This window comes from Ceratotherium simum, chromosome 6 (genome assembly GCF_057802395.1).
Source record: "Ceratotherium simum simum isolate JZ-2026a chromosome 6, ASM5780239v1, whole genome shotgun sequence".
NCBI lineage: Eukaryota > Metazoa > Chordata > Mammalia > Perissodactyla > Rhinocerotidae > Ceratotherium > Ceratotherium simum.
Genome location: NC_141905.1, coordinates 11,868,449 through 12,954,148, shown reverse-complemented (window position 1 = coordinate 12,954,148; position 1,085,700 = coordinate 11,868,449). Strand labels below are relative to the sequence as shown.

Genomic DNA, 1,085,700 nt, shown 5'->3' with positions numbered 1-1,085,700 from the left:
GACATGGTAAATCTTGGTGAGCTGTGAGACATCCATTGCCTCACCCTGTTCCATCCATTGTACGCTTCTTTCTCACCTTATTCGTTCTGTGATTAAGCAGCAAACGAGTTTTCCCTTTCCTTTCACTGTCTCATCTTGCCAACGAGTCAACAAATCCTTTACAGCTTGAGAGGCTTCCTTGCCGAAACAATAACCAAGAAAAAGCAGTCACAATTATGTCCATTTCCTGAAGTCATCAGCTGTAGTAGCTGAAATGTAAAGTCCGTGCTAACAACTTAGTTTCCATCAGAGCCTAAGCAGCACAGTTAGCAGCATGCAACAGTTGTCAGAAGGGAGGGGAGGGCTAACAAAACAGGTGAGCTCTCAGAAGGGAAGACAGCCTAGGAAGCAGTGGTTCATGCATGTTGATTCTCTAGTCATGACTATTAATAATGTGTGGGCTTTTTTGGTTCAGCCTTACTACAGGTTATCAATTTTATTAATATTTTCAACAAGTCAATTTTTGGCTTTGTCAATTGTGTCTATCATTTATCTGTGTTCAAGTTCATCATTTTCTCATTATTTTTACTATTTCCTGCTGTCTACTTACATTTACTTTATTTACTATTCTTTTTCAAACACCTTATGGTGGAAATTTAGATCCTTGATTGAAACTTTTCTTCATTTTAATACATATGTATAAAGCCATAAATTTCTTACAAAACCCTGATTTTGCTCTATTCCACTAATTTTGATACATTTTATTTTCATTGCCATTCTGATTAAAATATTTTATAACCACTTGAGATTTTCTCCATGTGTTTCTAAGATGTATGTTGTTTAATTTTCCAATATTTGAGATTTTCCAGATACGTTATTGTTATTGATTTCTAATTTAATTTTGTTGTGATGAGAGAACATATTTTAAGAATTCAGTATTTGGTGTACTCCTATGTTTTCTCTAAAAGTTTTGTACTTTTAGCTGTCACATTTAGGCTTTTATCGATTTTGAGCTAATTCTTGTATATGTTGCGACAACTGGTTCCAACTTCATTATTTGCATATGGATATCCAGTTTTCCCAGTATCATTTGATGAAAACACTATTTTTCTCCATTGAATAGTCTTGGAAACCTTATCAAAAACCAATTGACCACAAATATGTGTTAATCTCAATGCTATTTAATTAATCTATATTTTATCCTCATTTCGGTAACTCACTGTCTTGATTACTGATTACTGTAGCATTTTAGTAAGTTTTGCTATGAGGAAGTTTGAATCATCCAACATTATTCTTTTTCAAGATTATTGTGGCTTTTCTGAGTCTCTTGCGTTTTTTGATAAGGATTATGTTGAATCTATAAACCAATTAGGGGAGTAATATTATAATAACAACGTAACAATATTAAGTCATTCCTATCCATGAATATAGAATGTTTTTCCATTTGTTTTCATCATCTTTAATTTCCTTTAATAGTGTTTTATAGCTTTCAGTGTGTAACTCTTCACATCTTTTGTGAAATTTATCTTTAGGTACTTTAGTCTTTTTGATGCTATTGTTAACGGAGGTTTCTTTTTTTGTTTCATTTTCAAATTTTCATTGTTGTATAGAAATACAATTGATTTTTTTGTATATTGGTCTTATATCCCACAAATTTGCTGAACTCATTCATTAAATTAAAAAGTTCAAATTTTTTTTTTGATTTCTTAGGATTTTCTATACAAGATCATGGCACCTGCAAATAGAGTTGTACTTCTTCCTTTCCAATCTAGATGCCATTTATTTCATTTTCTTGCCTAATTGCCATGGCTAGAATTTCTAGTACAATGGTGAATAAAAGTGGTAAGAGAAGACGTCCTTGCCTTGTTCCTGATCTTAGGGGGATAGCTTTCAGTTGCTTACCATACGTTCAACATTATCTTTGTGTTTTACGTAGGTACCATTTATCAGACTGAGGAAGTTAACTTCTATTTTTAGTTTGTTAAAGTTGTTTTTTGTTTGTTTGTTTAATCATGACATCCTGCTGGATTTTGTCAAATGCTTGTTATGCATCTATTGAGATGATCATTTTTTTACTTTTTATATCAATATGGTGTATTATTGATTAATTTTCAGATATTAAACCATGCTTGAATTTGTGGATTAAATCCCACTTGGTTAAAGTATGTAAACTTTTGGGCCAGCCCCAGTGGGCTAGTGGTTAAATTAGGCGTGCTCTGCTTTGGCAGCCCAGGTTTGGCTCCTGGGCACGGAATTACACCACCCATCAGTCAGTGGCCATGTTGTGGTGGCGGCTGACATACAAAAAAGAGGAAAATTAGCAATAGATGTTAGCTCAGGATGAATCTTCCTCAGCAAAAAAAAAAAAAAAAAAAAAGTATAGAATCCTTTCCATATATTCCTGGATTTGGTTTGGTAATATTTTGTTGAGGATTTTTGCCTATATTTTAATAAGAGATATTGGCCTGTTGTTTTCTTGAGATGTCTGTCTGGTTTGAGTCTCAAGGTAATACTGGCTTCATAGAACGAGTGAGGGATGGTTCTTTCCTCTTTCCTTCTTTGGAAATGGTTGTAAAGGATTGGTATTAATTCTTTTTTAAGCATATGGGAGAAATCACTAGTGAAGCCATCTGACCCTGGGTTTTTTTGTGTGGGAAGTTTTTAATTACCATTTCAATTTCTTTTATTATTACAAGTCTACTGTGATCTTCTATTTCTTCTTTATTCACTTTTGGTAATTTGTTTCATCCTAGGAATTTGTCCATTTAATCTAAGTTTTCTAATTAGTTAACATATAGTTGATCCGAGCATTCTCTTATGATCTTTTTCTTATTTCTGTAATTTCAATAGCAATGTCCCCTCATTCATCACTGATTTTACTAAAATGAGTCTTCTCTCTTTTTTCTTGGGCAACCTACCTAAATTTTATTGATCTTTTCAAAGAACCAACTTTAGTTTTTGTTGATATTCTCTATTATTTTTCTATTTTATATATCCTTCATTTTCTCTAGTAATAATCTTTCTCTTAAAATCTATTTTATGAGATTGTTATAGTTATTCCAATTCTCTTTTGGTTACAATTTACATGGTATTTTTTTTCTATCATATTACTTTCAATGTATTTGTGTCTTGGAATTGTCGGGAGAGAGGGAGAATCTCCCTCTGCCCTTTTCCTTAAGGCTCTTATGGCTGGCCAAATAATTAACAAGACAGGTTAGCAGGAGAAAATAATACCAAGTTTAATAACATGTATACATGGGAGAAACCAGGGACACTGCATTTCTCAACACAATAGCAGAAATTCTCGTCTTAAATACCATGTTCAACTAATGACAAAGGAGGATGTTGGGCGGGGGGAATCAGTTACCGGAGATTACCACTAAAGCACAGTAAACAAGAGTAAGGTTATTATGCAGATTTAAGTCATCACCTTTTATATTGATAAGTTTCTAGAAATGAGGCCATCCCCCCTTTTCCCAATATAGAGAGGGAGATACCTTTACAAATGGAGATTTCCCTTATAAATGTAAATGTCTGTCCGGCAACTCCTTGCAGGGCCATCCAAAGAATGTGGCCAGAGACAGAACTTCTGATAAGATGGGTTTGTTGGTGCCTTATCTATTTTACATTATATTTACAGCCATCATGATAATAACTCCTTCCTGAAACAGATCTTTTGTTTTAAATTCTTTAGGCAGTTAGTGGGGGAGGTCAAATGTCCTCAGAGAAAACAACCAAGGTAAAAAGATAGATTTCAGGATGGCCAAATCTTGGTCTCCCACAGAATCTAAAGTATACCTCTTACAGACAGCATATGGGTGAATCATATATCTTTATTCATTCTTCCAATCTCCACTTTTTAATTCAAATGCTGATCCATTTACTTTTACTATAATTACTGATAAGGTAGGATTTATATCTGCCATTTTGTTATTTGTTTACTACATATCTTATATATATTATATTTTTTGTTCCTCTTCTTCCATTACTGACTTATTTTCTGTTAACTAAATATTTTCTAGTGTACCATTTTAAAACTCTTAAGTTTCTTTTACTGACTTTTTTTTGTTATGTTTTTAGTGGTTTACTTGGGGATTATAATTAAAACCTTAACTTAACAAAATCTATTTCATATTAATACCAAGTTACTTTTAATAATATAAAACGATTTGCTCCAATATTGCTGTTTCTTCTCCCTGCTTTAAGCTATTATTTTCATATATATTATCTTTTCATATGTTATAAGCCCATTATCATTAAATCAGGTGGAAAATAAGTGTTACAATAAAAAATACATTGGTATTGTATTTTATATATATCCATGTAGTTATCTTTACCAGTGTTTTTCATGTCTTTGGGGAGATTTAAGTTACCGTTAAGTGTTCTTTTACTTCAGACTGTAAAGCCCCCTTTAGTAATTCTTGTTGGGCTGATTTCCTAGCAACAGATTCTCTCAGTTTTTGTTTACCTGAGAATGGCTTAATTTTTCCTCATTTTTGAAGGATAGATTTTCTAGATACAGAATTCTTGTTGGTAGTCTTTTTCTTTTAATACTTTGAATATATCATTCCACTGCCTTCTGACCTCCCTGGCTTCTGAGAAAAGTCATCTGTTAATCATATCAAGGACACATTGTACAAGATGAGTTATTTTTCTGTTGCTGCTCTCAAGATTCTTCTTTTTTGTCTTTGTTTTTCAACAGTTTTACTATGATGTGCCAAGGTATGGATCTCTTTAAGTTTATTCTACTTGGAGTTGGTTGAATTTCTTGGATGTTGGTTAACTTTTGTCATCAGATTTGGCAAGTTTTCAGCCATTACTTCTTCAAATATTCTTTCTTTCTTTTTCTCCTTTCCTTCTGGGACTAACATTATGGATATGTGGGTATACTTGATGGTGACCACAGGTCTCTGAGGCTCTGTTAATTTTTCTTCATTCTTTCTTACTTTCTGCTTCTCAGTCTGGATAATCTTAATGGTTTTATCTTCACTTTCACTGATTTTTTTCTTCTGTCACCTCAAATATGTTATAGATCTCTCCCAGTAAATTTCTTATTTCAATTATTTTGCTTTTAAAATCCAGAATTTTCATTTTCTTTAATAATTCCTCTCTCTTCATTGACATTCTCTATTTAATGAGACATCACTCAAATATTTTACTTTCATTCTTAAGATATAGTCTCCTTTTGTTTTTAAGATATTTCTAAAAGCTGACTTAAAATCTTTGGTTTAGTGAGTCCAACCTCTATTTCTCAGTAACAGTTTCTATTAGCTGCTTTTTGCCTGCCTATGGCCATAGTTTTCTTTTCTTTGCATTTCACATAAATTTTCTTTGTGAAAATTAGGTTTTTAAAATAATACAGTGTGATACTTCTTGAAATCAGATTCTCCCCATCTCCCCATTGTTGTTGCTGCAGTTTGTTATTGTTGTTTTGTTGCTGTTGTTTGCTTGTTTAGTGACTTTGGTAAATAAGTCTCTACAGTCTATATTCTTTGTCATGTGTTGCCACTGAAATATTTGCTTGGTTAGCTTAGGGTCAGCTTATTATTGGAGAGAGATTTCCTAAAACGCCTTGATCCAATAAATCTCCCACTCTTTGGAGAGGGACTCTGTGTGTGTTGTGGGTCATATCTTCAATGCTTAGAAGTTTACATCTCTGCCTTAGACTTCACTTCCTGCTTGTGCACAGCCTTATGGTCAGCCAGATTTAGAGATTAGGGCCTTCTCAGGGCTTTCCTAGGAGTACACAGTCCCGCATATGTGCATGATCTTCTAAATCCTCAGCAAAAAGGGCATGTTGGAACTTTTCAAAGCCCCCTGTGAACTTTCCATTCCCCAGATACTGCTTTTAAAGTTTTTTGCCAACCTCCTTTTTTTGCTCCAAGTGATGTAACTGCCTCAGGCAGCCACAGTGTTAAACACTTGTTTTTGATGTGTGTGTGTTTGTGTGTCTGTGGTTGTTGTTGTTGTTATTGTTGTTTAACTCTCTGAGGGTAGGGCTTCTGTCACTGAGTGAATGTTGATCCAGGTCAAATAAGAACAAGACCTGCAAATGAGATATATCTAGGACAACGTCAGACAGGTCAAATGGGGCCAAAAAGATAAGGCTTTTTGAGGAACTCCATACCCAGCCTGACTCCTCCATTGGCTGCTGGGCTGCTGGTTTTCACAGCTACCATGGAGCTTTGGGAGAAGAGGCTTGGAATAGGACAAAATAAAATGCCACAAATCTATCTCTTCTTACCGAGATTCCGCTGGTTTTCTTGAATAAACACTCTTCTGATTATTGCAAGTCTTTGGTTAATGTCCAAGGCTCTGAAAAAGTTGCATTTGGCCATTTGTGTTGCTTTTATTGAGTAGAAGATTTCATGCCACACGTGCTTCTCCTTGATAATTTAATCTTACATTCAGTATATATATCTAAACTTTATACTTTTCTACTTGTTTGGATATTTTATGTATTTTAATTAATGCCTACCATATTATATTTTTATTTACTTTGATTTACGTTTTATTTATTCACCTTTCCTGCTTTCTGTTGATTTAACTGTTTTTTTTTTAATTCTCTTGTTTCTTATGTACTAGAGTAAATTTTTTACATTTTTTATTCTTTTAAATAGTTATCTTAAATAGTTAATATTTACATTTGACTTTATAACGTATACCGTCAATCACTATCCCCAATGTTCTCTAAATAACAGCAAGACCTCAGAATGCTACATTTCTGATTATCCAGCTACCATTTTTCATGTTATTCTAGTCTCATACTACATTAATCCTCCTGGTTAATAATCTTTCAAAATAGTTAATATTATCATTGTTTTTTTGAGTCAGTGGTAATTTAACTTGATGCTTAACAACTAATTTCTTAATGCATCCTACTCCAAAATTATGGGGTTAATTTCCATCCCTCTTTCTAAAGTACAATATATTTTAGTACTTTTTTGGTGGGTACCTGGAATTGGTAAGATCTTTCATTATGGTGTGTAATGTTTTTATTTCTACCACACACAGTGATGCTTCAATTGTATGGCTTAGGTAAATATATAAACTGACAGTTATTTTCCTTCAGCACTTTGAAAAGTGTGTTCTCCTAACTTCTATCCTGTATTGTTGTGTGGTGAACTCCAGTTTAAATCCAGATATTATTTCTTTGTAGAGAATTTGTCTTTCCTCTCTAGTTACCTTCTCTTTCTTCTTTGATTTCTGCAGTTTCTCAACATTCTGTCTAGAGGTGGATTTATTTCTATTTTCTCTAATATTTTGTCTAAGCAGTTATGTGTTTAATCAGTTCTTTAAAACTTCTTTGCATATTGCTTAACACCCATTGTCTTTATTTGCTCCTTCTCAAACTACTATTAGACTATATATGTTGAGCATTCTCATCCTATTCCTCCTGTCTTTATCTCCATGTTTCTCTTTATCTCTTTGGACTGAATTGTAGATAATTTCCTAAAATCTATCCTAATGTTTAACAATTTTCTCTTCATTCATGTATGTATGTTATTTAACACATTCACTAATATTTTAACATCAGTTGTTATATCTGCTTTTGGTTGAGGAAATTCCAGTTCTATCTCAAACCACGTTATTTTTTGCTAATAGTGTTTATTTTCCTTTCTTGGAATTTTCGTTCTGTCTCATATCTTTCATAATTTTAAGTATAATTATTATACAATTTTTGCGTGTATATGTTTTATCCATGTTGAAGTTCTTAGGATTGAATCCTTCTGTGTGTTGCTTTCACTTGCTCATGTTCATGTAATTTTTTCTTCTTATCTTCTCTGCAATTTTGTTATTACTTTATCTATGGCAGGGCTTGTTTTCTTGTATGGGAATATCCCAAAGCCTGGTTTTTGAAAGATCCTTCAGACTAATTTTGTGTTTGCTTCCACCAGGTACACCAAAGTTCTCACTAGTCTTAAACAATGTTGCACTTACTTTTGATTCATGGTTAGCCTAAGTTTACTCTAAATCTATGTAAAACACATGATTTTATTGTTCACAAGATACTTTTATTTATACTCAATACCCAGGCAGCTTGTTAACTCCCTGGACTAATGGATGGCTTTGTCCTACTGAGGGTGCAACCTAGAATGTCTCACGTCCATACAAGGGTCACAGGTAAAATTCTTGCCTAACAAGTACACAAGACCATGTCTTGTTTCCTGGCTACTAGTCAGATGACCTCCACCTCTTCCTTTGGCCTCTATCATCACATCATCTAACTGGTCTGGTTTTCTACTTATGTCTCCTTTTCTGTCACCTGGGAATGTCCCTTTTTTTGGTTATAATTTACCCAGTGATTTTAGATATTTTAAGTAGGAGTTTTAGCTGAGCCCATCAATTTTTATCCAGAATACATTTCCCTAATGTAATTTTTAAGTTAATTGTTGTTGCTGGGTGAGGAATGGATTAGAAAAGGGTGAAAAAGAAATTTGGAGAGACAAATATTATTCCTCAATCTGAATGAATGGTTAAATAATTTCTCAAAGTTACATCTTTTCATGCAATTTAAATTTAAGGCCATAAGCTTATTATTTTCCAAGTCCTCTGGCATTTAATATAAGAAAAAGGTAAAGGCGTATGTTCCCAGGTTTTAGCCAAATTTCATGACAGCCAATTTAATCATATTTTACCTGTTCTTTTTATTTCCTGGACTTGAAATAATGCACTGCTTTGCTGGCAACATGACAGATGACATGATTTCCTGGAGCAGCATATCCATTATTAAATTAACTCCCCTCAGTAATCAACTGCTTAAAACACTCCTGAGAGAATAAAAGTTGTAAAAGTTGACATGTAGTCCAATAAAATATATACATAAAAGATACTTTTTAAAAATTGCTACTTTGGCCAATGGCGGTTTAATAGGATTGTTAGAGAGGGTGCTGTTCTCATGGTTCTGGGCTGCTACTAGGCATCAAAGGTATTATTTCTGAAAGTCTTTTTATCTTCTCTCTGTGCCTGCTATTTCAAAGAATCTTATGGTTCATTCTCATGTCCCTGCACTATCTTTTCCTAGCGGGGAATATCCTTCAAAGATAATGAGTTCCACCTTCACGAGATGGAGTAATAGGATGTATTTTTTTCTCTTTACAGCCTGGGGGAAAAGTTCAGGTGCATTCAAATATATATATGTGGCAAGCTCTTTATATATTATCCAGAGCAGGGAATTACAAATAAGTAATAGTGAGGTTGCAGGAAGTCTACATGGGCATTTAGCATAGTAATCCCAGATTAAAGGAAAACATTCACGAAAGGAGCTAAACTGTTCCTATTGAGATTTTCAACATGGCAATGATTTTCTATCAGTCCTTGTGAGTGTGGTTTATGATCGAGAAGAATCATGTATAACAAAGAGGTAATGGGATGTCTCCCATGGACAAGAGAAAAAAACTCACCAGATAAATTTGAAATTGAGCCTTGGTTAGCTTATCTTAGGTACGAAGGCTGTGGATTTATATTTAAATTCAGTAAAAAACCACATCAATTATCCAGGAATTATTATTAGTTCTTCAAAGAATGATGAAAATGAGAATGCTCTCCTCTATACTGCTCTCTACTCTATACTGCTCTCCTACTATACTGTTAAGTATTGTAGTAATAAAAATACATTGATATGCTGAACCTGCAGACAAAATCTTGCCCAAATCGATGGAGCCAATACTATTTATAGACAGGGAAAAAGATAATTCTTTAATTATTAATTCAATGGCTGAACCTCGAGTTGGTTTCATTACCAGTCCTGATATAGACTGAATGTTAATGTCCCCTCGAAATTCATATGTTAAATCCTAACTCTCAATGTGATGATATTTGAGGTGGAGCCTTGGGGAGGTGATTAGGTCATGAATGTGAAACTCTCATGAATGGGATTCATGCCCTTATAAAAAAGGTCCTGGAGAGCTTTCTTTCCCCCTTCCACCATGTGAGGACACATAAGGTAAGTGACTTCAAATATCCTAATAAAAATATTCAAAAAACTAAAATGAGTGAAAAGTTTTGGAATGTGGCCAAGATGTTATTGAGAAAACTGGTACTCAACAAGAAATGGGTTCAATATGGGAGATGTGGAGAGCAGTAATTAGAACAAATAAAACCTCTCCTGTTTATACCTCATAATATTGAGCTTTCTCAATAAGTTGATTAAAAGTTAAAATGTATTCTCATGTTAGAAAGTGATAGAGGGAGGCTTTAGAAGTCTTATAGATCAATGTGTGATCTTAAGAAGGGATGGACTTCATGTTTTGGTGTTAGTTTTTGTTACCAAGACAAAAGGGAAATTTATTTCATTTTATTTCTTTAGCTAGATATTACTGTGAGCAAAATAAGCTTCAGTATGCTATAAATGTGTCATTTATTTTACTGATATTCTCCCATACTTCATCAACCAAGGTTGTATTTCATAATCCTTTCTCCATTTCCTTTCCAAAATACTTGATATGACTATAATACAAGAAGGCAAAAAAAATTCTCAGGTGATTTATGGAATGAATCTCAGTTCTTTATTTTCATTTCTTATTCTTTTTTTCACCTTGGATAAAAGTAATGATAGTAATGGATTTTTGTTGTTTTTTTTTTTTTTGGCTTATGAATCGTTGGAAGCACTTAGCTAGAAGGACTTGAGATTTCATTCTAAAATTTCCAAAAGCCAGTTAAAAAGCCAGTGTTGGTCATTTATTTATTTTTTTCACTGAACAAACATTTATTCACAACTTTTAAGTACACTCTACTAGACCTTGCAGGACTTTCAATGAATGAGATGTTGTATAACAAATTACCATAAATGTAGTGGCTTAAAACAGCACAAATTTACTATTCCACAGTTTCCTGGGTCATGAGGGCCAGTATGAGTTAGCTGCGCCTCTGCTCCAGATCCTACCAGGCTGAAATCAAGATGTTGGGGGCAGTGGTGTTTGGTGTTCTCATCTGGGGCTCAGGGTCCTCCAAAATCAGTGTACTGTCAGAATTCAGTTCCTTGGAATACTAGGACTGTGTTTTCCATTTTCTTACCGGCTGTTGGCTGGGGTCACTCTTAGCTCCTAGAAGCCATTCTCAGATCCTAACCATACGACCCCCTCCTCTCACAACATGATAGCTCATTTTTTCAAGGCTAGCAGGAGAATTTCCTTCTTTTGGAATCTGTCACTACAGTCTGCTAAGACAGTCTTACATAATTGATGTTAATGAAGAGAGTGACTGCTCCATCATGTTCAAATGCCCCACCCACAATGAATGGAAGGGAATTACACAGAGTGGATATACAGGGGCCAGGAATCTTAGGAGTCATCTTAGAATTCTGCCTGCTACACCTACTCTCAAAGATCTTGTCTACCAAGGAGAGAGAACAGGGTCCCAATGAGTTATGATACAAAATCCAAGCCTTCTATTGATATAGCCTTCCTACATTTTCAAATAAAACCCCTGAATATTAGTATTAAATATTTAAAATATATTACTATATATTAAATATACTATAGTAAAGTGGGGGGGTCACATATCTAATTAGTATACTATTTCTTAAAACTGAAAATAAAAAATCCTCTGCACATTTTACATAGTTGCAAATATGATGTATGTATTTTGGAGAATTGCTTTTCTCATTGGACATATTATGAACATTTCCATGGTACTCTATGGCATTCATCACTACACTGATAATGCCTCAGAGGAAATTTTTAGCTTGGTTTGTTATCACATTCATTCTCCCTCAATGTTAAACAAACAGGAAGATTTTTCCCCAGTGTTACTGTTATTAATAATACGATTGATATTTTGTGTTTATATATGCTATATATGAAATATAGCCTTATCTTATCATTTAAATATTTGCCTAGATAAATTTTCGTGAAGAGTTTATGGCTATTTATATGCATTGACATATTGCTTCACAAAGTGCTGTACCAATCAGAGTAGCACTATTTATTTATGCTACATTGAGAGAACTGGTAAATTGTTGCTATTTAAAAAAAATATTCTATTTTAAAAATATTCTATTTGGGGAAAAAAATGCTCTACATAACAACCTATTATTTTTATGACTATGTTCTAAGCCCCATGGAAGCATTGAAAGGGGTCTAAGAATTCATCTATGCAAATATCTTAATTCTACAGATGAAGAACCTGAGTTCTCAGGATGTTTAATGTGACTGTTCAAGGTCACATATCTAATAGTTGTCGGACACAGGATAACAAACAGCTCTCACACCACATCCTCTGGGTTGTAGAAGTGCTTCTCAGATTTTGGTGGCCCTCAGATAATTTCCTGGGAGGCTTGTTAAAAAAAAAATGTAAAAGGCCCCCTCTTGTGGATTCTGAACCAATCTATTTTTATTCTCTGGAAGCACACATTTGATTCTGATACAAACTATTTGGAGGGCCACTATACTCTGCAATCTGCTAATAAATCTACTATGTGTATAAAGAAATACCAAAGCACGTAAGAGAGGGAAAAAAATGATAGCAAGGTTTGGAGCTGGCCCTCAGTTAAACCTTAGAGTTTAACTTCAATTTGTTTTTCTTCTCTAATGAGTCTGAGACAGACACTCAATTTACTTATTTATTGTTCTTGTTTTTAAAGACAATAAGATTTCTAGTTCTATTATAAAAGTAACACGTTAGTTATAAAGACTTTTAACATCATTAAAAGATATAAAGTGAAAGAAAAAAATCCCCCTCCCTACAACCGCAGTGACACTCTCCAAAGATAACCTCTGTGAACAGTGGACCCTTTTTTCTCCTAGGCATTTTTTCTCAATATTTAAGCATAAATCTATGAGTAAATTTTTTTTTTACATAAATGTCAATGTACTATGTGAACAGTTCTGCATCTTCCTTTTCCCACAATATATTGGGCTTCATTTCAGTATCAGTCCATACAGATCTATATTTTTCAGTGGTCGCATGTTTCATTGTATGGATGCACCAAAAATTGTTTAATCAGTGCCCCACAGAAACATTCAAATGTTTGTCCTATTTTTATGCTCTTACAAGAAATGCTTTAGTGAACATCTCCTTGGACATTTACTGTTTTGTCTTTCTACGGCTATAAGTATATGATAATTTTTTAAAGTAGAATATCTAGAGCTCAAAATGTGTATTCATTTAAAATTACTATTCAAAAAAAAAGCTCCAATTTCTGAGTTTCCAAATTTCCAATTTCAGTAGAATATGAGAGAGTGTTTTTCCTTCATCATTAGCAATACAGAGTACTATCAATCTCTTCAATATTTCTCATTATAGTAGATAAAATGTGACATCGTATCAGCAGACAACGTATGTGTGGTGCTTACTGTGGCTACACATCTCATGAATGCTTAGGAAGGCTAACTTATTTAATCCTCAAAACAACCTTATGGATTGCTACTATCCCCACTTTGCAAATGAGCAAACTGAGGCACAGAAAGGTTAAGTGACTGGTCTGAGGTCACAAGATCAGCCAGGTTTTAGAGTTGAGATTTGTAAACAGATTACTTGATTGCCTAGCTCCAGAGTCCTTGCTTTTAAAAAATCACTCTAACTAATTTGGGTTTCTTAAACTTTAGGGTAATATTTAATATTTTATAAGTTTTATAAGGTTCAATAATATGAATGTATTCATCAAATTTAATTTATTTCTTTCTTTAAAAATTCTAGGTCATGTCCTTACCCAGCTCTCTATTGCTATTTATCAGAGTAATTTGAAACAAAAAAAATTAGACAATATATTCCCATTGTGTGGTATCTCTTTTCAGTCCCTTTAAACTAATTTACTTGAGTAGAGTCATTTTAATCTTATTCCTCAGTCTTTTTATTTGGGCATCTGGGTATGATTTTATCTTAGAAAGATATTCATTTATATTTTCTGTTAATATTTTTAGAATAATTTCTAATTTGATTATATGTAGACTTAAAACACATATTTGTATATTTTATTTTCTATTAAAGTTATTATAAATAATTATTTCAAAATATGTTATAAAACGTTGTTATGCCCAAATATTGGTGCCATTATGACCGAAAAGAGAATTTGATGTAAAATGGGTAATATTCAAATGCTAAATTCAATATAAATTTGATCTAATTTAATTTAACCATGTAAGGGATATTATTGCAAAACAAAATTGGAAAAAAATACACAAATGTCATCATAGCTTCTTAGAGTGGTCGAATTATGGGCTCTTTTTATTTTCCTCTTTTATTTTTAATTTTATTTATTTATTTTTTATTTTTTTTAACTTTTTCCCCCAAAGCCCCAGTAGATAGTTGTATGTCATAGCTGCACATCCTTCTAGTTGCTGTATGTGGGACGCGGCCTCAGCATGGTTGGAGAAGTGGTGCGGTGGTGCGCGCCCGGGATCCGAACCCGGGCCGCCAGCAGCGGAGCGCAGGCACATAACCGCTAAGCCATGGCGCCGTCCCTATTTTCTTCTTTTTTTCCCCGCAAACGATCTCTAATACTTTGAAATTCTTTTAACTCTTCAATTAATTTTGCATTGTAATATTGGTATAGAAAAGAGAGATTAAGATTTTCCTTAGCGTGTAGTAAATGTCATAGAAAATATATGTACTTATTTCAAGTACTGCAATAACGAGTTTTTTCTTAAAATGTCTGAAAATATGAGAAATAGTATTGTATAATTTTACGATACATTTCTGTATTCCCTGAAATCAAAAGTTGGGGTATATATATTTTTAAAAATAAAAAGTCATTTTCTGAAAAGGAAAACATAGCTAATTAGCAAAGTATAATTTCAGCTCATGTGAGAGCTGCGCGGCAGAGTGAGGAATGCAGCAGATCTGGCTTCCCAGGTGAGGCGCGAGCAGATGGTGTGTCATGATAGGACCCCAGCCCTGACGTGAGCTGGCCCATGTGACAAACATGAGCAAATGAGGCAACTTAAGCCACAGTGATGGTAAAGCACAGTGTGCCTTTACAGCCTCACTAGGAGCTATATCCTGTTAAAGAAGACCTTCTTGATTGTGAAGTAGGAAACGGCATTCACATTCGCAAAAGCAGCGACTCTATTGAAAGTAAGAAGTTTTGTTGTTTTTAAAGAATGTTCTTAAAGAATGCAAAGATCTCCAAATATTACACAGGGCATTGTCATTTTAAAATGTTTAACACATATATGCACATATGTACATGGATATAATTTTATGAAGTACACACATGACTAAAGTCCTTGCCTTTTTCCTTAGCTCTCTTTATTTTATAACGGCATTTTTGTACGTCCAAGTGACTCTCTCTCCAGCTATGTGGTGCATTGGTGCGTCTGTGTGTGCACGTGGGCATGCACTTGTGTGTCTATTCTGTGGGTATTTTTTTCACATGTGGCCTTATTAATTTTTTCCCTGTGGATCATTGGCTCTTAGTATTAAATAGGTTACCTATATCTGTGCTAGGTGAGAATAAAGATCAGAAAATTTCGTGTAGTAATTAAAGCAAATGTGAGAGGAATCACTGTCATTTTGTTCTCCCATTTATATATCTGACCAGAGAGTTAAAAGTAAAAGCTCTTTTACAATCAATATAAATTTCACCTATCACTGGATAGAACAATAAGACTTTGAACTTACTTGTTTTACAAGAAAAATACTTGGAATATAAAAACCAAATCTGCTGGCTTTAAACTAATACCATGTCAACATGATAACAAATGTTCTAGACCAGCAAAGTAGCAACTGCTTATTTGGCCAAGACAGTTTCAGATTTCAAATCCCCCACATATGTCTTCCTTCATTAAAATTTAGCTACTTTGTGTCCTCAGTCCCCTGGTACCATGCCTGAGTCATCTAAGTCAACTTGACATCTGCTCAGAATCAGTCACCAGGCTCACTAGGTATAACGGGACTCACTCACGTGGAAAGCAAGCAGCCCTCTTAGACAGAGTGAGGGCCCACTCTCTCCTGCCCGACCTACAGGGCAGAATTTCCTCCCAGGAACAGAATATGTCATTTCCAAAGGCTACCCTCATAGAAAGGTGCAAGCCTACAAGTCAGATGAATAAAATTGCTGTTTTCCTGTAGGTAAGTCAGATCTTGAAACCATACTCCATAACAAACATTTTTAAAGATTTTTTCTCTCGTCTAAATTCACTGAAAATAGTGAGATATGAAAAAATATCAGAAATAAGCAGAAACCAAATAACAGGCAGTTTCCATAGCATAGGCCAAATTAATTAAAGCAATCTTGCAGACAGGTTAAATAAATCACAAATCATTCACCAGTTTGAAAACTTTACTCTGATGGAGGTATCTGTTCCGATAGGCTAGTATTATTATTATATGCTTTGGCTTAAAAGTGTCCTTGCCTACAACGATTACATATCTCCATTTTTAGTCAGTCACCATTATTGCTTAATTTCTTTGGAGTTTAGATATTATCAATTTCTAGGGATTCTTTGTTAAAGAGGAGTGGAATGCAAACTTAGATGACAGTAAAAGTTTTTAGGACGGAGCAAAAGTTTTGAAAAATGGAGGAATCGATGGTAAACTGAACCTACTATGCAAGTTGCCGTGAATGTACCTGCCTCTATCATTAAAGCAGACCACACCAAATGAGTTGCTAGGTGGCACATCTCTCACCAACGATTTTAACATGTTAGCTCTATGAAATTAAGGTCTGGAGAAAAATTTTTGAAATCTGGCTTAGCTCTTATTGGAAAGATTAATATTACAACCTTGGATTTCTCAAAGAAGAAAACGTTGATGTGGATATCAGAGTAACTGAATTTGCAAAGGAACTCAGAAAGTATTTGGAATCACTAAGACCTTTTATAGAGGCAAGACTGTTAGGAACGTGGATAGACATCCATCTATACTGGCATATTAAAATGTAGACCAGATCCTTCTCACGCGTTCCTCATACTCTAGGGTGGGACAAGGCTACATATCAACTATTGTTTGCTCCTGAACATTTTTTTATAATATGGAAACTCAGCAAAGAAAGCCCTTAATGTAGGTTTCACATGTGCAAATCCCAATGGAAACATGAACATCTAGTAAAAAGGAAAGGCAGTTACAGATTGGAGGGGCATTCTAGCAAGATATCCAATAATAGGATGGAAAGTAGCGTCACTGAGGATTGTAGCTTATTAGTAGAAATCCTGTTGGTGATGAAGTCATTAGGACTGGAAAACTCAACTTGTGGAAGATTTAAAGAGTAACTTTTGAAAAAATTAAGGAAACTTTTTGGGAGCTTCTACTGCTCTCTGTTCTTAAACATTTAAATCTAAATTAAATTAACATTTAGATCTAAATCTAAATTAAATCTAAACATTTAGATTTAAAGCCTGATCTTGTCTTTGCCTATCAAGAGTTCCTTTTAATTCCTTCCAAGAAGTTTACTTGCAAGACAAGAAAATTGACCACAGGCTTGCTCATAAAAGCAGCTCACACTTAGACTCTAGATTAATAAACAACAAAACAAACAAACAAAAAAACCTAAAACACTACCTTTTATACCCACCTTAATCACACTTATAAGAACGGCTATCTTCAAAAAAACAAGAGATAACACTGTTGGCAAGGATGTGGAGAAAAAGGAACCCTAATGCACCATTAGTGAGAATGTTAATTGGGGCAACCACTATGGAAAATAGTTTGGAGGTTCCTCAAAAAATTAAAAATAGAACTACCATATGATCCAGCAGTTCCACTTCTGGGTATATGTTCAAAGAAACTAAAATCAGGAACTGGTAGAGATATCTGCACTCCCATGTTCATTGCAGCATTACTAACAATAGCCCAGATGTGGAAACAACCTAAATATCTGTCAATGGATGAATGGATACAGATGTGATATATATATATATACACACATACACATACGCACACATATACATATACATACATATATATAGTGGAATATTATTCAACTGTGAGAAAGAAGGAAATCCTGTCATTTGCAACAACTTGGATGGACCTTGAGGGAATTGTGCTAAGTGAGATAAGACAGATAGAGAAAGACAAATATGTATAATACCGCTTATATGTGGAATCTAAAAAAAACAAACTGAGAGTAAAGTAGTGGTTGCCAGAGGTTGTGGATTGCGGGGTGGAGGAAATAGGAAGACATTGGTCAAAGGGTACAAACTTCCAGTTGTAAGATTAACAAGTTTGAGGATTTAATGTACAGCATGGTAATTATAGCTAATAATACTGTATCATATGCTTGAATGTTGCTAAGAGAGTAGATCTTAAATGTTCTCACTGCAAAAAAGAAATGGTAACTATGTGACAGGATGAAGGAGGTAGCTAATATTATAGTGGCAATCATTTTGCAAATAATAACTGGATCAAATAAACAGGTTGTACATCTTAAACTTACACAATGTTATGTGTCTGTTATATCTCAATAAAGCTGGGGAAAAAAAAAGGAATGGAGTCAGACAGATCCAGTTTCAAAGCTAGATGATTCTGTTGGCTGTGCAACCTTGGGCAAGTTGCCTAACTTTTCTTAGCCTCTATTTCTTACCTGGAAAATGGGGATATTGTGCATAGCACCATTCTAGCAGCATGCAGATGTTAAATGAAATAACTAGCACACAGTAAATGCTCAATAAATGTTACCTCAGTGTTAAAAAAAAAATTGAAAAATAAATCCACCTTAATATGCCATATATTGCCAAAACAGACACACACATACTCACACCCACACATACTCTCTCTCGCCCTCTCTCTCCCTCTCTCTGTCGCACGCACACATGTATATGTATTACAATGTGCCAAGAATGTGGTTAATCCTCTAGGAAATTCTTTGAAATATTGTGTTACTCTGGGTCTTCTGAGAAACATTTGCCAAGAAAGGGTTATGCACACAAAGATTTTGTTAGGGAAAACGCCAGCGGGAAAAATGATGAGAGAGCAGAGGAAAGCTGGGACCATCAGACAGGAAAGTAAGACTAGGAGTGAGAGAGGGAGGGAAAGTGGAACGGAAGCATCCTAGACTACCTTGCAGTCTAAGGAAAGTTTGACCTGGCCTTTGGGGAGTAGTCAGCCAAAGTTAACCATCAGAGGAGCCCCGTGTCTTCCAGGAATGAGCCTGCCTGGTAACTTTGCCACACTCAAGGAAAGACCAGCATCTGGGGCCCTTGGTCAATTACATTCACTACATTTGGAGGTCCATGGAGGCACATTCTCATAGTCACCACAATTCACACTTGAGTGTGATCTACTTCACACATGTTTGAGAAGCAGTTTCTCTCCGGTTCCTATGGTCCCTTCTTCCTGAAGGGAAACACAGAAGGTTAGTGAAGTGAACTACAGTCCCTGTCGCTGCACTTCATCTGTGAGCAGCAACTGATACTTTTCTTTTCCTTCCTGTATTATCTATTCTAAACTCCTCTCCTATAACCTTGGCAGGTCTTCGTGGCTTACCTGTTAGTGTGATCCAAACCTCATATCTGGGAGATTAGAATAGCTAATAATAAAAATCTTCTCAGTCCCGGTTGCTACACATTTATATATATAGCTGCAATGCGGCAAGTGAGACCAGGAGGTGCTCAAAGGGATCACTTGGTTTCCAGGGATATTCCTCTCTGCCCTCATTGTGTAAAAGCAGCCCTAAATCCTTCTGACAAGGGTCAATTATCCCTGATGATATGGCATTTCCTCTTTTCACCTGCTTATTCCTGAACACAAGATGTTCAACACACCCTGAGGGCAGCCCTTAGTTATAGCTCAATGAGACTCTTGCTGTGTCCCCTGGCAAGAGTGTTCTCCCTTTAGGGGGCAGGACCTCTAACTCCTCAGAGTTTAGAGTTGGAGGCATGAGAAAGATAAAGTGCCCCAGTAGGCTATTGGGAATGATGACAAGCATAGCCACTCCTGCTTCAACTCCTTGGTTCTTACTGAAGAAAAAGCACCATATAATACTCTTTAATTTGAAGAGCCACTGTGTCTGAAAGTTTGGCATCCCATCCTTTCAGCATGGTTCCTCCACACTGGCACTTCAGCTGTGCCTTTGGAAGGCCATTGCAGCATTCTACAACACTGGCTGCCTTTGGGTTGTGAAGTACATGTGATGACCAGTAGATCCCATGGTCATAGGCTCTGTCCTACATCTCCTTCTCTGGTCAAACCTATGCTGTATGGGATTCCACGTCTATAGATCAGTCATTCCATTAGTCCCTGGGTAGAGGTGGTGGCTGATGCTCTGCAGGCAAGAAAGGTCAATTCGTACCTGGAATAGGTACCTATCTCTGTGAGTATGAACCACTGGTACTTTTAGGACAGAAAAGGACTGCTGTATTTGACTTGACACCAAGTTGCTGGTTGGTGTTCTTGAAGAACGGTGCCTCATCAGGGGCTCAGACTTGTTTTGTTGTTGACAAGTTGGACACTCAGGAGCAGCAATATGTATATCAGCTTTGATAAGTGGGATTTCATGCTGCTAGGTCTTTTTGTCTCTGCCACTACTTTCACTCCGTTCATGTGATTATCTTGACAGTTATGGGGCGGCCGATGATGAAGGCTGGCTCATGTCATTGGCTGAGTCATTTTTTCTTTGGTACTTAAATATTTTTCTGTGAGGGATGCTGGTTTTTGATAACATGTGATTGATAGAAAAATCTATACACTTTTTGTCCACTCTCATATGTCCATCCACATGCCTCTAACTTACATCTCCTTGTTTCTGATATAACTGCCCTTTGTCTTCCAGGCCACTGACCACGTGACCAAGCCATTGACCACTGCTCAGGAATCTGTAGATACTGTCATCTGGGGACACATCTCCTTCCGTACAAAGTGGATGACCAGGGGCATTGCTCACAGCTCTGCCCTCTCTGTGGTCTTTCAAGGCCGCCCATGAAGGTAGCTGGAATGCAGGTATTGTCATTTTCAGCTTGCACCAATGTACCAAACTGACCCATCCACAAAATAAACTCAGTTTTTCCATCCTCTTTCAGCTGGTTATTCAGGACCTCCCATGTGACAACAGGTGTAAACCAGAGGGGAAGCACTGATACAACTTAGATGGGTGACACTGGATTCTGGGCTAAATATTCATGGCTTCTGGTCCAGCCCAAGCTTGATCCCAGATGTACCATTGTCATCTTCAATAGACTTCTGCTTGAGCACATCTAACTTTATCACTTGGAGAACCCAACAGAATCTAGCTCATAATTGGCAATTCCAGACACATGGTCTCATTATTGTGAATGATTTCTGATGCTCTTTTCTGATGGGAATGAGAAAGAATACATTCACCAAATCAATGGCCACATACCATGTACCTAAGGACTTATTAATTGGCTCTAGCAATAACACCACCACAACAGCTTCAATCAGTCAATTACTTGGAAATAGTCTACATTCATCCTCCAATATTAATCAAGTTACGCAGGAGCCAGACAGGTGAATTAAATGGAAATCTGATGACAACCAGCAGCCCCACATCCTTTAGATTTTAATGGTGGCATCTCTGCCATTCTCCCTAGGATAGAGTATTGTTTTTTTATTTACTCTCATGGGCAAGGAGGGGCAATTTCAGAGATTTCCATTAGCCCTTCCCCATTATGGTGTATCTTACTGAATAAACCAGGTACCCAATGCAGGGATTATTCCAACTGACAAGTATAGAAAAGATGACAGGGTGTGTCCAAAGACCCAGGGGCCCCAATGCGAGCTGGACTTTAGCCAGGCTTCCACTTATTAGATGGCTCCCATTAGCCTTCATTCCAAAGGAGGGACTATGATTACACTTTGAGACTTTAGGTATCAATGACAACTCAGACCTTGTGTTCAATAGTTCTTGAAACGTTTTGGTGGTCATCTCCCTTTCCTCAGTAAGTCCTTTGGGAAAAGACTAGAAGAATCATCATGCTATAAACTTGCCATGGTGTTTCAGGACTCTTATTTCTAGGGATCTGACCCCGTCTTCAATCCATGGATTCTAGTTCTGAATATTGGTTCAGATCTGGACACTGAGCAATGGATCTTGACTTTTAATTGAAGTGATCACCATTAGCCTCCTGCTCATCCATTCTTGTCCTTTTATTTCATGTAAATGTTAAGCAGCACCTTTGCTGGCTTCCCATCTTCTTTGCCCTATGGACACTGTGCTTTAGTAATAATTTCCACAACCTCGCAATTCAAGCTCCCTTAGCTGTCCCTTGCAAATTCTTATGGTAATTGAGGCCTCCTAACTTCTGCTATTTAAGTGTCACCACCTAGTCTATATTACTTCAGGGATCCATCATCCCATGGTCATTAATGAGCCTAGATCTGTGACCACCTTTCCTACACTTTGCCTTGGCCTGCAGAGGAGAACTACCACCTAACTTCCTGATGGTGATGGCTTTTTCACCAGGGTATTTCTGACAGCCTTGGTGATTGGTGTCTCCTCTGAGCCCTCTCATGGAACATAATCTATGGTGAGTCTGCTGTCCTAACGTAATATATCCATTCCAGCATGCCCACTCCCCTGATCTTCTTGGTTTATTTCTCTACTGTCTGCCAGGGCAACTCAGGCATTCCACTTCACTGAGAGTTGGCCATAAATTTATGCAGGCTTCTAACACCACTCTGGCAGTGAGATTGCCCCTTCCCTAAGAAAGTGTCCCCAAGCCAATGCGTTTTTGCTTATCCAGCATTACATTCCAGCCCAATCTAATCAAAAGTATTACTCTGGCTCATGCTGGTACATTTCCACCAGTTCTTGGATTTTTTAGATCTCTTTCTTCCCTTATCATCTCTTTCCTCTTGTATCAAGTCCAGAATGTCCCTAGCCAGGTTACTCTAGGATTTATGTTATGTTAAGATTATCAACCTGGCAGTCAGGAGAGAAGTTGGAAGAACATCTGAGGGGGCACCTGTTGCCTAGTTTGGAAGATGCTTCTGCTGCATGTTCTAGCACAGCAGAAGTGCTAGCTCTTACCAGGGAAGAGTGGGCCATCTCTGAAAACCCAAAAAGTCTGGGAGAGGAGGGATGGGTTTCAGAGTCAAATTCTAATGGGCATCCACCTAAATGTCACAGTCTAATGTTTCAGAATTCCAGGTTTTCCTACCAGGTCTTTGGCCTTTTCATAATGGACCTGCCTGCTTTGACTGAGCACCCAAAAGTCTCCGGAGCTCTGTGACTCCACCAATTCAGTCTTAAGCTCGTCGCACAACTGTTTGTGTCCCTATTGCAGATGATAAGGGCCTCTTTGTAAGCATCACAGAGATCTTTGGCTCTCACACTTAGCCATAAACTGTTAGTGAACAGCCCTCAGTCTTCTTTACCCTTCTAAATGACACTAAGCTAGCATCAATGCCACTAAATTGTTTTTGTAGACTACAAAGTCTACACAAACAAGGCCATATATTTTTCAAATGCCTGCATGAGCACATCAGCTACAGAACTCTCCTCCATGGGAATATTTTCGCAGGTTACCACCAGTGAAACCTTTAGCAATGGAGGTGCTTCCTTGTGCCAGCTACCTTGTGCCACCTACCAACCAAGATGGTGTCCTCTTTACTTGCTGGGTGGTGGGTAAGTCAGTCTTACACCTTTATCTTACTGCATATCTTCTCAAAACTCTCCTGGGACCACTTGCATTAGTCTTAGGTCTTCTGAAAGTAGACCCCAAGTCAGAATTAAATGTACGATGATTTTATTCAGGGAAACACTTGAGAAAGAAAATGGGGGGAGGGCACCTGAGCAAAGTATTTCAAAGCACAGCATCTGAGACCTTTGATCAATTATGCTCCCTGTAGTTGGAGGGTGGGGGTGGTCTATGAAACACATTCTCATGGTTGCCACAAATATATCCATTACCTCTATTTTACAGATGAGAAAACTTGGGCACAGAGTGGTTAAGTCACTTGCTCAAAGTCTCAGAGCTCTCAAACAGAGGAGCTGGGAAGGTACTCAGGCAGTTTTGCTACATGATCTTAACCACTTAGCTAGGCTCCAAAACAATGATGGAGTAAAGTAGGAAAAAACAGTGGTATGCATCACAAAGATTCTCCAAAAGGCCCTGTTATGGACAGAATTGTGTTCTGCAAAATTCATATGTTGAAGCCCTAACCCACAATGTGACTGTATTTCTAAATAGGGCCTTTAAGAAGGTAATTAAGGTTAAATGAAGTCATGAGACTGGGGCCCCGATGTGATAGAATTGTTGTCCTTATAAGAAGAGGAAGAGACACCAGAGCGGGCTCTCTCTGTCTTTCTCCACTCACACACAGAGGAAAGGCCATAAGGGGACACAGCAAGGAAGCAGCCATCTGCAAGCTAGAAAGAGATGCTTCACCAGAAACCAACCCTGCTGGCACCTTAATTTTGGACTTCCCACACTCCAGAACTGTGAGAAGATGAATGTCTATTGTTTAAGCCACCCAGTCTGTGGAATTTTGGTATGGCAGCCCTAGAACACTAATATACAAGCCAATCATAAAAAATAAACAAAATACAATAAAATGAAGACCCACTGATATAAAAGGACTGATTACAATCAGCTTATCTGATGATCTTTGTTTTCAAAACAGAACATCTTATACTTTCCAGTGTCACCTGAATGCAGCTAAGAAACATTGCAGACAGTGGGCATGCTGATTAGGGGCAGTGCTCCTTGTCTGCCTGACCCATCAGTGTTTGAATCTTCTCTTCTTCCTTCCTGGGCTAACACAGGCTGCAACTTGCCATATGTGCCCAGCATGCAAAAGGCCCTGGAAAAGGCTGGAAAAGCCAAATCCTGGAATTGGGCTAACTGGGCCGCAATTTCTGCAACACTTCCAGTTGCACACTATTTGTCTTCTGTGTTTCCATATTTTCCCCTATAAATAAGAGATAAGAGAGCTTCAGCAAACATATGCCATTGAAATGAATTAAGCAAACATTAAGTGTTTGCCGGACAAAAAATGTCATCCTGGCAGTAAAATATGTCAACACGCTATAAAGTTCTGTCCAGTCTTAGGCATTTTGATTGAACTCGCAGTACAACAGACCAGTAGGTGAGGGAAGACTCTAGGAATGGGAGCCCATCTGACTTTGGGCTAGCCCTCAACAGGGGTGGCCAACAGTCCAAATTAGCACTCTGTGTCCAGAAGACTAGTTCAGCCTTGACCACGACAGGCATCAGTCTTTGAACAAATATTGATGAAGCTGAAAGACAGGAGATGCTCTGGCACTGAGAGTCAGTGGAAAATAAGACATAAACCATCATGACAGAGCTGACATTTGGAAACTAGTTATCCATGCCTGAATAGATCCATTCCTCAAAGTGGGTTTCTTGGACCATCACTGTCAGAATCATTCAGTTTGCTTATTAAAATTTTGAACCGTGGGTCCCAACCAAGACATATCACACAGCAGAATTTGGACAGAGGGGAAAATTTGCATTTAAAATGGAAGTACCCTCCCCCCATTCCCTCATCCTATAACTATTATGCACAATAAAGCAAAAGAATTACTGGAATGTATAAATGTAGTGGGGAGGGAAAGGGGTACATTTGGTGAGTGAGGGATACATTTGGTGAAGCTGGAGTCCCCAGGTATCCTCCACAGTGGCACCAGGTATTTTGTTCAGGTTTGGACAGGATTCAACCTGAGGTTCCTAACAGAGAGAGCAGGGGGTCGCAAGAATCAGTATGTTATAAGGGCCTTTGTCAGGTGAGTTAGGGTTTGGAGAAAGATCTAATGTTCTCAGAGAAGTTGAGTGAAAATCAGAAAACCAAGTCTGAGACAAAATTGCCCCAGAGTCAGAAGAAATTAGAAAACTCAGTGGGCATGTTGTTGTGCAAATATCAGCCCTGACCACTAGATATTATATTTCACAGTAACTTCAAGTCCTGTTTATTGCTAAAGTAAAGTTTTTTGAGTGTTTAATACCTGTATTAGGATTCTTTCAAAAAATCCTCAGGAATGATCCAGAAGGTCTGGGCCTCAGCTGTTCCAGTTTAACAGATCTCAGGAAGACAGGGGTTGAGAAATTTGTCAGAGTTGAAAGTGAAGGCTTCACGAAGGCAGCTAGGCTTAGTTATGAAGAGAGAGAGTTTTCTCCTAGAAACATTACCCTTCATTAAACATTCCAGGAAAGGCACAAGTTCAGCGCTGATAGGAAGAAGTGTTAACACTGGAGAATAAGCAGTGTTGGAAAAATTATTTTATCTTTGAGAATTTCCAGTAGCTTTGAGAACTTGCAGACTAGGTGATTTATTAACTTCACAAGTTGAAGCAGGCAAGACTCAACCAACAATAGATATTCATAAGAGATTATTCATTAGGGAGTATCTACTATAAGACAGTACTTCATCTAAGAGAATTTCTCACACTTACACATCTCTGCAAGGGAAATATTATTACTCTCTTTTTATAGTGGAGGAAATTGGGGTTGAGAGGATTGAAGTAGTTTCCCAAGATAACACAATTGGAGTTGGGATAAAGGTAGTCTTGTCTGCTTGAGAAGCCTGTATTCCTTCCATATACCATGTTTCTTCCTACTTTATAAAATGCTTGGATAACTCGAAACAATTCACTCAAAAAGAAGCCTTGGGCTCTTGACATGATGGTAAGCTAGCACAGGCTGCTAGCTCTTTCTCCTGGACAAACCCAGGAGAAGCCATAGAAATAAGAGGAAAATATATGGTTCTGTCAAACCAAAGCAAAACCAACCAACCAACAAACCACCAACCCATCAGAAAGCCTTGGAATAACGAGATCAGTTATGGTCTAGGGTGTACATAAAGTGGGCTTAGAGCAGAGGAGGACCCGGTGCTAGGTGACAAAGGTGACAAAGTTTTAATTGTATTTCTTATTCTCTACTGCATTATCCTAGGTGGATTATAGACTACCCCTCCACATCACTAGATAAGATATGGGTAAGCCAGAAGGAGAAGAGTTCAGGAGAACTCTACATATCTGAGCTGGTTTGAGCAGCTAGAAGAATGGAGTTATGATTTATTGAGCTGAAGAAACACAGGACAGAAGAAAGAAGGTAGGATGGAAAACAAAATGTTTGATTTTGGACACATTAAGCTTGAGATTCCTATTAGACACCCAAGATATTACATTATCTGGACAATGTTAATACCAGGCAATGGTAGTATTCAAAATGAAAAATGAGGGGCTGGCCCAGTGGCGCAGCGGTTAGGTGCCCGCACTCCACTGCGGCAGCACAGGGTTAGCAGGCCAGGATCCTGGGTATGCATGATGCACCGCTTCTCAAGCCGTGCTGTGGCGGCGTCCCATATAAAGTAGAAGAAGATGGGCACGGATGTTAGCCCAGGGCCAATCTTCCTCAGCAAAAAAGAGGAGGATTGGCATCGGATGTTATCTCAGGGCTGGTCTTCCTCACACACACACACACAAATAAATAAATTAATTAAAAATGATAGAGCATAAGGAAGAACATTTTTAGTTGGCAAAAGAGTCAATGGAAATATGATCATGACTTTATATAATAGGTATTGTATTCATTATGTATTTTTATATTCCGTATTTTCAATGCTTTGACATCTTGGGACCTTGCTGATACTGTAGAGACTGCCCCTCCCAGAGAGGGACAATTCCTAGAGATAGTAAATGAATCTACTCAAACAACTGGACGCTCAGCCTCATCTGTGAGTGTACAGAGCCCATAGCCCTAATCACCTCCTTCATCAGGCTCTTACATTCCAGGCCTCTATGCCCCTGCTCTAATCACCACAGGGCCAGGTACCAGACAACAAGGGACAGCCCCTATGTCACAGAGTCTTGTGAAGAAATTAGCCAATCCTAAACCTCCTTATCCTGCCTCACTCATCCTTTCCCATGGAAACCACAATAACGGCTCTTGTCTACATTTTTGCCTCCCTCTTTCTGCCTCCTGACTGATCCTGCTGCTTCCCCATGTGGCCTCCATGGCATGGCAAGGGGGCACGTGGTGTGCCCCCTTCCCTTGGGATCTGTGAATATAAGAAACTCTCTTTTCAATGGCAGTCACTTCCTGATTTGTTGGCCTTTCCATACCTAAACAATAATAAAATCTGTATTTTATAATATGTTCTTGTAAAATATGATAACTTCAGATAAACTGACAGACTATGAAGGCCATACTCTCAGAAACTGATAGAACAGATAAAATATGCAGAGAGAGAATCTCACAATCAACCGTGTGTGTTTTCTAGTACACATGGAACATTCACCAAATTTTACCAATTCTCAAAAAACAACATCACGTCTCAATAAAATCCAATGAATCAACATAATATAGGCTTTTTTCCTTGACCAAAATACAATAAACTTAGAAATAAATTACCAAAGAATATCTCAAAATAAAATTACTATGTTTATGAATTTATATCACATTGCTAATTAACAATTTTGTTAAAGAGTGTGTCATAAAGGAAATTATAGATAAAAATAATTGTCAGTGAGAACACCATATACTGATATTTGTAAGATAGTTCCAAGGTAATATTTATAGCTTGATATATAACTCTAAATGCACTGGCCAGAAAATAATAAATATTGAAAATATAGACCAAAGCACTCAAAGCAAGAACCTAGAAAAAAAGAAATGTAGCAACCTCTTTGGTAATAAGGTTAAAGGAAAAATAACTATAAGATCAAAACATAAAAATTAGAGAACCAAGAAATGGATACAATAATAACATATTGAAAACCTTATTCATTGAAAAGCTCAATAAGAGGGCCTAACCTCTGGCAATATGGAACAAGAAAAAAAATAAATTTCAGACAAAATACATATAAGAGGAGGAGGATACTTTTAGATTCAGGGGAGGTTAATAGAATAATAGAAGAATAGTATTGATCAAATATATGCTCAATAGCCTATATCAAATTGATATATTTCTGGAAAATATATAAAACACCAAAGACATTGGTGCAAGAAGAAATAGATATCTAGAAGGGACAAACATCTTTAAATGTTGAGCGATAAGAGCCATGAACAACAACTCTCCCCTGGAAGACCCCTGGCCCAGATGACTTTTATCAACATTTCAAGGAACAGAGAAGGACAAATCTGCTCAATCCACTTTATAAGGCTAATATAAACGTAATGGCAAAACCATAATAAGGAGACTACAAGAAGTAAACTATAAGTCCATTTCACTTATAAACATAGTTTTAAAAATGTTAAATGAAAAGTTACCCATCACACTCAAGAGTTTTTAACCAAAATATGTATGAAATTTTGTTGTATTTCATACGTATTGGATGAATCACATGATATTTTCTTCTTTTGTCAATTCATGTGGCAAATTACGTTTATAGATTGCTGTGATTGCTGGGATGTATATTTATCAGAAAATGTTTGCAAAGATCCAAAAGGAGACATAAAAGTACATAAAAGTTCATCATTCTATTTTTTTTTTATGTGGGATAGTGATGATTTAGAAGCTACACTGTTGTCCATACCTGGAAAAATTGATAAATAAAATATGGTGGATGCATACAAGGGAAAAGTATACAGCAGTGTGAAGCATTGAACTTGATGAATACACAGCATCATGAATAGAACTCCAATAACACAGCACTGAGTAATAAAAGTAGAAAACAGAATAAAATGTATAGCATAATTCATCTTATGTTAAAATATATACACACATAGGGGCCGGCCTGGTGGCGCAAGAGGTTAAGTGCACGCGCTCTGCTGCAGCGGCCCAGGGTTCGCCAGTTCGGATCCCGGGCCCGCACCGACGCACCACTTGTCAAGCCATGCTGTGGCGGCGTCCCATATAAAGTAGAGGAAGATGGGCGCGGATGTTAGCCCAGGGCCAGTCTTCCTCACAAAAAAAATATGTATGTATATACACATATAAATGATACTTCATTATTAAAGGATGCATACATATCTGACATAATATGTATATTAAGTATATTATAGTAGTACATTAGTACATTATAGCATAGTGTAGTATAATATATAGTGTATCTAGTGAGAGGGAGGATGGGAGTTGGTACTAATGAAAAAAAGGGAAAATAAAACAAGCAAGGGAAAATTAAAATGGCAAGCCAACATCTTTATACAAACTAATGAGATGGTGTATTTTGAATTGAAGAGTATGCAAATTCAAATCTATGCACTTAGGAAACACCAAAGTTTTAAAATAAAAAGAAAAAAGAAGAAATGTGACGTCAAACTGTATCACATTTCCCTTCCTCTATACACAGTGATTTCCCCCAGAACTTTAAAGATACATTGTGTTAGACACCTTTGAATTTCTCTTTGTCCAATTTCAATATTATGACTTTATGGAAACTTGAGGTCAAATTCTAAATGTAAATTTGAGTCAACCACTGTGATGGCTGGTTTTATGTGTCAATTTGTCTACACCATAATACCCAGTAATTCAAACACTCATCTAGATGTCACTGTGAAGGTATTTTGTCAATGTGGCTAAAATCTACAATTAGTTGACTTTAAACAAAGGAGATGGGTGAGCCTCATGCAACCATTTGAAAGACCTTAAGAGCATAACTGGAGTTTCCCTGAGAAAGAAGAAATTCTGCCTCTTAGCTGCATCCTTTCTCACGCCTGAGAGTTTCCAGCCTGTTGTCTGTCTGTAGAACGGAGTTCAGACTTGCCCAGCCAAACCCCACAATCACATAAGCCAATTCCTTGAAAAAAATCTGAGTGTGTGTGTGTGTGTGTTGTAGTTCTGTTTCTCTGGTAGAACCCTGACTGATACAACCTCCAAATCTTGACTGTCAAAGACAAAAGTCAAAATTATGAACAAAATGATCAGTACTTTCAATACTAATAGTGAAGTTGATTTAAAGTGGCACAAATTCCAAGAAAACAAATAGGCTTTTTGGATTGTTTTACCGTATTATGAATCAACAGAGTTTTGAGTTTCTGACATTACAGTAGAAAGGTGGTTTTATGTATGAGTCTGTATTCAGAGATTTACCTCCTTTTGTGAATATTCTCTCAGGTCTTGGGGGTTAGTTTATTGGCACATATCTTCACAGATGCAAGTGCACAGATAGTAAATGAAAATTTTAGGTAGACAATTGACAAGCTCATGTGGGAGCAATAACTTGTCATTAACAACAAAACTTTTCTCAATTTTTACTCAATTATGAACTGCTAACTTTCACATGAAACAGTAGACATCCAGTAACAGTAACTCATTCATTTTGGCATGCTCTATTTTCAGATGTGCTGAAAATCTTAGTTTTTCTTTGTAATTTCAAAACATTCAGTTTGAAACTCTCTCAACAAAATAGTCCCTTCTCTATTGCCCCTTGGAGAGATTGAACCAACCTGTCAATAGTTTATTCTTTTGAAATGTCAGTTTTGCTCTTTGAATATTTAAGCCATGGTGGAAGGGGTTAGAAAAAAGAAAAGCATCAGCTAACCTTGTAAAAAAGCAGGAAAGTGACTTAGAATTATGTCAAACCTGGAAGTACAAGTTTTGCAAAGGAATTCCCCTCCATGGTTCTCTTCTGCCTTTTCGCCTCTCTCTTCTGTGGTTTAGCTTGTGTGTCTGCACACATCTGTGGGGGGGCTGGGCTGGACTTCTTTAATGCTGACTCCAGTTGCCTGGTCCCTCAGTGTCCTTGTTATCACCTTTGATTCTGGCCAAGGAAGATGGAGATCCTTTGTTTCTACCGGTACTTTCATCTCTTCACGAGCCTTACCGTCTCCATTCTTTCAAGTGAAAAGACAGTCTAGCCGACTTTCCTTGGAAACCACCCTCTGCCCCTCTTTCTACTTCAGCCATGTGAACCTTCAATTATTCTCTTTGATAAATATTGCACTCTCTGAAACAAAATATTTTGAATGCACATTCATTTCTGAATATACATGTTTATCATCTCTTCCATTAAACAGGTCTAGAAATGTAGGTAAAGGGAAAGCTAAGACTTAGACAACAATTACAATACTAACACTAAGAAGACTTTTTATTTCCCAGATCATATAGTCCCTGAAAAGGAAAATTAAAGGTTTCTTGTAGCTTTGTAGTCTTGAACAAATTATTTAACTCTGAGCATCATCAATGAAATGCAGATGATATCTACTTTGTAGAGTAATTTAATGATTGTGTACATAAAATGCTTGGTACATGGTGAGTGTTCAAGAAACAGAAACTATCATTGAGCCTGCCCTAGGGTCTAGTGGTTAAGATTTCGTGCTCTCATCTCTGCAGCACCCACTCATGGCCCAGTCAGGGAACTACACAGCCATCTGTTGGTTGTCACACTGTGGCGGCTGTGTTGCTGTGACGCTGAAAGCTATGACACTAGTATTTCAAATGCCAGCAGGGTCACCCACGGTGGACAGGTTTCAGCAGAGCTTCCAGATTAAGACAGACTAGGAAGAAGCACCTAGCCACCAATTCCCAAAAAACTGGCCATGAAAACCCTACGAACAGCAGCTGAGCATTGTCTGATATAGAGCGAGAAGGTGATGGCACAAAAAGACCAGGCAGGGTTCCGTTCTGCTGTACACAGGGTCTCTAGGAGTCAGAACGGACTGGATGGCACCACCAACAAATTACTATCATTAACTTTCCCTCCGGAAAGGACTAAAGGACATCATTACACCTGATTGTCTCTTCTCTGTGGTGCTCCACAGCCAGGTCTCAGGATGGGCAGAAGAGCCTCTCAGTTCTATGCAACCTCAGACTATTTTCCTGCTCACGAGGGGCATTGCCCTTAATATTAGGGCAGCTGTGTTTCCTGCTAGTTGTCCAAGTGTCTTGATCCTATAATATCAAGACAAACACATAATTGCTGTTTTCTCCAGGAGCCTTATTTAATTTGGACTTTGATATCATGAAATTGACCATGTATGCATGCAAATTAGACAATCCACTTTCCCTAAAATATATTATTGTTTATTCTATTCAATGATTTTAAGCTGACATACCTGGAGAGGTCAATTTGTGACTAATTGTATTCCACATAAGCAACAGCATATATTTGGAAGCATTTATTTTGAGCTTTTGCCTTTTAATTTTTTCATTGAGTTGAAAGACTCAATGAAAGTTGATCTTCAGCTGACTTTTCATAATCCAACTAAGAGTGTTAACCAAATGGCAAGGAGATCCAGCCAGCAACAAAATTCAGGAGTTGGAGATGAAATAAGGTGGAAATACAAAGCTAGAGCCAGAGTCCATAGCAGAGTTGCAGGCACCTGCTGCACACAGACTGTTGTCACTATTAACTGCAGGAACAGAAACAACCAACCAGCAGAGGACTGGACCTCCCTCATTATAGAGACTTTTGCACTTTCAAAACCCTCTTCCATGACTCCCAAGATTGGAAGGACTGGAGCCTGAGAAACGAGAGGACTTGTTAGGAGGATGCCAGGCCCCTCCGTTCCAAGCACTTCTGGCAGCCCTCACAAGGGGAAGAGAAGGGCTTTGAATTGGACATAAAATTGGAATTTTAAATGAGTGAACTAGTTCAGTGATAAAAAATGACAGAAGAGTTACAGAATCTGTTCTAGATGTCAACAAGGTGCTTGGGATGCAGCCAGGAATGGAGATTTGACACAGGAGATTTGAAAGATTGATACAAAAATAAAAAGTCTCATGTTTGTATCCTCCAAAGTAGTTGAGACACCACCATAAGCCAATTGGTTATGTAATCATTATTACCATTCTAATAAATACTATGTACTAATATGGTTAATGCTTAAATGCAGGATCCAAAAATGTTATCAAACTATAATTACATTTATATAAAAGAATAGGCTTAAGAAAGAAAGTTAGATTGAAATATATTAATATTCTTAAAGAATTTATGTTTGGATGCCAGGATTTATATGTCATTTTTTTCTTATCTCCATTGATCACATATTCCATAAAGTGATTATATTGGTTTATAAATTAAAATATAATTTTATAAATAATAAGGATAATTTAAAATTATTTAATCCTATCTTTCACCCGAGTTTTCATTTAACTGCCATAAAATCTTTATCCTCATCTTCTTACTCAAATTCCTTATCATTGCTTTCTCAACTTTTCTGCTTCCCTTCTCCCATTCAGCCTTCAACTTTGGCCTTTACCCTTGAAAATATACAGAACCTGTTCATACTCAGGTAAAAATCTTACTCTCCTCAAATTCATCCCATGCACAGCCATAGGGTGATAACTTTTTTTTTTTTTTTTGAGGAAGATAGGCCCTGAGCTAACATTTGCCAATCCTCCTCTTTTTGTTGAGGAAGATTGGCCCTGGGCTAACATCCATGTCCATCTTCCTCTACTTTATATGGGACGCCGCCACAGCATGGCTTGCCAAGCAGTGCGTCGGTGCACGCCCGGGATCTGAACCAGCGAACCCCCGGGCCGCCGCAGCAGAGCACGCGCACTCAACCGCTTGCGCCACCGGGCCGGCCCCAGGGTGATAATTTTTAAAATGCAAACTGATCCTATCCACTCTCCCTTCTAAAATTTGTCAATGGCTCTCCGTTGCCCATACTATAAAGAATTTATTCTTGCATTTGGAGTATGGTCTCTCTCTTGCTCTCAATATCTCCTTCACTCTTATTAATTTTAATCTCGTTGTTGCCTGCCTCTCTAGCCTCACTTCTCTTCTTTCTTCAAAATTTATACTCCAATAACATTAGTCTGATTATAGTCACCTTCAAACATTATCAGCCACTTTGCTCTTTATTCTTTTCATGCTCTTCAAGTGTTTTCCCTCCCGCTGGGAGTGCCCTCATCCTTCTCTTCCCTCCAATGAGATTTGAAGTCTGTTCTGAGTCTCGATGGATTGTTTAATTACTCTTTCTTTATGCTGCCATTTCCTCCTTAAAATTATTATAGAACTATACTTTCTGTTTGTTTATCTATGTACTCTACTGGACCATGATCAGTTTGAAAGCAGAGACGATGTTATACTCATATTTAGATCTCCAGTGTTTAGAATATTGCTGGCACATGATATGATTTTCGTTTTTAAAATGAAAGAGTTAAATCAATAGATAACATTCGTAAGATACATTTATTCAAACTACTTGAAATTTACTTAAGAATATTATCATATAGCTCATATCTTTATTTGTTATTCAAAAAAGATATCTTAGGGGCCCGCCCGGTGGTGCAATGGTTAAATGTGCGCACTCCGCTTCCGCGACCCAAGGGTTCGCAGGTTCGGAACCCAGGCACGCACCAACGCACCGCTTGTCAAGCCATGCTGTGGCAGCATCCCATATAAAGTAGAGGAAGATGGGCACGAATGTTAGCCCAGGGCCAATCTTTCTCAGCAAAAAGAGGAGGATTGGCAATGGATGTTAACTCAGGGCTGATCTTCCTCACAAAAAGAAAAAAAAAAGATATCCTAATAAATTTGGTTAGATTCTCTATTAAACACAAAGAAATACACACACTGACTATAACATACCTTCATGTGCCACACCCAAAACACCACTGAGAAAGAAAACGACACGTGTTTGTTAGGATCCTTTAAGTAGCCTGAGTTGGGTCCACTTACATGTTCCTTCTTGAGACATGATTTGTTGACATTAAAGCGAGTAAAGAAGATAAATCCTCTTTTTCCATCCTCCCTTACCTTTGGGGCAGTCCATTTCTGGCACAGTTAGTTCTACCTCTCCCTTCAGATGGAGATGACTTAATCACAAAAGAGATTTACTACTGGGGGCTTTTCCTTAACATCTGGAAATCTGTACCCATTCCACGTAGTAATCCTGTCTTATATCTTTGGTCTTTCTTGTTTCTTCTCTCTTTACCAAAATTTATTTAAGTGGTTACTAAAGTTTGTGAATCCACCAATTCTTCCCTAGTAATCACACCCAGGTCTTCTTGCTCCCCTCCAGGATTTCTTGCAGCATTTTTTTCCTTTACTGTTCACCTTGCCATTTAATTGTTTCTCCAACTAGTGACCAATGGTGTGTGTCATATATTTCCAAATATAATGTAAAATGAGTGAGGGCAGAGGTGTAGCCCACCATCCCCACTCTTATAGTATATTTGTTCAACGAATACATTTTTTATTTTTAAGAAATCATGTTTTGTGTGTCAACTATAAGATAAACTTTCAGGGGACACAGACAAGTATTGAGTAGGGAGAAAATGGCTCATAAAAAAATGGATACTATCTTCTTGTGAGTCCCCCCATGTAACATAGCCGAGACAAGTGATTGTATTCGGGTAGCTTGTTTTGGGAAGTAATTCCAAAGGACAAAAGTGGAGGACTGGGAAGCACGAACAGGGAAAGATGCCATTTCAAGGCTAATGGTTTCTGTCATGGACAATAGGGGGCCAGTTCCACCGGGGAATCTCTGAGGAAGCATGTAAAATAGTCCTCAGAATCATTTACTTTAGTCATTGAATCAGAGTGTACTTATCCGTCGACCTCCCCCTCCTCATTGGTCAAGGGCTTCCTCATACTTCCTGGTTTATCTTACCTCAGAATGGCAAGTGGGTCCCTGCAGGCACCCATGTGGGAGCAGCAGAGAATTCTCAGGGCAAAAAGTGAGAAACATGTGATGAAGATAAGGCATCATATTTCAGGTTACACCTACACAGTGATGGCCACACAAAGCCTAGAGTAAAAAGGGGAGGTGAGATGGGGCACAAAAAATGTCTTATGTAAGCTATAAAGCAGCATCTCTGGTTTTTAGTGGGTAAACAAATGAGGAAATAGTCTCCCTAGAGCAAAAGGAGGGACAGGAAAAGCATTATAGATGGGGTGATCATTGAGTTGCACAAAATACTGGCTTCATCCTCAATGAATTACTATAGTACAGAATGAAATGCTTTAGCAAAGTCAATGAATATAAAGGAGAGATTTTTCTATTTCCCCTCTTCGGCTTCTTACTTACAGGAATAATTTCATTCTGGCTCTGCTTAATGAGTTTTATGACCTGGGCAAGTGAATAACTTGGCTGGGCTCCAAATTCTTCATTTATAAAATGAGATGATCACTGAGCTCCACTGGGGCTCTAATATTATGATTCTATGAATCTACATCCACACAGTACACTAGAACCTAACATTCTACTATATTTCCAGAAACATGCACATCTGTCTTACTGCACATTGCTTTCCTGTTAGATTCTCTGCTAGGATTTTTCCAAAGCTGAGATCCCACTAAGCTTCATTTCAGTTTCTCAGGTTCTGTATGCTGATTGTAATGAGACTGCAATTGCTTTGGAATTTCCTAAATTTATGTAGAAGGAAAAGTCTATAAAGAATGCAGCCATGGAAAAAATAGTGTGCATTGATTACACAAAAATCTGAGCACGTGTGCCTTTGGAAATCGTGCCTTATAACTGTACACTAAATGGTAAATTTCCAGAGTTTCGACTAAAATTTAAAAAACCCTAACCTCCTTCCCATGGCCTCTAGGCTATACAAAATCTGACAAACTAACTCTGCTTCCTCATCTCCTTCCATTCTGCCCTCCCTTTCCTAGTTCCAGCAACACTGGCTTGCTTTCTGCTCTCTGACCATACTTAGCTCATCTCTTCCTCAGTGTCTTAGTGTTAGCGTTCTTCCTGCCTGGACTGCTCTGGCTGCTCATCTGTGTCTTCTCCTTCTCAGTCATCTCTCACAGCAAATATCACATCCTCAGAGAAGCCTGTCCTGGCCATGTAGTGTACATTTGCTTCAGTCACTCTGTTTTACTTTGTTTTATTTTTCTTCCCGGAATTATCACCGTGATATTTTTTTATGTAGTTTATATTTAGTTATGTATTTATTTATTGTCTGTCCCTAGTGAAAGGTAAGCTTCATTCTTCATTCATCCCCAGTTCCTAGGAGAATATCTGAAACATAGTAAATTCAGGATAAATATTTGTTGGCCAAATAAATGATCGCTGAGCGGCACATGGTCAACATTCAAACAAAAGAGAACAAACACTGAACTTGAAACTAGAATTATTGTTTAAGTTCTGTTTCTGATATGAGATTATACAATCTGAGAATAATATCCATCCTAACTACCTCACAGGTTGTTTCCTTATGTTTAAACTTTATGTCGAATTAGCTGAGACTTTTCCTTCAAGAATATTCTAGAAGAATTCATTCATTCATTCTGTCATACTTCATGCTTACAGTTTGAATCCCAGCTTCATTATGTATTAGCTGTGAAAATTTGTTCAAGTTAACTTCCCTGTGCCTCAGTTTCCTCATCTATAAAACAGTGATAACAACAGTACCTACTTCAGATATTGTAGCCAGAGGACTTGGGAAGTACCTGACACATAGTAACCACTATATAAGTGTTAGCTCCTATTTTTTTTTCATTATGTATCAGCTTCTTTCTTGTTAATAACTGATTAATCCTAACCATGCTCCAAGGCAGCACTTAGATGCTAGGTCTTCCCTGAAGTCCTTCCTTATATCCTCATTTGCCTTTTCTTTCCTCAACCAGAATCCACGTAACATTAATAATTTCTTACATTCTATTCACTTAGTAAACACTTCAATACTTGCTTGTTTATTATTTGGTTTTGTAACACACACTAAAGAATCATCATGAATTTTTCTAATACTTTCTTAGTGCCACTTTATTTATGGATAAATTAATTTTTCTTCAAATAAATGGAATTAATTCTCACTGTCTCCATTTATTTGAAATATGTATTTAAAACATTTGATTAAAACAATCCTCTTTGAAACGATCAGTGATCATCATCCTTATCACTCACCCCAAGTCCCCAGGTATACACCTCAGGGACTTCCGTCTGCAAATAAAAGAGGACCATCAGATATGAACCTTTTGATTTCCCTCCGCCTCTATCATAAAGGTCATCAGTGATCTTCATGAATGGAGGGGAAAATAATCACATCAATTTTTTTCAAGTCAATTGTCTTTTCATTTCAATATACTTCAAAACAGTATATACTATATAAAAACATATAGTATATAAAAGTATGTACCTTAATTTATTTATTATAATTCCAAATAAATTTTTGAGGAAAAAAGTTATTGAATTTAATGAAAAAGACTTGTATACCCAATTCCAAAGGGATGTGTATCTGCTATTTTTCCAGAAGATTTGTAACTTTAAAATAACAATAAATTCAATATCTCCCAGGGTAGTTCCTATAAATCTAAGACAGTTTATACCCAATAATGAAGTGCTGAGCTAAATATTACACATAAATTATAGCTTACATCTATCTTTGCAGTTATAGTCAGGAGTGTTAATTTCTTACTAAGAACTTCATGCTTCATTTTCTCAGAATAAAAATATAGACGAAACTCCAAAGAAATTCTCCTAAATATATTTAGAAATCGAACAAACATAATTCTTTTATTTATTTCCAGTCCGTCATCTTTCCTATTTCCTGAAAAAACTGATCTAAATCTTTATCACTCACCCCAAGTCCCCAGGTATACACCTCAGGGACTTCCATCTGCAAATAAAAGAGGCCATCAGATATGAGCCTTTTGATTTCCCTCTGCCTCTGTCATAAAGATCTCCAGATTCGCTTATATTTACTTCCATTCCTTCGGTGGAAGATCAAAGAAAAGTACCCCATTTTCAAGCTCAACATCTTCCCCACTTGGCTTGGTGGAGTGAAAAGAGTGTTAGATACACCTGATTTAGATATACCTGAATATGAATCCCAGTTCTGTTACTTAGTAACCGTGGGACAATGGGTTATTAAATTTTTCTGAGTCTCTTTTTTTCTCTATTGTAAAGTAGAGATAGTAAGGACTACCTTGTAGAGCGATGGTTATAAATATTATAAATTATATGATATACGTTAAACAACTAGCAATGTACACATACGGGTCCTTAAAAGCTAATTTTCTTTCTCTGCTTCTTTTTCTCTCTCAAACTCAAAACTCGCCAAGATCTCAATAATCTTTGTCTCTTAGTAGCTGCTCAATGAAAGGTGATTCCGTTCCCTTTCACTCCTCTCTAACATCTTCAGTCTCGTTTTCTTATTTTCATCTTGTCCTTATTCAAATCACACCCTTACTCCTCGATCCTAAACTTAAAGTTTCTTTCCTTACTACCTCTCTTCTTCCTCTCAGAGCCACGTTGCTCAAAACGTTTCACCTGTCTCCATTTCCTTTGTTTCCCACGCATCCTTATAACGACTGTGAGCTGACTCAAACTCCACCCATGTTACTGAAACTTCTGTTTGCAAGATTAACAGTGATCAGTTGCCAATTTCACTGTTTTCTTCATGATCCATCCTACTTTTCCCACCTCCTTGAAAGTCTTAGCTTTTGGGGCTTTGATGACGTGAGACTGTATTTTCTCCTCCTAACTTGGTGAGTCTCCCTAGTCTCCTTCATTGGCTGCCCCACTTCTAGCTCCCTCTTAGATACAAGTATGTTTCAGCATCCCCTTCTTTGTTGCATGTGCACTCTATCTATTCTATCAGAGCAATATTGTACATTCGCCCAGCACGCGTGGTTTCCTCTCTGCTGCTGTTTCCCAAATCAAAGTCTCCACCCAAGCATATCAACTGGTTAATATGCATTTCAATATGAATATTCTGTATGAACTCAAATGACCTTCTAGAAACATCATCTGTCTTATACTCTCAAATCTATTGCTAATACTTTTCTCTATGTCACTTATGGGAATAAATAGCCCTCAAACATCCAAACTGGAGGCAAATGAAACTTCCTAGATTTCTCTCTGTCCCTCATTAGCTCTGTCCAAACAGCAAATTTAACCTCATAAATAGCATTCCATTAGTTCTTTCCACTTTTTTCCACTGCTTAAATTTAGGGCCTCAGTATTTTTCACCTATATTATTGTCATATTTCCCAATTGGTCTGCTCAATCATTAATTTCTCCCCTTATTGATCAGTGTCCAAAATGCCGCCAAAGTTGTTAATATTCTAAAACACAAAATTTTAAAAATATTTTATAAACTGTTATAATTCTAAGTTCATCAGTGGCCTAATATATATTTAATTACAGTCCCCAGAGGATGGGACAGAGCAGAAAAAATATACGATGCAGTCTGGAACTCCTTCATGAGAAGCTCAAAATTATGAACACTTTCAAGAATCTCAGCAACCTCATAAGACACACACAAAACTGAAGGAAACTATAGTTGCTTAAGAAAATTGCTTAAAAGCAGCTACAAAAGGAAAATCTTAAAGTTAGCCAGAGAAGAAAGTCAAATTACCTACAAAGGAATAAATATATGGATGACAACAGATTTCTCACTGGAAACAAGGTAAGGCAGAAGACAGTAAAGCTAACTCTTAAAAGCACTTGAAAGAAAAAAACTTTCATCGACCTAGATTTCTAAATTCAACAAAAATTAAAATTCAAAAGCAAGGCAAAATAAAGACATTTTTAGACCATGAAAAGCTGAAATAATTCATCATCAGTAGACTTGCAGCAGAAGATATACTGAAGGAAGACCTTCAGAAGAAAGGAAAATGACAGAAGCTGGCAACCTGAATCTATGCCAAGAAATGAACAGCACTAGAAATGGACTGCAAGAGTAAATATAAAAGACTTTTTTCTTACTAATTAAGTATCTTTAAACTGTAATTGATTGTTTAAGGCAAAAATAATAACAACGTACTGTGGGATTTGTACCATTCGTTAGAAGTAAAATGTATGACCCAAAAAAGCACAAAGAACAGGAAGGGAGAAATAGAAATATACTCTTGTAAGGTTCTTATCCTACAGAGTGGGGTACAATATCTCTTTATGGTAGACTGTATTAAGTTACAGACATACACTATAAATCCTAAAGCAATAACTAATATAACACAACAAAGACTTATAGTTCAAAGTCAAGAAAGCATAAAAAATAGAACCATAAAAAATACTCATTGAGCAAAGAATATGTGGAACAAAATAGGAAACAGAAAGTAGGATGGTATATTGAAGCTCAACCATATCAACACTCACATGAAATGTAAAGCGTCTACGTACTTCAATTAAAAGACAGAGACTTTCAGGGGGCGGGTGCAAGTGGTTAAGTGCACGCGCTCCGCTGCGGCCGCCCGGGGTTGGCCGGTTTGGATCCCGGGCGTGCACCGACACACCGCTTGTCAAGCCATGCTGTGGCGGCGTCCCATATAAAGTGGAGGAAGATGGGCACGGATGTTAGCCCAGGGCCAGTCTTCCTCAGCGGGAAAAAAAAAAAAAAGAGGAGGATTGGCAGATGTTAGCTCAGGGCTGATCTCCTCACAAAAAAAAAAAAAAAGACAGAGACTTTCAGAATGGATACAAAAGCAGGACCCAACTACATGCTGCCAACAAGTAACCCATTTTAAATATACAGATACAAAGAGTTAAAAGTAAAAGATGGAAAAAGATATAGCATATTAACACTAATTCAAAGTAAACTAGAGTGGCTATAGTAATATCAGACAAAGTATCTTTCAGAGCAAAGACTATTACTAGGAATAAATAAGGTAATTTCAAAATGACAAACAGGTTGATGCATTAAGAGAACAAAAATCCTAAATGTTTGTGCACCTAATAATAGAGCTTCAAAATTCATGAAGCAAAAACTGATAGATCTGAAAGGAGACATAGAAAAATTCATAATTATAGTTGGATCCTTCACTAGCCCTCTCTCAATAACTGACTCAATAACAATAACTGAGAACAAGTAGACAGTAAATCAATGGGGACATAGAAGCATTGACCACCATCAATTAACTTGACCACTCCACACGACAATGTAGAATATGTACATTTTCAAGTATACATGGAACCTTAAAGAAAATATTTCATAAAAGAAGTGCCAACAAATCTAAAGGATTTAAAGCCATACAAAATGTCTTCTCTGATCACAGTAGAACTAAATTAGAAGTAAATCACATCTGATAAAGGAATTATATCCAAAATACATGATGGACTCTCAAAATCCAACAATAATAAAGTAACCCAAATAAAATAGTAGGCAAAAGATTTGAACAAATACTTTACCATAGAAGAAATATGAAAGTCAAACAAGCACATGAAAAGCTGTTCAACAGCCTTAGTCATTAGAGAAATGCAAATTAAAACCACTAAGATAAGACAAGACACCACTAAATACATATGTGAATGGCTCAAGTTAAATGATGGATCATACCAAGTGTTGATGAGGATATGGAGAAACTAGAACTGCTGATGGGAATGTAAAGTGGTACAATCTCTTTGGGAAACTGGCTAACAATTTTCTAACATTTTAAATAAACACTTACCATGTGACCTAGCCATTCCTCTCTTATATATTTGCCTAAGAGAAATGAAAGCATATGACAATACACTTGTACGTGAATGTTCATAACAGCTTTGTAATAGCTCAAAACTGGAAACAACCATATATCCATGCATAGTTGAATCAATAAACAAGTTGTGGTAATGCATACAACGAAATACTACTCAGCAGTAAAAAGAATGAACTATGGATATATTCCAAAGCATGGAGAAATGTCAACCTAATTATGTTAAGTGGAAGAAGCCAGATCAAAAAAATACAACTTTATGTTTCCATTTATATAATATTCTAAAAATTGCATATAAATCTATAGTGACAGAAGCAAATCAGGAGTTGCCTGGAAGAGGACGTGGGCATTGCAAGAAGGAAGAACTACAAAAGGGGCATGAAGAAATTTTCAGTGATGATGGATATGTTCATTACCTTTACTGCAGTGATGGTCTCGTCAGTGTCTACACGTGTCAAAATGTATCAAATTGTACAATGTAAATATGTGTTGTTTATTGTATATTAATTATACCTCAATAAATCTGTTGAAAAGTTTTTAATTCAATGTCCAAGTTCTTCAGCATCTTGTTAAATGTTTATCTTGTGTGCACAGCCTTAATTTCTACTTCCCACGTGCATGCATCCTATCCTCCATTCACATTGCATCACTACCTACTGTGCCCTCAGAACCATTCTCATGCCGCCATGCCTTACTATCTAGGCCTTCATTCTAGAGTAGACTTTATCCCATTACTGGAAAAATACCTAAATATCCTTCAAGGTACAATTCAAATGCCTTTGACACCACAGTACAACCAAAACAGCAGAAACAAGGAAACAATATTTGTTGGGTATGTCTTATTCAGTTTACCCACAATGGGTGACAAAAATCTCAACATCAGCAACCACTAGAAGTCCAACCAATCAATAACCAAGGCTCAAGGGTTCTTTACTCTGGAATTTATAAAGGAATCTATAAACATTATGGGTGAAAGGTAATAGAGAGTTTACTAAAGAATGACATTAGGCATACATATACTAATAATAGTAACCAAATTTTATTGAGTGATTCTTATACCCTGCACATTACAAATGTATTATCTCATTTAATGCATAAAAATTATATTAGTTACCTGTTTTTGTTATCTGCATTATAAAAATAGATAAACTGAGACTTAAAGAGTTTAATTAGTTTTCCAAAAGTCTCAAAGCTAGTGAATTGGAAAGCTTGAATTCGAACCCAAATAGTCCAAATTCAGAGATCTCCTTTATTCTCAGCACCCTGCCATTCTTCTATACAATGCATTACAGCTAGCACATACTGTGGTTCTGATAGGAATTTCCAAAAACACTTCACTGAGGCATTGAAGGTTCGCTAATTGAGAACATTTAGCCAGGTATAGTTAAGTAAAATGTCTCTGTCTTGTTTTTTTATGGACCCTGTTAATTTCCCATTTATATTCTCCACTATATCCTGAACTTTTTTATTTTCTGTTACAGATAAGTGATAGGATGAACTCATTTTACTATTTGGGCTGCTAAACTAATTTCATAGAATTTTATATCTCTGTTCAAAGTCCAGATCCTAAAACACACCTTTCATCAACTGCATTCACACTGTTTCAGGTATCCCCGTCTCTAGTTGATACTGCATACATCTATATAACGCAAAACTTACCAGTGCTGCTTCTGCCATATGCCTAGTGTCAGTTGCTTCCAGATCTTTATCTCTGTCTACCTGTAATGCATTCAGCGGCACCCAGACCTGTATAAATAAGGGTGGGAGGTATTGTGTGGTCAGCTCCAGCCGCAACAGGAAAGGAACACCTTCTAGACTAAGCTTCACTAGAATAAGGCTCCTCCGCTGAACAGAAATTAATTTATTCTTGGTCACTTACTACATAATATTGTCAAATATTTGCCTTAGCTGTTAATAGTTTTTCATATCAACACTTAGACGGTTATATCACATTTTCCCCGCACTCTTTCCCATCACCCTCCTTCAGAATTGCCACCCACCCCCTCTAGACTTCCTTGGCACTTTGCCTATAGCTGTGTCATAAAACTTGGCCTAGTGGAGTCTGCTAGACAACGAATTACTCCCCGGGAATGGCCTTGTCTCATTTCTTTCCTATAATAAAGCCAGCGGTGATTTCTCAGTCCTCCTCTTAGAATTCTTAGCAGCATTTCACACAGTTGACTCTCCTTCTTGCTTGAAACCTTTCCTTGCTTGGCTGTCAGCTCACTACACTCTTTTAGTTTTTTTAAGTCTGCACCAGCCCTGCTTCCCAGTCTATTTCCGGTCGAGGTAAACGGCCCACGAAGGAGTATGGCAGCCCTGTCCCCAGGGCCAATTCTTTGAGAGTATATATGCTATTTACTTCAATTCTTTTTCTGTCTCATTCAGTTCTGTGGCTTTAAAAACCATCTGTATGCCGACAAACCCCACACTTGTATCTCCAGCACAGACCTCTTCAGGATCCCCAGCCTCGTACATCTATCAGCCTATTTGTACATTTCCACTTGCATATCTAGTAGGCATTCCAGTCCTAGCCTGTCCTAAAGTGAGCCCTGAGTCTCCCTTGCCTCCAAACCTTCTCCCAACACAGCCTTTCACCTTGCAGGAAGGACAATTCCATCCCCCCTGTTGCTCAGACTAAAACTCCGGAAGTCACTTCTGACTCTCCTCTCTTGTCTCCTATCCTGTAGCCCACCCATTAGCAAATCCTCTTACCTCTATCTTCAGTATATATTCAGAACACACACACTTCACACCTCCTCCACTGCTGCCGCCCTGGCCCAAACCACCATCATCTCCTGCCCAGATTATTGTAGCAGCTTCCAAACTTGACTCCCAACTGATAACTCTCCCTCTCTTCAGCCTGTTCTCTACGTGGCAGACAAAGTGATCCTCCTGTTGCTCAAACCACCCATGGCTTCACATCTCAGCAAAGAGGCAAGCTTATTGCCATGGCCCACAGAGTCTTTCAAGATTTGTCACCCCACCTCCAGCCCATTACATCTGCTCCTCTCTCCCTTGTTCACTCTGATCCAAGATGGCTTCTTTGCTGTTGTTCAAATATCTCAGGTAAAATCCTTTGTACTTGCTGTTCCTTTTGCCTAGAACACTCCTCTCCCAAATATCCGCAAGGCTCATTCCCTCACTTCTCTCAGCTCTTGACTCAAATATTATCTTCCTAGGGAAGCCCTCCCCGATTTTCTCTAAGAAGGAGAAATTTCCCTGACCACCTTTATCTCCCTTCCTGCTTTATTTCTTTCCATAAAACCACCATGTATTCTATTGTATATTTTAGCTATTGAAAATTTTTTTCTAGTTTTATTAAGAAATAATTGACATGTATCACTGTATAAGTTTAAGGTGTACAGCATGATGGTTTGATTTACATGTATTGTGAAATGATTACCACAATAGGTTTAGTTAACATCCATCATTTCATACGGATACAATAATAAGAAAAGAAAAGAAATTTCCTTGTGATTAGAACTCTCAGGATCTACTCTCTTAACAACTTTCCTATGTTTCATAGAACAGTGTTGACTACAGTCATCGTGTTGTATATTACATCCCTAGAACTTAAGTAAAACCCAGAGAGCAAGGATTTTGTCTGTTTTTTCTTCACCATTGTTTTCCCAGCACTTATAACAGTGTCTGATGCATAGAAGGCACTCAAAAAATATTTGTAGAAATTATAAACATATGAAACAAGTGAATGAGTGGATGAATGAATGAATGAATATTTCCCATGACCTAACCTCATTTCTACAATGGATATCTAACACGGTAAACATTTATTGAAACAAAAAAGGAAAACTCAGGCAAAGAAGGCAAAGTTAAAATGAGAGAAAGGGCAGTGAAGACCAATGAAGGACAGAAGTAATATACAATGTTATTCTCTTTTCTGGTCTTCACATCTGATTTAGGAGAAGGGGAATTGTTTTGGACAGCTTATACCGTTCTTTACTTTAGTGCAAGCACTGAATTTTCCTCCTCATTTTTCAAGTTCCCTCCACCCACTTTCTTTATGTTTGTAAATAACAATGCTCCAACTACTCAGTTGGCTTCTGTCAGCTATCCTAACCTTTGTCCCAATCTCATTTTGCTCTTTGACCTACCCTACTATGCTGAGAAGACATTCAGATCTACAACTCTGCTATATAAGTCAAAAGGAATATGTCAGTTCATTTCAGAAGAGATTGTGTTTTGAATCTCAGGGAATAAAAGTTAAAAACTGTTTCAATGTTAGTGAAAACATAACTGTTGTGTATATATAGATATATACATATGTTTTGTTTTGTTTTTACTTTTATATATAATCCTATTTTAGCCAGGTTATGTCAGGAACATTTCCAAATATTTTCCCTCACTTCACAAAAGTCGGTTTATTGGGGTTCTAATAGAATAAAAGATGAATTCATCTGTGCCTATTCACTGTGGTTTTAACAGACTCTCATACTCTCAGTACAATGGCCACTCTGTTTTGAGAGGCATATTGTATGCAAACCTTTTGCTTTTTCTGTAACTAGGTGGACATTGACATTTCTGTAATTAACTGTTCCCCACTTTGTTACAGTTTGAAGACACTGTTAAAGCACTAAAGAAAATTACTAGTCAATCAGCAATCATTTGTTGAGTAGAGCCCGTGCCTTCAAGGAGCTAATGATTCAGTGGAATTATCAGATATATACATCTGGGGTTATAGTATCCAGATTCATAGAGCATTGCTATTAAAAACAGGCATGCTGCTGTAACCCACATACAAGTGGGCATGAAACAGGTTACCTTTCAACCTCCATCGAGACAGGCTGTAACCTCTTTCTGCCCAGAGTCCGTGACAAAACTGATCAAGTTAGAAAATAACCAAAAAGGAAACAGCTAATTGAGTGTGTTTTCTGCTAACACAGGGATTGAAAGACAATTTATCCTCATCTAAAGTCTGGGAGGAGTGTATAAACCCCCCCTCACTCCCACTTATGCACAGTCATTCATAGGCAATGCAGCCTAACATGCAAATTTGAAACAAGGCTTAGCAGAGCCAAAGAAAACTGAAAAGAGGCTAGTTTAAGTTCTCACAAGGGGAAGATGAAGCTTATCAGTCGTGCAAGACAACCAGGCTGCGGTGAGGATCGTGCTGTTTAGCCTGAGGAAAGGGATTCACTTGGGGGATCAACCTGAGGAATTCTGCCTCCTGACAGTCCCTAGTTATTTTTTCTGTGCCTTGGAAGACATAAGAGGCAGAGGATTTGACAGGGCATGGAACTCTGCCTATATTTTCCTCTGGCTCCATTTTCTGATAAGGGATTTGAGGAGAGCAGCTAGATGACCTGGAAAACAAGATGACCTCAGAAATAAGCACCTGGCACTATACCCTTGTGGCTTCCCGTCTTTCTAGTCACTCTGAACCCTGCGTCTCTGAATTGCAGGATATGCCCTGTTTGCTCTCGGATCATTTCCTGACAATACTCTGCCTGCTCTGCATCTCAGGAAACTATTTTCCATGCTCCCTGGTCCTCTGGCTTCAGGGTATTTTGAGTCCACGGGAAGCAGAGCTGAAGGAAGAAAGAAGCCCATGTATTGTGCACCACACCCCTCAGCTCACTGACATCTCGTCAGTAGCTTCAGCTCATACTGGATGGGACCTCCTTTTATGTCACAATTCCCACCAGGGAGCCAACTTTAGTTTTCTGTGCTTGCCCATGTCCCCTGGCTTCTGAGCTCTGTTAACCTGCCTCTTCTTGTTCCTCCAGTCCTAGGCTGATAGTGGCTTCACATTGTACCTAAGCTCTAGGTTGCCTTACTGTCTCTCTTCATCTTGTCAGGCTTTTCCTCACCCATGTAACCAATTTCTTGTATTAAGTTATTTTATTTGGAAGGAGCTAGTGTCATTTCTGTTTTGTTGTCGGACACTGGTTCACAGGTTGTCGACTGAGTTGGATCTTTCAACCTTCTCCTTGGCTGGTGTTGCTAAGCTATAGATGAGTATTAAATAGACCATCAATTGTTTTCTCAATCCAGAAAACTATAGCCCTAATGTTTGTATTAGCTATATAATTTTTATTTTGTGTATTCTTGATGCTCTGGCATCTGAGGCCTCACTGAGTGGTAAGAGACTGCCCCTTCCAGAGCCAGCCAATTCTTAGAGATGGTGGACAGCTCCTCTGTGAGCATGACTTTTATATGCAAACCAACCAATACAAGGCCCACATGGCCTAACCACCTCCTTTATAGAACCCTTACACTTCTAGCTACATCCACCTGCCCTAATCCCCTCCTGGCCAGGTATCAGGGGCAATGCCTATGCTCCAGACCCCATTGAAACTATTCATACTGGCCAATCCGAAGCCTGCTTACCATGCCTCACCCATTCCTTCCCACGGAAATCATGATAAAGACATTTGCCCGTATTTTCCTCTTACTCCTTCTGCCCTGCCTTCCTCCTGACTGACCCTAGTGCTTCCCTGTGTAGTCCTGCATGGCATCCTTACCTTCTGTTTCTAGGGATCTGTCAGTATAAACACTTCTGCCTTCATGACATTTACGTGTCTGTTTGTCTTACCACCCCTGATTAAAACAAATCTTAGTACATTTTAAAACAATGAGATATAATCCTTGGTTTCTGTAGCTTTTTTTTTTTTTTTACTCTTTTTTCTTTTTAAATATCATCTTGGGTATTCTGCAAGGTAGTCAGTTGGGAGAGTAAATGAAAGGGAATGTGAGCCTGGAACCACATTTAGCTAGACACCAAACAAAGTCCTTACATCTCACTGATCAGACTTATCCCATCTTCGTTAATGGCCATTCTTAATTTTAATCAGTTTTATTAGGTCTTCTGCCCTAAAAGACCCACTTTCAGGGTTAGCATCATTTCTTTCTCTTCTATCTCACAAAGACAATAGAATCCACCATAGTGAATTTCTTCCGTTTCCTGTTCCCCACACACAACGAGTTCTGTTTCTGCAGCCTCGGAGAATGTGGCTTCACTCCTCCTGGAGGCTGATCCGCTCACCTGGGCCCTGGGTCCTCCCTGCTCCAAGTTGCTGCCTGCGCAACCTAGCTCTCTTCCAAGGATTCTCCACTTTCTCTTTTTGATTCTTCCCTTCAGCTTAAGAAAAGTCCAAGTCTTTCCACCTTTAAACACAATGTTTACCTTCTTATGTGTGTCCTCTCTCCTTCCCTCTTTCCTTTCATACTCAAGTGGAAGATTACTTAAAATCACACTTTTTAATTTGTCTCCTCTTGCTACATTATAATCTGGTTTATGCCTCCACTTTCCACCAAAACTGATCTTTCTGTGATCTCCAATCACCTCCCAATTAACTTCTTTGTAAATCTTATTTGGCCTGTGAAGTATTTATCACCTTAGACTCCTCTTTCTTCCTTTGATTTATGTGACACCACCATCTCTGGATTTTTTAACTGCTCCTTCTCATCTCCCTTCCTCATCTCCTCTTCTTCTCCATCTGCTGTTTGAATATTGCAGTTCCTCTGTTTCTTCCTTTGGCATTCTCAAAGATCCATTCATCTACTTTCCTGGCCAAAATGCTGCCACTCCAAATTGTTATTTTTGGAGATATGCCATTGGGTTAAGTCAGCATTTCCCTAGTGAGTATTACAAGGAAAATATATGTAGGTCTATACAAATGTCTACAGTTGTAGAAATGCTATAAAAGAATGTTTTCTCTAGTCAAATAAGTTTGGACAACAATTACTAGAGAAAATCAAACAGAGAGAGCATACCTGTGATCCAGCATTTCTAAAATGTTTTAATATTTTCTTAATAAAATGTGTATGAACATCTTTCAGTAGTATTGTCATGCAGAAGCCAGTTTATAAAATGTCAGATGATAACACTCTCTCAGAAGGACCTTGGATAAATTTGCACTAATACACATTGATTTATTAGGACTCTCTAATAAACTGTCTAGTGTGGGCAGGAATAAACAGTATCTGTCGTATTAGAACATAAGATAAGCAAGTTTTGGGAAAAAGAAAGAGACAGGCCTGAGGCAAGTTCATATCATGAGAAAGCACAGAGCTGGGCTAACTTAGACATTCTCAGAACTTCAGGAGAATTCCAGTGAGGTAGTAGACATACCAAAGGAATGAAAGATTTGAACAAGACTATTGTTCTGGGGCAGTGACGGAAGAAGAGAGTGTTCAAAATCATTTTTTTTTACAGTTTTGTAGGTTAATGAAAGAAACGTTTCAAAATATTTACAACATCACCCCACTAATTTCATCAAAATCTAAGAATACTAAGAGTAAACCTTTGAAAAACGAAAACACCCCTTTTCTTTATAAACGATTTTATTTCCCTTCACAAATGATAAGGCCATAACTAATTCTATTTACAAAGAGAGAAACCTAGTTTCAAAAGATAACTGAGTTTGTGCTGTTACATACACAGAACTAGTCTTTGTTTTTCTTGTAGGTACGATTAGAAATAGGAAAATGAGGAAACAAAATTGATTTTTAGTGAAGGCACATATGAAAAGTTAGTTATAAACATTTTATATGTTTTCCAGCTTCAATCTGCAATGAATGCTTTTTAAAGTCATGAGAAGTTTTTTTTCACTGGTGTCTACAGTGCTGTGGCAGAAATCTAAGCAGAGGTACAATTTTTTAGAAAATTCAGTTTTAATAGTCCCTTTTCAAAGCTGAAACAATCATATCAAAACTGTCAATAAATTTTATATATATTGACATAAGAATACAACACTTCTAAATGGTACCCTTTAGCATCTCCACTCCAGACAGACACAAAGGTAGACTACATCTGTAAGTAGGAAATTACTCATTTCAAATTACACTATTAAAAAAATAGAATATATTAAATAATGTATCTCTTCTCATAAAAAATCATATCACAGATATTTCAAGACAATATTCACATATTATGTGAAATTTTTTTATTTGCTATGGCTTGTACTATGATTTTTTAATGTGTATCATTGACTACGGGGTTCAAAAATTGCATACTTGGCCACATAAAAGTTTTACAACATTTTAAATGCACATATTGAATGTTTAGCTTACATTGTAACATCTAAAGAAACAATATTCACCCAGCCAGCAAGACTCAAAGAATGAAGCACTAAAATATGGGCAGAGGGCGGAGTCAAGATGGTGGCGTAAGCAGACTCGGAACTCACCTCCTCCCGTGGACACAGCCAATTTACAACTACTCGTGGAAAAATTACCCCAGAGACAGAGCTGAAAACTGGATGAGAGGAACTCCTGCAACAACGGACAATCCTAACTGAGGTGGAAGAGGCAGAGACTCCCTTCCGGAGAGGAAAAACGCCGCCTTCACAAGCCGCCAGCTTCACGGCCGCCGGGAGCAGCGCACAGGTACGCAGCCTCCCTGGAGGCGCGGGGTCCTGAGCCGGGGAGCGCCCCCGCTGTGGGCATTTTGTGGACCCAGCACAATCGACACCAGTGGCATAATATCTGACTTTGCCTGCTACTAAAGCATTGGGTAGCACCCCCAGAAAACCCGGCTCACAAAGAAACTAAAACTGGCTCTTAAAGGGCCCGCGCACAAACTCACCCCTTCCAGAAAGCATCCTAAAATCACCAGAAAGAAAGGTGCACAGTGCTTCGGTGACAAGAGACTCACCTAATAGGCCCTGAGTGCATCTCGGTGAGGGGTGAGACCTCTCCAGGGACTGGGACATTGGCGGCGGCCATTGTTGTGGCCTGGTGTGAGCGTGCTGACACAGACGCCATTGGAGTTTTCCCTGAGACCTGCTAGCCCAGGGTCTGCTCCACCCGCTAGAGCACCGATTTAATCCAGCTCAGCCAGGGCAGGCAGCCCACCCTAAAGACTGGCCCCACCCAACAACAAGCCCTCAGGCAACGTGTGGGCCTGCATAGATTGGTGACTGGATTCTCTGCAGCCTGGCAACTGAGCTGACTTGAGCGGGGCAGGGTGTGCACAAGGAGCGGGTGGAGAGTGTGGGGTGGTGGCGGAGTGTGTGGGGCTCCCGCCGTGGAGAGACTGGGTCCGCTTGGGGAGGTCGGGGCGCTCACACGGGGCAGGACTGTGTTGACTGTGTGTGTGGACCTCTGGGCGGCAGGGCTTCTCAGCTGCAGAAGACTTGTGCTTCTCAAAGACCCACATAGGAGGTTTGCCCCACCTTCCAAAGCCTGAAACAATTGGGTGCTCCTGTGCCTGAGGCCAGCCCCACCCAGCTGCAATCCTCAGAGAGCTGACAAGAGACCTAATAGGCTAGAGGTTTACAGCAATTCTAAGGCCCTGAGCCTAACAACCTGCCATGGTGGGGGCCTACTCACTTAAAAGAAATACTGCAACACAAATGTGGTATTAGAACTTACAGCCAACTGTGCTGGGGCTCCCCACACCTGATAAAGAGACTGAAGGGCCCACAACAACTACAAGCAGCTGAGCATTACAACAGCTGGCCAGGAGCATAACTCAGCCTCCCTGGGCGCCTATAGGGAGAGCTAACAGGCCACAATAGAAGGACACACGTAGCCCACATAGGGGCCACCCCTGGAACATTGAGAACTGAGGGAAGCACACTGGAAGCCTCCTAAGGCATCACTTACATAAGGTCACCTATCCAAGAGCAGGAGACGTAGCTGACCTACCTAATACGGAGACACAAGCACAGGGAAAGAGGCAAAATGAGGAGGCAAAAGAATACATTCCAAGTAAGGGAACAGGACAAAACCCCAGAAAAGGAACTAAGTGAAACAGAAATGAGCAACCTACCTGACAGAGAGTTCAAACTAAGAGTGTTAAGGATGCTCACTGATCTGGGGAGAAGAACAGATGAACTCAGTGAGAATGTCAACAAAGAAATGGAAGATATAAAAAGAACCAATCAGAAATGAAGAATACAATACTGGAAATGAAAAACTCATTAGAGGGACTCAAAAGCAGAGTAGAGGATACAGAAGAACGGATCAGTGAGCTGGAAGAAAGACTAGAAGAAATTACCCAAGGTGAACAGGTAAAAGAGAAAAGAATTAAAAAGAGTGAGGACAGTCTAAGGGACCTCTGGGACAACATCAAGCGCACTAACATCCGTGTTATAGGTGTCCCGGAAGGAGAAGAGCGAGACAAGGGGGCAGAGAATCTATTTCAAGAAATAATAGATGAAAACTTCCCTAACCTAAGGAAGGAAACAGACATCCAGGTACAGGAGGCACAGAGAGCCCCAAACAAGATAAACCCAAAGAGGCCCACACCAAGACACATCATAATCAAAATGTCCAGAATTAAAGATAAAGAGAGAATCCTAAAATCCGCAAGAGAATGTCAAGTTACATACAAAGGAAACCCCATAAGGCTATCAGCTGACTTCTCAGCAGAAACCTTACAGGCTAGAAGAGAATGGCACGATATATTTAAAGTACTAAAAGGAAAAAACTTACAGCCAAGAATACTCTACCCAGCAAGGTTATCGTTCAAAATGGAAGGAGAGATCAAAATTTTCCCAGATAAGCAAAAATTAAAGGAGTTTGTCACCAAGAAACCAGTGTTACAAGAAATGTTAAAGGGACTGATTTAAGGGGAAAAGAGAAGACCACAAATAGGAAAAATTATCTATTTCCACGATTAGAACGTAATGGATACAAATGCACAAAAAAGAGGTTAGATATGATATCAAAAACATAAAAGGAGGGAGGAGGGTAGTTAAAGAGTACAGCTTTCAGACAGAGGTCAAACTAAAGTGCCCATCAATTCTGTATAGAAGTAAGGAACAGAGAAGGACTACTAAAACACTGAGAAAAAAAAAAAAGTTAAAAAATGGCAGTAAGTACATACTTATCAATAGCTACTTTAAACGTCAATGGACTAAATGCCCCAATTAAAAGGCATAGGGTGGCTGACTGGATAAAAAAACAAGACCCATGTATATGCTGCATACAAGAGACACACTTCAGACCTAAAGACACTCACAAACTGAAAGTGAAGGGATGGAAAAAGATACTCCATGCAAATGGCAATGAAAAGAAAGCTGGGGTAGCAGTACTCATATCAGACAAAATAGACTTTAAAACAAAAACTGTAAAACGAGACAAAGAAGGGCATTACATAATGATCAAGGGAACAATCCAACAAGAGGATATAACACTTGTAAATATCTATGCACCCAATGTAGGTGCACCTAAATATATAAAGCAATTATTAACAGACATAAAAACAGAAATAGACAGTAACACAATAATAGTAGGGGACTTTAACACTCCACTTACACCAACGGATAGATCATCCAAACAGAAGATCAATAAGGAAACATTGGCCTTAAACGACACCTTAGAACAGATGGACCTAGTAGATATATACAGAGCATTCCATCCAAAAACCGAAGAATACACGTTCTTTTCAAATGCACATGGAACATTTTCCAGGATTGATCACACATTAGGCCACAAAACAAGTCTCCATAAATTTAAGAAGATTGAAATAATACCAAGCATCTTTTCTGACCACAACGGTATGAAACTAGAAATCAACTATAGGAAGAAAATCAGAAAAGCCACAAATACATGGAGATTAAACAAAATGCTACTGAACAACGACTGGGTTAATGAAGAAATCAAAGAAGAAATCAAAAAAATACCTGGAGACCAATGAAAATGAAAATACGACATGCCAGAATTGATGGGATACAGCAAAAGCGGTTCTAAGAGGGAAGTTTATAGCGATACAGGCCTATCTCAACAAACAAGAAAAATCTCAAATAAACAATCTAAAAATGCACCTAAAGGAACTGGAAAAAGAAGAACAAACAAAGCCCAAAATCAGTAGAAGAAGGGAAATAATAAAAATCAGAGCAGAAATAAATGAAATAGAGACCAAAAACAATAGAAAAAATTAATAAAACCAAGAGCTGGTTCTTTGAAAAGATCAACAAAATAGACAAACCTTTAGCTAGACTCACCAAGAACAAAAGAGAGAAGGCACAAATAAGTAAAATCAGAAATGAAAGAGGAGAGGTTACAACAGACACCTCAGAAATACAAAAGATTATAAGAGAATACTATGAAAAGCTATATGCCAACCAATTCGACAATCTGGAAGAAATGGATAAATTCTTAGAATCATACAACCTTCCAAAACTGGATCAAGAAGAAGTAGAGAATTTGAATAGACCAATCACCAGTAAGGAGATCGAAACAGTAATCAAAAACCTCCCCAAAAATAAAAGTCCAGGACCAGACAGCTTCCCTGGTGAATTCTACCAAACATTCAAAGAAGACTTAATACCTATCCTTCTCAAACTCTTCCAAAAATTGAGGATGGGGGGAAGCTCCCTAACTCATTCTACGAAGCTGACATTACCCTGATACCAAAACCAGACAAGGACAACACAAAAAAAGAAAATTACAGGCCAATATCACTGATGAACATCAATGCGAAAATCCTCAACAAAATACTAGCAAATCGCATACAACAATACGTTAAAAAGATTATACACCATGATCAAGTGGGATTTATTCCAGGGATGCAGGGATGGTTTAACATTCGCAAATCAATCAACGTAATACACCACATTAATAAAATGAAGAACAAAAATCACATGATCATCTCAATAGATGCAGAGAAAGCATTTGACAAGATCCAGCATCCATTTATGATAAAAACTCTGAATGAAATGGGTATAGAAGGAAAGTACCTCAACATAATAAAGACCATATATGAGAAACCCACAGCTAATATCATCCTCAATGGTGAAAAACTGAAAGCTATCCCTCTAAGAACAGGAACCAGACAAGGATGCCCACTGTCACCACTCCTATTTAACATAGTATTGGAAGTCCTAGCCAGAGCAATCAGGCAAGAGAAAGAAATAAAAGGGATCCAAATTGGAAAGGAAGAAGTGAAACTGTCACTATTTGCAGATGACATGATTTTATATATAGAAAACCCTAAAGAATCCACCAGAAAACTTTTAGAAGTAATAAACGAATATGGTAAAGTTGCAGGATACAAAATCAACATACAAAAATCAGTTGCATTTCTGTATACTAACAACGAAGTAGCAGAAAGAGAAATTAAGAATACCATCCCATTTACAATTGCAACAAAAAGAATAAAATACCTAGGAATAAACTTAACCAAAGAGGTGAAAGATCTGTACACCGAAAACTATAAAACATTTCTGAAAGAAATTGAAGAAGACACAAAGAAATGGAAAGATATTCCGTGCTCTTGGATTGGAAGAATTAACATAGTTAAGATGTCCATACTTCCTAAAGCCATCTATAGATTCAATGCAATCCCTATCAAAGTTCCAACAACATTTTTCACTGAAATAGAACAAAGAATCCTAAAATTCATATGGAACAACAAAAGACCCCGAATAGCTAAAGGAATCCTGAGAAAAAAGAACAAAGCTGGAGGTATCACACTCCCTGATTTCAAAATATACTACAAAGCTATAGTAACCAAAACAGCATGGTACTGGCACAAAAACAGACACACAGATCAATGGAATAGAATCGAAAGCCCAGAAATAAACCCACACATCTATGGACAGCTAATCTTTGACAAAGGAGCCAAGAACATACAATGGGGAAAAGAAAGTCTCTTCAACAAACGGTGTTGGGAAAACTGGATAGCCATATGCAAAAAAATGAAAGTAGATCCTTACCTTACACCATACACAAAAATTAACTCCAAATGGATTAAAGACTTGAATGTAAGACCTGAAACTGTGAAAGTTCTAGAAGAAAACATAGGCAGTACGCTCTTCGACATCGGTCTTAGCAGCATCTTTTCAAACACCACATCTGACCGGGCAAGAGAAACAATAGAAAAAATAAACAAATGGGACTACATCAAACTAAAAAGCTTCTGCACAGCAAAGGAAACCATCAACAAAACGAAAAGACAACCTAACAATTGGGAGAAGATATTTGCAAACCATACATCTGATAAGGGCTTAATCTCCAAAATATATAAAGAACTCATGCATCTCAACAACAAAAAAACTACCAACCCAATTAAAAAATGGGCAAAAGACCTGAACAGACATTTCTCCAAAGAAGATATACAGATGGCCAACAGATACATGAAAACATGTTCAAAATCACTAACTATCAGGGAAATGCAAATCAAAACTACAATGAGATATCACCTCACGCCCGTCAGAATGGCTATAATTAACAAGACAGGAAACAACATGTGTTGGAGAGGATGTGGAGAGAAGGGAACTCTCATACACTGCTGGTGGGAGTGCAAACTGATGCAGCCACTATGGAAAACAGTATGGAGATTCCTCAAAAAATCAACGATAGAACTACCATATGATCCAGCTATTCCACTGTTGGGTATTTATCCAAAGAACTTGAAAACATCAATTTGCAAAGGTACATGCACCCCTGTGTTCATTGCAGCCTTATTCACAATAGCCAAGACTTGGAAGCAACCTAAGTGCCCATCAAGGGACGAATGGATAAAGAAGCTGTGGTATATATACACAATGGAATACTACTCAGCCATAAGAAACGATTTAAATCCAGCCATTTGTGACAACATGGATGGACATTGAGGGTATAATGCAAAGTGAAATAAGTCAGAGGGAGAAGGCCAAATACCGTATGATTTCCTTCATTAAGTAGTAGATAATAACAACAATAAACAAACACATAGGGACAGAGATTGGATTGGTGGTTACCAGAGGGGAAGGGGGGAGGGGGGAGGGTGAAAGGGATAATTCGGTGCATGTGTGTGGTGATGGGTTGTAATTAGTATTTTGGTGGTGAACATGATGTAGTCCATGCAGAAATAGAAGTACAATGATGTACACCTGAAATTTTTGCAATGTTATAAACCAATGTTACTGCAATAAACAAAAATTAAAAAAAATAAAAAATAAAAAATAAAAAAAATAAAAAAATAAAATAAAATCATGATTAGGTCAACTAAAAAAATAAAAAATAAAAAATAAAGGCCACTCTTGTCCTTTCAAAAAAAAAAAAAAAAAAAAAGAAAATAGAGCTCCAGGCTGCCCCCACCAGGTGATGGGGGTTGGCACCTGATGTGAAATGTATTTGCAATCTCTGTTTTTGTCCTTTCTGCTAATAAACCTTTGACATTGACTGTGAAGATGTAAGGAATGGAGTGTCATAGATGCCTAAAGATTAGATGTCCAATTATTATTTATAATATGTACTGTTTTTTCCTAATCAAGTAATACATGTTTACTGTAGAATATTTGGAAATACAGAAAAATATAAAGAAGAAAATGAACATTGTCTAGCAAAACTCACCATTACCAATTTGTGGCATTTTCTTCTGATTACTTTTATTTGAACGCATATATGCAAACATGTATGCACTTTTAACAAAATTAGAATAAGGTTATTTTTGCAAAACTTTTATTTTTCACACTTATGAGCATTTTCATCTATTATTAAAGATAATAAAAAAATAAAATATGGGCATTTTAATGTAAAAATTTTGTATGGGGGCCGGCCCGGTGGCACAAGCGGTTGGGTGCGCACGTTCCGCTGCGGCGGCCCGGGGTTCACCGGTTTGGATCCCAGGTGCGCACCGACGCACCGCTTGTTAAGCCATGCTGTGGCGGCGTCCCATATAAAGTGGAGGAAGATGGGCATGGATGTTAGCCCAGGGCCAGTCTTCCTCAGCAAAAAAGAGGAGGATCGGCATTGGATGTTAGCTCAGGGCTGGTCCTCCTCACAAAAAAAAAAAAAAAAAAAAAAAAAAATTGTGTATGAAACAGGATTTGCTATCCTCTCAAAATTCAATGGTACTATTACCAAACTGAAAATTATTTCTCTTCGATCTCTCTGGGAGCATCTATCTACCAGCATCTGTTCCCAGCTTCACTGCTCAGTGTCACAGCTTGTGTTCAAGTATAACATCCTTTCTGTCACGTAGCTAACTAGTCTTGCTCACAAGCACAGATCTTGGGATTTCCAAGGCTTCACTCCAAGCTGGAGAAGAACATCTTTGAGGATGTAGCACTTCCCTGGTAACCTTTCCTCATTTTCCATCTTCGACACACACATAGGCAGAGAGGAAATAAACAGAGAACTCTACAGTTGTTCAGAGAACTCTGTGATGACGGAACTCCTGATGTCAGCCTGTGCAGCATTACTCTTCCTTTCCTCTAACCTAAAAGGCTCCCATTTGTTCAGGGTTACAACATATTCAGATAAGAAGTTACAATTTACAGATCCCTTTGCAATGAGAGATAACTGAACACCAACTAATGCTGAGTACATAACAACAGAGTGGGGCTTCGGGAAATTTCTTTTAAAGGGGGAAGATTCAGTTGAATGTGCCCTTTGCCTTTTTTTTTCCTTCTTCCTGCCTGAAACTCAGTGCAACATTGGAGAAGGATCAAAGGTATCAAGTGTAACGTGAAGGATGGCTGAATGAAAGGTTGAATCCCAAGCAGAGTCTTGTGGCCACCATACCCGTCCTGGGCAGCCTATCTCTGGGCTACTTGATATGCTGAACAAACAACAGACCAACAAAACCCCTCTTTTGTACAGGCAGATTTTTATTTGGTTTTCTATTAATTGTATTTGAACACAATCCTAACTCCTATAGTAAGTATAGTCCATCCTAGTTAATTTTATAATGCCAATAAGTGTGCATAGTATTGGAGCCAGATAAATATGATTTTTTCTCAATTAAAATAGGATGAAAATGCTAGACTTTACCCTCATTTTAAATCCTTGTTTTATGGGTAAACTTATAAACAGCACAACCATCAAGACTATAGCCATTAGAAGTCAGAAAAAAAGGAATAGATCAAATTTGAAAATGTATTTGTATTGGGTGTTGTTTAGAGCTTTAATTTTAATGGTTAATAAATTGTATATGTACATTAATTAAAATGGATAACTCTGAAATAACAAAATATGTGACATTTGAACTATTAAATATAAACACAATATAAATAAAAGAAAGCTTTGTTAAATTTAAATAAAAGTATGCTGTCACTTAAAACACTAGAAAGCTAGTAATTGAATAGATATCGCTTGAATGTGAAATTTAAGGAGGAAATGGGCAACTATGTTGTTGAAGAGCAGTATGGTTTTGTAAAAACAAAGTAGTCATGTAGAATCCATGAAACCAAAATCTCCACTCTATGCATTCTCATCACACTAGACAGATAGATGATAGATAGATAGATGAAAGAGAGAGAGAGAGAGACAGAGAGAAAGAGAGAAAGAAAAGAAAGAGAGAAAGAAAGAAAGAGAGAGAGGAAGGAAGGAAGGAATGAAGGAAGGAAGGAAGGAAGGAAGGAAGGAAGGAAGGAAGGAAGAAAAGAAAGAAAGAAAGAAAGAAAGAAAGAAAGAAAGAAAGAAAGAAAGAAAGAAAGAAAGAAAGAAAGAAAGAAAGAAAGAAAGAAAGGAAGGAAGGAAGGAAGGAAGGAAGGAAGGAAGGAAGGAAGGAAGGAAGGAAGGAAGGAAGGAAGGAAAGAAAGAAAAGAAAGAAAGAAAGAAAGAAAGAAAGAAAGAAAGAAAGAAAGAAAGAAAGAAAGAAAGAAAGAAAGAAAGAAAGAAAGAAAGAAAGAAAGAAAGAAAGAAAGAAAGAAAGAAAGAAAGAAAAAGAAAGAAAAAGAAGGAAAGAAGAGAGGGAGGGAGGACAGAAGGAAGGAAAGAAGGGAGGGAGGGAGGGAGGGAGAGAGGAAGGAAGGGGGAAGAATATGCAGTCATTGTGGTACAAACTCCTTATATGGCCTTCACGACTCAGTGAAGTATCCCCAGCATCTTTGCCCAGCTCCTATCTTCCAACCTAGCCATCTGCCACCCCCAAACTCGCTAATCAGATCAACACAGAGTTAGAAAAAATGGGCCATAGACATAAGGGGAGTCATCACAGCCCCCCTTTCCCCCTAGTGAGAGCAGAAAGGGGCTGACACTGTGCTCCCCCTTTGCACACTGAATACTAAATGTGAAACAAAATAAAAAATGGGAAGTTTAGTGCTTGTGAATATGAGATAATCAGGACAGACCATTCTTTTAGACTGTGTAAAATGCTAGACTATGGATTTTCTTTGATACACACGTACATGTTTAAAAATGGCTTGAGATTACGAATTCTATAGAAGCATTTTAACTTTTATGGTGTTGATTGACTCTTACAATTATCTGGAATTCTCCATTTTCCCTATAAAATTACTAACGTGATCCTCATCACCTGATGCAGGAGTCCTTCTGATCTCATCTGTTTATACCTTTCACTCATCATGTTCATTATGCATTTTAATTAAACAACAGAAATGGGGTAAAATATAAGTGTATAAAGAAAAGTACTTAAATAGCTTAGAAACTCAGTAAAGGCAGATGGTTGCTGCTCTCCCCTACTTTCCAAACTGTCTGTGGAATTGGGTATGGGATAAATAACTACAAAATATGAGTTAAAAATTTTGAGTAATATGAGTAAAAATATTGACCAATCCTTAATTTGCTTCATTAGTATTTATAAGCAACTACTTGACATCAAAAATTAAAAACTGAAATTTTAGGCAATGCATTATGAATATGATTTATCCAAGAAAGTCTATGAGATATCCATCAATGGGGATCTATTCAAACAAAAAGCTTTGGTCCTACGTCAAAAGATGTGGCCTGGAGGTATACTGATAGGTTTTAAGTTACAAAAAGATGCTAAGCTATTGAGACAGACCATCGCTTTATCACCTCTGAACTATGAATTTGGTATGATTATGCCTATCTTATGGAAGAGGAAAGACTCAGAAAAGGAAGCAAATTGGCCAAGATCACATAGGAGAGTTTAGATTTGAACAAAATCTGCTCGAATCCAAAACTACTTTAGGTAGATTTTGAATTCCTTCTTTAGATGACAACTATGATATACTAATATCATTGAGAGTGGTTAAATTGGAAACAAGTATACAAAAGTAGAAAACATATATATCCCTCAAGCAAACCACATTGATTTTCAGTTTTGCTTGCTATGAATCAAATAGGAAAAAACAGCATTTTAGAATTAATATTTGTTAGCAATAAAATTATAATGACTTCCATTGAATTGGAATATATTTACTTGGATCCTGGATAATAAGATATTTACTAAATTTATGTAGTTGCTAAGTAACAGATTAAATGCAACGCACCTCAATGATTCTAAACAATGGATAAATGCCACCTGTTCTTAAATAGGAAATGTTCAAAATCACAGGGAACTTAGTTCTTGGTTCTTAAGTTGCAATATAATTGGAAACGTTAACTTTTCAATGATGAAATTGTCCTCCTTCCCTCAGCCTTCTTATATGAGGTGGCGTTTTCTTTACTTTAGTCTCCTCCTCATGTAAGAAAATGTATGTATGTACGCAGAAGAAAATATGAAGGCTTTTATTTAGCTCATAGAAATCAGAGCTTAACCCTGGAGAGATTTTAAGACCAAAAAAAGATCATTTAATCATGTTGTTGGCAATAAAATGTAATAATCTTTTATGTAAATGATTTTGTTTGTAGTATTCAAAAAATATAAGAAATTATTAGGTAAAAAATAATTTTTTCTTCAAGCTGGACATTTTTGCTTATTGCTGTTATATGTATAATCTTAGGGCTGAAAAGACGCATACCACTAAATTCCTATAAACTTCTTTTAACTTTAGAAATATTCCAACACTGAGATCAGAACAATGTCTCTTTAATAAAACAGTCTCTTTACCAAATTCCATGGCTATTTAGGGAGGTATATTCATACTGCTTCCTCGGAAAGTCATAAATCCCACAAAGGTATGCCTCACTTTAGAAAAATTCATTTTGAAAAGCCACCACTTAAGGAAACAAAATAATGTGTACATACATTCCTGTACACGTCTAAGCAGCCTCTTAATTATGTACAAATCTGTAGCTCATGACTAATCAATAGCGGCAAAGACCTCTAATGTGCTCTCAGCCCCGCAGACTTAGTTAAACAGATGAACAACTAGTATATTTACAATAAAGAACAAAGAACTAACAGGAGTAGAGAAGCCAGCTTCTTATAACTTGTACATTTGGCTTAGAAAGGATGCTTATCCCAGATAAGACTTCTTCTCCAAGAACATGCATCTTTATTTCTTAATTTTTTAAAGAAAACTACTCAATTTTCCTCATATTTAAATCTTTGGCTTCATCCTTGGTTGGGTTTTTATTTTTCATCTAGAGGACAGTGCATTTGTTTTCTAGAACATATTTTTCATTTTTATAATGAAACTTAGACCTTAAAGGTTCAATTGTTTTAAGAAGTTGATTTAACACCTAGCTTTGCAAGTATGTCTCTCTCCACATAGTGATGGATACCTCAGCCTAGTAACTTAGAATTCGATTTCTTTACAAAACCTGAAGAGTTTAATTTTACTGTCATTATCACTGTCTTGACTGTTTGTGCCGAATTTTGGGGAATGGTAAATTCCAGACATGAAGAAGATTTTTCACAGTATCCAAGTTATTCTACAATGGTAAATTATGCACTTTAAAAAAATGCCTTAACTCTTTCATGCCATTAGGGAACCATTTTGGAAATAACTATTGCATTGAAAATGATACATATTGAGTGTTTCTGCCTGACCTGTCAACTAAATTGTTAGCTCAAATATCACCAGTAACTTCCAAATCTCCAAATACCTTGGCCTTTTCGGTCTACGCCTTCATCAGTCTTTTGCATCATTTTCCCCTGTTGATTATCCCTTCCTTGACATGTCCCCCATGGGTGCTCTGTAACACTGCTTTTCTCTCCTGCCAATCATTCTTGTTCCTCCTTACACTCCTTGAGCAGCAACCTTCCAGATTCTGTCTGCCTCCTTTTATCTCTTGATTTGTAGCTCTCTGAAGTTGTGTCCTCCTGGTAGTTCCAACTCTCTCTCCTCTTTGCAGATGATTCAGATCTCTATGCCCAGCCTACTCTCTCCCCTACTCTCCAGGTCCACATTCCCAGCTGCCTGCAGTTGTGTCTCCCTAGATGTCTCATCAACAGCTCAGACTCTGATTTCTTCACCGTCAAGTGCAAACTCCTTACATCGTTTGGACCCTATCTTATTCCATGCTTCAGACAAAATGAGTTATTGGCCATTTCCTAAACACAGCTTATTCATTCATTTGACTTTTTTGTCCATTCTGTTCTCTCTTGCTAAAATGTTTCATAATTTCTCTCTCTCTCAAAAAAAAAGATTGTTTCATTTCAAACTCTCTTAGGCTTTCATAGTTCGTTGCTTTCATTACAGATATTTATGTCAGAATGCATTTTCCGACCAAGATCCTATGTTTCTGTGGGCAGGAAACTTCATGTTGTCCACAGTACCTGTGAAAGTTGCTCAGCAGATGGTTGTTCAAAGAACATGTAACCGCCCATCGACATAAGGCAATAAACTCATTGCCCTTGAAGCCGAAGGATGCTGTTCTTAGTTGGGAAAACTGAGCTCTACAATAAACTACCTGAAAGGGAGAGTGCTAATGGTAACCTTAGGAAGCAAATTTGCTTCCAAAGATCTGTGATAAGTCCCCAATGAGTGATAGACTCACTGAGATGACCTGTCTCTATATTTAAAATTAAAGCCATGCTTTTTGCACTTAAAATAGTTTAAGTTATTATGAAATTGCATATTTTCATTAAATAAATGGTTTTCGAAAAGGTAAACCTGGAAATACATAAAAGCATGCTTCCCTTACATAATGTTTAGTTTCAAGCAACATAGCTTTGTTTAGGCAACAGAATGCTATTGCCAAAATGCCTAAGCATATGGTTTCATTTTTCATATTGTGGAAACGTAGAGAGCTCTAATTTCCTTTATCACTTTCAATAGATATATAAAAATATATTTTTCAATCAAATTATTACGAACTATTCAGAGAATTGGGGAACTATTTATGTCACTTGAATATAGCATGCAAAGTTCAAATACCTTGGCAATATCTGAATTCATCATTTTTTGTACCAAGGAACAACTTTCAGTCACAAAAAATTTTGTCTGAAAAATTAAAGTAGTGGTATAGATTTTTAAGAGCAAGGGACTGGATGATTACATTTATTCCCATGAATATTGTTTCATGTAATGTACTCTGTTATTTGCAAGGTCCCAATAACACATTACATAATACACTGCTAATCACAGTTCTGGTTTGTGAGTCACAGTTTTATTTTGATGTTTCAGGTGCCCTAATTTTTTACTATAAACTAATATTTTCCAAAAAGTCCCCATGATTCATTTTTATGTTTTGTCTTGTTTTTCCCAAGAACAGCAGCAGGCTCGAAGTCCACATGGGAGAATAATTCAGGGGAACTCGTGACTTTTTTCCCTTTGTTATCTCTTGAGTTATAGGAAAAAAAATAACTTCACTTGAGAAAAGATAAAATAAAGAATAAGTTGCATAAGCTACATGTTTTCACTGTATCCCAGGAATGAAGGCTCTCGAATCAGTGTGTCTGCCCCCTGGCAAGGAAAGGCTGCTGTAGGTCAGAAGCACACTCCTAGCTGTAGAGGGTGATCAAGATTCCCCACTTTCCTTCACATCTTCACCTTTCTGAGCAGGACACTGCCTGCTGGTTTGAACAAAGGGCACAGAGTTTTGGGGTGGGTTGGCATATGATAAAGACTCTAAAAGCAATTACTCTCAGTCAGAAATCTTTTGGGGGATGTTCTTTTCAGGATCCCACTTTGGGGATCAATCTCTCTCAGCTCTGTCTCTTTTGTTATCCTTCTTTCTTTCTTTGGGCTGGATCTTTTGGAATGCTCTGTTTCTCCTCCTGCTTGGCATGATGCGTAACGCTCATCACGTTAAAGCTCCAAGTGGGAACTGGGGCGAGGGCCAGGGAAAGAAAAGATGGGGCAGGAAGCATAGGTCTGTCTCTAGCCCAGAGAGTGGAAATTCCTCAGACTCACATGTTGTCTGTTCCATTCCCATAAAGTAAATTTCATGAAAATTGGAGGCCAGAGCCCCAGATAGTAACATAATGTTAATTTTATTCTAGAGTTTCTCGTCTGCCCAGCTCACTTAAAAACTTGAGAGAAATGAGTCAGCTGACAGGGGCTAGACATGCAGGATCCTGGTGATCTGTCATTAGAGACTCCACTTAGGAGAAAGATAAAGTCCAAAGATTCAGATTGTTTATACGTGGGAGACTAGAGCAAAGAGAGAAAGGGCCTCTGAGGGTGAGAGAAATGTAGAGACTTCAGGCTTAGTTTAGACACCCCAGGTAAAGGGAAATTAAAGCCCGGATGTCAGATCCCCCAGTTATCTGATGCGAGAGGGCTTCAGAGAGGACAAAGAGAGCTGAGATTCCATCTGATTCCATCTGAGCAAAAGCAGGGTGAGATTGCTAACAGTCATTTTAATCAGCCTTAAAATGGATGATCTGAGTCCTAAAAAACAATTTTTCCAGATAGCAACTATGTGATGTTCACTGATGAGATGGCACACATTGGCTAGCCCTTATTAATGCTTTTCATAGGGGGTACCACTCTTGGATTTGGCCAAGTAGGGTCCTTATTTCCACTTTGGAGTACCTTCCTGAAAATATCCTAAGACCCCTTCAGTGGGTAGGCATGCAGTGTCATCAGGGCAGAGTGCCCCAGGCCTGGACTACTTGGCCCTAGTCCCCATTTCTCCCTTTCGGGGCACTCTCCAACTCCAACCTATGAACCCACCTCTCCCACACCCACTTCACATGTGAGGTCAACCAAAATGCCCCAAAGGAGGAAATGTAGGACTCATGTCTTTTGGGATATCCTGGGGCTTGTGTCCAGTCCCTGCTTCCAGAAAGGAAGTCTGATAAACAGATTACTCCCACTGGTTGGTGAAATATTTCTTTCACAGGATCATGTGAGATCGGGCTTCCAGAATTGTGCTGACACACTGATTTGGGGTGATTTTGACTCATGGAGGAAACAGGAGACATTTATGGCTATGGGCTACCAAATGACCACCACTGACCCTTGGGCCTGAGCCATATGTGGGGGACCATTGATTGGCTCTCACCCATCCATCATTGCCTCTGGTCTATACCTGAGAGTGATGGGGTAGCAGCAGAATTCCCTTATCTCATGTTCCGCATGTCACTATCACCAAGAGAAGTCAACTCACCTCCTCCACAGCCTTCACACCACATTGAGGCAGTTCTCGCGGGTGGCTGTGCCTATTCCTTTTAAGAGATTTTGAGACTATTGCTCCACAACAGAAACAGTCCGTGCTAATCAATGACCTCTCTTGCCTCCAATAGATATGGTGATGTTGTGTTCTCCTTGGTCATTATTAAGCCATACCAGATAAGGTACTGATATTCCTTATGCAAACAGGGCCACTCTTCTTGCTTTGCTCATGGACTCCTCAACTCTCCTTCCTACTTGTGTTGGTGTTTGGAAGGCAGGGACAACATTATAAGAGACCACATTCTAGGAATACAATGATCGTGGCCTAAAGAGTTAAGAGAAGACATGGTGGGAAGATGTGTTGTCCTCTGTTTACACCATAAAATGCCAACGGTAAATTTAACATGACAAGAAAATGAATTATCTTTTACATTACTCTGAATATTCTGAGAAAGATTTGTATCTGAAGTCATTCTCAACAAAGCACAGTAAAAACCTTTGATAGTCATTAGAATACAATATTCATGATGGCTCAATAGATTATATGGTGTCATGAGTATCAATGTAATCAGCATTAAATAAAGGATATCAGGAAACTACAAAGGCAAGAATATCTATATTGTTTCAATACAAACAGATTCTGAGGAGCCATGCCATTTTTAATAACAACAGTGTTGCTATCTTTTTATTGTGGTGGACATATGAAATTAGCTAGGAAGTGTGCATTTGATAATAAAGTCCATGAAAAGAATAGTTCCTAGATCTGAATAGGAGATGATAGTGCCTGAACACCGCAAAGAATCCTCATACATTGATTGGACAATAAACAAATAGACAAAGACTTCTTCTCTACCCATTATTCTAAGTCTAAATCTAAATCGTAAGTCACCCTACCTCGCATGGACACCTGAACTTTGTAAAGACAAAGCCCCACAAAGAAAAATTGCCCAAGTTCCCATACACACTGGGAGCAGCCCTGACCACATTCTGGGCCCTGGCAGCCTGTTTGGCCCTGACAGGATCAGCACAGCAGAATCTTAGTGTCTCTCCCAAACAGGAGCTGAGCTGAGCATGCAAGAAGCAGCAGACTTGTGGTCATTCCAGAGAGTCGTTTCTTCACAGGTGCCAAGTACAATACCAGCAGCTGAGGTGTGGCTTGGGTTGGAGAAGAGGGTATGCACAGCATGGGCTTGAGGAAAGCAGGAGAATGGTTTAACTCTTTGTTTAATCTCTGTCACAACTCTCACTACCATCAGCCTCCAAAATAAACCAATAGACTAAAATGCTGAGGATTGCAATCAACCTCAAGACAAGCCCCAACCATTTCTCACTTTGAGCTAGATTGTAACTGTTAAGCCTTTCTTGTCTAGAAATTATAGTCACCAGTGTTAGCAGGATTGATATCAACAGACTTTGCAGTAAAATGTTAAGTGAACCCTTTCCTGATGTTCAGGAATTCTTAACGAGCCCAAAATGGAGTCTGAAGAAGAGTTAAGTACTCCCACATTCTAAAGAGTTCTCCTCAAATTAGAATTTGTTGTATTAAGAGCTTACTTAAAGGTGAAAGAATGAGCCATGTTCAACGCAGCTCATCCCAATCCAGAATTTTATTTATTTATTTACTTATTTTGTGAGGAAGATCAGCCCTGAGCTAACATCCAGGCCAATCCTCCTCTTTTTGCTGGGGAAGACTGGTCCTGAGCTAACATCCGTGCCCATCTTCCTCCACTTTAGTGGAGGAGTGACAAGCAGTATATCGTGCGCGCCGGATCCAAACCCGGGCTGCCAGCAGCGGAGCATGTGCACTTAACCAATACGCCACGGGGCCGACCCCCCAATCCAGAAATTTTAAAGAAGGCTGAGACATGGAGAGAAGGGGAGAATTTATCGGGACTTCTCAGACAAGGCACATTTCCTTACCCTTCAAGTGGGAATGGAGAGAAGGAAGTGCTCTCCCTAACCTCTGAAGCCAAGTGAGAGTGGCTCCAAGGGAATTTCTCATGAAATTTAAAGATGCTTTCCAGAAGAGGGTCCTAGGAATAGTTTGCGGGTCTGTCTTATATTTATTCCTTAAGGACCAAGGCCGGTAACATGAAGATGAATAACATTCCTTCTAGCCCTATCTCTAAATACAGTGAATGAAAGATAGCTTTCAGAATGTCGTACTAGGTCAGCTCTCCCATATCAGTGGAGACCACCATAAATTCATTACAGTGATGGGGTCCAAGCCAAAGTGCAATTGAGGTTTGTGATGCCTCTCACTGATTTTTTTCTCACTTAGTTTATAACTACGTTCTAAGAAATCCTTATTTACAAATAACCCAAAGAATAGGCAAGTACCAGAGAAATTTAAATAATTGCCGAGAGCCTTTATCATTTCCTCCATTCCTCCTCACTTCCTAATTTTTGTCAGTTTGTCATGAATTACGTAGATTAACTTTCCGTAATGTTAAAGCTCATGAGATAAGCACTCAACTCTTCTCTACTTTTTGTTGTATAATTTCTTGTTGGATTTTTGAAAAATTATCCACATTGAGTTTCATTTCTTAAATACATTTCCAGAGTCAGAGTTCAGTGTTCTGTTCTCTGTAAAAACCCAGTAAATGCTTATTGATTGAATATCTCAAAAGATAGGAAGCGTAGCAGGTAGCATACTTGGATTCGAATCTGAATAAACTCCCAGCTGACACCTAAGTGCTGTGAGATTGCCACCATGTCACATGACCTTTCAGGGCCTCGAGTTTTCCAATTGTAAAATGAAGGGAACAGACTCAAATATCCATCTGGAGGCGCCTAGTCCTCCATTACCTTGAATGCTTTGCTTAGTTTAACTAAGAGGTCCAGCTGTTTTCCAGCCTGAGCAGTGCTGCACCCAAATTTTTGTGTTTATTAGTTAAATGTCAGAGCCCTTTCTTATACGGGTAAAATGCACGTAATTTAGACTCTAGCAGAAAAGCTGAAGGTCTGCTTTACTTTGACATTGGAACAGACCCCTCCTTGTGCACCCTACTCCAACCATCTCTGCTTGACTGAGACCAAGATGTTTCCTGAGCAGGAAAAGTTGCCCTCATTTGAGAACAGAGGGCACCAGAAGAGGGATTATCAATGGATACTAAGTATCAGTGAATATCAATTGAGCAAATTTTATGCCTGGAAAAAAGAATATTGGGAGTCTAAGAAGAGTGAATTTGAAATTTCAGAAGCCTCATATATATTATATGTTGATATATTAATATTCTTCCTTTACTGAGTTTTGTTTTCTGCCCTCCAAAGAAATGTTTGGCCACTTGATGAAAATGATTATTTTTTTAGTTAAAAAATTCCCACAATTTTGTATGGAAAATTATACCTGAGTAATTCATACCAGGAAGAAAAACAAACCATCTTCCTCTGAGCATTTTAAACATTTTAAGGAACCACCATATTTCCTAAATAAGATTAGGTATATTTTTGGGAAAGGGAAAAGAAATTATAATAGAAAACCACTATTGATTTTTTTCTTGACAACTACGATATATTTGACTTCATTTCCTGTTAATTCTTTCCTCTGGCCAAATCAACCTTTCATGCTAAACTTGTTTTGGGACTTGTTGGGTTAAAACTGGCAAAGCTCAACTTATTTAAATGTCTCATTTTTGCTTATTAACATCTTATTTGTTTTCCTAAACCTTTCTCCCTGAAGAAAACTCACTCTTTGAAAATATTAAATAAGCAGATGTAATGGAATAACAAACTCTCCTCCTTAAAATAGCATCTTAGAGTTACACCAAAATTTTAGCCATAGAATGCAATGGAGAGTTTGCATAAATAATGTTTGAAGATCCAACCCTGTTTTCTAAGACCACTATCATTATCTTCATTAGGAATAAGATATTCTCTTAACACTTAAATTTATGCATTTGACCTTCTCCCATAAAAGATAATTTGTTTAATGCTTAGATAAAGATAGTAAGGAATTAGTTTCACTTCAAATAACTGTCCCACACAGCACGGACCTGATAACTTGGTTACTGAAAGCCACAGGTCTGGGCTATTAACAATTAACTAAGGTAAGCTGCAATTGTGACATGTGATAAGAATGACCTTGTTTAATAATACAGTTCACAGGTGAGCAGTGAAGTTTAAGCAGCTCTAGGCTTAGAATAAGTTCTAAATAAGCCCTAATACATATGAGCACACAAAAATTACAGTGTTCACCAACTTTATTCTAATATTTACAAGAAATACTATCATCCTCTGACAAGATCAGTCATAAGGAAGTTTATTTTGCATGCTTGAATTTCATAAAATAATATCATCCAACTTCCTTATATGAACTAAAATAAGTCTTTGTGAAATGGTTTCAGGAACACTGTTTTTTAAATTTCATATCACATCTGAAATATTTGGACTTCAAAAGATTTTGTATCCCAACAATCAATTGTTTTTTGCATTCCGTAATAATATTTAATTAAGTATTTCAAACCATCCTAAACCTCTGTTCTTCCTACCATTGAAGTAAAAAGGGAAATTCATAAATATTGCGGTATTTATTCAATGAGCAAATGGAGTTGCTCAATCTGATGCTTCCTTTTCTTTCTTTTCCTTTTTTTAATGGTCTGACTTGAGCAATCATCCAGATTTTGATCAATTAGATATTCTGAGCTACAGTGATGATTTTTCATAGCAGAAAATATAGAAGAGAAAAAAGTATTTGTGGTTTGAGAAATAAAAACGTGAGAACTTAGTCTTCCAATGACTCACACAAGCAAACATGCAAGGATCCTAACCCCAGACGACTTACCCACACACCAGTAGCTCTATGTTCTGTGCTCACTGAGGATTTGCGGGGTTCAAGAGAAAATAAGCAAACCAAGGCATCCACTGGCACCCCAAAGAAGTCTTGAAACACTGGCGTAAGGAGATTTCTCCCTGCAAGATTTTTCTAAGCACCTAATATGCTTTGGGTGCTTTATTTATGCCCAAGTAGGGGAAAGAGTAGGCCGAAACTAAAAATTACATCCAGTGGGACTATTTCTTGGTTGAATGATCATTATTGTTTTGAGGAACACTAGAACCCCACAAACACAGTTTGGGGAATGCTAGGCTGTAGATCTATGTTGGGGAGTAATCAATATTTATGTGGTAGTTAATGAGACTGCAAGAGATTGCTCATGGAAAATAGATAGACACGAACAGAACTTTGCAAAAGAACACCGCAAGTTCCTGGACAGGCAGAGTATTATATGGAGTTTATTATGCATGCCATAGGCTCACAGAATTTTTGAATTAGAAGAAAGAACAGAGATCATATAGTTCAACTTCCTCATTTCATAGCCAGGGCAATTAAGGACTGAGGAATTAGGTGACTTTTTTAAGGTTACACAGCTTGTTTCCTGGTTTCTCCTCAAAATCAATAGAGAAAAGATATTAGCCTAAGGAAACTTGCCCTGAACAAGAGCAGCAATTTCTGGCGACAAGACATTAAAGTATGTTAAAAATAATTCCTTAGTATAGAAGATGAAGGAATCCACCGGGCCCCTTCCTTCCTTTATGTAATTTTTCATAATGAGGAAGGAATGTTTTGAGTTGACAAAGAGACTAAACCCTTGTTGGAAGCAACCACACAATGATTGTGCTCATGGCCATTAAAAGAAGAGAAAGAAAAAGAGAAAATTCCCCTGCTTTGCAGTTTTATGTAGCCTGTTGTTGTTTCATTTGAGAACGTTGAATACAGAAGAAAATAGAGTAATTTATTTCTATTCTTCTTTACTCCTCAACAATTGCAGTCATCTAATATAGGAAAGATCTTTTTCCTCTTTAGTAAAGGACTCTGTACATTAACATGAAATGATTCAAAATGGTATAATCCAGCTTCCGGCAGCATTTCACAGTCACTTTTATATTCAAAATAAGAACAACAGAAAATGACCCACAACTTATTTAACACACTCTCAAAACAACTACAGTTTTGGAGCTGCTGTAAATCTATTTTCTTGTCCTCTCAGGCACCAGTGTTTGCTCATATAAACAGGCCACTGCACCTTTAATTGCTTCCCAACTGTACCTTTGGTCTGTTCTCATTTTCTATCTAATTAAATGTAAATATTATTTCAAATTATAAGCCAATGGACGAGGTGTCATTTTTCTACGCTCTCTACATCTTCTTTATTTCCTAGAGCAGGTGCCATAATAGATATACAAAATAAATGCCTACGAAATGGAGATAACAATAATATCTCTCTCATAGTCTCATTGAGTGGCTTAAGTGAGATAATATATGTGACCATTCTTTGTACAGAGTAAAGGACTACTTATATATTATGGATTATGATGATGATGACTAGTGTTAGCATTATTATTTATGAGACACTGCTCAAGGCATTGTAACGGATATTAAAAAGAATCAGAACATGTATAAAGCATGGGGTCACAATTCTTAGCACATAATAATTCTTCAAAAATATTCATTGAATCAAACATAAAACCAATATAGTACAGATGGAATGCAGTGGAATGTGGGTACAGAATAAAAGATGAGTCAGAGCCTCATGAAATTAATGTGGAAAGTGAGTATTAAGGTAATATTTTGAAAGGTGAGAGACATAGGTTCATCATTTGGTGGAGAAGATAACATAAGGAAAATGGCATTGGTGAAACCAAAAATTGCAGGAGTGATTATATTATAATAATGAGCAGGGCATTATAATTATAATGTGAGTAAGGAATTAGGCAGTAATTGAAGTATCATAATCAGAGTGGATATTTGTTTGTGATGATGATGAAGTTGGAGACTTTTCTATATGTAGACATAAGAAAAAAGAGGTAAGGTAATTCAGGAATTGAGTAAGAGAGAGTTCTCTTCCATACAACTGTCTCAATGAGGTGATCTTTGCTTCACTTTAGAAATATCTTTTCATTTATTCTCTAGTCTAATCTCTCCCTTCAACTCCAGAATTAAACATCTAATTATTTAGCATCCACACTTGCATGACTAATATAGGCCTCAATATTGGCATGCTGGAGCATGAACTCTTGCTTCATTGTACCCAAAACGTGGGCTCCCTGAATCTTCCCCATCTCGACAAATGGCGCCACCTTTCACATCTTCATTTAGGCTAACATGCGTGGAATCATTTTTAACTCCTTTGTTTTGCTTATACTTCAAATCTAAACCATCGGCAAATTCTATCAGCTTTCCCATCAAAATATATCCTAGAACCGTGAGTTCACCATTTCTCACCATTCCTATACTATAGTTTGAGTCAAACCCAAAAATTGCAACATCCTCTTCAATGGTCTCCATGCTTTCTCTCTTGCCCTACTATTGTCCATAATCCAAACAGCAGCCCGAGTCATTTTTTTAAAACATCAAAAAGCTAATGTTACTCTCTTGCTCAAAGCCCTGCAACCACACTTAGAATAAAGTCCCAACTTCATCCCGTGGCCTAAAGAACGACAGAAACCTGGCCCTTGCCTTCCTCCTGTCTCTCACCTCCTCTCACTATTTGCCCTTTAGTTCCCTGTTCTCCAGCCACAGTGGCCTCCCTCCAATTCTGGGAGGACAGCAGGCAGCACATTACCCGCTGCGGGCCTTCGCACTTGCTTTTCCTTCTGTCTGACACACCCTTCCCCCACTGCTTCCTTCCAATCTCTGCTCAAATGTCACCCCTCAGAAAAGTCTTCTTTGACATCTATCTAAATATTACCCTTGAGCATTCTCTGTCCCTTTACTAAGCTTTATTTTTCTTCCTTGCAATTATCACTAGAGACCTTGCGCTACGTAGAATTTGTGTGTTTGCCTGTAGCATGTCACCGTCACTACAAATTAAGTGCCATGGGGCATGTGATCTGTGTTATTACTGTGTTCCAAGCACCAGTGCCTGGAATATAATGGATACTCAATAGATGTTTGCATATAACACTTATTAGTCCCCAGAAACCTGGTCTTTTTATTCGAGACGATATGCATTTGATATTTGTGATTTTTATATGTTACTGTCATTTGAAGAAGAAAAAGACTGCCACTTTTCAACAATATGCTTAGGGCATTCAATTGGCTCCTTAGGTAGGGCTCTGATTATAGAAGTGAGTCATTACCTGCCCCCACCACACATACTTCTAAGAGACTCTCTCTGCACCACTGCAATGAGCATCCAGAGCCAGATTCTGTTCCACACCAACCGAGTGGCCTGCCCCAGGTTATTGGCTTAGCTGTGGTCAGTAGATTCATGGTCAGCCCACACACCACCTGGCTGGAAAAAAAATTAGCAGAATGGATATATTCATCTCTTCAGAGTTTAGAAATAGGAAACCGTAAGATGGAAGTTATTATCTGGGCTGAACGATCTTAAGAGATGGGGAGTGGGAGCAGCCATTCTAGGTCTCTTGCAAGCAAAAGGCAAAGAGTAGGATAATGAACAGATGTACTTAGAGTTGCCAAGATTCCCTGAATGAGCTTCAAGAAGAGTCCTCAGAGGGAGACAGAGAAGAAGACACCTTCTCAATTCAGCTCCAGCCTGTGTATATTTTGAAAATAAATCCCCTCTCTCTTTAGTCACTTGGGTGGAGCACTTGTCTGAAATGAAGGGAACCATGACATAATTTGCCTGATTACAGACTAAGGACTGCAGAAGATGCAGTATCATCCATCATCTCCTTCTGCTCTCAGCCAAGGGCAATTACAGGTTAAGTGGCAGACTTGATAATGGTCTATAAAGTTCATGCAGCTTCATGTTTATCTATAGTCCCCCACGGCACTTTGCCTACCTGCTCCCTGTCTGTGAAGTTAGATGTTGTATTCATGTTATAAAAATATAATGAAATCAGCTGCCAGTAAGAGTTCCAGGGATGAATGTTTGCACTGGAATCTCTCAGGCTACTTGCTGCCTTAAGCCATGCTTCCCAAGGTTAGCTTTCAATTAGCAAAGCAAAATATAGATTTGAAGCAATTATCTGGATAATCCAAGCAAAAACATTGCTTTGACTTGAACTGCCTGAATAATTGCAAGTTAATAATCTCTTCACTATTGACTTCGTAGTAAGTCAATTGTCCGGGTAATAGAGACAAAGCACAGTGCTAGCTTAAATTACCCAGATAGTTGCATGTGTGCTCTACTCTACCTTGTCAACGAGATCTGGCTACGACGTAAAGAACTTCAGTGGAGAAATGACGTGAGTTGATAGCTAAGGCCAGACCTCCCAATGGAAGGTGAAATAGGCCCAAGACAAAAATCGAGAAGGCTTAGTTAGGGACACAAGCTGTGTAGAGCATGAGGGACTGGTCAAGTAGGTGGGGCTGCCTCACTGCAATGCCACTCAGTGAGGAAGGGGATGGAGGTGAGGAATCAGGTATTCTGACGATAAGACACTCTCATAAATGGGAGATACTTGGGGAGTAAAATGGTCTTCCAAAACCCCAAAGAGTTACTGTGCAATAGGTTTAGCTATTGATTAAATGGCAGAACAAAAGAATTTTTAGAAACTTCAAGTCCAAAATTGTATCACTTCAGTGCTGTATACATTGAATAATTTTAAATGTACTGTTAGTAAAATTACGTCCAACAAGCTAAAAGCACAAAGAAATGCTCTCCACTAGTATTTTGTTGTTATAGGCTTATTTTTGTGTGTGATTTCCTCAATTAATCTCTCTCTAATGCTAGCTACGGGGGGGGGGGGGAATAAAGGAGGTGACCTTTTAAATATAAATCATCTGTGCTGTGCTAAATCAACAATGATTACATTTTCCAGAGCTGAGGGCATTCATGAAATACTGACTCTATATCTATATTGCTTTAAATCCACCTGCCAGTACAATAATTTCTGCTAAAAGGCTGTCCTGTGAGATTTTGGACATTTATGTTATGAAGGTTATAACCAAATTATAGTTTAAGATTTATTAATTTTTCATATTCATTCAACAAACTTTTATTACAAACCTACAATGTGAGAGGTAATGTGCTCTCACATATATTATCTCCTGCATTTATTTGCACTACAGAGAGAGTCATATATCATCATTGTATCTCACCACAAGCTACTTTACTTTCCATTCCCAAAGCTGTAGCTTCTATAGTAAAATAAAATAGAAATCAAAAGAGGATAGCAATACAAAGGGAACTAGTTTTTGGATATTAGTCCAGGCTCTGTCCAATAACTGTGTTTCCTCTCCTATACAATTAGTACGTTGAGATAGAATGTTAAGGTTTCTCTCCTACTAAAAATTCTCTCTCTTTATTATAGCTAAATTTTTAATATACTTTGTGTGCTATCGATGATGGTAATTATAATTTATAATGTGGCTTAAGTCTTTTTTCTTACATTTGACGAGTCAAATGAATCTCCCAGACCATACTGGCAACAGATCTGTTTTTGTGAAAGAAAATCTGAAATATATGGTTAAGAGAGTGGCTTAGAATTACTTGAGTTTTTTGTTTTGATTTGTAAGAATCATTTCTGCTTTAATTTTAGATATATTATAAATATAGTATATATGAAAATATGCCAATTACTTGTCTCCATATAATGTAGACCTGTTTCTTCCTCTTAAGTTGATTGGTCTAAATTACTAATGTTCCCTAACTTTTATTTCAGAACACATATACTCATATTTGAGGGCTCAATTTTGTAATTTACTGTTCCCAGTTAATGCACACTAGGTCAGATATTGATTCTGTGTGAACGAATTACTCAAGGTCATGCAAACCACTGTTAGAGGCAGGCAGCGAGACCTTATCAGAGTAAATCAACAAGGCAGGGCACAGCTTTGAGTTTACGTAAGAGGAGGCAGAAGGGTACAAATAATTGATATGCCAAATCAGGTAAGGGATCAGCTCTCGAAACCACACTGCTCTATATAAACAGCATGTGTTTTTTCAGACATCTGACTTGATCACTTTCCTCCTTTTTTGTTCAAGGAATGCAAACCCCTCAGGCTGAGTGATCCCAGGAAAGAAGTCAAATGGGCTGTATGAACTACTTTGTGGCTCAGTTACCAATACCACAAGAGCCATTACATTCAATGAGACGCCACAACGGCGGTTTTTATTGGCTCTCTTATAAAGTGTGTGTGTGTGTGTGTGTGTGTGTGTGTGTGTGTGCACCCGCCTCTCTCTGTGTGTTTCCTCTCTCTCTCTCTCTCTCATTTCTTATGTAGTCACGCTCTGCAGTTGGCACTTATATTGGCCCCTGGAATTTTTGTTACACTGAACGGTGTGTCAACATTTTCATTGTGAGGCCGTTCTGAGGGGTGTATTAGGAAGGCATTCCCATTTGCATTTCATTCATTTTGGCTCTGGCTAGATATACGTTTGTTCTTAGATTTTTTTTTAACTGCTATGCATGTTGGAGGGGAAGTTGGATGACATTTTATTTATTTTAAGTTGTCTTTTTTTTCCCCAAGAGCGGCAAAAGGAAGGATGTTTTAGAGAATAATCTTTTTTTAGTTAGTGATTTCTACAAGCAAAATTTTTTCAAATATTTGAGTAATTCCTTTTGTAAAAAAGATTATTTTACTTTGAAATACAGCTGCTATACACACATATTGACTACTCGCCATAGCAATTTTCTACCCAGTACAAAATTGAGGTGTCCCAGTGCTACACACTAGCTTGTAAAAAGTCATTCTCAAAAATGCATCAATAACCTAATGAATTCTTGCAACTATTTGAAAATTATCCTTCTCTTTCCTAATTTTTACATTGCAAAATATCATGTGACAATCTGAAAAAAGTAAACTTAAAACTGAATTTTATTCCTTAGATCAATGACGGATGGTCCATTTGTGTTATTGTTGTTGTTTAAGTATGATCTTTTTTTCTCCTTGTTTCTCATTTTCAAATATTTATTGAGTATCTGCTGGGTGCAAGGCATTGACCTGGTACACTGAAGTACACAAAGCATGTAACATGTAACCCAAACTTTAATGAACACATTGTCTATTATGGAAAATAAACTATGGACACAAACACTTTGCCTTCTGACCCAAAAGAATAGTGTACAATCTGAGTACAGAGGAGGAAAAGATAACTTCCAAACAGAGGACATGAAGATTCCCAGAGGGTATGATATTTGAGGTGGAGATGTTTAGGACTTCCATATGTGAGATTAAAGGCTGGGAATCCACATCAAAGAGTATGACCAACATGAGGAAAACACAGATGCAGTAATTCACTAGGAAGCCACCTGTTTTGATAAAACCATAGAGAAGATGATGTAATAGAAGACTGAAGGTCAACCAAGATTCAATTGTAGTAGGTCTTGAGAGTCAACCTAAAGGGGCAGTTTGTTATCCAGTAGGTAATGGGGATTCATTGCTGGGATTTAAGTTTAAAAAAACAACACAAACAAATCTCTGTTTGCAAAAGATAAATCTGATAGTGAGAATAGAATAAATCAAAATGTAAAAATACTGATACGAAAAATGTATTACTATTTCTATTATAATCATTAGAGAAGAATATTGTTACATCCCTCTCTTTCTGGGGAGAGAGAGCAAGGTGCATGAGGAAAGCAAGGTAGACTGGATTCAGAATGAGATTAAACAAATGGCAGCATGAGATGGAAAGAAGATGTTGAATTTTAAAATAATTAAGAAGTTATGCTAGGTGTTCTTTACAGACAGAAAATCCAGTCCAAACTAACTTAGAGAAAAATATATTAGATCATGTAAGGAAAAGTTCAGGAACTCAGTAAGTGTCATCATGCTCTGGTCTCGCTCTGTCTTTCAGCTTTGTTCTTGTCCATATATTGGTTTTATTCTCAAGCACAATGTGACTTAAGAATAACTACAGGTAGCTCCAGGCCACATCTTCCCAAGCCCAAAGCTAGTGGAAAGGAACATCTTCTCTTCCCCAATGCTTGATGAAAGTATCAGGCCCTGATTCACAGTTGGGTCAGGGTACAGCTCAGAAACATTAACTGAAGCTAGTGGTTTTCCGATTTATCAGACTTGAGCCTCCTACTCACAGGTGAAATCAGGGGGGGGAGTCATCTCCATCTAAAAGTTCATGATTAAAAATGAGAAGACATGGTTCCCCAGAGGAAGACTGGGTCATTTGCTAAGGGAAAGGTAAATAGATACTAGGTTGGAAAAACAAAAACAAAAACCATCTCTACCTCGGGAGAAGGAACTGTCTATAGTATGTAAGGAGGAGAGTGAGATCAAGAGGCCATTTGGCGGCATTTGAGAGAACTGTTGGAAGCTGGTAGAGGTGGACGACAAATTGCAAAAGAATAATAAATGTACATAGCATTAGAAACGGAGGCATCAATGGTGAGTTAATTTGGATATGTTTGGGGAAAAATATATATTGATTTTTCACATATAATTTTTTTTAAATCCTGACAATGTAAGGCTACATAACACTGAGTTGCTCAAGTCACAAAACTCCTAGTATTTGGAGGGTAAATGGTAACAGAAAGGATAACTTGACATTCATTCAAGAATTCATTCAGTATTTAAGTACTCACTACAGACTAGGTGACATTCACGGTACTGGAGTCAAGCAGTGAACATGACAAAGGGAGTCCCAGGAAGACAGAAAAGGGACAAATAAAAATAAACATATTATATATGTGGTAGTGATAAGTGCGATGAAGACAAATAATGCCGGGTAAGAAAATAGAGGGTTGCAGGAGACAGGAGACATTTCAGAAAGTATGGCCAATGAAGGAAATTCTAAAGAGATAACATGAGCATAAATATAAATTAAGTTAGGACTAGCCCCTAGAATACCTGGAGGATTATCCTGTTGGGCAAAGGGAATAGCAACTGTACAGGTCTCGAATTTGGGTCATTCCAAGAAAACGAGAATGACAATCAGGGTAGAGAGAAGCAGGAAATAAAAACAGTGACAGCAGAAAGAACTGGAGACACAGGCAGAGGGCTTTGGGGATTTGGTAAAAAGTTTGTGATCTATTCTGAGTGTGAGAGGAAGGCACAGAGGGGATCTTGACTTGACATACTTTTCTGGATCCTGTGAATTGCAAGGAAGCAAGAGTGGAAGCCAGCTAAGTCAGGAGTCTACTCGAGTTTTCCAGGAAAAAAGATCATGGTAACTTGATCTACAGTATAGAGGAGAGGGAGAGAAGCAGTCAAATTCAGAAGGCATTCTGAAGATAGAGTCGAAAGGCATGACAATGAGTAAGTCCTGGGGCGCCAGGAAAGATGGGAATAAAGGAGGACTCTTAAGCCAGTGGGCAAATGATGAAGGCGTTCTCTAAGATAGGAAACACAGTGGGGAATATTGGGGAAATGGGGATTTAGGGACAACAAGAGTTCAATTTTGGAGATGTTAAGTTTCAAATACTACTAGACATCTGGGCAAACAGACCCAAGGGGCATTTAGAGTCCAAATAGGGGAATTGGAATTTGGAGTTCAGAGAGGTAGGGGATGAGATAAGCTGGGAGAAAGGGATATGGGGCATGACAGTAACCTTTTCCAAGCTTTGTCCTTGTGATAAGTTGTCCTATTTCCTACCTAAAATAACTTGATTCAGGTAGCTGAGATCAGCTAATACCAGATTTGAGTTATGTATAGCATAACTAAGACATATTCCAGTCCTGGATTTTCCAGCTCGAAACAAATAGAGGAGAACATGGCCCCTTGCTACAATTGCTGGCCTTGTCTAATCATGTTCTGCTACAATTGTGCCTTGCTGAAATAGCATGGCCCAGTTCTGTTTTAATTCCAGTCTGGATGAATTTGGTGCCCCGATTGAAGATTGATGCTATGGCAGTTGGATTAGAGAGTTATGAAGTTTGTCAAGAGTTTAGTGGCACTCACTCACTGGACTCTGACATACTACTCTCCGGGTGGTAACGAATTGGATCGTGGGTCTCATAGTGAAGTGTAACAAGCCAAGGCATATTAGAGAAGAAAGTCTGCATGGCACCTCATTCAGCCCACTCTTCCCCACCTCCCAGCCAGCCCTGAAATAGACTTCAATGGGCATGGCCACCCTAGGAGCAGCCAGGCACTACAAGCTCTCTGATGTTGACTATTAGCAAAAGAAATCCAAAAAATGTAATTGCCAGAAAAAACTCTTTAAGATTTTATGATAGTGCAATGAAAAAGAACATATTCTAACCTACGTGAAGAGTAACTCATACTTCCTCCAAGCTAATACGTCCAGGAGTCTCCACTCCACAGGCAATACCCAAGCCTAGGTACAAAGGATGCTGGCACCTATTTGATGTGATCTGCTAAAGAATGTCCTTCTCAGGGCTGGCTGTGAATCACAGTAGGCAGGATAAATTCTCTCAGGCAGAATCCACAATAGGAAGACATATCGACCAATAAACTCACTCAACTACCATAAAAGTGTCTCAATTAAAAAAAAGTGTCCTATCATTTATTATTCATCAATTAATTAGTTAATCCAGTAAATAGTTGTTGAGCACCTATTATATACAAGGCACTGTTTACAGCACTGGAGATACAGTAGTCAATATAAAAGACAAAAGTTCCCACATTTGTGGAATCTCCTTTCTAGTGCGGGATGACAGTCGTTAAACATAATCAAGTGACATAATAAGTTAGTGCTGGGGAGAAAACAAAGCAGGTGAGGAGGATAAGGATTGTGAAGCAGGGTGGGGTCAGGGAAGGGATTGCAACTTGATATAGAGAAGTCAGGGTGGCCTCACTGGGTAGATGATATTTAAGCAAAGACTGGAAGCAGGAGGCGCAATATGTGTTTTGCACAGTCAGCCACACACAGCGCTCTAATAGCGATTTCATCCTTCTCTTATTTTGATACCATATTCATTGAGGTGAATTTTGCCTATTGCGTGTTAGAGGTCATTAAAATTATCATATTGTTCATAACATGTGGCATAAAATGAAACCATTTTGAGGCCATAGGAGAAAAGTTAAGGCCGTCATTTAGGTACTGTGGACTTTTTCAGAGTGACCCTGTGGTACAAAAAGTCTCAGATTAGCAGGGGATAAGTGCACCTGAGGTTGTTCATGAGCTAGTTGGGTACTGGTGGCTAGGAGAGCCTTTGGATTCAGAGAGAGAGAGAAAGAGCAAACAAGCAAAAAGACAGCCGAAGCACCTTTGGATCTGACAGCCCGCAGTGGTCCCATTTCTCTGGGAACAGTTCTACTTCTAACGAATGGGCCCCTGGTGCCCTGTTGGCAATGGGTTATGTACTGCCAAGAAGAAAGAGCCTGAGAAAGTCTTGGGCCATCAGAGCACTCATGTCCTGGTTCCAGCCCCTTCTAAGGCCCAGCTGCATAGCCTACTCTGTACGGGTCTAGGGCATACCTGTGTTTGTTTAAATAAACTCACACACAGGCTCACATATCATAATCCTCCCGTTTTTTTAATTTTCTTAAAATACTTGTAGATTTTTTTAACTTGCAAATGATGAGACCTTCATAAAACCAGAAAAGCAGCAGGCTTCAAGTCAACCCCTCACTCACATATCTGAATAGAGTGGCGCCTAGAAGCAGTAAATGAAGAAAACACAAAGGTATTTATTGCCAGATATGGGATGGCTTAAAGATCTGAAGCTAAAGAGAAAAGAAGGCTAAGAATAACCAACAGGAAAGTTAATTGCCTAACTGTAGAGAAAAAGTCATTTGCACAATCTGCTTTAGAGTAACTTCTGTCTGCAAGGATCAAGGTTGTCAGCAATAGCATTTTAGAATATGAATGATTCACAACCTCTGACAGTTGAGATCTTGGATTTTAATTTATTTTAATGAGCATGTTTTTGAGATAAAATGAAAAGGTTTCTAAATACGTCCTTAATTACAAAGGTAGAAACAGAATTCAATAGCGTTTCAGCCCTATTCACGACTAAACCCTAAGGCCATTTCAAGATGACACATCAGGCAGAGAAGCAATGTGGTCTACAGTATTCTCAGATTTTAGTGAGTATTAAGCAATCTGGGCAGCACAGTTAAGATGCTGTTTTCCTAGACTTCACTCTCATATATTTTGATTCAATAGATCAAGTGTGTGGCCAAGAATCCACATTTTTAGCAAATATTCCAATTTATTCTGGGGCAGGGGATCCCTGAGCCAAGCCTTGAGAATTCTTGACATGGGGGAATTATCACTGAACTTTAGTAGCAATTTGGGGCAGTAGAATAATCACTGGCCTGTATGTCAGAAGTCACAACATTTCTGAGGCTGTTTATTCATATAAGAAATATGAATTCTATCCTTCCCCATTTCATTTATTGCCAAGTGAAAATAATATAATAAACTATGATTATAATGTTCATTGATCCCTATTTATGTTAACAAATCTCAAGAGTGAAAGCATGCTAATTCCATGGGAAAGTGCTCTGAATGTCAAAGTACTACTTAACTGCCATTGTTAACAGGTATGAATTAGACAGTAAAATCAAATATTTTTTATCAAAGTAAAAAAAAACTTTTGTTTTGGTAGAAAACGGGTTTCCTTTCTCAAGCCCCCACTCTTTCTCAATGGTGCAGGGTTAACAAAATCATGACATTTCCAGGTATTCTTTTCTCTCTTAGTTTAAAATTTCACTTCCTTTGGGTAAATATTCAGTCGAATTCAAGTATTTTTATTTCCATCACTGTCCTCAGCGCCTTACTTCCTCTGTCTTAAGGTCTTCACCTCCTGTTCTCGTTTCTCATGTCACAGGCTCCCTGTGTCCCTTTCCACCACAGCTGCAGGTGGTAAAAGGGGAGCGGGCCCATGTGATTGTCCTCTCTCCAGGAGACACTACATGTCTGGTCTCGGCGGTTCTTCTGTCTTCTGCTGTTGTGGTCGAACTTCAGTCAGTCTCTAGGACTGGCTCTCTCTCAGCCTGGACAGCATCCAAAGCTGGCCGCAGCATATGACGCATTCTGTGTCTGTAGGTTCCCAGCTGGACCGCAGTGCAGGGAAGCATGGCTGCCTCCCTTCAAATGCATAGTCTTTAGTGATAGAACTTTCTTACTGCAGTGGGCAGCCCCCTGTGGTAGCTGGGAAAACTTCTGTCCTTCCAGATTCTTTCACAGGCTACCTTAGGCCTACTGGAAACCTGTGAATCTCTACCAGGCCAAACTCAGCTCCAAGGGAAACTGGGGATTGTCCTTGCCCTCTCTCGCCAAATTATATCTCTCCCCAAACTCGGTGCTATTCACACCCCCAAATTGCTACACTTATCTTTAGGCAGGTTTTGCTGCCAAGCAAATATTACTAAACTCTAGTCCCCTCTACCCAGAATGGCCCTCCCTAACGTCCAGCAATAACCTTAGTGGCCTCCATTTTTAAGGGGAGATATGTTGAGTACACTCCCACATACTCACCACAGGGACCAAGGAAATTCCATTCTTCAACATTCTTCTTTACTGCTTCTCTCTTTCCCTAGCTAAATTGGCTTTTTATCTCTTGTTACCATAAAAAAAGGAAGAATCAATTTTGCCTCATTCACATTTGTTTTGAATCATAGACTTCTGACACCGTGAGGGGTATTCCTTACATTTAGCCCTTTGGAATTCAGTCTCTTATTCTTGGCTGTGTGCTATCTCCCAGGAACCCATGCTTTTTAGTTTGGTCAACAGATGGGATAGGGAGCATGCTTAGTTCTTAAAAACAACAACAAACGATAAGAAAAAGAAACCTGAACATACTACTTATATTTTTAAGGCATTGTACAATTTACTGGGTGACTTGGGCAGACAATTATAATACAATGTGCTGATTACAATAACAGAGATATGGACGGGGCAATCCTGGGAGTTCACGGTGGGAGCACTACAACCAGAGGAGGTCTCTGAAATATCTCTTAGAGAAAGTACTCTAGAGTAGGAAGGAGTGGAAGTTAGGGAGTGGGTTGAGAAAGGCTAGCAGAATGATCAGCATGAGCAACAGCAGAGAGACAAGGAGACGCAGAGATTGTGAGAATGTGGGCGTGGAGGGGTGTTCGTCGAGCAAATGGAGTCAAAACTAACAGGTTTTCCAGAGAACAGCTAGCAGCTGACATTCTGTTAGCCTTTCCCAGCCAGAAACCCTTGGGATCTCCCAGGATTACCCTCTCCGTATCTCTATTATTCTAATCAGCATGTTGTATTATAGCAGCTTGCCACAAGTTGCCTATTAAACTGTACATGTCTTAAGCTATAAGCAGTATGTTTTAGTTTGTCTTTTATTATCATTTTTGTGTCAGCAGTTCCTAACACAGTGACTGAAACTTGATAGAGGCTCCTAAAAATTTTTTTTGAAATGATTAATTCACCAATGTTAATTGCATTAAGATGAATGCAATTGCTACTAATACTAAGCAATGCCATACCACATCAAATATTTGTCACGTAGTATACATAAACTACTTAAATCTAAAAAGTCACCAACCAGGTGCCAAGCACTGACGTTAGATTCCAGCTGCCAGGAATACAAAGATGACCAGGATCTGGTCCTTGTCAGCGAGTAGCCTTCTTGTCTAGTGGCAAAGACATAATTATGATCAATGTGACAAGGGTTCTATGGGACATACAAAGTGCTATGGGAAGAAAGAAGGCTAAACCTTGCTTAGAATGTCAAAGAAACATTTACACAGAGCGTGGGTTTAAGGGTGAATAAGAGCTTGCAAGGCAGCAGAAGTTACAACGTGTGCCACTGCAAGGAGGTGACTAAAAGCCCAATCTGGCTACGGATCACTAGGGGTTTTGGTGTGACTAGAGCATGTTTTACGTTGGCCGTGGTAGGAGATAAGGCAGGAAAGAGGTCGCACATGACACAGAAAGCTGATAACAATAAGAATCTTGATTGTTCATTTAGGAGTGCCTGCTTTGTTTAGGGATTAGGCTGTAGGCATATGCAGTGCATACAGTCTCTGTTTAATCTTCCCAACAATTTGAGTATTATTAACAAGTTAACATGATGAAAAGATTTAGTCAGCTTTTATCCAATGCTGTCCATTGTCCAACAAACAAATGTTGATTAATATTTGTTGCATTTATTATTAAATTCTGACTGTCCCAATGCTGCACCATTGTGATTACTGAAAACCTGAAGCCAGCAAATACAGCCCATTCAAGGCCTCAAGAAATTAAGAATCAATCCTGTGAATTCATTTAAGAATCCTAAGTCTCGCCTTTAAATGAGATCTGGAGATGGACTTCCTGCCCAAACCTGATGTGAATCCAGGGGCACCTAACTGTTTACTCAACTAAATACTTCCCCGCTGTCAGTGTCCAGCTTTGTCCTTCTGTTCTGATTCCCCATCTGCATCACAGATCCCCACTGGGACTAGCACTATGAAATGACACATTGCCATCTCCTGTCCTGGGGCTCTCTGCCACACCTGATGATGTGTTGGAACTAAGTACCTCAAGTGCCCTTCGCCCTAATCAGATCACTAGATGGGTTAGCCTAGAGCCCAAATGATCCCCTTAAAATTTTTGCAATTGGAACAGATGCTCACTCTCCTTCAGAGTCTGCTTTAAGATATACTCTCCCTGAACACTAGCCCAGACAGCTTCCCTGGCACACTCTTCTTTCCAGACCAGGTCATCCTATAGCTTCTTCGTGCCTTCTGCCTAAACTCATGAGGGCTACAGGATTGAATATGCTCTTTAAATATATATGTATTATATATTTATATATAATATTTATATTTAATACATTTAATAATATATATCACATAGACTGGAATATATATACACACACACACACACACACACACACATTTCTGTCATTTTTTAGTTCTTTTAAACTGTTGTGTGGTAGACAGAATAATGGCCTCCCAAAAATTTCCACATTGTAATCCTTGGAACCTGTGAAAATGTTGCTGTACGTGGAAAAGGAACTTTGCAGAGGTAATTAAATTAAGGATCTTGAGATGGGAAGATTATCCTGGATTGCTGAGTGGGCCTGTTGTAATCACAGGAATCCTTATAAGAGGGAGGCAGGAGGGCCAGAACCAGAAAGAGAGATGTGAAAGTGGAATCAGAGGTCAGAGTGATGCCCTTAGAATTAGAAGAAGGAGCCAGAAGGCAAGGAAGGCACATGGGCTCCAGAAACTGGAAAAGACAAGGAAACACATTCTCTGCTGGATCCTCCAGGAAAATAAAGCCCCCTTGACACTCCTTTCTGACTTCTGACCTCCCTAAGATGATAAATTTGTGTTGCTGTAAACCACTAAGATTGTGATAATTTGTTATAGCAGAAATAGGAAATTAATACAGCTCTGTGTCTTGCTGAAAGAAAGTAAAGGAATGTTATATACGACAGCAAAGCTTCAATGTTTAAAGTTTGTTTAAAAGAGAATTTATAGAATTCCACTTCCAGCCTTGACAGTAACTATTACCTACCTGGTCAAAATATATGATACCACTATTTCAACTGTTTCAGGAGTTAAACCACAAGGAGTACAGGACTTCATCCTTGGAGGAGGGAAGCACAAGTTCTGGGACACAGTGAAGTTCTAGTCCAGCAAGAATGATACAACCTCCCTGAGTTCCTGTGACATTCAGGTAAGATTCCAACAATGTCATGACTTAGGCATTAGGGAATTGTCCTATAACGAAGGTTACAATTAAACACTAAGTTTAAAACTGAAGCAGTTTCACCCAAGCAAAGAGTAAAACCAATCCTGACAGAAAGACAAAGATATAACTACCTGACAGAACAAAATTCAACACCTTTTAGAACAAGACTAATTCAGACTTCCTACAACATATCGTCTACAATGTACAGCAAATAATCAAGATTACTAGGAAACAAAACAAGAAACTAGAAAATACATCCTCAAATCTAGGGGGACAAAAAGCTTTCCAATATAAACTGACATTGATATAACCCAGATATTGGAATTAGCTAGCAAGAATTTAGCAGGCTGAATAAATATGTTGGAGGACTGAAAGGAAAAGAAGGTCATAGTGAAGAAACAGACGATCTCAATGCAGAAGTGCAAATTATAGATGAAAAAAGGAAATTCATTTTCTGAAACACGAAATTCACTAGATGGAGTTCTGTAGGTTAGAGATGGTGGAAGAAAGGGTTAGTGAACTTGAAGACAGGTGAATAGAATTCATACACTCTGAATAACAGAGTGGTTAAAACAAACAGACAAACAACCAGAGCCTCAGTGACCTGGAAAAAAATAACAAGTGGTCTAACATATATGAATTTGGAGTCCCATTGGGAGGAAAGAAAAAGAGAATAGGACAGAAAAAATTTGAAGAAATAATGACCTAAATTTGCAAATATGATATTAAAAATCTACTTAGATATCCAGAAAGTTGAGGAATCTCCAAATGATATATAAATAAAAGAGAACCACACTTAGGTACATCATAGTTAAATGCTTAAAACTAGATGAAAAGAAAGTTTTAGAAGGAGCCAGAGAGAGGGGAAAAAAAGGCACATTGCATAAAGGGGAGCAAAAGTATGTGTAATGAATGGTTTGTCATTAGGCACAATGGGAACAAAATGGCAATGAAACAATATATTCAAAGCGCTGAAAGAAATTTGAAAAAGAAATACCTAGAATTTTATATAGAGGGAAAATAGACTTCCAAAAATAACATTTTCTGTTAAGAAAAGCTGAGGTAATTTGTTATCAGTAAACTGGAATTATGTTAAATACTAAAAGAAATTCTTCATTCTAAAGGGAAATGATACCATGTGAAAACTCAAATCTACTGTGAGGAATAGATATTACCTGAAATGGTAAGTGTGGAGTAAATTTCATAAACTGTTCTTTAGATTCCTTTTGTTTTCTTTGAGAAACAACTGACAGTTTAAACAAAAATAATAACAATAATTATTAGGGCTTATGACATATATAGATGTGAAATAAATGACAACAATCACACAAAGCATGAATGTTAGTTAAATAGATTTTTATTGTTTTAAGATTCTTACATTATGCAAGAAATTATACACTATTAACTCTAAGTAAATTTTCATACATTCATAATGCATATTGTAATCACATATGCAGCCACTAGAAAATGATATAAAGAAGTGAATATAGTTAAAAGCCAAAAGAGACATTAAAATATCATGCTAAAAATTATTTAATTAATACAAAACAGAGAAGGAAAGGAAGATCAGAGGAATAAAAATCTAATAGGACTACTAGAACACATACAGCAAGAGGGCTGATTTAAATCCAAACATATAAATAACTACATTACCTATAAAAGAAATTCACACTCAAATTAAAAGGCAGAGATTGTTAAACTGGATAAGAGGAAAGAACCAACTCTTATGATAAGCAAATTACTTTAAATAGATAGACCAAGACACATAGAATATAAAAGAATGGGAAAGGATATAACATACAAACAATATGCATGAGAAAACAGGTGTGGCTGTATTATTATCAGACAAATTAGGCTACAAGATGAGGAATATTACCAGAGATAAAGAGGTAAGATTACCAGATTTTATTTATTTATATATATATGTTATATTTATATATTATATATATTTATTATTTATATATTATATATTTTTATATATTATGCACGAATGTGTAGGTATATATATAATCATAATATATATATCATTTCTCTCTCTGTATATATCTCTTATTATACATATATATTATTGTAATATATATGATATATAAATAACATGTATAATGTGTTAAAATTATATTATGTATTAAAATTACATTATAAACTTGTACATGTTATAAAATTGTAACATATAAAATATGTATAATATATAGGATACATATATATGTCACCATAATAGCAGTACCAAGTCATCAAGAAGACTTAACAGAGTATTGGGAGGACAGTGTCAAGATGGTGGTGTAGGCAGACTCTGAACTCACCTCCTCCCATGGACACAACAGATCTACAACTACTCTTGGAACAATTACCCCTAAGAGAGAACTGAAAACTGGATAAGAGGAACCCTTGCACCAAGCCACAGTCCTGACTGAGGTGGAAGAGGCAGAAATTACCTTCTGGAGAGAAAAAAAGCCACCTTCACAAGCCACAGCACTTCATGGCCACCTGGGAGCAACCCATATGTACACAGCCTTCCCTGGAGGAGTGGGGGACCTGAGCCAGGGAGTGTTACTGCTATAGCATTTTTTGGACCCAGCACAACTGAGATGAGTGACATAATATCTGGCCTTGCTGGCTACTAAAAACAATAGGCAACACCACCAGAAAAGCTATCAGACATAAAGGGGGAAAAAACAGCTCTTAAAGGGCCCATGCACTAATTCACCCATTTCAGAGAGCAACCTAAAATCACCAGAAACAAAGATGCAAAGCCCTTTGGTGAAAAGAGACTCACCTGATAGGATCTGTGTACATCTCAGTGAGAGGTGAGACCTCTCCAGGGACTGAGACGTTGGCGGCAGCCATTGTTGTGACCTGGTGCAGCCATACTGACACAGATGCTGGTAGATGCCATTGGAGTTCTTGCCCTGAGCCCTCAGCCCAGGGTCTCTCCCACCCACTAGAGCACTGATTTACTCCAGCTCAGCCAGGGCCAGCAGCCCACCCTAGCCTCACACCACAACACGCCCTCAGGCAACTTGCAGACCTGTGTAGGCTGGGTGACTGGATCCCCTGAAGCTGTGTGAGTGGGTCAACCTCTGCAGGGCAGGGCAAGCGCAGAGTGTGTGGGGTGTTGGTGGAGTTTGTGGGGCCTCTGCAGTGGGGTGACTGGGTCCACTTCAGGGGGTCGGGGCACACGCATGGGGCAGGACTGTCTTGACAGTGTGAGTGGCCCTGTGGCTGGTGGGCTTGTCAGCTGCAGAAGACTTGTGCTTCTCAAATGTCCACATAAGGGATTGGCCCCACCTTCCAAAGCCTGAAACATTTGGGTGCTCCCTTGCCCGAGTCCAGCCCCACCCAGCCGCAATCCTGAGAGAGCTGACAAGAGCCTTGTAGGCCAGAGGCCTACAGCAATTGTAACCCCTAAGCCTAACAACCAGCCATGCTGGGGGCCTGCTCACTTAACAGAAAAACTGCAACAGGAATGTGCTATTAGACCTTGCAGCCAACTGTCATGGGGCTCCCCACATAAGATAAAGAGACTGAAGGGTCCACAGTAGCCACATGCAGCTGAGCATTACAACCAACTGACCAGAGGGACAGCCCAGTCTCCCTGGGCACCTACAGCAAGAGCAACCCTGCCACAGTAGAAAGACACACATAACCCACACAGAGGTCACTCCTGGAACATTTGGAACTGGTGACAAGAGGGAAGCACACTGCTGAGCCTCATAAGGCATCTCTTACATAAGGCTACCTCTCCAAGATCAGGAGATGTAGCTGACCTACCTAATACATAGATACAAGCACAGAGAAAGAGGCAAAATGAGGAGGCAAAGGAATATGTTCCAAGTAAGGGAACAGGACAAAACCCCAGAAAAAGAACTAAATGAAACAGAAATGAGCAATCTACCTGACAAAGAGTTCAAACAAAGAGTCATAAGGATGCTCACTGATCTTGGGAGAAGAATGGATGAATTCAGTGAGAACGTCAACAAAGAATTGAAAAATATAACAATGAAAAAATCAGAAATGAAGAATACAACACTGGAAATGAAAAATTCACTAGAGGGACTCAAAACCAGAATAGATGATAAGAAGAATGGATCAGCAAGTGGGACGAAAAACTAGAGGAAATCACCCAAGATGAACAGTTAAAAGTAAAATGAATTAAAAAGAATGAGGACAGGCTAGGGGAGCTCTGGTGCAACATCAAGCTCACTAACAACCATGTCACAGGTGACCCAGAAGGAGAAGAGAGAGACAAAAGGTCAGAGAATCTATTTGAAGAAATAATAACTGAAAACTTTCTTAACCTAAGGAAGGAAACAGATATTGAGGTACAGGAAGCACAGAGAGCACCAAACAAGATAAAGCCAAAGAGGCCCACACCAAGACACATCATAATTAAAATGCCCAGAATTAAAGATAAAGAGAGAATCCTAAAAGCTGCAAGAGAAAGGCAACAATTTGCGTACACAGGAAACCTCATAAGGCTGTCACCTGACATCTCAGAAGAAACCTTACAGGCTAGAAGAGAGTGGCATGATATATTTAATAAAGTGCTAAAAGGAAAAAACCTACAGCCAAGAATATTCTACCCAGCAAGGTTATCATTCAGAATGGAAGGACAAATAAAGATTTCCCAGACAAGCAAAAATTAGAGTTTATCATCAAGAAACTAATCTTACAGGAAATGCTAAAGGGACTTATTTGCAGGGGAAAGAGAAGACCACAAAGAGGAAAAAATGATCTATTTCCATGATAAGAGGGTAACAGATACACACGCACATAAAGGAGGTTAGATATGATAGCAAAAACATAAAATGTGAGAGGAGGGAAGTTAAAGAGTAGAGCTTTTAGAAAGAGGTCAAACTAAAGAGACCACCAGCTTAATATAGATTGCTATATATACAGTTTATTGTATATGAACCTCATGGTAATCACAAACCAGAAACATATAATATATACACAAAGAACTAAGAGAAAGGAACCCAAATATAAAACTAAAGAAAGCCATCAAATCACAAGGGAAAAGAGCAAGAGAAGAATAAAGAAACAGAGAAGAACTACTAAAACACCCAGAAAAAAAGTTTAAAAATGGCAAGAAGTACATACTTATCAATAGCTACTTTAAATGTCAGTGGACTAAATGTTCCAATCAAAAGGCATATCGTGGCCAATTGGATTAAAAAAACAAGACCCATATATATGCTACATACAAGAGACACACTTCAGACCTAAAGACACTCACAAACTGAAATTGAAGGGATGGAAAAAGATACTCCATGCAAATGGCAATGAAAAGAAAGCTGGGGTAGCAATACTTAGAAAAAATAGACTTTAAAACAAAACTGTAACAAGAGACAAAGAACTGCACTACACAATCCAACAAGAGTATATAACACTTGTAAATATCTATGCACACAATGTAGGAGCACCTAAATATATAAAGCAATTATTAACAGACATAAAGGAGAAATAGACAGTAACACAATAATAGTAGGATCATTTAACACTCCACTTACACCAATGGATAGATAATCCAAACAGAAGATCAATAAGGAAACATTGGCCTTAAATGACACACTAGACTAGACGGACTTAGTTGATATATACAGAACATTCCATCCAAAACTCGAAGAATACACATTCTTTTCAAATGCACATGGAACATTCTCCAGGATTGATCACATATTAGGCCACAAAACAAGTCTCAATAAATTTAAGATGATTAAAATAATACTAAGTATCTTTTCTGACCACAATGGTATGACACTAGAAATCAACTACAGGAAGAAAATCAGAAAAGCCACAAATATGTGAAGATTAAACAAAATGCTATTGAACAATGACTGTGAATGAAGAAATCAAAGAAGAAATCAAAAAATACCTGGAGACAATGAAAATGAGAATATGACATGCCAGAATTGATGGGATACAGCAAAAGCGATTCTAGGAGGGAAATTTATAGCAATACAGGCCTACCACAACAAACAAGGAAAATCTCAAATAAACAATATAACAGTGCACTTAAAGAAACTGTAAAAAGAAGAAGAAAACCAAAAATCAGGAGAAGGAGGGAAATAATAAAAATCACAGCAGAAATAAATGAAATAGAGATGGAGAAAACAATAGAAAAAATCAATGAAACCAAGAGCTGGTTCTTTTAAAAGGCAAACAAAATTGGCAAACCTTTAGCTAGACTCACCAACAAAAAAAGAGAGAAGGCTCAAATAAAATCAGAAATGAAAGAAGAGAAATTACAACAGACACCTCAGAAATACAAAAGAATATAAGAGAATAGCATGAAAAGCTATATGCCAACAAATTGGATAATGTAGAAGAAATGGATAAATTCTTAGCATCATACAATCTTCCAAACCTGAATCAAGAAGGAATAGAGAATTTGAATAGACCAATCACCAGTAAGGAGATCGAAACAGTAATCAAAAACATCCCCAAAAATAAAAGCCCAAATCAGATGGCTTCCCTGATGAATTCTACCAAACATTCAAAGAAGACTTAATGCCTATCCTTCTCAAATTCTTCCAAAAAATTGAAGAGGCGGGGAAGCTTCCTAACTCATTCTACAAAGCCAACATCATCCTGATATCAAAACCAGACAAGGCCAACACAAAAAAAGAAAAGTGCAGGCCAATATCACTGATGAACATAAATGCAAAAGTCCTCAACAAAATACTAGCAAATCAAATAAAACAACATATTAAAAAGATCACAAACCATGATCAACTGAGATTTATTTCAGGGATGCAGGGATGGCTCAACAACTGCAAATCAATCAACGTGGTACACCACATTAACAAAATGAAGAATAAAAATCACATAACCATCTCAATAGATGCAGAGAAAGCATTTGACAAGATACAGCCTCCATTTATGATTAAAAACTCTGAATAAAATAGGTATATAAGAAAAGTTCCTCAACATAATAAGGCCATATATGACAAAACCACAGCTAATATCATTCTCAATGGTGAAAAACTGAAAGCTATCCCTCTAAGAACAGGAACCAGACAAGGATGCCCACTTTCACCACTTCTATTTAACATATTATTGGAAGTCTTAGCCAGAGCAGTCAGGCAAGAAAAAGAAATAAAAGGATCCAAATTGGAAAGAAAGAAGTGAAACTGTCACCATTTTGCAGATGACATGATTTTATATAAGGAAAACCATAAAGAATCCACCAAAAACTTTTAGAAATAATAAATGAATATTTATTATTTTGTATAATAATAAATTTAAAGTTACAGGATACAAAATCAACATACAAAAATCAGTTGCATTTCTAAACAATAACAACGAAGTAGCAGAAAGGGAAATTAAGAATACAATCTCATTTACAATTCCAACAAAAAGAATAAAATACCTAGGAATAAACTTAACCAAAGAGGTGAAAGATCTATACACTGAAAACTATAAAACATTGTTGAAAGAAATTGAAGAAGACACAAAGAGATGGAAACATATTTCTTGCTCTTGGATTGGAAGAATTAACACAACTAAAATATCCATACTTCCTAAAGCAATCTATAGATTCAATGCAATCCCTATCAAAGTTCCAATAACATTTTTCACAGAAATATAATAAAGAATCCTAAAATTTATATGGAACAACAAAAGACCCCAAATAGCCACAGGAATCCTGAGAAAAAAGAACAAAGCTGGAGGTATCACACTCCCTGACTTCAAAATATACTACAACACTAAAGTAACCAAAATAGCATGATACTGGCACAAAAACAGACACACAGATCAATGGAACAGAATTGAGAGCCCAGAAATAAACACACACATCTATGGACAGCTAATTTTCGACAAGGGAGCCAAGAACATACAATGGATAAAGGAAAGTCTCTTCAATAAATGGTGTTTGGAAAACTGGACAGGTACAGGCAAAAGAATGAAAGTAGACCATTATCTTACACCATACACAAAAATTAACTCAAAATGGATTAACAACTTGAATGTAAGACAAGAAACTTCTAGAAGAAAACATAGGCAGTATGCTCTTCAACATCGGTCTTAGCAACATATTTTCAAGTACCATGTCTGACCAGGCAAGGGAAACAATAGAAAAAATAAACAAATGGGACTTCATCAAACTGAAAAGCTTCTGCACAGCAAAGGACACCATCAACAAAATGAACCAACAGCCTAACAATTGGGAGAAGATATTCGCAAACTATATATCTGATAAGAGGTTAATAACCAAAATGTATAAAGAACATACACATCTCATTGAATTGTCTGTCTGTGTTTTCTTATTTTTCATTAAGCTTTTTTATGATGGCTATTTTGAATTCTCTGTCCTTAAATTTATACATTGCTTTCCAGGTTGACTTCTGGTTGTTTGTCATTTTCCTTTTGGTCTGGAGATTTAATATATTTTTGCATAGTGCCTGTCACTGTTGGCTAACTTTTCCTCATAGTGAAAATATATGGTCACAGTTTCCTCTTGCTGCTGCTGGGCAGGGGTCAAGGTCCTAGTATTCTGGCCCGCCTCAATCTGCGGGCGCTATTGTCAGCCCCTGGCTGATCTGAGGCGTGGCTGAGTGGAGGCTGCTGGGGGTGAAGCGTGGGAACAGCTGGGACTGAAGCACAACCAAGCAGAAGCAGCTGGGGCTTGGGTGCAGGTGGATTGAAGCAGCTGCAGCTGAAGTGCCACTGGGCCGAAGAAGCAGGAGCTGGAGCACCACTGGGCCAAAGAAGCTGGAACTGGAGTGCGGTGGGTTGAAGTTTCTGGCACCAAGTCAGCTGGAGCCTGAGCACAGGCCAAGCCAAAGCAGCTGGGGCTGGATTGGGGGGGGGGGCGGTCAAGCCGAAGGAGCTGGGGCCGTGGCACGGTGGAGCTGGGGCAACTGGGGCTGTGGCTTGGTCCAGCGGGAGCAGCTGGGCCTGTTGCACAGTGGGGCCTGAGCTGCCACTGCCTCTGTTGTGGGGGCACAGACTCATCCTGCTGCTGGTTAGGCCCGGGCACCTGGGGGTCGCTGCCTCTGGGGACGGGGCTGAGCTGAAGCACCGCTGTGCTGAAACGCCTGTCAGGTAGGCTGGGTGGGGGAGGGGCACTTACTTCACCTCCCCGATCTGGGAGGTTTCTCGCCTCGTTGTTGCTCTCTGCTCTGCTGAGGGGCTAGCTTGTTGAAAGTACACTCTCAACAGTTCCGCTCCCTCCGTAGGGGGATCCCCATGGGCTGTGAGGAGTTTTGGAGAGCGCAGTTTTCATGCAGCAAGACCCCTAACCCCAGAGCCACACAGTCTCAGTCTCTGGGTCACAGTCCTTGGGGAAGGAAGGGAGTTCCTCTTACCTCCTTCCACTTACTCTGGGGATTCCAGCACCTCAGTCCTCAGACGTATGGCTGCCTGGGTGCCTCAGACATCCCCTGTGTTGTGTGAATAGGTTCTGTTGGAATATGAATGTCCTTTTTGTTGTGTCTTAGAGGGGGAGAGTTCACTGGGGGAAGCTCACTCCACCATAACGCTGACCTGTTTTTTTCAAAGAACTCATATAACTCAACAACAAAAAAACTAACAATCCAATTAAAAAATACACTAAAGAGGGGCCAGCCAGGTGGTGCAGCAGTTAAGTGCACATGCTCTGCTTTGGCAACCCAGGGTTTGCAGGTTCGGATCCCAGGTGCGCACCGACGCATGGCTTGTCAAGCCATGCTGTGGCGGCATCCCATATAAAGTAGAGGAAGATGGGCACGGATGTTAGCCCAGGGCCAATCTTCCTCAGCAAAAAGAGGAGGATTGGCAACAGATGTTAACTCAGGGCTAATCTTCCTCACCAAATGTATATATATATATATATTTATACATACACACAATGGAATACTACTCAGCCATAAGAAATGATGAAATCCAGCCATTTGTGACAACATGGATGGACCTTGAGGGTATTATGCTAAGGGAATTATGTCAGAGGGAGAAAGTCAAATACCATATGATCTCATTCATAAGTAAAAGATAAAACAACAACAAACAATCACATAGAGACAGACATTAGATTGGTGGTTACCAGAGGGGAAGGGGGGAGGAAAGAGGGCGAAAGGGATGATTAGGCACGTGTGTGTGTGGTGATGGATTGTAATTAGTGTTTGGGTGATAAACATGATATAATCTATACAGAAATCGAAATATAATGATGTACATCTGAAATTTATATAGTGTTATAAACCAATGTTATCACAATAAAAAAACAAAACAAGTAAAATAAGACTTAATAATTCTAAATGTGTAAGTACTTATTAACAGAGCTGCAAAATGCATAAAGCAAAAAACTTTCGGAAACAAAGTTCACAAGTCTTTAATTGGACAATTTGATACCCCTCTCTCACTAATTGATATAAAAACTAGAAAGAATGTCAGTAAGAATATAGAAGATTTCAAAAACACTATTAACCAATTTGAGGTAATTAAATTTATAGAATACTACATCCAACAACTATGGAAAAGACATTCTTTTCGAGTGCACATGGAATATTTACAGAGATAGACCATGTGATGGGTAATGAAATAAGTCTCTCCAAATTCCAAAGAAAAACATTTCATGAAACATGTTCACTGACAATAGAAACACTAAATTAGGAATCAAATAAATAAAAACATATCTAGAAAATCATCCAAATATTTAGAAATTAAATCACATACCACTAAGTAATCCATTGGTCAAAAAAGAAGTCACAAGGGAAATTGGAAAATATTTACAACTGAATGATAAAGAACACACAACATATTAAGTTTTCTGCAATAAAGATTAAAGTAAGCTTAGACAAAAGTTTATAGCTTTTAATGCTTGTACTATTATAAAAACAAGGTTTAAATCAATGATCTGAGTCCTCACCTTAAGAATCTAGAAAATAAAGAGTAAATTAAACCCAAAATAAATAGAAGGAAGGAAATAATGAGCATGAAAATAAATTTCAAATAAATAGAAAACAGAAAAATAGAAAAAGTAAACAACATCAAATGTTTCTTTGAAAAGACTAATAAAATTAATAAACTGCTCATAAGAGTCTGCCCTCCTCCCAACAAAAATCAAGAAGACAGAAATTACCGGTATTTGAAGGAAAGAGTGGATATAACTATATATTAGTTCCCTAAGGCTGCCATAACAAAGGACTATGCATTTTGTGGTTTAAAACAACAGAAATTTATTCTCTTTGGAGAGCAGATGTCCAGAATCAAAGTGTTTGCAGGGTCCTAACTTCCTCCAAAGTCTCAGAAGATCGTTCCTTGCATCTTTCTAGCTTCTGATGGCCCGGGGCATTCCTTGGCTTGTGGCAGCATAACTCCAGTCTCTGCCTCCATCTTCTCATGGTTGTCTTCTCCCTTTGCGTCTCTGCGTCTCCACATGGTATTCTCCTCTCTGTGCCTCTCTCTTCTTCTTACAACAGTCATGGTGGATTAAAAGCCCAACCTACTCCAGTATGACCTCATCTTAATCTAACTAATTATATCTGCAATGACCCTATTTCTAAATAAGTTCACATTTACAGGTACTGGGGGTTAGCACTTCCACGTATCTTCAACCCATAACACACTATAAGCATTAAAAAGATAATATCAATATTAAAACAATTTTCTGTCAATAAATTTCAAACTTTAATGTACACATTCCTTGAAAAATATAAATTGCAAAACTAGAAAAGGAAGAATTAGAGAATCTAAATGGCGTTATATTAATTTAAAAAATTAAATTAAAAGCTAAAACTTTAACCCAAAGAAGACTCCAGGCACAAATAGTTTTGCTAGTGAATTCTGTTAAACATAATGGAGAAATAATGTCAGTGTCACACTAACTCTTTCAGGAAATAAAAGAGGAAAGAATCGCTCCCTACTCAATTTATGACGCTGGAACAACCTTCATACCAAGTTAAGGCCGATATATAATAGCATTAAAAAACTATAGACAAATATATCTCAGAAACATAGATGCAGAACCCCTTAAAAATATTAGCACCCCCCCAAAAAAATCAAGCAATATACAAAAAGGAAACAATCATGACCAAGTGAGGTTTATTTCAGAAATGTAAGATTGGTTTAACATTAGAAAAATAAACATTTAATTCACCACCTTGATTAAAAAAACTGGATTAAAAACTGATTATCAGATAAAGCATGTGACTGAATTCAGTACTCACTGATAATAAAAACTCCTTAGCCAACTAGAAATTGAAAGGTAATTTACCAGCATGATAAAGGGCAGATAGGAAAAACATACAGCTAAGTTCATACTCAAGAGAGAACTACCACAGAACATAACTTCACTGTAAAAAAAATCAATTGTATTTCAATATAGAAGCAATAAAAATTTTAAAAATGGATTTAAAAACAATTTCACATACAGTAGCATAAAATATAGAAAACACACAGTATTCAATTAACTAAGATGTGCAAGAACACTACACTGAAAACTACAAAACAGTACAGAAAAATTTTTAAAACCCCTCAGTAAATTAATAGATGTATTACACTCGTTGATTGAAAAACTCAAGATTATTAAAATATCAATTGCCCCCAAATTAGTTTATAAATACAATATAATCCAATCAAAATCCCAATAGGTTTTATTTTATAGGAACTGAAAAGCTGATTCTAAAATTTATGTAAAAATGAAAATAGCCAAATATCTTTAAACAGCCAAATATTATTTATAATAGCCAAATATAGACAAAATAATCTCTAAAAAAATCAGAGGTTTCATACAACCTAATTTCAAATTTTTACATTTATCTACCGTTATTATGACAACCGATATTATATAAGAATAAACAAATATATTAGTGAAATGGATTTAGTCTGGGAACAGACACACATGTAGTTAATAAATTTTCAACACCTAAAGTAAACAATAAAATACAGTCTTCAAAAAATAGGGCTAGAACAATTGGATTAACATATGGGAAAAATTAAAATTGAGCTCTGTATCCTAACATATACAAATATTAGTTCATAATGAATCATAGTCATGAGTGTAGATGCTAAAACTATAAAGATTTTAGAAGACATGCCAAAACGTCTTTACGAATTTGGGTTAGACAAAAAAATTCTTAGTTTGAGAAAGCTATTAGCCATAGTTGTTTTAAATTAAAATTGGATTTCATTAAAATTAAAACTTCTGCTAATCAAAAGATACCACTTAAAAAATGAAATGACGAGCCATAGGCTGGAAGAAAATATTTACAATCAATATATATGACAATGTACTGCTATCTAGAACATATAAAGAACCCATAAAAAGGAATAATAAAAGAAAAACTTGTATCCAGGATATATAAAGAATTGCTTCAAAACAATAATAAACAGAAAAACAACCCTATATAAAGTGGGATAAATATTTTAAAAGACACTTCACGAAAGAAGATATGTGAATGGCCAATAAGCGCATTAAAATATGTCCAATATTATTAGTCATCAGGGAAATAAAAATTAAAACCAAAACGAGATAGCATTTGCCAATCACTCAAATGGCTCAAATTTAAAAAGAGGTCACTGCCAAATACTGACAAGATTTGGAGCAACAGGAACATGTTTACATTGCTGGGGGAAGTGTAAATTGGTACGACCTTTTTGGAAACCTTTCTATGCTTTTTTGTGTTGATTTTTTAACATTAAACATACATTTCTGCAGTTTCACTCCCAGTATCTACATAAGAGAAATGAAAATATCCACAAAAACAATTGCACAAGAACGTTCATTGCAGCTTTGTTCATAATAGCACAAAACTGGAAGCAACTCAATTCATGGATTAACAAACTGGTATAGCCACCATGGGAAGACTACTCAGCATTAAAAAGAAAAGAACTGAATTAACTCTCTTCAAAATATTTCTTAACAACGAAGAGAAAAATAATAACTTTGCAGAAATAAAAACTGGCAGACACCAACTTAACCACATATCCAATGAAAATATCACAAGTAGTGGGGCAAATTGACATCATGAGCCTCCTGATATGAGTCGTTGAGAAGGATACATCATCACTCCTGTGATATTCCTGCCAAAAAAATGCATAGCCTGAATCTAATAATGAGGAAATGTCAGACAAACCCAAATTCAAGGACATTATACAATACCTCTACTCTTCAAAAATGTCAAGGTTGTGAAAGACAATGGCAGACTGGGGAACTATTCCTAATTAAATGATCCCAAAGAGACCTGAAAAGTAAATGTAACACTTGATCTTAGATTGGAACCGGAACCAAAATCTTTCCTTTTCTGTAAAGGACAGTATTGGGACATTTGGCAAAATTTTAATAAGGTGTCTAGTATGGATGTTAGTATTATATCAATGTTGATTTTCTGACTTTGATTATTGCACTGATGTTCTGCAAGACAATGCTGTTTTGAGGAAACACACGTGGAAGTATCTACGGGTAAGGAGGCATAAGGTCAACAACTTACCTCAAATGGTTCAGAAAGAGAAAGATAAAGCAATTATGGTAAAATACTGACGATTGGCAACTTATGTGAATGGTGTACAGAAATTTTTTGAACTATTCTTGGAACTTGTACGTGCATTTGAAACAAAGTATTTTTAAAAAACCACTGATACACACAATAACATGAACAAAATTCATAATTATTATGTTGCGTAAAAGAAGTCAAACACTAAAGTGTACATACCATATACTTATATAAAGCTCAGAACAAGCAAAACTACTCTATGTGATAGAAATCAGTATGAATTTTTCTACGGGCAGCGGGGATTGACTGGGAAGGGGTTCTGGAAAACACAAAAATGCAAAATGAGGACATTTCCGATTATATTTTGCAATGAAGCAGGAGATACTGAACAAGCTTCCCTCTGGCCTTCCCTTAACACATCAACTGTGTGTAATAGTTGATTAGGTAGAACAGCTCTCTTCCAGAGCCATCACATCAGTCAAATGACAAGGAAGAATTTTCATATTGTCTCTTTTCCTACTGACTTTTTGCATTAATTTGCTATATAAGGTGAAATTTGGACTCTTAGGGAAGCTGTTCTGACTGCTTTAAGTAAATATTTTTAAAAAGAGAATAAGTGCTTTGGTATGTATAAAAGCTACTACTAATAAATTAATATTATTAATAGTTCATAATTACTAATTCCCTAGAACATGCCAAGCACCATGCAAAGTGTTTTGTATCATCTCTCTTAACTACTGTGGTTATGCCCATTTTACAGATAAAGAAACCAAGGGTCAGAAAGTTTAAGCAACTATACAAGGTTACATGGAGGCAGAGCTAGGTCTGGAACCTATAGCTGTGTTAACCCAGATGCCCCAATTCAGCATATATTCAGTACATATATCCATTATTCGGTATATAATACCAATTAGTATATTTCCTTTCTGTGACAGAGTCTGTATAAACAAGAAGGACCACATATCTAACATTTATCTTTGCAGAAAATAATAACACCTGATTTCTCAGATGGATTGTGGAAATATGATAACATATTGGATCTTGCCATGTATCATTTCAAAGTAAGATAAAAAAGCTTTAGTAAAGATCTGGTCCAATACATTTATTTGTTTGTTTATTGCTTGATTGATTTCATTAGGAGTTCAAATAAAGTATGGAATACATTGAGGTTAATTTGTGCTTTTATAAACTCTTGACAAAATTACCAACACCATGTAAATGATGCCAGGATGATTTTTTTCTACTAAAGGATCTAAATAATAATAATAATAACAACAATAATAATAAACCAGAAAGATTATTTACCATTGCAAACACTTTTAAATCAATGCAACATGTGTACTCTTCAAAGCCTTCATGAAAATGTCATTCTACAGACAGAATTCTAATTGCAAAATATTTCCTCACGTTAAATGTTAGGAGAAGTTTGGCTGATACTATTTGAATGCTCTATGAAAATATTATATATACAGTTTTTTTCTGGAAAGGCTGAGTGACCAGCCCAAGTTTATTGAGCCATATACCAACAGATGTAGAATTCCTGCTGGAATTTTCTCCCCCCCCCCCGGTTTTATTGAGATATAATTGACATATAACATTATATTCGTTTTAAGTATGCAACATAATGATTTGATATATGTATATATTGCAAAATGTTTACCACAATAAGTTTAGTTAACATCCATCACCTCTCATAGTTACCATTTTTTTTCACAATAAGAACTTTTAAGATCTACTCTCTTAACAACTTTTGAATACACAATACAGTATTGTTAACTCTAGTCACCATGTTGTACGTTACATGCCCAGAACTTATTTATCTTATAACTGGAAGTACGACCTCAACCACCTTTATTCAGTTCCCTCACTCCTCACCCCCTGTATCTGGCAACCACCAATCTGTTCTCTATTTCTTTGAATTTGGGTTTTTAGATGTCATGTACAAGTAAGATCATACATCATTTGTCTTGCTCTGACTTATATCACTTAGCATAAGCCCTCAAGGTCCATTCATGTTGTTGTAAATGGCAGATTTTCTTTTTTTCTATAGTTGAATAACATTCCATTGTGTGTGTGTGTGTACCACATTTTCTTTATCCATTCATCTGTTGATGGACAATTAAGTTTTTCCATGTCTTGGCTAATGTAAATAATGCTGCAATGAGCATGGGAGTGCAGATATCTCTTCAAGTTGGTGCAAGTGTTTTTTGTTTCTTTCAAATAACTACCCAGAAGTGGAATTACCAGATCCTTTGGTAGTTCTATTTCTAATTTTTTGAGGAACTTCCATACTGTTTTCCATAGTGGCTGAACCAATTTACATTCCCACCAACAGTGCCCAAGTTGCCCTTTTCTCCACATCCTGGCCAACACTCGTTTTCACCTATCTTTTTGATAATAGCCTTTCTAATAGGTTTGAGGTTCTACGTCACTGTGGTTTTGATTGGCATTTCCCTGATGATTAGTAACAGCCTCTTTTCACGTAGTTGTTGGCCACTTGGATGTCTTCTTTGTAAAAATGTCTATTCAATTCCTCTGCTCATTTTTAAATCAGATTGTTTGGGATTTTTGCTATTGAGTTTATGAGTTCTTTATATATTTTGGATATTAACCCCTTATCAGATATGTGATTTACAAATATTTTCTCCCATTCTATATGTAGCCTTTTCATTTTGTTGATGGTTTTCTTTGTTGTGCAGAGGCTTTCTAGTTTGATGTAGCCCCACTTGTTTATTTTTGCTTTTGTCACCTTTGCTTTTGGTGTCACATCCAAAAAATTGTTGGCAAGACCAATGTCAAGGAGTTTACCCTCTGTTTTCTTTATGACTTCTATGATTTCAGGTCTTATGTTCAAGTATTTAATCCGTTTTGAGTTGATTTTTGTGTATGGTGAAAAATAAGAGTCCAGTTTCATTCTTTCACATGAGTCTGTCCAGTTTTCCCAACACAATTTATTGAAAAAATTGTCTTTTCTCCCTTGAGAATTCTTGGCTCCCTTATCAAATATTAGTTGGCCATATAAGCATGAGTTTATTTGTTGGCTCTCTATTCTGTTACATTGATCTATGTCTATGTTTTCATGCCAATACCATACTGTTTTGATTCCTATAGCTTTGTAATATAGTTTGAAATCAGGGAGCGTGATGCCTCCAGCTTTGTTCTTCTTTCTCAAGATTGCTTTAGCTATTCGAGATCTTTTGTGGTTCCATACAAATTTTAGGACTGTTTGTTCTATTTCTGTGAAAAATACCATTGTAATTTTGATAGGGATTGCATTAAATCTGTAGATTTCTTTGGGTAGTATGGGCATTTTAACAATATTAATTCTTTCAATCCATGAGAACAGAATATCTTTTCATTTATTCGTATGTTTTTCAATTTCTTTTATCAATGTCTTATAGTTTTCAGTGTATTTGTCTTTCACTCCTTGCTTAAATTTTTTCCTACATATTTTATTTTTTTTGGATGCAATTGTAAATGGGATTGTTTTCTTAAATTCTCTTTCTGATAGTTTGTTATTAGTGTGTAGAGCACAACTGATTTTTGTATATTGATTTTGTTTCTTACAACTTTACTGAATTTGTTTATTAGCTCTAACAGTTTTTTAGTGGAGTCTTTACGGTTTTCTATTTATAATATCATGTCATCTACAAATAGAGACAGTTTTACTTCTTCCTTTCCAATTTGGATGACTTTTATTTCTTTTTCTTGCCTAATTTCTCCGGCTAGGTCTTCCAGTACTATGTGGAATAAAAGTGATGAAAGTGGGCATCCTTGTCTTGTTCCTGATTTTAGAGGAAAAGCTTTCAGCTTTGAGAATGATGTTAGTTGTGGGCTTGTCATATATGACCTTTATTTTGCTGAAGTACATTCCCTCTATTCCTACTTCATTGAGAGTTTCATCATGAAAGGGTGTTGAATTTTGTCAAATACTTTTTCTGCATTTATTGAGATGATCATATTATTTTTATTCTTCATTTTTTTAATATGGTGTATCACATTGATTGATTTGAGGATGTTGAGCCATCCTTGCATCCCTGGAATAAATCCCACTTGATCATGGTGTATGATCCTTTTAATGTATGTTTGAATTTGGTTTGCTAATATTTTATTGAGGATTTTTGCATCTATGTTCATCAGGGATATTGGTCTGCAATTTTCTTTTCTTGTGGTGTCTTCATCTGGTTTTGGTATCAGAGTAATGCTAGCCTTGTAAAATGAATTTGGAAGAGTTCCCTCCTCTTCTATTTTCTGGAAGAGTTTGAAAGGATTGGTATTAATTCTTCTTTAAATGTTTGGTATAATTCACGAGTGAAGTCATCTGACCCTGGACTTTTGTTTGTTGGGAGATTTTTGACTATTGATTCAATCTTCTTACAAGAAATTTGTCTGTTCAGATTTTCTATTTCTTTGTGATTAAGTTTTGGTAGATTGTGTGTTTCTAGGAATTTATCCCTGTCTTCTAGGTGGTCCAATTTGTTGGTGCATAATTGTTCATAATAGTCTCTTATGATCCCTTGTATTTCCATGGTATCAGTTGTAATATTTGTCTATTTTGCTAATCTTTTCAAAAAACAAGCTCTTAGTTTAATTCATCTTTTCTATTGTCTTTTTCATCTCTCTCTCATTTATTTCTACTCTGACATTTATTATTTCCTTCCTTCTACTAACTTTGGGCTTTGTTTGTTCATGTTTTTCTAGTCTTTGAGGTGTAAAGTTAGGTGGTTTATTTGAGCTCTTTCTTTTTTCCTGATGTAGGCATTGACCGTCTGAACTTCCCTCTTAGTACTGCTTTTGCTGCATCTCTTAAGTTTTGGTGTTTTGTATTTCCATTTTCATTTGTCTTAAGATATTTTTTGATTTCTTTTTTGATTTCCTCTTTGACCCATTGTTTGTTCAGTAGCATATTGTTTAATCTCTACGTATTTGTGAATTTTCCAGTTTTCTTCTTGTAATTGAGTTCTAGTTTCATATCATCAGGGTCATTAAAATACTTGGTATGATTTCAATCTTCTTAAATTTATTAAGACTTGTTTTGCAGCACAACATATGAAAATGCTATATTTTTTTGATAATTAGTCATTAATTCATCTTACTTAACATCAAAGAAGCTACATTTTATCCTTTCTCCACCCTAAATTAAGGACTAGCATTAAGACATTTTCAGCCCTTGCCACATATTTTCTTTTATCAAATCATGCTATGACATTTGAACTGATACAGCTCAACAGGTGAAACTTTGCATTTGGCTATGAGATGAGTGGCGGGAATACTATAGTCCCACCATTTGAAAAGACTTGAAGTCATTTAAAATAAAATACTTTTTGGCATCATATTAATGAGTTAATTCTTGGTATTTGACACTAAAGAATACTTATGGTAATAATGAGGCTACCCTGATCAAACAGGCTTATATGAACCATGCTTCAGACATTATCAATAGGTTTTTGTAATTAAAACCAGTACAGTCTCTAAAAAATAAATGTAATCGTCATGTCTAATTTAGAAATTAATTAAGGAAATAGAGTAAAGATCAAACTTTGTTAACTAGTTCTTTTTACCTGGATTCTTTCACAAGATGTAGATAAAATAGATTTCATTTGAACAAGGTCAAAATTTTGTTTCCTAATAGAGGATAAACAAATGTATGAGGGGATTTTCCATTTTCACTGTCTCTTCCTTCCACCTTATTTGTTGTCCTATGATGATATGGCAATCGGACCATGGGGGAGAAGCCAAGAGAAATCTACAGAAGTTGATCTAATACTCTCATATTACTGAGTTGCTGAGCCAATTTGGGAAGTACCTGCCTCTACACTTCTTGTAATGGGAGGTATTTGAATTTCTTAAGCCAGTGTTAGTCAGCTATTTTGCTGTTTTCATGCCAACACATTTCTAACTAATACAATAGCTTTATTAATCTCTTTAATTCTACACTCCATACACCAACTTCTGCAGGAACTCTACTCTTTCTGAAATAACAATCACTCCTCATGGCCATATTATATATATATAAGTGAGTTTAACTTTTACTCTATCCCAAAAAAATAAACCAATAAATATAAAATTTGGTATGTGTTCACTTTTATCTTTATTTCTAGTTTAATAGTTATATTTTTATAACTGTACGTATCCTTTTATCTCTCCCTTTAGTCTTGAAATAAATTCCCCCTTTATTTGGCTCAAGCTAACCTGTGTCTTTTAATGTTATTTATTCCCATCCTTGAGTGCATCTATTCCCATAGCTCTCCACATCTGGCTAATGTGAATCCTCTCACTCATTCAGATCCTTTTTCTGTGTCTTTAAATTTGTCTACACTTATTTTGTTATGGAATAAATAAATCAATGTCTTCCTACTGTCCTTTTTCCAAGCCTCTTATAAGTTTCTCTCTAATTTATTTCCCCCTTCTTCACTCGTAACTTCTTTTACTCACGTGTCTGCTCACCTTAAGGTTTCCAATTAATTTCCTATTGCCAAATAAGAGGCTTTTATTTGTTGTGCTTCTCCTTAAGCACCAACTCAGTTGAACAGCATCTTCTTCACAGAATGTTTTCCTCTCTCAGTTCCCGTTAACTACAATATACTGATTCTCCTTCTATCTCTCTGACCATCCCTTTGATGTTCCTTACTGACTTATTTTCATCTTCTCTCCCTCTACACATTTCCATTTCACATATTTAAGTTTTCTCATTCTTCTCTTGACAGTCTATCTTCTTTTGGGGACTTCATTCATCCTCACTGCTAAGACGTCATTTTGATGGAAATGGTACTAGACTGGGAGCTGGGTCAGATCCTTGAACCCAATTCACAGGCCAATCTCTCAACTTCTCTGGATCTCAATATTTTATTTGCCAATGATAAATATATATCTTAAAAGTAACTGTTAGTATTTGGGTGGTGAACATGATGTAATCTATGCAGAAATAGAAGTATAATGATGTACACCTGAAATTTTTACAATGTTATAAACCAATGTTACTGCAATAAACAAAAAATTAAAAAAAAAAAAAAAGAATTTCACAGTCTAAATGAGAAATTAAACCATGAAGTATAATGTGACATATACCATGGGAAAAAACATGAAAAGGAAACTTGCAAAAGGAGACAAGAAAACTAAAGATGAGAAGCTTACTTCTAAATGCAGTTGGGACTTGAACTGAGCAATGATTTATGAGTAAAGATGCTAAAGAGAGCTTATTAACATGTTTGTAGTTAAATGTATATATTGTATATATTGCAGAATAGTTTATGGTACAGTTATCATTACCACTGTGCCAAGTTCAGTGTTTCTTGCCCAATAGGTGATTAAAATATGTTTTCTAGTGAACTTATTATTAAGAGATATAGAGATATACGAAATGCCTTAACCTCCTAGGCTTACCTTGTACATGTAGTACAAAATAGGAAAAGAAAGCACATTTGATAATAATATGTTATATTTGTAGAGCCCATTATGGCTTTCAAAACAGTTTAACATAATTTTCACAAAAAAAAATGATGTATCCGTCATTAGCAAAAGAATGGCAAAACAGTTTCAAGACTTTAATTAATTATGATGCAGTATAGGAATTGAATCTATTATCAGAAGATTGAATTGAAATACAAAGTTTGTCAGTAATAAGCTCCAAGACCCTGAGAATATCATTCCACTTTTCTGAGATTCAATATTCTTGTCACTGAAATGATATAATACCTACATTGCATGGTTACGATGAGAATTGAGAGAAAGAGGAGAGAGAAAGAGAGATCTTACATATATCTCTTTTAGCATATCTTGTCAAAGTTAAAAATACTATTGCTTTTCACATTCTAAAACCTGATGCTATTTGTAAAAGCAGATTAATTGTTTTGCAAGATATACAGATCACATGTTTTCTTCATGTAGTCAACTATCACACTCTAGCCAAGTATTTTTTCCAAATATGTGAAATACAACTGTTTAAAATTGAAGATGTGAGATTAGCCTCTAGTTGAGTGAACTGTCTTTACTTCTGAACAACAGGAAGCAAGTAAAATATTCTTGAATCATTTCTCCAGTACTTTATAAACATTAGTACTTTCAGCATTCAAGTTGAAAAAAGAACTTAAGCGTGCATCTCACCTACAAAGCTTATGCAAAATGTGGGGATATAGACATGAAAAAGAGCAAAGTGGACTGGGAACTTTTATTCTGAAGACTGGATTTAAGATATAATAATTATAGATGTCCCAATATTGATCAATTTCCAAACTAAGAAGTTAAAAAAAAAACAAAAAAACACCTACTCAATACTACTCTGAAATTTAGAAATAGAACATATGATGCACATTCCTGGCATTCAACAATCTGAAACCCACATGCTTTCGATATTGGCTCAGACCTCTTTGCATTCAAACGTATTTGCACAGAATTAATAATTCTCACATTCTCTTGTGAGGGGGCAGGAGGCACAACATTGCTTACGTACATCTTATAGAGTTGGCAAGATACTGGTGTGATGTTATCCAAAGCCATAGAGATTGTTGCCAAGACTATAATTGATATCGGAACTGCAGTTAAAATGTAGTCATTATGACTCTAAGAATTCTCTGTAACTGTAATCATCTTAAAATAAAAATGATGTAATTAAAATTTTTCCTGAACAAATATATTCATAAAATAATTTTCTTAGCTGAGAACCAAGCTATGCTTGAGCTAAAGCAGTTCATAATATTTTATTCCTATCCCAAATACTAATTGAAGGTCTTTTATATCCAATCCTCCAGCTTCAAATAAGGAAAATATAGAAACTTATATAAACCTTATGAATTTTAGAGTCAAATTTGAAGATAATGCATTTACATAAAGAAAGATATAACTAATGATACAAGACAGTCATAATATGAATGATAGCTTTAATTTTCAGTGTGTCTACTATATAACAGGTAGTCCTAAATGGTTTTAAAACATTACACTGTTTAATCCTCACATCCACCTTTTAAAATAAGCCTTTATATTTAAATAACCCAGATGAAGAAACAAGCTCAGAGCGGTTATGTAGTTTGCCTAAGGCTATATAGTTGGAAGTAATAGAGCCAAAATTTGAGACCACATCTGTTGGATGCAGTCCTGCTTTTTTTTCTCAACAGAGCATGAGACGTATTTACAGTAAATGCTATAAGACATTAAAAGAATAAGAGAGATGGGTTGATTACCTAAGCCTGAATTGAGCCCTTACAAATAGATAGGAGATAGATATAGAAGACATTCTAAGTGAGGGGGTAAGCTTGAGCAAAAATATGAAGCATTTCTCTTCGCCCCCATGAGTTTACTGAAGCTCCTCAAGGTAACTTAGCACACAGTTGGGGAACCTTAGAATTAGTAATCAAAGAGCAAGCAAAAAGCCACAATAGTAAACATTGAAATAGACCAAATTCAAGTTATAGGCACATGGATATGTTTGATGGTAGTAAGGAGATAAGGGCAAGCTGACTGGAGGGGAACATTATGAAAGAAATGCTTTGCAGATCTTGGAGTTGAGTTAACAAAAAGAAGAAAAAGAAAAAATGTGTCAAATGCTTCAGTTTTCTATCCCTTCCTGCATTTATTGTTATGCCTTTGTTCAAACTGGAGCGGTACTTAAATGGCTCTGGAAAAGTCATTTCACCCTGATGGCTTTAAAAATATTCACCTAAACAATGAAGGATTTTTGACTAAAAGGTCTCTAAGGATCTAAAAGATCTCTAAGAATTCATTTAGAAGACTAGAAGATCTCCAAGGATCTAAGGATCCTTCTAGACGTGCATTTCAATGATGTTTTGCTTAGAGGGTATTCAATAAATACTTCTTGAATAAATGAGTCCCTACCTCCCACATAGGAATTCATTATAACCTAATAAATGTAGAACTCTAAAACAAGTATAGAAAGACTTCAAATAATGAGTGTGATTCAGAGCACTGGAATTGTTTTCCCTTTTGATGAGCAAAATACATTAGAACATGAGAAAGGTAAATTACAGGCCATGTTAAATTTCATATCCGATTGGGGCAAATGAACAGCGAAAATAGCACTCGTTTCAGGATAAGCATTTTTCTTTTTTGTAGACCCAGTGGTTTTTCTGGACAAATCTGCTCCTATCAGTAGTGAATGCCACTCAAAATAAGACATATGATTGACAGCAAAAGAAAAAAGTTGATGAATTATTCACCAATGCACTGAAATTCAATCTATAGTAAAACCATTTACAAATAAAGAAATTATGAGTCAAAGCCTTCTTCCCAAAGTGTAAACTCATTTCTGTAGCTAATTAAAACTCAAATAAAAGCTGAAATAAAATGGAAAAAAATCACAATAATTCCATGAATTTTACCCTCTGAGAACAGAATTGACAATTTGAGGACTTAGAGATAATTTTCTCTTAAGATAATGCTGTAGATGTTTCTAAAACAGCCTCAAGGAGAGATGTCAGTGCTCTATGAGCATGGTTTCAAGAGATTTTTAAGGAAAATTAATAAAGAAAATAGCTAATGAAAAGAAAAGGAGAATTTTGGTTGTACAACAATCATAGAAAAAATTTAGCAATCAAAGATAGCAATTGAAATGGAAAAAATAGAAATCAGTGAGAAAATTAGTATTATCTTTTTTATAATGTTGAATACATTTAGGACTCATTCAATCACTAAAGGTTGGGTCAGCGGAGCCTTTGTGAGCATGCTTTGCAACCATGATCTCTTAGAATAAGTGAAGTAACTTTGACAGTTCTACCATTGGTTAAGAGGAATATTGGACAACAGAATGCATTTGCACAGACTCAAATCTATTTCCATTGCTAGAATATCAACCCAAAGATCATTTCCTATTATAATAGTTCAAACCATCCTCAAATATGAAGGTTGACATGTTCCTATGATCGTCGTTGAGGACAATAATCAAAATTCTTGAAGGCTAACCAGAGTTATGGTATTCACTTCATATATTCAATTATACAATTGGCAGTGTGACTTTATTTCTAGTATGACTTCCAACTGTTTCTATTGAAAGTAGACAAAGAAAACAAGTAGATAAAGTAAAAATAGCTACAAAAAAATGATTCTTTAAAAGTTAAATTATTCGGGTCAGGACTAAAATGAAGAAAAAAAGTCAGCACTAGTGAAGAACAAATTCAATGAAAATGAGACTCACGCATCCAGCAACAGTCACATGTGACAGGGGAAGACCTCGATATGTGACAAGTTTGCTTTGTTGGAGAAAAAGAGGGAACCAAAAACATTCAAAGGTTGAAGTCCAGAGGACTCAGAAACAAACACAGTGTCATTCATGTAGTACTGATTTAGTGAAATAAAATATATTTCATGCTATTAAACATTTGCATTACTTTTGGCTTATGATGAGTACCATCAAGCTAGTTCTCCCTGAATGACTTCATGCACAGGGCGTTAAAAATTCAGGACATAGAATCAAACTACCCTAAATACCTTTTCCCAAATGTATCACAATAACTCATAGGAAATTAAATAAAATTCCTATTCAATGACATTTTTAAAGAATTATTGGATTTACTATGACCTGTGCAAAACCAGTTAAAACATGTTCTGTTATCCTGCATGTAGGCATATATTAGAGAAAAGTTAAATGAATAATGATTTTCTTATTAATACAACCATGTTCTTACATTCTACAATTTAATAAGTACTTATTGGAAGAACAACTCAAAATCTTTCTCAGTACATAATAAACTAAGAGAAATACTAAAGACCTGAACATACCATAATTCATTTAGTACTTTTATAATGATCATGGAATATTTTAACATGAGCCAGTCAAAAAGTAGTCCTTCCATATCTTAAACTCACCATAAAATAATGTCAGGAAGAAATACTAACTGGAATAACCAACAGGAAGACCCTATGCTTACATAGGAATAGAGCTTCACTTTATATCTGAAAAAATATATAGGCAAGTCTACGTGCAAGAATATTATTTAGTTTTGTTATCTCATTTTACTAAAGTTAGAAATGTGACACAGCACTCTCAGTGGAATGAAACATTCTTCCTGTTTAATTAAATATCCCGTTGGTCAAGTATATGTCCACACTAAACCGTTATTTAATATATAAAGCCCTGGCTTTTACTATTGCACATAAATAACCATAAAGACGGCACAAGTAATTAAACGTGCTATATAGTGACTCACTGTGGCTATATAAATAATCTTTGCTTATCCACAGAGTATTTGTACATTTGCCACTTTTGTAGCAACAAATGATGTAAAATAGATGTGGGAAATCAAAAACTAAATGATTAACTTTTTCTTGATACAGTATAGAGTGTCAATAATTCACACAGATAATACATTAAAACCTTCGTGATTTCTTCCAAGGGAAATTAGGAGAGTCCCATGTTGATAAACAGCGTGCAAATAATGGCAACCACCATTCTGATTACGGGATTTGGACTCAAAGAAGAGTGGTTTTCTGACAACCTAAAAGCCACTGGTAACACACTTTTCCACAGGGATGGCAGGAATAAAGAACTGCCTGGACACTGATGTTCTTTGTATTGTTACTTGGCGACGTAGCCTCACTAAAGGTAATACATACTACTTCCTACTACACTGGGAGAAAAACAAAGAAAGAGAAGGAGAGAGTTCATCGAAAGAGTGAAAGAAAGAACCAGGAGCATGAGATAATATGAAATTAAGCTAAGGAAATTAGGTTTCAAGGGGAATGGTGGTATCTAGCCTGGGAAAAAAATTGCCCCAAATTTAATTGCTTAAATTACAGCCATTTATTTGTTCTTGGTTCTGTGGGTTGGCACTTGGGGCTGGGCTCAGCTGGGAAGGATTGTCACTGCTCACTCATATATGTGGTCCTTAATCAGGACAACTAAGACGACTGGGCTCTCTCATCTTCCAGGAGGCTAGCCTGAGCTGTTTGTTTGTTGGGTTGGGTTGGGTTGTGTTTTGTAACATTGTAAGAGCAGCAACAAACAGCAATGTCCCTTCAGCAAGTCCTTTTCATGTATCTGTTGGCTCCATTGCCCAAGGGCCCAGGGAATGTAGGAAAGGATCACACAAGCAAAAGAGTGGAGGGAAGCAGGAGTCATCAGTGCTGTTATAGTAACAATCTACACAGATGACATGGACCACATTGTTATAGGCTGAAAAAAAAAATAGTTAAAAAGGATGAAGGCTGAGAAGGGGGTCATTGGATTTGTTTTGGAGTTTTAGGATAAGAATCAGGTAAACCCAGATTGAAAAAGTAAAAAAAAAAAAAAAGGAGAGAATGGAAGAGGAATATGCTCTCCTCTTATAATAATTTATTGGCAAAAGAAAGAGGAGAAACAGGGCGACGCCATCAGAGGCAACAACGTTAGGGAAGATTTGTCAGCCTGTTTGGTTTTTATTGTTTCTTTTAGGCAGAAGTGATTTCAGTAGTTTTGTTGTCTGAGAAGAGTCAATAGAGAGGAAAATATAAAAGTTTTGCAAGACAAAGGCACCCTAGTGACAAATTTTCTAGGCAGATTGGTAGATAAAAAAGAGAAGGCCAACTCCCATCTCCTTGAGCCCTGAACTGAGTGAGGTGTGAAGAACTGGAAAGTTGATACCTACATGTTAATGATTAGATATGGTAATAACGTAGGAAGGTGTTTATTTGCATAGCAATATAACTGGCACTCGAATAAACTTCCTTGGAAATCTCCCTTTCCTGACATCTCTTTGTAGCTATGGGGCTCTCAGCAGCTCTGGGAGATTCGCCTGATTTGCCACCTGCCATAATTGGATTATCAAGAGCAATGACGCCATCTGGGGCCCCTGGCCCCCAGAGCGAGTTCCCTACACGATTTTCGATTTACTGTCTTCCTGATTGAGAGGAAAGAGAACAAACATTTTCCATAACCCTGGAGTTTAATCCTTGGGAACTTAAACAAAGGTTTCCCTGTCTCAAAAAAAAACACCATTTATGTAGTATCTATGGAGTTGTAGTTGAATGATCTAAAAAGTCAAGTAGCACAATATAAATAAATGCTTGGACTTCCCCAGTATCACATGCATTTATTCCATCAAACACTATTGACATTTTTGCTAATAAACTACACGACAATCACCGTGCAGTGGGCAGGGAACAAACAAATAAGATCTGGTTCTTGTCTTTTGATGATTCAGAATGTTAAAAACAGGGTGTTGGTTGATTACTCTCTTGACACAGTATTTACATAAACTATTTCCCACGTTTCCCTTGCAGTTGGTGATATGAATAGCTTTGAAGAAAAAAAATCTAACTCCAAGCCAAAGGATTTAGTAAAACCAATAAAATAATATAATCACTTATTTTGTTTTGAAATAGGAGTGGGTAAGAATAAAGAAAAGAAAGTCACCTTGTCACTATGACTTCAGGAAATCTCTCCACCACCACTTTCGTTTGTTTCCAAAACTGAAGAATCAAAAGGAAAAACCTTCAACACTATTGCAGAAATAGAAAAATCCCATAAAAATAAAAAAGCAGGAAATAGCAGGTGAGAACTATAAAAACCCATGCCACCTGGGAAAGAGAAAGCATTTTCTTACAAATTATTTAAGGCAATCTGGGAACTGCCCTTTGCATTAAAAAAAAAAAGCCAAGTGGGAGATTAGACAGCAATGCTTTTCAGACTTGTGTAGACACAAGAATTATCTGCTGGCTATGTTTTTTAAAAATACTGATTCCTGACCCCTTCATCCCCACCCCCAAAGGCTCTAGATTTTTGGAAGCACCTCAAGTAACTATAATGAATGTGGTTATAGAGTAAAACTTGAGAAATGTAAACTAAAAGTTAGAGAGTGTCTCAGAGTGTGTATAAGCTCTGTTCTATTCTTTCCAAGCCTGCAGCCTGTACATCTCCAGGTCCTTACTGACTGCACCTGGAGCATCTGCCTCACCTCTCCCCACAACTAGGTGTGCAGGGTCCCAATTTACACTCTTGGATAATGCTACACAAATTTATATGGTGCCAACTGATCTTATTTTGAAATGGGCTTGCCTGCCAGTCTGGTCTTCTAGCATTTTTTTCTCCTGTTCCCAGCTGTCATTTGAGAGAAAAAGGAGAGAGATAGATGTCCCATGCCACTCTTAACCACTGGACGTGTTAAAGGAAGAAGGAAGAGAGAAGACAGAGTTGGCTTCCAACCAGCTTCCATACAGCAGCATTTCTTACAGGGCCACCACTAAGGTCAAATAGAAGGAAAAATCTGAACGGCCCACGTGGTCAGCATTTTAAGTGGAAAAGTACTCTATTCCTTGGACGTAGGGTGCCACAGCTTCTGGGTAAAAATGTCACACAAAAAAAGTCAAATGCCTGAACCTTAACTCATCATTAAGGACAGAGTAAAGGATCAACCATCAACTGTTGAGAAACTTGTCTATGGCCTCCCTTCAATCCAGCCCCATAAGAACTCAGGCTTTGCTCAATACCGAGTGACACTGGGTTTGGTACTGAAGATAAAAATATGATTAAGATGAACTTTCTGCTTTCAGGGAGCTCAAACTTCAGTACATCACGGAGAAATAGAATTATGAACACAATGAGTATTACCATATGGCACCTATAAAGCAGTACAGGAGCATGGAGAACAAATAACTGTCTGGTGAGTTACGTAACCGCGACCTGAAGGATGGGATCTTGGTCACAGGCAGTGAAGGGAAAGGGCACTCTAAGTATGGGGAGCTGGATATGGAAAGGCACAAAAGAGTGATAGAGTGGAAAGTTTCAGGGACCTAATGCAGTGATATGTAAGATGTGGTGCTAGAGGACTGCAAGTGGTGTCAGTGCTAGATAGAATAATGACACCACAAAGAGATTCATTCAATGAATCAATATTAAATAACCCTTAAAAGAAATGTTTGCTAAATTAATATAAAAGAACATAAGCACTTGTGAATGTCTGAGAATGCAAGTTTATCTTTCATTCCTTCTTTTTATATATGGATCTTGGAGCACAAAAAAAATTATCTTAATTTACTGAAAGTTGATCTCTTTAAATAGTATGTGCAGGAATTGAAAATGTCTGACTGTGCCCCATATGAAACTCCTTCACAGTGGACTATATTCAAAAAGGGTCTGGAATCCCAGCGGATCTTTACTGTCATCACAGGTTGTGAATTCTTTTTATTTGAGAGCTTAATAATTGAGCAAGGTTCAATAGTCTCCATCCTGAAGAGCTGCTCAAGAATGAATTCCCCAAATCAGTTAGCTACTGCATTGTCTTTGTGATAGGAAAATACAATTGGAGAATACAAAATAGAAATGAATCCCTTGTTAATATCTCTTCCAATGAATTTGGTTAAATTGGTTCAGATCTAATTAAGAGACATATGAGTATAGGAGGGATTTCACTAACTTAAAAAAAAAAGGTTTATTGTAATATATGATAAACTTGGAACTAATTGCTCTTTAGAGAAATTTAGGACTATCTAGTTCATCTCTAACCTTTGCTTATAAATTTCAAGCAAATATGTATATATCCTAGATGATGTATGTGTGTGTGTATGGGTTAGTATATGTATCCATATTTCCCAGCTCTTTCCACCGAAAAGGCCTAGAAACAATGACACCCAAATAGCAATCAGCACACTTAGAGCCAAGATCTTGGTTTCCAAATAACTTTCTCCTATAAAAGGAACTGGGGCTGCTTGGAGAAGTGGTTGATCCTAAAACTAAGGCAGAGAAAGTATCAGATGAACGTGGAGCATCTGGTGGTATCAAAAAGTTAAAAAAAAAAAAAAAAGATTAAGATATATCTAAAAGGCACAGGAGCCAACTTAAAATAGCTCCAATGGCCAAAAATGAAACAATTTGAATCTTGAAATAAATAATAATATAATCTATAGACTAAAATAAACATCCATGAGTCTATAGTAATATAATTGAATGATAGGATAAATAAATGAGGGAGAAGGGACAGCTCTCCCATACATAAAAATCATAAATATTAAACATGAAAGGAATGACATAAAAAAAAATTTGACAACGTAAAATTAAAGTATTTGGTTTAGCAAAATAAAATAAGTAAAATGATGGAGGAAGGAGGAATAAAAGCAACAAATGATGAACATCTAGATAGCTGATATGCTAATATTTATAAAGTGCCTTCATAGGCATTGATTCACTTATTCAACAAGCATTTATTGAGAATTTACTTTGTGTCCAGCACTGATGAAGACTCTGGAAAGGCATCTGTGAATAGGATAGACATCTGCCCTTATAAAACCTAGATTTTAGTGGAATAAGCTATGTTTACTCAAAAAAGGAGTAAATCTACAAATAAATAAAATGATTACAGGCTAAAGAAGAATTATGAAATAATCAAAAGAGTACCTGAGGAGAAAATTACAGAGGAGGACCTATTATATAGGGTGGTCCAGGAAGGCCTTGCAGAAGCAGCAACAATTTAGCTGAGAACAGAACAAAATGAGTCAGCCATCTGACACATGAAGAGAAGAATCTTCAAGTCAACTGGAACAGCATGTGCAAAGTCTGAGGCAATCAAGCTTTACTTTATTTTCCATTATTTTAAGAACTCAAAGAAATCCAAAATGGCTGGAGTGAATTAGAGAAAGAATGGCTCTAGTCTATGGAGGCAACTCTATGGAGGCAGAGTTCAGATCATACGTGCAGTTATCACGCAGGACATGGTGAAAGTGTTTGGATTTTACTCCAAGTGCCTTGGGAAATTATTTAAATATTTTAGGCAGAACAGTGATTTTATGTGATTTACCTTTATTTTTGTTCTTTGGGGAAGTTGGATTGGTGGTATGAAAGAGTGTGAGCAAGGAAATCGGGTAAGAGATTGTCACAGATGTGTGGTGTAGACAAAAGTGGTGTCAATGGAGATGGAGATCAATGCCAAATTCAAGGCATATCTTGAAGATTGAGTTCAAAAGAGTTTTTAATAGATGTGATATATATTTAGGTACCTAGTTTTCTCGCTTCAATATAAATTTATGTTTCAATAGTAATTTTAAATTAGGCAAAATATATCATTAGGCAAGTCACAGAATAGGAAATATAAGTGTTTAATAAACTTGTGAATGGATCTCTACCTTACTAATACTAAAAATGTGATAATTAACAACAAAAAATAAATATCAAAAGATTGATAATATCTAACGTTGGCATAGATGTAGGGAAATGAGCATGCTCTTATGTTGATAACTGGATGGTAAATTACCTCACTCTTTCTGGAAAGTAATTTGGCAACAATTATTTGATCTAGCAATATAACTTTTAAAAATTCACCTTAGATACATAAAAACATTAATCCACAAATATATTTTACACAAAAATATTTATAGTAAGTTATATTTCTTACAGTATTGTATGTCATAGGGAAACATGGAAACATTCTGAATGTTTATCAGTGAGGGATCTGAAAAAATGACATTATATTTGTATATAGATTAAAGTATGTTTTGTGGTAGTTATTAGAATGGTTCAAAAATATGTTGTTTCTCCCCTCCTGGGCACGTAGTACACTCGTACTTTCTCATTCTCTTGAGGTTAGGCATAGCCATGTGTCTTGGTTTGGCCAATGAAATGAGAGCTGCTATGCTGGGCTGAAGCCTATGCACAACGCATGTTTTCTTTCCCTCTAGCATAGATATAACTTGCTCCAATAAACTGAGTAAGAGTAATACAGAGCAGAGACCTAGGCAACTTCAAGAAATATGGAATTGAACAAAAAATAAAATTTTATCGTTAAAATACTGAAACTTGGGAATGGTTGATTACCTATTACTGAAGGATAACCTAGCCTACCATAACTGACAAAAAGTCTTTTTATACTTAAAATATGTCCATGATATATTGTACAGTGAAGAAAGCAAGTTGTAGAATAATATTTATATTAGAATCCTACTTTTTTTTAAAAATTAGAGAAATATATATATATGTTATATAAGACAGGAAAAACATCACAAGGTAGACATACAAATGTTAACAACTGCTAACTTCTGGAATTTGAGAATCATGAGTATTAATTTTTTCCTATGCACATTGTAATTTTATTTTATTTTTTATTTTATATTTTATTTTATTTTAGTGAGGAAGATTAGCCCTGAGCTAACATCTGTGCCTATCTTCCTCCACTGTATGTGGGACGCCTGCCACGGCATGGCTTGACAAGCTATGCGTAGGTCCACGCGCAGGATGCAAACCTGCGAACCCTGAGCAGCTGAAGTGGAGCATGCGAACTTAACCACTGTGCCACCTGGCCGGCCCCTATTTTTTAAAACAATAAGCAGTATTTCTAAACTTAAAAATAATAAAGAAAAAGTAATCCTGATCAACCAGACAAAAAACCGTACTATAATTCTGTATTTATTGAAAAGTATTGGATATGCGTGATTGGATAAAATGATCAATGAAAGTGAATAGCAAGTCCAGAAACAGATTCAAATAGAACTGAGTAGAGATGAGTCTATCACTTCTAGTCTGTGCAAAAATAAATCTCTAGTCAATAAATTGGGTTGATATATTGGTTAAATTTTTGAAAAGGATTAAGTGAATTCCATACCTGCTCTTTTTAACAAAATTAATTCCAGATTCATTACAGTTATGACTATAATAAAATAAACCACATAGACAAATGGTGTATGTCTAGTGGATTGGGATGGGTTTCTAACTGTGATGCCAAGGCCAAAAAGAGTTAAGAGTAAATTGATATATTTGACTACATAACCAATCAATCAACCAAATCAATCAATTATGAAAATAGGGGAAATATTTGCCATACATGTAACAGTGCTCAGTTGAAAATGTATAAGCCTATCCAATAACATAGCAATTACATTCCTAGGTACAATTTAGCAAAGATTACAAAAAAAGTATTTTTTGCACTGCTAGGGCATTAGGGGCAATCTGTGTGCCCATTTCTGGGAGACCAAACTTGTAAAATGTGATTAATGAACAGTACAGAATATTTTGCAAAAGTCAGAAGTAATCAACTAGATACACACCCAGCAATATGGATTCTTTTTTGAAAAAACAAAACAAAACATAATTATTAATGAGAAAATTGTAAAATAGAATATGTCTAGCATAATATACAATTTATGTAAACAAAATTCACATGCACGAAAGGACAACATACACACAGAAACACATACAAAGAAAAAAAAAACATGCATTAAGTACTTTAGAATGGATACCTGAGTGGGAGGAGATGAGAAATGGAACAAGAGAAATTGAACATATAAATAAATATAAAACAAAAACAAAGGAACAAAACAGGATTTTGTACAGACCAATGATAATAATGTGCATACCATTGATGAGTACAATTAACTCAATTCAATGCATCTGAAGTTCAAAAAATATTATCAGTATTTTAAAAACAGGCTAAGAGATGAGCATGCAAATTAATAGCTAAGAAATACAAATAGTAGTAAGTATATGAAAAAGTTCACTTTTACTACCAATTAAATAATTACAGATTAATACAAAAATTGATAGGTATTATTGTTTGACTAGTCCATTGAGAAATGGGATATCTTGTAGGAAGTATCACTCATAACCATTGCTAATGGCACTAGACAGTGGTAGAATCTTTCTGGACCACTCAGACAAGTGTCAAGCAGTAGTCAAGCAAAAATGTTTATTGTAACATTCATTATAAAAACTAACAGGTAGAAGAGAAATATCTAACACTTAGGGGTTGGATCACATAAATGCTACATCAATCAACAGAATATTATATAGCCTTTTAGTATAGATGAGGTAGAGGAAGTTTTCTCTTTGTCTCTATTCTTACTTCTTTCTACAATGCATTATTTTCTGCAAAATGTGTAATAAGTACATAATAAAAATTAGGATAAAATAAATTTGGGAGAGTTTCAAAAGTTAAAGTCCTCTAGAAGAAAATCTCTACTGTTTATATTCTGTTCTGTGACAAATAAAATTAAAATTTTAATGTTTTATTTTGCTTCTTTTCACATAAATAACCTGAAGTGGGCTTTATTGACTTGTAACTTCATACATTCCCTTCCCACAATTAAGAAATATTTGTGCTTGTTATTAAAACTCTACATGGACATTTACACTATAGCTAAGTGGGAAGAGAAAACTTAGATTTTTCTGGAATAAAAAGCCTTTTTTAAAATATGTGCTAAGCCAGGTGAAAAAGTTTCTTGAACAGGAAATGGCAGAGAAAGGTTTTTTTCCCTCATTAAATTAATTCTATATTACATTTTGATAAAATGTAAAATGAAATAATTACAAATTTGATATATTTCATCTGATTTCTTGGTTTGTGGATTAATAGTAAAATTTCTGGTCAGCAATTTTTTTAAGACTTTATTTTTTAGAGCAGTTCTAGGTTCACTGCAAAATTGAGCTGAAGGTACAGAGATTTCCCTATCCCCCTGTCCCATGCATGCATAGCCTCTCCCATTACCAATATCTCCCAGCAGAGTAGTACATTTGTTACAACTGATGAACCTAACATTGACACCAAATGACATCATTATCACCCAAAGTCCATAGTTTACATTACAGTTCATGCTTGGTGTTGTATGTTCTATGGCTTTGGACAAACGTATGATGACATGTACCCATCATTATAGTATCATACAGAGAGTTTTCACTGCCCTAAAAATCCTCTGTGCTGTGCCTATTCATCCTTCACTTGCCCCAACCCCTGGAAATCACTGATTTTTTTACTCTCTCCATAGTTTTTCCTTTTCCAGAGCGTCATATAGCTGGAATCACACAATATGTAGCTTTTTCAGATTAACCTCTTTCACTTAGTAATATTCTTTTAAGCTTCCTCCCTGCCTTTTCATGGTTTGATAGCTTATTTCTTTTCAGTGCTGAATAGTATTCCATTTTCTGGATGTACCACAGTTTATTTCTCCATTCACCTGCTAAAGGACATATTGGCTGCTTCCAAGTTTTGGCAGTTATGAATAAAGATGCTATACTCATCCATGTGCAGGTTTTTGTGCATACATTAGTTTTGAACTCCTTTGGGTAAACATCAAGGAGTGCAATTATTTTTTTAAACTCAGATATTACTTTTTTCCTCAAGCTAATCAGATGTTTCAGGTATCCAATATTGAACACCCCACACTCTAATAACTTTTACTCCCTATGATATGGAAAAATAGTTTTATTCTCAGATGCTTTCTGAAAGTTGCCTTGCTCATCTGTCTTTGCCAATGAAGTTGTCACTTACAAGAAAAATTTGCCCTTCACATCATCTGGCCACACAAACCTGTCTTTCTTCCTGTGTAATTCTCTTTGCCTGGGCTTAAACTTATTTACTTTTTAACAAGATGTTTCCACCATTTCCATTGACATTTTCGTCCACAAAGATGCAGATGATAAAGTAACAGTACAAAAGAGTCCCAGATGTAGGTCTGACACAGCTGTGTACAGCGAGGACCTGAGAAGCGAAGGGCTGAAGCACAGCCTTATGTTGCCTCAGGAGTTTATCACTTATTTTTTCTTCCTGTGCAGCTATGGGGGATGAAGATTCACTCTTTTATTTGTGGTCTGATGACAGTTTAAAGTTTTACTGAGGATGTGGTCAGGCAATGGTACTCTGCAACCCACACACAAAACATAGCACTAAAATCTTTATAATTAACTGCATATGATTTAGCAGGTCATTTAGAAAGATGATTCATCAGCAGTAGGTGTAAACTGGTTCACCAGACCTAAAGTTGAAGGGGAGAGAAGAGATAGAATAATTTCTTGCTTCCACTTTAGGCTAATAGCCAGGTGACTCAGAGTCCTTAAGAGCTCTGATTCAGGCTTCATTTCTCATCACTGATAGGATGCTGGAGTTTCATGCCAAACAATTTATCTTTCCACACCTCAGTTACGTAAATTGCTAAAATAAGTCTCTAACATGGGTCTAGGGATTATGCCACTTGTAAGCCTATGTTCCAAAGTACTAATATTTTTCTTCATTCTTCTTTATAATTGAGTGTTTGTCTGTGTACAGGGATTTTTCCCCAATGTGATTGCACATCTTGGAAAAATTGTGCAGTAGGCACTGCTTTTCTTCAGTGCCCTTCCGTCTTCTTGCAGACTGGTCATGCCCAGTCTTCCTGTGCTTTCTGAGCCCTGGCAGCTCAGAGAATTCTGTTGTAACAGACGCTTTCTCTGGGCAGCCCTTAGCCTCTACAGAAATCTTTACTCTTTTCTCTTTAAACTCTGCTTTCAGCAAGCTGCCAACTAGAAAAGATCTGAAAATATCATCCTTTAGTTGTTAACATCTCACTGTAGTTCACTGTTACCCCTTTCAGGAGAACTTGCGTTGTAGGAGGGAATGGATTGTTGACTTTAGGCAGTGTTCCATAACTAAGGGCAATAGAATCTCTTGGAATGAATTTTTAGGAATGCAGGTTCCCAGGGCACAAGATTAATCATGTAAGCTTTAAAGAATCTCTTGAGATGAAATTGGGATATGAGAACCATTTGTCTGGGGCAAACACGTGTGACATCACCATGCTCAGTACAGAGCTAGGCTTAAAGCAAGGGGCTCTTGATACCCCTCAGATATTCTCCCATGTCCTCTAAAGAGATTTTATATCCAAGGTATATATCATGGGAGTGCTATAATTTGGCATTATGCTAAATGCCAAGAAGACTAGAATCAAATCATGAGCATTATCCATCCATTACAATCTCTGAGATAAGTTATACTCTTGGTCAACTCAGGATCAACTGTTAGAACATTTGTTGAATATATATTGCAAAGCAGCTAAATCTCTTTATTGAGAGGAAATTACAATCACTTCACCCGCAAGATGATACACTTTTTGATACTAGTGATTGTCCACATAGTCCAACATCCAGTGGTTTTGTAACATTTTTATTAGTTTATTACAAAGCCTTTTACTGTTATTTTTATGCCAAAAGTAACATGAGTTCATTACAACAAACTTAGAAAATGCACTGGAATAAACTCCAACGTTTATATTACTACTGTTAACCTTTTAATGATGATCCTTTCATTCGTTCACTTATACTTCATCCATCCTTCCTGTAAATATTCCAGGAGCTGCTCTAAGCCCTATGGATACATCCATGAACAAGCTACATAAAGCCCATATGGTGAAGACAGCAGTAGAGTGGTACAGGAGAGCAGATACTAATTAAACACATAAGTTCAATGAAAAAGACAAATTTGATTAATGGGACTAAGAGGGTCTGGAGAGGGAATGTTATTTTAGATTGGATGGTAAGGGGAGATCTTTTTGAGAAGGTAACATTTGAGCTGATATCTGAATGATAAGAAAGAGCTCATCCTGAGACACTCTGGGGAATCAAAATCCAGACAGAGGAACTGGCAGTACAAAAGACCTAAAGTGGGAATAAACTTGGCATATTTGAGGAATAGAAGGAAGATCAATTTGACTGGAGTATGATTAAAGATGTGGAGACTGATAATAACAGAGGTAGCAGAAGTAATTAGGGCTAAGTTGTGCAGAGCTGCACTGTCTAATATGGGAGCCACTAGCCACATGTAGCTACTGAGCACTTGAAATCAAGCTAGTCTGAACTGAGATGTGCTGTAGGTGTAAAACACAAATACACACTCAATTTGAAGATCTAGTGTAGAAAAAAATATATCTCATTAATAATTTTTATATCGATTATAGATTGAAATGTTTTTGGACACATTGGATTAAATGAAATATATTTTTACTATTAATTCACTTGTTTCGTTTTTTCTGAAGTAGTCACTAGAAAATTTTAAATTGCACGTGTGGCCTACATTATATTTTTATGGACAGCACCAATATAGAGCCTTGCGCATCATAGTCAGAAGTTGCAGTTTGTTTTAAGCACAATAAGAAGTATTCAGAAGATTCTAAGAAGGTGATATGATTTACTCTTTTAATGAGATTGCATTGTTGCTGTGTGCAGAAAGGACAAGAATGGTAACAGAGAAACCAGCCATAAGATTATTGATGGTGGTTTAGACCAGGATAGTATAAAGATAAAGTTGGAGAGAAGAGGGTAGCTTCAGAATTTATTTTCAAAGTTGAGCTACAGGAAAAAGAGATGATTTCCAGTTATCGAGGAGTTGAGTAAATGGATGGTGGTGATCCCATTTTAAAGGGATGGGGAAGATGGGTAGCAATGGGCATGAGAGCAGAGGAAACAACAGTTCTGTTTGGGTAATATTTTGAGATGCCTATTAGACGTCGAAGCAGACTCTTCAAAAGAGAAGTCAAGTAGAGGAGGAGTGGACCAAGGAAAAGGAGCCAGTATATTGCAGGAAAACGAGTACATGGTAATGTCCCAGAAGTCAAGCAAATAACTTATTTCGAAGAGCAGAGACTGTTTCACTATGTCGCATTCTGTTCTGCAGGAAAGGAAGGTGTGAACAGAGAATTAGCCATCACATCTGGCAACGGGAGATAGTTGGCAACCTTGATGAGAGCAGTTCTTATGGTGGTAACAATGAATGTCCAACTGAAGTGGACAGAAGAGTAAATGGGAAGTGATAAAATTAGAAAAGTAAAAAGAAGTTAGCCGCTCTTTCAAGATGTGTTGTGAAGATAAGCAGACAAAAGGAAGGTAGCTGGAGAGAGACATGATATCTGTACTTCTTATTAGAAAGTAGAGACCTATTAGAGATACCTGTGTGCTAAAGAGAATTATTCAGTAAAGGGGGAGAAAAATGATGCCATAGAGAGAGAGAATAACTGTAGACACAGGTTCTCGAGTAAACTAGTTGGAACAGGGTCCAGATCTCAAAGGCAGGATTGGCCTTTGATAAGACTCTGATGCTTCTCCCATTACATCTGAAAAAAAGACAGTGTGGATGAGCACAGATGTAGGTGAGTCTTTGTTCTTTCTCTTCTTTCCTCCGTGAGTGTGTGTGTGTGTGTGTGTGTGTGTGTATGTGTGGGTGTGGGTGTCTGTGTGTGTTTACAAACCTCATATCATATGAAACATCTATTTGTAACACTTGGAGATACAACTTTGAATGCATTGATCCACATGTTTGAGCTTCGGATGTCATTGCAGAAAACTCTGGTGCGCATTCTAGCCATCGTCCTTGGTATAGGACCTGTCATTTCACTCTGGGAACTTTTATGACACGATATTTAAAAGTCTCCTAAAAATGTAGCTTGGTTAAGTTTTTTTAATTCATTATTCTGAACACTCAATGATTCACTTCAATCTGAGATTCATTTCCTCCACTTTGGGGGATTTTCTGTTTTCTTTCTTTGATTATTTTCCCCTTTCCAATGCTTATTTTCTCTCATTCTGGAATCCTTATTATTTGGATGTTCCATGGATTGTTCTTGAAACCGTCACACCTTCATTTCTTACCATCCATTTGGTTGTCTGTATGCTACACTTTCTAGTAGTTTTCCGTGACTTTAACGCCCAAAACTTTTTGCTTTTAAAAAAATTCTGTGGTATTTTTAATTTCCTTGAACAATTCCTTTGATCTCCATTCTTTCTTCACAGAATTTTGCTCTTCCTTTATGGGTTTTATATCTTATTTTATATCTCTGAGTAGATTAATTACAGTTTCTTTGAAGTTTTCTTTGCTTTCAACATTGCTTTTGCTCCTTCTGAGCTCCTTACGTATTATTTGTTTGTTGGTTTCTCCCTTTCATGTTAGAGACTTTTCTCAAAAGTTTTGAGATCCTTAGCAATCTTGTCACATTTAAAAATTGCTTTTAAGCTCTGTGTGAATGGCAGAACTTACTGACTGGTAGGATTCAGTGTAAAATGATCAGGTGACCTTTAGAGAACTCTAAATGGCGAGATCTAGGTTTTCTTTCTGGAATGGTTCAGTTTGTCTAGAGAAGGATCCCTCAAATTCTTGATCTTGTAGAAAAACCTGACTGCTGGCATTCTCTAGTCAGGTAAGAGAAGGAGATGGGGAGGAGGGTGGCAGTTCATCATGTAGTATGTGGACTTCCATCGAACACTCCTCTTTTAATCTTGCTCCTCATCTGACATTTTTCAATATCTGGTTTTCTTCATGGACTTCTAAGCCTCTCTGGTTCAGTTTCTCCAGAAAGCATGTTTCTCATTCCTGCAAAGCCTGGAAGCTGTAGTTGTCTGACAGTGTGAGGTGGAAGTGGGAGCTGGGGATCTAACTGCTTCTTACATAAACTTCCAAATTCTCCCAGGCTTACATCCCATCTCCAAACACATTCCTTCTGTAGTTGCCATGCCTCAGCTTCGTAAGTCTTTCCAGTATTCTAAAGAACAAGTCAACTTGCTTTTCATTGATAACCCATTTGTAGATATATATATTTCATCTTTCTCTACTTTGATAATTAATTTGACTCCTACTTTTTCTTTCCATCTTCATACATTGTAATTCAGAATTATAGATGTCTCCTAATTTAATAAGAGATGAAATCAGTGTTTCTACTTTCTGGCAGAGGCAGCAGCATTGCTAAGTTGCCATCTTATAACAAAAACTATTTAAATTCAATTTTACCTATGAAGTCCTTTTAACAATCAAGATTCTTAAAAATATTGTCTTTCAGAAACTCTCAATTAATAGCAATGTTTACAGTGTTCTATAGCCACATATATATGCTGCATATTAATTTTTATTCTAAATATTATTCAAAATAGAATGGAAGGAATAGCATCTTGCTTGAATTTGCATACTTAAAACCCAGAAATGTTATTGTCTTCTTAACAAAAAAGAAAAAAAAGTCTTCAGAACCTGAGAGGGAAGCAACTAATTCTACTTTCTTAGTGAAATTGAAAGGGCTTCATAAAGGAACTGATATTTCACCTTTATTTTGAAAGATTTGCCTACCCTTTTAAAGGCATTTAAACAGGGGATTGTATATCACAAGAGAATGGAAGCAAAAGAGAGACCAACATGTTCCGAGAATAATGAGATATTTGGGAGGACAAAAAGAGATAAAACATGGGAAAGGATTTTGGGAAAAGTCAAAAGTTTACATAAATTCAAAGAAGCATTATTTTTATTTATATAGATTCCTTCTTACTAGAGTTTTGCCTCTTCTTCATGAATAATACACATGCCTAATGATCTAATTTACAGGGAACTCACAAATCCACTTCAAGAGAGCCCTAGAAGAAATTCAATTCCAATTTCACAAGAATCATTACTTAATAAAGAACTCATAAAACAGTCTTTTGAATATTTTTCATAGTTAAGAACTAGGCTACAGTCAATGGTTGTGATGCATGGTGCAAAGTTCCCTGAGCCCAGCTGATTTCAGCTCATCGGTAGTGGACAGTTCCAAGCACACTGCCGGTGTCCAAAATCCTGAGTGCCCCTTTGCTTTGCTGCTTCAAGGCCTTGTCCTAAGCCACAGGAGGCCATTCAGCTGCAAGCTGGCTCAACGTGCAAAGGTAGGGGGATTAATCCCCTGGGAGCAATCCTCCGCAAGTGGGAGACAGGAGTTGATAAACGTGTCAGCCTTGCTGTCTTCTATGGAGACAATGCTAAGGCAGGTTTGATACAGTTCCTCACCGGGGTCCGTGGTGCGATTGAGCTTCACTTGCTCACAGTGGAAATTGAATCATCAAAACACAGAGCACCCTTCCTCCTTTTTCTCTCCTTTTCCCCACTCTTTTACTTCTGCTCCTTGAAATTTCCTCTTGAATAATTTACCTATACCTAATTCCTTTTCTTGGGTTGTGCCTTTGGAGAAATCAAAATAAAACTTACACTTAATCAGTTATGTGTCTCTACTCTTTACCTATTTCCATTAACTTCATATAATTTGCAGGCATCTAGCCTTTTCTATCTTTCTACCTTAAAGACTGAAGAATAATTAAAAATGTCTTTTTAACCTGTTGGCATTGATTACTTATATTTAGAGAAAGATTCATCAGTGATACATCAAAGAATAACACTGAACTAGGAACCAAAAAGCCCATAATTTAGTCCCAGATTTTGTATTACCTAGTGATAAAACTATATGAAACTCATTTTATCTTTCTAAAACCTTAGTTTCCTGATTTATTGAAATGAAGGAGTTGATGTAGAAGGTTATTCCAGGGCGCTGATTTTATGATTCCATGAAATTATAGAGGCAGGACTGCTTTAGACAAAGCTGTCCATTGGGCGTGTTTCCAGGTGGTCTGTTGCTCATGGTTTGGAGCCTCACCTACACCTGTGGCCTTCCATCCCATGCCTGGAGCAACTTCTCACCAGCATCCAATCCAAATCTGTCACTTGCTTGGACAGTTCCAAATGCCTCAGTAGCCCCAGCTTTAAATATACATAATATTTAATTTATGCAAATAGCAGTTTCTGTCTGTTTCTAGAGAATATAATATAACAAAGTAAACCATGTTAATAGGAAATTCACTACAGAGGACAAGCCCACAAATCCCACGCACACTAACCCCAGGTTCTTCTCCCTTTCTTACACAGCCCTCTTAGGCAACACACATGAATGCAAGTGACCTTCTCCCTACAAGTCACCTGACCTTGTATTGTTACTCAGTAGTGACTCCAAAGGTGAAGTTTCTAGACAAAAGGGAGGGAGAGACCCAGTGGTGGGGAGGAGATTAGAGGCAGGAAAGGCTTTATTGCACTTTGCAAATCATCCCACGTAACTGGTTGCCAGTTCAGCTACACTGAAGACTGGCTCTGACAGAAGGCATTAAAAGGAGAAAGTAAAATAGTCCCTTTGTTCTGACTCCAGAAATGCTGAGAGGAAATTCCTGTTCACAACAGGTGATTAAACAAGCTTTATTAGAGGCCATTACATGGAGTCACTAACGCTGCTTTGTTGCAATAAAATGGTTCATTTTCCCATTTTCTCATTCTTTAACTTTCTAATAGTATTAATCAGATTTATCAACAATTTGATAACTCCAAACTGGCTGCCAGAGTCTTAGAAGAACACTTTTACAACCTGTTCTCTTAATGCAGTAAAGCTCACACTTATCCACCAATTTCCCCCTAAGATGGTGAAGAATGGATTTATATCTTGGGGGAAGGGGTGACCATGTAGCTCAAAGTGTCTAACCACAAGCATGAAATTTCTCCAAATCCTTCTCCTTCACCTTAAAAATTATATGAATTTACCTTCCACTCAGTAATCAACCTCAACTTATATTAATTTCAACATAATGTGTGGAATGATTTACTGATTACTTTAGCCCATCAAAATGTTTAAGGAAGAATAAGGTAATTTGGATTTTATGTTTTATTCTTAGACTTTTCATCTATTTGCAAGGATAAAATAGAAATGTTTCTCTTTCTTCTCATGATACCTCTAAACTGTTCCTGAATCATATATTCAACCTGGAAGGTAGATTTCCCCATTCACTAAGAAGCATATTTTTTGTGCAACTGAAATCTTTTACCATGTCTAAATATGAAATTCAAATGTCAACTCCATTATTCTTGCAAAAGAAACATAAGGATCAAAATTCATTGTCTATCAAGTGAACCTAGGAAAGAGGAGGTATTATGGTGTTTGTATCTTCAGGCTTCAGAACTCATATGTTTAGCATTGTAGCCTGTACCAGCTGAACAGGCCCAGGAATGATTTTTTGCTGCTGGTATCTGACCTGCTGCAGTATCTAGGGCAGGTTCAAAGTGAGCACACAACGTGCAACAGAAACATTCATTTCTCTCCCAATACTCCTTTTACTTCCTTCTACCTCACAAACTCATCCTTTCAGTTTCCTTTCCTTCCTTTTACTTTACAGACCCATCATGGCCCACTTCAGAGCACATTTTTGTAATTTTGTTTCTCCCCCACATGTTCCTGTATGGTAGATACCATCGTTTTGTAGCATTACAGAAAGGCAGACATAGTCTTCCTCTTTCTCATTAGCCACTCTCTTTGAATCTTGTATTAATGAAATCATCACATTTCCTTGCCTAATCAATTATTACTCTGCTGTGCATAAATACAGTGAATATGATGGCAAAAAGCTGCCAAGTGCTTTGGATATCACAGAATGGAAACCTCCAAATAAACGTCTGCTGTGATTTCTATTAGATGAAGACACTTACGATATGTTTTATTGGCCCATTAATAAATGACTAGAGTGGTAAAGATATCTGGCTAGAAGCCTCATTTCTTGCAAGCTCAAAATATGTGGGTTAATGGAGCAATTAAACATACTTTCATATCACAGGGCTGTAATAATATTGGGAAAAGGTAAGTGAATTACTAAAAAAAAACAGACAACTGTAAATACAGAGAAAGAACAAGAAGCTTAATTTCTATAAAAGTGGTAAAGAAATAAGTGACAGAATTTCAAACAGTTGGCAATTTATAGGGCACCTGAATTAATATATTTAAGTCTTTTCTCGTCAAAAGAGGTATCTTGTTTTACTGAGGTGAAGAAAATATAACGTAGAGAAATAGTTCTCCAACAGAAGCAGACAATATTAGGTCATACAGGGGAATAGTGGTCAAAAAGCATTTCACGAAATATTAACAGTTATCTGCTTATGAGATGCTGATGTAATAAGACTGTTTCAAAGATACAGAAGACAGGAGAGTTTGTAAAATGAAATGCAAGTGCTAACCGAGACCACCATCAGTGCAGGGCCAAGTATTTGTCATCTGTGTATCCCAGCATATTGCACATTCGTAGTGCTTGTTCAATAATGGGTAATATGCCAATATTAGGATACCAATAATTGGTAATAATGGCAATAAAGGTAATAGAAAAATTGAGTTTATTGGATAATTTCTTGATAAAGCCAAGTTGAAGGATAAAGTTTAGTGGAAGATTTCCCCACCCTTATATCAATAGCATATACTCCCAGAACTCTCACCTTCTTCCTTGCCTCTCTTCCTATCCAGCCAGTTTCTGAGACATCTGGTCTCCCCTCTTTATCCGCCACCCTGATTCCTTTGCACTCTTATGCTTCACCATCCAGACTCAGTACATTCATTATGATGATCTCAATTCTTAGCTCCTGCATCCTGGAAGCTGAGAGTTGCTACAAATAACTGCCTAAACATAAAATCTTGCCACATTAAAAGTTAGCTGAGACCTCAGAGCAACCTGTGAAAATTTCACTTCATTTTTTTCAGCTTCTTCTCTCAACTCCCTCAGTGACTTTCCAAAGATCTCTATCCTTTACTACTTTCCCTACACTATCTATTCAAACTCCATCCTTCACACTACCAGTGAACTTTTGTCCCTAATTCATAAATTCTGCTTAGCTTAGTCATTATGCATGATCTTTTACCATATCCATCCCCACCAATTACAAATTGTGTGTATGTGTGTGCAAATCTTGGCCTAAAGTCAGTTGTAGAAGAATTTTGTATCCAAAAGAAACAAGGCTTTTACTTTAAAAGCATTGAGAAGTGATGGCAGTCTATATTGAATTCCTCAGAGGAAGTGCTAACAGGATTATACAAATAGCAAGATGTCCTAAGACCTTCCCAAATTTCCACTAATCCACTAAGCTACTGTCCCAACATCTCTCTTATCTGGTTCTCTAAAAAATGTTTGCCTATGGCTTCCTCATCCAGATGTATTAGGATTTCCTCTCCCAAAGGAGTACCATATCTTTCCTTATGTAACTCAATTTCGCTTGCAGAGACCCCTTCCAGTCTGTCACCACAAAGGTTCTCTGTGGCAAGTCACAGAGTGAGCAAAGACTCCTTCTTAGAATGGAATGAGAATTGTGAGATGTGTGAGTAGTATTCATACCTCCTTCCATGCTTGTCTTTGCCTTCTCTCCTTCAGTTGTAGAAGACAGTTATGCCAGCTCCTACCAACTAACCCTGCATCTATTCCTTTGACCACATGCCTTTTTGTCTCCAAGAAATTATCCATCAGGATTTCTCTCTTTACTTCTGTATCCAGAATATATTTTAAAAACCCACTGAACTCATAAATAAGAAAAAAAAAATAGTTTAAAATGAGCAAAAGAGTTGAACTGACACTTCACCAAAGATGTACCAAGTTGTATAAGCTACAGGTTGCACAAAACCAAGGTCCACCCAGGAATACAGGATAAATTCGCCACAACTTTGTGTTGGAAAAGACTTTAGAGGTCACATGTGCCCTCCAACATTGCAGGAATCCCTCTGCCAACATTCTTTAAAAATCTTCATCTAAAAGAAGGAAATTGCCAGCTGTGTTTGGATTTTGCTTTGTCTCTTGTGCAGTTTCCCCATCTCTAAAACGGCAATAATATGAATGAAAAAATTGGTTGAAATTGGTAAAGACTTAATACCTAAATGTCCTTAAAAGTAACTTAAAGATATACCAAACTTAAAGAAAGTTAAAGAAAAAACTTGAGTTCATCTGAAGGAATGATGTGGGGTGAGTTCTAACTCACCTGTGAATCGTGAAGCAGTATGTCTTAACCAAGTTCAGAGAGGTCTGAGATAAGGAATTGATTTCACGGGTTTGTGTACTTTGCGTTATCTTTGGTTTGAAGGTAGTTTCATTTTGGCATGCATTAGAAGCAGAAAAACTGTATGTAGCCATATGGGCTTGCTAAAAGATACACTTGTTAAAAAGCATGCCCGGTCCTTTGCAGAAGACACAAATAAGGCTGAAAAATAATAAGATAATCAGGTTTTAAAAGTCAGATGGCCAGTATCTGTGAAAGCTCCACAACTTCTGAGAGTCCTGAAAGATTTTTTGCTCTTTCTCAATTAATTTGTCTTCCATTTATTCATTTTGACAAATTTTATTGTTCCCATATTTCATTCTAAGGTTTTGACTAAGTTTGAGGAGTATTTAAATGAATAAAACCTATTTTCTACCTACAAGAAGCCCACAGTTTAGAAGAGGAAAAAAAGCGTTTAGTACCTGCTATTCCCATATGTTCTTCAGCTAAGTTTACTTTAGTCTTAGATCAGTCTTGTTTAGGATGTATAGATATTTTTAGATAGCAATATAATCAGTTATACAGATTAATCTATTTTATAAATAGAGTGATATGGGCAGTGATGTAGACTGCAGGATAATTATAAAAGGATGAGTAAAATTATCTGTGTCAGAGACTATCTCCAGGCTAGAAGGAGATAATGCTTCAAAACCTGTGAGACGTTAATCCTGAGAGCAAAGGGGAAATGTATAGAGATTGTTAGTGTTTTTATCAGATATCCATTTTCCCTGTCTTTCTTATTTACAGAACTCCAATTATAATCTGAGCGAAGGACCATGTTTTATAGTCTCCTTTGCAAATGGACTTGCCAGTGAGATGTGAAGGGGCAGTTGCTGGATGGATCTTTTTGACCTTAAAGTGGATAATCCCAGGCTAGAGATTATGCCTTTTATCTTCCCTCTTTACCACTTCCTCCTTTTTCTTGCTTCCAGGAACTCCAGCCACCATTATAGATCCTGAAGAGATCTTGAAGAAAGCTACAAATTTCTGGTGAAGCAGACAGCTAGAAGGAACATGCCTTTCTGATGACTGTGGTGCCACCATACTTCTAGATTTTTATATGGGTGAGATAAATAAGCCTCTGTCTTGTCTAATGTTTAGGTTAATTTGAGGTTTTATTTTATATGTATCAAATGTAATCCTAAAAGCACCCATACAAGAATAAGATAGCAAGTTCAGGTTAGTCGAGAAATTGACCTGACCAGAGTAGAGAGTAAGACCCCACTATCGTCACTGACAAGTATTGACACAACTACATTTGCAGCCTTCCCTACACAATTATAACTCTTCATTTAAAATGGCTTTGGACTTGTTGAATACATAACCTTCAAATGTAACTCTCCATTATTGACATCTATAGCAATTAAGTCAACTATTCCAAGGAGAACAAGTAAAAAGTGTGGAAAATTTTTTTAAAAATCAAAGACATTAAACTACTCTCAATGCAACATGGATTCAAGGACCAAGATTTCAGAGAACAGAAAAGTACATTTGGGTGAGCCTGATATGATTCACTACTTTTCCCTTAGAGACATTCGTCTCCCTGAGCCAAGTGGCTGATGTTGATTTGCAACCTTGGGACTTCCCCAGATGAAATTCGAAACTGGCCCCCATACACAGACAGCAAGGAGAGACCAAAGAAAGAGGTAGACCACTCCAGAGTAGTAGGTGGCAGGTTTAACAAGCAAGAGAACTTACATACGAGGCTTGTCTTGGGCAGCCGCAAGACAAGCAGATCTCTGCACTCGCCTCCCAGAATCTTAAAAGTTTATATAGAGACCTTAACAGGGTTCGGTCACATACATATACCATCAAGATGGTCTCAACAACACCTTAATCTCTCAAGATTGCCTCCTTGAAATGGCTCTGGCTCTGGAACCAGTGGGTGGAACGTACATTCCAAGGAAAGGGGAGAGGGTAAGACCCCAATCCAGCTCACAAGTGGTCACACCCTCTTGATGACCTCCAACAGCTGAATAGCCAAGCGGAAACCACAGACTAAAAGGTTAAGCAGCAGAGCAGACCTTCAGCAATCTCTGTTTGATGGGAGGGGTTCAGGGTTGGCCAAGTACGAGGGTCCCTGGTAACCATCCCAGGCATTCAGTAGGAGAATCTGAAGAACTAAACTCTAGAAGTAATGGCAAACTGAAAATTGTGCAACTCTCTCCGAGATTAAAACTGAGTTTCAAACCAACTCAAGCTAGACTCAATTAAGGTCATCTAAGTCTAGACTAACTGCTTGCCAATTTGAGAAATTAAACAACATTTAAATTAATGAAGGGACATATCATATTTATGGATTGCAAGACTCAATATTGTAAAAGTGTCAGTTCTCCCCCAAACTGATGTGTAGATTGAATGTGATCCCAATCAACAACCCAGTGGGGTTTTAGTGGAAAGTGCCAACTGGTTCTGAAATTTTTATGGAAATGTAAAGAATTAAGAATAGCTAAGACCATCTTGACAAAGAACAAATTTGAGGTACTAGAGATACACTGATGAGAAAAGCAATGAAGTTCCTGCCACTACGGGGCTCACAGTCCTATGGGAACATTAGAATCTGAGCATAAGTTTTTTCAAAAGAAAGAGTACCATTTAAGTAGGTTGGGTTTCCCATAGATCCTAGTTGAGGGTGCCTAGTTTCCCTAGTTGAGGGCGCCTCCCTGAGAAAATGATCTTTAAGCTGAAACTTGAAGAATGAGTAGTAGTCACCTAGGAGTATACAAGAGATAAGAGCATTCTAGGAGAGGGAAGAGTTGGTGAGAATTCCCTGAGAAAGAGAGAGGGCTTATAAAATGGAGTGGGGGACAGTGAGGGCTGGGATGGAGATTTACAAAGGATGAATATGGATAGGTAAGCAGGGGCTAAAACTTGGTAGGTCTCAGAGGGCATATTAAAGAATCTCTACTTTATGCTAAAAGTCAGTATTTTAAAGGATTCTCCTCTCCCAGGGAATAAAAAGAATAAGACTTACATTATCAAAAGATTTCAAAATATTATTCTATCTGCAGTTGGGAGGATCAAATATCAAAGTTGGGAGAGTAACTAAGAGGGTCTTCCCACTAAAGTGAAGGAGAGAAAGGCAGTTGTTTAGAATAAGGCAGTAGAAGTGGAGAAGAGTAGATGCAATTGAGATGTTAATCAAATTACCTCCTAAGGAGGCACTGTACTAGACAAACAAAATGCTTGCTGCCAGACACATTGTGAATGTTTCTGTCCCCCCCAAAATTCATATGTTGAAACTCTACTCCCCAGTGTGGTGGTATTAGGAGGTGGGGCCTTTAGGAAGTAATTAGGATCAGACAAGGTCATGAGGGTAGAGCCTTGTAAATGAGATTTGTGCTCTTCTAAGTGCCATGATAGAGCGGCTGCTTTCTGCCCTCCACCATGTGAGGATACAGAGAGAAGTTGGCAATCTGTAAGGAGGAAGAGGGCTCTCACCAGAACTCGACCGAGTTGGCACCCTGATCTCCAACTTACAAACTCCAGAACTGTAAGAAATAAATTTCTGTTGTTTATAAGCCACCCAGTCTGTGGTACTTTCTTATAGCAGTCCAAACCAACTAAGACACACATATATGGTACTAATAAATGCTGGTAAGTAGTTATTAAATGTTGAGAGAGAGGACTATTGACTTATGGATCTTGGAATACTAAGGAGGAAGGAATGAGAAAAGGAAGAAAGGAAAAGAAGAGAAGGAGGATAGGAAGGTGGGAGAATTGGAGAACTGGGAATTCAGAACCCCAGAATGTCTTTGAGGTATGCCAGCAAAAAGAAGGAGGAGGAGGAGAAGGAGGAAAGAAAATTCCAAAATCCAAAACCAATGAAAGGTAGATAGAGACTGAAACAGTAATAGAAGTTTTTGTTACAAGTCAAAGTACAGTCTTCACACTGTTACCAAAGGCTATGGGTCATTTTAGCACAATCTACATGGTTAATAGCTCTGGAGGCATCAGCCAATATATTTAATGATATGTAATTAAGTTTTAATTATAAGCATTGACAATTCAACAGATAATCAAGAATAACATATAGATGGCTTTTTAATTGGTTATATGACTTTTCTACAAGTATTTTCAATTTCTAAATTATGCATTTTTTACTTTGGCAACTGTTATAGTAATTTTGTGCTCCTAGGCACGTGGTTTCTAGAGGACACCAACTCCGAATCTTGTAAGACCAGAAGAGGGAAATTCGTAAGTTAAAATTATACCATAGATAATGCAAAGTAAATGAGATGCATGTTAAAAAAAATTAAATTTATATATTATAAAACAATTATATAAGATAAGCCATTTGATTCATAACAAAGAGCATAAAGATTTGTTCATTTTGTTTTACTTAAGAAGAACTGTTCCTATCACCAGTATCATTTTATTTGTAGGCAGAAATCACCACTGTGTGATTTTGGGGTTGATGGAAAATTGATTATGAATCCAACTTCTGCCTTCTTTTCACTATCGTCATGTTTAACAAGACATTCATACCTATTTTAGCCTGTTTTTACCCCTACAAAATGAGTTTCATCAAGAAATGAAGATAACAGAAATAAAAGTATTTAATGTATTAAAATGCTACATATAAATGTTATACACAATATTGTCATATTATTCCTAGAAACGACATTGCCTCAACTGCCAAGTTAAAGGTCATTTTCTTGCTTTAAATTTTCTCTCAATTTTGACATTTCCCATTAACTTTCTGAATTGTAACCCTCAATACATTTATAAGTTTGTGAAAATTTTAGAGAATGATCTCAAAGGTAAGTAGTAATTTATTGAAGGTATACAGTGATGAGTCAAAGGAATCAGGACTGTTGTGTAATAGACAGGAGATATCTGTCACTAGGTGACATAAAACATTCAGAAGGAAAAAAGTTTGGAAGTGGAGGAGAGGAGGGACGACGAATTCCAGTGGGCGAAGTTGAATTTATCATCATCAGATTTGTAGTAGTGGAAATCTTGGCTATTGATAGTGTTGCTCAAGTATAGAATACACAGCAACAGGAAGAAGGCCAAGATCTGAGTGAACCTAAAAGAGCACCAAGAGACTGAGAGAGTAAAGGAACCAGAGTTACAGCTGCGCCACATTCCAACCAACACTCAGTATTTTCGGAAGAAATAGAGAGGCCAAAGTAAAACCAAGAGAAAAGGACATGTATGATTACCAACATTTTTCTCACCACCTGGTCACAGACCCCTTTTTCTCCCACTGCTACTTTCTTGGATACTATACAACTCTACTAACATAATCTCCCTGTTAACTCTTGGGATATCCCAGAGCCGTGGCCCAAATTCTTTTGGAGAAACCAGTCATTAGCAGTTCCCGACCAAAGGCATTTATGACAAACAGGCAGAGGATGATTAACTAGGCAGCGAATAAGCTCAAACTTCAGAATCTCTCACTTGTATGAGCACCCTTCTAAGGCCTGGTACCTATTTTAGTATTCGTATATGTTTGTTATTTTCTCCGGGAGAAAACTCAGCAAGTTGTATAAGCTACAGGTTGCACAAAACCAAGGTCCACCCATGCATACAGGATAAATTCGCCACATCTTTGAGTTGGAAAGGACTTGAGAGGTCATATGTGTCCTCCAATATTGTGGGAATCCCTCTGCCAACATTCTTTAAAAATCTTCATTTAAAAGAAAGAAATTGCCAGCTGTGTTTGGATTTTGCTCTATCTTTTGTCCCGTTTCCCCATCTCTAAAAGGGCATGAATATGAATTTCCTCATAAGGCAGTTGTTAAAATAAATACAAAGTGCATAGCACTCTACTTAGCACAAAGATGGGGTTTAAAAGTGATTTTTACTATTATTGTTCTATATTGGAGTGTTTCCAGAGATTAAAATCTCACCAATTCTTTAGGCCGTATGGACACTTTATAAAGCTTAAGCTAGGTCTTCCTTATCATGAACTGGAGCCCATACCCCCACCTTCCTCTAGAACTACATAATTTGTTTACTCTTTCTTCAAAAGTTTGAAAGAGCCATTCATGTCCTCCAAGTCTTCAAGGAAGAGCTACATCTTTTAACTGTTAGTTGACATGCCTTGGAGTCCCTAGAGCATAGCCTAGTGCTTGGCGTTTAGCAAAGTTCAATGAGTGCTTTAAAGTAAGTGAATGAGTAACAGGATCCTTGAAAAACTAAAATGAATCTCAAGCATTCTATCCTCGGTTCTCGCCTCTGAAAATCTGGTGGATTCACTCTCTTAGAAGAATCAAAATGATTCTGTCCAAAACAGAGTGCTAAGGAATTATCGCCTCATGTAATCAGTTTACTACTTTTATTCCCTTAATGCAAAGAAAGTTGTACAGGTTTCTTTGACAAGTTAACCCCAAGTTTTTGTTACATAACCTTAGACCAGCCAAGTATCACCATTCTTTTTTTTTTAAATAATTTTATTTATTCATTTATTTTTTCCCCCAAAGCCCCAGTAGATAGTTGTATGTCATAGCTGCACATCCTTCTAGTTGCTGTATGTGGGACGCGGCCTCAGCATGGCCGGACAAGCGGTGTGTCAGTGCGCGCCCGGGATCCGAACCCGGGCTGCCAGCAGTGCAGTGCAAGCACTTAACCACTAAGCCACGGGGCCGGCCCCAAGTATCACCATTCTTGAAAGCAGGAATTAGATGTTACTCAAGTTTGCATTCTTCATCTTGTCCTAGACCTAGTGCTTTGCGTCTAATAGGTACTTAGCATACAATTTTTAAAATTTGAGTTATAATATGTACACAGAAGTTTGCACATATCACAAGTGTGCAGTTTGATGATTTTTTACATATATATTTACTGTGGTAACCACCATTCACATCAAAATAGAATATCATCACCCCACAAATGTTGTCTCTTTTCTTTTCCTTGTAAATACTCCCCTCCAATCAAGTAACTATTTACCACCATAAATTAGCTTACTCTGTTCTTTTTTTTTTTTTTTTTTTTATTTTTCCCCTAAAGCCCCAAGCGATAGTTGTAAGTCATAGTTGCACATTCTTCTAGTTGCTGTATGTGGGACGCGGCCTCAGCATGGCCGGAGAAGCAGCGCGTCTGTGCGCGCCCGGGATCCGAACCCGGGCAGCCTGCATCGGAGCGCACGCACTTAACCGCTAAGCCACGGGGCCGGCCCACTTACTCTGTTCTTGACTGATTTGATTGTTAATCAAGTTAAAATAAATGTGTGGGTTTATTTATGGACATTCTATTATTTCCCTTTTTTTTTAATTCTAGTTTATTTTTTTAAGACTTGATTTTTTAGAGCAGTTTTAGGTTACCAGCAAAATTGAGGGGAAGGTACAAAGATTTCTCATTACCTCCTGCCCCCGCACGTCCACAGCCTCCTCCATTATCAACATCTCCCACCAGAATGGTACATTTTTTTTTATAATTGATAAACCTACATCAAAACATCATAATCACCCAAAGTCCATAGTTTACATTACAGTACTCTCTTGGTGTTGTACATTCTATGGGTTTGGAAAAATGTATAATGACATGTATCCATCATTATAGTATTATACAGAGTATTTTCACTGCCCTAAAAATCTTCTGTGCTCCACTTATTTATCCCACCCTCCCCACCAACCCCTGGCAAGCATTGCTCTTTTTACTGTCTCCATAGTTTTGCTTTTATTATGTCATATAGTTGGAACCGTACAGTATATAGACTTTTCAGATTGGCTTCTTTCACTTAGGAATATACATTTAAGGTTCCTTTGTTTTTTTTTGTTTTTTTTTTTTTTAAAGATTTTATTTATTCAGTTTTTTCCCCCCAAAGCCCCAGTAGATAGTTGTATGTCATAGGTTCACATCCTTCTAGTTGCTGTACGTGGGACTCGGCCTCGCGTTGGACGGAGAAGCGGTGCCTCGGGGCGCTCCCGGGATCCGAACCCGGGTCGCCAGCATCAGAGCGCGCGCCCTTAACCGCCAAGCCACAGAGCCGGCCCTAAGGTTCCTTTGTGTTTTTCCTTGGCTTGATAGCTCATTTCATTTTAGTGCTGAATAATATTTTATTGTCTGGATGTATGACAGTTTATTGATCCATTCACTTACTGAAGGACATCTTGGTTGCACCCAAGTTTTGGCAATTATGAATAAAGCTGCTATAAACATCTGAGTGCAGGTTTTTGTGTAGACATATGTTTTCCACTCCTTTGGGAGAATACCAAGGGATGTGATTGCTGGATCAGATGGTAAGAGTACGTTTAGTTTTGTAAGAAACTGCCAAACTGTCTTCCAAAGTGGCTGTACCATTCTGCATTCCCACCAGTAACATACGAGAGTTCCTGTTGCTCTATATCCTTGTCAGCATTTGGTGTTGTCAGTGTTCTGGATTTTGGCCATTCTAATAGGTGTGCAGTAGTATCTCACGGTTGTTTGAATTTGCATTTCCCTGATGACATATGATCTGGAGCATCTATTCATATGCTTATCGGCCATCTGTAGAACTTCTTTGGTGAGGTGTCTGTTCAGGCCTTTGGCCCATTTTTTAATAGAGTTATTCTTATTGTTGAGTTTTAAGAGTTCTTTGTATATTTTTTACACACAAATAAATGGAAAGATACTTCATACTCATGGACTGGAAGAATTACTATTGTTAAAATGTTCATGCTACTCACAGCAATCTGCATTCTAACACATGTGAGATGATACCTCCTTTTGGCTTTGATTTGAACTTCCCTGATGATTAGTGATGTTCAGCACCTTTTCATGTGTCTGTTGGCCATCTTTATGTCTTCTTTGGAAAAATGTCTATTCAGATCCTCTGCCCATTTTTTAACTGGACTTTTTTTTTTATGTGTGTTCTTCAATTTCTTTCATCAATGTCTTATAGTTTTCAGTGTACAGGCCTTTCATCTCCTTGGTTAAATTTATTCCTATGTATTTTATTCTTTTGATGCAATTGCAAATGGGATTATTTTCTTAAGTTTTCTTTCTGATAGTTCATTATTAGTGTATAGAGATGCAACAGATTTCTGTATATTGATTTTGTATACTGCAACTATACTGAATTTATTTATTAGCTCTAACAGTTTTTTGGTGGAGTCTTTAGGGTTTTCTATATATAAAATCATGTCATCTGCAAATAGTGACAGTTTTACTTCTCCCTTTCCAATTTGGATGCCTTTTATTTCTTTTTATTGCCTAATTACTCTGGCTAGGACTTCCAACACTATATTGAATAAAAGTGGTGAGAGTGGGCATCCTTGTCTTATTCCTGATTTTAGAGGAAAAGCTTGCAGCTTTTCACTATTGAATACGATGTTTGCTGCGGGCTTGTCATATATGGCCTTTATTATGTTGAGGTACATTCCCTCTATATCCACTTTGATGAAAATTTTCATCATAAATGGATGTTGAATTTTGTCAAATGCTTTTTCTGCATCTGTTGAGATGATCATATGATTTTTATCCTTCATCTTTTAATGTGATGTATGACATTGATTGATTTGTGGATGTTGAATCATCCTTGCATCCTTGAGATAATACCACTTGATCCTTGTTGTGCGACCCTTTTAATGTATTGTTGCATTCAGTTTACTAAAATTTCATTGACGATTTTTACATCTACGTTCATCAGGGATATTGGCCTATAGTTTTCTTTCCCTGTGGTGTCTTTGTCTGGTTTTGGTATCGCAGTAATGCTGGCCTCATAAAATGAGTTTGGATGTGTTCTCTCCAACACCCCTTTCTATTTTTTTGGAAGCGTTTGAGAGGAATTGGTATTAATTCTTCTTTGAATGTTTGGCTGAATTTACTGGTGAAGCCATCTGATCCTGTACATTTGTTTGTAGGGAGTTTTTAAATTACTGATTCAATCTCCTTACAAGTAATTGGTCTGTGTAGATTTTCTATTTCTTCATGATTCAGTCTTAGTAGGTTTTATGTTTCTAGGAATTTATCCGTTTCTTCTAGGTTATCCGATTTGTTCACGTATAATTGTTCAGAGTAGTCTCTTATGATCTTTGTTTTTCTGTGGTATCAGCTGTAACTTCTCCTCTTTCTTTCTGACTTTATTTATATGACCCATCTTTCTCTTTTTCTTAGTGAATATAGCTAAAGATTTGCCTATTTTGTTTACCAATTCAAAAAACAAACTCTTAGTTTCATTCATCTTTTCTGTTGTCTTTTTGGTCTCCCTTTCCTTGATTTCCACTCTGATCTTTGTTCTTTCCTTCCTTCTACTAGCTTTGGGCTTTGTTTGTTCTTTTTTTCTAGTTCCTTGAGGTATAAAGTTAGGTGGTTTACCCTTACCAGTAAGATTTATATTTTCATATGTTTTCTTGTTACTAATTAGCACCCTTTCTTTTCAGTTTAAAGAAGCCCCTTTACCATTTCTTGTAAGGCTGGTTTAGTGGTAATGAACTCCTTTAGCTTCTGCTTGTCTGAAAAACGCTTTATTTCTCCTTTAATTCTGAATGATAACTTTGCAGGGTAAAGTATTCTTGGTTGGAAATTTTTTTCTTTTAGCACTTTGAATATATCATGTCACTCCCTTCTGGCCCACAAAGTTTCTTTTGAAAAAACTAGTCTTATGGAAGTTCCTTTGTACATAACAAGTTGTTTTTCTCTTGCTGCTCTTAAGATTATCTCCTTGTCTTTAACTCTTTTTTTTTTAAAGATTTTATTTATTTATTTTTCCCCCAAAGCCCCAGTACATAGTTGTCTGTCATAGCTGCACATCCTTCTAGTTGCTGTATGTGGGACACGGCCTCAGCATGGCTGGAGGAGTGGTGCCTCGGTGCGCACCCGGGATCCGAACCCGGGCCGCCGGCAGCGGAGAGCACGCACTTAACCGCTAAGCCACGGGGCCGGCCCTCTTTTTTTTTTTTTGATGATGATTGGCCCTGCACTAACATCTGTTGCCAATCCTCCTCTTTTTCCTTTTTCTCCCCAAAGCCCCCATACATTGTTGTGTATCATAGTTGTAGAGTTGTAGCTCTTCTATGTGGGATGCTGCCTCAGCATGGCTTGATGAGTGGTGAATAGGTCTGCGCCCAGGATCTGAACTGGCAAACCCCAGGCTGCCGTAGCAGAATGCACAAATTTAACTGCTATGCCAGCGCCCATCCCCTCCTTGTCTTTACCTTTGACATTTTAATTATAATGCATCTTGGTCTGGATCTCTTTGGGTTCATCTTATTTAGAACTCTCTGAGCTTCCTGGATCTGGATGTCTGTTTCTTTCCTCAGGTTAGGGACGTTTTCAGCCATTATTTCTTAAGGTTTCTGCCCCTTTCTCTCTTCTTCTTCTGGGAGCCTTATAATGTGAATATTAGTCTGTTTGATGTTGTCCCATAAGTCCCTTAAGCTATCTTTACTTTCTTTTCATTCTTTTTTATTTTTTGCTGCTCTAATTGGTTGAGTTCCTCTGCTCTGTCTTCAGGTTCACTAATCCCTTCTTCTGCTTCATCTTCTCTGCTATTGAACTCCTCTAGTGTTTTCTTCAGTTCAATTATATTTTCCAGTTCTTTGACTTTTGTTTGGAACTTTCTTATATTTTCTCTCTTTGTTGAAGTTCTCAGTGTGTTCACCTATTCTTCTCCTAAGTTTGGTGAGCATCTTCATGACCACTACTTTGAACTCTTTATCAGGTAAATTACTTATCTCTGTTTCATTTAGGTTTTTTCCTCAAGTTTTATCTTGTTCTTTTGTTTGGGACATATTCCTTTGTTTCTTCTTTTTTCTGACTTTCCATGTTGGTTTCTATGCATTAGATGAAACATCCACCCAGTCTTGAAAGAATGACCTTGTGTGGGAAATGAATCTTATTGTTCAAACCTGCCCTTACTCTTGGTTGTCTCTCAAACCTTTAGTGATTGATCAAGCAGCCTATTTTATTTTTAATAGCTCACAGTAATGGAAGGTGTACTGAGACTAGTTAGTGTCCCAAACGGGAGGATCTCAGTCAGCACCTAGATTCAGGCTGATTGGAAATGAGACCCTCAGTCACCAGCTTTTAAAGAATGCAAATATATACAGTCCTGTGGGACTGCAAGTGTAAGTCCCAATGGCCCCCAGAGCCAGGTGATCTAGAGGTGTTCCCTGGACAACAGTCACAAAAACTGGGGTTCCAAATGAGTGTACAAGCTCCTTTCTGGGAGATATCAGTGAGCTATAGCAAGGCAGAGGCAGAGTGCAAAGACGGTGTCCCCTGCCCTTCATTCCCTGAGCACACCTCCTTAGCCTCTAGATACATGCCAAACCTAAAGCCTTCCTCTCATGCCAAAGCTCTAGGACTAGCAGATAGGCCTCTTTCACAGAAAGGGTCGGGATGTATTTCAGTCTGCAATCTGTGCAATGCCCTGGGGGTGGTATCCTGCCAACAACTGTCTCTACAACTGTTACAGGCCCATGGAACCCAGGAACACAAGCTCCACTGGCCCTTAGAGCCAGGTGATCATGGGTATTCCCTGAGTGGCAGATGCAAAACCCAAGGCATCCGATGTAAAAACTGGGGTACTAGACAGGTATAAGAGCTCCCCTCTGAGAGATGTTGGCACCTTGGAGTGTGGCAGAGAAAGACAACGAAGATAGTGGCTACCCTCTGAGGTCTCAGGAAATTTTACAGTCAGCCCTTCCAGGTGTGTTTAATTAGAAACCTGTCCCCTCAGGCTGCAGCTATGATGATAAGCTTATAGATTTCTTTCACAGAAAGATTGAGCTCCCGGGTCTGTTGCTTTTTCCCATGCCCTGAGGCTGGTAGCTGTTTAAGACCACTTTCTCCATTGGTTACAATCCTGTGGGACCCGTGAGTGTAAGCCCCACTGGCCGCCAGAGCTAGGCAATGTAGGGTGTCCCCTGGCGGCAGCTACAAAAATCAGGGCACCAGAGAAAGGTATAAGCTCCTTCTTGTAAGACACCAGCAAGCTGGAGCGAGGCAGAGGAAGAGAGCAAAGACTCCACCAGCCTCTGTTCCCTGAGAGTAGCTCTGGAGACCCCTATAAGTGTGTCAAACCAGAAGCCTGTACCTCAGGCCAGAGCCCCTGGACAAGCAAATAGGCCTCATTCTCAGAAAGACTAGAGTGTGTTCCAGTCTTCTGTCTGTGCAGTGCCCTGGGAGTGGTAGTTTGCCAAGAACTGTCTCTCTGATTGTTACAGTCCCACAGAACCCAGGAACGCAAGCTCTCTTGGCCTCCAGAGCCAGGCCATCAAGGGGCATCCCCTCAGCAGCAGCCGCAAAAACTGGGTCACCAGATGTAAAAACAGGGGCACCAGACGTGTGTAGAAGCTCCCTTCTGGGCAGTACTGGCACTCTGGAGCACTAGAGGGAGAGCGCAAATATGTCACCCACTTGCTGAAGTGAGGCAGAGGAAGAATGTAAAGATGGTACTTGCCAGAAAAAGGAAAAAAAAAAAAAAAAGAAGAAAAAAGGAAAACAAGGGAAAGAAAAAGGAAAAAAAAGATGGCATCCACCAGCAAGGCAGAGAGATAGCCTGGAAGATGTTGCCTGCGGCTGAAGCATAAACATGGCACGTGTAGAAAAGGAAAAAACCAGATGGTACCCACCAGCTTAAGTGAGGCAGAGAGAGAGCAGGAAGATGGGGCCCATCAGCCTCTGGCCCTGGAGAGTATCTGGCAGGCCCCTGCCCCTTAGAACAATGCTGTAAAATTAGGAAATGAGTCTCTTTCACATAAAGTCTGGGCACTTTTCAAAGGGCTGCTTCTGTGCTGGACCTGGTTGGGGGGTGGGAGGGGTGAGTCTGCACAGGCCCTTTAAGAGCCATTCCTCAATTTGCCACAGTCCCATGGGTCTCGTGGGTGCAAGGCCCCCATTGGTCTTCAAAGCCAGATGTTTTAGGGTCTCTTCCTTTAGGTGCTGCTCTTAAAGTTGGGGTGCACAACATGGAGCACAGATCCCCCAAAGAGAAGCTCCAGAGTTTTTGTTCCCTCCTGACTGTGGGACGCAGTGCTGGTGGTGGGGTTTATGATGAGACTGTGTCTCAGCCTTTCCTACCTGTTTCCACGTGGTTTCCCTCTCATTTGCCCAATGTGAAGGGGATGCTCCACCAGATTTTAGGGTTTTTTCCAGAGAAAATTGTTCCATATATGGTAATAAAGTCAGCGTGTCTGTGGGAGGAGGTGAGTTCAAGATCTTCCTACCCGGCCATCTTGAACTGGAACCCCCAGGCCTTCTGCTGGAAAAATAGCCCCCAGGAAAGAATCTATGGAAATGGGCTCTTCATGTGCCTCCTCTTACTTAAACATGGCAGCCCCGCGTTGGTTGCTGTTAATAACTGAAAATGTAGTTCTATACATTTTGTACAGGTTTACAGTTATTTTATGGTAAAAGCATAAGTGTGTTATTAGCTGTCTTGTCCATAACCAAAGTCTCATTGAATAAGTGAATAAGTGAATAAATCCTGTGCTTACTCTGTGTTGATTTTTTGTTTTTCTAAAAACCAAACCTAAAGGGCCCGCCCGGTGGCTTAGCAGTTAAGCGCGCAAGCTCCGCTACTGGCGGCCCAGGTTCGGATCCCGGCGCGCACTGACGCACCACTTGTCCGGCCATGCTGAGGCTGTGTCCCACATACAGCAACTAGAAGGATGTGCAACTATGACATACAACTATCTACTGGGGCTTTGGGGAAAGAAAAAAAAACGAGGAGGATTGGCAATAGATGTTAGCTTAGAGCCGGTCTTCCTTAGCAAAAAGTGGAGGATTAGCATGGATGTTAGCTCAGGGCTGATCTTCCTCACACACACACAAAAAAAAACCTAAAATGCAGGATTTCAAAATGCATTTTATCTCTAGTTTATCTCCTTTGTTTTAGATCAGTATCCAAGTAAAGCACTCTTTGGGTTCTGAATCGGGTGTCTTATAAATTAGCACTGCCCCTACTTTTGTTCATATTCAACTCTAATAAGTACTCCTTTTATCTTTTCCTCTTAAATGTAATTTGATAAATCTGCTGAACAATAGAGTACCAAGCTCAGAATCAAATACCTTACTCCCGTCCAGCATGAATCTACGTACATGACACTTGGAAAAACTCTGTCAAAATTGTTAGTTTTGAATTTGTTCAATATTAACGTACAATTTACAGTTACTTTGTCCATAAAGATAATGGGAAGGTTGGCCAGAATCAAGAAATGCCATATGTATGAGTTTAGTGGCTACTTACAAAGAGAAATGAAGTTAGTCTGGTAAGATATTTTTACTAAATTATAGTTGTTTCCTTTTTTTTCCTGGTTACTGACAAATTACTTATTTCATGATCTTCTCTAGAATATTTCCAGGGCTCTATTTCAAACTTAATCACTGTATAGATAACAGAATCTACCTTTAAAAAAAAAAAAAAACAGAAAATCTCTATATGCGCATTCTTCTGGCCCCTTGTCTGTTGTTTATGGATTTACCAAATATGATGAAACATACCCCTGTTCCCACAGGCAAATAGCAATTTTATGTAACGGGAAAGATACGTTAAATTTGAATTCATAATCCTCTTACTAGCTATGTAATAGGCAATTTACTTAGTCCTTTAAATTTTTGTCCTTCTCTTTGATTAAATGGGGATAAAATACTTGTTTGAATGTTTGTTTTGAAGATTAGAGAAATATATGAAGGCAACTATTATATTTCGATCTGACAGGTATCCAAACAAGATGGCTACTGTATCAACAGTGTTATTATCATTCCAGTATTCTGCGAGTAATTCACCTGAGCGTGGATATTTGAATTTAAGCAGCCACATGCTTTCTCACTGGCTTTTCTCCAACTGTGACCCCAATTCTCTCCAAGCAATGTTTAGTCCCTTCTCTCCTAAAGACTGCTCTACCTAGAAGAAAATATATAGACTCAGAAAGGAATTTATATACTTATATTTCTCTCTTCTCTTAACATTACTTATTTTCTCAAAGAAGAGCTATCTTTTCCTGTTCATTTTCTTGCTCCAAATAGAATTAACAAAATCATTTTACCTCTTTTAGTATTGTTAAAAGTTTTATTTCATGCTCTGCTCTAAATCTTTTTTCTTTTTCTTTTTCTCAGTGTTATCACTATTGTCTTGTCCTTCCTTATGGGATTCTCCTATAGTCTTTACTTACTCTTTAAAAACCTTCAGAGTGCTGAGGAGAGCCTCATTGATATCTTTGCAACTTTGGGATCTTCCCACTTTTTCCTTCTTTATATAGGGGTTATATATGAAATTTAAAAGTCTAGCTAGCAAGATCATATCTTTTATTTTCTAATTTAAAAAACTGTGTGCGCGTGTGCACGCGCGCCTGTCTTTTTCATACATGTTCGTCTCATTTACTCCTAAGGTGTAAAGTTCGAGGCGGAAAAGCCAAGAGGTCCTCTCTACTACATTGTTCTGCGTGAAGAGACTCTCACCAGATGTCAAAAAATAAATGCATCAGGCTGCACTCTAGGGAAAGGTTTTCAGCGGAGTCGTACATTTTAACTGAGCTGGGGTTCTTTCACCAATAAGTTGTGCCCAAGAATCCACTTCCTTCCAATCCTTCTAAGCAGGCCAAGCAAACCAATTCAGAAGAGAACGCAGCAAAACTAACTAACCAACAAAATTTGTCCTTGAAGCACGGGGGCACAATTTGGGGACACGTGTGGCCGGTCTGGGCGGCTGAGTCTCCCGCCTTCAGCGAGCCCACCCTGGGGCGCTCTGGGCTCTCCCACAGCTCGGTTCCCTCGCCCCCTGCCAGGCACAGAACGCCGATTAGAGCCGGCACGAGGGAGTTGAGCGAAGCGCCAGCAGGGCAACTGGGCATGCTCAGAAGCCGGGCAGGTTTGGGTCTCAACCAGGCAGCTTGTGCATTACACCAGCGCTCGCAGCCCTGGGAGGAGGAGGAGGAGGAGCGGAGGAGGAAGGGGAGGAGGAGCGGCGAGCGGTAGCCACGACCGCCACCACCAGGCAGAGGAAGAGTTCGTGAGGAGGGAAAGACCCTCCTCCCACTTGGAGCGCGTGGTGTCAGCTTTTGGGAAAAGAGAATACAAGATAAAGGAGGAGACGGAAAGAAGAAGAAGGAAAAAAAAAGTGACGGGGGAAAGAGAGAAAAAAGGAGGTGAACAGAAAGGGCCAGAGCGTGCAGGGAGCCGGAGGCGCGGGGGCGGCAGTGCGGAGCCCGGAGCGCTGCCTCTTGGGCAGGTGCCGCGGCCACTGCCCGGAGGCGGCATGTGACGCGCGGTCGCAGCTGCCCGCGGCCGGAGCGCTCTCGGACCCGGGAGCGCACACCGTGGAGCAACTCGGTGCCATCCCGGATCCCCACGCTCCTCGTCAGTTCGCCGGCGCGGCAGCACCGCTTCTGGAAAGACGGGCGATGAGCCGAAGGGCGGCTCCGGGCATGGGCGCACAGTCTTAGGACTCTCGTTCCCTGAACGCCGAGCAGGAGGCGACGAAGGGAAGGTGGACCGGGCGCCCCCCGCGCATCGGGGAGGAGCGAACAACCTGCGTTGGGACGGCCACCTGGAGCGCAGCGGCCAGGTAAGGACGGCGCCCGCCACCCGGGCGCTGGGCAAAGCGGGTGGCGGTAGAGGCTGACCTGGTTTCTTGCCTTATCGCGTTGCGAAAGGAGGAAAAAGTTTTCAGCGCGGGTAGGAAATGTCTTTGCTTGCGGGAGTTTAAAGAGGGTACTGGCGAGGGGGGAAAGAGCTGGTCTGTCGATTTGGTGGTGGTGGTGGGGCGCTTGAACCTGGAGAGAGCGCGATCTGGTGCGGAGTTGGAGCTCTGGGACTGAGGGTGGGGAATGTTGAGGTGACACCAAGCGCCGGGAAAGAGACGGGAATAATAGGAGCGGTGGCGGGGAGAGAGCCTGGGACGCCCCACCCGGCTCTCCTTCGCTTGGGTTCTCTCTCCCCCGAAAGCAGGTTCCGAGGCACGAAGTGTCCCGACAAGAGGCGCTGCTCGGCCCGGGTGCTTGTGTGCGCGCGTGTGTGTTGTGCGTGTGCGGGTTCCCGCATTTGATTTCCTAACGCTTTTAAGAAGGCTAAGGCAGACACCCGCCAACCTGCCAGCGGGGCCGCTTGTTCGGATTGCATTTCAGGGGCCGAAGAGGCAAATTTGGTACCTGGTGTAACACCTGGGCCAAGGTGCGTAGCCCGGGTGCCCGTCTTTACTGACCGAGGGAGAGTCTACACTCTCGGAGCGGCAGCGTTGAACTGCGCCGGATCTCCTCTCTGGAACCCTCCCCCAGCACAGCCTCCTTACAGCTGGGTTAATTTCTGCGTGTTTTTAAATCGTGGGGGGCAGGGGGCCAGTTGACTCGAGCAGCAGAATTCACTTGTCTACTTAGCGCTGTGCGTGTTGGAATTGTGATCCTGTTAGCCGTGCGTGTGCGTGTGTGCGACTCTCCTAGCACGCAGGTTGGAAGTGATAGAGGAAGCAGAGGTTTGAGAATTGCATGCATATGGACCGATTTCAAGAATGCAAACATTCGTTTGTCTGCAAGTGTTATTTCAACCTGTCCGGTGGCTGTAAGGATATGTTTTCCTCCCGCTGTCCATGTTTGCAATGTGAAAGGACGGCTCTCCTTAGGAGGTAAATGTATTTATCAGAGCATTTGTGTTGTTAAGGACACTGGTTATTTCACGGTATGCTTTGCACAGACCTTTCATTTCTCTCTTGGCCTCTGAGTTCCAACGAGACTAATCCCCCATTTTGGGTCTTTCGAGGTTACTATTTGAAAAACAATCTTGTTTAAAAAGTGTATATGTTGATTATGTAGTCCCAAATTTTATGTTGTGAGATCATGATATTGCATGAAACATTCATCACTATTTCTTGTGTTTAAAACAATGCCCCTGTATTTACTTACGGGGGAGACCCTGGATAAGAATATACACTTCAGAAAGGAGAGGGCCGAACCTAGAACAAATACGTGCACGTAGACAGGATTGTGGCAGTAGGATATTAATAAAAAACACAGAGGTCTTTCTGTTCCCCGTGTGGTGGGATAGATATGGCGTTGGGTGCACCCTCTTGTTACAGGAGCTGGTATTGCTAAGTATACATAGAACGTGCCTGCCTCTCCAGTATGCATTCAATATGCCCCAGCAATGTGGGAGATCCTACATTCCTATCACTGAATAACCTATCTTTAGACTTTGTGTATGTAGTTTGTTTTAGCTTAATATGTAATCAGCTATTGTTGAGTTAGAAAGTACGTTATTTTTGAAATGGGTTTCCATATGGAAATATAACTGTAGTTTAAGTTACTAATTTAAAATTAATTACATTGCAGGTCAGATTTAGACTGTTTCTATAGGCTTGGGGGGTGCTCTAAGGTTAAATTTAATATGAAAATAGCAGTGTTGAAACTCTGTTTTTTAAATAACAGCAAGTATTTATTCAAATGGCCTTGACAGTTAAAAAAGAAAATGAGATAAAAGGTAGATTTTGAAAAAGTCTTTCACAATGTATATCTTTTGCATGAAAAATTATTGCAAAAGAAAAGTGTAATTTGGGAAAAGGGAAAGCATGTGTGTGGAATTGGTCAGGGTTTAGAGAAAGATTGAGAGTGTTACAATAATAAGATCAGTTCTCCATTAAACCTATGTTTAAACTTATTTAGAGTTTAGAGAAATGTGTGAATATATATTATCTTATTTTTCTTCCTGGGGAAAAAAAGTAAATATCACTTCAAAAGTATTATTTATTTCCCCAGATTATTTAGGCATACTTCAAAGTTCTTGAGGGTGCACCGTCTCGTTTTCTTTTCCTTATAAAGACAGACGATTTATTTTCGTACAAAAAGTACTTTTTTTGTTATTTTAATCTACAGTGTGTAAAAATATGAACTTCTTTTAGTGATACTTTAGCTTTTAATTGCAGGCAACCTGTTGAAAATGAGCCTGGGAAAAATGTGAAATTCACAGAACTAGACTATCTTGGATCCACACCAGTAAACTGAATAGACAGAAAATGAAATGCTCTGATTAAAAGTAAAGTTGCCTTGTGTATTTGCAAATTGTAAAGTAATAAATGTTTTCAGATTTTTACCTAAAATTTCCTCTATCATTTCCCAAGCCAACATATTGTTCTTGCCTAATAAACTTGTTAACATTGGCAGAATTAGTTGCTTACTCCTAAATGGCCTGGACGGTGTCAGTGTAACTATTAAGAAACTGGGTCTTGTTTGCAGTGCGGGGAAGTTTATATTGGGAACAGCTGTGGTGTAGTGGCACTTCAGATATGAGATGAATGAGCTGTGAATCATAGGAAGATGGAGGCTCTGATCGGTATGCAGACAGATGCGTCTGTCCTTCACTTATGGAACCTAATTTTATATCATAATAGATTATGACTAATAGCATTATCCTCGCATTGTGGTTTTGAAGTATCAGTGAGTAACTGGAAATGTTTTATTGTATACAATATCTTTGTGAATTTAAAATACGTTTTTCTTGCAGAAGAATATCAAACAGGCATATACAGCTCCAAATAAAAAATTAATCAAATGCCTCCACCATGGTTATTTAAAAAAAATTACTCAGCATAATAAAATGATTATACTCAGCACTTGATTGCAGTGCTTCCCTGGATGTGATGGCACTGAAGCTTCCGCAAGATTTTTCACCCATCAATCTCAGTCCAGTGGAGTCCTCATCCTGGTGATTAGTCTTAACAGAACTTTGGAATAGAATTTCAACCTCAGTGGAAAGTGTTGATTTTAGGGGAAAAGTGTGAAGAGATCATCTAATGAATTTGACAGGAGGCAAATCCAGTCAAATTGGAAGTTAATTTCTTGTATCTGACAAACTCTATCTTCTCCATTAAGGAAGTGGTTTTTGTACAGATCAAATTCAAAGTATACTCTTTGAATCCTAAATCAGAGTCCCTGCACGTCTCCAGAGCTCCACCAGCACACCACAGAAAGGCTGTGCAGGAGCAAAAGGCACCCCCTTTCAGTTGTAAACCCAGCATCTGGAGGGCTCTGTTAGACTTCTCCATTCCCTAAAAGTTGCATATCCTTGGCAGTATAGATCTGCATTAGCATTGTCTTCACGCAAAGAAATGAAGACCCTTTTGTTGCCATGAAGTTATTGAAAATGTTGAATCATCATGGGCCTTGTATGAGAACTGTGTTCCTTCCTCAAGCATTTCTTTCCCAGTGTACAAATGGAGATGGTAGCAGTTGCCCTGTCCACATTGCAGAGTGGTTTTCAGAGTCCAAAGGCGTGATGCATGTGCAAGTGCTTGTTGAACAGTCTGGAAAGCACGCTAAAATGCAGTGCACAGTTGGGACCCACAGGCGTCTTAATATTCCTTGACTTGGAGCACGGAGAGCCAGTGTGTAGGTGTCCCTCTGGCTCAGTAGTTGGCTGCTGTGTGTTCCTTTTTGTCCAGAAGTTTTGGCAGCTTGTAGATTCCCCAGCCCCTGGCAGGCTCTCCCCTTCAGGCTGGCAATTTTGTTCTCTCACCTGTTGAAATTTCCTGCTCACACACTCCTGGGGGCCAAGTACTCTGGCTGGCGTGCACCTTCTTAGACTTCTGCTAAGGCTGCACCTTCCACATTGACACTGACCTGGGATCCACTGGTGATGACAGCAAGCCAACAGAAGGAATATCTGAGCCACTGCCATCTTCTTCTCACTGATTGTGCCAGCTCATCCTGAAGCCAGCTAGAAGATGAACACTTTGAGGAGAAACAAGGTGGTAGAAAATGACTAAATACGATTAGATAAACAGTAGTTGGCAATGCATTGTGGGCTTTGAGCTCTTGCCTTCCCCAGCCCTGCTCTGCGTGAGACCTGGGGGCTGGACTTACTGATTCTTCAACCAGTGCACTGCACAGAAGAAGGGAGTCTGAGATGGGTTTACCTGCCCTAACCCTAGTGAGCTCTAGTAATTCCCATGCCCGGCTGGCCTCAGTTTCTCTAACTCTTGTTGTATTTGACATTTCATAAGACTAGTCTTCTCTCATGTTTTCAGTTTGCATTTTTTGTACTAGACTGAAGTCCTGCCTGGAAAGACTTGAGCTATGACCTTGACAGTTAGCCTCACCCTTGCCAAGAACTTCTCTCCAGGAGCAAGACTCCATTCTTTCTCTTCTCGGGCTCCGATGCAACCCTGAAGTGGACAGACCCCTAGACCTAAGGCACAGCCACCCTCTTGACAGTGTGTCGTTTCTCCCTGGAGACTTGTGCTGCCAAGTTCCACCTGACAAATAAAATCTGCCTGTGTGCCGTTGCTGGCAGGATCAAATCTCAGTTCTTCACGCTCCTCCTGGCCACTGTAATTTGAGCTACTGACTATCCACCCCAGAATTAAGCCTTCATTAGGTCATTTGTTCTAGCAGAGCCCTAGCGTATTTCCTGTCCCCAGCATTCCCTTGAAATTGGGCACACCAGCTGAGCCGTGACATGTTCTACCTCCAGTCACCTCTCCTGCAGGAAGTGGTGTTAGTGTAGACGTCCTGGGTCAGGCAGGATATCCTTCCACTACTGCTGTTCCGATAAAATTCAGAAGTTAAACCCAACTAAAATATTACCAGCCTGTTCCAGATGTCTGCTGCAAAGGACCGTACATTTATGGTTGTGAGGTGCTTTCCTGTTCTTCTGCTGAAATCTTCTAACTTGTCACAGGTAGCTGTGGCCATGGAATTAGATTCATACAAAAGTATCCTGTCAGTAAGCAGTAGGAAGAGGGATCTGCTGACAGCCTCTGTCCGTATTTTTCAACTTAGCACTTTGGAGTAGATTCCCCCGCTAGAATTGCTCATGGGACCCAGTCTGGGGAGAAACCTAGTTACTGCTTAACTAAGCACCACTTCTTGCCCATAGCCATTTGAAGTTCCGGCCGGTCAGCTTGCACCTTAAATGGACCCAAATCTAGTAGTATTTTGCAGACTCCAAGAATCTATATAAATTTCAAGTATTATTGGGTTCTATGCATTTCTCTATCTATCTGTATATATGTATATATCTGTCTCTCTGTGTCTATATGTATCTGTGTATATTAATTTAAAAGTGTTATTAAACACAGATTTTTTGGGATTTCCAGTGTTTTTTTAGTTCAGAACAGTCTAAAAGCGCAACTTCTCTCCTGTGAAGATCCCTCAAATCATTTGCATTGGAAGAAAGTTCTCATACATGAAAAGGGTGCAAAGACCCTCCTGTCTTCTTTGCCTATGATTTTTCACATGCATAATAACATGGCACATGCATTATCTTGTGGGAAAGGAGGCATGAAGGAAATCGGGAATTGCCACAATGTTCCTTTATATGGAACATTCTCCTTTATTCCCTCCTTACCCCAAAATCCTTCTCATCACACAAGAGCTAGCTAACCTTTTTCAGCTTTCCTTGAGTGCAGCTATCACCCTGCTTTCCCTATGATGAATTTTTCATTAAATTATAAGAAACTGACAGCTTATCTCAGCAACTACAAGCCACATGTCCCTCCTCTGCATTCTGATTGTACTCATTATCTTTAATACTGAATTTGACAAAGATAACCCAGGTAGTATATATGATTCTCTCCAAAGTTAACTTCATGAGAGATATGATAGGTAAATTTTAATAAATACTTACTTGAGTAGAATAAGTCTATCTATCTCTGCTTTTCACTTATACACATGGCTGTATATCTCGGTGGTAACTCTCGCTGTCAGTGTTATCGAAGATGCCAGGCACCGAGGGCATTCTTTTTTGGATACACAGGAGGATGAGTCCAGGGCTCTGCCTTCCAGGAGTATATAATCAACATAAGGTGAGAGCAGCTCAAGAAATCTCAGAGTTGGAAGGTGATGTTAGACGTTATATTAATTCCCCAGGGCTTAAAACAACAGAAATGTATTCTCTCACAGTTCTGGAGATTGGAAGTCTGAAATCAAGGTGTTGGCAGGCTTACACTCTCTCCAGAGACTCTAGGGGAGAAACCGTCCTTGCCCCTGCAGCTTCTGGTAGCTGTCTACATTCCTTGACTTGCTACTGCCCCTAGTCTCTGCCTTTGTGGTCACATTGTCTCCTTTTCTGTCTGTGTGTCCCCTCGTCTGTGTGTCTGTCTTACAAAGATACATGTGATTGCATTTAGGGCCCGCTCAGAAAATCCAGGATGAGCTCCTCCTTTTAAGAGCCTTAACTTTATCATGTCTTTTACCTTATAAGGTAATATTCACAGGTTTCAGGGATTAGGACGTGGACATATCTTTTTGGGGGCCACCATTAAGCCCATTACAGATGTCATCAATGAACAGCATTCTACTTTGTGATTCCAATATTGGTGTTCATCAAACTGTGTCGTCTGCATGCTTTGAGAAATTAATGCTCACAAGGCGGCTTATTCTATTTTCAGAGAGCAGAGAGAGGCAGATCCTCCTTATATTGAGCCAAAAATCTAATTCTTACTCACTGTGATGGTTTGCCTTCCTAATAATTCTAAGAGTTATGTTGAAAATACTTCTGATCTTTCTTCCATAAGAAAATCTTTAAAGTTCAGTAGGTTAAAGTTAATTCAACCTGGTCTTTTGTGCTCCTCCTAAATTTTCATGTTCATTCTTAACCTTTTCATTTACGCTCAGTGAATAGCACCCACACTCCCCTAATTTCACTACCGTCTGACTCTAAGCTTTTGCTCCCTGGCTTCCATCCTTACCAGGTTCACAGAAACCACTCTGCCAAAGGGCACCTGTAACCTCTTAGTCACAAAACAAGTGGTCCTTCCTCAGTATCCCCTTTAATCTCTTAGCAATGCCTTTAACCTGTCTTAATTTTCAAAGCATCATATTTCCCTGGCCCCCTCTCCTCTGATTCCTCTTCCTCCTCCCAGCTTCCCCGCCTGCTATATCTCCCAAGCAGTGTGTAGCTTTCTAAGAATTTATCCTTGGTTGACTCCCTTTTCTCGGCCCCTCCTCCTTTTTTGTAACTTCATTTATTTTCAGGGTTTCCAATACCCTTCAGTGTGGATCACACCCATTTCATCGGCTTGGCTTCTGGAAAGAGCATTTCCATAAGCTTGTTGGATAGCACAGCCTTCGTCTGCTTCTTCCTCATCCTGCTCCCCTGGGGGTTTCCTATTCCTAGGAATAGCATGACCATCCTACAGGTCAAAATTTCTGAGTAATCTTGGTTTATTCTCTTCCATTACCTCTCACATTTAGTCAGATACCAAATTGTAATAATTCAACCAAGTAATAGCTCAAACCTCTTGGCTTCTTTTCTTTCCTACTACCAACACCCTAATTCATTTCTTTTCCAGTTTTAATGTGTTTCAAATCCCATACGGATTTGTTGAAAGGCAGATTCTGATTCAGGAGGTCTAGGGTGGGGCCTGAGAATCTGCATATCTAACAAGTCCAGGGGATACAGATGCTGGTACAGGTCACATCTTTACACCTTCCTCTTAGAGCCTCTGAGCTTCCCAGATGATCTGCTTCTAATCCATTCTATGCAGGTTACTTTTATTGAAGACCAAATCAGATCACGTACCTTCTATCCCCAAACGACTTCTTCTGACATCCTCTTCTATTACCTATTGAATAACAACAAAATCTCTCACATCAGCATTCAGCTAGCCTTTTGGCTTGTTCCATGGCTTGGATTTACATTTTAAATTCAGTCTCAAGTCTCAAGGTCACCTTCCCCTTTGCCCTCAGTACTTGCGGTTCCGTATATGCTTTGCCATTTTCATGACTTTCCTGTATTCTCATTTGCCCTTTAGAACGCCCTGTCTGCCACATCCTCATGGGTCTGAATTTTAGCAATTGGTCAAGGACTGCTTGAAAGGACACTCACTATGAATTCATCTTTTAGTACTTTATCAGATTCTCAGTTTTATTACTGATCACATTGACTCTTCTTTTTGTGTGTGCGTGTATGTATGTATGTAAATTATTCAAATACTAGAGTATGAAATCCTTGAAGTAAGATGCCGTGTTTCATTTGTCCTTATTGCCCTAAAGTACCTTGGACGGAGTCTTCTCCATAAATGCTCAATATAGACATTGACATATAAACTATGTAAATACAGTGTTTATGCTGTGTTCTCATTATAAAAGTAATATAGATTACACAAAATTCAAACATTGCAGAAATATATTATGTCAAAAGTAAAAGTCCATCATGACCCAGTGCCCCCAAAGATAACTGTAGTTAACGATTTGATGCATAATCCCTTGGTATTTTTCTATATACATCCTCACATTTATTTTATACAAAACTGGGTTAATAATAGACTTTTGCAACCTCACTTTAAATGTAAATCTGTCTCCCTGTTTTTTAAATCTGCAGTGTGTTTCAAAAGATTGACTGATTTCACTGTATAAAATTCAGTCCACTTAAAGTCGTCCAGCAATATAGAAATATGTTGGCTTTGAATTTCTGATCAGTTAAACATCTCTGTATTCAGCACTTTCTCTGCCTCTAGGAGTGTACTAGACACTTTGGATTTGTAAGAGTAAGACGCAAATACTGCCCCAGAAGGCACAAGCTGTTCTCGTACCTTCAGGCTAATGTTGGCCGATGGACTGATAAAGGCGTAGTGGTCACTCATCTTTGATGCCAGATTAGAATCATCATGTTTATGACATGCACTCTCAGATAGCTGAGTTTTATATTGAAATTTAAACTTTCACATTCTTTAGATCTGTAGAGAACAGATGACTCATTTTGAATGCTGAACGTGGACGTATTTATTTATCTAACACACAGATGTATATTAGTTTTTGTTTCATGAATGAATATAAGCTTAGAATAAAAAAACATAGAAAATCTTTAACAAAAACTTAACAAAAAATCTTTTTATATATTTAATAAAACAACAATTTAGAGAGAAGAAGTGTGGAAAAAAAAAAGTCCTATGAACTGTGTCTTAGAATGCCGATAAGTGAAGGCACAAAATAAGGCATTTGTTGAAAAGAAAATTCCAAAGAAGTCAAATCAATATTCTTGGAAGAATTTTGGAGAGAGAACTCCTAATGATGATGAATGCTTGTTATTGCTACCATATTTGTTATTTCTTTAAAAAAGTCAGTATTGTGGTAGAATTCTGGAAGATCATTTTCCTGGGTAGTGGAGGACAGGAGTATGTTTGGAGAACCTGGAGTTGCCAGCAAAGCTGGTTATGTCTTATGAAGGAAAGAATTAAAAGTAGAATGCCAGATGATAAAGGGGCTAAAACTTTGAAGCTGTATGAGACTTTTGCAGTCTGAGTTAGTGAAATTATATAAAGAATATTTATATAAAGAATATTTCTACATCTTATATCTTATATTTGAGAAACCGAGTTCCCAAGATGTTGAATGATTCACCCAAGGCCACAAAATTAATAAGCCTGGATCTTTTGACTCCATGTCTAGGTTTCTCTGTTATTTCCAGCTAAATCTCTTCCCAGGCATCAACTCGCCTCTTTTCTCACTCCATTCTCACTCTCAGTGGTTTTGGCTGCACTTAGGGCTTCAAGTGTCAGTACACAGTTTTCCAGTCTCACACATCTTCTTGAGTGCTGGATATCCATTTATGGCACTCTGCTAGGCATTCCCATGAAGAATATCAATCAGGTACCGCTAATATTCCATTTGGACATTGGAACCCATCACCTTTCTCCTGAATATCCTACTTTTCCTATATTAGTTGATTGCATGACAGTCATCCTAGGATCTCAGACTGAAACCCTCCGAATCTGTATTTCCCTTATACTCTCACTCTCCACGTGCAGTCTCTAAATCTTAATGGATTTTCCTGAACTATCTCATCAATTCCTTGCCTTCTATTCCCACTACCACTTCCTTGATACAGGCCTCTCCCGTCTCCCCTGTGCACAGTTCCATTAGCCTCTGACTTGTCTCTCTGCTTTCAGTCTTTTTTTGCTTTTACCTATTCTGTAATGAGATCAAAATCATTTACAGTTTCACTCTCCATAACTTTCAGTTCCATCTTCCTTTCCTCCTCCTGCTGAGGCACTGTAGCCACATCAGCCTGCTTGGGGATTCTTGGATGTGCCTCCACTGTCCGGCCTCTAGGTTTCTGTCAAGACCCTCCCTGCTTCCTGAAGTGTGCCAGCCTCCCTTTGGCTGTTAGCAGTCCTACAAATATTTGGAGGCCTGCCTTCTTCAAGAAAATTCATCTTTTCAATCCCCGTGCTCCTTTAGTGTATTACTCTCATGTCTGTTTTAACATTTGCCATACTTGTTTGCACTAGAATAATTTATGTAAATAACAGTCTTTTCCTTTAGATTTTGAGCTTCTCATCAGGAGCCGTGCGTTATTTACTGCTCTATACCTAGGGCTTTACACATTGTAAAATCTGAATGAGAAGCTCACTAAATTGAGTGATGCTTTAGATCTCTGTAAGGGTGGAGACTTTTATGTTACCTTTTATTCACTCATATATCCCAAGGACCTGAAGCAGTGCTTGCACGTAATGTACTCTCATTATGTATTTGTTGTTGAGTGAGTTCCTCTTACTATTCCTTTTGGAGGGAAAAATAAATGTGAGGTTTAGCAGTTTTCAGTGTAACTTGATAATGACAAAATAGTTTATATATTAGTAAACAGTAGGCAGTTCTTGATGAGTATTATTCAGAATATAATAGAATTATCCCAGGTCAGACTCAGAGTTTCACTTGCCTGGAGGGGTGTCTCTGTGGATACAGTGGTTACACTGGTGACCGTAACATTTTGAGAGGTTTGGTCCTTTCAGATAACATCCTCCAAATTATGGCTCCTCTCGCCAACTAGTTCTAATGGCCAGTGCTTTTGAAGTGGTTGGTTATCAGCCAGTTCTCCTGAGGGCTTCTTGTAACCACTGGAAAGGTTTCCATCACAGGGATTTATGGTGATGTTTCTAAAACCATGGCCCAGGAACACAGGCACCAGAATCATCTGGAGAGGTTGTTAAAAATGTAGTCTTGGGGATTGAAGCCAGACCAACTGAATCAGCATAGGGTCAGCGTTGGTCAATCTGCATTTTCAATAAATGCCTTGAATGATACTTCTGCTTGCTAAATTTTAAGACCCACTGATTGAAAATTAACACAGAGAGAGAGATTGACTGAGAGAAAGAGAGAGAGATTGAGAGAGAGAGAGGTTGAAGAGAAACATTTTCTGTTTTTTCTGAGCAGATTAGTAGCCCAGATTGGCAAAGGGTACATTATCTTAGGCTGTTCTCTCTGGTAAGATGAGTCATATTCAGTTTAGGGTGTTTCTCAGACTCTAAGGAAGGGTGGAGTGCTCTTTGCCACTAGAACTTGAACACAATAGAGCAAGGACTGAGATCTCAAGTACAGAATTAAGATGAAACTGTTTCCATCAAATGTACCTCGCTGTATGTAAGTAGGTAGTTGTGTGTGTTTAAATATGGATAACAGTGTTCACAAGGTGGTATAAAAACAGAAATTGTTATCTCAAATATAGGCAGTCCTCAACATTTTTTTGTTTCTTGAGTTACATCATGGAACTAGCATAAGCAGACTGTATTTTTGCATGTTTGTTATGCCATATTTAGGGGTTACCTTTCTGAGCAATTACATTACGTATATTATTGACGTGAACGACAGGATGTCCAGAAAACAAAGATAAAATAATCTAGAACTGCTGCATATGTGCATAATAGTTCAATTATTATGAATGTTCTAAAAAATGGGCATAAATTTGTTTTGCTCATCGATTAAAGAGTATTCTATGTTCTAAATAGATTTAGAAATGAGTAAATTTTGAAAACCATATACAATACAATTAAGAATATTTTTTTTTGCAAATTTAATGTAAAGTAGTATATTAATTTTTAAGAGAATTAAAATTATCAATCATTCTGCCCTTAGAATTTTAGAATTCCTGTGGTGGGCGATCCACAGTCTGGTCTGTTTCCAGCTCTTCTACCGGCCATTCACTTGTTGGTTAAATTTATTAAGTTCCTGAATTCCTTCAGGCGCTGTTCTAGGTGCTGGAGATTAAGGGGTGAGTAAGCAGACAAGATGCTGTCTTCATGGGACTGATGTCTTTGTGAAAAATCCACAGGATCTGGAATCATATTTTCAAGGAGTGGGTTCTAAACAGGCCTGCGCCTACTTGGTGTCAACATCAGAGGAGATGGGGCTATTAGAATAGCATGACCAATTAGATGTGTGACCTGTCTGAGCTTTACTTTCCCTCCACCTCTTAAACTTGGGGCTTAGGTTGAATTTTTCTCAAAAAAAATTGACTATTTTTCTAGAAAAATTAGAGTGCTGATACTGATTTTGGCCGCTAGATGGCAGACATTTGCACTTCTGCATCCAATGAGTGAGTCAAGTTTTGAAAAGTTAAAATAAGGCTCAAAATGAGCCACTTGATATGAAGAAATGTTCTAAGTTTCACATATGTGAGAGGTAGGGGTCTCTGATATGTTCCATGGATTCTATGCTTTAAATATGACCATTCTTTTCCTCCCTGGCATTTAGTTTTTGATGTGGCTCCCTCCTGTTTCTTTTCAAACACAGGACAACCCATTTTTGAAATCCTTTTTGAAAGTCACATATATTGTTGAAGTTATGATGTAACAGAAATTCTGTAGTACCTTGGCCAGTGTTCTGTTTATATGAAATAGTTACAAGCGACTTTGCAAGTTTAGACATAGAGGAACACACTTGGTGGATCTAGGGAATGTGCTGCTTTTCCAGATGTGTGAGAAACAAATGTTCCATTTTCTTGTGGTGACAGAAGAAACAAAGATACTAGAAACTCTCCGGCCTGACTACTTTACTTGATTTACCATTGGTTACAGGAGTCCAAAGGAAATGAAATATTAACAGAAGTTATATTGGGCAAGTCACATGTATAAACCAAGATTAACATCACCTTTACAGAACTGAAAGTTGGCCCAAATCCTGCTGATGAAGAGCTCCCCAACCTCTTTTTAGCAAAAAAAAATAAAAAAAAAAAAACTAACCAAAGCATGACGTTCAGCCTATCTTTTAGAAGCCTGAGGGTGCCATATTGTGTGTTCTCCAAGTCTGAAACAGACTAAGCTATAAAGAAGTAGTGTCCACTGACTCTTTAAATTTTTGGAAAGCCTATAACAACTATAGATGCTGCCGTTGACTTCCTGAGCAGCTTGGACAAGATTGTTTTAAGGCAGATAAGTTCAGAAGGGTTATAAAAATTAGTGGCAAAGTCTTGACCCTAGATATATGTTTATAATCTACAACTATGTTAACTTGTAAAATAGAGTTATCTGAACCAAGTTGTTCTTGGGATTCAAAGGGTGGAGAAGCCAGATCTTTTTGGAGGGATACCAGGAACTTCTTAGTTCAAGGGATTTTGCTTGAGAGATACTTTCAAGGACCCGTGAGATTTACATAGATGGAGATGCAGGTAGGCTATTTAGGCAAAACTTACTTTACAAGTGAAAACTCCTTGTTAATTTGTTTTTGTCTATACAACAAACACTCCATCTCAGAGACTTTGTGCTTACTATTCTCTCTTACTTGGAACACACATTATCCAGAAATCTGTACGGCTTGCTTCTTCACTTACTTTAGATCTTTCCTCAAATGTCATCTGATTAGGCAGCATTTTGTGATCACCTCATCTGAAATAGCACCCCCTTCTATCATTCATCATCTCCTTAATTTGCTGTCTTTTTCTTCATAGCATTTATTTCTTTTTTCATTTGTTGTTTGTTTGCACCCACTATAATATGAGGTCTCTGAGAGCAAGGATTTAATCTTTATTTAATTGCTAATCTCCAGTTCCCAGAACACTGCCTGGCCCAGAGTAGGCGCTCAACAAATGTTAACTAAATAAATGAATATCAATGTCACTTTTATTTTCCTTATTGCAAAAAGGAAAACTTACAGACCCATCTCATATTGTCCTTTCAACCAGGGCCTTTTATTTTGTACATCCATATTGAAATCATCATTAACAACATAATTTACAATGAAATATAGGATTATAGACTTGAAGAACAGTGAACTAAAGTGGCACATTCAATCAAATTTACTTGAGTATGCCTAGCTTTAATTGTTTCCAATAATGCTATTTTACCCTATTTTTCTAATAATAGATAAGAGAGAACCAACTTGTTACTTTCTAGTTTTCGAAAATTCTGTTTTTGTAAATGCTCATTTACTTAATTATGAACATATGCATTAAAAAGGAAGTAAAGGAAAAAAGGAAGAAGATGAAGTAGGAATTTTCCGAATTTGGGATTCTGTGGCGTACATTAGGAAATCGACAATTGAGTACCTGCTCTGTGCCTCTGTGCAAAGTGTGGTAGATAAACAAGAGTGTGTTGGCCTGGGCTGCTCTTGATGCGCCACACGAGACTTTAGTTTCTCCATTACTTGGCTAATATGATTTCTAGTGCTTCAGTTATTCTGAGGCTCTTCAAAATAACTAAATATTATACTCTATTAGGCTTTTCACAACAAAATCTAGGACTTGAAATATTGCTAAACATACTTGAAGATAATGTATTCTATTTTTTCATTCATCAGATATTTATGGAGCAGCTGCTAATGCTAGGATGCTGCTCCATACTGGAGATAGAGTGATGAGGATAGAAGACAGGGTTTTGCCCTCATGGAGCTTGAGGTTCAAGTGCATCAACTAATTTTTCTTGCTAATGAGAAGTAGCTTTAAAAAAATATTACAATGTAATAAATAATCTGATTTGAAGGGTGCTGACATGGGCATAATCGTGAGAAGATCAACATCCTGATGCTGTCAATTTTGTTCTGATGATGGTTGGGTGGAAGGCACTCGTTGGAGACACTGTTTCTCTGGAACCTGGGCATCACTAAATCACACACACACACGCTCAAGTTTATGAACTGTTTTGACAAGGCACGCGACCTCAGTTGGGCCTGAATTTTTCCCACCTCAGATCTTGAAACCATATGTTTATGTGAAAACCTTTGACTGGCTCGGCTCTGAATCAAAGCAGAAAACAATGCTTGTACAGGTGTGGCTTCAAAGCAGTGATTTAGAAAGTGAGGAAGATATTTTACTGGCACCACGTGGAAGTTATTGGTCAAATAGAATTTTTGATTGTCTTGAGCTTAACTTATTGATCTCTAAAAGGTAATGAGATGCTTGGGGTTGATATCAAGGAATTCATTGAATAGAGAATATCTTTTGTTAAAATCAGTGATCTAGAGACTAGAGCAATTTTGATTTGAGGGCATCTACTGTTCTTTTCTAACATTTTAAAGAACATTTTGGTGTATGGTATTAGATGTCTCACATTAACCTTAAAAATGGTTTTTAACCACAAATTCTCTCATGCACCCAGAATTGTAAGGTCCTTCTTAATTTTTACCAATTTACGTTCCAAAGTTCTCCAACCATTATTTTTCCTCTTACATTTTCCTTTAACCCTGTGTTTCTCAACTGGATTTTCCTCATTATCGCCCCCCTAATGAGCCTATTAGACTTTTTTCCCCTAATCACCTCCTACCCCATGAAATTTTAATACCATACATTTACTGTATATCTTTTTATAAAATGTGGCCATTGAGAGAGTCAGAAACCACTGCAATATCTAAGAGTTTGTTTTGTCCTCTAAGAACCCATTTTCACCCCGTTGGGTGTGATATCACCCCCTAGAATGCATACTTGAATCATTTACCAGGGCAATATTAAGGTAGATTCCATGGCCCCCTCACACCTCACAGTACCTTTAGTCCCTATGGTCAGTCCTCTCCCCAGAAGTTTTGTACGGTTGACACGATGCCCTCAGTGAAGCCTGCAGTATCTCTTCTCCACCCACTTCCTCCATTGCCATCTCTTTATTGAAGTCCTCTGATCCTTCAGGACTGGTTCCTGAGTTGACTCCCCTGCTGTCCCTAAAGAAAGATTACCATTAAAGCCTCTACAGTATTGCCCCTTAATACTAGGTTTCTGAGCAGTCCAAAAGATCAATATATTTCTTCTGAGGCAAAATAAGAAATTCCAAGCACGATTTCATTTATCTTCCAGCTTCTTGCTGCCTTTTTCAGCCCCATTGCTGTGGGCGTCCTTAAACTTGCTTGGTTCTGACTGGTTAAATCTGCCTGTTTTCACCACAGAAGTACAGTTGAGATAAAGGACTGCCTTGATTTATCCACTCTATTTTGTTTTTTAGTATGATTTATACAGTTGTTGCATTCCTGGTCACAAAGAATTTTCAAGCTTTTGTAGTACCTCAGTCATTTAGAAAGTCACATAGTTCCCCAAGGCTATGTTAAAATAATGGCATCGTCAGTGCCCCCCCTCCTTGACCCCCCCTTTTGAGAGGCAACCATTTTCAACTCTTCAGGCTGGTTTTCTTCTGTTATTTACTTCCATATTTCTAAATAGCATGCTTCACCTGCTATGTCTTGCTTTTGGCTTTTAGAATTTACTTCCTACTATAGAAAATGAGGTTTGAGCCCTGTTATAAATCTCTTTCCTTATACTCCCAAGAGAACCATATTAAAATTTTGGTTATATCAATATTCAGTGTTAACATGTTTTGACTATATAAATTTTACTCACTACCAAACCATTTAGTGAACTATGATATTTTCTTTTTTTATATTATTTTTTCGTTTTCTTAGAGTTAATACCTGTCTCATGTTCTTCCTCCCTCCGTCCCTCCTTCCTTATCTCCCTTCTGCTCAGGTCAGGACTGGTTGCCCTGTAGGCCTGCCATATAGCTGTACTCTTAGGATTTTCCTTCACTCTGCTCCTCTCTGCATTATCCCTTTTCTTCAGAGTTCCTCAATTTATTATCTGTAGAGTTTGAAAGATAATTACCATACTTGCCTCTTCTAGTTATCAGGAAGATTAAATGAGTATATGTATAAGCACTTAGTAGAACTTGCACATAGTAAGCACCTCAAAATAGTAATAATAATAACTATTATTATTACCATTATATATACTGCTTTTATTGTTATTTATTTTCCTCTTATTATCTTACCTGCCTCATAGGAAAGTTTCTAGGTGATAATATGGGTAGAGTAGGAGATTACTGTAGAATAAACTAAGAATCTTGCAGAGTGATTATGTAATCATAATTACTAGAATTACTAGTAGTGGTCCACCATACTGCACACTTGTTTCAAGGATAAATCAGAGCAGATGTTGCCTGAAGGAGAGAAGGATAGTTCTTTCCAGTCTGAGAGTTGCTGGTTAACCACTGTTGTCCATACCTTCCTACACTCTGGCTCTGACAAGGCAATCCCATTTTCTATGAAAGTGGGAACTCAACCATAATCTGAGTTTAAATTGTATGGTAATGTCTTTTAGCAGTGTTGTACATTTTGTGAACTTCCGTCAACTACTTCAGTATTATTTTGAACAAAACTGTGGGACGTGAAAAAATGAGTGGCTGTGTTGAAATAGAGAGCTCACTTGTCAGGTTATTTAGTTAATTAATTAAATGGAAAGGCTAGGGGTGGGCCCGGTGGCATAGTGGTTAAGTGCCCGAGCTCTGCTTCGGCGGCCTGAGGTGTGCAGGTTCAGGTCCCGGGCGCAGACTGATGCACCGCTTGTCAAGCCGTGCTGTGGCAGCGTCCCATATAAAGTAGAGGAAGATGGGCATGGATGTTAGCTCAGGGCTAATCTTCCTCACACACACACACACAAAAAAATTAAATGGAAAGGCTCAAAATCAAGTTGGATTTAGATGTTATTTTGCAGTTAGTGTGGTTTTAGGGTATAGGGAATACACACACACACACACTCTTACATACTTTTAAAAATAAAGAACTAAATGTCAGTTTGTTCTCTGTTGTTATTATTTCCATTGTAAATGTTTGCTTTGATGGTTTTAAATCTTGTTGATGATATCAGAATAATATAAACCCAAGAGAGAGGTGTTTGTTGAAAAGAAACCAGGGTTCCTGACAAAAAGAATTTGAGTTTTAGACTTTCCTAGGCCCTCGTGGTATGTGGAGCTTCCGTGCTCATTTTATAAGCAATCCCTATGTTGGCATTAGGAACAGGCGGTGTGTCTACAGCTGAAAATCGAAATGTGCTTGTGCCTGAATGTTGGGCTGCTGGCACACCTCATCACTCTACGCTCTGTGTTCCATCTACTCCTTTGCTTTCTTTCTGTTCACAGTTAATTTTGTATTGAACACGCGTGCTTTGATGACAGTTGAATACTTGTCTTTGACATAAGTAAAAAATTCTACACTGGATCACACAAGTGGCCTCCCTTTTTTGAAAGGTGTTAATTCCTTCCTCACTTTGATTTCAATAAACCTACATAATTTTGAATATTCATTTAGGTTGCATCCACCGAAGGCAAGTGTTTACAACAGCTTGATGTTATTTGGAACAAACCACCCTCCATCCTTTCCAATTCGCCTGTGCTTTGTGACATTAAACAAACATCAACCTCTACCTTATGTCTGCTCAAAAACAGGTAGTGAAAAATCTGGAACAGAGTATGTTTTAGATCAGACAACATACATTTTGAAAAAATGGACTAGCATAGACAGTATGCCTAATTTCATATATTTCCTTATGTTCAATCCAGCTGATATTAAGAAAGGTTAATTCAATATACAGAGTAGAAATTGAATATCTATTTTATGTAGAGCATTTGGATTAGTTTCTTCCGAGTTCCTGCCCTTATAGAACATACGACTAGTAGTGGAAATAGTAGATTCTAGGAAACCACAGTTTGACCCTTTCATACAGAATGATTCACTGGCAATGATATAAATATTAATATGTACAAAAATTTGTGCTTACTCTGTGTTAGGACAGCTCTAGGTACTTTGTAATATCTCATTTAATCCTTAAAACAGTACTATAGGGTAAGAACTCTCTGTGTTTAGTAGATAAGTAAAATAAACCATGGATAGGTTAAATAGCTTGTCCAAACCAGATTTCAAACAAATGAGTGTCTGACCCTGGTTCTGGTTCACAGTGTTTGTAATCTCTGAACTAAAAAACGAATCTCATAGACTGATACAAAAACAAGTAATCTAAGTCTTTTTGTAGAAGATACTTTGTTTATAGTCTTTCCTATGTGTCACAGTCACAACTCATTACATTTAAAAAGTTAAGTCTAGGATAAAAACATGAAAAACAGGGAAATAAAAGGAACTGGAGGAACAAATAAAGTTGTAAACAAATGAGACCCATATTTGGATAGGGAAAATTTTAATGTATCTAAAATTGTAATTCTTTAACTGCATTGCTATGACACACCCAAGATTATAAATTTTCATTAGCAAATGAAGCTAGAATAAGAAAGACTAGTAACTGTTTAGGCAGCAGCTAGAGGGGAAAAAACATTTTTGAAGTTAGACTTATAACAAGATTCCAATAATATGTCATTTTATTCATCTAAGCAGGATCATCTAGTGCACTGAGTATACTGTTCTCTATGCAACTTGGAAACTGATTCAGTGGTCTTATGTAAATAGTGCATTATTGATATAACACATGACAAGCAGAAACCCTCAATTTCTATATTTGGTATAGATTTTCCAAGTAGACAAAAATTAAGGGAAGAAAAGCAGACTGTTCAAACATGAACATGTGCTAGTGGGACACTGCCACTGTTCCTAGCTTCTTTGATTATCAACTGTTAGAAAAATAAAACAAAGACTCTTCAGGAACAGAATTAAGTATTGTGGGGAAACCATTCTTGATCTGAATTTCAAAATGTATGTTAAAGAAATAAGATCTTACAGACACTTCATCTGACCATAGGTCTTCAATGATATAGGTTGATTTTTATTAAATGATAGTTTAGTTTTGTGGAATACTTGTTATCTTGTTCTGGCACTGATTTTCTCCTGAAGTTTAGATTCTAACAAATGACAGTGTAATCAGTGCAGGAATTAACTGTTGACATATGTAGTAAAGTAGAGGGTTTTTTTCCCCGAGATAAAAGAGAAGAGGTTTTTCTCTATAGAAAAATCTTATTGTTCTCTGGAGTGAGGAGTAGAACCTCTAACGGGTATTTCTTTCGAATTTTACTGTTTCGAAGGATCAATATTCAGCAATGTGAAATGAAATGAAATATACTCATTATTTTCTTTCCAATGAAAGTATATCAGTCTATACTAATGACTATGAGATGTCAGTAGCAGTTGTGAGCTGTTTTCTTCTTTTTGCTGCCAATTAATATTTTCCTTCTTTTCAGGAAATGATTCCATGAATTGCTAACTTGTAAGTTAAGACAAGGGGGGAAGGTTTAAATTAAAGAAGTGTAAGAGTTGACAAGGAGTGTGCTCTTACATTGCGTATTCATTCCGTGGTTGGTAGGCCAGGAGACTTTCTGGAAGGGCTTACATGTAACCCTCCTCCTCTCCAGTGGATATGGTATGGCATCCCAGACTCCTGCCAGCTAGTGAGCTTCCTCAGCTCTCTCTTTAGATAGGAGGATGGAAAGTCAGGGACAGTGAGGAACTGGGTCACGCCATTGTCGATGAGGACGGAGGAGGTAGAACCAGTGGGCAGGAAAGTGGTTGCAAAAACTGCTTCTGCAATTCGTGGATCGAGAGTATTGAACAGGGGGACAAACTATAACATCTTGAGAATTTTGGGTTCATTTGTAGGGTGAAAAAGAAGGTCTGAAAAGGACAGAATCCCATGGTATCAGAGGCTACCTAGTAACAGACTGACTAGGTGATTTTGTAATCACCCTTACCATCCGCTTTTGAGTTTAGGAAAAGAAGATGCATATGAACCCTTCATCATCCTTCTAAGATGTGAAGAAAATAATTTCAGCGGTGAATACGTGTCGCTCACACATGCTGTTTTGAAAAGAAAAAATGTGTGAATAGAGAAAAATTTTATGAAATGAAATTCATAGACTTCATGATAGAATAAAGAATATCGTCTAGTATTTTAGAGCAGGTAGTCTGTGCTTCTGGGTAAACTTTGAGCTTGTTCCATTTGGTTCTTTAAACAAAGGAAAAAGAATTGTTCCCACATGTCCTTTGGAATCGCCATATGCTATAGGCCAGGCGTCACATCTTTTGTTTCAGAATATTGGCACAGGAGCTGACAAAAGGTTAACTTCCTAATGAACAATAAATTATAAGTGCATGGTGTTATGTTTAGTATCCTAGACACTCATCATAAATTATATATTTTAAGCCAGTATATTAAATTTAGAAATTAAGTAAAATTAATCTGCTTTCATTTTTGGTCCTTTTTCATAATTTTACACATATATATGAATATCTCTTTAGAATGTAATTTGGTGTCAGAAATTACTTTTGACTATCTAAAGACATCTGTTTAAAATATTCCTAATTTTAAATTTTATAAGTTGACAAGACTTATTAATTTTGAGTTCCATAGGTTTCCCTCTTAACTGAAGATGATGTGAAAAATAGTGCAAATCTTTAACCTTAGACAAATGACTGCAATGAAGAAAAAAATAATCCAGGTCATGAATTTTGTTATAACTGTTTGTTATAACTATAAAACAGATTTATTTTTCCTTTTCCACAGATTTTTTTTTATTTACCATCACCAAACATTTGCTTCTGAGTTAAAATCTATATTAGATAGGATGCCAATACGTCTTAATAAATAAAGCAGACTAAGTAACAGATTTCCTAGACTATAATGCCTTCTCTGTTGATCAAATGTTTCATAAATGTTTGCTAAAATATATACATATAACTTTAGGTGTTTAAATAGGGGTGCTAAACTCAGATGCCTACAGCCGGGAGGCTGTGGGCCAAGAGGATGTGCAAATGTACCCCCGGGAGAGGGTAGGGACGCAGGCCAAGTCAATGGTGCATGCCCTTCTGAAGGTGACTTCCTGCTTACCCTGAGCCTGTCTTTACGACATAAGAATGCTGAGCCTCTGTTGCCAGATCTTCTGCGTTTAAGAGATGCTTAAAATCAAGTTTTTAATATAACTTTTACTAACGTTTAGATGTCGCTTCATATATATATAATTTTTAAAATATTGCATGAGCAAACAAAAGATTTCTGTGTATTAGATCTACCTGGTGGGCAGGCATGTTGCAGTCTCTACATTAAGTAACTAATATTTGTGTGGTCCATGATATTATGCACAAAGTGTTCTATTACTTGAACTTTAACCTGTGTCTTAGAAGCATTTGTGATTTTTAATCCATTAATCTTTGATATATTGGAGAGTAATTTGGTTTTTTTTGATGGTTATCTTCTTAGTTATTGAAAACCTTGAAAGGTTTTAAATTATTAAAATCATAGTCCTTTAAAATCTGTTTGCTTTGGATGACGGAACTGAAATTTTCAGTGTATTCTCCCTTTTGCCCTCAGTGTTTCTCAGGAAGAAATTATGTTGATACTGCAGTGGGACAAAGTTTGACACTTGAGATGGAAAACGTCACTCAGGGTAATCAGTCATTTGAATGGTTGGTTCCTCACTGCTGCTTCATGGGACACTGGTGCAGTCATTCTTGGTGACTTCGTCCTTTAACGAGATGGGGGCTCATTGGCAGGAAAGAGAAAATCCAGTGTGTGCTAAGCATGACTGTGTCTTTGAAATAGACCTTGAAGGATCTGTAGGATTTCAGAAGCAGAAATGATATTTGTTATAGAGAGGGGCGTGCTGAGATGTGGTGGCAGGCACACTTGGGAGTGGAGGGTGGGTGCACAGTGCAGTTTGTCTGAAACAGGATAAAAGTAGGAGGGAAGGAAGTGAAAGACAATACTAACAGCCATGTTGTAGTCTAAGGGGCCTGTATTGCTTATCTCTATATGTCATGTGTTTCTCTGACTTGTCTCTGAAGGCGGAGACATCTATTCCTTCTTTCTCTAATCCGTAGTATTGTCTCAATGAATTTGTTGATTTGACTTGATCTGACTTTCGATGTCCAGCTCTGAAGAGGGTTCTTGTAAGTACAGTCTACTTATTAGAATCAAACAAACTTTAGTACCATGCACTCCCACCCAACCTTTTCATATGGATTAACTTTTGGAAGAGTTAGGATGGAAGGTGTTATGCTTTTCTTATCTCTAACCATGTGGAGATATAACTTGTCTTGACATTTAGATTTTACTTTATGTTTATGACAACATGTTCAATTGGATTTAAGATTTGATGTTAGGAAATCACAAGGGAAGAATATGTAAGGTTATTAGTTCATCTACCTGTTATTTTGAAGAATGATACTTAGAAGAAAGATCAGATTGTGTATGATTAAAGCTTCCAGACGTGAGGAGTCTATGGTCCGTGTTGCTCATATATTCTAGTATTCGCTAAAATTAAATGTGAACAGTGTCCACATGGAACCATCAGGATGCAAATGGGGAAGAATTTATTGTATAAAAAGATCAAAATTAAAATACCTTCAGCCTTTTCACTCGACATCGCATCATTCTTCACGTTCTTATTTTACAGCACCTGATCCAGGGAGCCATTACTTTGAACAAGTACAGCTAGTGTGCTACCAGTGTAAAGCAGTTGTATTCATGTCTTTCTCTCATTGCCTCTTCATATAGTCTCAGTGGGACTGATCATTTCCCTGCCCCTGTATGAAAATTCAACAGTCCAATGACTTTCTGGTCCTCCTGTCATACACACAGACTCAATTTCGTAGTTGGACAGTGTACTCCATCTAATGCTCAGAGTTCTAACGTGGTTTAAGGGAGGGTCTTTCCTTCATAGCTCACGCTCCTTGAGGAGTGGGGCCTGTAGTCAAAGGAAGAGTGAGACGGCTTCTCTTCCCTTGAGCTCCCTCACATAACCACATCTGGTTCAGGGGTTCCTTTTCATTGCTCCAGAGCACTCTGCTTACCTCCATCTAACACTTACCATACTTGATTGGAGCCAACTGTTTCCCCTTTTTAAAGATGGGATTTAATGTTTTCTGCGTCTCAGCTTTCCCAACGCCTTACATAGTAGGCATCCTCAGCAATGCAGTGGGCACCAGAGAACGTATGCTGAATGAATGGACTCATTACTGGAGTTCTCAAAGTTCTTATGCAACTTCTAAGAAATTCAGATGCTCTGACTCTACCTGGGAGATTTTGATTCAGTAGATTTTTTAAGTTTCACAGGGTATCCTGATTTACAGCAGAGTTGAAAGTCACTGAGCTAGATGTTTATTAAGTTTTTGTTAGTAATGTCAACACACTTTTTTTTTTTTTTTTTTTAAAGATTTTATTTATTTATTTTTTCCCCCCAAAGCCCCAGTAGATAGTTGTGTGTCATAGCTGCACATCCTTCTAGCTGCTGTATGTGGGACGCGGCCTCAGCATGGCCGGAGAAGCAGCGCGTCGGTGGGAGCCCGGGATCCGAACCCGGGTCGCCAGCAGTGGAGCGCGCTCACTTAACCACCAAGCCACGGGGCCGGCCCTCAACACACTTTTTAATTAAGGAAAATTTAGATTTTAACCTAACGATGAGTTTCTTAATAAGAAATCTTATTAGGTTTTTCCAGTTTTTCCTACCCTCTATTTTTTAAGACCCATAAATAGGTATTGATTTCAATATAAATCCTCTGGGACAGCTATGCTAGCTTTCCCAGTTATTGTTTTAGTAAGTTTTATGCTAATGTTCAAAGTTTCAATGTATCTCTTACCTCAGTACATCTCTGTTTTTTAAGAAAGAAAGAAAATGAAACTTTTATAAAAATGCTATGATATTAAAACATTGAAACACCAGGGCACCATGTTGCAAAATGTTCCGCCTTCTCATATTTGACCTAGACGTCTGGTGGCCATTTGATAACTTTATCTGATTTTTTACAAGTTATTCTACTTTTTTTAAAAAGGGGATTCAGGGGCCGGCCCTGTGGCTTGGTGGTTAAGTGCGCGCGCTGCGATGCTGGTGGCCCGGGTTCGGATCCCGGGTGTGCATCGAGGCACCACTTCTCCGTTCATCCTGAGGCCGAGTCCCACATACAGCAACTAGAAGGATGTGCAGCTACGACACACAACTATCCACTGGGGCTTTGGGGGGAGAAATAAAATAAATTAAAAAAAATCTTTAAAAAGGGGATTCATGTTTTTAATGAGGAAAAAGGCAAAAGAGTCTATAGGGAGTGCATATAACCTCTAAAATAGACGCTATGCTAGGTATAGGCTTTTTTTTTTTAAAGGAAATGCATAATAATGTATCCCAATTTATTGATTTTTTAAGACTGTGCCAACCTTTCTTTAATAAGTCAACAAATATTTATTGTGTATCTTTAAGGCGTACTGTACATTTGGTTGTCATAAATGACAAGATTATGCTGTATGTTTAGAATGGTTGTGTAAAAGAATTCTTCCTGATTTTAGTACTTCTTAATTTTCAGGTTTAATAAGCAGGTATCTGGGAAACATGACATCATTAGTGATAAGTAGGAGCCTTATATGTCCGTTTCATTTTCTGACTTGCTTGTATGAAATGCCACAATGTTTTAAGTTCTTTATTTGGGGACATTGACCTTTTCGTTAAAGAAAAATGACTCAGGGGGTATAAATTTGCCTTCAGTTTTATAAGCATAACTGTCTTTCTGCTAGTAAATATTTATCATTTAATTATATTTACATATTAAACTCCTCTTTAAGATACCCTGTAAATAATGTTAAATTTAAAAATTGCATTTATGTATTGCTTTCATATGTTTTATACGTGTGACTTGCTGTTTATAAAAATAGTTTCTTTGCTCTCCAGAGATACTAACTGATCTATCATTCTTGCTTTGACCTTCAAAACATTGTTTAGGAAATATTAAGTGTTCTTAACCTTTTATTGAGAAATTCCAACCATCAGTGTGAAACTTACCCTGTGGAATGCTTCACCTCTAATGTATTCTTTATCTCTCCATTTCTCTATATTAGGCTAGTTTTACAGTCTGTCGTCTTCATTGCCAACCCACAGCATACTGATGCCAGATTTTTTATTGGGCTAACAAATATGCTTAATTTTTTTTTAACTTGTGAAGAATGCAGGTTATAATTTATATTACGCTGTGGAATGTGCAAAATACAATAATTGTAAGGGATGTAGATGTAATTATCCTCTGTAGATGACATGTCACCATTGTTGAGTTGTAACAGATAACATTACAGGAAAATGAAGGCCATGTGACACTGTAGCCAAGAGACAATAAATGAGGCAAGAAACAACTTACCTATTATGGCAAAAACAAAGGGAGAGTTCATCTTTCTTTTATATTTTAGAAAATGTTTTTATTTAATGCAAAAATTAAGCAATGATCTTAATAATACTACCGTAAGGAAGCTTTGAGATTATAATATTTGGGCATAGGCTACATTTTTCCAGTTGCAGACTTCAGCTGAGGTTTGAGAGTTTTACTTTGTGTAGTAACTTAATGTTCTAGATCCTGTAAATCCTGAGAAAGTGACTTGCCCAGTGCATGTATTTAGAGACTTTCTGGAAAGTCAATAAATCGTCTTTTGCTTTATTTGTTGTTTTTTTGTTTTTGTTTTTTCTGTTTTACTTTGCTTCTTCAGAACAAGTGTTGGAAAAATATAGATTGCAGCTGTACTATGTCAGGCTTCACTTTTTCATTTTTAAAGGACAATCTCATGCAATTAAGAAGGTAAAGTTTTTATTATGATAACAACTTGTTTACGAAACACCGACGAGAATGGGTTCATTTAACACATGAAAGCAGTGATCATATACAACAGGTCATTAGGGAGATAGTTTTGCATTGAAGAAAATATAAGTCTGGCAGGAGAGGATGGACCTCAAGATCAGAAGGTCTGGGTGCCAGTTCTGTTTGATCTTGGCCAAGTTGCCTAAGTTTTGTCTGATCCTTGATCTTCTTATCTGTAAAATGGAGATATCAGTATCAATCCCAAAGGGCTGTAGCTGGGACAGAGTCCCCTGCACAGCGCCCGCACCTAAGGAAATTGAAATTCCAAAGAAACTTTTTTTCTTATTTTTTTCTTGGTCTTTTTAGGACATGCATTCAAAAAATATGTACAGCAGGTGTGCAATGTTGATCCTCATATTTTTGCATTTAAAAGAAAATCGTATGCAATTAGGAAGTTAAAATTCTCATGATGATGATAACTTGTTTATGGAACACTTTGACTGGAATAGAAACTCTCCACTGCATATGCTCAAAGACCACCTGGATTCCATTTATCCAAAAGTCTCCATTAACCACTTAGCCTGCTCGTCTAGCACAGCACTGTGGAGGAGGATGGAGAGTGGGAATGCAGAAAAATACCATATCAGATTGCAGCTTTTGAGCAGTATTTTGGGAAGTCAAGACATTAAGCCAAACAATTTAAATAACAATCATGCATTATACTTGAGTGGAATTTTATTATAAAAATATGTTACTAAAATTTAGAGTCAGAAAAGATTCTGAGGTTGGCTTAAATTAGTAAATTTATAAAAACTCTCAATCAGAATGACTGATGCAGAGTAGAAGCCCAATAAGTAGTAGGTTTAAAATATTTATATATGTATTTAAATCATATTTTATTCCTAAGAAATAGAAGAAAATTCCAGAAGAAATCTTTAAAAATGCAGGCCAAATGCCTCTTCCTTTGTGAAGCTTTGTTGCTTATCCAGAGACGATTAATCTGTTTCTCCATTATGCTTCCACTGATTTCAGTCTGACCAGTATTAGTGCTCCTCACAGATAACATCAGAGTTAGAGATGTATCCTGCTGGGTAGACCAGACATTCCTCAGGGGTGCTACTAAGCTCTTATGTAGCCGTATAGTCCCTGTCCCTAACACAGGACCTGGAACATAATAATTCGTTAATGAATATTTGTTGAATTAAATAATGGATTTTGAGCTGGGCATGGAAAGAAATATTAGATTTGCGTTCATGGTGGGATGTGAGGGGGTGAGGTCACTTCAGGAATGGGAACAGTCTTTAAAGATGTGGAGATTGAGATGAACGTGGCATTTTGTACATTCATTCAACAAACACCTATTAAGCAGCTATTTTGTGCCAAACACTTGAGTAAAAACAGATATAGCCTTTCCCTCTGGAACTTACAGACTAGTGGGAGAGATCAGCATTAATCAAACAGTCATAAGAGTAAGCACACATTTATAACCATGATGAATTCCACAAAGGAGAGGTACATGCAGCTCTTAAGACAGCATTTGACCTAGTCACAGAGGACAGAGTGTATGTGAAATTAGGTGACAAGAGAAGGAGGAGGATTCCTGTGACAAGGAGCAGTGTTGCCTGAAAGAAGGCTGTGGGGCCAGCACAAGGGGACTGAGGGGGAGGGCGGTGGGATGTTAGCCTGAAGAAGGCAGTGGGGGACAGATCAGATAGGGCCTTGTAGGCCACATTAGGGGGTTTGACTTTCTTATAACAGCCCAAACTGTTGAGAAACCCTAAATCTTAAGTGAGCAGTGAAGAGGTGGTAGAAATCATCAGATTTTCATGTTGACATTTTGAAAAGTTCACTCTGGCCAAAGCAGGGGTGATGCAATGGAGCAGGGCCAGAGTGGATTCTGGGTGAGGGTCTAGGAGGCTGCTCTAGTCCTTGGAGGCCTGAACACCAGTGCTAGTGATGGAGACAGAGCAGATGGATGCTGGGACAAAGAATTAATAACATCAGGAAAAGGGGTTTAGGAGTACTCACAATTAAGGTTGAATAGGTAATATTGGGATCAGGTGCTGAAAGATGTGGCCTTCTGCCCAAAAGGTCAAACTCAATACAAATGCTCTTGCACATCTCTGCCTTGACTCGTGTTTTCCCTTTATTCATGCACTCAGTTGTTTATTCATTGAATCATTTACTTCTTTATTCGTTCACTCCATAAATATTTACTGTGTGCCTACTGTGTGTCAAACACAATACCAAGTACCCTTCCTAACCGCAATTTCCCTTTCCTCTGTCTCTCAATTTGTCATAATTTTTCTTACCAAGGTGCAGTTCAAAGCTGCTGCTTCCAAGAGCACTTCGTGGGTCTTCCCAGTTAGAACTCGCAGCCTTGCCCTGTAGACACAGCACAGCTCTTGAGCACTGTCATTCCACTTTATCAGTGATTTTTGGACAAAGAGCTTCTTTTTCACACTTAGTTCCTCCCACTGGAACAGAAACACACAAGATATAGGGACGTGGCAAATGATTGTTCAATTGAGCTATAATAAATTAAAGAAAACAAAGGTGAGAAACGTTTTACTAAACAAAATTAAATTGTCTCCAAATGATGATCAGATTCCAATGATGCCCCTAGCTTTATGTATTCTTATTATTTTTTTGGTAAATGACTATTAAGGCGTATTATTATTATTATTATTATTTTTTGTGAGGAAGATCAGCCCTGAGCTAACATCCATGCTAATCCTCCTCTTTTTGCTGAGGAAGACCAGCTCTGAGCTAACATCTATTGCCAATCCTCCTCCTTCCCCCACCCCCCCCAAAGCCCCAGGAGATAGTTGTATGTCATAGTTGCACATCCTTCTAGTTGCTGTATGTGGGACGCGGCCTCAGCATGGTGGGAGAAGTGGTGCGTCGGTGCGCACCCAGGATCCGAACCCAGGTCGCCAGTAGCGGAGTGCGCGCACTTAACCGCTAAGCCACGGGGCCGGCCCTAGGGAGTATTATTTTTCATGTAAAGTTTTAAAACACACCGTTCCTTGTAATTGTGTTCTTTCAGAAATCTCTGGTGTAGGTACCTTTCACTGGTGTGCTGAAGCCCGCTCATTCCAGCTCAGGAGAGTCAGGTGTGCCCGTCTTTTTCTAGCTCCTCATTCACTCATGTTGCTTTGGTAACTTGAAATCGGCAATAATGCAGTATTTTCACCACAGAAATTGGCAAGAGCTATAAATCAGAGGTTTGACTTTTTCCCTGAAGAAACTGGTTCTTAATTATTTTCTAGCACAGTGCTGCTTTGAATCCAAAAAAAAAAACCTAAAACAAAATTAAGATTAGTGGATTAAATTAGTTTTTAAACATTGCGTGTGTACATATGCACGTGCAGGTTGAAGTGCTTTGGAGCTGTTCGTAAGATCTATCGATAAAAGTGAAATTCTGTTATTCTCATCTTCATTTTGCATTTTATTCATTCAATCACTCATTCAACCAATGCACCTACTGGTGCATATAGCAGGCAATTGTCTCTTTCCTCATATTGATCACAGCCTAGTTGGTAAGAGACACCAGGGGTTCCTGTACAATATAATGAGGAGGGATTCTGAACTAAAATAGGAGACATGCAGATGGAGAGGAGGAAGTGGATTTAAGGACTATATAGGAGATAAAATCAAGACTACTTGATAACAGGCGGGAGAGAGTGAGCAATGGAGGATAATTGCCAGTTTTCTAGATTGTGCAGGTGGGTGGGTAGTTGTCTATCTCTCAAATAAGAATACAGGCAGAAAAATGGGTTGAAGGGAGGTGTGGGTAGGACAGTCAGAGGTGGGTGAAGGAGATGCGTTTAATTTGGGGCATGTTCATTTGAAGTTATTTTAGAATATTTAGAGGGTGCTTTGAAATATGTATTTGAAAGTTGGAAAGAGATTGGGTGATAGTGATGTCAAGTCATTACCATGTGGTGGTTATTAAAGCTGAGTAAGAATAAGATAGAGTGTTAGTCTGGATCCCAGCAGGACACAGATGTCACACTCAAATGGGGTAATTAAGGAGAATTTGATGACAAGACTATTCATAAAGGTTATGGGCCGGATTAAGGAAACCAACTGAATTGGTGAAACACACTGGGACTACCAACAGCAGAGAGCTATTACCACTCTTAGGCTTGGTAGGGCCAAAAGGAAGGAGCATTTACCAGAATGTGGACAAGAAGAAGCTGAATCTGTAGGTGTGGCGTAGGGGAGAGTTGCCCAATAGGACCTGTAGCCTTCAGTAGAGGAACTTAGCCACTGCCAGACCATGGCCTAGCAGGAAAAGACCCTGGGGAATACGTATTATGACTTTCCTCTCTTCCCACCCTCTGACCTTTGGCCTCCCATTGACCAAATCCTTAGTGAAGCCCAAGGGCAAGGAAATGCCTTGAGGCTCCATATAGTCATCCACCTTGTGCACAGAGCAGGGTAGATAAGGGTGGATAGTGGGATAGTGGACTTGGAATGGCAAGTGGGAAAGAACCAATGAGATGATCTGAAGAAACCGAGACAAGAAAGAACCTTGAGAAGCACCAACACTGAAGAGACAGGTAGAATGAGGAGCCTGAGAAATGGCGTCCAGAAAGACTAGATGAAAACCAGGAGTGAGTGGTTTTGCTGAAAGGAAGGAGAATGTTCTAAGAAAGGGAAACAGTCACCATTGTCACATGCAAGAGAAAACTCTAATAACAAAAGGCCAGGGCCTGGCCCAGTGACGTAGTGGTTAAGTGCGTGTGCTCTGCTTTGGTGTCCTGTGGTTCTCGGGTTTGATTCCAGGCGGGGACCTGCACCCTGCTCATCAAGCCATGCTGTGGCGGCATCCCACATATAAAAAATGGAGGAAGATTGGCATAGATGTTAGTCAGGGCCAATCTTTCTCACCAAAAAAAAGTCCAAAGAGTACCCAGCAAGTTAACCATTTTGGGTCCTGGTGACTATTTTTATTTCACATTGTGATTTGCACAAATAAGGTTATGAAATTGGTGGTAGCCACAGGAACAAATATGTAAAATTCAATGTCATTAATCTTGTGTCAAACATGAAGAGAGGGGTAGAAAGTTTGCCACGCTAAATAGTGGACTCCTCCTCCCTCCCTGTATCTCCTGTTCGTTCTATGTGCCTGACTCTACAGCACACAATCTGAAAGGTTTGTGAGGGGAGATGGGTAATCATCAACTTTAGTCCACCACAACATTGTCCAGGACAGGAAGGTAGGGGCAACTGCCAGCAGCAAGAAAGGAGTAGGCTGCTCCTTTCTGAAGCCCCTTGGAGTCTGGCAGTAGCAGACACAAGAGCAAGAGTTCAGTATTTTCCATTTCAGAAACGATAGTGGATTATTTTACATAAATGATTGGCAGGACTAGTCTTGTTCTGGCACAGTCTGAGTAGATATTTCAGAATGCAAAATATGACCTGGCTGTGAATTGACAAGGAGTCAGGAATCATTGCTTAGGATACTTTAAGAAAAAAGATAGTCTCTGTATTTAGTAGGAAATGTCAGGAGACTAGCATTTTGAAATATGAGTGAAATGCATATAGGGAAGGGAACAGTACATAGCAAACGTTCCATAAATGCTTGTTGAATAAAACAAAGTAAACCTGGGGAGATGCAGTAAAATTTCGTCATAAGAATATTTGATAGAGGAAATATTTTCATCTTATACTGTTTGGCATCTCACCCAAGGATTAGTAAAAGTAACATTTTCCCTATTTGTTTCTAGTTTGTTTTTTCCATTACAAAATGTAACTTCTTTAGCAAAACAACTGCAACAAAAAGTTTAACATACGAACATAACCATATTTGCCAACATAACCGTAAATTTCTTTCAAGACTGTTTTACTCAATGCCCTGTTTCCCACATGTTATATAGACAATTATGTATAGTGTTTCCTGGTTAGTTTTATATGATGGGCATTCTCCCTCTTCCTTGATAATCATTATTTTTAGTGGCTGAATAATAGCCTATCCAGAAGATGCAGTAGTCTTCCTGGCTTTTGCCCTGTTCCTGGATGTTTATGCTTTATCATGCTTTTCCCTCTTATACATATGCAAATGATGAGGTCATTGCTCCCAGAATTTTTCCCCCTGAGTTTTGGGTCATTTCTTTAGGAAATCTTTCAGATTTCCTGAAATCAAATTACTAGGTCCCAGAGCAAAAACATTGTTATGGATCTTGATGCAATTTAAGGCTCATTCATATTAGTATTTCTTAAGCTTGCCTTTGAATGAACGCAATTTTAATTTCTTCAGCATTTTGCACTTCTGACAACTCTCTCAGCTAAGTAAACCCAGTGGTTTTTATCTCTAGGCCTGCAGAATGCAAATAGTGGTAGAGCTGGGTAAGAGGGAAAGTAACAAAGTAACTTAAAATCCATTATCCCTGAGTACAAAATTTAAGATGACAAATACTTATTAAACTGAATTGAATCTGGTGGGTAAGGTTTTAATACATGATTAAGTTATGTGTGATTTATTTTAATCTAACTGTGATTTGCTATGATACTTCCAACTAGATCAAAAAGGCTGGCTGTGATCTAGTAGGCAGACCCAGAGTAACATATGCTGTAAAACCAGGATGTACTTGTTATTAACCAAGACTTATATAGTGTGTTCAACTCTTAGCCCAGCATTTTACACTGCAGAGTTCAAGTGTGTTGCATGTATTTTCGGTGCTTTGCTCTTTTACACTTCTGACAATGTGTTGATTTTTATCTCTGGTGTTTTTATTTGGTTAGTCTGATTGCATTTTTCCTCTCTTAGTGTTAACTACTTTTCCCCTTCTGTCAGTATTTTCTGCCCATCTTCATTATCATGAGTCTTTCCCCTCTAACATCTCAATGGTAATTCTTTTAAGTTTTCTCAAACTACGTACACATGGGTTCTGCCATCTTTATACTTCTTAAACTTACTAAACGTTTGATTACAGTTAAATAAAATACATGGTCAAGTTATACAAAGCCATTTGATTAAGTAAATAGTCCTTGAAATATTTTTGTTGTATAAAAATAGATGAAATCTGTAACTTTACACATTTTTGGAATTTTTCACTTTTGACTGCAAACTAAGTAAATAAATGACGAAAAACGCATATAGTTTCATAAACTCTCACAAACTACCACTATGCATCTGTCCAAGATAGGTTCAACATTTACAAGTTAATAGGTACAGTTTGCACGTGACCACTGGATACTTTTTCATTCTTTGGCCAAAGCGATCAGAAGAAAACCATGTTCAACTGAATGTTGGGAAAACATTGATATAGTTAACTGGCTAAGCCTTAAACTTGGTAGACTCAATTTTTTAAGTTAAAACTTTATTTTTTAGAGCAGTTTTAGGTTAACGACAAAATTGAGAAGAAAGATTTTGCAAATACCACCCTGCTCCTGAATATGCATAGTGTCGAGGAAGAGGGAGAATCCCCCTCCACCCTTTCCCTTAAGGTTCTTATGGCTGGCCAAATAATTAGAAGACAGGTTAGCAGGAGAAAATAATACCAAATTTAATACCATGTATACATGGGAGAAACCAGGGAAACTGAGTTTCTCAACACAATAGTGGCGATTCTCATCTTAAATACCATCTTCAGCTAAAGACAAAGGAGGAAGTTGGGGGTGGTAGTGGTTTGGGATTTCAGAGGAGAAGGAGACAATTCACGTGGAGAAGGAAATGTAAATGTTTGTCAAACAGTACCTTACAGGGCCACCTATAGAGAATGTGGCCAGAGAGACAGAAATCACAGTAATCAAGAGTATGTAGATTTAAGTCCTTTCCTTCTGTACTGATAAGAGTTTCCAGAGACAAGGCTGTCCCCCACCTCTTCCCAGCACACAGAGGGAGATACTTTTACAAATGGAGATTTCCCTTATAAATGTAAATGTTTGTCTGGCAACTCTTTGCAGGGCCATCTAGAGAATGTGGCCAGGGAGCGAGAGAATTTTTGATAAGAGGGGCTTGTTGGTGCCTTTCTTATTGTAACATCTATTTTGCATTATATTTCAGCCATCATATGATAGTAACTCCTTCCTGGAACAGCTCTTCTATGTTAAATTCTTTAGGCAGTTTGGGGGAGGTCAAATATCCCTCAGAGAAAATAATCAAGGTAAAGAGACATATTTCAGGGTGGCCAATTTTGATCTCCCAGAATAGCCTCCCCCATTATCAATATCCCCCAGCAGAATGGTACATTTGTTAAAGCTGATGAACTTACATTGACCTGTCATAATCCCCCAAAGTCTCTAGTTTACATTACAGTTCATTCTTGGTGTTTATTGTATATTCTGTGAATTTGGAAAAATGTATAATGACATGTTTCCATCATTATAATATCATACAGAATATTTTTACTGCCCTAAAATTTCTGTGTTCTGCCTATTCATTCCTCCCCAGCCTCCAACTCCTGGCAACCACTGATCGTTTAAATGTCTCCATAGGTTTGCCTTTTCTAGAATGTTCTATAGGTGGAATCATACTACCTATCTGAAGGGGTATGTAGCCCCTTCAGATTGGCTTCTTTCGCTCAATAATATGCATTTCAGTTTCCTCCGTGTCTTTTCATGTCTTGATAGCTCATTTCTTTTTAGCACTGAATAATATTCCATTGTCTGGATATACCACAGTTTATTGATCTATTCATGTACTGAAGGACATATTGGTTGCTTCCGTATTTTGGCAATTATGAATAAAGCTGCCGTAAACATTCATGTGCAGGTTTTTTGTGGAGGTAAGTTTTCAGCTCCTTTGGGTAAATACCAAAAAGCATCATTACTGGATCATAGGGTAACTGTATGCTTAGTTTTGTAAGGAACTGCCAAACTGTCTTCCAAAATGACTGTACTATTTTGCATTCCCACCAGCAATGAATGAGAGTTCCTGTTGCTCCACATCCTCGCCAGCATTTGAAGGTGTTGGTGTACTGGGTTTTGGCCATTCTAATGGGTATGTGGTGGTATCTCACTCTTGTTTTAATTTGCATTACCCTGATGACATATGATGTGGAAGATAAATTCAATTATAAAAACCAATTTCCATACCTAAAATCACAAGGAATTTTTTACCCCCTAGATACATACATATTTTTTCCCAAATATATGTGTGTGTGTGTGTGTGTGTGTGTGTGTGTGTGTGTGTGTATCAAAAGGCTGATAGGAGTTTAGCTGCTTGCTATTTTCTTGTTAGGTTTTTTTTTTTTTTGCGTTGAGATGTTTCCTGATACGTTGAGTTTTCTAAAGTAGGTACCTTTATTGTAAGATACTTGTTTTCTGATTATGAGAGGAGAATAATGGCTCAGGAGATCTTAGTTACTTTGTAATATTCAGTGAATAATAGAAAAGCATTTTAACATGTTGAAAATCATAACTTGCATTACTTTTAGTTGAGTCGGCGTTTCTTTTAAACCAGTCTCTGCCTCTGATCCATACATTATACTACTGAGCCAGACTTTTCACGGTGAGTGATAGAATATGACCTTCATAATCCTTTTACATATTGAAGAGTCTGATGACATTAACTCATTTATTCACTTGTTCATGAAATATTTATAGGCATCTACTGTGCTTATAAAATGCTCTGGGGTACAAAAGGAGTAAAATCAATTTACCTAATAAATCTATGCAATCTAGTTTATTTTCCCCCTAAAATAAATTAGGAGGTTCATAAGGATCACATAACAGTTTTTTTTCTATCAATCCTCCACAGATTATCAAATCTGCTTCACTGATTTTCATTTTCAGGAAAAAGGTTTTTAAAGGCTATAAAATACTAATTAAAATGCCTGAGGATATAACTAGGCATGCCAAATAATGAAATTCACAAGCTTCAGTGGATCTACATGACACAATAGCCTTTTTACTAACAAGGAAATAAATATTATCCCTAAAGTTACTATGTGTGGATTTAGGTTGGACCAAAAATAAACCCAGAGTTCAAGGTCAGGCGCTGCTTTTCAAAGAGAATACTCACTGTCTCTTAGTGTAGGTTCCCTGCCTTTCACATACTCTGAAATTTACAGTCCAGGATAGCATCAGTTACCACTTGAGTGTACAATGATTAATTTCATTCATTTAGTGCCTATTAAATATATGAAAGATACAAAGAGGTAGAAAACAGTGTTGGTATCCTTTGAAGAAATTAAGCTAACAAGAATGCCTTTTTCCTACCTTAGGATTTTGAAATGCTAGTTAACTAAACTTTGGACCATGATCCTAAACTACTTTCATTTCCATTTTACTGTCTCCAGATTCTTTCCCCCAAGAGTCAGGGATTCTCTGGCTTAGGGTAAATATGGTAGAATGCTACAAACTGTAGCTGTGACCAGTTATAAAAAGTAAGCAAGCCCCTGCCATGGGGGGAGCGTGGGGGACAGGCTTCCCTTGGTGTTCATCACATAACTCACACTTCCTCTGTAACCATCTCCCTCATCCTTGAAGGATGTGGATATGAGAGTAGTCGTGAAAGGGGACTCTGTTACCCTAAGATGGTTTATGGATGGTGACTGTCAAGGGGTTCTAGATGGTGAAGAGGAGAAAGACAAGAGAGAGGTTCAAATTCACAATCCCATCTGGAAGTGGTCTATTTGGTGGTTACCTACTCAGTCGTTCCCTAAGCAGTTTTATGATCTCCTGGGAAAATCCTGGGAACATCTTCTTATTGGTTGGTAATTTCTCAGGGGCATTAATCAGCGGGTCTATGCTTCTGTGATTTGACATGGTAGATTTGAAAATTAATTCATATTCTACATTTATATTGAAATATATTAATCTTCCTCTTTAGTCATCTGGGTTTCATTTGTGTTTAATCTTACCTAATTAGTTGCCACTGTGCTGCTCCTATTTGCTATATGAAGAGAGAAGGGGGAAATGCTCTACATGTAGATTGTGGGCAGAGTTGCTTTTGCAAAAGTGAACTGATTTGGGCTTAATGCTTACCCCATGATATGTCACTTACAAGTGCTCGGCTAGGACGTCTACTTTGTTTACTTTAAGTTGGTTTTGATGGTCATTATATGAAAATGTGATGTGATAAGCAGCAAGATATGTATAAAAATGGAATGTATGAAAACCAATTCTGGTATCATTTAATAATCTAATTTAAAGACAAGATTGAGTTTTCTTTGGTACTTCAGAATTGAAAGAGAAACTGTCAAATTCAGTCAAATGCTTTTTCTATCCAAAGATAATAAATCTGTTAAATAATATGCAAATATCACTTTCTCAGCTGCTTTCATAGGCTCTTTCATTTTCCCATACTGAGGCTTCCCATGATGGTATTCTTGGTCCTTTTATTGATTCAACAATTATTTATCGAGCTCCATCCTCTTCTTTATCCTCCCCTTATCCCCAATCTTGACTTGATCAATTAAGGCTTTTCAGCCAGCCCAGTCTGTCTTCATCTCTACCAGTGTTCTCAACTGTCCAATCCATAGCTTCATCAGATACCTCAAACCTCCAAGTCAAAGCTAGGATCCAAACTGACCACTCCCCAAATATCAAACCTCTACTTCCACGTTCATCCATGGTCTCAGTGAACGGAACTCAGAGGCTCTCAGTTGCCCTATTCAGAAAACTCAGATGCAGCAGAAATTCCCCTGCTACTGCACTCACTGCCTCCCTCTAGCCAGTCATTCAATCATTCCAATCTTATCTCCTAAATATCTCTTTTATCCCCCTTCTTTCCTTTAAAAGTACTTCTAGAGCCTTAATTCAGGCTCTTCTCATTTCTTGCCTAAACAAATACAGTTAATCCTTAATTAGGCTTTAGTCCTTCAGTCTTTTCCACCTCTCCTCCTCCCCCTACCTCAAAACTCCCTTTTGAAGATCAGAATCTGATCAAATTACTTCTTTGTTTGAAATTCTTCAATGGTTTCTCATCAGTTACAGTTGAGCTTTAATGCTGGATGACTGTTGTAGCCTCATTTCTAAACAAGCTCCCTGGAGTTCGATACATTGTGATCTCATACTCCTGTCTTTACATGTCCTATTTCTTCTACCTGGAAAGCCCTTTCTTGCCTTGTTTGTCTAGCTAATTCCTACTCTTCTTTCCGAACTTAAGATAAACATCATCTCTTGGATATTTCCCAAGACACATCTCTATATAGAAGTAGAGTTATTATGCTGCCCTTCTGTTTTCAAAGAACATTTTTGTGCATGCCTTCTACAATTTACCACATAACATGTGTTTATGTGATAATCCTGTTTTTTCCTCAGATATATATTGACTGCCTTGAGAGCAGGTACTGTGTCTTATTTACCACTCTCTTCACAGTAATGGGCATATTCAGTTTAATTCAACAAATATTTATTGAGCATCTACCATGTGCTACAGGCTAGGTGCTTATAACACATCAACGAACAGAACAGACAAAAATCCAGGCATACGTGAATTTTTGTTCTAGCATATAATATTTGCTTGGTATTGAGAGAGAAAGAGGGGAGACAGAGGTAGAGAGCGAGTGAGAGAAGACAGAGAAAGAAGGAAGGAAAGAGAGAAAGAGGGAAGGATACATTAAGATTAAATTATAGGATTGTAATTGCTTTGAAAGGAAACAATAATGGGTATTTTGGTTGGGAATTTGAGATTTCCAAATATCGGTCTATAGGAAGGGAAGCAGAACTCTTGAGATCTCCTCAAAAGTTTTTCTTCCTGTACCGTCTGTTGCTTTAGGACTTTATGATAGGACTCTACTGCCTGTGGATGGCAGTATTGTTCCCATTTCTTTCCTATTAATAAACGTTTCATAAAACTTAGGGTAAAGGAAGTTATATGAACAGTTATATAATTTTTTAGAAATAAAAAAAACTAGTTAAGAATGCTCAATGCTTTTAACGGGCAATAAAAAGTTTTTCCTCTATTGCTGGTGGGGTTGCCACTTGGAATTATCCCAAGGAAACACTGAGTAAATAAGTGGATGAAGGGTTATACCTACAGCTTTCCTACAAATCAATTTCTGAGGTAGGCTAGGCATTTGGAAGTTTCATATTTATTTTTGGTAAGTGCCTATACTTTTAAAAATGTTCTCAGTGTGGCCGGCCCTGTGGCTTAGTGGTTAAGTTCGCACGCTCTGCTTTAGCGGCCCGGGGTTTGTGGTTTCTGATCTCAGGCATGGACCTACACCACTCATCAAGCCATGCTGTGGCAGCATCCCACATACAAAATAGAGGAAGATTGGCACAGATGTTAGCTCAGGGCCAATCTTCCTCACCAAAAAAAAAAAAAAAAAAGCACTCAGTGTTTTCATGCTTTACAGATAATGTCTAGAGGTAATGAATGCCACCATGTTTATACTGTGCCTAGATATAATTTTGAACTCAAACGGATCTTTGATTTTCCTGGGAAGCATTTTATACCGTTTTTCCCCCAACATTTCCTTAGTGTGATATTTTGCACTGCTAGGGCTTGATATAAGGCATTGCTAAGAGGATCACATTTCTCTTTTGAAAATGAAAGATATGTGGTATTTTTTGAAAATAATTTGGAAAGATATTGTAAATAATGATAATATGAGACAGATTTTTAAAAATGAATCTGTGTATGCATATGTGTGTGTGTGTGCGTGTGCGCTCATGGGCACGTAAGAAAGAGAGGGAGAGAAATCTTGGCTGTTAAACTTAGTATTTTAAAAGGTGGTAAGATTAGTTTGGGAGAGTTTTCCAGCAGATTGTAAACACCTTAATTTAAAAGTACCACTTTCGGCCAGTCAAGGCATTTCTGAGCTGGCGAGTCTGAGAGACACAAGCCACTTAGAATTTGGAGGTCCCAGTGTTCAGTTGGTCCTGAGGCAGGGGCTGCAGGATGTGTGCGTGCTTGCCTCACAGTAAACAGAGCTGTGTGTCCTGGGCTGCTCTTGCTAGGCCATTACGAAATGAGTGGGCAGGTTGTTCCTGCCCTTAGCATTTTAATGTGGGCAGCCCAGTGGTGTGTGCAATCCAGAGATAACACGGCTTTATTTGTTCCTTTGAATCCACTGCTATACTTATTCATCTATCTCACCAACCTGTCAGACCAGCCGGGGGATAGTTACTTGCCCTTGTTTTGATTGAAAGTGGGAAAGCTTTATAAATTTCTCTCTCATTCACTAATTGGGTGCAGATACTTTTTCTGTGTGGTGTTTCTTCTAACCTTCTACCTTCAGATGCTTTCCATTGAAAAACCTCAAAGTAGTAGTTACATTTTCTCCTAGAGCAAGCATGTTAGTTTTAGTAGCGATAGGGCCTTTAACTTTATGCCTTGTTCTTTTCCCCAGCACCCTTCCCTGATAAACCCCTGACTTGAGTGTTGCTATTATTTCATCTTTATTGAGAGTTATGCTTTCGCTTCCCATTTTTTGTTTGATCTTTTCATTAAGGATGCCCTAATGAAGTGACCTCTCATGACATTTCCAATTCCAGACCAAAACATGAATGGCTCACCAGGCACAATATATCACACGCAGGAACTCTTTTTTAAAAAATAAATGGCTCACACAGTTTACAATCTAGTGGGTAATGAAAATTTTTATTTCTGTTCCAGTTAAATAATTCTTGATGCCTTGGTCGTGCCTCTTGGAGAACTTTGAAATTGCGACACAATGTCTGCTCTGGGACAGTGTCTGCTCCCTCTAGTGGTCTTGGGGAAGAAAGCCTTTCTGATTGGACCTGTGCACACCTTTGAAGTGGTGGAAGATGAAAATTGACAAAATAGAAATGAGGAGTCCCAAAGGTTCACCAGAATAACTGGGGGAATCTGAGACCCAAATCTGAATCTAGAGACCATTGATAGCATTTGTTACCTGGCACTAAAAGAACAAAGCATTGTATCTGTTTAAGATAAAAACTGGAAGCATTTTTTAATTATACTTGCAAATTTCTAAAGCCTTATTATGTTCCTAGTGCTTTGCCCAGTGAGTAACTGTGATCTTCACTAGGGTAATCACATGGTGAAGGTCACATAGGGTAGAAATGGCAGATATAACCATAGATCTTAAAGCTCGTTAATAACTCCTTGTTCATTGTATTTCTCCTTTAGCCGTAAGCACATTATATTTTAAAATAAAACATGCAAAAGTTCTCACCTAAACCATCTGTCATGATATTATATTTTAGGTACATTTACATTTATTTCCACCCCAGGATATTTTCTTCATAGTTAAGAAAGACTTAGTCTCTCAAACTATAGCTAAAGTCTTGAGATATAAAACTTATATGAGTTATCAGTAAATAGTGCTAATTTTTGACACACACATAAACACACAGACATATTCAAGTAAAGCTAACTCAGTGTGTGATTTCAAACTCATATCCTACTGAAAATGGAGTTGCACTTTATAAGCTGATAAAGAACAAGATTCTGTTTTGAGTTGATCAAGCTGAGCATGGCATTACGCTGCTTTGCCTTGGCTTGTTGACCCTGATGGAGTCTGTGTCTGTATTTTACTTTGATACAACAAAGCTTGTCATACAGTCGCCTTCTTGTTGATTATCTGTATGATGTGGAGTCATGGTGAACCTGTGGTTACTATGAACTTGATAGAATTGTTGTGTCAGTCACAACAGTGACTCAATATTTGAGATTCAGGAAGCTTTCCTGAGCTACAAAAGCTTTAAAAGATCCATGTGTTAGAAGAAATAATGTTTACTTTTATGAACTTAGGAATATTTTCTAAAGAACATTGAGGCTTTTCGATTAAGTGTGCAATCTAAGAAAAAATAGCTATTTTATAGTATACTATTTTTTAGTAGTCATGTGTTCTAAAACCTATTCCAGAAGTCTGATATTACATAAGCAAAAGGTTGCCCAAATGTACACTAGTCATCAAATAGTAGAAAACCAGGGTAACTTAGGGACTCTGGAAACAAATTATGTTTCATATGGTATCAAAGTACAACCCCAATTGTAATGAACATAATGACCCCCTCTCAACAGTTGTGTAAGTGGAGCCTAGTTTCATAGCCAATTTCTCAAACAGTCGCAGCAGTATCTTCTCTTGGCATACTTAGTGTGAAAATTGACAGGCTCAGAGAAGTTAATGGCAGTTTTTGTTAAGTACAGTTTTGAAACGTGCTTCTTGGGTTTGTGTTGAATTGGAACACCTGGCTTATCCTAGGTGGTCAGGTCAACATAGTTGGCTGTCTTCTGAGACCCAAATCTGAATGGCTCTGCTGACATTAATAATAATAACACTAGCAGTTCAAAGCTTTTATATTGAGTCACTCATGGGAAAATGTAAAGAGTATTGAGGAAGGAGAAGTAATATTAGCATTTGTGGTACTTCTGAGGACAATAGCTGATGGGGGGCTAGGGTCAGAGCTCTAGACTGCTAGTGAGCTGTGGCAGGACGCTGGACTCCTGGAAGTTTGTGAGGGCAATGAAAGGGAGAAATTGAAAGAGGGTGCAAAGAAGGATAAGAGAGGGCTTGTTGGACAATTTCTAATTATTTGTTAGTTTTTCTTAGAATAATGGAGAAGACAGTCAGCTAACATACTACAAAAAATCCATCTTAAAAATGTACAAGTTATTAAAACTCCTTTAAACTTTGGTCTCATTGGCTTATTATGATCTATTAAGGTCATTCCAATATCATTTTGCCTGAGTCTTTGCACCTGAACGGTGTGGACTGGCCATGTCTAGGACGCAATGTGGGGCTGTCAGTACAGAGAAAATGCAGTAGGGAGCAAAAGCTTTAATTAGGGCATGGCATCAGCCTATTGGATTTTAGGAAATAATGTCCAAGAAGTTGATCAGAAAGTTTAAAAGACCTCGCTGCAGGGCCAGGAACCTGGTAGGTTTAGACATGAGTGAAAAGTGTTAGAAGGTAGTTCTTGAGAATGAGTCACAAAGAAAAGAGAAAAGAGGACAGGAGACCAGAAAATCCAGCTAGCAAACTGAGCTGCTGGTCTTGGACAATGGGTGTATCCTGTTTAGGAGAAATACTAGCATTAAGGACAGGACTAACTCTATATACAGGTGTTAAGTTTTTCCAACTTGGAGGTTAGAGGAATAGAAGGCATATTTATCATTAAAGAGATGTTTAGTTTGGTCTTTCTTAAAGTATTTCTATCTCATAGTCAGCATCAGCATTCATTGAATGTATTATTTTTTGTCAGAGAACAGATCTCAGTGCTCTGTTGTTCTTCAGCCAGTTAACAAATGTATCCTTTATAGTAGCACCAAAATGACACAACCCGAAAATTGTACCTAATTAAATAATTTCTTTTCTTTTTTTTTTTTTTTTTTTGTGAGGAATGTCAGCCCTGAGCTAACATCTGCCAATCCTCCTCTTTTTTTTTGCTGAGGAAGACTGGCCCTGGGCTAACATCCGTGCCCATCTTCCTCCACTTTGTATGGGACGCCGCCACAGCATGCCTTTCGAAGTGGTGCATCGGTGCGTGCCCGGGACCCGAACTGGTGAACCCTGGGCTGCCCCAGCGGAGCGTGCGCACTTAACCGCGTGTGCCACTGGGCCGGCCCCAAATTTCTTAATCCTTGCCTGGAGCCCTGTAATCTTAGCTCAGACATCTTTATGGTTAAACTCCATAAACAGCTCAGTGTCCCCTGGGTGATTGAATTTGCATTTACTCTTTGTTTGCAAGGCAGACATTACTCTGGGTGGTGTTTGTCTTTTAATGGCTTAGTACTCTTAGTGTTGACAGCTAAATGCATATCCAGCAGATTGAGGACAGAAATGGAAAAATAAGCAAAAATAAATTCTGATAGTGATTATTAACTAGTGGAAGGGTTTATAAAGTTTCCCAAAATTATTGGTTATTATTTTAAGCATGTATCATCATTTGCTGATGAATAGATCTGAAATGGAAACAAAATGTGAAAGAACATTTATAATTGGAAAAATTATTAGAGCCGTTGGTTCCTGGCCGAGTTAGGCAAAAGTAAGACGAAACAAAAAAAGCAAACAGAAATACAATCATTACCTAAATCGGAGCTAATTTTCAGGCTTTTCTGTGTCATTCTGAGTAAGTTCTTAGATACTTATACCTTTCACCAATATCTACTAAGATGCTTCAAAATCTTTTGTCCCTACAAAAAGTCAGAGGAGTGAGTTGACATTTCTATTGCTTCATTTTTTTGTTCAGAACTTCCAATATTTGTCTACATTGAGCAGAACTGAATTTACAAGTGGAGGGTGCAGGAATGAGCAGCTTTATAGTTGGACACATCTGTCTGCAAACCAGTAGACTGGCCTTGTTCGGATGTTGGAAAGAGGAGTGGACACTAAGTGGACCATTCAAACCAACTGTCAGCACATTTTGGAAAGGTCCATAGATAATGTAAATGTTAAGTTGTTTGTGACTTGTGATAAAGCAGTGAAGATCCTTTCAAATAAGTCCTTGGGGGAGACCAGGAAAGGCTTTCCCAGGTTGTTAAAACTTGCTCATTTTTATAGTTATAACTAATAATTTTAAATAAAACAAAATTCTTCTTCAAATCTTACCATGACCAGTTTGTTCATACAGCTGTGTGTGTAAGAATCCATACACTTCTCATTAGCTGAACTGTTGCCTCATGTTACCATGCACAGATGAAGAATCTTAAAATTCTTGATGACAAACATTTAAGAGAAATTAAGATAAAACTCTAAATATATCATTTATGTTTTTAGCATCTGGTGCTGTTTGAATTTCATTGTATATCTAGATAAGAGGGCAGCCCATAGATTACTTTTCGAAGTGTATATAATTTCTCAAATGTTTCGTTTCAAATAGCTGGGTTGTTATGAAGTTGTCTCATTTGAGTTGTTGTCATTTAGTTGTCATTTAGTATTAAAGGCCAATTAAATACATGTTAGTTCTTAATGCATGCATAGAGACAACTTTTTTTTCTTACTGTGTTCTTGAGGTTAACAAATTTTTCAGGTTGAGAGATATTGGAATGTGTCTGGGGCAAGAACTAGTTGTCTTTCTTTACCTTGCCAGTAGTCATTTGAGCATAAATGGGGAATGTGGATTGCACCCTTTGAGGTGGCTCTGAGAGAGCATGCTCACATTTTTTTGTTCTGATTAGAAAAGAAGAAAAAAATGTAAGCAGGGAATTTATAAAAAGTTGATGGAACTTATGAAATGGGTTTTATTTTTGAATTTAGAAGGGGGCTAGAAGTGGCACTGACGTAAACTTTCTCACACGGCCAACAGACACTGCAAGAGAAAATCGAAATACTTATTTCGTACTTAGAACCTATGTAGTTTCTTTTCCGGTGAATTCTCTGTGCTGGTTGCCTTTCTCTCCCTGGTAGTGGACGCATTAGTTGTTAATATGCACAAGTCCATGGGCTACATTTTAATCAAGTCTGAGGTTTTAAAAATGTATTTACAAATAAGAGTAAAATATCAATTTTAATAGATCCACGTCTTTAACGTTTTCATTTGATTGTGCAAAGTATTAGTGCTTGATGGTTTTATGTGTTTAATTTATTGTGAGATAACAAAGCTTATTTTATTCCATTTAATAGTGAATTACAAAAGTCTGAGGTAATTGTTCTCACTTATAAAAATATTTGAAGTGAATTTACAATATTTTTCTCCTCCCATATGTGACTTGCAGTTTTTGGTGTTCATAGAGGATGAAAGTCCTTTATGGAGTAGTCATGTATTTGAAGAGTAATCTGATGATTGTATAATTTGTCATGAGTCATAGAATCTCCTAATATGGTATTATAGTGAATATTTCTTACTGAAGTCTTCTGCAGTTTACTAAGGAAGGCTTCTTTTTGTAGTGTTATGAATATAAAATTCACATCAGTTTTTTCTAAACAAATAATTATAAGAACATCAAAACTGGAAAAAATTGCCAATGAACTACACTTATGTAAGCACAAATGAAGCTGGAATTGCAAAGATCACATCAAAGTGTCTGTGAAGAAAAACTGCTGCTAGGATAAGATTTTTCCGGCTGTTTAAGGTGATTGTGACATTGAAAGCTGTATATAATAAATCCAGAGTATTTTGTCGGAAGGTACTTACTTTAATGAAGAGTCTGAAGAAATGCTTAGGAAGTGAAGATGTGAGGAAAAATATTTTTCTTCGTTTGAGCATTAGTATAATATTTTGACTCATCAAAGTCTAGATATACTTAAAATTGGTCGAGTGAAACTTCAGTCATCACAGAGAATTTGAGAGTAAAAGAAGATTCAATTAAATATTTGTTGAGACCTTCCTTTTCTCCTGATTATATCATTTGAGCTCTTTTGTGTGAAATATGTGTTTCATATTTTATGGCTTTCAAAATCCTTCTACATTTATTGTGTTATGTAATGCCTACCAAAAAATAGCTTAGGAGGCATTTGCTTTTAATAATTGCGATCATGACCTTTGAGTGCTAAGACCCAAGCGTCACGCCAGCATGTCATATGTTTTCTCCAGTTCTTATGAGAACCCTTCAGCTTAGTTATTAGCGTCCTGCTTTCCTCATGAGTAAAAAGCCTTCGCCTGGTTGTAGGTCTTCCCTTAAGAGTCACACAGTTTGTATGTACCAGAGAAAATATGAAAGCCCATTATATTTTACTCCACCTGGCTTCTCTATATTTTAGATTGCTTTCTCTTTAAAAAAGAAGAAAATAAGGTCTAAAAGAGTTAAATAACACATGCGCGCACACACACACATTCTTCTACTGGGTACAATGAGTCCCACAAAGATAAACAAGGGATTTTACAATATAATAGGAGAGACAGACATTTCATACACAACTGTAATAAGAAGAATGTTTTGAATAAATTGAGAAGTATATAAAATGCTAGGGATTTATGCAAGAGGAAGCAATTAATTTGTGCTGAGGGAACAGGAAAGACTTCGTTAGAGGCCCTGCCGGGTGAGTTGGGATCTGAAAGGTAGGTAGAACTTTGTCAAGGAGAGAGGTCAAGTGTGAGGAATAGATAGGAATGGAGAGATGGAAGACTGGGAAGAGAGGTTGGAACTAGATCATGGAAGACCTGGAATGTCATATTAAAAAAGTCTGTGTTCAATTCAGTTGAGCTCAGAGAATTTTCGGGAAGAAAAATCAACTGGATAATCTAATTAGAATTATGACTCTGAGAAAATAATATTGCATCTTAGATGAATAAAAATACAAATCAAAGAGAATAGAGAATATTGCATATTTCCCAGTGGCTTAGAGGAGTGGTGTGAACTGATCGAGTGGGAGTGGAGAGGAAGGAGAGCTTCTCCAAGGGGGAGGGATTGTATTGCTTGATTATTTTCTTGATGATTATTTACTTGTAGGGGCAGATGGAGAGAGAAAGAACAAGAACAGTACTGAGGTCTCTGGCATCGTTAGTGACAGAGAGGTTAGAAGGTTTCGAAGGTTTCGAAGGTTTTGGGTGATAGATGAGTATTTCGTCTTGTGCAGCAGACCAGTGGGTTTGGCAATGAGGAGATGATTGACATTGGAGGTAGTATCTTAATGAATGGTAATTCGATTGTAATGTCAAAGTCTATGAAAGTTGGGGAAATTGAACCATATAGATATACTTATTTTTCAGAAACTTGTCTGGTTTGGCAGAGGAGAAAGAATGAATTCAAGGGTGATGCCAGCTGGTCTAATAATAATGATGTTGATGATAATAGCAGAGAGTTATGGAGCTTTGCCAGGTGCCAGGCATTGCCCTAAGTTTTCCATTTACTCCTCATAGCACCCTCCTGAAGGCCATTTTATTATTATTTTCTTTCTACTGATGAAGGAAAAACGACACAGGGAACTTACTGGAGAGTCATCACCCAAGTGACGGACGTGTTTCAAGGCTAAGGCATCTGAGCTTAGGGATGAGAAGATGGATTCATAACAGCAGCTGGAATAGATAGAGGATGTCATCAATGTTTCGTAGCACCTTGCATACATGTTTATTTCATGATTGCTGGTGGACAGGGCAGCCTTCATCTAAGACATAGAGTGGAGGTAGAAGTTTGACAATTATTCTCTAATGCCCCTTCCTTTGAAAAGCAAGCTATCTGAGGTGGATTTCTGACTCTTTCCAAGATTGTTATATAAGTGTGGTTAAGAATAGAAACTTTAATGCATCAAGGAGTTAATATTTATAAAAGTGATTAGAATAGTGTTTAATAAGAAGTCAAATAACATGAGCCATTATTATTACCATCACCAGCCATTCATCCATTCATCTGTCCGCAGAGCCAGTAAATATGGAGTGCTGTTTACTAGGCACTGGGGAATTCAGATGAAAGACAGCCTGCCTTTAAGGAAAGTCCAGCGGGGGAGGGAGGCATAGTAGCCAACGGCAGAGGGTACTGATCCATTAAAAAAATAAAGCATTGAATTAATTACCAAACATCTTAAGTGGTGTGCACTTTCTAAGCCTTGAAGACAGAAGTGAATATAATTTGTAGCAAAATAAAACAAGGGAAACTGTCTTTAGTGTATAATAGTGTTAATCTGTTAAGAAATTAGTAAGCACTTCATAGACTAATGATCAATGTATGTGACCAACCATTTACTAAAAAGTAATCAACATGTCTATAAAAGAACAAAAATAGTACAACTTAAACCGTAATCAGAGAAAATTTTATGAGCTAACTGTTCCTTCGTGGATTAAATACAAATTTTTAAGACATTTTCAGTGATGTCAACGTGCAGTGAAATGGGCTAGCTCATGCATTGCCAATAATAGTATAAGTGGTACAATCCCTCGAAAAACAACTTAGCGGTATATAAGTCTCTATGGCTTGTTCTACTGAAATACTATTAAGTATGGTGAAAGCAATGTGCCTTTTCGTTTCAGTACTGTTTAAAGTAGGAGAAAATTGGAGTAATCTCAATGTTCGTCTAGAAAAGGGCAGTGATTAGGTAAACAGTGGTTCTAAGGGACCTTTTAGGAGGATGTTAGTAATGTTACTTAACACCATGGAAATTGCCCATATAAGAATATTGAATAAATAAAACAAGATACAAAAATTATGTATGTAAAAATATAGGCATTAGGAAAAGAGATGATATATTTTTCGTTGTATTGGGTCTTTGGGTAGCAGATCTATAAGCGACTTTTTTTTTCACTTTTTCCACATTTTACGAATTTTATTTAATTAGAATCTAATTCATGAGTATGTATGTATGTAATCAGTGTCATCACCAACTTAAAATTGATTAGCATCTTAAAATACTCACTAAATGACTTCACTTTGATTTTTCAGAACAACTTGTTAGTCAGGTAGGGCTGGTGGTATATTTTTGTTTTTAGAGATAAGGAAAGAGAGATTCATGACTGCCCAATATTAAAAACCTTATTTTAGAAAAAGTCTTAAGAATCTTTATACAAAAAATAGATGTAGAAAGAGAGGATTAAGTAAAAGTAACTTTTCTAAGTTAGTTGCTATATACTGTTTTTTAGAATATTCCAAGAATTTGGGGAGAGAGAAAGGGAAGGGCAGAAGGGAAAGTTCTGGAGGGGAAAAAAAAATTGCCTCCATTTTTTTCTTTAAAAGCAACTGAGTGCCAGGAAAACAAGAAGAAACAAATTACAAATACTTAATACTATAGCAGGAGCTTTTGGTCCAGATAGGAAAGGAGAGCTTTAAAATTGGAATCAGGTTATTGAGAAGACATCATTGGAGTTGACATTATGAATTAGAGTGTTTTTCTTGGCATCTATGCTCTTTTTAATATCTTCTTGTTTTTTGGCTGGGATTGGTGTGTCATCATTCAATGCTAGATCCATCCCAGCCACACTAGTGGGTGTAAACCCAACCCAGCACTTTGTTCTTGAGAAAGCACGCACTTCAGGTCAGGCAGACCTGGATTCCAGTCTGAATTCTGCCATTTCACCATTACAAAGTCTTGGGCGATTCAACCTCTCTCAGCCTCAATGTCCTTGTTTTTAAACTGAATTCAGTGACTTATAAAGTGATATTCAAGGATTAAATGAAACAACATAGGAAAAGATTTAGCAAAGCATCCAACGCATAATTGCTCAGGAAATGAGTCTTTACTAAATCAGCTGCTGCCAGAGTGTCATTTGCTCTGCTCTTTGTTCTGAAAGCTGGACACCATGTTCCTACGTAATTCACTTTCTAGATCAGAGTCTTAGGAGTTTTAGTCAAATTGTTAATGTTAATTTAAAAATTTTATACAGAAAGTGCTTGGTAAATTATTAATATAATAGGTTGGAGCCTAACATATATTTCATTAAAGGATATCTCAAATTTAGTGAATTATTTTGCCAAGTTACTGAGAAATCACATGTAATATTTATTATGAGCTTTGGGTAAAGATAATTGATTCTTTTAGAACATGAACACCTTATCAAGTTTGTAACAAATATTGAGACCAATTTTACCTCATAGGAGAAAAGGCTACCTAAGTTGTCTAAAAATTGAAATGTGTTCCTTTATAAACATTCAAAATGGTGTATTAACAGATATCTTTATCATGACTAAAATATTGCTGTTGTTACAAGATAATTTTAAAAGACGACAGAAGTATTGGTAATAATCATTACCATAAAACACCCAGATAATTTTATTGCAGGCAAATAGTTAATTTTTTTTCAGTCTGGTTACAAATCAGCTAACCCGTGAAAAAGGATACTAGAGCGTGGACCTGATGTAAAAAACTTAGACCAAAATTCTCCATGGATCAATATTAGGAATTGAGGGCTGTTCTACTTTTAAAATATTCTGGTCTGTGAGTCTTTAGTATCACAAAGTATAAAGTTGAGGAATATCAGATTCTTTTCAACCAGAAGATGAACACTGAACCTTCTATTTGATTTTTAACACAACGGCTCTGTTTATTATAACCGTTTGTTACCATAAAAGTATAAACTGAAAGGTAGCAATGATGGGTGAGTGTAATATATTACGTTAAATAAACTTGTCCTGTGCGCAGTACATGGAAAGCTCTGTTTACATTACAGTAAGCTGTTTTCTGCTGCATTTACAATTCTGCTGGGCAAATAAATTAAGAGGGCTTATGACAGCTCAATTTAGTTTATCTGGTCAGACCCCAAAGACATTATTAGTATAATTTTAGCAAATTTAACTCTATTTAGGTATTTAGTAATGCAATATCAACGAAGTCTTTTTTTAAAGAAAAGGATGTTTTAGCTGATCATTTAGAAAAAAAGAACAAAAGAGAATTACTGGACAAAAATCTGAAAAATACAATCCAATATACATCAAACTCGCAAAGAAGGTGAATATAAAGGTCATTATATGAGCTTGAAGGAGACTTTAAAAATGGAAGGGTGTGTAATGTATATAAAAATAATTTTTCATACTCCTTCCCATAGGTTGATCTAGGTTTCAACTTGGTTTTGGATCCAAGGTAAAAGTGGGGGAGTTGGGGGGGTATGGCATTGGCAGTTCCAAATTCTGTTTTGTATTAAATGGAATAGATGCCACCAAGACAAGAAATTTAGTTAATCACAGTCTTTACTTAACCAGACTTAATTTTCTCAGCTTTCTATTACTTAGGATGAATTGTGACTTTCTGGTGTGTGTGTGTGTGTGTGTGTGTGTGTGTAATTGTAACATAAAGAGGCAGGCAGCAATATGGAGTGGAAAGAGGGATGAGTTTGGAATAAGAAGACCTAAATTAAAGTCCTTGTTCAGCTGTGTATTAGGTAGGTGACCATTTAAGCAAAGTGAATTATTGGGGCTTAGTTAAGGCTCTCAAAATCTGTTAACTCAGAATTATGTGGGAAATATGGGTGCCCTAGGCTGGTTAATAATATAGAAACCTTTGCAAGTTACACATTTTGTGCCTTTTCAAGCCACTATTCTTTACATTTCCCTCCAGCTAAATAAATCCCAGTTGTCTTAAACATCTCATTGCTCTGCATTTGCACGTGCTGTTCCCTTTGTCAAGAATGCTCCCCCCCCCACTCCAAGTGGGAGTCTTATTATCCTTCTGTGCCCATAGCAAATGTCCCCTCTACTCTAAAGCTTTTCTCCAGGATACTTTTAGTTATCTCTTCTTTTGTTTTAAAAATATTTACTGCTTCTAAAATTGATATAAGTATGTTGCATAAAAATATAGAAATAAAAAGGTGAAAATAAATATCAACCATAATTCCGAGGGTAGGTATAAATATCATTAATATTTTCGTATATTTTCTTCCAATTTAACTTTATGCAAACCCATTTTTCCCCTCCAAAAAACAAGCAATAACAGCAACAACAAAACTAACTTGGGAACTGACGTGTATATACTTTTATATTCTCTTTTCCACTCAACATTAGATCATGTGCATTTTTTTGTTTCTTTAAATATTCTTAGAAAACATGATTTTAATATTTTCCTAATAGTCCATCACACACGGAGAGCATAATTAATGTAATAGTTCCTCTCTTTTTGGCCATCAAGGCTGTTTAGAATATTTTGCTTTTCTAAGCAAAGCTTCCTTGTGCATGTCTAATACTATTTCTGTAGGACAGATTCCTAGAAAAAGAATTCCTGGGTATGTACATTTTTAATGCTTTTGAAACGTACTGCCAACTCGGCCCCCAGGGAGATTGCATCATTGTGCACTTCTGCCGGCCGTATGCAGCACTGGCTATTTTCACTGTGTTCTTCCTGCAAGGGCAACGCTCATCACCCTGTATTGTAACGATTTATTTACTTGTCTCTCGCCCACTAGACTACAAAATTCTAGGTGGCAGGAGCTGTGTCTCACTTATTTGAATCCTAGGCTCTAGTGCAGAGACCACTATGAAAAGTGAGTGCTGAGTTCAATTTTGTAGAATGAATTATACTTTTCTATTTTTTTTCCAAATCTCTTTGTTATATTTTTCTGTAAGTTGATTCTTAGTTGTCAATGATATTAAAAAATATGAAATTCTGCCATTTCTACTATTTCAGTGAACAAGACAGGGATTTCAATATGTTACTTTTAGGACTGGCTTTGTTGTAGCCTGCGACAGGAGATTTCCTCTGCTACACAGTGTTAGCTGTGTAGACAATAAATATGGTCGTGAGGAGGGACGTTGTATCTTCCACTTCTGATTATGAGTACTTAGGAAAAACAATTCATCAAGCTAGATGTAAAAACATCTTTAAAAAAAAGAGTGTAGACTTTTTTTTTGTAAAACAACAGCTTATCTTTATTTAAAATTTTGAAATTTTATCATGAGTTTTTGCGTTAATTTTGATTTTTTGAAATCTTGCGTTTATTCATTTATACATTTATAATTTTTTTATTGTGGTAACAGTGTTTTATAACATTATATAAATTTCAAGTGTACATATTTACATTTCGATTCCTGTTTAGACTACATCATGTTCACCACCCGAAGACTAATTACCATCCATCAGCATACACATGTGCTCTCTCACCCTTTTTGCCCTCTCCGCTCCCTACTTCCCCTCTGGTAACCACCAATCTAATCTCTGTATCTACGTGTTTGCTTGTTGCTGTTGTTTTATCTTCCACAAATGAGTGAAATCATATAGTATTTGACACTCTCCGTCTGATTTATTTCTCAAGGTCCATCCATGTTGTCACAAATGTCAAGATTTCATCTTTTTTAGAGCTGAGTAGTCTTCCATTGTATATATATATACCACATCTTCTTTATCTATTCATCCATTGATGGATATTTAGGTTGTTTCCAAGTCTTGGCTATTGTGAATAATGCTGCAGTGAACATAGGGGTGTGAATATCTTTACATATCCATGTTCTTGTGTTTTTGGATAAATACCCAGAAGTAGAATAGCTGGATCATGTGGTATTTCTATTCTTAATTTTTTGAGGAATCTCCACACTGTCTTCCATAGTGGCTGCACCAGTTTACATTCCCAGCTGCAGTGTATGAGAGTTCCCTTCTCTCCACATCCTCTCCAACACTTGTTATTTCTTGTCTTGTTAATTATAGCCATTCTAACGAGTGTGAGGTGATATCTCATTGTAGTTTTGATTTGCATTTCCCTAATAGTTAATGATGTTGAACAGCTTTTCATGTTCCTGTTGGCCATCTGTATATCTTCTTTGGAAAGATGTTCAGATCCTTTGCCCATTTTTATATTGTGTTGTTTGCTTTTTTGTTGTTGAGTTCTTTATGTGTCTTGGATATTAATCCCTTATCAGATATATGATTTGCAAATATCTTCTCCCAATTGTTAGGTTGTCTTTTCATTTTGTTGATGGTTTCCTATGCTGTGCACAAGCTTGTTAATCTGATGCAGTCCCATTTGTTTATTTTTTCTTTTGTTTCCCTTGCCTGGTGAGACATGGTAGTCAAAAAGATACTGCTAAGACCAATGTCATAGAAGATACTGCCTTTATTTTCTTCTAGAAGTTTTATAGTTTCAGGTCTTACATTCAAGTCTTTAATCCATTTTGAGTTAATTTTTGTGCATGGTGTAAGATAATGGTCTACTTTCATTCTTTTGCATGTGGCTGTCCAGTTTTCCTAACACCATTTATTGAAGAGACTTTCCTTTCTCCATTGTATGTTCTGGGCTCCCTTATTGAAAATTACCCGTCCATATATGCGTGGGTTTCTTACCGGGCTGTCAGTTCGGTTCCATTGATCTGTGTGTCTGTTTTTGTGCCAGTACCACACTGTTTTGGTTCCTATAGCTTTGTAGTATATATATATATATTTTTAAAGATTTTATTTATTCATTTTTTTCCCCCCAAAGCCCCAGCAGATAGTTGCATGCCACAGGTTCACATCCTTCTAGTTGCTGTACGTGGGACTCGGCCCCGCGCTGGACGGAGAAGTGGTGCCTTGGGGCGCGCCCGGGATCCGAACCCGGGCCGCCAGCATCAGAGCGCGCGGACCTAACCGCCAAGCCACGGAGCCGGCCCTGTAGTATATTTTGAAACCAGAGAGTTTGATACCTCCAATTTTTTTTTTTTCCCCTCCGGATTGCTTTTGCTATTTGGGGGTCTTTTGTTATTCCATATAGATTTTAGGATTCTTTTTTCTATTTCCATGAAAAATGCCATTGGGACTTTGATAGGGATTGCATTGAATCTGTAGATTGCTTTAGGAAGTATGGACATCTTGACTATGTTAATTCTGCCTCTTGATGAGCACAGAATATCTTTCTGTTTTGTTGTGTCTTCTCTGATTTCTTTCAACAATGTTTTGTAGTTTTCAGTGTACAGATCTTTATTTCTGTGGTTAAATTGATTCCTAGATAATTTGTTCTTTTTGTTGCAATTGCAAATGGGATTGCATTCTTAATTTCTCTTTCTGCTATTTCGTTGTTAGTATATGGAAAAACAACTAATTTGTCTATGTTGATTTTGTACCTTGAAACTTTACTGTATTTGTTTATTATATCTAGAATTTTTTTGATGGATTCTTTAGAGTTTTCTATATATAAAAACATGTCATCTGCAAATAGTGATAGTTTTACTTCTTCCTTTCCAATTTGGATTCCTTTTGTTGTTTTTTTCTGCCTGATTGCTCTGGCTAAGACTTCCAATACTATGTTAAATAAGAGTAGTGCAAGTGGACGTCCTTGTCTTGTTCCTGTTCTTAAAGGGATAGCTTTCAGTTTGTCACCTTTGAATATGATGTTAGCTGTGTGTTTGTCATATATGGCCTTTATATTGAGGTGCTTTCCTTCTATACACATTTTATTCTGAGTTTTTATCATAAGTGGATCCTGTGCCTTGTCAAATGCTTTCTCTGTATCTGTTGAGATGATCATGTGATTTTTATTCTTCATTTTGTTAATGTGGTGTATTACGTTGATTGATTTAAAGATATGGAAATATCCTTGCATCCCTGGAATAAATCCCACGTGATCATCTTTTTAATGTATTGTTGTATTCTAGACTTTCTTGACAATGCATGGGAGTTCCGTGCTGGCTAGTGTAATTGTCCCAGGTAACTCGGGCTTATAAATGCCCACATTGGTTGTATATTCAGTTTTTACCATGTGGACTTATAAGATGTGATAATTTATCTTTGGTTAGATGTCTCTCCTTAAATCTTTTAATCATTCTTCTCAAGCCAGTATTGAGGTATTACTTATAAAATGGAATGTTTGTGGATCTGATCCTAAAAATTACATGATAGTGGAAACCTGATAGATAAACTCAGTATTCAAGTAGCAGTGTCAGTTATAAATTGGGGCACTGTATATTATAGGCCCAGTAAGTGCTCAGCACGTTCAAGAAGCACACCACAGTAGTCTGAATTTGAAGTAAAATAGAACAGCCTATATTTTATAATTCTGCAGAATTAAATTTGTAAATTGTATCAGACAGTATCAGAGAATATTGTTGCCAAGAGCAAATTTTTAGGCAAGAAGACACCTGTTAAGTCGGGGATATGGAGAGCTGGCCTCTCATGGTGTTGAGAGCACAGACTAGGGAGCCTGTAGCTTGGATTTAGATCCTGGCTTGATGAGGCCACACGCAGCTCACTCCAGCTCTTATGACTTCGTTTCCTCATTGGTACCAGAGATAAGAATAGTATCCACTTCACTGGTTTCCTACAAATTAAATGGATTTACACATGGAGCACTTTAAACAGTACCTGGGACATGTATATATATACTTTTTTAAATCAGATTTTCTACTGAAGCAAAATTACAAACTTCAGTAAGATCTTTTTTTTTTTTTTTGTGAGGAAGATCAGCCCTGAGCTAACATCTGATACCAATCCTCCTCTTTTTGCTGAGGAAGATTGGCCCTGAGCTAACATCCATGCCCATCTTCCTCTACTTTTTATGGGAAGCCACCACAGCATGGCTTGACAAGCAGTGCGTCGGTGCACGCCCAGGATCTGAACCTGCGAACCTCAGAGCACCGCAGTGGAGCACACACACTTAACCACTTGCGCCACTGGGCTGGCCCCTTCAGTAAGATCTTTTTAATAAACTTAACCTGGTAACAAATAGGAAAATGTTCAGCCAAGGGATGGGAAAAAATAAAAGAAGATATATTTTACAATGCAATATTATTGAATGCAAAATATACAAGTAAAGTAGTTCAAAATGAACATAATACATAAAATATTTAATCTTGTTTTCCTAAATTCTGTTGCTTTTTTAAATTGAATATTATATTTTACGATATCTGTTTTATTAGATTTTAGAAATATAATTATTGATTAAAATGCAATATATTTTGAAATAAAATATGAAATTTAAAGGCTATCATTTTTGTTATTACATTACACAGCATTCTTGCTTAAATATATTTTCCATAAAATATTCTGTCCATCATTTAAAAGATATTATTTATCCATTTCCCATAACTATGTAATACAAACTTATGCCTGCATGTTATAAATCAAATACATTACATTCTACCCTGATTTTGGCCACAGGAAGAGAAATTCACGTTAAAATAATTGTGAATATGTGTGTTTGAATTATTTTTAACCTGGCTTTGGATTCCGTAAATGTATCAGAGATCACTGGCCATTTATAGAAGCTAATTTTAATTTTTTCTTTAAAAAGTTTATGTAGTTTATTACCAAACAGTTAAAACAATGGAAATATAGAACAACTGGAAAACAAGAGATAAAATCGCAGTATTAAGCCCTCATATATCAATAATCACTCTAAGTGTAAATGGATCGAATTCTCCAATCAAAAGACACTGAGTGGCGGGATGGATTAAAAAACAAGACCCAACAATATGCTGCCTCCAGGAAACACATCTAAGGTCTAAAGACAAACATAGGCTCAGAGTGAAGGGATGGAAGACAATACTCCAAGCTAATGGCAAACAAAAGAAAGCAGGTGTTACCATACTTATATCAGACAAAGCAGACAAAAAGATAAAAAAGACAATGACAGACAAAGAGGGACAGTGTATAATGATAAAAGGGACATTCCACCAAGAGGACATAACACTTATAAATATGTATGCACCAAACACAGGAGCACCAAAGTATATAAAGCAACTACTAACAGTGCTAAAGGGAGAAATTGACAGTAACACAATAATAGTAGGGTACCTGAACACCCCACTTATCTCAATGGATAGATCATCCAGACAGAAAGTCAACATGGAAACAGTGGCCTTAAATGCAATACTAGACCAGATACGTATAGAACATTCCATCCAAAAAAGGAATACACGTTCTTCTCAAGTGCATATGGAACATTCTCAAAGATAGACCATATGTTGGGAACAAGGCAAGCTTCAATAAATTTAAGAAGATTGAAATCATATCAAGCATCTTTTCCGACCACAATGCTATGAAACTAGAAATCAACTACAAGAAAAAAGCTGGGAAAGCCACAAATATGTGGAGACTAAACAACATGCTACTGAACAACCATTGGACCAATGAAGAAATCAAAGGAGAAATAAAAAAATACCTGGAGACAAATGAAAATGAAAACACAACATACCAACTCTTATGGGGGATGCAGCAAAATTGGTTCTATGAGGGAAATATAGCAATACAGGCCCACCTCAACAAACAAGAAAAATCTCAAATAAGTAATATTAAACTACACCTAAAAGAACTAGAAAAAGATCAAAGCCTAAAGTCAGCATAAGGAGGAAAATAATAAATATTAGAGCAGAAATAAATGAAATAGAGACTAAAAAAAAAAAAAAAAAAAAACAGTAGAAAGGATCAGTGAAACTAAGAGCTGGTTCTTTGAGAAGAAAAAGAAAGTTGACAAACCCTTAGCCAGACTCACTAGGAAAAAAAGAGAGCAGGCTCAAATAAATAAAATAAGAAATGAAAGAGAAAACATTATAATGGATACCACAGAAATACAAAGGATTACAAAAGAATACTACAAAAAACTATATGCCAACAAATTGGATAACCTAGGAGAAATGAATAAATTCTTAGACTCATACAACCTCCCAAAACTGAATCAAGAAGAAATAGAGTATTGGAATAGACCAATCACAAGTAAGGAAATTGAAACAGTAATCAAAAACCTCCTAAAAAACAAAAGTTCAGGACCAGATGGCTTCTCTGAAGAATTCTATCAAACATTCAAAGAAGAATTAATATGTATCCTTCTCAAACTATCCCAGAAACTTGAAGAGATGGAATGCTTCCTAATTCATTCTATGAAGCCAACATTACCCTGATACCAACACCAGACAAGGACAACACAAAGAGGAAAAATTACAAGCCAATATCACTGAGGAACATAGATGCAAAAATCCTCAACCAAATATTGGCAGACTGAATACAGCAATACATTAAAAGGATCAGACACCATGATCAAGTGGAATTTTTACCAGGGATGCAGGCATGATTCAACATCTGCAGATCAATCACTGTGATACCGCACATTAACAAAATGAGGAATAAAAACCACATGATCATTTCGATAGATGCAGAGAAAGCATTTGACAAGATCCAACATCCATTTATGATAAAAACTCTCAATAAAATGGGTATGGAAGGAAAGTATCTCAACATAATAAAGGCCATAATATGACAGACCCACAGCCAACATCATACTTAATGATCAAAAACTGAAAGCCATCTCGCTGAGAACAGGAGCAAGACAAGGGTACCCACTCCTATTCAACATAGTACTGTGGTTTTTGGCCAGAGCAATTAGGGAAGAAAAATAAATAAAAGGCATCCAAATTTTGGAAAGGAAGAAGTGAAACTCTAACTGTCTGTGGATGATGTGATTCTATATAGAGAAAACCTTAAAGAATCCACCAGCAAACTATTAGATATAGTCAACAACTACAGCGAAGTTGCAGGGTACAAAATCAACTTACAAAAACCATTTGCATTTCTATACTCTAATAACGAACTAGCAGAAGAGAAGTCAAGAATACAATCCCATTTACAATTGCAACAAAAAGAATAAAATATCTAGCAAAAAATTTAACCAAGGAGGTGAAAGACCTATGCACTGATAACTATAAGACACTATTGAAAGAAATTGAAGAAGACATAAAAATGGAAAGATACTCTATGCTCATGGATTGGAAGAATCAACATAGTTAGAATGTCCCCATTACCTAAAGCAGTCTACAGATTCAGTGCAATCCCAATCAGAATCCCAATGACATTCTTCATGGAAATAGAACAAAGAATCCTAAAATTTATGTGGACCAACAAAAGACCCTGAATAGCCAAAGCAATCCTGAGAAAAAAGAACAAAGCTGGAGGCATCAGAATTTCTGACTACAAAATATAGTCATCAAAACAGCATGGTACTGGCACAAAAACAGACACACAGATCAATGGAACAGAATTGAAAGACCAGAAATAAAACCACACATCTATGGACAGCTAATCTTTGACAAAGGAGCCCAGAACATACAATGGGGAAGGAAAAGTCTCTTCATTAATGATGTCGGGAAAACTGGACAGCCCCATGCAAAAGAATGAAAGTAGACCATTATCGGGCCGGCTCCGTGGCTTAGCGGTTAAGTGCGCACGCTCTGATGCTGGCGGCCTGGGTTCGGATCCCGGGAGCGCCCCGAGGCACCACTTCTCCGTCCAACGTGAGGCCGAGTCCCACGTACAGCAACTAAAAGGATGTGAACCTATGACATACAACTGTCTGCTGGGGCTTTGGGGGGAAAAAAAAAACTGAATAAATAAAAATCTAAAAAAAAAAAAAAAAAAAAAAAAAAAAAGAAAGTAGACCATTATCTTACACCATACACAAAAATTAACTCAAAATGGATTAAAAGCTTGAATGTAAGACATAAAACCATAAAAGTCCTTAAAGAAAATGTAAGTAGTACACTCTTTGATATCAGTCTTAGCAGCTTCTTTTCGAGTACCATATCTACTCAGGCAGGGAAACAAAAGGAAAAATAAGCAAATGGGACTACATCAGACTAAAGAACTTCTGCAAAGCAAAGGAAATCATGAACAAAATGAAAAGACAACCCCACCAACTGGGAGAAAATATTTGCAAATTATATATCTGACAAGAGGTTAATTTCCAAAATATATAAAGAACTCATACAACTCAACAAGAACAACAAAACAACCCCATCAAAAAATGGGCAGTTTATTACCGAACAATTAACGATCCTCTCATTACCCAACCATGAATATCTACAGAGATAAGTGACTGATGATGGTTCCAGGGGGTTGCAACTGTCATGAGAAAAAGACCTCAGGAATTATTTGCTTCATTAAGCCCAGATTTAAAGGTGGTTTCCTATTTTGAAAATCTCTGCCTGAAGCCCACTGGGCTACTAAATATGTTCCAGTATCTCCAGTACCAATTTTCACTGTAGCCAGGATATTTCACCAAGATGTAAGTTCACTGTTATAACGTAGGATCAATCACAGTCTATTGCCTGATGTCAGCATACAAAGAATTAATGGATGTGTCAAATTCATTACCGAAGGGGAGTATAAATTGTAGCAAAACTCGAGATTAATATCTGACAGTTATGTTTAAAAAGAAAGTCGTTCCTATTCCAGAAAGCAGTGCAAGTTAAAAAGATAAAACAGACTCTTTCTTTTTATAGACTTGCTTCTAATTAAATGATGGGGGGTGGTGGTGATAAGAGAGACTAGGAGGACAAGGAATCAGCTCAGAAACCCTTAAAACTTCAAGCTCAGGATGCTGTCATAAAGATAATTTAACTTCTTTATTTTATTTCAGCTTTACTTATGGGAAATGAGCAAGAGAAAATCTTTTACCTAGTAATCTTTTATTCCTGCCTCACAGGTTTATCAATATGAAATTGTAGTTAACTCAGACTAGTAAGTGGAAATGGATTTGTTGCTATCCCATGTGTTATTGTAGCAGAAGCTAAGCTAAAATGCCTACTTTTAGATAGATTAATTTCTTTAATATGGTTTCATCTAAATATATGCCAATGTCTACAATAACATGCATGTTCTCATTTTAAATGGCAAACCTACATCTTTGTCCAGTTTTGCACAAAATTGTTGTGTAAACACATTTTATGTCGTGTTCAAAACAAGACATTACCTACTTATATTTCCACACAGTGAGCACGAATTTATTCCAAAATGAATGAACAAGTTTAGCCATTAAAAACAGAAGGATGCGCGTAGATATAAATTATGCCTTCCACTAGACAAGACATTAATTATGCATTCTGTCAGACAATCTTAGATACTGCAGAGATTCTGAAACAGTTAAAAGTGTTATTATTCTCATGAGCAAATCTGACGACGTCAGTTTGGAAGCAGGCACCAAAATAGATTTAGATGTACCAGAGATGTACTGGGGGAAATGCCTGTGAAGGGTAGAGGGGAAAGGAGTGGGACTAGGCACGAAGGGCCTTCACAGTGCAGCCTTGCTCATCTGAAGGGAGCGGGAAAGGAGTGATTAGGATGGGAGAGCCTCAGACTGCAATGTGTTTCAGAGAAAGTCGCAGCCAGGCTGATGGGAAGTCTCAGAGCCAAAGTGTTGGGTAGGAATAGCCTGATTCTAGTACCCTGCCGTTGCTTGATCACTGGCTAGGAGTAGCTGGAGTGGGGCAGCAGGGGGCTGGTGGAAGGGCATGTGGCCCGCCGTGAACACCACAGTGGATTAAAAAGTACAGTGACTAGAGGCTGTCAGGCCATCAATGACCTTCCCAAAGCAGGTTCTGTTAAAGGGAGCTCTGAGCAGAGAGTGCTGTGGCCTCCTTACTGACAAGTATGCAAGAAGTAAAAATTCATCTTTTTCATGTGAGCAGCCCTCGAAAGTTTATCTACCTCTAACTTGCTTCATATTTATTTACAGATGTGCATCTTCACTTTGTGGTGTGGTTTCTGAGTTTCAGCCCTCCCATTTCTGACGGCTAGCAAAAGATTAAATGGCTTGCTTATATTCCACAGAAATCCTCAGCTCAATGCATCTTTGATATTTGTGTCATCCTTTCCCATTCAAACCAGAGAAGTCACTAGGTTCTAGATGCAGCTTTCCACTTGGCTTTCTTTGTTCGATTATAGGCAGGTTACTTAATATTTTCAGCCTCAGTTTTCTCAACTGTAAACTGGGAAGAATAATATAAAGAATTGAAAATGAGGATTTAATGAGAGAACATATATAAACCTCTCAATATGACACTTGGCCGATGTTAAGCACCTTAAAACATTAGCAATTTTTATTGTGACTATAATTTTTGAGTATCCTTCTCTATCTATATATTTTATACTCTTATCCAGAAGCATCTGGGCTACTGTATATATTGCTTCTATTTGAGCTTATGAGCTTTGTTTTAAAAGCTCCAATTGCGTCCTTCAATTTGATGTAAGGTATAGAATAAATGATGTGAGAGATCTGTAAAGTACCTAATTAGGACCTTCTCTAATGCTGTAGATTTTAATGTGATGTTTTGCCTATTTGCAAGCAAAATCAGAGTTCCATGATGTGTGTTAAGCTTTCATATTTCTGAGGAACAAAAATAAATGTCGAGGGCTGCAAGGCTTATGGATAAAAAGAAAGTACCGTACCTGTCTGGCCAGAGGCCAGGACACCTGCAGCTCAGAGGTGCTAGGTTTACTAATCAAGAAATAATACAAATTTTGTTACTTTTGTTGCTTTGTGAATGCTCACCATAAAATTATTAACTGTTTGAAAATGCTCTTGATGGATATCAGAAAACTAAAGTAGTTTGAGAAAGAAATTATAAGCCAAAGAGTGGGATTGAATACAGTTGAGCATATGGACCCAAACCAAGTGATTTGTGAAACCGTTTTACCACTTGTCCCTGCCAGTGATAGAAATTGCTCCTCGTGGGAAAGTATAAATTTGTGGATATCAGTCAAATTTCAGTTATGCTGCCCTTGTGTTTTGTCCAGGAAATTACATACCACAGTGACAGTTGAATATTAGTGTCTCAAAACTAAACCTTGTTCTCAAGAAACTTACATTACAGTTGAGAGAAAAAAGAAAAGACTAGAATATATACTATAAGAAACTGTAGAAGAAAATAATAGAATATATAGTATGTTGGGTGGTGATAAATCTATGGAGAAAAATAAAACTGAGAAAAAGTCCTTGGTTTTAAGGTGACAAGGGTTACCATAAACTGTGACCAAAGGCCCATATTTTTAAGATGACTGGCTGAGTTAAGAATGTGGTGTGTGGCTGGGAAGCAGAGCTTAATGCATGATCCGGGTTATATTGCATGGTTCTCACTAATAGAGCGATAAAAAGAAACTGCAGATGAAAAGAAACATTTTGCTCTTCCAAAAGGGAAGTCCGTACTATCTCAGTACTAAAACAATAAATTTAAATGCATAAGTATTTAAGATTAATAGAGAAATGAAGGTAGCTAAAATGAAGCAGAATAATTAAAATAATAAGGCCGTTATGTCTAAATTCCATAAGATATTATAAATGTACAAGACTTATAACCTGAAACTTTTGATTCTTGAATGTATTTTGAAGGAATTTCCAAACTTTATAAATGTTTGATTTAAATAATGACTGTTTTTAGCCTGCATTGATTTTTTTCCCCAAAATTCTCATCATACAGAGTAAGAAATTACTTGGTACTGATCTGGAAATAATGACCACAGATCAAAAGTTTGCCTAGGACTCTGCAGTTTTCTGGTAATCTGCATACAGGAGGAAGAAATGGGAGAAATGCCATCAGGGCACAACACTTCTGGCTACTCGGTCCTTTGGATGTACAGGTCTTACTTACACCCTTTATGCAGAAATGGCACGATATGTTGAACAAAGCTGTCAGGAGTTTCTTTGAAGAATTGTTTTTGCTGTAGTTAGATGTCTTTCCCCACCATTAGCTGCTCCTTTCCTGCTAGATGTCAGGGTTTCAGGGTTTCTTGTGACCCAGGGGAGCTTTGGACAGGGAATTTTGTATGGTGTGGTGATGGTATTTCCAGAGAAGTGGGATGAAGTTTATCATCTGGAGTCTGGAGTGTTTTTTTTCTTAATCCCCAAATATAAAAGAAAAAGCAAGTACTTTTTAAAAAATATTTTATTACATGAATCTTTTCTACATCCCAATAATTCCAAAAAAATGGTCATAATTAAAACCAAGAAAGAAATCACAAACTTATCAAGAAAATATCATTATATTAGTTTGACTTCGTTTTCTACTTACTCAGATTTCAGTAAAATATGGCTAAAATTTTTTCTTAAAGGTGTCTGTAAGAATCTATTTAATCTTCTTCAACTTCTCTATGCCCTGTATAAGGGTATCTTCCCAGGGATGTAGATTATTTGTTTTTTTACATTTCATTTACTTTCCAGGTTCATCTTATCCTTATGATCTGTTTTAAGCACTAGTTTTTTAGAGGAATATTATAGGGATAAAAGTGAATTCCACTGAATGCTACATATCTTCAATTAACATTGATAATTATACCCAAATGGAAACAGAGTACGTTGATAAACATATTTTAATTTTTAGAGAGCATTTTTTTTTGGAGAGAATGCTCTGAGGCCCTTCCTCCCCAACTCAGTATTATTGTAAGACAGTTAACAGTTTTGTCTGCCAATTGCATAAAGCAAATCATGGTGGTGAGCAAATCTTCGACATGTTCTCCAGAAGGTTCTTGTTAAAAATAACTTCCAGATATCCTAAAGAAGTAGTGTAGGTGCTGGCCCGCTGGCGAAAGCAGTTAAGTGCACACACTCCGCTGCAGTGGCCCGGGGTTCGCAGGTTCGGATCCCGGTCGTGCACCGACACACTGCTTGGCAAGCCATGCTGTGGCGGCATCCCATATAAAGTGGAGGAAGATGGGCACGGATGTTAGCCCAGAGCCAGTCTTCATCAGCAGAAAAAGAGGAGGATTGGCAGATGGTTAGCACAGGGCTGATCTCCTCACCAAAAAAAAAAAAAAAAAAAAAAGAAACAGTAGTGTAAATGCATTAACGTAGAATTTTGAAATTAGCTAGCTGTCACCTGAAAGATGTCAGTGTTCAGAGTGCTCGTTTTATTTAATAATTATTTAGCACTTACCTTGTGTCAGGCACTATTCAGGGGCTTTATACCCATTAATTTATGTTAGCCCTATGAAGAAGGTACTGTTATCTCCATGATACAGGTGGAGAAATCGGGAGACAGAATGGTTATATAAATTGCCCAAGTCACATGGTTAGTCAATAGTGGAGCTGGGATTCGAACCCACACAGCCTGGCTCCAGAGTGGGTTCTAACGGGAAAATGTGCCTGGAAAAGGAGAAGGGTTAGATGCTTCTCCATTAACTTCTAAGGAAGTGTAAGGAGCAAGTATTGGGGAAGAATGGAAAAGCAGAACAACAAAAGAGGGTCAGTTAGAGAAGAAGTGGATCCAAATATGCTTTTTCTCCTCTGTTCCCTCTTCGGCTTGGGCTTCCCACTCCTGTTTTTTCAGTCATAATTGAGGGGTTGATACTTATTGAGGAGAAGCTCTAGGGTATGAAGAAGAGAGCTCTGCCCTTTATCAGCCTGAACTCACCATCTATAGTCAAAGGCAGTAAACCTCTTCCCCTTAGGGGATGGATTTAGTACCACAGTCCATTAGGGAATGATTTGTAACCAATGAAAGTGGTGGTTGATTTCAACCCAAGGTTACAGCTTGTCTTTTTTTTTTTCCTTCTTCATTGTTGCTTTGGGCAATTCTCTGCCTATATTTATATGTTATTGATCCGTCATCTAAGGAAACATTCTTCCTTAACCTAAATTCCTTTACATCAAAAAAAAATTCTACACCCCTTCTCCCAAAAAAGATTTAAGGTGATTTTCAAAACTACATGAAATACAACACAATAAAATTAAAATTAGATAAAGGAAGCAATGAGAAAAAGAAAAGCAGAACTGGCAATAAGTTAACATCAATTCATGTGTATTTAAAGGTGATGGGAAACAGACCCCAGCAATCAAAACAAAAGGAAAATATAAAGTAAAATGCAGTGTTCTTTGGGTTAAAAAAGACTCTTAGGAGTGGGTAGTTGTTAGTTGCCACAGAGAGAAACGTCCATGGTTCCTTATACAGAGACATTGTGTGAAGTAATGAGTATCATCTGCAATATTGATAGTAAATACAAAAATGAAATACAGTGGGCTGTTTCTTAAAACAGGTTTTGTTGAGGTCTGTAGCATAATAGCCAGGAAAAATCCAGCCAAAGCAATTTTGCTAAGGGCCAAGATGATGTGGTCTGTGTGTGCAGCTCCTGAGTATTTTGGCTTGAGTCAAGGATAAAATTTAGTATATTTAGAGAAGAAAGTTTAGGATTACACTCTCTGACAAATGCTTTAAATCTAGTTGTAATCTGCCAATAAATAAGGACAGATTTATATGGATTATGGGTTCTGATCAAGTTTATTTTTAAAATTAAATATTTTTCCTTTATTGTGTAATGAAAGCACTATAATTTAGAAATTGTATATGACTTCCTCTGAGAGGAGAAATAAATGATGCATTTTTTGTTAAATATACATAGTTGATATGAGGTTTGAATCTCAAGCCATCTCAGGGAGAAATAATTTAAAGATGACAGAATTTGCAAAAGCTGATATTATTTATTTATTGATTTGATATTTGTTTTAAACAAATTGCATTGTGGGAAGATTGGCTTTCTTTACACCATGGTGATTCCTTTACATCTGTTTTCCTTCTGTTCTGCGCATATTTAAAGCAGATTGTACACAAGGAAACCCTAGAGAATGTGTTTATCTCTGTATACACAAAAAAATAATATAGGATTTTTATAGGATAAGCTCTTCAGGTGGTATTTCTGGTTGATTTACAGTGTTGTTTCATCCAGCAGATGCAACTATATACCCTTTCCCCTGGAAGTTCACTAATATCCTTGTTTAATTTTTTATTTTTATTGAGGTAACATTGGTTTATAACATTATATGGATTTCAGGTGTGCGTCATTATAATACTCTGGTTTCTCTTCAGATCGCATAAATCTCACCTTTTACTGATACCATTTTCTGCCCCCTTCTCTCCTCCGCTCCCCACCGGGGCCAAGACCCCAACCTGTCCCATCTCCTCCTGTCTTCTCTGGGGACGTCTTGTCAGTTATACTCTACGTTCATTTTCTTCACCATCTCGCTTCCTACTAGCTCTTTCTCCTCTGCATTCTCAACTCTCTCCCATTGTCAAACGTAAATAAGTCAAATGACAGGAAAAAACCCCCTTCTGTTGAACCTGTCCTTTGGCCACTCTAACAGATAATACCACTTCTTTTCACAGAGGAGTAGAAATACTTTTTTTAAATTATGCTTGATTTAGTTATGAGTTGAATTTCTGTCTCCTGCATGCATTTAACTAGTAAATAATTGTGAAATGGTTTTTTTGTCTTTTTATCTGGAACATAAAATATGTAAGTGCTGAATTTGCTTAAAGTGGAAAATGAGGGGATTTAGGGGCATTTACTAAATTTGAGAACTGAGGGGGCATTCTTTTTATTTTCCCGTGGGCAGTTTTATCTGAGCAGAAGTGTTTCCTGTTTTGTTCTAGCATTGGGTAAATAAATACTGTACATTGGATGATACTGGGTTACTCAGATTCACAAGAACCAGGTTTTGTTACCTAAAGTTGACTTGTTTCAAAAGCTGTGATTCTAAAAGCCCATAGTCATCAAAAGAAAAAAGAAAAACTTTTTCGTATTTGTGTTCTTGTGCTAGATCATAAATACTTTTGTTTTGTTTTTAAAATCGAATGCATCCCAGGGATATAAAAAACAGTCAGTATTTCATTTTGTATATTCACACTTTAGCAGCTGCTTGCAGGGTATGTGTAAAAATAACTTGACTACAAGTTCACTTTTCTGGCAGATTAATATAACAAAATAGATGACTGATATTAAACTACTCAGAAATGCTCTAATAGAGATAACTATAAAATGCATAAAATAAAGTCTTAGATTAACTTTATGTACATACAGTGTGTTTGAAGTTAAAAATAATTTCATAAAGTTTTGAGTTTATATCTCAGATTTAGTTGACAACTATTTCTGCAGCATTTTTCTTGATACTTACCTTATATTAGCATAGGCTTTTAAAATTCCAAAGTGTGAAATAAACTTACTCTGTTTATACAAACATTTTATGGAATCAGTTTTGGGATATTGGATGTTACATTTCTTCTACTTCAGTTTGACAAAATTAATTTTCTGACCACCAATCAGCAAATATATAACAAGAGGAACAGAGAAAATTTATGAGTCATGATTCCTAGAAAAAGCAGTTTACTTTACGTAGCTAAAATACATGATGACGTTTTTATGTTATTCCAGACTATGTATAATTAATTCATTAATTGAACAGCATAGATTACAAAATGGAGAACATTAACACGTTCCTAGTAGTGGTTGAGATGATGAGATGAAATAATACTAGGCATCTGGCACAGAATCTTATGTATAATAGATAATGATAGTGGCTAGTAAGCAAATAAATGAGTAAATAACAGCTGATTATATTAGTATTGCAACTGTATGAGACATTATTTTCAAACCAAAGTCAGAGATTTTCCCACATATAATCTAGTTTTCATAAGTTTTCTTGCTAAGGTCTGAAAGCGTGTGCCCTGAAAGGCTTTCATGACAGTATTCCACTCTGATTCTCCTCATTCCTCCTTGCCCGAGCCTCTGCTCTTTTCCTAGAAGATCTCCGCTGCTCTGCTGTCTTATTCAATGTTGGCACCCTCGCTGCGCGTTTGGAGTCCAGGCGCTCCCAGTTCTAATCTATCCCTGTCATGTTCATCTTTCTTAATATTACTTTCACAAAATGCCTCTTCTCAGCCAATAAAAGTCCGGCTATCCCAAAATCACCTTACAATTAAAATCTAAAAACCAATGTACTTTATTTTCCCACTTCTCATTGGCATACCTTCTCTATTTCTGTCTGGTTTATCTTCTTCCCTTGGTGGACTCTACTTCCCCTTCCTGTGAACTCATTCTAGCCTCCATTTCCAGAGGGGCGCTTCTCCCCTTGTCTGAAGTACCTTCTATTTTCATCCCCAAAGCCATGTACATTACTCTGCTGTAATATAAGCATATTTGCAGATTTGTGTTTCTTTTTAATTGTGGGGAGTTAAAGATGGCCACAAACTGTTTGACATTGTTCCCCCTGAGATGTGATGTCTGTGTCCCCTTCCCTGGAACATGGGAGGCTCTGCAGTGCTCTGACAAACACAGCATGGCAGGAGGGACACTGACAGTTTCCAGTCCTGGGCCTTCAGAGACAGGCAGCTTCTGCTTCCTTTCTCCTGGAGCACTCACTCTTGATGCCCCAAGCCTCCATATAAAATGTCTGACTGCCCTGAGCTGATCCTGTTTTTTTTAGAGAAAGAACTGTAATGGTTTCCTGACTCTAACTTACGTTTTCATTTCAGACTTTTCCTAAAACGGTGGTCTCCAAAGTACGATGTAAAAGACAATCTATTTGGGTGTAGGAAATAAATATTGTAATTTGCATTGCTATGTATTTTTCTTGCATATTTTAAAATTTCCATTTGGTGCATCATTTCTATATTAGTAATATATATAATGTGTAATACATGGTTGTGATTTATGTATAAATATACATCTACTTAAGGTATATGCATAAATATCTTTAAAGAAAAAGTTGCATTGTTAAAAATGTGCAAAGTCCGGGAGTCTATAAAAATAAAAATACTCTTGGACCTATGTTGTATACGTGCATGCCTGTGTTTTCTAAAAGAAGAGCAATAAATAACTTCGGATACACTGTTGCAAGTCCTTGAAATTAGCGAATGCACAAATAAAAGAGAGGTGAGCCAAAGCCTCTCCTTGCAGAATTCCAGATCTGTGCCTCTAATTGGCTTTATTCTCCCAAAATCGAATTCAGTTTCTTTAGGTGCCTGGAAAATTGTCTCTACAAATGTTTCATAATAATATTAAAATGTAAAATAGAGATTTGATGTTTTCTAAATTTTCTGTATTCATACAGTGAACACATCAAGATTGAACTGGGTGACCATGGTAGGCCAGTGTGACACTGCTAGGTGCCGGCATTACAGAAATGTGGAAGGTCCCATCACTCAGTTCACAGTCTGTTAGTGAAAGCTATGCTCTGAGCTCTCTGGAGGTCAGTGAGGTCACAAAGAGAACTTTCCAGGCTTATTGGATGGAATACGAATAAACAAAAGTCTGGAAGTGACCTAAGACATTTATAGGCCTATGAGTTGTTCATTCTGGCTACAAAATAGGACATGTGTAGAGAAAAACTCAAACTAAAGTGGGAAGGATGAACTAGGAGTAGAGAGTCTTGAATGACAGGGTGAGGAGTTTAAATATCCCTCTCTAGGCAAAGGGGTTTCTGACACAGCCGTGTGGATGGTTGGGCAGGATGCGGGTGTGGTATTGACAGTGTTTGCTCTTCAGTTTCCCCCCGCTGAGCTTGTCTTCTCTTCCACAGCCAAACTCAGAGAGGTGTAAGGTTGAGGGTCACTTCTTACACTTCTGTGTCTCCATGGCCACGTTGATGAGTAGGTAACTTAGATTCAGGTCACGCTTAGTTGTACTTAACTGCGTAATTCCAAACCCTTGAATCTGAGCACTGAAATATATTTCCGAGAAGAAGGATTCTTAACTTTCAATTCATTATTTGGTAGCATTTATTATTTTAAATTATAAATTACATTTCTATTCCAATTATTTGGTTCATAAAAATCCCATAATACGCACAGGAGGATGGTATTTTCTGTGCTAAACAGATGAGGAAAATGGGCCCAAGAGGTTTCTATCAACTTCTCCTGGTCACTTATCTGAGTAAGTGCAGAACTGGGAATAAAGTTCAGATGTTTGAACTTCTAACCCTGTGCCTTTTCTAGTCACTCCAAAAGGTATAATCCTGGAGAAAGAGTAATACAGTTTTAAAAATAAGTGTTTTGTTGTTGCTATCTTTACATAGGTGATTAAATATACTGAATATTTTCCCCTGGTTATTTAGCATTTTTCTTCAGCGTGGTACACTTAACGATTAAGAAAGTACCCCTGTCGCTTTAAGAACTCCATTTCTAGGGACTCAAACATAGATTGCATGCCTTGAAAATGAGTGTTTGGTTTTCGTTTTTTTTTTTTTTTTATTCTCTGATGAACAGGTTCCAGTGATGGATGAGTGAGTACAAGTTGTTGAGTTTAGATGCCTTTAGATCTTGAGTAAGAGAACACAGACTTTAAGAAAAAAAATAATTGGGGTATATTATTGCTGTGGCAATGGATATATTCTATAAGCTTTACTTACTGGCTTTATTTTAAGGTATGCAGCTATAGTGCTAACCCTGAACAGCACATAACACTTTTGAGGAGGTACTTTGAATTTGGAGTTAAAGCAAGTTATGATTAATGTCATGCTCTTCTCTTGCTTAGAGGACTGGATCACTTTTATTTTCTGTATTTCTCAGAGTGTAATTCCTAAAATAGAATCATAATTTTCTTCACCAATTTTCCCTACCCCCTCCCCACTTTATTCTAAGAAGAAAAGATGACAAAATGTGATCATTTGTCTCCTCAGAGTCTGAGGGTGTTCAAGAGCTCTGAGTGGTGAAACAGATGGAATTATGCTAAAAGCACATGGCCCATTATAACTTTTTCTTTGAAAAGCTACAAAACTTAGGCTTAGTAATGGAATACGCTTTGCTATTCTTATGTAAGGAATAAAGAAATCTCTGCTTCTCCCTATTCTGACTCACTGCTGTTGTCCCAGAGTACAAATGTCCATTTTGGATCAGCCACTAAGAAATGCTGATTTAATAGACTCTCATTGCCACTTCTGAAAAAAGTGACCATGATTCCTAATTTTATTGATAAGGGACATAAAGTATATCAAGTTATAAGATTATTACTAAGTTTTCTCTGAAGCTTCTGACTTTTGGTGAAAAGTAAAGAGAAGTCTTCAGCTCCCTTTACCATTAGAGTAATTTCTACCATTAGATAAATGATAAATATATTTTTTCTATAAATAATGACTCAGTATGTGCTAATTGTAAAGTATAGTTTCCTCCTTGAAAAATTAAATTTGTTCAAGTTAATGTCTGGCATTCTGTTTTTGGCAAAATGAGAGTGATAGTTGCCAATCCTGTATGAAAGAAATTTGCTATTTTAGGAGGAATTTTTGTTAGCTCCTAGAAATAGCAGTAAGATCTTTAAATTCTTTGCTTTAGGTGGCATACTCAAGTATTTGGAACAATACTGTTTTACTGTTTAGCATTTGACATACTGAAATTAAAAACAGTGGAAATTGGACGTCATTCCTGAGACTTGAGCTTTGAATTTAATGTTATGCTTTAAATGATTAATGTGTAGTGACTATATATTCTCATGTACAAAAAACATTGAAGGGATTCAGCATGACCCTGTGACTTTGAGAACTCTATTCCTGGGGGTCTTCAAACACAGATTACAAACTACAAAACTCAAAAATTTACTGCTGGCTCGTTAAATCCACTCTCTCAGCTAGATTAGGAAAGATATGATCAGAAGACCAGATAAAGCAAGATACACTGTTCACAAGTCCAATAAATTCATTAGCACTTCATTATTAGTAAATAATAGCAACTTACTAATATGTTCGTATAGAAGGAAAAATTGTACTGGGCTTATAAAACCCAAAATGAATAAGGGAAGACCAGAGGTTGTTAATTCATAAGAAAGGCAAGGATAAAGAGGAATACAAATTAGACTAGGAGTCAAAAGTCCTTAGTTCTAGCGGTGATTCACTTCTACCTAGCAGGGAAATCTGGGTAGTTTATTCAGCCTGGGTCTCAGGGCTCCTCCCCTAAAACTAGCCTATTTTATGGGATTGTTGTGGATGGTCAGATGATACAGTGTATGTTAAAGTGCTTTGCAGTTTGACTGTTTCCACCTAGAACAGATCATACCTGTGCCTCTGTTCCCCTTCCTCCCATACCTAGTACATGCAGTTTATGATACCCATTTATTTTACATGTCTCTCTCTATCAGACTATAAGCTCTTTAAGGTCTGTGTCTGACTCATCTTGGTATCCCCAGCTCCTGGCACAATGAAAGTTCTTAATAAATGTCTGATTGCAGGAATGAGCACTACTTTCATAATCATTACTACCGCGTGAAGATCTTCAACCTGGACATTAACTAAATTTGGGGTATGTTCTGGATATAAACCTTGAGCACTTTCTTAGATTCCTTTGATGGCCACCTTCTTTCCAAAACCACCACCCATTTCAGAGACCGTGCCCACCCCTGTCCTTGCCAAGCTGCCTGAACACACTGGAGTGTGAGGTGAAACCCTAAGGCTGTGTGGCTCTTGCACTTCATCCACTGAGTACTATCTGCCATTCGCCCTGCAGTGGATTGAATAATGGTCCCCAAAAGGTATGTCCATGTCCTAACCCAGGTACCTGTGATTGTGACTTTATTTGGAAATAGGGTCTTTGCAGATGTAATTAAGTTAAGGATCTTGAGATGAGATCATCTCTGTAAATCAAATAACTGGTGTCCATATAAAGGGAAGAAGAGGGAGATTTGAGATACACAGACACAGAGAAGAAACACGGAGAACGTGGTGTGAAGATGGAGGCAGAGAATGGAGGCATACAGCTGCAAGTCAAGGAATGCCAAGAGTTTTTGGCAGCCACCAAAAGCTAGGAGAGATGCTTGGAACAGATTCTCCCTCAGAGCCTCCAGAAGGAACCAACCTTGTCAATGCCTTGATTTGACTTTTGGCCTCCAGAGCTGTGAGATGCCACACAGTTTGTGGAACTTGGTTATGGAAGCCCTAGCAAACTAATAAACACTTCTCCATTCTGTTAGAGGAACTGCTACACTGTGGGGCTTGGATCTGGGTTCCAGAGTGGCCATCAAGGGCCCAGGGAAGCAACTCAGAAGTGTGGATGCATTAGCACCCTATAGCATGAATCTTGAGCAACTGAGAACAGGAGCAGCCAGCCAGAAAATGTCCCCCTCCTTTCTTCCTTCTTTAGAATATGCCGTGATGTGCTTTCTTCTTGCGTTCTTTCCTGGGAAACCTCCATGCCTACCTGTCGGGCTTGCCAGGCTACCTACATTGTTTCTTCCCAGTTCATTGTGGAGGCCAACACTGTAATAATATCATATGGATTGTTTTGTGTTTTTCCTTTGCCTCACTCCTTCTTTCCTCACCATCACCGCCATGGAACTGCACTTCACCAAAAAAGTGTCAAAATTTTAATACTTGCTTCAGGCTCTGCTTTGTAAAAGACTTAGCTAAGAGAGTACATGTATTAAGTTCAAGAATGCCAACAAGGCTTTCCTTTTTATTAAATTCACGTCCTGAAAAATTCCTGGTGAAATAAAATAGTTTTTTGTGGAAACAATCTTAAGGAGATGAATTCCCCACCTAGTATCAAATATATCATTTATATAAACAATAAACAATTTCCTATAATTAGATATAAAGGCTATGTATTTTTCTAATCTTATAAATAGCCCTAACGAATGAGCATAAATTCACTGATTATATGAGATAAGCCAATGAATCATTAATTGTACCTTGAAGAATTTACAAATCACATGCATTTATTTATTTATTTATTTTTTTTCCCCCAAAGCCCCAGTAGATAGTTGTATGTCATGGTTGCACATCCTCCTAGCTGCTGTATGTGGGACACGGCCTCAGCATGGCCGGAGAAGCGGTGCGTCAGTGCGTGCCCGGGATCCGAACCCGGGTCGCCAGCAGCAGAGCGCACGTACTTAACCGCTAAGCCACAGAGCCGGCCCGTCACATGCATTTATAACACTAAATTTTAAATATTTCATTATTGATGGACGTTTTTTCCTATCAGAGAGTACTATCAGTAACTCAGCTGAGCTAGGAGAGAGAGCTGAGATGCCAAGTGTCTGAGTAACTGGAATAGTCAGTTAGAGTAACAGACCCGGTGGCTTAGTGGTTGAGTCTGTGCACTCTGCTTCGGCAGCCCAGGGTTTGTGGGTTTGGATGCCAGGCACAGACCTGCACACTGCTCATCAAGCCATGCTGTGGTGGCATCCCATATACAAAATAGAGGAAGATTGGCCACAGATGTTAGCTCAGGGCCAATCCTCCTCACCAAAAAAAAAAAAAAAAAAAGCAACGAACCAAAAATGAAAGAGTTAAACCTTTGATCACTTACTGAGATGGTGTAAGCAGTAGTCTAAAACTGGAGAAAATGCTGACTCCCACTATTCAGTTTTCCCCCACAGAAGGGTGCACAGTTGAGGGTCAGGGGGATAGCACAAATGTCTCATTGTGGAAGGAGCTCTGGACAAAATAGACACTGGAGTGAGGTGGGGGTTGGGGGGTGGTGGGGAGCAAGACATGTAAAACCTAGGAGTAGAGAAGTGCTGGGTATTGAGTCAGGGTGGGGAACGGAGTCTTCAGGGTTTTCCCCTTCTCCCCCCATAAGGAGGTCTTGGCAGAAGCACTTGAAGAAAACCTCTGCCCAAAGGATAAGGAGACCTAGGAATGAAGCCATCATGGCTAGTTATGCAAACATGTAAAGAGCATGACCAGTGGGGGCAGAGTGACAGAAAAAGAAATGGTATCAGAATCTACAGATTCAATGTAATTCCTATCAAAATTCCAATGGCATTTTTCACAGAAATAGAACAAACAATCCTAAAGTTTGTGTGAAACCATAAAAGATCCTGAATAGCCAAAGCAATCTTGAGAAAGAAGAACAAAGCTGGAGGCATCACACTCCCTCATTTCAAACTATATTTCAAAGCTATAGGAATCAAAACAGTGTGGTATAAAAACAAACATATAGATCAAAAGAACAGAATAAAGAGCCCAGAGATAAACCTATGCATATATGGTCAATTAATTTACAACAAAGGAGCCAAGACTATACAACGGAGAAAGGACAGTCTCTTCAATAAATGTTGGGAAAACTGGACAGCCACATGCAAAAGAATGAAATTGGACCGCTATCTTACACCATACATAAAAATTACCTAAAATGGATTAAAGACTTGAAAGCAAGACCTGAAACCATAAAACTCCTAGAAGAAAACATAGGCAGCTCCTTGGCAAGCTCAGTCTTGGCAATGATTTTTTTGATCTGACTTCAAAAGCAAAGGCAACAAATGCAAAAATAAACAAATGGGACTACATCAAACTAAAAGCTTCTGCACAGCAAAGGAAACCATCAACAACATGAAAAGAAAACCTGCTGAATGGGAGAAAATATTTGCCAGTCATTTATCTGATAAGGGGTTAATATCTAAAACATATAAAGAACTCATACAGCTCAATAGCAAAAGAACAAACGATCTCGTTAAAATATGGTCAGAGGATCTGAATAGACATTTTTCCAAAGAAGATATACAGATAGCCAACAGGTACATGAAAATATGCTCAACATCACTAATCATCAGGGAAATACCAATCAAAACCACAATGAGATATCACTTCACACCTCTTAGAATGGCTGTTATCAAAAAGACAAGAAATAACAAGAGGGCCGGCCCTGTGGCTTAGCGGTTAAGTGCGTGCTCTCTGATGCTGGCGGCCCGGGTTCGGATCCCGGGCGCACACCGACGCACCGCTTCTCCGGCCACGCTGAGGCCGTGTCCCACATACAGCAACTAGAAGGATGTGCAACTATGACATACAACTATCTACTGGGGCTTTGGGGTGAAAATAAATAAATAAATCTTTAAAAAAAAAAAAGAAATAACAAGAGTTGGTGAGGATGTAGAGAAAAGGGAACACTTTAGCACTGTTAGTGGGAATGTAAATAGGTGCAGACACTATGGAAAATAGTATGAAGGTTCCTCAAAATAATAAAAATAGAACTACCATATGATCCAGCAATTCCACTTCTGGGTATTTATCCAAAGAAAGTGGAAACACTAACTGAAAAAGATATATGCACCCCGTGTTCATTGCAGCATTATTTACATTAGCCAAGATAAGGAAACAACTTAAGTATCCATCAATGGTGAATGGATAAAGAAAATGTGGTATATGTACAATGGAATATTATTCAGCCATAAGAAAGAAGGAAATCTTGCCATTTGTGACAACATGGATGGACCTTGAGAGTGTTATGCTAAGTGAAATAATTCAGACAAAGACAAATACTGTATGATCTCACTTATATGTGGAATCAAAAAAACCAAAAACAAACAAAATGAGCTCGTGGGTACAGAGAACAGATGGTTGGTTGTCAGAGGGTGGGGGATGGGCGAAATGAGTGACGGGGGTTAAAAAGTACAAACTTACAGCTATAAAATAAACAAGTCTTGGGGATGTAATGTACAGCATGATGATTATAGTTTATAATACTCTATTGTATGTGTGAAAGTTGCTAAGAGAGTAGATCTTAAAAGTTTTCATTACAAGAAAATCAAAATTTCATGACTATGTATAGTGAGGGATGTTAAATAAACTTATTGTGGTGATCATTTCACAGTATATACAAATATCAAATCATTATATTGTACACCTGAAACTAATATATGTCAATTACACCTAAATTAAAAAAAAAGAAATGGTATCAGAGAGAACTTTAGTGGACTCTTTATTGTTTTATTACAAAAGAACTGAAACAGACAAATACTAAGATTTGAAGACAGGTGTATTAGGTAAAGATTTTTTAATATTATATAATAATGTAATTATACATAATGATATTTCACAACACAAAAGAAGAAATAGAAATAAAATCATTATCGGTGTAAAGATGTCCAATCTTATTTTAAAAGATAGCAACTAAAGCCTTGAGATGTCATTTTTACTTATGAAATTAGAAAAGCCTTTTTAAAAAAATAACTAGCAGAGATACATTGAAACATCTCATAAACTTCCTTGTGACTGTGAATTGGTAAAACTATTGTGGAAATTAACATGGCAGTTGTTATGCCTCATACTCTTTGTCCTACTATTGTTTCTACTTCCATAACTCTGTTATAACTAGAGATGCAGTCCAAGATATATGAACAAAATGTATAATCACAACAATAGAAAAGTGAAAAAGTAGCTACTACATATATATCATAAACATCAAATATCTAATATCTATCTACCTACCTATATAGCACAATTAGACATCAGTCACTATTCAAGGTGCTGGTGACATGGTGACGAGTGAACAAAACAAATTAGCAAAAATATAAACACATGCATACCAACCAACAAAATATACATATATATAGTGTATCTATATAATAGATATACATATATAATTTTGTTTGCTATATGTGAGTACATGTGTATGTTTTTGCTAATTTGTTTTTTTCACTCTTAAGTCACCCTGTCACCAGCGCCTGGAATAATGACTGATGTCTAGTTGTGCTCAGCAAATATTTGTAGAATGATATATTATGGAAATATAGAGAAAAAATAATTGTTAAAAATAAATATATCTTTGAGAATTAATGTAGTCAATAACAGTTTGGTTGCAGAGGGTGTGCTACTGCATACAAAGAATCTAATTATTACAAAAGAGTTCCCCTTCCGAAAATGATCTAAAATCACTTTTAATTGGATGCCTCAGATAGGTAGAAACTATTAACTTTTTTGAAGATCATAAACTGACATAATTTTACAATATTAGACCATATTTACATCAAACAAAATAAACTAGGTGTCTAAATAAGCTGACAGTACTTATACTGTGCTATTTTGGGCTACAAGCAGAGACAGTGATGCTATCTACTCACAAGAATAAAGTTAAACTATATTTTTGCTTGTGTATTTGTTTTAGGGCACCAAAGTACCAGACAGATATATACAATTAAGAGGAAGTTCCTTGAAGAACAACAAAACAATTGGGAAAATGGGATGATTTAATTGCTAAGTAAAATTAAGTTGACAAAATTGTGTGTAGTCTGGTTAAGAAGTAATTAAGTTAGAACAAGCCATCCATGTTGTATCTGTGAAGGATATATACAAGTAAGAATGTGACATGAAGAATATAAGAGCTGTATTAGTAAAAAAAAAAAAAAGATTTTAAACATTAATAGTTATATTAAAATCAGCAGTGCTAAACCCATGTATACGTTGTGAAATGATCACCACAGTCAAGCTAATGAACATATCCATCACCTCACATAGTTAACATTTTCTTTCTTTCCTCCTTTCCTTCTCTCTTTTCTGCTCTTTTTTTTTTTTTTCTTTTGGTCAGAGCTCTTAATTCTTTTAGCAAATTTCAAGCTTATGTGTGAAATCTAAAATAGTCAAACTCCGTGGAATCAGAGGGTGGTGGTTACTAGGGTCTGTGGGGAGGGAGAAATGGGAGATGTTGGTCAAAGGGTACAAAGTTACACAGGATAAACTTACTTTTAAAACATATGTTGATTTGGGCTGGCCCTGTGGCTTGGTGGTTAAGTGCATGCGCTGCGATGCTGGCGGCCCGGGTTCGGATCCCGGGTGCGCATCGAGGCACCACTTCTCTGTCCAGCCTGAGGCCGAGTGCCACATACAGCAACTAGAAGGGTGTGCAGCTGTGACATACAACTATCTACTGGGGCTTTGGGGGCAAAAAATAAATAAAATCTTTAAAACGTATGTTGATTATATTTTCAAATACACTTGATATGTTTTTCTTCAACCTCCAGATATCTTTTCAGAAGTACCTCTGAATTTAAGGTAATTGGTCCCATTGTTAAGCTGAAAAAATATAATAAATACACTACCAAGCAATCAAAAAGTCTGGAAACACAGGGAAGATAGGATAATTTTCAAGGGATTGGAGGATATAAAAGACTACTCAAAGCACAGGATGAGTGATTTAGGTATTGGAAGATGAGTAGGAATTAGACCAGCAGACGGTCCAGGGAAGGGCATCCTGGGCTTTGGAAACAGAATATGCAAAGGCTGGGGTACAGTACCATGGCAAACTCGTGGAAGCCCACCTAATTCTGTATGACTTAAGCTCCAGTTAAAACAAGGAGAATAATAGAGTAGGTCGGCTCCGTAGGTTAAAATCCTGACTCAACCACTTACTACCAGTATAAATTGAGCAAGTTATTTAATCTCCCTGTGACTCAGTTTCCAACTCTAAAATTGAGGCAGGGCTAGCAATGATCCCATAAAGTCATGAGAATTGGAAGAATGAATACATAGAGAGCACTTAGATACGTGACTGAGGAATTGCCACTTAAAGTTAAGATTTAGAAAAGAGTAAGAGACTGTTGTTACCATCCTAACAATAAAAACAATCTAGATGGGCTACAAAATCATAGTTTTTTAAAGGTTTAAAGTTTTTTAAAGGAGGAAGCAGAGAAACTTAAATGAACTGAAAATATGGGGAGTAACGAAAAGTGACCCCCAGCTGCTCTCAATCTTATAGAAGCAGCAAGAGAAACAGGAATCTGCCATTGAGGGGTAAGAAGAAAGCAGCTGAATTTTAATATACTTTTACCATCTGCGCGAGGACTCGTGGTGGTTTAGAATCCTGAGAAACTCCAGCTACAGAATGAGTCTGTATCCACCCATCAGCTCTTTCCTGTGGGCCTTCACTGATTATAGCGTGCCTTTGCAAGTATGAAGCTGAGAGCGTGGCTGGAAAGCTTAGGGAATCTGAGAAAAAAGACGTAGGACTGTAGGCCTTCATTGAGTGCAAAGCAGTGGAGGAGCAGGAGAGCTGAGAGGATCCTCTTGGAAGCACTCCAGACGTTATCAAGTGCAAGTAGTGACTGCTTAAGGCTTTGAGAGGAGCAGGAATGCTGAGAGACATTCCCTTGAAGCTCTGCAGGCCTTTATTGCATGTGCTGCAGATGCTGTGAAGCTCGGGCAGGACAGAAAGTGAGCTCCCAATGTGCAGTAAACCAGGAATAGGAGAGAAAGTGAATTCCCCAGTGAAACAAAGAGCTGGCAGGAGGATTAATAAGGCAGAGAAAGATCTTCCCCACGATGGAAACCGGGAGGCTGGTCCATAAGCAAAATTAAATATCTAGAGTCTTGGTGGTGGTAAGTTCTCAAGTTCTGTTGAAAGGGAAGTCCTGATTCTTCCTTCAGTGGTTAACTGAATCAAAGATGTAAAAAGCCGAAACAAAGCTCAAATTCAGATGAGTGACTCATTGCCACACTGGCAGCCTGACAGAAGAAGGGGTGTACCCATTTCTGGAAGAATATGTTGTTCCCTTCAATCCTGATTGTTCTTTGCACACAATTTTCAGCATAAAATGAATAATAACAAAATGTTGAAAAAGCAAGAAAAGGTGACTGATAGCCAAAAGAACAGTCAATAGATGCAAACCTAGAAATTTATATGGTATAGATCTTAGTATAATAAGTATTCTTATTAAAGAATTAAAAATACCTATAATAAATATTCCAAAAGATCTAGTAGAAAAGGTTGTCAATATGAAACAACAAATGGAATTTCAGCAGAGTAATAGAGACTATAAAAAAAAAAAACCCAAAGGAAATGGTAAACTTGAAAAATATAAAATATGAAGAATTAATTCCAGAGACTTAACAGCAGAATGGAGACAGCATAAGAAAGAATCCGTAAATTTTAAGATAGATAAATAGAAATTATCTAAACTAAAACCTTTATAAAGAGGAAATAGAGAGTCAAAAAAAAGTAACAGAATACCTGGTAACTGTGGAATTATATCAAACAATCTTATATTAGTGTAATTGGAATCCCTTTAAGGGAGGAGAAACAGAATGAGGCAGAAGAAATATTTGAATAAATAATGGCCCTTTTTTTTTCAAAATTAAACAAAGACAGTAATCTACAAATCCAGTAAACTCAGTAAACCCAAGCAGGCTGAATACAAGGCAAACCATATGATATGCGTATAGTCAAACTACTGTAACCAAAGATAAGAAGGAAATTTTAAAAACAACCAGAACAGAAGACGTATGACCTATGGGAGAACAAAGAGAAGAAGAACAAGTAACTTCTCATCAGATACAGTGGAGGCCAAAAAGATGATAGAACATTTTCAAAGTGCTGAGAAATATCTGCCAACCTAGAATTCTACATCAAGAAAAAAAATATCCTTCATGTTTGAGGCCTAAATAAAACATCTCAGGCAGACAAAAGCTAAGATAATTTGTTGACAGCCAACTTGTGCCAAATGAAGTATTAAAGGAAGTGATTTAGGCTGACAGGTAATGATATCAGATGAAAGCTCACATCTATAGAAAAGAATGAAGAACAGCAAAAAGCTTAAGTATGTAAATTAAAAACAAAGGACTTTTTGGTTTATATATATATGTATATATACACTTATGTACATATATATTTATCTTTAAAACTTATTAACAGTTCAAAGCTTATATATAGCAATGACCTGTGAGATTTATAGCACATGAACAGCATCTCACAACACTCAATAGAATCTTATAAAAATGAGAGAGATAATTTGTTGAGTGCCTCCTGTGTGCCAGGCACTTGACCTACAGACTTAAACTTAGGTTTATAACCCTCATTTTGTAGACTAGGAAACTGAGGCTCAGATGAGTGAAGTAACTTGCTTAATACCTGCAGCCACCAAGTTGCAAAGCGAGAATTTCAGCCCTTGCTCTCATACACTCCAAAATGCATGGACAAGGTTTTAACATCATTTGTATGAACAGAACACAGCAAATAACTCAATTCTGCCTATAGGAAACTGTTTAATAAATTATAGTGTTTCCATTCAATAGAGTTCAGTAGATTTAAGTTTGCTGACCTGGAATAATATTCATGACATAAGTGGGAAAAGTCAGGTTGAATATAGTGAAAGTAGTGTATTGCCATATGTATAATGTGCAATATTTTGATGCTTTTATGCACAAACACACACCTGCACATACAGAGAGAGAGGGAGAGAGACTAGCTCTTAACAATACGTAAGAAAACTGCTAAGAGGTTTTGAATCCAAGTGCTTTAGAACTCGAAGGTCAGGGTTGAAAGAGAGACCTACTTTTTTATAGCACTCACTTTTGGTGTTAAAATTTTTACACTACATATTAGAATTATTTTTTCCAATTTTGAAAAGCCTAGTTTTTAAATAAATAATACCTTTGCTCATTTCACTGCACTAGATTGATGGAAGACTCAAGTATAAACTTATTAAGGGCAGAGGTCATTCTTTCTTTCTTTCTTTCCTTTATAGTCAGCATAAAGTCCTGGTATATAGGTATTAATATTTGCTGAACTTTCGATTAGAAGAGTGTTGGTAATGATTGAGTAACATTTCATTGAAATATTGGTATAAGAGACAAACACTGAAATAAATAGGACTGCTCAGAATAACGTATAATGTAGGAGGTAATATTTGAAAAAATACTTACTGGATGGGTAGTATTTTGGGGGCTGAGATATAAGATGACACTATAGGCAAGAATGATACACACATAGATGGGGAGGCAGAAGAGTGTGGATATGTGTTGGTGAAGTGGAGTCTTCTTTGGGAAATAATGAGCTGGGGAAGGTAAGTTGGTGCCATATTGGGGAGTGAAGGGGTGTCATTGATGGGTCTTGAACGGGGTGCACTTCAGACATAAGAGTGCTTTAGGAAGATTATTATGGCAAGGAGTTCTTTCTTTGAAGCACATTTTCAAGGCAGTCCTCTTGGCCATCATAAAGCCTCTCTTTTTTCATTTTCTCATCTCCTTTCCTCCCCTCCCTGCCGCCCCTCCCATGTTATTCCTCCACTTTCTTTTCTTCTTCTCTGTGTTTTTCCTGCACTTCTGCCCCTGCCTGGGCATGGCAGTGCCAGCCCAGTGACTCCCTCATGCTTTTCTGAGCTGCTCTGCTTACTCCTAGAACGAGTATTCTCTCTCGCTACTGTTGAATATTATCATTTCTCATTTTTGTATGTCTTTTTTTTTTTAACCTCTGTCCACATGGACATACAACTGTGATGGGAAACACTGTGACCTTTTCAGGGAGAAAAAACCCCACAGGACTTGGAAAAAAAAAGACCGTTTTCTTGTTTCTACTCCACAAAGTGATGGGTCTGAGCTTGGAAAGGCACATACCCTGCTTGAACTACAGTTTCTTTTATTGGCAAAACCAAGATAACCTTTTTCCTGGAATACCCATCTCCTCCCCGCTCTGTTCCCCACCCTCAATTCACCTGGCTAACCCCTGCTCACTCTTCATTTCTCAGATTAGATATCACTTCCTCCAGGGAGCCTTTCCTGACATCCCACACCCGGGTTGCCCCTATATAACCCTGAACTGCACAAATCTGTTGTTATTACACTGAGCTGCAATTGCCTCTCTGTATTCTCTACTGGGCTATAAATTTTGTTCAGTTTTCATATCTGTCATATTCATCTTTTATGGCCAGTACCTAGCTTAGTAGGTGGAATTTAGCAGCCTCTCAGTAATATTTGTCAAATGAGTGAATGAATAACATGATATAAAAATATAGGGAGGTATTCCTTTATTGTTTTCATAAAACTAAATTCCTCAGAACTGTTTTCATATCTTTAATATTTTTTGTATTCATATAATTCTAAAGCATTGTTCCCCCTTTCCCCAAAAGACACTACATTATGTCTGTGCTGATTTCATAATCATGTTTGTGAAAGGCACTGTTTGAACCAAATGGATCTTTTAGGGTTACTCTTTTGTTTTGGTGTCTTGCCTTCTGAAAGTAAATTGGAAGGGGGTAAGGGGAATATTTTGAGGACACTGGTTTAACATAGCAATAAGTAACATACTTGTTAAAGTGTTTGAAAAGACTACAGTAAGTCGATATTACGTGTCTTACAACTATTACATGTCTCTTCTACATTTTCTACATTCTAATTATTCTAACCTTCATTATACAGGAAGGTATTAAGGATTTACTGACTAAGATGAGGCTTAGGAATGTTGCCCCAGTAGAAAAATGCTCCTCTCTGGAAGCTGTTAAGAAGCTCTCATTGTCATAAGCTCTCATTGTAATTCTAAACTGCTCTCTTGTAGCTTCTGTAAAATTAACTAATCATACCCAGCTTGGGTGCCCAGTTTCGAGTCTCCATTTCCTGTGCTCCATCCTGAAAGAGACTGTTCACTGTTGGACTTCCCAGTAGATTGAGCCCAAATAGGGGAATATGGTCACCCCTCAAAAGAGTGGATGGAGGAGGCACAAACTTGGTTTTGCAGGAGCACATGGGAGCGGTTTGCCCTTCTTTTGCAAAGCTTCTCCAGCTGTGAAATCATTTTTGACAAGATGCTTTGTCACATGCTTGACATCTTTTTTCTTTTTTTAATGAGGGAGTGACTGGAAGATAATTTAATCTGAAATGCTGCCACCTGCGTAGCTAGAGATTAATTGGATATTGTCTGAAAAATTATTTGAGCACCTCAGAGACAGAGTCTATGTAAACAGAAGGTGGTATGAATAAAGTAGAGGCTATTCAATGAGGCTGTGGGTAAACCACGGCCCTCACTTTTTGTCTACCCTTAAAGTGGCTAAACTGATAATTTGATGTCACAGCAAATGTGGATTTTACACAACCAGGATATTGTCTGCTTCTCACACAGTTATTAATATAGCTACCTTTCTCTTGGATGCTTATTTTGTACAGGAAGGAAAACAATTTAATGGCAGTGGACTTTGTTGAATAACATAATGTTATTAACAAAATAAATGTGTAATCTTTTCAGCTTTGAAACATCTCTTCAAACTCTCCAAAAGATCTGTATTTTGAAATGTTTCTAGAGTATAATTCCAACATGTAGAACATGGTTATTAGAATGAAAGAAAGTCAGACATGAGGATAGGGGATAGGAGTGGACATCGTGGAGGCCTGGGCATCCTGCATTGACTGAGACAGTGACGTGGTGGGAAACTCCATGTGTGAAGCTTATATCCCCAGGTCACTGTGTTCTGAGAAAGCAAAGGTATAATATAAAGGGAATCTTAATGACAGATCCTTCTGTAAAATAAAACCTTCTCATATGAGAGAGAATATTGTAAGTAAACTCCAATTCATACATTTTTATAAACCTATACATTCACCTATTCAGTTTTGCTGGGCAGAGCAAAATCTCTGTCACAGCAATCTCGAAATCAAGTTGATTTTTGCTAAACGTTTCCCCGTTCATTATGACCTTCAGGTTCGTCAGCACACCCTTAGCGTTTTCTTAATATTCTGAAATAGAGCATTATTAATTTTTATCTGTTGCATTTATTTATTTTATCAAGCTGTGGAGACTTTGTAGGCTAATTTATAGACTACCTGGGAACCCAACTATTGCCCATTTCTTTGCTGTGTTGGCATTAATAGGGTTAGGGGCAGAAGCTCAGCTGTCTACAGAAGTCACAGAGTGGTCCAGGAGTTTGCTATTAAATTGGTAAGGCTGGTCTTTTCAGTCTCAGACAATGTGCTGCCTCCCATTCCTTTTCTTTAAACATGCAGCAGTCTTGATCTGTCTTTTTCCTTCTCTCTTTTGATAGGAGATGTGGGAATAGAAGAATATATCTCCACTAAGGAAAAATATAAATTCCAGCTCAGTAAAAAATTGCAAATGACACTTGGCTTCAGTGTTGGGAAGCATCAGGGAATAGTGGGGCTGTGGCGCTGGGGACCCAGGCCCATCCTGAGGAGGACCCCCTACACAACTCCTACGTGTCACTGCCATGCATGACCAGGGCACAGTCAGGGCCAATCTCCCAGTTATTTCCAGAGAAAGTAGGTGTCAGGTTTTCATTTTAAACCTCCTGATTTTAAAAGATTGCCCCCCAAAGCATGTGTGTCCCCTGTGAGGTTTCCCTACTCAGATTCTTGGCCTCAGATTCTCAGCCCTGCATTTGCATCTGCGAGGGACATTTTCTCTGAGCGTGCTTTGCTGTCACCTAGAACTTGATTTCACTAGTGCTGAACTGACTACCTCCTGTCAAAGCCGTGAAATTTGCTCCTTCACCTAATATTTTATTTCAGTTAATGACCCCCCAGTACTCCTTGTAATGTTATTTTCAAGTTCCTCAATATTGTTAGGCAAAATCTATATTTTTTCTTCGTAATCCTCTCAAAATTATCTTTCTTTCTCCATCTCCACTATGCATCTCCTTAGGGTTCCTGTCATTAACTTACCCCTGACCTAATGCAATAACTTTGCTATTTTCTTCATTCAGGGAGAGAAATTTAGTTTACTCTCTGTGTGTTGGACACTGTGTGAAGTGCTTGAGACACAAAGCTAAATAAGCCACGTTCCCTGACTGTGACACTGGTTCCCATTCAGCTGTCTCTTTTTGCAAATACTCCAGCACAGACATCAGGTTTATCTTTCTCAGTTTCTATATTGATCATGTCCCACCTTCTAGCAACATCTGTAAATACCTCCTGCTGCTAAATGCATTCTAAACGACTTAGCCTGGTGTTCAAGGCTTTATTCAGTCTAACTGTGGTCTGTCCTGTACTTTAGCCTTTATTTATCATGGTGCCTACTGCGGACATGACAGTCATGGATCTTATCTGCTAACTTGCTTCTTTACAAACCACATCTGCTCTCAATCCCATTTACCTCCAACTGTCCTTCACCCTCCCCCCAACACACACACACAAATGGTGGAAAATATCTAGTTCTTTTTTGTTTATGAGAACTTGATCATGACATGATTTAGAACAGGGTTGGCAAACTTTTTCTGTAAAAGAGCAAAGAATAAATATTTTAGGCTTCGCAGGTCATGTGGTCTCTGTTGCAAGTACTCACCTCTGTAGTTGTAGCATGAAACCAGCCAGATGATATATAAGGGAGTGTGTTCCAATAAAACTTTATTTACAAAACAGATGGCTGATAGGCTATAGTTTCCTGACTCCCGACCATGAGTATGCTCCCCTGCCTCTGTATTCCTGAACTTTCTGCTCTCTGATGCTTTCTCATCATCAACCGCAGAAAAGAATTCTTGTTTCTGATCTGTGTCACTCACCTCTACTGCTGTCTACTGTAGTATAGAGGTTACTTCCTTAACAAGATGGCAGATTCCTTGGTGACAGGGTCAAATGTCACTTTTCTCTATAACTCCTGTATTCCATATTGACTGAATGGAAATATGAAGAACAATTTGCTCTATCCCCCTGAAATTTCTGGGTTTTGACATGTATTACAAGTCCCAACTTCTAGATAGAACTTACTGAGAAAAGCAATAAAAGCCAATTCACGGAAGACCAAATTCTTGTTATATTTATGCTCCTCTTTCTTGTTTTCAAATATGAAAGTCAATAAGGAAAATTGAAACCATCCATGTATTGAATTTTGTAGAGTCAATAAACTCAAAGTAAATGTAAGAAAAAGGCCCTTTTTTTAAGACATTGAAGTATGAAAGAAAGACAAAGCTATTTTCTGTGATTTTTGTGTGTGATAGTTTGGGTGAAGAATATTCAAAATTCCAATCAAAAACTTGTTAGCCTTTCAAATTACCTACAATATTATCATGATTTTCAGATAATATTATCTATGGTAAGCCTGAAAATCTCAGTGAAAAGAAATGGAAAAAAAAGAACTTAGTAAAAGGCCTCCTTTAAAAAATAATTGTACAGAACTTAACATAAGTTTTCATACACACAACAAATAAACACTTAGATTTTGGAAGAAGAGCCCTCATGTATAATATCAACAAAAAGGGTACCGTGTCTAGGAAGAAATTCAGTCAGAAATGTGTAGGACCAACATGAAAAACTTCAAACCTCCATGGTTGCATCAAAGAATGACAAAATACATGGAAACACATGGCATGATTTTAGATAGGAAGATTTGGTATTGTGAAAATGTCAATTTTCCATAAATTAATCTGTAACTACATTGCATTCCCAATCAAAATAACAGAAGACTATTTTAAGAATGCTTGCAAAGATACTAGAAAAATAAACCTAAGATAATATCAAATGTATCAATCATATCAAATTTATAAATCTTAATCTAGAAAGAAAAAATATTATTCCTTTAAAAAAATCTGTACTATTAAATATACAAAATCAAATGACAGAAACATGCTTGTATAATATTTGCAAAAAAAGGGCAAAGGAGAAATATCCTTACAATACAAAGAGAGAAATACAAACCACACAGTAGAAAATTAAGCAATTCATAGTTAAAGAAATATGTATAAATAGACAGTAACCATATGGGAAAAAAAGAAACTCAGCTTCATTACTAAGTAAAAAAATTCACATTAAAATGTACTTTTTAACCTACCAGTTTGGCAAAGATTAAAACGTTTGATAATTCTCAGTGTAGTAAGGGTATTGGTAAACGGGAACTCGTCATATTCTCTTGGTGAGAGTGTAAATTGGTGTAGACCCGTCAGTAGGCAATTTCAAAATATGAAATGCACATACCCTTTGACTCCTCTTAAGAAGATTCCCTTAATTCCCAGATTCCCTTTTTAGGAAGATTTCGTGCTGATGTACTTGTAAAGGTATAAAAGATATTATTGAAATTAATAATGGTCACATCTAAATGTTCATTAATAGGAGACCAATTGAATAATAGCAAATCTCTATTTTGGACTATTAAGTAATTGTTAAAAAGAATTAGATGCTTTTTTAGATGTTGATATATGACAATCTTCAAAACACAGAGGGAAGACAGCAAGATACAGACTATATATGTTACAATTTCTCCTAAGTTGTTTTGCACTTGATATGCTTAAAAATTTTAGAATTAGTAAGAAATTAGTGTCTGTAGTTTCTTCTAGATAGTAGGTTAGGAGATCATATGGGAATTGATAGTAGATATATCTAAATTTTTACCTGTTTTCAACTTATTCATAATCTATTTTTATAATAAAAATCCAGTTGCAAATAAAGATTATCAAGCTTCACCTAGATACTCTGCAGGTAGAGAAAGGGAGGATACAATTTTTGAGTCCTTCTTTTTCAGAAAGAAAAATACTTTGGTAGGATAGTAACAACCCAGCTTCCCATACTGTGTATCAGTCATATCGCTGTAATGAGTGTAGTCTAAACCTTTATATATTTTCAGGACCTCCAGCCTCGTAGCTTTGTATGGCAGGAATCACAGTTTAATTTGTTAAAGGGAAATGCTTCCTCTCTCTTCCTGATTTCCTGGAAGGTGTTTTTGCCCACACACCTGGCCTCTCTACAGTCTCTCTCTCTTTCCACTCCATCATGGGAAAAGTGATTTAGCAGAAATGCGGGCAGAATAACCTGGCACACTCTGCTTAGTGGCGTCTTTTTTCTCTGCCTGCTTGCAGAGAGTGGAGCCTTTGATGCTCTGGGCCAGGCTGTGAATTTGGGGGTAAAGTCCCTGCCCTGGTAGAGGGGTCCTGCCCGCTCCAGGGCTGCTAGCAATGACGTGAGTGAAGTTGACTTCAGTCTGCCCATTCTCCAGGCCAAATTTCATCAGGCTCAGGGGAAAAATGGGTTCCATTCTGACTCTTTGGTCTTACTCCTCATTTGCCAAAACCATCTGGGAAGACAGATAGTATTTAGTGAGTCTCCTCAAAACTCCAGTAGTATACTATTCAGGAATTGCTATAGTCCCGAGAACTCACCATTGCGAGCCTCTCCGTTTCTAGGTGAAGAAACTTGTATAGTTTGAGACAGTAGCTGAACTGAAACTAGAACACAGAATTGGTACTTTCCCAGTAATTAAAAGATGTTGCAAGGAAAAACTAATATTAAAAACAAAAGACTCTTTGGAATTGTGTTTATTTTAACGTAATGAAATATTAGAAATACACAATTGATGAAGTTATACATTGCTGATGTATTAGTACCTCTCATGTAGATTCATGCAAGTTGCCCAATAAAATTTCTCAGTAAGATCTACAGAATCCACCTGGGAGATCCCCAGTTACTATCTGAGAACTGTGTTTTTGTTGCTAAACTAGACACAATAGGCCAGGCTTTACAAGGCAGATTGTCACCTTTAATCACAACCCTATCAGATGAGTCTTGAAAAAAATCCTATCCATCCTGTACTGAAAATATCTCAGCTAAATTAATCTCTGTGGGAAGTTGCTCTTATCACGTTTATAAGATGGAAGTTTATTTATAGTTGAAGTTTCATGAAAACTTCGTTAAAAAAAAAGCTTTAAAAAATTACTTGAATAGACTACCAAACACACAGTAGGGATTTCAAAAGCAGTAAGGCTAATAAAAGTGTTTTGTATTTAGTTGATAGGTTCCTACTGAGCAAAAAAATTAAAATCCCCAACTTGCAATTTGGTTTAATGTGGTTTAACTATGTATAAGGAGGAATGGGAATTTAAACTCTGGGCATTATTTATACTGAGTTGAAGTCAACTAGTCCAGGTACTGCTGTTTAATAGTGTCCAGTAGGGTTCCTAAATACAAACTATATATTCATGATAAAAGCAATAGTTCAGTCTGGCTGAATCTACACTATGTTCACTTCAATAGACAGTTAACTTGATATTGAATGTATGTGTGGATATTTACACATGTGACACCTAAACAGGTTACCAAAAATGTTTGCATAGTTCAGATTTTTATTCTGTCTCCTTCTCCCTAGGGAAAAGCTTTCTTCCAAGTGGATAAAAAAATAATATTTTTGTCCTGGTTCTCCCTGGCTCTTCTTTTTGGATCATCTTTGTATTAAAGCATTCTTTGACATTTTTCAGTGTTCCATTTTCCATGTCTGTCTGGACTTGGACAGTCACTTCCTCATATTACAGCTTTTATTCTAATGGAAAACAAAATTTTTAGTGTCTCTGCTAGCAGTTGTTCAAAATGCACATATTAGCTACAGGACTCATCAAGTATTTCTGTTGCTTCATGTGTCGTTATTGAGTTTGTCTGCCAGCTGTGATACGAGACGGAGGGTTACATCAGTGTCCTTAGAATTAAACTCATTGGAATCCTTGTAGATATTTGGGTTTTCTCCACATTAAACCATCATCTGTTAGGCAAAAGCCAAGACCAAGAGAGCAGCCCAAGGAACAGGCAGGCGGTGGACTGCTAGTCCTGTTTCTCTTGCCTCTAATTAACCTTCCTTTCTACCTGCAGCCCTCCCTACCACTCCCTCTGATGTGCAAATTCGGCATCTTTTCTGTGAGCCGCTCTCAATCCAACCTCTAAAATACTTCTGTTTCTCGCTCTTGACCTGTTCTGAGGTGGTATTTATGCTGTCTGTGGTCTCAGTGGAGTGGGGTATAGGGCGCTGCGTAAGCAGCAGGCAGGTCACACTTGAGAGTCAGGCCACCTCCCTTTGAACACGGTTCTGCTTTTCACCAGCTGTGAGTCCTCAAACTAGTCACACTCAGCTTCAGGTTCCTCATGTATAGATGGAGATGATAGTAATAATTGCTGCTGTAGAATGTTGAAGAAAGAATGAACAAATCCATGTAAAGTTCCCAGCACACAGTAAGCACTCAATAGATATTAGCTATTATTAATTATCACTGCTGCTGCTATTGTTATTATTCATTCCTGCACACTCTGTCTTGGATTTCCCTTTTTCTATCCAAAGGCAAGCACACTTTCTTTTAGAGTTCGTTTCTTATCCATTTCCCCCTACTTTTGGCAACTTGTAAAGTAACTAGGATTATGAGGGCAAAGGGGTGTAATGTTTGTCTGCTGTCACTGGGAGGTTGGAAGGACCAGAGATTCTGTGGCAGTATTCCCTGTTACTGCTAACTAATGCCCAAGTCTGTGCTGTGTTGGAACCTGAGGACATTCGTCATCTTTCATGCAGTCTCTAAAATATTACCTTATTTTATTACCTTATAAGGTAATATAAATATTACCTTAATTTCTGATGTCTCTCTATATTTCACTTTCTCTTGGGTATGTAGATGCAGAAATCATTGAGGAGGCAAACCAGATGAAAATAGCATACTGGTGTCATCTGAGGGTAGGCTAGCAGGAACTCGGCTTCTGCAGGACTGACAGTATTACTACCATTTTCCATGTAAGAATTCCAAGGCTTCGAGAGACTGAACCAGTCACCTACATTCACATTCCAGCTCTACACCTGCTAGTTTTATGAGTTTATTTTAACTTTCTAAGCCTTAGTTTCTTCATTTGTAAAACCTGTGTAACACCTACCTTGCAGATTATTTTAGAGATCGAAGGCGATAATATCTGCATAATGGGTTATATATATAACAAATATGGATATAATATTTTTCTGCAGTGACAACTCCTGTCTCTTTTATCTCCAGATTATATCACAAATTCATTTTGAGCAGCTCCTTGTATTGATATTTAGAATTCTCCAACATGGGTGATGTGTTTTGAACATAACTTCGTACAACTTTTATGTGTGTACAGTAATTATACAGTCTGAAGGTTTTGTTAGATTTTATTTTTTTAACCATTTTAACCATCTGCAGTCAGGGCCCTGTTTTGATGAATCACTAGTGTTCTCTGCTAAAGAGAAGCTGCTACTGAACCAAGTTTTCTCTACCTCACCATTGCTTTTGAAAATCCCGCTTTCCCAAACGGTCAGTCCTCTTACGTGTGTGTGTATACACAGACACTAAACTAGACCTCTAGTGCTTTCAGTGAGGAGTGTTTGGGGTTGGGTGTGTGCTAAAATAACTAGGCAGACCCAGAAAGTACAGTTGCATAGAAGTTCCCAAATATGGTCTATTGAAAACAGTAACCAGAATCATATTTTTAGAGAGTAAATTTAGAGAGAAATGTTATCCCAAGGAATGTGAAGCAGTGCTCACATTTTTGGAAGATGGTTGGTGATGATGATGTAAATCAACATGGGCATTCTTTTTGTACTTTGGGAGAGGGGCCCAATGCCCCACTTTTTTTGTTTTTGTTTTTGTTTTGTTTTTTGTGAGGAAGATTAGCCCTGAGCTAACATCTGTTGCCAATCCTCCTTTTTTTGCTGAGGAAGGTTGGCCCCGGGCTAACATCCGTGCCCATCTTCCTCTGCTTTATATGTGGGACACTACCACAGCATGGCTTGATGAGTGGTGAGTAGGTCTGCGCCCGGGATCCGAACCTGTGAACTCTGGGCCGTTGCAGTGAAGCACGCAAAGTTAACCACTATGCCACTGGACACTCAATGCCCCACTTTTGCAATTACTTTTCATTTTATTCAGTGTTCTCCAGGGATTGTAAAAAGATTGATTAATGTACATTCAAGCTTAACTGACTTTGGAATAAACAAATCAATAAATACATTATTAGGCAATTTCCTATGAGGTAGTAATAGTGGCAGGTGGTGACTGGGCAGCACAGCTCCAGAGACTGAGTGTCACTGAGGCCCACAACACCCTGAGGATGGTGTTTGAATGTCCGTTGTGCTTCTTTCATTGTCTCACTCCTTTGCTTGCTCATGAACTGTTTCTCCAACACTTTATTTGGATGAAATAGAAGTTAATCACAGTGTTGTTCCGAGGTCTTCCTCTCCCTATCTGGAAGTTACTGTCTTTAAAGAATAATGGAATGTTGAAGGATTTGTAGATACTCACTGTTTGTGCTTTCTTTCCTTTCCTGAGGTGCCAGAGAGAGGTAAAATGGTGGAATGAGGCCAGGGCAGAGTAATGGTGATGGACCTAGCAAGGAATGAGGCCATTGCCAATGCTTTGAGAAGATCAGAAGGAGAAACTAGGTATTGGTAATATGTAACTTATTTAAAACAACTGGAATAGTAGAGGTAGCGACCAGTCAGAATGTGTGTGGCCATGGCCATGGAGCAGGGAACCCACCATGCCACTCATTAGATCTCCAGTGGAAAGTTCTAGGTGTCTTAGGATATGAACCAGGGCTCTCTGGGCAGCAGGGGAACAACTAGGGTGCTCGAGTCAAGCAGCAGCTATTTACTAACTGGTATTAACATGTCTTAATAATTTACCAACTGCTATGGATATCTGCCTTAGGGCTGCAAATGGAGCAAGATTGAGGTCCCAGTGATGGGAACTGCTGGTCAGTATCCACACTGAGCATTGTTGATTTGAGGAGTTATATATCTGCTTTGTTCAACCTTTTCTTCATCATATGTAAGCCCATATCAAGACGTTGGCCTGGTAGAACTAGAAATCTTGCAAGTATCAAGTTTTTACTATAAACAATAAGAATTCAATTTGTAAAGATGTCGGTCATCTAGAGATTTTTAAATACCTAGCATATTAAATGTGATTATTAGTCACATACATTCTTGGTTCTTGTAGTCACTGTATTTGTTATTTAAGACAACCTACTAATTAAAAAAATATATTGGAAGAAATAGTTTATTCTCTGAAAAATAAATTTGATTTACATAAAATTAAATTTCTACCTAGTGAATCCTGCATCTCGGTTTTTGTGTAATCCAAGTTTTCTAAAGGGCAGCTGGACCCACAGAAGGCTAAAACTTTGCTTTATTAATTAAAGCAGGTGAACATAAATGCTATGTATAGACTTTCTGAGAGTTCATAAGAAAATTGTATCTCTCTGACTGATTAATACATTATTAATTGATGTTGTAATAGACATCACCTTAGTATCATGAGCTGAAATGTAGGTATCTGGCAAAGCCTGATGTGTTTCTGTGTGTAAACTAATTTCTAAGAGTTGCATGTGAAATGTATCTTTTCCCTCTTGTCCTGCTAGAGAGCAGATAGCTAATAAAACTGTAATAGATCAGTTCCAGCTTCCAGGCATTTACAAGCTATCCAGGTACATCTTTGACATACTTTGATCTCTCTCTCCTCCATAGTTTGCTGTATCTATTTTAATTTATTTAGCATGCTTTCTAACATGTAGATCCTCCTTCCCTAGTAAATGTAAAGATACTTGCATCCAGGAACCTTTGTCTTTATGACCTCTTCACTGCTGAGCAATGTGGAACACTTTTAAGAACTGTTTGAATTGAATTTCGTTCATGGCTGGGGTCTTCTAGAAGCTCTATAAGGTAGAAAACCACATTGGGGAATGGCTGGAAACAAAGTGGGGACCACTCCAACTTGGTATGTTACCTTTGATGATCCCACGATTTAGAAAGCATTTGGCTTCTAGATTTAGGAGATCGTGTGCTGGTATCTCATGCTTTTAAGGAGGTACAGATAAAGGACTTTTGTTATTCACACTGAGAGGCTATTTCCAGCAGGAAGATCAGGATTGGCATCTCAGAGTAGATAGTAGATAGTATTAAAAGTCCTATCAGAGTAGATAATATTAAAAGATAGACGTTTTAGGGGCCAGCCCAGTGGCCTAGTGGTTAAATTCAACACGCTCTGCTTCAGCAGCCCGGGTTCAGTTCCCAGGTGTGGACCTACACCACTCATCTGTCAGTGGCCATGCTGTGATGGCGGCTCACATACAAAAAGTGGAAGATTGGCAGCAGATATGAAAAAAAAAAAAAAAAAAGATATTTTAGGCAGAGGGAAGAGTTACTCATGAACTCATTCTCTGAATAACTTATTCACTCAATAAACACATATTGGATACTTACTATATGTAAAGCAAAGAAAACAATGTTGAGACATGTAAGGCTAAAACAAAGAGCTTTCAATGACTTGGAGGTTAGGAGTTAAACTTGGAGAGGTGGATTGGGACCTCAATGTATAAAGGTTGGTGAAAGATTGTGTTTTCAAAAGAGAGAGATAACAATGTCTCCATCCCGTGTGCTCCTTGAACTCTGCCACCACCAAGAGGTAGAGTCTGTGTCCCCTTCCCTTGAACCTGGGGAGGCCTTTGTCACTGCTTTGACCAGTCGATAAAGTGGAAGTTACTTCCAAGGCCAAGTTACAAAATGTCAGTGCACTGCCATCTGGTTCTCTTGAAGTGCTCGTGCTAGGGACCCAGCCACCATGCTATGAAGAAACCCCAAAGCAGCCCAAGCAGCAGCCCATGTGGAGAGGAACCAAGACCCCTGCCCTCAGCTCCAGCTGAACTCGCAGCTGGCAGCTAGCAGCCAACTAGCCAGCCCTGTGACTGAGCCACTTTGAAAGTGGATCCTCCAATCCTCAATGGACCTGCTCTGGCTGATGCCATCTGGAGCAGAGATGAGCCATCCCCCAGAACCCTGCCCAAACTGCAGATCTGTGAACAAAACTATGGGTTGTCAGTGTTTAATAACTCCATATTAAAATGGAGTTTAATAATAACTAAATTGTTTTTAGCTTTATTAGTTATATTAAATTTCAATATATATTAACCATTTATAATCTAATTCTCTATATATAATTTATATAATTGTTTATTATATAACATTGATTATTAATATATAGTTAATACTTATGTTGTATTATAATTGATAATATTAAGAAATTATAGTTTAATAATAACTAAAGACTTCACTGTTTACCAACTCTGTATTTTGGGAAAATTGTTGATGTCTTGAAAATCCTTGGCCTTGGATTCTTCATCTTTAAAATTGGGGATCATACTTACCTCTTAGAGTTGTGAGAAATAAGTGGAATTAAAATATAGAAAGTGCCGGGGGGCCGGCCCGGTGGCATAGCAGTTAAGTTTGCACATTCTGCTTCGGCGACCCGGGGTTCCCTGGTTCAGATCCTGGGCACGGACCTGCTCACCGCTCATCAAGCCATGTGGAGGAGGCGTCCCATATAGAAGAGCTACAACTCTACAACTATGATACACAGCTCAACCATGTACTGGGGCTTTGGGGAGAAAAAAGAAAAAGAGGAAGATTGGCAACAGATGTTAGTGCAGAGACAATCTTCCTCAAAAAAAAAATAAAGATATATGTTTAAAAAAAAAGAAAGTGCCTGAGACATAGTAAATACTCAGTAACTGTTGTGATGATGATGATGATGATGATGATGATGATCTTGATAATGCTAGTGAGAGGGATGAAAACATGAAGAGATCACCTTTATATGGACTAAGTGCTTACTGTATTATATTTTCAAGAATACATTTTTAGGCATATTTATATGAATAGACTAAAACTCACTGAATTCAGGGAATTGGTCTCATTTATTTTTGTGTGTCAAGCACAGCTGTGCTTGTTGGACTGTTGAAGAACAGGCATCAGAGTGAAAAAGATAAATTCTATTTTGAACTTCAGGGGTTAGGATGTGAGGGGGATATCCCTAGAATTTATATGGAAGTCCCTGAAAATATGAGCTTTATGCTTATGAGAAAAGCAGAGATTTGAGTGATAATTGAAGACACGGTTAGAGAAAATCTCCATGGTATATGAGTGATGAGAATACAGGCAGAGTGCAGTAATTATTTCAAGCACAGTGCTACAGAGCCCGAGGCTGAAAATATTAATTCTGACTGGGAAGACAGAGGAAGAGTTCACAGAGAAGGCGATACTAGACAGGCTCTCCTTTCAATCTTGAATAGTTATTGGAAATGACTTTTAATTATATTCAAATTTATTTTCCAAAGAGAAGAATTAAATCAGCTTCTCACCAAGTTAGCATTCAGCAAAAAATGAGAGGTGAAGCTGCATGTTTTCAGTTTAAGTGTAGTTGATAGTTGGATATGGAAGGGCGGTTAGGAAGGTGGGCAGTTCTGTACAATGAGATGGGACCTCAAACCATGTACCTCAATATTTTCTGGAATTTGAGTGAATTATCATGAATGTCAGAAGTTCTCTTTAAAATATAAATAACATACAAGCACCAAGGATGAGCATGAATGAATTCCTTGCACTTTTTTTGTAACTACAGCATTAACTCTGTGTTGGCCATGCTTTAATTATTTTTGCTTTTGTTGTTTGCAATTTAATACTTGTAATATTCTTTCATCTTCTAAGGTTTAGTGTACAAGTGACTATACATCTTTAGTCTCGGTTCTTGTCCTCAAGCCACCAAAGTCTGGCTTCTGCTTCGAGTGTAATCACCAGTAACCTCCTTTTAAATTCCAGTGGGCGCAACTAGGAGATTACAAAAAGGACTAGAATGTTTCCTGTATTGGTGCTTATTTCTAGAGTATGAAAGTTAAAGTGTTAGGTATCCTCCTGTGAATAAAGGCAACGAGAGTTGTGTTAATCATCTTCTACAGTCATCTGTCTTCTGTGTCCACTACCATCCAAAAGATATCTATTGAACACTGTAGTATGTGCCAGCATGGTTTTCATACAGTGGGATGAACTTGACAAAGCTGACAAGGTCCTTGTGGTCTTGGAGTGAGCATTTTGGTGCTCTTAAATTTGATGTTTGTTAAAGTCATCTGAGCTGCTTGTTGAAAATTCAGATTTCTGGACCTCACTCCAGATCTCCAAATCACAACCTCGTGTTGAGGCCGATAAGCTTAACAGGTAGTTCGGACATAGGAGGTCCAGAAACTGTGTGCACCCTGAGCCTTGAGTGTGCCCTCCCCCTTTCCCAGCATGACCAGCTCAGAGCTCCCATCACCTATGTGTGTATTACCTTCCTAACACTCCTCTCTGAAGTTCTTGCTGTGAACTTAATTCTCCACTCCATAGCTCACCCTTTTCCTCCTCTGCATTGTTAGCACCTAAGGACTTCCAAACCCATCTGGCAAATTAATCCTGTATGAACTTGAGCTGGCTCTTTTATTTATCTCGTAATATTTTTTTCTTCTGTTTGTATTCTTTCTGTATCTGCATTGTAAACTTCTTAAATACACAGCAAAGGTATGATGCTTCTGTAATCAGCCCTAAAGCTCAAAGTGCTTTTGACATAGTGGGTGTTCAACATAGAGTTATTAATTGAACTATGAATCAAGTATCAAATAATCTCTATTCCGATTCCAGCTCTATCTGTGAAGAGTTATGCTGTGACATGGGGTAAGGCACTAAATCTCCTTCAACTTGGGCTTTTTCATCTACCGAACTGTGTATTCTTGAGGGCCCTTCAGCTCTATATTGTGAGATGATGGCTTGGAAAATATGAAAAAAAAAATAATCAACTTTGCATGAGTTATAAACAGTGGAGAAGACTAGAAGAAGTAGTACTTTATTTCAAAAGAAACGATTCCAAATAAATATACTGGATAAACAGTTAAAGGACTAGGTCTCTACTTTACAGTGTGTAAAATGTCTCCAGCCCAACCAACGCTTGTTACACTATCTGAACCAGGTATTATGCTGATAAGGAATTTGTCACTTTAGCTCCAACACAAGTTCTTCAGAATCGAACCATTTTACTTTCTTGATTTAACTAAACCATCCATTGAAAATGAGTAGGGGAAGAGTGAGTATATTTGATTAATATTACTTCTGGAGAAATATTCTTTCTTGTTCCCCTCTCTTCCTGAATGCATTATAGCAAGAATGTATTGTTTTTTTTGTTTTTACTCTTGAGTAATTATAGATCCTATTGTGGTCTTGAAATTGTTTTAATAAATTCAGTCATTGGGAATATCCAGTTATATACTATTTTCATTTATATAAAGAGAAAATTAACTGAGAATTTCCATCCAACAGTATCTGTGCTTTTGACTTGGGGAAAATCTGTATATAAAATACTGCTTCCAAATGTTTTCCTCAAGGTGCTGGAGTTGGTTCCCATGTTTCCAGCCAGAAACTCACAAGCTTCTGAGATCATGGGAAACCATGCCTGTTAACAGAGAAATGTTGATACTCTAGGTAAGCAGATAGACAGTTTTTTAAGAACGACAAGCTATTTTGAGCTTTATTTATTTACGCTATTGTTAATATCTATAAGAATAACATTAAGTATTTTTCACATGTTTTGGACTAAATTCAGTGCATAAAAATATATATGCCTTTATGAGCATTAATTTTGCTTAGGAATCGTGTGTGTTGTTGAGTTTTATTTGCTTAGTCAACAATTGAAAAGTTTTAAGAAGTAAAACAGTTTACCCTGGGTGAGAATTCTGAGATATTCTTAGTAGAATAAGGTTTAGTTTTCATTGAGGTTGAACCTCAAAATATATCCTACTCCCAGATTATTAATTTAAGCCAAACAAGGTAACTCTATTTTTCCTACCAAATATTGGCTTAGAAAAGAGCATGTGCAGTGATCAAGACCTATGAGACATGAGTGGAATCAGTTGGGGACTTCTGCAAAGTCTTCTTGTTCATCAGAAAGAGAAATAAGAAGAAATTGTTCCCTCTTCTTCCTTTGGGTGTTGAGGCATGAAGATGCTGCAGCCGTCTTGTGAGCATCACTGAGAAGCTAGCTAATGGCAGAGTTTAAGAGATGGGAGAACCTGGATCTTTAATGGCATTGGATTGGAATGTGCCTGGAGCCTGTGCTAACCCCCTTGTAATGTGATATAATAAGTTTCAGCTAGTCTGTCTGTTTTTTTCTTTACTTGCAGTTGAAAACCTCCTAACAGATACTGAATAGATAATGAAGACTTAAGGGTGAGATAGAATAGTCCAGAAGTACAAAATGAAACTACAGCAACAAAGATAGAATATCAAAGAAAGAGAGAAACACCTTTATATGAAAAGTAGAATGAAATGCCCAAGGGCTAATCAAAGAAAAGTACCAGAGGCAAAGAATGGAACATCATTCGTAGGTGAGGAGGTCACATAAATGTGGTTATAGGTTATGCCCTCTAATGCAAAAAATTGGAGAGAGGTATTAATCAAATTGATAGCAGGCAGTTTTATTTTATTAACAACTATGAAGACCAGCTAGAACCATGGATGTTACTTTCCAATACTAGATATCTTTTAAAAATTAATTACACATAGAGGAAATAAATCATCTATAGCTCTGCAGTCATTGGTTACTGTTTCCAGTTTTCTCATAGTTGTTATTGTGTAGATGTATTTAAGATCAAGGCATTATAAAGGTGAGATTTATAATTTGCTGTTGTAATTTTGTTACTCTGTAACTGAAAGTAAATGTTCCATTTCTTTTGGTGAGATTAAGTGTTTTAAAGGATTCAGAAATGAAAGTGTCAAGTCTGATTTCTATGGTTATTTTTCTCCTTAAAAAATAAATTTCCAAAAAGATTAGATATGTCTATTCCACTTTTGTCTTTACTGTGTTAAATGATTTCAACTGTGGGGGACTTAAAAAATAAATCAGGCTCAATTAGTTTGGGAGTTGGACCAGATTATATTGGGAGAAGAGTTTGGAGAATTTTTGCCTGGCATATAACAGATTAAATCATTATTTTGATTAAGTTTAATTCCATGAAGTATAGACTGATATTTGCTTTCAGATTTACTTTTTGATTGGAATGAAACATGTTTCATGGGAAATTAAGAGGAAGAGAACAAAAGTTAAAATCCTACTATTGCCAAATAGATAGATCAAGGAAGCAAAGTAAGCTTTTTGTAAGGTAATTGAAATTGTAATGAGTGAGTACTTTGAATTTTTATTACAAGTACATTTTAAATCACTTATGTAAAGAGAAGAATATTATAGGAACGTTAATTGGTTATGATATACGTGGATTGGAGGGTTAAGACTGAAAGAAAGAAGATGGAAGGAGGTACTGCTTCTAGATGAGGGTCTGGGCTAGGACATTGGCATGGCACCTGGATGAAAGCAACCAGTATGAGAGGTGAAGCAGGTGACTTCACAGGTGAGCAGGAGGACGAGTTAAGAGAGAAATCGGAATCCAGAAAAAGGGCAGTGTAGGGGGTGTGATTTTGGTGGAAACCCCAGTTCACCCAGGGCATTGTTTTTAGGGGCACTTGGCCTGTTTATTCTCTTTGAAAGCTTGTAGTTGTTTGCTTTCTTTTCTTTTTCTTTCTTTTTAATTATTTTTTGTCATATTCCTTTGCTGATGGACATTCTTTTCTTTTTCTGGTGCTCCAGTTTCTTGAAGGTGTAACCAACCCTCTAAGGGACCTAGCTGTTTGTGGAGGTTTCAGTTCCATACCTTGTGTGGGTTCAAGGCTTAACCTCTTTCCCTGAGAAAAGCTATTAGAATCAAGACCCTTGGTTGAGCAGAAAGGCAGATCGCCCAGAGTATCGATGAATTCTGGGCCAGCCCAACAACCCTGCTGTCAGCTTCCCCTTCACTCTTGGCTCTGGTGATTTCTGTCACATTGTTTTGAGGTAAGCCATGCCTTTGAGCGATGCATGTTCTTGTGCCCTCTCGCCTTTAGCATTGATAAGTGTTTTATATTGAGAGGGATTTTACATTTTAGGTCATATTTCTGATATCAGAAATCTAGATTTCAGAAGTTAATCCAATACCAGCTGAATCTTCCAATGATATATTTTAAATATATGGGTATTGTAAAAATATAGTAGAAGATAGCAGAAAGAGCATACTGTTAGCCTTTTGGCATCTTAACCTGACCTTTTTTGGGGGATCTTGATTAAATTAGCTTAAATCTATTTTAATTTTCTCTTTGTTTTTCAAAATAACGTCTTTGATTTCATTTTGTATCCATTGATGCTGTTTTTTCCCTGTTTCCTACAAACTGTGTAAATTTTCTAACCATTGGAAATAGAACTATCTATAAATTAAATATACAAAATTCTAATTTTTTATTATCTTTTTATTAGTCATTCTCCTATTGTTTAAGATATTAATTAACTAATTCAGTCAGACAATTAGTTGTTTAACAAATATTCATGGCAGTGGGCAGACACTGGAGATTCAGTTGTTAATCAACTTCCTGATATCACAGTGCTTACATTCTTCTGGAACAAATGCATTATTTGCTTGTTTCAACTATAGTTTGTTATGTGAATGAAAATAATGTTACTGTTGGAAATTGTGCCTTAAATTATAGCTTACTTAGGAGGTGCCTGTTTTTTTAATTGGACTTTATTTTTTAGAGAAGTTTTAGGTTCACAGAAAAATTGAGGGGAAAGTACAGAGTCCCTACGTGCACCCGCTCCACACATACTATCAACATTCCGCACAAGAGTGGTATATTGTTATAATCGATGAAACTACATTGATGCTTCATTATCACCCAATGTCTTTAGTTTACATTAAGATTTACTTTTGGGGTTATACATTTTATGGGTTTTGACAAATGTGTAATTTATCCACTATTACAGTATCATAGAGAGTAGTTTCACTGCCCTAAAAATCCTCTGTGTTCTGCCTATTCATCCTTTACTTCCCCCTAACCTCTGGCATCCACTAATCTTTATTCCGTCTCCATAGATTTACTGTTTCAAGAATGTCATATAGTTGGAATCATACAGTATGTGGCCTTTCACATTGCTTCCTTCACTTAGTAATATACATTTTAGGTTCCTCCATGTCTTTTCATAGCTTAAAAGCTCATTTTTTTAGCACTGAATAATATTCCATTGTCTAGATGTACCACAGTTTATTGATCCATTCACCTACTGATGGACATTTTCATTGCTTTCAAGATTTGGCAATTATGAATAAAGCTGCCATAAACATCCATATGTAGATTTTTGTGCACACATAAGTTTTCTACTGTTTTAGATAAATACCAATGAGCATGAGGGCTGGATCATAGGGTAAGAGTATGTTTAGTTTTGTAAGAAACTACTAAACCGTCTTCCAAAGTGGCTGTACCATTGTGCATTCTCACCAACAATGAATGAGAGTTCCTGTTGCTCCACATCCCTCCCAGCATTTAGTGTTGTCAGTGTTTTTGGATTTTGGCTATTCTAATTATTCTAATAGGTGTGTATCCTGTTTTAATTTGCAGTTTCCTAATCACATAGGTTGTAGAGCATCTTTTTATATGCTTATTTGCCATCTGAATATCATGTTTGGTGAGGAGTCTGTTCAGGTCTTTGCCCATTTTTTAATTGCATTGTTCATTTTCTTCTTGTTGAGTTTTAAGAGTTCTTTGTATGTTTTGGATAAGAATCCTTTATCAGATATGACTTTTGCAAATATTTTCTCTCAGTCTGTAGCTTGTCTTCTCATACTTTTGACAGTCTTTCACAGAGCAGAAATCTTTATTTTAATAAAGTTCATCATATCAGTTTTTTTTTTTCATGGATCATGCCATTGGTGGTGTACCTAAAAAGTCATCACCATACCCAAGGTCATCTAGGCTTTCTCCTCTGTTATCTTCTAGGAGTTTTATAGTTTTGCATTTTACATTTAGGCCTGTGATCCAGTTTGAGTTTGTGAAGAGTGTCAGGTCTGTGTCTAGATTTTTCTTTTTTCTTTTTTTTTTTTTTTGCATGTAGATGTCCAGTAGTTCCAGCACTATTTATTAAAAGGACTATCTTTGCTCCATTATATTGCCTTTACTCCTTTGTCAAAGATCACTTGACTATATGAGGGTCGATTTCTTGGCTCTTTATTCTGTTCCGTTGATCTATTTGCCCTTTCTTTCTCCAGTACCACACTATCTTGATTGCCCTGGCTTTGTAGTAAATCTTGAAGTCGAGTAGTGCCAGTTCTCCAAATTTGTTCTTCTTCAGTATTCAGCTGACTATTCTGGGTCTTTTGCCTCTCCATGTGTAAACTTAAAATCAGTTTGTTTATACTTAATAACTTACTGGGATTTTGATTGGGGTTGTGTTGAATCTATAGATCAAGTCAGAAAGAATTGACATCATGACAGTATTGGTTCTTCCTATCCATGTACATGAAATATCTCTCTATGTATCCACCCAGAGTTTTGTAGTTTATCTCATGTAGATTTTGTACTTCTTTTGGTAAATTTATACCTGAATATTTTATTTTTGGGTGGTAATGTAAATGGTATTGTATTTTTACTTTCACATTCCACTTGACCGTTGCTGGTATGTAGGAAAGTGATTAACTTTTGTATAATCACTTTGAATCCTGCAACCTTGCCATAATCACTTATTAGTTTAGGAGTTAAATTATTTTTTCAAATTTTCTACATAGACAGTTATGTCATCTGCAAACAAAGACAGTTTTATTTCTTCCTTCCCAATTTGTATACTTTTTCTTTTCTTATTGCATTAGCTATGACTTCCAGTGGACAGTTGAAAAGGACTGGTCAGCAGGGAAGTCCATGGCTTGTTCCTGATCTTATTGGGAAAGCTTCTAGTTTCTCATGAGGTACCTTTTTTAAGCTTACTGGTTTTGAGCATTTTCTGTGTGCAGAATTTAAGTGTTTTACATGCATAACTTGTTTCAATCCTCCCATCCTGACTACTTTCTGATGAACTTGATTAAGAAGAAAATTTGCAAGTGGAAGTATTGCATTATTTGGTGTTGAACCATGGAATAAATAAAATTTTGAAATTTGCAGGACTCAATCCATCATAACATCCTCTCTAAACCCAAATATCATCTAAGAAATGAAGATTAAAATTATCCCATTGAATATTTGAGAACTTACAAATATTTTCCTTTGTCAACATGATTTATATGTGTAGAAATAACAGCAATGTGAGTAAATATAATGCTGAACTGTACATGGAAATATACTGATTTGCTCTATCAATATGTGTATTCACCTGTCATATTTTTAATGCTTAAAATTTTGCTAGTGTATGATAATTATATATATTTCGCTATAAATAAACCAAATATTCAAATCCAAAGTTTTTTAAAATGCTTTTTAAATTAATAAATAAAAATTTTGTCTAAAAATCCAGAAAGACTCCATGTGGCTTTTAAATCTTATACTGACTTTACAAATAACCATTAAGTTAAAAAAATATATGAATCAATGGCAGAAAATATGTCATATCATTGTAACTTTTAATGAGACATCCTGAATAATTTGTAATTGTTAAAATTCTGGAATAAGGGTGAGGTAGGGGGAGTACTTTATCTTAGCTTAAAGAATTTCACAATTTTTATACTTCAAGAAGAGCAATGTCTGTTGCAAACCTGTTTTTCTGCCATAAACAAAGGGAGAATTATTTCTGTGGGCTTTAACTTATTTATTTTTCTAAAGCATGCTGTATGGCTTCAAAAGCATTGCAGACAAACAACTATTATGAGAAATGAGAAGTGACAATGCCTTTAACTCCTTGCATCATATTTTTAGGCAGGCGGAAATCTGCATCTTGAATGAATAAAATGTGATGGAATAGCTGAACTCGGTCATCATTTTGCCAAGGTAGTACAAAGTGATTGTAACTTATTCACAATAAGTAAAAGTATATTACCATTAATAACCAGGTAGATATCTAAAATATATTTTATGTTTTTATGACTTTTATGTTTATTGAGATAAAGCTCATTAAAATCCTTTGAACTTTTTAAAACATGAATTGTGAAATTAAGACTGCTGCTCTTTGGCCTGGTTGTTGAATGGAATCATAGGACATTTACCCCTGGTAATCTTCCTTTCAACAGCTATTTGAGAGCTAGATAACTCACTGCTTTCCCCAACTTTTTTTTGTCTAGATTGTCAGAAAGCTCAAATTTTTTTGCTAATTTTTGCCTTATTTTTGCTATTTTTTTTCTTATCTGCAACAACAGTTTATAGGTTAGTCCTTCTAGTGTAGTATTGCCTTTTCTTTTTTTAGAGAATTTACCCATGAAAGAGGGGCATTCCTAACAGGGGGAGCATTGCAAGCAGTTATGCAAACATATTAAATAAAGAGAAATAACTAAGAGAGATATGCTAAGAGATGTATTTGCACATAGTTTCTGCAACTTTGAAAATATTGCTTAAAAGCTCTGACCTTCAACTTCCTTGTCTGTAAAATGAGCATCATGATACTTACCTTGCACGGCTACTGGGAGAATTAGGGCAGATATCACTTGTAAAGGTGCCTTGCACATAAGGTTTTATAAATATTAATGACATCTACTTTTGAGTATTTTTTTTTGAGCTCTTATTCTCATATCAGAGACTTTGATAATCCTGTATCAAAGACTATGGTTAAACCCAGATTGTTTTCTAATAGTGTGTGAGATAATAGGAGTTACATAACCTCTTTAACCTTCAGTTCCTTACCTCTGAAATGGAGAACACCAGTGCGTCAACCTCTCAGGACTTTGGAGAGAATTAAAGAAGAAAATATATGTAAAGCTTGGCACATAGTAAGTTCCTGAAAAATGCTAGCTGCTGTTGTCACTGACTACAGTACCTCAATAAAGCCTTGACACTAAGGTTAGGATTGGTTATTTCTCTCAATTCATAGATGGAAGACCTGAAGCAAAAAGATGCTAAATAATTTGCCCAAGTTCACTCAGCTGATAAGTAACTAAGCAAAGAGTTAAATATTCCCTAGTTCCAAAATCTTCATTCTCCTCTTTATTGACATCTGTTGCCATTGCTGTGCTTTTATTTAGACTATAAACAAGCTAATAACATGAGTTTATTATCAGCATAATATACCTTATAAAGTTACCCCAGAATATAGTGAGGTATAATACATGAGTTGTTCAATTATCAGCTAATATTAATGAAAATAAGGCAAAGAGTGTCTTTTAGACCTTCTAGGAGGGTCATAGAGTTAAGAAAATTTTATCATCTGAATTATTTTTGATTTGTCTTCAGGAACTACTTTTATCTTTAGGAATGAGCTTTTTTGTGTGTGTGTGAGGAAGGTTAGCCCTGAGCTAACATCCGTTGCCAATCCCCTTCTTTTTGCTGAGGAAGATTGGCCCTGAGCTAACATCTGTGCTCATCTTCCTCTACTTTGTGTAGGATGCCGCCACAGCATGGCTTGACAGGCCGTGCCACGGTCTGCACCCAGGATCTGAACCTGCGAACCCAGGCCATTGAAGCGGAGCAAGTGCATTTAACCGCTGCGCCACTGGGCCGGCCCCTAAGAATGAGCGTTTTTGAAGGACACATTTTAGGAAGCACTACTTGGATTGTCTTTATATATTTTACTTTAAAATTAATTATGGCAAACTGAGCATAAATAATCAGTATATTTGATGAGATAAAGACGATTTCTCCATGTTTTAATTTAATTGGTTTTTAAAGATTACAGGGGAACACTAAATAGTCAAATCAGTTTTCCAGGCTATCTGTAATAAGCAGAAGTAATCAGCTCATTAAATATATGCAGGGGAATAGTAAATACAAATGAAGACTTTCACCATTTATAAAAGAGAATCAAGTGAATGTGGATTTGAACCTATCTCAATCATCATTTAACCCCACCGCCCCCTCAATCACCCCAGATTATTCTCGACTTTACAACTGGACTGGATGCATAATATAAGTACAAGGGCAGTTGACTAGTTTCAGTGACATTATGCTGTACAGTCTCCCAAACTGATGTCCACAAAAGACCACATCCCATTGAGGCACTCTTGATGGGAAATGGAGAAGGCAAATGTGGCCAAATGTAGACAATTGTTAACCTGGGTTGAGGCCCTTTCCATTTTCTGCAGGTTTGAAATTTTTCAAAATTAGAAGTTTTGGGGAAAAAAAGCAGAGACTATTTCCAGGAAGTTAACTGATGTTAGAAATTAACCTTTAAGCACAGTGAAGATGGTAGCATGGTTTAGGGTCATCATGGGGAAATCTATATACCAGTACTTATGAAGAGAAAGTTTATGTGCAGCTGTTCCAGATGAATCTCCTTGTCTGAAAGACAGAGGGATAGTGGTTGGGCTGCTAAGGCACAGCATGCCTTCCTGTCTAGGGTGATCTGCCTTATCCCATTCCTTCTCCTTCTGAATTTAGCCCAGTCCACATATATATATATATATTTTTTTTTTTTTTTTCTTTTTTTTGCTGAGGAACTCACCCTGAGTTAACATCCATTGCAAATCCTCCTCTTTTTTTTTTTTTTGCTTGAGGAAGATTAACCCTAAGCTAACATCTGTGCCAGTTTTCCTCTATTTTGTACGTGGGACACCGTCACAGCATGGCTGGTGAGTGGAGTAGGTCTGTGCCGGGGATCTGAACCCACAAACCCGGGCCGCCAAAGCTGAGTGCATGGAACTTGAACCACTCGGCCACGGGCTGGACCCAGCCCAGTCCATATTTGATACAAAAGTTTCTATGACCACAGAATAGTGGGCTAATGGTATTTGTGTCATAATAATTTGCCTTTGAAAAGTCATAAACATATATTTTTGTTTAAGTATAATTTAGGGATAATTTGAATGTAGTTTCTTCAATGTAAATAATATAAAAATTTAGCATGTGGTACAAACTTATCTAGATAAATAAAAATTATACGAATTTTCAACTGTAGCAATTTAAATTCAGATTCTGAAATTACATATTATAGTTCAAGTAAAGCATCCATTATGAGGCAGTCTTAACAAATATAGCATCTTCTGTATGTTTTAAGACACACCAAAATTAACTTGCAAAGTTTTTTGTAATTCTTTCGCTGACATTAGAAATATGGTTTTCTCTGCTTGACACTTGAATCATTTGTGATTTATAAGTTAAACAGTTCATTAATTAGGTTAAGTAGGCATAAATATTCTTTTTATTATCAAAACAAGACCTATTTTGAAATAACTCTAAACAATTGTTAGCAGAGAGCTTTTTAACAGAGCACTATTCAGTGTTCATCAAATTTATTTTGACTTCTCAAATATTTCTCCATAAGAGAATTGTTCTCCCAGGTTCCTTACCATTTGAACTTAGTCATTTTCACATGGTTAAAAACTAGCTCCTTGGTACTTCTTCTTTTACTTTCCCTGTCTCTTACGGTTCCAAATGTCTTGTCTCACATGTCAAATACCAAATGTTTAATTCTAAATGTGCTCAATTATTTCTGAGAAAAAACTATTTTGTTTAATTCCCATAATGTATTAATATTCTTGCATCGAAGAAATGCAAGCAAAAATTTAAGTTGAAATCAGGAATATTTGGAGATGGAAATGTTTTATGGTCATCAAGTTCTCCAGTGCTTAATAGTAAAGCAGGTGTGTTGTAATTTAAGTCAAATCAATAACTAAAATAACATCCTAACCAGGTTCTTCTAGGCCCTAGAGCAGTGAGCTTCCTTGAGCAGATCTAATATTGACCCTGTTTTTAGGTGAGCTTTGATATATTCGCCCAGGCATTTGTTGACTTTCAAAGGGCAACTTCAACAACCAAAGCATTTTGTACATACATGACATACTGTTAATACAAACTTATGAAGGTTTTTAAATGTATCCTGATAAAAATTCTATCTCTTTGGTGTTACATAATTCTAAAGACAGAGATTTGACCCAATATGAACTTGAAGGAATCAGGGTTGGCAGTGAGAGTGCAAAAATAGACATATGCAGGAAATCCTTTAGAATGTATTTTATTATTCAGTTTTGTATTAAAAACAATTGGCTTAGATGGTGCTCCCATGTTGCTGTAACAGCATCCAGAAATCTGTTATCTTTACTTCCAGTCTCAGCAACAAACCTAGACTTCATCTATCAGCCAAAGACTAAAGATCCTCCTTTGTAGTTGTCGTTAACATAGACCAGTTTGAAGCTCTCCAGTGGTTGACAGATGGTCATTGCTAAGCTCAGCGTTGCCCTGATCCAACTTCCCTTATGACATGCAAACAAACTATTTTCCTGGCCATTAGGCCTTTAGAGTTATGGCTCCAGTGAAGCCCAGAGGGCCATGGTGGCTTTGTGTAGACAGTGGATCTCTGACTGATACAAGAAAGCAGTAGGTCTTCATCCTCCCGGAAGGTAGCTTCTTTCAAGAATTATTCACTGAAAATATGTGCTCCACGTAATTCTCTGAAATTCTCCTGTGTTGACAGAGTAGTAATGGTTTCCCATAAATAGAATGAGTATACACTATGCATTTTTTGGTTTTTCACTAAATGTTTGAAGTAATTTCTGATATTGAAATAATATGCCATATGAATTTCTTTTAAATTGTCAAAGGGTTTCTTCAGTGTATTAATTTTCTAGAAAGATAGTGAGATTTCATTGCACAGCTGGACATTTATGTTTACTATATGTTTTGTATGTGGGAGGGATGTACATTGTTTTCACCATAGTACTATTCTTACAATGTGACACTGAAAAACCTCTATCAAAAGATGGGAGTGTGTTCCCTTTCCTTGAACATGGGCAGACTGTTGCTACTGCCTCAACGTTAAGAGGTTTTGATTTCCAAGCCATGTCATTAAAGGCTTTACTGCAGCATCCATCTTGCTGTCTTGGATTGTTGCAATTAGGGGAGCAGGTGCCGTGTCATGAGGACCTTGAAGCAACCCTGTGGAGCAAGAGGGCCGTGTGGAGAGGGGCTGATGCCCTTGGCCACCAGCCGGCACCAATTTGCCAGCCGTGTGAATGAGCCTCCTGGGAAGCTGATGCCTCAGCCCTAATCAAACCCTTAATGGATCCTCCAGGCTCAGCCAACACATGACTATAACTGCATGAAAGACCCGAAACTAGTCCTACCCAGCCAAAGCCTTTCCAAGTTCCGGTCCAACAGAAACCAGGAAGAATAATAAACCATTATTATTGTTTTGAGCTACCCTGTTTTGGGGTGATTACTGTATGCAGCAATAGATAGCAGACACTGATTTTGGTTGGGCGTATATGTTCATTATATGTTCTGCTTTTGTGCGTGTGGGGAAATGGGCTTTCTGGCTGCCTAAAGTCAAGAGGTAGAGACATTGTCCAGATGGAGGACTTTAGGCTTTGAATCCACTTTCTCCTTCCAAGAAATATGTCGCCTTGCAGATGCTGAGCTGGATTTAAGAACAGGGAACTCAATGTTTCTAAACATTCCCCTACAAAAGTTTATACATTATTAGTTTAAGTCCTTCTGGAAAGGTTATGTAAGCCTACAGCAGATAAAGGGATGGTCTAGCAAAAATTTGAGCTTTTCAGACCTGGCAAAATCCTTTCTTGAGTGTACAGTGTTACCACCCCTGGGCGTCCATATGGACTCCCAGGTCCAGGAAGCTCTGTTCTAAGAGACTGAGTCATCTCTAGCCTTGCGTCATAAGATCAGACGTCATAATTAAGTGGAGCAGAGAATTAATCTAGCTCACAGTGGGTAGTGCTGTGTGGACTCTTCCCACCTGTCTAATCCACGTGAAGAGCAGCAGTGAAAAAGAAGAAAATGACAAAAATCAAGTTGATCGCATATGTAGATGTATGAGTCAGGGTTCTCCAGAAAAACAGAAGGAATAGGATATACATGATTTATTATAAGAAATTGGCTCATGCAGTTATGGAGTCTGAGAAGTCCTGAGATCTGCAGCTGGCAAGCTGGAGACCCAGGAGAGCCCCTGGTGTATTCCAGTCTGAGACTGCAAGCTTGAGAACCAAGAGAGTGCATGGTGTAAGCTCTAGTCTGGATGCAGAGGCATGAGAAGACAGATGTCCCAGCTCAAGACTTGCAGGCAAAGATAGTAAATTCTCCTTCTTCCTTTTCGTTCTAGTCAGGTTTCCAACAGATTGCATGAGGCTCTCCCACGTTGGGGAGGGCAGTTTGCTTTACTCAGTCTGCCAATGCAAATGTTAATCTCAGCCAGAAACATCCTCACTGACACACCCAGAATAATATTTCGCCAACTATCTGGGCACTCTGTGACGCAGTCAAGTTGACACAAAATTAACCGTCACGGTAGATAATATTTGTGTTGTATGTGCATTCATATAGAAACATATTTGTGACTATATAGTGTACATATGTACACACATATACACACATACATACATATATCTAAACCATTTCTTGACCACTTACAATATATAATAAATAACCATTTCCAGTGTGTCAAGTTAGAGATTACCATGCTGCCTCATTAAATTCTCTCAAAAATCTTGACAACTATTATTTACATATGTTACAGATGAAGAAACAAAAGTTATCTGCACTAGGCCCATCCTACAACTAATTTCAGAGCTATAGTTTGAAACAAATCTGATTTTAAAGTCTTCCCACTGCCTCAAAAATATATATGACGCAGCAATGATAAATAATTATGTTCATTATTCTCTTCTAATAAAATAAGGGACTCAATAGGATAATTGTGCCTAGCACATAACAGACATCCAAAGAGTATCTGTGGAGATATTGACTACACTACAAAACACACATAATGGAAAGTTTTGTAGCAAAATCATTCCAAAACCTAGGCTTAACATTTAGAGAGAAAATCACAGACGGCATCTTATTCCACGGTCATGCCTGTTAAGTGAGCAGACATTGAGAATGACATTCTTTAATCTCCACATATTTGTGGCTTTTCTGATTTTCTTCCTATAGTTGATTTCTAGTTTCATACTGTTGTGGTCAGAAAAGATGCTTGGTATTATGAGAATGACATTCTTAATGGTGACCTGAAGTCTTTCAGAATCATCAAAGGATTTACGCCATTTAGTTTTATTGTTTCATATACTCAAGGTTTATAAATTATTGGAAATAGGATATCTCTCTATGTATGTCAGCTTCCTATTAATGAATTATTTGATCAAAAACATTTCATTCTCTAGTGATTCCAAATAGGAGTATTATAAAAAATTGTTAAATATCAAAAATATGGATAATATCTACACAGTGCAATTCAAACAGTGCCCAAAAATTGGCCACAGATATCTTCCATGCATTCTGTGGTGGAAGAAATTGGATATTGTTGATTGAAAATTCCATGCTATTTCCATTTGCAAATCATTGTTGCCACCTTCCGGCAGGTTCAGCACTGCTTTAGGTGCTCTCATAATTTGCCTTTCGCAGACGTGTTAGAAGATAAATTTTAGAAAAGTTAAGGGTTGCATTACACTTATATTTGGAGTGTCTCACTGTCCATATGAATTCAGCACATCAAAATGAGATCAGCTAATTCTGCCAAGAAATTGCGAACAGTTCTTCTGATCCAGTTATTTTTCTTTATTGCCTACAATTATGAACCTTTCATTCAGGGCCTTGCATGAGATCTGGCAGTTAAGTGACAGTGGCGTGAATGTAGAACCATAGAGACAGACACACACACAGGCGTGTGTACCTGTCCCCGTTCCCATTTCCTGGAAAGCTTTTCCTCCACCTCTGCACAGTACTAGCTCACTGTCATCCTTCAGGATCTTGCCCAGATGTCACCCCTTTAGAAAGGCCTTTCCAAATTATCCACCAGATGTCATCCCATGCCCCATTGCTTTATTGCATCTCCCTGTTTATTTTCATCCTAGCAGTTGTCACAGTGTAATTTACCTGTTGATGTGTTTGTTTCCTTGGGTATTGTCTATCTTCCCCACTAGCATGTCAGCTCCACGGTAGCAGGAACGTGCATTTTATTCACTGATTTATCCCTAGCTCCTAGCAGAGGACTTGGCACACAGTAGGTACTTATTCAGTATGTGGTGAATAAGTGAATGTTTGGCTTTTATTTGAGCCTATTGTTTCATCTACTGGTTATCTTACAATATTCTGTAATAAACCAAGCACTTTTACTGTATATTGGCCTGTTCCTTCTCACTAAGGAAGGCGCAGCATAGTAAGAATCCTTGCATCTTAGAATCTTGAAGCATAAAGTAGCCTTTTGATCTCTTTAGGTTTGCTCTGTCGTTTAATAGTCGACTTAGAGGTTTTGAAGATAAGGGAAATGCCCAGGGTAACACAGCATTAGTAATGTGTCCATACAGGGCGTCTGGCTCACAGGTCACTACTCTGCATGCTAGCACTGCAGTAGGAAGTTAATTTCTCAGCAGTGATGTTTTGCAAATGAAAATATCACTTAAAAATTGCAGATAAGCTGATGAATGCAAATAATCAGAGTGACAGATATGGCTTAAGATAAAAATAAAATCTGAATCTATTGTCCCCCATATGTGAAAATGTTTTATGTTATTTTGTTTTTTAAATTCCCATTTGATGTCTCTTTGTTATTGTCATATTGTAATTCTGATTTCAATCTTTTCTTGATCAAAACAGAACCAGGAACATAAGAGGTACCATAGAGACATCCAGTAACAATTAGCAAGAACCTCTTGTGTGTTTGCTAGAACAGTATGTTTCAGAGGGGCCAAAAGTAGAGCTGAAGTGATGGAAGATAAAATGAAATTAATGGGAAAAAGCTGTGATGGTGTCAAATAAAACAGTTTTGTTCAGATTGTTGTGATTCACTACAGAGGTTACAATCAGAAAAGGAAGAGTGGTCAGATCAGGAAATTGAATAAATAAAAGAACAAACTAATATGTGAAATATTTATGATGTGAAACCACATAGAGTATATCAAATCAATGAAGTTTGTTAGAAAACAGGACTTACAGGGTGGAACTGATAACCAAGAGGGCCTGAGTTCTGGTCCTCCTGTAAAATTTGAAGCCACATTTCTCAGCTTTTGCATATTAAACCCACCAAAAGCATTAAACCTGCATCCCACCTTTTTAACAGTTTTGAAAACCGAATAACCCCACCTGGCTCATAATTCTAGGTTCCTACTGATTTAAAGAATATCTATATATAACAATTCCTCATATTATTATTTGCATTTTTTTTCCAAAACAGGCCTTCTGTGATTTTCAAAATAAGTACAAATTTTACTGACAGCATATATTTTTATCTTCTCAAGAAGACAGTTCCTTGTCATTGTTCTTTCTGGCAATCTGGCATTTGATTTAAGTAACTTATTCTCCAGTTCGTAATTCTTGAGCTATCATCCCAGCAACATTGTTCTGTATCTCTGTAGAATGGTGTTTTTTTTGAAAACATGGACAGAGTATTCAATTGTTTGTTGCCAAGTCTATCCTCAGGGTTGGCTAACTACACACCCAGCTAAAATTTGATAAATGAAACTAAGAAAATTGTTATCGTAGGGGTCATTCTGTTAAATATAATCAGTGAATTCCACAGACTGAATTTATAACCTGAGCAAGAAAAGCAGGTTTCCTTTCCATTTTTAAAGTTTAACCAGGGTGAGCCATGTTTTACCTCAGCAATAAAAATTAAATGATTAAACAAACATGAAAAGTTTGAAAAAGGAAATGATAAAATCTAAGTGGATCCTTTGAGCTGAAGCTCCTTCACAGTTCCTCCCAGTAGCCTGGCTTAGGTCAGAAGACCCGATCAAGAAAGATTGCTGGGCCAGCCCCGGTGGCCTAGTGGTTAAGTCTGGCGTGCTCGGCTTTGGCGGCCCGGGTTCGGTTCCTGGGCACAGATCTACACCACTCCTCTGTCAGTGGCCATGCTGTGGTTGTGGCTCATGTACGAAAAGAGGAGGATTGGCAGTGGTTGTTAGCTCAGGGTGAATCTTCCCTTGGCAAATACAAAAAAAGCTTCCAGTCACTACTCTTTGATTTTTCTCGTCTGTCATTTTTTTTGGAAAAGTATTTAATTATATGCTATTTTGATACTTGGATAAATTAATATTTTTAAATATATATTGGGTTTTGTAAAGTGAAAAACAGCAAGTTCAGGCATTCCAATCTGTTGACATACGCCTCTTTTACAGAGTACTAACCAGAATATGTTACTGTGAGTTGAGCTTCATTTTACAAATTTCCATGTATTTAGATAGTCCTCCTAATTTTCAATGTCCTAGCCACCTGATATCATGTTGCTGTATCCTAATTTGATTGTCAGTTACTGTATTGTTAAGCATTTTGGTTTTCTTTCTCTCTTTCTGGTTTTTAACCTTTAATCATATATAGTAGGAACACTTATGTACAGATTAGGCTGTTTATTTGGAGTTTAATCCAAAAGTTCAGCTGAAGTTGAATAATATAAATTACAACATATTCCCAGATTGTTCCTTAGAAAAAAAGAATGAATTAACTGGCAACGTATGTGTATACACCACTTCACCTTCCCGCACCCACTGTCTCATGACAGTGAGATAATAAATATTAATATTTTATATTAATATTATAATTATTAATATTATATTTTATATTAATATTATATTTTATATTAATATTAATATTTAATAATAAAAATTAATATTTTTATTTTAATACTTCAAAGTAGATTAAATTTGTGACTCTTTAATCACTCTCAGGCTGATGCATTTTTCCACAACAGCTTTCTGTCTGTTTTATCATTGCTTCGAATAACGGCAAGTAAGCGGGAGATGAGATACTGTCCATAATGTATTGCCTGCCCCAGTGGTTCTCCACCATGGCTACAACTTGAGGAGCTTTTAGAAATCCCGATGCCCAGACCACCTCAATTCCACTTAAATCAGAGCCCCTAGGAGTGGACCTCAGGCATCAGTATATTTTAAAGCTTCTCAAATGATTCCACCGGGCAGCCAGGTTTGGGAAGCACTGAGCTAAACTGATCGCAGAGTTTCAGCTGGGTCTGATGGGGGATTGGAAGGAGAGAAGTAGTCTTAGCTCCATCATTTGGGGCAATTGGAATTAAGTATATTGCCTGCCTTACTCATATCGGTTGTGCTGAAGCAAGTGTTTCCTTGACCCTAAGTCTCTTCTTATTGGAATAGCTCATAAGACAGGTCTCCTTACCCTATAGTCCCTCCTTACCCTGGCGTCCGTCTGATTAGTACCTCAGCTTCTACTTGCATGCTTTTCTCTGAGCTAAATCTTGGTTTCTGATCTTCTGAACCCTGGCTGAAGTTGTACTCTCAGTGGATGACTGATATTTTTACATTAGTCAAGAGCCCCAGCAGCTCTACTTCATCCCAGTGTTTTTAGCAGCTACTAGGTCACACCTTGCCCACTGGATTTTACCTCTGTGACTAACATGAATGCTGGCCTGGGGACCAGTAGTTACTAAAGGCCCCTTGCTGTGTTGGTCTCCCCATAGCTTCAGTGAGTTAAGACATCTTCTGGCCTCAGCAAACACACCTCCTGCTCTGATTCCTTTGTTGCAATTAAGTACAAGTGAATGTACTCCATGTTGATGCTGTATTTGATAGGACCAACTTCTAGAGCAGGGAAAAAGAGCCCATTTTCATTTATAAGACTTTTCCTTTTTTACTTTTTTACTTTTACTTTCCGCCAGCTGCAAACCAACTGTCTCATCCATAATGATCATAACCACATTAAAAATGATGAGAACTAACTTTCCTTAGAATTTTTTTACATCTATATACCATAATAAGTCTTCTGCAAGTGCTATATCTCATTTACTGCTATATCAACCTACAAAATAGTTACTATATTTATTCCCATTTTTCAGATGAACAATGTATTAGATAAAATTTCTTGGCCAGGGTAATATATTTAATAAATGATAGAGCTAAAAAGATTCCAACCTCAAATTGTTGAATTCCCAGAGCCTAATAAAAAGTGTTTAGCAAAACCAGAGAATGTAAGATCAATATGCATAGCCAATTGCATATCTGTATACCACCAATAAACTGTCTGAAAATGAAATTAAAATAATTTTATTCACAAAAAATCAAATATGTAGGAATAAATTTAACAAAGGAAGTACAATACTTGTACATCAAAAATTACAAAACTGTTGAGAGAAAAGGGAACTTTCTGGGAGAAGGAGCGTGTTGAGGGAGATTAATGAAGATTTAAATAAATGGGGAGACGTCTCATGATCATGGATTGAAAGACTCAATATTATTAAGATGACATTAATGTAACATCTCTCCAACTTTATCATTAGGTTCAATAAAATCCTACCAGTATTCCACTAGGAGTTTTGCAGAAATTGATAAGCTGTTCTAAAAATTTATGTGGGAATTCACAGGATCCAAAATAACTAATTTGAAAAGGAGGACAAAGCTGGAGGACTTAACCCTTCCTGACTTTAGAACTTAATATAATGCTGCAGTAATCAAACAGCATGATACTAGCATAAAGACAGATATATAGATCAGCGGAACAGAATTCAGAATCTAGAGGTAAACTCTTACAATTATGGCCATTGATTTCACTTAGCTTGCTAAGTAAGAGGCCAGACAAAAAAGGCCTTAATCTGTATGATTTCATTTGTATGGCATTCTGGGAAAACTTCAAGAATAGAAATCAGAGCAGTGGTGACCAGGACTGGGTGGTAGAATGGTATTGACTACAAAGGGACACAGGTAACTTTCTAGGATGATGAAAATGCATATCTCGATTGTGAGCATGGTTAAACTGCTGTGAACATTTATAAAACTTCAATGAGCCATACACTAAAAAAGGGTGAATTTTACTATATGTAAATTATTTCTAAATAAACTCAACTTTAAAATTGGATTTATTTATAATAACATGTTAGCAAATATTACCAGTGTGGTAAAAAGAGCATGAGCCTTTAAATCAAAGCGCAGTGACACGTGAACTTAGACTTTGCCACTTACTCGCTGAAAATCTTTATTTTCTCGTCAATAAAATGCAATCACAATATCTACCATGTAATAGATATTGTTATTTATCTGAATTATTGGGAATGCCATATTTAGAGCAAATATATGACTGCCACATAATTTTGTATTAATTTTCTTCGTGTCTTATAATATTGGAAGTATCACCTGAAAGTTGAGAGAGATTTTTAAATTTGTCTTTTCTATTTTTGCCATTTCAAAGATACAAAATTTGAAAGAAGTGCATTTCTCTTCCCTTTGCCCATCCTGTCAGACAAGCCTCATTCCCCGATGCAGGCAGGCTAGTTCCCCACACTAGACTAGTGAGTTGCCATCTATTACTAGAAACCTTTCTCCTGCGTTCAGAGCAGGCCAGGCCTTTCTTGTGTTTCTTTGCTGTTATCTGGTCCAAGCTCAAATCGATGTATTGTGGGAAGTTTTCCCCAATCAACCCAGTGTGACATACACATCATCTCATTATCTTCAATAACCACTCTCATCGAAGTGTACAGAAATTTGTATGCATGTGATTTCTTTAATATATTGAATTATTTGTCTCATTTATTCAATTCATAACGTTATATCAGGATTTATCTCATTCCATTGCTTACACTCTTGAAGGAATAAGATTTCCTCTAATCAAAGCCGGTGAGCCTCATGGTGCCTAGAATCATATTCTGTGCCAAGCTCACTGTGTTAATGTGTTTGATAGTGATAATAAAAGAATAAATAGGACTCATTTCAGAATTTGTTTTGCATTATTGTAGTTGGGTACTATTTTTTAAAGCTTTGGGGAAAAACATAAGGAAAAAAATACATATTTGCTAGAGATGATGAAGTTAGATGAGGAAAATTACGTTTAACAATGGGAGACGATCATGAAAATGTCTGATCAGAAACTTAAAAATACTTTAATGGGAATCAATGATTGTATTTAGAGGTTAAGCATAAATCATATAGTTTGATCATGTCAGGACTCATAAAATGTTAGTAGTATTTTCTGTTAGTCTACTTAAAATAGAGTTATGAATTAAGCGTCTTGGGATATCATGAACTTGGTTATTCTAAAGGAAAATTATGTATGCTCTTTACTTTGTCCTGTATAAAGAATGTCTCTAAAATGGGTTTCTAAGATGAAAAATTTTTCTTTTAAGATATGTAGGAGTTCCACTCTACTTGATAAAGTTTAACATTAAGATCCTGAAAAACACAGCAAAGTGTAATGAAAACTGGGAGGTTAAGTATGAAAGTAATCAAGAATATACTAAAAAAGGTAATTAAGAGAAAATACTGTCTGGTGAAGTTTAATATAATCTTTGCTATAAATCTATGCATAATCCCCTCTAAGGAAATAAGAACAAAAAGGATTGAAGCAGATTCAGCTAAAATAATGTTTATGTCTTTTAATTGATTTTCACTGATTTATTAGTGCATGAAAAAAAGATTGTTTTTGCAAAATTCCCCCTTAATTAGAACCTTAAATAATTCTGAAGCATCATTTAACTATTCCTGGCTCTCTGATAGAAATAATATATTTTGAAACATTTTTACTCTCCTTTAGGGGAAAAAGAAGGTCGAATTATTCCAAGTTTTTAGGAAAGAAAACCATCCTATTCCTTCTAGTCCTCAATTTTTATGTGAGCATGGTAATAAAACATACTAACTAAGGCCCCCCATAGCTGAGCTAAACTTTCCATAATTGTAAAGTGCTACATCAGCCAGGAGGCTCATCTGGCTGCCCCTCCATTGCCCCATTGAATCTAAGCTGACTCAGCAGTTCTGGCCGGTTAGCTAGAAGTCACCTGTTTCCTTTCCTCACCATTACATGAGTGTCAGAATGGAAATGTTCATTCTGGGAGAACACACACACTGATTTGCACCTGTATGTCTTTAATTGTCAAAGCATTTTCACATATATATTACTTTATTTTATCCCATTTAATAGATTGGGAGTGGATGACTGGCTAGATTACTGTCATATGACTGCGTAATCATGCCAGAATTGGCAGTCACCTCTCACCTCCAGAGGTCTACCTATTATTTCTGATTTCAGGACATTCTCTGAAATAGAAAATAAACAAAAACTTAAGTTATTTTATTGTGGAAAGTGAATGAAACTAGGCAAAATCCAACCTAAGTTTGAATCATCAGTTTCCTAATCCGTAAAATGAGGCTTTATATATTTTCAAGGTTGTAATAAAGATTAAATGATACAATCCATATTTGGAACAATTAGCATTTTGCTTAGTTCGTGAGAGAATCTCAATAAATGGTAGTGAATAATAAAAATAATCTGTGATTCTGGTAAGGCTGCCGTTAACCGAAAGTTGTAGTACCACTGCTGGTTGCTGCTAAGCTTGAATAAAGACTTATTTTGAAGACACTATCTTTCTGTAGGAATATTCATACATTCAAAAATAGTCCACTATGTTCCAGGCACTGTGCTAGGTGCTGGAGATGCAGCAGTGAGGAAGAGTCTATTCTCATGAAGCTTATGTTTTAGATGTATCTTTCAGCATTTTCAGCCTGGACTTCTTCTATAGCTTTCTTCTGCCAAATAATTATACTTTTACTAGAACTTCAGTAGTGGAATTAATTCAGCACCAAATATTTGTCGAGGGAAGGAGAATGGACAGATTAAAACTTGACAGCCCATGGCCCAGAGTCCATGTGCCGTAGACTGAAACTTAATTGGGAGAAATCTACTAATAGTTAATATTGGTATTGTACACCCATCATATCTGGTGCAAGAAGCTCTCAATGCCTTCTGTCTCCTCTCTCCGAAGAGAGATGTTCATCATTTTGCTGCTGCATTGCCAAGTTAGAACTTTGAGTAGAGCCCCAGTTGTTACCAGGTCTTTCTTAAGAGACCTTTGTTTCCTATCTAGTATTTTTTAATTTTTGCCTAAATTCTAACCTTGGCTTTGGTTTTCCAATTCCCAAAATGTACAGTGTTTGAGGAGCTTGTGGCTTAAGTACCCTGCATTCTATCTCAATCATTTATTTAGAAGTTCTAGCTGGAAGACATGGTTACTATTATTCTTTTGGCTAAAGCCATCCTCCTCCTGTGGCAAACAATCTCTGTTGAGATGGAGAGCATAGCTTCAAGATTAATACTCATGAACAGTGACTGAGGAAGAGTGCATTCGACCCACTGGCCCTGGCAGTTAGTGGTGAGGCTGCCAGCCAGGGTGTTCCTGTGTCCATCAGAAAGCTGTATGCTTATGGAATTCAGCAGATTCCTGCCAAGGTTGATCATCTTACTGGTTGTCTTCACTGTATAAATGCATAGCTTAAGAACAACCTGTGCATATGCACGTATGGTAGAAGAGCTCCTGTCCAAAGCCTTTATGCCCCATACCTTAGGAACATTGCTTGTTCTTTGTGTCTGAATTCTGTTCTTGATACCAATTTGTAATTGACCTAGAAACCTACTTTCTCTAAGTGGAAAGGCCATCCTTTTATCCATATTTAGAATGCTACTTCCCTTGCTTCTATGTGTAGGGTAGAGAGGGCCTGGGCCAAGACAGCTGCTTGAAGAGATGCACTGAAATGCTGAATATGTTTTGCCATAGGCAATATGTTTGCCATTTTAAGCTATGAGGATTTCTTCTTTCTACCCTCAGAACACAGTGCCCTGTTGCCCTAAGTGTTTACTGCAGTCCTCCTTGCTTAGTCAAGAGAGCACTGAAATACCAGCTCTAAGGAATGCTTACCGCATTGTCTTAACTCTGCCCTGACATTAAAGGAAGTGTTATCACTTCCAAAGACTAAGGAGCTTTTGTTAAATTTGTAAATATCCTAACTCCAAAACATACGTGAGACGTCTCTGTGCCCAAGATACTGGTAAACCCTCGTCTTTTTGAAAATTGTAATATCCACTTGAGGTAAGGATGATTTCTGAGTCGTAAATCACTGCCTTTCAAGACAAAACTAGGAAAGTATCCAAAGACATTCTTGAAGGTAGCCATCTGAATATCCAGGCTGGTAATGTGAAGAGAGAAAACCCCAGCCTTAATAATTTCTATGATCCTTTGGCTGCCTTCTTTCTTACTGTGCTTCCAGGAAACCAAGACCTTTTCAGGTTTCAGACTCACTAGTGCCCTGACTTCTCAACTTGAAAGCAATCATACATTGTAGCAGACAGTTTAGAAAAAGTTATAAGGGAGCCATTTCCATTTCAATCTAAATGTATATTTTGCCTTTGTTGCTGTATTCTGGTAGAAAGCTTCAGCATTCCAGTAGTGGGTTCTGTTAGGTCTTAAGATAGTAATTAAGCTTGTTTTTCTTTCTTTGGTTTCTTTTTTTTCCTTTCTTAATCTTCAAAGATGACTTTTAAGTGTGCTTCCTTGGGCTCTATATCTGGTATCTTAACATATTTCAAATGGCTTAGGAATTCATACATTGCTCATTTTGTTGCAGTTTGGTAAAAAAATAACCCTTTAACCACTCTCCCAGTCTAGACACCTCTTGGTCTCATAACAATTGTTTTTCTTTTTTTTTTTATCATCCATAAGTTAACTGGTACATTGACACTAATAATGGTCCCTCCTAACATTAAGATTCAGAAATTAATTCCATTTGTTTTCTAAGTCCTTATTCTGTTGCTTTTAATATTTAAGAATGTTTAGTCGAATAGCTCTCTGAGATGCAATTATATTCTGAAGGGTAACTTACTTCAGCTCCCAGTTTCCTCCCCTCAAACCCACATTGTAATTCCTTATATGCTCAAGGTCTGCGATGTTACAGTGAGTTCTGCATTTATACGGAGTCCTACCCCCAGGAATCTTTCTTTTATTAGTAAAAGCATCAGACAGATTAGGGTTTGATTCCTACTTTTGCCCACTCAGCTGGCTATTTGGCTTTGAAATTCAGTCTATAAATAACCGCAGCTTCTGTAAAAATAAGGATAATAATAATTGTGGGAGATTGTGAAAAGAAAACAACTATGCATGTAAAGCAATCATCAGAGTGCTTGGAACATGGGTAAGCACATGAGCAATGATGGGAATGAGGATGTTCCTGCTAAAAAGGATGAGGAGAAAGGAGAGAAAAAAGGAGGAGGGGGAGGAGAGGCAGAGGAAGAAAAGAGCAGGAGCATGTAATGGCTGAAATAATGAGATTGTACCATAGCATTTTGGGAGGGTTTTCCAAGTATCTCTTTCTTTAATGTACATAGTTCTCATCTTCAACGCCATTACAAACCGTGATGAGAGTCTCTGAAAGGTTTGGTTTTCTTTTTCAGGAAGATGCCAAGAGCAACTGCTTCCCACTTTCTCTGTGATGGCCCTTTGCCCTAACCTGCGACAGCTTTTCTGCATTAGCTCGCCTCCACAGCGCCCCTCCATCACACAGCTTGACCACTTTTGTACCATTGTGACAGCTCTGATTCATAAGAGAGCCCTTTATCCACAGCCTGCCAAACGGATGTTTCAACCCAATTAGATAATACTGGAGTTAGATTTAAAATTTAAATAGAGTTAGAAGCTGCTGTCTCTGTTTTGTAAATTACATATGAAAAAATCCACTGATTTTTGTCTAGTTAATTTAACTATTCTTAATTAATAGAAAAGACGAATTGGAACAGGAGAGCAAATGTAGAATAAACATAGAAGTTAATTTTCAGTACAACTATCTTTGAAGTTTAATAGCCGATAAATATAAACATGAAGAGACAATTGTCTCATTACATATGTAAATACAGATGTAAACCTACAGAGTAGCCATTTAAACAAACTGTGGAGTATACCTCCTACTTTGGTTATGCCTGAGCCTTTTCACCAAGGCTCTCATTCTTTTTGATTTATTATTTCCCACCTTATCACTGTGACCATCAAATACAGTTACTAAAATAGTGAATTCTAGTGAAAAATAACTCTGGAGTCTTAACAAAGAGAGAAAAAATTCTCCTCAGATAACCCTTCAAATTATGGAAATCCTAGCTGAAATGTGTATTGTTGTTACCGAGCAATGGGCTCGCTCTGCTTGCCGCAACCAGATCCAGTTAATCATGAGTTAGGGATCGAGAAACAAAGTTTTAATTAGATTAGCCAGCATAACCGGGAAGATGGTAAACTAATGTCGCAAAAAACCATCTTTAAAGATTACAGAATCTTGAGGCAGTTATATAGGGAAAATGAGCAGTAAGGAGGGAGGTCCAGGGATGTTGGTCTCCAGGCTTAATGGGCTCCAGGCATCACGTTGTTCCATTCTTCTGTCAATTGTGATGGACACCTTGTAGGTGTGTTTCCTGTCTGTGGTCAGCCTGTTCCTGGAGATAAACTCGTAGAACAAAGTTTTGAATTTATCAAGCTATTGGGGAGTACATACGTAAGCGGAGGCCATAAATCAGGAGAGCATGTGAATTTTTTTTTAGAGTACATGCAGAACAGTGAATAACCACACGGAGGAGGGGCTGGGGCCATTTAATGTAACAAGATGGCTTCACTTATGCTCACTTATATTTGCCATCCGGAATATCACCATTTGCCCTGGGCCTAACCATTAGTGTGCTGAAACCATGGATATAAGAGGTGTGAAACTCTGGGCATAACCATTGTAGGGAAGAAGAGCCACCCACTCACCAGAAGGAGCTGCTGCTGACTCCCCGATGATTAGGTTTCATAGCTATTCAATCAAAGTCACTTTTCTGTACTTTCTTTGATAGAAGATGCTTTTGATTAAACAATTCTTTCAATTTTTTGTGCCTTTGTTCTGTTATAATGCAATGAGAATAAGGACATCAGGGGCTTGATGAGTGAGTGACGCTGGTTAGAACTGCCTTCACAGGAACGGCTGAAACTCAGATGGCCTGTGAGCTGGATGTCCTCTGGCAGGGTCGGCCCTCGGGTGGCTCTCTGAGCACACATCAACATGTTTCTGAGTCTCAACTGTTGCTCTTGTCAGATATTCTTACCCCTTTTGGGGTAATAACTTTTGTCACTATTCTCTTTTTTGCGGTTCTGCTAAAATAGCACACGCTCTTTCTCATTATATATATATGATGTATATGAAACCTTTGAGTACGGGAGTTGGCAGCATTGTATGTTGATTGCTTTTGCTAATTGGGAAATGTTAAGGTAAACTATGTCTATTTTAAGTACAGTAGATGGTTTAAATGACTCCATTTCAAAGAAAACTTTGCTTTAGTAATCCTTGTTTTTTAAACCTGCCTCTAAATGTTTCCATTTCCAATAGCAAAGTAAATAAATAGACAAACAAACAGCTCTTATTAAAACAGCAGTAATTTATTATCTTGCTCAGAGAAAAAATGAGATTTCAATGGTGGAGAAGGTCTAGGATGTTACCACCACTTTTAGAAATTTATACACCTTATCTTTTGTTTTTAAACATAAATTTGAACTCAAGCAAATTTGCACTTTCTCAAATTGATGAACTTCAGATAAGTTACCTATAATCACACAACGTTATTTTCAGTATACTGTCCTCTAATTTTTATTAATCTTCCCTACATGAAATTGCCTGTAATTTTAATCAGCCTATATATAACATTTTGTATTCTGCATTTATATATATATATTTCCTTACGTTAGCATAACTTTTATACTTATTATAGCAATAAAGCATAATGTGAGTTTAATAATGTAACATTCCATAGTGTTGAACTGTTTCCCTTTTGTTGGGTTATAGTATTAACAATAGCAGTAACAACAACTACCATTTATTGACTGTTTACACAATAAATGTTCTGTTAAGAGTGTCTTTTAACAAAGTAGAGACCAAGCTTATTTTGTTATATGGAAATGCCTCAACTTCAGAATTTGATATACTTAACGTTTCTACTGTCTGTGTGATGTTAGGTGAGAAGAAAAAAATTCTCGTTTCCTCACCTTAAGTTTCCTTCTCTGAAAAGATAAGAATAGTAAGAGCTTACTTAGAGGTTATACCTACCAGAGTCTGGCACTTAGTAGATGTTCAAAATATGGAGGAAGATTGTTATTGGAAACTACTTCTAAAATTTACCCAATTCTATAAATGAAGAGATTCATACCATTTTTGTGCTTGTTTCCAGATGGATTTCCAGGATAATTAAATGGTCAGTGCTACAAGCAATATGCTAAGTGTTCATTTTTTTGTATATCAAATCCTCACTGTTTACCTTTTAATCATTCTTCTTCTTTTTTTTTTCCATTCATCATTCTTTCAACAAATAATAGAGCTTGTTGTGCACCTAGTGTTTCTGAAGTCACTGTTAGACTCCAGGTTGCAACTGGCATGAAGAAGGTGGTATCTACTTAAAAAGAGTCAAAAGACTCAAGTGCAGTCTCCATTGCTAGACCAGTGGATAGTTAGAAATGTGTGTGTGTGTTTACATGTCTGTCTTCCCCATTAGGTCATAGTTGGTCATCTTGATATTATATCAATCAAGATGATCAAGATATAGGCTCTTAGGAAGGACATATGTAAACAGATAATACAGTATGAATTCTAATAACAGATTTGTGCACAGAATGCTGTGGTTGTATATTTCTGCCTAAGGGATTAAAGACAGTTACAGAATTCACTTCCGAATTAATTTTTTTTTTCAATTTTTTACCAACTTACCAGTTATCTAGAGAAGGGCCCAAAGTTAAAAGATGTAGTCTACCCAGAACAAACAGAAGATACAAAGTCAAGTGTGACAGCCTAGGAGAAACCTGCATGTCTGGCAGCCTATGTTTGTCTATAGCTGTAATAATCATGGTAGATGAATTAGTATTAGAACAGGAGAGTGAGAAAGTGAGCACAGCCAGACCAGAAAGAAGATAAAAGCTTGGTAAATACCATGTACCTCCCATGTGACAGGTGGTATGCTGGATATTTTATGCATATTTTGTCACACAACTCTCAGAATAATCCTATTTTGGAGGTGATGGAAATGAGACTTTGAACATAAAGCAAGTTTTCCAAGGTCGTATAGCAAGAATGTGGGGGAATTGGTGTTCAGACCTAAGTCTTTGAGATCAGATCCCCTCTTCTCTTCACTGAGATGCAATTAATAGTTAAATGGGAGACCACTTCAGTGTCTTCTCATTTATTTGGGTTTCATTAACTTCTCTGAAGATAAATCTTTGGGATTTTGTTCCATGTTGTCTCAAACTTCATTGAGAGCACAAAGCAGATGTTCTGCAAAACTTATTTTAACTTTCTTTGATGTCTTTCGAATGCAAATGCTTCCTCTCCATAAAGATAGCTATGGTTTCCTTCTGTTATGTAGCAGATTCTTTTTTATAGCCTTTATGCTTTGTTTTGCTTCATCACCCCTTTATCTATCCTTAGATATGGCCCACTATTTGGCCTCAAATGGGGTGGATGGAGTGTTTTTTAACCTGCTTAGGGTTCTGTTTGCTCTGTAGTCTTCTTTCTCAGACCTTCAGCAAGAGGGCTGGTTATCTCTCTGCCCTTCTGGAGGCTGGTGCAGAGAGGGAGGGAGTCAGAGTCCTGGAGATTTCCTTCATGAGAACTTCATCCTGCCATGTTGGAAAATGGCACTTATCGTGGTGGCCAGCTTTCTGCATCCATCCTCATTGGCCCAGCTGTGTGCTAGATTGAGTGTGGCTGAGTCGAACCTGCTTTCTAGTGCTTCCTCTGAGGAAAAGCCCCGCTGCCCCCAGTCAAAGCCCTGCCATACTCAGTGCAGCTATTGCCTTGTCCCTGGGCCTCTTGATCCTCTGTAGAGAAGTGGATTCCCACTCCTGCTTCCAGTCTGCCCACTTTCTCTAAGATCATCTCTTCCAAATTGAGGTCCCTAGACCAGAAATCAGCCAACGATTTCTATAAGGGGTCAGATAGTATATATTTTAGAGTTTGTGAGTCGTACGATTTCTGTCACAACCTCTCAACTCTGCCCTTATAGCATGAAAGCAGCCAGAGACAATATGTAAGTGAGTGGCTGTGGCTGTATTCCAATAAAACTTTATTTATAGACTCTGAAATTTAAATTTCAAATAATTTGTGGTTCTTTTGATTTCTTTCAATGATTTAAAAATGTAAAAAGCATTCTTAGCTCACGGGCTACCCCAAAACAGGCGGCAGGCTGTGGTTTGCCAACCCCTGCTCTGTTGTGGCACCGTTTCTTCTGCGGGGCAAATTGGGGTCTGACCATCGGGGTCTTCAGTCTGGCTCTTCTCTACAGCATCTCCCATCCAGAGCAGCTTTTCCTAGTTCCTTGTGATCATGAAGTTTCTTCCTAGAGTCTTTAACAGTTTCCATTTTCTCCTTTATTTGTAGTCTTTGCCCCTTGGGATCTGGCCATAGGGAAGGTGGTTAGGTTCTGTTAGCAAGCTGATATCTGATCTAGAAGTGAAAGGTGGATTTTTTTTCTCTCTCTGGAAAATTTCTTTATTATTTAACCTTTTGCTGTTCTTCAGGAACCTATGCAATGGAACTAAATTAAACTGACTACTAACTAGCTTGTAATTCTTTGAATGCATATATTTGAACTTCATTCACATGATTTTTCAGCTTATTCTTTTTACTTTTTTCTCTTGAGATTGTGTTGCAAACAGGAAGATAGCTTTGGCAAGTGAAAGGATTGATGAAGCAAAAGTGTAAATTGAGACAAAAAATATATGCCAGTTCCTGCTTTTGTTGTTGCTGTTTATTCATTCATTGACTCAGTAGATATTTATATGTGCCAGAGACTGTATCCCACAACGACATCTCACTTTGTATTTTGACGTACAAAGATGAGTATGGTACCATGCTTGTCTTCCAGAGAACTACAGGGGAAACGGAGACCAATGAGATGTGTCTTTACGTAATTCGCTTGATATTTGTTACTCATTTTTTAGGACAGAGGGAGCACAGGTAAGCACAGGAAGATGTACGTGCTCTTAATACACCACATGATTTGGTGAAAGAGCATGGACGTAGAGTTCAGAGCCCTGGGCCATTGCTCTCCTCCTCTGAGCCTTAAATGCTATAAAGGGAAGAGACTACCTCCATTTGCAGCTTTATTGTGAAGACTAGATGAAATTTCATACACAGGGATGATATAATGCTCAGCACATAAGCCCTAAAAAGAATTCCACATCAGACCTCTTTTTGTTTGTTTTGTTTCTTGTTGACAAACATATAGCCTTCCAGTAATGTTATACCAATTTATTACTAAATTTATTGCTTCTTAATCAGACTTATTTACTGACTACGTAATGTGTTTCCACTGCTATACTATGCATTGTGTGGAAAACAGAGGGGTGTCAATTAAGGCCCTTCTGTTGGATTACCTGTCAAACATCTTTTTTTTTAATGCTACAGGTTGAGAAGATACTTCTGTGTGAATGATGTGAAATCATATTTGTTGACTGACTTTGTCATCTCTTTGTGTGTCTGTCTAGATCTGAATAGTGATGGCACATATTTCGGTTACGAGTTGCTCAGTGCACCATGGATTGACTGAAGTGTATCCATTCCCATCATGATGTACACCACTGAGGCTCTTCACTAGTAGGTATTTTCTATTCAGTATCAACCATGTGGTTGTACGTTGAGATTTTCAACAGAGTATATGCTTTTAAAGATTTTATTTATTTAATTTTTTCCCCCCAAAGCCCCAGTAGATAGTTGTATGTCATAGCTGCACATCCTTCTAGTTGCTGTATGTGGGACTCGGCCTCAGGATGGACGGAGAAGTGGTGCCTCTATGCGCACCCGGGATCCGAACCCGGGCCACCAGCATTGCAGTGCGCGCACTTAACCACCAAGCCACAGGGCCGGCCCCAGAGTATATGCTTTTAATGGAAAATGTGCAAAATACATGTGTTTGTGTTGTTGTTATGAAATATGGCTAGATTTAGTCTATGTACCAACCAATTGCAAAATGAAAGACCAGGTTAAGATATATCTATAATATATATGTATATATATTAATTTGGTAGTATATATGTATCTATATAGGAAGAATTTAGAAGTATAGAATTTTACCTCTCTTAACTGAATAAAAAAAGTCACTCAAAGGGGCCGGCCCGGTGGCGCAAGCAGTTAAGAGCGTGTGCTCCGCTGCGGCGGCCGGGGTTCGTCAGTTCAGATCCCCGGGAGCACACTGACGCACTGCTTGGCGGGCCATGCTGTAGCAGCGTCCCATATAAAGTGGAGGAAGATGGGCACGGATGTTAGCCCAGTGCCAGTCTTCCTCAGCAGAAAAAAGAGGAGGATTGGCAGATGTTAGCTCAGGGCCGATCTTCCTCACACACACACACAAAAAGTCTCTCAAAAAGATTTAATGTCTTTCAGTTCTTTAATATCATATAAATCTGGCAATGTAAGCCTAAAACTTTTACCTAGTTTGATATTTTGAAACAGTTCAATTTTATTGTAGTTTTACCCAAAAGGGCAGCTGATATGCATCCTCATACGTAAGTATCATATGGTAATTGACATATGATGTTTATGCTGTTAAGGAAAGGGAATTATACTCAGTATCAGAAGACCTTAATTTTAATTTCAGCTCCAACGTTTATCATCTGACTAGTCCCTTAAATCTCTAGGCCTCAGTTTTGTTGTCTGCAAAATGAGTGGAAGAATTTCTGCTTTACCTAAATCATAAGATTACAGGTTAAATGAGATGGTATTGTGAAATTATTAGTTAACTGTAAACCCCATAAAAATAGATGATTTGGTCTGTGGCTGACTAATATTACAAGCAGAGAGCTGGAAAAATTTGTAACCATAATTTTCTTTTTAAATTGGATAATACAGCCTAATATTTTGTATGTTATTCACCTAATAGATAAGTAATAAAATCAGACTTAATTTTAATTCATGACCCAAATTTATTTCTTCCATTTGAGAAAATTATGTTTAAATGAAATATGAAAAAACACATATGTTTTGCACACACTCTGCATATACCAGTCTCCACCAACGATAAGTATGAGGTTTCTGCTTCTGATATCTAGGATATTTATTCTCTTATTAGATTTTATTTTTAGGTATTTACACTTGGGGGAGGAAAGATACATCAGATACTTTTTACGGATAGTTGAATTTCAGAATACTAAGGGAACAATGTAGAAATTTGATCAGATATTATGCATTTAGCTTGCTATATTTAATTCGTTTGTTTACTGAAATCTCTTTGACACCTTATATGACCATTCTCTTTAGCTAACAGAATACAACTAGCCTGTTTAAAGTAAAAGATTGAAAATGAAAATCTTAACAAATATATTTAGTAATATTGAGAAAGACTTTTCCACTAAAATTAAACAAGTTATTGTTTTTATAGTGGTTATAATATAACCAGGACAATGCAGTATAACTGACTTACAAATTCTTTTCCAGAAATTAGATATGATTATAATTGAAGAGGCAATAGTTTATTATAAAAATAAGATGCTTTCATATAAGTGAAATAAAAAGCTTAATAATTAGCAGCATACATCCACTTGCTGATATTGTAGCATAGTCCTTAAGTATGGGGGCTGTCTAGAGTCAGACTGCCTGGGGTTGCAACCCAGTTCCATCGTTTTCCAGCTTTGCAATGTTGGACAAGTCATTTAACCTCTCTGTGCCTTAGTTTGCTCATCTGTAAAATGGGTCTAATGATAAGAGTAATTATCTCATAGGGTTGTTGTGTGGATTACGTGAGTTAATATGGTCAAGTGCTTAGGAGCACTGTGTGACACTTAGTAAGTAACCAATCAGTATTAGTAATTATTATTCACTGGATGAGTATGGTAATGATTAAGGTGATGACCACAGATATTGGAATCAGAAAGCCCTGTATTCAAAACCATTTAATAATTAATGGTAAAACCTAAAGTAGTTACTGAACTTCTGGAAGTCTCTTTTCTGAGAAATAAAATGGAAATAATTAAAAAATACTCCATACTGCTTTTGTTAGGATGTTTTAACACAGCATCTGGCAAGGAAAGGTAGCTATCACCTTCACTGGAGGTGTGAAGATAATAATCACAAAGTATTATATAATGCAATTATGAAGTAATATAAATCAGAGATTCTCTGATTCTGAAAAATCTCCTTGCCATAAGTTATATTTAGGGGACTTTTAGAAATGTGCCCAATTATAAGATTTGCTTTGTTAGATCCAAAATCTCAAACAAGACAGATAATTTGAATCAAATTAAAAATGCAAACATAACTTAAATCTGGAATCCTGATTTAAAAAATAAAAATCCGTTGGCTTTTTTAGGCCTAATGGGGGGTATCAGCTCATTGTTTAATTTTTTAGGAAGATTGCGCTATCACATTTAAAATGACTTTTTTTTTTCCTGGAAAGAAAACAAGAAAGGAGGTGGAAATGTAGACTGTGTGTCACAAGGGGATGGAGAGGAAGGGCTTGAACTTTCACTTTCATAATCATATGTTCCAAATCAGACTGTATACTTGTTCTTGTTCTGAAGAAACTTAAGGTATTGTCCTTTGGGCTTGTATTGGACAAAATTCAGTGGTTGTAATGGGTGGCGTTTTTCAAATGAGTCATAATTTGTTCCCAAGGTGGGAAATACTGATAACTCAGGGCAATAATCTGAGCCAAGAGTGGATTGCCTGGCTGCTCTGTATCCCTCAGAACGGAAAGCCAATTAGAAACCATCTGAATGTGTCAATTAGAAACCGTCTGAAACAATGGTGGTATTTAGTCACTCCATCTCGGTATCCATCCATATCAGCAGCCAGAGAGTTTGTCACATGTAAATTTAATCATTTAATCTGCCTGGTTTATAATTCAGATTATAATATTTTTGAATGCTGCTTTGCACGCTCCTTTTGTTCTTCTTGCTGTTTATTTTTGCAATAGCTTTAGCCTTCATTGTGTTTGTCCATGATGAGGACAGCCATGGCTGTGGAGGAGGCTTTTGAGTGTAAAGCTTTTGGAAGTGGATTCCTAGCTAAGAGCCCACATCCATGGACATAGGGATAAACCTGACTGCTGCTTTGCTGTCCCTGCTTGGAGACCTGGGTGAGAGATGACCATGGTGCTTGTTCTGACCTCCTTCGACAGGGCTCTGCATCATCCAGGACTTTCAGTCCTTCAGTGTGGTCAACATTCACATTTTGAAGTCTCATGTTGGGATTTACAATGCCATAAAAAGAAAGAGCCAAGTCGTGGTGTTGGACTGCCAGCCCTACTAAACAGATTGATTCTCATGTCTCCCTCCTTATTTTCATGGCCATTATATATTTGTGATGTTTATCTTAAAAATTATTTGTGGCTTTAGAAGTCTTCTTGTAAAGGAGTCTGACTTAGGTATCCATCTAATACTTCCTAAAACAGTATCTCTGAAAACTAAATAAGTGCAGTGTTTCTTTCACTCTCACAGGGCCAGAGTTGGGAGGAGACATGGGGTATTCAGAACTGAAGTCTACTGTAATTTGGAGACAGAAGATAGATGAGATCTTTATCAGTGGGACTTGAAGACTAGGTGGGCTTAGTCAGGCCATAACTGTTAGCATAACATAATCGTGGCAAGAGGAACAGTTAAGCCTCAGAATAGTTGTTCTGAGTTGTGAATGAGCCACATGTATTGCAGGCCAAGCAGGAGATGAGTTCATTAAAGGTGAGTGTCTGCTGAAGAGGGACTAAAAGTAGAATCAGATGAGCTGTGAATGCTCCAGAATGGTTTAAGTGGCCGTCTCTCATTTGTCTGCTGTAGATCTCTTCCACGTCTTTGCTAACCAAGCTCCAACTAGAGGCTTCCCATCCTTACCTGCGTGGCATGACACCCCAGGCCTCTTACTGCCTGCATATACTGTCTATCAACCTCTGATTCTTCATTCCAAACTCATTTTGCATGCTCTGCCATCTTTGAAAACTTTCTTAATCCTCTTCTTAAAGTGAACTGTTCCCTCCTTTTCTTTCGTCTGTACTGTCTACATGCTTCTGTGATAGACCACACTCACTTCTTTTGCAACAATTGGTTTACATTTCTGTCTTAGTGAATTTGGGCTGCTGTAACAGAACACCATCAACTGAGTAGCTTATAAACAAAGAAATTTATTTCTCACGGTTCTGGAGGCTGGGAAGTCCAAGATAAAGGCACTGACAGATTTGGTGTATGGCAAGGGCCCGCTTCCTAGAAGGTTGTCTTTTTGCTGTGTCCTTACATGGTGGAAGAGGCAAAGAAACTTTCTCAGGCCTCTTTTATAAGGGCACTAATCCCATTCATGAGGGCTCCCCCCTCATGACCTAATCACCTCCCAGAGGCCCCAAATCCAAATACCATCACATTGGGCATTAGAATTTAACATATAAATATTGGGGACACAAACATTGTGTGCAGCAGTATCCATTTATCTCATTACTCTTTTGATTTGTAGAGGACAGTCCTTGTCTTATTCACTCTTGTATTTCTAGTGTCTGGCACTCAACAAGTAGTTGCTGATTAAATTAATGATTGAAACAATATTGTCGTCTCTCCTCAGACTGAACAGGAAATAATTGCATTTACCATGTCAAACATTTCTGTGAAATGTCTTTCAAAATGGATGTTAACTTAAAATTGTTATTAATATAAACCAGTAAAAAATATAACCAGAAAAATGAAAAGTGGCAACTTTTAGCATATCGTGATATTTATATCATTTTTAACAGTTTTAGCAAAAGGTAACGGGAGTTTTGAAAATATGGAACTGACTCTACTAATGTCCTTATCAGTTTATCATTAAGCATATTATTTTTAGGACAACATTTCAATAATGAGAATTATTTGACCTCATCTTGACTGAGGTTGGAATGATTTCCTCCATGTAAATTAGTAAGAAAATAATAAAGAAAACAGTTCTTAAGATTTTGTTTTATTATAGTAATTATTATGTATATTTTGAATTCATTTTGCTCAACACTTGAGACCTGAATTCATCATAAACTATTGAAAACGTATATATATATGTATATATATGTATGTACAAACACACGCACACACATATATATACACATACATATATTTCATATGTCCATGGAAGGACATATGAATCTAATTTGGGAAAGGTGGAATGTGTATATTAAGTGAAATTAAATATTCCTGTAGTTTTTAGCTGTTTTTTTAAAAACAGAAAAATAACTGAACCAAATAAAAAAACCTCTCTAAGTCAATAAATTAAACTTTAGTTAGATGGTCACATGAAATTTCATCTGAAATTTATTTTAGTAGCTGTATATCATTTAGAGGAGGACTTAAAATTGTTTAGTTTAAATGTTTGTTCTTGAATAGTACCATTTTAACAGGAAGGACCATTAAGTCCACTAAACGAATGTTTTAACACTCAGCCCTCTGTTACTTAGTGTACATCAGTCGTATATAAAGGAGTCAATACGGGCTAACTAGGTAGGGTTAGAAGTAGCACAGGGTGTCTAGCCATTCAGCTTTCACAGATGGCTGCAGGGAGGTAAGTGGAAAGCATTAAGCTGATAAAGACATCTTTAAGAGAGGAAAATGGGCTGACAGGGTACTCCAATTTTTGATGCCTGAGCTATTTTAGATTGATATGCTTCAAGCAAAAAGGGGTAACGTTTGAATGAATCATATATCAAGAACATTCACCCAATCGTGTAAGCAGGAATGTAATGGAGTAATGTAGGTATTGGCACGTTATTAAAGCTTTGATATGCTCAAGTAGGTAGAGCAATACATTAAGAATAATATATTCTTAAAAGAAGTGGATATTTTTAAAATTATTCTCAAAGGTAACACTTGAGAAAATTCCAGATTGTTTCCTGATAACTTTATAAGTCTCTACTTCACATATTTGAAGATTAGAATGTTTTGGTGACTATTTTGTGACATTCCTTTTAGCTAAAGGACGTATAGTTGTATGTTGAAATTTAATAATAATAATAATGGCTACCATCGACTGAACTAGTAACTGTGCAGTGGGCTTTCACTGTCACATCATCGTTTAATCTTCACAACAGCTCTGCAAGGACGGCATTGTTATCTTCTTTTACAAAGGGAGAGATGTGTAATGTGCAGTGTACACAATTTTACATGAGTATTTTTATAACCTAAATTTGTGACAGCCTCGCCACTATAGGACCACAGAAATATAGAGGTATGTAATATTTTATATGTGGAATTAGAAAACTAATTTTTTTAATAAAATTAATTTTGAAAGTATAATATGTTTCAGTTTTTAAGTCATGCTTATTTAATATCCTGGAGAATAAATAGCTTATAAAATTGTAATTAAAGAGTTCCTCTTCCATCTTTGTGCAGCAACTGATATGAATAAAAATGAGAATCTGTATCTATTTGAGATGTGTCCTCAGGAGCAGACGCAAGCAGATGTCTTTCAGGGGAATTCATTAGCCATTTTTAAGATTGGAGAGTTTATCCTTAAGTCAAATAATATATTCATTTAACATGTTTTTTCTGTCTTATTTTTTTCACGTTAATGGTCAGTGTAGATACCATGGAATGAGCATCTGTGGTAGTATAATTGATTGATTCCACAAGATCAAGACTAAGATTCTTGGGTCTCCACACCAGGCACCCCACCACATGATTTCACATTAACACTCTCTTTTAGCTCAATTAGTTGAAAAGAATTTTGTTGATTCAGCTCATATTTTGCTTATCTCAGTGATGGACCAGTGTTTTACTGTCTCTTAGATGTGCGCTCAACTGATCTATTTACCCCAACAAGGAAAACATACATGTAATGACAAATATGCCTAGGAAGCAGAGATAGTTTTGAAAAAGCAGTGGTTTTAATACCTGCTTTTTAGTAAAGAAGATAATTGTAATATTTTGAAGTCCTTTGAAACTTGAGGGGATTATATTATCTGAAAAGAAAATCATGTTTTAAATTATGTTAGTTAAATATTTGAAGCTGGAGAACTCAGGCATTCCGTTTATTCATTCAACAAATATTTGTGGATCTCCTTCTATGTAGTAGGGCCAGAGGCTGTGAACAATAAAGTCCCTGTCCTCATGGAGTTTCTATTTTTAGGTAGCCATTGGGGTGTGAGGGGCAGGGAGGTGTGGAAGGGAAGGGAGTAGAATGTGTGTGTTTATATATATATGTGTGTGTGTGTATATATATGTATACATACACATATATTTATACAGTCATGCACCGCATAAGGCAGCTTCAGCCAACGATGGACCACATATGCAACGGTGGTCCCATAAGATTAGTACCATATGGCCTAGGTGTGTAGTAGGCTATACCATGTAGGTTTGTGTAAGTACACTCCATGATGTTTGCACAATGACGAAATCACCTAATGACACATTTCTCAGAATGTATCCCCGTCACATGACTGAATAGAGAATATATATATATATATGCAAGTAGTAATAAATTTACTTTTAAATAAAAGCAACTCCTTTGTATAGCAAAAAGAATTATCGCGTCGAACTTTCTTTAAGGCATAATTTTAGATTACAAAGTTTTTACCCACCAAAACTTCATATTTTGATCATTTCCAGAAATTAAAATTTTGATAAAATATCTCAGTTGTTGTTTCAAAATGGTTCATGTGTTTTCTATCTTATTTTCTTTACTTATTTTAAGAATATTTGTAGGTGTTCCAGAATCTAAGGGAGAAATCCCTAGGACTCTTTTGTACGTGATCAGATTGCACTGAGAGTGGTTATACGGGCTGATGGGGGACAGAAAATGTGAACACCATGAGACCCAAAGGGGAAAAAATTACACCCAAGGAAGAGAAGCAATTCATAATTTTTTGTTCTTTAATCAAAGTTCAAGTCCTCTCTGTGCTGAAGCCTGGAGTAACGTGGGCGTGTTGTGCTTGTATTACTTAATCTTATGAAAGTTGGTTATAGAACCAGAGTCACTGATTCAGGTACATTACGTACTGAGAAACGTATCATTGGATGTGCACTTAGAGCTTGTGACAAAAGGAACAATTCAGAAATTGGGAAAACAAAGTTTTTCAGCCAGGTACTGTGCTCACCCAGTTTTCCAACTGGAAAGTGAGTCAATCGTTTTTAGTGATTTTTGGATACAATTTAATGACCTCTTTATTAAACTCAGCAAGTAAGTAGGTATTAAACGCTGTTTACTTCGATTGCAAGGATAGATAAAGTAGCCCATTATTCTTGAGAGATGAAAAACATCATAACAGGGCATTCATTTAAAAACACATTTTCTTTTCATGAAGCACAGATTCATATTTGAAAACTGACCTACTTTTTAGGTTCTCTGAATACTTGGTTTTGGTGGCTTTCTCAAATCAAAAGCCTTCAGCTTTCAGGCCATTGATGTAAAAATCAGTGCTTGCTACGTCAGTGTGCCACAAAAGATTTTGTAGTCATTCTTGATCACTCATTTTTTAACTTAGCCTTTTTAAAAAACCTAGATTAAAAAATAAGGTAGTCAAATGATAATGTCTCATGGCTTTTGACAGTGAGGCAGAAGGCTGTTGAGGTGGACGAGCACTAATAGGACCTCAATGCTAATTTTACTTTTTTCCACCTCTCTATACAGGAAGTAAAAATAGATTTCTGCCAAAGTAAAAATTGTTGACAAAGTAATTATCATTGGGTCCCCACCCTAAGTACTAATAACCTGAAAAGTGCAGCACTCTAATAATCGGGTAATTAAAGCTGCATTTGTGTCTAATACTCTTCATGTTAAGCCTATTAAAACATTAAATAGATTAATGTCAGAGGCTTCCTGAAGCTGGAGATAGGTCTGTAGCTTCCACCAAGGGGAGGCACAGAAGATAAATTGCAGGATAGAATGCTAAGTCTAAGGCAAGGAAAAACCACTGCATAGAAAGAGTTCCAGGTTGGTTGGTTGTTTCATTTTGTTATAACTCTCCCGGGGAAATTAACACAAAGCAGGGCACGTAGGAGGAAGCAAATAAATGTTAGTTGAATTGAATGATATTCTTGCTTATCAGTTTCTTTGAGAGATCAATTACATGCTTAGAATATATTAATAAAGGTTTTTTTTTAATTTTAAAAAGTGACTGGATCGTGGACTGGAATCTCATTCTTTCATTCATGCCTTGGGCTAGGAGACCCTCATGGACTGTGCAGAGTAAGGAAAGGCCCCTTAACTATGAAAGAGAATCCTCTTCCTTTGCTCAGATTCTCTTTGCCTGCTGGTGGGAAAGGCAAGAAAGGCAACTTGATCACATTGCTCTTGACACCCAAACTTCTTTGTTCAGCTGGCTGCTAACAACGCAGAGCTAGTCCTTCCTTCTAAGTTCTCCGTCCGTGTTGTTCAGACTTTAAGGGCAATTAATGAATCAATCACAAAACTAATTTAGTAGGTTGCCCCAGCATTTTTAAATGAAATACAATTGGGGCTGGCCCCGTGGCTTAGCAGTTAAGTGCACGTGCTCCGCTGCTGGCGGCCCGGGTTCCGATCCCAGATGCACACAGCGTCTCTGGCCATGCTGAGGCCGCGTCCCACATACAGCAACTAGAAGGATGTGCAACTAGAAGACATACAACTGTCTACTGGGGCTTTGGGGAAAAAAAGGAGGAGGATTGGCAATAGATGTTAGCTCAGAGCCGGTCTTCCTCAGCAAAAAGAGGAGGATTGGCATGGATGTTAGCCCAGGGCTGATCTTCCTCACACACAAAAAATAATAATACAATAAAATAAAACATATCAGAGTGTGTCCCATAATTATTTTTTATAAAGCCTTTGTTTTGTTTATATTTGTATGTATATGCGTGCTTGTTGGGTCACACAGTAAAAGTGTGTTTTTGTTGGGAGTCAGAGTCAAATTATTTTTAATCTAATCCCCTCCCATTCTTCTGAGCGCTTGTCTTCTTGAGTGAATCTGTAACTTGTACATTTTCACAGCCTTCATTTACCCTTTTCCGTCAGTTCAGACAGCTCATTGGCTTCTCTGTATCTCCATCTTGAGAGCCAACACTTAGTGTAGTGACCACTGGAGGAAGTGCTTACTAAACGTTGGAAGTAATGAATTAGTGATATTCTAAAAGCAATTACAGAGGCCGGCCCCGTGGCTTAGCGGTTAAGTGCGAGCGCTCCGCTACTGGAGGCCTGGGTTTGCATCCTGGGTGCACACCGATGCACCGCTTCTCCGGCCATGCTGAGGACACGTCCCACATACAGCAACTAGAAGGATGTGCAACTATGACATACAACTATCTACTGGGGCTTTGGGGAAAAAAAAAGGAGGAGGATTGGCAATAGATGTTAGCTCAGAGTCGGTCTTCCTCAGCAAAAAAAGAGGAGGATTAGCACGGATGTTAGCTCAGGACTGATCTACCCCCCCCCCACAAAAATAAATAAAAGCAATTACAGTTTTATAAGTCCAAATGTTAACTTATTTATTAGCCCCACCCTCTTTCTCTTCCCTTAAACCCTATTGTGACTACTGGCAATTGCCACCATGAAGTTGCCCATTAGAATTTCTGAGTCATTTTCCAAGTTCCCTGGCCTCTTTAATCAAAATGAGTGATCTATCCAGGGGATTCTATTGTTTAATATCCTTTAAAACACTCCTCTTCTTTACCTTGCCGTGAATATTATTTGGCCCTGTGATTTCATACCTAAACTATTGCAATAAACATTCTAACAGCCTGTCTAACTCCAGCATTCCTCCCTTCTGATACATCATTGCCCTGGCCAATGGAGTTCTTTCTAACTCACAAATCAGAAATTTACTCTTTGTGTAAATTTCTCCCACAGCCACACTCCCCTTGCCTTGAAAGTACAATCCAGACACATTTGAATGAGAATAAAAGGCCCAACAATACAGATTTCAAGATATTCTCCAAACATATCCAGCCACGCCCTCTCATACACCTAACATTTGAACTCAGGTCCAAATTCTCAACTGTTAAACAGATTATGATCTTTTGTGTTACTAGGCCAATGGACTAGCTCATATTCTCCTCTTTACCTAGAATGTCTTTACCTTCTATTATGCCTGGAAAATGCCTATCATCGTTAAACTTATTGGTCTAAGTTTTTGCCTCGTGTAAGTGTTCTGAGTCACCTGAGTCAGCTCTTCTGCCTTTTCTTACTAAGTATTTATGGAACTGAAATCCTTCACTGTCTATATGTTCATCCACCTGTCCCTAATTGGACTCTGAGCTTCTCTTGCATACATATTGCCAATTCTCTTTTGTAACCCTGGCTAGAACCTGGCACAGTGCTGGGCACCTGGAGGGTTCTCAGTAAATATGGGCTGAGTGAATTCTTATCCCAGACACATCTAAGATATTTACCAGTCCTCCTCCACTGATGTGGCCCTCCTTATCCCTGCTTTGCCACTGGTATAGATTTTTCCTGGTCTCATCAGTATGACACAAACGATATGAACAACAGCCATTCCATCACTTTTTCTTTGACTTTCTTACCTAAGTCTATGAGTTTTATAACCTGTGAAAAGGTTATATAAACAAAACGGTTTATCTCCATTATTCACAGTCTATAGAATGCTGTTGATAACCAGCTGATGCTCTGGACCCTGGGTTATGATCATTTTACGTGGACTCACCAGTTCATATGTCTGGTAAGAGTGTTTCTACAGTGTATTTCTTAAAGAAATGTTCCAATAAGAGCTTAAAGACTTATTTAAACACTAGGATTTAAAGTCACATCTTGGGTGTCAGCCTAACCTTGACCTTGAATACCATTATTTAACATAATTTTCCCTAATTGCTTCCTTAAGTCAAACATTTCTAATTGAATGACAACAACTGACAATTTAACCACTGCGTCAAATTTTACACCAAATTCCCAAGGCTGGTTTTTTAAAATATAAGATTTCCTTCATAGGATTTCAGAGAATGTTAGAAAGAATTTCGAGAGAGCACGGTGATTGGTTTAACTTGGTAAATGAGACATTACTGTTAGCTGCAGGAAGCTAATCAACATTTCTTGTGTGTGAATTGATTACATTGTTACATTTCATTGGATGGTCATGAGAACGTGTTTCCATAAGGGAAAATATGGCGTTAACTCTGTAACTGTAGATACATATAACGCTATTCCATTGACTATGATACACCTTTCCGTACTTTCCCCCTTTTTGTCATTGCAGAGCCCAATTCTCACACAATTGATATTTCCAGTGTCATCCAAATCAACCATTAAGGGGAAACAAAACATTTCATGGCCCTAGTCCATTTGTTTTGGAATTAACAGCAAGGGGTGTCACATTGCATTATTCCAAGTGTGATGGATGGATTAACTATATACCACTTATTCATAATAAAACATACAAATTGTCAAATATAGCACTTTGTATGCAAAATTCTCTGGGATCAAAAATTTATGTATGCAAAGAACAGGAAAAAAATGAGAATTTTTTGTTTTGTAAAAAATATTAAATAATACCATCATATAACCAAGTTAATTATAAAATATATCAATACTTCTCAGTTCATAAATTTACAATAATGTTAGGAAAAGAAATATTGTTAAACCATTTTTGCTAAATCTTTCTTTGGTCCCTTCAGCTGTTGTTATTCAGAGGCTAACTGATGTTTTAAATGATATTTGTTTTTATCTTGATGAATGAATTTTTCCATATTTTTAAAAACTTGAAAATACAAATAGAAGATAGGAAAGTAATACAAAACACCTCTACTCGTAACATTGAAAGACTGCGAAGTAACTCTTTGAATGTTTTTATATTCTTGACTTCTAAAATTTACATATTTTTATACAAATGTGGGATCATATTACTCATACCTTTTTCCTCTTAATAGTATAACAATACATACCCATTTTTCTATTCTTCTAAATGTTATTCTGAAAGATAATTTAAGGTATACATAACGTTATACTCTATGGATGTAACATAATTTATATATTGCATATCAGTGACCATTTAGTTTATTTTCATTCATTCTGTATTACAACATTTTTTTTTTAACATCCTTGCATATGAGTCTTTGACTACGACTGGATCTGTATGACGGCTCCAGCCATGATCCCTTTTCTGAAGATAAGATTCCATACAGCAAAGATGGCATTTTTACTTGAATGCCTAATAGCTCTAAATTAACATGTCCAAAACAAAACTGTAGATTTTTCCCGCCCTACCCCAAACTTGCTTCTCCCCCATCTGTCTCATCTCCCATTTCCAGGCTTCACTCCTTTCCCAGGAGATGGAGGCAAAAGCCTAGGTGTTATTTTTCTCCTTTCCTTATTCCCCACATTTAATTCATCAGTAAGTTTAGTTGACTCAGTCTTTAAAACACATCCCGAATCTGCCCTGTTCCTTCCAACTCTTCCAGTACCATCTGGTCTTGCCAGGACTGCTCTAGGATGTCACCTCTCACCTGCTTTCCCCACAACCAGTCTCGTGTCTATCATCTCTCTCCTTTGCTTATAATCCTGCAAGGGGCTTTCAGAACACCTGAATAAAATCCAAACTCTTTTCTGTGTCTGTCAGGGCCTTGTACAACCCGCCTCTGTTCCCCTTCATCTCCTCCCACCTTCCTCCTCTTTTCATTCTTTATCTACCAAGCTGGCTTCTTTCTGCCCTTGTGGGCTGAAACGCTGTCCCCCGCACTCCAGCTTTCTCCTCCTTTTTGTTCAGGATTCAGTGGAAATGCCATCTCTCTCAGCAGCTTCTTGCCTATTGAGTGTGAAAGGAGACTCCAGTCACTCTCCAACAGACTTCCAGATTTTGTTCCTTCATATGTGTATTATCTCTTAAATGCTCATGTATTTGTTTATTATACATCTACTCATTCGAATGTAAACTCCACGGAAGAAGAGAAAAAACACGGTCTTGTTCACTCACAGCTCTATCCCCAGAACTGAGAATAGTGCTTACTATGTGCTGGTCACTAAATATTTACTAGAGGAACAAATAAATCCATGAAGATTTACTACTATAAATTGTGTAAGTAGAATTTTTCAGTCAAAAAATTTTTTCTAATTTTTTACCTGTTAATCTATAGTCCTCATACCCCCAAAATACCAATTTTCCTTCCTATCAGCCATTATATGGCACGGCTAAATTTACTGGATCGCCTGCCCAACATTGCATGCATAAATTTCTTTTCTAGTTCAGTGTACAATATTTAACCAGTTGTTTTCATTTTCATGTTAGTGTCAGCAAATGGGGCCAAAACATTTTGAAGTTGGAAAATCTTTCTCGCTGGAAGGCATAGTCACTTCTGACCCAATCCATGCAGGCCCCATGTATCTGATGACTTCTGGAAGTAAAGGCTAAAGGAAGTGGGGACACATTTATTGAGATTCCATTAGGGACCAGGGCTCATTATTTGTTTTTCATTTACATATTTACATTTAATTCATTTGATCTCATAGCAAAATAGATATTATCCCCTTTTTTCAGATGAAGAGACAGTCTCTGAAAGATTATGGTTCATGGAGCTAATACGACATAGAACTGAAATCTGTACCCATGTCTGGCTGGTGGTAAAGCCAAACTGTTAATGTGCCATCATTAAAATAAAAGGTTTGTGTCTATTGTCTAAACTTCCTGAGAGTTAATGATTGTGTTTTACTGTAGATTCTGGATATTAGTGTTCTGTTCAGAGCATTTTTAAAAGAAACAAGTGTCATTCCTTTAGAAGATTTCCGCAGGCTCAAATATTTGTTTTACTATGTAAAGGGAAGTTTCACAGGTAGTGAAATGGAAGAGACTGGAATTCATCATTTATATAGGCAAAGAAACTATAAATTGCTGTTGGAATTTTCAACAAACCTTTTATTCATGCCATTAATATAATGGCATCATTATTATCTCACAGATGGAATTTATATTATCCTCTAGACACGGAGACTTGCCCACCTTCGCAAGAAGGGTAATGTTTTCTTTATTCCAAGGTTGATGGGGAGCGACAAGGAAAGAGACCATGAAGAGATCCATCCAGGTGCAAATTCTCTCTCTTAGTTTATATAATGAAAATTATGAATATTTATTTGTTTCTAAGAATAAGTGGAGCATCACAGACATAGCTTACCTCAAATCAGGAAGATGAGGTCAGATTAGAGCATGCAGAGACTGTTCAAGTTTCTCAGATAGCTAACTTAATAAAGAGTCATCAGAATGTCACTAAAATAACCGATATTGAGGAAAATAGGAAAAGATAGAAGAGATAAGAATGACCTAGGCTGAAAAAAATAAAAAGAGATTTGACTTCCTTTTATACTAGTTCTCTAGATATATGTGACCTTTTCATTATTGCTATTTTTTAATCCAAAACATTTAACAGTGTAATTCAATAATCGTGAAGAATTCCAAATTGGCTCATAGAATTTTGGTTTTTATACTATAGCAGTGAACTATTTCAAGGCAAGGAGGCAAAATTTCAATGAAATAGTTGTGTTTTGTGACTTTTTAATTAAAGGGAGGTGGGTATAACGAACTGGGGCGTCTCTTATTATTTATGGTAACTCTCTGAAGATAGCTAAGTATGGTAACTCTCTGAAGATAGCTAAGTACACATTTGACAAGAGGCTATTGTAGGAAGCTAATTTAGAATGGAAACAAATAGTTGTGAAAAATGAGGAAATCCTGCTGGAAAAAAAAGTGTGGCAGGATCGCATCAAATAGGAGTGTTAGAGTAATTTGCTATTCTAGGAAATCCAGCAGCTGGTTTATCTAAAGTGTTTCTCTTTTTCATGAGCATTAGAACAAGGACAGGAAATGGTTCAAAAAGCACACTGACTTTCCTGCAACAGATTTCTGTAAAAATTTAATAGCAAAACACAATTTTAGAAGCTCAATTCTTAGCCATTTTGGGGACTCTTTAATGAGACAGTGTAAAGTAGTCCTAACTTCAATTACTTAGAAATTATCCAAGGATGAAGAATTTCAAATAGAAAAAGATAAAACAAATTTTTACTTATGTCATTAATAAAAAGTATAGTAAGTATATTGAGCTCAACACTTAGAATTCATTCTACAGAATATTGAAGATTTTAGCTTAACATTGAGAAAATAATCCAGAGATGTGATGTAAAGTAGAGTTTATTTGTAACATATTCTAAAAGTGCACTTAATTGTTCCAAATAAGGAAATAGTGAGACTGGTATAAATAGTAGTTAGAATCCCAAAAGATACAAGAACTGGAGTAGACAAAGGAAACATATGTAAATAACACAATGTAAAAATATATCTAGAGGAAACTCGGAAAAATATTTTAATGCAACAAATTACCTACAGGTAGGATTATCTTGTTTTTATTTTTAATCATCCCAAGAGATTTAAATGTAATCTCTTTAAAAAGTCCCACAAAGAAAAAGATTTTCTTACCAGGGGCTAGGGGGTGGGGAAAATGGGGAGATGTTCATCAAAGTGTACAAACTTTCAGTTATAAGATGAATACATTTTGGGGATCTGATATACAGTATTGTAACTATAGTTAATAATACTGTATTATATACTTGAAAGTTGCTAAGACAGTAGATCTTAAATGTCTCATCACACCATAAAAAAAGAAAATATTTCCATTTTCCCGAGTGATACAAATGGAGAAATTCTTTGGCCCATTCAAAATATTACCTAAGTATTTAAAACCATTTCTTATTCTCAAGGTTGATATATTCTATTCTCATTGGTTAGCCACTGCAGATAACTATGTTTTTAAGTAACAAAATGCATTTTTCTTTGGAATTTTTGACTTTGTCTTGCTCCAGAGTCGTTAAGGAGACTCAGCTAGCCAAAAAAATATGTGAAAACACTTTTTAAAGGATATATCTTTGTTCATGGAAGATTCTCTTTGATTCTAAATTTTATTTGGGTTGGGAGGGGAACTAAAATCAAATGCTTTGTATCAAATTTCCTAGGGCTGCTGTAAAAAGTGACCGCAAACTTTGTGGCTTATACAACAGAAATTTATTCTCCCACGATTCTGGGGGACAGAAATCCAAAATCAAGAAGTTGACAGGGCTGCACACCCCCTGGAGGCTCTAGGGGAGAATCTGTTCCTTGTGACTCTCCCAGCTTCTGGTCACTGCCTTCATTCCCTGGCTTGTGGCCACATCTATCCTATGTCTGTCTTGATCATTACATCACCTCCTCCTCTGTATTGGTCAAATCTCCCTTTGCCTTACTCTTCTACATGTAATACGTTTAGGGCCCACCTAGATAATCCAGGATAATCTCCCCATCTCAAGATTCTGAATTTAATCACATCTGCAAAGACAGATTTTCCACATAAGGAAACATTTACATAAGGTTCCAGGGATTAGGGACTCATATCTCTGGGTGGCATTGTTCATCCTACTATGTGCTACAACATGTGATTTCCTGTTCTCAAGTAGCTTTAAATCTAATGCAGTTTGTGGGATATTTTGGAATGTAGGTGTTAAGTAGAGCTTTTAGTTAAATAAAACTAATCAAAGCTACCAAAGCTATAATAGTGGAGGATAGGAGGTATTTGGGGTGAAAAATATAGCTTTGTACCCAAATTACTTTTTTTTGTTTGTTTTTTGGTGAGGAAGATTAGACCTTAGCTAACATCTCTTGCCAATCCTCCTCTTTTTGCTGAGAAAGATTGGCCCTGGGCTAACATCGGTGCCCATCTTCTTCTTTATATGTGGGATGCCTGCCACAGCATGGCTTAATAAGCGATGCACAGGTCTGTGACCGGGATTTGAACCTGTGAACCTCGGTCTGCCGAAATGGAGCACGTGAATCTAACCACTACGCCACTGGGCTGGTCCCCCAAATTACTTTGTACCCCCAATACTTCATGTGTTCTCAACTGCTGAGGTCATACTATAAAGCTCTGTTGTTCCGTGCTAATTAAATGCTGTAAAAATCAACTTTTAAATGTTTCAGTTAAAAATTGATTTAATTTACTAGAAATTTATTTTATAGGGTTTCTTGACACATTTTGCCTAAGTGGTCTTTGGGATGTATATTGGAAGTAGATTAGAATATTGCCATTAGGCATTTTTAAAATTCCACAATTAGGCAAATAACTCTCTCTTGTTTTTGTTTTGTTTTCTGGTGATAGCTTTCCTTATATTCAGGCAATTCGTTATCATGGTAAAGAAATTAAGATAAAATAGCTCTGATCTGGCCTTGTTTTATAGCATTTCCAACTGAGAAAATGATATGTGTTAAAAAACCATGTCGGCAAAACACTGTTTTCATTCCAAGGATCTTTAATTTTGATCCAGCAGCTCATCTGCAAGAGCAGGCCAAGCTATAGATACTAATGTGAATCTGGAGATTATGTCATTGTATCTGTTATTATATTAATCAGGTTAAGTGAATTACCAACGTCCAGCAAGACATTACTCACTTTGGAATGCATTCCACCAGCAATTTATCATAGTAATAAGAGGGAGAAAAGACATATTAGTTCCTTAAGTGGCAGCAATTATACCTGCTAATGGAAAGGGAAGCTGTAGTTATTAAAACATATTGTATCTTTTGTATCAGAGTTGTTCACCTTTACTTAGATGCCTCATTTAGTTTCTTTTGATTCTCTTCTATGTATGTTTATTACCTCTGAAGAATTCTTTGGACTAAGGTTAATTATTTACTTGTTATCCTAAATTGCTATCAAATATGATGGGACATTAATTCCCTTTAGGACTTGAAGATGTCTCCTCGGACTATAGGTTTGAAGAGAACTTTGAAGAACTTCCTTGTTGACCCTTGACCCAACATGCATGGAGAAATGTTTGTAATTCAGTATTGAATTTTAGGCTCTTCAGCACTGCCGGGCTCCCACAGTCTTAGGGAACTGTAGATCCAGGGGCGGAGAAATGGCCCCAAGAAGAAAGCTTGCCCACAAAGGGCGGCTTTCTCCTGCTAACAAATGTGGTTCCTTTCACTAATCACAAATGCGTATAATGTGTCTGCGTGTGAGTGCATTTGCAATGATAGATTAAAAATTCTTTGCAGAAATTTACCAAATTTGTATAGAGCTAAATTGACTAGATCAAGATCTTTATTCCAAAATGAAAAACACCATTGTGTTAGAATGATTGAATGGAGCAGTCATGTATTTCATAAGTATCTCAGGAACTTAAAATTAATTCTTTGCCAAAATTTTATGATTGCCCTTTCTGAACAGTAAACAAAGTTATAACTACCTTATCAAAGAAATATTTAAGAATTACCGTTAGGGCTATTTAACGTATCTATAACCTCATTAAAACTGATAAGCTTTCTTAGGTACTTGCTCTCCAATTAAAAAAAAAACTTGGGGCCGGCCCCGTGGCTTGGCGGTTAAGAGCGCGCACTGTGCTGCCGGCGGCCCGGGTTCGGATCCCGGGTGCGCACTGACGCACCGCTCCTCTGGCCATGCTGGGGCCGCGTCCCACATACGGCAACTAGAAGGATGTGCAGCTATGACAGACAACTATCTGCGGGGCTTTGGGGGAAAAATAAATAAATAAAAAATCTTAAAAAAAAAAAAAAAAAACGATAAAATCCTCTTTGTGATGTAGTTAAAATTTTCATTCTTGGTACAACACAGATATGCAGATAAAATACATTTATTGTATTTTTAACTCTAAACTGCTGGTTTAAAACACTCAGAATTTATTTTGAAGCAATAATTTAAACAGTGCTTTAGGTACTGCTCATTCTCTAGAGGGAATGATCTGCCTCAGGCCACCCACCACCCACCACCCCCACGGGTGAAGACGGCTTCTGTGAGTAGAGGTGAGTGTGTGGCTTCCATTATATCGTGGAGCATGTTATGCACGTCATTGGGCACAAGGGCCCTCTGACTGTCTCCAGGATGCTGCCCCCATCTCCTCCACCCCGCTTGTCCTGTTGGCATTTAAGAATAAAACCTGGATCCTTGATAACGCAGAGGCTGCTCTGAGTCAGAGCCTGGTGGCTTTGCCTGACTGACTCCCCCTCTCTTTGGCACCTGCTGGTGGCTTCCCTCTAGGCACCCATGGGGTCTTCACTTTATCCCATTCAGCTCCAACTGGGCTCGCACTCTGCAATCCCTTCCCCTCTGCTATGATGGCGTGTGTTGGCTAGTCTGCAGGCAGCCCCTCAGCCACTTCTGAGCCTGTCTGCACCTCATGGACATGGAACATGGAACTTGCGACATGGAACTTGCGACGTCTCCCCTGCCCGGTTCTGCTGGGCAGCCAAGTTCACTTTTATGTTGCTGTACCCAAACTGGTATGGGCAGCCTCCTTCCAGAGTCCAAGGTGGGGAGTGAGACAAAAGCCCCACATTGCTTTGGTGATATTCTCTCTTCTTTAACCTACCCTCCCATCCCATGGACAGCATGGAGAGAAGGGCAGACTAGGAACATGTACCTCTCGCCTTTAGCCTCCCCCCTTCTCTCTTCTTTCCTTGGCCTCCTCTATTCTTCTGCTATTCCCCAGGACCCACAAAAGGGCAGCTTTTCCTAGATCATCTGCTGCTTCTTCTGGATACAAGCCTAATAATCTCTGAGAGAATAGGGGCACGGTCTCTACTCGCTGGGACATCTGGGATCAGAGTCCCTCTGCTTAGCTCTTGAGAAACTAAGTGAAAGCAGCTGGAATTCAGCAAGTCTGTTCTCTGTGTATCATGCCTGGCTCTCAATGTCTCCTGCTAAAGATAATCAAGTTCTTTCCATTTTGTGCCCAGAAAGGGAAAGGCTGCATCAGAAAATAGTTAAAGGAGAAAAAGTAGAGTATGTTGGTTTAGTATTTACAATCACATTATCTCTGCTATTTAAATATATATGTGATGTGTATATAGACATACATATGTGAATCTAATAGTTTTGTCACCTCTAAGCTACATGGCAATCAGAAAGTTGCTTCATTCTGTAAGCTTCAGTTTGTGCTAAGTTTTGAATATAAAAGTACACTCCTCACAGGATTGTTTCTTAAAATGGTAAACAGGGTTTAGTAGGTGACATGACAGTTGAAGGCTTTATGAACTTTAAAGATAACAGATCTCTTAATGATCTTTTTGACCCTGACTGACTCATTTCACAGATCAACCCAGTTGACTCATCATACAAATAGCTCAGATGACTGCTAAGGAAAACTGTGGAAAGGACCTTTGTAATTATTTTAAACTAAGAAAAATTTAAATACCATGAAATGAAAGTTATTAGGAAGTGCATTTATGTGTTAGCAGTAGGTTAGTAGTTTCAAACAATTTGTCAAACCTGTGCCTTTGGAAAATGATTATGTCTGTTGGGATTTAAGAAGTCCACTCTTTTTTCCACTATGAGTTCTAAATCTAATAAAAAATAAGAAAAAATAATTGGGAGAGGACAGAGCAAAACATTACAATTCAGCATTACATTCAACAGTAAACTTGAAGTGGGAAAAGGTTGGTTTGTGTCGGTACTGAAGTGGGTTTCCCAATACTGACCTCAGAAATGGGTGGCAAGGCTGGGTTGAGTCAGGTGTCTCCCTCGGGGATGAGGTCCGTCCACATAAATGTCGAGAAGGGAGGTCCAGGGATGAGCAGCAGTCATGTGCCTCACTTTAGTCCTGAGAGATTTGTTTAAGATGACTTCTGTAGGGTTATGATTTCCCCCACTGTGTGTTATTTTGCAAGTTTAACTGAATTCTGAAGATTCTTCTAAAGTTTACCTATTCCCTTCCTAGGAATTGAAATGGGACATTGATGTTTTACGTTGTAACAAAAAAACAACAAAACAAAGAAAGATCAGGGTGGTGCTTCTCAACTGAAAAGGTCAGAAGCTCCTGCTCCCCTGGGGGAGGGGTGGAGAGCGGTGGTGGATATGGACAGTCTCATCCTTCTGTTTCCTTCATGTTTGTTACTGACACTGAATGGCATAGTGATTTGTGAACGGCCGATTTGTTGATGTGCTCAAATCTATCCTAATGCTTACACATCAGTTTTGTTTGAGGCTGAGCATCAATATGTCCATTGTCTCAAATAATTGATAGTTGAGGGTGCTTTTCAAATAAAAATGGTGAAATGGTACAGATTCTTCCCTTAAATCATATAGTTTGCTCAAAAATATAAGGTAGTTTAATGTGAATAAACTCTGGAGAGAACTAAGTGACTTAGATAGAGGTCACCTTAGTGTATGGGGCACATTTATTTAGATTATTTGAACTACTAGTTTTGAGATGGAGTAAAGATGTTTCCATTCCCTTCTCATCTGGACAGTCACTTGCAAACAAAAAGAAGAACAAGAAATAAACTCAAACTCCATCTTCTCTGATAGTAGGAGCTACCGGTAATTCTGGGAAAATGGGAAGAGGAGCAGGGATTAAATACAGGGATTTATGTGAAAGTCTGCAGAGTGAACTTTGAGACCCTGGTGCCAAACCTCCTTCCCTGCCCAGTACTAGATGACAACAACTGGCTGAATAGTGAGGCTGGGGGAGCTTTCTCTGGATAAACTGAATCTTCCCAGAGAAATGACGTAAAAATAATGACAATTAAGGGGCCACCAGTTAAAAATCACTGATGAGGACTGCAATCTGCCACCCATGAAGTGGACAAGTGGACATGAACTTTCCCTGAGACCCCTACAGCTTCTTGCAGTGTTGACCACTGCGTTGGACTTCCTTTACTCCCAGTGATTTCTGTCTCCCAGGCTTCATTACTCTCTCCTGCCCTGTCAGGATAATCCCACCCATCAGCGAGGTCTCAAATAAGCCCAACTCCGAATGGATGTGGTCAAAACTCCAGTTCCCTTTCTCTGGAAAGTCATCGTTGTACTGATTCATGAATGCGAAAGCATATGTGATCATTGGGCATTTGCCTCTTTCTTCCTGTTAGAATTCAACCTCTCACTACTGGTCAATGCTTCGGAGTAGAGCTGACTTCTTTGACTTCTTTTCTCAAGCCCTGACTCAGCTAGTATGTCCTATCAGCTACCATTTAATTATAATATTACCCCGTGTGCCAGACGCCATGCTAAGTAATTTGCATATAATGTCTAAATTACCTTTACAGGTAAAATTTATTTATTTCCCTTAGGAAAGTTACATTGCTCCCCACTTAAACTTGGATTTGACATAAAGCTGTATTTTTAGCCGTTTTGCCACCAAAATCTCCTCGAATTGCCACTTAAGACTTTTACTTACACATGGCGCAGGAGAACAGAGGCAGGTGCAAGGAACTACTCCTTTACCCAGAATGATTTTGAGCCCTGGGGGATTTTCACAATGACTGCTGAAGAATCCCTGTACCACCTTGAGGTGGAGAAGAGATCCCAATCTATGTTTTTCACAAATTCAGTCCTCTTTTTCAGGCACTTTATAACAAATTATTGTTATAAATATGATATTGATGAAGGTCATGTTGAAGGAGATTTGCTAATTCTGTATAAACTTGCGTCAGGATCATGTACACTTTTTCCAGCCAGTATCAATCATAGTTAATAATCATCAGCAATGACCAAATTCATAAATTTATATTTGTCTCCACTGCTCTTTTAAACAAGTTTATTTAAATGATGCCTTCTATTTCCATTAGGTATTTAATGTGAGAACCAATCTTTATTCTCAAGGATTGTTGGATTTTTATGCATCATTTTGACATGATGATGTTCCCCTGGTCAAATATTTAAGTAAATAGTGACAGCGAATGCCAGTTCTTAATGGGTGTGATCTGGGATATGTATTATATACACATATACATACATTGTTTCAAATTTCTTTTAAAGTGATTATTTTTATTTCAAAGAATAAATAAAATCATGATATGAAGGATTCCACAAAACATGTCAAAGCAAAGAGAAAGAAAAATGAGCTTGTATACTTTACATATAGCCCTCCCTTGTGTGTGATTATTTATATGCCTCTTTTGAATTTAGCTTTCATGGCCAGTACTCTTTCTTCTCTCAAACATTCTTGCCTTCTGCTTCACTTAATAGGTGTTGTATACTTTTCCCCCAAGCTTCCGGGGGTTTGTTGGCATTCTGAGAGCTTTAACCTGACCCCAGTACTTCCGTGGGCATATGGAACACAAAGGCCCCATATCTTTTCTTCCTCTCTGTACTCCTTCACATTACGAGGTTTGTCTTCTGCTCCGCCGTCCTTTCTCCATCTGCCATTCAGTGCCAATTTTTTTCCCAACTTTGGCTGCCCCCTTCCCTTTTTTACCTCTGATCACTGCTTCTGCCCTTCCAGTGCTGTGTTGATTTAGCTAACCAGGCAGTTTTACTGAGTGCCTTCTGTGTGATGAAAATCAAAGAGATGAGGATGGTGAGTACGGTTATATTGAAATATAGTCAAGAAAAGATTCTCTGTAGAAAGTTACTTTGATTGATTTAACATTGATGCATCACAGGGCCAAAACTTGGCCCTGGTTCTCTGGCATGTCCCGAGAAATTCTCTTCCCTAAGCCATATTCTTCCCAAGGTGATTGCTAAAGTCCTTTAATGATTTTACTACACAAGAAAGAGTTATTGGGATAAGAACAAAATTACATTAAATGCACATAACCTATATTAGAAACAAATTATACTAAATGTATATAATCTCATATAACAATGCAATATAGGTCTCCACAAACCATGTTTTTTATCTCCTTGAGTTCTCCTGCTGGTAGCTATTCTGGCCAAGATTTCCTTTAGCTGGCCCTCAGATCCTTGGTCCAATCTCTTTACTCTGTTATTGTCCTGTTCTCTTCTAAACAATTTCACTGAATATTGCTCAGAGCATTTCTCTGAGCTGAAAACCCCATTTCGTGGACATATTAATCTTATCCTTCTTTTAAATTTCTCATTTCTGAGTCCACAGTTTTCATATTACTCTTTCCCCATAGCTGTATCATTCTGGACTTTGTCTTCCACATTAGGGCCCCATCACGCCCTAGAAAGGCTTCTAGATAGTTTTTCAGTTAGTGGTGGAGCTTGGATCTGGTCTCTTGTCTCCTGATCTAGTGCTCTTCGTAATGTACAAGGATGACCCTGAAATCATCACATCTAAAAGCATTCCACACCAACTCACCGACAGTCCATCGAGAGGTAGTGTTTTATTTGTACACAACTATTTTTTTGGTAAGAGGAAGAGATATTTGATCTTCCTATTCCTTGCCTCGTTTTAGTTCACTCTCAGCAGAGCAGCCAAAGTGATCCTTGTAAGACATAATCCAGGGCACACTACTTTTCTGCGCATATCCCTGCCATGGCCCCCCATTTCACTCCGAGTCAAAGCCGGAGTCCTAAAGGTCCGGCATGGTTTAGGTGTCCGTTTCTCCTACTTCTGCCTTTCACTTCTCTCCAGCTCATTGTCCTTGCTGGTCCTCATACATGCCACACGTTTCCATTTTGCGGCCCTTGCTCCAGCTCTGGACCTGGACTCTTCTCCCGGATATGCACTGGGACAACTCCTTCACTTCCTTCAAGTTTTTGATTAAATCTCACTCCCTTTACCAGGCCTACCTGGACTGTCCTATGTAGTAGAGCAAGCCGCTCCTCTGCCCTCGCCAGCACACCCTAAGCACTTTCAGTCCCTCGCAGCTTGCTCTTATTCTTTTTTTGCCACGTTCTTATCACTTTCTGGCATTCTATATAATTTGCATTTTTATTAGATTTATTGTTTATTGTTTTATTCCCTCTGCCATAACTTAGGTTCAGTAAGGGCAATGATTTTCACCTTTTTGTTATCATCATCATCATCATTACCTAGAAGAACAATGCCTGGCATATATTAGGTATTCAAAAAATATACGTTGAATGGACTATTAATCTTACCCAATTGACATTGGCCCTAAAGTTATCCTTAGGATAGAAGACACCATTCCAGAATTTACTAATGCTGAATTTATAGTGGCAGAAACTATGCCTTGATTCCAATGTAAAATATGTCAGTGTAGTGAAACTCTTTAAACCTCATATGTCCTAAACTAAGGGTTGAAGGATTTGAATAAAGAAGACCCAAGTTTTTGTTTTTGTTTTTCCAACTGCAATACTATTTTTGTGGTTAGGTTTTTCCTTCTATGAAAATAGATTTTAAACAAAGAATCCCTATATTTATAAGCACTTACCCCTTTAAACAGGGTGACTTCTTTGAGTAAAATAGAACAGAAAGCAAGGGTAGTCTAAAGGGTGCTTTGGGGGTATTTCTTATACCCCTGGTTAAGCAAAGCCATCAGTGTCTTGTGAATGAAGAGAGAGAAACTGTGAATCCTCGTGAAGCCCGGGGACAACTAAAATAATCCATATTATTTTATTCCTAATATCTTATAAGAACCTCAGAGGAGGAACCAGAGAATTTTTTGATTTACTGTGTTTCTGAATTCATTGCATCTCACCACATCTCACTTTCTAGAGAAAGTAGAACACCTTTGAGAGTAATGATCACATCACAGCCAGGACACAGAGTTAATTCTGACTCCTGATTTAGGTCACTGTCACCAGAGGTAGGTGTGGGTTGAAAGTCCTGGATGCTTTGTGGTGTCTTGTAAAGGGATTCGTGTTTTCTCCTAGGGTGAGCTGGTTGTTTGAGTTCTATGCTAAAAAAAGATTCCCTTCTAGAGGTTGGGGAAGCTGCAGAACATCAGACCCGGGAAGGTGTCTAGTCCCGCACAGGCAGCTCTGGTCAGTGACGGCCGCGTGCGGCCATCAGTCAGGGCTTGGACAGGAGAGCTATGTGATGACATCCTGGATCTGGAACACGTGTGCGCTCCCATGGGCTATGTATGTTTTTAATTTTTTGAACACACACACACACACATTTCCTCCTCTATCCAAAAGTTCACTTTACCCCACTTTGCTTTTACAAAAGACCTACATTAGGACCTGTTTTTGATAACCAAAAGAAATCTGAAGAGAATTTTTGCTTTTATGAAAAAAAGGCAAAAAGCAAAAATAAGCGTTCAGCGTTTGCTTTGCAGCGAGCTGTTACAGAGGCAGTGTGCACCCCAAGCAGCGAGAGTGGTGCCGCCAAGCTCCTTCCCCAGAACCACACTCAGCATCTCGGCATCAAGCTGCCAGAGCTTTGAACTGTGTCTGTGAGCATGTGGGCTTTATCTCCATTTATTTTGGTAGATTATTCTTTGGGTCTGGGAACATTTAAAAATGTTTCCCAATAAACTAATGGTAATTGCTTCTTTGCTTTATACCATTTCAGCTTATGAATGGTTTTAGATAGCAGGGGAAAGTTGTATATATATGTTTTTTAATTATTTTTTATTGAGGCAAAACTACACATTGAATTTATCATGTTAACCAATTCGAAGTATACAGTTCAATTGTGTTAAGTACATTCACATTTTTGTGCAACCAATCTCCAGAACTTTTTCATCTTCCCCGACTGACACTCTATACCCATTAAACACTAACTCCTTATCCCCTCCTCCTCCTAGCCCCTGGCAACCACCATTCTACTTTCTGCCTCTATGAATTTGACTACTATGGGACCTCAAATAAGTGGGATCATGTGATATTTGTCTTTTTTGTGACTGGCTTATTTTACTTAGCTTAATGTCCTTAAGGTTCATCCATGTTGTAGCATGTGTCATAATTCCTATCCTCTTTCAAGGCTGAATAATGTTCCACTGTAGGTATATACCACATTTTGTTTATCCAATCATCCTATGAGGCTAGCTCTCCCCTCACCCTCTGCCCCTCCTCCGAGGGATCATAGTTAATGGCATTTGTAAATGAAATTATAGTGGTTACAGGATGTACTTGAGATTATTCAGAAAGTGGCCTCAGAGAGAGCATTAGGATGACTGCTGTTTTAGGTGAGGGTGAGAGAAGTAACTGGTGAGCAGTTTGGCTCATGATGAGGAAATATGAAAGTTCACCATTTCTGCACAGTTGCTATGGACTACACGTGTTTCATCACAGCAAAGAGACCAACAGCTCCTCTTTGTAACGCTCTGAAAAACACATTGTGCTCACAAACACACAAGCACAATCCTTCTCAGTAAAGAGTAAACACAAGGAGATTTTAGCTTTAAAGCTGAGCTACTTATTTCTCTGTATAAAAACATTTCCAAAGGAAAAAAAGTTATCACAAACAGTTTAGAATTTTCAAGACTATTTTGAGGTCTTTAAGTTGAAAGTAAAATATTAGAAACTTCAGTGGTTGGTAATTGCTCCTCTAAAATTTGTAAAGGACTAGAATCCAGAGGCTTCTAAAGCATCTCCAGCAGGTGTTATTCTGGTCTTCTCTAGTCTTTTCTCTTCCTCCTTCCCTTTCTCTTTCTTTCTTGGTGTTTGTTCACTGATAAGGTTATGCTATGACCCATGTCCTTTTAATATTATTTTAAAATGAGAAATACTTCTTTATTTGTTTAAAATACATTTTGAAAAACATAGTGGGAAAGCAAGCTATTCAGAGAAAATTCATAATGAATGCAGTTCTCACATCTGACATGAGGATGGGGTAAGCCTGTAAGGCCAGCTCAGCTGGAATTGACACATGATCCTCTCATAAATGGGAGCCAAATGGCACATGTTCTCACTGCCACCATGCCTCATCCCCTCCCCTTGCCTCGAGGTTCCAGGAGGATTGGTTATACAACTGTTAACATCGTGCACTTGGGTTTCGGAGTAATGATTGCTTCTGAATACAAACTGCTTAATAATTTTGCGTTGATACCTATTGCATTGTAAGTCCTGCATACATTTAGTCATATTTGAATGTAACATCCTAAATGGGTTTCCAAATCTTGCTTCCTGTCGGATTTATGTATTGGTTGCCATTTCAAATATGCCCAAGCCATGCATTATCTTGAAGGAGGCAAGTCCTGTTTGTAGCATCCTCACTTCCCCTGTCACTGGCGTTCCCCTAAAGTGCCCATCATGGGCATGCTGATCCCTCATGAGAATCATTACATTTCTAGCAAAACCCTGTTCGTGAAGGAAATGACAGGCTTATTAATGTGAAGACATAAAATATCTGAGAGGGCTTATTATGTCATTCTTCCCAAGGGTATGCACATTTTTGTAACAGTTAATGCTTTAAGCCTGAGGATTGGAACACTAATGGTTAGATTTTAAATGTCTGCAGTGGACCAAGGAAATGAGATTCGTTTTTTGGTAAGATGTAGGCTTCTGAGCCCCCTTGAAGTCATATCACACAGATGATTTTCTTTATAGAAGGCCAGCTGGATGTTTCGGCATGTTCCAGCAGTTTACAGCCCCATCTGTGGGTGCAATTACAGTAAATACATTCATGAATCTGTGTCTTGTGACTTTGCAGTTTCTTATACAAGAAATATTTGTTGTATATTTTTATATTTTATATATTTCATATTTTTATATTTACCGGAAATATTTACTGAGTTTTACAAGATATATTCTATGTATTTCAGCGACACCACTTTCTTTAGAAAAATTATTAACGAGTTAATTATGCACCTTATTGATATTATTTATCTCTGAATAACTGGACCTTTTTCTAAAAATAAAATCCATGAGTAAAGGTCAGAATTCACTACCATGGTCAACATTCAGAAGATCACACTGCAGAATCTGAAAGACATTCCAAAAGAGGCAGTCTATCATGTTTTAGTCAATGATATTGTCTTTGTCATCAGTACATAACCTCTTAACGTGACTATTTTGGAGATGACCTGGCTTACTAGAATGTATAGATTGGAATGTTTTGGATTTTATAAAGTGAATCTTATTATCACAGGTTAAGCTCTTCATTACTTACTATCTTTTCAGCCGTTTTCAAATCTAGATTAATATCAAAACCACCTGAAGAGCATTTTGCGCTGAGATCACCAGACGCAGCCCCCTGACCCAGACTCTCTAGGTCTCCCACCCAAAATGCATAGTTGTAATTGACTTCCCAAGCAATTCCTATGCAGCCAGGTCAACACCTGTTGGTGGACCATTGAGAACCATTGATACAGTTGCCATGGTTCAGAAAACTTGGAGCAACCCCAGAGTTTCTCATCCTTCTTCTGTTAAGTAACTAGATCTTATTGGCTTTGCATTTTAAATATGTCACTGTTCCATTATTATGTTTATTAGCATGATTGTCTCACCACTTAAATAAAGGGATTAGATTCTATTCTGGCATAATTTTAGCATTTATTAAATATCTGTTGAATGAATGATGAATGAGTGAAAGATATCATGATAGACATTGTTAAATGCCTTTCTAACCCCAGGTTTTATCATATTCCACATTTCCCTAGGTTACCAATGTACCAACCCTACCACAGAAAATAATGAAGTTAGTTTGACATATACTGGTTTTGTTAAACCCATACTGGTTCTTAGGGATTCTCTTGCCTCTCTTCATGATGTCCACTGCTATGCTAGTCCATTATAGAATCATTTCTGGAATATCAACGTATTAGTCTCAATAATTGGCAATGACATTGCTTTTAGGAAATTGGAACAGCATGTGTCATTTTCCAGAATTATAGGAACTCTTGTTCTATATATTGTTTTAAAGGTCACCAGTCGTAGCTAAGTATTCCTCCTTGTGAATTCTTTCAGTACCTATACAGGTATTTCACCTGAGGCCAGGGTATTGGAATTCACTTAGAGCAGCCCTTGTAGAATCTCTGCATTCGTGTAACTGGAGTTTAGATTTCACCTTAGCAATTTTCGCATTCACTTAGAAGCTCGTTCTTCTAATGAGCTTTTTGACCCAGAAGATGAAAATATACTAAAAGTTGGAGAATTTTTACTTTCACTTTTTCGTCCAGTAACATAACTCCATTGCCCAAAAGCAGTAAATTTGAACTTTCTTATTCCTAAAATAGTTTTTCTTGCCTTTAATAATCATAGTGCAACTCAGTTTGAACGTTAGATTTTTTAAAATGTTATCAGTCCTTAATAATAGATAATACTTAGTACTAGCTGTGTGATAGGCATTGCTGCAAGTATTTTTATACATATATATTATTCATTAATCTTCACAAAAACACTGAGTTAGGCACTATTATTATCACCATTTTACAGAGGAGGAAACCAAGGCACAGAGCAGTTATGTAATTTGTGAAGGGTCCTACAGCTCGAAGATACCTGAGTTCAGATTTGAACTCAAGCAGCCTGGCTCCGATGTTCTTATCCAGTATGTCAGCCTGTCTCTTTAATACTTAGTTGTCCTCGGTTGTGTACCGTTCGTCCATATCTTTTGATCATAGCTTGGAACTATATGAATTCAATGAAGGGTACCTTATGCATCCACATTGATTCTGTTAGTTACCTGCCCCTTCCTCTGTCACTTAGAGAATTTGTGAATACACAGATGACATTACTTTCCCCCTATATTTTCCCAAGTCTCTTGGAACCAGATTGTGCTATGCAACACACACACACACACACACACACACACACACATCATAAGTTGAAAAGAAGTTGGCTAAACATGTTTGACTGAGCATTATCAGTTTCCATATTTTCTTCTTTTCTAATCAAATTGTTAGTATGCTATTATCTAACAAGGAAGGAAACTAAAATTCCTCCATGCTGTTCACACTTTTCAACTATTTATAAAATCTTCTATTTTGACAAAGAGTTTAGCAACTGTTTATGCCTTGCTGGAAAGTCACTGTTATTCTCACTCAACAAAAGAAAAAACTGGTAAGTAATTGATTTGTGGTCATCGAGAATTTATCAAAACTGATAGTACAATTAACTGTTTCTGCTCTGACCGCCAGATCTACTGTCAGGATATCCACCAGTGCTGGCTCCCACTTGTTATTTGTCTGTGATTTTAGATACAGCACTTTGCCAAATTTACTGATATATATATATTCATATTTGTTATACATGAGTCCGTAATAAATCTTGTGAGATTTTCACATGCAGAAGTTTTCAGTGAAAGTGCTTCTTCGGATTGGTTTTTCAGATCAGCACACATCTCCACTGTTGAACAGAGGATTCTTTACATCTAGGGCATTTGACTACCCAAACATATGCTCTTTGGGTCAGACTCAGAGCACTTGGCAGTGACCCAGCACATGGACCTTCACACAGACCTCAAGATGCTCCACAGTTGCATTTTGTCACCTTTTTTTTTTAATCTTCTTAAGACATCCCTTGATGTTCGTTTTAATTTAGGATTTATTGGTAGGAAGTTACTCTATGAGCCGTATAGTACCACTACAGACCCTGTTCTCTTTATATGTATGGTTTTGTTTCCTCTAATGAGAATGTTAATACTATGAAGGAGGAGGGGGAATATGTTGAGGACTTATAATAAAAAAGTTATCTTTAGTTTAGTTTTTTTGGGAGGGAAAGATTTGCCCTGAGCTAACATCTGTTGCCAGTCTTCCTCCTTTTTTCCCCCGAAAGCCCCAGTGGATGGTTGTGTGTCATAGTTGTACATCCTTCTAGTTGCCCTGTGTGGCATGCCACCTCACTGTGGCTTGATGAGCAGTGCGTAGGTCCGTCCCCAGGATCCGAACCGGCGAACCCAGGCCGCCGAAGTGGAGCATGCAAACGTTTAACTGCTACGCCACTGGGCCGACCCCTAAAAAAGTTATCTTATTTAAATTTTAAACATCAGTATTTAGTAGGTATTTTTATCCTTGTCTTTCAGATGGAGAAATCAAAGCTTAGAGGGTAAGAACTTGTTTAAGGTCACACTGTTAAGTGGCAAAGCTAGAATTCAAATCTAGGCTTGTCTGATAGTAGCACTCTTCCTTCTTAGGGAGGTTGCTGCTGACACCTGCCTGTGTGTGCTTGTGCGTGTGCATGTGCGAGTGTGTAAAATGCTTGCAAAGTTTCCATTTGGCAAACATTTATTGAGGACCTGCAAAGCCAAACTCCCTGCGCTGCTCATCTTTAGGGCATTGACATGATTAAGGCCCAATCCTTAACAGAATACAATTTACCACGTTAACTGTGTGTTGAGGGATCTGTAGGTGACCAGCACTATGCTAATGTCTTAATTACATTGCCTCATTTAATATTCACAGTAATCCTAAAAGGTAGGCAATGTCCCCATTTTATAGATGATGAAACTGAGGCTTAGAAGATTAAGTTATGGTGTCATTTAGCAAGTAAGTGGGAAAGCCAGGGCTTGAACCTAGGTTGCCTGACTCCAGAGCCTGTGTGTCTAACCACTTTGCTATTCTGAAAAGAAATTCAGAGAAAAGTTTTCATGCTTTCGACTGTATAAAGAGCAGAGGAAATAAGTTCTACAAATAATTTGTGATATCTTTCTTTTTATCCATTTTCATCTCTACCATAATGTTGTGACAATAATATAAAAGAATACATATAAATATCCAATATTTGTAGAGTTTTTAACCTAACTACTTTGCAAATATATGTTATTTAAGTAACTAAAACTTAGAATTTCTTGTAAGAGATAACAGTGAAGCTACATTGTGTGCTGAGTAAAACCATAGTTTGTGTACTATGAACTTAGGATACTATTGGCTAATACAAATTATGACAGCGTGCTATAATCTTTATAAATTGTCCCGTTGTGCTCTTGTTAACTTGAGAATATCGAACTAAAGAGAACTTAAGGCAACACTGTAGGCTTAGAAAATTAGCAGGCTTACTTTGTCTGCTACAAATATTTAGTTCTAATCTATATTATCATCTCATTAAAAAAAGGAACTATTTTTGTGTAAAATAAGTGTGCTTATGGTACTTACCTTTTGAGTGTTATTTTATCACTAACTCAGTTTTCTACCGGTAAAAAAATTGTTCCTTCAAGTGGTAAATCTCCCAGGACACTGTCTCCCTGAGAGCCCATGCACAGCGTGGCGTCAGTTACTGGCTCTGTGCTTATGGCTCTCAAAAGATTTCCCTGGTTAGCAGAGAGCTGCTGAGCTGCAGAATAGTACATCCTACATTTTATTGTACATCACCTCTGTGTGCTATAGGCATCTCAAACACACCACCTCTCAAACCAAATATGTTGTTTTCTCCCCTCCTCTCCAATCCATCTCTCCAGCCTCATCCTAATCCATGGCACCAATCTCTCTCACCTTGGTTACTGAAACAGCACCCTAGCCTGTCCCTGAACTGTTGCTCCCCTTTAGGATCCATTCTTTGTGCAACGACTAATGTGAACTTTCCAAAATCACATGATGAGATCAAGCTGTGTGTTTACTGAGACCTCTTCAGTGTCTTCCATTATGATCAAGTCCAACATCTTTGATTTGCAAGACAGTTTCTGATGTGGTCCCTGCTGAGCTTCCAGAATCATCATAAGTCCCTCTCCTTGTTCCCTGCTGCCCTCCAGCCAGTCTGCATATCTCTCAGTGTCTCTGAAGTGAGAGCTCACTCGTACCCATGCCTTCACACAAGCTGGCTGACGGCTTTGGCTAAATTCTTCCCTGTCACTCATTCAGTGAGGCTGTGCTCGCTCTGGACCATGTGAAATTCCCACACCACTACTCACCACACTTTAGTGTAGTTGATGGTTTAATATCTGTTTCCTTGAGAGAATGAAATTCTGTGAGGGCAGGTCACGTGTATGAAGGAACATATGGGAATCCAGTATGCTAATACTATTTGTGTGTTTTGTATTAAATATGCATGTATATTTGTTTATAGCTTAATTAAAAATAATTCACTGAGTATATGAAACATGGAAATAGGCAAATATATCATCAGTTTTAAAAATATTTATATTTATTAAGTACTTACTAAATGCTAGGCACAAGAAAGAATGCATTCATTCCACAAATATTTAGTAAATGCCTCTGCTGTGCCTGGAACTGTGCTAAATATAAGAGATATAAGGCACGGTCTGTGTCTTCAAAGTTTTGGACAGTTTAGGTGGGAAGATAGAACGCAGACACAAAGAACTATGGTAATGTAGGTCAGTTTGGTATGGGGGTCCTAGGTCTCAATCTATTTTTACTGATTAATTACTCAGCTAAGAATTACTTTGAAAGTATTTTACTAATTTTGACCTGCTTGTCTCTGCCTTTTCTCCTCCTCCACACCCACTTTTCTGAGCAGAAATGTAAGATTTATTTAATTCCCTTCATTTGGCATCATGACAGCATAAAGTCATCAGTATAATCACCATAAGAGGACTTTGTTTTGTTTTTTATCACCCAGCACATTTTTATGGTCAGAATGGTTACTAATCATTCATTTTTATTTACTCTAGCTGGGGAAGTTTTGCAAAAATCTTGTGACTATTTAGAAAAAAATGCTTTAAATTATGAGTTCTGTCCTAGCCTGCTGACGGGTGAACACACCACAGACTCAAACTGTGTGACTCCATTAGATTAAGCCTTGAGTAGTAGACAAGCTGGGCTTCTCCCCTTGCCAGCTGGGGCCTTCTGGCCCCAGAACCCCCGTACCTCTTCCCAGACCAGGCTAACCACCAGAATGACAGAGCAAGGCTGTGTGTTTCTCAGATTTGATTGGAATAACCGTTCTGAGAGGCTGAGATAGAAAACGAAGGTACAGATGATTAGTGTCTATTTCAAACTCTTGGGCTCTTAAGATTTTTTTTAAAATAAGCATTATTTTATAGTTTTGTTAAACTGAATTCAAATATTTTAGTGGCGTGTTGAAGAGCATATATAAGACAAGAAGAGAGAGAGGTTAAGAGTAAACATGAAATAGACTAAAAAAATTGCTATGACATAAATGATGAATTCTTTGGGAGCTGATGAGAGTGGCTGAAACCTTGTGTTGAGAATAGAGTCAGGGAGGCTTGGGGTTAGAGGAATTCTCATAGTGTCCAGATTTAGCTTTGCACAAAGTGCCAAGTAGAGTGACATCTCTCCTCAGCTCAGGACATGCTCCTCATAATCTCCTTCAAAGTGCCAGTTTGAAAAGCATCTATTGGTTGTGTGGACATTGTGTTGACCAGAAATACATAAATTGTAGTCCCTGATATTCCTGAAGCTCATTAAGACCTCGAATCCATCTTTACTGAGATATCAATATTGTAATTCTAAAGTCAAATTAATTTTGTGAACTTGGGCACTAGATTCTGCTTGGAGTGATTCAAATAGGCCCATGACTTACAGCTGTAAGAGGCAATAATTCTTCATGAAAGCAACAAAGTAAAACTTGGAAAATTACATAAATGATCATTTGAAGATATAGTGAATATATATAAACTTACAGATACATATTCACATACAAATATAGTCTAAGGACTTTGATGCTAAAAGGATAATAATCTGGAAATTCCGTTTGAATAAGTGGGTGGCTGTCCTTCCTTTCTTGTGATTATTCAAATGAGTTATCTGGAGAATAAAATAGACGGGCCTCTATGAGAGTCAACCAGGTGGTCAGGAGGGAAGAGTATTTCAGTTTGGTGAGAGTGGAGAGATATTTGAAGCTGAAATCAATAGGCAAAGATTTTGAGGAGTTATGTCTGACGTTATTGAAGGAAGTGACGAAGATTATCAAAGGAAGAGATGTGATGCGTTCATGGAACAGAACCCTTTGTAACCTTTGGTAGTTCAGAGAAGTGTAGGAGAAACACCTCACCTTGACCATTTTGTCATAAAAAGCAGCCATCAGCCTTTTGCTAAATAGCACTATTCAGGAGTAAGCACTGAGCTGAATGGATCCGGAGTGGCCTGTGTCTCACAGTTACAGTTAAGATGGCTATAAATGCTTGGCAGACATATTGCTACTTTTTCTTTTGGGCGGAATGTTATGAAAGCCAATAGAGAGCTGTATTTCAATAAGTCCTCATACTTTAAAAGAAGAAATAAAATATGAAGCTAAATGGCCACATCAGGATTAACTTGGTTTGTAAACTGTGATAACCATCTTGTATCAAATTTTCAATAATAGCATGCAAGGAGAAAGGAAAAGAACTAGATGTTAATGGACACTTGTTATTTCCCAGGCAGTTTGCTTCTGTTTAAAAAAAAAAAAAACTTCTTCCTCTGCAATGTTGGTTTTATTTATCATTCCCATTTTAGAGATGGGAATACTTCGGCCCAGTCAAGTAATCTTGTTAGAGGAAATCGAGTAATCAATCATGATGCAAATCCTGATCTGGTAGGTCAGCAGTCCATCTACTTTCTACCCCACTATGCTTCCTGTCTGAGAGAAGAATTTCTATCTACCTTGCCTGGCTCAGGAAGCAGACAGCCCCAGGGACCTCTGATGTCTGTGAATTAATGTGTTAAAGACGTTTAGGTTCTTTATAAAACAATATCTGAGGCCAAGCTGAGTCAGAATTGACAGAAAGTTACGTAGGTGTTTTTTGTTCCTGTCTTTTAGTGGATTTTGGCTCTGGAATCACACCAAAGCTTATTAATATATAACTGTGGTCCATGCAGCTGTAAAGGTCTTTATGTGAAAACTGCAGAGGTGAGCTTGGAGTGCAGCCTAGTTCTTGCAGCATGAGAGTGTTTCAAAGCAAATGTCAGGGCTCTGGATACTCATGAATCAAAACACAGACTGAAATAAAATTTTAGATACCTCTTAGAACCAAAACTAAAGGCCAGAAAATAATCCCCTTCCTATTCTTTAATGTCTCAAGGAGATTCTTCATAAATAACCATTTATTTATTTGTAAAGTATTCAGATGTTCTTTGAGAAACATTTCAGTTCTTTTCATTATGTATTTTGAAATGTTATCAAGTAAATATGTTGCATGCTGCCTTCTTATTTCTCTGTGAACATTGTAACTGACACTTGGGGAAAAAAATGTGCATTGAGGCTTCTTAAATTTTTTGAGTAAGTTAAAATTATTTTCGGGGCTGGCCCCGTGGCTTAGCGGTTAAATGCGTGCGCTCCGCTACTGGCGGCCCGGGTTCGGATCCCGAGTGTGCACCAACGCACCACTTGTCTGGCCATGCCGAGGTGGCATCCCACATCTAGCAACTAGAAGGATGTGCACCTGTGACATACAACTATCTACTTGGGCTTTGGGGAGAAAAGGTAAAAAAAAAGGAGGAGGATTGGCCCTGTTAGCTCAGGGCCGGTCTTCCTCAGCAAAAAAAGAGGAGGATTGGCATGGATGTTAGCTCAGGGCTGATCTTCCTCAAAAAAAAAAAAAAATTATTTTCTTTGACTTTATGTGACACTTCTTGAGCTACCAGAGCTCTAGAGTTGGTACTGGAAGTTTGGGGTACCAGTTTATTGCCTCTTCTTTCTAGATTCTATCTGATAGATAAAGAGAAAAGGGAAGGTTGAAGCTTTAGCTTTATTTAGGATAGATATTGGCATCTCCCACTTATAAGACTTTTCAGTAAAGCTGGATTTGAAAACGTGGCTGATTTAGAAATCTGGGGCTCCTATGGACTCCTCAGGGCTGTACCATTCTGGGCTTGTAGAGAAAGCTGGGGGCACGTCCTCTTACCTGCACCAGCTGAGATGGACCTCAGCTCTACCTCACACATTCTGTCACAGGCAGACCATGGTCAGCACGGGGTGACCCTCCTGGCCACCCTGTGCTAAGTGGGCCTCAGCTTTACCCACAGCTGTTGAATGGAGGAGCCAGTTAGGTCCTGGTGCCTTTCTGCAGAGCTGTGATGCTCGCCACAGAGAGACAGTGACCGGCCAATTCCTGCTTGAGCTCTGAGCTGAGCCCTCCGGCCCGTAATAACAACGCCCCATAGAGGCCCGTCTCTTACTAGTCAGTTCACTGCAGCTCCTTTTCTTTGATGGAGAATATGGTTGGAAAGAGGGTTATAAGGTAGAAAGAGGATCTTCTCTTCTCATTCCCATCCCCACCCGCACTCCAAACACACACACCAGAAAGGACTTTTCTTCTCATCAATAAATTCCTTCCTTACTGGCCAGGTAGGGACGTGAGGAAGCAGAGAGTCGCCCATACAGTGTGCGGGGGCCTTGCACAGTTTAAAGACAATGAGGTTGGCAAAACTGTTTAAATTACCTACAAACACTTACTAGGCTTTATTTTCTTTTTCTGTTTATCTGCCTGTCTCTCTGTCCTGCCATCCCTCCTTTCTCCATTTCTCTAAGCTCTGAACAGTAGCAAAAACATTTTTCCAGGAATTATAGCCACAGTTACAAAAGCATGTTCTGGCAAAGAGAAACATTTTCTCAGAATCATATATAAGGAAACTTTCTCATGTGCTAAGCAACAAAAGAAGCTTCATATTTCCTTAAATTTTACAAATCTCATTTAACCAGTATAGTTTTCTCACACATGCTAATTAGACTTTTATTAGACCAGTAAACAAGCTTATGAGTTCTGATTTTCTTTTGTTTTTTTACTTAAGTACAAAGGTTTCTGAAATTTGGTTTTTGAACATCCCATTAGACTGATAGATGAGTTACACATCTCTGCTCTCTTAATTCAAATCATGTAGCATATTTTTAATTCTGTGTGAATACTGCATAAAAACTTTTGAATACATTATGCCATTTTCTAATTTTAAACAAACTTGATTTAAGCGTGTATGCAGATTGGTTCATTTGCTCGTTAGAATCCCATCCCTGCAGCTCCCAGGGAGTGGATAAGACTGGGGACAATATTTATGAAACTGTAGTTTAGAATATTGATCAACCTTCACACTGGCCAGTTGACAATGGTCTGTTGGAGATAAAGTCACATACCTGGAAGTACTTCTCTGCATATGGAGGTGTTTTTATTATTGTTCACAAAGTACCCGTCTCTAGAATTCATGGACCTCCAGTACGTAGCACAGTGTATGGTTTGTGGGAGAAGCTCAACAAATAGTTGTTGACTGAATGAATGCTGGTTTATTCAATCTGTGGCCATAATCAAGCCCCACTAGAAATACTCAGTCGTCCTTTTCATTTTACATTTTCAGATGTTAGATTGCAGTGATTGAGTGCACAATCATCTTCCTCTTGTGAACGAAAGGCGATTTGAAAATCAGAAGGAAAGTAAAAAAAAGAGCATTGAGACACTTTGAAAAATATATGTATTTTTAGCTGTCTTGTGCCCTAGTGTCCTGCTCTGTGACAAAGGAACCAGAATGCCAGCAGGTCTGGGTGTACAATCTGGGGAAAATGCTGCTCATAACAGCATTTTACAAAAACTGCAAAGACTTTAGATGTATAGAGAAGAGGAATGAATATATGCACATGTATATGACAGTTCACAAATGCCCAGACCACTCTGTAGAGAACAAAGTCAGTTTATAAAGCCATCTTAGACCTGCAGCTATTACAAGAAAGCAAAACTGTTACCTTAGTGACTTATTGAAGCATCATTATAAATGAGACCTGAAAAATGTATTAACTTATGAATAGTCAATGTACTGATTGCAATGAGGAAGCAAATTTAATGTCTACGCAATCACTTAACTGGGTGAAAATAGCCTCCTACATGTGTAGACATCTCTCTGCCAAAGATGATTCAAGGTGCTGAATGCAAGCACTGTTCATGAAAAAAAATTATAAATTAGTACATGAAAATTACATAAAGCTATATATTTCTTTTTTTTTTTTTTTAAAGAGTTTATTTATTTTACTTTCTCCCCCCAAAGCCCCAGTAGATAGTTGTATGTCATAGCTGCACATGCTTCTAGTTGCTGTATGTGGGACTCGGCCTCAGGATGGACGGAGAAGTGGTGCCTCGATGCGCACCCGGGATCCGAACCCGGGCCACCAGCATTGCAGCGCGCGCACTTAACCACCAAGCCACAGGGCCGGCCAAGCTATATATTTCTGATTTTGCATCTGAAGTGCTTTGTAAGTCCCCATTAAATGCATGACTTTAGAAATAAGACCATTTATTTACAAATGCCATAAAAATGCCTTAGTGATAAATAATAGAATCTTTTATTTTTATATGAAAACCCACATTTTAAGCATCAGTAATTTTAAAAATCTTGTATTATTTTAGATTTCTCTCTGAGACATATTACAATGTTTGTATGTAAATGGGTTGGGACCTAAAATTGTGGGTGTAATGGATCCATGAGATTCGCGATCACCTTCATCGATCATCTGGTCTGTCTGACTCCCTTCCTCTCATCGTTTCCCAGGAGGCCAAGAGTGGTCTTGCCCCTAAGGATCTCTAGCTCTCCTTGGAATATAGTAGATGCTGAGTGTTTGTGGATGAAATGACTGAATCTCTTTCCCTTGTACTTGACCTTCAATTCATTCACTGATTTATAAAGTCAACCATTAAAATTCTATTAAATGCCCTGGGGATATAAAAACTAATAAGATATGATTCCTATCTCCAAGAACTTTACAGTCTAACATAAAAAGAGGACAAATAGGGGCTGGCCCGGTGGTATAGTGGTTTAGTTCGTGCTTTGCTTCGGCAGCCTGGGGTTCATGGGATTGGATCCCAGGCACAGACCTACACACTGCTCATCAAGCCATGCTGTGGCAGCGTCCCACATACAAAACAGAGTAAAATTGGCAACAGATGTTATCTCAAGGCTGATCTTGCTCACCAAAAAAAAAAAAAGAAAAAGAAAGAAAAAACAAAAGGAAAAGGACAAATAAGCAGAGAAGGGCAATAATCTTACCAGTATTATGACCCTACTTATAAAACACGATGTATTTGGGACGCAAAGAAAGGGTGGCCAATTGTCCTTGAGGCAGGGGTAAAGTTCACTTAAAGGATTATGTTTCCACCATGTTTAATAAGATTAAACTTTATAATTTTTACAAAAAGGTCTTGACAATTAAAAAAAAACGTAGAGACCAAAATCTTCACTGTATCTATTGTAGCTTCTCTGAGCCTCCCTTTAGGAAATTCTTTATATCTTACCCAAATTCTTCAGGATGCATTTTTAACTTTAAGTTCCTTAGTTTCTCCAGGGAAGATAGAAAACAACTGGTTTTCTATCTTGGTATCCCTTATTTAGCAATTTGAATTTTTGGCAGGCTGAATTACTGGATCAAAACCAAAAAAGATTAAATATAACAGGAATAAACATAAAATCCTATATTTAAGTTAAAAATGTTATCATACAGATAGAACACAAGAGAAGCACTGACGCACTGACTTACATGGAAAAAAAAGTCTGAGGATTTTAGTTGGCTACAAACTTAAATATAAAACCTTTGTAGGGTGTAGCTGCTAAAAACCTAACTCAGCCTCTTGCTTCCAGTTGACATTAATGGGAACAGCCTTTACATCGTAGTTAAGTGTTATGCTCATTATGCTGGGCACTGGTCAGAATATATCTGGAAGATAATCCATTTGGTTCTGTGTGTCACGTTTAAAATCATGAAAAACCTAAAAGCTTCTTATGAAGAAGACATCCACATATATATCTCTAGACTAGCTCTGGCCTCCATCTTGATCTTCAGTTTCAAGCGACTACTGAGCATCTCACTGGTTCTAGTTTGTAACAGTTCTCAGTTGTTCAATCAGTTCTTCAATTCAAACAGTTTTCGATCAGTTCTCTAAAATGGAATTGCTATTCCTTCCCTGCGACAAGCTCCTCTCCTGCACCCTTTGATTCCTAGCACCACTGCTCTAACGTTCACCCAAGATGGAAAACTTTGGGGCTAGCTTCTCCTCTGCTTTTCTGACATTCCCTGGTACCAGAGACAGGGCTTACACTTCATTGTCTCGCCTATAGCTTTAATCAGCTTGTTCTTTTATCTCTAGTATTCAGATCACAGCTAAGGTGAAAGAAAAAGGTCACTCCATCCTAACGTGCTAAAACCAGGATTTAAATTTACTACTTAGGAAGTGTTCTTTCTTTTCATTTTAAAGTAAAGACTATAGCAAAATTCACCATGCATGCAGTCTTTATTGAAAAGAAAAAAGAGAAGAAACAAGATTACGATGAACTAATACTCTGAACTGAAGTTTTCATAACCACTTAAGTGAATATATGGGCTGCCTGCTGAAAGTTTCGAATAATTGAGTCCCTAAGAAGCATGTTATTGGCCCTGTGTCTGGGAATGTAGTGAAGTTAACACAGTTTGAAGTTTATCTAAGTAGAACCGCTACAAAGTTTATATCCTCAAAAATGACAGCATTGTTTCTATTTTTATAAGGAAAAGGGGTGTCATTTCCACTTCCTCAAGAGGGAATGCAGTAAGTGAGATGGGAGACAGCTGCCTTGGCTTAGATGCAGGAAGTCAAAGTTCAAAGGCCTTGATTGGCAAGGCTTTTCACTGTCGGTCACTCTGAAGTCCCAGATCCCTGCTCGAGAGCTCTGAGCTGGCAGAACAAACGGTCCCGTGCTTGCAGAGTTCCAGTCTTTTATTTTCTCTCTTGCAAGGTAGCTTGCTCTCTGTAAGTGGAGCTTATTCATTTGAATTAGACCTTCTCACCATGTCTTCATTAAAAATAGTTGGAGTCCCTGATACATGACATCAGTACATTCCTCAGTGTCCTAGACATTGTAGTGGCATAGCTGTGTTTAAAAGTGAATTTTACTGTTAGAAAGCTTCATTGCAGTGATGAGATTTTGACATTTTTTCCTCAAAAATATAGCTAGTCTAGAAACATGTGCCCTTAAAATTATATGAGCATGAAGTGATCTACCATGATTGACCTTAAAACTAAAATTTTATTCTTCATTCATTGTAGCCCTGCCATTTTTCTCCTCATCAGAAATTGTCAGGCTTTTTGGTTTTTTGGGTTTTTTGATCTTTATTCTAATACCCAAAGGCCCTAATTTCTCCTTTAGTTTCTAAAATCTGTTTGGGTGTCAGACCAAAGTAATAATTGAATTCACTTGATTTATTTCTTACTTTATACCATTCTTTTAAAATAAAAATAAAGCTCAAATATTTTATTTCGTTTGGCTGAGATCAATTCTGTGATGTTTACTAGGTTGTTATTATTCAATACTGAGTTCATACCATCTGGGAAAATATTAAAGACAATAATAACCATATTAATTTCAGCAACTGCCCCAAACTTTTCCCCTTTCCATGTCCAAAAACAAATGGCCAGGTTTTTGTTTTATTTTCTCTTATTTTTACTGATTTCTCCAAAAGTATGTACAGTCATGTGTCACTTAATGACAGGGATACATTCTGAGAAATGCATCATTAGGTGATTTCGTCATGTGAACATCATAGAGTGCACTGAAAGGGAACAAAATTTGCCACTCCAAAATGTATCTCTTTAACTTGAGGATTATTTTAGGCTGATTATTTTTAAGAAACAAAAGGCTCAGAAAGTTTTTCTTGTTACTTCCCCCTTAACTGCCTAAAAGAATTCAGACAAAAAAAACTATCTCAAGAAGTGAGCTATCACCTTAGCATAACATGAACTAGGTGGTTGACAGGAAGGAACCTAGAAAAGCCTGTTTGTTGGGTTCCCCTCTGTGTTGTTATGTTTCTGGGTGGCCAAACACTTGTTTTCCAGATGTTTGCTCCTTTCCTCCTACCTGTGAATTACCTTCTTTCCCTTTGAAGTCCCTGACTCCCCCACTCTCAATATCTTCTTTTGTCTTTAGCTGAAGATAGTATTTAAGGTGAGAGCTTCAGCCATTTTGGTGAGTTACTTGGTTTTCCTAGGTTTCTGCCATGTATATTTTATTAACCTTTTGTTTGTTTTTCTCCTGTTAATCTGTCTCATGTCAATTTAATTCTTAAAGCAGCCAGAAGAACCTAGAAGGGTAGAGGAAAATTTCTTCCTCCCCTACAGTACTTACACAAACCTAGATGGTATAGCCTCCTATACACCTAGGCTATATGGTACCAATCTTATAGGACCATCATCGTATATGTGGTCCATCAGTGACCAAAATGTTGTTATGTGGCGCACGACTGTTACTTATGGACCAACTCATATACCAAAGATAGCCATTTCAAACTTGTTGCCTATTTGTAACCTCATCCTAGAGAATATAGGCGTTACTTTGTCAGGCTCAGAATTTCACCAGAAGCACAACTTGGAGTAATTTGAGTTATACATCCTAAGTAGTTCTGGACTAAGAGTAGTCCAGTAAGGTGGCATTTTTCAACTAGAGGATACAGTGTCAAGCCCTCAGTGAACCACCAGGTGCAGCAAAACATCCACTAATAGAGTCTTTCATTCAGGCCAAAGAAGAGCAGAAGTCATTACTGTATCTGACATATTACCACAGTTAATTATAAGCTTGTACAAAAGCAGTCCTTAGTACCCATAACCCTTACCCAAAAGCAATTGCCGTTAAGTTGTAAATATATCTTCAGCATTGGAATTAAAGCCTGATGTTCAAATCCACTGATAAGCAAGTTCATCATTTACTGCTCTGTACATGCACTTTAATTGTGCTCTTAGGCATTTTCCATATTATTAACGTCTTTTTTCCCCTTTTAAGTTGTATTAATGATTACCGTTGGGCATGGGATATATCAGATAGTATTGTAAAATGTGTCAGTAGATAACCTTTTTCTCCTTTTAATGTCTAAATTATTTTACTAGGCATAAATTATTTCTGTATTCTGTGTTATGACACAATTTAACGTTATTAGTTTTAACATTTGGAAATCAGAAGTGAAGTACTTTTCAAATGACTCATTTTATTTACAAGCAAGGGAATAAAACTGCATTTCTAAAACCAGACAAATTTGATAAGCACAGTTGTATTACTCGGGTGTTTGTTGACTTTTGATTTAGGCGACTGAAAGTGGTAGCAACAAAGCTTTTCCCCAAATGGTTGGTTTTCTATATGTGGTGTGATTGTGAGATGCATTAACAAAGAACACATTTTGCAAGATGTTTGTGTTTATGAGAAGCACTGTTGGTATCTATACAAGAATGTCTTTATTGTGAATATAGTAGTGGTAGTGTTGTACCTGTGTATAGATTCCAGTCTAAAACCTGTGAATTTGTTGTTATGAAATCAATTTGTCATGTGTGGAAAAGTTCACTTAACTTCAGAGTCGGCTTGAGACTGTCTTCAGTGTTTCAAGCTTTTAAGGTGTTTTGAGAAAGTATAATTTCAGATACATTTGTGGCCATTTCTCAGTTTGATCACAGTCTTACAATCTCATTTTTATTAGCTAGAATTCCAGTGGCATGCAGAAAATTGCTGGAATACATGATTAAAAGAAAGTCTTTTAGGGAAGGAAATAGTATTATTTTGATAACTGAATGAAAAGTACTTCTTCAGAAGTATCTCTTGTAACTTAAAGTATTGACATATGCAACTAAACCTCTACTATCTTCATCACTCATCTTTATTTTTATAAAGCACAAAATCATTAGATTTATTTAAGTATTTGGAAACCGTGTATTTCCAAGATGTTTGTTATATCAGAGCATTTTATAAACTTTTCTTTCAAATACCCAGTTTTCCAAGGCTGTGAGTATTGTAAGTAATCTTTGAAACAATGTTGGATATTTATTCTTTTGGGTGGAGGAAATTAGAGTTTTCTTTAAACAAACAAATCTAAACCTACTTTAACCATTTCACCATAAAATGATAAAGTTAGCTCCTGTATTGTGGAAAATTGGATTGTGTACCAGGGGAAATATGTTCTGATATAAACATCAATGCCAAAATTTAGTCCTGTTTTTCTATTTTATACTTGCTTAATTTTGGAGTTGATTTTTAGAATACTGAACATTTTGCAGAGAGTCCCATGATTTTAAATACTAAGTTATACCAGTCTTTCTTACTATATGTTATACATATTATATTTAAGAGACAGAACTTTGCCTAAAACATATAGTGTCTTTATACTAAGAATCAGCATTAGTTCATGCTTCTTAGTTTTAATTAGAGCAAAAAAAAATCCACTTTAAAGTATATTTCACCTGGATGGATTTATAAAATTCAGTTTAAAAAATTTGATATCGAATGTTTCTTCCATCTCTCTGTTTTCACTAGACCATCTGAAGTCTCATACAAATAAATCAATGTTGCAATAACTCCTCTCAGACTGCCTTCTTTTTCATTCTTTAAATCTAGTAATTTTCCATCTCTGACTCTGTACATGAAAAGTATTTGCAGCTCCTGGGATATTTCAGCTGTTAACACTTTAGAAGCCTCCAACTCCGTGTAGGTGTTTTGAAGTAAATTTGAAACACGGAGGTGGAAGAAAAGCCATATGTCCCTAAAAGTTTTATTTTATTTTTTTAAGTGAAAGAATTGCTATAAGTACCAAAGGAGAGACAGTAAGCAGCTCGTATGTGAGGAAAGTCACTAAGAGGAGAACCAAAGTAGGGCCTCTATTGTTTAAAAAATTCTTAGCAAAAATAACAAACCATTATTTTACCATTTGGAGAATATGACAAATTTTAAAAATAGCTACATAACTATGCTGTTTCTTTTCGGTGGATAAAAATTTATTATAAAAGATAAGTGTATCACCTAATAAATTTTAATTTTAAATACTAAATTAATTGGTTAATTTTAAATCGAAGTATGGACTGCAGCTCTAATCTTCACACTTAGAGAAGAATGCTTTCTTGCAGCAAAGTGTGTTGGAGTGTTCTCAACTGTGAAATCTCTGTTGATGATTTTAAAATAGGTTAATATTTAATGGATAAGGAGACACAAAAAATGGTTTTTTCTTTGAGTACCTGCACATATGTACAAATACGTTATATACTTGTAAGTGCTACACAAGTGACCAAAATTTTTTTAGTAAGATTCGGGCAACAGAAAGCAAAAGAAGCTTCATTCTTCTGTGTGTGTCTATGGGAGGGAGACCGGGGGGAATCTGAGAACAAGAACCTTTTCACAAAGAAAATAACTATTTTTTATTTTGCAAGTAGCTCACAGTTTAAACAGAAGAGTCAAAACAAAAAGTAAAATTAAATAAACACAACTAAGTAAATAAAATTAAATTAAACCCAAAGACTTTATGGATGAAAATTTAATTATAATTCACTTCAGCTTTTTGAAGTGGGGGATATTCCTCTTTTTACATCATCCTCCCATTTTATTATCATCATCAAAATGCATTTTGGGGGCCGGCTCCGTGGCTTAGCGGTTAAGTGCGCGCGCTCTGATGCTGGCGGCCCGGGTTCGGATCCCGGGCGCGCCCCGAGGCACCACTTCTCCGTCCAACGCAAGGCCGAGTCCCACGTACAGCAACTAGAAGGATGTGAACCTATGACATACAACTATCTACTGGGGCTTTGGGGGGAAAAAAATGAATAAATAAAATCTTTAAAAAAAAAAAAAATGCATTTTGGAACATTTCCCATGAGTGAGGCACTGGAGATACGAGAAGGTATAGGGTGTGTTCTCTACCGTTTAGTGATTCTGGTCTATTTTGTTTTTTTTGTGTCATAGAAAAATAATTGCACCTTTATTGTTGTTTCAATGCCTTTATCAAGAGGGAAATTTGTTTCTGAAAGCTAAAATGTTGTACAATAATACAACTATCAGTAGCTAACCTGTAGCAGATGCTGAGAAATCTTATCCAAGGTACAAAGTGAAACCATAGTAAATACGGTGGTCTCTGAAGTCTCTGATCTAGTGTTTTCTGTGGTTTTTTAATGAAATAACTACAGTTAACTTTCTCATCATGAATTTCTAGTGATACCTTTTGATTTTTCTTTTCCATCTCATATTAAGATCAGGCCAAATGCTTGCAATATTAGCCTGTGTTTACTCTCTTTTTTTTTTTTTTTTTTTTTTAATTTTTTGTTTATTGCAGTAACATTGGTTTATAACATTGTAAAATTTCAGGTGTACATCATTGTACTTCTATTTCTGCATGGACCACATCATGTTCACCACCAAAATACTAATTACAACCCATCACCACACACATGCACAAAATTATCCCTTTCATCCTCCTCCCCTCTGGCAACCACCAATCCAATCTCTGTCCCTATGTATCCGTCCATTGTTGTCACTATCTACTACTTAATGAAGGAAATCATACGGTATTTGACCTTCTCCCTCTGACTTATTTCACTTTGCATTATACGCTCAATGTCCATCCATGTTGTCACAAATCGCTGGAGTTCGTCAAGTTTCTTATGACTGAGTAGTATTCCATTGTGTATATATACCACAGCTTCTTTATCCATTCGTCCCTTGATGGGCACTTAGGTTGCTTCCAAGTCTTGGCTATCGTGAATAAGGCTGCAATGAACACAGGGGTGCATGTACCTTTGCAAATTGGTGTTTTCAAGTTCTTTGGATAAATACCCAACAGTGGAATAGCTGGATCATATGGTAGTTCTATCGTTGATTTTTTGAGGAATCTCCATACTGTTTTCCATAGTGGCTGCACCAGTTTGCACTCCCACCAGCAGTGTATGAGAGTTCCCTTCTCTCCACATCCTCTCCAACACATGTTGTTTCCTGTCTTGTTAATTATAGCCATTCTGACGGGCGTGAGGTGATATCTCATTGTAGTTTTGATTTGCATTTCCCTGATAATTAGTGATTTTGAACATCTTTTCATGTGTCTGTTGGCCATCTGTATATCTTCTTTGCAGAAATGCCTGTGTTTACTCTCTCAGCTTTCCCTCGACCCCACTTCAGTGTATAGCCACGCTTTAGTGTTTTCTTACCTCTGTTTGGTTTTTGTGTTTTTTTTTCCAATCAGTAGCATTTCCTGTTTTCTGTAAAAGCCTAAACTTGTTGACGGGGTTTTTGCTGCTGTGAGTCTGTGAGGGCAACAAGAAGAGAGAAAAATGATGTGCCAGAGCCTTCCCTCCCCCTAAAAATACAGCTCTGGTAGTTGGGGTGTCTAAGAGTGTGGGGTCCCTTGTGTCATTCAGTGGCAGTGCCTGGGGACATGGCACGACATCAGAGGAAATTCTAGCAACAGGCTGGGCTTAGACATCCAGTTCTTGATTGTAAAATTAATTCCTGTGCTTCAACATGGCACAGAGCCTGGGGCTCTGAAGGCAAAATCCAGTGTGGACAGCTGACAAATGACTGTTGGGGAGGTGAGGGGCTCCCTCATGCTTTGGTACTGGGTATGACACCAGGACCTCAGAAAGGCCTCAATCGTTATTGAGATTGTTGTTATTATGCTATTGTTAGTGTTTGGATTTCCCTGCTGGCCCAGCAGACCAGAGGCTTCAATTTGGATCTTTGTTGATTCAGAGAAAATAAAAAGCGTGTTATTCCTTGGCTCCTGTGCATCCTGAATGTGCACTGAGATACATTCGTACCCATTATGTTTATATTCTTGTGAAATTGGTGTAATGGAAAGGCTGCTGGATTCAGGAGATGGAGTCCGAGGCCGGGGTTGCACCTTGGTCTCAGTATAACATGGGACATCAGTGCCTTCATGACTACATTTTGATTGAAGTGATGTTAAACTGAGTTTGCTTTATCCACGCCCCCAAATTTAAAGGTGAGGTTGCTTTATTAAAGGTTCCCGATTAGGGATAAAACACAAATGTGCTTCAGGAACGGAGGCGCAGGTAACTCAGAGCAGGGTTGGTGCCCCTTGACTTGTTTGAGGAAGCAACGACAAAGGTTTCCTATTTAACACTTTAATTTGGCTCCCAGATTTTGAGTGTAGACACGCTGCTCAGAGCTAACTTTTCTCCTTTACACACCAAAGTGTTCTTTGCCTTTCCTCTTCTCCTTGTTCTCTTTTTTACAAAATTTAGAGTGCTTTTTTCCAAATCTGAGAATGTGGGCTATGAAGTTGGAGTAGATGAGACTGTGGACTAATCCTCTTCTCCCAACTCCATACCCATACTGCCATCAAGGTCTGCATGGAGGCCACCAAGCATGGACAGCCTCGACTTCTCATGCTGCCACCCAAGAGTTTATGTGCCCCTCACTCATGGTTTGGCTCTTCCTCATCCGCTCTCAGCTGCTCCCTCCTCCTGTGACATCTCTTTGGGGATCTTATTTCTTCTCTGTGTTTTCAACTCTTCTCTGTTTTAGCTCCTTCCCACAGCCTGTCCTCAACTTTCTTTTATTTTGAAAAGAGATCTTTCCTTAGTCCTGTCTTCCATTGTAGACGTTGCTCCATTGCACACCTTCCCATCGCTAGCAAACTTTTCAAAAGTTTCTAGGGCCTTTGCTTTCTCCACTTCATCTCTCATTTTCACCTCTACCAATGGCAGTGAAGATTCTCCTTTCATCGCCCAATAAAGCTGCTCTTTCTTGGGTCAACAATGACCGTCTCATCACCAAATCCACTCCTCCATCCTTCTCTCATTTCAGTTATCTTTCACAGTGACACTCTGCATGACTCTCTTCTTGTACAGTTTCCACTACTTCTCATCCTTTGGCAGTTTCTTTTGAAGGCTCCTGCTGGCTTTTCTTCCTTTCTTAGATGCTGAAACATTAATAATGTTCCACAGGGTTACTCCCTGACCTTCTGCTTTTCTTTTCTGATACCATATCAAAGGTGTTTATGTCCTTTCCCTTCACTTTAACTCCTACCCATTTGCTGATTATGCCCAAAGTTTATTTCCTACTCATATTTACCACTGTAAGGGGGTACAAGACCCACACTCAATCACTTATAGTTTATGCCCACTTTATGCCCACTTGGCTGCTCTTCAGTCATAACATGCACATATAGGAACTGATTTTTTCCCTAAACCTTCATTTTAATGTGTATTCCTTCTTCTTATTAAAAGCAACGCCACCAACAAAACCAGAAAGATCCAAGTCATCTGTGAATGCTCCCCTTTTACCCCTCTTTACATCCCATTCAGAATTCAGTCATGTTTAGTGTGACTCTCAAATAATCTCTGGTGTCTTCCCCTTCCTCTCAATCCTCACTGCCACTCCCTTTGTTCAGGCCCACATCTTCTCAACCATGAGTGTATCAAGAGCCATTTTGATGGCGAGTCTCTGTTGGCCACCACTATCCCAGTACCTTCTCTGCCCTTCATCCTAGACCATACTTGGGAGGCTGACCTCCATGTGGGCTCTTCTGCTTGAGGTAGATCAATAGGAGGCGCTGGAGGATGATGGAGGGAGGGTGCGAGGAGAGAGGTTGGGTCCCTGTGGTTCTGGCTTTGATTGCCTTCCTCTAGGGACACAGCTCCTCCAGGCAGGCCCTTCTTCCATCTCCAGTTCTCTCCAGGCTCCAGTAACATCGTGCCCTCTTTCCCCTTTCTGCTCTGGGCTAGTAACAGGTTTTCCTTGTTGCTGGTCCCTGGATGCATCCCCTTTGCCTTGTGGTTCCTTACCTCTGTGCACACCTCTGCAAATAGCCCCTTCTGTCAAGTGTCTTTGGTTTAACCCTTTGAATGTGCTGGTCTGTTTCCTGCCAGGACGCAGACTGATACACCTCTGCCTTTAGCCCTGCACTTCTGCGATCCCTCCTCTGTGCTCTTAAGCAGAATGTACTTTTAAACGTAAATCTGATGTCACCCACCTACTTAAAACCCTGCGATGACTTCCTTCACTCTAAGAATGAAAAGGCGGTTTCTATGACAAACAGTGTCCTCCATGATCTGGTGCATCTCCAGGCTTCTCCTACACTACTTTACCCTTCACAGAGGGGAACTGCTTAAGTGCTCATAAACCCAACTCTGTGCTCTAGCTCTGGGGAGACTAAGACTCTGGGCACGCTCTGTTTGACCTGCTGGTATGCTTCTCCTAGTGCTACCACCATGTGAATTGATAGGTATTTTTTCAGATTGTGTCACTTAGGTTAATAGCCAGGAAAAGGAAGGGAAATGAGAAAGATTACTTTCTCCAATGGATGGATTTTTTTCCCTCAAAAGATGTTAAATTGGAAATAAGGCATGTTTTATTTTTCACAAAAACAAGGATGAAATGATGTGTTACTCATGGAATCTCAAGAAAAAGGTATTTTCTCATGGATGCAGCAACCTCTGAATATATCAAAGGAGAATTTCTCCCCTCCCCAGTCTCTTCTTTCTTTCTACCTTTCTTTCATTCTTTTCTTCTTTCTCTCCATCTATTCTCCATGTTTCATTGAGCATCAATCTCTGGACATAATGTGTTTTCCCTCATCGTATGAAGTATATTTGAGATTTTTAAACCCATTGATTTAAAGTATGTGGGATGGGGGAGGGGGAGGAGAGTAATTTTAAAACCCAGTAATAGGAGATTGGAATCATCTTTCTCATCTGAGATATTACCTTTGAGAATCCAATGGAGAGGATTCTGTAATTTCTTAAGTGGATCTTTACATTTCAGGAAAGGTAATTGTTAATTGTCCTAAAGTGAATCCCATGGTGGAACATTCCTTTCAGCTAGTTGCCCTCATTCTCCACTCTCAAATCTTGTGTTTTCCGCAGTTAATTTGCTGAGGTCTGGACTGTCTGGTGATTGATGGGAGATTTTACAAAGGCATGGGCTGTGAGTGATGTTGATATGACTAATGGCAGTGTTGGGTTGTTTCCTGATCCATAAAACAAGCAAGTAATTTTTGTGACCTGATTGATCCCCTGTGATGGAAGTGGTTTTTAAACTGTATTTTCTTAAAGGAAATGTCAATATGCATGAAAATCTGGCAGAGCCTATTGAATAATAAAGTGGAAGGAATTGGAATGAGGTTAGAGCCAAATAAAGGGCATGCATTTTAGAGGAACGTCTGGGCCCATCACAGTTTTATAGTCCTAAAAGCAATTAGAAAAAAATGGTAGGCTCGTGGATACAAACTGTGTGATATTGGACAGATTACTTAAATTCTCTAAACCTCAGTCTTATTTGGAAAATGAGGGGAAATAGCCTACCACATATATTTATTGTGATGATTAAATAAAATAGATAACCTATAAAATATTTAATAGAGTGCAAAGCATGAGTGTTCAATAAATGGATAACTGATGGCTCCTTCTCTGTTCCTGTGGCTGCTCTCATGGTTGCTATTTAGACATTTTTGTGCTTTTCAATGTTTTCTGTGTTTAGGCTGTTTATGTAAGTCTGGTCACTATCTTTTTGTTCCTAGTTGTGCAATAAGTGTTTTCCACCATGTTAGTCTTCAGTTTACAGCTTCCGTGGTGGCCTCCTTCTTTCTTCTCACAAAACTTTTGGTATATAAATACTCATAATGCCAATAAATTGGTCTTGTTTTTTTAAATCATGTTTTGAGTAAGAAGATTTACTTCTGACTTTAAGATTGTGATTTTATAATAAAAAATTCATTCTAGTAACAAACCTGGACATTTCAAGGTATTGTTAGAGATGAAGTATCCATTCAAGATCATGAATTTTGGTGTGAAAAGAAAGTAAATAACTGTCTGGGAGTGTGAAATGCCTAACAAACAAGGGATTTTCATTAGTGATGCGTTTAGCAAGGAGAAAATAGATTCTCTCTCTGCCCTGAAAAACCCATCCTGAACTCCAAAAAAATAAAAGTGTCCATTGATAGATCTTTATGTAATAAATAATAGTATTTCAAGCCACAGGCTAATAGCAGATACTTAATGCTTATTTTTTAAATTAATGCTGTGTGCAATTATTTATTAAGCCTGCTGGAAGTGTGTCCTTATAGGACTAGAAGCACTTTTCTAAACATCTGTAGAAAAGCTCACTTTTTAAAACTATTTGCAATAATCGTGTAAGGAACTTTCACCATTTCTAAGTGTACAGTTCAGTTGTGTTAAGTACATTCACAGTGTTGTGCAACCAATCACCAGAACTTTTTCATCTTGCAAAACTGAGACCCTATACCCATTAAACAACAGCTCCCCATTGCCCCCTGATCCTGGCAACCACCATGCTACTTTCTGTTTCTATGATGTTGACTATTCTAGGTACCTCATATAAGTGGAATCATACAGTATATGTCTTTTTGTGACTGGTTTATTTCACTTATGATGTCCCCAAGGTTCATTTATGTTGTAGCATATATCAGAAGGCTGGATAATACTCCACTATATGTATATACGACATTTGTTTATCCATTCATCTGTTGATTGATACTTGGGTTGCTTCCAGAACTCATTGCTATTATGCATAGTGCTACTGTGAACATGAGTGTGCAAATATCTCTTTGAGATCCTGCTTTCAGTTCTTTTGGATATATATACGCAGGAGTGGAATTGCTGGATCATATGGTAATTCTATTTTTAATTGTTTTTAGGAGCCTTCATCCTGTTTTCCATAGTGGCTGCACCATTTTACATTCCCACCAACAGTGCACTGCAATTTCTCCATATCCTCAAAAACAGTTGTAATTTTCTGTTTTTTGATAGTGGCCATCCTAATAGGTGTGAGGTGATATCTCATTTTGGCTTTGATTTGCATTTCCTTAATGATTAGTGACATTGAGCATCTTTTCATATGCTTATTGGGCATTTGTATATCCTCTTTGGAGAAATGTCTATTCAAGTCCTTTGGCCATTTTTTAATCAAATTATTTGTTTTGCTGTTGTTGTAGTTGAGTTGCAGTAGTTCTTTATATATTCCGGATATTAATCGCTTATCAGATATATGACTTAACAAATATTTTCTCCCAATCTATGGGTTGCCTTTTCACTTTGTTGATTATGCTCTTTGATGCAGAGTTTTAAATTTTGATATAGTCCAATTTGTCTACGTTTTAGAGTTTTTAAAATTTTTTGTTTTCAAATATAGAGAATGAATATATTCATATTAAGATACTTTTAGTTCATTATTGTTTTTTGCTGTTATAGTAAATGAGTAGCATAAAAATATTTAATGTCCCTTATCATAGTAGGATAACATTTTTAAAAAATATAATGCTTCTTTAGTATTTTGGTGGTGAACATGATGTAGTCCATGCAGAAATAGAAGTACAATGATGTACACCTGAAATTTTTACAAAGTTATAAACCAATGTTACTGCAATAAACAAAAAATTAAAAATATATATATATATAATGCTTCTTATTTTTTATCTCAGGTTTATTGTAAGGAATTCCTACAATTAAAAGCAAGAACTTAGACAAATTAACTTTTTGGAATAGATAGGTAAAGCAAGAACAAATAATAATGCATATTTCAGGAATATCTGAGTTTCTCTAAACAGGTACTGTCACTACTGCCATTCAGTGATAGGCAAGGCCACATATCCTATATCTTTATGGGCATTCTGTCACCTTGGACAAAGTAGGCATATGCAAATTATAGATTGGTCATTGCCATGTTCTCACCTGGGGTTGGGTGGTCAGTCATTCTTAGACTTTGGAAGGAAATTGGCTCTAAAGTAAGCATGTATAGTCAAAGCTAGTGAGTTCTAGGTTTGACTTTTTTTTTTTAGTTGAAGAATAATTGACATTCAATATCCTATTAGTTTTAGATGTCCATCATAGTGACATCATGTATGGGTTTGACCTTGTTATAACCAAGGGTTTTCTTTTGGTCTTTTTGAATCTGGATGTAGAAACTGACCCTCTGCTTTTTTTTTTTAAAGATTTTATTTATTTATTTTTTCCCCCAAAGCCCCAGTAGATAGTTGTATGTCATAGCTGCACATCCTTCTAGTTGCTGTATGTGGGACGCGGCCTCAGCATGGCCAGAGAAGCAGCGCGTCGGTGCGAGCCCGGGATCCGAACCCGGGCCGCCAGCAGTGGAGCGCGCTCACTTAACCACCAAGCCACGGGGCCGGCCCTGACCCTCTGCTTTACCAGAGAAAATAGATTAATGCTTCATGAAAAATAGCCTTTTATAATTCAGGGAACCTCAAAGGTAAGCTGAGTTGTGGGTGCCTGGGTGTTTCTTTTAACTTTATACACACATACACATATACAGATGCAGATACATTATGAACAGCTTATAGATATGATAAATTTCACAATAAAAAAGGAATAGCTTTACATTACGTTCTGTTAGGAGTGAAGTTTATAACTATAAATAATTTTCTATAGCTTAGTCATTTGCCGCTGAAGATACTAATTTATGGCTCAAATGCTATTTGATATTCTTGCTGATATTATGAAGTTTCGGCCACGCAGTAAAAGATGAACTTTGATAAGAACCACAAGATATCTAGTTGTATGTTAGTAAAAATGAAGAGGATTCATAAAATATAAATTTAAAAATTGAAATATGTTTTAAAAAATTTCTCCCCTTGAGTAAATCTTTTTCCTTTGAATTAAACATCTTCTTTGTTGTCAAGTTTGAGATTTAGATGATGGATTAAACATTTCATGCCTGTGCTTTTGTGCTTCCTGGGTGAAAGATGGTAATTATTTACATTTTAAGAAGTAACATTTATTAAGTTGGAAATATAATAAAACTTTAAATGGATTAGAAAACTCTCAGCCCATCTGGGAAAATAGGCTGGATTGTTTTTTTTTAATTGACAAAAGCAATCTGAAAAAAATTGTTTCCTAAATCCAACTGTAGAATATTGCCATGATATTCGTTTATTCCATTCATTTCATCTACTCCACTCCTGTATTTCCTGGGCTAGATGAATTCTTGAATATGCTTTCACCTCTCTTCAAATACGACTGACATTATTAAGAAATGGAAAGATTCTCTACAGTCTCTGACAATATGTCTAACAATACACTTACTTTTCAGAGATTTATGTCTAGAGCCAATGAATCCTGTTGGGCTTTCTTTGCCCTATACACTCAGCACATCAGTTGGCAGCTGCCCTCTAATGAAGTGACAAACTGTGGAACTCCAGAGACTGAGATCATTTTCTGTGGCTTACAAATAGTCCAAGAGAAGTAGGTCCCAACGTATATGTTATCTAAGACATTCCAACCTGAGAATTTTTAGATGCTATCATTGTTCCTTTATGCTAAGGATTTGCAGATATTTTTCTTTGGATGTGGTGCAGTGGGGCAAAGTGGAATGCCAACTGATATTTTAAAATTTCTGTACCTTTTAAAGACTGTTAGACTGTTTCTTGGCTGTTTAATGGCAGAATAAGTTTCTTCCATTATACTTTGTTAATTTATGATTACAGGGGTTAATTTCATTAGGGTCTCTTTATTTTCAATCAAAATGCCCTATTTAATGACTCAGATTTTTAATAGAAGAATTTGATTTGATAATATTTTTATATAGTTAGGATGAATTATATATCTCATGAGATCATTTATGGGTTGAGTTACCCTGCTTTTTATGCCAGGAAGAATCACATGGCTATCCAAAATTCAATCAGTGAACATTTTAAATATCTTTATGGTTGTATAGTCCAGATAATATGAATGAATGAAGAATTATTGTCCAGTTCAAAAGTCTTTGGGCAAGAAGACATTTACATATCTTCAGATCCAGTTATACTCAAAATCCAATCAAGCCGTCAGCCTGTGTGAGAGTTTCAGACTTTTTTTAGTAGAAGGAAGAAATAGGTCATGCCCATAACTGAAGTTAGGGTTATGGGCTGTGTGCTTTCTCCCATCTTGATGGTACGGAGCCACTCATGTAAGGACTATGTGGAGTTTAGTCCTCTTATAAGACCACCTAACAAAATCCCATGAAAGTCTTGGCCAAAGGAGTAGGTCAAAAAGGAATCCCAATTAGGCTGAGAATATAATTGTCTTCCCTAGAAAGCAAGCACCTTTCAACTCTGAGAAGATGTGGAATTAAAATGTAAATGTTTAAAAGAATCAAGACAATAATATTAATATTTTTGTTTTAAGGAGAATTTGTGCATATTTGGTAATTTACATGCTTGTAATTTTAAGATTGTCTTAGTGGAATAACAGTCTGATAGTTCCAATTTAAAGTGTATAAGCAGAAATCTCACTAAGTTTATGTTCTCCATTAGAATATTTAGGATAACTTAAAGTTTCCGGAATTTATAAGGTTAATTTATTAACTGTATGAAGACTACTTATGTGCTTAGGAAAGTTTTCCATTCAGGCATTTATTACACTTAAAAAGTATTGGTAATATCAATGAGTAACAAACATCATTCAAGGTCACCCTGGGATCAGTTTCTGAAGTGTGCCTTGGGACCGTTTGGGGTCCCCCAGGTCCTTTAAGGAGTTTAATGTGGTCAGAACTATTTTCATAACACTGCTGAGAGACTATTTGCCTTTTTCACTGTCGCCCTCTCAGCATGTCCAATTGACTTGCCCAGAGGCTCCATGAAGTATGATATTGCAACAGACAGAATGCAGAAACAGATAGGAGAACCCAAGCCAGACATTAAAGAGATTTGCAAAAATGTAAAAAACAATGCTACTTTTTACTGCATTTTTTTTGTTTTGGAAAGCATAGTTATTTTTCACAGAAAGATACTACTTATGTTTATGTTATTTTGGTATGAATTTTTTATTTTAAGTGAATTAAATATATTTTTTTAATTTCTAGTTTCAATTTCTAATGCAATAAATATTGATAGGGGTAATTTACTTAAAGAACAGCTCTTCAGGATCCTCAATAATTTGTTTTTTGTGTGTGTGAGGAAATCAGCCCTGAGCTAACATCCATGCCAATCCTCCTCTTTTTTTGCTGAGGAAGACCAGCCCTGAGCTAACATCTATTGCCAATCCCCCTCCTTTTTTTTCCCTTTTTCTCCCCAAAGCCCCAGTAGATAGTTGTGTGTCATAGCTGCACATCCTTCTAGTTGCTGTATGTGGGACGCGGCCTCATCATGGCCGGAGAAGCAGTGTGTCGGTGCGCACCCGGGATCCGAACCCGGGCCGCCAGTAGTGGAGCACGAGCCCTTAACTGCTAAGCCATGGGGCTGGCCTCCCTCAATAATTTTTAAAAGTGAAAAGGGATCCTGAGACCTAAAACCTAGAGACCCACTACGCTAAATTGGTTGCTAAAATTACCGGGTTTATAAGGTGAGGTAGGCTAAGTAAAGCTAGCCTTGTGGTCTAGTGGTTAAGATTCAGTGCTCTTATGAAGAGGAGGTTGAGGGGGGATTCATTTCGGGTCAGGGAATCACACCACTCGTCTGTCATTTGTCATGCTCTGGTGGCTGAATGTTGCTCTGATGCTGAAAGCTATGCCACCAGTGTTTCAAATACGAGCAGGGTCACCCATGGTGGACAAGTTTCAGTGGAGCTTCCAGACTAAGGCAGACTAGGAAGAAGTACCGGGCCACTAACTTCCAAAAGCATTGGCCATGGAAACGCTATGAAGAGGAGCGGAGCTTTGTCTGATACAGTGCTGGAAGGTGAGAGGATGGTGCAAAAAGACCAGACAGGGTTCTGCTCTGCTGGACACAGTGTCGCTAGGAGTTGGAATTGACTTCACGGCACTAACAACGAAGGCTAAGTAAAATGCCTAAGGAAACCTTGATTTTCATTTGTAACTTTAATGAATTGAAAATTAAATTCTAAATCCAAAGTAAACCTCTGAATAGTCTCTTCTATGCACCAAAAATGCTTTTAAGTTCATCAAAAAAAAGTATCACTATGTAAACCAAGCATCACCAAGATTTTAGCCTCCTGGCTACAATCCTGTTACACACTCCCTCTGAGGAGGGGTACTGGGTTCTCATTCTCATCCACATGGCCTCTCTTCGCTCATGCTGTTGAGGTTTCATTTAGGTGGAAATGTATTATTTTCTAAACTAAAACAGCAAAAAAAGTTTCCACATAAGAAGAATGTTAATAAAAGTGCATTTGTTATAGGCAAACCCAACAGACTAACCTCATTTTTTTCACCTGGGGCAAATTACTTAATCACTGTGGGCCTCAGTCCTCTCACCTATACCATAATAATGCAATAATACTGCATAAGATTGTTATGAGAGGTGAATTAGTACATTTAAGGTGCGTAGAATAATGCCTGGTACATGGTAACTATACAAAAAGTGCTAGATTTTTTGTGTGTATTAAAAAAAAAGAGTTGTCAAATTCCCTTTAACAAAGGCATAGACATCTTGTTGGAACAACAACTGTTTCTTGTTTGGAGGCTGCCTATATTCCTTGCTTTTATGTCCCTAGGAAAAATAAAAGTACATATAGGACTGATATTAATGGTGTGGTCAGTTTCTTCAGTAATTTGGAATGCTGGCAAATAAAAAAAATCCTGACTCAGCTTTTTCTTTGTCATAAGAAATTGATTTTATTTTTCTATTTAAATTATTCATCTCACTGGAGTACTGTTAATATGAAAAACTAAAACTAAAAAAGTCTTAATTTGGGCCGGCTCCGTGGCTTAGCGGTTAAGTGCGTGCGCTCTGATGCTGGCGGCCCGGGTTCGGATCCCGGGCGCGCCCCGGGGCACCGCTTCTCCGTCCAGCGCGGGGCTGAGTCCCACGTACAGCAACTAGAAGGATGTGAACCTATGACATGCAACTGTCTGCTGGGGCTTTGGGGGGAAAAAAGTGAATAAATAAAATCTTTAAAAAAGTCTTAATTTAAATCAACCATTCCATTATACCATTATATAGGGGGGTGTGTGTATGGGTGTGTGTATCACAAATTAATTTTGGAATTTTTTACTTGACTGAAAAATACCTAAAACCTAACATGCATTCCTTAGATTTATTTGAAATGTTTTTTTAATGCAAGTCCTGGTTGTAAAATTTAAAACTATGAGATCAAATGGGATTTATTCTAAGATCAAGTGGGATGCAAGGATGGTTCAACAGCCACAAATCAATCATTGTGATATACTATGTTAACAAAATAAAATATAAAACTCATATGATCATCTCAATAGATGCAGAAAAAAACATTTGACAAATTTCAACATCTATTCATGATAAAAACTCTCAACAAACTGAGTATAGAGAGAATGTACCTCAACATAATAAAGGTCATTATGACAAGCCCACAGCTCTAACATCATACTCAACAGTGAAAAACTGAAAGCTTTTTCTCTAAGATCAGGAATAAAAGAAGAATGCCCACTATCACCACTTTTATTCAACATAATACTGGAAGTCTTAGCCAGAGAAATTAGGTGAATAAAAGGAATCCAAATCAGAAAGGAAGATGTGAAATTGTCCTATTTGCAAATGACATGGTATTATATAGAGAAAACCCTAAAGATTCCACCAAAAATTATTAGAACTAATAAACAAATTCACTGAAGTTTCAGAATATGAAATCAATACACAAAAATTAGTTTCTTTCCTATACACTAACAGCAAATTATCAGAAAGAGAAATTAGGGAAAGAATCCCATTTACAATAACATCAAAAAGAATAAAATACCTAGGAATAAATTTAACTAAGGAGATAAAAGATCTGTACACTGAAAACTATAAGACATTGATGAAAGAAATTGAAGAATGTACAAATAAAATATATTCCATGCCAGTGGATTGGAAGAATGAATATTGTTAATTCCGTACTACCCAAAGCAATCTACAAATTCAATGCAATCCCTATCAAAATTCCAATAGAATTGTTCAGAGAAATAGTAAAAACAATCCTAAAATTTGTATGGAACCACAAAAGACCCCAAATAACCAAAGCAATCTTGAGAAAGAAGAACAAAGCTAGAGGCATCACACTTCCTGATTTCAAACTTCATTACAAAGCTACAGTAATAAAAACAGTATAGTATTGGCATAAAAACAGACACATAGACCAGTGGAACAGAATAGAGAGCCCAGAGATAAACCTGTGCATATACAGTCAATTAATTTACCCCAAGGAGCCAAGAATATGCAAGAGCCAAGAAGATGGAGAGAGAATAGTCTCTTCAATAAATTATTTTGGGAAAACCAGATAGCCACCTGCAAAAGAATGAAACTGAACCCCTACCTTACACCATACGTAAAAATCAACTCAAAATAGATTAAAGGCTTGAACATAAGACCTGAAACCATGAGACTCCTAGAAGAAAACAAGGGTAAGTTCTTTGGCATCGGTCTTGGCTATGGTTTTTTTAATTTGACACCAAAAGCAAAGGCAACGAGAGCAAAAATGAACAAGTGGGACTATATCAAACTAAAAAGCTTCTGCACAGCGAAGGAAGCCATCTATTCTACTAATTTGATAATCAAAAAAATGCTTCACATTATATCCAGGGTTCTGTTTTAAGATTGTGACATAAGTATGCATTTTGTGTGTGTGTTGAGAATTAGAGAAACTTCGTTTGGCAACCTCTCATTGCCTGCCAGAAGTTTGTATATTTTGAAAGGAGTGTGTCTTTTCACTGAAAGAAATGCCCAAGTATTTATTATTAATGAGCAAAGCAGTTTTCATTCTTTCTGAGGTCCTAAGTACCTTTATTTTATAGGCCCCACCCTGTACCATAATAAATATAAAAGATTACACTCACATCCTAGGTTAAATATAGTTTTTGTTGTAAATTTTTAATTTTATTTTGAAATCATTTAGTTATAAATGAATCTCACTTGTCATTGGTTGAGATTTCTTGATAAATCGTGGTAGATGCAGGATATAACCCAAATATTCTGCCATCTGGGTCCTTATGTGCTTATCACATAGGCCTCCCTTGTTGTTCAGAGGTTGCTTTTGAAAATGTTCCCCACATCCTTATTGTTTAAATGAACTTTTGTGAGTTTTAATAAATTAGAGTTTCTGAAAGAGCTACTCTGACAAAATTCTTGTTGGCAAGGCTGTTTCCTCCTAGATACTTCCATCTTTTTTAATTGTTCTTTATGCCCTAAAATAAGCAACACGGGTACTTTTACATGCAAAGACATGCCTTGGCTCTCTTGCCAAACCAAAAAACAATAAACCTTGAAATAATGTGGTTGAGAACATGGACAGATTCATTTGGTACTTTTGAGTTAGTACCACCGTGCAAATGCAGCGAGGAACAATAGCACCACTAAGCCAGCAGCACACATGCAGGGACATTAATGAAAGTCAATGTTTATGAGCTCTGTTACTCAATTCTGGGGAAAACATGGCAATTTTCATCAGGACAAGGGTTTTAAATATAAAACTATTAGACATAATGTCGGTTCAAGAAGATTTTTACCTTCACAATTAGATTCGACATGCTATATATGAGTATACCAGCTGAATCTGAAATGATTTTTCTTGCAGAACCCCATTTTTTATTTTCTATTTGCATCAATTGCAGGACTCTGAAAAATACTATAAATTGAAACAGTTGATTTATTACTTTTTCCAGCTTTATTGAGGCATAATTGGTATCTATAAATTGCACATATTTAAAGCATACACTTCGAAGTTTTGACATAATGTATACATGCGTGAAACCATCAACGAAAGCAAGATGAGTCTGTTTGTCACTTTGTGATGTGTTGTAGTGTCGTAATTCTTTGTAATCCCTCCCTTCCACCTCCTGCTCTTCATTCCCCATCACCAGGCAACCATTGCTGTACTTTCTCTCAGTATAGATTTCATTTTCTAGAATTTCATATAAATGGAATTGTGTAATAGATATTCATATTTGATCTAGCTTCTTTCACTCAGCATAATTGAGATTTATTCATATTTTGTGTGTATCCATAGTTTATTCCTTTTTCTTGCTTATTAGTATTCTGTTATGCTCATACACTACTATTTGTTTATCCATTCACCTCTTAATAGACCATTTGGCTTGTTGCCAGCATTGAGCTGTTAAAATAAATCTGCTGTGGACATGTGTATACATGTCTTTGCATGGAAAATGCTTTCATTTCTGTTAGGTAAACACCCAGGAGTAGAATGTGTGGATCATCTGGGAGGTGTATGTTGAGCTTTTTAGAAACCACCGAACCGTTTTTCCAAGTGGTTATAGATTTTACATTCCCAACAGCAGATGAGAGTTCCCATTGCTCTCCATCCTTGCTGACACCTTGCTATGGTTAGTATTTTTAATTTCAGTCATTCTAGAAGATGTTTGTGGTAGTTGCTTTTATCTGTATTTCCCTAATGGTGCGTGATTTTAAGCATCTTTTCATGCTGCTTATTTACCATCGGTATCAATTCTTCAGTGAAGTGTCTGTAGAAATCTTCTGTTCATGCTTTCTGTTGGTCTGTTTGTCCTGTTATTGAGTAAAACAGTTCTTCATATATTTCAGGTATAATTCTATAAAATTTACTGCTAATTTGATGCTGTTTGAATCACGTTTTATCCATATATTCGTAAAATTACATTTCTTTATCCTTTAAAATTGGTTAAAAGAATGGTCCAAAATGTGAATCATTTCTAGTATTACTGTTCGTGCTTTAAGAACTATGATATCATTATTCATGCCTCTTATTTTTTACTGTGTATGTCTCGTATATATTAGATTATAATTTCTTCTTAAATAGTATATTGCTGTCCCATTTCTCATGTCATGGTTATCAAGTTCTCTCTAATCCTATTTCTGATCTGTAATATATTTATAAAACCTTATAGCTTTATAGATACAATAATAGCTAAAAGTGAACAGCACTTTTACTTGCTAAGCACTGTTCTAAGCCATGCTAAGCTCTTTACTTACATTAACTGATTTGGTCCTCACAACAGCGTGAGTGTGCTGTTGTCATCCAGTTTAGAAATGGGAGAACTGAGTCACAGAAAGGAAAGACAGTTGCCCGTAGTCATGAGTGAGTAAGTGGCAGAGCTAGTACTCACGTCAAAGCTGTCTGGCTCCAGTGTGCACACTCTGCCTCCGTTAAAGGCTTGAAAGTTTTCTTAAAAAAAAAAGCTCTAGACATTAATGATCTTTTTGCCATCAAATTATAAACCATGCCTTAATTGTCCCCCTCCAGTTAACCTTCGTATAAATAAAATAAATAAATTTGAGTGCTCACTTTATTTCTCTAAGCAATGAAATTGCCAAAATGTATGTAATGGGAGGAAAGAAAACAAAGTTAAGCTTACTGGAAAAATCTATAAATTGTAAACTGAGTTCTTATCCATTATACTCATGGAATGTGATGTACTCATGCTAATTTTTATAATGACCTTAATATCGTAAGTACGTACATGAGTATAATATCATAAGAACAGACAGTCCATTAAACATTGGCTAAATCCACAGTTTATAAGTAACATTTTTTGCATATGAGACAATTTAAGATTGGTAATTTCTCTCTAAAGACAAAAGTCTGTAAACATGACAAATTCAGACAAATCTACCTAAAACTTATTGTCAGTGGGTCATAATTAAGAAGTTTGCGACATTAACCTTGATGAAAATTTTCATAGATTTTAAGAATTCTAAGTACAATTTATAAAATTCTAATTTATATAAATGAATTTATACATAGACGCATTCATAAAATAACTTAAACACTGAGTCATAGAGCTAGAATTGCTCTTGTGTCTTTCTAATTTGGCTCTCTGCCTTTAGCATCTCCTCACAAACTTGGCAATAAGTTCCTCTGTCTGGTTAAAGATATTCAGAGACGGACACACCATGCCTTTTTTTAATCATCAATCTCAGTATTTTGTCATATCAAAGTGACAATCACAATTTCTGCTGGGCTGACCTTCTTAGAAGGGAGACTCTTAGAAGACAAGACGTGTGCCAGATTTTTAATTAGTATGTCACAAGACATAATACCACATACCATTCAGCAGCTTTTGCTTAATTTTTATTAGGTAATTTTATTAATTGATATAATACAGCTGTAGTGTGCATTTTTGTGTATTGAATTGCCACTTCTATAAATGAAGGTTATCAACACTTTCTGAGTTTTGCAAAGTCCTCTTTATAATTTAAAACTTTTCCTTAAATCAAAAAATATCTTTTTCCCTGTTCTGGAAATTGCATGCCCTCTTCTTCAGAGAGATAAGAAAAAAGCAATCAAGCCCACAGATAAACAGAAACCGGCCTATTCCTCACTGCCTGCCGGCCTCACTCTTCATTACGCACTGAGAAATGTTGGCCTGAACAGCGCTCCCAGAAGCAGTTTCATTTCTAGTTTTTTTTTTCTTCTTCTTCTCCATTATTTCTTTTCACATTCCCTACAGGGTGCTCCTAAAAGAATACTGACTATTGCCTCACACTTATACCTCTGGACCCACCAGAGAATTGACTCCCTACTGTATGTTTCCCTGTGAAATAAAATGGGGTTAACTCACCCAGCAGCAGTGTGCAATAGGGTGGTAGTGAAGAGCCCCAGTTATGGAGCCAGACAGCCCAGGATCAAACTCTGCCACAGGCATTTACTACCTGTGTCATCTTGAAGGAGCTACGCAACCCTTCCAGACCTTGGTTTTCCCTTCCTAATTACATAAATGAGAATAATCGTACCCTTACCATAGAGTTTTCATGAGAATTACATGAGGTAATTCATAAAAACCATCTGGAATATGTTAAATGCTATATTTTGGCATTTGGCATATATTTTTGGACATAAACACAAGATTAGGAGAATGCTACCTAAAACTATATGACAAAATAGGCAGATGTGATTTGGGATGTCCTCTCATCTTCTTCCATATGGCTCCCCAACACTCCTACGAGGACCTCAGCAGGGAGTGAGGAGGTGGTGTGATATTTCATGAAGCCCAGGTTTTTGCTAAGCCAGGTTCAAACTGCATTTACTGTGCACCAGCAAAGGCTAACCAGTCCATCATTCTTAGGGCTATTTCTGCCATGTTTCAGATTATCTCTAAGGAGCAACTGACGACTTGGAGCAGAACAAGCAATTTCAGGCAACAAATTGCCATGATTTGTTTTTAAATAGAATTAAGACAATGTACATCTTAATGCATATATATATTTTTGTGTGTGTGAGGAAGATCAGCCCTGAGCTAACATCTGATGCCAGTCCTCCTCTTTTTTTTTTTTTTCCTCATGAAGACTGGCCCTGAGCTAACCTCCGTGCCCATCTTCCTCTACTTTATATGGGACGCCACCACAGCATGGCTCGACAAGCAGTGTGTCGGTGCGCACTCGGGATCTAAACGGCGAACGCCCGGGCTGCTGCAGCGGAGCATGCACACTTAACCACTTGTGCCACCAGGCCGGCCCCTTGATGCATATTTAAATATAGAGTTTGCAGTTATAGAAAAATGAGGATCACACAGATTAAATACTAAATCTCCCAATCTTGGGGCCGGCCCCGTGGCTTAGTGGTTAAGTGCGCGCACTCTGCTACTGGCGGCCCAGGTTCAGATCCTGGGTGTGCACCAACACACCGCTTGTTGGGCCATGCTGAGGCGGCATCCCACATACAGCAACTAGAAGGATGTGCAGCTATGACATACAACTATCTACTGGGGCTTTGGGGAAGAAAAGGAGGAGGATTGGCAATAGATGTTAGCTCAGAGCTGGTCTTCCTCAGCAAAAAGAGGAGGATTGGCATGGATGTTAGTTCAGGGCTGATCTTCCTCACCAAAAAAAAAAAAAAAAAAATCTCCCAATCTCAAGTACCACATAATGCAGCATAATTCGCCTAAGGAGTCCCAGGCCTCCAAAGAAGTAATGTTAGTTAATGAAAGGTCTATAGGTACAAGAGAAATTAAAACAAAGGGGCTCTAAGGTAAAGAAAAGCAAATTCCTGCCATTGTGTATGTGTGTATCCGTGTGTCTGTCTTTGTCTCTCCCTCTGTCAGTCTGTCTTTCTGTGTGTGTGTGTTTCTTACTCTCTATTTCTCTTCTGTCTCATGCTGTGTCTCTCACTGTCCCTCTGTGTCTCTGTCTTTCTGTTATACACACAGGCACACAAGCACGTAGACACACTCACCCCACATCAATGATTCCAGTCATTAATCAGAAATGTAAAGCCGTGACAGCAATAATCAAGAAGGATGTAAGAGAAAAACAAAAGCATAGGGTAGTGCAATTAATCCCATATCTGGCCTGTGCTTTCTTTCTTTTTTTTTTTTTTTCTGAGGAAGAGTGACCCTGAGCTAACATCCATTGCCAATCTTCCCCTTTTTGTATGTGAGCTGCCACCACACCATGGCCACTGTCAGCTGGTGTAGGTCCGCGCCTGGGAACAGAACCTGGGCCGCTGAAGCGGAGCACGCCGAACTTAACCACCAGGCCACAGGGGCTGGCCTCTGGCCTCTGCTTTCTTAGAGCCCAAGTTTTATGTCTCAAACTAATTAGTTATACTTGTCAAAAATTAATCTATCACGAGTCTGACTTCTGAAGAAATGCAGAAGCTAGGAAAGTGGCTACTTATTTGAAAACTTTTTGCAATCATATTGATCCTTTACAGCTAAACAAATCAAAACATCAGTTGGATAATATTTTCTGGATGAACAACCAAAAGAGGCAAAAGAACAATGTTACCTAGAATATGAAATTTTAAATAAAAATCTTGAGTTTAATGATTCATCACATTATGTATGTGGGATAGTGGCAGTCAGGTCCTGCTAGGAAGACATGAAAATAATTGTTATAATTTGAATGCCTATTCACAAAATAGGCTTATACTGGGCCCAGGAAAAATAAATCCTGAACTTAAGTTTCTACATCTTTTCTTTCCCTGAACCTCAGATCCCCAGTGACTCTCGCTGCCTTCCAGGTGGTCAAAATGCCCAGCTGTTACCTCAACTAACAAAACTTGTCTTCTCTCAACATAGCTGATATCTCATGTAGTTAAAGGAAAACAGCGCTTTAATTCATACCAAGGTGGAAATTATTTCATGGATTACAGAAATATTTACATTTAGAGTATTTTTGAGTCCCTAAATGAGTGTCTAATTGCCAAAAATTCAGGTAATCTCTTTCAAAGTAAGGAATATTTCAGACACAGTAGGATTAATGGAATTCTAAGAAGCAAAATGGAATACAAAGGCATTACATTCAAATAAAAATACCCTTCTATTAGCTTGAAAAGTATTCACTTCTTTCTAGTCTCCATAAGATGGAAAACAGTTACTGTATGTTTCTCAAGAGTTATTAATTGTTTGGTTGACTATTTCTTAATAATTCTCATTGGTTTGGGTTTTTTTTTTTTTTTTGCATAACAAGTAGAGTTTTATTAGAGTCTAATTGTTTTCTTCTTTTCTTACCTTGCCCACGATTTTGTGGAGTGATCTCAAAAAAATGGGTATGACTAGAATGAAACCATTTCTGTAAAATCCAGATGGACCTTTCTAAGGGAAGATAGGGGTACCTCCATGCTATCAGCCATCAATCAGGAACAAGCTCCTCCCCTGGCCCTGCCAGGACTCCCTTCAGATGGGAGAAGTTCCGCTTCCTTCTAAAGGAAGAACTCTCTTTGCTTCTCTAGCACTGGGACTGTAGGGATCCTCCAGAATGCTTCTGATTTAGAAAGACCAGGATTTAGCCTTGGTTATTAGAAGCCATTGATTGTTCGACCATAAACACGGGCCAAGACTATAGATAACTTCAATAGATATTTTCAGGATTTTAATCTGGGTACTCAAAAATGAACGAAAGAGAGTCAAATATCTTAAGTGGGAAAGAAGAATGATACTACATGAATAATACAAATATCTCCCTTACCATAGTGCCTCATCTCTGATATAATTGATGGTATCCTTTTGTTCCATGACCTGGGCCCAAAGTGAGGGCAGTCTTTTAACACCGGATGCAGCAAATGTTTCTTCTTTGAACTCCGGTGAACCAGGATCCTTTCTTACAGATCAGTTTTATAGTGAGATGTTGGGCTCCATATACAGCTTTTGAAAATGTACACAGCCCAGACCTTCCTTCTGTTTCCTCATCTTCCCCTCCGATGAACAACCTAATCTCTTAATTAACATGCTTTGGCCTCTGTGTATCTTCTTTTAAATAGTTAAAAGCATGTTATTTAAAATCAATGTATGCTCCCTATGAACAGTTTTGAAAATAAGTGCAAAAAAAGAAATAAAAATAAACCATTATTCAACTCCCAAGTTATAACCACTGTTAACATTTTGCTCTGCAAATTGAACTATATGAAATTGCTGAAAATTAACTGTTTTTGACCTGCTCAATCAACAAATTCACTTAATTAAACCTAAATTTTCTGTCTTTTTAAAGATTATTTTGTGTATATATTTGTATGTATAAGATTGTGAACACATTATCCACACAACTTTATGTCTCAGGGCTGTTTTCCGCTTACCACAATATAGAGGACATTTTGGCATGGAACTGTGTTTAAAAAATGTAATTTTTAATTGAAAGTTTCTTTGAAGGAGCTTCTTTCTCTGTGTATTTGCTCCATAGATGATTTGCGGTTCTAGGTTCCAGGCAAGCGGTATTTGTTAACCATTTACCCACCAGAGGTATTGCTTAAGCCAGCAGGAAAAAGCTACAGGAACTCAGGACATTTAAGCATTTTCTGAAAGATATTTAACAAAGAAAACTCCAGAAACTGGAGTATTATACTATAATACAACAGTATTATATGTCCTGAGAACAGCTGTACAATAGGAACTGCCGTAATTATAATTCATCACATCAAAAGTGACCTTTCCATATATTTAAGAGGTTGAAATTTTAGCTAAATACAGTTTCAGGAACTCATTAGGTTTTCAAGAGTGTATCTAAGAATGTCATGGTTGCATTTCAAAATGCAGTATTTGAAAATAAGTCTTTCTAAATATTGTTATTGAATGGTTTTTTTCCTGTCCCAAATCAATTAGTTTTTGTTGTGCAACACAGCATACAGTGTTCTCTCTTCAGAAAGATAAATTTATTTTTCATACTGTTATGAAGTCTATGAATTTGGAGGAAATACTTATCAAGACTCAAGAGCAAATATTTTCAAGCTAGGCTACACTCTGAAGAAGAGATCTTTTTTTCTATACTGAGGTAGCAAAGGGTCCTGAGCTGTTTGTGCAATGCAGCATTTACCCTAGTTCCCCTAAGAAAACCTTACTTGGCCAAACAAGATTGTGAAAAGCAAGCATCAAAATATATCTGCCTTTAGGAAATTCATAATGCTGTTTTAATTTCTGAGTGATCCTGTTGTAAAAATAATGGTAACATAGTATTTAGCCCAGTATTTCTTAAATTTATTTGGGCACGAAATCTTTTTTTCGAATATTATGGAGCTCCTGCGATGTTGGGTGCAGTCCAGAAAATGTGGTAAACACCTCTGAAGGATCTTCTGATTGCTTGATTTTGCCTATCCTGAACACTATCATCTTGGCCGCTTATCAGAATCCAGACAGTTACGGTGGCTCTCTACAACAATGCCAGCAAGAGTTAATTTTTATAAAAATGATACAGCATTCTGTCAAAAAATTTGAATGTACAATATGGTGGCAAAATGTCTATATTTTTTTGGGCTGGCCCCGTGGTGTAGTGGTTAAGTTTGCGCACTCCGCTTCGGCAGCCCAGGGTTCACAGATTTGGATCCCGGGCACAGACCTATGCACTGGTCATCAAGCCATGCTGTGGCAGCATCCCACATACAAAATAGAGGAAGATGGGCACAGATGTTAGCTCAGGGACAATCTTCCTCAGCAAAAAGAGGAAGACTGGCAACAGATATTAGCTCAGGGCCAAAAAAAAGAAAAAAAAATCTATATTTTTTTATAAGCATAATTATATCCAGCACACTGTAAGTGATGTAGAATTCTAATATTAATTTTCATTGCTTTCCTCACACACACACACACAGAAAATGGATGACAATGTGTAGATAAGATGACCACTCTAATGGTCCACTGGAGGTTCCTTTTGTGTCTGGATTGAATAGCTTGTGACAATCTCTTTTATGTCCCCACAATATTATTGTTTCATGACAGTGTCTCTTAAGAATCCTGCTTATCTTGTATCTTATAGAAGCATTTATTAATCTTCTCAGTCTCTGCCTGCAGTTGCTAAGTTCCTTTGCTTTTTGTTGTTTGTTCGTGGAATCAGCTATATTCCTAAGGAGGCTGGCTTAGCTGCAGCATGCTCTGAGAAGTGCCTGCCGTTTAGAATTTACCAGGCCTGACTTCATTATTTGCTCTGGTCTTAACTGTGTGTCTACCTGGGCAGCAACGTGGACTTAGGGGCATATTTGGGGCACACAGTCCTTACTGACAATCCCGTGAAAGAGAGAGACACGTGAATAAATAAGCAAGGATAACTTAATCACAGAGCGTATGGAAGCCACAGAAGAGGCTGGTAGCCCAGAGCGAGGGTGTGAGGAGAGAACCTTAGAGAGGGTTCTCTGTGTGAGGAGAGAACCTTAGAGACACACCAGCAGGGTGTCAGGCATGGAGGATCCTGTCTGACTGGAGAGGAGTTCAGGCTTCATATTAGAGGGAATTTGTGTTCAAGTTACTTTTTCATCAGAATGTAATATATGCCCATTAAATAAAAACACTTGGGAAACAAGAATGTTAGGGGAAAAAAAATCACACACATTCCCATCATTCAGAAGACAGTCATGTTACCATTTAGATGTAGTATTTCCTGTCGCTGTTTCACAAGGTGTGGTTATTTTCTCATTCCCCTGAGGTAAGTTGATAGTTTAACTTCAGGCTATGGACGGGAAAACCAAGGCACTGAATCAAGTGAGTACCCTAAGTCAAGACTCAGCTATTGTGGAAGACCCAACATGGAAACTTCCTGTGAGTACTGAAATGAAGAGTAAAAAAGGTAACAAGAAAGGAAAAAATGTTCTCCAAACAAGCAAATCTTAGGCATAGAGCAAAAGCTACCTTCACTATTATTATTTATTTTTAAGAACATATCTGCCTAAGATGTTTTACACTGAGCCAATGTCACTACTAATTTTTCATCTTCTAATCCATTCCAAAGCGTAGTTGATGAGATTGGCTCTTCCATTACCGAGAGATCTTGGACCGCAAATTCACCAGTGGTCCTTTAAGGTGCTTCTCTGATTCCTGATGGAAGCATCCGAAAGAATGTCCTTTATAAGAATCTAAACACCAGATATATTTTTTTCCTTTAAAAATGGATCCTTGAACCCCAGTAATAACATAATCCAGCATCCATTTATGATAAAAACTCTGAATAAAATGGGTATAGAAGGAAAGTACCTCAACATAATAAAGACCATATATGAGAAACCCACAGCTAATATTATCCTCAATGGTGAAAAACTGAAAGCTATCCCTCTAAGAACAGGAACTAGACAAGGATGCCCACTGTCACCACTCCTATTTAACATAGTATTGGAAGTCCTAGCCAGAGCAATCAGGCAAGAGAAAGAAATAAAAGGGATCCAAATTGGAAAGGAAGAAGTGAAACTGTCACTATTTGCAGATGACATGATTTTATATATAGAAAACCCTAAAGAATCCACCAGAAAACTTTTAGAAGTAATAAACGAATATGGTAAAGTTGCAGGATACAAAATCAACATACAAAAATCAGTTGCATTTCTGTTCACTAACAACGAAGTAGCAGAAAGAGAAATTAAGAATACCATCCCATTTACAATTGCAACAAAAAGAATTAAATACCTAGGAATAAACTTAACCAAAGAGGTGAAAGATCTGTACACCGAAAACTATAAAACATTTCTGAAAGAAATTGAAGAAGACACAAAGAAATGGAAAGATATTCCGTGCTCTTGGATTGGAAGAATTAACATAGTTAAGATGTCCATACTTCCTAAAGCCATCTATAGATTCAATGCAATCCCTATCAAAGTTCCAACAACATTTTTCACAGAAATAGAACAAAGAATTCTAAAATTTATATGGAACAACAAAAGACCCCGAATAGCTAAAGGAATCCTGAGAAAAAAGAACAAAGCTGGAGGTATCACACTCCCTGACTTCAAAATATACTACAAAGCTATAGTAACCAAAACAGCATGGTACTGGCACAAAAACAGACACACAGATCAGTGGAATAGAATCGAAAGCCCAGAAATAAACCCACACATCTATGGACAGCTAATCTTTGACAAAGGAGCCAAGAACATACAATGGGGAAAAGAAAGTCTCTTCAACAAATGGTGTTGGGAAAACTGGATAGCCATATGCAAAAAAATGAAAGTAGATCCTTACCTTACACCATACACAAAAATTAACTCCAAATGGATTAAAGACTTGAATGTAAGACCTGAAACTGTGAAAATTCTAGAGGAAAACATAGGCAGTATGCTCTTCGACATCGGTCTTAGCAACATCTTTTCAAACACCACGTCTGACCGGGCAAGAGAAACAATAGAAAAAATAAACAAATGGGACTACATCAAACTAAAAAGCTTCTGCACAGCAAAGGAAACCATCAACAAAACGAAAAGACAACCTAACAATTGGGAGAAGATATTTGCAAACCATACATCTGATAAGGGCTTAATCTCCAAAATATATAAAGAACTCATGCATCTCAACAACAAAAAAACTACCAACCCAATTAAAAAATGGGCAAAAGACCTGAACAGACATTTCTCCAAAGAAGATATACAGATGGCCAAGAGGCATATGAAAAGATGTTCAAAATCACTAACTATCAGGGAAATGCAAATCAAAACTACAATGAGATATCACCTCACGCCCGTCAGAATGGCTATAATTAACAAGACAGGAAACAACATGTGTTGGAGAGGATGTGGAGAGAAGGGAACTCTCATACACTGCTGGTGGGAGTGCAAACTGGTGCAGCCACTATGGAAAAAAAAAACAGTATGGAGATTCCTCAAAAAATCAACGATAGAACTACCATATGATCCAGCTATTCCACTGTTGGGTATTTATCCAAAGAACTTGAAAACACCAATTTGCAAAGGTACATGCACCCCTGTGTTCATTGCAGCGTTATTCACAATAGCCAAGACTTGGAAGCAACCTAAGTGCCCATCAAGGGACGAATGGATAAAGAAGCTTTGGTATATATACACAATGGAATACTACTCAGCCATAAGAAACGACGAAATCCAGCCATTTGTGACAACATGGATGGACATTGAGGGTATAATGCAAAGTGAAATAAGTCAGAGGGAGAAGGTCAAATACCGTATGATTTCCTTCATTAAGTAGTAGATAGTGACAACAATGGACGGATACATAGGGACAGAGATTGGATTGGTGGTTGCCAGAGGGGAGGGGGTAGGGAGGAGGGTGAAAGGGATAATTCGGTGCATGTGTGTGGTGATGGGTTGTAATTAGTATTTTGGTGGTGAACATGATGTGGTCCATGCAGAAATAGAAGTACAATGATGTACACCTGAAATTTTTACAATGTTATAAACCAATGTTACTGCAATAAACAAAAAATTAAAAAAAAATTAAAAAAAAAAAAAAAAAAAAAAAGGATCCTTGAACCCCAGTAATAACAGTATTATTTGATCAGACTCTGTAGCACTGATTTGACCAAAAATAAGAAATACTCCTTCCTGGCTTTCACATTCGTATTATGACAATTTCAGAGAGAGAGAGAATGAGAGAGAGACACTGAGATTTAAGGACTGTAATTATAACCCACCTGAGTTGAGGCTGCTGAAAGGTTACCTAAAGAAAAGGGTGATGAACATTTCCAGGCGTCTCAACTGAGCCATCTCTGGCTGAAGAGTAGCATTTTAAACATATAACATTGTTTATAAAATTAAGGAACTTCGAGACTGGACCTTTTCCTTTGTTATAGATTTTTTTTTTTTTTTTTGAACTTTTAAAGAATACAGGAAACCATTTGGTGGGTTAGACATTTTTTAAATTACAGTTTTATGGGGAAAATAATAGCAATGACTTTTAAATCGGAATGTGTTTTTCCATGTAGAGCAATTTACTGAATGGAACATTTATTCATTTCACTCAATACAACACAAGCGTTTAAAAATCCTTTCTCTGAATAGTAGTTGCTGTTGTTTTTTCTAAAATATATTTTTCCAAAGATTATCTCCCTCTTATGCCACATTGGAACATTGGTCAAAGGTTGTTTCCAGTCTGTCCTTGGTACAAGACTCTCTCTGAGGCCTAACAGATAATGAAGAGATACTGCTGAGAACACAGATTTTCTTGCCAAAAATCAGATAGATTTATCGATCCATCAGTAGATAGACAGACAGACAGAGATAATACCCAAGTATGGTGAGGAAAGTAAGAAACAAAATTGCTGCAACCTTTTTGATAAGTGACTGGCGTTATCTCCTAAAATATAAAATGTGAAGACGCTATGTCCTATAAATTATAGTTTTAGGAATATGTAACTACAAAAATGAAAATACATAAATGCAAGGACTATTATTGCTAAATTGTTTATAATAGAACAAAAGGAAACAATCCTAATCCCATAAACTGTAAAATGATGGAATATGTTATGGCACATCCATGCTGAGTTAGGTTTACAAACTCTTCCAAATCCTGAGTTAGATCCATATGGATTGATGAGAAATACGTGCTATGTTGTTTAGTGGTAAGAGCGTGTACATAGTAATCTGAATGGTAGGGTAATAGTCAAGGAAATAGGTATGTTTGAATGATAAGAGAAAAGAAGTGGAACAAGAGACATCAGACTGTTAACATTCAAGGGGACTGAATTAGGGAGTGAGAATAGGGGAAGACAAAAATCATTCATTTTTTTCCCCTTCATGTAACTAGGTATTGTTTGACTTATTAAATGAGCTTTATTACTTTTTAACTAGAATAAATAAAAAGACAAGCATTTTATTTTCAATTATTATACATGAGTGGTCATTTTTCAAACTCTGCTTTTGAGTTGTTAGGTTTCCTAGAATTCAGGCTGACGGAGATTAAGGCCCGAGAGCAGAAAGTTCATGACAGAACCAGGATGAACAAAACTGCTCCCACCTTAGTATTCTTTCCACTCTGTTTCCCTAGGCTCCTTAGAATCATAAATAAGTTAGTCTCATAGGCTTACCCACAAATGCATATATCAACTCTTGAATAGCTCTCTATCTGATGGGAATAAAATGGTAGAAAATAATAGTTTTTCTGTATAAAAGGAAAAGTGAAAGTGTGTAAACCCATAGCTCCTCTTCCTTCCCACCTCTTTCTACTAGTAATACAGATTAACTACTTTTTGACCACCCTACCTCACCAGATGTAGAAATATCATGATGAATCACATGCAATAAATGCCTCTTTCAACTCTTGAATTCAGATATGGGCCCCACATAATTTCCCTTACTATGAATTGCCTTCAAATTAACTGTATTATGAAATGAGCTAACATTTGGAGATTTGTTCATTTTTTATCCTTGTAGTGAAAGGTGTTAGCAAATGGGAATATTTTTTTGTTTGTTTTGTTTTTGTTTTTTTTGGTGAGGAAGATCAGCCCTGAAACTAACATCTGCCAATCCTCCTCTTTTTGCTGAGGAAGACTGGCCCTGGGCTAACATCTGTGCCCATCTTCCTCCACTTTATATGGGACACTGCCACAGCATGGCTTGACAAGCGGTGCGTTGGTGCATGCCTGGGATTCGAACCTGCAAACCCCGGGCTGCCGCAGCGGAGTACACACACTTAACCGCTTGTGCCACCGGGCCGGCCCCAGCAAATGGGAATATTTTATCATCATACATATTCTACTTAAAGTTCAAATTTCATTTCAAATCTACCAGTTATAACCAAAAGATAAAATTTAGAAATGATAGGACTTGGGCTAAGTGATTCTTTAATTCTTTGCAGCTTCAGCATACTATGACTTTATGATTTTAAAGAAAAATAAAAGCCAAAATGATAGGTAAAGCTAGCGGTCATCTCCAGTAGGTTTTTGTTCACTGTAGAACTGAATATCAAACTGGGAGGGCATTAGTCTGCTCAGGCTGGTTATAACAAAATACCAAAGACTGGGTGGCTTAAACAGCAGAAATTTCTTCTCTCACAGTTGTGGAGGTTGGTGGTCCAAGATCAAGGTGCCAGCAGGGTTGGCTTCTGGGGAGGCCTCTCTCCTCAGCTTGCAGATAGTGCCTTCTCCTTGTGTCCTCACATGGCCATTTCTCTATGTGTGAGCAGAGAGAGAGAGAGCTTGGATGTCTCTTCCTCTTCTTCTAAGGGCTCCAGTCCCTAATTACTTCCTTAAAGGCCCCATCTCCAAATATAGTCACCTTAGGGGTTATGGATCCAACATATGAATCTAAGGGGGACACAGTTCAGTCCATAACATGGAGAAAAATAAACATAGGCTACTGTACGGTACTAAAGTTGTGTATGTTTTCTTTTATGCTAAGTTTCTTCTTTCTGTGTTTTCATTGCATCTTTTAGTAAAAGCGGTAAATTGAAATGACATTTAACTGCCTACTCCAGCCAGGAGGCATGATCTGTAGAGTCTGATTTTATAAGGTCATGCATTATTTCATTAAATTGTTAAAATGTCTTCATATTTAACATATTCTATGAAATATATATATATCTTTTTAAAAAGTGATATTTAAAACTGTCTTTAAAAATGTTTCTTTTGCTTTTAAAATAGCTTAACACAAAAGAACTGGTTAAACCTCAGTTAGATGCTGGATATTATCAATTTCTATTATTTAACTGGCACTGTAGAAATACTAGTTGTTGTTAAATACTTTTTTTTCTGATTTATAAAAAATTAAAATATAGAAGAACACTAAAATCATATCTAATAACAGAAAGAGCCAACCAACAAGCATTAATATTAATGGTAAAGTTCCTTTCAGTCACTTTTCTATGTACATAGAGTGAAATGTGAAATTACAAAGTTGGAATAAAACTCTTCACACTGTTTTGTACATTTGGTTAAATTTAGCGTCCAACTTTTATCTCAACAGTATGAGATTAGGTCTGCTGAAATGGGGTTGACAAGCTGTCATTTCCCATGGACAGGGGTAAAGTTTTCTTCTCCCATTACTGCTCTCTGCCAAAATTGAAATGGAGAGAAATACTTTTCTTTTCACGTAGTCTGTTGACACTGCCTCGAATTTCTAGAACTCTTGGCGTAATGAGACTTTATAAGAATCTGAGTACCCACTTTTTCAGGCCTCAGGCTTGAGGAGCTGTAAGAATGGGAAACTATCAGCTGCAAGACTCAGCCCTGCCCAGTCTCTGTGCAGCAAATAAGGAGATTCATATCCTCCAATTGGTGGCTTCTGGGAATTGTGTAACCTCCAAGAGATCTGGGGTAGGCCTTGGGGAGTCAGTGTTTGTAGTTCATCTTCCTCAAATCCTGGTTTGCTTTCCTAATTCTTATTTAAAATAGATGCCCCACCCAACCCCCACCCCAGCACACCTCCTCTGAAGGTGAAGGGCTGAATGATCTGCCTCACCATTTCCAGTCCACTCACACCGGAATACTAAACCTTGCCTGTGTTCCCAGCCTGGCTGAGGTCTTGTCAACTTAGATGAACCACCGAGTCTGCTACCATCCTGATGACGAGTAAGGAACCTGCCTGGAAGACTTCTGAGGCTGTGTTCCCTATCAGCCAGCCTAGCCCACTGGACATTATCCTGGGTTTGCAATGTCTCCTTAGACACTGTAGTCAGGGGTGGTGGCAACACTCTTTGACAGCAGACCCCCAAAGTGGGTGATTTTCTTTAGATCCAGAATGCCATTCCCATTTACTGTCTCTTCCTTGCCAGAGTGTGGTGCTCTCAGGAATACCCAGGGAGAGCTTGTCTATCTTAGAGCACTTGGTGTCCACTAAGAACTCTTGTTGTGCTGCTCGGACCAAGGCCTATTTAAGAAGAAGACAGCTAAAACAGCTTCTCAAAAACGTTGTAGAGTTTGTTGGACCAGTTGAACCTCGACCCATTCAAACCAGGAATTGTGTTAATCCTGTAACTTGGATGAAGTAAAATAAGAAGGAATGGGCAAAGAAGAAGAATGGTAAATGGAAAAAGATGAAGCAGCTCCAAACTTTGTGTCAATAATTCCTGTAAAGCTGTGGTTCTCCTACAGAGACAGAAGGCATCCGTTTCCTCATCTGTAAAATGCAGATAACAATAGATAGAGCTGTGATGATTAAATGATTGGGTGTATGTAAAGGGCTTGAGATAGCGTCGGGAATACGGCGAGCATTTAGGAAATGTTTGTTGTTGCTGTTGTGGTTACTACCACTATTATGTGGGATTTGAAATGAACAGGATCCAAGCTTGTATATCAACTTCATCGATTACTTACCAGGCAACTTTGAGGCAGTTATTTGATCCCTGAGCCTTATTTCCAAATTCGGGATAATAACAAAAAATGAATGATTTCATTCATAAGAACTATTTTGTGTCGTAATTAGTTCTCTCCCTCCCTCTCTAGATGGGATGGCTAAAAATGAGAAGATGGGCTCTGATGGGAATAGGTCAGAGTACAACGTGACACGCTGAATGAGCACAGATATTTAGTGAATGCTGTTTTTGAATGTGAAATTAAGGCAAACCAGACAGCATAATATATACATTTTTGGAACTATATTTATCCTATTCCCATAAAACAGGCTGTCAGGCTCAACTTTGTCAAAGCACTTGTTATTTTGGTCTTCAATAAGACGAGTTAAAAAACTAAAGATATATTGTAAAGTTAAAAGGGAGAATATTCTAGGTCCTCCCTAAGAGTCTGGGATCTAATTTCAGCTGAATACAAAAAGTTAAATTAGTTAATTAAGCTTATTTATTTCAGGACTGTGAACAGGTATAATGCTGTCCAAATCAGATGGCGGCAGAGTCATTTATTACCCACTTAGATTGCAAAACATTTGCTCCAGTGGTTTGCTTCTTCCTAGAGATGAGAGCAATATGCGTGCTCAAATAATTAGTAAATAGGCAAATACGATTTTTAGGAAAAGTTTTAAGGAAATGGGACCGTTTAGATTATCATACTAAAAGCCCAAAACTGCTACCTCATTGAGTGCTTTTCTCAGAGTCCATATTCCATAAACACCCAATTATGTGACAGAAAGAAACTACTACTTGAAAGACTTTAACAAAAGAGCCTACACTTATCTATATACATCCTAAATCAAAGTAATGTTTTGTTGGCCTATTAAAAGAAGCCTCTCATCTGGCCTTCCATAATTATTATGCTGTCTCTGGCATTGTTTTCCTCTTTATTTGGCTAACTGCATAATTATGACAACAGTTTCTGGAATCACCAATCATATTTTGAATATGTAACCTTTTGAACCACGTTTCCTGGGATTTGGAGGAGCCTGTCATCTCTACTCAAGGATTTGAAGCTCACTCCTAAATGAATGTCATGTGCAATTAATTTGTAATAGAATGAATTCAAAGCTAGGATAAAAGCCAGTTCCCTTGCTGGTTTTCAAAATGAATACTTTGCTGCATCTAATATTAGAGAAACTTCGAGAAACTTCAGGGTGTTCGATCTCAGTTATTATTCTCCAATTCATTTAGTGAACAAGTTATTTTTATTGGCAGACACTGTAATGACTGAATAGTGTGGATTTCTATTTTATCATTAATGGTGCAACTTAATTTTATATTATTGAGAGATGCATTTACGTACTTAAAATGATCTGAATCTCCATATGTAGGCATGTTGGGACTCCTAATTGTAAATTAGGCAAATGTGTTCTGGATAATTGTTAATTTTAGCCATAAAATCCATATAACAAATACTTGTTGAGCAACCACTATGTGCAAGACACTTAGTAGGATATGGTGAGAGAACTGACAGGTGCCTCAGGGAATTCACTGAGGACTCACCCTTTGGTTCATTAGATTCTGTAGGAATCTGTGGTGAAAGAGGAATTCTAGGCTCACTGGCATGCCCTATATGGCAGAAATGTCTATTTGTTAGAGATGAGAGACTGAAATGCCTATGTCCTCCCACTGAAATATTGTTTGATGATTTGCCCATCACTTCCTCTACAAGGAATGGGAGTGTTAATACCGTTGAATTTTCCCTTGAAGCTCCAATTGTACAGATATTATTTCCTGAGGAGATGCCAATAACTAAAAGAGGCAAGGCAATTAGTGGAATGAGTCAGTCAGTCTGGATTCAAGTGACATCTGCTCACTGACACCCTCAGCCTCAGTTTCCCCGCACATAAGGTGAATGGGTCTCATGAAATGATCAGCTCTAGCCATTTCCTTCCTTAGGACACACTCCTCAGACTGAGCTCCTAGGAGAGGAGCAGTCTACGAGGCCTGGCATGGGTCAGATGTCCTTCTTTTGATGAAAATAGGAGAGAGTCCTTTGATTGACAGTTCCAGCACTGCAAGCTGTAGCAGCAGGAGAGCCCCTGAAGAAAGGAGGAAGGAATATTGAGACGAAAGGGGCTGATGTTCTCTAGCATAGTGCTTCTCAAACTGATGAAGGACCGGTGACTTTTCTTTCTTTTCTTTTTTCCCAGTCCTTTGCAAATTGATACTTTAAAAAAATGCAAATACAAATCTATTTTTTAATTATTAATTAAATGTTTCTCTCCATCTCTGCACTTATCTTGTCACAGACTGTACTCTTGGAGGCTGCGCTAAGCTCCTCTCATCCTTGCTGAGGAAATCCCTCCACGTGCGCTCCTCGAATCCCTCTGCTTCTCACTTCACAGCCTCTTCTTGTCCTCTTGTCATCTGACTTCACCTTCACCACTCTAGAAACTGCAAGGTCCTCCTTTTAAAAATCCAATAATGTCTTATCAGGTCTCATCCTCAAGTGCTCCTGTAGCGTTTACTGTTTCCTCCTGACCCTCTGTCCTCAACGACGTCCTTCACAAGAACACACTCACCCCATTCTCCGTTCTCCTCTCGTGGAACTTGGTGCCTCCTTTTCTTTCTCTAGGTCAGCCTTCTAAAAGAGATGCTTTCCGAAGGTTCTGACCTAAATCTCAGGCTCTGTACACTTCAAAAATGTGAATGTCGGTGTTCGAAGTGGGGTAGGGGATTTTCTTTAAGATTTGATTCTACCCCTGTATAAGAATTGGACTAATCATAAGATAACAGTATGTATTTCCAGTAGTGTCTGGGAGGAGGTAGCGCTCTGGAACTTCTAAGGGATTCTTCCCATGACTTCTCTTTCAAAGCAGACGGTACTAACCCATTTGCTTAAAAAGGAAGGCACCATCACTAACACGTGAAATTAAGGAGCGAGCAGCTTCTTTTGTTTTCTCTTCTTCTCGCTTTATGTCGCTTCATTGTGACTGGAGCTCTGGCAGGTATGAGGAGGGGAACTATAGAAAAAGCCATTCAGGGGCCGGCCTGTGCTTAGCGCTCTGCTACTGGAGGCCCGGGTTCGGATCCCAGGCGCGCACCGTTGCGCCGCTTGTCCGGCCATGCTGAGGCCACATCCCACATACAGCAACTAGAAGGTTGTGCAGCTATGACACACAACTATCTACTGGGGCTTTGGGGAGAAAAAGGGAAAAAAAGGAGGAGGATTGGCAATAGATGTTAGCTCAGGGCTGGTCTTCCTCAGCAAAAAGAGGAGGATTGGCATGGATGCTAGCTCAGGGCTGATCTTCCTCACAAAAAAAAAAAAAAAAAAAACAGAAAAAGAAAAAGCCATTCATCAGAAGTCGATAGACAATGTTTCTTTTGCCAGTGACAGGTACCTTAACTCTCTGACCACCTGTGTCCTCATCGGTTACGTGAGCTGGTTAGGCACCATGATCTATGAGATCACTTGCGATAGAAAATTCTGTAATTTTCTTACATTTCCTCAAATCATTTTTGTAATCTATTGACTTTCCCTTTTCCAAGGTTCTAGCTGTATGCTAACCTCATTTTCTTATTCTCTTCTAGCACCTGTGTTCTGATTAGAGGCCAAAGGACATTCAGAACTTCCGCTAAGGTACTGTAAGGTAAGATCTTTTTTTGAGTTAAAGTCTTTGCTTTAAAAATGGGTTTATGGCTTTATCTGTGAGAACAAATTAATGAGGAATAGGAATTTCTAAGTTGGTGTTTTTCAATACAATTTATACTTGCTACTATGTGCATCTTAATAGAAATATATAGTCATGCTCAATTTTTTTGTCTTAAAGATTTTTTTTGCTTATTTACTCATCAGATTCAAAATTACAATGAAGGAATATTTGTTGAAATAGGAAATAAGTTGATTTTATTTCAAATACTCATTTGTATCTCAACTGTAGCAAGATGGTTTTTTCAAAAATACAAAATGTTTGAATTTTTAGCATATATAGGACCTTATAGCTTGTGTAATTCATAGAAGCTTCAATATTATCCCTTGATGTATATTGCCTTATTCAGAATGCTGTACAAAATCTGATTGTGAATAAAGAAAGAGCAACCTGTGAAAAAGCTCAATCCTTTTTTAAATCTTATTGTTAGCACTGTCTGCCGAATAGAGAAAGTATTAACAGCCTACCCAATACCCATTCGCCCCTTCTATCTTCCTAACAAAAAAGTCTGATGTTTTGAAGGACAGTAAAGTATCTAGTTTAAAAATCTTCGCCGTCCCAGGCTCCTTTACGTAGGCCACCCACGTGACTCACTCCTGGCTAATGAGCCCTGGGTGATGGGCCCTGGGAGTGCTTCCCTTCCTGAATTAATTCTCTTCCTGAATCAAAAGAGCAAACTTCAAGAGAATATTTGTGGAATGTTTTCCTTTGTGATTACCCCGTCTTCCTACCTGGAAAGCTGTTCTAAAATTTGTAGCTGCAAGATTCTCATTTATGGAAGTGACTGAATGATGACACAGGGAGGTCAATGCTGTTGAAAGAAGGATTTATTCCTTACATTTCCTGAGAGAAGGGGGCACTCCAAGCCACCTAGGGCCACTTGGGGAAGTACCACGTTTGGTCAGGTGGCAGAAGACAGGAAGGAAGAGATAGCCTAGGTCAGAGTCTTTGTTGGGAGTTCCTGTAGGAAAGGCAAGGCAAGTCAGGGTAAATGGCTTAGGACTGGCCAGCTAGAATAATGCCAGTGGGCTCTGGGCTATAGGAGTGGTCTCTAGTTGCCTGGTACCTGGCTCTGGGCTGATCTGGGGGTTAGGGGATTTTCTTTACGATTTGACTCTACACCTGTATGAGAATTGGACTCATCATAAGATTATTGTGGCTTGGTGTGTGAGAGTTAGGAAAGAAGGTGGTTGGGACTACAGACTCAGGATTGTTTGGTTCACATATGAAAGTTGTGCTCTAGGCCAAGCCCTCTGCTATCTCTCAGGATTGGCTAGCCCTAGGAGGGGCAGTCTCTCCCTGGCCAGTAAGCTTTTAAGATAACAAAGCATCATAAAAAACAGAAAATAAAAAACATGATTAATACAAAGTACAGCCCTCATCTTATAATCACAAGGACATAAGCCACAAGCAAGGCTGTTGGAGCAGAAAGGTAAAACAAGCTTGCAGATGCAGCTAATTCTCTAGCATTCATAGCCCGGCATTGTGCTAGACACGCTTCTGTACCTTATTTAATGTTCACAGTAGTGCCATCAGGGTAAGTATTATTATCCCCATTTTACAGATGAGGAAACTGATGCTTTGAGATGTTAAGAACTTTGTCCTATGATAGTAAGTGTCAAAGTCGAGGTTTGAGCTTGGACCTGTCAGGCACCCTTCTCTGTACTCTACTGCCTCGGTGCTGGTCCTGAGTATCATGCCAGGAGCCTGTGCTGTTGCGGATTACGCTGATAGCTAGTCAGAGGCATCATCAGTTCACCAACCCTTTGAATGCTCTTCATTAACACAGAATTTCTATTAGATTGTCTGTTTATAAAACAAAGTAAACTGAGGCTATTCCATATTTTTTTTAAAAAAGGAAAGAGAAAATTCTGGTTTGGGGAATCAGGATGAATTGGAATTGCCTATGAAATCAGGTGAAGGAAATATTAATTCCAAGTTTCTTTTATTGCTTTTTGTTCTTTTGAAATAAAAGTTTAGAACTAATGGTCTAAGTACGTCCACCAAAACTCAGCTTTTAAACTACAGTCCTAATTTTAAATCTTCTCCTTCTAACAATCTCCATTCCTTCACTCAGACTTACTGGGTTCAGAAAAAAAAAATGCAGGTTAAGGGTAAATTATGTAATGAAATTTGTTTCCAAAGAAAGTCATGCAAGGTATCGAATGTGGTACTGAGCTGCGGCTGGGGAGGAGGTGCCGTGTAATGGGCAAGTCTCCAGGCTGGAAAATACAAGACGGAAATGCAGGTGACAGCCAGCTCTTTTGGGGCTTAAAAAAGCTATTTCACCTCTCTGGACCTTTGATCTTTATTTGTAAATTAAAGGTGTAAGAAATTCTGATATTCTTTTAGTAGAAAATAATAGGTTACCTCATCGGATCTCTTTAGCTAATGCAGAGAAATGCTGTGTCTACTGAAGCCAAACTTTTTCTTTTTGGCCATTGAACCTAAGAGTTGTAAATTATTTTCATTTTCCTTTCCTTTCTTTCAAGTACATCCTGAATCTCTTAATCTCTTTCTGTCTCTTCCATTACAACCCTACTCCAAGTCATCATTCTGTCAACTGTATAAGCTTCCTGCTGGTCTCCTGGCTTCGTTCTTGCCATTCCAAAATCCGTCCTGTGTTCAACAACCTGTGATGGGGAACCTGGACCAGATCTTGTTACTCTCCTGTTTGAGACCTGCTCGAACCTTTCAATTCCCTCCTATACATTTTGAGTAAAACCCAAGTATACTACCGTAATTACACATCCCGCACAGTCGGGTTTCTACTTGTACCTTTTCTCCCTTGCTTCCTCCACTCTGGTGTCCTTGTCTTTTTTTCTAGTCCTTAAATGTTTCTTTGTGTTCTCTTCCCCCAGGGCCCTGGCTTGCAGTGCTCTGTGCCTGGCCCTTCCCAATCAGGTCTCAGCTGCCATGGCCTTCCCTAACCACTCTCTCAAAATGAGCCCTATCCCCAGGCACCCAAATTTAATTCCTTTTAAAAACTAAAAGTGCTATCTTTTTAAGGTGTATTAAAATGCCCCCATATGGAGAAAATGCTTACATATATAGCTGAAGGGATTTAGGCAAGACATGAAGAGTTCGACACATTTGTTTATAGTTTCTTTTTTGGGGGGGCGGGGGGAGGAAGATTAGCCCTGAGCTAACATCTGTTGCCAATCCTCTTCTTTTTTGCTGAAGAAGATTGGCCCTGGGCTAACATCTGTGCCCATCTTCCTCTATTTTTGGTATGTGGGATGCCTACCACAGCATGGCTTGATAGTGGTGCGTAGGTCTGCACCAGGGATCTGAACCTGTGATCCACGGGCCACCAGAGCAGTGTGCGCAAACTTCACCACTACACCGCGGGGCCGGCCCCATTTTTAGTTTCTTGTTTATCTCTTGCTGTAGTATGATCTAAGCTCCGTGAGGACAGGGCGTTGTCTGTCTTCTTTACTGCTGAGACCATGATGCCTCTTCCCTTCAAGAAGCTTAGTAAATATTTATTGAATGAATGAATGTAGAGGCAGAAAATGCCTTAGGTCAAATATCCAAAAGAAATTAAGCAGTGCTTATCAATGTCCCTGACATATCTATTGCTTAGGTGTGTCTATTTCTTAGAGGAAAAAATGAAAAGACAAATCTGAGAAGAGAGACAAACACCAATGCACACAGAAAATACCAGTAAATCCTTGGGAGGGACCTCATCAAGTGTTTTGTTGTTTGTTTTGTGTGTGTGTGTGTGTGTGTGTGAGGAAGATCAGCCCTGAGCTAACATCTGTGCCAATCCTCTTTTTGCTGAGGAAGACTGGCCCTGAACTAACATCTATTGCCAATCCTCCTCTTTTTTTTCCCCCCTTTTCTCCCCAAAGCCCCAGTAGATAGTTGTACGTCATAGTTGCATAGCCTTCTAGTTGCTGTATGTGGGACGCGGCCTCAGCATGGCCGGACAAGCAGTGCGTCGGTGCGCGCCCGGGATCTGAACCCGGGCCGCCAGTAGCGGAGCATGCGCACTTAACCGCTAAGCCACGGGGCCGGCCCCAGGTGTTTTTACTAGCAGCATTTCTGATCTCTGATGATGGGTGACAGAGCACAGTTCTTTGGATCTTACCTAGATTTATTAGCTAAGCCTGGTACATAGACAATCAGAAATGTTTGTTAAATGAAGGCCCAAAAGAATGAAATAATAAATTATTGAACTGCTAAGAACAAAATTTGGCCATTTTTTTAAAACAACGGGCATGATAATAGTCCCATGATGCCAATATTTAGTCTGTGTTAGTAACAGATATTCCAAATACAGTGAGTGTGAAAAATGTTCCATGAAACAGAATTCAGTCACTGTGCTAGGCATCTCCCTTAGAGCATTTCAGAGTTTATTCCATCTTCAAGTAAATTGTCACAGTGACTCTCCGGAATGGCACACCGTGCTAATGTATTAAAATGCTGATGGGAAAATGCAAACTAGAAAAATGTCTTATCTGACAATTAAATGATGTAGCCTTGTGGTTAGATTACAGCAATTCGGGGGCTTTTTGTTTTCTGCCAATTGAGATTTGACAGCTGTTTATAAAATATTTACATTCCGATTTCAGTCACATTGACGGCACTTTTGGGTCTTTGGAACAGGATAATTATATGTTAGGAAAATGTTAAAAAAAAATTGAAGCTGATCTGTTGAGGGGAAAAATCTGTTTTTAAAATTGTACAAAGGAAGGAAATCCACTTTATTAAAGGATGTACTTCTGATAAAAGTCAGAAATAATAGATATTTGTGATCAAAAGACATGCTGTATGTAATGTGGCAATATCCTTCTCCAGCTGCCTGCTCAGGGTACATTAGCTTTTGTTAATCAGCTCTGTTGAGCTGGGTACATGCTTCTCACCTTTTTTCATTTTATTACACACATGTAATATTTGTTGGTTCATGGGTCAATTAGATAGGGTTTTGGGGTGTCTATATAGAATTTTGTGGAAAAAATCAATATATATCCTTAGTATTAAAAGAAGAGAAAATAAAAAGTATTAGGAAGAATACTAAGTATTGAATTTATATAGTGTTTTCAAATGTTTTAATAAGAAGTGTAAATTCACATACAACATTTTTTAAATCAGGTATTACATTCGAAATAGTGACCTGTAATTCTTGATCCGTGGTCTCTCCAAAATCTTGCCAGTTGTTAACTGTGTGATGCTTTGTAAGAAAAAGCAGATGATAAAAAATGTAAAACCTATTTTATAGCCACTCAAAAGTTTCCCACAATTGCAATTATATTTAAAGAATCTTACAGCTATTACTTTCTTTTCCTTCTATTTTTTTTTTTTTTTTTTTGGTCAGGAAGATTGGCAACAGATGTTAGTGCAGGGCCAATCTTCCTTAAAAATAAAATACAGATTCTAATTCAGAAGGGCTAAGGCAGGCCTGAGCTTTTGCGTTTCTGACACGCTCCCAGACGAGGCTGATGCTGACTCTGGCTGCACTCTGAGGATCGAGACTGTGATGCACAGGGCCAGGGCAGGGGTCCCGTTGCCTGGTTCTCAGGGCGGTACTGGCAGAAGTATCTGCCTGGGGTGAAGACAGAGATGTGGGCCTGCCACAGGGAGCTATCCTCACCCCCAGGAACCCCCAGCCTGGATCCTTCACACCCCTTACTCCTCCCAGTTCTACACTGTGCCCCTTGGCAGCCGGTACCCCCAGTTCCTCCATCAGGCACAGCTCCTTGTCCGTGAGGGGCAGCAGCTCCCTCTGGCCGGGCGCTGAACTTGATGTCCAGGTGGCAGAGCCCACCTTGGCTGTGCTCAGAGCATTGCGGGGGAGCAGGAGATGCCAGGTGTCCCCATCATGCTTGCAGACTGTGAGACCAGGGGCTCAGCACCAGACTGGGCTCAGCTACGCCTGCCCAGGCCCTGCTGGCCACACGGGTGTCTGAGGGCATCGGCGTGGATCTTATGCACCAGGGTGCTGCAGCCCAGCATGTGGGAAGCCCTACAGTTAGGTTCAAAAGAGCACATTAGGTGGAAGTAGTAAATTGAATAGTTCTCTAGCAAGATTGTAATACATTATGTGAGAATAGATTAAAAAGTAAAAAAGTTTTCAGGAATGACCCAAAATGAAAGCAATGCATTACAAAAAAAACTTAAATTCTCAGAGGAACATTTGAACTAAAAGGAAGAGAAAATCCAAATCAGGAACAAAATAAAACAGTAAGTCACAGTATTTTTAAATCAAAAGAACATTTGGGAAACAAATATCTGTGTTATACTATACACAAAAGAAATAAAATGCAAAAAAAATCAAAATAAGTTGATTAAATTATCATAATGTACCACAGAATAGCGTTTAAAACAAACACACAAATAGTATCAGAATATGGAAATTAAAAATGAAGGAAATCTTATGAGATGACTAAAAAATTATAACAAAAGAGTAGCTATAGAAAATTTGAGTAATCAAATGAATTAATAGAGGTGATTGATTTCATAAAAATCCAAGTTTAGAGTTAGTAGATGATACTTTTCAAGTAAAAGAGGATTTTAGACACTTCCATAACATGGAGAAATTAAATTACATTCCAAGAGAAATGGGAGAGCTCTTAGGTTTACAATGAAAATATTGTAGAAATGAATGTGAAAATGAGGGGCACAATCTTTACACCAAACAGCATGCAGCGTGCATGCAGGTATAAGAAGAAATAAATTCTAAGCACATATAAGAATACCTTGAAAAAAAAAATCTCATAATATGATAAAAGGCAAAAGCTGTAGAAGTGCTATATTTACGTTTCAGCATATCATAGGGAAAAAAAAGAAAGTTCACTTTACACAGTTTCTTATTATTCTGAGACTGCAAACTCGATACAGTTTCCCTTTTGGCAAAATAGTTATTCAATTCCTGCTGTATGTTCCTGAGACAGAAATTTTAGATGATCTGTACTAATGCTTTAATACACAGCTTCCATCCTTGAAAAGCTTGCAGTTCAGTTTTGATGACAAGCTACACACATATTTTTTTAGAAGTTATAAGTGTTAAATATAAAACCAGATGTAAGTAATAGAATCAAGAAGTTTAAGTACCAAACAGATCATGACCTGTTGTTGTCACGGGCTGTATCTTTAGCATGTTTATATCCTTGATGATTTTCACAGTGATAACAGATATAAGTTTCTGGAAAATGTTTATGATGTGTTAATGACATGCCAAGGTAGAATAAAAGGTAACATTTTTATATGGCTTCAGGGACATAGAGATACCCCTCTATAAGAAGCGGGTGACATATTGTGAGACTTGAGAAAGGGTAGGATTTATATGGTCAGGAAGAAAGCAGAGGGCATTTCAAGGGATGATAGCTGTAGGAGAGAATGCAAGTGACAGCATCAGGGTTCCACTGTGTGGATGTTGGGCGTGGGCTCTAAGGATGGGAAAGGTGGGTAAGACCAGAATGAGAAGGGCTTTGTGTTTCTAAAGGAGCTTGGATTTTTGTCTTTAAAATAACAGAATACCACTGAGGGAGTGTGAACAGGGGAAAATCATGAGGAAAATTAACTGGGCAACACTTTGTGGAAATAGATTGAAGGTGGGAAAACACATAGATAACTTGTATCGGGAAAGAGGAGATTCAGGACTGAAGAGGACACTGCCAGCAGGAGTGAGGAAAGAACAGATTCAAAGACAGCATGGAGAAGTCTGGACTTTATTCCTTCCTCCATCAATTTTGTATATTTGCTCTCTCCCGTGTCTTCACACTTTCCAGTTCATTTGAGCATTTGCCTTTCATATGTAAGTGTAAAATGGGTTCAAATTGTAAAGAGAAAACAAAACACCCCTGCCTCGCTTCTCTTTTGATTTCTGTGTCTCCCTCCTTCTCTTCCGCCCTCCATGGCCCTGTTCTTTACTTCAATTTCCTCATCTTCCCAGCACCCCTCAGCCCCCTGCAGTTTGGCCTCTGATTCCACCGCTTCACCAGAACTGCTGTTGCGACAATGAGCAAAGACCTCCTAGTTGATAAAGCCCAAGAATTTTTGATCCTTAACTTTGTTGACTTCTCTGCAAATTTTGTTACCACGGACCTTTTTGAAATTCTCTCTTTCCTTAGACTCCAAGAAACCTCCCTCTCCTTGAAGCTCTTCATACCCCTTTCCCCTCATTGTTAGTTTTTCTTCCTCACTCCCTCCTTCCTTTCCTTCCCTCCCTCCCTCCCTTCCTTCCTTTCTCTTTTCTTCTCCTGTCTACTGTTAAAGTGCAGATCCCCTTCCCTGCCCTGCAAGGTTCTGTTCAGAATTCTTTTCTTCTTAATTCACTTAATTTCCAGGCTTAAAGTATGACCTTAGCCCAATGACTCAAGTCTCTGCCTCCAGCCTGGGCATCTTTCCTCATCCACATTTATGTATCCAACTGGACAACTCCCTATGATCACCACACACACCCAAATCAGAATGGCAAACCTGAACTCCTCCTCTCGCCCCTCCTCACTTCTCTCTATCTCTGTCCTAGCCTTATGTGCATTGTACAGGTGCAGCCCAGAAACCAGATCCATCCCTTTATCTTTCTGAAATGCAAATCTAATCATAATTCAAATTGGGCCACTTCCTAGCTGTGTGACCTTAGCATTACTTAACTTGTATGTCTCTCAGTTTTCTTATCTATAAAATGGAAAAAATAATAGCACGGGCCTCACAGGAGTGTTGTGAAGATAACAAATGGCACATTGTAAGCCCTCAATAAATATTAACTATTTCATTGATTGAAATAGACTCCCCATTGACTTGGAAAAAAAAATAGTCTTCTTGGCATGTGGTTTTATTTTTGCCTACTTCTCAAACTTCATTCCTTAGCATTTCCTAATTTCCCCCCTGCTCTCTACCCTTAAAAAAAGATGCTATAAGGTGCCATGCTCTGCCCCACCCCCTCCAAGCTCAGTGGTGCCTCTTCCTGTTCCTAGATCATGACATAGCTGTGATAATTTCCACTCATCATCAAAGTGTAAGTGGGGTATCTCTTCTTGCCCCTTTCTGCCCAAGTCTAAACTAGTTTTCCTCCGTGTGCTCCTTGAGAGCCCTTATCTTAGAGACTGTTCATTCCACGTTGCCATTGTATGTGTATCTTTATCTGCGTCTCTGTACTATCAGCTACTTGATGGTAGAGGATGCACTATTTATATTTAGCTGGAAGTGGTTTTGAGGTGAAGTATAACCATAGGGTGTGGAAAACAAAGGAGACTAAGCAGTAGGATGCACCAATTATACATCTAGAGATGGCCCTGAATAGACCTGAGCCAGCCCTCTTTCCTCCTCCATTTGAGTCTGAGATAGCTGAAAAAGGGAAAGTTCATTTGTTTGTTTGTTTTTGTGAGGAAGATCGACCCTGAGCTAACATCTGCCAATCCTCCTCTTTTTGCTGAGGAAGACTGGCCCTGGGCTAACATCCGTGCCCACCTTCCTCCACTTTATGTGGGACGCCGCCACAGCATGGCCTGACAAGCCGTGCATCGGTGTGCACCTGGGATCTGAACCCGGGCCGCCAGCAGCAGAGCGTGAGCACTTAACCGCTATACCACGGGGCTGACCCCCAAAAAAGGGGAAGTTTGAAGAGGAGAAAGCAAAAGAGAACATGATGATATCAAGGAAAAGCCAAAACAAAGATGTGAGGAAGAAAATGGAAGCCAGTTGGTAGACTGTTCACAATGGATTAGAGATTCCATGGGACACAGTGGAAGGGACTAACACGGGGGTGGCTGGCAAGAGAGGAGAGCTCATGCTGACCTGGTGATGAATTTGTACTTTATAAAATCTTCTGGAAGAAGATTCCAAAGAAGATAGGTTTTCAGTCTCAAGAATGAGAAAAGGAAAAGACTGATATATAAATTCATGATATTTAGGAATTTGAGATACAGCATTGATATACACACACAGATTTAATGAGTCACAGTATTTTTTGTTGTGTGTATTTAGTACCATATATAATAGTGTTTTATATATACATTTTTATATGTTTTGATTATAAGAGTAGTACAATGTTTATTATAGAAATATTGGCAGTAAGAAAAATATAGGTCTGATATAAAATGGGGTTAAAAACAGAATTGGAGGTAAGGAAGTGCAGGTAAGTGCTATAGACAACTTCATAGGCAAGTTTGATCTTAAAAGGGAACAGAAACATTTATGGTAGTGGTTGTGGTCCAGTTAGAAGAAGCAGGACCTGGGACCGAGGGAGGGATTTTTAAGCCAGGAAACATTAAAGCCTGTTTGTGAAATAATAGGAAGTAATCGAGGAAGGCGGGATAAACTGACAATGGGTGAGAGAGAGGGACATTTCACGAGTCAAGACCTTGAATGGGTGAGAAGGAACGTTGGGCTGGGTTGGCCCTAGGTAGGTGCAGGAAGAGAAGGCAGAGTTCATGGGCACAGATGCCAGTGGGTAGATATATGATATATGATTATAGTCAGAAAAGGAAGTTCCCAAATTATTACTTTTCTTCTTTATTTCCCCAACTCTGAGGGACTTGGCAGCAGGCCCTGTGCTCCCTTGAGGTCAAATAAGGTACAAATTTAAACTTGTCCTTTGGATTTAGAAGGATGGCTCCGAAGAAAGCAAGCCATGTGCACAGTGACTGACCTCAGGGGCTTTGTTTTCAGACAAAACTTCTGTATCCTGGTTCTGCCATCTTCCTTCAGCTGTGGGCCCCCGTCAGGTTAGCTGGTGGTGGGTGAGAGCCCAGGCTCTGGACTAGGCACCCCGGCCCCATTACCGACTGGCTGTGTCAGCTTGGGTCAGGCGCTTAGCCCTTCCTGCCTTGGTGCTTCTTGTGTAACATGGAGATTAATGATGACCCTACTCATGGATAAGCAATAAATGAGAAGACTGCAAAGTTTGTGGAGTTGAGCCTACTATATGTATTGCATGCCCAGTCAGTGTTAGTGGTTCTTATTCACCTCTCTAAAGCTTCATTTTCATCCGTAGAATGGGGACGATAATACACCTGCCATACATGATTGTTGTGAGAATAAAGAAACTGCACGTAAAGTTCCCAGCATGCAACGAGTGAGTGTAAAAGGGAAAAAGAAGTGTGAGTGAGTGTCAGGGATGGCTTCCCTGGGCAGCCAGAGATTGGTAACTTTCTAAAGAAGATTGGGAGAGAGAAAGTGATTTGTGATTTGAAGACAAAGTTTTAAAAACTTAATTTTTATCGGAATGGAAGCCAATTAAAGCATGATGATGTGACCAAGGACCAGTCTTTCCTCTGAAGCTGATAAATTTAATAAAAATTGATTCATTTTCACTTCACTAAAGGTGAGGGGAGATTTTGTGTGTGCGTGGGCACATTTTAAAACAAATATCCGCAGAGGCTAACAATGTAATGAGGTTTTTTACTGGGAAGTGACATTAATTACCACATCTGAATAAGTACACAAAACAATTAAAACTAAGTAAATTTATTTAACTAAAATGATATGTTTTGTAGAATCATGCATATAATATAAAAATAGTGCATTAAAATTATGTATATTATATATTTTGATTTCCAAAAGGAATGTAAGGATCATGAGGGTAAACCTAGCACAGTGCCTGATACATCATACCTACTAGAAATGGTGGATGAATAAATGAACGAATAAAGCCCACATTTGCAATTTGTATAACTTAAATTGGAGAGCTCCATCTCGGAAAAAAATAGCCAACACATTCTCTCCGTTTCTTTACACATATATAAAATGATGTTTAATGATGGAAAGCTAGATAAATTAGGGAATTTTGTATGAGTTGGTGTGTCAAATCAAAGAACAAAACCAGGGCATGTGAAATGCGTATAATGTAAGTGTAGATAGAATTGTCTTCTGGACAGAAGAAGGAGGTTATGGTACAAAATCATGCCATTAAATATTACCTGAAATAATGTTGTATGTGCTTCAAAATGAAAATATTTTTATGAGAGAACAAGGAAGGTAAGATTTAATTAAGCTGGAGGTGAAGGAGTGTAGCACAGGGAACAGTGAAATGGTGGTCAGAGAAGCTCGAATAGTAGGTTTGGCTAAAACAGAGTGAGATCCTCTCTCCTTCCTTCTTGCCCTGCCCCAGGCTAGTCCTCAGAATTGGAAAATCAGTGGCTTGAGTGACAAACTTGAGCTCTTTCTGAGTGGAGTATAAAGAAACTGGTGCTTAAAGTGTGGTCCGTGGACCATCAGCATCAGCATCACCTGGGAACTTGTTGCAAATGCAGAATCTCAGACCTCGTATCAGCCTTACTGAGTCAGAATCTGCAGGTAACAAGTTCTCCAGGTGTTTCACATTAAATCGTAAATTAAAATATGAGAAGGGTTGGCCTAGAGATTAGAAATGTGAGCTTTAACACAAACTGATCTGGATTCAAATCCCCATTCCACCTTGGGCAAGCTAATTTTCTGATCTTGTTTCATCATCGGTACTCTGCAGTGACAGGTACCTCATAACTACTATTATTTGAGATAAGTGAGACAGTTACACGTAAAGTATTTAGTGCCTGCCTTTTTGTAAGCATTCAATCAATCTTAGCTATTTTTATTATTTCCCTTCTGCTGAGCAGGGGAAAAAGGAAATAGTGAGGAAGAAGAGTTCTCACTATGACCTTTCTTTCTACTTTCCCAATCCTATACTCAGTATGAACTTGCAAATGGATCTGTAATCTTTCTGAGTTTCCTTTTGCCACTAAAAGTTTTTTCTTCTTACATTACTACTTACATCGCTTAAACTCTTTGAGTCTCATTTTCCTCCTCAGTAGTATGGGCTGGTCACATCAGCCCGTCTCACAGAGTTATGAAAGTTAAGGGAAGTGGTCCGTAAGACAGCATTTTGTTCATTGTAAAGAGCTATTTTATAGAAGTTAGCATAACAGACTTCACAATTAGAAAGAGTCATCTTAAGATGAGAGGCTAAATAACCTAAGATGCTGAATTACATCATTTATAATACTGCATGATGTAAATGACTGATATGCTATGGCCAGTTCCCCTTAGATAGAAAGTGAGAAGGTAGATTCTAGTTGCAGATGGGGCTGAGGGGAAGTCAATTCCCTCTTCGGAGACAGAGGCCTCTGTAGATAGATCGCAGAAAGTCTGGTTTTGAGAAATGATCTAGACTTACAAAGGATACTTAAGCATTTTGCTCTTTACCTTGTGCAGCAGTGGAAAATGAGACACATTACTTAAAGAGCAAGACAAAATTAAACGAGTAGGCGTAGAGGAGAGTTTCTTAGGAGGATCAGAGGAAGGAATGATCTGGTTGCATCTGGTTTAGTGTCAGCGGGGCTTCTAAGAGAGAAGATTTTTATGGTGGGCTTTGGGGACTGGGTAGAATCTTGAGAATGAGTTCCAGTCTTTTTGGAGGAAATAGCACAAGAAATAACAGAGCCAGAAAAGCTTGAAGCACGTGAAGGAAGAGTAAAAAATCTGCTTTGGAAACTCCAGATTGCACAGTGTTGGAGAGGAGGAATGGGTTGTAGAGGTAGGTGGGGATCAGATTTTGAAGGACCTTGACTGTTCAATTCCTGATTTTCCTGTGATGGCTAGTCATATGTTGTTTTTGAGTTGGGAACTGACGTGATCAGGGATGTGTTTCACAACACTTATCTGGCATCCATGTGTGAGTTGGTTTAAATCATGAATAAGTAAGGAGACTATATCAGAGGAGATATTTTAGTGGCCCAGGAAAAGTAATGAGGCCCAGAGCTGAATTTGTAACATCGGGAATGGAAAGGAAAGGACAATTTGGAACAAATACCTTTCTAACAGGTTCAGGTTGATGCTTTCATGTCAATCAGAAGCCCCAACATTAGAGGAAAATAAAAATCATTCACCTCATACTGGGCATTACTCTTACTAAGTTCCATCTTTCAATATATTTTTTAAAGTTAGTGTGACTAGAAGTGCAAACATACTAGTTAGTTGTTCTATTTTTATGTCTCTGTGCAGGGAAAGAGAAAAAGGAAGAATTCTATTCATGTGTCATACTCTGAGACTTATGGTAGTTTGCTAATTATAAGTTCTATTGTCTTGGTCTTAAAAGGCTTTCAAGAGCTGAACCAAGTATAGGAAGGTCTCCCAGACCCCAGTGATTACACAGCTGCAAAATTTGTAGCCGAAATGTCAGCCTGCCTTAGTATTTTTGCAGGCCAAAAGGCCAAGCAAAGTCAAGTCAAACTGTTTCTTGTTTCTTACAGAAATTTGCAAGATGGAACAACAGAGCTCAGGCCTGCATCAGAAACTTTAGTCCCTTCTTTGACCTCCTGGACTGTTGGCTGAGCCGGGTTTTTTCCATCTGTTAAATGGGAGATAATCATACTTTCATCTATTCCTGCCTTTCTAACAAAGGCTTTTCGAGCTCCTTGGTTTCAAGATATTTTCATAGAGTCCAAAATTAAACAGACTTCGTATGTCCTCATACACATGGCTCTCAGCCAGCTGTCTCTCTTGGTGTAATTCTTTAAACGGAGGCTTCATCTCACTTACTCGCAGAGCTTGGTGCCCACCTGACTCCTCATCTCTAAAACTAGTTCATTATCCTGAACAATCAGGCAGGATATTAGTGTAATCGCAAAATGTCTTCTCTGTATGGGCAGTCTTTGTCTTTCCAAGGGCTTCCTAAGTCACATGAAATGAAACAATTGACTTAATGCCATTCCTTTTTGTGTAAAAGTAAATATTAAGACAATGAAAAAGAACTGACACATAAAAATATTGATGTTGGGGTTATAAGTGATTTTAAAAATGCTTTTATTTTTTCTTCTTTTCAAACTCTCCATAATGAACAAATATCACTTACGTTAGTTAAAAATAGGGTATTATTGAATAAATTTTTTTCTAACCGCAGTAATCATACTTCATTTTCATAACTTCTATGTTTTATTTCTAAAAGACATATCCCTTGAAATGTTTTGATGATGGTGCACATCAAAGAGTTATTGCCTTCTATAGCAATGGTTCTTAAATTTTAGGATTTCAAAATAGTTTAGGAGGCTGATAGAGAAGTACGAAGTTTTGGTTTTGAAAATGGGGGTCATTTTAAACAAGCAACTAGTCTATGCTGTCAACATTTTTTCTTTATATTTTGGGTTTTTAAAAAATTTTTTGGTGAGGATGATTGGCCCTGAGCTAACATCTGTTGCCAATCTTCCTCTTTTTGCTAAGATTGTCCTGGGGCTAACATTTGTGCCAATCTTCCTCTATTTTGTATGTGGAATGCCGCCACAGCATGGCCCAGTGAGTGGTGTGTAGGTCCGTGCGCAGGATCCAAACCCACGAACCCCAGGCTGCCAAAGCAGAGCACGCAAACTTAACTACTACACCACCAACCTGGCCCCGCTGTCAACATTTTTAAGAAAAGCGAAGGATATTCTAATACTATTCTAGTACAAAGGACTTTAGTCTAAGTATAAAAAAGGGTCTTTCACAAGAAAGGCCAACAGGTATATTTGTACAAACATTTATGTGTGGTATATCCTTATATGTATGTACCATTTCAAATCCATTAAAATTCTATTTAATGATACTACATTGAATAAAATTTGGAGACAGCCATTTTACAGTGGAGCTGTAGAGGAGATGGAATACATAAAGTGTCTCAATGTTCTCTGTTATTGCCATTATAAAATTATCCAGCTTTACACAAGGATATTGAGGAAAATGGAAGCAGTACCCTTTAATACAGTCATGCGTCGCTTGATGACAGGAATACGTTCTGAGAAATGTGTTGTTAGGCAATTTCGTTGTTGTGCAAACGTCATAGACTGTACTTACACACCTATCTAAACCTAGATGGTATAGTCTACTACACACCTAGGCTATATGGTACCATTCTTATGGGACCACCATCATATATGCGGTCCATCATTGATGGAAACATCATTATGTGGCACATGACTATATTGTACTCAACTTGAAACGTTCCAGGTAAATTGAGAGAGACCATCCTGCTAAATTTTTTCCCCTGCAGAGCCTGGAATTAAGGAGTCAGGTGACTGGCTAACAAGGTGGGCTTAGCAGTTATATACCCTGATGTTCAACACACAAAAGTCAGCAGCTTATGTGAACTGTTCATCAATATTGATACCAGAACAGGCATTTGACAATCTCTTTTCTTTCTTAATTGTCTTTTTATACTCTGGTATTTTTTTTCCCTTGGTCAGAAATATATTTTAGTTACTAAATCTCATGACAAAAACCATTTTAACTCCAGTTTGATTCTATGATTTGAAGTATGAACAGGTAAGTCATTGGACATCAGAAAATATTCACATTGGTAAGTTGCCTTTTAAAATAAAGCAAAATCACAATAAAATATCATCTGTCTCCACTACCCTTGGTTGCTTTGTGGATTTCTTTATGTAACTAATATATTTATATCCTTCCTTCTACATTCCTTGGAAAGAAATTACAAGATTTATCTTTTTTACTCTGACAGCTATGTTATTGCATAATTCCCGAAAAACTGGGAACAATGAAATATACTTACTGGGGTTATTTTTAAGTGGTTAGTCTGTGACCCTGTGTTAATTTTAATTTGCAATTCTTAATATGCTCTATTTAGTGTTTCCTCGAATAAGGAAAAGTTCCCAAATTAGGGGTTAAATATCTAGGAGAGTTGAGACCAACTATTGAAGTCTGTTCTTTTATTGTGAGTGAGTGATTAACTCTTTGGATTTCGAATAATGAGATGAGCTTATTATTATAAAATAAATCTGTAGCTTTACCGTGGTCTTCCTCCGTATGACTCACTGTACAGGTCTAATATTATTTGTACTAGATTTCCAAATAGCTTTTATTTCTCATACTAACTAGTAGATTGAATAATGAGTCTTGTGTTGAAAGGCATCCCAAGGCTTCTTTGGGCTCAACCAGAAGGAATGTCAGAACTGATTCATGATGGCTACGAAAGGACAAGAGGCAAGAGTTGCAGCCTGAGTGCCCGGGGGCTGCCATACCTAATTTGAGATAACATTTTTAAGCTGTACTCTATAATTTAGCATTTCTTTATGTTGCTCTCTAAGTTCTTTCTGTAAGTCCAGACTTTCTAATTTCATTATAAGTTTGCTCAGAATATGTGGTATATTAGGACCCAATAAATAATAATAATTGTTGTTGTTAGTACTGTGGAATCGATTCCAACTCCTAGCAACCCTGTGTACAGCAGAGAGGAAGGCTGCCCGGTCTTTTTGCACTGTCTGGCGCTATATCAAACAATGCTCTGCTGCTATTCATAGAGTTCTCATGACCAGTTTTTTCAGAAGTGGGCGGCCAGCTCCTCCTCCTCTAGTCTGTCTTATTCTGGGAGCTCTGCTGAAACCTGTCCACCGTGAGTAACTCTGGTGGTATTTGAAATACCAGTGACATAGCTTTCAGCATCACAGCAACATGCAAGCCACCACAGTGTGACAACCAACAGACAGGTGATAGGGTTCACTGACCAGGAAATGAACCCAGGCCACAGTAGTGTGAGTGCAGAATCTTAACCCCTAGACCACCAGGCCTGGCTAGTTATAATCGACTGGTTGATTAATGGATTTGCAAATTAACAAATATTTGGGCACCTAAAAGTTGCCAAGTTCTAACAAGTATCTGTGCATCCTCACAGCTTCTTCAAAATAATTTTACTGATTATGAGTTTCAGTAAGTACATTTATTCCATATTCACTCTGTGAAAACACTAGTCCAGCCTGATTCCTTCATTCTCCATGGTTGTTTTTCCTCCTGCTCGAGGCTAATAGGTATGAGTTCCTATATCTTCTATTTCAAATTCTCAGTTTTTGTACCTGTCCTCTGCTCCTTAGGTCCCTAGGGAGAAGGGACTTTCTCCTTCACCTCTAAGTAAGCCCCTGCTCTGCCATTATCTTCTTCTGCCCCTCCTGGGATCTTGCTACCTCAGTTATTTCCAAGATTTCTAATAACTGCACTATCCTCCTGTTGTCTGGAGCCTTCTCCTCTCCATAAAGATCTACCGATCTCTCCTGTGTCAGTATAAATTTCACTTCACCTTGCTCTATCTCGCACATCCGTTTCTCCCCTTTTGCAGGTGCCTCTCTAGCCTCTAGACCCTCTTCCTCCCAAGACATTTTCTGCAATGGTAGACATGTTCTGTCTGCGTCTGTGCTGTCCAGTGCAGTGGCCACTAGGCACTTGTGCCTATTGAACACACTTGAAATGTAACGAGTGTGACTTGAAGAAATGAATTCTTCGTTCTTTGCATTTAATTTAAATTTAAAACAGTCACAAATGGCAAACGGCTACATTAGTGGACAATATGTAGACTTTCTCAACCAGAGTTCCTCATCTGAGCCACAGGACACAGAAAATTATTGAATGTATCTTCTCAATTCTCCCAAGAATGGTGCATAACTAGTACTATTCCAAGACGCATGGAAGAGATGTTAACTCATTACATACACTGGATGCCTAAGGGCATTAGGACTTTACTCTCTCTGCTCAGGTAACTGAAGTCTTTCTTTCTTGCCTATTGAAAGAGGAAGTTCAAATATCTCTCATTTGCAAAGGTCATCAGCATCTCTTAAAAGGCAGTCCAGTGAAAGTTTTTCATTCCTGGCTCCTAACTCTCTGCTTTAATCAAATCGATCACTATCCTTCGAATGCTACTTTTACTTTTCTACCTTTCACCTAGTATTATGCTATATCCTCAGCCTCCTACATTCTTCTTTCCCTCTCCACTTTTTACCAAACTATATACATTATTCAAGGCTCACATCTGGGCTTTTTAAAAAACCTTCCACAGACCAGATAAGCCTATGAAAATCGAAATCCCTTAGTCTTTAAAAACTATTTATTGAAGTCTTAGTATATTCCAGGCAAGCACTAAAGACAGAGTGGTTAATAATAATAATAGTAGATTAATATTTATTGAAGTCTTATTATGTGCTATTTTCTCTTAGCTCTGTGTATGCATGATTCATTTATTTCTCATAAGTACCCAGTGAGATAGATATTACTATTATATAAACTTTACAGATGAGGAAACTGAGGCATATAGAAGTAGTGTGCCCAGGTCTCGTGATCAGTAAGTGACAGAAGGTCCTGCTCTTACAGAGTTTGTATCACGCACTTGCCAGTTCTTCATATCCCTCAATGGCACTTAAGAATTCCTAGCTTCTTATATCTCTTTTACTTGTATTTTGTTTTGTTGCTACCCTTTACTTTGTTAGTAGGCTTTTGTTACTAAACATATCACACAGTAGACCTTTCCTTCCCAATAACATTCTAAACTGCTAAGTTAGGGACAAGGTTATCTGTCTTTTGTGTCCAGCAAGCACCTAACATCATATTTTAGGCAATAGTTTTCAAACTATGGCTATGACCCATTCATAGGTTCTGAAATCAGTTTACTGTTTACCTAATTCACAGCTCGATTATTTTAATAAAATAGTGAAAATAATGAATATTATTTGCAATAATATCAAATTGTGGTGCATCCATGCAATGGAATATTATTCAACAATAAAAAGAATGAACTCTTGAAGACGTGGAGGAACCTTAAACGCATCATGTTATGTGAAAGAAGCAATATGAAAAAGCTGCATGCTGTAGGATTCTAACTATATGAAATTCTGGAAAGAGTAAAACTATGGAGACAGTGAAAAGGTGAGTGGTTGCCAGGGTTCAGGGCTGGGGAAAGAGTGAGTGATGAGGAAGTAGAGCACAGGAGATTTTTAGGGCAGTGAGACTCCTCTGTGTGATAATGTTGTGTGGATATGTGTCATTATATATTTGTCAAAATCCATAGAATGTGCAACACAGAGTGAACCCTAATGTACACTACGGACTTCAGTTAATAAAGATGTATTAATATTTGCTCATTGATTGTAAGAAGTGTATCACACTAATGCAAGATGTTAGTAAGAAGGGAAACTGGGGTCAGGAGAGGGTATGAGGAGACGGGTATATGGGAATTCTCTGTAGTTTCTGTTCAATTTTCCTGCAAACCTAAAACTAAAGAATGAAGTCTATTAATTTAAAAAATAGAACAGAAAATATCAAGCACACCATATGTGGGGGAATAAATGTTGTTTCACGAAACATTTGCTCCAGTTTTAGATATGTGTGTGTGTGTGCAGGGGTGTACTGGGTTGCAATATGAAAAATATGTATCTTATTGTGGATAAGAAGTCAAAAAAGTTTGAAAGCCACTGTTTTACAGACATACACAATACCTATTTTCCAGCTGATTGAAAAGCCATCTTAGAATTCGAGTAATAAGTATAAGCCTGCCTCATGTAAGTAGGAACAGTCTAATCTACAGACTTTTGTAGGTATAAAATGTGACTGGTGTAATATGTCTGTTTGCTAAAATGGTTGTGCATGATAGTTATAGGATACTTTATGAAAGCCTTTAACCATGGGATATAACAAAATTAACCCAAAAGTTGTAGATGACAAAATGATTTTTGTCAGGATGTTTTTCAGTGTTCCTTACTGGATGCGGTAGCTATCTATTCAAGTTTTGGTAAAAAATTGAGACTGTCTTGACTTTTCTTTTTAGTGCAGCAGAACTGAATTATAGCTTCAAAACAATATCAGGCCGAGTTCTTAGGAAATATTTGAAGTAACCGATGAACATAGATACTGTGTTTATTTGGTTCCCACTATCATCCCCAGCCTTGCTCAGGATAGGTGCTCAATAAATATGAGTCTAGTTTTTGACTGATTCAAGTTAGTAGGTTTCTGTCATTATCATTAATGAAGGATAGGAGTGTTTATTTGGTGGTTTTGTTTTTGTTATTGTTTGGTTGGTTTTTCTTCCTTTCTGTTTTTGTTTTGTGTTGTTTTGTTTTTTAATATCTCACGTGGATTTGTGCGTTTGGAAAGCAGAAGGTCTTAATTTAGTAGCCAGTGTTGTCCTGGTGCTGGGGCAGCTCTTGAGTTGGAACTAACAAAGTTCAAGACTGTTCCAGAACTGACTGTTCTGTCTGCTCTGCTTCCTCAAAGCTTTCAATCTCATCTCTTTTGCTCTTCCTTTATCTTCCTCCCTCTTTCAATACAGGTCACCATGAGAGCTTTGACTTATATCTCAGCAAACTTATCAGGATATCAAGAGTTAACACACTGATTTTTGTCAACAGTTTGCTAAACTCCTGGATCCCGTATAATTCACATTCAACACACTCACTTTTCTTTCTCTTGCTGCACATTTCCAGGAGAGGGAAACATGAATGCTTCCCTGTGACAAATGTACTGAAGGCAATCTCATCACATAGCAATGCTATAATAGTCAATGGAATGGAATCTTAAGAGACAGGATGAATATACAGTAGTAAATTAATTTCTCACTTAAGGCCTAATTATCTTGAGGCCTATTTATATTTTTAAGGAAGAATAAATAAAACTAAAATCATACATATTGGATTTCCACATGAAACAACAAGCTAGTCGTATATCTGGGGCAGGAATTGAGCAATGCTGATTTACTCTTAAATTCTGTATGGCGCCAAGCAAAATATATTTATTTTGCAGTTTGTTAATTATAGTCAGCCCTTACCAGTAGAAAACTCTTTCAATATTCCTTTAGAGACTTTCTGTAAAAATACAGATTCCTGGGCCCTACCTCAGGCCTCTTGAATTAAAATCTCTGAAGATGGTACCCAGAAATCTTTCCCTTTAAAGAAATTTCCATGGCATTTGATGACTTAACCAGGTTAGGGAACCAGTGAGATACAGTCTTGAGTGGTAAGTGAAAGCCATTTAAATATCAAAACTATTTTCTAAAATATGTGTAACACTTAAAAGTTAACTTATTTTTTCTTACTTATGCAACCAAGTTTCACAAATGTGATACTCAAATTTATCTTCTGGGTCTCCCTTCTGGCCTCCATGAAGAATTGAAAGCTACTAAAATTCTAGTGTAGTCTTCATTTTAAAAATATTTTTATGACATTGGAAAGCAATAGATGACTCTTCACTTATCTAAGAACCCTCTTTGCCTATAAATATTTACAGAGTCCTTTCTTTCTGAGCATAAAGCACTATCCTCACGTAAGTTGTCCTATTCAGTCCAGCTCTATTAGCTCGTGTGCCTAAGCCTGGCAAGGAAAGTAGCTTTTATTCTGTGTTTGATTTATCACTGGTTCAACAGTATCAAAAGCATTTTTTAAATTCCTACTTGTGTGTGGCCCTGTTCTTTGTGCTTGACAATGAAAGTTATATGCCCACTGGTCTTGCTTCCTTAGAACTAATGGGACCTTCTGTATATATCCAAAATACTTTCCAGACTTTTTCATTTTTTATTCTGTGAGGTGGAGAAAACAATTACCCTTGTCCCTTTGGCAGAGGGACCTGTGCGGTTTAGAAAGTTCATTTTGTTCTCCCATACCCCTTGTCTTTGGAATCTCTCCTCACGATTCTGGGCTCCTTTTCTTCCTCAGTCTCCCGTGGAGACTGCTCTGTGAGTCCCCTTCAGAGCACAGCAGACATCTTGTCCAGCCCCCCTCACTGCCACCCTCTCTGATACTCCGGCCTCTCTCATCCCTTCTATCCTCCTCTGGGCTTCCCTGTCACTCCTGTTGAAGCTTTTCTCTTCTCAAATTTTAGTGTTGCAAGACATTATTGGAGAAACCCACAAGCCCAATAGACAAGGCCCCTTGTAAATGTAGGTCTTCCTGGCTTCTCAGCACACTTCCTGTCTACCTTTCATAAAGGCTTAGTCTGCTCTTCACAGCGGCTTTCCAAAAGTTCCCCTAATTCTACACTTTGCTCTTCCAACCAAAGGTGTCTTAGAATATTCCATCACCTGCTTTTCTGAGAAACCTAGAGCTGGCACATCTGCAAGCCAGGCCTCTTCAACGTGTCTGTCCCTATCCTGCTCCTTCTCGCTTTACTCCCTGTGTCTCTGGAGAAGAAATGTCCCTTCAACTAAGACATTCACTTTTCTACCTGGATTCTCCATCCTCTCTCTCTAGTCTCCAACATCTACCCTTTTAGCCTATTGATTCACTTCTTATTCCGGTATTTTAAACATTAAAACTTGAATTTTTTCCTCATCATAAGAAAAAAACTTTTATAACTATGTATGGTGACAGATGTTAACTAGACTATTGCTGTGATTATTTTGCAACATTTACAAATATTGAATCATTGTGTTGTATACCTGAAACTAGTATAATATGTCAACTATATCTTGATAAAATTTTTTTTTAATTTTTTTCTTAAAAAATTAAAAATGTTTCTTGACCTTACCTCCTTGTCTCCTTTGACTCATTCAGAAAACCTGAATGCCGCTGTGTGCCTGGCACTGTCTCCTCCAGTTAGCATGTTTTCCTGCTTCCCTTGGCTGCCAGATCCTTCAGTATCATCTGCCCTTCCCGCTGTCCCCTCTCGTCTTTAATTCACTGTCATTGGGCTTCTCCTCCTCAATTATCCTGAAACATTGGTCTTAAAGATTATCAGTGAACCGTTCTCTTTCTTAACCTAAGCTATTTTTTCTAGTTTTTCTGCCTGAAAACTTCTTAGAATTTGAGGCACTTGGTTCCTATTTCTTGACATTGCCGTCAATAGTATTTCAGAATCCTTATGTTCTTCCACTTTCTCTCGTTGGTTGCTGGGTTTGGGCTGGATTCTTCTTTTCCACCTCCTGCCTCCTAAAATAGTTATTTCCTAAGACTCAGTCTGCTTCTCCTGTTTCACACTCTCTTTTCTTCCTAGTCTACGTCTCTCTTCTCAAATCACTCGCATAGCTGTTATGCAGGTCAATCATCTTTATATTTTAATCTTTAAACTCTCTCTCCAAGGCTTGATTTCTGTGTTACTAATTGTTTATATTGCTGAATGAGCCACCCTCCCACCAAACTCAGCATCTCTAAAACACAGATCTATTTACCACCCTTCCTGAAATTCGCACACATGCGCGTGCACACGCGCACACACACACACATTTCTTTCCCTTTTTATCTCAAAGGAATTACTATTCTCCTGGTTCCTTGGCCTTATAAAAATATGTGAATAATACCCTTTTTCTTTTACATCCGGTCAGTTGAGAAGTTGTTTTGTTGGTGCCAGCCTGTTGATAGTGATGCTGTGGACTAGGAATGTTTGAAGCACTCTCCTGGCCTGTATCACTTGTGGCGAGCCCCCACAGACGTTTCCCCAGCTGCAGCCAATGTTGTGGCTGGACCGGCCCTTGTGGTTCTTATTATGGTCGCAGGGCACGCTTCAGCAAAAAGCACCAGGGAACTTTGAAAAATAAGATTTATTACTCACGGGTGCTAGAGGGTACTTGGCACTCCTGAGGGCCACACAAGGTGAGAGCGTGGACCTGAGGCTCTGCCTAGGGTTTCGCAGGTTCACTCTTTTTTTTTTTTAAAGATTTTATTTATTTATTTATTTTCCCCCAAAGCCCCAGTAGATTGTTGCATGTCATAGTTGCACATCCTTCCAGTCGCTGCATGTGGGACGCGGCCCCAGCATGGCCGGAGAAGCGGTGCGTCGGTGCACACCCGGGATCCGAACCCAGGCCGCCAGCAGCGGAGCACACACACCCAACCGCTAAGCCACAGGGCCGGCCCGCAGGTTCACTCTTTATTGGCGAATATAAAACATGAGAGCAGGAATTAAGGTGCAGAAAGGGAAAAGCAGGGTGGCTCAGGTGGTCAGTTATCTCGGTTACCCAGGGCTTCCTAAAAGGGGAACTTCATGGGTGGGGCGGCCTGGTTTCCTATATAGTTGTTTTATTAGCAGCTGTGTCAGACAGCTGGCAGAGTTTGGTCAAGATGGATGTCTTTGAAATGGATACCTCGGCAATCAGAAGCTTAATGTCAGGCACTTACATTACAATCAAAAAGCTTAATGTCGGGCACTTACACTCAGAAGTCTAGTTAAATGTTTCTTTGTGATGTTCCTTGGCACCTGTCCCTTGTATTCCACCCCTCCCTCAACATCCGGTCTGTTGCTATGTGCCTAGGCTCCTGCAGTCATCTCCTAAGTTCTGTCAAGCCTTGTCTTTTCTCATGATTCCCACCATAACTTCTCCCCATGATCACTCTATTTCAGCACTCTCAGATTGATTACAGAGTGATTATCATTCAACGCTTTGACTGGTCTTCTGTGTGAATTTAAACTGCAAAAATGTAGAGCTCATGAAGAAGCACAGAGGGAGAAGTAATTTTCTCAAAGAAGTGTCCCTTCATTCTCTCCTTTTGCACGTGCCATCCCCTATAAGTATATATGCACCAGTCAAGCTACCCGATATCCTCTGCTGCCACCGACATCTGGACGTTTCTTGTATTTCTCTGTGCATGAGTCTTCTTTTCTCCAGCGTCTTCCTGTCAAAACCCTTCCCCACTTTATAGGCTCCAACATAAACCAGCTATCTCTGTGCGGCCTTTCACTGTCTTCCCGTGCCTGATAAGAATTGAACTCATCCTTCTCTGTGCTCTTGTAGCTTTGTAACTCTATTACAAACCCTGTGGTCTTTCCCATACAACTTAAAGCAATAGACAATAAGTATTTTGTGTTGAATTGCTTTGAAATTCAGCAATGTGTGCAGACTCTAAGCACCTAATTTTATTAGGAGTTTACTACTACTTAGAAATGTTTTATTCATCACTTAAGGTCAGTACATTTTTAAAATTTGATTTGGTCTCTGCTTCTTTAGTCCCTTGCCCTTTGTGTCTAGTTAGCATTCTGTCTCGCTGTCTTTTATGTAAAGACCATCTCTGTCACCTCAGTCTTCTACTCAAAACATTCAGTAGCTCTGCATTGCTCTCAGGATATGTAAAAATTCCTGAAGACCAGTGTTCCAGGCTTTCCCTAGTCTAGCTCCAAACTAATTTCCTATAACGCAGTGTAGTGCTCTTCTCCCTTGGTTCCACAGTATATCATCTTTATTCTTGAGTCTTAGCCTTTGTTTTTATTGTCCCTCATCCCTGAAGCACTTCCCTTCTCTGTTATTTTTTGAATTATACTCATATTTTAAGATCTAGCATATCTCACACAAAGCATTTCCTTCTTTCTCAATTTATCCTTTATGAATCTATGCCTTTCCCACAGTGCTGTAGTACTCATTGCCAATAACACTGAGCACTACATTAGACAGATTAGATAGATGATCAATCGATAGATAGATGGATGATAGGTCAACAGATGTAAATATCCACATCATATGTATATATGATATACATAGCATATATATAACTTTATATCATTTTACTTATGACATGATTATCTTTTTGCCCAAAAGATAAACCTAAACTTCCCAAAGGCAAGGATGATGATCTACACTTCTCTATATCCCACAAAGACACTAGTGTATCATGCTCTCTACTCGAGTCCTTTGGAATGATTAAATATAGAACATCTTGGAAAACAAACAGGCTTATATGTCTCTATTGTAGGAGTTTTTTTGACCCTTGTTCTATAGTCAGATTCTTTTTCCATGTACTTCTTTAAGCTCTTATTCCTAAGGTGAAACGTTTTACAAGAAGATATAGTTAAAATATAAAGGAATTGTGTCTAAAGGAAAATTAGAGTTCTCCAGTAATAGGATCACGTGTTGCCTATGTACAGCTTGCACTCTTAAACATTCTGCTGCTTTATTGTTCTAGTTTAATATTAAGAACAATTCCCAGTTCATCCATAATGTGTTGGTTTTCTGGAGAACAGAATTCTAATTTATCACATCAGAATGTGATTGCAGAAGCTTATGTTCTTTGTTAGTAACTAATACATGTTTTTTGTCCTCCCTTGCTCATTAGAAAAACAGTTTGGGGTTATTCACAGAAAGAACGGGTAGTTCTAGAGATAATAGACCAGGAGGGAAATGCCATATCCCATTTTATACAATGCTAAGAAACTGAAAGGGACATTAATTTCTCTAAAGGGCATCCCTGCCTGCAGAGTTGAACACTACCTTTTACATCCTTAATCAATTTCTATTCTGACTGCCTTCATCCTGAGCTTCAATCTCACTGGATTATCTAGGAGGCCCTGTCAGCATGGAGCTTGTTCACACTCAGTGAACTCAGCTAGGAATGGGCTCAGCACTTCCGGACCCCAACCCCACTCATGTGCCTGTGAGCCTGGAGCCAACTTCCCCTGAAGTTAGCAAGAATTCAGATGCATTAAAAGGGATAGGTAGGATGAAAATAAGTCCAATTTCCTTTCCCTTTTAAATTTTTTGTACTCTTTCTTTGTGTTCATTGTGTTGAATTGGTTTCTTTGTTCTGTTTGTTTCAATCAACTTCTTAAGCAGACTTGTTCTTCAGCCTCGCTAACAGAGTGGTATTTCTCTACACCTTGTTGTTTCATTTGTTCCTAAAAGGACCTCTCTTGTGCAGGCCAGGCTTACGAAAATGCATTATTGTTTAATATAAAGAACCAGACTCAGAGATTTAACTACTTTTCCCTCAGATTATTCAGGTCTTGACTTATACGTGCCACGCAAGTTGATTCTGATGTGGAAACTGCCGTCAACTAAGAGATGAAAGGAGAAAAGGATGGCATAGAAAATGTAAGGAAGACCTGGCAAGATTAGACACACAGTCAGGGGATAAGCCTATGGAGAGGAGGGGGTTAAAACAGACATCTAATGCTAACTAATGTACTAATGGTAATATTGTAATTAAAGAAATACAGTCCACTAGATGTTTAAAACGTTTTAAATAAACATTTGTAGGCATATTCAGAAGTAGGCAGAATAGCATAATCCACCCCCTGTACTCACCAGCTAGCTTCAATAATTAGCAGCACACGACCAACTTGTTTCTTCTCTATGGCGCCCTTTTCCCACAAACGCTGGATTATTTTAAAACAAATGCAAGGTGCGAATATTTCTTAATGTACCTAAATTAATACTTTAATATTAAAAATGACTTTTTAAAATAAAATATTAGATTTTTATGAGATCAGCTCTGATATTATAAAAGAATAGGAAGCCAGGTAAGGTTTTCTTTTAATCAACTATATTGAGGTTAATGTATGTACAATAGTAAGCACCCATTTTAAGGGTGTATTAGGATGAAGTTAAACAAGTGTATCCACCATGTTTTTACCACTAAATCAAGTCATGGTGCATTTCTGTCACCACCTTCTTTGTCAGTTGATACACACCCTACCTCCACCTTACCTCAGGCAATCACTATTCTGCTTTCTGGCCCATAGATTAAATTTCTTTTTTCTAGAGTTTTATAATAATGGAATCCTACAGTGTGTATATTTGTGTCTGCCTTCTTTGGCTCAACATAATATTTTTGAGATTTATACATGGTATTGTGAATACCAGTAGTTCATCCGTTTTTATTGCATTTTTAAATTCCGTTGTATGATGGTATCAAGGTTTCCTTTCTATTCCATCTGATGGACATTTTTTTTCCAGTTTGGGGAAATTATGAATGAAGTTGCTATGAGCATTTATGTACAAGTTTCTGTGTGGACATATATTTTTATTTCTCTTGGGTAAATAACTAGAAGTTAATTTGCTCAGCTATATATTGTGTATGTTTAACTATATAATAAACTGCAAAACTGTTTTCCAAAGTGGTTGTACCATTTTACATTTCCACCAGCAGTACATGAGAGTTAGAGTTGCTTCACATCCTTGCCAAAATTAATATAGTCAATCATTTTAGTGTTAGCCATTCTTATGGGTGTGTGATGGTTTTAGTTTACATTTTCCTAATAATTAATATTGTTGAACATCTTTTTCATAGGGTTCCTAGGCTCCTCAAACTCTGATCACTGCTGCCTCAACTCAGTGAGGCAACCAAGCTCTGCTTAGATTTCCCTTCCTCTGCCCACTTTCCAGAAATCTCTTCCAAAGGGCCCAGATGTAGGTTACTCTTCTCGTACTGGTTTCCCTTTTCTCAGTCATGATAGTAGTGCACTACCTGTTGTCCAATTCCTGAAAACAGTTATTTCGTTTATTCTGTACAGTTTTCTAAGTGGTTTTCTTTTTGGAGGGGGTATGCCAGGGATGTAGGTTACATTCCATCCTTGTTACTCTGTCATGGCTGTAAGTGGAAATCTAGGTTAGTTTTTGAAGAAGAATTTTCTAGATTTTTAAAATTTATCAAGGGCCAAGCCCAGAAAACTCAAGTTCATATTGTATGGGAAAAAAACCTTTCACTTGTTACATCTAGGCTCACTCTCTGATAGTAAGAGAATAAGGCACCATGAAAGAAAAAGAAAACACCCCCCTTGCTGAGTCTGAGGAATTCTGCAAAACAAGAATTACAATGGAAGGGAGGCAAGTGAAGCAGCCTAACGTGTGCCTCCCAGCATTCTCTGTTGGAGTTTTAGCCCAGAGAAGAGCAATGTGTTAGTGAAAATGAGGTGTGTACCAAGACAGGGAGCTATTTCACATGCAGGCCTCCACCACCATCATAGTGAACTTAGCAGTTCAGCCTGGTCAGTCAGAGGGAAGGCTTGGAACTTAGGATCTGGTGATAGGACTCTGAGATAGCTGAATAACTTGTCACTGGGGCTGGGGTACCATCATATGGGTGGAGGTGTTCTGACCTGAGGGCTACAACACTCCAAGGCTGAATGTGTATCACAGCCAGACCTCAGAAAAGCTACATTGTGAGAAGGCAAGATGAGGCTGAGTTAAACAGAGATGTCTACCCAACCTTAAACGGTCAAAAAAAGAAGATGGCATGCTTGCCAGTGGCGAACGTAACTATAAATGTCAGCAGGGCTAGGAGCACCCAGATGGATAAGGAGCCCTGCCCCATAGGTCAGAGGAGACAGACAAGTCACGTCTGGAGACACAGACTCTTTCTTCTATTCCTGAGTTTATTGAAGCTGCACTTCTCTCCACTATGCATGCGTATATATGTACATATACATATATATACATGCACACATATGTATACATATATGTACATATACATATATATATACATATACATATACATATATATATTTTTTTTCCTTGCAAAGAAAGAGTAGGAAAGGAAGGCCAAATGCAGAGAGTAATTTATCCAAAAGAGATTGAACAGTACCTGAATTCCATTTAATTTTGGGTTTCTTTTTGTGCACAAACGCATAAACACAATGCAGAGGAAGGGGCAGGGGATGTGGTTTGTGAATTTCTAATGATTTGTGAGATTTATAAACTTAGTAAGTTCCTTTGCTTTCCAAGAACTGTTGACCCAGGAGATGGGCAATATAGTTTCTCCACCTTCATCTCACTTCCAGAAGACAGGAGATATTTTGGAGCAGCAAATGCTAGGACTTTATTAAGACTGGGAATGCGACCAGACTAGAGAGAGATGAATAGGATACTACATGAGACGGATGAGGAACACTTACTAGGTCATCCTTATTCTTACATGAGATAGAAGCAAACAGCCAAAAATTGGCTTTTGTTTCTTCAAAGGCACCTTTTTCCTGCCCAGCCAAAGACAAAGTGACTTCCCAGAGATATAGGAGACCTTGCCGGGGACATGGGTGATATCTTAAAGCGGAAAATGAAGTGGGAGAATTCTGCAGCTCAGTCATTTTCTTTAGCTTTTTTTCCCCTAGAAAATAGGATGGAAGGATTATCAGAAGGTGAAAGCTATGGTACAGAGTAGAAAAGACTGTTGATCACAGATCCATTTATAATTACATGCAATAGCAATTATGTCAACAAATCTTCCTGTTATTGTAATCTTATTTTTTTCATGGACTGTTATAAGAAATTGACTTTCCTCATTCTGTTAAAATATATATATTTTATTCTGGCATCATGCTTAGTATATCTCCTTCTTCCTTCTTCCACTATCACATAGTTAATGATGTAACAAAATAATATTGTATATGCTGGAAACCATTTAACCATATAAATGCATACTCCAAATATATCATGTTTGACGGTCTATATGTTTATGCAATGAATATTTTAAATAAATACAATTTTAAATTATATTGTGAGAATGGGATTAAGATTTTTTTAAATGCATTCATAACTACTCTACCCTAGCACAACTGTTTTCTTTTTTATGGTCACCCGGCTAGTATTTATTCACATATGTATTTTGTACCTACTTATAGTCATAATATACAATTTTATACACTGCTTTCTTTATCATTCTTCATATTGCAATTTATTTATACCTTATTGGCTACTTAATATACTATGGAGTTAATATACCAACGTTTTCTTAGCTACCTCCTGTTGGATACACAAATAGTTTCTATTATTCACTATATATGAATAATACTACAATGAGCATTTTCCTAAATATACTGTTTTCTAATTTGAAAGTATTTCCTTGGGACAATTTGAGAGAGGGATTACTAGGTCCAAAGATCTGAATATATTAAAGGAGTTTTGTAAGAGGATTCAATGGGATGTACATATCTACAACACCACCAGTATCACTTGTTTTCCCAGTAGTCTCGTCCGCATTTATATTTTGTTATTTATAATTATAGTTAATGCAATATGTGTCATTTTTTGTTTTTATTTGGATTTCTTTTATTGCCATTGAGATTTTTTAAATTTACGTATTGCTTACTGTTTGAGAATTAGTGTGACTTAATTAGGGAAATCACTTAAGTATCAGACAAGCATAAGTTCAAATCTCAACTCAGGTCACTTCTTGTTGTGTATTTAGTGAATTAGCCTCTCATAAAACAAATAACTTCTTAATTTGTAAGCTAGTGACAATGATATCTGCTTCACAAGGTTGTTGAAATGATTAGATGAGTTAATCAATGCCTGGTGTGTTAGTGGCACATGGAAATTGTCACTTCTCCTCCCCTCTGTCTCTGCCTCTCCCATCCCATCTACCTACCCTCCTCCCACCCCTGACTTCTTGTTGCACGGATTATCCATTCAAGTTCTTTTGGTACAAATTTTCATAGAACCTGCTTTTTCATTCCACAGTTTACATCCATAGGAGCTAATTGTCAAAGTTCTCAGGAGAACCATTCTCTCTCTTGCCAGCAAGTGCTAAGTTATATTGCAGATCACTGAGGTCAGATCTGTTGGACCCCATGAATTACCTAAGTGTTTGCACAAAAAAATGGGAAATATACTCAAAATAAATATCTCCATAAATTATTCATTTTAGAATTCTGTATATTGTCCAATTTCTCTTTTAAAAGTCTTATCCAAGGTTTCTTCCGTCAGGTTCGTCAGAGATATTTTGATTTGTTTATTTGCTTCTTTATATTGGTTTCAGGTAACACTTTAGCTTAATGTTCCATTGTGTCCTACCCAAGAACAAGCTTCCTTCTGTGATTACAAGTGTAGTTTGTCACGCAATTGTAAGACAACTACTGGAAGTTGCATATCTGGGTGATGCTGTCATTTGGATTTTGTCTGTCTTTCATCTGCTGTCTGTTTTCTAGGCATTATTGCTCATCTGTTGCCTGGAATTGGTTTCTATCTTGAGAGCCTTTGTAGCAAGAGCTGCCTTTTTAAGCAATCACTCTTCTTTAAAGCCAAAATAAGTCCTAATATGTTCTAAGGTATCGGAAAGCCTGTAACAAGCATACAGTTGCTCAGTTGGAAAAGCATTGAAAATATAAATTCCTATCCTCTTTCATGAGGGCAAGGCAATTTGGGGGCTTCCAAAAGATTTTCCAGTCTCTCACCTTCATGATGAGAAATTGAACTGAGTAAGACGTAGTCTAAGCAGTTGCACTTCAGGAGTTTAGAAGAGAAAAAGAGGAAGGAGGGAGAAGAGGAAGGGAAAGAATCCTCTGCAATCTTGCCAGCCTCGGCAGCTATGTTGCTCATCCTCCGGAGAATGCCACAGGCTCCTTTAGATTTTTTATTTCTTACATAAACCTTCTCTTTATGTGTCATAGACAAGGCTTCTTCATTTTTGCATTACTAAACCTGCTTCTCCTCCATCTCCATCCCCACTCTCCCCATTTTTACATGTTACACTTGGGCGCTGGCCTCCTTTTCTGTATGAATAGACACAACAATTCTAACTTCTTACCTACAGCAAAGCCCTTTATCCACACACTACACCAGCGAAGTTATTAAAGTCCTGATGATCAGAGGCAAAAACCACCAGGCCAGAGAGAGGCTCTTATGTAACAATTAAGTCTACAGGGGGAGTTTGAGGATCACAACTGGATTCAGACAGAATGACCACTTTTTCCATTGTTGCTGGATAGTACACAGTAGCCAGCCATGTCTGCAATGTGGCTGTACAGAAAGGTCTATTACAGAAAGTATTAAAACTCACAGGGTGAAACAATGTGGACTTAATCTTGTGTTTCTACCCCATGCTCGCATTCCTGAGGTTGGAAACAGGAAAGGTGATAGTGGCAACAGTCCAGTTGTGCCCAGAGCCCACTCTGCACCACACAACAGGAAAGTGCTTGTCATAAAATAGGATGGTGACTGTAATGGCCACAACACATTGATCATTGTGCCACATGCATTTCTTCCTGAATCTCAGCATCACAGCTCTCTCTGCAGCAGAGGGAAGACTGGCTCCCAGCTTTAACCTTTAATCTACACAAATCACTTTATGGTCCTGGGCAAGCCTCTCAACCACAGTTTCCCCAAACACACAGTAGTGGTAAGGTTACCCTGTCCTACCTTGCAGAGAGATTGTGAAGCCAGAATTAGATAATGTGTGTACAGGATTTTGGAAGAGGTTTCAAATTCTTTACAATTATTGGGGTAGGTGCTTTTGTTTGTACTGTTAGGCTGATTTACAGTAATTTATATCTGTAAAAGGATGTTCTGCCATTTTGTTTGTATATGTTCTATTTCCCTCAAACTATGGTAGGCCCATTAAGGTGGCTTTCAGAACATACCATTGTCCCTCACAGCTTCCTACATTTGAACACGCTGCTTGAATATTCTTCTTCCCTCTCCCCACCCTCATCTCCTTTTTTTGTCTGTCACTCTCCTACTCAGCATTCAAGACTCAGCTTAAAGACCCTCTTGGTGACATCACCTCTGTACCCTCTCTGCCCTATAGATGGGCAGTTACTTAGTTCTTGGCTTCCTGTATTGTGATGATCTGCGTCCAGTGTGGCCTTTCCCAGTTGATTGGACTTGGGTTTTTGGAGGACAGTACCAAGTGCTATTCATTTTTTCAACCCAATACTTGGTTCATGTTATTTGCTCATTAAATATTGATCAAAATGATGAGTGAATGTCAAATACTTGTTGCCATGAAGCAACAAATGTGTTAGTAAGGTGAGTGGGGGATTCTTTGCTTATTTGCTATAAAACTTGTGAGGGAAACTCAACGCTTAGCTTTCTATATGCAATATAAATATGTATCCATTATGTGTACATATTAAGGGGGGAAAGCTTGTAAAGTAGCCACAATTATTGGAAGTTTCAAACTGAGAACATGTGACCTTATGACAGAGACCACAAGATGTGACATCTGTGTGGAGATGTAGGTTACGCAAATTTACTGTTTCCCCAGTAACTGCTGTGGATCCCTCATTCAGCAGGATGCTAATAGGTGTTGTAGAATAAAAGGGTTTCTTGATAAAGAATATTTGGAAAATGCTGTGATAAATCTCCATTTATAAACTCTACCAGTTAATTAAAATGCCATCTCACAATTTAGTGATCCAAGTATCCTACTTCGTCTTTTATCTTGTTTTAGATTTATTTGCCTCTTCTTTGTTTGTTTGATTTTCAGCTTTCATGGTGACATGCCACCTGGTTTCTTTCTACAAGAGAAGTTCGGCACACAGCACAGTCCTTGAAACATTGGATTGGTTTGATAATCCTACCTGGAGTAGGTATGTAAAACTTCCAGTGTGTGCTTACCCATCCTTTTGGATCATACCTATGGATGCATATCCATTCCTGTTCTTGTTGTTTACTGAGGGTGGAATTTGTTCTGAGGAGTAAAATTCATGTGTCAGAGATGACCTTTGTCTTTTCTACTTAGAAGTATGTGTTTATAGTATGATGTACGAAACTCTGAAGACCTTTTCATTTTCTTTATGTGATAAATACAAATTAAAAATACATTCATTCTAGAAGAGAGGGGAAATTCTATGCTTATATGGTTCTTAAAATAAGACTTATCTACAACTCTGTGGAAATCAAGTATATGAAATATGATTAATTCCCTGGTATGTTTATAAGTGTAATACTGGTAGCTCAAAATTCTCACAGAAAGATACAAACTTCTTTTTTTTTTCCTGAAATTAGCTAGGCTTAGACAAAATTGAGTGCTAAATTATGAACTAATTGACTGTACATGTGAGTTAATTAATGATCCCTTGATCTCTAAGGTTTTGTGACATTTACTCCATTGGTGTATCATGACATAAATGTGACATAAAAACAGAAAATACAGTACTTGACAGTTTTTTTGATTAATGAATTCTCTTGAAGGGAATATTCTGAAATTATATTCTCATAAGCTATAAACTTTGTAGCTCCTGATTAAATCCAATTCAGACTACTTGGATGAGTTTTGTGTGTGTGTGTGTGTGTGTGTGTGTGTGTGTGTGTGTGGTATGTTATCACTAAGGGATACTTTGTTACAAGATTCATTGCTTTCTTGTATTCAACTTTTAAAATATTATTAGGAATATAGTAGGCTTGTTGAAACGCTATGTACATGTTTATGTATTTAGAAAAATGTCCCATCTATATAAATTGTATTTTCAAAAGTAAGACTCTATAACAACTCCGCTACAGCCCCCACCCCCACCCCCCGCCAAAAAAAAAAAAGTCTGCTGAAAACCACACTTGAGAAGTAGCAGACTTGGGACTTAATTGGATATGAGACTAGCTTTACTGCTTAACCCATGACCTTGGGAAAAATTTTTATGCTTCCTTAGAAAAAGTGTTGTTACTTAATTTGGAAGGAAGGGAAGGAGGGATGCAGGGAGGGTAGGTGGGAGGAAGAGAGGAAGGAAGGAAGGAAAGAGAGAAAGGAGGGAGGGAGGGAAAGAGGGAGAGAGGGAGGACAGAAGGGAGAAAAATGATCAATTCACAATTGCAGTGCACCAAACACATCAGGCAGACGTTGCACTGGTCACCTACGTGTTAGATCTATCTTACTTTGTTTATTTTGTAGGTTTCTTTTGTCTACACAAAAGCGAAATGCATGTGTTAAAAAAAATTGCCAAATCAAAAAATCAGGTGAGTTCACATAAAAATCTGGGTTCCCAGTCTTCTCTTTCTCTGCAAATGGCACTACAATTAAACTAGTTGCTCATGCTAGAAATCTAGTTATCATACAAGATACTTCCCTCTTCTTAACCTCTCCACAACTAACCCATCAAGTCCTCCAAAGCCTAGCTCGGACCCAGTGGTTCTCAAGCCTCAATGTGAAAAGATACTGGTACTCAGGCTGCAACCAGAAAATTAAGTCAAAACCTCTGAGCGTGGACCTGAGGCTTCAGAATTTTTATCAAGCTCTTTGAATGATTCTAATGTGCAGCCAGGGTGTAGAACCAGTGCTCTAATATCTTCATCTGTCTCTATGTCATGTGTCATCCCACTTGTCCAAGTCACATTCATCACTTTTTTGGCTCAGCAGTCTTCGACAGTAGTCCCTAAATCATCTTATTTCAATTCTTGTCCCTATTCAATCCAATCTCCACCCAACAGCCAGAGTAATTGTTTATAAATAGAAAAATATCTGTCTGCTTAAACCTCTCCAGTAATAATGGCAATAATGATAATAACTGATAATGATCATTTATACCGTGGATGAATAAAGAATCTGAGTGCAGGCGTTGTTGAAGGACCAAGTCATTGAGGCATTAAGGGTCAGGAGAAAATGGGGGAAAGGGCATAAAAGATGTAACTAAAGATGCCAAGGCAATTTTATCCCATTTCCACATTGGGCCCGTTGCCTAACTTGGCGGTGCCTTCTGCTTGTCTGCTCTCCCAGGCAGGCACCCATAGGCCAAAAGTATTGCTGACCTCTCCTACAAATTGCCACCCAGTAATGTGACTTCACATTACTGTCAGAAGCAAAGGGATTTTATAAGTTGGCAGTGACATTATTATAAGGTTAGTTTTATGGCACAGCTACCAAAGTTTATTAAATGGCCCTCCTTCATAGTTGCATGGTTCATCCAGCAGAATAAGTTGATACTGGTAAATTTTTAAGCAGAATAGCAGAATTAAGGATGTGTGTTGATTGGGGTTGGGGTATAACAGTGATCTCTTCTCCTGCTACTCAGACATATAGACCTTCCTTTTCACCACTGAATGATGTAAATCCAGTTATTTATTTGAGCTGCAGTGGAGACATTTTTTTTCTCATAATGACTGTATAGTGACTGTATAAACCATTTTTTTAGCTGCTGAAATCTTTCCTTTAGACTCTAACCATCCCATAACCGTAGATGTTGCACGTCCTATCAGAAGGGAAGAGGATAAGGTTTCATCGAAAATTTTTCATCAATAAAGACACCCTTTGAGGTATAGTGATATTATTTTAATCAAAGTTTAAAGAGAAATAAATGCAGACTACATTGAAGCTGAGTGGAAACTTGGGTCCATGTCAGCACCTCTTGTGTATGGCATAATCAACTTTTGTTTCATACTGGTGACAATTTTGTCTTCAGTATAAAACCATCAGTTTTTTTACCATTTACATTATAAAAAGTTCAAGGAGCTGTGTTAATATAACAAAAATGTGCCTATGACATCCAGGTAATGGAGACCAATAAAGATGTTATAAACCCAGTTAGGCAGGCATTGAATTAATGTCTGAGGCATAGCTGTCTTCTTTTCCCTAACTTATTTTCATCAGTGAAGCTAAAGTGTGTTTCAGGACCTAATTTGCCCAAATAATATGCCTGTGCAGAGCTATCCTACATTAAGGAAAATAGTTGATATTTTAAGCCTTCTCCTAAATATTTATTTTGGGGAAGAATGGAGAACTAAATACACAGAGAGAAGTACAAACACACACACACTGAGCATTCCTAGAGACACAGTACAGGATAGTGCTTATTAATGAGATGCCTGTGTATTTCCTTTTGCGATCAAGATGGGCTGGCCTTGTGTACAATTCTTCTCTGTGGTGAACAGAGCTGTAATAAGGCCACATATCACCTCACGCCTGTCAGAATGGCTATAATTAACAAGACAGGAAACAAGTGTTGGAGAGGATGTGGAGAGAAGGAAACTCTCATACACCGCTGGTGGGAGTGCAAACTGGTGCAGCCACTATGGAAAACGGTATGGAGAGTCCTCAAAAAATTAAGGATAGAACTACCATACGATCCAGCTATTCCACTGCTGGGTATTTATCCACAGAACGTGAAAACACCAATGCATGAAGATACGTGCACCCCTGTGTTCATTGCACCGTTATTCACAATAGCCAAGACTTGGAATCAACCTAAGTGCCCCTCAAGGGACGAATGAATAAGGAAGATGTGGTATATATACACAATGAAATACTACTCAGCCATAAGAAACTATGAAATCCAGCCATTTGTAACAACATGGATGGACATTGAGGGTATTATGCAAAGTGAAATAAGTCAGAGCAGGAAGGTCAAATGCTGTATGATCTCACTCATTAAGTAGTAGATAATAACAACAAACAAACACATAGACACAGAGATTGGATTGGTGGTTACCAGAGGGGAAGGGAGGAGGGAGGAGGACAAAACGGATAATTAGGCACATGTGTGTGGTGATGGATTGTAATTAGTATTTGGGTGGTGAACATGAGAACATGATGTAATCCATGCAGAAATAGAAGTATAATGATGTACACCTGAAATTTATAAACTGTTACTGCAATAAACAAACAAAAAAAAAGAGTATAAAAAAAAAGAATGAAGCAGTATCTCAAAATGAAAGAAAAATAAATTAATTAATTAATTTTAAAAAAAGGCCACAGATTCTTTTCATGCCATTTTAGGAATTTCTTTGAAGGATTCAGGCAATGAAGCCCCTTATGTTTTAGAGTTCTGCATTAGTACAGGCAAAGCTTTTCAAATAATATATAGCCATTTTTCTAAATTCTTTATATCCCTGAGTGTCTGGTCCTGGACAGAGGAAGATTAAAATCTCAATAAAATCCACCGTATTGCCACCACATGAAATTAATAGTATCTGAAGTGAACCATGGGTTAAGTGTACTTCACTTTGCATTTTCTACTACTTTTTTCATTTGCCATTAACTCCTTTTAATCAGAGGGGTTCCCTAAAACTGACATACTATTGGTTAGGATTCATTAAAAAAATCTAATGTGAAAGATAAATGTATCCTATATTTATTATAGGGCAGACACAGTATGGACTCTTGGTAATACTGAGTTGATTGTGAAAATGTGTATTTTGTTATAGTAATATATCAAATGGCTCCAAAAATATACATGTTTGTCATAGATATTTACATTGTATCATACTTTTTCTTATTTCTGTCATTCCTTTGGCACCTTGTATTGACTTTTGAGAGTGAATATTTTGGAACAAAAGATATATTCTTCCAGGATCCTCCATGCTTGGACTATATTAGACTTCAGTAAATATTTGTGGAATGAATGAATGAATAATTCAAATGTGTTTTAATTTTAGACAAAAGCAGATGAAATTCTACCAAAGCTAGGAACTGACTTAGCCAATGAGCTAGATACATAAAATAATGAGCCATAAAAATGGTAATTCATCAGATCAGAGACTATATCTGGTATGCTCTGCTGAAGCAGAGAGATGAGCATCATTTTTAAAGGATTTGGACACAGTCAAAGAGCCAGCAAAGCTAATATTTTGGTTAGCAGTTCATCCTGATTCTATTAAGACATGGCTGTTGACTTCCCTCTTTTCCTTCACCAATATTTTCATCTTTAAAATCTTTTTTCTTTCTTCCATTTAAGGAGATGTTCTAGTCTAAAGACTCCTGATTGAAGTGCCTTATCTTTAAAAACTTTGCTCAACTCATGTAGACAAACATTAACAGGTAAAATACTACAGTGTTGCTGTAAGTACTAGTCTGATATAGAAACAGTTGCATGTGAGAATAATTGAATGGCATCTAATGTTGTCCAATCAGGTAATATGTTACCCAAGTAAACTGTAGGAAGTACATGGATCACTCCCATGCCTCCATCTAATTATCTATTATTAATCTCTGACTATTATTGGGGAGGCAAATCCAATTAAAGACCATTAAAGATGATATGCTTTACATTGCTTTACTTTTGCATTTTAGGAGAAGAATGGATGGTCCAAATGGATGTAATGGTCTTATCAATAGCAATATAAGCCCTTTTTTCTCAGCGGTTGTGAAATTTCACTTTGAAATTAAATTGCGTTTGTAATATAACAACATACTGTGCCTCAGGGAATAAGTAATCTCATGTGTTTAGGATTCCTAAATCATATTTCCTTTTTGGAGAGATTTTTAAAACAAACCATTTTTGTTTATCAGAATATTAATAATGGGATCAATGATAACTTTGATTACAAGTATTCTGATATAAGGAACTTCCCCGTGTTTAACTTGGCCATGTCAATGTTCAAACGTATTTTTCTTATTGATTTTTTTCTTTAAACATTTTCATCCTCTACTATTTACTGTTTTTTATTTATATATCCATACTCTGCTTTTTTTTTTTTTTTACAAAAAAAGTTTTAGGTGAATTATAACAAGAATAAAATACAATAATTATAAATGAAATAGAAAATTAGGGCAGGACAAATATAAATAAAACTGGGGAATCAAGAGATAAATAAATATCAGTCACAATTAGGCAGACCCTAGGGACCAATAGTTGTTACTATTGATTCTCAGACTTGACTCTAAGATTCCTGGTAGCTAAAGCAAAATTTAGTTAGGCAGTTTCTTTATCTGAAAAAAAAATCCTCAAGGAAAGCAAAGCTTTGTCTAACATTAAAATATTCATTCTGTAAAAAGAGAAATTACACACCTGATAGGAATGGAGGGCTAAAGAGTGTTTATGGTACCATAGGACCATTGGACTCATATTTAAGGATCACAGAAATAGGAAGGAGATATGGCTGTCCTGAACCATGTGTGTCATCAGCCCCTTTTTGTTTAGATTTATAGTCATGTGTCCGCGAATGGTTGAAAGAAATGCGTTGAAGTCAAGATTTTATGTATTGAATTCCTTTGGCCTTTTAACCTCACTGGGCCCAGAGGTCTTCATTTTGTCTTCTGTTTCTACCACTGTCAAGATTAAATTTTAAATGATGTTTTATGAAATTAAGTTGAAGCTAAGTTTCAAAATTGTTGTCTAGGTTCTCATAAAAGTGAGGATAGTTTTATTGTTTCAAATTCTGTAGTTTATTTCATTTGGCATAAAATTCTGTGTTTGCCTAACCCTGTTTTTATTCATTATATTGGCTACTGCTAGGATATATGTGTTTCTAACTGATTAGTGGACATTTGGTCTTGTCCAAAATGTCCAAAAGACATTGGGTCCATAACTCATTTGATCCACGCCCAAAGGTCCTTGACATTTGGTCTTGTCTAAAATGTCCATGAGCATATTTGCCCCGGGTCAGATGGTTTCAGACAGGACCAAATATCAAAGACCTTTTGGTGTGGACCCAGTGTCTCCAGGGACATTTTGCATGAGACCAAATATGACCAGATATCAAGGACCTTTTGGCCTGAACCCAATGTCTTATGGACGTTTTGGGCAGAGCCAAATGTCCTGCAAGGTTTTTAATTTTGTTGCTCTTTAAGCTTTTGAAAAAATGAACAAGTCTTTGACTTTCTTTGATTGAGACCATTGAACAAAGAGAAGTAAGCTGCTACTTATTTTCCTAAATAGCAACATCTTAGGTTCATGGCACAAACTTTATATCCTTGTCCTAATGTTGAAATCTGCTCCATTTTAAATCTTCTATCAAATCCACTGCAATATGAAAATTGTTGTGATTATTCCTCATAAAAGCACACAAATGGCACACGATGTGATCATTTTAAAAAGGAAAAAAAGAGGAAATCGCATATTACACAAGCAACATTCTATAAGATACAAGGAGTTAGGAATCTCTATGTATGAATTCTGGCCTTAAAAGATTGTAAAGACTATTTTTCAATGTGGAAACACCAATAGAATTAGATCTGTAAGAAAAGGTGAATCATTAATAAAACAGCCTTCTCCTCTTGGTAAATGACTTATATAACTATATTAAAATATAGCTTATTTTCAAATACTGCATTATAACCAACACAAAGTATTAAAACAATGATGGCAAATAGAACCAAGTAATGAGTGGCCAATATCTCAAATTTATATTCTTCTTCCACTAGTTACCTATGACTCTGAGTCTATTCTTAACTTCTGGTTGAAATACATTTATTTCCTACTTAGAAAAAAAATTTAAAAATTTGAGAGCCTGTCTCAGAGTTGTAAATAAAATATTGTCCTGGTGGTACTGAAGCTGTCCTTCTGGGACGTTTTTTCAGCTAATAAAGACCATTTTAAACTAAACTCATTATTTGTACACTGCAAAGCAATGAACACAATTGAGTTTCGCCTTTAGTCTGCTCGACCATTTCACATTTACAAGGCACTGCTGTGGTCTAGTCTCCGTGTGAGTCCTCTAACACGTATTGTTACTTCAGATTATCTAATTTAATCATCAAAGCAACCCTGTGAGATAGGTAATATCATCCTCGCTTAACAGAACAAAACAGTGTGTTACAGAAAAAATTATGTCATGAGTAATTCCTGTCTACTTACTAAGAAGGATAAACCCTGATAACTAGAACTTTTCTTTCTCAATGCAAAACCCTTATCCTCTAAATCAGTGCTTCTCAACCAGGGTAATTTTGGCCCCCAGGGGAAGTTGAGCAATGGTTGGAGCCCTGTTTGGTTCTCATGCTGAGGGGAAAGTGCTACTGGCATCTAGTGGGCAGAGGCCAGGGATGATGCATACTTCCTGCAGTGCTCAGGACAGCCCCCTCGCGCCCCCCCCCACCCCCGCATGAAGAATTTATCCAAACAAGAATGTCCCTAGTGCCAAGGTGGAGAAACCCTGCTCTAAATAATTGCCCTGAGGAGAATGTTGAGTAATTAGTTAAAGAATACAAAAGTGAATAAGAAACGAAGGTGTGGAGAGGGAGAATATGAATATTCCAAGACAGGGACACTGGAGAGAGGGAGACTGGAGGCTGGAGGGGAAAGAGTCAAGAGAGAGGATGGCTTTGCAGATGGAGCCAAGACGAGACGTGTGTGGGAACATGTATGAAAGGGAGCTTTTTTCCGTTTTCCTTTTAAATACAAGACATAGTGTCTGCCCTCAAACCTGGCCCACCCTTTTGTGGGAGACAAATATGGGGATAGTCTGTCTCCATTTCAGTTTCTACTTCTAATTTGGGTTGTACTCAATTTCGTAAAACTGGGCGATTCCTACTTTCGTTCAGACCTTTGGACATAGCCTTCTCTTGCCCCAGCCTCACTCGCCATTGCCCTGGAATTTCTTGTTCTTTTCCCTCTGCCCACCTTCTCTGATTTCACAGGGCATTTAAGCTTGGAGGAATGTCATGATCCACTACTTATTTAGGGCCTCTGTCTTGCTCCACACCTACGTTTCGAATGTACCAATCATGGAACCCCAGCCAGAACCTGAGTGGCCTATAATTTGAGGAAAGATGTTCAACGTCTATGAGCTTCACTTTCTTCATCTGTAAAAATGAAAATAGTAATATTTTCTTCCCAGGATTGTTGTGGGGAATAAATGAGTATCTACTGCAAAGCAAGTTGTTAAATATCATATTTTCTCCTCACTTCCCTTTAAGTGGCATTTTATTGGCTTTCTCAAAAGAAAGAAAGTGTTGTAACCAGTAGCCCTCTGTATTCTGGCATGCTCATCTCCAGGTACCACAAATAAAAACAATAATAGGATACTCCTTCTCTACTTCTCCCATATTCTGGGTCTCACGATCTCCCAATTCTGTTCTGTCTTTGACTCACCCTCCCCATTATCCTTCTACTGCTGTTGCCTCATCATCTCAGTGGAATGACTCTACTACCCTCTTAAATAGTCTCCTCATTTTTCTCTCTGCCACCAGTTTTACCTCACACCAGTCCTTCCTCAGCACTGATTCCAGAATAATCTATATCTTAAAAAACAGACCCCATAATGTTACTCTTCTACCTTAAAAACTGTTGGCTCCATGGTGCCTATAGGCACCTGTCCTACAAACTCATCCTAAAATGGCAGAGTTTTTAGGCAAGCTCATATAAGCCACTCCCTTCCATAAATCTCATAAGTTCCACCACTCCAATGTCTTACTGTTTCCTGGGAATTATCCCAACATTGTACTTGCACATACTGCTCATTCTGCCCAGAGTACACTGAACCCCCTTTCCTACGAAATCTGCATTCATATTCAAGACCCAGATTGAATCTCACCTATTCATTGACACCTTTCCCCATGCCCTGCTCATCTTTTCCCCTGGCAGCGTTCAACTCTCCATGTTCTTGTCCCAGAGTCCTACCTTCATAGTTACCTAGCACTCACCACTCTGTACTGTAACTTACTGATTTCCTTGATCATTTCCCCTTCAGATTATGAGTTCCTTGAGCACTGGGACCCCCATCGTATTCATCATAGTATTCCTAATGGCAGTGTGAAGCAGTCAATAACCAAATGCTTTATTGTTGAATAAATGCTAAGCGATCCGTGAGTCCTGCTTGATTTATCATTCCCTTGCAGCTAGGGAAATGATGCAATAAATTAATTTGCCCAACATGCTGAGCATCCAAAAAGATTAGCAGTGAGTTTCATTAACTTGAGTTTTCATTCTCCCACCCTTTATTAATTGGAAAAAAGTACCAATAGAGAAAAATGTAGCATACCCACCTCCTAAAACTTTAGCACCTTTTATATCATGTAGTGTCATTCGATTTCCTTTATAATTATTAACATAAGTACTTGGGAAAAAAATTAAGATATTATAATGGTCTCTCAAGGAAAAAAACTAGTACTTAAGGTCAAATGTCATCCATTCATCCAACAGATTCGTATTGATTACCTAATATGTGCCAGTTTACCTGGAACATTATTATTTTACTAATACTATATTTTAATAATAATAGTAATTTTTTTTGAAAATTAATGAGATGTGAGATGTGTCCTCTAATGCCCAAGAATAATTAACTGATTCACTTTTGCTAAGAAAATATCCACAAGTTTCATATTTGATTTATGACTTTAAATTTATTTGTTAATAAACTCCTTTTAATGGAAGCTGATGTTATCTGTGTAACCTGGTGCAGGGTTCAGAGATTATTCATCACTACAATTTATGAGTGGGAATATTCCAGAACAACATCATGTAGTACTGTTACAACATAGTCTTTCTGAGTAAATTAGAGCACATTGGTACTTAGATATACTTTAAAAGAATCAGTTCACTGCGTAGTAAAATCCATTCTTTTTAAGTTTCGAACTCTTTTAATATTGAGCAATTTAACAAATTGTAGTCTTCATATCACAAAATTATAGAAAACTTCCTTTACTAATATAAATGTGATATATTTTAATGAGGTACACTCAAGAAATAATATGCCTTAGAGTTTATAACTATACTCTTACCCCCATCAAATACTACTGTTATGAATGCATCATGCCATACTGGGTGTTTCACATTAATACACAACACTGTCTGCTTTTAAGATAGTTGCCAGTCTGAAAAACAAATTGAGGAGTTTTGATACCTTCTTTTACTTTTTCTTTTAATATACATATTGCAATGTCTTTCGTTGATCTATTTGCAGAAGGGATGAATATAAATATATTAGTGGGTACCTAGTAGTGTGTATAATTACTATCTAATTTTATATATACATATATATATATTCCCCATTAATTTAGAAGTATCATTGTGGTTTTTCCCCAAAACATTTTAACATACTGGTTTTCAACAAAGATTTTATGGCTGTTTTGTAGCTTTATTCAAACTGCATTATCAGTACAATATTTAATGTTTTAGATGCTGTGTATTTTAATGCTAAGATTATTCAGGTCCACTAAGCACATTGTGCATATTTATTTGTACACATGCTCATCTTCCTTTAAGACATTTAACAATATTGTATGTTGATATATCTATGATTTAAAAAGTACTTCCATATAGGTAGTAGTCTAGTGTAGTGGTTATGGGCATATTCTGCCAGTGAAGGTAATCGGGTCCACTTTAAGGACGGACTGCATGCCTGGGCATGGTAAGAGTCCAGAGAACGGTGATTTTAATTTAGCACTCCAGAAACATTGGGTAATAATGCATTTAAAGAAAATGTTGACGGTTTAGCCATCTTAAGAATTCCTGTGGAGAATTAAAGTTGTGGCTGTGCACACTGAGAGTCCTTGAGCCACACTGGTGTAGCAGAAGGTAGTCTTTCTGCTGAGGCTGTGTTGCTGTCTCATATCAAGGGCAAGAATCCTGTATTACTTGTTTTCACCTTCCCTGTACTTAAGAGATTGCCGAGTGTAGACATTCAATACATATTTTTTTTAATAACTGAGTAAATAAATGGGTGAACTTGAATAACTGAGAATTAAGTTTTAATAAAAACATTTTTAAGTTTTGAAAAATATATTATGATTATGATTTTGCTGCTAACATTCTAGAAAGAATATATGCCTCTAAATAGCTTTTTATTCTAAAGTCTAACTGTAATTCTTCTTTTCTACATTTAGTCTAAAATTCTACAGTGACTTTAATTCGTCGCTTAGTTTTTTCTTTTATTTTTCTTGTTTATAAACAACTAGACTTTGTTTTCTCAATATTTAAAAAATATTAATCCTTTTCTTAAGACTCTTATTGAAATAATATAAAACTTTGCTGATGTGTACTAAATTATAGAAAGTCAGGATTTGTAGTTTTTTGCTTGTTTTGCTTTATACATAGTATATACCTCAAATTCACAGAACAAAGTATTGATAGTGGAGCTTTTGAGGAATCGATGTTACGAGGTGATAAAAGACTGATCCTCAAAAAGCATAACAACTTTCAATAACACAGATAGTTCTAAAGTTTGTCAGTGCAACTAATCTATAATCAGTCTATAAATCAAAATTGGGATGAGTTTATTGTGATCCAAGTTAGAGGGTTATAGCCCGGGTCCTTCCTTCCCTAAGGAAGGAAGAGCACCAAAGAAGTGGGGTGTACCGAGTGGTTATATACCATCTTGGAACAAAGAGCATCCATCACATATGACAGGAGTGTCTTTTTTACTACTGTCGTGTGATGCTTACCTGGCACAGCACGTCAGTGGTCAGCAGGTCAGTGGTCACAAGGTGAGCACAGCAGGTTGATTATTAATCCTTAGTTTCCAGGAAGAGATGTTTATCCTTCAAGAAATGCTGATGTGGGGGTAAAGTGACATCTCTCTCTTTAAGGGCATCATTCTTGTCTTAGGGACATAGTAACTGTTTAAAGAAGATGTACAGTGCATGCTCGACAGGCCGCATCAGGCCCTTTTGAAAAAACAAGGTCAGGCCGAATTTGTTTTATACCAAATGGCTTCCTTATATGCTCCAGTATATCTTATTGCTTTTCATTTATTTATCAAGTCCTTTAAATCATTTTGTGTTTTTAAGATAGTTAATCTTGCACTGTAATCTTATTTATTCTCTCGTTTTTGATATTAGAATAAAAGAGTATATCACTTTGGTCCTAGTATTATAAATTTACCACTGATTAAGTTGTAATTAAAGATTTAGTTTAAAGACTAAAGGTTGAAGATAGTAATTAAAAGATACTATTTTTTAAAGGATACTATTATTGCTATATTTGTTTTAAAATAATGTAAACCTCTCCAGTTCTCTCCATGGTAGTTTTTAATAACAATTAGACTGAAAATGTGATTTGTTTGAATGTTAGTACCAATTTGTTTTCTTGAAAAATATAGAATGAGATTTTTCTTAGTTTATTTTTTTCAGGAGAGGATTCCGTGTTGAAGTGTCACAAATTTAAGATGCAAGAGGAGTGATGAGTAATAAAATATTAATGGACCCAATTGTTGCCTTGGCTTTGAGCACTTCCTTTGTGCACAGAAAGATTTACATTCAGGCTTAGGCTAAGTAAACATTCATATAAAAAGGTGATAAGAACGTGAATAAAAATGTAAATTTCTCTGATTAGAGTGTTTTTTAAATAAGAGTGAAAAGAATTGTAAAATAGCAGGGCTCAGGAATGAGATTTTTCATAATGCTGCACATTAAAAAGCATAAAATCGGTCCCCAAATAGGCTAAAATTATTTTGTATTTGGAATTTGCTATGCTTCATCAACCTTGCACTATGTCTTCAAAGACAGTATGCTTCCTCTTTCTGAAAGATCCTAAAACTGGGATATTTATTGGCTACGTACTCTGTGCTAGACATCTTTTTAGGCAAGATGGCTGTGACAGCAAATAAAACCAAAAAGGCTGTGCCTTTACAGAGGTTATATTTTAGTAGGGGCCGAAAGAAAGCACAAAGATACACCTGTAAATATACAGTGTCCAGGGAGATCAGTCCTATCAAGTACATTAGGGCAACAGAGAATCATGGCAATAAGTGGGGAGGGAGCAGTGCAGTGTTCTTTTACAGAGAATGCTCAAGAAAGTCCTTTTTAGTAAAGTCACATTGGAAGAGAGACCAGAAGAAGCCCAGGCAGGAGAACTAGCATCAGCAAAGGCCCTGAGGTAGGAGTATGCTTGGGGTATTGGAGGAGAGGCAGAGAGGAGCCAGTGAATGTGGAACAGAGAGCAGGAGAACGTGAGAGAATCAAGTGAGAGATTGACGGAGGAGGCCATGCAAGGCCAAGGAGACCATTGTAAGGACTTTGAATTCTATACTAAGTGACCTTCAAAGTCATTGGAAGACTTGGAGCACAAAGGATCTAAGGATTTTTTAGAAGGATCATTCTGGCTTTTCTGTGACAAGGGTAGATGGGGAAAGGGTTGTAATCCATCAGTAATGTATGGGAGTGTGTGGAATAGAAGTGAACATTTCTCTTTCTTGCATAGCCGCACCTAGCTGCAAGGAAGGCAGCCATGTGACCAGCTAAGTGTCTGAGGGATTTATTATTCCAAGAAAAGAAAGAATGGATATAGGTGTGCAGATAGCAGTTTCAGTGTCGTTCACAGAGATAGAACGTGGGGTAGGAGGGCAAAGTTTGTGGAGGGGAGGTCATGAGTTAGGATTTGAACATGAAAAATATGAGGTGCTTAGATCAACTCCAAGTGAAATGTTTGGGAGGGTTCCTAAGGAGGTCTGGATTCCAGGGATTGTCCAGTTGGAGAAGATTTGGGGATATTTCTTGTTATTGTATGTCAGTTCAAGGCCTGGAAATGAGAGCATGTAAAGTGAGAGAAGACAAGAACCCTAGGGACTATCAATGCTTCTAAGCTCATATGGTCCTAGAACACACTCAGAGGGTCACCTAACCCTCAGAGGGAGAGAAGGCATTGCTGGGTGGAGTTCTCTTTTTCTTCAAAGTCAGTACATTTCCTTTTTGCAGTAATACTCAGCATCCCATGGATTCACATTCCACTTTGTTTTTCCAACTTAATGTGAAAGCAAGTTTTTGAAGATATAATTCTTGAAATTCCTAAATTGATCCCAGCTAGGCAAAATAATCACCAAAAGAAAGGACTCTATTAACATAAATTGAGTATATTTCATGCAAACGTACTTTCTCATCTTAAGAAAAAAAAAATCTCTCAAAAAATAAGACTGTGTTTCTCAAAAATTACCCCTTATATGGAAATTCACATAAATGATTTTCTGTCTGCTGTGGAAAAGAACCATGATTTAAAAGAGTCGTGTGTGGTTGTTTTTATTAGTATTCCTAAAAGTTAAAAATATTCATGTGACATGCAGTGGCTGAAAATTTTTAATATATGTTTATTTCTAATTCATCTGCCTCTAACAATAAGTAGTAAGCATATATCTTTAGTAATCTAAACCAAACAGATCCAGAGAGTTGACTGCAAAGTATCTGTAGTTGAAGTAATTACAATGTTTGGACCCCAGCTGAGAGCAGCAGAAAGCAGTAACCTTTGGTTAGTGAATGGTCTCTAGGCAGGTGGGACCAAAGAACTAAGGAGCCGGTATCACTCAGGAAAATTAGCCAGGCTCAGATTGTAGTTGTCAAAGGCTGAGCCCTTGATGCTCAGCTAGAGGAAGCCACTCTGGGGTTGGAGAAGTCAAGAGATAGTCCTGTTCGGGAGTTGGGCAGTGAGAGACTTGAAAGGCCGACTCAAGATCTCCAGGAATCAGCTGGATTTCGTTTAAAACTTGTAGGAGCCCATCAGACATGTAGAGAGGCGTTGGTAAGTGTGGTTAAGAATTTTCAAAGGTTGTGGTTCTAAAAGTAGTTTTTAAAAATATTTTGGATATGCCTTGTGTTTGCTCCGAGAATTTTACCTTACTCAACGTGTTAGAACATTTTCCTGATTCTTATGAAAAAAAAAAAGGGAGAAAATATTTTAAAGATCAGAGGCTAAAAGCTTTTCATCATTTAGCCAAGAGAAATAGATAATATAGTCCATGTATTCAGTTTAATTTAAATAAAATGTCAGCTTGAGGGAGTAACTACTAAGCAATTATCTGAAGATAGATTAGAGTGACATTAAGCCGTGTCTTTCGTGTCTACCTGGGGATCTCCTCATATAGTAATACATCTATTTTAAGTTTTAAATATTGTTCCTATGGAGAAAATAGTCGATCATAATTTTAAATGAACTCTAAATGTTTTATGTTATATTAATCTTTTCTGTTCAGTCATGCTGATGTCTCCTAATTTGGATGTGTATATAAATAGTGGATGAATTGGCTCTCCCCATATTTTGATAAGAAATAGAATGTCCACTCTTAGACTCCATTTGAGGATTTTCGCCCAAGACCAAGTGTCTGGAAACATCAAGTGTGAAGTAATGAAATCAAAGAATACTTATTTCAGTGTTTTGACAAGGATCCTGAGGCAAAAGACCCCAGGGGACACAACTATCTCAAAATGAATTAGCAATTTCAAATGTCACAGTATCTTATGTCAGTTCCCTCTAGGCTAGTTTCCTGGAATCTGTTCCAGGTTTTTTCTCTTGAATCTGAAAGGTGACCACCTTTTAGGCATCTTGAGCAAAACAGTAATATCTTCCAGATAAATATTCAGAGGCTGGAGTCAGTCAAGCAGGGAAAAAAAATTGGAGCATCTGTCTTTTGAAGAAATTGTCCTTGTTGATGGTGCCGTTCATCTTCCAGAGAATTTTGCATATGCATGGGCCAAACAATTTCTGTGGGGGGCAGCATATCTATAGAGTTAAAGAGAATTAAAGTTTAAGAATCAACATTCGGGAATTTAAACTCTAGTTAGAGATGATTTTCATGTCAAAAATAATTGAAGCCTTGTGGTTACAGTTTCGAAAGACAAAGTTTCCTGAAATAAGAAACAGCAGCTGAGGTTGAAGTAAGGAACTGTTGTGCCTCTCTGTTTTGAAATTTCGCCAGCTATTTTTCAAAAATAGCAAGGTAATCCTGCTATTATGCTCAATATTGATGAGACCCTAATGAGTATGTTGGTTCCATAACTCAAGAGGAACGTTGAGAATTTGAAGAGGATTTGAGGGATAATCACCAAGATGAGTAACAGAACAAAAGGCTGGAGGAGTTGGGAAAACAGAAGAACTTCAGCAGTCTTTAAATTCATGAATAGCTCCTTGAGAGAAGATGGCCGCCCTGTTTGCTCTTTTCCTGTGGGACAAAACAGACAGCAGCCACAGCCATGTGGGCTTTACTCTGGAGGAAGAAAACGGTTTGAAACTTGGGAAATAGCAGGAGTGGGAACTAAAAGGGATTGTAAATTTGAATTGTTCAAAAGAATTAGAGTGAGGAGAAGGTATATTTTCATCTATTTGTTCTGGCTTCAGTAAATTCTGACCTCAGATTGACTTTTTTAGTCTTCTCCTACCATTTCTATGAATTTATTCATATACTCCAGAGAAATACATCATAAGTGCATCTAGGAGTAGGAAATTAGATCATCAGGTGGTGCACAGGGTTTCTATTGTCGTTCTACATTCGTGCACACCTCTGCTTCCTCCATGTTTTCCTCACACAGCTTTGTAAGAAAAGTACTGTGATTGCTGCCTTCAGCGCTCTACAAAATCATGGCCACATAGCTCAAAATAGACTCTCCACCTCCTTTTTGTTCACAAGGTTACAATAGCTCTTTGACTTCTCAGAGTACATTAAATTGGATTGTACACCCCCAAACTTATATGTTGAAGCCCTAACCCCCAATGTGATTTTATTTGGATATAGGGCTTTTAGGAGGTAATTAAGGGTAAATGAAATCATAAGATGGAAACTTCATCTTGGCCTTCCTAGCCTCCAGACCTATGAGAAATAAAATGTCTGTATTTTTGAGCCGCCCAGGTTATACAGTTTGGTTATGGCAGCCTGAGCAGACTAATATACAGAGGAAAGTTTGCTGCTTGACTGTCATTATCTCATTTGTCTCAAATTGGTTTTAATTAGAAGAAACCTTAGAAATTAGAGAAGTCTTTTCTCATAATTATCTCCATAGAGGTGAGGGGTAGGAGAACTCGTGGTAGTGGGGGCAAGATGAGGGTGATGAAAAAAACTTGAGGTAGGTCCACCCTCAACTGTTTCTCATTAGAGTGAAAACAGAGACTTGGGTTATGCCATACATGGGAAGTACCAGGGCACTTCTTTAATCTTTAAATTGGACCCTTTTAATGCTTTGCTGATACTAGATTAGGAGATAAACTTCTAGAATTTCCTTTGATTTCATACCTGATGGGGCTTATTTTTCCAATATGAATGTAAGATGGGTAGCCTCTGTCATATGAATGACAGAAAGCCATATTTCAGAAAGATGATTTTCAATTCCTTTTCACATAGTAATTTATGTATTAGATACTGTATGTTGGGATGCAGTGAGCTTTATGTTATTTGTATGATATGCAGGTTTTGGCCTAAATGTATCTATGACGTTTAAGACAATTAATAACAAAAGTCAACATTCAGAAATTTAAAATATAATTAGAGAAGATTTATGTATCAAAAACAATTGAGGACTTGTGGTTGGCAGTTGAAGACTAAGTGGTCAGTTGCCTACCCCCAGTATGGTGGAATTCAGCTGAGGAGGGCATCAGTGAGGAAGAGAGCTGTTTTGAAGATGACTTGAAGTTGTGGAACTTGAACTTAGCTGTGTTTTCTCCTAGGATAGCATCACCGTTTAGAACGTTTTGTTCTCACATTTGTGTATTCATATAGATGATCACCGTTGCTCAGTGAATGTCTTGCTTGAAGGAACGAATGCCCAGAATGAAAGACTGAAATGAGTAATAGATATTAATCTAAGAACTAACTCAAAGACCAGTGATTTGCTACGGAAGCTTGTAATTGAATGTAGAAAACTCAATGATAGTGGTTAGATTCAATATGATCTGGCAACTTGAGAGAATCTTCAGACCTAGGATTTATTAAGCCATAGAAATGTCTAAGGGTTTTGCAATTATTAATTTCTCTTTTCCTCATAGCAGTCCTCCTTTGAAGTAGGCGCTATGATCATCATGACCATTTTTCAAATGAGGAGGTTAAGGCTAAAGATGTTGTTTGTGCAAATCTCAGGGATCGGAGTTGAACCTCAGCAATCTGAGTTCATTCCTCTTCTAGTCTATACTGCCTCTCACCAATTCTAGTCTATATATAGTCCATACTGCCTCACCCAGGAGCTTCTCTACCTCTCAAACTTGTTTGATTCATAAAGAATTAGATGAATATGGAACCAAAAGCTTATGGTCACAATGAAGATAACTTTCCATTATCTTAAGATGTGAAGTCACACAATGAATGCACAGTCTTCAGCTTCAGTTTCTCACAGGGCACATGCGAGCTCCCCTGGGCTGGCAAGAACGAGGCAAAAATCATTTGTCCCGGGTTATAGGGAGCTCAGCCAAATCAGGCTTGTGATTATGTCTCTGCTTCCACATGGTAGCCTCGTGTAAATAAGCCATCCAAATTCTGAATCCCTAAAATTAGGTTAGATGTTCCAAGAAATAAATAAAGGTCTTTGGCATTATTGGGTGAAGTGCTTATGGAATGTAATTTGCTCTTGCATGATGGTAAGTTAAATTTTTTTTTTTCTGGATGGTGTTAGAACAGTAGAGATTTTCCTCCCTCTGTTTTAAAAATATTTTATTTCATTTCATTTTTACCTTGAGACTCTGGGCTTAAAAATCAAAGGAATTAAAATGTTTCATTCTCTTGCACATTGATGAGCATATAAAAATGGAATGGAAGAAAAAATTCTGAGTCATCAGTTGTCTTTTAATATAAACTTAACATCCCCAATTATCACACTAATCTTGATCTGCATAATCAATGTTAAAAAAAAAACAGTATCATTAATTTTATTAATAATGTGTACAGCTAATTTTAATAAAAACTACTTTAACTTTCATCAATTTTTTTTACCTTTTAGAGTTATGTATTTATTTTTCATTGACGTCTATGCTGCAGACCAGAAAAAAAACAAAATACAAAAAAAGAACCAGAGAAATGATAATGTAGGTAAAATTGGAGTCGATTTTTAAAGAATATTTGTATTTTATTTTTGGAAATTCTTTCTGTGTAAAATTTTTTTTAGTATCTTACTACACATAACACTAACAAAATAAAATATTTTGTAGATTGTTGTTATTTGGGAAAACTCATTTTACTGCTTTGATATGTTGGCACACTGATATTACTCATATTTATTTTTTCTTACTGTCACAAGAAATCTAGGAGATCTTGAGGGGGCAGTGACTAAAACCATCACTCTAAGCTCTATGTGGTCAGCTACAGTCATTACATGTAAAACAATAATGCCTGAAGTTCACACTACGAGCTTTAGTGATAAAAATTCAAACTTATGCTATAAGAATTTTTTAAACTATTATTATAGTTATGTGAAATAAATATTATTTTTAAGAACCAGAGAAAAAATTTTCGTAATCTTTGAAATGTTTCAGATTCGCTATTCTAAAATTGGATTTTGAACTAGACTTATGCAGTTATTTAACTTCACCTGTTTGGGAATATGTTAGAGAATATGCACAATTCAGGTGCCTCAAAGTCATTTATTTTGATTTCTTTTTTCTTTTTTAATGAATGGATTGCCTCTGTAGGCACCATAATATTTGATAAGCATTACCTCTTCATTCAACATCTTCTCCACCCTTTCCATGTACGCACTAACATAGTCTCTCTTAAGAATGTTATTTACAACACAGAAAGTGTGTAAACTATCTTTATCAAGTAAAATAGTAGAAAGCACATATTTGGATTTGAAGCCAGAAGCCATGATTTCTGGTTCTGACTTGGCTATTTGCTAAATATCTGGCCTTGGGTAACACACTTTCCCTCCCTAAACTATAGGTTCTGCATCATTAAAATGGAGATAATGGTACCTGCCCTGTGGCTTGTATGAAAATCTTAAAAATATCAGTGCTATCTTTTGTAAACTGTAAGGTGCTATAAAAATGCAAGCTCTTGTATGTTCTCACTCATATGTGGAAGTTGAAAGTTGTTAAGAGAATAGATCTTAAATCTCACAAAAAAAGAGGTAATTGTGTGTGGGGATGGAGGTGTCAACTAACCTTATTGTGGTAATCATTTTGCAATATATATGTATATCAAATCATTACATTGTACACTTTCAACTCACGTATATGTCAATAATATCTCGATAAAACTGGAAAAAATTTAGAAAAATAAAAAAATAAAAGAGACATTAAAAGAAATAATATAAAATTATGAGTTGAAAATTATCTGTGGTTAGAACTGTAATATCGAGTAGAGTAGCCACTAGCCCCACGTAGCTGTTCAGCACTTGAAATATGCTGCAAGTGTAAAGTAAACCATGTTATGAAGACTTACTATGAAAAAAATGTAAAATATCTCATTAGTAATTTTTATTTGATTACATGTTAAAATTATAATATTTGGGGTATATAGGGTTAAATAAAATACACTATTAAAATTTTTAAAAATGTAAACTCTCATTGGGGCAACAGTGTCGGTGTCTTGGTTGAAGCATAAACACTGGTGTCCTCCTCTGGTTCATCTCTCCTCTGTCATTTTTACCAGCCTTGTGACTTAGGACTAGATCCTTAACCTCTGTGAGTTTCAGTTTCTTAATCTTTATAATGAGAATTATGAAAACATTCCCTTCCTAGGGGCAACGTGAAGTTTAAACAAGAAAATACTTGTAAACCACTTATAGAAGAGCCTAGCAGGTAATGAGCATAAAATAAATAATATTATCATGTTTTCAAATACACGTATTTGGCAGCATACTGGCATATTTTTGTACTTGGCATTGGTCGTACATGCTCAGAGTAGTATGTGTATGAAGAAGAAAAAAATGGTCTTTTAGTTTTTATAATATTTATTTTTTCTTTTATCTAAGTAATACACATTTTCTGTAAAAGCTCAAAATATACCGAAAAGCATCAAGAAGAAAACAAAAACCACCAGCAATCCAACTATCCAAATATAATCACTGTTTAGCATGTTTCAGAAGGAAAAGTACTTGAGCAAAAATGATTTCAGGGAAAACCAAAGGAGATGGATGATAGATGGATTTGAGTTGCAGAGAAACCAGTCCCTAAGAATGGAAACCAGTGGAGGGAGAGGAATTCAAGAAGTATAAGAGAGAAGGAAGCAACAGACTTTTAAAACTATGGTAGTTTTGAGCCAGCCCTCATGGTCTAGTTCTGCGCTCTCACTGCTTAGGCGGCCTGGGTTTGTTTCCTGGTCGCGGAACCGCATCACCTGCCTGTCAGTAGCCGTGTTGTGGGGGCAGCTCACACGGAAGAACTAGAAGGACTTACAACTAGGATATACAACCATGTACTGGGGCTTTGTGGAGAAGACAAAAAAAAACTGTGGTAATTTTAACAAGGACTGAAAATTACTCCAGTATTCCAAAGACTAAATAACCTAGAGCATGTGCCCTTGCTTGGGGTAGAGTCACCCTGATTTCCCCATTGCCCCCATAGTATTTGGCCCCTCTGCTGGCAGAGATGTCTCCAAATCTGGTTTACAGAGACATCCACACAGAGGGAGAGGGCTCAAGATGTGCATATATAAACCACTTTCCAGTCCTTTCCTGAGAAAAATAAATAAGAAAAAAAACCTAAATTCCCTCAACGATTCCCTTTATACTTGGGACGTCAAAAACCGTTGTCCTGGTGAATGGTGGACAAGAACGGGCAGCATAGAAAACTGGGAAGAGAAGATGACTAAATTTGACATCCCTGGCCTCATGCACACAAAACTGGAGAATTATCTATACACAGGGGCAATTAAAAAAAAAAGATTCTAAAAAAGAAATGACAAACCAAGTTTGTCAAATTCATATTCTAAAAACAGGCATTGAGAGGTAATTATTATTTTGTAAAACCGTTCTCCATGACAGATATTACAAATGCTATGATGTCTGTACTTGACATTACTGCATAATTAAGAATAGATTATTTCAGATCTTGAGAAAACACTCTTCTATTTCCTCCTCAAAGGTTATTATTCCTATGTCATTAATCTAAAATGAATTACTGTATTTTAATAGCATATATGAAAATAGCTTAAAAGTTTAAAGCAAATTTATTCTTTACATGCTGCAGTGATTTAATTTATAGTTGTGGACCCCTCAAAGGGAAGAATCATGCTACCTGATATGCCTGACATTCTGGAATTCTACTCGATACTTCATTGACAAAGAGGGAAGTGATTCAATTTCATTTCTATTTTTTTGGAAATAAAATACATATTGCTCTGAGGCTATTAAATTGTTCAGCAATACATGAGATTTAAAACACAGTAAATATAACATACCCATTTGGCAAAAGTTAATTCTTCCAAATCAAAAAGCTAATTAACTAGAACACATATACTTGTTTAGGGAGGAGCCACACTGGTTTCCCCACTGCCCCTATGGTATTCAACCACTATCTTATTGCAGAAACAATTTTAATAATCAGTTACTGAGGGTTGACCATGTGTGTTTGGGCTGTGACTGTGGTCTACAGGCCCTGACTCTCCCGATGGCCAGGTCCTGGTTGTCTGTGTCTCTCTTGCCTCTGAGAGCCACTTGTAAAACACAGGTAGTAGACTCAGTCAGTTCTTGATGAGTTGATTGGTAGGCATGTTCCCACAAACTTAATTCTTTCAGCACAATTTTAAAGCTATCTATACTTATTTATTAAAACCTGGAAAATAAATAATTTCAAAACGAAAAAAATTAAAATCATTCATAGTCTTATCACACTAACACAACCAACGCTAGCATATTGGTATTTTTCTTTGAAGACTTTTTTTTTTGTTACCATGATTTTAATAATATTACGTGTGTAATTTCTGAATCCTCTTTTTTATTTAGTGTATCAAAAGCATGTTCTGATTTATTACATAGTTTTGTAAAACTCATTATTGAGTGGTGTTATGAATATAACATATTTATATAGCATATTACATAACATATATATTCATATGTTGAAGCCCAAACTCCCAATGTGATGGTATTTGAAGATGGGGTCTTCGGGAGGTATTAGGGTTAGATGAGGTCATGGGAGCAGGGCTCTAGTCTGATAATATTAACACTCTTGTAAGAAGAGACACCAGAGAGCTCATTCCCTCTGAACAAAGAAGAGATCATGTGAAGACAGTTAGAAGGTGGCTGTCTATAAGCCAAGACAAGAGAGCCTTCACCAGACTGAATTGGCTAGCACCTTGATCTTGGACTTCCCAGCCTCCAGAACCATGAGAAATAAATGTCTGTTATTTAAGCCATCCAGTCTATGGAATTTTGTTACAGCAGCCTGATCAGACTAAAGCAAGTGGCTATTTCGTATATCATTTGATCATTTCTTTTTTTTTTTTTTTTTTTTAAAGATTTTATTTATTTTATTTTTTCCCCCCAAAGCCCCAGCAGATAGCTGTATGTCATAGCTGCACATCCTTCCAGCTGCTACACGTGGGACTCGGCCTCAGGATGGACGGAGAAGTGGCGCCTCGATGCGCGCCCGGGATCCGAACCCGGGCCACCAGCATTGCAGCGCGCGCACTTAACCACCAAGCCACAGGGCCGGCCCCATTTGATCATTTCTAATTATTCATAGCAATCAACATTATTGTGATGTACATCTTTGTGCATAAAGTATTTTTCTATATTTCACATTATTCCCTTTGTGCAAATTCTCAGAAGTGGAATTATTTGATCAAAGGTAAGAATGGTTGATAAGTGTTTATAAATTTGCTGTACAAAATTACATAGCCAAAGGGAATATGGAAAAAGTATGTCTTCAACCTAACAGCACTGAACACATTACCAACTCTCTAAATATTAGTTAGAATATCAGAACTATGGTTGGAACCTGCCTTAGGAAAATAGGGAAGAAATTTAGGTTTATTTTCTTTTTTCTTACTCTTAGTTTTCTTCCCATTCAGCAAGATTGTATTTTCCTTCACTCTGAAAGAAAAAAGAATCTTGGATCCCTATGCCTTCAGAGTTTTAATTCATTCTTTCATGTAAGAAAGTTGGTATCTAGTAAACAGATGCTTATGAAAGAAATGCTAGATGATAGCTACAGGACTCTTTCCTCATCAACTTGTATACCTTTCTGTCAGGGTACCAGTATTCTCTTCCATTCTCCCCTACTTGAGACCTTGATGTGATGTAATGTAGGAGTCTTAGATTTGCAAAGGATCTTAGAGGCTGTCAACCCAACATCCCATCCAATATATATTATTCCCTCTATAACATCTTCAGCAAGTGTTCATTTAATCTCAGTGTGAGCACCTTCAGTGATGGGAAACTCGCTATCGCACAAGTCAGTCTAATTTACTGATATCCGTCTCTGACTGTTGGAAAATTGCCCCAAATAGCAAGCCCAAAACTCTGAAACCTCTTCCCGTGAACACTGGTACTACCCTCTGGAGGGGTCACAAAGAACAAATCTAATTCCACTTTGACTTGAAAACCTTCAGAAATTTGAAAAGAACTTCAAATAAGCCTTCTCCTGGATGAGTCTTATCAGTTCATCCCCTGTCCCTTGTGTGATCTGGCTTTGAGTCCCGTTAGCATCATGTCACCCTCAGAATGCTCTCCATTGTGGGCCTGTTCCTATTAAAGCAGATGTCATAAACCCATAGCCTACAGCCTAGTTTTTGATCCTTGAGTATTTGGGAAGATAAAAAGAAGGATCTGAGGAGTTTTATTTCTTTAGTTTGACATGTTCCTCCCTATTTTCTTACTCCTAGAAATGGCTGCTCATCTGAGTTACTTGCCGGCTTTTGGGAGCGTTTCTGTTTGTGACCTCTGTCTTAAAAAGCAGGTCCCTCAACTAAACTAGGTACTGTAGGTATAATCTGAACAACTTGGAGGAAAAGAGAGCTGTCATCTCCCTCATTTTAATTATATTCCACTAAGGGGTTAAAATCAATTTAATACCTTTATCAGATACTTAAACACTGGGCTTTTGTTTACTCTTCATTTGTCTTCTTAATAAAAACTAAAGTTCCTAAGACTGTTTTTTCACTGTTTGACATCCTGTTGAGTCATTTCTCTGCTATCTTAGTTGGTGCAGTTAGTTTTTTGAACCTCAGCATAGGACTTTATACTTATTACCACAGAGCATCTCTTCCTAGAGTCAGCCCACCAAGACAAAATTTTGAGAAGCTTTTGTGTACCAGTTCTGTCATCCTTCATAGGATTGTGTTGTCTGCAGAAAGCTTCCTATCTCTATCACGTCCTGATTAACTGGTGAGCCGGACCAAACTGAGGAGGTGCCCAGACGCAGGTGCTGCAAACTTTCCTCTTCTCCCCGGGGTTCAACATGCGCCTTTCTCGTCTTTGAGTCTTTCCTCCTTCACCAAGACTTCTCACCAAGGTGTGGGAGGTCTGACTCTAAAATGGCTGTCAGGTTCTCCTCTTCATTCTCATGGTTGAGAGCTGTCCCTTATCAAATTAGGCCCAGAGTTTTGCCAGTAATTGCCTGGTTTGGCTAGCTGGCTCTTACTCTGACTTTTAATCCATCTTGCTTAATATTGCTCAACCATTTTGCCAATATATCGGCATTCATCATGTCTGTTCTGTTCCTGATCTTTTAATAGACTCCAGGTAAAAATGCAGATTCTTCTCTGGGGGGTGCACGGCCTCAGTGATCCTGTTTATTTCTTACCCACGGAGTGTTCTAAGCAACCTGGACTCCTATAGCCTTAAATATGTTTGCTCATTCTCACTCCATTCCTTGTTCATACTACATTTTTCACCTGGAATATTCTTCATGCTCCTTATCAACTATCCAAGTCTTAGCTGTTCTTAAAAGGCCAGATTTAATCACCTTTCCTCTATGTAATTTATTTATTCAGGTCCACACTAATCAACCTTAAATCAATTCTCAATGTCTAGATAATGATGATTCCATTATCACTTCTTTAATAGTTCCAGTTGTTACGTTCCTCCTTTTTGGGCTGGAGGGTAAGTGCCTTGAGGAGGTGCCATGTCAATTAATGCTCTGGTCTAAACCATTTTTCGTGAAATAACATTAAACATATGGTTGATGCTTGGTACATATTGCTCTTGGGTTGATATATTTACTTTTTAAGGAATGTGATGCTTAAATTAATCACTGATTGTGGAATTTCAGACTGAGGATAATATTTGGGGACCATCAATTTATATCCAACTCTTCTAACAATATTTCTGAAGAGCCACCTACTTGCCCCATAAAAATGTCTGGCTCGGGTTCAATTCTGGCATTACTATCAGAGGAGGGCACTGTAGGTAGTTCTTGTTTTAAAGACTCTGTACACAAATTCTTCCCTTTGCTGAATAGTGGGTGTTACTTTGAGCTAACTTTCACAAATGATCATTCACAACATACTACATGTGTTTTCACTTTAAGAAAAGTAAGCGTTGTCTTTTTCTCTCTGTTCCTTTTTTGTTTTCACTTTAATTTCATAAGAGGAATGCAAAAAAAAAGAAAACTTTAGTATTATAAGACTTTGTAGAAATGTCCTGTCTTGTATATTAAATCAATGTCTAACATTTATAAAAATAAAATTCACCTCATTTGCTACATAATAACATCTTAAGACTTGAATTCAATCCATTGAGTTATATATTTCTATGGAGACCTGAAATCTCCATTCAAAGAAGTGGCATGCAATGGGTAACTTCTTTGTCCTGATTTATAGTATTTTTATTTCAGCACCACTTATAGTCTTCAATAGATATCATATGTGCATTGACAAGATTTTAAAGTGCTTCTGAAATTCCACAGGCTGAGTGTAATCCCATCCTCCTATATCAAGTGTTGTTATAATTAATTCAAAGTTGTATCACCACCCCAGAAATATATTGATTAGGCTTCCAATTAGGCATGGCATTGGTCTTGATGTTATATAAAGAGAGCAATATGGATAAGCCATATTTTTACTCTCCTGGGAAGCTCTTTTTTGCTTGATTCTCTTGCAAGTTTACATCAGTGTCTGGTTCTGAGGGTGACAGAGGACGTTTCTAAATTGTCTGGAGATTGCATATTGCCACACATGGAAATCCTCTCAGCTAGATGATTTAGCTTTCACTACTGCCATGCCTGTGGACAAAAAGCAAAATGTGACTCAATTCCGGGTTCCAGTCACATTTGGGAGGGGTTATGTTAAGGAAAACATGAAAAGATTACTATTTATTCATATTATTTTATTTTTATTATTTTGGGTAGAAGTGTGAGAAGTGACTACAGTATAAATCAAGAAATTTATAAAAGCAACCAGCTGATGACTGTTACCTGGTAATCTTTCATTTTCTCTTCTTTTTACCCCCAAATATATGTCCTCTTATTCCAGTTAAATCAAGCAAAGCCTTCTTGCTTTTGTAAGATGATGACATAATAAGCATTAAATTCAAACTATCCAATTTTGATATACCTGTCCTCAAAACATTAGATTGGAAATGGTTTAATCAAATAATAACACAAATTGATAGAAACAGATATCACTCTAATAAGTGATAATGTCATCTTATAAGAATTAATGAATCCACTTGAAATTTGTGTTTAATTCACTCCTATTCAGAATTTATTTGTTTATTAATTAATTTAGGAACAACTCATTTTTCTCCAAATTGACATTTCAGCTAGAATAACTTCGGAGGAGTAGCTCCTCAGGCTGGTAATAAGCATTTATCCTTAAGCCTTTTTATGAAGATCACAGAGGCTTAATCCAGCTTTGTTCATTTTAAAGAAGAAAAGTTGTTGAGGAAAGTTTTCGAATTGCCCTTTCACAGCTTTTTGGAAATATTCTGTATCAGCTGTGATTTCTGCACAAATAACTTTGAAGATAATTCATGCAAGAAGAGCAGAAATAGCTGCACATATGAATCAAAAGCATGCACAAATGTTAAAGTGGTTCTGCATCATGTGCCAGCTGAGAGGTGTGGGCTGAAACCAATAATGAGGAGCTGGCCAGGGAAATTATAGATGAATAGGGGATTCTTTTTTCCATGTAAATGATGAATTAGTCAAAGAAGAACTTTTGGCAGAATTATGACTTGAATTTTTGTATTAATTACAAAAGGGGAAAATTTGGTGAATCAGATCCAGGAAGAAGATATAACTTGCAAGAATGTTGAGAAGAGAATAAACAATTAAAAGTGTATTTTAGCTTCTTATCACAGAAGCAGGAACATGGTTCCCTACAGCCTTTTCCCAAGTAGCTTGGCCTCTCTTGTACAATTCAAGTAACAAAATAAATGTGAGGTACCTTCTCTGTGCAGGGGACTCTGATCAACAACTTGAGCAGGACCGGAAGGAGGAAGAGATAGTCCTTGCCCCAAAAGACTTGGTTTATTTATTAGAGGATGGTAAGATATGTATACAAGTAGCAACAATGCAAGGGAGAATTTGTTAATATTTATAATAAAGATACAAATAAAGAGCTAGAGAGAGCTTAGAGGAAACAAATTTATTCCAGCTAGGGATTTTGCAGAAGAACTTACGTGGAAGTCATCTTCTTGCTAATCATAAATGATAATGAGAAGTTCTCTGGACATATAAGAAAAAAAAACGCACTCCTAATGAATTTGGAAAGGAAGAAAGTCTAGAACATGGTTGGGAAAAAGCAAGTAGCCCTCTTTGAGTTCAGTTCAAGGTATGCTAGGACTCCTGTAACGAAATACCACAGACTGAGGGGCTTAAACAACAGAAATGTATGGTCTCAGAGTTCTGGAGGCTAGAAGTCGAAAATCAGAGTGTTGGCAGTGTTGGTTCCTTCTGAGGGCTGGCAGAAAGAATCTGTTCTTTGCCTTTCTCCTAGCTTCTAAAGGCTGCCAACAATCTTTGGTGTTCCTTGGCTTGTAGATACATCACTACAACCTCTGCCTTCGTCTACATGTGGCGTTCTTCCTATGTCTCAGTGTCCAAATTTCCCCTTTTTATAAGGACACTGGTCATATTGGATTAGGGCCCACACTAATGACCTCATTTTCACTTGACGACCTCTGTTAAGACCCTATGTCCAAATAAGGTTAGATTCTTAGGTGTTGGGTGTTAGGACTTTGACATATCTTTTGGGAGGGACACAAATCAACCCATAACAGTATGTAAAGGAGAGAAAATGAAAATTAAGCTGGAAAAGAGATTCACTATGTGCATAAAGTGGCCTTGATGTTCAAAATAAAGAACATAGACGTTATTCTAAGCAATGGAACTCTATGGCCAATATGTGCAAGAGGATTAAATTGCCTTGGGATACTATGTAAGCTTTTATACACAATTAGGTTGCAAAGTTGTGAAATAAATGATAAAGGTAGAAAATATTGAAGATAAAAGAGAAATTAGAATGAAATATTTTAAGTCTGAGATGAGTTGGGATGTCAAGGAAGATGGTTAATTTATTAAGATATGGAAGGGAAATTTATTGAGATTCAACTTCAAGAGATAGAAAAGATGCAGAACACAGCAAGGACATCCCGTGACCCAATGTGCAGGCCATTTTCCCACTCCATACCATGCAAGTATTGGAAACCCTGTTGTCAAGCACTGTCTCCTGGGTTGGACTGGCTGTCTCTTTGAGGATTTAGAAAGGGTAGCATTTGCTAGCCATGATGCAGAATTTGGAGAGATTTCCACTAACTTCTTGAAACTTAACATCTAAAAAAAAGTTTTACTCTGTCTCTACCCCACACATCTCCCCACATGTGTGTGTGCACACATACATGTGCACACACGCACGAAGGCATGTGTAAGCATATACACATGTATATACCTGATGTAGGGAAATGCTAAGGGGGTACGTCTGGAAACTAGATTTATTATCATAAGTAATTCCCAGGAAAATGTGAAGAAACAGACTGATATTTTTCAACTTATATGAGAAAAGTGAATGCTGTGTGTGGTAGTGGAAAGAGCAAAGACTTTGGAGTCTGGCAGACAGCCTTGTGCATAAGCTCCACAAACTATTTTCTGGGTGACTGTGGACAAATGAACTAACCTTACCAACTTTAGTTATAATGTGCTATGTAAGGTGGGGATAAATATGTCATTTAGTTATTTGGAGGATTAGATGCAATAAGCTATATAAAGAACCCAATAAGTATTACATATCTCTTTTGTTATTATGAATTCTAATTTTCATAACCAAAAGGATTCCAGACGTATCTCCCCTTAGATTTAAACATGTGCTTATGGGCCGGCCTGGTGGCTTAGCGGTTAAGCGCTCGCGCTCTGCTGCTGGCGGCCCGGGTTCGGATCCCTGGCGCGCACCGACGCACCGCTTCTCCGGCCATGCTGAGGCCACGTCCCACATACAGCAACTAGAAGGATGTACAACTATGACATACAACTATCTACTGGGGCTTTGGGGGAAAAATAAATAAATAAATAAAATTATAAACATGTGCTTATGCACAGACTATTTGCTATCTTATTCATAAGTTGAAAAGAAATTAGCTGGATAATAAAAAGTAAATCTGAATCTCTAGATGGAAAACCTATGGCTGTTGTGGGACTGGGATGATTCTCAGCCACGCTAGGAACTATTGTTTGTGTAAAGTTTGCTTCAGTTTGTTTAGTTTTGCAAACCTAGATGTTCTGAATAATGAGATACTTGTTTTGGAAGTAAAGTCTACATTTTCAAATATACCAATGCTTATTGGAAGAAAACTTAAGAAACAACTCTAAAGTTTTCATGCAGGTGTATGATAGTGGGCCTGCAAAGACATATAATAGCACAGAAGCATTGGTTTTGAAATACGATATAAATAAAACATCCTCCTTTTTTCATTGCTTTTGTATTTTTTTTGTACTCAATAATTCCAATAGGCGTTTTCTGGGCAACAGGGTTTGTCAGCAATTATTCTGTTGAGAATGTGGAAGAGAAAACAATAATTAAATACCTTCACTTATCCTACTTTATCCCTGACTCTGTAGCTAAACTTAAGCTTAGATTAAAAATAAACATACCTTGGGATAACTTCATAGAGAAAAGTATTGGGTATCCTTGGCCTTGAAGTGGTCTTTTATATGGTTATAGACGTTGAGCGTTTGTATGTTTACTGTTTTAGCTATTTCCTTCTATCTGTCTCTAACGTGGTAAATAAATATTCTAGAATATTTCATTAAGTGAAATACCCACTCATCTCTATAAAGGTGGACTGTGGCAGTACCTGAATGTAGTAATTCTGGAACATGGAGGGGTGTGGCCTGCAGGATGCTCGAGTCAATGTGGTAACACCTTATGTTATGGATTAAAAAAATAAGCAGAAAACAAAACAAAAAAAACCAATGCTAGCAAAAAACACACACTTTTTTAGAAAACAGGAAAAAATATTATCATTTCACTCAGCTATTAACATGTTTATCCTTTCTCCTGTTTATAATCAGAGTATGTGTAAAAGTTTATATACGTCATATTTTGCCAACCTTAATTAAATTTCTGATCATGATGTGAATTTTTATATTGCTTCATTTGATTCATAATTACCATTTTATTAGGTATATAATATTTCAGAAAATAATCTTTCATCTAATTAAATGTTTCTCTGTTGTTGGGCATTTATAATAATATCAGTGTTTCAGTATTTTCAAAATGGTGAATAATGATGTAGTGAGTTCCCTCTTTATATAGCTAAGAACTCACGTTATATATATTCCCTTTGAATGTAATTCGTGAGGTTGGATTATTCAGGTTACCGCTTCTCAGAACCAAGAAAGAAAGTATATTTCTAATTACACAAATGTCTTGGCCGCGTTATTATGTATGTGTGTGGATTTCTGAAGGAAAAACCCTGAAAATGTAAGCATTAAAAATTCCATGAAGAAATGCCAAAATTAATTTTCTGAGAAATTAGGATGTCCAAATGGATATTAGTTTGTGGGCTCAACGAAAAATAGGCAAAACTAAGCTTTTCTTCCTTCCTGGAAATGGGTGTTTATGAGAGAGTCAGATGTATATTTGAATTCCTTTTATGAAGTATGCATTTATGAAATAAGAATGAATAAATATGAATTTGTGCAATAAGAGAAGATAGCTATTCCTCGGAGGCACAAGGGCTTGAATGGTTTATTAGTGAAGGAACTTGTGGGTCTACCAGCTTGTCCTCCACCTTGGGAATAGAAGTGGTCTCTGGAGGAGCCAAGTTACACTTGAGGTTATTTATCTCTATTTTTTAATTGGCTATTAAATGGTTTCATTCACAATGGGTTGTTCCTGGGATCCACAACAAGCTCAACAACGTTAACCAGCCTTCAAGTCCACGTTGGCAAAAAGAAATTGCCGCTAAAAACAAGAAAAAGATTACCCAAAACATACTCTTTTCTATCTAGGCCTGCCTAGTTCTTTGCATGTCTTTAAAAATATAATGCTTCCTCTTGCTTCCTATTCTTCTGCAGCTAAATTCAGAATTTATCAATGATTTTAACACTCAAATCAAGTGCAGTCACATTGACCTTCTTGCAGCTTCTTGAACATGTGAAGCTTGTTCCCACCCCAGGCCTTTATCCTCTGTTCCCACCCAAGGTGGGTGGGTCTGGAATGCTTTCTCAGACTGCTTCCTGGTGAGCAAGGGTCTGCTCAAATGTCTCCACCTTAAGACGGCTTTCACTAAAATAGTCCTACTCTTGACAGTTGCTCCTTATACCTACATACCGTGCTTATTTTTTCAGTAAAGCAGCTAATGTTGTCTTATAAATTTAGTTGCAGTTTTGTGTTCCCCACTAGAATAAAGTTCCTTTTAATCAGTGGCTTTTTCTATTTTATCCATTTGTCCCAAGCTAGAATGGTCCTCGCTATGTGGTAGGGACTCTGTATTTGTTGAAATAATGAATGAATGAATGATTGAATGAGGGGATGAGTACATGAAATCCTTCTTATAGACATGGAGCTGCTGAGAGGAGTTTACAGATCCTTTAGCCTGTTGTCGATGGCTGCTTTTGGAAATACTGTTGTCAGGGACAGGCTTTTAAGAGTTCTCTAATCTATGAGGCAATTTCTTATTTGTTGTGAAGTTCTAGTTAAGCAGCTAAATTCCAAATCGGTTTAAAGAGATAACCATTGGTATATCTAAATTCATTTCTGACAAATATTGCTTGATAGCAAAGCTACCTGGTTATACTTTATCTTTAAAGCCTAATTGTTTAAAAAAAGTCAGTATTATAGGGGCCAGCCCAGTGGTATAGTGGTTAAGTTCAATGTGCTCCGCTTCAGTGGCACAGGGTTCATGGGTTTGGATCTCGGGCGCGGACCTATACCACTCATCAAGCCATGCTGTGGTGGTGACCCACCTACAAAATAGAGGAAGATGGGCACAGATGTTACCTCAGGGCCACTCTTCCTCAAGCGAAAAGAAGAAGATTGGCAACAGGTGTTGGCTCAGGGCCACTCTTCGTCACCAAAATAAAAAGTCAATATCATAAATCAAAACAATATCCATACTGTAAAAGTCAAAAATGATATTAATTGTCATTTGGCATGAAATGTCATTGTATCATGAGATACTACTAAAGAAACTCTGCGGTCCCCCTGTACCCTGACCAGATAAGAAAGGAACTGATCATGATGATTATAATGGCAACTTCTTTTTGCCAACATGCACCTTGAAGGCTGTTAATGTAGTTGAACTTATCCTAGTATCCCAGGAACAAAACATTGTGAGGTAGACAATTTAATACCCCAATTAAAAACTAAAAGATAAATAAAAATCTTTCTATCTATATCTATATATCCTCTATATCTATGTTTTAAAGATTTTTATTTATTCATTTTTTTCCCCCCAAAGCCCCAGTAGATAGTTGTATGCCATAGGTTCACATCCTTCTAGTTGCTGTACGTGGGACTCGGCCTCGCGTTGGACGGAGAAGTGGTGCCTCGGGGCGCGCCCGGGATCCGAACCCGGGCCGCCAGCATCAGAGCGAGCGCACTTAACCGCTAAGCCACGGAGCCGGCCCCTATATCTATGTTTATGTCATTGAGGTTCAACCATTGCAAAATTGTCCGATCTAAGTTGGACAGACATTTTATAAAGTCTTAATAATTTTATATCAGTGGGTAGGCAGATAATGCAAGAAAATACATCATGACAATCTAAGTAATGACATAGCATTGTAAATGATTAAGGTTGTTAAAACTGAAGAGATAGATGTGCTGAGGGTCTGTGTATGTGACATATGGGAGAGAGATGTGAAGAGGGGGCCTGAGGTTCACTTCAGACACAAGCTTCAATTAAACACGTAAATTAAAATAATTTACTGAGTATTATTTAGTCATTTAACCAGCTAGAGTGCAGAGAATTTGACAACTATAGTTGAATACCAAGTTTGGGTTAAGTAATATAATAAATTTTTCTTATGTCTCATTCTTGAGAAATCACTTCTTTCAAAGCATAGGGAAAATAAATATAGCCTTTAAGTGCTGTCTCTGAGCACTCCTTAACCATGGACCCCACACCTTTCACTGCTCCCCAAACAACCAGTTGCGTTCCTAGCCAGCTTCATTCATGCTGTATTCTCTGCTTTGAAAACTCATCCTCTTCTTTTCCAGTTTTGTTCAGCTTCATTTTAGGGAATTGAAGGGATGCTGTCCTGAGTTTTCAAAATTATTTGACCACTTATGCTCACCCTGCAAGACCTACCAAAAATGCCACCCTCTCTGCGACGCCTCCCTCAATCCCCAGGTAGGATAAGTGAGCCCCTCTGTGGGGCCCCGTGATTGTGCAGACACAACCACTGTGACACAGGTGACATTATTTAGGTTTAGTTCATGACTTGCCCATCTGTCTCTCCCTCCATACCTTGAGGATTGGGGGTCATGATGGATTGAGTCTGTAATCCTGATGCAAAGTTCGAGTTTTTCTGCTCCTTTGAGATTTGGTAATCTTTATTCACCCCCATCCAATTTTGCATCCTCTTAGAGTTCAGAGTTCTCCGTACAAGTCCTGGAAATTACTCAAGAGTTTATTTCTGTTCAATCCCCAGTGTCTTCACTCCTACCTCCATGTGATCTAGTGCCCTGACCTACCACTCAGACCTTTTGCAATTGTGCAGAAAAACATTGCCTTTCTCTGGAATTTGATGAGCGTAATTAATGATTTATTAAAGACTTGAGGGGTTTTGAGGAGAGGATCACAAAACACAATAAGCCTCCTTCCACCAAATCCTCAGTCCCCTGCCACTCTCCCTGTCTCTCTCAGTCTCCTTTTCTCTTCTTTAAAAGATCCCTCCCTAGCTCACTCAGGGCAGCTTCTCCCAGGGTTAGGCTCTCATGATCTCAGCTTTTATCCCTAGCAAGGTTGTTCAGAAATGTTCCCAGCGAAGAAAGCACTCCCTTTAAGAGAAACTCTCAGACTGTCAAAAAAAACCAATAATTCCTTTTATCTCAATTACACATCTTATTCATTTTTGTCATGAGCATAGGATCGAGATTTTTGTAGCTGTTAAAAAAAAAAAAAAGAACTTTTATTGACTGTTACTGTCTCAGTTAACTTGGTCCCTGATCAATTTCAGGTAACTTTAGAAGTCTTCTATTTTAGCTATCCTTGGTTGTGATTTGAACGACTTAATTGATTTGTGAGCTATTTTAATTTTCCTTTTGTCCTTTACAGAATTCTCTTCATATCAGAAGAGAAAATAAAGATTGTGTGAAAGTCATCTCTTACTTAGGAAGTCTTTCTGTAAAATAAGTGAAATATATTATTTTTTAAAAACTGAAAATATCAAAATTCACCTTTGAGTTTATCAATGGAATCTTATACTAATAGAACACTGTAGTTGGAATGAATGAAAACCCAAAAGTCTTTGTCACTGGGGGAAGGGGGATTGTTTGACTACTGAAAATACTCAATGTTTTAATGAACTCTCCTTGCCAGCATTTAGGAGAATATGAGCATGATGGCACATTGCCTGTAACACCATAAGTGCAATCTCAAAAATGATTTCCCTTAAGAACCTGAAAGTAGTGATAGATCTATTTTGTAATAACTGAAAAAGAACCCCAAAGCACCAATAAATTAGAATTCATCTGTTAATGATAAGGCAGAATGTTTCATCATGGATAAATATCCACATTTTGTGTGGTAGAGATGGTCTGTTATCCCCAAGGATACCGTGACCTTATCTGAGCTATTACATCACTCCCCTAAAGTGGAATTTGACCATAAAGTAAAAGGACACGTTTTTGGCTTTTTAATTTACCCGGGATTTAAACATAGGTATGATACAACGACTAGCCAATCAGAGATTTGTTTGATATTCCAAAGCCCCTTTAAATCCTTGTCACAGGGCCAGTTCCCAGTGCCTAAAAAGGAAGTCCACAGAGGCAACACAAACACTGCCCGCTGAGCCTGGGCACAGTCTGCTACTGCAGAGATTGTGTAAACGTTCTTCATGGGCATTTCTGCCTGGTAGCAGACAAGAACATAAAATACATTGAAGTGTGCCATCTCCATTTTGGGAGGCAGCTTAGCAAAATGAACTGAACTCTGAACTGGAAGTTGGAGATCTGAATTACAATCCCAGCTATGCAGTTTATTGTCTGCATAACTCTAGCTGAATCGTTTCTGAGTTCTGGGTGCAATTGCTTCATCTGGAAATATGGGCATACTACTTGCCTGATGATTACCCTGCAGATTTTTTAGGGATGGTCGCTATCTTGTTTTTCCTTCACAACTGCAATTGTGCCTGGCCCAGTGCTCAATAAATGCTTTTTGAGGAATTTAGTTGTGTTTGTTGTAGGGATCAAATAAAATGATAAACAGAACAAGCTCCAAATAAAATATGGAATTAATTATAATTATATTATCCGTGATGCATTATTGAAGATACATGGCTTATTCCACAATTTGCACAAACACCAACATCACATAAGAAGCCTTCTTCTTTAATTGATTTACTCATCCTGTGACTCCAATCACTGTTCCCTGTGGACAGATAATCTGTGTCAACTAAAGCTAGGGTGACCATGTGTTCCGGTTTGCTGGGGCCTACCACAGTGTACCTGTGTTGTCCTGGCATAATTATTAATATCACCCTTTTCACTGGCAAACATGCCCCGGTTTGGATGATAAATTATACGGTCACCCTATTTAAGCATAAATAATGATGTTCTATTATATTTTATATGGAGGCGAGACTGAGCATAAAACTAGAGAAATTAGCTCTTTGTAATTTTAAACTTTCTGTCTTGTCTAAAAAAGATTTTTAGGCAACAGATTCCTCTTATATCATTTGTGTAACTCATCTGTGTACGCCTCACCAGCACTGCTCACTAAATCAGGTTATGTTTGTCAAGGCCTAATTTCCTAGAACTGCTTTCTGCTTGCCTGAAGGAAATCTAGTCTTCTACCAGTTTCCCCACCTGAAGAACTTGTGGAAATTCCCAGGATCTGCATTCATTCATTCAGTAAATATTCACAGGACTAGGACAGCTAGCATGACATAAACTGCTGGCTCTGCAGTTGTGAGCAAGAATGGACAGTCTTGGCCTTCATGGAGGTCACCAGCTAAAAAGAGAAACAGATATTACTAATCACGTAAACATAAAACCGTACCTCTGATGATGCTTCAGAAGAGAGGTGGAGGCAGAAGATACCTGAAAGCTGATAATAGGGGGATTTGAGCAGGTCAAGAATGTTCAGGAAAAATTTCTTTGTGAAAGCTCCAATTGAGTTGATAACAGACAGATAAGTCACTTACCTGGGTGAGGAGGGAAGAGTAGTGGCGGAAGATAGCTTGTGGCAAGACCGTGTGGTGGGAGGAAGTATGGGCACAAGACTGGGAGGGTACAAAAAGGCCAGAATTTGCACGAACACAGCACAGTAGGCAGGGAAAGCCTTGTGGGAAATGAAGCTGTGGAGATATCAGAAGAGGTAGGGAAGAACTGAAGTGTTTCAAACCAGGGGTGTGTGATCAGATTTGTGCTTGAATATATCAGCTCAGCTAAGTTGTGAAGAATAGATTGAGAGGCAAGGGAGCCAGAGCAGGCAAGGAGACAAGGTAGGAGGCTTTCATGGTAGTCCTGGCTGGAGATGAAGGACAGATTGCAAAAGGAGGGAAGGATGCTAGTTTGATATTCAGGAGGTAAAATCTATGGGTCGAGTGATGGGTAATATATAGGAGGTGAAGGTGAAGAAAGCAGCAAGGATGACTTCCAGTTTCTAGCTTGGGCAATTTCATTGTTCACAAATACATCTTGACTCTTTTATCTTCCACCTTGGCTATCTATCTGACACAAGCCTGTCTTCACTCTGCTGCAGGGCATGGGATGCGGTCCCTGAGAGTGGGCAAAGACACTTATCATAATTCCCTAGAAGGATAACTGAGACATTTTTCTTTCCTTTAGAAGACTGTACTGAAGGTCAGGAAAAATAGAAGAGAACTATAACACAGAGAATAACTTGAAACTACCCAGATGTAACTACTTTTGGAGTCCACAGCCCAGACTCATCCTCATGGGATCCATAACAAGGTGCATCCCTGCTTACCTAGACAATACCACCAGGTTGCAAGGGTCAACTTAGATTCAACAATGGGAGTAACCTCACCCATGTAGATGCTTCTTGGAGTTAAGACCCTATCATCCAAGATTCTGCGAGAAGACTGTGTCTTTCTTCCTACATTATAAAGTTCTCAGCCCTCATATACTTTTCCAGGATTACCTTCTTCCCATAATTGACTATGCAAATGACCCTTCTATCAGGAAAAAACTGACCTCCCAGCGAAAGGGGTGTCCTCTTGTCTTATGATCTCAATAGGTCAATGGAATGAGAGCACGATATCAGAAGATTCTGGAATATTCAGACTTCAGTTACCCACTGTGGTTAAGCCTTAGGAGTTGTGTGTGTAATGAGCAGATTTCATAAGCTTTCCTTGGCTACACTGTGGAAGATGGACTACAGAAAGACAAGACTAGGTATATGGAGATAAGAAAAGACTTTTGCAGCAATCCTAATGAGAAGATGAGGACTTGAACCAGTGGAAGTGGTGACAGTGGAAGGAAAGGAAGTGACACTGGAAGCAAAGAGACACAGCAAAAACCAAAATCATTAAGACTTAATGAAGGTAGTACATAATAATGAAGAGTCAAGGCTTTGGTGATAACAAGTCTAGTTTCTAGAATTTGTTCACTATTTACTAGGAAAGTGACCTGAGAAAATTGCTTAATTTCTCTAGGCCTCAATCGCTTCATCTATAAAGTGAGGAGGATAACACCTACTTTACTAGATTGTTGTGAAGATCAAGAGATAATGTTACAGAGCACTTTGTCCAATGCTTATCACAGAGTAAGTGTTAGGTTGAGCTAGAAACTTGATGGGCTGAATTTGGTGAGTTTGGGGTTTGAAGTGCTGGTTTCTCAGACCGTCTGAAGAACAACTGCACAATGGTAAACACAACAAATGAAAGAGATGTGGAAGAGATGGCTTTGTGAGTGACCAGGATTTTGCCAATAGTTAAAGCCATTGACTATTGAGTAAGACTCAAATGAGTCAAGTATTGAATAAATGTGGGGGGAAAGGCTGCGAAAAGAACACTGAAGAAGAACTTGTTGAAAGTGGGCAAATGAATGGTCCCTGAAAAGGATCCTGAGAAGAATGGTCAGAGAGGTAAGAGGAAATTCAGGAAATGGTGATATCATAGAAGCCAAGACAAGAGAGAATTATAAGGAGGGAGTGGCCAATAGTATCAAATACCGCAGATTACGTTAGTAAAAACTGAAAAGTATTCATTAGATTTATCAACTAGGAGGTTACTGATTACCTTGGAAATATCAACTTCAATGAAAAACTGGTAAGAATTGAAGGCATATTTAAATTGGTTAGGAGTGAATGATTGACTGAGTACACACTAAATTTTTAAGTAGTTAGAACATAAAAGGAAAGAGAGAGAGCAATGTAACTAGAAGAGGATGCTAGATGCAACGGTTTTTGTCATTGTTTTTGTTTGTTTTGTTTTGAGCAGGCTTGTGTATAATGGTGGCCAGCCCTGGTGGTCTAGTGCTTAAGATTCGGTGCCCTCATCACCACAGCCCAGGTTCGTTTCCCTGTCGGAGAGTCACACCACCCATCTGTCGGTTGTCACACTGTGCCAGCTATGTGTTGCTGTGATGCCGAAAGCTATGCTACCGGTTTTTCAAATACCAGCAAGGCCACCCATGGTGGACAGATTTAAGCAGAGTTTCTAGACTAGACAGACTAGGAAGAAGGCCCTGGCCACCCACTTCCGAAAAAATTGGCCATGAAAACCCTGTGAATAGCAGTGGAGCATTGTCTGATATAGTGCCAGAAGGTGATAAGATGGCACAAAAAGACCAGGCAGGGTTCTGCTCTGCTGTACAGAGGGTCTCTAGGTCAGAATTGACTCAACAGCACTAACAACAACGATGTGCAGTGGTGTCCTGATAAACCAGCTCTGGGGAATAGAGCAGGGACACAAAAGCCCTGATTTGTAGCTTTTGCCCATTGCCATGGTGTGAATACTCCCGCTGTGGCTAAAGTCAAGCTATCAGTGTAACATTACTGCATGCAAATATGAGAAGAGATACCTAGAATCAGCCACCAGCTCCAGCGCACCACTGCATAGAAACCAGTGGAATGAGAGAGCTTGAAGTTTTGTGTAAGAAATGAAATATCTAATAGAACAGATGAAGAGAGAGAGGTAGAATCAAGAATAAAGATGGAAAGACCAGCACTGGACAAGAGTAAATGTATCTCTTCTAATGAATTGGGAGGCAAAGACTTGGGTTGGATGAAATTCATAGAAAGGAGAGGAAGTTGAACAAGTTCTCACTTCTTGGGCTATTTTATCTGTAAATTAGGAAATGAGGACTTTGCTGAGAATGAGGAAGTGCTGGTTGGAATATAATATTGGACTTGAAGGCAAGTCAAAGCGTGAAGGAAAAGTAGATGTGGTAGGATAGTTGGACAGTGTTGAGGTCCTGGTGATATTGCAGACCAGGGCTTTGTACCAGCACCATTCTGCAGGGTCACATGGATTTTTCCAGAACTTAGTAGCACAAGTTTAGGAGCACAGAAATAAAATGATTATATTCTTCTTGGATTGAAATTTTGCAGGAGAATGTGGAGGGAGGGCAAGAATTCACGGGAGGGGTGGGTATTGACGAGAGAACGTTTGAATTGATAGGCTATGATGTCTTGGATAAAGAGAGAGAAGAAAGCAGAACCAGTGACTGAAAGAAAATGCTGCTTTTAAGAGAGTCAAAGTCTTAATAAGGTTGTAGAACACATATAGTGGAAATATGAAGTTGAGAGAGCTGAAAGATGGGAGCTGCTGGGTAGAGCATATCACAGAGTGAACAAGTACAGAGGTAACAGAGTTTTGGGTTGCCATGAATGTGACTGGCTGAAGCAGAGTTGAGGTGAAGGTCATTACAATGAGTAAGACAGGGTGTTGTTTGGTCATTCAAAAGGACAATGAAGTCACCCAGGATCTTGGATTGGATAATAAGACTTTGAACCATCTGCCAAAGTCTTTGTTAGATGTAGGGGGCTCACTGGGATTTCAGCCATTTGCAAGGAGAAATGGGATATAGTTGAACAGTGTGAGCCTCAAAAGTGAGCATGTTTTACAGGAGAGTGGAGAAATAATATTTTTAAAGGTGGTAATGAAGAAAGCTAGCCAGTGGGTCCTGAGATAGTAGGGATTTTTTTTTTTTTTTAATTGAAGAGCTTGCACTTTAGAAAACATTGAGACACAGGAAAGAGCCCAGATGCAGCTAAGGTGGAAAGTGGGGGAAGGCAGCTCTCTCTGAATATGACAATGCACAAGAAGAGAATGCACAAGATTTCGGTTCGTTGGTGTGTTTGTTTGGCTTGGTTTAGGTTTGTTAGTTTGCTTTGATTGTAACCATCCACACAAGGGTATTTGAAGAATATGTGTTCCAGAAGATAGTTATGGGGTGACACTTTAAGGAACAATAGTTGAAATGTCTTCAGTTCCAGAAAGATATTAGGAGTTCTTAATCACCTTCATTTTTTTGCATGAAAAAACTTGCCATGAGTACTTCTTCCAAAAAAGAAAAAAATCAAATGTAAGATCTGAGATGAATTGTGAGGTTCTCAAAAAGTATTCTTTAATTCATTTCTCAACTGCAAATGAGTAGGACCCCGAATAAGGCTTATACATGTGCTGGACCTGTATGCTTGCTGAGGAAATAGCCACTGGCCTTGAATGCAAGCAATTGTATTGACTTTGTTATGCTGGCACCAAGAAAGCATAGAACAGATCCTGTTGCATAACAAAAGATTGCTGGGCATTGCAGTATCACAGAGGGGAGTTGGGATCATTTCTTTGGCAGAAATTGAAATATTTTTCTTAACAGACAATTCCACCACCATTGGAAAATCCTAATACAGAATTTAAGAAGGGACATACACACATATTTATCATTGTTATGTTAGTAAGCAGTAACTAAATGTGGTTATTGATTATTATCATTCGGTTAGAGATTAGAGTTACATTTCTTCAGATCTGAGCAGTGACCTGTGTGGTAAAGTCCTTGTATGGCAAAAAGTTGGGGTTTGGGGTGCTTCTATCATTTGCTTTCTCAAGATGTAGTTTATTCTTTTATGCTTCCTGTCATTTCTGGCTTAAACATTGTCCAGGAAATTCACCCACACTAAACAAAGAACCAGCTCCCTTACTTTTGAGTTTTGTCCTTCCTCCTCTAAAATTGACATCCCTTGAGGCCTCGTCCTGAAATGACTTGTCCTGCTCTAGCTAAGTGGTAGTATCTGTGTTGGACTCCAACAGTTTATCAAGCGACCTCGTTTTATGCCATGTCACTGTATAGTGACACAGATACAACAGGATAGGGACGGTGATTTTTCTACACTTATTTCTACTTCATTTGAAACATGGCTTTGTGTATAAGCAAGTAAATGATATAGGTGTAAGGAAAAGAGTGGCAACCACCATATTATTTTGCCAAAATCCTCATGTTACAGGATCAAAAACTGCCGAGAAGATAACAGTGCGTGTTATAATGTTCCTTGCAAGTAATAGCAAAGCTTTAATCAACTGATACACGTATCCACTCAGGATTGAAATGCAGCTTACAAGGGTGAACATGACAAGCGGTTCATTGAACACTGCACAGAAGGTAAATGAAGTGTATATTTTCCAATCACAATTGGAATTTTAAGTGAGTGGAATGGAATAAACTCAGTTTGGAATTTGAAATAAATTCAGCTTGGAATGTGTCTTAGAGACCAAGGTTTACACAAGAGCTATACAAACCTCTCAGCATGAAACATGACACAAGGTGAAATTTTCCTGGCATCTTAGAGCCAGATATGGATTTCTGAAGGACCAGGGCACAGATATTTGGCCAAGAGGTATTTGTTTTCTACTTGGGGAAGGAAACCTAGATGCTTATTTAATACCCTGGGGCAGGAGTAATATTTCATCTAGTAGATGGACTTGTGTACACTTTCTCAAAAGGTATTATTTTTAGTTTGGTGTTACCAATAAAATATTTTCATCAAATTTCCATGTTTCTTTCTCCTGATGTCTGCTTCAGTCATTCCACGTAATTTCATATATCACACATAGTAAAACTGGTTAGAAAAAAGGAGAAGTGGCTGGAGAGAACACAAGAGTCTACTTTCAGAAATGCAGAAGTAACCACTAGTAGCGACTTACCTACGCAGTTGCCAAAGCTATTTTCTCAACTTATAGATTCTCATGAGCTAGCAACTTTGCAGCGACATCATAAAGGAGACTTGACTTTGTATGCCAAGCTGAAGAAGCCATGGATAACTAACAATACATCCTCTTTTTCAAGTAAGTTTAAGTCCCTATAAGAGTTAATCTGCCGAGTTGAAAAACTTACATATTTCTTAAGAGTTTAGAAATACTGTGGTATTTGGGGCTCCAGGGAGGTGCAAAGTGCTAGACTCCAAAAAAGGAATCACCTGTAGATTAACACAATGGAGAAGGAGGATGACTCAGGAATAATGGAGAAAATAAAAAGGGTGCAGGGCCGTGGATTAGGTGTTCATAGTTAGAGCTTGAGCTTTTCAGGATTGAAATGATCAAGTGGATGAGCTCTGGGAATGCAGGCTATGTTGAATTAGTGATCAGGTTTAGTGGATTGCTTGTTCTGAGTTTACAGTTATTTGGAGGGATGGAATTAGTCCCTTGTACTGCGTGTTACACTTTTCCACTTTAAACAGTAGCTTGTGATTATTTAGCCCTCGTTTGTATTCAGGTAAAACCAAGATAATGCCCTATAATTCAGCAAATATTTGTTTTCCTGGCAGTGATGGACTTGCCAGTATTACAGTTTCAGGGGCAGTTCTACAATGTTTACAGTTTCCGCTGCTTGGAGCTTTCTGTATATTTATCCCTGGATTAGACTCGAAGTAAGCTGATTTTATCAAGCTACTGGGTAATTCTGACCGTTTCATCTGGCGATTTTAGTACATGTATTGTTGCAGCTGACCTGTATGTGTAAGGAATTACTGGGTCACCAGCTCATGGAAATGTCTTTTGATTATGAACACACTTTCAGCATGTGTCCATTGAAGGTAAGGGAAAAAAAGTATTGCATGACATGCATTAATGCCAATTTTAGTTAAATAAAAGTGGGATTTCAGGCATAGCCCAGTTGTATCTTCTTAAATGTAAGTCGTAGTGCAGCGATTCAGTGTAGAAACAAGAGGTCTTTGAAGAACAACTGAATGTTCAGATGAAGCAATCGTGTCCTTCAAACCACATCCTTCCTGCTGCCTGTGGGAAAGGGGTGGTATTTGTGCTGTGCTCTGAGCACATGCAGAATAGATCTGTGTGTATTTCCATAAATAAAAGGACATTGTATGTGTGTTTGGCACCCGTGATGGCAAGAGCCGTTGATTGCTTCCGAAAGCTTTGTTCCGACTCCAGGATCAGCAGGATTTTTAAACACTGAACTAGGAACTGGGCACTAAAAATATATTTGTAGGAGACCTGTGATAGCATTAAGTTTTGAAGAGCGGGGTGAAGACTTGCAAACTAGCTGTGTCATTACTCTAATTATTATGGTTCGGGGGAAGGGATTTGACATACCGTGTATCTAACCTGCAGACTAATGAGCCGTGTTGTAGTAACATTTTGAGTTACTGCTTGTTGTTTCAACGAGGATGATCCAGAATATACAGAATATGAGTGTGTGTTTTGCTAAAACTGGAAAACTTTGCCCTATTTTCTTTGCTTATATTGTTCATATCATGTTCATAAAGCCACTGGCAATTAATGATTTTGTCATTTATTCAGAGACAAAGTAGCACCAATAAAAAAAGTTTACAGTAGAATTAAAAATTGTATTAAAAAATGTTTGGATTATTAAAATGAAACAGTAATGCTTTCATGCCATTTGGCTCCAGCTTTCTCAGCACACAAATCAGGACCTTTCCATGTTGCAAATAGTTACCAAGTGAGCAAAGAGCTAAGTGTGAACATATTTTAAATGCTCCTAATATTTCCAAATGCTTAATCCCGAGCCTTGAAGGATTTTGTTTGTAGAAATATGGGAAATCTGAGTTGGTTCTTTTTTTTCTTTTTTAGATTTTCTATTACATGATTCTCCCAAGCTTTTACTATAAAGTGCATGAACAGACATGACTTAAAGAGAAAAAAAAGTATTATGTAATTCATTTTGAAAATCATGAATATTGTTAGGTCTCCTTACATATGATCCAAGTGGTCATCTTCTTGAATATAATGAAGATAAAGACAAGTGAGAGCCCCTTGGATTTATTTGAATGCACTTTTTTTCTATATGAGTAAAATTTCCTTCTTTAAACATCTATGGCAGGGAGTGATTTTGTTGAGAGGCAATATGCATTTTTAATTTTTTTGTTGTTTTATTTACACTCAACTAAAATAGATTTGAGAAGAATATATTTTTATTTAATCTCCATAAATTATTATAACATGGGAATTGTGTGTTGTGAAATTTTAAATAATCATAATTTTATTTAAGTGATCTGATTAAAGTAGTACTCAGTTGACAGATTGGAAATGTGTCAAAAGCCCAAACTCTGTGCAGTGTAATGATGCCTATTTCTGAGAGAACTCAGTGTGTTTTAGTTCTTAGAACAGACACGGTAAAAGAGCACCTGCCTAATTCTGTGAGTGAAATTCATCTTTAGAGGGAATGATAGATACAGAAGGTGAGGTTGGTGATAGATGAGAAAGACGTGTCCTTCCCCAGTTCACCTGACGGTAGAGTCACCTTCCCCCCCCCCCAGCTCAGATAGCACTACTCACCTTAGAATCCCAGGCATTTCAGGATCGAGTGGGAAGAAACACATTTAAATGATAGCCATGGCATTAAACCTTAGGAATGGCATTTTTATGGAGTAGTTGTTAATGTTTTCAGGGCTTCTAAAACGTAATAAAGAATGTGTAACCCATGGATGATATGAACGCATTTCATTAACAGACGGTACAAAGTTTCAAACTGAAAGTAAGTCGAAACAGGACTTTATATTTTAATGAGGTGCAGAAAAACTACCCTCCTAACAGATTTAAAAGAATGAAAAAAAAATCTTTTACATATTGTCAGTCCAAATGAAGAACATTTCATTGAAACAGTTTCTACATTGAACATTCATCATGGGATAATATGTATTCTCTTTCTACAGTATGGGAAATACAAAAGTATTAAATATATAATCTGGTTGGGTATTATATGCACTCATGTATTATATGCACTCCTGTAACAACTGGAGAAAAATACAAACAAGATAAAAAAATATAACAGTGTAGCATGAAAAAATAAATGTTGCAGAAGGTGAGGGAGGGGAACCAGGAGATTTCCAGGACAATGAGGTATTTTTAAGATGGACCTTGAAAATGGGTAACATTTGTCCTCTCTACAAAGGATAGAGAAAGGCGTTCCAGGCCATGAAATCCTAGAGGAAAATGAAAAATAGTTAATTTTTCAGTTCACATTCAGCTTTTGGTTCAAGGGACAAGCATTTAGATACAATGCAACTTATTTGATCTTCTCCTGCATAAATCATTCAATTTCTTTAATGTTCCAGCCAGTCTGTGAAGCTATGTAACCACTTGATTTTGACAGGCAGTTTATAAAGATGTAGTCACCTGGAAAATGCAAAAAGGATTGAGCGAAACCGATTTTCTTCCACTCTTGTGAAATGTGCCTTTGTTTCAGTCAGGTTGACTTGATAGCTAACAAAACAAAAAGAACCAGATAGACACATTTCTTAACGCCTATTGGCCATACCTGTCTAACCACTCAAATATACCCAGTTAGCTGCGTGAACAGATATTGCTGCTCACCCCCCTAATTTAGGTGTTATTTTTACTAGATTACAAAATCTTTCCTCTTGCAATTTAATAGTACAAAGGACACAAATAACAAAATCTGAGGACTTAGATTTTATTCTTGACATTGTTGCCTACTGGATTTGTGACTTTGGTCAAGTCATTTAACATATCTTCATCTTGGTTTCCTTCATTGAGCTGTTATTCATTAAGTACACTGAGAAATACAAATGTATTGCTGCAATGCAAGTATATTGGAGTTAAGAATCTTCACTATTTAAATGTAACTTTATATAAATAATACATTTCATTTAGAGCTAAATTAACATATGCAGGAATGACATCTATGATGATCATTCAGATGAATTCTTTCTAGCTTAGAAAGCTATGCATTGAATGTAAGAACATTCATAAACATGATCGTGCTTTGTTGAATCTCATATTTCTTTCACCTTGGTTTCTTGAATATGAGTACATTCCAGGATAGATATAGAGCAGATATCACTGAAAAGACTATAAAAAATTAAAAGAGAAATAAAAATCAGACTAGGTTTGGTTGATTATGTCATCACTATATTAATTTGTTTTGATTAAAGCTTGACAGTTCCTTATTGATGCATATATTATACTTAGATTAGCACTTGGAGTCAATAGAGACTTATGAATTTACTCAATATCCTCTGCTTTTTATCTCTTGTTTCCTCTGTGTAATGTGAGAAATATTGCAGAGTTGCAATACTGATGATATCGAAATCTGCTTTCATGAAGAAGAGGTCATTACTTCAATTTATTTAGCTATATACAAGGTATCATCACTCAGTTCTTTGCTGGGAATACTAAATACATGAAACAGTTCCCTTCAGTGAACATAAAACAGTGCCTAGGTAATTTCTGTAGATATTTCATTATGAAGATAAAATAAAGTGTTTTCTAAAGTGTAATTGAATATAGCTCTTATTTTTAAAAATTTTAATGTCTTGTCAATATTTTTCTTTGAAAGGTCGACAGTATATCTTATCTTTAATAGAGATGATATGAACTGAATTAGACTTTTTACGTATTTTGGACTTGCTGTTTTCAAGTTTATCTTCAAAATGCATAATAGGTCAATAAGGACTGGCAAATTCAACAATTAGGCAAATGTTTATCAAGGTTCCCTACTACTATTACTAAACTATACTCCTACAACTTATACTAATAATAACTAACATACACTGAACAACTTGTGTGTGCCAGGCACAGTGTTTCGTATTTCATATGCTGCATCTCACTACACCAATCATGTGTAGGATGTAAGGTAATGATCCGTGAACTTTGGGGCAAATTGTATGAGATGTTTCTAGAACTCGACTGGCAATTGCTGTGGTCAACGTGACTGACCCAGGTCTAACACAGCCTTTCTTGGGGCCCTCCTCTTCTTAGCAATTAGCCTCTACTAATTTTAGAATTTAAATATGAGGCCCCAGGGTGTAGACCAGTAGCATTTTGCATCCTTGCAGCACCGATTCAACTGAGTGCCAAGTTGTGGGGCTTGCCAAAAATCCAGGGGCTTTCACCACAAGAAGTCAGGAAACAAATGTCATTTTATGAATGGGTATATTTTGGCCCTTAGTTGATAGTCACTGAAGCCAAGCTGTACAATCTATGTTACTTTCAAATATGGTTGAAAACCCACAAATCTGTTCCTTTGTCTCTATCCAAATCAGTGTTGGCCAAAGCTAGAAGTCTTGCCTTTGTTGGCCACGTTGTAGATGCTGGAACAATGTCTACTTGGCAAGAATGTTGACTTAGGAGAGCACGAATACATTCCAGTCCTTAAAAACCTCCCCAATTTACAGGAGTGTGTTGCACTCATAGTGGAGTGCACTGAGTATAATTCTCTTTATCAAGTCATTTGCTGATAAGACACATGGCAAAGCACAAACAGTATGCCTGTGGGGCTGCGATTGGCAAAAGCAATAATTTTCTCTAGTATTCTTCAGATTGAGCTGTTTTATCATCACAAGATATGGTTGTGGTTAAGAGTCAATTTTAGAATTATGAATTAATGGGTCAAAGTCCAGGCTTTGCCATTTATTTAACTGTGTATGTTTTGGAAAGTTACTTAACCTCACTAGGCTTTAGTTCCCTTACTTGTAAAATGTGTATAACAGTAGGGCTTTTTTGAGGATTCTGTGAGATTATCCATGTGAAATGCTTAGCACAGTTCCTGGTACAAAGAACACATTTAATGAATGCTAGTGTTAAGAGTAGTTTATAATAATGATTCACCAATCTGACATTTTCTCCACATGGAGGCTCCAAACATATCCTGAATATAGCTCCTTAATCTTCCTCCCCCTGATCCATTTGTTTTTCTGTGTGTCATATTTCAACTTTTCACCAAATCACCAAGCTAGAAATTCTAGTAGCTTACTCTTGCTTCCCTATCCCCCACATAGGATCAATTACTGCGGCCTGATGATTTTACCCTCTGAATATTCATCATTCTACTCTCTTTTCTGCATTCCTATACCAGTGCCCTATTTCAGGCCCTTATTATCTCTGGACCTGATTACTAAAGCAGCCAATTACTTATTCTCACATTTAATCTTACCTAACCTTCCCTCATCATTCCGTCCCCAGCACCATCCTCCAACAACACAATGTACATTATGCACTCTTCCTATCGCCTGTATGTGTGAGGCAAAGCATTTGAGGATGAGATCTTCTTTGATCTGTCTGCTGTCTCCCTCTCTAATGTAATTTCCTTCCACAACATACTTTGCACATACTTTGTAACTTAGGAAATGATTTTTTAAAAATTATTTTGCTATCAGAAAAATTCTAGCTTTATCATTATCTAGGAAATAATGGAACAATATATTTTTTTTGCTTTTGTGGTATACTACTAGTATACTTTAGCAAATGATTATGCCATTTTTCTACCGTCATAACAGTTAAATTGAAGCTTAGAAAATGAATATTAAGTAGTAACCTAAAATCAATAAATTACTGATCATTTGTTTCCAAAATATTGTAAGTTCAATGAATAAACATATTAGGTAGAAATATACATACATAAACTAAAATTAAATATACTTCTACTTAAGATGGATTCAGATACACTAGAGTACATACTAGAGTAATTTCTAAAATATACTAGAGTGTATATTTTTTATATACTAGCGTAATTCCACCCTGTGCAGCCTGATGTACTTTTTTTGTTTCTTGTTACTGGACATGCCAGTTGTTTCTATGGATGTTCATGCTTTTTATGCCAAATGTCTCACTGCATAAATAAAGTTAATATAGTTGCCTCATCTATTAGACTTCAAGCTTCTTGACAAAAGGGAAACTCTTACAAGCGTGAATTCCCACTATACCTAGAAAAGGCTGAACACTTTGTAACCAATCTATAAGTGCTTATTGATTGAGGGTCAGATCATGAATTTTGAATGATTCAACCAATTGTAATGATAGTTTTGCTGTCTGGCTACATACTTTAGAAAGACTCCTTGCCCTAACTTCTAGCTTAGAATTTGCAAACTATTTAAGGGGATAAAGGTGGATTGGGTAAAAAAAAAATGGCTGCCGGCTTTAACTCAAGTAAGTAAATATGTAGCTTGATTATTGAGATGTGCACATTTCCCCCTTTTTTCAATTTCTTAAACAATATTATAAAATATTACTAAAACCACTAGTGTAAATGTAAAGAGTTTAAAACTCTTCCATGCTCCTATAGTCTAGCACAGGAGTCAGCAAACCACAGCCCTCAGGTAAAACCTGCCCGGCTGCATATTTTTGTAAATGATGTTGTGTTAGAACACAGGCATGCTCATTCATCTGCACGTTGTTCATGACTTACTTTTGCACTAAAATGGCAGACTTGAGTATTTGCAACAGAAGCTGTAAAATAGAAACTTTCAGGCCCTTTAATGAAGTTTTCTAAACTCTGATCTAGCATATTAGCTGTTCTCTTTTTTTCTTTGTCTAGATGTAGTTTTTGGCGCATTGTGAGAGGGTATGTTTTACCTGTGTATTACAAATAATGTTCATATTGGCATTGAACTTTTGAATTAAAAATGATGGTAAATTCCTAATACCCATGGGGTAATGTGCCATATATTACTAAACTAGGCCACATTTGTTGTCCATTTAGTTTTTTTCTATTTTCTTATATTTTGATTGATCCTGATTTACCTTTTTAAAATATGACTACTATATACTTTAAAGTTTAAAGTATTAAAGTAGCTTCTCTATCTAGAGAGGTCTATCAAGTGGTCGTACCAGGTTTTAGGGGGTGGAACTCACCTTTATGGCCTCACCAATTACTTTTCTGATTCTCTACAGATGCATGGTGATATCTAGTAGACAAAACACTTGGCTGAGATCAGTGGACAGCAATTCTGTTTCTGATAGAGTGTAAAATCCTAGACAATCTCTGTTTTAGTTTTCCTTCCGTGAAAACAGACATGGCTGTAAATGTCTTACCAAACCAACTCCAAGAAATGATGTGCTGATGAAACTGTGTTTGAGGGAAAATAAGAAGAATTTCTTCTTTATTGTTATAATGTTAACATCTCGCAGTGCCTGATAGGTAGCAGTGCTTATTAGCTATTTATGTCTAAATTAATAATGATGCAATAGAGAATTTTAGATGTTCTGGAAGGCTACCAGAACAAGAGTTAAGAGTGCAGCCTCTAGACGTGGCAACCCTGGGTTTGGATGCTGTCTCCACCACTCATTACTTCAGTCACTTTACACACATTAGTTAAACTCAACGCCAGAGTTTTGTCATCTGTTTGATAGGGATAATGACAGTACCTACTTCATAGAGTTATTGTGAAGATCAAGTAGTAAAATCCAAATAAAACACTGACAACATACTTGGCACATAGGTGGCTCTCAGTAAATGTAAGTTATTATCATGTATTAATATAAATCTTAAGTGAAGAGGTATAGCGTGTTTTGAAGGTAATTCTTCCTGGAAGATCTTCATCCTCTATTTGGATATAAATGTTATTCCTGACCCCAAAAGAATTAATATTAAAATGTTCTCTCATTTCAAAATGTCAGTTTCATAATTTCTTTGCCAATTGAATCCTCGACAGTGAGGCACTCTCTCTGACCTTTTTTGGTATCACCAATTGTTTGAAAGTCTCTATTTAATTTTAAAAAGCTTTTGTGCTACTTTTCCTTGATGTTTATGTTTATTATAGATTTGGAATCATTTGCTGTAAAAAATATTTGGCTGTATGTGCTTTTATAATGAAAGTAATTTAATTGGGCAGTCTGCCTCCACAGATCAGCAAGGGTCAAAATGACTTTTTTTAAGAGTACATGAGAGAAGTATTATAGAAGGGGGAGAAAAAAACCAACTTCACCATTTGCTTTCAGCACTGAGTTATGCATGTTTCGTTAAGGTCAATGGCAAGTCTCCTATGTTGTGTATTTGCAAACCTGCTCTGCTGACAGACAAGTTCTCCACGTGTCTTCTCCTAGAGTGGACAGCTAATCTCCCCACATCTGTTTAATTTCTACCTGTACAATTTGACAATCCTGGGACAAGGGCACCTTAAACACACTACAATAAATATACTTACTCACTATTGTATCAGGAATTCTTGCCACCTTTGTAGTTTCCTTGTTGAACTTTTCCGAGGTTATACTTGCCACTCTGTAAGAGTACAAGAAAAAAGTACCTTTTTTAAAGAGGGGATACCCCAGCCAAGTTAATTTACATAACCTACTTCCTTGTCACACAATGTCAGCAGGGTTATAGAGTTAACCACCTTTCTGCCCATTGTTGATAAGGGTTTCCCATAAGTGGAGCAAATGCTGTGCTTTCTCTGAACACACACACACACTTCATGTCTCCCCCACTGACAGAAGCTACATTTAACATTAGTGGTCAGGGTTACAGGCTATTTAAATGAGATTGGGATGTAAGAGAATGAGACTTTAGGGGTTCTGGCAAAAATCCTGAGTTTCTGATTTATGTGACATTAAGATATACCTATTTTGTGTACAACTCTCTGGTAAAGGAGGTATTGTAGAATCAGTGATTAGGGGAGAAAAACTAGATCTCCCAGAACACACCGTGTCCATCTGTCAATATTCCTGACTCGTTTTGGTTGAGTAAGTCTTTTAATCTTTGTCCCATATTTTATAAGTTCACAGTAGTGGTTCAGTTAAGTATTATATAGATAAATTGCTTTTCAAAATAATTAAAATAGCATTAATTGACAAGTCTCTATATAAAATGAAGCAAAAACGTTATATATCCTTGTAGTTGAAGGTGGTGCAATGAACGGAATAACTTAGTCCTTTCCCTTTAGTATATTCCCAAATCAGAATGGAAATTTTGGGCTCAAAGTCTCTGTTTCCATTCTGACTTTGACTCAAGGGTCTACTAAACATTTTCATCAAGCAGGCAGAGTCTCCATTGTATACACACACGCATACATGCATGTACACTCATAAACATCCTTTAAGCCATCAAAAGGACCATCATTATTGTTCTAGATGAACCAACATGGATTCATTCATTCATTCAATCCATCATTCAGAATGTTTTGAGTACTTGTTGTGTTTTAGGCGTTGTCTGATCAGCAGTTCTCGAAGGTTGTCTGATCAGCAGTTCTCGAAGGGTGGTCTGTTGAGCCGTGTGTGTTTTCAGACCCTTTCAGGGGGCACCCCAGGTCAGAACTCTTGATGTTATGATGCTAAGGTGATGTGCACTGTGTTGACATTTGCACTAATGGTGTAAAAGCAATGTAAGGAAAACTGCTAGTGCCTTAGCAGGAATCAAGGCAGGGACACAAAACTGTGCTAGTCATCTATTCTTCCTACCCCTTGCCCACACGTATTTCATTTAAGAATGTTTGTGATGAAGCAGTTAAAAAAAAAGACGATTTTGTTTAATCTTCATCCTTGAGTTCACATCTTTTTAATATTCTGTGTGCACAGAGTGAAGTATGCAGAAATCTCTGTTTCATACTGAAGCATGATGTTTGTCTTGGAAAAAAATGCATGTGCTTGTTTCAGATGCAAGCTGAACTAACTCCCTTTTTCATGGAACACCGTTTGTGCTCGAAAGAATGGCTAACAGACAAACTTCGGTTAGTCAGACTTGGGTATTTTACAGATATTTTCTCAAAAATGAATGAAATGAGCTGTCACTTCAAGGAAAATAGTTGACTGTACTTGTTGCCAATGGGAAAATTTGAGCTTTCAAGTAAAAATTAAAATTTTGGAAAATTATATCTACCACTATGAGTTTGACAGCTTCATAATATTTAAAGAGTTTTCTGATGAGACTGGTGGTGGTATTAATTACTGTGACTTTTTTGTATTATATAATGAAACGCGTTGAAATTTGGAAGATCTGCATAACTCAGTGAACCAGTGTTTTAAAAAAATGCAAGATGCTACAAAATCATGCATGGGTAAAGATGCATTCAAAATACAATGGATTTTAATATAACATAGTGTGAAAACTTTATAGATGTGGTTTTTTTAATTCCATATTGCATTTCATATTTAAGAAACTCCTACTGTTGAGTTGGAGTGTATTTTCAAAATAAAGTATACACAATTATCTGAAAAAATTATTAAAATACTACTCTCCTTCTAACTATGTATCTGTGTGAAGCTGGATATTCTTCACGTATATCAACCAAAACAACATTATCTCACAACAGAGTGAATTCAGGAGTATAAACAAGAATCTGTCTTCTATTAAGCCAGATTCTAATGTGATTTGCAAAAATGTAAAACAATACTACTCTTACCAATAAATTTTTGTGTTAGAAAATATAGCCACTTTTCAGCAAAAATATGTTAATTCTGTTAACAGAAGTAATTGGCTTGTTATTGTTTTAAAATTATTTTTTAAATTTTTAGTTTTAATTTTTAATATGTATGTGTATATACACACACATAAATTTTTAATTTTTAATATTTAATTTTTAACTAAAAATTAGTTTAATTTTTAGTATGTGTGTGTGTATATAGATATATATATATATATATATATCTATATACTCAATAATTTTGATAGTGCAAAGAGGACTTGAAACCAAAACTTTTGATAACGAGTGTTTTAGATGTGGGGAATGCAGAATCAGAGACATAGTCTCTACCTCACAGTTTAATAGAGGAATCAGAACAAGCTATGCAGCTATTTCCTGTGATACTGAAATAGAAGTCTGTAAGGAGGCAATTGGCAGAGAGAGGCAGGACTTCTCACTCACGCAAATGGGACAGAGAAGGCTTCTTAAAGGAGATATCACTCTATCTGAGTCTTAAAGTTTATCTGAATCTTGAAGTCTGTCTGAATCATGAAGTTCAAGTACATGTTAGGCCGATAAGGAGAGAGTGGGCATTCTTGTAGAGAGAACCATCTGTTCAGAGAAATTGATTATAAGAGAATATGCTGTGTTCTGGGAACTGCAAATTTAGGTTGCATGATTGAGCCGTGGGTGCTGAAGCTGGAGCAGTGAAACTTACACCTGGTTCTGACCGTGGGGGAGCAATTGAAAGATTCCCATTGTAGAAAGATAATTCTAGCAGTAGCATGAAGGCTCATACAGGTGTTGAGAAAGACTGGCAGTAGGAGAAATAATGTAGGAAGACTAAGGAAGATCCCAGTTGATGATCTGTTCATAGCTAAAGAATTCAATGATTGATTCTCTGTCACAGTTTTTATTTGCTGTTAGTATATTGATATCTCTGTGCACTCTTGCATATGAGTGAGAATAAGAGAGAGGGGGAGAGTAGGGGGGAGCATAGACTGTAGTGAATGTAAATGCATAGGGAAACTGAACATTTTCTAGTACAAATCTTCCCTTTTTTAGATATCTGGCAGCATTTAGATAATTTAAAACATTTTCATTTTGGTTTAGACTCAACTGCGTCTTTTGCCAACCATTTATCATCTATAAATAGCCATTAAGATGGTTTCCTCAAAAACACTTAAAAATCTTTACTGCTAGCCTCAATGGTTTGGCAGAAATGATGCTCCAAAACTGAAAATTTAACCAGTAATTAGCTGTATGTGCTGTGTTTTACATTTTAAAATATATATTAGACTGCTTTATAAGGATTTTGGTTCTAGAATATAAAGAGTAAATGTAAACAATTAGGTTCAAACACAATTATTTAGCAATCTTTAAATTTTAGTTCTAACTCAGAAGAATCTCTGAGTCTAGAAAATGCTCAGTGACATAGCCGTGGGACACAGCTTGCTTGAGCAGAGGACTCTCTTCTATTGATTTGCACTTGGTCAGCCCCCTACCCACACACAGATGAAATTCAATGATTCACATGAAACTGTTTACAACACATCACATTTAGATAATCATAATTAATAGCTCATTTTGTTTGATAAACTGGGTTAACTTCATTCAAAAAGAGGAACAATGTCATTTTAACATTGCTTACATTCTTAGAAGTGATATTTTCCCTCCAGATGTCTCTATTGTCTAAATGCCATTTTATTCAATAAAGATTTTATGGTAGCTTATCCTTTCATCTTCTGTTTTCCTGGTCATTTAATCAAGTTGACCAAATTCTTCTGTTACCCAAGCTCTCCGCCTGTTTAAATTACCTCTCTATGGCCTCTAATTCAAACCATACCACCAACTACCTCAATCAGCCTGCAGCCAAAGTGGAGGCTGGATCCAGCTCCAGCATCTGGACAGCTCCCCAAAGTATGCTTAGTAGGAAGAGGCTCCAAGGGCAAGAAGGATGCAGAGAACTGAAATGAAGACTCCAAGGGTTTCTCTGCTGTCTCAAAGACTTATGAACAATTGGAGAGAATTGAGGCAAAAAATTCTATTAAGTGGGCAAGTGGCTATTTGTAGATATATATCCAACATATAATAAACTTCCAAGAAATATTTTATTATTATTATTATTTAGTCATTTTCAAGGTAGAGAATCTTAAGTTAGAGACTAGCAATAATTTCTTGTATTGCTACCAGCTTCTGTAGATGCACATAAAGGTACAGTAGTTTTATCACAAAGCACATTTATTTTCATTTTAGAGAGAAAAAAATTGAAATAAAATTGAAGGATGAGGATTAAACAAGAAATTGGGTTGGGTCAAGAAGTAAACTTAAATATTAGTTTAAGTATGGCTTTTCTACGTTTTCCTTATGTAGGGAAAGGTGAAAGGAAGTAAACTCTTATTAAGCATCTATGATCTGTCAGACATTGCTAGGGCCTTTACAAATCTTATTTCATTTAATTCAATTTAATATAAAGCATTTCATCTTTTATGCTTCTTCATGTAAGATATTAAACTGTACTGAACTTGATTCTAGATGTTGTGATTCCAAATTTCTTTTTATTTAAGCAGTTTTTCAAATGACAGAAATTGTACCCTGCACACTTTCCATGCTTTTACATAGGGGAAAAGGTGCTAGTCAATTGTTAATTATTTTCATCCATGACATTACTGTTACCTCCATCTCTGGCTCTGTAAAGCAAACTTTTATTCATGAAAGGCAGCTAACCTAATAGCAGTGAGCATTCCAACCATTCAGATTTTGGTCTATAAAAACCATCTGCTGTTTAAAGGAAATAGTTGCTCTTGGAAAAATGGCAGGCTCTAGTGTAGGACAGGAAATGTTCAGGATGAGCCTGGAGTATCTTGTTGCACCAACAATGAGGAAGCCAAGGACTGCTGGGGTCGTGTCAAAATGACTCGGAGCCAATTTGATGGACTTCTACTAGTGGGAAATGGGACAATTTGAAAATCAAAAACCATATTCACACATAGTTGAAACACAGTATATGTGTTACAACTCTATGGATTTGTAATAATAATATAAGAAAATCGGTAACTTTTGGAGAATGCTAGGGACTCAACTCAATATTCTTAATACTGGTAAATAAAGGGGAAAATCAAGCATTTTTTCTGCCTTTCCTTTGCAAACTGTATCACAGGCTATACCCAGTCATTGATGAGGGAAATGTTACTTTTTCAGAAGAATCCCAGTTAATAACTGGGAAGAAATTATAAACTTAGAATATCACGACTTTTTATCACATAAGTGAATTAATGAATCTGGGCAGTGATCATCAATCAGTGTCAAACTATTAGCAGAAAAGCTGATGAGAAACTTACTCATGGTAAATAAACCAGGATCTTCAACAAACGGGGAGAAGGGGGGGACTCATAGGTTAAAAAACAACTAAGGCCAAACAAATACAATGTGTGGACCTTGTTTTGACCCTGATTTGAACAAACAAACCGTAAAATAACATTAGGATATAATCAGAGAAATGCTACTAGTGAGCATTCAGGAATCTTTGTTCACTTTTTAGGTGAGATATTGGTATAGTGGTTATATATCCGGGATTTGCTTCAAAACAACCCAAGATGGAGAGAAGCAGGTGGGAATTGAGATGAAATAAGATTGCTCTGTGTTGACAGTTGTTGAAGCTGGGTAATGGAGTTCATTACAATATCTCTACATTTGCGTATGTTGGAAATTTTCCATTATTTAAAATAAAAATAAATATTTTTTATTCCATAGAGTGTACTCATTTGAAATACAGAGCATTTGTATTTGCTCCAAAAGGGTGGTTACATTACAACAGGAAAAGAATTATCATACTTTTAACTTACTTATTTTTGTAGGGGAGAAAACAGACTGAATATATGTTCTCAGACACAAAAACATAAACCAAAATCAATGTAACGTGAGTTTATCATCTCTAATGTCCCCGTGGCTGAGATCACTGTGGCTGATCTCTAACTCCAGTGGCCCTGCGTGGGTCTTCTTTCAAAGCAAAACTCAGATAGCTTCTGTCACCATGTTACAGATGATGCTGATTTGCTTAATGTGTAAATAGGGTATTCAGAGCACATTGCCTGTGCATGTTTCCTATACTGCCAAATAACCATATTCAGCACTGTCTATCCGTTGTGACTACACGTTTCATGTAGCTGACAAGTTTTAAATGAAGGACAATTTTTCCCTGCTTTCATTATGCTTTTCAATACGGTAAGCCAATTTAAAAATCATGGAATAGTTTTAAATATTTTTGTCAAAACAAGTCACTGTCAAACTTTTCTTTCCCAGACACAGATTCATTACTTTTGAAGCAAATAAAAGTGGTGAATAAAAACAATAAATAATAAATCAAGCAGTATTTTGGCTATGGGTATAAGTTACTGTCACATTTCTTTGTGTGACTAGCTGTGGTACATCATTTGATCGTTACCTCTTGAGGACTGAATTTGGTTCAGTTACTTCTTTTTTCTTTTGTCTTTGAGAATGTGCCACCCAGAGAACATTGCCACTCCTAAGATGAATGCTGAAAAATTAACATTATTATATAATTTACACAAACAGAATACACCAGAAAGCGGTGATGCTGAAATAATTCAGCAGCTGAGACCACACAGGAGGATTTCCTTTGAGATGCATGGATGTGCCATAATGTTTGCTAGTCACATCCTTCAGCAAGAAGGAGTCCTTCTGTAAACACTGTGGACAAATAAATTAATGACAACCTGATCCCCATTGTTACTACTTCCCCCAAGGAGATTTGAGCCTAGAGGGCAAGGAGAACTAAACCAATACTAATGTGATGATATTCTTGACTAAATGATAGTAGCTAGCAGAGACTGTGCCCTTCCTATGTGCCGTGTGTAGCTCTAAGTGCTTTTTATATATCCACACCTTTAATCTTCACAGAAGTCCCATGAGGAGGCTATTATTTATTTTCATAGACATATATGTCATATGAGGAACTGGTGGCATAGGAAATAAGCTGCCCCAAAGCCAACAGGCTAGAATGTGTTAGAACCAGGATTTGAACTCTGCAGTCTGAGCTGAACCCTGTACTTTTTTGTGTGTGTGTGTGTGTGTGAGGAGGACCAGCCCCTGAGCTAACATCTGCCAATCCTCCTGTTTTTTTGCTAAGGAAGACTGGCCCTGGGCTAACATCCGTGCCCATCTTCCTCTACTTTATATGGGACGCCGCCACAGCATGGCATAACAAGCGGTGCGTGGGTGTGCGCCCGGGATCCGAACCGGCGAACTCCAGGCCGCGCAGCGGAGCGCGCGCACTTAACCGCTTGCACCACCGGGCCAGCCTCTGAACCCTGCACTTTTAATCTCCACTCAGTACAGCCTCTTTGAGGATGAATAGGTTATTACTATCAGCTAAAAAATAAGGTGTAGTTAAAAACATAACCAATTACCAAATAATATAACAACAGTAACAAGAATAATAATTTAAAACTTGTTGATGTATCATTATTTAACTCCATCTCTAGTTTAATACTGTCCCAAACACAAATGACTCCACCCTCAATTGCATTATACATGGGGGCATTGGTGCGTCCACGGTTATTGCTGTGGAAATACAGGATTTATTTTACGATATGTTATCGGTTGTTGAACCTAGTGACTGTCAGATTAATACAGAATGCTACAGAGTTTCCTTTATATCACAGATTTGAAACTCCATCTCAGTTTTGTGTTTTTAAAATTTTTCCAAGATTAATTGCTGATCTTGCCGATGTTAGTTCCATAACAGATGATGCCAATAAAATTCACATTTCCAGCATTGAATTGGCAGCACTGAGTTGTTAATGTTTTGTTTCCTTAAACATAATAAAGTAAGGCGTAAAGAAATTCCTATAAAAATGGCTGCAACTTGGCATCTACTTAAAATATTCCACTGGGTAATCTCAGAAATCAATTCTCTGCTTTTAATTTAGTTTTACGTGGACGTTCAGTCTTGCTGAAAATGTGTGAATACACTTATATAACACATTTATATTTGTGTAGAATTACTGCTACTGCAGAAGTATTTTTAAATAGTTCATTGTTTGGAGTTCATTTCAGGAATTTTTCCCCCCAAAAAACTAACTTTTGGGCAATGAAGCATGTATTTGAGTTAATATCCACATTTTACACATACACATCACCTCTCCAATATATCACTCTAAAGTATACATGTTGAGAATGATGTGCCTGATTCTACCTACAATCGTTAGTCATCCAGGTTATATTTTCTTAAGTATATTATTTACCGGAATTTTAGCCACATTTTAATAAATAATAAATAATAAATAGTTTAATTATTGTCCACTATCACCGTGGGTAGTGAGTACAGGCACTTTGTAATGATCTCTTTGAGCAAAATGAATTTTCCACAGAAAATCTGAGCAAATAATGGAACTTAAATCTAACCACTAAATCCAAATGAGTCATAGAAAGTGTGATAATGTTACTGCTGGGATGATTGCTACAAATCATTTAAAGAAAAAACAAAACACAACTAACCATAGGTACAGGTGTTCAAATGTTTCAAATGACATTTGCCAAAGTCCGAAACACATAGTTCAAAGCTAGAGCTCTGCCATGTAGCTTTGACCTTGCTTTTTTTTTCAGGTATCTCTGTTTCTTACCCTTGAGATATAACCACTTTCTTCTTGCATATTTATATCACTACTTTTTGCAGCTTAGACCTGGCAATGTGGGTTGACCTAGGGCAGAGCAGTGTTTTCCAGAGTAGAGCCGGCTCTGTTCACCATCTCTTCATCTTCATTTCTCACTCTGATGCCATCTGTAGTTGTATGATCCACCTCTGTTTGTACAGAATTAGAGAAAAGCTGGATTCCTCAGCATGCAAGCATCCACGCCATATGGAGAGCCCTGGTTTGTAGTCAGTTCTGGGGCTTAAGAGTAGGAAAAGCGGTCATCCCAGCCAGCCAGATAGGGATTATCCCAGGGTCAGGCTCAGAGGGGTTTGGGGAGCCAGGGATTGTGTGTAAATGGGAGATTGGGGATACACTAATCCCAGGGCTGCCAAAAAGAAAGTTCCTCCCCTGGTAAGGTGGGACTCTGATCTTTGGCGGTTGGATGTGATCAGTTTGGTTTTAGAAACCTGTTAACTAGATGTTTGGACACAAGGAATGAAATGAGAGAGAGAGCAAAACCCTAGTCAAGGCAGATCCATGACTTTCTTTTCCTAGTTCTTGTGCACTGGGAACACAAACTGAAAATCAACCCCTTGGCACTCTTTCTGCTCTTTCAGAAGGTTTGAAGTGTGTACTCAGTGCACTTGGAAAAGCACTACGTAAACAACAGGTATTATTCTGGGAGTTGTGTACCTATTAGAAAAGGACTGAAAAATGTCCGTCCATGTATGGCCCTGGAAAGGATAGGGGTCATGTAAGACTTGTTCCTGAGGTAGAAGTCACGGCCACTACTAAAGCAGGGGACATGTCATGTCTTTTCTGAGGTTGCTCCCTGGGGGCTTTCGCACTTCCCCAGTCTTCCCCTCTCACCATCCCTACCTGTTTCCATAGATTTCCATAGTTTTGTTAATGTTCACTACAGGAAGCACCTAAGAATAGACTTGCTGCTCTGAGCAGATTCTATCTTGGGACTTGATGGGTGGAGAACAGCCAAGAACATTGTAGCAAATAGGTGTCCAGTGGGGCTTTTCAATATTATATATTTGACAGGGCGCAGCAGCACCAGCACGCATCGGCATTGGAAAAATGCATTGCCAGGTTCTGTTTGAAAGCTCCCTGTCATTTCAGAAGCACTTGAAAACGGGCGTGCACTGGCCTTTGCTGCTGCGTTTGCAGGGACTATTAATAGGAGTTCAAGACTTGTACTTGTGTTGCCCTTTTTATCTGAGGAAAAAATCCCAAAGCTTTTCTCTTCCAAAACAGTACCAATCAAGCCAGCTATAGCAATCTTTCACCATAACATCACATAGCTGTTAAAACTTGAGTCAGGCGAGCTAACTCACATTCACTTTTAGGCAAGATATTTCCTTTGTATGCAAGATATTATAGAAATTATATTGAATGAAGATGGTGAATGCCGAGGTTCCCTACCCAGCCTGGGAAACGGCCAACTCAGCTCTAATACTGGGGCATCATTTATTCTGAAGAGCTCGGCATCATATTATACACTTGGATAGCCTCAGTCACGTGCTGGAGGATACGTATATTTTTTGGCTTGTTTTAATACTGTACTGGAAAAAAATGGGGCATGTCCCAATCATCTCAGGGAAAATAGTGAATATGATGTCAAAATACTTAGTGTCTATTTTCTTTAGCAATCTAATATTTGTTAAAGATTTCTCTTGTATTCCCCTAGCTGGTGGGTGTTTGGCATCTGGAGGCCAGTTGACTTTGCTCTTTGTCCTGGCGCTTAATGAGGGAATGTGAGCTGCATTAGGTGGAGACGTGTGTTTGTGTGGGGCTTCACTTCTTTGTGGGCATTAATGGAGTCAGTGTGCTAGCTTCTGACTCAGAAGAGCAATGGAAAAAGAAATATTCCAGAAGGGGTGGAGCACGATAATATAGTTGTGGTGGAGAAGAGTTAGCCTGCTGGGAGGCATTTGGGTCTCTCTTGCGAGGTCACTTTCTGTCATACAACCTTCTTCCTGTCAGGGAATAGGATGTTCTCTAGTCCAGGAATTTTCCAGGTTAAAACTGAAGCTAAGAAAACTATTGTCTTTCAACACAACAACTGGAATTTTTTTCAAAATAATACTGTGTAGTGCTTTGCCTAGGATTTGAGGAAAAATTATTTCTTTTTCCCTTACCATTGTTTACTGATTTTCAAAGCTGGAAGCTTGGAATTTTGACAAGATGTTCTAGGCTCAATCTGAGCTGCTTAAGCAGGAAACGTGAACGCTGCTTGCTCTGAGGTATCACTGGCTACCAAGGAAGTAGACATTGAGGATGTTTTTACAAACATGCCCTGAGGTGAGGGTGGAGGTTAAATTTAGTTAAATAAATCGTTGTTGTTTTTAAAAATGATTCCCCCACCTAAATCTTATCATCATTCCTTGTTTTTCTTTTTTCCTGGTGTATTCATATATTTTCTTCTTAGCTCTTTCTATGTGTTCTGTAAGCCATCTCATATCTTTTAGTGAGACATCTGGGTTTGAAAAAATAGATGAAAGAAATTCCATCACTGAAGCCGATTAAATACTGGCTGAATTCAATCAGTTAAAGCCTTTTTATATTTTTAAAATTAAGCATTCACATACACACACACACACACGCACACACACCCTTATATTTATATGTAAACATAGTCGAAAGCTATATTTAGCTTCACAAAGATAGAGTCTTGGTAGATTAGAAGAAGAATGTACGACTTCTTGCTAAAAAATAAATCTAATTTCATTTTGCCAGTCAACCTTATCTCTGCCTGTCCAACATCCTCTGTATGAGGCAAAGTCAGCTCCATACATCATGGTAGTTCTGGCTTCTACACATCTCTTGATCCCCTCACCCTGTCACCATCTTCTCTAGCCACCTTTGCTGTGTCCAAAGCTTTCTCACACTGCTCCAAACCCCAGGCCTCTCTCATTCTTCTAAAGGTCTATTGCATTTGATTTTGAACTGTACACCCCAGCAGTCAGCACTATTTAGTCTTTAAATAAGTTGATATTTCTACTTTCTCTAATTATGTCATGTGTGAAAGTATGCATGAATGGGGCCCGCCCAGTGGCTCAGCGGTTTAGTGCCCGTGCTCCGCTGTGGCGGCCCAGAGTTTGCAGGTTCAGATCCCGGGCGCGCACCGACACATCGCTTGTTAAGCCATGCTGTGGTGGCGTCCCATATAAAGTAGAGGAAGATGGGCACGGATGTTAGCCCAGGGCCAGTCTTCCTAAAGAAAAAAGGGGAGGATTGGCATCGGATGTTAGCTCAGGGCTAGTCCTCCACACACACACACACACACACACACACACACACACACACACACAAAAAAGTATGCATGAATTCTATGTCTCATGAGTCACAAATCAAAGTGCACTGCTAGGCACCTAAAAGAAAACTTAGTAATTTCAATTAGTCGAGACCTAATGTGAGAGTTGGTTCTATAATACACTTTTGGAGAAATTTCTCTAAACTTTTAAGTTTCGTCGGTGTGATGATGCATCCAAATTTTTCCTGGAAAAAAAAAAAAATGATAAGTCAAAACAATTGCCATATGTGTTTGCCTGAACAGAATGTTACAATTCTTGCCTTATTACTGCAGCGTGCATGTATTTTTTGCTCTTCTCTGTTTATGTAGCTTTGGCTGAACTTGATAACAAGGGAAATTTTATATTAAAATGACATATGTTAGAAAATGTTTTTGTCGTTTAAATTATTTTAAGAACTGCTGTCTCCGTTATCGATTGCTGCACAACCACCCCAAAATTTAGTGACTCAAAGTAATAATCATCTATTGCTCACATTTCTGCAATTTGGACTGGTCACAGCAGGGCAGGTCTTCTGTCCCCCCTGGGGACATTTATGTGGCTGCAGTCATCTAGTGGTTCAGCTTGGGCCAAATGGCCCAAGATTGTCTCACTCACCTGTATGGCAGCTGGCCGGCTGTCGGCGGTGTTTCAGTTTCATGTCTCCACGTGGCTGATCCAGCAGAATAATCAGCTTTCTCATGACAGTCTTGCCAGTCCAAGAGGGGAAGAACAGAAGCAACAGGCCTCTTCGGGGCCAGTCTTGGAAGTCACATATGTCAGGACCTTCACATCTTGGCCAAGGCAAGTCACAAAGCCAGCCCAGATTCAACGGGTGAGAAATACACTCCCATGATGGGAAGAGCAGGAGATGATTTGTGACCACGTTTCATCTATCACCATCTTAATTTTCGTTGAGTTCATTTAATTCGTAGTAGATATACAAATAGGAGAAATAACATATTCAAATTGCAAGACTGAATATTAAGGAAACGAGGGTCTGGTGTCATTTTTAAACCTCTAACAAGATTCGTTCAGAAGCCGTGGCCTTGTGATAGTTGAAAGAAAACCAAAAAGCTATATTGCTGTTTTTCATGTTACTCATACTTACCGTCATCTAGCTCCATCCAAACCTCACCTAGTAAATATAGACCTTTTTAGAAAGCTAGCAGTTTCTATAATTCATTGAAAGAGGAAACAGTTTCGGGAGGTGTTCATTGTCTAATAATATTTAATGAATCCGTGACTTGGAGCCTAAAGTGAAACCAATCAGAAAAAGGAAAAATGACGTCTATTTAAATGGAAACTCCAACAACTGTTTAGGTAATGCAGATGCCTTCATTTTGCTACTCATTTTATTTATAATTGGAACTCAGATTGAAATTGATTTTCAAAGGAAAGAGAATTTTTTTTACATTAGCAGCAAGTGACCATTGGAGCCATTCATCATCACTTTTTATTGTATTTTAGATATTTTTTTCAGTGTATACTTTTCAGTAAACTCCAGTTAAGCATAAATATCCTTTAATCATTACTGCGTTTGTGTTTTCTTGCTGGGGAAAACCAATTCCTAATAAAATTCATGGAAACCTATCAACACTGCATTTTCATGAAACATGGCGATGAGATTACTGCATGTCAGAGATGCAGGCAAGTGAGCCCTGTTGTTTTAAACCACAGCTACAACCAATAGAAACACAGCGTACATTTATTTGTCAATTATGCTTCATTAAAGCTGGGCGGGGGGAAGATCTGTTTGGGGAGAATGAAAATGTTTACAAAAGAGGATGTTCTTATTTGTGAACATGGCCTATTTCTCCATTTGTATAGGAGACTGTCAATAAGGTTTTATAATTTTCTGCATTAAAAAAAGAGAAACACAGCATACATTTATTTGCTGAGAAGAGTTTTCCCCACTCCTACCACCAAATTAAAGATGTCTTAATTATAAGTTTATTACTTCCGATCAGATAAGTTAAAAGATGAGTTTGAATCAGTGAAAAATATGAATATTTTATCTTAAATCTGGATAATGAGGAAGAATATTGTTAGACAAAGGGCATTTTATTATGTCTTTGTAGTAACCAATTACATTCCAGGGGTCTCTCACCAAGGACTCAGTGGTTCATTCATTCAGAGCATGTGTGGGCCGGCTCTGACACCCGGGCTTTCCATGCATCATACAATTTAATTTAGGCCACGCCATCAGCCCGGGAGGAAGTGTCACCTTCCTTGTTCAGATGAGAAAACTGAGCTTCTGTGTCATCAAGAAACTTGCTCCAGGTCCAGAGCTAGTAAGTGATCAGCTTGGATTTTAACTCAAATATATCTTTTCCTACCAAATCTCTGTAGATTTTAACTCAAATATATCTTTTCCTACCAAATCTCTGTGCCTTATTGTAATTCACAGTTTTAATCTTTCACCCTTCAAGCCTTTCTCCACCTGTTCCCTCTCTTCTTTAAATGCACTTCCTTTATTTTCAGGTGGTATGAAAACAGTTTGGGTGTCCTTCCAACAAGTTCTTTATTCCTTGAATATTTGGGAAGGAAAAGGCATCTTTAGTTAACACCCAATACAAGAGAGCTTTGAGCCTCCAGAATGACAGACCCTTAAGAAAAAAACGAAGTTAGGGTGGGGACAGCTGAACCAGTGATCCTGGATCTGTCCCCTGAGGTTCTTATCTCCTTTTCTTGGGGGTTCGGGGGAGGTCTTTTTGTTTTTAGCCATGATCCAAGCTGCAGTGATTTCTTTCACAAGCTTTCCTTGTTTCTTTCTAAGAGGACTGTAGGTGTGAGTTATGTAAGGAGCGATCACCCAACCATGTGCTACTGTAAAGTTAGCTAATGATGGAAACATAACGATAGCTGCTGAGCACTAATACTTATTGAGTGTCTGTTGCCCTGTTAAATCAGTTATCTCCTTTAACTCCAGTTTACAGAAGATACATCTTGAGGATCGTAAAGATTATGGAATTTGTTCAGGGTTCCACAGAGCGCAGGTTGGAAGCTGGTGCATCTAACTCGTACTCACCCTTTAGAAATAAGGGCAGGCATCACACCTTCCAACAGACTTCCTCTGTCAGCCTCACTGAGTTGAAATTCAGGGCAGAGCTAGCCCCTCATGCTGTTTGTTGCTTTACTTGCTGTCTCCTCTGCCTGTGTCTAATGTCTACTCCTTGAGGGCAGGGGCCGTGTCTCATTTGAATTTTAATTCCCAGTATCTAACAGAGCACCCAGCTGACATTCCTTACTAATTGAACTGTAGAAATAGATGGTGTGATCTCATTGGGGGTGGCCTGATCTAAGGGTCCTGGGAGCCGGGTCCAGTAACAGCTGATGGTGTTATTTATATATATATATATATAAAGAGCACTTTACCCACATATCCCACACGGCCCTTCAAATGCAGTGTCTTATTCTCCCACTTCACATATGAGCAAATCAAGGCAGACAGGCTTGGTCACATCCTTGGGACCACAAATCTAGTATGTGGTAGAGCCAGGGTTAGAGCCCAGATCCAAACCTAACCTCTTAACCACCAGATATTATTCCAGTTTCAGGCTACTCAAAACTGATCATTCAATTTCTCCCAGTCTCAGTGCCTTCCTTTTTAATCGTAAAATTAATACCTACTTCATTCAACATAAATTCATTGAGGCACTGCGTGTCTGAGACACTATTTTAGGCCCTTAGGTCCTAGGGATTCAGCAGTGCACAAAACTGGCCTAGTCCTGCCATTAAGGATGTTCCGGTCAGAGGGAATGAAAGGTGCAAATGTCCTGAGGCAGAAGCATGAATGACTTGTTCAAGAGAGAGCAAGGAGGCCAGCGTGGCTGAGGGCAGCCAGGAAGGGAGATTTACTGAGACAGGGAAGAAAGACAGGTTGGGAGGGAAGGGTTGGTTTTTAGATATGTTAATTTTGAGATGCTTATTCCCCATCCATGGGGAGATGTTGAGCAGGCACATAGATATAAGAATCAGGAGTGCCAGGAGGGCATCTGGGCTGGGGCATACATGTGGAAGTTATCAGTTCATTGAGTGTTTAAATCTGTGGCAACTCAGAGAGGGAAGAAAAGAATGAACTTTTAGTGAATTGTCCATGAAGAGGTGGTGTCTGGGCTGGATCCTGAAGAACTTGCATGAGATCAAGGAGCAGAAACTGGGGAAGAAGACATTACTGGCAAACAAATTGGTTTTGTGCAAGGACACTGAATGAGGGAAGGTTTGGAGTGTTGAGATCAGTGTCGGAAGTGGCCGTACTGCAGGACACAACACTGACGGGGAAGAAAGGGTGTGGGAGGGGCTGGTGATGAGGTTAGAGAAACAGATTGGAGAGCCAGATTGCTAACGTCTTTCTATGACATGCTAAGGAATTTAATATTTGTTTTGCAGCCAGATGGGAGCCATTGAAGGCTTTTAAGCAGGAATGTGACATGATCAGATGCATTATTTAGAAAAATAACTAGCAGTCCAATGAAGGTTGAATTGGAGAGGAGAAAGACTTAAGTCCTGTACGTAATCACTGTCAACCAGGTTGAAAGTGATGGTCACACAATGTACAGGTCAAGTGCTCTGGAAAGATTATATGTACCTCTTCATGTTGAAAAAATATTCCTAAAAGGACAAATAGTGGCCTGTGTTTAATATTACTTCTTATTATAATTTTTGTTAGGCATAATATGATATGACTGACATTTTTTTCTTGAAGGCCTGTCTTATCTTGACAACTTTCCTTCTAAAATTATAATCTATTTTGAAATATGTGTGCATTGTAAATATTCACATCTCTGTCCACAGGGCTGGACCCTCAGACAGTTAACCAGTCATTTCACTTGGTTCCTAAAGAAACCGATCAAACTTACTTGTAATTAAATCCCACTTCAATTTAATATATGAAAAAAGAAAGATGGCAATTTAGAAATGTCCTCATGTTTTCTGTTTTAGAGTACCATTACCTGTAATGCTGATCAAATTGCACTTTTTCATTTTGGAAAAACAATGGAGCATTTTGCCCAAACACACGCTGTAGGAGCCAGGGATATGCATACCTTAAAGCTTGCTGAAGGGAACTTCCCATAATCAAACGGGAGCTTATTCCTAGTGCTGATAGAGATGAAATACAAAGCCACATTTCTTGCATGTCTAGTCTGCGAGGGATTTTCACATGAATTTTCATTTAATTTTTAAAACACTGTGATATAGGTGTAATTTGGTCACAAGTGACCAAATTGAGGTTCAGAGATTTAAATAACTTGGCTAAGGACAAACACCTCTTATCCAAAGGGATTGTTGGGCCGGCCCGGTGGCTTAGCGGTTAAGTGCGTGCTCTCCGCTACTGGCGGCCCGGGTTTGGATCCCAGGTGCGCACCGACGCACCGCTTCTCTGGCCATGCTGAGGCCGCGTCCCACATACAGCAACTAGAAGGATGTGCAACTATGACATACAACTATCTACTGGGGCTTTGGGGAAAAAAAAACGAGGAGGATTGGCAATAGATGTTAGCTCAGAGCCGGTCTTCCTCAGCAAAAAAGGAGGAGGATTAGCACGGATGTTAGCTCAGGGCTGATCTTCCTCACAAAAAAACAAAAACAAAAACAAAGGGATTGTTACTTCCACTTTACTTCTGCTTAACTTGTTATGAGAAAACATACTTGATTTGTAAAGCAAAATGTACGTAGACAGGTAGAACAGTCCTACGAAAATTGTTTCTCATAGAAGGTTTTGAATACTGTTGTGAAGATTTATCCATCTCGTTAATAAATATCAATTCTCTTTCTATCCCTGGTCAGGACGCAAGTATATGTATGAAGGGTGGCAAAAGTAAATTTAAATAAAGAAATTTCTTTTGTCTGTTTGCCTTCTCAGACTTAGAAGTCTTACTAAAGATTTACGTTTAGTACTCTAAATATGGCAATCTATTAGGATATGCTAATTTTGGTGAATAATTGAAGAAATTAAAAGAAAAATCGAAATTTACTCTTGTATCATGCAAAAAATGTAAATTATTTGACTTTTCCCATGTTTAAATGGACTGATTTCTACTACAATTTCCTTATCCAGAACTCAGTAAATATGTATTGAGCACCGATTATCTCCTAGGCATTGTTCTGGAGGCCACATAGGGAACAGTAAACAAAATAAACAAAAATCTCTGCCTTTTTGGAGCAGATATTCAGTTTAAGTTTGCAGTATGTTCAACCAAGATGTACATCAGAATTACTCACAGAGCAGTTTAAAGATGCAGAGAACTTCCCCTCAGAATCCTAGGATGTGTGCATGTGTTAAAACCGTCACAGAGGATTCTGATAAGCAACCTTGGACTGAGCAACTTTTGTTTCAAAAGAAGAGATGATGGGGCCAGCCCTGTGGCTTGGCGGTTGAGTGCGCGCCCTCCGCTGCTGGCGGCCCGGGTTCGGATCCAGGCGCGCACCGATGCGCCGCTTCTCCGGCCATGCTGGGGCCGCGTCCCACGTGCAGCGACTGGAGGGATGTGCAGCTGTGACATGCAGCTGTCTACTGGGGCTTTCGGGGAAAAATAATTAAATAAAATTTAAAAAAAAAAGAAGAGATGATGCTTACATTATTCCTCCATTAAAACCATTCTTGGTTCTCTTTTCTTATCAAATCCCCACCGTTTGGTCAAACAGAGAGCAATTTCAGAAAACACAGAATTCTTGTTTTGAGAACGTATGGTTTGTTCAGTATTTTAAAGATTTTATTTATTTATTTTTCCCCCAAAGCCCCAGTACATAGTTGTCTGTCATAGCTGCACATCCTTCCAGTTGCTGTATGTGGGATGCGGCCTCAGCATGGCTGGAGGAGCGGTGCGTCTGTGCGCACCCGGGATCCGAACCCGGGCCGCCGGCAGCGGAGAGCACGCACTTAACCACTAAGCCACGGGGCCGGCCCCTTGTTCAGTATTTTAAATGTATTGATAAAATGTTTTAAATCAATTTTACAAGTAGAATAATGCTTTTAATCTATTAGAAATATTGATGTGTAAAGGAACACTATAGAAATAGGAATAAGGAAAAGATCTTATTTTAATTTGAATAGACACCTATAGATTTCACTGTTTTTTTTTTTTTTTTTTAAAGATTTTATTTATTTATTTTTCCCCCAAAGCCCCAGTAGATAGTTGTGTGTCACAGCTGCACATCCTTCTAGTTGCTGTATGTGGGACGCGGCCTCAGCATGGCCGGAGAAGCAGCGTGTCGGTGCGCGCCCGGGATCCGAACCGGGGTCGCCAGCAGCAGAGCGCGCTCACTTAACCACCAAGCCACGGGGCCGGCCCGATTTCACTGTTTAGTGAAGTTGTACTGGGTTATCAACTGTTGGGGTACCTGAAACCACCACTCAAGAAGAAAGTGTACACACACTCACTTATTATCTGCACTAATTTAAAACATATTGGTGATTAACTACTTTTTGTCATTAATTCTTATTTTGAGAGTCACATTCCTCATTTTTTTAAATTTTAGTTTTCCAAACATCATTCTCTCTTGTTATGAGGATAGAGTCTTATGGCACTTCTTCCTAATTCTCAGTCTGATCAATCTCCCATCACATGGTAGGCTTTTGCTCAGCCATTATTCTGATAAAGAATAAATCATAATACCCATCTGTCCTTGGCTCTTTTTAATTCCATAGAATTTTTAAATATACAGTGTTTTTTGGTTAATGAAATGTCTAGACAGCTAAGTAGTAAATTCTGTGCAGAAGCCGATTTCTAGGTCAGAAAATTATAAACTATGAAGTTATTAACTAGAATCAATTTGCATATATCTTGCTTCATTGTTACCTCAGTGTTAGAAAGGAAAGAAGGAACAACCAGGGAATGTGTGATTAGTCCAAAATGGATGGATTGAATTTATTTGATAAATATAATTAGCCGTTAAATACCATCTTCATTCAACAAGGAACAATTTGGAGAAGATAAAGGAGGTTTATGCAAATTCTGGTATGTGCCCTCTATTTTATGTCAGCCCTTCTCTAGATTTATGTGGGGCTGAGACAACTTGACCTTCATATTGAGTGGATGGCTTTATTCAAGGAAAATTATTTCTGTGGAATACCAAGGTGTTACTGGTGGCTCTGTGAAAGGTGTTTCACTCTGTGAAGACGTGCTGAAATGAGCATCGATACTAACATGCGCAGCAAAGATGGCTCCTCATTAAGGTGCAGGTAAGGAAAACCTGGGCAGTGAGCAATGTAGGTCCCAAGGCCACGGGCTGTTTCTCACTAGTTCAGAGGGCCAGGTACATATTTATTTTTCTCCTCTCAATGTTTGCTTTGTCTTTTAGTAAAATTTGGGTGAGGCACTATTTGGTAAAGAAACAGAGAAATCATTACCAGTGGTACCTTTTGACCCTTGACACCTTTGCAGTGCTGAATTGAAACAGAGTCGTTTTTGTTCTTGTGGGAGACTGGTTTTGATCAGACCATGGTGCATGGCTGTAGTACTCCAGGTAAACCGTAAGGTAGGAAAGCAGAAGAGTCCTCATTATCACTCTAAACTCAGCACAAAGTTTTGAGGATAGCTTTGCATATCCTGTGAGCATCATCTGAGATTCAGGGTGCTAGAAGCCCGTTTTAACAAGGACGGTTTAGTCACTAACCAGAATGATTGTATTTGGTTAAATAAGAGGTTTTTTTGTAAACAAATTAAAACTTAGGCAGGACATCCTGACCTCAGATTATAGAACAGTCCGTTTAGGGTACTGAAGAATTTACTTGCCTAAAGGGTAAGAGGATACTTGAGTTATAAGGAGCTGTGTGAACAAAGCAAAGTAACATAACACTATGGCTTTGAGTCTCAGTTAAGAGTTAGGATACTCCATGACTGCTGTTGAAGAAATAGTTATTCATAGCTTGAGTTTTTATTGATGGAGATACTTGTCCTATCGTATCAAGTTTTATCTTAAATATCACCCATTCTGCAACACCTCCTCTTACCACTCTCTTCTGGGGCACTCCCTTTCCTAACCATTCTTCCCTGTACATACCTCCGTCTTTGCACCTGTAACTCAGCATTAGAGTTTGCAACCTGCTTGATGGGCTGGCTGGCACAGGATTTAATAAATGTGTGTAAGATATAAATGGAAAATTGATAAATACATATAAATGCGCTTAGAAGAAATATACATGAAAGGCTATGAAAATGAAACACAAAAAAAATTATATGCCGGATCTATGGTGAATGAATACTCTAGGAAGTCTCCAATGACATGTATTTATTGTAGACAAATACATTTTTCCAATTTATTTAGAAGTTTCTTTCTTTGATAATTTGTGTTGCTGCCATCATTCAATCAGCTCTTCAAATTCCATTTCCTTATAAGGACTTCCTATTCAAGGAATTTATATTGCCATCACCCAAAAATGTTCTTACCAAATATCTCCTGATAGGTTCTTTCATCTTATCCTTAACAAAGGATAAAGGGACCCCTTTGGGATTTCTTGTTAACGTCAAGATGTACAAAATAATTATCCCTTGAAGGGATATTCATTGAATAGTCATTGCCACCTCCTATTTGCATCTTTTGTGTTGCTCTAAGGGAAAACAAGGGCAAGGTTTCTGGGCTAAAGGTGCCAACCACCCAGTCAATTTCTGCAATTTAATTTCTTCCGTGTAAATCTGCAATTTACATCAGTCATCTTAAACTGACTTGTGCTGCTGAGATAAGAACAAGTGGACATTGATCTTCTAAATCAAGTTCATATTGTTGGGATTCTTTTTTTTTTTAAGTAAGATCAGCCCTGATCTAACATCCATGCCAATCTTCCTCTTTTTGCTGGGGAAGACCAGCCCTGAGCTAACATCTATTGCCAATCCTCCTCCTTTTTTTCCCTTTTTCTCCCCAGAGCCCCAGTAGATAGTTGTATGTCGTAGTTGCACATCCTTCTTAGCTGCTGTATGTGGGATGCCGCCTCAGCATGGCCGGACAAGGGGTGCGTCAGTGCGCGCCCGGGATCCGAAACCCTGCCGCCAGTAGCAGAGCGCACGCACTTAACCGCTAAGCCATGAGGCCAACCCTGTTGGGATTCTTATGAACGTTTTTATTAAAATGTTTGTACTCATAACATCATTCCTTTTAGATGCTGGACTTGTGGGTCACTGCTCATTTACATAACTAGTGTAACTCCAGAGAAACAAAGAATTATCAGGTCAGAAGAAAGAGCATAGGCACTCAATCAGACAGACTGAGATTCTTATCTCAGCTCCGCCAGGTTATTCGAGGAGCCTCAATATTCTCATCTACAAAATGGGGACAACAATAGAATCTACCTGAGAGAGTTTGTGGTGAATAAATAATATGATCCAGGTAAAGTATTTAACATTGGGTGAAACACAGACTAAGCATTTTAAAAACAGGAGCTATAATAATATTAACACATTATTATTTTAAAGGTATGTGAGAAGACACAAAAGAGAATGTGCTGAAGAGTCCATCAGAACTATGTATTAGATAGGGAACGCTACACTGCTCTAACAAAAGATCCCTTGCAGTTCAGTGGCTCAGGGAATGCAGAAGTTTAGGTATTATTCACTTAAATCTCCTCAACAGGAGTGAGTTCTCCTTTATGTGGTCGTTTTCAGAGTCTCTCAGGTCAGCATCATTTCAGCACATGGAAAGGACAAAAGAACATGGAGGAGCAAATTGTGGGAGATTTGGGGTCAGGCATGGAAGTAGCGGCTGTCAGGTCCACTCAGATTACACTGGGAGAAAAAAATAGTCACAATGCTAGTCACAACTGCAGGGGAGGATGGGAAAAGAAATGTAACTGGGCAGTCATGGTTCTGCTCCTATGGAAGAAAAGGAGAATGGATTTTTCTTGAGCTATTAGTCTCCTATGGGAGATAGGCAGAGCACACACAGGTCTTAAACAAATTGCTTACTTTTAGAGTTTATGAGTCAAACTCTATAGTTTCTAGTTTTGTGGTTTTCCTTTTATTAAATGAGAGAGTGGGAATAAACCATTTACGAGATCACTTCCAGTTCTCGGTGTTGTAGAATTAGAGAATACTGACTTTTAGCAAAATACCACCTTGATTAAATATCTTTCCTAATTGAAAAATTGCCAACAGAAATATAGGGTAAGTACTATATGGATCTTTTGCCATTTTCAAATGTGAATAGTATTAAGTTATGACAAACAACTGCCAAACTTATCCATTTAGACATTTTAAAAAATAAATAGAATAGTTTAGTTATGCCAGTTTTCCTAAGCTGTTTTTCTAAATTGGAAAATCCTGAAATTCCTATAATTGTCTATTGGATGTGATAATTATATCTTTTAAATATTTTTTCACTAAGCTTCACCTGTTCTGGGATTCACATCAAAAATCAAAGGAAAACAGGATTAGGGTCAGGGTTGGGGTTAGCCCCTTCATATCTTGGTAAAGAGAATGTAAAGCTTCAAGATATACATCATTTTTTATTGATGTTTACGTGGAAGGAGATTGCGATGTTTTTAAAATTTCTCTTTGGGGCAGCACAGTATTTATTCCATGGAAGAACTACTTTGATAGGCTGCCTAAGGTAGAGGGCAAGACTGCAAAGAAATAAACTATTACATGTAGGATTAGAATAATTTATATTCTTTTTGAAATCTAGTAAAGTGAGCATACGAACTTCTGCCAAGGAGATTAGCACTTAGAATGACTTGGAGTCAAAACATAGAAATTTCATTATAGTTTCCTGAATGCAAGAGGTATAGGTGTCTTGTTCATCAGGGTACAGCCCCAGGATCTAGACAGACACCTAATAGATACAGGTAGATATAGATGATATAGATATAGATAGTAAGTCCTCATATTTTGTTGAATGAATGAATGATTGTAGAAGTCTGAGCATCAGGGAGGCCTCAGCTGACTCCTGGGTTATATCAGCAACCTGCAGATTGGGAAGATGTCATTTGACAAATGACCGTAGTTGCTACATAGACAACAGTGGGTATTTCCCAAGAGATGTTTTTAAAAGATGTTTTTCAACAAAGGAAAGTAACTCAATAGAAGTAGATAATTTTCTCTGTTGACCTTTTGAACATCATAAATCATGTGTGACAGAGCCCATTCCTGGTTGATTGTAGGTGTCTTGAGTGGTTGGTAGAGGTTCTGCTGTGTTCATTCCTTTACTCATTTATTTGGGGGTTCTTTTCGGTATTTTTTTATACCGGACACTGTGCTCAGCACTGTGATTGCAGTAACAAACAAGGAGGACGAGGCACCCTGACCTAAATGAGCCTGCAGTTTAGGAGCAAATGCAGGCAAGTCACCATGCTATTGGGTACGTGCAGACTGTGTAATAGAGAGACTCCAAGCAAATGCTTTTCAATTGCGGTGGTTGGTACAGAGGAAATGTGTCTGATAACCACAATTATAAATATAAATGTTTGTGTTCCCCGTGAACAAATAATTTAGAACCTAAACATCTTCTGCATATTGACTCAGCAACTATTGAATAGGACAACCAGTGCTGGCCTAATTTTAACCTACGTATATCCTTTTGCTGAGATGGTGGGAGGAGTGATTGTTTCTGTAGACGTTTCAGCACAGCACAATATCTAAAGTGGTTCTCAGTTGGGGCCAGTACCACCCCTCCAGGAGGCCTTTGGAAATATGTTGGGCATTTTCAGTTCTCATAATGACTGGGGACACTGGGCAGAAGCTGAGATTCCTAGATGCCTTACAGTACACGGGACGGCTCAGCACCACGGAGGATTGTTCCACCCAAAATGTCACTGGCTCCCCATTGAGAAGAGTGGGAGAGGTCAAGTCATTTTTTCCCTTTTCTGTGTTCTCAAGATCCTGCGTTAGACATCTATCCTGAGCTAAGCATATAACAAGGCAGTCCATGCATAGAATGCAAAGAACTGTCCCAGAATCTGTGATAACTAAAGCTATGTTCCTAAGGGGAGCTGTGATCCAGGGGTTAACCCCAACCAAAGGACAGCAAGGAAGAAAAACTTCAAATCCGTGAGTTATGGGCTAGTCCTCCAGAGGCTGAAAGAGGCAGAAGGAGGAAGGAAGATTTTCTTCCAAAATTTGTGTGGCTGTGGGAAAAAAAGGCCCAATCTAATTCTCAGGTTAAGATCATTAATGAATTTAAAATGTGCAGACCCAAGGCTGTCCTACCCTGTCTTAAAAGGATTATGGGTTGGATTAAGGGACTTTTCTGTTCCGTCAAAGCTTACAAGAAATTTCCTACTTTATTGAGGTAGAATTCTCTTTAATTTTAATGAGATTTATCCTTCCTTTGTTTTCTTAAAACTGAATCCAAAGCATGTCCTTATCAATGCTTCTATTACCCAGGTTAAATATTCCAGAGGATTCTGTCCTCCTATTTTTTAAAGAAAATCTGTTCAAAACCACTGGGGAGTTTGTGATCAACATTCTGAAAGGTTTCATTTACCTTAAGTATGTCTGGCAGCCCCCAAGCTGAATTTTGTAAACCGTTGTGTTTTATTTCAATAACACAATAAAACCTCACTTATCAGGAAGTGCCTTATCTGTGAACCTCAAATATCTAGGGCATAGTAAATCCAAGCAACAAAGTTCCTGATTTTTTTGCCAAACATGGAAAACTTTCAGGCTATCCTAGGAGTCAATTTATTCTCAATTTATATACAGTTCTAAGAGGCTTGGTTATCTGGTTCTCCAGCTTACAACAGATTGAAAAATGAACATCCAGAGACTTGTTCTGCTCTGGATGAGGACTGGAGCAGGAGACTGCCTATAGCCTAGCAAGGAAAAGGTACGGAAAAGGAGTCCGGAACATTTGGAGACAATAAAAGAGTTCCAAAACCATGAGAGTCTGGGACCAGGCTGTTCTGTTCAGAGGAGCCGTCCAGCGAGGCAGTTCCTGCAGCACTGCTGGTCCCCAGCTAGGTATCGTCGGCGAGGATCACAGTAACCACATTGTAAGAAGTGAAGGAAGTTTATAGCACATTTTACAAGGTTCCTCTCAAATTGGTAATTTTTTTTAAACTTGGTTTAATTATAAGACTAAGCCATAGTTCTCTGGAAAAAAACACTTATTTAGAATATCTTATTTCCTGATAAAACTGGATCATTGAAGCAGTTGTATGCGAAATTGAGTTCAGAAATCCACCTTTGAAAGTTGGAACTATTCAAAGCTGAGCACAGCAAATTCTGTATTTTATTATGCCCCTCAAAGGATGTGTGTCTTTCTGACCTATAGACTTCTTGATACTGTCTAAAGTTCACTTGATTTCCTCATGGGCACATTGGGATCCATAATGACTCCGTCTCATGTTAACGTGCATCATCAGGCTGGTTCATGCACGAGCTAATTTCCCGACAGTCCTTGAAGTGGGGGAGAGAGCTTCTCCTGTTCATTTTGCACTAGTGTGGATAAAGAGGACTGAGGAACTGGGCTGAAGTCAAATGCTGTCAAAATGGAAAATATCCGTTACATAATAATTAAAGCTTATACAGTAGATTATTTTTATCTCTTTGTTAATAACTCTTAGCTTATATAATTGTGTTTGTATTTATGGAGTAGGCTTCTGCCTATCCATTTATTTCAGAGAAGGACTAGCATAATATGTTGATACCGTAAAATGCACAGCCCTAAAATGCTTACATATATTGGATCACTGTTGCTCTAATGCCCAGTGTCTAATAAGGAAGAACAATATAATAGTTAGTGAAATAAGGGTAAACAATGGGGGTGCTCTGAGAGAGTGAACTGGATGCTATGAGTGCAAAAAATGGTGGGGAGGAAGGACTGACCTGTTTCTGTATGAAGTTTTGAGTTATAGAACCATCCAGTTGCAGTTTAATTTTGATGCTGAGAGTGGGCAGCATAGGTAAACCGTCGTCCTTACCCAATGCTGCCTCTTCTCGTCTTATTCTTTCCTGAGTTTTTTACATAATATTTCTGCCCTCCTGCTACACAGAGGTAATTTTTTAGACTGTTTATGTTTGGTTTATGAGGAAATTCTGAGATGTAGTTTGTCTTCTGCATTTTTAAGCATTAGATAAGTAACTTGTAATCATTGAAAAGTTTCCTAATTACACATAGCATCTATTTGATGGAATCTAAAATAGAGCACATGCCTTACTGTAGCCTCATATTTCTCGTGTGAGAGTAAAATACCATTTTTCTCTCACACGATGATGTTGTGAATATTATTTGTAAAGGACTTTGAGAATTTCACGATAAAGGTACTAAAAAGTATAAAAATCAATATGTTGCAGTTTTTATCTCCCTCATTCATGAAATAGTTTCCTATTTATGTTTATCCCAAACTTTATCTAATTGTTAATTCAAGGAGCGAGATACTGAAAGGTCAACTGTTTACATTTCTTATCTTATCATGTCTAATTAATGAATGTATGTTACGTCTCCATACAGTATGTACAACCTATTTTAAAATAACTATAGGGAAGACATCCTTACTAAGAATGTTTGAATGATAGACGTGAAAGTAGTTTTTATGTACTTGCCAGTGGCTATATAAAGTAGAAGTTCAGTATAAGCAATCTGTTTTAATCCTTTGCTTTTCTTACTTTAGAGCTCAATAAACATTTGGTAAATGAATGTTGAATGTTAATGTATTCCGTTTGCCCAGCTCATGAAATAGACAAAAGGAATCAGTTACCTTAATAAAGGCAGCAGTGACTTAAGCACTTAATCCTGGTGATACCAAGATGATTAAATGCAACTCAATCTTCCTCAGTGGCTCTAGGTCAGAAGCAGTCAGTCAACTACAAACATCTTATGTGTGGTTAAGAAATTCAAGTTAATTTGTAGAATTAAGTAATTCCCAGCACTACCCACCAAAATAGTGCTGGATCTTAGCAGTTTGTTGCATAAATAACAACTATCGATATTGGTTTATAGGACTGAGTATCTTACACGACTCTCCTGGAATTAGCATGGATGCCTGAAACTGCCCAGTCTCATTGGCCGTTATAGTCAAGAATAACACACTTCAGAGGGATCCTTTCTCTTGCTTGTTGCCAGTATAACTTTAGGATCTGACTACATCGCAAAAATATGCAAATATGAATATAAAAATTTAGCCAAGTACCTAGATTTTTTTATAGAGAGAGTCAAATATCCAGATTTAAGACCCCAGTTGAGGGTAACAGGTAAGGAAACGCTTACCTTAAACTAATACAGTACTTTCCAAGAATTAAAGCTCTTGAAACTTGAAATAAATGTCTCAAAATAGTAATTAATAAAGAACCTTTTATATCCGTTATTTTTTTAATAACTGTGTCCTAAGTGGTAGACAGGAGATATATTTTGTTCTTATTAGTATTTCCCCGCAGCATCTAACTCTGTGCTGGCACATGAGTTAGTGAATGGTACCTTACATGGGGTCTCTCCTCCCCACCCCAACAAACAAGGTGGTATGTAATGCTATTGTAGAAGCAGCAGCACATTTACATGAAAATGGCTGGCAATTGCTTATCGGAATATGTATATATAAAAATATATGTAAGAGATTCAAATTTATCCGGCATGTTAGGAGTTGTCTTCATGCTTTATAATTTTGAGGTCACTGAAATTATAAAATGCCTGAACTTTCTTTTTTTTGTAAATTGGCTTGTCTATTACAAGCAGTTCTGGATATAACTGGTTCAGAGGAAAGATTTTTGTTTATAGTTCTATGATTTTTTTCTTAGTTAGGAAAATTCATCTTACAGAGCCTGTTGTGGTTTTTGGTAAATTAGTGCGGTTATTGATTAATTTCAGAAGCGGACAACTTTGTTTTGTAAATATTCAAGTAATAGAGCTTGGGCTTGAAGAATGTGATTCTTGATTCTCATGCATCTGGCTTTCCAAGACCTCCTGCCAGGAAACTCGAAGCCTCAGGCATCTGCTCTAAGAAGTCAGGGAATCAGCAGTACAGATTGTCTCATAAGCAGGTACTTGACGCTTAAATTTGTAGGTTTTTCCACAGGGTTTGCAGTTGAGCATTCAGATGTATTAAATGACTCCATACCCAAACCATATAAGCAGGGGTGGAGGTCCAATCCCAACTTCGGCATTATCCTCCTAACTCGGTGTTTAGTTTAAGAGGCTATCCAGAATGTCTGTGGGCTTTAGCAGAGAGGAAACTCATATTTAAAATATATGCATACACACTTTTGGCTGAATTTTAACTCAATAAAAAATATGTTATTTGGAACAAGCTCTTTAATATATTATCTGTTTAATTTTAACTAGGATTTCATTTTATATTAATTTATCAAAGAGGAAGTGAAGATGAATATGGTGTCAGGGAAGAGGAAGAATCCCCCTCCACCCTTTTCCTTAAGGTTCTTCTGGCTGGCCGAATAATTAAAAGACAGGTTAGCAGGAGAAAATAATACATGTATACATGGGAGAAACCAGGGAAACTGAGTTTCTCCACACAATAACAGAGATTCTCATCTTAAATACCATCTTCAGCCAAAGACAAAGGAGGATGTTGGGGGTGGGGGGAGTCAGTTATGGGAGATTACCAGTAAAGCACAGTAAACAAGAGTAAGGTTATTATGCAGATTTAAGGCCTCACCTTCCACATTGACAAGTTTCTAGAAATGAGGTCACCCCCCCTCTTCCCAATACATAGAGGGAGATACCTTTAGAAATGGAAATTTCCCTTATAAATGTAAATGTTTGTCTGGCAACTCCTAGCAGGGCCACCTGGAGAATGTGGCCGGGAAGAGACAGAATTTTTGATAAGAGGGGCCCACTGGTGCCTTTCCTATTGTAACATTTATTTTACATTATATTACAGCCATCAGATAGTAACTCCTTCCTAGAACAGGTCTTCTATGTTAATCTATGTTAAATTCTTTAGGCATTTAGTGGGGGAGGTCAAATGTCCATCAGAGAAAACAATCAAGGTAAAGAGATATATTTCAGAGAGGCCAATTTTGATCTCCCACAATGGATACCATTCGTACTTTAAAAAAGGAGCTGCAAGCAAAATAAATAACAGGCTTTTTGGTATGCCAAGTAAATTTTGGGCATATAACCACAAGGCCAGCCCTGGTGCTCTAATGGTTACGATTTGGTGCTCTCACATTGGCGGCCTGGGTTCCTTTCCCACTCAGGGAACCACACCACCCGTCAGTCAGTTGTCATACTGTGGTGGCTGCATGTTGCTGTGATACTGAAAGCTATGCCACTGGTATTTCGGATACCAGCAGGGTCACCCCTGGTGGACAGGTTTCAGTGGAGCTTCCAGACTAAGACAGACTAGGAAGAAGGACCTGGCCACCCACTTCTGAAAAAATTGGCCGTGAAAACCCTATGAATAGCAGCGGAGCATCATCTAATATAGCACCAGAAGATGAGAGGATGGTGCAAAAAGACCAGGCAGGGTTCTGCTCTGCTGTACACAGGGTCAAGGTGCGGCTGAATAACTTATAACCAATTTCTAAGATGTGTCCTTTAATGTCTAATATATTTCAAACTTGTATTTAAAATAATTACACAGATTTTCTATAATATATAATATTGTTATCTAATATATGATTTTATACATTTACATATATATATTTTATTTCTTCAAAATTTACCTCACTAGTTGGTTCTCCAGTCTTTATTCAGAACAAGTTTTCTAAAATACTGTGCATCATATCATCCCATTTTAAAATTTTCTCTGAAGTCCTCATTTTGCTTGAAAAAAAATAGTGTCCTTATTGTAGCTTGAAAGTTAAGAGGTTCTTCGATCTGCTGCTAAGCTATCTTTTCCCCTCATGTCCACCCCTGACCCTCCATTTACTCCCCTGCATGCCACTCCTTTCCTATCTGTTCCCTGAATTCATGCTACATCTTTGTACCTACTCACCTTTTCTTACGCTAGCCCCTTCTTCCCCTATGAACTCCTTCTCTTCTCTTTATCCGTCTTGCTATTTGTGAGATAGTTTCTTTGACTCTGAATTCTAGGTTGACAGGTTATGTTTCTCTTTGAGTAATCTAAAGGGGTTTCTCAATTTACTTGTAGTTTGCGTTGACTCTGACCAGAAGTCTGATGTCGTTCTTATCTTTATTCCTCTACAGTCATGCATCGCTTAATGACAGAGATATCTTCTGAGAAATGTGTCATTAGGCGATTTCATCCTTGTGCGAACATCATAGAATGTACTTACACAAACCTAGATGGTATAGCCTACCACATATGTAGGCCATATGGTACTGATCTTATGGGATCACTGTCATATATACAGTCCATTGTTGACCAAAATGTTACGCAGTGCATGACTGTATATAATTTGTGTTTTTTCTCCAGGTGCTTTTAAGATTTTCTCTTTATCACTGGTTTTAAACAATTTAATTATGCTGTTCCTTGGTGTAGTTTTCTTCATATTTGTTTTTCTTGTCACTTGTTGAACTTATTGAATCTATGGGTTTAGAGTTTTCATCAGATTTGGAAATTTTGTGGTCAATATGTCTTCAAATATTTTATGTTTCCCTCTCTCATCCCCTTTCATGAAACTCCAGTTACCCATTTATTTGACCATCTAATGTTGTTCCACTGCTCACTGATGCTCTGTTCTTTTTTATTTTACCCCAGACGTTGTATATTTTATCTCTAGAAGTTTGATGTGAGTCTTCTTGTATGATTCTTTTATTGTGTTCATGCTTTCCTTAACCTTCTTGAACACAGAGTGGGTGTATGTGTGTGTGTGTGTGTGTGTATAAACTCTTTTAATGTCCTTGTCTACTAATGATATCTGTGTCATGGTGGGTTCATTTCTACTGATTCTCTCTTCATTATGTACTGTATGTTCCTGCTTGTTTGCATGTCTGAGGATTTTTTTATTTGATGCCAGACATTGTGAGTTTTACCCCATTGGGTACTTGTAGTTTTTGATGACTTTAAAATGTTTTATCTTTGTTCTGGGATACATTTAAGCTGGAAACATTTCAATCTTTTTGAGGCTTACTTTTAAGCTTTGTTAGGAGGGACCCAAACGGCCTTTAGTCTAACACCACTTTGGCCCTGCTACTGAGGCAGTGCCCTGTAGAGTGCTCTACCAGATGTCCCGTATTTCAGGAGGCCTTCCACCTGCGCTGGGTGAAATATGAACTCTTCCAGTCCTGTGTGCTCTGGAGATTGCTCTTGCTGCAACTTTACTGCAGGCCTTTCCTCGGCCTCAGGTAGTTTCCTCAGACACATGCACTGACAAGTCACACCTGACAAATTTCTGGACCTTTCTCTCTTTGCAGCTCTCTCCTCACCGTACAACCGATTCTATTCACCTTGGTCTCCAGGAATTCTCAACTTAGTCTCCTCAGCTCAGGGAGAACCCTGGGCTCTGTTTGGATTCCCCTTCCCTGACTGTGGCCTGGAACCTCTCTCCAGGCAGTAAACGGGGACAGTAATAGGACTTACTTCTTTTGTTTCTCTTCTCTTGGGGATCCCTGCCCTGCACTGCCTATTGTCCATTGTCACCATTGTTTCGTATATTTTGTCCAGTTTTGTAGTTGAGGCAGGAGAGTAAATCCGGTTCCTGTTACTCCGTCATGACCAGAAGCAGAAATCTGACTTAGTCTTTCATCTCCTTAAATCCTAGTTCAACTATCACATCCAGCCTGGTCTTTTTGCACCATCCGCTCACCTTCCGGCACTATTATCAGACAGTACTACGCTGCTCTTCATAGGGTTTTCATGGCCAATTTTTCAGAAGTGGGTGGCCAGGTCCTTCTTTCTAGTCTGTCTTAGTCTGGAAGCTCTACTGAAACCTGTCCACCATGGGTGACCCTGCTGGTATGTGAAATACCAGTGGCATAGCTTTCAGCATCACAGCAACATGCAGCCTCTGTAGCCACCACAGTATGACAACCGATAGACAGGTGATGTGGTTCCCTGACCGGGAAACTAACTGGAGGCTGCAGCATTAAGCGCACAGAATCTTAACCATTAGGCCACCAGTGTGGTACATAGATGGTGCTTAAAAAAAAATCTATTGAATGAATGAATAAAGGGTCTCAAAGGCATTTATAATATGTTCATACTAATTAATATATGAGAATTTGGGCCTGTGTTTAACATGGCAGATAAATGAAATACATTTTCTGATATTTGCATTCGCTCTGCTTTCTGCCTTAATCTTTCTGCACAGTTTTACCAGTGACAGGAATGGGGCAATAATAAGCATGTTCATTAAATTTGTAGATGATACCAAAATCCAAAGGGAATCATAATCTCAAAATATAAGATTAGAGCTAATTATATCCTTGGCAAATAGGGTGAGTGATCACAAATAAAGTAAGTAAAATTAAATGAAACTAGAAGGTATTAAATTTTAGAAAGGAACTAAGCCACATGTTATGATACAAATGGTTGGAACCAAGTAAGACTGTAAGAGCCATAGTGAATCACAAGTTGAAAATGTGTCAAACATGAAATTTCCTGTTGTTATCAGATGCTATGTAAGAATGGCAAAGATAATTATCCTTTTATAGTCATAATTATAAAACCCTTATAGAATTCTGTGGCATTTTTGAGGTCTATTTTTCTTTTAAGAGCATTAGCAAATATAGGGTTTTAAGAAGAGAGCTATTAAAATGCTCCAAACGGAGCCCATGAAGAAATTTTATTCCCCTTTTCCCTCTTGCTTTTTTATTTTTCCACAAGCACAAGGTGCATATACAGAAAATTAGCATGTTGTAACAAAGAAAACAAGCAAACAAAAAAGAACAACCACTACCTTTAACTGAAACAAAGCAGTAGCCTTAGTATTGGGAGCCAGTAAATGAAAAACGTGACAAACTGTCATTAACATTTACTAGGTTTCCAGTGGGCCCTGTACTAACTGCTTTGGAGGCATATAAAAGAATGCCCAGCATTCAAACAGCTCCTTTGACTTTTCAGAGTATCATGATTATATAATACCATTTAAATCTCACAGCTATTCTGTGAAATGTATTTCCATTTTACAGATGATAAAATCGAGTAGTTGCAGAGAAATGAATCCTATTTCAAGTCAGGTAGTTAATTAGCAGCATAGTCTAGACAAATATAGAGGTCTCCTCAATACTATGTTGAACAAATAGTAATCTCGAATGCATCAATATATGTAGGAATGTTTTGAAAGCACCACAGTACTATCAAATGGAAGGCAGTAAATATTCTTCTCTGTGGTCTGGAGATTGGGCCCTTCTGAAAAAGTGCTGCTGTGAATTCCTTCAATGTTCAGAGGAAAAAAAAAAAAAAACATTAATTATTTTCCATGTTCTGGCACTAGGAATGAAAAGACAGGCAACCTAGGACCTTTGTCCTCAGTGAGCTTTTATCTCATTAACTCCTTGGCGGGGTAAGGCAGCCATTAATATTATAGAATGATGCTGCTGACAACTCCTTCCCCATTGTGCAAGAGGTAGTGATTTATGTTACTGTGCCATCTCCATTCATTTATCTATTTTTATGTTGTTTTCTATTCCTCCTTAAGAATGATAACTTAATAGTAGGGCCCCTTAAAGTGAATGTTGAAAATCTGAGCCAAAAATGATAAAATTGATGCTGAGTTGGAAGAGTTATCCTTTGCACGTACAAGACTCTCCTCTTCCATTGGAACAAAAGGCAAAGAGGACTGAATTAGCACAGAAGCTGTGTGGTGGGTGGACGTTGACTGTGTTTCCATCTGAAGTGGTCTGCTTTCTCAGTGAATTCTGTGGAGCACATCAGCTGCTGGGATGTGTGTATTGGTCTTGAGACTTGGGTATGGAAAAGGTGATGAAATGGAATAGGGGTTTGAATCCAAAAGAGTTTTAAATAGCTGCTGTCGAAGACCCCTCTGACATGAAATCCCTTCATGTCCTTTCTGTGTGTGCCTGCAGTTTTTCGTAACAGAAAACAATTTTGTTAGCTTCTGAATGTCCAACTATAGCATAATGGGTTGATAAATTAGGCTGCATTAACTCAATAGAATAATTTTGGCAAAAAGAGGCTATTCTCTAGCCACTTCTCATCAGATTCATCTCTTGGCTTGACAAACTCTGAACAAATTGTGGAATAAAGACATATTCCACATAGTTACTATTCAAGAGAGTCTTGTTCACTGAGCCTGAAATTGCCATTTGTTGGATAACAAGCATGATCACGTGAAGAAATTTAGTCATGCAGTTGACTGGCTACCACTGAGGTAAAATTGTATGACTCTAGAAAACTCTTCTCTGCCTTTTTCCATACTCTACAACTGAGAATATTCCAGAAAAAGAAATTCCTAGGCCCATCTGGAATCATAGACTTACAACAGTCTGGAAATGAAAGGGACCTAGAGATCATCGTTTTATTCCCTCATTTTAGGGAGGAGGAGACTGCACCAGTCATGTGGTGCCTTAATCAGTGTTCCAGAAGGTACTAGTGGTGCTACAGTTCTGCTTCCCTGGCTTCTCCAGGTAAATGTTGATCTTCCACTGCAGAAGCCAGCAAACCTCTCTACAGACCTCTATTCATGGAGCCTGAGAATCCATCTCTGCCCTTCCTGTTACTCTCCATTGCCTCCTAGGAAACGCAGAGGTCCCTTTGCCTTTGGCCCCTGGGCTAGCTGGCTGTTTAAGTCTTCATCACTATGGCAATAAGTCCTGTTCGGGGTCAGGTCCGGTTAATGCTTTATTATTTTCTTGTTATGACGTTTGTAATGCTAATTGTTTATAGCAACAGACAATAGGAACCTATGCAGACTTTGACAGTCTGTGACATTTGACAGAAATAAGCTGAAAACACATTTTTAGGGCAAAAGACCAGTAGTTGAATCTCTTGATGTTGCTGGTGTCAGATTGGTCATAAAAATGGAAGTCTACTTCTCTTCTTACACAAAAAATGCTTTGTCGGGGAAGAGCCCAACTACTGACTTTCATCTGTTTTATTTGATGTAAGAAGGTATGAAATATGTCAGAAAGGCCCTCGAGCGGCCAGCAAATTCAGCATTCATTTGTATGGGAAACTGGGAAAAAAATCAAACTGGCCATAAAATAAATTTAATAAAATGAATGGGTATTTTCTTAACAAAAATAAATGCTAGAAATGGGAGAGATAAGTAAGAAGAAATGGTATGTATAAATAACTGAAATTCTGAGAGCTTATCATTAAATGTGGGGTTACCATAAATCAACGTGATGCCATATAGGAAAAATAAAATGGAAGGAAAACAAAATAAAAAAACAATACATGTATCACAGTGTATTCAGCCAAGGCTGGTTGAAATACAAGATGGATAACCAGGGTCCCTTAAGCATAATAAATAAATATAGACTACCAACAGTGCGAATCAAGAAGTTTAAAATATTACCCTCTTCAACTTTAGGATGTGGTAAACTCTTAAAGTCATTTTTGTTTTTACTTGATATTTGTTAAGCATACATAGGGAGCTGTTGAGAGTTCATAAAATATGCAGCCCTTCCTCTCACGGAGTGCTCTGTCTTCGTGACATTAGATATAGAAAATCCAGATGGAGGGGCTGACCCGGTGGCGCAAGCGGTTAAGTGCACATGCTCTGCTGCGGCGGCCTGGGGTTCGCCAGTTCGGATCCTGGGCGTGCACCAACGCACCGCTTGGCAAGCCATGCTGTGGCAGCATTCCATGTAAAGTGGAGGAAGATGGGCACGGATGTTAGCCCAGGGCCAGTCTTCCTCAGCAAAAAAAAAAAAAAGAGGAGGATTGGCAGATGTTAGCACAGGGCTGATCTCCTCACAAAAAAAAAAAAGAAAATCCAGATGGAAGAACACGCATGCTCCTGCAGTCACAAGTCGTACTGACCTTCCTGGCCAGGTGCATGGGGAAATGGTTTCTACATAAGAAAGGCAGTCAAGTTTCCAACCAGCTAAGCTACTTTAAGAACGTGCAGACTCCCACACTTCAGAACCAAACTTCCAGAAGACTTAATCTTGATGGAATAGTAGGTTTAGCAAAGGGGTGGAATACAACAACAACAAAAAAACATACACGAAAACCGTGAGTTCTTTTCCTGGCTTTGCCTGTAAAAACATTGTGTATCTGTTGGCAAGTCCCTTAAACCCCCCAGGGCCTGGTTAAAAGAAAATACTACATGTCTCTTCCACCTCTATGGAAATATTTTGAGATTTAAAGAGAGGTAATTGGGAAAGGACCTTCTGAGCATTTGAAAATATCCATTGTATGTATGTGTGTTATATATGATATATAATACATAAATATATAATACAGAAAGGTTCTATGTAGAGAGATTGAAACATAATTTTTAGGACTTTATAATCTTAAGAAAAAATAAAAGTTTTAGCCATTTAAAGCATGCGTGGGTACAAAATACAAATGGAGTTCACGGGATATATATTACATAATGTAGCAAAAATAGAGAATGTGGACAGAAAGGATTTTTGCTTGTAAATCAGCATTTTTTTCATTTAGTTTTACCTCTTTCCCAACTGACTTGTGTATATTCTTTCTGATAATAGCTCAGTAAATGTCTGCTACATGAGACATGAAAATCAGACTGGTGTGATTTTTTTAAAAAATGGATATTGTTTATATGCTAAGATAAACTGAAGTTGAATTACTAATTAAATATTAGAGTATGAATTTAATGGCATAAAATATGTGCTTCTCAGGAATCTAAACATTTCAGGCATGAGGCTTAAATTTCAATTCTGTGTCCTCCGTGTCTCCTACAGAGGAACAGTGGGGAAGCAATCAGAAGAGAAACATCTCAGACTTCTGTAAAACAGCTTCCCGTTCCGCTAAAAGTGTAGGTCCCTCTAATAAAAAAAAACTCCCCTGAAGAAGTAAAGGGACTTTCTGGGTTATGAAATTCCCCTTCCATTTCAGTAAACGTTGATTATACTAACCTTCTAGAATCGAGAAATCAAATTTATTAACAAATCAATTCTGGTGGTCATTTGAAATGAATAACTATAATTATATATATTATATAATATATAATGAGTGTATAATGAGTGAAGTGTACATAGAGCATGAATAAGACTCATAATGTTAATTTATATAATTTATTTGGTCTTTGTCACGTGTCAGGTAATATATATATATATATATTATCTTCACAATGACGAAGCAAGTTACCTATTTTCTTGCAGGAGGTCACACAATTTGTAATTGATGGAATCAGATGGATTTTTCTGATTCCAAAGCTAAAGCCCTTTCCAGTACACCAGAGTTTCCTCAGGTGTGTTCTGTGAATGTCGATGTGAGTGTGAATCACCTTGGGTATCTTGTTAAAGTGCCGCCTCTGGCTCAGCAGGGCTGGGGTGGGGCCTGAGAGTCTGCATTTCTAACAAGCTCTCCAGCGATGTCAATGCTGCTGGTCCATGGGCTACACTTTGAGTAGCAAAGTGCAAAAGTACAATAATTCCAGAGTATGTCAACAGAAATGATTAAAACAAAAAAGTATTCCTCTTCAACAAAATAAGAGAGATGAGGCTAAACAGGGCTGAACTGATCTCTTCATTGCAGGTCTTCTCATAGCCTTTAATTTGCTAATGTGCATTGTGACTTTCCATGAGGAGAATAGAGTATGCTGCATTTTTCACATCTATTTGGCAGTAGACATTTTTTCTTATAAAGCATACCTCTGGATTAGCGTTCACTTTGGAAGCATTGTACCCCATCGAGCTGTTTAAAGCTAATACTTTTTCTGGAAAACACTGAAATAAAGACTTGACTATCAGGATAGAGTAAAGTTATATAACCGTTATTATGCCTAATAGAGGCCAGATGGTTCCTGGAGTTGGGAAAGGATAGGGTGAAGAGGGGATACAAAAATGAATAAAGGGACCGGCCCGGTGGCGCAAGCAGTTAAGTGCGCGCGCTCCGCTGCGGCAGCCCGGCACTCGCCAGTTCGGATCCCAGATGTGCACCGACGCACTGCTTGTAGAGCCATGCTGTGGCGGCGTCTCATATAAAGTAGAGGAAGATGGGCACGGATGTTAGTTCAGGGCCAATCTTCCTCAGCAAAAAAGAGGAGAATTGGCATCAGATGTTAGCTCAGTGCTGATCTTCCTCACACACACACACACACAAAAATGAATAAAGCAGGAATCATGTCTTCAAGGAGAACTCAACTTGGTGAAAACGTGTGAAAAACTAACTTCAGGGCAGAATTAAATAAATTCTAGAGGCAGATTCTAAATTCTAAAAAAAAAAAAGTGGGAGGAATTTTTAATTCTAAACTTTTGTTAGTAGTTTGGAATTCTCTTATTTTTCTTTATCTGAGGCTTCCTTCATTGAAACCCTTACACGCTGTGGAGATTGCTTGTGAAGAGATGTAGAGGGCTGGGAACATTTTCCAGATTTAACTCTTTCCCATATCCTGAGCCTCTTCTTTGCCTTACTTCTCCATGGCGGCCAGGCTAGAACATCAGTGATTTTTTCCCTCCAGAATATGTCCTGCATGATTTCACACATGTGTGTTTTGAATTTCTTCTTTAATGCAGTTGCTTTATGGGGGAAGTGGTGGGGACTGTGATGCATTTGCTTTTCGCTCCCAGCGTAAGGAGAACCTAGGCTATCCATAGCAAAGGACAGCTGTGTGTTGTCACCTGTGCCTGTGGCACCCGTAGCTGGCCTAACGGGGCTTTGATCAGGCCTGTCTGCAGTTCCCTGAACCTGATCTCAAAGGTCTTAGGCAAAGGCATCTACATTGTTATGTCACTCAGAGTTAAGAACTTTAGTATCACGGTTGCGGTTCTCACAGATTGAGAGAGCCCCAAGATCTTTGCTTTAAAATGTGAATTTTGGGGGCTGGCCCCATGGCGTAGTGGTTAAGTGCACACACTTCGCTGCTGGCGGCCCGGGTTTGGATCCCTGGTGCGCACTGACGCACCACTGGTCAGGCCATGCTGTGGCTGCGTCCCACATAAAGTGGAGGAAGATGGGCACTGATATTAGCTCAGGGCCAGTCTTCCTCAGCAAAACGAGGAGGATTGGCATGGATGTTAGCTCAGGGCTGATCTTCCTCACTAACTAACTAAATACATACATACATAAAATGTGAATTTTGGTAATTTGATTACTCACCTATTCAGCATGTAGAACAGTTGTACAGCACCATATTCCAAAAAGGATCATGACTTTTTGCTGTCAGCTTTGTTGCCAAAGCTCTTCTCTTTCTACTTCACTCAGTAATTACATCACTTTTTCTTCTCAGGGTTCAGAATTATTTGTTCAGGGTCCACCTGTTCCTTTCAGAGCAACACTTAGCTTTCTATTGGTCAAATTCTGTCTGTTATGGGGGCTCCTTTCCTCCTAAAAATTGCAGCAACAAAAAACAAACAAACCAACCACAAATGTAATATTACCTCATTTCTAAAGTTCTTTTTAGATTTTAGAGCACTCTGGTTTAATACTCGCAAAAGCTCTATATTAAAACATGCTGAACACTCCACTGTGGAAAATGCCACTGCACTTGGAGAGTGTAGCTGACCTGTGGCATTTTTGGATTTATTAGTTTTTATTTCGACCATGTGTTGTTGCTCTCAAAATCAATGAATGTAAGTTTGTGGAGGCCTAAATCTGAATGGGCTCCAAGACTAGTGGGTGAGCCTAGACAGTATCCATGTTTATATATTCATGTGACCTTGTGGCCCTCTGGTAATCTTAGCCTAATCAGTAATGCCTGTGACATGGAAAATTTATTCCTTTGTGAAAAATGGCCATCAATGAAAGAGATAATTTTAGTGAAATGTGAAAATATGTTTAACTTGTGGTGTGAGGATATACACAGGAAATATGTGACTTCCTATGAAAATGTGATTCAGAAGAAAGTGAGGCACCTGGATAAACATTTCAGTAATCATAATTTTAGGATGCTTGCCTTAGGAGTGTCATCCACTGTTATGGTGGATGAGGGAGAGGATTGCAATGGAGATGGCTGCCTGGGGGACCAAGGGAAGGCTCACGATGGACAGGAAAGTGGAAAGATCGATGGGCGATGATGGCCATACAGGGAACTCTTGGATTTAAAATAACCAACACTGGTAATACAAAAAATCCAAACCTTTGTTCACAATCACACTTACTTATCACATAATGAAAGTACGCATGTGAGTTTTACATCAATTTGTCATAAAAGTGATAGTCAAGTAAAATATACTGCCTTAAGTTCACATTTCTGATGGTGCTTATCTTTCCTTTTCAGTGGCTGAGTTACCCAACCTTTTGATTTCAGAGGCATTTTAACCCCAGAAGCATCTTAACACCCCCTGCTTCCACCTTGACTTCATCCAATGTGGTATTCTCAATATTTCCTCCTGAATCTCTCTTGAATTCTAACACCTCTGTCCATTCCCGCCTTTGGACTTGCATCATCTCTAGCCTAGATGATAGGAATAGCCTTCTAATTGATCCGTTTGCCTAAGACTCCTGGCTCCAGGCTCTTCTTCACACTGCCACCAGGATTCTCTCCAAAAAAGAAAAAAAAAAGAAAGAAAATCTGTTAATACAGCAAATCCACTTCTAGAAAACTCTTCTACAGAAACACTCACTTCAAAGCATAAAAAAATATCAAAATGTTCATTACAGTTTTATTTGTGACAAAACAGTTGAGTGACCTAAATGTCTGTCAATACAGAAATGATGAAATTTATTCTAGTGCATATATATTACAGACCAAGAATCAGCCAACTTTTTCTGTAAAGGGCCAGATAGTGATATTTTAGGCTTTGCAGGCCGGGGTCTCTATCATAATTACTCAACTCTGCTCTTATATCAAGAAAGTGGCTGTAGACAATACATAAACAAATGAGTGTGGCTGTGTTCCAATCAAACTTTATTGACAAAAACAGGGATGTGCTGATTTGCCCTATAGGCTGCCCTGTTGTAGATTACTATATAGACATTAAGAACCATGAAATAGGGCCGGCTCCGTGGCTTAGCGGTTAAGTGTGCGCGCTCTGATGCTGGCGGCCCGGGTTCGGATCCCGGGAGCGCCCCGAGGCACCACTTCTCCGTCCAACGTGAGGCCGAGTCCCACGTACAGCAACTAGAAGGATGTGAACCTATGACATACAACTATCTACTGGGGCTTTGGGGGGAAAAAACTGAATAAATAAAATCTTTAAAAAAAAAAAAAAAAAAAAAAGAACCATGAAATATAAATCTACATAGGCTGACAGGGAAGGATATCCACAATATACTCGTAGGTAAAACAGTATGCTATAAATATATCCTATATTTGTTATCCTATCTTTCTTTGTGGATCTGTCTTTGTTAAAAAGATAGATACATACACAGCCAGAGGGAGATAGAGATGGATACAGAAAAATAAATAAATAAAATAGATGACACAGTATGCATAGAAAAGAAAAATCTAGAAGAATACACACAAAATATTACTAGGAGCTTCTCCTGAGAGAGGATAGGTGTGAAGGCAAAGAAGCTTTCCGTTTTTGTATACTTTACATTTTATATACTTCTGTATTGTTTAGACTTTTATATGGTTATGTATTATATTTATATTGTAGAAAAACATTGAAATAATGAATAATCTCTCCAAATCTGATTCTATCTTTCCACTGTTTAAAGACCTTCTATTGTTCTGCATTGTCTACAGGATAAACTCGAAGCAGTTGATCAGGGCATCTAAGGCAGTTCACGGTCTGCTGAGCCGTCTGCTCTGGTCTCCTCTCCTATCATCCTGACTTGCTCTGGTCTCCTCTCCCATCATCCTGACTCCTCTGCGTATTCTCCCTACTCCCATAACACCTCGTACCATTCTATGACTCCCTGTCTTTACAAATACTGCTTCCTTTTCTCTAAATGGCTTTTGCCCTGCTTTTCCTCCAAACTCTTGCTCATATCTCATAGCCCCAGCTAGATGTCCCCTTCTCTCTCCTTTTTCATGTCTTTCCTGTCTCCTACAGACAGAAGTTGCTCCCAACACTTTATTTTAATGTATACTTGTTTACCCTTTCCATGTCCACTATTAGACCGAGCTTCTCCAGGCAAGGGTATTGTCTTGTCATTTCTGAATCCCCACACTCTGCACAGAACTTAGCACACAGTAAACACTCATTAAATCTATGCAGATGAAGACTTCTAGTTAAGGAAATATTTTGAGTATCTTAGTGACATGATAGGGAGACTTTTACACTGAAATTTGAAATGTGCAGTAAAGTCTACAACATAGACATGTGCCGACATTTTTTTAAATCCTCATCTAGAAAAGGGTTATTCATTAACGATCTGTAAGAGAAGAGTGCATATTTGGGTCTGCTTTACTGCTGAATGGACTCAGGTGTTTTCAGCATCATCGAAGTAGCCAACGCAAACAAAAGCTTATTGCATCATAAGTCAAACAGCACATTCTATTCTAAGATGTTGACTTTACAACTATATTCATAGTGAATATGTTCAGCTAGAAGTAATAGAATACCATATTAATGGCCTAGATCATTAAGTGCTTACTTTGTCTCAAATATGAAGACATCTAAAGGAAGGCAGGTGTTGCTCTTGAATTCACTGTTCAATGCTGGCATCAAGGGCATATGCCATTTTTGTCTTTACTTTTACTATTCTTAGCACATTAGCCTTCCTCCCTATCCTTGTTGCCTCATGGTCGCAGGGTGGCTACTGCACCACCAAGAATCATGTACACATTAGAGGCAGGACTTAAAGTACAGGAGCAAAAGACCTCTTCTTTGTCTTTTAATTCTGAACGAGAAGTCTTAGCTAGCAGTCTTTGCCTTACATTTCCTTGGCCCCTTACCCATGGCCACTCATCTGTCAATCACTAGTCAAGGGAAATGAGACAAAGATGACGAGTTTAAGATGATTTAGTTTGAATCAAGCATGATTCAACCCCTAGACAAGGGAGGATGAGCATAGCCTCCTTAAGGAAAGGAATCTCTACCTGTTACTTCAACACATAAGGATTTTGTTAGAATGGAAGAAGGAAGGAGGATGAGCCTTTGGTGAGCAAAGACTATCTGTGCCAGTATTGCTTAGTCATTGTCAGATTGGTAGGTGATTGGATCTAGATATACTAGGGAAAAAAAATCATGAAATTTGAGGTTGGACGGGAAGATTCTAGTTCTACTGTTTAGCAGCTATGGGAAACTGAGATAATTACTTAACTTCTCTGGACTTTTTGTCCTATGTATAACAAAGGAGAAAATACCATATATCTCATGAGATTATTGTGAGGACTAAATCAAGATGGCTGACCACAAAGACAACACTGTGCCACATGGTTCACAGTACCAGAGCCCTTCTTTATTGGTCTGGGGGCAGGAATGGAACTTGATGGATTCTTCTGTGCCTTTGAGTTGCAGTCTCCATTTGAGTCCACTGGTGTCACTGTTCTTTGTACAGTCATGACTTTGTCAGGTTAGATATAAATTAGGTGCTTTAAAAATGCTAAGTATGTATTTAAATAGTCCAAGTAGGACTACCTAGACAACGTGTTGATTTAAAGAGAGGGGTGAGGTGCTCACAACACACAGTAGTTCCTGTGTTGCTTAATCATGAAAGCCACATATTGGTTCAATGTGGGGAAAAGAAAGATTTGCACAATCAGGATGTAGAAAAAGAAAATTTAATTTAGGAACCAATGCAAAATGAAATTTCTTTCGAATATGAAGTCCCTGGGTGACACAGCTTTGATAAAATAAAACGTTTTGTTCATCAACAATGACAGACATTCCATTAAATAAAATAATGAGTCCGAGGGATTATATCATATTTCAGAATAGTATTGACCATCCAGGGCTCTTTACCCATCCTTCCCTTCCGGCAGCTTTCTCCAAAATCTGGGGTTGCATTGGGTCATAGAAGGATGTGGCTGAAGTCCCTCAATTTAGAAAAAAATTATCTGATCCCTGCCTTGTCAGATATTCCTACTAATAAAAAGGATCCGGAAGGTTTCCCTTCACAGAGGCAAAGGACACCTTGTACCACTCAGGCATTTCCTAATAGCTACTCTGGGATGCAGAGAGGGAAGGATTGGGGAAGGGGAAATGGCACCCTTAAACCTTCCTGTACAATAGTTCTGGAACCCTTCCTGTCATAGGAAAGAGAATCAAGCTCCAAGGAGAAAAAGGATCTGAAGAAAACCAAAAAGCCAAAAGTTTCCCATGTATTCTTTATATGAATTCTGTCTTTTTGGAGCTCTACTGAATTCAAACTTTGCAATAGGTGCTATTTGATATCCTTCCCTTATCTGACAGCCTCCCTTATCTGATCTAATTTGGGATCATCGTCCCCAAAAAAGTTTAATTCTTTAGATAACTTTAAAAAAAAGAATTCACATTCATTTTTGAAAATTACTAAAATATCAAACAATAGCTTTGACATCCACGTTAATAGTCCAGTAACACTTCTATATTTATTATTAAAGTAGTAGTTTAAAGCTTGCCAGTTTTCCTGCTTACTTCTTCCGGAATATGTGAACTGCAGCCTTGCACAATAAAGTATTACTCTCTGAAAAGTACTTACTTGGGAAACTCCAGGTACTCCTTTTATATTTAATATATTTAGCTTTTTAAGAGGTGCAGGGCTGTCTGTGAAAATGTTCAAGATTCCACCCAGATGGGAGGGATTTTTCAGTTTTCAAAATCTTACCTAAAAGAATTCCACTGCGTAAAAGGTTTAAAAACACATATTATCTTTTGTAATATGAATAGAGAAGTGTCCTGGGTCTTTTTAAACAGAAGATTCACTTCAGCTTTAACTTGTACTTTTAGAACTTACAAAATCCCAGCACGAAGGAGCATTTGCTGTGTTCCCTGGCCGCTGTATCGCTGTGGCGATGCCTGGAGTGTGCTTGATCCGGATTCCATTTTAGGCAGCCTGGTGAAAGAAAGCACAAGGGGTTGTAAAAAATAAATGTGGAATAGTATCATGTTATGATAGGACAAACAAACGTGGCATATCGCTCCAGTTATCATATAATCACTGGGAAACAGAGAGGAGAAATAGACTATCACAGGGCATAATTTGAGGAGAAGCAGCCTGCGAGTTAGGCTGCCGCTCTTACTAACAGAAAGGGCAGAATAAAAGTTTTTAGTTCGGTACAGGTAAGTTTAGAAGAAGAGAGATTTCTAGGAAAGATTGGCTGACTATAGTGCCCCGTTGCAGCGTCTCAACCCTAAGAGACTTTTAACATGAAAGGTATCTGCAGCCCTGAAGTCCTGTCGTGTTCTCTACATGTTGTGATAAGAGACATCTGATTGGTTTTGCACATCCATGCTTTCTTTTATGCTTGTTGTTTATTTCTTTCTCCCTTCATTTTCTTTGTATTGTCTTCTCTGTTGAAACGGGCCTCAAACGGTGATTTGGCCCTGTGGACATTTCTCCTCATACTTCTATAGCTGCATAGTACAGGGGCTAAAAGCACAGACCACGGAGCCACATTCCCTGGGTTTGAATCCAGGCTCCACCTCTTACCAACTTTGTGCCTCAGTTTTCTCATCTGTAAGGTGGGGATAATAATAGTTCCTGCCTTCTAAAGTTGTTATCAAGATTGCGTAAGTTAATGACTGTAAAGTCCTTAAAACAATGTCTAAAACATAGTAAGCATTAGACAAGTGTATCTTAAGTAAATTTTTAAAATATGGTACTGGTTATTTAAAAAGATAATAATATACAAGATTGTTCAGTATATTCTCATCTCTTTCAACATTTCTACTCAGAACTAGATGCCGTATTCTGTATCTCCCTTCTCCCCTGGCAGATAGTAAGCCCTTCATAAGATTTTATGAAAGGAAGGAAGAAAGAAGAAGAAAGGGAAGGAGAGGAAAGGAAGACTCTGCCCCTGGGAAGGGATCTGCTAAGTGATGACCATGCCAGGGGACTGACTGCATAGTGGAATATTGAGTAGTACATCCTTCATCCATGAGCTTGAGCAATAATTCTCTCAGCCAAAGTTTTTTGACTGTTTATGTAATGCACTGTATTATATTTGTATTCTAGAAAAGGTTGTTAAACAGATGGTTGCGAACTATGGGACAATAGAAGACATCTCTAGAGATAAGCAAGAGCTCACCAAAAGAAAGTCAAGCCAAACCAACATCATCATCTGTTTGACAGAAGAGATTAGTAGAGTAAAACATTGTGCATCTTGATTTCAGAAAGACATTTGACAAAGTTTCTCAAGGTACTGTGATTGAAAAAAATGTGGATTGCTTATAATGCAATGAGATGGATGTTTAGTTAGATCAATAACTAACATTAGAAATAAAGAAAAGTAACGCTATTTCATAAAACTTTGTTCTGGAAATTGTGCTGTTTGGGGTGGAATAGTTATAATCAACTGAATTGCAATGAAGACTTCAGGTAGATAAAACATTAAATGTATCACATTTAAGTCAGTAAACGTTAAGCCCCAAATTTGGGTAAGGCACAACGTTTTTGTTTTAGGGAATTAGGGAGATGGATGGGTGGTGCACAAAGGTGAAAAAAAATACAGGTTTCTCCTGTTCTTCGAGCAAACAGGTTATAAGGCTGACTAAAGATTTATGCTATTCAGACGTAAATCAAGTGCAGAAAAAACTAAAGAAACACTCTAGAGAGCCAACAGTATTCTAGGTTTTATGTAAGACATTAGCAGCACACTTGAATCCTTCGAGTTGTTGGAGGGTTGCATTTCTGTACACCTATATGATATGACTTTGGCCAGTTTTTTTGTTTTTTGTTTTTTGTTTGTGTGTGTGTGTGTGTGTGTGTGTGTGTGTGTGTGAGAGCAAGATCGGCCCTGAGGTAACATCTGCCAATCCTCTTTTTGCTGAGGAAGACCGGCCCTGGGCCAACATCCGTGCCCATCTTCCTTCACTTTATATGGGACGCCGCCACAGCATGGCCTGCCAAGCAGTGTGTCGGTGCGCACCCGGGATCCGAACCAGCGAGCCCCGGGCTGCCGCAGCGGAGCGCGCACACCCAACCGCTTGTGCCACCGGGCCTGCCCCTGGCCAGTTTTTTTTTTTTGTAAGGGGAATATAAGAAACACAGAGTTGGGTTTCACCTTTGGCCAATCTACTCCGGTGTTCTGCTTAACAGCAGCAGAAATCAAGTGCACATTAAGCAAGGCCATATCCTTAAACTCAAAAGTATAGTAATATGGTCTCAAAACATAAAATTGAACTATTAGACTTGATATTATGCAAACCATCTTTTGGAGTTCTATATATTTTCATCCTTTAACAATTCTTGAAGTAATGAGTGACAAAAGTTTACTATATACTGATTAAATGGTGCTTTTATTTATCCTAAATTTATTTCTGAAATCTTCAAGGTGTTACCTCCACCACCCTCTCCCCTACTCCGGGTTGTAACAGCATCTGGCTATAAAAGTTCCGTGTTTACTCTACTCATGCCCTTTTGATTGTGTAGACTTTCATCAGCTCCCTCTTCCACATTCATCCTGGCAGACAAGAATTTATACAAATTTAACAGCCCCCTCCCGACCTTGATCATTTCCTCTGCCTTTCTTTGGCCCTTCTCCAGCCACATTATAGGATTCTCGCAGGGCAGTGAGGAGGAATGCACATCCCTGCTGTGAAGTGGATGGTTGTGAACCCGCTGGTTTGCATACAGTGTTTTCCTGATAGCAGCTAGGGGATTTGGATTTGATTCAGAAATGACTTGGACATTAGCCACACGCAATCCTGTAATTCCTCTCCTTAGAGCCACAATTACAGGGGATGCCAGGTCCTATTCATTTTGGCCTTTTTTGTCCAACTTTTCCTTCTCTGATTATAAACACTTGCAATGACCATATAAAGTCGTGTCCTTAAAGGAGACTCACTTATAGTTTCAGAAAGGTGATGTCTCTGATTGCGGCTCATTTCTGTTCTCATTCCTTCCAAAAGGGTAGTTGAACAGTATCTTCTTGTCACTTATCAGAAGCATAAGTGGACAGTTTTTTCTTTCTTTACATTTTCAGTGATCACCTGCTAATCAATCTTGATTTATGGGTTTATTTGTTTGTTTTTATTTGTTTATATTTTTAAGGACTGAATTAATTTAGCAGCAGCAAGGCCTTACACAAGTCATTTGCGCCTCTCTAAATCTTTCTCCTCCCTTGATAAATATTTGGGGTTGGGGGGAACTAAGTTATTTCTAATGTCTCTTCCAGGTCTATTTCTCAGTGATTTTAGTTTAGTCTTTTTCCTCTTTTATTGCTTGCTAGATTTGCATACCAAATTGTTAATTAAAACCAAGCAGCATTGCATCCTACAGTTGTCTAGCATTTCCATTGTCTTCTCGGTCCTTACTCTCTTTCCAATTTGCCATCTGTCAGTTTGCTGACTTGGCAATGTCTCCACTCCCCGTGTGTCAGCTTTGCAACCTCCCAGCAAGGCTTGCAGCTCCTTCCGCGCGATATGAGGGTCTCAATATAAATAGAACCAGGGAGGCAGAGGGAAGCCTTCCAATCTCTGCAGTGTGATTGCTCCCCCTTTAAAGCCACGCAGTGCAAGGCGAACCTCATCTTGGCCCATGATTATAGATGAACCTCCTTGTGACTTAATTTAGGAGTATTTCATTTATATAGATCAAGTGAAATTATGAGATGGGAAACATTATAAAACCTAGTTAGGGACTTCTTAAAGTTAAATTCTGAGTTATGAAGGCTGTATTATTTTTAATGGATTTGGGAATTTAGTTGAGATGAGCATTTGAGGATTTAAAAATAGAAAAATAAATCATTTAAGCCCCTGTCTTTCTGTGCGCCTGCATAGAGACCACATAGATAGCTTGTTTTCTTCTGTTACCATCTCGTTGATTTCTCTGTGCTCTTTTGGCTTTCTCTCCATGTTTGTCCTACTCCTTTCTCTTCTTTAGTGTGACATTTCTTTCTCTTTCTCTTTTTTTTTGATGTCTATCTAATTTTTTGTTATCTCTATTGATATTTTGTGGATTTCTCAGCTCATTTTTGCCTTGGATGATGATTTCTCCTGATCCCACATGTATCGTCTGGGATTGACATGGGTTACTTCCTCCATGAAAAAATGGGCTCGAAACTGACTGTGGAAGCAGCTGTCACCAATAGGCTGTGGCTTTTATTTAATCTTCATAGAAAGGTTCAGTTTGTAGATCCTTCCTGCTTTGGCACTTAGGAGCCTTTCCTATACAAGGCAATGGAAATATTTTCTTTGGGTAAAATTACGTTAAAAAAAAATGGTGTGTGTGTGTGTACATGTGGGTATAAGTGATCGTAGGAAGTAGGTCCAAGGGCTTTCGTGACATTAACCAATCTAATATTTTAATCATATTGTCTCTGGTTGCTTGCTTGAGTGTGCTATACATTAAGGAGTTCGTCAGTGCACTTTTAATCCATCTTCTTCTGTTTCCTCTACAATAGCGTTAGCCGGTAGTTCTTCTGATGTCCATTTAATTTCAGGAGGACTGGATATTGCTTTAGTCCTTATGGAGTCTCATTTAATTTCATTTCTAAAACACACTCTAAGAGCACTCCTTTCCCCTGTTGTGTATAATTCATTATATTAATATTTTCTGTCCACTCTGCTAGGCTATGGCGAGGCAAAAGCAAATCATAATTATTACCAACACTTGTAAAGTACTGTGTGCCAAGTACCATTCTGAGCACTTTCCATGTATAACCTCATTTAGTCCTCACAGCATTCCTATAAGGTAGATCCTCTTATCAGGCAAAAGAGACAACACTGTAGTGTCACCCAGCTTTCGGGAATCATTTAGCTCAATGGAAGGCAGTGTAAGTACCGCGTGAAGAGAGTGCAGGAGAGGAGTTTGGAGAGCAGTATGCCAGATTGTGGAAAATCTTGTAGCTAACTAAGAAGTTAGAAGTTATAGGGAGCCATTAAAGGACATTATGCAAGCAGATTCAATAAGATTTATTTTTCAGAAAGACCACTCTGGCTTGAATGTAGAGGTGGTTGACAGAGGGGCCAGACAGAAGGCAGAAAGACTAATTAGTGGTGATTGTACTAAACTAGGGGGGAACGTGAGGAGAAGATTCAAATCTAAGGTATTGGCTTTTGTAAATAGGTGAATGATACCAATTTATATAGAGAATGCAGGAAGACCAGGCAAGAAAGCAAAGATGGTGAGTTCCATTTTGGGTGTCTAGAGTCTAAAGTGCCAGGGTCATCAAATCATGGTATCCACAAGGCAGCTGATGAGGCGTGTCTGGAACTCAGAGGACCTTTGATCTGAAGAAACAGAGTCCTGCCTCAAGATGGCTGGTAAAAGCAGGGGATTCGGGCCACACATGGAGTGAGATGTGCATGGGGGACAAGGATGCAGCAGAAGCTGTGTAGAAGCTTGAAAGAAAGGAAGAAAGAAAGCCAGGAGAGAATCAAGTCTGAGAATCCAAAACAACAGTTTCCAGGGGCAGGAATGATCAATAACCGAGATTCCTGAGAGAAGTAAAATGAGAAGAGAAAAAGGGTCATTAGACTCAGCAATTCAGAGGTCTTTGTGACCTTAGGATAGTTCAGTGGAGTGAAACAGACAGACCCATGCTGCAGTGTGATCATGCTGCCCGTGCTGAGAGGATGTGGGAACACTCAGCTCTGAGTGCTCTTTTATGAGAATGAATGTGATAATCAGCACAACGGAGTTCCCGTTACGGCTCTCTCATTTACAACTTGTCTGATCTTAAGTAAGTGGCAACACACCTCTTACCCACAATATTCTAACGTATAAAGTTAATACTATGCATCTCAAAGAATATTTTGGGGATTAAACGTGCCAGTATATGTAAAAAGATTTTACATGTAGAATATGTTATGTATTCAAACGTGAATATATAACATAAATATATATTATATATGTATATATATTTAAGGTACATTGTTAATGTGAATGTTATTATTTTAACTATAAGTCTTAGATGAAATAGTTAAGTATTTTTCTTCCCCTGAATCCCAAGTAAGGCAAATATTTTAATATTGGGAAATCAGACAACCACTAAGCTCCAGCAACTAGGCATTTTTTACATTTTTTATTTGGATGAGCCCATATGAAAGACTGCAGTACATGTTAAATCACCAAAGAAAGATGAAATTTCATTCGATTATAGGGTAAAGCATATTTTGTGCAATTTAATTGTTTGAAAGGATATTGAGGGCTGGCCCCATGGCTTAGCAGTTAAGTGCGTGCACTCCGCCACTGGCAGCCCAGGTTCGGATCCCGGGCACGCACCGATGCACCGCTTTTCCCGCCATGCTGAGGCCGTGTCCCACATACAGCAACTAGAAGGATGTGCAACGATGACGTACAACTATCTACTGGGGCTTTGGGGAAAAAAAAGGAGAAGGATTGGCAATAGGTGTTAGCTCAGAGCTGGTCTTCCTCAGCAAAAAGAGGAGGATTAGCACGGATGTTAGCTCAGGGCTGATTTTCTCACACACAAAAAAAAGGATATTGAATATGAATTAATTATGGCAATTCTAGCTGATGTAATTGATAAACTCCAAAAACTCAGTGGATTAAAACAGTGTTAGCTTATATTTTGCTTATGCAAGAGTTTACCCTGGGTTTTCCTGGTCAGGCATCTCTTCTCTGAGCAGTAATTTGAGGATCATTCCATCCTCCAGCTCCATCACGTTCAAATATGGTTTCCATGATCACCCTAACGGTGTCTCCATTGCAGCCATTTGGAAGAGGGAAAGAGCGTGTACAGTTGGTCACTGGAGGGTTCTATGGGCCAGGCCGGAAGTGGTGCACGTTACTTCTGCCCATGTCCTACTGGTAGCACTCAGACCCTACCTAATTACAAAGGAGGCTAGAGAATGTCATCTAGCTGTGTGCTCAGGGGGAAGAGAAAACTGATTTGGTGAAAATTAGCCAGTCTATGCACAGTATGTAAGTGATAAGAAATAGGGCATATATTTTTACTGTTATTAACCAGAATACCACCTTCCCAACCACACTTAATAAATATGCAGTTAGTTCCCTTTTATTCTTTTGAGGATTCCTTAAGATAAATGTCTTTCCTCCAGCCTGGCAATTGTGCAAATCTAAACAGAGGTAAAAACAAAACTGTTAGTAGCAGAACTAAAAGTGTAAGATAAGTTCTCTGACCTCTTGCACAGAATATTAGTTCCTAAGTTACATTAACATCCTAGAGCACAAACACAATAGACCCAAGACTGGGCTTGTGCCTCAAAATACAGCTTTTTTGTCATCAGAGTCACCTGGAGGGTAAAGCCTCATCTACTGTGTATTGTACTAAAGGTGTAACTTTGTGAAAAGAACTGTTAAAAAGAAAGCGTACAATGAAATTATTCACAGATAAGCTATTTTGTTTTGTTTTTCACTAGTAAAATTCCACAAAATATATGGGAAAATAGCTGCAGCAATCTCTCCCAAAGAAAAAAACAGCACATCCTACAGCTTGTCACGATCAATAAAATTTCTCTAAAAGGGGCACATTGAACAATTTCAGTAATATCATTCAAGATCTGCTGAGCAAGGAGAATTGAGAAGAGTGAATACATCTGCGTATCTCTGCGTCTCGAGGAGCCATAGAAATGCAACTTCTGGCATTGCAATCTTTCTAATCAATTTTACTTTTTGATGTTTGAGGTAATGATGCATTTTCCTGGCCATCCTAAGACATGCTTTGCCCTGAGAGATAACAAACCAAACAGAAGGCCCAATATAATCTCTGCTGGTTCTGAGAGCTTGAGGGAAAAAAAAACAAGTTATTTCATTAGGCACAGACACTAAGATGGTGTGAAAAGGAGAAAACAGGTCCTCGCAGAGTTAGGTAAAGAGACAGGATCAAAAGCCTATGGATTCACCTGCAAAGATGAGAGAGTGATGGGGACATGGGGATACCAGATATACACTGGGAGGGTGGGCAGGTACAAGAAGGCCTACAATAATGTGTATATGTGTTGATAAATATATGTATTTAGTCTTATAAATCCTGCTCAGATCACTGGTTAAAAAAAAAAAGAAGAAGAAGAAGAAGAGGAAGAGTCCAGTGAGAAGGAGAAGCACTTGGGCAGGTCAAGACACAGCCGAAGTTTTCTCACTTCCCCTTCCGTGCATCTCACCCTCGCCGCTGTCCGCAGCTCTGGCTGTCTTCCAGAATCTCTCTCTCTTCAGCTCCTTGGCCACTGGAGTATCAAGCCTATTCGAAAAAAAGTCCTATTTTTTCCTGTGCCCTTTTTTCACCTTGATTTTCACTGTCAACACCATGGAGGAGGAAAAACTCTGCTATTTATGTGTGCTTTTGTTTATATATTACTGAGTACCTATGCCAGGCATTGTACCAGACACCAGGGAAACAGTGATGAACAAGACAGAAATCCCTGCCCACTGAGAGCTTTCAGTCTGTTCATCAAAAAGCTTCTGAGATGCAGAATTAATGTTCAGACATCAGCTAAAGAAAGCCTATCTGCCAGACTCTGGGCGAGGCTTTGTAATAGAGAGAGACAAAAGCCACTTTCTTGCTCTTGTGGAAGTCCTAGTCAAAACAAACCCTGAGAAACTTTCAATATTAATGTGTATTTTAATATTCACAAACGGATGAGGTCATTTTATAAAATTTTCCTCATATTCAACAAACCATATATACGATGACATCTAAATTCATTATTGTCTTCTCATTTATAGCAACTTGTTAAAATAATACGTGTTCGTACAAAGCTACAGGATGTTAGAAGTTGAATGGAGTTTAAAGATAGTAAAGTCCAAGGCTCAGAGAGGATAACTGGTTCTTTCCAAGGACGTTCAAATAGTGGACCACAGAATCAAGTTTAAAACCTAAGCCTTCGACCCTGGGCTTGAGATTTGTTCATCAAATTACCGTGTTGCTAGTGTCTTCGGTAAATTATGACGTGCTTGAATGACACAGCTATGATGTGCATTTTACAGCAAGACCTAGCCTATGGTTTGTGAATGGCCTAGTTGCACATGCCATTAAATAGAAAATGATTATCTTTTCTGGTATGGGTATTAATAGGAAGCCAAATACTGAACTTGCTGGTCACTCTTCCTGGCTAGAAAGAAACTTTGACTTGCCTCACAGTTATTTTCTGTGAGACAAAATTCACAGAAACTCTACAAATGTGCTTTAGTCATTTCTCATTATTTGTCACACACTTGGATATTTTCCCAATAGTAGAATATGAATTATTGAGCTTTTGTAAAAACATTGCTATCTTTTTGTTTGGCCTTTTAAAATGAGTAGCCATTCTAAAAGGTACTGTATCACCGGTTTCTTAATTCTCTAGGGATTACTTCAGGGTTATTTGTTTTAATATAGTTTTATCTTTTGTCTCAAGAGATTAAGATTTTGTCTGCCCCTGGAAGAGTGATAAATAAAATCACAGTGACCCCATGGTTTTTCACTGGGACAGAGTCATCAGGGGGCACTGGCAAGACCAGTGGGCTTCCCTGTGGTGAGAATCACCTCTCAGATTCTCCACTAAATTATCATAATTCCAGAACAGAATGAGGGGAAGCATGCTCACATTAGGGACTTTTTGAAAACTGATGGTAAACAATAAGACCATAAATTTGAAGCAACATGATTCCTAGAAACACCAAAAATTTTACTTAACTGCTCAGGCAGAAGAATTAAACATATCAGATTAGCAGTCATGGAGTGAAAGCTGCTGTAGATGCTCTTATCTTTGAGTTCTTAAGCCTGAAGACATTTCGTCTGCTCGGATTAGGCAGAGTACCCTAACTGGAGGGAAATTGGCATATCTCCTCAGCATTTTGAGGAGTGTAGGGAATTCTCACTGTATCACAACCTTCTGTGTTAGAAGTGAGCAAATGTGTAACTTGCAGCCAATGAAATGTGTACTTTCTCCTCAGATTACCTGCTGTCAATTGTTTAGCCCAGAAAATTTTTCTTTTCTGTACAGCAAATATTTCTGAATGGAAAATATAGAGATTACAGTAAAATAAGTGATACGCCAGCTCTATCATTTCTGATTGGAGACAATACAGAACACACAGTGAAATGAATTGACATGGTAGTTATTTGCTGTAATGATGGCATGTACACTGGGGGAGAAAAACGTCAGAAGTATAGCAAACACCTTAGAACGAACTTGAGTTTGGTCTCTTTCCACTTATTAGCTTGTTCCTTTTTTATCTTTTTCTCTTGGGCTGACCTGTAATTTGTATTCGATTTATTGTGCAACCATCATATAACTCAAATGGATGCATCAGTAACATACAAAATTTCAGATATCAGAGCAAAAGGAATGGTTACCAAGCATCTGCCATATACAGTCTGTGTTTTGTTTTAATTCATGTCAGTTGGGCACTTGATACATTGTTTTTCCTTTCCTACCAGTAAAATGTGGGAGTTGGGCTATACAAATTCAAATTCGGGGATTTGTTTCAGCTCTAACTCTGTGGTTTTAATTATTATCCTCTGAACAAGCAGTAGATTTTCTGTTTATTAATTTGCAAGTTTTATAAGATATTAAGCCACTTCTAATATTAACCAAATAATTGATATTACGTTGCTATGTCTCCATTCCATCATTTTCTGTGTTCATTCTGTAATTTCAAGATGTTTCTGATCATACGATGTTTCTGATTCATACCAAGAAACTTAGTAGGTCTTTTAAACAGCAGAATTGCCATTATGTTGATCGGATAACAGTATTTAATTTATCATGTCTTTGTAAATATCTGTATTGAATAATTCCCACAGTTGCTTTTATTATCCATACATGAGAACAGATTACCATTAACTCACATCGTGAACTAACTGTTGATGTTCAAAATCCTTACAATATTGTACTGGTTATTTTTAAGAGGGTAACATTGTCTTTAATAATTATTTTGCACTTTTTATGTGAAAAGCAAATTAGTATATCTTCCACGACAAATACACTTTTTTAAACCAAAGTTTTAGAAAATATTAGTTTCTCTGGTGTTAACTTTTCTAAAGTCCTTTGATTGATTTATTGAGTAGCATTTTGAAAATGAGCTGGCATGGGGCCGGCCCCCTGGCTTAGTGGTTAGTTGAGCGCGCTCCGCTACTGGCGGCCCGGGCTCGGATCCCGGGCGCGCATGGACGCACCGCTTCTCCGGCCATGCTGAGGCCGCGTCCCACATACAGCAACTAGAAGGATGTGGAACTATGACATACAACTATCTACTGGGGCTTTAGGGAGAAAAAAAAAAGGAGGATTGGCAATAGATGTTAGCTCAGAACTGGTCTTCCTCAGCAAAAAAAAGAGGAGGATTAGCACAGATGTTAGCTCAGGGCTGATCTTCCTCACACACACACAAAAAAATGAGCTGGCATAAAATGTAGGTGGAGGATAATGGATATTTTTATTGATGGTCTTTAAGAGTAATTTTACTAAAGTAGGTGGGTTTAATGGAAATTTTTTATTGATGATCCTTAAAAATAATTTTTCTCAAGATCCTCCAAGAGAATATATGCCTTTGACTAAAGTGACTTTAAATTTTGTTCACCAGTGAAGTTTAACTGCAGCGGGAGTGGCTTGTACAGCTACTGGGCCTTTCAACCCTTATGCTGTGAGTTAGCACATAGTGTCTCAGGGGATGGTTTCTGATTAATCTTGTGTGAAGCAGATCACCTCCATGCTGTCTAAGTTGGCTGTCTTTCAGTGCTTGTTCATTGTCCAAATACATGCTGATTGGAGTCAGGCAGGAGAATAAGATGAAGGCCTTTTTCTTAATTTCTTCATTTGCTTCCTCCTTTCTATAAAATGCTATATTAATCTGTGATAATAGTGTACTTCTTGAGTGGGTTTACTGTAGCTTCAGAAACTGGGAAAATGTTGAAAAGATTCACAGTTTTTGTTGAAAACTGGTCATCCTTGCGTTTTCATGAACAGGAGATTTTTTTTTAAGATTTAAAAGGATCACGTTTTGAAATAACTGAAAATTTTTATTTGCTTCACTGGCAGCACATTAGATCTGACCAATTCATCTTAGTCTGAGGTGAGTATAAGTAAACTATCATCTCCACATGATAAGGTGTAAGGGGAATATAAGCTCATATTTTTACATTGACTGTGCTCAGGGACGTTTACATTCTCTTCTGGCAGGGGGAACACAAAAGAGACATTTCTTGGAGTCTTCTGGCTGAGCATATTTTTAAGTTCATAGAAATGCAAAATGTTGAAAATTCTTTCGCTCTCATAGTTTGTTTTAAGACATTTGTTAACGTTACCACTTTAGACGAATAATATATATTAAATTTGCACCTGGATAGAACCTCGTCTCTCTAAAAGAGCATCCAAGGTTGCACTTATATATAAGTGCTGGAGTTTTGGTGTTTTCCTCCTTCCTCCATACTCTTATCTTTTCCTTTAGAGTTGAAGAAAGAAAATAGACAGAATAAGATGAATGGAGAAGGAAGGCAGTAACAGAGAAAAACGAGGAGTAGAAATCAGTGATTTGCCTATATATCACAGGGAAGAGAGAAGTCATACACTTTTTAAGGGATAGAGGTCTCAAAACGAGCATACGTCACAAGAGGTCCTTTTGAGTAGGCAGAGTTTCAGTATAACTTTCCAGTTATTTCATAAATAATGAATGGGAATTGGAAATCAGTTGTGTAGGCTCCATGTACATTTTGGTGCAATTAGCTATCGCTTTAGACTCGTGTGTGCACTGGCAGATGTCCGGGGTCGGAGCACTTAGCTGATCCACCTCTCAGAGGCTTCCTCTCAATTGTTGAAAGGCGTGATCCCATTGTCCCATTTTGGCATCCACCAAGTCATACCACAGTGTATTTCATCTACTATTGTTTGTAAACAAAACAAGTGAATCCATCAACTATATGAATATTTCACCTTACACTACGCTGATAGTTTTTTTCAATAAGAATAAGACAAAAGGTCTGAGTTGTTGCAAAATATTGGTTTAAAAATATGAAAATGGTTAGGCCTATTTGAAGGACTAATTCAATTATATAATGGAAAGCAGTTTATATAGAGGATGGTTGTTTTCAGTGTGTAGCGTGCAAAAAAACGGTAGCAGTTTGTGTGGTATGCCTCCTTCCTTCCCCTGTGGGGTCTGTTTCCATTTGCTGGACAGCGTTTTAAGAGCTGTATTTTCAGTGCAGGGGTCATCTCAGAATGAGGCAACTAGGGCAGATATAACAAATTACCTCCTTGATTCTTTACTTCTATGCCTAATGCACACCAGACCCACTCCTTCTGTCTTTTGACACCTCCTTTTTTCCAATTACTCTAAAACTTTGGGATCATCTTTGTTTCTTTCTTTCTCTCCTGCTGCTGTTGGCTCTATCTTTTAAAAAAACATGTACTATCTGACCAGTTCTACGAGCCCCACACCTACTTCTCCATCCAATTCACCGTCAGCTCTCCTCCGGATTATTTTAATCTCCTCACTGCAATTCCTGCTTCCATCTTTGAACACACAAGTCCTTCCAGCCTATTCTCAACATGGCAGCCAGAGAGATTCTTACAAAATGTAAACCAGACCATGATGCTCAAACTCTCTTATTCACAGCTTTATAATGGCTCCTCCTCTCATCCAGAGTAAAATCTAAAGTCTTTGCTGGGACCTGAGGCCCTCACTAATCTGTTTCCTGCTGTGTCTCCAATATCATCTACCACCATTCCCTTCCCTCTCTGCCTGGCCCGTACTGGCTTCGTCACTATATCCCATACACAACAAGCATGCTCTTTTCTGAGCACCTGGAATTCCTGCAGTTGTCTTCATGACTTGCTCTTTCTTCCTTTAGATCTCTGCTCAATATCAGTCTATCAGGAGGCCCCCTTTTACAACCCTAATTAAATAGCCCTCCTCTACAAACACATCATTTCCTTCCCCCTTATTTTTATTTATTTTTCTTCATGGTGCTTATTACCACATGAGAGAGAGAGAGAGAGAGATCAATTGATCGATCTATCGATCGATCCAGATAGATAGGTTGATCTGTCTATCTCAGGTGGTAATAAGCACTGGCCAGGTCCTCCTTCCATTCCAAAATATAAGCTTCTTGATGGCAAACCCTTTTCTGTTGACTCTATTCCTAGCACACAGAAGAGTACCTGGCACACAGTGGACGCTCCATGAATGTTTGTTAAATGAATGGGTGATGCAAGGCAGAAATCTCACTCTGCACAGCATCAAACTGCTCAATGCTACACTGTGTTAGGGAAGAGATAGCTCTGTGAAATACCAAAAAGCAAGTATTACTTTGCGAATCTCAACTGGCACACTTCAGTTGGAAGAGAGAGGTTGTTCCAGGCTTAGAAGTCGTTGAAGTCTTCATGGTACAAATAAGACCAGCACTCAGCCTGGGATGATGGGTAGTGTTCAGAGTTAGATGCAGGTAACGGAGAGATTGTCAATCATATGCAAATGCAAGGCAGACAGTGAGAGATTTATTATTTGATGCTGGGGAATAAAAACCTCAGATTTTGATGTGTGTATTCTGGAGGTATTTTCAGTGAAATCTTGTTTGAAGCTGTTGGAGTGGATGAGTATCTAAAAATGAGAGCGTAGCTGGAGGAGAGCTGAGACTAGCCCTCAGGAAGTGGCTGTGTTTAACAGACAGGGTGAGGGGTCAAGCCATTAAAGGAAACACAGAAGAGAAGACCAGATGTGTTGAAAAGAAGCAGAATAATGAGGTGCCAAAGGAAGAGGGGATGTTAAAAGACAAAACTGTTTCAAATATTGAGGTAAAGCCTAATAGAAGAAGATCTTTCGGAAGGATTTGAAACTTGAGGTCATTGGTAGACTTCGTGTAATTTAAGTGATGGGGAGGGGTGTCAGCTGGATGGAATGGGCTTAAAAGTGAGCATATGGGAAAGGGGCAGCTGGTACTGATATGTTCATAAAGTTAGGCAGGAAAAGGACAAAGACATCATAAATGCCATCAAGCAGTGGGCCCGCAGTTGAGAGACCTGCACTTCTCATGGGCAGAATAGAGCGCCCTCCTTTCCCTCCCTGTGTCCAGACTCAGAGGAACCAGGTGTCCTCTTCACAGACTCCCTCAGCCCACCCTCTCAGATAACCCTCTGGTTCTATTGTTATCTTCCTCTTCTCCAAAGTGCCCAGGCCCACAGATGACACTTTTCCACCATTGTCACTTTTAGTGACACAGTTCCACTTGCAGACATCAAGAGAAGCAGTCACATTGGGCTTCCATTGACTTTGCGTTTTCTGCCTTGACGATCTTTCATCACAGTGCAGAATCTGTTGTCTTCAGGTGAAAAAGTCACTCTGTACAACATCAAACTTTAACCACTCCACACAGCCCTGTCTCAGGGAGAAAATAAGGGATCTATAAAATATGGAAAACCGTTCGTTCCCTTGCAACTTTCAATGAACCCATGAATTATTAGCGACAGAGTCAAATGACAGTGTGTCGGAAGCTTAGACTGTAAACAGGTGTCTGCGACACACAGGCGACTCATTATGCACCCTAAGAGCTGCCTTAAGAAAACTGCTTATTACCGGTCTTGTTAAAATAGATTTTTATTTCTTCTTCACATCAGGTAGTTTTTTTCCAACACTAATGATATGTGTAGGAATGTAAGAATAATATATTAGGACACTGAGGAGTTTTTTAATAGGGCTGGAGATAGGTAGGGAGGTGGAGAAGGGAATAGAAGGAAAGAGGGTTATGGTCATTTTTCTAAGATTTCCAGGTTAAGATCACCCATCTCCTTTATTTTCACTTCTTTTTAAAGGTGGACGATCTCTAGATGGCTGGGTAAATTTCTAATGGAGCACATGGCAGGTTCCTGTGGGGCCCAGTCATTGCTGCTCCTTTATTCCCAGCTAGAAAACCTTCAAGAGAAGGGACATGTCACTGTCATTTCTATGTTCCTCACATTAATTGGTGCAATGTCAGGCTCCCATTAGGTGCTCAATGACTGTTTGCTGATTTCCTCATCTTACTTAATCACAGTAGGTTAGCGCAGGTAGTTCCTTGGAGAGCGTCAAGTTCGATGCTTCTCAACTTTAACATGCATGCTGATCACCCAGGGATCTTTGTAAAATGCAGCTCTGATCCTGTGGGTCTTCAGTGACGCCCAATTCTGCATTTCTCACAAGCTCCAAAGGTGTGCCAACATGCTTGTCCACAGACCACACTTTGCATAGCAGGCATCTGGTGGAATGCGTCTCCTGCAGAGTCTGCCTACCACTGTGGGTGGGCTGAGGGGACCCAGAGCCACAGGAGGATCAAACTTCCTCTTCTTGCAGTGTTAAATGTGGTTGAAGAGAATTTGAACTCTAATATTTTAAAAAATATTTAAACAAAGATTTATTATTGTTTATTATTATTACGAAGCAAAATGCAAAATTTGATTAAGAAAATTTCTAAGAAAAATATAAGGGATTTTTTGCAGTAGAGATCTCCTCCTTCAGGTTACACTCAATGTTGGCCTCTAGGAGATGGATTCAGATCAGATGCTGTTAGGGGTACTTGGGAGGCAGAGTGTCAGAAGCACTAATCTAGACCCGATGAGGAAATGGGGACCCTGGGAGGTTCACATTATCCTCATTAGTTATCCTAATATGAAATTGATGACAGCAGCTAACATTTTTTCGGTCTCTTACTATGTATGAGCCAGGCTTGGTGAGCAGTACATAAATTATCACATTTAATATCCAAGGCAGTTTCTGAAGTACATATTACTATTGTTTCCATTTGGACCTGAGGAAACAGGCTTAGAGAAGGTGGGTAGTTTGCCCCGGAACACACAGCTATCTTACATCAAGGTCCCTGCTGTCAACTATGGTGTTTTAAGGTCTCCTGAAGTAGGTACAGCCAGGGCGAGAACCAGACCCTCTGACTTCTGTCCAGGACTCCATGGAGGGGAGAAGCTGAGAGAAAGCAGGTTAGTGTTTCCAAAGAGTGCCTTTGAAAGTTATAGAAATGTCCCTCCTATTATTCTGGATATTTACTCCTTCCTTGTTTCTTTCATGATAACAATAAGCAGATTAACTAGGTTTTCTGTTCAATAACTGAGCCACAGTTCTAGGCTCATAGAAAATCAATACTTTCTCACTAATGTGTACCTTTCCTGCGAAGAAGCCATCAGAGTTAAAGGAACAGAGTGTCTGTAATGAGCTTTTATAAATTGCATTACTGGGGCCAGACCAGTGGCGCAAGTGGTTAAGTGCGCGTGCTCCGCTGCGGTGGCCTGGGGTTCGCCGGTTCAGATCCCGGACGCACATTGACGCACCGCTTGTCAAGCCATGCTGTGGTGGCATCCCATATAAAGTGGAGGAAGATGGGCACGGATGTTAGCCCAGGGCCAGTCTTCCTCAGCAAAAAAAGAGGAGGATTGGCAGATGTTAGCTCAGGGCCGATCTTCCTCACAAACAAACAAACAAATAAATAAATAAATTGCATTACTAGGTGATGGTTAATGGGTTTCATTCCTTACACGAATGGAATTAAAAGGGTAGCACCTGGAGTGTTATAAAGAGTGCATTTTCTACGTCTATGCATTTCAACTGAGCATTCTAGAAGCTATCCAGGCAAATCTTTCATAATATTTTTCCATGCTTCTGATACTGCTTCTTCCGTGTTTGTGATACCAGATATGCACTGTGGTCATCCCAGGACAAGGACACACGTGCCTGCCGCCCACAGATCTACCTGGTGACCCAGGACATGTATAGCGGGAGCTCCAGCCCCGGTGGCAGGACAGTTTCTTTTATGCATTATGGCTCTCCATTCTGTAAAAGCACACTGAATTTTCTCCTCTTCCCTATAATGAATCCCTGACATTTCCAACAGTGAGAAACTCTGGATCGTTTCTATTAAGTGAGACTTATAGAGGTTGGGTTTGGATAAAGCCTAGCGGCTTTGAAATTATACAATCTGACGTTGCTGGGACCATCAGTAGCTCCCAGGGCAAGGAGGGGCCCTGAAGTTTTGTGTCTCTCTCCTTAAGCTAAGAACCATTAAGCATATGCTAAAGAAAAAATATTATTCCAAACCACACAATATCATCATTTTGCAAATTATTTCATACCGATGGCTGAGAACATGTAAAAATTTAACACAGCTCGTTAGGCAAGAAATACAATAGGAGCTGAAAACACCACATGGTAAGGCAGCTCAAATCCCTACTACTCCTGTGAGTTATGTGCTAGAGATGCCATCCAACGGCCTAGCAGTAACCTTTGTTGTCGAGCACCAGGAGTAAAGCGGTACATAGCGTTTGTGAGGAAGAGAAGTTGAGGGACACAGGACTCACTTTACATGGAAATGGCATGTGTAATTATCTCTAAATCTCAATCTGAGATTTGATTGAGAGGTGCAGGGAAGCTGCCCCACAGGAAAATATCTCCCTTAGTGAAGCCTAAAACGCTCCTAAAATGCAAGGTGGTAAGGAGACAGCCATATGTCTTACCTTCTTGCCAGTTTTAGGGCAAGTCTCCACTGTGCCAGTCCATTCTGATAGTCCGTTATTACAACACAAAGCCTAGCACAAGGTGACAAATGCAGAGAATACTTTTCTAGAGCACATCCTGCAAATGTAAAGGTACATATTTGCTTATCACTTCTTCATTTGGCTATGGTGGGGAAAGTGGAAAGAAATAAGTACTTAGAAACACAGGGCAAGCATCGACATCATCACACTCCTTTCAAAACCATAAATTGATTTTCCAAACCCTTTTTAAAAGACATACATTTCCCAGAGAGCACATCGTATCGCCATGTGAGGCAAGAATCCTGGGAAATGTTTTCCTTTTGTATCAGTTGGAGCTGATAGAAAGAGCTGTGAATTTCAAGAGGTGCCTGGTCTCTCTACCCATCCTCACTGATCATCAAAGTTGTGACCGTTTCAGTGTCAAATTTAATCAAATTCTTGAAGATCAACTTTTGTCTTAGTATAAATTTTATAGTCTTAGCCACTAAAATCAAATCTGAAAGGCATAAAGTAGGCGATCATGGCTAACAAGTTAAAGGATGCAGGCAGGTGAAGAGTAAGTACCACGTTGCCAAGCAGGCTTTTCATCAACTGAAGCAAGAAAGCAGGTCACCAACCGTCCCTTTCAGAATGGCCTATTGGAGATCCCAGTAACTGCCTTATGTCATAGTAGCATTTGTATGAATTTAACTGCAGAGGCAGCCCAGGGTGCAGCAGCAGACAGACTGCTGTCTTGCCCTTCTAAGACTTGTCAGATTTGCCAACCAAACCAGTTTACCTTTGAAACTAAGGTGATCAGAGGATTTATAGCCTCCGGGAGCAGTAGGCATTGTGGTAATGAGAGAAAGGGGGACTTTTATCTCTCCTCAGTGATGACAGCTTTATGATTTTACTGAGAAAATCCATGGAAGGTGCTTTTACAAAATCAACTGTCTTTTGAGATATTTCCAAGAGCAATGGCATAAGAAAGAGGAACCATATTATAAAGTAGAATCTGAATAAAACTCAGGAGTGAAAAACGAGATGTCATTACCACGAGGGAAAATTGACTTTTTTTACCTCTATTCATCCCATTGCATTCTCACATGTCATCCATTGTATTTCTTCATTCTTAATGGACCACAAGGTACAAGTTGTTCTTCCCATGGTAAAGACCTGTGCATTTGCTGTTCGACATTCTCTCCCGGGAAATTCTCAAAGTTAGGGGCGTTTGAGCTACGTTGTTCCCACTTTGCGTAGGTGGACGGCCCACCTACCACTTCTTACTGCTGCATGTCTTGTCTTCATTTGGATCAGAACTGCCTTTTGTTTTTAAGGGAGTTTATTTTATAGTCGCGTTTCTAAGGGAGACAAGCTGTTGGTGACTCTGAATCCACAGCATCTTTCCTGTACAGTCATATGATCCACAGGGCATGTGCAAGTTCGTTCCCAAATCCTACGACTCAGCTTGAACTAAGTGTACTCCCTTCCTCCTAATTGGGGCTGAGGAGGCAGCAGAAGATAGAGCTATCATTCTTCAAAATCTTCTTGCCTCTCTCATTGATCCTTTTCTCTCTCTGTCGCTTTATGCTCGTATATTTTCCCCTTAATTTTTCTCTGCCTGGCTGTGACTTGTGCAAGCTCTTTTCTTCTCTCTAAAATGTTCTCCTTTATCACGTCCTTGTATTAATATATCTACTATTTAATTTCTTCTCGTTATTCCAAAAGATCATTAACTCATTTCCACCTCCTATTCCTCCACTATTCTGAAATCATCCTCTGCTCATTTCTTTAACTCTAACATTATTTACCTTCTAGACCTAAAATAAATCATAATGATGAGAGTAACAACGATTGTATGTTGAAGCTGCTGTGTTGCAGGACACACTGGGCTACACATTTCACATTTGGCATCTCATTTTACCCCTGCAAATGAAGGAATGGTGTCATGCTCTTTTTTTTTTTTTTTTTTTTTTTTTGTGAGGCGATCAGCCCTGTGCTAACATCCGCCAATCCTCCTCTTTTTTTTTTGCTGAGGAAGACGGCCCTGGGCTAACATCTGTGCCCATCTTCCTCCACTTTATATGGGACGCCGCCACAGCATGGCTTGCCAAGCAGTGCGTCGGTGCGCGCCCGGGATCCGAACCAGCGAACCCCGGGCCGCCGCAGCGGAGCGCGTGCACTTAACCGCTTGCGCCACCGGGCCGGCCCTGGTGTCATGCTCTTTTAACTGATGAGATGTGATGAGGTTCATACAATGATTCACTGGCAGAGCTGCTGGTCCAGCACAGTTAACCTGATTCCTGGTGTGCAAAGAAGAACGTGGCTTGCTTAATTATGAGCTATAACTCATAGGCTCAGGTGAAGTTTAACAAATATTTACACCATTTCACTCAGGGCCGTTCATCGACTCATATCCATTGATGCAGATAAATTTCCTTTACTACAAATCTATCAGTAATTATATATTGAATATTTATCTTAAGAAGCTCATAAATTTGGGTATTATAGGTAGACATAGTGGAGGATTGGGAGGTGGAAGGGACAACAGAAGCAGCTGAGAGAGAAAAAAAAAATGAGAACAACTGTCTTCTCTATGCTTTTAAAGCCTCTACTCCAGCTGAGCTCCCCAGGAATCTGGGGCTATGATGGGAGGTGAGATGAGGGGTCAGAGCCTTAAAGGGTTGGACAAGAAATGGGCGAATTCATCTTGGTCCTACTTGCCCCCTTTCTGGGAAACTGAAGGATATTTCTTCCTGCTTTGGAGAAAACTACAAATATATTTTTAAACTGCTTGAATTGGTTTACCTAAGTATAAAAATTCACAAGGTTGAATTTCAATCAGCATGTACCACATGCAGGGGCGGCCCCGTGGCTTGGCGGTTAAGTGTGCACGCTCCGCTGCTGGCAGCCCGGCTTCGGATCCCAGGTACGCACCGAGGCACCGCTTCCCCGGCCATGCTGAGGCCCAGTCCCACATACAGCAACTAGAAGGATATGTAGCTATGACTTACAGCTATCTACTGGGGCTTTGGGGGAATGAATGAATAAATAGATAGATAGATAGATAGATAGATAGATAGATAGATAGATAGATAGATAGATAGATAGATAGAAAGAAAGAAAGAATGTACCACATGCATATGTAGTTGAAAATCATACTGCACTGACCCAGCCAGTGTGGAGTGGGTCCCTTCCTGTGGCTCGCTTCCCCTCAGCTGTAATATCACCCAGTGAAACACCAAATCAGTCATGAAACCATTTAATAGGTAAAAAAGACAAAGAAGGAAAAGGTTAAGCAGAATAAACATTAATGGAAAAAACACCTGGGTTTGAGTCCCAGCTCCATCACTTCTATCACTTCATACATATGTTTATCTCTTAGTTACATTTTTTGGATAATGAGAATTCTAGTGCTGTGTGTCCCATCAAATTATTGTAAGAACTAAATGAACTAGAGTGCTTTAAAATGCTTCATGAAGTGTAAAACGCTCTCCAAGGGAGATTATAATTAGCATCATCATTTTTTATTATTATTAATTGTACTAACTTCAAAGCACTTGATTTCCCCTATTGGTTAATTCTGAAGAGGTTTGCTTCCACTCTGTTTCTTTCTAGCATCTTAATAATTGGTATTTCAGTACCACATTGAAAAAAAAGGCTCTCTCCTGAGCTTGATTCTGTATTTTGAAAGCTTTTGATTCCCTAGGCCGTTGGGGAACTCAGCCTGCTCAGACACTTGGGCACAGCACCACATAAAGCCCCTACCCTGCTCCTGTCTGCAAATCCTTTAGAGAGGTTCTGAGATGTTGTCATGAGCCCCCAGCAGCCAGCCTCCAGTGCAGTGACAGCTTTTGCCCCACTTTGAGCAACCATCTAATGAATAAGAGAGCTAAAAATCTCAGCATGTCTGCTCTTCCAGTGTCCTAACTGCTTCCTAAAATTGGTTTGGCCTCATTCACTTACAAAACCACTTGTGCACAGGTGTAAAGCTGGGCCCGGTAGCGTGAGATGGAGTTAGACTCCCCACACACATCTGTGGACATCCAGAGATTGTAATTTTTGAGTCCATCGAGAGCAGATGGGCCTGCTTAGCAAGAGAATAGGATTCACTGCAGGAATTAAGCTGAGAGCAGTAAGTGAATTAGTAGGCCAGATGCATTAGGCCCGTGGAGTAACGGTGTGCAGCGTTGCAGGGCATATGACCTCGAGTGTGTGGACAAGCCATAAGGGCAGGGCTTCCTCTGGGAAATGGACCGTTACTGTGATCACTTTTAGAAACGCATATGTCATAAAAACAAATACATACCTACATACATTTTCCCCTTCTAAAAAATAGATAAATTTTAACTTTCTTTTTCCTTCCATTGTTCAGAATAGGCAGTTTTGACAAGAAAAGAGAAACATTGAAAGAAGAGCTAGAAATACAAAGCATCTACCGATATTAGATGTGCTTCCATTGTCTATCAAGACATAAAGATAATAAGTAGTTCACAGAAGAACCAAAAAGAAGCATGTATTCTGAGAGTAGCACCTGTCATCACTTCATAGGCTGCTCCCTGTTCAGAGAATGTTCCAAATGACTGTGTCTCCACATGAGTTTGATGGTGATGATAATGAAAATTCCCACAAATGCAATTTCTTTATTTGAGGTTAGTACTGAATGATTCACCTAGCAAAATATGAGGATTTGACAAATTCTTCTGCAGGTTTTAGTTGTTAACACAATGAAAATATAAGAAAAGAAACAAAAGTCTTATTTGGGTAGAAAATCATGTGACTTTTTAATCTTTAAAAATTCAGTTCCTTTTTACTTTAGAGAAAGAAAAGTAGCTCAAACTCCTTAATACATCATTGTAAATAATTATTCTTCTGGCCTTTTTATTAGTGGGTTTTAGTTTATAGTTCCATGGCAAGAATAATGTTTATAGGTTGGCACAACCTAAAAAAATCACCTTGTTTAAAATTGACCTACCATTTAAATATCATCATTTTGGCAATGAATACTTTCTAAACTTATCCTTCTCAATTGTGGGCATTAAGCCCATAAATAGGAATGCTGGAGGGGGGACAGGAGGGGTTACTTCCAGGAGAAGAGGAGCCTTGGAGAAGTGAATGGAAAATGTTGCCTCTGTTTAGCATGAATGAGCCTGGGATTTAAATAACATTCTTCAGGCCAGATAAATAGTTTTTCTTTGGCTTAGTAATCACGCGTTGCGTTCAAATTTTTAAGTGAAATGTTTTCTGGCTTTCCTCACTTCATCTTTGATCTTTACGTGCTCTGTTGCGTTTTAACTCATCAACTTCACCAAATAAAAAATCTAATTTATACCTTTTAGTACATATAAGAGAGGCAGATTTGCTGTAAGGCATTGGAAATTCATGTAATAGAGTTTTTTGCTTCACACACACACACATCTCCAAATGCTGAAGTAACCAGAATATTAACAGTCGTTGCTGCTTGACGGCTGCATCTTGAGTGAGTATAATGATCTCATTGGTTCTTTTTTTTCCCTCTGTTTTCAAGCTGTTCTGAAGTGACTATGCATGACATTTATTAAAACATGAGGATGTTTTTAAAGAAACCTATTCCAAAATTCATTTGAATTCTTTGTCAGTAATTGTCCACCGTTTGCCATTTTGAGATACTGGTTGTTCTGACCCAAATCTGAATAGCCCCAAAGTCCATTTGCAGCCAGGCTCCTCTGAAGTGTCTACTCCATGGGAGTTGGATAAAGACAGCCTTACAGAAAGCTCTCATGCATGCACACGTCCATGACAGGTCATAGCTGAAATCAGATGAGCAGAAAGGAATTGCAGTTCTCTTTTTTGTTTCTCCCCCTATGTGACCTTCAGGCATGGGAAATCAGCACAGCCCTGAGATCACTCAGTAAAATGCTAGGTTATTTTATGGGCGGGATTAATCTGCACCAGAGAAGGTGGGAGTTCATGTTGGGCATTTGAACAAAGGGAGACCAATAGAATTTGCCCTAGAATTGTGCTCTGGGTAAGGAGACGGCCTCCTGCTGCCTTAATTGCATGCTGTGTGAACTATTTTCATCCTTACCCAGGGGATCTTTTCTAGGTGTAGTGATAGATCAAATATAAAGGAATAAAGGGGAAAGTCTCTTATTTGTCACTTTGAAAGTGCCTTGTGATAGCCTTTGCCATGTCTATCGGGCTGATTAATCATGCATGACAAGAATACCGTCCCTCCTGTTTCCTACAACTCGAAATGGATCATGAAGAAAAAATCAGGGTGAACCACTGATTTTACTCATAACCTCAGGCTTTATTACATAGGCTCCATATAAGCCTTCCAGACAATTGCCCAAAGTATTTTCATTTCCTAGAAATAACACTGAAAGAATTAATCAGCACTCTTCTATAAAACCGTCATAGGTGACAGCTCGTGTTGATGCAGTGGACAAGCAGTTATTGAAAAGGCTTATTTATAATACTGCCTTTTCCTGTTAGTAACGTTTTGACAGGTCCTCAGTTAAGCATTGCATGTTAATCTTTACAAAAGGGGGAGATAAGGAAGTTCATGAGTTGATGCTTCCCTCCCCCAATCAGAGTCTGTACTAGGGGTCTAGGACTCCAAAGTCTGTTTTTTCCCCAAATGTCTTAGAAAGATCAGCTTTTGAACCCTTAGGATTTCAGGTCTGAAGCCAGTGTGACCTCCTCTGCAGTTTCTCTCCTCCCGTCCTCCCACACTGTCCCTTCCAGGAGTAAATCTTTTGCCCACTTGTTGTTGTTTTTGCTTCACCGAAGGCTCCTCCTCTGCCTTGAGATTCAGTTCACTCACAGGAGGCCCGCGTGTGGAATGTGGCCACTGTTATTGTGCTCATTAGCCCAAGCCAAGCCACAAGCTTGGGGGACCCAAGCTGATCTGTGTGCTGCAGCTGCCAGAATGTAATGACTATTCTTCCAAATATTCTCTTGCAATCCCTGAGGCTAGGATGAAATGCCAGCTGTGAGGTAATCCTCACCAAAAAGGGATCTGTGCTGCTTCGGATTCCCAGGCTATTAAAGGGATGCCGGAGAAGCTGAGGGCATGCTTTGCTGTCCTGCTGAAGCTCTGCTGAAGAAAGAGCCCACAGACACATGGGGGCCAAGTCACAGCTGCAGCTTCCCCATGGCCCAGGGGACTGTGCTGCTTGTCTTCCCAAGGAAAGCAAGGCCAGCCAGGGGAATGTTGACTTTCCGCTGTGAGATCAAAGAAAAGGCTCTGCCAGCAGGACACATCCCAAGATCTCCAAGGGGAGCAAGCCTGGAGGACTGAGAAGGGGGAGGATTTCCAGATCATGTATTTAGGATCCCAGAATTTAAACCCACACCATTTATTTCAAATGTTATGTCCCTGGAATTTACTGGAAGTTTTGTTTCTCAATAGCTAGCATTGAGGGCCGAGTGATAAATGTTAAATTTCAGAGTAATTACAATTACCATTAGTGTGTCCTTGGCGAAGTCCAAAGGCACCTTGATCATTTGTTAGTGAGTGCTAACAAGTGGGGCTGGACTGGTGAGCTGTGATTAAACACCACCACCTGCTTATCAACACTTTGAGGCTAAGGAAAGTAGTTACCCTCATTTGACCATTCACACCTTGTAAAACGCCCTGGTAGCATTTCTGAAAATGGCCATCTGTAAGTGTCAAGTTCACTGCCAAGTACCTGTACTTGGTGTATGGTTCTAACTGAGCCACAGTTTCCAAAGAAATCCTTAGAATCGCTGCCAGTTTTGCTTCTAAGAGCATAGAGCCACCTTGAGATCGTGCATATTCAGGCCATACACATACTCAATATATGTGTGTGAACTAAAAGTCTCCTTCCGTTTAAAGGAAGACACAGTTTATAAATTTACACTTGCCCATGATTTTACTTTGTTGATAAAGGGCATCCTGATCCAAAGTCTGGATAACATTTCAGGGTATCACTGAGAACGCTGTCTATGACCTGTGAGCAGACCGACACCACTGACACCACAATGAGGTTCTGCCTTTTGTGTTTCCCAGGTGGCCTGTGATTAGATTTATTTTAGCGCTTATGATGTAGCAGCTCAATTGGCAACAGATAGCGTGCTGACCACAAGACCTATTGTCTCCTATTCAGGCCATCCAAGACCGCTGTGAAAATTATCTTCATTGCCAGCCACTTCGATCTTGTCATTCCTGCACTGGAAGCTTCTCACTGTTTCCTAAAGCCCTTCACATTGGTCTCAGCCTCCTCGCTCTGGCTACTGCAGCTTGGTCCTTCCCTAAACACAGATTTTCTCCTGTCTTCCCCTGATCTCCTGTCACCTCCTTTGCTTTGCGCCAGCCAAACAAAGCTATTCTCAGGCTCCTTTGACACAATCTGACATTTTTGATACCTTGTTTTCACCAGTACAGTTCACCAAAAGAGAATGAGGACACACAAACCAATGTCTCTGTCTGGCACATGTTAGTTCCATTGGCTTCTTAACCTTTAGAAGTTAGGAAAGGACACACCAGAATGAGACCTGCATGTTGATTCAGGCTTTACATATGTTATATGGCTATTAGGCCGCTTAATGTCAAAGTTCCTCCGGGGAAGGTTTCTAGGGGGAGAAGGAAGTATTCCATATTATTTTGAGCACAGTTTAAGGATGTTTTAAAGCCATTTAAAGACAACAGAACTAAAATAAATAGAATTTATAGCAGCAAAAAGTGTCACAAATGAGGAGGCAAGCAAAATGAGTAGAAGGAAAAGCTATTAAGCGACCAATGGATAGATTTTGCAAGTAAGCAACATGGAACGAAGTACAGGTACAGGTCAGTTTTTAAGCCACATCCACTTGTGCATTCATTCATCTCTTTGACAAAATGTAACAGGAGCCTGATATGTCTCATGTGGAATTCAAAAAACAAAAAGGCATGGTCTCTACCCTCCAAAACTAACAAAACAAGTTACTGGTTCCAGGAAAGGAGGACATGTAAGATACAGTAAGGACAGAAACTGTAGGAGGGTCCCCATTTAAGCCTTTTTACATTAGAGTGTCAAGTATACTTCTTTTAAATACTATTTAAGATTCATGGTTTATACTAAGAAAACTTTTGGACAAATTTTATAATAATATTATTCTCTTTGCAGTTGTATATATGCACTATTTTTCAGTCCATTTCTTAGACCCTTGAGTATCTACTGTGGATAGAGTACACCTAGGCTTCATGTTTGAGCCAGAAACCATGGCTACCAACTCAACAGCACAGATCCTGGGCTCATTACCAGGAGCAAAGCTTGATTTCATTTCAGTCATGCATGAACTGGCTGATTGGCACTGTCCTGGGGAAGGATTTCCGTCCCCTGGAGTCTCTTGCTATAATCTAGTATCTAGTGGAAACCATTATTTCTTGTAGAGGAAAGATGATCTGCTCCTGCTATTATGATGAATCTCCAGCAATGGGATGGGCAGTCCTGTCCAGTGGCATTGGTGATTGCTGAGCAACAGGGCCTGGGTCTCATTGAGACACCCCCAAAACTGATGGTGAAACTTTGGGGAATTCCCTTGACCACTTTTTTTTTTTAAATCTCCCCTACAAATGGAGAATATTCCCGTAAGAATGTATGTGTTTACCTGTAAGCTGTACGTGGCAGGGCTTCCCAGAAACTGTGTACTGTTAAACATTCACAGAGGGAAGGAAAAAAGATATTAATTTGATAATTTTTATAGAAAAATTCAGTGTGTGCTGAATGATGTACCCAACACTGCTTGAGCAATGGCTGTGTTAGGTAATGATAAGAGAGACACCCCTACCTGCTGCATAGCATAACCCAAAGGGCTGCTTAAAATGAGAGATAAGTACAAGAAAATTCCAGGGTTTCTGCATAATTAAGTACAAAGTAGAAGTCTATCTAGGGTGGCTTAATTTCAAAGATTTCACTTAAAATGAGTTTGTATAAATGTTTATGAGAATCTGACTTAGCTGGCAAAAAAATACATTTTTCTACAGTTGCAAAAAATGTCTGTTTTCAATCAATATGATCATAATGAGCAAACCATAAATCCATTGTGTAAATGAGAATGATATAGCCACCATTGGTTGGGTGTCCACCTGTGCTGGCACTGTGCCAAGCCCACTACACAATTTCAAGTCCAAAAACTTGGACTTACAAGGTATTTTATTTTACAAAAGAGGCAAAAGGCTTGTAGGAGTTAAGTGCCCAAGGCCACATAGGTGGGAAATGGCAAAGTCAGGGTCTGCTCTCCAAAGCATCTCCTTCCAAAACCTGCCTGCTGTCCATTACTGCACCACTTCCTAAGAAGTCTTCTGCAGAAAGCTAGTCTCATGAAATTTTCTTTAAAAAAATGAATTTAGTAAAAGATGCCCACTTTATTCTCCAGTCCAGAGATTCACAATACATGTCTGTATATTAATGGTTCTAAGAAGTAAAACCTAAACTTAAAAAAAAAAAAAAAAGAAGGAAGGATAAAAGTCTAATTGGGACTATCCAGCATTTCAAACTGTTGTTTGACCAAAAAAACTTTGGGATTTTTGTGGGGCTATTTAAGTCCAAATTTAAATGAAGGATTATAATCATTTTAGGTCTCCCCAGATTAGAAGTCAAATGGTTAATTTCAAAGTGAGAATGAAGTTTAGTGTGTAGATATTCTCTCTCTCTCTCTCATTCTCTTTCTCTCTCTGTCTCCCTCATTCCTTCTCTCTCTCTTTTTCTGTCTCTCAATATCATAAAATTCATATGCGTTATCTAGTTCTTGCTCATGGGAGGCAAAGTTTGATTTTTAAGAAGAGCACTGCAGAGTTTGATGTATTTCTCGGCGAACCCAGTCTTCTCTACTGTACAGTGTTGGCTGCTTTTCCTCTTAGTCACACACAAGAGAAAGAGTCCTGAGTCATGTCAAAGCTGCCTGGGTCTGGAGATGAATATAATGTGCATTTCAGAGGCATCCAAAGCTTGCTTTCCCTCCCCCGCCCCCACCCCAGGTGGAAATGCACCTGCTTTCCTTTTATCTGCAGTAGCTGCCACGCGTACCTGCTGGCGTCTTCAGCATTGTGGATGCCAGTGAAATTGCCTTGAACGCTGATTCAGTCATCCCAGGGAGAAGGCACCTTCATTAGCTACTGAGCTGGTGAGAAAGATGGTCCACAGATGGCACCACACAAAAGTCCTATAAATGATACATTGTGTTTCAGCCCAGCGCGGCTGACTCACAGTCAGCCTCAGAGACAGGAACAGGATTTCAGCTCCTCCTGATTTTACAAGTTATGGTGCCATTTGCTTTTCTTTGTCTTTCCTCTGGCAAACTATCCATTGATCCCTTTCATACATGTTAGTGCTTGATCATGTTATCAAAAGATAGAGATAAAGTAAATTTTGCCAATCGAAGACAGTTGAAAAGGATTCATGAATACAATTTAAAGTAGCTCTACTGATTTCTCTATACTGTCCTCTGTACTGTCGTGGCAAATCAGTGTGTACCCAATCTCTTGACTCACCCAGTAAAGGGAATATGTGACTTTGAACTAGGCATTTAAATTCTCTTCACTTGGTTTTGTGGATTTGTTTCCTTCCATTTTTAATCAGGTTTGTCTAGTAAAATGTTTGTCTAAAACGTTCTAACAGCCTTTCTACCTTTTTCCCTGATTCCATAAACTATGCATAAATCTATACCTTCATTTGAACAGTGCTCGTTTCGGAAGTTATGGTAATTAAAACCAAGAATATAGTACAATTCTTCTGAAAGCTTACATCTTGCAGAAAATTGATTTGAAAAGTGAAAGGGGGTGAGCTCACAGACCCAAGTCTAAAGAAAATGCTGGAATATTTACCACAGGGTAGGTCTGGCTTGACCTACAGAGATCAAATCAAATGTAAAACAAAGTGGTGTTTGAACATCGAACAGAGGTAAACTGACTTTGGGAGGAGGAGGAAGACGCTGTCATCTTGGGGCCTGTAATGATCTTGGAGCACGCACTGCGTGGGTCTGAGGTGACACCTGCAGTCCTGGTTTTATGTGTCTTTAAATTGCACTGTTAATTGACTCTCCTCCAAATGAATGATGTGTAGTGACAGCACTTCAGCAAAATCGATGCAACACTTTTATCTCAATGACAAATTGGATAGTAGGTCATTGCAGTTCATCAGACATCAATACATTTCGTTCTGATTCATCTTTTTTTTTGGCTAAGGCTTTGTCATTCAGGGGAAAAAAAAAAAAAAAAACAGGCTTCCATGTCAGCTCCCTCCCCTCAGACTATCCTCCCAGTGTCATATGTCCAGAGGATTCACCCACCAGTTGCTGCCATCTAGATGCTCTTGTACCTGGCAGAGCCACAGGCCTGCAGAGAAGCATCTAGAATGCAGCAAAGGCAGCACCTAGGCGTGACTGATGTCTGCTGCTGCCCATTCCCGTGAGGCTGATTCAGGCTGAGGGAATGTGTTTGTCTTGCTTCAAAGAGATGGTCTTTCTTAATACAGTCTTGCTTTACTACTCCAGCCGGGCTGCTCCGTTTTTTTTTTAATCCACGTAATCCTGTTTTCCTGAGGAGCTTTATTAATAACCTCTATGCGTTCCCTCACGAATCCCCACAGAGAGTCTATAAGTAAGATCTATATTGAATGACCTTGTTTTAAGCAAGGCAACCTGGGACACAGGTGGAGTAAGAAAGGACTCGATCTCAGCCCTTCTCACCCCAAACTCAGAACCTGGCTGCCGTGCCTGCCTGCTTCTCCTGCCCCAGGACGTACAGAGCAAGGTGGGTCTCTTCAGGAAGTAATCTAGTGGTTGAGAGCAGGGATGTGAGATCGCCGGAGCTCAAAGCTCGCCCCCATTACTGGCTGTGTGACCCAAGAAACTACATCCAGCCTAGCTATGCCTCAATTTTTTATCTGTAAACTAGGGATGTTCGTACCAGCCTCACAAAGCACCTGTGAGAAGAGATGAGCTGGTGGATGCCAAAAGCTTTGCCCAATGTTTGGACATAGATGGTCCCATCCAAGGGTTTCCTATGCCTGGTACCCTCTCTACACAGGCAGGAGTGTCCATCTCACCTCTGAGGGCAGTGACACCAGACTCTGGAGATCCCGAGGCTGTCCTGCGGCTGTGGACACCCACAGAGTAGTTATGAAGCCCCCTGTCCTACCCTGAAGACCTGCTTAAATCCAGCCTAGCTCTTCCTCCAAGGTCTCCTTCCCTGAGTCGTTTGCAGAACTTTTTCTCCTTTCTGTTGCCTTCCTAACAAGAGTTTCACAGTCAGTTTGTTGTCAGCTGCATTCCCTAATTGTCCCACCTCCAGAACTGCCCAAATCTTCAAGGCAGGACTCAACCCCACTGAGATGGTCAGGACCCAGCTCCCGCTGGGTCCCTGGGACCTCCTACAATCTCTCAGAGGCATGTGGATGCCTCCCACGGACTACTAGGTGCCCTGCCTTTGGCTTCCTCTGCCTTAACTTGCCCCCAAGGTCTTCTCAGTTCCCTCCCCCAACACACAAGCACACACACGCAAAACCCCCATCCTCTCCCCAACAAAACCACTACCCCACCCACCCACCCCCTCACGCTCGCATAGATCTCAAAGCTCAGATCTTTAAATCATAAAAATTCCCCTCCCCAGACTCAGGAAACTGTGATTGAGTCAATTAATGAGCTCCTGTATTACTGCGCCCCCTTCCCTGTTCAAATGTCAGCAGATGCTTTCTAGCCATGCAGCTTTAGAGAAATGACTTTCTTTTTCTGAGCCTGTTTCTACATGTATAAAATGGAGGTAAAAAAGCTGGCCTCATAGGGAGGTTTTGAGAATTAAATGAGCCAATAGAAGGCATGGTGTCAGCACCCTGCCTCAGTCTGCTCCGGTGGCCATAAAGTGCTACAGACTGAGTTGTTTAAGAAACAGACATTTAGGGCCGGCTCCGTGGCTTAGCGGTTGAGTGCGTGCGCTCTGATGCTGGCGGCCCGGGTTCGGATCCCGGGCGCGCCCCGAGGCACCACTTCTCCGTCCAACGCGAGGCCGAGTCCCACGTACAGCAACTAGAAGGATGTGAACCTACGACATACAACTATCTACTGGGGATTTGGGGGGAAAAACATGAATAAATAAAATCTTTAAAAAAAAAAAAAAAGAAACAGACATTTATTTTCTCACAGTTCTGGAGGACAGAAGTTCAAGATCAAGGTGCCAGCAAGGTTGGTTTCTGGTGAGATCTCTCTCCCTGGTTTGCAAATGGCTGCCTCCTTGCCATGTCCTCACATGGCCTTTCCTCTGTGCATGCCTAGAGAGAGATCTCTGACGTCTCTTTCTCTTCTTATAAGGACACCAACCCTATCCACCCTTATGGGCCCACCCTTGTGACCTCATTTAACCTTAATTATCTCTTTAAAGGCCTCATTTCCAAATAGTCAGATTGGGGGTTAGGGCTTCAGCATAAGGATTTTGGAGGGGCACATTTCAGCCTGCAGCACACATCATGGATGCACAGTAAGTGACATCCACTCTCACTCTTCCTGTGCTGCCCCCACCCCCTGGCAGTGCCTTGGTTTTCAGTCTTTAAATCAAATGCCCGTGTCCCTCTTGTCCTGGAGTTCTGCCTCAAATGCGACCTGTAGGCTGAGAGCCCTGCCTCACGCACCTGGCCGCCTCCCTATGGCTGACTCGTTTGTGCTCCTGATACCATGTCGTGTCCTGGGAATGCCTGCTCCCCGCGCCAGTCATCCCCTCAGCTCCCTGCCACTCGGCGCCCCTGTGTGACTGGAGCTGTGGCCATGCTGAAAGGCTGTGCCCCTGTGGAGCTCTGCCTCACCCTCCTTGCACCAGGGCCCTGCCCTCCCTCCAACCAGTGTCACCCCGAATAAACGAGGCTGGTGGGCACAGACCCCACAATTACAGGTGGGTAACTTAGGCCTCCTCTAAGGGGCTGAGTCAACACCTTCCACAGTTCGAAGTTTCTAGTATTTCTAGAGATCAGGTATCATCTTGAGACCTGTTGTCCCTTTGTGGATCTTCGGAGGGAGAAGAGTAGCAGATGTGTGGGTCCAACGTTCCTTCTTAGCTCAGCCCACATTTGACCTTAATTTCCTGTTATTTCCTGGCAGTGGGGGAAAAATAGTTAAAGCTGTTGAGCTGTGTACACATTTAAACAATCGGGGAAAGTTGACTGGAAAGTTAAGTAAATGTATAAAAGCCCATAGGAAAGATAAACGTAAAGATTAGATCCTGACATAAGATGGCTGCGGGAAGTATCTGGTGTGTTGAAATGTTCATTGAAGAAACTCGTAAGGTAAAAATCTCTGGGAAGCCCTGTTACCATGAGCTTAGACGTATTCAGGCTGCTAAGTCAAAATGCCATCATTTCGTGAATGTGCTGTTTACAGTGAGGCTTGAAGTACAGAGCAGGCTAGAGGTGTTTAAGAGCCGTTTTTCCCCGTCAGCTATCTTCTGGTTCTCATAAATGAAGAGGCTCTGTGACTGATCTGAGATTCCTTGCTCCTCTCCCAACCTGGTCACCTCCCTGCTCACCACTTCATTCACTGATCTTGATTTCTAGACACAGCCTAGGGGGTAGTAGCCCTGGAGATGGCTGCTTGCCCCGGGCAGTGAGGACATGGGCGAGGCCGCACCCTGTGTTTAGCACATGGGTAAGACCTGCAGAGTATTCAGATAATCCACTTTTGAATCCCCAAGCCCAAGAGAACCAGTAATTCTAAAGCACGGTAAAAAGAAGATGGCCCATTGGTCTTCAAGACAGACAGCAAAACAAGTGGCCAAAAATTGTGCTCTTGCCATTCTGCATTCCAGAAGAAACTATTATTTCTTTAAACAATTTCATTAATGCTATTCAGAAAGTAGCCATTAAAAGTGATCTTATCTGGATGTATATGTTGTTCATTAATGACTCACACAATGGGGCATTGAGTGAGATTTCTTCTGTTCTCTCCTTACTTACATTCAGTTACATTGCCAAACAGAGGGCAAACCAGAAAAGTCACAACCTTTCATGATTTATGTGGGCTTATTACCATCTTATGTTGTGCTCCCGACCATCCAAGGAGGGGAACAGCAGAAAGAGCTACAGCAGTCCTGACTTAATGGATTAAGTGGTCATCCCAAATCTAGAAGAAAGCACCTGTGGTACAGTTGTTTTTAAAATTCAAGGCACCTTATTTATGGTGTTTCCATCGTGCAGGATAAAGTCAGCCAACTCTTTCAATGATACTATGATTAGAGTCTGTAATCAGCTGATAAACATTGATCTCAAAGAACAGTGGCACTTGGAATCCTCTGGCCAAGTTCACTTATTTAGCACATGGAGCAGATCTGAGATGTCTCCAAGAAAACGGGGCAAATAGGGCCCCTCTGCTTCCTTTACTTTGAGTCCATTGCTCGTCTTTAAGTGACTCCCTAGTCACATCAATCAGCAGGATATTTGCAGAAATTCGCTGGTGCACACTCCGATTGCACCCACTTTCCTGTCTGAACAGAGGGCGTGCACTAGCCAGTGCTGGATGTGAATTGGAACCAAGTATCAGGTGCCATGGGAGTGTCAGTGATGAAGGGACAGAGGGGTGGGGGTGGGACACAGGCCTTGTCTGTGCCAGTCTCCCAGACACTGGAATGAGAAACTACTCCATGACACGCACACCAACGCTCAATTCCTTATGGAATACAAAAGGGTCAAATTTGAAATTACTTTTAATTAAAGGTTAAATTTAGCTGGAATAAAATTTTTAAATTCCAAAGTTGGAATTTGGTTTTCTAAAACTGCACTTTGAACATTCAGGAGGTAATAATAGATAGAGGAGAAGCGTTCATGGAAATATTTCTGGATGAAAATCTAATCCACTAACTTATAAGATTGTTCAAAAATTATGGCACCCCAGGCAACACAATTAAATAATAATCGCTCTCTTATAACCAACAAACGGTACATATACCTTAGTTCTGATGCTGGGATTCCTAAAGTGTGTCTAGTAACTTGTGTTTGTGTATCTAAAACTGGGACAGAGAACTAGTGCAGAGGTAACTAAATAGAGTACATTGAGTTGCAGGAGAGAAGCTTTGCTACTTTCCAGGGACGGTGCATTTATTTGTTTAACCAGAGTCTGCTTCAGCACATCCGCGGATGGGTGTGCGGTGATGATGATGATTTATCCAGCATGAAATGTGAGCATATTGAAGAACTGCTATTCTCCCGAAAACCAATCAGCACTTCTTCAAATGACTTTTGCAACTAGAAAAATTACTGACACAGATTAAACAGTTTAGACTTAGACCCAGATCCTGCTTGTCAATATCAATCCAGGAAGGTACTTTTCTGGTTATATTTAAATAAATTATCATAACCCTAGTAAGCAGAGATTCCTATTATCTAACTCCACATTTACCCTGACACTCAGGGCAAAAGAATGTAGTTAATCATAGAAGTTAAACTTGTGTTATAGGCACTAACACCATTGCTGATAAATGAGATGTGGAAAGGGTTTTTCATTTAAGTTGTGCCTTTGAGGAGCTTAGGAAATTAGCAATGTTCGCGTCATTAACTAAGTAACACAGGTACTCAGAGTAGTAATGAAACAGGAAAAAAAGTGAAAAAAAGAATGTGCATGGAGAAACAAACCCAACAGTTGCAGTTTGCTCCACAATTATAAAGTGAAAAAGAAATAGACTGAAACTGTGGTATCCAAAAAATAATAATACTAATAAGTTAATATCAGAAAGAATTGTTTAGTTAGGTACTCAGGAGTTTGAGGCTGAAATATTACAAACCAATGGCGGAAGGTTTATCCCAGATTTATGTCAAAGTGAGATCACTGTCATTATATATAACCTAAGAATCTCACATGTGTTCAGCAGTTTATAAATTTAAAAGCTCTGTGTCCTACATCATCTTATCTGATTGTCAAGAAAACTTGATGAGGGAGGCAGATAAGGTGATTTCCCTCAGGAAACGAGACTTCCGAGTCAGTAACATAATCACGTGCAACAAGGAATGTAAAAACCAGCAGCCTTATGGAGTAATAGAGCTAGGAAAGGCCTCCAGGCACCACATAGTCATGCCTTGTGCCTCTAAGCAGGATGGTTTCTAATGTTCCCAAGAAAGTTGACAAACCAATGATGGTAAATTCCCCTCGCCTTGCTCCAGGAAGGCCACTTACATGATGCCCGAGGCAGAGCCCGGCTTCCGCTCACTTCCTGGGCATTCTGTGTATCCCGCACATGGACCATTACATCTTTGTTCCTGCTCCCTCCCCTCTCAGCCTCAAGTCAGTATTGGCAAAAGAATGTGTTATTCAAAATGTTCCCAATTAAGTAACTTACTAATGAGTCTGTAGAAATAATTCAAAAAATAGTTATACATTTATGATACTGATGAAATTATTTTTCTCATACATAAGTGGTTTATGTGAGATGTTTCAAATAAGAAAGGCGGAAAAAGTGGACAAATCAAGAACGCAGAAGACCCTTTAGTGATTTTTTTTTTTTAAGTAAAATGACAAACTAGGAAAAATAATAGTTTTCCAAAAGGAATTGAAGAGAAAACTGGCAACCAGATAGAATGTCAAGTGATACTAACAGAGAGCAATGCAGTGAGGACAGTGTAACTGTGCAGCTGTGGGTGGAATTAGATCACACGCTGCCCTTTCACAAACACCTAAAGAAAACAGCTCCTGAGTGACGACTGTTGAGAGTAGCCTGCGAGGGCCACCGTGTGCCCAGGCTGTGTCTCTGGAGCTTGTGCCATAGCCGTCTCGTACCCAGACACAGGAGGCCAGACTGCAGGTGGTGCCCCCAGCCCATGGCAGCGATGCCTCACCTCACTCTGATTTCTCATGCCATATTTATCGAATATCTTTGTTCTTGACTCTAAAACATATCCGTTTGTTTTGTATCCTGAGTCTAGGATTGAAAAGCTATAATTTTATCACCAAAGACACCATGATGGAGATTAGACACGATAGAGAGCAATAGTCAGCAAATATATTTATCATCTTCTGTTTAGGATCCAAGAATACACAGGGTGGACTCCCTGCCCTCTGCTGAGGCATTTCCGACAGAAAAGTGTAGACTAAATTTCCTTCCCGGGCTTAACACATAAAACTATTAAATCCAACGTTCAATTCTTGTATGATGCCAGTAGCATTCCATTTATTGCTGGCATGTAATCACATAGTTAGGTGAAAAATAAAAACCTCTGTTGTTTGTGGATAAACAGAATATAATTAATGAATGTATTGTTTCTTTTTTCCTGGAAGAGATAAAGATAGACTAGTCTAAGAAAACAAAATTAGCATATCCATTCACTAGGGTCATGTTTGTATTTTTGTATCCCTTAGGATTGTATGTTAATATGAAAATATTGACTACAAGTGAGCCTTTAAGAGAAAAGTAGTGATTAAGAACACATGTAGGGCAGAGGGAAAGAAATTAACACCTGTTAAAATACCCATCAGTCATAAAAAGTTAAAGTAATTTAGGAATAACTAACATCTTTTGGTATTGACAACAGATATAAACAAAATCCTAACCAAAGAGTTCTAGCGTTTTGTCTCACAGGTTCTTCCTTCTTAATGTATTTCAGATCCAATACCTTTCTTATTTCTTATTTATTGTTATTTCAGCTATGCCAGTCATCCCTGATTCCTTCAAACAAAACCCGCAACTCCAGCTTTCTCTTTTAGCCCATCTTCATCAGTGACAGTCATCCTCTGCGGTTTATTCGTTCATTCATGTGTTTGGCAGATCTGGTACCAGCATCGCTGGTACCAGTACTGTACTGGGCACTAGGTTACAGGGATGGGCTGGACCTGCCCTCACAGGATGTACAGTCCAATGTATGCCCCTTCAGTTTGGAGAAACTTATAATTTCTTCATTGTCATGATTTCTTTGTAAAAACATTGAATCATGGTCTTTAATGTTTTATATCAATTGCCTAGCATTCTTCTCATTTATTCTAGCCAGGATTATATGTTCTAGCCTAGAGAACTCCTGTCTCCCAATCCAAGCTCCACATCACTCATTTCTCAAATTTTATGATGATCCTGTGCACAATACTAATATACCAAGTGCCCTCTCTCTTTGCTTTCAAATTTTATCTCCTGCGACCTTGAAAGTGCCACTCAACAATCCCCTCTTCTACAGAGTTTCCATCTGACTTCAGTACGTCCCAGAATACGCTTGGCACTTGGGTGGAGCTACAAGTTCTCATCATGTATCTATGTTATTCTGTGACTTTGAGCCTTTTAAAAATTACCCATGCTCTGAAGAGATGCTTGTACATTCATGTTCATAGTAGCATTATTCACGGTAGCCAAAAGGTAGAAGCAACCCAAGTATCCATGAACGAATGAATGGATAAACAAAATGTGGTATATACATACAGTGGAATATTATAACACTATGCTCTGTGAAATACCCAATTACACAAGGGCGCATACTGTATGATTCCACTTATATGAGGTACCTAGAGTAGTCAGATTCACAGAGACAGAAAGTAGAATGGTGGTTGTCAGGGGCTGGGGGGTAGGGAATCGGGAGTTAGTGTTTAATGGGTACAGAGTTTAGTTTTGCAAGATGAAAAGAGTTCTTGAGACGGGTGGTTGTGATGGTTGCACAACAGTGTGAATGTACTTAATGCCACTGAAGTGTACATTATACCATCTCAACTATTTTTATTATGTGTGTTTTACCACAATTTAAATATATGTTTTTAAAATTACTCATGCTCATTCCCTAACCCCATTCAGTTGTGAGGAATTTGAGAGACCCTGCCTTTTGTTATTTTATAATGCTCGTTGTCATTTCTTATGTTCTCTAAACACTGAAAACATAAGATAAACAAAAATGCTCAGTAGACATACTTGAATACGACTACACAATGACACTACCTGAGAGAGAGAGAGAGAGAGACTTTTTTTCAACATCAAAGCGTCTCTGACCTTGCTCTGGTTTCAGTGTTATGTAACAGTCATAGTCTAATTAAACCAAGGTCAGTGTAGCTGATATTTTAAGGAGAGGACTGTGGCAAAGAACCAGATAAGCAAAAAATTACCTTAATCTACAGGATGGGAAAAATGAAAAGAATCAAGTAAAGTAATCAATAGAAAAGTTTTGAGATAAATATAGAAATAGAACACTTTATTAAATAGATTTTTGATAAAGGGGGAAGCAGGCACAATCATGAATAAAAGAAGTCTGTGAAAAATATAAGAAATATGAATGAAATAAGATGGGAGAAAGTGCATCAATATATTGAGGGAAAATGCAAGAAAATATCATTTCTACAATAGAGGGAAAGACAAGAATCAATGGAAATAATGATAATATATTTCTTTCCAGGCCAACACTAAGCACAAGTTGCAGAGCTGGCCTGTGGTGGAACTCACAAGTTTTCTTGGCATTATAGGCGAGGAGACAAAAAGCAGCATATGGAGAAATACAAAAATATACTCCCTAGAGACACTGCCTCTTCAGATGTCAAGAAAAACCTGGATGAAGTGCAACAAGAGTGGCATGCTGCAAAGTTACGCAGGCAAGGCCACCCACAGAACCAAACATTAAGGCTGAGGCAACTTATTACTGAAATAGTCCCTTTCTCTTCTGACCTCAGTAGAAGATTCTAGGGAACTACGAGAGAGAACCTAGATCCCTCTATAATGCTTAATGAGCCCACCATTAAAATGAGAAGAAAAATGGGAGAAAGGACTGACTTCTTGCCCAGCGAGGTGTTATGCATTTCATCTCCCCAGGGGGAGTTGGCCCCTCCTCTGTCCCACATGAGGGTAGAGGTTACATCACGATGTTGCATCCTTGTGACTTAACTCAGTGCCTGGCACTGAGTAGCTACCTAAAAGGTGTTTTTTTAATTAAAAATGGATAACTAAACAGAAGAGTGGATAAATTGCCATTTGTCTCCTGACTCCACTGCTAATTGGCTGTGTGACTTTAAGATATTTTAACCCTGTATCTCAGTTTTCTCATTGGTAAACTGGAGGTAATAATAGTTCCTACCTCAGAGGTTTTTTAAGGATTATATGAATTAGAACAGGTAAAAGGTTTAGACCACTGTCTGGAAATAGCATATCTCAATTAATATTATCTATTCCTTATATTAGTTTTGCAAAGTGATTGGATAAACCTAATAACATCATAAATTTCACTATACATAGAGAATAAGAAATTTTTTAAAGTACAAATTTAACCTACTAAAAAAAATTCAACGTAGTTTCCACCTAATGGTAAAACCTCAACTGTTCATAAATTTTAGGCAGTATATCATATTGGACTGCAAAGATTTTTATGGTATCTCAGTATTAAATGCTAGGATATTTTTAATGTGTTTTAAATAAAAATCATTATAAAGTGCACTTTATAATCCTAGATTTTTTCAGAATATATTTTCTCTTTATGTTTCACATTCACTAATTTATGTTATGCTCATAAATTATGCATTCCTCATTAAACACAGTTTTATTAAGCACCTGTTATGTCCTAGGCACTGTTCCAGACACAAGGGAGGCAATAGTGAATTAAACAAAGCTCCTGCTCCGACGGAGCTTATATTCCTGTTAGGAAAAACAAACACACAAATACACACACACGTATACACGTACACATAAATACACATATACACACATATATACAGTGACGCACACACATGCATAAATATATGTATACATACCCACATTGGCACAGTGACCTCACACACACCCGTAATGTTAGGGGGCAACAGTTGGCATGAAGGAAAATGATTACAGAGGGCATAGTATGAAGCAGATGGCTTACCTCGGGGAGTCAGGGATGGACTCTAATATAATGACATTTAAGCAAAGAGCTGATGTGATGGTGATGTGATGCTGCTCTCTGGGAAGAGACCAATTCAGGGAAGAGAGGACACGTGGTGCAAAGGCCCTGTGGCAGGAAGACATTTGGAGTGTTCACAGAGCAGCATAGAGACTGTATGGCCAGAGAGCAGTGGGTAAAGGGAAGAATGATATAAAAGAAATTCAAGAAGGTAGCTTGGAGCTATAATATGGATTTGGATTTTGCTCTAAGCAAATGGGAAGAGATTGGAGGGATTTTATGCTGAGGAGCGATATGATTTATGTTTTACAAGTGCCACTCTGGCTGCTGTGTGGATAGTGGATGGTAGGAGGTTCAAGATGGAAGAAGGAGACAACTTAGGAGACTATTGTGTGGGATGTTCATGGCTTGGACTAGGATTCTGGATCTATTTGAAGTAGGGCCAAAGGGATCTGCTTATCGATTGGTGTACTAAGGGTAGTAGATGGCAGTGTGGATCCTGTAGACATAGCCAATGTGATTTGCTGCAACAGGTGTGCAGAAACTTGCTTTCTTGAAATGTTCTTTTTGAAGTTTAAAAAATTTATTTGTGTTATAGTTGCAAAGTAATATTACCAATTCAAATGGTTAATTTTTTTTATTGAGGTCATATTGGCTTATAGAATTGTGTAAATTTCAGATGTACATTATTATATTTCAGTTTCTGTATAGACTGCATCGTGTTGACCACCAATAGTCTAGTGTTTATCCATCACCATATATGTGCCCTTTACCCTCCCTCCACCCCCTTCCCCTCAGGTAACCACTAATCTGTTCTCCTTATCCGTGTGTTTATCTTCCACATATGAGTGAAATCATAAGGTGTTTATCTTTCACTGCCTGACTTATTTCACTTAGCATAATACCCTCAAGGTCCATCCATGTTGTTGCAAATGGCACGATTTTGTCTTTTTTTTACGGCTGAGTAGTATTGCATTGTGTATATATACAACAATTCAAAGAGATACACGCACCTCTATGTTCATTGCCGCATTAGTCACAATAGCCGAGACATGGAAGAAACCCAAGTGCCCATCAACGGATGAATGGATAAAGAAGATGTGGTATATATATACAATGGAATGTTCTTTAATGTCAGCTTGCTTTTGTTTTGTTGTTGTCTGGTTTTGTTTTGTTTTAACTTATTTCCATTTCTTTGTGAAATAAATGAATCTGTGTGGTGAAGTGGCTTGTTTAACTGTAGATGTGTATAGAACTAACAGTTCTAAGTCTCATTCCAGCAGTGGGAATCAGCCTCTCAGAGCCTCAATTTCCTTATAAAGTAAGAAATTTCCTTATAAAGTAAGAAACATTGCTGCCTCTGGGAGTCTGTGGCTCTCCTACCAGAAGCAGTAGCTCCAGCTTGCTCAAAGACCTTCCCAGGTGCTTTACCAACTAGGAAGGAAGGCCTAATTTAACTGGATATGGGGACTCAATGATTTTTTTTCACTTTTTGTTTTGTCGCCAAGGAACTTTAGAACTTTTAAAGTTGATTAGCTTAGTTTCCATGGAGGTCAAGAATTATTCCAGCAACTTTGGGGTTCTAAAACTCTTGCTCTCCATTCCCATATTTTACTTTCCATATTTAAAATATTTCTTTTCGGATACATTTTAGGATAGCAGTCTTTGGTGTTTCTTCTCGTACCAGCCTTACCGCAAACCTTCTGACCCGCCTTGTCTGTCTGCGGTTGGGGAGGGCTAGGAAAGGCAGCACCACAGAGTGGGGAAAGTAAGGTCTCTGGAGCCTGACCAGGATTTCAAATCCAGCTCGTCCACTTACTAGCTGTGTGATCTTGGGCAGATTATTCAACCTCTCTGTGCTTGATTTGGTTGTCTCTAAAATGAAGATAACAACAGTACTTCCCTCACAAGATTGCTATGAGGATTAAAGGAATTAATGTCTGATAAGCACTTGGAGCGTTGCCTGACACAGGAACAAGCTAAATAGGAGTTCCCTATAATTATTATTCCTCCTCTCTACTCAAATACCGTGCCCACCTCAACTTTTAAAGAATTTGAAAAATCCTGTCTATTTAAAATCGTTGTGTCTCTTTCGAGGAATTCTTTTGAATGGCAAAATGATAGCCAGGCCCTGGAACTGTGAGTTAAGACAGACTGTTTGTGAAATGTGCCTTTTGAAACACCATGGATTTTTAGATCAGAAAGAACTCAGTTAATCCCATCCTGCTTATTTATTGGTTTTATATATTTGGGGAGAGTCTTTCTGAGTTTCCATTCCTACATCTATCAAATAAATATTAAAATATGCACTTCTCAAGGTTGTTGTAAGGATTAAAACAGATAATGTATGTAAAGTGCTGGAAAATACGTCACATTCTTTACCCCACACCCTCAGTCAAAATGTGTGTAACGTAAAGCAGCCGATGTGAAATTTAACACGATGTCCCCAAGATTCAGAAATGAAATGTTTCTGTGGAACGTGCTCAGATGAATGTTGCTCACAAGAACATGAGGCCATATATGGTGACACTGCTCATGTGGGGAATGGGGGACAGATGACGACCCTGAGCTGTGGGCAGTGCCAGCACGTGATCCCCACAGGACCACTCCGCAGCCTCTCACCACCCTGAAACTACTGTATTTTTTGTTCCGTGTTTCCTCAGTTCCGATTTCAGAACATTTAGTACCAGTTGGCTGAGGAGGCGGAAAGTTTCCCTGTTCATTTCATGAGGAGATTTTCAAAATTGTCTTTCTTTGTGTTTGGGTTGTTTCTTTTTAAATGTGGGCTTTGTATTTCAAAAGCACTGTGTAAGAAATGGTAATGCTATGCAACGTTGCATTGTATACTTTTCCGTCCCATGTCATCTGATAAGGGTAAAAACAGCATTGCTTAAAAGAAAGAGCAGGCACCAGGGGTCGGGGATTCAGGGCCTGACCTCAACACACCCCTTAGTACCCAGAAGGCTCTTGGACAAGTTGTTTCATCTCTGCCTTTGCTCAACTCTAAATGGAAGACATCAAATGAGATGCTTCCTGAGGTCTTCTTTCCGTCCGTAATCCTCTGATCCCTGTGATGAGCTTGTCTGAGAGGTGAAATTCAGAGGTGGTCACAGCCCCGGGCCCAGAGGGACAGGAGAGGGAGCTGTAGTCGGGTGGCCTCTGAGGTTCGCTCCTTCAGCAAAGCCTCTTGGCCCCAAATGCTTTATAAATATCCTCTTGACCGACTGGAGGGAACAAACACATTATCAGAATACTGGAAGGAACCGTTTTTTTGTATATGAATTTAAAAAATATATTTCTATTCCTGACCCCATGATGGTAAGTGTTCTGATAGTTTTAACTGACGTGAGCAGAAAAATGAGAACGCATCCTCCACAATCTTGCCTCCAGTTATAGGAGTATCTAAGAGACCGATGGAACTGTTGAGAGTCCCAAGGAAAGGGATAATTTATAATTCAAAGTTAACTTGGCAAATATCCATTCTCCGAAGAGTAAGTCAGACGTGCAGCAGCCAGCGTGAGATGTGGAGGTGCCCTGACCGAGAGAGAGCCCCAACACGTTGGGGAGGGGCTTCTTTGCCAGCAGCATTCTGGGGACACAATTTAATAAGTGTCATGTGTTGAAATCAGGTGTTATATAGATTGAAGGCAATATTTTTATATTTTAGCAGGAATTAAGTAGTAAGACTTTTAAAGCAGTTAGGAATATTTTTTTTCCTCTTAGAAGCATCCTGCTCAAAAGGTGAATAGGCATTAGCGTTCTTTACGTGATATGCTTCCTCTGTATACTTACGGGAAGACCATAAGACACCTTTGCCTTAGCTGTCATGCTCATTTTTTGCTCGTGACCTTTATGAAAATAAGGAAAAGAATTAACTCGACCTGCTGGTGTCTAGGACAGAATCTGTCACTTAATGTTTTTGGTATAATCACCTGAGAGAAAACTGTGGTGTGTGAACCTGCGTGGTCCCTCCGTTGTACTGCCGACCTCCTGATTTCTGGAAGAAGCAATGGTTCTCCACAGGTTAGTTGCCAGCCAATTGCCTTTTATCATACTCCTGTTCTTCATTTATAATTTTGTCAAAGTGAGACAAATACTACCACACTGTGTGAAAAGCAAGTGATTATTGGAGTCTGTGCTGCCTATGAGGACATCTAAATTTCCATGGCTACTTGTTCAACTTTGAATTACTTTTTTCCTTGGCAAAATCCATAGCATTTGTCTTCATTCTTAGAAATGTAGGCACCCTTCACTGTATCCATGCCTTATTTGAACATGCAAAGAAGGCACCCTAGGCTTCCTTAGCAATAAGGACACTGCCGCTGGGCCCATTATGCAGGGCACAATTGCATAAGCTACAAAGCCTTGTAGCTCCATCCTCCCAGAGAATTAGAGAAACTCTGCTTTTGTATTGACTTCCATTGGGGTCCACCTCCCTTGTTGTAGGACTGGGCCAGTGCTGGACAAGAGTTAAATGATGTGGTCACTCCCCTTGGAAGCAAGCCTTTTTCCTTGGATCCAGCTTATTACCTCGACTCTGTCCTCCCTCAGGATGAACTCTTTCTCAGCAGGTTTCTTGACTGCTCATGCAAAGACACCAGGCCTTGTCCTATTACTAGGATGAATACGGCCGAGGCTCAAGATGGCACCCTACAACCCAGAGCTTACACCCATGGAAATCAGGAGCTAGCCCACCTGAAAGAAAGAGCCAGATGAGAGGAGAGTTTCTCAAATTCCTCCAGGTGGTGACTTCTCAGAGCCTCTTCCTGAGTCACATTGTCCTATGATCTTCACACTACATCCCAATGGAGGTCAAAACAGGACTCCTTGAAGGAGGCTGGTACTCTCAGCCTTAGGGTATTCATGGGATTCAGCCTCTACCCCAAAACTCATTGTTACCAAGAGAGGAATTCCTGTACACTAACTAAGGAGAACTTTGTTTCAAATCCCTGAGGAGGAGATGACCATCTACATGTGCTGTTCATGACTGAATACAAAAGATGCCCTGTGGAGTCCAGAGGCTCTTGCTGGTAATTACTTTCAGCATAAAACTGCCTCGTTACCAAGTCCTTCTGGTCCTTCTATAACTCAGTTCCCTTGGAAGGTGTCCAAATCAAAGCTACCTTTACACCAAATTCCTCTGGGTCCTGAATAGTGAGATTATCGGGTACACCCACCTGCCCCTGCACTTCCTTCCTGCTCTATTTAAATAAAGTGAGCTGTTTTTCTTTTGACTAAGAGCCAGTCTATATAACAGCAGCAGGAAGATTGCTTTCTGTCTATATGCAAATAGACTGAATTCTCTCCCAACCCTAGGAAAGGACCCTTTTAACCAAATGACTTATACTTCTGTTTCTTCATGTATAAAATTAGTGGTTTGGGGATAAATAACCTGAGTTCCCTTCCAGCTCTATAATTCACATCACAAACACTGAGGAGGACCAGCTTTGCACACACTGAACAATTAGAGAATAAACAAAGTGGTACATGTTTAAATGCCCAATAAATACCCAACTCCCTGCCATGATACTCAACTTTCTTCTCAACTTGATATCAACTTATTCCAGCTCCACTTGTAACAAAAACACCCAGCCACTCAGCAATCCCCAAAGCATCCTGCACTTAACCTGCTCCTGCCAGCCAAGTTCATATAGCCTCCACTAACCTGAATGCCCCTTACCCTTCTATTTTTGGTTACTCCTGCTCAGTCTTCAAAGCCCATTCAAACGTCCTCCCCCTGGACTCTACCTCTCACTCTTGGCAGGAGGAGTGGCTCTCTTTCTGTGTGTCGATGGCTCCTTACTCAGACCTATGGTATGACACTTGAAATATGGTAGCAAAACTTACTGTGTACATGGCTGCTTCTGCCAAACAGACTGAGAGTGTCCAGGTTTCACGCACTTTTCTGCCTCTGTGATCTAACACCACACCTGATATAGAGCAAGTTGTCAATGACACTTGCTGAGTACAGCTTGAATAAGTTCCGTTAGGGAAAGGTTCTTTAAAAAAATCTGTTTAGGCTAAAGTTTGATATATATACACAGTTGTACATTGAATGTCAATGCTGTAGGAAAAGCAAATGAAGCTATGGGCAAGCTTTGGTTCCTAGCTCATTAGTTCTTTTTCATTACTGGGAGATGTTAGACGACAAATCTGCTGAAGATTCAGGTGATGGGGCTGGGGATCAAGGGAGAAGTACTGTTTTACCTTAAATTGCCATTTTGAATTAAAAACGTTCCCCTTGAGCAATGTTTTGTCTAGCAATGATAAAATATAAATCACATGAGCTCCCACTGGCCAGCAGGAGACTCGGCAGATCGTCAGTCTTTCTGGATTCTCCAGGCCAGCTCGTTCCTATACATTTTGTTTGAGGATGAACAGAGCCAGCTCTGCCTTTCTTCCTTTTTTTTTCCTTTTCCTTATTTCTTCCTTCAATGAAGACATTAAAGCATGAATCATTTATAGATTTCTGTAGTCCTTCAGGAAGCAACTGGCCAGTGCCCACTATGTTCTCTGAACCACACAAAACACAGTGGGGGAAATCAAAAGATCATTCGGGCAATGATGTCCGAGAGATTATTCATTTTACTTGGAAAAAAACATATTTATGTAACAAAATTTCTTGACTTTCTTCTATGTGTGAAGTCACTATAAGAGACAGAAAAATGAAGCATGGTTCTCAACCTCAGAGACCTTAGAGTCTCAAACAATGGTTTTCAAGTGTCAAGTCATGAAATCGACTTAGATTAGGAAGAGCGGTTTTATTTATTTAGAATAGTATAGAATAGAAAACATCCGAGTACCTCCTGTGAAGTCAGGGTATCATCACGTGACAGATATTCTCGGTGGAGTGGCTCTGTGTCTGCACTAGGTCACAGTGTAGAAGGTATTTCTTTCTGTAAGACATAGTCAAAAAAGTTAGAAGCCCACTGGTTGAGAAGGATCAATGAACATGTACGTAAGTCACTGCAATTCAGGTTTTAAGAAACCGAAGTTGAGAAGTGGGAGTGAGAAAACTCCATGTCAAACTCATCAGTGTGAAGGATCCAAATTGCCAAAACTGCATCACATTTCTGCCACTTTGCACCTCCCTTCCCAGGACAGTGAACTCTCTATTAAAGTGGTATCTCTAAGCATCCCATCATGCAGCACTGGACTTAAATGAAGTAATTCTTTGAATGTTGTGTTTCAGTTGTTAGTATTCATAACAAGTGGGAGGACACTGATGAAAAGACCTCACATATGTCTTCTACAATATGATTAATATTTATTTTCTTTATTATAATAATACATATTCACCATATTACATTGCTATATGTAGGAAAATGACCTGTAGCCTCATTTCCCAGAAATAATCACTTTTGGTATTTTCCTTGAGGTCATTTTCTGTACATATCATATGTTATACCTTTATATACAGATCACTTTCTTGGACATCTAAATGTGTCTGAGTAAAGCTCGTGTATTCAGTCGTCTTAAAGAAATAACCAACCACATCCCTGACATATCTTTTGCAGCAGCTGAAAGAAAACCTTGAAGATTTTCAACATAATAATCTTTAGAGTTTAATTTTCAAATTAAATGTAACAAATATGAATAACCATCTATGTGCTAATCACTAGGAACACAGAGGTGTATAAAACATGTGCCTTGTCCTTAAAGGGTTTATAATCTAGTAGGGGGGGAGAAAAAGTTAAATCAACAGAAAAGCAAAACAAAACAATGCAATAAATACAATTTAAAAACGTAAATGCCAGATGTAGAGGAGAAAATGATCCAACTTACCTGCAGGGTGTCACAGGGAACTTTCCAGAGGAGGTGACCTAGGTAGAGAAAGGTGATTGGAGTTGCCAGGCAGGTGGGGAACCTACCTGGTAAGCAATCAATTCAAGAAGAATTTCCAATCCTAGAGACAAAGTTTGAAACTAAGTAAGAAGAGCACTCTAGGAAGAGGGAGTAAATTAGACTCCTTTATCTCACATTTGGATTCAATGTAACCCTGCCTGTGTTCCCAGAGACCCATTCATTTTGCCTGTGAAAAGTCTGTCTAAATGCCCAGTAAATAACACCATGTGTAGCCCATAAAGTCAGTGCAAAAGGACACATGCACACATACACAGTAGTATATACAGTAGTATATTCAGTGCAGAAAGAATGCAGTTGGGCAGGGTTATTTAGAGGAAGGCTTCTTTTGCATTGATGGAGATACATGAGTAGAGAAGAAGGAGGAGTGCCGGGTGTGCACAGGCATGGACAGTATTTCATGGATGGAACTGGCTGCAGCTTCCAGCCAATCACCTGGCATGACTTCTTGTTTTAACCAAGGGGTATATTAGCTTCATATTGATGAAGCTCTGGTGACCAGTTCCCCATTTAGCAAATCCACAAGTGAGGAATAGGAACACTTCACACAACGTCAGGAAATGTAAGTTGTTTTAGTCCTCTCTCTCTCAGCTATTTCAGAAACAGTCTTATCCTCAGACCAAGAAAGGGTGGAGCTTTAGAGGAAGTGTGCTTTTCTCCGTTCTGTTCCCTAACCGAGCATCTGAGCCTGGCACAGTGTTTGCTGAATGAAGCCATATCAAATCTTTCTCTTTTTTTTAAACAGGCAAAATATAAATATATTTCAATTGATAAAAATATAAGAAACCCTGCGATTATGTTATTCCTATTCCAGTATTTTTCTTGGCTAGGGAGCTGCAGTAAGAGCTGAGTCTGTCCTTAACATCCTGCTCTGCCTGCTAGGAGTGTGGGATCCACGTTCATTCCCACCATCCCCAAACATGAACTTCAAGGCTGCTTTTCCCCTGAGAGCAGACCCTCATAGGAATTCTGGAACACTATTGACATGTGCAGGAATCAGTAACAAAAGGAACGTTTCTTAAAGTGTAAGAAGGATAGGAGTGCGGGGAATCTTTTGAGCACGTAGAGAACATCATTATCTGCTGTCAGAAATGCATAATAAATAAGATCGTAAGGAGAAGAAATTGAACACTTTTGCCTTGTGCTTCGTAGATCACCCACTGAAATGCTAGCTAAACCAGGAACTGAGAATCTGTCATGCCTCGGTGTATGAAACTGAGAGAAAACACCTTACTTTCCTTTCATTTCTGTGCCCGCCCTTTGAAGAGTCTGTTTAGAGCCAATAAAATGATACATTTGACACATCCTTAATGAGAGCTCAAGAGAGCCAGAAAAATATCCAGAGGTCCAGAACTGCAAAATTGGAATGAAGCTGTGTAGAGGTCATCTTGCCTCTTGTCTCCCTGTCTTCCTGTACCTGACATTACCAACTAGTTTTGAGCTGGGCAAAACCCTGGTGAGGGGATCAAGTACAAGTCCTCAGTTTCCCTCTGTTAGCCCTGCTCTCCTTTGAAAGCTGCAAACCTGACAGATATTTGCAACCAATTAATTCCAGAGATTTAATGGCTACATTATGTTATATAAGTTTTAGGTCGAACTCCACAGAACTAAAGGTGAAACACAGCAGTAAGAACTGTATGATAGTAAAGAATTGAGTTCCAGCAAAATATCTTTGCACATAATCACTTAACTACACAATTACATAATGATTACTAGACATTTCTCCCTCAGAATTTCATAGATTGCTGATTTTATTTATTTATGTCAAATCCCCAGTCTCCTAAAGAAGGTTAGAGGTGGGGGTCTCCTTTTGACGTTCTCTTATCTGTATCCATTGAATGCAGTCTCTCTCATTCATTCATTCATTCATTCCTCATTTGCTGAGTTTCTATTAAGTGTGACACATTGGACCAAGCTGTGTAGGTCCTTTGAGGCTGAAACAAGCCAGGTTCTATCCTCAACAGTTTATAGTGTAATTGGGAAGATAAATTGTATGCATGGATAACAATACTAAAAGGTAGAAATAGTAAAATGGCAAAGCCCTGTGGAATTGTAAAGAAGAGAGAGTACTTCAGAATGGAGGACTCAAAGAAAGATCAGGAAGGAAGACATTTGGACTGAGTCCTAAAGACTAGGACATGTAAAAACAGAAGAGAGCACTCAAAGCAGTGGATAAACAGTGAGGTAGGAAATTTCAGGGAATATTTGGTGAATGGGAAGCAGTTTATTTGGACTAAAGAATGGGGTCTACAAATGGAAGTATGCAACATAACGTTGAAAGGGTAGCTTCGAGTCAGACAATAGTAGACAACAGAGCTTCAACTTGATTCTAGATTGTGGGGACTCATGGAAGGTGTGTGGGCAGAAAGGAGTGATTTGATCAGAGACAGATGTTTGTGGTTAAAGATTCCAAGCTACACCACACACACTATCTGTTCTCACGCAGTTTTGGATAACACTACAATATATAGGTATCATGTTGGCTGAAACTGGCAAACAGAATACATGGTAAACACATTCCGTCTTTCATTGCTCCTCTTAACGTTTGTAAACCCTTTAAAATTGCCTTGTCCGTTTTGTATGTAATTGATCTCACTTGTTCCTTACCACAAGCCTATGGTGTTTTATCCCTTTGTTTAGGTGAAGAGAACCATGCTCAAGGAGGTTAGGTGATTTGTCATCTGGTCACATAGCTAGTTAGTAACAAAGTAGACACAGGAATCTTCTCCCTCAGGATCCAGGGAATTTCCTATTATATCACAGGGTCCCCAGCACATAGTTCTTACTGTACTGTTAACCACAAGCCCTATACAATACTATGGGTCCTTTTATGTATAAAACATTATAATAGGTAAAGAGAGCTCTTATGCAGAAATTTAAAATTATTTTCTGGAAACTGACACTTCTGAAAAATGCAGCAAGATATTCTTCATATATTCAAAGAAGAGTAGAGAAAATTCAAATTAGATTAAGGAAGATGCCAAGGAAAGCATCATGTCATCTAGAAAATTAAAGTTTGGATGGGGATGGATTTTCTAAGAAGATGAGTAAAAAGAAATGAGCATTATATTCATCCTTGAAAATACAGAATGCAAAGGAACCGCATCTTCCATTTGATTCGCCCTTCAGGGTATTTTAAAAACATTTCATCCTCCAAATAACCCCGTAAGATAGGCATGGTAGGTATTATCATGCCCCCTTTGGTAAATAAGAATATCAAGGATGGGCCGGCCCCGTGGCTTAGCGGTTAAGTGCACGCGCTCTGCTACTGGTGGCCGGGGTTTGGATCCTGGGCGCACACTGACGCACCGCTTGTCCGCCCGGGCTGAGGCCGCGTCCCACATACAGCAACTAGAAGGATGTGCAGCTATGACATACAACTATCTACTGGGGCTTTGGGGAAAAAAAGGAGGATTGGCAATAGATGTTAGCTCAGGGCTGATCTTCCTCACAAAAAAAAAGAAGAAAAAGAATATCAAGGCTGATTAACTTGCCCGAAATCATGCTAGTAAATAATCGTGCTGAGACTGGACCTCAGGTGGACCTTGTAGCTCTTAATTCAAAGCCACTGTCACTGCCTTTACACCTGCTTCACAGCTAAAGGTGTTTTGAGATGATTGAATAATAGGGAGTTACAGACTGTATATTTGGTTTGGGAAATAGAATTTCTTCCAGTGGCTTTGCGTGTTGATCAACCACACCTTCTAGGTTTGACTGGGACAGTTCTTTGTTTGGTCTTTGGGAAGTGCTATCCAAGTCAGAATAAGATGCTTAGTAGAAAAAGTACCATTTTTATCCCTAACTGTTTAAATGCTTTAACACAGTCAGGGTCAGTGATGAGAACCTCCTGAGGGTCCACTTCTTCATATCCATCTTTAAACAGAGAGGCAAGGGTGAAGTGGCTTACAAAGGGACCAGCTAGTGCCATAAATGCTGTGGGAAGTTTGATATTAAATTCAGTGGGGGGTGTGAGCCATCCTTTTGCATAGCGCACTCAGAGCTGGAGTAGGAGAAGTGAAGAGAGGAAAGGAGGCAGACACAGGCTCTTCTCCCAGCACACAGGGAAGCATGTCATTCCCTGGCACAGTCCAGCCTAGGACTCAGTTTTTAAGTCGTTAATGAAATTGTTACAGATTTTATTTATTTTTAATTTTGACAGTAATGCATGAGTACGTTCTTACTCTAAAACCTTCAAACAGGGGAGATGGAGCTAACGCCCCCCTTGACCAGCACTCAGTCTCATGCTCCTCCTCAGATGTAACCACACTCTTCAATTTTGGGTGTATCCATCCAGACAATTGTCTATAAATCTACCTTTATATTATATGTGCATTTAGAAATATATAGGTTTGTTTTAGTTGTGTTCTTTGTTTGGCATCCCATTAAAGATATTAAGAAGTCAATTACCTTAGGACACTGTGTAAATTAAAGAATTCACCCCATTAACCTGATCTCTGTGCCCCGTAACTCATTCACGAGTCCATCACTGGCCTGCAGCATTTGGATGCCTCACACAGCATTGATTTCCTATTCTTAATCATGCCCAGAGAAGCAACCTGCTTCAGCAATTCCGATTTAACTCCTAATAAACTGTTATTTGGAGGAAGTGACAGAAAATATACGAAAGAACATTCTGTAAACAGGCAAATGGCAGTTAGTGTCAAAATGTGGCCTACTGGCCTGGAGGAAAAGGCTTGGGCAGTAGACGTGGACACCATTTCTCTATGGCAGGATGTTAGACTTAGAATTGTTACTGACCGAGGTAAGGACTGTTATTCTAGGCTAAAGAGAAAAAGTTTTAAAGATCTGATTTTAAAAGCCAAACCAAACAAAATCTTTAGGACAAAAGAAATCTCATTTTTGCGTTTGTACATTCCTCCAATAATTCGACTATCATCAGTTAGAATAAGAAAAAGACTTACTATGGTGTTTTCTTTTTAAAACTTCCAGAGTGGGGGCCGGCCTGGTGGCGCAAGCGGTTATGTGCCCGTCCTCCACTGCGGCCCGGGGTTCGCCGGTTTGAATCCTGGGCGTGCACCAACGCACTGCTTGGCAAGCCATGCTGTCGCAGCGTCCCATATAAAGTGGAGGAGGATGGGCATGGATGTTAGCCCAGGGAGAGTCTTCCTCAGCAAAAAAAAAAAAAAAAAAAGAGGAGGATTGGCAGATGTTAGCACAGGGCTGATCTCCTCACACACACACAAAAAAACTTCCAGAGTTATCTCAATTTGTAGTATGATATTCAGAAATTAAGCACAGTCACTGTTTGTTCCATTTTTTTTTGATTAATATTCATTGCTGTCACCCTGGCATATGAAGTGATGGTCCCTTGATTCATGGTGCACGTGTGGGCAGCAGCAGACACTGAGAAACCATCGCAATTTTAGGCCGTTTAGCTACCCAGCTACCAGAACAGATTGCTCAGAGGCCGTCCACCTACATTGTACTTCAAGACACTCTGCCTCTCTGTCTGCTGTAAAACTGACCTGAGGCATCTTCTTCAGTAATGAGCAAAGATTAGGTGAGAACCTGTAATTTTGCCTTTACTGATCCTTAAAGACTGAGAAATGACTTCAGATAAGATAAAGCTCTGTACACTTAACTCTGACTTTTCTCATGGAATCAGCCCCTCCTTGAATACTACCAATGTAGTATGTGTTAGATATTGGCACTTGTGGGACAATTTGCTAGAACTTTCAGTATGAGCCTTGAGCTGGTATGCTCTGGAGTTGAATTTAGAGGAAATGTGAGATTTGGTGGGGCATGTCTGAACCTGATGTTGCATTTGGTAAAAACAGAATTATATTCATTTCCAATGATCTTTTGGGATTCACTGTAGAATTTTATTGTGTGCAGATTTACAAACTGCTAGCTGTCTCTAAGGGGGGGAAATAAAGAGTAAAACTCTATTATTTGTTGACTTGCCATTTTTCGTTAGGCCCACAGGGCCCAAACTTTTTCTACCACAGAGAAGTTCCATGTGGTTAGAAACCTCAAAGGGAGTGGGACTTGTGTTCTAAACCCATTGAAAATTAAGTAGAAAATGAATTCTAAGAGTCAGATGGCCAAGGCCCTGGAAGCTGACTAGACTTACCTCATCTTCCACTTGGAGTCATGAGTAGTATGTGACTGTTCAATAACACCTTTCAAGGCATTAGCATAACTGGCTTTTGATTTTCATCTCCAATGGGAAGATGGCCCCAAGGGATAGTCTCAAAAGCCCCGGAAAGTTGTCTCCATATCTAGTAGCTAAAAACTGGACGCAAACAGGGTAGAAAGAAGAAGTAACTTGGGGAGAAGTTGTGCAAAATAGAATTATAGAATAATAAAAATTTACATCTGGAAGGAAAATTGGAGTCTGTTTATTCCAGGGAATTCTCAGCTGGGGGAAGGGAGGGTGGAGGAAGAGGGGAGACACTCATATCAAAATCTTGAGCCTGTGTAGTTTGAAAATCTCCTCCAAATGACGCTGAAATGGGCTGCCCCTTGTTTTACTAATGAGGTTCAGAGATACTGAAAGATGTATTTAAAGTTACAGAATTTAAAACAAAGCTAGATTTGAATCCATATCATCCATCTCCAAGTCCTGTGGTTATTGCATATCATAGAATTATAATATTTCACCTTTAGATCCTATTTTCTTCCTCTTCCTTATTGATAATGGGTGGGGAGAATTGAAGGAGAAAAGAAAAGAAAGGGAAGGATTGATAAACACATTAGAAGAGTAGAGAACTGTTGGGTAAACTTTTTTGCCCCAAATTTTGATCACTTTGAGATATCAAGAATTCAAGTGTTTTCATAAAATCCCAACGTTAGATGGATCATCTAGGGCCGCCCCAACACACACACACATACACATTTTAAACATAAAAGATACCAGCAGATTTGAAAAAAAAAAATGTTAAAGTGATATCACCATCTCAAGAACTCTTAGGTTTCCATTCTCATGCCTACCATCTGGGATTCAGATCTTCATCACCCTCACCTAGACTATATCACCAGACTCCTACATGGTCTTCCTGCCTCTAGATCCTCCATTGTTTTGACCCTCCTTCGACTCACAGGCTGATTATGATAATCTTATTCCTCTCCTCCATAAACTTCAGTGGATCTGATCCCACTACTTACTGAATAAGGACAAAACCCCGTATGTGGCTTTCTTGTCTCAAATTGCTTTTCTTGTTTTTTAGGACTTTTTACTCCCTACTTTCCAGGTAATATAAATTTGCTCCCCCAAAACCAGGACCGTGTTTTAAAGACTTGTGGCTTTGCTCTTATTAATCTTTCTGCCCGTAAACTCATCATCATACTCTTTACTTCCATTTACCAAACTTCTGCCCATCCTTCAAAACTTAGCACAAATAGAGAATGTGATATTCACCTCCTTTAATCATTCTATCACAGTGCCTTTGTAGCACCTAGGGACCCATGCCAACTTATATTATAGTTATTTATAGATATTTCTTTCCTACTCTATTAGATTGTAAACTGTTGGATTCTCATTTTCCTTGGCATTCCTTTGAGGCCTTATCATTTGCCTTGATATAGCAGATTAGCTGAAGGTATGAATGATTCAGCAGTGGTCTTATATAGTCAGAGGAAGAAATCCAGCAGAAGATTTAGTTATCAACAAATGAGAAAGTGTATCCAACACTAAAATTTAGATTAACCCAGGACCCTTAGCATTTCCACGTTACCAGCTAAAAAACTTTGTGCACATAGAAGCAACGTGTCCCTCTTCCCCCTCCGTAAAAGGGAAGAAGCGGATAAATTTTTAAAAACCAGGACCTAAAGATGCTAGTTTTAGTTTCCCTTTCAACAGATCGTGGATAGGTAATTTATATCTAAAAGAGATTATTTGCCAAATTTTTCCTGATATTATGTATTTTTTCACTGAGGCTTGGGATGGATAAAATGTGAGGTTCTATGCTTGGCTACAGAAATCAAGGTTTAGAGATTTGATGTATCTGTGAGCTCAATATGAGTCATTAGTCTGACATACCTATTATTTTTACGGCAGATGTGATCCCAGACTATAGGACAAGAAATGCACTATCTGGAATAAAGGGGGTGATAGTAAATCCCCTCTCCACGAGGATCAAACCACACTGTTCACTCGAGATTACATTTAAGATGAAGCTTGATTGCTTAGGCCCTAAGAAGTAACACTGAGGCCTACAGATGACATTTTAACTCAAATTCAGGGAGAATTCTCTGAGAATTAGAGCCATATAATGATGAAATGGGTGGCCCTTGCTAATATTTACTGCTAAGGATAGGGCAAACTGTTATTTGTTATCCCATTCAATCCTTCCCAGAAGTAGATTCTATTATTATCAAGCCCATTTTACCAATAATGATATTGAGATGCAAAGAGACTAAGTAATTTATCCTGAGTTACTTGGTGAGTAAATAGCAGAGTGCGTAATCAACCCCATGCATTTGACTTTAAAGCCCAGGTTCTTAACCAAGACACTGATACTCACTTTGATAATCGAGGGTGGAGGAGGGGGTGGGGTGGGGAGTAGATGGTCTGAGAAAGTGGTAGATGGAATGCAATGCAAACAAGGGGAAGGGGCTTATAGAAGATGTCTTAAAATTTGTTTCCAACCTCCAGATTCAGGAGAGATTTAATCTGCCTCTAAAGGATATATTTATTTTAAAGATAGTAGAGGTCACAGATGGGCTGAAAGGCATGATATCAGCAGATAAGAGATTGTAATCAGTTCACAGTGAGTTTTTCCTTACACTCCACTTAGTCACAGTAGTGTAAGGAAGCTACATGTGCCTAGCAAAGAGCCAGTTAACAAGGAGATACTAGAAAACTGCAGGAAGTGCTTCCTCAATGAAGTGTTAGGTGAGGAAGTGGGATGGCATAAAAAAGATGTAGCAACCTAGGCTAAATTAGAAATTAGACCCACAGATTTTTTTTTTTTTTACCTTGCTCATTTTTTTGGAGTTGTTTTGGTTGTTTTGTTTTTTAAATGATTAGTTGCTAATATTTTTAAGTCAGGATGTTTATCATGACTTAAAAAGAATCATGCTTTTCTTGAAAAGTCAGATCCGGCACTGCTGGGCCTACACCCACAGGTCAACAGTCCTCTGTTTCCAGAACGTTCTTACCAGGCCTGTTGTCTTATACCTTATCTACTTGACTCCATATGTTGTCTGCCAAACTCTTGGAGTCACTTGAGCATGGGCCCACCATTTACGACAGCTTTAATAATACTTTTTAAGTTGCTGGAGTTCACTAAATGAACAAGGCATAATTTTATTTCTGAAACAATTTTGCATAAAGAGGCATTAAAGAAAAAAAAACTTTCTGTAAATCTAAAGAACAACAACAAAACAGTTAAAAGCTTAGGTCTTGTATACCAGATTATAGCTTCTGACCTGTTACAGATTCATGCTAAAACACACTTCAATATATATCACTTTTATATATCACTATAAGCCATATACTTCAGGTGGGCCCTTGCTTACTCATTTAACCTTCTTTATTTTTGCTTTTCCAGAGAAGGATCGCTCTTAAGCATGGCCTTTATGGAACTGGATCTTAAATTTGTATTGATTTTATAGAGTAAAAGTTTGGTACAAAGTAATTTGTCAACAGAGGGATAGGTGGGAACGTTTTTTAAATGCACATGAATAAAATTTTAACTGTTGAAGAAGAAAATATATCTTGATACACTTAACTCAGTTTCAGAGATTTTAACGCTAATCTTATACCTCTTTTTAAAAAGCTGTGATTTAATAGACATTTTCTGGGCCAGGGCTCTTGTTGATATAGCAAATCTGTGCTTTGTTTCCTTGTAAATTTTATTTCTGAGATAGATGGCAGTGTCAATGTCATTTTTAAAATAAATTCCAGAAAATGCTTTTTCTTGAAAGGCCCATAAAAAAAATTATATTCTTGGGACTACTATAGTTATTTGCTATTTGAGACTTGAACATTTATCTAGACACAAAGGAAAAATTATTACTCCTAGTAGATATCTAGTAATTTTTTGTTATAAACTCAAGGAAAATCCAACAGACTTTATCTAAATTCAAACTAATAGTCTCCATATCACAGAAGGAAAGGATTCTCAGTCTAATGCACCAATGGACAAGACGATGAAAAATACTCCAGAAGTGGCAGCTTTGCCAAGATCTGAGAAAAAACTGAGGGACAGGTCTCCCCAAGCAGCAAGTGAGCAAAAGGCTGAGCAGTACGGACGATGCATGACAAATACTAATTCAGAGGAACAGCAACATAGACCAGCATTTTCCAAAGTGCATTGCGTGAAAGGAATACTGATAACCTAGGATACTAATAGGTGGTATTCCAAAAAAAAAAAAAAAATTTGTGGTCATGTAAGTTTGGCAATTAATGAATTAATGAAGTGAAACATTTTCTTTTATTATAAGATTCTCTGAGTTTTTATTATGTTAAGAGGAATGGTGAATTCCTAGGAAAGATATATGGCATATAGTAATTCTTAAAAGAAATCCAGTTTGGATAGAACATCTCTTTAGATGAGTACTCTATATAAAATACCTTGTATATTGATTAGGATTAGGTTCAGCTGCAGGAAACAGAATACTAAGCTTGGGTAAAGTGACTTTAGAAGCAGGCCAGGAGTGACGTGGCTTTGTGTTAATACGGCACTCAAGCTTCTTCCGATGTTCTGCTCTGTCCACCACAGAATTTGATCCACGTTATTATACTCCAAGATGGCTGCTGTAGCTCCACCCATCACATCAGTATTTCAAAAATAAGATGAAAGTGGTGGTGGTATGCCACCTCTCTTTTAAGGAGACTTTTTGGAAGTACAGTCAACACTTACTTTTACTTCTCATTGGTCAATACGTAATCCTGACTGCCAGGGAAATAGGAAATGTAGTCTTTTAGCTGGGTAGTCATATGCACAGCTGAGAGTAGAGGATCTCTTTACTTCAGAGAGAAAGGGAGAATGGGTATTTTGTAGGCTATTAGAATCTATGCCATGCTGCAGAAATCTCTAAAACAGATAATCAAAATAATATATAACATAAATATTATATTTGATTTAGATACCTGTTAAGTATTACTTCCAATGGCTTTGACTTTTTTACTACTATGAATTTCTTGAACCCATAATCAAAAACAAAAAAAAGAAAGAAAAGAAAAGATGTACGGTTGAACAACCTGGGAAAAATAAGAAAATGAAAAATAACTACATGGATTCATGGTAGCAAGAAGGTTATCTCATTGTTTGAAATAATAGGAGATGACCACCGTTTAACACAGTCTTCACCTTCATATTAAAAATATCTATTTTTTTAAGACTTTTACCATAAATTTGCCTACTTGTAAGAGATATATCCAACCATCTATTGCTGGGGAAACATTGTCCAAATACAGAAAATTGTCATACCGTCCAATAATAAAATTAGCTCTGACTCAGCTAAGGAATAAATCACTACCGAAATGCTTTAAAAAGGAGGATGAGAAAAGATTGTGGTCAATCTTTTCTGCCATTCAAAATTATTTTGGAAATATGTTGACCTCAAAATTATCCTAGTTGGCTCAGTCATTTGTTGTGCTAGGTGTAAACCCGTAGCAAATTACAATATGCTCTATTTATCAATACTTTCAAACATCCTGGTGCTGCAATTGATTTTAATGGTTTTAATGATTCTCCAAAAAAAATTATAGAAAATCATTACAATTCACTGACTGCAAGATATTGTATTAAGTGGTCTATATACATTATGTGACTTTATCCTCATAATATTGTATCTCCATTTTTCAACTAGAAACTGAGGCACAGAGAAGTTGAATAAGCTAGCTAATGTCCACATCTGAGAAGCAGCAGGTGCAGGTTTTGGTCTTAGTTTCTGATCCCTGATGTTGTATTTCTCCAACTTGGAAAGAAACTATTCATCTGTTCAGAAATATTTATACCTATTTTAATGTATTTCTGCAAAGGAATTTCATTCCATGTGTATGTATAATAGAACAACACATGCCTATTGTTTCTTATCAAGAATGGATAGAATGCACCTTGACTCATTAAACTATTTGATATAAATGTATCGTGATGTCTACACAGCACATACAAGAATACAATTCTGAACATCCTTGGTCCTATAAGATTGAAAACAATTTGATCATCTACAAATAATTTCACCAAACCATCATTACAGTATGGAGTTTTCAAAATATATGATTCCATTTTTACCATGGAATCTTTGAGGCTTAGTCCTTATGGATAAAGTTTAAAAACAATTTTAAGAAAAAGGATTGAATGCTAGTTTCAGCTGATTATATAAAAAAGTGATGATGGATAAGTGGTCTTTTAAAAAAATCAACATCTGTTCCCTATGTATCCTCTAGTCATATTTGCTTAGTTTACAATTCAGGCAAAATCTGGGCTGTTTTTAGCAAAGCCAACACATCAATGGAGGAAGATGCTGAATACCATTCTGATTTTGCATATTTACTTCACTGTCCCAGGAGTCTTTATTACTGGTGATGATTCAAGTATCATCGTATCACAAAGGCAAGACCAACAGCTACATTCTTCCATCTATAGACATTTCCTTTTATAGGTGCATGCCTGGGGGTTGCGTCTTAAAACAGACCTAAAATCCTGACTGCGTATAGGGGTTGTTGACTTCCTCTCTTTGACTACTAGAAAAATTGTCATGTGAAATGATAAAATTTACAAGAAATGAAATTGAGATGTTTGTTGTGCAGCAAAATACAGAGACCCTATTAAAATATTTTGACATTTTCCCCATATTCTAAGGTTGTAGTTAAAAGCACAGACTCTTGAAGTAGATTGATCTTGATTTGATCAGAGAAGCTCTTTCTTTTATGAGCTGTGTGACTTCATTGATTAACCTCTTGTTTCCTCAGTTTCCTCATCTATAAAATGAGATAATAATGGTACTTGCCTCAAGGGGTTATTCCAAGAAATAAGAGAATTGGTGTAGGGAAAGCTCTTAGTAAGTTCCCAATTAATGTTAGCTATTCTTGTTAATATTAGTAATAGGTGTAATTGGTATCTTCAGTTCATGAACCCTAGTTTTCTTTTTGAAATGTATTTGATTTCTTTTTTATACTTGAAATACCTTTTTAATATAAATATGTTTAAGTTCCTAGGAAAATACCTAAGAAATATATAATCTTTTCAAAACTTTCACATCATTTGCTGGGAAATTTGTTATAACCAGCCATCTATGGAGAGCAGGTTTCCAATTATGGGATATGCCAGCTTCTAACAATATTATTTGCTGTTATGTTCTCATTGGTCAGAGATAAGATGGTGTCTACCCAATATGGAAGAATAAAATATCTCTACCATCCCACATATTTACATCAAGCAGAAGAAAAATAACTTCTCTGTTTCCCAGACTAAGGGCATCCATGACACACGTGACATTCTTGTATTTGTTACCAACCCTAAGATTCAGATCCTATATCCCAAAGGACAGTGAAGTTCTGGAAAAAGTGACTAAAACCAAGGCTAGGTTGGCTTACGAAAAATAATATTGATGAAGAAAACTCACTGTTATTACTTTCTAGTGAAATACATAAAATGAGCTGAATGAATGAAAATTTTTAATTCATTTTGAAGAATAATGATTAACCTAGCAAATTTAATCACTGATCTCAGAAATTAACAAATATTTGAAGAAAGCAATCTAGTGTTTTTTAATCCTTCATTAAGAAATGACTAGCTATTTTAGCTGGAATTTGTATCACTCTGAAATATCATGGAAATTCAAAGAAAAAATAATTTCCATTGTTTTTATTCAAGAAGAGCCATATATCTTTGCTAAATTATTGCAAATATAAGCCAAGTGTTTTTGTCTTATCTTCCAATAATTTGTGGCAGGAGCAGGCAAAACTGTAGAAAGACAAGCTTAAGCCTCTCCCTTACCCCTCACTCACTGAGAAGAAACTATTCCATATAATGCAATTGTCCAACAAATGAAATTTAGGTCTTTAAGAATCCAAATTTGATTTTAAACCATGTTTGATAAAAAAACTTCCTGCAACATATTAAACATCCACGGCCCTTTTCAAATAGGAAATAAACAGCAAACTTTGACACTTTCTTAGGAACCCAGGGTCGTTGTACTATAGATATGGAAGAAGCATGTGCTGCTCTCAGCTGTGGCCTAGAACTTAATTTAAGTGTTGCTGCCATCTACTTGCCTAGTGGCTGTTTCTCTTTTCGATAAAGCAAACATGAGAAAGGTGTAGTTTCCTTAGCTCTAGGGATGAGTCTATATAAAATTTGTTACCAAATGAAAGGCTTTCTCCCAAATGGCTTTCCTACCACCTAGTAGACATTCTCTTCTCAAAGTGACCAGCAACATCAGCATCAGTTGGGATCTTGTTAGATCTGAGGAATCTCAAGTCCCACTGCAGGCCCACGGAAGCAGAGTCTATATCTCAACAAAGTCTCTGTGACTGGCAGGCACACTGAAGTTTTAGAAGTGCTGATTTAGATCATCTTCTTCACTATCACCCTTAACTTATCAGCAGAAGCATTAGACAACAGCTCCAATTCAACTCCAGTTAACTCTCTCCTACTCTTATTTACACTGAATTTGTTGGAGGGTTATAATGGAAAATTTTCCCTCACTAATTCAAGGAATCACACTAGGGTATTTTGGAAAAGGCTTATTTTTTAAAATATGCTTGTTTCGTGAAAGAGAACTGGAGGAAAAGGCGGCAGTCTGACAAATTGGAAAAAGCAATAAATTAGGCACTGCCCTTAATTGTAACATGAGCTTGGTCTGGTCATCTGAGCCTGTTTCCACCTCTGGAAGCTTCTCAAGTCCCTTCCAATATAATGGTCATGAATATGCACTTGTACAAGTATAACAACAAGCATATTTTTCAAGTCTTCAATTCTTTGAACAGAATTTCAGATACAGGCAATATCATGTTCTTCCAGAGAGGGAGTTTTTCATTTGTAACAAAGACCATAAAGTCATAGTTAGTGGCCAAGACTTAAATCCAGGTCTCTTTTTTATTTAAACTTAAATAACATTATAAAACATTGCCTTTGTGTGGAATTTAATTGTTGTTTTAATTTGAAAGGAAGAAAAAAAGTGAATACTCTTTGTAAACCTCCTCTGTTTGTTTGTATAAAAAGTTAGTCAGTGTGCGTGTCTCCCTGTCTAGATAGCAAATTCTTTATCTTCAGGAAACATGTCTGATTCACCTGCATGTTTTTCTTCCTCTCCTTTAAGCAAACCTCAATAGAAAATCGATATTTATCAAATTAGATTAAGTTGAAAGGAGAAGGGATAATGGAAGAAATTACATCACCTCCAAGCTTACAAAAAACTTAATTTTAGAAGTGATCTTATTGATCTTTGTTTCTGTCCTTTTCATATTATAAAGAACTAGAACTAAATCATGAAAGAAAGATTTGGAAAAAAAGGAAAGGATCTGATCTTTCTGTCTTAAAGTTTTGATAAAGGCCCACCTTGGTGGGGAAGTTAGGAAACACAGTGCTCTCTCTTTTCAAGAATTTTAAAGATTTTACCTATGTAGCTTTTTAGGGGAGGGGGTATATATGATATTTTATTTAAAGTATGAGTTATGATGTGACGTCTAAAATAAATACCTGATTAAGGTAAATTCATTCTTCTTTAGAATTTTGGAACTTACAGAAAAACATCAGCTACAATAGGCAACATAAATGAGTAGACTATTAAAAATTCTATCAGAAACAATGTCCATGCTTTTGGGGTATGATTTTACTCTTCAGTCCCTCTGAAATAGAATAATTCAAAATTGACTTATACTATCCATTCATTCCTTTAGTCATTCATTCAGCAAATACTTGTTGCACTTCTAAGTGCCGGGGATGCTCAGCGCTGGGGATGTGCCCTGAACAGAAGAAGCATCCCTTCCCTCCTGGGCTTAACAGGTGGTCTTGTGGGCAGAAAGAAATTAACAGGAGCAAGAAAGCACAGAAACGTGTTTTACCCGTGAAAGTACAAGTGAGAAAGAAGGCTATAAAAAGTAAGAATACTGGGCCAGCCCCGTGGCTTAGCGGTTAAGTGCGCGCGCTCCGCTACTGGTGGCCCGAGTTCGGATCCCAGGCGTGCACCGACGCATTGCTTCTCTGGCCATGCTGAGGCCACGTCCCACATACAGCAACTAGAAGGATGTGCAACTGTGACATACAACTATCTACTGGGGCTTTGGGGAAAAAAAGGAGGAGGATTGGCAATAGATGTTAGCTCAGAGCCGTTCTTCCTCAGGAAGAATACTAATCATTAGCAACAGTATGATAAACGAGTAAGTTCTACCCAGAAAACAGAGTTCTGGGAAGAGAAAATCAGAGGGATCAAAGAGAGCATGAAGGAAACAATTGGAAATAGAAGAAAATGAAAAGTAATTGCTTCTTATTTTCATAGGCTTTCATTCAGAGTGTTGGTTTTGGAAGTTCGTATGATCAATCTAAATTATTGTTGTTCCCTAAATCCTAAAATGGATAAAGTGGAAGGCATTTAACTGAATGCTAGAGAACAAAATGTGAATTATTAAAATATGGTATGGAAGATGAACTAAGCATGTTATTCATATACTTTTGAAGAGAATGATGTTTCAGGAGAAAGGCTTAAAATAAAGTGACTAGTATATAGATATAAATAAAGAAATGCATATACATATATAAAATACATATGTAGATATACATATCTGGAGAGAGAATCATTTAAAATATCAATACAGACTATAATAAGGGGCAATTTAAAACATTTGAGTCACAAATAGATTTATTGAAGTAGAATACTTTCAAGATGATTTTTTAATGAATACATATTGAGTCAAGACATAAATAAATGCAGTTAATATATAACTTTGTGTGTTTATGCTGTAAATTCACACAATGTTATGTGAACCAAAATATATATAGAATGGATAAGAAAAGAATGTAGGAAAGGAGTTGAATATTTAGTTATTTAAAAAATTTTTTTTTACTATGCTAGATATAATTGACATATAACATTATATTAGTTTCAGGTGTACAACATAACGATTCAATATTAGTATAGTGAAATGATCACCACAGTAAGTCTAGTTAACATCTGTCACCATACTTAGTTACCAATTTTTTTCTTGTGATGAGAACTTTTAAGATCCACTCTCTTAGCAACTTTCAAATATACAATAAAGTATTATTAACTATAGTCACCACACTGTAGATTCCACCCCCAGGACTTACTTATTTTAAAACTGGAAGTTTGTACCTTTTCATCACTTTCACTCATTTTACCCACCCTCTACCCCCCACCTCTGGCAACCACCAATCTGTTCTCTGTATCTATGAGCTTGTTTTTTTGTTGTTGTGGTTTTTTTTTTAGATTCCACATATAAGGGAGATCATACAGTATTTGTTTTTCTCTGACTTATTTCATTTAGCATAATGCCCTCAAGATCCATTTGTGTTGTCTCAAATGACAAGATTTCCTTCTTTTTTATGGCTGAATAATCTTCTGTTGTGTGTGTGTGTGTGTGTGTGTGTGTGTATACACACCACGTTTTCTTTATCCATTTATCCATCAATGGACACTTAGGTTGCTTCCATGTCTTGGTGATTGTAAATAATGCTGCAGTGAACATGGTAGGGGAGGTCATAGATCTTGGTGAGTTAGTGTTTTCATTTCCTTTGGATAAATACCCAGAAGTGGAATTGTTGGATCACATGGTAGTTCTATTTTTAATTTCTTGAGGAACTCCCATACCGTTTTCCATAATGGCTGCACAAATTTACACTCCCACCAGTGGTGCACAAGGGTTCCCTTTTCTCCACGTCCTCGCCAACACTTGTTATTTTTTGTCATTTTGATACTGGCCATTCTAACAGGTGTGAGGTGATATCTCATTGTGGTTTTGATTTGCATTTCCCTGAGGATGAGTGATGTTGAGCACCTTTTCATGTACCTATTGGCCGTCTGTATGTCTTCTTTGGAAAAATGTCTATTCAGTTCCTGTTTCCATTTTTTAATCAAATTATTTGCTTTTTGGCTATTTTATTTTTTAATAAGGATCAATGAAACTTTTTATTTTAAAGATTTTATTTATTTATTTTCCCCCCAAAGCCCCAGTAGATAGTTGTGTGTCACAGCTGCACATCCTTCTAGTTGCTGTATGTGGGACGCGGCCTCAGCATGGCCGGAGAAGCAGCGCGTCGGTGCGCGCCCGGGATCCGAACCCGGGTCGCCAGCAGTGGAGCGCGCTCACTCAACCACCAAGCCACGGGGCCGGCCCAGAAACTTTTTATTTTAAAATGTAGTTCAAAAGATATAATGGAAGTTACTTCAAGTCATGATATGCAACTTTAAAAGTCATTTTACAAGGTTATCAGATTTGCAAGTGACTGTTAAGAAGAATGTAGGCCAGATATGCATTGAAAGCCAACTATGTATTGTGAATATTCTGAACTGCAGTTAAATGAGTAAATTAGCATATATAAAATCATACATGTGCCATTCTTTTCCAATTAACATCAAAGTTAGAGCCAAAACGATAGACCTACAAAGATAATTTGAAAATTAAATTCCCTGATTCTTGCTTTTTCTCTCATTTATGCAAGACTAGAAATATTCCTCAAAAGGGAAACATGGGAATTCAATTCCTATGTAGGATATTTAATAAATATATTGAATTTAATTGGCCCAGTTGAATCTCTTTCTTCCATGAGCTTTCAAACACTCCCAGTGCTGTAGAGAGCTAACTTTACAAAGGTCAGCAAGGCCTTGATAACTGTTAGGAGAGTTTAAAGCAAATATATCACTTCTATATAGGTTCTGTGTCTCACCAATAATAAACTTCTATAATCTATGCTATCCTCATTAATACTCCTTTATATTGGATCATTTGTCATTCACTAATTGTTTCCAACCAGATTGCTCGCTCTTGAAAGACCATGCTGTGTGCTTTTTTACTTCTCTTTGATTTCACCATAGCCCTAGGCACAGAGTTGGCCCCTAATTGATTGATCATTTGAAATGCATGCAGTGTGTGAACTGAGCAGTCAGTGATTTATGACGGCTTAAGTGAATTGTGTCCTGGTTACCCACAAGAGCATATTTTATTCTATGTATGAATCTCTTTGTTGATAACACCTGGTAAATTCTTGGTTATGACCAATGGGTCCAAATGTAAAGAAGCTAAAGGAACGGTAATTTCATTTGGAGACTTTTGTCTGTTAAAATCATCTGATGTCTTATTAAACAATCTCTGACATCTCTATGGTTTGAGAGCATTAAACAACACTATCTGCCATGGTGTCCATGTCCCTATAATGAGGGAATATAGCAAGGTATATGGAGTCCACGGGCACTTAAGCTTACATTTGTTCTTTGCCCAGTGTGCAAAAGCTTCTCCTGGACACGTTAAAAAAAAAGGCAAGTGCCAAACTGCTCAACTGTTATGGGCTCTATTTAACCTGTAGGTGATTTATAGAAAACATGACTCATATGCTGCATGGTTTCATAACAAAAAAGGCTAAATCACGCACCTTTCCAAACCACCTGTTGCCTTGTCTTTCATGCGTTAAGGAGTCATATCCAGCATGAAACATGGGCTCTCTGCCATTATTATTTCCAGGAAGAAATATAATTCCAAAGTTTTTACCAATCTGTTCATTCTAAATCACTATTGCTGTTAGGGATTTCAGAAACATTTTTCTATGTAGAAAATATGGAAAATTTACTTTAAGCTCTAGAATGTTTCCTTCACTCTTTTAAAGCTTAATACTGGGGCCGGCTCCGTGGCTTAGCGGTTAAGTGCGCGCGCTCTGATGCTGGCGGCCCGGGTTCGGATCCCGGGCGCGCCCCGAGGCACCACTTCTCCGTCCAACGCGAGGCCGAGTCCCACGTACAGCAACTAGAAGGATGTGAACCTATGACATACAACTATCTACTGGGGCTTTGGGGGGAAAAACTGAATAAATAAAATCTTTAAAGCTTAATACTGAATGACTCAAAAGAATTCAGATAAGTGGCCGAGTCCCACGTACAGCAACTAGAAGGATGTGAACCTATGACATACAACTATCTACTGGGGCTTTGGGGGGAAAAACTGAATAAATAAAATCTTTAAAGCTTAATACTGAATGACTCAAAAGAATTCAGATAAGTGGAAGGCGTTTTAAAGTTAATTGCTCTATTGTACAAATTGCATTGCTCAGATTCAAGAGTAAAAGCCATTTCCTAGTTTTTGTCAGGTACTTCTTTCCCTGTGTATCAGATGTCACTTCATTCATAAAGTCTGCAAAGATTTAACAGCCTTATTATGCAGTTGCTCCTGGTAATGCCCTTCACTCTTGACTTTGCAAATTGAAATATGTTTTGTTGACCCAGATGCATTAAGTGTTTCAGGCCCTCTTCAGCATATTTCACCTTGCTAGCAGTTACTTTAGTAATGCCTACTTGAACATAAGCGATGAGTGTCCCTGGAATAAATCCTTGCCTTCCAATAATGGCTTTGTAATTGTCACAATGATCATGAGTCATCATACATTCCCAAAACATTTCTTAGCACTTGAGTAAAAAAATTACAGAGGGATATTAAGGTTTGAAGTTGATCATTTTTGATTAACAGCATCACTGTGAAATCCATTCAGTAACTGCGCAATTTTACATCAAATATTTTTATTTGAGCTTCAGGTGAATTACTATTTCCAACACTCCCACCTCCCCAATTAGACAAGAATTTCCTTCACTATACGTAGACAAGGCAGACTACAAGTGAGATTAATGCATATTAGTCTATGACATCAATATGTCCTGTGAACCTAGTCAACATTAGTGGGTTTTACTAACAAATGGACCTTTTCTTAAATTCACAACATGCAAACACACACATACTCACACATGCATGGGCTTTATTAACAGGTAAACTTGTCTGCTTATAGATTTACCAATGGGTAAAATAAGAGAATATCTCTTTTTATTGCCTTTTTACATCATAAATAGCTTTTTCTCCCAACATTGATTATAAAAATTTTCAAACATACTGAAAAATTGAAAGAATTTTACAGTGAACATCCCTAAACCCACCTCTTAGAGTCAATAATTAGTGTTGTACGATGCTTGCTATATCTGCCCATCTATCCATTCAACAATCCATCCTATTTATTTGATGAATTTCAAAGTTAGTGGCAGACATCAGTACATATTCCCCTAAATATTTCAGCAGGCATATCAGTTTACCTAATTTTTATGTTTTTGTGTTTTTTTTAACAGTTTCCTACAAGGGATGGTTTCAGATGATCTTAAATATTATAAGCTATTCAAAATTTTAGTCTAGTTGCAAAATCCAATATTTCTCTTCTCTTTTTGGTTTCATCCACTGCTCCCTTGAGCCTGGTGCTAATTGTCCTAACTCTATGTCCTCATCTCTATCCCTTCCCTTGTACCACACTGACTTGTTTATGCAATCATGAATCAGTTAGAGTTCTTTTTTTTAAAGATTTTATTTATTCATTTTTTCCCCCCAAAGCCCCAGTAGATAGTTGTATGTCATAGGTTCACATCCTTCTAGTTGCTGCACGTGGGACTCGGCCTCGCGTTGGACGGAGAAGTGGCGCCTTGGGGCTTGCCCGGGATCCGAACCCGGGCCGCCAGCATCAGAGCGCGCGCACTTAACCGCTAAGCCACGGAGCCGGCCCTCAGTTAGAGTTCTTAAACCAAGAAGCTCATAGCTGTGTAGGTGATATGAGATCACTACCATAGACAGTTGACAGCCATAGAATATTACAAACCATGAAGGGCAGGGATAGTTAACAAAGTGCCTAACACAGTGTCTGACACATAGATGGTACTTGATAAACTTTTATGGAAGGAAGGAAAGGAGAGAGGAAGAGAGAGAGGGAGAGGGGGAAAGAGGGAGGGAAGAACACCGCTAGCTAGGATGATAAGTGAAGACTTCTTGGAAGAGCTAACCTTTATTTGAATGAGATTTTATTGAGAATAGGTAAGATACTCATCTTAGTAGAAAATTTTAACCAAACCCTCAGCTGAACATAATCTTTATAGCACATTAATAGGAATGAATCAGTTGCTAAATTAAAAGTAGAGATAACCAATGAGTACTTGTATTCTTTGTGGCAGAAACCTGGCTTGAGAAGCTTCCTGAAGACAGGTAACATTCAAGAGTGTCTTTAAAACTTAGATGATTTTGTAGGAAGCTGTTTAAAGGACTTAGAATTCAGATGGAAACCACAAGGGCAGAAATGAGTGAGTGGCAAGTTTGGCGCATACAGAAAGTTGCTAAAGCAAAAATCAGGCGAATAACTTTCAGTCACTGATCCCAGTATTTATAAGAAAAATGATAATGTCTCAACACACATCTCATCAGGAAAGAGCCAAAAAATTTTTTTTGACATTTCCATTTGAATCCAGAAGCTCTCATATTTAGTAGATGAAAACTAAGGCGCCTTCCCCAAGTTGATTTACAATGATTCTCCAACAAATAGGCAAAATATTAGTCTGTTCCCCAAAGATGAGGAGATGAGATTTATTGCTTTCGAGGATGAAAAGTATAAAATAATCAAAAAATTGTGTGTGTATGTATATATATAAAATAAAAATCAAGGTAAAATAAAACATCTTTCTAAATTTTATCTTATAATTCCAAAAGGTTTTGACCTTACAAACTAGGTCTCTGGAAACTGAACTGGTATATGCCGTTTGTTTTTATTTATATCATTTAAAAATTATTCTTATCATTTAGTGATGCTAGAAGCTCTCTTTGAGTAATTTGGACTATCACTCGAAGTGCCTTTATTTTACCTTGTCTAGGTCCATGAAGAGACCTGGAAGGCAGCTGGATGAGCATAGTGAACGAAAGCACAGTCAGACTTTCTAGTTCAATTGGACTCAAAGGTTAAAATAATTTACCAGCTGATAAAGGGTTTGTTCAGTTATCCATAAGTCTTTAATCATGTTTTACCACTATTGCTATCTATCTGAAATCTTAGGTATTATAACATGATCTGAAGTTGCTTTGGACATTATCTAGTGTAGTCCTTCAGAAAAACAGGCAGTTAAGTGATATAGATGTTAATTAAAATTGTTTATCTTTTAGAAGTATGGCTATAAATATGTACAGAAGGTAGAGATTACATAGTTCACACTGTGTCCATCATAACTCTTATGGATTACCAAAGAGCAAGATGACTTCAAGTTAATTCACTTAATGATGCACTGGTCATTTTTATTAGACAGCAAGAAAGCATCAACAGTTAAATTCATCGACCAGTTTTCAAGAGCTCCCACAAACTGGCATCCTTGTTGTGATTTCACAATATTGCACAACCAAGTGGTGGTGTTCTTTATTCACACACATGAATGCATTCACTCTGAGTATATATTGGCTCATCCCTTTCCTTCTCCACACTTCCTCCTTTAGAGCTGGCTCTTACCTTTTATTGTTGCTTGAATCAAATCAAAGAAGAGCAGAAAGGAATAAGAAGAGGAACGTTAGTGTGTGGTGGTTTGAGTGTGTGTTCTGAAATCAGATTGCCTAGACTCCTTTTTCGGCTCTTCCAGTAACTACCTATGAAACCAGCCCCAAGCTACTTCGCCTTTCCGTGTCTGAGTATTGTCGTTTGAAAAAATGGAGATAATACTCGTACTTGCTTCATACAGTTTGGGTTTTCTTTTAATTGAGGTAAAATTTACATAACATAAAATTAACCACTAACCATTTTAAAGTGTACACCTCAGTGACACTTAGTACTTTCACAGTGTTGGTAACGATCACCTCTCTCTAGTTTAAGATATTTGCATCACCCCAAAGGGAAATCCCATACACATTAAGCAGTCACTCGCCATCCCCTGTATCGCCTGGCAATGACCAGTCTGCTGTCTCTGTCAATTTATTTATTCTGGATATTTCATATGAATGGAATTATATAATAAATGACCTTTTGTGTGCTTCTCTCACTTAACATAATATTTTCGAGGTTTATCCACATTGTACCATGTATCAGTACTTCATTACTTTTGATGGCTGAATAATAATCTATTGCATGGAAATACCACATTTTGTTTATCCTTTCGTCAGTTGATGGACATTTGGGTTGCTTCCACCTTTTGACTATTATAAATAATGCTGTTAAGAACATTTGGGTATAAGTTTTTGTGTGGACAAGTGTTTTCATTTCTCTTGGGTATATGCCTAGGGGTAGAATTACTGGGTCAGATAGTAACTCTATGTTTAACCATTTGAAGAGCTACCAGACTGTTGTCCAGAGTGGCTACACCATTTTACATTACCTCTAGCAGTATATGAAGGGTCTGATTTCTTGCATTCTGGCCAACACTTGCTATTTTCTTTTTATTTTTTTCATTATGCCCAACCTAATGGATGTGAAATGGTATCTCATAGTGGTTTTGATTTGCATTTATCTAATAGTGAATGAGGTTGAGCATCTTTTCATGTGCTTGTTGGCCTGATACCATTTTTTAATAAGGATTGATTGAGTAAATAATAGATAATACTTATGTAGAGCATACCACGTCAGGCACTGTACTAAGTACTTTACCTATATATGTGTAATCATTTAATCTCAAGATAGGTATAGTATTATTATATGTAAAATATTTAGAACAGTACTTTACAAAAATAAATGTGACATAAAGGGGAACATCAGAGAAAATGACGATAGAAAAGAACATCGTAGCTTCCTTTTCTTATTACACCATTGATTAGCATTTATGATTGAATGTTGGAAAGATATCAGGTTGTTTCTCCTACCCTCTCCGTCACACCAGAACATACCAGAGGTAGAACAACCACTTCATTGCTTTTGGTTTATCAACAATGAGGATTTGTTCTTAAGGTAGCCCAGAAGTGCTTGTAAGGCTTTGTTTGTGCATCAGCCTGAAAGAAGTCCTATGCTAGTTATAGGTTCATTTGTTCATTCAGCAAACATGTGTCGTGCCTGTTAGATCCAGATGCTCGGATATAGGAGCTTTCTGATAGCAATTTACCAAAAAGGGAGGGACCTTCCTTTGGGAGCTTACATTCTCAGGGCAGAAGACAAAGAGTAAACAAATAATGAAATAAATACATAGTGCGTCGTGTGCTGGTGAGTACTATGGAGGAAAAGCAAGGAAGGAAGGGGTATGAGCACAGGGAAGTACAACTAAGGGTCAGAGTGTGGAGTTAGGATTTTAAAGAGATGGTCTGTAAAACCTGAATGAGAAAGTGATATGAAGTCTTATCCCACAGCTCCTCAGCAAAATTCCTCCTCCTTCTCCTCCTTTCTCTTTAGGGTCCCCCAGTCTAGGAGTAGGAGGAAGGGAAGAGGGGATGGTGAGAAGAGCAGCCAGCTGGAAGGACAGCAATATTCTAGTGGCTTTGGTTTTTTAGCCAGTTAAAATCCAGAGATGAACCTCAAATTCAGCCACTCCTTTAAACTTCTGTGGGGAAAATCTGCACTTTTTTTCCTCAGGCCCAGTCATAATTTCAAGAAAGAGTGAGAACATGACTATTTTATTCTTTCTTTACTATTTGCACATGACTCAAAGATTTGGTTTTCCATTGATCAAAGCCCATTTATAATAGCTAGTAATATAAACTTAGCCATTAGCAGGGACATTTCAACCAACTATCACAACCTAATTTTTCAGAAATGTCCGATTCAGCTATGAGCAAGCAATAGAGTGCCAAATATGTAGCTAACATCAGAGGTTAGGATAAAAGTACTTACCAACAGACATGGCTCAGTTACTAAACAATCAGAAAAGATTCTGGCCTTGAACAGTGGTGTGGCCATGACAATGTGTCTCAGCCAGGTACACACCTTGTCTAAGATCACTCTTCCTCTTCTGTACTTAGATCCTCTTGTATGAATTAAAAGAGATAGGGATAGAGTGGGAAGAAATTAGACCCAGACAGACTTGGTTTTGATTCTTACTTCTAGCATGAAGCAGTCTGGCTGTGGGCAAGTCCATTTCTTTATCTGTCAAATGGATATAATAATACTTATTTTGCAGGGTTTTGTAAAAACTACATATAGTGGATAAAAAGGATCCAGGACAGCATCTGAAACAGAGTAGGCACTCAATACATTCCAACGGTAGGAACTGCTGTGCCTGTGGTTACTGTTGTTGATAGCATCTGGCCAAAGTCACCCTGACCCCAGGTGGCCATTGAAGGAGCTTCAGAACCCCTGTAGGCCTCAAACAATGCAAAGGCTGAAATGTGCAGCCCAAAGAACCTGACACTCAGCAGTTGGAAAGGAAGTCCACCTCCTCTAAATTGTATGCAGTTAGAATGAGAAGAAAACTGCCTAAGGAATTGGCAGATGGTGGGAATTGCTCAGGGAGCTGGAGCTGAGCACGAAACTCAAATCAGAGGATCTCTGTTCAAATATCAGCTCTTCATTTACTAGGTCTGTGACCTTGGGCAATTTACTTAATCACTTCACATAAAAGAGAGCCTGTTTTCTCATTTACAAAATGGGACCATAATAATGTCTATGAAAGTTCACTGTAAGCTACAAAATACTATACAAAAACATTATTATTAAAGTATATGAATACCTACATTTCTGCATTAACAACAAGCACAGTATCAAAAGTATATAAGCCTTATAAAACTACAAATTATTAAAAACATGCTTGTCCATTAATTATTCCTAAATATACATATAGCAACTGACAGGGTGGAATTGAGAAATTAATGTGTGCAGCTCAAATTCTTAACATCAAATATACCAGTGGTATAGTTTATTCAAAAAATTTGAAGCATTTCAAATATCTCTTAAATTAATCCCTAGCAGTTACAGTCATATCTATTATTTTGTTCTTATAATATCCTGTGAGCACTATTATTATTATTCATATTCAGAGGGTACACTATTATTATTATTCATATTCAGAGGGTAAGTAAATTACACACCCAAGAAATGTAGTCCCCAATATCTCATAAGTCACTTAGTGGGGGAATTATGACTAAAATTTAGGAGGTTGTTTTTCTTTCTATCATTAATGTCTATTATTAATAACATTCCAATAACCACACAAATAAACATAAAATCTCAGAGAAGCATCTTTGAAGGCAAGTGTTTTGGTACTATGGGAGCCTACAATGGGAGACTGCTGTAGATGGAGGATCAGGAAACATTTCCTGAGGAAGTGATGATGGCGTTGAGATCTGAAGGATAACTGCATTGACTCAACAAGAATGAAAAGAAAGAACATTCCAGACAGAGGAAACAGTCTAAGCAGACTATGATGAAGAGAAACAAGGCCAACGTTAAAGACTGTAGGACGACTAAGGCATTGGAGTGCAAGGATGGTGCAGAGAAAGGTCCACTGGGAGGCTGGAGAGGTAGGCGCGGGTCAGCTTATGGAGGGTCACACAAGGCCTTATAACTGTCCATGTGACCAAGTGGGGCAACGTGGGGGTACGGGATGTGGAGTAATGTGGTCAAGGACACATGGGCTCATTAGTCCCCCTTTCACAAAGTGCCTAGCTGAGCTCCTGAGAGGTGAAAGCCCATCTCTAAGGCCTTTGGAAATGTCCCTGAAAAATTCAGATTGAGATCCTCCAATCCAATGTTTCATTTTGTTTTCTTGTTCTAGGCCTTCTTAGTTCCAGTAATTTTAGTAATTGATGAAGCTGATCAAATCATAAGAAAAATCAATGAATGTTTAGGATAAAGAAAAGAATAGTTTTTGGAGAGATAAACAATTTTACAGGTGGGAAATTAAATTCTCTGAAATAGTCCTCTCTTTTGAGACTACCTGTGGAGCCCAGACTAGACCCCTCAGAAAAAACCCAGCAGAACAGCTTGCAGTAAATCAGCCTTCCTCTCTGGTTTGCAGTAAGGGATGAGTGTGATGCTCTCCAGACCCCAGCCTCTCAGTTTAGACAGGATTGCTTGTTTTAACAAAGGCTGCAAAATCAAGGAAGAGACTGCAAAGCCTTCTGAAATCTATGGAATTCCATCATGATTTTATGAATACTATCTACTATGTAATCACAAAGAGAAGTTTGCTAAATTTCTCCATAATTATGCAGACTTACAGAAAACACAACTTTCATGCTAGTTTATTTCCTTCTTCTATGAGAAATCTAGACTATGAAAAAGGAATCTGTGTCAGAAAATTGAAACATCCCTACAGGGTAACTTCTTGGACAGTCGTCATCCCTTTGACTTCATTTACAGATGAAATCGGAAAAAAAAACATGCATAAGTACAGGTTTATCAAAATACTCAGTGCAGTGATGACTAGACTTTGGAAGCCGTTAAATGACAATTCCAATGACATTGTTATTTTTACCTTTTGTTTTTGCTGAGTCCCAAGAGGATAGTAGACCACGAAAAAAAAAATAAGGATTGAAATTTTAAAATAGCATTTAGAGGTAGAGATTTTCAGATAGAGTGTGTTTGAACATGTAGGCAAATAATTAAACTTAATGTTTTGATAGTTATTAATTTGATTTCTATAAGCAGCCTATTACTTAGTAACACGTCGTGAAAATAAATATGACTAAGACGTTAGCATGCCTCATAAAGCAGAAATGGAAATAAGGAGCTCCTAGGCTCTGAATCACCCACGTGCAGCCCACGTTCATGAACCTTCTTTCCATTTGGCTATGTAGGTCAAAGCATATATTCCTGTGAAATTAAGCGACACTTTGGGGAAACAATCACAATAGTTTTCCAGTTTATTTTCAGCCTTGTAATTCTAAATGAAATGCTTGTGAAAAAAGATTTACAGAAAAATGTGCCCCACCTTTGGATCATTAAGGTGGATGTTAGGTTACAGAATCTGTTTATTTAAATAAATATTTTTGAGCCTGAAGATATCAGGAGGCATTTTTGCCTTGAGGGAGTCTCCAGTCTAGTTATGAGTCTTGGAGTGGGCGGTGGAGGCTGATAGAGGATGGAGCCAGAACTCAAACCCAGGCCTGTTCAACTCCAAACCCTGTCCTCCTAATTGCTAAGCCACATTATCTCATATTTAGGTTTTCGAGTTGCAAGGTAGACACACTTTGTATATAAGCTCAGACCTTGTTTCTCTGAAGGCAGAATGACGTGTTCAGCAGTACCCTGAAAGGATGAGGACAATGACTGGTCTTTATTCTGGTTATGCGAGCAGCACCTGCAGTGACCCAGCCAGCATCTTACCAGGCCCTGAGTATCCAGGGCCACTTTCCCTCTGTTCCTTCTGTGTTGGCAGCTCAGACTCAGAATCCCCAGGAGCAGAACACATCAGGTCCTGAGTCACTTTGCAATCTGAGTGACCTTGCTGGCCAGAACCTCGCTCCAAAGCCCCTTAGTCCACCCAGTGAAAGCAGTCTTGTCTAATCAGTAGCAGCCAGGGTAGCAGAGAGAACCGCCAGTGGCTGCTTCCTTGAAATGGGAATGTGACAAGCACTGGTCTAGACAGTTTCCAAGGAGAATTCTACCAAACCTTTTAAGAACAGATTACCCAGTGCTGTTAAAAGTGTTCCAGAGCAGAGTGGAGAGGGGGTGGGGAGGACCTAACAATTTAACAAAACAAGCATACAATGTTATAAAATTCACCAAAAGAAAAAAAAAAACTACCAAACAATTTTATTTTTGAAAAGTTATGGACCAACCCTAAATGTAGTGGTAGCAGACAGGATACTACAGCACATTAGGAAGAAACACCCATGACCAAGTCTTGGATATTCCGGGAACGTAAGGATGGTTCACCATTATGAAACCTATTAATACAATTGAACGCACTAAGAGATCTAAGGAGAAAAGTAATATGTACTTCCACATAGATGCTGAAAAGGTAGTTGACAAAATTCAATCCATTCTTGACTGAAAAACAAAAAGAGAGATACAGATAGAAATTTAACATCTTAACTCCCAAACTAGCATCAAGCCTAAAGGGGAAAGACTAGAAGCATTCCCATTAAATCAGGAATAAGACTAGGATGGTCACTATCCCCATTATTACTAAAATTGTTTTGAAGTTGCTGAAATCAAACAAGAAACTAGAAACATGCAAGTTTTTTTAGTCGATTCTCTTGGATTCGGTAAGTATAGAGTCATATGGGAATTAAACTATCCAAGATCTCATTTTTTACCTATCAGATTGGAGAAGACTAACAAGCATGGTGACACATTATGTTGTCAAGAGTGAGAAGAATCTGGCACTCTCAGATGTTGCTGATGGGAGTGTAAATTGATACATCTTCTAAGATGGAGAAAGTACAACATCTGTCACAATTACAATTGCATATATCCTTCGACCATCAAGTCCACTTCTGGGAACACTTACAACATATCAGTTATGTGTTACATAAGTACCGAATGAAGAATGTACATTGCAGCATTATATGTAATAGTAAAAATACAGAAAAACTGTAATTGGCTGCCAGTCGACTAAATTGTGACCCATCCATACAGTGGACTCTAATGCAGTCATAAAGAGAATGAGGAATCTCCTTGTGAAACCACATGGAATCCTTCTCCTCCATGGTATATTAAGTGAGAAAAAGCAAGATGGAGAACAATATCTATAGGAAAATCCTGTTTGTGGCTAACATGCTCCCATTTGTATAAAAAGAAGAAAATGGAATGTATAAACTTGTATATGCATAAAATATCTCTAAAAGGAATCACAGGACACTGCAAACATTGGTTGCCTATGGGGCAGAACACTGGGTGTGTGGGGGATAAGGATGTCAAGGAAACGTGTTCATTTGGAGCTTTTGAATTTTGAATCATCTGAATATATTACTTCCTCAAAAAATAAATGAATACAATGCAAATTAAGAACAGAAGGAGAAGACAGGGGAAGAGCAGAGGAGGATGGCAGGAATTTAGAGTTGAGTAGTTCATTTAGTCCATGTAGCTAGAAGGACACATCACCTGAAGTAGGGGTAAGCGGTGGGTAGGAGCAGTGTGGGTATTCCATATGGTGGGAATGCTAGAGAGAAGGGTGGGGCTGGGAGAGTACAGGAGGGAGGATGTTCAAAGGCCAACAGGAACTCAAGTTGGACCAGAAAGAGCAGAGCAAGAATCAAAGGCAGAAATAGTGGGGCAGCATTGCATAGACATTTGGCACCAGGCTTGAAGGGGGTGCATTTTATTTGGCAGACAATGGGAAACCATCAGGGGCTTTTCCTTAGAGAAGTGACATGACCAAAACTGTTCTATTACAAGCTTAACCTGTTACCAACAGGCAGAATGAATTTAAAGGAAAAGGCACCACATGTCAGCTCCTTGAGCTCAGAAATTCATGCTGGTTCAGCCCTGCAGCCCCTGTGCCTGGAGCAGTGCCTGGTGCAGTGCAGGCAGGGCTGGCTAGAGCACTTACCATGTGCCAGACAGCGTTCTAGCATGTTCCATGAAGGGCCTGATTTAATCCTGGCAACAACCATGTGAGGGGGCTTCTACTGTTGTCCCCATTTTATAGATGAGAGAAATCGGGGCTGGGAGTGATTAAAAACCTTGCTCAAAGTCACAGCCAGGAAGGAGCAGAGCCTGGATTCACCAAGCACTCTGGCTGTAGAGTCTGTGCTCTTAAAGAACGTTAAATTCTGTTTTAAATGCCTCTGTAAACTACATTTATGGCAGTGGACATGAACAGGAAGGCAAGGACTCAGAAAAAAGAAAAACAACAGCATATGAAGGTGACATCTTCACATTTTCCATTAAATTAGATAATGAATGTGAAAGTAGTTTAAGGAGAAAGAAATGATAATACAGTATATGCCATCATTAATTCAACAAATATTATTAATTTTTGAGTGCAAAGAAACTCGCTTGACTGGATAAATAGCCCTACTTTTAAAATTTGTCTATTAAAAATAGTAAATATCATTTATTATTAATCACCTGGGATTAATAAACTTTTACTTAGGATTTTGCATACATCATGCTATTGGATCCCAGTATACCATGCAATAAAATAGATATCACTACTCCCATTTTACATGGGAAAAATGGATAATTATCCATGAAAACTGCTTTGCCAAAGGTCACCAGCTAGTCTATGGTAGACCCCCCTCAGACCTACATCTGTCTGAGTCTGGATCCCTTGCTGGGGCTCTGGGCTGCTTCCCTCAGCTTCCCTCCTCTCTGCCAACCTCAGAGCAGGAATGTTTGCACAGAGGTGTTTTCTAGCCCAGAGCTCAAACCCAAAGCCTCAGTCAGGTACTCACAGTATGGAGAAACATTTCTCAAATCAAAATAAAGTTATAAAACAAGTAAATATAATACAGTGCCTTTTAACCCTGACACCAACCCTGGAGAGGATTGTTTTTAAATGAAGACTGTGCTGAGGGCAGCAAAGCTTGTACATATAGAATCAATGGGTATATGGTAGTGTTCTGCATATTTGAAAACTGCGTCAGATCATAAGAGATAGGAATATATCCACTAGGAGTAGGGCATTTTCTAAGTGACACTGAAAGTCACTTACAGTATGCAACTTTCATGATGAGAGAACCTAAGAGCGTACCCAGAGAAATACAGTGTATTCTCAGAGCTGTGTCTATAGCCATGCCTGTGGGGGCCCGGAGACAACACACTGCCTCCTATGTTATCTTCCGTCTCTCCTCCAAAGGTAGCCTTAGATTGACTGTAGAACTGGCAAAGTCTCTGATCTGCAGAAGTGGTGGGCTGCCAGATTTCTCTTGGCACCTTTCACATGCACTTTGGAGGAGCCTGCTGTCATCTGTCTTGTATTTACCCAGACATGGGTGAGTAAGGGGGAAACTGAGGCAGGGCAGAAGCCCTCTGAGGGCATGCCCGCAGCACCCCTGTTCCAGATGCTTGCTTATCTTTCCCTCTCCTGCCTTCCACACACTGTAAAGAAATACGAAACACAGACCCCTGAAGGAGTTAGCAAGAAAGTACTACTGTGTGGGCGAGAAATTAAACTGCTCAGCAACAGCCTTGGGCGCTTTCAGAGAACATAAGGGAAATACTGTAGCATGTTGCAATAAGTGGCCTCCCGTGACCTTAAATGATAATGCTACATTAGGATACCCTAGTACAGATTTCCATCTGGCATGTTTACTTTACAGCTCTCACTAAAGACCACATGTGCTTATTCACGTGGTGTAGCTGGACTGCCACCCGGGGACCACATGGAGGTGCTGTCCTCCTTATATTCTCTCTCTCTCTCTCTTTTTAAGTGGCTGCTCCTGACCTTAAATAGATATTTCAAAAGAAACACCCCAAACAAAGCCTACTTCACTGAGAATGTTAAGTTGCAGTTTGCCTCACCTACAGCTTCAAGCCAAGTCATGACCCCATCCTAGGAAGTCATCAAGTTCATTCTCAAGCACCATCAGGTCCTCAGCATCCTCCTTTACCTAGCTCCTCCCTGCCCGCCTGCCCAGCTGAATAAAAGAAGAGCCAGTACTTCTTTTCTGCTGTAGATCAGCCATGAATTGGGGAAAAGACCCCTGAGGCTGGAGTCCCGTCTCAGCCTTGCAGGAGGAGTAATGAGTTCATGAAAGTATGATGCTGAGAACAGAGCCTTGGCTCCTAGTAAGCACAGTTGTTATTACTGATGCTGTGACTTCAGGTCTTTGAGCTTCAGTTTCAAGACTGAGAAAATGTGGATAAGAGCCTGCCTCACATGAAATAAATACACCTGTGAAATCACTGTCTAAACCTTAGGTCGAGTTCCCTAGAAGCAGAGCCGGGGGCGGGGATTCCTGGGCCAGTGTTCTCAGGAGCTGAGCAAGGATGGGTCCTGGCTGGAGCCTGCCTCAGCCTGATCCCAGGAGAGCTCTGGAGCCCACCCGTACCTCAGAGTTTGTCCCACCCTGAGGCAAGGTCCCACATGAGCCGCTGTGAGTTATCAGCCCCAACACAGCAGGGCACTGGGGAGGAGTGGTGTGTGCTCCTGGTAAATGCAGGGCGTGTGTGCAAGTGGGGTCTGTGCAGGACAGCAGGACCACCAAAAGGAGCCAGAGAATGTCCTAGTTACAGATTGTCAACCAGGTGTGAGGCACTGTGATACAAACTGAGAACTTAGGCTCCTGGAAAGACAAAGGAGTTGAGACTCAGTCCTTAAGCTGATGAGAGCAGATCAGAGTGGTGCTTATTCAAGCCCTGGGAACAAGCCACTAATTCTTTCCCACTTCCGGCTCTAATTTCTCCATCTGAAAAGATTATGCAGTCAAGACAGTCTTGTCAGCCTGGAACACGATAATTAGGCAATTAGATGGGACACTGATTTCACTTGACCCAGAGACCTGCAGCTTCCGTAGAGGAGAGAAGCCTTAAGTTAAGTGGCCTCTCCCTGGGCTGCAAGATCCACCACAGGAAGAGGCCCCGTGGCCTGGCCAGCCTGAGTCACAGACCACACTGTCCGGAGTGAGCGTATCCCAGAGCCACGTCCACCTTGAAGGCTTCTTTCCTCCTTCGGATCCCCAGAGTTCTGAATTGGTACCTAGTACTGTATTTACTGCCTCTTAGGTCTTATCTCTTCATGAGCACGTCTTCATTTGCCCAAATTGTGCATTCCTGCAGGGAAGAGCTGTGTCTAAATATCTTTTTATGCCGTGTTCTGCATGGGTGTTTGGTGACTCTTCGTCGCTGGGACATTCAATATTTGATGATTAGAATGCCAGAGGTTTCAGGCAGCTGGAAAGAAGGGGAGAGTCTGCAAAGGGAAGAAGCCCTTGGAGTCACTTTCAACTCATTGATTTGTGGTTTCGGGTACGTTGTCTTCTATTCAGAACAGGTCATTTTGGGTTTCTTGTTTCTACTGCCATGCGTCCTCTAAGTTTGGGGGCCATTCTGGTGTTCTTGCTGGTGAGCGATTCCTTGGGACTGGAGGCTGAATAGGATTAAGGCGCATTCTACGAGGTGCTCCTGGGAAGATTCTAAATGTGTAAATAGCACAGTCTTTGCACACAAGGAGTTTATTATCTAAAGAGGGAAAGAATAGGCATTTGTATGCAGTGCTGACAGAAGGAAATAGATCTAGAAGTCACATCTTTATACAGTCACCTGTTTATACCTAGGGACATTAAGAGAGGCAAGGAGTGAAGGGCTGAAGGGCCGTCCATTTCCCAGGTACATAGCAGTTGTCCAAATAAGCAGAATTAGCCCTTCCGGGCAGGGGCACAGATGAAACCTTGTCTGTTAGTTTCCTGTGCAGGCCTTCAATTAAGTCATATGATAAGGATTAATATTGTTTGTTGAGTGTCAGCAATGTGCCAGACATCTGACACCATCCCTTCCTGGGAGCACTAGACAGACAAACAATTCAAACATAACATGGATCAGCTGACGAGGTGGCTCAGTCTCAGAGGTGAGCACTTTCAGAGCTTTGCGGGCTGGCTTTATTGTTCGTTTGTTCTTCCGATATTGTTCCCTCAAATTTCACCTGGTGTTCTGGGAAGGAAAGAAGCACCTTCTATGTGATCTGTGCTGGGCATTCACTCTGAGGTTATGCTTCTAGAATAGCTGTCAACCTCATAGCCACCTTCCTTAATATTAAAATCTCTCTAAAGCAGAACTACTCTAAGGAGATCTTGCTTTCCAGACATTGTCACTGGTGCATTAAATAGGTGAGTGATCACAGGTGCTGGGTGTGTTTATCCTGTTTTTGACTCAAACGACATTCATTAGTTTTTGCCTGAGGCGTACCTGAAAGCTAGCTTCCCTTCCAGGGAGCAGGCAGAAAAATAACAAACTACAGAGGTGATTTTGTGTTTCCCTCCTCCTTCTATTATCCAGACTCATGGTTTATGTGCTGCGATTCTGATCTAAGGTACCACGTCTGACCCTCCCCAGCAGTGTCTCCGCTTTGAGATGGGTTCCCAATGGGTTCCCAAAGTTAGGACTGTGAAATCACTCCAAGCTTAGCAGTGAGAGAAGATAATCAAGAAAAGTGGAAAGTTAGTATTATCGTAGCATTTATTTAAACACATGATGTTACATATAAAGAGGATGCCTTGAGTTGAAAGACTGAAGGATGGCTGGGATGCGCTACAGACTAGCCTAGGGGGTTGTTATGTTATTTTCTGTTTTATGTTCAGTATGGATGGAAATCAACACTGCAGGAAACCTGAATCAGAATGCGTGATTAGTGGTTCATTTCTTCTTCCCTCTGTTTTGTCTTGGTTTGTTCATTTCTAATATGTCCCTGTTGTCATATTCTGTGCAGATACTTGCAGTTCATGAGCTGCCCAACCTAAAAGGGATTCTGGAGCTCCGGTGTTTACTGCCTAGACTTTATATAAGTGCCTGAACCTAGAATGGTTTCTCCTTTTCTCGTCAGGAAAAGGCAGCGTTCCCAAATGTTGCCAGATAGGAGGAGTGCACTGAAAATTTTAACTAGGACCAAGAATAAAAAAAAGTTCTTGGGCCATATATAGGCCCATGTTCATATACAGCCTCCCTACTTATAATTAATTTGAACAGTTGTATTGATGGAATTCTGAAAATAGAAACAAAAAACAATTAGTCCGTGGCTGCTCGGATAAACTTGGTAAGGTGGCCAACACTCACCCCCGCCCCAGCCCCTGGTCACTTGGGGAACTCCTGGTGTTTCTTATATCAGCAAGGCCTGTGTTCCCGGCCCCCTCTAACCTGGAGCCACAGGCTAGAACACTAGGTCAAGGGGGGACTTGAATGTTTAGAAAGGTGGCAGCATAGTATGGTCAAATACAAATTTTCTGTTGAGTCAGAAGATCTGAACCTTTGTCACATTGCTACTTTTCAGTATTAGACTGAAACTCTAAAGGCCTCAGTTTTCACGTTGTAAAACGAGGTGACAAACTGGCGTGTTGGTTGAGGTTGGTGGGCTGGTGACTACCTCCCAGCTCGGACACTCTGTGACGAATCACAGCGCCAGTTATACCCCACAAATATTAGGTATGGCTGGGCCAGGAAGAGGAGTAGCTATGGTGAGAATCCTCCAGAATAGAACTAACTCACTCCCTACGTGTGAGAGGGACCCAAACCAGAAATCAATGTCACAGTTGAGCAGCAGCGGCTAAATCATTTACCCAGAACAACTGGGAAATGGCAGGCTGCAACACGCATCCTTTCCTAAGGCAGCCCTCTTTAAGCCTGGGTCCACGGCAGTCTACTTTTATACAGAAAAACAAAAAAATGGTAAACATTATACTTGTAAAAATTTCCAAATATCAGCAAGAAGTATAAAAATCAGAATATAACATTCTGACAGCCTGCAGTCAGGCTAGACTGTGCCATATTTTTAGCATCGTGGGTATGTTTTTTCAAGTCATCGACATGCTGTGATAGATGTCATGAGCAGACCTCAAAAACCAGCAGGCTCTGAGTCCCTCAGAGCATAAAGCCACCTGCACAAAACAGCGTTTAGTCAAAGTTTCTCTCGTTCAGCTTGAAAGTCTTGTAGAACCACCCTCTGGTTCCTATTTTTCCTTCCTAAATTGCATGCAGAATCTAGGACCAGAATATTGTTGTCTCCAGAAAGTACTTTTGAATTGACCCCAATACAGGAATTGCTAGGAAAACACAACTCCTCGTGGGATCCCCAGATGGTTTTAAAACGATGGCTGGGCCAGCCACTACAATCGGGATGGATGCATCCGAACACATCCAGGGTCTTCAAGGCTAGAACTGTGAGGAAGCTAAAAGTCCCCACTGGTAACATGACAATGTGAGGAAAATTTTCTGAACACTACTTTGTACCTATCACTTCCTGTTGAAAAATTTGGGGCAGATCTCTATTATTTTTAGATAAGAGTCAAAACTCTGAGACCAGGCCCTGCACACTTTGCTGTTTCTCGACTTCTCTGTCTTTCTCACATTTCCTTCTGTGTGAACCCTCTGGTACTGCCACCCTCATTTCATTTTCCTCTGCATATGCCAAGCAATTCCTGATCCTGGACTTCCCTCTCAAATCCAGGAACTGGTTCTCCACAAGCCAGTTAACATCCCCCCTCTCCTCCCGGTTCTGCTCTTAAGGATCAGGCTGTCTCTACACGGTGCTCACTGAATTCTGAATACATGAGGACTGTCATTTAATGCATACCCTGTGGCCAGCACCGACTACGAGCTTTACGTATACCATCTTATTTTATCCTCACAGGAACGCAAAGAGATAGGCATTATCCCCATTTTATAGATGAGGAAGTTGAGGCTCAGGAGGACAAGTGACTTGCCAAAGGCACCGGCACTAATCTATGGAACTGGTTTTGAACTCGGTCAGTTTGAACTCAGTTTGAACTTCACTGTATATAGGTTTCCTTCACACAGTGTCCTTGCAACTTTAACTTAGCTTTAGAACATATATGTGTATTCTTGTATATGTTCAATGTCCCTACTTAAATTTAAACCTAAAGGCGGGGTCAGTATATTATATATCTTTGTATCTGTCTGACTAGCAAAATGCTTAAAAAGGAGTTGTTCAGGTATACACAATGTATTTGTATCATTTCACAAATACACTTGAGTGCAAAGCATGCGTCCCGTGCTGGCTAATATTACGGCAGTGATAAGACAGGCACAGTTTCTGCCCTTCAGGACCCGTTAAGATGAGAGTAGATGAGTGTTACAAAGAAGGCTAAACGTGTTTCTACGGCAGGGGTCCACAAACGTTTTCTGTAAAGGGCCAGAGAGTAAATATGTTAGGTTTTGCTGTCATCTGCTCTTGGTTGCAACTATTCAACTCTATAGCAGCATGGAAGCAACCCGAGACAACATGTGAACGAATGGGCCTTGCTACGTTCCAGTAACTTGACTCATAGACACTGAAGACTGAATTCCATACATTTCCAGGCCTCACAAAATGTTATATTCGTGATTTTATTCTGAACCACTTAAAAATCTAAAAACCATTCTTAGCTCACAGGCCTTACAAAATAAGATGGCTTGCCAGATTTGGACCACAGTCAACCCCTGATCTATGGGACCATATAACAGCTGGGACCTGACTGAATTGTGTGTTTTATTGACAATAATGATGTAAGGGGCTGTATCTTAAGACAATGTTGTGTAGCCATTGTTGTTTTATGTTCACTCTGCCTCAAATCGTTGGTCGTCTCTTGCTGTTTGATTTAGCGTGTTGGGGGAAATGAGTAGCAATTGGTTAAAATAAACTGAAAGTTAATGTTTTTCTATATAATGTTTCTTATGATTTCTCTTATTGTTTCTTCCAAGACAATATCAAATGAATTAAAGGACAGAAGCTTCTGTTTAATTGCTCCCTCCATCCCCAAATCAGAGCACTTATTACCACCCCCACCTCCTCCCCAAACTCTCCCCCTTGGAGGTGGTCTTATACAATATTGGAGGAGACGTAAATAAAATCCTCAATACTTGAATATGTCTTAATCCTTCAATTGTGGAGACAGAGGGCATCAAAAAGCTGGTTTCCGTACCTTTCCCACTGGTAGCATGCTGAGTAACTCCACTTCTGCTTCGTAGTCCAGACTGAAGAGTGGCGGGACCAGCACTGGTTCAGTCCCAGCTCTAATTCTTTAGATGTTAGGGGTATTAGCCCATTTGATAGGAATTAATTGAATAACCAGCTTCATTTTAAGAGGTCTTCTTGCTTAACTTAACTATTAGTTACATACAGAGATAAAGAGCCCCACATCCTTATTATTGATCTGATTTCTAAATGTTAAGATATCGGTGTACATTTATTGTTGACACAACACTACTTACAGCTCCTGTGGTTATCAGCTTCAGAAAGCAGCTGGAGGTAGTGTAAGCACAAAGGAGAATTGGTGATATGATAGCAAGGTAACACAGGAAACCCAAGGCCAGGAAGAGGACCAGGCATATGTGGAGCCCTAAGTGGGAGCTGGAAAGCCATTTGGACCCCAAGCAGGACTGTGTCTTCAGCTGCGCCCCAGTCTCCTCTGCAGACCAACTCTCTCTACATCTCTGTATGAATGGCCTGAGTGTTCATCTCCACCGTGCATGAGACTTGCCTCCACTGACCTGCTGAATGCCCTTCAGTCCCAAACACACATTCCTGGGAGAGAGAATGCCATCCGCCCTGCTCTGGTCACTTCACCCTGGCCAACCCTATGGGCCAGCACGACGGGGTTGAACAGCCAAAACTAGGAAGCCAGAGGGGTTTTATTGAGGTAACTCTACATTTGGGGTACACTGTGTGTATGTTTTTAATTTTGGTTATGCCAACAGTCAGTTCCCAGAGTGTTTATTCAGCAATCATTTCATGAACTTCACTTTTCTTAGCTGGCAGGGTCGCCAAAGGGTGTCACAGACCCGGCATACGTGCAAGAAGTCATTTGCTTATTGAACAACTCTCAGGAAAAGACAGAAATGCCATTTTGTTTTCACCTTCCACGAGTCATAGTTGATGCCTTCAACAGAGAGAGCAAGTGCAAAATGTCTGGAAAATTGCTGCATTTGAAGGGGCTTAGAGAAAATGGAGCAGATTTATGGTAGAATTGCCCTCTCTCTCCCCTTCTCTCTCTCAGAAACACACACACACAGTCATCGTGTTCGCTTGCAGTTTTAATCCATAAAAGGCACTCACAGGTAATTTAGATTCCAGTTACAGAGTCCATCATAATCATTCCTTCAGAACCTAATGGAAAGATTTTTATTTTGAAGCAAAAAGGCATTTTTCTTTAAAATCCTGTAGGAAGTTGGGGACTTCAGGAGAACCACAGTCCTATTTTTAAAAAAGAATCAAATAAATTGCTTTCCACTACACAGTAAATAAATTCTAGCTGGTGAATAATAACGCCAGTTGCCTTTTGTTTAGTGCCTATTACGTGCCAGATACTTTCATACATTATTTCTAACTTTCAAAACTGCTGCGGAAAGGTAATCTCTCCATTTTCCAGATGAAGAGACTGAGGCTAGGAGAGGTGAATTGAATTGCCTAAAGCCACCAGTTTTGTGAGAGAATTCGAACCCAGGGGTCATTTGACTGTGGCATGCTTCTTTCCATGAGGAGAAAGTCCAGAATTTTTTTAACAGAAAATTTTATGTGATGACTATTTTCTCAGTATTTTTATTTCGTTGGATTTTAAAAATAAAATCTCTATGTTCTTTCTTCCCCACGCCCCACGTCCATCCATCCACTGCCTCTGTGCCAGGCGGCTTGTCAGACATCAGGGAAAGGGCATGATTAAGACGAGGCTTCTTGCCCTCAGGTGACCACAGGCGCTAAGGGAGGCGGGGAATCTGACAGTTAAAATGCAGTCGGTGTCATCCTTCCTTGCGAGGAGATGTGCAGGGTGCTCTGTGACTGCTCCCCAACAGGGATCCCTAACCCCCCTGAGGAGGGGCTCTAACAGCATCTTTCTGGGTGTGACCAGGTGACCATGGAAGGGGAACAGGACTTTCCAGGTCAAGAGAGCGGCAAGTGCAGACACAGCAGAGAATGAATCCAGACTCCTTTAAAACAGGAGTCCACAAACTTAGAGTGTGCATCAGAATCACCTGAAGGGCTGGTTACAACAGCACTCATGGGTGGGTGTCACCCCCAGAGTTTCCGATTCAGCAGATCTGGGGTGGGGCCCAAGAACGTGCATTTCTAACAAGCTCCCGGGTGATGCTGATGCTACTGGACCACTTTGAGCAGCACTGCTTTAAACATTGCCGCCAGATAGCCTCTGTAAGTCATTCAACTGGGCTTTGCTTTCTAGGTTTTATCAATTTGGTGTTTATATCCACGTTACCTCAGAAACCAACTTTGTGTGGCTTCTATTTACTTAGACATCCATAAATCTGTCAGGTTTCCTTTTTTCAATGTGAAAATTCCTCCGGCAAGGAAGCCATGAATCATTGAATTGAAAATCGGGCTCGCAGATGAACTGGCTGGTCCAGGCACAGGGCGGCAGGCTGCCAGCGTCCGGCGCGCAGAAGCCGGAGCAATGAAAGCAGGAGAGGAGAGAGAACTGCGCCCTTCCTTCTCGGCCCTCCAGCCCCCTTGGAGAAGTACTTGCCGGTCCAAAACAAAGCCGGTCAGCCACACATCCCTCCAGGCTCACACACTGCTTCATGTCTGTCACTCTGCTTCAAGAAAATTCTCCCTCCCCAGTCATGACAACAGCACTAGACAGACTTAGACTTCTGTCTGTCTCTGAGGGCCGTGAAAATACAGTGGACAGTTTCAGACATCTGTTCGTTGCTATTAATTTGTCTGATATTCCCCTGAGTTCAGAAGAGGAAACAGCAGCAGTCCTGGTTCTCAGCTGAGGAAGCAGAGGGTGAGAGACTGAGTAATGAAGGCAGCAGGCCCGTGCTAGATAGGAGAACCCTGAGCCAGAAAGCAGCGCTGGTTGCTTTCCCTTGTTGCCAACTGGCCTAACAAGGGAAGTAGGAGAGGAGAGAAGAAAGCTAACGGGGAAAAAATGAAAGAAATGGGGAAATACAAGTGCAAATTGGTTGGGGATCCACTGGCAAATACACTTGGGTTATCATTCGGGTAATCATCATTTGCTTCACCCTTCCCTCGATCGCGTTTTCCCCAAGGCTCCCTTAGTTCTAAATCAAACAAAAAATCCACGTCTCCAGATTTTACCTTAATTTTCCCAGGGTTCTTTCCCGAGCCACTGACTTGGAACTCACACTCAACCATCTGCTTCCGATGCCCTTTGAATAACTATTTCAAGTAAGTTGTTTGAGCTCCTGTTTCACCAATGGAAGAAAACCTTTTTATGGTTCTTTCCCTGCGTGGCAGAAGAGCTGGACTGTTAGTGAAGTCCTAGAGCAACAGAAGCGCTGAGGAATGTAGAAACGCAGAGTTCTGCAGAGTTCTGGCTGGAGAACAGCTCATCCCCTTCTTGTCCTCATTTCACCCTTGAGAAAACTGAAGCCCACAGGGAAAAACTACTTGCCCAAAATCATATGCTAATTAGTGCAGAACTGCTCCGGCGTGCACGTGATTGTTGGTTGTTCTGTTTGCTTTTACTTGGTTTTGAGTTAAGAGGATTCCTGGAGATGCTAGTAATAATAACTATACTTTAACACTTACTGGGTTCTCACTGTGTGCCAGACATTGTTCAAAATACATGTATTAATTCATTGAATCCCAGCACAGTCCTACGAGAGAGGTGCCATTATCATCTCCATGTTCCTATTTAGGAAACGGAGGTACAGAGTGATGTAGTAAGTTGCCTTAAGGTCTTTCACATCACTGTTCATGCATATTTAGGAAAAATGAAGAATAGCTCAATTGCTACCTGGCATGGGAGCAATAAAAAGGCAAATTTGAAGGAAAATCTAATCTATGCTAAATTTTAACCTGAAATGTACGTATATTTATAATATCATATTATTACCAACCCAAGTGGGCTCACCTCCTGGTGAGTTAAATAAGACTCTACACCAGTGGAAGTTGACTCACAAAGTAAAGTGTATTTGCAGCAAATAGGACACCATGAGAAATCATTTCCAAAGTCATGGCATCCAGAACCAAGGGAAGCAGGAATTTTACTTCCATTGGGGAATGAATATTCAAAAGGGAGAGGCGAGTATTCGCTTGCACAGGCTCAGTTGGGAGAACATGCTTCCACATAATGAGGCCTAAGCTCCTCCTGGAGAGATCTTTGCATTAAAAATAAGGCAAAGGTCATGGGCATAGCTCTTGTGATGAGGCTTGGTCAGTTTCAGGATGGTTGGTGGTTACATCTCCCTTGAGTTTCTCACTTGGTCAGTTTCAGGATGGTTGGTAGTTAATCTCCTTAACATACAAAAGGAAAAGAAACAGCTTGGAAAAACAGTTAATTGCTTGCAAACCCACCTTTGTGTTTCTCAAGGCGCCTAGTTGGTGACAATATGTCTGCTACTACCCATGTGGCCTAGTGTTTTGTCACAGGCCATGAGCTGCTAGAAAGCAGTGTCCCTGCAGCCCCTCGGGCAGGGCACACTGGCTGCACCCACACAGGAAATGTTCAATAAATCTATGGTGAATTGAAATTTAACGGTGGGTGTGATTTCTACATCAGGAGACTCCCGCAGCTCCCGAGGCTGCTTTCGGCATAGAAAGGATTCTCTTCAAGATTACCTGAGGATCATCTTGCCATAGTAGCTTAGGAAACACATATCAAAGTATTTCCCTCCCCCATTGGTTTTCTTTGTGGCTCAGGAGACTTTCCTGTCCATTTCCATCCCCTGCAGTCTAGGTGCTGTTGAAACATACAAATGACAACGGTTTAACCAGTTACTCTGTAGAATAAGTGTCCCTAGCCTTCTTGACTCATCATTGTAAAGTATAAAATGATTTGTTTGATTAAGAAGCAACATCTCAATGCCCATGAGCCTCCTCCACCCGCTTTTTGCACAGCTGCACTTCTTTGTGCTTGAGTTCTCAGGTTAAATGTCACCTCATTGGAGAGCCAACCCCTCCCCACATTAGCTAAAATAGCACCCCCCAATTCACACACCCTTTACCTCCCACTCAGAGCTTGTTTATTTCCTGTGTAGCACCACAATTGTGTCCGTTTCTTTTTTAAAGGATTCTCTTTTCTACTAGAATGTAACCTTTCAGGTGTCTTGTTCATCCCAAAATCTAGCACAGAACCTGGCACGTGTATTTTATTTATTCAGCAAACACGCCCTGTTCCCTAGGTGCCCAGCATTTTAAGTGCTTTATTAATCAGTTTAATCCTCCTTACAATCCCACCTTCAGGTACTCATTACTCCATGTTTTACAGATGAGGAAACTGAAGCACAGAGAGATGAAGTAACTTGCCCAAAGGCACAAAACCAGTATGTGGGTTTGAATCCACACAGTTGAACTCTGGGTCTGTGTTCAACCATTACTTTTAACAAATATGTACACAGTCAGTTCTTATTTGTTGAACAGATGAATAACTTACAGAAACTGAAATGTAAGTAGAGGAGCTGAGAATGAAACGTCTCCTACCTACCCCATCTGCCCTCCCACCACATCACTTCCTACATCTATGTCTATATTTATCCCCACCTCTAATCTGTGGGTCTTTTTTTTTTTTCTTGAAGTATTATTGAAAGTGCTTCTCTACTCTTAAAATTTTTCTAATGCAAATAAAAAACACACAGACAAAGCTAGAGTTCCAAAAGAAATATATTTATCATATGAAAATGTCATCACCAAAAAGGGATCCTCTACTCACCCCAAAGACAAGCCAACACTCAAGAGGCAAGGTGGTAGAAGAGAAAGGGTCTTTTTATTACAGCTTGCTAGCAAGGGGGAAGATGGAGGACTAGTGTCCTAAAGAACCATCTTAAAACTACAAAATTTTGAAGCAGTTATATAGGACAAATGGGCTGAAAAGAAGGGGGGTCTTGGAATGTGACCACCTGGTGGTATAGTCCTTGAGATGCCGGATCATCCCCTTTTCTTGTCACTGGTGATGGATGCCAGCATAGGGCTCTTTTCTGGAGGTCGTCACATTCCTAGGAAAACTTAAAGAACAAAGTTACTGCCTTATTGCAATAGGGAGGTCTATGTATAAGCCAAGGCTAAGGAAGTAGCAGAGCATGCATATTTCTAACAAGCGGGTGTGTACTTATCCAGGCTATGTGCAAACTAAAGCAGTGCTGACAAGCAAAGGGGGTGTCTTGTGGATCAGGGTCATTTATAAGTTCTACATGGTTCCCCTCTACAAGATGGTTTCCCTTATGCTAACCTATGCTAACCTTTGGCTGTATCTATCATAGCTATTTAGGCAGCACTAACAAAAAGAGAACCCCATCAACAAACACTCACAAACATCAGCCCTAGTTTGTTAAAAGTTCTATCCTCAAGAGGAGAGTTAAACTTGCCTGTTTTAGGTTGTGCTAACTATAGCTCCAAAAGGATGTGTCCACCTCCTAACCTCCCGAACCTGTGAATGTCACCTTATCTGGAAAAGGGTCTTTGCAGATGTCATTAAGTTAAGGGTCTGAAATGAGGAGATCATCCTAGATTATCTGTGTGGGCCTCAAATCCAATGACAGGCATCCTTCTAAGAGACATACAGAGGAGAAGACAGAAGGGGAGGAGGCGGTGTGGCCATGGAGGCAGAGATTAGAATGATGTGGCCACAAGCCAAGGACTATCTGGAGCCCTGAGAAGCTGGAAGAAACGGGAAGGGATGCTCTCCTGGAGCATCTGGAGGAAGTGCAGCCCTGCGATACCTTGATTTTGGACTTCTAACGACTAGAACTGCTAGAGAATAAATTTCGGTTGTTTTAAGCCACCCAAATTGTGGTAATTTGTTATGGCAGCCACAGGAAACTAATACACTGACGTGAAGATTGCAGTAAATGCTTCTTTGTTTCGTTAATGAAGCTTTTTGGGACTGATTTGTTTCATCTCTCTTGTAAATGGATGGTAAAGGGTCAGAAAAATAGCTCACCACAGGCATCTTGAAATTTCTTTTTTCTCTTAGTTACTCTAGCTTTAACGTGTATGCCTCTACATGTAGATTAAACTCAGCAGTTGTATGGTGCTTACTAGTGAGTTTTAAATATTACTCTAGGTCTTCAGTAGGTCTTTATTGAAGGTCTGCCCCGGCCCCTCACTTTATTAAGCATTATGGAAGGAAAGCAAAACAGAAGCCTGTTTATAACTTTAATGCTTCGGATTGTTTCATTCCCTTCAGCTGGACTACAGTTCCTTGCGTTAAAAAAACATGCTTTGAAGTTTGTTAAATATCCCTCAAAAGCCTTAGGATGCTGAATTCGCAGGAAAGGTGCACGGTGAATTCTTGTTGAGTGGCTGTTAGAAAACAAGTGGACTATGCTCAGCCCCCACCAACACATGTCTTACATAAGGCATGAATCATGATACTGGTCTTGATTTGGTCTTACTGTCAAAGAGCTTACAGTCTAACTGCCTGATTAGAATCTGATTGATAAGAATTGGGGCTGGGAAGGTAACCAGGAGGAATGCCTGAAGAGAATTTTTAGAGATCATTGGAGAAATTGTAACAGGCAGGTGCCTTAGAAGAGATGGAAAATAATTGACATCCCTGAAATACCTCCAGGCTAGCCAGTATTTGTGGCTGTCTGGATTCTGCAAACAGGTAAGATAAAAGATACGTGCCAATCATCTAGGACAATGGTTCTCAAACTTTAACGTGTATTAGAAATACCTGGAAGGCTTGTTAAAACACAGATTGCTGGGCCCCACCTCCAGAATTTCTGATACAGGAGGTCTGGAGTGGAGTCTGAAAATGTGCATGCCTAACAAGTAACCAGTTGCTGCCGATGCTGACGCTGCTGCACTTTGAGAACCACTGGTCGAGGAAACTCATGTGAGTGAAGTATCTACTCACCTAATTAAATTGATTGGCTTGTTTACAGTTATTTGGGATCATTTCTTATACCCTGGGAGAAATATCACTAAATGTTTTTGTGCTAAAGCCCTCAGTATATTTTTAGCAGCAGGTAAGTTTATTTGGTGACAACCTTGGTCCAAAGCAATGACTTTCTGCGATGGGTACTCCAGCAAGCACATTGTGCTTTACTCAAGTAAAGGGCACACCTGCTCGGTGCTTCCTGAGTACATACACTTACTAAGCCATTAATCTTCTGTAAACACGACACCTGCAGTGGTTGTTCCCTTAAACGTCCCATAGGAAATCTTCAGCTGCCAATAGACCCATTCGAATAGCATGGAAGGCGACTCTAAGGTAAATAGCCAATTGATCCCAGTGCACTGGGTTAAACTTCCTACATCTCCTTCTCTGGTCTGTCAAATGGAAACTAACCTTTCTGTGATTTCTCACTAGTTTGTTGAGGGGAGTGCTTGTTAAAATACTATTTCTAAATGATCTCGTAGCTATTTCTAAGTGATCAACAAGTTCTGTTAAGGTGTTTAGTACCACGTCAGCTGCTCCCCTAATTTCTTGTTAAGTGTGCTTTGTTATTTCAAGCCCGAGTAAGTCATATGATGATGATATTTTTGAGAAAGCGAGGAAGATAAGAATGCTTGTTGAGAATGATACTTGTTGAGGCAGAGGCTAAGCCTTGAATTTAATCTTCTCTGGTACCCAAACCTTAGTGAAAGGAGAGAGGAAGGTCTTGAGTTGCAGCTGTACGCAGCACAAAGCAGACCTTGAGCTTCGGATGGCCCGCAGAGGACAGGTGGGAAGGGAGAGGTGCTGAAGACCAATGATGTTACTTTTGGGTGCGTGCACTGAGGGTTTCCACCCCTGATGGATATGTATTCTAATTTAAAATATCACGGGCAAGAAAAAAATAGGCGTTCCCATGGAAACACTTTCTCAGGGCCAGCTCTTCTGTCTCATTATCATATCTTATTTAAATATTTCTTGGAATCCGTTTAAACGTAATCCTTCTGTATGTCTTCTATCTTCAGTGGCCATGGATAGCATAACATCTGGTCAGAGGTTTTCTTTACATAAATTGTATAGTTGTGGGCAGTTCCTTCGATTTCCATATGTCTGCTTGTGCTTACAATAGTTGCAAATCTAATATCGTGTGAAAATTTTGTTAGCATTCATTTCCAGATCTCTAATTTAAGAATTTCACGTTGGCTGAACCTCACATTCCTTCAGGAACCATGGTAGACACCTGCCTGCAGCTGGAAATAGTGCCATTTGTCACACATATGCTAAGTGTATTCCAGCCGGGTTCCAGTGAGCATTACTGGGCCTCTGTGTGAGTGACATTGTGCCAAACACATGGAGAAAATTTTCCCATAAACATTCCTTTGACATAGGATTTTGTCAAAGTGACCTCCTCTTTGTTATTCTTTATCATTCTCAGAAAAACTAAATCCCCAAAATGTGATGTTTGCATGTCCTGATGTGTCCCTTTGTCCTCGTTGAAGGACTGCTTATGTGACTCACAATTCTTTGTGTCTCCAGATGGGCCCCTTTACTTCTGGCTCTGCCTTGACACCAGCTTGCCAGCAGGGGGAATTCACTCCTCCTTTTGTTCTTATTTCCCCCTTTCTTGAATGCGATCATTTGATGGCATAGAGTGGGAACTCATGAGTTCTCAAACTGTTTTAAAAGCTAATTAAACCTTCAGAAACCTAATTCGTTGGAATGCATTATACCCGGCCAAGGTGAATTTCCTTCCTCATAGCGTCAGAATTTCCAGCTGTTCTATTTGCATATGTTTGTTGAGATGTTTTTGAAAAGAACTTCATTACCTCTAAATATATGAATACACATATTGAGTTAGTTATATAAGAGTTTTTAAAACTTTCAGTGTCTCAGTCATCACCAGATCATCTCTATTTTTATTGGAATCGGAAGATTTACTGTGAAGCCAACACAGCTGAAACTTCAGGTTCTCTCACTTCCAGGGGCCCCCTGGGGACACGGGAGCGATGGCGTTTTATGTTGATGATTTTGTATTCATTTTTTGAAGGGAGACAATAAAGTTATAGATGCTTCAGTCTCCACAAAGTCTGTATCTGCCCCTGACTGGAATATATTGAAATATAAGTTTTATAAAAAGCCTTTTCTTTTATAGCCTGTTTGGTTTTTTTTTCCTTTAATTTTTATTTATTTATTTTTTTCCCCCAAAGCCCCAGTAGATAGTTGTTATGTCATAGCTGCACATCCTTCTAGTTGCTGTATGTGGGACGCGGCCTCAGCATGGCCGGAGAGGCGGTGCGTTGGTGTGCGCCCGGGATCCAAACCTGGGCCGCCAGCAGCGGAGCGCGCGCACTTAACCATTAAGCCACCGGGCTGGCCCTTTAATAGCCTGTTTTTATATGTGAAGGGGTTTCTTCTTGTTGAGGCGGTGGTGGTGATGATCATTGTGGTGTTTTTGTCTGGAGACAAATGCATTCTGACACCAGCACTCGTATGTCAATTAGAATGGCAATGAAAAATAAGCTGGAAAAGCTATCTATTCTGATGCAGGTGTCAGTGCCTTCATGGAGAAGCCAGTGTGTTAATCAGCTTCCCTGAACCATTAATTTTCATCAACAGGTTCCCATGGCCAGGTTTCCTAATTTCCTAATTTGCTAGGGTCAGGGAAGAAATGCATTGATCCTAGGGCTGCCTCCTCTAGCATGTCACCTGCCCAGAGGACTCAGGGCACCTCAGCACACAGCTCTACCGATTTGGGCTCATGCAGACTGGTTCAACCAGGCTACGCCAGCGATGGAGAACAACGAAGCGCTTCTCATCTCCCTGGCGGCTGGTAACTCTGAGCTGGTCCATTCACTTTATCAGTGGCTCGTGAAGGTGGTGTTTCAGCCGTCAGTCCTGGGCTGTGTCAGAAATGTATCTAATTCTAAATGACAGTCCCACCAGAGGACATCAAACATAATGAGGGAGGTAAGAATGAAGGAGACATTGCTTCCATCAAGGAGTATAAATTTAAATTCAGGCAGGGCCTAACCCTATTTAGTCCTCAATTGTCTTATGATCCATTTCCTGGTTCATCTATCACAGAGTAAAGAGGAATCACATGTGTTGATTCTGGAACTAGAAGTGTATGAACACAGCAGTATGACATTGTTAATGCCAACTACAAGAGGACCCCACTGTAGCGCAGGTTAAACAAACGGAGAGTGTGTTTTGGTGTCAGATACACACAGTCCATAATCTCAGCACCACTACTGAACCAATCCACACTCTCGTGGGCAAGTTCTTAACCCCCCGAGCCTGTTTTCTCCAACATAAAATATTGAGTATCTACTTTACAGAGTTATTATAAGGTTTTACTCTAATGACTATATATATTTTGAATATATAATGAATATAATATTAATTGTATAGATATGCCATATATAGTGAATATATATATAATCAATATATATGCCATCTAGGAGTGGCACATTATATATGCTGTCTATGGAGTGGCACATAGTAGGCACTCAACAGATGAGGGGTATTACCAGTTATTGTAGAGCTGGTAATGTCATGGGTCAAGTTGTACATGCCAAAATATATCAGTTCAGCAATATGCATGGCACTGTGCAATATGCAGTGAAATCCAATATTAATGTGATATGCCACATTGAATCACTGGCATCATAAAGGCTTTAAAATCATTTGAATCTGGGAGTCGGCAGTTGCTAAAAGAATTCCTTCAGAGATGCATGGCCACTCCATTGTGGAATATTAATTCTATAAAGTGTTCGATGCATGTTATCAACAGTAAGATACAGTTAATAGTAATATTTACCACAGATAAAGACTTCATTTTTCAGCCACTGAATTATATGCTTTACATGTATTATTATCCCAGGAAAGAGAAACAGAAGCCTCAGAGGGCGTAATCATCTGCCTAGGTAACTTAGGTGCACACAGACAGCGTGCGACCAGGTGTGTCTGGCTCCAGAGCATCCTCTTTCTGGGTTACATCTGCATCCGAGCCCCATCCCTTGCCTTCAGGGAGCTTAGAGGCAGGTGGGGGGGACATGAGACCTAAACTCATCAGAGCAGGATCCCCATACAAAGCCCAGGCAGCAAGTGCTGTGTTGTTCAGAAGAAGCGCGATCTGATGGGGACTTCCCAAAATAATTCCAGACACCAAACCTCAACATTAGACCTGCAGTTATTTTTTGCTTGTTTTTATTCATAAACCTCAGTCTGAGTTCTTTTCTGCCTGAGTAAATCTTTTCATTCTATTGATTTCACACTTCCGATATTTAATTTTTTCCTTCATATTCGTCTCACATTTTAAAGTAAGGATTCCCACTGTTTTGTTGGACTGGTTCAACTTTCTTACTTGGCTTCTTTGTTTTCAATCCCAGAGAGCCAGAATTAATAGTGATATGAGCTTTCGTTTCCATTTGGTTTCAGGAAATTCACAACAAGAGATCATTGTTTTCTAATATTTAATTATACAGACTGTGCCAAAACATACATTTTATTATTATTTTATTTTGATTCTCACAGTTTCTGTTCTCATTGTTTCATTTTCACAGTTAGGTAGTATTTTCAATAAAGTAGTCATATTTTATGCTTGTGTATCATATTTAAAGAATTTAATTTCCATTTTACTTTTTAATCAAAATCTGCCAGTGCCCTTGGAGTTTAGTGTTTTAATAAAAGAGTTGTTTAAGCTCCCAATCCGTCTTATACTTCATCAGAGTCCTTTCATATTTATTCATTTATTTGATTTTCTTCACAATTTCGTGATGTGGCCTAGAGGGTCGATGGCTAGCTCCTTTAAACCCGGGTAAACAGAGGCGTGGACCTTTAACTCCTGGCTAAAATTACAGTAGAGCTTGCAGAGGAAGTGAGTCTGGAAACTGGCCATTTTATTTTTCAGAATATCTTAGAGATTTGTATTGGCCACACTGGTGCTGAGCTCTGCAACATTTCACTTAAAAGAAAGAATCTTCAGCAAACACAGTGTCTCCTGCACTTTCCTGCCCTGAAAATTCTATTTGAGTCCAGGACATGATGTGCCAACTAGTGAATCCTAGACAATCCCTTTTTATGTTTTGGGGTTCCTTTTAGAGCATGTGTGACATAGATTTATTTGCACTGAATGAGAAAGATGTCCATGATATATTGTTAAATGAAAAAAGCAAGCAAGAGAACATAATACACATTGGATGGTTGGGAGCAAAATCTTGGATCAGACTGCCTTGGTTCAAATCTTAACTCTACAACCTAGGAGCTGTGTGACCCTGGCCCAGTCACTTAACCTCTCTGTGCCTCCATTTTCTCAACTCACAGGATAGTTGTTAATTAATTATTAATATTATGTATTATTAATATTAGTATTATTAATATTATGTCAGTTAATATTAATATAAGTCATCTATGTGTAAACACAGAGAATAGTGCATGGCACATAGTAAGTGCTTAAAAACACACATATATAATTTTGCAAAAACACATTTTGGAAGGACATATCCATTCATCTAACAAATATTTACTTACTAAGTAAACTGTTTCCAGTGGTTACCTCTAGGGCATAGGAATGAGAGAAGCAAGGGTAGGAGGACTGAATTTCTGCGTTATACCCTTAGGTATGAAAGTGTAAGGTTGGAAAATGTCGCTCGTTCGTGACAGATCTGCTTCTGGGTAGAGGTTAGGAATAGACTCAGGAGCCAGCCGCACCTGCGTCTTACACTTAGCTGTGTGACTGGGGGTAAGTGTTTTAACCACTCAGTGCACCAGTTCTTCCACAAAGTGGAAAACCTCCTAGTCCCACCTCATATGATTATGGTGAGGATGAGATGAGTGAACACGTGCACATCACTTCATCAGGAGCAGGAGTAGACAGGAAACAGCGAGATCAAAACCTGCAGCTCCCTGAGGTCAAGGTGATGTTTGTCTTGAAAGTCATAAAAAAAGAACTTAGAAAGCATGTCCCTGAAAGGACAGTGGAGATCAACGTAACATGGCGGTGTCCTGTTTTCATTCCCGTGGTTTCCTGTCCTTTCCGCAGTGCTTGCTAATCGTTTAGCCGTGTGTCAAGTTCTTTGCTGAGTATCCTGAAGCCATCTTGCTAGTTGGGGTTGTTTCCTATTGCTGGTCGGACTTTTCCACTTGGCGTCGTGTCTCCTTCTGCCCAGCCTCCCCCTCTTCCTCTTCTTCAGTAGAGTTCATTTGATCCTAACTCTTTTGCTTTCCAGTTGTCGAAAGGAATCACAATGACTGTCTTTTTCGTGCTTGATTTGCTTGTATAAGAAAATTTGAATATTAATAAAACCATATGCATCAAACATTAATCCACTAAACATGGTGTCTACTGAGGAGCCACTTTATTTTATTCGCAGTTAGAGATTCTAAGGCAGACTTGGAAACACACACGAAACAAAGAAGAAGAAGAAGAAAAGCCTTTGATGATGTCTCCAAGAGATTTACAACCTAATAGTACAATGAAAATACACGTACTCAAGAAGTGATATTTCATATTTAACCAGGGAATGGCACAGGTGGCCGCCAGTGCAGACGGACACCTCGCCGTGGCCACCTTGCTGGCATATCCCAGGGACTTCAGCTCTGGTGTGATCATGAAGCAAAAGCCAGAGAACTCCGTTTATAAAGCACCTACTGAGTGATGGCCATTGTGTCAGATGCTTTACCTATCATCTCACTGAACGTGCTTAACAACCATGCGGTGTATGACCATTCTTAATTTTCTGCTGTGGCTACTGAGGACCTCAGAGCTTTAATAAAGAACCTGAGGTCCCACAGCTCATAAATGGCGAGCTGGGACTCAAACCCAGACTGTCTGTCCCCCAGGACTCCCAGTCCTTCAGGGCACGTAACAGGTGTTAATGGTGGGAGGTCAAGCGTGCATTGAGGGCAGCAGAGAGCCACTGCAAAATAATCCTTGTGTTATGTGATGCTCGTTTCCCCGGAAAACTCTGTATTTGTATCATGGCCTTCACCAGAGGAGATGGTGTGGTTTCTGAGAACTCCTGTCTCTTCTCTGATGTGGAAGAGACTGCAGCAGTCCCCTGACAATGGCTCCTCTTTCCCAGCCACACCTCCTTCCTGTCCTGAAAAATGGATTCTACTGACTTCTTTCTTGGGTCAGTCTCAGCCGAATGCCGCTATATCTGAGGTCGTTTTGAGAAGCCCAGAGAAGTTTCTTAGCCTTCCCTACAGCTGCCTCTGGAGCCCCCGGCCTGAGCTCTCCTTCCCTTCAAGTCCCTGCTCATCAAATGCAGCCTCCATTTCTGCCTTCCTGCCCCCTTCACCTTTTCTCCAGGTTTATCTCCTGGAGCCCTTCTGTTTTCCGTTCGCCTGTCCCAAGTCTAACTGTCAATCTCAATAATGCCAGAGTGGAGGCAGAAGTTCTGGGTCCACTATGGGAAAGAAATTGTGCTAGATCTCAGAGTGAAAAGTTGAGTCGGAGAAGATGGAGCCTTCCTCGAGTGGCCTTCGGCGTCCTGGGAGAGACAAACTGAAATGCTGTGCACTCCAAGAGGAGTATGTTCCGGTGTGCCAGCAGCATTGAGGAGTGGACTTTGCACAGGCTGTTCCCTCTATTTGGAATGCTGTGCTCTCTCTTTGCTGCTTGGCAGCCTGGAGTTTTATTCCTCAAGACTCACAAAATATCCCCGCCTTTGCTGACTCAAGCAAGGCCAATTGTTCACACTACTCCTTCTCTGGCAGGGATTTTGTTTGGTTGATGGTGTCTCCAACAAGAGCTTCCTGGAGGGTGAGAACTCTGTCCCCGGACTGGGGCTACAGTAAGCACTCATGCGTATTTCCTGTCTGAAATAACGATGAAAGAGCTGAATATGTGAATGTGAGATTCCTCTTTGCAGGGAAGGTGGAGACTCTGATTTCCAGAGATATTAAGTGAGAGCTGATTCTTGAAGAGACTTAGAGTTTGCCAGGTTAATAAGTGCCAGGACATCTTACAGATTTTCCTGGCAAATGGAATGCTACATTTTTCCGGATCTCCATTATCTTCTCTTTCCTCTAGAGTTTCTCAACCTAGGCACTGTTGACCGCTTGGGCCAGATAATTCTTTGCTGTAGGGGGCTATCCTGTGCATTGTGGGATATTTTCGGCATCCCTGGCCTCTACCCTCTAGACGCCAGTAGCACATTCTCCCCAAGTTGTGACAAGAAAAATGTCTCCAGACATTGCCAAATGTCCCCGAGGGGCAAAGTCACCCTGGGTTGAGAACCAATGCTTTACACTCAACAAACGAACGTTAGCTCCTGTTAGCCTGGAAAACGCTAGTCTATAACATCAATCGTAGGAAATTATTAAATTGGTCTTACCATTTTTGAGAAACTGTTATGGACCAGTCAGGCTACACTGAGTACTTTCTACACATTCTTTCTAATCCTCGAGTATGATGATTCCCATTTTATAGATGAGGAAGCAGGATCAGAGTGCTCAGGCAGTTGGCCCACGCGGCAGCATCGGTGTGTTTCCTGATCCTAATGTGCTACGGCCGGGCTTGTTATGCTGTTGTCTGCGTGCCTCCCACATGACTTCTGCTTCTTTGTGAGCATACAGTCTTCTGTACGTGTGTGAATTGGGAGGTGCAAATAGGCTGAAGTTTAAAAGGAATCAGATGTATGGCAAATGTCCAGATACAAAAATAAATACTCTGATAAATATGGACCTTGAAAAAAATCGCAACTAGTCTAACTTAATCATAAAACATAAACATCAAACCTAAAGAACTTTCTTCCCCAGGTGTCTTTTCTGTCCATAAACTGACATGTTAGAAATGTTTACTCCAAATGACTGTTTTCACTAGTTTTATCATCAGAATTATTTCTACAATTATTTTAGCTCTAATAGCATTTTATTTATTTTTTTTAATTTTATTTATTTATTTATTCCCCCAAAGCCCCAGTAGACAGTTGTATGTCATAGCTGCACATCCTTCTAGTTGCTGTATGTGGGACGCGGCCTCAGCATGGTGGGAGAAGCAGTGCGTCGGTGCGCACCCGGGATCCGAACCTGGGCCGCCAGCAGCGGAGTGCGCGCACTTAACCTCCAAGCCACGGGGCCGGCCCCTCTAATAGCATTTTAAATGCATCGTTCCTTATCCTCCGTTACAAAAGCAAAGTCTTCAAAATAAATAACAATAAATTTTCAGAATATTGAAAAAATAATAAATCAATCTTAGCTCATAAAGGGTTGCAGTAGGACAAACTCCAGGGGCTCTTTCGCGCTCTGTCCCCCAGAATGACCGCAGGGAGGGAGCGTCAGCCTGTCTGGGCAGAGCAGTCTTACAAGTGTTTAAAAGGCACTGATTCACATCTGTTTTTCACTTCTTGCCATTTCTTTAGAAATTCTAAGAACAAAAGGTTTTAGGTTTGAGAGTGCTAATGCAGATCATCATTCTAATTTAGACTTTTGTTTTTGAGGGAAAACCGTGTTATTTCGGCAGTCACGGCTCTGCCTAAGCAGTACCGATGCAAGCACTTTACCAAGCAGCCTTCCTTTTTGTTGTCAAATTGAATAAAACCCATGAAAGGCAGCAACCGAGGGAGGCAGCATGATACATCCACTTTTTAAAAACAAGCTTTCTGCTTTTAAAATGGGATTTTGTTCCAGTTTTGGCGTTCTGGAATGTTTTGTTCGCAGCACGAGCAATTGCACCATATTAGGGCACATTTTTGCTCTGTGCAGCTCGAAATGAATAATAAGAGTTAACTTCACAAAGTTTGATTCTGACTGTGCACGTCAGGAGAAGTTTGATTCCCTTTAAAGACACGTGTGATGGCAGAGGGTTTGCTGACCCTGTTTGATGTCCTCCGAGGACTGCATGACTGAGCTCAGCTCGGGTTCCCCGTCACCAGCCTGGCGAAACAGGCGGCACTTCGGCGCCGGCCGGCAGAGGTGGTTCTCCGCGTCTGCTCTGCCACCTAGTGGCCGGATGTGGTATTTCCTTTCACCTGATCAAGATCGCTTCGGGAAAAGTCATTTTAGCTGTTGAATGCTGTAATGAATTATGACAGAAAACAGAGACATTCTTAGCAAAGAAAGCAGTCAAAGCGAGACCCAAAACAAGCCCTGAAAAATGATGCATATTGGATTCCAAATATGGAAGAAGCGCTAAATAATTGGTCTTAGGAAAAAGCATAGTTGCGAATTGAAAGGATATTTTTATTTTTTTTCCCCTGGTCTTTCATAATTAAAATGCTGATAATAATAGAGGTAGAATTCATCTATACTTCTATAAAAGAAAAGTGATTTACACATCTTCAATCAGTTCAGGAGGTTTAAAAATTAAGAGCCCTGATCCTTTTTTCAGAATAGGTACTGCCGGGGTGGCTCAAAGGAAATAAGATGTTTGTCTCCTTGGACTTCATCATAAAAAAAAGCTTCATGTTTATACTGGCCGTTTAGGTTTCTCTAAGCACTTTCACATGTGTTTTCACGTTGGATATTTACACATTTTTTTAAATTTAAAAAGTTATCTATATATTTTACAGATTTATAATCCTATAAAATTTTATTCCATAACTAGAGGGAAGGCAGTAAATTTGTCATAACTATTCTTCACTTCCCCTAAACTTAGTACTCTCAAGTTGTTTTTTCACATTTTCTGTTTCACTTTCTCATTTTAAATAGTAATAAAAGATGTCAGGGGCTGGCCCGGTGGCGCAAGCGGTTAAGTGCGCGCGCTCCGCTGCGGCGGCCCAGGGTTCGCTGGTTCAGATCCCGGGCGCGCACCGACGCACTGCTTGGCAAGCCATGCTGTGGCGGCATCCCATATAAAGTGGAGGAAGATGGGCACGGATGTTAGCTCAGGGCCGTCTTCCTCAGCAAAAAAAGAGGAGGATTGGCAGATGTTAGCACAGGGCTGACCTCCTCACACACACACACAAAAAAAAGTCAAATTCTCCACTGCCGCGGCTCTGCAGCATTCTTGATCATGACCTGCAGTACAAAACACGTTTTACATCATGACTGTGTCCATGAATGTGTGTCTTAAACAGAAATTTTATGAAACAATACTTATTGTCATTATGTGGTATGTGTTCCAATAGGTCCTATTCAATTCTTTTTTTTTCTTTTCTTTTTTATTCTCATGTTGGCCCGCTAATTGGCTCCTGGCTTATATTTTCAAAAACTTAGTGAATCAATTCTTATGTGCTCCTAAATGTAATGCAGTGAAAATGGTCTGGAAAAATATAGACTCAGAGAAGAAATCAAGAACCAACCTGTATATACACAGACGTGAGTAACCCACATGGTAGGATCAGCCCTCCTCCAGGAATCCAGGAATGCTTTCGAAGGCACTGGTGTCGCCCCCTGGCAGGAGCATGTTCAGTTTTATTTTGTACTCCTTGCCTGAGGTCTGGAGCCTGGAACACTTCAATAGCACTGCCTTGAAGGTCCCAGCAAACCCTGACAGGAGCGGGAACCTGCTGCAGATCCCAGAGAGGATCAAGAGCCATGCATCTGCCCCCATTCCGTGCCGCCTGACCACCCCCTTTGCCCTAACGCAGGCTGCATTCCTAGAACTCCTCCCTGGGATTCTTTGTAAAGTGCTAAGGTCACTAGGCTGACAGGGGTCTCTGTTCCCACCACCTGTTTCTTCCTGATGATTAAAAGGCAAGGCTTCCCTTAGGTGTCCTCACCAATGTAAGTCAGTTCAATGAGAGTGGACTGTGACCTCCCTTGACTCAGAATATACTAACCCTACAGCATATCGACTGTTGAGTCAGGATGAAGAAATGAGTGTTGAGCATAGAAATGATAGCCTCTTCTCAGCAAGAGCACCTTAAACAGAAAACATTTAGCCCAGGTTTATCATTGTTTCATTTGGGTCTCACCTAGAACCCCTGATTCTTAGGAAGTTACGAATTATTTATGAAACAATAGCTGTTCGTGAAGAAAGACATTAGGTGACTTTGATGTCTAATAAGTATTTTTAGATTCTTTATTGAAGTCCTTATGACCTTCTGATCAGTTTCTTCTGAGGTCATACTGTGTACCAACGAGACCTCAATTGTTGAGCCTCCAGAGCATGAGGATCTTTTTAACGAGATGAATCCTTCAACGAGATGAATCTCGCACAGTGGCACAGGGGCCATGGAGAAGGTTATGGAAAATGTTTCAGGTACCAGTCCCTGAGTAAAGGTGGAGGGAGGAAGGGCTCTTGTATCCTGGCCACACAGGGACTCTCTCTTACTAGAGAAAGCTGGGCACAGCTTTGTTGTGAAGAGATTGGGGAGCACCAGAAATGTACCTCCCCTGGACATGGAGAGAAGACACAGCCTGCTTGCAGAGGCATGGCAGGAGTGACTGTCCTCTCTGAGGAACAAGGGGGAAGAAAGGCCCTTGCAGCAGTGGGGAGAGAAAGTTCAAGACCGACCTGAGATCTAAGATTTATTTTGTGTCAGATATTATATTAGGCATTTACGTATAAAGAATGTATAATCTTTTCAGTCCATCATATTCAGATGAGCAAGAAAAGGAATTTTATTTTTGCGAAACAACTTAAATCTGCATTTTCAGGTTCCATTGTGCATAACAAATTACCACAAACTTAGCATCTTACAATACCACCTATTTATTATTTCACGGTTCTGGGTGATAGCTGGGTTGCCTGTTCAGGGTCTCACAGAGCTGAAATCAAGGTGTCACCCCAGCTGAGTGAGTTCTCATCTGGAGGTGAGACCGAGGAAGAATCCACTTCTCATTGCATTTCCGTTGTCTGAGCTTCTGCCCTGATGACCCAATGCCGCCTCTGGGCACCAGATGGGAAGGGCGTGAGGCACAGACCTCCTTTGAGTCTTGCATCACCAACGTTATCAGACTCATTCTCCTCCTCTGGCCCTCTCCTTATTTAGAACCAACATCAGGGTGGAGCAGGATTCCAAGCCCTTCTTGGTGGCCATCACCAATATCTTCTCCTTTTGACTTTCTTCCCACATCCCTCTGGCTTTGGAAACTCGTTTTTTTCCCTCAATTGGAACATTACAGATTAAGCTAAAGTCCTCTTTGTCAATCACCCACAATCCTAATCATCTTCCCTATCTAAGACATCACTGCTGATATATGATTTGCATGCATCTTTTTATCCTTTTGGGATAATTTTAAATATATAAATATTTATATAAGGTATATACTATTGTTGTATATGTTTTATTGTTACCTAAATCATATTATATTGTATTCATCACGCCACAGCTTACTTTTCTAACTCAACAATGTATTTTTAGAATTTCTATGTTAATACATATAAGTTAATTACTTTTATCTGCTGTATTCTCCTTTATGTATAACCAGATTTTTTTGTTTTTTTTTTTTTTGCGAGGAAGATCAGCCCTGAGCTAACATCTGCCAATCCCCCTCTTTTTGCTGAGGAAGACTGGCCCTGGGCTAACATCGAGGCGATCTTCCTCCACTTTATGTGGGACGCCGCCACAGCATGGCCTGACGTGCGGTGCGTCGGTGCGCCCCGGGATCCAAACCCGGGCCGCCAGCAGTGGAGCATGCGCACTTAACTGCTACACCACGGGCTGGCCCCCGGATTTTTTTTTATCTATTCCCAAACTGATGGTCTTTTAGTTTTCCTAATTTTTGTCATGACGGCAAATGCTTCAGTGAACATCCACATGCCCGTCTCCTTGTGTACGTATGCATGCAAGAATTTCTAGAGGACAGATATCCAGAAATTAAATTGCTGGCTCCTGGTGCGCATATCTTTCCAGTGTAATTGATACTACTGAGTCACCTCTTTGTAGTAGTTGTATCAATTTATTTAGTCTCAATAGAGTGATGGAGGATCTTTCTTCATTGCCTAGTGTTGAGGCCAGTACACCATTCCTTGATGGTCAAAGACAAGTGTTTGCAGCTCAAAGGACCTTATCTCTAAAGCTCTGTCTCTACCAGAGTATGTAAAGTCTACTTGAAAAAGCAAAAATTGAGCATGGTCTGATTTCTTTCTCCCTGCGTTTCTGCGGTAACAACCCAACCCTGAGGACATGAGAAGCTGGCATTGGGGGAAGGCAGGCAACATACCAATGAATACTTCAGAGTATTAGCCTACCACACCACAGTGTTTCTTACCCTCTCCATAACCCGCAGAGAGTAGGTGGTGATGTTCCAGGTTTTCTGTTTGTTTTTATTGTGGTAAAATCACGTAACATGAGATCTACCTTCTTAACAAATTTTTAAGTGTACACTACAGGCACAATGTTGTACAGCAGATCTCTAGCACTTATACTTCTTGCATAACTTTAGATTCATTGAATAGTAACTCCTCGTTTCCCTCCCCTGACCCCGGTCCTGGCAACTACTAATCTACTTTCTGCTTCTATGAGTCGTGTTTTAGATACCACATATAAGTGGAATCATGCAGTATTTGTCCTTCAGTGACTGGCTTATTTAACTTAGCATAATGTCCTCAAGGTTCATCCATGTTGTCACATATTGTAGGATTTCTTTCTTTTTTAAGGCTGAATAGTATTCCATTGTATGTATATATCATATTTTCTTTATCGATTCATCTGGATATCCATAAATATCCATAGATATTTAGTTTGTTTCCATATTTTGGCTATTGTGAATAGTGCTACAGTGAACATGGAAGTGCTAATATCTCTTCGAGATGCTGATTTCAGTTCTCTTAGATAAATACCCAGAAGTAGGATTGTTGGATCATATGGTAGTTCTATTATTAATTTTTTGAGGAGCCTACAATTTTTTTTCCATAGCAGCTGCACCATTTGGCATTCTCACCAATAGTGTACAAGGGTTCCAATTTCTCCACATCCTCACTAATATTTACTGTGTTTTGTTTTTTTGATAATAGCCATATTATCATACCTAATATGAAGTGATGTCTCGTGGTTTTGATTTGCATTTCCCTAATGATTAGTGATGTTGAGCATCTTTTCATATACTTGTAGGCCATTTGTATGTCATCTTTGGAGAAATGTCTATTCAAGTCCTTTGCCTATTTTTAAGGGGGTTATTAATTTTTTTCTGTTGAGTTGTAGAAGTTCTTTATATATTTTGGAAATTAACTCCTTTTCAGATATGCAGTTTGCAAATATTTTCTCCCATTCCTTAGGTTTCTTTTTCACTCTGTTGATTGATTCCTTTGCTGTGCAGAAGCTTTTTAGTTTGATGTAGTCCCACTTATCTATTTTTGCTTTTGTTTCCTGTGCTTTTGGTACCATGAAATCATTGCCAAGACAAATGTCATGAAGCTTATCCCCTATGTTTTCCTCCAGGAGTTTTAGAGTTTCAGGTCTTATGTTTAAGTCCTTAATCCATTTTCAGTTGATTTTTGTAAATGGTGTGAGATAAGGGTCCAATGTCATTCCTTTGCATGTGGATATGCAGTTTCTCCAACATCATTTGTTGAAGAGACTGTCCTTTCCCCATAGTGTGTTCTTGGCATCCTTGTCAAAGATCAGTTGACCATATATGCATGGATTTATTTCTGGGCTCTCTATCTGGTTACATTGGTCTATATGTCTGTCTTCGCGCCAGTACCATACTCTTTTAACTACTGTAGCTTTGTAATATATTTTGAAATCAGGAAATGTGATGCCTCTCACTTTGTTCTTCTTTCTCAAGATGATTTTGGCTATTGGGGGTCCTTTGTGGTTCCATAAAAGTAATCCAGTTTTGTAGATGAAGAAATGTGGTTTTAGAGAAGTCAGGCAATTTGCCAAGTTTATACTCCTTCTCAGCTAACCCAGAACTCAAACCCAAATCAGCCAGGCTCTAAAGACCATGGTTTTTCTACGTTTTGCTGCTTTCCAATGAGAAGTTATTAATGATGACAAGAGCATCAAATCTGTTAATAGAAGTGATGTTGATATATCTCATATTTTCCTAGCATCAGATGAGTGCCTGTGATTTCCTAGACATTTCTCCCCTCATGGCTATAAGTTATATGGGTTTTAGGAATATGCTTTTCTCATAATTTCTGCTTCCTATCCAAAAGGCTTTCTTTTCTTCAATGACATGTTCATCTACTGGATTCACGTCTACTGGATTCCTTTTGTTTTTATGTATGAAGCTATTAGAAGGAAACTTGAGTGTAGTTATCTGGAGTGAGTGCTTGCTTATTAACTATTAACTTCTTAATTATAGTCCTTGGGCTGTTGTATCACATGGGTGAGCAAGTGACTACAGGCCATTCTCCTTTAATGGTTCTTTTGTAGCATTAAAATTTTTGCTCAGTTCTTAATCTACATCCATTGTATGATGGACAGAGAGTAGAACATTTTAAAAGTAAGGAAAAGCACATACCTGAAACTTTTAAGTGGTATTAGATATTGAATTAATTTTGAATTATAAGAAAAACAAAGGGCACTGGGTGATATGCCAAAGAATTCAGGTCAAAGACCACCTGTGTGACAGTTTGTGACTCACAGGCTTTCTAGTGATTAGTCAAGAAGCTCCCCAATTCCAGGTGCACCAGAATAGGTATTTAATGAACCCAATAGGGAGAGCTAGTCCTACCCGTAGGTGTCTTTCCTCCATTCTGGTTTCTTTTGTGTTCTGTATTCCAACAAAGCATAATTGGACTGGAATATTATATGATTTATGGTTCTCTACAGATTCACAGGATGAAATGAAATAAAGAGAAGAATGGATCTTAGGCTTGCCAAAATTCCTACTTTAATTCTTTACTAATCTTGGTCAATTGCTAAGTTTCTATTGAATTTGTACAAACATAATACGGTTATCTGCAGGGAGCAATTTGACATTGCCTAAAAACCTTTGTGCTTTTTAAAATTACTTTATTCATGTCCCATATCTCATCTAGGGGGTAAGTTCATGGAGGGCAGAGTCCTGACTTATTGAATTCCATGGCACCAATCATAATGACCAAAAGCTAGTAGAGGTTCAATGAGAAGTGTTAATATTGATGATGACAGCTATATTAATCAGGACCCTCTTGGTTGCAGGTGACAGTGACCTAGCTCAGGTAGCCCAGGTAACAAAGGAAATGGTTGGCTCCCATAACTGGGAAGGTCAAGGGGAGGCAGAGTTGCCTTTAGGAGTGGCTAGATCCAGCCTTGAAAAGACATCGTTATCATGCTGTCTCTGTTCCCCACATTCCCTCCCATCTCTCTCCTCTAGTTTGCTTCTCAGATTTTCCATGTGGATATAAATAGGGTCACCAGCACCTAGGAATCCCAAAGAACAGAGAATTACCCTCTCTCTTTCCAGCATACATATCAAGTCCCCAACTTTACTCTTACTGCTCCTCTTTGCGTGTTCTTCAGGCCCATTGCTGAGGTAGAGGAGTCAGGACCATGTGACTGATCCCCATCCAGAAGTACATCCCGAGGATGACAGGCCATTTCCAAAAGAACGGATGAAGGAAAGACAGATAACAGGCATCCACTGCATAGTGTTGACAAGAAGAAAAAAAAAGATGAAAGAAGACAGATGTATCGTCAGCCCTAATATAAAGCACTGGGATTATTGGTCATTATATTTATTTATAATAAAATCAGCACGGCATAAGTGATGAGAATAAGTCTACAGAACATGATCAATTCTATGGGACATGAGAGCAGAGACTTAGAAAGTGTTTTAAAATTTTTAGAAGGTGCTGTAGAAGATTATGTGAGATTGAGAACACCCCAGGGGCTGGGGTGGGGAGGGGGAGGAGGAGGAAGGGAGGAAGGTAAAATGGGCTGCAATACAACCCGAGAAGTGGACAAGGAAACTCAGCTCCTATGTCCAGGAAGCTTTGGAGTGAAACATGTTGGGAAGGTAAAGGCTATTCAGAAAGTATATAAAAAATTAGCAAGGGTCTGGTGCAGGAAAAAGAGAAATGCATAAGTTAGGGTGACAGTGTAAAGAATAAAGAGGTGATACTTATCTGAGCATATGTAGTTGAGGAGATCAGAAAGGCATCCTTGACTCCCCAGTAGAACAGTGGTTATTAACCTCAGAGACTGGACATTGAGCTGAAGTGTCTGATTAAAGACAAATCTGCTCTCGTCCATCTATATAGTTGCAGGTGCAATGGGGAAGATGGGCAAACACCTTTAGAACTATTGTAAACTGGTACCTGGGTGGAGGGAGAGAGAGCAGGTAGATCTTCTATATGTGTATCTTGGAAGAAACCATAAATGCTATTGCGTACCCCAGACACCATGTGGCGCTTCCCAGATATGGACATTCCCTCAGTGAGGGGCTACTGGAGATAAGGATGGGTTGACAGCCACTAATAAAACCCAGAGAAGTAAAAAGAAGTAAAGAAGAAAAAAATCCATCAATTACCTGTAATTGGAAATTAGTGCAATGTAGATTTCACCTATGGGAAAATAGTGATGGATTACACAGGAGTTCTTAAACTATTTTTCTCCCTAATAGAATAATATGTTAGAATATTTAGACTATTTCCAATTTTTTTACTATTTCAAGTAGCACTGAAGTGAATATATCTAAGTGTATGTATGTATATAAGTGTAGGAAAAAGTGTATACTTGTGTATGTCCAACTGTGTATGTTTTATGTTTTTTTGTCACACACGCAAAACATACATACTACAGACACACACACACACACACACACACACACACACACCCTGTTGGACAGTTCCGAGATCTTGGATTTTGTGCATTTTTATTTTGACAGATACTGCCAAATTACCTTTCAAATTGTTGACCAATTTACACTGCACCAAGACCGTGGAACTGATTATTTCCCTCACACTGTTGTACTGCATGCATCAAATCGTCTGTATTTTGGGTGACAAATGGTATCTCATTAATTTTTAAATGCACATCAATTCCACTCTAAAGTGGTGTATAATGACTTTTAATCAGTTACGAGGGGCTAGTTATACATGACACTTGGATGAGCTGGTGGAGAGGCAGTGTAACATCATAGGTGAGCAGGGACGCTGTAGGCTCAGATGATCTGGGTGTGAATCTCCACCTCCCTCCACCCACACACATTAGCTTGAATCCTTGGACAAATTACTTAGCTTTCTGTGTCTCAGTTTCCTATAAGATGTGGTTATTTTAAGGGTTAAATGAGGTAATGCATATGATTTTCACAATGTGTACCACGCAGGAAGTATCCAATAAATATTCTCTTCTGTTATTTATTATCGCACTAAATTGAGCTTTGAGCCTCCTGGCAGCCAAAGCTAAGTTCATTGTTCAATAAAAATAATAATAAAATAATAATAGCAGACATTATACTTATGTAACACGTACTATTTGCCAGGCTCTGATCTAAGTACTTTACACATATTAAAACATTTTGATGAGAAACAAAGTTTCTTTGACCACTCATTATTGAATTCTAGGTTGAATTTATCAACAATTTATTCCATTATGCAGAACGTTTCATTTCCATTTTTCAATGAGGAAACCGAGACTCAAAGGGGTTAAATAATACCCAAAATCCCACTCCCAGGAAGTGATCTGAACCTACGCCTTTGGGAGACCAAAGTCCTCCCACTGCACCTTAAGACCGTTCCAAAAGGCTCTGTGTGACTCTGCCTGCACTCCTTTGAGAGATGCTCTGACGTGCAGTTATCTAAGGCTTTGGTTTAGGGCTCTTGCCATGTGCACGTGTATAGGTATTTGTATGTCAGAGTTTACAGCTGAACACATTTTTACCCAAGAGCCTAAACACAACAGAAGTGTTCTCAGTAGATTTTTGCCATGGTTATCAAATGTTGAATTCACAGAATGACACTCATTGAGGAATGATTTACTGAATGGAGTCCACAGCAGTTGGTGATGTGAGAACTCCTGGGCCGGTTGTGTCCTGGAAGTACAACCCCGGGGGTTCCAAGAGGATGGAGCAGGTCTCAACCAAGGCTTCCCATGACAGCATGGGGGTCTTCCTGGTGATGCATTCACTGTAATGATTCTTAGTTATTTATATATTTTGGTAGCAAGTGTTTGAAAGAACTGCTTGCAGTTTTCCAACTATCTCTATGCAAATGTGTGTGTGTGGTGCTCAAATACTTTTTGACCATTGGAGTTAAGATATCTAAATACTGGAAATATTCAAAACTGGTTTGGTCAGCTCAGAACATTCTGGTAAAGGCTGTGTATATTATCAAGCGTAAGATAGCTGCCTTGTATACTGTTGCCAGCCATTACAAGGAACCAATACATTACTTTTTCTATCTGTGTTTTAAAGAGAGAATGTAATGTAAAGTGATTTTTGCTCGTTTGCCCCTTGCTCCAGGTTGATGTTGCTCATTCCAGTGAGGCTTAAATGGCTGATATCGCCTTAAAGTTGCTTATGTCCTCAGCCTGGGATGAGTAAATGACCAGGTGGATAAAATGCAAATGATGCTAATAAGATTAATGCATTAAGTAGCATGATGATAAAGCTCTGCTGGATAAGTATCATACAAGCATCTAATATTTTTCCCCTTCTCTTTAAAATAAAAGTAGTAAGGAAGGTTTTGTTTGATAGTAGCATTATGTGGAAGTATATGTGGTATATATTTAGAAATTCAGGGAGAAAACACAATGTTTAATGCATGCCACTAGCTAATTGTGCTACCTCGAATAAATCAATTTCTGCCTGCCCTAGACTCCTCACATTTAAAGTGAGAGAATGAACTTGATGTTTGTGGCCTCTCTGAGATTCGGCATCCTATAATAGGTCTTCTAGGTCTTTTCAAGTATGCAATGCAAAGAACAAATAAAACAAAGGCAGAAATTTTCCTAACTCCGTCTTTTCTCTCTTTTCTCCCCAGACTATGTCAGAGAGTCACAATGACCTTGCACAATAACAATACAACCTCGCCTTTGTTTCCAAACATCAGCGCTTCCTGGATACACGGCCCTTCAGATGCGGGGCTGCCCCCAGGAACGGTCACTCATTTTGGCAGCTACAACATTTCTCGAGCAGCTGGGAATTTCTCCTCTCCAAATGGCACCACCAGTGACCCCCTGGGAGGTCATACCATCTGGCAAGTGGTCTTTATTGCATTCTTAACGGGCGTGCTGGCCCTGGTGACTATCATCGGCAACATCCTAGTGATAGTGGCGTTTAAGGTCAACAAGCAGCTGAAGACAGTCAACAACTACTTCCTCTTAAGCCTTGCCTGTGCGGATCTGATTATTGGGGTCATTTCGATGAATCTGTTTACTACCTACATCATCATGAATCGATGGGCTTTAGGAAACTTGGCCTGTGACCTCTGGCTTTCCATTGACTATGTAGCTAGCAATGCTTCGGTCATGAATCTTCTGGTCATTAGCTTCGACAGGTACTTTTCCATCACGAGGCCACTCACATACCGAGCCAAACGAACAACAAAAAGAGCTGGTGTGATGATAGGTCTGGCTTGGGTCATCTCCTTCATCCTTTGGGCTCCTGCCATCTTGTTCTGGCAGTACTTTGTTGGGAAGAGAACTGTGCCCCCAGGGGAGTGTTTCATTCAGTTCCTCAGTGAGCCCACCATTACCTTTGGCACGGCCATCGCTGCCTTTTATATGCCTGTCACCATTATGACTATTTTATACTGGAGGATCTATAAGGAAACTGAAAAACGTACCAAAGAGCTTGCTGGGCTACAAGCCTCTGGGACAGAAGCAGAGGCGGAAAACTTTGTCCACCCCACAGGCAGTTCTCGAAGCTGCAGCAGCTATGAGCTTCAACAGCAAAGCATGAAACGCTCAACCAGGAGGAAGTATGGCCGCTGCCACTTCTGGTTCACAACCAAGAGTTGGAAGCCCAGTGCCGAGCAGATGGACCAAGACCACAGCAGCAGTGACAGCTGGAATAACAACGACGCTGCTGCCTCCCTGGAAAACTCCGCCTCCTCCGATGAGGAGGATATTGGCTCAGAGACAAGAGCCATCTACTCTATTGTGCTCAAGCTTCCAGGTCACAGTACCATCCTCAACTCCACCAAGTTACCCTCATCAGACAACCTGCAGGTGCCTGACGAGGAGCTGGGGACAGTGGACTTGGAGAGGAAAGCCAGCAAGCTGCAGGCCCAGAAGAGCATGGACGATGGAGGCAGTTTTCAAAAAAGCTTCTCCAAGCTTCCCATCCAGTTAGAGTCAGCCGTAGACACAGCCAAGACCTCTGAGGTCAACTCCTCAGTGGGTAAGACCACGGCCACTCTACCTCTGTCCTTCAAGGAAGCCACTCTGGCCAAGAGATTTGCTCTGAAGACCAGGAGTCAGATCACTAAGCGGAAACGGATGTCCCTCGTCAAGGAGAAGAAAGCAGCGCAGACCCTCAGCGCCATCCTGCTTGCCTTCATCATCACCTGGACTCCCTACAATATCATGGTTCTGGTGAATACCTTTTGTGACAGCTGCATACCCAAAACCTATTGGAATCTGGGCTACTGGCTGTGCTACATCAACAGCACCGTGAACCCTGTGTGCTATGCCCTGTGCAACAAAACATTCAGAACCACTTTCAAGATGCTGCTGCTGTGCCAGTGTGACAAAAGGAAGAGGCGCAAGCAGCAGTACCAGCAAAGACAGTCAGTCATTTTTCACAAGCGCGTGCCTGAGCAGGCCTTGTAGAATGAGGTTTTCTCAAAAGCAGTGACCAAACGCACACATCCACCCACAAACCTTAGGAGGGAGTAAGATGAGGGTGGGGGTGATTTCTGGTGGTGATGAAAATGTTTTTATCACCCATATGTGAAAGAAGCTGCCTGTTTACTGATCCATTGAATAAACTCATTTTAATTAAAAAGTCAAATACCAATTCAGCAAAAAAACACAGAGCATATTACTGAATATAAAGAAATTTATTCTGAAATAGACTTTAAGTGTTTTTTTCTTAAAGAGGAAAAATAATTGTTTCATAGCTATTATATACCCAAATTGATCTGCTTGGTTCTTTTCATTCCCATTGGCTCTGGAATCTCAGATGAGCATAACTAGCTGGGCCCGTTGCCACGTTCTTTCCAAGGATCCCAAAAGTGTCGATCCAGACCCCACGTGGAACACGTCAGGCTAGTGAATCCGTGGTTTTGAAATTATTTCACACGTTGCAAAGCTGAACCTTCTTGTCCCAATAGAGCTTCCCGTCTTCTCTTCGGTGTGTTGTTAAACTCTATTTGTGGACTTGATTCTTGATTCTTGCAAAGTACTGTTTTGTGCAGTTCAAGTTTCGTACAAATAAAAATATATAAATATATATATATGTGTGAGTTTCACACACACACACGTAGTGTATATAATATAATGGGAATCACTGAAGTGGCAAATTATTCCTGCAATATATGCTTTCAGTACCTTGGTGACTGAAGTTCTCTAGGATCCTAACACAACATAAAAGTGAAATAAACCCATTATAATGTTTTGGAAGCCAGGGCTGTTTTCCATAAAGCACCCTGGAGAACATGCAGCAGAGAGCAGCGAGGCCCTCCCAGCAGGTCTCTGCAGAGCTGACATCCTCTTGAGTCTGGTTGAGCACCGTGGCTTGACCAGACTCAGAGTAAGCTGTCTCCTTTGTTGATCTCCTCAACAGAGCTAAATCAAATTGGTGCCCCTCTGAGCTCAAAGAATGAACCCCATCCACCTGTTTGAATTTAATCATCCAAATCTGAATGTTTCCAAACAAAATTTCTACTATCTAAACTACTTGAAACAAAACGATAGTGCCACATTTGAATGTCACAGACAGCAATATATATGGCAAAGCGAAAGAGACAGTGTGAGGGGGGATGAGGGAGAACGTGGTATTCGATTTCTTGCTACTTGGCACCTTTGTCACTTAGCTGTGGCCACTGCTTCCTGGTATTCATTGTGCAACCTTCGCCCGGTACTAGGTGAGGTTTAGGAAGTCACGAGTCCTCTGAAAAAAGAATTACACTTTGAAAAGTATTGCTTCAAATTGATTTCCTTACATTTCAAAAAATTGATTTTGTATTCTCCTCTGAATTGACCAAAATGCTAACTGTTCTCTTTGGGGGAGGGGACGGGTGCTGCTGTTGCTGTCATCTCTGTTGCTGCTGTAGTTGTTGGGGTTCCTTCTTTTCCTTTTGCTGGGGCTGTGTGTGGGGGGTAGGGGAGGGAGGCAGGGGGCTGAGGAGAAATCTCACCTTTGTACAGGCCTCCATGCTGTGAACCCAAGGCCAGGGTAGAAGCTGCTTTTGTATTCAGTGTGAGGTGGTGTTTACAGGTGACTGTGAAACAGTGAAAGTGTACTCAGTGGTGTCTGTGTTTCTGAAGTATTTAATTTTGTGTTATGTTTATATGAAGAAATATTTATGCATATTTCACTGTGTCTATTTAATGTTGATAAATATTACTCTTCCGTCTTCAGCCATGGTGTCCTTTGAAAGTGATTCTTTAAGGTCCACTTGAGCAATGAGTAGAGTATATTGAGCTTTCCTGTGGCTAAGAAGAGGAAGAAAGTCATCCCGTTGGCTTCAGCAAGTACCTAATTCTTTCTGGGTAATAAAAAGTCAACTGTAACTACAACATAAATGTTTAAAACCACTCTTTAGTTAAACCTGACGGAAACTGAACAAAGCAACCCTCCACCATTGTGTTTGAAATCACGTGACAAGGGAAAACAAGCAAATCAGCATAATTGAAAGAATGATTATTTTTTGGCCCACATTCAACCAAAGAACAAGAAAAACCAGAGACTATTTTCTAATGTGTACAGCAAACTACAAAATGTTATGTTATCCACCTGTAAAACGCCTAGTGAGCAATTGCATCTATATTTTATTACTCAAGTTGGCCTGGCACTAATAAATATGTGAATGCTGATTCGTCTCCCAGTACTTCAGTAAGTCCCATTCTTTCTGAAACTCATATCTTGCCTCCCTCTCAAAGGGCTGTTTCCTGTATTTAAAAAAAAAAAAAAAAGTTAAATTTAAGAAACGGAGAAACGCTTAGCTTTGGTAAAACTGTAAAGGTTAATAACAGTTCTTTTTAAACATGGTTATCTCCTGATCTTTGTCCTTTTATGATGCTGATAATGGCAGAAAAGAAACAAATCCCAGACTCTGGCTCTCTTTTTCTGCTACTGGTTTAATTATAGAATTGTTTTTAAATTTCTTACAGATGAAAGCTGCTTTTAAATACTATCTCCTGGCTGTGTTTATAGAAAGGTATGTCCAACTCTTAGGTCATTTTCAGAGAAGGAAAATAAGAAAAATCAATTCTTTTGAATATGGAGAATTGCAAAGTGTAATCACAGATGTAGTGAGTGTTTATAACCGGATGTAGCTACACATGCATTGCTCAAAGGGCTTGTTGTTGGAGAAGGTATTCAGCATTTACATAAGATCAAAATGTCTTCATCCCCCAACTGGGAATCAAACTATTTCATTCCACATGAATCAGGTTTGCAGAACTTCCACGATTATCCACTTTAATAAAAAGAGCAAAATAGTCAAATGTAAAATAAACCACAAATGAAGAACACACCCCAATACACACACACGCATATCCACTCTCTGATTCTCTGTCCTCCAGGCTTTGCCAGATGGATAGGAGAAGTGAGCTCTCTGGTCCCCTATTTCCCTTGGCTCTGCTGTCTCTGGCCCATCACCTACCTGTGGTGTCTCTGCTAGTTCCTGAATCATCCTTGTCTTAAATCCCACCTTGACTCTCGAAATATGTTCCGTTCTGTCCACTCTTTCATGTATGATAGTTCTAGACCCCAACAGAAAGAAAACAAACAAGAAAGCATAAGCATTAGGAGCTGCAGTGGCTAAAGATCTGAAAGGCATAGCAGCTTTCTCTGTCAGCTCCCCTCTGTTGCACTCGTGCAAGTTCATTGCTCTGGGAAGGGATGAGAGCCCTTTGTGCATCAATGGTGAGAAGCGGGAGGGTGGAGTCTCATGCAAAGGTGTCTGCCTCAGACCTGTCTCAGGAGGGAAGAAGGATGTCAGGGCTCATGCACAGTGGAGAACTTGGTGTAGGTTACATGAGACAGAGGAGGAGCTTGGGGATCATCTCAGGTGTCCTGAACCAATCCGAGCAGAGATGATTCCCAGCTGGGGACATATTACTGAGAAATTGACAGTTTATCACTAGCAGCTTCAGAGGACAAGTGAAGGTTTCACAGAGAAGCACTGAACTTAGCCCTGAGCTCTGAGTTCTTGGCCCAGTTCTGTCCCCAGGTGGTTACATGCGTTCCTCTGCCATGCCTGTCACTTACCCTTAACTCGCTGGGTTCTCTCCTTATGCTCAAACTAATCAATGCGAAAGCATCTTAATTTGTCTTCTGACAGCAAACAAGTCAAAATTAAGGCATGGTGTTAGATAAATAACCACAATGATGAATGTAAAATGGTGTATCTGATGAACACTTGAAAATTTCTGATTTTATATATCCATCAGAGTTATTTAGTTACATTTCAATACAACAAAATCTAAGGAACTCTTGGGATTTGTTGGTAGAACTGGCATTGTAGTGCTTCGAATACAGCTCTGGTCCAGGACCATCAGCTGAGGCCTGACAACCTTACAAATAGAGTTGCTGAGTTCAGGGGTTGATTTGGTTTTGCAGGGGTATTTCTCGTAGTGAGACTGAAACTGTGTAGAGTATAGCACCCAAAACAGTTATCCTTTCTTCAACCTAACAACCTTGCTTCTACCACCTCCCATAAGAGTCTTTTCCTCAAATGTAATGTGCAACAGAACCTGGTTCAACAGTGTAAAATTCAGCCCATAATAGCTTCAAGGACAATTTTACTACTTCCCTTTATAGAATTAAGTCATGCTCTCTCTCCTTGTGTTTTCATGACTCTGCCTTGTAGGAATTCAGCCTCGACCAGGATCAATGCTGTGTGAGTAAATATTCTAGACCTAAGAGATAGGTTATGAGGACGGTAACCCAGGCCTCTTTAGAACTGGAGAATGCCATTTTCTTTTTCTGGCTTTAGTGTTGCTGCCTGAGAAAGGAGGCTTATGTTGAGATAATAAAAATGAATAAGGAAGGTCAAGTTCATAAAGTGACTGTACTCGACATAAGCTTGTAACTGCACAACATTTTATTGCCAGGCTCCGAAATGGGCAAGTGTTGGTATTGTTATTAATTGGACAAACATTACACTCACAGCTTCACACAGACATAGACAATGCACTTGGACATGGAAGTGGACACCCAAAAGCTTTAGTATGGCGTTAGGCCTATGGTTGCTCTAGTCCACAGGGACTCAGCAGGGTTCTGACCCTAGCACTCGCCTGGGCTGGGACCACCCCAAATAATCACCCGAGATCCAAGGCGGTTCTCATCTGAGTTGCACAAGACATTGTACATGAAAGGAAAAGGGGGCCATGCCCTCCATTACAGAGAAGTATTAATAACACTTTCCTCACCCAAATTAGAAACGAGTAACGCTGTCTTAAACTAAAAAGATTACCCCCAGAATGGAAAAGTTTATTATTGTTCTTTCTTAAAATCCAAAATACTTAAAAATTATGCAATTTGCATACCCACCCCAAAGTATTTTTATCCTGTATTCTGTGAGTTCCTTGATGATAGAAAGTGGATCTCACTCATCTCTCTATATCCTGTGGCTGGCACGTTGTCTGTCAAACAGTAGACATTCCGTAAATGTTGTTGAATGTTTAATAAACTCCTTATTGATTAATATAACAAATATTTCTCAGAATGTGTGCACATCAGTGCCCCATGCTGCTACTGTAGTCAGGGGTCATTGAGCTGGGAAAGTGACTCAAAGGGAAAATGGTTCATTAAGGTGATGGTAATCTAATAAAATATTACTAAGCAACAAGGAGAAATATTTTAAATAGATTTGAAGTCATCAATATAATTAAGAGTACAGAAAGGGGAGAAAAATCAACTATCTCTTTTATCCCTAAAACTCAGAAACTTTTTACCAGATTGGTCGACTCTACCTGGTCCTCCCTGTAGGAAAGTATTGGGAGGGCCTGGAGAGTCCATAATGTAAGTTTTCTCTTTGTACAAGTGAAGATCTATAGTTTGGCTTAAAATATCCTTGCATGTAGTTTTGCTTGGCTTGGAAGTTAGGAGAGAATCCATTCTGTTCTGCAAGCAATTAAACAAAAGCCCTTTCTTATAGTCATTCCTCATCCAGTACATAGGCATTTTCAGCCTCCTACGTAGAAGATTCTGGAGAAGCTTCTTTGGGCTTGTGCTTAGAGCTATGTGAAGGCAACATTTTGAGCAACACCTTTCTTTTTTTTATTTTATTTTATTTTTTTTTATTTTTTTTTTTATTTTTTATTTTTTTTAATTTTTTGTTTATTGCAGTAACATTGGTTTATAACATTGTAAAAATTTCAGGTGTACATCATTGTACTTCTATTTCTGCATGGACTACATCATGTTCACCACCAAAATACTAATTACAACCCATCACCACACACATGTACCGAATTATCCCTTTCACCCTCCTCCCTCCCCCCCCCCCCTCTGGTAACCACCAATCCAATCTCTGTCCCTATGTGTTTGTTTATTGTTGTTATTATCTACTACTTAATGAAGGAAATCATACGGTATTTGACCTTCTCCCTCTGACTTATTTCACTTTGCATTATACCCTCAATGTCCATCCATGTTGTCACAAATGGCTGGATTTCGTCGTTTCTTATGGCTGAGTAGTATTCCATTGTGTATATATACCACAGCTTCTTTATCCATTCGTCCCTTGATGGGCACTTAGGTTGCTTCCAAGTCTTGGCTATCGTGAATAAGGCTGCAATGAACACAGGGGTGCATGTACCTTTGCAAATTGGTGTTTTCAAGTTCTTTGGATAAATACCCAACAGTGGAATAGCTGGATCATATGGTAGTTCTATCGTTGATTTTTTGAGGAATCTCCATACTGTTTTCCATAGTGGCTGCACCAGTTTGCACTCCCACCAGCAGTGTATGAGAGTTCCCTTCTCTCCACAACCTCTCCAACACATGTTGTTTCCTGTCTTGTTAATTATAGCCATTCTGACAGGTGTGAGGTGATATCTCATTGTAGTTTTGATTTGCATTTCCCTGATAGTTAGTGATTTTGAACATCTTTTCATGTGTCTGTTGGCCATCTGTATATCTTCTTTGGAGAAATGTCTGTTCAGGTCTCTTGCCCATTTTTTAATTGGGTTGGTAGTTTTTTTGTTGTTGAGATGCATGAGTTCTTTATATATTTTGGAGATTAAGCCCTTATCAGATGTATGGTTTGCAAATATCTTCTCCCAATTGTTAGGTTGTCTTTTCGTTTTGTTGATGGTTTCCTTTGCTGTGCAGAAGCTTTTTAGTTTGATATAGTCCCATTTGTTTATTTTTTCTATTGTTTCTCTTGCCTGGTCAGATGTGGTGTTTGAAAAGATGTTGCTAAGACTGATGTGGAAGAGCGTACTGCCTATGTTTTCTTCTAGAAGTTTCATAGTTTCAGGTCTTACATTCAAGTCTTTAATCCATTTGGAGTTAATTTTTGTGTATGGTGTAAGGTAAGGGTCTACTTTCATTTTTTTGCATGTGGCTATCCAGTTTTCCCAACACCATTTGTTGAAGAGAATTTCTTTTCCCCATTGTATGTTCTTGGCTCCTTTGTCGAAGATTAGCTGTCCATAGATGTGTGGGTTTATTTCTGGGCTTTCGATTCTATTCCATTGATCTGTGTGTCTGTTTTTGTGCCAGTACCATGCTGTTTTGGTTACTATAGCTTTGTAGTATATTTTGAAATCAGGGAGTGTGATACCTCCAGCTTTGTTCTTTTTCTCAGGATTCCTTTAGCTATTCGGGTCTTTTGTTGTTCCATATAAATTTTAGGATTCTTTGTTCTATTTCTGTGAAAAATGTTGTTGGAACTTTGATAGGGATTGCATTGAATCTATAGATGGCTTTAGGAAGTATGGACATCTTAACTATGTTAATTCTTCCAATCCAAGAGCACGGAATATCTTTCCATTTCTTTGTGTCCTCTTCAATTTCTTTCAGCAATGTTTTATAGTTTTCGGTGTACAGATCTTTCACCTCTTTGGTTAAGTTTATTCCTAGGTATTTTATTCTTTTTGTTGCAATTGTAAATGGGATGGTATTCTTAATTTCTCTTTCTGCTACTTCGTTGTTAGTGTACAGAAATGCAACTGATTTTTGTATGTTGATTTTGTATCCTGCAACTTTCCCATATTCGTTTATTACTTCTAAAAGTTTTCTGGTGGATTCTTTAGGGTTTTCTATATATAAAGTCATGTCATCTGCAAATAGTGACAGTTTCACTTCTTCCTTTCCAATTTGGATCCCTTTTATTTCTTTCTCTTGCCTGATTGCTCTGGCTAGGACTTCCAATACTATGTTAAATAGGAGTGGTGACAGTGGGCATCCTTGTCTGGTTCCTGTTCTTAGAGGGATAGCTTTCAGTTTTTCACCATTGAGGATGATATTAGCTGTGGGTTTGTCATATATGGTCTTTATTATGTTGAGGTACTTTCCTTCTATACCCATTTTATTCAGAGTTTTTATCATAAATGGATGCTGTATCTTGTCAAATGCTTTCTCTGCATCTATTGAGATGATCATGTGATTTTTATTCTTCATTTTATTAATGTGGTGTATTACGTTGATTGATTTGCGAATGTTAAACCATCCCTGCATACCTGGAATAAATCCCACTTGATCATGGTGTATAATCTTTTTAACATATTGTTGTATGCGATTTGCTAGTATTTTGTTGAGGATTTTCGCATCGATGTTCATCAGTGATATTGGCCTGTAATTTTCTTTTTTTGTGTTGTCCTTGTCTGGTTTTGGTATCAGGGTAATGTCAGCTTCGTAGAATGAGTTAGGGAGCTTCCCCCCCTCCTCAATTTTTTGGAAGAGTTTGAGAAGGATAGGTATTAACTCTTCTTTGAATGTTTGGTAGAATTCACCAGGGAAGCCATCTGGTCCTGGACTTTTATTTTTGGGGAGGTTTTTGATTACTGTTTCGATCTCCTTACTGGTGATTGGTCTATTCAAATTCTCTACTTCTTCTTGATCCAGTTTTGGAAGGTTGTATGATTCTAAGAATTTATCCATTTCTTCCAGATTGTCGAATTGGTTGGCATATATAGTTTTTCATAGTATTCTCTTATAATCTTTTGTATTTCTGAGGTGTCTGTTGTAACCTCTCCTCTTTCATTTCTGATTTTACTTATTTGTGCCTTCTCTCTTTTTTTCTTGGTGAGTCTAGCTAAAGGTTTGTCAATTTTGTTGATCTTTTCAAAGAACCAGCTCTTGGTTTTATTAATTTTTTCTATTGTTTTTTTGGTCTCTATTTCATTTATTTCTGCTCTGATTTTTATGATTTCCCTTCTTCTACTGATTTTGGGCTTTGTTTGTTCTTCTTTTTCCAGTTCCTTTAGGTGCATTGTTAGATTGTTTATTTGAGATTTTTCTTGTTTGTTGAGATAGGCCTGTATTGCTATAAACTTCCCTCTTAGAACCGCTTTTGCTGTATCCCATAAATTCTGGCATGTCGTATTTTCATTTTCATTTGTCTCCAGGTATTTTTTGATTTCTTCTTTGATTTCTTCGTTAACCCAATCGTTGTTCAGTAGCATTTTGTTTAATCTCCATGTATTTGTGGCTTTTCTGATTTTCTTCCTATAGTTGATTTCTAGTTTCATACCGTTGTGGTCAGAAAAGATGGTTGGTATTATTTCAATCTTCTTAAATTTATGGAGACTTGTTTTGTGGCCTAATATGTGATCAATCCTGGAGAATGTTCCATGTGCATTTGAAAAGAACGTGTATTCTTCGGTTTTTGGATGGAATGCTCTGTATATATCTACTAGGTCCATCTGTTCTAGTGTTTCGTTTAAGGCCAATGTTTCCTCTTTTTTTTTTTTTTGAATTTATTATTTTATTTTATTTATTTATTTTTTTTTTATTGCAGTAACATTGGTTTATAACATTGCAAAAATTTCAGGTGTACATCATTGTACTTCTATTTCTGCATGGACTACATCATGTTCACCACCAAAATACTAATTACAACCCATCACCACACACATGTACCGAATTATCCCTTTCACCCTCCACCCTCCCCCCTTCCCCTCTGGTAACCACCAATCCAATCTCTGTCCCTATGTGTTTGTTTATTGTTGTTATTATCTACTACTTAATGAAGGAAATCATACGGTATTTGGCCTTCTCCCTCTGACTTATTTCACTTTGCATTATACCCTCAATGTCCATCCATGTTGTCACAAATGGCTGGATTTCGTCGTTTCTTATGGCTGAGTAGTATTCCATTGTGTATATATACCACAGCTTCTTTATCCATTCGTCCCTTGATGGGCACTTAGGTTGCTTCCAAGTCTTGGCTATTGTGAATAACGCTGCAATGAACACAGGGGTGCATGTACCTTTGCAAATTGGTGTTTTCAAGTTCTTTGGATAAATACCCAACAGTGGAATAGCTGGATCATATGGTAGTTCTATCGTTGATTTTTGAGGAATCTCCATACTGTTTTCCATAGTGGCTGCACCAGTTTGCACTCCCACCAGCAGTGTATGAGAGTTCCCTTCTCTCCACATCCTCTCCAACACATGTTGTTTCCTGTCTTGTTAATTATAGCCATTCTGACAGGCGTGAGGTGATATCTCATTGTAGTTTTGATTTGCATTTCCCTGATAGTTAGTGATTTTGAACATCTTTTCATGTGTCTGTTGGCCATCTGTATATCTTCTTTGGAGAAATGTCTGTTCAGGTCTCTTGCCCATTTTTAATTGGGTTGGTAGTTTTTGTTGTTGAGATGCATGAGTTCTTTATATATTTTGGAGAATAAGCCCTTATCAGATGTATGGTTTGCAAATATCTTCTCCCAATTGTTAGGTTGTCTTTTCGTTTTGTTGATGGTTTCCTTTGCTGTGCAGAAGCTTTTTAGTTTGATGTAGTCCCATTTGTTTATTTTTTCTATTGTTTCTCTTGCCCGGTCAGATGTGGTGTTTGAAAAGATGTTGCTAAGACCGATGTCGAAGAGCGTACTGCCTATGTTTTCTTCTAGAACTTTCACAGTTTCAGGTGTTACATTCAAGTCTTTAATCCATTTGGAGTTAATTTTTGTGTATGGTGTAAGGTAAGGATCTACTTTCATTTTTTTGCATATGGCTATCCAGTTTTCCCAACACCATTTGTTGAAGAGACTTTCTTTTCCCCATTGTATGTTCTTGGCTCCTTTGTCAAAGATTAGCTGTCCATACATGTGTGGGTTTATTTCTGGGCTTTCAATTCTATTCCATTGATCTGTGTGTCTGTTTTTGTGCCAGTACCATGCTGTTTTGGTTACTATAGCTTTGTAGTATACTTTGATATCAGGGAGTGTGATACCTCCAGCTTTGTTCTTTTTTCTCAGGATTCCTTTAGCTATTCGGGGTCTTTTGTTGTTCCATATGAATTTTAGGATTCTTTGTTCTATTTCTGTGAAAAATGTTGTTGGAACTTTGATAGGGATTGCATTGAATCTATAGATGGCTTTAGGAAGTATGGACATCTTAACTTTGTTAATTCTTCCAATCCAAGAGCACGGAATATCTTTCCATTTCTTTGTGTCTTCTTCAATTTCTTTCAGAAATGTTTTATAGTTTTCGGTGTACAGATCTTTCACCTCTTTGGTTAAATTTATTCCTAGGTATTTAATTCTTTTTATTGCAATTGTAAATGGGATGGTATTCTTAATTTCTCTTTCTGCTACTTCGTTGTTAGTGTACAGAAATGCAACTGATTTTTGTATGTTGATTTTGTATCCTGCAACTTTCCCATATTCGTTTATTACTTCTAAAAGTTTTCTGGTGGATTCTTTAGGGTTTTCTATATATAAAATCATGTCATCTGCAAATAGTGACAGTTTCACTTCTTCCTTTCCAATTTGGATCCCTTTTATTTCTTTCTCTTGCCTGATTGCTCTGGCTAGGACTTCCAATACTATGTTAAATAGGAGTGGTGACAGTGGGCATCCTTGTCTGGTTCCGGTTCTTAGAGGGATAGCTTTCAGTTTTTCACCATTGAGGATGATATTAGCTGTGGGTTTGTCATATATGGTCTTTATTATGTTGAGGTACTTTCCTTCTATACCCATTTTATTCAGAGTTTTTATCATAAATGGATGCTGTATCTTGTCAAATGCTTTCTCTGCATCTATTGAGATGATCATGTGATTTTTGTTCTTCATTTTATTAATGTGGTGTATTACGTTGATTGATTTGCGAATGTTAAACCATCCCTGCATACCTGGAATAAATCCCACTTGATCATGGTGTATAATCTTTTTAACGTATTGTTGTATGCGATTTGCTAGTATTTTGTTGAGGATTTTCGCATCGATGTTCATCAGTGATATCGGCCTGTAATTTTTTTTGTGTTGTCCTTGTCTGGTTTTGGTATCAGGGTAATGTCAGCTTCGTAGAATGAGTTAGGGAGCTTCCCCCCCTCCTCAATTTTTTGGAAGAGTTTGAGAAGGATAGGTATTAAGTCTTCTTTGAATGTTTGGTAGAATTCACCAGGGAAGCCGTCTGGTCCTGGACTTTTATTTTTGGGGAGGTTTGTGATTACTGTTTCGATCTCCTTACTGGTGATTGGTCTATTCAAATTCTCCACTTCTTCTTGATCCAGTTTTGGAAGGTTGTATGATTCTAAGAATTTATCCATTTCTTCCAGATTGTCGAATTGGTTGGCATATAGTTTTTCATAGTATTCTCTTATAATCTTTTGTATTTCTGAGGTGTCTGTTGTAACCTCTCCTCTTTCTTTTTTTTAATACAAAGGAACTGTCTAAGTTTAGTGCAGGTTTGAGAGAGAATTAAATCAAAATGGGCTTCCAATGGCGGTGAATCAGCACATTGATTTCTCTTGGCAGGAAGCTTTTTGGGAAATGTCTATAAAATGTTTGGTGACACTCACATCCTTCTAATTCATGAAGGTGTAGAGAGAAACCACTGTCCAAAAAGAGAAGGCTATATATTTGCTTTGTAAGCAAAAGGCATGTATCATAGTTGCATCTAAAATACTGTCCCCATCTTTTTATCAAAGGCACTGAATTTTAACTGGTTTTATTACAAGTGGCCAGCACATCCTCAGTAGTCATTTTAGGTATGTCACATGCCATTTTCATTCTTTCTCCTTAAAATAAGTCAATTGTCTGTACTATAAAATGATGCCTGCAACTTTGTGGTGATATTATTCCCTAAGTTTAACAGTGAAAAAAGGAAATAAAACTATTAATAAACAAAGAATGTGGTTTGCTCTCTTTTTACTCCAAGATCTATAATACAGCAGAAGCTTTTTATTGTATAAAAGGGTAGAGTACATTGAAGGAATAATTCTGAAACAGACTGTTGTTTGCATTGACTTCTCTTTCTTTTCTACACACACTAGAACTTTCTTCAATAACCAACATTGCTACTGTCATGACCCAAAACACTTATAATCGTGTGTTTAGGAGTATGTATTAGGCGTATATAAAGTATATATACACACATAGTTCTTATTCCAAGAGTGTATGTGAAGAAAATATTTATCTCTAGATACATACATTGAAAGAGAGTTTTATTTTCCTCTTTTTAAAATAAATGATTATCTTTTTTTCCCCTTTTTTTAGTTATTCATTTCTTTTGGACCCATCAGAAAATGTTTTCTACTGAAAATAAAAAGCAAGCAACATATTTCGCTGCATTGACTTTAAAATTACTACAAGTATAGGTACAAACTGAAGTTACGCTTGGCAAGAGATGTGAATTTTTTTTTTTTTTTTTTGATGAGGAAGATTAGCCCTGAGCTACCATCTATTGCCAATTGTCCTCTTTTTGCTTGGGGAAGATTGTCCCTGAGCTAACATCTGTGCCAATCTTCCTCCATTTTTGTACGTGGGATGCCGGCACAGCATGGCTTGACGAGCAGCGTGTAGGTCTGCACCCGGGATCTGAACCCATGAACCCCGGGCCACCAAAGCAGAGCACGCCAACCCAACCACTATGCTACGGGGCTGGCCCCATGAATTTTTTTTTAAATGGCTTGCTTGGTTACTTTATGGCTATTTTACTATTTCACAGCCTGTGCCCTAGAAACCAAACATTGCCTCTCTAGTGTGGAAACTTCCAGACTTTCATCTTGCAAGTAAGAGCAAGAAAGAGCTTTCTCAATCTCTCTCTCTCTCTTTCCCTCTCTCTATTTCTATCTGTCTCTCTCTTGTCCTTCTCTCCCTCAAAATTTTTTTGCCTTGTCCAACTGTCTGTTATTAAATCCTCCTTCTCCCCAGTCTGATTTGACATTCTATCTTATTATCGTTATCAATTAGATCAATACAGGTTGCCAGAAAATGAACTGCTTTTCTTATACCCTATGATAACAGGCATTTTTACGTGAAATTAATACTGAGGTTGAACAAGAAAAGTTTTCTATTGTACTAAAGTCTTACATAATTTGCTACATAACTTTATTTGGTATAACTTATAACTATAGAAAGAAACAATGGCAAAGAGTATGGAAAATTAATAAGGCAAAGAGTTTGTTAATGTTGAAAAGATCAGCTAGGTATGAGTTGATTTTTAACTGGAAGGTGCTTTGGCAGGAATTGATAAATAACTTTTGAGAGGAATTGCCACTTCCTAATTCAAACATTACATGAGAAGCAATTTTGTAAAATACGACTCTGCTCTCTTGACCTCAGTTAATTAATCCAAGGATTGCTACCTAGTTGGACTAATCAAAAAATGTCCCGTAGAATTTTGAATTTGAGGGATACAGACTTCTAGGGCCAGTCTCACCCCAGGAGGCCAAGACTGTGAAACATGGGAGCTATCAGCAGCCATGTGTCACCATACGAACAGATCATTTGTATTATATGAGCACATCTGAAGCTGATTTGGAGGAAAAAGTGAGATGAATCAGATTCCAGAGAGAAACAGAGGTAAGAGAGAGATGCCATCTATCTCTGATTTTTCCAGAGCTCAGCTGCATCTCCACACTTTCCCCAAGCGTGGTTATTCAGATATTTTTTGCCTATCCCCAATATTCATCAAATACGTTTAATTTTTTGGCTAAAATGCATTGGGTTGAGTATCTATGACTTGTAACTAAACAGGAATATCTAATACAAGCTGAGTGAAGTATTCAATACAATTGTGGAGTCTTAAATTATGTTTCAATAAGAAAATGGGATTGGTCATTTGGGCTTAATTGACCAATCAATTGATTTAAATATTCCCACGATTAATTAATTTTTTATTTGACTGAACGGGGACATTCCACCTTTGAAATCAGTGCTTTCTGTTCTTTAACAGCAGCCATATATTTCTAATGAAAATAATAATAGCATTTTTAAAATATCCAGCATATTTTTTAAAAAGCAATAAGAATTTAACATTACTTAAGCAATGAGCATGCACGATTTTTTATTAAAATTATACTTCGCAATGATAAGTGTTTGGAAGAGTATGCACATAGCACTTTTTTTGAAAAGACATCCTGTTGTCCAGAGCATTTACAGAGTTGTGAAGAAAATGCAGGCACCTACTCTTTTGAAGTGGAATTTCATGGTCTGATTATGGTCCTTCTTGGATATTTTTGCCTATCACCCTTCACCCTAATTCTTGCTTCAGTTTCTTGGAGATGCCATCTATATATTTCAGTGGAACTTATTATTCTGCAAAGAATTAACCAACAACATTCACATTATGAAAAGGCAAAAGAGTCTTTCGTAGTAATTGTCAAAGGTCGGTTCTCATTTAAATTATGTGGAGGACATTGACAAGAATCATGTTGGAATGAGAGCTTCAGACTGTGGAAACTCTCTCTCACTCTCTTCAGTGTTGTATTTTATAAAGAGAGTATTTTATCCATGGTTCGTAAGAGGAGAATCACTAACTTAATCTTGCAACAAAGTGGAAAGAAAGATATCTTAAGAGCATCATAGTGAGAGATGCCACTGAGATTTCAATTCATCTCCATTTTCCACCCCGTTATTTTGCCTATTCTGACACCAATTGTTAGCCAATTAGCTATTGGAATATTTGAGATATCACAAATCTCTGAAGGAGGTAAAAATACATACTTCCACAGATTAGATATTTTATAGGATCCAAAGTTTGCCTTGAGGTTCCCATATGGTGAATGTGTGAACATGAGAAGACTAAAGATGAGTAGAAACACCTCATCACCACACTTATGCTCTGAGCACCTGGGCACTCCCCAGAATATGATGAGCTGGCCAGCACTTAAACTAAGACTGATGAAAAATGATGCTTACATCAATTTCTGTCATATTTTTGATAGTATCTTAGTCTCAATTTGTAATTTTTAAAAATGATTGCATTGGGTGTCTCTTAGTTGAGTTTCTCGTCATTCTAGACAGTGAGATGCAGTGGGGTGTCTTAAACAAAAATTCAGGATTACTGCTCTGGACACACTAAATGACACGTCTCTCACAATAATATCTTGTTTGTAAGTCATGTATCTATCATACTTATTCTTTAATTCATATTACCAATTGTTTTTTTCCACAAAAAAAAACACAGATTTTGATTTTAAAATGGTTTTACCCATTGGATTTGGAGGAAGCTATTTACAGTAACAATGTAGGCTATGTATGGATTTGACTTAATCCAAGGCAGTGTTTTTCTCATGACTGTTCTAAATTCTCCTTCTCTTAACTAACTTACCTTTCTGAGCCAAACCATTCTCCCCCAAACAATTAATTCATAGAGATGACAAATATGGGATTGTCTTTCCGCTACAGTCACTTAGAAGCTATGAAAACAGAAAGTGTGGTTGTGGTTTATTCATAAGCTCACCCACACATCTATGGAAAGCTAGTTTTCGACAAAGGAGCCAAGAACATACAGTGGAGAAAAGCAAGTCTCTCCAGTAAATGGTGTTGGGAAAACTGGACAGCCACATGCACAAGAATGAAGGTATACCATTATCTTTCACCATATACAAAAATTAACTCAAAATGGATTAATGGCTTGAATGTAAGACCATAAAACTCCTAGAAGAAAACATAGGCAGTACACTCTTTGACATCAGTCTTAGCGGTATCTTTTTAAATATCATGATTCTTCAAGCAAGGGAAACAAAAGAAAAAATAAACAAATGGGACTATATAAGTTCACCAGAAGACATTTAGTTTGAAATTTTGATAACATTCTATTTCATTACATTTTTGGCCCATGGATCCAAACAGATCTCTAAATGACACACTCCCCAACCCTGGCTTCTAGTAACACAAAGTATGTTTAGAAATCTGACTGCTTTAACTGATTCCACCATCAGGGGATAGAAATCTCTAGAAATAGTTGACTGTAGTGTTGTGCTATCTAAGTTAGCTTGAAATGGAGAGAATTAGTAGAGGCTCAGAGTAAATATAGAGGAAGTTCGTAACTAACAGAGATGCCTAAGCAGAACCAGTCCTACCTGCTATCTGCAGTGAGTACCTTTAACTGTGACTTCACAGGAAAGGGCCTCCTCTGACATTAACTTCAGAACAATATAAAAAGGCCAATCCTTTGCCACTAGGCCAGAAGTAAATATTTTCCCAGATACCATTGTGTAAAATCATTTCCGCCCTTGCCATGAAATCAGTGACATATCTTTAGTTGGTCAAAGCAGCAGTAGGAGTACCCATGGGGCAATGATAAGATATAAGATGGCTCCCCACACACCTCCCACCTCACACCACCAATCCACAGTCCTACCAGCTTCAAGATCAGACTTACTAGGGACTCACACAAAAACCCAGGTAGAACACTTGCCAAAATTCTATTCCTTTTTTTGATTGTATGGGAAACAAACAGTATAAACCTAATATAAGTTTTCCTTATCAAGGTGGGAAAACTGCTCTGCTCTCCCTGCTCTCCATACCCTAATCCCCTTCTTCATGCCTTATGCACCCCTTTACGCAGAAGTAAGTCTCTTGTTGAGATCAAATATATAAACTTCATAGATGCTTTCTAACTCAAGACCTTCCTGCTTCTGAAGTTAAAAAAAAATTCGTGTACCGTTAAGCAAATTAAATCTCATTGTGTTAGCTAACAGTCGGCCAACAGAGGTGACTTCAGAAAATAGAACCAATGTGTAAAAAAAGAGACACAGAGATATGTAAAAAGAAGATACTCACTGTTTATTAAGAGATAATGAATTCCCTTTTTTCTCTCAGGATTCCAAAATAAGATTAAGATTTTAATGCACTCTGAAGTTTGAGCAACCCTGGCTAAAATATCCTAGATCCTTTAGTTGGAAAGGACCCTGTAAATATTCTCTAGTCAAGTTTATACTCAATGTAAAGACCCCTCTTTCTATAGCATCCTTGACTACTCACCACCCAGATTCTGCATAAATAATGCCAATGACAAGAAACTCATTTAATAAAGCACACCACTTTGTGTTTAGAGGGTTTTGTTTGTTTTGTTACATTTTATCCACTGGTTCTAGCCTTACCCTCTAGGGCATTGGTCTTCCAACTGGAGTATGCCTATCAGTGGGGATACATGAGGACTTTCCAGGGAGTACTAGAGTTATGGTCAGTGTAAGGAAGTGATTTTCTAGATGCTCAGCTGCCATAGATAGTCTTTCTCAGAGTTGACCTGCTTGAAAAGATCATTTCCCCCTTTACATCTGCCTTTCTTCTACTTTACATGGCTTACCTCTCACCCAGCCTGAATCTCACTCCTGTGCACAAAAAATCTGGACAACAAACAAAAAGACAGTTTCAAAATGCATAGTTCCTGAGAGAATGTCCTGTGGCAGAAAAGCAAATAGAGCTTTAAAAAAATACGGAAGAGAGCACTGCCTTATTTCATCCAGAGAACAAACTTATGCTAAAGCTCCATGCCTCTGTCTATCTATCCATATATCCATCCATCCATTAATCTATTTATGAATTAGAATTCAAAGGGGAGGTAGCTGTCATAAGAACATGTATGACCACATTTATTTGAATTGGAAAATTAGCTCAGGTTTTTTCTAACATAAAGTAAATGTAATTTGGTTGATTAGTTTGACAATGAGGGCTGGCTTTGCCAATTGGATTATAAAGGGTACATTTTCCATAAGGTGAATGATAAAATCTACACTACAAGGTTTCGATAAAAAATATATTTAATGAACAGAGATAATATGGCATATGCAGGAAATTGCATCCTTTGATCTATTAGACTTATGATAAAATTGTTTACAGGCAAATTAAAAATATGCGAGAGGCATATAGCTTTGAAAAATTCTTTTGTGTACATGAGCGAAACGAAGCAGTGCAATAGAAGAAGATAGAATAATAAACTCCCTTATCCATATGGCAGATCTCTGCATATATGAAGATAATGCTCATTTCTCCAGTACACCACTTATTCTCCACTTTAAACCTCCCTGATAACCTGAGGTATTCCTCATAATTGATGTTCAAGGGCATCACCGACGTGGGAAGGAGTGAGTAATCCCAGAAGTCTCAGCTCTGTCTTTCCTGACAGCTCACACCCAGCACTCATGATATATACGGGCTCAGCAGCTGGCTCGTCCAACATCACTGACTACGTACGAACAGCCAACAAAAACTGTAGCAACAACCGCTTTATCCTCCAAGAGTGAACGAGTGACTTAACCATAATTTCTTACCCTACCTCCAACTAATCATGTGTTAAGAGGTGCTGCGTCTGCTTCAAGACACAATCTAAAAGTAGAAGACAGCCAAATATTTTAATTTTTTAAATATTTTTATTTTTAAATATTTTAAATTTTTTTAAATACACAGTGACATCATGCACATGTAGTAGCCCATGATTCTAAGAGGGCAAGAAGTTGCTCTGTTCTTTGCTTCTTTCAATCCATTACTTTCTCTGTCACCACCACAGTCACTCCCAACCCCACTCCTGGCCAAAACTTGCACATAAAACTACAGGTTTCTATAAGTACTGCTTCAAGGAAAGGGTTGGTGCAAAGAGACAAAGAGTCAAAAATCTTAACTTCTGAACTTCTAAGTAGATTTTTTTAAATCAACCTATGTTAGAAAAAGAAGTCCTTAAAGCTATAACTTTCAAAAGTCATAGGCACCCAAAAAAGAAAAATGTTTTTAGAAATTCTAAAACCTCCCTAGGGCTTCTCCCAAAGGAAGTCTGTCTCTGAGCCCCCAGAAATATTGCCCCCATTTCTCTCTGCCCATTAAGTTTCCCTGAAGTGTATTTTCCAGGCCATCACTGACCCTCTCGCCCTCAGCTGAGCTGGATGTTCTCAACCAGAATCATGGCTGAGTCTTCACAGCCCCCGTGACAGCCACATTTTCCTGAAATCTGTATCCAGTACCATCTTCTTCAGCTTGTAGCCAATCATTGTTGTTGTTGTTTCTTTGTTTGTTTTCTCCTAATTCAACACTCTGGCTCTTTTTCAGCTCAACCACTAAAGTTTCTGTTTCCTGTCTGATAGAGGCTTCCAGCTGCATTACAGAGTAGAGGTAACTGCGGAGAGGAAACCCCCAAAATAGTCATCTCTCTGGGCTCAGGTACCCTCAGTTTCAGGCACTTCTCCAGGTTCACAGTGATGACAGAGTGGGCAGATATTTCCCTGGGAAATGCAGAGTTTTTCTGAAAGCTCCCTAATTATGTTTCTTATTCTGTATACTATTTTCAACAGTGAAACAAGATATAGAATTAAGTCCACTCAGAATAAAGGGTAGGTCTCCAGAATTCTCACTATCCCAAATGCTCCTGTTCACAGTTGAAGCCATGCTCGAGGGGGTGGTTATATCTGCCCTGTCTTCATAGATTTAAAGAGGGGACTTAAGGGATAGAAAGCACAATGGGTATTTATCCAAAGAACTTGAAAACACCAATTTGCAAAGGTACATGCACCCCTGTGTTCATTGCAGCCTTATTCACGATAGCTAAGACTTGGAAGCAACCTAAGTGCCCATCAAGGGACGAATGGATAAAGAAGCTGTGGTATATATACACAATGGAATACTACTCAGCCATAAGAAACGACGAAATCCAGCCATTTGTGACAACATGGATGGACATTGAGGGCATGATGCAAAGTGAAATAAGTCAGAGGGAGAAGGTCAAATACCGTATGATTTCCTTCATTAAGTAGTAGATAATAACAACAATAAACAAACACATAGGGACAGAGATTGGATTGGTGGTTACCAGAGGGGAGGGGGGGAGGGAGGAGGGTGAAAGGGATAATTGGGTACATGTGTGTGGTGATGGGTTGTAATTAGTATTTTGGTGGTGAACATGATGTAATCTATGCAGAAATAGAAGTACAATGATGTACACCTGAAATTTTTACAATGTTATAAACCAATGTTACTGCAATAAACAAAAAATTAAAAAAAAAAAAAAAAAAAAAAAAAAGAAAGCACAATGGGAATGTTCTGGAGTCCATAGTTCCATGTTGAGCAACAGGAGAAAGGGAAAATTGACTTTAGGATGATTTGGGGCAGCAATTGAAGTTGGGGACAGAGTCACCCAGAATTCTCTAGTTAGAGCCAATAGGAGAAGAAGAGCATAGAGGAATTTCCTTAGGTACAGGTAAAGCTGGGTGCAACCGAATTCCTTGGCTTACCGTGATTTCTACCTAGATCATGCCTCTCCCAGCTCTCCGTGTAGCTGAGATATGGTGTATGTCATATGTTCCCGCTCAGAAGTGAACTTCTCAGAGCAGCCTTCCCTACCCTCCTCCCTAAAGCAGCACCTCCCATCCCATTCTCAACCTATTTACCCTGCTTTACTTTTCTTCCCAGTACTTAGTACTTTACACGTTTTTAAGTGCATTTACGGCCTATCTCCCGTCACTGGAATGTAAGCTCTGTGGACAACGAGGTTTTGTTTGTTTTTCCTGCCTCCCTACCCCATGTACATCTAGAGCCTAGAAAAGCACTTTGATACTCGGCAGGCACTTATGATGTATTTGTTAAGTGAATGAATAAAATTCAACAGCCTGTCTTTATACTTTCACATTTCACTTGATTTGAATTATTCTTTTGATATATGTAGCTTCCTACCTAGTGTGTGATCAATAATTCTTCAAGCAGAAATTTAATAGGATCTCCAGCCTTTCATGCAAGACAATGAAATGAACAATTCCCTCCATTATCTAAATCAAGGTCTTTCTTGGCAGGATATACTGATTTCTAACATTTTTGTTCTTATTTCTAGAGCCCTGGGAGTTACAAAGAAATGAAATGAAATTTTAGCAGATATTTACTATCATGTATTCAATAATGATGTGAATTTTTGAATGGTCTATATACATTTTCAGGTCTTCAGTAAAATGTTTTACATTTGTTTCCAGATTTTACATTGAAATGTACTCATATTTAGGAAATTTCTTCATGTCTATGTAAAATGTTATGTAATATACTTTATTGTCAAATATTAATGACTGTTCATAGATAGATGTGTATGTGTATATAAATATAAATTTATATAAAAATAAATATGCTTTATTGATGGTCATTGTTTCTGTCAGCCATAAAACCGTGAAATTAACTACGTTGTTTTTAGTTATAATTGTTTTGATACTATTGTCTTTTCTCTTTCATCCTTCAAACCTCATACTATTCAATAAGCCACCAAATGATTATTTCTTTCTCCTGCCTTAGAGTCGTTCTAGCTTGAAGCTAGCTCAACAACATCAGAACCAATAATGATCTCTGTATCATACTTCATGTTCCACATTTTCCTTTTAAGCTTTAAAGGTATCACTCCAAAAAAATAACTCTCTCCCTTCCACTAGCAGTCCCCAAACCTCAGGCAGCAGAATCCAGAAACAATTCCCAAATAAAATTCCCAGGATTTGATCATCTGACGTGTTTACCACACTCCCCACCCTGGCTGAGAAACTTTTTCTTGCAAGTATTTCGTGGATAGTCATTGACTCACCATTCCCAGACTTCTTGGTACTGTAGAAGAATACGTGAGAATCGCATATTTTTCTCTTGTTCCTGAAAAAGTTCAGTCATTTAAAATGTATTTTGCCATTAAAAAAGAGAGAGATGAGGCTTTGGATACCTTGAAAATGATCATGGAATGAAAAGGGTGCCTATGTCAAGATAAGTCCATTCACATGCACTCCTCACTGGATGCTCTCAGTCCAGGTGGGAGGCAGCTCCAGCCTTATCACGTGAAATGAGTCCTCGTTTTTTCCCATGGTAGTTTGTTTGTTCATTTGTTTTCAGGCTTTCTTTTGTTTCATTTAATCTGGTAGTTCTATTCGGTCATTTCGGATAAGGAAAAAGAAATGTAAAATAGGCAAATTCATATTCAGGCATTTTTTTACTTATTTTGGTTTCTTTCTTTTTTTTTTTGGGTCTTTTTTCCCCCCCAGATCCTTCTTGTTCCAAGTGTGTACTGACCTGGAAGAAAATATGTACTAAATTAATTCACAACAGGATATGAGTGGTGTATAGGGTTCCTATTTCTGTTGTACCAAATTACCACAAACAGTGGCTTACAACAGCACAAATTTATTTCTATTGTTCTATATGTCAGAAGTCCACAATGAGTCTCACTGGATTAAAATCAAAGTGTTGCCACAGCTGCATTCCTTCTGGAAGGTCTAAGGGAGAGTTCATTTCTTTGCCCCTTCCAAGCTTCTAGAGGCCGCCTACATTCCTTGGCTTATGGCCCCTCTGTCTTCAAAACCGACAATCTCATCACTCGACCCCAGCTTCCATTATTCCATCTGCTTCTCTGAGTCTGAGTCTCTGCCTCTGCCTTCCTCTTTCACTTATAAGGACTCTTATGATTAAATTGGGCCACCCAGATAATCCAGTAATCTCCCCATTTTAAGAGCCTTAATTTAATCACATCTGTAAAGTCCCTTTTGCCATGTAAAGTAACATACTCACCGGTTTGAGAATTAGTACATGGACATCTTTGGGGGCCATTATTCTGCCTAACAGAAGTGGTAACCTGTTATTCATTCTCCCATCTTCCCCAGGAGGGACAAATATTTACACTTCAAAAGAAAAGCCTATCAAATTGATTTCTAAAGACGGAAATCAGGGCATGCCATCATCTGGGTGTGAAAGAGGAATTTAGGAGAGGATGGGATCATCCAAGCCTGTTTTAAAATGATATATAAATATCTATCTCAATGATATTATATACCGATAGGGGATTACAAATTCTAGGTTCCACCACTATTCTCTAATGTATACAAATTTCCCTGTTAATTCAAATAACATACATTAGTCTTGAAGAGCCAGTGTACTCTGAAAGGCCGTATGAGCCTCCCAAATCCTTATTAGTTTGTCTTTAGAACAGTTTTTCACAAAAGAATCCTCAAAAATTGTTAGATTACTTGAATTAATGATACAAGATAGCCTCCATTTTGTTGAATGCTTATTGTGGGCAAGGTGCTATGCTAACAAATTTACATCCTTGTTTATTCCCTCTATAATCCTGAGATAGTTAAGTCTACAAAAGGGAAATTGAGTCTCAGAGAAGTTATTTGCCTAAGATCACACATTTATAAATTGACTAATCTAGAATTCAGATATTGGTCTGACTCTAATGGCTTTTAGAACCTCTTCCATAAAGATACCACGTGTTCTTTGTTAGGGGTCCTTTTATCTTTCCTAAATGCACTTTTGTCATTATTCCTCTCACTTCCTCTACTTACACCGGGTATTGCTCTTTAGGTCATATTCACAACCAGTATGACCCACTTCTGAGATTGATGGGAAGGCTTATTCATGAAGTCTGGAAAGCACAGATGTTCAGTGCAAGTGGGCGTGAAACATGGGTGTGGCTGAGTCATAGAATTGAAGCTGGCTCAGCTGTGGGCGTGAATTCTAGGAGCCCAGACTTCCGAGAGTGTTTGAATCAGCCTCTGCCAGCAAGTCCCCAGTGAGTGCCCTGGCCTGTTGCTGGTGTCTCTGTCTAGCCTCTGATCCTGGGGGGGCTGACTTCTGTCTGGGCCTCTACCCTTTGCAGTTTGCCCCTGTAATCCCCATTGCTGATCGTGGCCTCATGTGACCGCTAACGTGTAGGCTCACCTGGCTGGCTGCTCCCTACGTCATCACACACCTGTGGCTTGCGTGAATCTTTCTAGGTCTCCTTCACCTGCTTTGCAGCCCCTGGATGCCCCCGGTGCTGGCTTTGAGCTAACAAGCCGCATTAAACAGGAAGAATGGTAAAAAGTAAAGTTCAGAACAATGTATTTTTTCTTTATTGTATAAAAATTCCATGGTTTCAAATGTATGAAAAACTTTTATTTAAACCACTTCTCTCTCTGACATTAAAATAGGGATAATAAAATTATAAGCATGTTGCATTGCTTTGTTTTATTGCCCAGCTCAGTTGGGGTAAGGGGTGGGGGAGGACTGTTTGTGAAGAGAAAAGAATTAGTGTATCAAATTCATTCTATGACTCACATGCTTTTTACAGTTTCACACTTACCTGAAATTGACTGTGTCATAAAAACACAGTTGTCCAGTTGGGTTTGCGACATGGTTATCATTGCCTGTGAATATTAGACTTTGGTTGTTATTGCTGAGGACTTGTCTGGACAACGGCCACCACTTGACGTCTGAGTCAACAAAACCGTTGAAGGACCATTAGAGAAAGGAGTGAAGCGTTCTGGTTGTCTGAAATTATTTTGACACCTGATAAATTAGGAAAGGGCCAGCAGTCAAACTTGCAGAATGAGTATAAACCAGGAAGAAACTCCCAACAACCAGATCATGACACGCTTTTAAGAGCTGTGGCATCACCAAGGTTCTTGATAGCAAAGAGTATATAGAGAAAAAATAATAGACGTTAGGGATTGTGATTCAGAAAGTCGAACACTGAACACCAAGAAGCTTCGGAAGTGCCTTAAACAATTTATTTTGCTTGTATTCTCTCTTTTACATATACATGAGAAAGATACATATTTTAAAATCCACATCTAAAGTCTCCAAGAGCTCTATCATTAAAGGTACAATAACAATATTGATGACTGAAAAGCACTGGGTTCTGTAAACCTAAAACTGTTCTAAAATAAAAAGTTTCTTTTTTAAAAAAAGAAGCATTGGATAAATAGTAATGTCAACTTAAAAAACAAATTGGCCTGTTGTTTTATCCTCAAAAAGAGTTTATTTGGGAATAGCCAAAAGAATTGCAATTCAGGATGTGCATGCTACAGCAAACCATAGGCAAATCTGGAAAACAAAGGAGGAGAGAGGCTTTTATATAGAAAAAGGAGAAGTAGGGAGGGGGCTGTTCAAAGTGAAAGTCCATTGGAGGAAAGTAACAGTCCAGGGTGGCAATGGCTTCTCATTGGCTGAGCTGCAGTGTTTCTCATTGGCTGGGCTGTTGCTGGGTGGGGAGAGAAATCTTCCTTCAGTCGTAAAGTAGTTTTACTTCCTGTCAAAGGTGCAAGTGTAGCTCTCTTCCTGTTTGGTGTAATTGGCAATGTACGGTAGGGCATGGGAGCCCCCCCACAGGCCTTCTCAGTTCCAACTTAGTTAAAGTTTCTTTTATTAATTTCCACAGTAGAATTGGAGGAACTTTTCATTTTTGGTGGTACATAATGTTCTCACAATTTATGACTTAGATACAATGAAATATGGAATTACATGCTTGATTTTGTGTCACTTTGCTACTAAAATTGGTAGACAGTAAAGCCAAAAACAAGGATGGTGATTTTTTTAAATTTTATGCTAATGTTTTCAGGGGGAAAAAAATGTGCCTCTTCACCTACTTTCACAAAACATGGGAAACCAATCTATCTTACTAAAAGAAAAGCTATCTGAAGTTAATAAACTGTTCTGTGGTACAGTAATAAATGAGTTTTTGTGTTTTATGTATCTCCATACTAACAAGTCACATATTTATGTTTACTGTAAAGAAGGCAAATTTGATAGTATCCTGAGTTGAATGTTGAGAAGTTATCGAGATTAATGAAAGGAGATATATCTTGATGTGACTCATTTGCTTTTTAATGTAATTCAGGTATAAATGAAGAGTATCTTTGATAATTAGCTATTTTCTAAATATAAAATATATTCATTCTAGATTTCAATTGATGATGTTATGTGATCATTTTCTATAAATACACTCATTTCCATCTGGATAGGAGTTGATTTGTGATTTTTAATGGTTTCTAATTTTGTAAAATTGATGTAATTTTGCATCAAAATCAAATTGAAAGAGTATGACTTTTGTCATGATATAGAAAGAAAAAATTCTGCATGTTCGAAGATTTTCTCAAATATCTCCTTTGCAGTGGTAACCAGAAAAACCTGTGGTTTGATGCCATATGTTTCATTGTTATTCAACATTTGGCTTATGTAACTGATGCTGCTCTGTTTATTAGGGATACTTGTGATCAAAATAGAGTTTGAGAAACTGACAAGTGATGAAATATGCTCATATTTATCTTTAGGTCTACAATTTAATGAGTGTTATTTTAAAAGCCTCTTTTCATGTTCATCCATTCAGCAAATATTTATTGAGTATTCACTGTAATCTATGCACTCTTATGTTAAGATCAACTAACAAAGGCAGCTAAATAAATCAATATTTATATTAGGGTTAAAGGTATCAAACCTTAAACATAACTGCTAATTTAGTTTTTATAAGGCAAGCTGTCAATATACTTGACACCTGTACATTTAGATAAAGTGCAACAGTGTGATCTGATAAGCGATCAAATTTCTACCTAATACAAAACACTTATCCAATGTTTTCCTAGTTTGTCTAAAATGTCCACCTTTATACTCAGTTTTTGTTTCTAAGGCAAGGTTTTCCAAGTAGTTGTCCATGGAAAACTATGACCCACAAAACCCGAAGAATTCATCACTAGGTCTGCACCACAAGAAATGCTAAAGTGAACTCTTCAGGCTGAAGAAAATTTTTCTACTTGAAACAGGAAGGAATAAACAAGAGCAAATATTCTATGTGTGTGTGTGTGTGTGTGTGTGTGTGTGTGTATACCCTTGTAATATATTTACATTTATATATAAAAAGAAGAATTAACATTAAAAAATAGCAATGATCATAATATCTAGTGACGTTGAAAACATGTGGAAGTAAAACATATGACGGTAATACTAAAAAAGGCAGGAGGGTGATAAATGAGTTTAATGGTCTTAAAATTTTTGACTGTTTAGAAGTGATAAAAGTAATATAAGTCACACAACTATAAGGATAGAGTAAATATTGAATCTGTAGGGTAACCACCAATCTAGTTAAAATAATTTTATATATCTATGTACACATATATAGAAAGAGATATAAATGTATAGATGCATACATAACTAAAAAGCTAGTAGAGGAGAAAAGTGGAATTATAAAAAATAATTAATCCAAAAGAAAATAAGAAAGGAACCAAATCTCAAGGGTAGCCACCAAAAAAAAATAACAATTACAATTATGAATAGTGAGATATGATATAGATATAATAATTAAAAAGCTAATAGAGGAGAAAATAGAGTAATTAAAAGAAAGCAAGAAAGGAGGAGTAACAGAAGAAAGAACAGAATGGTGAAATAAAATAAAATAGCAAGACGGCGAATATCAAGACAACTCTATCAACAATTACATTAACGTAAGCAGACTCATCAAAAGCAAATTCAGGGCCGGCCCCGTGGCTTGGCGGTTAAGTGCGTGCGCTCCGATGCGGGCGGCCCGGGTTCGGATCCCGGGCGCGCACAGACGCACTGCTTCTCCGGCCATGCTGAGGCCTTGTCCCACATACAGCAACTAGAAGAATGTGCAGCTATGACATACAACTGTCGCCTGGGGCTTTAGGGGAAAAATAAATAAATAAAAAATTAAAAAAAAAAAAAAAAAAGCAAATTCAAGGTAAATATTGTCAGACTGAAATCAAAAAGAAGACTCAACTATATGCTTTTTACCAGTAGCACAAACAGACCAGCATGGAAAAGTTAAAAATAAAACGATAAAAAAGTAAGGAAAACAACATGATTAACCTACTTGACTTGATATATAAAACACTACACATAACAACTGAAGAATATACATTCTTTTTCATTGCAAGTGAAATATTTACCAAAATAGACTAGACTGTATGCTGAATGATAAACCAACTCCCAACAAATATCAAAAGACTGAAATTATACTAAGCATGTTCTCTGCAAACAGTGGATTTAAACTGGAAATCAACAACAGAAAGAGAACTAAAAAAATCCCCTCCCATTTGGAAATGAAGCAAGACACTTCTACATGACCCACACATCAAAGAAGTCACAGTAAACTTTAGAAAATGTTTTGGACTGAATGGTAATAAAAATACACTATCCTAATACTTGTGGGAGGTAGCTTAGAGGGAAAATTATAGCTTCAAATGCTTATATTAGAAAAGAAGAAATGTTGAAAACCAGTTAACTAAGCTTCTACTGCAAGAAGCCAGAGTAAGAATATCAAATTCAACAAAAGAAAGTAGACGCAACTAAATTATAAACGTAAGAGCAAAATTAATTAATAGAAAGCAAAGGTACACTAGGGAACATCAACAAACCTAAAAGATGGTAGTCTGAAAAACTAATGAAAATGACTTAAAAAAAAAAAGACGTACACAGGAAAGGTAAGCATTGGTGAGGATGATACTAGAGATAAGTACTGGAACAGGCAACTGTGCAGAGTGCCAGCATCCACAGACAACTGCACAAGGTAAGCCCTGTCCAGCATTTTAGTGATTCTCTTGGCCTTTCCCTCATGGCGACAAGATGACGCTCCACCTCCCGACTTGCCTTCAACCGCTACTGGCACCATGACCAGTGCTGCTTCTGTGTCAAGAACCTGTTCTTGCAACCTTGATGCTTCCAAAAGCCAGATACTTGTGCACCCACCTTGGCCATCAAAATGCAGAGCTTCCTTAAGTAGCTTACTCCTGAACTGAAACCCCAGAACACGGATCTGATTGGCGGAGTTTGCATCCCAGCTCTAATTCTTGAATTCTTCAGAGCTTTTTTCTCTTATCCCTGTTAGCAGTTAAACACCTTTTAGCAGTTAATAATTCGTCATGTTAAATTATTGCTGTTCAAATTACCGGTGTGGTTTCTGTGTCCTGAGTCCATCCTGACTGATACGCTTTTTTTTTTTTTTTTTTGTGAGGAAGACCAGCCCTGAGCTAACACCCATGCCAATCCTCCTCTTTTTGTTGAGGAAGACGGGCCCTGAGCTAACACCTATTGCCAATCCTCCTCCTTTTTTTCTTCCCCAAAGCCCCAGTAGATAGTTGTATGTCATAGTTGCACATCCTTCTAGTTGCTGTATGTGGGACACAGCCTCAGCATGGCCGGAGAAGCGATGCGTCGGTGGGCGCCCAGATCCGAACCCAGGCTACCAGTAGCGGAGCACATGCACTTAACCACTAAGCCACGGGGCTGGCCCCTGATACACTTTTTTTTTTAATCAGGATTAGCACACGTCTGATTCTGAATTGGCAGTCTGGTATTTGATCTGTCTGGTATAAACTATAACAGAACTATAAATGTTATGTTTTTTAAGATTACATGAGATTAGTACAGGTTATAGTGTGACTCACATGCATAGAAGTTACACAACTGAATGTAAAATGCAAGTTATATATTTTGCATATCATAATTTTTAAAATTTGGGCCACACATTTTTATTAAATGTATTCAATGTATTTTTGAACGTATCTTGTAATCCTGTTCCTTATCTATGTTTCCAAATTTTACAAGTTGACATACTGGCTCTTTTATTGCACTCTAGTCTCTTTTTCCTCACAATCAAATTGGTTAAAATTTCAGGATTTCCACTCACATTGCCTCAGTTGATCCTTCCTCTGCAGCAGTTTGAACTTTGTCAAATAATAGCACGTTCCAGGGCAAAAGCAGGCACAAAAGAGATTTCATTTATTTGAAGTCCAAGAACAGGCAAAACTCATCAGAAGGTGTGAGGATGGGGGAGGGGTGTTGGTGATTGGTTTATATGTCAACTTGATTAGGCTATCATCCTCATTTACTCAATCAAACACTAATCTAGGAGTTACTGTGAAAGTATTTTGTAGATGTGATTAACATCTATAATCAACAGACTTTAAATAAAGAAGATTATTCTTCATAATCTGGGTGTGCCTGATCTAATCATTTGAAAGGACTTAAGCCAGAATTGAGGTTTTTCTGAGGAAGAAACAATTTCACCCGTGGACTGGATGGAGCATCAGCTCCTGCAGAAGAGTTCCAGCCGGCCCTTCCTGACAGGGCACCCTATGGATTTTGGACTTGCTGAGCCCTGTTCCCACAATTCCTTGCTATATATACTTGTGTATATATATGTATATATATATCGAGAGAGAGAGAGATCTATATAGAGATAGATAGAGAGATATAGATATAGATATAGATAAATACAGATAGATATACAGATATAGATAGATCTAGAATTAGATATAGAGAGATGTAGATAGATATATCTGTGTATATCTATATCTACCTCTCTATGTTATGAACTGAATGTTTGTGTCCCTTCAAAATTCATGTGTTGAAACCCTACCCCCAACGTGATGTATCAAGAGATGGGGCCTTTGGGAGGTACGATTTAAGTTTATTTGAGGTCACGAGGTCTCTACCCTTATGAATGGGATTAGAGCCCTTGGAAGAGTCACCAGAGAGCTTGTTCCCTTCCCTGTAGCCAGCTGAGTACACAGTGAGAAGCAGCCATCTATGAATAGGAAGCTGCTGTCATCAGACATGGAATATTCCAGTGCCTTGATCTTGGACTCCCCTGCCTTCAGAACTGTGAGAAATAAGTGTTTGTTTTGTAAGCCACCCAGTCTATGGTATGTTTGTTATAGCAGCCCAAGCTAAGACTGTGTATATAAATATAAATATAAATATAAATATAAATATAAATATAAATATAAATATAAATATAAATATAAATATAAATATAAATAAATAAACAAATATATACATAATTTGTAGAGTGATAAAAATGTTCTATATCTTCATTTGGCAGTGGTTACAAGTATTGAAATTATCAAAACTTTTCAGAATTTAGTTTTATCATCTATATGAGAAAAAAATAATGAACCTCCCTACCACTCACTATTCCCCAAGATTAATTTGATATGGACCATAGACCCAATTATGAGAGCTAAAGTTACAAAGGTATTAGGAGGAACGTATCTTTGTTATATATATATATATGTGTGTGTATGTGTGTGTGTGTGTGTGTATATATATATATATATATATATATATATATATATAAAATGTGCATTATATATATCTGCTTCCATCTCCAAAAACCTACTAGACTTGTGTATGAGAAAAACAGACTTTCCTTTTCTGTTCAAGGCCTTTCCTGATAATGGCCTTGAATCCAGAACGTAGGTAGATAGATATAGATATATACTCCTACACCTCAATAATAAAAGAAAACAACTGACACGTGAACAGACCTTCACAAAGGAAAATGTACAAATGGTCAACGGAGACTCAGTGCTCAGCATGATTAGTTATCAGGGAAACACAAATTAAAACCATAATAAAGGGCCAATACACAAGACCCGAAGGGCTAAAAACGAATAAGACTGAAAATATCAAATGTCAGCGAGGATGTAAAGCCAGCGGAGCTCTCATACGTGTCTTGTTGGAGTGTAAAATGGTACAATCATACCGTAGTTTTTTATAAAAGTAAATGTACACCTGTTCTATATTCCAACACCACTCCTTAGTATTTATCAAGATAAATAAAACATATATCCACAAACAGATTTTTACCAGAATGTTCTAAGCTATTTTATTCATAACAGCTCCAAATTGGAAACAACTCAGATACCCATCAATAGGAGGAAGGGTAATTATATAAATGTAGTATATTTGTACAATAGAACACTACTCCACAATAAAAGGCACCACCCACTGATAAATGCGATAAAATTGATGAATCTTTAAACCATCACGTTATGCAGAAAAAATTAGACATGTAGGAGTACTAAAGCGTAATTTCCCCTCCCACCATTGAATTATCTTTGTGTTTTTGTCAAGAATCATTTGGCGTATGAGTGTTGATCTATTTCTGTACTCTACTCTGTTCCTTTGATCTCTGTGTCTCTTCTTAAGACAATAATACCACACTGTCTTGAGTACTATAGATTTCTAGTAAGTCATGGAATCCAGTAATGTGATCCTCCAAACTTGTTCCTTTCAAGAGTGTTTTGGCTTTTCTAGGTCTTTCAGCAATGCATTGGTTTTTTTTTTTTGGTGAGGAGATCAGCCCTGTGCTAACATCCGCCAATCCTCCTCTTCTTTTGCTGAGGAAGATGGCCCTGGGCTAACATCTGTGCCCATCTTCCTCCACTTTATATGGGACGCTGCCACAGCATGGCTTGCCAAGCAGTGCGTCGGTGCGCGTCCGGGATCCAAACCAGCGATCCCCGGGCCGCCGCAGCGGAGCGTGCGCACTTAACCGCTTGCGCCACCGGGCCGGCCCCTAGCAATGCATTTTTAACTACTATAAGATTTGGGCACATTTTACTTAAAACTGAAATGATAATCACTGTTCTGAAATAAATAAATAATACAGTGAATTTTAAGTTACCTAGCATAGTAGTAAGTACTAACGAAATGTTGATTGCCATCCCTTTCTCCTCCTCTTTCCTTCCCTCTCCAGAAACCTAACAGACTTGTAGAGGAGAAAAACAGCCTTTTCCTTTGTGGGTTTCATCATTACATTTAAACCCAAGAAAAGAAGGTAGAACTAAAATGAGCAGAACAGGGAAATTTTAGTATAAATTGTTGTTATTTTTCCACTAGTTCTCAGAAGACCTTTATTATTGCAGGATTCCGTGATTCAGAACACCAACTTCTTATTTGACCATCTTTGTGGCCAAATTTAAAATGGGTGGTCCAGAGAGAAGTCAAGATGGCGGCGTAAGCAGACTCTGAACTCACCTCCTCCCGCGGACACGGCCAATTTACAACTACTCGTGGAAAAATTACCCCTGAGACAGAACTGAAAACTGGATGAGAGGAACTCCTGCAACAACGGACAATTCTAATTGAAATAGAAGAGGCAGAAACTCCCTTCTGGGGAGGAAAAACGCCGCCTTCACAAGCCGCCAGCTTCACGACTGCCAGGAGCAGCCCACAGGTACGCAGCCTCCCTGGAGGAGTGGGCCCCGAGCCGGGGAGCACCCCCGCTGTGGGCATTTTGTGGACCCAGCACAATCGAGACAAGTGGCAGAATATCTGACTTTGCCTGCTACTAAAACATTGGGGAGTACCCCCAGAAAAGCTGATTCACAAAGAAATCAAAACCGGCTCTTAAAGGGCCCACGCACAAATTCACCCGTTTCAGAAAGCAACCTAAAATCACCAGAAAGAAAGGTGCACAGTGCTTTGGTGAAAAGAGACTCACCTAATAGGCCCTGAGTACATCTCGGTGAGAGGTGAGACCTCTCCAGGGACTGGGACATTGGCGGCGGCCATTGTTGTGGGCTGGTGTGGGCGTGCTGACACAGACGCCATTGGAGTTCTCCCTGAGGCCTGCTAGCACAGGGTCTGCCCCATCCACTAGAGCACAGATATAATCCAGCTCAGCCAGGGCGGGCAGCCCACCCTACAGACTGGCCCCACCCAACAACAAGCCCTCGGGCAACTTGTGGGCCTGCATAGATTGGTGACTGGATTCTCTGCAGCCTGGCAACTGAGCCAGCTTCAGTGGGGCAGGGCTTGCACAAGGAGCGGGTGGAGAGTGTGGGGCGGTGGTGGAGTGTGTGGGGCTCCTGCCATGGAGAGACTGGGTCTGCTTTGGGTGGTCAGGGCGCGCACAGGGATTGGATTGTGTTGACTGTGTGTGTGGACCTGTGGGCAGCAGGGCTTGTCAGCTGCAGAAGACTTGTGCTTCTCAAAGACACACATAGGGGGTTTGCTCCACCTTCCAAAGCTTAAAACAATTGGGTGCTCCCATGCCTGAGGCCAGCCCCACCCAGCTGCAATCCTCAGAGAGCTGACAAGAGACCTAAAGGCTGGAGGCTGATAGCATTTGTAAGGCCCTGAGCCTAACAACCTGCCACGCTGGGGGCCTACTCACTTAAAAGAAATAATGCAACACAAATGTGGTATTAGAACTTGCAGCCAACGGTGCTGGGGCCCTGCACACCTGATAAAGAGGCTGAAGGGCCCACAACAACTACAAACAGCTGAGCATTACAACAGCTGACCAGGAGCATAACTCAGCCTCCCTGGGCACCTACAGGGAGAGCAAACAGGCCACAACAGAAGGACACACGTAGCCCACATAGGAGTCACCCCTGGAACGTTGAGAACTGAGGGAAGCACACGGCAGGCCTCCTAAGCCATCACTTACATAAAGTCACCTATCCAAGAGCAGGAGATGTAGCTGACCTACCTAATACGTAGACACAAGCACAGGGAAAGAGGCAGAATGAGGAGGCAAAGGAATACATTCCAAGTAAGGGAACAGGACAAAACCCCAGAAAAGGAACTAAGTGAAACAGAAATGAGCAGCCTACCTGACAGAGAGTTCAAACACAGAGTGTTAAGGATGCTCACTGATCTGCGGAGAAGAATAGATGAACTCAGTAAGAATGTCAACAAAGAAATGGAAGATATAAAAAAGAACCAATCAGAAATGAAGAATACAATACTGGAAATGAAAAATTCACTAGAGGGATTCAAAAGCAGAGTAGAGGATACAGAAGAACAGATCTGTGAGCTGGAAGAAAGACTAGAAGAAATTACCCAAGGTGAACAGGTAAAAGAGAAAAGAATTAAAAAGAGTGAGGACAGTCTAAGGGACCTCTGGGACAACATCAAGGGCACTAACATCCGTGTTATAGGTGTCCCAGAAGGAGAAGAGTGAGACAAAGGGGCAGAGAATCTATTTCAAGAAATAATAGATGAAAACTTCCCTAACCTAAGGAAGGAAACAGACATCCAGGTACAGGAAGCACAGAGAGCCCCAACCAGATAAACCCAAAGAGGCCCACACCAAGACACATCATAATCAAAACGTCCAGAATTAAAGATAAAGAGAGAATCCTAACAGCCACAAGAGAAAGTCAAGTTCCATACAAAGGAAATCCCATAAGGCTATCAGCTGACTTCTCAGAAGAAATCTTACAGGCTAGAAGAGAGTGGCACGATATATTTACAGTGCTAAAAGGAAAAAACTTACAGCCAAGAATACTCTACCCAGCAAGGTTATCATTCAAAATGGAAGCAGAGATCAAAAATTTCCCAGACAAGCAAAAATTAAAGGAGTTTGTCACTAAGAAACCAGTGCTACAAGAAATGTAAAGGGACTGATTTAAGGGGAAAAGAGAAGACCACAAATAGGAAATATTATCTATTATTTCCATGATAAGAGGGTAATGGATAAAAATACACAAAAAAGAGGTTAGATATGATATCAAAAACATAAAATGAGGGAGGAGGGGAGTTAAAGAGTAGAGCTTTCAGACAGAGGTCAAACTAAAGAGACCATCAATTCTGTATAGAAGAAGAAAGGAACAGAGAAGGACTACTAAAACATTGAGGAAAAAAAAGTTAAAATATGGCAGTGATTACATACTTATCAATAGCTACTTTAAATGTCAATGGACTAAATGCTCCAATTAAAAGGCATAGGGTGGTTGATTGATTGGATAAAACAACAAGACCCATATATATGCTGCATACAAGAGACACACTTCAGACCTAAAGACACTCACAAACTGAAAGTGAAGGGATGGAAAAAGATACTCCATGCAAATGGCAATGAAAAGAAAGCTGGGGTAGCAGTACTCATATCAGAGAAAATAGACTTTAAAACAAAAACTGTAATAAAGAGACAAAGATGGGCATTACCTAATGATCAAGGGAACAATCCAACAAGAGGATATAACACTTGTAAATATCTACACACCCAATGTAGTGCACCTAAATATATAAAGCAATTATTAACATACATAAAAAGAGAAATAGACAGTAACACAATAATAGTAGGGGACTTTAACACTCCACTTACACCAACAGATAGATCATCCAAACAGAAGATCAATAAGGAAACATTGGCCTTAAAGGATACACTAGAACAGATGGACCTAGTAGATATATACAGAGCATTCCATCCAAAAACCGAAGAATACACGTTCTTTTCAAATGCACATGGAACATTCTCCAGGCTTGATCACATATTAGGCCACAAAAAAGTCTCCATAAATTTAAGAAGATTGAAATAATACCAAGCATCTTTTCTGACCACAACGGTATGATACTAGAAATCAACTATAGGAAGAAAATCAGAAAAGCCACAAATACGTGGAGATTAAACAAAATGCTACTGAACAACGACTGGGTCAATGAAGAAATCAAAGAAGAAATCAAAAAATACCTGGAGACAAATGAAAATGAAAATACGACATGCCAGAATTTATGGGATATAGCAAAAGCGGTTCTAAGAGGGACGTTTATAGCAATACAGGCCTATCTCAACAAACAAGAAAAATCTCAAATAAACAATCTAACAATGCACCTAAAGGAACTGGAAAAAGAAGAACAAACAAAGCCCAAAATCAGTAGAAGAAGGGAAATCATAAAAATCAGAGCAGAAATAAATGAAATAGAGACCAAAAAAAAAATAGAAAAAATTAATAAAACGAAGAGCTGGTTCTTTGAAAAGATCAACAAAATTGACAAACCTTTAGCTAGACTCACCAAGAAAAAAAGAGAGAAGGCACAAATAAGTAAAATCAGAAATGAAAGAGGAGAAATTACAACAGACACCTCAGAAATACAAAGGATTATAAGAGAATACTATGAAAAGCTACATGCCAATAAATTCGACAATCTGGAAGAAATGGGTAAATTCTTAGAATCATACAACCTTGCAAAACTGGATCAAGAAGAAGTAGAGAATTTGAATAGACCAATCACCAGTAAGGAGATCAAAACAGTAATCAAAAACCTCCCCAAAAATAAAAGTCCAGGACCAGATGGCTTCCCTGGTGAATTCTACCAAACATTCAAAGAAGACTTAATACCTTTCCTTCTCAAACTCTTCCAAAAAATTGAGGATGGGGGAAGCTCCCTAACTCATTCTAAGAAGCTGACATTACACTGATACCAAAACCAGACAAGGACAACACAACAAAAGAAAATTACAGGCCAATATCACTGATGAACATCGATGCAAAAATCCTCAACAAAATACTAGCAAATCGCATACAACAATACGTTAAAAAGATTATACACCATGATCAAGTGGGATTTATTCCAGGTATGCAGGGATGGTTTAACATTCACAAATCAATCAACATAATACACCACATTAATAAAATGAAGAATAAAAATCACATGATCACCTCAATAGATGCAGAGAAAGCATTTGACAAGATACAGCATCCATTTATGATAAAAACTCTGAATGAAATGGGTATAGAAGGAAAGTACCTCAACAGAATAAAGGCCATATACGAGAAATCCACAGCTAATATCATCTTCAATGGTGAAAAACTGAAAGCTATCCCTCTAAGAACAGGAACCAGACAAGAATGCCCACTGTCACCACTCCTATTTAACATAGTACTGGAAGTCCTAGCCAGAGCAATCAGGCAAGAGAAAGAAATAAAAGGGATACAAATTGGAAAGGAAGAAGTGAAACTGTCAGTATTTGCAGATGACATGATTTTATACATAGAAAACCCTAAAGAATCCACAAGAAAACTCTTAGAACTAATAAACGAATATGGTAAAGTTGCAGGATACAAAATCAACATACAAAAATCAGTTGCATTTCTATACACTAACAGTGAAGTAGAAGAAAGAGAAATTAAGAATACAATCCCATTTACAATTGCAAGAATAAAATACCTAGGAATAAACTTAACCTAAGAGGTGAAAGAGCTGCACTCTGAAAACTATCAAACATTGCTGAAAGAAGTTGAAGACACAAAGAAATGGAAAGATATTCCATGCTCTTAGATGGGAAGAATTAACATAGTTAAGATGTCCATACTTCTTAAAGCAATCTATAGATTCATTGCAATCCCTATCAAAGTTCCAACAACATTTTTCACAGAAATGGAACAAAGAATCCTAAAATTTATATGGAACAACAAAAGACCCCAAATAGCCAAAGGAATCCTGAGAAAAAAGAACAAAGCTGGAGGTATCATGCTCCCTGATTTCAAAATATACTACAAAGCTATAGTAACCAAAACAGCATGGTAGTGGCACAAAAACAGACACACAGATCAATGGAATAGAATCAAAAGCCCAGAAATAAACCCACACATCTATGGACAGCTAATCTTTGACAAAGGAGCCAAGAACATACAATGGAGAAAAGAAAGTCGCTTCAATAAATGGTGTTGGGAAAACTGGACAGCCACATGCAAAAAAATGAAAGTAGACCCTTACCTTACACCATACACAAAAATTAACTCCAAATGGATTAAAGACTTGAATGTAAGACCTGAAACTATGAAACTTCTAGAAGAAAACATAGGCAGTACGCTCTTAGACATCGGTCTTAGCAACATATTTTCAAGCACCATGTCTGACCGGGCAAGAGAAACAATAGAAAAAATAAACAAACGTGACTACATCAAACTAAAAAGCTTCTGCACAGCAAAGGAAACCATCAACAAAAGGAAAAGACAACCTAACAATTGGGAGAAGATATTTGCAAACCATACATCTGATAAGGGCTTAATCTCCAAAATATATAAAGAACTCATGCATCTCAACAATAAATAAACTACCAACCCAATTAAAAAATGGGCAAAAGACCTGAACAGACATTTCTCCAAAGAAGATATACAGATGGCCAACAGACACATGAAAAGATGTTCAAAATCACTAACTATCAGGGAAATGCAAATCAAAACTACAATGAGATATCACCTCACGCCCGTCAGAATGGCTATAATTAACAAGACAGGAAACAACATATGTTGGAAAGGATGTGGAGAGAAGGGAACTCTCATACACTGCTGGTGAGAGTGCAAACTGGTGCATCCACTATGGAAAACAGTATGGAGATTCCTCAAAAAATCAAGGATAGAACTACCATATGATCCAGCTATTCCACTGCTGGGTATTTACCCACAGAACTTGAAAACACCAATTTGTAAAGGTACATGCACCCATGTGTTCATTGCAGTGTTATTCACAATAGCCAAGACTTGGAAGCAACCTAAGTGCCCATCGAGGGACGAATGGATAAAGAAGCTGTGGTATATATACACAATGGAATACTACTCAGCCATAAGAAACGACGAAATCCAGCCATTTGTGACAACATGGATGGACATTGAGGGTATTATGCAAAGTGAAATAAGTCAGAGGGAGAAAGGCAAATACCGTATGATTTCCTTCATTAAGTAGTAGATAATAACAACAATAAACAAACACATAGAGACAGAGATTGTATTGGTGGTTACCAGAGGGGAAGGGGGGAGGGAGGAGGTCGAAAGGGATAATTCGGCACATGTGTGTGGTGATGGGTTGTAATTAGTATTTGGGTGATGAACATGATGTAATCTATGCAGAAATAGAAGTATAATGATGTACACCTGAAATTTATACAATGTTATAAACCAATGTTACTGCAATAAACAAAAAATTTAAAACAAAAAAACCAAAGAAACAAAAAAGAAGAAAATATGTTGAGGATTAAAAAAAATAAATAAAATTAAATGGGTGGTCATGTTCCATTGCCTTCTCAAAAATGTCAACTAATACTGAAGCCACAAGGGAAGTAGGGTTCCCAAAACTGGTTAAGCATCAAACCCACCTAGAGATTGTTTCACAGATATGTCTGGGCTCCGACTTCAGACTCACTTCCGACCTCCATATCAGTATTTTCAAGCACTGGAAGGAAGGTGTGTGCAGCCAGAGTTTGATGAACCTGAGCCTGGACTTACCTGATGTTAATGACTCAGTCATGTAACATTGAGGGGAAACTGGCAGAGTCCAGCAGAGAAGACCAACAAGTACTGTAAAGGAAAAGTAGATTTCCCACCAACTGCTAATTCTGAAGTGGTGTTCCATCTACTCTTACACCAGCTTCAAAAACAGTCGTGCAATATACCAAATCTGCCTCATATCAAAGTGACCTTTTTGAAGCTGGCATGAATATCAGATGGACAAAGGGCTGCTTTCATGCCCCGACGCTCTTCTCCGGGCTCCAATGAGGGCTCCTCTGTACTGTTTCAATCTGCTGAGGCCGCAGAAGCCGTCAGCACCACCTGGACTTCTGTCCTTCAATCCACCTTGAACTTGCTCTTGTTATTCCCACCTCCCCACTCCATCACTGTCCGTCAACTTATTTCCTGTAATACCCTGTTTAATTGGTGTGTCCTCCCTAAACAATTGTGACCATATAGACCTTGTGTTTTCAAGGGGTGTTTGTTCACATTGTCATGTTTTTTGTTTGTTTGTTTGTGAGGAAGATTAGCCCTGAGCTAACATCTCTTGCCAATCCTCCTCTTTTTGCTGAGGAAGACTGGCTGTGGGCTAACATCCGTGCCCATCTTCCTCTACTTTATATGGGACACTGCCACAGCATGGCTTGACAAGCGGTGTGTCGGTATGCACCGGGGATCCGAACCAGTGAACCCCGGTCCACCAAAGTGGAGCTCACGCACTTAACCACTTGCGCCACTGGGCAGGCCCCCGCAGTGTCATGTTTTGAGTAGAGCCCATGTGCACTGACTTTTTGTTTAAAACTGTTGGCCACACTCAGTGTCTTCCCTCAGAGTTAGCCATTCCCTCCTCAATGCACTTGCAGCATTTTGACTAGAGCTCTGCGGGCAATAATTCCTGGGCTCTGTTTCATCATCCTGAGTGGCCCTCTGGCTCTGGAGCTGTCCTGAGGACAGGGACTGAAGTTCGCTCACCTTTGTATCCTCCGCACACACCCTACAGAAGTTGAGCATAAAATAAATCCCCAATTAACTTCAACCCCTCAAATAACTAATGCCCTCATTGTTTCACTTTACATTTAGCAAAGCCAGAAAAGCAAGGTAGGAATGATTTTAGTCTATCAACATTTTCATGTCAGTACATGTTATGGTTGAGTTACGTCCCCCTCCCAAATTTACACGTGGAAATCCTAACTCCAAGGACCTCAGAACATGACCAAATATTACAAATAGGGTTGGTGCAGATGTAATTAGTTAGACTAAGATGAAGTCATACTGGAATAGGATGGACCCCTTTTGTGTTCTGAGCACATACTTTCAATGTGGGGAGGTGTCCCCACACCTCCAACAGGCAATGCTCTGACACCAACTGGGTGTCCTATAGTTCAACTCAACTCTGACACTATCTACCCAGATAGAGCATCAGATTCCTCAGGTTGAGGGCTCAGTTCCACAAGGCTCCCCAACCCCCCACCCCCTACTCTTCAGATGCCAACTGCAAGTCCAAGTTGTTACCTATGCTTCTGACAAACTAGCTATAGATCAGAGGTTCCCAAGACCTCCTCCTTTAGTTCAATTAATTTGCTAAATAGGTTCACAGAAGTCAGAGAAACACTTTGCTTCCTAGATTACTGGCTTATTATAAAAGGACATAACTCAGGAACGGCCAGATGGAAGAGATGCATAGGGCAAGGTATGGGGAATGGGTGCAGAGATTCCATGCTCTCTCTACGCAGGCTGTTCTCCCCAAATCTCCACATGTTCACCCACCTGGAAGCTCTCCAACCCTGTCCTTTTGAGTTTTTAAGGAGGCTTCATTATATAGGCATGATTAATTAAATCATTGGCCATTGACCATTAATTCAACCTCCAACCCCTCTTCCCTCCCTGGAGATCAAGGGGTGGGACTGAAAATTCCAAGCCTGTAATTACATGGTTGGTTCTTCTGGGAAGCAGCTTCCATCTTTAGGTGCCTCGGAAAAGTCACCTCATTAACATAACAGAGAACACCTGTATCACTCTCAACACTTTGGAAACTCCAAGGGTTTTGGAGCTGTGAGCCAGGAACCTTGGCTCAGGACCAAATATATATGAGAAATATAGTTCGGTCACATGAACAACCAAATATATATTTTTCTTATAAATCACTATATCACAGCCCCTAATCCAAAACGACTGATGTCCTTATAAAAGAGGAAATTTGGACGCAGGTGCACACAGATAAAACACCGTGTAAAGATGAAGGCAGAGATCACAGTGAGGTGTCCACAAGCCAAAAATTGCCAGCAAACCACCAGAAGCTAAGAAAGACTAACAAACCACCATGATACCAGCCCTGATATCTGTTCCCCTACATTAAACCCAGCATATATGGGGTTAAAACCAAAAGCACCCATCCCTTTTCTCTGCTTCTCTAGTTACATTCACATGTAAATATTGGTTTCTTTAACCTTCCTATCCCTGAGCTTCACAAGGCCAATAGAAGTTACAAATTGTCAAAAGCCCAGGCGGCCTCACGCTGGGCTCACACTCAAGTTTTGGCTAATTATGGGTCCTTGAAGTTTATTACAGGGAAACTGATGTCAAGAGAACATCAAGAAGCTGAAGCTTCGTAGACTCCAACTCCTTGGCTTCCTGGCACCAGAATCCACCATCCATTGAGGAGGCAGACAACCAAGGACACCCACCTGTGGATTCCTTTATCTCGCCATCCTCCTTCCTGCCAGCAGCCTCACAAGGCCAAACACGGGCTGGTGGGAAGGCACCAAACTACAAGGCCACGTGCTCCCCCTCCCTCACCTAAAACCCCAAACAAAAACCCCTACCATTTTTCCTTTGAGGAGGTGGATTTGAGTTTTAGCTCCCAACTTCTTCTCTGGCTTTTATTATTATCAAATAATAAGTCTGGCATTCCAGGTTTTTTTTATTTTTGGCCCCTCTTGTGTGGCAGGTAAAACGAACCTGTTTGTGGCTGCTAACAAGAAGAGTGGGTCAGACTCCTTCAGAGCCTTCAGAAGGAGCCCACCCTACTGACACCTTGAGCGTGGGCTTCCAGCCTCCAGAACTGTGAGACAGTACATTTCTGTTGTTTGACATCTCGGTTTGTGGAATTCTGTTACAGCAGCCCCAGGACACTAACATGGTAATCAATCAACACACACTCTTGCACACTCACATTTACAGCTATAGAACTTTTGTACTACAGTTCTCGAATCTCTACGAATGATTCACTTGTTCCTTAGGCTACACTTATTAGGAAGATTGGTAAATGGATAATTCTTTTTGTTTTTTTAGCAACAACAGTTAACCAAATGTAGTTTGTTCTTACCATACAGTATCCTGTATGATACAGTTCAAAGTTTATGAACCTGGTAAATTTCTACTTATCCTTCAAGACCAAGTATTTGAATTAAAATTTATTGTCGCTGCACATAATAGAGACCTCAAGTAAGAGTGATTTCTACAAAAATAAGTTTTTCTCTCATGTATAAGTCTGAATGTAGGTAATCCATGAGATCCTTGCAGCCCAGGTTCCTTCTACCCCACCACTCTACCACTCCTAGAGTACTCATCCTTATTACACAGGATGGCAGACAGGGCTCCAGCCATCATATCTGCATTCCAGAGAGCAGAATGAAGAAAAGAATCAAGAAGAAAAGGGAACATTGCAAAAAGCATCTCTCTTTTAAGGAAGGATACCACCAGCTACCACATGATGCTTCAGCTTACATCCTGCTATCTAGAATCAGCCACATGGCCAGATTTAGTCATATGGCCACACCCAGGACACACGATGGAGGCTGGAAAATGTTACGTCATCTTTATTCTCAGCCACAATGTTTCTAGCTAAAATCGGACATTGTATTACTACGGAAGAAGAAGACAATGGATAGCTAGGGAAACTAGTGATCTTAGCCATACCTAGTTAAGAAGATTTACCTAGGGAAATCATTTATTTTATATATCATTTGCCATTAGTGATATTTTATATCATCTACCCTAGCATCTGTATTAGTCACATTAATGCTAGATGCTAAAGCCCACAGGCCCCGGCATTTCAGTGGCCTAACATAGTAGAAGTTTATTGCTCATTCACATGATGGATATTTCCAGTTGACAGGCAGTTTTCCTCCACCATGCAATTCAGAGACAAAGACTTCTTCCGTTTGGTCTGAATTCGTCCAGCAGAAGGGGAAAGAGAGCGTGGAGCAGGCATGGCTGCATCTTAAAGTCACAGCCCAGATGTGACACACATCACGTCTACTCATATTCCATAGGGTAAATCTCAGTCATTTGGCCACGTCCCATGCAAGTGCTCAGACAGAGAAGAAAATTAATTTTTCCCAACAATGAGCTGTGTCTGCCACAACCTGCGTCTCTCCTGGAGGAAACGTTAGCATACAGGAGTCCTCTCCCCCCTGGCAACGTCACTTGCATCAACTCGGAAAGCAGTATCCTCCCCTCTGCATGAAAATTGGAAATACTTGGAATAAGGGAGAGTAGTGGATACTGGGATACTTGAAAGAGAACATTAATGTTACTCTAAAAATGAGGCACTTGCAATTATAAAAATAAAGTAACTTATCTTGCTTAGATGGGAGAAGGAGAAGAGATGGACTTTTTTTTGGAACATTTCTTTAAGTGGGAAAAATTCACTAACCATATTTGTAGTCAATTCATTTTTTTTCCTTTTAAGGAATTTGTCAATTTCATTTAGATTTCAAACTGTACTGATGTAAAATTACAGAGAACAATAGTGACTAAAGTGATGAGGGTTTATGTCCAGAAATGGGCGTACCTCTCCCACCAGGCCAGTAGTGTGCGGAACTGAGACTGTTTAGTCGGGAGTTGGGCTGGTTTCAAATTCCTCCAAGGTGGGCTGGCTGCTCTTATCTCGGGCTTAGTGTGGGGCCTGGGGTGCTGGGCGTTTTCCTGTATCAATTCTCCATTCTCAGCAGCCAGTATCATGGAGAAAGGGGGTCTCACACCATGCTCTCGCCCCTCCCCCAGCATTGGATTGCCCAGGCTCAATTCTCTGTGGGGTCAGGTAACTGATGGGTTTGTCCAGTAGAGAAACCACAAACAGAATCACAGCTGCAGTTGCTTCTTCATCTGATGAAGTTTGTGAAAATCTCCTGTCAGTCTCCATGACCCATCTGGCTTTCGCAGTAGCCAAAGAGGCAAATAAAATGAGCAATGGTAGGAATTGCCAACCCTGCATCTCTCCAGGGCTTCATGAAATTACCAATCTTTCCAATCTCCCCCACCGATGCGGCATTGCCTGAGGTTTACTCTGAAGAGGGGTAGTTCCAAGAACCTCTACTTGGCCCTTTCTTCCCTATAAAACTTTACTCAAGGTTAAAGAAACCAAAGTGGAAATTCCACTAGTTGCTAAATATATCTGTTCCTGTTATACATTCTGGAACTGGAGAAATAAGCGCAGGTGAGTCCATGGTCCCACTGAACAAATTGTTAAAGGTGGGCCAAGGCTCCTTCTGTCCCCAGACCTCCAACAGCCCCTCCTCCAATTGATGGGCTACATAGCATTTGTGACCTTGGGGAATTAGCATGTGTTCAGAACCACTATGTAAACGTTCCCAGAAAATGCGTTTCTTTTCCTATTTCCAGAGTATGGTCACACTGGTGAATGTCACCAGTGAATGAATTGGGGACATTAGGTAAAACTGAGGGAGAAGATGCATGGCACACATCTGAGACCATTGCAGGATTGTTCCCCAAAGGGCTCCAGTCCCTCCCTCAGTCTAGGGGCTCGGAGTTGAGCACTGGCTGAGGTCTTGTAACTAGGTAAGAGACCGTGACTCCTCACGAGAGCACCTACCATGTCCAGAAGATTTTTTCTTTGTAGGCTGCTCATCAATTTCATTTCTCGGCACACCTGATCAATTATCCATCACTACATATCCCTGTGGGTCACATTCTCTAATTCCCATCCTGTCCCTGTGACTTACTGTGTGAACTGCATATATCTGGTCTCTGCTGGTTGAGCCATCTACTCCTGCCACTCTTTAAAATGCCCTACCGTCATCTCCTGCCATGAAGGACAGTCCCCAAAGAGCTCTTCAAGGATGCTGGCACTTCCCTTGCCAATGCATTTTTGAATGCTTTAATGAAGGGAGTGAACTCCTGTCCCTCCCAGCAAGCATGATGAGGGATAGCTGAGCAGATTGCATTTCATAGATCCATGCCAACATTCCTGTTTCCCTATGCCTCCTGACTCCTTCCTGCCTTCCTCAACAGCATACCAAGGAAATTCTAGCATATTGACCTCATTGACCCAAGATGGTTTCCAACATATCAACACTAGGTGGTCAAGCCAATACTTTAAATCCCAAATCATTAATGTGTACATTCACATTAATGAATCCAATCCAATCTGATCAAGACATTTATTTTGTCCCTTTGGTCTACTACCCTGGAAATTATTTCCACCCAGACTGCTCAGCCTTTTGCCAACACAGATTGACAAGGTCCTGTAAGCTTTCGTGGATAATCAATCTCCTCCAGGGAAGTCCTAGGAACTTTATATCCTGGCTATTTTAAAATCTATCTTTATGTGTACCTCCATTATGGGCTCCTACCAATTCAGATCAGCAAAGTCAAACAATTCTTTCATTGTATAGACAACCTTCTCCTTGAGTGAAGAGTGAATCTCGTGGGACGAACAGAAGTTACACATCAAGCTAACAACAGAATACAAAAAAGCAAGAAAAATATTTTGGGGGTGATGTATATATGTACATTACCTTAATTATGGTGATGGTTTTAGGGATGTGTATATACATGTCAAATCTCATGAAATTGTACACTTTAAATCCATGGAGTTTTTTGTTACATCAATTATACTTCAAAAAGCTATACAAAATGTAAAGGCTGGGGCCGGCCTGGCAGTGCAGTGGTTAAGTGCGCGTGGTCCACTTTGACGGCCTGGGGTTCGCAGGTTCAGATCCCGGGCGTGCACCAATGCATCACTTGTCAAGCCATGCTGTGGCGGCATCCCATATAAAGTAGAGGAAGATGGGCACCGATGTTAGCCCAGGGCGAATCTTCCTCAGCAAAAAGAGGAGGATTGGCAACAGATGTTAGCTCAGGGCTAATCTTCCTCACAAAAGAGAAACAAAAACTTAAAGGCTAACACAACTAGGAATCTGAGCACTCTATAATTTTCAATATGAAATGCTTACTATGTAAACAACTCATTTCAAAAAATACTACCAAGTCATAAGGAATTCTGATAGGCCAGAAGTATTGCATTAACTAACAGAGTACACTAACTAAGGTTCTTGAATTACAGGAAGATAGAACTTAATATATTGAAGCCATATTTATTCTCCAATTTCCTTCTAGACAGTCTTAAACTCCAAATTTAAAATATTATCTCAATGAAAAATTAAAGTCAAATGCAAAAATATCAATAAAGTCAGAAAGTCCTTAGAAGTAAATGACAACAGGGCATAATGGGTGAAAAGAACAAGGAATCTAGGGAACATACTTTTCATAAAACTTTTAGCTCTTCAGAGAAATTCTCATCGAAATAAATTTAAAAGGAGAGCTTAGGTTAAAATTAAAAACTTTTCTTGGCAATATATTTCTATGGTGAAACTGAAACTCCTACAATTGATGAACAGGATATATTAAGGAATACTAAGCAGCCATTAAAATCATGTATTTAAAACCATTTAATGACATGAATGGGTACTCATATTAATTGAAAAAGTAACTGGGAATATAGGATGACATTATCTAATTTAGACGAAAGTATACATTTTGCTGAGTGATGGTTTTCCAATTTTCTAAAATATTTTATTATTAGTATAATCAGAAGGATTCCATAAATATGCTTTGGTTTTATGTACTATTTTCTTTAAACCAGACATACAGAGCTGTGATGTGGACCAGTTATTTCCAACACTTTCCTGCCCCACTGCCACCGGCTCCTGGGCGACGGCGACCTCCTATCTGCTGTCTGCTGTGGAATCAGGGCTTGACCAGGGGCTCAGTAATATTCCCTGAGACACTGCCCTTGGGAAAAGGTCTGTTTTTTTCACAGTGTGAAATGACAAAACAATGACTTCCACTAGAAGGCACCCAGAAAACATTGACTCTTACAGAATTTGGTTTTGATCAAACTGCAATTCTGTGAAAAGAAGTAAGTTTGAATGGCTCTTTGTTAACAAAACCACAGAGAACTGCAGCTTTCATGCCATTTCTCACTCGACCACCAGAGGGCACCATGGCTACTTATGGCAATGACACTGCCCCACTTCAAAAGCATTACTTTACAAATTAGCCTTCATCAGAACATGTTTTATAACCTTAGAGAATTTATTCAAGGACTCCTTATTTGCTTTAATTATTCAATTTCTTCAGAATCTAGTAAAACTTCTCTACATGTAACAAGTTAAGGTAATCCACTCACTGGATGAAGTTCCTTGTTATACATGCAGACATATAAAATTATGAATGAGTGAGTGAGGTTGGACCCTTACTTAATACCAGAAAAAAAAATTAACCCAAAATGGATCAAAGACCTAAATTTAAGAGCGAAAACAATAAAACTCATAGAAAAAAACATAGGTGCGAATCCTCATGACCTTGGATTTAGCATCAGTTTCTTAAAGATGACACCAAAATCAACACAAGAAAAACAGATACATTGGATGTCATCAAAATTGAAACTTTTGTGCATCAAAGAACACTCAAGAGAGTGAAAAGACAATCCACAGAATGGAAGAAAATATTTACAAATGATAAATATGATAAGGGTCTTGTACCCAGAATATATAAAGAACTCTTAGAACTCAATAACAAAAACACAAATAACCTGACTAAAAATGGGCAAAGGGTTTGAAAGACATTTCTCCAAAGAAAATACACAAATGGCCAACAAGCACATGAAAAGATGATCAACTCCTTAGATATTAGGCAGATGCAAATCAAAACCAGAGTGAGATACCACTCCAGTCTCACTAAGATGGCTCTTATTAAAATACAAACACACACACACACACACACACACGGACACACACGCAAAAGAAATAGCAACTGATGGTGAAGAATTGGAGAAATTGTAAGCCTCATTGCTGGGGGTTATGTATAATGGTGCAACCACTGTGGAAAACAGTTTGGCAGTCAAATAGCTAAGCATAGAGTTTCCAGTTAACTCCTAAGTGTATACCCAAAGAACTGAATAAAAGTATTCAAACAAATACTTGTACAGAAACATTCATAGCAATACTATTCGCTATAGCCAAAAACATGAAAACAACCCAAACATCCATCGGTAGATGAATGGCTAAAGAATGGTATATTCATAAGTAGGATATTTTTCAGCCATAAAACAGGATGAGGTATTGATATATCTACAATGTAGATGACTTTCAAAAAAATTATGCTAAAAGAAAGAAAACAGACACAAACGGACACATATTGTATATTTCCATTTGTGTGAAAAATCCAGAATAAGTAAATGACTAGAGATAGAAAACAAATTAGTGGTTTCCAGGAGCTAGGGGGAGTAGGGATTGGGCAGTGACTGTTCAATGGGTATGGAGTTTCTTATTGGGGTGATGAAAATGTTCTGGAACTAGATAGTGGTGATTGTGCACAGCATAGTGAATGTAGTTAATTTCACTGAATTGTACAATTTAAAATATTTTAAAATGTAAATTTCAGTTTATATATATATATTATAAAATATAGATGACCATAAAGCAAGTGAAAACAAGAACTAGCTACAAAAAAAGGAAAGGATGCCTTCACAGGCAAGGGACCCAAAGGCTCTGGTGCTAGAGATAGTACTGGCTGTATCAGGAGCTGGCCCTGCAGGTGGTTCTGGAGCTCGCTTTAGCTCCGTGACTGGTGAAAGGGCTGGCTCTAGTTGTGCCTCTGTCTCTGAAATTGGCTCCAGCCAGTTAGGGTTGGCCCTAAGTCTAGGGCTGGAGCTGGTGCTAGAGGTGACAATGGAGGTTGTTCTGGCTCTGTACATGGTACTAGATCTGGTGGTGGAGTTGATTGTAGCTCTGTCTCTTACACTGTCTCTAACTCAAGAATTGGTGTTGAAGGAGGGTCTAGGTCTAGAACTGGTGCTAGAGCTGGCACTGGAGCTGGCACTGGAGCTGGTGCTAGAGCTGTCTCTCTCTGGATTTGGTGGTGGTAATAATGGTTCTTGAGCTATTTCTAGCTCTCGTGTTTGAGTACTGCTGTTTCTGAAGCTGGTTCTGCTTCTGAAGCTGGCATGGGCTCTAGCATGGGAACTGCTGCCAAGCCTAATTGTAGTTCTGGAGCTGGTGCTGAAGTTGGCACTGGCATGGACTCTAGCTCTGGAGATGGTACTAGAGCTGGTGCTGGAGCTGGCATATCCTCTGAACCTAGCACTGGCTCTGCACTTGGCAATGGCTCTATCTCTGGAATGGGTTTTGGAGCCGATTCTAGCTCTAGAGGTGGGGCAACACCTACTGCTCGAGCTGGCACAGGATTTAGTGATAGAGATACCACTATCTCTGGTGTTGGTTTTAGAGCTGGTGCTGAAGCTAGTTATAGATCTGGACTCGGTGCTGGCTCTATCTCTGGAGCTGTTGCAGGAGCTGGCAATTGCGTGGGCTCTATTTCTACAGCTGATATCAGAGCTGGCTCTTGTGCAAGAGTTGATGCTGGCTTTCTCCCTAGAACTGGCACAGGAGCAAGAACAGGAAATGGCTCTATCTCTGGAGCAAATGCTAGGCCTGGTGTTGAAGTTGACTCTAGCTCCATATCTGGCATGAGCTGTAGATCTGAAGAAGGTGCCAGAGCTGGCTATAGATCCAGAAATAGATCTACATAGAGTTAGAGCTGATTATGGAACTGGATTTACCTCTAGAGTTGGGTCTATCTCTGGAGCTGGAGCTAGTACTAATGGTGCTGCTGTAGATGGCTCTGGCTCTGGAGCTAAGGTTGTCTCTAGTCCTTTAGCTGGCGCTGGAGCTGGCTCCAGCTCTGGAGCAAGTGCTAATGCTCTCGATAGCTATCGATCTGGCATTGAAACTAGCTGTCACCCTGGAGCTGGTGTTAGAGCTGATGCTACAGCTAATTCTGGCTCTGTCTGTGTACCTAGTGCAGAAATGGCCCCCAAGGTGGCTCCAACTCTGGAGAAGGTGTTAGAATTGGTGTAGTAGATAGCTCTAGGTCTGTACCTGGCTCTAACTCTGGCACTGGCGCTAAATTTGATTCTGGAAACTATGGTATCTGTATAGCTTGCACTAGCTCTAGCTCTGTAGCTGGTGCAATATCTGATTGTGAAGTTAGTTCTGATTCTGAACTTGGCACTGTATCTATGTCTAGAATATGTGTAACAGCAGATTCTTGCTCTCGAGCTGGTGCTGAATCTGCTACAGTAGTTGGTGGTAGAGCTGAGGCTGGAGTTGGTTCTAGCTCAGGTTTTGGTGCTATGGTACAATAAACGGTGCTGCAGCTGATTCTGGCTCTGGAGCTCATGCTGTTTTCACCACTGTAGCTGGCACCAGAACGGTATAAAACTCTGAAGCTGATGACAAAGCTGGTACTGGAGCTGACTTTAGCTTTAAATTTGCCACTGGCTGTAGCTCTGGAGACAGCACTGAGATGGGATCTAACTCTGGAGCTGGTGCTATAGCTGCTGCTGGAACTGGCTCTTCCTCTAAACCTGGTGCTATCTTTAAGTCTGCAGTTGGTTTTGGAGCTAGGTCTAGAGCTGGCACTAAAGCTATCATTAGAGCAGGGATAGGAGTTTGTGATACAGCTGCCTCTATCTCTGGAGTTGGCTCTAGAGATGAAGATGAAGCTGCCTGTAGCTCGAGGAATGGTTTTAGCTCATACTCTGCAAGTGGCACAGGAGCTATTGCTAGGCTGGCACAGGAGTTACCAGCTGACTCTACCTCAAGAGTTGATGCAAGAGCTGGCACTGGAGTTGATTCTAGTTCTGTAGCTGGTTCTAGCTCTAGCTCTGGAGAATGTGCCACAGCTGGATCTGTCTCAGCAGATAGTGCCAGAGCTTGTTCTGAAGTTGGCTCTAGCTCTAGAGTTGGCTCGAAATCTGGTACAGGAGCTGTTGCTAGTGTTGTTGATGGAGCTGGTAAAGTAGTTTTCTCTAGCTCAGGAGGTAGTGCTAGAGCTAATTCTGGTGCTGCACTAGTTCTGGAGATGGCTTTAACTTTGGAGATGTCTGTAGCCTGGTTGTATTGCCAGAGTTGGTGCTGGAGCTGGCTCTAGATCTGGACCTATCATTACCCTAATCTTTGGAATTGGTATGGGAGCTAATTCTAGCTTCCAAGCTGGCGTGAGAGCTGGTACTGGAGCTCATGATAGGGCCGGCATATAAGTTGATGAAAGACCTGCCTCTCTTTCTGAAGTTCATGGTAGAGCCTGTGCTATTGCTAATTCTAGCTGTGTAAATGGCGCTGGCTCTAAACCTGGAAGTGGCACTGGAGCCAGAGCTGAAACCAGCTGTGAACTGTTGTTGCAAGAGCTGGTACTGAAGTTGGCTCTAGTTCTGGAGCTGGGACAGATCTACTTCTGGTGCTGGTGCCAGAAATGGCTCTACCTCTGAAACTGGTGCAAAAGCTGATGCTAGAACTGGGGTTGGAGCTCCTTCTATCTTTGGAGCTGGTGGTAGAGCTGGTACTAGGACTGGCAGCAGCTAAGGAGCTTAGTTTAAGAGCTAGCATTGAAGCTGACAAAGGAGCTTCAAGAAAATAAATGATCATCAACATGACCGCCTTTCAACGTTTCTGTCAAAGACAGAGAACATCCCACTGCCTTTTAGAGAATCCCTAGTCCCGGAACCCATTCCAAGGAAGTCTTCCCAGACCACAGTCCACCAGGTAGTGTGGTGGACACAGTGAGGACAAATGAATATTTGCTGAATGAATGAATGAGCAAATGAATGCGGAATGAATGAAAGCCTTGGAGCTGGAGTCCACACAAGATGAGTCTTTATTTGAGGCGGGGTCAGGGGGCATCACAGAACAGGCCCTGGATGGTGGACATTCAGTGCTTTCAGATCTCCTTCTCGCAGTGCTGAGCCTACTTCACCAGCAACGTGTTCTCTCCAGGATCTTCTTCAACTGCTCCTCAAATTATGCTAAATATTTCTGGGAGCAAGGCAGGAAGAGGGACCATCTGAGAAAGGATTTTGGACACTTTCCTATAGGAAAATGTGACCAGCAGTCAGGTGACTTTTAATGTGCTCCAGGCACCGGGCAAGAATTCCACATGTCATTTCTCTGGTAATTCTCCTAACAACCCAATAAACAGAGTTCTCCATTTTAGACATGGGGTCACTGAGGCTCAGAGCCTTGCCTGTGGTCACCCAGCTAGAAAGATACTGAGTAGGGACTAAAAGTGCCATTTCTCTGACTTTCTACTCTGTTGTCCTTCTGTACTGCTCCTCCCTGGAGCTCAGGGGTCCAGGATTCCTCCGGAGGTCAGGCCTTCCAGGCCTTGAGATCTTGCCGAACTCGGGGGGCAGAGTCACCATGGCAGCCAGGGAAGGACCATCCCTGCAGACGCTGCTGTTACCCCCACTGCGAACCCACTGCTGCCATTGGCTCCCTGCCTCTGCCCACTCTGTTCCCTCTGCCTGGCAGGTCAGACTTGCTCGGACTTGACTGTTCTCCTGGAAAGCCTGTCTTCACCCATCAGTCTGGGTGGGGTGTCCCTCGGCTGGGCCCTTGTAACACTGAGGCTCACGTCATCTGACCCAGACTAGCACTGGGACTGGACATGACCCTGAGCCCACGTCTTTGTGTCTGTGGACATCAACTTTCCTGAGGGTTGAGACCTGTACTCTGGGGCTCCCTGAATTGCATCTTTTTCCCCACAGGACAAATGTAATGGTCCCAGGTGATGGGACTTCCTCCTTCTCCAGATAGCCAAGCTCAGGTGCCCTGAGCTCTCTGATGCAAGACCTACCCACCCCTTCTCTCCTCTCACCAGGAAGACAGCGTGATGGGCCTCCACAGCTACCAGGTGACCATGGTCATTTTGTAGGCTTCCTACAAACCAGTACAGAGCCTATGCCCCTAACCATTATGGCACTGCCACATATGATTTCACTCATATGTGGAGAATAAACTAACACATGGACAGAGAGAACAGTTTGGTGGTTACCAGGGGGAAAGGGGTTGGGGGGTGTACAACAGGTTAAGGGAAACATTTATATGGTGACTGACAAACAATAACGTACAACTAAAATTTCGCAATGTTATAAACTATTGTGACATCAATTTAAAAAATATTTGTTTCTATTAAACCAAAAAGCAATCACTAATCATTAATCATTAATCAGTCTCCTCACGCATTACATTGCCGGACAGAAAAGGCTGCATATTATATGCTTCCTCTGATATGAACAGCTCATAGCTAAGAATTGATAAATCCATAGAGACATAAAGAAGATTAGTGGGTGCCAGGGGCTGGGGTGGGGGGAAGGAGTGACTGACTAGTAGATACAGGGTTTCTCTTTGATGAAAATGTTCTGGAATAGATAGCAGAGGGGCTTGTGCAACACTGTGAGTGTACTTAATGCCACTTAAGTGTACAATTTAAATGATCAGAGTTAAATTTAATTTTAAGTAAATATTATAAGATAAATAGAGTAAACCATTAAGCATATGTAAGAAAAAAACAAAAATTAAAAAAGTGGAATAGAGGGGAGGGGAAGGAGGTCTCTGGGGCTGCAGCTGGCGCTAGTTGCTGCTCAGTCTCTGGCACTGGAGGCGTTGCAGGAGTTGGCGCTAGTTGCTGAGCTGGTGCCAGCTCTAGGTTTATTGGGGGGTAGCTGGCTCTAGCACCAGAGTAACTGTGAGAACTTGGTCTGTTGTTGTCTCTAGATCTAGAGCTGGAGCCAGATCACGCTCTGGAACCAGAGCTGGTGCCACAGCACTGTGGCGCTCCAGAGCTGGTGGTAAGGCTCCTACCGGGGTTGGCTTAAGCTCTGGAACTGAGGCTGTGGATGGAACTGGCTGGAGTTCTGGAGCAAATACTAGACGAGGTTTATGTGATGGTTCTAGCTCTGTAGATTGGATGAGAGCTGTTGCTTGAACTTCCTCTGGCTCTGGAACTGGAGTCTGCATAGGTGCTTGTTCTAGCTCTTGAGCTTGAAGGAGAACTGTGTCTTGAGCCTGCTCTGGCTCTGGAGCTGTAGCAGGCAGTAGAGTTGGAGTTGGTGTTCGCTCTTGAGGTGGTTCTAGAGCTTGCTCTGGACCTGGTGCAGTAGCTCCAAGACAAGAAAATACCATCAACATGACTGCCTTTCCATGTGCCCTCCAAAGTCAGGAAACCCCTTGCTGTTAATCGATGAAGTCTCCATCCAAGAACCCACCCCCAGGAAGTCTTCCCAGACTGAAGTCCGTGGGAATAGTGATCTGAAGCTACTCATTGCTCCTAACTGAACCCCAGCCTCTGGAGGCTCTGCTCTGTGTGACCCAGCCCTGCAATTCCCCACAACCCACATCACCTACCCTGAGTCTTCACCCTGAGTCCTCCTCACCCTCTGCCTCAATGGACTCAAGGAGCTCTAGCTGTGCCAGGAGAAGGTGGGCACAGTGCTCCAGGTCTGTGGAGCAGGGCATGTTGAGCTAAACATAGGCCAACAGCATCTTCAGACAGGGAAATTCTAGTGGCTGGTGAAAATCCTCAGAGTCCTGGTCCAGCCAGGTGCCCAGGATGGAGGATATGGCCCTGGTGGGCAGCAGAGTCAAAAGCCTGGTCTTTCCTTGCACACTACCCTCCCAGGAAAGGCCTGTGGGGACCTGGGCCTCTGCTCCTGCCCACCCAGAGGCCAGCCATACTCCACGTCCACCTCCAATATGACAGTCCTGGTAGAGGCAGGCCTGGTCACGAAGGAGGGGCTGGGAAAAGCCTTCTTAAGTGAGAGCCCTTGATCAGTGGCCTGACCACTTCTCCACTTCTTCAGAGAAGCCTGACACACACCACTGTCTGTCTTCCCGGCCCCTCCCCGCTGGGTTGTCAACTCCATGAGGACAGGGAGTGGTGTCTGCTCTGTTCATTGCATTCACTGGCACACAGTCGGTACTCCATGAAAATCTGACCGATGAGGAACATGCGAACTCTGTCTTCTGCCCAAGATTCCCAGGGCTCTCTTAATACCTCAGACTTTAGCTCCTGCACCTACAAGCTGCCTAATTCTCTAGATGTTCCATGTGGGTCTCCTCCTCCCACGGACACTCATCTCCTACTGTGTGGGTTCAGCCAGCCCCTGAGCCCTCCCTGAGTCCCCTGAGCACCAGCTGAGCACCCGCTGTGAGGTTCCACCAGATTCGTGAGCAGGATGCTCTTCACCCCTCCTGTTCTGGGTCCCAGGGTGGGGGTGGAGGCAGGGCCAAGATGGGGAGAGGATGGGTATGGATTCCCTTAGGGGCTGACTCTGTCCTCTGACCAACCCCCCCCCCATGTTCCCCCCAGCCCCATCCAAAGCTCTCTTTGACTCCTTTCTTCTTTGCCGGGAGAAGCCCTCAGACCTCTGCCCTCAAGCGGGAATCTTGAGATGTGTGGGATCCAGGGTTCTGCCACCCCTCCCCATCCACAGAACCCCACATCCCCACACAGTTCTTTGGAAAAGGGACTCCCTTCTTCTTGAATCAAAGCCTACTTGCATTTTCATTTGGTACTGGGGTCTGTCATCCTAATAAGAATAAGGGAGGATGCATCCAAATCTAGAGGAGGCCAGGAGGGCGTCACATCGACTGTGCTGTGGACACTACCTGCTTGTGATGTCCTACAGTCTGACTCCCGACAGGAATGGAAGCTCTGGAGGACAGAATTATGGTCTGGTCTGTGCATTGGCTTATAGTCAGTCCTAGAAACATCCTGCACATAGTGGGGCTAGTTATATTTTTGATAAATGAATGAGCTCCAACCAGCCCCATCACAGATAACTGAGTGGGCCTGGGGCCCCACTTCTCACCCACCAGGATCCCTTGACTGGCTTCATTCAAAATGAGGACCCTCTAACAGGATCTCAAATCACCTTTTCAAATGAGAAAACAGCTCAGCCCAAAGCCATGGGGACCAATAAAGCTGAGGCTTCCTCAGGGGGAAGAGGAAAATCGATAAATTAGCACAACCACAGTCTTTCCAGCAGACCTGTGCACAGAGCCAGAAACGAGAAATCGCTTTCCACGGAGGATTCCACTGAGTTTCTAAAATAACTCTATGAGGTTGGTCCTCTATTCACCCCACTGTTCAGAGGAGCAAACTGAGGCTCAGAGAGGTGCAGTGACATTCTGAAGACTCATAATTATAGGTGGCCAAGTCACCACTGTGCCACGAAAGGGTAGAATGTTCACCTTTGAACTGCAGGTATAGCACCTGTTGGGGGGTGGCAAAAACTCTGCAGGTACCCAGGAAGGTGAGGTTGTAGGAGGGGTCACTGCCCAGGAAGGTGGGCAGCAGATGCTCCACTAGCTGTTCCAGCCCTGCTCCCTGGATGGTCCACAACATGTGGGTCTCATTCCTGTTTCCTGTTGACACATTTTCACTCTGGGTGGGAGAGAGGAGCGACACGCAGTCAGAACAGCTCCATGGACACCAGGAAGGTTGGGGTAGGAGCTCAGACTCAACCCCACAAGCCATCAGTGACCTGTGGCAGGAGGTGAGAAATGTGTGTCCTCAGCAGAAAAACAGTTCTTGGCATTAAAGTAGAATGTGAGGTGGAGAATTATTAAATATATTAGTATCTCAGGTCAGTTTGTTAGTAGAGTATTGATAGCACCTCCCTGTACCAACTGCATCATCCCTGAGTCCTGAGACGACATCCCATTCTAGAGATGAGAACACAGAGGCTTCTTCTGTGGTGGGAGGGACCAGGGTGTTAAGACAGGTAGGATGCTCAGTGCAGCATGTTGAAATGACAAGCAATGACAATCAGGTCAAGGTCCCACATCAGTGAAAGCTGAACTGCTGTGGTACCTGGTCTCCCTTCTGGAATGTTGTGAGGCCCAGTGAGGCCCCAGCCCCTGACCCAGAGAGGCCATGGGGATGAGTTCCTTGAGACAGCAAGTTGCAGAGAAACAGACATAGTACCATGAGCCCCATGTCGTTTTGGGTGAAGACATCCCTGCTAATTCCGTTGATGTGGAAAACCTGGAGAAGGTGTGGAGGGACTGTCAGGCCAACATGGACACCTGCGGATGGGAGTTAACACAGGAAAATCTGTAGAAAAATGCCAACACTCTTGACTTCATGTGAAGTGAAATCCTATAAAAGTCTCTTTTCTGATATTCCTACAAATATGTGGACAGTGAGTTTGCATGTGGCCAAGGCGGAGCTAGGCAGTGAGGGTGCGTTGGGGGAGGAGATAGGGACCCAGATTCCCTTGGGGGCAGGACTCTAGAAGCGAGCCCAGGGGAGGAGCAGTGTAGCTTCTGGGACCTAGGGCCCCCTTTGGCTGTCTCAGGTCCTGGGTGTGGAGTCTCCCCCTCACCTGGTCTCACTGTGAGCCAGAGCTGGACTCTGCGGATGGTGTGGAGCACCTGCCCCTCCTGCAGGGAGATGGAGTAGAGGACCCCATTGGTCAGTTCCTGTCCCATCTCCTGTGTGGAGCTCTGGAAAGACAATGCCCGGCAGCCAGGCAGATGCCTCAGACCCTGTCTGAGTGTCTTTGCTGGTTCTCAGACCTACAAGACTTCTCCACTCCGGACACACGCACACCACTGTCTGCACAGACCTCCCCCAAGGAGGGAAAACGATGACAGCCCGAGGGCCTTGGATTCACATTGGCACAGATAAGTGGCACTTCAGGAATCCCCTTTCCACCCTGCCAGCCTGTCCAGAAGTGTGACCACTCAGGACCATCAGGTTATCAACTACCCACCAACATGTTCCTGCCTAGGGCAGGCCCTCCCCTCATGTCCTTCTTCCCCCCACACTGAAGAGGAAGGGATGTGGGGCTGCCCAGTGAGGGCTCACAGAGGTGGCCTGGCCTGGATTGGCCTGCCCTAGGCTGCCTTGTGTTACCTTAGGGGACCTCCTGGCAAAGGGCCAGAGGCATTGAGGTTGAGAGTTGAACCAATGTCTGCAGCTTCCGGAAAGAATCTCACTCTGGGGTTTCCTGAAGCAAGATCTCCAGTAGGTGGAGACACAGCAGGAGACTATCTTTCTATATTAAGTGTGGCTGGGGATGAGGCTGTACTAGAATGTGAGTGCCTGGTTACAGGGCTTCCAAGTTCTGTTGGCGGCTATGGCCAAGGAAGTGACTCCACTTTGGGGTCCCTTACCTGAGTCCCCTTCTCAGACAACATCTATCCAAACAGCCCTCTGGCCTGCTGACTGCTAACCCCCTTCTCCAGGCAATACCGTATCTGTCCACAATACACCCACACAGCCCCTCCACAGCCCTTTGGGAAGGTCTGGCTGCAGTCAGGGTCCCAGCTTTGAGGAGGCAGATCTGGCTTCAGACTCAACTCCTCATTCTTCCCTGTTCTTGATCCTGGATAAGTCACTGTGTCTCTCAGGGGCGGTTTGTCTCCCCACCTGCTCAATGGGGATTATCCTAGCATGGACTTCTAGGAATGTCCTCAGGCATGTGTGGAATAATACCTGTAAAATTGGAGCAGTAGTGCTACATGTGGGTAATGCCTCCAACCTCTTTTTTCTCCTTTTTGTCACCTCCCCTGTGTCTGCTCCTCTTTTGACTCCACCCATATTTTTATCTAATGTCTGTGTGTTTGTGTGTGTGTGTGTGTGTATGTGTGTGTGAGTGCTCACTGCCTTGATGCTCAGAAGAAAACAGTCCTCATGGGGAGGTATGGACAAGAACTTCCTAAGATCTTAGGGTTTCTAATTTCCAAACAAACTCTATGGGAGGGGTTCAAGGCTTTGCCTAGAAGGTCAGAACACACCCTCACTCTGGACTCTGCCTGTCATGTGCCCTTGGGCATTCCCTGCCTCTCTGTGGGCCTCAGTTTCCCAGTTGTTCAATGAGGAATTAGATCCAGAGCTGCATAAGTGTGAGTTCCGCGTGGATGTGGCCCTGGGTCTCTTCACCCTGGGTGGGGTGTGGACAGGGGTGCACTCAGAGGGTCCCCTGACCTGGGGTCCTCCTTAGACAAGAACTTGCCATGGGCTGCCTGGTGCTCACCGTCACCCCCATATCTGTACCAGTTACACCAGCACAGGCTCTTCCAGAGCCCCTGAGAAGCCTGGGTGCAGCCAGGGCCCCAACACTGAGGCCACAGAGCTGGGTTCAGACCTGGCTCCGCCTGTTATCAGTCTGTGCTTCTGAGCAAGGCATGAACTTCTCGGGGCCTTCCCCTCCTCCCTCAGCGGCTCCCGGTGATCCCCACCACCTGGGGGACACGTCCTTTGTCATCCCCTCCCCTGAGTGTGGACTGGACTTAATGACTATTCCATAGAATGTTGCAAAGAGATGCAATGTCACCTCCAAGAGTTAGAAATGACTTTCAGTAAAGTTTTGTTCACTCTTTCTTTTGTTCTTTCCTCTTTTCCTCTTTCTCTCTCTCTTCTTGTCATATCCCTCATTGTGGGGCAGAAACAGCAATATTTTTAGCTGCGCTACAGTGCATGCCGCCTAGAATTGAGAGAGACCAACAGACAGAGAGGAACTCAGGCCCTCAGTCCAAACCAAATACTGCTAGTACCCCCGAGTGCACATGGCTGTTAGTCCTGCCCCATTTAAGCCTCAATTGAGACCAGAGCCCCAACCTCTTGAGACTTCTTAGGGCAGAGGGTCCCAGCTAAGAAGAGCTGGATTCCTGGTCCACAGAAACTGTGAGATAATAAATGTTTGTTGTTGCAGCCACTATGTTTGGGGTAATTTTGTCACACAGAAATAGATCACCGATGCAGTCTCTGAGGTCCCAGGACCTGGCCTGCCCTCCACCTCCCTCCCTCCTCTTGTCCCAGTGTTAGTCCAGCCACATGGGTGCATTTCTAACCTCTTTTCTGGCCAAACTCACTTCTGCCTCCAAATGACTGCACAGATGATCCTTCCCCTGGCACACTGCTCTGAGACCTGTGCCGGGCTGTCTTTATCTTGTCAGTCTGGTCACAGCATTAACTTCACCTCAAGGAGGCTTGCTCAGACCGCCTCATCTAGTGGCTCCCAGCCTTCCCTCGCTGCTTTACTTAAATACAGCACTTGTTTTTTTCTTTCATATATATTTGTTTTTGTGGTGTTGTCCATCTTCTCCTCCAGATTGTGAGTCCCTAGAGGGCAGGACCATGTCTGGCCTTTGCAGCATTTGAATCAGGGCTAAATCAGGGCTAAATCAGCCCTCAAATCAAGATGAATGCTCTGGGCACAGTTGCTGAAATGAATAAACGAGAGGATCTCGGAGCCCTCATTCCACCTCTGACCAGCTCAGACTGTATAGGTGAATGCCCATAATTGAAGGTGCCTGTTGGGTCGGGGCAGAGAAATGGCCAGAATGACCTCTGCGCGTTTTCCTGGCTTGGGTTGTTCTAGCAGAGCACACTGGGCACAGCACGCCCCCTGGTGGCCAGCACTGGCACTGACGTCTCAGGCAGGTAAACCACAGAACAACACACAAACCTATGTTAGGGGTGTCCTCGAGGCAGTGCCTTTCAGAGCATGGGAAGGAGGAAAAAGGAAAGACTAAGGGGGTGCAAGTGTGTCAGCTCCACCTAAGCAGCGTCCTCAAAGTCCCATGCAATCCTTCTGCTCACATCTAATTGGCCTGAGATTTACGTGGTCACTCTTAGCTGCAAGAGATGAGAAACTAGAGCCTTTTAGCTTGATGAATGGCTGCCCTGAATGAAACTGAGTCTCTGCACTTAAGAAAACGAGAAGAATGTAAACCCTGTGGACAAGGCTAGGGCCCTTGCCCTACACTAAAAAAGGATGAAGGGGAGGGAAGGGAGTTCTTTTCAGACGCCCTGGGCATTCACACACCTACCACAGCTTCTCATTTCTTGCTTTTAGTTATTCTCAGAGAGAGGGAAAAAGTCTTGGTTCTGAAACAGGATATGTGAGTGGGAAACCTGCTTTCAGTTCCTGAGCAGAATTTTTGGAACCAACATGTTGCTTTTCATCTGCCTGTACCTTGTGAGAAGCTCTGAGAAAATCCTCTTCTATTTCATAAAATGGGTGGGTTGGAGTGGAGGTTGGTGGAACCTTTCAGGCTGCAGCATGTCTGTAAAGCTGGATCAAAACTGTGTCTCTGCAAATCATCGAAGAAGGCTTCGACCTCACCCTTTAGACCTAACGGCACTGTGACCCGTGTGGGAAACATTACTGGTATAAATAATCCGCACAAAATAAAACTGATAATGGTTAAAACTGCACAAGGTAAAATTTATTGTGGACTAAAATTTGATGGAAAAAATTTTGATATAAGTTATTTCACTCAGGAAAGTTGACTAGGTAGAAATCATGATCCCTAAAGAAAACTTACAAAACCAAGATCTATGGTCAGTAAATTATGATGCGGGCATGAAATCAAGTCATTTACATTAAAAAAATTGATCCTGATAAAAACACTTTCAGTCAGTTAGAAATAAACATGGATAAACTAAAATTGGTTTAAAATGATATATTTTAAAACATGGTTCAAGGAATTAAAATGTCTTAGTGAAGCTTTCTCTGGAAAAGATTTTCTCAGCAAAAATTTTTAAAAATTATTAAGTTCAGTTTTCAAGATTGTACTAAGCACAGAACAATAATATTTTCAGAGATCTAAGAGGTAGGAGGTAAAACAACTGGGTCAGAATAGCAGGTTCAAAATGGAGGGGCAAAAATGGCAAGGCCAAATTGACTTTTGTCCTTTTAACTGTACTTAAAAGGTGCATATTTAAGTTCCTCCTGAAAATGTTTTTTGTTTTTTTTTTTGTGAGGAGGACTAGCCCTGAGCTAACATCTGATGCCAATCCTACCCTTTTTTCTTGAGGAAGATTGGCCCTGGGCTAACATCCATGCCCATCTTCCTCTACTTTACATGGGATGCCGCCACAGCATGGCTTAACAAGTGGTGCGTCGGTGCGCGCCCGGGATCCAAACCAGAGAACCCCGGGCTGCTGCAGCGGAGCGCATGCACCTAACCACTTGCACCACCGGGCCGGCCCCTGAAAATAAGTTTTTAAGTGGATGCATTAGTTAGGTTATGTTGAAATACCAATTATTCCCAAATTTCAGTGGCTTAATGCTGTAAATTTTATGCACGTAGTAGCTGTCTAGTTGTTCAGATTGGGGACAAAGTGTGCCTCCGTGTGGTCATTCAGGAACCCAGAGTTTGATCATGTGCTTTCACCATCCTGAGGACCTCATCTCAGTCTGCATCCCAGCAGCAGAAGGGAAAAATACACTTGGGAGGATTCCATAGGCCAGCTCTGGAAGTGGCACACATCAGTTGCATTTGCCTTCCATTGGCAAGGACTGGTCACATGACCACAACTAATGAAGGCGAGCTGGGCACTGCAGTGCAGCTGTGCATCCAAAGGAAGGGAGAATGGATTTTGACAGACAGCTAGAGTTCTCTGCAATAGTGAGTAACTCATTTGGATTACAGTGTTTTGAAAATCTTTATTTAGCATCTACCACATGCCATGAAATGAGCTAAGAAGTGTCAGAAGGTGACAGAGAACTGATTCATCAGAGTTCTGTCCTGGGAGAAGTTCAACACCTAAAAGAAGGATATAAGACATGGCAGGGAGGACCTGCCATCCTAACAGAGTGAAGATTAACGTGAAAGTGCCCTCGAAGTTCAGTGAATAATTCCAGATTTGGAAGCTGCCTGGAGATGAGAGCAATTGAGCTCCAATTTCAGAGATAAACAAGATTTGTTTGGTGGAAAAAGATGACAGCAGGAACTATGGGAGGAATGGCATGGTGATAGATTGATAGGAAGGTGGGCAGCATGAGATGTGGACAGAAAGAAGTGTCTTCTTCAATGTGGCCACATTGGATAGGGCTGGAATCATCTGCAAAGTCAGCCCATACTCAAACTTAGTCATTCATTTCACTCTGGTTCGGGTTTTTTTTTTGCTGAGGAAGATGAGCTAACATCTGTTGCCAATCTTCTTCTTTTTTTGCTTGAGGAAGATTAGCCCTGACCTAACATTCTGCACCAATCTGCCTCTATTTTTTCTTTTTTTTTTTGTATGTGGGACACCGCCACAGCATGGCTGGGGAGTGGAGTAGGTCCATGCCTGGGATCCAAACCCGTGAACCCAGGTTGCCAAAGCGGAGCATGTGGAATTTTAACCACTCAGCCATGGGGCTGGGCCCTGGTTCGACTTTTATTTATTTATTTATTTATTACCTTCACAAGTTTATTGGAAAGGATACAACTTGGGAACAGCCAAATGGAAGGGATGCATGGTGTGTGGGTTGGGGAAAGGGGGCATGGAGCTTCCATGCTCTCTCCAGGTGCACCACCTCACAGCTCTTCGATGCGTTCACCAACCCAAGAGTACTCCACGTGCTGTTGTTTAGGGCTTTATCCACTGTTGTTTGAGGAGTTCCTCTGCCTTTGTGGGGCCTCAGTCTCTACACAGTGAGGTGGAGAACAGAGTGTGGGCTGACTCATGTTTCTAAAAACTCACAATTCCAGTAATTTCAGTATAGCTAGTGCCCAAGGTCAGTTTCAGAAGAGGTCTGAATGCCTGGGAGAGACTAGCCTCTGAAACAGAGCCCATGTGTTGTTCACTCAGGTGAGACAGTGAAATCGCTTTTCTGTATTTCTGGGCCATTTCATTAGTTCTGCATGTTTGTGCAGGTGGGGGATGAGATGGACATGTTTTAAGGTGAGCTAGAGAGCTATATTGCCTCCATGAACGAAGCAGGGTCCTTGACCACCATCATCCTGAGAGAACTGATCAAAGTCACTCAGGTTGATATCTCCCAACCACACTGTTCCCACCCCCGTGTGGAAACCTGAGAGGGACCTGTACCTGGCGGTAGGCACACACCTGGAGTCATTATTGCTCCTAGTGTTGATGCTCTCATGCTGAGCTCATTGGTTGGGGAGAAACACGTGTTACAGCTCATCATTTATACCTCTTTAGGTTGACTAGAATGACAAAGGGGACAAGACTCAGGCTATTTTGTTAAAACCTATTTAGGAATGAAATAAAACTGCAACATACCCTGAGAATTTTCTCTTCTTATAGAGTCAATTGGTTTCAATGCTGCTGGGAGGAATTAAAATAATCCTGCGTTTTCCACTTTGGAAAACATAAAACACCAAACCCTGCATTTACTTACTTTAATATGATATGAAAGTTATTTATATGATACAAATTTTGCCAAACGCAATTTATTTTAAAATGGCACCTTGCTTTGAAAATGACGTATTCTGATGATAAGACTATTACATGTGGAGGTAAGAGAGATCTTCATTAATCCCAGGTGAGGAAGAATTCTGGACCACACGACAGGAGAAACTCCTTGTGTGTCCTTGGACAATTCAGGATTGCTCTCTGGGCTTCAGTTTCCACTTCTGTACAGTGGGAATAAGGTAGGGGTTCTGAATGGCTTCCCAGAGCTCCAGCAGTCAAAGGCTATGATTATCAAATGAGCTGTAACTCAGGAAACATGTGATGCAAAGAAATTTTGGCTGCCTTGGCAAGCGGGGAGCACTATCATTGGGTGCCCATATTTGTCCCCTAGATCAGGGAGCCCAAGAGTGCAGGTCTTAACACTCAGGACGGTCAATGTCCACAGGCACAAGGACTTGAGCCACAGGTCATGTCCAGAGAAAGGGATAGCCTGGGACTGATGGCATGGACCCCAGTGGTGCAGAGCCCAGCCTAGGGACACTCAGCCTAGGGACTGACTAGTGAAGAAATGCTTTCTGGAAAAACAACTGAGTCAGCCAAGTTGGACCTGCAGGGCAGAGAGAACAAAGTGGGCAGAGGCAGGGAGCCCAGGACAGCAGTGGGCGTACCATCAGCAGTCACAGCCAGGGTTATGGAGTCCTTACTGGGGCGTGCTTTCTGGACATGAATCATGTCACTGAATCCTCACAACAACTCCATGAGGTAGTTAGAAATACTGTCTCTTTTTACTGGTGAGGAAATGGAAGCTTAAAAAAACTGCACCCTCTCTGTCCTACAGAGTGGCAGACCAGGATTGGAACCCAGTGCCTGTTAGACTCCAGTGGGGCCCACCTGACAAGGAGTCTATACCCACATGCCATGAGAGGGCATGCTCACCTCTGAAGTTCCATGAGCCTTTAGTGTTGGCGCCCAGAGAGAAACCTTGACCTGCCCTGAGATAGGCCTGTCCTGGTACCAGGAGAGCCCGGAGTGCCCGGGTGGGTCCTTTCCTGGCCACCAGGCCAACCCCAGGCACAGGGACCCTCTTCTCCCAAATGACTGAGGTCTTCAGGCCTGAGTGGGCTATATTTCTGGAGGAATCCCCTGAGCTCCAGGGAGGCCCAGTGCAGAAAGGGCATTATGAAATGTCACAGAATCCAAAGTCAGAAAGACAGGGGCTCTATCCCTGCCCAGCCTCATTCCAGCTGGGCGACGCCAGGCAAGGCTCTGAGCCTCAATGTCCCCATCTCTGAGGTGGAGAAAATACCTGGCTCTGTCTGATGCATTCTGGGGAGAATCACCTGTGAACAGATTTGTGGATTCTTGCCTGGTGCCTCGAGGGCATTAAGAGGCACCTGTCAGCGAGTCACCGGGTTCCCCTAGGGAACAGGGTCCTGGAATCTCTTCTCAGGCAGTCCTTTCTGTTGCCCTGCTCCCAGAAATATGGAGTATTATTTGGGGAGGAAGTGAAGACCTTCCACAACAACAACACAGTGCAGAGCAAGGAGGCTCAGAGCTGCAAGTACAGATGGAAGCCCTCAGTGCCCAGCACCCGGAGTCTGCTCTGCGATGTCCTCTGACCCATCTCATATAAAGGCTCATCTGTAGGGACATCTAATCTCTGGCTTTCATTCACTCCACATTCATTCACTCATTCATTCCTTCCTTCAGCAAATATGTCTGAGCACACACTCATCAGCTGGACTGTAGTCTGGGAAGACTTCCTCATGAGGGGTTCACGAACTAGAGAGTCTCTTAAAGGCAGTTTTTGACAGGCAAATGGAATGGCACTCATGCTGGTGACCATTTATCTTCTTGCTGCTCCCCTGTCAGTTTCAATGCCAGCTCCAAAACCAGCTCCATAGACTCTGCCAGTCCCAGTCCAGCTCTAACAAACACCAGCTGCAAAGAGAACAGGAGCTCCGGCCCCAGACCTAGAATCAGCACTTACACCAGCTCCAGAGTTAAGATCTATGTCTGCACAGCACTGGAGGTAGATCCAGTGTGAGCACAGAGCTAGAGCCAACCCCAGCAGCAGCTCTTGTAAGAGTTCCAGAGCTGGGTCCAGCTATGGCTCCAGTCCCACTAGCAGAGTTAGAGCCAGTGCCATTTCCAGCATCAGCTCCAGAGCTACAACCAGTACCAACATCAAATCTAACAAAAACTCCTCACTACCTCTAGCTCTGGCAGCAACTCCAGAGATAAAGGCTCTATCATCAACTCACGTGCCAGCTCCAGCACCAACTCTAGTGCTAGAATTAGTCCCACATCAATTTCAGGGTTACACGTAATGTCATGTCTAGAGCCAGAGCCAGCTCAAGCACCACTCTGACAACACCACCAGAGCTACAGGCAGCTCCAGAGCTGGAGCCATCTCCAGAGGTAGTGTCAGCACCAGAATGAGCTCTAGCGCCAGACTGAAAGCCAAGTCTAAGCTACAGCCATTTCTAGAACCAGCTCTGTTACTATCTCCTGAGACATATTCAGCTCTGGCACATACTCCAGACTGGAGGTAATGCCACGCATAGAACTAGAGCCAACTACAGCACCAGCTCTTGCATCAACACCTGAGATAGAGTCAGCTGGTAACTCCTATACAAGCCCAGCAATAGCTCCAGTGCCACATCTAGGGTCTGAGCCAGTGCTATTCCCTTAGGAAGAGCAGCTCCTCACCATCTCACCTAGTGCCGTCTCCAGAGATAGAGGCAGCTCTATCACCAATTGCTATCCCACTTCCAGTGATAACTCTATTGCCAGCTCTAGATCTAGAACCAGCTCCGAACCAATTCCTGATTTAAGACAGCACCAGGTTTAGAGGAAGAGCCAGCACTGGTAGCAGATTCATCTTCTAAAATATTTTAATTAGTACAATTTAGAGCATTAGCTACATTCACTATGCTGTGCACCATCACCACTCTCTAGCTCCAGAATATTTTCGTCACCCGAAATGGAAATCTCATACCCATTAAGCAGTTACTCCCCAGTCCCCCCTTCTCCTAGCTCCTGGCAAACACCAATCTATTCTATCTCTATTCATTTACCTATCTGGATTTTTCACACACGTGGAGTCATACAATATGTGGTCTTTTATATCTGTCTTCCATCACCTAGCATAATGTGTTAGAGGCTCATCCACGCTGTAGATGTATCAATACCTCATTCCTTTTTATGGCTGAATAATATTTCATTGTATGAACATACATTTTGTTTATCCTTTCATCTGTTGATGGACATCTGCGTTGTTTTCACATATGTGCTGTTGTGAATAGCGGTGCTATGAATATTTGTGTACAGGTATTTGAATGTCTGTCTTCTCTTCTTTGGGGTGTTTACTTAGGATTGAATTTGCCAGGTTCCCTGGAAACTCCATGCTTTATATTATGAGCACCTGCCAAACTGTCTTGCACAGTGTTGGTACGACTGGACATTCCCCCAGCAATGAGGCATAAATTTCTCCACTTCTCAACCAATAGTTGCTATTTTCTGTGTGTGTGTGTCGGGCGGAGGGGTGTTTTATTTATAGCCATCCTAGTGAGTGTGAAGTGGTAAACTCTTGTGTATCTAGGGATGTTGATCATCTTCTCATATGCTTGTTTTCCATTTGTGTATCTTCTCTGGAATAAAATCTATTCAAGTCCTTTGCCCTTTTCTACTTCAGTTGTCTGTGTTTGTTGTTGAGTTTGTAATAATTCTTTAGAGATTTGGGGTACAAGATCCTTGTCAGATTTATCAGTAGGAAGTATTTTCCATCATTCGGTGTGTTGTCTTTTCACTCGAGCACGTCCTTTGATGCACGAAGTTTTCATTTTGAGGATGTCCAATGGATCTGCTTTATCTTTTATTGCTTTTGGTGTCATCTTTAAGAAACCAATGCCGAATACAAGATCATGAAGATTTGCCGCTATGTTTCCTTCTATGATTTTTATAGTTATAGCTCTTAAATATAGGTCTTTGATCCATTTGGGGTTAATTTTTTATGTGGTATTAGATAAGGGTCCAACTTCACTCAGTCATTCATAATTTTACATGGTACACATAATGAGGGACATTTTCCAATCAGTGGATCACCTTATGTTTATTACCGTAGGGAATTTTCAGTAGATTCTAAAAGAAATTGAAGAACAAATGCATTTAAATATTTCCTAAAGAAATTCTGTAAAGTTATAAAAACCCATTCTGAAGAAGGCTAACTTGTACAGTCAATCTTTTGAAGTGGGGCAATGTCACTGTCATAAGCAGTCACACACTCTCCTTTGGTGACCACATGAGAAATGGCACGAGTGCTGCAGGGATCTGTCATTCTCTCTACAATGAAGCCACCATCAAATTGAGACATCTTTACAGTCTTGCTGTTAGACAAAATCAAATTCTGTGAGGTTCAGTGTTCTGGGGGTGCCTCCTAGTGGAAGTTTTTGTCTTGTCATTTCACACTGTGAAAACACAGGCCTCTTCCCCAGGGCAGTGTCTCAGGGAGTGTTTATGGAGTACCTGGTCAGGCCCTGGTTCCACAGCAGAAAACAGAGAGGAGGTCACGGCCTCCCAGGACCCTCAGGAGGTTTGGTGGGAAAGTGATGGGAATAACTGGTCTACCTCACACCTCTACCTGGTCTTAAGAAAATAGTACATCACAGCAAAGCATATTTATGTAACCTTCCTGATTATTTAAATAGTTGAACACTTTAGAAAATTGGAAAACTATTGCTCAGCATATCTGTGTACTTCAATCTAAATTGAGAGTTTTTCCAAAAATGGAATGATCCTATATTACTAGTCACTTTTTCATTACTATGAGTAAATATCCCTGCCTTTTAATATTTTTGAAAATATGGTTTTAATGGTTTAATGTTGTGCAGCATTCTTTATGATGAATTCTACAGATCTTGTATAAATGAGCTGCTTCTATAGCTCCTGGTGCCATCCTCTTCCAGAAATCATATCTTGTTATCTGTGAAAGTGGAGTTCACTGGTATCATCTCCAGGCTGCTTCCTTATCTAGTACCATACCCTGAACCTCCACAGACTTTCACTTTCACTTTTCTCTCTTAGGATGGCAAGCAGTTAACATCATGTCTTTTCCCTTCCTTTAGACTGGGAACTTCTCCCAGGCCAAGAGTCTGCTCAACCAGTTCTCAGTCTCAGCACAGAGCGAGGCATATGGTACACACTTCATAAAGGTTTGAAAAACACTGTAAATCTAAATGAGTTACTCACTGTTGCCGAGGACTTTAATTGTCTAGGAAAATCTCTTCTCCTCTTCTTGGGGCACACAGCTGGAATTTCCCAGCCTTCCTTGCAGCCATATGACCATGTCTTTGCCAATGGAAGAGGAAGTGAACTGTGTGCCACTCCAGACCTGGCTCATTATAACCTCCCACATGCATTTCTCCTTGCTCTTTCTCCTTTCTGATGGATGCAGATGGGGATGGGGTCCTCAGGATGGACAAGGCATGTGATGGAAGAATGCTGGGCTCCTGAATGACCACCTGAGGGAGTGCAGTCTCCCCAACATGAATACTCACCCAGCACTGAGATGCGGGAAAATATATATGTGACTGAAATTTTGGGAGTTATTTGGTAATTCAGCATAAACTAATATATGCACAAAAATTTCCACCCGAGGATCAACTTAAATATGCATCAATCTAGTACATTTAAAATGACAAAGGTCAATTTGGACATTAGTTTTACCCTCCATTTTAACCCTGCCATTCTGACCCAGTCATTTTACCTCCAAGAACCTCAATTTGGCAATGAGTTTTATTCTGCACTTAATAAACAATAAAATCAGAATTACAACAGTATTTGAAAAATAGTGTTGAGAAAGTATTTCCAGAGAAAACTTCAATAAGACATTTTAATTCTTTGATCTTGCTTTGAAAATATAGCACAGTAAACTATTGATAATTTATCCATGTTTATTTTTAATTTACTGAAAGTGTTTTAATTGGAATCAATTTTTAAAAAAACAAATGACAGGATTCTTGCCCACATGATAATTTAATGACTATAGATTCTGTCTTCATAAGATTTCTTTAGTGATCAATATTTGTATCTAGTCAATTGACCCAAGTCAAATAATTCATCTCAGAATTTTTTAAAAGTTACCTTTTTCTTCCATCAGTTGTCAGTCAATAATACATTTTACCATGTGCAGTTTTATTTGGTGTGGATTATTTTTATTAATAATATTCACCATGATGGTCCCCGTGTCTTTAAGGTCAAAATGCTGGTGTCTAAACCGTCTATTCTTCGATTGACAAGATTCAATTTTGATCCAGCTTTGGGCACACGCTGCTTGCCCAAAAGGCTCCACCACCCTCCACTTCTGCCCATCTCATTAGGGAACAGAAGAGGATTTTCTCAGAGCTACATACAAGATACAGGCAGATGAAGCTACATAGTGGTTCCAATCACCTCTTCAGGAATTGAAAGAACCTTTCCTGCTCAAATATCCTGGTTAGGAGCCAAGGTTCTAATTTCTCTGGGAATGAAGGAACACCAAGGAAAGAGAGTGTGTGGTAGGTAAATGAATGTCCAATTCATCTGAAAATTACTCCACCTCCTCCTCCTCCTCCTCCTGGTGTTTAGTGTAGGGAAAGAGCCTGATCATCACCATGTGATTTTCATTCTTTTTTCCTTAAGAGAAACTCAGTTTTATTGCGGACAGCAATTCACCAAATAAGTGCTCTAATTCCTAATCTCTCTTGTAGCTACAAGCGGCCAGGTGAACTTCAGGCTAATTAGATGTGAGCAGAAGGATTGTGTGGAGCTTTGGGGAGGCTGCTCAGATGGAGCAGACACAGCTGTATGCCCTTCATCTTTCTTCCTTCCTGTCTCAGAAATGAAGACATGGTGGCTGGTCCAGGCAGGGGCTCCAGCAGCCATCTTGGACCAAGAGACAGCCTTGAGGATGGACATCAGCTACTAGATGCTGGGTCAGAAAGACAGATGATGGCTGACCACAGTGGGGTGCAGTTGAGGGTCAGCACGGACTGTCCACCTCCATAGTTCCTTTACATGAGAAAGGAAGAAATCTCCCTCTTGTCTGTGCCTGTATTATTCTGGGTTTTCTGCTCTATTAGGGAAATCTAATCTTAAGGGAAGTACTAGCTTTGCGTTGAATCACTGTGTGAACCCTGACAAGACACTTCCCATCTCAGGGAAACATCCTGTATGCACCATGGCAGATGCAGGGGTGCAGTTTGCCCATATATTCTGAAGATCCCAATCATTAGCTTGCTCTATATCCATGTCATCTCCTAGGAGTTACAGTGTCTCAGCTTCTGTTTGGGGAACTACCCCTCCTCCTCAGTCCACAGGTTAAGTGAGGCTGAAATACCCTCCTTGCTGTAGGGCAGAGAGGCCTGCAGAGCCACTGGGCTGCCTCCAACCTGTGAGGGAGGCCAGAGGGTGCTACTGTTGTCTCTGAAATGCCCCACCCAGGGAGGTGGGAGCCTGGGCCATGTCCTGGCTGGGTACAGCCTTCGGCAGTTCCTTGTTCAACCCATCATTGTACAATAGGGAAACCGAGGCCCAGGAGGGGCAGGGACAGGCCCAGTGACCGGCGTAGCGTCCTGAGGTGAAGGGAGAGTCCAGGTCTCCTACGCCAGGGCTGATCCCTCCCATTGGGGTTTGCTTTGGGAATTAAAGCTTCCAGGACCCTGGCCCACCCCACTCATGTGGAGTCGCTTCCTCTGGGTATCCACACAGGTGCACATACACACAGACTGTCATCAGAGGAGGGACCACAGGGCATGGGGTCAGAGGAGAGGACCTTACGGAGGTGACAGAGGGAAAGAAGGAAGTGGATGGCAGCACAGTGGATCACTGAGCCTTGGCCCTGGGTAGAGACCCTCTTGTCAGAGCCTCATAGCTCTCATTTGGAATTGGGGCCAGAATCCCGGCATTGGCTGTCGTCAGGAGTCCTCGTGACTAAACTAGACATCCCAAGGCCAGAGCAGACAGGTGGGGGACAATGGAAGATTCCAAGGTCCCTCTCAAACCCCCAGATCCTACAGATCCTGTTCCTTTGTCCCCCTCAGGACCAGGAGAGCTGATGCCTTGAAGTCTCTAACAAAGGTGTGTTTGGTATTGGGGTTTCCCTGCTTGGGGGGTGCAGTGCTAGCAATTTCCACCAGGGGACGACACGTGTCCAATGTGCTCTGTGCAGCAATTGGAGCCAGGAGGGTGTCACCTGGACTCAGTCTGGACATTCCCTGCTCCCGACCCAACATGCACCTCCCATTGTTAGCATCCAGCTCTAATATCCGGGCTTGTCAGTGGCAAGACAGATCCTCTTGTCTATTCATTCAGCATCTGTGCCCTGAGGACTCAAATTGTTGCAGTGCCTAGAATAGCCCACAGGGACCCTGCCCTCAAGCAGCTCACAGTCCAGAGGGAAAAACAGACAAAACCACGAACAGAAAAACAAATGAAAGAAAGAGCAAGTGCTTTATCGGAAAACAGCAGGAAGGTGCAAGGGAGTGCTGGGCTCCACCAGGGGAGGGCTCAGTAAAGGCTACATTTATATTTCCAGCAGCCTGACAAGGAGCCAGCCCTTCACAGTCTGGGGATATTTAGCCAAGAAGAAGGCACAACTGTGCAGAGAGACAGAGAGAGGGTGCACAGGTCAGAGCGAGCGGGAGCTCAGGCACTGACTGTTTAAAACCAAATCTTGGAGGTGACGTTGCATCACTTTGCCACCTTCTATGGAATAGACTGAGTCACTAAGTCCAGTCCACACTCAGGGGAGGGGATGACACAAGGACTTGTCCCCCAGGAGGTGGGGATAGCGGGGAGCCGCTGAGGGAGGAGGGGAAGGCCCCGAGATGTTCATGCCTTGCTCAGAAGCACAGACTGGTAACAGGCGGAGCCAGGTCTGAACCCAGCTCTGTGGCCTCAGTGTTGGGGCCCTGGCTGCACCCAGGCTTCTCAGGGGCTCTGGGAGAGGCTGTGCTGGTGTAACTGGTACAGATATGGGGATGGCATGGGGGTGACGGTGAGCACCAGGCAGCCTTGATGGGCGTATGGCAAGTTTTTGTCTGAGGAGGACGCCAGGTCAGGGGAACCCCTTGAGTGCACCCCGTCCACATGCCACCCAGGGTGGAGGGACCCACGTCCACATCCATGTGGAACTCATGCTTATGCAGCTCTGAATCTATCTCTCATTGGATGGTTGGGAAACTGAGGCCCATAAAGGGTCAGGGACTGCCCCAGGACACACAACAGGCAGAGTCCAGAGTGAGGGTGTGTTCTGACCTTCTGGGCAAGGCTCGAACCCCTCCCATAGCGTTTGTTTGGAAACTAGAAACCCTGAGATCTTAGGAAGCTCTGGCCCATCCGTCATGATGTGAGGACTTTTCTTCTAGGCATGCAGAACATGAGCACTGACATACACACATGCACACACATACACACAAATGTACACACACACACAGACTGACATTTGATAAGGACTATGGGTGGAGTCAGAGGGAGCAGACACAGGGGAGGTGACAATAGGAAGAAAACAGAGGTTGGAGGCACTACCCACATGTGACACCACACCTTGAATTTTATAGGTATTATCCCACATACACCTGAGGACATATCTAGGAAGTCCATGCTAGAATAATCCTCAATGTAGAGGTGGGAAACAAACTGCTCCTGTCAGACACAATGACTTATCCAGGACCAAGAACACAGAAGAATGAGGAGTTGAGTCTGAAGTCAGGTCTGTCTCCTCAAAGATGGGACCCTGACTGCACCCAAATCTTCCCAGGGGGCTGTGGAGAGGGATGTGTTGGTGTAACTGTGGACAGAGATAGTATTGCATGGAGAAGGGGGCTGAGCAGTCAGCAGCCCAGAGGGCTGTTTGATCAGATGTTCAATAAGGGGACTCAGATAAGGGGACCCCAGGAAGTGAAGTCACTTCTTTGACAATAGACCCCAACAGAACTTGGAACCCGTGTAACCAGGCACCCACATTCTAGTGACAGACCCATACCCAGCTCACTTGGCTGGAGACACTTCATACGAAAGACGTTCTTCTGCTGTGTCTGGACTTCCCGGGGCTCTTATTCAGGAAACTCTTTTCAGTAGCGTCTTTGCAGACTCTACAGATATTTGTTCAGCCCTCAACCCAGACACCTCTGGCCATTTGCCAGGAGGTCCCTAAGGTAACACAGGGCAGTCTAGGGAAGCCCAATACAGGCCAGGCCACCTCTGTGAGCCCTCCCTGGGCAGCCCCACCTCCCCTCCTCTTCAGTTTGGGAGGCAGAGGGACATGAGGGGAGGCTGTGCCCTGGGCAGGAGCTGGTTGGTGGGTGGTTGATAACCTGGTGGTCCTGAGTGGTCACACCCCGGGACAGGGTTGGCAGGATGGGAAGGGCATTCCTGAGGCTCCTCTTATCTGTGCCAATGTGAATCCAAGGCCCTCAGGCTGCTTTCTTTTTCCCTCCTTGGGGGAGGTCTGTGCAGACAGTGGTGTGCGTGTGTCTGGAGTGGAGAAGTCTTGTGGGTCTGAGAACCAGCAAAGGCAGCCGGACAAGGTCTGAGGCTTCTGCCTGGCTGCCAGGCACTGTCTTTCCAGAGCTCCACACAGGAGATGGGACAGGAGATGAGCAATGGGGTCCTCTACTCCATCTCCCTGCAGGAGGGGCAGGTGCCCCACACCATCCGCAGAGTCTAGCTCTGGCTCACGGTGAGAGCAGGCGAGGAGGAGACTCCACACCCAGGACCTGAGACAGCCAAAGGGGACCCTGGGTCCCAGAAGCCACCCTGCTCCTCCCCTGGGCTCCCTTCTAGAGTCCTGCCCCCAAGGGAATCCGGGTCCCCATCTCCTCCCCCAACCTACCCTCACTGCCTAACTCAGCCTTGGCCGCCACATGCAAACTCACTGTCCACATATTTGTAGGAATATCAGAAAAGAGACTTTTATAGGATTTCACTTCATGTGAAGTCAAGAGTGTTGGCACTTTTCCTGCAGATTTTCCTGTGTTAACTCCCATCCGCAGGTGTCCATGTTGGAATCACAGTCCCTCCACACCTTCTCCAGGTCTTCCACATCATCAGGATTAGTAGGGATGTCTTCACCCAAAACGACATGGGGCTCATGGTACTATGTCTGTTTCTCTGCAACTTGCTGTCTCAAGGAACTCATCCCCATGGCCTCTCTGGGTCAGGGGCTGGGGCCTCACTGGGCCTCACAACATTCCAGAAGGGAGACCAGGTACCACAGCAGTTCAGCTTTCACCGATGTGGGACCTTGACCTGATTGTCATCGCTTGTCATTTCAACATGCTGCACTGAGCATCCTACATGTCTTAACACCCTGGTCCCTCCCACTCCAGGAGAAGCCTCTGTGTTCTCATCTCTAGAATAGGAGGTCATGTCAGGAATCACAGGGTTGATGCACTTAGTACAGGCAGATGCTGTCAGTACTCTGCTAACAAAGCGACCTGAGATCCTAATATATTTAATAATTCCCCACCTCACATTCTACTTTAATGCCAAGAACGTTTTTTCTGCTTAGGACACTCATGTCCCACCTCCTGCCACAGGTCACTGAGGGCTTGTGGGGTTGAGTCTGAGCTCCTGCCCCAACCCTCCTGGTATCCATGGAGCTGCTCTGAATGCATGTCCCTCCTCTGTCCCACCCCAGGATGAAAACGTGTCAACAGGGAACAGGAATGAGACCTTCATGGTCTGGACCATCCTGGGAGGCAGGCCGGAAAAGCTGGTGGAGCACCTGGTGCCCGCCTTCCTGGGCAGTGACCTCTCCTACAACACCACCTTCCAGGGAACCTGCAGAGTTTTTGACATCACCCAACAGGTGCTGGACCTGCAGTTCAAAGGGGAGCACTGTGTCCCTTCCTGGGACAGTGGTGACTTGGCGACTTACTAGCTGTGAGCCTCCAGAATATCACTGCACCTCTCTGAGCCTCAGTTTGCTCCTCTGAACAGTGGGGTGAATAGAGGACCAACTCCATAGGGTTGTTGTCAGGACTAAGTGGGGTCCTCCACAGAAAGTGCTTTCTGGGTTCCTGGCCCTGTGGGAAGGTCTGCTGCAGGGGCTGTGATTGTGTTAATTTATCATTTTCCTCAGCCCCACGAAGAAACCTATGCCTCATTCACCACTGTTGCTGTAGCCTAGGGATAAACTGTTTTCCCATTTGAAAATGACATTTGAGATTCCCTAGGGGTTCCTTGTCATGGATGAAGTCAGAGGAGGGATCCCTGGGGGTGAGCAGTGAGGCCACAGACTGACTCAGGTGCCACAGACTGACTCATGTGGGGCTGGTTGGGCTCATTCATTCATCAAATATATAGGAAGCCCCGCTAGGTGCAGGTACTTTTCTAGGCACAACCATAATGCAATACACAGAGCAGACAGTCCTATCCCCCAGGGCTTCCATTCTGGTAGGGAGTCAGACAGTCACTCTAGACATCACAAGCAGGCCGTGTGCGCAGTACGGTCATGTGACGCCCTCCTGGCCTCCTCTAGATGTGGATGCATCCTCCCTTATTCTGATGAGGACAGCAGACCCCTGGACCAACTAAAAAAGTGAGTGGGCTTTGATTCAAGGAGAGACTCCTTTCTCCAAAGAACTGTGTGGAGATGTGGGGTTCTGTGGATGGGGAGGGGTGGCAGAACCCTGGATCCCACACATCTCAAGATTCCCGCTTGAGGGCAGAGGTCTGAGGGCTTCTCCCGGCAAAGAGGAAAGGAGTCAAAGAGAGCTTTGGATGGGGCTGTGGGGAACATGGAGGGGTTGGTCAGAGGACAGAGTCAACCCCTAAGGGAACCCATACCCATTCTCTCCCCATCCCGGCCCTGCCTCCACCCCCATCCTGGGACCCAGAACAGGAGGGGTGAAGAGCATCCTGCTCACGAATCTGGTGGAACCTCACAGCGGATGCTCAGCTGGTGCTCAGGGGACTCAGGGAGGGCTCAGGAGCTGGCTGAACCCGCACAGTAGGAGACGAGTGTCCGTGGGAGGAGGAGACCCACATGGAACATCTAGAGAATTAGGCAGCTTGTAAGTGCAGGAGCTAAAGTCTGAGGTATTAGGAGACCCCTGGGAATCTTGGGCAGAAGACAGAGTTCGCATGTTCCTCATCGGTCAGATTTTCATGGAGTACCAACTGTGTGCCAGTCAGTGCAATGAACAGAGCAGACACCCCTCCCTGTCCTCATGGAGTTGACATTCCAGTGGGGAGGGGCCAGGAAGACAGACAGAGGTGTGTGTCAGGCTTCTCTGAAGAAGTGGTCAGACGATTGATCAAGAGCTCTCACTTAAGAAGGTTTTTTCCAGCCCCTCCTTCGTGACCAGGCCTGCCTCTGCCAGGACTGTCAGATTGGAGGTGGACATGGAGTAGGGCTGGCCTCTGGGTGGGCAGGAGCAGAAGGCACAGAGGCCCAGGTCCCCACAGGGGTGTTCTGGGAGGGCAGTGCAGAAGGAAAGACCTGAAAATCCTATTGGCCTACATTGGGCTCAACATGCCCAGCTCAGATCTGGAGTACCATGCCCACCTGCTTCTGGCATAGTTGGAGCACCTTGAGCCTACTGAGGCAGAGGGTGAGGAGGACTGAGAGGGAGGACTCCCAGAGGAGACAGGGCTGGGTCACACAGAGAAGAGCCTCCAGAGGCTGCGGTTCAGTCAGGATCAACGAGTAGCTCAGATCACTATTCCCACGGACTGCAGTCTGGATGGGTTCTTGGATGGAGACTTCATCAATTGACAGTGAGAGGTTTCCTGTCTTTGGAGGGCACATGGAAAGGCAGTCATGTTGATGGTATTTTCTCTTCTTGGAGCTATAGCACCAGCTCCAGAGCAAGCTCTAGAACCACTTCAAGAGTTAGCGCCACCTCCAACTCTACTGCCCACTACAGCTCCAGAGCCAGAGCTAGCTCAACCCACAAGCTGTCGTTCAAGTCAAGAGCTAAAACAAGCACCTATGCAGGCTCCAATTCCAGAGCCAGGAAAGGTTCAAGCAACAGCTCTCATCTAATGTCCAGAGCTAGAACCATTACGGAAACCTGTTCTAGTATTTGCTCCAGAACTCCAGCCGATTCCATCAACAATTCCAGTTCCAGACTTGAAGCCAACCACGAGCACTACTGCCAGCTCGTGCTTTGGCACGAGCACTAGATGTAAAGACCCAGTTCTCACAGAAACTCTGGTGCTAGAGATATATCTGGTGCTCCCCCAATATACCTAGAGCTGGTACCTGATCAGCCACTGGTGCCAGCTCCTGCAGCGCCTCCAGTGCCAGATCCCGAGCTGCAACTCGTGCCAGCTGCAGCCCCAGAGACTTCCTCCTCCTCGCCTATAATCCATTTTTAAAATTTTTGTTTTGTCTTATATATACTCAATGTTTTACTCTATTCTATCATATAAAGTTCTCTTAAAATAAGATTTAACTCTTTGATCATTTTATATTGGACATTAAGTACATTCACAATGTTGCATAATCCCCACTGCTATCTATTCCAGAACATTTTTACTAAAGAGAAACTCTACGTCTACTAGTCAGTCACTCCTCCCTCCCCTCACCCCAGCCCCTGGCACCCACTAATCATCTTTATGTCTCTATGGACTTATCAAATCTGGATTGTCTATATCAGTAGAATCATATAAGAAGTGGCCTTTTGTGTCTGGCCAAGTAATGCATGAGGAGACTGATTAATGATCGTTTTTTGGTTTAACAGAAATAATTTTTTTTATTAATAAAGAAAATCATTGATCCATCAAAGATTATGTGCAAAAAATGATGCCCAAATATTAAGTATTTTCATTATCTTGGAATAGGGAACACTTTTGTATGGATGACACAAGAGCCAGTAACATAAGGGAAATATCTGGACAATGAGACACAAAACCGTTTCTTTTTTGGAATGGCAATGTATGAATTTTTTCTAATGTTTATATTTTTAAAAAAATTGAAATCACATATTAAATGTTATCCATTTAATACTGATCGATTAATAATGTGCATTATATAGTTTCTTAAATTTTAAGATAAAGACAATGTTTATTAAAATAAGGATTTAAATATGAATTAAGAAAGGAAGATACAGTCCTTCCACCAAGAAACAGTTGCCCATAACACGTGGTGTCCATTCTTCCATCTTTTCCCTGTAAGTGCAGGTGTGTGTGTGTGCGCGAGAGAAGGTGTGGGGAGGGGAGGGGATTCCTGGGCTGTGTTCTTCTGTAACCTGATGTCCCCACAGGTGGACATGCACAGTCAGTCCTGTCCCCTGGTGCGTTCTCAGCAGCCACGCATCACAGCTCACTCAACATCCCCGGCTGTTGAAAAAATGGGGTCATTTCCAATTTTTCTCTCCTATAATTGTGCTGAAGGGTAAAACTGTGTCCATAAATCTCTATTTTTTTAAGATTGATCCCTATAAATGGAATTTCTGGAACACAATATATACACATTTTTAAGTTTCCAATACCTGCGATCTCTTTATCAAGTTTAAACCTTGTTTGGGAAAGCAGGGACTCCAGAGACACTGGAGTGACATGTGAGGGTTTTTAGGAGGGTGAAAAACCCATCAGTGGAGGCCATCATGTAGTGACACATGGAGCAGGGAAAGCCCCCTGCAGACCCCACCAGATATCCTTTCCACAACACCTGCTGCTCCATGCCCTGGGCCATATTTCACCCAGCCCCTTCCCATGACACACCCTAGTCCTCACCTAGGGGCCAGTCCAACCCCTCCTGCTCCGTAACTCAGCTTCTGGGCAAAGCAGCCAGGCCCAGCCATCCAGGACAGAGGAAGGTGCAGGCCAGGCCACTCCCATCTGCCTTCTTTCCCCGTGCCCAGAGTCCCTTTCTCTCCACAGGAAAGCTGCTCTAAGGGCAGGTCAGTGTGTTATAGGAATGACCTTGAATGTGTTCAATCCAGGTGAAGTTCTCATTTGCAACAGCAGGACGCATTTGAACTTGTGTGAGTAGAAGAGGCCTTTACAAAGCACAGCAAGTGCTCCTGGAAGCTGCGGGAAGGTCAGAGGCTCAGGCCCAGGGTTTTGGAGCTGGACACAGCCCCAAACCACCCCTAAGGCTTCTCCAGCAGTGACCCTCTGTCCCCAGCCCTGTGTCAGCCCCGAGACATGCTCTCTCTCACATTAGGCTTCTGTGTTGGAGTGAGCACTGCCTCCTGCCCAAAACTCCTAAGGATGAAGAGGGGAGCCCTATTCTCCCTCAAAATAAGGGCATTGGCGTCCTATGGTCTGAGGCTGTTGAGTGAAGCCATGGTCAGCGATCTCTCTCTCCTCTGCCCAAAGATGGATCCCCTATGCACAGAATATAGGTCTTCATGGGGAAGAAACCAGAACTGTCCCTAGAGGAAGAGAAAGAGAAATCCCTGACTCAATGGGGGCAGTGAGAGCAGAAATTAGCGAGAACTAAGGGGAAGGGTTGCTATGGGCTGTGACATTGCACTAATGAATAGGGGCATGGTCTCTATGCTGGATTGTAGGAAGGGGCCAGGAATCATCGGACCAAAGTTTCCATCCAAAACCAAATTCTCCTCCAGAAAACATCTTCAATTCTGACCACCAGAATGACTGTGGGCCACCTGGCGGCCGTGGAAGCCCAAGATGCTGTCTACCTTGTGAGCAGAGAGGAGGGATGAGGAATGCATGTCCCAGGGCAGCTCCATTGGCTGCCTTGGCAAAGAGGGTGCCCTGTCATTGGAGCTGAAGATGCATGTCAGGGAATGAGGTCTCAAAACACAGGATGTCAGTGTCTACAGACACTAAGATGTGAGCTGTGGGTTATGTCCAGTCCCAGGGCTAGCCTGGGTGAGGCATGAGCTCCGGTGCTGCTGGAGCCCAGGGAAGGACACCCCACCCAGACTGGAGGGGGAAGAAAGACTTTATGGAGGAACAACTGAGTGGAAGCCAGTCGGATCTGCCAGGCAGAGAGAACAGAGCAGGCAGGGGTAGGAAGCCAGTGGCAGCAGTGGGCTCAGAGTGGGAGTAACATTAGTGATTATAGTTATGGGCTATTGAGTACTTACCAGGGCCTCTTTTATGGACATAAATCATCTTATTGAATCCTCATAATAACTCCATGAGGTAGTTAGATATACCGTCCCCCTTTTACTGGTGAGGAACTGCCTCCTATGCCCTACAGAATAGCAGAGCCAGGATTTTGAACCCGGTGCCTATTAGCTCCCCAGGGGCCAACCTGACAAGGAGATAGCACCCAGATGTCATGAAAGGGGCCTCTCACCTCCAAAGTTCCATAAACTTTTGTTCTGGTGCCCAGAGAGAAACCTTGTCCTGCCTGGAGATAGGCTCGTCTTGGTACTGGGAGAGACCCCCATGCCCAGGGCTGCTCCTTCCCTGGCTGCCAGCCGAAATCCCAGGCAGAGCAGGGGCCTATGACCCCAGAGTTCAATGAATTCTTCTGACCTCGGGTGGGGGCTGACCTCTGGAGGAATTCAGGACCCCTGAGCACCAGGTAGGTTCAGTACAGAGAGGACCTTATGAAAGAGCACAGAATCCAAAGCCAGGGAGACAGGGGTTCTAGTCCTTGCTCAGCTTTATTTCAGCTGGTGACCCCAGGCAAGGCTCTGAGCCTCAATTTCCCCATCTCTAAAGTGGAGAAAATAACTGGCTCTGTCTAGTAGGTTATTGGGAGAATGACCCGAGAACTGACTCGTAGAATTCTTGCCTGGTGCCTGGAACACATAAAGACTCCTGCCAGCTGGTCGCAGTCACTCCCTAGGGTCCAGTGTCCATGAAGGCCTTTCTCAGGGGGATGCTCCTGTAGCCCTGCTCCAAGATACATTTAGTATTATTTTAGGAGGAGTTGAAGAAGATCCACAACAACAATACATTTCAAGTGAAGGAGGCTCAGTGCTGTAAGGACAGCTAGAAGCACTTAGTGCCCCCATCCAGGGCCTATACTGTGATGCCCACTGAACCCATCTCAAATAAGAGTTCACCATTGTGTACAGCCTCCTGCTCCTGGGCTTTCATTCATTCTGCATTTTCCTACATTCATTTATTCATCAAATATTCATTGGTTCTTGCTGTGTACCAGCACACACTCTTCTGGTAGACTGCAGTCAGGGAAGACTTCATGGTGGTGGTTCTTGGAATGGGTATTCTCTTAAAGGCAGTGGGATTCTCTGTCTTTGACAGGCACATAGAAAGGCTGTCACTTGAGTGACCATTTATACTCTTCAATGTCAGTTTCAGTGTCAGTTATATAACCAGCCCTAGTAATATCTCCACCACCAGCTCCAAAGACAGGAGCTCCATACCTAGCCCTATCATCAGCTCTTGAACCAGCTCCAGAGTCACAACTATTTCTGGCATCAGCACAAGGGGTATATTTAGCGCCAGGACAGAGCTTAGCAAATGCTAGCACCAGTTCTTGCAACAGTTCCAGAGCTGGGTCCAATGCGTACTCCAGCTCCAGTATCACCTCTAGATTTAGTCAGTGCCATTTACAGAGCTAGAGTGAGCTCTAGCGCCAGCTCTAGCATCAAAATCATTGCTACAACCAGTTCCAATACAAGCTTTAGCATAAGTTCCAGAGCTACAACAAGCTCCAGCAGCAGCTCTACACCAACTCCAGAGACAGAGGCAGCTCTATCATCAACTTGTGTGCCAGCTCCTATACCGGCTCTAGCACCAGCTGTAGAACTAGAATTAGTTCTCCCATGAATTGCAGAATTATAGGTAATGACATATCTAGAGCTAGAACCAGCTCCAGTACCAACTCTGGCAACAGAAGTAGAGCAACAGTTAGCTCCAGAATTAGAACCAACTCCACAGCTAGCACCAGCACCACAGATAGCTGTAGCACCACCACCTGGCTAGAGCAATCTCCAGTGGCAGTTCCAGCACCAGTTCTAGCAAAAGCTCTTGCACCAGAGTTAGAGCAAGTTCTGGAGCTAGAGTCAGCTTCAGAACCAGCTCTAACCCTATCTCTGGAGCTAGATACATCTCTGGCACATTGTCCAGAACTGCAGCTAGTACCAGATAAAGAGTTAGAGCCAATTCCAGAACCAATTCCTGCATCAGAACCTGAGATAGACCAGCTATCACTCTAGCTCCAATGCCACTTCCAGGGTCTGAACCAGCACCATACCCTGAGTTAGAGCCAGCTCCATCATGATATCTAGCATCAACTCCAGAGATAGAGGTAGCTCTCTCACCAACTCCTGTCCAAGTTCCAGCAATAACTCTAGAATTATCTTCATAGCATGAGCCAGCTCCAAAACCAATTCTAGAACTAAGGACAGCACCTGGTTTGGAGGAAGAACCAGCACAGCAGCAGCTATAGCACCAGCTCCAGATTTAAAGCCTGTCTGGGCGCTAGCACCAGAGATAGAGCCAGTGGCACCTTCAAAGCTAGAGACAGCTCCAGTACCAGATCTCTTACCAATTTTGGAGCTGTGGCCAATTCTAGTGCCAGCTATAGAGCTATAACCTGCATCTGCTCCAGAACCAAAATCAGCTGCAGCACCATTCCTAATACCAAAACTAGAGCTAGAACCAGCTCCAGTCTCAGCTCTACCACCAACTCCTGTGCCTGATCTAGCACCAGCTCTAGAGCAAGAATCTGCTTTAACACCAATTATGGAAATAGAGCCCCTGATAAGTCCAGAATTAGAACAAACTCTAGCACCAGCTATAGAACTAGAGTTAGTGAAAGCTATACAACTAGAATAGTTGCAAGAGTTGTATTTAACCTCAACATCAGAGTTAGAGCCAGCTCCTGAGCTAGAGCTACATCCTTCACCAGCTGTAATACCATCTCCAGAGCTCATGTCACCTCAGGTGCTAGTTCCTGGACCAGTTACACAGCTATACCCAGCACTAGCTCTAGCACCAGCTCCATGGCTATAGCCATCTCCAGTGCCAAATAAACATCTATGGCCAGAATTAGTATCCACTCCAGGGCTAGAGTCTACTCCAGTGCCAGCTCCAGACCTAGAGCCAACACCAGCTCCAGAGCCAGCTACAGCAGCATCTTTAGTACCAGCTCCAGCTCCAAGTATAGAGCCCTCTCTAGAGCTAAATCCAATTCCAGAATTCACTGTCATGCTATCTCTAAATGTAGAGCAAGCCAGGGAACCTTTTCCAGATCTAGAGTTAGTGCCAGATACAGAGCAAGAGCCAACTCCAGGACAAGGTCTTTCATTGGTTCCAGAGGTAGAACCATTTCCTGTTCCAGTTCCATGCCAATTCTAGAGATAGGGCCAGCATCAGCTCTTGATCTAGAGCCAACTCAAGAATCAGCTATAGAAATAAAGGCCACACTATTGCCAGTTCCTGCACCACTCCAGAGCTAGCATTGGCTCTGGTACTAGCTGCAGAGCTAGATCCAGCACCAGCTCCAGAGCTAAAATCAGCTTTAGCACCAGCACTGGCACCAATAGCAGATATGGAGGCATTTCCATCATTAACTACTGTACCAGCTCCACCAGTAGAATTTGCACCAGCTACAGGGCTGGAATCAGCTCCAAAACCCATTTCAGAGACAGAGCCAGTGCCAAGTCCAGAACTAGCTCCAGGCTCAGAAGAAGAGCCAACTCCAATACCAGCTCTAGTACCAACTCCAGAGATAGAGATCATGCCAGTTCCAACTCCAGCACCAGCTTCAGAACTAGAAATAGCTTCAGCAACACCACTTTTCAAAACAAAAGATAGATATTTCAAGAACCATCACTACTACCAACTCCAGAGACAAAAGTATCTCTATCAGTAAGTAACTCCTGTGCCAGCTCCCTTGCCAACTTGAGAACTTGGACAATAGTTTTAGATATAGAATCACCTCCAACACCAATTCCTGAGTTAGAGCCACAAGAGCCAGAGGTAGAACTAGCTCACCACCAGGAATAGCACCATCTATAGAGCTAGAACCAACTCCACTGTCAGCTCTAGCACCAGCTCCAGCCCCAGATTTAGAGCCAGACAAAGAGCTAGAGGTGTTTCAGAGACAGATGCACAGCTAGAGCCAGCATTTTTACTAGCTCCAGTGCTGAAGCAAGCTCCAGCTCCGCCTCCAGGGCCAGCTCTTGAGATATAGCCAGTACCATCTCTAGCACCAGAGCCTTTCTGTCCCTTGCCTGTGATGACATTCTTTTTTCTTTTTTGGTAGCTCTTTTCATTTGCTTTATTTGTTTTCATTTGCTTTATGGTTATCTACATTTTATGAGTAAAATTCATATAAACTGAAGTTTACCTTTTAAAACATTTTAAATTGTGCACATCAGTGGCATTAACTACATTCACTATGCTGTGCACCACCACCATTATGTACATCCAGAACATTTTCATCAACCCCATCAGGAACTCCATACCCATTAAGCAATTACTCCCTAATTCCCACTACCCCTAGCTCCTGAAAACCACTAATCTGTTTTCTATCTCTATTTACTTATCTATTCTAGATTTTTCATACAAGCGGAATCATACAATATTGGCCCTTTTTTCTCTGTTTTCCTTCACTTAGCATAATGTTTTTGATGCTCATCCACATTGTAGATGTATCAATACCTCATTCCTTTTCGTGATGAATAGCATTCTTTTGTTTGACTATGCCACATTTTGTTTCTCCATTTATCTGTTGATGGACATTTGAGTTTGTGAGATAATAGAAAATATAAATATTCGTCTCTGCCCCTGGATTCTGGCAGAGAGTTCCTAAAACCCTTATAAATTCCTAAGTGATAAGAACACTAGTAGCATCTATTGTTCTAATATTTGTCTTTGACCCTGTCCCTGACACAGGGCTTCTAAAATCCTTGTAAATTCCCTAGTGATAAGAGCACTAGGAACATCTTTTGTTCTAATGAGGCAACTCTGGGTGGGCTCCAGGATGGCTCCTGGATGGGGGCTGATCACCAGAAAGATCAAGTCATGATTAGAAGCTTGGAATTTTCAGCCTAACCCCTCATCCTCCAAAGAGGGGAGAGGGGCTGGAAATGGCATAAATAATTGATCATGCCTATGTGAGGAAGCCTCTATAAAATCCCAACAGTACAGGGTTCGAGGACCTTCCAGGCAGGTGAACACATACACACCAGGAGAGTGACACAGCCCAACTCCACAGGGACAGAAGCTCTTGCACTTGGGACCCTCCCAGACCTCACCCTATGAATCTCTTCACCTGGTTGTTCATCTGTATCCTTTATCATATCCTTTAATAAACTGGTAAGTGTAAGTAAGTGTTTCCCTGAGTGCTGTGATCCACTCTAGCAAATTAATCTAACCCAAGGAGGGGGTTGCTGGAACCGCTCACTGATCTATAGCCGGTTGGTAAGAAGCATAGGTAATAACTTGGGATTGCGACTGGCATCTGAAGTGAGGTCGGGGGCAGTCTTGTGGGACTGAGCCCTTAACCTGGGGGATCTGACACTATCTCCAGGTAGGTAGTGGTAGAATTGATTTAAATTGTAGGACACCCAACTGGTGTTATAGAGAGTTGCTTGGTGTAGGGAAAAACCTCCACATATTTGATGACCAGAAGTGTCAGAAGCAAAGTATTCTTAGTAGTAAGTAAAAGTAAGTAGTAAAGGAGACTCTCAGGATAAAGACCCACAGTAGGGAAGATCTGCGTTTTTCCCTACACAGGAGTAGGGAAACTGAATTTTCTCCAAACATGGTTGTTTATACCTTTTGGCTACTGTGAAGAGTACTTCTAGGAATATTAGTGTACAGGCAATTGTTTGAATACTTCTATTCAGTTCTTTGGGATTATGTCTAGTAGTGGAATTGATGGGTTTACTGGGAACTTTTTGCTTAACTTTTTGAGGAACTGCCGAACTATTTTCTACAGTGATTGTACTATTTTATATTCCCCCCAGCAATGAGGCTTACAATTTCTGCACTTCTTTGCCAACAGTTGCTAATTTCTCTGTGCATGTGTGTGTGTGTTAATTATAGCCATCGTAGTGAGAGTGGAATGGTATCTCACTGTGGTTTTGATATACGTTTCCCTGATATCTGAGGATGTTGATCATCTTTTCATGTGCTTGTTGGCCATTTGTATATCCTCTTTGGAGAAGTGTCTATTCAAGTCCTTTGCCCATTTTAGTTGGTTTATTTGTGTTAGATATTCTAGGTACAAGACCCTTGTCAGATTTATTATTTGCAAATAATTTCCACCATTCTGTGGGTTGTTTTTTCTTTCTTTCTTAAGAGTATCCTTTGATGAACAAAAGATTTTCATCTTGAGGATGCCCAATGTATCTGTTTTTCTTTTATTGCTTTTGGTGTCATTTTTAAGAAACCAATGCCAAATCCAAGGTCATGGAGATTTGCCCCTAAGGATTCCTCAACATTTTCATAGTTTTAGCTCTCAAGTTTAGGTCTTTGATCCAATTTGAGTTAATTTTTTATATGGTGTTAGGCAAGGACCCAAATTCATTCAGGCGTTCATAATATTACCTATCTGAATGTATAAAGAGGGACATCTTCCAGTTAGTGGATTACCTTATACTTGTTATTTGTAGGGAATTTTCATTATATTCCAAAGAAGTGGAAGAATAAAAGCAAATACACATTCTTTAAAGAACTTTTCTTAAGTTATAAGACGTGTTCTGAAGCAGGCTAACCTGTGAAGTAAAATTTCTGAAGTGGGGCAGTGTCAGTGTCATAAGCAGGCCCACACTGCTGGCTGGTGGACACATGAGAAACTGCACGAGTGCTGAGGGCTCCTTGGTTTTCACTGCAACAAAAACCGACATTCACACTTAGACTCCTTCACAGGCTTGCTGTCAGTAAAAAAACAAATTATGTAAGATTCAATGTTTTGGAGGTGCCCTTCAGCATAAGTCATTGACTTGTCAATTCACATTATGAAAAAACAGGCCTTTTCCCCAGGGCAGTAGTTTAGAGAGTATTTATTGAGCACCCCAGTCAGGCCCTGGGTTGAACGGCAGAAAACAGAGTCAAGTTCACTGCCTCACAGGACCGGCAGGTGGTGGGGTGGAAAAGCGTTGGAGCAGTCTACACCACTCTGTATGTCAGCTTTAAAGAAAATAGTATATCAAATCAGAGCACATTTTTGGAATGCTTTTGATTATTTAAACAATAAAACATTTTAGGAAATTTGAAAACTATCGCTCAACATACTGTCATTTAAATTTAGATATTTTCCAAAAATGGGATTTTCGTACATTCCCAGTTATTTTTTCTTAATATGATTACTTGTCCATATCATTAAATATTTTTGAAAATATCAATTTAATGGCTGCACAGTATTTCTAAAAATACCTTATACATAAATTACCTGCTTCTGTAGTTCCTGTTGCCATTTTCCTCCACCAACAATATCTTGTTTATCTCTGAAAATGAAGATCAACTGATGCCATCTTCAAGCATCTTCCCATTCTAAGATAATTCACTGAACTTCCAGAGCACTTTCTACTTTATCCTTTTCTCTCTTAGAATGGCAGGCACTTCATACCATGTCTTACCTCCTTCTTTAGACTGGGAACTTCCCCCAGGCCAGGACTCTGCTGAATCAAATCTGTGTCCCTCTTCAAGCTCTTAGAACAGTGCTTGGCCTATGGTAGCCACTCAATAAGGATTTGAAAAACACAATAAATCCAAATGAATTACTCACTGTCGCAGAGAGCTTCAGTTGTCCATCAAAATCCATTCTCCCCTTCTTTGGACAACACTGAACTACATTTCCCAGCTTCCTTTGCATTAGGTGTGGCCAAGTGACTTGTTATTGCCAATGGAAAAGAAGTGAAAGTGCTGTGTGCCTTTCCAGACCTGGCAACAAAATCGTCCCACAGGGATTTCTTCTTGCTCTTTCCCCTTCTGTTGATGGATGCAGATGGGGATACAGACCTAGAGATGGTGAAGGCACATGATGGAATAACTCGGGGATCCTGAACAACCACATGCAGAAGTGTTGCCTCCCCAACCTGAACACCCATCCAGGACTGTTATGTGGGCAAATATACAGTGATCTGCCACTGAGGTTAATTGGTAATTCAGCATAACCTCAGTAATGTATCTGTTTAAAAACTTAAACACAGGATTAAGTTAAATGAATATCTCTCTGGTACGTTTAAAATGACAAAAGTCAACTTGGCCTGACAGTTTTACCCCTCCAGTTTGAACCTGATACTCTGTCTCAGTCATTTAACCTTGGAGAACTTCATTCCTCAAAATATTTTTATTCTGCGCTTAATAAACATTAAAATCAGAGTTATAACAATATTTTAAATTTTCTTTAGAATGTATTTTCCAGAGCAAACTTCAATAAGACATTTTAACTCCTTGATCCTTTTTAAAAATATAGCACACTGGGAGTGACGTCAGCATCATGGCAGAGTGAGTTGCTCCCTTTGTCCCTCTCCTCTAAGTTACAACCAGTCGAACATCCATTGACCAACAAAGGATTCTCTGCACAGCACACCAGAATGCCTGAGAGATCCAAACATCTATACATCTGAAGCTGGGTGGACTGTACCTCCCGGAGGCAGTGGAACCAGAGGAGCAGGAGCGGCAGCTCCTAAGACCAGAGGTTCCAGGAACTGAGGTAACACCCATGCACAAAGGCCCCAGGAATCCAGGCAGCCCACACTCCGGGAGGTGCCAGGAATCACTTTGTGTCTGCAGCCAGAGACTCTGGGAACCCCGACAATAACTGTGACCCAGCCCCTCTCCCTTCCCCAGCAGTGGCACCTCCAACACTGGCCCTTCCAGCAGCGGGGGCTGCACCCAAGACCCAGATACCCCCAAGAGCAGCAGCAGTGCCCGTGACCTGATGTTCCAAGAACCATGCAGGTGCCAGAGATCAGAGGCTTCAGGAGCCCTGGGGGTGTTTGAGACACAGGTACCCCTCCCCCCATGGCAGTGGTGGTGTGGCCCACAACCCTGGCCCACCTGGCAGTGTTGGCAACAGCTGCAAACCTGGTGCCCCCCACAGTGACGTTGCCGGCACACCCTAATATCCCAGGAGCTGCAATGCAAGCAGCACCCGAGTCCAGGAAGAGCCTGCCCATAGACAGGTAACAGCAACAGGAGAGCCCACAACCCTGGTCTCCCCCCAGCTGCAGAGGTGCCCAGAAAGTCACCCCCTACCACTGGTAGCAGCAGCACCTGTAGACTCAAGAAACCAACACATGGTGGATGTGCCCATGATGTCAGCTCCCACTCCAGTCTTCCCCTCCCCCTTGCCACAGTGGGGGAACATGGGACCCAGGTGATCCCAGAAGCAGCAGAGGTGCTAGCAGCCCAGTGACCCTGGTGGCGATACCCATGACTACAGTGACACTGTAAGCAGCAAGGCACCAGCAACCTTGGAGGTACAAGCAGTAGACAGATGGCATTGGTGAAACCTCTGGCAGAGGTAGTGGAGGATGGAAAGTGAAGGCTCTCAAATACAACCAGAAACAGCTCAGAATCAAAGTAAACACAGCTTTACCTAAATAAGAAAGGTGTTTGCTACCACAAATGTGCTGGCAGAGGAATAACTCATCAAGCACCATGAAGACCTATAGTAACATGGTAACACGTGAAGAAAATGACAACTTTCCAGAAACCAGACTTGAACTCTCAAAAGATTGCAATCTAACTGACAGAAAATTCAAACTGGCTATCATGAAGAAACTCAACTAGTTACAAGAAAACTCAGAAAGACAGTTCAATGAACTCAGGAATAAAATTAATGAAGAGAAGGAGTACTTCATGAAAGAGATTGAAACTCAAAAAAAAAAACACAAATTCTGGAGCTGACGAACACAATAAATGATATAAAGAATAAATTAGAAAGCATTAGAAATAAAGTAGACAATATGGAAGAGAGAATTAGCAAGCTCAAAGATAGAAATCTAGAAATGATTCAGGTGGAAGAAGAGGCACAACTAAGATTTTTTTTAAATGGAGAAATTCTATGAGAAATATCCAACTCAACTAGGAAAAGTAACATAAGGAAAATGGGTATCCCAGAAGGAGAAGAGAGAGAAAGGAGTAGAGAGCTTATTTAAAGAAATAATAGCTGAGAACTTCCCAACCTAGAGGAAGGAACTGGCTATACAAGTACATGAACCTAATAGAACACCTAATTATCTCAAGGCAAAAAGACCTTCTCCAAGGCACATTATATTAAAACTGTCAAGTTAGTGACGAAGAAAGAATATTAAGGGTGGCGAGAGAGAGGAAAATAACCTACGAATGACCCCCACTAGGCCATCGGTGGATTTATCAGCAGAAACTCTTCAGGCTAGGAGAGAGTGGAATGATATATTCAAAATATTGAAAGATAAAAGCTATCAGCCAAGAATACACTATCTAGAAAAGTTATCCGTCAGGTTTGAAGGATACATAAAGGTTTTCCCAGACATACAAAATCTGAATCAGTTCATCACCACTAGACCTGTCTTACAAGAAATGTTGAAAGGAGCCCTCCTAGCTGAAACAAAAATGCAAAAGTATACAAAGATTTGAACAAGGTGATAGACAGAATCAGAAAATTGCAACTCTATATCAGAATAGGTTAGTAAACACTTAATTATAACAGAAAGGCTAAAGGGAAAGAAAGCATCAAAAATAACTATAGCCACTTCAATTTGGTAACAAACTCATAATACAAAAAGGGATAATTTGGGACAATAAAAACATAGAAGGGGAAGAGGAAAAGGACAGAACCATCATAGGTAAATGGAGCTAAGATACTATCAGCAGAAAAAGGATGATCTCATCTATGAGATATTTTATATTAACCTCGTAGTAACCATAAAACAAAAATTCAGAGCAGAGTCACAAAACATAAAAGAAGAAACTGAGAAATACATCACAGAAAATCACCACACTGAAATGGCAGAGAGAAACACAAGGAAAGAGAAACAATGAAAATATACAACAACCATACAACAAAGGATAAAATGGCAGTATTAAGCCTTCATATACCAAAAATCACACTAAATGTAAATGGATTGAATTCACCAATCCAAAGACACAGACTGGCTATATGGATTAAAAAACAAGACCCAAAAATTTGCTGCCTCCAGGAAACACATCTCAGCTCTAAAGAAAAACATAGGCTCAGAATGAAGGGATGAAGATGATACTCCAAGCAAATGGCAGCCAAAAGAATGTGGTGTAGCTATACTTATATCAGACAAAATAGACTTCAAGCCAGAAAAAGATGAGAAGAGACAAAGATGGACATTATATAATGATAGAAGGAGCATTCCACCAAGAAGACATAACACTGATTAATATATATGCACCTAATATAGGAGCACCAAAGTGTATAAAGCAAGCATGACCTCAACACCTCACTTACATCAATGGATAGATCATCCAGACAGAAAGTCGACAAGGAAACATTAGCTGTAAATGAAACACTAGACCAGATGGGCTTAGATATATATAGAACACTCCATTTAAAAGCAGCAGAATACACATTCTTCTCAAGTGCACATGGAACATTCTCAAAGATAGACCATATGTTGAGAAACAAAACAAGCCTCAATAAATTTAAGAAGATTGAAATCATATCAAGAATCTTTTCTAACCACAATAGTGTGAAACTAGAAACCAACTACAAGAAGAAAGCTGGAAAAGTCACAGACAGGTGGAGACTAAACAACATGCTACTGAACAACTATTGGATCAATGAAGAAAGCAAAAGAGAAATAACAAAAAATACCTGGATACAAACGAAAATAAAAACACAACATACCAAAACTATGGGATGCATCAAAAGTGGTACTAAAAGGGAAGTATAGCAATACAGGCCTACATCAAGAAACAAGAAAAATCTCAAATAAACAATCTAACACTACATCTAAAAGAACAAGAAAAAAGAAGAACTGAAGCCCAAAGTCAGGAGAAGGCAGGAAATAATAAAAATCAAAGCAGAAATAAATGAAACAGAGACAAAAAAGACAAGAGAAAAGATCAATGAAACTTAGGAGCTGGTTCTGTGAAAAGATAAACAATCTTTATCAACAAATTGAAAAACTCTTTGCTAGACTCACGAAGAACAAAAGAGAGGAGGCTCAAATAAATAATATCAGAAATGAAAGAGGAAAAATTATAATGGATACCACAGAAATAAGAAGGAATATAACAGAATACTACAAAAAGCTATATGCCAAGAAATCGGATAACCTAGAAGAAATGGATAAATTCTTAGAATCATACAACCTCCCAAAACTGAATCAAAAATATTAGAGAATATTAATAGACCAATCACAAGTAAAGAGATTGAAACTGTAATCAAAAACCTCCCAAAAAACAAAAGTCCAGGATCACACAGCTTCTCCAGTGAATTCTACCAAACATTCAAAGAAGATTTAATACCTATTTTTCTTCAAATCTTCAAAAAACTTGAAGAGGATGAGATACTTCCTAATTCATTTTACGAGGCCAACATTACCATGATACCAAAACCAGACAAGGACAACACAAAAAAGGAAAATTACAGGCCAATATCACTGATGAACATAGATACAAAAATCCACAACAAAATATATTAGCAAATAGAATACAACAATACATTAAAAGGATCATACACCATGATCAAGTGGGATTTATTCCAGAGATGCAACGATGGTTCAACATTTGCAAATCAATCAATGTGATACACCACATTAACAAAATGAAGAATAAAACAACACGATCATCTCAATAGATGCAGAGAAAGCATTCAACAAGATTCAGATTTCATTTATGATAAAAACTCTCAATAAAATGGGTATAGAAGGAAAGTACCTCAACATAATAAAGGCCATATATGACAAACCCAAAGCCAACATCATACTCAATGGTGAAAAACTGAAAGTTATCCCTCTAAGAATAGGAACAAGACAAGGAGGCCCACTCTCACCATTCTTATTCAACATAGGATTGAAAGTCCTAGCCAGAGCAATTAGGCAAGAAAAAGAAACAAAAGGGAGCCATATTGGAAATCTAGAGGTAAAACTGTCACCATTGGCAGATGACATGATTTTATATATAGAAAACCCTAAAGAATCCACCAAAAAACTATTAGAAATAATTAATGAATACAGTGAAGAGGCAGGGTACAAAATCAACATACAAAAATCAGTTGTGTTTCTATACACCAATAATGAACTAGCAGAAAGAGAAATAAAGAACACAATCCCATTTTCAATGACAATAAAGAGAATAAAATACCAAGGAATAAATTGAACCAAGGAGGTGAAAAACCTGTACACTGAAAACAATAAGACATTGTTGAAAGAAATCAAAGACGACATAAAGAAATGGAAAGATACTCTGTGCTCATGGATTGGAAGAATTAACATAGTTGAAATGTCCATATTACCTAAAGCAATCAACAGATTCAAAGCAATTCCAATCAGAATCTCAAAGATACTTTTCATGGAAATAGAACAAGGAATCCAACAGTTTATATGGGACAACAAAAGACCTCAAATAGCCAAAGTAATCCTGAGAAAAAAGAACAAAGCTGGAGGTATCACATTCTCCGATTTCAAAATATACTACAACTATAGTAATCAGAATATCATGGCACTGGCAGAAAAAAGAGACACACAGATCAATGAAACTGAATCGAGAGCCCAGATATAAAACCACACACCTATAGACAGCTAATTTTCAACAAGGGAGCCAAGAATATGCAATGAAGAAAGGATAGTTTCTTCAATAAACAGTGTTGAGAAAACTGGACAGTCACATGCAAAAGAATGAAAGTAGACTGTTATCTATACTATACACAAAAATTAACTCAAAATGGATTAAAAGATTTGAATATAAGACCTGAAACCATATAATTCCTAGAATAAAACATTTACAGTATGCTCTTTTTCATCGATCTTAGCAGTATCTTTTTGAATATCATGTCACCCCAGGCAAGGAAAACAAGAGAAAAAATAAACAAATGGGACTACAGAAAAATAAGCTACTACACGGCAAAGGAAACCATCAACAAAATGAAAAGACAACCTAGCAATTGGGAGAAGATATTTGCAGACCATATATCTGATAAGGGGTTAATATCCAAAACATATAAAGAACACATACAACTCAACAACAACAAAAAAACCCCATCAAAAAATGGGCAGAGGATCTGAACACAATTTTTTCCAAAGGAGATATACAGATAGCCAACAGGCACATGAAAAGATTTCAACATCACTAATCATTAGGGAAATGTAAATCAAATTACAATGAGATAACACCTCATGCCCGTCAAAATGGCTATTGTTAAAAAGACAAGATATATCAAGCGTTGGAGAGCATGTGGATTAATGGGAACCCCTGTACACTGCTTGTGGGAATGTAAATTTGTGCAGTCACTATAGAAAATAGTATGGAGACTCCTCAAAAAATTAAAAATAGAGCTACCATATGATCCAGCAATTCCACTTCTGAGTATTTATCTCAAGAACACAAAAACACTAAATCAAGAAGATATATGCACCCTTATGTTCACTGCAGAATTATTCACAATAGCTAAGACTTGGAAGCAACGTAAGTGCCCATCAATAGATGAATGGATCAAGAAGATGTAGTATATTTACACAATGGAATACCACTCAGCCATAAAAATGATGAAATCTTGCCAATTGTGACAACATGCATGGACCTTGAGGGTATTATGCTAAGCGAAATAGTCAGATGCAGAAAGACAAATACCATATGATTTCACTCATATATGGAAGATAAACAAACAAACACATAGATATGGAGAACAGATTGGTGGTTACCAGAGGGGACGGGGGTGGGGAGAGGGTGAAAGGGGAAAAGGGGTACATGTGTATGGTGATAGATGGTGAGTAGACTTTTGGAGCTGAACACAATGCAGTCTATACAGAGGTCGAAATATAATGATGTATACCTGAAATTTATATAATGTTATAAACCAATGTGACCTAAACAAAAAAAAATTTTTAAAAGCCAGTAATTTCTACAAGATATCATAAGAAATGCTATGCAATGATTAACATCATATTTTCAAAAATATTAAAGGGCAGGGATATTTACTCATATTAAATGAAAAAGTGACTGGGAATATAGGGTGATCCCATTTTTGGGAAAACTAAATTTGGAATAAAGTATCCAGATATGTTAATGATAGTTTTCCTATTTTCTAAAATGATTTACTCTTTAGATAATCAGAAGGATACATAAATATGCTTTGTTGTGATGTACTATTTTCTTAAGACCAGCTACACAGAGCAGTGAGGTAGACCACTTATTCCCAACTCATTCCCACCAAACCCCCTGCAGGTCCTGGGAGGCAGTGACCTCCTCTCTGTTTTCTGCTCTGGAACCAGGGCCTGACCAGGTACTCCATAAACACTCCCTGAGACACTGCCCTGGGAAAGAGCTCTATGTTTTCACAGTGTAAAATGAGAAGATAATGACTTCCACTAGGAGGCACCCCCAAAACATTGACTCGTACAGAATTTGTGAGGGACGCCCTAATGGAATCTCAATCACCTTTTCACATGGGAAAACAGCTCAGCCCAAGGCTATGGGGGCAGTGAGGGATGAGGCAGAGGCTTCCTCACAGGGATGAGGAAAATGATAATTAGCACCACCACAGCCCCTGCAGCAGACATTTCCACAGGGCCAGCCACCCAGACAGCGCTTTCCATGGAGGACCCCATTTAGTCCTGACAATAACCCTGTGAGGTTGATCTTCTATTTACCCTACTGTTCAGAGTAGCAAATTGAGGCTCAGAGAGGTGCAGTGACCTTCTGAGGGCTGACAGCCAGTAGGTGGCCAAGTCACCACTGTACTGTGGAGGGGTAGAGAGCTCACCTTTGAACAGAGGGTCCAGTGTTGTGGAGTGGTAGAAAAATCTCCACAGGTGCACAGGAAGGAGGGGACAGAGGAGAGTCGCTGCCGAGGAAGGCGGGCACAAGGTGCTCCCTCAGATTTTCCAGCCCACCACCGTGGATGGTCCATGCCATGCAGGTCTCATGCCTGTTCACTGTTGACACATTTTGCTCCTGGGGTAGACAAAGGAGGGACATGCATTCAGAATAACACCATGGATACCAGGAGGATTGGGGCGAGAGCCCAGACTGAACCCCCCAAGGCCTCCTGTGGCAGGAGGTGGGACACGAGTGTCCTCAGCAGAAAAAAGGTTCTTGGCATTAAAGTAGAATTTGAGATGGGGAATGATTAAATATATTTGTATCTTAGGTCAATTTGTGAGCAGAGTAACGACAGCACCTCCCTGTATCAACTGCATCATCCCTGTGATTCCTGACACGACCTCCCATTCTGGAGATGAGAACACAGAGGCTTATCTTACGGTGGGAGGGACCAGGGTGTTAAGACATGTAGGATGCTCAGTGCAGCATGTTGAAATGACAAGGATGACAATCAGGTCAAGGTCTCACATCAGTGAATGGCTGAATCCTTGTGGTACCTGGTCTCCCTTCTGGAATGTTGTGCAGCCCAGTGAGGCCCCAGCCTCTGAGCTGGAGGGGCCATGGGGATGAGTTCCTTGAGACAGCAAGTTGCAGAGAAACAGACACAGTACCATGAGCCCCATGTTGTTTTGGGTGAAGATATCCCTAGTAATCCTGATGATGTGGGAGACGGGAGAAGGCGTGGAGGGACTGTCAGGCCAATACGGACACCTGCGGATGGGAGTTAACACAGGAAAATCTGTAGAAAAATGCAAACACTCTTGACTTCATGTGAAGTGAAATCCTATAAAAGTCTTTTTTCTTATATTCCTACTAATATGTGGACAGTGAGTTTGCATGTGGCCAAGGCGGATCTAGGCAGTGAGGGTGGGTTGGGGGAGGAGATGGGGACCCAGATTCCCTTGGGGGCAGGACTCTAGAAGCGAGCCCAGGGGAGGAGCAGGGTGGCTTCTGGGACCCAGGGCCCCCTTTGGCTGTATCGGGTCCTGGGTGTGGAGTCTCCACCTCACCTGCTCTAACCGTGAGCCAGGGCTGGACTCTGTGGATGGTGTGGGGCACCTGCCCCTCCTGCAGGGAGATGGAGTAGAGGACCCTGTTGGTCAGCTCCTGTCCCATCTCCTGTGTGGAGCTCTGGAAAGACAGTGCCCGGCAGCCAGGCAGATGCCTCAGACCTTGTCCGACAGCCTTTGCTGGTTCTCAGACCCACAAGACTTCTCCACTCCAGACACACGCACACCACTGTCTGCACAGACCTCCCCCAAGGATGGAAAAAGATGACAGCCTGAGGGCCTTGGATTCACATTGGCACAGATAAGAGGAGCCTCAGGAATGCCCTTCCCATCCTGCCAACCCTGTCCCAGGGTGTGACCACTCAGGACCACCAGGTTATCCACCACCCAGCAACCAGTTCCTGCCCAGGGCACAGCATCCCCTCATGTCCCTCTTCCCCCCCAACCGAAGAGGAGGGGAGGTGGGGCTGCCCAGGGAGGGCTCACAGAGGTGGCCTGGCCTGGCCTGGCCTGCCCTAGACTGCCCTGTGTTACCTTAGGGACCTCCTGGAAAATGGCCAGAGGTGTCTGGGTTGAGGGCTGAACCAATGTCCATAAAGTCTGAAAAGGCTCTCATTCCAGGGTTTCCTGAATAAGAGCCCAATTAAGTGGGGACACTATAGGAAAACATCTCTCTATATGAAGTGTCTGTGGCCAAGTGAGCTGGGTATGGGCACTAGAATGTAGGTGCCTGGTTACGGAGGTTCCAAGTTCTGTTGGGGTCTATTGTCAAAGAAGTGACTTCACTTCCTGTAGTCCCCTTACCTGAGTCCCCTTCTCGGACAACATCTATCCCAACAGCTGTCTGCTCTGCTGACTGCTCAGCCCCCTTCTCCATGCAATACCATATCTGTCCACAGTTACACCAACACACTCTTTACCACAGACCCCTGGGAAGGTCTGGGTGCAGCCAGGGTCCCAGCTTTGTGGAGGCAGACCTGGCTTCAGACTCAACTCCTCATTCTTCCCTGTTCTTGGTCCTGGATAAGTCACTGTGTCTCTCAGGGGCTGTCTGTCTCCCCACCTGCACAATAGGGATTATTCTAGCATGGACTTCCTAGGTATGTCCTCAGGTGTATGTGGGATAATTCCTATGAAATTGGAGGTGTGGTGTCACATGTGGGTAGTGCCTCCAACTTCTTTTTTCTCCCCCTTGTCACCTCCCCTGTGTCTGCTCCCTCTGACTCCACCCATAGTCCTTATCTAATGTCAGTGCATGTGCGTGTGTGTGTGTGTGTACATGCCAGTGCTCACATTCTGGATGCCCAGAAGAAAGCACCTCTCATATAGTGAGGGGTGGACAAGAGCTTCCTAAGATCTCAGGGTTTCTAATTTCCAAACAAACGCTATGGGAGGGGTTCGAGCCTTGCCCAGAAGGTCAGAACACACCCTCACCCTGGACTCTGCCTGTTGTGTGCCCTGGGACAGTCCCTGCCCCTTTATGGGCCTCAGTTTCCCAGGTCTCCAATGAGAGATAGATTCAGAGCTGCATAAGCATGAGTTCCACATGGATGTGGACATGGGTCCCTCCACCCCAGGTGGCGTGTGGACAGGAGTGCACTCAGGGGGTCCCCTGACCTGGGGTCCTCCTTAGACAAGAACTTGCCATGGGCTGCCTGGTGCTAACCGTCACCCCCAAGCCATCCCCATATCTGTACCAGTTACACCAGCACAGCCTCTTCCAGAGCCCCTGAGAAGCCTGGGTGCAGCCAGGGCCCCAACACTGAGGCCACAGAGCTGGGTTCAGACCTGGCTCCGCCTGTTATCAGTCTGTGCTTCTGAGCAAGGTATGAACTTCTTGGGGCCTTCCTCTCCTCCCTCAGCGGCTCCCCACGATCCCCACCTCCTGGGGCACATGTCCTTGTGTCATCCCCTCCCCCGAGCGTGGACTGGACTTAGTGACTCAGACTATCCATAGAAGGTGGCAAAGTGATGCAACGTCACCTCCAAGATTTGGTTTTAAACAGTCAGTGCCTGAGCTCCCGCTCGCTCTGACCTGTGCACCCTCTCTCTGTCTCTCTGCACAGCTGTGCCTTCTTCTTGGCTAAATATCCCCAGACTGTGAAGGGCTGGCTCCTTCTTGTCATGCTGCTGGAAATATAAATGTAGCCTTTTCTGAGCCCTCCCCTGGTGGAGCCCAGCACTCCCTTGCAGCATCCTGCTGTTTTCCGATAAAGCACTTGCTCTTTCTTTCATTTGTTTTTCTGTTCGTGGTTTTGTCCGTTTTCCCCTCTAGACTGTGAGCTGCTTGAGGGCTGGGTTCCTGTGGGCTATTTTTAGCTGTGTAAAAATTTGAGTGCTCAGGGCACAGATTCTGAATAACAGATAAGAGAATCCCTCCCGCCTCTGACAAGCTCAGATATTAGAGCTGGATGCTAATAATAGGAGGTGCACGTCGGGTAGGGGGCAGGGAATGTGCAGAATGAGTCCGGCGACACCCTCCTGGCTCCAGTTGCTCCATAGAGCACATTGGATACATGACGCCCTGTGGTGGGAATCACTAGCACTGCACCCTAAGCAAGGAAACCCCAATACCAAACACACCTCCGTTAGAGACTTCAAGGCATCAGCTCTCCTGGTCCCAAGGGGGGCAAAGGCACAGGATCTGTAGGATCTGGGTGCTTTGACAGGGATGTCAGAAGTTTCCCTTGTCTGCCTCCTGTCTGCTCTGGCCCTGGGGTGTTTAGTTCATTCAGAAGGAATCCTGACAACAGCCAGTGCAAGGATTCTGGCCCCAATTCCAAATGAGGACTCTAAGGCTCTGACAAGAGGGTCTCTGCCCAGGGCCAAGGCTGAGTGATCCACTGTGCTGCCATCCTCTTCATTCTTTCCCCAAAGTCCTCTCCTCCTCTGACCTCGTTGTCTATGGTCCCCTCCTCGGATGTCAGTGTGTGTGTAAGTGCACCTGTGTGGATACCCAGAGGAAGCGACTCTACATGAGTCGGGTGGGTTGGGAGCTGGGAATTAAAGCTGGGAGCTTTAATTCTCAAAGCAAACCCCAGGGGTGGGATGACCCCTGGCCTAGGAGGCCCAAACTCTCCCTTTACCTCCGGACTCTGCCCCCCAGTGACCTGGGTCTTCCCATCCCCTTGTGTGCCTCAGTTTCCCAATTGTACAATGATAGGTTGAACAAGGAACTGCTGAAAACTGCACCCAGTCTGGACACGTCCCAGGCCCCCACCTCCCTGGGTGGGGCATTGCAGGGACAACAGGAGCACCCTCTGGCCTCCCTCACAGGGTGGAGGCAGCCCAATGGCTCTGTGGGCCCCTCTGCCCTGCAGCCAGGAAGGGGTTTCAGCCTAACCTGTGGACTGAGGAGGAGGGGTAGATCCCCAAAGAGAAACTGAGGCACTGTAACTCCTAGAAGATGACACAGATGTAGAGCAGACCAATGATTGGGATCTTCAGAATATATGGATGAACTGTACCCCTGTGTCTGTCCTGGTACATACAGGATGTTTCCCTGAGATGGGAAGTGTCTTGTCAGGGTTCACACAGTGATTCAACGCAAAGCTAGTACTTCCCTTAAGATTAGATTTCCCTAATAGAGCAGAAAACCCAGAATAATACAGGCACAGACAAGAGGGAGATTTCTTCCTTTCTCATGTAAAGGAACTATGGAGGTGAACAGTCCATGCTGACCCTCAACTGCACCCCACTGTGGTCAGCCATCATCTGTCTTTCTGACCCAGCATGCTAGTAGCTGATGTCCATCCTCAAGGCTGTCTCTCGGCCCAGATGGCTGCAGGAGCCCCTGCCTGGACCAGCCACCATGTCTTCATTTCTGAGACAGGAAGGAAGAAAGATGAAGGGCATACAGCTGTGTCTGCTCCATCTGAGCAGCCTCCCCAAAGCTCCACACAATCCTTCTGCTCACATCTAATTAGCCTGAAGTTCATCTCACCACTTTTAGCTACAAGAGAGATTAGGAATTAGAGCACTTATTTGGTGAATTGCTGTCCGCAATAAAACTGAGTTTCTCTTAAGGAAAAAAGAATGAAAATCACATGGTGATGACCAGGCTCTTTCCCTACACTAAACACCAGGAGGAGGAGGAGGAGGTGGAGTAATTTTCAGATGAATTGGACATTCATTTACCTACCACATACTCTCTTTCCCTGGTGTTCCTTCATTCCCAGAGAAATTAGAACCTTGGCTCCCAACCAGGATATTTGAGGAGGAAAGGTTCTTTCAATTCCTAAAGAAGCGATTGGAACCACTATGTAGCTTCATCTGCCTGTATCTTGTATGTAGCCCTGAGAAAATCCTCTTCTGTTCCCTAATGAGATGGGCAGAAGTGGAGGGTGGTGGAGCCTTTTGGGCAAGCAGCATGTTCCAAAAGTGGACTCAAAATTGAATCTCTGTCAATCAAACAAGGTGACAGATAGGACACCAGCATTTTGACCTTAAGGACACTGGGACCATCATGGTGAATATTATTAATAAAAATATTCCACACCAAATAAAACTGCACATGGTAAAATGTATTATTGACTGATAACTAATGGAAGAAAAAGGTAATTTTGAAAAATTTTGATATGTATTATTTGACTCAGGGCAGTTGAATAGGTACAAATAATGACCACTAAAGAAAACTTACAAGGGCAGAATCTATAGTCATGAAATTATCATGTGGAAAAGAATCCTGTCATTTATTTTTTAAAAAATTGATCCCAATTAAAGCACTTTCAGTAAATTAAAAGTAAATGTGGATAAACCATAAACAGTTTACTATGCTCTATTTCTAAAGCAGGTCAAGGAATTAAAATATCTTATTGAAATTTGATCTGGAAAATACTTTCTCAACACTATTTTTCTAATACTGTTAAAAGTGGCCAGGCTCAAGAATATGCAACAGGGAAAGGACGGTCTCTTCAATAAACAGTGCTGGGATAACTGTACAGCCACATGCAAAGGAATGAAACTGGACCACCATCTTACATCATGCACAAAAATTAACTCAAAAGGGACTAAAGACTTGAATGTAAAACCTGAAGCCATGAAACTCCTAGAAGAAAACATAGGTGGTAAGCTGCTTGACATCGTGTTGCACCAACTAGGAAGCCTGGCCAGAGTACCTAGAAAACCACATAGCCCAACATCACGTGAGCAAAGATTTCAGCCAGTAGCTCTGCCCATAGGAAAAGCTGTCATGGTGGCCCCATTTGGCCAGGGAGTGTGGTGTGCAATTCTGCCTGATTCAAGACCCCAAACTACAAACTCTGGTGGCCTTGAAGAGTGTTCTGCTGCCTCTCCAGGGCAGGGAAGCTATTACAGCCCATCTACTGCTGAGTATATCCCACGGCACCACCTGACCAGTAAGCCTGGCTGGGGCACCTGGAGACCTGTGTAGTCCAGCTGCACTTGAGCAAGGAGCCTGGCCAGAAGCTTTGCTTGGAGGAAGAGCAAGGGATTTGGCCCCATATGGGCAGGTAAGTCAGTGAGCAGTTCCACCTGATTCAAGACCCCAAACAATGAGCCTTGCTAACCTTGGAGACTGAGTTCTGCTGCCTCACCCAAGCAGGAAGTTAACTCACAGCACCACCAACTGTTTAGTGCAGCCCTCAGCCTTTCACAACAAGCAAAATTGACCAGAGCACCTGGAAAGCTATGTGGCCCAGAAGCACTCAAGCAGACAGCCTGGCCCCTGGCTGTGCCCTTCTGCAGATCCAAGCTAGTGGCCCCATCTGGACAGGGAGCTTGGCTCACCGTTCTGTATGATTCAGGACCCCCCAAAATAAGCTTTGCCAGTCATTGAGACTGTAATGCCACCTGACCCAGATAGGGAAGCTAATTCATAGCCCTGCCTACTGCTGAGTGTTGCCCCCAGATCTTCCCAACCAGGAACTCTAACCAGAACACCCAGAAAGGTGCATAAACCTGCAGGACTTGAGCAGGAGAACCTGGCTGCCATTCTGTCAAGCCAAGCTGGTGGCACCATCTGGCCAGGGAGCTTGGTGCACAGTTCTGCCTGACTCAGAACCCCAAACAACAAGCCTTGTTGGTCTTGGAGCCAGTTCTGCCACCCCTCCCAGGAAAGGAAGCTAATTTATAGCGCTACTCACTGCTGAATACAGCCTTCAGCCCTGCCTGATCAGAAAACCTAACCAGAGCACTCAGGAAGCTGTGTAGCCCATTCTACAGCCATGCTTATAGTGGTATGTGAGCAGAGGGCAGCCACCATCTCTGCCTGTCTGCAGAGCAAAGCCAGTGACCATGACTGGTGAGGGAACTCAGTAAGCAGTTTTACAGATTCAGATCTCCAAAAAACAAGCTGTGCCAGCCTTGGGGCCCATTCTGCTGCCCAGCCCAGGCAGTGAAGTTAATTCATAGTCCTGCCTACAGTTGAGTACAGTACCCAGTCCCACCTGACAAAGAAGCCTGACTGGAGAACCCAGGTGACGGCAGAGCCCATTCTACACCTGTTCTTGGACAAGGAACCAAGCCAGCTTTCCTATCCAACTATTCTCATCCAACAGCAAACCCCCACCTAAGTCGACTGGTGAATAACTATCTCTGTCAAAGCAAATATGTGAAGTCTGGAAGAGGAGACCACTTACCCAAATATGCAGCTAGCAACATAAGGAATCAAGGAACACAAAAAATTCAGGGAAATATGATACCATCAAAGGAACCTAATAAAGCTCCAATAACTGACCATAAAGAAATGGAGATCTATGAACTATCTGAAAAAGAATTCAGAATAATCTTTTAAAGGAAGTTTAGTGAGCTACAAGAACACTCAGACAGACAACTAAATGAAATTAAGAAAACAATGCATAAACAAAATGAGTTCAACAAAAAAATAGAAACCATCAAAAAATCTTAGAGCTCAAGACTACAATGACTGGACTAAAGAATTCAATAGAGAGCTTCAACAGTAGTCTCGACCAAGCAAAAGAAAGAATCAGTAAACTAAAAGATAGGTCATTTAAAGTTATCCAATCAGAGGAGCAAAAAAAAGAGAAGGAAAAGGAGTGAAGAAAGCCAACAGGACATCAGGGATTCCATAAAAGAAAACAATACACGCATTATAAGATCCCAGAAGAAGAGAAAAAGAAAGTAATAAAGTATATTTAAAGCAATAATGAGTGAAAACTTCCCAAGCTTTTGGAGAGAAATGGACATCTAGATTCATGAGCCCAAAGAACTTCAAATAGATTGAATCTGAAAAAGGCTACACCAAGACATTATAATTAAATTGTCAAAAGTTGAAGACAAAGAGAATTTTGAAAGCAGCAAGGAAAGGCAACACATCACATACAAAGGATACTCACAGAAGATAATTGGTGCACATCTCTAAAGAATTGTTTCATGACAGGAGAGAATGAGATAATATATTCAAAATAGTAAAGAAAAAAGCCTGTCAACCAAGAACTCTATACCTGGCAAAGCTGTCCTTCAAAAATAAAAAAGAGATAAAGTCTTTCCCAAACAAACGAAAGCTGAAGGAGTTCATTGCCATTACACCTGCCTTACAAGAAAAGATGAAAGGAGTTCTGCAAGTGGAAATAAAAGGATGCAAATTAACATTGTAAAAACATACGAATGTAGGTATAAAATTCACTGTTAAAGAGTAAATATATAATTAAAGTCATATTCTCCAATATTGTAATCATGGTACATAATTCACTTATAACTCTAGTTTAAAAGTTAAAAACAAATGTATTAAAAATAAACATAACTAAATAATTTGTTATTGGATAAACCATATAAAAAATATGTCACCTGTAACATCGATAACCTAAAATGTTTGTGTGAGGTGGGGAGCTGTAAAAGTAGAAAGTTTAGAAATGCTACCAAAATTAAATTGTTATCAGCATAAAATAGAGTATTTTATACATAAAATATTTTATGTAGGAATCATGGTAACAACAAAGAAAAGCCTGCAGTAGCTAGACAAAAATTATGATGAAATGTCAAAGTATACCACTACAAAAAGTCATCAAATCATAAGAGAAGACTGCAAGATAAGAAGCAAGGAACAACGGATCTACGAAACAGTCAAAAAACAATTAACAAAATGACAAAAATAAGTCCTTACCTATCAATAATTACTCTAAACATAAATAGAGTTCTTCAATCAAAATACAGAGAAAGAAGGGAGAAAAAAACAAGATCCAATGATATGCTGCCTACAAGAGACTCACTTTAGCTTTAAAGACACACATAGACTGTGAGTAAAGGGATTGAAAACGATATTTCAAACAATGGTAACCCCTAAAAAATCAGGGGTAGCTATACTTATATAGGCTAAAATATATTTTAAACTGAAAATAGTAAAAAGCTACAAAGAAGGTCATCACATAATGATAAAGGGGTAAATCCATCAAGAAGATATAAAAATTGCAAATATTTATGCACCCAACATAGGAGCACCTAAATATATAAAGCAAAGACTAACAATCTAAAAGGATAAATAAAGAGCAATACAATAATAGTCAGGGATTTAATACCCCATTCTCAACAATGGATAGATCAGCCAGACAGAGAATCAATAAGGAGACAGAGGATTTGAACAACTCTATCAACCAAATGGACCTAACAGTCATACATAGAATATTCCACCCAACAACAACAGAATACACTTACTTCTCAAGTGTACCCGGTACATTTTGCAGGATAGATCATATGTTAGGCAAAAAACCACGTCTTAGCAAATTCAAGAAGACTGAAAAATAACAAGTATATTTTCTGACCACAACGGTATGAAACTAGAAATGAATAACAGGAGGAAAACCAGAAATTTCACAAATACATGTAAATCACACAACACTATCCTAAACAAAAAATGGATCAAAGAAGAAATTAAAGAGAAATAAAAAAATATCTTGAGACAAATGGAAATGGAAACACAATATACCAAAACTTATGGAATGCAGCAAAAGCAGGTCTAAGAGGGAAGTTTATAGCTATAAATACATATGTGAATAAAACAGAAATATCACAAATAAACAAAGTAATTTTATACCTCAAAGAAGTAAAAAAAATAAGTACAAAATGAGGCCAAAGTTAGCAGAAGGAAGAAAACAATAAATATTAGAGCAAAAATAAATAAAAATACAGAACAGGAAACAATAGAAAAGATTAACAATAGAAAGAGATGATTCTTTAAATAGATTTAAAAAAGTTGAAAAATCTTTAGCTAGACTAACCAAGAAAAAAAGAGAGGATCCAAATCAATAAAATTAAAAACAAAAGAGGAGACATTACAACTAATAAAACAGAAATACAAAAAATCTAAAGGAACTACTATAAACAACTAAATGCCAACAAACTGGACACCTAGAAGAAATGGATAAATTCACAGAAATATACATCTAACAAGAAAAAATCAGGAAGAAATAGAAAATCCAAAGAGACCAATAACAAGGAAGGAAATTGAGTTAGTAATCAAAAAACTCCCCAAAAAGAAAAGTCCAGGACCAGATGGCTTCACTAGTGAACGCTCCCAAAGGTTTAAATAAGAATTAATATCAGACTTTCTCTAAAATCTTCTAAAAAATTGAAGATGGAATATTTCCAAACTCATTTTACTAGGCCAGCATTATCCTTATACCAAGGCCAGGTAAGGACACTACAAAAAAATAAAAGTACAGGCCAATATCCTTGATGAATATAGATGCAAAAATTCTCAATAAACACTAGCAAACTGAATTCAGCAGCACATTAAAGAGATCAAACACCACATTCAAGTAAGATTCATCCCTTAAATGCAAGGATGGTTCAACATACACAAATCAATCAATATGATATATAACATTAACAGATGAAAGTTAAAAATCATATGAATCATTAAATAGCATTTGATAAAAATTCAACATCTTTCATGATAAAAACTCTCAACAAATTATATATAGAAGGAACATATCTCAACATGATAAAGGCCATATATGACAAGCCCATAGCTAACATCATACTCAATGGTGAAAGGTCAAAAGCTTTTCCTCTAAGATCAGGAACAAGATAAGGGTAGGCACTCTCACCAATCCTGTTCAACATAGTACAAGTCCTATCCAGAGCAATCAAGCATAAAAGAAATTAAGGCATCAGAATTAGAGAGGAAGAAGTAAAATTGTCTCTTCTCAAATAACATGATTTTGTAATGTAAAAGCCTAAATATCCCACCAAGAAACTGTTAAATCTAAACAATAAACTCAGGAAAGTTGCAGGATACAAAATTGACATATAAAAATCAGTAGTGTTTCTATCCACTGACAATGAATTATCTGAAAGAGAAATAAAGATGACTATTTACAATAGCATCAAAAACAATAAAATACTTAGGAACAAATTTAAGCAAGGAGGTGAAAGATCTCTACATAGAAAACTCAAGACATTGATAAAATAAATATAAGAAGATACAAATAAATGGAAAGATATTCCATGTACATGGATTGGAATAATTAATATTGTTAAAAACGTCCATACTATCTAAAGCCATCTACAGTTTCAATGTAATCTCTATCAAGATTCCAATGGCATTTTGTTACAGATGTAGAAAAAGCAATCCTAGATTTCATATGGCACCACAAAAGACCCCAATAGCCAAAAAAATCTTAAGAAAGAAAAACAAAGCTGGAGGCATTACATTTCCTGATTTCAAACTATATTACAAAGATATAATAGTCAAAACAATGGTACTGGCATAACAACAGACACATAGACCAATGAAATAGAACAGAGAGCCCAGAAATAAACCCCCATATGTGCAGGCAACTAATATTTCACAACAGAACCAAGAATACTCAATAGAGAAAAGACAGTCTCTTCATTTAATGGTACTGGGAAAATTAGATACTCACATGCACAAGAATAAAACCAGATCACTATCTTAAACTACTCACAAAAATTAACTCGAAATGAATTAAAGAAAAATTAAATGTAAGCCTGAAGCTATAAAACTCCTAGAAGAAAATATAGGGAAAAAGCTTCTTGCCATGGGTCTTGGCAATGATACTTTTTATACAACACCTATGTCACAAGCAACAAAATAAAACACAAACAAGTAGAACTAAAACTAAAAAGCTTCTGAATAGCAAAAGAAATGATCAAATAATTGGAAAGGAAATCTACAGAATGGTAGAAAATATTTGCAAACCACATATCTGATAAGGCATTAATATCTAAAATATGTAAGGAACACATACAACTCAATAGCAAAAAAACCAAATAATCCAATATAAAAATTGACAAAGAACCTGAATAGACATTTTTACTAAAAAAAAAAAGATGTTAAAATGGTCAATAGATATATAAAAAGCTGCTCAATCTCACTAATTATTAGAGAAATGCAAATCAAAAACCACAATGAGTTATCACCCCAAACCTGCTAGACTGGCTATCATCAAAAAGACAAGAGGTAATAAACGCTGGCGAGGATGTGGAGAAAAGGGAATCTCACATGCACTTTTGGTGGGAATATATATCGGTACAGTCACTAAGGAAAAAAGAATAGAGATTGCTCAAAAAATTAAAAATAGAACTACCATATGATCTTGCAATTTAAAATCTTGGTATATATCTGAAAGAAATGAAATCGTTGTTCCGAAGAGATATCCGCACCCACAAGTTCGCTGTAGCATTATCTACAAAAGCCAACATATGGAAACTTCACGTCAATCAAGAGATGAACGGTTAAAGAAATCAGGGTACATATATACAGCAGAATACTACTCAGTCACGAAAAAAGGAAATCATGCCATTTGTGACAACACTGATGGTCCTAAGGGCATTATGCTAAGTGAAGTAAGTCAGGCAGAGGAAGACAAATACTCTATGAGCTCACTTATATGTGGAATCTAAAATAACCCAACTAATAGAAAGAGATCATATTTGTGGTTACCAGAGGCAAGGATTGAGGGTGAGGAAACTAGGTGAAGGTGGTCCAAAGCTACAAACATCCAGTTATAAGATAGATAAGTTCCAGAGGTGAAATGGAAAAAATGATGACTGTAATTAACGATACTTGTATATTTGTAAGTTGCTAAGAGAGTAGATCTTTATTTCATTACAAGGAAAATAATTGTAACAATGTGCATTGATGGAGGTTAACTAATCTTATGTGGTAACCATTTTTCAATACATACATATACAAAATCATTATGTTGCACACCTAAAACTTATACAATGTTATAGGTCAATTATATCACAATTAAACTGGGGGAAAAAAGAACTATCACATACGTTCACTAAAACGACACTACTGTTAAAGAAGCTTCTATGTTGCACTCATATAACCATTTTTTTACATGTGTTTTTAAATACTTCTCTAAATGCAGTTCAGAATGACAATCACATCCATTCACTTAGTAATAAATTTCTCTTTGTAGCAGGCAAGTAGCACAATTATAATCATCGTTATTCCCTGGTTTTTAAAAACCTTTCTAAATGCATTATAGAATTGCTATCACATCCATTCCTGAAATAAAACTCTTCTCAAGATAGCATGCATGTAGCACTCTTATAATCATCTCTATTATGTGTGTTTTTACACACTTCTCTAAAGCATTACAGAAGAGCTATCACACCTATGCCCTGAAATAATACCCTTGTCAAAGTAGCTTGTACAGAACACTCATATAACAAATGTAAATATATATGTGTTTTATTTATTTATTTATTTATTTATTTATTTATTTATTTATTTATTTATTTATTTATTTATTGTGAGGGAGATCAGCCCTGAGCTAACATCCGTGCTGATCCTCCTCTTTTTGCTGAGGAAGACCGGCTCTGAGCTAACATCTATTGCCAATCCTCCTCCTTTTTTTCCCCCAAAGCCCCAGTAGATAGTTGTATGTCACAGCTGCACATCCTTCTAGTTGCTGTATGTGGGACGCGGCCTCAGCTTGGCTGGAGAAGCGGTGCATCGGTGCGTGCCTGGGATCCAAACCCGGGCCGCCAGTAGCAGAGTGCGCACTTAACCGCTAAGCCACTGGGCCGGCCCTATATGTGTTTTTAAATGCTTCTCTAAACATATTATATAATGGCATCACAACCATTAACTTAGATGACACTGTTCTCTTCGTAGCAAGCAGGTAGCATGCTTATAAACACTGTTATTACATGTGTTTTTAAACATTTCTCTAAATGCATTACACAATGTTGATCTTATCCTTCAGCAAATAACACTTGTCTATATGTTGAAAGCGGGTTGACTCTTATAAACATCTTTCTTCCGTGTGTTCTTAAACACTTCTCTACATGCATTAGAGAATGTCTATCAAGCCATTCCCTTAAATAATATTATTGTCAAGGTAGCTGGTTCATAGTACCCATATAACCACCATTATTTAATATGTTTTTAAACACTTCTCTAAATGCATTACAGAAGAGCAATCACATCCATTCCCTGAAATAACACTCTTGTCAAAGTAGCTTCCACATACTATTCATATAACCGTATTTATTATATGTTTTTAAACTCTTTTCCAAATGTTTTACAGAATGTCTATAATATACATTCCCTGTAAAAACACTCTCGTCAAGGTAGCTTGAAAGTAGTACTGTTTTGTGTGCTGGTCTCAGCCTATCAATAACCAATGCTGTGGCTGGACCAGCCCTTGCGGTTCTTTTTTTTTTTTTTAGGTGAGGAAGATCAGCACTGAGCTAACATCCATGCCAATCCTCCTCTTTTTGCTGAGGAAGACTGGCTCTGAGCTAACACCTATTGCCAATCTTCCTCCTTTTTCCCTCCTTTTTCTCCCTAAAGCCCCAGTAGATAGTTGTATGTCATAGTTGCCATCCTTCTAGTTGCTGTATGTGGGACACCGCCTCAGCATGGCCTGACAAGTGGTGAGTTGGTGCACGCCCGGGATCCAAACCCAGGCCATCAGTAGCAGAGCGCGCACTTAACCACTAAGCCACGGGGCCAGCCCCCCTTGTGGTTCCTAATAAGACTGCAAGACACCCTCAGCAATAATTATCAGGAAACTTTGGGGAAAAAAAGGTTTATTACTTACAGGCCCTGGAAATTACAGGGCACACCTACGCCACACAGCAAGGTCACAGGTAAAGAAAGAGAGTGGGCCCGGGGTTCCACTTTTATTGTGGTCGAGGGTGGGGGCCTAAGGTTTTGTGGGCTCACTCTTTACTGGTGAATTTAAGACATAAGAGTGGACATTTAAAGTGTAGGAAGAGAAAAAAAAAGAAGCCCAAATGGTCAGTTATCGAAACCAACCAAGATCTCTAAAACAAAGGAGGCTTGTGGGGTGAGGCATGGATCTTTAGTCGTGTGGCTGGCATTGTTTATTTGAGATAACCTTCTTTGAAGTGGATGCCTTGGCAATCAAAGCTTAAGTCAGGCACTTGCACTACAAAAAAGAGAAAACCCAGCTATCAGGGCTTACACTACAAGCACTCTTTTTTTTTTTTTTTTTTTTTTTAAAGATTTTATTTATTCAGTTTTTTCCCCCCAAAGCCCCAGTAGATAGTTGTATGTCATAGGTTCACATCCTTCTAGTTGCTGTACGTGGGACTCGGCCTCACGTTGGATGGAGAAGTGGTGCCTCGGGGCACTCCCGGGATCCGAACCCGGGCCGCCAGCATCAGAGCGCGCGCACTTAACCGCTAAGCCACGGAGCCGGCCCCTACAAGCACTCTTATATCCATCTTTATTACATATGATTTTAAACACTTCTCTAAATTCATTACAGAATGGACATCACATCCATTCCCTAAAACAACTCCTCTCAAAGTAGGAAGCAAGTAGCACTCTCAGAGCCCTCTTTATTACATTTGGTTTTAAACTCCTCTAAATGCCTTACAGAATGGATATTATATCCAACCACTGAAATAACAATCTTCTCAAGGTAGCATTCACGTATTAGTCTAATAATCATTTTACAACATATCTTTTTAAACACTTCTCTATATAATTTGCAGAATGGCTAAAATATCCATTTCCTAATATAACATTGTACTCAAAGTCACATTACATAGCACTCATAACCATTTCTATTACATGTGTTTATAAACAATCCTCTAAATGCATTACATAATAGCTATAACCTTCATTCCCTAAGATAACACTGCGTCAAAGTAGCTTGCCCATAGGACTTAGATAACCATTTTATTACATGTGGTTTAAGCATTTCTCTAAATGTATTGCAGAATGGCTATCACAACCATTCACTTACATAACATTCTATCCTACGTACAAAACAAGTTGCATGATTGTAACAATCTTTATTCCATGTGTTTCCAAACACTTCTCTAAATGCATTACAGAACATCTATAACATCCATTCTCTTAATTAACACTCTTGTCAAGGTAGCTTGCAGTCATAACCATCTTATTACTTGTATTTTGAGGTATTCCTCTAAATTCATTACAGAATGTCTATCATATTCATTCCCTTGAACTCTCTTAGCCACATAGCAAGCATTATTATTATAACCATCATTATTACATGTGCTTTTAAATATTTCTCTAAATGCACTACAGAATGGATATCACATCCATTCCATTAAATAACGTTGTTGTCACAGTCATGTTACAACTCTTTTAAACATTCTTATTACAAGTGTTTTTAAACACTTTTCTAAATCCATTATAGAATATCTATATTATCCATTCCTTGTTATAACACTCTTGTCAAAGTAGCTTGCACACAGTACTCTTAGAACCATCTTCCTACATGATTTCTATAAATGCATTACAAAATATCTATTACATCCATTCCTTGAAATTACGCTCTTCTCTAGGTAGCATGCATGTAAGCACTGTTATAACCATCTCACTACATTTAAACATTTCTCTGCATGTGTTATAGAATGTCTATCATAGGCAATCTCTGAAATAACAGTCTTGTCAGAAAAATTTGTATGTAGCAACAATAACCATCTTTATCACTTGTTTTTAAACACTGCTCAAAGTCCACTACAGAATGGATATCACCACCATTCCCTTACATAACATTGTGCTTTATGTAGCAAGTGGGTTGCACTCTATAACCATCAGTATTCCATGTGTTTTTAATTACTTCTCTAGATGCATTACTGAAAGGCTATCACATCCATTCCATGAAATATCATTCTTCTCAAAGTAACATGCACATAGCACTATAACCATTTTTATTACATTTGTTTTTAAAAACTTCTCTTACTGCATTGCAGAATAGCTACCACACTTATTCTCTTAATACCTCTTGTCAATGTAGCCTGCATGTGCACTCATATAACCATCATTACATGTGTTTTAAGCACTTCTCAAATGCATTACAGAATGTCTATCACATCCTTTCCATTAAATAATATTCTTCTATGGTAGAATACAGGTTCTACTTTTATAAACATCTGTACTCCATGTGGGTTTTTTCATCAGTTTTATTGAATTATAATTGACACATAGCACTTTATAAGTTCAAGGTGTACAGCATAATAACTTGATTTACATATATTGTGAAATGATTACCACAATCAGTTTAGTTAACATCTATCATCTCATATAGATTAAAAAAAAAGAAAAAAAACTTTCCTTGTGATGAGAACTCTTATGATCTACACTGAACAACTTTCAAACAGATCACACAGCAGAGCTAATTACAGTAATCATGGTGTACATTATATACTCAGTACTTATTTATCATATAACTGGAATTTTATACATTTTGACCACCTTCATCCAATTCCCCCACCACCTCCCATCTACCACCTCTGGTAACCACAAATCTGAACTCTTTTTTCTATAAGTTTGGGTTTTTTTGCTTATGGTTTTTGTTTGTTTGGGTTTTTTGTCGTTGTTGTTTTTAGATTCCACCTATAAGTAAGATCATACAGTATTTGTCTTTCTCTCTCTGACTTATTTTACTCAGCATAATGCCATCAAGTTCTATCCATGCTGTTTCAAATGGCAGGATTTCCTTCTTTTTATGGCTGAATATTCCATTGTATATATATACCACAACTTCTTCTTCCATTCATCTAGATGGACACTGCAGTTGTTTCCATGTCTTACCTATTATAGTTAACGCTACTATGAACATGAGGGTGCAGATATCTCTTCAACATAGTGTTTTCATTTCCTTCAGATATATTCCCAGAACTGGAATTACAGGATCATATGGTAGTTCTATTTTTATTTTTGAGGAAACTCCATACTATTTTCCATAATGGTTGTACCAAGTTACAATCCTACCAACAGTGCACAAGGGTTCCCTTTTCTCCACATCTTTACTAGCACTTATCTCTTGTCTTTTTCATGATAGATAAGAATGAGAGGTGAGAGATGTCTTGTGTTTTTGATTTGCATTTCTCTAATGATTGGTGTTATTGAGCACCTTTTCACATACTTATGGCCATTTTAATATCTTCTTTGGAAAAATGTCTATTCAGATCCTTTGCCCATTTTTTAATTGGATCTTTTTTTTTTTTTTGGCTACTGAGTTGTATCAGTTCTTTATATATTTTGGATATTAACGCTTTATCAAATACATGGTTTACAAATACTTTTTCCCTTCCGTAGGCTGTCTGTTCATTTTGTTGATTGTCTCTTTTGCTCTGCAGAGTTTTTAGTTTGAGGTGGTCCCACTTGTTTATTTTTTATTTTGTTGCTTGTGCTTTAGGTGTTATATCCAAAAAAACCACTACCAAGACTCATGTCAAGGAACATTTTTCCTACATTTTCTCCTAGTTTTATGGTTTCCAGTCTTACATTAAAGTCTTTAATCCATTTCAAGTTAATATTTGTGAGTGCTGTAACATAGGGGTCTAGTTTCATTCTTTTACACGTGAATATCCAATTCCCCAGCATTATTTATTGAAGAGTCTGTCTTTTCTTCACTGAGTATTCTTGGTTCCCTCGTCAAATATTAGTTGACCATATATACATGGGTTTATTTCTGGGCTCTCAATTCTTTACATTGGTCTATGCATCTGTTTTATGCCAGAATCATACTGTTTTGATTACTTTAGCTTTATAATATAGCTTGATATCAGGAAGTGTGACTTTGTTGTTCTTCCTCAGGATTGCTTTGGCCATTCAGGGTCTTTGGTTGTTCCATATAAATTTTAGGATGGTTTTTCTCTACTTCTGTAAAAAATACCATTGGATTCTTGATAGGAATTCCATTGAATCTATAGATGACTTTGGTAATTATGAGCATGTTTTAACAATATTAATTCTTCCACTCTGTGAACATGAAATACCTTTCCATTTATGTCTATTTTCTTAGATTTCTTTCATCAATGTCTTGTAGTTTTCAACGTAGGGATCTTTCACCTCCTTGGCTAAATTTAACCTAGGTATTTTACTGTTTTTGATGTACTGTGAATGGGACAGTTTTATTTCTTTTTTGAAAATTCATTGTTATAAAAATTCTATTAATTTTTGCATGTTAATTTTGTATCCTGCAACTTTCCTGAAGTTCCTTACACTTAACAGTTTTTTGGTGAAATCTTTAGGATTTTCTACATATAAAATCATGCCATCTTCAAATAAAGACAATTTTACTTCTTCTTTTCCCATTCTGATACTTTTTACTTCTTTTTCTTGCCTGAATGCTCTGGCTAGGACTTCCAGTACTATGTTGAATAGTAGTGGTGAGAATGGGCACCCTTGTCATGTTTCTGATCTTAGGGGAAAATCTTTCAACCTATCACCATTGAGTATGTTAGTTGTGGGCTTGTCATATACAGCCTTTATTATGTTGACATATTTTCCTTCTGCACCTAATTTGTTATGAGTTTTTATCATGAATGGATGTTGAATTTTGTCAAATGCTTTTTCTGCATCTATTGAGAGGATTATATGATTTTTAAATTTTATTCCATTAATGTATCATATTTATTGATTTCCATATGTTGACCCATCCTTGCATTCTAGGGATAAATCCCACTTGATCATGGTGAATGATCCTTTTAATGTGCTGCTGAATTCAGTTTGCTAGTGTTTTATTGAAAATTTTGCATCTATATTCATCAAGGATATTAGCCTGTAGTTTTCTTTTCTTAACTCTGTCCTTTTCTGGCTTTGGTATCAGGGTAATGCTGGCTTCATAAAATGAGTTTTGGAGTGTTCCCTCCTCTTCAATCTTTGGAAGAGTTTGAGAAGGATTTGCATTAATTCTTCTTTAAATGTTTGGCAAAATTCACCAGTGAAGCCATCTGGTCCTGGCCTTTCCTTCATTGGGAGATTTTGGTTACTGATTCAATCTCCTTACTAGAAATTGGTCTGTTCAGATTTTCTATTTCTTCCTGATTCAGTCTTGGTAGATTGTACATTTGTAAGAATTTTTCCATTTCTTCTAGGTTGTCCAGTTTGTTGGCATATACTTTTTCATATAGCTTCTTATGATTTTTTGTATTTCTGTGGTATCAGTTGTAATATCTCCCATTTCATTCATTCGGGTCTTCTCTCTTTTTTCCTTGATTAGTCTACCTAAATGTTTATCAATTTTGTTTATCTTTTCAAAGAACCCACTCTTAGTTTTGTTAGTCTTTTCTACTGTTTTCCTGTTCTCTATTTCATTTAATTCTGCTCTAATCTTTATTATCTCCTTCTTTCTGCTAACTTTGGACTCAATTTGCTCTTTTTCTACTTCCCTGAGGCATAGAGTTAGGTTATTTGACATCTTCCTTGTTTCTTAATGTAAGCATTTATTGCTATGAACTTTCCTCCTAGAACTGCTTTTGCTGCATCCCTTAAGTTCTGGTATTTTGTCTTCCCATTTTCATTTTTCTCAAGATACTTTTTTACTCTCCCTATAATATCTTCTTTGATACATTAGTTGTTCAGGGAATGTTGTTTAATTTCCATGTATTCATGAGTTTTCCAGTTATTCTCCTGTTACTTTTAGTTTCATACCATTGTGGTCAGAGAAGATATTTGGCATGATTTCAATTTTCTTAAATTTGCTAAGACTTGTTTTGTGCCCTAACATAGAGCCTACCCTAGAAAATGTTCCACGTGCCCTTGAGAAGAATGTGTATTCTGCTGTAGTTGGATAGAATGTTCTGCATATGTCCATTAGGTCCATTTGGCCTATAGTAGTCTTCAAAACTGCTGTTTTTATGGATGATCTGTCCTTTTTGAGAGTGTGGTATTAAAGTCCCCAACTGTTATTGTATTGCTGTTTATTTCTCCTTTGAGCTTTGTTAAATTTTAGTTCATATATTTAGTTACTTCAATGTTGGGTACATAAATATATAAAAATGTTATTTCTTCTTGATGGATTGATCCCTTTACCATTATACAATGATTTTTTCTCTTTTTACCAGTTTTAAAGTCTATTTTGCCTGATATAACTACCTCTGCTATTTTTGGTTACGTTTGCATGAAATATCTTTTTCCATCCTCTCACTCTCAGTCTATGTTTGCCTTAAGGCTAAAGTGAGTCTCCTGTAGGCAGCATTTCATTGGATCTTGTTGTTTTATCCATTCAGCCATTCTATGTTATTCAATTGGAGAATTTAAATCCATTTATGTTTAAAGTAATTATTGATAGGTAAGGACCTACTATTGCCATTTGTTAATTGTTTTCTGACTGTTTTTTAGATCCATTATTCCTTGCTTCTTATCCTTCTGTTTGTGTTTTGATGTCTTTTGGAATCAGTTTGCTTTGACTTCTTTATCATGTTCTGTTGTGTAAAAACTACAGGTTTTTCTCTGTGTTTACCATGAGGCTTACATAAAATATCTTAAAATTATAACACCCTATTTTAAACTGATAATTTAAATTCAATAGCATTCCTAAGCTTTACACTTTTACTTCTCTCCCTTACATTTCAGGTTTTGATGTTCCAGTTTACATATTTTTTAATATTATGTATCCAATAGCAGATTATTGCATTTATGGCTATTTTTACTTAGTTTGTTAGTTAACTTTTTTTTTTTTTGCGAGGAAGATCAGCCCTGATCTAACATCCATGCCGATCCTCCTCTTTTTGCTGAGGAAGACTGGCCCTGAGCTAATGTCCGTGCTGATCTTCCTCCACTTTTATGTGGGACGCTGCCATAGCATGGCCTGACAAGTGGTGCAGTGGTGTGCACCTGGGATCCGAAGGCAGGCTGCCAGCAGTGGAGCGTGCACACTTAACTGCTATGCCACAGGGCCAGCCCTGTTTTTTAACTTTTAAACTAGAGTTGTTAGGAAATTACGCACCACTGTTACCATATTATAGAATCTAACTTTGAACATATATTTACCATACCAGTGAATTTTATCCTACCATCTTATGTTTTTATGGTGTTAATTAGCATCCTTTTACTTCCACTCAAAGAACTTCTTTTAGCATTTCTTACAAGGCAGGTCTGGTGGTGATGAACTCCCTCACTTTTTGTTTGTTTGGGAAAGTCTTCATCTCTCCCTCATTTCTGAAAGAGAGCTTTACTGGGTGTAGAATTCTTGGTTGACAGTATTTTTTCTTTTAATATTTTGAATTTATCCTTCCTTTCTCTCCTGGCCTGAAAAGTTTCTGTTGAGAAATCCACCCATAGTATTATGGGAGTTCCCTCATATTTAACTTGTCTCCATTCACTTGCTGCTTTGAAAATTCTTTCTTTGATTTTGTTGACAATTTAATTATAATGTTTAATCTACTTGGGGTCCTTTAGGCCTCATGGATATGGATGTCCATTTCTCTCCCAAGGTTCGGGAAGTTTTCAGCCACTGTTGCTTTAAATATACTTTCTGTCCCTTTCTCTTCTCCTTTTGGAATTCCCATAATGCAGATATTGTTTCTTCTGATGGTGTCCCAGTAAGCCCATAGGCTTTCTTACTCTTTTTCATTCTTTACTCTTTTTGTTCCTCTGATTGGATAATTTCAATAGTCCTGTCTTCTAGGTCACTGATTCTTTCTTCTACATGGTTGAGTCTGCTTTTGAAGCTCTCCACTGAATTCTTCAGTGCAGTCATATTTTTCAGCTCTCAGATGTCTACGGGTTTTTTTGGTATGATTTCTATTTCTTTGTTGAAAGTCTCATTTTGTTCATGCATTTTTTTCCTAATTTCACTAATAGTTGTCTGTGTGTTCTTGTAGTTCATTAAACATCTTGAAAAGGATTATTCTGAATTCTTTGCCTGACAGATCACAGATCTCCATTCTTTACGGTGAGATATTGGAGCTTTATCCATTTCCTTTGGTGGTGTCATGTTTACTTGATTTTTCATAGTCCTTAATTCCTTATGTTTGTTTTTGCACATTTGAGTAAGCAGTGTCCTCTTCCAGCCTTTACAGGTTTGCCTTGGTAGAGACAGTTCTCACCAGTCAGCTCAGTTTGGGTTTCTGGACGTGTCAGCTAGTAGCATCCTTTGGCAGCTGGGGCTTGCTATCAGGGTCTATTTTGGGGCAAGGCCACTGCCCAAGCTCTGAGATCAGGGAGGGGGCGCCTTTGGCTGAGAACATTTGGATAGGAATTGCTCAGTTCCCTGCCCAAGCAAGGATGTAGGATGGGCTCCACTGTTGCCTGGGTTCTCTGGTCAGGCTTCCTAGATGGTCAGGACTAAGTACTTTACTCAGCATAGGTGGGGCTATGAGTTAGCTTCTCTTCTCCAGCGGGTCAGAAGAACAGAACCCAAGGCCTACACAGCTCATTTTCTGGGGACCCAAATAAGGCAAGACTGTACACTGAATTCCCCGGCTAGTCAGAGCCATCAGTCTTGCTCTGCAGGTGGGGAAAGCCATGGGCTGTGCTCTCTGTTCAAGTGCTACTTTAAGTAGGGCTGCTGGATGGGCTATACAGCTCCTCTTGTGCTCTGGTTAGGTTCCCTAATCAGGTGGGCTGAAGGCTGAATTCAGCTATGGGATGGACTATGAATTAGTTTCCCTGCCCAAGAAGGGTCCCTAGCAGGGAAGGCTGGCAAAGCTCTTGCTTGGGGATCAAATCAGGTAGAACTGTGCACCAAGTTCTCTGGTCTGATGGGCCACTGTTCTTGCTCTGCAGATGGGCAGGGCCACCAGCCAGCTCTCTGCTATAGTGTTGCTGTAATCAGAGTTGCAGGATGGGCTACACAGATTCCCAGGAGCTCTGATTTGGTGTTCTGGTCAGGCCAGACTGAAGGCTGTATTCAGCCTTGGGTGGCACTATAACTTAGCTTCCCTGCCCAGTTGGGGCTGCAGAACAGGCCCCAAGATTGGCAAGGCTCTTTGTTTGGGGATCAAGTCAGACAGAAATGTGCACTAAGCTCCCTGGACACATAGGATTGGCTCTGCAGATGCAGAGCTGCTGGCCAGGCTCTCCACCCTAAGTGCCACTGTAATCAGGGCTTCAGGGTGGGCTACCAAGATGCCTGGGAGTTCTAGTTAGGTTTCCTGGTTGGCAGGGTTGGAGGTTGTATTTGGCAGTGGGAAGAGCTATCCAGAGCAGCTTCTCTGCCCAGGTGGGACCACAGAACAGGCTTGTGTTAAAACCACAAAAATGACCTTTGCTGGGCTTGGAGCTGGTTCCACTGCTCCATCCAGGTAGGGGAGCTAATACATAGCCCAATCCACTGCTGAGTGTAGCTGCTGGCCCCAGCCAACCAGGAAGACTTACTTGAGCATCTGGGAAGCTACTTAACACAACAGCACTTGAGTGGAGATCATGGCCAGCAGCACTGCACATCCGCAGAGCCAGGACACTGGCTCCATCTGGCCAGGGAACTTGGGGCACAGTTCTGCTTGATTAGCTCCCCAAAAAGAGTTTTGCAAGCCTTGGGGCTGGTTCTATGGCCCTGCTTGGGCAGGGAAGCTACTCCATAGCTCTTCCCACTGCTAAATACAACCTCCACTATCCTCAATACACAACAGTTAAAGAGTGGGCAGCTCAATGACATCCTCATAAACCCAAATCTGTTTCACTCTCTGCTCTACCAACCTCAGCCACTGCCTATTCCACAGAGTTGCAAGATACAACCAAGTGTCAAGTCCAGACATGAAACATTTCAGCTGCATAAGAAAGAAACTTTTCCCAGTTTTCAGAACACTACTGCAAACAACTCTGGCCAGAACTAGGACATGTGCTAATCCCAAACAAATCCCTAAGCAGAATGTCTTCCATGACTGGCTGAATCTAATCAAGCTTTACCTCTGAACCTTCCAAGGGTAAGGTGAAAAATATAAAGATAGTTAAATAATTAAGGCTCTGCCATCAAGGAAAGAATGAGTGTTGAGTACAAAGAGTCTGTAAGAACCTATCAATTGTTTGCAAGTTAATTCAAGAAAAAATAGCTAACACACACATAGCCCATATTATGTAGCTCATAGTTAATAAATTCTGAGCACCTCTATGAATTAGGCACTATTAATGTCCCTATTTTACAGATGAAGGTCTGAGTACAGACAGTAATCTGTCGCAAATCTATTAAGTGACAGATCCAGACAGTATACGAACCCAGGCAATCTGATATCTAATTCAACAGCCTCCCCTATTACTAACAAGAAAGGAATGGGACAATATATATATATACAATATCATAAAAGAAATGTAGATAGTTTCTGTTATGCTTGGGTCATGCAACTCACACCTAAGTAGATTTCTCATCTGAACGTTTCAGCAGGATGATATTTTCTTCACATAATGGAAAGCAATACTGTGCTGAATTCAAGTAGTACTGTTCACATCTGTTTAATTAATGTGATATTGCTTATTTTGTGTAATTAGTATTTTTATTACACTCACTGGTGGATCCTGAGGCAGGTGAAAACTCTATAAACACAATGTTTGAAATCTTTATTGAAGAGTTAATACAAAACGCTGGCTATATCCACTTATATACGCCAGGAAACTGTGAGAGAACATGTATGAGGTATGGTAAAATTGTGAAACATTATTTCCCTTAAAACGTATATTGAATAATTTGAGAAACTGGTTAGCATTTGAGGTGGGAAATCTTTGTTATTTGTCACATAGCTAAGAGAATAAAATATGTAGTATATTCGCATATATAAGCACTTATCACACAGGGATTCTTATATACTGTTGTCCTAATTATTCATCTTACTTGTGTTGTGTGTTTTTAAGTAAGATGAGAAGCTATTGGAGGGATCTAAGCAGACAGCCAACATGTTCAGAATTTCTGCTTTTTATTAAGGAACACTTATACTAAAACATGAACATAATAAAAATTCACAAGTAATAACTTTTGCAAAGCGAAGCCACGTACAATCAATACCAAGATCAAGAAAGAAAACACTATTAGCACCAGAGAAGTCGCCTCAAGTCAATCCCTGCAACCTGCCACCATCCAGGCAACTACCATCCCAATTCCTAACCCCTTATATTAGCCTGCTTTTGAATAATCATATCACGTTTCTTTTGCATGCATTGCATGTAATTGTGGTTCATTCATTCCCACTGCTGTAGAGTATACCACTGAATGAATAGAGCACAATTTATGTATTCATTCTAGTGTTGCTGGATATTCGTGGTGTTTCTACTCCTAGGCTAGTGAGAAGAGTACTACCATGAATATTCTTTCAGTAAACGTATATTTGTATTTCCGTTGGACATATGCCTAGAATTACAGCCAAAATTTACATGTGTTCAGCTTTAGAAGAGTTTCTTTTCCAAACCATACAATTTACATTCCCAGCAAATGCGTATTGAGTTCCAGTTGCTTCATATCTTCATCAGTTGGTATTTTAATCATTTTAGACATTGTGGTGTGTAGTGGTATTTTATCTGTTATAATTTGCCTTTCCTTGATGACTAATGAAGTTGAGCAACTTTTTCATACATTTACTTGCCATTTAAATATACTCCGTGTGAATTATGTTCAAATCTTCTGCTTATTTTTCTATCTGACTATTTCTTATTGATTTGTAGTTCTTCATAAATTCAGTATGAGTCCTTGGTTAGACACATGCACTGCAATTGCATTCCCCCAGTCTGTGGCTGACTTTTAACTTTTGTAGTTTTTTTTGTTTTTTGAACAAACAGCAGTTCTTAATTCTAATGCAGTAAAATTTCTCTATGGTTTGTTTTTGTTTCTTGTTTAAGATGTCTTAGCCAAAGTCATGATGTTCATCTATACTTTATTCTAAAAGTGTTATTGTAAGACCATTCACATTTAGATGTACAATCCATATGCAATGATTTCTGTGTATGGTGGGTGGTTACAGTCAAAATATGTTCTCTTTTGCATAGAGGACCAATTAATCCAGCATCATTTATCAAGAAAACCATCTTTTCACCACAATATTACAGTGTCACCTTGGTCATCTATCAATATGTTTTGGTCTGTTTCAGGACATTGTGCATCCTTGTACCAAAACCACAGTCTTGATATCTAGCAATCTAAGTCCTGTAGCCTTATTTTTCTATTTTCAGATTGCCTTAGCTACGGTCACTGTATCTGCATATACATTTTAAATTCAGACTTGTAAACCTCCAACAACAAAACTTGCTGCTGGATAGATTAGGGTTGCACTGAATCTATCATTCAATTTGGGGAGAAAAGAGGCTTCAAAATCATCAACACAGTTAAGTATCTCCTTTCCTTTATTTTGGTTTTTAATGTCTCTTAATTTTGTGATATAGTTTTAGGACCTCTAGAACTTACTGTTTTAGTGCTGCTGTAAATTTAACAGCAATTCCACAGTATTTAAAGTGTACATCTTGATAAATATACCTGTGTAACCATCATCACAATAAAGATAGTGACCCTATCCATCACTTACAGGGATCACTGCCCTTTACTGCCTGATGTCCAGTGACTTGAAAACAATTATTTCCTATATTTTGTCTGTTTTCTTTTTCCCTGTTTTTTTCAGGCAGGAGGGTAAATCTGGTCTCTGCTACCCTATCCTGGATGGATACAACTGTCCTCATATCATTTAATTTTGTTTTCTATTTGTTGTATACATATAAAAATACAATTTTTCTATAGTGAGTTTTTTAATTTATTTCTAATAAGTTTTCTATATATTTTTTTACTTTTCTATGTATACAATATCACTTGCAAATAATGAGTTGTACTTCAATCTTCCCAGTCTTTGTGCCTTAAACATTTTTTTCTCTTTAACCTTTTTTTTTTTTTGCCTTACTGACCTAGCTAGAGCCTTCAGTCCAATGTTCAATAGAAGAGGTGGTAACAATTATTACCACTATAACAATGAGGTGTCTCATTATTAACATCAGGACAAGATGTTTCAATGTTTATCTATTTAGTATTATGTTTGTTGTATGTTGGTTTTCTTTTGTTTGTGATGAAGTTTCATTCTTCTCATAGTTTAGTTTAGTTTTTTAATTAGGAATGGGCCTAAAGTTTCATCAAATACATTTTCTGCAAGTATTGCAATAACCATATGGCTTCACTTATTTTTTTCTACTAACATGGTAGCTTATGTCAATTTACTTAAACTTTTGAATATTTATTCTGAAATGATTTCAAGCTTCTAAAAATGTCACTAGTACCAAAAAACTCCCATATCCCCCTCACTCGTATTCTCCCAACTGTGCACTGCATTTCCTCTGTCCATCACTTGGGCACTTGCTTGCAATCTCTATACACACACACACACACACACACACAATTATTACTAGCCTTTTTCTAAAGCATTTGAAGAGAAGCTGCAGACATGACACTCCATCACCCCTACATACTGAAGTATATATTTTCCCCAAACAAAGGCACTAACCTACAGAACCACCCAACAATTATCCAAGTCAGGAAATAAACACTGATAAACACTACTGTACAATCTATACACTCTGAATTTTGCAAACTGTTCTAACAATGTCTGTTTTTCCTTTTTATTTTTAACTATCTTCAGTCTCCTCCAATCTGGAACAGTCTCTCAGTCTTTTCCTTTTAGGTTCTTGACAGTTTTAAAGAATACAGGCTTTACATTCTGTAAAATAAACTTTCAAATGGGTTCATCTGATGTCTCCTCCTAAGCAAACTCCAGTCATACTTTCTTGGCAAGAAGACCACACAAATGATGCTGGCTGTTCTCGGTGCATCTCATCAGAGGGTACATCATGTTGACCTGTTCTACTATTAGTGAGGTGAACTTTGGTCACCTGATCATGTTTGTGTTTGCCAGGTTTATCATAAAATCACCACTTTTGCCTTTGTAGTTGATTAGTATTTTGTGGGGAGATAGTTTGACATTATGCCAATATCCCGTTCTTCATCAAACCTCCACCCACAAACTATAGCCTATGTTGTCAACTACCTCTCAAATCAACCACCAATCTGATGGCTGCCAAATGACGTTTTTCTACTCCCATTCCTCCTACATTTATTAGTTGGCATTCTACTGTAAAGAAAAGCTTTCTCTTCTCTTCCTCGTTATTTTTTCATTTATTTGTATCAGTATAAATTATTGGATTCCCATTTTATTTTCTTTTATTCTGATGCTATCATTATTTATTTTGATGTTCAAACTGTCTCAAATTTGGCTAGTGGAACCAAGGTGGTTCTTTTGTCCTTTTGAATTCTCCATATTTCTTTGAACATTTTCTTACTGTCTGGCAGATAAGATGATTTGGGTTCATCTTGTATTTCTCCCCATCTCTGACCTAGAATCAGCCATCACTCCAGAGATCTGGTCCCTTTTTTGGTGGATAGTGTTTACAAATTAATAATCTGGCACTTGGTGTACTCACTGCTACTGGGACGCCATTGTGTTTAGGCCATCTCAGCAGACAGATCCATAAAATACACACACACACACTCACTACTATAACTATTTCTGTGTATTTAGAAGATATGAGTTATACTCCAATCCAACAATTCAAGGTTTTCTAATTTCCCCCCTTTCTATTTTTATAAATTCCCTCACCAAAAGTGAGATACCTGGCTCTCATCGTGCTCAACACATTTTATTATTTGCTCAATGTTACCACTATCTCAGCCATGCTGACCACCTCTTCCATCTGCCCTCAGCACTCCTGATGCAAGTGGCCACACCATCACACCTTTCTCATCCCCCATGGCAGGCCTGCTCCGACTCACCCACTCCAGGAAGGGAAGGCAGGAGAGAAACATAAAGAGCCAGGGAGAAAGGGGAATGTGAGAAGAGGAATAGAAGGCCAAATTGACTGAATTTTAAATAATCATACTTTGATTCCTCTAATAAACATCACTTGGTCATGACATATCATCTGTGGATATGACTAGATTTTTTTTTTTTTTTATTTTAGGGTTGTGTATCTAAATTCATAAGATATTGGTCTGTAACTTTACTTTCCTGAAATGTCTTTTACAGGTTTTGGTATCAACGTTGTACTGGCATCATAAAATAAATTGGAAAAGTTCTATTTTCCTTTCTCTGGAAAAGTTTACAAAAGCTTGGTATTCTTTCTTTCTTTCTTAAATATTTGGAATAACTGTAGTGAAGCCATCTGTTCTTAGAATTTTTTTTCTGTGCAGGTTTCTAAAATACCATTCAGGTATTGTTTGCAGTTTTGATAAGGTACAACCTACCTCGGCTATGACCTTGTGCTTTTATTGACAGTGTGCTGTGTTCACCAAGGGCCCATCCTACTGGCAGTTCTTGAATACAAATCATTTTTTTCTCGGTACCAATAAAAATCTACTTGTGTTTTTCAGCTTAGTTTTCCAGGCTCTTGCCCTATGCTGAGTCAGTCTTCTGAAAATTTCTTGAGAAACTGGCTATCTGTTTGAAGACTCTAATGTTTCAAAAACTTTCACTCCAGGTTGACTGCCAAAGTTCTGCTGTTTTCTGGCTTCTGGTCTCCCCGTGCCCTCCTGCCCAACAAGCTATAGCCCTCTACTCGAGCCAAGCTCAATACTCAGGTTACTCCCTGTAGCCAGAACTGGCAAGTGCTCCCAGGTAAAAGAGCTGCATATTGCCCAGGTACTTTCTGTGTTTCCCTCCTCTCCTGAATTTTACCACTCTAGTCTTCTTTGTTTCTGCAGCAATAGGTTGCATTTAAATAGATGCTTTTTGTGATTTGCTTTTGTTAGCTGTTCCTAGTGAGTGCCCTAGTCTGCTGCAAGCTACTGTATCCTACTCAGTGGCTCAATCTATTTGTGCTCTTCTAAAGCTCCATATTTAACTGTGTATATGTCTGTATATAAATGTTTTGGTTTTTCTAAAAATTATTCCATCACATCTGAAATGTGTTGGGTATGTGGAGAAATAGAGTTAGGTGCAATAAGTCACAAACAGCAGGATGACATTTGGCCAAATTGTTAAACATCTGCCAGGGCAGAAACCACCTACGTTACATACTCACTCACTTCTACTACACCCAATAAGTTGCATGCAAGGCGACCCACCTTGTCCCTTTGATTCACCATTCCAGGAACAGGCTCCTCAAAATTAGTCTGCCCCAGAATTATTCAAAAATCCTGCTAGCAGGTATGTCACCAGACCAGGATCTCTCTCTCTCTCCATCTGGCCATCATAAAATTTTCTTGTCGGCAGGTCCTCTTGCTAAAAATATTCTCTTGTTTTGCATATGCCTGAGCAAGAAACCTCTGAACTGCTTGCAACCACTGGTTGGAGTGTGGTGTGTTTTCACAACCAATATCTTAAACAGAAGGGAACAGCAGACCCAGCAATGAACCATATTGTATTTTAACAAAGTAAAATGCTATTTCTAAATGAAAAACATTCTCCACATTTCCTAAACTGCTAGATACCCTTCAATTCAAAATCTGATATATGATAAATTTTAACTTAAAGCTTGCACACATTTTAAAAAATTAAAAGTATTTTCTCCAGTAACTATCTGATGCCTACTGAGATGCTACTTCAAGCATTTCACACAAGTCCCATAAAATACCACTTCATAGTAAACAATTTCTTATAGCTTGTGCATTTTCGCTGACTTGTGGATGAAGTCTTCTCTACCCCATGGAGCTGACAGAGGTTTCTACCCTGTGTGATTTCTCTGATGTTTAGTGATGTGCGGCTTTGAGCAAAAAGTTCCCTATATTCATTTACCAATAGGTTTTCTCCACTCTGAGTTTTCTGATATACTATATGGTCCAAAGTCCAGTAGAAAAACTTCCTATATTTAATATCTTCATATTATTTTCTTCCCTCTGAAAGTTGTCTACTGTATTGTGAGAACTGACATTAGACTAAAGGTACTCTCAAAATTATATTAATTGATGTTTCTCCCCTTTTGTGTTCTTTGATCTATAAACTCTTGACTTCACCCACAGTGATTTCCCTCATTTATTACATTTATAGGGTTTCTCCCCAAATGTGTTCTCTGATGTACCGTGAGTTTTGACTTCACATAGAATGATTTTCCACAAACATTACATTCATAGGGTTTCTCCCCTGTGTGTGTTCTATGATGTGCAATGAGTTTTGACTTCACACAGAATGATTTTCCACATTCATTACATTCATAGGGTTTCTGTCTTATGTGAGTTCTCTGATGAACAATTAGGGCTGACTTCTGACGGAAGTTTTTCCCACATTCGTTACATCCAAAAGGTTTCTCCCCTGTGTGTCTTCTTTGATGTTCTATGAAACCCGAGTAGTAGCAGAAAAATTTTCCACATTCAATACATTCATAGGGTTTCTCACCTGTATGAGTTCTCAGATGTTTAGTGAGGGTTGACTTCTCAGAGAAGGATTTCCCACATTCATTACATTCGTAAGGCTTTTCCCCTGTGTGAGTTCTTTGATGTTTAATGAGGTCTGATTTTCTGAGAAAGGCTTTCCCACATTCATAACATTCATAGGGCTTCTCCCCTGTGTGTGTCTTCTGATGTACAGTAAGGACTGACTTAAATGAGAAGGCTTTTCCACATTCATGACATTCATATGGTTTCTCCCCTGTGTGTGTTCTCTGATGTTGAGTGAGGGTTGACTTTTCACTGAAGGATTTCCCACATTCCTGACACTCATAAGGTTTCTCCCCTGTATGAATTCTCTGATGTTTAATGAGGTCTGAATTCTTGTAGAAAGTTTTCCCACATTCATGACATTCACAGGACTTTTCCCCTGTGTGTGTTCTCTGATGTCTTGTGTGTGATGACTTCTGGTTGAAGGATTTTCCACATTCATGACATTCATAGGGCTTTTCTGTGTGTGTTCTCTGTTGTACACCAAAGACTAACTTTTCACTGAAAAAGGTTCCACATTCATTATATTCAATTATATTGTCAATTGAGTGGGTTCTCTGAACTGGAATGAGGTTTGACTTCTGGCTGAAAAGGTGAACACTCTGATGTTCAAAGAGAATGGATTCCTCAAAGAAATTTTCTCCACATTCATTAAATTCACAGTGATTCTCTCTTGGATATGTTCTCTGATGAGCAATGAGAGATGATAAATCACAAAAGGTTTTCCCATATTCAGTGTATTCACAAGTGTTCTGTCCTGTGTAAGCTTTCTTATGTATAACAAGGAGTGAATTCTCACAAAAAGCTTTCTCACATTCATTGTATTCAAAAGGCTGCTCCAAAATTTGAATATCCTGATGCTGAACAAAGTCTGCATCGAGACAGAGGCCGTTCCTATTTTTATTATATTCATGAGGCTTCTCTTCAGAACGAATTCTTTCATGCTTATCATCATGGAGCTGTTTTCCACCTTTGTTAAACTCATTGAACTTTCTTGAATAGCTTCTACTGCTATTAATTAATTCTGAAATATAAATAGCGACAAGGAAAATTAGTTGACAAGAATATTTAGGAGAAATAGAGTTAGCATTAGATTCAGGGGAGTGGACCAGTTTAGGTCATTATCTCTTCATGCCTAGATTATGACAACAATGTACACACTTGCAATTTCATCTCTCTTTTCCATTCTACAGAGCAACAACAAATCAAATTTCTGAGAGCTCTAATTCATAAAGGAACAGTACTATAACCAAAGCTCTAATTCTATTTCTAGCTCTGATTCACTAGGAATAAAAATATGCAACAAAAGAGCATATTTTGCATAAAAATATGCAAAAAAATCAATGAGTGGTCAAGCTATCCTTGCCATAGGATCGGATTTATAGCTCTATTCTGGTTATGGTATTTTCTCTTTATTCCATCAGAGTTGTTCAACAGTGGACCTCTCCTGACCATCAAACCCTGTTCCAATGTTTTCTGGCTTTCCCGCAAACAAATATCATCTTAATATTAGTCTTCAATTCTGCTTTTATATATATGTTTCTGCATCTACACCATGAAAACCTTAAGGAATACAATTCTAAACCTGGTCCTAGAACTTTCATTTATCTTAAGATAGTTTTGGTTATGCATGCCTGTTTTTACTCCCCTCCTATCTACAATACTATATTTCCCTGAGTCTAATGTCCTAAGAACCGACATTTTTTAGAATGGTATCAATGAGGCAAACATATCATTACATCTGGATTCAGATTAGAATCAAATAATCATTTAAAAAATCTAGAATGATTATATTTTGCTCTGGGCAAGCCCAGCTGTTTGTCCCTAATAAATTGCTCATTCTGATCCACAATCTTAAACATGTTTTTTCATTCTGTTGGCTTACAGTCCAACAATGTTTTTAAAAAGCTGCCTTCCAAAATCTCCCCACCACTTTCAGCTTCATTTACTAAAAAAATTGAAAGGACTGTTTGTATAATTTATTTTAACACAAATATGAGCTGCATAGCTACAACATTAATAATCGTTGTTAAACACTGAATTTTAAAATATTTCAGTCAGCTCTGGTTTTCATTCATCAACTATGTTCCTGGCAGCTATAACTCTATGATTTTCTTTCAACACTCTAAACAGATATTAAATCAATGGTATTTAACAAATGATGTTTATTAGAATTATCTGGAGAGCTTTACCAAACACAAATTTTTAGCCTTCATACTGAAAAGATCTAGTGAACCACTAAATGTCTGTACTTTTTTCTTTCTTTCTTTCTTTCTTTTTTTGTGAGGAAGATGAGCCCTGAGCTAACACCCAATGCCAATTCTCCTCTTTTTTGCTGAGTAAGATTTGCTCTGGGCTAAGATCTGTGCCCATCTTCCTCGACTTTATATGAGATGCCACCACAGCACGGCTTGATAAGCGGTGCGATAGGGTGCGCCTGGGATCCGAACCCATGAACCCCAGGCCGCCGAAGTAGAGCGCGCACACTTAACTGCTGAGCCACCAGGCCGGCCCCTAAAGGTCTGTACTCAGGAAAAAATACTTCTGTAAAAAAACAGCAAATATGGTAAAATGCTAATGAATGAACAATTTTAAAAAAGCATGTATAGAATAAGGTATTTAACACTTTATAGTGATATTAATAATAAATGTTGGTTTATTATGAAAATAAATGTTTAAATGTTATTAACAAATCTATATAAAGCCCACCATAAGTTTCCTGTTTATCTTAGGGCTTCATGTGTGTTTATGAGGGGGATGACATGATAACTTTTAACACAGGCATGTGTTACTTCTGTTAAGATACAGACAAGAAGATTTTTCAGTCTCTATGTCAATGTATACTTGACAAATGAGAATCTACTCTTTGATGACTCAGCACATATATTCAGAAAGAATTTGTGGTAACACTTTCTGAATTATTATGAAAGAACTCTACATCTGGCTCCATGATTAAGCAAAATCATTAATAATATGTAATACTTGGTTATGAGAGAGTGAAACCAAGATCTTTCTCTTTGGGGGTCAAAATCCTGGTGGGAAGTGAAGTATCAGTAAACTACCAAGTACTCTAATTATATGACTAGGAATGAATTTCTTGATGAAGAGATATGGAAGGAGAATTGAGCTGAAGTGTTCTATGAGCTTTTCTTGGCAAAGGAAATTTGGGCTAAAAATTGTAAAACATATGTAATAAAAACGAGAAGCCATTACTTTATGTCAGGTACTATTTCCAAATTCTTTGCCTTTTGCTTACGTTTCTCATTTCTAACCTCCATATTCCCTATTATATTTTCAGCAAAGTCTTTTCTACCTCTGTTTCTTCAAATTGTACTTTGATTACTAGAGTGATTTTATTCTTTTTTTTCCAATTATTTCCTGTGATATACCACAGCTCATAACACATCTTGTTGTGGTCTTACTATCTCTTTCAGAAAGTATAACGATGTACACCTGAAATTTATACAATGTTATAAACCAACGTTACTGCAATAAACAAAAAATTAAAAAAAAGCAAAAACAAAAAAACCTCTTATTTTCCTATTTTATGTTCTTGTACACCAGAAGCCATTATTTCATTCAGTTAATTTATATTAAAAATTAGTAAATATTCAGGTATTCCATGGCAACATTTTTCAGGTGAATTATTTTTCCCCTGCCACTTGCTTTTCCTGTCTTCTCCTGTTTCTCGTAATAACTTTGAATGCATCTTGTGTTAGCTTCTTTTTAACTACTCAGCATTGAAGGAGGTGAGTCTTTCATGATGCAGCTATTTGCAAGACTTTCCCACGGGTTAAACCAAGGGCTATATTCAAAGCTGGCAGGAATATTTCTTATGACAAGGGCACTGCATGCAATTCTGCTCAGTCTTTACTACTCTCCAAACAACTAAGACAAGTCTTTCTATTTTTTTCAAGTGTCAAGTCTTTTTCATTTTCTACTACCTCAGAGATAGACTGCATCTTTCTAATATAGCTTGTGTGTATAAGTTCTCATTTAACCCCATCCCTCTGCATCTCAGAAAGAAACCCTGTACAAAGAGCTACCACCATCCTAAAAGTCCTTCCTGATGTTCTAAAAGATTAGGTTTGACAATTTGAGGTTCCATCTAAAAGCAACGTCTCTGCATTCTGCAGCTCTGCAAACACCCCTACTTCACTTTTCACGGCTATTGGCAACCCTTCCACTTGTTCTGAGGTTCAGAGTTAAATCATCTGCTAGTTCATTCAAAAGTGGGGTTTTATTTGTTTGTATCTCTTATTCCTTGCTGTATTCTTGTTTCAAAAAAGTCAAGGTTAAAATACCAACTTCAAATCTGAGGTCCATTTGCCTCTCCTTGAAATACATTCTTCTCTTGGCCTCCAGAACATCACATACTCTCAATTTTACTCCATCCTCTCAGATTCCTCCTACAGTCTCCACTGCTCACTCCTCCTTATCATCATCACTTCTAAACCTTGTAGTGCCCCAGGATTCAGCCACAAGACCACATCTCTCATATATTTACACTGATGTACAAGAAGATCTCATGTAGTTTCCATAACTCTGAACATTTTCACATTGCTGGCATCCACACTTATCTGTTTAGTTCTGTTCTAATGGAATGCATATTGTTATATGTAGTGTAACCTCTTAAAAAGTAAAAATTTTAAAAAAGAATACATAACTCACTAAAAGTTAATAGAGGCAAAACTTTTAAAAAATCCAAAAAGAGATTTGAAAGGAGGAATAAGAGAATAAAGAAATGGTACATAAAGAAAAGAAACAGCAAGACTATAGGCTTAAACCTAATTATACCAGTAAACATAAATGGACTAACCAAACTAAATAAAAGATAAAAAATGTCAGACTAGATTTAAAAAAACAACTATATTCAGTTTATAAGAGACACACTTTAAATATAAGCACTAGGTAAAGTAAAGGATGGAAAAGGATGGAAAAGAAAGCTGGTGTAAATATGTTAATATCAGAAGAAGTAGATCTAAAGGCAAAAGTATCACTACACATATCAAGACAGGCATTTCATAACGACTAAACAGTCCATTAAAAAGTGAGATGTAACAATCCTAAATTTCTATTTGCCTAATTAATATAGTCTCAAGAATTATCATAATTGGAGATTTCAAAACACCTCTCTCAGTAACTGAGAGAACAGCAGACGAAATACAAAAAGTCAGGATACAGAAGACCTGAACAATATTATTACAGAACACTACACAAAACAATTACAGAATATATATTCTCCTCAAGTGCACATGGAACATTTAAGAAAAGAGACAAAGCAACAAATTTCAAATAATTGAAATCATACAAAGAATCTTCTTTGTATTAAACTAAAACTCAAGAACTGAAGGATAAGCAGAAAAAAAATGATTTTTGAAGCAACTCACTTCTAAACAATCCATGAGTCAAAGAAGACATCTCAAAAGGGGAGACTTTTTTGAAAAAACTCTCCATGGCAGCCTTGCAGCCCCAGCTCTGGCCCAGCCAGGATCCAGACAGCTGAGATTGTAACCCTGTCAATGCTGAATTCAGCTGCTGGAGTTTCTGCAAAATTTGCACTAAGAAAAAAAAGGGGGGATTTTTAAAAACATCTTTGTATTGTTTTGTGGCTACTACATCTGAATATGTGGCATAAATTAATTTGACCTAAGTCCTAGAGATGGCATCCCAATCAGGGAACTAAGCGTTTATGGACAAGGATTTAGTGTCCATGTCGAGAATCTTAAAGCACTGGAGACAGAACAAGCCTCCATGATTGATGATTTTTGCCTATGGGGGCCTAAAAGAGGCTTAAAAATTATTTTTGCCTAACGGAAGGCAGTATGCAAAGGAGACAGCATGACAAGGGAGTCAGTCTCCAGAGAGAGATACACTTTGGGAGCTGACTTCCGGAAAAGTAACATTGAGCTTGCTAATGAACTCTTGCTAAAGCCCGATGCCTGACCCGTTAGAGACTAATAATGAGTCTCTAGCCTGTTGCACCCATCTTGGGGTGGACCAACTTGGAAGCTACCACTGACAAGGTGAAAAAACTTTTAAAAAGTAGACCCGGCAAGAAAGGCCTTGCTGGCTATCTATCCAGTGCCTGGAGTCACAGAGGTTTGGAGACAAATGAAAATGAAAATACAACATGCCAGAATTTATGGGATACAGCAAAAGTAGCTCTAAAAGGAAAGTTTATAGTAATAAAGCCCTACCTCAACAAACAAGAAAAATCTCAAATAATCCAACAGTGCACCTAAAGGAACTGGAGAAAGAAGAACAAACAAAGCCCAAAATCATTAGAAGGAGGGAAATAATAAAAATCAGAGCAGAAATAAATGAAATAGGACTAAAGAAAAAAATCAATGAAACCAAGAGCTGGTTCTTTGAAAAGATAAACAAAATTGACAAACCTTTAGCTAGCCTCACCAAGAAAAAAAGAGAGAAGACTCAAATAAATAAAATGAGAAATGAAAGAGGAGAAATTACAACAGATGCCTCAGAAACACAAAAGATTATAAGAGAATACTACGAAAAGCTATATGCCAACAAATTGGATAATCTAGAAGAAACGGATAAATTCTTAGAATCATATAACCTTTCAAAACTGAATCAAGAAGAAATAGAGAATTTGAATAAACCAATCACCAGCAAGCAGGTTGAAACAGTAATCAAAAACCTCCCTAAAAATAAAAGTCTAGGACCAGACAGCTTCCCTAGTGAATTCTACCAAACATTCAAAGAAGACTTAATGCCTATCCTTCTCAAATTCTTCCAAAAAATTGAAGAGTAGGGGAAGCTTCCTAACTCATTCTATGAAGCCAACATTACCCTGATACCAAAGCCAGACAAGGACAACAGGAAAAAAGAAACTTATAGGCCAATATCACTGATGAACATCGACGCAAACATCCTTCACAAAATACAAGCAAATCAAATACAACAATACATTAAAAAGATCATCCATGATCAAGTGGGATTTATAACAGGGATGCAGGGATGGTTCAACATCCACAAATCAATCAACGTGATACACCACATTAAGAAAATGAAGAATAAAAATCACATGATCATCTCAGTAGATGCAGAGAAAGCACTTGACAAGATATAGCATCCATTTATGATAAAAACTCTGAATAAAATGGGTATAGAAGGAAAGTACCTCAACATAACAAAGGCCATATATAACAAACTCACAGCTAATATGATTCTCAACTGTGAAAAACTGAAAGCTATCCCTCTAAGAACAGGAACCAGACAAGGATGCCCACTTGGTCCCCACTCCTATTTAACATAGTCCTAACCAGAGCAATCAGGCAAGAAAAAGAAATAAAAGGGATCCAAATTGGAAAGGAAGAAGTGAAACTGTCACTATTTGCAGATGACATGATTTTATATACAGAAAACTCTAAAGAATCCACCAAAAAACTTTCAGAAATAAATGAATAGGGCCAAGTTGCAGGATACAAAATCAACACAGAAAAATCAGTTCCATTTCTATACACTACAATGAAGTAGCAGAAAGAGAAATTAAGAATACAATCCCATTTACAATTGCAACAAAAAGAATAAAATACCTAGGAATAAACTTAACCAAAGAGGTGAAAGATGTGTACACTGAAAACTATAAAACAATGTTGAAAGAAACTGAAGATGACACAAATAAAGGGAAAGATATTCTGTGCTCTTGGATTGAAAGAATTAACATAGTTAAAGTGTCCATACTTCCTAAAGCAATCTATAGATTCAACACAATCCCTATCAAAGTTCCAACAACATTTTTCATAGAAATAGAACAAAGAATCATAAATTCTATATGGAACAAAAGACCTCGAATAGCCAAAAGAATCCTGAGAAAAAAGAACAAAGCTGGAGGTATCACACTCCCTGATTTCAAAATACACTACAAACCTATAGTAACCAAAACAGCATGGTACTTACACAAAAATAGACACATAGATCAATGGAACAGAAGCGACAGCCCAGAAATAAACTCACACATCTAGGGACAGCTAATTTTCAACAAAGGAGCCAAAAACATACAATGGAGAAAGGAAAGTCTCTCAATAAATGGTGTTCGGAAAACTGGACAGCCACATGCAGAAAAATGAAAGTAGACATTATCTTACACCATACAAAAATTAACTCAAAATGGATTAAAGACTTGAATGTAAGACCTGAAACTATGAAACTTCTAGAAGAAAACGTAGGCAGTACGCTCTTCAACATCGGTCTTAGCAACATATTTTCAAGTACCATGTCTGACCAGGCAAGAGAAACAACAGCAAAAATAAACAAATGGGACTACATCAAACTAAAAAGCTTCTGCACAGCACAGGAAACCATCAACAAAATGAAAAGACAACCTAACACCTGGGAGAAGGTACTTGCAAACCATATATATCTGATAAGGGGTTAATATCCAAAATATATAAAGAACTCGTACATCTCAACAACCAAAAAACTAACAACCCAATTAAAAAATGGGCAAAAGACCTGAACAGACATTTCTCCAAAGAAGATATACAGATGGCCAACAGACACATGAAAAGATGTTCAACATTATTAACTATCAGAGAAATGCAAACCAAAACTACAATGAGATATCACCTCACTCCCATCAGAATGGCTACAATTAACAAGACAGGAAACAACTGTTGGAGAAGATGTGGAGAGAAGGGAACTCTCATACACTGCTGGTGGGAGTGCAAACTGGTGCAGCCACTATGGAAAACAGTGTGGACATTCTTCAAAAAATTAAGGATGGAACTACCATACCATCCAGCTATTCCACTGCTGGGTGCTTATCCAAAGAACATGCAAACACCCATGTGTAAAGATACATGCACCCCTGTGTTCACTGCAGCATTATTCACAACAGCCAAGACTTGGAAGCAACCTAAGTGCCCATCAAGAGACAAAAGGATAAAGAAAATGTGGTATATATACACAATGGAATACTACTCAGCCTTAAGAAATGATGAAATCCAGCCATTTGTGACAACATGGATGGACCTTGAGGGTATTATGCTAAGCAAAATAAGTCAGAGGGAGAAGGTCAAATACCGTATGATCTCATTCATAAGTAGAAGATAAAAACAACAAAAAACAATCACATAGAGACAGATATTGGATGGGTGGTTACCAGAGGGGACAGGGGGATGAAGGAGGGCGAAAGGGATGATTAGGCACATGTGTGTGGTGATGGATTATAATTAGTCTTTGGGTGGTGAATATGACGTAACCTACATAGAAACCAATGTATAATGATGTACACCTGAAGTTTATATAATGTTATAAACCAACGTTACTGCAATACAAAAATAAGAAAAAGAAAAAAAAAGAAAATTATGAAATACTACCCAACTCATCTTAAGAAAGTAGTACAGTGTTCAACCCCAAATCTGAAAAGATTACAACAAAGGACAATTAAAGGATAATCTCTTTCATGAACACACACACAAAAATCCCACACAAAATAGTGCAACACCAAATTCAGTCATTAGAAAAACAGCAAAATACATTATGATCAAGGAGGATATATTTCAGAAATATCAGGTTGGTTGAACATTTGAAAATCAACCAAGATTTCTCACGATATTAACAGAATAAATAAGAATATTTATTTATTCTTATAAATAAGAATTTATATTCTTAATATAAATAAGAAATAGAAGAAATTATATTCTTAATATAAATAATATAAATAAGAAATATATAAGAAAAATCATATAATTTATCTCCACATATGCAGAAAAAGCATTGGAAAAACCTCAATACTCATTCATGATTAAAAAAACAAAACAAAACAACTCTTAGCAAACTAGGAATAGAAGAGAACTTCTTCAAAATGATAGAGGGCATTCATAGAAATCCTTTCCGTAACATCAAAATTAATGGTAAAATACTGAACAGTTTCTCCCTGAGGTCAGGAACAAGACAAGGATGTCCACTCTCACTACTTCTGTACAACATTTTATTGGCGTTCCTGGCCAGTACAATACGCAAGAAAAAGAAAAAAAAAGTACAAAGATTGGGAAAGAGAAGTAAACTTGACTTTATTCACAGATGACACAATTGTTTATATAGAAAATTTTAAGAAATCTATAAAACAACTACCAGAATAAGTGAATTTACAATGTTGCAGGATACAAGGCCAATGTACAAATATCAACTGTTTTTCTATATACTAGCATTAAACAATTGGAGAATAAAATACTATAAATATTATAAAGTAAAAAATCAAAATAGTATAAAAAACATAAAATAGGAATATATTTAATGAAAAATGGCAATAGCTAAACAGAAAACTACAGGACAAGGGAGAAATTAAAGAAGACCTAAGTAGAGTTGTACCATGGACATGGATTGGAAAACTCATTATCCTTAAGATGTAAATCCTCTCCAAAATGATTAATGCAATCCCAGTAAAAGTCCTAGGAGGTGGCTGTGCGTATTTGTGGAAACTGACAAGCTGATTCCAAAATTTATACGAAAATGCAAAAGACTTACAGCACTATAGCATTGTCCATATCGTCTGGAAACATAGATATTATTCTCATATATTTTGTAGGTTAAAGATGTTCTTGGCAACATTCTGTATTTATGCTATAGAATAGCCATGCAGTCTTGAAGAAAACAGCAAAGCTAGAAGGCTAACACTGCCAGATGTCAAGACTTAATAATTAAGTTATAATAATAAAAGATAGTGGTATTGTCATAAAGATGGATAAATTACCCAGTGGAAAAGAACAGAAAGCCCAGAAACATAACCACACATATATGGTCAGCTGATAAATAACAAAGAGAAAACTACAATTCAGCAGGAGAAAGGATGGTCTTTTTAAAAAGCTTCTGTTCATCAGAAGACATCATTAAGAGAGTGGTAAGACAAGACATAATTCAGAAAAAGATACATACATCTGACAAAAGATTCATATCCAGAATATATTTTAAAATTTCTAGAACTCAAAAAGACCAATAACTCAATAAAATAACATAGGCAAAAGACCTGAATAGTCACTTCCCAAAAAGAGAGATCTAAATAGCCAACAAACATACGAAAAGATGCTCAACATCATCAGTCATCAAAGAAATGGAAATTAAAACCTACTGCGATACCACAACACAATGACTAGAATGGCTAAAATTAATTAAACTGACAATACCAAGTGCTCACAAGGATGTACTGCAGTTGGAACTCTTAGACACTGTTGGTGGCAATACAATTTAGTACAATCACTTTGGAAAAAGGTTTAAACTAAACATTACTAAAGCTAAATATGTGATTACTCTACACCCAGCAAGTCCATTCCCGGCTATATATCTAACAAAATATGAGTCTGCATCCTCTAAAAGATACACACAAGAATATTTATAACAACTTTTTCAAATAACCCAAAATTCAAAATGTTTTAAAACAAATACACTTCAGATATGTACCCCAAATATGTTTCAATAATAGACTGGACAGATAAATTCTGTGTTAGTCACAATGGAATGCTACACAGCAATATATAGCAATAGACTACTGATATACACAACATAGATGTATCTCACAGACGTAATGCTGAACCAAAGAAGCCAGACATCATCTCTATACATTATCTATATAGTATATATTCACATATATAGTGTGTGTGTGTGTGTGTGCGTATAGTAGAAAACATAGTGCACATAGACATACAGTACATACTACATGTTTACATTTATCTGAAGTTAAAAACAGGCAAACCATCTACGGTAATAGAACGGGGGATGTCATTTACTGTGAAGAGGATATTAGGGAGCCTTCTTGGGTGCTGAAAAATGCTCTATATGTTCATCTTGATGATAGATACATGGGTGCATACATATACATTATTTTATTTAGTTACACACTTAAGATCTGTACACTTAACTCTATATAACTTATACCCCCCCCAACCCCCCCAAAAAAGGAAACCGTTTCTGTATGAGAGTGACACTGGGAGATACTGGGTAATTCAGTGACATTGGATATTTGACCCATGTCAACACTCTACTTCCAAAGGTTTGGAGCCTCTAAAAAGTGATTCTTGAAGACCATTTCTATGGTTTCAATCTCTAAACTAACTCTTTGTGACCTGATTTCCTCCTAAACTCCACCTGGCTCACACTCACTAACTCACCTGGGTCACTCTGGCTTGGAAACTCTTCCTCTAATATCCAAGGCTCCTCTCCTTGCTCCAACTTGAGGATCACTTCTGGTTTAGGGGTGCAATGCCCTGTGAATGAGAACTGTATGACTTGGGACACACCGGATGAGTTTCAGGGCCTCTGAAGGAGGAGGACAGCACACCTCAAAGAGTGTACAATAAGAAAAGCTCATTTACCCCTCCTCTGGGGCAGAGGAAAACATTCTTTCTGGCACCCAAAAGGGACAAACTGTCCTTGACCTCCAAATCCCAAACCTAAACATTACTATATTCTACAAAAATTCCACAAGTTTCTGTAAATAAAAAAAGGACACACAGGGGCTGGCTCCGTGGCATAATGGTTAAGTTCAATGCCTCTACTTCAGCAGCCCGGAGTTCGCAGGTTTGGATCCCAGGCATGGACCTACACCACTCATCACCCACGCTGTGGCAGCAACCCACATATAAAGTAGAGGAAGACTGGCACAGATGTTAGCTCAGGGCTGATCTTCCTCAAGAAAAAAACAAGGAAGACTTACAACAGATGTTAGCTCAAGGCTAATCTTCCTCAGCAAAAAAAAAAAAAAAAAAAAAAAGGACACACATACTGGGGGTCTACATAGGAAACAAGGGCTACCTACCCACTGAGACGAGGTGGCTGTAGTTCTCCAGCATCACATCCCTGTACAGGCTCCTCTGAGCAGGGTCCAGGTGCTGCCACTCCTCCTGAGTGAAGCCCACAGTCACATCCCTGAATGACAATGATCCCTGGAAAAGCACATTTCTGCTCAGTCTGAAGTGGTCAGATTCAGAAACGTGTTTAAAGACTAATTCTTACCATTTTTACTGTTGAAAATTGACCGGAAAATGTTACAAAGGACCTCTACAATATAGCTTCTTTTGTGTTATATTTTGTAAGTAAAAAAGAAATCATAGTAGAAATACCTTTGGTGAATTAATTTATTACTTAATGCAAAAATATCTGAGTGCCCACATGTGCCTGAAACTGTCCTAGTTTATGAGAATCTCAAGTTGAATAAAGTACTCTGCCTAGTCTCAAAGAACTTATTGTCATAAGGGAACATACAGACACACCTACCACCGGACTTAAAGAACCCACACTATAAATATGTGCAACACAGACAGGGATCATAAAGGGATTCTGTGCAAGTTCATGTGAGTGCCAGAACCTTGGATTTCACTGAGCAGATAAAACTTTCAGTGCTTAAATATGAAAAGCAGTTTCTTCGCAAATATATGGGAAAACTGCAAGAAAAGTTAAGAAGACCTGAAAAAACATGTGGCAAGTCAATGGAACTGCGCAACAGGACAGGAGAGCAGGTCTGAACCTGTGATGAGATAAAGGCTGCAGAGGTAGGGGGGAGGGAGAGGGGGAGGGAACTAGGAAATATATTTGGCTTTAAGCCTGTTAGTGATCTCCAAATATTTAATCACTCAACTAATCAGTAAAATTCTTGAGCAACCACCAGTTTTATTTATATTTATCCATAAATTAAATAAAATACTGTCAATTCACATGAGAGCTTAATTTTGTTATTCTTCAGATACAAATGTAAATAGACAAGCTAATATTTTCTTCTCATGCCCTAAAGAAATGACAGTATTTTATACACACAAAATTATCTTCCACACTCCCTTGGGGCATAGCCTCCCTCCCTACCCCCAACCGCCACCTGTCCCAGGCCATTGCCGTGAATATGCGTAACAACGTTTCGGTCAACGACAGACCACATATGTGGCAGTGGGCCCATAAGATTAGTACCATACAGCCCAGATGTGCAGTAGCTGTACTATCTAGGTTTGTGTAAGTACATTCTACGACGTTCGCACAATGATGAAATCGCCTAAGAACGCATTTCTCAGAACGTATCCTCATCATCAAGCAACGCATGACTGTAACAGGAAGCCAAGGGTAAAATGGAAATACACACTTCAGTCCCAGTTACACAATCTAATTGTCACTAAGGAAGCAATACTCCCAAAGTAGGGTGGAGACTGTGCTGGACAGCAATATTGGAGCTAGATCACCTATATTAAGGGGGCAGTGGGGGAGATACAAAACAAGGAACCCATTAAGCAAAGGAAGAGAGGAAGAGTTACTCCCAGAGGGTCTGCATGAGCAGCCCTGGAGGTTCTGGAAACCTCTGTCAAGTCAGGGAAAAGGAGGAAGAACAGAATAGATGTAGAGTAGCAATGAAAGAGATGCTAGACATACAGCACTCTAAATGTCTTCAGAACACGCAAGTGGAAATGTCCACTTGAAGGCTGGATAGATGACTCTGGAGTTCAGGAGAGAGATATAGCAGGAAAATAAGGATTTGGGTAAAAATAGCAATTCTCTGTCACTGGGGTCACCAGAGTGTATCAGACACTCAGAGAGGAGACAAAGATTGAGGAAAGAAAAACACCAGCATAGAATTTGAGGGAACACCAATATTTAAGTGGCTGGCAGAAAAAAGAAAAATAGGCTATGAAGGCTGAGAGGGATTATTTATTTATTTATTTATTTTTTGCTGAGGAAGATTCACCCTCATCTTCTCTTTTTGCTTGAGGAAGATTAGCCCTGAGCTAACATCTATTGCCAATCTTCCTGTACTTTTTTTTTTTTTTTTGGTATGTGGGTCACCACCACAACATGGCCACTGACAAGCAGCATAGGTCCACGCCTGGGAACCAAACCCAGGCCGCTGAAGAGGTGCATGCCGAACTTAACCACTAGGCCATGGGGCCAGCACCGAGAAGGGATTTTTTGAAACGTGAAAACAGAACTAGATGACGAGAATAACGGAAAACAGTAAAGGAGATAGTTTCACAAATAACTGACACTTCCCATTAAAGATGGTGGACTTAAAACAAACGTCTACCTCTGATGCCTCCAACAATATGAGTAGAAGAAACATAAAATGAACAATAAATGTGCAGACAACAGTAGAATACACCAAAGAAGACAATTTTATATAACTTCTGGAAAATATCAGTAGACAGTATCACACAAGAGAAACTAGAATCTTGGTACCTGCAACTTATACAAGTACAGAAGTGGGCAGAAGAGGGGGCTTGCAACTGTAGCCACAGACCTCCAAGCTCTGAGCCTTCCAACCAGGGCTAGGGGTCAGCATAGGTGGCAAAGTAACTTGCTGGCAAAATAACTGACTTCCAGGGCACCTTGGTGGCCCCCTACTCTGCAGACATCCAGTAGTCAGTGAAGACTAAAAATGATGAGTAGCCATTCTATATAAAGTCAGGGGCTTTTTTGTAAATCCAACTAAGACATATGACTCCCAAAACTTCAATCCTCCATGACAGCATGTATTTTCTTTAAAAAAAAAAAACCTGCTTAATGAAACAGACCTTAGTGCTCTAATCTCAGGATATAGCATTCTCCATTTCAGAAGCTGAAGGGGGACCTCCTGCTGGCTTGCCTGTTTCCTTTCTGCCTGGCCTGAAGGAGGGTCCTCACATGTCCATCCGCCACCCATTCACCTACAGAACCCTCTGGTGAGTGAGTGGTAAGACACATCCATTTCTGCATCCATATCTACCAACTCAACTTGCCACAGCTACCTGTGCTTCTCAAACTATAGACTTTCATGGAGAAACATGAAAGGAAAACGAAGACTTCCCAAACAGCTGGGGAAAACCAAAGCATAAAAAGTAAGCCACAAGAATGAACAGAATGATTGAACAGTAAGGGGGAAAGAGCACAAAAAATAGAGGAAAATTTTAAAATATTCTAAATAGAATCCTCAAAGATATTCAAGACAATACTGCTTCCATTTCATAAAGTGAGCATAGCTGGCTAAAAGAATCCATTAGAGAGAAAAAGAGAGTACTCAAATTAAATTTTCACATTTGCTTAATTGTGAAAACATAAAACAAATGCTTTCAAAATGCTATTAGAAAACAAATTGGATATAGAATACAAAATTGTACAAATTTCTCATAACAAAGTAAAAATCAGAGAAATAATGAAGAAGAGTTTATAAAATATGGAGAAATCCCGGAGATAAAAACCATTCTAAAAGAAATTGCAGGACATATCACATAGGATAGAAGAGAAGAAAAAAAGAAATAATACGTCCCTGAAGAGATACATGAATCTTCAGATCTAAAAGACACACTGAATGCCAAGGAGGATTTCTGGAAAAAAAGTAAAAATGTGTAGCTCAACCTGATGAAATTTCTGAAATCCAAGTAAAAATTCTCAAACTTCTCTGAAAGCAAACAAGCAATGATTGGCTACTAAATTGGGTGTTCTGAGATTCAATTTCCAACGTGGAAGGGGTTTTCCCCCACACCAACAATTCACCAGCAGGGTGTCCAAGAATTCTACTCAATTCTGACACTAGCTACCTGGAGATAGCATCAGAATCTAAAGGTTAAGCGTTCAGTCCTACAATACTGTCCCCACCACCACTTCAGACACCAGTCACAAGTCCAAGTTGTTACCTGTGCTTCTGACCAACTGGCTATAAATCAGAGGTTCCCATGACCCCCTCTTTCCTTAGGTTCAATTAATTTGCTAGATTGGCTCACCCAACTCAGAGAAACATTTTACTTCCTAGATCACCAATTTATTATAAAAGGACATGATAAAGCATACAGATGAACATCCAGATGAAAGAAATGTGTAGGGCAAGGTATGGGAAAGGGTGCGGAGCTTGCAGGCCTTTTCCAGATGTGCCACTCTCCCCGCACCTCCACGTGTTCACTAACCTGGAAGCTCTACAAATCCTGTCCTTTTGGGTTTTTATGGAGGCTTCATTACATAGGCATGATTGATTAATCCTCCAGCCCTTCTCCCCTCCCCAGAGTTCAGGGGGTGGGACTGAAAGTTCCAGCCCTCTGATCACATGGCTGCCTCCACTGGTAACCAGCCCCCATCCTTAGGTGTTTTCTAAAAGTCACCTTATTAACATAATAAGAGACACTTTTATCACTCTCAATGTTTAGGAAATTCCAAGGGTTTTGGGAGCTGTGAGCCAGGAACCATAAACAAAGAGCAAATAATACATACCAGAAATATATTTTGGTCATCTGAATGACCAAATATACATTTCTCTTATAAATCACAATATCACAGCTACAAAGAAATGAGAATCAAACTGACACTTGATTCATCCTCAGCAAAAATAAATAATAGAAGAAAATGGAGAGGGAGAGAGATAGCCACAATTTTCTGAGGGCAGTAGCTTTTTATCACCCAGAATTATATATCCAGGCAAATAATCATTCATACAACAAAGCAAAATAAACATATGAACCCATTTTTCAAAACATTCCAGAATGCACTCTGTCAAAAGAGTAGAACCCAAGGAAGAGGAATACAGTAGTTCCCCCCTTATTCATGGGGAATACGTTTCAAGACCCCCAGTGGGTGCCTGAAACCACAGATAATGCTAAACCCTACATATACTATGTTTTTTCCTATATGTACATACCTATGGTCAAGTTTAACTCACAAATTAGCCACAGTAAGAGATTAACAATGACTAATAATAAAATAGAATTATAACAATATACTATAATAAAAGTCACAAAAGTCACATCTTTTGTTATATACTATAACAAAAGATCTTAGCAATCTCAACGTACGATTTTTTTCTTTCCTCATTAAGTTGAGAACTTTCACCTTTTCACTTAAAGGAAGCATTTTATAGCTTCTCCTTGGCATGTCCGAACTGCCAGCATCCCTACTCTTGTGCTTTGAGGCCATCATGAAGTAAAATAAAGGTTACCTGAACACAAGCACTGCGATACCACGACAGTCGATCTGATAACTGAGACAGCTACTAAATGACTAACGGGCAGGTAGCATATACAGTGTGGATATGCTGGACAGAGGGATGATTCACGTCCCTGGTGGGACAAAGTGGGATGATGCAAGATTTCATCAAGCTACTCAGAATAGCACACAATTTAAAACTTATGGATTGTTTATTTCTGGAATTTTCCATTTAATATTTTTGCACCACAGCTGACCATGGATAACTGAAACTGCAGAAAGCTAAATGGCGTATAAAGGGGGACTACTGTACATGACATGTAAGAAATAACTGAGAATGTAAGAGATCAGCATTAACTAGTTTCTGGTAAAGTTGGAAAAGACAGCTACTAGAGTTATAAATGGAAGGGAAGTGGTTCTGTGATTTAGTGAACAGGTGGCATAAGACTGTCAACTTTCTGAGAGAGTACATGTACCTTAAGCCTCCCTCCATAATGACTATGGACACTGCCACATGCTGAGGACTCAGAGATGGAGATGTCCTGAAATAAGGAAAGTGGCATTGCTCCACCAATCAATTAAGAATCTGCAGCTGTAAAGACAGGTTCTCAAACAGGCAACCTAAAATGAGATGATAAAATCTGCAATAAAAGACAAAGAACATCCAGCTCCTCTTTTTCAGCAGTCTGCAACAAACAGCAAAAGGAACTTCAAACTACTTTCTCCAAAGAGCTCTGGCATTTCATAATCTTCCTGAGACATGAGCAGGTGACTTAAGGGAGGACAAACAGCTTGCAGTGGACTCAAACTCAGGTAAAATGTCTCAACTATTTAAAATGTTCCTTTGAATAAATCATTCCATCTACCTTCCGCATATAAACCTTTATTCACTGGCATTCATCGGCTCTAAAATTACATAAAAGTGTAAGCTAACTCTGAAAGCTGTTGAAATTACATGAGCTAATAAACAGATGACACTTAAAGGGCCTCACACACGGCCATTCTTAAACTACAGCTCTTCTACAGCTCAGGAACTACTATTTTCACAAAGTACCTTTCCTACTGGGACAACAAAATAACCTGAACACTTACAGTCAAGCCTAATCATTAGCACTTCAATTATTAAGAATAAAAAATAGTATTACTAAGATGATTTCTATAAAACACAGGATATGGCGGAGAGGAATAAACACTTGCAAAAAAATCCACATTTTGTTTATCATTTTGCAATATATACAAACATCAAATCATTATGTTGTACACTTGAAACTAATATAATAACTAATATAATGTTTTATGTCAATTATACTTCAATAAAAAAACATATCTTGTTTATAGGCTGCTACAGACAACAAAAATTTGATGTTAATACAGAAATACATACATTTAAAATTGTGTCAAGAAAATCAATTAGAGAATACCAAACTTCCAAACTACCAGAAAAACAAGAGAAGAAAAGTCTTCAATTAGGAAAAGTCATAAAAGAAAAAATTAAGCAACAGCAATGAAACCAAATAATTAGTGAAGTGACATCAGCAAAACGGTAGAGTAGGCAGCACCAAATGCTCATCCTTCCATAGAAATATCAAAAAACAAGCAGAAACAGTCAGAACCAACTTTGTCAAACTCTAGAAAACAGTCAAAGGTTTACAGCAACTGAGCAAACACCAAATCAACAAAAAGGCAACTTAAAAACAGTAGGAAAGTTTTGTGGCATGTCTATTTGCTGTTACACACTCCCTCCCTGGCTTGGTGGCAGTCTTAAAGATGGCAGCCCATGTTCCCATGTGGGACCCTGGTCCCTTTTCCTGAGGCTTGCAGATCTTATTCACAAATTATTGTGTTTGTTCTAATCTGTCTGGAGCTGGAGACTGATGCAAAGCACATACTTCTGTTTCATATAAATCAGAACACACTCAAAGCAGAAAAGCAGTGGGCATTGCTCAAAAATACTTCAAGGCAAAATAAAAACCCATAGCTATCTGGGGCAAAAGATTATAGTAGAGACATACAATAGATTGCCTGGGGAAAAAAGTTGAGGAGAGTTTCTCGGGAAATTAGAGTAATCGAAAGTACCTGCGTACACTGGGGAATTTAGAAAGCCATACACACACCCAGGACAAGAGCATGCCTGGAAAAGACCTCAAAAGATCCTAAGTTTTCACCTCTGGCTAATCTCAATACTCAGTGAGAGGAGGATGTGAAAGCTAACGCAGAGCTGTACATAAACACACTAAGTCCCAAAGAAGTGCTCCAGCACAAAGCCAATTTGCAAAGACTGGGAAAAGTGGGAGTTTGGGTGTTTTTTTTTGTTTTATCCTAGTCTTCAAGTAAAAGACTGTCAAAACACTAACTGAACACAAGCTAAAAGAAGAGAGAATTCAGTGACCACACATGACAAGAAATACAGCTTTCCAAAAACACAGTTTGGAAAAGTCATAAAAACAAATGGATAAATACAGCCTTCAACAATCAAGAGCTCAAGCCACCCCTGGTGGTCTAGTGATTAAGATTTAGCGCTCTCACTGCCACGGCCCAGGTTTGTTTGCCAGTCATGGAACCACATCACCCATCTGTCAGCTGTCATACTGTGGCAGTAGCTCACATAGAGAACTAAAAACTAATGACTAGGATACACAACCATGCACTGAAGCTAAAAAAAAAAAGAAATCAAGAACAGCAAAGCGTGGAGAAGGGCAAGAAAGTTTCTTGTTACTTGGTAACAAACTTCCAAAGACTTGTTTCTCATTTGTTACTTGTTTCTAAAGTAACAACATTATAATATAGTAACAACATTATAATATACAAAAGTCCAGTTTCAACAACAACAAAAAATCACAAAACATACAAAGAAACAGGAAAGTATGGCCCAATCAAAGGAAAAATATACATTGAAAGAAATGTCCCTGGAGAAGAACAGACATTGAACTTTCTAAACAAAGACTTTAAATCAACTGTATCAAATATGCTCAAAAAGCTAAAGAAAACCATATAACAAAAAACTAAATGAAAACAGGAAAATAATTTATGAACCAAATAAGAATATTAATAAAGAGACAGAAACTATAAAAAAGAAACAAATAGAAATTCTGGAATTGAAAAGTATAATAACTGAAATGAAAAATTCACTAGAGGGGTTTAACAGAAGATTTAAGCATGCAGAAAAGAATCAGCTAACTTCAAATTAGGACAATTGAAATTATAAAGTCTGAGGGGCAAATTAAAAAAGAATGACGTAAACAGAACCTAAGGGACCTATAGGACACCATCAAACAGACCAACACAAATATTATGCAAATTGTAGAAGAATGAGAGAGAGAGAGATGGGTAGAAAGAATATTTGCAGAAATAAAGGCCCAAAACTTCCCAAATTTGATGAAAGACATGAATCTACACATCCAAGAAACTCTGTGAACACCAAATAGGATAATCTCAAATACATCCATTGAAACATATTATAATCAAACTGTAGAAAGAAAAAGACAAAGAGAGAATCTTGAAAGCAGCAACAGAAAAGCAACTCATCAAACACAAAGATCCTCAGTAAGATTAGCAGCAGTTTCTCAGAAGGAACCTCGGAAGTCAGAAGGCACTGGGCTGATATATTCAAAGTGCTGGAAAAAAACCCTGTCAACTGAGAATTCTATACCCAGAAAAAATGTCTTTAAAAATTAGGGCATTTTCAGATAAATATAAGCCGAGGGTTACCACCAGCCCTACCTTGCAAGAAATGCTAAAGGGAGTCCTTCAGGTTGAAATGTGACTCATCACATACAAGGAATCCTTCATAAGATTAAAAGCCAATTTTTCACTAGAAACCACGGATGCCAGAAAGCAGTGGTATGACATCTTTAAACTGTTAAAATAAAAAACCATCAACCAAAAAATCTATTTCCAGTGAACTATCCTTCAAAAATGGAGAAATTAAGACATTCCCAGATAAACAAGTCTTAGGAAGTTTGTTACCAGTAGACCTGCCCTATAAGAAACGCAAAAGAGAGGTCCTCAGGTTGATATGAGACAGCAACTCAAAGCCAAAAAAGAAATACAGATCTCCAGTAAAGGTAACTATATAGGTAAATATAAAAGCCAGTATTATTGTATTTTTGGTTTGTAACTTGACTTTTGTTTTTCCTACACAGTTTAAAAGACAAATGCATAAGAAATAATTATAAGTCTACGTTATTGGACACAAAATTTATGAAGGCGCAATTTGGGAAAGTAACAACATGGAGTGGAGAAACAAAGCAGTACAGGAGCACAGTTTTTGCATGTTATTGATACTACACTGGTATCAATTCAAATTAGATTGTCATAAATTTCAGTGTTAACCGTAAAAGGGACAAAAATGGTATAAGACACACAGAAAAGAAATAAAAGTCTTTTTATTAGACTTACTAAACAACTGCAGAAGTCTTCCCTTATGAATAATTACTTTAAATGTAGATGGATTAAAATTACCAATCAAAAGGCAGAGATTGGCAGACTGGATAAAAAAAACATGATCCAACTACATGCTGTCTAAAAGAGAATCATTTTTGATCCAAAGGCAGAGTAAGCTGAAAGTAAAAGGATGGAAAAAGATATCCATGCAAGTAGCAACCAAAAGAGCACTGGAGAGCTACACTAATATCAGAAAAAAATACACATTAAGTCAAAAACTGTTAAAAGAGACAAAGAAAGACATTACATATATGGAAAATGGTTAATTCATGAAGAAAATGGATCAATCAAAATCATATACTGACCAAAGAGGACAGAAACAAAATATACGGGGCAAACATTGACAGATTAGAACGGAGAAATAGGGAATTCTACAATAATAGATGGAGACTTCACTACTCCACTTCAATTAATAATAGAACATCTAGATAAAAGATCAACAATAAAATAGAGTACTTAAAGAACACCATAAAGCAACCAGACATAAGAAAAGTATGTATAACATTCCACCTACTAATAGCAGAATATACATTCTTCCCAGGTGCACAAGAAACACTGCAAAGGACAGACCATAGGTTCAACCACAAAACAAGTCTCAATACACTTAAAAAGACTGAAATCATCATACGTACCTTGTCTGACCATAATAAAATGAAGCTAGAAATCAATAATAAAGTGAAAACTGGAAAATTTTAAAATATGTGGATATTAAACAATATAATCTTAAACAACCAATAGGTCAAAGAAGAAATCACAAAGAAAATTAGGAAATACTTAGACACAAAAGAAAAAGAAAATACAACATATCAGAACTTACGGGATACAGCCAAAGGCATGCTCATAGGAAAATTTATAGTAGTGAATGCCTATATTAACAACGAAGGATGATCTCAAATCAACAGCATTACTTTACACCTTCAAGAACTATAAAAAAAGGAGCAAATGAAACCCAAAACTAGCAAAAAGAAGGAAATAAATATTAGAGCAAAGATAAATGAACAGAGAATAGAAAACCACAGACAGAGTAAATCCCAAAGTTGATTCATTAAATAAAAACACAAAATTAATAAGCCTTTAGCTATACTGACTAAGAAAAAGAGAGAAGCCACAAGGAACTAAAACCAGAAATGAAAGTGGGAACATTACAGGAAGAAAAGAAGACTATAAAAGAATGCTACAAACAATTATAAACCAATAAACTAGATAACTAGATGAAATGGATGAATTCCTAGAAAAATGCAAATTATCAAAACTGACTTAAGAAGAAATACAAAATCTCAACAGACATATAACAAGTAAAGAGATGAGATCAGTAATGAAGAATTTCCCAAAGAAGAAAAGTCCAGGATAAGATGGCTTCATTGGTGAATTCTAACACCAACTCTTCTCAAATTCTTCCAAAAAATAGAAGAGGAGGGAATACTTCCTAACTTATTCTATGAGGCCAGCATTATCTTGATACCAAAGCAAGATAAAGACTTCACAAGAAAATTATAAACCAACATCCCTTAAGAATATAGGGGCAGAAATCCTCAATAAAATACTAGCAAACCAAATTAAGTAGTATACTAAAAGGATTATATACCATGACCAAGCGGGATGTATCGCAGGAATACAAAGGTGGTTCAACATAAGAAAATCAATCAGTGTAATACACCAAACCAGCAGAACAAATGAAAAAGCACCACATGATCATCTCAACAGATGCACGAAAAAAATGACAAAATCCAACACCATGTGATGATAAAAACACTAAGAAAATAAAGAACAGAGGCAAACTTGCTCAACATGATAAAGGGCATATATGAAAAACCTACAGCTAACATACTGAATGGTGAAAGACTGAAAGCTTCCTCACTAAGATCAGGAACAAGACAAGGATGCTCACTTTTACCACTGCTATTCAACACTGTACTAAAAGTTCTAGCCAGAGAAATTAGGCAAAAAAAAGAAACAAAAGACACCCAAACTTGAAAAGCAGGAGTAAAGCTATCTCTATTTGCATACGATATTATCCTATATATAGAAAATCCCAAAGAATCCAAAAAAAGCTACAAGAGCCAATAAATGAATTCACCAAAGTTGCAGAGTACAAAATCAACACACAATGATCAGGTTTTTTCTACACTAGCAATGAAATCTGAAAAGGAAATTAAGAAAACAATTCTATTTACAATACCATCCAGTAGAATAAAATACCTAGTAATAAATTGCATCAAGGATATACACAACTACAAAACATCACTAAAAGAAATTAAAGAAGACCTAAATGAATGGAAAGACATTCTTTGCCCGTGGATTGAAGGACCTTATATTGTTAAAATGGCAACACTACCCAAAGTGATCTGTAGATTCAATACAATCCCTATCAAAATTCCAACAGCCTTTTTTACAGAAATGGAAAAGCTGATCCCCAAAATTATAGAATTGCAAGCAGTCCTGAATAGCCCAAACAATATTAAACAAACAAACAAAAAGCACAAATTAGGAGGAGATGCACTTCCCCAATTTTAAAACCTACTACAAAGCTACAGTAATCAAAACAGTGTGGTACTGGCATTAAGAATAAACATGAAGACCAATGGAATAGTATAGAGTCCAGAAATAAACCTATACATCTACAGTCAACTGAATTTCAATAAGGGGACCGATACCATTCAATGGGGAAAGAATAGTCTGGTCCTGGGACAACTGGATATCCCAGGGAAAGAATGATATTGTACAACTATCTCAACACCATATTCAAAAATTAACTCAAAATTGATCTAAATATAAGAGGTAAAACCATAAACCTCTTAGAAAAACACCTAGGAGTAAATCTTCATCATCTTGGAGTTAGTAATGTATTCTTAGATATGATACCAAAAGCATAAGCAATAGAAGTAAAAATAGATAAACTGGACTTCATCAAAATTTAAAAATTCTGTGCACCAAAGGACCTTATCAAGAAAGAAAAAAGACTATCTCCACAATGAGTGAAAATATTTGCAAATCATGTATCTGACAAAGGTCTGATATCCAGAATATACACAGAACGCTTACAACTCAACAAAAAAGACAAACAGCTCAATTAAAATATGGGCAAAGAACTTGAACAGACATTTCTCCAAAGATTAAAAAAAATGGCCAACATGTGAAAAGATGCTCACCATTATTAGTCATTAGGCAAATGCATATCAAAATCACAATGAGGTACCACTTCACACACACTAGGATTGCTATAATCAAAAAATGGAAAATAAGTTTGTCAAAATTAGAGAATCTAGAACAGAAATCATACATTTCTGGTGGAAACGAAAAATGGTTCAAGATGCTGTGAAAAATAGCTTGGCTGCCCTCAAAAAGTTAAACACAGAATTGTTATATATACCAGCAATTCCACTCCCATATATATATATATATATATATATATCTATATCTCTCTCTATATATATCTCCAAAAGAACTGAAAACAAGAAGTACATGCACACACATGTTCATAGCAACACTATTCAAAATAGCCAAAAGATGGAAACAGTGCAAATGTTCATCAATGAATGAACAGATAAACAAACTGTAGTATTTACATACAGTGGAATATTATTTGGCCATAAAAAGGAATAATGTGAGAGAATTCTAGGAAGATGGTAGGGTACGAGCACCAGATATGTCTCCCCACATAGACAACAAGTGCACTGGCAGAATCTGTCTGATGTAAGATTTTGGAACTCTGGAGTCTGTTGAAGGCTTGCAACTTCCAGGGGAAGGCTTAGATGGCATACTTTGGTCAATTTCAGCTCATACCACAGTAGCAGCTACTGCACACAACTTGTGGGAGCTAGGGTGGCTAGAAAGGACCATGTCCTCCAAATATTGGGAATCTGCTCTGACCGCTGATTGATGCTTCTAACCACAGAGGTGCAAAAAGGCATGTAGCCATTGTTGTCGCACTTCTCCCCTCTGTTGCAAGCCCCTTTGTTTTTTGTTTTTCCCCTTTCAGGAACCAGACATTAAAGATTAGGACATTCAAAAACAATTGCATATACTGAGAATATTAGAAAGTGATTGTGCATACCCAAGGAAAGGCTCAGAAAAGACGTAAAAAGACATTTAGTTTGCATGTCAGGCTGATCCTTGGCATAGAGACAGCCTATAACAATCAAAAAACAAAAATGATCAACAAAAACAGTAAGAAAATACAGAAAATCCTGCAGAAGGGGAAGAATCTGATTTCTAGAGTTACCACATTATTAGATTCAAATGTCCAGTGTTCCACCAAAAAATCACACCAAAAAAATCACAAGGTGTACAAAGAAACAGGAAAGCATGGCCCATTCATGCTTTAACAGCACTATGCTCAATAGCCAAACATGGAATCACCCCAAATGCCCATCAATTGATGGATAAATAAAAGGTGGTATATACCTATAATGGAATATTATCCAGTCATAAAAAGGGATGAAGTAGTGATACATGCTACAAAGCATGGATGGGTCTTGAAAACATTACGCTAAAAGAAAGAAGCCACATACAAAAGGCCACATATTGTATGACTCCATTTATATGAGATATCGAGAATAGGAAAATCCATAAACAGAAAACAGAGAGATTGGTAGGAGCTGAGGGGAAGAGGGAGTAACTGCTTATTAAATTACGGTACTGCTTATTAAAGGTATGTGGTTTCCCCTTGGTGTGAGGAAAATATTCCGGAAATAGATGGTGATTATGGTTGCACGACATTGTGAATGTACCACATGCCACTGAATTCTACACTTTAAAATGATTAAAATGTGAATTTCATGTTATGTGTATTTTACCACAATTAAAAAAGAGTGGAATCCCTTGAGACACTGAAAAGATTTAGATTCTGCCCAGTCCCCAGGGCTGTCACAAAGCCTGCCTCATTCTACTAACCACCCTAGATCTACCCAGGCTTGTCCCTTCTTTGAACAACCATGAGTCCTAATGCTGGCTGAATTCATTTGAATTATTGAATCACATACTTTCTTTTGACATCTCAACTTTTCCCCTGTATTAGATAAGAATTATTCATTTTATTCCTACCACTTCTTTATGTAATTGCAGGATTGTCATTGGAAGGTTCACAATGTCACCTATGAAGCCTATCAAAAAACATTTTTATGTTCCAGTTTCACAACTCAATAAGATCACAAGATCCGCATTTACCTACATGGCATCTTTGCTGTACTACTGATGTTACTCTGTCGCAGAGGTCAGCAAACATTTTCGGCAAATGGCCACATAGTAAATATTTTAGGCTTGTGAGCCATACAGTCTCTGCCACAACCACTCAACCCTGCCCTTGTAATGTGAAAGAAGCCACAGTCATAAATGAATGAGCATGGCTGTGTCCCAATAAAACTTTACAGACACTTAAATTTGAATTTCATACAATTTTCACATCACACGATAGTACTCTTGATTAGTTTCCCAACCACCTAAAAATTCTTGAGTTTGTGGACCATAAAAAAGCAGGCAGCAGGCTGCATCTGGCCCATGGACTGTAATTTGCTGACTTCTGCTCTATATTTTCCCTGATGTTAACATATTTATTTCTACTATTTCATATGAGTGTATAGACATTTTATAAACCTCACATATCACTGTTAAACAAAACTGAATAAATGAACAACTCACCTGGGATGTGATCATTTCTACTGGTCCTGAAAGAGTCTAGAGAACTGTAGGGTACAGCTGAGAAAAGAAAAGAGCACAAGACGTCACTGCCAAAAAAGCTCCATATAGCCACTGGCAAAACACCTCTGACTCTGACGGGCCAGCCCAGTGGCGTATCAATTAAGTTCATGTGCTCTGCTTTGGCGGTCTGGGGTTCACCGGTTCGGATCCTGGGTGTGGACTGACTCACCCACTTATCAAGCTATGCTGAGGCAGTGTCCCACATAGAAGAGCTACAACTCTACAACTATAATACAGTGGGGCTTTGGGGAGAAAAAAGAAAAAGAGGAAGATTGGCAACAGATGTTAGCACAGGGCCAATCTGCCTTAAAAAAAAAACAAAATACCGGTGAATGGGAGATGCCTTGAGAAGGGGCAGAAAGGATAACAGTGAAGGGGGGAGCATCCCATGTCCACGCATGGCTCTGGTATGATTATGTAGTGCTTGCCAGTTTTCAAATATAAAAACATTTGTTTTCTACTTATTAACAATGCATGCTCTAACAGAAATATATAACAACACATTAAACTAATTAAGAAAATTAGGAAAAGCCAAGGAATGAAATATAATGCTTTCATTAAAACTGATGCTGAGCAAAAATACTCAGGTTGTAATGCTCATTATAAACCAGAGAATCCCAACAAGGTTCTTAAAAAAAGGCTGGGTGTTTTATGGGCTGTTCTTTTTTGGAAGGAAGAAAAGAATTTGCTCTAACTTGGTTTCAGATTCTCAAAAGTATCTTTTGAATTAAAAAACAAAACAAAACTGGTTTTGACTTATTTGTTGTCAAAGACAAGACCTGCCTGGGCCATCAAGAGACTCAACGTCTGCTCTTGATTCTGTCACAACAAAATCTGTGACCATAACCAGCACTTAACATTTTAAATCCACTTCCCGCCCTCCTCATCCCACCTCCATCTTTTAAGTAAAGCAGAAATAGACAAGACTTAAAGACCTTTCCTGCAGTACCAACTCTGATTCCATAGGATCAGGATGGAGGGGGCATCAGCATATCTCTAGTTGCGCTGCAGTGAGCGAGCAGTTGAGAATCTAGGAGTGGAGTAAAGACCGAAGGGATGAAGGAGGTACTTGCCTGTGGCTGGTAAGCTCTTCCTTCCCCAGGATGCCTTCACTACTTCCAAGCAGCAGTATTTTCTGTTCCTTTTGCCCTGCCCTCCTATCCCAGCTACAGCTTACATCTCTCCTGAATGTCAGCCCAAAGCTTCCACCATCACCCAGTCTGTGAGAGACTCTGGATACGACAGTGGTTCTAGCAGGAGGACCCGAATTTCTTCTGGCTGAGCAAGAGTCTTCGCTCCTTCCACCTCGCTCTGGATCTCTACTGAGATCTCAGGCCAACTGACGGACCGTGCTATGCGGGATTCCTGCTCCTGGAATCCCCTTTCTTACCTCACAAGAGCCTGCTTCATTCCAAGAAATCTACCTAAGTCACAATATTCATCCAAGATCTAAAGCTCTTGGATCTGGAGCTTCTGTAAATGCAAACTGTTGCTACTGAGGGTACAGGCAAGGCTGGAGGGTGTCAGCGAGACCTGGAAGCCTCCATTTATGTGCCAGATTCACAGTCTTTAGAAACAGGAATTCCCAAATCGAATGCCACCTTCACTTCAAAATTATTCCTTGAGGAGTTGGGGTCATGAAGCCGCTAAGTGCCGTGCCTGACTCACGCCCAGGTCTTACGCCGCGCGGAGAACGAGGGATGGAACCTATCCCTGCTCCGTTCGCCACTTGGGATTTCTATCCCCTCTCCAAGCCTGTTTCACCGTTAAAAGAGGGACGCGACACAGACCACAGGTGGCTGGAAGGATTAAGCGAGACCCCGAGTGGAAAAAAGGCATTCCCCCAGGGAAAGAAGTGCACATCCACGCAGCGCCGGGAGGACGGCTTCCGCGCGGTCTTACCCAGGCCTCCGACGACCCTTCACCCTGGGGATGAGAAAAGTAAGCTCACTGGGCAACAGCGCCGGGACGTGCTGGCTCTCATCGGGCGCCCAAAACCGAGCGAGATTCACGCCAGGCCAGGCGACAAAGCCTCTTCCTCCTCCCCCTGCCCCTCCCGCGCGGAGCCCCCAGGTCCACCCACCCCAACCCTCCAGGGCTCAACAGCCGCAGCCTCCTCGCCTGAGCCTTCGTCCTCAGCCGCTGGAGGCTCCGGGACCCTGTCCTCGCGAGACCGCCGCCGCCGAACGAGAACAGACCGGGGCGGGGGGCGGGGGGCGGGCGGGCGGAAGCACACATGCGCAAAAGGCCCGGAGCGGCTCCCGCGTCCTGCGGCAGAAAAGGCGCAGTACGTTTCCCGTAAGCCCTGGCGCCGCCTCACTTAGAAAAGGGTCTGAGATCTCGGGCATATTGGGTAGAATTGGCAGATTTAACAAATCAAGTACAAGCATGAGACGTACTTATACTACAATTTTATTCGTTGTTTATCTTAAGTAAATATAAGTATCTAAATTACATACCTCTTTCATTAATTATATTTCCCTTATGTACTCTCAACTGTGTTCAAGAGAGCCAGTGGGTTTCTGAATGCAAGAGAAATGAAGAATACTGAATGTCAACAAAAATCACAAAAATCCTTCAGTTAATTCAAACACTATAAAGGCTGAAGTAAGAGAACAATTTCATGACAATTACTTCATTGTGAATAGAACAGCAGCAGCTATTTGAACAGCAAGCATGCAGAATATGGGCAGGACAGCCAACACCTTCCATAGAATCATGCATGCTTGTTTCAACTTGGAATAAACATGTCTGCACCTTTATGCAAACATCCACCAAAATTTGTATTTGTATTACCTCCACCAAACCAGTGTAGAAGCATGGGGAAAATATTTATTTCTGCATTGTGATTGCTTGTACCCATGGCTATGCTGAAAAAAGGTGGGGCATTTAGATCATTCATAATCTCTGTGATCATAAGTGGAGCTATTATTTTTGTTGTCCTTGCAGTAGATTTCATCCTGGCACTTGAAATTTTGATTGCAACTTTGGAATCAGAAAATACTTCTGGCAGCAGAACATTCAAACAGTCATTTGAGCTGAAAGATTGATAGTGATATCCAGCGTGCAGAGTATATACAACTTCTGCTGCAATTACTATATCCCAATGTGAATTCCTCTTAATCAAAAATTTATTTTATCACTTTCTATAGTACTGAGGAAATACATCTCTTACACTTAGCTGATAGTATATGCTGGTTTAAATCTGCCTTACTACCGTTTTTGCATACTGCACAAAAGGCTTCAAAGGAAATTTTTCTTTGTTTAATAAATGTCCACTTTTCAGCAAATTCATCACAAAGTTTATACTTGCATTTTGGCATTTTTGGGTTGAAATATACACAAATAAAAATAGATAATAGCAACCACTGCAAAAATTGAGATGATTAAATTTGATAATCTCATGACTGCATTTGTGTGTCTGTCACTCACAAGTCTGAACTCATAACTAACCACAAACAAGGGTTGAACCACTGAAAGCATTGCAGACTCACAAACTAAAAATAAATTGAATAGTGTTGTGATGTAAGTGGACTGAGACTGCTCTCCTATAGAAGGCCTGCTTGTAAGGTTGGTATCTGGGAACATGGATTTTGAAAGGGTTTGGGAACTTGGATTTCTGAAGGATTCCTACCATTATAACTGATAAGGAGTGGCTCACTGTGGGGGCCAGCCCCTGTAGCCTAGTGGTTAAGTTCAGTGTGCTCTGCTTTGCGGGCCTGGGGTTCCATTCCCAGGTGCGGACCTATACCACTTGTCTGTCAGTGGCCGTGTTGTGATGGTGGCTCACATCCAAAAAGAGGAAGATTGGCAGTGGATGTTAGCTCAGGGAGAATATTCCTCAGCATAAAAATAAAAATAAAAAAGTGGCTCACTGTGTCTAAACTTTTTTATGCAAACAATATGGTTTCTGCTGAACACCTATTTTCCTTCTGAGAATCTGGAATTTTAGTATGTGCCAGGCAGAGGGTGCCCATAAAAACCTTGGGCACTGAGTCTCAAGCTTCCATGGTAGAAAACATTCCACATGTGCTATCACAATTTGTTGCTGGAGGAATTAAGCACGTCTTATGTGACTTCACTAGAGGAGGAGCTGGGAAGCTTATGCCTGGTGATGGTGTTCAAAATCAACATGCTCTGGATGTACTCACTGCCCAGCAAGGAGGAATGTGTGCAATCATTGGTGAAAAATGTTGCTTTTATGTGAATCAAACAGGGCAAGTAGTATCTAACTTAGGTCTATTAAAAAGAGAAGATTGACATTTTCCATCAGATAAACGAAGCTCACACATTTTATTGCACTGACTTATTTCCAGGATTGGGGGACTGATTTAATGAAGTGTGGGGAAATGTGCTCCTATTTGTTCTTTTCTGCCTGTTTATCCTCATTCTAATCTATGTTATTTTCTTTCTTTGCAGATTTCTTATCACTCGGATACTAACCTGATTCCTCTCTCCACAGTCACCAGCTCAGCTTTTAATACGTGAAACTTCTAGGGAGTTTCAGAGGAGGGAACTGATGGTGTTCCGGGAAGGCCACCCCAAGATGTGCCACTCTGGTATGTGAATTATTTCGAGCTAAAGACAATAAAGGCTCAGAAGACTCAGGAAGAACATTTGAGTTTCCCCTCCCAAACTCCTGAAGAATTTCACATAGAAGATCTGTTTCAGGAAGAAGCCACTACCATATGATGGCTGTAGTATAATGTAAAATAAGATGCTGCAATAGGAAAGTCAGGAAAGGCACCAAGCCCATCTTATCAAAAATTCTGTCTCCCCTCGGCCACATTCTCTAGGTGGCCCTGAAAAGAGTTGTCAGACAAACATTTGCATTTCTATCTCTATGTGAATTGTCTTCTGAAAAGAGTTGTCAGACAAACATTTGCATTTCCATCTCTATGTGAATTGTCTTCTCCTCCTCTGAAATCCCAAACCTCTACGCCCCCAACATCTTCCATGCCTTTAGCTAAAATACTTAAGCAAGCAGCTTAGATAGAATGACAAGTTGCTCAGTTTTGAGTTTCTCCCATGTATACATGTTATTAAACTTTGTTTGATTTTCTCCTGCTAACCTGCCTTTTTAATTATTTGGACAGCAATAAGAACCTTAAGGGAAAGGGCCGAGGGGAGATTCTCCCTCTTCCTCAACACTGGTTTCCTCTGGACATTGCCCCATGAGCCTTTCCCCTTGCTGATTTTGCTGGAATAGATCTTAACCATGAGGATGACTATATGCTGAGTCCTGTGAGACCTCCTAGCAAATCACTGAAACCAAGGATGGTCTTGGAGACCCCTGACACATTGACATCAGAAGTGGGATTAGCAAGAACAACCCTGACTCACTGAAATATGGCTAAATCATTGTTTTGTCAAAGAAAAACCGAAGCAACACACTAGTTAAAGCTGTAAAAACAGATTTTATTCAGAACTATTGCAAAAGGGGAAAAGAGATCTCAGTAGAGAACTGGGCTCAATTCCAAATACAGCAGGGGTAAGTAGAAATTTATAGTCAAGGAGCAGGGTAGGGGTGAATGGATAGAAACTACTAAGAGGAAACATAAGGTTAAGGGGAAATATGGCTAAACCAACCTAATAGGATTCTTGCTAAAGACAGGCCAGGGTGATCAGACATCACCAGGAGGATGGTGAAAGATGAGGAACTGATCAGATATCCAGACTGATCAGATATTGAGAGTGGGGGATTCTGGTTAAACTGACAGCTAAGAAGGCTATCCACATATTGGGAATCAGAAATTACTGGACTTGACATTTGGTCTCCAATCACCTGTACCCCACCTTAAAAATGCTTACTCTGCTGATATATTCAATCTCAGCTAACAATATCATTGCCCCAGTTTTCTCTCGTATTGTATGCCCTACTGTTTTTCTACCTCAATTGCTCCTCAAGGAGTAACTCAGAGATCCATTTAGGTGTCCATTTGCTGGACCAGAATTTGAAAAGGAGTTGTTTGAGAAGACAATCACAGTCAGCCCTCTGTACTTGCGGGTTCCACATCCACAGATTCAAGCAACCGCGGATCTAAAGACCTACGATGGTTGCAACTGTACTGAACATGTACAGACTTTTTTTGTCATTGTTCCCTAAATAATACAGTATAACAACTATAGGCATAACATTTACTTGGTATCAGGTATTATAAGTAATCTAGAGATGAGTTAAACTATACAGGAGGATGTGCATAGGTTATATGCAAATACTACACTATTTTATATAAGGGACATGAGCATCCTTGGATTTTGGTCTCCGCAGGAGTCCTGGAGCCAATCTCCCATGCATACCAAGGGACGACTGTATGTCTCTCAGTTACACCAACTATCTGGAATCTATCAGGGACATGAACGTTCTATTGAATGCCTTTTCCAGGAGCCAAAAATTGTGTATTTTGAGAAGTAAAATGTATGCCTTGCTTACTATTAGTGATGTCTATGACTTCAAAGGGAAAAAGCAATGTCCTTTCAAGACTTTGTATTGTGGCCTTAGTGTATGTAGAGGTGTGTGATTTTGATATATATAATTAATTTAAATTTATATTTTGGGTATCTGTGAGGCAGGAGATTCCCAGAGTTCTTTATCCTGAAGGGGTCAACTTTTAGGCAATGTCCCAGTAGTTCTAATATATGTGAAGATGGGACCATATTTGGCGAGGGCATCCAGTGCTAAGATGAGTACCTGAAGTTTGGCTAATTTTCTGGATGTTTGGATCCTGTCCTTTATCAAAGACATCCCGGCTAAGGGATGGAAAGCCGCATCACTCCACTGAGCTCTATCATTTTTATGATGGTTGGCAGTACCATTCATATAGCCAACAATTTCCTATTGCTGTTTACTCAGTTAATCCCAAGTGGCTACCCAGGTAGCTCAGGGTTCTGGGGGAGGGGCAGGCTCCTCTAGCACCATGGCATCTGGCAATGGACTGAAGACAGGGGAGGCCACCCCTTCCTGCAGGTGGATTATGCCAAAGAGCCCAGGTTTGGTGCCATCCTGTATTAAAAATGCTTTGGGAGCTGTGCCAAGCTATGTGGTTTGTTTCCATGACCCAAAGTATAATGGGCAGCTGGGTGTGGAGGGCCACAGGCTCAGAGTCTGAGAGAGCCTCTATTTCCAGGAGATCCCAGGATATAGCCAGTCGTTTGTTGTTTTAATGGTATATAGCATGAGGCCAAGAGGGCACTCTCTTGCATCAGAAGTTCTTGGGCAATTTATGGCCATCCCAAGTGGTCCAGAGACTCCAGGAGGCATGAGAAGAGATTGCTGAGGTCTCTTTAGTGAAGGAGTCTCTGAGGGCATTAACAGGAGTGCCTGTTGATTTTAACTTGGATAGATTTTAGAGTTTTTTTTTGGAAGGAGTCCCATTTGAGGTAAGTTGATTTGTAAGCAGCAGCAGCAGTGAGATTACACAAAATTTACAAATGAGGAATACGTTGTCACCAGAACCTAAAAAAGACTAAAAGATGTTGGATTTGTATGTCTCAAATGAGTGTGTCAAAAGAATCTCCTTGTAGGAGGACGTCATCAATGTAATGTCATATCAGTGCTGTAATGTCATCCACCTGGAGGAATATTGCTGCACTTAATATCTTTTCTGGAAGGATTGTATGCAATGGCAGAGCCATTGAAGCACACCATGAGTGGTCTGGAAAAGGTGCATTCTGCCCACTCAGAGGTGGAGGCAAACTGCAGCTGAGAGGCTACTGAAATAGGCACTGAATAGAACATGTTAGCCAAGTCTATAAGAGCAAAATATTTACCATGTTGATTGGATAGAGTCAGTAATTTTAATAATAGCGGGTATTAAATATGAAGACTGTTATGGACTGACGGTTTATGTCACACAAAATTCATATGTTGAAGACCTAATCCTCAGTGTGGCTGTATTTGGAGAAGGAATTAATTAAGGTTAAATGAGATCATAAGCTTGGGGTCCTGATCCAATAGGATTAGTGGCCTTATAAGAAGAGAGACCAGAGAGCTTTCTCTCTCCACGTGCACACACCACAGAGAGGCTGTGTGTGGACACGGCAAGAAGGCAGACATCTGCAAGCCAAGAAGGGAGTTGTCACCAGAAACTGCACCCTACCAGACCTTGATCTTGAACTTTCCAGCCTCCAGACTGTGAGAAAATAAATTTCTGTTGTTTAAGCCACCCAGCCTGTGGTATTTTGTTATGGCAGCCCAAGCGGAACTAATACGGGGGCCCTAATGAGTGGGACTACAGGATTAAGGTTTTAGTAATTCATCACGAGGCATCCATTATTTTTTCCGTGTTTAAAACAGGCAAAATCAGGGTGTCAAACCGAAAAGTAGTGGAGATAGTCATTCCTTTATTAATTAGGTTTTATATAACAAGTTTTAATCCTTGAATGCCCTGTTTTAACTTACATTGGGCCATATTAACTATTTTAACTGGAGGTCCATGGGTTCCCATTTTATCAAGCCAATTTGTAAGTGCCAAAGATTTACTTTAATTTTAATGTATTATTTACTGTTAGAGCATCTATGCCCAACATGGGATATTTTAGGGCAATGATTACTATGACTATGGAAAATTTAGGCAACACGACAGTTAAAGTGAGGCATACCTATCTTATATTTAGTTACTCTCCTAAGATTATAGGAGGTACAACGTTTAAACTTAGTGGTATCCCCAGGTATAACTGGAATTTCAGCCCTAGTATTGAAGAAGTCCATGAAGCTTTGTCAATTGGTGCATTTTAGCAAATACTCAAGTTAATTAAGAATCTATGATGTAGAGACACAAAAGCCTACTGGCATTCTTTTTATCTTTTTATCATTTAAATTATTTTAGTATAGAAATTTTGGACTTCCAATTGGCTCAAATTATGGACTTTTGTTTTAATATAATTATATATTATATATACACATATATAATTTATTTACTATATATTTATATTAAGTATCATATATATCATTTATTGAGTTATCTTTTATTTTCCCCCGTATATAGGGTTTTTTCCTTCTTTCTCCCTTTCTGTTTTAGGCTTTTAGCCACCTGAAACCATCATTTTTTAGTTTCTGTCTCTACCAAGAAAAAAGGGATGAGGAGGGAGCAGCCAGGTATCTCTAGGCAGAAGCTTCTACCTGGGACAGCCCTTGTCTACAGTATAATTAGCCCCTTTCTCCCTTTTTTTACTCAACATCTTTTAGAATGGCTTGTATCTCCAAGTGGTTAATCTTTTTCTTTTTCTTTCTTTTATTTTTGGGTCTACTCTCTGTCCCTGATCATTATTTTTCTTGTTGTTTTTACTCCTTTGGGTTTTACTGGATAAACCCCAGTGGTCCCTAGTAGCACCTGCTGTGAGCAGCAGTGTCGCTCTCTCAAGTGTCCCACTTGACCTCAGAGGGTCTGGAATTTACATCCAAGAAAGCAATAGTGGCACCAGCTTTAGCTTTCAAATCTTTTGTTGGAGTATAAGACCTTTTGTGTACTGATAAGCAGCAGCTCCTAAGAGAGCCCATGCACACTGATTAGATATTTTCTTACTAATTTCTTATTAACTGGACTACATCCTTGTGGGTTTGGGGGGAATTCAGAACTAGATATTCCTTTCCTTTCCTTTTTTTATTAAACATTGAGCCATTGGTCTCTGGGGATGGGCCCTTTTATATTCTGCTGGGTCTGGGATTGAACTATGACAGCAGCAAGGCAGACAACAGCAGAAGAGTTTGCAACAACATAACATTTGTGCGGAGCTATGGTCTCTGTAGGACAGGTGCCCCCAAACTGATAGTCAGTAGGTCCTTTCAGTGTAAGGATGCCTAGCCAGGCAGTCTCTTGCTACCTGATGAGATGGCTAGTGCATCTTTTGCATATAAGGCAAACAAGGGGGAATATCAGAGCCCGTATTGACATTGACCTGGAAAGTCGATGGATCAGGCTCACCCATCAGGTGAGAGTGGGAGGGTAACTGTTCCCATCCCTTTAGGGGACCTTTGCTCAGTATGATAGCCAATTACCCTAAGCACCCCTGGAGACCTCATCCAGACTAGGTGCATCACAAACACATAGGGACCAACTGGGGGACCTCTTTGCCCAAACTACAGCACCTTAAGCTAGGCAGTTGCTTGGGGAGGACTCAGCTTTTTTTTTGGTGAGGAAGATTGGCCCTGAGCTAACATCTGTGCCCATCTTCCTCCATTTCCCACATGGCCAGGATTCAGAGGTCCAGGAATCAAGGTGTGAACGTGAGATTGGCACCACTCACTATTACCCCTAATGACCCGGCAGCAAAATTTTTGCTTCCTGTCCCCACAACCTTCTGCTTTGCTGGCCTAGAAGTATTAGTTCCCAAAACAGGGATACTTCTACTGGGAGACACAATGATTCCACTGACCTGGAAGTTAAGATTGTCACCTGGCCACTTTGGGCTCCCATGCTTCCAAGTCAACAGGCAAAGAAGGGAGATATTGTGCTGGCTGGGGTGATTAATTCTGACAGCCAAGGAGAAGCTGGGCTTCTACTCCACAATGGAGGTGAGGACGAGTATGCCCAGGATACAGGAGATGCCTTGGTGTGTCTCTTAATTACCATGACCTGTGATTAAAGTCAACGCAAAACTACAACACCCCAATTCAGGCAAGACTACTAATGGCCCAGACCCTTAAGGAATGAAGGTTTGGGTTACCCCACCAGGTAAAGAACCACGACCAGCTGAGGTGCTTGCTAAGGGCAAAGGGAATATAGAATGGGTAGTAAAAGAAGGTCATTATAGATACCAACTGTGAAACCGTGACCAGTTATAGAAATAAGGACTGTAATTGTCAGGAGTATTTCTTCCTTTTGTTAATACATGTGTGTTAATAATATGTGTTAATAATATGTGTGTATATATGCTTAATACATACATATATACTTATATATAGCAAATATCTTTGTCTTCCTTCTCTATCCCCTTACCAGTAACAAATGATGTACTGATTTTATATCATAGTATTTAAGTATTGTTAACTTTGTGTCACACTGTTTAAGTTGCGGGTTATCAAGAAGAGTAAACATCACCCAAGGTCTTCGCATCTATTTTAGGGATAGGGTAATGTGTTTTTGGTTGTATCCAGGATAGTTGTATCATGTTAGGTGGAAATATGACTTCATTATCACCTTTATTTGAAGATTAAGTACAGTTTAAGATGTGTATGGATGCCAAGTTGACAAAGGGTGGACTTGTGATGATTAATTTTATGTGTCAACTTGGTTAGGCCAGGAAACCCAAATATTTGTTTACATTATTACAGATGTTTCTGTAAAGGTATTTTTTATATAAGATTTGCATTTAAATCAGTAGACTTTGAAAGCAGATTATCCTTCATAATGTGGGTGGGCTTCATCCAATCAGTTGAAGGCCTTAATAGAAAAAGACTGACTTCCCCAAGAAGAAGAAACTCTGCCACTTTTACCTGGTGAGAACTGCAACTCTTCCCTGGGTCTTCAGCCTGCCTGCCTACTCTGCAGGTTTTGGATTTGCCAAGCCTCCACTTCTTGTGAGCTGATTCCTTAAAGTAAATCTCTCTCCCTCTCTCTGGAGTTTAATTATGCATAATTAATTTAATTATAAGGTAACAATAACAGCCAAGAAACTTTTAAATACATGTGTGTATGTATGTATGTATGCACACTTGTAATTACAAGTGAAATCCTCCTGGACTGAAGATACCTCAGTCTCCTTAGCCTCTATTTTATAGATGGCAGAACCTGTGAATTTAGCTTGAAGGATTGAAGTTAGACAGTAGGAGGAGGCAGAACTGAAGGAAATGAAAAAAAATTCTTCTGTGTCAGACTGATAAGAAGAAAGTTTCGAAGGAAGCTTCAAGGAAGATGCATAAAACACAGCTTAGCATACACTCTGCCCTGCGCTCCCTGTGGAAACTATTATTACGTCCTGCTTTTTTCAAAAGAATAAAAGTTCAAGCTTTCTCGATATAAGATGCTTATTCACTCTCTGATCTCTCGTCTCGCATCTAACACCCAGTTATATACTTACTCTTGCTGATTATGCCTCTTGCCTTTGTCTCTTATTTAGAGCCTCATCAGAACCATTTTCTCATACTGGGCATTCATCAATTCTCATATAAATTATTATAATGGACTCCTGCCTGGTTTCCCTCCCTTAAATGCCCTTCAATTCATCCTGTACATTCAATTTAAAACATTTTTTTATTACTAAATAAAACATGTATGTAGAAAACAATACAAACATATAGCATAAATAAATGTTATGAGGAAAACATCCTACTAATCACCACTACTAGGTCAAGAAATATAACTTTACCAGCCACCCTAAAAGCCTCTCCCCACGCCCAATCCCAAGATCAACCTCTTACCTCTCCCCAGAGTAATACCATCTTGAATTTTAGAGTCATTCTTTTTTGTGTGTTTCTTTATAACTAATGTTGTGTCTAAGTGTGCATCTCTAGAACTATATTTTAGTCTTGCCCATTTAAAAAAGCGAAAACTCACGATGGCTTTCAATGTCTTTTTCTACAGATTGTCTTCTATATCTTCCTGTTCTTTGAAATTTGGCTTTGAAAAACCTGGGGCATTTGACATGGTGCAGTCTGGATTTTGCTGATTACCTATTCGTGGTGCAGTTGACCATGCTCCTCTGGCCACCGTATTTCAGCAGCAAACTGGCTGCTGGGTTGAGAGGCCTCATTACACTCAGGGTGATCACCTTAGCAAGACTACATGTAGCGTGTGTTCTTTCACCAAGAAGCATATAATTATCTGGTAGTCTCTCTCTCTTTGTGATGCAGCAACTGATGATGCCATTAATTCATTGGAGGCTGCAAAACAATGATGTTCTAAGTCTATCATTATATTTTATTAAAAGAGACTTTAAGTTTAGATTAATTTTAGATTTATAGAAAAATTGAGAAGATAGTACCAGGAGTTCCCATATAACCCACAGCATCCAGGCCCCCATATTATTAACATTTTATATCAGTATGATACATTTGTTACAATTAGTGAACCAATATTGAACATTATTATTAACTAAAATCCACACTTCAGATGTCCTTAGTTTTTACCTAATGTTGTTCCTGTTGCAGGACCCCACCCAGAATACCACATTACCTTTGTTTGTCATGTCGACTTAAGCATTTCTTGTCTATGACAATTTCTCAGACTTTCATTGCTTTGTATGACTTTGACAGTTTCGAGAAGTACTGGTCGGGTACTTTTCAGGATGCCTCTTACATGGAATTTGATATTTTTCTCAAGATTAACTTGTGCTTGGGGATTTGGGGAGGCAGAGCGTGAGGAAAAGTGCCATTTCATCACATCATAGCAAAGGTACATACTACAAACATGACTTACCGCTGTGGATATTGACCTTGATCACCTGGCTAAGGTAGTGTTTGTCAGGTTGCTCCATGGTCAAGTTATATTTTTATTTCCTTCTTTCCATACAGTACTCTTTGGAAGGAAGTAACCATGCACAATTATACTTAGCGAGGAGTTATGCTATGCTCTCCCTCCTTGAGGGTGGCAATCTACATAAATTATTTGGAATTCTACATAGGAGATCTGTCTCTTCTCCTCCACTTATTTATTCCATAATTTATTGATATCAGTATGGACTCATGTTTATTTTATAATAGGGTAATAAGATAATACTATATATATTTTGTTGCTCAAATTGTTCTATGTTTGGCCACTGGGAGCTATTTCAGTTGGCTCCTACGGCCCTTTGATATAACCTCCTGAATGTTTTTTGTCTTTTAGCACTGCCTTACTCTCTGGTACTATAAGATGTTCCAGGCTCCTTGTATATATTTCCTGCCCCAGTCCTAGAATCAGCAATTTCTCCAAGAAGCCCTGGTTTCTTTTACTGGAAGATGGTATTAGAAACCAAGATCTGGCCGCTGTGTGTACATACTGCAACTAGGGTGTTGGTGCTTTTATATTCTCTCCACTGACAGAGCAAGAAAATATTTCATGTATACTAACGTGTGTGTGTATATATATAATTCCATATGTAACCATATGGATCTGTATTAAGTTAAATAAATATGAGTTCATACTGATGTTTCCAACTCTAATCCAATATCAAATGGATCATTCCAGCCTCCAATGCAATAGTGATAAACCAGCCTCCCCCGACTTGCCATCCATTTACTTATTTGTTCCATTCCAGTATAAATGTACAGCTGTATCAAAATTGTTAACCTGTACCCCATGGGAAACTACTTTATCAACTAGAGTAGAGTGCTTACATGAAGTTCTTTTTGTCTTGAGCCTTACAGTTTCCACTTATTTCCAAAGTTACTCAAGTCAGTACCTTTTCCTCCCATCTCCTTCAGTGAGATTGTTTCATAGATTCTCTTGCCATAGTTTGCATTCCTTCCTAGTGTCCCTGGAACTCCTCAATGATTTTTTAAATTTGCCTACATTAAGGTTCCCTATTTGTGCTGTAAAATTCTATGAGTTTGGACAAATTCATAATGTCACATATCCATCATTATGGTATCATACACAATAAGAGCTCCACCACCCAGAAGAAATCATCTGTGCTTCACCTATTCAACACTCCCAACCTCCCTCTGAAGCCCTCACAAATACTGATCCTTCTATTGTCTGTATAGTTTTGCCTCTTTCAACATCATATAATATGAATCATACATTGTATAGCCCTTTCAGTGGCTTTTTTCACTAAGCAATATACATTTAAGATCCTTCCATGACTTTTAGTGGTTTAACATCTCATTTCTTTTTATCATTGAATAATATTCCATTGTATGGATGTATCACAGTTTGTCTATCCATTCACCTATGGGAGGATATCTTGGTTGCTTTCAGTTTTGGAGATTATGAATAAAGCTGCTATAAATATTCATACGCAGGCTTTAGTGTGAATGTAAGCGTTCAAATAAGTTGAGTAATTACCTAGGAGTCCAACGGCTGAATTGTATGATAAAACTATGTTTAGCTTAGTAAGAAACTGCCAAAGTTTGCAAGTATGTTTAATCTCAATTATAGCAAGAAATACATCTTAATTCATGATCCAATATAAACACAACATTCATTCATTGAGTATTTATGTTGAGTGTTTACAATGTGCCAGTTCTAGGCACTGGATTTACAGTAGTAAAAAAGAAAAAAAAATCCTAGTTCTGATGGAGTTTATAAATATAAAATAATGAAGAAAATAAGTAAACTATTTTGTATGCTAAATGATACCTTGGTGAAAAATTAAAGTAGGAAAGTGGGATAATGAGTTTCCAGAAAAGGCAAAACTATGGAGACAATAAAAATATCAGAGATTAGGGTGGAGAAGGAAGGATGAATATGTGGAACATAGGATTTTATGGCAGTGAAAATACTCTGTATGATACCATAATGATGGATACATGTCATCATACATTTGTCCAAACCAATAAAATGTACAATATCAAGAGTGAACTATAATGTAAACTATGGACTTTAAGTGATTATGATGTGTCAATGTAGGTTCATTAATTGTAACATATGCACCACTCCGGTGGAAAACGCTGATAAAGGGGGTGGTTAGGAATGTGTGGTGAAAGGGTATATATGGGAAATCTCTGTACCTTCCCCTCAATTTTGCTATGAACCTAAAACTATTAAAAATGGTCTTAATTTAAAAAAAATTGTCAGAGACTGATTCAATCTTTAATACACATATGCGTTAGTCTGCTAAGGCTGCAGTCTTAGTCTGTTCAGGCTTCTATAACAACATACCACAGACTGGATAGCTTATAAACAACAAAAATTTATTTTTCACAGTTCTGGAGGCTGGGAAGTCCAAGATCAATGCACGAGCATGGTCGAGTTCTCGTTACAGCCCTCTTCCTGGTTAATAGCCAGCACCTTCTCACTGTGTCCTCACATGGTGGAAGGGCTGGGGAGCTCTGTGGGATCCCATTCATGAGGTCTCCACTCTCATGACCTCATCACCTCCCAAAGGCCCCATCTCCTAATACCATCACATTGGGGATTATATTTCAGCATATGAATTTTGCGGGGAAAATAAACATTCAGACCATGGCAGCTGCCATAACAAAATACCATAGACTGGATGACTTAAACAAGAGAAATTTATTTGCTCACAGTTCTGGAGGCTAGAAGTCCAAGATCAAGGTGTTGGTAGGTTTGTTTTCTCCTGAGGCCTCTCTCCTTTGCTTGCAGGTGGCTGCCTTCTCGCTATGTCCTCACATGTCCTTCTTTCTGTGCATGCACATCCCTAGTGTCTCTTCCTCTTCTTATAAGGACATCAGCCACGTTGGATTAGGGCCCTATCCTTATGACCTCATTTATCTCTTCAAAGGCCCTATCTCCAAATACAGTCACATTGGGGTTAGGGCTTCAACATATGGATTTAGAGGGGGAAAACAATTCAGTCCATGACAATATATAATTGATTATATTTTTCATGAAACAATGTTTACCTATATCTATAATAAATCCGGATATCTATTTTATTCTATTTCTTTAAAAATATTAGCCCTTGGGGCCAGCCTGGTTGCATAGTGGCTAAGTTTACACACTCTACTTTGGTGGCTCAGGATTCGCAGGTTCAGATTCCAGTCGTGGACCTACACACTGTTCATCAAGCCATGCTGTGGCAGCATCCCATATGCGAAATAGAGGAAGACTGGCACAGATGTTAGCTCAGGGACAATCTTCCTCAAGCAAAAAGAGGAAGATTGGGGGGCCGGCCCGGTGGCGCAAGTGGTTAAGTGCGCGCGCTCCGCTGCGGCGGCCCGGGGTTCGCTGGTTCGGATCCCGGGCGCGCACCGACGAACTGCTTGGCAAGCCATGCTGTGGCGGCGTCCCATATAAAGTGGAGGAAGATGGGCACAGATGTTAGCCCAGGGCTGTCTTCCTCAGCAAAAAAAGAGGAGGATTGGCGGATGTTAGCACACGGCTGATCTCCTCCCAAAAAAAAAGAAAAAAAAAAAGAGGAAGATTGGCAACAGATGTTAGCTCAGGGCCAATCTTCCTCACACACACACACACACACATATAAACCCTGATTCACTGAAGTGATTTCACAGGTCCTTAATAGGCCAATGTGGTTGCTTTGTAATGTGTTACTTTGGCTAGGCTGAACTACATTTCCAGAGTTCCCTTTCTTGCATGTTTCCCATTGGAGTGGACCAGAAAAGAGATCCTTGTGCAAGATCTGGCAGGCATAAGTGATGTAGCACCCATTTTGCAGCTCACACATGCTATGCTGATCTACTGACCACCTCATTGGCATGGGATAGCACTAGGTCTGTGACTGTTTCACCTGGATCCTTCAGCTTCTCCAATGCCTGCACCAGGTCTGTGTGATTACCTCTGTGACTAAGGGCCCCAGCTTCTGCAGGACACCACACCATCAAGGTCAGAGGCAATGAGAACTGACTCAAGTTTTAGTCTGTCCTCTGAGCTCCACTCTTGGCTGCGGGTTCTAGCTTGCTTTTGCTCTCTTTCATGTCACATCCATCTTCCTTTCCTTATTGTCTGTCCTGTGGACTTCAAGGGCTTTCATCAGCCATGAAGATGACAACCTTAAGAGTCTGCTTAACCAGTTCCCACAATTGCTAAGGTCAAAGCCCTGTAACAAATCCCTTTACACATACACACTCTCCTAATGGTTCTGTGTCTCTAACTAAACCCTACCTGAATCATAAACTTGTACCAAATTGGGTCTGGTTTTTCTCAATTGGATCTGTATTTTCTGGATTAGATTCTGTAATCTGATTAGATTTAGATTTAAAACCATTAATGACCCTGTTTCAGTGGTAAAGGGCACTGATAGTTCATGGTAGGCAGTGGCAATACAGCTACTCAAATTATTATCTTTAGATACCTGTAATTAAGTACCTATAGAAAGCAAGGCTCTGGGAGGGATCAAGTATTTGCTCCTCTAGCTATTTTAGTGAACCTAAGGAATATAATGGGATTAGTTGTTTACTTCTAAATGTGCTAGAGAACTTGGGGAAAGAACATGAGAAGCTTGGGGGTTTAAATTTCCAGCTTGAAATCCACATAAGGGACATTAAAGCTTCTGTGACTACCCTGAAAGAAGCTCTTATCCACTAAAGCCGCAGGGCTGAGATTTAAGAAAACCAAACCCAATGACAAATCCTTTGGGTGGCTTAATTACAATGCAAATTGAATTCCCAACCTTACGGGGGTCTCGTATTAGTTAGGGCACTAATAGGGAAGGAATGGGATCCTGAAAACTGGGATGGGGAAACATGAGTGGATTTCAATGGAGCTGAGGATCTTCAATGCCTATAAATACTTCCAATGTATTTGCTAAGCCTCGTTTTCAGTAGAACCAACTCTTCCACTCCTACCTTAGGAGTTTAGCCTCCCTCGGCCTTAAGAACCTATTATGGCCTTCCCTGTCATAGTTGTCTTGCAAAGAACTTTTGATCCTCTTCAGGACCTACCTCCATTACCTCTCCTTGCTTCTAGAGCTATAACCAGACATAAGTCTCAATAGATGCCAAAAAGTACAAATTGTGATCCACAAAGTGTTGTGACATATATCAAAAGAAGTGTATAATTTTACAACTTGATATTAACACAAACCCCTGGGAATATGTTTGAGATCAGAGTAGAAAGAATATAAAGTTGGATAAGGCTGAATTCATTGACATGGGCCCACTAAGCTACTCTTCTGGATTGAATATTTTAGCTCGAGGGGCTAGTAATGGCTCTAATTGTTCACTTGATCAAAATATAGACCTACAGTAAAGAAGTCGAAATGCCAAAACTTCCTTGGTATACTATAGAGAAAAGTATCTAAAGGCTTAGGAAGATTGGAATGCTACAGTATATTTATGTACAACTTGCTCACCAATCTCAGAAGGCCCAGAGGACATTCTTTTTGTCAGGCAAGCCCCAGAATCCTTGAAGAGTCTTGTGGTTGCTCTTCTCTATAAATCAGAAATTACAGGGAGAACTGCTACCTTCAAATGGGGATAGGTAAGTCCAATGGGGATGCTGACATCCCAGGGTGGCAGGAGCCAAGTATGGCACTTAATCGTCAAAAACATGGACATGGTTACTGTAACGGACAGTAGAGCCAAAGCAAATCAGAATAGTTTGGCTTGCAGATATTTGGTGTTCACTAATTGATCGTGGTATAACTAGAACTAAAATAGATGGGAAGCCCATTAAAGTCTTCATCCATCTAAGTGGAAAACCTCTAGGTATAATGAACAGTAGTATGACTTGAATCACCAAAAGAGTCAATCAATTCCCAGCCTTGGGCCAGTTTATGGACCCAGAGCGCCCCTTGAACAGAGTATTATCCAGGTCTTCTTGAGGAAAAACCCATTACACAGCCAAAAATGTATACTGTTAATCTTCCACCCAGCGTTCCGCAAAGGAACCCACATCCATTTACCAGTGTGACTGTGCAATGTGGTAGGGGTAAATAATCAAGACTTTTGGGAGATTCCCAAACGCTGGCTCTGAACTGATGCTAATTCCTACTGACTCCAAAAGTTACTGCAATAAACCAGAGTAAGGGCTCATGGAGGTCAAGTGATCAATGGAATTTTAGCTCAGGTCTATCTCACAGTAGACCCAGTGGGTCCCAAACCCATAGTGTGGTTCTTTCCTCAATTGTGGAATGCATAATTGGAATAAAGACACCAGAAATGTTCAGAATCCTCACATTGGTACCTTGACCGGTCAAGTGAGAGCTATTATGGTAGGAAAGGCCATGTGGAGGTCACTAGAACTGCCTCCACCTATGAAGATAATAAACCAAAGACAATACTGCATTCCTGGAGGAATTGCAGATATTGGTGCCACCATAAAGGTCTGGAAAGCTCCAGGTGGTGATTCTAATCACATCTCCATTCAGCTTACCTAGTTGGCCTGTGCAGAAGACATATGAATCTCAGATAATGACAACAGATTATCATAAATTTAAGCAGGTGGTGACTCCATTTGTAGCTGCATTTCCAGATGTGGTTTTGTTGCTGGAACAAATGAACATCTTCCTTGGCACCTGGTGTGCAGCTATTTAGTGGCAAATGCTCTTTTTCCTCTATACCTGTTAGTAAATACCATCATACACAGTTTGCTTGCTGCCGGCAAGGCCAGCAATACACCTTCACTGTCCTGCCTCAGGGGTCTATCAACTCTTCAGACCTACATCATAGTCCAGTCTACAGAGACCTAGATTGTCTTTTTCTTCCACCACACATCTTGCTGGTCCATTACATTGAGCATACAAGGCTGACTGAAGCTACTGTGCAGGAAGTAGCAACTACTCAAGACACACTGGTAAGACACTTGTGTACCTGAGGGTGGGATATAAATCCCACAAAAACTCAGGGATCTGCCACCTTGGTAAGATTTCTAAGGGTCAAACGATGTGGAGAATGTCAAGATATTCCTTCCAAGGTGCTATATCTGCCCCCTCCTACCACTAGGAAATGGGCACAACTATTGGGCCACCTTGGATTTTGGAAACAGCATATGCCACATTTGGGTCTGCTACTCCAAGCCATTTGCTGAGTGACCAGAAAAAAGCTACCAATTTTCAGTGGGGTCCAGAACAAGAGACTGTTCTACAACAGATCCAAGCCACCAAGGAAACTGCTGTACCATTTGGGGTATATTATCCAGCAGATCCAACACTGCCTGAAGTATCGTAGTGGAGGATCCTGTTTGGAGCCTTTGGCAGGCCCCAATAGGTGAGTCTCAGTGCATATCCGTAGGATTCTTTAAGCAAAGCCATGCCATCCTCTCTGAACAACTATTCTCCTTTTTGAGAAACAGCTTTTGGCTTGCTTGCTAACGCGTCTTAGCAGAGACTGAACACTTAATCATGGGCGAACAAGTTACCATGCAACCTGAGCTGCCCATCAAGAACTGAGTGCTGTCTGATCCATCAGGCCATACAGGTAGGTGTTCACAGCAGCACTTCATCATTAAACAGAAAAGACATATAGAAGATTAGGTTCCAGCAAGTCCTGAAGGGACACATATGCCCATGACCCCCACTAGTGCTATATTCCATTCTCCTCTCTCACTCCACAGCTATGGCCTCATGAGGAGTTCCCTATGACCCGTTAACTGAAAAGAAAAAAAAAAAAAAAATCAGGCTCAGGTTAGATAATTCTGCATGGTATTCAGCACCATGCTGCCACTCCCAACCCCCCTGCCCCGAGAGGGCCTGAAAGCCAGCGGTAAAAGGAAATCATCCAAGAGGGCAGAAATTTGAGCAGTGCATGCAGTTATTTCTTTTGCCTGGAAGGAGAGATTGGCCAAAATTATGGGACTACGCTTTATTCATGCACCGTGGCTAATGGTTTGGCTGAATATCAAGGACTTGGAAGGAGTATATTGGAAAATTTGTGAAAAGGAGTTCTGGGGAAGAGGTGTGTGCACAGCCCTTTCCAAGTGGGCACACAGTATGAAGGTATTTGTGTCCCATGTTAATGCTCACCAAAGGGTGACTCACCAGAGGAGGATTTAATAATTCGGTGGATAAGAGGACATGTTCTGTGGATGTCAATCTCCTTCTGTCAGTCAGCCCCTTTCCCCAGACACTTCTGTCACTGCCCAAGTGGGCTCATGAACTAAGTGGCCACGGCAGCAGTGAAAATTATACATGGGATCAGCAACATAGACTCCAATTCACCAAGGCTAGTCTTGGAAAAGTCACTGTTAAGTGTCTAATCCACCAACAGCAGAGACCAACAATTAACAACTAACTTGGCACCATTCCCTGGATGGACCAGGGGGCTACTTGGTATCAGGTTGATTACATTAGACCATTTCCATCATGAAATGGACAGTACTTTGTACCTACTGGAAAAGATATTTACTCTGTACGTGGATTTGCCTTCCCTGCCTGCAATCCATCTGTCAAAACTAACATCAAAGGATTTATAGAATGCCTCATCCACCACCATGATATTACTTATAACCTTGTTTTGTACTCCAGGAGGCGTGAGAGGAGGTTGCTACAGCCTCCACAGTCAAGGAGTCTCTGGGGGCACTCATGGAGTACTTACTGATTTCAATTTGCATTGATTCTTGAGCCTGTCTTTGGAGGGGGCCCTATACAAGTTGGGACGATATGAAAGTAACGGTACCGGTGAGATTAAGTCAAATTTGTAAGTGGGGAATATGTTGCCTTCAGAACCCAAAAAGGTCTAAAGATGTGTTTGTATTAACACTGTGTGCACTACAAACACAATAAAAAAAAAAAGTCAACAGCTGTTTCTTGACAGTGTCAGAGATGGAGCAGCCCTCAGTTTACAAATAATTTTCAGGAACTTAACTGAGGTGGCAGATTTCTGCGTTATATGTGGGAAAATGACTTATCCCCTTTTTGTGAGTTCTTTTGTGGGTATTTGTATATCCCTAATGAATCTGAGAAATGAATTTTCTCAGAGGAGAATGTCATCAATGTAATGTCTATCTGTGCTCCTGGAGAAATCTGGATGCAGTTAAGGCACTGCCTGCAGAGACCGTGTGCCACGGCAGAGATGGTGAGGTTCCCATGGGTAGCTTGGTAAACGCTGGAGGTGAAGGCAAAATGGGGCTCAGAGGATGCTGAAAAGAGCACTGAACAGAACATATTAGCCAAACCTGTAATAACAAAATGTTTACTAGTTGCTATTTGGATGGAGGCACTAATTTCAATAACATTGGGTATTAAGTCCTTAATAGATGGGCCATGGCATTAAGGTGGTAATCCAATGTGAAGCACCATAAGGCTTAAGAATAGGCTAAACTGGACTATTAAATGGAGATGCAGTGCTGATAATCACTCTTCTCTAAATAGGTCTTTACAATGGTTTCAACTAGGGTATACGGTACATGGGGTCCCATCTTGTCAATCTGTAAGTGCCAGAAATCTAATTTTTTCATTCATTGGATCAGAGCAGCCATGCCTTCTATGGAACCGTGCTAAAATTAAGTCAATGGATGCTATGATCACGGGGAACTTAGGCAAGAGTTCTGTTGGTCAAGGTGAAACTTACCTATTTGTCCTAAATGTCTCAGTCTGTTTGGGCTGCTATAACAAAACACCAAAGACTGTGCAGCTTATAAACAACAGAATTTTATTTCTCACAGTTCTGGAGGCTGAGAAGTCCAAGATCAAGGTACCAGCAGATTCGGTTTCTAGCGAGGACCCACTTCAGGGTTCATAGATGGCTGTTTTTTCCCCTATGTCCTCACAAGGTAGAAGAGTCAAGGGAGTTCTCTGGAGTCTCTTTTGTAATGACACCAACCCCATTCACGAGGGCTCCATCCTCATAACCTAATCACACCCCCCCAAATGCCCCAACTCCAAATACCATCACATTGGGAATTAGAGTTCAATATGTGAATCTCAGGAGGACACAAACATTCAGTCTCTTTCTTTTTGCAACACTGGAATAGGCAGGAGAATGGTGCAGCAAAAGCATACTAGGCCCATAATCCAGAGGTTGGTTCATTCAACATCCTCTGTTATGGCTGCCTCTTTTTTCCTGCAATGCAGGTTTCCTTCTCTCTCTCATTTCTCTCTGTATAAATTCTCTCAGATTATTTTGGATTTCTAGCAATGTAAAGTCTTGGCTTTCAGTTATTATCTCCATCCAAATACCCATGGCATAGACCTTCTGTATGGTTACAAGGGAAAGTACAAGAGCCCAGCAGCCAGCCTAATAGGTAGCTGCCTCCTCCTTCAGAGAATGCCAGTCAATCTCTCTGGAGTCAGGGTTCACAACAATAAGGTCATTTTGTCTATGGCCTGGGTCAAAGCCATCAAGCCCCATGATTGTAAGATTAGTCCTTTGGTGTGTTTGTAAACAGCAAGGCTAAGAAAAACCCAGGTACATTGGATAGGGGTTTTGTGTTGGAAGAGCAGATGAGTTACCTCGTCTGGTAATTTGAAAGGGACTGGTCCCCTTTTCTTTTCTCATCAGCGTTTGGGCTACAGGCCACCACGAATGTGCATCTCAATATCCTTGGGCATCAGGCGAGTGTATGCCATCGCAGCAAGGGCAAGAGCAGCAGAGAGACAGGAAAGGCTGCTACCCTTGCCTGAACAACAATAGATCATTAGGCAACTGGGGTACCATGCTTAATTCTCTAGGAGTGGTAGTCTCCTACCTTTCCACAAAGGGGTGTCCATATGCCCATCCCAGTGGTGCACAATAATAATGGTATGTACGGGTACCCCGAGCAGCCAGGGATGGTCACCTAGCTATATGCAGTAACCAGAGAGCTCTAACCAGACCCCTGGCAGGTGGGGCTCAGTGCTGACCAGTGGGGTAGGTTGTTGTCACTACCTTTACAGACGGAAGCCTCAGAGACCACCTGCCAAACAGATTGAACCCAATGGCAAGTCACACAGGGGTAGAGCCAATTAACAATTCTTTTAAGGACAACAGCCTTTTGGGGTGGGAAGAGATAGTGACACACAAAAAAGAATGCAGTGCAGTGCAGGCCAAAGTGCAAGCCTGCCAGCAACTGGTGGTTCTGTCCCAAGAGGCCTTTGCCAAATCACGGATCCAGTTAGCTAAGAGTAATTAACTAACGATGACTAGGTGACCTTGGTCTTGGATGGACCATCCTGTTCATGATGCCAATTGTATTAACTGCCTCCATTCACTCTGTTGGTAGGATTCCTGCCCTGGGGTTATGGAATGGCTGAACACAAGACACCTGGCACTGGACAGATGAGATTTACATAAGTTTATCAGTCATACACACTGAGAGGCCAGGCGAGGAAGACACCACATGCCATGCAAGGCCACAGAGGTATCACATGAGGGAACAACTAGGGGTTGCGGGAAGTGGCTCTGTAGTATCAAGAGGGTACAGTGACCCCTGGTTCCTGTGAGAGGATGTGAATAGCTTGTTTGAGTAATTCTTCCGGCTCATAGGGCAGTGGAACTTGCTACTCAGGGATAAGCAACACCGCCACCTATGCCTGGTCCCCTTGATAAAGAAGGAGGCAATATTGTCTGACTACAGGACCTTATCTGTGGGAGGAGAATGGGGAGGGAAACTTGCAGTTAGGCCATTAGAGGCCCTCTCGGCTTCAGACGTCAAGAGAGTCTATTACACGGGTCTTAATTTCAGGCCACAGTTACTATAATTTAAAGTATTTTGAAGACTGTAAAAACAATTCAAATGTTCACTAGTGGTGATTGTAGTTGCAGCGCAAAAACATATGACTAACAAAAACTTCAGTACAGAAACAATATATAAAGAGAGATAAGGAATTTAAGATAATTCCAAAAAAGATAATAAGGCTTAGAAAAGCAGAAAGCTATAACTGAAAATATGCTTTAGCAGTTGTCAATATGATTTCTGAGAATGCATTTACCCCCAACGTGGGAAAATTGGTACTGAACGATGTGAGTTTTTAATTTTATAAATATATAAGAAAACATCTCCACAGACTTGTCTATATTGCTATATGCAGGCAGGGTTATTTAACACACTTTATTTTTTAGAGTAGTTTCAGGGTTACAGAATAATTGAGCAAAAAGTACAGAGAGTTCTATGCACCCCCTTCACCTCTACCTGCCTCCATAATTTCCGTTATGGTTAACATCTTGCATTAACGTGGTATACTTGTTACAACTGATGAGCCAATAGCGATAAATTATTATTAACTCAAGTCCATAGTTTACATTTGGGTTTACCCTTTGTGTTTTACATTTTGTGGGTTTTGACAAATGAATAATGACACATATTCACCATTACAGTATCCTACAGAACAGTTTCATTGCCCTAAAAATCCTGTAATCCACCTATTAATTCCTCCCTCCCTCCCTCGCTCTGAACCCCTGGCAACCACTGATCTTTTTACTGTCTCCACAGTTTCGCCTTTATCAGAATGCATTACACTTGGAATCATAGGGTATAAAGCATTTTCAGAGTGGCTTCTTTCTTTTAGCAATATCTTTTGTTATTTGATAGCTCATTTCTTTTTATCACCCGCCCAACCATCGTATCCTGTAACCCTGCTATAATTGCTTACTAATGTCAGGAGGGCTTTTTTTGTTGATTCTTTGGAATTTTCTACACAGACAATATGTTATCTGTGAACACAGAGTTCTCTCTCTTCCTCCCAAATCTGTATAACTTTTATTTCCTTTACTTGTCTTACTGCATTAGCTAGGACTTCCAGAAGGATGCTGAAAAGAAGTGGTGAAAGAGGATCTCCTTATCTTACTAGTTTCTCACCATTAAGTATGATGCTAGCTGTAGGTTTTCTGTAGATGTTCTTTACCAAGTTAATGAAGTTTCTAGTTTGCAGAAACTTTTTTTTATCATGAATCGGTGTTAAGATATTCTGAAATGCTTTCCGGCATTTATTGATATGATCATGATATTTCTTCTCTAGCCTGCTGATGTGATAGGTTACATTAACTGGTTATCAGATGTTGAACCATACTTGGAATAAGTACCACCTGGTCACAGCGTATAATTCTTTTTATACATTGTTGGATTCAATTTACTAATATTTTGTTGAGGATTTCTACATCTATGTTCCTGAGAGATATTGGTCTGTAGTTTTCCTTTCTTGTAATGTCTTTGCCCCTTTTTGCTACTATGGTAATGATGGCTTCATAGAATGAGTTAGAAGTATTCTCTCTGCTTTTACTTTCTGGAAGAGATTGTAGAGGATTGGTATCATTTCTTCCTTAAATGTTTGGTAGAATTCACCAGTGAACACATCTGGCCTAGTGCTTTCTGATTTGGAAGATTAAGTATTGATTCAATTTCTTTGATATATGTCTATTCAGATTTATCCTTCTGCAGGTTTTGGCAGATTGTGTATTTCAGGGAATTGGTTCATTTCATCTAGGTTACCAAATTTGTGGGTAGAGAGTTGTCCATAATATTCCTTTATAATCCTTTTGATGTCCATGAGATCAGTAGTGGTGGCTCTCTTCCATTTCTGATACTAGCAGTTTCTGCCCCCTCTTTTTCTTAGTTAACCTGGCTAGAAGTTTACTGATTTTATTGACCTTTTCAAAGAACCAGCTTTTGGTTTTATTGATTTTCTCCATTTGTTTCCCGTTTTCAATTTCATTGATTTTCACCCCAATTCTTACTATTCTTTTTGTTTTGCTTACTTTGGATTTAATTTGCTCCTCTTTTTCTAGTTTTCTAAGATAGAAGCTTACACTACTTGTGTAAACTAAGATTATTAGATTGTGTAATCTTAGATTATGTGTAACCTAATTATTTATGTAATCTGATCATGTGATTTAGTATACCACCTTTACACTGCCAATAAAAGCCCCACTCTAGCTCTACTCTGGTCCTGCTCCAGCCTCAATCCTCCTTCTCATATAGTCAAAAGTAATTAAGGACCCAGATGCCCCTCTGCGTATGTCGGACCCCTGAATTTACAGCCCAGTTTACAGCCCTGGGCGTCATCTAGTCTGTCTGAGGCTTCTTTCCTGGACCCTGCCTTGGAGGGCAGTAGCTTTCAGAGGGTTTGGAAAAAATTTAGGCTGAAGGCTAGAGTATTCACATACATACACTCAAGGCAACTCATGGTTTGGGATGAACCATGGGTGAAAAGAGAAAGGGGGCAATGGGACTAAGGCCTAGATATTCCCATGCACAGAATACATTTTATTTAACATTTTGTTCTTTTGATTTATAAGTTTTAAATGGTTAGATGTTAGTTTTGTGGACATCCTTTTAAACTATTGCTCCAGGCCCTTTAGACATGAGAGATGTGTATGACATTGTAACAACTGCTCAACTAGGAGTATTTATTTTCTATTCACAATTATAATAAGTTCCATTACGCATATGAAACACATACAGTTTATATAACATACCATTTGTACATAAATAAGTCCTGTGAACTTAAGGGATATTTCATTTACGCATTCAATGCTACGGCCCTGATTATTCAATTTATCTCTGCTTTTAAAAAGCTTCATATTCAAATGATTGCCAGGATTAGGGTGGCAGAAAGGGTGTGATTATTAACACAAGGAATGTCTTGTGTTGAAACCCTGATTCCTTTGTAACCTTCATGCAATATAGATTCCAGATTCCTTTTTGATTTTGTTACCTGATTATGTTGATGATTACTCTAATCTACAAATGATAAAGTTTCACAGAAATACACACATAAACAGAGTGCATGTAAAAACTGGTGAAATCTGAATAAGGTCTGTATCTGACTTAGTAGTAAGGTATCATCAATTTCTTGTATTTGAGAACACATTATGCTTATGTATCATATAATTATTAGGGGAAGCTTGGTGAAGAGCATATGAGAATTCTATGTACTATTATTATTATTGTAATCTGAGTCTAATTTTGCATTTTACTATTTTTTCTTTTAGTTTTTAAAGCTTTACATTGCACAATACACATCTATAAATTACACTTTGTTACGTTTCCTAAAAGTAACTATGGCATCAAAACCAAAACACAACTTGTAATGTTACATTACTTCTAAAGAAAATCTTCAAGCTACATGTCTCAAATTGACAGATTTCTTCTCAGTATAAACTGTGACATAACCTAGCTTGTATTTTTTGCTAGAAACTTTTACAAAATCAAAAAATCTGTAAGGTTTTATACTAGTATTAGCTACGTGACACCCAATGAAATGTTACTTCTTAACAAGACTTCCTATATTTGTTGTAGTTCATGGATTTGTCCCGTTATCATTAGTTTGGAGTAATATAAGGCCAGTTTGTGGATGAAGGTTACTGAACGTTCAAGTGTCAATAGAGCTTTCTCCAGTGTGAATTCTCTAAAGTGTAGTGGGTGCTGAACTGTGGCTCAATATTTCTAATATTCACTTCAATCATAAGATTTCTCTCCTGGGTGCGTCCTCTGATGTACAATGAGGTTTGACTTCTGAGAGAAGGTTTTTCCACACGTGTTACATTCATAGGGCTTCTCCCCTGTGTGTGATCTCTGATGTTTAGCAAGGTCTGATTTACGGTAAAAAATTTTCCCACATTCATTACATTGACAAGATTTCTCTCCTGTGTGAGCCCTGTGATGCACTGTGAGGGATGATTTGTGACTGAAGGATTTCCCACATTCATTACATTCATAGGGTTTTTCCCCTGTGTGTTTTCTCTGATGTAAAATAAGTCCCGACTTCACGCAGAAAGATTTTCCACATTCATTACATTTGTAGGGCTTTTCTTCTGTATGAGTTCTCTGGTGTACAATTAGAGCTGACTTATGGCAGAACGCCTTTCCACATTCATTACATTCATAGGGTTTCTCCCCTATGTGAATTCTCTGGTGCTGAGTGAGTTGTGACTTCTGGCAGAAGGTTTTCCCACATTCATTGCATTCATAGGGTTTCTCCCCTGTATGTGTTCTATTATGTTTAGTTAGGTATGATTTATTATAGAAGATTTTCCCACATTCATGACATTCATAGGGTTTCTCCCCTGTATGTGTTCTATAATGTTGAGAGAGGGTTGACTTATGGCTGAAGAATTTTCCGCATTCAGGACATGCAAAGGGTTTCTCCCCTGTGTGAGTTCTCTGATGTACTGTGAGATCAGACTTCAAGCAGAAAGTTTTCCCACACTCGTAACATTCATAAGGTTTCAACCCTGTATGAATTATCTGATGCCTGGTGAGTACTGACTTGTGGTAGAAAGTTTTCCCACATGCATTACACTCATAGGGTTTATCCCCTATGTGAGTTCTCTGATGTTGTGTAAGATGCGACTTCTGACAGAAAGATTTCCCACACTCAGGACATTCAAAGGGTTTCTCACCTGTATGAGTTCTCTGATGTACTGTAAGGTGTGAATTCATACAGAAGGATTTCCCACATTCATAACATTCATAGGGTTTCAGTCCTGTGTGTGTTCTCTGATGTTTAGTGAGGTCTGACTTCTGGTAAAAAGTTTTCCCACATGCATTACATTGATAGGGTTTCTCACCTGTATGTGTTCTCTGGTGTAATGTGAGGGCTGACTTGTGGCTGAAGGCTTTCCCACACTCACTGCATTCAAAGGGTTTTTCCCCTGTGTGTGATCTCTGATGTTTAGTGAGGTTTGACTTCTCCCAGAAAGTTTTTCCACATTCATTACATTGAAAGCGCTTCTCTCCTGTATGTATCCTCTGATGTCGAGTGAGGTGTGACTTTTCCCAAAAAGCTTTCCCACATTCATTACATTCAAAGTGTTTCTCTCCTTTATGAGTTTTATGAAGTTGTGAGAGGTATAATTTCCCCCTGAAATTATTCCCACTTTCATTACATTCATAGTGTTTCATATGTGCTCCATGATGTTTCAAAAGGGTAGACCTCACACACAAAGATTTCCCACAATCACTAAATCCATAGTGATCTTCCTTTGAGGGGGTTATCTCATGGAACAAGAAGGATGAGTTATCATAGAAAGTTCTCTTGTATTCATTATATCCACAGTCAGTCCCTTCTGTGATCTCTCTCTTGTGTGTATTGTATACTGTCTTTCCAAGGAAGGTTTCATGATGTATGTTATACTCAAAATTTTGCTCTAAGGTTTGTATCTTCTCATGCTGAACAGGGTCCTCATTATGACTGAAAGTCTTCCAATTTTTTAAAAATTCACTTTTCTCTCTGGGATGAGTTTTCTCATGTTTAATATTGAGCAGCAATTTTCCACAGGCATTACATTCATCTGTCTTCTTTCCTAAATAGTTTTTCTTATTGATAACCAATTCTGAAATACAGTTGAAACTCATCCCACACGAGTCACACTGACATAGTATTTTTCTGGAAGGAAAAGAATTTGTGTCCAAGTTAAATGGTTTTCCTACTACATTACCTTGTTCTTTAGACAGCAATTTGTTGTTGATGAATACAACTTCCCACACATGTTTAGGCTGGTTTTCTTGGCTCATTTCTTTCATGTGATCAGTTTTCCAGACTTCTAAAAATAAGAAAAATTAATCTTACCATATAAATATTAACACATTTCTTATGGAATGTGACCTATATACAAATGTCCTATGTTGTAGCTGACTTTGATTTCTTGTCTAGTCTCCAAGGATGAAAATAACTGCAAATGTATATTTTTTTCTATTTCTAGGGTTTGAGGTAAAAAGAAAAAGAAAAACAAGAAACAAAAAGCCTGGCACAGTGGAAAAGGGAGAGGAAATTGGCTATTTGGACACATACATTTGGTTTCCATGTCTAAAGAATAATAGCAACTATTTAAATCTGAATCTCTCTGCTCATCCTTGAAAAAACTATGAGGAGTAATATAAGGAAAGCAAATAAAATTACCTACAACAACCCATGACTTTAGCATAAGTAGGAGATGCAGAATACTACTAACTTCAAATCACCACTAAATAAGGAAATAAGTATTCAAATATAAAAGAAAGTGATACAGAACCCACATCTATAGAAAGAGTCAGCTGGAGACTGTAGCAAACACATGTAAAAGAAGAGACAGAGAACTTACAGATATTTAAACACAAATAAAATTACTCCCAGGAAGGGAAAGTCCCATGCTGAGTGGGAAAATACTGAGATGATGTCTCAGTTCTGACAGATGAGAGCTCAAACTACCAGGAAATCCAAAAGAAGGGATTTGTAGCATATGGGAAATAAGAAGGCAAGGGCTGATCAAAGTGAAGAGTAAAATTGTAAAAAGAACAAAGCGCTCTTAGAATAGGATTTAAATTACAAACAGCCTGTGAAGGACTGAATTGTGTCCCCTCCCAAATTCATATGTTGAAACCCTAATCCCCAGTGTGACTGTATTTGGAGACAGGGCCTTTAAGGAGGTAATTAACCGGTGGAGTGCTAATCTAATAGGAATGGTATCGTTATTAGAAGAGGAAGAGACACCAGAGCTTCCTTGCTTTCCAAGTGTGCACAGAGAAAGGGCCATGTGAGGACACAGCAAGCAGGTGCTGTCTACAAACTGAGGAGAGAGACCTCACCAGAAACCTAAGAATAAAGGCATGATCCCACTCAAGAAAATTGTACACTGATACTATATCATCCATCATACAGTCCATTCAAGAAGAGCAGTATCTTTGAAAATATCTATGTGCGTTTCAACCATACAAATCCCTTCCCTTCACTGCAAAATCCTCCAACATTAGAAGTATAGCTATAATGAAACTGGATTTAATCAAAATTATTTTCTTTAAAAATTTTCCACATGTTCTAAAATTTATGCATATATTATACTATAAGAATATTTCTCTGACTTGCTTTTTTCACTCTAAGTTTCCAAAATTCATCCACACCATTGCACATAGATATATATAAAAGACCACTAAGAGAAGATACTGTAATGTACATACCGATTCCTATATTTGATGGACAGTCTGGTTGATTCTGGTTTTCTGTTATTATGAACAATACAGAGACAGGTGAACTCTATACATCCCCAGTGAATAATTGGAAAAGTGTCCCTAAAGCAGTGGTACTCAAAAGTGGGGTTCATATATCACGGCCAATAAACATAATGTATTTAACAGGTATATGACGAGATAAATAGAGAAACTGAGAGCAACTATTTGGAAACTTCCATGGCAATTTCAAAATAGCTTCAGTGAGGTATAGTTGATGACTCAACTGAATATATTTAAACCATATAATTTGATAAGTTTTGACATTATGATTTATATGAATGGATTTACTTCTGGGCTCTGTATTCTGAGCCACTGATCTACGTGTCTGTCTTGATGTTAACACCACACTGTCTTGTTTAGTGTAACTTTATAATAGGTCTTCAAATTAGTGTTACCCCTACAACTTAACTTTTATATTTCCAAGTTGTTTTAATTACTCCAGCTCGTTTGCACTTTAATGTAAAGCTTAGAATGAGCTAGTCAATTGCTATAAGAAAGCCTACTGGGAATTAGATTGGGATTATTGTGAATTTATAGATCCAACTTTTAAGGAGTAAAACGTTAACAATATTGAGCATTCTGATACATGAACACGGTTCTCTCTCTCCGTTTATTTAAGTCTTCAGTTTCTCTCCACAATGGTTTACAGTTTTCAGTGAGGTCTTTCATATCTTTTGCCAGAAATATCTGCAAAAAATATTTTTCATGCTATTGCAAATATTGCTTTTTAAAATTTTAATTTCCAATTTATCATTGGAAACTATATAGAAATAAAATTGATTTTTGTATATTGATTTTTGTCCTCCAACCTACACTTACTTAACAGCTCTAGTCATTTGTCCGGCGATTCTACTGGATTTTGCACATAACCATATTTTTTTATGAATAAAGACAGTTCTACTTCTTCTTTTCCACTCTGATCTCCTTTTCTGCCTTTTTCTTTCCTGATTACACTAGCTAGATTATATTACATTACTGAGTGTGAGTGGAATCCTTGTCTTGTTCCTGATATTGGAAAGAAACTATTCAGTTTTTTACCATTAAGCATGACATTAATTGCAGGTTTTCTATAGATGCCCTTTATCAGGTTAAGAAAGGCCCTTTCTATTCTTCATTTGAGAGTTTTAATCAGGAATGGATGCTGGATTTTGTCAAATGCTTTCTCTGCATCTACTGAAATGATCACATAGGTTTTTCTTTTGTTTTGAAATACAGGTCAGGGGTGAATGCGTAATTGATGGGGGCCAGTGAAAAACGAAAATGTGGGGCCATTTACTCAAAAATCACACCCAAAAGTATAGCTAAAGGTAATAAAATTATGCTTTCCCTTAAAAAAGAATACATATAAAACTTAGGTATAAAAGTGATAGATGAGTAACAGCATGAACTTACAAATGCAAGACAATATTTCTGGTACAAAAATTTCATATAATAATTACTAATACTTTATTAATATAATCTCTTGATTGCTCATACGATTTGATTGATCATAAGATTTTTCTGGCATTTCCTTCTGCAAATACACAAGTCATCAAAATTCATACTTTTAGAAACTTCATTTTCAATAGATGTAATTGAAAGTAACATTAATTATTCTTGGCAAATGCAAGATAAATAATTTTTTCTGTTAATTTTGAGAAGGCACTTTTGCAGATGGTACAACTGCTACTGGAGATGTTAAAAGTTGTTCATAGGTTGTGACAACATGAGCTAAATTTCTGATACATTATTTCACAGCATAAATTTTAGTATACCTAGAGATGCTTCTTGAGGAACATTTTTCTAAAACTAACTTTTCATAAAATAGTTTTGTGTAAATCTTAATTTCAAATGTAAATTTATACAATGGCATTTTAATGTTTCCTCTGCCATTTCCTGTAACTTGTACAAGAGGCCAAAAACGGCTTCATGATTTGTATATAATCATGAATATATATGATAATATATCATTTGTATATAATCATGTATATAATTCAAAATACCTATTTATGCAGCTATTGCTATATCTTCAAATACAAGGAAAACTTAATTTCAAAATTGACTTCCTTGGTTCCTTCGTTCACCCAGAATTACATATGAAAATAATGTTCTCTTCCATCAAGTTTAATTTCTTTTTCTAAGCCTGTGAACACCTGCTTGGCAATGCTGTAGCAGTTTTCAAGACCAGAAAGGCTACACTCTGAAGAATTCTAGCAACTGCCTGGTAGGCCTTAACACAATGTCAATGAGTATACTTTTATTATGTAATACTTTACTGACTATGATTACTGCCTGAGTACTGGAGGTTACTGTCCCAGTACGCAGACCAGAAAGTTAATATTTTGTGCAGGTGCCAAAAGGACAGGCTAAAAGGAGAGACAAGCAAGCCAGCCTCCCACTGTTGTTTCTCTTTTGGGGCTGCAACCACCATGCTTCTGACACTGGTTTTGCTGCTGCTGCAAACCATACAGACATGAGTCTCACCTATTCAGGACTACAGGACACCCGATTGTGCCAAGCAGCCACATGAAAAACTTAGTGAGCACACTGCCACTCAATGTATCCTGTTGGGCTCACACACATATTCCATGGTCTCATCAGACTTTACTTTTCTTATATTAATCACAAGTTCAAAGGCAAAATTGTTAGGAATTTCAAGATGGCAACAGTAGAGAGTTAAACCAAGTCCAGGGCTCCTTCAGAGAACACGGTACTGTGTGACTACACAGGTTGCATCTCCAAGAAATTGGCCCTGAAACAGAGAATTACACTGATTGCTTTCCAAATGTTGAGAAAGCCCTCTCTGGGATTAACTCCACTTGGTCATGATATATTAGCCTTTTTTTTTAAGTTTATTTTTTAATTGAGCTAACACTGGTTTATAACATTATATAAATTTCCATTGTACACCATTTTATTTTGATTTCTGTGTAGACTACATCATGTTCACCACCCAAAGATTAAAACCATCCATCACTGTACACATGTGCCCTTTTACACCTTTCCCCTTTCCCTCTGCCCCTCTGGTAACCACCAATCTAATCTCTATGCCAATGTGGTTTATTTGTTGTTGTTTTTATCTTCCACATGAATGAACTCATATGGTATTTGGCTTTCTCTGACTTATTTTGCTTAGCATAATATTCTCAAGGGCCATCCAGGTTGTCACAAATGGCAAGATTTCATCTTTTTATGGCGGAGCAGTATTCCATTGCATATACGTACACCACATCTTCTTTATCCATTCATCCATTGATGGGCACTTAGGTTATTTCCAAGTCTTCGCTATTGTGAATAACGCTGCAATGAAACACGGGAGCAAATTTCTTTTCGAATTAGCGTTTTTGTGTTCTTTGGATAAATACACAGAAGTGGAATAACTGGAACACATGGTAGTTCTATTCTTAATTTTTTGAGCAATCTCAAGTGTTTATATATTGTTGGTTTTTAACCACTAAAATTTTGTTTAGAGTTTTTACATCCATATTCATGATGGACACTGGTCTGTAGCTTTCTTTTCTTATAATGTCTTTGTCTAGTTTTGGTATTAGGGCAATGCTGGCCTCACAGAATGAATTAGGAAGTATTTCTTCCTTTAGAGTTTTCTGGAAGAAGTTTGGGTAGAATTCGTATTATTTCATGTTTGGTAGAATTCACTAATAAAGCCATCTGGATCTAGGGTCTTCTTTGTGGAAAGGTTATCTATTTCTTCTGGAATAAGCTTTGGTAGTTGTTTCTTTGAAGGAAATTGTCCATTTCATCTAAATTGTTGAATTTATAAAGTTACAGGCACAATATGCCTTTATTTTCCTTATAACATCTGTAGAATCTTTAGTGATATCACATTCTTATTCTTACTATCAAAAATGATTCATGTAGAAGTTTGTCAATTTTATTGATCTTCTCGAAGAACCAGCTTTTAGTTTTACTAATTTTCTCCATGTTTGTTTTTTTTTTTAAATAATTTTATTTATTTTTTCTCCCCAAGGCCCCAGAAGATAGTTGTATGTCATAGCTGCACATCCTTCTAGTTGCTGTATGTGGGACGCGGCCTCAGCATGGCCAGAGAAGCGGTGTGTCGGTGTGCACCCGGGATCCGAACTCTGGCTGCCAGCAGCAGAGCGCGCGTACTTAACCACTAAGCCACAGGGCCGGCCCATCTCAACGGTTTTTGACTACACTGTTTATCATTTTATTCTTTATTATTTCATTTTTTTCTACTTACTATGGGTGTAATTTGCTCTTTTTTTCTAGATTCCTAAGGTGGAAGCAGCTGAAGCCACTGATTTGACTTTCCTTCTTACCTAACACAAATTTCATACATGTGTGTTGGATATATATGTGTGTGCACACACACAAAGACATACGAAATCCCATATGTATGATATTTATATATCATATATTAAGTATATATTATATATTATACATTTCCATAGATAATAAATTTCATATATGTATTTGTGTGTGTTGGAGATACACACACACACACAGTATCTTGTGTTTCATATGAAGAATGGTTGCAAATCAATTACCTCAGATGCTTCCACCTTAAAAAATTAGAAAAGAGCAAATTAACCCAAAAGCAAGCAGAAGAAAGGGAGTAATAAAGAACAAAATGGAAAATAATAAAAGGAATGAAGTATTATACATACGTTTCCTACATAAAAATTTCCTACATGTAAATTTCCCACAAATTCTGTTTTCATTAACACTGAGTTCAAAATAGTTTATAATATCCCCTTTGAATTCTTCTTTGAAACATAAGTTATGTAAAAGTGTGTTAGTAAATTCCTAACTATTTAGGGATTTTAGACATTTCTTTGTGTTACTGATTTTTTTTTTTTTTGGTGAGGAAGATTAGCCCTGAACTAACATCTGTTGCCAATCCTCTTTTTTTTTTTTTTTAAAGATTTTATTTATTTTATTTTTTCCCCTCAAAGCCCCAGTAGATAGTTGTATGTCATAGCTGCACATCCTTCTAGTTGCTGTATGTGAGACTCAGCCTCAGGATGGACGGAGAAGTGGTGCCTCGATGCGCACCCGGGATCCGAACCCGGGCCACCAGCATCGCAGCGCGCGCACTTAACCACCAAGCCACAGGGCCGGCCCTAATCTTCCTCTTTTTGCTGAGGAAGATTGGCCCTGGGCTAACATTGATGCCCATCTTCCTCTACTTTATATGGGATGCCTCAACAGCATGGCTCGATAAGCAGTGCATAGGTCTGTGCCCGGGATCCGAACCTGCGAACCCAGGGCAATTGAAATAGGAGTGCACGCACTTACCCGCTATGCCACCGGGCCAGCCCCTGTTACTGATTTTTAATTTAACTCCATTGTGGTAAGAGAAAATATTGTACATGATCTGAATCCCTTTAAATTTATTGAGACTTGTTTTCATGTCCAGGAATGTGACCTATCTTGGTAAATGTTCACATGGCTTTGAAATATTTCACTGGTTTGTAAGTATGTGGGAGAAGTAGTGGGATGGGAGGAGCAGAGTATTTTATAAATGTCAATTAGCTCAATTTGGTTACTTAGTTTTATTCAAGTCTACTATATCTTTGCTCATTTTCCATTTTCTTCTATTAATTATTGGGAGAAGGATGCTGAAACACCTGACTATAATTGTGAGCCTATTTCTCCTTCAAGTTTATCAGTTTTTGTTTTATATACTTTGAAAAACAGTTATTAGCAAGCATAAAAGTCTAGATTATTAAGTTCTCTTTATAAATTTATCTCTATCAATAAGAAAAAATCTTCTCTTTCATTAGCAATATTCTTGGCTTTGAAATCAATTCCATCTGATATTGACACAACACTGCAGCCTTTTGAATAATTTTACCTTTGTGTATCTTTCTTTTTCCATCCATTTTATGTTCAATCTGAGTCTTTGAATCTAATATGTCTCTCTTATAGGCGGCATAAAATTGGATCTTATCTTTTTTTATTTATCTCACCTGGCAATCTCTGCCTTTTATATAGGGGTATTATACCATTTACATTTTCTGTGATTATCAATCAATATGGTCACTTCTTTAATTAGTGTATCTTTAAGTGATATTATTGACATCACATATAGTATAAGAATCTTACAATAGTCTACTTTCACTTCTCTCCTCCAAGCCTTTAGGCTATAATTGTCATATATTTTACTTCGATGTTACAAACCTCGCAATACATTTGTTATTGTTTTTGTTTAAAGTAAATATATTTTCAGAGACTTAAAGAAAAATGTCATATATATATCCATGTAGTAACCATTTCCTGGTCTTCATTCTTTGGGGTAGATCTAGATTCCCATGAGGTATCAAAATATTTCTTGTAGTGTAGGTCAGCTGGTGATGAACTCTTTCAGCTTTCATGTATCTGAAAACTTCCTTTTATTTTCACTGTTTCTGACAGCTATTACTGCTGAGTATAGATTTTCTACTTCATAGTTTTTTGTTTTCTAAACTATTAACTTAATGCTCCACTATATTCTCTCTTGCCTCATTTAATGGAAAATTTGCTGTCATCCTTATGTCTTTTGTTGCTAGAAGCTTTAAAGATTTTCTCTTCAACAGTGGTTTTACAGCATTCTGATTATGATGTAATTGTGTTGGTGTAGTTTTCTCCTCATGCACCTTTGCTTGAAGTTTGTTGGGTGTCTTGGATTGGTGGGTCTGACCAGATTTGGAAATTTTTAATCATTAATTCTGTAAGTATTATTTTTTGTTCCCTGCTCCCTTTTGTTCAAGGACCCCAATAACACACGTATTAGAATACCTGAAATTATCGTACAGCTCACAGGTGCTCTTTTCATTTTTTCAAAATCCTTTTCTCTGTTTCATTTTGTGTGGCTTCCATTACTACGTGTTCAAGTTTACTAATTTTTTTCTTCTGAAATGTCTAATCTGCCATTAATTCTTCTCATTTTTCATCTCAAACATCTCCAGAAATTTGATTGTTTTTAATAGTGAACTTTCATTTGTGTTGGTTTTCTATCTTCCATGTTTCTACTTAAGTTTTAGAACACATGGAATCCCATTACAATAACTTTTAATGAATTTGTTGGATAATTCTAACATCTATGTCAATTCTGAGTCCATTTTGATTTACACATTAGTCTCCTCAATGAGGCCCATGTTTTCCCACTTGTTTGTATATCTGGTAATCTTTCAATGGATGGATGCCACTGTGAATATTACATTATTGGATGCTGGGTACTTCTGAATTCCTGTAAGTATTTTTGTGCTTTGTTCTATAATACATTCAAGTCACTTAAAATAGTTTGATGCTTTTAGGTCTTGCTTTTATGAATTGTTACACATATCTGGAGCAGTATTCACTCTAAGGTGCATTACTCCTCACTACTGAGACAAGACTTTTCTGAGTATTCTACCTAGTACTCTGTGAATTATGAGTTTTTCCACTCTGGCTAGTGGGAACAGTCCTTTTTCAGGCCATCTGTGAGTGCTGCACACTGTTCCCTCTAATTATTTTCAAAAGGTCTTTAATTTCCTCACATACGGGCTGATTAATATTCTGATGAATACTCAAGAAGGACCCATTGCAGATTTCCAGCTTTTCTCTCTATGCAGTAATCCCCTGTCTGGTACTCTGTCCTGTGAACAGTAAGCAGCCTTAATCTCCCTGGACTGTCAACTCCAAATCCTAAATTTAGTGAGTGTGCAGGGCTCTACCAGAGTTCACTGCTCTGGCAGGGCTACCATAGGGCTCAAGTCCTATGTTTCTTGGCTCTAAGTACTTTCAGTCCTTGGTTGGCTAATGACGACTGTCTTGCAATTCACTGTTCCATATATTTTGTCTTATTGTTTTGGTTGTTTCAGAAAAGAGGATAAACCCAGCTCCTATTAGTCTATCTTGGCTGGGTGTGGAAGACGATTTTTTAACAGAAACTTTCAAGTGTAATTTTACCTTTGAATATAATAACAAAAAAGTGAGGCTTCTATTTTCTATGTCTTTGCTTTGTATCTTTTTATTATATTTTATAAAAGTATTTGTCAATGATGTATTAAAAATATTTAAAGCAAAACAAAAAAACCAGTTCCTCATCACAGTTTGAGACTTAAAAGTGTATCTCAAAGATATAAGGTATGAAACTAGATCAAAGATATGTTCGACCACACAAGATAATAAAAAACTATTTTCCAAAGTGGTTTGACCAAAGCATTGTATAAAAATATCCATTGCTCTGCATTATAACCAATATGTGGTTGTGCTGGGCTCCTTAGTTCTTTTCATTTAAATAGGTATAAAGTGGTATTTAACTCTAATCTTATCATGCATTTCATTATTATCAATGACGCTTTGCATTTTTGCCTTCTGACCATTTTTTAATGGGGCTATATTTTTTGTATTAATTTATAAGAGGCCAATATTCATCATATTTTTGAGTATTTACTATGTGCCAAGCATTGTTCTATGAAGTGGAGATACAACAGTAAAGGAAACAGGCAAAATGTCTGCTTTCATGGAGCTTGGATTCCAGTGGAGAGAGACAGTAAAAATACATATAAGTAATATGTTATGTGCATTAAGTGCAATTTAGAAAACTCTCATCTTTTGCCAGTGATTTGCAGTGGCAGATCTATCCAAATATCAAGTTTCCATATATAAAAAAGTCATCCTCCAGCCTCTTCTTGAATTAAACCAACAAACCTAATTGCCACAGGCTTACACATCTCCATCATTTTCTGGGTTTAAGCTATTACGGGGTAACTTAACTTCTCAAAAACAAAAACACAACATCAAAGCTCGTAGGAATTCTAATTAGAATTAATTGAATTGAATCTACATGTGAATTTAGGGAGGAAAGCATCTTTATGATGCTGGCCCTTCCAATGATCAACAAGATACATCTATTCATATATATAAAACTTCTTTAAGTTTTTCAATAATGTTTTACACTTCTTATACAAAGGTATTGCATATCTTACGTTTATATCTAGCTATCAGAAATATTCAGACAGAAACACACACATTTCCTACTGAGCATAATGTATGGTGTCACTTTGAGAGAAGCAGGACACTGTTCTGGCTCCTGGCTCCAGAGCAATGGTGCAGTGCTTTTACCCAGAGATAGAGGCAGGTCATAAGAACAGAGAGCTCTGAAGCTCTTCTCAAGAAAGTCCACTTTGTGTGTAACAGAGTGTGGGTAAGGTTACCCTCAAAAACAATGAAATTTCAGTGATAAGCAATTAGGAAGAGGCTGGTAGCTCCATGAGAACAACAAGCTAAACCACAGGCCAACTAAAAATATACAAGAAGGAACAAAGGAAAGAAATAAGTAAGAAGAGGCATCCCAGCCTATTAGTTTGTTCCTATCTGCCAGAAACATTCATTCAAATACACTCAAAGACACAGATTTTCTATAGTAATGATTTTCTTAAATTATGTCTAACAGACGATTTCCAAAATGGCGGCATGAGGGGCAATGCCAAAGACTGGCCTCAAAGACAACCCCTCTGAAAGGGGTTCAAATTTAACTGGACCAATCAGTAGAGCAATATATGACCCAGTACACTGTTGGAAACAATCAGACAATCAATTAGTAGAGACTAAAAGCAGAGTGTGATAGCAACAGAGGCAGATAAGTTAACATAGAGATCAGAGAAAGAGATTGTATTTATCAGGGCTCTCCAGAGAAACAGAACCAACAGGATACAGAGATATCCTATATATGTCCAAGAAAGAGATTTATTAAAGAAATTGCCTTATGCAGTTATGGAGGCCAAGTCCCATAAGCTGCCATGTGCAAGCTAGAGAACCAGGAAAGCCAGTGGTATAATTCAGTCCAACTCCAAAGGCATGAGAACTAGATTCAATGGTATAACTCCTAGTCATGGTCAAAGGCCTGAAAACCAGAGGGCTGCTGGGGTAAGTCTTGAAGTCTGAAGAACCAGGAGCTTTGATGTCTGAGAGCAGAAAATGGACATTCCAGCTCCAGAACAGAGAGAATTTGCCCTTCCTTCACTTTTCTGTTCCATTCGGGCTCCCAACAAATTGGATGATGCCCGCCCACATTGGTGAGGGTGGATCACTTTACTCAGTCTGTTGAATCAAATGCTAATCACATCCAAACACCCCCAAGACACACCCAGAAATGACATTTTACCAGCTCTCTGGGCATCCCTTATGCCAGTCAAGTTAACACATAAAATTAGCCATCACAGAGACACTCAAAGAGCATCCTATTAACACAACTGTCATTCTAAGAACAGTGTGAATGCCCAAGGCAGAGCTCTCTGAGAAGCAACATCAGAGACAGTACACTATGGGAGGAAAAGACATCACTCAAATAGTCCAGCCAAGTCACCAAACAAATAAATTAGCAAGCAAAAATAACAAGAAGCCCTGGAGAGAGAAAAAGAATCAGTATCAGGGGATGTACAAAATATTATCTAAAATATCCATTGTCCAAAAAAAAGTTACAAGACATACAAAGAAACAGGAAAATTTCACATATATAGGAGAAATAGCAGGCAAAAGAAACTGCCCTTGAGTGGGTCCAGATATTGGACCTAGCAGACCTCAAAGCAGGTATTAATATGTTCAAAAGGAAACTATGCTTAAGGAAGTAAAGGGAGGTATGTCACTTCATCACATAGAGAATATCAATAAAGAGCAAGAAGACAATGAAATAAAAATCCTAGATTCGAAAATTACAACAATTACAATGGAAATTCATTAGAAAGGCTCAACAGTAGATTGAAGCTTGTAGGAGAAAAAATTAGTGAACCTGAAAATAGATCAATAGACATAATGCAATCTAAATAACAGAGAGAAATAAGAGAAAACTGAATAAAGCATCAAATAAATGAAGGACACCATTAACTGCACCAACTTATTCATAACGACAGTAACAGAAGGAGAGGAGAAAGAGCAAGGAGCAGAAAAAACATTCAAAGAAATGATGGCAAAAATCTTGCAAATTTAAAGAAAAACATTAATCTGCAAATTAAAAAAATAAACTCCAAGTGGGACAATCACAGAGATCCACACAAAGATGTATCATGGTAAAAATATTAAAAAACAAAGACTTCTTAAGAAAACTTTTTAAGCATCAAGAGAAATACAATTCATCATATAAAAGGGCACTCCAGTAAGATTAACACCTGACTTCTCATTAAAAACAATCAAGCCAAGGAGGTGGGATGATATATTCAGTGTGCTGGGAAAAAAAAAGAAAAACCGTCAACCAAAACAACAGAAGTATTTTTCAATACTGAGGGTAAAATAAATAAATCCACAGATTAAAAACCCAAAAGAAAGCCAAAAAAACAAGAATCCATTGCTAGCAGACCAACCTTACAAAAAATAAAAGAAATTTTTCACACTGAAGGCAAGTGATCCCAGCCACTAGTGCAAATTCACAAAGATTGTGGGTAAAAGTAATTATGTAATATTAAAAGACAGTATAAAGGTATATTTCTTCTCCTAAGTATTTTGCCAAGGCAATGCATAAATCAATATGTATGAAACTGCATTATTGGGCCTGTAACATATGGAAATAAAACACATTTGACAATAAAGCAAAATGAGGGAGAGGAACAAACTTACATTGAAATAAGGAAATAACCATGAACAGTAATTTGAATCCACAGGAACAAATGAAATGAGGCAGAAATGGTGACTAAGAAAGTTAATATAACAAACTCTACAAATAGATACTTGCTATCCTTTTTGTCTCAGTTTCTTTAAAAGACATGAAATTATATAAAATAATAATTAAAACAATGTATTGTTGGGATTCAACATATACAGATGTATTCTGTACAAAAGTAATACTACAAAAGTAGAGAAGAAGAAATAGAAGTATATACGAGTAACATTTCTATATCTCACTGAAGGTAAGGTGGTATAAATGTGAAGTAGATTCTGGTAAGGTAAGATTTATTAGGTAAATCCTGTAGCAACCAGCAGAAACATAATTCTTTAAGTGAAATAACCATTAAAGGAATTAAAATGTTATACTAAAATATATTCACCTAATGAAAAAGAAGGCAGTAATAAAAGAAATACAGGATCAAAAAGGTATGAGATAGATAGATAACCAAAAAGTAAAATGGCAGGTGTACATCCAACTATATCAATTATAACAGAAAATTGGGAATGGATTAAAAATCCAATCAAAAGGTAGCAATTCTCAGGTTGTATAAAATCAAAATCCAAACACATTCTGCCTACAAGAGACATACTAGATTCAAACGTGCATATAGGTGAAAAAATTTTAAAATAGAAAAAGATATATCAAGCACATAGCATCCATAAGAAGGCTGGGGTGGCCATACTAACCTCAGACAAAATACATTCTAACACAAAAAAAGTTATCAGAGATAAACAGGGATATTATATAACGAAAAAACACAATCAGTAAAGGAGACATAAATCTAAGCAGATATGCTAAGAAGAGAGTCTCAAAGTGCATGACACAAATACAGAATTGAAAGGCAGAATACACACATCAATGATAATAATTGGAAACGAACTAAAGGATAAAACTTTCAGTAATGGATAAAACAACTGGGCAGAATATCAACAAAAAAAAGAAGATGAGAATAACATTATAAAGCATTTTGTCAAATGCTTTCTCTGTATCAATTGATACAATCAAATGATTTTTCTTTCTGCAGTTTGTTGATGGGGTGGATTACATTAATTGATTTTTGAACGTTGAACCCGCCCTGCATGTCTGGAATAAATCCTCTTTGGTCATGGTATATAATTCTTTATACATGCTGTTGGAATCTATTTGGATTTTTGCTCTACATTCATGGGAGATATTTGTCTGTAGTTTTTCTTTCTTTTTTTTGTGAGGAAGATCAGCCCTGAGCTAACATCCAATGCAAACCCTCCTTTTTTTTTGCTGAGGAAGATTGGCCCTGAGCTAACATCTGTGCCCATCTTCCTCTTGTAGTTTTTCTTTCTTATAAAGTCACCATCTGCTTTTGGGATTAGGGAAATATTGGCCTTAAAGAAAAAGTAAGGAAGATTCCCTCAAAATACAGAAGATCCTAAGGAATCTACAAGAAAGCTACTATAACTAATAAACGAATTTAGCAAAGACGCAGGGTACAAGATCAACATCCAAAAATCAGCTGCGTTTCTATATACCTGCAACAAGCAATCTAAAAAGAAATTAAGAAAGTAATTTTATGTATAACAGCATCTTCTTTAGCCTACGCTGGATTACACTGATTTATTTTTGAATGTTGAAGCAGCTTTGCATACCTGGATATTCCACTTGGTCACAGTGTATAATTCTTTTTATACATGGCTGGTTTCTATTTGCTAATATTTCATCAAGGATTTTTGCTAGTAAATTTATGAGAGATAAATTCTGTAGTTTTATTACTATTTTTTGTACTATCTTTGTATGGTTTTGGTTATTTATTATCAGAATAATAAAAAAACTTAAGAAGTGTTCTCTACTCTTCTATTTTCTGGAAGATATGGTGTAAAATTACTGTTAACGCTTCTTTAACTGTTTGGTAGACTTCTCCAGCGAAGACATCTATGGCAGATTTCCTTTTTTTTTGGAGCTCTTTATTTAAAATTTAATTTCTTTAATTCAAATTATTTATGTCATCTTGATTGAGTTTTGGTAGTTTGGAGTTTCTGAGGAATTGATCCATTTTTTCTAAATTGTCCAATTATGAGTGTAAACTTGTTTACAGCATTCTCATCATCCTGTTAATGGATGTAGGACTGATATCCCCAGTTTCTTTCCTGATACTGGAAATTTGTTACCTTTTTTTATTTTTGTCAATATTGCTAGAGGTTTATCAATTTTATTGTTTTTTTCCCCAAAGAACCACCCTTGTGTTTCATTACTTTTTTCTATTGTTTTCTTATTTTCAATCTCACTGACTTCTGCTCTTAACTTCTTTTCTTCCTTCTACTTGCTGTGGATTTACTTTGCTCTTTTCCAGTTTCTTGGGATAGAAAGATAATTATGCATTTGAGACCTCTCATCTTATCTAATGTTAGCAGTTAATACTATAAATTTCCCTATCAGCACTGCTTTAGCTGTCTCCCACATATATTGATATGGTGTGGTCTCATCTTCATTTAGTTCTATATACTTTTAAAATTCCCTTTAAGCCTTCTTCTTTAATACATGCATTACTTAGATATGTCTTGTTTAATTTCCAAGTGTTCTGATATTTTTCTATTGCTTTTCTGTTATCTATTCATAGTTTGATCTCATTATATTCAGAGAACATACTCAGCATTATTTCAATTTTGTTAAATTTATTTAGGTTTGTTTATGGCCCAAGATATGTTCCATCGTTCTGAATGTTCTGTGAGCACTTGAGAGGAATGTGTAACCTGCTGTTGTTGGGCAGTGTTTGATAAACGTTACTTCAGTCCTTTCTGTTGATGGTGCTGTTCAGTCCTTCTATATCTGCTGCTGAATTAATGTCTGGCAGTTCCGCCAACTGCTGAGAGTGAGGTGGTGAATTCCCCAAGTATAATTGAGGATTTCTTTACTTCTCCTTTCAGACCAATCAGTTTTGCTTTGTGTACTTGGAGGTTCTGTTGTTTGGTGGGGTTACATTTTGGACCATTGTCTTTTTGTTGGAATGTTCCTCTTTTTGTCTAATAATTTTCTCTGTTCTGGAGACTACTTTATTTAATACTAATGGGGCCATTCTTGTTTTTGTTTTGGTTAATGTTTGTACGGCATATCTTTTTCTATTCTTCATCAACCTATGTTTCTTTGTAGATAACATATTTTTGAATCATGTTTTTGGTTTTATCTACTCTGCCAATATGTATTTTAATTGGTGTATTTAGATCATTTATACTTAAGGTAAACATTACTATGTTAGGCTAATATTCCGCCATTTTATTTGTTTTCTGTTTGTCTTCTCAGTTTCTCATTCATCTGTTCCTAATTTGTTATTTTCCCATTGGTTACTTAAACACTTTTAAAGATTCCATCTTGATTTACTTATAGTGTTTCTAAGTGTACCACTTTCTATAGTTTTTTAGTGGTTGTTCTAGGTATTCTAGTGCATTTCTAGGTAAAGTGCACATATATAACTTGTCACAGTCTTCTAGGATCAACATTTTACCACATCACATGAAATGTAAGATTTTAATCCCACTTAAGTCCTTTTATGGTCCCTACTTTTTAAATATAATTATATTAAGTATTTCTTCTACATACAGAGCATTAAATCATGATATTATAAATTTTGCTCCAAATATTAAATAGGATTTCAGAAACGAATGAGAAGGAAACTCCATTGTATTTCCCTTTATTTTTGCCACTTTCAATCTTGTTTCTTTTCTGAAAGTTCAAAGTTTTCTTGTGTTACTTCCTTTCTATTGAGAGAACTTTCTCTAGCCATTTTTTAAAGGTAGGTTTGATAACAACATTCTCTCTCAGTTTTCCTTTGTATACTATCTTTAGTTCCCTTCTTTCATGAATATATTTTCACAAGAAACAGAATTTTTGTTTGAGAGTTCTTTTCATTCAGTACTTGAAAAAATGTACTATTTCCTTCTAGTCTCCATGGTTTCAGATGAGAAACCCACTGTCATTCCCAAAGGTAATGTGTTGTTTCTCTCTGGCTACTTTCAAGATTTTTTGTATTTAGTTTTCAGAAATTTAATTAAGATGTGCCTCTAGCATGGATATATTTGGATTTATTTCATTTGGAGTTCACTCAGGTTTTTGAATAAGTAGTTTTAAGTCTTTTGCCAAATTTGGGAAGTTTTCAACCATTATTTCTTTAAATACTTCAAGTACCACTCTCCTCTCCTTCTGTTACTCTGATGATACAAATGTTAGTTGTTTTGTTATTACCTCACTTTCCAAATACAGAGAGAATTTAATCTCTTCACGTTACCTCCATGCCTTCCAATTTTGTCTAAGCGACCATAATCACTCATAAAGAAAACTAAAATAGTTCCCTAATGAGCTGTCTAAGTGCTTATACTCTTCCCAATATCTTCTCTATAAAGATAAGAAAGATCTTATACAAATATAAATCAGATGTTGCTCATTTGCCAAAATATACTAATAAATTAGGAATAAAATTGAAATCTTTAATAAGACTTATAATACTCTCATCTTTTGGACCATAGCTGCCTGACATAACCTCCTGCCCCTCCTCCCATCAACCATTTGCCTTTGGCCACTGTGACTTTTTTTCACTATTTCTAAAAAATGCCAAGCACGTTCCTACCCATGGGCTTAGCAGTTGCTATTACTCTTGCTGAGAAGAGGCAGAACTCATATTCCACTCTAATGGTAATCTCCTTAAGGTTTCCCCTGACTACTCCTCTTAAAGAAGCACACTCAATCAATTGAACCCTGCTCTAATTTTTTTGATAGTTTTTACCACTACAGAGCATTTAATACACATATATACCTGTTTATGTCTTTAGCTACTTTTTTAAATTAAAATATATTTGACATATAACTGTGTAAATTTAAGGTATACAGCATGTTAATTTGATACATTTATATACTGTACTATGATTGCCATCAGTGATCATTAACACCTCTATCATGATACATACTGTCATTTCCTATTAGTGGTTGGAATAATTATGCTCTAGTCTCTCAGCAAGTTTGATGATTATAATACCATATAGCTGTCCACACTCACTATACTGAGCATTAGATCTCAAAAGCTTATTTCCTACTTGCTACAAGTCTATACGCTTAAACGACAACTGTCCTATTCCCTCACCCACCAGCCCCTGCTAACTACCATGTTACTCTCTGTTTTTATGACTTTGGCTTTTTTAGATTTCACATATATGAGATACAATATAGTACTTGTCTTTGTCTGACTTATCTCACTTAGCATTCCACATGTGCTTAGAGTCCATCCATGTTGTTGCAAATGGCAGGGTGTCCTCCTTTCTCATGGCTGAATAATATACCTTATATATGTATATATATACACACACACACACACATCTTCTTTATCCATTCACCCATTGATGGGCTCTTAGGCTGTTTCTGTATGTGGCTAGTGTGAACAATGCTGTGATAAACATGGGAGTGCATATATCTCTTCAATATCCTGTCTTCATTTTGGGTATATACCCTCACGTGGAATTGATGGATCATACGGTAGTTCTATTTTTAAATTTTTGAGGAACCTCCAGACTGTTTTCCACAGTGGCTGAACCAATTTACATCAATACCAACAGTGCAAAAGTGTTCCCTTTTCTCCCCATCCTTACCAATACTTGCTATCTCTGGTCTTCTTGATGCTAGCCATTCTAAATGGTGTGACATGATATCTCATTACATTTTGATTTGCATTTCCCTGATGATTAGTGATGCTGAGTATCTTTTCACATACTGGTTGGTCATTAGTGCTACCTGTATAAACTCATTAAGACACATTATTTTTTTCATCACAATACTCTCAACTCTTAGAATATACAGGTACTCAAAAATTATTTGAATTGGGGCCAGCCCAGTGGCGCAAGCGGTTAAGTATGTGCGCTCCACTGCGGCAGCCCGGGGTTCACCGGTTCGGATCCCGGGTGCGCACCAATGCACCGCTTGGCGGGCCATGCTGTGGCGGCGTCCCATATAAAGTGGAGTAAGATGGGCATGGATGTTAGCCCAGGGCCAGTCTTCCTCAGCGAAAAAAGAGGAGGATTGGCAGATGTTAGCACAGGGCTGATCTCCTCACACACACACAAAAAAATTATTTGAATCAAAAAATGGGTGTATGAAGGAATGCCTCAGAACAGCAAAAATGCAGTGCCATGGAGTTAAGGTGGGCAACTGAACTTGCTTCGAGAAACATAGAGTAACCGAGAAAGAAAACAGTAAAGATGAGGTGTGCAAAGACCTGACTGTTGACACATGTAAGAATGGTAAATATTCAAAAAGTGAATCAAAAAGAACATTTTTTGTGAGAGTGGCATCTGGAGGTTTGATTCAAAAATCAGTATTCTCAGTCACTTCCAAGGATTAGGATTTCTAAAGAGATATTCTTGCAAAAGACATTGCAAAGTTGTCAACCTCTGGATTAACCACGGGAAAATAATAAATCCCCGGATGTTCATCTGTGCAGTATATGTTAACTCACCTGGGAACGTCTGGCTTGGGAATTCTTCCTCTAATATCCATGGCTCCTCTCCTTGCTCCAGCTTGAAGATCACTTCTGGTTTGGTAACACAATACCCTGTCAAAGTGAAATAATTTAGGACTTGGACCAGGTGGCCTAGACTTCAGGGCCTCTGAAAGAGCAGGAAGCATCTGGAGGTGCTCAATGAAGGTGCCATTGAACATTTCACTGGAGTGGTAAACAAAATATCTTCCTCCTGCCCAAAAGTGATCTACCAACACTGACTCCTGAATTCCAATCTCAAATATCTTTAAACTCTTACAGAGCATCCATATGCTTCATAATTAAAACAATTTAAAAATGCTATTTAGAATTACATAATAAACAGATCTTACCCACTGAGACGAGGTTGTTGTAGTTCTCCAGCATCACATCTCTATACAGGGACCTCTGAGTTGAGTCTAGGTGCTGCCACTCCTCCTGGGTGAAGCCCACAGTCACATCCATAAATGATACTGATCCCTGGAATTTCTGTTCAATCTGAAACGTTCAGAATTAGGTGACATGGAAAAAGCTGTATGGGAACTAATCTTCACCATAATTATTATTTGCGGATTACCAAAATGGTTTGCAGAATGTTTGTTTTGCATTATACTTTGGGGGAAAAAGAGAAATCATAAAGAAATATTCCCCCATTGCATTAAGGTATTATTCACATGCAAAAATTATCAAGTCCCCACAATGTATCTGGAACTATTCTAGTTCTTGGAAATACTAAGATTAACAAAAATCTTCTTGTATTTAAGAAGCTTTCAACCTGGTAAGAAAACATATGCAGTAATATGTCACAAGCGCTATGGTAAAAGTACACACAACACAGACTAACATAACTGAGGAGCAAAATCAGTTCTATTTTGAGCTTCAATGAAGAAGAATGATCATTGGATGAAAAGTAACACTGTGTTCTTCGTGAACACACAGCCACGGCACAAGCAAAGGCAGGCGGCCTCAAACACATTCAGGAAATGAGCAAAAGGGCACATAGCACAGGAGTTGAGAATACAGCCTGGAGCTGTGATAAGAGACAGGGCCATGGAGGTATTCAGGGAATGGATTACAGTAATTGTAGACCAACATTCTCCATAGTATGTGATCACTTTCCACGTTAAAGAATATTTTTTAGCACTACAGAAGTTTTTATTTATAAATTATAGAAGTAATCAATACATTTATTACAACTTTAATTTTACTCTTACTTAGACTTAAAAACATAGAAAGATAGCCTAATATTTTATTTCACTGCAATACATGTTCTAGGTTCTAACCTTTCGATTCCGAGACAATAATTAGGATGTATAGAAAATGAGAAGGAAAGATTTTGGAACTGTTGTACTTGAAATGTCTGTAGAACATTTACAAGAAGATATCCAACTGGGTTGTTTTTGATATCACCTCAAGTGCATGCCTCTACTTTAGGGATCACTGTTGTGGAGAAAGGGAAGCCAAAGGAGTGATTTGAGCATATACTAAAGTTATACGACCAAGTTTTTGTTTCTAGAACCAATTCTCTTGAAAAAGGGGAGGGAAAGCTAAAGGACAAAACAACACCATTTACATAAACTATTACAGTAGAAACTGGGATGCAAATAGGGCACCGATGAAAGGAGATAGACGGCAACAGAACGTAGTCACCAATTCATTGGCAGAAAGGAAATGTTTCCTCAGGATATATGCATAAACAGCTGTACAGGTACTAGAGTCACAAAGTTAGCCAGGAAAATTAGGACAAAATAGATTGGGCACTGTATTTCAGCAAGATATGTCTTATATATAATAAACTTAAAGCATAATACTGGAAGTCTAGAATGAAAATAAGGATTCGGTAGACGTTAATAATTTGGTGGTATTCGAAGTCATCAAGAATAAATAAGAAAACTCTGAAAGAATTAAGAAACTGAAAATAATCAAGAATGGAAGCTGAGAGAAAACCACTTTTTAACTGGCTTACAGAGAAGGAATGGGCCATGCAGACCATGAAGGAATTTTCTGAAAGGTGGATATCAAAATAAGAACAAATAGTTTTAAAAACTAAGAGATGATATGATCATCCCAATAGATACAAAAAAGCATGATTAAAAAAAACTTGGCAAACTAGAAATAGAAAAGAATTTTCTCAATGTGATAAAGGATTTTTACAAATACCCACAGCAAATATCACAGTTAATGGTGAAATATGGAAAGTGTTCAACCTAAAACTAGGACCAAAATAAGGATGCCTGCTATCTCCAATTTTATTCAACATTTTTTGAAAGTTCTTAGAGTAATATGGGAAAACAATCATATACACAGAAAATCTAAATAAAAGTATCTAAAATAAAAGTTTTAGAAATTAGATACAAGTTCAATTTAACAAATTTCAGAAAATAAATTTTTTAAGGTACAATTAACAAGAGCATGAATAATATGAAAATCCCTATAAATAAAATTACAAAATATAATGAAGAAAAATAAAGAAGACCCAAATAAATGAAGGGATATAATAAATTCCTGGATAGGAAGGCTCAATATTATAAAAATATCAATTTTCTCCATGCAGATGTACAAATTCATAGCAATCTCAAACAAAATCCCAGCAGATACTTTCTTGGATATTAGACAAGCTAATTCTAAAACACATGAAAATGTGAAGGGCTAAAAACAGACAAGACAATCTTGAAGAAAAATAAAGCCAGAAGAAATACTTCACTCAAATTTCTTTAAAACTCTGTCATACCCTAAACCCAGCTACCCTATTCTCTGATTCCAATGGGCCTAATGATGACAGGGATAATGGCCCTGGTCACTGGTGCATTAGCAGGAGATACCATTTATAATGCAGTCACTATCCAAGAAGTCACTGCCACAGTGCCCACGGTGGCTGGCAAATCAGGTTTAGACTTTAAGATATTAAAAAGCCCATTATCTCTTTAGATCTTTTGACAAACCAGGGTGAAATCTATGCCTTAGCAAATACATCTTACTGGTTCTATGTTAATGCTAGAGGCACTACAGAAAAAAGTACAGGTTACTGGAAAGAGCCACCTGGCTAACAAAAAAGAGTCAGCCAGACCTTACAGAACAAATCTGGAATGGAGTCAAACAAGCCCTTCCCAGCCTAACTTGGTTCCTCCAGCTCTTAGGTCCCTTGGTAGCTATCCTCCTCCTTTTGCTGTTTGGACCCTGCATACTTAATTGTTTGATACAACTTATGACTAAGCACACTGAAGCTATAAAATTACATATGGCTGTAACACAAGGATATGAACAGCTCAGAGCCAGGCCTGGTCATCCACAAATCTATCTTTGACTAGCTGGGGAAAAATTCTGCTCCTCTACTAATCCCTATAACAATGCCCATGCTCAGCAGGAAGTAACTACAGAAGACAGAACTTCGCCCCATGCCCCTTAAGAATGAGGAGAAGGATAAAACTAGAGGAGGGATTTTGTCACCAGCTACCTGCCCGAGTTGCTTAAAGAGTTACTTAGGCTTAAAGAGTTGCTTGTTGCTTAGTTGCTTAAAAAAGAAAAGTCCCGGGCCAGCCTTGTGGCTTAGCGGTTAAGTGCGTGCGCTCCGCCACTGGCGGCCCGGGTTCAGATCCCGGGCACGCACGGACACACCTCTTCTCCGGCATGCTGAGGCCACGTCCCACATACAGCAACTAGAAGGATGTGCAACTATGACATGCAACTATCTACTGGGGCTTTGGGGAGAAAAAGGGAAAAAAAGGAAGAGGATGGGCAATAGATGTTAGCTCAGAGCCGGTCTTCCTCAGCAAATAGAGGAGGATTAGCACGGATGTTAGATCAGGGCTGATCTTCCTCACAAAAAAAAAAAAAAAAAAAAGAAAAGTCCCATCAGCAGTTAGCAGCTCCTCAAAATAACTGGGAAGTCCTTAAAACAACTTTCCATACCTAGCACTTTGTTTTGAAGTTATGCATGCTTATAGAAACTAAGGTGGCACATTGAGACAGAATGTTGTCAGATGGCCAAACCACAAAACCAGCCCAAATCAGAAAGATCCAAGACGGTGATGGGGTGCTGTGCACAGAAGGCGTGTGCAGAACATGCTGCACGCAAGAAGGGAGACCTGCACATGCCCCAAGATAAAATCTCCTCTATACATATTCATCCCCTACCCCAAATAAAAGGGACCCACTCCCCATGCTCAGGGAGCCATAGCTTTGTGAAATTATTCCCTATGGTCTCCATTTTATTTGCTGCATGCTGCAGATAAAATTTCCACTTTGTGTGACAACTACTTCTGGTGTAGTTTGATTAACTTGCCAAGAAGAGGACTCACATTTGGTCTGGTAAAAGTTACTAGCATGTATATGTGTGTTCAAAAAAAAAGAGCAGTATACAGTCATGATGAATGCACCTTACACACTTTACTGTATGTATGATATAGCAAATAAAAAAAACAAAAACAAAAACCAACAACCAGAATCCAAATGAGGAGGAAAATGGCATACACAAAATAGTGAATGAATATATGAAAGCAGCAATAACTAGCTGCCAGTAAATCCACAGCCAGCAGCTATATGAGTTTGCAACAGGATAATTTATAGCTTCCAAAAGGAAAGAGGTTTGAAATTGTGACATTTTCTTAAGTTGCTAATAAAGAATATGTAAACAAAACCTTAGTATCTGTTGATGCAGCTGCATATCATGAGTACTAAGACTGAGGTTCCTTAAATATCTGAAGTGGGAGAATACACTGATTGATAAGTAAAGTAAGATGAGTTTATGAAGAGATTAGGTGGAGCAAGATAATAAAATCAGCAACAGAACACAAAGATCTTTTCAAGTCATTTTCAAAAGCAGTAGGCACCTAATGACCAACTAAGAAAACTTCCAGTATCATTTCTAGCAAGCAGTTCTCACACTTCAAGTACCAACTTAGCAGATTCTACCTCACTCAGAAGAACAGGCAATTTCCAGTAGACTCAGGCTCAAAATATCTCAAATTTGTCAACTGTCAAACTGTGTATTCTTCAAATGAACTATTCCATATAGATCCCAAGTATAAAGTCTCATTAAGTTGTATAGTAACAGTACCTAAAACATAAAGCTAGTGTAGGATTGCATTAGCTAATTCAGAAAATTTACTTAACATAGTACCCACGCTCATAGTTAGAACTCACCACTCAAAAAAGATATATTCAACTCACAGTAGCTCTCATTTCTAAAGAAACTGTCTTTAAAAGAATATTAAAAATAGTCTTCATTAAGGAAAACAAAATAGTTCAGATGACTTCCACAAAATACAGGATAGTGGAAGATGACTGAAGTAAATGTGAAGAAAATATAGAGTTACAGTAATAATAAAAACCCTTTTATATTTTGATAGAAAATTATACGCTTAAACCTCAGTGTAAACTTAAATTATAATTAATACTAGAACAAAAATAGAATACTGAACCACTAGAAGGAGTAAATACAAAAAGTAAATCATCAAAAGTCACTTGGTAAATTATATTAGTGACGAAATATTCGCTTCACCTTTCAATCAGGTCCCATCCCACCAGCCTGTCCCTATAATTCCCACCCAGCGACATCAAGCTGGGCCACATAACTTGCTTTGGCCAATGAAAAGTGATAGAGGCAAAGTGTGTCACTTTAGTAGAAGTTTTTGAAGCCATCATCTCTCATCTTTGATCCCAGAATGAAGAGTACACGGGACAGAGCCACAGTTTACCCAGTAAGATCACGTACATAAGCAAAAAATAAATTTAGGGATCTTATGTTACAACAGAATATTGCATTCTAAGTTAACTGATTCAGTATCAAAGAAAAAAAAAACAAAATAAACCAACAAAACATGAATGAACAACCAACAAGAAAAAGTATAGTGAATAAATACACTGTGAGATGGAGGAACTAAAATCAAACAATAATAAATGAACATAGGTTAAATAACGCAATATAAAAAACAATTATCTTATTTTAAACTTGAAACTCCTGCTTTTTAACCAGAAAAAATCATAAGGAAAACAAAATAAGACTATGCTTATATCTCTATTGTAGACTTATAATAATGTCAAAATTATGTGAGTTTGTTTGAAGGCCCTAGACAATTCTGAGTTTCTCCTTATCAGGAGCTATGTCTCATTCTTAGAATCCTCAGCATCTGGCACACAAGAGGATATATAATATTCAAAAATGGTTGCTGAATGAATGAATGAAGGACTAATTAAGTTACATTATAGAGAATACCAATTGCAGTGAAAGGGAGACTTACTTTAATGATAAAAATAGTTGCAGTCAAGTGAAACAGAACAGATAGCCAGACATAAATGCACACATACATGGTCAACTGATTTTTGACAAGACACCAAGAACACACAATGGGGAAAGGATAGTCTCTTCAACAAATGGTGCTGGGAAAACTGTATATCCACATGCAAAAGAATGAAACTGTACCCCTATTTTACACTACTCACAAAAATTAACTCGAAATGGCACAAAGACTTAAATGAAAGACCTGATACCATAAAACTCCTAGAAGAAAATCTAGAGAAGTAGCTCTTTGATATCACTCTTGGCAATGACTTCTTGGTTAAAACACCAAAAGCACAGGCAACAAAAGCTAAAATAAACATGTAGGATTACATCACACTTAAGAACTTCTGCACAGCAAAGGAAACAATCAATAAATTGAAAAGGAAACCGTATAGAATGAGAGAAAATATTCACAAACCATATATCTATTAAGGGGTTAATAGTTAAAATATATAAAGAACTCATATAACTCAAAAGCAAAAAAGTAAATAATCCAATTAAAAAATGGGCAAAGGATCTGAATAGACATTTTTCCAAAGACAAACAGATGGCCAATAGGTATATGACAAGATGCCTAAGATCACTAATCATCAGGGAAATGCAAATCAAAACCACAATGAGGTATCACCTCACACCTGTTAGAATGCATATTATCAAAAAGACAACAGTGAACAAGTGTTGATGAGGTATGGAGAAATGGAGACCCTTGTGAACTGCTGACTCAGAATGTAAACTGGTGCAGCAACTATGGAAAACACTATGAAGGCTCCTCAAAAAATTAAAACTAGAACTACTGTATTATCCAGCAATTCTACTTGTGTATATAAATCCAAAAGAAACAAAATCACTATCCCAAAGAGATATCTGCACCCCAATGTTCATTGCAGCATTATTTACAATAGCCACAACATGGAAAACAGCCTAAGTGCCCTCATCAGATAAACAGATAAAGAAAATCTGGTGTGTATATATACAGTGGAATATTACTCGGCCACAAAAATGAAGGCAATCCTGCCATTTGCCACAACATGGATGGACCTTGAGGGCATTATGCTAAATGAAATAAGTCAGATAAAAAAAGACAAATACTATAAGGTATAACTTCTATGTGGTATCTTAAAAAAAAAAAAAAAAGGCCAATTTCATAGAAACAGAATAAAATGGGGGTTGCCAGGGGCTAGGAGGGGGAAATAGGTGATGTAAATCAAAGGGTACAAATTTTTAGTTATAAGAAGAATAAGTTCTGAGGATCTAATGCACAGTATGGTGGCTACAGTTAGTAATACACTACTGTATACTTGAAAGATGCTGACAGTAAATCTTAAGCAGTCTCACCATCACAGAAAAAAAAAAGAGTTCACCAATTATTTTGATCTTGGTAATCATTCCACAATGTATATGTAAATCATATCATTACACTGGACATTTTAAATATATACAATTATATCTGTTGATTATTTTCAATAAAGTTAAAAAATTAAGGTCAACCAATTTATCTAAGTTTGAAGAGTGTCAGATATAAGAAAATTAAGGAAGGAAACATGCAGAATTCTCATCTCCATGTATGAAATAAATAATCTGATTCTGACTCATGGCTTTAGCTTAATGATATTCTTGAGACTTCTTCAGATAAACAATTTAATTTGCCATCACCTTTTTCATTGTGATTTTTGTAATTTTTATTGAAGTATGATATATATAAAAAAACAATGCACACAGTACTTAAGTGCTCAAATGGCTCAATGAAATTTCACAGAGTGAGCACACTCCTTTAACCAGCATCCAGATCAAGAAACAAAACATTACCTGAGACCCAGAAGCTCCTTCATGCCCCTATCTAGCAGCTACCTCCTATCCTACTCTTACATGATAACCACAATGACTACCACTATACACACTGATATACCTAAAATGAAAAAGTCAGAAAACACCAAATAGAGATATTGGCAAGTATATGAAGCAACTGGAACCTTCATACCTTGCCAGTGGAAGTATAAGTAAATATATACACTTTGGAAAAATATTTGGGAATTTCTACTAAAGCTATACTGTCATGCGCCACATAACGTTTCGCACATACAACAGATCACATATACCACGGTGGTCCCATAAGAGTAGTACCATATAGCCCAGGTGTGTAGTAGAGTAACTACTCTACTACATCTAGGTTTGTGTAAGTACACTCTATGATATTCACACAATGATGAAATCGCCTAATGATGCATTTCTCAGAATTTATTCTCATCATTAAGCAAAGCATGACTGTGTGCAGTAATTCCTCTCCCAGTTATATACTCAACATTGATGAGTGTTTTTGTCAACCAAAAGGCCTGTCTAAATGTTCACAATATTTTATTTATAATAGCCAAAACCTGGAGACAGTCCAAATGCCCATCAATGAGAAATAAATGGTAATATAGTCATATAGTGGAATACTATACAGCAATTAAAAAAACTGATACACTCAGCAAAATGGATCAATCTCATAGACACAATACTGAGTGAAAGTGAGACATACAAGCAAAACTAATCAACAATAACAGAGGCTAGAATAATGATGAACTTGGAGCACCAGAGAACCTTATGGACACTGAGTGGTAATTACTTAGATATATACATACATAAATATTCATCAAGCTGGACATTTGAGTTACGTGTACTTTTCTTCAATGAACTGAGAAAAAATACAAACATTTTTTGGAATTTATAATATACGTTGACTAAGTTCCTGAAATAGAATCCATATACTGTTCATGCAACTAATAGACTGAAACAAAAGATTATAAAATACCATAACAAAAGCAAGGAGCTTGTTTGGGAGTGACATGGAAATACAAAATCTTTCTGAAGTTCTCTTCTAGATTGGATGAAAGCGGAAAAATGGACAATCGAACGATCTTGATGAGAAAACATTATAACATAGATATGTTAATAAAGAAATAAATACAGATTCAATTATTACAGCTAGTAATGTGCTGGTAATCAGAACTGGAAAGCAGCAATCTACCAAATTAGAAAAAAAAGAAAATAAATTTGACCAGCAGTGCAAAAAATAAGAAACAGTATGATAAAAACTATAATATAAAGTAGAACATACAAAATATCAATGTTATCCCAAGATAATAGAGTAAATTCTAAAAAAACGAAAAACAAAAAAACCCTAAGCTATAAGATGGCATATGAATGTGCTAAATTTCTTATCAATGACAGACATAGCTGATTTGAAAACAAAACCTGCCATAGGTTATTTGCAAGAAAAGATCAAGAAATTTGAAAACAAAATGATAGGCAAATATCAAATAAGCTACGGAAAATAAAAGCAAAATAAAAGTAGGTCTGGCTGTATTTACATCAGATAAGGTAGCACTGAGAGCCAAAAGAATTAAATGAGCAAAGAGGATTCTCCAAGAAGTGAAATAATACATTTATCTTTCTTGGCACCAAGTACCATAAAAGCCAATCACATAAGGAAAAAACTACTATTATGAGGACACTTTGATTAAAACACTCACATATCCATGAAAATACAGGAGGTAGGAAAACAAAGGAGAATATTATATTAAATCCCAGAGGAAATAGATGTTTTCTTTGGAAACTTTAAGAAACTATCAAAATTGATTCTGAAAGAGACAGAAAATTGGTCTAAAGACCAACAACCAGAAATATGATTTAATAATTAATTAAAGATCTTGAAGATCTACCATGGAAAAATCACCAGTGCCAGATATTTTTAGAATTGAAAGTCTAGCCACCATTAATAAAATGACAATCCATGTAATTTAATAAAATGACAATCCATGTAATTTAATAAAATGACAATCCATGTAATTTAAACACCCTAGACCACAAGAAAATACTTGTTAACTATCATAAACTTAATACCAAAACAAAATATTGTTCAAGAAGAGTTCATATTTCATTTTGATACAAATATTCTAAATAAAACATTGGCAAACTCAACTCACAACAATCTATTAAAAGAGTAACTCAGCATGTCTAACTGGAACACTCCAGGTTCCAAAGAGGTTCCAGAAAAGTAAATTATTTTGTTCACAGTTATGTGCTCCAAACACTTAAACCAGTCCATAACAGGTGTTCAAAAAATATTTGCTGATGAATGACCAAGTATATTTTTTCCAAAAATTCAAGCTTAGGTTAGACAAATGGGAGCTCCAGATACTGGAATTATCTGACTCAGATTTAACAACTGTGATTAAAATGAAGAAGGAAAAAAGATGGCAAGATGGAGAATTTCAATGAGAAAAGTGAATACTGTGAGAAAGACTGAAGATAAATGGAAAACCTTAAAAATAGCCAGAGATAAATGAAACATCACTTCAAAGGACAAAATGTACGCCCAAACTACAGAATATATATACTTTCCAAATTCACACAGACCTTTTGTACCCAAATCGACCACAGTCTGGGCCACAAAGCAGATTTCAACAACCTTCAAAGATTTGATATCACAGAGAGAATGTTCTTTTTGCACAGTGTTTAAGATAGCAATCAGCAATGAAAAGATTAACCATAAAATTTCCCAATGTTTACAAATTAAGAGATACATTTCTAAATGGAGATTTGAGCATATTTTTAAATGAATTATCAAAAATACAACTTACCAAAACCTGTGAGATACAGCTAAAAAGTCATGCTTAGAAAAAATATATTCTTAATAGCATATGTTAGAAAAGAAGAGTAAAAAAAAAAATCAGTAAGTACCCATCTTCTTTTTCAGAAAAAGCAAATTACACCCTATGTAAGGACATGGAAGGACATATTACAGATCAGACATATATGAATTAAAAAATATATACATACAATAAAGAGAGAAAAGACAAAGCCAAGTCTGTTCTTTGAAAAAGACTTGACAATGCCAGAGCAAGACTGATGATGATATAAAGAAGAAAGGCCCATTCACCAATATCTGGCATGAAGAAAGAACACCCCTATATAGGTCTTACAGTGTATGAAAATATAATGAAGAAATTAGGGGCCAATAAATTTGAAAATTTAGGAAGGTCAAATTCATAGGAAAAAACTACTTATCAAAATTTATTTTTTAAAAAAAGAAAATCTAATGTCCCATATTTATTAAGGAAATTTAATCTATAATTTAAAATCTTCCCATGAAAGAAACTCCAGGCACAGATGGCCTCACAGGTGAATGAATACCTAAGGAAGAAATAGCAACAAAAATAAAAACAAAATCTTATAGTGACAACAAGAGGAAATACTCAAGAATTCACATTATGAATTCAACATAACCTTGATAATAAACCTAACAAGAACATATCCCCCCAAAAACATATAGGTCAATCTCTTTCATGGACACAGATGCAAAAATCCTAAATAAAATATCAACTAAGGCCAGCAATATATAGAAAGTATAACATTACCCATTTAGGTCTATTTCGGGAATATTTACTTAGTTTTACATTTGAAAATTAACGTAATTCACCAATGAAGAAAATAAAAGAGACAAATCATATGATGATTTCAATAGATGCCAAAAACCATTTGATAAAATTTAACAAGCCCTCTTGGAAAAAAAAAAAAAAACACTTTAGATAACTAGGAATAGCAGGGGACATCCTCGATGTGGTAATAGAAAAAAATACAGCTAAAAATCACACATTGAAAGGAAACCTTTCCCTTTGAGAAAAGAATCAAAACAAGAAAGTCTACTCTTGTTTCTACTCAGTATTATATATTAGAGGACCTAGCAGTGCAATAAAGAAAAAAAAGGTTTAAGAATTGGAAAAAATTATTAGAAGGTGTAATTAAAGATATACATATATTAATAAAAACACTAAATACACTGAAATAACTAACAATAGGTGTGCAAAAATTACACAGAATAACTTTTAAAATTACTAAAGACTTACATAAATGTAGGAAACATACCATGTTCATGGATTAGAAGCTTCAATATCAAAAAACTAGCAATTTTCCCCAAATTTATTTATAGATTCAATTCAACCCCAAAGAAAGTCCCAGCAGGTTATTTCGTGAACACTAACAACATTTATATGGGAACGCAAAGGGCCAAGAAAAGCCAGGATCCTGGTGAACACGAAAAATGTGAAAGGACATACACTACTAAAAATAAAGACTTTTTATCAAATGTGGTACTAGCATAAGAGACAAAAGAAACCAATGGAGCAGAATAGAGTCCAAAAAAGACCCAGTCATAGACGTGTACATTATTACGACATTTGTCACACTGAAAAACAGTTGGGAAAATAATTTTTCAAAAATGATCCTAGATAAATTGTATGGGAAAAAAGTAACCTGATGTCTACCTCACACAAAAGTGAAGATCAGTTCCATAAATTAGGCATAAATGTGAAAGCCAAAACAATAAATACTTAAAAAATAACAAAGGAGATTATCTTCATGACCTTGTAGGAAAATTAATTTTAAACAGGACACAAATAACAGAACACTAACAAATTTAATAAACTAATCTAGGGATTGGCAAACTTTTCCTTGTAAAGAGCCAGACAGTATTTTAGGCTTTGAGAGCCAGATGGTCTCTGCCACTTCAATATTTAACTCTTCCCCTGAAGCCACAGATGATATGAAAATGAATCAGCAGGGAGGTATCAGGGATTGTGAGAGGGGTACCAGGGAAGCTTCGGGAGTGCTAGTAATGTGTGTTTTGACCTATGTATTAGTTACATGGGCAGTGGATTTGGAGTAAATTCATTGAGCTCTATACTTAAGATTGGTCTATATCTGCTATACACATAGAACAAGATTTATTAAAAATTAAAATACATTTTAATTTATTGATCAAAGAAGGATCAGAAAGAAAAATGAAACCTGTGTAGGAAAAAAAAGCACTATATATTGATACTTGGATTTTGCAGCTGAAGTGGCACATAGAGGGATATTATATCCTTAAATGCACATATTAAAAAGCTTTAAAATAAACTCATCTTCAACAAAAAATTAGAAAAAAACAGCCTCTAACCAAAAACAGTTGAAGGAAGGAATAAAGGCAAAAGTAAAAGTTAATGAAAATCATAGTGAAAATTAATAAAACCAAAAGCTGGTTCCTTGAAAGACTAATATGTATCAGTGATAAAAATTAGTCCAAAAAAATAAAAAGGCACAAATGAAAAACTGTTAGGGATAAAAAGCAACAGATTAAACATTTTTAAAATGATAAGAATACTATGGAGAAGTTTATGGAAAAAATACTGACAAACAGAATTATGTAGATCATTAAATGAATAACACTTTTTAACCAAGTAGGGCTTATTTCGGAACATAAAGATTAGTTATCAAGAAATGTGGAAATATAATTCAATAGATCCAAAAAGAAAAATGCTATCATCATCCCCATAGAATGTTAAGTAGGCATTTGGAAAACATAACCCTCATTTTTAACAAAACAAGACTCAATGGATACTTTGTGACCCTGACAAAATCTACTTCAGTCCAAAGCCAGCAGCACACATAATGAAGAAACACGGCAGGCATCCCACTCAGATATACTTTGCTAGTCCTTTGTCATGAAGTATTATCCTTTTATTGTGCTGCTTATTTTTTACAGATGGACAAATATAAAATTAGATCCTTTCACCACATTATATTAAAAAAAATTCCCAATAGATTAAGGTATTAAATATTAAAAAAAAATTTCAAATTTGATATTTTTAGACAAAATATAGACAAATTTCATTAGGCCCCTCAGGTAAAGAAAATAAGAATAAAAAACAGAAGACACAGAGGATGGCCCAGTGGTGCAGCCGTTAAGTGCATGCGCTCCCCTTTGATGGCCCAGGGTTCGCAGGTTCGGATCCCAGGCGCACACCAACGCACTGCTTGTCGAGCCATGCTGTGGTGGCATCCCATATAAAGTACAGAAAGATGGGCACGGATGTTAGCCCAGGGCCAATCTTCCTCAGGAAAAAGAGGAGGATTGGTATTGGATGTTAGCTCAGGGCTGATCTTCATCACCACACAAAAAAATAGAAGACACAAAAGGGTTGTATCACAAGATAAAAAGTTTCAGAAAGGATACAATTAAGCTAAAAGACAAAAAGCCTATCTACTGAGAGAAGAATTAGTAACAATTATAACAAAAGATAACCATTTAAAATACACAGGGAATTCTCATAACTCAGTAGAAGAAAAAAACCTGAAAAGCCATAAATTTATGAAAACTGCACAATTTCAATAATCAGAAGAAAAGTGAACAGTCAAGTTTTTCACCCATTAGTGTAGAAGTAATTTTTATATCTGGAGAGGAGGAAGGAAAAGTCATTTTCTAATATATAACAATGAACCTAGAACAAATAGAAATCATCATATCCTATAACTCAAAAATATTAATCATAGGATCCTAGAGCAGTGATTCTTAAACTTAGTGAATATCAGTATCACATGGACACCTGCTTAAAACACACATTGCTGGGCCTCACTCCCAGAATTTCTCTTCCAGTAGGTCTGGGATGGAGTATGAGAATCTGCATTTCAAACAAGTTTCTAGGTGATGCTGCTGCTTCTGGTCAAAGAACCTCACTCTGAGAAGCACTGAATTTGAGTCTGGAGATACACTTGGATTTGTGCAGAGAGAATAACAAGGATATTCATAGCACTATTACTGAAAAATGGAAATTACCTAAATGTCTGCCAATAAAATATAGTATTTAGAATACAGTGTAGCCATACAATGGGAAAATACAACATTAAAAGGAATAAACTACATATGGATAGATCTCAAATTACTGAGGAATTGGGGGGGAAAATGTGTATCATATATACATTAAGATAATTTACATATTTTTTAAAGGCACCTAAAACAATAAACAGTATTGTTCAACTATCTCCATACTTTTTCAATGTACATATAGAGATAAAACGAGACTAACAGACAAAGGATGAAAACTTGGAAGTAAACTAGGGGGAATGATAACGAAGACTCCAAGAGGGAACCATGAGAAGAGTGGTATCAGAAGCCAACAAAGGAAGCTTTCCAGATGAGAGAAGTCAGTAGGGTGATGTAGCAGCTGTCCCAAGAAGGCAACTACCATTAAGTCATTGGCAATCTTTACCTGGATAGAGTCTGAAAAGTGGAGGGGAAGAACCCACACAGAATGCTATGAGATAAAATCTGACTGAGAAGCTCAGAAACATTTACCAGAGAATTTAACTTTGAACCATCTGCTGGACAACTTGTATACACAGCCTGGCTAAGAAAAAATAGAGAGAGTTTTTTAACAGGCATGCAGGCCATTCATTCCTCTAAACATACTAGGTTTCATACCAGGATCAAATAAGACCATCATAAAATTGACTACAGTCAGCCCTCTGTACCTGTGAATATAGAACCTGTGGATACGGAGGGCCAACTAAGTGATGGGCATCCTGGGATTATGGTATCCAGGTGGTGGTGGTGGGGGGTCTTGGAACCATTCCCAGCAGATACCAAAGGGCTTGAACCATATCTTGGACTCTCTTACTCTCAGTGAGGAAGAGTTTTAGGCACTCATTTCAGGGCTGTCACTAGAAGGCTCTTCACTATGTGACCCTATGTTAAGACAAAAAAAAGATATCTTCCAGGAAGTCTGTGTCTTGAAAAGAATCAGTTTGTCTGGATCCAAAATATAGTGTCTCCCTTTCTGCCATGGTTATCGGAAACATCAGAGACACATTTGCAGGTTAACTTAGAAACTCTAAGATATATAACGATCAGTATACATCTACAAGCCAACTTAGTCCTGCTGTTGATCTGGTACTTAATATTTTCTGCGAAGTTCGCTTTTTATCTATCACTAATTTCCCATCTTAACATATGGACTCTTACAAATCTCACAAAGTCCATTATAAAATAAAGTAGGTAGTAAACAAACAACTCACCTGGGATTTGTTCATTTTCTGCGGTTCCTGGAAAAATGTAGATAACTCTGAAGATGCTGCGTTAGAAAAAGAGGAATGGAGTCATGACCAGTCGGGCCCGGCTGGCAACTGCTGAATTCTCCCGCCCTCTAAAGCTACACACACCCACTAGACAGGGAGAGCGCCAATGTCCCTTTGACCTTCAGAAGGAAGAGGTGGATGTTGAAAGACAACATATCCGACTCTAATATAATCATGTGGCTCTCGGGCATAAACTTTTTCACTGGGGAAATGTAAATATTTGCTTCCTAAGGATTTTTTTTAACCGTTTAAATCTCCCTTGGCGTTCACAAAAAATTTTAAATGACAAAATTGGTTAAAACAAATAACACTCCACCTAATGTACATTAACTCTTCACCAAAACTGTTGTAAAAAAACCTTAGGGCTAAGCTGTTTATCAATCTTCCTACTACTGTTACTAAAATTTTGGTTAGTGACTCCACAGAAAGCTATAAAAAGCAGTGCTTTAAGGAAAGGTCTATGTTTTAATTTGTTTATCTTTGTTGCTGTTTCTCAAAAAGATCTTTTATAAGAAACTTTTACTTATGTGGAAAAGTAGACAGTACTGTCTTAAGAATCAGGAGATATGACTTTTAGTCTTCGCCACTAACAAACTGTAATCCTGAAAAAGTCACTAACCTTCAAGAACAAAAATAGTTTTTTTCTATCAAATGAAACAAAAATAGATAATTCTTGAATATCCTTCCTAAATGCTAGGGCAAGTCAGGACAGAGTAAGAGCATATATCAAGATGCAGTAATGGACATGATTGGAGAGCAGCTCAGACCCCAGAAAGCATAAAGGAAGAACCAAGGGAATGAGGACCACGTAGAGATTCGTGGTAACTCAATCAGCCTAGCTGTCGAGCCCTTCTTCCAATATCACGCCGCACAAGCACCCGTCACGCATGCGCACATGTTCGCCCCGTAGCATCGCCCCCTTCCCACCGGCACAGGGCACCCGTCACGCATGCGCATATGCCCTCCTGCGGCCTCAAGTACGGGGCCTCACAGATGGCACCGCCCGCTCAACGCAGAGGTTGGTCACGTGGGGATTTCGGCCCATCGTCCTGACGGAGACGCCCCCTTCCCGCCATCCCGGGGGTCCGCGGAGCTCCTCCCCACCACTCGGCACCGACCGCCTCCGGGCCGTGCTGGCCCGTCCTCGGCCCTCGTCCAACTCTCCCGGACTCACCCGCCGCTCCCTCGTCTCGTAGTACTGGCCCCAGGAGAGCGGTCGGACTCGGCGCCGCGGAACCGCCTCCCACGCGAGGCCCGAGGGAAACAGAAGGAAAAGGCGGAAGTGCACAGAGGCCGAAGGCGGAACTAGGCATGCGCAGAAGACCCGCTGGCAGGGCCGGGCAGTCGGTGCTGAACGTCAGAACTACCTTTCCCTCGAGTCTCCGCGGCCAGCTGTTCGGGATTGGCTGGGAGTGCAGGTTTACCTAGCACGTGGGAAGTTTGGGGCGTCTGAGATAGTTACCCACGCAGCTCAGAGCCTGTCAGAGGCTCCGCAGAAGTGGTGGATTACAGCTGAGTTGTGTGTGCAGCCAGTGTACATAGACACAGAGCTGTCAGGGAAAGGGAACCTGCGTGTCAATTTCACTTTTTTAAAATACTGGGAAATAGAGCCCATCAATACAATAAAAGAAGAATATCTGACACCATCAGCAACTCTCTCAGGAAAAAACAAAAGCCGGGGAGGGGGACAAGAAAGCTAGTTTATCAAAATCATGAAAGCAATAAACGAAAATTGTAGATAAATCCGAAAATAGACGCAATCCAAAAGAAAATATCTTTACTCATTTACATAAACATATTCTTTCCTCTGTGACATTAAAATTACGTGAATAAATGGAGATACACCCTTTCATAGATAGAAAGATTCAGTTCTCTTTGACAAAATTCCAATAAGAATCTCAAAAGATTTTTGTATATATCTTTTTCACTTCAATTTATATATGTTGTGCATTTTACAAAAGCATTCTCCAGTTTTCTGGAGTAAATAAAAATCTAAACAGCCAGAAAACATTTCAAAAAGGAGAAAAAATGCCTAAAAAACACCCATATGTATAATATTGCTCTATTATTAATAATAGTTTGGCATCTGCTACATGGAAACACAATGGCCATGATTAAGAGTATTTTTTAAATGTACTATAGTAAATGTAGCATTTCAAAACAATGAGGGAAAGAATGGAGTATTCCAAACAGCAAATCCTTCCCAACAATTTGGAATAAAGGTTATATCCATAGATCATACATGATACAATTCACATGGATTCAAGACTTGAAATGTTTAATGTAAACTAAGTTAGTAAAAAAAATAAACTGAGATGAAAATTTGTGACACCAAAGATAGAAACCATAAACTTAATATCTGATACTTTTTTTTTCTTTCTCTGAGGAAGATCAGCCCTGAGCTAACATCCAATGCCAATCCTCCTCTTTTTTGCTGAGGAAGATTGGCCCTTGGCTAACATCTGTGCCCATCTTCCTCTACTTTATATTGGATGCCGCCACAGCATGGCTTGACAAGCGGTACATCGGTGCGCGCCTGGAATCCAAACCTGCGAACCCTGGGCCGCACAGCCGAGTATGTGCACTTAACTGCTGCGCTGCCCGGCCGGCCCCCTGATACATTTTATTATAGAAAATAACAACTCAGTTCTAGTTTTTAAAAATATGTTAAAAGCAAATAAACCAGGAAATTATATTTTTACTGTTTGAAAGAAAAGATGCATTAATAAGAAGATCTTTAAATCAATAGGAAGAAAAAATTTTAATGGGCTACAGAACTTTACAATAATATAATAAACAAGAAAATGCAAATGAATAATATATGTATGGAAAAGTCCATTGGGAGAATTGAAAGAAATGCAAATGTTTAAGTAAAAACATGTAAGATATAATTTATTGGGATTTAAATTTTTTAAAGTTATATACACAAAAGTTCACTCTATATGGTGCATATAGATGCATTTGATAAACGCATAGATCTGTGTAACCACCACCCCGGTCAAAACACAGGACTGTTTCATCAAAAAATTCCTTCCTGCTATCCTTTTGAAGTCAAACTCTCTCACCACTGTTAACCTCTGGCAGCCACTATCTACTCTTCATGCCGCTAGGTTTGCCTTTTCTAGAAATTCATACATATGGAATCACATAGTATGTAGTCTTATGAATCTGATATCTTTTACTTAGCACAATACATTTAAGATTCATCCATGTTGTTTCATGTATGAATAAATTTGTTGGGTTCTATTGCCAAGTCCTATTCCATGGTATGGATTTACCACAGTTCACTTATCTTTTCCCCAGTTGAGCAACATCTGAGTTATTTCCAGTTTGGGGAAATTATGAATAAATAAAATACCATTTTGAAATAGAAGATTCAAAAAGATTAAATAGAAAAGTAATGTATAGCTATGGTATGAGCTTGAGAAAATGTTTATTCCCACTCACTTTTACTCTGAGTTTAAATCATGTAAACTCTCTGGAGGCTCATTTTTATCTAACTTTAAAGGACTTTTAATAAGGCAATTCCACTTATATGACTATACATGCCTTTTTAATAATAAAATTAATTTTAATTGATGTATTGTCAAGACTGTTTACATCAATCAAGGTCCAAATGGGAAAACAGACCACTCAAATACTACAACAGAGAGAATTTAATAGACAGAACATGTTGAAACAGGTGTTTTAAGGGCAAAAGTGAATGCTGAGATAACACAGGGATAATAGCTGCAGATAGCATCTACTGGCCCAGGCAAATAGAAGAGGTCAAAGTTGTCAGGACTTAGCCACTCAGAAGAGTGGCCCCACAGAGCTAGTATCAGACCTCTGAAGGAGGGGAAGTGGCTGGCTCATGCTGGTATTTCAGGTACTCAGAGAAGAGCCTTGCAGAACTGGAACTCAGACCTTCAGAAGGGTGTTGTCCAGTTACTGCAGGCCTTTCAGAAGGACATAATGGGGATAACACCACTGAGGTTGATGACTCTGAGGGGTGTTCTGCTCAGCTGGTGCCAGTACTTAGAGAGGGATCAATGTAGCTAGATCTGGGAGAGCTAAAAGAAACTGGAGAGTGAGAAAATGTGCTGGAATTAGATAGTAGTGATGGTTGCACAAGGTTATAAATATACTTAAAGCAACTAAAATTTCCACTTTAAAGAAGTGAATTTAATGATATGTAAATTATATCTCAATTTAAAAATTACTTTTTAAAAAGAAGAAGCTGAAGTTTAGAACAAATGACGAAGGTGAAGGGCTATCACTGCTGGGGTGATGTTGACAAGAGCATCCTGCAAACAGGAAGAAGGAAGTTTCTTATCATGTAATCCTGCCTTCCAAACTTCCTGTAGGACCTCTCAGGGCAGAACCTAACAGGCAGGCAGGGGAGAAGTGTGAAACGTGGTTCATGTAGTTCCAGTACAATATCCCAAAGCAGAGTGGAGAATGCTAGATTTAGTGTGAAGAGGTAATAGCTAAACGACCAGCAGCGTTCCTTACAATTTAATTTATAAAAGCAAATACTGGAAACAAAATGTCCTTGAAGTTTGTACAAGTAAAATAAATTAGGGCAGTGCATATAATGGAATACTATGTAATCATTAAAAGTGATAATATAGGAGTATACTAACTTACATAGGCTGTGACCAAAATATTTTCAAATTAAAAATTTGGTTTACACAAGAATGTTTAAAACAAGATCACATTTTGTGAAAATGTACCAGAGAGTGACATCAGCATCATGGTGGAGTAAGACATTCCTTGTTTTTCTCTGCCTTTTTGAACAACTAAGTAGACATCCATCCACTAACAAATATACCTTAGCGGGAGTTGTGGAATCCAGCACCATATGCCGAGACCCAGAATGAGTCTTGCCCATCTCTGTATCTGATAATGGGCAGACAGACCTCAGTATGGGCTGTGGAACCAGCAGAGCCAGCGAATCTGCTCCAATCTTTCTTGTTACAGTTGGGAAAACACCTGGAGAATGCTCACATGAGCAGATATCCATGGAAGAGAAAGAATTTGTGGGAGTCCCGCCTTCCCAAGGGGAGATTCCAGCAAGTCATTGGAGGAAAAAAAAAGTTTGGATACAGTGGAGATGGTAAGAGGAACCTGGCCAACACCAAACCTCCCCCCAGGCAACGCTGCCTGGGACTGACTATCGGGCAGTGGTGACCTCTTCCACAGTGAGTGAATGTGGAGTTACCATAGTTGTCCAGCAGCACCCAGAGTACTAAGGCAGGAACTCCATGACTGGGGGAAGGGAGATCAGGAAAGAGGCAATAAGAATATCAAAGGGCATTAAAGGGACATGGTTCCTGGTGACTGTTATCTCAACAAGGATCTCCCCACTGGGTCTGCGGGCACCAGCAATACCCCAAGTGCTAAACATACACCTCCTACCACTCTGCAACCAACTTGTTGTGCATGCTCTCAAGTGCAGTGGCAAAAGCAAGGCCAGTAAACAGAGTGCTATTAGAAAAACAGATCAGGATCTGTGAGCAAGGAAGAAACCACAAATTGACCTATAGCACCATCTTCTGGAAAACAAAAAAGAGGTTTCCAGTAGCCAGAGTGGTAAAAACCAGGAAAGACATAAAAAATTAAGAATTCTACCACAAGAGGGAGTAAGAAGAGTGGAGTAGGTGTAGCCATACAAAGGCAGAGAAAATCCCAGATACAACACAAATGAACAGTATAACTCATCTGAAGGCAAATAGTAAAAAATTTAGAAGGTGTCTGCTACTTCAAATGTGAAAGCAGCAACAGAAACCTACAAGGAACATGAAAAATCAAAGAAACGTGTCATCACCAAAAGACAGCAATAATTCTCCAAACACAAAGCCCAAAGGCACAACATTTTGTAATAGAGCTTATAAAAAATTCAAAATAGCTGTTCTGAAGAACAGCTGTTCTAGGAGCTACAAGAAAACTCAGAAAGACAATTCAATAAAATCAGGAAAAAATATATGATCAAAATGAAATATTTACCAAAGAGATAGAAATCATTAAAAAGAACAAACAGAAATCTTGGAGCTGAATATTTCAAGGAATGAAATGAAAAATATAATAGAGAGCATCTATAGCAGAGTTGGTCAAATGTAAGATATAATAAGTGAGCTACAGGATAGGAATTTTGCACTAACCCAATCATAAGAAAGCAAAGAAATAAGAATGAAAAATAGCCTAGATGATCTCTGGGACACTATCAAATGTACAAATATTGGAATAACTTGGGTTCTAGAAGGAGAAGAGAGGGAAAGGGGGAAAGAAAGTTTAAAGAAATAATAGCTCAGAACTTCCCAAACCTGGGGAGAGATTTGGACATATAAGATCACAAAGCTAATAGAACACACTATTCTCTCAATGCAAAAAGACCTTCTTCAAGACATGTTATAATGAAACTGTCAAAAAACAAAGATAAAGAGAGAATGCAAAAAGCATCCAGGAGAAAAAAGATTGTAACCTACAAGGGAACCCCAATTAGGCTATCAGCGGATTTCTCAGCAGAAACCCACAAGCCAGGAGAGAGTGGAATGATGTATACAAAAGGTTGGGGAAAAAAAGTTTTTCTAGCCAAGAATACTCTATCCAGCAAAGTTATTCTTCAGATATGAAGAAGAAATACTTTCAAAGACAAACAATAAAAGGAGGGAGGATGGGAGTTAAAGAGTAGAGCTTTCAGACAGAGGTCAAACTAAAGAGACCATCAATTCTGTAAAGAAGAAGGAAGAAACAGAGAAGGACTACTAAAATACTGAGAAAAAAAAAGTTAAAAAATGGCAGTAAGTACATACTTATCAATAGCTACTTTAAATGTCAATAGACTAAATGCTCCAATAAAAAGGCATAGTGTTGCTGATTGGATAAAAAAAACAAGACCCATATATATGCTGCATACAAGAGACACACTTCAGACCTAAAGACACTCACAAACTGAAAGTGAAGGGATGGAAAAAGATACTCCATGCAAATGGCAATGAAAAGAAAGCTGGGGTAGCAGTACTCATATCAGACAAAATAGACTTTAAAACAAAAACTGCAAAAAGAGACAAAGAAGGGCATTACATAATGATCAAGGCAACAATCCAACAAGAGGATATAACACTTGTAAATATCTATGCACCCAATGTAGGTGCACCTAAATATGTAAAGCAATTATTAACAGACATAAAAAGAGAAATAGACAGTAACACAATAATAGTAGGGGACTTTAACCCTCCACTTACACCAACGGATAGATCATCCAAACAGAAGATCAATAAGGAAACACTGGCCTTAAAGGATACACTAGAACAGATGGACCTAGTAGATATATACAGAGCATTCCATCCAAAAACCGAAGAATACACGTTCTTTGCAAATGCACATGGAACATTGTCCAGGCTTGATCACATATTAGGCCACAAAACAAGTCTCCATAAATTTAAGAAGATTCAAATAATACCAAGCATCTTTTCTGACCACAACTGTATGATACTAGAAATCAACTATAGGAAGAAAATCAGAAAAGCCACAAATATGTGGAGATTAAACAAAATGCTACTGAACAATGACTGGGTCAATGAAGAAATCAAAGAAGAAATCAAAAAATACCTGGAGACAAATGAAAATGAAAATACGACATGCCAGAATTTATGGGATACAGCAAAAGCGGTTCTAAGAGGGAAGTTTATAGCAATACAGGCCTATCTGAACAAACAAGAAAAATCTCAAATAAACAATCTAACAATGCAACTAATGGAACTGGAAAAAGAAGAACAAACCAAGCCCAAAATCAGTAGAAGAAGGGAAATAATAAAAAACAGAGCAGAAATAAATGAAATAGAGACAAAAAAAAAATAGAAAAAATTAATAAAACCAAGAGCTGGTTCTTTAAAAAGACAAACAAAATTGACAAACCTTTAGCTAGACTCACCAAGAAAAAAAGAGAGAAGGCACAAATAAGTAAAATCAGAAATGAAAGAGGAGAAATTACAACAGACACCTCAGAAATACAAAGGATTATAAGAGAATACTATGAAAAGCTATATGCCAACCAATTCGACAATCTGGAAGAAATGGATAAATTCTTAGAATCATACAACCTTCCAAAACTGGATCAAGAAGAAGTAGAGAATTTGAATAGACCAATCACCAGTAAGGAGATTGAAACAGTAATCAAAAACCTCCCCAAAAATAAAAGTCCAGGACCAGACGGCTTCCCTGGTGAATTCTACCAAACATTCAAAGAAGACTTAATACCTTTCCTTCTCAAACTCTTCCAAAAAATAGAGGAAGATGGACCACTTCCCATCACATTCTATGAGGCCAACATCACCCTGATACCAAAGCCAGGCAAAGACAATACTAAGAAGGAAAACTACAGACCAATATCCCTGATGAACATAGATGCAAAAATCCTCAACAAAATATTGGCAAACCAAATACGGCAATACATTAAAAAGATCATATACCATGATCAAGTGGGATTTATACCTGGGATGCAGGGATGGTTCAGCATCCGCAAATCAATCAATGGCATACACCACATTAACAAAAAGAGGAATAAAAACCATATGATCATCTCAATAGATGCAGAGAAAGCATTTCACAAGATCTGACATACATTTATGATAAAAACTCTCAATAAAATGGGTATAGAAGGAAAGTACCTTAACATAATGAAAGCCATATATGACAAACCCACAGCCAACAACATACTCAATGGTGAAAAACTGAAAGCTATACCTCTAAGTACAGGAACCAGACAAGGATGCCCACTGTCACCACTCCTATTTAACCTAGTACTGGAAGTCTTAGCCAGAGCAATCAGGCAAGAGAAAGAAATAAAAGGGATCCAAATTGGAAAGGAAGAAGTCAAACTGTCACTATTTGCAGATGACATGATTTCATATATAGAAAACCCTAAAGAATCCACAAGAAAAGTTTTAGAAGTAATAAACGAATATGGTAAAGTTGCAGGATACAAAATCAACATACAAAAATCTGTTGCATTTCTATGCACTAACAACGAAGTGGCAGAAAGAGAAATTAAGAATACAATCCCATTTACAATTGCAACAAAAAGAATAAAATACCTAGGAATAAACTTAACCAAAGAGGTGAAAGAGCTGTACACGGAAAACTATAAAACATTGCTGAAAGAAATTGAAGAAGACGCAAAGAAATGGAAAGATATTCAGTGCTCTTGGATTGAAAGAATTAACATAGTTAAGATGTCCATACTTCCTAAAGCCATCTATAGATTCAATGCAATCTCTATCAAAGTTCCAACAACATTTTTCACAGAAATAGAACAAAGAATCCTAAAATTTATTTGGAACAACAAAAGACCCCGAATAAGTAAAGGAATCCTGAGAAAAAAGAACAAAGCTGGAGGTATCACACTCCCTGATTTAAAAATATACTACAAAGCTATAGTAACCAAAACAGCATGGTACTGGCACAAAAACAGACACACAGATCAATGGAATAGAATCGAAAGCCCAGAAATAAACCCACACATCTCTGGACAGCTAATCTTTGACAAAGGAGCCAAGAACATACAATGGAGAAAAGAAAGTCTCTTCAACAAATGGTGTTGGGAAAACTGCATAGCCACATGCAAAAAAATGAAAGTAGACCCTTACCTTACACCATACACAAAAATTAACTCCAAATGGATTAAAGACTTGAATGTAAGACATGAAACTGTGAAACTTCTAGAAGAAAATATAGGCAGTACGCTCTTAGACATCGGTCTTAGCAACATATTTTCAAGCACCATGTCTGACCGGGCAAGAGAAACAATAGAAAAAATAAACAAATGGGACTACATCAAACTAAAAAGCTTCTGCACAGCAAAGGAAACCATCAACAAAACGAAAAGACAACCTAACAATTGGGAGAAGATATTTGCAAACCATACATCTGATAAGGGCTTACTCTCCAAAATATACAAAGAACTGATGCATCTCAACAACAAAAAAACTACCAACCCAATTAAAAAATGGGCAAAAGACCTGAACAGACATTTCTCCAAAGAAGATATACAGATGGCCAACAGACACATGAAAAGATGTTCAAAATCATTAACTATCAGGGAAATGCAAATCAAAACTACAATGAGATATCACCTCACGCCCGTCAGAATGGCTATAATGAACAAGACAGGAAACAACATGTGTTGGAGAGGATGTGGAGAGAAGGGAACTCTCATACACTGCTGGTGGGAGTGCAAACTGGTGCAGCCACTATGGAAAACGGTATGGAGATTCCTCAAAAAATCAAGGATAGAACTACCATATGATCCAGCTATTCCACTGCTGGGTATTTATCCAAAGAACTTGAAAACACCAATGCGTAAAGATACATGCACCCCTGTGTTCATTGCAGCGTTATTCACAATAGCCAAGACTTGGAAGCAACCTAAGTGCCCATCAAGGGACGAATGGATAAAGAAGATGTGGTATATATACACAATAGAATACTACTCAGCCATAAGAAACGATGAAATCCAGCCATTTGTGACAACATGGATGGACATTGAGGGTATTATGCAAAGTGAAATAAGTCAGAGGGAGAAGGTCAAATACCGTATGATTTCCTTCATTAAGTAGTAGATAACAACAACAATAAACAAACACATAGAGACAGAGATTGTATTGGTGGTTACCAGAGGGGAAGGGGGGAGGGAGGAGGTCGAAAGGGATAATTCGGCACAGGTGTGTGGTGATGGGTTGTAATTAGTATTTTGGTGGTGAACATGATGTAATCTATGCAGAAATAGAAGCATAATGATGTACACCTAAAATTTATGCAATGTTATAAACCAAGTTACTGCAATAAACAAAAAATTAAAAAAAAAAAGTATCAACCAATGCCAAATTAGTAAGTGCACTTTAAAGATTTCCTTCTTTGTCAGTGCAATAGCTTTTAAATAGAAAAAACTGCATTTGGTACAGAAATATCAGAATAAAAATACAACTAGGTTTATTGTCTGCAGGGATTAGGATCAGAGATGATCTGAGTTCCATAGATATGCCTCCACTACCGCAGGCCCACTGGAGAAAGTGGTGATTTTGAATACCAAAGGAAACAGGCCCTAAGGAACACTCAGCCTCCTGTTTTCTCCTGGTGCTATGCATATGCCCATGGTGGCCAGGTGGAGGATTTGGCTAGCCCAGCTAATTGCTTCTATCTGGAGGAATAAGCGAATAGTGCAGTAACAGTGCACTACCCCTAGATACAAATTAAACAGCACTAAAGTGCACATAGAAGAAATTAACAAAGCTCCAGAATGGAAAGTGACTTTAAAAAATTCATTCTCTTTTTATTTCAACTTTACGATTAATGGGAAATGAATGAATGAAAAGACCAAGGAGAGAGAGGAAATAGTAAGGTATTATTACCACAACACAAAGCTTTTATAGATATTATATTTGCATAGGCTGAATAAAGGAGATGGATTTTTAATCCTTTTCCTAGTTTTAAAGATCATTATTACTTTTTAAAAAATTATTATTTTGGGCCTTTCCAGGCTAAGCCAATGTACTTTGGATTTCAAAGTACAGAAACACGAAATTTTAGTTACTCTCCCTAATAGAAACAAAGCTATAGCTGTCCTCTCTCTCTCCAGGTAGATGTTATTATTCCTCATGTTGTATCAAGGCAGATGACATCGTCCTAGGCGTAATATGCGCTGCTTACATTTGAAGTTAAAATCATACTTCTACCAATTTTGGTGTGTGAAAAATGGCACAGCATTGGCACACATTGGTATATATTTCACCGAATATATGGAGAACAAAATAGATTCCTAAACAGGTAAAAGGCATTCCATATTATACAATATTCAACTGTGCTTCCTTCTCATAGTTTAAGATATTATCTGGTCAGTTGGATGGATCGGCTAAAGACCATCACCATATTATCTATTGGGAACTTACTCTGTGCCAGGCTCAGTAGTAACAACTTAACATGGATTGTCTATCTTGATTTTCACCACTGTTCTATGAAATACTCCCATATTATATTTGAAGAAACTGGGACTTAGAAAAAATAACTTCTCAAGCTCACACAATTGGCCAGAGCAGCCAAGAGACTCATATTTATTTGTATTTGAAACAACAAGAAGGGAGACCTATGTAGTCTGAAAAGGGATGAGTCATCTGAGATAAAATGTGTGAATTCAGGTGTGACTTTCATCCAGATGCTTCTACCTGCCTCCTGATTGGGTTGTCTTCATGATGAATTAAGAACAAAATAACACAGGAAGCTTCACGTCAGAGTATTGAAGTGATTGGAATAGATCTCATTTTCTTTGGCTAGACATCACAGTATTAGGTGCTTTTCCTCAGTTGGCGTTCTTATAAATTATCATTATTTTTTCAGGCAGTTTTCTACCCAGGTGGCTAGGTGTTTTGTTGCAAAATTAGTTCAGATGGTACAAAAAATTACATTAAATGTTGTTACACATGCTTTACTGAAATGAAATATTTAACATTTAATGAATTCTCCTTCCTCATTGGTGAGTCTAATCTATCCGGCACAATTTAAAAATAAATTTTACTTATGAGTCAAAAAAAAATTAGCATACCAAATTCAACAATATTAAAAGGATTATATACCATGACCAAGTGGGATTCATCCCTGGGATGCAAGAATGGCTCAAAACACAAATCAATCAAGGTGATAAACTACATTAACAGAATGAAAAATAAAAATCACATGATCATCTCAATAGATGCAGAAAAAGCATTTAACAAAATACAACATTCTTTCACGATTTAAAAAAAAACCATGAAGACAAAGAGAACAAATTAGTGTTTACCAGAGGGGAAGGGGGTTGTGTGGTGGGTATAGGGGGTAAAGGGGCACATACATATGGTGACTGACAAATAATAATGTACAACTGAAATTTCACAATGTTATAAACTATTGTGACACCAGTAAAAAAAAAAATGAACAAATTGGATATAGAAGGAATTTACCTTAATATAATAAAGACCACATATGACAAGCCCATAGCTAACATCACCTACATCGTTGAAAAACTGAAAGCTTTTCTTCTAAGATCAGGAACAGGCCAATGGTGCCCCCTTGCGACTCTTATTCAACATAGTACTGGAAGTCAGAAGTAGAGCAATCAGGCAAAACAAAGAAATAAAAGTCATCCAAATTGGAAAGGAAGGAAAATCATCATTATTTGCAGATGATATGATCTTATATGTAAAAAATCCCAAAGACTTAACCAAAAAACTGTGGGAACTAATCAATGAATTCAATAAAGTTGTAAAACATAAAAGCAACATACGAAAATCAGTTTCGTTTCTATACGCTAATAATGAAACACTTTAAAAAGAAATAACAAGAACTATCCCATTCACTACAATAATATGTGTAGGAATTAACCAAGGAAGTGAAAGTTCTGTATAATGAAAACAAGATGTGGATGAAAGAAACTGAAGACAAAGCAAATGGAAAGATATCCCATGTTAAGGAACCAGAAGAATTAATATTGTTAAAATGTCCATACTAAGTTCTGTTAAAGATGGCAACATAGGAAGCTCCTAAATTCTCCTCCTCCCATGGACATACCAAATGTACAGCAACATACAGAACAAGTCCCTCTGAAAGAAATCCAGAAACTAACCAAGCATCTCCACAGCAGTCAATGAGAAAAATCCCACATCAATGTGGTAGAAGAGGCCGAGACACAATCTCACCATAAACCCCACCCCCAGTGCAGCAACTCGCAACTGGGAGGGAACTCACGACTCAGCTTCTCCCTGAGGAGGGAAGGGTTTAGACCCCACATCTGGCGCCCCAACTATGAAGACTTTCACCTGAGAGATGAGCCCCAAGGTATCTAGCTTTAAAAGCCAACAGGGCTTGTGAACATTAGACCCACAGGCTATAGCCAATATAGATAGTTCTTAGAGGACTTATGTAAATTATGTAGTTTATCACCTTGATTGGGGTGAGACCTTGGGGTCTCTCTGGACCCTAGCGGGTGGGAAGAGGCCGACGACAGAAGGGAGCCCACGAGTGCGGAGTCGGGGTCACGCCAGGCCAGCCCGGGTTGGCCCTGGTTTCTGGTCGGACAGCGAGGTTGAAGGGCCAGGCTGCGGCAGGGGAGCCACACGTGGGCAGTTGGACAGTGGTGGGGGGATGTGTTATATTAAATTAGATATATGGTAAATTAGAAGCCTACCTTCAGGCTGCAGCAATAAGAATAAGCAAATAGGTCTTGTTCACAGAAAGTCTGCTCTCTCCGCTGGACTTTTGGGGGTTGGCTGCTTCTCGCTTCCCTGGGCTGGCGGGCTGCGCCGTTGCTTCCTACTGCTTCCTACTGTGTAGCACCCTGGGTGGACCTGACTGGTTCCCAAATCTTATCTCCCATGAGCATGTTCTGCTTGGAGAACAGGGACTGCGTCTCTGCAGCTTTCCCAGAGTGTGGGACAGGAGGCTCGGTCTGAAATGAAGACTCGGGAGACAGAACCCCTGAGTTGAAACCCAAGGGCCACCATTTCTACAAGGGACTCGCCCTCCCTGAGCTGCAGTTTCCTCCTCTGGTGAAAGGGGATCGTGTTAGTGCTTACTTGGTGGAGCTGTCGTGAGCATGAAAACAGGACCGTGGAGCAAATCGCTCGGCACAGAGCGAGGCATTTGTTGGAGCACAGTCATCCTTTGCTGTGAGGACCTCTGAGCAGAGTGCTTTCTGTCCTTCACCCAGCACGTATTGATTGCATGCCTGCTATGGGCCAGACACTCTTCTAGGTAGGCGCTGGCAACACAGCAGCAGAGAAGACAAGCACAAACCTCTGCCTTTGGAGAGTTCACCTTCTTCTAGTGTCTGGCATTGGAAGACCAACAGTCTACCAAGACATACATATGAGAGATGGCATACCAGGTGGTGACACATGCTGTGCAAAATAGGAAGCTTTGCACTCCGCAGGTCCTCATTAGACACCTGCTGATTGCGTCCTTCTCTTTCCCCTGGCCCGCCGTCTGCCCTTTTCCTCTGGGTCCCAAAGACCCGGTTCCAATGGGATTCAAGAATGCCCCACTCTTGAGATGGGCAGTGCACATATCATGAAGTGGATCCCGGGGGGTAAGATTGGAAAGGGATGCCTCACAGATCCACGAAGCCCAGAGCTCTCAGGGCAGGGATACGTATGACATCGGGGGACACCAACGGGTGTTTTGACGTGAGTTTTCTTCTGGAGAATCACACCGTTGTGCTCATCTGTACATACTTAGCACCATAGCTATCTTTGTAAAACTAAGGAGACTTCTTTCCTGACCTAACATATGGTAGGTGCTGGGAAATGTCCCCACGTGCACTTGAGCAGAATGCGAAGGCTGTGGTCATTGAGACACACACACACACACACACACACCCACCCCTGTCTGCACGTCCTAGGGCCCCAGGAGTGATTGCCTGCCCCAGGGCCATTGCCTCCTTGCCTGGGGCCCAGCTCAAGCACGACCATCCTGCCGTGGGGAAGCTGCCTCTTCTGCAGAGCCTCTCTGTGTCCGAGTCAGCGTCTGTGTGTCCCGTCCCGATGGGTGTTTGTCTAGGAGCTTTCCTGGGTCACCACGGGTGATGGGTGGGGGCGGGGTCCTGGTCTCCGTGGGTGGCGAGGGGGTAAGGGTGGCCCCCGAGGGAGGGCGGCGGGGTTCCGCTGAGGCTCTCTGGTCGCGCTGGTGGCTCCGGGTGGGTTCGGGCCAGTCGGGGCCAGCCCGGAGCGGCGGCGGCCGGGGCCCGGGTTGGGAGGCTCCTCGGATCCCAGCGGGCTCAGAGAAGCCGGGGCCCGGGACCCCGACGCCCTGACGCCTCCCGCCACAGAGCCCCGAGCAGCCGGATCTCCTCCGATCTCCGGAGCCTAGTGGGCAGGGGCCTGGAGAGTCGGGGCACGGGGTAGGACCGCGGCTAGACTTGCGCCCCACTCCCCCCACTCCCACCCCAGGGTGCCGGAGGCCTCCTGCGCCTACGGCTCCCAGCAGGGCAGTGCACCGCAGGGGTCGGCGCGGCGGCGGCGGCAGCGGGAGGCAGAGCGCCGGGAGCGGCTGGAGCGCGGGCGCACAGGCGCCGGGGGCGTGTGCGTGTCACAGGGACCCGGGGGCGCGCGTCTCTGGGACCTGGTCAGTCACTTCCGCTTTTCTCACCCTATTCCCTCCTTAGCCACTGTCAACTCTTAATCTGCTTTCTATTTCTCTGATTTTTATCTTTCAAGAATGTTATATAAGTAGAATCAAACAATATGCAAGCTTTTGGGATTGTGTTTTTTTCACTCAGCATAATTCTCTGGAGACTTATGCAAGTTGTGTGTATATCAGTATTTCATTCCTTTTTATTGCTATGTAATATTTCATGGTATGGGTGTAGCATAGTTTGTTTAACCATTCACTCGTTTAAGGTGATCTGGGTTGTTTCTAGTTTTAAGTTACAAATAAAGCTGCTGTAAAAATTTGTGTACAACTTCTTGTTGAAACATAGTTTTTCATTTCTCTTGAATAAATTCGCAGGAGAACAATTGCTGGGTTTTATGAGAATTGCATGTTTAGTTTTTAAAGAAGGTACCTAAATGTTTTCTAGAGTGGCTGTACCATTTTACATTCTTTTACACGCCTGCCTGCAATGTATGAGAGATCCAATGTCTCTACATCCTCACTAGCAGTCACTTTTGTTGCTGTTTTGTATTTTAGGCATTTTGATAGGTGTGTAGTTGTATCTCATTGTGGTCTTAATTTCCATTTCCCTAATAGCTAATGATGAACATCTTTTTATGTGCTCATCTGATACACATATATTCTCTGCAGTGAATTGTCTCTTCATTTTCTAATTAGATTGGTTTTTTTTATTTTTTAATTTTGAGAGTTTCTTATATATTCTAGGTACTAATCCTTTGTCAGATATGTGATTTCCAAACATTTTTTCCCAATCTGTAGCTTTTCTTTTAATGCTCTTAACAAGATCTTTCACAGAGCAAAAGTTATTTATTTTGATGAAGTTTATCAGTTTTTCCTTCTATGGATTATGTTGTTGGTGTCATGTAAGAACTCTTCGCTTAGCCCTAAATCCTGAAGATTTTCTCATATTTTTTATAATAGTTTTATGTTGTACACTTAAGTTTATGAACTATTTTGAGTTAATTTTTGTATCAAGTGCGAGACAGGTGGAGATTAAGGGTTTTTGTTTGTTTGTTTTTTTGCCTTAAGTCAATTCATCAGCACCATTTATTGAAAAGGCTCTTTCCTCTAATGAATTACTTTTCATCTTTGTCAAAAATCACTTGAGCTATTTGTGTGGGTCTATCTGGGTTCTCTATTCTGTTCCATTGATCTGTGTGTCCATCCATCCACTAATATCACACAGTCTTGATTACTGTAGCTATATAATGTCTTGAAATGAAATCCTCCTACCTAATTCTTCTTTTTCAAAATTATTTTAGCTATTATGGATCCTCTGCCTTTCCATATAAATTTTAGAATAAGCTTCTCTATATTTATAAAAAATCTTCATGGAATTTTGATAAGAACTGCATTAAACTTGGATATTAATCTGGGAAGAATTGACATCTTTACTAAGTTGAGTCTTCAAATGCATGAGCATGGTGTATCTCTATTATTTAGATCTTCTTAGATTTCTTTCACTAGTATTTTGTAGTTTTCAGTACACAAGTTCTGTACATGTTTTGTTAGATTCACACTGAATCTAACACTTTTACTGAGGGATTTTAAATGGTATTGTACTTTTAATTTCAGTGTCCACATGTTCATTGCTGGTATATAGAAATGCTCTTGATTTTTTTTTTTTTTTTTTTTTTTTGTGAGGAGATCAGCCCTGTGCTAACATCCGCCAATCCTCCTCTTTTTTTGCTGAGGAAGACGGCCCTGGGCTAACATCTGTGCCCATCTTCCTCCACTTTATATGGGACGCCGCCACAGCATGGCTTGCCAAGCAGTGCGTAAGTGCGCGCCCGGGATCCGAACCAGCGAACCCCGGGCCCCCGCAGCGGAGCGCGCGCACTTAACCGCTTGCGCCACCCGGCCGGCCCCGAAGTGCTCTTGATTTTTTGTATGCTGATTTTGTATCCTGCAACCTTGCTGAGCTCATGTATTCATCCCAGGAGTTAAAATTTTGTTGTAAGTTCCTTTGGATTTTCCAGATAATCATGTTATCTGCAAATAGGAACAGTTTCACCTTTTTCTTTTTATCTGTGTGTCTTTTATTTCCTTCTCTTGTCCTATTGCACTGACTAGACTTCAGTACTCTATTGAATAAGAGTAATGAGTGTATATCCTTGCCTTGTTCCTAATCTCAGGGGTAAAGAATTCAATGTTTTACTATTAAGTAGAATATTAGCTGTGGGGTTTTTGTAGATGCTTCTTAGCAAATTGAGTAAGTTAGCAGATATTCTTATTTTTCTGAGAGTTTTAACAGATGTTGAATTTTGCCTAATACTTTTCTGCATACAATGATATGATCATGAGAATTTTCTTCTTTAGCTTCTTAATATGGTGGATTACATAGATTGATTTTCAAGTATTGAACCAGCCTTACATCTCTGGAATAAACCTCACTTTGTCATGGTGTAGAATTCTTTGTATGTATTGCTCAATTCTTTTTGCTAATTTTGTGTTAAGGATTTTTGCATCTATATTCATGAGGGACATTGGCCTGTGATTTTCTTTATGTACTGTCTTTGTCTGGTTTTTGTATCAGGGCACCCTATGAACTAAATTATGTCCCCCAAAATTCATATGTTGAAATGCTAACCCCTCACATATCTATATTGGTATAGGATATTTAAGGAGGTATTTGAGGTTAAATGAGATCATAAGGGTAGAGCCTTCATTAAATAGAACTGGTGCCTATATAAGAAGAGGTAGAGACACCAGAGTTATCTCTCTCTACTGCATGAGGACACAGCAAGGAGGTAGCCATCTGCAAACCAGGAAGGGAGCTCTCATCAGAACCTGAGCATAGTGGATGTGATCAGTATATATTTTATAGGCACTGAAAAGCAAGTGAATTCTTTGTTGTGGGGTGGAGTGTTCTATATTTGTTGGTTAGCGCCTGTTGGTTGATGGTGTTGTTGAATTCTTCTATACCCTTACTGATTTTCTGTCTACTTCTATCACTTGTTGAGAGAGTGATGGTGAAGTCTCCAAATATAATTGTTGATTTGTCTTTTTCTCCCTTCAGTCCTATCAGTTTTTGCTTTACATATTTTGCAGCTCTGTTATTTGGTGCACATTTTTAGGATTGCTGTGTCTTCTTGGTGGATTGAGCCTTTCATCGTTGTATAATGTCCCTCTCTGACTTTGCTAACTTCCGTTGCTCTGTAATCTACTTTGTCTGATATTAATATAGCCACCCCTGCCGTCATCTGATAACTATTTGCACAAACTATTTTCTCATCCTTTTACTTTCAAAGTGCCTATACCGTTACATTCAAAGTGAGTGAGTGTAGACATCACATAGTTGGAATATATTTTTTAATCCACTTTATCAGTATGTTTTTTAATTGGTGTAGCTAGACCATTCATATTTAATCTAATAATGTAATTTTTGACGTCTTAAGGCATGTGTCTGCCATTTGATATTTTGTTTTCTGTCTGTTTTTCATTTCCCTGTTTTCTTTTTTCCTGATTTCATGTAGGTAACTTGAACTTTTTTTATAATTCCATTTTAATTTATCTATAATGCTTTTGAGTGTATCTCTTTGTGTAGCGTTTTCCTGGTTACTCTAGATCTAATTTTCTTTCTGTTTAGAGAACTTCCTTTGGCCATTCTTTTAGGATAGGTATGCTGGTGACAAATTCTCTTGGTTTTCCTTCATCTGAGAATGTCTTTATTTCCCCTTCATTCCTGAAGGATATTTTCACTGGATGTAGGATTCTAGACATAGGATTCTATATGCTGACAGTTCTTTGTTTTCAGCACCTGAAAAATATTTTCTACTTCTTTCTGGCCTCCATGGTGTCTGATGAGAAATCTACTGTCATTTGAATTGTTCTTTCCCATGGATAATGTGTTCTTTCTTTCTCGCTGCTTTCAAAAATTTTTCTTTGTCTTTAATTACCAGAAGTTTCAGTGTGAGGTTTCTTCATGTGGACTTCTTTGGATTTTTCTTATTTGGAATTTTCTCAGTTTCTTGAATCGGTGGGATATATTGTTTGCCAAATTTGAGAAATTTTTAACCTTGTTTCTTCAAGTCCTTCTTCAGCCTCTCTCTGTTTCTTCTCTTTTTCAGACTCCAATGACATAAATGTTAGAACTTTTGTTATAGTTCCACAGGTCCAGGAGGCTGTATTTATTTTTTTTCAGTCTATTTTCTTTCTCTTGTTCAGACTGGGTACTTTCTATTGTTCTATCTTGTAGTTCATTGATTTTTCCCTCTATCCCCTCCACTCTGCTGTTGATCCCATCCATTGAATTTTTAAAAATTTTACTTATTGTATTTTTCAGCTCCAAAATTTCCATTTAGTTCTTCTTTATGTTTTCTATTTCTTGGCTGAGAATTTCTATTTTTAAAAATTTTTTCAAGCATGTTTGTAATTGCTCATTGAAGCATTTTTATGATGGCTACTTTAAACTCTTTGTCATATCATTATAATATCTGTCATCTTGATGTTGGTGATTGATTGTCTTTTTTTCATTCAAGTTGAGATCTTCCTTGTTCTTGGTATGACAAGTTATTATCAACTGAAACCTGAACATTTTGGGTATTATGTTATGAGACTCTAGCTCTTCTTTAAACTTTGTGCTTTATCTGGTGTTCTTTGACACTGGTCTGGCAGAATAAGTGAGAGCTTCACCTTATTACCACCAGCTGGGGGCTCCAAGTTCCCCACTTGACCTGTCAACTCCACCTTAGTAACCTAATGCAATTTGAGACTTTATAAACTCTGGGAGGATTATATGTACTCCACTTTGAAGATTTTCATGGAGGACAACTCAGACATTTGGGAGCCGCTATTATTATATTTGCAAATATAATGAAGGAGTAACTATACAAACTATGATGACTGTATTATAATTTCCTACTTCCAACAATGCCCAGTTGGCAGCCACCAGGGCTCCTAGAGGGACATTGATCTCTAGATGGCTTTGTTCTGTCTTCTTCTAATGAGGTCTGATGTGTCTGGGGTCTGTGCACTGGTCCTAGTGCTTCCTGATTGGTGTCAAGAGACAGTGCAACACAAAATATATGATGGAGAAAATTAATGTCACTTTTATCTTTTCTCCAAAAGACATGTGAACTTTCCTCAATCTGGAGAGGTTGGGGAGTGGTAGTGCATTTTACCTTCCCTGGAATGCATTTTAGAAAAAGACTGTGTACAAGGGACGAGTTTGAGTGAGGAGGCTATCATCTCCCACCATGCCCTGAGGCATTTGCCCAGCAAGCAGGGTCTCTTGCTGGCGGTGGCTCATGCAGGAGTAGACTGGGAGTCTGGGGACCCTGGGGGCTGCAAGGAGGGTATGAAAGCTTTTTGGAATTCCAAGTAAACTCACTCCCAGATTCCAGTAGAACATGTGGGTAGTGTGTACTCTCCTGTCTTTCCCAGGATTTCATCAGGCAAGATTGCCATGGAGCTATCAATTTGGTTTTTCTCAATTTTGGAAAGCTCTGCATTCTTATGAAGAAGGGTGTTTAGAAGACGTGGTGCACATGTTGGAACTTTTCTCTGGGACAAATTAGGGTCATCTCAAATGCAAGTGTTTCTTTCTCTCTTTCTTTTCTTTTCTTTCTTTCTTTTGTTTTTACATTTGTAACTGCCTAGACCAGCATCTTGGTTTGTTGGAAGAGTGAAAGAGCAGAGGACAGAGCTCTGGTTACTGTGAGCTGCATCTGGGTGAGTACATGGCCTTAGTGTGATTGGATCGTTTTGCTATTCATCTATTGTAAACTGAAGCAGAGTCTGCTCCTCTTCAACCGGATCTCACACACTAAAAGAGTGAGGGTTTGGCTAAATCAGACAGCTAATTCAGGGATCTGAGATGAACACTGATTGACCAGAGCGACAAAGGCTCACATAAGAGAAGTTATGGATTTAAAGAATGAAAAGAATCTTTTATTTAGGTGGACAATAGGAGAGAGAATGAATCAGAAAATAATTGCTGGTGTCAAGACATGCAGTCTGTCTTTCTATCCTCAGGCCAGTGTTCCCTAAAAATATGGACTGAAAGGGTCAAAAGACAGAGATTTTCCCCTGGACTGACCACTTAGCCCAGAGGGAAGGGAAAATTCTCCTCTCCTACTGACTGGTCTCAAGCTCTGTAGGAAAATGGTTTGGGCTGGGTCTTTAACAATCTCATTAGAGTCCGTCTGCTACTCTTCTAATCTAACTCACTTTAGAGGGCTGCAGCTGGGGCCACAGCAAGTTTTCCTACAAGTGATGTTATGACCTCAAATATGGGTGACAAATGCTGAAGATATCATTGGAGAATATTTTTTTGTAGGATGAGAGACCATGAGTTTTTTTGTGTGTGTGAGGAAGATCAGCCCTGAGCTAACATCCGTGCTAATCCTCCTCTTCTTGCTGAGGAAGACTCGCTCTGAGCTAACATCTATTGCCAATCCTCCTCCTTTTTCCTCCCCAAAGCCCCAGTAGATAGTTGTGTGTCATAGTTGCAATCCTTCTAGTTGCAGTATGTGGGACGCAGCCTCAGCATGGCGGGAGAAGCAGTGCGTTGGTGCGCGCCCGGGATCCGAACCCAGGCCGCCAGTAGCGGAGCGCGTGCACTTAACCGCTAAGCCATGGGGCCGGCCCAGACCATAAGTTTTTTTTTAGGGCTACAGTTTTCCTTTGGTAATATTCACCTTGTGGATGCATGATATGAGTAGTATCTTACCAGGAATCTGTTGCATGATCAGATAGGTAAGTAAAAGGAGGACTCATTTTCTGCTTGGCAATAGACTGTAAAGTAAAATGAATGACACTGTTAAAATTACATTATGCTTTATGAAAACTTGGAGCCTCATGCACAGTTCTTATTTATCTAGGATTTTAGGCTGCATTTAACATAAACATGTTCAAAGATAAAAATCACTTATTTTTGCTTAATAATGGGCAAAATCTACAATAAAATATGATGTTTAAAATAATAAACAAATCTAGTCACCATGCCTACACTATTTTATATGTTTAATAAAATGAAGTTTTTCATTCTTCAGTCATGACAGCCTGCAAAATAGCTCAAAGAGAGTTGGTTGAAGAAATGGAAAAGTCAATGATGGGGGATGCAAGAAACACGACAGCAGTCCAAGAATTCACCCTGGAGGGGTTTCCTGCTGTCCAGCACTTTGGGACTGTTCTCTTCCTGGTGCATCTGCTGGCATACCTGGCCTCCATCATGGGAAACACACTCATTATCACCATCACCTGGGCTGACCATCGCCTCCAGACACCTATGTACTTCTTCCTCAGCAGTTTCTCCTTTTTTGAGTGCTGTCTTATAACCACTGTTATTTCTAAGTTGGTGGCCATCTTTCTGTCAGGGAGGAAATCAATTTCCTTTGCTGCCTGCTTCACACAAGCCTTTGTCTCTCTTTTCCTGGGGGCCACCATTTTCTTCCTTATGGCTGTATTATCCCTGGATCGGTACCTGGCCATTTTCAAACCTCTGTATTACCCAAACATCATGAAGCCAAGGATGTGTTTCCTCCTGGTCACTGCCTGCTTGGCTTTGGGATTCCTCCTCATGGTGGTTCCAGTTATATTGCTTTCCCAGTCATCCTTCTGTGGCCCCCATGTCATCCCTCACTTCTTCTGTGACCTCTGCCCCCTGATTCATCTCTCTTGTTCTGACACCAGATGTATTGAAATGTTGGCCTTTGGCCTGGATTCCTTTACCCTTTTGACATCCCTTATCATAACCATCATTGCGTACAGCAATATTGTAGTCACAATCATGTGCCTTCCATCAGCCAAGCAGCGACAGAAAGCTTTCTTCACTTGCTCATCTCACCTCATTGTCCTCTCTCTGTGTCTTTATATACATGAAACCAAAGCCAACAAACCGGCTGGACTCCAACAGGGAGGCTGCTCTTGTGAACACGGTGGTGACCCGCTGCTGAACCCTGTCATCTACACTCTGCGGAACAAGCAGGTCCACCAGGCTCTGAGGATCACTCTGTCCAGAGTGAGACTGCAGAAATGGAACCACAGACTCTCAGAGGGAGGATGCAACTTCTTCATCTAATGCAATCTCCTTCCTATTTCTGGATTCTCCAATATGGACGAGCAAATGTGTTTTTAAATGTGCTGCTTGTTTATTCCTAGGATAGAGGCTAGTCTGTCTTACAATCCAATAAAGTCCACTGTTTGAAAGCTCTAATACTCTTCTTTAGATTGAGATGAAAAAGTCTTTCTGGATCTTCTATTCATTAGTTTTAGATCAATAGATTTCAACACATTTTAATGAAGAGCCTCATATACATGATTTCGTTTGATGCATGTGGAATCGCAAAATTGGGAAGATGTGGTTTCAAGTATCTACTTGTGGTAAGTGCAAGGGTATGGAGAATGAAATTCACAAGTATTAAGAATACCAAATTGGTTCAAGGATAGATATAATGTGGTCACTATATTGAGTTTTGAAGAACACATATATACATAACCGTCATGATATCAATAAAATTACTTAAAATGACTCAATACAATTGTTTTCAATGGTGACTATTCTGTATATAAATAGACTATAAATCTTTACAATTCTAGTTCCCACTATGATGAAGACATATAAATGTCTCTAGTTGAAATTGCAAGTTCCCACTGGTTTTCTGGTTTGCCAGGTTGCTTTCAGTACTGAAGAACAAATGAAGTGCCACAGGGAGAGAAGTATTATAAGTTGAAACAAGGAATTGAATAGTTAAAATTGTTTCCCTACCTCAAAAGAATTTAAAGAAATTCAGGGGGAATTTAATCAGAGGTGGAAAGAGGTCTTATTGCGACTGTAAAATCCCTTCAAATGAATCTATAAATAAGTGTCTTCATTTGTGGAATGAGAAGTTTGGTACACTAACCTCTGGGTGTTCATTGCTAGTACTAATGACACCATTGCTACTTAACATGACAAATGAGGCACACTGTAATAGGACTACAACTTGAGCCTGGCAGAGAGAAGATGATAGGATGTTACGATGGGATGTTTTAATGGAAAAATTACAATTGTAATTTATTCAAGATTCTGATTTATCATTTGGAGACAAAATGCTGTGAGAAAAACCCTCGAGCTGGAGCTTGCTTGGCATGCTTGGTTAATGGCTATTATCATGCTCTACTCTGACCACTTTATTCTGTGATTGCAGAGATGACAAATGACTGTGTTTTGAAGATTTTGGGCGCATAATTATGTAAGAATTAGAAGAATAGTCTTTATCCAACTAAGAGAACACATTTTGTCCACCGTATGCGTATATAAAAATTTCCATAGTTTTTGTGTAGGCCTGTCTCTTTTTCTGGCATTTGAAATATTCTCTTTGCTCAAGGTATCACATTATCAATTATTTTTTGCCAGAATGACCAATAAACTGTGTGGTTATTGGCAGCAGGATCTCCCCTTGGAAGTGCACATGGCAGTGGAGGCTGGTGACAGCAGCTGAGTTGGAGGCATGCAGGTGCACAGCCGGGGCGTTTAGCTACAGGTGAGCCCAGTTGTGCAGGCTAGTGACAGGAGTCAGGGCTGAATCTGGGCCCATACACAGCTGTTAATATCCAAAACATATAAAGAATTCATACAAATCGATGACAAAAAACTCCAAATAATCCCAATAAAATAATGAGCAAAGAACCTGAATAGACCTTTTTCCAAAGAAGACATACAAATGGCCAATAGATAAGTGAAAAGAGGTTCAACATCATTAATTATCAGGGAAATGCAAATCAAAACTGCAATGAGATATCATTTCACACCTATTAGAATGGCTATTATCAAAAAATCAAAAGACGAGAAGTGTTGGTGAGGATGCGGAGAAAAGGGAACCTTTGTACACTGTTGATGAGAATGTAAATTGGTGCAGCCACTATGGAAAATAGTATGGAGTTTCCTCAAAAAATTAAAAATAGAACTACCTACCATATGATCTAACAATCCTACCTCAGGATATATATCCAAAGGAATTGAAGTCCAGATATTGAAGAGCTATCTGCACTCCCATGTTCATTGCAGCATTATTCACAATAGCCAAGGTATGGAAACAACCTAAATGTCTATGGATGGATGAATGGATAAAGAAACAGTGGTATATACCTCAATGGAATATTATTGAGCCTTTAAAAATAAGGAAATCCTGAAATATATGACAACATGGATGGACCTGGAGGCCACTGCGCTAAGTAAAATAAGTCAGACACAGAAAGACAAATACTGCATGATCTCACTTTTATGAGGAATCTAAAATATTCAAACTCATAGGACCAGAGAGTAGAATAGTGGTTACCAAGGGTAGAGGGGAGATGGAAATGAGGAGGTTTCAATCAAAGTAGACAAAGTTTCAGGACTGTGGGATGAATAAGTTCTGGAGATCTGCTGTACAACATAGGGCCTATTACAATACAGTATTGTATAGTTCAGATTTTGCTGAGAGGGTAGATCTTATGTTACATGCTCTTACCACAAAAGAAAACAAACATAAAGGGATTGGAGGAAACATTTGGAGGTTATGTATAAGCTTGTGGTCTTGATTGTGATGATGGTTTCATGAATGTACACTTATCTCCAATCTCATCAAGTTGTATGCATTAAATATGTACAGCTTTTCATATGTCAACCAAACCTCAATAAAATGGCTTTAAAAAAGCAAATTGCGCTTCTCTGAGTCAAAACTACATGTCTCAGATGAAAATTTTATTGGAAGAGATGAATAGAATATTAGACATTGCAGATGAAAGGTTAGTAAATGTGAAGATGTAGTTGTAGAGCCTTTTGAAAATAAAACACACAAAGAAGAAAAATAATCCACCTAAAATTGAAAAGAGCATCAGTGTAGTGTGGGACAACTTACTTCAAGCAAACTAATATACATAGAGATAGATTTTTAATGGAGAAGTGTATGTGTGGAGGGTGGATGACAAAAAAGACTTAAGGAAATAATGGCCAAATTTTTTCTGGATTTCTGGAAAACAGGACCAAAAACTTCAGCATAACCCGAGTACTAGAAACATGAAAAAATCTGTAGCTAGGAACAGAATAATCAAATTGCTCAAAGCCAGTGATAAAGAGAAAATCTTCAAAGCAGCCAAGGAAAAAAAGACACATTTCATACAGAGGGACAAAGATAAAGATAACAAAGATTTCTCTTTGAAAATAAGTAAATGAGAATACAATGGCACAATTTATAAAGGACTGTGAATAAAAATCTGCAAACCAAGAATTCTATACTCATGAAAATATCTTTCAAAAACGAAGGTATACAAAAGATAAAAGATTAATCACTAGCAAATCTAGAGAATAATAATTGGTAAAGTCAGGCCTCCCATGAGAAAGAAAATTATATCAGATGGAAATATGGATCTATGCAAAGGAATGAAGAGCACTATGTGGGTAGGTATATAGGATATTTTTTAAATTATTTAAATTTCTTTGCAAGATAATTGGCTCTTTCAACAAAAACAGTAACAATGCACTGTGGGGTTTATAACATATGTATAAGGAAAATGTATGACAAGAATAGCATAAAGGCTGAGGGCGTAGAAATGGAAATATGCCATTATAAGTTTCTTATATGTGAAGTGGTAAAATATCACTTGGAGGTAGACAATGATAAGTTAAAGATGTATCGTATAAACTCTATGGCAATCAATGAAATAAAAATCAGAGTTATAACTAAGAAGCCAACAAAGGAGATAAAATGGAATCATCACAATGGGGCAGCAGGAAACTTTTGGGCTGATGGATATTTTCATTATAGTCATTGTGGTGGTGATTTTACAAGGGTTGAAATATGTCAGAACATCAAATTGTCCACTTTAAATATGTCCATTTTATTGTATATCAATGATACCTCAATAAAGCTGTTATAAAGACAATAGAGCTGATTACAATGGAAAATTAAAAATGTTTGATTAATTCAAAAGAAGAAAGGAGAAAATAAGGAACATATAATGGTGGGGACAAGTAGAAGGATACACCAAGATTGTGGAGTTAAACCTAACTTTACAATAATGACATTAAATGTAAATGGACTGAGCACTCCAATTAAAAGAGAGAGAGATTACTATATTGGGTAAAGAGGAAGACCTTACTATGAGCTGGTTATAAGAATAACATTTAAATACACAGACAGAAAGGAAATTTCAAACATCAAGCTTGTGTGACTATAGTAATATATATTAAAAAAATAGACTCAGACGTATTTTCAGAGATAAAGAGGCAAATTTATAGTGATAAAGGGATGAAATAATCAAGAAGACATAATAATTCTACATATATATGCACACAATGACAGAGCTTAAAAATATGTGAAAGAATCAAAAGGACAAAAAAAAAATCCACAATGATAGTTGGAGGTTTTAACACCATAATTTCAGTAATTAATAGAGCAAAAAGACCAAAAGAAATCAGTAAATATATAGAAGATTTGTACAACTCTATCATAAGTGGACTTAATTGATAATTATAGATTATTACATTTAGCATTATGCAGAATGTGCATTCTTTTCATGTGCACATGGAAATTTCACCAAGATCAGTTGTACGCCAGGTCATAAAACAAATCTCACAACATTTCAAAAGACTGAAAGTATACAGAACATGTTCTCCAACCACAATTGAACTCAATAAGGAAGTAATAACAATAATTTATCTAGAAAATTTCTCAATACTTGGATGTAAACAATACATTTCTAAATAACTCTTGGATTATAGAAAATATTACTAAGGAAATTTGAAAACATTTTGGACACACAAAAACGAAAACACAACATATTAAAATTTGTGGAATGCAGCCTAAAGCCATGCTTAGAGGGAAATTTATGGCATTAATGCTCATATTAGAGAAAAACAAAGGTAAAAAATTAACCATTTAAGTTTCCAACTTTAAAATGTAGGAAAAGAAAAGGAAATTATACCCAAAGTATGCATATAAATATGGATTCATACAAATATGAAATTTGAAATGACTCATAAACTTGTTAAACTCTTAGCAAGACTGATCAAGAAAAAAGATATAATATACTATTTGTCTTTCTCTGACTTATTTCGCTTAGCATACTGTCTTCCTGAACCATCCATGTTGTTGTAAACGGCAAGGTTAACTTCTTTCTCATGGCTGAATAATATTCCACTGCAATATATACATACACAACATCTTCTTTATCCATTCGTCAGTTGATGGAAACTTAGGTTGTTTCTATATCTTGACCATTGTGAATAATGCTGTGATAAACATGAAAGTGCAGACACCTTTTTGATATCCTGTTTTCATTTCCTTTGAGTATATACCCAGAAGTGAAATTGCGGGATCATATGGTAGTTTTATTTTTAATTTTTTGAGGAACCTCCATATTATTTTCCATAGTGGCTGAACCCATTTACAGATAACGCCTCCAATTAAAAATACCTTACAAGACCAAATGTTGCTGAGAATGTGGAACACTTTGAATTCTCATGCTTTGCTGCTGAGAGTCAAATCAAATTTTGGAAACTTTTGCAATTTCTTATAGTGTTAAGACCTATCCTGTAATTAATCCAGTACCTTTAATCCAAGTTATATACTCAGAAGAAATGAATGCTATGTCTTCCAAAAGACTCATACAAGAATATTCACGGCAGCTTTATTCATATTAGCCCTGAACTGGAAAGGACATGAATGTCCTTCAATGGAAGAATGGAGAACTGTGGTGTACACATATAATGGATACTACAATGCAACATAAAATAATAAATCATTGATACATGAGACGGCATGGATAACTCTGGGAAACATGTTGAGGAAGAAAATAAGTCAGACAAAAGGAACACATACTGTGTGAATTTCTAGACATGGGAAAAGTAAATTTTGATGATAGAAATAAAAATAGTTGTTTTCTCTTAGTGTGGGCTATTGACTGGTAAGGGGCACAAGGAAACTTATGATGAGATGGAATTTTGTGTGCGTGTGTGGGGGGAAGATTGGCCCTGAGTTAACATCTGTTTCCAATCCTCCTCTTTTTGCTTGAGGAAGATTGTTGCTGAGCTATCATCTGTGCCAGTCTTCCTCTATTTTGTATGTGAGATGCCACCACAGCATGGCTTCATGAGTGGTGTGTAGGTCTGTGCCTGGGATCTGAACCCGTAGACCCTGGGCCACTGAAGCTGAGTGTGCGAACTTAACCACTACACCACTGGGCTAGCCCTGGAAATGTTTATCATTTGATTTGTGTGGTGGTTACCTGGCTATGTATATATGTAAAAAATTATTGATGTGTACAATTAAAATTTGTGCATTTTACAGTATGGAAATTATACCTCAATAAAGAAAATACCAGGTTAAAAAGAAAAATAAAAGCAAAGAATTTAATTGTAAAATGTCTTTCTTTTGCTTAAGATTGTCTTTCTTGACATATGTAATTTGGAATTTTGTAAATTTTACAACTCTAGGGCAGTCATGCCAAATCTACCTTTGAAGAATTTCACAGAAGACTGTGTAGACTATTGAGAATGATGGCAGTATGTTACCATATGCAGTGAAATGCTAATTATGATATATTTCTGCTGAAATTCTCTATTTCCAAATATGAACAATTAAAGATTCCTTGGGACTCTGCTGTGCTTTTCGTTCTTGCTCCCTTGTTTCATTCTTCTCTAATGAATTCTGAATGTTCCAGAAGTTTGTCCTTTTGGACCTTGTCTGTCCTCATTGGTGGTGGTAAATAAGCCTGTGGTAAATATATCATAAGCACATTTTAATGTGTTCTCATTTATGACGGCAATGATTTTCACCTACTCTGAAAGGTGGAGAGAAACTGGCTGATGACAATGTGACTAACAACAAAGTCCAGGAACAAGGAAATTGACCTTTGTTATCTCTTCTTTCTGATTCCCTTCTGGGATAGATGCACAACCAACCAAGTTTAATGTTCATGATGGACTGTGTCATTGTGTCCAGTAGAATGGATATAAATGTGCTCAGGAATTGTCAATAGTGACATCAGCAAATGCTAGTGCATATATGGGGCAGTTTTTATTTTCTTAATGGTCTAGGATTTATCAGTCAGATTGTCGTGGGGGAAAACTATGACTATTAATCCTAGAGAGTTTGGACATCTCTGTCTTCCTTGAAAAGAATTAGCCTTAATAATTTCCTATTAACTTAAGACATAAGGCATCCATTGATTTTTTAATAAGTCAACGAAACATATATATCAATTGAAAGTGTTCTTTTTTTCCTTTTCCTTTATCCAGGGAGAAAGATCCTGGTTTGTTGGGGAAAAAGAGAGGCATGTTATCAAAGCAGCTCTCTTTCTTGTGAGCTGCCTCTTGGTGAGTACTTGATCATGGGGATGACTTGTGATCTAACCAGTCAAATATTTAAACCAGAGACTGGTTATGTTTAAGCTTGTGTTGTGGATCATGCATAGTTAAAGTAGTAGGTTTGTCCAAGTCAAAGAATTAAGTAAAATACAAGCTAATAATTATGGTGACTTATTCACTAGAGCACTGATATCCAACAAATGCCCAAACCCCTTCCTCAAAGATTATGTATCATTTCATCTGGTTTCTAGTAAGGCATTGGCATTTTTTTAAAAAAATGAATGTTCCTCTAGTGATTGCAACAGGAATACAAGTGTAATTCCACCACGCCAAAATCTTCCAATGTAACAAAAATATTCCTGGAGAAAAGAATGCTGAAGTGTAATTTACGACTAACAGCAGAAGGAAACATTTCGATTTTGCTAGGCTGGTAGAGTGAGAGGGGTACTGATTCACCTGTTAAGTGTTTGTTCATTGAGTCTGAACAACCAAGTCGTGTAACCATTCTCCCCCCATCTTTAGATATGGTTTCTCTTAAACCCATGGACTGAGTAGTTATGAGATACTATGATGTACTAAATTTCCTGCTCACTCAAGAGTCTTGGGTAAACAACTAAGGCTGTATGGACTTCAGGAAAATAACTAGTTTGGAACATGGTAATAGCAAATGGCTTTTTCATGCCTTCTATTTCCAGAGGGCTAAAGTCAGTGCTTAGGAGGGCTTCATACATTGCATGTCATACCTGAAGTATAGAAATTAACACTGTGCCCCCATGAAAAAATATTTTCTGTGGGATGACAGCCTTCATTGTTGTCTGTTAGTTTTATATGTTGTCTACAAACAATAATTTTCATTTTGCGTTGTTTAGTGTATGGATTGTTATACAAAGATTATTTTCCAGAAAAGTTAGGTTGCACATAAAAAATTACTTTCAAAAACAAAAAATAAACCTTCAATTTTTACAGTTTGGTAATAGGAAAAATTCAAAATAATTTATAATAAAATCTATTTTTTATTGTGTTAATATTGGTTTATAACATTGTATAAGTTTCAGGTGTACATCATTATACTTCTATTTATGCATAGATTACATCATGTTCACCAGCCAAATACTAATTACAATCCATCACTACACACATATACCTAATCATCCCTTTCACTCTCCTCCTTCCTCCTTTCCGCTCTGGTAACCACCAATCCAATCTCTGTCTCTACGCATTTGTTGTTGTTTTTATCTTCCACTTATGAGTGATATCATACAGTATTTGACATTCTCTCTCTGACTTATTTCACTTAGCATAATATTCTAAATCTCCATCCATGTTGTCACAAATGGCTGGATTTCATCGTTTTCTTAAGGCTGAGTAGTATTCCATTGTGTATATATACCACATCTTCTTTATCCTTTTGTCTCTTGATGGGCACTTAGGTTGCTTCCAAGTCTTGGCTATTGTGAATAATGCTGCAGTGAACACAGGGGTGCATGTATCTTTACACATGGGTGTTTGCATGTTCTTTGGATAAACACCCAGCAGTGGAATAGCTGGATGGTGTGGTAGTTCTATCCTTAATTTTTGGAAGAATGTCCATACTGTTTTCCATAGTGGCTGCACCAGTTTGCACTCCCACCAGCAGTGTATGAGAGTTCCCTTCTCTCCACATCCTCTCCAGCACTTGTTGTTTCCTGTGTTGTTAATTATAGCCATTCTGACAGGCATGAGGTAATATCTCATTGTAGTTTTGATTTGCATTTCCCTGATAGTTAATGACGTTGAACTTCTGTTCATGTACCTGTTGGCCATCTGTATATCTTCTTTGGAGAAATGTCTGTTCAGGTCTTTTGCCCATTTTTTAATTGGGTTGTTAGTTTTTTTGTTGTTGAGATTTACGAGTTCTTTATATATTTTGGAGATTAACCCCTTATTAGATATATGGTTTTGTTGATGGTCTCCTTTGCTGTGCAGAAGCTTTTTAGTTTGATGTAGTCCCATTTATTTATTTTTTCTATTGTTTCTCTTGCCCAGTCAGACATGGTACTTGAAAATATGTTGCTAAGACCAATGTTGAAGAGCATACTGCTGATGTTTTCTTCTAGAAGTTTCATGGTTTCAGGTCTTACATTCAAGTCTTTAATCTATTTTGAGTTAATTTTTGTGTATGATGTAAGATAATGGTCTACTTTCATTTTTTGCATGTGGCTGTCCAGTTTTCTCAACATCATTTGTTGAAGAGACTTTCCTTTCTCCATTGTATGTTCTTGGCTCCTTTGTTGAAAATTAGCTGTCCATTATTGTGTGAGTTTATTTCTGGGCTCTCAATTCTATTCCATAGATCTGTGTGTCTGTTTTTGTGCCAGTACCATGCTGTTTTGGTTACTATAACTTTGTAGTATATTTTGAAATCAGGGAGTGTGATACCTCCAGCTTTGTTCTTTTTTCTCAGGATTCCTTTGGCTATTCGGGGTCTTTTGTTGTTCCATATAAATTTTAGGATTCTTTCTTCCATTTCTGTGAAAAATGTTGTTGGAACTTTGATAGGGATTGCATTGAATCTATAGATTGCTTTAGGAAGTATGGACATCTTAACTATGTTAATACGTCCAATCTAAGAGTATGGAATATCTTTCCATTTCTTTGTGTCTTCAATTTCTTTCAGCAATGTTTGATAGTTTTCAGAGTGCAGCTCTTTCACCCCTTTGGTTACATTTATTCCTAGGTATTTTATTCTTTTTCTTGCAATTGTAAATGGGATTGAATTCCTAATTTCTCTTTCTTCTACTTCACTGTTAGTGTATAGAAATGCAACAGAATTTTGTATGTTGATTTTGTATCCTGCAACTTTACCATATTCGTTTATTAGTTCTAAAAGTTTTTTGGTGGATTCTTTAGGGTTTTCTATGTATAAAATCATGTCATCTGCAAATAGTGACAGTTTCACTTCTTCCTTTCCAATTTGGATCCCTTTCATTTCTTTTTCTTCCCTGATTGCTCTGAGTAAGACTTCCAATACTATGTTAAATAGGAGTGGTGAGAATGGGCATCCTTGTCTAGTTCCTGTTCTTAGATGGACTAGCTTTCAGTTTCCCACCATTGAGGATGATATTAGCTGAGGGTTTGTCATATATGGCCTTTATCATGTTGAGTTACTTTCCTTCTATACCCATTTTATTCAGAGTTTTTATCATAAATGGATGCTGTATCTTGTCAAATGCTTTCTCTGCATCTATTGAGACGATCATGTGATTTTTATTCTTCATTTTATTAATGTGGTGTATCACGTTGATTGATTTGCGAATGTTGAACCATCCCTGCATCCCTGGAATAAATCCCACCTGATCATGGTATATAATCTTTTTAATGTATTGTTGTATGTGATTTGCTAGTATTTGTTGAGGATTTTTGCAGCGATGTTCATCAGCAACCTTGGCCTGTAATTTTCTTTTTTTGTGTTGTGTTTTTCTGGTTTTGGTATCAGGGTAATGTTGGCTTTGTAGAAAGAGTTAGGGAGCCTTCCCCCAACCTCAATTTTTTGGAAGAGTTTGAGAAGGAAAGGTATTAAGTCTTCTTTGAATGTTTGGTAGAATTCATCAGAGAAGCCGCCTGGTCCTGAACTTTTATTTTGGGGGAGGTTTTTGATTACTGTTTCGATCTCCTTACTGGTGATTGGTCTATTCAAATTCTCTATTTCTTCTTGATCCAGTTTTGGAAGGTGTATGATTCTAAGAATTTATCCATTTCTTCCAGATTATCCAATTTGTTGCTGTATAGCTTTTCATAGTATTCTCTGATAATCTTTTGTATTTCTGAGGCGTCCATTGTAATTTCTCCTCTTTCATTTCTGATTTTACTTATTTGTGCCCTCTCTCTTTTTTTTCTTGGTGAGTCTAACTGAAGGTTTGTTGATTTTGTGTAACTTTTCAAAGAACCAGCTCTTGGTTTTATTAATTTTTTCTTTTTTTTTTTAGTCTCTATTTCATTTATTTCTGCTCTGATTTTTATTATTTCCCTTCTTCTACTGATTTTGGGCTTTGTTTGTTCTCCTTTTTCCCATTCCTTTAGGTGCACTGTTAGAGTGTTTATTTGAGATTTTTCTTGTTTGTTGAGATAGGCCTGTGTTGCTATAAACTTCTCTCTTAGAACCGCTTTTGCTGTATCCCACAAATTCTGGCATGTCGTAATTTCATTTTCATTTGTCTCCAGGTATTTTTTGATTTCTCCATTGACTCAATCGTTGTTCAGTAGCATTTTGTTTAATCTCCACGTATTTGTGGCTTTTCTGATTTTCTTCCAGAGTTGATTTCTAGTTTCATACTGTTGTGGTCAGAAAAGATGCTTGGTATTATTTCAATCTTCTTAAATTTATGGAGACTTATTTTGTGGCCTAATATGTGATCAGTCCTAGGGAATATTCCATGTGCATTTGAAAAGAATGTGAATTCTTTAGTTTTTGGATGGAATGTTCTGTATATATCTACTAGGTCCATCTGTTCTAGTGTGTCTTTTAAGGCCAATGTTTCCTTATTGATTTTCTGTTTGGATGATCTATCCATTGGTGTAAGTGGAGTGTTAAAGTCCCCTACTATTGTTATGTTACTGTCTATTTCTCTTTTTATGTCTGTTAATAATTGCTTTATATATTTAGGTTCTCCTACGTTGGGTGCAAAGATATTTACAAGTGTTGTATCCTCTTGTTGGATTGTTCCCTTGATCATTATGTAGTGCCCTTGTTTGTCTCTTGTCACAGTTTTTGTTTTAAAGTCTATTTTGTCTGATATGAGTACTGCTACCCCAGCTTTCTTTTCATTGCCATTTGCATGGAGTATCATTTTCCATCCCTTCACTTTCAGTTTGTGAGTGTCTTCAGGTCTGAAATGTGTCTCTTGTATGCAGCATACATATGGGTCTTATTTTTTTTTATCCAATCAGCCACCCTATGCCTTTTAATTGGAGCACGTAGTCCTTTGACGTTTAAAGTAGCTATCGATAAGTATGTATTTACTGCAATTTTTTAACTTTTTTTTCTAGGTGTTTTAATAGTTCTTCTCTGTTCCTTTCTTCTTCTCTTGCTCTCTTCACTTATGGTTTGATGGCTTTCTTTAGTATTATGTTTGGGCTCCTTTCTCTTAGTTTTTTTGTGTATTTATTATAGTTTTCTGGTTTGTGATTACCATGGTGTTCCCATACAGTAACCTATGTATATAGCAATATATATTAAGTCTGAAAGCTCTACTCTTTAACACCCCTCCTCCCACATTTTATGTTTTTGATATCATATCTAACCTCTTTTTGGTGCATTTGTATCCGTTACCCTCTTATCATAGAAATAGATAATTTTTCCTATTTGTTGTATTCTCTTTTCCCCTTAAATAAGTACCTTTAGCATTTCTTGTAGTACTGTTTTCTTGGTGACAAACTCCTTTAATTTTTGCTTGTCTGGGAAACTTTTTTATCTCTCCTTCCATTTTTAATGATAACCTTGCCAAGTAGAGTATTCTTGGCTGTAGATGTTTTCCTTTTAGCACCTTATCTATATCATGCTTCTCTCTCATGTAAGGCTTCTGCTGAGAAGTCAGCTGATAGCCTTATGCGGTTTCCTTTGTATGTAACTTGTCTTTCTCTTGCGGCTTTTAGGATTCTCTCTTTATCTTTAATTCTGGACATTTTAATTATGATGTGTCTTGATGTAGGCCTCTTTGGGTTTACCTTATTTGGTGCTCTCTGTGCTTCCTGTACCTGGATGTCTGTTTCTTTCCTTAGGTTAGGGAAGTTTTTAGCTATTATTTCTTCCAGTAGATTCTCTGCCCCTTTGTCTCTCTCTTCTCCTTCTGGGACACCTATAACTTGGGTGTTAGTGCACTTGATGTTGTCCCAGAGCTCCCTTTGACTGTCCTCACTCTTTTCAATTCTTTTATCTGTTCAGCTTGGGTGATTTCCTCTAGTCTTTTGTCCAGCTCACAGATCTGTTCTTCTGTGACCTCTACTCTCATTTTGAGTCCCTCTAGTGAATTTTTCATTTCCAGTATTGTATTCTTCATTTCTGATTGGTTCTTTTTTAAATCTTCCATTTCTTTGTTGAGGTTCTCACTGAATTCATCCATTCTTCTCCCAAGATCAGTGAGCATCCTTATGACTCTTTGTTTGAACTCTCTGTCAGGCAGGTTGCTCATTTCTGTTTCGCTTATTTACTTTTCTGGGGTTTTGTCCTGTTCCCTCACTTGGAACGTTGGCACATATTCCTTTGCCTCCTCATTTTCCCTCTTTCCCTGTGATTGTGTCTGTGTATTAGGTAGGTCAGCTACGTCTCCTGCTCTTGGAGAGCTGACCTTGTGTAAGTGATGCCGTATGAGGCCCTGCAGTGTGCTTCCCTCAGTTCCGAACGTTCCGGGAGTGACCCCTATGTGGGCTACGTGTGTCCTTCTGTTGTGGCGTGGTTGCTCTTCCCGTAGGCGCCCAGGGATGCTGAGCTATGTATGCCCCTGGCCAGCTGTTGTAATGCTCAGCTGCTTGTAATTCTTGTGGGCCCTTCAGTCTCTTTATCAGGTGTAGGGAGCCCCAGCACTTTGGATACAAGTTCTAATAGCACATTCCTGTTGTAGTATTCCTATTAAGCGAGTAGGCCCCCAGCATGGCAGGTTGTTAGGCTCAGGGGCTTACAATTGCTATAAGCCTCCAGCCTTTAGGTCTCTTGTCAGCTGTCTGAGGATTGCAGCTGGGTGGGGCTGGCCTCAGGCACGGGAGCACCCAATTGTTTCAGGCTTTGGAAGGTGGGGCAAACCCACTGTGTGGCTCTTTGAGAAGCACAAGTCTTCTCAGCTGACAAGCCCTGCCGCCCACAGGTCCACACACACAGTCAACACAGTCCTGCCCCGTGCGCCCACCCCAACCTCCTGAAGTGGACCCAGTCTCTCCAAGGCGGTAGCCCCACACACTCCACCACCACCCCACACTCTCCAGCCACTCCTTTGCTCATGCCCTGCCCCACACAGGTGGACCCAGTCACCAGGCTGCAAAGAATCCAGTCACCGATCTATGCAGGCCCATAAGTTGCCCGAGCACTTGTTGTTGGGTGGGGCCAGTGCCTAGGGTGGGCTGCCTGCCCTGGCTGAGCTGGATTAAATCAGTGCTCTAGTGGGTTGGGCAGACCCTCAGCTAGCAGGGCCCAGGGAGAACTCTAATGGCGTCTGCCAGCGTCTGTGTCAGCACACCCACACCAGGCCACAACAATGGCCACCACCAATGTCCCAGTCTGTGGATAGGTCTCACCTCTCACTGAGATGCACTCAGAACCTATCAGATGAATCTCTTTTCACCAAAGGACTTTCTTTCTGGTGATTTTAGGTTGCTTTCTGAAATGGGTGCTTTTCTGCGTGGGCCCTTTAAGAGCAGTTTTAATTTCTTTGTGAACCAGCTTTTCTGGGGGTACTCCCCAACGTTTTAGTAGCAGGCAAAGTCAGATATTATGCCACTTGTCTCGATTGTGCTGGGTCCACAAAATGCCTATAGCAGGCATGCCCCCCACCTCAGGTCCCCCACTCCTCCAGAGAAGGCTGCATACCTTTGGGCTGCTTCCTGGCGGCCGTGAAGCTGGCGGCTTGTGAAGGTGGCGTTTTTTTCTCTCCAGAAGGAAATTTCTGCGTCTTCCACCTCAATTAGGATTGTCATTTGTTGCAGGAGTTCCTCTTATCCAATTTTCAGTTCTGTCTCAGGGGTAATTTTTCCAAGAGTAGTTGTAAATTGGCTGTGTCAGTGGGAGAAGGTGAGTTCAGAGTCTGCCTACGCAACCGTCTTGACTTGCTATCCAAGGTTTTCATTTTTTGGGATAAACATTCAAGAGTGCAATTGTTGGTTGTATGGTAATTTCATGTTTAGTTTTATAAGGAACTGTCAAAGAGTTTTTGAGGGTGCCTGTGACATTTTATATTCCCAGGAGCAATACGTAGGGGATCTAATTTCTCTGTATCCTCAAAAAGATGTGGTGTTATAATTATTTTTTTAGCCATTCTAGTAAGTGTATAGTGATATCTCATTGATGTTTTAATTTGCATTTCCCTGGTGAATAATGATGTTGAACATCTTTCATTTGCTTTTGTGGCATTTGTAGGTCTTTTTAGGTGAAATGTCTGTTCATGTCTTTTGCCCATATTCCAACTGGATTCTTTTTTACTGTTGAGTTTTGAGCATTCTTTATATATTCTAGGTATTAGTCTTTTGTCAGAAATGTGGATTGTAAATACTTTCTCCTAGTCTATAGCTTGTATTCTTATCCTCTTCACATGGACTTTCACAGAGCAAAAGTTTTTAATTTTGATGAGGTCTAATTTACCAATTTCCCTTTTATGGATTATACTTTTGGTGTTAAATTTAAGAAATCTTTGCCTAGCCCTAATCTTGAAGATTCCCTCTTATTTTTTTCTGAAAGCTTTTATAGTTTGTGTTTTATGTTTTAAGTCTGTGATCCATTTTGAGTTAGTTTGTGTATAAATTGTCAGACTTAGGTTGAGGTTTTCTTGGCTTTCTTTCTTTGACTATGGATGTCTCATTCCTCCAGCACCATTTGTTGAAAAAGTTATCTTTCCTCCATTGAATTACTTTTGAAAGTTTGTCAAAAATCAGTTGGGCATAATTGTATAGGTCTATTTCTGGTTTATCTATTCTCCTCCATTGACCTATGTGTTTATCTTTCCACCAGCACCACACTGCCTTGATTACTGTAACTACATGTTAAGACTTAATATTGAATAGAGTCATTACTCCTAGTTTCTTCTTCTTTTTTCAAGATTTTCAAAATCAATCATGGGCCTATGCCTTTCCACATAAATTTTAGAATAAGCTTGTCTATGTCTACAAAAACTTTGCTGGGATTTTGTTTGAAACTGCATGAAACCTGTTGATGAATTTGGAGAGAACTGACATCTTTACTATTTTGAGTCTTTCAATTCATGAACACTGTATGTTTCCCTATTTATTAACGTTTCTTTGATTTTTTTCCATTACAGTTTTATATTTTCCAAACATGGATTCTGTGCATATTTTGTTAGATTTATACCTAAGTATTTCATTTCCTTTGGAGATATTGTAAATGGTAACATGTTTTTAATTTAGGTTTCCACAAGTTTATTGTTAGTATGTAAAAATCTGATTGGTTTTTTGTGTTGATTTTGCATCCTGTGACCTTTCTGAAATCACTTATTATTTCTAGGAATTTTTTTGTAGGTGGCTTGGGGTTTTCTATGTAGATATTTGTATAATCTGCTAATAGGGACACTTTTATTTCTTCCTTTCCAATCTGTATGCATTTTATTTCCTTTTCTTGTATTACTGCAGTGGCTAGAACTTCCAAATTGTCTTGTTCGAAATCTAAGGGGCAAGCATTCAGTCTTTTAGCATTAAGTATGATGTTACTTCTAGGTTTTTTGTAGATGCTCTTTATCAAGTTGAAGTTGTTCCTCTCTACTCCTACCTCGCTGAGAGTTTGTTTTTATTTTTTATTATGAATGTGTGAAGAAGATCAAATCCCTGCTCAACACTGATGAAGCCACAAGAAGAAGGTATGGTTTTTCTGTTGGTGTTTAGCAGGAGTAGGGTTGTTATTGACAAAAATTTTTCGAATATTAGGCCACTCTTCTCCCAGTTTTGACTGGGGGGAACAGACGTTTTTTGGAGCTTTAAAAAAAATCTGTACCTATTGGTAGTTCTGAGCTGGAGGCTTCTGCAGCATCCTGTCTGGGATATCGGAGATGCAATAAGGAAACGCAGTGAAATGCCTGCCATGTCATTCCTCAAGTCCCAGGGTCCCTAGGCAGTCCACTGTTTACTTTCTATCTTTCAGAATCTTTCTATGGTTGTTTATTGTGTTAAATTTAAGGTATTTTAATTTAAAGAGGGAGGACCTGGGGAAAATGAGGTTGCTCTACCTAGGTGGAAATGGAAGTACTTGATGAACTCCTTTTATTTCAAAGTTATTCTGGAGTGAAAGACATTTCTTTGTGAAAGGTATTCCTCATATGGAAGCCCATGTAAATTGAAGTAAAGGATTAATTCACAGAAGAAACTTAATATTATTACTATGTATATAATGTACACAAAAGTCATAAAATTCTGGAGAAATAAAAGAAGTAGTAGAAGAAAATTCGATGTCTTGTTTTGAATTACCCCATAAGCTGATGCAGAAGCAAGGATTTGAAGATAGTAGTTTATTTGAGAGTTGATTCCATGAAACACCAGTAGGAAGGAGGCAAGGTGATATAGTGAAAAGACTTGTGCATTATGAAGCCAGTTACCATTCTGGGAAACTGGAGCCCAGTCTCGCTGTGAAATTTTGGGTGGTAGTGTGGAACACTCCTCAGAGTTATTCAAACCAAGAGGAAAAGAAGATGGGGTATGTATATAGAAATTCTCCAGAATCATTGATTGAGGATTACTTGTGGGAGCATGCATTCTCCAGCACTTCTGGCTTGTCTTGTGCATGGAAAAATGTACTCCCACAGCCAGAAAATAGTGCTCTGGCAGAGTTTGCAGTAACAACCAACAGGCTGCCTGTCTAGTTGCATACCAAGGTAATATGGGTGGGGTTCTAGCAGTGTCTTCTTCAATCCACCCATTATACTAATTAGATTTACTTGCCCACCGCCTTAAGTTCACACTGTCCTGTTACTTATTCTTCACTGTAGTGGTTGGCCACATTTTTTTAAGTAAGAAACGTGACTTACAGCAAAAGAGTAAGTGGGTAAGATACAGTCCCTGCTGCTGCCATTGGTCTTAAGGCGAAATAAATATTCCATCCTGTCCTTCCATGATCATCCATTCTAGATTTTTCCTTCAGCCTTGGCCAGCATGACTGCTGGCTTAGTTTGTTTGCCCTCTAGGGTAACATAGACTTTCATCCTGAGGGGTCTGAGCCCCTGGTTATCATGCCTTTAAGAGATCATGATCATGGCTGCTGTAATTTAATTTCCAAAGTTATTACCATGGAAATAACAAGAAGCATTCCAGTGTATCCTGTTAGCTCCAGATGTATTTATTCCTCTGTTATATTGTAGAAACCCTATCTCATGTTAGTCAAGGTCAGTTATCCTTGTCTATATGTGCTACCTCCTTTTGACTCTTTTTTCCTGCTAGCCTATTGTCATAAGGTGTCCAAAATGACTAGGTTTAGTGGATCCCTTACTGGGTTCCCTTGTAGAAGCGTTCCATTAGCACACTCATCTACAGAAATAGGACCTCTATTGCAGCAGAGCCTAAAATTTTGGTGATTGGAAACTCAAAATCCCAAACCGAGTCATTGATTAAATATTAAGAGGAGCCACTACTTCTTCCACCCCCTTGGTTTAAGATTCATATATTGTAGCTATCAGGAACCAGAACCTTACAATAGCCATATGTGCAATAACAGGGTTTCATCCTCAAGTCAGCAAATAGTATAGCCTCATTTCAGAACCCTAAGAGTCTATGCTGTATCTCTCTTATTGGGACTTACTGATATTCCACATGGTGTCTTTATCTACCACTGATATATCTAGTGCCATGGGATCTACTGAGTCATCTGGCCCAAAGAGAATTGCAGCCTGAGCATTCTGCTGAGCTTTCTCTCATTTGGTCCGCCTGCATATCAGCAGCCTCTGAGTCACCCGATAGATGTGTTAGAGCAGTATTTCCAATTGTGGTGTATATTGTCTCCCAAATCTTAAGAGTCTTACCAATTTTGTGTATCTTTCCTAGTGATAGATGGTACAAGTGCAATAACTTGTCTTTTACCTTGGAAGGGATGTCTCAGCACACTCCAAACCACTCAATTTCACAAATGTTGCAGTATTCTTAATCTTTCCACATTTATATACCACCCTCTGGTATGTGTTTATCTTGCTAGGACATCCAGAATATTTGCTACTTCCTGCTCACAAGATCCAGTTGATATGATGTCAGCAATGTTGTGAACCTATGTGATATTCTGTAGGATAGGAAGATAATAACATTCTGTGAACTTTATTTTACCAGACAGCAAGAGAGTTAACACAGTCCTGAATAAAGAGCATGAATATATACTGCTGTCTGTCCCAGAGAATTTAATACTATTTTGATTTCCTTTCCTGATGGGAATTGAAAAGAGTACATTTGTCAGATCCATGACCTCATACCAAATGCCAGAGGCTCTGTTATAGTAAGGAGACCACATAGTAGCTGCAATTTGGAATTAGAGATTGATTAGGTTTATGGGAGTTAGCTCTCATGTACCATGATATAGCTGGCTTTTGTAGGATAGAAGTTGGTGGACTAAATGGGGATATGGGAGATCTTGCATTCTTTAAATAGTTAAAGTTGGCATTAATTCTGAAAGTCCGCATAGAATGTGGTATTGCTTCTGATTTTTTTTCTTGGCTGGGGCCTGAGGACAGGGTTGAGTGATTCCAGTTAGTCTTGAACATAATGATTTTTATTTTACAGATCAGGAACCACTATGAGGGTTCCATCAGTTGCTAAGTATGTCCATCTCAATTAGGCACAATGGCAGAGGAATGATCACATGGTAGGTCTGCACACCCATAAGCGTCCTGTGAAACAGACTCAAGGTATGACTCCATTTATCACCACTCTAATTCAGGGAGGGAGGGAGGATAGTCTGAAGGAATTTTGGACACTATATCCACCAGTCCTTGAAAGATGTGGATATTCCCTCTTTCTGCAGTTTACAGCCACTCTGTAAATAGTTATAGGTTTCTTTAAGGAAATATTGAGGGATTAACAACTGTATATACTTGCTGGGCTGTTGCAGGGTCTTTCTTCAAGTGAAACTGGCTTCCCTCTCAATCAATAGGTTCTAAGTTTGAGGACTAAATTAGTTTTGGGAAATGGGTGAAGAATTATGCTTTTCTATTATGGCAGCTGGAAGCAGACTTCTGCTCATTTTTTCTTGATATGTTTAGTTAGATAAGTCAAGTAATACCCTCAATGGCTGCCCATCTATCTTGTTCTTAGGAACACAGTCGTTTATTGGGCATAGCCACAGATCCCTTCAGGTGAGGAACTCTTCGTTTTCATTTTATGCCTTGATATCCATTATGGTAATTACATCATTCTTGCCTGTGATGGTTATGTGCTGCCAGTTGGCCATGGCCCTAATGGAATCCTTTAACTTTATTGACGTTAGTAAGCCCAGTGCCATAGCAGCATCTCTTATTGTCAATCCTGGCCCATAAAGGACAGCCACACTCATAGAAGAATGGCATTGTTTCACATTTTTGCAAGTTATTGTCTGACTTAAGACAGCTGGATTCTAGTATCTGCTTCTGAATTCCATCTGTTGCAATATCACACATCATGCAGCCTCCGGGAAACCCAGCTGTACACTTCTGTGAGAATGAGAGTGAAAAGACAAATTACATCTTAGTATCTGCTCTGAAAATAGTTTTGACTTTGTGAACCCCCTGGAAGACTCTCAGCTTCCAGGTGTACTCAGACCACACTGTGAACCTTTGTTCTAACCAAATATATGGAGCCCAGCCTTACCATAGCTCCACAATGGATCTTAACTGTTCTGAGACTTGCCTTCAGTGTTCATGGCTTTAGGTGGAATGTAAGGGCTTTGTTGTAATGAATGCCTCCCTCCACTCCTGCTATGCCAGACAGACAGCTGGCATGACCATCCAGATTGGCAATGTTTCCAGTTCCCCAGTGGACAAAAGCTTTGCCACATTGTGACTCATGATCTTTCTTCTCCATGGTCTGGATTTGTCCACATGGACTTGGATATATGCTCTTAAAGATGTCATTATAGGACATTATGGACTATCATGCTAAGAAATGGGACATTAAAAAATAACAACCTCAAAACCCGATGTTCATTTTTCTTTCCTGCAGCAAATATAATGAGTTGTTCCTTATGTCCCATTTCAATAATTTATCTTTTTTTCTTTTGTTAATCCCAGGACTTGCTTCAAGTTGAAAAGTGGAAGACAGGTGGAATTGAAAAGCAGGGTTCTCTCTAAGTTACAGAAAAAAGGGTAAATATTGTCAAAGTAAAGATAATTACAATATAGGAGATTAGCTGGAGATAAGAAAGGAAGTCCAGAAGAGGCTGAAGACATGAAGAAGAACAAAAAATGGAGTCAGAAATGGAGAAGAGACTGCAGTAAAACATGATCTCAAAATGATGATGTGAATGGGTAAGTTGCAATAATGCCTGAAGATTGGGTTTGAGTCAATAACTACAGCCTGTTCCTCACCAACTACTGCATTCCTGGCTTTTATCATTAAGAAGACTATTTACAGATGTTTTATATATATATATATTTTTTTTTTTTTTGAGGAAGATTAGCCCTGAGCTAACACCTGCTGTCAATCCTCCTCTTTTTTGCTGAGGAAGATTGGCCCTGGGTTAACATCCATGCCCACTTTCCTCTACTTTATATGGGACACTGCCACATCATGGCTTGATAAGCGGCGTGTAGGCCTGCGCCCAGGGTCTGAACCTGTGAACCCTGGGCCACTGAAGCAGAGTGTGCAAACTTAACTGCTACACCACTGGGCCGGCCCCTTTATAGATGTTATATTTTAAAGCAAACACAAGGTTCATTAAGAACCCATTTATCTGTACTTTTACCCACATAGTGTTATGTGGTATTTTGTCGACCCTATGGTAATTATGACTAATCTCCTTTGAAGATGTTACAAGGACAATATAGTCTTTTTAAAATTGAAGTGTAGTTGACATACAATATTAAATTTGTTTCAGGTGTACAACATAGTGATTTGACATTTATATACACTATGAAATGATCGTGACAAGTCTAGTAACCATCTGTCACCAAAGTATTACAATTGACTATATTCCTTATGCTGTACATTATTTATAACTGGAAGTTTGTACCTCTTAATTGCTTTCACCTATTTCACTCATCCCACACCCGCTCCCCTCTGGCGACCACCAACTTGTTCTTTGTATCTACGAGTTTGTTTCTGTTTTATTTGATCATTTGTTTTGTTTTTTTGGTTCTAAATTTAAGTGAAATCATATAGTATTTGTCTTTCTCTGTCTGACTTATGTCACTTAGCATAATACCCTCTAGGTCCATCCACATTGTTTCAAATGGCAAGATTTCATTCTTTTTCATGGCTGAATAATATTCCATTGTATATGTATGTACCACATCTTCTTTATCCATTCATCCGTTGATGGACACTTACATTGTTTCCATATCTTGGCTATTGTAAATAGTGCTGCAATGAACAGAAGAGTGCATATACCTTTTTTTGTGTCTTCCCTTTTTGTTTTTTTTAATTGATGTTTTAATGGTTTCTAACATTGTGAAATTTTGGGTTGTACATTTTTGTTTGTCCATCACCATATATATGACTCCCTTCACCCCTTGTGCCCACCCCCCACCCCCACCCCCACTGCCCCTGGTAACCACAGTCCAGTTTTCTCTGTCCATGTGTTGGTTTATATTCCACATATGAGTGAGATCATACAGTGTTTGTCTTTCTCTTTCTGGCTTATTTCACTTAACATAATATGCTCCAGGCCCATCCATATTGTTGCAAATGGGACGATTTTGTCTTTTTTTATGGCTGAGTAGTATTCCATTGTATATATATACCACATTTTCTTAATCCAATCGTCAGATGAGGGACACTTAGGTTGCTTCCACTTCTTGGCTATGGTGAATAATGCTGCAATGAACATAGGGGTGCATAAGCCTCTTTGGATTGTTGATTTCAGGTGCGTTGGATAGATTCCCAGTAGTGGGGTGGCTGGATCATAGGGCATCTCTATTTTTAATTCTTTGAGGAATCTCCATACCGTTTTCCATAGAGGCTGCACCAATTTGCATTCCCACCAGCTGTGTATGAGGGTTCCTGTTTCTCCACATCCTGTCCAACATTTGTTGTTTTTTGTCTTGGTGATTATAGCCATTCTAACGGGTGTGAGGTGGTATCTTAGTGTTGTTTTGATTTGCATTTCCCTGATGATTAGTGATGTTGAGCATCTTTTCATGTGCCTATTGGCCATCTGTATATCTTCCTTGGAGAAGTGTCTCTTCATTTCCTCTGCTGCCCATTTTTTGATCGGGTTGTTTGTTTTTTTGTTGTTCAGTTGTGTGAGTTCTTTATATATTATGGAGATCAACCCCTTGTCAGATGTATGTTTTGCAAATATTCTCTCCCAGCTGGTTGGTTGCCTGTTCATCTTGATTCTGGTTTCATTTGTCTTATAAAAGCTCTTTAATCTGATAAAGTCCCACTTGTTTATTTTTTCTTTAGTTTCCCTAGTCTGGGTAGGCATGTCATCCAAAAAGATTCCTTTAAAACCAATGTCAAATAGTGTGTTGCCTATATTTTCTTCTATGAGTTTTATAGTTTCAGGTCTCACCCTCAGGTCTTTGATCCATTTTGGGTTAATTTTTGTGAATGGCGATAGCACATGGTCCACTTTCATTCTTTTGCATGTGGCTGTCCAGTTTTCCCAACACCATTTATTGAAGAAACTTTCCTTTCTCCATTGCATGTTCTTAGCACCTTTGTCGAAAATTAGCTGTCCGTATATGTGTGGTTTTATTTCTGGGCTTTCAATTCTGTTCCATTGATCTGTGTGTCTGTTTTTGTACCAGTCCCATGCTGTTTTGATTACTATTGCTTTGTAGTATGTTTTGAAGTCAGGGATTGTGATGCCTCCTGCTTTGTTCTTTTTTCTTAGGATTTCTTTAGCTATTCAGGGTCTTTTGTTGCCCCATATAAATTTTAGTATTCTTTTTTCTATTTCTGTGAAGAATGTCATTGGGATTCTGATTGGAATTGCATTGAATCTGTAGATTGCTTTAGGTAATATAGATATTTTAACTATGTTTATTCTTCCAATCCACATGCATGGGATATCTTTCCATTTCTTTATGTCATCATGGATTTCTTTCAATAATGTCTTGTAGTTCTCATTGTATATGTCCTTCACCTGCTTGGTAAGATTTATTCCTAGGTATTTTATTCTTTTTGAGTGCATATACCTTTTTGAATTAGTCTTTTTGTTTTCTTTGGATAAATATCTAGCAGTGGGGTTACTGGATTATGTAGTAGTTTTATTTTTAATTTTTTGAGGAATAAGGATACTGTTATCCATAGTGGCATCACCAATTTACATTCCCAACAGTGTCCAAAGGTTCCCTTTTCTCCATATCCTTGCCAATACTTGTTATTTGTTGTCTTTTTGATAATAGCCATTCTGACAGATGTGAGGTGATAGCTCATTGGTTTTGATTTGCATTTTCCTGATGATGAGTGCTGTTGAGCATATTTTCAGGAGTCTGTTAGCTATTTGTACATCTTCTCTGGAATAATGTCTATTCAAGTCCTCTGCTCATTTTTTAATCAGACTACTTTTTTGATTTTGAGTTGTATGAGTTCTTTATATATTTTAGATATTAACCTCTCATTGGATATATCATTTGCAAATATCTTCTCCCATTCAGTAGGTTGCCTTTTCGTTTTGTTGATGGTTTCCTTTGCTGTGCAAAAGCTTTTTAGTTTGATGCAGTCCCATTTGTTTTTTTTGGGTTTTTTTTTTTTCACTTTTATTGCCTTTACCTAAGGAGACAGACCCAGAAAAATATTGCTAAGATCAACGTCAAAGAGCTGACTGCCTATGTTTTCCTCTACGAGTTTTATGGTTTCGGGTCTTACATTTATGTCTTTAATCCATTTTGAGTTTATTTTTGTATATGGTGTAAGAAAGTGGTCCAATTTCATTCTTTAGCATATATTGTCTAGCACCATTGTACATATGCAGTTTCCCAACACCATTTATTGAAGAAACTGTCTTTTCCCCATTGTATATTCTTGCCTCCTTTGTTGTAGATTAATTGACCATATAACCATAGCTTTATTACTATGCTTTCTACTCTGTGACATTGATCTATGTGTCTGTTTTTGTGCCAGTACTACACAGTTTTGATTACTATAGCTTTGTAGTATAGTTTGAAAGCAGGGAGAGTGAGACAATATAGACTTTTGAGAGCACATATGACACCATTTCATTCATTCACATTTCATACAATTCATTCACTGTTAATTATGACAGTTTTATGTTTCCAACAACAACCAGTTAACTTCCTCAGAGACATGTAGTATATTTGGCCTCTATTCAATTGTATTCTAAATTCTCCAAATGACATTTAGGTTTCTTTGAGATTCGCTCATAATCTCTCTTGCATCAACAAATGATATACATGCCGTAGGGTCACTTGACCTTCCATTTCTGACCACAATGGTGTAAGAAACTTTTGCTATCTGGAGAATCAAGGGAGTAATTGGTGACATCAGTACACCGAATCTATCTTAAAAGAACTGGGAATCAGTTTACTAAGGGAGTTTTCCTCTCTGAGTCTTCCCTGAGATGAATCCACAGCCAAAAGATTTGTGGCTGACCAAGTGTTCACAGTTCCCCATTGTGAACTGACTTGTCCACTGACTTATGACTGCCTTGACTTGACCAAACATTAGTCATGCTTCTCTGCTCATCTCAGGCCCCTAAAACTTTAGCTTGACCCCAAGCTTAAGCAAACACTGAGGTGCAGAACATTTCCTCTTAACACCCTATTCTGAGAATTGGCCAACCACAGGAGAAATATTTCCTGTTGAAGCACTCTAATTTTGCCGCCTGCTCACCCCCACCATGGGCTCTCCTCCTCAATGAAGTTTCTGCTAGCCTTGCTTACTATTCCATGTAAAAGAAAAATAAACATATTCTGTTTAATTTTGAGATGCTTACAGATCCTGCATTTGGAACATTCTCTCTATTGCAATAAATACATGTTGAATAAAGTCACCTTACCTAAGTCTGGATTTGCTTTTATTGGACACTGCCCATGTGGGCTGGTGCAGGTCAGAATAGATATGTTCTGGAGTTCTAAGGAATAACTCTAAATCACCATTAAGATCTGTTTGAACTGTTCACTCTATTAGCCAAGACTTCCATAAGATTTAAAACTTTGGCTTCCTCAAGTTTTAGAAAGCTCAAAGTGCACAAAAAATATAGGGATCTGTTATTCCTGGATCTATTAAGGACATTATGGAAATATAGAATTTTAAGCTGAAACAAAGATAGAGACATTTCAAGCTCAAAAGTTTCCCCCTAATTTATTCATTGGCCTAAAATAACATTTTATCATTTGTGAGAGAGAGAAAAAAGCAGAACCAAGTTCTAATACCTGTGAACTACATCCAGGTGACTATGTGACCTCAATGTAGTTGATCACTCAGCAGTTTATGGATTATACAGTAAAACCAACCTTTCAGGAAATGCAATGTTAGGGCAGTGGGCTTGGCCACATCAGACAACTTGTTTAGACAAGCCCCAAACATCTGAGGCTTCCATGCTACACAAAAGATAATTTTTAAGGGATAAAAGAAGGATAGCTTTTCGTTTCTGCCTAAGTCAAAGAGAGGAGTAAGAATCAGAGATAAATTAGAGGAAATGGACAAATTCTGAGAAAGATACTAACTAACTCAAGAAGAAATAGAAGATATGAATAGATATGTAACAAGTGGAGTAATTGAATTAGTGATCAAAAAACTTCCTACAAAAAAATTCCAGGAACAGATAACTTTGGTAATGAATTCCACGAAACATTTAAAGAAGAATTAACACCAATTCTTCACAAACTGTCAAAAATATGAAAGGAAAGAACACTTCCAAACTCTTCCTATGAGGTCAGTATTATTCTGATATCAAGATCCAACAAAGATATCACAAGAAAAGAATACACACCAATATGCCTTATGAATAGAGATACAAAAATACTCAACAAAATGCTAACAAACCAAGTTCAGCAGCATATTAAAAAGGATAATATACCATGACCAAGTAATACACCATGACCAAGTGGGGCTTATCCCAGGAATGCAAGGTTGGTTCAACATATAAAAATCAATCAATGTAATACACCATATAAGCCAGCCTGGTGGTCTAGTTGTTAAGATTTAGTGCTTTCACCACCACAGCCCAGTTTGTTTCCTGGTCAGGGGACCCCACCACCAGTCTGTTGGTTGTCATACTGTGGTGGCTTCTCCTTGCTGTGATGCTGAAAGCTATGCCACCAGTATGTCAAATACCAGCAGGCTCACCCATGGTGGACAGGTTTCAGCAGAGCTTCCAGAAAAGAAAGATTAGGAAGAAGGACCTGGCCACCCACTTCCAAAATAATTGGCCACGAACACCCTATGAATAGCAGTGGAGCATTGTCTGATAGGGCATCAAAGATGTGAGGGTGGTGCAAAAAAGACTAGGCAGGCTTTCACTATGCTGTACACAGGGTTTCTAGGAGTCAGAATTGGCTCAATGGCACTAACAACAAAAATACACTATACTTAAAGAATAAAGGATAGAAAGCACATGATGATCTCAATAGATGCAAAAAGAGCATTTGACAAAAATTAAAACCTTCTCATGATAAAAACATTTGAAAAACTTAAAATAGAAGGGAAGTTCCTCAACTTGATAAAAAGTATCTATTAAAAACCTCTTGATAATAGCATACTTAATAAGGAAAGACTGCACGCTTTCTCCCTAAGATCAGGAAAAAGACAAGGGTGTCTGCTCTATCCACTTCTATTTAACATTGTACTAGAGGTTCTAACAAGGGCAATGAAGCAAGAATAAGAAATAAAAGACATTCAGATTGGAAAGGAAGAAGTAAAATTATCTCTATTTGAAGATGCCATGATTTCGGACATAGAAAATTCTAAGGAATCCACACAAAAAATCTATTAGAACTAATAAATGAGTTCTACAAGGTTTCACAATACAGGATCAAGATACAAAAATAAATTGTATTTCTATACACTAGCAATGAAGAATACAAAATTGAAATTAAGAAAACAATTTCATTGACAATAGCATCAAAAAGTATAAAATGCTTAGGAATAAATTTAAGTGGGGAAGTGAAAGACTCGTATGCTGAATAATACAAAACATCATTGAAAGAAATTAAAGAAGACTTAAATAAATTGAAAGACATCCCATATTCATGGATTGGAAGACTTAATATTGTTAATTCAGCAACACTCCCCAAAGTATTCAATCCCTATCAAAATTACAGCTTCCTTGTTTTTCAGAAATGGACAATGATATGCAAATGCAAGGGAGCCAGAAAAGCCAACACAAGCTGGAGGACAAAGCTCCTGATATCAAAACTTATTATAAAGTGACAGTAATCAAACCTGTGTGATTCTGGCATAAAGATAGATATATAAATCAATGGAATATAATTGAAAGTCCGGAATTAAGCCTTTACATTTATGGTCAATTAATCTGCAATAAATACCAAGAAAATTCAATGGGAAAGTATAGTCTTTTCAACATACGGTGCTGGAGCAATGGATATCCAATTGCAAAAAATGAATTTGGACTCCTACATCACACCATATACAAAAATTAACTCAAAATGTATTAAAGACCTAAATATAAGAGCTAAAATAATAAAATTCTTAGAAGAAAATATTGGTGTAAATCTGTGTGACCTAGGATTAGGCAAAGATTTCTTAGATATGACACCAATAGAACAAACAACAAAAGAACAGATACATTGAACTTCATCAAAATTAAAAATTTTGTGCTACAAAGGACAAAATCAAGAAAGTAAAGAGACAATCCACAAAGTGGAGAAAATATTTGAAAATTGTACCTATAATACACCTGTATCTAGAATATTTAAGTAACTCTTACAACTAAACAATAAAAAGACAAATGACCCAATTAAAAATGAGCCAAGAAGTTGAATAGACATTTTTCTGAAGAAAATCTACAAATGGCCGAAAAGCACATGAAAAGGTGCTTGACAATTTTAGTCATTAGAGAAATGCAAATCAAAACCACAACAAGATACCACTTCACACTGACTAGCATGGCTCTAATTTTTACAAAAGGAATATAGCAAGTGTTGGCAAGGATGTGGTGAAATTGGAAACCTCCTACACTGCTTCTGGATACGTAAAATGGTGTACCTTCTTTGCAAGACAGTTTGGCAGTGCCTAAAATAGAATTAACATGGTTCAGATCAATTCAACTTCTAGGCATATATCCAAGAGAAATGAAAACATGTTTTCACAGAAGTTTGTACATAAATACTCATAGCAGCATTATGCATGATAGTCAAAGAATGGAAACAACCCTAATGTCTATCAGTGGATGAATGGATAAACAAACTGTGGTATGTGAGGGATGAGGATATACTGGTATAGATGAGGAGTGGGACAACTGTACAGGAATTCACGCTGGAGGGATCTCCTGCTGTCTGTCACTTGGAGAAGTTCCTCTTCCTGGAGCATCGCTCAAGTAGTTGTCCTCCATCACTGAAAACACATTCATAATCACCATCACCTGGGCCGACCACCACCCTTTACTGAGATGTAATTATAGCACCCATTTTTGTGCACATTTTGAGGAGTTTTGAGAAATACAAACACCTCATGTAACCATGACCTCATTCAAGATATATAACATTTTCCTCGCCAGGAAAAGTTCTTTGGTTTCCCATCGTTGTCAAACCCCACCCCCATGCCCAACCCCTGGCAATCAATGCTATGTTATATCTGTATAGAAAAGTTTTGCTTTTCCTAGAATTTCATATAAATGAAACAGAATATGTGCTCATTAGTGCCTAGTTTCTTTTACTCAATAGGTTTTTTGAGATCCATCCATTTCATTGTATCAGTAGTTCATTCTTTTTATGAATAAGTAGTATTTCTTCATCTGGATGGGCCGCCATTCATCTGTTGATGGACAATTGAATTGTTTTTGTTTTTGGCTATTATGGATAAAGCTGTTACAAATACTGTATAAAACTGTGGACATACATTTTCATTGCTCTTATTCCAGTACCTAGATTTAGAATCGTTAAGTCAGACGGTACATGTATGTTTAATTTTATCAGAAACTGCCAAACTGTTTTCCAAGTGATTGTATTATTTTATATTACCACATGCAATTAGTTAGAATTCCAGTTGCTCCATACCTATGCTAACCCTGGGTCTTACCCATCTTTTTAATTTTAGCTATTCCGGGGGGGTGTAGTTTATTACAACTTTTAAATTTATAAGATAAGGAAAACTTAGTTTTGCCTCATATATAGTAGATCATACTTTAGAGCCTCTCAGAAAAATCATTAAAAAGTGATAGCAAAATTCAGATTTCCTATATTTTTTTGCTGACTGCCTGCTGCATACAGAAGGAAGCATTAATTTTGACTCTCTCTCAGAGGGATGTATTCATGCTTTTATATGTGCAGCCCTCAAATTCTCAGGTCGCTGAGGATGGATTGGGTCACCAACAAATGAAGGAGAAATTCTCAGATATATTTTAGGGGGCTAAAGATTTTGGCAGCAAAACATAAATTTCAAACAATTTGGAATAGTCCAGTTACCATTTTATCATCAATTATTTATTTTCTGATTCTCACTTTTGGTCTAGTTAAAACCCAACCTTTATTTACCTTTTCGAATCCTCCATAGTAATTGATCTGTCTGCCCTTCAATGCTGATAGATTTCATGTGGTCAATGGATTGTAATGATGATGATGCCAGTGCTGCTGCTGCTGCTGCTGCTAATAATGGAGCCCTAGGGCGTGAGAGCTCCCTCTACAGGCCTTCCTGAACCCAATTTTAGTTGAGGTTTACTTTATTAATTTTCACATGTAACTAACTTTATTTTACCCTTATTACAGAAATGGATACTAAGGCATAGAATAACTATTTACCTGAGTTGGATGTGGTCACTCAGAACTCTAGTTTCTATGCAATATCTATATTTAATTATTCCTTCAATGTGATGTTTGGCTAGGTTTTCACAATGTCAAGAATCAGGGTTAGAGTGAATATCACCCAGATATCCTGTTGGTACCTCTCCCATGCCTCATTCCTAATAAATGTTTGTCTGGCTGTAATAGGCATTAAATGAGCAGCATAGAACCATAGATTTAGTCTGTGACCATGTTTTACCTTGACTTCTTTATGCATATATTCCCCCAAGAAGTTAACTGAGAGGAGAATTTGTCTGGCCAAGGTAGTGTTCCTGAGTTCCCTGCCCTAATGCCATGAAAAAATATCTTAATAACATGGCAATTTAACCATGGCCTGTAACAAGTTACAACTGTAAAATATTTACCTGAATAATTGCCTACATATCACAAAGTATTATGCAAGCATGTAAAACCTTAGCAATAATGGCTAGGTAATAATGAGAAATTCGTAAGATAGCATGTTAAGAGAAAAAAAAAAAACTGAGTACAAAAGTTTACAGAGTTAACCTGGGCCCAAATCTCACCCTGCCTTCCCCTCTCTGACTGGTTATGTCATATCATGGTGAGTAAAAGAAGATCCTGAGAGAACCTCACCAACATTCTCTAACTGGAGAGGAATGTGTCTCACAGTGAACATTTCTTGCCTAACTATTTAATACTTTATGGAACCAAAATTACAGAATAATAAATGGGTAGAAATATAAAAAAATCAAAGATCCTATATTAGAGGGAAATATTTTAAAACAGTGAGTCCTTGATGGATCTAGTGCACACCCACTGCAGATCTCAGGAATGTATAGGAAACTCCAGCTTAATGTCAGTAATCTATCTGAGAATCAGAGATGGGTAGTGAAAACACAAACCACGATCTTACTTCCCGTTATTTTAAATGGGAAAACTATAATCTCTATGAAATCAGTCCCAACCTCCAGCCAGTTTTCTAAAACACAGTAAAAATGTCTCCATATAAATAATCATCATCATGTCAGGGTATAGAATACTTAAAACTTTGCTTCGTGATTTCCAAAAAACTAATGTGATTCTTGGCAACTGTTGCTTTCTCTCCATTAACACAGCCTTTAAGAAACAAAATTCCAGAAACCACTGCCACTCTGTTGACATTCTGTGTCTTTTCAAACATTTATCTTCATATTTGAATTTGAGCCTTTTCTTGAATATAATTTTGTTTTAATGTTCTATTGATTACAAATAATATTTCCCATGTAAACATTAGTTGGTAATTTTTATTAAGAGATATGTTCTCTGAAGTTTAAGTACTAACACCAGAGGTTTTTTATTGGTCAAAGTTCTGCAGGATGTTCCTATAAATGAAGAAGTTGGTTTAATAGATATATGTCCACATACCAGGGCACCACAAACACTTTCTGTGTTAGATTGTGTTCCTCTGTTAATTGTTGGCTTCATATTCCTTCTAGGTCGGGTTTTTACCCATCAGAGAATGCTTTAATGACATTCAACAAGCAACATGGAAGACGTCCAGAAAAATATAGAGAAAAATTCAAATTTCTGCAGAGACTAATGAGATGCAACCATGGAGAATTTCTATGGAGGGAATTCTTTACTCTACAAAGAGCAAAAAGTAGTTTCCTTGCGTGTACCTGTGGCCCACATTAAAGAATGAAGAAGACGTCAATAATTTTAAATTAGATATTATAGAATTCAGATTCTCCATTCAAAATGTACAAAAACTAGAAATTAGTAGCAGTTTTATCAACTATGCCTTGCTTGACAATTAAAAAATCTTCCTATCAACTTCAGTCAAAGAGGTATTTGAAATTGTCATTACAGAAAATCAAACATTTTAATCTTCTGGGATTTAACCTCTTGGAATTTCTAATTGGCCCTCTCCTCTCATTATTGCTTTGGCTTTTAATCTTTATTTGCTTTTTTAAAAAATCTCATCTTGGTTTGGTCTCTAAGATTCTTGGAATTCTTTTCCTCCTTTGGGTCTAGGGATTTTTGGGTCCATTATTATCATTGTCATCATCATTGCAAATACACAGATCACACTGCTAAATCCCATTGTTTAAATTACATTACTTGTATTAATTTATTCAATCCTCATTTTATTTCACAGATGAGGAAACAAAGGCACAGTTTTTACTTTTTTTTAGGGGGGAGATCATTTGCTTATTTCGTGGAAACAAATTGTCAAGAATTTAATTAGGAGATGATGTATGAGAAGCAAATTTTATAATTTCTAGCCTTCCTAAATGTTTATAATCTATTTAACATTTTGTTAACAGCTGAATGGTTTTAGAATTCTACATTGAAAATCATTCATCTAAAGCTTAAATGCCTCATTCCACTTTCTTCGAATATCAAAAGCTGCTAAAGAAGTTGATACATGGATTTCTGTAGTCTTTTGTAATGTTTTTTTTTATTTTTATCTGCAAAAATTTTAAGATCTCTTCACATTTGGTGTTTGTAAATTTTATAGTGTTATGTCTAGATACCAGGCTTTTTTATTTATTGAGCTGTTCCTACAGACAATTTGGAAATTTTCCTGTGTTTGCATATTTAATAATTTCTTCTCCTCTTTTTTCTCTGTTCTCTCTTCCTAAATCCCTAAGAGGCAGAATTTGGACATTCTGGACAAATGATTTATGTCCTCTGTCTTTTCTCACATATTTTCTATCTCTTTTTCTCTTGATATTTTACTTTCTGAAACCTCTCCATTTGCTTATCTGCCAACGATTGTAATGAATTTTTCCTTTCAGCTATTATATTTTAACTTATAAAAACATTTCTTTTATTGGATTATTCTTTTAAGGATGTTTTAAGGATGCAATATTATTTTTGAGCATACTGTGCTGGATTTTATTTGCTTTTCACTTCCTTTTTCTGCAGGCAGAGAGGTAGCAGCATTTATTTCCACTCCCTTCTATCCTCTAGATCACAGCAGCTGGAATCCTGGGAACTTTATTTTAGAGAATCCCTTGCCAGTAGTGCTCCAGATGCAACCCCACTAATGAAAAGCATTTTGTGATAGCTGGAAGGTGGAAGGAAAGCAGAGGCGTCATTATTCCCTTAGGAACGGTTGGTGTGTGGGCAGCAAAGGAAATAGCATCAAAGGATTGAAGGCTGGAGAACACTGTGTGCTTGTGGCAAAACATGTATTAAAACTATAGACTCCAGTTACTCAGAATGCCTCCCACAGCCCCACTGCAGCCATAGTGATATTGCTATTGCAAATCTGACATACTGTCTCAGTGTTTTAACGCTAATAAGTGTCCTCTATTGCACTCAGGATAAATTTTAAATAGCATCCACATATCTTCCTATTCTGATCCCTGAAAATCTACTTCTATGCAACTACTGAAAAGCTCTCTTCCTGTACGTGGTATTTGACATCACTTATAACTTAGACTCTGCCTATGTCTTCAGCTCATCATTTTCTAATTCTTTTCCACCTCACCTTCCCCTGTAAGCATATGGAAGTATGCTGCATGATTTTATAACTCCACAAATGCTGTTGACCAACCTGAAATGCCTCCTATTTTCATTGTCCCAATGGAAATTTCCTGTGTCTTCCAAAATCACCTTTTCTATAAAGCCTCCAAAATAAAGAACTCATACAATTCAATAAGAAATAAGCAAACCATCCAATTAAAAATGGGCAGAGGAACTGAATAGACATTTTTCCAAAAGAAGACATACAAATGGCCAACAGGTACATGAAAAGATGCTCTACATCACTAATGGAAATGCAAACATCACTAAGGGAAATGCCAATCAAAACCACAATGAGATATCATCTCACACTTCTTTGGATGGCTATTATCAAAAAAACAAAGGACAGGAAGTGTTGGCAGGGATGTGGAGAAAAGGGAACCCTGTACACTGTTGATGAGAATGTAAATTGGTGCAGCCACTGTGGAAAACAATATAGAGTTTCCTCAAAAAATTCACAGTAGAATTTACATTTGATCCAGCAAGCTCATTTTTGAGTATATAGCCAAAGGAATTGAAATATGGATCTCAAAGAGATATCTTCACTCCCATGTTTGTTGCAGCATTATTCACAGTAGCCAAGATATGGAAATAACCTAAATGTCCATCTACAGAAGAATGTATAAAGAAAATGTGGTAAAAACATATCATGGAATATTATTCAGCCTTACAAAAGATGGAAATCTTGCCATTTGTGACATCATGGGTGTACCTGGAGGACATTATTCTTAGTTAAATAAGCCTGATACACAGAGGCAAACATTCCATGATCTCACTTATGTGTGGAATCTAATCAAACACATAGAAGCAGAAAGTAGAATGGTAGTGGTCAGGTCTGGGTAGGGGGAAGAATAAGGAAGTGTTGATCAAGAGTACAAAGTTTCAGTCATATAAAAGAAGTTCTGCAGATCTGTACAACATAGGGTCTATGATTAACAATACTCTATTGTCTACTTAAAAATTTGCTAAGAGGGTAAATTTTATATTGAGTGCTCTTACCATATAAAGAAAAAACAACAACAACAAGAAAGAGGCCAGGGAGAAACTTTTGGAGATGATAGATAGGTTTCTGGCATTGATAGTGATGATGGGTTTCATACTTATCTCCAAACACATCAAGTTGTGTACATTGAATATCTACAACTTTTTGTATGTTAATCACACTTCAATAAAGTAGTTTAAAAATTATGATTGGAAGTATCTTCAGCATGGAACTAGCACAGGGAATTTGTCTCAATAAAATGTTTTATAGCACCAGTATGTAGTGCACTTATCTCCACATCAGGGTTTGTCTTTCACTGGGTGTCATCTATGGCTGGTAACGACCAACCTAGGTTCATAGACTCAGTTTTGGATTTGCGGTCTTCATTTTTCTATTTGTCAAGCTCATCCTTCAATCCTAGTCAATCCTAGTCTATCTTAAGGTAATATAAAGTGCATTTGATTAGTTTATATGTAATCAATTCTTACCATTTCTTGATTAAAACCTTGGGGATACTCACATTCTTTTTGGCAGTTTGACCATGATTCCTTTATTTATTCCGACAGTTGCTGAACCTCAATCACCTCAATACACTTTTCAGTAGTTCAGCTCTCAGAGTGGAACATTATTTCCATGTTCCTGCAGCATCTTGATGCTATCCCCATCAGTCATTTTCAAGTAGACCCTAGAGATTATCCAGCTCAGTCTCCACATTTTATAGATAAGGTGACTTAAGCCTTTTGTGAAATTGATCAGATAGTTGAGGGCAGTATCAGGCTTAGAACCCAGGGCTTGTCCAAAGAAAAATGGTTCAGAGTCAGCTATTGGTCCCTTTGAGTTCCATTCCCACTGCCACTTCCCTAAACCATCATCTCTCTCCCAATATGTGTAACAGTCTCTGTACCCACTTTCCTACTGTGATCTTGGCATTTCCAATCTCTTTTTCATACAATGTCTGCAGCTATGTACTATAATATGTAGCTAATCATAACACATCTGTGATTTTTTAGAGCACGTTGATAATTCTTCATTGTCAGTAACATGAAATCTGAACTTTATAATAGGACCTTCAAGGCCACGTATGATCCACGTATTGTGTAGAGCATATTTCATAAAATGTATTTGTAATTAACTAACCTCAGAGTTTGGGTTAAAAAACAAACAAAAGAAAAGAAAAATTGTATCAATCTTTTTTAGAGGTATTTCCTCTGAAGAAAAAACAGACACACTTCTAACCTGGAATTAGGAGCTGAAAGCACACAAAGGCTAAACATTGAGATAATGGAAATGTTGGGTTTAAAATAGGTTATCAATGAGAAGATAACCTTGTAGTTGACGACACAAGTCCACCAGGAAGAAATGTTTGATTTGCTTAAATTATTTTCATAGTAGTATGACATAGATAAGCAAATAATTTAGATTCTATCAACTTGAATCATTGGAAGAAATTATATTTATTCAATACTTGTATGATTCCTTCCAAATATTCAAGGTCTCTTTCCCTGATATACACAAACATTCTGTAGTAACAGCTTTATGATAAGAACCAATCATAAGTATTCATTATACATCTGAGGGGCTGGAGCTAGAACAAATAATTTAGAAAAATAGGAGCATTGGTCAGCTGTGGGATGCTGTAGTCATTCCCTCTCCTCAGAGATTGGTCTGAGATTGAAAAAAGTTCTATTTCTCTCCAGCTTGGGAATGATGCATACATGTGAAGCTTAGCCAAGGGCCAAGACCAGCAATTAAGAGCACATCTGATGCAAACCACATATATCCCAAGGTGAAGGGGGCTATGACGATTATTTCCTTGGGCTAAATGTGGAAAGAATGTGGGTATATGTCATCATTTTCTTCATAACCACAACCTAATATACAATCTTCCATCATTTAAATTATTTAAATGCCTTTTGGTAAATAGTTATTAGTTATGTTGAACTATGTGTATGGCTAGAGAGAAATGAAACAAAAGGAGTACAAATTACTAAATTTTGGAAATTTCAAGCACATTGTTTATATCAGAAGGAAGAATATAAATTCAGTAAAGGATTTTGCAATCAAAATTAGTTGTTGTCAACATGCGGAATATTTAGGGAGAAGATAGATATGCACACCAAGATAAAATGTGGCCTTGAAAACAGAGATTTCCATTTTTCCAGGGATGTGCAAAGAGAGGTCAAGTGAAGTCTACCAAAGACTCTCCTCTGGGAACTCTGTGGACTGCTACACCAGCCAGAATGAAGACAAATTGTTCTCTGAAGCCTTCCATTCCAAGGCCATGTGATTTTTTTTATCCTGATATTTTCATTCTGCACATCATCTCCCTGAGAGCCTGGTGGACCTGCTTGTTCCACAAGGTGTAGATGACAGGGTTCAGCAGCGGGGTCACCACCGTGTTCACAAGGGCAGCCTCCCTGTTGGAGTCCAGCCTGTTCGTTTGCTTTGGTTTCACAGATGTAAAGACACAGCTGCCATAGATCAGAGAGAGGAAAATGAGGTGAGGTGAGTAGGTGGAGAAAGCTTTCTGTCACTCCTTGGCTGACGGGAGACTCACGATCGTGACTACTATGTTGCTGTATGCAATGAAGGTTATGATGAGGGATGTCAAAAGGATACATAAAGCGAGGACAAAGGCCAACAATTCAATAGATCTGGTGTCAGAACAGGAGAGATGAATCAGGGGGCCAAGGTCACAGAAGAAGTGAGGGATGACATGGGGGCCACAGAAGGATGACCAGGAAACCCTCACCACTGGACCAGTGATGAGAGTGAGGCCCAAAGCAAAGCAGGCCATGACCAGGACGAGGCAAGTCCTCAGGTTCACGATGGTCGGGTAAGGCAGAGGCTTGCAAATGGCCACGTACCGATCCAGTGACATCACCGCTATGAGGAAGAAACCTGCTGCTCCCAGAAATACGAAGACAAAGGCTTGTATGAAACAGGCAGGAAAGGACATCGTTTGCCTGCCTAAAAGAAAGATGACCAGCAACTTAGGAACAACAGCACTTGTGAAACAACACTCAAAGAAGGAGAAAATGCTGAGGAAAAAGTACATTGGTGTCTGGAGCTGGGAGTCAGCACAGGTGATGGTGACTGTGACCACATTGCCTGCAACGAACGCCAGGTATGCCAGCAGGTGCACGAGGAAGAGGACATTTCCCAGATGCTGGAGAGCAGGAAGTCCCTCTAAGAGGAATTCCTGGACAGTTGTCCCATTCCCCATTTCCATGGGCATTTCTTTCCACACTAGCAGCACCTGCTAGTCTTAACCTACAATAAAGAGATCACAGCCAGCACAGAAGTTTTAGGCGAGCACGAGATCAAGTTACTTGACTACCCAAGATGGTGGCTAGGGTGGCTAGATAGCAAAGTGGTCCAGTGTGATGATTCTTGAATCAGAAGGACCTGAGTTCAACACTGAGCTCTAACCACTGAGAGACGGGTCATCTTTGGATAGTTGGTTAACTTTTGTAAACTTCACTTTCACCATCTTTAAAATAAAGATGATAGGATCTACCTGTTCATATTCTTGGGAGAATTAAGGAAGATAAAGCATGTAACTCACTTGGCATGTGATGCCAATGTTTCCAACATATTTCTCAAAGTCTAATTGGAATATTATGATCATTAATATACTCTTAAATGTAGCTTGATCAGTAGACAGTGTTATTGAAATTTTCATAGTTATAAAATATTTTACTGTGTTTAACAATATTATCAATTTGTAAATAAACATAACAGTAATTTTAGTAACATTCTCTTTGAATATTCTTTTTAAAATATGCAACAAATTCTATGGTCCAAATCATCATCAACATCTTCATCATTACCCTCTGTTGAGGACTTTACTAATGCTTGGTACTATCCTGGTCACTGATATTTGGTACTATTACTCCCCTCAATAATCATGAGTGTTAGGTTTCCCCTACCCCTTCTTCTGCTGAAGCAGAAATTGAAGCATAGGAAGGTTAGATCACATAGCTGGGACTTTAGCTGGATCTGCCTGAATCCAAAGCCCTTGTTATTTCCAAACGCTGTGACAAAATACTTTAAAATGGAAACAAACCTTAAGTGAAAGTTTAGCTTTATTTATCTTAATTTTTTTCTATCCTTCGATTAATATCATTGATGAATTACTGGCAGAATGACAAGGCCTTAGAGTTGATCTGTGTATCATGACTATTTTGTAGAAGAGACTGGAGACCAGAGATGTTGGGGAGATCAACATGATATAAGTTGTAAATCCAGGATTTCCTCCTCTTTCCTGAGACTCCATACTGGCATGTAAGAGAGATGGGGAGTGACAGGAGTTCACAGATTAGCTAACTTAGGAAGGATGTTCTGGGAACATGGCACCTGTGTACTCCCTTACATTAAAGCTCAATGAACATGCTCTTTCTCCCTTAAGTCCCCTCAATAAATTACTTCTCTCATGACGTGTTTGGCTCTAGCATCTCAATACTAAGCTAAAGGTCTGCAGTGTGGAAAGTGTCTCTCACACTAACCTGCCACCAGCCAAGTTCTCTGGGTGCTGCTCATACAACCAAACTGCTCACCCGTGTGTGGCAGTGCCCACAGGGCAGCCTGAAGGAGCCTCTGCCTCTGTTCCAGGTGACGGCAGTGGGCCCACCAAGCTACGTGGTCCCTGAGGCCAGGCACACACAGGAGTCCTCTCATGGGGGCAGGGCTTCCTCCTCTTGCACTGTTTTCTTCTAAGAAATCGAAAGCTTGCTCTGGGCTGGGGGGAAAGGAGAGGAAAAGGAAATTCATTTGTCATAGCCTGTTGTCCTAGAGTGGAATGAATATGCGCCCCATGTTCTCAGTGTCCCTGGCTGCAAAGCCCATTTTCTATATCCCAGAATCATTCATACCACAACAAGGCTACATGGCAGCCTTAACCACCAAATCCCCCCCAAAAGAGTAGAGAGAATAAAACAACCACAATTCACTGCTCCCAAATCTGGGCTAGAGCTTGACTCCGGGACTACTTAAGGTTCTGATGAAAGGTCTGGCTCTGCCTCCCCCAGAGGGTAAAAGCCCACCTAACATGCAGCGTTGCTGTCCACCAATTATTCCAGCTAACAGAAGCAGGCAGCTTCTTCTGAGTGCAGCCCTGGGAGCTGCTGAGACAAGGCTCCTTCTGCTGAAGTGCTCCATTGTCTTGGGTGCATCTGCTCCAAGGTGTGTTCTATTGCACTATACACCTCCAATATAGCTTCACCTTCCCATGTGGAGATGTATCCTTGTTCTAGTGCATCAATGACGAGAAGCCTCTGACACGCAGGTCTGAGGCTTCCATGATAGTTTTCCCACAAGACTGTGTTTGGTCACCAAGCAGGATGATCCAGCCAGTGAGCAGAGAGTGCAGGCTCCCAAACCTCATTAGCAGCTAAAGGAACAGGGGCAGAAAGTAAAGGCAGGGCTGGTGCCCTGGGGGGCAGCTAATTGGTCACTGTTGAGAACAAAAGTTACTGGCACAACCTTTGTATTTTTATTTACATTGTGATGAAATTGGCTCCCAGATGTCCATGCTGTTCTCTGCCAAGATTTTCAAAGAAATTGTATGACTCAATTTCCCAAGTGTTTCTTAAATCCCAACTTGAATGTTGCTACTGATTCGAGGTAAAAGTCCAGACTAAAATTTTCTACATGTTATGTGTGCACTGAGGCCAGAGCACAGAGGTTAAAAGAACAGATTTTATTGTGAGAAAGAGCTGGATTACACCCTGGCTGTTGTCAGGCTTTTGGGAAAGATACTGCTTTCCAGCTTTACGGGGGGGGGGGGGGACTTACTTTTGCCATTGTATTACTTATATTATCCTTGTCTTGTAGTTTTTTTAACCCTCATTTTTTCTCTTACTGCCTTCCTTTGTGTTTTGTTGATTTTTTTTGTAGTGGCATGCACTGATGCCTTTCGTGTCTCCATGTGTATATTCTATAGATAAGATCTTTGTGGTTACTATGGGGATTATGTAAAACATATTAAAGTATTAACAATCTATTTTAAACTTATAAGACTTTAATTCAATTGCATACAAAGGCTCTACTCATTTATAGCCCTGCCTCTCCCTCTTTATGTTACTGATGTCGCAATTACATCTTGATATATTGTATACCCGTTAACCATTATCCATTTATAGTTATTGTTATGCTTTTTAATTTTAAATTCTATACAAGAAATAAAAGTGGATTTAAGTACCAAAATTACATAATACGGGTCTCTATATATCCATATATTTACCTTTACCAGTGAACTTTATTTTCACATGGCCTTGTGTTGCTGTGTAGTATCCATTTCTTTCAATTTGAAGGATTCCCTTTAGCATTTCTTGTAGAGCAGGGGTGGTGATAATGACCTCCCTCAGCTTTAATTCACCAAAGAAAGTCTTATTTTCTCCTTTATTGTGAAGGACAGTTTTGCTGGATATGGTATTCTTTGTTGATAGGTTTTTTTCTTTCAGTGCTTTGAATATATCTTCCCACTGCCTTTTGGCCTACAGGGTTTCTGCTGAGAAATCCACTGATAATCTTATAGATGCTCCCTGGTATGTGACAAGTCATTTTTTCCTTGCTGCTTTTAAGATTCTCTCTTTTTCTTTGACTTTCGACAGTTGGAATATAATGTGCCTTGATGTGGGTCTTTTGGTTTATCCCACTTAGAGTTCATTGAGCTTCTGGAATTTTTATGTCCATTTCTTTCCTTAAAGTTGGGAAATTTTCATCCATTATTTCTCTAAATATTCTCTCTGCCCCTTCTCTATTTTCCTGGGATCTCATAATACATATGTTGGTCTGCTTGATGGTGTTTCATAAGTCCCTTAGGCTCTCTTCACTTTTGTTCATTCTTCTTGTTCCTCTGACTTGATAATTTCAAATGACTTGTCTTCAAGTTCACTGATTCTTTCTTCTGCCTGATCAAGTTTGTCGCTAAATTTCTGTAGTAATTTTTTACTTCACTTCTTGCATTTTTCAGCTCCAGAATTTTTGTTTATTTCTTTTTTATAATTTTTATCTCTTTGTCAATATTCCCATTTTGTTCATACATTGTTTTCCTGATTTCATTTAGTTGTCCACATGTCTCTCTTTTAGCTCATTGTGCATCTTTAAGACAATTACTTTAAATTCTCTGTCAGATAATTCAGAGACCTTTGGTTTTTTTAGGGTCAGTTTCTGGAGATTTATTTAGTTCCTTTGATTGGATGATATTTCCTAGTTTCTTTGTATCCCTTGTTATCTTTTGTTCATATTTAAGCATTTTAAGAAACAACTGTGTCTTTTATTCTTTATGGATTGTCTTTGTGTGAGGAAGACCTTCACCAATCACTCCAGTTCGAGGTTCTAGGACCTCTGAGTCTTTTTCTAGGGATGCATCTTCTGTGGGATTTTGTGTGTGCTTTTCTTCCAAAATATATATAGGACTGCTTTTATCTGTCTTAATTTCCCAAAGAGGCTTGCCCTTGCTTCTCAGGAGCTTTCAGTTTGAGTTTCTATTGTATTCCTCTGCCCATAATTTCTTGCTCCCGTGGCACCTGTCTGTGGAACTGCAGGCTCCCTGTTGCTCTAATGCACCATGCTACTCAAAACTGTTTTAGGTGGTCTCTATCCTGGTATCCAATCTATACCACCATTCCCATCAGCACTGCAAATCAGACAAGACAGAAACCAGTCCCTCAGGCATCCCCCTGATAAGGAAAACTTGGGACACAGCTTCCATTCTTTTCTTTCCCTCCCAAGTAAAGAGCTGAAAACTGGGGGGTTTCCTCCTGAGTGTACCACACTGTGCTGGTTAGGTGGCGGGGCAAAGGAGAGCAAAATGCTATGAAATTTCTTACCCTTTCTGTGCAGTTTTCTTTCATGGAGGTGTATTTGCTGGGCTGCCGCAGGTTCTTGACTGGTTTCTAGAGTTCTCAAAGAGGTGTTTTGGTTCATATATTGTTGTTAACTCAATGTCTCCATGGGAGAACAAGCACCTGGAACATCCTAGTCCACCATCTTTCTGGCATCACTGCCTCCACTTGGTTTTTTATAAAGTTATTCCCTATTTGGTGCAACATTGCCATCATGCCTTTCTTTACTTATTTAATTATGGTTTACTTTAGTTCTGTGAACATATTTGTAATGGCTACTTTGAAATCTTTTTCTATTAAATCTGACATCTGGTTGCTCTTGCAGGTAGTTTCTGTTGCCTACTTTTTTTCTAGTATGTGTGTCATACTTTCCTTTTTCTTTACATGACTAGTAATTTTTTGTTGGAAACTGAACATTTTAGATAACAGGTTATATCAACTCTGGGTACTGATTCCCCCACCCCCAGGGCTTGTTATTATTGCTTGCTTGTTTATTTATTTAGTGACTGGCTGGATCACTTTAGTGAAGTCTATTTCCTTCCCACAGTGGTAAGTCTTTGATTTAAGCCTCAGGGAGGCACAGCTTTGAGTATGCCCACTGTTACTCTGGGATGACAGTGGTACAGGTAGGTTTCTCTTCCACTCTTTCCCTGATCATACCCAGCAGTTGAACTTTATTAATTGCAAGCTGATTGCTGTGTTATTTTGAACAATGACCCAGGGCATAAATGTTTCCACAAACTAATTCAGTGAAATTGAGGCTCCTTAGAAGGAATAGTTTCTGAGGTCAATATTTGATATTCCATATGGTCATATGGTCATTATGGTCTTCCCAGCTGTCTTATTCCTTGTTCTCCCTTGTGAACTAAATGGTGTATAATCTAGGCTATATTGTCATTATATCCACAAATCTACTCCCAATTGCCTTTCACCATAACAAGCACTGTTCTTGAGAGTACCCTAGGTTTTAACTTTGGTTGGATTTAAATTTGCTATCTTGCTATTTGTTTTGTCTTTGTCTCATCTATTTTTTGTTCCTGTTATTCTCATTTTCTGCTTTCTTTTGCATTATTAGAGTATTTTTTATGATTCCATTTGACTTCCTACTTTGGCTTGTTAACTGTAACTCTATGTTTAAGTTAATTTAGTGGTTGCTTTTGGGTTTATAATATTCAACTTTAACTTATCACGGTGTACCTCAAGTGATATTATACCATTTCTTATATGGTATAAGAAGTTACAATACCATAATTGCATTTCTTCCCAGGTGGCCTATGTATCATTGTTATTGTTTATTTTTCTTTTGAATATATATAAACACCACAATAGATTGCTATTATTTTTTAAAAAATAGTTGAATAATAGTTTATTATCTTTTAAAGAGATTTAAATAATAAGAAAACGTATTACATTTATCCCTAGAGTTACAATTTCTGGTGCCCTTCATTCCTTTGAGTAAAGATGGATTTCCATCTGGTATAATTTTTCTTCTCAATTAAGATTTACTTTAACATTTCTTGCTGTGCATGTCTACTGGTGATGAATTCCTTTAACTTTTATATTTCTGAAATATTTTTCACCTTTATTTTTTTATTTTTTATTATTTTTTAAAAATTTTTGTTTATTGCAGTAACATTGGTTTATAACATTGTATAAATTTCAGGTGTACATCATTATACTTCTATTTCTGCAACCTAAGTGCCCATCAAGGGACGAATGGATAAAGACGTGGTATGTATATACAATGGAATACTACTCAGCCACGAGTAATGATAAAATCCAGCCATTTGTGACAACATGGATGGACATTGAGGGTGTTATGCAAAGTGAAATAAGTCAGAGGGAGAAGGTCAAATACCGTATGATCTCACTCATTAAGTAGTAGATAATAACAACAAGAATCAAGTTTATTTTTTAAAGATATTTTTATCAGATAAAGAATTCTACATAGACAGTTGTTTTTTCTTTCAATCCTTCAAAGATATTTCTCCATTGTCACTCTGCTTCCATCAATTCTATAGAAAGTCTTCTATAATTCTTATCTTTTGTTCTCTATATTTAATGTGTCTATTTTACTATGGCTGTTTTTAAGGTTTTCTCTTTATGACTAGTTTTAAGCATGTGTCTTGGTGTGGTTTTCTCATTGGTTATTGTGCTTGGGGTTTATTGACCATATTAGATCTGTGAGTTTACATTTTTCATTAAATTTGAAAGAATTTTAGCCATTATTCATTTGAATATTTTTTCTGTTCTACCACCACTCCTTATCTACTTAAGGGGTTTAATTACACATATAAATACTCATATACTTAATTACACAAATATAAATTACACATATATCACACATACATTAGGCTATTTGAAGGTGTTTTATAGCTCCCCAACGCACTATTATATTTTTTGTTTTGTTCATCTATGTTTCATTTGTTTAAGCTCTATTGCTGTTTTTTCCAAACATGCTAATGTTTTTTTTTTTATTGAGGTCATATTGGCTTATAACATTGTGTAAATTTCAGAGGAGCATTATTATATTTCAGCTTCTGAGTAGACTGCATTGTGTTCACCACCAATAGTCTAGTTTTTAACCATCACCATACACATGTGCCCCTTTACCCCTTTCATCCTCCCCACCCCCTTCTCCTCTGGAAACCACTAATCTGCTCTCCTTATCTATGTGTTCATTTATTTTCCACATGAGCGAAATCATACGACATTTGTCTTTCCTTGTCTGACTTCTTTTGCTTAACACAATACCCTCAATGTCATCCATGTTGTCACAATGGCACAATTTTGTCTTTTTAATTGATAGTAGCATTCCATTGTGTATATATACCACATCTTCTTTATCCACTCATCCGTTGATGGGCACTTGGGTTGCTTCCACATCTTGGCTACTGTGAGTAATGCTGCAATGAATGTAGGGATGCATAAATCTCTTTGAATTATTTTTTTTTTCAATTGCTGACTTTTTTTTTTTTTTGGTGGGGAAGATCAGCCTTGAGCTAACATCCATGCTAATCCTCCTCTTTTTGCTGAGGAAGACCGGCTCTGAGCTAACATCTATTGCCAATCCTCCTCCTTTTTTTTCCCCCCAAAGCCCCAGTAGATAGTTGTATGTCATAGTTGCACATCCTTCTAGTTGCTGTATGTGGGACGCGGCCTCAGCATGGCCGGAGAAGCGGTGCGTCTGTGTGCACCCGGGATCTGAACCTGGGCCACCAGTAGCGGAGCACGTGCACTTAACCGCTAAGCCATGGGGCCGGCCCTCTTTGAACTATTGATTTCACGTTCTATGGATAAATACCCAGTAGTGGAATAGCTGATCATATGGTATTTCTATTTTTCATTTTTTGAGAAATATCCATGCTGTTTGCCATCTCTTTGTGCAAGGCTCACAGCACAGGTACTACTTTCACTCTTTTGCACATGGCTGTCCCAACACCATTTATTGAGGAGACTTTCCTTTCTCCATTGTATGCTCTTGGCTCCTTTGTCAAAGATTAGCTGTCCATAGATGAGTGGTTTTATTTCTGGGCTCTCAATTCGGTTCCATTGATCTGTGTGTCTGTTTTTCTGCCAATTTCATGCTGCTTTGATTACTATAGCTTTGTAGTATATTTTGAATTTAGGCAGTGTGATAACTCCCACTTTGTTCTTTTTTCTCAAGATTGTTTTGGCTATTCAGGGTCTTTTGTTGTTCCATATAAATTTCAGGATTCTTTGTAATATTTCCATGAAGAATGTCATTGAGATTATGATTAGAATTGCACAGAATCTGTAGATTGCTTTAGGTAATATGGGCATTTTAACTATGTTTATTCTTCCAATCCATAAGCATGGAATATTTTTCCATTCCTTTATGTCTTCTTTGATTTCTTTCAATAATGACAAAGTTTTCAGCATATAGGTCTTTCACCTCCTTGGTTAAATTTATTCCTAGGCATTTTATTCTTTTTGTTAACATCACAGGAAGGGAATTCTTTGTTTATGTATCTTTTATTTTGTTGGAAAAAGATAATGTGCTTGGGCTTAATGCTTCTAAGGTATAATTTTTCTGTGTAATTGTTTCTGTAGATGATTCATCCATAATAACAACTAACGTAGTTTCTAAAGTAGATTCATATACATCATCTTATTTAGTCCAAAGAAAAATCCCAAAGGTAGACACTGTTATTTCCATTCTATAGATTAAAATATTCAGATTCCGAGACATTATGACATTTACACGAATTCACACAGCTACTTAAGTAACAGAGTTAGATCTCAAAACCATTTATGAACTATTTAGTGTACTGCTTGTTCCAAGTATATCACGCTGCTGAGTAAAATTAGGACTATTGGAAGTGCCTTTTAATAACAAACTCACTTAATTCTCCAACCAAACTAATCAGTCACTTAATCAACAATTGTGTGTTAAGTGCCAGTTATGTTCAAGCATTTTCATAGGATGGTAGGTAAAAGATATCTAGCCTGTTCTCTGATTGCTAATACAGAAGACCATATATATGTAAATAGGTGCCACAATGGGGGAAGAGGAAATAAAATATTGCTAAGGGCTTTTCATTTATTGGGTCCTATGATAATGAGGTAAGTCTTATCATCATTATAATTAAGTCCTGGAGAGGTTAAGAGACTCGCCCAAAGTCACACAACCAGTAGGTTTCGGGGTTGGGATTTGACCCTGGGTCTGTAAAGATTCCAAAGCCCATGTTATTACAGTTAAAGTATGGTGGGGGGATCCATGAATGTGACAGGGATTCAGCAGAGAGTGATCATTTCCCTCCAAGGAGTCGGGGAAGGCTTGATAGAGGAGATGGAGTTAGATCTGGGTGGGATTTGGATAGGGAGAGAAAATATGGGGATGGGGAAGGGAAGATAGCTTGGTAAGTGACCCAACCTGTGAGTGAGGGATGGTGAGGGGGCCAGCTCTGTTGATGGGGGTGGTTTATGCAGGGGAGCATGGGGACGTTTGCTCCATGCCTCTAGTCTTCCAAGGAGGACAGTCTAGAAATGCTAGCTGCCTGCCTGACACCCTCTCCTCACTCCATATGTGTGAGCACATTTTTCAGAGCACCTGCACCTGGGTCTGTGCTGTCCCAGATGCTGTGAACTGGGAGAGAAGTTCTGTCCTGCCCTATGCTCAGGCTTATACCCTTTCATGTACATTTGGATCAGAAATCTGAACTGGCATTTGTGTGAACACCGATGACAGCCAGTACCCAGCAAAGAGGCACTTAATTTAATTGCTCCTTCAGGATCCATTTAGAATAATCACTGTGAAAATTTCTCCCAAGTGTCTCCCACAGGCAGTGACAAACTTTGCTAAAGATGAGCCACAAAATTTTGGCAAGATCAGCTTAAATGGGGGAAGAAAGCTTCATCCTGCCCAGACCAATCTTATCTCAGATATTGCATACTGCCTCAATGTCACCATATTATCAACCTCAGTTCTGGTTGACAGAGAAAGGATGGATATACATAAAGTCTATTATTTCCACAAAGGTGAAAGAATTTTTCAAGGTAATTAGGAGTATTGTGAAGATAGTTCATTGAATAGAGTGATATAAAAGAATGAGAAAAATTCTACTTATAACTGTAAGTCTGCTTAATTTGGATCATTAGCTGTATAAAAGACCTATCATTTTTTGTTTAGCTAACTCAGAGTCAGTAACATTTGTGGATTTCTCACTGTGTATTACTACTGTCTGATCAGTAAATGAAATAATAGAGTCAATAGGATGCCAAAACTGGCTGAGAGTTTAGGGTTTGCATTCCACAATTCAATCATATAAATTCTTAGTTGATTTTACTCTTTTGGACTTTTCTTTGACCTTTGATGAGGTTTAATTTAGGGGGGAAACTAACAAATTACAAAGCAAAGAATTCTAGGCTGGAATGCAGAAGCCCTGGGGCTGGATACCAGCTTTGTCACTAATACTCTGTGTGACTGGGGTAAGTCACTTAGATGCCCTGTGACTTTACAATAAATAGGTTGGACTAGGTCATTTTCAAAGTACCTTTCAGATTTAAACCCGGACATATAAGATTTTGGCAATTTTATTATTTTTAGCTTTTGTTCTTAAAATATGTTTACAATAGGAATATTTACCTTTATATATAGTAAAAGGACATTGGATTAATTATATGATGTCTGTGAAATTCCTCAAATCCCTTCAGAGATAAAAACAATGGAAGTAGTCAACTTCTCCATTATTAATTACATACTTTAAAACAGTAATAATTCTCCATTTGTGATGTTATGAACAATAAATTGGTACTAAGATAAAACTTCACTAGAGTAAATTGTCTTCCACAGAAAATTCAACCTAAAGTTTTTCTTTAGTAAAAACTCAATGAAATGAACTTTTTAATTTCAGAGATTTTGAGGACACCTCATACTGTTTCTTTAAAGTGATTAATTCATCCAAGATGCATTTTGATTTTCTCTGAAACTTGAGCGCAAAAGTGTCTGGTAAGTGTGGAAAATAACCGCTGTTTAAATGTCCTATCACCTTGCACGTGGGGAGGCGTGTTGTCTGAATGCAGTATGTTTTTAAACTTGGCAATAGGTAACTGAAATCTTCTTTCCTTCACATCTTTGGTAATAATCTTGTGATGCTTGATGGGAATTAAAGCCAATGCCCTATGAACCTATGGAGAGAAAAGTCTGTGTTATTTTCAGAAAAGGAAATGACTGGCTGAGGTCCAACAGAGATTTCATGGTCGTTCTCACAGAAAGAGTCTTGGCACCTGACTCTTTGATATCCTTGTTGACCAACTGGGTGAGGAGACTGTCTACCTGCCCTCAAAACTGCAGTGAGAGGGTAATTATCTGAGGGATAATTCACTCCCTGCATGTGAATTGATTTGTTGACACTTCCTTGTGCTCAGCATCTGTTCAAACCTTCCATTTACGTTGCAGTTTATTTATATTTTCTATCCTCACTCTGGAGCTGAGTTAAGAGAAAGACTCAGTTTAAGATTTCCCTTAGAGTAGCTTCCCTTGTTGCTCCAGTAATGCTATATGATAGACCTGCACACTACTGCTCAGGGTTTGATGATGGACGTGTCTGTCTCCTCCTAGGTGTGGCCGCAGAATTATGAATCTCTGGTTTGTAGTCTATACTGTGGAGTGGACTGTGAGTGATGACTGGTGGCATCACGTGGTTAGAATCCTAGGGAGGACATGAGCGGGATGGGCAGAAACCCTACGTGGAGACATCCATGGGGAAAATCCTACTCTGTTCCTTTCATCCTGTCTCAGCTTCTCAGCCTCACAGTGGTCCCTGGAGTTAAACAGGAATCACTTACCAGATTGTGGTGAGGAGCCAATAAAGTTACAGAGGAGCAAATAAGGTCTGCAGATACCCAACTCAAACTGCATAAGCAATACTCACTATTTTTGTCCCAAACAAAAGGGAAATAAGCTAGAGCATATTTGTTTATTATATTCACTGAAGTGACTGAGCTGACCTGACACCTTGTTGCCTGAAAGATAGAGATGGAACTCCATCGCTTGCATCAGCTCTGGTCACACTCCAACTTACACAGCCTATTGCTCTGAGTCAGAGGAATCTGATGCTTTTCTCTTCAAGAACAGTCTTCACCTTGTAAAACGGTGATATGACCCGATCGTAGACGATGTTTAGTCATTCTGCATAAACCTTTTAATGCTTCAGCGGTAAATACATTTATTGCAGTTTGAGAAAAAACAGAATTCTTAATTGAAAATGAGCATCTTCTTTGAATGAATAAAGAATTGAAAAGAAGGAAAAAGCAAATGTGGTACCATGCTGATGTTATGTTAAATAATACACAAAGACCACTATCTTGAGAATAGAAAGCACTCTGCTTTTATTTGTACTAGACTGTTTTTTAGCATTATTTCAACAAACATATTTGAGGGCCCACCTGTTCCATGCCAGGCACAGGGCTGGGTGCCAAGAAGAGATGCCCAGACATGAATGAGGCAAACATACCAACCTTAGGGGAGACAGTTGGGTACCATGATCATGATGTGACGTGTAATGGGTTCTAGGATAGAAGTCAGTACAGAATCCTGTGGAGGCACAAAGGAGAGAGTGGTCCTGTCTCTCTAGGGAAGGGAAGTTAGAAAAAGAGGGGGCTGACGATCAACCTGGTTCTTGAGAAGGAGGGCATTCCAGGCTGAGGGGCTGCGAGAACAAAACCACGAAACCCTGGTGTGGCTCGTCTGTTGGCCAGACGGGGAGTTCTGGGCGTGTCTGGAGCTCTGGCTTTGAGGGGTAAGACAAGTGGGAAGACATTGGCCGGAGAGGAGGTGGATCCAGGACCAGCAGCTGGAAGCCTCTGTTCTGTCAGCTGTGGGGAGCCACGGAAGAGTTGTCAGGAGAGTTACATGATAGATCTGCCTTTTAGAAAAGTTGTTAAATGGGAAAATCAGAAAACACAGAGCAGCTAAAACAAGACAATGAAATAATCTATAATCCATCCCCAAATTCTGGTCTGTCACGCTTCAGTTGTTTTTCCACAGGTACATAAGCAAACATGCTTTTTTTTTTTTTTTAACTCAAAATGAAATCCTATCGTACACACTACTTTTGAACTTTTTTTGTTCTGTTTTCATAACCAACAGTCAAACACTTCTAAAGCATAATTTTCGTAAGTACACAGCATTATATTATATCAATATATCATAATATTCTCACCTTTAAGGGTATAGGTTGCCTATAAATTTTCACTATGATAAATAATGCTGTGATGACACCTTGAAGATGCTCTTAATTATTTCCTTAGGATAAATTCCTAGAAGTGAAAGTTCTGGCTCAAATGGAATATGAATTTTAAAAGGCCTGCACCTTGGCACCCATGCTAATAGTAGTCAATATCATGCTTTTCTAACTTTGCCAAATTCTAACTTTGGCTGATAGAGTGGATCATTGATTTAACTTGCACTTCTTTGACAGAGGTTGAGGATGCTTCATGAGTTTAACTGGCCATTTGTACCTTCTTTTTATGAACTGAACATTCATTCCCTTTTCTTATTGTCATATTTGTGTGTTTATCTTGATTATAAGTCCTAGTGCATCTATATAATATTGCTGGTGCCATGATGTCAGGAATGAATGAAACATGGTAGCAGCTTTCCTTAAGACACCTCTCGTTTCTCTCTCTAGCCCTGAAATCACATGAAGCTGTGGGTGGAGATTCACCTGATAGTCCTAGAAACCCCTCTCAGCCCGAGGGCCATGAGTAACCAGACTCTGGTAACAGAATTTATCCTGCAGGGCTTTTCAGAGCACCCAGAATACCACATGATCTTGTTCAGCTGTTTCCTCCCCCTCTACCCTGTGGCCCTCATAGGTAATATCCTCATCATTTTGGCCATCACCTTCAATCCCGGGCTGCACACCCCCATGTACTTTTTTCTCTTCAACTTGGCTACTATGGACATCATTTGCGCCTCCTCCATCATGCCCAAAGCACTGGAGGGTCTGGTATTGGAGGAGAGCTCCATCTCCTATGGGGGCTGCATGGTCCAGCTTTATTTCCTCACATGGGCTGCATCCTCTGAGCTGCTCCTCCTCACAGTCATGGCCTATGACAGGTATGCAGCTATCTGCCACCCCCTGCGTTACAGCACCATAATGAGCAAGACATTCTGCAGCATGCTGGCTGCAGGTGTGTGGATTCTCTGTGCCTTCAACACGGCCATCCACACTGGGCTGATGCTGCGCTTGCATTTCTGTGGCCCCAATGTCATCACTCATTTCTTCTGTGAGGTTCCTCCTCTGTTACTTCTATCCTGTAGCTCCACCTATGTGAACAGCATCATGATTGTCCTGGCTGATGCCTTTTATGGAATAATAAACTTCCTGATGACCATCGTGTCATATGGCTTTATCATCTCTAGCATCCTAAAGATGCGGACTGCAGAGGGGAAGAAGAAAGCCTTCTCCACCTGCTCTTCCCACCTCATTGTGGCATGCATGTATTACACTGCTGTCTTCTATGCCTACATAAGCCCTGTCTCCAGCTATAGTGCAGAGAAGAGCAAGTTGGCTGGTGTGCTGTACAGCATGTTGAGTCCTACTCTCAACCCCCTCATCTATACTTTGAGAAACAAGGATGTCAAAGCAGCCCTCGGGAAGCTTTTCCCCTTCTTCAGAAATTGATTTGTGTCTTTGGAAGCTCTTCTTGTAAACTGCAGTTTTAGCAGGAATTGACCTTTCTGTGAAGGGCCTGATAAGCAAATTTTTGGACTGGAAGGTAAGTAAACCTGTTGCTTCTACCCAGCAGAATGTCTACATGGATGAGCTTGGAATTCTGGTGCTCCAAGGCTGGCTGATGTGAGGATTGTGGTTGGACATGAGCCTCTGTAACATGGGGTCCCAAAGTCTGACTCCAAAGTAATGTCAGTGCTAAGTTGGCAAGGAAACAAAGCTCTCTAGAAGAAGGAAAGTTCTTGTGTTTTAGACTTACAGCTGTATGAAAATGTTTTCCTGTTTCCTTTTACTTTTGTACTTACAAAGTTCAATATGTAAATCCTGAAATCACACCTAGAATTTTGGTGTGTGGGCCTGAAAAGAGTTAGGAAGGACATGCGGACCTTACAGAACTTGGAGGATTGCCAGACTGAAGAATTGCTTTAAGGTGACCACTGGCCCCTAATGAACCTTCTACTCCCACTATCTTACCTCAAGTGTTTCCCCTTGAGCCACTTAAAATTCAAAAATAGTTCTGAATCTAACGAAAACGGTTGTTTCTGTTTTTTCTTTTCTTCTCACTAACACTCAAGGGAAAATGTATTATTAGGATCACCACTTTTTTTACTTGTTTTAACAGCCTTATTGAGGTATAACTGATATACAAAAATCTGCACATAGTTAATGTGTACAATTTGATGGCTATGGACATATGCAATCACCACTTTGTTTTGAATGTAGAAATTTCAGCTTTAACACTTGATGCATGGGCTGTGCCTCTAGACAGTGCCCGAGATTTCTATCCCCTCCTTTACTTTGTCCTCAGGCCATGAGGATCTGACTACCTCATTGACCTGGAGTGAGGATAACTGCTCTGATTTAGCTCTAAAATTTGCACAGCATTGTGAGAAGGCAATGCTACCCTCCCTCTGTTTCAGAATACATCTGTGTGGACAAATCCTCCATGTCTAATGAACACAGGTCTTGAAGTTGATTCTGTGCTGTTTGAAAACTAGACTGGAAAATCGATTCTCTTTATCATGATCCATTAAAGATGACAGAAGCAAGTTGTGAATGTTTAACTGAATCTTTGGGGTTGAGTATAAACATATTGTTTGCTGTTGAGATGGAAGCTGAGACTAGAGTTTGATATTGATTTGGAAGGGATGAATGGTCCATGGTTCTTCATTCAGTATTCTTATTATCATTCATCAGAAGCACATTGATTTTGGGTATGAAATTCAAGAATTTGATGAACCATAGGCTGACTGTGGTGTTGGCACATAGGTTGGTATGGACCAGATCTAGTCTTTTCTAACAGAATTTTGACACCCAAATAACTTGTTGAAGCCCCCAGTGGTCTCAGAGACTTCCCAATGAATATGGCTTTGAAAACTACCACTAATTAATCAATATGATTATTAACAGATTTTCAACATGCCAGGAAGAGCATATATTGTTACTATATTCCTCTTGGTTTCTTATAAATTTTATATTATCTACATTTTGTAATGGATTTTTTTTTTTTTTTGTGAGGAGGATCGGCCCTGAGCTAACATCTGCCAATCCTCCTCTTGTTGCTGAGGAAGACTGGCCCTGGGCTAACATCCACGCCCATCCTCCTCCACTTTATATGGGACGCCGCCACAGCATGGCTTGAGGAGCCGTGCGTTGGTGCGCGCTCAGGATCCCAACTGGCGAACCTCGGGCCACCACAGCGGAGCGTGCACACTTAACCGCTTGTGCCACCGGGCCAGCCCTGTAATGGATTTTTTTAAAAAATTAAAAATACTTAGATGAATATTGAGTGTTTAAGAGAGCTTTACACATTTGACAAAACAGAAATATGAGACTTGATCTCTATTCTTAGAAAACTGGGAATCCAGTTAAAAAACATAGTACCCATGATGGTGAATATAAAGAGAAAAGGCATGAAGGGTGCTGCATTGCAGGATGTGGTGTCATGATATTGTGGATGCACAGAGATACGTGTAGTGCCTGAACTGGGGGTGGGAGGAGAAGATGTGGGTTCAAATTCAGACTCTTTCAGAGCACTCAACCCATTTGAGCTCTAGTTTCTTTCTAAGTATGATGAGGACAATAAATCAACCTAGAGATGCTACCAAGATTGAATGAGAGAACTGAAGACAGTGATATCAAGTGCTATGTAAGTTTAAGACATTACTATCTGTGAATGATCACTGAGGACAGGAGAAGCCAAGGAAGCCTGGATGTCACAGCCCCTCACCACTGCCTGGCTCAGGGTGCTGTTTGCGGTGGTTAGCTGGAAAGCGAAAGTTGGGGCCAAGTGGCGTGGGACCACAGAGAAAGGGAATGTTGTGGATTCGACTCCCTAAAATGACCTAGCAAGGAGAAGCAATTGGGATGGGTGAATGAGAAAGCATTCTGGTGGTCCCCAATGTAAAGTGGATCCTGTTTATCTCAGGAAGCTTCAGACTCATGAGTGACACCGTCTCTACTCAGGAAAGGCCACATAAGGGAGTTTCTGACAGAGATGGACTGTCAACCTTTCCCTAATCCTAGATTATCTCTTGGCTCCCAAAACCCCATCTTCTTTCAGGCCCAACACTTGTTTCCTGCTCTTCAAACTCCTACAGGGCCATTTTAGTTCTCAGATCACTTCTTCTTTTCCCTGTTCAGTTGAGCCCCATCTCAGGCTCTAACATCTTGTCCCTCTGAGCCCAATATGAGCAGCTGGTCCTTCTTTTTATGGCCCTCTTGGTCCAGGTAGAGCATCCCTCCCTGCTGGGGTGCCGCCTTTTTTTTTTTTTTTTAGGGTATCCAAGAGGTAGCTTGTAGCCTGCCTGAACATGGAGAGTTTTGCTTTTTTCAGGGGAAGATTCACCCTAAGCTAACATCTGTTGTCAATCTTCCTCTTTTTTCTTCCTTCCCTCCCCGCCAAAGCCTCAGTACATAGTTGTGTATAGTTGTAAATTCCTCTACTTCCTCCGTGTGAGCCGCCACCACAGCATTGCTACCGACAGGCGAGTGGCGGGGTTCCGCACACGGGAAGAGAACCCAGGCCGCAGAAGAGGAGCCTGAGGAACTTTAACCACTGGTCCATCAGGGCTGGCTCCGGGGTGCCGTCTTGCTTGGGGTTTTCCTTCTCATGAACAAATGCCTTCTTTTCCTTTAACTAACCTGACAACTGAGACTTTGTTTGTTTTGTGGCTCCTTTTGTGGGAACTGGCACCAATTTGCCTCCGTTAGCTGAGACAGAGAAGCAGCACTTGCTTCCTCATAATGTTATCTCTTAAAATTAGTCCTTGTGATTTAATGAAGACAACAACCCCATAGGCAGACAGCATTTTCTATGACTGGCTGACTATGACTTCACATTATCAATTCTTTGAAGAGCCACAGAGAGGAACTGATAGAACTTTCTCTTCACCCATTTACCTTCTTTTTGTCTTTGATAATGTATATCAGTCAAGGAAAGCACAACTTTTCTTCAAATGATTCTCCAACCACAGGCCTTACCCTTTTGGCCTCTCTGGCCCAAGCAGACCTCCTGGTAATGGTGGGAACAAGATTTGTCTGCCAGCACCAGCAGCCATACAATAAAGAATCTGGCTGATGCAGGTAAGTTATGGGCCTGTGGTGCATCCAGTTCCCTTTCTGTGGACACGGCTTCATGAACTGAAGTCTTAGCCACATTCCTGTCCTTTGGTCCTGGACAATGAGGTAGTTGTATGCCTGTGTTTTATATTGGTTTTCTTTTTTCTTCAGTTTAGGAGTTAATCCTTGGGTTTGTCAACCTCAACACTGCTGACATTTGGGCTGGGACATTGTTGTGGGAGCTGTCCTGTGCATTGTAGGATACTTAGCAGCATCCTTGGCCTCTACTGACTAGATGCCAGTAGGACCACCTGAGTGGTGACAACCAAGAATGTCTCCAGACATAGCCAAATCTGCTCAGGGGGAGCAAAATCATCCCTGGATGAGAACCACTGAACTACAACCAACCAGAGATGGCTTCACATTTGGAAGGATTTGTGGTTGTTGTTGTGCCACTTTTGCTACTATAACTAGTGGCTTCAGCTAACAGGAGAGCTTCTATATATCAAGTCTGGGACTAAGTACTGCCACGATTTGTCTCTAGTTTTCCAGTAACACTGCAAGAGGCTGGGTAATGTGTCCAAGTCACACAATGGGTGGGAGGTAGGGTAGGATTTGAATGGAAGCTCCGTGAATCCAGAGCATAAGCTCTTAACCACCAAGGTATATTATAGCCTGTCATGGACTCCATGACAGGTTGAGACAACAAGGGACTTTGTTAATAAGCAGTAACAAACTTTGTTAACAAAGCAGTAACCTCTGCAGCTCCTGCCCAACCTGACCAATGGGTCTGAAGTGCGATCTTTTTAAAATTGGTTTGAAAGTGTCACGTTGGCCTCAGCAGAGAACACATGATTTAGATCCTAACTAACTTTTGTTAGAGCTACTGAATTGATGCAATGATGTCTGCTACTTAATTAACAGAGATGGGAGACCTGAGCCACTTTCCTAGGTGTGGATTTCTTACACCTCCATCACCAACTGGGGTGAGCCCTGTAGCCTCCTCGGATGAAAGCTCTATCCAATAGTCAGGCACCACAGCTAGGTCCTACAGCTAGGGAGTGCTCCTGGAATTCTCTAGAAAAGCCTATGATTGATGAGGAGGGGGCTCTTGAGGACGTCTCTTTAACACTGGCCCTATGTCACATTCAAGGACCAAGTTGTGATTTGGTCTTGCTTTGTCCTTTTTTGGCCGTAAGCAGGCTTGGATTCCCCATACACGAGTCTGAACCTGTTGGTAGTATGATACTCAGCTGATCTGCCTTTGTATGTTCCCACATGCTGTCTTTTCCTCCTTAAACCCTTGTATTCAGACTATAGTAGACTAACTGGAAGAATGAGACCTATCAGAATGCTTCATTTTTCTGAATTATAATCAACAGATATGATTACATAGCACCATAAACGTGTACTTTTTAGGACCGAACTGTCATTCATGTTTCCTGTATTGAACAGTGGAAAAACTCAGAGCCCAAACTATAATCCAGCCTCCACTTAGATTCCCTGGGATGCTAATTAAGCTGCCCAGCATAACTTTTGTGTGGATCTGCTTGTTAGGGAGCACACCACATTCTCCTGCTTCCCTCTGTGCTGGAGTAGCTACCCGAGCTAGTCTAGATGGAGGGGGCAGCAACCGAATCATTATTACCCTATTGTCTCTCAGCTCCAAACTCAGCTCTGGAACTCTGGGCCTGAGGTTCTGCAAACCATATTTCACCTTTGCAGTTGGATTTCTGTTAGTGTCTACCCAGACGTGGCCCTAGAGGGAGACTGAAGGACTGGAGCAGGGAGCCAGGATTGGCTCTGTCCCACTTTGCTTCCGGCTTCTGTCAGCATTACCCAGTGTTGTTCTTCAACTTTGCAGCGGTGATTGGGCCCAGTGGCAGCAGCTGGATACAGTTTTCACACTTGGAGGAGCAGCCTCCTTGAGCCCCTCAGAGATGCCAGCATGTGGTCATCAGTGTTGCCTACTCACAGGTTGGAATCCCAGCCCAGTGGGGGCTCTCCTTCAAGGTCCTGAGGAACCAGCACCCATTTAGCAGCGTGTGTTTCTCAAATGCCTGAGCCCGAGCTCTCTGGGGTCTCTTCACACAGGAAGACCTGGGCTGCCCAAAAAGCACACCCCCATCAGAGGTCTCTGACCCAGCTCAGTGGAGCCCCTTTTCTGGGCTTCTCTGTTACAATGGCCTCAAGTTCTTCTCTTTGTTCTTCCAGTCCTAGGAGATAAAGCTGCTTTCTGCACTTGCTGTCTCTGTATCACCCCAGCATTCCCTTCATGGCCTTACAGTCCTCCAAGACTTATCTAACAATTTCTACATTGAATTCTCTCTGTTAGGATATGTGAGGTGGTTTTTGTATTCCTTCCTGGACACTGATGGATGCAGGCCTCCCTTCAATGGGTTATTGGTTTAATGCTGCTGCTGGTACTCCCATGGTCTCCAGGAGGAGAACTTTGATAGATCTAAGCCCTGCTCCATCTATTTCTGTCTCAGACACTGACAACTGGTTGAATCCATGCCTGTCAAGGGCCAGAGCACATTCTGCCCCAGGAGCAAGGAGGCCACAATTCTGAGTTTGTTGACATTTCTGATGACCTTAGATGATATCTCCTATAAGAGGTAAAAGTTCTTTCAGACATCCTTTTCCAGATTTCTAGGATTCTTTTTTTAAAAAAAAAAAAAAACCTCCAAATTATGAGGGGTTTTTTTTGTTTGTTTGTTTGTTCTTTCTGAGGAAGATCAGCCCTGAGCTAACATCCATGCCAATCCTCCTCTTTTTGCTGAGGAAGACCGGCCCTGAGCTAACATCTATTGCCAATCCTCCTCCTTTTTTTCCCCCTTTTTCTCCCCAAAGCCCCTGTAGATAGTTGTATGTCATAGTTGAACATCTAGGATCCTTTTGAAAAAGAGGTTAACATTCTTCTCATTGTGCAACTGGGCTGGAGAGGAATCTCATTGAACGCTCTAGAAAATGTTTTCTCTTGACCTGATTCTTGGTTTCAGAGCAGTGCTTATAGACTTATTCTCCAATCTCAGGATGAATGTCCTTGCTTTCCTAGTGCACCTCATAGGGAGTGTAGGGAGAGGAATCTTTATCTCTCCTTCAAAAATACAGTTAATTATCTTGGTGTCTGGAAATATAATCCTGTGCATTTTATAGGTCCTTTGCACATTAAAGTCCCTTTCATTATCCTTTCTGGAGGTCCTAAGGACCCCTGTAAAACTCACTCAATCCCACCCCTTCCTAATACATCAGAGTTCCTAAGGTGGGTATACAGACTAGATCTCGTGGATCTTGGGGTCCAGTTACATGATCACACATCAGTGCTCTTAGTCACCCCTCTAGTCAAAGACTGAGGGCCATTATCCTCATATTCCTGGAGGCTAATTATAGCTTTGAGAGGACTCAGAGATTGCAATGCAGTGTGTATAAAAAATACGAAAGTAAGACAAGCCATTAGCCTATTAATTGGATTAATATATTTTATAAAGCCTACGTAATCTACTCCTGAAAATATTATTTTTCTGCTGGTATGACTATTTGTCCAGGATCGAATGTATCATTATCTCAATTTTAATGGTCTCCTTATAGACTTCTGTTCTTTCTTTCCCTCTTACCACAGATACTTATGCTGCCCTCATCAATCCCTGTAATACCTCCTGAGGATACAGAAGTGAGCAAGGTGGGCAAAAATTGTCCTGCCATCTAGCTGGGAAGGCAGCTTAACAAGTAATGAAAATAAAATGTCATCATGGGGGAGCACACCCACAGCAAGGGAACCTCACTTACTTGTGGCAGTAGAGACAGAGATTGGATTGGTGGTTACCAGAGGGGAAGGGGTTGGGGGGAGAAGAGCAAACGGGATAATTAGGCACATGTGTCTGGTGATGGATTGTAATTAGTATTTGGGTGGTGAACACAAGCACATGATGTAATCCATGCAGAAACAGAAGTATAGTGATGTACACCTGAAATTTATACAATGTTATAAACCAATGTTACCACAATGAACAACAACAACAACAAAATCTCCTAAATAGGGTCATTTAGGCTGAGAACTAAAGGATAAGTAGGATATAGGCTAATTTTGGGTGGGAGTGAGGAAAGGAGAGAGTTCTAGGCTTAGAGATTCCTGGCAATAGCATGGGGCAAGAGTGAGTGTGGCATGGCACATATGACCAATTGAAATAAATAAGAATGGACCAGATTAAACATGGTGGAAGTTGACGAAGATGGTGACACAGGAGGCTCCTGAACTTCCCTCCTCCCGCGGACACACTGAATCTACAGCTACACATGGAGCAATTCTTTCTGAAAGAAATCCAGGAACTAGCCTTGTGACTCCTACACATTGAGCAAATACCCACAACAAAATGGGCGGGAAAGGTTAAGACATCCTCTCACCATAAACCCCACCAACAGCACAGTGCCAGACAATTGAGAAGGAATCTCCAACTCCCAGCTTCTCCCTGATGAGAAGGGTTTGGACTATACATCTAGTGGTCAACTTTGAAGACTTCCATCCAAGAGCTCTGAAAGCCAGTGGGGCTTGTGTTCACGAGTCCCAAAGAATATAGCAAACGAAGAAGCAGTTCTTAACAGGTTCATGAGAAATTGCTGTGGTTATTCCTCCAGGGCTCAGAGCAGATGGAGCAGGCAAAAATGCCCATCTTCCAGTATTTCTCTGAAATGGGTATAACCGCAGGCACTATAAGCTGCTTTCTGAGGGTCTAGTTTCTAATTTTAGCACATATATATGGGCTGGCTGTGATCTCCCCAGAGAATGGGGAAGCTGGCAGACACTTCCTCTGCCTTCTCCCTCCGGCCTGCTCCAGCAATAAAACCAAGTTTCCAGTATCTCCCTGGGAGGTGTTTGTACACATGTCTGACACCTCAGCTTTTGGTTGCCACATAAGGGACGGGCCTTGATTTGTCTTGCTCTGATACCCAATAGGGCTTGCATTCATTAGTTCCACAGGACAACAGCAAACAAAGAAACAGTGTTTAAACAGGTACAGAAGCATCATCCCCATGACTATACACATGGGCTCAGCACAGAGGGAGCAGGCAAAAATGCCTATCTCCAAGTTTCTCCTTGGAGAGGTTTAACTACATACTTTTCCAGCTGCTACTTGAGAGTCTAATCAGCCTGCATCTTTGTGCTGACTGAAACTCTCGCCTTTGGGACATGTAACCTACTGCACCTACACTATTTTATATATTTAATAAAATATAGTTCTTCATTTTTCAGTTACGACACTCTACGAAATAGCTCAAAGAGAGTTGACTGAAGAAATGGAAAAGTCAATGATGGGGGATGCAAGAAATACGACAGCAGTCCAAGAATTCACCCTGGAGGGGTTTCCTGCTGTCCAGCACTTTGGGACTGTTCTCTTCCTGGTGCATCTGCTGGCATACCTGGCCTCCATCAGGGGAAACACACTCATTATCACCATCACCTGGGCCGACCATCACCTCCAGACACCTATGTACTTCTTCCTCAGCAGTTTCTTGTTTTTTGAGTGCTGTCTTATAACCACTGTTATTCCTAAGTTGCTGGCCATCTTTCTGTCAGGGAGGAAATCAATTTCCTTTGCTGCCTGCTCCACACAAGCCTTTTTCTTTCTTTTCCTGGGGGCCACGATTTTCTTCCTTATGGCTGTATTATCCTTGGATCGGTACCTGGCCATTTGCAAACCTCTGTATTACCCAAACATCATGAAGCCAAGGATGTGTTTCCTCCTGGTCACTGCCTGCTTGGCTTTGGGATTCCTCCTCATGGTGGTTCCAGTTATATTGCTTTCTCAGTCATCCTTCTGTGGCCCCCATGTCATCCCTCACTTCTTCTATGACTTCGGCCCCCTGATTCATCTCTCCTGTTCTGACACCAGATCTGTTGAAATGTTGGCCTTTGTCCTCGCTTTAGGTATCCTTTTGACATCCCTCATCATAACCCTCATTGCATACAGCAACATAATAGTCACAATAGTGCATCTCCCATCAGCCAAGGAGTGACAGAAAGCTTTCTCTACCTGCTCATCTCACTTCATTGTCCTCTCTGATCTATGGTAGCTGTGTCTTTATATATGTGAAACCAAAGCGAACGAACAGGCTGGACTCCAACAGGGAGGCTGCCCTTGTGAACACAGTGGTGACCCCGCTGCTGAACCCTGTCATCTACACTCTGTGGAACAAGCAGGTCCACCAGGTTCTGAGGGTCACTCTGTCCAGGGTGAGACTGCAGAAATAAAACCATAGAGCTTTGGAGGGTAAATGGATCTTCTTGCTCTTCTAGTTCAATTTTCTCTACAGATCTCTGCATATAGTGATCTAGCTTATGGTAATTTTCAGCTAGATGGGTACTATCTTATTTTGCAACTCAATACCTTCCACTATTTGAAAACTGAAATTAGTCATCTACATTGTGCTGAAGAATACCTTCTTTGATTTTCCTACTCATTGATCCTATATGAATTCAATTCAAACAACATTTATGGAGAGCCTTGTATAAGTAAATGAAATAATATAAAGTCTTTAAGCTAAGAATAAAAAAGTTGCCAATCAGATTTAATAATTCCTTTTCATGATACATTCTTATGCTGGAATTTTCTGATACATAAGAAAAGTAGATAGAAATCATTGTTTCTCATTTTATGTATTTTAGGTTTGAAATTTTAGAAACAAATTGTTTCTGAAAATTACATAAAGTCATCATACAATAGTTTTATGAAAATTAATGGTATTTCATTAATTGTATCTATTTATATAATGAATCAGCAGTAAGCTCACTAAGTTCTCTCTTTGAGTCTGTTGATTTTAGAGGTACATACAGCTCAGTGTAACTCCAGGTGGTTAAGATGGGCACTTTCACTTTATCATCTTCCAGCTGTATCAAATGTTATTCATAAAATTGCCTTTAACTCTTTTTCAAAACATAAACAAAATGCAGAACTTTTAAATTTATGCATTTTTTTCTGTAATTCATGTTGCCGGGCCCTGGACCCAATAGGTTGCTGAAAGGTAGGTGATCCCAGTACCAAATTCTCTCCTTCTGTGTAAGAGATTTTTTCTCCTCATGTGGCTTTAGGTGTAGGAGCTGCCAGTGTCTTTCAGGTTGAGCTAAATTTTGGTTGACAATTTTATGCTGCAAAAACTAACAGAAATCACAATTAGAAAAGTTTAAAAGGAAAATGAGTGCATTAATAATAAAAAAGTGGATTAGAATTGAGTCAGATATGGTGTTTACAGCTTCACTGAGGATGTGGCTCCCACCTGAAGACAATGGGCCCTGGTGGGAAGTAGATCCTGTCTTATCTGACACAGCATGTGCATGGTGTGTATTGATTTTTCGTATGTCTGATTTGAGTGCATATTTTCCTTTCCTGTGTGATTTGAGAATTAATTATATTTAAGGCATAACCTGATTAGGAAAAATTTTACACTGTCAAAAGAATGTTGGGAGATTTAGATTTTTATATCTGGGAATGTTTTGCTTATACATTGTCCTGGGGGGTTATGGTCTTCCAAAGACAGCTGTGTCTATGTCTCTCTTTTCTCCAAAAAACAAGTTAAATAAATAATTTCTGAGCCTAATCTAAAGGTAGGGAACTCCTGAGGGTTGTCTGTGTTGGTTTCTGTGCATCAGGTACAACAGCCACCTCTGCCAGTCTTCACAGCCTGGCCTCCTGAATTGTTTTTTGTATGTTGATTTTATACTCTGCAACTTTGCTGTAGTTGTTGATTATTTCTAATAGTTTTCTGGTGGATTCTTTAGGGTTTTCTACATATAGAATCATGTCATTCACAAACAGTGAGAGTTTTACTTCTTCCTTTCCAATTTGGATCCCTTTTATTTCTTTTTTTGCCTAATTACTCTGGCTAAAACTTCCAGTACTATGATAAATAAGGGTGGTGAGAGTGGGCATGTGTGAAATTTACACAATGTTACAAGCCAATATGACCTCAATAAAATAATTAAATAAAAAAAACAAAACAAACAACAACAAAAAATATTTCAAATTAAACTAAAACAAAAAATTAAAAAATCCACTTAAAGGCATTGGGGGCTGTTGAAGCAAATACGACTACAAGCACCAATATTCCAAAGGGGGAAACCATGGGTTGGTTAGATGATGTTCTGTAACCACTTTTTCCCTGGAAGCATTTGCTAACTTTGAGCACAGAGGGAAGAGGCTAAGAATCTGAGTTCTGCTTAGACAACGGGTTAACACCAGAGAAGAGTGAAACCAGCAGAAATTCTAGCAATCTTCTGGAGTTGAAGAAGAAAAATTAGAGACTTCAAGAGCCAACATTTTAATGAGAAGGGAAGGGAAAAGAACTAAGCTTGACGCATGGACAATTTTCCTCTCAAGACATTTGCTGAATCCTGAAACTGAACAGGGAGGAAGTGGGGAAAAAACCTCTGAAAAGTGGAGAAGCATATTCAACAAGCTTGACTTGTTGAGGAGACAAGGTAGTTCAGGAACCTAGAAGAGGAAGGGCTCAGGTGTACATACAAGGTTCTCATTTGTAATCCCTGGAGAATTGTGCCCTAGGACTATAGGTAAGAGGTAAATGGAGCCTTTCTAAAGCTGCAACCACACCTGACTCAGCATAGTTTCTCATCAGATTAAAGTGATCAGCCAGCATCTATCTGCCTATAAGGAAAAGAATAGTTTTATTTGGAACCTCTCCAATTATTTTATACACAATGTCCAGCATTTAATCAAGATTCCCTAGGACTAAATGACCAAAAAAATAGAGAAAGAAAAAAACAGACAATTTAAAAAGACTCACAGCTGATCTAGATATTAGTAGACAAGGACTTTAAAATATGTTAATTAAAAGGATTAAGATATCCAAGACATAGAGGAGATGCAAAAACAATGGAGGAGAATTTTAATTTAATAAAAAGAATCAAGCTGAAATCCTAGAACACAAAAATATAATAGTCAAAATTAATAACTCAAAAGAATGGGTTTAACAAGCAGATTAGACACAATAGAAGAAATAGTTTGTAAGTTAAAGACAAATTAATAGAAAATATTAAAACGAGCACAGAGAGAAAGAATAAAAAAGAACAGAAAAGAGCACAAGAGACATGAGGTACACAGTGAGAACATAACATACATAACTCATAACTAGAGACATAAGGAAAGTGAATGGGGCAGAAGAAATATTTGAAAAAAATAATGGCCAAGAATTATCCAGAACTGATAAAAAGACATCATTGCACAGATTCAAAAAGCTCTACAAATGACAAATAGGTTAAGTACAAACAAAACCATACCTAATTATATCATAGTGAAACTGCTGAAAATCAAAGATAAAAAATCTTAAAAACAACAAGAGAAAATTAACTTCAAAGGAAAAACAATAAAACAAGTTGAATTCTCAGTGGAAATAACAGAAAGTAGAACACAATAGAATATCTGAAGTGTTGAAAGAAGATAACTGTCAACTTAGAATTAAACACTCAGAAATACATCCTTCAGAAATGAAGATGCAATAAAGACATTCTCAAACAAACAGTGAGAAAATTTATTGCCAAAGAACTGCACTAAAATGAAAACTAAATGAGAGTTCTTTAAGGAGAAGGAAAAGGAAGTGAAATGGAAACATGGAAATTCAAGAGGGAATAAAGGAAAATGAGAGTAAATTAAATGAATATTGACTATATAAAATAATAGCAACATTTCCTTATGCAGTTTAAAATACACATAGAATTAAAATGCATGCCAAACATAAGGCAAAGACATGTAGATGATAAAATAAGTGAAACTGTTCTAAGCACTAGCATTATCAGGGAACTAATAAAAGTAATAATTTATATCAGACTGTAATAAGCCAAGAATGCATACTGTAACTACTAGGGTAATAACTAAAGGGTAAAAGATTGTATAAGTAGCGAGAGAGAATATGTATATTATATATTTATATAATTAAATAAATACACACATGCACCCTTCCCCAATGAAAGAAAGAGCAAAAGAAACATGTCAAACGAAGAAAAAAATAAGATGGTAAATATAAACACAAATATATCTGTAATAATGTTAAACATAATAAGGTAGTTGCTCCAATTGAATGAATAAGCCAACCAAACTCAGTAAGAAAACTAATCTAACTATATGCTATTTACAAGAGAATACCTTATTAAAGATACAAAGTTTGAAAGTAAAATGGTGGAAAAATATATATTCTAAAAAAGTTAAAAAAAAAAAAAAAAGAAAGAAAACTGGTATAGAAACTCGTATCAGAGTAGACTTTAAGAAGAAGCACTAGAGAAAAAAGAGGGTATTTCATAATGACGAAAGACTCAATCCACCAGGAGGATTTAACGATTCTCAATTTGTATATACCAAATAACATAGATTCTAAATATATAAAACTAAAATTGACAAAGGTAAAAGATGAAATAGACAAATCCACAATTAAATTGTGAGATTATAACACACTTCTCTCAACAACAATAAAATAATCTAAAAGGGATACAGAGTAAAGATATATAGAAATTCTGAAAAACTTAACAAATATAACTCAATTAATGATAGCACCCTGCATCCAACAATGAAAGAATACAAAACCTTTCCGGTGTACATGGAATATTCACCAAAATTGACCACATTCTGGGCATAAAGCAAATCTTAACACATTTAAATGATAGAAATTATTCAAAGCATGTTCTCTAACCATAGGTCAGAGAGGAAACTTTATAGTCTTAAATGTATATGTTAGAGAAGAAGCACATCTGAAAATTATATATCTTTGCTTACATCTAAAGAAGCTGGAAAAAGAAATGTAAATCAAACCTAAAGAAAGGAAAAGGAAAGGATAAAGCAAACAGCAGAATTCCATGAAATATGATACAAATGCATTGCAGTTCCGCATGTAAGGAGTTGGAAGTTGCCACTCTGCCCTAACAACAAGCAAAAAGCTGGACTGACTGAAAAAACAACTCTTCTTGGATCTGTAAGAGAGGGTAGGACACAGGGAAAACCACTGCCTCCAAGACTAAAGAGACAGACAGGCGAATACAGGTCATCACAGCTTACCAGAGTAGAGACTCTCAAGTGGAAACCCCCAGGACAATCAGAGCCAGGGCAGGAAAACCTGAAGCATAATTGACGAATTGCTGGAGGCTCAGTGTAGATGACTCTGAGAGTTAAGAACTCCAGGGGGAATCCAGCTATGGGGGGGGGGGTCTCCTCAATTTTGTGAAATTTACCTCCAGGAAATCAACCAGGTTCTCACAGTAAACATTGGAGAAAAATCACCTTGTGCTTCTGGCAGGGGGAGAGAAAAAGGAACCATTTTGAAATAAATCAGAGAGCTCTGTTCTTCTTAACAAGGTCTGCCCTCCGGAGAAACTAGTTAACCAAAGCCTAATCTGCTGGGGTATTATCAAAGCCTAACTGACCTGGGGGAAGGGAAATATCTAACTCCAGCTAGCCCTAGCCATCCTGTCCCATCTATGGGGGTAGAAAAACATTGAGAAACTCTTATAAAGTTCACAGCCCAGAGGCATAGACTCACAAGATGACTGAGACCTAATAGAGGACTATAGAATGCTTCCCCCTCCCCGACACCTCACCACTACGTTACTAAAGGCCTACTTACAGCAGTCCCTTTTAATCAGTATATAGTATCTGGCTATCAAGGAAAAATTACAAGGCATACCAAAACCTACAAACACAATTTAAAGAGACAGAGCAAACCTCAGAACCAGATATGGCAGGGATGTTGGAATTATTAGATTAGGAATTTAAAACAACTATGATTAATATGCTGAAGTCTCTAATGGATAAAGTAGACAGCACACAAGAACAGATAGGCAATGTAAGCAGAGAGATGGAAATCCCAAGAAAGAACCAAAAAGAAATGCTAGAGATAAAAAACACTGTAATAGAAATAAAGAATGCCTTTGATGGGCTTATTAGTAGACTGGACATGGCCAAGAACAGAATCTCTGAGCTGGAAGATGTATCAATAGGATCCTTGAAAACCAAAAAGCAAAGAGAACAAAGACTGAGAAAAAAAGAACAGAGTATCCAAGGACTGTGGGACAACTGCAAAAGGTGTAACATGTGTAATGGGAATACCAGAAGGGGATGGGAGGAAGGGAGGAGGGAAGGGAGGGAGGGAGGGAGAAGGGAAGAAAGAAAGAAACAGAAGAAATATTCAAAACAATAATGACTGAGAATTTCCACAAATTAATGTCAGATACCAAACCAAAGATCCAGGAAGCTCAGAGAACAACAAACAGGATAAAGTCCCCCAAATCTACACTTAGGCATATCATTTTCAAACTACAGAAAATCAAAGATGAAGAGAAACTCTTGACAGAAGCCAGAAGAAAAAAAAAAAAAAACAACAACACCTTACCTGCAGAGGAAAGAAGATAAAAATTAAATCTGACATCTCCTCAGAAACCATGTAAGCAAGAAGAGAGCGGAGTGAAATATTTAAAGCATTGAGATAAAGAACCCACCAACCTAGAATTTTGTACCTTGTGAAATTATCCTTCAAAAATGAAGGAGCAATGAAGACTTTCTCAAACAACAATCAAGGGAATTTGTTGCCAGTAGACCTGCCTTGCAAGAAATGTTAAATGAAATTCTTCAGAGAAAAGGAAAATAGTATAGGTTATAAATTCAGATTTACATAAAATAAGAAAGAGCATCAAAGAAGCAATAACTGAAGGTAAAATAAAATCTTTTATTTTTCTTTCTCTTAATTGATCTAACAGATCAGAGTTTGTTAAAATACCAACAATGTATTCGATTATGTGTGCTTATTATATGTATATATCGTATATATTTAATAATATATATATACTTATGTATAAGTGAAAAGAATGACAACAATGATACAAGGGACAGGAGGGAGGAATTAGGATTATTTTGTTATTAGAAGGTACTCACACTACCTGTGAAATAGCATATGTTACTTGAATGTGGACTTCGATTAGCTGTAAATATATATTATAAACTCTAGGGCAACCACTAAAAACAGTGAAAAAAAGAAGAATAAATGATGCACTAAGAAAGGAAAGAAAATGGAATCATAAAATGCAGTGAAAACACTCTGTATACTATACAATCATAATGATGGATATATTTCATTATACATTTGTGCAAAGTCATAGAATGCACAACACCAAGAGTGAACTGTAATGTGAACCATGAACTTTGGGTGATTATTATGTGTCAATGTAGGTTCACCAATTGTAACAAAATGTACCACTCTAGTGGGGGATGTTGATAACAGGGGAGGCTATGCAAGTGTGGGGATAGGGAATATATGAGCAATCTCTGTATTTTCCCCTAATTTTTACTGTGTGAACATAAAACTGCTCTAAAAACATAAAGTCTTAATTTTAAAAAATGCAAATAGAAAATTCAACAAAGCCAAAAGTTGACATTTTTGGTAGATTAACAAAATTATGTCCCTAGCAACACTGATAAAGAAAGAAAAGAGAGAAAACACAAATTACCAATAACAGGAATGAAGAAAGAGACAACACTGTGTCTTGACATGAGTACAGCCATGTTTGGCCGCTCCATTGACCTACAGCCACCAGCATAAAAAGAAATACAAAGCTGCTTTCTGTGTGGTGGGAACTGGCCTTTTCCCGGGAAATGGCCTTTCTCCCATGGAGAGAGTTGCAAGTTGTAACATTTCAAGGCTCTTGGAGCGTCGTAGCCCGGAATGGACTGGCCATCTGTGCCGGGCTGAGACGATAACCAAAGAGAACAATGCACGTACACAACTACTGGGCTGGGACGTTAGCCAGAGGGCTCAGTGCACGTACCCCACTGATAACCATTTTGTGCATGGGAACACTAGATGCTTGCTCTGTAAACTCTGTAACTGCTTATATAAACTGCTGGAGACTGAGACCCGGTGAGAGTTCCACCTGTAGAAGGGACACCTTGCCCAGGACGTGTGATCCTTGCCCAGCCGCGTCAATTGACAGGGCTCTCCCGGCAGTGGGGCGTGGATGTTGTGAGTAACTGATTTGATGTGAAGTAATTGATTTGATGTGTTCTCTTTTTGGTCAACCTGGTGTTTCTCTTTCTGGTTGATTTGTGTCATTTCTCTTCAGCCGATGCGAATGTTTTCCCTTTCCAGTCGGGCTGATGTTTTTTCCTTCTTAATATTTGACCTATTCGGATCTGTTTGCAGACTATCGCCTTTACTATCCTCTATATAATAAAATATACCTTCAGTCCATTTGTTTGGAGTGGAAAGTGTCTTTTACGTTTCCGATCGAATCCCCGAACCTCTCATAACACACTGACAACACTATGATATTAAAAATATGATAAGATGATATTAAAAACAAGTTTATATCAGTAAATTTGACAATTTACATAAAATATATATATTTCTTGAAAATTTTACTAAAATTGACATAGGAAGAAATAGAAAATTTTAATTATCCTTTATCTATTAAAAAAATTAGACCTGTTATTTAAAAATTTTCTACATACAAAACTTCAAGCCCATGTGGCTTCACTGATGAATTCTCTCAAACACTCAAGGAAAAAATATCATCAATATGCACAGTCTCTTCCAGAGAAAAGAAAAAATGAACATGTTCCATCTCATTTATGAGGATGGAATGACTTGGGTACCTTAATATCCAAACTTGTCAAGGACATTACAAGAAAGCAAAATGACAGGTTTGCCTCCCTCAGGAACATAAATACAAAATGCTAAACAAAACATAAGCCAATAAAATCCAGTGACATATAAAAGAGTAATGCATCACAACCAACTAGTGTTCACTACAGGAATGCAAGGCTTGTTTACAATTTGAAAACTAATCATATAATTTACTACATTAACAGAAAAAGAGAAAAAACATGATCATCTTGATAGATGAAGGGAAGTATTTGATACAATTCAAATTGTTTCACGTTAAAAACAATCTTCGGAAACTAGAAATATATGAGAGCTTTCTCTATAAAGGGTTTCTACAAAAATATTTAACAAATCTCATATTTCATAGTGTAATTTTGATTGCTTTTCCTCTGTTTGCGAATAACACAAGAATGCCCACTATGACTACTTCTCGTCAACTTTGTACTGGATGTTCTAGCCAGTGCAATCAGACAAGAAAAAGAAATAAAAATTATAAATATTAGAAAGGAAAAAAATATTATTTAGAGGCAAAATTTTGTTTACATAGAAAAAAACAAGAGAATCAATATATTATTAGAATTAGTGAGTGAATTTAGCAAGGTTGCTTGATATAATATTAATTTAAAAATTAATTTTATTTCTATATGCCAACAACAAACAATAAGTAATGATATAAAAGTGATTGTGTTTATGATGGCATCATAAACTGCTAAATATCTAGGAAATAATCCCAATCGAAATCCCATCAAAATTATGAAAATTGACAAGTATTTCTAAAATACAGATGCCTAAGAATATTCAAGTCAATCTTATGAAGAACAAGCCTGAGGACCTATGCTACCAAATATCAAGACTTATAAAACTATAATAATTAAGACAGTATGGTGTTGGTGCAAGAATAGACAAAACAGTGGAACAGATTACAGAACCCAGAAATAAATTCATGCATATATAGTCAGTGAATTTAAGATAATGGTGACATATGGTATGCAGTAAAACAAATGGTCCTTTAAATAAACAGGTAGGAAAAATTTAGCCTTTTAAATAAATGGTACTGAGTCAATTTGATAGCTACCAAGAGAGTGAGAGAAACCAAGTTATATCCACAAAATATACCTAGGATCACTCTGTCCACATGCTTCTTCTGTGCTTCTCTACGTAGCATCTAGAGTGATACTATTAAAACCTTAAGGCAGAACATTATATTCCTCCACCCAAACCCTCCCAAGTCTCACAGTTCACTTAGTGGGTGTGGGAGGGACCTGTGAGTTGATTTTAACCAACAGAATTGTGGCAGGGGTGATGCTGTATCACTTCCGTGATTATGTTACATAAGATTGTAACTTCTGTCTTTCTAGAAGATTGTCTCTTGGCTCTGATGGAACAAACTACTATGTTGTGAGCTCTGTATGGAGAGACCCACAGGGCAAGAAACTGAGGCAGCTTGTGGCCAAGAGCTAGCATGAAATTAAGGTCCTCAGGCCAACAACTCTCAACAAACTAAATTCTGCCAATAACCACCTGATCTTGGAAGTGGATCCTTCCCCAGTCAAGCTTTGAGATAAGATTGCAGCCTGGCGAGAGACCATCAAGCAGAAGGCCCTGATAAGCTGTGCCCAAACTCTTGACCCACAGAAACTGAGGTAATAAATGTGTGTTGTTCTAAGCTGCTAAGTTTGTGGCTGTTATGCAGCAACAGATAGATAACTAATACAGCCTCTGAATCAAGAAAACTCCTGATAAGTACAGTTTGGGATGTTGCTTCCTCTTGATCCCAATACACCATATGTATCCCCTATCATAGCAGCCAATGACTCATGAACTGGATCTCTGTCCACCACATTCTTTCTCATATAAAAATGAGAAATTGGTTCTTTTTCTCTACAATCTGGAAGTGTTTCTTGAGCTTTCTTTCAAATAGCCCTATTATCTAAAATTTCTGTATTTGTCTCTGTTGCTTATGGTGTGGATTTCAATTGCTGAATTAGATTCCTTTAAATCCACCTATTTCCTTATTCATCTCATTTTGTCTTTTGCTTTCCGGACTTGGGTTTCTTTCATAATTGTGAGGATGAGAAGCATTTTCCTGAGTTTCAGTAGATAGTTTTGAGAAGTATTGAACCAGGCGGTTTGGTGTTAAACTCCCATCCTCTCGGTCTTCTTTCTGATCCTAGCTGTAACTGAGGCAAACAACTCAGCATGGGCTTTGACTCATCTCACACCAAGAGCGTCTTGCCTCAGACACGCCCTGCATGTTTTTTGCCCTCTATGTTGGGGAGTCCCTGACATCATCGAATGCAGCCCACTGTTTAGCACACAGGCACCATCACTATCTGGAAGTGGTGGTGGGGAGATGTAATGCCCCCGGCAGCAGCCCTATCAGAGCCAATGGATAAAGACCTCTCCTGGTGGCCCTTGGACAGACAGCGGGGAGAGGCATTCTACAGGATCCTTTGAAGGTTCCTATGGGATCAAGACCCAATTGCCCTCAGTGTTTCCTCCTTCTATCACTCTTGTCTTAAGTCTGTTTGGGCTGCTATAACAAACTGCCACAGACTGGGTGGCTTAAATGACAACATTTATTTCTCACAGTTCTGGAAGCTGGGAAGTCCAAGATCATGGTTCAGGCAGATTCAGTGTCTGGTGAGGGCCCACTTCTTGGTTCATAGATGGCCATCTTCTCGTCATACTCCCACATGGTGGAAGAGACCAGAATGCTCTCTGGGGTCTCTTTTATAAGGGCACGAATCCCATTTGTGAGGACTCCACCCTAGACCTAATCACCTCCCAAAGTCTCCACCTCCAAATGTCATCACACTGGGGATTAGGCTTCAGCACATGAATTTTGGGGGGACACAAACATTCAGTCCATAGCAACTTTCCCAGGGGCCTCCCTTCTACTCTGGGATTTCCTCCCAGTCAATTACATATACACACATTCTTGCTCAGGCTCTTCTTTTGGTGGTATCCCAAGTCAAGTTTATTTTTCCTTCTTAATTCCAAGAGAGTATTTCCTTTTCATTACTCTACAGTACTTGCCAACAACTTGAATGACTTGGAAGCAGATCCTTGCCCAGAGCCTCCAGATAACAGCTCAGCCTGGATGACACCTTTATTTTAGTCTTGTGAGACTCCAAGCAAAAACCCAGTTGAGCCCACCTAGACTTCTGACAAAGAAAACCGTGTGGTTTTCAGCCACTATGTTTGTGGTACCAGGTTTTCTCACTGATCTTGAGTCATAGGAGCAGGCTGCGAGATAGGACCTGTATCCAGCTGAATAGTGTCCCCCCAAAATTCATGTCCTTCTTGAAACCTCAGAATATGACTTTATTTGGAAATAGGGTCATTGCAGGTATAATTAGTTAAGATGAGGTGATACTGAAGTAAAGTGGACCCTTAATCCATTATGACTGGGGTCCATATAAGAAGAAGAGAAGAGACACAGAAACACACATGGAGAATGCCACGTGAAGATGGAGGCAGAGTTTGGAGTGATATGTCTACTAGTCAAGGAACACCAAGGATTGCTAGCAACACCAGAGCCTAAGAGAAAGGCATGGAACAGGTTCTCCCCTAGAGCCCTCAGAGAGAGACAGCATGGCCCTGTCTACACCTTGATTTCAGACATCTAGCCTCCAGAAATGTGAAAGAATAAAGTTTGGTTGTTGGAAGCCACCTAGTTTGTGGTACTTGGTTATAACAGCCCTAGGAAACTAATATAGGACCTAAGTGTCTTCCTGCCCTTTATAGGTGGTCTTTGTTTTATCAATCAAAGCCCGAGCATGCCATGAAATGAAGTCTGGGCTGTATTTTCCTTAATCCAGCCTCATTTGCCAACAGGTTGTCTATCATTCTGAGGTCTTAGTGAGACTGTGGGTTTTTATACTCACCTGTGTGTTCATGAAGATTTCAGTGGGAGGTTAGAAGAAACTACTAGAAGCTTCTGTACAGCACAAGCATTCTGACTATTGTTGTTGATGTTGATGTTGCATATTTTTTTAACCTACCATAAATCTTTCCTGGAACAAGGTGAAAGATTAATTAAGTATCAAGATAATAGATATTGATAGAAGGTAGGAGAGTCCTTCAATCCATTACATAAGCTTTGCCTTGGCTGTGGGGCTTTGGGGTTTAAAAGGCCAGCTCCAGAAAGGAAAGCCTTAAACCAGTCAATTTCCCTTTTATCTCAGAAAGGGAATAAAATAATTTATGATTGTCAAGTGGTGTCATTTGGAATAACATACCCTCAGCATCAGAAAGTGGTCAAGAAGAGGAAATTGAAACGAATCTGTGAAACATGCAATAGACTACATCCTTGAGAAATTCTTCTTCAAGAATCTTCAAAGTGAGGTAAGCAGATCCCTGAAAATCACAAAAGTGGTCCAACCACAGTTCAAGCCAAAAGCCATGAGGACATCATGAAAAATAAACCCATCGTTGTATAGATATATGTTTACCTTGAAGCCAAATATTCTACGGTGAGAAACAAGTGTTTACTGTAAAAATGTGCTGTGATGTATGTATATTATTTCATATTTTTGGTACTATATCTTTGGGACCAATTCCTAGAAGCATAATTTCTAGGTCAAAGAGTAAATCCATATACAAATCTGCTAGATATTGCCAAATTCCCCTCTGTAGGGCTCCCAACATTTTGTATCCCCACTAACAATGCAAGTTTGGCTGCCTCTCCACAGCCTCGCCAACAGAGCTCGGTTTATGCTTTTGGATGAGAGAAACCAGACCAATTATTTTAATAGAGAAAAATGAATTCAGGTAAAAGGTTAAGCAGGAATTCGTGGACTAAACAGGCAAAAAGGAAAGATGAGGAACAGAGAAATAGCAAGTCCAATTAGCTGTATTAAAACTCTTCATAATTGGAATATATAGAGCGGCTTCGGTATTCTCGTTGAACCCTAACTTCTCTCTATGACAGTTTGCCTCCAAATCATCATATTGCCCCCTCTCTGACTCACTTGCTCAAATTCTGACATTTAGCCTTTTAATCCCACTGAATAGAGAGGGTTCTCACATCCTAGGCAACCCATTTAGATTGTCTTGACCATAAGGACATGACCAGTGGGCCCTCTGGGGTTGGAGGAGGAGGAATTTCATCTCAGAAGCTTTGTTTAAATCAGCATACCTGTTCAAAACTCCTGAATTTTTAAAAATCTGTGCCTGAGAATTCTCTTGACAAATTAGGAGGCAGAATGGCACATTACACAAACCACTGAATACTGCGATCTCGGCCCAGTTTCAGAAACACTCCGTGATGTAATCAATAGCAATATATCTTATGACAAGATAACACATAAGAAGAAATTTACAACAAAGTTGATTCATATACAGTGATGCAAAAACTCTGAACAAAATACTATCAGATGTTATAATGCTAATAATAAAATAACACTAACAATAAAATGCCATTACTTAGTAGGTATACATTCTAGAATTTATTCCAGTACATTACCAAGTACGTGCATCAAAAGAGAAAAATATAAATTACCATCTTATAAAATAACTATGAAATATTTAATCTTGCTTATATTTAAAGACATATAATGATTCTAGGCAAGAGTGCTACTTGTATGTGGTTTTACTATAAGAAATGCAACTAAGAATTGAGTTTCTGTAGTTTTTGTCTTTTCTCATCTTTCAGCAGCAAACTTTATCAGTTTCAAACTGGAGTGGATTATTTTGCACTTATTCTGGGGAAAGAAAACCCTAATTGTTTTACCATGTAAGTCATTGTGCTTTATCTGAAAATGACGGAAAAAAATTCTGGGTTATGAGTTTTGCTACAGAACCGTGAATTTAAGAAACAGCCCGATACTTTTTTCCCCTACATAAAATTAAAATAGATAGCCCCTTAGTGACTAGGGTGGTGAAAAAATCCAGTCTCAATCCTATTTTGGAGTCCCCTTGACTCCTCTAGAGTTGCATTACAATCTAGGGCCTTATGTGGTACCACGAGATTGGAGGAAGGTCCTCTGGTCTTCAGTTTATCATGACTGCGGTTGGGTCACTCATTGTCCAAGCTGGTTGGTCTATTTGAAATCAAGGTCAGGGCAAGGATCCACTCCCTTGGCACTAAAGGATCTTGCTCTTACAGGTGAGTCCTCCAGGCACCCATGCACCATCCTCTCACTGGGCCTGTCACACTCAGACTCTGCATGGTGGAGAGACACCCATCCCTTTCTCCCACATCTGAAGAAAGCATATCAGTCTCAAGACTGATTTTGTAATGCCAGGGGTGATGTCACAGCACATTCTCGTCCCTCTAGATGAGTGGACTTTCACCCAGAGCTACAGAGTCACAGGATATGAATAAAACACAAACACCTTTTAATGCTGCCTTTTAAGGCCCAGTAAAAAAGAAAGGGGAGGGTCCTCAGCCAAAAAAGGAATTAAGTATTAGTATTTTTTGCCACTCCTGGAAGGATTTCGGCTGGACAGGGAGAAAATGTAGGGGGAGCACTTGGGTCTTTGCTCACCTGACATCCTTTTTCCCCCCTTCTTCCACACAGACCATCTTCATCTTCCTTCCAGGGAACAGTCCCAAATCCACACAGTCACTACAACAGTCTGAAAAATCCAAGACCTCTGGATCGTCTCTAGATCAGGCTTGGCTATATCTCCTATTGGTCTAGAGCCCTACTAACCACAAAGATCCACCATCTGCACTCCCCTCCACACACTCCCAAACATGGTGCAGGGACAGAGGAATGCATCACCACGCTCAATAGCGAAGAATAAGAAATGCAAGGGAGACCCTGATGGGTGGCAGTTCTGGTGTACTGAAGGGCAGACATCCTGAAAGCCTCCTCCCCGGGGGTGGGGGCGTTTCCTTGTTTAGGTTTTGACTCTCTTGATGTATCAGGGAATGAATGAACGCTACTAGGCTTAAGTTAAAATAAAATGTTTTTATTATGATTCATTATACTTTGTAATTTTGCTCTATAAGCAACTTTTCCGATAAATTGACCAACTTCGGGTCCAGATTTCATTGAGTTAGAGAGCTTCTTCTGTAATCACTTTCTGCCTTGTGCTATTTATAGCTTGTTATTACTCAATGTGCATATTCCTCATATTCTTCATATTCTGTACATTTTATCTCCTCCTGAACTATGTGTTCCTTGAAGGCGGGAACAGTGTCTTTTCTCAAATATCTGCAGCACCTGGCACGGTGACTACTAATACTCACCAGGGGCTCAACAGACGTTGGACTGAGATAACTGTTAATCATCCCTCATTTCTTTCCTGCAAGTCTCTCCTCGCTCTGCTTCTGAAACACCACACTGTCAAGATTCTTTGACTCTTCGGGTTACTTCTCTATTACAAACTCGTTTCCTCAATTGTAACCATTCCTCAATGTTTAATCCTCTGACACTCCTGTTTTCTGTACAGTGTTTCAACTGAAAATACTAATTAACACAAGAGTGATATTCAAAACAGTTATCAACCAACGTGGCCAGAGTCCTGTCCAATCACAAGGTGGACGCCTACTATTTCGGACATCAACCCTTTAATTACTAAAGGAGGCCTAGGGGTTCTGGGATGGAGCCAGGCAGCTGATAGAGGGATAGGAGTGTGATGGTGCTGGTGGATGGTGGTAGGGAGCACTTGGGGTGCTGGGGGCAATGACCAATTACCAACAAGCAGGGAAATATTTCAAAATTTTAACAACTGGCTTGCCTAGACCAAGGTTTTCTGGCTCAATGCAGCCCTGCTTACCCCTGTGGCTTCTTCCAGGCAACTCAAAGTGAGGTGTGCACCCAATATAGACCTTTAATACACTGTATACATGAAAATGGTTACCACTGTCTCCCAATCTAACCCTACCTTTCACAGAAGCAGAGATGTGTGTTTCAGGCTTCTCTCTCTTCCTCTCCCACACAGCCTTGCCCTTTCCTCTCTGAACACTTGCAATGGCATACCGGCTTTACCCTTCATAATAATCTGTACAGTTTTCAACCTCAGAGAAAATGAGGGAAAGTTCACTAAATGAAATGAGGACAGAGGATCAGTATGTGTAAACCTGTCCCTTTGCTGCTCTTTAGCTCTGGTTATCTGTCTCCTGCCAGCTTGAGGAGGCCCTGTCAATAGGGGGCAGCAAGTGTGTTTTGTTTAACGCTCACCTCCTGGGTGAAAACTGCTTCTATGGCCAAGTGTGGGACCATAGTCAACAGGAGACCCGATTAGAATTTTGGCTCCCGGAAACACTTTCCAAGAGAAGACTTCCCCATGCTGTCCCTACTTCTCCGCAATTAGAGGGCAGCCTTTTGTCTCCCCCACCCCGGACAACCATTCATTTTTCTTCAGTCTTCAGGAGAAACCATAGATCAACTTGTAAAATCGTCCTTGGAGTAGCTGAGTTGAACAACTTAGGTCTACACATAAAACAGAACCTAGCTTTTGATCCCTTCAGTTCTCAAGGGACGAAGAAATCTAGACTTACGGGTGTCTATGGAACCAAGGTAGACACAGCCAGGGAGCCAAGAGAGCTGGAGGCTGTGTGTAGAGTCAACACTCATTCCTGTCATACTCTATTCTGGCAAGTCTCCTCTTTTTGAGGGCAAGGAGGTTGGAGTCATCACTTTCCTTTTTGATAGCCATAATGGCAGATTCATTTCACACGGTCTAGGATAGGGTAACAAGATTTTTAAAATAGACATATAAAAGGCCATGGACCTTTTGGTCCTGTTTGACCTTGAGTAAGTTACTTGAACTCTCTGAGTCTGTCTCCTTATCCAGACAATGGGAATAACACCTGTTGTGGACCGAATTGTGTCTTCCCAAAATTCATTATGTTGAAGCCCTAACTTCTAATATGACTGTATTGGTAGATAGGGCCTTTAATGAGAGAATTATGGTTAAATGAGGCCATAAGTGTGGTCCTAATACAATATGACTGGTGTCCTTTTAAGAAGAGGAAGAAACACCAGAGTGTGCTCTCTCTCTCTGTGCATGCATAGAGGAAAGTCCATGTGAGGATACGGTGAGCAGGTGGCAACCTGGCAGCCAGGAAGACAAAACAGAAAACAACTCTGCCAGGACCTTGATCTTGGGCTTCTGGCCTCCAGAACTGTGAGAAAATAAATGTCTATTGTTTAAGCCACCCAGTCTGTGATATCTTGCTATGGCAGCTCAAGCAGACTAATATAATATCTAAGGTATGTAAAGCATCTGCCACAGAATGGTACAAATATTACTTTACTTCCTCAATATCGTCCGTGCTTCAGACACAGATATTCAATTTCCTGTTATACGTTTCCACCCAGATACTACCACCAGCATCTCAAGATCAGCATTACCTAAAACAAATTAATCATCTTCACCAAACCTCCTAGTCACCTAGGCTAGAAACCTCCATCATTGTGTTTCCTCTCTTGCTTGCACCTCAGATCTGATGTGCCCCAGCTCTGTACATTCTAGTACAATACTCTTACTTCTGCCCCTCCTCTGCACTCCCTACTCCAGAACCCTACTTTAAACATTTCTTTCTACTTGGACTATTCAAAGAGTCCTCTTGACTCTCAGTGACACCAAGTGGTCTCCTTGACCCAAGTCAATACCTTTCCAAATCATCTAGAAAACACTCTCTCCAAATAACCAACTTAAAATCTCTTCCAAAATTTCATTGACTTTCTGATTTTGGAGGATCTGAAATTGCTTGGTCACAAAATTGATATTAAAAAAAAGTGTGTTTTCAAGTCTGCAAAGTCCTTGAAATGTTCTAGATCTGGTTTTAAGGGGAAAAACATAGAGGTTTGGGTCATTTAAAAGTTGGAAATGACATTAGTTTTCTAAACTATATAAACTCTATGTATTATAATTCAAAGCTCATAAAAGAAGAATCAGGGTCACTAAAAAATAATCATCCAATTTAGGGAAGGGTGAGGTAAGTGGCCTTCTAAGTTCTTTCAAACCATGAGAATGTCTGAGTCCTTAAAGTTTGATGCCATTTTATACATTTGTTCTTTCATTAATTACTTAATTTATTCATTCAACAAACATAAGTGTATATACCATGTGCAAGGCTAAAGAATGAATTATGCAATGAGCAAGGACCTCCAAGAGAAAAGAAAACTGGAAAGAGGGATAGGGATGGCAGATGGGGGAAGAAAAGTTCTAGGTGGGACTTTCCAGCTAAGTAGGCATGGTAGCTGACAGCCAGGCTGGGAACTTTCCAGAACTGACTTCTTACCTCTTTCTCTAACCTTCATTCTGAACTTCCCTCTTGGCCTTTCTTTATTAAAACTTTCAATTGAACAACTGCCATAAGCCAAGAGCTCACAGACTAGTAGGTGAGAGAGAATGGGAGAGAGACTGAAATATGGATCATTACAATTCAGTTTAAAAGAAGAGCATCTAATCAAGGTTCAAGGCCGACTTCCTGGAGGACTCTCAGAATACATAGTGATCAAAGCAGAATAAGGAAAGAAAGGTACAAAGCAGTTTGGAGTTGCTGTCATTCAGTGTGGGGCAGGGAATGGAAGGAGATAAGACCTGTGGCCCAAGGCAGGAGGTAAAGCCCTGTAGGTCCAATTAGCCAATTGGTTCTCTTCTGGGGGAGTGTTTCTTCTAGCTGGTTGTTATTTCTCATTGGATCACCTTCTAACCTACACTCTAACAACCTTCTTGCAGCCCATCTTATCAAACTGTTCTATTCTGAAGGTTGATATTTAAGGCTCTCCTGGAGGCCCACTCCAGCCTTATCTCCCACAACTCTCTTAGATGAAACTGGACTGTCTATAAAGCAGCTATCTGTTCTCTGAGAAGATTCTGCTGTGATTTGCAACTTCCATCCACCATGTACCTCTGCCTCTCCCCTCCCCTCTTCCTCTGCCCCCCAACCAGGCCCTCTCCACCTCCCCCCACCCGACACACACACACAAACACACACACAGGGTCACATACAGAGACTTTACATCCTTAAAAATCTAGTCCAGGTTTGGCAAATTGGTAAGAAGCGTGACTTTTAAAATCTAGATTTCTGGTTTCTCTTAGAAAATCAAAAGAGCCAGCATATCTGGGCCTGAGTGCCAGCAGGGTAACAACTGGCTGATACCGAGTCTGGGTTATCTCTTAGGATGGGCAGGTGCACTCCCGTTCACAGCACTCTTCTCTTCTCACTCCACTCGCTTACACTGGCTGCCTGTCCTCTGTACTTTTGGGTTTTTATTCCCTAACCTGATGGAAATGCCATCACTTTCAAGACCCCTTCCTTCTTCGCCATACCAGATGTAAATTCTCCCACTTTGAATGGCAATCATACTGTGTATTCATCACCTGTTTTAATATTACTTTTTAAAAATGTAATTTACTTTTTCTACCAGTCTTTTATACATGGCCAGTGCTCAACAAATATTTATTCCCTCAAAAAAATGAAAGCACTTTGTTTCCCTAACACAGGGAATAAATACTGCGTTTGTGGCTATGTACTTCTATTTTGAAGAGGTACTCCCACTACCTGTCAAAAAATTCATACAGATTCTCAGATTACCCTTAGAAATTTATTAGATGATTCTTGCACTTTATAGGTACCTTTCTCTCCAAGTCTTGACTCAGCCAAAATAGAACAGAACTCACTTTTAAATTTATGGGATAATACTTTGCCACTGACAATTTCAGATTTGATTCAACACCTTTTCTGCCTCTGGAAACCTAGTAAGTCAATCAGCAAACAATGTCCCAGGCTCTATGCCAAGCTCTCCACCTGCATTGCTTCATTTAATTCTACTTCCACAACTCAATCATTGGTATCTTGATCAATGTAGTCAAGAACAAAAATTCAAATAGCTCAGTTGCTAGTTAACCAAGATGTAAACCTAAGTAGGTTGACCTCAAGGCCCAAAGTCTTCATCATTAAATCCTGCCTATCCTTATCCAAGATTAGTATTATGTATTATGTATGTATCTGACTTAGACATCACTTCATGTAAGCACATCACGATCCGCCAGTAATAGGTTATAGCAGTGGTTCTCAAAGAGTGTCCTGAACCAGCCTATCACCATCACCTGGGAGCTTGTTAGAAATGTAAACTATTTGGCTACAGCCCAGACCTACTGAATAAGCAATTCTGGGAGTGGGCCCACAAATCTGCTTTACCAAGCTCTCCAGGTGATGGTGATGCACAATGAAATCGAGAACCTCTAGGGTCAGAGCTCCCTCCTTTGTGCTCCCATAGTCTCCTACTCTTGCTTTATTAGTCTACATAGTTTTTCTTTTCTTTTTTTTCCCCCCAAAGCCCCACTAGATAGTTGTATGTCATAGCTGCACATCCTTCTAGTTGCTGTATGTGGGACGCGGCCTCAGCATGGCCGGAAAACTGGTGCGTCGGTGCGCGCCCGGGATCCGAACCCGGGCTGCCAGTAGCGGAGTGCGCGCACTTAACCGCTAAGCCACGGGGCCGGCCCAGTCTACATAGTTTTTCAATTCCTCTACTTGACTACTCAAGTTCCTTAAGCTAAGGCTGTCTTGATCAGTTTTATTTCTACCACATTTATTAAATGATTGAATAAGTGAATAAAAGAATGTGGAAGCCAAGCATTTTCAACACTCAATGGTGTAGGGTGGAAGAAATTTCACCAATATTTAAAAAAGAAACAAAACAAAAAACCTTGGAGATTTTTGTCTAAATAAAACATCGAGTGTATAAAAAAAGGAGCCTGCCAGAAGAATAAAAGTATTCAGAGTTTAGTAAACCTAAGTCATGGTGGAAATTCAGCAGAATATTGAGGGGCAGCGTATTTTCATACAAGTCTGTATTCAAAGAAGCAGTGCCTACGAGACTGAACTTCTAGCAGTGGAATATTTACTTGAATTCACTAATTTAAAGCAGCTGTGATATTTATTTCTCCTAAGACGCTCACAAAAGGAGCATAAGGCCACAGTGCCACATGCTAGTTACCAAAGGTCACCATAAATGTTAGTGACCTATTTGCTCTGTTTTAGGGCTCAAAGAAAAAATACAAAACACAAACTAGAAATACATCAAAATCTGAAGAGTACTTGCTTTACTTTTATAGAGAATATGGAAGTCTATTCAGGATATAAATGTAAACTATGAAATCTAACAACATACATAGGTTTTTCTGTTGCGGGACCCTGTGGTTGCTGTCAAAATTGGCAAACTCATTAAATTTAAGAAAATGATATTGGTCCCAGTCAGAAGTTACTCCAGACACAAAACTTTATAACATGGATAGTAGATCCTTAAAATGGCCGCATAGCCATGACCCTGCTACAGTGACTTGACTGTAACAGAACATTTGCTAAGCTGTCCAAGATGAAGTCTTTTGTGAAAGATAACTGCAGTCACCTCATACTCACAGTACACTTTGTGCACCTCCTATTGCATGAAACTGTTGGCAACAAGGCCATCTGTTATGACCTTGCATTCAAAGGCAAGGCCAGGAGGGAGGCAAAGTTCAAGTCTGAGGTAATCAAAAATAGGCAAAACAAGTGATTCTTCCAAAAGCTGTGATTTTAGATGTTGCCTAAATTATTAAAACAATTTCCCAGGAGAAAAATAAACAGAAACTGGTAGTAAGCAAAATATTCCATTTTTAAAAAATTTTTATAGTAACTGTCATTAATACAGCAGGAAGTGGTATGATCATAAAAGATACAAAAAAATCAAAAGAATGCTAGCATTCAATAGCAATTAAAACCTGAGCTGAAGGTTGATCAGAACATCCAACACTGGGCACTGTTCTGATGGAAGTTAAGAAACATGTTTACTAGATGTCGTAAATAATTCATAAAACTCAGAAAAAGTTAACTTAGATTTCAAAATCTACACATTGAGCTATAACACACTGACATTTAAAGTTCATGAGTTTTGCTGTTGACAAACACTTGTTTAAGATAACCAGGGTTATCCTGAGGCTCTCAAAGGGGAAGTGAGGGAGGCTGTAAATTGTTAACTTCTAATTAGCAAGTGGAGACTGTTTCGGTAAAATATGGTTTAATTATTTATTCATGTAGATCTCAAAGGCTACCTCAGATTTGTCAGAGCACAAGAGAATGCCAAAATAAGTCAAAAGCATGGGGATGGACCAACATAAACCCATTCCAACTTCTGGAAAACAAGTGACACAGTGTAACACCATCACAAATAACACCATTGGCAGGAATAGGAGACTTCTGCCTAATTGAGTTCTTACTTTGGCTTCTAGAGTACCTCTTTCTAAGAATTTGGTGAAAAACAGGGAAATTCTACTCCTTTCATTAATAACTGTCCATAAGCAGAAGGGAATAAACAAAAGAAAGCTAACACAGAGTGATGGGCCTTGATTAAAAATCTGTGAACACGGATACATTTCAATGTATTAAAATTGAGTCACACTTACAAACCAATGGTTAATATACTACAAAAACTTTACAAACATAAAATTTCATCTGTTGCAGAACTCCAAAACTAATGGAATTAATTCCTTTTAATTACTGCCTCCATAGAAAGTCCTAAAACTGAGTAGTCATTGGAATTCCTGCACTTTTACACGCATCATCAAAATATGATTGTTTTTGTCAGAATGATGCAGGAAGCAATTTCAAATGAGGTCAAGGATCTTATGTTCTCTCAAAACGTATTTTCAGTTCCCTGTACTCCATGTTACATAAAAAAGAAATGAGGATACTGGCCTCATGTAATTTATTTCAGACCAATGTCATTAGCCTTCCAATATCTCCATGCTAAAACGGCTGAAGCAGTGTCCCTTACTTAGCGGAGACGAGCCACTGACTTCCTTCGTGTACCAGCTTTCCAAGATGACACTAAGTGAGTTTTTGCCCTAATATTTTTGCCCCGGGTTTTTCGAGACTTCTCCTCTTTGTGCACCTTCATGTGCTGCCTAAGATGAGAGCTCTGGCTGAAGCATTTGCCACACTCACTGCACTGGTAGGGCTTCTCCCCTGTGTGGGTTCTCTGATGCTGAATAAGGTGGGAACTCTGGCTGAAACATCGGCCACATTCGTCACACTGATAGGGTTTTTCTCCAGTATGAATTCTCTGGTGCTGAATGAGATTTGAGCTCTGTTTAAACCTTTCTCCACACTCATCACATATGTAGGGCTTCTCCCCAGTATGGATCCGTCGATGCTGAATGAGATTAGAACTCTGAAAGAAACTTTTCCCACAATCAGCACATTTATGAGACTTCTTTCCAGTATGGATCTTCTGGTGTTGAAAAAGAGTTGAGCTCTGACTGAAACTCTTTTCACATTCATTACATTTATAGGGCTTCTCATCCAAGCTTCTTCTCAGTCTACTCAAGCTTGAGATAAATTGAACAGTCATTCCCCATTTCTGCCGCTGCCGGATGGTTTTGCGCTGGTTCTCAGAGGCTTTTCCTTTGCTTGAGCTCCGAGAAATACCTCCCTTAGGTTTTCCTAATCGCATGGTGAAGAGCCAAATGTATTAAGTGAGTCTACTCTTTTCTTCTGAACTAACGTTTTACTTGCTAGAGCTATACAGCTCAGAATTTTCTGTGTGTAAAAGAAAAAATAAAAAACAAATTACAGATGATTTGTTAATCATTCAACTTTAATACCTCTTCAACACATCAAAATTGCATCCATATTTAAATTAAAAATGTATTCAATACATATGAAAGCAAAGACAATTCTGGGGAAAAATATTTGCAAAATAATTTTAATAATTTCAGAGTTTATTAGTTTTTATTAGGAATTATCAAGTGAGTATGTAATTCTGAAGGATTAAAAAGTGGAGACAATATAATATCTTAATGGAAATAGAAAAAATAACTCCAAAGGACAATCAAAATTTGGGTAATAGACTACCATTATGTTTTAATATTTACTCCCACGTTAAACTTCTACTTACTGGTAACTATCTAACTGAGGTGTCCAACTTAGAAAGAAATGACAAATACTACTACTTTACTAAATATTTCTGTTTATCCTTATTTGTTAGCCATTCTACTTTCACAACTATAGATAACTTAGCTCTAATTTTATAGCATACATGGTTTTGAAAGTAGGACTACCGGGCCAGCCCCGCGGCTTAGCAGTTAAGTGCGCGCGCTCTGCTGCTGGCGGCCCAGGTTCGGATCCCGGGCACGAACCAAGGCACTGCTTCTCCGGCCATGCTGAGGCCGCGTCCCACATACACCAACTAGAAGGATGTGCAGCTATGACATACAGCTATCTACTGGGGCTTTGGGGGAAAAATAAACAAATAAAAATTATAAAAAGTTATAAAAAAAAGAAAGAAAGTAGGACTACTGTATAAAGAGTGGTAAGTTTCTGTGAGTCAATTCAATAAATGCTGGACGAGAAAAACATCCGTGAAGAGGAGATGCTTTATTATTATATTTTCTAGATTCTAATGACCCAAGCAAAAAGACAATTCTTTGAAAACTTGAAACAAGAGGATTGTTTTTGGAGAGAGAGAGAAAAATTTCAAAAGAACTTTTGCCAGATAGTGGAATGAAACTGAGTAGAAAAAAAGGCGGTAGGCAGAACACAAGAAAAGAAGTCAGAGAAAGTAAGTTTACGTGTAAAAATAGGATAGAATTTTAAAAATACCCAAACGATGCAAAAACTCAAAATTCCAAATAAATTAATTTCATTTACTGACTTACAAGGTTATTTAAAATAATGGCCATAAACAAACAAGCCACAAACTCCAAATAGGCAACAATGTGGGAGAAGCTGGGCTGCAAAAACACTGATTACTGCAACTATTTTCCATATCTTGTGTCAGGAAGTAGACTTTAAAATGGGAATAATTACCCTGGAACTCTGAACACCGGCTTACAAAGCAAACAACTGAAAACACAAATTACATCATTGTTCTTGCCTTTGCTTCATCCTGTATAATTGAGACTCCAGGCCTGATAGTGCTGAGAACTTTATCTGGAATTTAACAATTTTATCTGCTGTAATTATGGTAAGTATCACAAAGAGCAAACTGCATGCAACACAAGATTACAGAGAGCACTACTCATTCCTCAACTTTAGTAAATATTTGTAGAACACCTATTACAAGGAGACATTTGTGAGGTACATGGTGTTAGTGTTCAAAAAATAGCTATAATGGTAATTACACATTGGAAAACAACATGTATTTTTTATACAATATACGTCAGATCTGCTGGGAAACTCAGAGACTATCTAAGCCACTTAGGACACTACAGATGAGGAAATCATACTAACAGGTAGCCTGTGTATTATCTTTTTAAATTCTCATAGCAACTTTATGCGATTATCTGCATTTTACAGCTAAGGAGAGGCAGGCATACAGCTGGAAAGACTTGGGCCAGGTTCCCAACCCCTAGCGTCTCTTAGCGGCGCGGGGACGGACAGCCCCACCTTCCAGCGCCAAGTCCAGTGCTCCCACCGTGCCCGGCATAACTGGACGGCGGGGGCAGGGGAGAAGGTCAGCTTGAGTGACAGGAGCTACTAGTCCCGCGAACCCGCGTAACCGGACCGTGCCTCCGTTTCCTCCTACATACAACTGGGCTGGACAGTTGTCCAACTGGACAGAGCTGCTGCATCATCAGGGTGTTAGAAATGTAAATGAGGGGAAATCTGTAAATCACTGCGGTGCCCAAATGACCATTCACTCTATTTAGCCCTGAAGCTTGGCGGAAGGCGGACGGACTGCCGCTCACGGGCCGGGGCTCCCGCGCGGGCCTCCGCCCTCCGTGGCCTCCGCCGGCCGCTCCTCACGGGCCGGACCCGCCCCGCTCCCTCGGTCACCGCCCCCCGCCCGGCGCCGAGCCCCCAGCCAGCGCCGCGGGCAGCGGAGGCCCGAGGCTGCGCCCGTGCGGGCCCACTCACCGCGCCGGGCGGCCGCCGCCCTCGCTCTCCCGCTCGCTGCCCGGCGCCGCCGGAAGTGCGGACGCGGTTCTCGGCGCCGCCGCGGTCGCTCTAGGAACGCGGCGGAGCGACCCTCTATGGTCCCGAGCCCACCCGAAAGAAGAAACGTTTCTTTCTTCTTGTTTGGCTTCCCTCCCCCAGCCCTCGGAAGGCGTGGGGCCCCAGCACCGCCAGACCTGTGCCGGCTCCCTTTGCGGAGGAGGAGCGGCCGGCCGACCCTGGCCTGGGTCAGTCACTGCTTCTGAAAGGCAGCTCCAGCCTGCCCAACCCCGAGACTTCATCCTTTCTACAAATACTGAGCACTTATTAATTAGAAAGAGGTACTTTCGGAGAGCCTAAACTGTTCCTGATATTTTTCATGAGTCACCTGATTTAATTATCACCCCAAAGACCCTGCAAGTGGGAGTGATCTTACTCTTTTTACAGATAAGGAAAGCGAGGCTTAGAGAAGTTTGCTGAAGTTCACCCGGTGTGTAAGTGGACCACCAAGGATTGGAACGGCTCTTTTTGGCTCCAAAGTCTGGTGATTTTCAGCCACCCCCTTGCTTCTCTTAAGTAATGATCTCTCCTGCTTCTCCTCTCCCACAGGCTCCTCAGCCAGCCGGGTGGGTCGTGGTCATCTGGCCTCTCCTCCTCTGTGAGTGCCCTCGTTCCCCCTCGGACCTCCTCCAGTCTACCGGCTTCAAATGCCGTCTGTATGTGCTGAAGGCTCCGAATGGGGACCTCCAGTCTGACGCTAGGATGCAAATGTTACTGAACTCTCGACTTGTATATCCAACTGATTACCCAGCACCATGTACATGTGCGATGGACATCCCCCCAAATGAACTTCTGATAGTCATTTAACCTGTTCCTTCAACCGCCTTCATCCCAGCAATTGAGGGCAACTCCTCTATGTTTCCAGTTGCTCAGGCCAAAAATCTTGACGTCATTGTTGTCTCTTTTTTCACCCCAAACCCAAATCCAGTCCTTCCGCAATTCTGTTGGCTTTATCTTAAAACTATGTCCAGAATTGAGCCCCTTTCAACACCTCCACTGCTATAACTCCCACGAAGCTGCTGTCATCTCCTGTCTGGATTATTGCAATGGCTTCCTCACTGGTCTCCTTACAGTCTACTGACAGCCCAGGGCGATCCTCTTGAGACCCAAGACAGATCGTGTCATTTATTTTGTTCAAAACTCTCCACAGGCTTCCCATGTCATTAGAGCAAAAGCCCATGGCCTCACTGTGGCACGCAAAGCTGTCATGATCTGTCTCTTGTTCTTTGTTGGGTCTGCAGTGCTAAGAACAGTAGGTAGCAGGCAGTCAGCAAGTATTTGTTGAATGTATGAATTTATAAGATGCTTCATTGTTTACAAGTGCTTTTACATCTATTCTCTGGTCATTCATCTTTACTATAATCTCATGAAGCAGGGATCATCCTATCTTGCAGATCAGTAAAATGAAGCTGAGAGAGGGAGACTTGCCTGAAGTGACACAGAGAGTTGATGGCAGAGGCCACACTAGATCAAAGGTTCAGACCTCAGCCTGGAGCTTTCTGGGTTGCAGATGGCAAAGCATGAAACTGACTAAAGCCTAGATAAGGAATGTCAACTCAGTAATCTAGATAATAGCTGGACTGTTGTAAAGATTAAATGAGATAATGTAAGGCACTTAGCTCAATGCATAACACATTGTTATTACTTTTATTACTAAATTATTGTTATAAGTGGTTGATGCTGGTGATTGGAGGAGGTGGGGGTAAGGAGCTATGGCCAGAGATAGTTTAGGAAAAGTTTCATGAGCAAAAATGACCCGCTGGGACTCTTTGCTCTATGAACATTAAAATCATAAGATACAATTTATTCAAAAACATTTTATTAGTAAGACAGTCATTAATTAAAACTCTTTCCATGTCCCACATAAAGGTGGATTACCCCCTTTCTCCTGTACCTGAAAACAATCGGGCTAGCTACAGAAGGCCGAGAGATGTGTAGATTAGAGGGGTAAAGAACTGGGTAAAGAAAGATGAATTTTAAAAGGGAGAGAGATGAAAGTCAGGAAATAAAGCGGTGTGGGTGGCTAAGAGTGGGCAGAGTAGGAGGTAAGGATGAAGAGAGGCCAGAGACAGAAGAGGAGGAGTGGGGAAGAGGAGGAAGAATAAAGGGGAAAAGGAGACAGAGGGAGAGAACACAGGGAGAGGGTTGTATGCCCTCAACTTACTTATTAGTATAATAATAGCACTTACTGAATGCTTAGCGTGTGCCAGGCACTGTCGGGAGCGCTTGTAGTACGTCATTCAATATTCCTGTGCTATGATTGTTCTGAGCATTGGCTCAGCCTTTCTCAGATTTTACATCGCTGCTTAGTGCTGTGTGACTTTCAGCGCCTCCTAGCGAACTACCTGCCGTCGCAGTGATGTTGACTTGAATGTGACTAGTATTGGCCAACGGCATGCGAGTGGACGCCAAGTGTACCACATTCCAGAAGCAGCTTTGGGTCACTGTGTTTCTGCCACCACTCTGTTCTTTCCCTTTGCCTCGAGAATAATAAGTCCCAAGGAGGATGAGAAGACACATGGAGCAGAGCCATATAAGCCCACCTGCAGCCACACGTAACGTGTGAGAATAATAAATGCTCTGGTTGCAGCTATTAAGATCTTGGATGTTGTTACTGCAGCAGAGCCACTAACATACCTCCCACAACATTAAGAGATAGGAACTTTTATTATCCTCATTTTACAGATGAGAAACCGCAGGCAAGTAACTTGCCTAAGATCACATACTGCTAAGTAGCAGAGCCAGGCTTTGAGGCCAGACAGTCTGGCTCCAGAGCCTCTGCTCTTAAGCTCTACATAGCAGTATCTCTCAAATGGGATTCCAGGTTATTTTTAAGCAAATTAAATCACTGAAAATGGTCACACCTGATATTTACAAAACACAAAGGAGAACTGGGGAGGGAGTGGGAGGGATGGACAGTCAGGGCAGCAAAGACAGGCTATGCCACCACCTCCTCCTAAAAGCATGTTGTTCTAGGGGAACTGGACCAAGAGAGGCCAGACTCCTTAATGGCTGGGGCTTCTCTGGGAAACTGCACCCAGCAGGGACCAGTGTGCTGCGAGCCCTACTGAATGTGAAGGGCTCATTCTAGGAAAAATAGGCTTCTGAGCTAAGAAAAGTCCTGGCAAGATAGCTTCCTTTTATTATGGCTTTGTCCCCTGCATGCCCACTCCCTTGCAGACACACACACACACACACACACACACACACACACACACACACACGGAAAAGCCTGTCTCAACAGGGAGCTGCATTAGGTCTGCATCTGGCAACAATGCAAGGGAGGCGGTCACATGTGTGGCCCAAGCGCAGTGACAGGAGTGGTCCACCTCCCATGAAGGGACCCCGGACAATGGTTCTGTCCACTGTGGACAGATTTTTGGGACCCCTCTCCCTGGTCTAACAGGCAAATCTAGCAAGCAAACTGCATAAGCTTTAAGTCAGTACAATAAAAATAAAATCCATGCTGTCCTGTGAAGCAGCCGTGTAGGCCTTCTTCAGGCTGTGTCAAATGACCTTGTAACCCCACGTCTCATGACTAAAGATGCCAGCTGGACAGATCCACAACAGGAAGAGATAAAGGGTACCTCGCCCTCACATTTCCCAGCTGCATTTCTTAGAAATTGAGGGACTAATTAACGATCCTCGCCCTCACCTTCCTCCACACACATAACGGCAGCATCTCTGAACTTGTTTGATGTATAAACAAGGGATTCTTGTTTATGTTACCTTCAATGTATAATCTAGAGAAAAGCCCAGATGTATCCCTTTTTTTGATATATATGAAATCTAGTTGTAAGTTTTTTTTTTTCCCCTGCACATGCACTGTTTTGTGAAAGAGATACAAGCTACACTTAAACTCACACCCCTCGGAGCAGTTCCATCAGAGTGCTCTGTTGAACTATTTTCCCGGGGTTCGAACTCCTCATGCTGATTATTGAATAAACTCCTTCACTAATATCACCCAGACTCTTTCAGTCAACACCACCAAACCTGAGACTTTGCTGTCTGTTTCCTTTGCGTTCTCTGGGAAAGGAAACTCTGGGAATTTCCATTCCTGGGTTTGCAGAAAACATCTCTGTTAAAAGCCCAGCCAGGCGGGAGCAGAGCCCCACCCCACATGCTGTGAGTGCAGGGGCAGGTCAGCAGCTGGCTTTCTCCCAGACACTCACGGCCGGTGGGGCCTAAATACAGCACATGCATTTGCTTGTTTTTACACTTGGAACAGCTTGGCTCTGATTGCGCTTCCTGCCTGATCACCACCAAGGGACTGAGAGGCAGGGGTGCTGTTGCCCACCACGGGCACCTGACAAGGATATGATACTGCTCTGCAGCTGCAGGGCACCTGCGTCCCACCCACATGGGGCACACTGTGCACTGCCTGCTCCTCCACAAGTCACCTGCTCAGACTGGATCAGCCTTTTGCTTTGTTTCCCTGGGAGGAAGGGGCCAGATGTATCCCGGGTGAACACATGGCTTATTTTGATAGTGGGAAGGTCTTTAATCCATTTTCTGGTAAACATTCTAAGCAGGTAGCATATGGTTATCACCACAGGAAAAACAAGCTGTTTTTTGATTCCTTCTGGTAATTTGTTCTGGGCAAACCACCCTGTTTTTCCTGAGTCCAGTCATTCTTTTGCAATCATGTTGACTTCATCCTGTGTTTATGATTTTCTCTGGTTCCTGAGGCCTGGCCTGGGAAGACAGTCCTTTTTAGGAGAAGATACTTTCACAGGAATCTTCACATTATCATTGGATACATTTATTACCTGAGATACCAGTTAGTGAAGGAGCCTATGAGAAATACTGTAATCTCTACGGAGAGAGGAAAATGGAGCTCCCATATAAACCAGCAGGAAGCCACAGAGCCTAGCAGAGAACGTCTGAAATTGTGGTACTGTGGTGAGCTGAATTAGCAGTTTTTCAAGTTGCCGATAAAAAGATTTGCTAACCCCTCAGATGATTGTAGAAGTGTACATTTTCCCCTTTCCTGTGCAACTTGCTAGTAATTTTTCTTAGTTATGATATTCACAAGTTAGTTTTGAAAATGTCTATTTCAAAAGAGACACTTACCTAGATAGGCCCTAAATTAAATCTACTGTAACAACTGCAAAAAGAAAAAACACCCCAAAACGAAAAAACAAAATCGGCCCATGCTTACAGAGGGGCTTACAGATCAATGGCTTCCCATCTGCTGGACCCTGCCCTGCTCCCAGGCTGGCAGGTGTCTCTCGGGCCACAATGCCACACACACTGTCTTAGTCACCGTGGGTGCAGCCTCGGACCTCCTTCCAGTGACCTTCACCAGCTCTCTGCTCTGCTGGTCCCCTGACCCTCCTGGGTATGTGGCCTGATCCTCCTGATGAGGAGACCCTTGAGCACAGGGTGGACCGTAGCTCTGTCTTTGTCCTTCCAGGGCTGAGCACAGGTCTGGCACAAGGCATTCACTCGGTTACTGCTGAACAATGGACTGGCAGTTGTCCTAGAGCTGAGGTTGTGAATACTGGCTGAGGAGTCAAATGACCTGGGGCAGCCTGTTTTATTTGTTGTCATTCTCTCCTAGGCCCTGCTGTTATGCCACCTGAGCCCCAGCCTGGAAGATTCCTGAGGTCCTCCTGATGCTGAGACTCTGTGATTCAGGGTGACCCTGTCGCTCATCTTCCAGGCTGCCCACAGACCCCTACTGATGACTCCTCCTCCAAGCCTAACGGCCGCCTCTGCCTCGGGCCCCAACCAGTCCTCAGGATATGCACAGAAATGAAGGAGTCATGTCAGTGTCAAGTGCAGCAGGCTGTAGCTCAGCTTTGGCTCTTCTGCCAAACTTGGCCATAAATACTGTAGGATAAGAGTTTCAGGGGTTAGAGTGGGGGCCAGGGTAGACAGACGGCAAAAAGGAAGCTTGGTCCTAACTCCAGTACAGCGCACCTTTATTGAGCACCTAGGAAACTATGCTGCCAAACGAGAATGGAGAAAACGGGAACTGCGGCAGGCCTTCCCCGGCCATCTCTCTGAGCGTCTCTGTGACGAGGGAGCTAGGTAGGCGAAATCCTGGCATGAAGTTTGCCCTGAACAGTAGGTCCACACAGTACGGCTGCCCCAAGCTCTGTTCTTTATAGGTGCTGGTGACGATCTGCCACATGAAGCAGAGATGGAATCTCTCCTCTATTTGGAAGACTTGATAGTTCTTCCCTTGAAATTCGCTATCTACAGGCCCCAGTGGGAGAAGTCTTTAGCTTGCTCTGTTTTGGACAAACACTTCACATGACAGATGTAAACTGTTGCATAGTTTTGCAAACGCCTTCTGGTTCGTTCCAGAAATTCTCCAACAGCTGATAAACCAAAATTGTTCAGAATCTGGCCCCAGGGAATTCAAAGCCCTTTCTCCTCCAACAGGCATTTCTCCTCATTTCGCCCCTTTGATGGGAAGTATTGAGAGTGAGGAACGCAAGCCCAGAGAGGGCAAGAGGCACAGGCATCCATGGGACAGTGGCGATGGGGACTGAGCCCTGCCTTCCCGAGCTGCTGCCCGGCAGTCCCTGGACTCTCATCCACAGGAGGAGGGATCCTTCCAACGCCACCTGGGCCACCTCCTCCATGTGATCAAATCGACGTCTTTCTTGCAGCACGATCCTCATAAGAATTCTTTCAGGTCTTGCTGGGCAAGTTCAGAGTGAGTGCTGCAGACAAAAGATGGGATGCTCGTGGTCTTATTCCTGGTCTGACCTCAGGTGCCATGGTGCTGGGCTGTGTGAGGCTCACGGGTTTACACCAGAGGCTTGGAGGCCAGATGAAGTGATGGCTGTGAGCAGGGCACGTCTTATATATGCCGGGGCCCCTGCTTTTCCCAGCAGAGCTTCTGAGTGGCGGCATGAGGCGAAGGCAGACAGGGATCATGTAGTTCATATGGATGATGAGGACAGGGGCTTGTGGTCCTGCAGAAGTTCTGAGCCAGGCACTGGGAAAGCAGATGGAGCCCAGGCCCCAGGGGCTCAGTCAGCTACTGATCCCCTGAGCAGGAGAGGTGTGGTGTGAACAGGACTGGCCACGCCGTCCAGCCATGTACCATGGGTGGTGCCACAGCTTCAGGGCTGCTCACTGCACAGGCCAGCCTATGCACAGACCCTACCCAGCGAGTTCCTGGCTCCTCAGACCTGGGTCTGGGCCCTGTGAGTGCTCACCTCTGAGCCAAGAGCCAGGGACATGGGACTCATGGGACTCAGGCAGGTAGACAGGTAGAAGCGTGGGTGCTGGATTCCTCAGCCAGTGGCCTTCAATCAGTGTGACCAGTCAGGGCCCCGCCACTGGCACTCAGTGTGCACTGGCTGCTGGGGACTTTGGAAAAGGCAGGCGCTGGCCAGCTACTCGGCCTCCACCAGCTGCTCCAGGCGCTGCAGCATCGTCAGACGCAGGGCTTGGAACCTGGAGGGAGACACAGCCAAGAGGACTCACCGACACTGGAGGGGACAGGGATGGGGGAGCAGAGCGAGGGGGCGCACAGATGCCAGGAGCAGGAAACCCACAGCTCCTAACTGGCTGATTAGCGGCCACCATCTCTCCTCCACCAAGCAGAAGGAAGAGCCAGGCCCACACCTTGCAAGACCACTGGCTTCAAGGAGCAGTCAAACAGGGCTGCAGACCTTGTCAAGCTTCAAAGCATAATGCTGCTGTTTCTATTCCAAAGATTTTCCAGTACGGAAAGGAGCGTGCTGGAGTGGACAGGGTGGCAGAGCAGGAATCAGGAAGCCTGCATTCCAGCCTGGCTCTCTAATAACCTGTGTTGCAACATTCCTCATCTGGCACCTCCGTTTCTTCTCTCTACACTGAATAGATTGACCAGGTGACCCTAGGTCCCTTCCAACTCCAAAATCCTACAGTGACACTGCTGACTGCATGGTGGACTGCGTCCTCTGATGGGGGTCTCTGCTGACTGCCCAAATGGTTGGGGCCCTGCTGCACAGACGGAAGCCTGGAGGGCCTGGGGCTTTCCAAGAATCATTCAGCCAGAATCCAGAATCCGAACTGGTCCCCCAACCGCAGGCCCTCAGAGTGAGCAGCCTCCTTCCTTCCCTTCCTAAGAGGGACTCTCACCCCCGGCACTGGCTGAGCACCCTCCATGTGTCCCCTCCAGGCTTCACCGTGCAGAGGGATAGACACATCACGGGAACACGCAACCTGGCTAAACTCACACAGCTGGGCCTTGACATAGCTTCCCCAGGAGCCGGCAGGTGACACCTGCTCATCTTTCCATTGAACAGGTCCCCTGAAACTGCAAACATCAGCTGGTGCAGGGAGTTCCAACAACCGCCGCTTTTTGGCAGGCTCAAACTCCCGCTAGCATGAAAGGCCTAGACCAGGCTGAACGTGCATGGAGCAGGTCCTCTCCTCGGCTGCTCCTTAGAGCTGTGTTACCAGCAGAACTCATAAGCCTGGTGCAGTGCCCACCCGAGCTCCTGCCTGACTATCCTGCCCAGTTTTTAGCATCTTGTGTCTCTCCCGTGCTGGTGAAGTGCCTGCCGAGGCTGGATGGGCCGACTAGACTGCATCCCACCATTTTGGCAGGCTGTCACCCCAGCTTGGTGTCAACAGGGAGCAGGGGGCCAGAGGGTGGTGCTGGGGAGCGAGGGTTAGAGGCCTCCCTGAGCCGAGCCGTGCAAGGGGACCTGGTACACTGGAGCAGAGAGCTCTCCAGGCCCTGGCCCTGGGGGCTCTGCCCTGCAGACTTGCCCTGATGTTCAGGACCCACGACTGGCCCTTTAAGTGCTGCTTACTTCATGGTCAGTTTGATTATTTCTCTTTCCTCCTCTTCTTTTAATTTTTCAACAAAACTGTCCAGCACCGGCATTTCAAACTTAATGTACTGAGCGACCTAGAAAATCCAAGAACATTTTAATATACTTTAAATTAGAAGCCAAAAAGGGGTTTTCTTTTCCTCATGGCTTCCACTGTGGCCCATTCAGCAATGTCTTGTATCCATGGAAGTGGCTGCCCTCTTCCCACCCTCCCCCACCGCGGCTCTGTGTGTCCCAGGATTGGAGGATGCAGCCCATTCTTACCGCAAAGAAAACTATTATTCCTGGGAGGAAAGATTAAGCTGAATATTAGGAAAAGCATTCAACAGCGAGCAGAGTCACACTGGGTGTTCTCTGGGGGAGGGGGTGGAGAGTGGTGGGAACGCCATTGTTTCTAACAATGGAATGAACTGCAATAGCCCCTGAATGGCCCCAGGGATACAAGGTCACTGGTTCAAACCCTATAGGTCTCATCTATGCAGGGGAGTTTGGAAATGTGCTCCTCGCCTAGCCAGGCCCCAGTCTGTGGTTAGACTTACACACCTGCTTCCCTTCCAAAGGCCCCGGTTAGGCCCTAGTTAAGGAGGCTTGTGTGGGTTTTTAATGAAATGACAACAAAACATGCTCCAACAAGGAAAAGGTTCTATCTGCCTGAGGGGAAAAGCACAGTCATGGTTTTCTAGGACGCAACTTCTTGTTTCCCCTAAGCCAACTGATGGGGCTGGTGGTCACTGACAGGAAGAGGGAGAGCTGGAGCCATCACCATGCTGGGCTTGGGGCCCTTCAAGACAGCCCCCTGGAGACACTGCCCAAGAGGGCTCTTGCCAATGTCACCTTCAGAGCCCTTGGGAAACCCCCCTGTTGTCATTCAGCCTGGCCCTCAGGAGCAGGCCTCCCGGAGCCTCAGCCCCAACTCACGTCGTGGGGAACTTCCTCGCCCAGGTCGGCTTCCATCAGGAACATCCTGGCGATCTTCTCACAAGGCCCGTGCAGGATTCTGGAAATCAGCGGGTACTCACAGTCTTTCAATTTTGTCCGCTCTGAAAAAGAAAGTGGTTTGCAAAATTCATGAGGCATTAGGATCGCCTCTCTTTGTTCCAGGATGGGAATGTGATAGAAAATGGATGTCCAGCACGCCCGGGAACCTTCTCCAGACTTTGCTGAGAACGTTGCCCTGAATGACGTGTGATTGTGTCATTCAGCAAAGGCCCAGCTGGGAGAGGAACAGGAGCCGAAGAGTGGGAGAGAGGGGGAGCGGACACGGGGAGGCCAGGCCTGCTCAGTTACTAGACTGAGTGTGCCAGGGCTGCAGAGAGGGACGTGCAGGTTCTGCAACAGTTCTCAGTGGGCGAGGGGCTTCAGCTCCACCTTGGAGACCCCTACACACACCCCCAACCCGTCCCAACTGAGTGAGGTTAGAGATGGCGAATTCCCATGTGGTTTTGGTGGGATTCTGAAAGCGATGATTAACGTGCCTGGGCTTGGGCCGGGGAAAGGCATTTGTGGTGGGGACACAGCGTGTATCAAGGCCAAGGGGGCAAGCTGCCCTGTGCCAGCTGCAAACGCCAGCATGGCCCTGAGAAGGAGCATGGTCGGCGAGCTTGCCAAATGGACAGAGACTTTTGTTTTTATGATCTGGAAGCAAAGGTAGGTGCTTACCCCCAGACTCGTGAACGATGTAGAGTGCAAACTCACTGGGGCCATTTTCCACCTGCAAAGGCAGTGACGCAAAGTCAGACCATGGCTTTTTGACACAAGAGAGACAGAAAGGGACCCCTGGCAGTAACCGCACCCCCAGTGCCACACACACAAGTCCCCAAGGACCCTCCCCTCTCTCTGCTTCAAATCCCAGAGATGCCAGTTCAGCAGAGGAAACCTTGCTAGACCTTCTACCAGGAGCCACAGGCAGCTCCCCGCAGCCATCGCCAGCCCCTCCCCCACCACAACAGCAAACCACAGCATCAGGGAGCGTCCTCGCCTGGCCAGACTTACTCGGAACTTGTTCAGCAGCAGGGTGAGCACATGCAGGGTTGTCATGGTGCTGTTGACCCTCACGTTGGTCACGGACCCATAGGCAGGAGTAAACACGGAGGTCTGTACAGGGAGGGGGGGCAGGTCAGGGCAGGGCCAGAGGGGACATGGGGCTGACATCACGCAGGGTTGGGCACACTGTCAGCCAGACGGTGCAGAGCAGACTGAAGCAGCAGGCAAACCTGGGCTCTGGGAGTACCTGTGCCTGTCCACTCACACAGATCCACTCACACACTGTGTCCAGATCTGGGCGGACTAGGGGAAGCTGTAATAGCTCGTGTCTTCAGGGGACTGTAAGGAAGATGCCCACAAAGCTATACGGGCCAGCTCTCTGGATCCTGGGAACCAGTGCTGTGGAAGTAATTCACAAGGGGTTGGGGGAACCAGTCTCTCCCTCACTCCTTACGTTGAGCAAATCACCAAGTGTCTGTTGATTCTAAGGCTGAAGGTCCCCAAAGCGGTACACTCCTCTCCCTTCCCCCAAGGGGGCCTGAGTAGAGGCCCCCAGTTCACACCACATCAACTTCCCAACTTTTCCCCTTGCAGTCTCAGCCCTTTCGATCCATTCTCACTCTACTGCCCAAAGGAACAACCTTTCAGAAACCCTGCAACTCAACGTGCGTCCTAGACTAGCCGCATCAGCGAATAGTCCCAGGCCCCTTGCCCCAGACTCCTGAATCAGAATCTGCATTTCGAGGAGGATGCCAGGTGATGCCATCTGTGCAGTACAATTTGAGAAGCAGTCTTATGGCATGTTCTAGTTAAAAATATCTGAAGGCTTCCCGTGGCCTAAACAATGCCATCCATGGCTCCTCTCACTGTCATGCACATGTGGTACCATGATTCCCTCCCAAGCACCTGTGTTTCAGCCACACGGCTTCTGCACAGTTTTGGGGACCCATTATAGTCTCGCAGGCACCTTGCCTTTGCCTATGAGACATGTATATGAAGTCAATCAGGGCATTGCCTGAGGCTTAATAAGCCCTCAATGAACACCAGCCAGGTAGTAAACCTGCTAAGCATTTTACATATAATCTTTGACTTAACCTCACAACAGCCCTTTGCAGTACCAGTCACTAGTCCCCCTTTCTTAGAAAGGACACGGAGGCTTGGAGAGTTTAAGTAGTTTGTCAGGGTCATCCATCAAGAAAGGGCAGAGCCCCCCCAAAGCCCCATGCTTTACCCCCGTGGCACTGGGGCCTCCCAAAGAGTTCGACTCCCCTAAGGTGAGCTCCCCGTCACTTTCCAAAACCAAGTGTAAATTTGCACATTCCTCCTCTATGGTCCTGGCTCTGCTTTCCCCAGATGTGACTGGGGCTCAGGGTCATGAGGGACTTGCTCAGTGTCCCCAGCTGGTCCCCAAGTACCAGAGCCAGACTCAAACCAGACCTGTCTCCTCCAGAGATGAGATATAGAATGACTCTGGGTTATACGGAAAGCCACAATAGGCTTTCAGTTCCAAAGAAATATGGAATAAATAAAGGAATTAGGCTATTTCAAGGAGAAGAAAGGTTTTGTCAACAAAACATTGTTACTGTTTCTTCTGCCTGAAGCCTTTCCTCGAGATGACACCAACCAGCTCCAAGTAGGAACAAAGGTCCCGGGGCTGCCTTCCCATCTCTAACCACAACGATTTCTCTCTGATAGAACACATTGGAATCCCAGAGGCCAGGGCAAAGCAGTGGGAACAGGTGCCAAGTTTTACCCAGTGTGGAAATCACAGCAATATCACTGTGAATCAGAACAGTTTTGGAAAATGATTGAGTGAAGTAATAGTGCACAGTTATAGCAAATAAAACTCGAATAACAACCCCGGGAAGTCAATTCTAGGAATTTCTTTTTTGTTAAATTGTTGCCTGTACTCAAGTAGTTTGTCACCTGATTTCTGAGGACACTGATTCTGAATGGATGTAGAGCAAGGTAAGAAACAGGGAGCCCCTTACTCACTCAAGAGATGTGAATCAACTGTGCAACATGCCTAACATACTAGTCCATCTCCTAGAAGGTAGTCAGGTTTCCTGGAAGAATGGGTCCACATTCCATAGGCAAATCTGTTACTAGGAGGAAAAGTCCTGACTGGGTTATAGGCTAGAGTGTCGGGCTGGCTGGCTGAGGGGCTCTTTTTGACAGGGTGGCTCCAGGGGACACGAAAGGCTGTGATGAGAGCCCTTGCTATTCATTTCTGTTCACTTCAAAGGCTACCGAGTGCTCAGACATCCCCATGTCCCCATGACATCTGCAATGACTAAAATAAGATTTAACGTGCCAGACACACCTGTAGAGATGAACGATCCCTTAGAGGAGGGGTGGATATACTGAAGATAAACCCCACTATGGGGTACCTTGAGTCATGGAGCAAAGGCTCCTTTTTCAGGAACACAGAACTGGAAAAAGCCTAAACCCATGCAAATATTCTTTTAAATTTTTGAATAATCCCTTAAGTAGCATATCAATATCGATTCAAATACTAGCGACCGGTGCTTACTTAACACTTTACAGACTAAACTCCTTTTGGAACAAGATTTAAAGAATACCCAAGTCAGATCACTGTCCTTTGGCTGATCTAAACTATTCCTAATCTCTGCTTAACTTGGGCCCTGCATTGCCCTCACTGTCTCAGGAAACTCTGCTCTCAGACAGTCCTGGGTTTTCTTGGACTGAGCAAAAACAGCCCTATTGTCACTCATTACCACTCACTGCACACCCAGCATGGAGTGGAAAGGAGGTCCTGATCGTAAACCAGGGTGCTTTCAGCTTCCCTTGCTGAATTCTTCAACCCAAAGTCCAAGGCACCCCAAGAGAGGCTTGAACAGTTCCTGACAGGCCTCACCAGGGCTACTGCTCTTCAGATCTGCCCCCAGACCTCCCTCTGCCCAAGCCCCCTCCCCTCCCATGAGTCACTGCCTATCAAGAAGGGCAGCTGTTTCAACTGGAAACCTCTGCTTCCATTTCCCAGGGCTGCAGGATGTGGCCCTGTTACTGGACACTCCATCCAGGGCCTCACCCAAACTGCCACTCATGCCATTTATAGTAACAATCAACGTCTCCTTTTACAGTTTGGTTTGTTTATGGAATGATGTCATCTGGGGAAGGAGATGTTTTCCTGAGGTCAGTACAATACACACTTGGACAAAAGGCTAAGTACTGGGAATGAGGAGCAGTACAGGTTCTCTGGGAGACAAGCACACGCCTCTGGGCACACCTCAAGCCAGTGGGCTTAACCTACCAAGAATGCCAGCAGGGTACATGATGTTCCCACGAAACTATCAATCAAACTCAGTGGAAACCTCTAGAAAATTGCCTACTTAAAGATGAACTTGGCATCTTTCCAAAACTCCATGCAAGTTGTGAGAATGGATTGACAGTGAGTGTTTGGGGGAAAAAAATACAGGCTTTGGAGTCATGAACTGGCAAGTTATTTTGATGTGACTTTGGGCAAGATAGCTCTCCTCCTGAGCATGTTTCTCCATCAGGACACGGGTACAACAACACCTGCACACAGGGCCGTGGGGAGCGTGAACTCTGGCATGACTCTCCTGGGGCCTCGCCTACAGAAGGCCCAACAATTGCGCCTGTGCTTGGGGCTGGTTCTCTGTGGCCTCAGCTTCAGGGCCTGGGGAAGAGGCCAGGCTGGGATGTCACCTTGTGGTTGTAAAAGTGCCCGTTGATGGAGAACCGGTGTCGTCGGAGCCTCTGGGCCTCTCCAGGTGCACGGCACCTAGGCCTCCTCTGGATCACACAGGCCGCGTCGCTCTTGGTCCGCATCAACTGTGGGGTCTCCTCGTCCTCCTCCAGAGGCTCTGCAGCTAGAAACAGATGAGAAGGTCAGGCCCGAGTGGCGCAATGGTGACAGAGAACTGCTATGCTCCAGCGGTCATGCTGTGTGTGGGGCTTGGCTCCCTGGCGCCTTGTGGGCACACCGCACTGCAGCAGACCATAATACAAATGCTGTTCCTGTGATGGAGGCTGGGGTCCAGCTTGCGTGATGCCCAATGTGCAGGCAGGTAAGGTGACTCCCAGATAGGATAACCTATGTCACCACGCCACATGGCCGTAAGCCTCTTGGCCTCTGTCTCCAAGCACACACGGCAGGTTTTTGGTAGCCCCAGCCCTGTCCTCTGAGGTCCCACTCTGGGATGTGCCCTTCACTGAGTGCGAGGGGAGGGCACAAAGAGGATAGGGCAGTCATGGATCCCAGAGCATAAGGAAGAGGTCCTAGGGGCCTGCAAGGCCAAGAGGCACCATGCCCTCTGCTGACATTCTCTCCTTTCTATAACACAGCATATGCAGGGGACTCCGGCAAACCAGGTCAAACAAAGTCACCTCTGCAAGCCTCCACTTCCCCTAAGCGAGGAGTGGATGAGAACGCCTCATTTTGAGGAGGTATTTAGCAAAGGGTTGCTCCTGACAACAAATGAAGCCACTCTTTGCTATTCCACAAAGATGTTCCTCAGAAATGGTGGTCATGAGCCAAGCCCCTCCTCCCCTGCCCTGGACAAGGGAGACAGGGTCCTGGGTAGCTTGAGGCTCCGCTTACCTGAGTTGTCTTTGGAACTCTCAGCCTTCTGCACGGGCTGAGTGCTTGGCTCCTGGGCAGTGACCTTGACATCCTGAAGAGGTGGCTCCTTTCTGAAAAGAGACAATCATGGTGCTCGGAGGGCTGCTGGCAGAGAAAAGTAGCTCAGGCCAAAGAGAAGAGACTGGCTGCCTCTGTGGACAGGACACAGGCGAGAAGCAGCTCAGGCTGAATTGAGGCCAGATTTCACACTGAGTCAATGTAAAATAAGAAAAGAAAAGCAAGGGGTTGCCACAGTGTCTGCTGGAAGGGGAGCGAGTCTGCGCTGCAGACTGAGTGGCGGGTGCCGCACTGCACAGACACACGCAGGGACCGTGTGCTCCTGGGCACCGGGCTGAGGCAGGCTGGTGTCTGTGGCCGCATGCCCAGTGGGCTCTCTGGGTGTCCCTTAACCCTGGTGGAAAGTTGGACAGGGGCAACCTTGAGGGGGCCAACCTCCAGGTCTGTGGGGAGGGTCTCGGAGTCAGGGCATCCAGTGCCAGGCCAGAGAAGGAATGGGCGTGCTGGGAACCAGCCCCACAGCAAGAGGGAGCCAGGGAGGGTCAGACTGAAGAGCCAAACCCCCTCTGAGAGGCCCCGGAGGGCCCTGCCGTCTGTGACTGCTTACGTGACAGCTTTTACCCCAGGGAGTGGGAAGCACCAGCTACATCTGCAGCCTTTCTAAGAAGTCCACCCAAACTTTATGCTCTAAGTCTGTGTGGCTCAAAATTCACTTGGAGTAACCGGGTGCTAAGTGCCCTCAGAGCAGCAACTTTACTTGAATTTTTGAAGGGGAAGGGGCTTTGAATTTCTGCTTCTTAGAAGGATTTATTACATGCAGAAACAAGCAAAACTCAGCACCTATCTGCCCTTTGTTGGGGGTGAGGGGTAGGAGGAGGCAAACGCCCACTAACAATAAGACACGAAACCCCCATTTCATCCTGATCAAAACACCCTTCTGATATCAAAATAAATCTGAGATAAAATTCTGATAAATTTATAAAAATAAATTCTGATATTAAAATGAAAGCAGAGCAGTAGGAGGCAAAATTTGTGTGAATTTTTAAGATAGAACAGGAGATGCTGAAAAATGTTTGTCAGGCAGAGGGTGTGGGGAGCCCCCTGGGCTATAGCCCTTTCTCGCTGCAGACAAGGTGGCTCGTGTGAATGTTTGAGAAACACAACTGGAGGTGATGGGAGCCTGGAACATTCTCCAGGAGGGAGGTGACTTGGTCATCATCTAGAAAGACCACCCTAGGTGACACTGCATGTTGGCAGGTGAGGCCGTGGGCCTTGGGGTGACAGGGATGAGGCGGGGTAATGCTCCCAGGCTTGTGCCCCATACAGGAGTGGGGCTTTTGCTCTGAGACTGAGGACACAGCCCCTCGGACACCTCAAACAGTAAGCTCAGGTTGAACAGCTGTCACGGAGGCCCCCCGGCCCCGCTCCACCAGCCCAGTACTCACGGGTGGCAGCTGGGAGGTCCGGGCGCCCAGGAGGCTGAGGAGAGGTGCACTCGCTCCCTGTCGTCCTGTATCTGGAGCCGGATGGGACGCCTCAGTCCCCAGGCGATGTTGAGGAGCCCCTCGATGATCAGAGCCCCTTCTTCCTGTGGGGACCCACACAGGTCAGCCTCTTTCCCCAGATCAGCAGCCCTCAGGGGTCACTGCTCCCCTGTCCCGAGAGGCCCCTCAGGACCCAGCCCCTCATCCATGGGACTCCAAGTACACTCTCTCTCTTTCTTGGGGTCCTGCATCCCCTGAGGGAAGGCGCACAAACTTCTATATGCTAAAGCACGCGGCCACGGGGCCACGGGGCCACGGGGCTGACCAGAGGAAGCCTGAGGCGTGCCCTTCCACTGCTCAGCCTATGCCTGGCCAGGGACACGGTCCAGAACAGAGTGGCTGAGTCAGGTGTCCCACAGGAACCCAGCTGCTGTCCGGAAAGCACATCCACACCGCAGCAAGGAAACAAATTCCAGGGAAGCATATGGCCGTGCGGACACCAATGCAGCGCAGTACGCCTCTCCTCCCACCGCCATGCGGGTCACTACGGTCACCGGGTCCCACTGGGAATGTGCCGAGGACATGGGATTCCATGCCCACCAGAGCAGAGGTGGCTGTTCCTTGGAGCTGGGTCTCAGCCTCACCCTTCTCCCGACACTGTTCTCATTAGTGGGTGAGCCCACGCCCAGATTTCCAAGCTGCCTTCTTTTCCGAGGGCCGGTCTTGCTGTCCTCACCACCTGGGACATTGCCAGCCCCATGTCCCACCACCGACATGCACACTCAGAATACCTGCGACAGCTCTCATCCCATGTCCCCAGCCAGCCTTGATTTCCTCAGGTCTGTGGATGGCACGGCTACTCCCCGGTCACCAAATCTGTGGTCCTACTTGATGGAACCCTCCAGAGGCACCCCCAGCCGGCTCCTGCTCGCAGCCCTCAGGTCCTTGATTCTGTTTCTCTGACCTATTTCAGGTTCCTGTCTATGCATGACCATCTCCAGGCTCTCTGCGCCGGGCATGGCTGCTCTGTCTGCAGCCTCAGAGCACCTGCCAGAAACCTTCTCAGCCTCACTCTTCCCCAGAGTCACAGTCCTCCCGGCTACGTGCTCCTAATCTGCTTTGATACTAGTCTTTTGGCAATGAACTTTAAGCATCATTCTCCCATTGCTATCTCAAGCACCACTTTAGATTCACAAATTCCATTTCTTTTTCCTTGTTGGCATTGAAAGCCCTGTGAGAACAGGGACCTTGTAGAGAACTTCTTTATATCCCTGGAGCACTTACAGAGGTATCCTGCAGTGTTGATTTCATGGGTAGTTAGTAATAGTTTAAAACACCCTGCCATCCACAGAGAAAACAGTTCTACTCTAAGATTATAATATAGCTTTCAGAAATGACCTTGAACTATTTGCTAAAAAAGAAAACAAACAAAAAAATCAGAGCTATTTTTGATAACCACTGATGTTACACAGGCACGGATATGTAACTAACCCTCCCCATACAGGGGATCCTTTTTGGGGATCCCTCTAAAAGATCGATCCACAAGAGTTAAAGGTCCGCTGGGGATAGCAAGAAAACCCAAAGCAGGGTTCAGTTCTTCATTTTCAGTCTTGGCTTCGGATGCCTCTGTCAGATGTCAACTCATGGCTGGAGAGAGCCCAGTCCCACCTGGAACATCTCAGCGTGTTCATTCATGGAGACCCCCAGCCCACGCTAGGCCCTGGGTGGAGGGAGATGAAGCAGACACGGCCCTGGTCATGAGGGGCTCAAGGGACCATTTAATGCTCCAGGGGAAGGAAGAGAGGGCACAGCTGGGGCAGGGGCAGTAGGGCTGGACACGCTGACGCCAGGCCTTCAAAGATGCTATAGGAAGGTTCTGGGGACCTTGCCGTGAAGAAGGCAGGAGGACTTGCTCTGGGACTAGGAGTGAGGGGCTGAGGCAGAGCTGCTGCCTCTGAGGTCAAGGATAAGCTGTGCTGAGGACTGGCTGGCCCGACGTGACTCAGGCCTGATGTCTCTGCACAGACAGCTTATGTGCCCCCAACCTGCCCTCCACCCCCAGCCGCATAGGAATGGAGGAAAGGCCCTGTCAGCCTGCAGCTATCTCTCATCAAATCAGAGGAAGCCTGAGGTCAGAGCAGAGGACCTTCAGGTTACTGGGCAGCCCTCACCATACAGTCAGGGAAGTGCCTGCAGGTGGAGGCAGGATGAGCACTGGGTCCTGGGGCCTCACAAGTTGGGAAGTCATTCTGGCCCTCTAATTCTCTGTCCCAGTCAATACTTCCCTCCTTAGTTCAGCCTATTGACTAATATGCTAATTGCTAATGAATTCAGAGAGCCAGAGAAACAAACAAAAGCTCTATAGAACCATCTAGATAGAAAAGCTGTCAAGGCGGGAACTGCCACATCTAGTTGAAATCCTGATCACCCAGCTCTGACGCCCTTCCTGGCCCCTTGCCTTTGCCCATGAGGAATACTCCATCCAGAATGCAAGAACTTGGGACCGCCAGCCTCTCCTGCTTGCCTTGGGAGTCTGGGATCAGTCCAACAAGCAGACCTCAGGCTTGGGCTGCTGTCTCAGTGACTTTCCGTCCCCTGCCTGTAGGCACAAGACAGGCATGTTCCAGGTGGGGCTATGGCTGGTGGATGATCTAACAAGTCTGAAGAAGTGCACGGTGCCAGCTCTTTACCAAGAGCTTTCCTGGGGTTGCCCACCTCATCCTCAGCCACCTCTGTGCTGGCACGGTAACCCCTGGACATCTGCAGTGGCTTCTAACGCTGCCCAGGTGCTCCCCCGTCTCCCCGTTAGCTGCCCCTTTAGCCCACACACAGTGGCCAAGTCAATCCTTTGAAGCAGAAGCCAGATTGTTGCACCCTTGTTCAAACCCTGCAGTGTCCTCCATCCCCCACAGAGGGAAACCCAGGGTCTACGCCAAGGTCCACCAACTTCCTCCCACACGTGCCAGTCATGCAGGCCCTTTGCCGTCCCCTGAGCATGCCCCGCACACTCCTTCCACAGGAGCTTGCACATGCTGCCCCATCCACCAGGAACACAAAAGCCCCATTTGTTCAGATCCCTGCTCAATGTTCCCTCTTGGAACTGACACGCCTAATGCTCTGCCACAGCTGCCCTGTACTTTTCTTTGCAGTTGTTATCAGTTCCTGAAATTACAGCACCGATCCACAAGCGCTTGACTGTCTCCCTCACTAGAAGGAAACCTCCAGGACATAATGACTAGTCACTGCTGTGTTCCCTGTGCCTAGAGCAGTCACTGGTGCACAAGTGCACTAAGTAAGATACCTGGGAAACAAGTAAACAAACAAGTTCTCACTGGAAAACACCACACTGGGGAAGCAGCAAGACCAGGACCCCCCGAAGGCTGCCCTTGCCTTGGAGCAGGCCCAGGGATCCAGGCCTCGGCCACCTCCAGGCTGAGCCCTGCATTGCCGTGATGGGAAGGCTGCCTCACAGGTGCAGACAGGGCTCTGCAAGAACCAGCGCTGGGCCCGAGTGTCCTGGGGTCATAGGGTGGTGGTGTAATCTGTAGTGGGGAATGCTTCAAGGGGGCGGCGGCAGACCAGAAGGCTGCCTGTGGGAGCCCAGTGCAGCCTCCTCCTCCTCTCCCAGAGGCCTGAGGTGGTGAGGAGTCATGTTCACCCCTCCCCTGCCCTGCCCTGCCGAGTAAACATTCCCAGAGCCTCCCACAGGAGCAAACACTCTCCAGGCTGGCAGCTGGGCCAGGCGCCACCCACCAAGTTGTTTTCCTCTGAGAGCCTTCCTGAGCTGCTATTTTTGGCCCTCGTGACAGTAACTGAAGGCTGGGGGAAAGATATAAAAGCAGCTGCCAGGCCCTGAGGTTCGCAGGATTCTGCTCTGGACAGTGGCATATCACACAGAGGCCGTGGCACATCGTCCTCACCGACCTTCCCCCGGCCATCTGATGCTGGACACAGGGCTCTGACTGCTGGCCCCCATCCCTCTGCCCTGAGCTTGCTGGGGACTTTCCGCAGACTGCCCTTGCTCATCCAGCATCCCTGCTACCCCCAGGCCCCCTCTGCTACAGGTAAGAGAGAGCAACTGCCTTCTGGTTTGAGATAAAACAAAGAGGCGTTGTATATCTTCGAGGGTGGTTCTCAGCCTGGGACTTGCACAGTGTCACTGCAGGTTAGAGACCAGTTAATGGCAGTGATAATAACTGTAGAGGGCTTCATAGTCATAAAGGGATTTCCCATGAGGTGTCATTCCATGTTTCTCACAACCCCTGTGAGGCGAGTATTTATAACCCCATTTTATAGACGAGTAAGTGGAGGCTTGGAGAGGTGACCTTGCCAAAGTTCCCCAGGTCAGGAAGTGGCAGAGACTGGTTTTATACAGGTTTCCTCTGACCCAGGCTGGGATCTCTTATTTGTACAGGTTCTTAAACAACAGTAATGATAGAGTCTTAGGTACCTGGCTTTTTTTTTTATTTTTCATGAGGAAGATTAGCCCTTAGCTAACATCTGTTGCCAATCTTCTTTTTGCTGAGGAAGATTGGCTCTGGGCCAACATCCATGCCCATCTTCCTCTACTTTATTGTGGGATGCCTGCCAGGGTGTGGCTTGATAAGTGGTGCATATGTCCGCACTCGGGATCCGAACTGTGAACCCAGGGCCGCTGAAACGGAGTGCATGAACTTAATCACTACACCACCATGCCGGCCCCGTACACGGTCTTTTAATAGTAGCAGGAAGGAATGCCCAGGAGATTGAGCCTGGTCTTCAATCTGCAGACTTCAAACCACTCTCAGGCACAGGATGCACACGGGCAGCCTCAGATGAGGGAGGGGACACTGGGGGGTGGTGTCAGGATGGCACGGCAGACTCTCACCTTCTTTCAACCAACAGGTTGCAGCTTCCCTGTCGCCGGCAGCCATGAGGTCCCGGCTTCTGCTTTCTGTGGCCCACCTGCCCACAATTAGGGAGACCTCGGAGGAGATGCTGCCCGGGGGGTCTGGGCAGGAACCCCCGGCCTCCCCCAGCCTGGATGACTATGTGAGATCTATCTGTCAGCTGGCACAGCCCACCTCAGTGCTGGACATGGCCACAGCCTGGGTCCGACCCAGCACACCCCACCGGACAGCCCCAGGCTGTGAGAAGAGCTGTCCCACTGGGTCCCTGCAGGACATCACCACTCACTTCAGCGGCCAGCAGCCTGCAGTGCCCGGGCCCGGCACTGCTGACCCCCTGGACTGGCTTTTTCGGGAGTCTCAGGAAAAGCGGCCAAGTAGGAGGGACTCGCTAAGGAGGACTGGCCCCTCTGCTGATCCCTGGAGTCCACACAGACAGATGGACAGCGGCAAGGCCCGGGGGGCCCCCAAAGGGAGGCTCTGTGATGCCAGGGTGCCGGGGCACTCTCTGGCGAGACCACTGAGGGACGGGCACCAGGGGTCCCCCCACAGCCCCCGCCCCAGCAGCGTCCTCAGAACTCTTTATCTGCACCTCCCCGTGATCCATGAACTCTGACCTCTCCCCAATAAAGGCTTCTGTACAGAGCATGGGGGTCTATGTCATCTCCCCACCCGCCTCCCCTGAGGTGGGCTCTGCCCCTGGCAAGTCTCTGGGAGGGAAATACCTTTCTACAGGGGCTGCTTGCCTTGGTAACTCACAGTGAGACCCCTACTCTGAACAGGATAACAGCCTGTCTCACGTGATGTGGCCTTACTGATCCTGCTCACGCTGCTCCTCACTGGCTGACCACCTTGGGCCAGTTAGCTAACGTCTCTGTTCCTTGGTTTTCTCATGTGTAAACTGGGGATAATTAATGGGACCTGCCTCCTAGACTGTTAATGGGATAAAACCCACACACCTCATGGGGCGCATGTTACGAGCCCACACACGGAGAGCTGTTGTCTCTGTGGCTGCCTCACAGGTGGGGAAACGAGGTTGGGGGAGAGGAGAAGCAAAGGTCTTAGCCCCCCAGTCGTTTCAGAGCGAGGCCCTGGGCACTCCCAAGTCAGCCTCTCGGCTCCCACCCTCAGAGCCCGTGTTCCATGAGGCCCAAGAGAAAACGTGGGGTCTGCTGTGTTTCAAAGGACCTGTTCTGGGGCACCCGGGGGTACCTCAGTGGCTCCAGCCCACAGGTTCTATTGTGTCATCAGGAGAGTTCTCCCCATGCTGAGGGCCAAGACAGCTCAGCCTGCAGGGTGCCGAACACCTGGACCAGGTGGCCCCATTCCCTACCCAGACTCAGCCCTATGCCCCTCCACCCAGGGGCCTCCCTGCTGTGGGGCAACGGGCAGGGTGTTGTCCAGGTACCCTGCTCTCAGGCAAGTCCAGGGGCCAGGGGCTCATTCCATATGTCCTAAGGCCCAGGCCAGCCTGGGCAGCCCTGGGTCCCCCACAGCCTCGCAAACCCCAGTTCCCGGAGGCATCTGGCAAGCAAGGAGGTGAGGGTAAGGAATAGCGGAGAGGGAGGATTTCCTTTCTCAGAGAAGCAGGTGCGGCAACTCAAAAGAATCAGGCCTGAGGACCTGTCGCCCTGTTCCCTTGGGCCAGGATGGAGCTGGCCAGGGCAGAAGGGACAGAGAGGAGAGGAGGAGGACAGAGCTGGGGACGCAGCAGAGCTCACCGCCTACTTCAGTGTCCTCCACCTCCTTCCTGTGCAGATGATCAAACTACTTTTTCTTTCTTTTTTGGCTATTTTTAAATTTCTTTGGACTTTATAACGTTTATCTGTGCTCTTTCATGTGTGTTTTGTGGGGAGGCAGAATGTAAATCATACGTTTAAAAGAAAAAGTTTCAGACAAGCAACTTAGTTTCCTTATCTGTAACATGGGGACACCAACACGTGTCCTTCATACCCTACAGGGGTTGGGGAAATGGGACAAATGAACTTGGAGGTGGAGTTATAAGCACCATTTACAAACGTTTGCATCTGTCACAACCAGCTGAGTCTCTGGTCAGCTCAAGCCCTGGCCTTGTCCGGCAAATACGTCAGGGCAGCCTTGAGCCAGAACGTCCTTAGGAGGAGGTGGTGAGGCCTGACCTACCGAGTGGTGCCTGAGTGGTGTCTGGCTGGTGACTGGACGGGCCGGGCTTTCTGGGCCCAGCCTCACTGCAGCCCCTTCTGTGACGCAGTGTGAAACTGGGTCAGAGGGAGGCAGCTAGGATGACCTTGGCCAATTCCCCCCAAGCTCAGAAACCACGGTGCTGTACCTGGGGAGGTCAGATGGGTCAGGGTGACCCCTTGGCTCTGGGATCCTCTGCTAATATCTCCCGATTTGAAAAAGTTAATGGCACCTTCAGAAGGTGCCCCCTCCCCCCAAAAATTTGAATACAGGATTGTGGGAAGAAGGGGCTTCTGGCAGCATCCTAAGCTCCTGCAGGACGCAACAGCCTAGCAAAAAGTCCCCACTGGCGGGGGGCCCGATAGAGCAGTCTCATCTCCTCACACGCACTACTGGAGTAGGGAAGGGACACAATGCCTCACCCAGAGGGGCAGGTTGGGAAGCACTTTGGGGCTCCCAGGGAACATGTCTAGGGGCCAAGCACTCACCCAGGGGCCGGCAGCATGTCAACTGCCCATCATTCCTGCCTTCAAGCCTCAGGAGAAGAGGGATTATTATAAGAGGGAAGGGGATCCTGACTTTCCCTGCCCTGGGAGACACAGAGCTCCTCCCCTTTCTTGCACTGCACAGCTGGCCTGGGGCTAAGGATGGGGACTGGGTGTGGTATGTGCTCCTGCCGCCAGAGGGAGCCTGCAGCCCACTGAGCGCTGAGCGAAGGCAGGTGGGAGGCTGGGGCCACACATGAACGCACCAGCTCATGGGGCCCCTACTGCCTCTTGCTCACACAATTCGTCAACAGTGATATACTTACCCACTGGTATTTCCAGGTCCGTTTTTCTCTTGAGATGCCAACCAGCCTGGTTAAAATGCTTTGCTATCTTCAAAAGGCACAGATTGCTCCGATACTCATGCTTTTCATTGTAACACAGGCAAAATTATCCCAAAGGCAAGATTTACAATGAAGGAAGCTAGTGCCTTGGCCTCCTGAGCGGGAAATCCATCGCCTCTAGCCCTTAGGAAGCTGGGGCAAGGCTGCTCCAGGGTGTGCCCCCCGCCCACTGACATACTCCATCTCTCCAAGTTCTATGGACCCCAGACAAGACGGTGGAGGAGAAGACAGTGGAGACCGCCCCCAAACTCTAGCGCTCTGGCTACAGTTGCTCTGGGGGAGGCCCAGTGACAACGGGGTGGGGGGTTCTCTTCCAGGGCCCCGCATGGCTCTGAGAGGGCATACCCAGTGCTGAGCCCCTCGGCAGCCAGAAGGAACGTTAGCTTGGGGATTGAGGGTGACAAACAGCATCCTGAGTCCCTGAGGCCTGTTGAGTGATATTCCATCAAAACCTCCAAAGACCTCCAAAGCTGAATGTTGGAAATGATACTGCTGTATTATAAACTTCTGTGCTCAGGCCCTGGAGTCACCCAGCATCTTTCACTTACTGCAGTGCCATCTCAGACGAGAGACTTAAACTCTGAGAGCCTCGATCTCTTTGACTGGAAAACAGTTACTCCTATGTTGCAAAGCTCTTGCATTACAACAAATAAAATAGAGGCAAAGTGCCTGGTGCGTTGGAGGTGGCTGGGGAATTGTAGGTTCCTCTGTCTGCCTGCAGCACCTGAGGAGAAGCCTGCCTGGGGCGGCCCTGCAGCAAGTGCCTTGAACTGCGAGTTCCCCAAGGCCCAAGAGGTCCCAGGTCTGCAATCTGAGAAAGTGTAGAGGCCTGGATGCTGGGCGGTGGGTGGGTCACTGAAGGACACGGTGCCCCAGGAACCAGTCACACATTTCAGCAACAGAACTCTGTGCCTCCCAGGTCTGCAACCTGTCTTTGTGGTGGTGGTTACCTCCCGAAGATGCACACTCCCTCAGCCTGGCACCGTTTGGCTGTTAAGGCTGCAGAAGGTTCCTCAATGGTACTTTCTGGCTCCAAGGAGATCAAGTCAGACTATCCTAACCTTCTTTAGGGTTAGCAACATGAAAATCCCCGTCTGTGGGACATTAACTTCCTACTGCAGGGGGCTGTCAAAAACACCTCTTCCCCGTTCCAGGTCCCCACTTCTCCAGGTGGACTGTCCCTTCACACATAAATACAGGGCACAAGTTTGGGGCTTCCCAGTCCTGCTCCCCACACAGCTGTTCCTACAGAGGGATGGTCTTGGGGAATTCCAAGCGCCAAGACCAAGCTCTTAGACTAGTGGTTCTCAAACTGCCTTCCATCAGAAGCCCCTGGAGGGCTTGTTAAAACACAGATGGGAGAGTGAAGAGTTTCTGATTCAGCAGGCCTGGGGGAAGGAGGGTGATAGGAATTTGCATTTCTAACCAGTTCCCAGGTGACGCTGAAGCTGCTGGTGTGGGGACCACAGGTTGAGGGCCACCAGGGTCTTAGATCAATCCCTGAACAGCCCAGGCCTGGGGAAAGGGACCCAGCAGAAGACCCACACCATGCCTCCAGCACAAGAACTGAAGGGAGCCCAACTCCTCACTGAGCAGCACAGATCAAAACTGCCCAGCATACTGGAGCTCAGGACTTATCCCAATTTGCCCCACGCCTGCGCCTGCTGGCTAGTCATCCAACTCCTGTGCACAGGTACCGCACTGTGCCTGGCCCTCAGGATGCGGAAGCAGGTGGGCACCTGGGCCTAGTGCTGGGGGTTTACCACTCAAATAAGAAAAGAGGGGCCGGCCCTGTGGCTTAGTGGTTAAGTGTGTGCGCTCCGCTGCTGGCAGCCCGGGTTCAGATCCCGGGCGCGCACAGATGCACTGCTTCTCCCACCATGCTGAGGCCGCGTCCCACATACAGCAACTAGAAGGATGTGCAGCTATGACATACAACTATCTACTGGGGCTTTGGGGGGAAAAAATAAATAAATAAAATTAAAAAAAAAAAAAAGAAAAGAAAAGAGACAGTAAAGGGAGAAAGCAGGGCAGTGGGATCTGAACCTGCAGGAGCAGTAAGGCCTGGCCCAGAGCAGGCTGGTGAGACAGATGTCAGAGAGACCACTCTGCAGGGGGAGAGCATGAGCAAAGAAGCACGGGGCAGCATGGAGGGGGTGGGGGACAAGTTGTCAGGGCTGCACCCAAAGCCCCTTGTGGGGTGGCAGGTCAAGGGGAGGTGGACCATGAGGTTTGTGGCATTCAGGTTGTCACAAGAAGCCCATCACCACCAGGACCAGGAGCTAGCAGCTTCCCTCCCATTCAGGCTCCTGAACGGAGACACTGGCCTAGCCTGGCTGACTGGACACCTCAGGCGGCTGACCGAGGTGGTCTGGCGAATGGGTTCCAGTTGGCCCTCCTTCTTGCCACTGACTGGTGATCCCTAGCTGCCCAGAGCTGCCCAGACATCAGAGCTCACCCTCTGGTATGGTAACTGCAGAAGGATGCATGGCTGTTTGAATAACTAATGGAAGCCAGAATTAGTGAGCAGAATGGCCTCCACCTGGACAAGGTCTCTGTGGGTTGACCGGGGCTTGAACTGCCCTTTCCTGTGCTCAGCAACAGGAGGGGCGCTCGGAGGCTGCTGGCCCTGGTCAGCCACTGACGGGCCAGAGAAAGTTCAGGGGCCAACCCCGTCTCAACCTCAGAAACCTCCCAGATAAAATCTTACCATGATAAGACTCCCCATTAGGCTTTACAAATAAATTGAATTAGACCAAGATGGGGGCCCACTGTCCTGACACGTGTTTCCCATGTGAAAGGTTTGGAGGGTCTGGAGGTTCAGAGGCAGCAAGACCAGGCCTCTGCTTGATCTGCACAGTGAGCAGCTCCCTGAGCCTGGGCTCTGCTGGCCACTCCCTGGAGTCTGTCTGGCCTACAGACATGTTTTGTTTAGCTCATATATGGTCTGAGGATTGGGAAATTCCACTTGAAATTCCAGATATCTAACTTCTTTTGAAAAATCAGAAAGGGTCTGACTGTACTTAGCCCACATTCCTGCACAGCAGCGATGGGTTTGACCCGAAGGCAGCAGCGGCCTGCAGATGGGACATGCTCTCCTGTGTCCTCCACTCCCCACGCCTGCCCTGCCCCTCACGCTCCAACCTGCCTGGCCCTGTGAGCATCTTGTGGGGAGCTCTCCTCCAGTTCAAGGCTTTCCTCTGATGTTCGTTCTGATTGACAACCACAGAGGGTGCTTTCACTCCTCAACTGCCCTGTGAAATTGGGAAGCCAGGGCCCTGCAATGAGTTCCTTATTTGTGCTGTGTGTTGGGCAGAGGAAGGACCGGACTGTGCGGTCGCAAAGATTTCCAACTCCAATGTCCTGGTGGTTCACCTAGGCAAAAGTCCCAGGTGGGAGGAGAAGGCCCACAGGTAATTTCCACCTGCTCTGGACTTGCACAGGGATGCTCCAACCCTCACCACCCCTCTCAGGACCTCAAAGGAGAGATCATGGCAGCTGGGAACCTGGTCCCCAACTCAGAGGATGGGTGACCTTATAATTCATTATCCAAACTGGGACACTTCTGAGAGTGAAAAGGATGGTCTTAATAATGACCCTAGAAGAATAGGTGTAAACCAGGGCTGTCCTCAGCAAACCAGGATAAATGGGGACCCTATGAATAAAGAAAAGATACAGCCCTTACCTCTCGGTGTCTCAGCTGAAAGCTTCTGCCCTCATGGTAGCAGTTGTACGTTTTCAGCAGACTTAAGAGCTCCGACCTGAAAAGATAAAAACACACACATACTCTTGGAGTATGGCCTGTCCTTGGACAAGGTGTTTGGCTTCACTGGCCTCAGTCTCCTCACTTGTAAAATGGGCATAATAGTTCACCTCTTGCCAGCCACACATAGTCAGTCAAGAGACTAGACTGTCATCAGACACATGCCCTTTAGTCTTCTAGAGGATTTCACATATCAGCCCTCCTGGGAGGCGTAGGGGTGGGGCTGGGAAGGAAGTGAAACTCAGAGATGGGCCACATCATTGCACATCTACAGTGTTTGCACACTTTCACTATTACAGATAAGAGTGCCTGACAATCTCCCTGTACTTTACTTCTGAGTCACTTCCTCAGAATAAATCCTCTGGGCTTGGATTACTGGCTTTTTAAAGACTCTTGCTTTTTCCCCATATAGTTTCCCACAAGGGCCTGGTGTGTCTGCTGTGGGGATATGATGAGAGGTGTCTGCCTCTTCCCCATCCTGACTTTCTAGAGGTATGACTAAGGGACGAAGGTGACAGCCATGAGGATAAGATCCTGAAGGCCCTCAGGAGGCCACCGCCCAAAGACTTTCTCGCCAGAATAAAGGGAAAGCCACACTTGTGGCTTGGCTGGTGTGTGGCAGAGAGAAGACGAGAACAGCTCCCTGGACCCAAGATGGGCTCCGCAGGGCAGTGCAGTCCAATAGATGTGAAATGCAAGCCACACATGTAATTTTAAATCTTCTAATAGCTACATTACAAATGAAACGAAATAGGTGAATTTAGTTTTAATAGCACATTTTATTGAACCCAATATATCTAAAATATTATGTCAACATGTAACCAATATAAAAATTATCGAGGTCTTGTTCATTATTTTGTTTTGTAAGCAGCAGTTGCTCCCTGCAGCCTCTTTTATATTAACCACACCTTTCCAGCCACTGGTCATGGGCTCAGCAGCCACACGTGGCTGGTGGCTCCCCTACTGGACAGCGTTGCTCTAGAACCTCTTCAGGCAGCGCCTTCTCCCACACTCGAGTGACCCAAACTCTGGAAGAGCAAAACTCCTCTGGTGCTCTGGTGTCACCTGTGCGTGACGTGGGGATGATGGTCACCGACGGGTGAAGCCATTTATAACTTCATGGCCTCAACAATGGAGGATTCAATGTCGCACATTCACTGTGCTTACAAGTGTGTTAATGCTGACCAGGAAATTATCAGGCGACAGGTACATGAAATTAATCATGTTATGCTTATTATTATGACTTTTTAAAATATTGTTACATTCTTCTTCTTATGAAATTTAAATAAGGAAAATGATGGTGTGGGCAGATTGTGAAATGATAAGAGGGAATGCTGTCTGTTTTCTCAGGGTCTCTAGTAGGAGAACCCCAGGGGGCAGGTCCTCAGCAAATACTAGTCCATTTCAGGAGGCTGACTTCTCTTCCGGGTGGCAGATAGGAGCTGCCCAAATTTAGAAAATATTAGGACTCAAAAAGCAAGATAAAATAAAAACTATATTTTTCTTTAGTGCTTTAGTTCAGAAACAAATTTCAAAAAGTATCCCAAATATTTTTTATGATAAGACAGAAAATTAAAAAATAAGCAAAATCAAAAATGATTGTCAATAAAATACACTCAAAACCAGTTTTAAGGGTTTTTTTCCTAAACTTTAATATAACAAGAGTGTGGATTGCTGTAGCTTTTAAATAAATTAAATGCCATCTCTGCAGAGTCCCAGAGGGCATTGTCACACTTTCCTGCTTTGGTAGGTCTGAGGAGGCGGGGGTCAAACCCACACCCCAAAGAGATCTTGGATCTCCAAAGAGACAGCCTTCAAAAAGAAGTGTCCCCTCCCTGTCCCTGGGGCAGGCACACTGTCCTATCTATGAAAAGTGCCCAGAATCCCTCCACCCAAAGGCTGCCTAAGGCCGGGGAGTCGCCACCACAAGAGGGCAGGTATGAAGGTCCCTCCCTGCACACGAAGGCTTACTTCAGAATGGACTTGCTGTCGCTGATGGGCACGTGAGAACTGGGTGGACAATCTTCCTTCATCTTCTCCTCTTGTCTGCAGACTCGAAGTTACCCGCTGGAAGACAAGGAAGGATGCACAGACAGGGGAGTCTGGAGGAGCACCGGCCAATGCAGCACCCAGAGTCCTGGTGCAGAAGCCAGGGCCATGGTCTCACCCCCGCCTCTCCACCCTCCCACTCCCCCCGCCCCACTCCTCGGCACAGGGCCCTCTGAGGCTGAAGGGTTAGGCCCAGAGGACTTAAGGGGCTCGACACTCACACATGTCAGCCAAGCTCCCCTGGCAGGGCAAGGTCAGAACTGCTGAGCCAGGCCCTATCAGCCCCCTGCCCCAAAACTCTCCATAATCCCCAGGAATCCGGATCAATCTCCGAAATGTTTCAGACCACTTGCTCCCTTCCATGGGCCAGGACACCCTGGATGACGGTTTCTGCCTCAATTGCTCCTCCAAATCACCCCGGGCCTTTCTCCTCCATTCCCACCGAGCCCAGTGGTGGCCCCATCGCTGCCTTTGGAGTCAGCACACCTGGGCCAGCTCTCTAGTGATGGGTTCCTCGGTACGGTGCTCACTACATGCTGGACACTGTGTTGAGCATTTTCTATGAATTATCATATTTACTCTCAACAACATTATGAGAGAAGTACCATTCTATTCCCGTTTTATGAATGAGAAAACAGGGACAGAAGTTAAGGACTTGGCCCAAGATTCCCAGCGAATAAGTGGTAAAGTCACTGAACACAGGCATTTAGACCCCAGATTCTGGTCTGTTAACCCCTTCTCTATATTGATCTTGGACAGGGACTTAAACCCCCGGAGCCTTCCTTTTCTAATCTATACAATGGGACCATCTCTACCCTCCAGGAGTGTTGGCAGATTCACCCATCTGTTTACATCTCTTCCCATTCACAACCTGGAGAGGTTTGTGGAGCTTCTCAAACCCTCCCGGAGTTTCTTTCACAGAGGATAAATCCACCAGAACTTTCTCTGTCTTGTTGGCATCCTCTGCACAGATTCCTACTTCTCTCTCTCCACATTATCCTGGCCAAGGACTTTCTCTTATCAAATTCCCCCATGTGTCGGGCAGTGAGCCGCAGCTTCACACACACACACTCGTCTTGACCCATGCCTCTACCTCCCTTCTCGCAAGTTGCAGCTAGGAATCTGAGGGGTTATGTTACACCGGGAAGTGGCACAGACAGGGCACACAGCCTGCCCTTCACACCACAGAGGTCGGCTCCTTCACAAAACCCCAACACCTGTTCACACAAAGCTGGCTCAGTCACATCTTCCCAGCCTGTGTGCGTGCAAGTGTCACTGTGGGGCTCAAGGTCAGGTCCAACTGCTGTAGTATTAATGTCCTCGGAGCGGACGGAGCACTGCGTCCCCGTGGCACTGACTCTGACTAGTCCAGCATGCTCTCTCCTTCCTGTTTGATACCACACACAGACAAGACAAGCCTGCCTTCTGTGTTAGCGTCAGTCCTGGATGAGCATTTGATTCCGGAGGCAGGGGAAACATGGAGAAGAGGATGATTTGAGGGAGGTGGGCTTCCCAGTGACCTCAGAACCATCCTGTAAACACCTCCCCTCTGCCTTGGTCTAGAGTAAAGCAAGCCATGGCCTGGAGAGAGGGCAGGCCACCTTGTGGGGCAGCTGTGGCCAGCAGCAAGACCCTCGTCCACAGGGCACAGGGCAGAGCACCATGGGGGCTGGAGCTGGGGACCTCCGGGTGCACTCTGCTCAGCCTGTCTCAAAATAGGGTTTCAGTTCCTCAGCAATTCAGCTCTCTTGTGGAAAAAGTGACCTGCCAGGCTCCCTCTGGGTAGTGCCTCAAACACTCCTGATGTGGAAACTGGCTTCAGCCCAGGGTAAGGCTGTGCGTGTGGGTCTCTGTGGGTCTGTGGCCCAACTATGTCTTGCTTTAAGCAAGCACGTTATAGGAAGAGCTGGATTTACCCAGAAATAACAGGAGGTGGTTTTTCTCTCGCCTTCCTCTATACCCAACTTCTCTTCCGCTACTCCTCACTTCCTCCTCTCAGTGCCAGCCTTCCTGAGCCGCTCAGAGCTCCCCTAAAGGGCCCTGTGCTTTTTCCTCACTTTGAGCTTTGATGGCGCTGTTCTCTGCTCAGAACACAGCCTCCTCCTCGGCCTACACTCTCACGTTGGCCCCACCAGGAAACCCTAGCAGAGTAGCCCCCTCCTCCAGTGTCAGCAGCAACTCCTCTCTGCCCAGCACCTGCCCCTGGCTCCTCACTGTGCTGGGCATAGCAGGCCTGCCTCTTGGTTTGATTCCCCCAGGAGAAAAGGAGTGTGATGGGGCAGGGATGTTGCCTTTCTGCCTCTTGTTTCCAGCATCGAGCATTACAAGAGCATTATGACAGTATTATAAGTATACAGGAAACTTCTCAGGGTCTCCCAAAGTCAACTTTCCCAGAGTTGTGCATATACAGCTGGAACAAATCATATACAAGTCTCCAGGGGCCAGAGAGATGACTCGGTTGAGGGACACTGGTCAGTGGAGTCCATTGGGAATTGGGGGACACATTCCTCCTCTAGAGGGGCAGCTTTTCTGGTGGTTCATGAGAAACTAGAGATCTAGATTTTTTGCACTATATTTCACTGTTTAAAGCAGGGTGATGTGGCAGAGATATTTACCACCCCTGGAATGACCATGTGATTGCTCACATTCCAGCCCCCTGCAGCTGTGGGGCCACATGACTAACTCTGCAAACAGAACTGTTGTGTGCCACTCTCCGGCCAGTGCACTGAGCCAGTGCATGACCCTGCAGCATTCCTGTCCTCTGCTGTGGTGACCCAGAAAGCCACATGTTCCAATTGGTGCAGCTTCTCTATGGCCAGCCTTGGTCCTCGAGTGCCTCTGTGGACCAGAGCCCTCTGCCAACCCACAACGGATATGGGTGAGAAAGAGAAATAAACCTCTGCTGTGATAAGCCTCTGGTGTTTCAGAGATTTATTACTGCAGCATAACCTAGACTATCCTGACAAATGCAGTAAATAATTCAATTAAAATGAATGTATATAGTTAAAAATAAAATGTAGCCAGACAAAATGTACTTGCAAGACAGACGCCCTTAGTGGGGCTCCAGTTTGTGATTTCCGAGTCACATCAGGACTCAGTCTACAATACTTTCATCCTCCTACAGTATGCAGGGAATATGCCCATTTTGCTCTATGTAATAGAAACACTTCTAAGTGGAATTCTCCGTAAGTCAAGCAGGGATTAGTTATTAATAGAAGATGTTTCCTAAAGAGGTTGGGGCTGCTGCAGACCCATGTGGCTTTAGTCGCTTGCCTTTTCCTCTGAGCCTTAATTTTCCCATCTGTACAACAAGAATATTCATCTCCAATGAGTTAGAAATTTTCTCAACTGTAGAATTCTTAGTTCAAGTGGAATATTTATGCAAATCAGATTAACGGGGGCTGCTTTGGTTGACAGTGAGGTGGGCGGCGGGGAGCCCCATCCAGGGCTCTGCCTGGGGCTCCAGATAATACTATTTGCAAAGCACTGGGCTGAGTAACACACGAGATCCTCTCTACACTGGCCTTCTGGAGTGCTTTGCCCACAAGAACCTGCCCTCACCAACACGGTGAGCGTAGCTGGTTGGAGTTAGATGGCATCAGCTGGGGGAGGCTGCTCAGAAGAGGGAATCAGGAGGAAAGGGAAGGAGGGTCCTGGATTGCAGATGGCAAAGTGAAGGGAAGAAGGTAAAGGCAGCTCGTAGGGTAAACAGCTTAGCTTGGCACAGACAGAGAATGGGGTACACCATCCCAGGTGAGGGCAGGGGGTAAGTGGGGAAAGCGGGGTGAAGCAATGTAGAGTCCACTTCAGCAGAGGGAGGCTCTTCCAACTTACTGGGCAGGGTCTGAGCCTTATGGGGTAGTGACCTTGGCCCCACAGAAAAACAGTCTCTCCTTTGAGAGAACGACATATTTCTGTGTCCTCTGACATCCGTTGTCTGTGTGGCCCTAAGCAAGTCACGTAGTCTCTCTGGTTCTTACATGTCCCATCCCTCCACCCTAATTAGGCAACATCTCCATCTCCCTGAGCTCCAGACCTGAGCTCTGGGGTCACTCACAAAATCTCACTCCAAATGTGAACACTGTGCATTTGGGTCTCCTTAACCAGACTGATGGTTAAGATGATTTTCCCTCATTTTGATACTCCCAGTGTCTTGTTGAGTTCTAAAGTGAGCTGCATGTGTACCTAAGAGGCATCCTGGAGATAACTTGAATGAGAGAGCTTCGAGGGAGAGAGAGAGAGAGAGAGAGAGAGAGCACTCCCCCACTGCCCGCCCCTGCTCCCCAGCCCCCCTCCCCGCCAAGAAACCAAATGGAGATTTCTCTCCATTTGGAACATGTTCCTGAAACTGCTTCTTAAACACTCACTCTCCTTGTGTACTGGGCAGGCCTTAGAGACTCTCTAATGGAGTGTTTCTCAACCTGTTATAAAAAGCACAATCTTATCTTTAAATAAAACCCTAGGCAGAAGCCCCATACACAAACAGATTAAGGTGAGGCTGCTTTGACTGAAGCAGGAGTGGGGGAGAGGAGAGGATGAGCTGGGGCCAGCCTGCCACCCAGGCACAGTCTGAAACCACAGAGTGACAGATGCAGCTGGGCAGGCCCAGCCCAGTGCTGAAGGAGTCCCGCCTTCTGCGTCCTGGCCTGCTCCTCTCCACCAGCCCCCAGAGCACACAGCTCAGGCCTCCATGCTTGCCTCTTCAGCCAGATGGGGCCCTGTCCCCACCCAGAGGCCTTGGCTGCAGACAGGGCTCCCTGTCCCCAGAGGAGAGGCCCCAGGGCGGCGTGCCAGCCATGGTTACCTGTCCCCAGTGAACAGGCAGTGATTGTTTTCGCTTTCCACTTCAGCGGTTGCTCTACCAGCCGTGCGGAGGGGCTGCTGAGGGCACCACAGCCTGCCCTCGCCATTGTCCCTGGACTTTGATTTGGGACAAAGGACAGTGAAGCCTTGACAACTGCCAGGCTTGGTCAGTCCTCCTCCTTTGTGGTCCTGGAGTTGGTCATCACAGAGGAACGCAGCACCGTGCCTCCCCAGGGCACCACACAGACCAATGACAGAGAGAGAAAAGGAAGCTAATGGAGGAGTTTTCACGAAGCCACACTGAGTGCAGTGGAAAGTCTTTTATTTCACGACTATGTGCTGCCTGCTTTTTAGTCTTACAATGCCATCTCTTTCATAAAATGACGGCAAAAAGAGATGGTCGTCATCGTCCTCACTTGGCAAAATGGAAAACACATCAGGGTCCTAACTACAATGTTCTGAGGATGTCTGTGAAATCTGAGAGCTTGGTAACCTCTGTTTGGACATTTCATAAAATCATGATTCTTATTTTCTTACTCAGGCATGATTAAAATCAAATATGTAAAGAAAGTGACACAAAAAGCCAAAGAAAGGTGGACAGAGGGTGTGGGGCACAGCTGGGAGCCTCTCGGCCCAGTCCATTCTGGCCAGAAGGAGGGAGGAGGTTCCCAGGGAGAGGGCAGGTGCTAGTGACACTGCAACGCATTCCTGGGAAGCCTAAGTCCCCTGCTCTGCAGCCCATGGCTCCAACTTTCAAATGCCAGCCAGGGACAGCAGGATGGCGCTGAACACAATGAATCTTTACACGGGCCACCCTGGCACCTGTCAGCCAGCAAATGGCAGGAGCTTGGCCAGGGAAGAAGCTGTGGTGCCTGCTGGTACCAGCTGCCTCTGAGAGGGGGTCTGGCTGGACACAGGCCGCTCCTCAGCAGCATATTCTTACTGAGAAAGCCAGCTGCTGGGACGTGGATGGCAGCAACAACTCAGTAGCTGCAGCTCCCGCCCCCTTCCACCCTGCTGCGCTCACCCCTCCTCCCTCTGCCACCATCACCCTGCTCTGGCTCGGCCACACCTTTCCCTGCCCCAACACTGATGGCTAGGAAGCCCTGGGAGAACACTGTGCACAGTCCAGATGGAGGTGATGGTGGTGGCCGAGGGAGAGCAGGAGAGGCGGCCACAGAGCTACCAGCCACCTCCACTCACTGCCTTCCCCTGGGCCAACTCTACAGATCCCAGCTCGCCTTTACTGAATCCTCCCCATCCCCGTGGTCCTGGGCTCCCACCAGGTCTCTCTGAGCCCATTCCGGCACCCAGGCCTCCCCAACACCGCTGCCCTTCCTCTGAAGAGCCTGGCCCTGTGCACCCATGCAGACGGGCCTTCCTAACAGCTTCCTGACAGCGCCAGCCGAGAGGCGGTGCCTTACCCAGCCCCCTGCGGCCATATTTCTGGTTTCTGATCTCGCTTTCAAAGCACAGCAACCTGGGGTCAGAAAGCTATTTCCAATCCTGCTGCTCCCCCTTACACGCACACTCCCTGGCCCTGTGGGACCCTCCTTCCCAAACCAGGCACTTCTCTTGCCTATGGAAAAGGGGATCTATGGAAACAGGAATCTTCCCAGCCATGCTTTTTGGGCCAAGCAGGTTCTCAGAATGACCACTGGCCAATATCCTGATTGCCTGGGGCCAGGGGTGCAGCTCAGGGGACAGGCCCTCCGAGTGCTTGGGGCCAGCCGCTGCAAGGCTGCCCTGGGTATTCTCTACGGCTCCCCCTCACCTGTGCTATCCACTGCCAGGCCTGTGTGCCACATGCAGCTGCTGGGGGTGGTTTCCTGTGAGACAGGGTGTGGCTCAGAATCTTGTGGGTCATGGAGTCCTTTGGAGTCTCCTGAAAGCTTAACACACTCTCCCTGGAAAATGCATGTGTGTACGTGAGTATGTGTGAGTGCATATAAGCACACTGACTGAATTTGCATACCACTGCAGGGGGGTCAGGAAGGCCCTGTCTATGTGCCCGGCGATCCCCAGATCCCAGGTTAAGAACTTCTGCTGAAAGGTGTCACAGCAACAGAAATGCAAAGGAGCACCGTAGACAGAGAAGTCTGGCTGCGAGTTTCGCAGGTGTATCAACTTAGCAAGTGGCTTCAGCACGTTGTGCCATCTCTCGGGCCTCAGTTTAGCCAGGATTGGACTGGCAGCAGGTCTAGAGTGTCTTCAGGGCTCTTCGCAGCTCTGGGGCCATGGAGATCTAGGACACCCCCGCCCCCAATCCCCAAGGTCAGGCAGGGCAAGGAGAGGGGGTTCCACATCTCTCCCCCAGCAGTGTATCCTGGGGAAGGAGGTCAGAGAGCCAGAAAAGGAGACTGAGTAACTGCAAGTTCCCCTTTAACAAGAGTGAAAACACTGCAGAAGTTTTGGAAAGTGCAGCTACTTCCTATTTGATTTTAATTTACTTTAAAACAATTCCAAAATATTCTCTGTGACAGGATAACCACCCAGCCTTTGCAAGGATCTGGGTCAAAGCCCTGCTCTGTGATTCTTTAGGTGTGTGACCTTAGGCAAGTCCCTTTCGCCCTCTGAACCTCAGGTTCCTCATTAATTGAATTACTGACTGCTGTGAAGGTGAATGAGCAGGCACGTAAGATGAGCCTCATACGGGGCTCACCCATAATAAACAGAAGCTCCAGTTATAGGTCATAATGGGAGGGAGGGGCTCCGGAGAGACAGTGGGGCTCCGGAGATGGGAATGTGGGACTGAAAGAGAATGACAGTCCTCCCAGCAGGAGCAACTGTGAGCAAGGACATGTTACTGAGTCTACTCTCAAAACCAGGACCGAGGTCCCCAGAGGCCTAGTCCAGAGAGCCTTCTGGTAGAGCTCATAGTCCCCATTTGAGGCTCTGCATTCACAGGATCTGAACTGCGACATGTCAAAGTTCTGCTCGTGTTCTTTGTTATGTGTCATTGTCCAGCTGACTCTGACCCAGGGGGACCCTGGACCTTCACTCTGTTCTCAACCTCCAGGCCACCCACTGGAGCCTCGTGGTGGAAACACAACCCCACATCCGGGCTTTCACACTGACACTTGAATCTGTGGCTTCAACCTCACTTCACTGTCAAGTCTTGAACCACCAGCACTACACACAGAATTATGACAAGAACTAATGAAAATAGAGCTAACAGACACCGACAAAGCACTGAAACACACCCCACTGCAACTTCCAGCCAGCAGTTTTCGATCTAAGTTCAATGAATTCCTCCCCCTTCCCCTTCTCTTCTTCCCCTTCCTCTCCTCTCCCTCCCCCAGCCCGTCCTTCCTCCCTCCCTCTCCCCAGCACCTCCAGCCCTGGTGGTGGCAGGCCAGGAATTACACAGGGGAGGAAGAGGCAGGCAGATCTGCATGTACCTGTTAGTTCTACGAATTCGCTTACAGTTTTTTTGTTTGTTTTAATCATGGCTTCTGGCAATCAATCCTGATGGTGCCGTGGGCAGTTAAACTACAGAGAAGCCAGCGAGGGTCTCTTCTGCCAGTGCCAGTGCATGGCTTTTGGAGTCACCTGCTTGGGTTCAAATTCCAGAATCCCAGCCCTCATTGGCTGTGATCTTATTTAATTCGTTTGTGAAGTGGGTTACTAAAGCTCTCATTACAGTGTTTTAAGAAAGCACTGGCACTGGCCTGGCACTGATCCTGGTGTGAGAGGAGGCCCTCCCTCCCACAGGGCTGTGCCAGATTAATAAAAACACTAAGGCATCTCTCCAGAGTGGGAAGTGCAGGACTGAGTCAGGAGAGTGGGGGAGAGCAGGGTGAGCTCTGAAGTCAGCCGGTGAAATGAATGAGACCTGGTACAATCAGCCCAGGGTTCAAATCCTGACTCCACCACCGACTCATCTGGGTAAACCCAACGATTCCATAATTCTTAAAGCCTCAGTTTTCTCATTTGACAATGAGGATAATGAAAGTATCAGGGTTGTGAGAAGTAGGTGGCATATTGCGCTAAAGCCCTTAGCACAGGTCTGGGAGGGAGGCAAATCCTCTATAAATAGCGATTGTGAGGCAAGCCCCTCATTCTGCTAATATCTTGGCGTTGGTTTTCACTTATGAACTCTGAGAGTTGTGCCAGAGGCGCTTCCAGCCTCTACCTGGCAACTCTAAGATCAATGCTTCTAGTATATTGGCTAAGATGAGAGACAAGGTGGGTCAAAGGTGTAGCTGCGGCTGCGCTCAACTGTCGTGCTCAGATTTTAGCCCCTAAAGTGCTCTCCGCTTGGAGGAGGTGCCTGGCGCAGTGCCCACCGTCCCACCATTGGGCCCAAGGCCCAGGATGCGCCAGGCTGGCAAGGGGAGGGGACCCCGCGCGCGGCAGCCAAGGGGCACCCAGTGCCTGCGCTCCAGCGCCCATGGCTAGGGGCGCTCTCCGGCTTGGGGGCGGCGGTATCGATGCTCCGTGGACGCCCCCAAACTCTCCTGCCCGTGCATCACTCACCGTCCACTCATCGCGCAGTCCAGAAGCCTCTGCCGGTGCTGTGTCCTCGCCGGCACCAGAACCGCGGCCGCAGCGCCTACCGCCCACCGCCTCCTGTGTTCAGCGCGTGGGGTCCGCCCCGCCCCGCCCCTCGGCCCGCGCCAGCCAATGGCGCCGCCCCGTCTGTCCCTCTCCGGCCCGCCCCTCCCCGCCCCTCGCTTCGCGCCGGCCAATGGCGCCACCTCGTCCAGCCCGCCCCGCCCCGCCCCGGGCACACGGGTTAGGGTCGGTGCGCAAAGGGCAGCGGGGGAGTTTGGGGCGTCGGGCCTGCGGGGTGCCCTCGGGCCGGCCCGAGGGCGCCCAGAGACGCGCGGAGGCAGCAGCCCCGGCTCGGCTGGGAGGGTCCGGTGTGCGGGCGGAGGCAGGGCCCCTGGGGTAACCAGAACCCTTGGGTTTCCAACAAAGACCGCTGCGAGGGCGCTGCAATTAGTAGGGTGCCCGTCGCGGGGGAGGAGGTTATCAGTATAAGCGCGGAGCATTGTTATTTTTTGCTCATTATTTGTCTGCTGTCCGGCTGTTTGCTTGGCGTGGCCTCTCAGAGCTCCACCGCGTTTAAGAAATCGGATCCGGTGATACAGAGGAAGAGAAAAACTTCTCTGCCCGTCACCGCCTGCTGGACGAGGATTTGCCCGCGTGGAGGCAGAGGGCACAGAAGACCGCAGGCCTTTTGGGGAACTTGGAACAGTTCAGTGTTTCTGGGGTGTGGGCGTGGCAGGGCGGGGGAAGGGGTTAATGGAAACATTTGCAACTTCTGTTTTATCTCGGATTCCAGGTCCTGACCTCCAGATGGACCACCTGTCCCCTACCCCCAACATAAATCATTTCAGTTTCAATCTGTGTTTCCTCATCTTTTTAAAGTCACATGGCCATTTTAGAATCTGATATGGACCTTCTAGAAAAATGCAGCTGCCCACATAGGCCAAGATCGGCTGGGATTTGAGTTTGTAGGCTCCTGGACCCCAATTAAGAGGGGCTGTGCTAATTATTGTTGTTAGGACTGCTGGATTCTGGGTAGAGAGATTGGGTTGCCGTCTACTGCCTGGGTGAGGCTGCCATGTTGCAACCCCTCTTGGGCCTCAGTTTCCCCACCTGCAAAAATGAGGGGGCTAAATGTGACCAGTCCGGGGATCCTTCAGCTCTATGATGAATAAATGAAAAGCAATAGGATATATTGGGGTATATAAGGAAACCATTGGTTTACAATGAATTCGGCCTGACCTTGTTTTTCCAGAAAGGCCTGATGTGGCCTGTTGGGCATGCATTGTACATCTGCTTTAAACATTTACAATGTCGCAAAGCCAAGAATGATATCCTTAAAGAGGGATGTCACCTCCCCCATATCAGTGTTTATTTAAGGATATGCGTTTCTTTCCAGAAACTAAGGATTAATTACTGACCTGCTCTAACTCATCTCGTGACCACTGACCTGCTCACCACTCACCTGCTGTGCTAGCAAAGCATCTCATGACTGTAGTAAAAGAGATATTCCTGTCATATGTGATGGCTGCTTTTTGTCCCAAGATGGTGTATAACCACTATCTGTACCCCATTTCCTGGGAGAACTTTCTTCCTTGGTGGAAAAGTTCTCCCGGGCTATAGTCCTCAAATTGACTCATAATAAACTCACCTCAGTTTTGATTTATAGATTGATTATGGATTATTTGCATCAACATCTACCTTTGCATGAATTTGTGGAGAATTGCCCTTCCTCTGTCAGTTCAGGGCATCCATGTGGTTGGGACATCTGCTTCTGCACAGCCCAAAAGTCTGGTCATCAAAGCTGAGGCCAATAATCGGGTGCTTCTAAATGTTTTTTTAAAACACAGGGTAAAATTCAACATAGCCCTCAACCTCTGAGCATTCATTCATGCCCAATAGGATAAGTAGACATAGCACTAGAGTAACACATGATTTCCCTGGGACTCCCCAGCACTTGAGAGTGAATCATCCTCTCTGATCTAGTCGATGCTGTCCCCAGGGCCAGGACTAGTCTAGAGTGATGGTAGAACTTGAAGAAGCAAGCTAATGTGTCCTGCACTCCCACTGTGTTACATCAGGGATCCACGCAGTCCCCTCGGCACTCCTGGGGAGTGGGTGTCATTCCCTGCAGTTTATGTGGAACACAAGCGTCCATTGTCAGGGTCCTAGTTCCTTCAGAAAGAGGATCGCCTTTTCCTTCAGTGTTCAGTGGAGCTGTATTTGGCCTCCAGCTCAGTTATGGTGGGTGCTGTGGAGACTGTTAGTTGCCAACCCAATATCCATTCCTTGCTTTGGAAAAGAGAAAGAGGAAAGAAGGAAAAGAAAGGAAAGGAAGGAGAGAGAGTGAGACAGGGAGTGAGCAATTTGTTTGGAGCAGCAACATGCCAGCCCCTAGTAATGGATCGTGACCACTTGTATTTTTTATGCTGCACTTACAAACCAATAGTGGGCCATGAGATTAAGTTAGTAGATGATGTGACTAGTATTTAAAAAAATAGAAGAGAAAATATCAGAGTACAGCATGCATAGTAAATGTAAGTTGTGTTTTATGAAACTTTTGTTTGCATTATTTATATTTCAGTTATATGTATTAGGCTGTGATATAAAATGTGTTTCTCCCTGTGGGCTATGGCCAGAAGAGTTTGAAAGCCACCATCTAAGTCAACTTTGACAATCCTTTTCGTGGCTTTCCCAGTTTCTTTTGAAGCCGTATGACCCACTTCTGGGCAAAGACACAGGGAAAAGTGTGCTAGAGAAGTGAGGATTTGAGAGAGGATGAGACAATTTTTGCTTTCCTGATAGAAGGAACAGATACCCCTTTCCCCTGCCTTCCTGTCTTAAATGTGGATATAATGTGTAATGTCTGGAACACTGGCAGCTATTTCAAGATCATGATACAACATGTCTACATGCTAAGGCTGGTAGAGCATAAAGGTAAAAGGAATCTGGGCCTTTATTAACATCATGGAGCTGATGCACCATGCCTGCACTGCCTACTCTAGACTTCTTGCCATGGAGAAAAATAAACTCATATTTGTTTGAGCCAGAAGTTGGTAAGCCATTTCTGTAAAGGACCAGATAGTAAATATTCTAGGCTTTGTGGGCTAAATGGTCTTTGTTGCAAGTACTTAACTCTGCTGTTGTAGTTTGAAAGCAGCCATAGACAATACATAAAGCAGAGGGCATGGCTGCAGTTCCAATAAAACTGTTTACAAAAACAGATGGCAGGCCACATGTGACTCACTGGCCATAGCTTGCTAACTCTTTCCCTAGATGATCTTGCCCACTCTGTTGCCTCTCTGACCTCATCTCCTACTTCTCCTCTCTGCTCTGTTCATACTCTTCTTCCCACATACCAGGCCCACTCCTGCCTCAGGGCCTTTGCACTTGCGGTTCCCTCAATCTGGAAGGCTCGTCCCCCAAATGCCTGCAGGACCTGCTCCTTCACCTCCTTCAGGCCTTTACTCACACATTTCTTTCTCTTTGAGGTCTTCCCTGGCCCCCTATCTAAAATGCCCCTCCCTGGCCCACAAGCTCTACTCTCTGGCATGCTGTGTATTTCACTTCTCTATTATGAGCTCGTTGAGGCAGGGAGACTGTGTCTGTTTCCTTAGATATTGACCCTGCCTGGAATGGCGTGGTGTTTAATCAATATCTGTATATGATTGATTTTTTCCTTTCTGCCAGATTCAGGTAGGAACACAGATTTGGGGAGGCCCACTCCCCCATCCAAGGGGACAGAGCGAGTAAAGTGGTAGAATCTGGGCTTGCACCCTGGTGGTCCTGGGAGGTCGTGTTTGTGCTGCCAGGGAGTGAGGGTAGAACAGCATCTACCTCTGCTGGAAGATTGGGCCTCAGGGAAGTTGAGGCCACACAGAAGTTTCTGTAAGCCTCCCTGCCCTGGGGCATCATCCCGATAAAGGAGGCCTTTGAGAGTCGATGGGAATAAGGCATAGTCCTGTTCATTTTGGGCAGTCTCCCTTTTTAGCATTCCTGCATCAGAAAGTCTTTGGAAAAGTCCTTATTTTGTGAACAGTCCAGACTGAAGTGTAAGATCCGTAAAAAGCCAAATGGAAACACTCATGGTCCAACAATTTTAGTCAGGAAAGAGCCACAAAGAATGAATTCATATTTGATTTGCAAGTGGGGAAACTTAAGGGAGCCTAAGGGCCTGATAAAACACATGTGACTTCTAGCATCAGGTAAAGCTGCCGTTGGGCAGGGTGCTCTGCTAGGCTTTTGTTCGAGGCTTCTTGGCACTACTCCAAGAAGGCTGAGAAATTACCTTCTCCCTCTGGTGCTTTGAGAGGCAAATCGTGGGTATAATCACATGTTGTTGAGATGCAGTTTAGATTTCTCTGATTCTTAAAAAATAGGTTTATATATTTTAACATAAATGATGTTAATAATGAGGACCATTTCCAAGGCCATTCCCTTAAAACAGTAAATGGGAGGTTGAATTAAAATTGCTGGTTAATTGCCTAAAGCCTTTCATGGATGACTTCATATGATTTTTTTCCCTTCCCTGTCTTCCAACAGAAGATTCAGAACAAATAGATTTTTAAAGCAATTTTTCAGAAAGTCTGCATGATTCCAAATGTATATTCGTTAGAAAACAATTGGATGATTGCACTTGATTGAGATCGGCAAGATCCAGTTGGAACCAAGCGGCTTTTCCCTGCCTTCAATGGGCTCCATTTTATTAAATCTGCCAGCAGGAAGAGGCCACTTCAAGGATGGCTCTTGCACCGTTTGCTTTGGTGGAGTCCTTGAGTAGTGAGGTCATCCCACTGCATGATTTTAGCATCTAGAAGGATTTGCCATCAGTTTTCAGATGATTTCTCAAATAATCTGCATACTGTCTACCCATCTTTCCTCTGTGAAATGGTTTTCATCAACTTCATTTGTTAGCATATAAATAGTAACCTCAAGTTAATTGATGGAACTCTTCAAGCCATACCAGAGGTGGGCTGGAAAGGAGAATTTGTTCTCCAAATGGACATAAATTCCAATGATATATGCCACAGAAGTGCCTCCTCATTAAACACACACACACACACACACGCATGCACACACACATGCTTTACATATTATTTTTCTTTTCTGGTTATGCTTTGGAAAAGCTTTTGTATCCCACCCTACAGAACTAGTAAGTGCTTAGGCACAGGGTTTCCTGGAGGGAGAGAGCTTGCTTTAAAAGGTGATGTAGCTAAAAACTGATGCTGAAATTTCCTTTTGGGGAAAAATAAGTGCTTAGCTCAAGCCGTTTCTCCAATTGGTCTTGAGAAAAGATGTGACTGTCCCCAAGTCTGCTCCAAAAACCTATGTGAGGATAAGGATGGCACGACCATCTATGAGCAGAGAGTGTAATCAGGCCTGGTTTGCTGATGAGTCAAAGGTCTTTCTCTTCCCCCTCTCCTCCCTATATTCCTGACACTGGAAATATATAATTTTGGGGGGGGTCATCCAACAGTACATTTGGGGCGTTTGGGTAATTTTGGGGGGTTCATCCATCAGAAGACTAGGGAAGGGACATCTCTCCACTTCCTTAGGCTTTCCCTGCCTTCCAAGCCTCCCCCAGACCTGTGACCCTCCGTACCCAGCCACACTCCATACATCCTCCCACCTTGTGCTGGGGCTGTGCTCCTGGATGCTGACAATGTGGGGCTGCTAGCAAGTCGATTATTATTAGTGGACATTGTAATGGCCTTGAGTTGAGAATGTCTTAAAAATAAGATGGAAATAATTATGGCAATGCAAGATGCCTGAGAAAACTATGTTTTCAATATAATTTTAATAGTATTAGAAAATGACTTTCTGTTGTTCAATATTTTGATTCATTTAACAAATAACTAGACTGCTTGCTGGACACAGGGAGCTAGGCATTAAACAGTACAAGGGCAAGAGGATTTACAGAAAGATGATGCTTCTCAAAGTATAATGTCTTAAGTAAGGATTACCCTCCACAAAGAGTCTGGTGTTGCTTGAGAGCCAGAATTCCCATAAGTAGCAAGATACTGACTGAGATTCAAGGCTGAGAATCACGAAGTGATTAGGACATTCCCTCAAGCCAGGATATTAAACAGCCAAAGGAAGTGGAGACCTTCCAGATGGAAAAGAAAGGGACCTTGAGAGAGCACAGAGCATTTGCACAAACAAGGGCCGTTTGTCCAGTCCCTTGGCTGTGTATATCAAGACAGACCATGCTCAGGGCACTCTGGGGAGACTCACCAGCTAGAGAATGTGGCTGCTGCTGTGTCCTGGAGGGAGAGCCGCCGCTTTACCTCGTCTTCCAAGTATGCAGCTTCCCAAGGAATGTAAAACATCCCTACCGGGGAAGGGGCAAGCTGACCACACTTGCCCTGTTAACCCTGTGTTTAAAAGGATGTTTCAGCTGAGTTGACCTCACCTCTGAACCTGCCATCAAAGCCACCACTGTTGAGCCTCTGCTGTGACAGGGGCTGCCCATCCCCAAGTTTCTTTCCCACCCTTTGTAACTGTGAACTAAGGACCTACGTGTTTAAGAAAGGATAGCTCCATATAAATGCTAAACTTCTTAAATTTTGTGTCCATTTGGGAATCATCTCTGGCTTTTCACTTTAAAAATTCTCTCTCTGTATAACAAATAAGATATTGACCTCACAGCTGGGACAGAATTAGACTGACTAGTGGATTAGTCAGGGTTCTCAAGAGAAACAGAACCGATAGGAGATAGGTATATCTCCTATTGAGATAGACAGAGACAAGGGAAAGACAGAGAGAAAAAGAGAAAGAGAGAGAGAGATGGATATTTATTTTAAGGAATTGGCTCACGTGATTGTGGGGGCTGACAGGTCCAAAATCAGGCAAGAGTTGATGTTGCAGTCTTGAGTCTGGAATCTGCAGGCCAGCCAGCTGGAAACTCAGGCAGGGTTTCGATGTTGCTGTCTTGAGGCAGAACTGTCTCTTGGGAAACTTCAGCCTTTTCTCTTAAGTCCTTCAACTGATTAGATGAGGCCCACCCACAATATGGAGCGTCATCTCCTTTACTCAAAGTCCACTGATTTAAATGTTAATCTCACCTAAAAAATACCTTCACAGAAACATCTTGACTAATGTTTGACCAAACAACTGGGCACCACGGTTTGGCCCAGTGGACACATAAGTTAAGTATCACAACCAGTGAGTTTGACCAACAGCTTGCACCATCTCTTGTCTCTCTCAGGACAGACTCTGTGGGAGAGTGTGGCCTGTTACTAGGCATTCTGAGACTCTTCAAAATGTAACAGTGCCTCCTTTTCCAGGGATTTCATGTTTTAATATACTTATATAATCTGTGGAAATTTTTGAGGAACTTTTGCTTCTCTACCAGCCTAATGGGTCTAAATTAGGGGTTGGCCAGATAATAAATAGTCTCACATTTGTAGACCATACCATCTCCCTTGCCACTACTCAAGCAAAAGCAGCCATAGATAATCTGTAAGTGAATGGTTTGGCTGTGTTCCAATAAAACTTTATTTATAAAAACAGGCAGAGGGCCTAATTTGGTCCATGGGTAAAGAAAGAGTTTGGGATGATAGCAGACCTTTTCTCCCTGCCAAACCTGGCAAAGGGGGTGGGTAAGCTACATTCTGGGTTGGCATGCTTTTAGCTAAGAGGAATAAAAAACCCAAGCAAAGGGGATTTTATTATCTCTCATAGTGAAAGGTCCCAGGAGCATAAGTGGGTAGTTTCAGGTTGGTTAAGTAAATGTCTCAAAGCCATCTACAAGGACCCAGGTTCTTCCCATGTTTGCACTCTGTGGTCTTCAGCATCATGGTTTAGTTCCCCCTGGTATTTGCAAATGGTTCCTATATTTCCTGGCAGACATGACCACATTCAGTAGAAGAAGAGGAAGGGTGTGCTTCCGTGAGGCTCATTTTAGTAGCAAGGAAACATTTCCCAGAAGGTACCAGGCCATCTCCTCTACTTCTCATTGACCACAACTAGGGTACTGGCATGCTGCCAGGATGGACCTACTGTGACTGGCTAGGGAATGTGCACGGCTGGCCAAGGGGAGGAAGGTACATTAGCCAAGAAAATTCAGGCTCTACCAGCAAGCAAGGGATCAGTGGTCCCCCTGGGAAGAAGCCCAGCTATGCTTGCTCTAACTGCAGAGTCCCAGCAGATGAGGCGGGTCCATTCCCAGGAGGGCAGAGTCATGCCTTGTGATGAGTGAGCGGGGTCTGAAGGGGGAGGAGAAGGGAAACAGGCTGGAGAGAAGTTAAGGAGACCAGCTTCCTCTGTGGATGCTGTGTATGAGGGGTCGAGGCTCTGGGTAACTGGGAGAGGACCCTGGCTAGAGAAAGGTAGCCTGACCAGGAGCACAGAGAGCTACGCAAGCAGGGGAAATGATAACTAAAAATGATCCTGGAGAATTGATGAGCAGCCACAGAGGCCAAGGCCAGAAGGGCCCCCACCAGCCACTGGGGGGGCCTCAGCCAGCGAGCTCTGTGGTCAGGGGAGCAAGAGGCCTTGAGGAGGCTGTGCTGGCTGGTCTCTCTGCTGCTTCATAAGCCACAGGGACTGGAGCCAGCAAGCAGGAGCAGCAGGAGATCTGGGCCTCTGGAAGGAAAGCAGAGGGGTGCCCATGTGTTTATGCTGTGTCCCTGAGTGTCAGTGACGTTTACTCAGCCTCGTCTTACCTGCATGGGGCAGGGGAGACCCTGCTGAGGCTGGGACCTTTGTCCTGGGCTTGGAGGCGGGTGTGCCGGAGGGCTTGGCACAGCTCCCAGGCTTTGCCCAGGCCCATCAGCTCCCAGGGGAAATCCGAGAGGTGCCAGGGCTCCGGCAGTGAGAGCAGCACAACGCTGATGCCCCATCGTGCTGGAGGCAGGAGAGCCCTCCGGGCACTGCTCCCGCTCTGTGTGTAGGGTGGGCTTGCTTAGCGCTCAGATTAGAAACCACCTCTGAGCACGGCAGCACAAGAGTGAAAAATGAGGTAAACACTGTCGCAACCAAAGTGGAGAGCTGGTCTTCTAAGCTCATTCCCCCCACTCTCTTGCTTCCTTTATCCTTCCTTGTCTCCTTCCTCCTCTCCATCCACCCCTGAGAAAAATGAGTCTCAGATGACTTATTTGGAAGGGACTTTAGGGTCATCTGATCAACACTCTTCTCCATCAAAAGACGAAGGGAGAGAGGCCCAGAGGAAGGAGCAGGGTGTGGCTGAGGCTATGGGCTGGGGAGGTCTGTGGCCAGTCTCAGGCTTTGTTCTGATGGCATTAAGAATCCCGGCTCGGGAGCCTGGAATGGATACTGGCTCTACTCCTTTTTAGCTGTGTGCCAGTGTGCAAGTTTCTAAATTCTCCATGCTATGGTTTCCCACCTGTAAATGTGATCGTAACAGATCCTGCTTCATAGGCTGTGAGGATTAGAGGAGATGGAACCTGCAAAGCACAGAATGCCCGGCACACTCAGGTCTCGATTCTGTGAGTTGTTATTGTCATTGTTGTTGATATGGCTCTTTGCTTATACTCTTTCCACAAGTTTTCTTTGTTATGTATGGAAAATATATCTGCTGGCTTCAGACTGATGGACTTGGCCGTGCTTTCCTTGTCCCAGAATCGACAACTACGTACCTGATAATATTTTAGTCCTACTTTTGAAACCAACACAAATCTACCTTCCTAGGCTTCCTTTTGAATTCATCTCGCATGGCACGATGTTTGCAATTTCACTGTAATGCTTACATCTGCCTCATGTCAGCCACACTTATGGTCCATCTGTGGAGTCAGACCTGACTCGCCCCTCCAACCCAGCACCTGGCATGGTGCCTAGACCACCACAGGTGCTTAATGAATATTTGTGGAGTTAAATTGACTCTTGGTCCTAGCGACCTGTTCTCTAAGTTTATATTGGTGCTTCTGGTTTAAAAGAAAGGAAGGTGTTCCACTCTAGAAACAGGAACCCAAGACTCGGGGTCTGCAAACATCACACTGAGTTTCCTGGAAACTGGAAACTTGTGCAGCCTCAGACAGAAGCAGCTGTTTAGGGACAAATGAATCACCACAGGCGTCATCTATTCACTTGACTTGTTATCTTCTCTTTAAAGGGAAACTTGATTTGAGACACACAGAGGCTTTTAATGTCCATTAGGTGGTAAACATCCCATTGGATGGGCTCTTGCACCTGCCCCAGTATATTCCCAGTATACTTCTCCAGTTCTAATGCTCTTGGCTTTCCCAGATCACTGTCCTAAGAGACTATGCAAATTTCTCAGAAGCTCAGGCTGGAGAAACCATTGCACAGCCTATCTTTAGACCCAGTGTTGGATTTTCCTTAGGCCTTCTCTGAAGTCTGGGCACATGCTCCCTGTGAATATGCACAGCTGGGCATCACTGAGGCTCAGAACTGGCAGGACCTTTAGAGATGACCTCATTCCCTCTGGTTATGTATAAGGAATGACTCAAGGCCCCAAATCTCAGCAGAGCCAAGTGGGACCATACTCCCGGACTCTTGGAAGCTTCTTTCTAGGAAGCTGTTTTCACCTTTGTCATAATGTGAAACTTGGAGCATATCGTTCCACTTAAATGAAACTTGGCTTCTCTGAATTTCGCTTCTTCCCTGTACAAAGGACTTAACTTATCAGTTCTTCCTTCTTCTCAGGACCATGATAAGATAACCAGCCAGGTGGATCCCATGAGAGCAGCCCCTATCCAGCCACTGGGGACAGTCCCTCTTTGTCTCCCGAGAGCAGTACGTTTCCTCCCCCCTCCAGTTGGTCAAACACCTGGCTGCCCACACTCAGGCCAGCAGCTCTGGACTCCAGCTGAGCCCAGGGCTTCGTGGGGAAGATGCAGGCTAGATGACCGACCAGTTTACAGAGAAATCTTGAAATTTTGTGCAGGCAGGGGATGGGGCAAGAGGTTTTCCCATTTGGACATACCAAAGAGTATGTTACCTTTGAGAGATTAGTGAGGTTTGGGATGGGGTAGAACCCCCGGAAAAAAGGCTTAAGTTTGTTCCTAGGACAAACACGCCGTTGGCAAAGTATTGGCTACAGGCCGAGCTAAAAGGAGCAGGTGAGACTTGGTGAGAATGATGTGCAGCCTGCAGAGATAGCTGAATCCTGGCAGAGCTGACTGAGGAGGGACAAAGGATCCCAGAGCGGCTATAGGCACCCATGCCCCAGGCAAGGAGCATTCAAGGACCAGGAGGAGAGGGGGCTGGTGTTTCCTACGTCCCTGCCAGGTCCCAGGTGCTGTACTTCACTCGTATCATCGCGTTTAACCCTCAGTCAATTCTTGGAGGTACGTGCTATTATTATCCTCACTTTACAAATGGAGAAGTAGGGGCTCAGAGGGGTTACATGAGCTCTGACCACACAGCTGATGCACAGCAGATCTAGGGCTCAAGCTTAGGTCTTGTGCACTTGACGGCAAAGTTCTCACCAGTTTACTCCATTTCTTCGTGGTCATGACCAAAAAAATTAGGAGCAAGACTTCTGGACTGGCAGTGCAAGGAGCTCGGGGGACCCTCTCCCCAACAAAACAGCTATTTAATTGGAGACAAATTTAAATATCAATTATTTAAAATCTCTGGAAATTGTCCTAAGAGCGTATAGCAAAAGGAGAAACATTTATTCAAGAAAATCTACTAAATCTTGGTAAGAGCAATGAGGTCTATGGCATTTGAACCACAACCCATTCCCTTACTCCCTCTCAGCTCCATCTTTTGGAAATTACCGTACTCTGGACAGGTATGGCCAATAACACAGGGGCTCCTTCTCCCTCCAGCTCCCAGTTTAGGTTACAGTTTTACTCCGAGAGAGGTAAGATTTTAGTGTTTCTCATCCCACAAGTCCCTGTGCTGCATAAATTCTATTCTAGGGGGGCATGACCAAGATGACCGAGGCCCCCTTCTCCCACTGAGCCCTCACTCGTACAGCAGAAGCTCTGCTCCAGGCATAGCAGGCTGAGAATACTGGGGCCTCAATTGCCTCACCCCAGCTGACTCTTAGGATGGAGGTTCCATGCTGGAAGAGGCAAGTTGAGAACACGAGGGCCTATCCCCCCATCCCAGTACCTACTTGTAGAGCAGGAGTGTCACTCCAGGGAAGTGGATATCTGTCCCCATCTCTGGCTCCTGTGCAGTGCTGCAGAGGTTCTGCCCAGGGAGAAAGCAGATGGAAGGATGAAGAGCTCACAGCTCTGCCTGTGGGGACTGATTTTATTTAGAACAGAATGTGGAGAATTCCATTCGTCAGGGAATTATTGAAAACAATGGAGATCTTGGTGGAGAGCAGGTAAAAGGGTGCTTATAACTCCATGGTACTGGCGGCAACAAGCAAAAGGGCAGAACAACCGGAAGTTTACTGGGGAACTGGGTAAAGAGACAGTCAAGAGGAGCCCTCCTGGGATCACAGTCAACTCTGGGGGTTGGGAAGGCTGTGTGCAAGGGCTAGGCTGTGATCACTCAAGACGAATCGGTAGGATGTGGGGCAGACTTGAAAACATTCTCCAGTCCACACACAGATCCATCGACAAAGGGTAGATGCCTCCCTGGCACAAGGGGCTTACGCTCACTCTCTGACCAAATACCGGGCCAGGAGCAATTCCTAGATAGCCAGGCTTTAAAATAAAATCACATACATCCCTGACAGTCTGGCGCACAGTTTTGTGTGCCCAGGTGTGTGCCCTCTCAGAAGTGATTGGAGAAGAAACATCCAAGCTACTACTCCCTGGCTGAATGTGGGGAAAAATGTAAATTTCTCAAACTGTGATAGAAGTCTCTAAGTACCACACACAAACACACACACACACACACACACACACACACACATGCACACAATGGTAAAGGGTAAATGTCTAACAAGTCAAAGGCTCTTATCACAAATTTTGACCAATAAGTGGTTTATGCTAACCCAGGGGACACTCTTAGAGAACCAGGCTAAAAGATTAAACACAAGGTAAAAAATCTAAGTGGGGATGTTGGAGGCTGAACACTGGGGAAAAATTGATTAACTTCACAGAATTACTTTAGCCAAGTCAGTAAACAAACAAGTGAATAAATAAACAACAAGAGACCCAGACATGGATGGGAGGAGAGCCAGTATCCAGAGTAGCTACCATATAATCTAAAATGTCCAGTTAATATAAAAAAATTTTGAGATATACAAAGAAAGAACATGTGATACACTGGGGAAAAAAAATAGGCAACAGACACAGTGTTTGAGGGGGCCCAGAAGTAAGACTTAGCTAACAAAGACTTCGAGGCAGCTGTTATAAATATGTTCAAAGAACTAGAGGAAACTGTTTAAAAGATTAAAGAAGGGCTGGCCCCATGGCTTAGTGGTTAAGTGCACGCTCTCCACTACTGGTGGCCTGGGGTCAGATCCTTGACACGCACCGATGCACTGCTTCTCCGGCCATGCTGAGGCCGCGTCCCACATACAGCAACTAGAAGGATGTGCAACTATGACATACAACTATCTACTGGGGCTTTGGGGGAAACAAAAAGGAGGAGGATTGGCAATAGATGTTAGCTCAGAGCCGATCTTCCTCAGCAAAAAGAGGAGGATTAGCATGGATGTTAGCTCAGGGCTGATCTTCCTCACAAAAAAAAAAAAAATAAAGGAAAGTATGACAATGCCTTATGAAATAGAGAATAAAAATAAATATGCAAATAAAATTAATGACAAATAGAGAAATTATTAAAAAAAGAAACAAATGAAAATTCTACAATTGAAAAGTACAATAAGTGAAATGAAAAATTCACTAGACTCAACAGTACATTTGAGATAGCAGAGGAAAGAATCAGCAAATTTAAAGATACATTGGCAGAGATTATGCAATCTGAAGAACAGAGAAGAAAAAGGAATGAAAAAAAATGAACAGAGCCTCAGACTAATGTGAGACACCATTAAAAATAATGGGAGGACAAGAGAAACAATAGAAAAAATAAACAAATGGGACTACATCAAACTAAAAAGCTTCTGCACAGCAAAGGAAACCATCAACAAAACGAAAAGACAACCTAACAATTGGGAGAAGATATTTGCAAACCATATATCTGATAAGGGCTTAATCTCCAAAATATATAAAGAACTCATGCATCTCAACAACAAAAAAACTACCAACCCAATTAAAAAATGGGCAAAAGACCTGAACAGACATTTCTCCAAAGAAGATATACAGATGGCCAACAGACACATGAAAAGATGTTCAAAATCATTAACTATCAGGGAAATGCAAATCAAAACTACAATGAGATATCACCTCACGCCCGTCAGAATGGCTATAATTAACAAGACAGGAAACAACATGTGTTGGAGAGGTTGTGGAGAGAAGGGAACTCTCATACACTGCTGGTGGGAGTGCAAACTGGTGCAGCCACTATGGAAAACAGTATGGAGATTCCTCAAAAAATCAACGATAGAACTACCATATGATCCAGCTATTCCACTGTTGGGTATTTATCCAAAGAACTTGAAAACACCAATTTGCAAAGGTACATGCACCCCTGTGTTCATTGCAGCCTTATTCACGATAGCCAAGACTTGAAGCAACCTAAGTGCCCCTCAAGGGACGAATGGATAAAAACGCTGTGGTATATATACACAATGGAATACTACTCAGCCATAAGAAACGACGAAATCCAGCCATTTGTGACAACATGGATGGACATTGAGGGCATGATGCAAAGTGAAATAAGTCAGAGGGAGAAGGTCAAATACCGTATGATTTCCTTCATTAAGTAGTAGATAATAACAACAATAAACAAACACATAGGGACAGAGATTGGATTGGTGGTTACCAGAGGGGAAGGGGGGAGGGAGGAGGGTGAAAGGGATAATTGGGTACATGTGTGTGGTGATGGGTTGTAATTAGTATTTTGGTGGTGAACATGATGTAATCTATGCAGAAATAGAAGTACAATGATGTACACCTGAAATTTTTACAATGTTATAAACCAATGTTACTGCAATAAACAAAAAATTAAAAAAAAAAATAATGGGAGGAGATACAAAAAGGGGCAGAATAAATATTCTAAGAAATAATGTCTGAAAACTTCATAAGTTTGATGAAAAACATTAACAAACATTAACAACATTTCAAAATGTTGAAAGCCAAGGAGAAAATCTTGAAAGCAGTAAGAGAAAATGATCCCTCATGTACAAGAGAAGCCCAATAAGTGTGACAGCTGACTTCCCATCAGAGACAATGGAGGCCAGAAGGTAGTGTGAGGACATAGTCAAAGTGTTGGAAGTTAATCCAAAAAACAAAAAACAAAACTATCAACCAAGAATACTATACCCATCAAAACTATTTTTCCAAAACTAACGTAAAAAGATATTTCAAGACAAACAAAATCTGAGAAAATTTGTTGCCAGCAGATCTGCCTAACAAGAGACACTAAAGGAAGTCCTTCAGGCAATGACAATAACAGCACAAAGGAGGCAAGTGGAAACAAAGCTATGTTTCAGTAAGGAAACAACATCAGATGGTAACTCGAAGTCCATGAGAAAATGAAGAGAACCAGAAATGGTAAATAAGAAGGTTAATAGAACCAATGATAAATATATACTGTTCTCCTTTCTTCTCTCAGCTTCTTTTCTTTTTTGGCTGAGGAAGATTCACCCTGAGCTAACACATGTGCCAATCTTCCTCTGTTTTGTATGTGGGTCACTGCCACAGCATGGCCACTGACGAGTGGTGTAGTCCACGCCTGGGAACCACCCCCAGGCTGCCAAAGTGGAGCGCATAAAACTTAACCACTAGGCCATGGGGCCAGCCCTTCAGCTTGTAATCAGTAATAATTACCACCATGTATTATTGGGTTTGTAACATTTATAGACCCAATATATATAACAATAATCCACAAAAAAGTAGGGACAAGATGGAGCTATATAGAAGTAAAATTTTTATATTTCAGTGGAATTAAGTTAGTATAAATATAAACTAAATTTTGATATGTTAAAATGTATATTGTAATCTCCATAACAATCACTAAGAAAATAATTGAAAAATATAACTTAAAAAAATCATTAAAGGAATTAAAATTTTACACTAGAAAATGTGTACTTAATACAAAGGAAGGAGGAGAGACAAAAAGATACATGAGACACATAAAAAGCAAAAAGCAAAATGGGATATATAAATCCTACTGTATCAATAACATTAAATGTAAATGAATTTAACAATATAATCTAAAGGCAGAGGTTAACAGATTGGATGACAAACAAGAGTTAACTATATGCTGTCTACAAGAAAAACACTTTGATTTCAAAGACACAAATAGGTTGAAAGTAAAAGATAAAAATATATATACCGGGCAAATACCAATCATGAGAGTGGAAGTGGATACAATAATATCAGACAAAGCCTACTTAAAAACAAAAATGTTACTAAAGATAGAGACATTTCATAATGATAGTCAATGCCTCAAGAATATATACAATTATAAACATATGCATCTAACATCAGAGCCTCAAACACATGAAGCAAAAACTGATAGAATTGAAAAGAAAATTTAACAATAATAGTTAGAGACTTCAAAACCACACTTTGAATAATGGACAGAACAGCTATCTGATGATCAACAAGGATTTAGAAGACATGCACAACACTACAAACCACTTACACACACATAGAGCACTCTATCCAACAATAGGAGAATTACACACTCTTCCTAAAAGCATGTGGAACATTCTCCAAGACAGATCATGGTAGATGATAGACTAAAGGACAAGCCAAATATATTAAAAAGCTTTGAAATCACGCCAAGTATGTTCTCCAGCCACAGTGAATTGAATTAGAATATGTGTAAATTAAATAACACACTCCTAAATGGCCAATGGGTCAAAGAAAAAATTACAAAGAAAACTAGAGAATACTTTCAGATAAATGAAAACAAAAACTCAACATACCAAATTATATGGGATGCAGCTAGAGTAGTTCTCACAAATTTGTAAATGTATATATTAAAAAATAAGAAATATCTCATATGAATAACCCAACCTTCCAGCTGAAGAAACTAGAGAAAGAACAGTAAACTAAATGCAAAGTAAGTACAAGGAAGGAAGGAATAGAAATTAGAACAGAAATAAATGAAATAGAGAATATAAAAACAAAAAAAGAAAAATCAATGAAACCAAAAGTTGATTCTTTCGAAAGATCAATGAAATTGATAATCTTTTAGCTATATTGACCAAGAAAAAAAGACAGAAGACTCAAATTACTAAAATTGGGAATAAAAAAAGGGGATATCACTACTGATCTTATAGAAATAAAAGAGACTCTAAGGTAATATTATGAAGAACAGTATGCTAACAAATTAGATACCTTGGATGAAGTGGACAAATTCCTACAAAGATGCAAACTACTGAAAATGATTCAAGAACAAATTTTTAAAAGTTTAAAAAGTAGAATTTGAATTGGGCCCAGGCCCAAATGGCTTCACTGGTGTATTCTACCAAAATGTAAAGAATTGATATCATTCCTTCACAAACTCTTTCAAAAATAGAAGTGAAGGGAACACTTTCTAACTCATTCTATGAGGTCAGTATTACCCTGTTAACAAAACAAGACAAAGATATCACAAGAATAGAAAACTATTGATCAATATCCTTTAGGATTATAGACACAAAAATCCTCAACAAAATGCAGCAACTATAACACATAACGCAGCACCATATAAAAAGGATTATATACTATGAACAATTGGGATTTATCCCATGGATACAAGGTTGGTTAAACATTTGAAAATCAGTGAATGTAATAGACCATAACAATAGAATAAAGAACAAAAAACAAATGATCGTCTCAAAAGAGGCAGAAAAGCATTTGACAAAATCCAACAAGCTTTCATGATGAAATTGCTTAACAAACTGAAAACAGAAGGAAACTTCCTCAACCTCATAAAAGACATCTACAAAAAAACCTCGCTAACATCATACTCAATGGTGAAAGACTGAATACTTGTCCCAAGGATCAGAAGCAAGACAAGGATGTCTGCTCTTGTTCATTCAATGTTGTACTGGTGGTTCTAGCCAGGGAAATTAGGCAAGAAAGAGAAATAAAAGGCTTTCTGATCAAATAGGAAGAAGGAAAACTATCTCTATTTGCAGATGACATAATATTGTGTGTAGATAATGATGAAGAATCCATTAAAAAATTGTAACAGAAATTAGTTCAGAGGCATCATATTTTCTGATTTCAAACTATATTTCAAAACTATAGTAATCAGAATAGTGTGGTATTGGCATAAAAACAGACACATAGATCAATGGAACAGAAGAGAGAGCCCAGAAATAAACCCACACATATACAGTCAATTGATTTACAACAAAGAAGCCAAGAATATACAATGGGAAAAGGACAGTCTCTTCCATAAATGGTGATAGGAACACTGGATAGTCACATGAAAAAGAGCAAAACTGGGCCCCTATCTTATACCATACACAAAAAATCAACTCAAAATGGATTAAAGATCTGAACATAGGACCTGAAACCATAAAACTCCTAGAAGAAGACCTAGCAGGTAAGCTCCTTGATGTTGGTCTTGGCAATGCTTTTTTGTATTTGACACCAAAGCAAAGGCAATAAAAGCAAAAATAAACAAGTGGAACTACATCAAACTAAAAAGCTTCTGCACAGCAAAGGAAACCATCAACAAAATGCAAAAGCAACCTATGGAATGGGAGAAAATATTTGCAAATCCTATACCTGATAAGTGGTTAATATCCAAATGTATAAAGAACTCATATAACTCAATGGAAAAACAAATCTGATTAAAAACTGGGCAGAGGATGTGAATAGACATTTTTCCAAAGAAGACATACAGATGGCCAACAGACACATGAAAAGGAGCTGAACACTACTAGTCATCAGAGAAATGCAAATCAAAACCACAATGAGGTATCACTTCACACCTGTTAGAATGGCTGTCATCAGAAACACAAGAAAGCCTTATTACAGGGAAAAACAATTTTTCCTTTCTTTGTGCTGTCTATATGAGATGATGGATGTTAAATTATTGTGGTAATCACTTCACAATATATGTAAGTCAAGTCATTATGCTGTATGCCATAAATGCTGTATGTCAATTATAGCTGAATAAAATTGAAAGAATATAAAGACAAGAGATAAGTGTTGGTGAGGATGTGGAGAAAAGGGAACCCTTGTGCACTGTTGAGAATGTAAATTGGTGCAGTCACTATGGAAAATGGTATGGAAGTTCCTCAAAAAATTAAAAATAGAACTACCATATGATCCAGCAATCCAAAGGGAATGCAAACAGGATTTCGAAGAGATATCTGCACTCCCATGTTCATTGCAGCATTATTCACAATAGGGAAGACATGAAAACAACTTAAGTGTCCATCAACAGATGAATGAAAAAAGAAGACGTGGTATATATATAGTGGAATATTATTCATCCATGAGAAAGAAGGAAATCCTGCCATTTGCGACAACATGGATGGACCTTGAGGGCATTATGTTAAGTGAAATAAGTCAGATAAAGACAAATACTGCATGGTATCACTTATTTGTGGAATCTAAAAAAAAAAAAAAAAGTCAAACTCGTAGAGTAGAAAAGTAGTTGCCAGGGTCTGAGGTGTGGGAGAAATAGGGCGAGGTTGGTAAAAAGGTACAAACTTTCAGCTATAAGGTGAATAAGTTCTGAGGACAAAATGTAAAACATAGTGTATATAATTGAAATTAAAAAATAAATAAATTAGTTCAGTAAGTTTGCAAGATACAAGATCAATACACAAAAAACAACTGTTTTCTACATACTAGCATCTGAAAATGAAATTTAAAAAGGGTAGCTATGCGAGGTGGTAGATATTTTAACTTGACTGTGGAAATTATTTCACATTGTATATGTATATCAAATCATCACATTGTACATGTAAATATATACAATTTTATTTGTCAATTATACTTCAATAAAGCTGGGAAAATAGAAAAATAATTCCATTTACAAAAGCATGAAAAAGAATAAAATACTTAGGAACAAGTTTAACAAAAGTAGTGTAAGATTTGCACATTGGAAACTATAAAAAATTATTGAAGGAAATTAAAGAATATCTAAATAAATGGAAAGACACCCCATATTCATGGATTGAAGACTTAATATTGTGAGGATGGGAATAGTCCCCAAACTGGTCTACAGAGTGAATGAAATCCCTATCAAAATCCCAGCTTGCTTTTTTTGCAGAAATTGATAAACTGGTCCTAAAATTCATATGGAAGTGGGACGGACATTGAATAACCAAAACAATCCTGTAAAAGAACAAAGTTGGGGGCTCACACTTCCAGGTTTCAAAACATGCTTAACACAAACCTACAGTAATCAAAACAGTATGGTAATGTTATAAGGATAGACATACAAATCAATGGAAAAGAGTTGCAATTCCAGAAATAAACCCTTAGATTTATGATCAATAAGTTTTTGACAAATGTGCCAAGACAAATCAATTCAGCAAATGGTGTTGGAACAACTGGATATCTACATATGAGAAAAATAAGTTTGATTCTATCTCACAAAATACATAAAAATTACCTCAAAATTGATCATATTTCTAAATTTAAGAGCTAAAGCTATAAAACTCTTAGAATAAAATACAGGAATGAATCTTCATGACCTTTGGTTAGGCAATGGTTTCTTAGATTTGATCACAAAAACATAAGCAACAAAAGAAAAAGAAAGACAGATAAACTGGACTTCGCCAAAATTAAATCTTCTGTGCTTCAAAGGACACTATCAAGAAAGTGAAAAGATAACCCACAGAATGGGAGAAAATATTTGCAAATCCTATATCTGATAAGGGTCTAGTATCCAGACTATATAAAAAACTCTTACAACTCAAAATAAAAAGACAAATAAGCCCCCCCCCAAAAAAAAAAAAACAACAGGCAAAGCATTGAAATAGACATTTCTCAATGAAGATATATAAATGGTCAATAATTACATGAAAAGATGCTCAGAACCACTGGCCATTAGGGAAATGCATATCAAAACCATAATGAATGGATGACTATAACAAAAAAGACAGACAATAACAAATGTTGGCGAGGATGTGGAGAAATCAGAACCCTCATACACTATTGGTGGGAATGTAAAATGGTGCAACTCCTTTGGAAAACAGTTTGGCAGTTTCTCAAGAAGTTAAACATTAGTTACCATTTGACCCAGCAATTCCACCCCGAGGTATATATCTAAGAGAAAAGAATATAGATGTCCACCCAAAAACTTGTACATGAATGTTCATAGCAGCATTATTCATAATAGGCACAAAGTGGAAACAACTCAAACATCCATCAACAAATGAACAGATAAACACAACTGGTATATCCATATAATGGAATATCATTCAGCCATGAAAAGGAATGAAATAAAGGTACATGTTACAACATGGATGAACCTTGAAAACGTTGTGCTAAGTGAAGCAAGCAAGCCATGACAGACCACATACTATGTGATTCCATTTATATGAAGTGTACAGAATAGCAAAATCTACAAAGACAGAGAATAGAATTGTGGTTGCTTAGGGTGGGCGTGGGGTGGAGTGGGGAGTGACTGCTAATGGGTTTTTTTGGGGGGGTGATGAAAATGTTGTGAACTTAGACTGTGGTGAACTTGATTACGAATACACTAAAAAACATTTAAATTGGTGAATTTTTTGAAATGTGAATTATATCTCAATAAAGATATTTTACAAACTGAAAAAAAAAAAAAAAACCTAGGACTGAGGGGAGAGAGATTGGACATCCCGGGTGGCCTCCAGGGCATGGCTCCTTATGCTATGGCTCTCTGTCCAAGCTGGAGGGTGGTGGCTGCACCCTTCCCAAGCTCCGGCACTGGAATCTGGAGCTGAGGCAGCTTTTGGATCAGCATTGGCTTACCCCAGAGACAAGTGTTGGTGCTGTTTCCTCAGTGCTTCCTTGCTTTGGGGCGTCCCCACTGTGAGGCCCCCATAGTAATAGAAGTGTGCACTCACACTGATGTGGTGGTTCGTAATCTGAAGAGCACTTCCCCGTCTCTCTTAGTTGAGGTCATTGCACCAATCCTGAGAGAAGTGCTGTTATTCCCACTTCCTAGGGGAGCCTGAGACCAGAGAGATGGAGGGGCTTGGCCAGGATCACTCAGCATGTTAGTGGCACCTTTAATGATTCCTCTTTCTACTTCCAATCGCTGTGTTCCCCATTTACAAAACGTCTGCTCTGCTTTCTGCTGGGAAAGGGAGACAGGCCACAACAGGGTCGGCCCTTCTGGTCTTTGTTTCTCAGAAGGGATGAGGGCCATTACAATATCCCTACAGGGGTAGCAGTGGATAAGGGTGTGGCTGTACAGCGCCTTGGGCTGAGAATCAGATGGAGACACGTGGTGTTCATCTGCTTATCCGGAGATGCCACTTTTTGCCTGGTCCACTGACAGAGGTGAGGGCTCTGGTCTATTTAATAATCTCATCCCAGCTTTTCTTGGGAGGGGGCAGCAATGAGAGTGTTTGAGAGCCTTCCTTTGCTATCCTAGGTAAGATCATAATCGTCTGAGCCTCTAATGCTGCACACCTAGCAGCTGCCCTTAACTGATGACAGGCACCAGGAAGCCCAGATGTCTCAGGATCACACGCACATCGTATCACCTGGAGCTCCCAATGCCCGCCTCACCTCTAGGACACATCCAAGACGATGCTCTAGCACTCGGGTTTACAGAAGTGTTTATTAAACGGGATCTGACAGCTCTGACATTACACTTCCGGGTTTGCTTCTTGTGACCTGGTCACCCATCCAGCTTTGTGGGCTTAGGCTCTGAGACCAGGGTGGGAGCTTCAGAGTCCCCGTAGGCCTGCTTCGTCTGTGCTGTGGGGTGTCTCTTGTCCCCCCACTCATGACAGGTGCAGGATCCCTGGCTCCTCCCCACTTGGGCTCCTCTGCACAGGGGGCCTGCCCGGGGCACCTGGCCCATTAGGAATTGGACGCGATCCCTGCCTACCCATACCCGCATTCCATAGTATTCACTGGCCCCAACTGTGACTCTTGGATCCTCAAGTCCCTCCTTGGTGGCAGCTAAAGAATCAGTTCTTCTGCTTCCACCATTGAGGGCTTATGAGAATGCATTTGTTTGTCTTTCCTCACTTGGTTTTGCAGAAAAACTAGGTTATTGCAGGAAGAAGTCTGCTTATTTGGGACACCGGCTGCATTTAGGCACCAAACTGATACTAGCTTCTGGTTGGCTATTATTTTCATATCTTTGCAGAATAACTGGTAGGGGATGTTGAAAAGTGTACAAGATGAACACACGTTTCCTATCTAGACCTTAAAGTGAATGTTCTCAGGCTTGCTCTGCAGAACCCCGGTGTTTGCTCACACATACGACCTGGGGAGCAACATAAGTGTTTCTTCAGATTGCTCAGTAATTAAGATTGCCTATGAAAAATAATGTGTCTGCTCTTCCGTGCAACAATCCTGTGGACCAAAGGACACTTTTCAGAAATAAAAACCATATTGCAAATCCTTTAACTAAGGAATGTCTGATTCAGATTTCTTTGTTCATTCTGGGTTAACTGTCACTTCCATAGCCCCACGGCAGAGAGCTGGTCTGCCTGCCCATTTTCCTTCTATCCCTGCTCTTTGCTCTTTTCCTTCCTTTCCCTCTCTCCCTCCCCTTTTGAACAAACATGTATTTATCACCCATTCTGCTACCAGGCACCTAAGTGTGGCAGAGCCACTTCTCTGTGCTATGTGAGTCCGGGCACTGCCTCCATGGTCCCTGCACACAGCAGGCACTGTGTCCTGTGCCGTGCCATTCACTGCTGAAGATTGTCATTGGCTTTGAGGATCTTTTAGTTTACATCATCTACTTGGAATCTTGGAAAAGTCCATGTGGTGGGGATTCAGGGAGCCCTCAGTGATGCTTCTGGAATGAGCCTCGCTCATCTGGCCTGCTTTCCCTGCACTGAGCACAGAGCAGCATTGTTTCCCTGAGCAACTCTGTAACTCCTGCTGCCCGGCGCCGGCGCCAGATTATGCAGAGAATGTGGCCCACTGCTCGGTGCTGTTCCACCCTGAGGACTTCAGCCTTGCCTTTCCCCCCCATCCTGAGCAATCTCGGTTGAGGGTTGGGACCCATGGCCACCTTTGACACCTGCCTTTGAGATGCTTCATTTGCCAATGCATCCCTGGGCCTTCAGAGCTGGAATGTTGCAGCAGAGATGCGCTGGGCCATGAGTCCTCGCTGAGTGCTGGGCCCTGTGTCAGGAGCAAGAGAAGCCTGATGGCTTCTCCTGGGGCTGAGGAATCCCTGTGTGAAGGGGGAGTGATGGTCTCTTTTGGGGGAAGCACAAGGGTTTTGCCACTCCGTGTCCAGGAGGGACACGGTACTGGCTTGAGGCAGCCTGAGCTCTCGAGGCCTCTGCAGGAACTGTCATGCTACTCAATGGCCCAGAGGCCCAGCCTCCATGGGGACATCTGGTCACTCCTTGAAGAGCTGACCTGTGAAGACCCCGAGCTCCCTGGAGGGGCTTTGGATCTCAGGAAACTCCAGGCAGGACCATCAGTCTATGCGGTCTCCTCACTGAGTGTCCCCCGGGCTGGAGCAATCAGCTCAGAACAGGCCGGTGCCCGTGAGAGAAGAGAGGAAGAGTGGGGCCTGGGGGGGAGGGATGATGGGGGTGGTGTCAGAGGTGGTCTCCTCTGGCTCGCTGTCCCCGTTGTCCAGGCCCTCGGGGGAGATGATTCTGACCACGCTGTCTTCAAAGTGCACCTGCTTCTTCTTGGCCAGCGAGTCAGCTGGCTCCAGAGTCAGCTCTGTCAGGGCGTTTGAGTGCTGGAGGGCGTTGGGCTTCTTGGTCCCCTTCAGGATGCTCTTCATGTGGATGAAGAGGGAGCCAGGCCCCTCCTTGAGGGCCCCGTGGAAGGTATAGGTTTGCTCGGTGTCCCCAGAGCCAGTGGTGCTCACGGCGCTGCTGGAGGGGTCCGTGTACTGCTCCGTGGGGGCCAGCACCTCCGGGGCAGCTTTGTTCTTCTTCCTCTTGCTCAGCAGGAAGTAGGCCAGGCCAGTGATGACGAGCATGGAGCCTGGAAGAGATCTGGGAGGTCAGCATGCTGGGCGTGTCTTGGAGGAAAGCCAGAGGCTGTCTGAGCCCATGGTTCCAAAGGGCCACTGCAGCATGCCTGTGTGACCACACTCAGGCCCCTGTGCTCCAGCCCTCACTCCCGACTGTCCTCGCAAACCCACGTCAGACTCAGGGGGCAGGCCTGAGGCCCGGCAGAGGGATGTCAACAGGGCCAGTGCCATTCTTGGGCCCTCACCCTGACCGCTAGCCAGGGGACCCTGTGCCTGAGGCCCCCTTCCTGTTGACAGCTGACCCTGGAGCTGCCTGCCCAGCCTCCCATCACCACGCTCAGCCTCCCTCCCAGGATGGCTTGTTGGGGCTGGACCTGTAACGCCTTCCACGGGCCTGGACTCTATTTTGGATATGGGGCCCTCTCTGCTGAACTGGACTGCCTTCCACTCCCAGAAGTGCGGAGGTCCCCCTTCCCCTCAGCCTCCCCAGTAAACACAGAGGAAAGTACAATTTGGGTGGGGCTAGCATAGCACCGGTCCCCCTCCTGGCCCCTCACGCAGCCTCCAGGCCGGAGGCCCTTTGTCCTAGGCTGAGACCTGCTCCTCTGGGTCTTCTGCCAGGAGCCCCGCCCTATCCAGAGGAAGCAAGGAAGGTGGCTGCCCTGCCTGCCAGGTCCCGGGCTTCCTGTGTGTCTCTCGCTTTCCAAGGAGCGAGAGGCTATGGCTGGCTCTGGCCTTGGCAGTGCTGAGTCCTGCTCAGGAGTCCCCTGGAGGGCGTACGGAGTGGCCTTGAGAGGCTGTGACAGGTACTTTAGGAGAAACTGCAGAAAGGAAGAGGAAGCTTTGCCTTTCAACTTTGTCTCCCTGGGCAGCTGGCTTCCCAGCATTTTAGATGGGTCGTGAGGAGGGGCACATTTTCACAGCTAGGGAGGAGGGAAGAGGAGGGTACTAGGCGAAAAGGGCATGGACAAAACCCAGGAGGTGGGAGCACTGAGTCCCGGCTTCTGTGATCAGAAACCAGGGTGACCAGCAGGGTCCCTAAGTTGGAGTGGGAGAAGACGATGAGGCTGTGAAGGTCTTTTGGAGTCCCATCTTGGCACGACTTCCAAACCAGGCTGAGGAGTTTGGACCTGAATTGGTAGCTGCCGGGGAGACGCAGAAGGGTTTGGGCAGAGAAGTGACCATCCCGTGCCCTCTGAGAGCTCGGACCACTCACAGGCATTGGAGGAAAGCCAGGTCCCTTTTTCTGGTGCAGCATCTGGACACCTACATGAAGGATGCGCTTCTTGGAACATTCCTGCCACTTAATCGGCATGGAGGATGTCTTACAGTTCCTCATCCCCACGTCTTAGACCAGAGAGGGCAGTGGGGCCAGTGGGGGCCCTGGAGCCAGTGTCACTGGGGGCCTATGAAAGGAAGATTCAGCCCCTTCTGCTCAGAGCCCATCTGCAGGGGGGGCTGCCTGCCTCTACTACCTCCTGGAGCTCCTACCTGGGATGGTCACGTGCCAGACCAGGACAGGGTGGAGGAAGCAAGCCACGGACAGCAGTACGTAGGCCAGGAACTTCTGGAAGCAGCCCAGCCAGTGGGCCTTCTCCCTTGCTCTGTAGGCCGGGGACCCCGGCTGACACCTGGAGGAGGGAGTCCAGGGTTAGCAGGAAGCAGGAAGCGACCCAGGAAAGCCCCAGCAACACACAAGGCTGTTCGAGGCCGGGAGAGGGTCCTCTGTGGCCATGTTCTCTGCAGTGGCCTCTGGCTGAACATCCGCCAGGGGCTGGAGTCCTGACTGTGGCTTCCACAGTTAGGGGTCTTGCCCGAGCCCCTGCAGAGGATCCACAATTTATTTGAAAGGCTTCCCAGCCCTGTCTTTCTGGTCAAGGAGGAAGGAAGGTAAATCCTTTCAGGATGCTGCAACGGCCATGGGAGGGAGGGTAGGAGACTCAGGGGCCTGCTGGGAAGCCCACAGTGGAGTGGAGAAGGCGTGCAGTATGGGAGACACCTGGCTGGGATGGTTGTGTGGATCGTGCACTGCACAAGTGGCCTGGCCACGTGGGTGAGCAGGCTGGAATCCAGCTGCACCCTGTTCACAGAGCCTTGCCTAGGCATGAGACGGCATCAGCCTAAAGGGGCTTCTCTCCTAAACAGCACGCAGGGACCACACATGGGCCTGGCAGAGGCCTGATACTGAGCAGGTTTCCTCAGGGGTGCTGCCTTTCTCCAGGTTTCAAAGGAGGAAAGCGCTTGCCTTTAGGTCCATCTCCTTATCCTCTGAACTGGTCTGGAGCTCTCCCTGCACAGCTGCATCCTGCTCAGGCTAGCTTTAGGGAGTGGTGGGGGCTGGCGGGGAATGTGTTGGCCTAGAGCAAGGCCCTCCTCCCACACCCAGCTGCCATGGGTCTTTGGTGCCCCCTGGTGGTTATTCTTTTGTGACCAGACCCTGGCTGGTGGTGGACAGGTCCAGAGCAGGTAAAATGCCCCTTTAGGCTCAGGGCTCCTCCATCCCCTGATCCTGGAGAAGTTGCAAGGATCCCTGGGCAGTGGAATCCAGCAGACAGGGGAGATGCCTGCTGCCCCAGAGCTGGTGACCTTGGGAGGCAGCTGGTGGCCTTGCAAGGTGCCAGGACAGCTGGATATGAGACCTGGCTCTTTAACTGACCACCTAGAGACCCAACTGTCTAGGTCCTGAGAGCCATGGTCCAGGGACAGCCCTCGGCCAAACTAATGACAGCTTCCACAAACTGAGCACTGCTGGGCAGCAGGTATGGGCCTCCGTGACCATGTGGCCTCCCGAGATCCTGCAAAGCCTGTGCTCCTGTTCCCGCAAACAGGTGTGGAGGCTTGTGCCCCCTGGCTTGTCCCCAGGTCCCAGCAGGAGGCAGAGCCAGTTCTCAAACCCAGCTCTGCTCATTCCACACTGAGCCTTTTGCAGGGTTCTCACCCCGCAATGAACAGCCGGACGTGGGTGCAGTGGCTGTTCTGGAGGTCAGGGATGGACTCTGCAGGGGAATTCTGGGTGGGAGCAGGCCCTGAATGAAGGTGTCAGTCTGCTCCACTGGTTGGGAGAAGTGAAGAGGGGACCATTGAGCCCTGCAGGCCTGAACCCTTGGCTGAGCCGGGGCTCACTGCACTGTGGGGAGGGAACCTGTCCACAGCTGCTTCGAGAACAGGACATTGTCCAGGCTGTGGCTTTACAGGTAGAGGCATCTGGGGGTGTCTGGCACTTGGGGGTGGTGGAGGGACCTCTCTGGAAGCTACTTACTGGAAGCAGATGGCCAGCAGCTGAGCCACAAAGTAGGCCCCTTCGCACACGGAGACGGCAGCTCCTATGAACCTGTGGTGGAGAGAGGTGAGGGGGCTGGGTGCCCTCCGATTCCCTCCTTGCTTTCCCAAGCGCTGCCTTCTCGCAGCACCCTGGCCTCCTGGGCATCTACAGCTGACCAACCGACCTGGACTTGCTTGACCTAATCCTGTCACCCAGCCAGCATCCACCAGAAGCGGCCTGGACACCAGGGCCTGCGCTGGGCTGGGCTGCGAGTGGGGGGGCGGCGGTGCCCAGGGCCCAGAGATAGGTGAGGAAGGAGCTGCAGGCCAGCAGGGAAGACCGCCTTGACCCCAGCACCCTGTGTGGACACAGGAAGGAATGTCCTTCCATCTACTGTCACCAGGATGGACACCCACTGCCTGACTGTGCGAGCCTTCAAGCTGGATCCATCTCCGACCTCTTTCCCTCTTCCTCTCCTCCCCTCATCCGGCCACCAGGAGCGGTCATCTGTGTTCCTTAAATAGCCTTAGAATCGCTCCCACTCTCTGGCCTCACCTGTGTCACTTGAGTTTGGGCATTGCTCCTAGGCCCCTGTACCAGATTCCCCCTTTTGGCTTCCCTGACTCCCTGGCCCTCACCTCCCTGCCTCCCGCTCCTCTACTCTGTCACCATCAGGTTGCCCTGAGAGCTCCTTCTGACACCTGAATCTGATCATATTCCTCCCAAAGCAGAATGCTTCAAAGACTCCTCAATCTCCAAGTGTGGTCCAGGGACCCTCCAACAGAATCCTCTGGGGAATATGTAAAATCATAGATTCCTGGGCCAGCCCCAGACTTTATATATCAGAGTCTTTGGGAACGGACCTTACAATTTTTATTAGAGGATCTTGCTGGCCTATAGAGTTAAAATTTTTTAGCATGCCTTTTAAAGCCCTACATGAACTTCTATATTCCTCTGACTACACAGGAAGCTATCAGGTGCCACAGGGCCTTTGCACAGGCTAGTCCCTGTTGGAAGGACTCCTTTCTCCTCCTCTTATCTGTCTGGTCACCTCTTTTTTCTCCATGTTGTACTGAGTGACCAGAGCCGCCAGTCTGTAAACTCCCTTGGGCGTTCCCTCTCTAATTCTTCCATGCAGCCCAGGCCACTCCGGGAAAAGCTTATTGTTAAGTGCACCATGGACATGCATTGAAGTGAGTGAATGAGTGAGAGGAGATGCTGACTTGCAGGGGAAGGTGGGTCGGGGCCAGGGTTTCCTCAGGGCCTTGGGCATTGCCCCTGTAACTGATCAGCGGTGTGACCATCGCAAGGGTCTTGACCTCTCTGTGCCTCAGTTTCCTCATCTGTAAACTGAGAGTAATTATAGTGCTTCAATAATAAAATTGTTATAAGGACTAACAGAAGCCCTTCAGATGTGCTTGGCACATAGTGTTATTATATAAATGTTAGGTATTATCAATTCTCTCTCTGTATGACCATTTAGTACTTAATCTCTACTTTCTCCCGCTGTCTCTATGCCTCCTTGTGTCTGCCTCTTACTCCTTGGCTTTTAAATGGTAATAACTAACATTTATATAAGGATAACTGTGCCAAGCATGTTCTAAGGGCTTTACAAATATCAATTCATTTAGTCCTTGTAACGATTTCATTGTTGAAGCACTATAATTACTCTCAGTTTACAGGTGAGGAAACTGAGGCACAGAGAGGTCAAGCCCCTGGCTATGGTCACACCGCTGATCAGTATCATCACGTGTAAGATCTGAACCCAGCACTCAGACTTCAGAGCCTGTGTACCTAGCAAGCACACCACGGCACATACTTTGCAAAACAAATGGCATTGCCTTTTCCTACATCCTAGGACAGAAGGAAACTGAGGTTCAGGGAGGGAAGTGACTCATTCAGACTTCCCGTCTGGTGCTACAGAGGCTGTGCCTCTTGATGCCAGGGAAGCCTGGTCACTCAGGCAGGGCACCAATCCAAGCTGGTAGCCCTGCCATGGTAGCAACACCCTACACTCCAACGCCACTGCCCAGCGCTCCATGCTGGCCATGTGGACCCTTCAGCCACTATTTGTGGGTAAGTGTGAGGAAGGTGGTGAGGCGCCTCACAGGAGGATGGAGAGGAAGCAAGTGTGGAGAGGAGAAGTGGAGAAGACCGAGGAGAAAGCCAGTGACAACTCAGATCATACTGGTGCCTGCTCTCGACCACGGCCCCTGCTGGGTCTTGGGGACATGGAGAGGGAGTGGTGGACTTACACGGGGCGTGCTACAATCGGTGAATGCTCTGGGTGTGAGGGACACAGTGGCCGGAGCCCGAGATCTGCAGAGGAGATTGCATGTGTGGGAGGGAAGAGGGGCCGTGGGTTCCGATGTCACAGGGTTGGGGAGCAGGACGTGGGTGGGGAACATAGACTAGCTCACAGTGAGGGGCGGGGGGACCCGAGGCTGGAAGTGACATCTAGGACTGGACCACAGAGTGACCAGATGGGCAGCGTGTCTCCTCAAGACAGGGACAGAGCAGTCAGGAAGAGGCAGGGTCCTGGGCAGAAAGCCGTCTGCATGAAGCAGCCACAGCCCTGACCTGTTAGAGTTGGGTCATAACCTCTACCTCGTCCCCAAAGTGATGTTTGTGGGTGAGCTGGGCAACCGTGCGGAGAGGAGGAAGGCCCCAGCCTGCTTCTAGATTCCAGGGAGACAGTGCACGGCGGCCGGGGACAGGCTGAGTAAGATGTGGAGGGAGTTCAGAGAGTAGCAGTCACTTCCAGCCAGCGAGGGCTCCAGGCTCAGGGCAGGCTTCCCAGGGCAGAATGCCAGGAAGGAATGTCAGGCTTTGGGAATGCTGAAGTGGGTGGAAAGGCCCCCGGGTGCTCAATAGGATGAGCAACGGCTTAGGGGTGAGGTGACGTGGGTGAGTTTGAGAGAGTCAGAAACCCCTGGGGTGTAAATTGAATGACAAGAAAGAAGGTGGAGGCCAGAAGATAGCCAAGGAGTGGACTGGAGGCCGTGGCAGCTGTTGAAGGTTGTCAGAGAGACCTGTGTTTCCAGGTGGCTAATTTTGTGGCTGTGTGGAAATGGACTGGAAGGGTGGAAGGTGGTTGGGAGATGGTGGGTGTGATTCACTTAGCAAACCAAAGAGCCCACCCTGAGGCAGGAGGGCCTTTTAGGACACAGACAGGGCCACCATGATGAGGGTGGTTGTGGAGGGGTGGAGGGTGCAGCCTGGCGACCCTGCAGGCAGACCCTGGCTGGAAAGCACAGGCTCCCTGTGTCTCTCAGATGGGGCTGCCGAGAAGCTGAGAGGTCAGAGCAAGCAGGGACCCCAGGCTTTCCTCCCACTCGGGGACACAGTGATCTCCTTCCTGCCAGGGTATGTTTGCAGAGACAGCTGGCAGAGACGAAAGGACAGAGGCTGGGAAACTAAATGGACCTGGGCCTGAGACTGGGCCCTGCTGCTCAGGAGCTTGGTGACGTGGGCTGAGCTGTTTACTCCTTTGAAATTTTCTCATCTGCAAAACTAGGACAATATGCACTTCTATGGTGCTATCAGAGTTAAAGGACATAATGTAAATAAAACATTTAACTGTGCTCAGCATGTGGAAGGGATCATATATATAGTCCTTTGAGCTGATTCCCCCTCTCTCTAAAACAAGAGCTCCGTTAATGTTTGCTGAATAAAGAAAAGACTGAAGAGATGGATGGGTGGATAGATGGATAGATGGATGGATGGACAGATGGATGGATGGGTGGGTGGGTGGGTGGGTTAGTGGATGGGTGGGTGGATGGGTGTGTGAGTGGATGGGTGGATGGATAGGTGGGGGGGTGGGGGGGTGGATCGGTGGGTAGATGGAAGGACAATTGGTTGATTTATGGGATGGTCTGACTAAAGCCCTGCCCAAACCAGGGAATATCCTAGAAGCCCCCTCTACTCCTTCCACCTCTGGGATAGGATGGAGTTAGCATGGGAAGGGGGTGCTGCTCTAGGGTAGTCTGAGCAGACAGACTCAAGGTGAACCGGAGCAGAACATGCAGGCAGGGAGCGGCACGTGCACACGTACTCACAGCAGATAGAAAGCCAGGCTTTTGAACTGTCCCTGGATGAAGGTCTCAGTGCCCACGCCGATCAACACTGAGGGGGGAAGAGGAGAGGAAAGTGGGCTCAGGTGCTTCATGCCAGAGTACTGCCCTGTGGAGGGCTCCTTGGCCATGCACGGACCCTTCTTCCTGGGAATGGGATCCAGAGTATGCTCTTCTTCATGTGGCACAGGGAGCTGTGTCTGGGAAGATGCAAGAGAGCAAGGAGCCTTCTGGATTGGTCTCTGGAAACCAGAAGGAGTTCAGGCAGAACCCCAGAAGTCTTTTAATCCAGCCTCCCCAGAGCACAGATGCCTGCCCTTCTCTGCCCGTGTTGGTCATGCCCCAGAGACAGCCCACGCTGACAGGCCGTCAACCCCTCTGCTCCACAGCTGTCCTCCACGTGTCATGGCTTCGAGGGCCCTCCCCTTGTGCAGGACCCTGCCAGAGTGTGCTGTGTCTGGGTTCAGTGCTTGGCCACGGGTGGGACCGGTCCCCACCTTGTTCCCTTGCCCAGATCACTGTTCTTGCTTTTTCTGTGACCTCTTTTTCACTTGCTGGTTTGGCGGCTGCATCTCACACTCTTGGCTCATGGCTTTGGACCCAGGGCTGACTAAGCCCCTGGGGTTCTGTTCTGACACGAGATGCTGCTCAGCCTCGTCTCTCCTCCTGCCCTTTCTTGGCAGTTGTTGTGTATGTTCAAATGCCTCACCTTCCATTTGTCCAGACTGAGTTTCATCTTAGACCCACCCTTCCAGACTTGCTGGCTCCTGGTTGTCTACTCAGGGAGATTTCCCCGGTCTCGTGGTTTCACTCAACCAGCCGTTGCTCTGACCCGGTCCACTCACTGATGGAACATTCCAGACAGCACTGAGGTGTCCTGAGACCTTCCTCCAGGAGCTGCGTCAGTCCACTAATCAGACCTCTTTCTGGCCCTAATTGATGACACCCCATGCCCCCTGCTTTCCTCTCTCTGGGCTCCGATGACACACCTTATGTTTGTGGAATTGTGGCTTCACCTCATCTCCCTCCAGCAAAGTCAAAGATGGCAAGGCTGAGCTGTGGTACTTGGCTGCCCATGTGTGGCCCTTTGTCTCTGCCGTGCAGGGGGCTGCTTGCCTGAGCCTGATGCCTCCTCTCTTCTCTGGCAGAGACGCTGCATAAGCTTCCATCACCGGGTGTCCCGAGCCCTTTGTCCACTGCAGAAATGCCATCTCCTGAAACGCAGGGCAGAGCCCCTCACTCAGGCTGCCAGTGCCTCCACCCCTTGCTTCTGGGGGGGATTGTGGAAGTACTTCAGGCAGAAGGGGACAGAATGCTTCCATCTAGGAAGGGGAGGGGGAGGCGTTTTCTTAGTTTTCGTTAGTGATGGAGGGTCCCAATGATCCCTGTGCTTCAGGTCCAGAGTGGTGGACGACACTGTGCCTCCATCCTCTCCAGGCTCTAGCTGCTCACTGGCTCATCCCAGGGGAGTGGTCGGGGGTGCAAGTCAGTCACACAGCCCTCCGCAGGGTTAGCATAACTTGCAGAACACCTAAGAGTTTATACATGATGGTCACACACACGTCCTGGCTCCTCACAGCCTTGCGACACAGGGAGCTGTATTGTCTCTGTTTTACAGGGAGGAAAATGAGGCTCAGTGACCTTGTGTAATTCTCCCAAGGACACGTGGCAGAAAGTAAGGGACCAACAGACTTAACTTGAGACTTCTGGCTCCAGGTGGTGGGCAGTTTCCCAGTTTTCACTGTCTGCCAGTGAGTGAGGGAGGGAGTGAGTGAGTGAGTGTGTGTGTGTGTGTGTTGTGCAGGCAAATACCTATTTATTTAGTTTTCACTCTGTATCCTGTCCTGTTCTCAGCACTAAGCATTTACTAACTCTGATCATCACAACAGTCTGATGTGAAAGTCCTTTGTTATGCTCATTTTACAGAAGAGGAAACTGAGGCACAGAGAGCGTAAGCAAAACAAACAAGCAACTGTGAGTGCCTACGTCAGATCCTGCATTTCAGTCTCATGTTTGCCACTTGATAGCTGAGTCACTCAGTCTCTCTGATCCTGTTTCCTCGTTATCCCTCCTGCACATAATGCTTATGAGGATTCCATAAGCCAGTTGATGGCAGCGCATCACAGTCAATGAAATCACTTATTAATTTTTGGTGCAAGGATCCAGCTCGGGGAAGGGTCTTCCCACTCAGGCCTGGAGAAGGGCCTTTGGCCTCAGGCTGATGCTTCTCAATGTGCACATTCGGGGTGAGGCAGGGGCTGCATTCACATCTGTGGTCTCTGTAGATTTGCATGGTCTTCTGGTGGACAAGGAGCAGGTGGCAGGGAAGGGTTTTGGGAACTCAGCCCCTTTCCCTGACTTGCAACATTTGGCATGTGGAGAGCTATTTTGATGCCTTTTGACGGAAACAAAGGGTCAGTAGTCAAAGAGGCATTCGAGGAATGCTCTAGAGGCAGCTGGTTTGCAATTAAAAAACCAAATCAAAGTAACAACAGAGGAAAGACAGAGCTGGGTTGGAATCCCAGTTGTGTGTGTTATTACCAGGGTAACTGTGGATAAGTACTGAACTCCTCTGAGTTGGGTCTTCCCATCTGTGGAATGGGGAGAATAAGTTATATCTCACAGAGTTGTTGCTTGGATTAGAGAAAATAAAGAGTCTGAAATGCAGGGCTCCGTGCCTGGTAGATGTCAGGTGGCCAGTGCGCATAAGCTCCCTCCTCCCCCTAACTCGAGCCTTTCCCAGCCGGAGCTAGCTTTCCCAGCTTCCTGCTAGCCCATTTTGCACCATGGGAAGTGGGGTCACCCTCCTGAAAGCTCTCGACCAACCACCACCGTGCTGGATTCTGCAAGCCCGGGGACAGAGGGATGCCCTTTAACTGGAGGAGGAGAGCAGAGGGCTAGAGTCAGGAGTATGGGTCCTCAGGCCAGGAGGTTTGTAAGGGGATCCCGTGGGATTCTCATGGTAGGCCTAAGGCCCTTTGACACCAGGGCCAATGGGTCACTGCTTTCTGCTTGATCCTCTTAGTTCTGGGGCTTATGTTCTAGGAGGTAGGCCATGCGAGTTGAGACAACGCTGACAAAGTGAAGTCCTTTCTGCTGTCCCTTGCATCTGTCTTTTGGCCTGTCGCTCCGACCCTTGGGTCTGCTTCTGCCTGGGAGTGGCCTGCCCACGCTCTTTGGTGTCTCCTGGCAGCTTTCCCTAGACTGTGCTTCCATCTCGTCTTTTGTGGTTTCCTGTTGGGGTGATTTGGGGTCAGGCCCAAAGGTGAGCTGGAGTCAGGCATTGGGCTCATCTCTGGGGCGTGCTTGGTCCAGGAGAGATGTGATATGAACAGAGAGGTGTACAGTGACCCAGGCTGTAGGAGAGGCTCACCTAAGTGCTCTGGGGCCAGAAGAGGGAAGGGCCATTCCTGGGGATTATCTGGAAGGACTTTATAAAGAGGATTTAACCAAGAGGGACTGGGAAGGTAGGCAGGAAACGGACAAATGCAAACAAAGGGGAACGGCATGCAGGAAGACCCCCTCCTCTCCACCACAGCAGCGAGTTATTTCATTGAGAACAGAGGCACAGAAGGGGGCAATGGGCAGTATATGTGGACTGAGGCCAGACTGTGGGTCTTTAAACACCAGATTCCACAGGTTGGGCAGGGGGCCTTGAGTGTTCTGGAGCAGCTGAGTGACCTGTTTGTACCGGCATTTCAAGTGGATTGGGTAAGGGGCTTTGCTGATATTTGGCCGAGACTGCCTGGCAGACATGCGGCGGTGGCTGAGGGACAGGGCCTTGCTCTGGGTGCTTGGCCTCCTGCTCTCCCAGAGCACCGGGAGCCGCTAGTTACTTTGTTGGCCGGGCTTGAAGCAAAGTTCTGGTTGTGGCTCCTGATGGTGTGGCCAGGTGACCCTGTTCACCTGTCTTTAGGGCAGGGTGCTGGGCACAGGGGCCCGGGAGGGGAGGCTTGGTTTTGTCTGGGGGTCCAGACAAGGAGGCTTCCCAGGCACTGAGGAGAAGGGTGTGCCCTGCTGTTGTGTCTGGTCTTTTGGCTTTTTCTGGGCAGTGAAAGGCAGAGGCGTGGGATGGTCACAGGTGACTGGACGGTGTCTGGGTTTGGAAGCTCCCTGGGTGTGCCAGCCCCGCAGCCTCTGCTGCCCTCTACGGTGGGTGGGATGCATCTTGTTTAATCTGCACAACATTCCTTGGGGAGGGAATTGTCAACCACATGCTAGTTACGGAAAGATACAAACAAGTCTCTTGGAGGTGCAGCACCTTGCCCAAGGCATGCTAGTAGAAAAGGGCTGAGGGCTGGGATTGGCCCAATTCCCAGCATCCTCAGGCCCCAGACAGAGGTCAAGGAAGGACTCTGGTGAGAACCAGAGGTGCAGGTGGGGGAGGACATTTCCTGGGGGCCTTCCTGAGCACGGGGGAGGTGCCACATGGATGAGACTAGTGTTGTTATGGGCAGTGGACCACTGTGTCCCCCAAGCCCAGCTGAGAATGGATTTTTGTAATGACTGCATCAAAATGAGGCAGGAAATGACCTCTTCACTACTTCAGTGACCTGCCTGGTGCCTAAGCTGTGGGTCACTGTGGTGACCACCCATCTGTCCCTCAACTCAGGCATCTGGCATGAGGCTCTCATGAAGCCACATGAGGCCCTCAGCCTGGGCAGAGCTCTCTCCTGAGTGTCAGAAGCAGTTGCAGCCTGATTCTTCCTATCCAGGGCAGTTCCACCCAGCAACCCAAGAGTTGCCCCTGACAGTCAGGGTCCAAAGTGCCCAGTGGTCAGCCTACACCCTCATTCATGGCATGTCCTCCGTGCCAGGTCTAGTAAAGCACAGCATGCAAAGGAATACATGTTGGAGCCTGGGTAGATGGTCCCGGAACCAGGAACTGAAGAGATGGTGAGAGTAGGAATAGGCACAGAGTACTCTGGGAACAGGATGAGTGCAGGCTCCATTCTGCCTGGGAACTGAGGACAGCTCCACAGAGAACGCAGGCAAGGTGATGTCAGGAGGATGGAGCAGCATAAGAATCTGGAACTGCCATGGCCAAGATTCTGTGTACCAGTAAAGGGCAGGGCCTTGTCTCTTGGTGCTTCTCTCTGCAGCTCCTGGGGCTTGGCAAGGTCACAGGGCCACCCTAGGGCAGTCACAGTTGGCTTCCTGGGCCCACACCGTCAAGTTTCCTTTCACCTTGTAACTTCCTCCCACCCCTCCAAGAGAGCTAGGCCCATGGAGAAAGCTGTGCCCTGTGGTCCTGGGAAAAGCTCTGGTTTTCCTGGGTGCAGCTAGGTACCCTAGGGATCGAGCTTGCTTCTACAAGGATTTACTCTAGTCCCTAATGCTTATCTCCCTGAAGGTCTTCCAGGCTCTCAAGGTCACCCTAGTTGCCATCTCTAAGGCAAGTGAGCCGGGAATGGTCCTGCTGTGAAGACGTTCTTGCTGATCCCTGGGGCAGCAACACTCCCAGCGACCTTGTGAGATGATGGCTGGGCTCTGTGGCAGAAAAATTGGCATTGACCCCATGTACTTGAGACTCTTAGGTGTGCGAGATACTCTAATTACAGCAATGCAATGTGGGATTTCTTTATGACAGCAGATGTGTCAGATGGAAGCTGGCTGCAAATTCTTTGCAATTCCTCTCATTGAGAGATGGAGTCTAATCTGTTTTCCCTTGAATGTGGGCTGCCCTTAGTGACTCACTTATCCAATAGAATGGTGTACAAATAAAGTTTGAGGACTTGCATGGCTAATTCACAAAGAGCTTCCACCCAGGCCTCTTAAAATGCTTGTTCTGGGGGAAGCCGCACCCCATGTAAGAAGTCTGACACTCCTGAGACTGCCATGTGTAAGGAAGCCCAAGCTTACCGTGCAGAGCGATTACTAGAGAAAGAGAGAGAGAGACAGATGCACAGCCAGCCCCAGCTGGTTCAGCCTCCCCAGCCAGGCACAGGACATGTGAGTGAAGCAGTTATCTTGGACATCCCAGCCCCAGAAGGTACCAAGTGGAGAAGAACTGATGAACCAAGCCAACAATCAGAGCTGAAGCCCCAGACATGTGGCTCTAGACGAGCCATTCCAGCCACCCCATCTGAGACCTCCGTCATCATGGAGCAGAGAGGAGTCGTCTCTACTGCACCTTGCCTGAATTCCTGAACCACAAAATTTTGAGCATAATAAAATGGTTGTAGTCTTAGCCACTAAGTTTTGGAGTGGTTTTATTATGCAGCCACAGATAACTGGAAAATCAGCTTTTTCTATCTTCTAACTACTTGAGATTTTTGGCCCTGAAGTCCCTGGTCTGTATTCTGACTCTTTCCACGGTGAGCATCCTCCACGGCCCCGTAGGCCTTTGGCCCTTCTCACGGGGTCCTCAGCTTGGTTGTCAGAAGCCAACTCCCAGGCTCCCAAGTCCTGCAGCACCTATCCCCCTGCCCAAATGTGTGCCCAGCCTTGGAGATGGAGTCCTAGGAGTGGTGTCTGGGGACTACTTTTGGGCCATAGAACCCTACTAGTGGTTTTATATCTCAGGATTTCATGGAGGATCCGTGAGGCTCTGCCTTATCCAAAGCAGGTCCCTCCTGCAGCTTCATTTTGCAAAATTCCCAGTGGAAAAAGTGGGGAAAATAAAAATGAGATCCCTTACTGTAGGAGAATTCTGTGAACTATATCCAACACTCATCCTAGGCAGCCACGTGGGCCAGTACCCTGGAAGCACCTCATCGTGTGTGCTCCCTGAGCTGCGCCAGGAACAAGCTATCTTTGGAAGGCAACATAGTTCCACGTGACATAAATATAAGACTTCAAAACTGTTTTGACTGAGGGCCTGGAGTTTCCTAAATGTTTTTTCGGGGGGCTAGTCTCCAGAACTGTGCATTTCAGAAGCCAGGAAGTGAATATGAAGTGTGGCCTTAAATTGGAAGGTGGGGTGTTGAGTGAAGAATGGGATTGGTGTGTGAGAAGGGTTTTGGCCATCCTGTCTCCTGACTGTCTCCCCAGACTGCATAGGTGGCCACCTGCTCTCTCAAAGGCCTCCTGTCAACCCCGTGGATGAGGACAGCTGTGGTCACTGCTGTGTGGAATTGGACTGAGGAACTCTGCCAGGTTTCCCAATTTAGTCAGGTGGTCAGTAAAACACAGAGAAGTTATGGCATCCAGCAACACCAGGACTAGGGATGGGTGGGCAAGTCCACTGGGAACAAAATTTCAAGAGGCGCTGACTCGAAATTTAAGGAAGCACTCCCTCCTAGGGCTGTGCAGTGGCAGTGATGGCCCTAGTGTGACCCTCAGAGTGGCCTCCAGCCGTGGCATCCAGAGTCGTCCGTGACCCAGGGCTGAGGGCTTCTAGCTCCTCCTGGGTCTTGGCCTGCACTTGCGGTCCTCCTTCCTCCTCATGTGGCAGCCTGGCTGGCATCTCTGAAACTCTGTCTTCACAGGGCTCTACTTCAGTGCAAAATGGGCAACATGCATCAGCAATTCACCCCAACAATTGACCCTTAGCTGGGCATGGGGACAGAGGAGCTGACAGTTTGACAATGGAAACAGGGGGATAAATGCCACTCACGGCCCCAGAATCAGCACTTCACTGTAACAAATTCTCTATAAGAAAGAATTGTCCCCAAGAACAGATTTGATCGCAGTTGTATTGTTCTTTACACTGCAGGTAGGAAGGGTGCTGTGGCAGAGCCGCGCTATTAAGTGGCCTGCTACCTCCTTCCATCCCACCCTGTTATCTGTCCCTCAGTATCCTGTTATCCGTCATCCCAGCCCAACAGAACCACATTACAAGCCCACATCAGTGCAGCCCACCCACCCCTCCTTCTCTCTTCTAGCACAATCTCCAGGGAGGAATCTTGCATGGTGCCAGTTAGAGCCAGCTCTTCCTCCTCAAGCATTTGTAGACAAGCCTGGCCTCCTCATCTTGTCCCCTTCCCTCTAGTCTCTGTCCCTCCTGTCTGGGTTGGGTCTAACCACAGCACAGTATTTTCTTCTTGCAGAGGCCAGGGCTTTCTTCTGAGTTTCCTTCCCGAGCTGTTTGTTCTAGTTCAGGCTTAGCAGGGATCAGAGATTCTGGACCAACAGGCTGTGTGCAGGCCCGGGCCAGGCAGCTTCCTTCTGAGCCTCTTTCCGGGCACCCTGAAGCTCTGATCTCAGAGAGTGGGTGGGTGAAAGGTCTGAGGGTGCTGTGCTGTAGTGAAGGGAATGTGAGGCTTGATCAGAAAAGCTGAGTCCTGGCTCCTCAAGAAAATCATAACTCCCTCATCTGCTTCCTCTTCTGAAAGATGAGAATAATAAAAATATGCGTAACTCGCTATAAGCATTCAGTCTTAGTAAATTATAGAGTATTGTGCAAATGTAGATGATGGCTAATAGAATCATTAGGAGAGGCAGGTTGTTCCCATCAGTACTCTCAAGGGGGAGGAGAGGGTTTATTCTCATCCTTTCCTTCCATTAGTACACATTTTTATGCGGCTGAAGAGCTCTTCTCCATGCACTGATTTCACTCATTGATTTTCCCGTCTCAGGTTTCTTCCGCAGGCCTGATTGGGATATAAACGGTCCAAAGCCCCATCCACCTCAACATCTCTTGTGTACCGTCCTCTGTGCAATCTGCTAGGGACCAGGAGGGCTCAGGGCCAGTGTGCTCCTGAGGATGGGGCCTGTCTGTGGTGCTGACTGCCGAGGGGCCAGCCCCACCCCAGGGCTTCCGGCCTCGTGCTGATTTTGCCTCAGGACAAACCTCATGGCTGGCTGTAGGTTTTCCGTTCTGACTCCGTAGCTGGGTTGAGTCTTGACACCTGTCTTACATGCAGTGTAGGGCGCTGGTGGCAACATAGGACACTTCACAAAGGTCACTAGATGCCACCCTAAGTGGCTTTTCAAGCTAGGCAGTGATCTTGGCCCTGGATGCCTGGGGAGCTGGACGAGAATGTCATAGTCACTGCTGCTGAGGGCAGCATCATAACTCATCACATTGTATTCATACTCTTTTTCATCCTCAAGTATGGCATCTCTCCTACTGGTATGAGGGTCTGTAAGGACATGTCAGGTAAGGACACACCGGTTGATGACGATGGCTGGGGATGGTTTAGGTTCTCAAGGGGTCATGGCTGGTTGCAGACATGAAAGCTAGATTTCAACATTTCTAAGAACATGAAGATGTTGGAACCAGTTGCTAAGAATCCACTGAGACAATAAGGCAGTAGCCGCAGGCTTCTTACCTCAGGAGAAGTTGTGGCAGATTCCAAGCACAGCAGGGAGGTTTACCTGTGTGTTGAGAGCCATTCAGCTGTCACCTTTGAGCCAGGGTTTGGGGACACTGTGAGAGAAGGCCAAGATTCCACAGAAGAAAATTCCAGATACTCAGAAGAGATTTTAGAGTATAGTGTGGCGCTCAGTACACTCTGCTGCCTCTCACAAGCCTGTTTGGGGAGAATTCCTGAAGGTGAGAGCGTCCACTCATTCTCTACTAGATTGTCTAAACAGGAGCCATAGACGAAAGCTGGCCAGCCAGAAGGCCTGTTTTGTTTGACCTTGTATAGTCCCTGTGGTAGATTGCAACAATGTCCCAAACCTTCCCACGCTCAGTATCCATGCCTTTATTATGTGACTTTGCAGTCCCTCATGCTAAAGAGAAGTCTGTTTCCCCATCCCTTGAATCTGGGCTCAGCAGTGTGATGTGCTTTGGGCAACAAGGTGTTATCAGGCACTGTGTGAGCACAGATGTGCAGTGGGCTCATGAGCTGGGCCTGCTCTCTCGTGCCTCTGACATTATCGTCAGCGCAGGCCTGGGTCAGCCTGGTGGAGCATGAGGGATGCAGAGAGCAGAGTGGCCCTTATAATCCCAGCCAAGGCCAGTCTAGACAAACCAACAGCCGTCTGACCCCCACATAGCTAAGCACACCCAGCCGTTGTTAGCAGAAATGTGTAGCCTACTCACCTCGATCTGTGAACAACAAAAGCTTATTGCTGGATGCCACTAAGGTTTTGCAGCTTGGCAGTAGATAACTGACACATCCACTTTTTTTTTTTTTTTTTTTGTGAGGAAGATCAGCCCTGAGCTAACATCCATGCTAATCCTCCTCTTTTTGCTGAGGAAGACCGGCTCTGAGCTAACACCTATTGCCAATCCTCCTCCTTTTTTTCCCCCAAAGTCCCAGTAGATAGTTGTATGTCATAGTTGCACATCCTTCTAGTTGCTGTATGTGGGACACCTCCTCAGCCTGGCCGGAGAAGCAGTGCGTCGGTGCGCGCCCGGGATCTGAACCCGGGCTGCCAGTAGCGGAGCACCTGCACTTAACCGCTAAGCCACGGGGCCGGCCGGCCCCCTGACACACCCACTTTTAAAGACTGTTTTATTGAGGTATAATTGACATCCAACAAACTGCACAGTTTTTTTATTTTTGGGTGGAAGATCAGCCCTGAGCTAATATCCATGCCAATCCTCCTCTTTTTGCTGAGGAAGACTGGCCCTGAGCTAACATCCGTGCCCATCTTCCTCCACTTTATGTGGGACGCCACCACAGCATGGCCTGACAAGTGCTGTGTTGGTGCGTGCCCGGGATCCGAACCCAGGCCGCCAGCAGCAGAGCATGCACTCTTAACCGCTACGCCAGGGGGCCGGCCTCCAAACTGCACATATTTAAAGTGTGCAATTTGGTAAGTACTGACATACGTATACACCCAGGAAACCATCACTATAATCAAGATAACGAATATATTTATCACCCAAAAAGTTTCCTCATATCCTTATAATCCTACCTTCCCATCCTTCCATCTACCCCCAGGTAATCACTGATCTGCTTTCTGTCACTAGAGATTAGTCCACATTTTCTAGAAGTTCATACAAGTGGAATCATACAGTGCGTACATTTTTTTTTTTTTTTTTTTTTTTTGCTATTTACTTTCACTCAGTATAATTATTTTGAGATTATCCCTGTCATAGCATGTATTGGTAATTCATGCCTTTCTATTGCTGAGTGCTGTGGATATACCTTGGTTAGTTTATCACTCATCTGTTGATGGGCACTTGAGTTGTTTCTAGATTTGGTTATTACAAGTAAAGATGCTATGAACATCCGTGTACAATATTTGTATGGACGTAGGCTTCCTTTCTCTTGGGTGAATACCTAGGAGTGGAACAGCTGGATCATATGGTAGGTGTGTGTTTAATTTTTTAAGAAACTGCCAAACCATTTCCAAAGTGAGTATACCATTTTATATCCCCAACAGGACTGTATGAGAGTTCTACATCCTTGCCAACACTTCAACACGTGGTATGGTGAGTCTTTTTAATTTTAGCCATTCTAGTAGGTATGTAGCAGAATCACATTGTGGTTTTGATTTGCATTTCCCTAATGACTATTGATGTGGAATATCTTTTCTTGTGCTTTTTTGCCATCATGTCTTGTTGTTGACTTGTTTTTCACTCTTTTACCCATGATATTTTGAAGAGTGAAATTTTTAATTTTGATGGTATACAATTTATCAATTTGTTCTTCTATGGATTGAATTTTTTGTATTGTATCTGAGAAATCTCTGCCTAACCCGTTACTAAGGTTTTATCTATTGTCGAGAAGTTTTATAGTTTTAGGTTTTCCATTTAGGTCTAGAATCCATTTTGAGTCATTTTTTTTTGTATATGGTACAAAGTATAGATAAAGTTTATTTTTTGGTAAATGGATATTCAATTGTTCAGTACCATTTGTTGAGAAAGTTATCCTTTCTACACTAAGTGGTCTTTGTACTTTTGTCAAAACTCTCTTGTTAATATATGTCTAGGTCTATTTCTGGACTCTATTCTGTTCCATTAGTCTCTTTGTCTTTCTCTGTGTCAATACTGCACTGTCTTGATTTCTGTAGCTTTATAATAAGTCTTAAAATCAGGTAGTGTTAATCTTCTAATTTTGCTCTTTGTTTACAAAGTTGTTTTGATTATATTAGGACCTTTGCATTTTCAGGTGAATTTTAGAAATGGTCTGTCAATTTTTAGGAAAAAAACCCTGCTGAGATTTTGATTGGAATTGCATCCAAATTGTAGAAGAATTTTGGAGAGAAATGGTCTCTTAACAGTATGGAGTCATTTTACCCACACATAAAATATCTCTATTTATTTAGGTCTTCTTCACTATCTCTCAGCAACATTTTTCAGTTTCCAGTGTACAGGCTTCTTTTTATATTTTTTGTCAGATTTATCCCTAAGTATTTCATATTTTTGATGCTATCATGAATTGTATTTAAAAAAATTATTTTCTAATTGTTTGTTGCTAGTATATAGAAATACAATTGTTGTATAGTGATCTTACTTATAGGTGTCTTCAACCTTGCTAAATCTTTTAGTAGTTCTAATAGCTTTTCTGGTAGATTCCATCAGATTTTCCATAGACAATCATGTCACCTGTGAATAACAAGTTTTTCTTCTTCCTTGTTAATCTGTATGCATTTTATTTCTTTTTCTTGCCTAATTGCACTGGCTAGAACCTCTAGTACAGTGTTGACTAGAACTGGTGAGAGTGGACATCCTTGTCTTGTTACCAACACCAGGAGAAAAGCACTCAGTCTTTCACTTTTATGTAGCTGTAGGTTTTTCACAGCCCTTTTTAGTCTGAGAAAGTTTCCTTCTATCACTAGTTTGATAATGGTTTTTATCATTACAAAATGTTGGATTTTGTCAAATGCTTTCTCTGTATCTAGTCAGATAATAACATAGCTTTCCTTTTTATTTTGTTAATATAGTCAGTTACATTGATTGATTTTCAAATATTAAAGCAATCTCCATTTCTGGGATAAACTGTACTTGCTTATTATATATTATCCTTTTTATACATTTTTTTTGATTTCTTAGAACTTCCACAAGTTTTACATTTATGTTGATGAGGGATATTAGTGTATAGTTTTCTTTTCATGTGATATCTTTGTCTAGTTATGGTATCAGAGTAATGCTAGTTTCATACAATGTGTTAAGAAATATTCACTCCTTTTCAAATTTGTGGAAGGTTTGTGTAGCACAGATATTAATTCTTCCTTTAATGTTGTAGAATACACCTGTGAAGCCATTGGGGCCAATACACCACCTTTTGGTGATGATATCATTTACATGGAGGGACTCTACAGACATGTAGTGTTCACTGATACTATTGAGGATATTGCCTCTAACACAGAATAACATCCTTCTTGTAAGAGAAGGAGAAAATTTCTTCTAGGTCTTGATTTCAGGTCAAGGTATTTGGCCAAAGTATTTGCTTCTTATTCTTTCTGACATTCAAAGAGAATGTGTCTGTTCACTCTTCCACATGGCAGCTTTTCTGGTGCCAGAAAACAATGACCGTGCCTCTAAATGTTCTCTATCCATGCCACATATACCACATTTCTTCATCTGAACTTTATTTGGCCTATGGAAAGCTAGGAAGGCTCAGGGGAAGCCAGGTGGGCTCCCTCTTCCCAGCGTCCTCCACTTGTATCTGACTACACTCTTTTGATAATAGCCCTCTTCAGATGGTTGTACAGAACTAAGGAAAAATCCTAAAACAACTGTCAGCCCATGAAAAATAAACAAAGGCTACCATCTTCCTTCTGGTTTGATCACTACGTGTGCTATAGAAATAACCAAATTTCTGTGGGCTGATATTAGTGACCCAAGCTCAAAATGTGAAGGAAAATGTTAGTCAGTGTAAAATCTTTCACAGTCTAGCCCCTTCTTCCCTTTCCAGCCTCGAGGGTCATGTGTTACCTTGTTCCTTTCTTCTGATCTCCCTTCTTTTTCCAGCCTGCAAGAGTAGCCCATCACTCCTGCTGTGCAGTACCTGTGTCCTGCACGTTCCTTTAAAATTAACCAGCACTGAGTGAGAATCTAGGTGCCAGGCAGTTTGCTGCTTTAGTCATCGTTTCATTGAATGCTCACAACCCCAGAGGGTAGATACACTTGTTATCCTCGTTTCATAGCTGAGAAAACTGATGTTTAAAGTGGTTAGGTGACATGCTGCCTAAGGTCACACACCTTGTAAGTGGTAGAGAAGGACACAAATCCACCCTCCCCAACACTATGCTTCAGTGTTTGATGCTGAGACGTGAACTTACTGGCTTGTATCCCTGGTCAGACCACGCGCTTCTCTAGGGCGGAGCTCCTACCATCTGAATCCATATGTCTACATTGCACAAAGTGGGAACTCAGAAAATATTCACTGAATAAATGAATCCTAAGTGGAGTTCCACATTTCTTGTTCTAAACCGAAGAAGGAGGACACAGGCACAAAGAAGTAAAGAAAGAAATACTTGAACAAAATCATGTTATCTTTCAGCGGTAGGAGGGTGGAACAGAGGTAGGAATATTTCATTTACTCATTGGGACAATTGGATGAGAAAAGAAAAACAGTCAACATCCATTGGGAGGCTCTGAAAACAACGTGATCTTGTTTGGGTAATAAATCCACCTGTGGACGTGTTGGAGCGCATGAGGTATCATTAGATGGCACGAGGTGGTCACAGGGATATACATTTAAGAAGGGTGGAAAATAGCATGGTGGGCCCAAAACGATTGCCTCAGAAGCATTAATGTTTTTTTTTTTTTCAAAGGCTTTGATGGGGCTAAGGTCAAACTATGCATTTGCTGTGCTCTTTAAAAAATAATGAGAACGTCTGGGTTTAAATTCTTCTTTTGTCTTAGGCTATATTAATAAGCCCGTCTCCATTTTGAATGGAGTGTGGCCAGGAATGAGGCTGTGAGGAATGTGGCTCTGTCTATTCAGTAAAGAAGAGGTTAACGGGTTGAAAGACTGGATCAAATAAATCCTCTAAGTGATCCCAGGTTGATCCAAAGTAGTTGATTTGTGAGAAAGAGCACATTTGCCTGACAAGAAGGGCTTGCTCAAAATAGCCTTGTCTCAGTCCTAGCACATTTCCTTGTTGGCTGTCTAGCGCTCTTCTCATTGGAGCGTTGTGCCGACAGCCCCTGGACGTCCCATTGAATCCTGGCCCTGCAAATGGGCAGTCTGGCGCTCCAGCACCAGATCTGCTGTGTCCTGGCTGTGTGACCTCTGCTGAGCTACCTAAACATTCTGAGCCTCAGTTTACTCATTTGTAAAATGGGACTAAGCTCAGCATTTTGCCATCAAAGACACTGGGGGGGCTTCAGCAAGATAATGACTTTATAGCATGTCGTCAGTCATGCACCTCAGGACCCATAAATGGAAGGTCCCACTGTGATAGTTCCCTCTGGAAATGTGTGCAGATCTGGCTGTCCCCGGATGAGGTCCAGGAGTGAGTTTGGCTGGACGGTCATGGTAGTGCCAGTCAAAGCATGCATAGCAATCATTCAGGGACAGACAATGAGCATCTGGATCAGATATCAGTGTTCAGATATCATGTCTTTAGATTTAGGAAGTGTTTGGTCATCCTACTATGCTTCGATGTAACTGTGCCCATCCTCACCAGGACCCTGCCTTCCTGAGCCTCTGCATGGGTGGGACTGACTGATGGTGGGGGCACTAGGGTAGACTGACGGGGTGACTTAAACCAGGCTTCTTTCGTACCCTCTGTGTGTTTTGCATCCTGCCTCCTGGGGTCACCAAGACATGAAAAGACATGTCCTTCAGCCTGATTTAGGTGGAGAGCACATTGATTATAAGTAGGGCCTCAGGAGTAGACTGTCATCAATTAGAATCTTGCCCCTTTGCTTCCTGTTTGTGAGATGTTGAGCAAAGTGCTTTACTCCCCAAGCCTCAGTTTCCCCTACCTTCAACTGGGGATGAGGAAGAGCATGACGGTGCTTCAAAGGGTAGTTATGAGGATGAAATGAAATACTGTATTTAAAACATGTAGCACAGAGCTTGCCTCACAGTAAATACTCAAAAAAGAATGTTTGTTATCAGCTATTACCCGCAGAGCAGAGGCTGGGAGAGTGAAGAAGAGCCCTCGAGTGTTGGAAGCGAGAAGACCCAAGCTTGGGTCCCTTTGCTCTGAGGAGAGTTGGGAGGCCTCACCAAAGGGCCCAGAGACATTTCCTCAGCATTTTCTCTTTTGGGGAGCCCCACACCCACCTGTGTGCCAGGACACATCTATAAGGCTTTCCCTCCAGTGCTCAGGGCCCGGGGAAGTGAGTCTGCCCTCTTCCCTCCACACCCCCACTTGAGTCTAGAGGGTCTTCAAGGTGCCTCATCTACCCCGACACAGGGTGCTCTTCCCATCTTTTCCCTGCAGGCTTGAGGCAGGGGCTGAGGAGTGTGAGGGAGTTCATGGAGATCCACCCTTGTGGATAGAGGGGATGCAGAAGTTCAAAGGGAGGCTAATCGTGCCTTCCAAGAACAGGGATGGGAACAATCCTGTCAGACATGCCCTTTTCTTCTTTTGTAGATGAGAAGCACCCTGGGCATCTGTGCTCCCATCTCAGTTAAAACCTATTTTCCCAGTTCCCCTCTTCTGATGGTTAATTTGTAGTGAGAACAAATCACAGGGGTGAGCCCCCCATGGGGCCTGAGTCTCTGACTCAGGATAACATGGCCCTGCCTTCAGGTGGGCACAGTGAGAACCTGCTTTGAGAAATGGACAGCTAGGTGTCCAGCATCTGCACAGGGAGGTGCAGAGTGCTCACAATCTGTGTGCAGTTTCCCAGTTGTGTCTGCTTCTTTGGGCGGCTCCTGGAGCCACATCTCAGCAACAGAGGCATTCAGAGGTCACACACGCAGGTGTGCTCGCACGCGCGTGCATACACACACACACACACACACACACACACACACACACAGAGCCTTCCTGGCCCAGGGAGGTAATGCAAATGAGTGAAGCCAGCCAAGTGTAAGACAAATGAGGGGGGAGTGGGTCTGTGATGACCTGCAAACTTATGACTAGTCCAAAGGGAGAGAATTTTCTAATTTTAGAAACACTTCCGCTGGGTGCAGTCTCCTCATGGCCTGTCTACCCCTGTTTGGCGGTGGCAACGCTCTGTCTGTGCCTACTCATGGTGTGAGGCTGAATGTGGGGGTTGGGCAGCAATGGCCCATGGACACCACTGGACATCCTAATGAAACTTCCTCCAAAGGGGCTGGGTGGAGAGGAAGAGATGAGCTCAGCCAACCAGCACCTGTGCAGAGCATGCTGCGGCCATAGCCACCGGGCAGTGCTGCCCCTTGAAGTCCACCGGAGCCTGGTGCACTTGGAACCTCTGACAGCCCGAGATCCCGTCTACAGAGGGGAAGGTGGTCCAGGGAGGAGGCTGCTGGATCGGGAGCGGCCCAGTCCTTGCAGGTCACACTCCAGGTAACCTTGGGTCACATATTTTGCCTAGATTCTAGAGAACACACACTCCTTCCCATGGGGACCAGGGGCCACCTTAGCCCTCCTGGGGTTCTGCAAAGTGATAGCCTCTGTCTCAAGTCTTCTTTCCTCTCTAGCAGCAACGCCCCTATAAATGAGGCCTGGACTTCTCAAAAGAGATTTCAACATAAAAGAGGCTTAAAGGAATGAGGAATTTGCAAATCTTACATGCTGGAAACAGACCAGGAGTTCCGTGATGTTGGAAGAAACTTGAGATTTGCCCAAGAGCACCAAAGCCCCTCTCACTAGCTTCCTGCTTGCCCCCAGCACTCTAGAAAGCTTAAACAAGGTTATTGGAAAGCCTGGCCATTAGAAGGCAATTCATGGCCTATTTTTAGCCTGGATCTTATATCAAAACCAAGCGGGAGGCCCTTCCTTAGCATTAACAGCAGCCCTTTGCACAGAGATAAGTGTTGTGGTTAAGAGGAGCAGTGTGCACGTGTGTACGTGTGTGTGTGTGTGCATCCGCGGCTGCAGAGCCTTCCACGGGCTGAGACTTGTAAACTGTCTTTTGCTAATCTATCACAGGAATAGATACATCTTCAAACAGCTTCCCATCAGGAGGCAGCCTCAGCTCTGGGCAGAGTGTGGCAGGAAGAACATCACTGTGCTCTCTGACAGCTGAAAGGAGGACATTTTACATATTTGGAAACCAAGACCTGGAGAAAGGCAGAGTGGACTCAGGACAACAGTGGCAGACCAGGACTTGAACCCCAGACATGAAAACTCTATTTAGGGTTACCTTCCCCTCCCCAAGATGGGTTGTTGGGGGCCTTGGTGGTCATTCCTTTACATGTAGGTGACAAGGTGGTTCTCACGGAAGTGGCTCCCCAGCCAGCGCATTTACTCAGGGCCCTCAGCAGAGCGATTCCAGACCCTTCCTGGTGTCTGCTGGGTGAGGCTTCCTGCCCTGGGAAGCAGGGAGCTCTTTTGCCAGAGTCCTGGCCTTTTCAAAAGTCAAAGGATATGGGCTTCCGGCTGGCTGTCCCTCTGACCTGCATTGTGACCTTGGGCAAGGTCACTGCCCCTACTGAGCTCAGCAGCTCTGTTATGTCACAGGAGGGGTGGGATTAGACCTGCAGCAGCACTTCCTGTGCTGACTCACGGCCTTGAAGCTAGAAGAGCCCACTAACCTGGCTCCCTGGGAATGACACAGGTCCCCACTGAGCTCTGAAATATGTCACGTGGGCTTCTCTCAGAAGGTGTACATCCTTGGTTCCCCTTAGCTGTGCTCTCTGTGCATCCTTGATCCTCTAAAACACCTGGCCAACAGGTCCAGTTATCTCCACTTACAGGTCAGAAAATGCCATCCCAGAGGGGCCAGGTGGCTCTCCCAAGGTCACACATCAGCAAGTGACAGGGCTGGGGCTGGAACCAGCACTGTTTGAGTCTGAGCTGGGGGACATTTCCCACTTGCCAAGACCCATGCGTAAGATTTTGCCCAGTGGTGCGGAAGGACTTGATGGCAGTGAGTGTGTCTTCCTTGTCCCCAAGGGACAGTGGGGCCCAGACTAAGGGCTCAGGATTCAGGATGCCGCCTGCTCACTTCCTCCACACAGATCTTGGCCATGCAGGTGGAATGGGAGCTGAGCGTTGGGGAAATGAGGAGGCAGAACTCAGGATCGCGGCTGCACTGGGTCTGCTCTAATGTCAGTCTGTCTGTCCTCCCGGCAAGTTGAGCAGCCCGGTGATCAGGCTGGGCGAGGGGGAGGAGCCCAGCACAGGCAACCATTTCTACCTCCAAACCCACAGTGCATTCCTGCAGTCAGGCGACAGAGAGGGGCCTGGGTTTCTGGTAGGTGGGGGGTGGGCCAAGGGAAGCCGGGATCCCCATATCCAGCCCTCCAGCTCAGCCTGCCCCGAGTGCTGGCAATTGTCTCTTCAGGAAATGGGGGCTGTGGTTTGAGTAAAACAAGATGAGCTCTGTTGACCATTTTCATGACTATACAGTGAGGCGCCCGATTCTCACATTTGCCTGGTCCTTTACACCTTCAGCCCCCACCTCCACCTCACAATAGCCCTCGAGGAGATGGAGCAGACCCCTTCATGTCACACGAGGATACTGAGGGCTCCCGAGGTCACACGGGTCATGGAGTGCCCAGCAGAGATTCAGCACCAGGCTCCCTGGTCCCAGCCCCAGGCTTATCCACCATACCTGCTGCTGCCCCACAGAGTAGTGCTTCTGGAGGTAGCGGGAAGGGCAGTGAAGGGCAGTTGTGGCCAGATGTGCCCACCTGTGCCTGGCTGGCCTGCTCCCACCCCTCATGTAGCCTGTCTGCTGTGTCCAGCACGCAGAGGACTGCAGCCAGGAGGTGAGGTCTTACCTGCAGCAGTGGCGATGCCCAGGAGCCGGCAGGCGTATTCCAGCCCGGTCCAGAACACCTGCAGCTTCATGGTGCCTGCGTTGAGAAGAGGGTCCCAACAGGTAGGGCAGCAGAGGCTCTGGCCTGGGATGCCCCTGGAAGCTCTTGTGCAGGGGAAGGCTGTGGCTGCCAGCTCAGGGCCCCCGTGCCCGGGGGCCCTGCCTTCCCAAACCAGTGCCAGCCACCACTGCCTGGCCAAGGTGTGAATAGGGCTCACCTTCCCTGCTTGGCCGCCCGTGCCCTTGCCAGGCGCACAGCTTAATCATTACCGTGGAAGAATTCCCCTGCCGCTCTGCGCAGCCCTGGCCTGGCCTGGAGCTGCTGTGGCTCCAGCGCAGCCGCCGGATTAGGGCTGGGCTGGAGGCAGCCTGGAGCTGGCAATTAACCATTTCTGGCTGGGAGGAGGGAGCCGAGGAGCCAGGCCAGGTCCTTCCTTCCTGCGCAGCTCCAAGAAAGTCACACCTGGACCTCAGGCCTTCAGGGTCCAGGAGTGTGTCTGGAGGTGACGATGTGCGTGCAGGTCTGTGTTTGTGTGTGTGTGGAAGAGAGGAATGTATCTTTAAATCAGCAGCAGAAACAACTTTTGAAATGAGTTCCAAGCTTCTGTTCTTCTGCGTATAGGTGGATTAGAAAGTTTCCAGTCTGTGGAGGATTTGGACTCTGACCAGACATACTGAGCTCAGGCCCACGCCACACATGGATCTTCCTTTCTCCCTGACATGCAACCCTGACATGTGATGTGGGAAATTATCAGGATTCTTTGGGAGGAGGGTTGCTATGTCAAAAATTAACCAGGTGACTTTGGGGAAACTCAAAGATACTTTCGAGCCTTAGTAACTTTGGCAGAAACCCAATGAGAGGGTTTGGCTGGATCAGTGGGTCTCCAGGTGTGTTCTGAGAGCTCCAGCCTCTCAAATTAGACAATCATGGGCTTTTATTAATTCTTAATTTACTAACTGATGTAAAGGATTGAATGATACCAAGTTTTAGTTTTCCTTCCAGGCATTTTTCTGAAATCTTTTATCCCTTTGCTCATATGGGATAGACAGCAAAACAACCAAAAAATTCAGGGGAAAAAACCCCCAAAAGCAAATTCTAATAATAATGGAGAACTCAGGCATGGTCTGTCTTGCTCTCGTCTTTGGTGAGGGTGCATACACCCTCATATAATGAATAGATTTTTTTTGCTATTAAAATTCTAATTTGATTAATTTGAACAAGAATTCATAGCATTCCATAAAGACCATCATTTTTTGAGTCCACCCTTCTGAATGAGTTTAAGAACTTCTGTGTTCATGTGATCCTTAATACGAAGTTTAAAAATGTATGATTTAACATATTTATTTCTTGGGTTAGCTGACTGTGTTTAATAGCAGACTGTGTTTATCAACTCCAAACTTCCCAGTTTTCCACAGGTCTTCATACCTGTGCACCCTGTCCCCCAAATGCTGGCACCTAGGTCTCCGTGGCACACACTGACCTGCACAGATGTTGCTGCTGGGGGCCGGGTGTCAGAGCCCCATGGCTGTATGTCTTTTAGGAACCTGTTCCCTCTGTGCTCTTTGGGAAGCTCTGCTGGCCCCACAGCACCCTTTGCTTCTTCTTTGCCAACAGCAGCTGATTTTGTTGTGTATCTGATGATGTCTGTGTGCTCAGAACATGTGGAGTCCTTCCAGGCCTTGGTTGGTGGGGTCTGTTCAGCCCACCAGTCCTGGTTACGGCTCCCCCTTCCTAGCAACTTTGGTTTAGGAACGAGCCTGTGATTCTGGTCAAAATAGCCAGGAAGGGGCATGTGCTGATGTGCTTCTGGGAAAGTGTCCCTCACTTTTAACAAGAGGCCCAAGGATGGGCTGCACTCCCTCCCTTTGGAAATACCTGTGTCAGGATGGGCAACTGTCTTGTGAGGAGGGGGTTGAGGCAAAGGACATAACCAGCAAATGAAGTCTGCGCAGTGAGACAGCGAGCAACGCTGAGCACCAGATGTCGTTATGGAGGGGCTAAATGTATGCGTTCCTTACTGTTAAGCCAGCTGACTTAGGTTTCGGTTACAGCTAAAAGCATTTTGCTGACATGGTGGGTAGTGCCTGACCTGAGTTCTCTCCACAGCCTTTTCCTCAGGAAGCACCTTCCTGTGCACTGGGCTCAGCGTGGGGGAGACAGAGAACAACAGAGGCTGAGGGTGAGGGGTGTTCTTCCATTCCTGAGAGTGCCCCTGCTTCACTGGGGCTGCCTCCTAAGAGAGCTGGAAGAGGGGGCCATTGGGCTGGTGGTGGAAGGATCGTAGGGCTTGTGGCAAAAGCAAAACGTGGAGGAACCCAAGAGAGAGCCCCTCTTGAAGAAACTGCAAAGAAGACTCTGGCCGAGTTTCTGATCCCTCTTACTACCATTCAGCCATTTGTGTAGCTCCATGGGGAAAGGAGAAATCTGGCTGTGCAGACAAGTCCTTTGGATCTCTCAGAATTCAGAGAAAAGACTGCCAGGACCTGGGGGCCAGAGACCCTAAAATAGAAGCTGGCGGAGAAGGTGGTGAAGCTCTCAGACATTCAAGTCTGACCTTCAGTCACTAATGGCCGAGAGGAAGAAGAGAAGGGACATTTCCCAGAGAACTCAGTGGACTGCCCAGGGAGCTTGTGAAAGGCTGAGAAGGGGGCAGAATGAGGGAAGGACAGAGAACGGTGGACAGCTGTGAGGAACCTTCATAGAGCATGGAAAAGTACTCCGAGTAACAAAACGGGAGTCAGATTACACAGCACAGGAAGCAGAGTGCCAGGGGCCCTGCTGCTCCGGACAATGGCGTGACGTGGATGTTCCACAGAGAAAGCACGGTTTCAACTTCTGTTGCATTCTAAGGAGTCCAAGCTTGTACTAGTGGGTGGAAGTTATGGGAGGAAGCTTTTAACTTGGATAGGGCAAGGTGTTCTAACAATCAGTTATTCCCCCACTGCTAGGATGGCTGTTGTGGGAGGTCAGGAGGGCCGGGGGGCACACTGTGGGCAGTTCTCAAGCACTGATTGGACAATTCTGACCCGGGAGTCTGTGGTTCTAGACAGCTAGGATTCCTGAAAGAATGGAGACGAGTGCTCTGAGAAGTGCCAGGGACGCCACCTAGAATACAGAGGAAGAGAGCCGGGGTTTCCTACCTTGTCTGGTTCCTCTTCTGCCCATCTGCCCACGGTCCCTGGATGCCCGGCCCGGGCAGAGAGCAGTGTGGGGAGGGGAAGGGCGGAGTGCCAGGCTCAGCTCTGCAGTTACCAGCTGTGTGGCCTGGGGCATTCCTTACCCTCTCTCAGTCCTCACCTCCTTATCTGTAAAATGGGTCTACAAGGTGTCTTACTGGGTTAGAAGTACTGTTTCAAAAACATTCATAGAGCAGATGCCAGGAGATGGGAGCTAATATTATAAATGAACAAAGAAAACTTGACTGCACTGTGGCCAATACAAGGTAGGTTTTGTTACCACAGAATTCCACCCTTTGAACCAACAACACCCCAAACTGGGGGCATAGCCTGGCCCCGACCTCCTGGGGAACCAGGGTGAAGGGGGTAGCTGTTCTTTGGGATGACAGGGCTCATCTGGAGCTTTATTTGCTATATTGTTTCATTTCATCGTACACCAACCTGAGTCCTTGTGTGTTGCAGCCGTAGGAAGGCAGCTTGACTCAATAAACTTACAATAGTCCAAGCCCCTTGGTAATAAAATGTCCTGCCTACAGGGCTGTGAAAACTACTGATGACGTCAGCGACAGTCTAAGATCCAGTGTTTGCTCAACAGTAACTGCATTCCGGGTGCTGTGCTCACTGCTCTATATGCAAGTCTATTCTTCTCATTTACATTCTACAGATGAGGAAGCAGAGTCACATTGGTTAAGTGCATTTGCTCAAGCTCACACATAACAGGAGGGGGCGACGACTCCAGTGATCTCAGCTCGGCCCCTCTGCTACCCCCTCTGGTTTTATAGGTGCCTCCATCATAAAGCTGCCCCGTGAGAGGAGACCTTCCTTGACAGGAGCCCTGGGGCAGATCATTCAGGAGGGCTTCAGGTGGAAATTGGGTGTTGTCTTCCTCACTGCTCCTAGATCTGAGGAGGCAGTGGTGGACTTGGGGAAGCTCTCCACCGTGGTCCCCTGATGGTGGTCCGTGGGAATGAATGCTTCCAGTGGCAGGGCTGCAGCTCTCCCTCAGCCTTGTCTAGGGCTTCTGTGTGTTGCTATAAATGGACGCTTCACAGATACTCCCCACCATATGGGATGGCCATAAATTGTGCACCATTAACAGCAGCACAAAAATTCCATGGCTCTGGGGAGCGTGAGAAGTCAGGAAAAAGTGAAATGTGGATATGTGCTAATCTTCATCCGTTGGGGGTGAGGAAGCTTCCACAACATAGTAGGAAGCTCATGGGCATAGCTCAAAGCAAGTGCCTGGCCCTGGAGACAAATCCCTGAAGCTGGCCTAAGCCTTTGACCTCTTCAGATCCTTCTGTCACCTCACCCCTCGTCTCAGTGTCTGCAAAAGAAAATAGAGACCCTCAGGCCTTCCCTGCCAAACCGCTTGTGTTCCTCCTAATTGCACCCTCTCCCTCACCTGTACTATCCTTCCAATGGAGGAAGACGGGTTAATCCTTGCACTTGTGCTTTCAATCGCTGTCCTTGTGTGTCCTCTGGGACCTGGACCTATGTCTTTCAACTTTTCCCTCCACCTGTCCCTTCTACTCATCTACAGCCCAAAGCAAAGCTTTCCTGAAAGACACTGCTTCTCCCTGCTAACTGCGCATGGTCTCTCCTCCCTTCACCACCTAGACTTTTGAAAGTGGTCTAAATTTACCACTCTCTCCCATTACTTCTTTTTTTTCTGTCCCCTTGTCCATCTATTAAAATGTGGCTTCTATCTGCTTCGACGTCACTATGACCATGCAGGCCTGGCAGCTGACCACCAGATCCAGTGGCCTAATTTCTGTGCTCATTCAGCTCCAACTTTTAGACTTTTTGGCATTTGAAACTGTTAACTGTTCCTTCTGGAAAAGCTCCCTGTGACATTATACATGGTAATCATCCATGTGAACTACATGCATTAGGGTTTGCTTTCCTTCTATTTTCTGTGTGTCCTTTACTGAGTCCTCTTTCTTTGCTGTTTCCCTACTGGTGATTTGTGGTTGGCAGCCTCCAGATGGTCCCAGTGACCCCCTCTCCTGGTATTCACACCTTTGTGTGGTTTCCTACTACACTGTAGCAAGGTTGGTCTGTGTGACTGAATACAACAGACGTGGTAGCATGTCAATTCCAACATTAGGTTATAAAAGGCACTACCTTGGTCACTTTCTATATCTTAGGGAAGCCAGTTTCCATGTCTTGAGGAACCCTACCGAGAGGCCTGCACAGTGAGGAAATGAGATCTCCTGCCAACAGCAGTCATGTGAGTATACTTGAAAGCAAGTGTCTAGCCCCAGTTGACCTTTCAGATGACTGCAGCCCCAGCTGACAGCTTGACTGTAATCTTATGAGAGACTCTGGGCCAGACCCACCCAGTTGTTCGTTGTCTCAAGTTGCTAAGTTTTAGGGTAGTCTGTTACTCAGCAGTAGTGAACTAATACATCATTTGGAACCCTCTTTTCTCTCATCCACTCTCCACTTTTTCTGCTTATTCTCTAATTCCATGGCTTGAGTGTTATCAGGATAAGGATAATTCCCAGTAAAGGCCTCTGACCCCACCCCACTTCCCTTAGCTACAGTGCTAAATTCCACCTGTCTATTGATCACCTCTGTATCAAACTCAGTATGTCCGAAATTGAACCTAGTCTTTCCACTCAGTTCCTTTCCTTTTTTCTGAGTTTTACATCTTGGCTACTAGCTTCATTTGTACCATAGTTACCAAAGCCAGAAACATAAAAATTGATTTTGACAACACCTCTCTTTCCCCAGTTCTGCCAATTCTACCTTACAACTGTTTCTCATCTGACTCCTCTTGTCTGCTCCTCCTAGCCCTCTTTGAGCTTAGCCCTCATTGTTTCTTGCTCAGATCACTGCCACAGCAGGGTCTCCTAGCCTCCAATTTCACCCCTCTCCAATCAACCCTCCATCCTGTGCCTGAGTTGTTTGTGGAGAATGCAGATCTTGACAAGTTACATCTCTGCTCAGTATTTTCAAAGACTTTCCATTGCCTAAAGAATGAAGTCTGCATTCCTTAATTCAGAATCCAGGCCTTCTGTAAGCTGCCCCACGCTGTGTCTCCACCTGTCTAGTCTCTGTCCCCTCCTTTCTCTTTCTCCAGACTGGCTGGGCTGTCACCTCAGCCCCATCCGACACACACCTTCATGCTGCCCTTCCTCATGTGGTTCTCTCCTAGTGTCTTGCTTCTTTCTTATGCAATAGTCTCTCCTCCTCATCACCATCACACTTATTATTCAAAGTCCAGATGAATGGCACTTCCTTGACGAGTTGTTTTGATCTCCACAGTTAGTTGATTACCTCTCCTCCCAGCCCCCTGCCCCCATCACATTGTATTTGAGTTTCTTAAGTTATTGTTGGCATCTTCCACCAGCTGGTGAGATTTGTGGACTCAGGGATAGCGGATGCCTAAATGAAAGAAGGAGTCTTGTCCAAGGGGACACTTTATTAATATTTTAGTTCTTTAGGATCAATTTACCCAAAGCACAGGAAGTAGGCAAAGCCACGTATATAACAGTGTAACAAGGTGCAACGAATATATTTTCAGGCACATTCATCTTTGCCCCTCACCTCTCCCTCCTTCTCTGAGTTTGGTGAAATCCATGTTTGCTCCCTCGCAGTGCAGGTGGGACCCAGAATCTGTGCAGGGCCTGTGTTATTGCACAAGGTTGTGTTAATGATTGCCCTGCGTGTTTTAGCTCACAGGGAGGCAGAGCTGCCCAGGGTCCACCAGGCATTGGTCTGGGTGGGGTGGGTGAGCTCCCTGCTCTGGAATGGGACAGGGAGGGGCTACTGAACTGCAGCTCAGATAAGGCCCTTAGCAGGTGTCGTTTTGCCATCCTGGTTCCCAAAGACGGGATGGTGCAGTGGTCTTCCGGCCAGGTCACCTGGGGGCGAATTCCAACTTGCCTCTAAATAAATGTCAGTGTGAGCTTGAATAAATCACACCTCCTGGGCACTGGTTTTTCCGTATTTATAATGAGGCAGTTGGACCCTTCAGTTCCTCTGAGATATTGAGGCTGATGTCTTTATAGCCTTGAACTCCATTTCTTGAAAGAGAAGACTGACAGGGTGAGGGATTGTCACATCATGTGGGGGTCTGACACGGGGACCACCTGCTTCGCTGAGCAAGCCTCATGGGACATGGGCAGAGGGCCCTGCTGGTGCAGCTCAGGCTCCTGGGACGACCTGTCGAGACACAGATTTAAGGTGTGGGGCCATGGGTAGTTTTAAACATTCCATGGGCTTAGCCCTCTTGATGATCGCAGATTTCTGGAAATTAGTCTCTGACATCAGTCCTCCCAGGGGACACAGCGAGACTAAATACCTGTCTAGGTTTGTAGCATTTAGGAGGTTAAATCCCCAACTCTCCCAGGGGTGGATTTTAACATGTGGATGAAACAATATTTTAGTCAAAGTCACCGAATTGCCCCGGACAGGGTCCTCCTCTGCTGTTGCTGTGAGGAAGGGGTTTCCTCATCAATCAGAGCCTCAAGGGGGCTCAGGAGAAAGAAAACAGGCTCCTTCACAAGGATCCTGGCTGTGCTCTCCCAGCAAACCACACTGACCCTGGAATGCAGGGCTGGGGTGAAACTAGGCAGGGGAAGCTGCAATTTCCCATTCCATGTCAGGGCTTTTGATGATAATATCTCTGAACATTTTGATTTTTTTGTTTAATTCTGAAAAGATGTCTAAGGCTCTGTCAGGAAAAATGAGAATTCTGTAGGTGAATTTTGTTCAGAAGTCATTTGTAACTTCCTTAAGCGTTAAAATCGTGTTTTATTCATTTGGTTCTGTTCATTCACCTGCCATGACCCAATTGCTAATCCACACAGCAAAATACATAAATTTTCTGATATGACTGAAAAAAAAAGTCTAGTTTAGAAAACACAAGGACTTCCAGATGAATGTGGCTATTTAGCAATAAGCATTTGGGTCCTCCCACCAAAATGGAGCATGAGAGTTTAAAAAGTGTTACTCCAAGAAGACAAGATAAGCACAGACAAGAGAATTCAAGTGAAGGGCATGGAGGAGTGGCAACGGCCTTTGCAGAACATGGGAAGGTTTGGCTACTTGCCTGCAGTGGGTTTTTCCTGTGAGCAGGGAGCGCTTTACCCTGTAAACCCCTGAGGGGCTCAGCACCTAGGGACACCAAGAACCAAGAAGTAGGGGTCAGGCTTGCAGCTAAAAATGACAGGGGGATAGTTGAAAGTCTCTAAACAGAGCAGTTTGACACTCAGGTCCTTTCTCCACCCGACTCCATCTGGGGGCCCCCATCCCTCCTCTCCACCTTGCCCTTCCCCTGTTCTCCCATCCAGTGGAGACCAGGGGTTTACTCTCCAGATGAACTGAGTGGGGATGTGTCAGGTTCTAGGAGGCTAGACAAAGCAGAGGACAGAAGATAGCGACTAAATTCAGACTCCTGCTGAACTGTGGGCTCTTCAGAACTCCCCCTGCCCTGTCTCCAGATCAGCAGAGGCTGACCTGTATCCCCAGGCGGGTGGCTGGAGGACTCTTCCTGGAGAGTGTGAATAGCACCAGAGAAGACGTGGATGCTAACCTATGGGGGACCAAAAATCTGATGACCCTCTGGTGAAACCCACAAGTCTTTTAAATCTCCGTCTCCTTACTCACTCATAACACTTCCAATCAGTTTTTTCGTACCTCGTCCTAGGTATAAGGACAGTCCACGGGCACCAGGTGTTTGAGGCAAGTCTCCAACATGACAGAAAGAGCCCAAAACAAACAGAAAAAGAGGACCCAGAGAGGAGGTGCAGACAATGTAGGACAATAGAAAACGTAAAATAATAAACCCTATCATTACTATCTTGAGAGCTATATCATATGTTCCATCTATAAAACAAGGACAGAATAGAAAAAATAACCAGAGCACAAGAATCTCAAAATAAAAAACAAACAAAACCCAGACAAAATAAAAACAAGTCTCCAGAAGAATTACGTTTTAGGAAGATGGGAGGAGAAGTAGTGATGGGGAAGTCAAAAGTTAATGCCTACAGCTAATCAATCAAAAATTGCAACATGAATATGTTGCCAAAAGATATAAAAGTGAGTATCAGAAGATTTGCTAGAAGAGTTGACAATGTTTGTCTTTGGGGAGTGGAATTTGTGAAATAGGGACCAGCTTTTGTTGTTTTTGTTTTTATTTTTTGCCTTAAGACTTTTATTATTTCTTGACTTTTTAAGCTTTGTGCATGTATTACTTTGACAAAAATAAAAATGAATTTTAAAAAAGGAAACAGGGATAAAAATTAAGAAAGTACCCCCTTCCAGATGTTCACATGTTAGAGTATGTCCTTCTAGATATACTGTTATGCATATACAGAAGAATGTATTTTATTACCACAAAAGGATTATAATATGCATGTTGCTAAATAGCTGTTGGTTTTTTTAACCTAAAAATATACTGGAATTTTCCACCTGCCAACAAAAACACACGCTGTAGAGTCCTTACAAATGGAAAGCCTACTGCTTGGTACTCCGGAAGAGAAGGAAGCTGTATATAGTTAACAACTATAAAAGCTGCATAAATTGAGTGCCATGGGAGAGAAACACAGGCTGAGCTGATTCATGAAGTGGTTTCCAGGAAGTACTCCAAGCCATGAATATTAAGACCTCAGTTTTGGAGAAGACAAAATGGTCCAGGACCATGCCAGCTCCATGCCATCCACAGCTGTAGAAGCACAGGCCTGGGCCTTGCTGGAAGTCTGGGCCCACATCAGCCACGGCTGTAGCCCACGTAGAGGCCAAGGGACAGGGCTGTGCTTGGTTACAGGGAGCTCTGTCCCTGGCTGGGAAGGAGGGTGAGTGGGGCTAGGTGCCTCTGCCATCTCAGTGATGATATTCACCATGTGCCTCACCACACTAGACCCAAATCTTTCTTTCTTTGCTGGCAAGTTTCCAGCAATTCGAACACTGTGAGCTGCGTAATGATGAGGTGAGCTGCCTTGAGCCTGGTGATGTCCCATCACTGGAGGTTTCTGGGGAGATGCTGTGTTGCAGCAGGGGGGACACCTATGTGATCTTCCGCTTGGGATGAAGTCCCTCACTCTGACTGCCTCCCTTGTCAGCTTCTTACTGTATGTTCTCAACTTGAAAAGCCAGTCTCACTTTTCCTCTGTTTTCTTTTCCTGTGATGCCTCACCCCTCTGCTCCTTCCACCCACAGTTTCTGCCTGTATAATTCCCACCTGTTTTACCTGGTCCAAAAGTCTACTTGAAATGGGGTTCTGGAAACTTTGGGACTGAGGGGACAGCACCAGGGCACAAACACAGGACAGGGGCAGCACATAGGACATAGAGCCACAGAGTTCCTGGCTGCAACAGGGGCCTGATTACTGTGTGCGTGTGGGGAACTCAGGTACATGGTTCTCCTTACTGGACCCAGTGGGAGCCATTGTTATAACTAAATCACACCTAATAAATCTTAGTTCCACTAATTGCTCCCATCCCTTCTGTATAAATTTCCTATTGCTCCTGTAACAAATTCCCACACATTTAGTGGCTTAAAATGACACAAATTTATTATCTCACAGTTTTGGAGGTCAGAAGTCCCACACAGGTCTCACTGGGTTCAAATCAAGGTGCCGCCAGGGCTGCGTTCCTCTAGGGCGCCTCTGTGGGAGGAACTGTGTCCTTGCTTTTTCAGGTTGTTGGCAGAGTTTAGTTTCTTGTGGCTGTAGGCCTAAGAGCCCTGTTTCCTTGCTGGCTGTCAGCTGAGGACTGTTCCCAGCTTCTAGAAGGCACTTACATTCCTTTGTTTGAGGCCCTCTTTCCCCATCTTCAAAGCCATCAAATGTGGCGGGTCCCTCTCACCTTCGAATCTCTCTTTTACCTCCACTCTCTCCCAGATGGGAAAGTGGCTCCACTGTGATGGCATGGGACCACCTGGATAACTCCTGATAGTCTCCCTATCTTAAGGTTAGCTCATTAGCAACTTAATTCCATCTGCAACCTTACTCTCCTTTTCCACGTAACACTCACAGGTCCCAGGGGTTAGCACATGGACATTATTGGGGGCCGTCATGCCACCTGCTATACCCTCCATCCTTCTTCTGCAGATCTCACAGATTAGGGTGGGGAACCTAAGCAAAAGAAGTTGGGGTATTTTATTTAGCTTTGCAGAGAACCTTCATGTTGAAGGAAAAGCTGCAATTGAGGGAAAGGTAGACAGCAGCAGCATTCGGACCAGAGGTTCTCCAAGGATGCTCTCTGGACCAGCAGCATCAGCATACCTGGCAATTTGTTAGAGGCACAAACTCTGGGACCCCACACAGTCCTACTGAATTAGAAACTGTGGGGGTGGGGCCAGCAATCTGGGGTTTAATAAGCCCTTCAGGTGACTCCCATGAGATCCCCTGCTCCAGGACACGCATCCTTCCCTGCCTCACTGTGGTCCCTCACTGTGGACCCTCCCATCAGGGTCCATCTGCACTGTGCTCAGCCACCGAGGGCTTCTTTTTAGGCTGCCTGTGCCTCCCAGCCACTCTGGGGCCTTCCTGGGGAACTGGGCACCTGATTTTCTCAAAAGTCAGGCTGCTAATGTTCTGCAAAGGAAACACAACCCAGCAAATCAACCAGGAAGAACTGAAAATCCTCTGGCAAGGTCTTCTGGGAAGGCTTGCTGGGAGCCAGCTGGGCTCACAGCTCAGACAGGGATGCGGGAAGTCAGGACTGCGGGGGAAGAGCCTCAGAGACAGCTCCAGTGCAGGACACAGGTGGCCTGAGCTCTGCAGTGTTGCCACAGGGGTTCTCTGTGTGCAGGGTGTTTGAGGAGCAAGGGAAACCAGAGATCTTGACCCTAGAGAATGGTGCTGGTAGAACCCGGTGGGGTTAACAAGCATCCAGGTGCTGGGATCTTTCTACTTTTCTGAGAAACCCAGACTCACTCTTTCCCTGAGTGTCACCTAAGACATTGGGTTTTATACTCGCTGCTCATAGGAATCACCTGGGGAGGTTTTAAAAATCCGGATGCCCTGGTTGCACCTCAGATCAATTCAGTCAGAATGTCTGGCGGGGGGACCCAGGCTCAGTACCCTCCTTAAAGCTCCCAGGTAACTTTAATATGCAGGTAATGTTGAGAACCACTGGTCTAACACAGTGGTTCTTCATCCCGACTGTACGTTAAAATCAACTGGGAAACCAACAAGAAAACAGCAGGGCGCTCAGTACCGTATACCAGCCTCTGGGGAGGCCAGCCTGGGCGTTGCAGGCGTTAGAACTCCCCAGGTGATGCTAATAAGGCGCAGCCAGGGTGAAACCCCTGGTCTAATGGGAGCGGTGCTGTCTCCTGCTGTCTGTGTGTGATCCAGAGGTTCAGCTCTGCCCACCAACTGTCGGGTGGGGTCCTCACCTTTTAATTTCCAGTTGTGAAGCACCTGGCCCAGCCTTGGCACAAGGCAGTGCTCAGTGAATGTTCCTTTGTCCTCTGTTAAACTGGCTCTTATTTGTGTCCAGCAAGGAAACCTGTAACAGAAGAAAGGCTTGGGCCCCACGTATGCGACCTGAGAGGTATCCCCGAGGTGACCATATACATCGGAGGCTGGCTTTAGTCAGAGCTCTTTTTGTCTTTTTTCTTAATGAAGACCTAGTGCTCACATTTTGATGGATTGAAAAATGATTTCCCTCATCTTCCCTTCTCTGTCTTTCTCCTCCAGCAGCTGTGTATAATGCACAGAAAAGCTGACTACTCCTCGGTGCTTGCAGGTATGACAACACGGCATCCACACGAACCTTCCAGGTCCCTGTCTGGGGAAGGAGGGTGAAGCAGCAGTGGGTGGAAGCTTAGCTCTCAGCCTTCCTCTCTTCCTGACAGGCAGCTGGGGTGTCTCACAAGTTATTCTCTCTGCAGCTGTCAGCCCCCAGGGTTCATGTAGCTGCCAAAATCAGTGGACCATTTTCTTTCAGCTACAGACACCCGGAGTATCCTGTAGTGTGGTTGATAAAAGTAGGGTTGGTAGGCTGTTCAGGGTTCAGCTGTTTTCTAGCTGTGTGACCCTAGGCAAGTTACTTAGTCTCTCTGAGCCTTGGTCACCTCATCTGATTTTAGTGAGTACAGATTTTAGTTCATGACACTCAAGTATAAGAATTGTCACATTTCTCCAAAGTAGATAATCTGTCCCAGCTTCTAATGAATAAGCTGGTGGATGACACATTCTGTCCAGTCAGAGGACCTCCTTCTCCATAGGGTTGAGCAAGAGTCTTAGGGGGTTTAAATGGCCCAGACACTCAGAAGAGGCCCTCTGGTATTCATTCCACATTGATCTCCACTGAAATTCCCTTTGTTCAAATCTATAGGTTCCTTGAAGTCACGTGGTTCTGAATCATCTGTATCATGTGATGGGGGTGGTGGCAGAGTGCAAGAATGGCCACAATCCTTCTCTCCTTCCTGTATCCACACTCTTTGCAATGTGACATTGCAGCTTCTTCCCTTGCCCTGGAACCTGGCCTGGCCTGTGTCTTGCTTTGGCCAGTGGAGGGCAGTGGAAGTGGAGGTGGGCCAGCTCTGAGCCTCAAGGCCTCACATGCTTACGTGCTCTCTCTTTCTCTGAACTCACCCTGCTACCATTGGAACGAGTCCAGGCCAGTCTGCGGGAGGATAGGACCATCCCAGACCAGCCAGCCCCAGCTGACCCAGCAATAGAAGAGAAAACTGTGTAGTTGAGCCCAGCTCAAGTTGCCAACCCACAGAATTGTGGGATAATAAGTGGTTGTCTTCTAAGTAACTTAGTGTAGGATGTTAGTTAGTCAAAGCCAACATGGGGGCCTTCCCCGCTCTGGGACTGCACAGATAGAGCTGCTGCTACTTGTTGAAAGAACTCCAACTCATGCTCAGACTCCGGAGGAATGTTCCCCCTCCACTCTTTCTGCAGGTTCCCCAGTTCCCTCTCAGCCCAGCCACTTTCAGCAAACTCAAGTCTGTGTGGGTGACGTCTTTCTTCTGGGCACTCTGCAGCTTTTGCTGTGGTTCCTGGAGCATGTTGCACTCACTGTGGAGGGGATCCTAGGTCAGAAAACACAGAGCAGCCGCTCTCTCACGATGAGGGGCATCCTGTCATTTCATTCTCTGTAGCCCTAACAGCAAGGAAAACAAAGTACCATGTCTATAGACAAAACGGCACTGGAGCCTGCCAGTACCCAATAAGTGAGGATGAACTAACGCATGTGGGGTGAGTAGCACAGGGCTGGGCACGTGGTTACTGTGAAATGGTGGGGGAGGAGGCTATCATCAGTAGCACTGTTGCTCTGTGCACACTGAGATTGTTCTAGTCTTCCGCTTGGGGCCTGCCCCATGTTGCAGCCGCAGAGACAGGCAGGATTGTCTCTCGCGGGTGCCCGGCAAGGAATGAGCTGGGACCAGGGATTCCTGCTCTCCCCAGCTTAAGGGGCTGTGCCCGAACTAGCTTCCTTTAGAAGAGGCCCCAGACTCTCCAGATGCAGAGCAGCTCCCATTTCCCAGCACTCGTCTAAGCGGCTGGCACATGTGCTCAAAGCAATTTTCCCCCCCATGCAAACTACTCTCCCACTGGTCCCGTGAAAGGGAGAGTAGTGGGGGCTGGGTCCGTCTTGGTGCATCCCAGCCTGTTCTTCCAAGGGATGTCCTGAGATAATGAGTGACTTTTGCTCCTGCTGACCCTTCTGCTCACAAGGTGCAGCCTGTGCTGTGTGACAGCCCTGATGCTCCCTGAGCCTGTGGGATTCAGACGTCCTCCCAGGGCCTCTCTTGGTCCAGGTCCCCTGGGTGTTGGGAGGCACCTGGAGTGACAGGACTCATGGAGCAGAGTGGAGCTGCCATTCAGGATGGCTGTGGGCCCTTCCGGTGGGGTTGTTCCATTTTTCTTGTCCCAGGAGCTTAGGGTGTGTGTGTGCTCCTAGGGAATTCGCCTTGCCGTCTTCTAAGGAAGTTTCTCATGCCCCACAGTTTCTAGTCCTGCCTGATGTCCCTTTCTGATCAGCATTTTTTGCTTCCCTTCTTTGGGACCACCATGGCATAATAAAGTATTTCATACGTCTTCTGAAGGGGGTCTCATGTCTGAGTCCATCTATTGACAAGTAAACGTTTTGTTCCTGCTGAATGAGTCATCGGGGACTCAAGTGTCAGTTTCTTTGAGCAGATTTGTTAACAATGATCTCAAAATAAAATTGCCCGTTTGAGGAACAGCCAGTACTGCCCTTAATAGACCTTGGCGGGCATGTCAGGGCCAAGGGCTGGCCTGGGGGTGACTGGCTTGAGGCCTGCTTTCCTCATATAAACCCCAGGCCTTGCTGATCTCATCTGTATGATGAAGTGAGAGGGCCTAGCTCTGACACCCTGAGATTGTAAAAAGAGTTCTTCCAATCTCCACCTAGCTCTTGCTGAAGTCCTCACAGTTCTTCCTCCCTAAGAGTTCAAGATCTGACCATGTGTAACTCTTAGCCAGGAAAGCACCTTCTTGCACATTGTTTCAATTTCAGACCATGGAATGCCGGCGTATAGCTAGCTGGGATTTATACCCCTAGTGTTGGCTGCTGCTTGGTACTTGTTGGATTTTGCGATATGAATTACGCCTGTGAATGTGTCCTGCTCCAGGACACCTGTTATTTATTGTTTGAGGTTGAGATACGTGGAGGACCAGGTGTGGGACACTGAGCAGCTCTGGCTAGGGACAGTTTACAGGCCCTGTATTATTGTCCCCTGTTCTTCATCCACTCACATAGGTTCCAGTTGTTTTGAAAATGAGCAATGGCCCATAAAAGGAGTGTGAAGCCCGGGTGAGCTGCTTTTGGCCTTGCCATCCTCCCCAGCACTGATCTGTGGTGTGCACAGGAGTGGTGGGGTGGAAGGGGAAGGAAAGTGCTGGGACTGACCCTCAGACTCCCTAGATCTGACAGTGACACATCACCAAGCTTACTAGACAGGCTGCCAGTCCCCTCTCGCCTCTCTTTCTGTGGAAAGAAACATAAAGACAGTCATAAATTTGTGGAGACTACCTTTGCCAATGCCTTAAATCGCCTGTAAGGTATACAGTACAGAGGCTGGTGTATACAACCCTGTACAAAAATGTGTGCAATAAATGAATAATGCACAGAGCAATGTCAGCATGCAATAAACATATATGCAGGATGCAGTCTGACATCCTGTAATTATGTGATTACATAAAAGAGAGCAACAGACCACTTCACACCCATTCGGATGGCTATTACTAGAAAAATGGAAAGTAACGGGTATTGGCGAGGATGTGGAGAAATTGGAACCCTTGTGCACTGCTGGTGGGAATGTAACATGGAGCAGTCACTTCGGAAAACAGCTTGGCAGTCCCTCAAAAGCTAGACACAGAATTACCATATGATCTGGAAATTCTGCTTCTAGGTGAAGCTAAATGAAATAGGCCAGACACAAAAGGACAAATACTGTATGATTCCACTTGTGTCAGGTACCTAGAACAGGCAAATTCACAGAGATGGGAAGTAAAATAGAGATTCCCAAGGTCTGGGCGGCTGAGAGGAATGGGGAGTTGTTGTTTAATGGGTACAGAGTTTCTATCTGGGAAAATGAAAAAGTTCTGGAGATGGATGGTGGTGATGGTTGCACAACATTGTGAATGTACTTAATGCCACTTAAAAATGGTTGAAATGGTAAATTCTAGGTATATTTTGCTGCAATAAAAGAGAGCAAAAGCACCTATGGCCGATTCAGCTCACTGACCCTGCCCTGCAGTGGATACCAGCAGGTCCCACCTGTGCTTCACCGTGGCCCTGTGGAGGGCAGAGCTGAGACGTCGGTCCCATTTCACAAACGAGTCAACAAAGGCACAGGAATTTGCTCAGGGTCTGTTATTCTCCTTTAGTTTCTTCATAGCACATCCATACATGTTCTCATTTGTATGTCTCCCCTCCACTGGGGTATGCGTTTTCTTAGCGCAGGGACTTTGTGAGGCTACACCCCAGTATTCCCAGGGCCTGGCACACGAAAGACGTTTATACTGAATGAAGAAGCAAACTACACTATTGGTCAAGGCTGATCCTCGAGCTGGCAGGGAGCAGACACAGAACATGAGCCTCGTCCTTCTGGCTCCAGCTCCCCATGTTTTCCACCTCAGGCTGCCTGGATGGGCGAGTGGGGACCCCATAAACGTGAAGGCCCTTCACGCTGCAAATCAGGATGAATGATCTCCAAAGAGCTGCACTCTGAGCAATAGGGGCCTCTCTTGATGTCACCTCATTGTCACCTCACTTGGAGTCACCTCGTTTTTTTGGCTGGAACTCTTCCTAGCCTCCTGCCCCACCCTACCTTGACCCTGTGCCAGCACACCCCAGTACTTGGACTGGTGTGCCCTCTTCTCTTCCTTTGCTCCCGCTGGACCTAGGCTGTTTTGCCTCTGTAGTTCTGGGCCAGAGTGGGAAGCTCACCTGTCCCTCTCAGGGTGGCCGAGAGCACATTTGGGAAGGAGGTGACAGCTGACTCCAGGCTGAGCCCTCAGCAGCCTTCTCCTCCCTAGTGCTTCCTCCCCACCCCCAGAGCTCCCTGGGGCTGCCATTTCACCTTTGCTTCTCATCTCCCTCCCCAGCACAGCATGCCTGCCCTGTCAGTGTTGGCCATAAATCAAGTCGCCCCTTGTTGAACGGGCAAATGCTGCCCCTAGTAGACCTGGGTCCCACTCCTGTTTTTTGGGTGTGTCAAGGTTGTGGGACCAGCCTGGGAGTGACAAGCTCGGGGCCTGCTCACCTCATATAAACCCTGGGCCATGATGATCTCATCTGTATGATGAGGTGAGAGGGTCTGAAGATCAAAAACATCCTCTAGCTCTGACACCCTGAGAGTATAAAATGAGGTGAAGCTTGCGGAGCAGGTTGCTGATCTGCTAGCCAAGGACACGGACACCTTTCCTCCAGTTCCTGCTTAGCCGACTTCCTGTGTGGAGGGTCATGGGGCACCGCCAGTTACTTCTGCCTCAAAATAGCTCAAAGGGCCTCATCTTTTCTCAATCCTGGTCCTCAGTTTAAGCCTCCTTCTGAGACTTCTAACTTGTCTGATGACATCAGCCTCTACAGATCGCTCAGGCTTCTAGTTTTCCTTCAGTCCTTCCCAGGACAGCATAGGCCCTGCTCTTCCTACTTCCCAGGCATTGCTCTCATCTGCCTCCTTCTTCCCACCCCTGTGGCTGTGGCCGACCCCAGGGCCTGCCTGTTTATCCTCTAACGTGTGCCACTGACTTCTAGCTCATCTCTCTGCCTCTTGCATCTCCTTTTACCATTCCAGACACTGCACTACAGCCAGAGGGGTCATTCAGAGACACAGAATGAACCATGTCACTCCTCAGTGTAAAATTTCAACAGTTCCTGCAGGGTACATATGCAACCCTCACCAGGCTCTGGGACAATAGTATGCTGGCTGGTAAATGTTTAACAACAGCCATCCAGGAAAAAAGCCCTTATTTATAGTGTCTGTCAATTTCTGTGGTGTAAATACTCCCACTGTGGCTGATTTCAAGCTACCAAGATGACGTTACTGAATGCCAAGCCCGGAAGAGACACGCAGTAGCATACCATTATATGATATTTCCTCCTTGCAGATACAATGGGTGCTAAATGACTTTGAGAGCAGAGATAAGAGTAAAATGTAATAAATTAATTAGACCATGATGAGTTTTGAATATTTATTACATTTTACTGTATAATTTATTTACTTGAATATCATTTAAATTTTCATGGTGACTTTGTTTAACAACCAGGTCTTAAAATACCTGAAAATTTAATAATCAGCTCTCACAAGACAACACGAGTCAACTCCAGCACATAACTGCCTCTGACCCAGCTGGTGTCCATCTTGACTGGGGCTGTGATGAAGGGCCATTGGCTTGGGAGTTGAACCTCATCAGCTTGCACATGGATTCTTCCCTGGTTTCTGATGAGCACGTCTGGCCTGTTAGGTCTTGTCGTACTCTGGTTTCCTGCCCAGAATCTCAGGTCCTACAAAAAGTGGTCCTGTCTTGCAGTTCTCCAGTTCCTCCCAACTTCAGCTATCTACTGTCAGTTGTATTTGTGATGTATTTGCAGCAGCCAGTGCCAGCCCCCTTCATGGGCCAGTGCAAGGACACACTCTCTGTGGGGTTCTGTGTCGCCAGGCCACCGATTTCCTTTGCACCATCATTCTCGCAGAGTATGAAGGCAGGAACTCTGCTCTGTTCTCAGCATCGTGGAGTGGCTTGGATTAGCCTGTGGCCTGGGCTCTGTGACTGACAGTCCTCTTGCTGCGCAGCAGGTACATCATTCAACTTCACTTGACTGTCTCCCAGAAGGAAACAGGGGGCTCCCGATTTCTTCCTGCAAGGGGCAAGTATGTTAAAAATAAAAACAAAAACCAATCTAATGAAAGAAGTCCTGAGCACATCAGGGTGATGTGCACATCAGGGTACATGGTCTTTCAGGGGTACGGGAAGTTGGAAGAGGCCAGGGAGATTAATAAGTAGAAGAACAGGAAGAGGGAGAGAGAGGTCTGTCCCTCCTCCCCCATCCCCTTATGAAGTCAGCCTCTTACAGGATTGCTGTGCTGTTCTTAGAGTCAGAATAGGCCCTGATGACCTTCACACCCACATAAGGACCTCTAGTGAAATAGACCCTCCAAATAGAAATCACCTCCTTATATCACCTCCTTATCTCACAAGAAGGGGCTTGTGCACACTAGGGAAAGCTGTGCTCTAATTTGGATCCAGATAGAATTAAGTGCCAGAGGCATACTCCAGAGTCTGAGAACCTGAAGGACAGACCATCCTGAAATGTCAGGATGGGGAAAGCTATCTGTGGAATTGAAATACAAAGCATCACATACTCAATATTCAATCTTTAATCCATGCATCCTTTTCATTTATGGAAAATGAAGTGCAGATGGCTTTAGAAAGCCCCTGGAATCTGATAAAATGCCATTTGACCTCATTCTGTGGTTTTCCATTATGAGACGTCTGAGGGACTGGTAAGATTTATAGATGGGGTTGTACAGATCCATGTAGAAGAATTTTTCTTTGCAATCAGTCGTCCTTTATCCCTGACATTCATTTTCAAATACATGGACTTGAAATAGGAAGGAGGCCCTTCCTGGGAGGAAAATATCCAATGTAGCTTTTCTTGAAGACTGCTCGTAGCAATGTTGCCAGTGCAAGGACAAACGTGAACCAGCCTGATCCTTGGGCCAGGATTCGGGGTTCTTGGCCCATGCCCCCAGTCCTCCATAAGGGACTCTGAAGCCCCAGGAGTCTTGTAGGCCCTTTGCAGTTGGCCCGTAGGTTTTTCTGGCCTCTGTGCCTTGTCTCATCCTCTGCCCACCAGCTTGAGCATCCTTGCATCCTGTGGGCTCTTCTCTGCCTATCACAACAGACGTGGTCTTTTGTCTTCTATGCTGCCAGAAAACCTCATCCATACCTCTACGGTTGTCCTTATCTCACTGTCATCATTATCATCATCATCATCAATCGTCATCGTCATCGTCATCGTTGTCATAGACATAAATATACTATTTCTGAATTGTTACGAGGTGCTCAGCACAGAGCTGAACAGTTTGAGTGGTTTATGTGTCTGTCCCCTACCCCTTGTTCTCTGAGCTCCTGAGAGGCAGGGACCAAGTTTAATACACCTTAGTCCCTTTGATCCAGTGGCTAACACAATGCTGGATTTATTGTGGGTAGCCTATATGTAAATATTTGTTAAAGGAATTTGTGAGTATTGATTTGTAATCATGCCCTTTATAAAATCGATCTCATTTCTATTTAATATTCTAATAAAATGGCTTTAGTCATTTGTCTTTTGCAAAGAAAATCCTTCTCTCCTCTCAAGGTCCGCCCTCCTATATTAAATGTAATACATCTGCAAGAAGCTTATTCAGGTCCACAAGACCAGCCCAGCTTCTCCTTCCTTCCTGCTGGGGCTGAGATTGGAGGACTCCATCACTGGGACCAGAAGCTGTTTCCTGTGATGCGGCCACAGGGCAGTCGTGCTGATCTTATTCCCGCTGCCATGAAGGATGCCCCAACACTGGGTGTTTCTGCAGCCCCCTTGGGGTCTCCTTCACGTGGTTGAGGGATTAAACTTGGATAATCAAAATTCAATGTATGTCCACTGTGTAGATAGATGTCACAAGAGTGTCCTTAATACTCCAAACTGCGGAGCTCAAACTTCAATCTTAGATTCATAAATGGTACTTCTGCACATCCCCATAACCCCAGTGGATGGTACGACCTCGTACTGCTTAACTAAAATCATCCCTTTATCACTCCTCTTCCAGCTGTAAGTAACTCTGCTTTGTTTTTAAAATCTAGTTCACTCTACACTAGCCATTTTTATTACTTCCCAGAGTTGGAGATGTTTCCACAGTGATGCTGGGAGAGGTGCAAGTGCTTCATTCTGACCTACCCAAGGGACTTGTCAGGTGGTCTGTTTTGGGGCCAATGGATCTGAAGCAGGAGTAATAAACCTCCTTTCCATCTCCTCCCTGCGCTTCAGTGCAAAAGCTAGCTGGAGAAAGCAGAAGTGAGGTGGATGAAGGAAAAGGACCTCATGTAGTTTTTTTTCCGCTTAATAAATCTCTTCACAAAATACGTATATGATTGTTCCCATCAGCATGGCAACATGCTGGAATCTCTTGGAGAGAAAGAGACAACAAGATTATCATTGGATAGTCACTGCCCCATTTCTCTGCTCCTCTTAGAACACAGCTTCTAAGTGAGTGGTCTGCATTTGCTGTCTCTTTGGTGCATGGCATGAGGAGAAAGCTATCCCACCCCCACCACCAATTTGGGTTGTTGGAAATTGTATAATTATACAGTTAGTCAGTGCCTGTTGACAAACTGGATACTTTAATGTCTAAGACTGGGTTTTCTGAGTCATCTGTAGCTGACCTTGGTATTTAGCAACTTAGAACAATTGAATATTTATAGAGCACCTATAGTCTGCTTGCCCCTGCCAGGCATGGGGGATACAGATATGAACAACACGCTTCACTGTGTCCCAGGAGTTTCTGGTTTGGGAGCTCAGAACTGGGGGCAGCAGGCAAGGAGCATGACTCAGGAATGCATTTCATAGAACTGCCTCTGCAGGGTTCAGGGAGAGGTGAGGTTAGACCAGTGTCCATGTGAGCATCGGAACTCTTCCTTAGCAAGTCCCAGGCAACTAATTCAACTCGGGAATTCAGTGTGGGACCTGTAGGATTAGACAGCATTTGTTCTTTACAGCCCAGGGCCCCTTCCTCCCACCCACAGACCTCCATACAGTCCTTAGGCCCATGATCTTCACTGAGAAAGCTTTTTAAAATTGTTTTAATTGAAGTGCAATCAACATACAGTAAAACGGAAGATTTTAAGCTTTTTTGGTAATCGTATATGCCTGTGTAACCACCATTCAGAACAAAATATAGAGTCTTTTCAACGCCCAAGAGAGCTCCCTTATACCGGTCTCCAATCAACCACCCAACAACGATGTTCTTACTTTTGTCTCTCTAGATTAGTTTTGACTATTCTAGATTTAATATAAATGAAATCATAAAGTATGTACTCTCCTGTGTCTGGCTTCAAAAATTTTAAGATTCATCCATCTGGGTTTTTATATCAGTGCTTCATTCCTTGCTATTATACCACAATTCATTTATCCATTCACCTGCTGTTTCCAGGGTTTTTTGACTATTAAGAAGAAAGCCGCTATGGACATTCAAGTACAATTTTCTGTTGTAGACCTAGGGTTTTATTTCTTGTGGTAAATACCTATGAGTGGAACTGCTGAGTCAGATCGTAGATGTGTGTTTCACTTTATAGAAACTAACAAACAAGTCTCTTTATCGAGTGTGCTAATCAACACTCCCATCAGCTGTGAAGGAGAACTCTGGCTGGTTCTGATTTTAGCAACACTAGTTGGTGTGAAATAAAATCTCATCGTAGCGAGTTTTAACTCACACTTGTTTGGCACCTTTCACACTATCCTCCTGGATGTGCACAGCCTACTTGTTAGGTAGTTTGAGGATGTCTTGGGATGTTTATAGATGAGGAAGCTGATGCTCCTGGAGCCTGAGTGCCTTGCCCAGGCAGCCAGGTGATGCGGGCAGGGCCAGCACTCCAGCCTGGCTCTGGCTGTGTGGTATAATAAAAAATAGATACTCTGTCTTTGACCCTGGGTCCTAGCACAGAGCTCCTAAAACTCTTGGAATTTCCTGAGTGATAGGAGTGTCTTTGATTATTCATAACGAGCTCCTTTAGACCATACCCGAGTTTATGCTAACGAGGTGACTCTGTGGCAGAGAGCTTCAGGATGGGGGCTGGTTGCCAGAGGAACCAACTACATGACCAGAGGATTAGAACTTTCAGCCCCACCCCCCTGACCTCCAGGGAGGAGAGAGGGGCTGGAGATTGACTTCAATCACCAATGGCCATGATTTAATCAATTCTGCCTACATTAAAAAAAAAAACAAAACAAAATAAACGACAAAGCAAACTTGGATAAAAACTCTGAAACAATGAGCCTATCAGAGCTTCTGAGTTGGTGAACACATCCAGGTGCTGGGAGGGTGGTGCACCTGGAGAGGGCACGGAAGCTCCGTGCACTCCCAGCTCCATTCCTTACACTGTGCATCTCTTCCATTTGGCTGTTCATTTATATCCTTTGTAATAAAACTGTAATTGTAACTAGAGCTATTCGCCTGAGATTTGTGAATGTTTTTAGCAAATTAACCTGAGGCAATTGTGGGAACCCTGAATTTATAGTCGGCTGGGCAGAAGTGCAGGTTGTCTGGGAATCCATTTGCAGCTGGCATCTGAGGTGGGGACAATCTTGTGGGACTGAACCTTTAACCTGTGGGGTCTGCACTAGCTCCAGGTGGTTAGTGTCAGAATTGAATTGCATTGTCAGACCCCCACTTGGTGCCGGAGAAACAGAGAACTCGTGTTAAAATGATTTATGCGATGTCAGTAAAAACCACACTTGCTGACTCTTAGCTACTCGCTCCCACTGCCCCTCTGCTGTCTGTGGGCACATAATGCTAAGTTGCCCTTTAAACAGCAGGACCTGCCAGCGTTAGGACCCAAGAGTGACCAGAGAGCCCTCCTGAGCCGTGTGAAATGTGCTGATGCTTGTGTTACAACAGCAGCCCAGTGATGTGAGCGGAAGTCTCCATGGATTTGCCAGACGCTATTTATCAAGCTTCTCGGGACAGACTCTTACAAAGACGGAATTCCAGAATGTGTCACAGAGCCACAGAGGGGAAGCAGACAACATAAATTGTCAACTGTGAGCGAGGGAGGAGACATGGAGAAGTCTTGCAAGAATACTTTAATGGAAATGGAAATGTCATCAATGAACAAGACTAAATGGCCCTGGAGTGATACTTAGGGATGTTTTATGAGTTTTATTATGTTATGTGCATTTGAAAGGACTAATAACAGGAAAAGAGGGATACATATTTTTTTGTCTCTCATTAATATTTATATGTAATAAAAATATCCATTAATGTTGTTTGGACTATCTGCTAGTTTTAATTTTTTTAGAAATGATGTTTTTCAGAGTGTCTAGGACTTTCTCTCTCATACTCAGTTGTTGAGCCTGGGGCCTATTGCAGTTTAGACTCTGAAGTTGACTTTATCATGAGAATATCTAGGTGACGACACTAAACTGCTAAGGTAACCCTTCCAGTAATCTGTCCATGGAACACCTGGTGCACGGAGACTACACAGGCAGACAAGCATGTATTGCAGAGAACCGCAGTGTTGGACTTTCAGTTCCACAGATTTTTGCAAGAAGTGGCCCTACATATCATCTGTTTTCACCACTTTTTGGAAGATGAGAAGCTCAACCTTGGAGAGGTGTGTAAGTCCAGCTGGTCACTTACAGTGGTGGGAGGAGAACTCCATCTCCTTGGGCTTTCGTGCTGTGCAGGATGCAGGCTGTGGAACAATGCCTCACCTCTAGAGAAAAAGGAAAGGAAGGGAGTAGTCGTGTCTTAGGAAAATAAAAGCTACAATTTATTGAGCACTTACCATGTATCAGCACTTTGTCAGTGCTTTACCCCCATCCACAGCCTTAAGGAGAGAAGGAAATTGAGACTGGGAAAGATGAAGTCAGTTCTCCAAGGTCAAAGGTCAAGCAAATGGGCATCTGCCATGTGGACCAGGCTCTGACTGTGCAGCAGCCCAGCATGGTAAATGCTGCCCTCTCTCTGGTTCAGATAGTCTCACTCATCCTCACTGTCCAGATGATGATGTAATTTGGGGTTTTCCCAGCCTTGGTATTCCAGAATCCATTGGCAGCTTTTCTTTAGACTGGTCCCTGATCATCCAAGGACCGTGTGCCTGTTGTCTTCATGGGGAATGCTCAGGCTGGCTCTGAATTACGTGCCTCCATTTTCTCGAGTCTTCCTGTAGCTCTGAAAAGGGGACGCCACACATGGAACACTACTGTTCCAGCATTCGGTCATGCCTTTTATTCACCTCGAGTGTTTGCATCTTCACCTTGGTCTAGTCCATGGCTCTGTTTGCCAGTGGCTAAAGGAACAGGTGCTGTCTGTTTTATCTCATGTTCTGTTTCTTCCACAGAGTCCCCTGTGCCACATGTGGGCCTGGGAACTGCGTAGTCCCCCAGACACAGAGAAGTCATTCCGCCTCAGGCAGCCAGCCTGAGACAGGAACATCCCTGGCCATCCGTGCACCCTTGCTGCTGTCCTGAGCCCCACCGATTCGCAGTCGCAAGGACCAGAGCAAACCTGCCTTTAACAAGACTTTCCACAGCTTGGATTTAAATCTGGAAATCTGGAGAGAAAAACAGTGTATCCACAAGGATTTGGAGACCAGAGCAAGTATTTGGCGAGGCTTTCACATTTGGTTGAGAAGAGAAAGAAGTAGTCTGTGCTAGGTTGCTCAAGGTAGGCCACACTCAATAAAATGATATGATGGCACCCTGCCTCAAGGGCCCTCACTTCCTCCTCTGCATCCCCGAAGCCCCAACCCTGTTCTAAAGTTGCCTGTCTTCACCCATGACCTGCCTTGACTGCTGTACTAATTTCCACTCCCCTGGCCCACAAGCCCTCTCACAGTCATCACTCCCCTGATGGGAGTGTGAGGGAGTGTTCTCACCACATTCTACAGAGGGGCAGACTGATGCTCAGAAGCAGTAAGTGGCTTGCCTTTGAGGACACAGGGTGGTGGGGAGCTGAATTGAGTCCAGGCTCAGACTTCTCCTCTAGGGTTTCTGCCATCTCACTCTGGCTCCTCGTCCAGCTTCAGCCCTGAAGTTCCCCACTAGGTACCTGCTCTGCATGAGAAACCAGGCAGGAATGTTTCCTTAACATCCTTGGAAAATAATCTGTTCCTGGGCGATTTCCAGAACTACACAATCCACCGCCTCCTAGATGTCCTCATCCAGGTGTTTCACAGGCATATCAGTCCTTCTGTGCCTAAAACAGATCATGTCACCTCCCCCTCCCACACCTGCTCCCTTTGCAAGAGCCCCACCTTCCATCCAACACTCCACCAGTCTCTTCCACTCCACTCCAACCCTGGTGGGTTCATCTTCCACATTCAATTCTAGTGTCCTTGCCTTCTTAATAGCTCTTTAATCTGTCCCTGTCTCTGCACACTCACTGCTCTTGCCTCAATTTAGGCACTAACCATTTCTCATCACGACAACTGGAACAGTCTCAGACAGGTTCCCTTGCAGCTGATGTCCCCTGCTCCCTGTTGTCCTGGATGCCTTGCCCTCTCTCGCTCACGCAGTGAGAGTCCTTTGGTTGGAAGCCACAGGGACCTATTCTAGCAACTTAAACAGAAGAGAATGCATTGGAGGGATGTGAGTTTGCCTATGAGATTGAAGAGAAGGCTGGTGAACCAGGCCTGGAGCAGACAGATGTTGAGGGTCCCATTGGAGAGAATAAACCCATCTCCCCTCACTTTACTTTTGTAAATCAAATGTCACAACAGTTGCCAACTGTATGGTAATGTTTAGAGGTAAGGGAGCAGAGCCTGACTGAGGGCATGGCTTCCCTGGCTGTGAGGGAAGAATTTGAGAGTAAGGAAATGAAGCGAGCGGCAGTGTCTTTGGAAGGAAAATGAATTCAAAGCATGGAAGGCCATGCAAACAGTCATCAACTGGAAGAAGCAAGGCAAGGAGAGAGAGAGAGGGAGGGAGAGGGAGAAAGAAAGATGGGGGGGTGGTGGGAGCGGGAGAAAGAAAGAGAGATGGAGGGAGGGAGGGAGGGAAAAGGAGTAGAGAGAGATACAGGGAGAAAAGGAGAGATGGAGGGAGGGAGGAGACAAAGAAGGAAGAAAGGAAGATAAATGCAGAAGGAAGGAAAGAAGGAAGGAGGGACAGAGGGAGGAAAGAGGAGATTTGAGATTTGAGACAGTGGCTAGAACCCAGGAAACCCAGAGAGGTGTCAGAAGGTTTGAAGCAGAGGGTGGGAGAGGAAATTCCTTGGGCTGCAGGTTGCAGCCAGCCTCTGGAGCTTCCTGTGGGGATTTGCGGACTCAGATGTAGACAGAAGAGATTCTTGAAGGCCACCCACCCAGAGCCATGCTGGGCATAAGGGGAGCAAGAGGAATGAGCCACAGACGTGTCCTCAGTGCCCATGGGGTGACAGGGGCCCTGAGACAGGCTGGGAGATTTGAGAGCAGCCAGGGACGGGAGAGGGTGCAAATAGCTGAGGCTGTTGAGCACTAGGTTGTTCCAGGTCCTCTGCAAGGAGATGTCACTGTCCACCTCACAGATGAGGACAATCAGACTCAGAGGTTGAGAGGCCTCATCAACATCACAGCTAGAAAGCGGGACCACTGGTGTCTGAACGCAGGGCTGTCTGCTTCCAAAGCACATGTGCTTGCCTCCATACCACATATGTGGCCTCCGCATGTGGATCCAGGATCTGAGGTTCAGGGAGGCTGGGAGAGGCTGGGGTGTGCACAGGGGCATTTGCATCGGGCAGAGGTGCTGCTGCATCAAGACCACTTCTCTCCCTGACCCAGGTGCACCCGGGCCCCTCCGTGGACAGCCTTCTCTGCAGCTGCGTGGGCAGCATGGGGAGCCTTTCCCACCCCCTCCAAGCTGGCCTTTCAAGGTCACCAGGCTGCTCCCTCCCAGGTTTCTAGCACATTCCCAGCTGTTGATTGCCCCAGGGCCTGCAGAAATGGGTCCCGTGACCTAGCTGTTTTCTCAACCCAGCACGGTCACAAGGGCTTGTTTTGTTTTCCGCCACTGCTATTAACTCAACCCTTGCCGTGCGGCATCGAATTTTGGCCTTCAAGCACCCTTGTTTTATGTCATTTCCAGGCCTGCCTCCATTTGTTATGCCTTTCATTATACCATCTGGAAATCCTATAACCATTCTGAAACACAAGGGACCTTGTTACTTGGAATCCTCTGCTTGTCTCCTAAAGAGGAGTCAGTGGATTGAATACAAACCAGCCATTAGACCAACTGAAAACGCCAAGTTCAGATGGATCTGAGTTGGCATTTAGATATTTTTTAGATCTTGGCCCAGCCCTACAAATAATAAACATTTGAAAATTATCCAGTCCCTTTGTTTGATATGGTCAGGTAGAATACCAGTCTCTCACAAATGATAATTCAGGCCTCACTGTGGTTTTGGTGAATTTCCTGATTTGCCTATTGCTATGATTAATAAGAGAATTACTAGCTTTTCCTTCCTTTTGGAAGAGTCTTGGAAATGCCATCTTCCTATGTGCTCTTGAATGTAAAAATGAAACTGGACTTGGTGACACAGAGCATCATCACTCCTGCTGCTGGGGAGGGACACTTCTCCCGTGGTCCCGGCTCCATGTGAGTGCTGGAGCTGGGAGGACTAGAGCGAGGAGCAGTGGCCCTCATGGTCATACGCTCACTGGGGGTGGCAATTTGGAGCAGAATATTTTCCACTTGGAGGATGGCCGTGAGCTGCCATGGGTGGAGCTGGGACTGAGCTCTTGGACCCTGTGCTGCACTGGTGGGGTGGGGGACACAGAGGGGAGTGGAAGGAAGCAGGACTCTGCAGGCATGGGGAGCTGGAGTCACCCTGACCCAGCTGCTTGCTCCACTGGCCCACACCGTGGCCGCGTCTCCTAGACACAGAGGTCATTGTTTGTATTTTATACTCATCCACGTTTAGTACGTGGTTCCACCCAGTGGGTGTGGAGTGAGTTCTGCCCAGTTGACTCTCTTGCTCT

At 39.9% G+C, this 1,085,700-nt stretch overlaps 9 protein-coding genes and 2 pseudogenes across 22 annotated transcripts; 5 read left to right on the top strand and 6 right to left on the bottom strand.

The window, feature by feature from the left end:
• Positions 1-154,135: 154,135 nt before the first annotated feature.
• Positions 154,136-627,179, top strand: CHRM3 (cholinergic receptor muscarinic 3). 6 transcript variants are annotated; one of them, XM_087431903.1, is made up of 6 exons: positions 154,136-154,682; positions 287,442-287,550; positions 371,783-371,841; positions 406,461-406,563; positions 507,188-507,371; positions 623,180-627,179. In XM_087431903.1, the coding sequence occupies exon 6, from the start codon at positions 623,199-623,201 to the stop codon at positions 624,969-624,971; it is 1,773 nt and encodes a 590-aa protein (XP_087288029.1). In that variant the 5' UTR covers positions 154,136-154,682; positions 287,442-287,550; positions 371,783-371,841; positions 406,461-406,563; positions 507,188-507,371; positions 623,180-623,198; the 3' UTR covers positions 624,972-627,179. The 6 variants fall into 6 exon arrangements, with proteins under 6 accessions (XP_087288029.1, XP_087288027.1, XP_087288025.1 ...); XM_087431901.1 differs by lacking the exon at positions 507,188-507,371 and having other exon boundaries at positions 371,783-371,831; XM_087431899.1 differs by lacking the exon at positions 507,188-507,371.
• Positions 627,180-749,419: 122,240 nt separating this feature from the next.
• Positions 749,420-814,755, bottom strand: LOC147916768 (uncharacterized). 6 transcript variants are annotated; one of them, XM_087431893.1, is made up of 6 exons: positions 786,022-786,075; positions 785,012-785,864; positions 783,879-783,935; positions 768,694-768,820; positions 768,047-768,142; positions 749,420-756,936 (listed from the first exon to the last, which is right to left on the bottom strand). In XM_087431893.1, exons 3-6 carry the CDS (start codon positions 783,891-783,893, stop codon positions 755,489-755,491), a joined length of 1,686 nt encoding a protein of 561 aa, XP_087288019.1. In that variant the 5' UTR covers positions 783,894-783,935; positions 785,012-785,864; positions 786,022-786,075; the 3' UTR covers positions 749,420-755,488. The 6 variants fall into 6 exon arrangements, with proteins under 6 accessions (XP_087288019.1, XP_087288021.1, XP_087288023.1 ...); XM_087431895.1 differs by lacking the exons at positions 785,012-785,864; positions 786,022-786,075 and adding an exon at positions 814,735-814,755; XM_087431897.1 differs by lacking the exons at positions 785,012-785,864; positions 786,022-786,075 and adding an exon at positions 786,398-786,416.
• Positions 800,017-851,871, bottom strand: LOC101397337 (uncharacterized). Its single transcript, XM_087431891.1, has 5 exons — positions 851,745-851,871; positions 850,511-850,566; positions 834,711-834,855; positions 834,337-834,432; positions 800,017-814,839 (listed from the first exon to the last, which is right to left on the bottom strand). Exons 2-5 carry the CDS (start codon positions 850,523-850,525, stop codon positions 812,753-812,755), a joined length of 2,343 nt encoding a protein of 780 aa, XP_087288017.1. The 5' UTR covers positions 850,526-850,566; positions 851,745-851,871; the 3' UTR covers positions 800,017-812,752.
• Positions 851,872-873,785: 21,914 nt separating this feature from the next.
• LOC101401234 (olfactory receptor 6C75-like) lies at positions 873,786-874,769 on the top strand (annotated as a pseudogene).
• Positions 874,770-912,549: 37,780 nt separating this feature from the next.
• Positions 912,550-913,506, bottom strand: LOC101401496 (olfactory receptor 6E1-like). The gene is given in 1 exon segment (XM_087432932.1): positions 912,550-913,506. A coding segment is annotated over 1 exon segment (945 nt). The 5' UTR covers positions 913,495-913,506.
• Positions 913,507-927,273: 13,767 nt separating this feature from the next.
• On the top strand, positions 927,274-928,260 carry LOC101397591 (olfactory receptor 13A1-like). The gene has a single exon (XM_004432406.3). The coding sequence runs from the start codon at positions 927,274-927,276 to the stop codon at positions 928,258-928,260; it is 987 nt and encodes a 328-aa protein (XP_004432463.1).
• Positions 928,261-937,164: 8,904 nt separating this feature from the next.
• LOC101401754 (olfactory receptor 6C74-like) lies at positions 937,165-938,119 on the top strand (annotated as a pseudogene).
• Positions 938,120-960,485: 22,366 nt separating this feature from the next.
• Positions 960,486-964,384, bottom strand: ZNF22 (zinc finger protein 22). 2 transcript variants are annotated; one of them, XM_087431889.1, is made up of 2 exons: positions 964,331-964,384; positions 960,486-962,011 (listed from the first exon to the last, which is right to left on the bottom strand). In XM_087431889.1, the coding sequence occupies exon 2, from the start codon at positions 961,923-961,925 to the stop codon at positions 961,248-961,250; it is 678 nt and encodes a 225-aa protein (XP_087288015.1). In that variant the 5' UTR covers positions 961,926-962,011; positions 964,331-964,384; the 3' UTR covers positions 960,486-961,247. The 2 variants fall into 2 exon arrangements, with proteins under 2 accessions (XP_087288015.1, XP_087288016.1); XM_087431890.1 differs by lacking the exon at positions 964,331-964,384 and adding an exon at positions 963,281-964,136.
• A 1,826-nt stretch (positions 964,385-966,210) lies between these two features.
• Positions 966,211-1,004,404, bottom strand: RASSF4 (Ras association domain family member 4). Of its 2 annotated transcripts, XM_014788963.2 has the most exons (11): positions 1,004,318-1,004,404; positions 994,958-995,053; positions 992,909-992,984; positions 981,250-981,392; positions 979,766-979,857; positions 978,871-979,034; positions 975,190-975,291; positions 974,857-974,908; positions 974,116-974,237; positions 973,177-973,274; positions 966,211-971,827 (listed from the first exon to the last, which is right to left on the bottom strand). In XM_014788963.2, the coding sequence occupies exons 2-11, from the start codon at positions 995,017-995,019 to the stop codon at positions 971,767-971,769; spliced, it is 972 nt and encodes a 323-aa protein (XP_014644449.1). In that variant the 5' UTR covers positions 995,020-995,053; positions 1,004,318-1,004,404; the 3' UTR covers positions 966,211-971,766. The 2 variants fall into 2 exon arrangements, with proteins under 2 accessions (XP_014644449.1, XP_087288014.1); XM_087431888.1 differs by lacking the exon at positions 973,177-973,274.
• DEPP1 (DEPP autophagy regulator 1) lies at positions 985,084-986,829 on the top strand. The gene is made up of 2 exons (XM_004432411.3): positions 985,084-985,352; positions 986,173-986,829. The coding sequence occupies exon 2, from the start codon at positions 986,200-986,202 to the stop codon at positions 986,788-986,790; it is 591 nt and encodes a 196-aa protein (XP_004432468.1). The 5' UTR covers positions 985,084-985,352; positions 986,173-986,199; the 3' UTR covers positions 986,791-986,829.
• Positions 1,004,405-1,028,905: 24,501 nt separating the features above from the next.
• TMEM72 (transmembrane protein 72) lies at positions 1,028,906-1,056,632 on the bottom strand. Of its 2 annotated transcripts, XM_004432410.3 has the most exons (5): positions 1,056,328-1,056,632; positions 1,036,688-1,036,754; positions 1,032,627-1,032,698; positions 1,030,859-1,030,998; positions 1,028,906-1,029,378 (listed from the first exon to the last, which is right to left on the bottom strand). In XM_004432410.3, exons 1-5 carry the CDS (start codon positions 1,056,395-1,056,397, stop codon positions 1,028,906-1,028,908), a joined length of 822 nt encoding a protein of 273 aa, XP_004432467.1. In that variant the 5' UTR covers positions 1,056,398-1,056,632. The 2 variants fall into 2 exon arrangements, with proteins under 2 accessions (XP_004432467.1, XP_087289071.1); XM_087432945.1 differs by lacking the exon at positions 1,036,688-1,036,754.
• Between the last annotated feature and the right edge of the window lie 29,068 nt (positions 1,056,633-1,085,700).

What these genes read in the sequence shown, in the direction of transcription:
- CHRM3 (XM_087431902.1), top strand. Translation starts at nt 406,466, where the DNA reads ATGGTGACATGCCACCTGGTTTCTTTCTACAAGAGAAGTTCGGCACAC. An exon ending in GATAATCCTACCTGGAGTAG is followed by an intron (nt 406,564 to 623,179) that starts GTATGTAAAACT and finishes TTTTCTCCCCAG; the next exon opens with ACTATGTCAGAGAGTCACAA.
- LOC147916768 (XM_087431895.1), bottom strand. An exon ending in CAGCCACCTCGTCTCAGTGG is followed by an intron (nt 768,143 to 768,693) that starts GTAGGTAGCCCT and finishes TCTCATTCACAG; the next exon opens with GGCATTGCACCCCTAAACCA. An exon ending in TCCAAGCCAGAGTGACCCAG is followed by an intron (nt 756,937 to 768,046) that starts GTGAGTTAGTGA and finishes TTTATATTTCAG; the next exon opens with AATTAATTAATAGCAGTAGA.
- LOC101397337 (XM_087431891.1), bottom strand. An exon ending in CAACAACCTCGTCTCAGTGG is followed by an intron (nt 834,433 to 834,710) that starts GTAAGATCTGTT and finishes TCACTTTGACAG; the next exon opens with GGTATTGTGTTACCAAACCA. An exon ending in CCCAAGCCAGACGTTCCCAG is followed by an intron (nt 814,840 to 834,336) that starts GTGAGTTAACAT and finishes TCTTATTTTTAG; the next exon opens with AAGTCTGGAAAACTGATCAC.
- LOC101397591 (XM_004432406.3), top strand. Translation starts at nt 927,274, where the DNA reads ATGAAGCTGTGGGTGGAGATTCACCTGATAGTCCTAGAAACCCCTCTC.
- ZNF22 (XM_087431889.1), bottom strand. Translation starts at nt 961,925, where the DNA reads ATGCGATTAGGAAAACCTAAGGGAGGTATTTCTCGGAGCTCAAGCAAA.
- DEPP1 (XM_004432411.3), top strand. Translation starts at nt 986,200, where the DNA reads ATGAGGTCCCGGCTTCTGCTTTCTGTGGCCCACCTGCCCACAATTAGG.
- RASSF4 (XM_014788963.2), bottom strand. Translation starts at nt 995,019, where the DNA reads ATGAAGGAAGATTGTCCACCCAGTTCTCACGTGCCCATCAGCGACAGC. An exon ending in GACAGCAAGTCCATTCTGAA is followed by an intron (nt 992,985 to 994,957) that starts GTAAGCCTTCGT and finishes TTATCTTTTCAG; the next exon opens with GTCGGAGCTCTTAAGTCTGC. An exon ending in GCGAGGAAGTTCCCCACGAC is followed by an intron (nt 973,275 to 974,115) that starts GTGAGTTGGGGC and finishes TGGATTTTCTAG; the next exon opens with GTCGCTCAGTACATTAAGTT.
- TMEM72 (XM_004432410.3), bottom strand. Translation starts at nt 1,056,397, where the DNA reads ATGAAGCTGCAGGTGTTCTGGACCGGGCTGGAATACGCCTGCCGGCTC. An exon ending in AGCCTGGCTTTCTATCTGCT is followed by an intron (nt 1,032,699 to 1,036,687) that starts GTGAGTACGTGT and finishes TCTCCACCACAG; the next exon opens with GTTCATAGGAGCTGCCGTCT. An exon ending in CTGCTGGCCATCTGCTTCCA is followed by an intron (nt 1,030,999 to 1,032,626) that starts GTAAGTAGCTTC and finishes TCCCTCCTCCAG; the next exon opens with GTGTCAGCCGGGGTCCCCGG.